Source organism: Pleurodeles waltl, chromosome 5, assembly GCF_031143425.1.
Source record: "Pleurodeles waltl isolate 20211129_DDA chromosome 5, aPleWal1.hap1.20221129, whole genome shotgun sequence".
Classification (NCBI taxonomy): domain Eukaryota; kingdom Metazoa; phylum Chordata; class Amphibia; order Caudata; family Salamandridae; genus Pleurodeles; species Pleurodeles waltl.
In genome coordinates, this window is record NC_090444.1 from 173,178,850 (window position 1) to 174,176,032 (window position 997,183).

Genomic DNA, 997,183 nt, shown 5'->3' on the forward strand with positions numbered 1-997,183 from the left:
CAAAGGTGGGTACCAGGGTAAGAACTGGGATGCCACTAAGGCATGGTGCCACAACTGTAGACAGACAGGACACCACACCAAGGACACTTTTTATCCCAAAAACCAACCCCCTAGCAAAACTCCAGAGGTGACCAGTGTAGCCACTGGGGAGGACTCCTCAGATGAGGAGGTCTTCATAGCCTTCAACTGGAGAAAGGGCACAACAGGGGAGTTGGAGATTCCAGAGGGAAGTAGACACTTCCACCACCTACTGGTGAATGGAATCCCAGCTACTGCCCTAAAAGACATACTATTGTGCATGACAGGCTGGTGTTCTCAAACCAGTACATCCCAGGTGAGACTGCCAGGGTAAGAGTTAGCCCAGACAAGGTCACTGATAGGCCTGTGGCTTTTGTGCCCCTAGAAGTGGGTGGGACCTTCAGCTGGAGAAGGGTGGTGTTCAGTACCGACCTCCCTCTTGATTGCCTCCTTGGAAATGACTACCCAAGGATTAGTCAGAGCCCAAGAGAGGAACTGGTCCAGTGCCAGTCCTTTCCCAAGGATTCTGGAGGTGCTGCCCCTGCAGTAACTGCAAGTAGGCCCCAGAAGAAAATGAAAAGAAAACAGTGCAGGAAGGGTGGACAACCTTTAGCCATGGTTCCAGCGAGCCGAGGAGATTCTGCTCCAGTAGGGGAGAACTCAAAAAGTGGCACTGGTAAAGTACAACCTGACCCACAAGAAGTCCTGGCTAGTCAGGCAACTGTTAAGCATGAGTTGGTGGCTCCTCAGCTAACAGAAGAAAGAGTGGAAGAAGGGTGTTTACTACAAGATGTAGCAAACCCCCACTCTATCACAGCAGATAGGCACCCTGAACCCAAAGAAGCCTGTGCCTTGTAGGTGAAGAGCTAAAGGTGTGGTTCTGGGCACGGACAGCTATCAGTGGCCTCTGCTGGGTGTTAGCCTTTATGGCTGCACTGTCCTTGGCATGGTGGTCTGGCCCCATGCCAAATAGCAAGTTAGGCCCCTGTTGGTCATGGTGGGGTTACTCCAGCTCTGGATAACCTCTTTGGGTAAGCTAGGGGTGACCCTGGCTAAAATAAGATTAGCAGAGGTGAATACCTCTAACTCCAAAATAGAGAAAATGGGTGAAGACATTAAAAACACAGACAAGAGGCAATTCAGACTAGGTCCTATCACTGTGGAAGTAGGTCAGTTCCTCAGAGGGAATGGCCTGAACAGGAGGATGTAAGGCAGAGTAGGCCCTGCAACAAACCAGCCTGTGTTCCCTACTCTTCCTCGCCTGACAGACTCGGAAGACTCTCCCAGCTTTGACTGAGTCTCCTGGCCTGTGGGCTTGGGGGGGGGGGGGCTTCTGTTGCAGTTACCCCCTCCCCCACACACACTTTTTGCCTGATATTGATGCTGACTTGACTGAAAAGTGTGCTGGGACCCTGCTAACCAGGCCCCAGCACCAGTGTTCTTACACTAAAAATGAACAATTTTCCCCACAATTGGCACACAGATAAGTCCCTTGTAAAAGGTACCAGTAGTACCAAGGGCCCCGTGACCAGGGAAGGTCCCTAAGGGCTGCAGCATGTATTGTGCCACCCTAAGGGACCCCTCCCCTAACACATGTACACTGCCATTGCAGATTGTGTGTGTTGGTGGGGAGAAAAAGACAAAGTCGACATGGCATCCCCCTCAGGATGCCATGCACACAAAATACTGCCTATTGCATAGGTAAGTCACCCCTCTAGCAGGCCTTACAGCCCTGAGGCAGGGTGCACTATACCACAGGTGAGGGTATAGCTGCATGAGCAATATGCCCCTACAGTGTCTAAGTCCATTCTTAGACATTGTAAGTACAGGGTGGCCATATTAAGTATATGGTCTGGGAGTTTGCCAAAACGAACTCCACAGTTCCATAATGGCTACAGTGAATACTGGGAAGGTTGGTATACAACTTCTCAGAATAATAAACCCACACTGATGCCAGTGCTGGATTTATTAAAAAATGCACACAGAGGGCATCTTAGAGATGCCCCCTGTATGTTACCCAATCCTTCAGTGCAGGACTGACTGGTCTGTGCCAGCCTGCCACAGAGATGAGTTTCTGACCCCATGGGGTGAGAGCCTTTGTGCTCTCTGAGGCCAGAAAAAAGCCTGCACTGGGTGGAGGTGCTTAACACCTCCCCCTGCAGGAACTGTAACACCTAGCAGTGAGCCTCAAACGCTCAGGCTTCGTGTTACAATGCCCCAGGACACTCCAGCTAGTGGAGATGCCCACCCCCTGGACACAGCCCCCACTTTTGGCAGCAAGTCCAGAGGAGATAATGAGAAAAACAAGGAGGAGTCACCTACCAGTCAGGACATGAGAGATGATCCAGAGGCTCCCGCTGACCGCGACTGCCTGGTAACAAAGGAACCCGACGCCTGGACCAAGCACTGCACCCGCAGCCCCCAGGACCGAGATGAACCACCTACCAGTGCAGGAGTGACCAGCAGACGGCCCTCATCCTATCCTCTCTGTGCCCTGCCTGCATCGCCTAGTGACCCCCGGGTCCCTCCATTGCTTTCTATAGCAAACCCGACACCTACTTTGCCTACTGCACCCGGCTGCCCCTGTGCCGCTGAGGGTGTGTTTTGTTGGCTTGTGTGTTCCCCCCTCCCCCCCAGTGCTCTACAAAAACCTCCCTGGTCTGTTCCCTGAGGACGCAGGTACTTACCTGTAAGCAGACTGGGACCGGAGCACCCCTGTTTTTCATAGGCACCTATGTGTTTTGGGCCCTCCTTTGACCTCTGAACCTGACTGGCCCTGTGCTGCTGGTGCTGTGGTTATTGGGGTTGCCTTGAACCCTAAACGGTGGGCTGCTATGACCAGGAGACTGACTGTGTATGTGATTTACTTACCTGAGAAACTTAACCAAACTTACCTCCCCCAGGAACTGTTGATTTTTGCACTGTGTCCAGTTTTCAAATAGCTTATTGCCATTTTAACCTAAGCTGTGTGTACTACTGTTATAAATCAAAGTTCGATACTTACCTGTGTAAAGTACCTTACATTCTATGAACTTACCTCAAATCTTGAATCTTGTGGTTCTAAAATAAATTAAGAAAATATATTTTTCTATATAAAACTATTGGCCTAAAGGTAAGTCTTTGTGTGTGTGTTACTCATTTATTGCCTGTGTGTGTACAACAAATGCATAACACTACCCTCTGATAAGCCTACTGCTCGACCACACTACCACAAAATAGAGCATTAGTATTATCTAATTTTGCCACTATCAGCCTCTAAGGGGAACCCTTGGACTCTGTGCACACTATCTCTCACTTTGAGATCGTATATACAGAGCCAACTTCCTACACCGTGCAATGCATAATCTGGCCTTCTGTTGTTTGAAGGCCCTGAAGTGTATGAAGCTCACATTACACACAATACAGAGTGAAGTCTGGGATCCAGGATTCAAAGATAGTTGTTGTGGTGTCATGTTCGCATTCAGCAGGCACACCCTCGACCCCATCTTCACAACAGGAACCTCCGTCACCTTCAGCCACACCACGAGTTCACCGACGTGTCTCAGAAAGTTCAGATTTAAAAGGGACTGTATTTCGTGGATGTCCTTGCTATTTGGATTGCATAGGTCTTGTGAGCAGATGTCCGCGCTAAATTTTGCTGAAACAAAAAATATATTTTAGTCTGCTTAGCTTGTTAAACTTTACTTTAGGAGTAGCAATATGAGGCCAAATGTCTTCTACTTTTGTCTGTTGCGTGGGTGGGTGGGGGGGGAACGACGTTATTGCAACAAGTTACAGTTTTGGAGACCAAAACTACGTAGACATTCCAGCTCACATTCCAGCTCGCTTCTGTTTAGAAGCACATAACTTCCATTTGAGAGCACCTGTAATGCTAGTTGAATCAAGGGGACAGGAACTCCCTTCAAATAACAGCCCAAATTTGATGCAGAAGCATTACAAGCGCCATTTAAGGAGAGCTGTTTGCAAACCAATGAAGGGCTCATTGAGGTCTCGCATTCGCTGCCACTAAGAAAGACCTCTTTCATGCCATTGAAACATTTGTACGAGAAGGGTAGCTCCCACACCTCATGAATTTAACTATCTCCTACCCTTTCATGTCTGCCTACAGGAATGTGTTTCAAATAAGATGTGAATTGGAGTGTTGAAATAGGCAAATTGATAAACCCATGAATTAACCAGACTGCAGATAGAATTTCCGCCACAGTAAAAGGCAACTTTTCTAACCTATCGATGTTCAAAATAACATGAGTCGCTTCTTTCTTAGCCATTATTTGTTGTTGTCGAGACAAATTAAACGTGGCAAACAGGTCTTTTGCTCTGACGTAATGCCATGAAATGCGACCGTTTTTCAATATCTGTAGTGTATAATATAAAGAACCTAAGTTGATGCTGTCCATGTTGTAAGGATGAAATATCAGTTTTGCATAATGTCAACTGCAGAAGAAATGATGTTGTTAAGAGTGTATACGCGGTTAGACAAGGTGATAATCCCATTATCTACAATGGCTAATGCTTTCTGTATGTTTTCCTGATCTATTTTCCTTAACCGGGCAGCGGCTTCTTCTTGTGAAAGCTTCCAAAGTTTGTTGTAAATTGCATATAAGAAGCACTTTTTACGCTGTCTTCAGGGCCTAATAGAAAATCTTGTAAATTTGTATTCTTTAACAGTCTGAGTCTGAGGTGTTCTTTTACAGCAACTAGTGAGGAACGTATTAACATTGCTGGCATAATTTTCCTACACTGTAAGTTGTCACAATACTCAAATGTACTGATGATGAGAATGTTTGGTCTGTTCACTACAAAATCCCTGTGCAGTTTACAAAATGTGCATGACAACCATTTGTGTCCATTGCCCACAATAACCACCCGCCAGGACTTGAAAGTGTTGTGTTAAATGTACCCACCACCCATTGAGCTGTTCTTCAGTTGCATTAATGTATTTTTGCCATTTGTAAAATTTTGTGGGTGTGGGGTTAGTGGGAGAATTCAGTTCTTTAATTTTTGCCAAGCCTAGGCAACTCGTTTGCTGCACAGTATCATTTAAAAATATAATTTGTAAAGGTAACGGACATGCTCTAAATAAAGCTTCCCTTCTCTGTATTTGCCAATGTTTAGATCCCCAAACACTCTTTAAGTTGATCAACTTCATCCAATATTCATAACCTTCTATAGCCAACTGGGAAACAAAGGAATCAGAATAAAACTATGTTGTGTCTGTTAACAATACATTGTGCATTTCTGGCAATTTAAAATAATAAGAGTCAGTATTTTTAACATTATGCCTAGAACAATGTTAACTTTTCCATATATGTTTTAGAACTCCTGACTGGTGGGTTAGAACAATGTTCCCATTGTGTGTAATTAAAAACAGTATTTAGGGTGCCAGCTTTATGAATAAAATGATGTCCATAATAATTATAACAGAACATGTCTCCATAATTTGTGTTTGTTTGGTAAATATCTTCACTTTCAAATACAGTAAAAACAATCGAGCTCAGAAAGCATAGAATCAACTGATTTTACATCCCAGTCATCAGAAACAACCCAAGGTGTTATCACATCATTCAATGAAAGTTTGAAAACATATAACATTTGGAGAACCTCAGTAGGACCAAATGTATCAAAAGATATTTTATCTGAAACAATCCCATCCCATCAGGAATTGGTATAGCTGAAATGTTCACTAAGGTCAAGTCTTGACGGACCATATGAGAGGAAAAATGTGGTTTTAGGACCTGATCCACCAGTCCAACTGCAGCACATTCAGGAAGGTAATGACCATGTATCAGTAAACAAAAACAAAAATACTATGACAAACATAATCCAAAGAAGGAAGGCATGTATAGTTAGTAAGAGCCACAGATAGTCCCACGGGCAAATAACATAGTTAATTATGAGCCAATTTTTCAGCTTATGTGGTCTTGACGATGGTGTCACAGAAGAAGTGGATGCGTCAGAGAAGGAGCCATTGCGATCTGCAGAATATACAGGAGCAGTTAGTGCAGAAGAGCCGTGTGAGGAAATGGAGAATTAGTAGTGGTTCACTGTTGATGATTCCATCAGTTTGAGTCGCATTTGAGTAGTATTGCTCATTATTTTGCTTGTCTCTTGTCGCTGATGAAGATAATGGTACTAATGAAAGATTATTTTCCACCCTCCCCAAGATTAAGTGTCAGCATTGCATCAGTGCTCTAAACCTGTAGAGGAACTTCCTGGAGTGAGAGGGATTTGGAAACTACCCAGGAATCCTCTAGGTCGGCTGTGTAGGATGGGCCACATGGTGTAGCTTGCCATTATCAGTGGAGACAAAGTGGTTTCCTTTTGATCCAGGCAGCAACGGTAGAATAACAGCTGATACTGTGTATTCCCAGGACTGGAACCATTGCATGATATGAATGATATGAAAGGCTAAACTCCTTTTTCTCAGCAATCTTTTCTCACACTAGATCCCCAACTTTCGGAATCCAGCCTGTAGATATTATTGGTGTATCCCTTGTTCTTACGGAGGCGGCCCGGGCAGACATGTTTTCATCACAGAACTGCTGTAATTCCTGCAAGACAGTGGCACGTTTATTTATGTCAAAAGGGGTGTCTGCCATCTCCGCGCCAGAGCCCTCAAGATCTGAAACATACATTTGTGTCCCAAACAGCACACCATATGGGGTGAGCCCTCCAAGGGACCTTCTTGGCAGATTATTAAGTGCTCTCTGGACTCTATACAAGTGATTAGGCCAACTACGATCTATGCATAATACTTGCTGTTAAGGATTGTTTTAAGTCTCAATTCTTCCATTCCACTACACGGTTGTTACCCTCAGGATGGTGGGGAGGTGAGAAATGGAGCTGGACCCCTAACAAAGCCATGGTGTCACTGAATGCCCTTAAGGTAAAGGCAGGGCCCTGGTCTGAGTGGAAAGTGAAACTGCATTTGTACTGATAGACTCGCAAATCTTTAAAAAAAAAAGTTTGAGAGTCAGCTGATTGTTGTGGTCATACCCATAGTAATCTGCAGCATGAGTAGACAGCGACTAAAATGTATATGTATTCACCATCAGGTGTCACAGGACCACAATGGTCCAGGTACACACATTGAAGTGGTTTGTTTAAACTAAGAAGGGGTGTCTGTGGTGGGCGTTTGACAGTGGACCTTTTATTTGCTGACAGATGTCACAGCAAAGGACATACTGTTTTGTCTGTTTGTAAAGACCTGGCCAGCAATATCGCTTCTGTAGTATATTCTGCATCGGCAGAATCAACTCCCTCATATTCCGCTTTTATCAACTCAGATCTTTGGTCTTGGTTGAGGATCACCTGATCCCCCAGCCCTGGTACTGTTACTAAAGCAGTGTTCAGGCTAGTTATGCAGTAGGACTATTTAGAAGGATATGCATTCGGTAATGGCTTGCCATCAGCCGAAGCTTTCACAGCAGTCAGTGTTTCATCAACCAGCCTCGTTCGTGAACAAGTCATTGCAGCAACAGAAGCCATTGCTACTGCTGAGTTGGCAGCTTTATCAGCCACGGTATTGCCTATAACATGTACCCCCACACTTTGGTGTCCCAGTGTATGGACTACATGGGCTATGGGTCTCTTTCAGGTCCGCTACTTTCCCCCACTAACTTTTCTTTGATGGTGTTGCCTTTTGAATCTCTGAAACCCATTCTGACTCCAGTAATGCAGATATTCATTGAAGGACACAGAAAAGATGTCAAGTCTCTGCAGACAGCTCTAAGTGAAGCTACAGCATGCAGTGACAATTTCTGGCTGGAATTTCCCTCTAGCGTATAGGGGAGGAGAATTTTTTTATAATAAAACAGCTGGTGGGCTAAGAAAACTGCCTTAATGTAAGAACACGTATGTTTCCGTGAAGTGGATGAGATTCTGGTGTTCCACTTTGTACCGGCAACAATATTACGTACAGCCCTGAGCAAAGCTCAGGAAGAAAACGTCAAGTTAAAAAGAATGAAAACTATTTCTAGGTTAAAACTGTATGAGATAAAAGAAATAAAACATCACAGCAAAATGAAGCTTCTACTCCAAAAACAAAATTAATTATCACTAGGCTAAAGGGCAGAAGTTGCAGGCATATGGCTAAAAAATCCTGCCCATAAAATACTGCTAAAATAACCCCATGACAGTGGAAGGCTAACAGCGACATCTTGTTTTAACAGAAGCAACAATGTTCAAACCCTAATATTTTCAGAGGAGACCTGCTGAAAACACTGCAAATAGCAAAACACAATAGGAAATGTTCTGAGGAGAGCAACTCATGATCCACACTGAAGGGCAAGTAAAAAACAAACTACTGTCAGCAGACTGGAATGGTGCGATATATGACTCTGTGATCTATCTGGGGGAAAATCTGGCTGCTGAGGCCCCACCTACCAGCAAAAGAGAGCTAGTTTGAGATTTCAGGTCCAGTCTGCCTTAACAGGTTAAAGGGGTGGGGAGTCTGCTTCCACCGACACCGCACAACAATGGCGGCCCCAAGAACCTAACCCGTTCTTCCAATTCTTTCTTGCTTAAATTCTTTGTCAAAACACTCACACGCATCTAATCAATCTGCAGTGCTCCAGATTTAAAACTATATCCTCCGTACAACTGTTTTTATGTTTTTTCGGACAATCGCAAAGTCTTCAGATTTTTTGGGCTTATATCTTCTAACATCAATTTTTGACCTCTGTGGCCATTTGTACCACACTACTTATGGAGCCATTTATGGCACACCTTCAACGGAACTGGGCTTAAAGTAGGCAGTGTGGCTGCTTAAGTGCTAGAAAAGATTCAATGTCTTTTCATATCTAAAATCACCAGAGATGCTCATGTTGACACCTAACATGTCAAGGAATGGAACTCTACATGCTAATGCAGTGGTGGCAGTTATAGCTTCGGTAGAATAAGCATGCAAACCCTCAGGGGGTTGCTTTTTGGCAAGTGAGTAGCAGATCTTAATGCAGAGTGTGACCATCTGGAAATGGTCTGCTTCTGCACTGCTCGACCTTTCCTCGCACCAACACCTTACAAAGAGTTGGTCATCCACCTGAAACTCTTCTGTAAGATCAAAGCAGAACGCCAATGCTCTTTTTGGGTCCAGGTGGTGGAGTATCTCTTCTTCCTTAGAAGGATGTCGGGGGGGGGGGGTAAAAAGTAGGTAAGGCGATGGACTGGCCTACATGAAAGGGCCTGACCACTTAGAAAAAAGGTCCTAGTGCAAATCTTCATTTTGTCATGATTGATAGAAAGATCGGGTGGCTTAAAAGACAATGTCTGCAGCTTACTCACCTTACGTCAGATGTGATTGCCACAAGGAAGGACGTTTTCAACATGAGAATCCTGAGTGGACAATTGGGAAAAGTTCAAAACCAAATTCAGATCCCATTGGGGAATAATGAATGGGGATGGAAGAAAAAGATGTGTAAGAACTTTGAGGAACCTATGTACAACAGGAGGCTTTAACAAAGAAGGTTCATCAGGACACTTTAACAAAGCCGAAATAGCAGACAAATATCCCTTAAGAGTGCCCAGAGCAGAACCCTGCTGGGCAAGGGAAAGGATAAACAACAGGACCTCAGTGAGAGGGGCAGAAAGGGGGTCAACAGACTTGTGTCAGCACAATGAAACAAATTTCTTCCAATGACGGCCATTTCCCATTTTGGTAGAGGGCCGCCTGGCTGCAAAGAGGAAATTACAGACTTTGGGAGGAAGGTCAAAGGTTGTCAACTGCTGTCACACAACCTCCATTCAAGAAAGCAGCAAGTGGACAGGCTTGGGTGCAGAACCCTTCCCTGCTGCTGAGACAGAAGATCCTCCTGAGGGGGCAGTCTGATCCGAGGATTAATGGACATGCTCAGCAGCTCAGGATACCAGACACTCCATGCGCAGTCCAGAGCCACAAGGATGACTTGGGCCCGGTCATTCCTGATCTTCTAGAGAACTCTGGGCAGGAGTGGTATTGGAGGAAAGACGTACTAGAGGCCGAAACTCCACTCGATACGAAAGCCATTTTGGAGCGATTGCAGCCTTGAAAACGCCAACGTGCACAACTGCAGACATTGCGCATTCTCTGCACAGGTGAACAGATTCAACCAAGGCTATCCCCCACTGCTGAAATAGACCTTGCGCCACCTCCGGCTGGAGATGCCATTTGTGAGCAGCTAGGCATTTTTGGCTGAGTTTGTTCACTCCAGTGTTCAGAAAGCCTGCCAGATGTTGAACGACCAGGGATATGTCCTGCTGTTTCAGGCACGTCCAGAGGCACAAAGCTTCTAGACAAAAGAGTCCACAAACCCATCCTGGTTGTTGCAGTACCACATGGTGGTGGTATTGTCTGTGAACACTTGCACCATCTTTCCCTTGACAGAGGGAAGAAAGGCTTTCAATGCTAGCTGGATCGTGCAAAGTTCCAACACGTTGATGTGGGCTAGGCCCGTTTTCGCCAGAGACCAGATGCCTCTGATCTGCACCTTCTCCAGATTGCCGCTCCATCCCAGGAGTGCTGCATCTGGTTGGTAAGGGAGAGGGATTTGCCTCCAACCCAATCACAGTATGTTAATCACCACTGCAGTTTTTGACCAGTTCCCTCTAAAATCTGGACCCCTGATACCACGCACACTGGAACTTCAGCCCCCACTGCAGAGCCTTCATATGCCATCTGGCACGTGTCATCAGTAGGATGCAGGAGGTGATGAGGTCCAGCAGCCTCAGAGTCATTCTCACCAAAAATCCAGGATAGATGCTGAAACATCGGTATCACAGCCTGAATATCCTGGATTCACCTCTCAGGAGGATAGGCCTGAAACTGCACTGTGTCCAGCTGCGATGAAAGGGAGTGTCTGAGAGGGAGTCAGGTGTGACTTTGGCACATTTAAAGCAAATCCCAGCAAATGCAGGAGGTCCGCTGAAGTCTGGAGGTGGGAGATGACAGCTTGGGGCGAGCCCACCTTTAACGGCCAGTCGTCGAGGTAGGGGAAGACTAAAACCACTGATATCCACAGATGAGCTGCAAACACCGCAATCACTTTGGAGAACACAGAGAGGGGCTGGTAAGACCAAAAGGGAGCACGGTGAACTGAAAGTGCTTGAGGCCTACCGTGAACCACAGGTAACATCTGTGCACTGGCAGGAAGGGGATATGAAAATAAACACCCTGCAAGTCCAACGCTACCATCCAGTCTCCTGGGTCAAGGGCAGAAAGAACCTGAGCCAAAGTGAGCATCTTGAACTACTTCTTCTCGAGAAAGATTGAGGGACCAAAGGTCTAGGATATGGAAAAGACCCTTGTCCTTTTTGGGAACCAGAAAGTAGCAGGAATAGCAACCCCAGCCTACCTGTGGCACAGACACCGTTTACAGGGCTCCCTTGGCCAAGAAAGTCATTTCTTCCTCACGGAGAAGGAACAAATTATCCTTTGTCACCCAATCGCAGGACAGTGGCATGAATTGAGGGGTAGTCTTGAAGGGGAGGGAGCAGCCCCTTCAGACTATCTGCAAAACCCACGTCTGATGTTAAGGATTGCCAGCAGAGCAGGTGATGGCGAATCCTGCCTGACCCACGAGGTCAGAGGGTCCCACGCCTCAGCCACAGAGGCTAGGCAGCATGATTGGCAAGGTGGCTGACCGGGAATGGACATAGTTGGAGACCCCATCCATAGCCATGAAAGGAGCAAAAGGCAGGAGGGGAAGAGGGGCCGCTACAAGGCCCAAGCACTTGGCCGTAGCCTGAGAATCCTTGAAGCGCTCGAGCTAGGAGTCTGCTTCGTCTCCGAAGAGATGGGTGCCATCAAAGGGCATGTTCATCAAAGAAGCTTGGACATCCCCCGAAAAGCCAGACATCCTCAGCCATGTGTGGCGCCCCAGGGCCACTGCTGAAGAAACCGCTCTGCCTTGTGAGACGGTCGTGTTCAGTCCACAAAGAATTGTGAACTTTGTTGTGTCTCTCCCGCCGGCAACAGCCTGACAGAGTACAGCTGGAGCTTCCTTTCGGACCTGAGGCAGCACTTGTGCAACCGCATCCCACAGTGTCTGGGAATAATGGCTCAAAAGGCATGCAGTGTTCATGGACCCTAATGCAAGGCTGGCGAAAATATCTTCTTCCCAAATGAGTTCAACCTTTTGGATTCCCTATCCAGGAGAACAGAAAGGAAAGTGCCATGGGAGGTAGAGGCTGGCCCACAAAAGCTCTCAGGGGTGCGGTATTGCACATTAAGAAACTTGGGTCCCCGTGTGCGTGGTGCCGGCATGGGGACATAGTCCTGTTCAAAGGGGCCCCTGTGCTGGGTTTGGACCAGGTACCCAATGGTATGTCAGTGAGGGTATCAGTGGGGGGGGGGAGGGTTAGAAAGCATGACAGTAGTTGGAGAAGTATCCAGTCCGCTGGCCTCACCCACGTCTTTACACCAGTCCATTTCTTCATGGGGCTAGTATTTTAAAGAGTCCAGCGACCCTTTCCATTCATCACCACAGCCTAGCCCATAGGAAAAGGGCTCAGGATCCGAATGAGGAGGCAAAGCTCCTGCTGGCTTCAGCATCGTACGATGCCCATCTGGCTCCGAGTTGGTGATTACAATAGGGATGGCGCCACCTGTGGGCATGGACTGTGCCGGAAGCGTCTGTGTCGGGACCTGTGTGGAGGAAGGTTGGGGTGGCACGACCTACACCGGTATGGATCAAGGACTGGATCCCCGGGAGCCACTCAGCACTGAGGACAAAGCTGCCGGCACAGAACCTGGAGGGGCCCACTCAGACTCTGTGGGGCCCAAAGGCGGTCCAGCGGGGTCAGGCTGTCCAAAATTGAGGTGTATGGCCTCATAGAGCTCGAAGTTGGAAGGGGTTGTCTCTGGCTCCCAGAAACTGGGGGAGGCACACAGTCACCCAGACGCGGGTTCCGCAGAACGAGGACTTGAGCGTCAATGCTGCTCTTTCTCGTTGGCCGTCCGGCAAGGAGAAGTCGAAGAGCGCTTCAACATCTTTGATTTTTATCTATGCCTTGATTTACCCGATCGTCCTGAAGACTTGGAGAGAGCCAACTTTAGACTCTCTGACCGATCCCAGGACCTTCTTGCACAGTCGACCGCTGGGCCACAGTCAGCTTTGAGGACTGCTCCCTCAAAGCCTTCAGATATATGGCACAGTACTTGGAGCACGACTTTGGTTCATGGTTGCTCTACAGGCACCAAAGACACACGAAATGCGGATCCATCACGGACATCGCCTGAGACCCACAGGGCTTGAATACTGTCTTCCTAGAACACATCCCTCAACCCATCAGGAAGAAAACTGAAGAAAAAAAAAACGACAACAAGTAAAAAAAAAGTCAGTCAAAAATTGACTGAGGGGTAGCTCTCTTCAGATCAGAGTTGGCAGGCAGGGAAAGAAAAGAACTGACGTCAGCACGCCTGGGTGTTGCCTTTGTAGCACGTCATATCTTCAGCGTGGGACGCAGAGCCGATCGACACCACCTAAGGGGATGCAGGGGTACTGCTCATGAGATCTTTCGGATCTAGTCTGACGCCTGGGGAGAATTCAAAGGTATGGAATCTGCAGCTAAAAGTCTCTATCAGATAGAGTATAGGCATGATTCTTTATTTTACTTTTATCAATGGTGTTTTTTCCTGTACACATCTCTACTCTCCAGATGATGCAAATTAGACTTGCACAGCAAAGAAAACTTAAGTTGAGGGAAACAATGAATACAATTTGTGGTAAAACCTTAAGAAATGTCAAGTAAACATTTAATTTTAATTTACAATATGATTAAATAATTAAAATTAGTTTGTTTGGGGCATCCATACTGCACAATTCTGCTTTGTGTTGCTTTGTAGGCACTGGTGGGTTTGGCATGCTGAAGGAATGATGTGGAGAATAGTCCTGTGTTATACTCATTGATTCAGGAACGTCACTCCATTTATATTTAGATCTATTCGGAGGGCGGATGTGTGACTGACCGACAAATTCCTCTCCTTTCCCTTGCCTTCTTTCACTGCATTATAGATCAACATTACCTTCTTTCGCATTCCCTCTTGGAGGTACTCATTATCAGGAGCAGACTGTCTTCCATTGGATGCATGAGTTGATAACTTTGCCAGACACCTTTTCATCTTCCTTTTTTTCCTCTGCTCTCATATCTTGTACCATGCCAATGAGCCTTATGTCCTCTCGGCCTGTCTGGACATTGTTTTAACATATACCCAGGGTTTGCTTGAATGCATACCCAGCAGGGACACTACAGAGACCTTGCAAGGGTCAGAGATAGCTACCTTCTTCACACAGGAGAAACACTTCTCAAAAAGAGAAGACATTTCCGAAGGAATTCTTGTTAGAAAACAGCAAAATCACTTTGATAGAATACTGTTTAGAAGTCATCAAGGGAAACTAAAAAAAGCTTATAATTTTCAATCAAAAACAAATGTGTGAAACCTCATATGTGCTCTATGACCCTACTCACAAGAGCTGGAAAAGCGAAGAGATGCTGTGAGGCAACTGTCAGTAAAGTGCATTATGGGAAAGCGAAGCTCCTGGAATCTTAGACAGGACTTTGTTTTCTAATTTTGCATTGCAAGTCTATCAGGTTACATTTTATTCACTTTCCGCCTTTCTTGCACATCAGATATTGCAATGAAAGCTTGAAATGGCTCATTAGTTGTTCATTAGTTAATTTCCTGGAAAAAATATTAAAGTCCAGTAGACTATCACAGGGCACGTGTAATAAGGACCCAGGGGCACTAACACACTGCACGATAGTTCAAAGGAAAATACACTTATGTTTAGTGTTCCAGGCACACAGTAAGGAGTTATTCTAACATTGATGACTATTATTGAAGTTCCTTTCAATGCGGAAGGATGTTTTTTCAAAGTGTTTAATAGGGGTCTAAGCCTGTTTATAGGCGCTCATAGTTTATACATGCGATGAAACTGAGGTGATAAGGTGTGAGGTCTAAAATCTCAAGGTATTATGCAACTGAGGGATACTGGTGTCCTGATCACAAAGCTAATGACTTAAACAAAACACACCTCTGAATTTCATACCTTCTCTCCAGGTCACACTTCACACAGAGGTCATATAGATTCACTAGCTCACACCCATCCTTTAGATTATTGCCTTATTTGTCATATATTATTATTAAAGATATATTGTAAGGTAATAGGAAGATCCAATTTGCCGTTTATGCTTGTAAGAAGAATGCCTGCCCTCATAAAATATGGACCAGCAAGCACAGTGTTGTCAACCTTTGGGCTTGCATTGGAGGAGAAAACCCAATAACATGAATGTAGGATTAAGGCATATCACCTCAGTGACACAGGAAGAACCAGTCTGCTGAGGGGAGGAATGATAGCATAACTCATGAGCCCTTTGTCTTGATGAAGAAGCTATTCCTCTGGAGTTTATGACTGGTCTGGAGACTGTGTAAAGCAAATAACTGGCAAAGAACATAGGAGTGTTAGATAAAATAATAAAACAAAATAGAAGTCATTTATTACAATTCAAATTCAATCGTTTTTTTCTTCAAAAAAAGTACCATCTCTCTTGAAAAGTATATTTGAGCGAATTTCCTGAAATTAAGTATCAATGATTCAACCAACGTCGGTCTAGAAACTATGAAACAGGAAACATTTTTTCACAAAGTTCATCTATGGTCAACAAGTGCAGTTTGAAGTCTCCATTCTAGACATCATCCAGCTGGAAATACAGTTCTTCAAGCGTTGGCTATATTTAAGTTAGGTTATTGGAGTGTAAATACGTTTGTTGAAGGTTTGCAGCTATGTACTCCACTTTCCAGCAATAGCGTCTAAGCAACGGGGACATGGTGTCAATGAAGACGTGGTAGTATATTTCCTACATCGAGGGCATCTTCCTTTAGCAGCTGGCTGAACTATGACTTTATAAGCTGTTTCTTCACAAATGTCACCCCCTAAAAAAATATATTCAACAGCATTAGTAAGAGTACCTAGGATTTTCATTGTAAGACATTTTTATGCGTTTATATTTTTGTGCATTATTAACAATAAGCAAAATGCATTTTCACACTCTATTTTACACCTATACACCGATGTACTACTATTTCTTTTGAAATAAAATTTCTATGCTGTGCAGAAGTGTGTTTTTGGTGAGTGCTAAAAAGGCCATATTTTAGAATGAACACCATCGTGACCACTGTCACTCATCCTGCTTACTCTACCCTTCTCTCCTCGCAAACTTTGCGGCACACAATAACGCTGAGATTTATTTGAACTGTTAACATATTCTGCTTTCGATTAACCTTTACCCATTCTGCCACGATTGGTAACCATCACAATGTCTTTCCGTTGATTAACTGTGCCCCATTCGTCCACATAAATCATTTACTGTTCATGTATCATGTATGAACAGTTATGTTGTAGAGTCTCCAGACAACGTTAGCACAGAGGATGCCGAACAATTATTCCTGTAGTGGGTTAGTGCTGGGGTGTTAAGGGAATGTGACATTTATTTTTCATGTGCTCGGATTTGCTGATGAAAGGATACATTTGCTCACATCACAGTAAGTGTGTTTTCTGTAACTTCATAAGTGACAATAATGTATGAAAACACTCAAATCTGGGGCATGAGCAAGAAGACTATCCTATTCTACAAGAGATGCTGTCCGATTTTGTTGTCCACTTGAGACTAAAAATATTGCCCGTTTTTATATCCTATGCACTTGAAAGCCTTCATGGAACGAACTGTATTTCCGAGGTTTAACGCTCCCTCTGATCCAGTGAAATGTGGGAAATCTGACTGAGGCAAATTTTGGTTTGTCTTAATTTTTGTGTTCCATTTTCTCTTGCATTGGCACATATCATAATTTTAATACTCAACATTATAACAAGAAGATGTTCGCTGCTAGACGCTAATATGCTCAAAACATCTATAGTCAGCACAGTAATATGATCCTCCTCCTTGAAAAGTTGGAGAAGTTGAAATGATGGTTAGTGGATAAACTGGGGGAATAATTTTGGGTACCATCGGCCCATAAGCTCAAGACGTTGAGTGGTTCAACTTAAACATCAATACAGGGTTTAGTATTTTAAAGAAAGACTTAAGAAATGAGGAATGCCGAGTGTCTTTGATAGAAGGCCAAAGATGTCAGCTTTACTACATAGTATGGACGTTTCTCAAAGACATTTTTGACGGTTATTCTTAGAATCATCTGTTGAGTCACAGGATGGAAGGCCAATAGACACCGCTCCTTAAGTGTTTCAGCTAGGAGGCCGAGGTGAACTCGAAGTTGTGAAAGAAGATGTTATTAATATCTCTAGCATTTAAGGAGGCAAAGACTGGGGAGCCAAGGCATTAACACATTAATAAAATTTAAAAAAGGGATGGGCGATACAATGAACTTCTAAGAGGTTAGTTAACCACATAAAGTGCTTGGAAACTGACAGAAGTACCTCTGATCACTGAAGCTCAACAGAATAAAGACAACACATCTGCAATGGTCGGGAGCCATACCCGATCTCCCCACAGGATCTGTGTAACGCTACAGAGAAGCTTCACTGCATAGGTCTTTATGACAGATCTAGTGATGGCCTTGCAAAGACTCCTGTACTGCCGGTAATATTTCTTTTTACAAGTCTCTGTACAGCTACAGAAAAAAACGAAAATGAAAATGATAAAATATGGATAAAGTGATAAATGACCAGATTTGAAGGATAGATGTTTCCTTATTCTTCCGAAAGTTATTCAAATGCACAAATCCACAGCCTCATTTTCATGCAATAGAAAGGCAAAAACTCAAAATATTACATAGCGTTTTGTTTTTTTAACAACAGACAATAAATGTAATGTGTGGGTATTGGATGATGTGCAAACTATATTGAAACGATCAAGGGTTCTCGAATGCTAAAAATTTCATCTGTGGTCAGTGTGAAATTGAAAATATGATTAATAGAACAACCAGCAAACTAATATGATCTTGTGGATTGTATTGAATTAGCAAAAGGCGAGGCCATTGTTTCCTTTCCAAATAATATTAATTTTACAGTCTTGGACGAAAAAACAGTCTGACAAGCCACAACAAAATTAAATAACATTTTATTGGTTTATTTCAGCAAGGGGGCAGAATAAGCATTACATAAAGGCTGCGGTACAACCAAACCACAAATTATAACCAAACGCATCAGAAACCCACGTCTGAAAGGTTTCAGAATAGGATATGCTCGGGATGTGATGGACAGCTCTGTGTTCCTCTTCCAAAAAGTCTTCCTCTTAACATTGACTTATTTTCAATTATTATACAGTGCAGCTGCACCTCTCGCTCCTACTGTGCGTTACAATATTAGTAACCTTAAAGAGAACGTGATTTTAGAATGTAACAAGAGAGCACCAGATGGAAGTGAGTAAAGGACTGGGGTGAATCTGAAAGGGGGAACAAAGGGGGAGGTAAGGAAACATCTGGAGAGAGACTGGTTCCAAAACCTTGTGGTCTAATATTTCGTTTTTATGAAGAAAAAGTTACTTACCATCGGTTTCTGATAAATACTTCTCAGCCCCCGTTCAGGAGGTCACAGGCAAGCAAGGATCACAACTGTGGGGGTTGAGGCCTCTGCTGGCTAGCCCTACACCTGCCCCTTCAGGACCACTTTATCTCTCTGCTGCCATCCTTCCGTTCAAAGTTCGAGGTAGATTGGTGGGTGCAGCTCGTACTCCCCATCCTCCTTTCATTGATCTGGTCTTAGTGCTCAGTTTCTCTAGCTTAGGCTCAGTTCAATACCTTACCAAGTTCATAGTTTCTCCGCCTGTGACAGTGGGATGTCACCAGCAACAGAAGCCTCCAGGTGGCACACATCACTCTTCTCAGGAGCCACACGGTAGCAGTCTGTGCAGTGTGTCATTTGGAGAGTCGTGGCAGGAGCAGAGATGGGGCGGGGGGTGTTCTGGGTGGCGGGCTACAGATCGCAGCTCACTCTGGCGCTCTGGTGAGTATTTGGTGCTTCTTAAGAAAGAAGTCAGGCACTATCTTTAGCATGCATTGTCTTAAGGCGACAACCTTGGTTCTTCACCAAGTGCCCCCAGTGTGCCTCTCAGGTCATTTAATCTTCTGGACTGGACCTGACCCAACAACACACTTGGAAGTGCCACGGTCACACAGTCCACTTAGTTCTCCAGGTCTGCTTCCTTTGCACCCGTTTGCGTTGATTCCCTTTCAAGTGACCCGGCCAGGCCATATTTCAGGCTTGATCTCTGTCTACAAGGATGCTCTACCCAGCAGGAGAGTCTCCAGGTGGAGTGCCCATACATCTATAGTTTAGGCAAACAGAGGACATGTGACTGTACATTATGCAGGGCATATTCCTGTCCATACAATACTATACCAGCCCCTTGAAGGCATAGTGTATTACACATTTTCAGGCCTAGCAGGCCTTTTAAATATTTAACTGTGGAGTCACCAGCAGAAGGTGCAGTACCACTGGACGTGGCTAGATGTCTCTGTACGGCCAAAAGCACTCAGGGTACAGTCTCACAGAACACTGCCAGAACATCTTCTGACATCAGAAGCTTTGAATGTCCACCAAAACCAGAAACAGCTGTAGAAGTACCAGGACCTCAGTGAAATGGCTTAAATATTTAGCCATGCTGTACATTAAACCTTTATCAGAAATAAACTGTGTTTGTGCATACATTAAATCTTCATCAGAAGTAAACTGTTTTTGTGCATTAGCAGAAGGTGCAATGCCAATGATCGTGGCTATATGTCCCTGTGGAGCCAACTGAGTTAGTAGTGCCTGAGGGCAATTATCATCCTTCAGCCCTTGGAGAGCTTAGTGCATTACACATTTTGCAGGCCGAGCAAGGCGGTCAGAATACTACTACAAACAAGGCCCTTATAACACAAACTCCTCTCAGATCAGAGTTTAAATATGTATTCAATGGGGGAAGTGGTTATGATTTTTGGGCCCCCTCTAAACTAGTGTGACCCACAAGATGGCTTGGACAGAAAGAGCACATCGTTCTGAATGTTTTGGGTGGTGGTCCCGTTGCCCTAGAACAACCACAGGCTGAGTTATGGCCAAAATGTGTTGTAAGAGGAATGCCTACAAAGCATTATGGGGTGAGGGTTTCTGTGCATAAGTTAAACCTTTATCAGAAATAAACTGTGTTTGTGCATTTTCAGAAGGTGCGATACCACTAGTCGTGCCTCGATGTCCTTAGGGTGTGTCTAGGGTGTAACTATCTGCACTCAATTGAGTGGGTATACAGGTAGTAGATACTTATACATTGATGTCAGTTGCGAATGTAGTGTGGAGTTATGTATTTAGTGCTGACGTAAAGCCTTAATGACAGAAAGGAATAAACTGAAGAGAACTGGTAAAAATGTGGGGTGAGGGAGAATGGGGGAAGGCACGCGAGTGAGATATCAAGAATTTAAGAGTGTCTTATTGTTCAGGTGCAGGAGTGTGGCATAGGATGTGTTGAGATCCGGTTTCTTGGGTGCAGTTCCAACATTTATCGTTTTCCCACATCTTTAGACTATGTAGCCTAGATGTAGTCCAATGGAGGGGGTTCATGAAGAAGAATTTAGATTGTAAGAGGGAGGGGGCAATTTTGTTACGTAATGAGAGCTTGCCAATATTTTGCAAGTGTGCTTAAGTGATATGGCAGAATGGCTCTTCGTCTAAGTGTTTAGCCCATTTTGTGTATAATACAGAGGGTTGTGTTGTAAATGGGATAGATAGAAATGTATAGATCTTGGAGGCAATATGTCCTGAGTGTTGCCATATCGCTAGACAAAATAGTAAGGATGGGTGTTTGGCAAGGGTAAGCTTTGACAATTCCACTTTGAACTTTGAAAAAAAGTAAAAATCTAGGTTAGAGAGGTTGTATATTTGGGCTAAAGCCGAGAAGGGGAGTGGGTCACTGTTAATATCGTAAAGATCTTTGATTTGCCTAATACCTTTTGAAGGCCCACAAAGTGGGAACCTGAGTATTGATTTCTGTCTTAATTTGGGGGGGGGGGGGGGAGGGAAGGGGGTGCCCTAGTGACGCCCATCTCCCATCTGGAAGTAGGGATGGGTTCTGAAAATCTTCTGCCCAGTAATCTAAGTATGTTTGCAGTATCTGTGCAGATTTGTTGTGAATGAAGTAGGAGAAATTTCGACATTGTGATAAAAGAGCGAGGACTATACGGAGAGCATATACTCCTTTCTACCTCCATCCATCTAGGTGTATAGAACCTTGGGGTGCTTAAAAGGCTGATTGGTAAAGCTTCCAGTTAGGGAGATTACAACCACCACAAGGAAAACTCTTCCTAGGGGATTTGTAAGAAATCCTCGCTCTTTTGTCATTCCAAAGGAATTTTGATATTATTTTATCAATTGTTTTGGAAGAACAGGGGAGAGAAATGTACTGGTAGCATAGAGGACACAAAGTTAATAACTGGGTTGTTTACCCTAATCGTGAGGTTTTGGAGTCTGCTCCACTAGGAAATGAATTTGGGTGACAAGGAGGAAAGTAAATCTCTAACTTTGGAGTTATTCTGTGATTCATTGTATTGTAATGTTTTGGTTAGATTGCTACAGAACCAAATACTTAAGAGTTTGGGTTGCTATTTAAGACCTGAGTTGCTCAGGTGAGAGGAAAAGCACAGGCCGTTTAGGGGAAATACCTCTGTTTTACCTTTATTTAAAGTATATCCAGAGACTTCTGAGAATCGACTAATAATATTGGTAACATTTGGGATGACATTTTCTACGCGCTCTGAGAAGATGAGGAAGTCATCCGCATAAGCGGCGGTTTTATACATGTTGGAACCACACTGGAGAATTTTAATTCCATGATCTGAATTGAACAGTAAGGGGCTGACAGTGAGTAGGAAGAGATAGAGGGGGCATCCCAGCCTTGTACCTTGGTGTAGATGAAAGTAGGAGGATGTGATGCCGTTAATCCTAATGTTAGCTTTGGGTTTAAAGTATAAAGCCATTACCATATTAATAGAGGAATTACCAAGGTTATGGGACTCTAGATCAGCGTGGAGAAAAGGCCATAATAGTTTATTAAATAGCTTTTCAGCGTCAAGTGTGATTGCTGCTGTAGGGAGTGAGAAGAGGCAGGCTTTTCCTATTATATGGCAGAAGGTTTGACTATCGCCTCTGGCTAGACAACCCTAGACAAAGCCTGTTTGGGAGTTATATGTAAACTTGGGTATACAACCTTCTAGCCTGCTAGCAAGTATTTTGGAAAAAATGTTTGCTCCCATTTTTAGGAGAGAGATTGGATGGAAAGCTTTAGGATGTGAATGATCTTTCTCCTCTTTAAAAATAACCACTACTGTGGCTTTGGATACCTCACCACGGAGCACAGAGTGGTCAAATGCATGGTTGAGGTATTTGATAAGAGAGGGCATAAACGTTTTGTAAAAATAAATGGGAAAACCGTCAGGGACAGGTGCCTGACCAGACCAAGTTGATTTTATTACCTTGACAATCTCTGCTGTTTCTTTTCGCAGGTTTCAATGTGCCCTATCAGCATCGGCAAGCGAGGTCATGGGTACAGAGTTAAGAAACTCTAAGCACATAGATTTGTCACATTGCTTGTGGGGTGTAGAGTTTATCATAGAAGTTTTTGTAAAAACCTCAAGTTTATCCTTCAGTTTAAATTTCAAGCCATCTTGAGCCATACTGTGTGCAATTTGGTTATTCACATCTTTGAATTTGAGGGAAGAGGCAAGTGTTTTACCAGCTCTATTTGGGAAAAGGGGTTGTTTAGATTTTTGTGTATTGACGCTGAGATATGGTAGTTTGTTGACAATGGAATTAGAGGAGTATTTTAGCTGTTTGATATCATTGAGTAGGGATTTGTTTTTAGAGTGTCTAAATGTTTCTTCTTTATTTTTAATTTAAGAACTTAAGGATTGCAATGTTCTCAATTTCACTATTTTTTAATGCCATTCGTTTAATTACTTGCCTTCTTATTACAAACTTACATGTGTCCCACAAGGTTACCGGGAATTTAACAGAATGTTCATTCTCTTTGAAAAAATTATCTGTTTCAACCTGAAGATCTGCAATATCCAGTTCATTTTCTAATATTTATGTATTCAAGCACCAACTTTTATTTCTGCTTGTAGCAGAAAAATTGCAAATGGATATCAAGACAAGACGAGAATGGGGTGTATTGTGGCGTCAGTAGTTGTTTTTTGGAGTGAAGAGTCTACGAGTAAATAATCTATATGGGGAAAAACTAGAATGAGGTGAGGAGAAAAAAGTATAATCTCTGCCTTTTGGATGATGTAATATCTAAACGTCTAAGAGTGGATGTGTGGAGCAGAGGTTGGGCATTTGTTTATGCACCCTGGGATTTCTGAATCTGAAGGCAGCGTGGCGATGTAAGGATGGGTCTATAAGGAGGATGAAACCCCCACCTATCATTTTAAAATCTCGTGGAACGTTTGCTAGATTTTTAATAAGTAAGCGCCTGAATGACGTATCGTCTATGCTGGGGGCATAAATGTTCATGACATATAGGTCAATACTCCTGTTGTTTAATCTAGCTATCTGCCAATACTGTCATGTTCTGATGCAATTACAGTTAAATTAGATTCTTTGGAAAGAAGACTATGGACCCCATTTTCTTTCCCATGAGCTTCAGAGCAGGTCACATCAGAAACCCAACCTTTCCTCATCAGTACCGCCCCTTCGAAGTCTATCTTAGTCTCTTGGAGTAATACTATATCACTAGCCAAATTTTTACAATAGTCTAGGATTTAGTTCGCTTAACAGGGTGGTTCAAACCTTTTGTGTTCAGAGTGACAACATTTAGTGAGAACACTGAACGATTACCTTAAATTTAGATGGGCGCTCTGATTTAGAAGACCGGGAAAGTGCTTTTAAAAGAAATTTGGTATTCAATCATGAAACCAGATATCTCACTTGGGACAAATGCTAAAGGGAATGAAAGGTAAAGGAACTGGAAAGTTGGTGCAACCAAAGGGTCTCTGGGGGAGCCTAATAATATTTTAGGGTCCCTTCCCATCAGGGGATGTCTGTAACAGATATAATGTATGGGAAAAAGGGATAGCAGAGCACAGGTGTAGGGGCTGAGCCCCAGCGCGGCAGAACCAGCCGAGGAGAAGGGTACATGCAGCGGGATGCGGAGGTATGGGTAATGTATGGTGTAGGGACTACTACATGTTGAAACACGTCCTAATACAAACTACGTTGCGTTTAAGCTTTAAAGTTTGATCTAACATTGTATGGTAAGGTATAACATGGTACATTTAACAAGAACAATTCAACATATAATTGGAGACAGATGTGAACATACGTCAGCAATAAACCAGATTCTAATAGGCCAGTATCATGTCGGGTGGGCTCCGTAAGAAAAATTCTAAGCATAGTTTAAGAGAAGCATACCATCCTGTTCATTGGAAGACCAATAACAGTATCTTAATCTGAACTCAAATATGTTACGTAGTATATCTGAAATATACAGGAAGGCCATGTACACGTACTCTGGTTTGAACATGCATTTCAATTAAGGACATATGATCCTCTAGAAGAACAAATATCTGTCAGTGTGGCCAGACAGTGATAAGCAGCCACAGGATAAACATATGGCAGAAAGACAGAACTATGCAACCTTTCGTCTTGTGAATTTGATCAGACATTCAAATAGAATGCACCTTCAAGAATGCTATATGCAAAGGTATCAGAGATTATAGTATGTATAAAACAAGCATACTGAAACAAAAAGGATATCATATACACAAACAGAGAACATATGTTAATGACAAAAAAAAAAAAACTATAAGTTGTAGATAGAAATGGTATCTCAGAAAAAATAAATATGTTTATCAGCAAAAGAATATCAATCACAACGCAAGGGTGTTTTCAGGAGGAGCAGACCAGATGGGAACTTGAAGTTGCAGAGGGAGAGTCAGAATCCATCTGGGATTCCGATTTGTTGTCTAAAAAGATCGTTAAGTCAGACTGATGTGAAAAGATTTTTGTCTGGTCCTTAAATGTGAATCGGAATTTTGAAGGACCAGAGAACGAGAATGGACTCTCAATGTCTATGAGCTGTTCAATCAGATTTAAAAAGCCTATGCGGCAAACAACAGTGTCTTTGGTGTAGTCTTGCGAGATGGAGATCCTATGCTCTTGTCTTTTAATCATGCAAACTCTCTGCATATGTGCCAGAATTTGTTCCATGGGTTGTGGCATTATTGTTTAAAGATCAGAGGTATTGGAGAGATCATGTTTTCGGTTTAAAGGTTGGGACTCTGCGAGCCCTTTCAATCTCAAGTCTTTGATAAAAGAAATTTGGAGGGTTTCAGGCATCCAGGATATTAAGAAGTCAGCCCCGAGTTGGTGGAGTTTTCAATCCCTTCAGGTGGACCAAATATACCAAAGTTGCTCCTTCGGTTCCAGTCTTCCTGTTCCGTTCCCTTTCTAATGAAGAGATGGAGCGCTCAAGGATTTTTAGCTTTTGGGCTTGTCCATTAGTATAGTCTTCTACAGAACTTATTCTTGTTTTGGGATCAGAGAATCTAATATTTGTAATACTTAACTTTTGCAGATCTTTGCGGATCCCAGCTACTTCCACTTGAAGTAAATCAGTGTTTGTTTTGGCGCTCTGTGCTTTTTTGTGTACAGAGTTAAGTTTGTGGAGTAAGTTCTCTAGAGTAGAGGACGAGTCCGGGCTGCCTTTGACAGAGGACTCTGGTATAGGAGGGGAGTGTTTAGTGCATTTTAAATTTACTCTAGAACCCCTCTCCTTCATATTCCTATCTCTGGAGTCAGACATATTGTCGGCGTAAACAGTTACGACGGACGTAGCTAATGAATTTATGAGCTCAGTCATATAGTGCCATAAGTCGGTTTACACAACCTGGAATGCTGTATTCATTGAAATGATTTATGGAATGATGGATATTTAGTCTTGACTTATTAGTTTGATGCAAGTCTTTTCGTGAATCACAGAAGACATTCAGGAGTTTAGCTCGTAAAGTGTTGGGGGAGTAACAATGAAAGAGTAGTATCAAGTGAGAAAGGATGTGGTACGAGTCTGTAAGGGGCGAGTGTTTGGGGGTGTCTGGATGTCTGGTTGTAATGTGTTGGTATAGTACTGGAATGTTTGAATGAACAAGTGTTTTGTAAAATGTGATATTAATGTGCAATAAAATACAAATTAATATTATCTGTACACCACTGAGCCTCGCATGGTTATATGAATATGTTTTTTTGTTTTTGTTAATTAAGCAGGCTGGACCAGGGTCTTTTTTCTTCTTTATTTGCTTTTTCTTCTTTAACAGCCTGGAACGCTTCACTGAGTCTGTTGTTGACAAAGATATATGTTGTATTTACAGGATACTGATGTTAAAAGTGCAGAGCTTTGCCACTCACCCCAGCTCCAACTCCTAGGAGGGCGATCTTTGCATAAGAATAATTTTTCATATATTAGAGTGCAGATAGTTGCTTTTAGCAGTGAAATACAGGAATAGTGTGTTTAATTTGCAGTACTGAGATTTAGGATTAGTAGGCCATAGAATGTAATGCTTTTTGATGATAGTAGTAATCAATTAATCACAGCACCTTATTACTCCAGACCAAAAAAAAAAAAAAAAGAATGCCTCAATATATATATATGGGCAGCGGGTTCGTGTGAAGGGTATCTCAGTTGCGTATCATGCAATATAAGATGTAAGAAAGATAGTTTCATGTAAATGCTGCCATTTTATGAGGAGATGGAAACACCAAAATAATAGAATTGTACACGTCTGTATTCAGATGAGCCTCTCAGGGAATAGATATCTAAGAATTCAAGTATTGCACGTAATTATTATGGTCATAAATGTGTTGCAGAAGATACAAGGACGCTCGTCTAACTGTGATCGCTGGGCCCGTTAGGCTACAAAAGTTGGTACATGTGCATGAGAAAATAAGGGCCACTTCTGTAGTGCAAAGTATGAACATCAATTCATCAAAATGCCAGGGGTAGCAGAATTGACGTCATACACATATTTTGACATTCAATTTCACTTACAAACACATGCTTACACATACACACATTCACACTTCCACACACACTCACCCTCAAGCACGCGTAAAACATACTTTTTTTGTTTACCTCAGCTGTGAGGGAGGGTCTAATCCAGCTAATTGTACTCCATTTTTTATTACACTAATAGTGACTAATTAAACATTATACACTATCAGTGTAATAAAAAGGGAGAGAAAACAAAGAGAAAGGAGCCCCAACCAGACTCCATAACGACATGCTGCCACTGTGTTTCTGGTACTGCTTTTGCCAACTCTGAAGCTAAGGGACACAAAGACAGTAAGGGGAAAGTCAGGGGTCGCAGCTGTGACCCCTCGCGACCCCTAAATGACGTCCATGGGTATGACAGGAGAGAGCACTCTTACCGCACCAGGTGTTGATGTTTCCCAAATTAGTCAAGAAGCGGTGTTCTCTTGCAAGCTTGTTTATTTTTTTTCACCGCTCACTTGCGATGCACAGTAATTTCCGTTGTGAGGAGACAGGTTGCTGCCATCTTAGAAAGCGAGAGGCGGGAGATTTGCTTTAAATACACAAACCTGTAAACATTTTTGTCCCCTTAACACATTTTGATGTTCAGTGGACGTTCCACGTGAATAGATGATTATTCCGAATCCGAAGCTCAGGGGCGAGCAGGGGCGGCTCCTCCCTTAGGGCGAAGAAGCGTCTCACCCCCCCCCCCCAGCAGCAGCAGGAGCTGTAACCTTTAGAAACAAAACAACAATAAACGCTGTTTATTGTCGTTTTGTTTCTAAAAGTGCAGGGCCATGGGGGTGACGAATGTGAGGGGAATGCGCAGAGCACACCCCTCAGTGTTTGTATGTTTGGCCAGCCGTCTCGGGAAGGCCAAACACACATGCACAAAAGGGCTCTCTCCAACCCGGCACTGTGGTGCAGAGTTGAAGAGAGCCTGCACAGGCTCCCAGTCTGCGCTGGAGTGCCCAGCTAGGTCGCTCCAGCCAATCATGACACTGCTTTGAGCAGCGTCATGATAGACACAGGGCAGGTTGGGAGCGTGTGCCTGGAGTGCGATGGCAGTGACACGGGAGCAGCGCAGCGACGAGGTAAGTACTTTTTTAAAAAACAAAATGATATCTACATTTGTTTGCCTACCCCCGCCCTCACACAATGCTGAGTCGCCAGCTGCAACTGGAGCTGAGCTACCATTGTTCCTACCTGCGCACCCTAGAACCAATATTTTTTTTTTTTTAGAGAAGTCAAAAAAGATTAGGGGCATATGTTCCCCAGTATAAATTGAGAAGTGTTCATAGAAAAAAGGGAAAACAGCAATATATTTGAGAACACGTGGAATATGTAATAAAGATAGTATACTGCACACCATAAGTAGCTTGCTGCGTATCCTTCGTGTTTTCTAACTCACACTTTTTTCTTTCTATTCCTATCGTCTTTCAGTGCTCACCTATAAATGTTTGTATCAGCTGATAGCAGAGTTCAAAACATATAGTATAAGTTATATTATAACCTGTTGATTTCCTTATCACTTTTGAATAAGGTGTTCTAGCTATACTAGCGCTCCCCCAGAGGGCCGTAGGCCAGGGCTGAAAGGGGAATCACTTCCCCTTCCACCCCCAATACCCCCCACCTGCCCCCCTGTGGCATCAGCGCGCGATCAGTCACAGGGCCTCCTCCCATTGTGCTGGAAGCTCAGCTTCCAGCGCGATCAGAAGAGAAATGCCTTGTCTTTCTCTACATTTTTTCCTTCCAAATATAAGAGAGTGTGTAAAAAAGACGTCTATTTGAGAAATGCCCTGTAATTCACATGCTAGTATGGGCACCCCGGAATTCAGAGATGTGCAAATAACCACTTCTCCTCAACACCTTATCTTGTGCCCATTTTGGAAATACAAAGGCTTTCTTGATAGCAATTTTTTACTCTTTATATTTCAGCAAATGAATTGCTGTATACCCGGTATAGAATGAAAACCCACTGAAGGGTGCAGGTCATTTATTGGCTCTGGGTACCTACAGTTCTTGATGAACCTACAAGCCCTATATATCCCCGCAACCAGAAGAGTCCAGCAGACGTAACGGTATATTGCTTTAAAAAATCTGACATTGCAGGAACAAGTTACAGAGTAAAACGTAGAGAAAAATTGCAGATTTTTTCAACTCAATTTCAATATTTTTCTTTTTCAGTTGTTATTTTCTGTAGGAAACCCTTGCAGGATCTACACAAATTACCCCTTGCTGAATTCAGAATTTTGTCTACTTTTCAGAAATGTTTCGGTTTCTGGGATCCAGCATTGGTTTCACACCCATTTCTGTCACTGACTGGAAGGAGGATGAAAGCCCCAAAAAAATCGTAAAAATGGGGTATGTCCCAGTAAAATGCCAAAATTGTGTTGAAAAATTGGGCTTTCTGATTCAAGTCTGCCTGTTCCTGAAAGCTTGGAAGCTGGTGATTTTAGCACCGCAAACCCTTTGTTGATGCCATTTTCAGGGAAAAAAATCACAAGCCTTCTTCTGCAGCCCCTTTTTCCCATTTTGTTTAAAAAAACGAAATTTTCACTGTTTTTTGGGTAATTTCTTGGCCTCCTTCTGGGGAACCCACAAAGTCTGGGTACCTCAAGAATCCCTAGGATGTTAGAAAAAAAAGGACGCAAATTTGGTGTGGGTAGCTTATGTGGACAAAAAGTTATGAGGGCCTAAGCGCAAACTGCCCCAAATAGCCAAAAAAAGGCTTGGCACCTGAGGGGGAAAAGGCCTGGCAGCGAAGGGGTTAAAGAAAAAGTAATAAATCAAAATCAGAACAGGTCTCAGAACTAATTGAAGTAATAAATGCTTTCTTAGATGAACGTCAGAGGTAGGAGACACATGCCCACTTACTGGAAGTGAGGGTTACCTTCCAGGTAGATATGCTTGCCCTGCAAAAAGTACTTCGATGCAGTGGGAGGGGCTTGGTGAACTTGGGGCCAGGCAATCTGTATTAAAGAGTAAGATTTCTGCACAGGAATCTGCTACTGATAAAAGTTAATTTGTCTTAATTGATCAAATAAGTGGTTTGCAAAAAGAAAAAGAAGAGATGGAAGAAACGTGTACCGTGTTTAGCGCAACGTCCCAGAAAATTAAGGGCATGTCAAGATCAGAACAGGAATGTGCTCAGAGTTTGATGATTGAGACAGAGTCAGGGTCCTTTCAAATGCCATCTACACAACGTCTTCCTTGCATGGGAAGGACAGGAGGGAGACAAATCCCATATGTACTTATCATACTTCTGCTAGACTTTGTCTTTCCTCTTAGACTTATTCGAGGTGACTTGGATTGGGGCCTGAAGTGGGAATGGCCCCACGACTTGAAATAGGAGTGGCCAAGAGATTTAGGGCCAGGTGTATGAAATTGTTTTGCACTCGCAAACGGTGCGAATCGCAAAATTCGGCCATTTGCGAGAGCAAAACAGTGGTCTGCAATGCATAAAAAGGCATTCGCAGACCACAAAGCAGAAATCGCTAAAATTGCGATTTCTTGCGTTGCCACCTGGATTTTGCGAAGAGTAATTTGCGATTCGCAAAATCCAGATTGCAAGGCGATGCTGCAAAAAAAAATCGCAAATTGCGATTTTTCGCAGAATGGCATTTTGCACATGCAAAATACCATGATCTGCAACCAGGTGGTAGCCTGGTGCAAAATTTAAAAATGCAGTTAAACTGCATTTTTAAATTGAACATGTAAAGCACACATGCCCTTTTGGCATGTGTGCACCTTACATGTCCCCCAAAACATTTTTGGGGTGCAGCAGAGGGGGCCTTAGGCCCCCAGCACCCTGGGCTTTTCAATTTCCAAAATTGCGATTTCTGTTTCAGAAATCACAATTTTGGAAATGCAAAAAATTTGCAGCTATGGGCCAGGAGGCCCATAGCTGCGAATGGGGCCGGTATTGCAGTTTGCGATTCGGTAATAACATTTGCGATTTTTAAGAAATCGCTATTACCGAATCGCAAATGTGATACATGGCACTTTGCGAGTCAGAAATAGCGATTTCTTAAAAATTGCTATTTCCGAATCGCAAAGGGCCGTGATGATCCATCTGGCCCTTAGTTCACAATTGGCCTTGTTTCTTATGCTTGGCGAGTTACCGCTTTGCCTCAAGCTCCCGGACGTCCATCTCAAGCATAATTTGTTGCAGGATCTGAAGTCATCTCAAGACCCTATACATCTTGCAGGTCTGTCACTGATATTTGTTTCTTGCAGCCGCAGTATAGTTTGAAGTGTGTCATCTTTGGTAAAGACATTTTCCTAGCACACTCAGAACTTTGGGGTAGGAACTACAAACACGTTTGGGAGCAAAGCTCTAGATTCTGCCTGTATATAGCTCCCTATCATCACATCCAGAAGTAGTGCAAGGCAACCACTGGGATAGGCTCCACCTACCGGCATACAGAAGAACTGCTAAAACAAAACAAAAAATCCGGAACAAGTATGGGCTAGTGAAATTCAAATGGTGATGAATTTGCAGCTGGAAATATCCATCTGAATGCATCTTACAAACTGTGTCCTCACTAGGTACAGAAAGAAACATACTTACAAACTTAAGTCTTCAAAACTGAAAGTTCATCTTCCTTTCCTGCTCCATCCAGTTCCACAAGGTGTCCCCTAGGTGGCCAGTCTCAGCCTCTGTACCTTTTAATCTTTACTTTGAACCCTTGGATGGCATTATCAGAGAGTCTGGCCTCTCCTACCATTAGTACGCAGATACAGTTCTGTCTTAAAAGACACCACGGCTAAGGACATCTCTCGGATTGACGCAATTAAAGTACAGATGACGCCATACCATCTTAGGTCCTATATTAGCAAAACCGAACTCCTTATCCTATCACAACCATACGCCTTCCTAATGGAAGATGTCCTTGCTATCTCCAATGATTTATGCTGTAATCTGACCATAATTGATAATGTCTAATCTCTGGGTGCTCTTTCGGGACCCGCCTAAACCTCCAAAAACACATTAACACCATGGCTAGCAATGCTAATCATCAATTTTGACAGATTTGTGGAATCAACCCCCTCTTTTGGGAACAAGACCTCAACAAAGATGACCCAAGCATTGGTTCGGCCACATCTTGACTACAGCAATACAATCCTTGTTGGCATCCCCAAAATCCAACATACTCCACTAAAAGCTTTTCTGCATGATGCAGCTCAACTGATTTGCGGGACTGGTCACTCTGATCATCTCACTCCTTTATGTTGGCTCAGTGTTGATGGTAGAGCAAACAATAAACTGGCTTGTATAAATCACTAGCCCTTAGAATCCAACTACCCTCACTACCTAAAAAAAAAATTGAAGACGCTGCTTTTCTATGAAAAGCTCTCTCAAAGTTTTGGGCCTTTTACATGCTACACAAAAACATCGGAAAAAATAAAAAATAGACATTTAAATTATGGATCCAAATTGCTGGCAAAGGAAGAGAAAATCTACCCTTGCAGCCTGACCAGAAGGCACAATCTTGTTCCACACAGAAGACATGACTGAATACGCAGTACTATAAACATATTGAGATTCAGACGGTTCCTAGAATTTGGAAACCAGGTTCTGTGATACGGGACTTCACAATGCCCAGGTCTTGGCATGAGAGGAAGTCTAAAGAGGCCAGTGAAAACAAAAAGGTATAAAGGGACAACTTTCTCAGGATTGTGGATGGTTTTGCTGGTGAAGATGGTCAGAATTTGATGGCAGAGTTATCAAGGTAGTCAACAGATGGGTGCAAAGGAAAAAAAAAAAAAAAGTGTAGACACTGATTCAAATTTATTGAACTTTAAGGGCACTACTTCAGAGCCTGATATTAAGCAAACAGGCATCATTAAAGAAGTCGTCCATAAACACAACGCCAGTATCTCCTCATAGTACACTTACTGGGTTTTAGCACTGGCAGATACGCCAGTAGCTACTTTGAAATTTTCAATGTTCTAACCTAACAAACATAAATTTCAAAGTAGAAGAATCTGTTGAGGAAAGTATCCATTATAAATCAATTAGATACTATTCAGTTCATACCTTTTCACATACAAACCTATGAGAACAGAAATCCCAGTATTAATTTATTTCTGGGATTTACATAGTAGAAAACAAGTCACCTTCACGACTTCTGACAGTTCAGCACAGAGTTTAGTATATAACTTGTGCAGCCTTGGTAAGGAGAGTTTATCAGTTATACCTAAGCTGATCACCTCGTCCTATATGGCTTTGGGTGGCATTTCTCTTTTTTGGTTGGAAGAACACAGGACACAACATTCTCTAAGTAGGAACATAGACACCTTGTAGGAAACAGAAAAGGCTAGGAACTAGGGAAGTGGCTAGGGAAGGAGAGTAATTAAAAATTGAGAAAATTAAAAATATTACATTAAAAAATATGTTATAAAAGCGGAATGTTGAAATTGCCGCTAAAGACAATGGAGCGCTCAGGGCCAATGATGGTTGAAATAGGCCTTCTCTTTTTTCAAAATTCCAAAGTATAATCAGTGTGTGGGATGTTTGCCTGCATCTCAGGCCTATAATTATGGTTCACAGCCTTTCTCAACAGGGATAGTCCTTGAAAGTGGGCTATATGACGCTTTATTAAGTTAAGTATTGAAATTAATAACATCAAAAAGGTTAAGGAAGTGCATAGTGTACTAATCCCATAAATAAAAACAAAAGTTTAATCCCAAAATTAAAGCAGATCTCCTAAAATGAATAACCTAAATTAATGAAAGCACAATAAATTATAAGATCCCAAGAATAATCACTTATATGAATCAACCAGATATTACATCAATAACCCAAGACTATCTATAGCTCTCTAAACAGCAGTGGTCGTCAATCTGTGGGTGCCTTAAGTGATGCTTTGGGGGGGGGAAGAGCTCTGGATAAGAGAAGCATCATGCTTTAAGTGATGAAAAATAAGTGGCAGTAGGCCACTTTATAATGCGCCATCACTAACATATTTAGTCATGTAAATCTTGACTGAGAGTACGTGTAAAAGGGGTAAAAGAAATTAACAGCAATGTTTACATTTGTTTAGACATAGTCAAACATTGCCATTTAAACAGAATAAGTGTGAAAAACTGGGGTGGGGGGGATAAATTTTTTTTTAACATGTGGGGGCGTGGCATTAAGAAGTTGAAACACCACTTCTCTACAGCGAGTTTTCATCTATGAGGTGAAGAGGTTTGGACAAAAATGAGTTAGTGGGGAAACTGGAAATTCGCAGAGAACTATTATTCATAGGCTATTATGATGCAGCAGAAAATAAGATGAGTCTCCAGATCTTACAATTCCTGATAACTGAAACCAGATTCTTATGTACTCATTTAAAATGTGTGCAAATTTCAGCAAGTAACAGAATAATGTATATCAATGTTTTACATCTCTTCTAGCACATTATTTATTTTACCTTGTTTTTAAAATAGGTAGTTTAGTGACAATTTAGATTGATACCAACATTTGTTTTTAAAATCCAGTTGGAAACCAAACTATTCTGCCTTACCTTCTAAGTTGATGGTAAATGTCCCTTTGAGGATAGTAGCATCTGAAGGCAAATCCAGAGGTACACTGCTTAACAGAATTGTCTGAGAAGACATCATTAGCTCATTCAACTGTGAAGTGCTGGAACTCTCTTCAGTCTGTAGTGTCTAAAAGATAATATCAATGATGTAAAATGCATTACATTTAAATACATCAATTCATCAAGTAACATATAAAGTTCTAACACCCTAACATAGTTCACCAACCAAATAAAATCAGATTTAACAAGCTATAGGGATATAAATTAATTTGCAAGATTAATTTAAGTGTCAGAGAAATTATTGTCAAACCTGCAGTAAGGCTGAATTAGTGCTATGATAAAAAAGTAAGACTTTCTCAGCAGAACGAACACTGTTTTTCTGCAACCAAGAACATTATGGTTGTGTACACCACTTAGGACTGTTCAAAGTTGACAGAAAATCTCAGTTCCTGGAAGAGGATGGTACACCTTTAGGCAGATTCCACAGCAGGCACATTTGCTTGAGCCTTCACCAGCCATAGATAAAGGTAGTAAAAGATGTGCCATGACTGGAAGATTGTGAAGTATGACTGCCAAACTTAGGCCAAAAGACAGCATTTTGAATTGCCTGTCTCCTCACCCCACTCTGAACTGAAGGAATCTTTGTGTTCCCTGTGGATAAGCCAGTGGAAATAGACATCTTCAATTGTACTGCAGCAAGTATGGGATAATCTGTGTTACACTCACCATTTTGAAGTGTTTTGCTTGAGCCCGTTGATGAAATGCATATCTCCAATAGGTCATAGAGCTTGGTCAGTTGTCATCTCCACCAGGAAACCTCTGGAGTAATCCTCCTTGTTCTGCTTTAAGGGTCTTTAACCCTGCCTTCAAACCCAAAGTTCAGTCCTGGACTCTCCCGGCCAAGAGTGGGCCTTGGTGATTATTTGACTACATGCTTGTTTGAAGTGATCTTGTCCCACATTGAAGCTTGATAAGAAATGCCACAAACTATGCAAAGAAGGGCTAAAATTCCTCAGATTCATCACTAATGCTTCTGATTAGACCCATGGCACTCTGCAAGCGTTCTGGCCTCTCACAACCCAGGTGCAGTTCATGTGGTGGGGCTTGCGTAATCTCATGATGAGATGATCTGTAGCTGGGCTCCCCTTCTAGGATAGCGTGTGTATCCTAGAAGAGGGAAGGTGAAGGGCTGTTGCTAGAAGGGTGGGGGCTTGGGGATGGGTACACCTTGGCCCACAAAAAAGCAGACCAGCATTTGAATAATTGTGCTCTCATTGCTTTAGCCGTAACAGTGTCTGCATTGAGTGAATGCAAAGCCTCATTTGCTCAGTTTTTGAACATCTTGCTATTGCTGAAGGACATATCTAACACATTTCCGGACTCTCCGGGTGGAAAGCAGCTTATTTCAGCCATATTCTATTCATGGCACGTGTGACAGTATCCAGAATCCAGACATGTTTTATGATGTGATTCAAGGTCTTTCTATCATGAATACCTTCCTTCTCTCCTCCTGCTTGACATCTGGAAGGAAGGCAATCAGGTTGATCATTTTTTCCCCATTGCTCCATATCATTATGTGTGAAGGGTATGGCTGTGTTTGCTGAATCCATGATGAGATGCACAGCTCAAGAGATTTGGCTAACCATGCCCTAAACCATTCGGCTTCTCTTTTCTAATACACCAATAGGGCAAGCACCAAATTCTGAGAATGACTGCAGGCATCTACCACTAACTATCCCTGTGGCTCTTTTCAGTAGTGAGTGTAGGCAAATGGGTGCAGAATCCATAATCCTGACTTTGTCTTGGCAAAGAGGAATAGCTGTAATGGTCCTAACTACTGCCTTGCCTTTCTTCCAGTTCATAGGTGGTTGGGCAATGGAATATTTATCTGGTTCCTGCACAAGAGGGAAAGGAATTGAGAAATACTCCTAGTGTCATATACAGACCTGCAAAATGGTGGAAAGGCAAGACTGCTTAATAACCAATTTTGCCTCTTAAGAACATCAATTCCTCTGTAAACTGACATTTCCAATTTTGAAGCCACTAGATGAAGATGGAGCAGGGCAGCCTATGTTAGAGTCTGAAGGAGGAGGGGAGACGAACAAACCAGGAGGCCCCACAGCAGACTCACTGCCAGATGATTCAGAGTGGAAACTGGGGGTGCCTTAGTGGCCATGGAACAATTTTAAGTACCATCATTCCTTCGCCCCAGATCTTGGAAAAAACATAACGGAGCAAAGGAATAAGAGAGAAAGCACAGAATAGATACTTATGTCATCATAAAGACATAGCATTAATCCTTTAGGCCCTCCTGTATAGAGAGGCCAAACAAAACTTAGCGAACAAAAAAAAACCTCCTCATGGGGGAAAAGAAATCCATCTCTGGATGATCCCATTATGACACAATCTGCTAAAGAAAGCCAGGAGGAAAGCAGAAATGCACTCATGATGCAAACATCCTGCTCAACCAGTGGGCATACATATTCTCCCACCCTGGGAGATACTCTGTGGGCATGTTTCCCATACAGGGCCATTTTAAGTTAGGCATACATGAAGAGGAGTCAGTTTTTTTTATTTGATTAAAAAGTGGTGTTTTTTTTATTTCTGAGGGAATTATAGCTTGAATACTGGGCAACATAACTTCCCGTCTTATGCAGTGAGTTCACTTGAACATTTAGGATGAGGAAGGCTAGGACATGGAGAATGAAAATTACTTCTAAGTATTCGGGTCATTATTATCTTCTTCCTCATCCTCAGGATGGATATAGACTGAAGACGCAGCCGTTCATGAGTCTTTATATGTGATGTTCCTTTAACTTTTTTAACACAAGTTCTGAAGCGAGAGATTGAGTGATTTGCCGAGAGTCAAACAATTCTTGATAAAGTGCTACACCTGGAATTAGAACCCATGTCCACAGGTTCCAATAATTCCTCAGCCACTATCTCCTCACATAGCTCATGGAGAAAATCTTCCTTTTTTGCATGATCACCTCAATTTATTTGCCTTTCTCTGGACCCTGTTTTTGCTGGACTTAGAACTGTGTGCACTGTAACCCCTGCTAAACAGGAGTGGAGTGTCTGTGCTCCCCTTTTAAACATCGCTAAATAATCTAATAGTCTTCTTAAACTAGTCTACAAGTCAACAGTAAATGCTATACAAAATACACCTCGGGCCTGGAAGTTAAATGCCGTACATGAACTGCAGAACCTATTACATTATTCACAGAGTGGTAAGGTAAAACATGGTTTCAGGCCTATCATGTCTAGTTTGACTGCAGCCGCCCAAAAACATGCAGTCACACCTGCCAAATAACCCTTTTTGAGAGATGAGAAATCCTACTTTTAAATATTAATAATTCATCCCTACGTTTAGCTAGTAGCTCACAAGGTAGGGTGACAGGCAGCAGCTACAAAAGTCATTTAAATACTATTTTCTATATTTATTAAACATCTAATTCCTTAATAAAGCTAGATATTTAATAAAGATTTAGGAAATGTCACTTAAGAATGTTTCCTTGGCTGAAGCTCTTAGAGGCCAATTCGCATTAGCTCTCCAGCAGCTGACCAGCCAGTGCCCGACAATAATGAGGTGTGAAAATGCTCTTGGAGCAGAAAAAAGGCTTACCCCTGCCCAGTCATAGTTTAGTGGAAAGGAAGCCCTGAAGAAGGGAAAGCCTTTGTACTCACACTAGCTGGCTGACATCAAACCCATTTGGAGGGAAGGAACCCTCCAATTGGGTCTGGTCTGTACCCAGGACAAAGAAGTAGACTTCAAGGGTTAGCTGGCTCACTTCCCAGATTTGGCTACAGGGACACAACAAGCTGCAAGTGGTCTTTTTTTCCTGAAGTGGTCAGTTGACCAGTACCAACGGGACCTGGACTGGACCCTGCTGATGGCCTCTGCTGGAGTGAATCCTGGCCCCCAAGTCCTGAAATCCTACAAAACTGGGACTTAGAAGAACTTTGGACTTCCAAGACATCTGAACCAATCAAGGAGCCCTCATGGCAAAGGTGTCCAAAATTGATGCCAATAAATAAGGGTAAACTGTTCTAAGAAAGAATCGTAAGTCCACCAGGCGCTTCCTTATTTATAAGCAAATGCCCTCACACATCCAATAGGATGTCATGCTTCATCATCGGGCTTGCTCCTCGTCAGACTGGCGCTGCAATGTCTGATGGGCACCCCATGAAGGGGGCTCTTTGCCAGAGATCTTGTATTGATATTATATGCCGTAGTATGGTGTGTAGGGAAAAATTCTAACCAACAGGTAGGCAAACAAAGGAGAGAAAAAAAGGAAAAGGTAAAATTGGCTCAAAGCCCCTCTCCCCCCCAACCACCACCACCAATAACCACAATTTATTGACTAAGGCTGTGTTTTGGTCAAGATTAAAAACAAAAAACAGAGGTAATGCTCAATACCTTCACCTAATAACATATGATTGAGGATGAAGGAATCACCCTCAATATATATCGAAGGTCAACATGTTTCGCGCCTAAAGGGTCCATACGGATCAGAGGGCGCTTCGTCAGGACCCAAAAACAAAAACACTTCTCCTCAATAGTAAAAAAAAATGACTGCAATGTGTCTAGAAAAATATGCACGACAGTCACTTACAAAACAAATCTACACTTCAAACTAGTCATCTGGAGAAGGAGACCATCCCAATTTAAGGACCGGGCTCCATAGGGACAGGGGTAGGACTGGCGTTATATATGCTGGTAACAGTCCCACATTTGGAGACCGACCCCGAGGTCGCGATCTCTTTCTTGGAACAGTGTACTCTTATTTATTGGTACTATTGCTTGGGAGACAGTATGCTGGACCATTCATCTCCCTGTCCCTCTTAGTATTTGATAGTCCAAAATTGATGTGTTGAACCTGCTTGGTATATCCAACAACCTGCCCTCAAACCTCCCTCCCCACCCTCCACCCCTGTCAGCCTGAAATCGTACTTAGGTCTTTGTCTACCACTTCTCTAGACTATCATTGCTCCTTAGACATTTTTGGGCTATTTTTTTTTTTTAATCTAAAACCTGAAAGAAAAATCATATCTCCATATCCCCTTATTAGATTCTTAGATTCTTGTGATTTTGGTGTCTCATATTGTTTAATAAATTTTACTTTAGTTTTCTAATTCGGTTTGGTATCTTTATTGTTTGGTGTTGTGACTTTAGTAGATTAATTTAGTACTTTAGCGCTCAACCTCACAACTTACTGTTTGTTATTCCTTGAGGTGGGAAACGGATCACTCCAAATAATAATCCACATTCGTACATGTCATAGTTATGCCTACCCGTTATTAGAAGTACACTTTTTAATTGAAAGTAGTGCATTTACAATACCATATCACAATCATACTCACTTCGCCAAGTTTTTTTCTAGAATCACAGAGCTTGCTTAACAACACTGAACACTCAAAGTTTAATGTAAAATATATGTGACTGTTCTGAAACACTCATCGATCAGATCACATTTACAGCATGCATAGGTTCGGGTGAATAACCATGCCCTTTTGCTATGACCGGAGATCCTCCTGAAGGGGCAGCCTGCTCAGAGGACTGATGCTTATACTCGGGCGTTCGGGATACTATACTCTCCATGCCCAATCCAGAGCAACAAGCTTGACTTGAACTCGGTCAGTCTTCATCTTCTTGAGAACCCTAGGCAGAAGTGGTATAGGTGGAAAGGCGTACAGGAGTCCTGAATTCCACTCAAGACTAAGGGCCTGATTTAGATTTTATCGGACGGGTTACTCCAGTGTCCCGTCCGCTGAAATCTAAATCCTATTAAATCCTCTAGGATTTAAATTTCAGTGACAGAATATCCATCCTCATTGTGGCGGAGTCAAATCAGGTCCTAAATCCATCTCTCAGTGAGAGCTGCCTTGGAAACTCCAGCACAGAGAAATGCTGAAATTGAGTGTTCTCGGGGGTGACAAACAGACCTAACCAATGTTCTCCCAAGTCGCGAAGAGACACTGCACCACCTCCAGATGGTGACACCATTTGTGAGTGAACCATAAGGAATCGATGGCTAAGCTTATCAGCTCTGGCATTCAGACAGCCTGCCAGATGTTGTACAACCAGGAAGATGTCCTGGTGTGCCAGCCATGTCCAGAGGCACAGAGCCTCGTCATAGGGTCTACGACCCCGCACTGTTTATTGCAGTACCACAAGGCAGTGGTGTTGTCTGTGAACACCTGTACCAGCCTTCCCTTGATGGAAGGGAGGAACGCTTTCAATGCCTGGAGGATCTCTCTCAACTCCAAGAGATTTATGTGGAGCTGAGACTCCACTGGAGACCAGAGTCCTCTGAGGAAGGGTGGTTGGAGCAACTAGCCAGGCCCGCACCCAACTATACGCCATACTTTACATACATTTTTTTTTTTTTTTAAACAGAAATTAAAAAATAGGTTAAGGGGCATTAAAGTAAGGTGAACATGTCCATTAAAACATATTATTTTAAATTAACAAACCACTGAAATTCACCAGCTATAGTTATCTCAATTAACTGTAACTTGAGCCTTTATGTAACTATTACTCACCGTGCACTGCTGAATACCTCTGATATTACACCACTTATGACATGTTCTATGACATCATTGATAACATCACTGCAACATGGTGCATGGCAAGGGCGCGAGTTATGGCTACTTTAGAGCCAAAGTTTCCTGTAAGAAAATTGGGCACAGCAAAGCCAAAATAGGTAAACCTAATTACACCAAATCTGTCCGCAAACTACATCTTTACCAAGCTAGCGTGATTTTTGTGATTTGCTGTAGATCTGCGAGTAAATTTTTAGCAACTGAGGTTCTAAATGGATAGATATATCGACAGTTAAGATGAAATTAAAAAATACAAACCTCCTGATCATCTAAGGTTGCATATTATTTTTTTTTTGAGTGAGGGCTCTGATTGGCTGGCTGCAACATGACCAGAAATTTTGAGGCGGACATTACAGGAGTTGGCGATTTGGTCCCCTGCCACGCAAATGTTTTACAAAAAGGACATAATGTGACATGGTCAAGATACGCTAGGGTCTAAAATCAAAACATTTGTTTTTGTTTTGTGGTGCCGCAAACAAAAAGGCAGCTCACTTTATTTCACTGACGTCCTCCAGGGGTGGGCCAGTGCCAGCCCGTCGTCATATATTTAATTTGAATTTGGGGAGGGGGCATACCATGTCCACATTTCATCCTTGGGATCTTAGAACTGTCCCCCTAGACAGAGTGATGATTCCAGGAGCCTGCGTATAACCCCATCTCTGCTGCCTGTGCCAGGTCGGGTCGCGCAACCCGCACAGTGCCCTGCCGGCTTTCAACTATGGCAGAGAAATGAAAATGTCACTTACCCAGTGTACATCTGTTCGTGGCATCAGTCGCAGTAGATTCGCATGTTCTGCAATAGCTCGCCATCTGGTGTTGGGCCGGAGTGTTACAAGTTGTTTTTCTTCGAAGAAGTCTTTCGAGTCACGGGACCGAGTGACTCCTCCTTTTGTCCCCATTGCGCATGGGCGTCGACTCCATCTTCGATTGTTTTTCCCCGCAGAGGGTGAGGTAGGAGTTGAATTGTAGTAATAGTGCCCATGCAATGGAGTGACTAAGTATGCACCTATTTAAGGTTGAGATGATACATATATAAATAATTGAAGGTAACTTCCAAACTGCTACAGGCTCCCGGGGAGGCGGGTGGGCACATGCGAATCTACTGCGACTGATGCCACGAACAGATGTACACTGGGTAAGTGACATTTTCAGTTCGATGGCATCTGTCGCTGTAGATACGCATGTTCTGCATAGACTAGTAAGCAGTTATTTCCCCAAAAGCGGTGGATCAGCCTGTAGGAGTGGAAGTAGTCTGAAATAATGTCCTTAATACGGCTTGACCTACTGTGGCTTGTTGTGCGGATAACACGTCTACACAGTAGTGCTTGGTGAATGTGTGAGGCGTAGACCATGTGGCTGCCTTACATATTTCTTGCATTGGGATGTTTCCTAGAAAGGCCATGGTAGCACCTTTCTTTCTGGTTGAGTGTGCCCTTGGTGTAATGGGCAGCTGTCGTTTAGCTTTAAGGTAGCAGATTTGGATGCATTTAACTATCCATCTGGCTATACCTTGTTTTGAAATTGGGTTTCCTGCATGAGGTTTTTGAAATGCAATAAAGAGTTGTTTAGTCTTTCTGATGTTCTTTGTTCTGTCAATGTAATACATCAATGCTCTTTTGACATCTAATGTATGTAGTGCCCTTTCAGCTACGGTATCTGGCTGTGGAAAAAACACTGGAAGTTCCACTGTTTGATTTAGATGGAACGGTGAAATAACCTTTGGCAAAAATTTAGGATTGGTCCTTAGGACGACTTTATTTTTGTGTAGTTGTATAAAAGGTTCCTGTATAGTAAACGCCTGAATCTCGCTTACTCTTCTCAGGGAAGTAATGGCGATGAGAAATGCCACCTTCCAGGTTAGGAACTGTATGTCGCAGGAGTGCATGGGTTCAAAAGGTGGACCCATAAGTCTAGTTAGGACAACATTTAGGTTCCATGAAGGAACAGGTAGTGTTCTTGGTGGTATAATTCTCCTAAGGCCCTCCATGAATGCTTTAATGACTGGTATTTTATATAGGGAAGTTGAATAGGTAGTCTGCAGGTATGCAGATATTGCTGCAAGGTGAATCTTAATGGAAGAGAAAGCTAGGTTAGATTTTTGTAAGTGAAGCAAGTAACCCACTACATGTTCTGGAGTTGTGTGTAATGGTTGTATTTGATTAATATGGCAGTAGCAAACAAACCTCTTCCATTTACTTGCATAGCAGTGCCTGGTGGATGGCCTTCTTGCTTGTTTTATGACTTCCATACATTCTTGGGTAAGTTGTAAGTGCCCGAATTCTAGGATTTCAGGAGCCAGATTGCTAGATTCAGCGATGCTGGATCTGGGTGTCTGATCTTTTGGTTGTGCTGTGTCAACAGATCTGGCCTGTTGGGCAATTTGATGCAGGGTACCACTGATAGGTCTAGCAGCGTTGTGTACCAGGGTTGCCTTGCCCAAGTTGGTGCTATCAATATGAGTTTGAGTTTGCTTTGACTGAGTTTGTTTACCAGGTAAGGAAGGAGAGGGAGAGGAGGAAAAGCGTAAGCAAATATCCCTGACCAGTTCATCCATAGGGCATTGCCTTGGGATTGTTTGTGTGGGTATCTGGATGCGAAGTTTTGGCATTTTGCGTTCTCCCTTGTCGCAAACAAGTCTATCTGAGGTGTTCCCCAGAGTTTGAAATAAGTGTTCAGAATTTGGGGGTGAATTTCCCATTCGTGGACCTGTTGGTGATCTCGAGAGAGATTGTCTGCGAGTTGATTTTGTATCCCTGGTATAAACTGTGCAATTAGGCGAATTTGGTTGTGAATTGCCCAATGCCAAATTTTTTGTGCTAGCAGGTTTAACTGCGTGGAGTGCGTCCCCCCCTGCTTGTTTAGATAATACATAGTTGTCATGTTGTCTGTTTTGACGAGAATGTATTTGTGAACTATTATTGGTTGGAAAGCTTTTAGTGCTTGAAAAACTGCTAGAAGTTCTAGGTGATTGATATGCAGTTTTGTTTGATGTACGTTCCATTGTCCTTGTATGCTGTGTTGATCGAGGTGTGCTCCCCACCCTGTCATGGAAGCATCTGTTGTTATTACGTATTGTGGCACTGGGTCTTGGAAAGGCCGCCCCTTGTTTAAATTTATGTTGTTCCACCACAGAAGCGAGAGGTAAGTTTGGCGGTCTATTAACACCAGATCTAGAAGGTGACCCTGTGCTTGAGACCACTGTGATGCTAGGCATTGTTGTAAGGGCCTCATGTGCAGTCTTGCGTTTGGGACAATGGCTATGCATGATGACATCATGCCTAGGAGTTGTAATACCATCTTTGCCTGTATCTTTTGTGTTGGATACATGCGTTGTATGATGGTGTTGAAATTTTGAATTCTTTGTGGACTTGGAGTGGCTACTCCTTTTGATGTGTCTATTATGGCTCCCAGGTATTGTTGTACCTTGCGTGGCAGAATTTTGGATTTTGTGAAATTGACGGTGAACCCTAGTTTGAAGAGGGTTTGTATGATATGATTTGTGTGATTTGAGCACTCTATTAACGAATGGGCCTTGATTAGCCAGTCGTCTAGATATGGGAACACATGTATTTGCTGCCTTCTTATGTGTGCTGCGACTACCGCTAGACATTTGGTAAAGACTCTTGGTGCGGTTGTTAATCCGAAAGGCAGTACCTTGAATTGGTAATGTATTCCTTTGAATACAAACCTTAGGTATTTCCTGTGCGATGGGTGTATTGGTATATGGAAATAAGCATCCTTGAGGTCTAAAGTTGCCATGTAGTCGTGCAGTTTTAGCAATGGCAATACTTCTTGTAGTGTGACCATGTGGAAGTGGTCTGATTTGATGAAAGTGTTCACTACTCTGAGGTCTAGGATTGGTCTCAGTGTTTTGTCCTTCTTTGGTATCAGAAAGTACAGTGAGTAAACTCCTGTGTTTATTTGTGTGTTTGGCACTAATTCGATTGCATTCTTTTGCAATAGTGCCTGCACTTCTATCTCCAGGAGATTGGAATGGTGTGTTGTTAAATTTTGTGCTTTTGGTGGTATGTTTGGAGGGAATTGTAGAAATTCTATGCAATAACCATGTTGGATAATTGCTAGAACCCAAGTGTCTGTAGTGATTTCCTCCCATGCATTGTAATAATGACCTATTCTTCCCCCCACTGGTGTTGTGTGGAGGGGGTGAGTGACCTGTGAGTCACTGTTTAGTAGTAGGGGCTTTGGGGCTTTGAAATCTTCCTCTATTTCTAGGGAATTGCCCTCCTCTATATTGTCCCCGAAAACCTCCTCTATACTGTCCCTGGTAACTGGACGGTGTGGCTTGTGAGGTGCTGGCTTGTGTGCTTTGACCTCGAAACCCCCCTCGAAAGGGCGTTTTACGGAATGTGCTGTAATTCCCTCTGCTCTGCGGGGAGTAGAGTGCGCCCATGGCTTTGGCAGTGTCCGTATCTTTTTTGAGTTTCTCAATCGCTGTGTCCACTTCTGGACCGAACAGTTCTTTTTCATTAAAAGGCATATTGAGAACTGCTTGTTGAATCTCTGGTTTAAATCCAGATGTTCGGAGCCATGCATGCCTTCTGATAGTTACGGATGTATTAATTGTCCGTGCAGCTGTATCTGCAGCGTCCATGGAGGAGCGGATCTGGTTGTTGGAAATGGTCTGTCCCTCCTCAACCACTTGTTTTGCCCTATTTTGTAAGTCCTTGGGCAGATGATCAATGAGATGTTGCATCTCGTCCCAGTGGGCTCTGTCATAGCGCGCAAGTAGTGCCTGTGAGTTCGCGATGCGCCACTGGTTTGCAGCTTGTGCTGCGACTCTTTTACCAGCTGCATCGAACTTGCGGCTTTCTTTATCTGGGGGTGGTGCATCTCCAGATGTGTGAGAGTTGGCCCTTTTCCTAGCTGCTCCTACAACGACAGAGTCTTGTGGCAGCTGTGTAGTGATGAAAGCCGGGTCTGTAGGAGGCGCCTTATACTTTTTTTCCACCCTTGGTGTGATTGCCCTACTTTTGACCGGCTCCTTAAAGATGTCTTTTGCGTGCCGGAGCATACCAGGGAGCATAGGCAGGCTTTGGTAGGAGCTGTGGGTGGAGGAGAGTGTGTTAAATAAGAAATCATCCTCGACTTGTTCTGAGTGGAGGCTTACGTTGTGAAATTGTGCTGCTCTAGCCACCACTTGAGAATACGCGGTGCTGTCTTCTGGTGGAGATGGCTTTGTAGGGTATGCCTCCGGACTGTTATCTGACACTGGGGCGTCGTATAGGTCCCATGCGTCCTGATCTTGGTCACCCTGGCTCATGGTGGTGTGAGCTGGGGAGTATGATGGAGTTTGTGCTGGTGAGACGTTAATCACAGGCGGAGGAGAGGGTGGTGGGGTAACTCTTTTCACCACTTTTGGTTGTGGTGTTTGTTCCGTCTGGAACTCCAACCTTCTCTTTCTCCTAATGGGGGGAAGGGTGCTTATTTTTCCTGTCCCCTGCTGTATGAAGATACGCTTTTGCGTATGGTCCACATCAGTTGCTTGCAGCTCTTCCTCAAACCTATGCTTCTGCATTTGGGAGGTTAGCGAGTGCTCTTCTGTATAAGAGCCTGAAGCTGGGTCGCTTGCAGTTTGTTTCGGCATCGAAACCCTGTCTGCGTGTTTTTTCGGCTCCGAGGTGACTCTTTTCTTTTTCGGGGCCGAAACCTCTCGGCGTCGATCTGTTTCGGTGCCGCTGTCTCGGCGTGGAGCCGTGTCGGCACCGGCATCTCGGTGTCGAGGCTTGTCTCCAGCACTTTCTCGGTCCCGAGAAGGCTGCGTGCCGGTGTCTCGACCGGAGTCGGACGATCTCGGCACTGTGTGGGCCTTTTTCGGTGCCGACGGGCGGTCACCGAATTTATGGGTGGAGCCATGGCCTGGTGGCAGTGGCGTCCCCTGGGCCTTGTAAATGTTCTTCTGAGTGGATTTCGACGTCTTACTCACGGTTTGTGTATCGTCGAATCCTTCGGAGTCCGAGTCTTGGATCGAGAAGGTACCTTCTTCTTCCTGTTCCTCGAACTCCCGTTGGGCTGTCGGTGCGGACGCCATCTGAAGTCTTCTGGCTCGACGGTCTCGGAGTGTTTTTCGGGACCGGAACGCACGACAGGCCTCGCAGGTGTCTTCGCTGTGCTCAGGTGACAGGCACAGGTTGCAGACCAAGTGTTGGTCTGTGTAAGGGTACTTATTGTGGCATTTGGGGCAGAAACGGAACGGGGTCCGTTCCATCGGCGTTCTTCAGCACGCGGTCGGGCCGACCAGGCCCCGACGGAGGATCGAAAAACTACCCCGAAGGGCACCGGAGCTCTTCGATCTTCGATGCGGTGTGGAATCTAAGTACGCCGATCCCGAACGCAACAATACCGACGAAAATCTTCCGAAATTAGCTAATTTTCCGTTCCGAAACTCGGAGCGACAGGAACACGTCCGAACCCGATGGCGGAAAAAAAACAATCGAAGATGGAGTCGACGCCCATGCGCAATGGGGACAAAAGGAGGAGTCACTCGGTCCCGTGACTCGAAAGACTTCTTCGAAGAAAAACAACTTGTAACACTCCGGCCCAACACCAGATGGCGAGCTATTGCAGAACATGCGTATCTACAGCGACAGATGCCATCGAACACTGTGTTTCACTCTCAGTGAGTGGGAGACAAGAGAAAAGGCTGTTTCTCATCAGCAGGACCACAAGGGAAATGCTGCCAGCTCCTGTTCACCCCTAGAAGTTAGAGTGCTGGTGTTTTATGTCAGCGATTGGAGATTACTAGTCCACACCACTTCAGCTGAATAGCCATGAACTGATCTGCTTTGAGTGATGTGCTACAGTGGGGTACTTGGTTCCCAGAAAGGGGAGAATTGTAGACTTATTACTTGTGATAAGTTATTAGTTTAAGTGAGGTGAGGTTATAGTTAGGTTAAAATATTAGTTAAAAAACACAGTTTTGAAAAAGAAAAAAAACACTGACATTCACCAGTTATAGTTAACTGAGCTGGTATAACTTGCACCCTCGCCGTACACTACTTACGACCTCACATTACATCTCTCAGGACATGATCAATGACGCCACTGATGACATCCAATGAGTGTGACAGTTTACTATATGCTTTTGACGCTGAAAGGCATGGACGTCATTTAAGGGTTGTCAGGGGTCGCAGTGGAGCCGCTGGTCTTCAGCTTGTGACCCCCAGGTTGTTGCTTGCGACCCCTTGCTTCACCAAGGCCAGCTGAAGCAAATCCGCAAAGTAACAACTGAAACAGTAAAGCAACATTTTAAAACCCAGATGCTGCTTTTCGGTGTTTCCGTTCGACTTGAGCCATCTGCCTTCACAACACATGCGCTACACTATCAACAACAGCTGTTGCAATATCCAAGTGAGGCAGCATAAAGAAATCTGTGATGCAGCATGAAGGTGAGCGCGGGGTGGGGTCCCTGCTGCCTTAATCTAGCTACAAAGGTGTTTGTGCTTTTTAGTTTTCTTGTTTTGATAGCTATGGTTTTTGGATTTGGGGGAGTGTCAAAATAAAAAGCTATGGAGCATTTCTATTAAACATGGAGTAAATTTGTTTCCACACCCCCTGCATGCTCCGCAGAATCTTCAGATGGATCCCAGACAACACCAAGAAACCATTACCCAGGCCCTTGTCACCAGCCACCTCGACTACAGCAACGCTCTCTACGACAGCATGTCCTCCCAGCTCCTAAAGAGACTGCAGATAATACAGAACCCTGCTGCCAGGTGCATCCTGGGCCTTCCCAGGCGCACCCACATCACATCCCCATCTCAGAAACCTCCACTGGCTCACCGTCCAGAAGAGAGGTCATTTCAAGCTCTGCACGCATTCCTACAAACCCCTACAGGATCAAGGACACCGTCTACACTTTCACCAACCCACCAGACACTATCGCTCTTCCTCTCTGATCCTCACACACACACACACACACACACCAAGGATCTGGCTCAGTGGCAGCCATTTTGCTTCCTACAACGCTGCCAAAGGCCTGGAACGACGCCTCCTCTGAACTGCAACTCTCGCTGAAAGAGACTCAAGACGTGGCTCTTCGACAGACATCGCACCCCAGCACACAGATATACTCAGGGGTGACAGCAACGTTCTCTACAAAGGACCGATTGATTGAGTGATAAATTATCTGTCAGTTGTGTAGTGGGCAGTAAAGAATGGGGTGGCAAGTGATGCGTTTCGCCATAAATATACTGTTTGGACTGCCAGCACCTAACAAAAGGTATAAACAAGGTGTGAATGTGCTACAAAGATCTCGTTTTTGTCCCTTGGTGGGCATGGATAATTGATCCATTTGCGATACCTCTGCTTCTGCATTTAAAATGGGGAAAGTAAAGGTACAAGGCTGCAAAAGTAAAAACAGGCCTTGATGAGCATTTAGTGCAAAACAAAGAACTTTTCAATAGTTCTAACATTCACAGCTTTAAGCTTTCCAGGAACCACATGTATCTACCATATTTAGTTGTGTATTGTTCTGGTTCTTTACATGAGATATTTACATGTTCATGGTGAATTGGGTGCATGTTTGAGCACTGTGAAATGCAACTGTTTGTATTTTTTGATGCTGTCTGGAAATTAATATGTCAAAATAGTTTGACAAGTTTTCAATATATTAAAGGAAATAAGCCACAGGTTTATAGTGATGGAGCCTGCTGATATGAGCAGCCCTCCTATAGGTAAAACCATGTCACCCATAGAGGCAGAGAATTGACAGCTAACGGTCATAACAGGCAGGTTCTCGTCAACTCTTAGGTTTACATTTTAACCTCAAAGTTAAGGGTGGGAATTCTCTGCATCCTGAATGGCTATAGAAGTACCAGAAAATGCATTAGGTGCACATTGTGGAGCCTTTCTTTGTGAATCAGGTATGTACTAAATTCTGCAATTGCCATACCCACAATAAGCCTCATAACTGCAAGATTTGTGTTCACAGGAGCAGACTTTGTGTGCACTCATATCTCATTTTGCACTCATATAAATCGCTTCTGCTAATAAACACATGCAAAATGAAACCTTCTCCATAATCGTCAGTAGTGTGGATTAAGTTAGATGAGTTCAGAGATAATCAATTAAGAAGGCTGGGTATATGAGTGCGGCAGCAATCAGTACACACATGGTATGAAGGGATTGGAGTAAATAGATTATTGAAGGCTTTGTGCCAAAGATAAAAATGAACTAGGTGCATATGTGCACATAGTTGAGATGGGGCTAGCTGCACATAAAAAAGTAGATGCACATTTATGACTGCGGCTAGGTGAAAATGGTCCACAGGGTCGTACAGGTTGTAACCAGGTTGTAACCTGTACTCACCAATGACCCTGTGGACCATTTTCACTTAGCCGCAGGCAACTAGGCAGTGGAGGGGGGCATGCAAATGTGTGGTCGTGGGTGCATGCATGCAAGGTGAGGGCTGATTGTATATAAGAGAAATAACCACTTACCTTGCTTTCTGCACGACGTCCACCTTGCTCTGGTTTGTGTTCTGCTCTGTCTTCTCAGGCTCAATAAGTCCCCCCTAACAATTCCTGGTGGTGCCCTCCTGCTGGCAACTAGCATGAGAGAACACCATGATTGGGGGGAGCAGACTCTCTCAAGAGCACTGGAGGCCTGTGTTTTTTCTAACCCAGCTTCCTATGGCAGCTGGTTTAAAGATGTTTAAAATGTGCTACAGAGCCGGCCAATGAGACATGCACACTTGAAACCTAAGTGCATAGACAACCCACCACTCCTCCCTTCCGCAACAATGGCCGCCCTGTCCGGACACTCAGTTCAGGATGGGTGGAAGAAAAATAATATGGTAATAAATTAACTTTATTACCATTCTATTTTTGAATCTCTGGGGCTTTTCTAGGGGCCATTTTTGCAGTGGGGCGATGCTCTTCCATCCTAATGGAGAAGCTGCTCCTGCAGGTTAGAAGATTATATGAAGGTAAAAAGGGTTTGTGTACACAAGATCGATGGGGCTAAGTCAGAGAGACTAGGTGACCCCCAAAAACCTCAGTATGTTCAATTTATGTCTGAGTTGGTTGAGGGGTGGTTCTGTGCAAAAAAGTGAAAAAAGCTAGGAGCACACAATTAGAGAAAGCAGTATAAACTGACAAGAGCTGGGTATGTTTAGGTGAGGGACTTCTGTGTGCAGACAGGTGAGTAGTATTAGGCGGATGCAGCTTACACAAGTAGGAGGCGGCAATAAATTCCGCTCAAGTTTTTTCTCAACAGCAAGTTGACGAGCACAAGCGAGAAGTAGTGTCCTTTAGATGATTTTCAGGTGCTAGGAGGACATATGGTGAGATTTTCCTTACATGGGCAGTCAGGACCGTTTGCCATGAGAAAGCTTCCGCTCAAGTAGAAAATCTACTTGAGAGGTAGCAAAATTAACTTGAGCAGCAGTGCCCTCTGATGCCCTGCATGAGACCATTCACAATGATTTTTCAGAGCAGAATGAGCTCCTGGTGCTAAAAATCAGAGCAAGCAGCGTGATGTGCCGATTTCTGCGCATTTGTGGAACTCCGTGGAATCCTGTCCCTAGACACAAGTAGTTACATACAAGTGGGACAAAGCTCGGCACACAGAGATTAAATGGGGCTAGGTGCACACAGGTGAGTGTAAGCAAGATACAGTTATAAATGGTAGGCATGCATAGGTGAGAGGATTCTACATGTAGCTAGGAAAGTAGTCTACACAAGATGAGGCTAGGTGCACACAAATGCAAGTATGATATATAGGCACACACATGAAAAGGGCACAGTACATATACAACAGTGATATCAGTGATATGTGGCATAATAGAAGAAGGCAAAGATAGCTATCCGCATAAGAGAAAAGTGTACAGGTGCACAAATCTGAGACATGGTTAAATGCACATAGGTGTAAAATAAAATAAAGTATATGCTGTTGCATGACATCCATTAATAAAGTAGAAAGTCCCAATTCAGTTTGTGACTTGTTTAAAATGCACATGTAACAAAATGAGTGTATTACAAGAGAGTCCAACACAGGTTTAGACAGGCAGAATCCATGCCAGATTTTTATGATAAAATATAAAATAAGTGAGAGAGACTAGGTAAGCCCCAAAGACCTCAGTATGTCTAATTTAAGTCTGAGCTGGTTGAGGATTATTTTGGGGATTTAATGTAAATGCAACATATTTACAGAGCCACCAATACCTATGTTGGATATTCTTAGTGAACACTTAAAACAAATAATTATTAGCATTCATAGGTTAGGTAGATGTCACACACATCAGGTAATACACTAGACATGCTCTTAACAGAAAAAGCATCAATGTTTCCTGTATATGCAGGCAGTAGTAACAAAAGAAGTGCAAAGGATCTGAAACCGAAAGTGAAGTGAGTATTTCCATATTTTGGTGGGCATGTTTGCACCCAGAGTTGGGTCTGTGGAATCTGTATGAAGATTGGGTATGATAAGGAGTCTATAGATCTTTACTACCCAAGGTCATCCTGTGTCTAATGATTATGCTCCTCAGGAATAGCACGTCATATGGAGTTATGCCTAAGCATGTATTTATTTTGTCTTTCCATGTGGAGATTCTCTCTGGGCTTCAGTTGTGGTTTGTGGTTTGTGTACAACGGAGGCAATGTCTAGGCTTACTGTTGTTGGCCTAAGGCAAATAATGGTTATATTTAGCAAATTATGGCTCTGCTTGGGCATTGAAGCCTGTGACTGGGCATTTCTAGCTATATTTAGGAATATGATGACTCTAGCTGACCTTTTCTATACTTTTCTCTGGACTATGGTGTCTGTGATCCTAACTTTTTGTGAATGCACACTTGTGATATTGTGACAGCAGCCTACTCAGTGAATGGCTGGAATTAAAAATGTACTTACCTTTAGTAACACCTTACCTAGTAGAGACAATATCTAGTTGAAGATTCCTTACCTTTGAATTTCCCCCAGGTGTCAGACTGGATCCAGAGAATTTTGTGAGCAGTACGGCAGCACGCTGTCAGGAGGCGTCAATAGGCTCCGCATCCATCGTAGGCATTGTCCGCTCTGGATATGACGTAGTGGTTACTATATAGGCACCTCTCTATCGCATTAACATCAGTGTTTTTTTATTTTTTACTTTCAATGCCAGAAGCGCAAATCCATGAAGAAACTGACGACTGGTGCGTCAAAACTGAGGCCTTGAAAAGGGTGTCCCTGTCCCTAGAAATCAGTTTGCACAGCCGGAAGGATGGGTGGGTCGTTAAGGAATCTGCAACTAGATACTGTCTCTATCAGATACGGCATTGCCGTAACTTGCTAATCTAACAGAGGCTTCGAGTTGCAGATTCCATATCTTTGAATAGATACCCAAGCTATAAAAACCACAGAGATGGGTCTGCTAACCAAGATCATACTAGAATGTCAACAGGCAAAGTACGGAGAACTGAAAGTGCCCGTGGCCCATTGTGAACCGCAAGTAACGTCTGTAGTCAGACAGGAGGGGTATATGAAAATAAGCATCCTGCAAGTCCAACACTACCATCCAGTCTCCTGGGTCCAGGGCAGATAAAACCTGAGCCACAGTGAGCATCTTGAACTTCTCTTTCTTGAGGAAGAGGTTGAGAGACTGCAGGTCTAGGATAGGGTGAAAGCCCTTGCCCTTTTTGGGTACCAGAAAGTAGAGGGAATAGCAACCAGGAACTACTTCTGGCACGGGAACCCTCTCTATTGGTCCCTTGACAAGAAGGCATAACTCCCTCGTGGAGAAGGGCAAATGATCCTCTGTCATCCGATTGTAAGATGGTGGCATGGATGGAGAGGTAGTCTTGAAGGGGAGGTAGTAGCTGAGCTGATAATTTTCGGTGATGTCACTGGAGTTAAAGGTCAATCGATGTCACTTCCTGTGATGTCATCTGAGGGCCAAGGGGGACATGATGTCACGTCCGCTACCCCAAGCATTTTGATGAATCGACATCCATGCTGAAAGTTATTTAGTGAGATGAGGGAAGTTCTAATTCTGTGCCAATTTTGATTTAATTCCATTCAACTGTTTCTTTTGTATCGGACAGCAAACATCCCTCAGACAATTCAAACAGGAAATCATGCTTCTGTGACACCCCTCTCCTCACAAAAACTTATTTTATTTTCCTGGCACTAGCTCGATGGATCAGTCTAAAATATTCCATCAGGAAAAAATATTTGATATATATATATATATATATATATATATATATATATATATATATATATATATATATATATATATATGGAAAATGTCACTTACCCAGTGTACATCTGTTCGTGGCATGAGATGCTGCAGATTCACATGCTTTGCACATTCCGCCATCTAGTGTTGGGCTCGGAGTGTTACAAGTTGTTTTTCTTCGATTAAGTCTTTTCGAGTCACGAGATCATGGGACTACTCCCCTTTCGGCTCCATTGCGCATGGGCGTCGACTCCATCTTAGATTGTTTTCCCCGCAGAGGGTGAGGTAGGAGTTGTGTATTATAGTAATAGTGCCCATGCAATGGAGTAAATATGTATGTACATAATGTAGTTTAAAGTGATATATTCACAAATTTACAAATGTTCAAGATCAACTTCGAAAACGGCTATAGGCTCCCGGGGAGGCGGGTGGGCGCATGTGAATCTGCAGCGTCTCATGCCACGAACAGATGTACACTGGGTAAGTGACATTTTCCGTTCGATGGCATGTGTAGCTGCAGATACACATGCTTTGCATAGACTAGTAAGCAGTTATCTCCCCAAAAGCGGTGGTTCAGCCTGTAGGAGTTGAAGTTGTTTGAAAGAAAGTTCGTAGTACTGCTTGCCCTACTGTGGCTTGTTGTGCTGTTAACACTTCCACGCAGTAGTGCTTGGTAAATGTATGAGGCGTAGACCATGTGGCTGCCTTACATATTTCAGTCATTGGAATGTTTCCTAGAAAGGCCATGGTAGCACCTTTCTTTCTAATTGAGTGTGCCCTTGGTGTAATAGGCAGTTCTCTTTTTGCTTTGAGATAACAGGTTTGAATGCATTTAACTATCCATCTAGCAATGCCTTGTTTGGAAATGGGATTTCCTGTATGAGGTTTTTGGAAAGCAACAAATAATTGTTTTGTTTTCCAAATTTGTTTTGTTCTGTCAATGTAGTACATTAACGCTCTTTTGATGTCTAATGTATGTAGTGCTCTTTCAGCTACAGAATCTGGCTGTGGGAAGAACACTGGTAGTTCTACTGTTTGATTCAAGTGGAACGGTGATATGACTTTTGGTAAGAATTTTGGATTTGTTCGTAAGACTACTTTATGCTTGTGTATCTGAATAAATGGTTCTTGTATGGTAAATGCTTGTATCTCACTTACTCTTCTTAGAGATGTGATGGCAATTAGAAATGCAACTTTCCATGTTAAGTATTGCATCTCACATGAGTGCATGGGTTCAAAAGGTGGAACCATGAGTCGTGTTAAGACAATGTTAAGGTTCCACGAAGGAACTGGTGGTATAATTCTCTTTAGGCCTTCCATAAACGCTTTTATGACTGGTATCCTAAATAGTGAAGTTGAGTGCGTAATTTGCAGATAAGCTGAAATTGCGGTAAGATGTATCTTAATGGATGAAAAAGCTAGCTTTGACTTTTGCAAATGTAGTAAGTAGCTTACGATGTCTTTGGCAGATGCGTGTAAGGCTTGAATTTGATTATTATGGCAATAATAAACAAATCTTTTCCACTTATTTGCATAACAATGTCTAGTGGTTGGCTTCCTAGCTTGTTTTATGACTTCCATACATTCCTGTGTAAGGTCTAAGTGTCCGAACTCTAAGACTTCAGGAGCCAAATTGCTAGATTCAGCGATGCTGGATTTGGGTGTCTGATCTGTTGTTTGTGTTGAGTTAACAGATCTGGTCTGTTTGGTAGTTTGACATGAGGCACTACTGAGAGGTCTAGTAGTGTTGTGTACCAAGGTTGTCTTGCCCAAGTTGGTGCTATTAATATGAGTTTGAGTTTGTTTTGACTCAATTTGTTTACCAGATATGGAAGGAGTGGGAGAGGGGGAAAAGCGTATGCAAATATCCCTGACCAACTCATCCATAACGCATTGCCCTGAAATTGCTCTTGTGGGTACCTGGATGCGAAGTTTTGGCATTTTGCGTTTTCTTTTGTTGCAAATAGGTCTATTTGTGGTGTTCCCCATCTTTAAAAGTAAATGTTTAGTATTTGGGGGTGAATCTCCCATTCGTGGATCTGTTGGTGATCCCGAGAGAGATTGTCTGCTAACTGATTCTGAATCCCTGGAATAAACTGTGCTATTAGGCGAATGTGGTTGTGAATCGCCCAATGCCATATTTTTTGTGCCAGGAGACACCACTGTGTCAAGTGTGTTCCTCCCTGTTTGTTCAGATAATACATCATTGTCATGTTGTCTGTTTTGACAAGAATGTGTTTGTGGCTTATTATGGGTTGAAATGCCTTCAACGCTAGAAATACTGCCAGTAGTTGAAAGTGATGTATGTGGAACTGTCTCTGCTGAGTGTCCCATTGTCCTTGGATGCTGTGTTGATTGAGGTGTGCTCCCCACCCTATCATGGAGGCATCTGTTGTTATCACGTATTGAGGCACTGGGTCTTGGAAAGGCCGCCCTTGGTTTAAATTTATATTGTTCCACCATTGAAGCGAGGTGTATGTTTGGCGGTCTATCAACACTAGATCTAAAAGTTGATCCTGTGCCTGTGACCATTGTGATGCTAGGCACTGCTGTAAGGGCCGCATGTGCAACCTTGCGTTTGGGACAATGGCTATGCATGAGGACATCATGCCTAGTAGTTTCATCACCATCTTGACTTGTAGCTTTTGTTTTGGATACATGGCCTGTATTACATTGTGAAATGCCTGTACCCTTTGTGGACTTGGAGTGGCAATCCCTTTTGTTGTGTTGATTGTCGCCCCTAAGTATTGCTGTGTTTGACACAGCTGAAGGTGTGATTTTGTGTAGTTGATTGAGAAACCTAGTTTGTGGAGGGTTTCTATTACTTACTTTGTGTGTTGTGAACACCGTTCTTGCGTGTTGGTTTTGATTAACCAATCGTCTAGATACGGGAACACATGTATTTGCTGCCTCCTTATATGTGCAGCCACTACTGCCAGGCATTTTGTAAAAACTCTTGGTGCAGTTGTTATCCCGAACGGCAACACTTTGAATTGGTAATGTATCCCTTGGAATACAAACCTTAAGTACTTTCTGTGTGAAGGATGTATCGGTATATGGAAATATGCATCCTTTAGGTCTAGTGTTGTCATGTAGTCTTGTTGTTTGAGCAGTGGGATTACGTCCTGTAATGTCACCATGTGAAAGTGGTCTGATTTGATGTAGGTATTTAACGTTCTGAGATCTAATATAGGTCTTAGAGTCTTGTCCTTTTTGGGTATGAGAAAGTACAGAGAGTAAACTCCTGTTCCTTTCTGTTGAATTGGCACTAATTCTATTGCTCCTTTTTGTAGCAACGCTTGGACTTCTAGTCCTAGAAGAACCAAGTGTTGTTTTGACATATTGTGTGTTTTCGGTGGGACGTTTGGAGGGAATTTGAGAAATTCTATGCAATAACCATGCTGGATAATTGCTAGGACCCAAGTATCTGTTGTTATTTCCTCCCAATGTTTGTAAAACTTTGTTAGTGTCACCCCCCACAGGTGTTATGTGTTGGGGATTTGTGAGGTGGAAGTCACTGCTTGTTTTGAGGAGTTTTGTGACTTTGGAACTTTCCTCTACTCTTTTGGAATTGTCCCCCTCTATATTGTCCCCGAAAGCTTCCCCGCTGATATCGGCTCTGATACGTGGGCCTTGTTTGTGAGGTTGTGGGTTCTGTAGTTTGTCCCCGAAACCCCCCTCTAAACTGCGGTTTGCAAAATGTGCCTCTGCTCTGTGGGGAGTAGAGTGCGCCCATGGCTTTGGCAGCATCAGTGTCCTTTTTAAGTTTTTCGATAGCAGTGTCCCCCTCCGGCCCAAACAACTGCTGTCCGTTAAAAGGCATATTCAGCACGGCTTGCTGTATTTCCGGCTTGAATCCTGACGTACGCAATCATGCGTGTCTCGTTATGGTTACTGCCGTACTTACTGTCCTAGCAGCTGTATCTGCTGCATCCATTGCTGACCCTATCTGATTATTTGAGATACTTTGTCCTTCTTCCACCACTTGTTGTGCCCTTTTCTAGAACTCTTTGGGTAAGTGTTCAATGAAATGCTGCATTTCGTCCCAATGAGCCCTATCATATCTTGCCAGCAGTGCTTGTGAGTTGGCAATGCGCCATTGGTTTGCCGCTTGTGCTGCAACCCTTTTCCCCGCAGCGTCGAACTTGCGACTCTCCTTGTCTGGAGGTGGCGCATCTCCTGAGGTGTGTGAGTTTGCTCTCTTGCGAGCTGCCCCAACTACCACAGAGTCTGGTGTTAATTGCTGCGTGATATATACAGGGTCTGTTGGTGGTGGCTTGTACTTTTTTTCCACCCTTGGAGTTATGGCCCTGCCCTTTACAGGCTCCTGAAACACCTGTTTGGAGTGTTTTAGCATTCCAGGTAGCATAGGTAAGCTTTGGTATTGGCTATGAGTGGAGGATAGTGTGTTAAACAAAAAGTCATCCTCAATAGGTTCTGCATGCAAGGTGGCATTATGAAATGCCGCTGCTCTTGACACCACCTGTGTGTAGGCTGTACTGTCCTCAGGTGGCGACGGCCTTGCTGGGTAACAGTCTGGGCTGTTATCTGACACTGGCGCATCAAAAAGATCCCATGCGTCGGGATCATCCTGACTCATTCCAGTAGGAGTTGGGGACTGCATCAGTGGTGGAGTGGCTACCGGTGATGTGTGAGTTGATGGTGGTGGAGATGGTGGCGGTGTTGTTTGTCTTGCCACCTTTGCCTGTGGCTGCTTGTCCTTTTCTTGAAAGGTAAGTCTTCTTTTCATCCTAATTCGGGGAAGAGTACTTATCTTCCCTGTGTCCTTTTGGATGTGGAGCCTTCTCTGAGTGTATTCTGGCTCCATTGACTCTAGTTCTTGTCCGAACTTATGTCCTTGCATTTGGGAGGACAGTCCTTGTTCCTCTGTGTAGGAACTTGATTTCGGTTCCGAGGCTGGATGTTTTGGAATGGAAACCTTTTCGGTAGCCTTTTTCGGCTCGGACGACACTTTCTTTATTTTCGGCGTCCCGGTCTCTCGGTGGCGACTCGTTTCGGTGCCGCCCTCTCGGTGCCGAACTTGCTCGGACCCGCTGTCTCGGGCTCGAGTTTGCTGTGTGCCGGTATCTCGACCGGAGTCGGATGACTTCGACACATGCGTGCCCTTTTTCGGTGCCGATGATCGGTCACCTAATTTTCGGGTTAAGCCATGGCCTGCTGGTGGTGGCATCCCCTGGGCTTTTGTGGTCTTCTCGTGAGTTTTGTGTGTCGACGTCTTACTCACGGTTTTAGGCGTCTCTTCGGGATCGACCTCGTCCGAGTCCGACTCCTGGATGGAGAAGGTTTCTTCTTCCTCCTCCAAGTGTCTTTGTCCTGTCGGCGGCGACGCCATTTGCAGCCTTCTTGCTCTTCGGTCTCTTAATGTCTTCCTCGACCGAAACGCCCGACAGGCTTCACAAGTATCTTCCCTGTGTTCTGGAGACAAACACAAGTTACAGACCAGGTGCTGATCTGTATAAGGATACTTGTTGTGGCATTTGGAGCAGAAGCGGAATGGGGTCCGTTCCATCAGCCTTGAAGAGACACGTGGTCGGGCCGACCAGGCCCCGACGGGGGATCGAAAAAACCCGAAGGGCCACCGGAGCTCTTCAAAAGTCGGTGTTGATCTGTTGTAACTAACCCGATACCGAACGCAAACAATACCGTCGAATTTTCCGAGATTCTAACTATCTTTCCGAACCGAAACGCGGAGCGAAAAGGAACACGTCCGAACCCGATGGCGGAAAAAAAACAATCTAAGATGGAGTCGACGCCCATGCGCAATGGAGCCGAAAGGGGAGGAGTCCCTCGATCTCGTGACTCGAAAAGACTTCTTCGAAGAAAAACAATTTGTAACACTCCGAGCCCAACACTAGATGGCGGGATGTGCAAAGCATGTGTATCTGCAGCTACACATGCCATCGAACACATATATATATATATTTATATATATTTTTTTGCTATTTTGGTTCTTCTGTAATATGGAATTTGCAAACAATTCCCCCAGTTTATGTTACAGAAAATAGAGACTAAGATGGAGGAAGAGTGATCAAGGGATGCTACGGATGTGGCCGCCCAATTTCTGCATCCTGAAGCACTGTTGTATTACAGAAGGGGATGCAGACGCTTGTACAACCCATTCTGTAACATTGATAATGCTGGGGCACATACAGAAACTCTACTTTCTTGACGGCGCACTTCCCATTTGCATGTGGGCGTGGCCCCATGCAAATGAGGAATCACTTTGCCTCTATGCTCTGACAGTATTACAGATGTAGGCACACAGGCAAACAGGTTCCTAGAAGGCACACTAATAGTGCACCACAGAAAGGGGGCTCTTTTGTAATATGCCAACTTTGTATCCATTTGGAGGCAGCAAAGTGAGTTCCATGGACATCTCCCATTAGAAGGTGCAGTCACTCACAGCATCCACCTGCAGTGGTATCACTACTACAACTTTAAGTGCAGGTCAGGTGCTGCCTGCACAATGAAACATGGAGTGGCACCTGAAAGCAGCTGCTTGCATTTCACCTATGCCCTGCCCTGAGGGCAGAAGCAAGTTTGTGTTTGCCCTGGGGGCAGAGAATTAATTGTAAAAGGGCACACTGTCCCTGTTACACCTGACACACCTGTGTTAATGTGTGTAATGACGCAAATATGGGCAGTGTGCCCCTTACATACAGTTGTGTTCCCTACTGGGAGCTTTCTTTCAGTTGCAATTTTTTTCCCCATCACTCCACATATAATCTCTCTGTTTTCTTCTGAAACAGATGGCCCCTCGCTCTCCTCATATTGTCTCTGCTGCGGGATATAGCTACAGGCCAGACCAGGTTTGCTGCCAGGTGTCTTATACATATTTTTTCTTCTACATTCTCTTGCATCTCATATTTCTCTGACAGTTCCTTTCTCTTTCAGGTAGCTAGATTTGTCCTAATGATGACCCTAATTTGTATTATTAGGGTTGAAACGTTAGCTTGATATCACCACATGTTCATTTACTTGAATAACCACCAGTATTGTGTGATTACGTTATTTTGTATTCTCATATTTGCAATCTATGTCCTGCTGGTTGATTAATTTCTTATCTTGTATACTTCTGTGCGTGTTGTGCACTGTACATATTTATCCACATTGTCTCACTTTGTCACCTTTGCACTGCGCCATCACATGCAGCACTGCATTATTAATGAGGAGTTTTTTAATATGATTAATACAATCATTAAATCTGGAATTGCATGTGTCTGTCTGTGCTTGTCACATTGTTTGTGAGTGGGAATTCTCTTTTCTACCAAGTACAAGTATTTTTTTTATATATAATTGCCTTGGGAACATATCTTATGACAATGACCTTGCATTGTGGTGACCTTGCATTGTGGGCACGTAAAGAAATGCATAGCCAGTTTTTGTCATATTTGCCCTGGTGCAAATACTCTCCCTAATATGAAAGCAGAAGTAAATAGTGTAAATGCATTTGCTGTGTTTTTATAGCAGTGCTACATATTGGAGATAATATATATTTAAACAGTGATTGGTTAGTAAAAACTAAGTGCTGGGGCCCAATGTTTAGCTCAGACGTTAGCAGCCAGTGTCACTGAAAGTTGGGTTGCTGAATATCAATGCTGTGTAGTCCTGATTCCACCTGATGGCTCTTTAATCAACCATCCTTCACTCCTTGCTGCTTTATCTCACTTTTGCAGGTTTTTTTCATCCCTGCTTTCTTTCTCTATTACTGTTTTCCAACTTTCTCCTACCCCTCATTTTCCTGTTTTGTGTTTTTCTCACTGCTATTCTGGACCAAAGTCTGTTGAGGAAAAGTAATTGCTGATCCACAAAAATTAGTGTTGGCGGTTCCTCCTACAAACTCAGCTCAGATTTAACAATGCATGTAAATAGTCAAAGATGAACCACAGGCACTTGTGCAAGCACATACATGATCCTCAGAAAGACTATCCTCTCCATTAGAGCAGCGATTACCAACCTTTTGACTTGTGTGGACCGCCACTTTATTATTACGGGAACCCAGGGACCCCGACTGAATCATAATTGGAATCCGGGGATCCCCACTGAGTCATTACTGAAAGCTGCAGACCTAATCTGTTAATATTATGTAATGTTCTAACTAGTCACGGACCCCCTGAGGAGGTTTTGCGGACTCTCAGGGGTCCCCGGACCACAGGCTGGGAACCACTGATTTGGAGCTCTGTAATAGCACTGATGAGCTACTCGTATTCAACACAAGTCTGTTGTGTTACATTAGACAGGAGTCTTATTGTGGGTTTCACATTTTGGAAATTATGTATCACTTCAGACCCAAATGAACTTGCTTCATGTTTAAACTCAATTGGATTCTTCATTTGGTAGCCCTTAGACACAATATTTATTAAACTATACCCCTACAGTTAATTTTCATACAGGATTTGCTGGATGAATGTATACTTTTAGAACCACTGTGCTCATTGACAACTATAACTTCTATTATTGTATGTAATCTACTACTTGAGCCTTGAGAAACATTATTGTATAATGAAACGTGTTGACTTTTGATGAATAAAGAGAAAAGTAAGGATACAAACAAAACTGAATATTGACATCCTTTCCCTGTACACATTTATGATGGGGCATTGTGTGCATTATCTGATGACATATGGTCATTTTTAACTGTCAAATTATAACTCATGTGCTTCCTAGGATGCTTATTAATAAGTTCACTTTGGTCATACCTCCATTAACTCGAAGAACAGTCCTGGCTCAATGACCACGGTCACATCATACTCCACGGCGTTCTTCCCGGGGATGGATCCTAGGAAAGAGTCTCTTAGGGCACAAGCACCCTCGATCGCTTCTTCAAGACCTGGCTTCTTCCAAACGGAGCTCGAATGAATCCAGCCAGTGCGAAAAACACCTTCAGATTCTTGAAAGAGAAATTCAGGGGTTTCCCCATAAGAAATGGTATTTAGTTTATCAAAAGATCCAATAAAGAATAATAATCTGCTGCACTGCAGACAGGTCTTAATAAAGTATTATACATTTAAAGTATCATTATTTCATTTTAAAAACAACTTCAGTGTATTTAAAAATACAATGGCCCTGCATAAAGATTCACTTCAGCTGAATTTCCTGTTGACATTTAGAAAGGCTATTTTATTTATTTATTTATGGGTTATTTTCAAAAATGTAATCTTTCATCCTAAATAGGTCTATTAAGCAATGTAGAATTGTGCTACCATTCCCTACTTCCCTAAATGTAAAATCAGCAAATTATGCTTGCAAAGCCACAATTACATTGTATTTGTCCTTCTGACAGCATGAACTACTTCACAATTGGTAAGAAGGGTGAAGTTACATCAATATGTAACAGGTTCTGGCATTGTGTAGACATATGCATTGGTATGATTACATTTCCGTTGCTGCTGCTGCTAATAACAAACATGACCCTAAAATATTAGATCATTTTCTAATGAGTCTTATCAGACATGCACATTTACGCTGCTTCCTATGGAGTGATCTACAGGCAACCCTCATCAAATTATGGATATTTAACCAGCATCTTGTTTACCTTAAGGAATATTTAGCTACAAATTTCGTGTACACTCATTTCCAGGGCGAAGAGTCATAATGTATGCAGTAGTTGTCTTTCTTTCCTTGCTGATGGCAACTTAACACGAAACGTGACAATTCCCAGAAGCATCTTATTGGAAGTCAATCGTGTTTGGTCCCACCTCTCCATAGCCCATGTGTCCTTTGATTAAACACAGGACCTCCTCTTTTCTCCGAGAGCCCCGGAGCACAAACATTTCTATTTCTCTTTGCTCCTGTAAGCATGCCAACAACGGAAACATCTTAAATACCTAGTTAATAGTGGTAGATTATTTACACTACAGTTTTAATATGCTGGGTACTGAGTTCGAGACTCTAGACGGGAACTGAGCTCCTGCTTACCATCTCAGATGGGTGTGGAATGTGTCCAGTCAAGCAGCTGGAGTAGACGGACAGAGCTTTGTGCACACGGAGGGTAAAAATATTATTTCATAAAACTGTTTTATTTCTATGAGGAAGGCAAGAAAGTGGACATAGAAAAACATGAAGGGCCAGCAAAAGACACTTAAGAGCAAGAAAGTTGAAAGCCCTAATTAGAAAACCGCAAATTGAAATCCATCATCAGTACGGAGCAACGCTTATGTGTATCTTGCGACTCATTCAAAATACCTTTTCAAGACAGGCTTAATTCAAAAATGAAAGTGAAAAAAATGAATTTGGTATTTTTCCAATGAAAACAAAAGAAATATAGGAATAAAGAAGACAGCAAACCCCTCAGTGAAAAGATGTCTAACTAAAATATTTGTTCTTTAAGAAATCAGCAGGATCACTTTTCTGAACGTATTTAGTAGCATTTCGAGTACAATTTCAAGAGAGTACCTCAGTTGTTCATAGGGACAGGAGAAAGCTTTTGATGAGTCTGGCTCTTTCTCACATAACCTGCGTGCAGATTCTAATCCAGAGCACCAGCCAAATGCCCTTGTGAGTCGAGAGACTGTACGTGGAGACATGTTAGCAACTCTGAACAACGTACGTAGAGAGTTGCTTGTAAGCAGTCCTATGGCCAGAGTGATGGAGTCCATGAAGGCTATTGCCACTCTTGTTCTTCTCCCCCAACAGCTTTTGGGCACTTGGAGAGGCATGAATTGAAGCCACATACACTAAAATGCAAGTCTGTAAGCAATATAGGGCACCTGCAATCCTTGCAGGGTATATATACATCCTAGCCATACTAACTTAGATATCCTACTGCTAGTATAAACGTGACTTAGAGGAATCACTACAGACTTGTTAGCCACTATTCCAGAACACTTTTATATAATATATTTTAATAGAGATGCCATTAAAAAACAAGCATTTGCAATCCAACGGGTCTCGCATTTCTCTGACTTAGCAGTTGTAAACTCCCAACCGGACTTTTCTTGCCTCATTAAAAGGAAGAAATAAAAGCGCGATCGCGCTGCTAAAAAATTGAAATAGAAATGGTCTCAGGGTCGATGTCATGCAAAGCGCTCGGCTTCTGCGAAGTGAGATCGCGCTGCGAAAAAAGAGAAAAAGTAGTCCACAAACCGGACGGAAAACAGCGAGCCTCATATGTTCTCAGTACTTGGTCGCTGCGCTTGAGGAGGGCTAACCACTGGAAAAGGCATGAGGAATGCATGCCTTCCACTAATGAAAGCAAGCAGATTTTAAAAGGCAAGCCCACGAACCAATGAAAGACACTGACGTGACATGGGCGGGGCTCCGAGCCCTTTTCTAACTACTACAGGGTCTCGCAAGCGATACGCATGCACTAGCGCATGCTATGCAGGCTCGACCCTAATGAGGTGTAATAAGTTATCTTAAGGTCTCTCCTATGCAAACTGAATAACTCACACACTTATGTTATTATTGAGGATAGATCATCTGAACAGCCCACCCAATGACATGGCTGATTTTCCCTGACCATTCCATTAACTCTTATGCTCACTAATGATTAGTCACTCGCACCGGATGCTAATAGATGATTTTATTTATTGGGTCTATGATCCCAAGGCTGGTTCAAAAACTGAATTCATGGAACTATGAACTTCATTAGATGTATCACTAGTGTTCATAGTCCTATACGGAGCAAAATACATATTTTAGATCTAATACGGGCTATCAATATATTAAAAATCACAATTTAAATGTATCCTCATTCATCTGCTAAGACCATTTTTAATCAAGTTTGACTTAACTGTTTGGGAGTAATTTAAGTCAGATGTAATTATAAATGTAAAAATGTCCACAAATGGCAGAAGATTAATCGTGAGGCAACAATGGCAATGCTTAAAAAACAATCAGCCTAAACTGAGTTTGATCATTTTCCTAATGTGTGAATGAAGCATCTACTTTATATACTCCTAGGGTTAAGAGAATTAAGAGTGAAGTCAGTTCCCTGGTTTACCGAAGAGCTAGTGGAAGTAAAAACAGAATTAAGCCACCTAAAATGTAAATGGTGCAGGAATTACGTGAGGAATTATATATGTATATTACTGAGCACATAGCCCCCCATTAGGACATTGGCGGTAAGTGCCGCTTACCGCCAGGCTGACTGCCGCCAACATTCCGCGGCGGTATACCACTACCCGTATTATGACACACACACATAGGAATCCGCCACTATACAGACACACACACAAGTCCGCCAGCCCAAAGGTCAGTGATAAAATGGCGGTAGCAAAGCCCACACTGTTACGCTAACAGAACTACGCCCACAGCCTTATGACCCACAAATCACCGCTGCGGACATTCAACCACGGTAAACCATTGGCGGTACATACCGCCACTCTCAAAATACACACACACACACACACACACATACAAAGCAACGCCACATTGGACAATTCAAACTACACACACCTGACACACATACACACACCACTATAAAACACACACATTACCCACAACCCTTTACCACTACAAACAAATTACAACAGAGAAAGAGCCACACCAGGAGCACCCACAGAACACCATCACCCATACACCATCCACGCACCTCACAGCACACATGCCAACACATCACCCCAACACATCACCCCACACACACCACACCCATGGCATCACAAAGACACCGCAGGTACTCAGAGGAGGAAATCATCCAGGTAGAGCCACAGCTATTCGGATCACAGGTGCAGCAGACATCCATTGCAAGGAAGATGGAGCTATGGCGGAAAATCGTGGACAGGGTCAACGCCGTGGGACAGCAACCCAGAACAAGGGATGACATCAGGAAGAGGGGGGAACGACCTACGGGGGAAGGTGCGTTCCGTGGTTGCAAGACACCAGATAGCTGTACAGAGGACTGGCAGTAGACCCCCACCTCCTCCCCCACAACTAACAACATTGGAGGAGCAAGTCTTGGCAATCATGCATCCTGAGGGTCTGGCAGGAGTAGCAGGAGGACTGGATTCTGGTAAGTCAAATCTTTACTACTTTCACCCCCTACCTGCATGCCATCACATACCCCCACCCTCAACCTCACTCCCATCACTCCATCACCTCCCATATACCCAACCATCACAACCCACTCATCCCAATATCAAGCCCTGCATGCAGCATCAATGCATGGACACCCATCACAGACCTGCATGGACAACCATCACCACTGCATGCACACAAGAGACAATCACTTAGCCAACCAAATAACAACTCACACAAGGCAAAGCTGCCATGGTTCTGGAGGAAGGCCTTGAGAGGGTGCAGGTCTGAAATAGGATGAAGGCTTCTTCCTTCTTTAGCACCAAAAAGTAGGGAGACTAACAACCACAACCTACTTCTGGTGCAGGCTCCCCCTCACCCGTGAAAGCTCATCTGGCCAAAAGGGCTTGCACTTCCTGCCATAAGACGGGCATATGGTCCTCCGCCAGTCATTTTGGGGATGAGGATGGTTCAGCGCAGTATAATTGAAGGGTAAGGCGTACCCCTTCTGGACCATCTACAAGACTCACTTGTCTGATGTTGTGGTCTGCCAACCCGGCAAGTATCATTGGAATCTGCCTTCAACCAGGTGGCTGTAATCCACTAAAGATATGCTAAAGGAGTATGGCAGTTTGGGCTGCAAGGAGGGCAGTGGACTGGGTAGCACACTGACCTTGACCACGGCATCGTTGGGCACCACAGCCTCGGCGGCCTAATGGCTGAGCACCTTAATGAGGCTGAAGTTGTTGACTGCCAGTTGCAACGGTCGGGTCTGGATCCAGGAAACTATGATCTTGTAGCTAGGGAGATCCTTTCCCAAAGCCACCCTGCCACCAGGGAGAGTATCACAGGTTAGAGGAAGCCCTGGAAAGGAATCAGTTCTTGAGAGGAGGAAGAGCAAGAAGTTAAAAACCTAATATAGTGAAGAATTCCAGAAAGGCTGGAGTCGGCAGAGATAACCAACCTGGAAAAATATGGCTGCCATCTTGGATTGAGAATACCCCATAGGCAACACTAAGGGAGACGCCGTTTTGGATCAGGCTATTTAACTTCTCAGGATGGCGCCGCCCACCCAGAAAGCAGAGGAGGGCCGCAGCCAGCCTAAGGTGTGGATCGCATCTCCTATAAGGCCCCCAGTTCAGACCTGCCTGCCCGCCTTACCTCGAGGACACTATCGGGCACAGGTAAGCCCATTCACGGAGCCCACACCCTGCACTATTGGTGCATTGTTTACAGTCACGCCGCACTCGAACGCGGGGAGCGTGGCAGTATACCTCCTCTCAGAAGCTCTAGGTACAGCGGGATGGTGACGAATAAGAGCAGGGGCATAGACTGCAGTAGCAGGCTCCTACGACTGTTCCGAAATAAGGTACCCTTTACACCTGACCAAGTACAGCAACTTGTCCTGGAATACACACAAATCAATATCAGTAACACAAGTTTTTAGTTCAGATACATGGAAAGTAGGATTCATTTTCCAGGTTCTTGGAAGACTTAAACAGACAGTAACAGGATTAATTTATTGGGTAATGAAGAAGAGACCTAAAATTGTGGACTGAATTTAGTTTTCCCTTACTTAATAGGGACAAACTGAGAAGCTAACTGTACCTGGTCTCCAATTTTGTAGTTATGCTCAGGACATCTGTGTTTATTGGAGTACGTGTTCATTCGATCCTGAGCCAACTGCAGATTTTTAGCTACCTGCTCTCAAGTTTCAGTTTGAAAGCAGCAGAAACTGCTGGTACTGGTAATTGGGACTTCACAATATCAGGGCACCACTGAGGAAAGAACCCCAGTAGGCAAAAGAAAAGATACCTTTGTGGTGCTATGAACACTGTAATTATAGGCAAATTCAGCAGAGGGAAGAAGGGTCACGCAGTTATCACTAGTGGTGCTACAAAAACACCTCAGGTATTGTTCTAAGGTTTGGTCGGTCCTCTCAGTGAGCCCAATTGTCTAAGGGTGGAACCCAGAGGACAAGGCTCTGTTTATCCCCAAGACTGTACAAAATGTCTACCTAAAATACAAAACAAACTGCTGTCCAGTGATTCTTTTCCGTGCTACAAAAACACCTCAGGTATTGTTCTAAGGATTGGTCGGTCCTCTCAGTGAGCCCAATTGTCTAAGGGTGGAACCCAGAGGACAAGGCTCTGTTTATCCCCAGGGCATCCAAGTAGCATTATATGTATGTATGTATGTATGTATGTATGTATATATATATATATATATATATATATATATATATATATATACATACATACACACACATATATGGAAAATGTCACTTACCCAGTGTACATCTGTTCGTGGCATTAGTCGCTGCAGATTCACATGCTGTGCACAGTCCGCCATCTGGTGTTGGGCTCGGAGTGTTACAAGTTGTTTTTCTTCGAAGAAGTCTTTTCGAGTCACGAGACCGAGGGACTCCTCCCATTTCGATTCCATTGCGCATGGGCGTCGACTCCATCTTAGATTGTTTTCCCCGCAGAGGGTGAGGTAGGAGTTGTGTATGTTAGTAATAGTGCCCATGCAATGGAATGAATACGTATGTACATAATAAAGGTTAAAGTAATATGTTTACAAATGTACAAATGTTCAAGATCTACTTCTAAACGGCTACAGGCTCCCGGGGAGGCGGGTGGGCGCATGTGAATCTGCAGCGACTAATGCCACGAACAGATGTACACTGGGTAAGTGACATTTTCCGTTCAATGGCATGTGTAGCTGCAGATACACATGCTGTGCATAGACTAGTAAGCAGTTATCTCCCCAAAAGCGGTGGTTCAGCCTGTAGGAGTTGAAGTAGTTTGAAATAATGTTCTTAGTACAGCTTGACCTACTGTGGCTTGTTGTGCAGTTAACACATCTACACAGTAGTGCTTGGTAAATGTATGAGGCGTAGACCATGTTGCTGCCTTACATATTTCGTTCATTGGAATATTTCCTAGAAAGGCCATGGTAGCACCTTTCTTTCTGGTTGAGTGTGCCTTTGGTGTAATAGGCAGCTCTCTCTTTGCTTTAAGATAGCAGGTTTGAATACACTTAACTATCCACCTAGCAATGCCTTGTTTTGAAATTGGATTTCCTGTATGAGGTTTTTGAAAGGCAATAAATAGTTGTTTTGTTTTTCTAATTAGTTTTGTTTTGTCAATGTAGTACATTAGTGCTCTTTTGATGTCTAATGTATGCAGTGCTCTTTCAGCTACAGAATCTGGCTGTGGGAAGAACACTGGTAATTCTACTGTTTGATTTAAGTGGAACGGTGAGATAACCTTTGGCAAAAATTTTGGATTTGTCCTTAGAACTACTTTATTTTTATGTATTTGAATAAATGGTTCTTGTATGGTAAATGCTTGAATCTCACTCACTCTTCTTAGAGATGTGATGGCAATCAAAAATGCAACTTTCCACGTTAAGTATTGCATTTCACAAGAATGCATGGGCTCGAAAGGTGGACCCATGAGTCTTGTTAAGACAATGTTGAGGTTCCATGAAGAACAGGTGGTGTTCTTGGTGGCATAATTCTCTTTAGGCCTTCCATAAACGCTTTAATGACTGGTATTCTAAATAGTGAAGTTGAATGAGTAATTTGCAGGTAAGCTGATATTGCGGTGAGATGTATCTTTATGGAAGAGAAAGCTAGATTTGATTTTTGCAAATGTAGTAAATATCCCACTATATCTTTTGGAGATGCGTGTAATGGCTGAATTTGATTATTATGGCAGTAATACACAAATCTTTTCCACTTATTTGCATAGCAGTGTCTAGTGGTAGGTTTCCTAGCTTGTCTTATGACCTCCATACATTCTTGTGTGAGGTCTAAGTGTCCGAATTCTAGGATTTCAGGAGCCAAATTGCTAGATTCAAAGATGCTGGATTTGGATGTCTGATCTGTTGTTTGCGTTGTGTTAACAGATCTGGTCTGTTGGGTAGTTTGACATGAGGTACTACTGAAAGGTCTAGTAGTGTTGTGTGCCAAGGTTGCCTTGCCCATGTTGGTGCTATTAGTATGAGTTTGTTTTGACTCAACCTGTTTACTAGATATGGAAGGAGAGGGAGAGGGGGAAAAGCGTACGCAAATATCCCTGACCAGTTCATGCATAGAGCATTGCCTTGGGATTGATCTTGTGGGTACCTGGATGCGAAGTTTTGGCATTTTGAGTTTTCCTTTGTTGCAAATAGATCTATTTGAGGTGTTCCCCAAATTTGAAAGTAATTGTTTAGTATTTGGGAGTGAATTTCCCATTCGTGGGTTTGTTGGTGATCTCGAGAGAGATTGTCTGCCAACTGGTTCTGAATCCCTGGAATAAATTGTGCTATTAGGCGAATGTGGTTGTGAATCGCCCAATGCCATATTTTTTGTGTTAGGAGGCACAACTGTGTCGAGTGTGTCCCTCCTTGTTTGTTTAGATAATACATTGTTGTCATGTTGTCTGTTTTGACAAGAATGTATTTTTGGGTTATTATGGGTTGAAATGCTTTCAGCGCTAGAAATACTGCTAACAGTTCTAAGTGATTTATGTGAAACTGCCTCTAATGTATGTCCCATTGTCCTTGGATGCTGTGTTGATTGAGGTGTGCTCCCCACCCTGTCATGGAAGCATCCGTCGTTAGGACGTATTGTGGCACTGGGTCTTGGAAAGGCCGCCCTCGGTTTAAATTTGTACTGTTCCACCACAGAAGCGAGATGTATGTTTGGCGGTCTATCAACACCAGATCTAGAAGTTGACCCTGTGCTTGTGACCATTGTGATGCTAGGCACTGTTGTAAGGGCCGCATGTGCAATCTTGCGTTTGGGACAATGGCTATGCATGAAGACATCATGCCTAGGAGTTTCATTACCATTTTGACTTGTATCTTTTGTGTTGGATACATGGCCTGTATTACCTTCTGAAATGTTTGAACCCTTTGTGGACTTGGAGTGGCAATCCCTTTTGCTGTGTTGATTGTCGCTCCTAAGTATTGCTGTGTTTGACACAGCAAAAGGTGTGACTTCGCGTAGTTGATGGAGAAACCTAGCCTGTGAAGGGTCTGTATGACATTTTGTGTGCTGTGAACACTGTCTTAGCGTGTTGGTTTTGATTAACCAGTCGTCTAAGTACAGGAACACATGTATTTGCTGCCTTCTGATATGTGCAGCTACTACTGCCAGGCATTTTGTAAAAACTCTTGGCGCAGTTGTTATTCCGAATGGCAACACTTTGAATTGGTAATGTATTCCTTGGAATACGAACCTTAGGTATTTCCTGTGTGAAGGATGTATTGGTATATGGAAATACGCATCTTTTAGGTCTAATGTTGTCATGTAGTCTTGCTGTTTGAGCAGTGGGATTACGTCTTGTAACGTGACCATGTGAAAGTGGTCTGATTTGATGTAGGTATTTAGTGTTCTGAGATCTAGTATTGGACTCAGAGTTTTGTCCTTTTTGGGTATTAGAAAGTACAGTGAGTAAACTCCTGTGTTTTTTTGTAGATTTGGTACTAATTCTATTGCGTCCTTTTGTAGCAATGCTTGAACTTCTAGTCCTAGAAGATCTATATGTTGTTTTGACATATTGTGTGTTTTTGGTGGGACGTTTGGAGGGAATTGGAGAAATTCTATGCAATAACCATGCTGGATAATTGCTAAGACCCAAGTGTCTGTTGTTATTTCCTCCCAAAGTTTGTAAAATTGGCTTAGTCTTCCCCCCACAGGTGTTATGTGATGGGGTTGTGTGACTTGTGAGTCACTGTTTATTTTGAGGAGTTTTGGGGCCTTGGAATTTTCCTCGATTTCTTGGGAATTGGCCCCCTCTATATTGCCCCCGAAAACCTCCCCTCTGATATTGACCCTGGTAAGTAGGCCTTGTTTGTGAGGTTGAGGTTTCTGTGGGTTGACCTCGAAACCCTCCCCTAAAAGGTGTTTTTCGAAATGTGCCTCTGCTCTGCGGGGAGTAGAGTGCGCCCATGGCTTTGGCTGTATCGGTGTCTTTTTTGAGTTTCTCAATGGCAGTGTCTACCTCCGGCCCAAACAATTGCTGTTCATTAAATGGCATATTGAGCACAGCTTGTTGGATTTCCGGCTTGAACCCTGAAGTGCGCAGCCATGCGTGCCTTCGTATCGTGATTGCAGTGTTTATTGTCCTTGCAGCTGTATCTGCTGCATCCATGGAAGACCGTATCTGATTATTTGAGATACTTTGTCCCTCTTCCACCACCTGTTGCGCTCTTTTTTGGAACTCCTTGGGTAAGTGTTCGATGAAATGTTGCATTTCATCCCAATGAGCTCTGTCGTATCTTGCCAAAAGTGCTTGTGAATTGGCAATACGCCATTGATTTGCTGCTTGTGCTGCAACCCTTTTTCCCGCAGCATCAAATTTGCGGCTCTCTTTGTCTGGAGGTGGTGCGTCTCCTGAGGTATGAGAGTTGGCTCTCTTACGAGCTGCCCCGACAACTACTGAGTCTGGTGTTAGTTGTGTTGTAATATAGATTGGATCTGTTGGCGGTGGCTTGTACTTTTTCTCCACCCTTGGAGTTATGGCTCTGCCTTTAACTGGATCCTGAAATATTTGTTTTGAATGTCTTAGCATTCCTGGGAGCATGGGAAGGCTTTGGTACTGGCTATGGGTGGAGGATAGGGTGTTAAACAGAAAGTCATCCTCAATTGGTTCAGAATGTAAGGTGACGTTGTGAAATTCGGCTGCCCTTGCGACCACCTGTGTGTAGGATGTACTGTCCTCAGGTGGTGACGGTTTTGTAGGATAGGAGTCTGGGCTGTTGGCAGACACTGGAGCATCGTAAAGGTCCCATACATCGGGATCATCCTGACTCATTGTAGTATGAGCTGGTGAGTGCATCAGTGGTGGAGTTGTTGCTGGTGATGCATGTATTGATGGTGGTGGAGACGGTGGTGGGGTTGTTTTCCTTGCCACTTTTGCCTGTGGTTGCTTGTCCTTTTGTTGAAAGGTAAGTTTCCTTTTTATTTTGATTGGGGGAAGAGTGGTTATCTTCCCTGTGTCCTCATGAATATGAAGCCTTCTTTGCGTGTAGTCAGGCTCTACAGCTTGAAGCTCCTCTCGAAATCAATGTAATTGGGAGGTTAATCCTTGTTCCTCTGTATAGGAACTAGTTTTCGGTTCCGAGAATGGATGTTTCGGAACCGAAACCTTTTCGGAAGTCTTTTTAGGCTCCGAAGAAACCTTCTTTGTTTTCGGCGTGGTGTCTCGGTGCCGAAATTCTTCGGTGCCGCTGTCTCTGTGCCGAAGTTTCTCGGAGCCGCTGTCTCGGCTCCGAGGTTGCTGTGTGGCGGTATCTCGACCGGAGTCGGATGACTTCGACACCAGCATGCCCTTTTTCGGTGCCTTGGATCGGTCACCTAGTTTTCGGGTTAAGCCATGGCCTGTTGGCGGTGGCGTCCCCTGGGCTTTTGTGGACTTCTCGTGAGTCTTGATTTTCGACGTCTTACTCACGGTTTGGGGTGTTTCCTCGGCGTCGAGTTCTTCAGAACCTGACTCGTGGACGGAGAAAGCTTCTTCTTCCTCCTCGAAAAGTTCTTGACCTGTCGGCGTGGACGCCATTTGTAGTCTCCTGGCTCTTCGGTCTCTCAGCGTCTTCCTCGACCGAAACGCTCGACAGGCTTCACAAGTATCCTCCTTGTGCTCGGGGGACAAGCACAAGTTACAGACCAGATGCTGATCCGTATACGGATACTTGTTATGGCATTTTGGGCAGAAGCGGAATGGGGTCCGTTCCATCAGCCTTGAAGTCGCACGTGGTCGGGCCGACCAGGCCCCGACGGGGGATCGAAAAAACCCCGAAGGGCCACCGGAGCTCTTCAAAATTCGGTGTCGATTTGTTCTAACTAACCCGATACCGAACGCAAACAATACCGACGATTTTTTCCGAGATTCTAACTAACTTTCCGACCCGAAACACGGAGCGAAAAGGAACACGTCCGAACCCGATGGCGGAAAAAAAACAATCTAAGATGGAGTCGACGCCCATGCGCAATGGAAACGAAATGGGAGGAGTCCCTCGGTCTCGTGACTCGAAAAGACTTCTTCGAAGAAAAACAACTTGTAACACTCCGAGCCCAACACCAGATGGCGGACTGTGCACAGCATGTGTATCTGCAGCTACACATGCCATCGAACATATATATATATCTCAAAGCAGAGTAAGTATAAGGCAGTTTTTTTGGGCACTAGGCAGTTTAGCTAAGGAACAGTAGAAAGCAATTTTGAAGAATGACTCGATTATGACCATGATAGTTGTCTTCCTCTCTAAGGGAGGAAGTTTCATAATGAAATCCATGCCAATAGTGTGCCATAGTCCAGGGGCGACAGGTAGAGGTTGAAATAGTGCTATAGGTCTTTGATGAAATGCCTAAGCTTGTACACAAACTGGACAACTAGAGTCGTAACTCTTGAAACCCTTTACCAGACAAGGTCACCAAAAGTGCCTTGACACTAGTTCCAATGTGTCCTTGAACCCTTTATGGCAGGTCGGTATGGAGTTGTGACAAAGGTGAAGAAATTTCTTTTGTACGTTCGAGGTGGGAATAAAGAGGTTTGGTTCCATTAAAATATAGCTCTTTCCTAACATGAAGAGAAGACTTGTTCCATTGTTCTGGAGTAATTCTCTGATGATTAGTGTGTACCTCCTTGAAGAAAGAAGTTACAGTCATGCTCACCAGGTCTGGAGGAAGGATCATCTGTGGTGTTGAACTTTTTTTTCGGGGTACAGATGAGATAGAGTATCCGCCACCTTATTAGAAGTTCCAGGAATAAAAGTGATTTGAAATCAAATTCAGAAAAAAATAAGCCCATCAAGCTTGATGGCTATTGCGACATGAAGTAGATTTTACAGCTTGTAAGCGACAATGGTCCAGTCCGATTACAAAGGGATATTTAGCTCCTGGTAAGCACCTTTGGACATGTCAGTCTCCACCACAAATGGCTTACTCAGTTCTGGATGTTGGAGAACTGGATCAAAGGTAAAGGCTTTCTTCTAGAATGTAAAGACTCTTTCTGCCTGAGAATCCCACTTAAATCCATTGGATAGTTGTTCTTTCTTTAGTAGTCTGGAGAATTTGGAAGAGTAAGTGGAAAAATCTTTTATGAATTTGATAGAAATTTGGATATCTTAAAAAGTGTTAGGTCTCTTTCATGGTGGAAGGGGATGGCCAATCCAGAACAGCAGCAAATACTCTAGGATCCAAAGCAACTCCAGTCAACGTTAGTATAAAACCTAAGTATTCAATTTCTCAGACTTCAAAGATGCATTTCTCAGGTTTACAAGATAGATAATTTCTGCTGAGTCTGTTCAATACTTCGGGAACATGGTTTCAGTGTTCTGATAGGCTTTTGGAAAATATCAGAATATCATCCATGTATACTATGAAGAATAAATTGAATACAACAGAAAACTACTATCCATATATCTCTGGAAAACTGAAGGGGCGTTACAGAGTCCAAAAGGCATGACATATACTAAAGTGATCAAATGGGTTACGAAAGGCTGTGTTTCATTCATCACCATTTCTAATGCGTAGCAGGTGGCATGCTTCTTTAAGATCTAATTTGGTAAATATGCTGGATCCCCATACTGATTCTAGGATGTCTCTAATTAGGGCTAAAAAAGGATCGGTCCTTGACGGTGATCTTGTTTAATTTTCTGAAATCATTACAGGGCCTCAAGCTCATTTGATTATTTGGGCATGAGGAAAAGAGGAGCTCCTGCTGAGAGGATAAAGGTGAAATGAGTCAATTTTCTAAATTCCGATCGAAATACTGTCAAATGACCCCTTTCTATGACCTGGATAGTGCATACATTCTGCTCAACGGAACATCTGATCCTGGTCTGAGAATGATTGCACAGTCTTGAGGCCTATGAGGGGGATAAAAAAATATATCTTGAAATTCTGTATGTGGTTCAGGGACTTAAGTAAAGCAATGACAATTTATCCCTGTTTTGCCAGCTTTATCACAGTCCACAGTTTTCTGAAAAGCCCCCAAACAATTCTGGTTGCAACAGATCAAGCTCAAAGAAATTGTACAAGTTGCCTAGTTGAGAAAGGGGTTGTGTTGACACAACAGAGGAAGACCCAACATATCTGGATGGCTGGGAGAAGTGATTAAATCAAAACATCTTTTCCTGATTCTGAAAGATAGTCGTCTGTAATTTGGAAGAGCATTCAATGACTGGACTTGAGATTAAGGGGGTACCTTCTATGGAGTGAATAACTTCTGCCTTCTCTTTCTGTCCTCTTTGGATTTCATTAGCTGATGCCGAATTAGAATCCAAACAATTTCCTGTAGCTCCAGAATCTAGTTAGGCTGTTGTTGCCACGATCTTTCTAGATTCCAGAAGCAACGTTATCAGCAATAAAAACAGCAGAGTTCCAGTTTCTGGAACACATTTTGAGAGGAATAATTGAGGAAGATTATTGCCCAGGCTAGGGCATCTCCAGTAAGACAGTTCATTATGTAGCCCACCTTGATTTTGTCCAAATGAAAGGTAAAATGGATTGTCATGGTGTCCAGGAATTCATGCTCTTTCTCTGCGTTTCCACACGGGCACCGAAGGAAGGTCTATAGTATGATGAGACCCGCCAAGGACTGTTGTAAGGCAGCATTTTTATTGCATAAGGCACACAATTAAATATTCTGTTGTCGGATAGTTTCCTGTAGTTCTGAAATCCATTAGTGGTAGGTGTCGAAAACTGTTGATTGCAACAGTACGGTCTGGATCCAGGAAGCCCTGATCTTGTAGAAAGGACGATCCCTTCCCAAAGCCCCACTGCCAACAGGGAGAGTATCCCAAGTTAGAAGATGCCCTGGAAATGAACCACTTCTGCACAGGAGAAACAGCAAGAGGGCAAACACCTTCTAAGATGAAGAAATCCAGAGGGGCTGGAGTTAGCAGAGAGGTCCTAACTGGAAACAGGCAAGAAACCAAGGAATAAATAGTTAGGGACACTAGGTACCAAGTAGGAGCCATGCACGCAGACTGGGGACATGTGCAACACACTTTCTCCAACATCTGGCAGCTTTAAGTACCATAGAATTACCTAGAACAGGGAGTAACCCACAGAAAAGATATGGTCGCCATCTTGGATTGAGAATACCCCCATAGACAACAATAAGGGAGACGCCATCTTGGATTAGACTATCTAACTTTCCAAGATGGCGCCGACCGCCCAGAATGCCAATGAGAGCCTCAGCCAGCATTTCTCACCTCCTGTAAGGCCCCAGCCCAGACCTGCTTGCACGCCTTGCCTGGAGGGCACTATCGGGCACAAGGAAGCCTGTTCATGGAGCCTGTGCACTGTGCGTTGTTTACAGGCTTGGGACACGTGGAGCTCTACAGGAGTGACTGGCAGTGTGGGGTATGTCTGCCGTACTGCAAAAGGAACGATAGGGCTGCTGTGGCTCGTGAAGTGGGACAGATAAGCCCAGAGACGTACTCTGGCCCTGCTCCCTTTGAAACGCTTCAGAGCAGAATCTGACTTGCCCTCAAGAGGTGAGTACTGTCAAAGGGCATGTGCCTAATGGACAACTGAACATCTCCTGAGAACCCTACTGATCGTAGCTTGGTGTGGTGATGAATGGCAGCACTGGCTCCAATGGCTCTCCTGATGGAATCTACGGTATTCAAACCCCATCCTATTGTGAATTTGGCTGTGTCACGACTGCCCTGTATGCCGTGCATCAGAACAAGTCAACCATCTTCTGGAACACCTGGGAAGTCTTGATCCACCAAATCCTAATGAGCGTGGGAGCAGCAGCCCAGCAGGCATTAATGAACCAGAGGGCCAAGTTTGTGGAAGAAAATACCCTTTTCAAAAAGATCTTCACTTATTTGAACTACCCAACGGGGGGAGTAGTCGGAAAGGTATTGGGGTCTGCCTGACTGGTACAAGTCTGCACCACAAAGCTTTCGGGCGAGGGGTGCAGAGACAAAAATGCAAGGTTGCCTGGGGCAGGGTGGTGGCGTCTTGCTATTTGTCAATTGACGGGGTGAGGTTCTGCCCCAGAGCCCCAAGAGAGTATCAGTGAGTGAATTAGTTAAGGATTGTAGGGGGTTCAGTGGACATTTGCCCAGGCTGTAGCACTTTTGTAAAGACATTGGTTTTGACCTCTAAGGTGAAAGTTAGATTTATAATATGATAGCGAGTGTAATCTCAGCATGCAATCTGCATACCAAAACAAGTATAACATGCAACATTTGCTTGTTTTAAGTTGCCTGCTACATTCTACCCACAAAAATACAATTAAAAAAGAAATTAATTAAAAAGAAGGAAATGACGAGGCTCCCATATCCCCAGACACACTGCTCAAACGTACGTATGTCCATTTGTGGCTACACATGGCACATAAAATTGGAATAATTTGTAAATGGAGTTGATTTTTAAGGACTGGATAGATGCCCACAAAGTGTCTGCCTGGATTGTTATAGTTCAGTGTTTAGTGTGTCACATACCTTACTTTGGGCAAGAGTTCACACATGACTAAGCATAAAGTGTGCTCTAAGCTGGCTCTCTATTGCTATTAACATTTTTTTAGCTTAATTGAATATCTGAAGTCTGGCTACCAGAGTATTTCATTTGACAAACCTTTTTATTTTTAAATACATTCCAAATTTGAACTTGAAACATCTATGTTGCCACTGAGAAATGACCTTGCAAAGGGTAAATCTTTAATAATAAATTGAAAAAAGTTAATACGGTTTATAAGCAAAGTCCAAGTAAAAAAGTAAGATTTCATAGACTAAATAAATATGCGTGTAAAATAGCACATTAGTAGGGAGTCTGTTAAACTTATTTTCATTCTTTCCCAAGATGGATACTCCAAATTTGCTCAGGAACACTTCCTGCCATGTAAACATTTATACCCTGATCTAGTGCTTTAAGCATTTTAATGCGCTTCTTTACCTCAAGAAGCCACATAAGTTAAGAAAACTCTAATGTAGTTGTTTTAAATTGTAAACATAATGCAACGATGTATTGTCTCAAGATGGCTATCATTTTCGAGTCTCTTAGATACCCACCAAACACCACATACAAATTTAACAGTATATCGTGCTCAGTATCGGCAGACTAATTTAGAAATGTGTAGAAACTGCTTTATTTTAAAGTTCAATGTATTCATGTTAAATGTGTTACATTTCTCCTACCTTTTGTATATGGAAGATGCTGGAATACCTCTTCCGCCAAGTGAGGAAGAACAGGAGCAAAGGAGCGCACAAGAATATCGACTCCTGTAGCCAGAACTGTCTGACATGAGCGGCGTTTGGGGCTTTTTTGCTCTTCACAGTAAAGCCTGGAAAAAGAAGAATAAAATGAAGTAAGAGCCTAAGCATGAAGGTATGTGATTAAAGAAAGGTCTACAAACCAATAAATCTTCTGCCACTGATTGTAACAGATCAAATATTTGCCAAACATTCTTTTTGTGATTTCCATTCAACAAGAAGCAACTCTGGTGATTAATTTTTCCTGGACCAATGGTGCTTGTACCAACCTACACATTCCTAAACACTGTAATAGAAAATACACTAGATACTAACACCTTAGTAAACGTATAGGACTACAAAATAAACAACCAATCAGGGGCATGGCTTATAGGCTAACCAAGATGGCAGTGTTTTGCTGAAACCCTGCATCTCCCCTATCCTCCTCCCCATCTCCTGCAGAGCCCCTAGGACCGAGGCCCTTTCATGATACAGTCCAGGTCTACAATTCCTACTGGGGCTCTAGATCCAGAGATAAGTAAACACATTTCATTACCTAAAATGCACAGGCTGATTTTAGTAGCCACCCTGCTGCCTTGAAATTCGGTGGACAGTGCAGTAATTCCACTCCCACATCTAAGATGCCTCATCTTACTATGAATGTTGGCTTTGATCTTAACTGTCTTTTCTCCCATCCTTTATGTGCAACCATGTCTTTACTTACTGAGCTGCTGGAGGCCTTGCCCACAGTGTCTGGTCCATCCTCAACAGCTGCTATAGATGGAGGGCTGCAGCTGAAGTTATCTCCTTTGTGATGTCTTTGGCAGGTGGTATTTGAGTGGTGGCCAATCTCCGAATAGGCGTAATACCAATAAGTGGCCATTTGTTTTTACTTGTGGGGAAAAGGAGCCTGGTGATAAAAGAAGTGTCTAAAAGAAACATCACTACAATTTTCAAACTGTGCTGAACACAGCAAGTCAATGTAATGGACTTTCCCCTGGACTGTGAACCAGCTGAGGTCCCAGTATCTGAGTGTGGACTACAGGGAAGAATAGCTCAAGAGCTCCTTTAGGGACACAACCGCCTTTGGAATCTGGACTGATTTCAATATCACAAGGTCTAGAATAAACATAGTGAAAAAACTGTCTACAGGGCAGAACAACCCAGATCAGAAAAGTATAGTCTTTTTTTTACTTAACCAACGGAGAATTGGGACACCTCCCTAAAGGGTCGCTCTCTGGAGCTCTCTCTCTCCCTCGAAAGGCGAAATTCTGGCCATTCTTCAAAGGATTGAAATGACCACTTCCAAAACGACTGCCAAGCTTGAGGAAATCAATCAAACCTTCAAAAGCTTGAGCCCACTGTTGAGTCAGGTAGAGTAAACACCCATCCTATGCAGATTCGTTCCTCATAGTACAGACATTTTGGAGGCTTACTGCTTCAGCCAGTTCTTGAGTAAAAACCATTACCTATACGACTAAAATTCATAATATAAAGTACAATGTTCTTTTCTGTCTTTACGTAAGCGTAGTGCAGCCACTCTCGTGATAAGTGCTCTGACATCAATTGCGGTCTGTGCTGTATAAAACTGCAAACAAATAAATACCATAAACAAAATATGGAGAACTCAGTGACGATAAATGACAGATGTTTATAACATGCGCAGGTGGGGAAGAACTGTCTCACGGAGAGACAAGGTGAGTCTAGAGAATTTTATGTGGGGAAATATCTTGTGGGTAATTGGTTTTCCCAGGGCAGTGGAAGGAAGAGATGTAAAGGCGTTTGTGCTTACGTGCCTTTTGGAGACCCTAACACCAGACTTGGATGCTGCCGCTGAGAAGATTAATCTCAAACCCACTCCTGCAGTTTGAGATGAAAAAATGAGGGCCTAGATAATTATTGTTTTTGAGGGCCTCAAAATTTAAATAGGATTCGATTCTAAAAAGAACCATACCATACTCATAACAAGACAGCAAGAAACCATGCTATGAACACAGTCACTGGTGAGTGACCCTACCTTCTGCTGTGGATATAGGTTTGTGGAAGTCTGGTATTGCTCCGGTACTAGGGCAGTGGCTCCCCATCGACGTGTGGTGATCTTAAGCATGTGCAACATTGGCCCTGTCACAAAGGAACATAGGACAGGAAGAGGCAGAGCAGCTGAAGGCTATGAAATCTGAGGAGTGTTAAAAATCAATGGCCTAGAAGGCTACATGTGCAAGATAAAAATGTATGCAAAGGAAGCCTTCCCAAAACAGCTTATCCCCATGAAATAAAAAAAAGTCACCACAGCGAGTAACTTGTACTTTTGAGTCTCAGTCCACGTGCTGGCACACTAATTGAAAGATTGTAGAGCATCCAGAAACCAAAAGGAGAGGAAGAAACCATCAAACAGTTTAAGGGCCTGATTACTACCTTGGCGGATTGGATACTCAGTCACAAACTTGACGGATTTCCCATCTGCTGTATAACAAGTTGCATTATATCCTATGGAACTTGTAAAACAGCGGGCGGGATATCCGTCACATTTGTGATGGAGTATCCCATCCGCCAAGGTCATAACTAGGCCGTAAATGTCTATCCAAAGTTACTCCAAAGCATGACCAGGCAAAACTTAACACCAGCTCTGCAGCTGACATCCAACACACAGTGTTTACTAAATGCAAGGGTCTTGACCCACAGTCTGTTTGCACATTACATGCACAGAAATATGCAGCTTAAAGATTTATAATTTTTTTCTAATATTAAGTGCGTGTGCATGAATCATATGTGAGACAGATAAACCTTAAACTAGTAGCACTCCAGGATACAGGACAGAATGAGTAATGTATATGCTTTATGAGGTCATGATCTGATGAAATTTGATCAGGAAAGAACTACAGACCCCTCCTTAAATTCAGATTGTGGAGAGCATCTCAGTGTATGAAGTTTTGGGGGAAGGCTGGATGAAAAATCTCCAGGATTTTTTTTTGTTTTGTTGATAAATGAGGAGAGATATTTGAAACAATAATGATCTTCGGACCATCACATCTTTCAGGTTGTCATACGTCAATTCTTCAGTCTTTTTGGGTACACTTGAAGCAGATTTTCCCTTTTTAAGGATGGGAAGTCTGACGTGTATAGTGTGAATAAGTGGCAATTTTTAAACAAGGCCAACACGCAGCCAAATGCAAGATAAATTGTGGGAAATGGATTTGTAGCCTCACTACTCTGCTTCAGGCTGAAGAAAAGAAATTCTTAGCAGTGGTTTAGGCAGTGCCACCAAAGGCACAAACTAAGTTGCTCATACAGCAAGAGAAAGCCACTACTGCATGAAACACACCATAAAGTTTTATATTCAGATCTAATTAACTAGAGGAATAGAACACTTTCCTGCTTTTAAACAGTCATGGTCAGACTTGAATTAATTACAATCAAATTTAACAAGCCTGTTTGCTAAAATTCAAGAAGTGGTCCACGTTTGCAGGGATTATATCGAGAGAATCAAAACATATACCTTTATAATATGCTGACAATTTGATTTTTTTATGACTAAAGGGCATAAAGTTGGTGGGTCTACTACTTCTGGAAAGGGCGGAGATTTTTTTAATGGCAAAAAAATCATTGAAAAATACCAGATTTTTTACCAATTACCATCAACTGCTTCCAGGCCTATTTCAAATACTGGTAAATTAAATGGACAACAGGGAGACTTGTATTCTTATCAACGAAGAAATTATGCTACTAACTTTTAACCTTTTGATTAATCAGGTTTAGGATGACCTACCTCAGTGAGAAAAATGTATTTAAACCAGCGAGGTAGAGACCAATGAGATAGACATTGTAATCTACTTCAGTACACTTGAGAACTTCTGCAGATGTCCTAAATGTAGTGATAGTTAAAATGTTTTTGTGCAAAGGGTAGTATCTGAATTAAGTTTGACCATCCATGTTTTAGAAGATTGCAGAATGCTTCCTTATAAAAACATTATGTTAAGTACAATTCCGTTGAAGTGGTAAACTTTATTTTAAGGGCTTAATACATCATTTATAAACCACTCGTGCCTCACATCGCCATGATTAGGAATATTGGAACAACACAATTACAATTATTAGCAACTCCTTCCGTTCAGTGTACATTAGCTATTAAATCCATTCAGGAAGTGCTGATCAATGAGCGCTCAGCTGTCAAAAGTTGTCATATTATCATTCACATGATTTCAGAGAAAAATCTTGATATTTTATGTGGAACTAAGACATGGTTGAATGAGGACTGCACATCCATTAAAAGGTGTCACCAAATTACCACCAACTGGGAAGGAAAGTGCACGGTGTATATAGCACAAGGGGTGCTTTTAAAGAATCACAAACTAGTTAGAGAAATAAGGTGTCTGTCTTTTTCCCAAACTAAAATGTGCTTGGACTCTCCCATTATTGAAAAAAAACTATTTTTAATCAAGAAAGCATGGAAAACTACAGAACAGTCTTGCACATGCCCTACTTGGCAAAACCTCTAGAATATGTTGTTCTTAATAATTTTTCACTTTTTCTAAGCCCCCCCAGTAACTGTTTTCTACTAAGTGTTATTCAGGACTAAATGCTAGTGCCCTTGAGCACTTCATTGATGTTACTGCTGTTGTATTTTGCAATATTTTACAGGGTTGTTCTGTTGTACCTGTACTTTGAGCCTTTCACTTCGATAATCAACTTAAAGAATTAAAAAATTCAGTTGTCACATTTGATTGAAGCCTAGAACTTACTGCACTTCTTACAAACTGTTTAACAATCTGGCGGCAGTACAGAGAGCACTGTGACAGTGGTTCTAGATGGTCTTCGAAGGTATGCAGCTGTTACACCTCCTACCTGAATACGTCTAGATATATCTGCAACCTTTGATACCGTTAACCACTAATATTGCTTACATTGTTGGGTGGTTTTGGTATCAGATGCTCATTTCGTACCCCGTTGGCATTTTTTGTTTTTTTAAACTATTTCTTCTTCCAAGTTATAATGTTTTTTTATTATAAGATAAAAAACTGAGAGTACCCAAAGGATCAGTGCTGTCATCCCTTCTTTTTAAACTATACATCGCCCCCTTGGCCCATTTAGTTCAGTAATTTGGACAGACCCCATCCATATACACAGGTCACACACATTCTTTTACGGTCTACAGCATTCCTTACTTGAAAGTGCAAACCTTGTGAAATTGTCAAATAATCTGACTTGGATGGCTCACAATTATCGGAAATTTAATAAAGGGAAAGGCAAAATCTTAGCTCTGTTTCTAAACATAACTGTGATGGAGCTGTCCTTTTTGGCCAGGCTTTATGGATTCACAACCCAAGCCTGTGGAAACTGTGAGAAACCCAACTACCAACTTTGATAAGGACTCCACAGTGAAAGAGCAGATTGGATCAGTAATAAAGGCCTGTTTTTAAGGTCAAGCGCGCAAGCGTTTCTGACCTGTTGTGAGCATTGTGGACGTTTAACCATGCCCACCTCACACCCATCACTTTCACTCGTCCGTGGGCTTGCCTTTCAAAAATCCCTTGATGTCACTGGTAAATTCTTTCAATTTGTCCTGCCTTTGCTAGGTTTTGTTACCGACTTGGGGACTGACCCTGTTACATGGATAATTACAGGATTGCCGATATGTTTTACTGTGAGTGAACTGCTTTTTTTTTTGTTTGGTGTCTGTACTTCACGCTCAGAGTGGCTATGGTGCCTTGAATCGGCTCGCACTGCCGACTCCCAGCAGCTCCCGCCTGCCCCCGTTACCTGTTCATGTCTGCCCGTCCCCACAACCCCTCCAATGCCGTTTCTTGTTTTCTGTTTGTTTTCAGTGTGTCCTCGCTGAAATAGGAAGGGGTCCGCTCTGTGGCATGCCCTGGCGGCATTCATACATTTGTAATCCTCTTTCTTCCACAAAGAAAACGTTAATGTAAGCGGATCTGTCACCTCCAGGGGTGAAATCCAATGATGTACTGCTGAACCGCAGGAGCTGAGTTCAGCCTCCCCTCCCCCCCTTTTTGTTGTCTTTGCAAATCAGTTCAACTCTAGAGCACTCCTGTTTGCAGTTTGTGAGAGCTTGCTCCACCCAGTGGCAGAACACAAAACTGCATCATAAAAGTTGCTGTAAAACTGAATACATTCATGGACAGAATGAACTGTGTGGGTGGGCCCTGGTCTTCCCTTTTGCCCGTTGGCTGGCTCTGTTCTTTGTCCAATACACACTGGAGCCTGCTTTGCTATGTGGTGGAGACCAAGTGCCTTGGTTCTGCTTTGATCATTATTTTTGTTTGATTGAGTAATGTCTGTTTAATCTGAGTGAAACAAAATAAAACTGACATGGTGTTTAAACCGTATTATCTGCTTTCAGTATCTTCTTTGTGACAGGTCTCAATATCCGTTCCTCAAGCTATGCACGTCTACACACGTTATTGGGCCCATAAGCCTGGCCTGGCTTCCGGTCTGCTCTGACCCTACACACTAAGATTGTACATGGTTGCCTCTAAAGCCTTCTTTAAACTTAAGTGAATATGGGTTTGTTTCCACCCCGCAAAAGCACCTGATCCTGGCAAGGGTGTGTGTAAACTATGCATGTCTGAGTTTGAAAAATACCTGCAAATGAAATGCAAACATCTAAAAAAAAAAATTGACAAGTGTTAAAAGTTTGCAAATTTTAAGAGGAACAAATTATGCGGCAGAGTTAACCAATTTATATGGCAAGAAAAGTCCAGTTATGCATTTACAACACCAATAGCACTAACTCAAGAAAATGTGAGACCTATTGCATTGCAAATGATTGTTTTCAAATGAGAATTTTAAAGTGAATCATCGACCTATTCTCATCTTCACAAAGAATTCAAATTCTGTGTTTTTATAGCCCCTTGATTAGATGATTGTAATGCAATATATTTTTACCTACCAGATAAACTCTTAACCAAACTTCAACCTGAATGAAATGCTGCAGCAAGAATGATTTTCAGCCTTTAAAATGGGATTCAATATCTCCTGCTCAACTACATTGGCTTCCACAAAAGCAATGTTCTGCATGTTCACTGCACTAGTCCTCTAACAAAGTGTTTTTCTTTCTATAAATCCAGGAAATCACTGAGGTCTAAAAAGGCAATATGGCAGACTGTTCCCAAATTTCAGTGTCTCGCCACTGGAAGAAAAGCTTTCTCAGTAGCTGTAGCCAGACTGTGAACCAGAATGTCTTTAGTATAACAGCTGAAACTGTTGTGCTGAAATTCAGAAAGTCAGTTGGTTCTTACCAAAATAATTAAAAAACACCTTAATTGGTGCCATTATTAGGATATTCCAGATGCTTTGTGATAGATTTGAGCACCAAGATACCTTTAGGTGATGACTGTAAAACATTAAATACAAATTGGTTTCGGTGCTCTGAGTTAAAACAATTCTAAAGTGGTTTTGAACATACAGCTTTTGTTAAGACCCTTCTCTGCTGTTGTGACAGCAGGTCCGCCCAGAGGGGCATCCTAATTGGAGGATAGATGCTCAAACCTAAGACTTCTGGATACCATACTCTCCATGTCTAATCCTGAGTCACTAGGATGACTTGGGACTGGTCATTCCTGATCTTCTTCAGAGCCCAGGGTAGGAGTGGTATCGGCCAGAAACCATACAGAAGTACTGAGTTCCACTTAAACCAGAAAACGTTGACTTCTGAGAGGTGCCTTGGAAACTCCAGTGCACAAAACTGCTGTCAGTCCGCGTTCTCGAAGGTGGGGAACAGATCGAGTCAAGGTTCTCCCCATTCATAGAAGAGACCTTTCACCACCTCATAGAGTGACTGCCACTCGTAATCCACAGGTGTCAACAGCTGAGCCAATCAACCTGCCATTTAAAGATTCTACCTGTGGCTCACCAGTAGGAAGATCCCTTGATGATCCAGCATTTCAAGAGGCGTAACCCCAAAAGGAATAGTATGTCTGATGCGACTGAGGAGTGACATTTAAGCCCAGGGAACACGCTGTGACCCTTCTTGCCTTGATCTGTTCCAGAGCAGAATCTGCCTTGTCCTCAAAAGGCGAGTTTCATCAAAGTGCATGTCCATAAGAGATGACCGGACACTGTCTGAGAAAACAGTTGACTGCAGCCAAGTGTGGCAGTGAATGGAGACACAGGTGCCAATGGCAGTCCGATGGAATTAGTGGCGTCGAAGCCCCAATTAATTTTTAACTTGGCTGCATCAAAACTGCACACACTATAGAGAGAAAGCAGTATTTCCACAATTCCACTAATTCCCAACTAATACTAAGTAATGCAAAAAATTGGTGGTTGATGCTTAATGTTCGCACATCTGAACACAAAGGAACAATGTCCAATAATGAATGCAGTGAGTCCTTGAATGGGTGCCAACCTGGTAGAAATACCCAACCACCAAGGGTATTAGTTGCACTAGATCAAAGAAGAAGGCGAATTCCTTTGAGCCGTGCTGGAAAGTAAATTTCAATACAGAGATACCAGGGCACTCCAGAGAGTAGCCCACAGTGAATATAATATATATATTGTTGAACATAAGGAATTAAAGTTGACTGCGATGTGAAAACTATCTTCTGGAACGTTGGACTTTCATTCACTGTGGACTACTCTCTGGAGTGCCCTGGTATCTCTGTATTGAAATAATACTAATACTAATACTAGACATATCACACAGTGGAGTGGGTTAAAGTTGCCACCAGTCACTTATATATTTTCCAGTTCTCACTTAAAGATATTCTTTTATGGATGGAAAGGCCTCACCCACCTAATAGTGGTATGCTTCATCATAGGCCAGTCCAACCTACCAAGCCACGATGATACTGGCTCGGAGGTCTCAACCGTAGCCCCACAGGAGAACCAGCTCCTATTGGGACAGGGAGATCAGAATAATTTTTAATCTGGTTAAAGGGAACCAAAGAGACGCCTAGAGAACCAGATAGGAATTAGCCTTACCTAGTTGCATGTATGAGTAAACAACATGTAACGGACTGTATAACATTAGGCTAAGACTTTTGCCCTGACGAAGGCCGCAAGACTCGCTTGAGAAAAGATTTTCTGAACAAAGGACTTGTATAGAACCGAAACATGTTGGCAAATACATTTGATACGTGATTAGGGTGTACTGATTCTTCACGAAAAATGTTACACCACTTACTTGTTTTTAACCTTACCTCGGGCTGTCACTAATAAAGCAATACCTTTAGACCGGCACAAAGGTATTTTTAATCATCTTCTATAACCTTGGTTCTTATTATCGAAGAATACAATGTATTCTGATCTCCTTGCATCAAAACTGCCCTGGGCAGTTTGGGTTAGCACAGGCTGGAGGTGTTCTGTGACACCTGAGAGGACTTCAGCCATGGAATCCCAAAGAGCATGGTAACAGTGGCTGAGACAGCTGGCATTCACAGACCTGAGGGTCAAGCTGGTGGACAATAATATCCTCTCCCCAAAGGTCTCCACACGTTTGAACTCCCTATCTGGGGAGTAGTTGGAAGGGTATTCAGGTTTGTCTGATTTGTACATAGTTTTGAAGGGAGAGATGCTTAGAGGAAAATGCTGGGTCGCCCAGGGCAGGGTAGTGTCATCTCGCAATCTGGCGATTAACCAAGGGGCCAGACCAAGGGTTAGCCCAAGCCTCTAAAAGGTATCTGTAAGTGCCTCATTGAAGGGCAGGAAGAGCTCAGTGGATGTTTACCCCAGGTGAAGCACTTTTGTCAATGCACTGGTTTTGATTTCTAAGGTGGGGAGCTGGAGGTCAAGAACTTTGGCTGCCCTATGTATGATCATTGTGTAAGAATTGCTCTCCTCCGTGGCAAAACCAGGGTGTGTGAGGAGGGCCAAGTCACAGAAAGTATCAAGTCCTCTGACTTCTTAAAGGCCATCATACCAATTTTCCTTGTGGTATGGATGCCCTATTTCAACACCCAATCATTGTTTGAATCTGTGCCAAATAAGGAATGCAACATATGTGTCCTTTCTTGTGGGGGTGGCAAGCCCAGTGGAGGAGGTAGTGCTTCAATAGAAGCTGGGCGCAGAATTGGTCCAGGTCAAAGCCACACCTACTCTGAGTAAGAGAGCGCAATGGGAACCTCATCCTCCGGCAGCGATGAAGTCGGCATCAGCGTCAAGGCTTTGGAGACCAGAGTGACGCCAGTGGTGGAGTCGGGACAGGAGCTAGGGAAGGCCCAGTGATAGATTCAGAGGGTCAAACTGGCACTGAGGGTGAACCCACAGGTGGTACCCGAAATAGAGGGCCTTTTGCCTCCCCGGGGCCTGAAGGCGCACCCGAGGTAGTAGATAAGGATCTGAAGACTCAGAGCGTGGCCTCGCTGTGCTCTCTGATCTGGCTCGGTGTCAGAGACGGCCCACGAAACTCGTGTGCTACCAGAAAACGTTGCAGAATAGGATCCGACATCGATCCACTTTGGGAGCAAGATCAAGAGGAATGGTGACACCCTTGTACCTTTTCAGGAGTATGCAAGTGATAGGAAGGGGCAAGGTCCAACCTGGAGACTTTTTGTGTTTTTTCTTCAGCTTACTTGAAGACTTTGAGCGTGACAACGATTGACTTCTGGAATAAGTCTTGCAAATTTTGCATCACAACTAGGACTGACCCTTCGACTTAGACCAGTCTTGTTGCAAAGCCTTCCAGTGGTCAGTGGTAGAGTTTCACATTGCAGTGTCTTATGGCCTTTGGGTTCACCAACATGCTGTCACTGCACACCACAAAAGTTATGGCTCTACTGCAGCTCCAAGGCACCACAGGCAAACAAGATGAGGAACTGTCACAGACATTTGTTTGTGATGGTCCTTACAGGGTTTGCACCCTGTTATCTTGGGAGGTGACATTCCCCTTGCACAATGTCAACCTTTGGGTGAAAAGCAGTCTCAAAGAAATGAGATGTAGCTCTGGCTCCGCGTCTGGTGGCATGGAAAGACAGGAACGGATGACAGCATGCAGGAGTGGCACCAATATAGGCCCTGAAAGTCACTTCTCGAATGGAACGGCTTTGATGCGGCGCAGCACAGCGCCGCCTACTGGCACACCAAAGTACCACTCAAATATTTCCGGATCCAATCTGACGCCTGAGGACAAATCAAATGTGAGGAATCTGTAGTTAGAAGTCTCCATCAAAAGAAGGATGTGTCAGGTTTTGGCCGTGAATCTCATTGACAGATAGAGATACTGTACTGCTGTCTGCTCTACAAAAACTGGCATAGCTCTTGCCACAAGAGGTGTAGTGATATTAGGATATGCCACCCCACCGGGGGAAGAATCCTAAAATATATACAATGAAGGCTAGAATGTCTTAAAAGAATATTAGTAAAATACTAAAGGAAAGAGGTAACATGCCACTTGGATGGTGAAGTCTGCAGGCAGTAGCCCCTGATAGTCTACAGGAATACAAGCAAAGAGTCAATAGTAGAGGGGAATGAGAACCTCCACCACAAAACCCCATTTTTGCCTCCAGAATTTCAGTCCAGAAAAGAAGAAACAAGACCTTTAATAGAAAAAGTCAGAATGAGAGGTGGACTGTTCGAGTAGGAACAAGAAAGATGTACCCCAGGGAGCATTAGCCTGGCTGTGAGAGCAAACTGTCAGAAAACATTAGTGCTTGACTGATTCACTGATGGCACCACAGTGGGAGAGGATACCAATATGGATGAACGTAAGCACTGGGAATGCCTAGATGCTGGGAGTCAGTTTGTCGACTTCAAGGTGAACAGCATAGTGGTTTAGGGTTATTCAGAGCAAGGATGTGCCTTTGTGGGAGGCAGCGAGCATTAGGAAGCCTTATTCATTGAAGCAATTAATTGTTGTTAGCTATACAGATGGAGAATTATTTTAGAGCTATTGGTGAGAGAGGGAATTAATAATGGAGTAACTAGATGTTGAGAGATTTAACACTTGGCATGTGCTCCTTTTTCTTCCTTCAACCCCAAGAAGTTAAAGTGGGAAACCATAAAATAAAGGTTCTGCCTATAGAGCATGGATTGGGTTAAGTGAAATGAAGAAACTTACAAAAACATCGAACACGTGGGGTCTCAAGAAGCAGGTGGGGTTTGGTGAACAATCCATTGGAAAATATGTCAGCATGAACGCAAGGCACCTATGTAAATGTCAGTTTATGTTGTTTAATTAAAAGATTGTTTTGAAAAAATCAACAACTCATAGTTTTTAATCACAATCCAAACAGTGAGTTGTATCTAGGTACTTGTACTTCACACTGAGATGCAGCGTGATCCCCTCTGCGGATTATATCTGGGTCTACAGTGAGCTACCTCAGCTGAAGATCTATAAGGGTCTACTGTGAGCTTCATGTCTCTGAGAATATGTGAGTGGTTGTTTGGATCGGGATGGCAATGCGAAAAGGTGTTGATAGCTAAATGGGGTCATATGGCATGTATATGAAGATAGGCAGAGCAATGTAACTCCTTTAAAGTCATGTGAAGTCCTTTTGTGGATATAGGAATTATCACTGGAGTTATGTGAAATGTTGTTTTCAAACATGTGGGGGTTCAGTGAAGGTCTGCTATGTAGCATATGAAAGTATCGGGAAGTTGTATGTAAAGAGGGTTTGGCCAAAAAGACACAATGGGGGTTATTCTAACTTTGGAGGAGTGTTAATCCGTCCCAAAAGTGACGGTAAAGTGACGGATATACCACCAGCCGTATTACGAGTTCCATAGGAGATAATGGACTCGTAATAAGGCTGGTGGTAATTCCGTCACTTTTCCGTCACTTTTGGGACAGATTAACACCTCCTCCAAAGTTAGAATAACCCCCAATGTGACTAATCAGCATAAGTAAAAAAAAAAAAAAGAAGAAAAAAAAAAGAAGCATTTGACACTTTCATAACAGTTGAAATAAACAAAATATAGCACTGCTACAAAAGAAAGCACCAGAAAAGAGAGAGAATAGGTGAATAAATGGCTTATAAAAGATCTGATACAACTCTAAAAAAGCACAAGCAAAGCCAATAGGTGTGGCTTTCACTATGGAGCTGCCAGGCTCTAAAAGATAACCTTTGTCCCATGGACCCTGACTTGAAATTGCTTACTTAATGTGGAAACGTCTGCACTATCCGTACAAAAAATGCTGTTACTCACAGTGAAGGGATCCAATGACTAAAGTGGGCTGATCCATCGTTGTATATACTTGGTGGAGGATGTAAAATGTGAATGTCGGTAACACCAGATCAATAGATGAAGAGAGGTAACTAAAAGTCCTTTTATGTTTGCATCTGTATTTATTATTCTATTACACATTGTGGAAAAACAAAGACCTAGGGATGTGTAGGAAAGAGATAATATGCAATCTGTTAGGAAATTGGAAAGCCTCTCAAGCATACAAGAAAGAATAGTTGCAGGAACTAAACTGAGAGCAACAGTAATCTCACACTGCATCAGGTAGATCAATAACTTGAGAAAAGATAGGTAAACCGAATTAAAAAGAAGTGAAAACTAATAATGAAAGAAGGGAAGCAATCCAACAAGTCATCCTATATACACTAGGGAGCATGAACAGGAGCCTGGTAAAAAATCTATCTTTTAAAGGAAAAAAATTACCAAAGAATTAACTTAGAAAAAACACGATAATCACACTTGAGCAACAATAACTCTTAAACATGTTCTTTGCAAACTACAAGAACACACTCATATTATGGGGAAATGCAAAGAAGATGACATACCAAAAAGTACAAAACCAAAAATCATTCACTTCCCTTTAATTGCACCAATTGGAAATGTTGGTAAGTACAAAGAAGGGACCAGACTGCAGAAGAATACTATAGGAAAGTGCCCCTTTTTGACACGGTCACCCCCCCTTTTTGCCCAGTATATGATGCAATTTTGACTGAAAATGCACTGGGTTCCTGCTAATCAGGTCCCCAATGCCAGATCTCTTTCCCTAAAACTGTGCAACTGTTCCACAATTTGGAATACCTTTGGCACCCCTGTAAGTCCCTAGTAAATGGTCCTGGTGCCTATGGCATGGGTACCAAAGAGGGTCCCCAAGGGCTGCAGCATGTATTGTGCCACCCTCAAGGACCCCTCACATAGCACATGCAGACTACCACTGCAGGCTGCGTGTCTTGGTGCAGCTAAAAGTGAAAACACAACAAGGCAAACAGCCTGTGTGCCAAGTCCCCTAAACACTGCATGCAATATATGTAAGTCACCCCTACAGCAGGGTGCATTATATTACATTGTCCATCATGGGTCTCCCCACTGTGACCTTCACACAAATGCCTGCAGCCTCTTTGTGCAGGCCCCCCTTAACCGCGACCGCCACCAGTGACAGAAACCCATCAGTCCACTACACCCCTGCACCTGGCCGCCGCGGACAGTTGAGAAGAGGACCACTGGTGTTCCTATGTCCCCGAGCCTTGTGAGACCAAAGGTGACTTGTTGTGCTGCTGGCCTGGAACCCCGTCCATGCCTGCAGCCTCTTTCTGCGGGCCCTCCCCCTACCGTGACCACCACCAGTGACAGAAATCCGATGGTACCTTGCACCTCTGCACCCGGCCGTCCCGGACTGAGGAGAAGAGGTCCACTGGTGTCCCTACGTCCCAGAGAATCTCAAGACTTGAACCTCTTAATGGCTCAATCAGACTGGACCCCAAGTCACCTGTCTGCAATACCTTTCTGACCGGCCCGATCCCCATTGACTTCATCGGGGCACCAGATGCTGAACAACACCTCTGCATCCAGCTGCCCCTAGGACCTTTTCCCATACTCACCTTAAGTCGGGAAGATTGGTCCTGTAAGTCACTGTTGAGTACCGGCTTGCTGTATTAGTTTTTCCTTCATAGGATAACATTGCAGCTTCAGAAAATTGCACTACGTGTCGACTTTTCAAAACTGTGATACTTTCTATTGCAAAAAGAGACTTGCCTGATAGTATTCATTCTGGTGTCTAAACATGGTGTAAAGACACCAGTTATTTTCACAAATTGGTGTGGATTTCCTTATTCAGTCTCGTGTCTCATTTATTGACTGTGTGCCTATAGTAAATGTCTAACACTCAGCTCTGATAAACTTAAGGGTGCTTGACCAAACTACACCCCTAAAATTGCACTTTGGAATTTCTAGAGCAAAACCCTGTCCACTCAAAAGGGAACCCTTGAACTCTTTGCACAGTATACCTCAATTTGGTATAATAGATAAAGAGCCAACTTCCAACAAACACCAACAACATGATCCAGGAAACAGGCCAGACTCCAATGTTCTACAAGTGTGCAGATGAATGAATCAAGAGAAAATGCAAAAGATAAGCACACATTCTACAAAATGTTGATGAGGAGCATGTATACACACATATTAAGAAGAATTAAATATCAGAATTAATTATCAGATGTCTGCCTAAAATTGCCAGTGAAACAAATAGAGACACGTTGAAGGAATGAGTCCAGTGGACTGGTGGTACAAACATACCAGGCAGCAGAGTCGGAGATTTCCAGCAAGTTTGGTTATTCTTTGTAGAGTTAAGATTCACTGCTTCGAGACTATGTTGTCGGTCTCTCAAAGATTTACACAAAAAATGCACCTGGCAATAGAGACATGGCCATAAAACCAAATAGACCCCTAAAACAAAGCTCCCATTTCAGTACTGAAAGTTCCATCAATAACGGTGCTTTGAACCACAGCAGAAAAGCAATCAGCCACCAAAAAGGACAAAACATATGCACTGTCTTGGAACTGCTCCTTTATAGGCAAAAAAAATGAAAAAATGTCCATTCTCATTATGCTTGGGATTACAGCCAACATCTTTTCTACTACAATGCAGTATGTTTGAAAGGTTTATTTACAACGATATTTCCAGGTGAGTGCTATGTAGCAAATGAGTTCCACCCATTTAATTCCCATAGATTTTTTGGGTTTTGACCACTCAGTTTTTTGGACTTTTACTGCAAGTCTCACCAACTGAGTTTTACTCATGGTAAATTCACAATAAAAAGACTGAGTGATAAACTCCAGCGTCCAGACTTTTAAGGTAAGGCATCTGCTGTGCAGCTAGGGTAAGAGGCTCTGGGTTGCTTACATGTGAACATGTGAGCACACTTGTACACAAGTGACGGCTGGGCTGGTTACATGGGAATTTGTGAGCACAGGTGTGTGTGCACATGTGTGGGCTTGCATATGTAAGACTACTGTCTTGCACAGCTTTGTATCTGAGCACTGGTATGTTCTGGAAGGCAGGTATGTTCTGGAAGGCACCCTTCAAGGATTTGTGCTGACTTGGGATAGGCCTTATAATGTGGTTAGGCATCCATAGTGTAAGTCTGTAGTGCCTACTGAAAGCTTGTGGCACTTTACTGAATTTTAGAGATGAAACCTATTGCTGAAAACTAAAAGGGTTTTTGGAACAAAATTGGGAATGGGTGGTGAGTCCCCTACATAAAAGGCTAAGGAGAAATAGATACAAAATAAAAACGGCCTATGTTTGTATATGTTTAAGAACAAGATACCTTATTGCAAAGCACGCATATCAGTGAGACTACATGTATATAACTTCAAGAAGACCTGATGATGCGGGTCTCTGTGAAACATGTGCTGGCTGCTGTTTGTTTTAATGTCAAACAAATGAATGCTAAGTGAATCCTGAGTAAATGAAATCTGGAATAAAAAAGTAAAGAAGATATACAAGAACCAGATCTGTGGAATCTTTAATATGGACACTTCTTTTAAGATTGAGTGCCCACAAGTAGTAGGATAACTGAATTACACATTATAAGCGAAATCTGCACCAGAGTACAGTTTCACCTACAGGATCCATTAATGCATCCAACTTAAGATAAACACTTATCCTGAGTGTAGATCCACCATCACTTTCAGCATATCTACACACCTTATGGTACTTTAATAATTGTCATATTTCCTAGGCTCAGCGATAATCAGATTCCAGGCCTTCATACTATTAAGACTAAGCTATTAACAGCGCTAAACCCAATTCCTAGTAAAGGAAGGGATGTGGAGAAAACCTGCACCAGTTAATTAACTGTTCACACTGCACCTGGACTGGGAAAGTGCACAGAAATAATTGAGGAAAGCCAGCCTCTGGAGCCAAACAGAGGAGGGACTCGCCTTTAAAGTTTTGGTGGGAAAGGAGCAGGCATCTCTGTCAGAAGCTCCTGGGAAACATATTTCCATAGTCCAGTTGAAGATGCCATCTTTGAAAGTCCCAGAATGCTGTGCAGGAGGGTTGGGACAGGGCTGAAGTGCTGATGTGGCATTCTAGGATTGGTCAGGATGCCTCACTTCTAGAACTTTTCACCCCACATGGAAACCTCTGCACAAGGGAGAGAATTATTAGAAGACACTTGACCCGGAAGCAACTATTGTGAAAGAATGCCCAGCTAGAAGAAGAAGCCACCTGATGCCCATACAATGATGGACTGAAGGACTTTAACTCTAGATTGCCATGAGGACTTGGAGGAGTCTCTCCAGGGTAGGACTTCTGTGGTCTGGCCCTGGACTATTGACAAACCCGTGCCCTTCAAGTAGCCAGGAGGTTCCGGACCTGGGGAGTATGGCAGGGAGGGTGTTCAGCTTGCTGGCTCTGGAGGGGCTGTGGAAGGCACTCCCGAGCAAAAGAGAACACCATGAGCCCAGGGAGAGAACAGGTCGGGCACAGGGAGTCACACAATCAAGCATCCAAGAAAAAGTGCTCAATAAGCATCAGGAGGCCTGAAGAAAAAGTGCTTGGTTGCTATGGCTGGAGAAAGGATCCCACAGTCAGCAAAAGTGGACTTACGGGGCCTGAGAGCTCATCATTTAAGGCTCAGTCATCCAGGGCGATGGAACGTAAAACAGAGCAAGCAGAACTCTGAGGGATTCTAAATATTCCCCAGGGGAGGGCCAAGGCTTAACTTAATCTCATTTTTATGATTGAATGGGGAGGAGGCGTGTGTAGGGCTCCTTTTTTCCCCTTCGGCCTGGGATATCAAATTCCTTTGGATATCCCACAGGAAACAAAAGTTGAATGCCACTTTGCTCCTTATGCCTTGTGCATTCTCAGACTCTCGTGCCCATGCCTTGAGGAGTGCAGCGCACACCACAACCACCTTACTGTGAAAATGTGGGTGGGACAGATCAGCTGCCAAATGTGAAGCTAGATCACACTTAAGAAAAGAAAGCATCACTGAACAGCAGAGAAGCTGTTCATAACTGATCATACCCATGACAAGGAGTGCTCCATAAGCCCCTGCAAGTGGTATAAAACATACTGTTCTTTGTGGTGCCCAGAAGGGCCGGGGCACCAGCAAGTGCTGGGGGACCTACCAGAAGAGCAGCAGTCTCCCCAGATGATGCCTACAAAATAACCCTCAGTTTTCCAGGGAACTGAATCCCTGACCCCAGGAGAGGCTTTCCAGGTTTTCAAACACTCTTGGAGCTGTGGCTTTTAGTTCATAAGCTCTGGAGAGCTGATACCCCTGTTGATTCGTCCTAAAACTGCAGTAGCTGTATAATGTAGAGATTAGACTCTGGGAAACAAGGCATTCACTGTAATGCTTTATTGACAAAAGTAATGACTGACAATGCAGAGTTTTATACTACAATGAACAGTAGTAAATAGATTTCAACGGTGTTACAACAGTAATTATAATATGCTGCTGCTTTTTCTGACAAAGTCAATAAGCCATTATTGACAATGACACTCCCTTATATTTTGATATTGCTTCTAGCATAGAGGGAGGTATTGTGGTTATAGCGTGCAGGACCAACTAGGGGTGTAATGTGATATGAGAGCATCACCAAATCGATTTCCATCCACCTGATTGTATATAGTTGTAATGAATGTGTATTATTTAGGGGAGCGAGAGAGGGACAGAGACGGAGGGAGAGAGAGTGTGTGTGTGTGTGTATAACAAAAGTCACTAACTGGACAATAACATACTGAGCATTGTTACTGAGTACCAGTAAACTGGGGTTACCAGCACATGCCACCTCCCCTACGAAGTCCTTGGACTACTCTGCTTTGCTACACTGAGGGAGTCAAGTGCTACAATGGGGTACTTGGTTCAGTACAGACTGATTACTTGTGAAGTACTCACATCCTCCACAACTAATAACATAACTTCTTACATGTGGTCTGCATACCTGTCTTTGATTATACTGAAGTAAAAACTTGACAGGTCCCTTGTGATCAAAGTCGTAAGCAGACGAATTACTTTTCCGAAATCATACTCCTTATATGCCTGTGTGACCTAAGAAAAATAAACAAAGCCAGACATTTAGACAAGGTTTTTGGCAGCCACAAAATATGTTTGCGAAATAGTTTAGATATTTGCCACTAGCTCACAGCAAAAACATTTCAAACATTCATTACTATAAACTGGTCATCTGACCAGAGCAGCTATGTCATATGCCCACAATATAGACTTCTGATGTGAACCAATGTTGAAAATCTGGCCAAGTTGTGACCAGTGTATCACAATACATTTGTCTGTGCAGGTCGAAGATATAACAATTTCCCTCGCTCATTGCTCTCCAGCTGTTGCAACAAATGAAGAACTGCAGCCATTACATCACCTTGACACTACAGCCGATTCTTTCAAAACAGGATGATCCACACTGACAAATGAACCTGCCAGAATTCCAGATAGAGAGCATTCAGCACTTCCATCAGCAGCATATCAATTCCAATCTTTGAGTATCAAGCACCAGTTAACAGCAAACACAAACATGCTACGGATACACGTAGCATGGTATTTATCTTTTTCATTATCACACAAACTGGTTTACAGTCAGAAAATGCTGGACAATTCTGGGTCCAAGACATGCTTCATCCACTGCCTCCAATTCTTTCCACAACTGACCACTGATGATCTTTAACATTATAGGTAGCAGTGGTTTATTGTACGAATAATTTTCTTTCAACTTAGAACATACAATCAAGTTACCTTTATTTTTCCTCCAGTGCAACAGGTTTTTACTCTCTGTAGTGGTCGGGGCTGCTATAAGTGTAATACAATTCCAAAAACGACTTTCCAAAATTGCATGCAACCAGTAATGTGTGGCCAAACATCAACTTTGTGCACCTCATTTTTTTAATAAACCCATCAGCTGGAAAGACCTGGCAAGTTATGAGAGACTTTGAAGGTGAAGTGTGAGGAGTAACGTGGCTTACGAGCAGAGAGGCTCCTGTGAAATGGAGGTGTACTTTATGGGTCCATCTCACCACACAGCCCCGCTATGGGTATCAATTCTATGTCATGGAACGATATCAACAGACACACACACACACACACACACACACACACACACACACACACACACACACACAGACACACAGACACACACAATCATCACACTACAGCCTGCTATGAGAACTTCAAGACAGGAGAGCACACTCTCCAGTGTCACACGGGGGTATTTCTCAATCACAACACTATTAACACAAACACAAAAATGGAGGTCCTGTCTGGTAGAGAGATATAGGTAAAGCAGAGTAGACAGAAAATATTACAACATGTTGATACTCTAGAGCCCTCCTGGACTAAAATGGATTTCTCAAAGAGAAGGAATTACATGTTTCAGTGACTGCACGACTAGCACCTTGGGTTTCCTGGAAAATCAACAGGTATGCTGCTGGAGAAGAATGTGGTCAGGATGTTGGGATGCTGTCACGGTCCATGAGACGGTAGGAGATGTACTTGGTGACCCTCCTGGAAATCCAGAGAAGTGCTCATGCAAAGAAGATAGAAAGAGCTGCCTGGCTGTTGACTAAAAGCCAAATACGTTGAGAACAATGAGGGCAATATTTCACTGATCCTTACATCATCTGGAGGGAGGGAGAAACTATGTTTGTTGACTCTACCTATGCCATTGCATCTACCCTGTTAGGCTCTAGAGAAAATATTTTCTCCTGGGAATCAGAAGGGAACTTCAGATGGGCACAGTAGCAACACTTTCCCACTCCCAGTCCATGCCAGCCTAACTGCAGCATGAGAGCTATTCATTCAAGTTCTCACAGGAGATATTGGCCAGGAGGAAAGAGACTAAAGGTATTTGCTGGTCACTGTTGGCACACGTGGAGCCTTTTGATGTCGCCCGGCTGCTGTAGAGGACTGCATTTCAAAATATCAACAAAAAATCTATTGTGTCCTAAATATCAAGAACAATATTGTAAAGGTACTTTGATATAAATAAGTATAGATTTAAAAATGTGCTAACCTACATATACTTATATTCATAATATTTTGTTCTCTATAATAGGGCCCTGATATTTTGGCCCCCCTATGTTTTTTCCTCGGTATTCAGATGGAAAACCCTTAAGACTGCAAACCGCACCCAGTCAAGTCTGTTCTACTTAGTAATACATTTATTGGATTTTGTTTGATACATGTTTTAAGAAAATTATATCCCTCTGGTTTCCTTCAGGCACTCTGCTTGAGTTTCCTTCTCCCTACAGAGTCTGGACAGGTGTAATACTAGAGAACTCCAATAACCTACCCGTGTTAAAAAGCTAAGGAAAAGTTAAACCATTCCTTGGACCAGACACCATTACCTAAATTGGAATGTGTTTCCTTCAACATACCATACAGAGAGCTTACTGATCTACGTTGTGTGTTCCTCAATAAAAGATTTACACACAAAATATAGCAAGTGTGGTCTCAGAATGAGACATCTGTGTAATTTATTGACTGGAGAATTGGATATACATATATATATGTAGGATGCATCCTTAAAGCAGGGATGTGTTTTTTGGGCCCACATTGTTGCAAAACAAATCTCTTGTAAAGCGTAATACGCTTAATGATATAATATCACAATTGGCATGTACATGCAATAATTTAAAAGCGGTCTAATAGATTATGTCTAACAAGCATATCCCTTCTGCACAAACCCACAGGTGGGTGTATGATGAAGTGGTGCAAAGATCTCAATCTTACAAATTGGCCCAGAGGATGGAAGAACATGCTCATTTACCACACAAACATTTTAGCTGTAGAAAATGCAGCTGACAGGAAGTTATGTTAACTAAACACACTGTGGAGTTAAGTGTATTGACTTCGGAACAATGACAGGCGGATTCCAACCCATTACCTCCAGTCGTCTGTAGAAGTGACTTAATTGAGCTATCTATTGCATAAAGGAAAACTACATTGAAATGTAACTTAATATGTGTCACATGCCAGCTACATACTAGCAGGATAGGGAGGGGTGATTTTGCCTTTTTATATGCGTAGAAGCTGATCTCTAGAGCTTCAGAGCTGATGTGCTACCTTGTTTCTCGATGGAGGGGAGCGGTCATAGGAGGAATGGACTGAAGCCAAAAAAATCCTCTCTCTATTTATTGCAGATCCTGGCAGTCTGCCCATTCTGCCAAGCTGGCCAAATGGCAGGGCATAGATCACAGCCGCAATAAAGTACAGATGACTGAGCGAGATAGTTACACTAGTCAAGTGCTACCAGCACACCCTCCTCACTACCCTTTCAGAATCTTGTAAAAGGCAATGCAACATGTTAGTGGAGCGACCAGTCATTGCAGAGTTTCCAGATCCATTTTGTGATACTAAGCCTGAGATCAGAGAAGAGTGGGAGAGAAAGAAAGAAGACAGTGAGGAGGGGAAAGAAGCAGAAGGCAAAGCAAAGGCGAGGGGAAGCAAGACAGAGAAAGAAACATGAGTGATCCGGAGTATACCTGAAGGAGGGCAAGTGTGAGGAATCGTGCAGTAGGAAGTTCTAGAAAACCAACTGTAAGACAGGAGGAGGAGCCGGATATTTGTAGAGTGCATAACAAACATCTTAGTATAAGTAAATAACTGTGTGATTGACTCATACGGTCACAAGGTATATACCTGTACCTATACTACGAATGCTGAAAGCAGCAAGGGTAGTGTAAGCACCCAATACAAGATGAAAGAGCTGCACTCTGGAGGGGCAAGTGGCTTTGTGGATGGACTAGCAGAAGGGTCCTAGAGTCGCTACAAGGGTATGGCACCTTGCAAAATCAGTACGTTCAAAGATGTGGGGCAAATGCAAAGACATGGATTGAACAATATCCACAAGTCAGGGGAGAAACTTACACCTGGCTAATCCAATCAGTCATGATACGAAGAAGACTGGACACTAGGGATTGGGTATGGTGAGAGGTGCTCCTAAGCAAGTGTTAATGGGACATCTGTGAGGCAAAGAGAAAATGGTGATATTGCTGGTGCCCACCATGTTTTCAAAAAGGAGGTGGAGGAGTAATTTGGAAAGACTCTTGTTTTATGCTGGACTCATAATGAGGTATTTATGGAACTGTTGGCTTGAAAAGACACAAAACGTCCAAAACACAGTGCGGTTAATTGGTAAATGAGGTCTTGTTGCAGGGCTGGAGTTGCATGATGAGGTGCTTGCCTCACTACAGCCTGGTGTAAAGGTTTTGAATTAGGCAGAAAAGGGGAGGGGTGAAATGGAGAAGAATAATCTATTTTACCCCAATATTGAGTGCCACTTAAAAAGAATGAGGTGTAGGTTAAAGAGTCAAATGGATAACTGGGGCTATTAAGGATGAGTATGTGTCACAGATGAAGATGTTGTGATAACGGGAGAGGCCGAAGTCAGGCAGTACAGTTAGGCCATCATGCTTGACTCTCACTCAGGAAGGCGTTCTTTTATCCCTTATCCTAATATATGTGCTACTTGACAAAAATGGGGGAGGGACAGTAGGATCACCCAATTGATATGCTTTTCTTTTTTTTTGTTTTAAAGATAAAAGAAACAGAAGGCATTTGGACCTTATGACTGGGAGTAGAAGAGACAGAGATAAGCTGAGAAGTATTAAGACCTGGAGAAAGGTCCCTAGACTTTGCTTAAAACATCTAGGATGGGGCACAGCCCAGAAAATAGAGGAGAGATGTTAGTTCAGAAACAAGTTCAGGGCACAGAGTGGAAATGCACTATAGCATTGGTCTGAACAGTTTACCCGTGATGCAGTAAGAGCAGCATACGTGGTGATGATAATGCAAAATATTCAGGAAGTTTCTGATCATGATTAGGACAGGCCGCAGCCATGTCTTCGAGAAATTCTGAGAGAAATATATCACATTCTTATTGCAAATGAAAACTTTGCTTGTAAGAAAATTTCGTAGAGTAATGTAGAACCAAGTGATGGTGTACATGTTTGATAATGTAACAGTGATCAAGGGCTGGAGAACACACTATACTCAACTAATAATGGAAGCTGAGAGTAAGGAAGCAAAATCTATGAAAGGCTGAGCTATAGAGTATACAGCCTTACCAATGCCTGGGAGATTCACAGGGAAATTAAACCTCAGTTGTTTTAAATTGCTTGTCATCTGCCTTGAAGGCATAAAAGAGGAAAGCTTCTACCATGCAACTGTGCAGCCCAATAATGAGACAGCGCAATATAGGACAGGGGAAAAGGCAGATGGGTCTTTCAAGTATAAAGCAGTGCAGATCTCATTAAGTAGCTTGTCTGTGACTCAGGAATGCACTGCACTCAAAGACGTTTGGTCTAGGTTGCTTAAGGCACTCTTGGAAATCTCTAGACATGTCTGGTTTGCAACCTACACATCACCATACAAAACCTGTCTAGCGGGCATTCTTTTTCTTTGCAGATTTTGCTGAAAGAAGAAGGGTACCTACTTCGAGCAATAGGTTGGATTTGAAATCTAGGTCAACCACCAGCCAACACATAGATGCCTTCTATGTGATGCTATCCCAGAAACAGTTGAAGATAGTTGTTTTCTGAAATACTTGACTGACCTCTACCCACAGAAGACAACCAATGAGGTGTTTAAGGTTGTCGACCAAATAAGAAAATTACTAAATAACATGCACTTGCATTTACTTCAGCAATATCATGTTCAATAAAGTGTACAGCAATTTGCTGACAATCCACAACAGTTCCAAGTGTTACTGCCTGGTTAAGGGACGTGACCGAATGGGAACTAACAGATTAGGAGATAGTAAGAGGTTAGTTTTGATGACAAAGCAGCTGAGGAAATTGCACAGCGATTGGAAATACAAATGCCGGAACTGGATGATTACAGTGGCAATGAAGGGTCTGAGAGCCCCTGAGGGCATTTGGGCTGTGCCTGTGGACAGGTGGTGTGCTCCTCGAAAAGAGTGATATGCACAAGGATTTGTTCCACAATGTAGAATCCATGTTAGCAGCGCACTGAGTTACACTCTGTCAAATATGTATGTCGGGAAAGAGGAGGTGCTAAAGATCCCATCAGCGATAAATAGATGTAATGACTGAACAGAAAAAAATAATGCTATGTACTTAGAAAACATATTCTATGGGACACCGTTATGGTTTGTTACCTTTGTTGGTTTATGGAAAGCAGCAAAATAAATATATTAAAAAAAGGTAATATATTTTGTCGTGTAGCTACTCAATTCAAAAATTGCGATGTTGAGGAATTGATTAGCAAAGAACATTACATGTTCATCGCAGTTATGTTAAATCTTTAAATACCTCCAGTATTTAATACTACTCTTACCTTGCTAGTATAATCTTGCAATACGTGTAGCATATATTGATCAAGAACATACATCTCTTTTGTGGGTAGAGAATCTGTCTCTGGATGGAAGTTGGCCAAATTCCCCAGCATGAAGCGCAGCGTATTTCGAAGCTAATAATGAAAAAAAGGCATTTAGTAAAGACATGAAATATGGAATATAATCAATATAAACACCATATGAATCTTTTTCAGTAATCAGATCATATCATTCAAGAATTTGCAAACAACAAAAACTCTAAAACAAAAAAATGTGTCCCTGCTGTATAGGGGTTGGTACAAGGAAAAGAAAATGTAAAAATAAATACCACACTGTGATTCAGTGGAAGTTATGAATTTCTCTTTAATGCAAAAGAGTAATGTAACAAAGTTACAACTCCAAGACCCATGAAACCAAGAAAAAAAAAATATTGAATATTTTCTATTTCATTTGTTTGATTTTACCTTGTTAATATCGTCTCTGGCGGAATTGAGCACAACTGGCCCAATGAAAACTTCAGTAAAGACGTTGGACTCTGCAACCCACCAGCGAAGAACATCAGCACCATACGGAGGTTCTTTAGTTTTGTCCTACAAAAGGGTAAACCCATATTCAAATAACCAGTTTTGAAGTTGTGTTAGAAAACGCAACTAAAATGTATTGAAATCATTTGTGTTGATATTTAACATGAGTTTACTTAAAGCACAAGTATGCATTAACACCTTCCAGGAATTATTCATATCAGATGGGGAAAAATTATGAAGAATAATTGTTTATTATAAGACTACAAAATCGTAATCCATGACATTTGAAGTTAATTTGCCGTCCACTCAGGACACCCAAACGTGAGGACTTTGAGTGAGTCTTGAGTTAGTCATGCACAATGAGTTATAAACAGATTTAAGCAACTGGCTCCTTTAATTACTACTTGAATGAAAGGTTTTCATGTTAGATTCCTGAAGAGATAATATGTGGAGTGCAGCAGATCAAAAAGCCAGCCATCATGTTAGATCTCAATTTGATGCCAAGGAACTTCTACAGGAATACTGTGTAAGGCTGTTTTCAGTGTTGTATGTTTTTAGAAAGATGCACCAGGAGTATAGTGATTCCTGCATTGAAGGCCTAACATGTCACATTTTGAAGAGATATCCATCAACAACCTCAAACGTTCTTGTGTATGGTATTGTGGCACAATGTACCTCACTCTCCAATCTTGGCTTGCCCATCTCCTGCAGTTCCACAGAGGTTCGAGAACAACAACAGAGGGGGAAAGCAGCAGAAGACACTACAGATTTGCCAAGAAGCAGTGCAGACAGGAGATGGACTGCTGAGCCGCTGGTGTTGACAGCCATCTATTTTGTCGTATGTGGTAGGTAGGGGCTGTGGTGTGTGAAGGAGGATGAGGAAGCAGACATACACAACTATATCAGGGACCAAGATTGGTCTTGCAGGAACAATCCATAGCGTTCCAATAGGAGGGTTTGGGTGGGCTGCCATGTTGTTTTTTTCCTGCATACTGTGACACAGAAGGGGGCGAGGCACTACTTTGAACCTTCTGCCTACAATCGAAACAATGAACAGACTCCCTTCCATAGGGAAAAACACTTTGCGAAACACTCACAATGAGAGGAAGGGCAGGGCTACACCACTCTTATGCCCCTGCATAAACCCCGTCAGTAAGAAAGTAGAAGGCAGGCTGTGAGGAGACATTCATGTGGCCAACAGACCAGACATGAATATAAACTCCCCCTCAAGCCAGGGGAACAGAATTGTTACACACAGCATAGAACATGAAAGAACGTACTAAAAATGCTGTTTCTTTAATTATACGTAAAGAGCATTTCAACCTACGCGTCTGCGTTCTAATTATTCCGACCACCAAGTCTCAAAAGTACAGTCCTTTTGCCAACTAGGATTTCATTTCCAGGTACTCACAAATCTGTTGGTATCTATTTGAAGATCATCAGTTTCCACATCAGACCACTACTTAAGCCTACTTTTTGGTAAATTAAGGGTAGAACATCAGCAGGCTATCGAGTCTGCTCTAACAAACTATTGGAAACATTTTTGTACACAATACATTGATGAGTCAGGGCACACAGCAAAATAATGAGCCACTCAGAACATGACAATAGTCAAAAGGAAAGAACATATACATATATGGCACTAAACAATATCGCACATAATATATAACTTGAAGGAATCATAGGAGAGTAGATTATTATATGCAGTTTATGTATGTGTAACAGAGGAGAACAGTGAAAGGGCCTGTAAGTATGCACTACTGGGCAGACAAAACATGCATCGCAGGATAACACAGCAGTGTGGCATGGTCAGATGTATATATAAAACAAAATAGCACAACTCCTAGGTGCGGGTGGGGGGAGGGGAGAACCCCCCCCCAATAATACCAGAAAGGAAGGTAGTACATGGGAAGTACTCTCATTCAAAAAAAAAAAAAAAAAAAAAAACCAGAAACAAGAAGGTGATTCAAAAATGGGGTTGGGTGACGGAAGATGATGACCATATTTTCAGAGTCACGGCTGCCCTCCCATTTAGTCACAAAGTCACTATTCTCCACAAAATTTAAAGAGGTTTGCAGAGCCACAAAAGTTAAAAAGGTGCATTTGGCGGGTTGGTGTGAGGCGGGCACCCTGTTTAAAAAACAAAAATCAAAACATTAGGTGGGGATTTTACTGTTGGAACTGCCTTGTTGACATCCTGTATGTTAGAATCCTGTAACTGGTTGTGAGTCTAGAAGTGTGTTGTGCATAGGTCTATGCAACATTACAGGAATTGGAAAACTCAGATATAAAGTCATTTTGATTGAGCCACCAGAGTCTGTTGACATTGTCTACAAAGAGGGACCAGCAGCCACATAATTAGAAAATAAGCATGATGCAGTAACAGGGATATTTTCCATGGCTAGCAACTACTGGAAACGTAATGGCTCAGACGATATGTATGTGGATGAGATTGGACTAAAGCAACCTCAAATAATACAATAAAATATCGAGCACTTCAGTGTTTAAAACAGGTGCCTGTAGCCTCTGCAAGCATCTGTATGTACTAGTAGGAGTAAATATATGTTCTGCACACAATTTACTTTTGTATGGAAAAAAAGGTCATAAAGCAACACAAAGAGGAAGAGGAACCCCTTTCCTTGGTTTTGCAGTTTAAATGCTGAGAATATGGACAATACATTTGAAAAAAATGAATGCAAGTGGCTCCTCCCACGCAGAATAGAAATAAAAAAACAGTGAGCAGTTTAGAAGATAATCCTTCATTCCCAGGTAAGATTACCAACTGTTGTTGAACGTCAACGTCCCTCAGTCTGAACATAAGCTAGTCTGTTGGGATGGTGGATTTTGCTGCAAGTTGTACCCACAATTTATTGACAGAATACAGTGAAGGAGAAACCAATTTGCGGAGCTTCTGCATTTGGAAGGCAGAAGCTCCCATTCTGCCTTTCTGCAACCCTGCAAATTGCAGCATGAAAGAAACACATGGCAAAGGCAATTGTCCGCTAGATACACAGGGTATATATGTAATAATTTAACATGTCATGAGCGATGTGATATGCGAGGTCATAAGCAGTGAATGGCATGGGCCTTGGTTATAGTTAGTTCAATAAACTATAACCAGTGTATGTCAGTGATATTTTTGTTTTAAAACATTAGTTTAATTCAACACCAAACTATATAGGGTGCCACTGGCCGATGCCCGCACTACCTCCCTGGTGCGGGTCACGACCAGTGGCCGACACCGGGGAGGGGGTTTGAAAAACACATACAGCTAGGCACTTTGCAAAAAACACGTCAGATTTCAATGTAAAAATGTGATGTGTCCATGTTGCCTTTCCTGTCGCGTGCATTAGGCTTACCCACGCAAGAGAGGTACCATTTTTATCGGGAGACTTGGGGGAACACAGAATAGCACAACAATGTGTTATTGCCCCGTCTTTCTCTGCATTTTTTTCTTCCAAATGTAAGACAGTGTGTAAAAAAGACGTCTATTTGAGAAATGGCCTGTAATTCACATGCTAGTATGGGCACCCCGGAATTCAGAGATTGGCAAATAACCACTGCTGCTCAATACCTTATCTTATGCCCATTTTGGAAATACAAAGGTTTTCTTGATACCTGTTTTTCACTCTTTATATTTCAGCAAATGAATTGCTGTATACCCGGTATAGAATGAAAACCCATTGCAAGGTGCAGCTCATTTATTGGCTCTGGGTACCTAGGGATCTTGATGAACCTACAAGCCATATATATCCCTGCAACCAGAACAGTACAACACATGTAACAGTATATTGCTTTAAAAAAATCTGACATTGCAGGAAAAAGTTACAGAGTAAAACGCTGAGAAAAATGGCTGTTTTTTTCAGCTCAATTTCAATATTTTTTTTTTCCAGCTGTTATTTTCTGTAAGGAAACCTTGTAGGATCTACACAAATGACGCCTTGCTGAATTCAGAATGTTGTCTACTTTTCGGAAATGCTTAGCGTTCCGGGATCCAGTATTGGTTTCACACCCATTCCTGTCACTAACTGGAAAGAGGCTGAAAGCACCAAAAATAGTAAAAATGGGGTATGTCCCAGTAAAATGCCAAAATTGTGTTGAAAAATTTGGTTTTCTGATTCAAGTCTGCCTGTTCCTGAAAGCTGGGAAGATGGTGGGTTTAGCACCACAAATCTTTTGTTGATGCCATTTTCAGGGAAAAAAACCACAAGCCTTCTTCGGCAGCCCTTTTTTCCCCATTTAAAATATATATATATATATTTTATGTGTATTTTAGCTAATTTCTTGGTCTCCTCCAAAGGAACCCAGAAACTCTGGGTACCTTTAGAATCCCTAGGATGTTGGAAAAAAAGGAAGCTAAGTTGGCGTGGATAGCTTATGTGGACAAAAAGTTATGAAGGCCTAAGCGCGAACTACCCCAAATAGCCGAAAAAGGGCTAAGCACTAGGGGGAAAAGGCCCAGCAGCTAAGAGGTTAATTGGTGTTTTTTTTCTTGTTTTGTTTTCTTAATGCAAAATAAGGCCTTAATACCATACATAACTATGGTATCACTTTAGCATCTGTTTTCAGCATTTTTTTCTGCGATTTTCTTGGGGTTTTTGATCATATTCAGCCAACTCCTGCACTGCCCAGTAAATACAAGGTTTTTGACTCTGGCCAGGCCCTGCACGCAAAACCCCCACTGCTCCTTAGGCTATGTGCACCCAACTCTGTCACAGACAGCCAACACAGGCTTCAGGTCTGGCTCTCCACCCAACCCCCGAATGTGTACAGCCTTTGCACAGTTGGGTCGCAAGCCCAGCTATACATATATATGAAGAAGGGCTAATGAAGAAGACCGTGATGGCTGAAACGCGTTTGTATGTGAAGAATTGAAAATTTGATATCTGACAAGGATTTGTTGGTCTGAATAAAAATGTCAGTTGTCTGGAGTGCCAGCATTTGAACATTGTTTGGTGGAATATGGAATGGGTCCTGTGCTAGGCGAGCGCAGGAAGAACAGCATGAGATTTTCAAGTTTTAATACACACACACACACACACGCGCACTCTCTCAGTGGTGGCCACGTTTTTCCATAAGAAATTTAAACACACACACGCGCACTCTCTCAGTGGTGGCCACGTTTTTCCATAAGAAATTGATTTTTTGGTTTGTCAATAACTTTGTCACTATTTAACATCTTCACAAAACTTTCCAAAAACTAGTAAGTATCACGGTGATCCTTCCAGTGGGGTCTGAGAAAAAGGGGGTCCCAAAATGCATTTTCCCCACACAATTTTCCACAGAAAAATTAGACACAGCTACAGCCAAGATATCTGAATGGAACTATACAAAAATTGCCAGAAAGTCTGGTTCTTGGAATATGGTGTAAATCCGTTCAGTACTTTGAGAACTAAATGCTCAAATGTATGTATGCATAGTGTTGGGGTTCCACTGCAGAGCCTCCGTGGTGTGATGTATAGTGAAGTTACTTGAGATAAGAATAACTGGTGAATATATATATATATATATGTATCTCCAACGTTAGCCTGAACACCACAAGATATTTCCCCAGCGATGAAAAGCAACAAGCCAGGACTCAGTGCAGAGTAACATGCTTTACTTAAACAAAAGAAAAGAGAAATCTAACGCGTTTCGGAGAACTGACTCCTTGTTCGCGGGGGAAATAGCTCGTGGTGTTCAGGCTAACGTTGGATGGATTTATGAGGGGTCGCCGTCCTGCCTGTGACTCACCGTAACAAGAGGCTGGAGTGAAGGCGATGACTGTGGCAGGATATATATGGAAAATGTCACTTACCCAGTGTACATCTGTTCGTGGCATGAGTCGCTGCAGATTCACATGCTGTGCACAGTCCGCCGTCTGGTGTTGGGCTCGGAGTGTTACAAGTTGTTTTTCTTCTAAGAAGTCTTTTCGAGTCACGAGACCGAGGGACTCCTCCCCTTTCGGTTCCATTGCGCATGGGCGTCGACTCCATCTTAGATTGTTTTCCCAGCAGAGGGTGAGGTAGGAGTTGTGTATGTTAGTCATAGTGCCCATGCAATGGAATGAATACGTATGTACATAATAAAGGTTAAAGTAATATATTTACAAATGTACAATTGTTTAAGATCTACTTCTAAACGGCTACAGGCTGCCGGGGAGGCGGGTGGGCGCATGTGAATCTGCAGCGACTCATGCCACGAACAGATGTACACTGGGTAAGTGACATTTTCCGTTCGATGGCATGTGTAGCTGCAGATACACATGCTGTGCATAGACTAGTAAGCAGTTATCTCCCCAAAAGCGGTGGTTCAGCCTGTAGGAGTTGAAGTAGTTTGAAATAATGTTTTTAGTACAGCCTGACCTACTGTGGCTTGTTGTGCAGTTAACACATCTACACAGTAGTGCTTGGTAAATGTATGAGGCGTAGACCATGTTGCTGCCTTACATATTTCGTTCATTGGAATATTTCCTAGAAAGGCCATGGTAGCCCCTTTCTTTCTGGTTGAGTGTGCCTTTGGTGTAATAGGCAGCTCTCTTTTTGCTTTAAGATAGCAGGCTTGAATACACTTAACTATCCATCTGGCAAAGCCTTGTTTTGAAATTGGATTTCCTGTATGAGGTTTTTGAAAGGCAATAAATAGTTGTTTTGTCTTCCTAATTTGTTTTGTTCTGTCAATGTAGTACATTAGTGCTCTCTTGATGTCTAATGTATGTAGTGCTCTTTCAGCTACCGAATCTGGCTGTGGGAAGAACACTGGTAATTCTACTGTTTGATTTAAGTGGAACGGTGAGATAACCTTTGGTAAGAATTTTGGATTTGTTCTTAGAACTACCTTATTTTTGTGTATTTGAATAAATGGTTCTTGTATGGTAAATGCTTGAATCTCACTCACTCTTCTTAGAGATGTGATGGCAATGAGAAATGCAACTTTCCACGTTAAGTATTGCATTTCACAAGAATGCATGGGTTCGAAAGGTGGACCCATGAGCCTTGTTAAGACAATGTTGAGGTTCCATGAAGGAACAGGTGGTGTCCTTGGTGGTATAATTCTCTTTAGGCCTTCCATAAACGCTTTAATGACAGGTATTCTAAATAGGGAAGTTGAATGAGTAATCTGCAGGTAAGCAGATATTGCGGTGAGATGTATCTTTATGGAAGAGAAAGCTAGATTTGATTTTTGCAAATGTAGTAAATATCCTACTACATCTTTTGGAGATGCGTGCAATGGTTGAATTTGATTATTATGGCAGTAACAAACAAATCTTTTCCATTTATTTGCATAGCAGTGTCTAGTGGAAGGTTTTCTAGCTTGTTTTATGACCTCCATACACTCTTGTGTGAGGTCTAAGTGTCCAAATTCTAGGATTTCAGGAGCCAAATTGCTAGATTCAGCGATGCTGGGTTTGGATGCCTGATCTGTTGTTTGTGTTGTGTTAACAGATCTGGTCTGTTGGGTAGCTTGACATGAGGTACTACTGACAGGTCTAGTAGTGTTGTATACCAAGGTTGTCTTGCCCATGTTGGTGCTATTAGTATGAGTTTGAGTTTGTTTTGACTCAATATGTTTACTAGATATGGAAGGAGAGGGAGAGGGGGAAAAGCGTACGCAAATATCCCTGACCAATTCATCCATAGAGCATTGCCTTGGGATTGATGGTGTGGGAACCTGGATGCGAAGTTTTGGCATTTTGCGTTTTCTTTTGTTGCAAATAGATCTATTTGAGGTGTTCCCCAAATTTGAAAGTAAGTGTTCAGTATTTGGGGGTGAATTTCCCATTCGTGGACTTGTTGGTGATCCCGAGAGAGATTTTCTGCTAGCTGGTTCTGGATCCCTGGAATAAATTGTGCTATTAGGCGAATGTGGTTGTGAATTGCCCAATGACATATTTTTTGTGTTAGGAGACACAACTGTGTCGAGTGTGTCCCCCCCTGTTTGTTTAAATAATACATTGTTGTCATGTTGTCTGTTTTGACAAGAATGTATTTGTGGGTTATCATGGGTTGAAATGCTTTCAACGCTAGAAATACTGCTAACAGTTCTAAGTGATTTATGTGAAACTTCCTTTGATCAATGTCCCATTGTCCTTGGATGCTGTGTTGATTGAGGTGTGCTCCCCACCCTGTCATGGAAGCATCCGTTGTTATGACGTATTGTGGCACTGGGTCTTGGAAAGGCCGCCCTTTGTTTAAATTTGTACTGTTCCACCATAGAAGCGAGATGTATGTTTGGCGGTCTATCAACACCAGATCTAGAAGTTGACCCTGTGCATGTGACCATTGTGATGCTAGGCATTGTTGTAAGGGCCGCATGTGCAATCTTGCGTTTGGGACAATGGCTATGCATGAAGACATCATGCCTAGGAGTTTTAATACCATTTTTGCTTGTATCTTTTGTGTTGGATACATGGCCTGTATCACCTTGTGAAATGTTTGAACCCTTTGTGGACTTGGAGTGGCTATCCCTTCTGTTGTGTTGATTGTCGCTCCTAAGTATTGCTGTGTTTGACACGGCAAAAGGTGTGACTTTGCATAGTTGATGGAGAAACCCAGCTTGTGAAGGGTCTGTATAACATACTGTGTGTGACGTGAACACCGTGTTAGCGTGTTGGTCTTGATTAACCAGTCGTCTAGGTAAGGGAACACGTGTATCTGCTGCCTTCTGATATGTGCAGCTACTACTGCCAGGCATTTTGTAAAGACTCTTGGCGCAGTTGTTATTCCGAATGGCAACACTTTGAATTGGTAATGTATTCCTTTGAATACGAACCTTAGGTATTTCCTGTGGGAAGGATGTATTGGTATGTGGAAATACGCATCCTTTAGGTCTAATGTTGTCATGTAGTCTTGCTGTTTGAGCAGTGGGATTACGTCTTGTAATGTGACCATGTGAAAGTGGTCTGATTTGATGTAGGTATTTAGTGTTCTGAGATCTAGTATTGGTCTCAGAGTTTTGTCCTTCTTTGGTATTAGAAAATACAGTGAGTAAACTCCTGTGTTTTTCTGTAGGCTTGGTACTAATTCTATTGCGTCCTTTTGTAGTAATGCTTGAACTTCTAGTCCTAGAAGATCTATATGCTGTTTTGACATATTGTGTGTTTTCGGTGGGACGTTTGGAGGGAATGTGTGAAATTCTGTGCAATAGCCATGTTGGATAATTGCTAAGACCCAAGTGTCTGTTGTTATTTCTTCCCAAGATTCGTAGAATTGGCTTAGTCTTCCCCCCACTGGTGTTGTGTGATGGGGTTGTGTGACTTGTGAGTCACTGTTTATTTTGAGGGGTTTTGGGACCTTGAAATTTTCCCCGACTTCTTGGGAATTGGCCTCCTCTATATTGTCCCCGAAAACCTCCCCTTTGATATTGACCCTGGTAGGTAGGTGGTCTTGTCTGTGAAGTGTTGGTTTCTGTGGGTTGACCCCGAAACCCTCCCCTAAAAGGTGTCTTCCGAAATGTGCCTCTGCTCTGCGGGGAGTAGAGTGCGCCCATGGCTTTGGTTGTATCGGTGTCCTTCTTTAGTTTTTCAATGGCAGTGTCTACCTCCTCCGGCCCAAACAATTGCTGTTCATTAAACGGCATATTGAGCACAGCATGTTGTATTTCGGGTTTGAACCCAGAAGTGCGCAGGCAAGCGTGCCTCCGTATTGTGACTGCAGTGTTTATTGTCCTTGCAGCTGTATCGGCTGCATCCATGGAAGACCGTATCTGATTGTTCGAGATACTTTGTCCCTCTTCCACCACTTGTTGCGCTCTTTTTTGGAACTCCTTGGGAAGGTGTTCGATGAGATGTTGCATTTCATCCCAATGAGCCCTGTCGTATCTTGCCAAGAGCGCTTGCGAGTTGGCGATACGCCACTGATTTGCTGCAACTCTTTTTCCTGCTGCATCAAATTTGCGGCTCTCCTTGTCTGGATGTGGTGCGTCGCCTGATGTATGAGAGTTGGCTCTTTTACGAGCTGCCCCCACAACTACTGAGTCCGGTGTTAGTTGTGTTGTAATAAATATTGGGTCTGTGGGAGGTGCCTTATATTTTTTCTCCACCCTTGGAGTTATGGCTCTGCCTTTAACTGGCTCCTGAAATATTTGTTTTGAGTGCCTTAGCATTCCTGGGAGCATGGGAAGGCTTTGATACTGGCTATGGGTGGAGGACAGGGTGTTAAAGAGAAAGTCATCCTCAATCGGTTCCGAATGTAGTGAGACATTGTGGAATTCGGCTGCCCTTGCGACCACCTGTGCATATGATGTACTGTCCTCAGGTGGTGACGGTTTAGTTGGATATGAGTCTGGACTATTGTCAGACACTGGGGCGTCGTAGAGGTCCCATGCATCGGGATCATCCTGGCTCATTGTGGTATGAGCTGGTGAGTGCGTTAGTGGTGGAGTTTGCGCCGGTGATGCATGTGCTGATTGTGGTGGAGAAGGTGGTGGTGTTACTTTCTTTACCACCTTTACTTGTGGTTGCTTGTCCCCTTGTTGGAAAACAAGTTTCCTTTTCATCTTGATTGGGGGAAGAGTGGTTATCTTCCCTGTGTCTTCCTGGATGTGAAGCCTCCTTTGAGTGTAGTCAGTTTCTACAGTTTGAAGCTCTTGACCAAATCTATGCAATTGGGTGTTTAGTCCTTGTTCCTCTGTATAGGAACTAATTTTCGGTTCCGAGGCTTTTTTCGGTACCGAAACCGTTTCGGTAGGCTTTTTAGGCTCCGAAGAAGATTTCTTTGATTTCAGCGTGGTATCTCGGTGCCGAACATCTTCGGTGCCGCTGTCTCTGCGCCGAATTGTCTCGGAGCCGGTGTCTCGGCTCCGAGGTTGCTGTGTGGCGGTATCACGACCGGAGTCGGATGACTTCGACACCAGCATGCCCTTTTTCGGTGCCTTGGCTCGGTCACCTAGTTTTTGGGTTAAGCCATGGCCTGTTGGCAGTGGCGTCCCCTGGGCTTTTGTGGACTTTTCGTGAGTCCTAATTTTCAACGTCTTACTCACGGTTGTTATGTCTTCGGCGTCGGATTCCCCCGAATCCGACTCGTGGATGGAGAACGCTTCCTCTTCGTCCTCGAACCGATGTTGTCCTGTCGGCGTGGACGCCATTTGCAAACTTCTGGCTCTTCGGTCTCTGAGCGTCTTCCTCGACCGAAACGCTCGACAGGCTTCACACGTATCCTCCTTGTGCTCCGGGGACAGGCACAAGTTACAGACCAGATGCTGATCCGTATACGGGGTCCGTTCCATCAGTCTTGAAGTCGCACGCGGTCGGGCCGACCAGGCCCCGACGGGGGATCGAAATTACCCCGAAGGGCCACCGGAGCTCTTCAAGATTCGGTGTCGATTTGTTCTAACTAACCCGATACCGAACGAAACAATACCGATGATTTTTTCTGAGATTCAACTATCTTTCCGACCCGAAACACGGAGAGAAAAGGAACACGTCCGAACCCGATGGCGGAAAAAAACAATCTAAGATGGAGTCGACGCCCATGCGCAATGGAACCGAAAGGGGAGGAGTCCCTCGGTCTCGTGACTCGAAAAGACTTCTTCGAAGAAAAACAACTTGTAACACTCTGAGCCCAACACCAGACGGCGGACTGTGCACAGCATGTGTATCTGCAGCTACACATGCCATCGAACATATATATATATATATATATATATATATATATATATATATATATATATATATATATTTGTTTATTATTATTCTTTTTTCCAAAGGTCAAGGTTAACGCCAGCATGAATAAAACACAAGAAGTTAGGGTGAAAAAAATTACAATTGGATCGCAACCTTCTTGATGCGAGTCCATCCAGCATATTGGTATGCTAATCTTTAGAATCAATGTAGGGGGTCATTTAATTAGTTGTGAGCACCATGAACATGATTATGGACAACATTTGATCTGTGTTTGTATTCTGAATATTTTAATACGTTTTAACCTAAAGCATAACCGATATGAAAATGTATTATGAGACTTTAGTGGTTTACATGCAAGATTTATTCTCATAAAAATAGTGTATGACTCACCTGCCCTCCATTTATCACCACATCGGGATCAACCACATTGCCAACAGATTTGGACATTTTCTCTCCTTTTTCGCTCAGGGTAAATCCATGTACAACCACAGTTCTGCAGGGAACAAACACAAGCTGGCATAAGAGTTCATAGTGCACAAGCACTGCTTTTCCCATCTAAGGCAAGTTCTTACTGAGTTTGCAAAAATAATGTTTTCAATTTGCTTAGGAATTACCACATTTAGGTCTAAATCACTCTACAATGCGCACTTTCTTTCTTTAGTTAAGAATCACTAAACTCATGAGTGTTCCAAAGAGAAATTGTGCCCATAAATGTCTCTAGCTTTGATTCAGATGTAATACAACTGTTTAATGGGTGCATCGGCAAGGTGAGGACAGGATTTCGTGGTTTGCAGTTTATCATGCTGACTTTGCTCCAGTACAGAAGTACTCGAAAGCTGATGCAGTGAAATGATTCCTTCCACCAGTGGGTGTGGAGCAGGCTTCTCAACAGGCAAGATGCTCTTTCCTCAAATGAATACTATTCATGGAGTATCCCACAAGGTGGGTGTATGAAGAACGTGACAGTGTTTAGCAGAGGACAGAGCTGTATTCAGTATTTGCACTGCACGTGTGGCACCGAGGGTTACGGAAAGAGCCAAACAGTAATCACATCTACAATCCATCCAAGTTACCAATTCACTTCAATTTCAAATAAATCAGGACAGGCGTTATAATGCAACCTATTCTGTGGGTACAAGTTTGGAATGTGGTCAATGCACAGTACAATGCCACAAGTGAGAGATTGGAGCCATATTCCTCTGACGCGCAGCACACATAACTAGCTGCGAGTGCCACATGTGACAGCTTTTCATCAATGTCTCAAGCAACAAACAGCACACAATCAGTTATGAAATGCTGTGCATGAGATGAAAAAGAAAATTACACTTTTAATACACAACATTTTCTCTTGCATTATAACCATGCACCAGCGAACGTATTTTCTAGTGGAACACAACGGACACAATACATCTGGAGCATAACAACCTGAAAGAAAAGAAGATTTTTTTAAAACACTGACATGCATGGGATTGTCTTGTCTGTAGGGGCATATGTCCTTAAAAGAAATCGCCATGGACGATAATCTCAGGTACGTCAGAATGGATCCAGAAGATTTTGAGCAGTACCCCTGCACACCTGTAGATGACGTCGAACAGCTAGCTCTGCATCAGGCATAGACGTTGTTTGCGCCGGATGTGATGTGCGTGGTGCCTATATAGGTGCCACCCACGGTGCGGACATCAGTTTCTTATCACAACTATTTCCACACCAGAAGCACAGAGCTAAGTCAGATCGACTAGTGTGCAGATCCTAACGACTTATAAGCACCTTTTGAGGTCAGAAAATCTAACTTGCAGAACAGGGAGGATTTGGGGTGTGCGTAGGTCAATAGGGAATCTGTGGCTACATACAGTCTCTAAAAAAACAAAAGTACACAGTTCCAGCCAATAGACTAGTACAAATGTAAACAGTAAGTAATAAAGTCTATGAGTCTACTCTTATTGGAACAAGAGCCCTCACTCACCAAATGGTGACATGCTTCATCATCAGGGTTTTGCTCCTCGTCAGGCCGGCACTGCAATGCCTGACGGGCCCCTCGTGGGGGCTCTTTGCCGGAGATCTTTTGAGTGTAAAGAATGCTGGTAGCTGAGTGCTAGTATGTGGGATTGGTATATGGGTATGTGAAAATAAAAATGGCTAGAGGTCTGGAAATATAGTACTTAATCAACCCAGACCCCTGTCATGATTAAAAACAGAGTGTGGGTAAGGATTAGAAGTAATGTCTAGTCCACCCTTAGAAACAAAAAAACTGAACTAACTGTACTTCTATCATCGGGGTCAACATGTTTCTCGCAAAAAATGTCTGTTAAGATCAGTGCGATTCGTCAGGACCCAAAAACGTACCTAATCCACATGTTATAACCCAATACGGGATTTCTTCGTACCACAAAAACCGACAAAGAGCAAAAAAACAGACTCAAAATACAAATATAACCATGTGCACAGTGAGCTCATTCCGGTGAGAAACCCTAATTTGCAGTGTATCACACAGTGAAATATAAATCAAACGACTCCTCTCAGTTCTGAGGATGAATCCTTACCCTCCTTGTATTAAAGGATGGGCCCCATCGGGATAGCGATAAGCATCAGTGGTCCAGGCTTGTATAGTCAACTAAGTATAGATATAGATGACATGTCATACATAACAAGTATAAATATCTCAAGGATTATATATCCATTCAAACTATTCAGGACAAACTTAAATCATGGCTCAAACACGTCCAATAACAGAAGGTCAGAACAGAAGGTCCTAAGTATGAGGATATAGGTAATCACCATAACTATGTGGAATATTGTTAGTCAATTCAAATTGTCAAAATAATCTTAAATCACGAGTCAAACATGTTCAAAAAATGTGTATAGTGTAGACAATCGCCAGTCCAATAATGTACACCAATAGTATTAATAATAAGGACACAGGGTCATAGTAGTGTCCAATGTTTAATGACAGCCCCCACCAAGGATCAAGAAGGGGCAAAGAAAGTGGTCTGCAATATAGATAGTTACTCTTCTGCTCCTTAAAGAAAGGTAACATAGGACTTACCCCGCTCGTGTGGCCGCTGGGTGGATAACCTTGGACTGGCGATTGTCTACACTATACACATTTTTTGGACATGTTTGACTCGTGATTTAAGATTATTTTGACAATTTGAATTGACTAACAATATTCTACATAGTTATGGTGATTACCTATATCCTCATACTTAGGACTTTCTGTTATTGGACATGTTTGAGCCATGATTTAAGTTTGTCCTGAATAGTTTGAATGGATTTATAATCCTTGAGATATTTATACTTGTTATGTATGACATGTCATCTATATCTATACTTAGTTGACTATACAAGCCTGGACCACTGATGCTTATCGCTATCCCGATGGGGCCCATCCTTTAATACAAGGAGGGTAAGGATTCATCCTCTGAATTGAGAGGAGTCGTTTGATTTATATTTCACTGTGTGATACACTGCACATTAGGGTTTCTCACCGGGATGAGCTCACTGTGCACATGGTTATATTTGTATTTTCAGTCTGTTTTTTTGCTCTTTGTAGGTTTTTGTGGTACGAAGAAATCCCGTATTGGGTTATAACATGTGGATTAGGTAAGTTTTTTGGTCCTGACGAATCGCACCGATCTTAACAGACATTTTTTGCGAGAAACATGTTGACCCCGATGATAGAAGTATAGTTAGTTCTGTACTCTAACTCTCCACATTCCCCTAATTCAGGGACTGACAGGTTTTTTTGTTTCTGAGGTTGGACTAGACATTACTTCTAATCCTTACCCACTCTCTGTTTTTAATCATGACAGGGGTCTGGGTTGATTAAATACGATATTTCCAGACCTCTATCCATTTTAATTTTAATTTTCACATACCCATATACCAATCCCACATACTAGCACTCAGCTACTGGCATTCTTTACACTCAAAAGATCTCCGGCAAAAAGCCCCCACGAGGGGCCCGTCAGGCATTGCAGTGCCGGCCTGATTAGGAGCAAAAGCCCGATGATGAAGCATATCACCATTTGGTGAGTGAGGGCTCTTGTTCTAATAAGAGCAGACTCATAGACTCTATTACTTACTGTTTACATTTGTACTAGTCTATTGGCTGGAACTGTGTACTTTTGGTTTTTTGGTATTATGATGGGAGTACGTACACAGGACCAACTTTTCTCTAAACACTCCTGACATATTAGCCCTTCTTTGTTTGTATTCGACTACATACAGTCTCTACCAGTTAAGGTGTTATAGAAGGTAAACTGTTCACCTGAGAAAGACTTCCAACAGCAGATTCCTTACCTTGAAATAGACACCAAAGCAATACTTCCCCAGAGGTGGGCCTGCGAACTGGCTTAAACTAAAATGTTCTGGAGTACCGAACAGGCACAGTGTGTGTGATGACGGACCAGACTGTCAAGGCAATGGTGTTTGGTAAATGTGTGAAAGGATGACCACATAGCAGCCTGACAGATGTCCATGACAGAAGCTCCAAGAACTAACGCAGTAGACGCAACTTTGACTTTGGTGGAATAAGCCTGCAAACCGTCAGGGGGTTGCTTCTGGGCTAATGCATAAAAGATATGTATACATGGTACAATCCACCTGTTTCTGCACTGCTTTCCTCTTCTTTGTTCTGGTGAACCATACATAGAGCTGATCATCCATCTGGTTTTCTTTTGTGCAACGGATATAAAGCACAGTGCCTTATTAGGGTCCACCCGGTGGAGTCTTTCTTTCAATTTCGAGGAGTGAGGTGGAGCAAAGAAAGTCTGAGGTGCGATGGGATGGCCGACATGGAATGGTGACACTACTTTCAGCAGAAAAAAGGCTTGGGTTCAGAGAATTAGTTTGTCTGCGAAGAAGCTGGTGTATGGAGGATGAATAGAAGGAGTCTACAGCTGATGTTATGGTCATCAGGAAGACTGCCTTGATCATCAGAAGTCTGAGAGGACAGCTATGCATGGATTCAAAGGGGGAAACACATCAAAAAGTTAAAACAAAATTAAGCTCCCTTTGGGACACAACAAACGGTTTGGGAGGAAATGTGCTGAAAACCTTTCAGAAATAAGGAGGGTTGATCTGGCAACTGCAAAAAAGCTGAGACAGCGGAATGATACTTCATAACCATGCTCAGAGCAAGGCCTTGCAAACCTAAGTATAAAACAAATAACAGCACCGTGGGCAAGGGTCCAAAATGTGGGTCAGCGTGTTTCTCAGCAGACCAAGCCACAATCTTGTCTCCATGACAGCTGTATACAGTTTTTGTTGATGTGCGCCAGGCTGCCAGAATGGCCTCACAGACTTCAGGAGGGAGATCAAAGACCCTCAAATGTCTCTGCTCAATCTCCAAGCCTGAAGGTCTAGAGTGTGAAGATTTGGGTGCATATCCCTCCCATGTTGTTGCAAAAGGAGATCCTTCCGGAGGGGCAGCCTAATTGGAGGAAAGATGCATATGCTAAGAGGTTCTTGATACTAAGCTCTACTCACCCAATCCAAAGCCACCAGGAGGACTTGTGCCTGGTCTCTTCTTATCTTTTTCAGAACTCAGGGGAGGTGAGAGATGTGCAGAAGGTGTATAGGTTTTCCATATTATAGTCAAGTCAGAATGTATCTTCAAGAGAGACACTTTGGAAACTCCAGCTCACAAATGTGCTGACATTGCATGCTCTTAGCAGTGGCGAACAGGACTAGCCAAGGTTCTCCTCTGTTCTGAAAGATACCTTCAGCCACCTGTGGATGCAGATGCCATTTGTGGCCTGGTAGGCATCGATGGCAGCTAGTCCATCCTGATGTTCAGAGAGCCCACCAGGTGCTGTATGACCAGGAAAAAATCCTGATGTTCCAGCCAGGTTTAGAGGGCACATTGCCTCCTGCCAAAAGTTCCACAATCCCCACATTGCCCTGTTTTTTCTGCAGTACCACATGGTTGTAGTGTTGTCCATGAAAGCCTAAACCAGCCTTTCCTTGATGGATGGGAGGAAGGCTTTCAATCTAAATAGTTTCACTCTCAACTACAACAAGTTGATGTGAACCTGAGGCTCTTCGGGAGACCAGAGGCCTCTGAGCTACCCACCATCCCAGAAGCAACGAATCAGTCACCACTGTCAGCTCTGGGTAGAGACAGGAAAGGGGTCTGCCACTGACACAATCGCGGTCTGTTAGCTACCACTGCAGGTCTTGTGCAGTCTCCTTCGACATCTAGACCGATTTAGAGAGATTCCACTAGTGTTGTGCCCACTGGGACTTCAGTTCCTACTTGAGTCTGCATATGCCAATAAGTGTGCTTCACCAGCAGAATGCATGAGGTCATCGGGCCTAGCAGTCTCAGCGTAATCGAGGTCTGAGGTTGAAACATCAGGAACACAGCCCAAATGTCATGGACTCTCCCCATCTGGAAGAAAGGCATGGAATTGCACATTGTTCAGAATGGCTCAGATGAAAGAGAACGTCTGAGAAGGAGTAAGGTGTGATAGTTTACCCCAGTAAATGCAGGAGGTCTGCTGTAGTCTGGAGGTGGGTAACGACTGCCTGTGGCATGCCTGCTTTCAGAAGCAAATCGTCAAGCAGGAAAAGACAAATGCCCAGCCTCCACAGATTTGAAGCAACCACCGGCATCACCTTTGTGAACACCTGAGGGGCACTGGTGAGACCAAAGGAAGCACAACAAACTTAAAATGCTCCTGTCCCACTGTGAACCGCAGGTAATGCCAACGGGCCTGCAGGACGGGGATATGAAAATAGGCATCCTGCAGGTCCAACGGTACCATTTAGTCTTCAGAGTCTAAAACAGACGGGACCTTAGCAAGTGCTAGCATCTTGAATTCTTGATTTTTTTCTTTCTCAAGGCATTAAGTGGTGCATATCCAAGATAGGACAGAGGCCTCCATCCTTCTTTGGCACCAGAAAGCAGCGGGAATAGCAAACATGACCTACTTCTGATGACAGCGCAGAGGAGGCAGGGTTTCTGGTGGTGGAAGGGTGTAACCCTCCTGGACTATTCAGAGAACTCACTTGTCTGAAGTTATGGCTTGCCATTACAGGTAGTGCCTGGTTTTGCCTCTAAGAGGGTGCTTGTGTTGTGAGTGCTTATTAAAGAGGTTTGGAGGCTGCAGCTGCTGGAGTGGTGGTGAGCTGGGCACACCTCTGGCCTTGGTTCCAAGGGAACCTGTGGGAGCTGCGTCAGTGGCTATGCAAAAGGTTGAGAAACCGGTTGGCTGTGGTGGCTCTGCTGAAAGGGACACAGCTGCTAGCCCCAACTGTAGCCCCAGATGGAGTGAAAGGAAGAGTAAGGTTGATGATGACCAGGTGGTGTCCATACTCTCCTTGAAGCACTGCAGCACTGAATCAGCCTTCTTACTTACTCAGCTAGGAATAGTGGCAGAGTGCCTCCAATGAAGCAATGGCCCCTGCCCGCATCTGAAGGCGAACTTCAATGAGAGTCTGCCATCGGCAATAGCCTGGTTCTGAATGGCTTGGGCCTTCTCTGAGACTGGAGGCAACACCTGCACAACTGAGTCCCACACAGTGTGGCTATATTGGCCCTAGAGTCAGTCAAGGTTCACCACTGCAGTGCAAATCTGGCAGAAGAGGAAATCTCTTTCCAAAGCCTCTTGGATTCCCTAACCAGGGAACGCACCCAGGTTCATTCTGAATGTTGAGGCCTGTACCACCAGGCTCTCAGTAGTGGGGTGCTGGGCAAGGAAACCTGGGTCACAAAGAACAGGGCAGTGGCAATCATCCTGTGCACTTGAGTGCCCATGCAGGGCTCGTATCAGGGCCCTGAGCAAGACATCAGAGAGGGCTTGATTGAAGGGCAGTAGGAATTCTGAGTGGGGGTACTCCCAACTGAAGCACCTCTATCAAAACATTGGTCTTGACCTCCACAGAGGCCAACCGGAAGCCAAAGACATCAGCCAACCTCCTCACCACCATAGCAAAGGAAACCCCAACCTCCGTTAGCCACACAAGGAGGAGAGACCAGGTCAGTGTCTGGTGAGGTGTCCGGACCATCTTCATACCAGCTGCCTTCATCCAATTGGGTCAGAGGGTCTTCTTTGGGAGCAGAGTAACCATAAGGATCCTCAGATCCAACCCAGTCAAACTCCCCACAGGGCCTGTCAAGGAAAGGAGGCACTATCTCCGACCTGGGTTATCGCTGGAGTCCGGGCGGCGTGGGTATCTACGTCGAATAACACCAATCCGGCTCTGTGCCTGAGTCGGGAATGACTATGGGCTCAGAGCCACAGGACTAAAACGTGAAAAAGGTTGTGGGTTCACAGCTGGAGTGTGTCCTGATTAGGGAACCGATCTTGAGTGCCTGACTGACACCAAGTGCAAACATGATGATAATCCAGTGTGGGCACCTCCCAGACCCATGGGGTCTGAGGGCACTCCAAAGCACTCTGCATGACAACATATGAGGTGCATAGCCTCATAAAACCTGCTGAGAAGCACAGGGTTCACTCTGCTCCAGGAAACCCAGGGCGGTGGGGAGTGGACTCAGGGTCAGTTTCTGCGGGTGGAGTGCTGGAGCGGGGCCACTACTTTATGGCATCGCCCCAAAGTCTCATCCAAGGACTTCGACATAGGTGGTGAAGTCAAAGAGTGATTCAACTGCTTCAATTTCTAGTGCTTGTAGGACTTACCTGATGACTACTTCAACCATGAGATGACCTACGAGAATGATTCAGAGTAGGCTAAGGACCTTACACGCAGCTGGGGCCTGGAGCAGTGGCAAGTTTTCCAATGTTGGCCCCACCAGGAGCACTGTCTCACGAATTGCCTTAAGATTCATGGTGCAGAAGTTGAGACAGTTCAGGCACCACAGACAAACCAGATGGTGGTCCATCATAGACATTTGCTGGTGACAGGCACCACTTTGGTTATAACCCACTGGCTTATTAGGGGACATCCCTAGCACATTGTTAACAGAAAGCTAAAAAAACACTGACATAAGTGTTGAAGAATGTGGCTAATAATTGACCACATTAGCTCTACCGAATCCACACTGTTGGTGCGGAAAGATGAGAACTTGTGTGTGCGCTGGTGTGGCATCTATATAGGCACTATGCACGCCACACCTGGTACAAAGGATGCAGAGCCATTGAATGCCACCTACCAACACACAGGGGTAATGCTAAATATTTTCCAGATCCAGCCTGAGTTCTGGAGAATATTTTAAGGTAAGGAATCTAGGGCTAGAAATCAAATATGAGAATATTCACTTTGGAGAGTGCAACATCTACCACCACTTCTTGGCACTAAGAAGTGAAAACCAAAAAAATCAAGGATAGTACTTCAGTAGAGAGGGTAGCTGAAAAGTTAAGTAATGATAAACCTACTAGTGAGTAAAGTAGGCCTAGCTGGTCAGATAAAACCATTAGCGCAAACATAACAGGCTGTGCTTTGAATGTGATAACATTGAACAGGTGCTTTACCTTGACAGCGCTCTGCGCCTGTTATCAGGCAATGTTCTTTTGACAATTTGCAAGTTGACAAAAACAACTGAAGATGAATCTGCGAACTGACTGAAAGTTAGATAGTAGAGGATATGAACCTTCTCGTCTTGGGTAGAGCATTGACCAAAAGATGACATTGTCCTAGGGACAGCTCTGTCACAAGTAACTAACGCTTCAATTCTGCTGGTGTTTAGTTAACAACAGTTTGTCTGCATTCAATCACCAAGTGACATGAGACAATAACATTAACTGTTGCCACCCAGCCTAAGACCAGTAGGTTCAGGTACTAGGCTGTAGGGCTCTTGTCCCTTACCTGTCACTGCTGTGTGGAGAAGTGGGGCACAATGGTTAGAGCGGCAGACCCTGATGCAGAGATCTGGTTTGGGACCAGGGTTCAATTCCCACCTCGGTGGGTCTTGGGCTCAATTCCCTTGGACCAGATAATTCTCGCCTCTGTGCCTATTCTAATTAATGAGTCCCACTCTGTAACTCTGGGCAATAGCTTGCTTAATCTCCACAACGGCCCTCACAGTGCTTGGATGCCTGGCTTCACCCTGGGGCTGTCCAGGAGTGGGTGCCTCACAGGGAAAAACCAGGAGGGGTTCCACAGCGGTATGCGTACAGCACCTTGAGACCCTAACGGGTGAGTAGTGCACTATACAAGTGCGAAGTTTACAGTTTACTGCTCATCCATTCCCCCAGCTTTTGCACGACTTATCCTGATACGCTTCAGTAGTGATCCAATTCATCCATTTGTGAATTGGTAACAAAAGGATTACTGCAATTCTTTGGCAAATATGGGGACAAACTGGATATTTTAAATTCTATGCTTCTGCGATAAGTACCCCTAACCCTATGTGCACATTAAAGCAGTGAACTACGCTGTTCCTTTATAATTCCATGAGTTTAAATGCTATATATAAAATATTTCCATTAAGTAACATTGCTTTTCATTTACAAATATGGTTAAAATCTATGTCTAATAGAAATATTTCCAAATGATATCTGGCTTCTCCGAACTCTAATACAGGAATTATAAATTATGCAAATATAGTGTTTTTTTCAGCACATCAATGTTCTTATTCTGCTTTTTAAATGAAAGCCGCAGTTTCTTCCCTGATATCCCACACTGCATGTCTGTTGGGGGCCAACGCTGTGAGGGAAGCATATAGCCTGCTTTTCTGTACATGATCCTTCTTATTATCTTTGTGAGGGTTTTAAAGGAGCTTGCAGCTCCACTAGCTATTTGTAAAAATGGTCTGTGTACAGAGATATTGGGTAGAAAAAATCCCAAAATGATCTAAAAATAGTAACCGTTACTAAAGAATCTGAGTGTTCCCACCAATGGTGTTAAAAAGAAATCCAAAGGATGGAGTCAGGTAGACCAGTAGTTAGATCCACTGATAAACAAGGAGTGGAGTCAGAAATTATGCCTGGGGCGCAGCAAATGAGTGAAGAAAGATCTGAACGGTGGAAAGGTCACTTACTGCAGGGAGACACAGATTTAATTTATATTATTTACCAATTTGTGATAGCATGCCTTCACCATGACGTGTTGGTGTGTGGGACAGACAACATGGACATAAAAAAATAACTCGCAAATAGTAATGCAGTATACATCAGAATATAGCAAACTTTAAATCAGTAACACTGTGGGAGCATCCTTTGAGTTAGTTAAGAGTGGAATGCAGAAAAGGTGCCCTTTATCTGGTTGCTGACCACTAGGGTAGGAGAAGACAGACCACGGCTCTGCAGGGGCAGCATTTCTACAGGATGGCTGAGAAAAGTTTAACCATCTTTTGAGATGTCTTGAATGCAGGTGTTTGAGGTACAGAGTGGTTCTGCTCCAAAGACCTTTTAGGCCTGCTGATGTAAGTGATTGGACGTTTAAATATGGGGATGGTGTAGAAGAATGACTTTGCAAGCAAGACATTCAATTTTGAATGTGGTCTTCGCTTCGATGGGGAAACAATGTCATTTTGTCATTTTTTGAGGATGGGTAAGATTGTATAATTTTCCATTTGTTGACGAAGAAAGTGTTGTTAAATGTAGTACTGTCCTGATATGGATCAGTGAGGATAACAGAATACTCACAAGGATAACAATTCCAGAGGCCAGACAAGACTACAATAAGAGCAGAGTTATAATTATGTAGCATTTGTGTTTTCAAGAAAATCAAGAAAGCAATGCGAGAAAAGAAGGATGGCTCTGAATAAGACTCCATTTTATTAGCATTTTCCTGGAAAAAACCTTTGGAAAACGTAATCTAATTGTTTATCACTGACAATGTGCTTTTCTGTTCAAACAGTTTCCTTTTGTTTAGAATTGAACTTATCCACAATATCAACGTGAGTTGGGGTATTTATTTTTCATATTTCAGTGAGATCTCTAGTAATTTCACTAACTTCGGTGTATTTTAAAAGCGACCAGCACCATAGATATCAAGATCCATTGACATCAGGTAACTGCCATCCAAACTGTAACCAAGCCAGCAGGTCTCAGTGCTCCAGTGGGGCAGCTACTATCTTGTGCAACTCAGCGCTGGTATCTTGCATAATTACTAGCTCTTATTTTGCCATAGATTCAGGTCCTTTCCCTTTTGTTCTTACATCAGTTTCTGAGGGATTTTGGTTATTCGGCTACCTCTTTATAAAAGGATTACACTTTGCTGGTAAGAAAGACTTATCTTATATTGGAATGTTACAACATGGATTAAGCATATAGTGATATTTTGTTGCAGCGACTCGCTTACCCATATGGTGCATTTTTTCTTGTTGCAACACTGGTAAGCAAGGAAGACTGAAACCAACCACCAAGTTGATCTTTGCCTTCCATGTACACATCAGCTGTTTGGTCTGCATCTTAAAGAAACAAGAGAAAGAAACACAATTTAAACATCAAAACATCAAAAATGTGATTTACAAGTGTAAAAAGTCACAACTATGCGAATAGTCTCACATTGTCCACTTACAGAAACATTTACAATAGTCACAAATTCAAATTATCCAGCCAGACTGACCAACAGAAGAAAACTCTGAAACCATCTCTTAAGAACTAATAATTGATGTAATTGTTAAGACAAACCAATATTGTGTATCACCGCTCAAAGGGAAAGACATTACTCTTAAACCAAAATATAACATCTGCGAGCTCACTGTCTATAAAGAACTTGATAAAACACTTATTTTTATCTCTCTCTAGCACAGGTGATACCATCTGTAAGTGCTGTAAGTAACAGATTTGAGCAATTTCATGGTACTTAGATTATCAAACTGTAAAGATGAGAGTTGGCTTCACAGGGATTCAAGCTCACAACTTGCAGGTCACACACAGATAGTGCTTTGAATGCTTTCTGAAAATAGCAAAAGGATAAAGTGCTTGCAGCATGCATCTGCATGAAACAATACAACTGTTAAGAACTTTGATACCCTGCATCAATTCCATCCTCAGAAGAGTCTAGACTGTTGACAAATCAAGCAGTCATTTTAACAAAGCGAAGTGTGTAAAAGGATAGCATCTACTGAGGTGGATTTAAACACTTGTGCTGAGGTGCAGAATGGTTTGAACTACTCCATAATATTAATTATCTATTGTTCACATAAGATTTCATCAACTGCCCACAAAGCAACTCGAATGAACGCAAGGCACTAAGTCAAGAAGACCATGAAAGATTAGGACAGATTCCTTCTATTAGCATGGCCCAAAAAGACAACGCAGCAGAATCTTCAAGCAAATGTTTTTCAAAAATATCCAAAGAAGTATTAGAGACAACCTTTTTCTCAACGGGTTGGAATATGTTAACAAGCAACAGACACCTCAGAAGCAAAATTTGTGTGGAGACCAAGGTGGCTGAATGAACAGCTTAGCAATACTCCTCTACAATGGTGATTACAATCAGCTAAATTAGTTTAGAAGAATATGTATTGGAGATTTTAATACTGATTCCGTAATGAATTTGCTGCTGTTTTCTTGGTGGTAGCTGGTTCCACATACTATGTCCATTCTCTGACCTGTTCCTACACAGATGTAGATACAGCTGTCCTGGCTCAAGAAACTGGTAAGTAGGGCACAACTTGTGCTGCGTTGACTAGAGGATTTAAGCGGTAGAGGAGGAAGGCCTGAAAGTTCCGCAGGCAAGCACTGAGGGATGACATCTGACGTAGTGTCATGCAAATCTAGGATCTCATTCTGGGCCTGAGGAATATGCAAAAATAACAAGGTGATGAATGAAATGCTTCGATTAAGCTCATCCACTGGCAATCGCTTGGGGATGCACCCCAATCCATTGTTTTTTTTTGCCACCCCAGCCATATGCAAATCAGTCGTGACCATGCTCCTTATGGGAATAGTAAACCTCCAAACTGCTGAGCCAGGTCTTCCCTGGGTAAGAAACAAGCATCCTGGGACCAGTTTAGGGGTATCATCCCTCATCAGCCCCTTCGAATCCAGTGGAACAGTGAGTCTGGGATCCACGTCCGGGCATACCCAATGCAGGTAGGGCAGTAAAGTCAAAAACAACAAGGTAATGGGTGGAATGCTTGAATATATCTGAGCCACTGGCTGCATCCCAATCCATCATTTTTCAAGCCCTGAGGAACAGGTCCACTGGGAACACTGTTTCACTCTAGGGTAGGGAGGACGAGTCTTTCTTTGGGGGACAGTGGGTGTTAGCTGGAGCCAAAAAGTGGCTGAGCATGCTAAGATGTAGAAGATGCCTCTACAGTGGGCTGCTGGAGGGTGTTATGGCCATCATGACCTACTGTCCCATGCTGAGATGGTCAAGTACCATTGTAGCCATTCTCTTCCTCAGGGTATATAGGATGAGCCTATAGCCGCAGATTAGTGCATCATTTCTAGCCAATGTGCAGGGCTGACTTCAGTAAGATGTTCAGATGAAATTCTGGCATGAACAGAGGGGGCAAGAAATGCTGCAAACTTAGACAAACTGACTAAGCTGCTTGCGAGAGCACTATATTATAAAGCAATTGGTGGGTGAGGAGTACCTTCTGTTAGAGCACATACATTAAGGAGCCGAGTGAAGAGGGAATGTAAACCACTAACTGGGAGGAATCATGACTGCAGGAAATCCGCCTATTGTACGTGGTCACCTTGTATTTTTTTTGCATTTTGGTAAACCCTATGTTTTTGCTGTCATTTGAACTCCGTGCACTTTACCCATGCCATCAAGTAGTAATGTGCCTGTGCTGCCATAATTAGGGGGTCAGACCGCCAGGGTCACAGTGGTGGTCGGACTGCTGCCAATGTGGCAGTTAGACAGCCACATTACGACCGTGGCAGTAGCAAAAAGGTCAGCCCGCCAGCACTGCCAGTTTTCCTCCACAGGAGGGACTGGAGGTGCTGGCAGTCCAAATCTGCCAGGGCAGCTGTGATGCCTTCTCGGCCAGTGGTTACATGGCAGTAGCACAGCCATATAACTGCTGGTGGAGACGGGGTGCAGGGCCCCCCCCTGGCCAGCCCCGTCACGAAGTTCTGAACATCATGACGTGTTTGGTGCACCATATGCACCTGGTAGGCCATTTCCCACTAGGCCAGCAGGCAGAAAGCCCATTTCCACCTGCTGACTCAGCAGGAAACTCTTAATGGGTCCTGTGGGAAGGCGGCCAAAATGGTGGCAACCTGACTGTCGGGACTTCGGCGGATGGCCTTTTCCGTCCACCGAAGTCGCTATCGACCCCTTGTCTTTTACTTATTTTACACAGTGTTGGTAATTTCTGATTTATCAAGTTACTTTTATTAGTAAGGATTATGGCTAGCCACAGGATTACCGCTCAGCGGCAGGTTTGCCGGTATGCTTTTAGATTCTTCCGCTGACCTTAATTATGAAGATGACTCTGCATCTAATGCAGAGAAGGAAGTCCAGGAGTCTGTCAGTACATTTTCTGTCAGAGAGGAATCATCTGATGATGAAGTCACTCTCTGTGCGGAGGAAGTGCCTCTTTTAGAGGACACTGGTATACTGATAGTGCACCAAGAGGCATATGGATTGAAGCCTGGGTCTGAAAGGCTTCCCAATGGAAGTGCAGAAATCTGGGTTGCCTCAAACAAGATGCATCCAGCATTGCATGCCTTTATTGGTGTTGCAGGGTGTAGAGTAAATACTGAAAACTTTTTGCCTATAAATTTTTTTCAGTTCTTTATGGACAATGCATTTTTGGATGAGATTGTTGACCAGATTAATTTGTATGCTGAAAAGTATTAGAGATTCAAAAGTGTCAGACTTAAGCCCCCTTCTAGAGCTAGCTTGTGGACTGCCACAAATCTGGATGAGTTGAAGAAGTTTTTAACTTTTTTGATGGACTTGGTAAGGAAGCAGTCACTATCTTCATATTAGTCTACTAGACCCTTGATGACAATGGCTAAATTTCCTGCAACCATAAGTCGTGATCAGTATTTGCTTCCACTTCAGATGCTCCATTTTGATAATGCTTCAGCATTGCCATAAGATCACCCTGATTGTGACCATCTTTTTAAGATTCGGCCTGTCCTTGATCACTTTGTAGATTGATTTTCAGAGATCTGTGTTCCAGGGAAAGAAGTAGCTGTGAATGAGTCTTTGGTCCTGTTCAAGGGCCGTTTAGTTTTTAGTTAGTACATTCCTAGCAAGAGGGCACATTATGGAATTAATATGTATATGCGGTCAGAGTAGTACTATATATGTCTATAATTTCAAGGTGTATACTGGTAGGGATTCCATTAATGACCTGTTTGTCCGAAACACTTTCAGAGTTATTGAGAAAATTGTGTGGGAACTTGGTGGAGGACTTTTTACCAAAGGTTACTATTTATACGTAGATAACTTCTACACTGGTGTGCAATTGTTCAGGGAATTGTTCAAAGTGGACACTGTTGCTTGTGGCACAATCTGCCGTAACTGTAAAGGTTACCCTAAAGAGCTTGTATGTAAAAAGCTTCAGAGGGGGCAGTGTAGGGCCTTGCATAGTAAAGAACGTTGAAGTGTGAAATTTTCAGACAGGAGAGATGTCCAAATGCGGACAACCATTCATGACGAAAGTACTTTAACTGTGACTGTTTGTCAAACGTGTGCATTTTACACTACAATAAGCACATTGGTGGTGCTGACAGAGTAGATCAAAGGTTGGAGTCTTTCACTGCTTTGTGTAAGACTTACATTTGGTATAAGAAGTTGGCTATCCATTTATCAACCTTCTATGCTTTTGTTATGTTCAAGGATTGTTCTCCAGATTCAAAGATAAAATTTGTTTAGTTTCATCAGTCTGTGATAGGCACCTTTGTTGAAGTGAACCAGGCAAGTGTTCCTAGAATTGGAGTGGTGGAGGATGTGGCTAGATTAAAAGATTGCCACTTTCTTGATTACATTCCTACCACGCTCACAAAAAACTATCCCAGTAGGCAATGTAGAGTCTGTGTCCAAAGAGGTATGCAGAAGAAGAGTTGTATGGGCTGCTCTCAGTATCCTTCCAATCCTGGGCTATGTGTGCCTGCATGTTTTAGATTGTACCACACGCAACAGTTATTGCGAGAAACCGTGCACGTAAAAGTGAACTGACGGGTCTGTATCGTTATATATTTTTTGTTAAGATCTCACGGTTGGCACCACTGTGATGTATTTAGTTAGAGCTGCTGTGTTTGTAGGTGTAGTTATACATTGACTTCCAATTGGTTTGTTTTTTGTTAAAAACAAATGTGATGGTGGTGGGTGTGGACTAGTGCTTGGGTGCCGGTGTGCGTGGACTGGTGCTTGACAGGTGGTATAGGTGGACTGGCGTTTGGCTGGCAGCGTGTGTGGACTGGCACTTGGCTGGTGGTGTGCATGGACTGGCACTTGCCAGGTGGTGTGTGTGGACTGGCGTGTGTGTGGACTGGCATGTGCATGGACTGGCGCTTGGTTGGCGGTGTGAATGAACTGGCACTTGGCTGGTGGTGTGCATGAGCTGGCATTTGGCTGGTGGTGTGTGAGTAGTGACTTGCTGCTGGTCACTACACACACTGCTAGCTAAACACCAGTCCACAGACTCCGTCAGCCACCAGACAGTGTGACTGCTGTGTTAATTATGTGGGCGTATGAAAGTGATGGGCCCTTGAATGACTCTTGTTGTTGATGTGAGTGTTATAATGCGCTGGGCCCGTGGCTGGTGGTGTGAATGGTCTTGTTTGTGTCATGTATGAAAGGTGTGTGAACGGCCTGTAAAACATTTGGTGCCTTATTGCAGCATGACACCTCTTGAGCTGCGAGTCGTTGGTTCAGTTTTTTGACCTCTCAGTTATTAACAGTGCATTTCATTTTTGTGAAATCTCTTGTTAAAAAAAATTGATATTTTGAACCTTCACTCACCCTTGTGCCAAATCCATCAAGTATGTGTGTGTCCTTGAGAAATAAATAGTTGGGAAGTACCATTTGTCTTTTCTGTCTTTCTCCGCCAGGGTGCACATTGTTTCCAAGGGAAACCCACCAACTCATGAAGTTTACGTTAACTAGACACCCAGTGGAGTACAGGGTGGTGTACCTCTCGTGGATCCTGACAAGTTATCTTACACAGAATGCCTGTAAACCTCAAAATATGACTAAAATTGCACGTTTTCTTTGCATTTCTGTGCCATATGCCTCCACAATCAGAAGGAAACCACAAAATTCATACCACTCAGTGGTTCACCACTTGTCCCACTAAAAATGTTGCCCCACTTATGTGACTGGGTGTAGTCCCGGCCAGTGGTGTAACTAAACTTGAGGGGGGCCCCCGGCACAGTACATGGAAGTGGCCCTACCTGGACTCTAGCAGAAACTCTCAGGGTACGTTACTGTGCTGAGGGGAACCCTTGAGTTCAGGCTCCCCCCGCACCACAGAGGTTGCGGGGGCCTCTGTTATGCCACTGGTTCCCATGAAAGGAACAGATCAAACTAACATCAATGGGAGCCCTCACAAAGGGACCCTCCTTGACTTTGGTTTGATTTGTTCTGGTGCTGGTTCTAGGCCCACACAAGTGATGTACCATTTTTACCAGGAGACTTCGGGGACTGATGGGTGGAAGGAAGTTTGTAGCTCCTCATCTATTCTAGAACTTTCTACCACAGAAATGTGAGGAAAATGTATTTCTTTAGTCAAAGTTTGAGGTTTTCAATGGATTCTAGGTAACAAAACATGGTCAGTGCCACGCAAGTCAGCCCACCCTGGATACCCCTAGGTGTCTAGTTTTAAAAAACGTACAGGTTTGCTAGGATTCCCCTAGGTGTAGCTGAGCTAGGATCCAAAATCTAGAGATACCCACATTGGAAAAAGGGGGTCAGCTTTGGGTGAGAAAAGTGCTGCGTCAATGTTGCCTTTTGGGCAGTTTCTGGTTGCAGGCACTAGGTCTACCCACACAAGTGAGGTACCATTGTTATCGGGTGACTTGGAGGAGCATAGAATAGTGTAAGATTTATCATTACCAACTGGATGATCTAGCATGGAAGGGGTTAAGCATGGTCGAATTGGCATATTCCCAATTAGCATATTTAACTTATTTTTAAGTCTCCAGTATAAGGTACAAGATGTACCCAGGGTCTGCAACAAAAATGTCACTAGTGCAATTGTAGCACCTATTGTGTCATCCACTAAGGTCATAGTGTAAAATATAGCTTCAGGCCTACCACTGTAGCCTGATTCTGGCAGTTTAAACACTGCAATTCAACCTGTCAAAATAAACCATTTTGACAGGTAAAAAAAACATCCCTTTAAAATATCAATGAGTCATCAATAAGACCTTGTTGCCTACAAGGCAGGGTGCATGGTATTTAAAGCAAGACATGTAGAAATGTAATGCGAACATGCCCTTATAGTGACAAGCACCCAAAAGTTATTTTTCATTGCAGAGGCATAAAGGTCCTATGTAGAAAAAAAGAGGACATACTAAAAATCCAAATACTGTATCTGAGGAAAGTGACTAGCTAGAAAAATATTAACACAGCTATATTTATTTAGTGTTAAAAATCCAATTCAATGGTGAAGTCAGACTTTTAATAAATATTGGGGGAAGTTTACCTTTTCACTGCCGGAAGTACCTGGAGGCTAACTTTGCATTTGTACTTCCGGTTCTGCCAGCATAATATTAAGTAGCATTTCAATAGGTATGAAAGGTTGTGAAGTGCTTCCCTGGAGCAAACAACAGGCTGACCTGAATGGGCAGAGATGACTCCTTTGAACCTGACAGAGTATGAAGGGTGAGGTTGTGAGCATCCTTTTTAACAGTGCCATATCCTGCATGAATGTCCAATCCTGGTTGACAGGCGTTTTGAGTTTTACATAGACCACTGGGGCGCACATGAAAGGAAGGAAAAAAATGATGCCAAAATAATTCTTCTGTATCCCCAGTCTTGTTGCTAGACAAATCCTACATTTGTTCTACCAGACTTTTTACCCACACACAAACATACCCCTGTGCACAGGTTTAGAACGTCCAAAGAGTTTTGGCATTTTTTAAAATGCTTAAAGTGGATAGAGTTGGCCCCAGGAACTTTATGTCATTATGATTAGGGCATGTCTAGGCGTCATTCCAACCCACAATCTCATGCCAGGCATATTGTGGCACCTCAGGGCACCCACTTCAGAACACCTGGGCCTGAGGAAGATCAGAAGGGGGCTAAACCTTCCGTCTGTGACCTCGCCTGCTTTCTTTTGTATCCAGGACGAAGAAGTGCATTCCAAGAGTCATAAAGGTGACCATCTGTTAATGCTACAGGGCCACAACAAGCTACAAGAGACCTTTTCCTGCAACTATCCAGCTCGCCAGTAGCAAATGGACTTGGACTGACCCCTGCTGTTTGGCTTTTGCTTTTAAGTGTCTCCCCTGAGATCCTGGCAAGGCATTCAAAGTGTACGCCTGTGGTGGATTGGGACTTAAAGGACTAAAGTCAGAAGGTAAAATATTTGGTCACGATGAACCTGGTTGGTGTTTTTCGACCCAAACTTTGTGGTGGTCAGTGTCAAATTACCCCTCGGTTCTGGTCTATCATGGCATTGACCAATATGGGCACTTATGTTTCTTGGAGCTTTTCATACTTAGAACTTCGAAAATTCATATCTCCAGTTCCCCTTATTGGATTTTTGTCATTTTCACGTCATTTTGCTAATTAACGTTTCAGTTTTCCTCTATTTTTCTAATTCAGTTTGAGATTGTTATTGTGTTAAGTTTCAAAGTTATTACTGTTTTGTTATTGTATAAACCCTTAACACATTTCCCTAAGTTAAGCCTATCTGCTCTGTGCCATAGCAACTGGGGGTGAGATTAAGTTAATTTAGTGACTTTAATGGTTCACTCTGGCAAGTTTGTGGATATTACTTGAAGCGGGTAGTCACCTACCCAAATAATAAATGAATTCCTTACAATGATAGAAATCGGCCCACTAAATAGTTGTGTTGGTGAAATGACATCCACCTATTTCAATTATTACAATTTAGTACAAGAGGGGAAGAGATTTTCTGTAAACTGTGGCAGGATACAATTTTTGATGCCAACAATTAATAACTTAGGGTGATTAAGGAAATGGTAAAGAACGTATCAGGGAGGGCTCATCTCCTGGGCAATTATTAGGTTCCAGAATAAACTCAATGGCCACTTGTACTTTTCAGCATTCATAAAGACTGCTGGAAGGATTCTATTTTTGATCAAGAATACAGTTTAATTTAATATTAGCAAACATTATTCAGGTATAATTGGTGAATATATCGGCATTGCTAGGATACTCAAGTATAGAGATGTACTAAAGTTGTACACCACAAATATTGATGATGCTCACTGTGCCACAGGATTTAAGCTAGCCTGGCTGATGAAGAGGGATACCATGAAACAGGGTCCAGGATGCCTGTTTCCCAGTCAAGGGAGGACCTGGCCTGGCAGTTCGGGCTGGACTGTTCCCATCAGGATCAAGAGTGATTTGCATATGGATGGGTTCGAAATGGGGTGACGTGGCAAGCAAAGTAACAATGGATTAAACCCAGATCTGTGACTAGGGGTGAGTGAGTGAAAAGTTTCAACACTCCGTCCATCATTTCATTTTGTGATGTTGCAACATTCAATACTACACACGAGAGTGAAATTACATGAGAATTTTAACAATTACATTTTCTGACTAGGAACCCTGAACTGCCTCATGGGCCGATGTTTACTGCTGTCTAGATAAGTTGTAGTGAACGTAGGAAGGTAATCAGGTTCTCATTACAAGTATCCCTAGCCCTGAGTTACCGAATCAGCAGCTTAAATCTTTGGGTAAAAGGGAACAGATCTGCAGTGTGCCTGTGGATGTTATCATTTGGATGAGTCTAGTAACTGCTGCTGTCAGCCCCATCAGAATTCAGTGGCCAATCATAATGAGCACCTGAATGTGGCTGCTCAATATATTTTGATAGAAACTTGGCAAACTCACTAACCCCATGAAGAGGAGAACTCCTACAAACCACAGGTTAACCACTCTTACCCAACAGCATATTTATGTTTTAGTATAGAGTCAGTGAAGCTTAGGATTGTAGCCTCCAAGCACATATAGTGATCTTTATTTAGTAAATGACCACTACTGAGTGAAATACATACAGCAAGATCTAGAGAAATAATTACCAAGAGCAGTCTCCAATCCATTGTTACAAGCCACAGAATTTGTTCGGATCTGAGAAAGGAGATATCATCCTTTTTTTAGAGGAAAGAAAAGATGCAAAAGTGAGGTTCAGGAAGGACTATAATGCCACCATCTGAGTGATAATGCCTTTTAAAAGGTGAATAAGAAAGACCTTTGGCCATAAAATATGAAAAATAAAAGGTCAAACATGGAAAGTACAAAGATGATTTGCAACTTGAGGCATGTACAGACAAAATACATCAATAAGGAGAGTGCTCTGGGGCACCTGGGAGGGTGAAGCAGGCATTTTTATGAGGCCCACATTGATAAAGACCATTGTGACAGAAACGCTGTGGGCAGAGCTGGTATCATGGAACAAGATGGTAGTCACAAGTAGTCAGGTGAAGACCGAGGTGGTAGTCATATTTTTACGAGGCACTTTAAAGCCAACAACTTTGAGTAGATCCTGCACAAACGTGGAGGATGCTTTATTTTGGAGGATACTTCCTTCTGCAACTGACAACAGAGCAGAAGGATGGACCAGGTTCACTTATCACAGAGCAAGAATTAAAGTGAGCTATTTAACAGACGGCAAAGACAAAACATCAAGAAGGGTTAGCTTCCAGTAGCTTTCTATTAATGTTTGCACAGTTTATGTTTCTTTTTTGTAGGGAGAATACAATGGGATGCTAAAGTTAGAGTGGTGCCCAGGGTCGATGCTATCATACTTTTGAGACTAAAACCAAATAAAGACTGACACATTTTGACTGCTGTCACTGAATGGGCAGACATCAAAATGTTCAGTAAATTGTACAAGAGTAACCTAAGGGCCATAATACCAGTCTTAACATACTTAGGCTGTTTTCTGTAATAGTTAAGGTTAGGACCAACCAAGGAACAGCCATGGAGATCAGAAGTCAAAAACACATTTGATTTTGGGGTTATGTAGTTGCAGCTATAATGGTCTACTGGGATTTTTTGTTTTCACAAATTACGGTATTACAAAAAGATATTACAGCACATATTCGATCAGGCACTGCTGTCTCTTTGGATTTGCCTATTCTACAGGATATCAGGCAGAGATGCCCAATCTTCTTTTACTAGTGTTTGTGCTGGTAATGGAACAATGGATTAGGTGGACAAGAAAGAGGTTTTTGGATCTAGGGCTCATTGTGCCAAGGATTCAAGAATATTCTCTTCTTTATAAAGGAATCACAGCATCACCGTTCTAATGTACTAGAGCACACTGAAAATATTAGCATAATGTCAGGGCTGAGCATCTAATTTTCTAAATTTGTAATATTCCAGATACTAGGCTTTGTGTACAATACCTTATTCAGCTTGTGTTTCGGTCTAGTCAGTAACTTATTTATATACATGGGGTTGAAGATACATTAGGCCCCAGTGATAGAAAGCAGTCTGTACATGGGTTACTCCTAACAAGTTAGCAGGCTTAGTGGGAATTAGGGCTCATCTTCCACTCTCTCTAGCAGAGATAGCTGAACTACCAAAATTGATAATACTTTGTAGAATGTTATACATGTTTCAGGTAAGGATGGGTGGGGTTGATCCCAGGGACATGCTTTTGTACAATAATCAAACTTCTATCCAGGCAGTTTTGAAAGGGTCACGGTGTTGAAGTTGCCCTTAAGACTGATTCTTGAAAAGGCTTTATGTCTTCAGCTTAAAAACCACATTCTCACGCTTCACTGTTGCAACAAGAGGTTAAGTCACTCAATTATGATAGTTAAAATTTATCTTCAAAGAAGTTAGGGAGGTCAGTGACTCTAATGTACTTCCTCAATTAATACCTTATGTTTACATGCGTTAGATACTGCGAGATAAGCGCAATCAGCAAAAAAACGCTGGCAGCACAGAAAATATAGGCTGGTATATTTAAATGGCATATGTTTCAGGGGAACTAAAAGTCTTTTCAGGTGAGTCGTGGGCAGGGAAACAGAGTGGGTTAAATTGGTAGGTTCTCAAAATCATTAAGTGATATGAATATGGATCCTGAATAGAGGGCACTTCCAATCTGACAAGGCAATAACAATTGTTAGTAGCAGATGTATTAATTTCCCTGAGTAAATAGTGGAGAGACATGTAAATGCATTTACATATTTGACAGGTGAATATCAGAAAAAGATGTGCCAGAACTCAGAACAGCACAACTCATTGCAGTGGTTCTTTTGGAGCAGTAATGTGTCAGTCTTTAGATTCACTGCAGTAACCCCCTACCCCGGCAGCCTTGACATTAGAAAAGACTGCAATGCATAACTAGAAATTTAAAAGAAGAGTATACTTTGACTGCATTTACATATAGAACATGTTAGTGTAGTGTTGTATGCTATTTATATTTTTGCTATATTACCTAGCTTACAATATCATTGCATGTATATACGACATATCACCTAACGACATGAAACTGTAATAGACACAACAATTTTTCAATATATTTAATAATGATAAACATGTGGCACAACAAATAGGTTCACAGCACACAAACTATTAAGTCAAACACAACCCCAACGTCCTTGATCATTCCCTCCTTTATACTAAAGACATATATTCATAATGCTTGTTGATCAGTGGTAGGATAGCGGATTACACCAGATAAATCCACATTTCATAATTGTGTGCTAAATCAAAAAGTGTATTGCAAGACTGTCAACTAAACAAAAACCTTGAATCCCATAGCAAGACATATATTTAAGGAATCTTATATAAGACATGACCTTGGTGTAAGATTCACACTTATTACATGGAAAACGACCATCCACACGGCTGAAGAGATGGGGAATGCGAGAGGAGTCACAATGAAGAATGGGGGTATTAGTCTTAATTTCAAAGTTTCTGTACCTCCAAAGTCTCTGCCAGACGCAGGCAAGGAAAATAATAACGTTTGCCTGGGACAATACAATATCCCTTTAGCTTAGTTTCTAAATATGGTCTTCTGAGTCTTTAGTGAATCTTTTCTTTTTTTAAAAAAAAAGGATTTCAAGTCTGCCATAGGAAACAGCAATGATTTTAACCCATTGATACACTAAAAGAACCACTCTCATATACAAGCAAATAAGGTGCATTACGAGCAGTGTGGTTTATTCTGATCCACAGACAATGCTTAATATGAGCAGGTGAATGCAGGTGGAGCCCCCCCCGCCCACCGGAACTCATTTTTGGCGGATAGGCACCTATTTTTCTCATCAGAATTACACTCTCAGCAAGAGAGAGAAAAACCACAAAGTGGGGGGAGAAAAAAAAGAGAGAGATGAGAAAACAGTCACAACAGGAGAAAAACAGAGATGAAAAAGAACCTGCATGAGCGAGATAAAGAGGCGGGGGTATCTGCTGGAGGATTAAATAGGCGTGAGGTAGAATAAACACTACGCAGCCTTGGTATGTGGCACTAGCGATATTCCTAGTAATGGCTGCAGCCTTCTGAGCAGAACTCTGGACACAGGACAGACACTTATTATTTATTTTTATTTAATTTATTTTTTTAACAAATTAAGCACTGTCCACAGGACAAAGGACTTCAAATTGTACTCTTACCCTAATTACTCTCACTTCCCAACTATATTTCACAATCATGTGTTTGGATAATAACGTGGTCTCTAAAGTAAGCGAGACCATTGGCTTATGAGTTATGATTTAGTAGATTAACCGGGTTCCATGGCCATGCTTCCGAAGCTACTGAAGTGTTTCTCACTGGCGCTGACACATACATGTACTGACTGGATGCAGACATGATGTGTTTTCAGAGAACTACTCCATTACATAATAATTGTCATTCTGGAAAATACGATCAAATAATTGAAAATAAAACACAAAATATTTTAGCGTTTATCCTTCAATCACACATTCAGGTTAACGCACAGCAGCTCAAAACAATTTGAGTGACACTATACAGCGTAAGGAGCTGGAGTATGTTTGAGTTAGCAGTGTGTAAATTACTAACAAACTGCCCATAGTAAATTGATCAACTGGCAAAACTGAAATTCTGTGTGCAAATGAAGGTTCACTTCCAAGCCAAGCCTCAAAATATTGCTAAGCGTGTTTTATTTATGCAGTTATTATGCTAAGCACCAGTAAGTTGCTTTCCCTCTCTTTTGTAATTACAATATAGGCAGGGTACTGGCCCAAGCATCAGCTAAAATCACTGAAAATCAATTAAAAAGCTCTATACTGAGCTGCATATAGGTTTCTAGAGTGTTTTCTAAGGCACGAGTAAGGTTACACTTACATTACAAGCCAGGAATCATGATAGGCCAATTATTCGTAGATGTTATTCTATGAGTACTGTGCTTATAGAAGCAATAATCAAGATACAGGAAGTAGGCCACAGACAGAGACCAGGACACCTAGAGACCCGCTTACTTGCTGAAGATTGTGTTTCTAAAATGAAAATAAAAAAAATAGAACCAGGAAACCAAGATGCCCCTGAAGTAATTTAAATTACTGGGTGGGGGTCTGGCCCTCATGGGAAGAGAAGCAGCCTTTTGGAAAGGATTCAATTCCCTTTTGCCAATTTTCAAAATAGGGCAAATTTGCGGAGACAATGACAGACAACAATAGTCATATTACATATGTATCTATGAATGTTTGTGGTTTTTGTATAGGGTAAACCCAGTCAAAAGTCAGAGAAGTACTATCGATAGACAGTCAAAGGAAAAGACCCAGAGAGCGCTGTGATCTAGTGTCCTTCAAAGAGTGTCTTCAGCTAATCTGAAGAAAGCTAGAGGCAGTACTGATGGATCCTGGGTGCGTCCCGTTTTCAGCTCTAGCTATGTAAACACCAGAGCGTGGGCTTTCGGTCAACCATGAATAGGGATAAAAGTTATCTGACCCCAGAGCATTACATGTATAAAAATACCCCCTCTTTGTAGACAGCGTGAACCTGTGTGAAAGTGAAACATTTCTATGACCAGTTATTGAATCGTTAAGCCTTTGTTTTTAAACTCTGTATGTTCAGAAAACCTCCGTTATTCTTAAACCCTTTATCAGAATCCAGGGTAAAGACAGCATAAAATATCCTTGTCTCGAAGAACGTTGGGTCACTAAGCTGCGAAGCAATGGTAGAGTATGCCGATTCTCAAAACTAGAACCACATATGGTAATGCAAAAACAGTTTAGAACCAATATCTTGCACAACAAAGGCTAAATGTTTTCGCTGTTCTAATAAAAAAGAACCTAATGGATTTGTGATTGTACAAAAGGATTGCGGCATGCATATTTAATACAAAGGATTGTGGTTATGCAGATCCAACTACCACTCCCTCACATTTCACCATCAGGCTTACCCACACTTTATTTCAACTGAAAATGTGATGGTTCAGAAAATATTTAGTACATTAAATAGCCCGTCATGCTGAGGAGTTTCACACACACTCCTGAGACCTTACTCTTTGTCTCTTCTATACCTTATACCTCTAGATCGCACCGTAAAAGATTTTGGATCCATACGTGCTGACTTATGAGCACTCCCTCACGAAGACTCGGGGATAATAGTGTTTTGCCCCCGTCACGTGATTCCCACTACTCTTTCTCTATTGATCGTACATTATCTTGAAGAGTTTTACTTGATTAGGATAAGCCATCTATTCATGTTAACACCTTACTTATATTTTGCCCTGAGGAAGTCAATGAGATTAATTTCTCGGAGACGAAACACGTGTTGGCTGTTGGATGTTGTATGTTGTTGTGATGACCACATATGGAATCTTTCTGATGTGATGAACATGTATGAAAACCTCGCACAAGAATAAAGACACTGAACTTTAACTCTGTTTGGATTATATATTGATTTTCCGAAGACCAAGAACCTAAATGTACAGACTCTTATCTTATTTCATAGGAGTGTCCTGGCCTTTTGAATCATTAAATGCCTTCTTGCAGTGTATCTGCAGGCCCACATGCATTCTTTCAGCACATGCTCAGCCCATCAGGACCAGTGCCGTTAATGTACCTGCAAGCTCCTTATTACCAGTCACCTTTGGCCATGGAAGAACCACAGCCTTTTTCTTCCTGTAGGGATAGTGCTTGATCTTTTATTGAATGTTTTTATGAAGACACCCTTCACAGAATAAAGGGCACCTGGCTTATTTTCACTGGCACAGGGTTAACTTTAAACATTTACAATATGGGAGGCAAAACGAAAGCTCACTGTTATTCTTCTTAGTGTGAAGGCTTCAGGGTGCAGTAGACATTTAATCAGAGGCGCTGGAAGAAGGAGTGCTGGGGGTCCTGCAGCACCCGCCAAATTACTATGCTGGGGTTTGGAAGGTGAATGAGCTATAAAGCTGCCTTCAAATGTTGTCTTTATCTTGCCACATTTCCTGTGCATTCAAAGACAGAGGTCAAATGTCTTTAGGCAAATTGCTAATTATTCCCTTCACAAGGAGACTGGTGTTTACTTTTCATTCTCTGAATACAAATTAGAGTATTTTGTAAATTGAGCTATGTGGCAATCTTGTTGGAGTGAAGGGGGCATAAAAGGAAAGGCTGACGTTTGTCAGTTTTTTTTCCCCTAAAACAACATTTAAATACTATCAATGGTACATTTCAAAATATATCAGCAGTTAAGAAAGCACAAATAAAGCATTTTTTGTAATTCTAAAGTGTGCTACAAAACAAACATTTTTAATAGGATCAGCTCAAGACACTTTACTTAGTGAGTGGAAATGCTAAATATTCGCTGGACCCCGATTTCTACACATTGTCTTCTTTGTGCTTTACAGTTCTACTAGTAAATTTCGTGGTCATTTCAACAAAAGATGTGCTGTCCTTAAACAGCAGTACACTACCACACCATGCTTCAGTAATATGTTTGTGACAGTGTGCTCCAGAATTCACACCAGCTCGCTACATACCACACCTTTACCACTTTCCTGCTTCGGTGACTTGGATGATGCAGCGCTGATGGCAGCACCCCCACTCTGAAAATTGTTCCAGCACCACTGCATTTAGTAGCCGATTGTGACACTATGTCCATATGTAGACTTGAGAGTGGAAGCTAGGAACAACCTGAGACGCTGCGGCTTTATCCTGTCTTCAGAGGGACCTCTAGGGAGGACCAGAAGTATTACACCCTTTTAGATGGTTTCAGAGCTTCATCAAGGGGCACTACACCCTGGTGCTTCTGGATGCATTGAAAGGAAGGAGCAGACAAATAAACTACTGTTTGGGAAGGCAAGGTGGTGTGTGGTGTCTTTATCATAAACACCGCTGTTTAGATATGAATCTGTTTTCTTGTAATAGTAAATGTGTCTTTGTGTTGAAATTTTGCAACAGAATGTGCCAGAATTAAAAAGTGGTGGGTCAAATATGGGAATGTACTAAGGGTTAGTGATTGGTGGCACAAATATGAGCATATTCTAGGATTAACAAGCAAATGTACCCGTTTCGTCAAGTCTTCTAAGTAATGATGAAAACTGGGCCTGATATTCAGGATTTCGGAGTGTAATTCTTATGTCAAAAAGCATTTAAAATGACGAGTGATTATTTCCGGGCCATTATATTTGCATGTGTTACAAATAAGGAGTTATTAATTTCGTTTATTTAATTACTGTGTAATTTATTTTCATATTGTAAACATATAATTTATTTTCTCTTGCACATTATCAGAATGGGGATGTGGGAGAAAAGTCTGCCCAACAAAACCCCTTAACAGGTGCTGCTGTTGCACCATTTCTGTCTTTCACTTTACCTTGTGTTTATATGGTCAGGCTTGACAGAGCAACCCTGGTTAAACAATTATATGAGAATCACCAGGGGAGGAGCTTCGGCCACGTTAGGAGTTCGGACTACATGTTTTGATTGGACAGAAATCAAGTGCTTCAACAAACAAGCATTGGTATAACCAATAAGTCTTGCCTATGCAAGACCTATTGGCTTCGTCAATGTGTTTTAGCCATGTTGTACACCGCGTGGCTGCTGTTCAGAATGGCTACTAAAGGTTTGTGGCATAGGAGAGAATGGCAAGAAGTATCATACAGTGGAAAGGCGAAGAGTGGACTCAAGTATTCTAGAGTAGAGCAACAGAGCGTTGTGTATTGGAGTGGCATAGAGTGGAGTTGTATAGACTGACATACGGTGAAGTGGTGTGGGGTAGAGTGGATTGGTGTAGTGTGCACTGATGTAGGGTGTTGCAGAATACTGTCGCATAGAGTGCAGTGGCATACAATGCAGCATCACAGAATCCAGCGGCGTACATTAGAGTGTTGCATAACAGAGTTCAGTGGTGCAAAGTGGAGTGGTGCAGAGTAGAGTGGCCTAGATTACAGTGGCAGAGTGCAGTGGCATACCGTAGCATGGTGCAGAGTATAGTACAGTGCGGCAGAGTGCAGTGTTATAGAGTGAAGCAGAATAGAGTGGCATTATGCAGAGTAGAGTGATACAGAGTAAATTGTTTCAGAGGAGAGTGAAGTGGCGTAGAATTAAGTGGTTCAGGGTTGAGTACAGTGGCCTAGAGTAAAGTGGTGTAGACGTGCAGTGGCATAGAGTGAAATGGTGCAGAGAAGGTTAGGGTGGTCAGTAGTGGATTGACGTAGAGTGCAGTGTTATAGAGTGGAGTTGTGTAGAGTAAAGTGGAGAGGCCTAGATTGGACTGGCGTATAGAGCAGTTGCGAAACGTGCAGTGGTGTAGTGGCATAGAGTTTCCACTGGCATAGAGTAGAGTGTTGCAGAGTAGCGAGGTGTAAAGTGGCGTGGAGTGCAGAGGCACAGAGTGAAGTACAGTGCAGTTGCAGAGTGCAGTAGTGTGGAGTGGTGCAAAGTAGAGTGCACTGGCGTGCAGTGGTTTAGAGTGGAGTGGCAGAGAGTGGAGTATGCAGGGTGTGGCAGCACACTGCCGTTACAGACAACACATTTTCAATTTAAATGACCATTTGAATCAACATACAGTTTTACTAACAATTATACAGCACATACACAACGTGTGGAAATGGCATCACCTAGTGTATTGATTTGTTTTGATCATTTTAAAGTATTTGTTTCAAACACACTTCAGAATTAACAAACATGTGCTTTATTTGTGCTTTCCTAACTCTGAAATATAGTTCTTTTAAATGTTATTTTGTGCTAGAAAAAAACCCTTTCCTACCCCAGTGTCCAGCAAGATTGTCACATAAATCCTCTCACTTTGAAGTCATAGAATGAAAAGTAAACAAGCCCCTTTGGCAGACAAGCCCTGACATTTGACCTGTCTCACCTTTGAGGGGTAGGTGCTCACCTCATATGAGGGTGTCTGCTGCTTTGACACCTAACCATGGAACACTTTGTGCTCCACCTTAACCATTCTTTAACTCTTCCCTCACAAGCCTGTGTTTTCAATAGTTTCTCTAGCGACCAGCTGTGGAAATGGAAGTTGGCCTTGTCAAGACTATTGCAAGAAAATTAGAAATGAGAATGCAAGTAGAGACTTTGAAAGTACTTTTAGGTCTCTTTTGGACTCTCAAAGTAGTCTTTATGTTAATGTAGCAACCAAGCTATTTGCAGTGCAATGTTTTTGCACATCTAAGAATCTGCCCTGGTACTTTTGTATTTCATAAGTTTTCATTAATAATAAAACAAACATCACCCTTAAAGATTGAATGGAAACAAAGTTTTCAGAATGTTTGTGGGAGGCTGGGAGGGCTTCTGTCTGTATTACTTTTATCTATTCACGCCCACCTGACCATGCCCTTATTATTAAAAATAGTCAGGGTCTAGAAACTGTATTAAGTCCCATCAATCCGAGGATACGTTCCCCTTAGCCAAAGAGGCATAAGTCTCCTAACCTGCAATAGGTGTTGTGTGCTGGGTATATGCAGTCAGACTCCTTACCTAGGAAGTTCATCATTTGGTCAGTCCAGCTAGGGCCAGTCATTATGGTCACCTTGAATACAGGATTTGAGCAGAGTCAGTCTACTCACTAAGGTACACACAGTACATACATACGTACGTACAAAAAGGAACTTAAAAAAAGAGGGAGGCTTTGTATGGTGCCCATGTGCACTGAACCAGACAACACCACTATTGTGTATTTTAACCAATGTTCTTCCACCAGGTGGACACCAACCTGAAGATGCAATGGTTTTTGTGAACACATCACTGCATTGGTAAAGCAGACTAAACAAACATGCTTGGTGTGCTCGCCACGTTGGATGCAAATGATTTACTCTCTGGAAGTCACATACCAGCAGATGTCAATGTGATCCTGTCCAGAGATAACGTGGATAGCCCAAGAGCTTCCAAACTAACAGTTAAAGAGTTTATAATAACAATGGGAATTTGATGAATGTTTTAAGAGTCAAAACAGCACTTAGGTCAGCATTACATCAACACAGGGGACTGGTTCTCCCTTTTTTCTACTGACAATGTGGGATATTACTGATATAACGTACAAACTGAGCAATGTTGATTGGTTCTCCTACTTGGGTTGCAATATTATCAAATTGCAAGATATTTATTAACAGAGTACTGTGTACCTGATGGATACATTTACTGATTGCATTCATGGAATGCAGCCCTAGCCCCAAAGTGCAGCGGAGTGCTGTAAACGCAAACAGAATATATATTCCTAATGTGAGAAGCATGCAGGTATGTGTACAAAGAGAGGCCATGCTATATAAGAAACATGCAGAAGAAAAACAATTATCCTAGCGGGAAGAATGATACTTTCAGGGAGCATAGGAAGATTGTTGAAAGGGTGGATTTTGAATAGTTTCACGATTAACACTACTGATAACGAATGTCTGCTGTGCAATGGGAGGTCAATGCAGTCTTAGTACACATCCAGAAAAAGCTTGCTTATTTGTGTCTTTTGGACTTTCAGTCTTAAAAGAAAGAGCACTTAGTGGTATCTATTTTATCAGGTGAAGTCCACTCTTAACATTAAAGTGAATGGCTTCTAAGTTAGTGGAGAATGGCCCGTTTTTCTGATTATTAAACAATTTTAGGTTGGTTACTTTGGTGGGTAATAAAATAGCTGAACGTCACATTGCCTGTCATTTCATCAAAACCGTTCACCTGCAAATATGCATGGCTTAATGAAGTAAGTGAGGTTCTGATTTATTTAAATATTTTTCCAAAGTTAAGATTTGCCACTGAAAGCCCTTTCAGGAATGTTGACAATGTTTCCATTCTGATTTCGCAGAGAAGGTTTACATGATAGCACCTAGCCAGAATAAATTGTATCACGTTGTGCAAGCTGATGTTCACTGTTGTAATAGTAACATGTCGTACACACCTCTTTAGCGTATGCACCTTAAAACAAAAAAGCCAGCTACAAAGAAGCCCTGCACTATTGACTCTCAAAATTAATTACATAGGTCAAATAGGTCATTCAACAAGGACGTATTGACACTTCCACATTTAGATAACATTCCAACAGAACAGCTATTTCCTAAAAGGTGTTTCTGGGAAAGGAAAACCAGGGTATTCTTAGTCCAGAAGTCCAGTGAAGAGAGTATGGGTCTAAGAAGTTTTACTCAAAATTCAACATGTAGGTAAGGTTTGGCCAAGCATAATATCCATCTTCAGCCATGTGAAGATTTTGATTTCAATGGCTTAAGTGGCAGAGAGTCTTGATTCCATTAAAGATGTAGAGGGAGTATTATCCCACCAGTGGTTATACGCTGTAATCTGTAAAATATATACGACTGAGAGAAATGATTCATGGTTTCAGAACTTGCAACCGACCCAACTAAATCCATTCTTTGCGTGATGAGGTTTCCTCTATTTTAGCATTGACAATAAATATGCTTAGAGAGCATGGCCTTGAAGGGTGAACTTCAGATTGTTGAGGGTCCAAAGCAGCAAGAATTCGGTGACAGGGCAATGTTGAGAATCAAAGAAAGACGTTACGTTGCAATGATCAGAAGAGAATGTATCCATCAGGGGGTCACCAGTGGTGATTCATAATGTTTTTCCTCTATGCACATGGATTATAAGGTACTGACTGTGTAAACAGTTAAACTTTTTGACTGCTCTGAGTAGTAGCGGTAGAGTCTAAATCTTATTATTCACTTAACAGACTTCCTTTACTTCATCTAGGATAAGGATGAGTAAACTGTTTATTACTGACAACGTCTCATTTATATTATGATGGAGAGCTATTTTATCCAGGACTAGGGCTACAATCCAATAAACAGTAAATGCCACAATTTTATTTTTATATCAATCAGAGTGAACATGCAACTTCTTGCTACTTAAAGGACACTACTGGTAAATAAATCACTGAATTAGCCAATGCATTATTTTAAAGCCAAAGGGCTTTCTTTCTTGACAAAAAGGGTCACTAGAAAGAAACAATATAAACAGTTTGAATAGAGTTTATATAATCACAAAATCACTTCTACACTTGCGGCACTGGAGCAAATTGTCCATAAAGCATAATTCTGCTTCCTCCCCTGTGACTTTAAAATTAACAAATCATTGTGGCTGAAAACAATATTTAAGCTGGGAAAAATATAGTTCTGTCTGGAGTTTAACCAGAACAGAATTACTGCAACGATCAGGAGTCAATTCTCACTAACGGGACTGAATCACTTTATCAGTTATAGATTCCACACATCTTATCGTAGATCTTGTTTGCTTTTACCTTGAAATGGATTGTCCAGCCCCTTTTGGTTGTATGGTGGGAACTAAAGTATAAACTAAGCCTCCTATCTACTCTAGGTACAACAGTCAGCAACATAAAAATGAAGACAAGATATGCCTGTTGTAAAAATACACTCATTCACACAGTTAAACGTTAATCATTTGAGAGATAGGAGGCCTAAAATATTGCGGCTCCAAAAATTCTTACTACGTCTACAGCCAAGGACAAATGTAGATTTACTTTAATCAAGGCTTTAACACACGAAAGGACACCTTAGGAAGAAGATGTATGCAGTCTTTTTAGGGTCTATCAAAGTTAAATGATCTCCATTGAAACAAAAATGTTTGATATGTATGTAAATATATTTATACTGTAAGAACAGCAAACATACCTTCATGTGATGCAGAACGTGGATACAACATTTTGAGAACACAACAAAAAGTATATTTCTAATTTTAGGCAACTGTGTAGCACAATAGCTTGAAGCGGAGGAAAGAAATTACACTTTTTTTAAAGGTAACACCAACGTATTTATTTTACCGTCATTACACACCAATTTTATCTATGAATACCTCCACAAAATGCAAAAAACTGCAAAGGGGCTGGAACGACTAGATGGGTAGAAATACTTAAAAGCTCCAAAATAAGGTTGCAAGTTAAAACGTATTACTTAATAAAAAATGCTGTTAAACTGATGGAGTATCAGATAGCGCTTTCATTTTTCCAATATTCAAATCACTGACCTAAAGACGTCTTTCTAGACAGAACACTGATATATCCATGCTTCTAGTTTCTATGAGCAGCAAGCAAAACTCAACTGACTTTGACGCTCAGAGGAGAGTGGAAAACCTATTTATGTAAAAAATTTTGTTCATACTTTGTATCTGAAGCCCTTTTAAGTTGAGTTCACTTAAGGTCAGGGCCACTGGAGACTTCGTGGTGTTTTATGCATAATTAAGAATTTGCCGCATTTGCTGCATAATCTATCATCTGCATAGTTCAGAGAAAAAAAAACTATTTTGTTTCTAGCTCCAACGGATCAACAGTTACTAAAAACACAGCAGCTTGTATTGCCCCACAGTGGAAGGCCCCTCGTAAATGCTGACTGGTCACTTATTTGTTGCTGATTTCTAGATTTGGGCGTCGGAGTTGTACTAATGAGGTTAAGCCTTCGCCCAGGAAATGTTAACAGGTGTAAAAATGACAAAATAATGAGATAATGCTAACAACCAAATGTGCCGCATTACCCTGCATATTTTATTTTACTTGACACATACTTTAGTCATCCCTACTGCATAATTCGGTCATTCCCTGCTGCTTAATTCAAGTGGCCCTGTTTAAGGTGACTAAACAATACAATAAAACATAATACACATTAAACAACACAATAGCAAAATAAAATACACATTTAAGCAAACAGCAGATTTGAAGAGATACCTGCAACTCCAGCAAGACCAGAGGCTTGGTGTACACGGAAGATAACAGGAAAGAGCATTCCACAATCCAGGATTTACAAAAGAAAATTATTCTAAATCATGCCATTGGGAAATCAACTGTGCTTGCCAATACCATCACCCAGAGCGCTAGGGTGCTGTTACCATAGGACTCTGATGGCTACAGGTAGCAATCATACGCATGCTCCTAATCGTAGCGGATCGCAATCCTGCTGATTTTATAATTATTAAGGAGGCAGGTGCAAATTGCAACTCAATACGCTTGGAGTCATACTACAGAGATAGTGGCCTGCTGGGGCCAGCAGGCCATCATATATCTTTGATTACCTTTCAATAAAGTGAACATTTAAAAAAAAAAAAAAAAAAACGCAGGACAGCATTAAAAACAAAGGTTTACTTTTTTTGTTTAAGAATCGGCAGTGGTCCCACGGATAAAACTTTTTTATTTATTTATTTGTTTACATTCACAAATGGGACTCCATTCCCTTTTGCATTCGCAAATGTATTACTACCTCCATCGAGGTATAAGATAGCAATGTTTTGCAACCAAACCTCGGTATGAAAACATGGATACATTTAATACCGATTCAGTATTTGGAAGGAGAGCCCATAACAAACCACTTCACGATCCCATCCATTCACAGTCCATTTTAGGTACCCAAAGTACTTTTCTCACTCCTAAAGAGGAATTCAGTAGTAAGAAAAACCAATCAACAGTCTCGAATGCCATGCTAGAGTGTATGCAACCGTTAAAATGCATAATGCATATGGCCCCAAATGTTCTTTTTGTTCCGGAGGCTAAATGCTGAATAGAAGTCTGAATCAATGATTCCAAGTTATGTGCCAAGGGAAGTGGTCTTAGGTCAGTTATCACAATAGGTTTAAAACATGATGGAACCATAGCTCTCAATAGGTTTTCAGATTAAACATACAGCAGAGAGAATTCATGGTGTAGCACCTTGGACAAAGCAAAGGACTGGTCTTTTAAAGCACAGTCCAATGTGATCTTATCATAGCTTTCTTTTTCAGAATGCATTTACTTCATAGGCGAAAGACCACTAAACAATACATAAAACGTATCAAAATGCCATAAAAATCAGATCTACTTGATAAATATATAAAGCATAACATACAGAGCGCATTATTACATTGAGTCTAAAGCATACATACTTTACCAAAAAGCACCAACGAATAATACAAATGGAGAGCTTTCCCCAATAATAAACATATGGTTTGATATCCCTTTCAAAGGTTTATCAAGGAAAGTCTGGAACACACGGTTCTAACATGTCCAAAAACAGGGGGTTGGGATAGGAAAAGGTCTGATCTAGAGTCTTTAATTCATCACATTGGATTATATCCATTAACCGAGGTGTTTACTCCTGATCACATATGAAATATCCATTAAATGGAGTCAGGATGTCAAACAGCTCAGAGAATAAGCACTAAAAGCTCGCCAGCTATGGTTTGCAGCACAGAGAATGCATGCCATAACTCAAACAACCTGCCACATTTTGCTCTTGGTAGTTAGTCATTTTAGGGTGAAGCATGCAAAAGCATGCGCACGTGCATGCCTTTCATTTGTGAGACTGTTGAGAACTTAAATAGGACTTGGAGACCGCCCATTGCTTACCATTTGTTGGCTCGCGTGGTACTCTTCTTTAAAGCCTCGTAAGTCGGCAGTGCAAGCCAAGTATCATTTCTGTTCCTGTCTGTGGAACAGGAACCAAGCACTGATTGTTGCTAGATACCATTCAACCCAGTTTAGTGAAAACACTATACATGGAATTTCGCCACAAAACCTTACAGATTAAAGTTTTTATCACAAAATGGAAGCTGCATAACAATGTTGGTGAAGATTCTACCAGCACTGTCTGCACTTTGAGCAGCACTGACAATATTGCACATATATTGTTTATTTTGCACAGCTTATAATAAGCCTAGAAGGAAATGGATCCACCCGATTTGCCGAAATATGGGTCTTGGAAGACATATAGAAGCTCTTGGAGTTCTAAAATGTGATACAACTCCCCAAGTAGTATTTGGTCTCAGCAGATATTTACTCGCAGTTAGCTTTGCACAGGAAAAGCTGGGGCTGAAATTTTAGCCGGTCATGAATTTTAAATATTTTTCCCTTTAAAAATAAACTGTACTATTAATGGTGATAGAATTATGTTTAATATGGCTCCCATGTACTGATTTTAGATAATGGTTTGGAGGACTGTATAGATGCATGCATTGATTTTAGCTAATGGTTTGTAGTGCTGTATATATGCTTTTCATGGTTTCTAACCAAAATAAAGCTGTTGTTGAATGATTCAACTTAATTAGTGCCCGCCTGCTGCTCTCGACACAAATGAGGTACTTCTTTTTAACTTCTAGGCCACTACAAACGGAAGTTGTGTGACTGGCAAAAACGTAGCCAGCAGGGCAAACCAAATTGCAAAGTTTTATTTTCTGTAGTTAACTCTTTTCTTTCATTTTGCCAAATCTTCTTCTCTCACTTTGCACTCCTGTTTTTTTTTTGCCACTTGGTGCTGTTCTGAAAAGATGATTGTGTTCTAAATATTGCAAAGTGACACTGTTTCTTTCTTATGTGGAATTTCCGAAATTATGCTTTAACACATAATCGTGCAGTACACCCCAATCCAATCCACCCTACTCAACCCAATTGACGCCAGACCAATTCAATCCACCCTACTCTAAACCAAATCACTCACCCCAATACACTCCAATCCTCACACGCCACCGCACTCCAGTATGCCCCTTTTGCCCACTCCAATCTGCCCCATACCAATCTACAATAATCTGCCCCACCCTAAACCAATACAACCTGCCCCACCCTAAACCAATACAACCTGCCCCACCCTAAACCAATACAACCTGCCCCACCCTAAACCAATACAACCTGCCCCACCCTAAACCAATACAACCTGCCCCACTCCAATCGGACACAATCCGCCCCACTCCAGTCGGACACAATCCGCCCCACACCAGTCGGACACAATCCGCCCCACTCCAGTCAGACACAATCCGCCCCAATCCAGTCGGACACAATCCGCCCCAATCCAGTCGGACACAATCCGCCCCACTCCAGTCGGACACAATCCGCCCCACTCCAGTCGGACACAATCTGCCTCACTCCAGTCGGACACAATCCGCCCCACTCCAGTCGGACACAATCCGCCCCACTCCAGTCGGACACAATCCGCCCCACTCCAGTCGGACACAATCCGCCCCACTCTAATCCAAAACAATTGTGCCCCACTCCAACCCAAAACAATTGTGCCCCACTCCAACCCAAAACAATTGTGCCCCACTCCAACCCAAAACAATTGTGCCCCACTCCAACCCAAAACAATTGTGCCCCACTCCAACCCAAAACAATTGTGCCCCACTCCACCCCAAAACAATTGTGCCCCACTCCACCCCAAAACAATTGAGCCCCACTCCACCCCAAAACAATTGAGCCCCACTCCACCCCAAAACAATTGAGCCTCACTCCACCCCAAAACAATTGTGCCCCACTCCAATCCAAAACAAAACAATGTGACCCACTCCTACCTGCTCCACTGCAATCCAAAACAATCCACCCCACATCAATCTACCCCACACCAATCCAACAGTCCATTAGTCTACCCCACTTCAGTCCAATCTACCTCACATCAATCCAAACCAATCCACCCCACTCCAATGCAATCCACCAAAATCCACCCCACTCCAATCTTCCCAAGTCACCCAATCCACCCCACTCCAGTCCACTCTATCCCACACCAATCCAACCCACTTGAAACCAGTCCAACCCAGTTCACCCAATCAAACGCTTTCCAACCCATTCTAGTTCAAACATCCCACTCCAATGCAATCAACTGCAACCCAATCCACCCCACTCCAATCCAATCCAATCCACCTTAAACCACCCCACCCCAAACCACCTTAAACCACCCCACTCCAATCCACCCAACTCCAATCCAATCTACCCCACACAAATCCAGTTCACCCCACTCCAATCCAATCCGACCCACTCCACTCCAGAAAGTCCACCCCACTCTAATCCATCGCACACAACTCCAATCCATCCCACACCACTCCAATCCACCCCACACCAATCCAATCCACCCCACACCAATCCAATCCACCCCACACCAATCCAATCCACCCCACACCAATCCAATCCACCATGATACACCCAACTCAAATCCAGTCCACCCCAATCCAATCCACCCACTCCAATCCAATTCACCCCACTCCAATCCAATCCATCCCACCCACTCCAATCCACCCAGCTCAAATCCAGTCAACTCCAAAAATCCACCCCACCCCACTCCAATCCACCCCAATCCAATCCACCCCAATCCACCTCACCCAAATCCCTCTCCAATCCACCCCACTCTAATCCAATCTGCCTCACTTCACCCCAGTCCACTCCACCACATCTAATCACCCCACCCACTCCAATCCACCCCACTCACTCCAATCCACCCAAATCCACCCCACCCCAATCCACCTCACTCCAATTGATCCCACATCCAATCCACCCCATTCACTCCAATCCATCCGACTCTCCAATCCACCCCACTCGCTCAAATCTGCCCTATTCACTCAAATCCACCCCACACAATCCAATCCACCCCACACAATCCAAATCACCCCACCCCAATCCCCACCTCACTCCAATCCACCCCACCCCATTCTACTCCAATCCACCCCACCCCATTCTACTCCAATCCACCCCACCCTATTCCACCCAGCCTAATACAATCCATCCACCGCATTTCAATCTAATACACCCCATCCCAATCCAGCCCACTCCACTCCAATCTACCCCTCTCCAATCCAATCCATCCCACTCTACAACAAACCACCCCACCCCAATGCCACCCTACTCCACTCTAATCCAATCTACCTCACTCTAGTCCAATCCACTCTTGTCCAATCCACTCCACTCTTGTCCAATGAATCTAATCCACCACACTCCAATGCAAATCCACCACACTCAAGTCTAGTTGAATCCACCCCACACTACCCCACTCCAAACCACCCTATTCTAATCCAATCCGCCCCACTTCAATGCCCTGATTCATCCCACCCACTCCAATCCCCAATCCACCAGACTACCTCAATCAACTCTAACCTACTCCACCCTATTCCACCCCACACCACTCGGACACTCTCTGCCACTGAATGAATGAACTCTACTCCCTTCAACTCTACTCCAACAAATCCACTCTACAACACTACTCACCGACTCCACTCTATGACACTCCATGCCACTAACTGTTAGCCATGCTGAACAGCAGCCACACTGGTGTATCCCCTGGCAAAAAAATATTGCTAAATCAATAGATTTTGTATAGGCGAGACCTATTGGCTTTGCCAAGGCTTGTTTTACTGTGCCATTGGCAAAGTGGTGTACTGAGTGTGGTAACCAATGTGAGTTATGGTGTACTGGCATACAACTGAAATGAAATAAGACGGCCAATTCTAAAGGACCCCTTGACCACACACAGGTACACTGCTGAGTGTCACTTACGCCATTGAAAATAACCTCATTAAAACTCAGACCCGGAGGAAATATACGACCTGTGAAACCCATAAAGTTCTTCAAGAACCTTGCACTGCTAGTTCAGGAGGTGCAGAGCTCATCGGTGTTGAGTGTACCAACTGCTCCCTACCTTTGGGACACTGGAGATACTGCAGAGGCTGCACGTGACAATGGGATGGTGACTGTCGGTGCTGAAGCTGGTGAGTCACGATGGTCCTGACCAAGCTGTAGCTAAGTCAAGTCAGCAGACCAGCAGAGCCGACAAGGAGGAACTTCCCGGGGATCTAGTTGACACCTAAGGCAGAGCAGTATAGCAAGACGGAAGCTCTATTTGACATTGAATAACTCTTTCTCCTATTCTCTCTCCTGCCACCTACTTCTATTCACCCTCTGCACAAACAGTTGCTTCTTTCTAAAGAATACTTAAAAGCACAAATGGTTAAAACCACAGCATGGTGGCAACCATATTTATTTAGCAAGAAGAAGGAAACAACTTAGAATGCTAAAGCCAGCTGTATTCACTCTTTTATTGTTTTGCTTTGTCGGCCCTGGGAGGAAACAAAATCATAAAGAATAAAAAGTAGCACTCTAAGGGCCATATGTACGAACACATTTTCCCATAGAGACAGAATGGGCAAAACTGCTTGCTACATCTGGCCCCTAATTATCAGTCCTGTTAAACAAAAAAAGTTGATAACAAGTCAAAGGAAAGGGAGATCAGGATTTGGACTACCAGAAGTTACATCCAAAAACTGCTGTCAAACCAAAGGGATCTTAGTAAGATATTGAGGATCATCAATGGATTCTCACTCATTTGACAAAAATACTATACATATCTTGGATACCAAGTTTCTAGCGCTACTACTCCTTGTGAATAATATTACTAAAGATGCCTATATGAGAATCGTATCCATTGTACCATTATATTTTATAGCTCTTCCACTGACAAAGTTTCAATGCGTTTTCTTTTTACCTGCGACAACACAATCCATACCTTTGAAAACCTGAACGTAGGTCTTTCAGTTCTAATCTGTGAATTCTACCCTTCCCTATTTTCAATTAAGTCGCCATAACCAAGAATAAAGAATATTTTCCAATATTCTTCACAAATGTTTGCCTTAGCTGTAGCAGAAGCATACAGACCCCAACAAAGCTGTCTAGGCTAGCAGAAGCATGTTCACCACTGCATCCTGCACTTTCATCCTGTTCCTGGCTAACAGTCTAACTATAATAAACTTGACACTGTTCAACATTCCCAAGCATCTGCCCAACATATGACCTAACTCCTAAAAAATCTTCTACCATAGCTAAAAATGTCCAAGCACAAGCCCCTTCAAGATTATCATGAGATATTGACCCTGGACTATTAACATATGAGAAATTGAACAGAACTCATGTTTTTCCTCTCATAATACACTCCTCGCTCCTACCGGACCTGCTGTGGAACTTGATTCCATCTTGAAGTCTCCATTATAATTACAACTTACCCTTTCCAATTTTGCCCTCACTAGTCTTCAACTCTCCCCAACATTTTCTCTTGTGCCTTCCTGAATTCTATTAATCAGGAGGTACCTCCTGCAAACCTTCCTCATAAGGCCATCCCCCATGCTTCTGTTCTTCGCAAAACCCCACAAGCCCTCCCCACATCTGGTAATAAAGACTAGACACTTACTACACCCTGGACATCTTCCAGCAGCTTCTTTCTGTAACCTCATGATAACCCATTCTCCTTTAGACTCCATCCCTTCTGCCCAACAATTCTTTTAACATTAAATTAACTGCAAAAACACCTGGAGAGTGAAGATACTCTTATTAAATTATCTAATGCACTTAGAAGAGCCTTAGCACTTAAGAGTCTTTCTACAGGGAAGTTGATGATTTAAAAAAATATATAAATCTCCAGATGTAAAAGACAGTATTGCAAATACCTTAAAGTCACCAACAGAGATTGAAACACTGCATAAATGTAATAGAGAGCTAATTATAATAATCCTCTATCTAATGACTTATCACATCCATGTAGAATGGTCCCCTCTCCTCTCTGAAGAAATAAACATCCCATTTGCTGAATGGCATACTGAACCTGTTGCCATTGCTACAAGGAAGCTTGACCTCGAGTTAACCAATGCGGCGGGGACATCTGGAGAGCCTTCAGAGAAACAGACCGTCTTAGAAATTCCCAAAAGACTCAACAAGATAAGACACCCTCGAATCAGTCTCCCAATCAACATAGCAGATTACAAATATCACATTGAGATTCCAAAAGCATCCCTCCCTCATCCATCCATGTCCAGTTGTAAGCTAAAAAATTTACTTCAGATCTGCAGTCGATCATAGGATAGAAATAACAGATGCATGCCTCCCCAAACCAGTATGGACAATCCGGAGGCCTGCTGAGTAAGCTAATTTTCGTAAGGACAGATGAGTGTGGCAGAGATACTTAACGTTCAAAATGTGATTAAAATGGAGACAGCTGGTGTCAGTCCTTTGGCACTTTTTATTGCCTCACTGCTGGCATTAAGTTTATTGCCAAAATACCCATAAGAATGATATAATCTACTATCCACATGTGGTTAGAAAGTAATTTGATGAAAACTGTATAGACTTTATCACTTAACCGCACATCCTGACAAACAATACTGGTATCTTTCTTGGGGAGATCAATCTGTGCTGGAGAAATCCTAAGGGCAATCAATATCAAACATGTTCTTCCTTTAATGGAGAGTGACCTGTTTCACTAGTAACTCACATCAAAAATGTCACTCTGGATTTAATCATTGAGGAACAGAAAACAATCACATCCAAATTGCGAACCCCATTCCAATTGAGCATTTGGAGGCGGTGTTTCCTAATTATTAGAATTCAGGAAGGCACTAGAGGAAATTATGCGAATCCCGTTCCAATTAAGCAGAGTGATAATTATTTAATCCCATTCAACTTATTCCTCTCTACAACCATGACCTGTGGTTAAATTAAAAACCAAAACACATGTTATCTGAATGGATCCTCAATGGCCCTAACATTATTGCTCCCGCAAGGAGTTTTGCCCCAGAAGATCTAGCAAACCCGCAAGACAGTTCACCCCCGAACTACGCACACTCAAGAGAGAAAATGCAAAAGACTAGAAAGACAATGGCGTAGTACCAGGGACGTTGAAGACCGCATCCCCTACAACGATGCGCTGGACAGATATCATCTCTGTCTCTGAGAAGCTAAAAAGGTTGCCCTGCTCAGCCGCATCTACGTGACCACCAACAGCTCAAAGGAACTCTTCAAGATCAAAGAGATCTCCTGCTCTACAGCCATCGAAAACAAAATCCAACCCATCCAGACCCTCTGCGACTCACTAGCCGACTACCTCCAGGACAAAATCACAACCATCTACAGAAACTTTCACCCCAACCCACCAGCCACCTCATCACCGACTGGAAACCACTACCCATCCAGGAAACAGCCGCCCTCATGAGTTCGACCCACTCCGGCTCACCCAACGACCCATGCCCGCATCACATCTTCGACCTGGGCCAGAAGGAAATCAGTAGTATCCTTGCTCCCATCCTCAACACCTCCACCAGGACTGCCACCATCCCTTAAGCAAGGTAAGAAGCAGAGATCAAGCTGCTTCTGAAGAAACCTTCTGCTGACCAGGTGACCAATCAATTCTCTGGAGATCTCAGGACCTTTGTCGAAGAGAGCTCTATGGACTATACAGAGGGTTTTAAACTTAAATATCTGAGCTACTGGAAGCTAGTGAAGAGAGGACAGAGCTTGCCAGGCAGACTCATGTCTGGGGATATTGTAGAGAATTCTTGCAGCGGAATTCTGCACAACCTGTCGTTTTCTTATTACTGCCTTTGGAGCTCCTAGGTACAATGAATTACCATAGTCCAGGTGAGAGAGAAAGAGTGCATGGCACACTATGCTTTTAGATGAAGGGGGCAGAAAGTGCAGAATTTTCCTGAGCATCCTGAGAATTCCATGACTGGTTGCTGCTAGCTTTATAGTCTTGGGTGATCATGGTCGGATAAATATCCAATCAGACCGCCAGGCTTTTAATACCTGTTTTGGTGGAAGGGTTATAGGGGACAGGCCCAAGCAACTCAGCCACTTGAGGCTCATGTTAGAATCCAAAGAACTGCCAAGGATCATGAGCTCGGTTTTGCCACTATTTAATTTCAGGGACAAGTGGTTCATCCAGTAAGCTACTTTCTCTAGACAGGGGCGAAGAGTCGGACAGCTGGTATGCTGGTTGTGCCAAAGGGCAAAAACCAATGGGTATCGTCTGGAAATGATATTATGGACATCCCAAAAGGAAGGACGATATCTGCCAATGGACGCATGTATAGATTGGATAGCGTGGGACTTAGAGAGAAGCCCTGCCGTACTTCACAGTCCAATAGAAGAATATCTGAGCTACAGCCCCCCTCAAATACCTGGAAAGTCATATCTCTGGGGAAGGATTGATTGCAGGAGATGCCACTTCCAGAGATTCCTGTGCAGTGAATTCGGTCAACGACAAGGTCATGATTGACAGTATCAAATGTTGGACTCAGGTCAAGGAGGATAACAGCAGCTGAACCTCCTTTATCCAGCAGCTTTTTGGTCTCTTCAACAACTGCAAGACGTGTGATCTCGGTGCCGTGCTTAGGTCTAAACCGAGTCTGGGTAGAGTGGAGAATATTATTGTTCTCTAGGAAAACCGAGAGGGCCTTATTTACATATCTTTCCAACACTTTGCTCATTCCTGGAAGCAGCGACATATGCCTATAATTTCCTGGAGCAGGCGGATCAAGATTGTTTTTTTTTTAATAGTACTTTCACCATAGTGTGTTTCCAATTTGATGGTATGATTCCTCATGTTGAAGAAAGATTTAGTAATTCAACTCATTCAATCTTTCGATTTAGCCAAGAATGCAAATTGTTATTTACCATTTAACCATCCGTTTTAAGTGTGTAGTGCCAAACAGTCACATACTTTGCATACTCCTGCCATATAGTACTGGACTCAAAGTTGCTTTCGAAGCACAAGATCTGTTGGAACTCCACCTTTAGTCTACAATGCACCAAGACAAAGACCACCTCAGACTGTGTTTTTTTTTTCCCACCATTGAATTCAGACAAGAAATTTCCCTGATCAGACCAACAAGGAGAGTGCAACATGCAATTGTCACCCGGGCACAATGAGCCAACCTGCTTGGCGTGCAAAGCGATCTGATGCAAGAACAGTATCCGGCACTGATGCTAGAGCAGCTGGACACACCATAAAATGCAGTGGCAGGAGTCCGCCAAGATAAAGATCTATTCAGGCATAGGACATTTTTGTCACCCAAGGCCAAGAGAGGGGCACATAAGGCCTACAACCGGCTCAAGGAGAGCAGAGCCCGGAGGTGCTGCTTTCTAACACCTTGGAGCCCCAGTTTGAGGAATAGAAGCTTATGTCTTTATGTTGTTGCTGTAATCTAGTATCACCATCTCATAATGTTTTGTGGCTGTCAACTAAGTTGTATCATTTGATTGTGGAATTTTGTATACTTGTACATTTTTATTTTAGAAGGACTTTAATGCGCAAGGATGTTGTATGTGCAAACAAAGTCAAATAAACATAAATGCAACTTTTCTAGAAAAGCCTAAAGCTGGTTAAGTGACAGATTTCCTTAGCAGATCGCACTGATTAATTTTCAATTATCAAACTGACAGAGCTACAAGCTTATATTGCTGGACTTGATTGTTCCATTTGACACACTTGATCACCGCTTCCCCATCCAAGATAGGAAAAACTGTTGGGGTCTCCAAGACCGCGTACACATGATGTAACGCTTTCCTGCCAGGAAGATATTCTAAGAACAAGGCTGGGTAGATGTAATCTCACAGTCCCTTCCAATTTTTCTTCCTTTCTCTATCTTTATTCCATATACATATTCAGCCTCTGCATCAATTGCTATCATCATTACAAGGTAACTTTTTGGAACATGTACATCATAAAGATATAGCGTTTCAACTTTCCAGGAATGAGATAGATGTACAATGCATACATCAAGGTTTTTTTTTTTATCATCCTCAGTTTATATTGGTTGAGCCTAAATGAAGGTAAGATTGAATTTCTCATCCTTGCCTCAAAAGCCACAAATGTGAAAACAAAGGATAAATACCAAACTAACCAAGTAAAGCTGCATTTGATTAACAGAGAACAAATGTTAGGCCTCTTCAAGCTACCTTGGAATCCCTTTTGGCTATGGATACTTATATTAAAACAATTGTCTGATCTATGTTTTATAACACTAATCTATTCGTTCCTGTCGAATTGCACAATACTACAATTCCACAAGTAATTGCATGGGTTAGAATCAGTCGTTTTAACTCCATTCCTGGAGGAGAGAATCTGTAAACTACAAATGATTAAAGCACAGCTATATTTAAAACACAGAACTGTAGTAAACATCCACAAGCATAGAGCAGATTTCATTTGACTGTGGTTTGGTCGATTAATAATTTAAAGCCCTCAACCTTGGTCTCAGGACCTTTTTAGGCAATGCTCCTGTCTATTTTTTGAAAATGAGCATTAGATCCACAAATGAGCTCCAGGCCTATCACTTTTATTGTCAAAAACAGTGTTTCATTACACAATGTGAGAGTTTTGGTTTTGAAAAACAAATAACTAATGACCCCCAAAGACTGGGAGATTCACCCAGGGATTCTAGGTCATTATTGTTTTTTTCCTGTCCCCCAGCACCAGGTTTTTCCTGGTGGAGACGGGAAAAAAGCATTAGGCAGTCCATCCTAAGTAGGGCGAACGGTATAATGTCCTTCATCCAATGGCATTACTGTCGGGCCATCGGAAGAAGTATTCCATCAGCATAGTCAATGGCGCCTCAGTCGACGGAATACTAAAGGTTCGCCAGTTTCTTAATGAGGAGGACCGCCAATGGGCTGGCAGGCAGGATACTGCATTATGTTTGGGATGTAGTACCCTGTTCACCAACCCCTAAATCGGGTCTTTGTGCTTTGAGCACAGTTTTACAGTGTTCTTGGATGATGTCCAGCTTATTTCAAGCTTGATGGGGACAAGAGGTGAAACAGATTACACTTAAAGAACTTCCTTGCCATTATAGCTAACTAGACGCATTTGAATGCTTTGAAACTTAACTACGAGAAGACCAAGGTCTTAGCCTTTAGCAAGAATAAGGCCATATAGTCAGATTACTGACGGCCCGGAGCTGGAAGCCACTTCAACATTGCAAGCAGTGGTAAAGAATCCTGGAGTTTACTTAGAAAGGAGTTCGCTTTTGATTCCCCAGTAAACCAGATGATGGTAATAAGTGTCTTTCACCTTAAGCTGTTTAGGTTCTTCACTCTAGAGAATTTGAAATTAGCTGCACAAGCACTCACTCTACCAAGAATGGATCAATCTAATAGCCTCTATTCAAACTAAAGTTACAGAAGGATTCAGCTGTCCAACGGATATTTGGATTGAGGACACAAACATGTGTCCATTTTCAGACGTAGTTTAGAATGGCTGTATATTGAGAAAAGGATGGTATTTAAGTCTTTGTGCCTGGTTAATCATGCTGTCCATGGATGCGGGCCACACTCCCTATGGACTACGTTTCAGTGGTGTCAACCCAATCACATACTCTATTCAGCCACTGCTTGCAATCGTGTGTCCCCCAAGATTAAGAAATTTACATCGCAATGTCTAGCAATCAGCTATTTAATAGCCAAAATATGGGAGTGTTTACTCTTTTGTATAAAGGAGAACCCTCTACATTTTTCCTTCAGAAAGGAATTGAAAACCTTGCTTTAAGAATTATCTAGATGTGTGTGTGTGCAATGTTGCCTCTTAGATAGTGCTCTTTTGAGTAAAAATTCACATATAATAAAAACCATTAACGTAACATATGTGCAGATCAAAGAAATAATCCCATTTGAACAAAAAACAAATTTGGGAACCTTAACTTGGATGGCAAGCTACAAAAAATACCCTCTTTGAAAATAATGAAAAATTCATTGTCTGTATATTGACATCAGTAGGGGCGTTTTTTATCCAGAATAAGGGAGTCCGTGAAGTTCCCTTCTTACCATACCACTCATGTCACTTTGTTGTGCCACAGTATCACACAAAACATATGTCTACTTTGTCATTCATTCCTTTGGGACTCATGGTATTCAGTCTGTTAATCCCTTATATATCTCTTTGCAATAGCCTATTTGTTCTGTCCATACCTAATTCTACATTTGGGACAATCTCCAAAATTTGAAAGCATAATTGTGATAAGTTGTGCCCTTTGTCAGTGAAACATTTTGATACGCCTGCTTTGGTATTTCGATTCCAGATGGTACTTTTATGTTTGTTTATATGGTCTTAATATTACGTTCAGTTTTTCCCGGTATCTTAGCCGATATGGGCAATCAATGCGATATAAATGCAAAATGAGATGTCAAATGTTGGTAAGAATCTTGCCTGATGTTTTGGCCGCTTAAAGAATGACAAACCATAGCCCCTTTGATGATGATAATGTAATCTGTGTATTTGTAGACTGGCTGAGTTCCCAGGTCATAATGAAATTAAACTTTTTAGATGCTGTTCATAGTTGCTTAATATTTCTGCTCCTTTCATAAGCTATTATGAGGGACCCTCTAAAGGACTGATGAGCTGTCAGTGTGATTTCATCTGTTTCAGATTTCTCTATTTCAGCTGTTATTCTCTTCATTCTTATTAACTTTGAGTATAAAAGGTTACTTTAAATTTCATGGATGGAATGACTGATCATGATTCATGCAGTTTTTGTCTGTGGGTTTAGAAAATATCTCAATTTCCTAGCAATCAGCAGATTTGTTTGATTCATCTATCTAGGATATCTATTGATTTTGTGGGTGAAAGTTATATGTTCATCCATTTCGTTCAAATGTTTAAGGTTAGTTAAGAATACCTATTTTGTCTTACTCTAGATGAGAAATATAAAGTTGATGAACCTCAAACATATTTTGAGTCCCCTTAACCACTGCTTATTGGTTAAAACATGCTCAGTTTTTTATTTATACATTTAGCTGTTTGTGTTCGAAGGTGCTGCCCCAACGTCCATAGAAGCCCCTGGGAACTGAAAGAAGAAACAGTAGAAGTCTCGATAAAATATTTTTGCGAAAAATGCAGACATCTTGCGGAAGATCCATCCAGAGTGTCTGCTCTATGGCTTCATGGAATTCATCCTACATGGGGAATATTGATATTGTGGGGAACTGGGTTTCTATGCAGATGACCCCCACTTTTTGCCCTCTTTTAGAACTACTAGATGCTGATTTTACTCTGACAGTGCACTGAGGCCTGCTAAAGTGACCTCAGCGCCAGTGCCTTTTCCTTAAAAGTAAAGTATGTCTAATTGTTTACAATTGGCACAGGACTTTAGCACCTCTGGAAGTCTCTAGTAAAAGATACCCCTGGTACCTATGGCATGGGTACTAAAGAGGGTCCCTAAGGGCTTCAGCATATCTTATGCCCCCATTGGGGACCCACACACAAACTGCATTTAGCCTGCCATCCGAGACAGCGTGTCAGGGTGCAGACCCTGAGTGAAAACATGACATAGCACACTCATTGTGTGCCATGCCAAAGTCAATGTATGTATTATATGTAAGTCACCCCTACCACAGGCCTTAAGAGCCTGAAGGCAGGTTGCATTATAATACATTTGAGGGCATGTCTACATTAGCAGATATGCCCCTGTGATATCTAGTTCTATGTCTAGATATTGCAAGTGACTGAGCAGAATATGTACTGGGCATTACGAGTGACCCAGCTACATGATGGCTGCACAGAAAATAATAAAGTTTGGTATAAAACACCTTGTCTTAATAAATCCATACTGATGCCAGTATTGGATTTATTATGACATGCACCCAGATGGTACCTTAGAGGTGCCCCCTGAAAACCTACTAGCCCTCTAGTATGCTGGCTGACTAGTACCGACCAGCCTGCCACCACACACGAGTTTCTGACCACTGGAGGTGAGAGCCCCTGTTCACCTCCGTCAACAGGATGGCTAGTAAATCAGCAAACAAAGATCAGGGACTTCAAAGACCCTGCCACCTTTAGTATGCAACCACACTAGCTTCCCCCAGACCTGCGAGAGGCAACCCCATGCCCTGAGGCCCATTTGGCACCAGAACAAGCAGGACAATTAGCTATGCGAGAGGTGTGTTGCACTGCCAGGCTGGACACATCTCTAGGGTGACCAGCCTGAAGTAAACACAAAATTAGGACTTCAACCATCTCATGTGTGGTGGAATTAGGAATTCTGGGGCAGAGTGATGCCCACTCTCCAAAGGAAGTGGTCATCTAGGGGGCATACTGTCCCCAGGGCTAAGTAGCCCATTGGCTCTTACCCTTCACTCCCCTTGGTGCCCCCACATTATGTATTTAGGGGATCCCCTGATACCAGGACTTCAGATTCACTGGACTATAGAAGAAGGACTCAAAGAGCCACAAAAAGCAAGAACTGAGGTGCAGAAACTGACTTGGCCCCAACCATGCCGGTCTGCCTTCTGTTCTCGACAATTGTGCCAAACACGACTTGTTCTGCAGCTTTTCAGTATCCAAAAGCCTGGGAGGACTGCCAGCACTTTGGAAAGTAACCAAGACCTCCTATGGAGTAGCAGAGCTGCTTCCCTGCACCCTGCAGGCATCATAGAAGACTCACAAGGACTCCGGACCGCCAAAACCCAACAGTGGACAGCACTGCTGCACCCATGCCCCCTAGCCGGAGCTGAGATGGGCCAACAGTGCCAGCGTGGTCCCAGACCCTCCAGAGCCTAAGCCCACCTTGTGTTTGCCAACAGTGGATTTCCTGTAGCAGCCTGCAGCATCTTTCTAAAGACCCCTCCAACTGCGAGTGACTCCAGCACTGGAGCCAACACCAAAAGACACCACTGAATCTGAGCCCACAGCCCAAGGAGAATTGGACGAATGGTGTCCCTACATGCCTGAGGACCTCAAGGATAGAGCCCTCCTATGGGTTCCCCCTGGCGCCCTTGTCCCAGCCTGCAGCCTCTTCCTGACCAGACGGTTCCCCACTGAAGTGAATGAGACAACTGATGCTGTGACAACACCCCTGCACTCAGATGCCCCAGAGCCTCCCAAGGTGACCTATTGGTGTGGCATTGGACCTTGCCCCATAATGACCTTAAGTCCAGAAGCACAGTTTGGGAAGTCCTTCCCAAGTACCCATATGCAGTGTCTGTTTCTTTTCGATAGGATAATATTAGAGCACTCGAGGCTGAAAAGCACCTCTGCACCTGGACACCTCAATGCCTCCCGAAGTGACCTTTTGGTGATGTTTTGGACCATGCCCCCATACTTATCTTAACTCCAGAAGAACAGCCCTGTAAGTCATTGTTAAGTGCCTGAAAGTAGTACATGTCTTTTCCCCTCCACTACCTCTCCAGAAATTGCACTGTCAACTTTGAAACATAAAGTGGTTGATTCTGACCCCGGCGGTCTTAGACCGCCGGGGCCAGGGTCGGCGGGAGCACCGCCGACAGGCCGGCGGTGCCCCGCAGGGCATTCTGACCGCGGCGGTAAAGCCGCGGTCAGACCGGCAACACTGGCGGGCTCCCGCCAGTGTACCGCTGCCCTGTTGAATCCTCCAAGGCGGCGCAGCTAGCTGCGCCGCCGAGGGGATTCCGACCCCCCCTACCGCCATCCAGTTCCCGGCGGTCCGCCCGCCGGGAACCGGATGGCGGTAGGGGGGGTCGCGGGGCCCCTGGGGGCCCCTGCAGTGCCCATGCCACTGGCATGGGCACTGCAGGGGCCCCCGTAAGAGGGCCCCTACAAGTATTTCACTGTCTGCTTGGCAGACAGTGAAATACGCGACGGGTGCAAATGCACCCGTCGCACCTTCCCACTCCGCCGGCTCGATTACGAGCCGGCATCCTCGTGGGAAGGTCGTTTTCCCCTGGGCTGGCGGGCGGCCTTTTGGCGGCCGCCCGCCAGCCCAGGGGAAAACTTGAAATACCCGCCGCGGTCTTTTGACCGCGGCGCGGTATTTTGGAGGGCGGAATTCTGGCGGGCGGCCTCCGCCGCCCGCCAGAATCAGAATCACCCCCAAAATGTCATATCTCGAAAAGTACTTACCTGATTCAGAATCTTAGTATCTAAATTCATTTCAAAATCTGTGTTATATTCATAAATTGGTGTTGGATTTCTTTATTGAGTGTGTGTCTCGCTTCCTGAGTGTGTGTGCAATAAAGGCTTAACACTATCCTCTAATAAGTCTAACTGTTCACCCCCACTACCATAAAAGAGCTTTTAGGGTTGTTTTAACCCCTGTCAGTCAATAAGGGTCGCCCTTGACTATCTGCAGTGTCCCCATACATTGGTACACCACATATAAAGCCAGCTTCCTACAAATATGTACAACAAATTAACATCCATTGTGCATAATATGTAGCCCTTTTCTAGTTGTATGTAGGTTTCTTAAAAATTAGGTCACCTAGTGACTCTTTTCTGAGGAAGGGTAAATCTGAATTTAAGTTTGGTATTACCTTCCTCAGTAAATACATTTTTTCCTGTAGATTTGAAAAGCTTCAGTGTTTCTCCTGATGAAGTGCTATTAGCTTGAAAATCATTGGAGATTGTGTATTGGAAATAATATTGGATAATCAACAAATGGGAGTATAAATAGGTATGAGATGGAATAAAATACACAGAAAAAAAGAATGCGCATTGAAATGTGGCAGCTGTTCTTAATACCCAGTAGGAAGGTGGAAATACTTGGTTTATTCAAGACACAGGGGGTCATTACAACATTGGCGGTAAAAGCCGCCACAGCTATTATGACCCACAGTTCGGAATCTGCCAAAATTCAGACACCCACACAAGTCCGCCACACCAAAGGTCAGTGATAAACTGGCGAAAATAAAACCTCCACCGTCACGCCAACGGAAATACGCCCACACTATCACGACCCACGAATGCACGCGGCGGTCTTTCAACCGCGGTACTCCATTGGCGGTACACACCGCCGCGCTGAAAATACACACACATATACAAAACACAGCCACATTGGACAATTCGAAATACACACACCTGATACACATACAAACACCACTCCCACACACCCAATACAATATAAAACACACACCCACAAACCCTTACGATCACAATTGTGATAAAAGGCCAGAGAGAGACACCACAATCTATAACCAGGCATCCACAGGCACACAACACCATCACCCACATAACATCCACGCACCCCACAGAACACACCACTAAATATCACCCCACATATCATAACACACACCACCCCACACATCACCCACACCACCCCATGGCACGGCAAAGACAACCCAGGTTCTCTGAGGAGGAGCTCAGGGTCATGGTGGAAGAAATCATCCGGGTAGAGCTACAGCTATTCGGATCACAGGTGCAGCACACCTCCATAGCTAGGAAGATGGAGCTATGGCGCAGAATAGTGGACAGGGTCAACGCAGTGGAACAGCACCCAAGAAATAGGGATAACATCAGGAAGAGGTGGAACGACCTACGGGGAAAGGTGCCTTCCGTGGTATCCAGACACCACCTTGCGGGACAGAGGACTGGTGGCGGACACCCACCTCCTCCCCCACAACTAACAACACGGGAAGAGCAAATCTTGGCGATTCTGCATCCCGAGGGCCTTGAAGGAGTAGCTGGAGGAATGGACTCTGGTAAGTCAAACCTTAACTATTACAACCCCCACCCTACTTGCATGCCATCACATACCCCCCACCCTCGCCCTCACCCATATCACTCCAACTCCTCACACATGTCCCACTATCACAAACCACACATCCCAAACCCAAGCCCTGCATGCAACACCAAAGCGTGGACACCCATCACCGATGCATGGCCACTGCACATACCCATACACCCCCCTAAACCATCATCACACAAGGTCCCACACAGGAATGCAAGCACTGGGGTACACGGTCACCCACCCATTGCACACCATGGTACACACAGATGCAATATTCATGCTTTTACACCCCTGCAGGACCCCTACCCAACGTCACCGCACAGGAGGGTCCAGACATGTCCACACCACCAACAGAAGAGGCCCACAGTGATGACAGCAGCTCTGTCCAACTGGATCTAGACGACCAGCCCGGCCCATCTGGGACCTCAGGACAGTCGGTTCCCCTCACACAGTCACAGGCCACCACAGAGCTTCCCCCCTCTGGAAACACCAGCACAGCACCCACCCAGTGGGCCCATACCTATGTCCCTGGGATACGCCAATCAGCAGTGTGTCCACCACTACAGGGAACCCAGGCTAACCCACCACCCCAACAACAGGGACCTGGGGGCAGTGGCAGTGGGCACACTGTTCAGGGGACAGAGGCCCAGGGAAACAGGGGAATTGAGAGGGCTGCTGTGCGACAGGGGGAGGACAGGCCCAGGGAACCCACTCTCCACGAGGCCCTCTCCAACAACATGGGAGCGTACCATCATTCCCAGGAGACAATGGCAACGGTACTGGCCAAGTTTCTGGAGACCCAGCGGCTGCAGGAGGAACAGTATTTGGGCTTCAGGGAGGAACTCAGATCCATCAAATCCACCCTGGGCACCATCGTAGGGGTGCTGAAGGAAGTCCTCAACACCAGGAGGGACACTGTGGCACAACAAGGGGCCCCTGACACTAGCCTGGACGATGAACTGCCCACCACCTCCGCCGGCGCTAGTGGACAGGTGGCACCGCCACAGGACCACCACACCAGCACCCCACCCCCTGCAGATGGAGAACCACCCTGCAAACGGTCCCTGAGATCCAGGACAAAGACAGAATGATGCCAAGACCCCCGCCAAGAAATGAGACCACCATGATTGTCATCCTGCTGTCCCACTTTGTCACCCTGCCCATACTTAAACTGCCCCAGCTCCACTTCCTATGCCCCTTTGGGCAATGCACTTGTGAGACTGATAGACTGGACTCTGCCATGGACATTCCTCCACAATCACCCCACTCCATTTTGCAGCACCCTCCAATATTGAGCACTTAAATAAACACCCTTAAGGCACAAAACAATCTGGAGTCTGTCTGTGATTTTGAAATAGTGTATTAGCAATTACAGTGACAAAATGCTCTTACAATTGTAATGTCAACATACCTTTGTCACACAGCTCTAGTCCATGAGGAAACAAAGCAGATGTCACACAGTGGGACCCACATCTGTGAAATCGTAAGGGAAAGTGAAAACTCAGTGACCATACACTGGGTGAAAAGGACAGACAGTAGAGAGGTAGTAGTGTTACATTACATGTAGTAGGCAGGTTTGTCTTCTTACCTGTGTCTCACTGGAAGTATTGCAGGATAACCGATTTCCTGTTGTCGATGTCCTCTTCTTCTGCTTCCTCGTCTTCACTGTCCACAGGCTCCACAGCTGCCACAACACCTCCATCTGGACCATCCTCCTGCAGAAAAGGCACCTGTCGTCGCAAAGCTAAGTTGTGAAGCATACAGCAGGCCACGATGATCTGGCACACCTTCTTTGGTGAGTAGATTAGGGAACCACCTGTCATATGGAGGCACCGGAACCTGGCCTTCAGGAGGCCGAAGGTCCGCTCTATAATCCTCCTAGTTCGCCCATGGGCCTCATTGTAGCGTTCCTCTGCCCTTGTCCTGGGATTCCTCACTGGGGTCAGTAGCCATGACAGGTTGGGGTAACCAGAGTCACCTGAAAAAGACGAGGGACAACTGTTAGACACCCACTAACCTGTAGGGATATCCCCAGACCCAGACAACTATTCCCACTGATTAGGTTCCATGTGCTCACCTAATAGCCACACCCGGTGCCTCTGGAGTTGCCCCATCACATAAGGGATGCTGCTATTCCGCAGGATGTAAGCGTCATGCACTGAGCCAGGGAATTTGGCATTCACATGGGAGATGTACTGGTCGGCCAAACACACCATCTGCACATTCATCGAATGATAACTCTTCCGGTTTCTGTACACCTGTTCACTCCTCCCAGGGGAGAGGGTGGGGGGGTGGGGGGCGATCCAAGGCCACATGTGTCCCATCAATGGCACCTATGATGTTGGGGATATGTCCCAGGGCATAGAAGTCACCTTTCACTGTAGGCAAATCCTCCATCTGAGGGAAAACGATGTAGCTCCGCATGTGTTTCAGCAGGGCAGACAACACTCTGGACAACACGTTGGAAAACATAGGCTGGGACATCCGTGATGCTATGGCCACTGTTGTTTGAAATGACCCACTTGCAAGGAAATGGAGTACTGACAGCACCTGCACTGGAGGGGGGATTCCTGTGGGATGGAGGATAGCTGACATCAGGTCTGGCTCCAACTGGGCACACAGTTCCAGGATTGTGGCACGATCAAGCCTGTATGTGATTATTACATGTCTTTCCTCCATTGTCGACAGGTCCACCAGCGGTCTGTACACCGGAGGATGCCGCCATCTCCTCACATGTCCCAGCGGACGGTGCCTATGAAGGACAACAGCGAGCACAGAGTCAACCAACTCAGAGGTACGTACACACAGCTTACACGATTCATAATCCGAAATAAGCATGTATGAGTGTTGAGGCAAGGCCTAGTTATGTGTGACGTAGTTAAAAATAGAGCCATGTGGGCCCCTGAAATGGCGTCTGCCTGACCTGTAAAGTGGGACAATGGGATATGAGGTAACTGCGCTGGCGTTGTGCACTATCGCGGTAGGCGGTCGAAGACCGCAGCGCAATTCTGCATTGGTTAACATTGGACCCTATGGGTCCCAGGAGCCAATGACGATGTACGCCGGCGGTGACGGTACGCACTGCCGCGGACATGACCGCTATTTTCTCTATGTTCAATCACTCGATACCTGATCTTCGACAGGAGAGGACCTACATTGCAAGTGCTGCTGTGACCTCAGTCTGGAAGAGACAATGGCTCGTGCGTCTGGGAAAAGGGCCCCTGCCTTCACATCGGAGGAGTTGGAGAAACTCGTGGATGTGGTCCTCCCCCAGTACACGCTACTCTACGGTCCTCCAGACAAACAGGTAAGTACACTGGGAGCATGCTGTATGGGCTATGCCTGTGTGGAGTGGGGTGGATAAAAGATGGGGGGGGGGAGGGGGGAGGAGAGAATGAGGCGTGCATGAAACGACGGTGAGTGCATGTGCCACATGGCAAGGGTAGGGATGCGGGCCAATGGCTGTGACGGTGCAGTTGGAAATAACTTCTCTTTTTCCCCTGTACAATTCCTGTAGGTCAGCGCCCATCAGAAGAAGGACATCTGGCGTGCCATCGCCAAGGACGTCCGGACCCTGGGGGTCTATCACAGACGGAGCACCCACTGCCGTAACAGATGGGAGGACATTTGCCGCTGGAGCAAGAAGACAGCGGAGGCCCAGCTGGGGATGGCCTCCCAACGTGGGAAGGGTGCCCGTCGCACCATGACCCCTCTGATGTTCAGGATCCAGGCAGTGGCGTACCCGGAGTTGGATGGGCGCTTGAGGGCATCACAGCAGCAACAAGGGGGTGAGTACACTCTCATTCTGCTGATTCAGCGCGCAGTGGAGGTGTCTGGGTGGGGGAGGTGGGCTGTTTTTTCCCCTAGACCAGGGCGAGTGTGCTAGTTAGGTCTCCTTTTTCAGGCAGGCCCTGTGGCACCCCACCCCACCTGGGTACAGTGCCAACTACACCTAGTCAGGCTCCTGTGACATCCATGTGTGCAGATGTCGGCCACAGCCTTGTAGGCCATGTCCCAGGGATTGAATAGTGGACCCCAAGTGCGCGGTGTAGTGCAGGGGGCTTCTGTGTCTGTCATGTCCGCCAACGGTAGCGGTAATGCATGCACTCAACATGTCTTTCTTCTGTCGCCCCCCCCCTTTTGTGTTCTCCCTGTTCTTGTGTGCATTAGCATCATCAGGTGGAGGAGCAGTGGCACCGGAGCAGGAGGGAGCTGCATCCCACATGGCCCTGGAGGTTGACACTATGGAGTCGGATTTCACCAGTGGGACGGAGGGCGAGGGGAGCTCCACGGCGGGACAGGAGCTGAGACCAGTGATACGGACTCGTCCTCTGATGGGAGCTCCCTTGTGGTGGCGGGCTCATCTGTGCCCTTCCTATCTACAGGTACAGCCGCCACCCCCCCTTCCAGCACCGCCCTCCCAGCAGCCCCTTAGCCTTTGCCCCATGCCCGCTCACCCAGGAGGGTGGGCATCACCTTCGCCCCAGGCACCTCAGCCCCTGCCGCAGTCACCCCTGCTGCCCTCAGTGAGGAGGCCATTGACCTCCTCTGGTCACTCACTGTTGGGCAGTATACCATTTTGAATGCCATCCAGGGTGTAGAGAGGCAGTTGCAACAAACCAATGCATTCCTGGAGGGCATTCATTCTGGTCAGGCATCCCTTCAGCGAGCTTTTCAGACTCTGGCCTCAGCACTGATGACAGCCATTGTCCCTGTCTCTAGCCTCTCCCCTCCAACTTCCTCTACCCAGACCCACACCCCTGTACCTCAGCCTACCCCAAGCACACCATCAGACCAGCGTGCACACACCCCAACACACAAAGGAAGCTCAGGCAAACATAAGCACCACACATCCCACAGGCACTCACGCAAACATCACACACATGCAGACATAGCAACATCCACTGCCTCCACTGTGTCCCCCTCCTCCTCGTCTCCCTGCTCCCTCCCTGTCTCGTCTCCACTCTCACCTGCATGCACTACATCCACAGCCACTACTTCCATCACCAGCACACCCACCACCACACCCCGCTCACGTGCAGTCACCACCCCCACTACCATTCACACATCCCCTGTGTCCTCTACCAGTTTGTCTGACGCCACCTCCCAAGGTACACAAACGCAGGCACACACCCACCCAACAGCCATCCACCTCACGACAGCCTCCAGCACATGCACCTTCACACAAAGTCACCAAACGGACACCTCCTACAACCACAACCTCTTCCTCCACTCCCAAACCCCCTCCAGCTACCCGTCCCAGTGTTCCTAAGAAACTTTGCCTGTCCACCCTTGAACTCTTTCCCTCACCTCCCCCACCCCGTCAGTCCCCTAAGGGCCCGATTCTCCAGGTCCCAACCTAGCACCTCAGCCACGACATTGGCGGGATCAGTGGTGCCAGTAAACACAGGATTCTGGAGTGCACCAGGCAGCAGGGCAGCCAGTGTGGCAAGGAGCCACAGCACGGATAGTTCCCCACCTGTCAAGCATCAAAAGTTGGGCAGTGCCCGGCGGGAGAGGGGGAAGACACCAGCCACCAAAGCCGCTTCCAGGGGTACAGGTGGGAGTGTGGAGTCGGCTGCGACACCTTCCAAGGTGGGGAAGGGGGCGCAAGAAACCAGTCAAGTCTGGGAAGATTGGCACGGCGGAGAAGACCGCCATCAGCCCCGCTGCCCAGGAGGCGACCGCCATCAACCCCTCTGCCCAGGAGGCGACCGCCATCAGCCCCGCTGCCGAGGAGGCGACCGCCATCAGCCCCGCTGCCGAGGAGGCGACCGCCAGAACCAGCCCTGTTGGCCCAGACAGGACCGCCAGCACCAGCCCCGCAGGCACAGACAGGACCGCCAGCACCAGCCCCGCAGGCCCAGACAGGACCGCCAGCACCAGCCCTGCAGGCCCAGACAGGACCGCCAGCACCAGCCCCGCAGGCCCAGACAGGACCGCCAGCACCAGCCCCGCAGGCCCAGACAGGACCACCAGCACCAGCCCCGCAGGCCCAGACAGGACCGCCAGCACCAGCCCCGCAGACCCAGACAGGACCGCCAGCACCAGCCCCGCAGACCCAGACAGGACTGCCAGCACCAGCCCCGCAGACCCAGACAGAACCGCCAGCAGCTGAGTCGCTGCCAAGGACACCGCCGCCACAAGCACGGCTGCCAAGGACACCGCCGCCACAAGCACGGCTGCCAAGGACACCGCCGCCACAAGCACCGCTGCAATGGACACCGCCGCCACAAGGACCGCTGCCAACGCTGCAACGGACACCACCGCCACAAGCACCGCTGCCAAGGACACCGCCGTCACAAGCACCGCTGCAATGGACACCGCCGCCACAAGCACCGCTGGCCCATGACCGCCAAGAGCACTGACGCTACTGAGTCCGCCATGAACAGGATGAAGCACTCTGGGCACAAAGCCCCCTCCAGAACCAGTGAAGATTTACATCCACTACCTCTGTCCTTGGCAGGATGAAGCACTCTGGGCACAAATCCCTCTCCAGAACCAGTGGAGAATGACATCCACTACCTCTGTCCTTGGCAGGATGAAGCACTCTGGGCACAAAGCCCCCTCCAGAACCAGTGGAGATTTACATCCACTACCTCTGTCCTTGGCAGGATGAAGCACTCTGGGCACAAAGCCCCCTCCAGAACCAGTGGAGAATGACATCCACTACCTCTGTCCTTGGCAGAATGAAGCACTCTGGGCGAATGAAGCACTCTGGGCACAAAGCCCCCTCCAGAACCAGTGGAGATTTACATCCCCTACCTCAGTCCTTGGCAGGATGAAGCACTCTGGGCTCCAGAACCAGTGGAGAATAACATCCACTTGAGAGGCTGTGGCTTTGCACTCCCCAGGATTGAACAGTGGGCAAACCACCCACTATAGAGACTTGAGAGACTGTGGCTTTGCACTCCCCAGGATTGAACAGTGGGCATGTGGCGCCCTCGTGGATTTGGCATCGTGTACTCATCCGGCTGAGGTGCCCCCCCCTTTTCCGTTCCCCCTGAGGTGCCTGTTTTATTTCTATCTGATGCCCCTGCAGTGTTCTCTCAGTCATCTTCGGGTACCTTGTGTGGGCCTCGCCCATGCAGTGTGGGCCCAGTGTTCCACGGACTTGAATGGAGCAATACCTGGACTTCTATTCTTGGTGTATATATTTGTTAATAGTGTATATATATTTTTGTGTACTGGATTTTAATAGATTAAAATGGTTACACTCATTCCCTTTTGTCTTTGCATTCTTCCGGGAGGGGATGGGGGTGTCACTGTGATGTATCAATATGTATTAGTTTGTGTGTTGTCGTGGGTGAGGGTGGGGGTGTTGCGTGTGTGTCCCTGTTTTTTCCCTCCCCTCTCCCCTGTGTCGTAGGTGCAGTACTCACCGTGGTCTTCGCCGCCGGCGTTCGTGCTCCTGGTAGAGGAGCAAGAAGATGAAAGCTGGGAAAATGTGAAGCTCGGGTTCCATGGCGTCCTGGTTCCTCGTGGGGTGTGTAGAGGTGAGCGTTTTCCCTTCGAAGTCCTGTTTCCGGCATGTTTTTGTTTGCGGTGAATCCGCCCCGGAAAAGGTGGCGGATTGGTAGGTTGTGATACTGTGGGCGGTACATTGTATTCTGCCTGTCTGTTGGCGGTGACCGCCGTCCTGTTTGTTTGTACCGCCGTGGCGGTCTGAGTGTTAAAGTGTCTGTCTATGTTGGCGGTTTACGCCACTGTCAGAATTCCATTTTTTTTTTACCACCGGCCTGTTGGCGGTCTTACCGCCGCTTTAACACCGACCGCCAGGGTTGTAATGACCACCACAGTCTGGGCTGATACTGTGTGACCAAACACACACCACAAACCAGGGACAAATTGATTTAAATATTCAATAGCACTATATTAGGGTGTGCTCGCAGGAATATAGGGGGTGTCCAAATAATTCCACTAACATGAAACAATAATCACATTCAAATTTTGTGAGGCCATTCAAGTGTGACTTGATCAATCTTCATAGTTCCCCTACACATACCCAAATCTGGTTCTAAACTGCACAGTGTTGCTATACAGTGGGACCCATGTCCAACTAGGAAGACTGATAGTAACCATTCACTGATTTGCCCCCTTAATAGCGTCTGGTTGCTGTAGTAAATTTTTAGAGTTTTAGGCATCCTTATTCTCCTTATGTCCATGTCCAAGGACCCAGGCTTGGAGAAGGATGCAAAGCATGCCACAGGGCTCACAGAGCGCAGTCCAAAAGTTACAAAGTTTGTAAGACTGTGCAGAGCGTGGTAGTTTTGAGCGCTCTTAGGAAGTCTCAATCTTAAAACTATGAGTTGACATTAGTACTTTGAAAATGCAGTTCATGCCTCCAGCCCACTTCATGATGCCATCAACTGCTTGCAGGCTGCTGAAGCCAAAAAAAAGGAGGCAGTAGCATCAGAGAGCTAGCATGCATAGGCAAACATATTACTGAGCTGCATAACATGAACAACTTGTTTGTTCATAATCTCTATTTTACTTCACTAAATTGTTTCTAACTAGAATCTGTGCAGATGCTCCTCAGAAAGTTGCAACAGATGACATGTCGTCAGTGTATTTAAGACCTACAACTGAACATTAAACCAGAGTCCAACTCCCCCACAAAATCAGTGTACAAAGGAATAAGGTGAGGTTGATAACTCTTATCTGACAAGCAGATTAAAAAGCTCACTATTGGACGGTGTCCAGGTCTGCCCATAGCTCTGGTGACCAAACATTATGTAAGGCTGAAAGTAGGTTATGGGCTATAATAGAGACTACGAGGTGTGCAGCATTACTTTTCTTGCCTGTGAGCTGAATTGATGGTCTTTGCACTTCTTGTTGCATCAGCAAAGATAAGGACCAAGACAAGCAAGAGGAACAAAGCAATAATGTTGCGATTACTTTCGGGTGATCTTCTTTACACTTATCCAGAGGCCTGCATTTCAGCCTACTTTCCAGGGAGTGGTGAACACTGATATTTCAATATTCTTTTGTGATATTTTACACTGTGTGCTTCGGAAGGGTGATCATCTTATACTCTTTTTGGACGGGAAAGTGAGGAGCTAAAAAAAAATTATTTTGTAAGCATTAGGATGTGTAGGTGCCTGTGTCCGAGGATGAGACAAGTAATGCTTTTGCCCTGGAATAATAGCACTCTGTGTATTGAAGGTTATCAGCAAGTAATTGAGGCTTTTTGTGAAGCTAAGTAAGAAGCTGCAAGTGTGCTGCAGAGCTCATTAGGTACCTGGCATCCATGGCATTCATGGAGAAAATAGTGCTTGACATTATTTTGGTAAGAAAAGAAAGCAGCCTTCCTCCAATATTTTGTACACAAAACAGATTTATGAGTCTAGAAATTTGTGGAGCTATTGTCTGTGCAAATGTCTTTTGGTAATTGCAAGTTTGGTTTCTGTTTATATCTTATCAGGAATATGGTGAGGGGATCCTGTCGCAGTTATTAGTTAATCCATCACAAATATGGAATAGCTTAAGATCGAGGCGATCTGAAAACTGTGGTGACGACATTTTAGGGAGCATGCAACATCAAGATCACATGACAAAAAAACAAATTTAAGACATCAATTACCAAATAACAAGGGCTACAAGTACCCACTTAATGACCTAACTCAACCAAACCACATTCAATTACTCAACCTTTAGTATAACACTCCTACTTTCCTTAAAGATTCAATTTTCTCCGAGCATACCTTAAAAGGGGTTGACTTGCTACTCTGATATATTCATGTAATATATGGGACAAATGCAATCAGCATCTGGTCAAATATTTTAAGACAAACAATGAAATGCACATTGCTTAAAATCACTAAAGAAAAGCAAAAACGCTGCACCATATTAAAAAAGGCTAAAATATTCCATAAATTGTCACAGGCTCATGGGTCGATATAAATTTGTTTTCCAAACAATGCTCTACCCAGGAAGTATGTGAATTCTCAAACATCTTGTACCCATGCAGCCAGAACTCAACCACTAAGGTAACTGAAATGCCACACAAGCTTACTGATTGCTGGACTACTCATCAATTAATACCATTTGTGAAAACAAATTAGAGGAAAAGAGGTTTCACTATAACAGGAACAGTCATGTATTACCAGTAAATACGACCTAAGAAACATGAATGAGTGGAAACAGCCTAAATAAACATCTAAGGGTCTGTTGGACTCGTCCCTTATAGCTGGGTCATTGCTGGCTTCACTCTCCTGTTTTCCGAACCCATTTTTGTTGGCTTTTAGGACTCTGAATTTTTTTATCACTGCTAACCTGTAAAGTGCTTGGGCTGTCTTCTTTCAACATGGTAGAATTGGCTTACATTCTACTGGCACATTTTGTTTACCTGCAAGTCCCTAGTAAAGTGGCTCTACATGCGCCTGAGGCCTTTAAATTAAGTGCTACCAGTGGGCTTGCAGCACTGCTTGTGCCTCCCACTTAAGTAGCTCTTTAAAGTTTCTCAGGCCTCTCATTGCAGCCTGTGTGTGCAGGTTTAAACTGCCATTTCAACCTGGCAAACGTTTGCCTGGCCTAACCTCCCTTTTTAATACATATACGTCACCCTTCAGGTAGGCCCTACACAGCCCAGAGGGCAGGGTGCAGTGCATTTAAAATGTTGAACTTGTACTTTTAAGTTTTACATGTCTTGGTAGCGAAAAATTAAATTTGTTTTTTTCCTGCTTTGAGGTCTATCTCTTCCATCGAATAATCCTGGGTTACCTTATTACATTTAATACATAATAACTTTCAATTGGAAGCAGGAAGGGATGTCGAGTTTGGTGTCTATGGAATTGTATTAAACAGCCCCCTTTACTGGTAAAGTTATATTTAATCACAATTGTGAAAATGTCACTTTTTAGAAAGTTGGCATTTTCTTGACAATCATTTGGTGCCTGATCTTTAGCCACATGACCAGTTGTAGCTGGCAATTGGTCTTTGTATATTTCTCCCAGACAGTGAGACAAAGGGAAGGTAGGTGTTTGCAGGATGGGCCACTCAGAGTTAACGAGGGGGAGCAGCTGTCACCTATCACATATGCACACCAAAAAGACTCTGTCTGAGCACTCACACAAAGAGTTTGTTACTAGTTTTTTGTGACCGCAGACATGCTGGGGCCAGGACATAGAGGAAGGGGATGCCTGATATCTCAGGAGGCTAGAAACCTCTAGAAGCTTCCTTCACTTCAAAGTGGGCACCAGGTTTAATTGTTGGACCCTTAGACCCCCACTCTTTAATGCACTAAGGGACCTGCAGAAGCCCAAGCCATGACGAAGGATTGTTCTGCTCCTGAAAGGACTTCCACTCTGCCGGACCGCTGTTCTGAAGGACTGCTGCACTGTTCTGCACTGCTGACCTACTGCCCTTCTGCCTGTGTGGGAAGGAGTGGACCTGGAAATCTAAAATCAGGACCCCAGAGTGACTCCAAGGGCTAGTTGGCTGGCCTCCTGACCAGAAGCCTCTGGGACAGAACAGGTTCTTAAAAACCTTGAACCCAGCACCTGGACTCTCTCATCTGTGAGTCCCGCGCTGCCGAGTGGTGCCATCCCAGTCCTGGACCCTTGGAAGTGGGCCTAAAGGTGCACTGCCAGCCTGACTGTGGACCCAGGAGAACAGATGCATCTCCTCTGCTGCACTGTGCAACTCTGCAAGAACTAACGCATCGCCTCTGCTGCATGGACTTTACTGACGTAAGGACTTTGCATCGCCTTTGCAGCCCACAGACTCATCGGAACCACAGCTGTGCTAAGCATCCCTGACACAGGCCTTTGCGTCACAAGCCCCTTCGTCGATGGACTCTTTGACCAGGACGCAGAACCTCGCATTGCAGTCTTGCAGCTCCTCTGATCCGACACTGCCTGATGCATCTCTGACCAGGATCTTGCATCTCCTCGGCTGCGTGAAACATCCTCGATGCATCATCTCACAACACTCCTCAACCAAGACTTAGTGTACTCTTATTCAGCGAGCTTAACTGGGTCCCTGTAGCCGGCCCACACTCCATCATGGTCAGCCTGAACTTGTGACTTTTCCCTGTCCAGAATGACCAGATATCCACAGTTGGCACTTTCAGCTTTTTGGCACTTTTTGCACTGAAATCTTCAAACTTGCATATCTCTAGTTCAATTAAATCGATTTTTCTAGTTTTGTTCTTATTAATTTATTAGCATGTACTCTTTTGTTTCTAATTTTGTGGGGGATTCTTCTTGTGTTTTCACGTTATTACTGTTTGAGGTGTTGCACAAGTACATTACACATTGCCTCTAAGTTAAACCTGACTGCTGTGTGCCAAGCTACCAGACGATTGCGCACAGGTTAATTTAAGGTTTGCTTGTAACTACATCCTCACAAGGATTGTGGTTGCTATTTGAGTAAGGACTCGCCCCCTCAACCGGCAACTCAGTTTCTTACGGGACTCATTCCTAGAGGTCTGACAAATGACAACTGGTTTTTGCACTTGGATCATTATCATAAAATGTGCTAACTTTTCACACATCAAAAGATTTTTATAATGCATACTTCATCAGGTAGAACTTGGTAAAATTTCCAAAGGCAAAAGAGGTCTAAAGGAGGGAAAATCTGTGGTAATCAAGCAGAAACTCCAATCCCGAAGGCGATCATTACAAAATCTGCAGGAAATAGGGTACACACAATACCTATTAAACAAGGGCTGACTCCACTCATTGATATGCCCAGGAGTCCGCCTTACCCACAAGTTTCTGCTATTGCTGCGCACTGCCCTTCAGAACTGGAGGGGGACCCTACGATATAAATCTGCAACGGTGCCTTCTGCACTGAATAAATAATTCACTGCTAGGACTTTGGAGTCATATCACAAACTAGACTACATCTATGGGAACAAAGGGGAGTGGTAATGGTTGGGTTGTTATTTAAGGACCGAGTATTACTAAATCATACTGACTTTACACATGAGCATGACATACCCACCTCCCTATTTTCGTTACACGCCAATATATCCCACTATATTAAATACTGGGCTCCTGATGGTACCGAACCCCTGCCAACACCATGGGACAGGGAAGGCACTTGATAAGATGGCTTTATAGAGGTCTCCGGGAACAACTATTATTACCTCGAATTACCCTAAAGACAAAATAGGAAGAAGACCTAGGGCGAAAGATTTGAGACAAAGAATGGGCTTCTATGCTGGCATATCCCAAGATGGTGTCCCGGAACTCCAGATTTAAATGTATACAATATTCAGTACTACACAGGACATACCTTACACCACACAGATTACACATTATACCCGGCTGCCTCATCAGCATCCTAGGCGCAAAACTGAAGAAGCAACGCTATTACATATGCTATGGAACTACCCCCAGGATAACCCCATACTGGTACCAAATTGGGACAATACTAACAGAACTGATGGAGAGAAATGGCGAACAGTAGACTCCTGTACCTTGGGGTTGTTCTCATGTACTAAGAGGACAATAAATGAATACAATAGATAGAAGAAATGTAGTAGTGGAGCCTAACGGAAAGCAGAGCACTACACAGAGAAGAACATAGAGGCCTGCAGAAAAATCTAATAGCGATGGAGTGGGATACTCTCTTAAGAGTCCTTGAAGGCAGCCACTGAAACGAATACTGAAACTGTCTAACGCCAAATCCAATAACAGACTATGAATTAGGTAGTAGTTTGAGTCTTCGGAAATACCACAACATGCAACATATGTACTTTCCTGTGGAAAAATTACCAGTTGGTAAATCTGGCAAAATAGGAATAGGAATGAGTCCTGAGATCAGCGGAGATGCCTTAAAAACTGCCCTACTTGTGAATACAAGTAGAAAGGAAGCACTAAAAGGACACTGGGATGGACCCTGAGGGCTTGATTAAAAGTGGATCCTCAATTACAAGCAATGTGTTGTGTATCCCACCCTGTAATTACTAGGTGTGATAAAAATCTCATCTTTTATTAAGTTGTAGCAAATCAAACTGCTACAATTTAACAAATATTTACTGGAACATGCAGATTTTTGGCACAGTCAGCACCAAATTCTGCATGCTCTAACAACAAAAAAAAAATCAGAACAGACAAAAATAGTTGCATCGGTTAAATTTCAAACACCTCAGGTATTGGATTTTTATTGGATGCAATAATTATCAGCTTACTAGTACACGTAATGTAACTGTTCACCAGCACTAATATGATGACAACCCAATTTCTGGTGGATAAAAAACACCATTAAATAACTTTTATTAAATAAATGGCTGGATGGTAGGAGCAACAAAATATTTTGCCAACAAAGGCTGCTGCAGAAAAAAAAGGGATTGCCAATCGATACAGAAAATAAAAATCTATGCTGAAGGACACTTATCCCTCGAAAAAGAAAAAAAACAAGACACTTTAGATTTTATTGTTTTGTGAAATAAACTGGACTCGGATTTTAAAGATAGTCTTGAGTGACAGCAGTTGTTGATAAGCAGTGACTAAATACATCATGAGGCTTGCTTCTTCTGAAGCATATTGGTAAAGTTTTGCCTCACAAATCGCCGGTTGAGGAGTCCAATAAGGGAGAGGCCAATGAGAGAGAGGCCATTTGCAGACTGTGCAGTCCAATGAGGGAGTGGCCATTTGCAGACTGTGCAGTCCAATGAGGGAGTGGCCATTTGCAGACTGTTGGACATTGATATTGCTGCTACATCACGTTGCTAAGAAATAAAACTAGTTATACAAACTTAGCCCGATTGTTGTCACAAGATACTGAAGTTTAAAGTTCAACAAATCTGAGGCTCATAAAAACAGTAGGACGTGTAATATATTTAAGCAGACAAGCACTATACAAAGTAGTCGTTGCTCTGACACACTGTGGGTGCTCACAGCATGTACACTGAATGTCCTTGACCACTGCTGTGAAACTCCCTTTTTAGTTCATTACATCTATGAAACTACAACCACTATTCATATTTAACTCGCAAATAAGTTACTCAGTAATAACCATTTTTTTTTGTTTACTTCACTCGTGCACCTTAGATGCATATATCTTGGTGAATACTGTGTGAATCACTCAGTTATACTGTGTAAATCACTCAGTTAAATGACCAGTTCCTTTGGAACTGGTCATTCTTACTCACAGTGACCAAATCACTGATAATGACTGAAACCATACTCCGTATGTCCCCCCCCCCCCCACCACCACAGATGGCTGCCTTGCATGTACGTGTACTCGGGCCATAATGGAATGTTTTCTTCCCAATCTAGAAGGTCTGACAAAGCTGCTGGCTTCACCAATGCTTATGACATATCAACAAGCATTGGCAAAGCCAAAAGAATGAGCAACAGACTGATTTGGATCAAAGCAGCATCCTGCAGAGAGGAAGGAGCAGGGAGATAGCAAGGAAGGAAAAATGCAAAAGGTAACAAAAGGGGCTACTTAAAGTCTGTTTTACAAAAGCATTCTAAACCATAATGACAAAGCCATGTAAGATTACACAAAATGCCATGGCTTTAAAGACAGCCTACCTAACCAAAGATAACTTTTAAACAAGCAATGCAATGGGTCTCGCATTTGCTCTAGTTAGAGCTATTAGCCTTGTAAATTCCTAACCGGACTTTTCTTTCCACATAAATTAAAAATGAAAAATAATACAGTTTCACATAAGCGAGCCGAATCAAAGCACCACGGCATCAGCATGAAGCAGTACACAAAAGGAAAAAGAAGTTCACTTGCAGTCAAACGTATCAGCCAAAGTGCAACCAGCCATGTAACGGGGCAATGTCCAAGGCGGTAACTAAACCGCCCCAACAAGGGACAAATGTAAAGCATTTACCAACAAAAATAAAGTATTTTTGAAGGGCAAGCCCATGCATGAGTGATGGTGATGGGCGTGGTTAAAAGTCCAGTTATATACCAACATGTCAGAGCTATTGGCTTTGGTAATGTTTTGTAGCCATACTGTAGAGCAGGGTGGATGCTTTGCAGTGTGGTTAAACTAATTTTAAAACGCACTGGCTTGCAGCGAGGGATAATGTATTTTTATTTTATTTATTTATTCAAAGTGCATTAGCAGTGGATGTATCATAATCCTTTTTTATTATTTTTAACCATGCTGTACAGCATGAATAAAAAGCAATGGCAGAGCCAACAGTTGCAAAGGTGAGACCTATTGACTATGCCAGTACTTGCTAGGTCTGGGCATAAAATCTCTGTGATTCTCAGCAAATCAGTTAATCTCTTCATGCATGAAATGAAAAAACGTATGAAATTCGGCAAAACAAATGGTATCACATAAAGGAAGCAAGTGTGCCCCCATGTCTTAGTGCAAATACATATGGAAGCCGATAACGTGTTGTCACAATAAAGCAGATAACACCTATTTTCACAATAAACATCCATTTCAAAGGAGAAAAGGGCTTCTTTGAAATGTGTGTGGAGTAGTAAACCATATCTACAAATGGCAAGAGGTTCAACAACGACGGAAGGGAAGAATAAAAAATAACAGTAGTACCTCAATCACAGTGCCACCAGCAATCAAGCAGAAGCAATTAGCACTTGGCCCAGGCTCCAGTCGAAAAAAAAGAAGTGAAGTCAACATGCACTGGCCAATTACAAGACAGCAAATATGAGTGCAAAAGAAGCCAACAAATGTTAAGCAATGGGTGGGCTGCAAGCCCATTGGTGTATATAAACTCTCACAAGTGAAAGCGCATGTGCTATTGCAGGCGAGACCTAATGACAACAGCTTATGACTGAAATGAGCTTACCAAAAGTCCATGTATCAGACTCATCTGGGACAATGCTTTCCAGAAGCTGTAACTCAGAGTATTCAAAAGATGTTTGTATGATAGTGGTCTTAGTAATGCATAATTTGTTTTTTATGAGAGGCAGTGTAGATTCAATATTTCCTTACAGAAGGATGAGGAAGAGCCATGAAGACAGAATAAGATGAGCCTACAAGCTGTTCCCTCCAATGACAATTAACTGCAGTAGGTTTTAATAATGATAGAGAAACTGCTTGTTAACTATATGAATGTCCACTGAGCATGAGGGTAATGATTTTGCTTCAGTCTCTGCAACAACTCTATTGCCTGAGAAGTAGGTGCTAGAATTCTACCTTTCCCACCACACCCTGTGGAAAAACATTCCTAAGATGGTGGCCTGCAACATGTGAAGGACTATGCATAGTCAGTAGGCAATACAACCAGCACAAAACATTAGCCCTAATGTTGTCGATTTTAAACATCTTATAATAGAATTAAAAGAGTGAGAGGCAATAAACGCTTGTAGTACTGGTTCAGAAGTTTGGTGGAAAAAGCAGGAAATGTGCAGTGAAGATTTAAACATTCCATGAGACACACAGTGGCTAAGATTAGAAACAGCATCTGGTTCAAACATCAGTGTTAGTGGGAAGGGCACACAAGAACAGGGTTGGAAACGAAGGGCGGAAATGTGTAAATTAAGTTGTAAGCATTTGCGTGGGTGGAGGGAGAGGAGCTATCCAAAGGGCATGCAGGGGAGGCAGGTAGTGAGGACACTGCCAGTAAAGACATCAGCACAGTGGGAAGGATGTAAAAATGGCAAAGCAGAAAGGATGATTACTAGCAATTAAACAGTAAGCATTCACAAAGATAACAAGGAAAAAATAAAGGATCAGTCTTTAGGGCATACGAAACACAGAAGCTAGCCATGAACTGCAAATCTACAGAATTTTGCAAGTAAATAAATAGAAAAGCATAGTGGGATGGAAACCTTCATTCACAGCCATTAAAACCTCTTAATCCATAGCAGAATATTCTAGTTAGACTGTCGTAGCGAGATAAATAAATAAGAAAACCTTAAAGGATGCTTTAGTTCAATGGCATCTTATTTATTTCTATCACAAATAAATATGCACGTTGGTTTTAACATGGCTCACTGAGATACTTTTGGCATATTGTCATAAAAATAAAGTACCTTTATTTTTAGTACTTCTGTGTATTGTGTTTTCTTACGATAGTGTGCATATGACACCAGTGGTATAGTAGGAGCTTTACATGTCTCCTAGTTCAGCCTAAGCTGCTTTGCCATAGCTACCTTCTATCAGCCTAAGCTGCTAGAAACACCTCTTCTACACTAATAAGGGATAACTGGACCTGGCACAAGGTGTAAGTACCTCTGGTACCCACTACAAGCCAGGCCAGCCTCCTACATTGGTTGTGCAGCGGTGGGATAAGTACTTGTAACTACTTACCACTTTGTCATTGTGTACTTTTCATAAGAGAAAAATATACAAAACAGTTCAGTGTATGTACATCTAACCAAAAAGTTTTTCTTTTCTCATTTTAAAACTTTTTACAAAGTTCTGAAAAGTTTTCTAAAACTTCTAAAAGTTTTCTAAAGTTAGAAAAAGTTTTTTTTCTCTGTTCTTTGAAAAGTTCTGAAAACTTTTTCTTCATTCTCACTATTTCTAAACCATTTAGTATCATGTCTGTAGAAGATTCTACTCTTAAAATGGTCAAGACTACTTATGACAATTTGAATTACAAGAGCCTAAGGAGTCGGTGCTTAGATAGAGGTTTAGTGATAGGAAAGAACCCTACAAAAGAGTTTCTATTTAACATGCTTATTGTGAATGATGAGTCCCAAGCAGGCACATCAAATGAGATGTTAATAGAAGGTTCCCATTCTGACTCAGGGATCTCCTTGAGGGAGGTGGGGAGGGTTCTGAACCAGATCTGCCCCCTAGCAGGACACCCAGTAATGTTGGTAGTAATGGAGGTTCCCATCATAGTAGAGGAGTCTTTATTCCTGGAGGCCAAGTTGCTAGGGTTCAGTCAGTGAGGGGCAGATACCCCTCTGTTGTTTCCAATTTATCTTCTGTGTCCAAGCATTCCCAACCCACCCACCCTGAAGACAACATGTTAGAAAGGGAACTCAAAAAGTTGAGAGTTGAGACCAGACTGAAGCTTAAACAGCAACAGCTGGCCTTAGATAGGGAATCCTTAGACCTGGAGAAGGAGAGACAGAGATTGGGGTTTGGACCCCATGGTGGCAGAAATAGCAGTATTCCTGATAGTAATCCTGTTAGAGAGCATGATTCCAGGAATCTGCACAAGATAGTCCCCCCTTACAAGGAGGGGGATGACATCAACAAGTGATTTGCTGCACTTGAGAAGGCCTGTATGGTACAGGGGGTCCCTCAAAGGCAGTGGGCTGCTATATTGTGGCTATCTTTCACTGGAAAGGGTAGAGATAGGCTCCTTACTGTTAGAGAAAGTGATGCTAACAATGTTGCAGTTTTGAAGGATGCACTCTTGGATGGATTTGGCTTACCACTGAACAATACAGGATTAAGTTCAGAGACACCAGAAAAGAGTCCTCACAAGACTGGATAGACTTTGTTGACTGTTCAGTGAAGGCCTTGGAGGGGTGGCTACATGGCAGTAAAGTTTCTGACCATGAAAGCCTGTATAATCTTATTCTGAGAGAGCATATTCTGAATAACTGTGTGTCTGACGTGTTACACCAATATCTAGTGGACTCAGATCTGACCTCTCCCCAAGAATTGGGAAAGAAGGCAGACAAATGGGTCAGAACAAGAGTGAACAGAAACGTTCATACATGGGGTGACAAGGATGGCAAGAACAAGGATGGTAAGTCTTCTGACAAGGGTGGGGATAAAAGTAAAAATTAGTCTTCATCAGGCCCACAAAAATCCTCTGGTGGGGGTGGTGGGTCCAAATCCTCTTCAAATCAACCTAAAAAGCCTTGGTGTTATTTGTGTAAAGTCAAAGGCCATTGGACAACTGATGCCAGTTGTCCAAAGAAAAACACCAAACCTCCCACTACCACAACCCCTACTGCAAATTCTAGTGCCCCTAGTAACAGCAGTGGTGGTGGGAGCAAACCTACTAATAGCCAATCCAAGGGAGTAGCTGGGCTCACTTTTGGTAATTTAGTTGGGGTTGGTCTTGTTAGGGAGACCACAGAGGCTGTGTTAGTCTCTGAAGGTGCCAATGATTTGGCCACCTTGGTTGCTTGTCCCTTTAATATGGATAAGTAAAAGCAACTTCCCCTAATAAATGGTGTTGAGGTTCAGGCCTACAGGGACACAGGTGCCAGTGTTACCATGGTGACAGAGAAACTGGTACACCCTGAACAACACCTACTTGGTCAGCAGTACCAAGTGACAGACGCTCATAACAACACTCTTAGCCACCCCATGGCTGTTGTGAATCTCAACGGGGGGGAGGGGGTTACTGGTCCAAAGAAAGTTGTGGTTGCCTCAGATTTACCTGTAGACTGTCTACTAGGGAATGATTTAGAGACATCAGCTTAGGCAGAAGTGGAGTCGGAGGCTCATGCAGCAATGCTGGGCATTCCTGGGCATATTTGTGCTTTAACAAGGGCTCATGGCAAAAAGCAAAAAGGACAGGGTAACTTGGATCCTGGAACAATGGACCAAGTGCTCCCTAAAGCTAGGGGTAGCAAGGGTAAATCCCTACCCACTATCCCACCCCTCTACAGAGGATTCTCCTTCTGAGGAAGAAGAATTCCCTCCCTGTGCAGAACCTTCACCAGATGAGCTGGCAGCAGACACTGCTGAGCTTTTGGGTGGAGGAGGCCTGCCAGGGAAGAGCTGAGTGTGGCACAGCAAACCTGTCCCACATTAGAGGGTCTCAGACAGCAAGCTGTCAAACAGCAAAATGGGGATGTCAGTGACTCACATAGAGTTTACTGGGAAGACAACCTCTTGTACACCGAAGCAAGGGACCCAAAACCTGGAGCAGCCAGGGATTGGTCATTCCCCTGCAGTACAGAGAGTTCCCTCCTAACTCTTGCACATGACATTCCTTTGGCTGGGCATTTAGGCCGGATCAAAACATGGGAAAGGCTTGTCCCCCTGTTTCACTGGCCTAGGATGTCAGAGGACACGAAAGATTTTTGCAAGTCTTGTGTGACCTGCCAAGCCGGTGGCAAGACTAGTGGCACACCAAAGGCTCCCCTTATTCCACTACCTGTGGATGGGGTCCCCTTTGAAAGGGTAGGGGTTGACATAGTTGGCTCCCTTGACCCTCCTACTGCTTCAGGCAATAGGTTTATCTTGGTGGTTGTGGACCATGCCACAAGATATCCTGAAGCAATTCCTCTAAGGACCACTACAGCACCTGCAGTGGCAAAAGTCCTCCTGGGAATCTTCTCCAGGGTGGGTTTCCCAAAAGAGGTTGTATCAGACAGGGGTAGTAACTTTATGTCTGCATACTTGAAAGCTATGTGGAAGGAATGTGGTGTAACATACAAATTCACCACACCTTATCATCCACAGACTAATGGACTGGTAGAGAGGTTTAATAAAACTCTCAAAGGTATGATAATGGGACTCCCTGAACAACTCAGGAGGAGATGGGATGTCCTGTTACCTTGCCTCCTTTTTGCTTACAGGGAGGTACCCCAGAAAGGAGTGGACTTCAGCCCCTTTGAACTCCTCTTTGGAAACCCTGTAAGAGGTCCACTCACTCTTGTGAAGGAGGGTTGGGAACAACCTTTAAAAGCCCCCAAACAGGACATAGTGGACTATGTACTTGGCCTAAGATCCAGAATGGCCGAGTACATGAAAAAGGCCAGTAAAAACCTTCAGGCCAGCCAAGAGCTCCAGAAGCAATGGCATGACCAGAAGGCTGTTCTGATTCAGTACCAACCAGGACAGAAGGTGTGGGTATTGGAGCCTGTGGCCCCAAGAGCACTCCAGGAAAAATGGAGTGGACCCCATCTAATTGTTGAGAAAAAGGGCGAGGTCACCTATTTGGCAGACCTGGGCACTGCCAGGAGTCCCCTTAGGGTGATTCATGTCAACCGCCTAAAACCCTACTATGACAGGGCTGATCTCACCCTGCTCATGGCAACAGATGAGGGACAGGAAGAAGAGAGTGACCCTCTCCCTGATCTCTTTTCCACCACTGAAAATGATGCTTTAGTGGAGGGAGTAGTTTTGGCAGATTGTCTGACTGCAGAACAGAAAGACAACTGCATAAATCTCCTTCGACAATTTTCTGAACTCTTTTCAACTGTGCCAGGCACCAAATCTTGGTGTGAACACACAATTGATACTGGAGACAGCATGCCTGTCAAAAGTAAAATCTATAGGCAGCCTGACCATGTCAGGGACTGCATAAATCAAGAGGTTCAGAAAATGCTTGATCTAGGAGTGGTTGAACCTTCTGAAAGCCCATGGACGAGTCCTGTGGTGCTTGTACCAAAGCCTCACTCAAAAGATGGAAAAAGGGAGATGAGGTTTTGTGTAGACTACAGAGGTCTAAATCAGGTAACAAAAACTGATGCTCACCCTATACCCAGGGCAGATGAGCTCATAGATTCACTGGCATCTGCCAAGTATCTAAGCACATTTGATTTGACTGCAGGGTATTGGCAGATCAAATTGGCTGAGGATGCTAAACTTAAAACTGCATTTTCAACTATAGGAGGGCACTACCAATTTACAGTGATGCCCTTTGGTTTGAAAAATGCACCTGCCACTTTTCAGAGGTTGGTAAACACAGTCCTGTAGGGGTTGGAGGCTTTTAGTGCAGCATATCTAGATGATATAGCTGTCTTTAGCTCCACCTGGGATGAGCACCTGGTCCACCTTTGGAAAGTTTTGGAGGCCCTGCAAAAGGCAGGCCTCACTACCAAGGCCTCAAAGTGCCAGATAGGGCAGGGAAAGGTGGTTTATCTGGGACACCTTGTAGGTCGAGAACAGATTGCACCACTGCAGGGGAAAATCCAGACAATCATGGATTGGGTTCCCCCTACAACACAGACCCAGGTGAGAGCCTTCTTAGGCCTCACTGGGTATTACAGGAGATTCATTAAAAACTATGGCTCCATAGCAGCCCCACTTAATGATCTCACAAGTAATAAGATGCCTAAAAAGGTATTGTGGACAGCTAGCTGTCAGAAAGCTTTTGAGGAGCTCAAACAGGCCATGTGCTCTGCACCTGTCCTAAAAAGCCCATGTTACTCCAAGAAATTCATTGTTAAACTGATGCATCTGAATTAGGGGTAGGGGCAGTCTTATCACAATTGAATTCTGAGGGCCAGGATCAACCAATTGCTTTTATCATCAGAAGGTTGACCCCTAGAGAAAAGCGTTGGTCTGCCACAGAGAGGGAGGCCTTTGCTGTGGTCTGGGCACTGAAGAAGTTGAGGCCATACCTGTTTGGCACTCACTTTATTGTTCAGACAGACCACAAACCTCTACTTTGGCTAAAACAAATGAAAGGTGAAAACCCTAAATTGTTGAGGTGGTCCATATCTCTACAGGGAATTGACTATACAGTGGAACATAGACCTGGGAGTACCCACTCCAATGCAGACGGACTCTCCAGATATTTCCACTTAGACAATGAAGACTCATCAGGTCATGGCTAGTCTTATTGTCCTTTGTTTGGGGGGTGGGGGGAGGGTTGTGTAGGAAAGTACCATCTTGCCTGGCATGTTACCCCCATATTTCACTGTATATATGTTGTTTTAGTCTATATGTCACTGGGACCCTGCCCTAGTGCTCATATGTATGTGCCCTGTATGTGTTCCCTGTGTGATGCCTAACTGTGTCACTGAGGCTCTGCTAACCAGAACCTCAGTGGTTATGCTCTCTCTGCTTTCCAAATTTGTCACTAACAGGCTAGTGACTAAATTTACCAATTCACATTGGCATACTGGTACACCCATATAATTCCCTAGTATATGGTACTGAGGTACCCAGGGTATTGGGGTTCCAGGAGATCCCTATGGCTGCAGCATTTCTTTTGCCACCCATAGGGAGCTCTGACAATTCTTACAAAGGCCTGCCACTGCAGCCTGCATGAAATAACGTCCACGTTATTTCACAGCCATTTACGACTGCACTTAAGTAATCTATAAGTCGGGGGGCGTGGCCTGACCGCCGGGCAAGATGGCCGTCACTACGTGAGGCTCTGCCTGGCCCGGGGCCGTTTATCCGTTTATTGCCCCATTTGATGGTGCTGGCAGGTGCGAGCCTAGCGTGCTCCTCTAAGAAGAGCTCCTGGGCTGCTTCTGACGGCTCGGGAGCGGCCGCGGAGAGACGCGGGAGGGCCTGTTGACGGCCTCGCCCGCGCCCGCAGGGCGGGCGAACGTGAAGGCCCGCGGCTGTTCCCGGAGGTGTGTGGCCGGGTGCGGAACTACGCCTGGGGGCTGCTCGGCGACTCAGTCGGGTCGCGGCCCTGCAACGCGCTTGGTTTTTGTGGCGCTGCCACGGAGGAGGCACTGCTGGGGCCCGCAGCTCATCTGGGGCCTGGCGGCTTAGACGGGCGAGGAAGAGGCCCGGACGGAGACAAGCCGTCGTGGTGAAGCCTCTCTGGGGGCCTTTGAGGTTCGTCGTTGCTCTCCCTTGGCTTTCGGGGGGAACCGCCTGGAATATTTCGGCGGGCCCCCGGGCCGCTAACTGAGGATACGTGGCAGAGCCCGGTCGAGGGCTGTGAAGGCTGTGGTCGTGGTGGCCTGAGGAGGGTGAAAGAGCGGCGATTATCCGGCTGGGTGGTGTGGGCCGCGCGGGCCTGTGAGGACTGGCTGGTGCTCTAGGGCCCCGCTATTTGATGACCTCTGCTGCTGGTGCGGGGTCCCACGGTGAGTTCTGCGCTGACTGGAAGAGTTCCTGGATTTTGGGCTTCCCTTTGATCGGTTCTAATTGCTTGGGCCCGGTCGGAGGTGTTGGTGCAGAGTGGAATGATGGGCAAGGCTGATCAGCGCCAGGCCAAACTTACCTTTGAAGGGGGGGGGGGGGGAGGAGGGGAAAGAACGCTGCTGCCGGCTCTCAGTCCTGTGAGGAGACGAACGGAGAGGATAGCTCTGAGGCATCGGTGAAGTCCATGTTCTTGGACCTTAAGACCAGCCTGGCTGGCATTGATGCCAAGCTGGACCATGTAACTGAACAGCTCGACCGCATCAGGGCCCGTGTGGACGATCACGATTCCAGGTTTGAGGTCCTGGAGTCACGCACATCTGAGATAGAGGACGCACGCCAGGGTGACAGGGACCAGATTGCACGAATGGAGCGAATTCTTGAAGTCATACGCAACAAGAACGAGGACTTGGAGGCAAGATCCCGCCGTAATAACATTCGCATCGTGGGGCTGCCGGAGGCGACCGATATGGGTCGAATGGAAGACTTTATAGAGCGGATGTTATCTGACCTGTTCGCTGGTGAGCTCTCCCGGATGTTAGTGGTTGAGAGAGCCCACAGGTCTTTGGGGCCCGACCCCCGCCTGGGACTCCCCCACGCCCAATTATCGCGCGTCTACTGAACTACCGTGACCGTGACCGTGACACTGTACTCCGCTTGGCAAGGGAGAGACGTCCGTTGCTATATAAGAACTCGGAAATAAATTTTTTCCCAGACTATACCCTTGGTGTGCAGTCCCAGAGACGTGCTTTTCTGCCGGTTAAGCGACTGTTGAATCAAGCGGGAGTAAGCTTTACCCTGCTATACCCTGCTAAGCTGAGGGTGCGTCATGAGGGTAAGACGCTCTACTTTACGGATCTGAAACAGGCAGCCAAATTTGCTCGGCAGTTGCCTAAGGTGCGGGAGACCGCAGGGCGCCGGGGCCGTGGTGCTGACGACGTCGCCCTGAGTGACAATGACTAATAAGCTCCGATCGACCTGGTACTCATTGTTGGAGCTGCTTGGGTGCGTTGGCTTGCTTCTTGCCTGAACCCGTCTGCTTAGTGACTTGTAGTTGGCCCATGGGCCCCTCTCTCCCGGTGTTAGCTGGGCGGAGAGGTACCAGGCTGGTTACAGCCCCTGGGATGAGTCCTGACATTCACTGTTTTTGGTCTCGAGGAGGGGTTTGGGGCCTAGATGGGTGGGTCACTGGTTGGGTCCGATTGGGGGCCCTGAGTGGGTGGGGGGTGAGGGTGATCTCACATGTTCGTGGGGTATTGTTCCTTTTTCTTTTTATGGATGTTTTATTTGATCCTTTGCTAAATTTATGGCAGGTGGTGGTAGGTCTTTGCGTGCAATGCTGGATGACTGCCGATGGGGCTGAGGAAGTGTCTGTGGTTAGATGTTTGACTTGGAACGTGCGAGGGCTTAACGATAGAAGGAAAGCTCGACTTGTGGCTGAATATGTTAAGTGACATGCAATTGATGTCTGTATGCTTCAGGAGACGCACTTGGTGAGGTCCACAGTATGCAGACTAAAAACTGGGTGGGCAGGTGAGATGCACTGCTCCACGTACTCTGATTACTCCTGTGGAGTTGCAATCCTTCTTCGTAAGGGTCTGCAGTGGCGCACGAAAGAGGTCCTGGTGGATCCAAATGGCAGATACATACTGATGAGTGGTGTGCTACTAGACAAAGCGTGTCGCCTAGTTGCTGTGTATAGGCCGAATGTTGATGATCCAGGTTTCTTCCTGGAGCTGTGGCGCCTGGTGGAGTCGCTGGGGCCGGGTGCGGTGCTCTGGGGGGGAGATTTTAATGTCGTACTAGACGCCAAGATGGATAGGGAGAGCTTGGCCAGGATACAGCATGTTGCGGCGGCTAAAGCCTTGGAGGCTGTGATGCGGGATGGTGCGCTGGTGGATTTGTGGCGGCGGCAGCACAGAGAGGCGAGGGAGGGTACATGTTTGAATTATGTGCATGGTAGCTGGTCTCGAATTGACCGCTGGCTGGGTACCAGGGATATGTTGGCCTGGACTAGAGCGGTTGATCATCTCCCCCGTACGTTGTCAGATCACTCGCCGGTATGTCTGGAATTGGAGATACTGACTGAATTGGGTCAGTCAGTTATGTGGCGGCTACCTAGGGGGGCGCTTCGGGATGCGGCCTTCCGAGAGGAATTGCGTGAGGCGATTAGATTGTATTTTGGCGAGAATAAGGGGTCGGTGAGGTCCCCAGGTACTCTTTGGGAGGCATTTAAAGTTGTTATCAGAGGGGTCTGCCTCTCGAAACAACATGGTATAGTTAAAACTCTGAGGCGAGAGATGGCTGAAATTGAGGCACGGCTTGCTGAGTTGGAGAGGCAGCTGGCTTCCCACTGGTCGAGTGATGTTCTTGCGGAGATCCGTCGTGAGGTATTGCTGTATGAGGAGGTCTCCCTTAGGGAAATTTGCTTTCTTGGGAAAGAGGCTCGCGTTCGCCAGTATGGGGAGGGCGAAAGGGCTGGACGTACGTTAGCAGCTTTGCTTCGCAAACCTTGGGCCAGTGATAACTCGGGTGGAGTTATGCAGGTGTTTACCGAGTTCTACACGAGGCTTTATGCGGCTCCGGCGGGCGCTAGCGCGGCGGATGCACAGGTGCTCTTTGAGGATATTGCGCTAGTATGGTTTGATGAGGTGCACAGGAAATACTTAGACGAACCGTTCTCGGTAGAAGAGGTGGCTGCGGCCATACGTGGTCTGTCTGAGAGAAGTCTCCTGGCGTGGACGGCCTGTCCCCCGCGTTTTATAAAGAATATGTGGATATTTTAGCTCCTCGGCTATTGGAGGTCTATGCAGAAGCCTTGGAGACTGGGTCGCTGCCGGCCTCGCTCCGGGAGGCTTTGATAGTGAAGATCCTTAAACCTGGAAAGGACCCGACTCGATGCGATTCGTATCGTCCGCTTTCCATGATAAATATTGACAACAAAACCTTAGCAAAAATGATCGCGGCGAGATTGCAGCCTCTCCTCCCCAGGTTAGTGTTACCGGATCAGTCGGGTTTTGTCCCGGGAAGGTCTACAGGCCATAACTTGCGCACCTTTTTCACGGTGGCAGGTACACTGGTGGAGGATGATAATGCAGCAGCTGTTTTCCTGGACGTGGCTAAAGCTTTTGATTCCTTGACATGGGACTATATGTTCGCTCTGTTGGGTCGGGTGGGACTTAGCGCGCGCTTCCTTCGCTGCATTAAACTGTTGTATACGTTGCCCACTGCTAGATTGCGCCTTAATGGGAACGTGTGTGCTCCATTTCCGGTTGCGTGCGGCACGCGCCAGGGATGCCCGTTGTCCCCTCTCCTTTTTGCTGCGGCAATGGAGCCCTTGGCGGCTCGGCTTTGGCAGAAATACAACGATAGAGGATTGCAATTCCGGCAGCGTCCTATTTTGATATCTCTGTACGTTGATGATATTGCATTATATGTACGGAATCCTGACCAGAATCTGGACAGGCTACTAGATGAGATCGTGCGCTTTGGTACCTTTTCAGGTATTACTATTAATTGGTCTAAATCTGTGGTGCTGCCTTTGACCCCTAAGGCGTCGCGGTATGATTCCTGATACCCCCTGGTGTGGGCGGATGGGCCGGTGCGGTACTTGGGTATACAGCTGAGTTGCGACGTGGAGGAGTTGTGGCTGGCTAACTATGGCGCTGCTCTGGCGTGGCTGGAAAGGAAGGTTGAGACCTGGCGAGCCCTCCCGTTATCATTGATAGGGCGTATTGCTATTGCAAAGATGGTGGTCCTTCCAAAGTTTTTGTACTTATTTGTGAATCTTCCTCTTCCGCTCCCGAGAAGCTACTTAAAACGTCTGCGTTCAGCGCTGATCTGTCTGGTATGGGCGGGCCGACGCGCGCGCATTTCTTGGGAGAGGTTGACGCTGCCGTTCGAATTAGGTGGGCTCGCTGCGCCGGATATGGAGCTATACTATCTTTGCGCTCAGGTGCATTTTGCGTATTACTGGCTGAATCCTATCCGTTATCTGCCGCACATGGCGCCCGAGAGCGACTCTGTGAGGCCAGATGACCTGGCACGGGCATTTGGTAGACGTGTTCCGTCACGGGTGCAGGGGATTGATACAGTGGCATGCACGATGCGGGCGTGGGTATGTTGATGCGGCAATCTGGGGTCACTGTCCCATATGCTCCTTCTTTGCCAGTCATGGCGATAGCCGATGGACAGTTGTATCGTGATGGTGGAGTACGTGGGTTTCTCCGAGATGCTGGCCTGACCGAGATGAGAGATTGGATGGTGGATGGCCGCTTGCTTGATGTATCTGAGGTGCTGGCTGGTAGCGAGGGCACGGCGCTTCAGCGTATGTATGTTATTCGAGTCCGTTCTTTTTTGCGGAACCGCCTGCGTGGTTCGGCTGAGGCCCCTGTGGAGTTCCGTGCACTGGAGGTTCTCTGCTGTGCGCAGTCGCCTAATAGGCTGGTCACCAAATTATATAACTGTATGCAGGAGCAGAGGAATAGTCTCCGGGAACCGCCTAGGCTCGCATGGGAAGCGGACCTGGGAGAGCCCATCTCGGAGGTCTTGTGGCGTGACTGCTGTGCGCATATGAGAGCGTTGACACCAAATTACAGGTTTAGATTGTTACACTTTAAATTTTTGCACAGACTATACTATACCCCAGTGTGGTTGCATTCTTTGGGGTTGCATGAAGATGCATGCTGTGTACGTTGTCGGGCGCCGGAGGCAGTATTTTTACATCTGGCATGGGAGTGTGCAGATGTCTACGCTTTCTGGGTGGCAGTTTTCAATGCAATCTCTGAAATGGTTGAAATAGAGATACCTGCCTCTCCTAGAACTGCGCTGCTTGGGTGCGTGGAGGATATCCGGGCAACGCATAGGCGCTTGGTGGGTCTGCTTTTGCTGCTGGCCAAGCGTAGAGTTGCCATGTGCTGGGGTGGGACGAGAGTGCCGCGCTGCTCTGAATGGTTAAGTGATGCTGCTTTTTGTCATGATCAGCTCATGGTTTTCTGGAGCTTGATGCCTGAAGGGTCTAGACCCAAAGATATTTGGGTCCAGTTAACTTCTTAGCGGCCCAAAGCGAGTGAGCGATATAACCGAAGAAGCCCGGACTGTGATGTTGCCCCCCTCTGCCCGTTGGCATCTACGTCAGGAAATGTGGATGGCTGCTGATGCCTGGCTGTATGCCCTACCTGCCTCTTTTGTTTGTATCTGATGATGTCCCCTTCTTATGCTGTACGCTATTGCCAATGCATCACTGCCAGAAAGCTGCCCTGTGGTAATTTGGTACGGATTTTGTCACTGATAATGGATGGGGAAATTTAAAAGGGAAATTTGGATTGTAATGATCAATGTGTACCTATCTGATTTTTCCCATACGAAATGTACGCTGATATTGCGGATGATGGCTATTTTTCTTTCGTGGTGATGCTGTGAAGGGACTGTTTTTTTTTTTGTATGTTTAATATGATAAAATCAATAAAATAAATAAAAAAATAAAATAAAAAAAAAAGTAACCTATAAGTCACCTATATGTCTAACCTTCACCTGGTGAAGGTTGGGTGCAAAGTTACTTAGTGTGTGGGCACCCTGGCACTAGCCAAGGTGCCCCCACATCGTTCAGGGCAAATTCCCCGGACTTTGTGAGTGCGGGGACACCATTACACGCGTGCACTGTATATAGGTCACTACCTATGTACAGCGTCACAATGGTAACTCCGAACATGGCCATGTAACATGTCTAAGATCATTCTGGCATTGGGGGGACAATTCCATGATTCCCCGGGTCTCTAGCACAGAACCCGGGTACTGCCAAACTGCCTTTCCGGGGTGTCCACTGCAGCTGCTGCTGCTGCCAACCCCTCAGACAGGTTTCTGCCCTCCTGGGGTCCAGGCAGCCCTGGCCCAGGAAGGCAGAACAAAGGACTTTCCCAGAGAGGGTGTAACACCCTCTCCCTTTGGAAATAGCTGTGAAGGCTGGGGAGGAGTAGCCTCCCCCAGCCTCTGGAAATGCTTTGATGGGCACAGATGGTGCCCATCTCTGCATAAGCCAGTCTACACTGGTTCAGGGATCCCCCAGCCCTGCTCTGGCGTGAAACTGGACAAAGGAAAGGGGAGTGACCACTCCCCTGACCTGCACCTCCCAGGGGAGGTGCCCAGAGCTGCTCCAGTGTGTCCCAGACCTCTGCCATCTTGGAAACAGAGGTGTTTGTGGCACACTGGACTGCTCTGAGTGGCCAGTGCCAGCAGGTGACGTCAGAGGCTCCTTCTGATAGGCTTCAGCCAAACCTCCTTTTCTGGCTATTTAGGGTCTCTGCTTTGGGAATCTCACCAGACAACGAAGGCAAGAGCTCACCAGAGTTCCTCTGCATCTCCCTCTTCACCTTCTGCCAAAGGATCGACCGCTGACTGCTCAGGACGCCTGCAAAACCGCATCAAAGTAGCGAGACGACTACTAGCAACCTTGTATTGTTTCATCCTGCCGGCTTTCTCGACTGTTTCCAGGTGGTGCATGCTCTGGGGGTAGCCTGCCTCCTCTCTGCACCAGGAGCTCTGAAGAAATCTCCTGTGGGTCGACGGAATCTTCCCCCTGCAACCGCAGGCACCAAAAGACTGCATCACTGGTCCTCTGGGTCCCCTCTCAGCCCGACAAGCGTGGTCCCTGGTACTCAGCAACTCTGTCAAAGTGACTCCCACAGTCCAGTGACTCTTCAGTCCAAGGTTGGTGGAGGTAAGTCCCTGCCTCCCCACGCTAGACTGCACTGCTGGGTACCGAATGATTTGCAGCTGCTCCGGCTCCTGTGCACTCTTCCAGGATTTCCTTCGTGCACAGCCAAGCCTGGGTCCCCGACACTCCTTCCTGCAGTGCACAACCTTCTGAGTTGTCCTCCGGCGTCGTGGGACTCCCTTTTGTGACTTCGGGTGGACTCTGGTTCACTTTTCTTCCAAGTGCCTGTTCAGGTACTTCTGCGGGTGTTGCCTGCTTCTGTGAGGGCTCCCTGAGTTGCTGGGCGCCCCCTCTGTCTCCTCCTCCAAGTGGCGACATCCTGGTCCCTCCTGGGCCACAGCAGCACCCAAAAACCTCTACCGCGACCCTTGCAGCTAGCAAGGCCTGTTTGCGGTCTTTCTGCGTGGGAAGCAAGCTTCATCGCAACGTGGGACATCCGTCTTCCAAAGGAGAAGTCCCTAGCTCTCTTCTTTCTTGCACAACTCCAAGCTTCTTCCAACCGGTGGCAGCTTCCTTGCACCCTCAACTGGCATTTCCTGGGCTCCTGCCCACTCTCGACACTGTTGCAACTATTGGACTTGGTCCCCTTGTCTTACAGGTACTCAGGTCCGGAAATCCACTGTTGTTGCATTGCTGGTGTTTGTTCTTCCTGCAGAATCCCCCTATCACGACTTCTGTGCTCTCTGAGGGTAGTAGGTGCACTTTACACCTACCTTTCAGGGTCTTGGGGTGGGCTATTTTTCTAACCCTCACTGCTTTCTTACAGTCCCAGCGACCCTCTACAAGCTCACATAGGTTTGGTGTCCATTCGGGGTTCGCAGTCCACTTTTGGAGTATATGGTTTGTGTTGCCCCTATACCTATGTGCTCCTATTGCAATCTACTGTAATCTTACACTGCTTGCATTACTTTTCTTGCTATTACTTACCTAATTTTGGTTTGTGTACATACATCTTGTGTATATAACTTATCCTCATACTGGGGGTACTCACTGAGATACTTTTGGCATATTGTCATAAAAATAAAGTACCTTTATTTTTAGTACTTCTGTGTATTGTGTTTTCTTATGATATTGTGCATATGACACCAGTGGTATAGTAGGAGCTTTACACGTCTCCTAGTTCAGCCTAAGCTGCTTTGCCATAGCTACCTTCTATCAGCCTAAGCTGCTAGAAACACCTCTTCTACACTAATAAGGGATAACTAGACCTGGCACAAGGTGTAAGTACCTCTGGTACCCACTACAAGCCAGGCCAGCCTCCTACCATGAGGTTCAACAGTCTTTGCCAAAGAGGCCATATAGATATTGAATAATGTAGGACTTAAAGAGAAGCTCTGTGGAACACCACATGTTAAGGACAAAGTGTCTGAATAATGTAACTGGTTTACAACTTTAAATGTCCTATGCGAGAGGAAACTTGTCAGCTATTTATGGACTTTATACTCAAAGCACATTTTAGCGACTCTGTGTAACAGAATCTCATGATCCACCGTGTCAAATGCTGCACTGAGATCTAAAAGAATGATAGCTGTATAGCCGCCTCCATCTAGACGGCGTCTAGCATCTTCAGTAACAGCTAAGAGGGCCGATTCCGTACTATTATAGGGTCTAAAACCCATCTGGGTATCATGAAGGCCGTTATACTTCTCCAAGAAACCTGACACCTTGGAATTCACATGTTTCTCCATAATTTTAGAAGCAATGGGATGAAGGGCAATGGGTCTCAGATTCTCAAATAGAGCCGGGTCAAGAGTAGGTTTTTTCAGCAATGGCTTGATCACAGCATGTTTCCAGCGATGGGGAATACAACCAGAAGACAAAGTGTCATTGATAATCTTGGTTAGAACAGGTGTTACGGCTTCTGAGCCCAAGGCCAGCATAGATGGAGGAGAAGGATCTAGCGGGGAACCCGATTTAATCGAGACGAGGTATTGATGTACCTCCTCTTCCTCAATAGGCTGAAATGCTGAAAAAGATGCACAAGGGGTTGATCCCTCCGAACTCAGGATTCCATTATCCCTATGGGCCAAATTAGATTGACTGACCAAAAGGGAGGCTTCAATGTTAAGTATATTTTCCAAGAAAAAGCGGGCTAGCTCATTGCTGTGCTCCTTTGAGCCTACACTAGAGGCTATCCCTGATGGGAGCGGAGTCATTTCCCTGACAATAGAGAAGATCTCTTTAGGGGAGCCAGAGGACTGTTCAGTCCCTGCTGTATAGTAAGCGGCCTGGGCCGCTTTAAGTTCTCGATGGAAAGAACGGGTTTGGCTTCTATAAGCTTTTTTTAGCTCAGGATCACAAGATTTCCTCCATCTTCTTACATTCCTTTTTTACACATAACAGATGAGGGGAAAACCAGGGAGAGTTCTTCGGTCAAATAACCTTGGTTATAGTCTTAGTTGATAACACTATATCTAGGGTTTGATTAATCCAGTAATCAAAATTCTCAGCGGTGTAGGACCGATCCAGAAATGTAGTGGTCTGCTGATTATTAAGGGTATCTATCCAATCGTTTTTATTTAGCTTAGACCACTGACGAAATGTACGGTGGCCTAGTGGCTGATATACTAAGGGGACCGGGGTCTGGACAGATAGTGTAATTAAAAAATGATCTGTCCAAGATAAAGGAGGGGGGGCTGCTACAATACTGGAAAGATTACTAAAGACTAAATCAAGCGAATGTCCTTTACAGTAAGTGGGACCGAAAATGAGTTGAGAAAACTCTAATGCTGCTAGATATCCTAATAGTCTCGTACCAGGACTACTGCCAGAGTCATCTCTATGTATATTGAAATCCCCTAAAATAGTGCAATTAGAGTATTTACAGGCACAGGCAGCTACAATCTCTGGGAAGGCCTGAGAAAACTTCCCATATGAGCCCGTGGGCGGTATATCAGGGTGGCCGAGAGAGTGAAGGAGGCATTTAATGCCAGAGAGAAGGCTAGACTTTCACAGTCTGGGATGGAAAGGGCATTTTCGGAGCATTGGATTGAGCTTGTATAAATAATTCCAGTTCCGCCTCCTCTACCCAATGGTCTATCGAGACGGAGGAATAAATAGTTAGGGGGCAAAGACATAATCACGTCTGGGGTGGAACCCTCTAGCAGCCAAGTTTCAGTTAAAAGCAAAACATCAGGGTTGCAGTCGCCAAGTAATGAATAAATATGCAGTTTATGGGCTGCAAGGGACCGACAGTTCAACAACATAAGCTTGTAGGTACGTTTCTTTTTGATTCCTGTATTTAAAGAAGGACTGTGATGACAGGGAGTACTTGGATTGTAGCTGGTAGTGCTTGCACTTAGGTCATTTAGGCAATTATCTGAAATCCCTGTTGATTTATTAAAGCTTAAAAGAGCATCCATTGTATAAACCAGTCTAACAGGGATTAGAGGGTGCTGCTGTCAAAAAACCCAAAGCTAATCAGCTCAGGTCCCATTTGCTTACTGTCATTGTAACACTCTACTTTCCTTTTAGGGGATGGATCTTCGGCTAGCCATAAAGACACTCCGATATGAGATGATGATAAAAATGCCACAACCAGCAGTAACCAGTTAAGAAGACTATATCATATGAAATACCATAAAGGGACCTGCAGAGCTGTTTAAAGTTACCAGCATAGTGAAAACCATAAAACAGTCTGTCGATCTCTTACACCTCATCACCCAACACACTGGTAAGTACTGCGTCCCGTAACACAGTAACCTCACCTCAGTGAACTTCTTGCACGACATGGAACCACTTTCCACATAGAATCAAAACAAAAACAACATCCTTCCAATGACAAACCCTAAATGGTGTAGCATGCTACTCATTTAGGCAAGCAGTTGAGCGGGCCAGATAGAGGTAGCAAGCGCTATACAATGCTGCAATACAATACAGCCTAGCGCAAATGTTTCAGCCAATTCAACTCCTCTAAGTGCAATTTTCCACAAATCTCTATCAGATATTCATATCGGGTTTGCCACACAATTTGAATTCCTAACCCACAGCTAGTTACAGCTTTCAGGCTATTACCAGGACCCCCCATCCTGCTCTCTGAACCCTTCAAAGGCCCTTTTATCCCCACGCTTCTTAACAAAAAACAAACATTAGCAACAAAATGTAATTTTGCTCCCAAACTGCAGAAGTAACTGATTTCGGTCAGCTATTTGCCATGTAAATAAAACAGAGCAGATGGAAAGGAAAAACACAGAAAATAAGAAGCATCAAGGAGGATAGAACAATAAGGAAAATGTGATAATATAAAAAAGGACTTGGGTATTTGGTGTCCCCTCCCTTGCTGATAAAAAGTGGATAACCTTAGAAAATGAATAAAGTAGCAACACCCATTTGAAAACAAACAGGATTCCTGTGCTAAATTTAATACAATCCAATGCATGAAATGTTAACAAAAATACAATACATCGTGAGCAATTAAGGTTTTGAAATGTCATTCCAATTAAATCATTTGAACAGAAATGTTCAAATAAAATCTATTTAGCAAGATCTCCATCTACTGAGTGCAGCAACCACAGACAGTATAGATACATCTACAGCAGATGATTTAAATCAGTGCCGAGTATACAACTGATAACGCTAGGAACAGCAGTACCAAGTGATTGGCAACATTTTCAGTTCATCTTTAGGCTGGACCACCTGTTTGTCATGTGATCTCAGACATGGTTTATAGTGATGTGGTCATTTTTTGACCTGATGACTCCTATGGTTGCATCTGCCGACAGGTCTGATTCATTGACATTTTAATCCATGACTAAATGTTATGTTATGTTAAAATGTTTTATATAGTGCCATACTACCCGGAGGCTTCGTAGCGCTAAATCTAGCAATCACATTCAAAAGCAATATGATTGTAAATTATTAGCAGTTGTTCTGCCTTAAATCAGTTTCAGCCTGGTCACCTACCTGCACTGCGATGTATATATTCACGTAATCACTTTGTGTGCACTGAACCTGTGAAAACATGCACTTTTGTATGCACCTAAAACATGTACAGTAATGTTACTTTACTGGACTATGAAAAAAAAAAAAGAATATGTGTTTGACCTATTTTAATGAGTACGCAGTTGCTGCTAGATGAATAAACAACAGTATTTCATAAATCATATAAATTAAGTTCTCCGTTAGTGATGACATGAACGGATAGGACTCCCAAATACACAGTCATGTGATATCCACATAATTCCAGGGGAACCAATTTGCTTTTTGTATTGCAGTTTCGTGCCAGGAGTAAGAGTTATCCCCGTGTACATTCTAATCCAGGCAAAACAACCAGGTCACTGCAAACTACTTCATGGTCAAGTGTATGGAAGAACCCTGACAAATCCAATATGACTTGTATGCTTTTTCAATCTTTAAGATATACCAAAAATGTTAAACCTGAGATCAGAAAAAGACCTTGCAAGCCTGGATTTAGTAAACTTTTTAGATGCTTCATTGATTGCCACACTGATGTCGCTGGCAGATTATGCTTTGCCTTACAAAAGCACAATAACAGCACCCCCATAAGCCACTTACCTTAAATGCCACTTACACAAAACCCTAAGCATAAAATACAGATGCCAAAATAGGGTGCACTCTGGCAGCTGGCCACCTGTCTCCTATCAGTGTTAATTTGTTAAAACAAAATTAAAAAATAGCACCTGCACTTCACCAGTGTACCTTTCCCTAATTTTCTTTCTCAGACAAATGAGTTCCACATATCAAGACCTCAAAAGATTCATGCATTGCCTACCTCCGATCACATGTGCCCATGAAATTCCACTGTCAAACCAAATGTCCAGGACATCATGTCCCTGACTGTAATCCGCGGGGTCTGCATCGCTGCCAGCCTAATGGAACAAGTGATATTAATCAATTGAAATTGCAAGTGAAATGTACTTATCTTGAACTGCAAAGGTACTATGATTACTCCTCATGTTCAATGGAGAGGAGGGATAGGGAAGAAAACGTATGTTGTACAGAAGCCATTGCCACAAAAGGGAAAATCACCCCAGCCATAGCATCATCTTAATATAAACCTGCCAGGAGATTGATTAAATGGATGGAGACTTTACATCCCATAGAAATCCAGCTACTAAATATGAAATCTGGCATAAGCATTGGGTCATCCAGGTTCTGAAAGGTGCCAGCATTCAAACATATCACAACTCCCTAATCACATGTGAGCCCCTTCCTGCCCAATGGACACTGAGCAAGATCATTTCAAAAAAAGGGTTTGTGTTCAAAGATATCATCCTCTCAGAGAACCTCAATCTCCTACCCCCAAACAGCTCATTTTCATTCACCTCAATGGGTTAACCCTCCAAAAACCTAACTTCAAAGCCTTACAGATTCAACAGGTTGAGAAGTATGTTTTATGATGGGGTCTCAATAAAATGGAAATAGGCATTGTAGCATCCTCCCCAGCCCTAGTGCATGCAAATGACCATGCCACACACTGAGCTCTGTAGCAGACTATTTATTACTACAAACATGTTGCTCAAGAAGTCCGCCCCACTGCATGCCGAACTTGAGCTCATGGTACTTTGTGTGCTAAACTGGAGCACTCTCCACCAGTAAGGCTGATAATTTTGGATAGTCTTATTTGGGGCATTTTGGTTACTGATTAGTTTACTTAAGTTACTAGATGGCACATATTTTGCGAAACATATTTATATGTTACTGTATATAGCTCATGTCATACCCCACATAGGAAGCATGCCACTGAGTTACTCTGCTATTTTTAACTTTCGTACTCCTGATATAATCTGATTAAGTTTGGCCTTCTATCGTGACCTGTTGATTATTTACCCCAACAAATCACTTCAGGATGGAGGGGGCTTATATAATTGTGTGATATATTTTTACAGATAAAAATACTTATGATGTGTTGAGATGGATAAAATACTACATCATTCTTCTGCTTAACTTTAGGTGAGCATTTGTAGATTACTAATACACCTTCGTGAATAGTTTAGGCTTGGGTTTTTGATTTGATCTTTTAGTGATTTTTAGGTCTTCTAGGTGATGAGTACTTGGAAACTATTGCCTGGATAGGCAAGATATTAGGTATTCTAGCACAAAGTGAGCTTTGGATATCTACCTCTATCATTTGTAGTACTTTGATGAATTACTTAAATTTTTTTGTCTATTCACTGGTCTTATCACCTTGAAATTTCTTTTTCTCACTGGGTGCTGGTCACATTGAGTGACTAATGGAAAATGTAATGTGGCGTTCGGTCTTGGTTTTCACTATAGGTGCTTCTCTTAATAGGTGCATCTTAAGATAGCCAAGAGGAAGTCTGCTGCTATATTATCTATGCAGATGAAACACGTGTTTGCTTTGGATGATGTTTTGTGGTTCTCCTGCTTTAAAATGTGAAGACTGTGAACTCTATCTTGAGGATCCTTTTAAATCTTTGTGCCAAATTGCCAAAGAATAAAGATATTTCTTGATGAAGATCTACTACAGTACTATACTGTAATTTACCATTTTAGTGCTAGAAATTGCTTTTCCTGCGTAACACATGTCTTTATTCGTCAGCACACGATCACACACTGCACTCAAATCATGACATAACCATTAATAACCACACCCTAACACCTCCCAGCAAGTTACGCAACTCCTCTATTGAGTCTGCCTAGAACTACAAGGGTCCTATCACACACAGGCTCACAACACTACATCTCCCCTTTTGTTAAATAAAAAGTATAAACTGTCATCTAGATATTTCTTTAGTAAGTTGTTGCGGCGCTTGCACTAGTCAGCCAGATAAAGTGTTATGAGCTGTTGAGATGCACTATGGTTATACATGGATGGCACTGGTCTGATGCTTGATCTGGAATGTTAGGCAGGATTGGCTGCCTCATAACTCTAGGAGCTAACGAACTTCGAGGTAGGTGCTTCAACTGTGACGAGTCCTGTGTGATGGACTGTCTGGGACGGTGTGCCATCACCATGTGTCCTTTGCATGTACCCAACCTCAAAGGATCAACAGCAAACGGAGGGTCTTTTTTCTTCTTTATTTTCTGTTTGACCAGTACCGCTCACCTTCATTGAAGACTGTTTCCTGAATTTGTTGACACCGGTCGGCATATGTTTTCATTTTGTACTTTTGAGAATTTTCTGTGACACAAATCTTATGAACATTCAAAGGTTGGTCTATTGTCCACTGTGGCAGTGAGGTTGCAATGGTTCTCCCCAATAACAAGATAGCAGGACTCTCACCAGTTGTGGAGTGAGGAGTTGAACGATAAGCACTGAGGGCTTGACACAGGGCCTGGTTAACTTGATTTCTTCCATCGATGCTCGCTGAATTACCCTTTGTGGGTGCCCATGAATAGTTCGACAACCCACAGAGGTGTACTCTTTTGATGCTTGACATTTAGTCTGATTAGAAACTCCCAGAATTCTTTGCTATTGAACAGCGGACCATTGTCAGATTTGAGAGTAGTGGGAATACCCCATGCTGCAAAGATGTCGTCTAGCTGCTCGATGACCTTGTCATACGTTGTTGATGATAGCTCCTCTACTAAAGGAAAGTGTGAATACACATCAATGACTACCATGAGATGATGTCCGTTTCCTAAGGGCTCAAAGAAATCAACTGCAACTCTTTCCCAAACCTGTGCAGGAAGGCCAGACATTCTCAATTGATGCTGTGTCACTTTTTGGGAAAGGCAGTTGCACAGTTGGCACTCTTGTAGTTTCTTCTGAACTCGCTCACCTAAGCGAAGGAACCACACTTGGTCCCTTAGGCTTCATTTGGTGTCTACAATGCCGCAATGTCCTTCATGGGCTAGTTTAACTACTTGCTGCCTTAGGTTCTCAGTTATGATGATTCTCGAGCATTTCAATACAAAACCTTCCTTGATCACCAACCGCTTAACCTGTAAATTTTTTATTTTTAGAAATTCAACATCATCAGCAATAGGTTAAGTGCTCCTCTTCCAAGACTGAGCTGAAATGATGTCTTTGAGGATAGGCATGTCTTAACTGCATTAATAACAGCAATAGTCTGTTCTATGAAAACTGCTGCTGACCTGCTAGACTTCACAATGCAGTTAATGTACTCCTCCACCGTTTTGGGTGTTGTACTGTGACAATGTAGTGGTACTCGTGAAAAGTAATCAGCAGAATTCTGATCTTTAACTGGCTTAAGGACAATTGCGTAGTCGCACTCTTGCAGTCACAACCCCACCTCTCAATGTGAGAGTACTTCTTAGCTTTTAGGTTTTCAAAGGTAGTGAGCAGTGCTTAGCGATCAGTAATGATAGTGAACGTTTTCCGTATAGAAACACAAGAAAATGTTTGCAAGCCCACACTACAACCAAACTCTCCTTCCCTGGCGAGAATAGGCACTTTCTGTGTCAGACAGGCTTCGAGCAGCATAGGCCACAATGTTTGTCTGAGCATTCAGATGACCATAATGTTGAGCAAGGATTGCCACCCAGCACCAACGGGCTCACATCTACTGTGATCTCAGTATGTAACTTGGGGTTTAAAAAGGCCATCTCGGTTGCATTCTCAATCACGTTTTATTCTTTTGAAGCGTTGATCCCATACAGCAGACCACTGAAAAGGGTAATTTTGTTTTGTCAAGGCTCTTAATGGGGCACTCACTGTAGCACAGTCAAAAATATACCTTCAGCAATATCTGGGCATGCCTAAGAAGGATCTCACAGTGTTTGCACTTTATCCGGGTCAGGAGTCATTCCCCATCAGAGAATATGTCCCAAATGAATTTGTTTGATCTTCTGAAACTCACAGTTTGCTGTGTTCAGAGTGAGACCTGCATCAGGAAGTTACTGCCACACCTTTGTAAGAGCCTTGTCATGTTCCTCTTGCGTTGCTCCAAATACCAGTGAATGTCATCACTCAATTAAAAGCTTGCATGACAGGCTGAATTATCCAATGTGTAACATCCTGAATTATTTCAGCAGCTGGCGACACTCCAAATCTCAATCTTTTGTATCTGAGCAAACCAACATGAGTCGAAAAAGTAGTGATGTACCTGCAGTTCTCTTCCGTGGCGAGTTGATGGTATCCCGTGTTCAAGCCAAGACGAGAGAAGACTTTGGCACCATTCAGTTGCATGATCATGTCCACTATGGATGGACCAGGATGTCTTTCTCTCGATTGCTTTGTGGGCCTGGCGCATATCAATACAGATGCGCACTGCACCTCCACTGTCCTTTTTTGGCACCACCACTATGGGTGACCCACGACATCGGAACGGTGGAGCACTCAATGATGTCATGCTTCAACACCGTTTCTAATTCTTTCTCAACAGCTTCCTGCAAGTGAAAAGCCGCTGGGCAACAGGGCGAATGTCCTCATTAATGTGAAGTTGCACTTTTATTATCTTGAGCCTTCCTGGGTCATGAAACAACAACGGAAACTGACTTACAATGTCAGATTAAGTGTGAAGGTTGTAATTGAGAGATATCTGCCCAATGTCAGCAGCAGTGGCAAAACTGAGTCAGCATGCACAGTTTCTTGAAGAACATGAATTGACACTTCCACTGATAATGTTTTACGTCTCATTGTTGTTATGAATGACCTTTGATTCTGCAACGGTTTAGAGGTAGTCCATGTGTATACCTTCGTGTTTGACCGGTTGAGGTGTGGCACAGAAGACAGACGATTAAAAGTCTTGACTGGCATAATGTTAATCGATGCACCACTGTCTTTGATAAAGGTTATGGGGCAACCATTGACTTTAATTATAATCTTGGGACAGTGTCCAAATTAATCCAGTTGTTTTGTTTGATGATTTGCCTTTGTCCTTTGTTCTTCCTTGCAACCAGCCAAACCGATATGCATCTGTCATTTCTTGGTCGACATCCTCATGGCACATCCATCCATCTTCTTCACTGGTGCTTGATAATGACGTTGAAGAGCCTGTGTAGAATGAGCATGATGACAAGCATCTTTGTCTGGTGGCCTTATCGGCGTGGCAAGAATGTTTCTGGAACCTTCTTACACCCATTTACTCTTCCCGCGGGACATATGTGGTTTCTCTTTTGCTTTGCAAACCATTATGAAGTGATTTTTTCTCTCACAACTTCTGCACATCTGTCCCATAGCTGGACATTTGCCTTCAGGTGTAAATGAAAACCCACATCGTAAGCACAACTTTTAATTCTTTGAAGATGTCGACTTGCATGCATCTACCACTGTACTTGTGCTTGCTTTTCATGACCAATGTGGATTCATTTTTTGCTGTTCCAGCTACCATATGAGCAGCTTGTTGATTTGCTCTTTTATCTGCTCTTGCAGCCATTTGTAGTTTCTCTGGACTGAGTATCTCTGTCAACATGCGTCTTCTGAAAGAATCTGGAAGACAGCCATCAATGACTCTGAGGCGCATGGCTTCGTCATCATTAAATTCATTAAACTTGCAGTGTTTGATAAGCACATCAAGTCTTTCAACAAACTCATCTATCGTCTCACCAGCTTGTTGTCTCGCTTGACTGAAAATGTTCCTTCCATCGTCGCCACTGGGCATCAGATTGAACTTGGAGCCAAATGTTTCTTTGATCTGATGGTACAATATTGCATCAGTCTGTGAGATTTTCTTCAGCACTTGTTTTACTCTGCCACTGGCAAGGTTCTTTATTAAATACTTACTTTTTTTCATCTACTTCTTCTTGAGCATCTATGAAATCATCGAACGTCTCAATCCATACGTTCAATCTGGAGCCAATATTTTGCTTTTTGAGGTGTCGAATGGCAGTTCATACTTAACGCTTTTTTCTACCACCGTTGAAAGCATATGCTGTTCAGATGGCTGCTGCTGTTCACTTGGACCTGTAACTTCTGCAAGCACCAGCCATGTATTCTCGCTTGGGTCACCATGCCGAATTGAAATCGTGTTTCGTCACCTTCTTTATTGTCTGTGGGTAGCAGTTCCATTTCTCGCCCCTGATCATCACTGCATTTAGCTTTTTGCATCATAACTGGTTGTACCTGCCTTTAGCATTTCATTTTTTATTGATGATGGCTCTGTGTTATGGCGCAGTATAGTATATATTTTTTTTTTTTAGCCTAACCAATGGATTCTGGTAGGCCTCCGCAGGGCCTTTGAGGGTCGCATATGGGCTGGACCAGGGCTTTAACCCCCCCCCCCCCCTACACACACACACCAACTTCAAATTACTTCTCAACGATTTGGGCGCACATGGCATTCACAAGCAGTTTGCTGTGTCATTGCAAACTCTAAGGGAGAGCAGTCTCTGTTCTTTAGGACCCATATCCCCTACTCGTCGCCAGTTGTAGTCTTCTCGTCAGCCCGGAAGCATGCAAATGACCATGCCACAAAAAGACCTCTGTGGCAGACGTATTTATTCCTTAGCACACAATCACACACTGCACTCAGATCAAGTCATAACCATTAATGACCCCATCCTAACACCTCCAGCAAGTTACATAATTCCTCTACTGAGTCTAACTAGAACTCACAACACTACAGGCATGATTCCGGAGTAGGAAACATGCCCCATCTAAGATAAGTGATCATTGCTAAACTGAAGCTGCAAATATAAATGTACTTTTTATATGTTTATAGCAACGTGCTCACAGTTTTGATAAATAAGGGAACTGGGTCTGCAGGAGCCGAGTCAAGTTTCCAAAGGCTCACTAACTAAAGTCAAGCTTGGAAGTTGAGAATCACACTAGATTCTTGGTTCAACAGATCCACCTTAGCTCCTAAGACACCTTTTGACCTAAAGTGCATGATCATACATAATTTTGTTGAGATTTCATTTTTACATACTGCCTTTTAACAGTAGGGATAATGTAAACAGTGCTTAGTTAATAATAAGACAACAACCACGGTTGGTAGTTAGTTTGTGTTGGGGCTAAAAAGAGGGAAGTCTTCAAAAGAGAGCTTAATTGCTGGAGCATTGCCATCTAGGATAAGTATTTTAGCCATGCAACTCTACCCATTGTGGTGAATAAATATGAATGCACAACTGCCGATTTGGTGATATCACTGAACAGCAGTAGCAGGCCTAATGCTGCTTGCCTCCAAGTGAGAACAGAAACTTGTTGAACTTTGTCCGTAAGAAAAGAGGGTACTTCTCTGGCATGGACAAAAAAGCCTGAGGAAAATATTGAACAATGGCTACAACAATCAATATTTAACTGACACTAAGATTTGTTTTCATCCAAAGTACGGAACAGTAAGAAAAAAATTTTATGTCACCAGAGTCAACACTAACCAGTGTCTTGGAAAAAAGGAAGAACAAGAAGGCTCCAGATTAGTCATGCATTACATAAGTAGAGCTGAATGCAGATTTGTTAGTCAGAACAACTACAACACAATTGAGGTGTATTGCATCTGAGGTATTTTAGCATTTCAGTAATGTAATAGTGGGTGGTGATTTGTCAGTACTGTGTGTGAGCCACTACTGCACTAGGTGGAGATATTGTGGGCAGGAACACAGGTGCTTTAGAGGATTAGGGGGTAAAACAAGTAAGAAATGACAAATAGAAATATGAATTACCAGTCCTTTGATAAAATTCCTTGGAGTACTGTTGTTTCCAGCTGTAAATTCCAGTGATTATTACCTAAGGCGATAATACTAATTCCCCATTCACAGCTCATGTTCGGTGCCTTTCTACTGCTTGCAATCAAAAGGGCAAAAACAGGATTGCGCCCTAGATGGTAGATGGTACCAAGTTACAACCACCGCTGCACTGTTGCACGCTTTACCTTCTGGTTAGACAGTGAAAGCGGACTGGCGGCCTATCTGTGATGAGGCGGACCAGCTTTGCTTGTAGTGGGGTGGGGGGAAAGGGGAATTAGGGGGCTCTTGATATAATGGGGATTCCTGAAGGAGCAGAATTGTGCATTAGAGTTAGAGAAGGCCAAAAAATTACGCAAGACGGAGTGGGCTGCTGACTACATTCTAGTCTCAGTTGCAGTTGCTGGGTGCTATGCAACAGCTGTGTCCACTTAAAGTAGGGAAGGTCCCATTGTTAGAAAGGGGGTCTCTCCACCAGCCCCTCCTAGTCTTTGGTGACTGCCCGTGGGTGTCAGCTGGGACAGTGTGTTGAGGATATTACTTAAGTAGGCTGCATGCAGAGATCCAGACTAGATAATATTTGCATTCGTAACCCAAAGGAAAACACTGATGGAAAACCATGTATGCTCGTCTCACCAAGAACATGATATTTAAATAGGAATCAGACTTCCCTGTTGTTATAATCCATACCTACACAGTGGATTGGCATTTGGAGAGCCCAAATGCTAGACCACAAGATGTGTTACCAAAAATGGCCAACTACTGGCTACAGGAGAGAATCAGGAGACAGACCAGACAGGAGAACTCATTCTCCTACTGTGAGAATAAAATTCTTTTATTTCAAGATGTGTGTGAGGTTACACTACAGAAGAGGAGGAGGAGGGAACTTCGTCTTGTGACACAAGATATCTGCTAGATGGAAATCAAGTGCTGTGGAACCAAGGAGCTATTTAAAGAGAACGTACTGAGGGCTGAAGTGCCAAGACTTCAAAGAAACATAGCAGCTCTGGCGAGAATGGTTAATGAACTAGATCACTGCACTATTTATGCCTCAAAAAATCTACTCACCCACTTGCTATAGCGAGTCATAGTTTATCTTGCCCAGCTATGTTTAAGACCTACTCATCCCTTTCAGCGAGTTGACAAAGAACAGGTATTCTGTTCAGTCAGAAAGTGAAGGAGCAATAAAGATGCCTTTAAATCTTGCTCCTATCTTGTGACAGATGTCAAAAGTCAGTTTGTCTTATTACAATTAATTTTCCTTCTGACTGCAGAGTTCCAGGATTTTGTAAGAGGGTGAAAAGAAAGGCTGTAGGGTGGAAGGTTTTTCCTAACACACAACATTTAAATAAATATGTCTATTGTACAAACATTTTAAAATATACTTCAGTAGTTCTGAAAGCAAATTTTTTTGTTCTTGAGCGTGATAAAGAAATATTTTTTAATAGGATGAAAACAAATCAGAACACTTTAATTGGTGATGTGCAAAGGATAAATAGGTTTTCTGAAACCCAATTTTCACAGATTGTTAGTACACTACATAGTTTTATTAGTGGGAAGTGTTTGTCCATTTCTTGGAAATTTTACGTATGTAAATGACAGTGTGTTACCACATCTTGTTTTAGTAATATGTTTATTAAAATTGAGTGTTTAAACACTCCTGCCCTAATGGCAATGCTGTTAGTAATACTATTAGTAAAAAGCCAAGTCATGGATCACGCGTCCCCTACATGTGGGCTAGAATCTTTTCATACATGGAGCAACTGTTTAGTCCATTTAAATCAAACACAATAGGATTTTTTGTACAGTAGAAATGCTGAGCACACACATTAGAAGGTGCACCTACCTGTGAGAATGAAGAAAAAAGGTAACTCTGTAAACTAAAATATTTGTCTAGGATCGTACAATTTGGGACACATTTACAGCTCAAGTACATTACAGTTAGGTGGAGCAGATTATTCAAGTTACTCGATCTGCAGGTCTAGTAAACTTTTTATGATTTTTCGAGGCTGCTAATAACTTGGTCCTTTCTGTTTTTTTCCCCAATACTGAGATATATGGAGAGAATAATTTTACTTTCTCATGCACTGCCAATGAGGGATGAGAAGGGCTAGGTTCCTAATTGAAGGGATTAGACTCCTTCCTTGATACTTCCTCTTCCTTTAGTTTTTTTTCTGCAGGGTAGCTTTGAGATAAGAGACCAACTACAGATAGTGGGTATGTAACAAGCAGAAAGGTGCTGTGCCAATCTGTTACGTTTTTACTTACAGCTTTGACATGAAGCAGGAATGTCATAGCTTCATTACACAGCAGCATGTCTTAGCCTGTCAAAGGGTTCTTTGGTGGGGGGGGGGGTCAGCTGGCTCTGGTTGGGGGTTTGAGTTTAAGGGTGGAGAGGGGGCTTATAACTCATGAGATGTAAGGGCACACAAAGATGCACTAGAGTGCATGGAGTTTGAGCAAAATTCAAGCTCCTTTTCATTAACATAGAAGGTCTTTACTCCTTGAGTAAGAGGAAGACATTATTAAGTTGTGTAATGGTTCCATCGCCCCATTTTATTCTTCCAAGAAACACATCTCTTCCAGACAGATACATTCTGTGTTTGACATAGATCTTATACAAAATAAAATTGGGATTCTGCAGGTACCAAAATGGAAGGGGTCGCAATCTTATGTAAACCACACGATGGGGGAGGAAAGGTGCTGACTGAAGGTATGAGAAACTGACAGGGCCTCTATGTTAAGATGCAGCCTTACTGTCACAATAAGTCTTATGTCCTTGTAAATTTATACACCCAAAATGTGGTTTAAGGGACATTTTAGCACTGGATTAGCAGCGGTGGAGAGCAAAGTGATTTTTGGGAGAGACTTGGGATCGCCTTAGAATTTATCTGCCAGAGCAAACTCCTCTATTGGCACCATGTCCAAGAGCTTTCAAGGAAAGCTCACTGATCTAGTCTTGTGGACGTTTCATCTGGATGAGTGTAATAATTCTCGCTTCTTGCATATTCACAAGGACTACTCATGTATCGATTAGATTTTACATGTTGCACTCTAAATGCACCTAGGAGAGCATCCCCAATCCAGGGCACCTTTTTGAATAAGTGACAAAATCAGTCAAAATTTCTGGGACTAACCCTTACTAGCAACCTGGAAGTTTGGGGGAGGGATGACGGGCCAGGACTTTGGACACGGAAATACGAGGAGATAAGGAAATGGAGAACTCTCTAAATTAAGTGGGCTGGACAAATTAACACTGTTAAAATTAAAATATTGTCCTGTTTACGCTAACTCTTTTTGTTACTCCCAGTTCATATACCACAAGTAGAGGTAAGAGCCATACAATCAAAATGAATGAAATTCAGTTGCTGACGGCCCTGAACTCCTGATGGCCCTGAAATAAAGGAGGCTGTGGCTTGTCCAGGTCTCCTGAAATATTAACAGCAGCTCACTTGCAAATTACCTCAGAATGGGTGGCGAGGGACTTTCCAAGAGATGCTATGTTCATGGACCAAACAGTGGTAGGGCACTCTCATTTGGACTTGGCCTGGCTTAAAAACTCCAGAGGCCTCAAAGTGCCTCAATTTGCTTAGTTGGTCAGTACTGTAAGGACTGTGCTGGACATATGGGACAGCGTGGCAATGAAGGGATCAATAGCTTTGCTCACATCTCTGAGTTTGAAGCTGCATGGGAGGGGAATCAAATTAAGTGATGGAGGCAGGGCAAATGCAGGACTCTTATGAATCTCTTCCATCAGGGATTCATGATGTCGTAGGAGGCTTATCAGAGATGTAGCAGGGTAGCAGAGAGAAAGCACTTTTGGCAGAGATGCAATAGAGCAGCCCTTCTTCTGTAGCACCTACACGTCCAGGAGTGTACTGAAGAGCTTGGGTCTGAGGTCCAATAGTTATATCTGAAGCCAAATTTGAAGTAGTAGAAGTTTCCAGAGGCTTCCACCCCCTGGAGGTGTCAGGCATCCCCTTTCCTCCCTGCCCTGACCTCAGCTCGTCGGAGGACACAAAAAACTAGAGACAAACCCTTTTGTGTGAGTGCCTAGGCAGAGCCCTTGTGATGTGCAAGTGTGGTACAGGTCATAAGCATCAAATGGTTGGGACAAGAAAATGCCAATTTCATAAAAGTCGCATTTTCAGAAATATGACTAAAAATCCAACTTTACTATTAAAGAGGGCTTTTAATTACAATTCTTTAGACATCTAAATAGACCCGCCTACCTGTCCCAACTGGAACTTGGCACTTATTAAATGTAATAAGGTAACCCAATATTATCCTATTGCAGAGGTATGCCTTGCAGTAGTGAAAAAACGAATTTAAGAAGTTTTCAGTACTAGGACAAGGACAAGTAAAACTTAAACATATATGTCCAGCTTTTTAAATACATTACGCCTGGCTCTCTGGGTTGTTCGAGGCCCACAAATGGTAGTTTAAAACTGCACACACAGGCTTCAATGGCAGGCCTGAGACTTATTTAAAGTGCTACTTAAGTGGCTGGTACAAACAGTGCTGCAGGCCCAATAGTAGCATTTAATTACAGGCCCTGGGTATATAAAGTATCACTTTACTAGAGACTTACAAGTAAATTAAATGTGCAAAATGGGAGTAAGCCAATTTCACCATATTTAAAGGAGAGAGCACAAGCACTTTAACGCTGGTCAGCAGTGGTAAAGTGCACAGAGTCCTAGGGCCAACAAAAATGAATTCAGAAACATGTGAAGGGTAAAAGCAAAATGTTTGGGGGTGAACCTGCAGAGAGGGCCAGGTCCAACAATAATCAATCTGAAAAACCACCTACACAAATTGATTGAATGGATGTTAAATTTTCAATTGAAACTGAACCCTAACAAGGCAAGACCAAATTTGCCCTCCTCCATTCAAAAGACTTACCCATTAATGCAAAAATGTCTTGAAGCTCTGGCCCATTAGGAATTTCACCCACAAATCCCATGGTAGCAAAATCCTTGAGATTCAAGATAAATAAGAACCTACATTTCAAGAAGCATGTCAATAAGCTGACAAGAACAGTTACATACCTCTTGCATCCCTTAAAGGAAATCAAGAACGCCATCCAAACAGAAGACTTCAGATTATCTGTCAAGCTCTGATAACCTCTCATCTAGACAGAAGCAGCATCATTGTAGCACTGCTACCCACACTCTCAGTCATGCCCCTTAAAGTCACGCCACAGGCTGCAGCACAGTAAAAGCAAACACAACAAAACTCCATTCCTAATGCAACTCCACTTGCAACTGATAGAAACATGCATCAATTTAAAACTCACCTGCATAACATATATATATCACATTAATGGCTCACCTGCTAACTGCAAGAAAAACTGCATACCACAGCAAGAAACAAACAAGAGGGAGCTCAAGACTGACACTGGACAACCCAATAAAGAAAACCTGCCCACAGCCCTTTGCCATAAATAAATAATAAAACAATAACAATGCCACCAGCATGGTTGGCATTTGGTAAGCATTTAGAAAATGTGTAGTCTGAGCAGTTTTAGCGATATAACAAGCAGCCTAGGTTGTGATTATCTACACAGTCCTCGGCTGAACCATAATGTTAACTTATTGTGCCGACATAACCCTCCTCCATTCCTTTGGTTAATAGACTGATACATCATATTCATAATCTAAATACTGTACTTACTAGGCCTTTTACAAATACATTTTACTCTGTTTCTAGGTCTGGTTCTTACCTGTCTCAGTACATCTTTTGGAAGCAGTTGTTCAAGAGGAAGAGTCCACCAGACATCACTCCCGTGCTCATCCACCATTTTGATGACATGCTCTATGCTGTGCCTGCACAGAAGCCCAGAATAAGGATTCATTAATTATGATGTATTTAAAAATTGTGCAACAATATGAGGGATTGCAGTCAAAGGCATGCTGTCACTTCATTACATTCAAAATTCAAAGAATGACAATGAAATATACAGAATGACAAACATATTAACAAATATTCAAAACTATTAACTAGAAAAATACTAAGAGTAGTGTTGAAGGCAGCAAGTACTGGCTGGCTGAGGCGAGGATCTAGCCAGGCAGAACATACCACTCCCATCAGGAGTGGGTGATTACACTCACTGTATAACCTGCACTCACCCTTGTGTAGTTTGGCACAGAGCAGTCACGCTTATCACAGGGGCAATATGTAAAGCATTAGCACAGCACTATCACACAACAAATACACTGAGCGTTACAAAAGCGACTTCACACGAAGTGTATGTAAATAAAGTTTGTATTCAACACACACATTAATTAACACAAGATGAACTTCATGCAATCTGAGCATCAATCAAATTTAGAAATATAAGTAGTAGCACCAGGCCCAACTGTGTTAATACGCCATTAGCAGCATGTACACATGAGAAAAAAAAATACTTTCCCTCCCAGCATCCTCATGTGGTGCAACCATGTTGGCAGCATGAGACCCACCCCAGCGATCACCCAAATTCAATATCAAACAGTTATAGGATGCATTCTCGTTCCCAACGATAGCAACAATGTGTACCTGCAGAGAATCTCAGCCCTTTTAAGCTAGCTTTGTGGCCAAGGCCATACAGGTAAACTTCAACGTCAACCGCAATAGTAAATAAAGTGCACAGCACCCCTGCCGTGTGCTGTAGTTAATCCCAGGCATTCACTCTCATGCACTCACTCTGCACCGCTATGCGGTATCATGGATATCAGGCAGGCTAGTATATTCGCAAACACTCACTTTCAGCACCCTAATTTGGTGCTCTGACATTCTGCAGGTGAGTTGTCACTGAGTTTGCAGACCCCTCTTAGACCCAAACCTTCCTCCACCCTCCAAGAGCTAGAGATATAGGCCCTCATTATGACATTGGCTGTAATGACCACCTACCGCTGCGGCGACAGCCGCCAAAACACCGTCGCCGCGGCTACATACCGTCCGCCATATATTGACCGTAGCCGGAATTCCTCCAGAAGGCTGGTGGAATTCTGGCTACGGTCGTGGCGGTGAACTGCGGTAAGGTGGCGCTGCTGCCGGTAGCAGAACCACGCCAGTAGACCGCCGCAGACCGTATCATGACACATGATACGGCCTGGTGGTGTTCTGCTGGCGGACGCGGCTGCTGCCAGCAGCGCCACATCCCGTGTCCTGCCAGAGGACGCCCTGCAAGCAGGTAAGTTTCTGTGTACGTGCATGCAGGTGTGTGGCGTGTGGAATGCATGTGTGCATGAATGGGTGTGAGTGTGCGTGTATGTGGTGTTGTGTGAATGCGTAGGTGCGTATCTGTGTGCGGATGTGTGTGTGAATGTATGCATGCATGGGTGAATGTAGGTATGAGTGTGTGTATGCATGAGTATGTTGGTGCATGAATGTGCGTGTATGTTGTGGGGGGGCTTGAGAGGAGGAGGGTGGGGAAGGACTCTGGGGAGTGGGGCGGGGGAGACCCGTATCAGTGTCAGGGAAGGAATTCCCTGGCACTGATAGTGCCTACCGCCATGGTTATCGTGGCCGTAAAAAAGCCACGAAAACCATGGCGGTAGGCGGGGTCATAATCCCGCGGGTGGGACAGTGACTGGTGCCTGGCTGGAGACTCTAGTCTCCAGCCCGGCGGCTGTTACCGCCCTGGCGGACGGAGTGGTACATTGGCGGTTTGGCTTGAGCCAAACTGCCAATGTCATATTTTGGGGAGAGGTACCACCAGCCTGTTGGCAGTACCTTTCACCAAAATACTGCCGTCCGCCAAGGTTGTAATACGGGCCATAGTGACCTTTCTCCAGATATTAGGCCACTCGCGGCTGGTGGTTACACTTATTCAGGATCCCAGGGCAGAAGAGTGGGGAAGAAAGAAAGAATGGATGATCAGGCAACAGTCGACAAAAGGAGGTATGCCCTCAACTCAGAAAGTTCACTCAGGGGTCTCCACCCTGGCCTTATGGCGTGGGCCCCAGTCTGCAAAGCACAGGGAGAGGGTTGACTTGGGACATATGCTGCTCACAGTGGCATCCAGCCAAGCCAGACACTCCAATCCACAAATAGTTACCAATTCCGCGTCTCCCAGGAACAGAGGCACCACATCTGGGTGTTATGACTTGGGCCGCCCTAGGCGTCCCGGTTGCACACGAAGAGTTGCCAAACCCGCACTTCCCTGAAAGGAAGCACAATGTCGGGTGCGCGATGTCGTGAGTGGCACCAGATGATTCCGATCACCCACAAAGAGTTACCAATCTGCTTGCCCTCCTGGTATGAGCACAATGTCTAGTATGTGATGACCTGACTCGCACCAGACAATTTCGCTCACACACAAAAAGTTACCAATGCAGCACCTCCCTGGAATGAGGCACAATGTCTGGTGTGCGATTACTTGAGCTGCAACAGACAAATCCAGTCACACACACACTGATGCAAGTTCAGCGGTGCCGCACGAGGTAGAATGCAGCACTGCTCCAGGTACGCCCCCACCCAGAGGGCTGCAACCAGTAACACTGACACTGCACACAATGAGTATGCAGTCAGGTGACACACGAGAGAAATGCAACAAGCTTGACAAAAGAGGGTCACGCGGAGTCCCACAACCAGTGAATCCACTCGACTACCAACCAGACGCTTATGCGTATTGTAGCCCCACGATAAAGGGTCACACACCTTGAATGCGGGCAGTACTTTGAAGGCTCCACACCAGGCAAATCTGGTCTCCAGGTGCAAATCTTAGTTCTACACTCGCACCACCCGGTGGAATCCAGCAGATGGCACAGACGTGTAGGAAGGCACCTCTCTCCAGATGACACAGGGAGAAAGTGTAGGTCCCTCGCAGGATGTCGCTGAGACCGCCACAAAGAACAGGGGCAAGCCAACAAGCCCTTGGACAGCACACTTCAGAGTGCCACACTGCAGCAAGCTGTTTGCCCAGGCCAGCCACAATGCAAGAAGGGTGTGCGGTCCTTTCCCAGAGCAATAAATACTCCTGTGCACAACAAATTCCTCTGCCAGTGTGAACCACGCAGTTCAGGCTCTCTGTCCCACATTCCTGGAAGTGTATCCCTGAGTTGCAGAAGTACTGTACCCCTAGTTATACTGAAGTGTGCCTTTCTAGTAGGGAGTCACAGATGCCTCCCCTACATTTCAGTTCTGTTTGCCAAGGGGCCATGGAATGCAGATCCTAATCTTTAGTGGGGCCATGAACTGGCTCCAAGAGGCAAACTGTCAAAACCTCTCCTTCCAATCTATCCAGCCAGGCCCTCAAATGGCAGAGATCTTTTGTTCCAGTTGCCCAAGTTGTATAGCTGTCGCTGGAGAATGTACAGATTTCCCCCCAGCCTCCAGAGGAATGAAGCTGAATTAAAAAGACTAGAATACAGAAATAGCCACTTTCTAGAAGTGCCATTTCCAAGGCATTACTGACAAAGCCACCTTTACCATTGGAAAGGGTTTATCATTGTGAATCCAATGAGAGTAAACATTATAAGCCTGCTCCACTGCAATCCACTATTGCAGCTAGGATTTATTATAAACTTCCCCTATGTTATCATATGGGTAAAGCAGATCTCAATGTAAGTGAAAACACACATGGGTATTCTTCACTGCCTAGGACATTTGCCCTGGCGCACGCACAAGGTTTAAGAATACCACAAAGATGCAAGTGAACCATCACTGTCCAAGTGTGCACATACTGGCAAGCTGTGCCAGGCTCAGTATATATATATATATATATATATATATATATATGAAAACACCACTCTGCAAATCTGCACATGCCAGCAAGCTGTGCCAGGCTCAGTATGTATGGAACCACCATTGTGCACATTCTAGTAAGGTATGCCAGGCTCAGTATATATATATGAAACCAGCACTGTGCAAGTGCGCACATACTGGTAAGCTGGGTCAGGCTCAGCATATATCTGGGAACACCAATGTGCAAGTGTGCACATATTGGTCGGCACCACTTCCTAACAAATGTATGAAGGGTGCACACACTAACATTGTACTTACTACATTGGGAAAGCATCCAGGGCTCTAGGACCACTTTAGAGGATCAGTAAAACCTCGGGGAAGAGCCAACCTTCTAGGTAGGGAAACTCACTTGGGGGTTCTTCCCTACCAGGGCATGGGACACCCTTGGGTACCTGACCTGCCTTCTGCTTATCACCTGCTCTGCACTACGGGGGGGTGCCCTAGAGGTAGTGGAAGGCCTACTCAGGGATGGCCAAGGTGGGGAGCTGCCACCCTGAGCGCAGGCGCACCTGGGCCTCCACAGGCCTGCACTATCAGGACTAATACATATTGATCAGGCTACTCTGGTGAGTGGTACCCTCAGTGCGGCGTTCCACTAGTGGCCAGGGCTGTACCTACCCCAGGTATGTGGGGTACCTTTTTACAGGGCACTACTGGGTATGGCACCTCTACCAAGTGCCCCTTCCTGACATGGGTAGGAAGGGTGCGGGCACTTTCCTACTGCAGTGCAGGACTGGAGCAGGGATAAGGCAAGAGTCCCTATGGTAGAGGCAACTATTTCAGAGTCGACAAAGTGTTCTCGTCATGATATTTAGTACTTGCATATTGAGGCAGGTAGTGACCTACATGAATATGGATGACCTGTATTGTGATAACAGTGGATCAGTTGCAGTATAGGTTTTCAGTAGCCACAAAAGAGAACTACAGAATAGTTGATGGGCAGTGTAGAATACCCAAATATGATTGTGAGGGTGTATGAGTTTATCAGGTCTTTCAGAATCCACAGATACCAGTGGGACTGGGGTTTCCTGTTACAAAAGGGGTTGTGTATCTGAATCAATACTCACTGAAAATAACCCAGCATGTCTTTTCACTGCATGAAAGCCTTACGGGGGCTACCACACTGTAGTGTAAACAGATTCTGTTGGAGAACTACTATGTAGAAGGATGCACTTGTAACTCATTTACACAGTAGAGATTTTTTTCATTTCTCCATGGGGTAAAAGGACTGTAAGTTGGGTGAATGTGGAAACTTGAAGAGTGAAGATTCAGCTTGCATAAGACATTGTAATGATAATTATTTTTCAACTTTATTTTTTCTTTTTAACACATTAACAACTAGTGTTCTTGCAGTTAGTATTTATTTAGTCTTTAAATCAAACATAAGCTTAACATTATCACAGTGTCTAATTACAGTGGTATAGTTAGCACTGACAGTAGTCATCATTCAAAGAAATGTAAGTGGCGAAGGATAGTGCCTTTCCATATGTAATATTCACCCATTGTTTTAATTGTGGCTGGTGAGCCCCACAAACCCAGATAGGTGATCAGGGTATGGACTGCTGAGCTAGGAGGTATTGGTGAAGTGGGTCCCATATGTGTGTGTAGGAAGTTGGCTCTGTATGTGCTATTTCAAAGTAAGGAATAGCATGCACAGAGTCCAAGGGTTCCCCTTAGAGGTAAAATAGTGGTAAAAATAGATAATACTAATGCTCTATTTTGTGGTAGAGTGGTCGAGCAGTAGGCTTATCCAAGGAGTAGTGTTAAGCATTTGTTGTACATACACCTAGACAATAAATGAGGTACACACACTCAGAGACAAATCCAGCCAATAGGTTTTGTATAGAAAAATATATTTTCTTAGTTTATTTTTAAGAACCACAGGTTCAAATTTAACATGTAATATCTTGTTTGAAAGGTATTGCAGGTAAGTACATTAGGAACTTTGAATCATTTCAATTGCATGTATACTTTTCAAGTTATTCACAAATAGCTGTTTTAAAAGTGGACACTTAGTGCAATTTTCACAGTTCCTGGGGGAGGTAAGTTTTTGTTAGTTTTACCAGGTAAGTAAGACACTTACAGGGTTCAGTTCTTGGTCCAAGGTAGCCCACCGTTGGGGGTTCAGAGCAACCCCAAAGTCACCACACCAGCAGCTCAGGGCCGGTCAGGTGCAGAGTTCAAAGTGGTGCCCAAAACGCATAGGCTAGAATGGAGAGAAGGGGGTGCCCCGGTTCCGGTCTGCTTGCAGGTAAGTACCCGCGTCTTCGGAGGGCAGACCAGGGGGGTTTTGTAGGGCACCGGGGGGGACACAAGCCCACACAGAAATTTCACCCTCAGCAGCGCGGGGGCGGCCGGGTGCAGTGTAGAAACAAGCGTCGGGTTTTCAATGTTAGTCTATGAGAGATCAACGGATCTCTTCAGCGCTGCAGGCAGGCAAGGGGGGGCTTCCTCGGGGAAACCTCCACTTGGGCAAGGGAGAGGGACTCCTGGGGGTCACTTCTCCAGTGAAAGTCCGGTCCTTCAGGTCCTGGGGGCTGCGGGTGCAGGGTCTTTTCCAGGCGTCGGGACTTAGGTTTCAGAGAGTCGCGGTCAGGGGAAGCCTCGGGATTCCCTCTGCAGGCGGCGCTGTGGGGGCTCAGGGGGGACAGGTTTTGGTACTCACAGTCGTAGAGTAGTCCGGGGGTCCTCCCTGAGGTGTTGGTTCTCCACCAGCCGAGTCGGGGTCGCCGGGTGCAGTGTTGCAAGTCTCACGCTTCTTGCGGGGAGTTGCAGGGTTCTTTAAAGCTGCTTCTTGAAACAAAGTTGCAGTCTTTTTGGAGCAGGTCCGCTGTCCTCGGGAGTTTCTTGTCTTTTTCGAAGCAGGGCAGTCCTCAGAGGATTCAGAGGTCGCTGGTCCCTTGGAAGGCGTCGCTGGAGCAGAGTTCTTTGGAAGGCAGGAGACAGGCCGGTGAGTTTCTGGAGCCAAGGCAGTTGTCGTCTTCTGGTCTTCCTCTGCAGGGGTTTTCAGCTAGGCAGTCCTTCTTCTTGTAGTTTGCAGGAATCTAATTTTCTAGGGTTCAGGGTAGCCCTTAAATACTAAATTTAAGGGCGTGTTTAGGTCTGGGGGGTTAATAGCCAATGGCTACTAGCCCTGAGGGTGGGTACACCCTCTTTGTGCCTCCTCCCAAGGGGAGGGGGTCACAATCCTAACCCTATTGGGGGAATCCTCCATCTGCAAGATGGAGGATTTCTAAAAGTTAGAGTCACCTCAGCTCAGGACACCTTAGGGGCTGTCCTGACTGGCCAGTGACTCCTCCTTGTTGCTTTCTTTGTTCCCTCCAGCCTTGCCGCCAAAAGTGGGGGCCGTGGCCGGAGGGGGCGGGCAACTCCACTAAGCTGGAGTGCCCTGCTGGGCTGTGACAAAGGGGTGAGCCTTTGAGGCTCACCGCCAGGTGTCACAGCTCCTGCCTGGGGGAGGTGTTAGCATCTCCACCCAGTGCAGGCTTTGTTACTGGCCTCAGAGTGACAAAGGCACTCTTCCCCATGGAGCCAGCAACATGTCTCTAGTGTGGCAGGCTGCTGGAACTAGTCAGCCTACACAGACAGTCGGTTAAGTTTCAGGGGGCACCTCTAAGGTGCCCTCTGGGGTGTATTTTGCAATAAAATGTACACTGGCATCAGTGTGCATTTATTGTGCTGAGAAGTTTGATACCAAACTTCCCAGTTTTCAGTGTAGCCATTATGGTGCTGTGGAGTTCGTGTTTGACAGACTCCCAGACCATATACTCTTGTGGCTACCCTGCACTTACAATGTCTAAGGTTTTGTTTAGACACTGTAGGGGTACCATGCTCATGCACTGGTACCCTCACCTATGGTATAGTGCACCCTGCCTTAGGGCTGTAAGGCCTGCTAGAGGGGTGTCTTACCTATACTGCATAGGCAGTGAGAGGCTGGCATGGCACCCTGAGGGGAGTGCCATGTCGACTTACTCGTTTTGTCCTCACTAGCACACACAAGCTGGCAAGCAGTGTGTCTGTGCTGAGTGAGAGGTCTCCAGGGTGGCATAAGACATGCTGCAGCCCTTAGAGACCTTCCTTGGCATCAGGGCCCTTGGTACTAGAAGTACCAGTTACAAGGGACTTATCTGTATGCCAGGGTCTGCCAATTGTGGATACAAAAGTATAGGTTAGGGAAAGAACACTGGTGCTGGGGCCTGGTTAGCAGGCCTCAGCACACTTTCAATTGTAAACATAGCATCAGCAAAGGCAAAAAGTCAGGGGGCAACCATGCCAAGGAGGCATTTCCTTACACAACCCCCCCCCAAACGAAAGAGGATGAGACTAACCTTTCCCAAGAGAGTCTTCATTTTCTAAGTGGAAGAACCTGGAAAGGCCATCTGCATTGGCATGGGCAGTCCCAGGTCTGTGTTCCACTATAAAGTCCATTCCCTGTAGCGAGATGGACCACCTCAACAGTTTAGGATTTTCACCTTTCATTTGCATCAGCCATTTGAGAGGTCTGTGGTCAGTTTGAACTAGGAAGTGAGTCCCAAAGAGGTATGGTCTCAGCTTCTTCAGGGACCAAACCACAGCAAAGGCCTCCCTCTCAATGGCACTCCAACGCTGCTCCCTGGGGAGTAACCTCCTGCTAATGAAAGCAACAGGCTGGTCAAGGCCATCATCATTTGTTTGGGACAAAACTGCCCCTATCCCATGTTCAGAGGCATCTGTCTGCACAATGAACTGCTTAGAATAATCTGGAGCTTTTAGAACTGGTGCTGAGCACATTGCTTGTTTCAGGGTGTCAAAGGCCTGTTGGCATTCCACAGTCCAGTTCACTTTCTTGGGCATTTTCTTGGAGGTGAGTTCAGTGAGGGCTGTCACAATGGATCCATATCCCTTCACAAACCTCCTGTAATACCCAGTCAAGCCAAGGAATGCCCTGACTTGAGTCTGGGTTTTTGGAGCTACCCAGTCCAGAATAGTCTGGATCTTGGGTTGGAGTGGCTGAACTTGGCCTCCACCTACAAGGTGGCCCAAGTAAACCACAGTTCCCTGCCCTATCTGGCATTTGGATGCCTTGATAGAGAGGCCTGCAGATTGCAGAGCCTTCAAAACCTTCTTCAGGTGGACCAGGTGATCCTGCCAGGTGGAGCTAAAGACAGCAATATCATCAAGATAAGCTGTGCTAAAGGACTCCAAGCCAGCAAGGACTTGATTCACCAACCTTTGGAAGGTGGCAGGGGCATTCTTTAAACCAAAGGGCATAACAGTAAACTGATAATGCCCATCAGGTGTGGAGAATGCTGTTTTCTCTTTTGCTCCAGGTGCCATTTTTATTTGCCAGTACCCTGCTGTCAAGTCAAAGGTACTTAAGAATTTGGCAGCACCTAATTTATCTATGAGCTCTTCAGCTCTAGGAATTGGATGAGCATCTGTCTTGGTGACAGAATTGAGCCCTCTGTAATCCACACAAAACCTCATCTCTTTCTTTCCATCTTTGGTGTGAGGTTTGGGGACTAAGACCACTGGGCTAGCCCAGGGGCTGTCAGAGCGCTCAATTACTCCCAATTCCAGCATCTTGTGGACTTCCACCTTGATGCTTTCCTTAACATGGTCAGACTGTCTAAAGATTTTGTTTTTGACAGGCATGCTGTCTCCTGTGTCCACATCATGGGTACACAGGTGTGTCTGACCAGGGGTTAAGGAGAAGAGTTCAGGAAACTGTTGTAGGACTCTCCTACAATCAGCTTGCTGTTGGCCAGAGAGGGTGTCTGAGTAGATCACTCCATCTACTGAGCCATCTTTTGGGTCTGATGATAGAAGATCAGGGAGAGGTTCACTCTCTGCCTCCTGATCCTCATCTGTTACCATCAACAGATTCACATCAGCCCTGTCATGGAAGAGCTTAAGGCGGTTCACATGGATCACCCTCTTGGGGCTCCTGCTTGTGCCCAGGTCCACCAGGTAGGTGACCTGACTCTTCCTTTCTAGCACTGGGTAAGGACCACTCCATTTGTCCTGGAGTGCCCTGGGAGCCACAGGCTCCAGAACCCAGACTTTCTGCCCTGGTTGGAACTCAACCAGTGCAGCCTTTTGGTCATACCAACACTTCTGGAGCTGTTGGCTGGCCTCAAGGTTTTTGGTTGCCTTTTCCATGTACCCTGCCATTCTAGAGCGAAGGCCAAGTACATAGTCCACTATGTCTTGTTTAGGCTCATGAAGAGGTCTCTCCCAGCCTTCTTTAACAAGAGCAAGTGGTCCCCTTACAGGGTGGCCAAACAGAAGTTCAAAGGGTGAGAATCCTACTCCCTTCTGTGGCACCTCTCTGTAAGCAAAAAGCAGACATGGCAAGAGGACATCCCATCTCCTTTTGAGTTTTTCTGGGAGCCCCATGATCATGCCTTTTAATGTCTTGTTGAATCTCTCAACTAAGCCATTAGTTTGTGGATGGTATGGTGTAGTGAATTTGTAAGTCACTCCACACTCATTCCACATGTGTTTTAGGTATGCTGACATGAAGTTGGTACCTCTGTCAGACACCACCTCCTTAGGGAAACCCACTCTGGTAAAGATACCAATGAGGGCCTTGGCTACTGCAGGGGCAGTAGTCGACCTAAGGGGAATAGCTTCAGGATACCTAGTAGCATGATCCACTACTACTAGGATGTACATATTTCCTGAGGCTGTGGGAGGTTCCAGTGGACCAACTATGTCCACACCCACTCTTTCAAAGGGGACCCCCACCACTGGAAGTGGAATGAGGGGGGCCTTTGGGTGCCCACCTGTCTTACCACTGGATTGACAGGTGGGGCAGGAGAGGCAAAACTCCTTAACCTTCTGGGACATATTGGGCCAGTAGAAGTGGTTGACTAACCTCTCCCACGTCTTGGTTTGTCCCAAATGCCCATCAAGGGGAATATCATGGGCTAAGGTCAGAATAAACTCTCTGAACGACTGAGGCACTACCACTCTCCTAGTGGCACCAGGTTTGGGGTCTCTGGCCTCAGTGTACAGGAGTCCATCTTCCCAATAGACCCTATGTGTTCCATTTTTCTTGCCCTTGGACTCTTCAGCAGCTTGCTGCCTAAGGCCTTCAAGAGAGGGACAGGTTTCTTGTCCCTTACACAGCTCCTCCCTTGAGGGTCCCCCTGGGCCTAAGAGCTCAACCTGATAAGGTTCAAGTTCCAAAGGCTCAGTTCCCTCAGAGGGCAGAACTTCTTCCTGAGAAGAGAGGTTCCCTTTTTCTGACTGTGTTGCAGTTGGTTTCCCAACTGACTTTCCTTTTCTCTTGGTAGGCTGGGCCATTTTTCCAGACTCCAGCTCTACTTTTTCACCCTGTGCCTTGCATTGTGCTCTTGTTTTTACACACACCAGTTCAGGGATACCCAGCATGGCTGCATGGGTTTTTAGCTCTACCTCAGCCCATGCTGAGGACTCCAGGTCATTTCCAAGCAGACAGTCTACTGGGATGTTTGAGGAGACCACCACCTGTTTCAGGCCATTGACCCCTCCCCATTCTAAAGTTACCATTGCCATGGGATGTGCTTTAGTTTGATTGTCAGCATTGGTGACTGTATACGTTTTTCCAGTCAGGTATTGGCCAGGGGAAACCAGTTTCTCTGTCACCATGGTGACACTGGCACCTGTATCCCTCAGGCCCTCTACACTTGTCCCATTAATAAAGAGCTGCTGCCTGTATTTTTGCATGTTAGGAGGCCAGGCAGCTAGTGTGGCTAAATCCACCCCACCCTCAGAGACTAGAGTAGCTTCAGTGTGGACCCTGATTTGCTCTGGGCACACTGTTGATCCCACTTGGAGACTAGCCATTCCAGTGTTACCTGGATTGGAGTTTGGAGTGGAACTTTTCTTGGGACAGGCCTTGTCTCCAGTTTGGTGTCCAGACTGACTACAGTTTCGACACCAGGCCTTTTTGGGATCAAAGTTTTTACCCTTGTACCCAGGATTGTTTTGTGAAGAGGCTCTGGGCCCACCCTCCTGTGCAGGTTTTTGGGGGCCTTTAGAAGACTCTTGACTATTTTTATTTTTGGCTGTCTCACCACCTTTCCCCTGGGGAGGTTTTGTGACCCCTTTCTTTTGGTCACCCCCTGTGGAAGTTTTGGACACCCTAGTCTTGACCCAATGGTCCGCCTTCTTTCCCAATTCTTGGGGAGAAATTGATCCTAGGTCTACCAGATGCTGATGCAGTTTATCATTGAAACAATTACTTAACAGGTGTTCTTTCACAAATAAATTGTACAGCCCATCATAATTACTTACACCACTGCCTTGAATCCAACCATCTAGTGTTTTTACTGAGTAGTCTACAAAGTCAACCCAGGTCTGGCTCGAGGATTTTTGAGCCCCCCTGAATCTAATCCTATACTCCTCAGTGGAGAATCCAAAGCCCTCAATCAGGGTACCCTTCATGAGGTCATAAGATTCTGCATCTTGTCCAGAGAGTGTGAGGAGTCTATCCCTACACTTTCCTGTGAACATTTCCCAAAGGAGAGCACCCCAGTGAGATCTGTTCACTTTTCTGGTTACACAAGCCCTCTCAAAAGCTGTGAACCATTTGGTGATGTCATCACCATCTTCATATTTAGTTACAATCCCTTTAGGGATTTTCAACATGTCAGGAGAATCTCTGACCCTATTTATGTTGCTGCCACCATTGATGGGTCCTAGGCCCATCTCTTGTCTTTCCCTCTCTATGGCTAGGATCTGTCTTTCCAAAGCCAATCTTTTGGCCATCCTGGCTAACTGGATGTCCTCTTCACTGGAGTTATCCTCAGTGATTTCAGAGGTGTTGGTCTCTCCTGTGAGGGAACCAGCATCTCTGACTATTATTTTTGGAGTCAGGGTTTGAGAGACCCTGTTCTCCCTAGATAGGACTGGTAGGGGGGAATTTTCCTCCAAGTCACTATCCTCTTCCTCTGAGTTGCCACCCTCAGAGGGGTTGGCCTTTTCAAACTCTGCCAAAAGCTCCTGGAGCTGTATTTTGGTAGGTTTGGGGCCCATTGTTATTTTCTTTATTTTACAGAGTGACCTTAGCTCCCTCATCTTAAGATGGAGGTAAGGTGTGGTGTCGAGTTCCACCACAGTCACATCTGTGCTAGACATTTTGCTTCTAAAAGTTGGAATACTTTTTAAGAATCTACAACTGGTTCTAGAATCTAATTCAAACTTTTACAAACTTTTAAACTCTAAAAGAAATGCTAAACAGGATCTAATACAAGGCCCTAGCAGGTCTTTTAAGAATTTAGAAAACTTTTCAAATTGCAAAAATCAATTTCTAATGACAATTTTGGAATTTGTCGTGTGATCAGGTATTGGCTGAGTAGTCCAGCAAATGCAAAGTCTTGTACCCCACCGCTGATCCACCAACGTAGGAAGTTGGCTCTGTATGTGCTATTTCAAAGTAAGGAATAGCATGCACAGAGTCCAAGGGTTCCCCTTAGAGGTAAAATAGTGGTAAAAATAGATAATACTAATGCTCTATTTTGTGGTAGAGTGGTCGAGCAGTAGGCTTATCCAAGGAGTAGTGTTAAGCATTTGTTGTACATACACCTAGACAATAAATGAGGTACACACACTCAGAGACAAATCCAGCCAATAGGTTTTGTATAGAAAAATATATTTTCTTAGTTTATTTTTAAGAACCACAGGTTCAAATTTAACATGTAATATCTTGTTTGAAAGGTATTGCAGGTAAGTACATTAGGAACTTTGAATCATTTCAATTGCATGTATACTTTTCAAGTTATTCACAAATAGCTGTTTTAAAAGTGGACACTTAGTGCAATTTTCACAGTTCCTGGGGGAGGTAAGTTTTTGTTAGTTTTACCAGGTAAGTAAGACACTTACAGGGTTCAGTTCTTGGTCCAAGGTAGCCCACCGTTGGGGGTTCAGAGCAACCCCAAAGTCACCACACCAGCAGCTCAGGGCCGGTCAGGTGCAGAGTTCAAAGTGGTGCCCAAAACGCATAGGCTAGAATGGAGAGAAGGGGGTGCCCCGGTTCCGGTCTGCTTGCAGGTAAGTACCCGCGTCTTCGGAGGGCAGACCAGGGGGGTTTTGTAGGGCACCGGGGGGGACACAAGCCCACACAGAAATTTCACCCTCAGCAGCGCGGGGGCGGCCGGGTGCAGTGTAGAAACAAGCGTCGGGTTTTCAATGTTAGTCTATGAGAGATCAACGGATCTCTTCAGCGCTGCAGGCAGGCAAGGGGGGGCTTCCTCGGGGAAACCTCCACTTGGGCAAGGGAGAGGGACTCCTGGGGGTCACTTCTCCAGTGAAAGTCCGGTCCTTCAGGTCCTGGGGGCTGCGGGTGCAGGGTCTTTTCCAGGCGTCGGGACTTAGGTTTCAGAGAGTCGCGGTCAGGGGAAGCCTCGGGATTCCCTCTGCAGGCGGCGCTGTGGGGGCTCAGGGGGGACAGGTTTTGGTACTCACAGTCGTAGAGTAGTCCGGGGGTCCTCCCTGAGGTGTTGGTTCTCCACCAGCCGAGTCGGGGTCGCCGGGTGCAGTGTTGCAAGTCTCACGCTTCTTGCGGGGAGTTGCAGGGTTCTTTAAAGCTGCTTCTTGAAACAAAGTTGCAGTCTTTTTGGAGCAGGTCCGCTGTCCTCGGGAGTTTCTTGTCTTTTTCGAAGCAGGGCAGTCCTCAGAGGATTCAGAGGTCGCTGGTCCCTTGGAAGGCGTCGCTGGAGCAGAGTTCTTTGGAAGGCAGGAGACAGGCCGGTGAGTTTCTGGAGCCAAGGCAGTTGTCGTCTTCTGGTCTTCCTCTGCAGGGGTTTTCAGCTAGGCAGTCCTTCTTCTTGTAGTTTGCAGGAATCTAATTTTCTAGGGTTCAGGGTAGCCCTTAAATACTAAATTTAAGGGCGTGTTTAGGTCTGGGGGGTTAATAGCCAATGGCTACTAGCCCTGAGGGTGGGTACACCCTCTTTGTGCCTCCTCCCAAGGGGAGGGGGTCACAATCCTAACCCTATTGGGGGAATCCTCCATCTGCAAGATGGAGGATTTCTAAAAGTTAGAGTCACCTCAGCTCAGGACACCTTAGGGGCTGTCCTGACTGGCCAGTGACTCCTCCTTGTTGCTTTCTTTGTTCCCTCCAGCCTTGCCGCCAAAAGTGGGGGCCGTGGCCGGAGGGGGCGGGCAACTCCACTAAGCTGGAGTGCCCTGCTGGGCTGTGACAAAGGGGTGAGCCTTTGAGGCTCACCGCCAGGTGTCACAGCTCCTGCCTGGGGGAGGTGTTAGCATCTCCACCCAGTGCAGGCTTTGTTACTGGCCTCAGAGTGACAAAGGCACTCTTCCCCATGGAGCCAGCAACATGTCTCTAGTGTGGCAGGCTGCTGGAACTAGTCAGCCTACACAGACAGTCGGTTAAGTTTCAGGGGGCACCTCTAAGGTGCCCTCTGGGGTGTATTTTGCAATAAAATGTACACTGGCATCAGTGTGCATTTATTGTGCTGAGAAGTTTGATACCAAACTTCCCAGTTTTCAGTGTAGCCATTATGGTGCTGTGGAGTTCGTGTTTGACAGACTCCCAGACCATATACTCTTATGGCTACCCTGCACTTACAATGTCTAAGGTTTTGTTTAGACACTGTAGGGGTACCATGCTCATGCACTGGTACCCTCACCTATGGTATAGTGCACCCTGCCTTAGGGCTGTAAGGCCTGCTAGAGGGGTGTCTTACCTATACTGCATAGGCAGTGAGAGGCTGGCATGGCACCCTGAGGGGAGTGCCATGTCGACTTACTCGTTTTGTCCTCACTAGCACACACAAGCTGGCAAGCAGTGTGTCTGTGCTGAGTGAGAGGTCTCCAGGGTGGCATAAGACATGCTGCAGCCCTTAGAGACCTTCCTTGGCATCAGGGCCCTTGGTACTAGAAGTACCAGTTACAAGGGACTTATCTGTATGCCAGGGTCTGCCAATTGTGGATACAAAAGTATAGGTTAGGGAAAGAACACTGGTGCTGGGGCCTGGTTAGCAGGCCTCAGCACACTTTCAATTGTAAACATAGCATCAGCAAAGGCAAAAAGTCAGGGGGCAACCATGCCAAGGAGGCATTTCCTTACAGTGTGTGTGTGGGTCAGCATGCCTGTGGAGGTGTGGTGTCATAGGCCTTTGAATGTGATGAACAGGTGGTGAGATTCCCTCAGCCATTGAGCATAGCAAAGAGAAGAAGATTTCCTCCAGTACACTGCCACTCTACATTTCTCCACAAGTAAAGTGAATGCCATAAAGTGCTTGTGTGTGCTGGGGACACATTTAACATACCCAAGTAGTGCAATCAGGGTCAGAGAGGTCATGCTGTTTATCTGTTGGTTCAGCTTGACTAAATAGGCATTGACCGAAGGACACCCCATGCCAGGTGTAAATAATCTGCATTTGGGAACCTGAATCTCCACCAATTGGTGTGAGAGGTTAGGCCACATCTGGTAAGTGACCTAGGGGTATGATATGCTCTGTGTATACCTTTGAAGTGCAGGAGTCGAAGTGTGCCATTAAATGAGACCTGTTTGGTCTGTTCACAGCAGTACATCCAGTCAGGATTGGAATATCCTAGCCCAGTACGACATCCAATTTTTCTTTTGTCTTTGGAGTCAAAAAGGGAGTTGAAGGGGCAATGCCATAGTATATTCTGGTGATAAGTTTAAAATGGGCTTGAGTTTGTTACTGTCATGGTCAAAAGAGATCATTCCTGGGGTTCATCTGGGAAGGACTGTTCGATAGCCGTAGGGAGCTCTGAAGCCTGCTAGACAGCAGAAACAACATTGCGCTGGCTCAGCAGCTTGCCAGAAATTCTGGAAGCGAGAGGAATCTAGAGTTTATAAACAGATATCCTATCACCTGCAGACCCCTAGTCTGTAGTTGCAGGATCACTCCAGGCTCAGATGTCCTTTCCAATCTTGGATTATTTAGGAGTGGAATATGTGGGGAGTACCTGTAAGCACAACCTGTGTGTGTAGCCAGTTGGAGACAGAACCAGGCTGTGAGGTTCACCCTGTGAATTTTAGCTCGAGGCCACGCGGATCACAGCACAAGTGATGATTTAAGCAGGAGTGGGGAGGCCAGCCCACCTCTAAGTTACGATGAGGTGACTGCTACGTGTCATGCATCCAGAAGTGGGCGAATTACCTCTGTGCAGTTAAATAGTATTGATCAAAATTAGGGGCTCCTATGTGACAGCATAAATTTGGTCCAGGTAATCCTGGGCTGACGTACGGCCCAAGCCAGTCGCATCAGGAGTGATGAGATGCGTTAAATATGGCCTTGTAGTGGGAGGTTTTGTAACAGCTGCAGTAACCTGGGAAGAACTACCATTTTCATACTCACTACCCTGTCCCCTAGTGATAACAGAAGTTTGATCCATCCCGCCATCTGTTGCTCTAAAATGGAGACACACTTCCCATAATTCTTGAGATGCACTGTCTCTATGTCAAGATGGAACCACATGCCTATATATCGTATAGGCTCCGTTTGCCATTGGAGGGGGAACTCTAAGCCCGGACAGGCAGTTTTCACTGTCAAAGGCATAATGACTGATTTGTCCCAGTTACATTTTTAAGCCTGATATAGCTCCAAAAGCTATGACCTACTGTACTACCGGTGTCAAATGTCTGACTGGGTCCACACAATATGATTAAAATGTCATCTGCATAGATGGATAGAATTAACCAGCATGTATGAAACTGCACCCCTTTCTGAATGTGGTGCTTATGTAATATGCAAGCCAGAGATTCCATCACTAGTGCAAAAAGGATTGAAAACAAAGGTCTTCCCTGTTGTGCCCCCCTTTGTATCGGTACTGGGGGGGCTATAAGGGTGAAACAGATTGTTAATTCTGATCCTAGCTTGAGGGCAGGTACAGAGTAATGAGAGCCATCGTATAAGTTACCTGCCCATTCTTAATTTCTCCAACACTGCAAGAAGGTATGGCCATTCCACTAAGTCAAAGGCTTTGGCTGCGTCAAGGAAGACAGTTGTCACCACCAATGCCAGGTCAATTTGATGGGCAACTGTAAATAGTGTCTGTAGGTTTTCTGATGTGGATCTATTCGATATAAAGCCCGCTTGGTCCAGCCTGATCATGAAGGGTAGCATGGGGAGCAGCTTTTTGGTGATTAATTTACCCAGAAACGTATTAATGTTAATCAAGGTGAGGGGGCAGTAGGACTCATATAGATCTGCAGGTTTGTGAGGTTTGAGGAGTGTTATAACAATATCCTCCTGGTGACGAGCTTGAGTGACTCTGTATGTAATTCTAACAAGACCGGGTCTATTTCCTCGGCATATGCTTCAAAGACCTCAACCAGAAGCCTGTCCCCTCCTAGAGTCAACACATAACATAAATCTTTGATGCTTGCTTTTGTCTCTTGAACTGTGAGGGGCTCCCCTATGGTGTTGGTCTAGCCAGGCTAGTGTAGCCTACTCACGGTAATCTTTTATTTGAGGCGCTGTGAGGGAACAGTTAGCTGAGTACTTCATGCAGGATCTCTGATGGCCTGTGGTGGAAGACACCTACCAGAGGTTGAATCTCTACTATCCCTGAGGCTGCCCATGGGGGAAGGTATCATTCCAGCCATGAACCTCGCTGAGCATTCCCCTTTCTCATAACACCAAGCCACAAAATATTTGCCCAAAGATTTCACCTTGCTTTCCTCAGCATCGCAAAACTCCACTCGCTTGGAACACAGCAGCACCACCTTGTGGCAGAGTGTTCTGTTAGCACGTTTTTTTAATCTCAGACTCGTTAAGTCAGGTCCCCTGTCATTTCAGTATGCCTTACCTTTTGAAAATGCACCCACCCCTTATAGCCACTTTGAGTGCTTCTCAGAGTGTCCCCACCGTGTCTACAGTGCCAGTGCTAGTGTTTATTGCAAAATAGGAGGAAATGGCCTCCCTAATTTCGGTTGTGAAAGCCTTGTCCAGCAATTCCTCCAGGCATAGTCACCATAGTCTAGTACCACGGCAATCGGGGGAGTGTGTATCGTAAGGGCCATAGGATCATGACTATGTTTTTGCCATGTGCTCAATCCTGTCCAGCCAACCCAGAGCAACCCAGGTACTGAGCCAGTAGTCTAATCATGAGTGTGTATTGTGCATCGCAGTGTGGAATGTGTAATCCTGTGTCTCTGGGTAGTGAGACTTGATCATGTCCTCCAATCTTCACTAGGCAATCACATTACACAGCACTGTTCTGGCTCGCGTGTAGCTGCTTTGGATCCAGCAGTATCTGCACCGGGTTTCATTGAGCGACTTAAGTCCCTGCCGCAGAGATTTGTGTTGTGTTTATGTCATTAGTCAGTGCCTCAGGTTCTTGTTGAAGTCGGGGTCATCTATACTTGGCCCATGCATATTACTTATCGCGACACAAGTGTCTGCTATCTGTATTTGCGATAAAAGATAACGGACTTAGTACCCTCTCCAGAATAGTATGGCGATCACTCTGCTTTTTTATTTTGCCCTATCTAACAGCAGGAGTAGTCAGCTCTGTTTCTATGCTGCTTCTTCAATGTGTCCATCACTGTCATGGTCTTTAGCCAGTGTTTGACTCTCTAAGTAAGTGTCCCTAGATCCATAGAACAAGAGTGGGTTCTGTCACTGTGGCCCTCCATTACAGATTCAGGCTGGTCCCTATGAAGACTTCACATTCCGCCATGTAGAGATTTTCCGACACATTGGAAATTTTAAAACTCTCTTTATTCAATTTGGTGTATAATATGTAGCTAATGCATTTTTGGGTTGACTTAACTCCACAATCAAAGTCAGGATTCTTCCATATATGCCAAGAGCATTTTTAACACTGTAGTTCTGAAGCCTACTGCTCTGAGTGTTCCATCACCCCCTTTCTTAGAGGCAGCAAAGAAACAGCATTAGCTAGGCAACCACAAAGTATACAGTTATCCCAGTGTCCCTTTCAGTTTCTTCCAGCATACAAAGGACCACCAATATTGTGGCTGAGCATAAAGCCCAAGGGCATTAAAACTAATTTAAGCTTCTGTACAATCTTTCCATGCGTTAAGCTCCCACACCCAGCCGAGTGGTAATGACATTACAGGTCTACCAATCTGAATAAACAGTTTTGTTTGACCCAAGTATCTCTCACAGTGAAATCCTCTCCTGCCAACAATTACTTTTGGCGAAGAATGAGGTGATTTCCCCCTCTCTTTGCTTTTCCATATTAGAGCATCAGGAAACATCCAAGTAAACCTCTGATGCTTAATGAAAATGTCACTTACCCAGTGTACATCTGTTCGTGGCATCAGTCGCTGAAGATTCACATGTTGTGCATAGCCCGCCATCTGGTGTTGGGTCGGAGTGTTACAAGTTGTTTTTCTTCGAAGAAGTCTTTCGAGTCACGGGACCGAGGGACTCCTCCTCTTTGTCTCCATTGCGCATGGGCGTCGACTCCATCTTCGATTGTTTTCCCCGCAGAGGGTGAGGTAGGAGTTGTTTGTTAGTAATAGTGCCCATGCAATGGAGTGAATAAGTATGTACCTATCTAAGATTTAATATATTTACAAATGTACAAAGTTGAAGCTAACTTCCAAACGGCTACAGGCTCCCGGGGAGGTGGGTGGGCACATGTGAATCTTCAGCGACTGATGCCACGAACAGATGTACACTGGGTAAGTGACATTTTCAGTTCGATGGCATCTGTCGCTGTAGATACACATGTTGTGCATAGACTAGTAAGCAGTTATCTCCCCAAAAGCGGTGGCTCAGCCTGTAGGAGTGGAAGTAGTCTGAAATAAGGTTCTTAGTACGGCTTGACCTACTGTGGCTTGTTGTGCTGATAGCACGTCTACACAGTAGTGCTTGGTAAATGTGTGAGGTGTAGACCATGTGGCTGCCTTACATATTTCGTGCATTGGAATATTCCCTAGGAAGGCCATGGTAGCGCCTTTCTTTCTGGTTGAGTGTGCCCTTGGTGTAATGGGCAGTTGTCTTTTTGCTTTAAGGTAGCAGATTTGGATGCACTTAACTATCCATCTGGCTATACCCTGTTTCGATATTGGGTTTCCTGCGTGAGGTTTTTGAAATGCAATAAACAGTTGTTTAGTTTTTCTGATGTTTTTAGTTCTGTCGATGTAGTACATTAGTGCTCTTTTGACGTCTAATGTATGTAGTGCCCTTTCAGCTATGGAATCTGGCTGTGGGAAGAACACTGGTAGCTCTACCGTTTGATTTAGGTGGAACGGTGAAATAACCTTTGGCAAAAATTTAGGATTGGTCCTTAGGACTACTTTATTTTTGTGTAGTTGGATAAAAGGTTCTTGTATTGTAAACGCCTGAATTTCACTTACTCTTCTTAGAGATGTGATGGCGATGAGAAATGCAACTTTCCATGTTAGGAATTGTATTTCGCAAGAGTGCATAGGTTCAAAGGGTTGACCCATGAGTCTTGTTAAGACGATGTTGAGGTTCCATGAAGGAACGGGTGGTGTCCTTGGTGGTATAATTCTTTTGAGGCCTTCCATAAACGCTTTAATGACAGGTATCCTAAATAGTGAAGTTGAATGGGTAATCTGCAGGTATGCAGATATTGGTGCTAGGTGTATTTTAATGGAAGAGAAGGCCAGGTTCGATTTTTGTAAGTGTAGTAAGTAACCCACTACATCTTTTGGAGATGCGTGTAATGGTTGAATTTGATTATGATGGCAGTAGCAAACAAACCTTTTCCATTTGCTTGCATAGCAGTGTCTAGTGGATGGTCTTCTGGCTTGCTTTATGACTTCCATACATTCTTGTGTGAGGTTTAAGTGTCAGAATTCTAGGATTTCAGGAGCCAGATTGCTAGTTTCAGCGATGCTGGGTTTGGATGCCTGATCTGTTGTTTGTGTTGTGTTAACAGATCTGGCCTGTTGGGCAACTTGACGTGGGGTACTACTGATAGGTCTAGCAGTGTTGTGTACCATGGTTGCCTTGCCCACGTTGGTGCTATCAGTATGAGTTTGAGTTTGTTTTGACTCAATTTGTTTACTAGATATGGAAGGAGAGGGAGAGGGGGAAAAGCGTACGCAAATATCCCTGACCAGTTCATCCATAGGGCATTGCCTTGAGACTGCCTGTGTGGGTATCTGGATGCGAAGTTTTGGCATTTTGCGTTCTCTTTTGTTGCAAATAAGTCTATTTGAGGTGTTCCCCAACGTTTAAAGTAAGTGTTTAGAATTTGGGGGTGAATTTCCCACTCGTGGACCTGTTGGTGATCTCGAGAGAGATTGTCTGCAAGTTGATTCTGGATCCCTGGAATAAACTGTGCTATTAGGCGAATGTGGTTGTGAATTGCCCATTGCCATATTTTTTGTGCCAGAAGGCACAGCTGTGTCGAGTGTGTCCCCCCCTGTTTGTTTAGATAATACATTGTTGTCATGTTGTCCGTTTTGACAAGAATGTATTTGTGAGTTATGATTGGTTGAAAAGCTTTTAATGCTTGGAAAACTGCCAGTAGTTCGAGGTGATTTATATGCAGCTTTCTTTGATGTACGTCCCATTGTCCTTGTATGCTGTGTTGATTGAGGTGTGCTCCCCACCCTGTCATGGAAGCATCTGTTGTTATCACGTATTGTGGCACTGGGTCTTGGAAAGGCCGCCCTTTGTTTAAATTTATATTGTTCCACCATAGAAGCGAGAGGTATGTTAGGCGGTCTATCAACACCAGATCTAGAAGCTGACCCTGTGCTTGTGACCATTGTGATGCTAGGCACTGTTGTAAGGGCCGCATGTGCAACCTTGCGTGTGGGACAATGGCTATGCATGAGGACATCATGCCTAGGAGTTGTAATATCATCTTCGCCTGTATTCTTTGTGTTGGATACATGCGTTGTATAATCTTTTGGAAATTTTCAACCCTTTGTGGACTTGGAGTGGCTATTCCCTTTGTTGTATCTATTGTCGCTCCTAGGTATTGTTGTACCTTGCACGGCAGAATGTGTGATTTCGCATAGTTGATGGTGAAACCGAGTTTGTAGAGGGTTTGTATGACCTGATCTGTGTGGTGTGAGCACCTTGTCAGTGAGTCGGTCTTGATTAGCCAGTCGTCTAGATACGGGAATACGTGTATTTGCTGCCTTCTGATGTGTGCAGCCACTACTGCTAGGCACTTTGTGAAGACTCTTGGTGCAGTTGTTAAACCGAAGGGCAATACTTTGAATTGGTAATGTATTCCTTGAATACGAACCTTAGGTATTTCCGACGGATCTATTGGTATGTGGAAATACGCGTCTTTGAGATCTAAGGTTGTAATGTAATCTTGTTGCTTTAGCAATGGTAACACTTCCTGTAGCGTGACCGTGTGAAAGTGTTCTGATTTGATGTATGTGTTTAGTGTTCTGAGGTCTAGGATTGGTCTCAGTGTTTTGTCCTTCTTTGGTATTAGAAAGTACAGTGAGTAAACCCCTGTATTTGTTTGTGTATCTGGTACCAGTTCTATTGCGTTCTTTTGCAGTAATGCTTGAACTTCTATTTCTAGAAGGTCCGAATGTTGTTTTGATATATTTTGTGCCTTTGGTGGTATGTTTGGAGGGATTTGTAGAAATTCTATGTAATAACCATGTTGGATAATTGCTAAGACCCAAGTGTCTGTTGTTATGTTCTCCCACTCTTGGTAATACTGACTTATTCTTCCCCCCACTGGTGTTGTGTGGAGGGGATGAGTGACGTGTGAGTCACTGTTTGTAGGTGTTTTGGGGCCTTGAAATTTTCCCCTGCTTCTAGGGAATTGTCCCCCTCTGTATTGGCCCCGAAAGCCTCCCCTTTGGTACTGTCCCTGGTAGGTGGACGGTGTTGACTGTGAGGTACTGGGTTGTGTGGATTGACCCCGAAACCCCCCTCTAAAGGTTGTCTTGCGGAAGGTGTTGAAAGTGCCTCTGCTCTGCGGGGAGTAGAGCGCGCCCATGGCTTGTGCAGTGTCAGTGTCCTTTTTTAGCTTCTCAATTGCCGTGTCCACTTCAGGTCCAAACAATTGTTGCTCATTGAATGGCATATTGAGCACCGCCTGCTGTATCTCTGGTTTAAAACCAGATGTTCGTAGCCACGCGTGCCTTCGGATGGTTACTGCCGTGTTAACCGTTCTTGCTGCTGTGTCCGCTGCGTCCATAGAGGAGCGTATCTGGTTATTGGAGATGTTTTGGCCCTCCTCAACCACTTGTTTCGCCCTCTTTTGTAGTTCTGTGGGTAGATGCTCAATGAGGTGTTGCATCTCATCCCAGTGGGCTCTGTCATATCGCGCTAGGAGCGCTTGAGAGTTTGCGATGCGCCACTGGTTTGCAGCCTGTACTGCGACCCTTTTACCGGCTGCATCGAACTTTCGGCTCTCCTTATCTGGGGGTGGTGCATCGCCCGATGTGTGGGAGTTTGCTCTCTTGCGAGCCGCCCCTACCACAACCGAATCTGGTGGTAGTTGTGAGGTGATGAAAGCTGGGTCTGTGGGAGGTGCTTTATATTTTTTTTCCACCCTCGGTGTTATTGCCCTACTTTTGACAGGCTCTTTGAATATGTCCTTTGCGTGCCTTAGCATTCCTGGGAGCATAGGCAGGCTTTGGTAGGTGCTATGTGTGGAAGAGAGGGTGTTGAAGAGGAAGTCATCTTCGACAGGCTCCGAGTGTAGAGACACGTTGTGGAACTCTGCTGCTCTAGCCACCACTTGTGAATATGCTGTGCTGTCTTCTGGTGGTGAGGGCTTTGTAGGATACGCCTCAGGACTGTTGTCCGACACTGGGGCGTCGTATAAGTCCCAAGCATCTTGGTCCTGGTCACCTTGGCTTAAGGTGGTGTGAGCCGGTGAATGTGAAGGAGTCTGTGCTGGTGAAATGGGAGCCACAGGTGGAGGAGAGGGTGGCGGAGTTACCTTCTTCACCAGTTTTGTTTGTGGTGTTTGTTCTTGTTGGAACTCCAGTCTCCTCTTCCTCCTAATAGGGGGAAGGGTGCTTATTTTCCCTGTTCCACTCTGTATAAAAATCCTTTTTTGAGTGTGGTCCACCTCGGTGGATTGTAATTCCTCTTCGAATCTATGCTTTCGCATCTGAGAGGACAGTGATTGTTCCTCTGAATAGGAACCGGTAGTTGGCTCGGTTGCGGGTCGTTTTGGCACCGAAACCATGTCCACGCTCTTTTTTGGCTCCGAGGCGACTTTCCTCTTTTTCGGAGTCGGCCCCTCTCGGCGTCGATCCTCCTCGGTGCCGCTGTCTCTGTGTCGAGCAGCTTCGGCTCCGCTATCTCGGCGTCGATCTTTGCCGGCAGCACTATCTCGGTCCCGAGATGGCTGGGTGCCTGTGTCTCGACCCGAGTCGGACGATCTCGGCACTATTTCGGCCTTCTTCGGTGCCGATGGTCGGTCACAGAGTTTATGGGTTGAGCCATGGCCTGACGGCAGTGGCGTCCCCTGGGCCTTGTTAGTTTTCTTATGTGCTATCTTCGACGTCTTACTCACTGTTTCATGGTCGTCGAATTCGTCCGAGTCCGATTCATGGATCGAGAAGGCTTCTACTTCTTCTTGTTCCTCGAAATCTCGGTGTCCTGTCGGCGTGGACGCCATTTGCAGTCTTCTGGCTCGGCGGTCACGGAGCGTTTTTCGGGACCGGAACGCACGACAGGCCTTACAAGTTTCTTCCCTGTGCTCGGGCGACAGGCACAGGTTACAGACCGAATGTTGGTCTGTATATGAGTATTTGTTGTGGCATTTAGGACAGAAGCGGAACGGGGTCCGTTCCATCAGCGTCGATGTCACACGCGGTCGGGCCGACCAGGCCCCGACGGGGGATCGAAAACTACCCCGAAGGGCAACGGAGATGTTATCGTATCGATGCGATGTCGATGCTATCTAACCCGATCCCGAACGCAACAATACCGACGTAATTTTCCGATTTTGAGCTAACTTTCCGTTCCGAAACCCGGAGTGAAAGGAACACGTCCGAACCCGATGGCGGAAAGAAAACAATCGAAGATGGAGTCGACGCCCATGCGCAATGGAGACAAAGAGGAGGAGTCCCTCGGTCCCGTGACTCGAAAGACTTCTTCGAAGAAAAACAACTTGTAACACTCCGACCCAACACCAGATGGCGGGCTATGCACAACATGTGTATCTACAGCGACAGATGCCATCGAACACAGTTTTTCCCCGTCAACCTCTCTCCCCACAAAAACAATATCTTCCCTGCCCTTGTATTGGAAACTACTTTGAGATATTACATTTACTGACAATATCCAAGCTCCCACTTTTTCTACCGACTCACAGCTATGACCACTTGGACACAGCAGTGCAGAGAGGGTTCCTTACCTTGTATTTTCTTCAAAGAAGGGAGAAACCACGTTCAGGGTCAGTCATCACCCTAGCTGCTGTCCACCTCAGTTTCTGATTCTTCATTTGTGCTCACTTTGCTCATAGGTGGCAGGACACTGGGTCAAGTAGCTGCCATGTCTTTGCTAGACGGCAGACATCATCTGCATCACTGCTTGGCTGTCTGCCATTCTAGGCTTCTGCTGGCACCATGTTTATCCCCAATGTGTTGTGTCTTCAATGAGTCCCCAGATTTCTCTAGCTTCCTGGAGCCTCTACACTCACAACTTCAGATATTCGCAGGTGAATATGACCCTTAAAAGGTCTTCCCAGTAGTAGGTGTTTTTCTGCTGACAGTTTATGCGATTTAGCAGAAATTACTGTGCTTCAGAAGTGTTGCAAAAACATCTTGAGAGAGCCAGAGTTTGAGCACCTGATTTAAGACTGTGTCCTCTGACAGGACCAAATTCATGAAGGGATTAATGAAGGGATTCATCTTCATGAAGGGATTAAGATACTAAGAGAAGCTATAAGATTATTTAATATGACATTTTTTAATGTTACTTCAATGTGCTAGTGGTAGATTTCTAATGATTGTAACCTCATTAAAACGTTTTTCATTTATTTTAAGAGATTATGTTTTCATTTATGTTTGTAATATTTTATGATTATTAGTGTGTCGTGTTTAAAAAACTTAGGTCTAAATAAACTTATTTTGTACTACTTGCTCTGGAGCTTTCTAGAACAATATGTCAGTGGTCCGCTGCTCTTTTCAACATCATGAGCAGTGTTATGGGTGTCCTTAACACCCTGCAACTGTGACTTGAATCCATACAGTGAGAAAGGGATGTGCCTTTTCATAGAAAAGCGGTAGGTATCAGGACAAAAAACATGGGTGTGTGTGTGGGGAGGAAGAGGGGCCCAAAATGGCAGATGGGTAAGATGTGTCTTTCTGTCTCCCCGTCCTCGCCACAAAAAAAAACATCTCCTAGAGCCCTGCCCACCGAGCTGATCATCCCCGGCTGCGACCAAAAGACAAAGGTGGGGATCAAGTGCACACAGTGGAGCAGTCCCGGTCCTTATTGATGTGATACTTGCCCATAACTGACGGGACCTCTGTCTGCTGCGGACCTCGGTCGCCCACAAGATGGTGGCAAGCGCTCTCCTGCCCAGAGCAAAGTGCCTTTCGTGAGTGCCTCGCAAGCTTCTCCCATGCCCATGAAAAATATCTGACGGATATCAGATATACAGATCTGTCTGCCCTCAGTGAGTCTTCGCTAGAGAATGAAAGGTGAGTCCTCCAGTGGAACCCCACCCGTGGATTGAATTGCTGAGGGCGGGAGCAACATTAACCTGGGACAAAAGTGAAGCAGCCACACTGCCAGAGCTCATGGTGCCTGTGTGTGCTCATTGGGGGTGAGGGGCTATATAGACAGTGTTCAGTGCACCCCCCGCTGAAGGGGTGAAAAGTTCCGCTCCGCGCACTTGGAGAGCATGCTTCGACTCACGGGCACTGGTGCCCCTAGGCTCTGCAGAACCGCATCGTGGAAGGTCAAATGAATGAGGCAAGGGAGTGCTCCCTAGACATTTACTCACGGGGAGCTGCTCCCCCCCGACCACAGTCTGTCTACGGTGCTGACCTAGCCCAGTACCAGGCCTCTTAACACCTCAACACCTATCGAGCAGCAAGTTGAAGATATACCCTCATAGGCCCTGGACTACCGAGGAGAGTGCATTGAGGCTCCTGACTTACCACCTGTAGTGGAAGCCATAGAGGTTTGCTCTGTCCCTGTGGCTGGAGGCCTCTAGTGCGGGGGGAAATGGGGCTTGCACCCGTCTGGGAGACCTACCTTAGTGGACTGGGCCTGCTTAGCAATGGGGACCTATGATGTGCTTGGACCTGAGTGGGTCTTCCTCTGATTGCACTAGCGCAGCACCCCCTCTCCCCTGACGCAGTTTCTATCATCCTTCTTTGGGCTACACCTTCACTGCACTGGCTCTCCTAAATGGCAGATCAAAACTTCAACAGGACCTGGTTCCCTTCCGGAAGAGTATTGCCTCTAGATAGCCATCCTGAGAAGGGGTGCCATATCATCCCTTGTGGTTTGAGTAATTACCTGTGGTAAATGATATAGACTGTTAACGCGTGGAGGTGACTGCCATATCGGCAGCCAGGGGTAAAAAGACCACTCACTTCGTGACATGGTAACAAAATCTGTGGGGTGACCCTCGTGAGACAAAGCATTCGTGGTGGGGGTTGAGCACCCCCCTGAGACTGATGACGCAGCGAGCCCAGTAGCACGTTCTTTACTGGAAGCTCTATTTGCCTATCTGTGTGAGGACTTGCAGGCGATCCAAAAGGACCTCTCCTCTGACATACGTGAGATGCGCCAGGACCTGGTTGGTGTGGGAGAGAGAGAGTCGCTGCCTTGAAGGACAAAGATGCCGGCCACAGCGATGAGATCAATGGCTGCAAAAAGAGGTGCTTTGGCTTCAAGAGCAACACATTGACTTACAGTTGCACGCCGAAGACCTAGAAAACCGCTCAAGGCGGAATAACATTCCCATCCAGGGGATTCCTACCAGGGCTGAAGGATCAGACCTGGAAGAATATGTGCGAGCCCTCTTCTGCTTCATCCTGGGAGGCACAACAGAATCAGAGATAAAGTTAGGCCAGTTCTGCAGTCAGTCCGCCAAAGCACACAAAAGGTCCTCCTGTAGACAATTAGTATGTGCCCATGATGTCAGGGTAAAAGAAGCCAGCCTGTACAAAGCCCGTGAGCTACACTTGCTTCAGTGCAGGGGACATACACCCTTGTTATACCACCTAGCGGCCATCACACTCCAGAAGAGACTCGACTTCCGTCCAGTCATTGCTCATTTGAGGCATGCCGGGATCTACTAATCCTGAGGCCACCCGTTCTGGATCACTTTCTACCTTGATGGCAAACTCTACCAGCTCAGATCCCTCAAGGAAGCTTGCAGAGTGCTTGGGATTGGGGACCCCTCTCCAGAACAACCAAATAGCCCGCAGAATTGGATGGCCCAACAACAACTGAGCTGGCAGAGGCCGCACCAGCCCTCTGAAACTATGTGCCCAGAGGCTATGGCCTTGGAACGAAACTCTGTGTTGGCCACGCTTTCTAGGGACATTGATAAGCCTGATGTCCCCTGATGCTGGGGGTCCTTAATGCCATTACTTTGCTGGTTGGTGGGTGGGGCTGAAAGAAGCAGGGACAGGGCGCGGGGATCCCTCTGTCTCAACTTGATCCCTCTGACTGTTCGTGGGTGGATGTTTCTGCCCTATGAGACTCCTCTCTGTTTGCCTCCTCGCCCATCTGGTCCACACCTTATACACATTTTTCATGCTTCACGGAGTGAGGTATATATTCAAAGTTGTTCTGTTTAGCTTGTTTGTGAGGGGGAGGGAGGGGGCTTTTAGGGTATTGTGGCTCTGTTATACAACATAGTCATCCCTTGGCTAATAATTGAACACTGTGGTGGTTCGATATTGGGACACTGCCACTTTGCTACACTTAGATCCCTGTAGAATACACTTGACGCTATGCCCTTTCATTGAATACCATAGAGCTTAAGATATTAGCTTTAATGTACAGGGTTTTAACAGCCCTACTAAATGTTTAGCTGTCCTCTCGCTCCTCAAGCGCTCTGGAGGCAACATTTGTCTCCTTCAGGAGACCCACTTACTCTCTAAGGATGTCCATAGAATGCACTCCCGATGGTTTTCACGTCAGCTTTGGTCTTCCTGCCCTGAAAAGAAGGGAGGGTGGCTATTCCCTTTTCACTGGGTTCAAAGGTGAAATCTTGTCTACATTAGCAGAGATGAAGGGCCGCTTTCTGGTGATTCGACTCTGTGTGGGCTCCTTTTACTTCACACTACCAAATGTTTATGCTCCCAACGCATAAGAGGGAGCCTTCATCACAAGCTCCTTGTCTTCTGTACTTCAGACCCCTGACGCTGCTATCCTGGAGGAGAGGAAGTGACTTGGGGACATGAACTCGGTTTTGGATATGGACATAGACCACTCTGTACAACGTTCTGACCAAACTGGGGCCTTCTCAGCTGCAGGCCTTTGTTAGCTTTCTGACTGTGGGATACACGGCGTATGGTTTAGACTATTTCCATCTTCTAAGGACTACACATTCTACTCAGCTGCACACAAGACATACGTGCAAATTGACCACTTCCTAGCTACTCCAACCCTGCTGGATCTTGTATCCGAGGCATCCATTTCCACATGTTCACTCTCTGACCACGCACCCTTGACCCTCTCCATTAGATTGCCCATCTTCCAACCCAGGAGTTCCCATTGGAGATTACGGGACACCTTGTTGCACTACAGGCTACAGTCACCTCTATTAGGACAGAATTTGCTTACTACCTTCAAACTAATGGCACTGGGGAGACCTCCCTGGCATCTATCTGGGAAGCTCCAAAGTTGGTGGTATGTGGGAAAGTGATAGCGGTCTCGGCCGTGGAAAACTAGCGCCACAGAGATAGACGGAAGAGTCTTGAAAGTTTTGTCACTGCACTCGAAACATCCATAAATGTAATGGGGCCCACAGAGTTTGCAGAGATCTACAAAAGACCCGCCTCCTCCTTAAACACCTTGACCTAGGCAGGGTGGAATACGCCACGATACGCCTCAAGCATAAATTTTATCTGACCAGCAACCATTGTGGGTGTATGCTGGCACACTGCTTAAGCAGCAAAATCCATTAGAGGTCAGTAAAAACGATACACACCGACTCCTCTACTGCGACATGTTCAGACACGAGAATAACATCAGCATTTCAAGCCTTTTATGATTCTCTATAAGCCACAGCAAATGGCCCAGGAGGTAATCCTTTGGGATACCTCCAAAATGTCACTCTCACCTCTTTCCAGGGGGTGAAGCCTCGGCCCTGTAACAGCCTATGTGCATAGCAGAGGTGATCTCAGCCATAGCACAACTGAAACCTATGAAAGAGGTTTGGCCTGATGGTTTCACCTCACAATTTTACAAGACCTTCTGTCAGGGCTAAGCCCCTCTGCATACCCATTTGTTTAACTCCTTCGCCGACACGGGTTTCCTCACGGACTCCATGTTAGAACTGTTATTTCAGTAATCACAAAACCAGGCAAAATTTCAACCAACGGTGGATCGTGCAGACCTATCCCTCTCTTAAATACAGATGCGAAGCTCTTAACCAGTATTCTAGCGCACCGCCTCAGCCCCCTAATGACGAGCCTGATCGAACCAAACCAGTTGGGATTTAGTCCTGCACACCAACGCAGAGATCACACCAAGCGCCTTCTACACCTTATAGATAAGGTTCATATGCTGCTCAAGGAGGCTCTACTCCTGTCCACAGACACAGAAAAAGCATTTGACCCTGTCCACTGGCCCTATCTTTTGAAGCGCTGTGGAACTTCGGCATTGGCAACACTTTTGCAGATGGATATATAGTATCTACAGCACCGCCCCTGCTGTCAAGGTGAACACCATTTTGACATTGCCATTCCTTATCCTGAGGGGCACAAGTCAGGGCTATCCCCTGTCTCCTCTTCTTCTCGCTCTTTATATGGAGTCTCTAGTGTGACAGCTGAGAGGCAACCCAGCCATCACAGGGATTCCCTTTCGTGGGGGAACAGCATCTGATAAGCCTTTACGCTGACAAATGTCATCTCATCACTTACAGAACCTACGAGCTCACTTTCGGTGTTGGTTGAGGAGCTTAATGCCTTCAGAGAAGTCTCTGAATTCAAAGTAAATATGCAAAAATTCCCGATTCTGAATCTCACGGTCAGTCCCACCCATGAAACCGCTATGCGATCCTTATTCCCATTTAAATGGCAGCAGACACGATGCTATATCTGGGCATTGCTTTAGCCCAGACTATATCTAATACATCAGCTACTAACTACTCAGCACTTCCCTCTCAAACCTGCAATGACTTGGCGTTGTGGATCTGCCTTCGCTTATCATGGATGGACAGAGTTGCGGCGATCAAGGTGACCATCGTTCCCTGCATATTATGTGTATTCCAGACCCTGCGTTTGGTCCCACTTCCAAATGCAGTACACTCCCTTCAATTGACTGTCAATAAATTTATTTGGGACGGCAAGAAACCTCACCTGCACAAGCACTTGATATAGTGCCCAAAGGAGAATGGTGGGCTGGCAGTCCCCCAGCTGCTCCGGTACTACCAAGCTGCTCAACTTTGACATATAATGGAACGGAACCACCCGCTATCGGAGAAGCATTGGATTTTTATGGACCAATCTGCGATGGGTTCTCAAACATGGAAGGAGGTTTGGCATCCCCGTAAGCATGGGGCTTAGGGCCTGTACTCTTCCTCGGTGACAAGCTCGACAATGCAAGTATGGTACTCCATAGTGATCAAGGCAGGCCTAACAACCTTCCCTTCCCCTAAAACCCCTACCCTAGGTAACCCTGACTTCATCCCTGGGATGCAGTCAGAATAATTTCAAAGCTAGTGAGATAGCAGCTGCAAGCAGGTGGCCCCCTTTTTGACTCTCAGGGGCTTATCCCTTTTCAACCAACTAAAAGCTGACTATTCCTTAACTGACTAAGATGATGTCTGATATGTCCAGCTGTGCCACTTATGCAACTGGCCCTGGGACTCGACAGGGAGCGGGGTGACCAATGAACCCTTTTGAGAAATGGATACTCCTTAAATCAGATGACAAACATCTCATATCTGCTTATATCTGAGCTATATGCCTTGCTGGGGAGGGAGCAGATTCAAACTAAATCTAAAGGGCAACTTCAATGGGAAGCAGAGTTGGGCAGAACCCTATTCAATAAAGAAGGGGCAGACATTTTCTAGAGAGTACACCACACTGGGCACAATATAGCTAATACTGAAACTGCATATAAAATTGTTTCCTATTGGTATCGAACCCCTTCAAAATGCAGCGATGGCAGGCCGGAAGCTTGCAAGAGTTTTGGCGGGGTTGTGGAAATACAAGGACCCTGCTACACCTTTTATGGCATTGCCTGAAGCTTACCCAATACTGGGAACAAGTCCTGCATGACATTGACTCTGCCTTAAATACATCCATCACAAGGTTTCCAACTTACACCGTTCTGGGTGTACCGAATACTCTGACTTACCCACTGCACTCTAATAGAGGTAGACAAATGGCTCTGGCCCTGGGTGCAGCACAATATGTTATACTCTCACTCTGGGGTAAACACAAAAAAACAGACCATACCTCTAGGTAGCAAAGGTTGTTGTTCATCTTGGGTATGGAGAAGTTGTCCCTAGCTACAGAGCCTGACTGCACTTGTTATGCAGATTTGTGGGCACCTTTCATTCGCCTCCTTTTGTCTGAGTTCTGGGAGTTAACTTGCCTGGCCTATTTGTGACTACTCCACTTGATCCCAGATGTGATCTCGATGGAGCCCTTGTGTCCCTCTGAGGCCCCCATGTCTTCTACATCCACAACATGACTTAGTATTCTACCAATGTTATTGACTACTCAGCTACTAACTGAAAGGAGAATTGGGGAGGATGGAAAAGGGGAGGGGGGGTTCGATTTACCTGTTCTTTTTATTTAACCTGCCTACCCTATGCTGCCGGACCAAGGGTTGTAGGTGAAAGCTGTGTACATGGCTGAACTCTTTTTATGCTCTCAAACGCAGCCAGCCCGTGGGGTTGTAGACGATATGCTGTGTAATGATGGTGATGGCGATAATAATAAACAGAATTGTTCCATAAAACAAGGGTATTTTTTTGGCCCACTTTATTTGTAATTTTATAAGCTGGTTATTTTGAATGTTCTACAACAGGTAAGGTGCTTAAGATGAGTTAGAGTGGTTATTTGTTAAACCAGTTATAACATCACTCATACTCTTACTGGCCTGCAGCAAAGTCTGAAGGCTGGCTCTCAGATGACAAAAATATATGCTGGTCTTCGGATTTGTTAGACTCTTTGAGATTCCTCATTGAGCCCTATTACTGCGCTCTACCATATAAACACTCTTCCCACCTGGCCGTCTGCAACCCCGTCAACTAACCATAATGGAAAAGCTTCAAATTGAATTCAAATCTAGCCTAGATTGTGGCGCTGTAGTCCAACTTGGCAGTTTCACCCCAGTGTGATAATGCACTCAATTAATGATGAATGCACTGCCATAGTGGTTTATTTATGCTTAAACAGGTATGCCATTAATAAACTAATGCATAAAAACAGACGCACATATGTAAACAGAAATTATGTTGCATCCTTTTGCAACTTGGTTGGTGCAAAAGGAGGCTTCAGGCAGGATAGTTTACCAGGTGTGTCAGGATGAAATGCCAACTAGCAACCCTCCTAAGTTTGGGTAAGTAGAAATCAAAATTACCCTGGAGACAGTTCAGTACATGAGCTGTTAGTCACTGGGCTTGAGATGTCAGAGGAGTTGCTTCTCATTCAATGTTCCACAGGGTTAACATATATATACTGGCTATCATGAATCCATAGTTCTCACACAGCAATCTAATTTCCAGCCAAGCTCGATACACTGTGGTAGGTGGGTAGACTCGGACAACAACCTGTAAATCAGCTGGCCAGTTCCCTTCCCTCAGTACAGTGGTGCACAATCACCTGCCTCTGACCAGCCCACCAGTTGTCATAGACACTAGCTAGGGAGAGGGGTCCCAATAAATAAAGCACAAGCCAGATCACAGGCAGAGGTGTGTGAAATGTGCAAAATTTGCTTTTGCGTAATTACATGAAGTTTTATATTTTAACATGAAATGCATCATGTCCATTTTGGATGTGAGGCAGCATTTCACATAAAAAAAAAAATGCAAAATAAACTCAAGCGCCCTTCAAACTGCAACTGCTCATGTCCCTTTTGTTTCTGTTCTTGTGCGTTCATTTTTTTTTTTTTACTGCGAATGGATTGCAATTATGAGTGGTAGTGCAGTGAGGCCCTCTTGGACTCACGCTGGTTTTATATTTTAGCTGTGTTTTATATTTTTCATGTTTAAACTGCCCTGCTTTTAGCTTGGCTTTTTAGCAGTGACATTTTACACACTTCATATGCATGATATTATTCTAGGAATATACTGTATGAGTTGCTTGTTTTAGGCAGCCTTTTTGCGACATATAATCAGTACATTCTGTCAAGGCTGGGAAATCCGTACACGATATCCAGGTGCTTGCGTTGCCCGTTCAGGAGACAGTTGTAACATCTAGACCTAGCATTAGATCAGAGCAATGCTTGTGACGCGGTGGCTTTTTATATTATAAATGGTGCACTGACCCGGCCAGGGGAATTAGAGACACAACTGTCTTGGGGCGAATGCTGTATTTAACACACAGCTCTGCTGGTGCTAATCTACCAGCTTCCCGAAAGGATTGCCATCCACACTACAAGCTGACTCCTGATGCAGTTTCCAGGTATGGGGTTAAGACTAGTCCCTTAGCTCGGGCACAAGCATAGGGTACACCCGTTATGCACACAGTATAGTCTTAGGGTTATGTAGGAACATCTAGAAATAATTTATCATGACTGGTTTATTCATATTTTTTTATCATGTTCATAAATCTGGTTATTTTGCTTTTTTTCATCTGTCTAATTATCACAGCTCATCCTCCCTATGCAATGTTATGATTGTATCAATAAATGTATTGAAAACCTATCTAATATCTCTCTTGTGTTTTACCTGGGCATGCATGAGTAGCGAAACGAAAGGGTGAGATCTGTTTCTACGACTTCCTTGGGAGTCCGTGTCATGTTTAGGTTTCCATAATCGCTTGTCACCCAGTCAGGGTTAGGGGTGCAGGTGAGGCACAGTGGGCTAGTCAGGAGTTGGGCCAGTGGTTTCTGACGTTTGAGAAATCTTAGTCTCTCACATACTGAAGTTCTGTCATCCTAATAAGCAATCTTATCGTTTTAATGGGAACCGCATAATAGCCCATGTTTGTGAATTTCATGTAACAAGCATAATGCTAAATGATGCAAGCTTAAAGCCCAGCACCAGAAATTTCACTAAGGCCTAATCACAGGTAGACTGGGTCCTCACTGGTGGCAGAGTTCACAGTAACATTAGTATTTTCCAGGAAACAGCAGCTCGCTACCTAGTTGTTGCAGAAATGTAAGCTACTATGATCAATGTTTGGTGGCTTGATGTGGTGGGCCATTAGACCGGCCGGCACCCAATAGGCCCCAATGCACTTGCACCCTGTTAAGTTTTCAGTGTTTGTCTTGTCCCATCTGTTATATATGTATATATATATATATATATATATATATATATATATATATATATATATATATATATATATATATATATATATATATATATATATATATTTGTGTGTAATATCCTTACTTATGATAGGGGTTTCAGCCAATCCTCTTTATTCATTGTTCTGTTACTGTGTCATTCACATTTTTCTTATGCCCACTACAAGATACACCACGAGGCAGCAGGTCAGCCTATTTCAGCAACTGGCTACCTTCACTGTGAGTGGCGTCATTCTTCCCTTTCACAAGGGGCACATCCACACACAAAGTAGTCCCCTTCAGAAAGTATAGTAAGAACGTGGGCTTTTTTTTCATACGAAAATTACTTTTGATTTCAGCAATGTTTGTTATCTTATATTGACGATGGGCAGGCAGCTCATCCAGCAATAACGTTTAACAAAAACTATGACACAATAAAACAAGCACTCACAAAGCCAAGAAAGCTTTCAACCAACGCTAGACATTTTGGCATTAACAATGTTTGTTGATCCTTGCCTCAAGTACCAACAGAGGGTGCTCGACCATTTCTCAGAAATGTCGGGGAGTATCGATTGTGTGGGGTGCAATAGTTAGCCTTTTCAGGGTGGGGCTGGAGTGGAGTAAGTAAAGCAAATCGCGGCTCAGAGAGGCCCAGCAGCTACCATTCTAACTCCTGAGCCAGTCCCAGTGCTTAGACCACCTTAGATCTGCCCTGAGACCATGAGAATTTAGTGGCCCAAAAGTGAAACACCTGTGAGCTGAGAAAGTAACCCCTTCTCCCTAGACTGACTCCAGAATAAGGAAGTAAAAAGAGCCACTGAGCGTGTGGCTTCTGCTGTTTCAAGTCGGACTTCTATCCATTGGCATCGAAACTGTGCTTTAGGGATCGCCATGCAAACCTATCACCCCCCACCTGATATTCCAGACCCCACTCCCACATTTTATTTCAACTCCTATCCCCCTGGACTGAATAGTCACAGGCTTGTAAATCTGAACTGACGTCCTGTTTCAAGCAACAGGACATGGCCACCGGTGCCTTCGAGAGATGTGCCCTTATGACAGGCTAGCCACATTTTTAACCCTCAACATGTAAAGTTTTAATTAAAGGCATCTGCAAAACCACCGGAATTGTGGATACGTTCGCTGGATGGATGGATATAATAACGCTCTTTCGTCCCAACGTCAGCAGCAGAGAAAAAAAGAATAAGAGGAAGTGAGATTTGGGTGGGGCAGCGCTGGATAGGGTGACCCAGGTACACAGAACTGAATATCTCTGCACCCAGCCATGTTCCCATAATCCCTCTTTAGACAGGGAGTGAGAGACATTACAAGATGTTGGAAACGTACCGTGTCCATCGGAACATTCTGCTGAGCTGCCAAGTTATGCAAGAGACGGGCTTGTTGAGCACATTATAGCAAAGGAACGATGCGATTTCGACACCTTTGCTTTTGGTTCCTTTGTTTTTGGAACCCCTGTGAACTACGCTTCTCAAACATTTGCAGAGTCACTAATGATTAACGCACATTTTATGGATTTATTGCAGCCTGACAGTACCAGCCTATTGTAAAATGTCAGCATTTTAAAGTAGGAAGAGAAGATTAGCACCCCCCACCAAAAAAAAAAAAATCGGAGAGTAAAACATAATGAGAATTTAATGCCAATTCCTCATGTGGTTGACATTCACTGGGATCAGGAACAGCGTTAGAGCCCTGAGGCTTCCCCCTCCACCTGAAAGTTCGGGTCACGACTCGCTGAAGCCCTTCCTGTGCACAACTTTATCTTCATGTCTTGTAATAGATTTAATGCCAGTGCAAAACAAGCAAAGTGCCCTGCGGGCGGACTTATCACACTGCAATCTGCACGCTTCTATTTGAGTATCAGAGTTCACGCGGCGAGCAATAAAGCCGCTCGTAAAACTTTGCCCTGGACACATAAACCCTATCTAAACGTGCTTGCGTTACGTGTCACCGGCTGACGTTCCGATCAGTGGACGCGCAGGCGGCAATTCGAGTTACCATGCCGCCAGCCAATCAGCTCGCGTACTGATATTGATTGTGCCCAATGTCTACTGAGCCTCTTATCGGAAATTAGGCATCATTTAGGTGATTGCCAGGAGATGTAAACCACATCCTGGGGCTCTTTAGCTCTGTGTCCTTCCCTGCAGGCTCAGGAAAGGAGTCAAGAGGGCTGCGTGTCCCTACATCGCGACCACTTGTTCGCCTGGGCTTCGGCGGGAGGCGCGCGGCTTACGCTGAACTCTTTCACACGAGGTAGGTTTGGAATAAGGCAGATAATACTTTGAAAATCCCTCTCTCGTTCTCTTTCAGGATGCTTCCTCTGGAGGAAAGAGTAGTTAGCTCGTTTTCGTTGTATATGTAGCCTGTATCTAGAAAGAACGTGTTTTAACCACGCCTGTGTCCAACTGAGTCCCAGAATCCTGCAAGAACCATTTCCACTGCAGAGCGAATGGTCTCAGTGTTTGTTTTCAACACACTAGCAGATTTTCAACCAAATATTCCAAGTCTGCCCTTAATTTAAGAATTATACGTTTTTTCAAGTTGTTTTTCTATTAGCATTTATGCAGTGAGAAATCAGATATAATAATAAAACATTCATGAAAAATGCATGGTTCTAAAGAACCAGTTAAATTATCCGTAGCTCTGTGGCCTACCCGAATTCGCTCAGATTTTAGACACATGGTCGCTTGATCCAGCTAGCTGTAAAGACTTTCAATAGATTCCTATGAGGGTCTTCATTTCAATGAACCAGTTCAGACAACGGTAGAAAGTAAAATGTGAATTATGTATGTCACAGACAGCACTTGTATTAATATAGTGTGTTTTGTCTTTCTCTTGAACAGGTAGCCTTTTTTCATCAAACACTCAATACTCTGTTTGAGGAGCCATTTACACATATCAATGTTTGAGGACCACAAATGATTAACTTTCTAGACCTTGCAGTTAAAATGTGGTCTCAAGGCTGGAGAATGCACATGAGCCCATGCAGTGTGGTTTTCTAGTAGCTTTTGCATTTGTTCTGAACGCTGATGAGAAAATGTGTGGATTTGGCTCACTACGTAAAGTTTTCTTTTAAATGGGTTGACCTTGGAGACAACTGAGCACCACGGTGGTGGAAGAAGATGTGTCTATGGTGTATATCAGCTGTAACAGCAACTCCATGTGGATCGGTGAAGCTTCCAGTGGAGATGCTGTTACTTTTGATGGGCACTTACAAGCAAACTGAAAACCGCCAAAGGAGGGACACGATACCAGAACTGATTTTTGCAGGAGTATTTTAAACAATGAATTTGTGTGGCAGTAACTAAGCTGGCTTTTTGTGATTCTGACCTTTCTTTACTATTAAGTGATAAAAGCAGAGCTTTCAAAAATGATATAGGCATCTCTTTGCATTGACCACTTTTCAGTGTGTACTAACAACCTTGAGTAGATATTACTTAGCAAAAGCAGAATGTTTTAGCGTTTTGCACATATGGAAATATTAAACTGTGTTCAACTTTAAGCATATAACTTTGCTCTATCTTTTACAGTTACATAACCAAGATATGCACTAGATATTACGAATTTATGCATCATATCCTAATGAATGAGAAATGCACATTTCTCCTAGTATTGCTGTAATGGTCCCATGTAACCCACGCTTACCTTGCCATTTTTGGGAAGGTTGAGTGAACCTTCAGGCTTTCTTAATGTATTAACGTGATTGAGATTTATCTGAAATTTGCCATTCTGGTATTAAAGAACGGAAGAGAAAGAAGAGGGCTGCAGCCATGACTAAGCAGGTACCCAGGGCAATGACCTATGAATTGACAGCCAGTGTGCTTCGCGAGTCTGTCTGTCATTTCTTCAGGCCAATATCCTGATTACCACTACTGGGGTAGATGTCTGAGCACGTGAAGACCACCAAATGTTCTACCACAAAGGACTAGCAACATGAACCGAGCCTTGGGGACGCCGTCCCAGCCGATCCCTACTGTTTGTTTTACTCTGTAGCCACTCCTTGCAGGACTGGCGCATACTTCCGCAGTCAGTGACTCAAAGCTAACAGGAAGTGAGACAAGGGTGGGTCTTGTAAACAGGTGTGCTGGTGTGTCTAGGGATACGAGGGATATCCGAGGTCACAGAGCTGCCCAAGGAGTAAAGGGCTCTGCTGTGACTAAACCCTGGATAAAGAGTGACAAAAGGAGCCGAAAAGCATGCAAGGTAATCACCAGGGATCTGCTTTCAGCTGCAATCAGAGAGCCACTCACATATGCAATGTAATTTCCAACTATGGTTAAAAAATGACATTTGTCATTGTGTAATGAAATTAATAAAACACTATTGCTTTGCAAATTCTTTATGTGTAACTAGTGCTTTTTGACTCACTCCAACATGCTATTTTAGAGAGCTTCACATTTGAAGACAAAAAGTAAATATTAATTGTACTGTGTTTGAGTTTACTGGGAAATCTCGTTTTTGCTCCAAAACGTGATCTTGCTGCTTAAAGACAACAGAAGTGGCTGACAGGCAGTGCTTAAGCAGTTAACAAAAATATTTTGTTAGAAGCTCACCAACCGCACTGGTGAATGCGAAGGGGGGCCGAATACCATGGCGACCTAGTCTCGATTGCACCTCTTTTTTTCCACCACCGTGCCACTTCTTTTCCTATTGTCTCAATCTTCATGTTTTTAATGCCTGCTTTCTCAATTTGTTACTGTTTTACTATTTATTCCTCCCTACATCTATACGCCTTTCTCTGTTTATTTCTCAAATTCTGGGTCAGCGACTGATGGTGAAAAATAAGTCCATGTCCCCAGAAACGAGTTTCGGCGTCACCACCAGGACAAATGAATCACTGATTGGCACATACACGTGTATAATATTCTGTAAGGTGAAGTTCTCGCTTTAATAGTTTACTGTATTACAGGTCTAACTAAAAAGAGGGAGAAGGCAAGCACATTAGGCTGTTTACAGGTGATGACAGAAACCTTTAAGTTTCAGTAAAAAGGTGAATTTGCAACACAACTGAATCCTTGAAACCAAAGGTAGTCATGATGTAAGAAGAAGCCTTCAAGGGATAGTTTTTATTTCCATTCAGGTTTGTTGCAGATGCAGAAGTCTTGCAATACAGTAAACAGAAATGCAGTCTAGACAGACATGAGCAGCTCTGGAAATGGAAAAGGCTAGTCTTCCAGAGTACAAATTATTATTTGGGGAAAGAGAGAGAGATGTCTATCTGTACAGTGTACACACATGCTCACCACCCTGCCACACACTGCTTTCTGCCATAACAAGCTATCAGTACATTCAGGACATGCCCTGTCATAAACAGCCCGAGGATGAAAAGTGTCCCCGTCAGAGACTCCATGAGTGTTGTACTTTGGCTCAACACGTGCAGGTTAAACCTCTAGTGCAAAACAGGGCCAAATGGGGTAACTTCCACACTTGTCCCTGCTACCAGAGCACATGCTACAGGACAACATGCAGCCTGTCATGCCAAGAACATGCCACATAGCATTCAAGCTGCCCTTCCTGCCTGGTCCAAGAAGCGTTCTTTTAAATATTTTGATTTTACCGTTTTTTTGTTTTCTCTTGAACTGCCCGCCTCAAAATGACGCTGAATAATAATTACTATACAAAGAGAATGCAATCATACACATGTGACATGCAAGCCCAAACAGTCCAACCGAACAGATGGCATGGCCTGCACATGTTCTATTTCCACAGCAGTCCTGACAGCTTAACACTGGGGCCCGCAGGGACTCAGTCAGATGCGGACCCTTGCGCTGTACACACAAAGCTACTGGTTGGCAGCAGGTAAACCAGGAGCCCCTCCACTGGGCGCTGCGCTGAACCCCCTCTGGATGCCCTCGGGTCATTTCCTGAAGCGGAAACCAGCTCGGGTCTGTCTTCACTGCTACACGAGTCTTTCCCCTCCTAGAAAGCGGCACACCGTTAACATTTTACCGCCTCGTGTCAAACCTGTGAGGTATTTCTGTTGTAGGTCCGTTCTAGTGGGAAGTCCTGTGAGTGCTTTGTATGGTAGCTACACAAGCCTCTTCATCGTTAGTTAGATGGGTGCCGAAAAGCAGCGTGCAACTACAAAGTATTCTCAAGCAAGCACGTGTCCCATCTGGAAAACCAACTTCTACTTTGCAACTTTTGAGTAGGAGCAATTCTGGGAACTTTACAAAGCAAAGTCTTGGGGATCTGTGAAGCACGAAGCTTCAGAGGAACAGGGTGGAGGCAGGCGGTGCAGTACTTGTGTGACTCCACGCTGCTTCAACTAGGCCACTTATCAAAACAAGCTACACATGGAAAAGTGTGAAGCTCAAAACGCAGCACACAAACCATCACTTTTTTATTGAACGTATGCATGTATGTGGTATCTGTATAGTGCAACCCTAGCGAAAAGGAGCAGAGCGTCATATAGGGACAAAGGGCAGCAGGCAGACAGATAGTGACCGATAGTGACAGATAGTGACAGTAGGGCGTTATTAGATCGCTATTGCGCTGTGATGCTGTGTTCTTTACAGTGTAATGTCTTCATTTCTTTCTTAAATTGATGCAGCTTTGGGCAGTCGTGATGGACACAGGGATGTTGTTCCAGATCCTGGGCATAATAAGGGGAATAGCCTACAGTTTTACATTTGGAAAAATACCATTAATAATTACAGGGCCCTCTGCACCTCGATACTGCTCGAGACTGAGGAGAGAGTGAGTCTCCGTTTCTCCAGTTCCCGCCTCACTCTAGGATGTACTGATGAATTACCCAAAATGCTGCCTCTGCCCCCTGCAGTTCCTCATGGTCCCCAGCAACCCAGAGGGCCGGCAACTCAGCTCTATCTCCCCGTTAGTGCTGTTCCCCCTTCCCATGAAGTCCCATGTATTCTGCCCATCTTCACTCGTTTCTTAATTATTTCACCGCATCACTGCCTTGAACATGGTCCCAGGTAACAGAGCTCTTGAACTTGCTTCACAGTGTTCTGCAATTGTCTGTTTGTTCCCCCACACTTTCTTACTGTAAAAGCCTCCTCTCCTTTCAGCCCCCCTTTGTGCAGCCCCGGCTCACTCTCACATGCCACGAGGTTATTGCAGTACTCCCAAGGAAAGGCGTAGCAAGGGTGCCATGCGCCCCAATGCGAGCAAGAAGAATGGTCCCGCTTGGTTAAAAAAACAAAAAACAGCAAACTAGGGGTGTAGTGGAAGACTCAGACTGCTGGGCCCCGGTGCCAGTACACTTGCTGTACCATTGATGGCTATGCCCCTGCTTCCAAGTTCCTATGGTACCAGCATTCCTCCATTTTCTTCTTTTCCGCTTCTCGGTTATATCATTTCATCCTTCTCTTACTCTCTTGGAAATGAGTACTGGGCAAAAAATGTTTACGGGGCATGACTTGATAGTGCACGGACTTAGTCAAAGTACATTGGTGCTCCACAAAATAAGTGTACCTCACATTTCAATTAACCACACCATGACTGATCCCCTATTAAGGCTGCCTTCTAAACACACTGCATGAGTACTCCAAGCTATGCCTTTCAGTGAGTCTAACAAGGCTTGGTTGATGCATGCATCAGACAGGCTTCCATAACTTAGTCCAGTGACTTAGCCAGCAAACTAACTCAAACTCTTGTCACTGAAGGGGATTCAGATGTAGCAAATGGAAGGATGATGTGCAGCCTAAACCTGTTTGTGACTCAAAAACATGTCTGCAAATGATCTTTTGTTAGATGAATGCTTCAGTGCGCCACCACCCTTCATATACTTTAACAATGAGGTTCAAATTCTCCGAATTATAATACAGCCAAACACTCACTGCCTCTTACTGTACAGGGCACCCAACGCTTGCGCACTCTTCTGCGTCAATGGCCAGTTCATATATGGCAGTGTGGAGCTGGCAAGGTTTAAAAGCTTTTTGTTAGGATTTTTGTCTCATCCCTTAAGCCTGCCCAAGTACAGAACATATGCATGGCGTCATTCTTTGACTGTGTATACCTGTGCCAAAGCAGGATGCCCACTTCCTGAGCAGCCGAGACAATGGACGAAGTTGGAAAGAAGATGCAGTCTAATTTGAGCATCTCAAAGACATAATTTTTTGTCGGCATGAAGGGCTTTCACTGGTGAGCATCTGCCCATCAGTGCTGGACGAAGGACCATAGGGTTGTCCTGGGCGTGCAGAGCACCTTGAGTTGAACCCATTTCTGGAGGATATCATTGGCACATATCGGAGAAGAGATGAGTCTTGTTATAAGAGAATTACGCAATTGGTGTAATTATAGCTCAGAAATAGCTACCATGAAAGACTGACATACTCCGCTCCTTTTTGGGGAAAAACAGATTACACATCAATCCATTAGGGAGACAGGGAAAGAGAAATGTAAGCAAGTCTTCACCCATATCAATGTTTACCAAATCAGTTGTGCATTTTTTAAGAGCACTGTCCCTGTGTTACCTCAGTGAAAGCATTTTTTTTAAGACATTGCTTTTAATCTGTATTTCATAAATAAGAATTTGCAAACATGCATCTCTCATGAGATTAGGAAATTATTTTAACCAAAAAATAAAAAATACGAATCAAGGTTGGAAAAAAGAAATCACAAAATCCCACAGAAAATGTCTAAAAGCAGTTAACGGTATTGAAATAGGGTGCAGATAGCAGTGCACTCGATTCTTTGTCATCACTGGAGTTTTGTAGCTCCATTTGTAAGTGATTTTATTTCTTGCAAAGCAAAACTTAGTTTTAAAGGGGCATTGGAAGACGGGGATGAGCCAGCTGGGCACAAAGGTGGCGGCCCTGCTGCACCAGAGGCTTGGCCATTATCTGTGGTCTTACGCTCAGGTGTATATATCACCTTAGAGTGGTGGCGAACCGGCACTGCTGGAGTACACGTCTCCCACTGTAGCGGTGTGGCGCGACAGAGGAACAGGAAGAAGATGTCTGAGCAATCATCACACTCATGTAGGACGACACCTACGCACGGAGGCCAGGCGAGATGTAAAATGAGATGCGGCTGACTGTTGGATACCCTAAAACATGCATGTCCCCTCAGTGAGTTACCCACATCAAGAGACTATGAAGGGTAAACGGCTGAGCTAACAAGGGGCAGCTCTCATGGAGAGCAACTGGTACAAACTGCAGCAAGATGGGGATGCTGGTGGGGCAGGAGAGGTTCAAGTGATATTTCCTGAAGGAAACAGGTCACAGTAGTGCCTCCTACAAGGTTGCACTGGTCTGTTACATTTATGTGGTTTGTCTCCCCAGAAAGCAAAGAGTACCTTTTCTCTGTGTAAAGTGTCCATCTACCTTGAAACGGGTCAGGTAAGATGATCAAACCAAAATGGGAGAAGCTAAATCTGGCAAGTAAATTTTATGATAAATAATCGTGCTATTGGCACAACTTAGAAAGGTTAATTAGGAGAGAAAGTTTTGAAGGGATCTTGAAATCTTTGCTTCAAATCTATCAATAAAAGTAAGGCTTAGGGCACTGGAGTAGGATTGACACAAGGTCATTGGGGATACTTAAGGAATAATATAGTGATCTGCCAGACCAGGGTAAAGCTATTACCATAACTACTTGAAAACGGAGGGGAGTGGTGTACGAGGGATAATAGGTCCCAAAGAGGATATGAAGAGGAATGTGGTACTTTCGGGCCTTCTTTGAATAAGTAGTACTGGTGTTCCCTTTATCTTCTCTCCCCTCAATACACCCCTGTTCCTCCCTGCTGCCCTTTAGAGAAGTGAGTGAAAGCTAAATTTAAAAGCTTGAATAAAGAAATGAAATTTGTAAAGCGCTGACAGATGCGCAGATGGGGTGTCTGGGTGCTAGGGAGCTCCACTAGCAATAACCTCAAAAAGGAAAAAATGAATGAACTTAAAAAGGCATCAAAAGTTACCAGATAAAAGGTTATGTTTGTTTAGAGTAGGTACGGTGATGATCAAGTATTACAGTGTAAGCGTACTTACAAATATAAACAACATATTATCACTCAGTTATCTGAATACAATGATTTAATACTGTAAAGTGTTACACATTGGCTTTTCGGATTCTCCTAAATAGTGGGGATGAATTAGAGAGCATATTAATCTTCTAAGTCTCCCCTACACAAGTACATCACAAAGTTAGATTTAGCAGTATGGGGCACTCACCCATAATAAGATGGGCCAACTACTAACAACAGCAGGGCTCTTCCTGTCCCATTTCCTGGGAACCAGCTGTAAAGCTGTATATTGTACTCCTCGGATTCCCGATGGTACCGAGCATAAGTACCTATGGACACAACCATAAGCAATAAGGCAACTTGCTAAATCTAGGGCTACTAGGGAGACACAGTACTAAATGAATTAGTGTTTGCTTCGCTGAGCATGGAGCAAGAAAAACTGGAGGAAACGCATGATCTAGCCTTGAATTCATAAAAATGTCTAATTTACAGAAATGTTTAGAACTAGAAGATCTTACGTTTCCAGTAGCAAACATTGGTTATTTCTGTGTGCCACTGAGAGGAGACGATGAGTGCAAGTCAAGAGATGAAGGAAGTATTGGTGTCTCTGTACTCTCCGATCGGACGGCCCCACCAAGCAATGCCATGGAATTTAAAAAGAGGAGCTCCTGCGGAGAGCTGTGGTTTGGTAGTAAGTGGTAGATTAGCATTGCTTTATTTCTGGTGAAGGGGTATAAAGAGTTGATAAATATACCTGGGAGTCGGTCCATAGAAAAAATAAAGGAGGAGGGGGAAAAACCTTTCCTGAGTCCATGCCCCTAAGAGGCAGATGTGTGGTGGTGGACGATGCAAGAAGGCAGTAGGCCCTTGGATTCTGCAAGATAGGTTAAGAGCTCAAAAATTCTTTCTAAGGCTTCTCCCCGAGTGAGCTGCAGAATTGAGTTTATGAGAATGATGGCAAGTGTGCTTTGCATTCTGCCTTTGACCTTACTGTGGTACCTTTATACATCTAGGTCTTCTGAGCAATCAGCTGAAAGTTAATATCATCGACCGTGCATTCAGGCATAGACCAGGAAGACAGATATGAAAGATGCCTCATGTGGACATTAGTAAACTCAAAGGACATATCATTTAAGAAAAAGTAAGTTCAACATTAACCGGTAAATGAGCATATGTGCCAATTTGGAATGTAAAAAGTTATCATTTGTACTTAATTTGAATTCATGTGAAGCTTTAACATAATTTATCATCTTTGTTTTTTGCCCTCTTCAAACTACTGTCTTGCCCGAAGATACTCTCAATAATAAAGGAGTTAAAGGGGTCTCCTATCTTTGGGTAATCTATTTTGCAAACATGTCAGTAATTCTGCTCTATTCATGAACACCTAAGTACCCAACCAATATGATTAACAGGACCAAACTAAAACAACCTACGTTTGACTAATCACAAGTCTTGATGAGAAAGAATAAAAATGCAATTCCCTTCCGACAAACTAATTCAAGATTGATTTTCCTTCATGTTATTTATAGAAACAAGGCTGATTTTGGAGATACTGGGAATAAACAATTGTGATAAAACTCCACTGAGGTATAACTGGTAGCTTCTGTACCTGCTGATTAGAGGTTCACCTGTGTTCTTGTGGTAGAACACAGGAATAGGAACACCCCAGCTTCTCTGCCGTGATATACACCAGTATGTCCGTCTGTCCAGCATTTCCAGCATTCTGCTACCTGCAGATGCAGGAATAAACTTCACTTTCTTCAAAGCTTCCTGTTAAAATTAGAAAAATATTAATAGAAGTGGCCATCATAGAAACTCAATTAGTTATAGCAACAAAAGTAACACTTCTCCCACAAATGTGATCTCCTTTCGGCTTTCTACTGATTCAATAATGTTTACTAACACTATGTTTATTATGGGATTTGCAGCAAGCAATGCATGTCTTAAGGCTTTCAGGGGCTGGATAGGAAGGAGCAAATAGGACCTACCACCAACTAAAGAGGATACATCCATGTTTTACAGGTCTTTCTGAAACTATTCATATTTGGTGCTTTTGTATCACCACCAGAAGTGAATACCATGGCTGGGTAGTCGGGATCCAGAAAGCTCTACCTTGCAGACATGCTCTTCTGGTCACTGGATTTGTGTATAATAGAAGGTCTTATGGATAGGCTGTGAGGGTGTGTTTAAATCTTTCAGCCAAAAAGATTGAAGTAATTCATAAACAGCTCTGTGTTGTGCTTAATACGTTCTTGAACTTGCAACTAGTGCAAAACAGCCAGGTTAGTTCTGATTGAATTCGTTCTTAACTTCATTAGGACACGAATCGCGGAGGTTTGAATCAGTTGCAATCTTTGAATCTTTGGAAGGCCCAAGTCAATGTATTTGCAAAGGTCAAAGTGGGAGAACATAAACATATTAACAGCTGAACGCTAAAAATAATAATAAAAGTGGATTCGTTTCTTAAAAGTATTTACCGCAAAGACATAGTAGGACTAAGCCACTGCTTTATTCTTGGGGATTAGCACCAGATTCAGGAGGAGCTTAGCTCTAGTTTTAACATCACTGGTACAGGCTCACAAGTAATCTGGTCAGAAATTACTATATCAGAGGAGTGGCAATATATAGAGCAAGTTTTTTTTTTATTTTCACCGGTAATTGGTTGTAAACATGAAAGTACCTACCTGCTGAAGACACATCTAGAAGTTGTTTACTTCGGCACCCAAACTCCTCTTATATTTAGGAAGATCTGGGTCTTGTCGTGACACATATGGAAACAAAATCTAAATTCTTGGAACAAAAAGGCTAGTGGGGCGGCTACACAAAATATTCCTCCATAGAAAACCCTCAGAACTAAATAGTGTTATATTTGGCGTTTTACATCATTGCTAGATAACACAGGGCCATTAGAGAAGTTCTTTGTTGTCCATATAGGGTCTACCTTTTGAAAGAAACCTTTCCATTTCCTAGTTCAGATAGTCTCACCATGCCTATACATTCATCCGAAGTGCTACTGGATCTTTTCTGATTAATTTTGTTAGGTGTTATGACAGCCAACACACGTTTCGTTCTAGCATATTAGTCAAAGAGCTTTATCAAGGCTGTTGGATTACAGCATTCAATATGTTTCATAATAATGATTGCACTCAGTGAAAATCGCATTTAAGTGAACAAAGTAACTGTGGACATGCACTGAAAGGTGTTATTTAATATTGCTAGAACACGACAAATGCGCGCTACTTAATTGTCGGCAATGTGCCATGGCATGATTAATATAGTGACAGTAATATTGGGCAAAAGGCACAAGAACAGAAAGTGATCAGCTGTATAGCTGACTTGCTTGCCAAGTAATTTCCCAAAACAATGTGCAGCTCACGTGACAGACAAAAGTAAAAGATGAGACAAATTAAAAAGTTCAGGATCAATCTTTTTTAGAGTCAACATGTATGTAAATAAATGTTGCCCAGTCTCAACAGCCAATATTCTCGAGCAACACATGCCACCTGTCGTAACACCTCTAATAACCTTATTGTCAGAAATAAATAACTGTGCATAGCTGAAACAGACTTTGGATGAATAATTTAACAATTTAGGAACAGCAGTGATATCAGCAGTCCAACAGTTAATTTTCAAAAGGTCGATGGTGTCACGTGGGTTTGCACAGGTCTCTGCTTTCAAATGACTATTGATAACATTATTGAGGGAATGTACCAACAAGTTAAAAGCAAAACAAACTATTAATTTTTGCGAACTCAATGTTCTGTTTAAATGTCATAATATATATATATTTTTTGTAACTAACAGCAAGCACACGTTTTCCATACTGTATAAAGGTAAGCTCCGAGATTTTCCTAACTGACACACTCTGGGAATGTTTGAGTTACACCTAAATGTTTTTTTTATTAAAGATGCAGCTGATGTAATATATTTACCTGGGCTCGTGTCTTCAGGCTTGCTGTGTTTACAAACCACTGTTTACTGGCGCGGATAATTACAGGTTGCTTGGTCCTCCAGTCATAAGGGTAGCTGTGCTCAAATAGTTCTTCCTTCAGTAGGCTCTTTGTATTCTGAAGCATTTGAATGACTGTTCAGCAAATATTTGAAAAATAGAGAAAATGTACCTCAGTTTAGTAAGGAAACAGAATAAACTGTCCCAGAAACCTGCACCCTTTTGTTATAAAACAAACATACAGTGGCCAAAATAGTGTCTAAAGAAATATTGCACCCTAAGTATTGTTTTCAAAAATATTGCCTCTGGAGTTAATGACAGAAAATCTTCACCTAATGCAGCAATACAATTATTCAGAATAAGGTATTTATGTAAGATTATATTTCTTTTATCAGTATTCTGACATGCAACCACGCTCTCAAACCTTGCCAAGTCTGAAACAGCAAAACAAAAAATTGAATTCCTCTCAGTACAGATTTCACATCTCTCCAAAATAACTTTGTTAATCACCCCAAAATACAATGGGTCACATTTTGAAAACATCAATAATGTGATTAAAGTTGAAAGCAGGCTGATAGCTCCTGTACAATGTGGCTCACGGATCAGTAGTTAAATGTTCCATTAATTTAAGCTCAAAATCTAGGCTAAGAAATCTAACCTGTTTCGTTTCCTTCAGTGAGCACAGACTTATTTTGGAGGTCAACTCCTGCTGCTTCTGTAAAAAATCCATTTTCATCCACTATACAATCCTATAAAACAAACAGAAAAACTAGTTAACTTAGACTTTGGCAGGAAAAAGAACAATAAAAGTTTTACAAATGAATGCATCACTCCGATCGGAGGGTACCAGAACTATTTTGTACCGCATTTTGGCTGAGATTTAATTCAGAAAATGTGCTCAAATCCCATTTTGCAAGTGCTGGAAAAAACAGACAGACAAACACAACCCCCACCCACATCCACACCCAGTACACACCACTGTAAATCATTCTTTTCAGAAAAGACTCTACATCTTACACCAAACTTATGTAAGCTTTATAGAGTCTCTTATTAATTTTCCAAGGACACATACAAAAGAGGACAAAAGGACAGAACGCTCACAAAGCTGAAAGCAGTTATTATAATAAAGAACTCAACACACACAGATACATGCAGAATGAGTGGTAAAAGACCGAAACACAAATGCAAGTAAGAGATCAAAAAACAAGATGGGAAAAAGGATGAAGAGAATAGATGCACCACACACTTATAAAGACCGAGGCAGTTAGAGACAAGGAAGCTAGTCCAAAATAAAAAAATAAAAATACAAAAACAGTTAAAGTAAAAAGATCAACATTGATGGAGAGGAAAGCATTTGGAAAAAAAACTATATACATTCCAAAGATCACCAAAAAGGGAGGTATTATTTGTCCTTACTACTAGAATTTTTTTAGGACTATGGGCTCCTATTAATCAATTTAGCAATCATAATAGTGCTCAAAATGAAATTCTTTTTAGTTTGAGGAAGTGGACACACCTAGGCCCTCATTACGAGTCTTGCGGTGCTATGACCGCCAGACTCGCAGTGGCGGTCCGGCCTCCACATTATGACCGTGGTGAACGTGTCACGGTCGTACCGCCGGCACGGCACTTTTTTGCCACCCGGCAGCTTGGTGGTGACAGCGGTCTTAATCCGCCAGGGCAGCGCTTCTCTCCCGGCTTTTACATGGTGGTTGCACCGCCACGGAAAAGCTGGCGGAGATGGGGTGCCAGGGCCCCCAATGGACAGCCCCGTCGTGCCTTTCACTGTCTGCTTTGCAGAGAGTGAACAGCACGACAGGTGCTGCTGCACCCAACGCATTGCAACATTGCCACAGTCTCGAGTATGAGCTGGAGTCAATGTTGTGGGCTGTTTCCCGCTGGCCCAGCGGGAAACTCTTAATAGGGGCCGAGGGAGGGCTGCCACATAGGTGGTAACCCGACTGCGGGAGTTTGGCAGATGGGCTTTTCTGCCCACCAAACTCATAATCAGGGCCCTAATCGTCTAAGACCACAATATTTTGCCATTTAAGATATTTTGATCTGTTATCCCAAAAACTAGAAACCATTCCATTACTTTAATCAAGACGTGAACCACTCCTATACATTTGCAGAATGAGTGTGCCAGCAAGGGATCAACCCAAATCGTCATTTAAATGTAATCCATTCAGTTACACCAGAGGCCATTAGATACTGCAAAGGAGGTTTAAGGCCTTCAACCACTACAGATAAAATCATAGTGCAAGGAGTGTAACATGGGTGAGGAATTTATGATGTGTTGACTGGCTGATAAAAGCAATGAACTTCCTCTACAACTTACAATTTACAATATCTAAACTTAAATTATCAACAATTAAAAGTCACTTATTATTTACATTTTGCCAAACTTGATTCAACTGATAGTCAGGAAGACTGGTAGGATCGTGGCTGCTGACCTTTGATGTGATAACACTTTACCAGGAGGTAACATAAAAAAAATTGCTATTCTCTTTTGTAAAAAGGGAGTTGTACCATGATTTGCTGTTGGGCCTGTTTATTTTGGGCCTGACCAAGTGCTTTCTTAGGTGACTTCAGCAGAAGCATGAAATTCATCCAAAAACCAGAGGTATCTTCTTCACCAATCAAGATGCAACTGTGAGAGCAGCAATAATCAAAAGTAGTATGCTTAAGCAGGTATTGAAGCAAATAAACATGGGGGGTAGAAGATAAGTGAAGATAAATGGGTGGTCTGCGGAACAATTTCTTGTGCCAACACATATGCTCTACTTTCTCCCTCTGCAACTCATATTCATGCAACTGTCTTTCAGTTCATATTTGTGACACTGTTTGGGAGGGTGTGGGGTCACAAAAGCCAGGTCCACTGGGTCTCAACAGTGCGGGCTGAGGTAATTTCCCTCTGATGTATCTGCAAACTTGGCCAAGGACACCCATCAACACTTGACTCTCAGTGGTAGTGATGGCGGAGCAGACAAAGGCTGCTCAGGGAGGGAGTGAGGAGGGGGCTTGAGCTCAGGACTCAATCACACAACAACGCAATTACTGATTGTCTACACCACACACACAATATATAAAAGTTACAAATTAGTGTCATTAGGAGCCGAGCTGTGCCGCTATCTAATCTCTCCCCAGTTCCACTCTTTTTCTGATCCAGGCGGTATTCCTATGGTATTTAAGCAGTAGTGTAATTATGGCTCATATGCAGATTGGCCTCTTCACTGTAAGCTGTGCTGAGCTCTTACAGATCAGTTGTGCAGTTCTTACCACCCTTGGTGGATCAGTTTGGTTGAGCAACCGTCCACCGGCATACTTGTCTTCCTCGATGCTGTACATGTCTCTGAAGACTGAAGAGAGGTATCACTGGCAAGAGCAGCAGAACTCGAAGAAGACTGCATCACACAAGGAACAGGTGGGCAGGTTTTTTGGTATTAGCGCAGCCCTGCATAGCCTGATCTACTCCGGGTAGGTGCGTCACGAACAGGCTGAACTTTGACTGGCACTGCAACCACACACATGCCAATCTTCAAATGGTGTTGCAGCCACGCAACAACAGATATTGTGCAGCCAACAAGGCTGCACAGTGTTGCAATTTGGCTTAGTTCAAGCAATGCTTCCTTTAGGCACTATGGTGTAGTACAGGTTGTGCTTCTTTTGGGCACTGTGAGTTCATAGAGGCCACGCTGGACTTGGATCACAACTTCATTTGGGCATCAGTGAACTTCAGGTCGAGTCAACACTGTTTCCAATAGAAACCACTCTTGGAGAGACTGTAACATTTCAATACTAGAGCACACAGCTCTCTCTTTCCACAGACCTTCTTTCCAAGAAGCCCAACCAACTCTGGGGTCACTCTGCACCACATTCCTCCTGGACTGTCACTCCTCAAGCAGGAGAGTAATGGAGGCTGGCTTCTAAGTGCTTCAGCTCTACCAACAATGGCAGGCGTAGGCAACGTCCCTCATACCTGCCCTAGGTGCACAGCAGTCCTCCAAGTTGTCTGCGCAGTACTCCCTTCAATGGTCACAGAGAACTCTGAACTAGAAACAAGTGGAATAGTGAGGTATTACATTTAAATAGTAAGAACAAAAAGGGCATGGAATCCACTATCTGCACTTTCATAAATGTTTTGTTATAGTTTTCCAGTCAAGAGTCCCCTCCAGGCTCCTCTCCAGAAACAGCCTTTATATATACTGACAATTCTCAAATCAGGGTGTCTTCAGCCTGGAGCATTCAAAGCCGAGGTACATCGAGGTGCACGATTATTGCACCTGGCTGTCATCAGCCAAACTGAACCAGTGAGTTGGGAAAGGGAAAAGGCTAGGCCTCACCTTGGGTTCTCCTTCACCTTGCACAATCCTTCTCTTTCCCTTGTCATCCACCATATGAGAGTGCTCAAAGAAGGCTAATCAGTAGCCCCTGGTTAAGCCAAAGGCTTAACTGAAGTTTGAAAAGGGCCTTGGCTTCTCTTCACTCACTTCAGAGTCTATGTGTCCTCCATCCAGCTTCAGGAATGTCAGCAAACACCTTCATTATCAGGGAAAACAACCTCCCTGACATCTTGTGCAAAAGGCAGGCCAGGGGGATCCAAACTGGATCACCACCAGTCTCCATTACTATTACTCTGCTACACGCAAACAGGCACACACACCATATAGGCTACACAAACATGCACACCATATTCTTGGAATATTAGGGCTAGAAACCAGGTAAGTACACTGAAGTGAACTTCATACGAATGGGCCAGCAGGCCTCCACTCCAGTGATACAGATAAGTAGGTCTGGCCACAGATGAATTCACAGAATTCTGCGACCAGAAGTCTACAGTTTCTCAATGTGGAGGTGCTTGGTGCACCCTTCCAGTCAACAGCAAAGATTCAGGACCTCACGCATGTCAAGGGGCTGGCCTAGGCCTCTGGGCACATACTAGATTTTTATGACACTATAGGCAAAAAAAAAACACTGGATCGCAACAATATTTAACATGGAAAGTCTGACAAGGAGTCAAAGGGTTGTAGTTTAATCTTATTTTCCCAAATACGGCATGATCCATTTTCAGATATGAAATAACTAGAGGAAACTATTACTTCAACAGTTAATGTCAAGAACCTTAGGAAGTTTCAATAATGAAAAATTGGAAGGATGTACTTTAAATAGAAACGGCTGAAAGATTTGCATGTGGTGATTCAGCAAGATGTAACTTTTACTCTCTACTGGGTCCTCCATGCAAAACAGAAAACCAAACATTTTACTGAATCACAAAACCACAAAAAAGTAAAAACATGAAAGCCCAATTGCCAGAAATCACAAAGTAAAAAAAAAGATAGGCTGACACAATCTGTGACATGCTAAAATGGATGAATTTTGTTTTTTTAAAAGGGAAAGTACATCTGTGTAAGAATCACGTCAGTGAAAACGAGTCCATAAAATTTGAAGATCACAGTAGGGTTTGGGGATCAAAAGCAATATGCCTTTCGATGTATTATTAATTATAGTGGCGTTAACTTTACATGTGTTGCTTGCTCTAAATGCATACATTGGGACAAAAACATTAGCATATGAATAGTAATGTGAACACCTCCAAAAACTGCTAAACTTGAACAAATAATTTACTCAGTAAAAGACCATTAACTGTATTCTGGGACCCAAAATTAAGTCCCTCTTATATAATATAGTTTTAAAGCAGAACTCATCCAGTTCAAAATATACATTCAAAATAGGGTCAAGACATCACACATGTATATTCTTCATGTTAGCAGTGATTGGACAAAAGGGGTGTACGAGTTTCATTTATACATAGTGGCAAGCACTGGCAGTAGTATTGGAGGAAAGACAAGGGTTTTATGCACAAAAGAACTCCAGACGACGTTATCACACCAACAACTGCATTCCACAGAACTGTCACTCTCAGTGAACTGCACTTCGCCAAGTCCAAATAGCTTGAAGAATTTCACATACAGTTTCCAAGTGCCACTCACAAAACAAACACTAACCAACCCACACAAATAACAGCAAACCACTACAAGATAAACCAGCATGCTGCATTTGATAACCATAAGTTTTGTTTTGAGCTGATCACTGAACGTTTATTCCTCAGACTACTCTTCTCTTTTCGCATACTACAACTTTTAACTTCTCCAATACTTACTCCAACCAATTCCCTCAAATCCTTCCCTTTTACCTTTCTTCTCAGCCACCAACATTGGTATAGCATAGACCCATCCATCCTTTTACAGCCTTTGTTTACACAGCCTTTGCTATACGTCTTGTGGATTTAAAAATGTGTTTTCATCGCAACTTTTACATATTGTGCGGACCTCATGACATCCACCCTAACCTTTGTTCATATTTGTTTCTCCTCCACTGTAGTTTATACTTCGGCCAGGACTAACTTTATACTGGCCTGGGGAGCTTACCTCTAAGTCTGCACTTGGTGATGCAGTTCTTTTCTCTAAATTCTTCCACACCTACCACCTACTTGCACAGTTTTCTTGCATATCTGAATCAACCTTTCAAAAAGTCATTTTCTCTCAGAGCAATAAAGTTCTTTTTGCCTATGCCCCATCAAATAGTTCTTCAAGAAACCCTTAATTTCCTGGCACACCAATTGAATACCACTGTTCTTCAAAATACAGAAAGGGAGCACTTCTGTACCAAAGATCAAGGTTAAATTTCCTAAAACCTCTTGGGTACACCTCCATTGCCACTTTATATCTCAGCCACCAATTTGTAGTGAGGTTGTTCACCCCTTGAAGGGTCTAATAATACCAAGGCTCACATTCTAACATACAGTTTTGTACATTTCTTTATCACTATGGAATACATTCGCAGCGTCAATGTTATCATTATTAGCAGGCTGAAGGCACTCCTAAAACACTCTTTACACACCCCTTCTACAACCCAGAAAACAGTACATTCTGATTCTTTGCGTAGTTCCTGCAATTTACAAATGACATGAACAAGACATCAATCAAATGTGCCCCAACCCTTTATGCAGTCTCATCCTATATGATCTCATCAACAACTCACCTTCCTTTGGAAATTTGTGTTCAAATAAAGTACAAACACTCCCAACCCCATCTTAAAAGTCTATCCATCTTTCATCCAATCACACTTTTTAATCTTCCACATACAGTTTTCTGCATGCAAATGATTTATGCTGCATATTCTCATGATAATCGTGCCCTTCTCACACTGATCAAAGATCAGTACTACAAAATCATAATTTATTATTAAGAAATCAGAGGTATGTATGACAGTTTTTCTCTTTTTGTCCTCTATGTCAGGTGTGGTACAGAAGAGTTCTGTCCCGCCTAAATGGAACTCTATTTTCTAGAACACTTCGTTTAACAAAAATTAAACCATTTCTGGACTTCGCCTAATAAGAACTGTGTTTAACAGTATTAGGGTAGCCTCATCATTAGTGATGTATTTAATCTCAGCAATCATACTCTTTGGCTCTCAGCCTTTGTATGATGAGACTTTAACAAAAGCAGACCTGTAAGAATAGGTTCAATAAGTGGGGGGTGGGGGGGATGGTCCACCTGATGAAATAGGTCTTCTCAGCGGTTAAAAGAGTGGGTTGCTCCATTGCAGTTATGTCATCTTGAATGCAAATGATTTGGTTGTTGGAGGCCAAGATGCCTGATGGAGATGTCAGGCCAAGTCTTTAAGTTGTGTTAGTTTGTGTGTTATGATTTAGAAACAGGGTGTGGGGGCGTGTTGGGAGACCAAGGGTCTAGTGTTTAGGTGACAGTACCCCTGCTAAAGGAAATACACACAATATGCAATGGAATTGAAACCCTGGTGCATCTCAATGAATGTGAATGAGGCTGGATGAGCCTTTGATGCCACAGTATTACTGAAATAACTTCTCAAAAAGCTGGTAAGGAGACAGGGGACCGGTTACTTTTTTTCCTTCTACATTTACAAGACATGGGAAGTGTATATGTAGAGACTGCTCAGAGTTTCCCTTTTAAGGTGCTGAGACAGCACATGTATACTCCAAATAAGAAGGAGAGGTGGATTGCATGGTAAGATATTTTTTAACAATCAATCATTCCAGCAAAAACGTTGTGACAAAGCCACTGCCACTGTAGATTGCTAAGCGAGAACTGGCATTGAACACTTTAATATGTTTAATCCCTGAATGATACAGCTTGGGGTAGGTTCCCTGGTAAAGCAAAGCCCAAGTGCACTAAGTATTTGATTGAATTATCCAGCAGTTTCAACTCCTCAATTTTGGAGACAAGTGAATGGACAACATAAAAGTAATTCTGTTTATTCTGATGTGCATGACTCATAGATGGACAATGATCACCTGGTGTCTAAAAGAAGGGATGTAGGAATATTGTTTTGAGGTAAGTGATTGTGTGGCAGCATGGATGGATCATTCCCTGCTGTTTTAGTCTCACTTCAGTGAATTGGAATAACCGATAGTGAGCCTTTGCAGTCTGAACCCACTTGCATTACAGGACTTAGCTTTCATAGAAACAATGAGGGAAAATGTGCATGTTTTTTCTGACTAACTTGGACTCCACATGCTCCTTCCTTTTACCTTGGGAAGCCTTTGAACTGCATGCAAGGGGTATCACAAAAGTGTTTATTACATGGTCCACAGAGTGAAGATTAAAGACCTTGCAAAAGAAGACTTAAATTATAGAGCAGTTAGAACCAAGAAGCTTAAGTCCCAAACAGAGAGCATTAAAATGGCCACACTCAGAGGGGAAGAGTCTCGTACAAGTGGCAACCTTGGAAGGGTACAATGTGACTACTACATGCACCCCTCCCTTGCGCATTGAGGGTCGCATGTTGCTACGCAAAGCAATGTTAAGTGACTGTCAATTATTCATGACACTGTTAATGATGAAAAATGAGGATGGGGAAATAAGTGGATAGAAATGGGATATTCAGCCCTATTACCAACATTTATACCAATGTTAGAACGAGGACAATGGTCTTAGGACGAAATAGATTTATAAAGAGAGTAAACTGCACATGGTGACTGTGGAGTCTGTCTGGGAATTGAGTGGTTTGATCACAGAACAGAAAGTAAACCTGGTAACAGAATGAATGCACGCTGGTAAAGACAGCATCATGGAAATGTGTGTGTTGAGTGAAAGTTAATAGGAAGAAAACTAACATGAGATAGGCAATGTGAGAAAACAAATGGCAGAAATATCCCAAACCGTGCAATAGCCTACTACTGAACATGAGAATGGAGTTACTATTTTAGAATGATGCACAACGTATGCATGGAAACTGGAGAATTGTGCATACTTCTATAAACTCTTGAGTTGGGTATACTGATGGTCCATTGCTATGTAAAGACTATGCTATATAGCTATTGTTGAACTTTAAGATAAGAAATATTGTGGGCAGTAGTAACGTCAAAATACACTTCATTAAAAAATAAATAAGACAAACTGTTTTTACCTTTAATTGATGTACTCCTGTCATACCCTATTCAGAGGGGGGACACTGAGCAGACAGGGGTTACTGGATCACAACTGTGAGGGATTGAGGCCTTCCTACCACTGCTGTCCCAGGGTCTGCCCAACTATGGTTCTGCAACTGGGCCAAGTACAACTCTTTCTGCATTTGACTCCCAGTTGTATCGAGGGCAAGCAGCCACAGGGTTCTCTAGGAAGTTAGTGTTGGGGTTACACAGGCTAAAGAATCATTACCACTCTCCCCTCAGTAGTACAATTAGACCAATGTCTGTCTAGCCCAGTGCTTCTCATTGTAGAAAAAGACTATTGCTTAATTACACAGAAAACAGAGAATTTCAGCACACAACCAGTAATGCATGAATACCCAGTTCACTGGTGCAAGATTTTGTGCTCTATTGACTTCCGCAGACTAGCCCTCCTTCTGCCCTTTCTGAGTCCCTCAGACTCTGGGATCCCCACCTCAGGTTCAGCATTTGAGGGAGATCTGTATGTTCAGTTGGTACTTAGTTTCTCAGCCCTAGGCTTGTTAATGCTCTCAACAAGTTTGTAATAGCAGTGCAAAACATGTTCAGCCCTCCTGCAGCAGCAGGTTTTCATGAGCAACCGGACCCTCAAATTGGCAGTTCTCAAGAGACACACAACAGTCTTCTCAAGCCCCCGCTCGAAAGCCGGCCCTGCAGTGCATTGTTCAGAGGATCATGGCAGGAGCGATGGGGTCTGAGGGGACCCCCTTTCAGGCTGCAAATCACACCTCACTCTGGCGCTTCGGCAAGTACTTTATTTGCAACACAGTTCATTCCAATCCTTCGATGAATACTTGCCACTTCTTCTTGAATGCAACACCCAGACACTGGCAGATAACGACTGTTCAATGCTGAGGATGCCAGTCGCACACTTTAGCACAGAGTGCCTCGATCCGACAACATCAATTTGTCAGGAGGAACCCCCAGGCCACCTTTTGGAGCACTTAATCTTCCATACAGACTCTGATGAGACAACACACTTGGCAGTGTTGCGGTAACACACTCCACTTGTGGGGCACAAAGGCCACCAGCAGGAGCTTCCCTGACTTCAGTCGGGCACACCTTTACAGGTGCCTGCCAGCTATGAGTGGGATAAATAACGACGGTCGCACTGCCCGATCCAGCAGTTCTGAGTCCTTTGGTGAACTTGTTTAGAGAGCATCTCTGTCTGACAGACCCTATGCCAGGGTTAATTACAGCGGTCCCTTCCACAATCTGCTCCTCCTGCAAGGTTGGTGCTTTCTTCCCTCGCTCACAGGGAGGATATATTGGTAGCCAGGATAGTCCATCAATTCCTACTTCAGATCAACCTCCAGTAGATGTTCCCTTGTCCATGGGGAGTTGGCTATCAGAGCAACAGCAACCCTTGGCTGCATAGCAGTCCCCAAGTAGTCTGTGGAGTAGCCTCTCTCCGGAAGAAGAGCCAACAATGAACAACAATGGGTGTTGAAGTCCGTCCCATCTTTATATCAGTCTCTCAAGAAGAGGATTTGTATTTCAGGCTGCTTCCTTGGAACCAGTTTGGGTCCGTTCCCCTTTCATGTGTACTGGCCAGGTGACCTACCAGACTTTATCTGCAAGGAAGCTCTGTCCAGCAGAACAGTCTCCAGATGGAGATGTCCACCACAAAAGTACAAGGAGGTAGGAGCAGGCGGCACTCAGATATTTACAATCCCTCCTGAATGTGATGAAGAAGAGAGACTAGAATCTGTGCTCCGTTTAAAGGCTCCATTCCCTTACAGCAGGTATTGCAGGCCTCACCCTGTACATCCTGTGATCTACCTAATGGCAGCTGCAGTTAGAGTCATTTACAGGCCAATTTATCAGGAAGGGCACTGACTCCTCTAAGGAAAGCCTTTTTCATCTTTCCTTATCATAATGTCTGGTACTCAGCACTCGGATCTAGGAGATGCAAGCAATACATATTCTGTCTGGAGTAAGAATCTCTACTCCATCTTGTACTGTGGTCCATGATGTGGACATCCAGAATCGAACCCGCAGGCCTGTATCAGTCTTGCATGGCACACTATCATGTCTGGCACTCATGCACATTTACAACGCACAGAATGTTGCATTCAAGATTCCGGGTTGATTGTGAACACGCATTCATGTCTCACAAGTAAACATACTAATATTCACCAACCATGGTACGCTGCCACCGTTGCAATTCATGCATGAAACCTGCAACGAGGAAAGTAGTCTTTTGGCACTATAAGGCTGAGTCCCTCCTCGTTCAGGACTATGTCCAGAACCTATCATTGTCAAAACACTTGGCCTAGGTCAATACACGCCCAAGGGATTAGTGTGTGGTAACACTACAAATAACAAACAAAAAAATACAGGATCTCAGGTTTGCAGATCTGGCACAGAGAGCAACTGTACACCATGCAAGGGACATACCCTACTAACACCGAAATGTAATAATGCAGGAGAGTACTAGCAGTTACTTGCACATTCCTACAAAATAGACTGGCTGCTGCACATCAGGCCATCTCTTAAAAGTACTAATTGTAATAGATATATTTTAGCAAAAGTATCACATATATCTACAGCTGACTTTCCTGAATTTATCTTCTAAATAGTGGCAATAAGGCTCATATGCTGCAATGAATAAAATGCAACACAATTAAACAGATAGGAAAATATACTAATAAAGTGCAGTAGAATATACCACAGGCAGTTGGTGCAGCGATGCCACACTGTAATCTTCAATGCCATGAGCAGGAGCTGTGTGAACCAATCCTGTTCCTTTGGCCATGGTCACATGGTTAGCTGGCAGAAGGGGAGATTGTCTCTCAGGTATTGTGGGATGAGCACAGACACCATTTTCTAAATCTGTACCTGCAAATTGAATATAGACCTGCTTTCAGAAAACAATTAACAATCAGCATTGCAACATTAGTATGGAAAAGCATGTTCTTTATTAAGTTTCCTAAATATTTTTATAATGTTTAAGAAGAACATACAGAAACAATTGCCAGAGAAAGAAATGAAAGTGAGACATGCATGTGGGCTACATCCTATTCAATAATGAAACCTTTCAGTTTTTATTTCATTTTCATTTTCCACAACTTTATACGTACTAAGTCAACCAAATGCTGCATAACTACCCAACACAAGACATCTGAAATCACACATACCTCTATCCAGTGTTCAGATAAACACGTCCAAATTATAATGTGACTAGATCTCCAAAAGAGGCTCAGAAAGCTCTGTTAGATCTGCTAAACATGTAAAGAAACATTGAACGTTGAAAATGGCATCCCCAACCACACTGTACCTTAGGGTTGACCTTTGACCACAGAATAATATTCATGAAAATTAAGTCAATTGCCATCAACACTTGTAGGCTACTAAAGGTTATTTGAGCAAAGCCATCTTTTTGCAAGAAATGTTTTCCAGTAATATTTTATGCAAAGAAGATTTTATCTCGAAACATCAAACTATGAATTTTGGAATATGAAGATGCTGATAAAACAATCATTTTAATAAATAAGTTTGATTATTTCCAGGAAGCACTCCAAGGGATCGTCCAAGTGGAAAAGTAATATTAGACTATCCAACAAAACAGACTGAGTTAGTAATCTGTCCACACTAAGAACTTTGTATCCCTATAAGTAAGATTTATTTCTATTGTTTTGCAATTAATGCATTTCACAGTGCTGAGGACTGAGAATCTGACCTCAAGCTGCACATCTAGTCATCCCCATTGTTTTGGGCTGTACATCATCAAACAAATTCATCACATAAGATCTGCTTATACCACATCCTTGACCAGGTCTTTCTCTCTCTCTCTCCCCTTTAAAAGAGGGCCTTTATACCCTTGGGTCAGGACTTAAAAGTCTCGAAGCTAAAACACCTTTCAATTTATAAAGAACATCTCAAAACATAATCTAACCCGTGCATCCTGATGGACTTGCCATGTAGGTCATTATCCCTATTAGAGCTCTTGTTTTGATATTTTTTTAGGTGGCATTGCATCCAAAGGGTCTGACAATCTCTGCAATATTTTCTACCCATTCCATTAGGTCTTCCATGATGTGTTCATCTTTTCATATGCCTTTCCTCTGCCACTGTCTAGTCCAGCACATACTTCAGCCAACGGTCATGTTATGTGGCCTTTGACCCAGTACAATGAATTGCAGTTTGCTCCATGGCCAACATCATGCCAAGAGATGCAAATGTTCACTTTATTCATTCTCTCCAGCAACATCCCCAGTAGGCATAGCTTCAGAGTTCTCAGGTAGTGATCCTGTCCCTCAGGGCAATCTCACTGCTACTCCAGACCAGATTTTCTATATCTGAAGTCATTCCTAAATTACAAGCAGGAATATAGCAATGGAAGCTGCACTTTTGGTACAAGCTGGGGACCTCCCTCGAAATATCCTATTTAGTTTTTGTGGGGTCAGACAAGTTCTTCTGAGACTGTGAAAGTGTATCACTGTAAATCTAGCATTTTTCCATATCTCTTAATCATCTACACAGACCTCCATTTCCCTTGGTGGTGGGGATCTTTCTCTAGCCACCTTCGCCTTAGGCTGCATTTCTGTCTCCTGAAATGCCAGTTTTCTTTTAGACTTGATTGGAGGGAGAGTTTGTATTTTTCCAGTCTCTTTCTGGATATACAACCTCCTTTGTGTATGGTCCGGTTCGTCAATACTTAATTCCTGCTCAAACCTATGTCTTTCCTTCATTTGGCTGGAAAGTCCTTGCTCTTCTGTGTAAGAGCTTCTTTTCAGCTCCGAAGCCGCTTTTTTCGGTACCGAGGATTCAGAGATTATCTTTTTCGGTTCCGATTATATTTTTCTCACTTTGGGTGAGTCGAACTCTCGGTGTCGAGAGCGTTCAGTGCCGGAATCTCGACCGGAGTCGGAAGTCTTTGGCAAATCCCTGGCCTTTTTCGGTGCCGATGTTTGGTCACCTTCTTTTCGATGGGTTAAGCCATGGCCTGTTGGCGGTGGCGTCCCCTTGGCCTTAAAGATCTTTGTGTGAGTTTTGGACGGGGCAGGTTTACTCACTGTTCGCTGCACCGCCAAGGTTCGGTCACTTTCGGATTAGTTCGAGTCCGATCCCTGGATGGAAATGCTTTCCTCCTCTGCGACGTCGAGTTGCTCTCTCGGTGTCGAAGCCATTTGCAGTCTTCTTGCTCGTCGATCTCGTAGGGTCTTTTTAGATTGAAACGCTCGACAAGCCTCGCAAATATCCTCCCTGTGTTCCGGTGATAAACACAGATTACAGACCAGGTGCTGGTCTGTATAGGGATACTTCGAATGAGACTTCGGACAGAAGCGGAAGGGGGTCCAGTCCATTAGTCTTCGACGATGGATGTGGTCGGGCCGACCAGGCCCCGGTGAAGAACGGAAGCCCTGAAGGGCCGCCGGAGCGCTCTTGCTGTTGGTGCCGATACAATAACACTAACCCGGTACCGAACGAGAACAATACTGTCGAATTTTCAAGAATTTAGCTAACTTTCCCGATTCGAAATACGGAGCGAAGAGGAACACGTCCGAACCCGATGGCGGAAAGAAAACAATCTAAGATGGAGTCGACGCCCATGCGCAATGGAGCCGAAAGGGAGGAGTCCCTCGGTCTTGCGACTCAAAACGACTTCTTCGAATAAAAACAACTTGTAACACTCCGAGCCCAACACTAGATGGCAGGATAATGCACAGCATGTGAATCTGCAGCGTCTCATGTATATTTATATTATATACATACATACATATATATGGAAAATGTCACTTACCCAGTGTACATCTGTTCATGGCATGTAGTGCTGCAGATTCACATGCTATGCATATCTCTTCCGACATCTAGTGTTGGGCTCGGAGTGTTACAAGTTGTTTTTCTTCAAAGAAGTCTTTTCGGAGTCACAGGATTGAATGACTCCTTCTCTCGGTTACAGTGCGCGTGGGCATCAACTCCATAGTTAGACTGTTTTCCCGCAAAGGGTGAAGGAAGGAGTGATAGAGTATAAGAATATAAAGAGATGTCCATGCAAATGTAAATGTATATACATATGTACAAATATTACACTTGAAAGACTACAGGCGTCCGGGGAGGAGGGAGGGTGCATGTGAATCTGCAGCACTACATGCCATGAACAGATGTACACTGGGTAAGTGACATTTTCAGTTCGATGGCATGTGTAGCTGCAAATACACATGCTATGCATAGACTACAAACCAGTTAGTCCTCCCAAAAAATAGCGGTGGCTAGCCTGTAGGAGTTGAAGTTGTTTGAAACAGTGTTTTTAATACAGCTTGGCCTACAATAGCCTGTTGCTGAGAAAAAACATCAACACAATAGTGTATTGTAGAAGTATGAGGAGTTGACCATGTGGCAGCTTTACATATATTCAGTCATTGGTATGTTCCCTAAAAATGCAATTGATGCTCCTTTCTTTCTTGTGGAATGTGCTCTAGGAGTGATTTAAAGTTTTCTCTTTGCTTTGATGTAGCATGTTTTGATGCATCTAACGATCCATCTTGCTAAGCCTTGTTTAGATATAGAATTACCTTTATGTGGATGTTGAAAGGCAACGAAAAGTTGTTTTGTCTTTCTAAAATCTTTAGGTCTGTCGATGTAGTACATAAGAGCTCTTTTGAGATCTAAGGTATGAAGAGCTCTTTCTGCCACAGAGTCTGGCTGTGGAAAGAAGACTGGCAATTCCACTGTTTGATTTATGTGAAAAGGAGATACTACTTTTGGTTGACATTTTGGATTTGTCCTAAGTACAACTTTATGTTTGTGTACTTGGAAGAAAGGGTCTTCAAGAGTGAACGCTTGTATTTCACTAACCCTTCGTACAGAAGTAATAGCTACAAGGAAGGCAACTTTCCATGTTAAAAATTGAATGTGACAAGAGTGCAATTTGACAAGATTTGACAGGAGTGAAAAGGTGGGCCCATGAGTCTGGTAAGTACGATATATAAATTCCATGAAGGAACAGGTGGTGTTCTGGGTGGAATAATGCGTTTTAATCCTACCATGAAGGCTTTAATAACAGGAACTCTGAACAGAGAAGGGTGTTGAATAGTTTGCAAATAAGCAGATATTGCAGTAAAGTGGTTTTTGATGGATGAGAAAGCTAAATTTGATTTCTGCAAATTAAGTAAATAGCATAGAATATCTTGTATAGATGCTGTAAGTGGTTCAGTGTTTTTAGACTGACGGTAATAGACACATTTTTTCCACTTGTTTGCGTAACATTGTCTATTAGTAGGTTTACGTGCTTGTTTAATTACTTCCATACATTCTGATGGAAGCTTTAGGTAACCAAACTCTAAGACGTCAGGAGCCAAATCGCTAGATTGAGAGCATTGGGGTTTGGGTGCCTTATTTGACCTTTGTTCTCTGTTAACAAGTCTGGTCTGTTTGGGAGTTTGGAATGAGGTACTACAGACAGACCTAGGAGTGTTGTGTACCAATGCTGACGTGCCCACGTCGGGCCATGAGTATTATGGTGAGTGAAGTTTGAAGTAGTTTGCCAACCAGAAAGGGAAGGTGTGGGAGAGGGGGAAAAGCGTAAGCAAATATGCCTGAACAATTGATCCATAGAGCATTGCTCTTCAATAGGGGATGTGGGTGTCTGGATGCGAAGTTTTGGCATTTTGCTATTTCGCTTGTTGCAAATAGGTCTATTTCTGGTGTCCCCCACTTTTGAAAGTACTTTTGAAGTACTTGGGGGGTGAATCTCCCATTCTTGAGTTTGTTGGTGATTCCTGCTTAGGAGATCTGCCAGCTGATTGTCTATCCCTGGAATGTAGTGTGCTAACAGATTAATGTGATTGTGAATTGCCCATTTCCATATTCTTTGAGCTAGTAGGGACAGTTGAGATGAATGCGTCCCGCCCTGTTTGTTGAGGTAATACATGGTTGTCAAGTTGTCTGTTTTTATTAGAATAGTATTCTGTTTGAGAAGCAGTTGAAACGCTTTTAGAGCAAGAAATACAGCTAATAATTCTTGGTGGTTTATGTGAAAATGTTTCTGCTTGGCATCCCATTCCCCTTTAATAGTATGATTGTTGAGATGAGCTCCCCAACCTATCATTGATGCGTCTGTTATGATTATGGTCTGAGGCACAGGGTCTTGAAATGACAGCCGCTTCATTAGATTGCTGAGATTCCACCATTCAAGGGACATTTGTGTTTGCCGGTCCATCAACACTAGATCTTGAAGTTGACCGTGTGCTTGAGACCATTGTTGTGAGAGGCACTTTTGTAAGGGTCTGCATTCTTGTTGTTTATAGTGCATACAACAACCATGGTTCTCATAACCCCAGGTTGCCACACCAAAGTCACAAAAAAGGAAACTATGAACCCCACACCTTTAGTGATATGGGCAACTGTAACCCCTAAGCAGTGAACGTCAATCATGTCCAACCACCAAATGTTAATTGAAAACAAAGTGAGTTAACTGAAAACAAAATCAGATGGATCTATCTTCCAGTAGCATCAGAACAATAGATTTGCAACTGGGACGGTTGAGCAGACCTCACTTGTGTAAAGAAGTGTTGACTGTAATTGAAGGAGACCTTCAGTTTCATCCGCTAACACAGAAAGCGTCAATCTGTAGTTGGATCAACTCTTTTTTTTATGTGCTGCAGTTGTTCTCATCTATAGTGTGCATCCTGACTATAAGCAGGAAAAACATGAATCTTCTACTGTGATGAAGTTGCATTCCTCAGACTTGTTAGCTGCTCATAGTATTTATTACCTTGTGCTCCATCAGGCTGCCTAACTTCCCAATCACAGATACTCTGGCATTTGCTGATCCATTTGATCCTCTGGTTGGAGGTCTATAGACTTTAAGAACTAGAAAGCCCGGAGGGCAACTAGCCAGCAAAATCTCACTGCCATCGAGACACTGGATCGTAATTGTCAGGGTGGCCTCCACTTCAAAACTGCAGTGAACATCCAACATACAAGTGCTAGCAGCTTTCTAGGTATCCTCTACAAATTCCATACAGATCAATGCGTGGGCTACACTGTTGTTGTATTCACTTGCTCAACTCTTTTAGTTTCTAACTTGCATACACTGCAGATTCCACTTGCATAAACTTTGTCATCAATCACAGAAAGTGCTACTCAGTTTTGTAGGCCTGTTATCCATGGATTCCAAAATGACGTCTACTGAAGTCACCTACATTTCAACATTGCAGTTGTGATTTGCAGCTCTCACATGGCAGGTAATATAAGGGACTCCTCATCCATTGAGTATGTCCACTGCCACCTTCAGGCGCCCTCTAAACACCATCCAGAAACTAGCCGAGCAAGGAAAGTCGCTGTTCTTGCCATTTTCCCTTTTTCAGTTTTCCTTTTTAGTCCATCAGGGGCATCTTGGATCCAGGATCAAAAAGCTATAAACATCTCCTATGAAGGGGAGGTTGTGGAATTCAGGCAGTCATTTCAGGGCACCTTGAGGCTCACACATCCCAGTGCATCAATACTTGTCCTGCACTGCCTGCCGTGCCAGTGCCACAGCCACAGGCAATGTTTGACAATTCCATTCATTCTTGCTGGCAGTTTCCCTATCAGGTCCAGTATATGTGACTTCTTCTGACATCTCTCACTCCAGGAATTTAACTCGCACCTGGCCCACATTTGGGGCCCTTCAATCAGTGAACCACAGCTTGGGCCATAACCTGTTTAATTGCTGAGTGCACATTGGTACCACATCACTTCACCCCCATGTAGGTGTTACTGTGCCACACATACGCCATAGGATCCTTGAATCAGCAGAGGAGCCCACAGCACTCAGGCTATACAATGATCCTATAACAGACATATAGGGCACTTGAAGACCGGGCTGAACCAGACCTGCATCTGCTTTAGATGTTTATGCTATTTTGATGTGTGTTTCTTTTTGTTTATTTGTACAGCTATATTCTTTGCTGCTTATTCACTGAATAGACAGTTAAAAATAAAAATCTTACCTTTGAATGTTGAGATAACTTCAAACTGTGTTCCCAGGGTAACCGCAGTAAGTTCCACTCGATCTGCAGCCAGAATGTAGTGTTCACCTGTGTTCAAACATTTCACAATGGAGTATCTATAAGGAAATTTATTTTAAGATAACAAAGATTATTTTCTCTGAAATACACCTTAATATTTAATACTTCTACTGTTGCACGATTATAGATATTCATTTGTAAATGTAGCAAACAATTTGAATTAAGATTACAACAAAAAGATTGCAATGACCACTGCCCACCAAAATCTGAGGTCGCTGCAAATGGCACTTCCTTAAAGTGAAACTCAAAATGTAAAGGAGAAGACAAAGATACTAGCTTAATGCTGAGCTGGCTGCCAGATTAGGAGAGGTGACCAGATCACATTCTATCAGTGATTAATGGGTATTAACAAGAGCAACAGTGTGAAGGTACGAGCCAAGAATACCAATCAACGAAATGTGTCCTAATCATGTGCATGATTATGCTCCCTGTCTGAATTAACTGCATGAATTTATAAGGGGTTAGGGTTTCTATAAAGGATTGGGACTCTAATCCAAAAAGGTGCCATCCTTCATAAAGAGATCTTTTTATGTTTTTCCAGAGTGCAACTTCTTAACTTAACAAGATGTGAAACAACCCGGGTATCAGAAGACTTGCCTTAAATTTCAATTAGTCACAAAACAATGGGTCTTAATTCATTCTCCTTACTTAGCACATGATTTGAAACAAAAGAAGGATCTATTAGGACCATTCCTGTCTTAAAAGTAGTACCAACATTTTATGTAACTATTTTAAAGAGTAATGAGGTCTGGGGCCAATATGTATTTGAAGTACTGTGTGTTGTGAGTACTAAAGGAGGGTAAAGCATGGACATTGATATGATCTTCGGATGCCGCAACCTGACTGATAACATGCACCCAAGCACAAACACTTGAACTCATGATCATACTTCATGCAGTGCACATTTCATTTTGCCTCTGCCTACAATGAGGCTAAAAGTTCAAAGAGACTACCCTGTAATACATGTAGGATATATTTGACTTCATAGGCTAGAAAGCTTGCACCTGTTAATACAATAAAAGAGGTTATGTGAGCACTCTGTAGATGCTTCAATGACGTTTTGTGTGGATGAGAGCCAAGCATCCATTTTAGGAATTCTAACACCTCACAAACTCCAGCAAGTAATTCAAACAGGTGCCACAATCGTGCAGCAGGCAAGGCAGTAATCCTAATTCTGAAATTAACACCACTTTACACATTGATCTATGGTTAATTAGATGTACACCTTTGACTTCCTTTTTCTCATGACTTGGGTTGCCCTTTGCAGTACTGTGATGCCTGGCCCTAGCAACTGCATAAATATTTTTTCTTTTTTTGATCAGAACAATTCTTCATTGAATTCTTAAATTATCTGCAAATAACAAGAAGCATGATATACAAGAAAAACAATGGGATCGCAGGGAAGTAAGGGTGTTACACGTAGAGTCATAAAATGGTGAAAAGTCAAAACATTTGGAAAGAAATAGATAAACAGAGTGTGAACTAATATTCAGAAACAGTACTACAGCAGACCATGTATACAATAACAAGATCCTAAACTCATGAGACCTGGAAATTAAAATAAAAATAAACATTTTGTAATGTATTGTAAAATGGTGTAGAGAGCTCCCCCCAGTGGGGATAGATGAATCAGCGCGTGCAATAACAATAGCAGTTCAGGTGAGTGAAGGAATCTACCCAGACAGTATTTGTTGAAAGGTTTCACCGAAAAGCAAGAGATCTTGTCATAAAATACCTGTGAAGAATGAAAAGGATCTTAAAATAAATACTGTCTAGAAATGGGAGCCACAGCAAGACTTAGTAAGTGAGAAGAAGGTCTGGGCCTAGGTAGTTTTGTGACCATACAAGTTACTTGATTTTGGAACAACTGCAACTTAGTGATGCCAAAAAAAAAAAAAAAAAAGGACTGTTGCAGTAGTGTAATCAGGAACCAGTCATAGGGGCTATCGCCAAAAACCTATCTTGCAAGGTCAGAAATTGGAGCATTGGGCAAAGTCTTCTCATATGGAAGATACAAGAAAATGCTACTGCAGTCACATGGTTTGACTAAAAGATTCTTAGATGGAAGGGGGTAGGAGCCAAACTCCTTTGGCCATAGAGCTCATTGTGAAAGAGACTGATGGAAACCAGTTACTTTCTTGTCAGCATTGAGTTTTAGCCAATAAGCATCACTGAAGATTTTATTCATTTTCATAAATGTGCACAGTTGTTTGCATATGCATGACTCGAGGAATTTAGCAACTGCTGGAAGCAGAGCAATTGGTTAGGTGTTTCAGATTCATGTTTCTAAAGCAAAGTGATTAGCATACTTGCTATATGCATATTTTGGACAATCTTGTTCAAGGATTACTTTATGATTTCAAGCACAGAATCGGGCTAAATGTTCTTTAAACATAGGTAATAATGTAGCTGATAATGGATCTCAGGAGGAACATGAACTACACTGAGAGAGCATTGAAAGGAGACGAGTCTTCTCCAATCTCTAAGTCAAACCAGAGGATTGAAGGCAAGGTGTCTGGATGATCAAAGAGGTAGAATATAGAACATCTATTTATATAGAGTTCCTTCTGTTTGTTTTATTTGATTTTTTCTTCAAATATTTACACACATTGGTAATTAGAACTGTTTTTCTTTCATTTTGCATTAGTGCACTGGTGGTTGTTATAAAAAAAAGTCTAAGGAAGAGCGCTCCTGGTGTACATTTTCTGGCAGCTATTGGAATCGAATGACTAATTACACTGAACAGAACAAAGGGTTTTGATTTGTCACCTTATAAATGAGGTATGCTTTATAATTGTGGTATAGATGACATTTATGGGGTTTTAACTAGTTTTCTGTCTCTCCTTAGGTGTGGGACTTGGTGTGTAATATCTATGTTTGCATAGGCAGTTAAACTTCATTTCCAAATTATGATTTTCTAACTGCAACTTTGATTTAAAATGAGTGGTTTGAGTATATTTAATCAATGCCATTGAATGAAAAAGGAAAACCTTAAACATTTGGTTAAGATAAAAATGCCTAGGGTTATTATGAGTTTAGGTGTCTCGCTTTCTCATTTGTGTAACTTGGTGCACTACTTTTATAATATGCATGGTGGTCTCTGACCTTTTTGACTTCATTAATGTCAAATTTTGATTCAAAATTAGTGGGTCGAGTATATTTAATTTATATGTTATTCTTAGCTGGATTTCAAAGTACCAGTCACAAGCATACATCAATGTGGTAATTAACACATTAAAGCACAGTTTTTTCAGCAGGATGACGTTGTTCTATAATTCCCCCATATACATATGACTTTAATGTTTGCATTGCTGCAGGAGAAGGGAATGAATTTCCTACCTCAGCAGAAATGTTTTAGAAATTGCTCAACTCTCCTTGTTGGAGGACAATAATTCAGCATGTACGTTTTCGAAACAAGAATACAAAAACAGCAGATACAGATGGACGGGCCTTTCTTCCGAAAGAGGGATGCTGGACATAAAGCTGTTGGTGTTAGCTCTGCTTCACTCCACCAAAAGAGAAAACCCATCAATGAAGGATTTATATAGCACTTCTTATCACCCGGAAGGCAATCTAGGTGCTTGCACGTCCCCATGGGCGTATTCGAACAGCCACGTCTTGAGGGCCTTTCAGAATTCCGGTAGTGAGGTGATGGTCCAGAGTTGCATGGGGAGGCTATTTCAGATCTTTGCTGTGATGTAGGAGAAAGAGTGCCATCCACTTCGGTGGATGCGGGGAGTGTGGGCTAGCAATAGGGAAGGGAGCGTAGTCTTCTGGAAGGTTGGGGGAAGTTGAGTCCTTGGTTTATGTAGGCAGGTCCCCGATTGTGTACAATTTTGTGTGCATGGGTCAGCAGCTTGAATTGGCATCTCTTATGCATTGGGAGCCAATGAAGTTGCCTTAGGTGAGGCGTGATGTGGGTTTGTCGTGGGAGGTCATTAAGTCTGGCTGCGGAGTTCTGTATAGCTTGAAGTTTTTGTAGGAGGTGTGCAACAATCCCTATTTCAGGAGTGTTGCCATATTCCAGTTGGCTGGTGATGGGGGCCCATGTCAAGGTGCATCTCATGTGCAGGGGTAGCCATTTGAAGATTTTCTGTAGCATGCGCAGCATGTGGCAGCAGGCAGAGGAGATGGCGTTGATCTGCAATTTGATGGTCAGCTTGCTGTCAAGGATGATTTCAAGGTTTCTGCCATGGTCGGTGAGGGTGGGTGAGGGTCTAGGTCCAGTGGCCACCAGGAGTTATTCCAGGGGGTTGGTGTTGTTGCGCAAGATAAGTACTTGCATTTTGTACGTGGTGAGCTTCAGACAATTATTCTTCATCCTGTGGGTTATGCTTTTCATCTGTGAAAGTTGGTCCTGGTGGTGGTTGAGTCATCAGAGAGGGAGAGCATGAGTTGGGTGTTGTCCTCGGAGGATATGATGTTCAGTCCATGTACTCTGATGATGTTGGCCAGTGGGGTCATGCAAGTGTTGAAAAGAGTAGGGCTGAGACCTGGGGGACACCGCAGATGATGTCTCTGGTTTTGGAGGTGAAGGGTGGTAGGTTGGCCCTCAATGGCCTTCCGGTGAGGAAAGAGGCGATCCATCTGCGTGTGTCCCCTAGGATGCTGATGTGGTGGAGTCTTTTGATCAGCGTGTGCTCGGACACGGTGTTGAAAGCTGCGAAGAGGGTGAGGAGGATCAGGGCAGTGATCAAGGTGGTCTTGGAGCAGTGATTGCTGTGGAATCTGATCTGGGAGGCATCGAGTAGCTGGTTCTTCTATTTCTTGATTTCAGACTTCAAGAAACGTAGCGGTGGCGGTTGAGGTGTTGAGCAGGGCAGTGAGTTCCTGGCTGATCCTGTGGCTTCCGAGGTTGAAGTTGTGGTGGGTATGGGTCTGTGGGAGCTCCTAAGAGAATTTCATGATGGGGGTGGTGTCCTGGGTGGGGACCTGGTTCCAAGTGGTCATTCAGGTGGTCTGTGTTGGTTGCCGTGAGGGCATGTCGGTTGAGGAAGTCCGTGGGTGTGGGTTGGAGTTTGATGTTTCTGTATACGGTTGCAATCTTGTCATGGAAGAAGTTGGCGAAGTTTGTGCAGAGCTCTTGTATGTGGGGTGGTGAGCAATGTCTTTGGTGGCTGCAGGGTTGGAGAGCTCTTTGATGATGTAGAAGAGTTCTTTGCTGTGGTTGGCACTGGGCTCAATGCATGCGGATAAGGCATTCTTCTTCGTTACCCTCAGTAAGCAGTGATAGAGGTTGAACGAGATCTTGAAGACCATACTGTCCGAGGTGTCTTTACTGGTGCACCATCTCCTCTCCATTTATTTCCTGTCACATTTCGTTGCTGTAGGTTCTTGGGTGTACCAGCTGGCCTGCTAGGAGGATCTTTTGTGTCTGCTGTTCTTTTTTCCTTTTTATAAGATCTTTTCACTGAGAACACGGCAAGTGCATTGAAAACACAGGACATACATACCATTAGTGAAAGGTCAAATATCAATGGCGCACACGGACGTCGCTCAACCCTTTCACCCATTCTCATCCATTGATCCAGCAGACTGAATTCGTCAGAGCTAAATGCAGTGGTTGAGTATGAAGTGAGGGAAGTACAAAGATTCCCCCTGAGGTGTTCCACCATCCCCATATTTTCACCCATTTTGTGGGCAGCCCCTCCTTTCACAAGTCATCTTCTCTGCCATTGTGCACCAATCCATATTATTTTTCCAATGTGTCTGTTGTTTTTGATGGGGGTGATGCAGTCAGCTCCGTTGGTGATGCAGGTTTAAGTTCTTGACTCCCTGGTCAAGGTTGGTGGCTTCAGCTGAACTGGAGGAGTTGAGGTCATCCGTCCAACAGGTCTCTGACATTTTGTTCCAGTTTCGGTGGGGGTTACTGGCCATCTTGGGGTGGCGGTGTAGGGGCTGGAGATGCTGAAGTGCATGATGGAGAGGTTGGTACATGTGAGTTCTGCGACATGGCTGAACTTGATGTGGTTGCTGGAGGTGAATATGGGGTCGAGAGTGTTTCCTCAGTGTCAGTGGGATCACAGACGAGTTGGGTGAGCCCGAGGATTTTCATGCAGTCGAGGAGGTTGGCAGAGTTGTGGTAGCTGAGATGGAAGTTGAGTTTGCCAAACAAGATGCTGTTACTAGAGTCCAGGGTGAGGGGCGCAATAAAGTCGGCAATGGTGTTGCAGAAGCTGGTGCGCGGTCCCAGGGGTCAGTATTAGAGGGTGCCTCTAATGGTTGACTTGCCGTTCGTGTGGAGTTTGAAGTTAGGGTGCTCCAGGGGGTGGTGGTATTGTGGTGCACTGGATGGTGTCTTTGTGGATGATAGCTATTCCTCCTCCATGCTTGTTGATGCAGTCCTGGTGGGGGATTTATTTTTTATCCGTGAGGTGCAGCTGTGGTGATGTTGGGCATGGATGACTGGTTGGACCAGGTCTGGGTGAGGAAGACTATGTCAGGTGCAAGGGTGACAGTGAGGCCCCACAACTCTTCGAGCGCATGTTGAGGAGTAACCAGTGTAGCCGGGGGTCCGCTGCTTGGGTGGCCTGACGAGAGGTTGGCGTGGAGTTCTATGGCGTGGTGTGCTTCTGCAGGAGAACGGGCCTACCATAGAGTGTGGTGAGGCAGCAGTGCTCATTGAGGCGTGTGGTGTTCAAGCCATGGAGAACAACGGTGATGTAGCTGCAGGGGGCGGGAATCAAGGCCCTAGCCCTCTGCAAGGTCCAGGCATAGACAGGCAGTGACGGGCTTACCTCTGGCACTGTGGCCTCCATTAAAAAAGTCCTAGAGAGGGGTGGGGGCACTGGATGGCAGTGAGCATGGCTTGATGGGGGGCAGGAAACATGCAGAGCGGCAGCAAAACAAGCAGGAGAGGAGCAGGAAAACAGTCACAAAAGGCAAAGAAACTGAAAAAGAAAAGGCACAACAGGAAAATAAAGAGCAAATGCACAGGAAGCAAAAGAAAGAAGTAGCACCATGGGTTAACTGGAGGTGAAGGCGCAAAAGGAGTTGTGGGGGGGAACAGAAGTGGACACAGCAATAGCAGCGCAATCAGGAGATCGCAGAGGAGGGGAGCACAAGATGAGAGAAGGTACCAGGGTCAGGGAGAAGGTACAGCTCGCAAGGGCAGGAAGAGCAAGGCAGAGGCAGGGCAGGCAGCACAAGGGAGAGATGGGTCTGGGATCTGGTGGGAGGGGCTTGGTGGGAGGCGAGAAACAGGCAGAGCAGCAGCAACACGAACGGGAGAGGAGTAGCAACAACAGTAACAAAACACCAAAAAAGGTGAAAAAGAAAAGGCACAACAGGAAAATAAAGAGCAACGGCACAGGAAGCAGAAGAAAGAAGATGCACAAATGGGTAGCTGGATGAGAAGGCACAAAAGGAGATTTGTAAGTGGTAGCTTTTGGGTGACCCTTCCAAATAGTGGTTTGTTAAGGGATACATCACTGTTTTGCAACCGCAACCCTGTCGCAAAAAACTGAAAAGTTACCAGGGTGCAATTCTTGTCAGTGACAAGGTTAAGGGGGGAGAGCATGGCTAAAAAGGCAAGTGTGAAACAGTGACTTAGTTTCGGAACAAGGATAGCCTGATTAGATTTGCAGTTTAGTCAGAGCTTGTTCACAACAGGCAGTGAACTGGCAGAAGGCATAATATATATTACCCAGCCTAGAAACGGTAAACAAGCATAACACCCCTTAAATATAAATCCAAAGCGAACTTAGCCACCAATCACAATAAAAACATTAAAAGGGTAGTATAACACTTGCATGAAATCAAAAGTATGTACACCGATTATCTTTGCATTGCAGGGAAGTATCTGCCATTTAGGTGAACTAAAGGAAACAGAGGGCATTCCTTTTTACACAGAATCACATACAGTTAGGCAGAATGTAGTCATTCACAGGGAATCAGACTCAAATTTCCAACTGATGTCCATTCAGATTATCAAATATTGCCTGAGAACAAATCACTGAAATGAGCTGACTTATTATCCCACCTTATTACCTCATACTGTATGCTGTCCAGTGGCTGGGTGGTGAATGACACTCGAACAAACCAATAGCTGAAGATGGCTAGCTCTAAGATTCTCTGTATGCATTTGTACGTATGATATTATTGCAGACAGCAAAAGGTGTCAGGGCAAACATAATAAAAATGCAAATTGCGGGACGGAGTGAAGAGTGAGGGTGCACTGGGGCAAAGAGGAACAGGCATTTGCAATGCAACAGGCCCTGTGTTTCCTTGAGTTAGAGCTATTTGCGTTGAAAATAACTAACTGGACTTTTCTTGCCACACAAACTGAAAATAAAAAGTAAAACAGTTGACATAAGCATGCCATTTCAAATCGCTGCCGTGAGCATGAAGGAGACACACAAAAGGAAAAAGAAGTTAGCTCGCAGTCAAAGTTATCGGCAAAAGTGCAATTATCCATGTGACACGGTCAATGGCCAAAGCGGTAACAAAACCGCCCTAAAGAGGGACAAACGTAAAGTAGGTACCAACAAAAAGAAAGGATTTTTGAAGGGCAAGCCTACAAACGAGTGATAGTGGTGGGCGTCCAGTGGGTGTGGTTCAAAGCCCAGATACATACCAACACATCGGAAAAGCAGCGCTTGCGCACTGCTATGCTCAACCTAATAAATAAGATGTTGGAACAGGGATACGTAGCATGGTGTACCATTGTGTTCCCTGTTCCCTAGTGCCCAACTGTGTGCATCTGGTATCCTAGGTTCACATTTCGTCCCTAGCCTCGCACTTATCCAATATATGCGCTAAAGCCTAGGCCAGTCCCTTGACATGCGTATGGTCCTGGGCGCTCTCTTTTAACTGACAGGTGGCTCTTGTCCCTGTCATTGATTTAGCATGTACAATGATGGTGGCAGCAAACCATTTTTGAGAATCCATAGTTTTCATCCTTTTTATCCATGTTACTGGAGTGGAGGCCTACTGGCCTACTCACGTAAAGTTCTGCTTCTATGTGATAACGCAAATACTTATGTTAACATCCCATGTGTTTGTTGTGTATGCTTGTGTATGTTGCCTGCATGGTACTTACATTATGTGTATGAGTGAACCAGTCATGGAGGCCTTTGGGACCCAATTTGGATGCCCCTGGCCTTGTCTTGTGCACACAATAGAGATGAGGTTGTTTTGCCCAAATTTGGCAGAATTTGGAAGTGCCTTGCTGGCATTCCCGAAGTTGGAGGAAAGAATACCTTGACACTGAAGTGGGCAGAGAGAAGACAAGGAGAGAGAAGACAAGGCTCCTATAGATATTTAATTGGGCCTTTTGCCAAGATGAGCTGCCAATTTGTCTTCCTGTAGCACTATCATTTGGTAGATGAATGTTGGAACTGCAATCCCTGCTATTCAAGGTAAAAAGAGATCCCCATATCCCTTTGTGCCTCTGTTGTGAATGCTCCATGCTGGATACTGCCCTGATGGGAGGAGCACCACTTTATAGAAAGGCTGCTTCTGGAGAGCAGCCAGGAGATGATATTTGAAAGGAGAACTAGCCTAAGCTGGTTCTCAAAGTGCAGGCAGTCTATTTACATCCCCAGTCTGCAGCGGCCGTAAACCTTAAGGTGAGGGGCGGACAGGGGGATGGATGGTTGTGGGGCAGGGGAGGCAGGGCCGGGGTTAGGAATAAAATAAAAAAAGTACCTCTTCCCGTCGATGCCATCTCCTGCTGCCTCGCTCGTCGTTCCTCTTCTTCTGGTGTCCGAGCATTCACTGAGACACCAGCTCAGATTTCCCGGCAATCCTGGTTCTGCTTTCATGTTAAACCTATCATGAAAGCAGTGTCAGGATTGGTTTTAGGGGCTTGGATTGCAGCTCAGACACAATCCTGGGGTCTGTGCAGTTCCTCCAGCTCGACTGTTCAACATAGCCGGGCTGGAGAAACCTAAGTAAGCATGTGTGTTTGGCCAGCCTTAGAAGGCCAGCCTAACACATATGCGCACTTATGTGCACCCTCTCCTCATCCCAACCTCCCACCTCCAGTGGCCCAGCCTGCCCCTCCCTGAACATGCTGCTGGCTGAGCCAGCAGCTGAAAGATAAAACAATAACTAAATATAGTTTTATCTTTCAGCTTCTGGCTTTGCCAGGAGAGCGATGCGAAGGAGCCTCCCCTGCCGATCTGTTTTGACGGTATGAAAGAGACACCCACTTACCCACTTGATATTTTATTTCTAAGTCATTTAAGACATAGGAGTAGAGTGTTTTGAAAAGTACTCAGAAGACTGTGGACAGCCATTTTTCATAGGTGATGGGTGATATATCCCGACCGAGGCTTCACTGCTGGAAGAAGCAGTTTATTTTACCCCCAGGTGTCTAGAAGCCATCCCACCTGCTGAGAGAGGGAAAGAGGCTGACATCCCTGCAGAAAGTGCAAATGTTCAGAAACAGCCAGAAACAAGGAGACCCCACGATGGGTTCTGAATCTGCCAAAGAAGGAGAATTAACTCTGTGCCCCAGATGTCACTGGGCATTTGACTCTCCTTAGTTGTAGTTACATGGAAACCACATAACTGCAGCTGCTTTGTGCAGCCATCGCAAAAACTGCAACAGCGTCTGAACTTGTGCTGCTGTGACCCAAAGAAATGAGACTGTGGTTCATCACATTCTGCTCTGACCTAAAGACTAGCACAGGTATTTGGAACTGCTACACCATGACTTCATGCCCTGAAAAGAGGTGCAATCGAAAACCTAGGAGTATGTCTGTGACCAAATGGGGCCATTACAACTCCAAATTACCTGAATTTGCAATCCATAGGGGATCCAGTGTCAGCTCTTGTGGCCATCAAGGACCGCAACTTCACTGCGGCAGAAGGAGACCATGTCTGAATCCAAGCATGCACTCTCTAACAGACGTGAGCGAGAAGATGGCTGCTGCCCTAGGACATTTAGCCCCGCGCCTACTTCACTAAATTGTGAATGCTAATTATTATTTCTGTAGTATTTTATCTTGCTGTCTAATGAAGTACTTTTTTTTAATTGAAAGGACAGCACTGGTTGAGCAATCATTTACATGCTGCTGTGTAATTGTTGAGTTCTGAGCTCCAGCACCCCCACTCTACCTCCATGTGTCTGCTTGCCATCACTATCACTGAGAGACAATGGCTGAAGGAGTTGTACTTGGAACTGTTTTCTTGATGACACACCTGCAAGAAACAGGCTTACACAAAGAGCTCACTAACGGCAAAGGTAGCACTGCTACTGTATTGGCACTACAAGCAAGTACTCTCGCAGGCAACAATCTGAATAATGGTAACTTCTTCTGAAAAAACTCAAGCTGATCCCCAAGGCTTTCACCTTCTAAATGAATGAACAAAAAGCTCTACACACTATTTTATAGATACAAAGCCTATTTGCCTCCATTGCACAACTTAAAATGTATTTTACAGGCCATCTTTTCTTACTATATATCCACGTGGCTTAAAGATTAAGGGCCTGATTTAGATTTCAGGGGACAGGTTACTCTCTCACAGCAGTGACTGATATCCCGTTCTCTGAAATACAAATCCCATTATTCACTGCAGGATTTATATTTTGGCCGACGGGATATCCATCACCGTTGTGACCTGTCTGCCGAAATTTAAATCCAGCCATAAGTCTATGGTTTTGCAGAAAGAAGGAGACAGTAGGTACCAAATGAGTCTGGAAGGCCTTGCCTGCCAGAAAAAATGTTCCTTTGTAAGCTATACAACTATCCTTCCAAGACCCTCCATAAAAGGGCACATTTACCTAATAACCGAGACCTTATAAAACCCTCTCTAAACATAGGCTTCCCTCCTTGGTCCTCATCATCTCAATGGATGTATTAAACGTCTAGAGTTTCAGGAGTAAAACATGGATACATCAGACAGATGGGCTGAGGCCTCAAGTCAAACACTAGGAAGGAATACTTGATCTTAGGAGACTCAGTCGGCCTCAGATTAGCTGTTGCAGTTCAGTCTTAAATTTCATCCAACATTCCTAAAGAGCTTATCTTGACAATTACTAGGATGCTTCTGTGTTTACCACATTATGCCAAAAAGAGGTAAATACATCCAAATATCTCAGCAGTCCAGATACCAGGTGTATGAAGGTGACCCTTTTAGCATGGTTAACCTCCCCGCCCCCCCCCCCCCCCCAACACCACTTTTTGCCTGATATCTGATGCTAACTTGACTGAATGTGTGCAGGGATCGTGCTAACCAGGCCCCAGCACGTGTTCATTCCCTAAACTGTACCATTGTTTCCACAATTGGCACATCCCTGGTACACAGCTAAGTCCCTTGAAAAAGGTACCAGTGGTAACCAGCGCCCTGTGGCCATGGAAGGTCCTCTAAGGGCTGCAGCATGTATTATAACACCCTAAGGGACCCCTCACCAAACACATACACACTGCCATTGCAGCTTGTGTGTGCTGGTGGGGAGAAAAAGTAAAGTCAACATGGCATCCCTCTCTGGGTGCCATGCCAACAAGCCACTGCGCGTGGCACAGGTAAGTCACCCCCTCTAGAAAGCCTTACATCTGTAAGGCAGGGCACACTATACCACAGGTGAGGGCATAGCTGCATGAGCAATATGCCCCTACAGTGTCTAAGTCCATTCTTAGACATTGTAAGCGCAGTGTGGCCATACTGAGTACATGGGCTGAGAGTTTGTCATTACGAACGCCACAGCTCCATGATGCTTCACTGAAGATTGGGAAGTTTGGTATCAAACGTCTCAGCTCAATAAACCCACACTGATGCCAGTGTTGGGTTTATTGAAAAATGCACACAGAGGGTATCTTAGGACCCCTTAATGTAAGGCTGAGCAGTCTGTGCCAGCCTGTCAAGAACCGAAACGTTTCTGACCCCATGGGGTGAAGGCCTCTGTGCTGTGGGTGGAGGTGCTTCCCACCTCCCCACTGCAGAAACTACAACACTTGGCGGTGAGCCTCAAAGGCTCCTGCCTCGTGTTACACTGCCCCAGGTCACTCCAGCTAGTGGAAGATGCCCCCACCCCCCGGACTAAGCCCCACTTTTGGCGGCAGGTCCTGTGTTAAGAATTAGTAAACACCAGGAGAAGTGCCTTTCCCAGCTAGGGCCAACCCTAGGGTGCCCAGAGCTAAGGTGAACCCCTACTGGCAGAAACCTGCATCTTGCTTTGGAAGATATTAGCCAATAGGGTTAGGAATGTGCCACCCTCCCCAAAGGAAGTGGGCACCCAAAGGGTGAGGCCAACCTCAGGGACAGTAGACATTGGCTACTGCCCTCTGACTCCTATAACACCCCTAAATCTAGTTTTTAGGGGGACCCCTGAACCTTGCCCTTCAGATTCCTGGTGACCCATTAAGAAGAAGGACTGAAGAGACGCAACAGCAGAGAAGACTCCAGACGACAACTGACTTGGCCCCAGCCCTACCGGCCTGTCAAGAATCCGACTAGACCAGCGACCTCTACAAACCCCCAGAGGAGTGCCTGCCTACCCAAGGACCAAGATCTCCAGAGGGTAGCAGCTCTGTCCACAAAGAAACCGCCAAAAGGACTCCAGAACTGCCCTGCATCCGCAAGTCATGCGCACTGTGCACCCGAAGGCCCACAGCCCGTGTCCAGGTGGCCCACTGGTCCAGAGAAGGTCCCCAGGCAATTTCAACCTCGAGTCCTCCCTGGGTTGACCCCTCCTGACCAACACGACAACGCCTGCAGCCTAAATAGAGGATAGCCCTGACCGCAAAAGGCTCCAGTGAAGCCTTGGGGAACCCAACCGCCAGTCAAGCAATGTTCAGTGGGTTCTCTACTTACATGTCCGGCAGTTGGTTTTCTTCAGTCGACTCGCTGGACGGAGCCTGCAGCATCTTTGTGACCCCAGGGGTTCCCTCATTGAAAAGCATTGGGCACCCGACGCTTTGTTTGCACCCTGCACCTGGCCACCCCTGTGCTGCTGAGGGTGCGTGTTTGGTGCTGACCTGTGGCCCCCTCAGGTGCTGATCTGAGCCCCCCCCAAGTCTGTGCCATTAAGTTGCAGGTACTTACCTACAAGCAGTTTCTTTCTGAGCACCCCCTGTCTCCATAGGATTCCACTGGGCACCTAACACCAGCTTTGACTTCTACACCCGGCCGACCCTGTGTTGCTGGTGATGTACTATTGGCGTCTTCTTAAACTTTGCCCTGAGGACACCTTAACCCCCGAAAACTGGTAACATAAGTCAAATACTTACCTGCAAATTGTATTGTTGCTTTTCCTCCCCTAGGACTGCATTGTTTTCTATGAGAAATTGCACAGAGTCTACTTTTGAAACTATAAAGTAATACTTACCTGTAAACTGTTTTAACTGTGAATTATAAACAAGGTGCATTTGATATTTGAAAGTGATACATTCTTAAAACTGTAGTTACCTTCAACAAAGATCCTTTTAGTGCTAGAAAAAATGTAATAAAGTATATTTCTGATACAAAAACGTTGGACTGGAGTTAGTCCTTGAGTGTATGCCTCATTTCTTGACGGTGTGTGTACCACAAATGCTTAGCACAACTTTCTGATAAGCCTAACTGCTCGACCACACTACCACAAAAGAGAGCATTAATATTATCTACTTTAGCAAAGTCTCTGGAGATTCACTGGTCTCTATGCACACTATATCTTACTTTGGTATAGTATATACAGAGCAAGTTTCCTACACCAGGCATCTAACGCTTTAGAGTGTATATGCAATGCTGACTCAAACTCTATTTTGGGAAAACAAAAGTATTGCTGGAGGTTTCATTCTTCAAATAAATCGGGATAACAATTGTATTATCAGGGGCCGAGCTGGGACGGCCAAGATGGCGGTCGCTCATTCTTGAGCTCTCACCAGGCCCTTAATGTGAATCTGCGATGTTGACATGTCGGTCGGCCCCCACCGGCCTGCCTTAAATACACCTGGGGGCACAGAACACACTGAAGAGCCTTGGTGGCTTGGAGCAGCTACGACATGGCCACTTGTCTGGTTGGCAACCTTAGCCGTAAGGATCGAGTGCAGTTAGCATTGAAGGCTAAAAGAGACCACGCTGAATGCTTAAGTCAACTAATGCTCAATCCGTGATGGAAAGGAGGTTGAGCATGGGCTCCTCTGCTAAACTGGTGGAATCAGTTTATTTAGCTCGAGGGTGTCCTAAGAAACATCAGAAGATATGGAGGAGGTGCCGGGCCTAGTATTGACTGTACATTGCAGAAGCATGAACTCAAGTATGTGGCGTGGCTTAATTGTGGCTGCAAACACTAACTGTACGGGGATTCCCTGTGTGAGTCACCTATATCTGTGCCTGCTCTTCTTTGTTTATATTCAAATGAATAAAGTATTGCTACAAAAAACTGTAATATCTCAAATAATACTTTTTTTTTATCCACAAGAACTAATGAAATCCATTGTTTTCACAATCCATTCATTCAGTACAATGTTGCAAGGGAAATTAAGAATTTAAGATCTTGGTTGACAAATTAATTTTTACCTTTCGGAGACGGTAAATGCTAATTTGGAAACAACGTACTAGGTAGCAGTATAATTTATAAATACATTTTCAAAGCTCTTCATCATAATATTACTTCTCTATTTGCACATGTTAATTGAATTTGCTGTTCAATATGATTATGGCAGTTTTGGACAATTTACTGATGACCGGGGCTTAAAATATTCTATTGCTGGCTGGGCTGTTGTCAACCAAACGCAAAACCAGTAAAACGTGTGTTACAAAATGTGGGGTTACACAAATCAAGTGGCAGTTTTGGTTAATTCACCCACATCAGCTCCCTACCAAAACAATGTGCTTCTCAGGTCTCAGTTGCAGACGACCTTATATGTATGTTGGCCAGACCTTGACGCATGTGTTAAAATGCTGGAAGCACTGATAAAGCTAATAGATCAGACATTTAAATTCAAGATCTCCTGGCTCTGGCAATGCTGGTTTTGTTAGCTAGAATGTACTAAACGCTAGCTGGGCATCAGGAAGCTTGTCAGACAGTTCTACTATTGAAGTTTAACTCATGCTCATTGTGTCGATGTAAAATAACCTCAAAAGTAAATGGTAATGCCAATGTGAAGAAAATATAAATGTATGCATTTCATTTTAGAAGGAAATATTAAGATATAATATTGTGATAAAATAAGTTTCAACAAATTCATATCTACATTCCAACAGATTAATTGTTATTAATCTATTTATAACATGCCAAGTACAGAAAACATACTCAAATTCAGGCATGTAGCAAACAGCCTGATTTGCAGGAATGGTCCACGGCTGGGTTGTCCATACAAGCACACTAGTGGATGACGTATCTGTAACATTGATAAAAAAAACAAAAACAAAAAAAACACAGAAACACCCACATGAGAAACAAAAAAAACAAATATGACATTTTGGGTAAGAGTACATTTTCAAAAACTGGGCAGTACCTGTTAGAGGGGCTAGTTTTGGAGGAGACTTCACCAAGCTAAATTTGGTGTACACAGCGCGACTGGTGTGCTGCTGATTATATTCAAGCTCTGCTTCGGCCAAGGCTGTTCTAGAAACAAATGAGGAGCAATATTATAGCTCTGTATCCTCAACCGAAAGGCTGTTTTATTCACTGGCTTTCTTTGATCTAATGGAATAGTCTCTCACCTGGCTGAAGGGGACCAAAAAACAGGCTTGTAGTCCCGATATATGTAACCCTAAGAAACACAGAAAACTACATCAAGATCAAGAATCTGTGGCTTTCAATAAACTCAGCCGATTGCTGCAACCAAACCAACCTACCTTCTCGTGCATCTTGTAGAAAACATTCAACTGCTTGGCTTCATACTTCTTGTCAAAGGTGTAATAGCAATTATTCCAGTCTGCCATCACCCCCCAGCGGACAAATGCCGATTTCTGCTTCTCAATTGCTCTTTCTGCAAAATCTTTTGCTGGAAAACAAAAACAAAAGTAATCAAAAGAATGAGAAATTGAATAAAACTGCAAAACGTCACTATAAGATACAATTTGCAATAGTAGTTGGCATGGCCGTTTTATTTAAAAAGATATTCTTTTCATCTTTTGATGAAACATTCATTTCTAACTTTTTCCAACAATTTGTCTAAAATATTATCTGCTTAAATGAATTCTGCAAAAATAATGCACATTGGAACGGCATTGCTTCTTTTTCCACGAGATAATTTTATTTACCTGCTCATTCTTGTAACACAGAAAACGGATCAAATACAGCAAATTTAATTTGTTCTCTAAAAATTCTTTAAAATGGCTACAACATTTTGATTGGCTGTACTCAAAAGAATAACACGAATGGACCATTCTGTCAAATTATTATATTTAACTTCTATTTCGAGTTTATATTGGCGTTTATGTAATTTTCATCATTCGTTGCAATTGGCAGAACTGAGACTAAAAGATATATGGCACTCTAAGCCAACACACTTGAAGCCCATTTAGAGGGGTGGAGCCATATGGCAAAAGGAAACACACAATTGGTATGCATCTAGGCTTCAAAATAGCTTTGTATTGAGATTTGTGTTACCTAGCTCACCCACGCTGGGCAGATCTCGGAGATATTGTGGCTCTCATAATACCCAGGGGAGTAGCTTCCATTAAACTGTATTAGCTGATGTACATGCTTAGTGGTCTTCCCGCATGACTCGGGTAAGGAGGTTCCTGCTGGCTTTTCAGCTGCAACCGCATCGGACGCCTTTGTTGCAGTGGCTCTTTTACTCGATGCATGGCGTAGTCTTCTGCCACCTGCAGCAGAGTGATGGATTTGCTTCCCGTTTCCCTCCAAAACCCAGAGGCAGTATCATGAGGTATATGATGGATTGGGAACAGAAGCCAACGGTGGCCATTTTGAGAGAGCCTTCACTGTCTCGAGAAAGAAGGTTGGAACCAAAAGCTTTCCCAAACTGAAATGGAAACCTAATGAATTTGTCTAGCATATTTACCAGTCCACTAATCCTGAAAATTACCTTTCTATTCCTGTATGTTTAGCTCCTGTTGAACTTCTATAAAAATGACTCCAATCCTTCAATCAACTCATTGCAGCACAGTTGATGTGCATTTTTTGGCAGATTCGTCATCCGCTGCTTTCATTTTTGCCCCTTACTACTTTTCTAGTTTGTATAAGTTTTGTGACCACCTTTTGCCTTGGAGAAACCTTTGTCCCCCGGATCGTGCTCAGCTCCTTTTGGAATGATTCAGTTCTGGTACCATGGTTTGCTTCTGCAATCAGCATCTTTGAGCCATCCTGGGAGGTTTTTTGGCATTTTACTTTTCCTCCTTTGTGATCCATTCACAGAGATACCAGCCAAGTTGGCATAGTGGTTGAGGAAAATGCATACTTAACACAGGCAAGCTAAACCATTTCATAAGGAGTTACCTTATTGCTCAGCTCTTGAACCTTATCAGGGGCATGTGCAGTACACTCAGATTACACTGATTGCAAACTCTACAAGGTGAAGGCATGGGAAGTGGTGGCAGTCCCAAACCCTGCATTTTTATTTTTAACAAAAAAAAAAGACGAGTAGCCCAATGTAAAGAAAATATTTTATATAGTTCTTCCAATTTCAATGACCTCACTTTGGAAATTCCAGTATGGCACCATCTGATGCATGAAAAAATGGAACCAACTATGAAATCAAACAAAAACAGTCTGAGGTGCCTGTGCACCAGGTAGCTTTACAGTACAGGAGTTGAGGACGAAACAGTCGCAACCTCGAGGTTACCAGAGACACAATGACTGTCCTCACATGGCAAAAGAACAGTGGATGTCTTCCTACCATGACTAAGAGAACAGACAGAACAAAGTGAGCTTCAAGGGCACCACCATAATGGAAGATTAAGAGATAGATGGTCGCAAGGCACTTGCAGATCTAAACACTGTGCCTTTAAATCCATTATATATCTTAAGTAGCAAGTTGAGTGTTTAATAAAACAAATATCAATGATCTCCCCACAGAAACCTGTTGGGAGCCATAAAACGTCCCAGTAATGAGACGATTTCTTCGGAGATCTATAAAGGTATGCAGGCTGACCACCAAGACCCTGTGGTTGGAGACACAGGAAAACAAACCATTATAACAAAGCTGTAGGGCCCTACAGAGAGGTGCAGTTTTACATTTGATCATGTCTATAAGAGAGATACCTTTTAATGCCCATTTTCAGTTTTAACATTTGCAAGCTATATTAGGAGGACACAGAAATGTATCGAATATCTGCGCATTGTTAAAGAAAAAAATATTCAACTGGCATTAGAAGCTTTTATCCGGTATCAAACTAAAGAAAGTAACTTCTTCTACACCTTTATCACAAGATGATCTTGGGACGTTCTGTGAAGGCCTGCTAAAACCTTTCTCAGACCATTCAAAAAGACACTGTTAGTGCCAAATAAAACACAGATCATGGATTCAACTCCAAAATGTACATAAAACATCAAAAAGCAATGTGAAACATACTCGAATGAAACAAATATCAATTATAATATAATATTTTAATGAAGGAATATGAGTCGAAGACCCACTGGGGAACCAAAGTTATCCTGGGGGACAAGGGAGATTTGGAAAATAAAATTAGGTAACAGGTGAGGGGGAATGGATTGCGACATTTGCTCTTGAAGACAAGAACAACAATTTGACTACTGAAGTTATCATAAGGGCAACATTTTGTTCGATATGTCTATTTCCAACTCAACAAAATCCAATCCATTCTCCAAGCAGTCTGTCATGAATATTTGTGAATCCATCACTAGAAAGCAACCTTACAGAACGTTTTTTCAAGTACATGTCAATGAGGACTACAAAATGTACAACTGGTTGGGGTCCACAATCACAATAGAACATGAAACCCATATCTTTGACAAGCTACAAAAAGTTCCCGCCCCAGTGAAATACAGACTTCTGCTTAATAAAACCACTTTTGATTTTTATTTAACAACAGTCAAGATCAGCTTTTAGTCAGAACAAAAACCGGGAAATTTCTCATAAAGTCAAATTACTAGGTAATAATATCTCTCTTTGCTACTTTCGCTACCTTCTGGAGACCGGATTACCAGAACACTGCATGTTCTTTGAGGCAGTCAAGTAGACATGATCATAATCTCAAAGGACATTGTAAGGAACAAGGGGTAGGGTGCGTCTTATTTAATTGCAGACAGATCAATTATTACAAGACAATAAACTACCTCTGATTCCAAGTCATTCTGGATATTGTGGTCAGTGTTTTTCTAGTGTTGCATGTATGAGAAATACAGCATGGACAGACATCTCAACAGGCTCACAAAGGTTTGGAATATCTTCAACCTGGGTATAATGGAGTTCGTTTTCATTATTTGGCAAATCTATTTATGACATGTTCTGCCTTTCACTCCATGTAAAAATGAATCCAATTTTAATTTTCTTTTTCCTTTTGACTTGTTTACTCCTGCCGTAACCAATCTTCAAAAATGTAATTACTATCCCAGATAGGCTATAGCTACGGGTTACACACTATGCTTGTGTTCATAAGATTTCAAAGCAGAAAGTGACCTGTGCTTCTTTATGATTATCCCAGCATCCACATGGTTGGTGTGGGAAATTAACACCACTGACAGTGGTGGATTTCAGCGGAGGTGTGTGGAGGATTACTCTTGTGTGGTTGTTCAATGGTTTACTGGTATTATTCACAGCTGCGTGATGACATAGAAGCATCTCTTGTTGATGAACACCAAAGCAAACCATAATAGTATATCATGGATGTTATGGCAGTGGAAACGTCTGGATATACTTATTGATTAAATCCCCAACAACCCAGCCATGACCCGATAGATCATGTCCTATCCAGCCAGCAATAGTTTCCAAAAGTAGTCTGGAACTGTGTGTCGCTGCATTAGCCTGACATTGTAGAGAAGACTGCCATGAGGTTTCTATCTGAACCCAATCCCATAACTACAGGGGGCAGTACCTTATATTTTGCAGTTGAGCCTGAGGTATAAAGATCGATTACACTCAACAGATGTTAAGAGGAGCCAACACTAAAGTATCACAAAGTACCAACTTCTGGCAATTACTAGATACAAGAGGAAACTACTACAATGGCTAGGTAAGGAATTTACCTGTAATTCTGTGGAACATAATCGCATCGAGAATAGACTGTGTTCTGGTATCTCATTTGCCTCTACCTAAATGACTGTCTGCCCCATGCTGCTTCATACGCTCCAACCTTCCTCAATGTGGTGCTCACTGTTCTTTCATTTCACTGCCCTGCCCTTTTTTTAAGCAAGATTCTCTGTTGGATTTACCAATGTAAAGTTAGGCTGGGCATAACAGCCATAACAGAATACACAGTGTCAGTGGAAGATTGTGGGGAGGACTTAAAATGTATATATGTGTGGCGACTATTGACATGGAAGAATGGATCCTTCAATCACCAGGCTGGTGCATGATCAAATTATAGCACAATGTGTTCACTAGAACTCTTAATTACTTGCTGACACACAAAAGGCTATCCAAGGTTTCTCTGAGACATCTAACATACAGGTCAAGTTCCTGGCTGGGGCACATGTGAGTTGGTGACATAATGCGTTAGAACACTCTGAATACCAGAATCAATCGTCTGGTGGATTGGGATTGAAGAGGTAGTAAAGAAAAAGTGTAGCATTATTTCAATAAATCACTTCCTAGTGGAGCTACACGAGCTGACCCGTGAGACAGAATTGAGTCTGCCTCTTGATAGATATGGAGGAGGTACCTCAGACTATGTCCACTCTTTTCAACAGTTAAGCTACAGGTCTAGCTGGATTACCTATTGATTTCTGTGCTGAATCCATAGCTGTCTTTCTTCCATGCAGATAATGGCCTCTCACTGGGACTCATGATACCGTAGTGAGACACTGTGTGTGAGCTTCTCTATGTCAGAGGCCAAGACTATTTCTTTTATCATTAAGATGTGGTTGCCTTCATTCTATTAAGGTTGAGGGGTATGTTGAATAAATCAGTGTTATTTAAATTTCAAACTGTCTCACTTGACGAACACTTTTGATGGTACAGTCTTGACTTCATACGTTCATAACTATCTCTGTTTGCCTAATGATCTGGCAGGAGGATGAAAAGATGGATGTTAATATTGAGGAAGGTTACCCATCATTGCAATCAGAGCATTGCTGAGTATTCTGTACTTCTTTAGGGTGATATTTATCACACTGCCATCTGTATTACTTAGCAAACTACAGAAACCCTTGTGCAGACCTACTTGAGGCAGTGTTTGCTCACATAGGCTATTGTGGCTTGCAGTTCAGTTTACTGTCTGCAATTGTATTATCTGTTCTAGCCACCATAAAAGTAATTTTGTGCTTTATACCAATTGATAGCGTCCCCTCCACATGGAAACAAGGAGTTAGACAAATATGTGATTCTTTCAGAGTATGGGGTTCTTGTGGGCATTTGCCTTTGTTTGTCTGGTAGGACTGGGACCTGAGGTTCAGGCAATGGAATAGATTGAGAGACAGACAGTGAGTAGACTAGAGGCTCTCCTGCTGTTATTGTTTGAATAAGTGTGGGGTATACCCTGGGAATTTAGTTTACGAGTACATTTAACAAGGCTTGAAGAAACCCAGGTTTAATCACTGAAGAGTTCTCCGGGCAGACGAGGATATTCTTAGCAACTATAATAATGGATTTGTAGAGCAGTCCAGTTAATTAATATTTGGATCTCACTTTAAATGTTTCATGGTGCCAGGTGGGTTAGCTCTCTAAAAGCCATAGGGTATCGAACAATGAGCTATATGTCACATGACAATTACAATCCTGAATCCCCCTGGAGGTAAGGATGAAGCCTATGTTTCAAAGTGCTTGTAAATTCAAATCAAAGTTCAACTGTGAGCATTTACTCCATTTGTGTTGGCTTCACTTAAAATTATGAAAACTCAGTCAAATAGTTAAACAATGGTGCACTTCTGAACCTTTGCAGAAACATATTTGCTCTCTTCATAAAGCATGCTATAAAAAACTCAATGCATTTCAAATGGTTTCTCCTTCATCTGGAGGAGCATTTGCTACACAGTCAAAACAACATGCTCTAGGCAAAAAAAAATGATGCTTTGCAATAATGAAGGAAGCCAAGACATTTGTCATGATTACATTCAATAAATAACCAGATTGTTGAGTGAGCATGCTATGCATAAATGAGAGGTCTGCTGACTAATTAAGCTTTTCAGAAAACCAACATGATGTAACTGGTAATAACTGCTTGTGTGTACTTAAAGAATAGTGGATAACTAGTGATAAAGGGCAAACTCTGTGTTGTGAAAAGTAAAAAAACATAATGTGTGTGTATTCTCCAAAAACAAAAGTGACCAAGCACGTATGTAAACTAAATACTTGGGCTATGAAGTTTCAGAGTGTAAACCGTGTCATCAAGTCAACTTGCTCATATCCTCAGCACGATGTTACTGTAGGGCGAACACCCCAAACTACCATGGAGATACCAGCCTGTGTATTCCGATTCTCACATTGGTAGTTTTTATTTACCTTATGAGCTGATGTGCTCAAGGAAAGAAGATGGTGGCCATAAGAGTAGTGAAGTCTACGGTGCGGTCAGACCAGGGTGCATTAAATCTCTAACACCATATAGGTGTGTTACTCAAAATCACGTGGTTGTGTATGAGACTGTATCAGCCATATCGGAGTGGCTAAAACGTAAAGACCTACTTCCAGCAAAATAATACCTGTGAACCTGATCAAAGCCAAAAATAAGATGGATCCATTTAGCAATGATGAACTATGCTATAACCTATGACTGTGTTTTGTCTATTAACTTAAAAAGTAGACAATATTGATAAACCCAAATGAGCAAGGGAGAACGGTAACATGAACAACTCTGATTAATCAAAGGCCAATCAAATGACTGGAGAATGCAATCATATGAAGTTGTAGAACCAAAAATATCAAGAAAGAGAAACAAAAGAAGGATTATTTTGTAGGCAACAGAAAGTCCTCGTGGTTGCAGTTGGTATCATGCAGTGAAATAGAAACATCATGCAGGAGAGACAAAAACTCATTAACTGATGAGAAAAAGTTAGGAGCTAGCTCCCGATCCACATATACACATGGTAAAAGAAGGGATCTGATATCAGCACACAAGGGTGCCTAGAAACTTTCATCCTTGAACAAGAGAAATTGCTGTCCCAGATAGCATCCTTACCATCAGCCAAATGGCAGTGCTTATGAAGAACTATTCAGGAGTCCCTTGCTAACAAAGTCTTCATGGAATTTCTACAGCCTCCTCACATCAATGCCTGCATCTCCACCTTCCTGTCACAGGATTGCAGGCTATAAATTTCCACTATCTGGAGAAGCTGTCCTCATTCTCCATCTTGTGCCATGCAATATGAATCCCACTGGCCACAGTACTCGGACTCAAATACACACAAAATGCTACTATCATACATACACAGCACTCGCAATAGATACACAAGCACTGTATAAATACACACACACACACACAGGGTGCCAGTGCAAGGGACGGGGTTATAAATAACAGCAAGAAGGACAATAAAAAGATTAAGAAGGAAGGGAGCTCATTTATCTTCGAAATGATCATCAAACACAAGAAATATCAATGTTACCAATTATTTCGTTATTTTATCTAAAAAGCTCCACACACTATTTCTGAAAAAGCACCATTAAGATTTGGTACAAAACTTCCTTAGGTTTTTTAAAGACCCTTCACACACCAACTTTAGCTGGTGGCACGCTTCATCATAGGGGACCCATCCTAGACAATTAACGCATCAGGGGTGTGCTTCAACACCTCAGTGCTCAACTGACGAGTACTGCAGTGCTTCGGTGGCTGAATAGGTAACATTACGGATGATTTCCCTTGACGAATGTGTGACTACAGGGCTCGACCCCAATGAGCATCCACAGTGAAAATACTCATCTGAAAACAAAGACTTGAATGGAGAAAGAGACAGATCAGTTAATCTCAAATGGAGATAAGATCATAATTTGAGCATTGCGTAATTTAAGCATTGTGTGGTTGTTGCATGTCTTAGCACACATACCAACTATTTGCTGCGGAGACAATATGGCTGAAACATGTTGGCCTGAATGAAGCATGTAAGAGGTCGTAGTCCCCTCATCATACACCCAGAACTGTTTTTAACCCTTCTTGAAGGATACTGCGGTTAAATTACACCATTTCGTGGGTACCAGTATTTCAATTTTAACTTTACTTTTTCTCTCATTGAAAAACCTATTAAAAAGAATCCCAGCTCCACTGTAACCGGGCGCTGAAACACACCCCTAACAGGCTAGGTGACTGGGGTGGGGACTCGATGATGAAGCATGTCACCAACTAGATTGGTGGGTGAGGGGCCTTATAAATAACAGCAACATTTTACATAAAGGAGGTTAGAAGACCACGCCCTCATTGAGGTACATTAATAAAAAGGTCTGGTCAACTATCATGATGTACTGCCACCAACGCTTTATGTGCTAAACCCACTTAAGGGACACTAACCATTTGTCCGCTAAGAGAGCATGCTTGGTGTGCTCCTCCAGGTCAAAAGGCAGGTCCTGGACCTCATACTCTCGGCTGCAGGCCTTGGCCTCTGCGCTGCGTGATGCTAGGCCAAAATAAAAGTCAGGATACCAGACAAACAAGCAGTTAGGCACTCAGGGCAGGTGTAGTCTATTGTATACCATGCCCGGGGCATTCATGCCTCAACAGAATACCACAGAAACACAGAATAAAATGTAATAGCACCATTTGTCTAACTTCTTTATGGAGCTTAGGCTGACACCATTATGTGTTTAAACTGTAAGGCCAACAAGAGGTTATAATGGCAGTAAGGTAAAATAAACGAGCAAGGGACAAAAGTCATTAGCATTGTGTAGTGGTGCTCAAATCTGCAGTCTAAGAAAAGGAATACGAATACTCCATATACCATCACCAAAACCTGATGAAAATACAAACGAGAACAATGTAACCATAATGCCACGGCCTACGAGGACAGTACTTGCAAGCAATGGCAAAAGACCAAAAAAAAACAACAGCAAAAAACACATCCAAGTCATAGCGCTGAAGGGGGTGAACCAAAGCGCACTCTAGCTACATATTTTTTTTTTGTATTATACTTTGATTATATGAAACAGCTAATGTTGTCTGTATCCATAGCTAAACTGTATACTGCTCTGGGGCACGTAATTGTGATCTCTGTGCAACGTGACATCTGAATTAAACTTTCCTTAGGAAAAAAGCCCAAGTCACAAGGATGCATTACCATGTCAGATTCTTAACAACATGCTAGATCAGTTGTTGGTTTTATTCAATTTAATATCTTTGTCCCCGTTTTATCAGCCTCAGACGGGATATCCGTCATATTTCTGACGGAGTAACCCCATCCATTAAGATCTAAATCATTTGATTACCTTTCTGCCTTATGTCCATTGCAGACAGGTTCTGGGCTTCTTCGCCAAGATCAGCCAGTGCCCTGAGCTCAATAGGTAGCCCGTGGCAGTCCCAGCCGGGCACATAGTTCACCTTATAGCCCCTCATCATCTGGAATCGATTAGTAATGTCCTTCAGGATCTGAAATGAGACAAAGGACCGCGAGGCAATGCATTATCACTAATGAGGCAGAAGTAGAGTCATTTCTTGCTCATAAGGACGTAGCAACAATTTTTTTTACACAACCACTGGGATTACGTGATACCGTAGTTACTAACTTACCTTTCAATTCATTCTTGAATTAGCACTTCATTAAAACAAACACAAGTCATTTAGATGACGGATACTAGATTTCCAGTAGGATAATATGCAAAGCGTGATTTATGAAGATGTCCGGGGGATATACGTGGAATTTTTGATTAGACAGTGAACAGACTGCTAGTGTAGGTAGTGATATCGCAATAACCTAGCTGGGAGGCAAAATGGTGCTATACTGCAAAGGGATCTGAGAACACGTACAAGTAGGGACAATGGCTTGGGATAGTGTATGAGTCATAGGGGCAGGGGGAGGAGAGGGCATCGGCAGTGCTATTTGTGAGTACAGGCGCTCCCTGAAAAGATGCGTTTCAGATATCTACTGAGCTGCAGCAGCAATGGGACAAACCTGATCCGTGGAAGAATGCTATTCCATATTCAGGGCGAAAAAATTGGAAAGGCTTGGTTTGGAGGTTATAAAAAAATACCTGTGGCTAAGAAGGGTCTTTCCAACCTTATGGATTACATATCTAGCCCTCTTAAAACCACACATTACCGAGGAAGCAGGGCTGTAGTAAATCTCTAAAGCAGTCATTTATGTTCTGTGTTTGTTGCAACCGCAAAAACATCCACGTACAGATAGCATTTCTGAGGCTACAAAGTGTGTTTTGCACTCAATCATTCACTATGTGAGCAGCTTTAGTCCAACTGTTATTGAAGATATCAGACTACCTCATTCATACAGGGGGGACAAATGCAAACGACCCCTTGAGTGGGGAAAAACCGTTCACATGTGAATAAAAACATTACTTTCAATCACTGTCATCACATCACAGGCAAACCGATACATTACAGTTGCACAGTCATTGGTTAATCGATCAAATACTCAAGCAACAATGCATTATGGTCACTGGGGTTGTTTATGTGCTAATATATATATACATATATCTCCTCATACTTTAATTCAATGCAACTCATTAGTGTAACTGTCAACTCCTTATACTGTGCTTCAGTGCAGCTCTTGATAAGTATTTCACTCTGGCTGGACCTCTCTAAAGAACGGGGTAAGTCAATTTTTTCCACAGGATTTATGATAATCAAAGCTTTTTGCACATCTAGCTGCACAAAAAGTTGCCTTTGCAAACGTATTTCATAAATCAGGTTCACAGAATCAGGACTAGTAGATTAATGTCAAATTTTGGGAGGTGCTGAAGAGCTGGTTATTTGGCCTATGTTCCTAACGCTCCCTTTTTCCTGTTTCTGCGTTGTCTTTCTGCTCCTTTTTGTGTCTATATGTTGCCTTGATGTCTCTCAGGAGTTGCTGGTGCGCTTAATACGTTTAATTTAATTTCACTGCATTTCAGCTCAACGCCTGAAAACGTCACCAATTATGATGGAAAATCCTTAGAAAGTTTAATATTGGAATGGAAAACCAGTTGTTTTCTTGGGAGAGGCCGGTGGGAACGTTGTGAACACCCACAAAGTATTGGGTTTAGGCCACTAAATGTCCCATGGATCCGATCGTCACCTTTACAAAGACCATGAATTACCTCTATTTAGCCTCGGAGATCGATCAGAGAAAGGGTCTAATGGAGGAGATGGCAGAGACTGGGGCAGAATGCTGCTTACAGGCTTGTGGTAGGTCATGAAAATGAGGTCTACGTTTTCACAAGTATTTTCATAATATTACATACCACAGAGCTATCCTATCCAAAACCACATACTTAGTTAGGGCTGGTAGCATGATCGAGTATTGATAGATGGTTCCATGCCTACCAAAAGTCTAAAACCTGCTTGTTAAGGGAAATATAGCACAAAGTAAGCATTCAGACTGTCAATGCTTCATCTCCTGAGCAACTGAGCACTTTACCATAAAAGGGAAAAAACAACTTTCACTCTCTCCAATGTACTACTCTGTCTCACCCTATACCTCTCTCAATCTATCCTCTATCTCTACTCTGACTCATCCTAAACCTCATTCTACTACTATGATCACCTAAATAACCCTTCCTAGACCCTTCCCTCATTTATTCCCCCTGGCTCAAACCAAAACTCATTTTACTACTATGATCTCCCAAACAACCCTTCTAAATTCTTCCCTCCTCCATCTCTCCTTTTACTCATCCCAAACCTCACCTTAATACTATGATCACCCAATGAACTTTCTAGACTTCCTTCTTCTATCCCACTATTATTCTATTCAATCCAGCTAACAGACTCACATGGCCACTGCTCAAATTAACTCATATCTCCCTATTCTAATCCACCACTAATCCTTTTGGGTTGTGAAGTAGTATGCTACTCACCAAAAAGCGCTTCTACACCCCACAGGGGGTAGTAGCGCTATATAAATACAATTAACAGTAACTGCTCCGACAAATCACTGCTTTTATGTATTTTCTTCCCTTGGGCAGCAACGGAAAAGAAATGCGACAGAAAGTGAAAGTTAGACATTGGACGTTTTGGCAGCTGCCCAGCTTTCTCATATGAAGGATCAACAGGGATCTTAAAAAGATACGGATAACATACATTTTCTCAGACGCAGAACTAGTCATTCATGAATTTTCGTTAAAAGTGCAAATTGGAGATGGGGCGTGGCCAAGGCGTCAAGATGGCGGACGCACTTTCATAGTGCTCCGGACCCCTCCGTCATCCGCCTTGAATCCGCCCGAAATCCTCCTCCCGCAGGTGGCTTCCTCCCGTCGAGAGGACACCAAGACCTCCTGCCCCGAGACAAGAGAAAAAGCGGAGCCCGGGCCCGATTCAGAGGCTCGGACAGAACCACAAAGTCGCGGCCGGAGTTGTCAGAGGCCCCGGACGAGGGCGGGGCCCACCCGGACGGACCCGGGGAGAGAGGCTGGGGCCGCCTCTGGCCCACTGCCTCCTACCTGCTCCCCTGCCTCCCCCCGCCTCCCTGACGTGGGGGACGGGGCCCAGGACTGAGCCACATGGCGGGGCAGAGAGCGGCCCGGGCCGCGACCGCAAGAGGGCCCGGGCGAACCTGAAAGTTTGCAGCCTGCGGCTGGCCGCAAAGAAGAACTGAGAGCGCCGGGGGCGCGAAAGCACTGAAAGAGAGCGGAACCCACTGCAGCGGATCAGGAGGGGCAGCCCTGTCCCCCGCTCTCTCTCCTGCTTCCCCCCTTCCCGGCGGGAAGGCCGGGGCCCAGAGCTGGGACGTGGAGACCGTCCTAGACTGCGACGGTGGATCGGAGGGAAGGGATCCATCACCGAGACGACCACAAGCAGAGGTACTGGGCTAGGGGGATCCCCATTGTGACTGAAACCCGGGGAGGAGCACTGGCACCCTGACGGAAGGGCCCCCCCTCTTTTGAATAGACAATCCTCTGCCCCCCCATCGCCTCTGCCACCATCAGGCCCTCGTCTCCCTTCCCTCCGGGAGCGAAGGGAAGAAAACGCCCAACACCAGGGACGCCACTCGGGCTCTTGTACCTACAGCCCGAGCACTACGTTCCGAGGCCACAATGAAGAGGGGACATAGAGTCAACTACCAATCACAAAAGATCGGTTAATCACCCACTGCGCGAGAGACCAGCGAGATCGAGGTAGAACCAGCCATAATTAGCTATACAGAGTCAACAAGAACTTAAACAAGGGCGGTTTCTGACCCCGGCCCAAAACGTAACAAAACCATGGGCAAAGATAAAACATCAAGACAATCGACAGCTCAGACAAAGATAGAACAATATGCCACAAACACAACGGGGCCCCGAACAGGGGCCCATACCCCGGGCGAAAGAGACAACCAAGAACCAACATCCAGAGACCTAGAAACAATCCTTCAGGCCATCCACACGTCCCAGGCCGCAGTGGAGGCCAGAGTCGGGGAGGTCAGGGAAGAAGTGACTCTGGTGCGCCAAGACCTACGCAATGCCACGGCCCGAATCACAGAGGCGGAAGCCAGAATATCCACGGTGGAGGACGAGGTAAAGACCCTAAAAACACAAGTGTCCGTACTTATATCTCGAACGGCAGAGCTGCACCGAAGGGCCGAAGACGCTGAAAACAGATCAAGGCGTAACAACCTCAGACTGGTTGGGCTCCCAGAAGACACGGCCACAACGTCTCTTACCGAGTTCCTGGAGAAATGGTTTCGCTCTTGGATTCCGAAGGACCGTCTTACCCCGTGGTTCGCTATTGAGCGGGCACATAGAGCCCTTCAGATGAGGCCTCCACCAGGATCCCCGCCGAGACCGGTAATTCTCCGCCTCTTCAATTTTAAGGACCGAGATCCTACAGGAAGCACGCACCAGAGGAGATCTCCTCTGCAATGGAGATAAAATCCTCCTCTTCCCTGACTACACACAAGATGTACAACAAATGAGGCGCTCCTTTCTAGAAGTCAAGCAAAAACTAAGAGCAATGAACATCCAATACCGCCTACTATTCCCTGCGAAGCTGAGGGTAGTCTATAGGAACAGAACACACTTCTTCGAACAACCAACCGCGGCATGGACATGGCTAACAGAAGAGCTGCCACTCAGATAGACCGGGGAACAAATGGATTGGGCACTGAATGGAAGCAAACTCAACCATCGGCCAAAACGAACAATTACCAAGGGACACCGCACGAGGTTGAGAAAACGCAGAGGGGGACTGAGCTCCCACTCACACTCCCCGCCGACGGCAGCGGCTCCCACGCCTACTAACATGAGAGGCCAAAGATCACCACAGACAGCTAATGGAAAAGACTCGAAACAACGGAGCCCGCCCCGGGCCGGGACCGTCTCGCCGGGAACCACAGACCTATCCTGCAGGGGCTTGAGAGGGGTCTCTAGAGGGGGAGGGGGGTGGGGGGGGGTCGTGAAGAGAAAGGCAAACAAACTAAAGTACTAATATTGCCGACATAACACCAGCAAATGCCTTCAATTCATTGATCCGACACTATGGAGGGGTCCACCACTGCTCAACCAGTTAGTTGGTTTAGTTAGAAGTACCATCTCGCCGGGTTCAAGGCGCGATGGTCAGGGGTAAGGGTGACAGATGCTTCTGGGGGGGAAGTGTGGGGAGGGAGTTGGGGGGGATTCAAACGCTACACCTACTAGCAAAGGGTAGGACACTGTTCATTGTCACGTTGACAAGCTTGTTGATTTTAAAAATGGCAAAAACACAGGACAACCAACAAACAAGTGGAGAAAAGGTAAAACAGCTCTCGAAGACACATGGGGTACCTGGGAGGGAGGCACCCTGAACCTAAAACAACCACGCCCACAAGACAAGGCCAAGACAATCTTACATACAAACCCTGATGCACCCAACACAGGCCATCTCGTGGAATGTAAACGGGCTGCTAGATAAGATCAAACGCACAGCAGTGTTCACTTTCGCACATAGGTACAAACCTGAGATACTTCTCTTGCAAGAAACACACCTGGCCGGAGAACACTGCCCCTTCCTATTGAGAAGGGAATTTGACAGAGTCTACCACGCCAGGTTCATGAGGGGTTCGAGAGGAGTAGCGATCCTTCTACATCGTTCCTTCCCCCTGAAGGTGATACAGACATGGAAGGACAAACAAGGCTGATTCATGGCCATTACTGGGACAATAGAGGGAATGACAATCAACATAATTAATACATATATTCCCCCAACCTTACAACGAGGAACCATTAAGGAACTATCACAAATCCTCCTAGACCTACCCTCAGGACTGACTGTTATAGGAGGCGACTTTAAGGCAGTCCCAAACCCTCAATTAGACGTGGAAGGCCCAATAACCACGCACAGATGGGATATGGCGACGGGCCTTACGAAAGGATGACAGCAATGGGACTCAGTGACATCTGGCGACTGAGACACCCACGACACAGACAATACACTCACACTTCAGCTGCGCACGGCTCGCAATCCCGAATAGACTTGATACTACTACCCAATGCAGACTGCGGTGCCACATCACACATAGAAATACTGGCAAGAGGCATATCTGATCACGCACCAATACGCATGGCTCTGGGACAGGCCCGGCAGGCAAACCGACCCATATGGAGATTAAATGCCTGGTACCTACAAGACGAAGAATTCGTAGAACAGCTACAAGAGGCACAAAACAAATATTTTGGCCTGAATGAGGGATCGGTGTCCTCGTCTGGCATTTTGTGGGCGGCAGGCAAGGCTGTCCTAAGAGGGTCAGCCAGAGGCCTGATAAGAAAAATAGAACGTCAAAAAACTCAAAATATTGAATCCTTAGAGAAACAAGCAATAGAGCTAGAACTAGCACAAGAAGAGAACCCCAACGAAAGGGGGGCAAGACAGTTGTCCCTGATACGAGAGGAAATCAGAGAACTGTCCCTAGAAGCAGCAAAAGCTCTCTGGCGAACAAGCACAGCCAGAATATATGGATGGGGGGGACAAAACAGGGAAATTATTACACTGGCTGATCTCCCACAACAGAGCCTCAGCCATTATTCCCGAAATATGGGATGGAGAAAAGGGCAAAGTCGAGAAACGCCAAGATATAGCAGAAGCCTTTGCCCGATATTACAAAACACTGTATAAGGCCTCAGACTCCGTCGACCCAGCCCATGGCTGTAGACTACTAGACACAATCCTCCTGCCCAGTCTGCCCCCTCCAGAAACGCAGATCCTAGACGAGCCTCTGCAAGAAGAAGAGATAAGCAGTGCCATCTTGGGACTGAGAGCTGGAAACACCCCAGGCCCTGATGGCTTCCCAGCAGAATACTACAAGAAATACAGAAAGGAGCTAATGCCACATCTAATGGCCCTTTTCACAGAAGTAGAACAACAGGGGCATTTCCCGAAAGGACTAGATGAAGCCACCATAGTAGTGATTCCCAAATCTAACCCTCCATCACCACACTGTGCAGACTATAGACCAATCTCATTGATCAATTGAGAGGTCAAGATCCTAGCCAACATACTCGCAACACGTCTCAAAAGAGTATTACCACAACTGATCCACGCAGACCAATGTGGGTTTATGACAGCCCGCAGCACCCGTCACTGTATTCGCCGCCTTCATGTGGCCCTCGACGAAAGACACAAACTACCCAGAGACTTAGCGCTGCTCTTTATTGACTTCGAGAAGGCTTTCGACTCCGTAGACTGGAACTTCCTATTCATGGTGCTACAGAGGGCGGGAGTGGGACCGAGATTCTGTCAACTAACCCGAGCGTTATATGCAGACCCTTCGGCCCGGGTACAAATTAATGGAACCCTATCATCACTCTTTGAAGTCAGAGGGGAACAAGACAGGGATGTCCGCTATCCCCCCTTCTCTTTGCCCTAACTATAGAACCCCTGGCCCAGATGTTCCGAACAGACCCGGAATACTGCGGCTGGAAATGGAAACACGCTACAGAAGATAAAATAGCTCAATACGCAGACGACGTATTACTTTATATGGGCACCCCAAGCACGTCTAGCCCACGCAGTCTCCAACTCCTCGAGAGCTTTGCAACAGCTTCAGGCCTGAAGATGAATCCAGCCAAATCGGCTTTGGTCCCTTTGGCAAATACCCGAGACTGCTTTGACTGGCAGGACACAATACCCCTTCGCAGACTGAGCTTTAAATACCTGGGTGTCTGGGTGACCCTCCTACCGGAACTAACCTGGACAAAGAACGTAGACTCGCTGTTAACTCGAGTCAAGACAGACTTACAAAAATGGCAGACACTACCACTGAACATAATGGGGCGGACAGCCTTATATAAAATGATGATTCTACCCAGATTAACATATGCCTTTCAGAACTTCCCCCTCCCCATCCCACGTTCATGGTTTCGAACTCTAGAAACAGCGACACTACAATTCCTCTAGGGCGGGAACAGACACCGGGTAGCCACAAAATACTGCAAGAAGGGAACGCACGAGGGAGGCCTAGGGATGTCTGACCCATACCTATACTATTTGGCAACACAGATTTTAGCAATACATGACTGGTTCAACGGAGGGTGGTAAGACCCAGCATACCAAATGGAACTGAACACTCTAGGCTTCCCGTGCATCTTGGATGCGCTGTACGGTACACCTCTTCCCCAATGTATGGGCGAGACAACTAGAGCCGCCCTCCTGGCACGGCGGGCTGCACTGAGACACACCCAATGGAATGCAGTAATCACCCTACAGACCCCGCTGTGGAGAGGGAAATGGATGAACGCCACCGCCACACTGGAGGGATTCGCAGAATGGGATAAACTGGGGATTTCACTGGTGGGAGACATATGGAAGGGAGAAAAGCTTAAATCCTTTCAGGAACTACTGACAGAGTTCCAACTATCCCGAACACAATTTTTTAAATACCTTCAACTCAGACATGCAATAGGGGCGCAACTCCCCAAGAACCCACTACCGGAATTGAACCCCCTTGAAGCCAAAACACTAATGGGAAACATAGGAGGGAAAGGGATATCACAACTCTATAGAATGCTGACTAACAATACACCAGGAGACGCGAGCTCGATGAGGGCGGGGTGGGAGACCTGGACCGGGGCTTTAGAAGACTCGGAATGGGCAGAAGCTTTAGAAGTCCCCAAAACCCTAGCCATATCAGCAAAACAACGCACTATACAATTTTACTACCTACACAAAGCATACTTGGCGCCCAAAAGGCTTTCACGGGCGGGAATATGGCCAAGCGACCGCTGCCCCCGCTGCGACATGGAACACGCAGACTTCTTCCATATGGTCTGGTCTTGTCCGACGCTACAGATCTACTGGGAAAAGGTGCTAAACGAACTAAACAAGACAATAGGGACGAAACTCCAACTCTCTGCCTCCATGGTACTACTGGGAATCATGGAGGAGGGACTAAGATCACGAACTAACCGAGCATTCATCGGGACGGCTCTGCTGGTGGCCAAAAGAGACATAGCCGCGGCGTGGACATCGCCTGCTGGCCCATCCCTGCAGAAATGGAGAAGGGGGGTAGACTGGTGCGCAATCCAAGAGAAACAAATATACGAATCGAGAGGATGTCCCCGGAAATATGAAAAAATATGGGGCCCATGGCTCGGAACACTGTCATAGATTAGACCGAACCGCCTTCCTCCTCCTCACTGAGCGTGATCAAGGAACTACCTATGCCTTCCCCCGAAAGGAAAAGAAAAACATGTACACAGTAAATGTATTACAATTGAATTGTTCGGTTGTACCTGTGTTAAAAGGTTGTTGCCATAATTCTCTAAAAACAATAAAATTTGGTTATAAAAAAAAATAAAAAATAAAAAGTGCAAATTGGAAAAGGTGGCTGAATACATCAGAAATGGCTGCGGTTAAACAACCAGTTTTTTTCATTAAATGCAATGTAAATGACCATACATCACTGAACAGACTAAAAGAGTTTATAATGCCGTATCCCACAAGGGTCAGATAGTTCCCCTTCATGCACCTACAAACACGAATATATATTAAGAGCAGAGGATTGGGGAGGAAAAGCAGAATAAAGGATTTCCACCTAAAACTGGGTTTTGAAAAGCTCATTTGAAGTCTCGCCTGAGGATCAGTAGGTGACGTTAAGCAATGCAATATTGCCTCGTATGCCAAGGAAACCACTGTCCAGAGTGCCCTACTGCCACGTTGTAGTCCAGGCAGTGCTTTCAAAGGGCACATGGAAAAAATGAATTTCAAACTTGTAGAGCGCACTGCCACTCACAATGGAACATCCTGGCACGGAAATCTGAATCCAATCATCCCAGATGAGGGGGGAAATAGGAGAAAAAAAGGAGATAAGTTAAATTAGGGAATAACAGAGTGCGTCAGGGGCCAGAAAGAGCCAGGTCCTCAAGTGATTTTTGAACAGGGCTACAGATTCTTTGAACAGCAGAGAGCTAGGGAGTTGATTCCATGCCTTGGATCCTAATACTGAGAAGGATTTGTCACCTCGGGTTTTAAGTCTGAAAGGAGGGGGGGGGGGGCTAAAGAAGGTTGGAGTGGGAGGATCTCAATGTTCTTTGGGTTATATAGTGAGTAAATCTGGCAGACAGGTATTTTGGTCCAGTGGCCTTAAATGATCTAAAGACCAGTGTAAGGAACTTGAAAAGGATCCTTCTGTGGATCGGTAACGCGTTTGTGTATTCTTTCAACTTCCACTGTGGCAGCAGATGAGGGCACTGAATTCAGCCACCACTGGGTTGGAGAAAACAAGTTTGATTTGCCAAATAACAGGATCTCAGTTTTATCTGTGTTACATTTTATACGGTTTGATTGCATCTACAGAATAACTTTGATGAGACAGTTTTGGAAGTTTGATTCTGAGCCAAGAGATCCTTTGTCAAATGATAGGATCAGCAGCATATCATCAGCGTACGACGTAGTGGCAATTCAGAATAAATTTATCAGGGAGATTAGAGGGGCCATTTATATATTGAATAGCGCAGGGATAAGAGATAGGCCTTACAGAACTCCTGATGCTCATGATCTTTCTGTTGATGAAAAAGATCCTAATGTGTCTGCTTGTCTCCTACCGGTTAGAAAAAAATTTGATCCAGGACAGGGCTTTATAAGAAATGCCACAGTCCTTGATTTGTTGAAGAAGTATGGAGTGTGAGATGGTATCAAACGCAGCACAGGAATCAAGTAAAATCAAAACCTCATTATTACCTGCATCCAGGGTCATTTTCATAGTGTTGTTCCAGAAGAGCTGATTCTGTGTAATGTTCAGGGCGGAAGCCAGATTGCCGGGGATGAACTCTAATTTTCCAGAAAGGAGATTTTGGACAATACGGGGAGCAGGGAAATGGGGCGAAAGTTTGACAGTGCAGTGGGATCTGGAAGAGATTTTCACCATGTGAATAAAAATGTGAAACTGAATTCAATTTGAATAGAGTCCTACTTGGGGACACTGACCTTCTCACGGACCAGGCGTTTCTAGGACTTTTTATATGGTCACTGTTTCTTTTTTGTCCTAATTCACCTCAGACTCCTGGCCAACTCCATTCCTTAAACTGTCACGCCCTCTCATATATGGAGATGACCTATGTCAAGGAGATCAATTCTTTCTCACTCAGCCTTCTACCCAAAAGTGGGGGGGGGGGGGGGGGGGTAGCATCATGACTATAGAGAAGGTGTATAATCATTGGACTTCGACTTTTTGTCCAGCTCGGGTTCCTATAAACACCCTTAATTTCCCCTCCACTTCAGCAAGGGAGCCTACAGTGTCTCCTTTTTCTGTGTAGATTCTCCCATATCCAATTTTGACACAAGAAAAAGAGCTCTCAGACATTCCCTATGCAAGGGGGGGGGGCGCCGACACCCATTTCTGTTCTTGGCAAGAACAAAATAAAAGAACAGGTTCCTCCCTTCTCTACGCCTCAATTCAGATTCCTGTGATTGCCCAAATATAATCAGGGGGAAGCTTACCATAATTTTCCACCTCACTATACTCAAAAGCGTTTTGCACACTTCTGTCCAAAAAGAATAAACCCCTGGGCAATCCATAAGCATGTGAATATCGGTTGCATTCTGCATTCCACATTTTACACACTCCACCACTCCTCCTTTCTTCATCCTAGAGAGCTTGACTGGGGATATATAAGCCCTATGTATAGAAAAGAGATGTTTTTTTCCTTAAAGGGGCAGTCTTAACTATACCAAACAGGGTGTGCACTGACACTTGCCACCACTCTTGTGTCCGATTCCGGGGCATATGGTCACCCCAGACAACGCCAGCCAGTTTAAAGTCACCATCCAATACCTCTTGGATTTACCAGAACGATATTTTCTTAGGACTAACAGATTCTCCAAATAGTTTATCTTCCATGGGATTCACTGATCCCAACTTAGCTTGCATGCTCTGGGATCAGCCATCCAACTGAATATACTTCAGTATGGAAAGACTCCCCACGCCTCCCCGTTCTATCCTGTAGTTCTTCCCATGAAAGTAGGGATCCTTCCCTAAAAAGGTCCCCCCAAAACTCTATACCAGCCTGCCTAATAGGTCTGGCTAACACATCCGAAAGGCATTCAGGCGTGCCCGGCGAATCCCAAATAGGGGCTTTTTGACTGTAATAGGCGATCTTCACTGCTGATCTTAACTGATACCATCTTCTGGCAAGGTCCTGCAATATCTTCAGTTTTACCTTTTTTTTTTTTACTTTGAATCTCCAAATTTGTATTAAAAAAAAATGCTTAGATCCCCCTTTCACAGTGTCTACCATCGCTTTAAACATACCACCTATTGCTGTAGAGTCTGGGTAAGTGAAAAGCATCCTTGAAGTTCTAAGTTAAAATGCCCATGCATAGTACTGTAAGTCCGGCAACGCTAAGCCGCCCCCTTTTGCCTCCTCCTCTACAGCTCTTTCCAAGATATCCTGGAACCCTTATATGCCCATACAAAGGAATTTATAGCTTGCTGAGTTTTACTTAAGTGTCCTTTGTTCATTTGTAATGGGATGGCATTGTGCAAAAAGTTTAACTAAGGCAGAATCCCCATCTTAACCAGACTAAGGGGGTTATTCTAACTTTGGAGGAGGTGTTAATCCGTCCCAAAAGTGACGGAAAAGTGACGGATTTACCACCAGCCGTATTACGAGTCCATTATATCCTATGGAACTCGTAATACGGCTGGTGGTATATCCGTCACTTTACCGTCACTTTTGGGACGGATTAACACTCCTCCAAAGTTAGAATAACCCCCTAAGCCTTCCCAATATTGTCAAAGAGAGGTGTACCCATCCTTGCATTAATTTGCCAAACACTGCCAATAGCCTTTTTTGAATCATCAATGCAAGTTGCTCAATATCCTGTGTAATCTGAATGCCTAAATATCTTATCTCCTTCTTTTCATGCCCTTCTTCCTTCTTCTGATTTCAGAACATTATCTCCATCTTCTGAGCATTCAAATGGTAGCTGGATATTTTACCAAAATTCTCTGCTATCTCCAAAAGCGTGGGAAGAGCTGTAGTTTGGTCTGTCGTATATACCAGAAGATCACCCGCACATAAAGCTGTTTTCCTCTCCCACCTCTTACACCTAAAAGAGGTATTTCTGACGTCCTACCTTTTCTTCCTGGCAAAGGGCTCTCTATATATAAGTTAAACAACAGAGGAGATAGGGGACAGCCCTGCCTGGTGCCACTGGTGATCCTAAAGGACTTTGTAAGATTCCCTTACACCAATACCCTGGCCGAGGGAACCCGGTAAATCGGCTTAATAGCACTGCAAAACTTTTCACCTAAGTTACAGAGTCTCAGAATTGTGTTTAAATATTCCCAATTCACTCTATCAAAAGCCTTTAACGCATCCAAGGCTATAACAGCAAGAGAGGTTTCTTGAGTAGTGGCCAAATCTATAGCCCCGATCAAGTTGAAAGCTAGTTCATGTAAATATCTGCCTCTGATAAAAACCTTTCTGATCCGGATCTATCAAACCGGTCACCATTCCACTTAGTCTATCCGCCAGTATTTTAGCGAAAATCATGTAGTCACTATTTAATAATGATATAGGCCTATAAAATTCACACTTTACTGGGCTTTTACCTGGCTTCAGGATCAATGAGATAATGGCCTCGCTCCATGAGGCCGGTATATGGGCCCAATTCTCGAGGATCTCTTCAAACAATTCTGACATGGCTGGTATAATTGACTCCCTCAGGATCTTGTAGAGGTCAACCTGAACACCATCTGGGCCTGCTGATTTCCCTCCCTTACTTCCTTCCTTCCTTTCAGTACTGTCCTTATTTCCCCTGAGGAAATCGGTTTATTCAATTTCATCTGCTCAACTTGTGTGAGACTCAGGAGAGTGTCGTAACCAGGTACCCACCTCTTCCTCCCCCACCTCTAACTCTTCTGTATAGAGTTGTGTATAAAAATTCTGAAAGGCGTTTTCTATATCCCCACTATTCGTAGTTCTTCCCCCTCAGCAGATTTAGCTCTATTTCTTTTATATGATTCCGCACTTGGACCCGTCTTGCTCTTCCAGGCCACTAGCATCCCGCACTTTCTCCATACTCAAAATGAGCCAGTTTACTCGCTTCCCACCTTCTAATCACTGTGGCTTGTAATATATCCTCTAGCTGCTTCTCAGATCACTCAGCCTGTTGGTCAAAACCTAATTTTCCACCCCCCTCTGTGATCTTTGTTAATTGATTCTGACAGTTTAACATGTCTCCTTCTATGTGACTAATTTTGTTCCGATATCGTTTATTTCTATAACTCGCCAGACTCATGATTTTCCCTCGTAAGACAACTCTAGCTTAAAAAACTCCTCTGCTTCTACAAGTAATTGGGAAACAACCTCATCCTCTAACAGTAGCGTGCAGTCTAACGTCTATCTTGTACTTCCTGTATCCTGAGCTAAGTTCATTCTTAATACTACCGCCGTGCGGTCCGACAGATGGGGTGGAAGGTAAACTATGTCCTCAACTGCATCACACAGCTTACGATCTAGTAGGAAATAATCTATCCGTGAGGGGTGACCATACTTTTTGTTGCTATAAGAAAAACCCTTCCTTTGCCCAGCTTTCAGCCTCCAAAAGTCATACAGCCAGAGTTCCCTCATCATCTCTCATAAGTATCGCAAAGACTTTGGCTTTCTCACAGATCTACACTTGGTTAATCTGTTTAATTTGTTATCTAGGGCCACATTAAAGTCCCCCGCCATAATAATTGGATCCAGGAAATCCAATAACTGAGAGAACATCCTTCTGAGAGGCTCCATATCATCACAATTAGGGCCATAAAACCCCACTAACGTGACCCCCTGCCACGAATCTGTAGCTTAACCATACGCCATCTTCCTGCCATGTTGGATTTCATCTCCAATATCTCTGAATCGGCCTATTTTTTTTTTTAAACAAAATAGCCACTCCCTCAGAATTAAATTTATGCTCGGTACACGCACACTCTTGAACCCATTTCTGAGTCTTAAATAACTGTGCATTCAGCCTTGGTTAAATGTGTTTCTTGCAGGATCAGTATCTGTGCTGGGGAGTCTCTTAAATATTGTAATATCCTCTCACTTCTCCCCCGGTTCTCAAACCATTAACGTTCCAGGACATAATCTGAATTGTACTACTCTTAGCCCTCTGGTACCCCTAAGAGTTATCCCTCTCTTCCAGCTGATGTGAACCTAACTGAGGTGAACATGTTTTTTTTCTCTCCGATTCCCCCCCATGCTCCCTACCCAGTGGCCCTCCTTTCCCCACCATCATGATCCCTCCTTCCCTGCCCAACCCGCCTTTCCACCCCTTGGAAACCCCCTCCGCATTATGGACTGGTGTTAGTCCAATTTTAGAGCGGACCCTGGGCTCCTCGGGCGTATCCTATCCTCACAGCAACTAGTCCTTGCTTTTCTCTCCCTTCATGCTCTTGATATCCTCCAATAACTCATCTGCGGCTTTGAAATCTCTTAAGTTATACATCATATTATTAATCATTACCCCGAGTGTGGCTGGAAACTTGAGTTGCAGCATATGGTCACTGTTAATGGACCTGGCTACCCTCAATGATACACAAATAGTTTTTGCAACAGGAATGAAAATTAGAAATAAGAGACCACTTTCTATCCTACTAAGATCCCAGTACATATAATTATTTACATAATACATTCATGAAAATCTCACTTTTTTTCAGTCACATGGTGGTTTCTCACACACTTCCACAAACAAACTGGCACAATAACTGTGATTTAAAGTATGAGTTAATGTGCAATCAAACGTGAGATTTGTGTTAAATGAACAGAAAAAGATATTAATTACCATTAGAATAAAGTCCATTTGGTTATTTAAAACTTGAAGTAACTGAGTACAGATAGTGGACAGAAGAACTTTCAATTTTACTACTATAAATAGAGGCAACATTGCACACTGACTGTGGCTGGTTTAAAGAGAAATTTCTCATTTATTTCCCCTGATCAACAACTTGTATCTGTGAAGCAATAGTAGCCAAAGTCTGAGAGTAACTCACTTATAGTTGATTTTATGTTTGTCAGTTTATGCTGATTACCTATTTGAATGTCCCAACGCCCCACCATAATGTATCTTCAGTGACTAGCCTGCTTTTGGAATGTATAGATTTTCTTCAGGTTAATTTGTGAGGGAACAATATATCTGAGGTAACAGACAACAAAATAAGGAAACCCTTTGTTATTACTATATTTTTTGGCAGGTTATGTTGATATTTGAAATGATCAGGTAACGAGTAACAGGAGGTGCTCCACAATCACTTTAAAATAGAGGAGTAGCACTTTGTATGATAAGTTTTATAAATAGGAGATTCGAGATATTGACAGATCAAGGCAAGTACAATTTTTTACAATATTTCCTCTGCGCAGAGGTCCTGTAAAGCATCTGGAGGAGAAAGCACGGGCATCTAACTTCCTACCTTTTGGTCTTTCTTGGGATTCCTGGTGCTTCGTGGTGTTACAATGTTAATCTAACGATCCTCAAACATAAGAAGGCAGTCTTCTGTTTGAGCATTTTCCCCACAACAAGAGGAACTCAGGGAGGTCATTTTAAAAAGAATATACCAAAAATATGAAAAAGTGGTAATTCAAAACACATTTGTCAGGATGCATGTCAGGTATACCAATTGTGGACATAATTTGGTACAAAACATAGAAAGAGGCAAAAGTATTTAATTGGGTATGCTAGATGAAGACACACTGCAAGTGGAGAACACCCAGCACTTGCATTCACTGCGCTATGTGGTAAAGACACGCGCTGAGAAGCTTCCAATCGGGGGGAAGTAATCAGCAATAAATATGCTACAGAGTGATTGAATCACGCAATTTAATGTATCAATAAGATGAGGGAACTCGTGCTACAAGAAACAGGCAATACAGGTGGTATAAAGGGCCCAGTGATGCGAGTATTCCATTGTAAAACTTGTACGACCTCATTCGTGAATTCATCAAAAAAGGCAGACAGACCCGCAGGTCCAGTAGAGAAGGGCCACCTTCTCTTCGCAAAAGGAGAACAATCAAGACACTGTGAGTAGTGCAAATGCCTAAGTGACAGAGTGAGTACAACTGGGAGCAAAGCAGATCGCCTAAAGAGATAACACCATGTGGGATGTAGAGGAGGTTGCAGCCTGTGCAATTCTGACCTGATTAATCCTGCAGACAGCAGAACACCGCAGAGGTAAAGGCTCGTCAGTTCAACAAAGCAGAGCTTCTGGTGAGCATACTCTGCAGGACCAGAGTGATTACTGAAGGCATAACGCATTGCTGGGGGGAGTAAAATAACAAAAATAGAGTAACCCTGAACTGCGATACTGCGGAGGGCAGACTGGAGGGAGGCAAGAGTTGGCAGTCATCACTAGGATGTATGGTGAGATGTAAAACATCCTACAAAGTCATAATATACAGACAGTACAATGAAGCAGAACAAACGCTAGTCTGCGAAGGGGCCTCAAGGAGGCTACAGTTTGAAAGAGACAGTGGAACCTTCTATTGACATGGAGGCAAAGCAAATTGTACTGTGAAAATGCAATGTGTAATGCCCATATCACATTTTATTATTAGGTACTCTGTACGCTGTGTTGCCAGCACAACTAGATCATACTAGAGGCATGAGAGGACAGAACAGACTACACCACCACTAACAAAAGTGTAGCTGCCAGGACTATATATTTTAAACAGTCTAGGCCATGAGCACAACAGAAGAACTTAGAGTCCCAACCTCTGAGATGTATGAGCAACAGCAGACGTCAAAGATAAAGCACCAAACATACCATCTCACAAGACTAATCTAGCCTGGTGCCCGCCGTAATGGGCTATACCGGCAATTAAAGGCCCGCTCCAGCGTTTAAGGCCCGAGCCAAAGGCGAGGGCCTTTAACAGGCAGGGCTCGAAACATCCACTCGACCACTCGCATTGGCAAGTCTTATTTGATCAGGTCGAGCTATTTTTAATACTTACTCTCCCTTCTGGTGAGTTGACACTGAACAGGTGTTCTGTTCAGTTGAAAACTGGAGGGCCAATACATGATGCCTTTAAATCTTGTTCCTTTGTCACTTTTCCTCTGTGTCCACAGACAGAGGTCAAAAGTCAGTTTTTCTTACAATTAATTTTCCTTCTGACTGCAGAGTTCCAGGCCTTTGTAAAGTGAACTGTGTGACCTGCTGCTTAGAATGTTAAAAAAAAAAAGAAAAAAAAAAAAGGATATAGGGTGTCAGGTTTTTCCTAACACACAACATTTAAATGACTAAGTCAACTGTGAAAACATTTCAAAATATATTTCAGTAGTTGTGAAAGCCCACTTTTTGTATTTCTGTATGAAAAAATATTTTAATAGGATGAAAACAAATCAGAATACTTTACATGTTGATGTGCAAAGGATATGTTTTCTGAAAAACAATGTTCACAGATTGTTAATACACTAGATATTTTTATCAGTAAAGCTGCAAGTTGGTTGAGAGGTTTTTGGACATTTCTTGGAAAGTTACTGTGTGTAGATGACAATATGTTACCATATCATGGTTTAGTAATATATTTATTAAAATTGAGTCTTTAAACAAACTGAGAAAACACTCGTCTGGATGGCAATGTTGTTAGTAAACTAAAAGAAGTCCTAGGTTATGTGGGCTAGACCTCATCGGTAAGTGGGCTAGATTCTTGTGATACATGCAGCAAACTTTATAGTCTACTTTATCAAACAAAGATGTTTTTTGTACTGCAAAAATGCTGAGCTCACATATTTAAAAGGTGCAATCATATGTGAGAATTAGGGAAAGGCGACTCTGTAAACTATTTGCCTAGGATAACACAATTTGAGACCCGTTTACGGGTTAAGTACATTACAGTTAGGTTAGATTATTTAAGTTATTATGATTTTTTCGAGCCCTGACAAGGGAGTGGGACTTTAATGGCCGGTATAGCCCAGCTACGAAGGGCTATAAGCCTATTAGAACATTCCAACACCTGAGGGCAGAATGTTCTAATAAATAAAACAAAGTCCTCACGGAGCCCAAGTGGACTGAAATCCTCTCAGGCTTCATGAGACCTTTGTTCACAGCTCTTGCTGTGAACAAAGATTGGAATGTTGGTGCTCCGTGTTTTTACCAGCCAGTAAAGGCCCGGAGCACTCCATTGTTTTCAATGGAGCTGCCAACATTCCAATGTTCTGATATAGCCTTAGAACCCGCCGTAGCGGGCTCTACCGGCTATTAAAGGCCCGCTCACCGCGTTAAATGCCCGAGCCGAAGGCGAGGGCATTTAACAAGGGAGAGGGACTTTAATAGCCGGTAGAGCCTGCTACGGCGGGTTCTAAGGCTATTAGAACATTCTGCCACTCAGGGCAGAATGTTCTATTAAATAAAACAAATTGCTCACGGAGCCCGAGGGGATTAAAATCCCCTCGGGCTCCGTGAGGCTTTGTTCACAGCTGTTGCTGTGAACAAAGCGAACATTGGAATGTTGGCGCTGCGGGCTTTTACCGGCCAGTAAAAGCCAGCAGCACTCCATTGTTTTCAATGGAGCCCCCAGCATTCCAATGTTCTAATTATGGATAGAGACACCAGGCCACGGGAAAAGCAAACCCAGGGTCCTACAGAATCCACCCTCTCAGGCATATTTCAAGGGATATTCAAAACAAGCTAATCACTGGAGGCCAAGGTGGATGTTGTAGTGATTGACTTAAACCTGCTGAGGGTGGATCTAAGTAAAGTCACAAACTGGGTAATGCAAGTACAAACAATAGTAAAGAACAGTAAACAAGCAATGAATTTTTACAGAAGTCACTAGAAACCATTACACATAGAACCTAGGTACTAGAAAGAAAACTAAAAGACGCTGAGGATACATTACGTTGCAGTAATATGAGACTGGTGGGTGCCCCGGATTTAATAATAAAGGGAGAATCTCCAGCACTTTTTCTAGAGAAGTGGATACTAGAGCAATCCTGCCCACAGGACTATCAAACCTTTTCACCACTGAAAGAGCACACAAAACCCCAGGACTCCTCCCAAAGTCCACCCCTCCCCTCCGGACTCCTACTTCCTGCCCAAAAATATTTTGCTTCAATCTACATGTACAGATGTAATACTGAGATAAGCAATATTGTGCTCTTGATCATACAGAGCAGGTACAAAAACAGCATAGAACGTTTGTGGCATTGAAAATAAAGCAGATACAAAACTCTGAAATGCATGGGGCTTCTTTCCAGCAGAACTAAAAAATATTAGGGGAAAACTCTTGCATTTCTTCATGAATGCAGAACAAGCATGGAACTGACAGTGGAATTCACACAACTGAATAGCGAGAGGAGATTGATGATAATGGACACAAAGAAGGATCAAAATACACAGGACAATAAAAGCATTCCCTAGAAACCCCACCATCAAGAACAGCCTTCAAAGACATGGGTCCTTACCAGATGACGCAATGGTTGCGTGATGGGGGAAGAGCGCCCAGGGAACTCCAAACACAGACGTTTGATACAGAAATTAAGATACATAACCTATCAGATCACTGGTTCCCCCTTCTCTTAAGTTTATACACTGAACTTGAGCTGTGTCGGAGCAGTAATGTTTGCAAATTGTTCTTGGCTCCCGGCAAAGGCTTAAACCAAGCAATTATAATCAAATGCTCTAGCATGAACCTAGTCTGTGGGGTCAATTTCACTCCCCAATAATGTTGTCTTCTGTCCACCTCTCTCAAAGACACAGAGTTTCAGCAGGTGATGAGATACTTAATAAAATCATACTTCACAAAAAACTCAGCTACAGCAGGAAGAACAGTACTGGACGCAGTGTAAATGCAATAACAATAACAATAAAGAAACAAGGAACCAGATATGTCACACCTTCAGTAACAGGACATAACAAGTACACAGACAGAAAGAATGACACAACTGAGGGAAGCAATTCAGAAAAACAACAGAACAGGAATTACTCCAAAACAAACCATTTCAATAAATGCTACACAAACACAAACTTGGCCAACTGTTAGCATGGTTATTGAAAAGAAGAAACCAATCCTATGTCTATCACCACCACAAGACACAAAGTGGGGGTACAACACCATATTCATGAACAAATAATTGCAATGTTTTTAATTATCACAACACACTTTACACATAGCCTGAAAGAACAGGAATAGATGCCTACCTCTCAAACCTGGGCCTGAGAGATAGACATAAACTGACATAAGAGGAAAGAGAAGACCTAAATATTCCCATTACCCTAGAAGGATTAAAAGAAAGAAAAATAACTCGATACAAATAAAATATCTGACGTGACATGCAGATGTTCTTACAACTGAGTGATATCAAATATATGCTAACAGAGTGGCACAACAACTGTTGTGGGTATACGAGGAAGCCATAGAAACAGGAAATCCATGAAAAATGCACCAATAATAGTACTATTCAATCCAGAAAAAGATTCCATGGATTATAAAGCATGCAGGCTTTATCACTTCTCAATTCACAAATCAAAAGTTTAAGTATGATTTTGGCACTGTCAACTATTGCGCAGCAGGCACAGAGACCAATGTGGTTTCATTCCGAACAGGTGCACTTCACTTAAAATAGGACAATTAGGACATGTAACAAAGCAACATAAATGATGAAAAAGAGATGGATTTAGTAGTGTTAGACACAGAAAAGGCTTAGTATATGACGTAATGGAGCTACTTAATATCAGTCCCGTCATAAATAAATTTCAGCTGCATACCCCAAAAAAATTAAACTGTTAAAAATTAAGCCTTTAGACAAGGATTAAACTAACGGATATATAAAAAGAGATGGAACTAAAAAAAAGGTACAAGGCAGGGATGTCCCTTCTCTGCACTGCCATTTGCGCTAGTTTTCCAAATGCACAGGGAGCTTCAAAACTGAGAGATAATTATCTATGGTTGAGGCATATTTTTTGTGTGCTCATGCCCTGCTGGCATGCTTGTCAAATCCTTCATAAATTGATACAAATATTAATGAGAATTCTAGAGCTCGTTGTGCACAAATCTGGACTACGTGTTAAAAATCTCAAATGTTCCACCTAGGCACTCTCCTACAGAAAGAGTTTGAATTACTTCCGACAGCAGACATTCCCTGGGTAAGAAACTGATTCACGTATTTTGGCATTAGGACAACACACGTTAGAAAAAGTGGTACACCAACAAACTAATGCAATCCATGATAAGATCAAAAGACTTTTGGATATCACATCAGTTGTGATGGCAGGGAGAACAGTGTGAAATGCTGATACTCCCCACTTGCCTGCACCCATTTCAAATTAACATGTACACTAGCCAACCTAATTTTTGAAACAGACATTTTTCATTTGGTGTGGCACTGTCTAGTCCTGCAAATATATTGGAAAGCAGTGAAAAACAGATATTCAGACTATTTACATACTGAAGTAGAGTTAAGATACCAAATTTGCCTTTTAGACACAAAAGTCAGTAAGTCCAAATCTAAAATGAAATTCTTTCACCTTATCCTACAGTCAGCAGGGACAATCGGAATACACTGGTTGTCCAAAGGGACCTCAAAGTTGATAGACTGGATTAAGGATGCCCAAGAAGAGACACTAGCTTAAAACATTTTTTTTTACAAAGTCTCAAGAGGCATACCAGAACAGATGAAAAGCTGCCTACAGACCTAGAAACATCGCTTACATATATACTGCACACAAAAGGCCAACCTAAAAAGTGGCGGCCTGATTTAGAGTTTGCCAGCCAGGTACTCCGCCACAAATGTGACGATATCCTGCCCACCTTATTTCAAATGCAACAGGATAAAAGACAGTTGTAATAAATCAGACAACATACCCGTCACGTTTCAGTAACTCATAAACCAAACTCTAAATCAGCCCCTATAGGTTTCATCGAGTAATACAAATATACCAATGGCATATATTTGACATTAAGAACAAAAGAACACACCTGTGAAACAATGTAATGTAAAGATGATTATGACCTTGTTATTTTGGAGCAGAAAAATATGCAGCTCATAAATTCTGCTTGTGTATTACTTTTTATTTGAAATACGGAAAATAAAATAAAACTTAGATTAAAAAAAAAAAAGTGGCTTACCCGCCGAACCTGGTGGGCGCACATTAGAAACACGATCGCCAGTTGAAAATGAAACCTTCTTCATCCTCCCACACTGCACCCCTGAGGGGCCCCAGGAACATCTTGTGCCCGGCCTTGGACCACTGACCGCCTGCCCGACACTGCTGCAGATGGTTGAGGAGAGCTGGAGGGTTAGAGAGGAGTGGCTAGCAGTGACAAGATAGCAGTGCCAGCATAGTGGAGCGGCCGGAGGATGGAGACACTGTCGCCGGCCCTGCTGCTGTTGTGCAGTAGCCCTGGAACCTCGCTAAGTGGAGGTAGCGGGCATTGGGAGTCCACTCCTGTGGAGTCGGGACTAACCTAGTGGTGCGCCCTGCATTCTTGTGGGGACTTGAGAGGCTGATGACAGCGGCTGCATCTCCGGAGGACGGCTGGAACCCCACGCTGGAAGCCGGGGTCCCTGGTTAGTCCCGGCAGGTGTCCAACCATGGTGCAGGGGATTCTTGGCAGTAGGGGATTACACAGTTGCACATCCCTATCTTCATCCTCACGCACCATCCCCCCTTTGATTCTGCCTCCTCATGCCAGTGGGGAGGGGGGCAAGAAACTAAGCAGCCAACCTAGTTGCTGGACATGAGGGGAGAAGGGGCTTGGGCCGTGCCGTGACAGTGGCGGTGCCCACAGCGACACCTGGCAGTTGTCTGTGACTTGACTTGTATGCTACCTACCTGTTACCCATCCTTAGAAAATGAATGCTTCCCCTAGTGGGCCGCCACCTAACACTATTTACTGCGGATTTACTAGCCTGGGGGAGGGTAGATCACTGTTCGAAAAGCCAGGTTTTAAGCTTTTTTCTGATGAGTAGGAGGTCCTGGATTTTGCGGAGGTGGGTGGGGAGGGAGTTCCAGGCTTTGGGGGCCAGATAGGAGAAGGATCTGCCCCCGTGGTGGTGTGTTTGATGAGAGGGACTGAGGCGAGGGAGAGGTCGGCGGAGCGGAGGTGGCATGTGGGAGTGTGGAAGGTCACTCTCTCGTTGAGGTAGGTTGGGCCGGTGTTGTGGAGGGATTTGTGCGCGTGGATGAGGATCTTAAAGGTGATCCTTTTGTCTATGGGGAGCCAGTGGAGGGATTTGAGGTGTGGTGAGATGTGTTCATGTCGGGGCAGGTCGAGGATGAGTCATGCTGCTGAGTTCTGGATTCGTTGTAGTTTGCGTTTGAGTTTTTGTGTGGTGCCGGCGTAGAGGGCGTTGCTGTAGTCCAGCCTGCTGCTGATGAGAGCGTGGGTAACTGTCTTTCTGGTCTCTGTGGGGATCCATTTGAATGTTTTCTTCAGTGTGCGGAGTGTGTTGAAGCATGAGGAGGTGAGTGCGTTGATTTGTTGGGTCATAGAGAGGGAGGGGTCCATGATGATGCCGAGGTTGCGAGCGTGGTTTGCGGGGGTGGGTGCGGGCCTAGTGTGGTAGGCCACCAAGAAGGGTCCCAAGTGTTTTTGTGAGGACCAAAAATGATAATTTCGGTTGTGTTGGAGTTGAGTTTCAGGTGGTTGGCTGTCATCCAGTGCAGCGTGTAGGTTGGTTTTGGTGGTGGAGGGGTTGAGGGTGAGGGAAAAGATGAGTTGAGTGTTATCAGCATATGAGAGGATGGTGGTGCCGTGGGGTTTGAGGATGTTGGCTAGTGGGGCCATGTAGATGTTAAAGAGGGTGGGGCCGAGGGAGGAGCCTTGCGGGACTCCGCATGTGATTTTGGTGGCGGAGGATTGGAAGGGTGGGAGGCGGACTTTTTGGGTTCTGTCGGTAAGGAAGGAGGTGAGCCAATCCAGGGCTAGGTGGCGGATCCCGGCGTTGTGGAGTCATGTAAGGAGTGTGTGGTGGCAGACGGTGTCAAAGGCTGCGGAGAGGTCGAGGAGTATGAGAGCTACGGTCTTGCCCATGTCGACTCTGGATCTGATTTCGTCAGTACAAGCGATGAGAGCGGTTTCCGTGCTGTGGTTTTTGCGGAACCCAGATTGGGAGGGGTCAAGTGTGTGATTTGTTACGAGGAAGTGAGATAGGCGGGAGTTGACTAGTTTTTCCGCGACCTTGGCTGGGAAAGGGAGGAGGGAGATGGGGCGGTAGTTGGAGAGGTCGTCTGGTTTGTCTTTGGGTTTTTTTAGGAGCACGGTAACTTCTGCGTGTTTCCAGAGGTCAGGGAAGGTGGCGGTTGCGAATGAGTTGTTGATTATGGCTCGGAGTTTAGGGGCTATGGTGGGACTGGCCTTATTGTATATTCGGTGGGGGCATGGGTCGGAGGGGGAGCTAGAGTGAATGGAGTTCATTGTCTTTTCAGTTTCTTCATCGGTGGTGGGGGCCCAGGTGGTGAGTAGGTTGTGGGGTGTGTGTGTGTGTTGGGTTTGAGTTGGGTGGGTGGGGGTTGTGTGTGGAGGGTGTGTGTGGTAGGAAGCTGTTGTGTATGTCCTGGATTTTGCAGTGAAAATAAATTGAGAGGGAGTTGCAGAGGGTTTGTGTGTGGGTGGGGTCTAGGTTGCTGGCTTTGGGTTTGGAGAGCTCTTTTATGATGGTAAAGAGTTATTTTCTACTTTGGGAGTTGTTGTCAATACGTTCCTTGTAGCGTGCTCTTTTGGTGGTGCGTATGAGTTGGTGGTGGGTGCGTGTGGTGGTTTTGAGGGCGGAGAGGTTTGTGGCGGAGGGTTCTTGTCTCCAGGTTTTCTCTGCTTTGCGGCATTTGCGATTGGACTCGTGGAGTTCAGTGGTGAACCATGGGGCATTCTTGATATTGCGGGTAGTAATGATTTTTTTGAGGGGCGCGAGAGCGTCGGCACAGGTGGTGATCCATTTGTTGAGGTTGTGTGCAGCGATGTTGGGGTCGGTGGTGTTGGGTGGGGGAGATTGCGTCAGTTGGGAGTTTAGGTGTTCCGTGCGGTTCTTGTCCCACATGCGGTAGGGGGTGGTGTGTTGGTGGTGGTGTGTGGGTGGTTTGTTGTAGGAGAAGTGGACGCAATGGTGGTCTGTCCATTGGAGTTTGGTGGTGTGGGTGTAGGTGATGTGTTGGCTTGCGGTGAAAATGGCGTCGAGTGTGTGTCCAGCCAAGTGGGTGGGGGCAGTAACCAGTTGTTTGAGTCCCAGGTTGGTGAGGTTGTCCAGGAGGGAGGAGGAGTTGTGGTCTAGGGTGTTTTCCAGGTGGAAGTTAAAGTCGCCGAGGAGTATGTAGTCTGTGGAGGTGAGAGCGTGCGTGCTGATGGTGTCAGCGATGGTGTCGCAGAAGGGGGGGCGTGGTCCTGGGGGTCTGTATATGAGTGTGCCTTTGAGGGTGGTGGTGTTGTTGATGTGGATGAGGAAGTGCATGTGTTCTGCGTTATTGAGGGTGTCAAGGGTGTTGGTTGTGACCTTGATGGTGTCTCGGTGGAGGATGGCGATGCCGCCTCCAGGTTTGTTAAGGTGGTCTTTGCGTTGGAGTTTGTAGCCCTCTGGGGTGGCTGTGGCTATGTCTGGCTCGGATGTGAGGTTTGTCCATGTTTCTGTGAGGAAGACGATGTCGGGTGAGTGCGATGTGATGAGGTCCCAGAGTTCTATGGCATGTTTGTGTAAGGAACGGGTGTTTAGTAGCAGACAACTGAGGTGGTTGCGGGTGGTGTGGTTGTTGTGGTGTGAGGTAGCGTATGTGAGGGTGTTTGTGGTGGTGCTGTGGATGGAGGTGGCATTGGTGTGGGGCGTGTGTGGGTTGTGGGGTATGTTTGTGGGTGCGGATGTAGTTGTGTGGGGGCTGTTGTGTTTGGTGTTGGTGTAGGGTGCGTGGGGGGTGGAGCAGGAGAATAGGCAGGTGTGGCAGGAGAAGGGACCTTGTGTGTGTGTGGGGCTGGTGAGTATGCAGTTGGGGCGAGCTCCGGGATTGAGGGAGAGGAGGGAGTGGGGGTGGTATTGTTTTCTGGGGGGGTTTTGGCTGGTAGGGCCAGGGGCACTGGCGCTGGGCGCGGTCCGGACGCAGACGGGCTTGCCTCTGGCGCGCCTCCGGCGCAGCCGTACAGCGACCGCCATTAAGAGGGGGAGGTGGGAGGGAGGGGCAGCTGGGAGGCGGGAGGCGGGAGAGCGAATGGGGGCGGGGCCGTAGGGACGCAGCAGCGGGGACTAGGCAGGAGCCGGGGGAGCGCACAAGGGTCGAGATGGCCCAGAGAAAGGAAAAGGTGAGGGAAAGAAAAACTGTGAAAAAAGTATTGAAAAAGGCGCAAAGAGCAAAAGACAATGTACACGCTAGTGGGGAGAAGTCGAAAATAGAGGGAAGGTGGATGCGGTCAGGAACCGTGGAAAAACCGTGGAGACAGGTACTACAAACAGTGGGAAGGAGAGAAAGCCAGAAAAGCGGCGGAAACAGTGGGAAGGACAGAGGGAAGGAGAGAAAGCCAGAAAAGCGGCGGAAACAGTGGAAACAGGTGGAAACAGGTACTACAAACAGTGGGAAGGACAGAGGGAAGGAGAGAAAGCCAGAAAAGCGGCGGAAACAGTGGAAACAGGTACTACAAACAGTGGGAAGGACAGAGGGAAGGAGAGAAAGCCAGAAAAGCGTCAGAAACAGTCGAAAAACACAGGCGACACAGTGCACAGAATAGTAGAGACTTACCAGCGTACACTGGACACCAGGGAGGCGGAGGGGGGGCTTCAAACACGCGATCAGTCGCGTGGGCGGGGGTCGTGGAGGAGCGCTACAGCAGGGTGGCGCTGTCGGCGCAGGGGAGCGAGGTCCGGCCAAAAGAGGTCAGGGGTCTCTCCTAAAGCAGTGGAACAGATAACTGAGGCCGAGAAAAAGGGTCTTGGGAGTGGAGGATTTAGTAGCCATCCTCCAAGGGAAGGTTAACAAACTCGAAGGGGTAACTAAGGAACTGTTCTGGAATTGAAGACACAGAATTAAGAGCCCGATGTAATAATCTGAGAATTGTGGGTTTCTCCTAGGGCTCTGATGAGCTGTCTGTTGATGCTTTCCTGACCAAATGGCTGTGTTCCGTGATTCCTGAGGAGACTACTTGTGCTTCGTGGTTAAAAGAGCACATAGTGCAGTGACCAAGAGACCACCCCATCTGGTGCATGCCCTCGACCGATCATTGCCCTGATTCTGAACTATATGGACAGGGACGCGATACTCATGTTTACACGCTTGCAACCCAAGATCACTTACCAGGTATATCCCATCATGATTTTCCCCCCGACTACACGAAGATGGTCCAGCAGCAACACTAGTCATTCACTGTTGCCAAACAACGGCTTCTGGAACTGAAAATGCCTTATAAGTTGCTCCACCTAGCTCGGCTACGAGTGGTCTTTGAGTCACAAACATATTTCTCTGAACCTCTGGGGGAGGTTTTCCATTGGAGTGATAAGAGGGTGATATTAAAACCCCACACCCGCCACGAATCGATTCAGACTCTTCGTGGGGTACGGAGAGCCAGCCCCAAGGATCCCTCGGAGAGGCGATGCAACAGATCTCACTCCTCCTAGCATAGTGGCAGACGGGAGTTAATGAACTGATATGAAGCCTATGGAGACTGGTGCGATCTGCCTCTTCCCTCCCCTTGCCATGCTGTAATGGCACTTGGGGTCGGGGTAATATAGCAGTACTTTATTAATGTGTCTCTTACAGCGCAGTGTGGATGAGTTTGTTCGGCTGCCAATACTTGAGATAGTACTGTATTATCTCTAGTGACTATTCTCTATGGGGTATACGATAAAGAGGGAGAAGGAGGTTTTGGAGGGGCTGAGACTGTCCTCTTTATAGCCTAAATAACATTACAAAAACGCCCAGCCCAAAAAAAGATTCTACAGGGTGGACAAGGAAAAGAAAAAACGTTTTTTTTTGTGTAGAAAGACACTCACCGACTAGGGTTACCCTTTGCTGGCATGCTTCATCATTGGGTACCCTCCTGTTCCGTTGCGGAAGGGGCGTGCTACGACCAACGGAATATGAGGGAGCACTGATGTAGTTTCATCAATGTGAATTTTGAGAGGGATAGGAGTGGTGGGGTCTTTAGTGAGTTAAAAAATACCTGCCTATGGGTACTATTACTAATTTAATGTGTGTCACGGGGTGGCATGGTTAAAAAGGGGCGTCGGAGGCTGGGTATACTATGTACCATACCTCCTGGTCGGTCTACATGTTTCGGAGTCTACCCCTAGACCAAGATGGACTCCCTAATATCACTCCTTGATTTTCACTAGTAAGAGCAATAACACTGAATGCTCTGTGGTATAGTGTGGTATGATTAACTAAAGAGAAATATTATAATACCCAATGGTTCCGATGTCATTCTGAGATACTTTAGTGTCTACACTCTTGTATTGACAAATATTTTGCCTTTAACACAGACACAGTGACATCTGCTGTGACGCTATGGGAAGCCTTCAAACTGTCCTGTGCGGTATGGACATCAGCTTCTGTGCGGGTGAGTGGAAACACAAGTTGCGAGACCCGGCTGAGCTCCAGGTACAAATATGCAACGCAGACGTCCATAGTTGTCAGGCGGGTGGGGAGACCTTGTGGCGGCAGTTGGGCCTAGTGCAGGAGCAATATAGGCAGCTCCTCCTAGATGAAGCCAAGCTGACGTGGCAGACAATGCAGAGCCGAATATATCAGTGAGGCAAAAAAAATCAAGCAAACTGAGTTATAGCCAGTGTCAGGCTGCACATTGATCAGATGCCCTCCCACTGATCAGAGATGGCCAGGGAGCCCTGGCGACAGATCCCTGAGAGATAGCGCATAGATTTGAGGACTTTTTTTGGCAACTAAGCAAAGCCGGACTTACTACCTCATGACCAGATTACCGATTTTGTGGACTCATTACTTCTACAGACACTGTTGAGATATGCATGAATGCAGCTTGATAAAGGACCCACGGAGGCTGCGCTTTCATCGGCGTTGGCAGGGATCGGCTCGAACAGGCTTCCTGCAGAATTCCTCAAATTATTTATGTATAAATTAAGGAAGTACTTCCTACAGGCTGTTCATGCTTCCGCAGATGCAGCAGCATTACCACAGGATTCGCGCAAATCCGAAATTTTGGTTTTCCCTACACCCCCTCTCACCCCTCTTCCCTTCCCCAAGAAGACCTTGCATAATATCGACCGATATCACTTCTGAATGTGGAAGCCAAGCTTCCGGCCAAGACCCTAACTAATAGACTGCTTTCATATATTACAGCGATCATCCACCCTGATCAGGCCAGCTCTATGCCGGGTCACAAAATGCAACAATACTCGGTGGGTCTTGAACGCCCTTGCTCTCGCAGGCCTGCCATGGATGGCCCGCTGCTATTTTATCCAGCAATTTAGATAAAGTGTTCGACTCTGTAAGCTTGGAATACTTGTTCATTTTATTGCGGATATTGAACTTCGGGCCCAGATTTATCTCCTATGTCCAAATGCTACACACTAATCTGACAATGGCTATGCGCGTCGTGTTTGAGAAAATTTCACAACTCAGCAGGGGACACGTCAGGGATGCCTTCTTTCCCCATTAATTTTTGCACTAGTGGTCGAGCCCTTAGCCATGTGGGTCAGAATGGATGCTCAACTACGAGGATTTGAGTGAAGCCGGAACCACACCGTACGCAGACGATATACTGTTTTTTTATGACAGACCCCGAGTCTACGGGCCCACACATTCTTCAAATTATGCAAATATTCGGCTAAACATCAGGACTCTTCATGAACATCTCTAAATCCGCCCTACTACCGTTCAATAGGCACACGGGGCAGTTTGTGTGGGAGCCAGACATGCAGGTGGCGGGAGAGTGCCTAAAATACCTGGGGGTGCACTTGTCCCAGTCACAGTCATGGGCTAGAAATACTGAACCAGAAGTTGCCCCAGCACAAGACAAAAAGATAGAGCATGGTTGCTTCTACCCTCATCTATAATGGGAAGATCGGCGAGCTTTAAGATGGTCTCCTTTCCCAGGTTGTTATACCAGATACAAAACTATCCCTACACCATCCCCAGAGGCTGGGTCCGACAGATCAACTCTATACTCAGGGTTCCTCTGGAATAGGGGAACCTTGCACATTGCACTCGCCACCTGCTTCAAATCCACTTACAGTGGAAGCACTGCCTCTGCTGGCATGTACTCCTACTGTACAGCTTCGGAGCTACTGATGATTAATGAATGGTGGTGTGGCAACCATGGCGACCTGGCATACGCAACTGAGAAATGGGCCATGGGCAACACTCCATAGCTGGACTACCTGTATGGTAATGCTAAAATCAACCATCTCCCCTCAGCAACACAGGTAGTTCTCAACACCTGGCAAGGCTCACTACAGCACATGGGTTGGTGGGGCAAATTCCCTGAGTGGATGCCATTATGGCAAAGCACAGCTCTACAACAGGTTGCTCGCATGGGGAAGTTTGGGAGGTGAGATATGATCGGAGTGGTGATGTTATGAATGACACAGTCCTGAAATAATTTCAAGAACTTCAACAGGACTATCAACTACACTGCAGCCAATTTCACCGTTACCTACAGCTTAGACAAGCCATTACTCCATATATTAAACATCTTGACAAACTCCCAGAGTTCAATACCCTGGAGGGCAAACTCCTGCTAAATGACCTCAAGATCTCGAAAATATATTGCTTCTTGGATATCAATAGCACACATGCACATGCACTTGCAACACTCCGACATTCCTGGCAGGTGGACATAGACACCCTAGAAGATGATGATTGGTCGGAGGCTTTATAGGCACCTCAGGTGGCAGCCATCTTGGAACGCCTCTGCCTCATCCAACCCAAGTATCTCCATAGGGCCTATTATTCGAGACATGTGGGTGGGTCAAAGGCGTAGCTTGGTCAGTAAAATTGGGGGGAGGGGGCGATGGGGAGAGGGAGGTTATATTTAGATTTTCCGACAACCAGGCTGGCATATAATGTTTAAATACATTACACAACAAGCAGGGTGCATGGGAGGAGCCTAAGGGGCAGTGGAAAGAGACAGGAATGTGAACTGGTAGGGGTACTAAGTGAGGAAAAACACAATATTTTGTAAGCGTACAAATATTTTTGATGACTTTAAAAACTGAGAGGCAGAAATTGTGCGTGTGTTTTTGTCTGAATGTATGTAAAACATTCCTGATGAAATCCGACAGAAATCTCACCATATTCGACTAAAAACAGCATCTGTGCCCAACTGTTTATCAGAAAATTAATTTATTGGCGGGGGGGGGGGGGCATGGCACCCCATACCCGCCCCCCGAAGCTACACGCCTGGGGATGGGGGACTCCCGTTTATGCCTTCGGTGTCATATAACAGAGGGCACTTTCATACATACTGTGTGGGGCTGCCCCGCACCAAATCATTTCTGAGGGAGGGGGTCACTGGCTGTTTTAGTCAGGTATTTTCATGGACTATTCTATTAGACGCCATACTGTTCAAACTACACATCACTGATGGACTCAGTGGCAACAGGTACAAGAGGGCACTTCTTTTCCTGGGCCTCACTACTGCTAAGAGGGATATAGCACAGGCATTGAAGTCAGATAGCGAACCCTCTATAAATGTGGGGAAACAGGGCTTGGACCACTGTATGGGGCTCGAAATTCCGGTATTCCAGGCGAGGGCATGCCCGCACAGACAGCCCAAAATGTTGACAAAGGTGGCTGATTACAGGGGCATAAGTGCAGGACTCGTAATCCTCACTCCTGCTTATAAAACGAGGTCGGAAACTACAGCACCCCACGACTTGATAAGGACCATTTGCTGCATGCTAAATTCTGGGGATGCGAGCACCGCAGAAGGGGGGGGCGGGGCGGCAAGAGGGTGGATGATTATTTGTGCCTGATTTACATTAATGTTCTGAGTTTATTATTGCAAAATACCTTCTGCATCCTGTCTGCCCACTGGCCGGTTTATGTGGAAAATATAATAAAATGTATTTATTTTTAAAAAAACATCTGGGGAAGCATTACACGAACGTGCCCAACTCTTGAGACAATTAGTTTTGCTACATTTTTTAAACCACTTTCATCTAAAAAGAACACAAATGGTTTCAGAATTCTGCCACAGTAAAACAGTGTTTTAAAAGGTGCACAGAATTGAAATCACTTAAACATATTCTACTCTGACCGACTGCTCTTTGTCTGGCACTCAGATTGCCTTGGAACGCATACAAGGATAATGTCTGTCTTTTTCAATCATGCATGCTTAAACTGAAGCCAAGTCTCATGGATAATTGGTCAATTGCAGATTAGGACACACCTACAACCCGCTGTTTTTCCTGCACTGTGAAGCAGGTCTAATCCTTATTGCCATCAATCCCCACAGCTGACTCTTACCCGACACAGTTGTGAAAGGTGTGTTGCCATGTACAAGTTGCTCAGAGTTGCATTGAACATTGCACATTTTGTGCTCATTAGGGTTTAGAAATACAGCATCCAGTTTGAAAAGGGAAGTCCATAAAAGAAGCAGCCCAACCAGAAGCCTCCTGCAGCCTGTGAATCACAAAGTCAGAGCAACCTTTTACATTACTAATCCAGGAAGGCAAGTGAATCCACTTCTGCAATAAAAAAGCACTTTTGTTCCACACAAACACCTTCAAATTACAATCGGGGAACATGCTTCCTTTACAAGCCCTTCTGCACCGCTACAATTACTCATTATTCACTCTCGCATCCAGTGCGGCACATGCATGTACTTGTTAATGCACACACTACATTGTGGAACGTTAATGTCTTCTGTTTTATCACACACTAATGACTTGACTGTCCCACTGCACTGTGAGTGCCGCCAATCACTGCCCCACGTTCAGTGTCCTTTGCTACAGACAGGCAGATAACTGAACCCCTGCTAACTTTGACACTTGCTTATCATGTAAGTGTATTAATGAAAGCCTTCTGTTTAATTTAACAAAATTGTTGGTCACTTTACTATCAAGTTAGGGTTTGTGTCCATCTTCTCCAAACGTTTTGCATCCTTTCACAAAGCAGCAGGGGAACATCAGTGCTTCCTGCATCACCCTTGTCTAAAGCCATAAAGTGATCGGAGGTCCGACTACTGACATCTGGTGCGATCTGTAGGCCCCATATGTGACGTCTAAAATGACCAATTTAACCTCCCACTCGTACGAGAGCTATACACAGAGTACTATGTAATTTGGATAAACAAAATGCGATTGGCTAGAGAAAAACTGTGATTTTGGGCAATATGTTTAAAACAGGCTCTTCATATACAAAATATAAAAAATAGATGCAATACATTCAAAAGACAGATTTTAATTACTGCTAATCCAGAAGCTGTAGGTACCACGGTAAATAGATATCAGAATGGAATTATAGCGCAATTTGTTAATTAGTTCCAAAAACAGAAAATTAAGTGTGCCGAACCCTAATTACCTTCGGATAAAATAAATAAAATGTCTGGAAAACTTTGCCAGTTACCAAGTGAGGCTATCAACGCTAGTAGGAATAGTCCGATGGGCTCATAAAAATATTGTCTGATAACGCTGAAACCATCGGAATTACTACTACATTTTAGAAAAACTGCCAAACTATTGTCCAGGCCCACATCAATATTATTAAAGTATAATAAGCAAAAAACAAATATTTTGCTATTTGTTTTTCGGCTGTCCTGCTTAATAAATCACTGGCATTTTGATAATGTAACTGGGCAATTATTCCCAATCCTAAATTATTTTATTGCTGTGCCACAACAATGCAGCAACATTGCAAATCCCCCTAGTAAATTACTTATTTAAAATACATTGTAATATAATAATTTTCAATGTAGCCGTTCAAAGGCACATTTTGAGATTCTTTCTTGAAAAGGTAACTGAAGAAAGGATTTGAATAACTGGACTGCTTTTTGTTTGAAAAACATTTTTTACTGATTTTAGTAAACCGCTCCCAAAGATAGTACATAGCATTGGAACAGCAGAAGGGCACAACAGACATCACCATGGCTCCAGCACAGCAGCCGAACATTAAGGCAATAATGCACAAAATACAGTAAAACAGCGCATGACTGCGTTGCAGACCCCCAGCCTCCTCCCCCGGTGTGTAATTTATGTACTTGAGAGTCAAGTGAACATGCATTGTTAAGTCATTAAGTCAGAAAATGAAAAATCCAGTGGGTCTGGCAACAAACCTCCAACATAATGTACATTTTTAGCTATATTTGCAGAAGCTAGCAGTGACTTTTTTGCCGAACGTGTAATGAAAAGCGTTTGTTCCGAATATAAAGGAAGCTGTCTTGAGGCTCTCAGCAGAAATAGTCACTGATGAATTGGTGTATAATATATTGTAATCTACAAACCAAAAAAAAACACTTCATTTCAATGACTTCTATGTTTGTGTATATTTATTCATACTACTAAAGTCAGAAGTGGTAGGATACAGCTTTCCCGGGGAAATCTATCCATCGAAAGACCATTTCTACAACAGTTATTGGTTCCAACATTTTTGAGCTCTTCAGAAACTTTAAAATCCTACTTTCAAAGTTCAAACCGCACAGAAAGCTCTCTGCAAAGCCTTGATCTCACCAATTTTCATTGAGCCATTTTCTGTCAGTCTGTCGACGCACTCTGCATACAGGCTCAATTCCCAACACCAGCCCACTGAACTACTTGCTTATGCATCCAAGATCCAAACATCGGCTACTCTTTTAGCTATCATAAGGCAGATGTTTCCCCGATGAATCATTTCCCTAAAGCCGCACTCTTAGCCCTGAACAACACAAGATCTCCGATTCTTTGTACAACAACAGTTCCTGACACCCATTTCTTCCCTGGCTGCTACGGCACCAACTGCCCTGATCCAAATCCAGTTTTGTTGGTGTGGGAGGAAGCATGTCTTTCTTACCTGAGGCAGAAGGCTCCAGTGGCAACAAGTTGCACACATGGATAAGCTTTAGTTCTTGCCAAAGAATGCAGACTTTTCTGACATGAAAAAAAATCTTGCTGTTACTGAAAACAAGAGACTGTTATTAGCTTGCCATCATGGATAATTCTGGAGGACTGTTCCAATTTGATCTTTGTGTTCTATATTTTCTTTCTATGATCTGACCAGGTAGGGGAGAATGAAGTATTTAAAATGAAGACTTCTTTGCTCAAATTCGTGCATTGAAGCTGTGCCATTCCTTCACTCATTCTCCAAAATGTTCCTGCAAGACATATTTATGATTTAGGAGTTGTAACAAAAAGAAAATCCAGGAAAATAAAATATTTGAAGCATATTATATAAAAGGACTGTGTTTGTTGAGGACAATTTCCTAATTTAGATTGTATAATTTTTAGCAGAGGTAATGGGAAAAATAAGTTTCATATTACCTTTGCTACTATCCGACATTAAATAAAGTTTAATGCATAATATTTGCCTCAGAGACTTTACTAAAAATCAAGACTTTTCTTCAGGTCAGGTAGAAAAATCTGACCAAATGTTCAAAGTATCTACCAGCTTCATTGAGAACTATTCAAAGCTTCATGACAAATGTCAAAATACCCCAAAACTGAATTCTTGAATTGATGTGCACAGTTGTTAACATGTATTATTTGGTACACACTACATACAACACACAGATTTCAATCTTTGTTGCACATATAATACTGGGTGTATTTAAGCATTTGTAATTAACACAGATCAGATGTATGAATGTGGTTAACTGAAGTAAGAGAGAACTAACTTATCAAGTTCTGTTCCGTTGCCTGAAAATTCATTGCAGCCCACAAAGACAAAATCCAGCAAGATATTGAAAAGTGGGGCACAATTTACCTGAGAAATCAAGTGTGACAGTTTCTCCAAGACTCTTAAAATTCCCATATGATTTTTTCCACTTTGGGAATGTTACTGATTTGGAGATTTGGTATCAGGCAAAGTCATATTCCAGTAAAAGGGCGAGGGTAGTACTGACAGTGTAGCACTTGCCTCTTCCTCACTCAACATGTATGTGTCTGTGTATGAGTACACAAACCTAACTACCAAGCAATATAGCACTGTGTAATGATGGATGTGCACAAGGAGCACAGTTTAGTTAATGAATGGAATCTAACATGCAAGTAATATAGGAGAGATATAACGAGGTGCATAAAGGTGCAAAGGGGAAAGAGAGAGATGATTAATGAGAGGCACTGAGGGGTGACAGGATTTAAGGTGGGAGGGGAGCTGGCTTTGTTGGTGTCTGATAATGAGGGGAGAGGCATTTGACAAAGACAGGTGGAATTTGCTAGATCTGGATAGGAATAAATGAAAGATCCTTGTTGCTTAGCACAAGTCCCACTGCACTGTCTCTTTCTTCTTGTTAGGTTGAGCACAGCAGCGCGCAAGCACTGCTTTTCCGACGTGTTGTATGTATATGGGCTTTTAACAACGCCCACCTCACGCCCATCACTACCACTCATTCGTGGGCTTGCCCTTCAAAAGTCTTTTGATGACATTGGTAAATGATTTACGGTTGTCGCTCCTTGGGGAGGTTTTGTTACCGCCTTAGCCATCGCCCCTGTTACATGGCTAATTGCACTTTTGCCGATAAGTTTGACTGCGAGCAAATTTCTTTTTCTTTTTGTGTGTCTCTTCACACTGATGCTCATGGTGCTGTAAACTGGTTTGCTTATGTGAAACTGTTTTACTTTTCATATTCAATTTATGAAGCAAGAAAAGTCCGGTTAGGAGTTTACAACGCTAATAGCTCTAACTCAAGCAAAGGCGAGACCCATTGCATTGCAAATGCTTGTACTTTTTAGATCCAGTCTAACAATGTTGCTGCTCCAGGGATTGTAGTGAGACAATCTTACATTATATGTCTAATAAGTACCTACATCAGACTACCACTGGGAAAATACAGCATAACTGACATATTTTCTAACTATACAGAAGAAGAGGAGTATTTTAATTTGGATCTTTCAAAATACTCAGTCACTGCAAACCTATAATTTGTTGGTACATGGATTCATAAAGGAATATACACTGAGCAGACTACTGTCAGGAAGTAGGACTTGGGTCTCTGTTCTGATTACTGCTACATGCTAGTGGAGAAAGTACTCCACATTTGCTCATGCTGGGCGCCTTTTCATCGTGGAAGGACAGGTGGCAATCACACTGCCTAGAAAGAAGCCACGGGCTCAGAGGACGCACTGTTGTAAACAATTCCCATCAGACCACAAACTCCTATTTCCAGAGAGACGGCAGCCACCTAGGATAACCCGGGATAACTTCCTCATTGTTTCAGGCATCCTTTGCTAGACAATCATGCTATAATGTTGCTGCAGCCTGAACCTCATTACATGGATTCCAGGTTTTCCCCACTGAGATCTATTATTTCTTAAAGGCTGGCTCATGTGGACCACTGAGAATCACAGAGAAGTATCTTGAAGTCACATTGTTGATGAAAATGAATTCTGAGATATTCTCATGAACATTTATCTAAACTGCTAAAAGTGGGCTTAGACTTTACTAAGGTACCCCATGAGGACACAGAGCAATCTTGAAGTGGACCAGACAAAAAAAAAACAACTATAAAGTTTCTTACCCACGAGGAATGTACCTCCGAGGAACGTAAAATGCTAAACACACAATCTATGTTACATTGCTTCATATTTGTATCTGGATATCTGTTATTTGTACACTGACAAAACAAATTCAAAAGCGCAACTGTTACCTTCTTTAGCTCTACGATGGGTGTGAGATAACCTTGTTTTTAAAACAAAAATTGACTTTGTGATAAAATGCTTTTGTGGTTGTAGTGTGATATGGTTATTTTGTGATTTTGTCAAGTGGGTACATTCTGATTATAGATTTTATATTATCCAATGTGAGGAAAGTAAAAAAATAAATTTTGGGAACAAAAATGTTGAAATTAGTTTCTGTTTGAAATTGTAAAAAAAGGAGATATCCAGATGCTAATGAGAAACAAAGTAACAGAGTGTGTGGTTTGCACCGTACACTGCTCATGGATTAGAGTTTCTTTAGTTTTTTTCTGGCTTGATAGTGAGGACTCTTTTACTCTACCTTCTTCAGACCCTGTAATTTTGGGGACTCTTCAAGAGGATCATTGCATGTGTGTTTATGTATGTCATGTTTAATGGATCAGAGTTTTAGCAACCATATAAAATTGCTAAGATTAAGGGACAACAGTATTTTAAATGTATGTTTTTTATTCCAGTTTTTCAGAAGTTAAGTAGAAACTACAACTCATCTTCCACACAGAGCGTGTAGTGACAACACTTGAGATAGTTTTTGAAAGCATAGGGAAAAGCACTAGTGCACATTGTGTTTGTATGTTTCATTTTCAGAAATTACTTATTCCCTGCCAAATTTGGCTACAAAGAACTAGAGTTCAATTATATTACTTCACAATTACAGTTAGGATTGTCTCCGATCAACCAGACAGTTATCTCCTTTGCCTTATAGGAATTCCCTACATTCTGCAGACTTCAGTTACCGGCCAAGTGATGAGACAGGAGTGGATGAGTCTCGGATTCCTTTCTTATCCCATTCACTTTTTGCAGCTTCTGTCACAGTTCAGTGCATTTGATTATTGTTGGGGGTGGTGAGAGGCTGAAAAGAGCATCACTGGGTTAGTACAACCCGACAACCATATCCTGTCTCCTACTGCTGTGTGTTCAATCACTACATTTGTAGTGAGCTTTTTACATGCTGGAGTAACACATAAAAGTAGATCCTCTAAAGACACAGAAAAACAAAGTGTATCCCAATTGATCACTTCACTAAGAGAGCGGACTGCGATTTTGATTGTTGACCACAGTGCTTCAATCTTCAGAAGATCTCCATGCACAAGACACTTTGACACTTATATTTGTCAATGTACCATCATGTCTTTTTCTCACACAGCCTATGAGAACCCCTTTCAAATTTCCACTGGATTTGAACGTCTCCACGCATATTCACTTGGAGAGTGATTCACCACTGCCTTTCCTCATTGGCAATGTACTCATGGATTCTGAAAACTATTTTAAAAAGTCCTGGTACTAATGGGTAATTTGGAAAATATACTTCTACTAATGAGAGGAACGCCGCCTGATATCTTAAGAGATCCCTGAAGCTTGAATCTTGCAGCAATTGGAATAACTGACCTATAAATGTAGCAAGTTTACTTCTCAACTGGTCTACTCTCATGGATCAGGAGGCAGCAATTTCTAGGTACACAAGGTGTTTTAGGAGAGATTCCAAGGCTTTAATAATATCTAGCACACCTGTTCCTACAGGAAGCTGGAAACAAGATTGAAAGAAGTCATTGGAGGCATGCTACATTCATAATCAATGGAATGCTGACAAGGCTTTGTGGGTACAGACTTCATGATCGCCCACTAGAATAAGGTAGTTTTTTAAACAAATACCAATGATCCACAAAATTGGTGTTTTATTTCCATCTTAGTCTATTTACCCCCCCCATTGTTGTTTCCAAGACCTGATCCTGACAGTACATACAGCAGAGTAAACTTCCACTCCTGGAGATCCCTTAATTTTCAAATCAAAAGAACAAAACTACTGAGCGCTAACAAGCAGGTATTTATTAGGCTTAAACCTATAGTTTACAAGAAAGGCATTTCTGCAAACACTTACGTAAAATGAATAGAAAATTCATCTGAATACGGCAGAAACATAGAATGAACCTGTTCCTGGGTCCTGTAAGAACATGGAACAGAGAAGCGGCTGAATTTAACACACCAGTGTTTTTTAGTTAGGTGGTTTTGATGTATGTGCACGGCTACTTTCTTGTTAAAGCATAAAATAATGGTTGAAACCCTGGAGCAGAAAGGCTTCTGTGAAAACTAAGCTTCACTCCAGTGGTTGTAGATCATGTTAACACTGGAGGAAAAAATACATCTATTTCTTACTTGTATTTGTAACTGAGAGGCATATTTTTCTTTTTCCTGCAAAGAATCTCACCACTGAATGCAATGATGTGTTGGGTGATATCTGAAAATCTTACTAAATAACATTTTAAAACTTAGTGGAATAAATAAGATACTTCAAAACCTTAAAAGTAAAGATATTGATTATACTCATTTTTAAAGAAAATGGACCAGACTCTAGAACTAACTGGGAACTTTACTAAGGGAAAAGGTACAGGCTGCGATCATAAAAGTGACTGGTGCATTAAATACAAATAAGAAAAGATAATATTATGTTTTTTCAGAATATTACATAAAATAAGTATAGGGGAGAGAAAAAAACTACTATATCATTAACAAAAGGAAAAATGGGTAACAGAGAAAGGCCCAGCAGTCTCTCTCTCTCTCAAGGACATCAGCACTACTCTGATGTCATCCATTCAATGTAGAACATTTTACCTAAAGGGGAAACTCATTCACGGCTTATTTAAAGCCCACATATGTACACAACAATCTTTTTTTTTCTTAAGTTCCTTCATTATTATTCAAGTTTTAAAAATTTCAAATGATTCTTAAGCTAAATAACTTCTTACCATTCATTAAAATATCACAGTACACTGTCGACAACTGAAGCCAACACATGTTTCAGGGTAAGTCGCTTCATTGGGACTTAGATTTGTCATCACTGGTAATGTTAATATTGAATCCCACATGTCTTTCTATGACCTCATTTTCCTAAACAGCCCCTTCTCTTAGTAGTTAATGTGTCACTGATTCAAACTGAAGGAACCATATTTCATCACATAGTTATTATGCCATTTCGTTTGGCAAGAGAACTTCCACTGCAATTCTTGAGTCTTTCCTTAGATCCGGATTTGCAAGATCTGGCAGCCTGCAAACGTCACAAACCTTTGCGGGGTGCCAGATCACGCAAATTAGTATCCATGGTCTTTATATGGACTCCAAATAAGCAATGAATATGAGTTCTCCTGTCTGCTACAATGATGCCACCACATCATGTATATAAAGAAGACCACCAGAAAGCAACAAAAATCACATATAGAGCTATACAGACTTCACTTACAAGGGTAATTTTCAGTACAGATGGTACATCCCGGGTCTCTTCATAGGCGAAGAAGAGTTTGATAAAAGAACACCATGGTAATTAGCGTGAATTAAATTACCTTATTTAATGCATGGCCAACATGTGGATCGCCATTAGCATATGGAGGTCCATCGTGGAGACAAAATTCTTTCTTGGTTTTCCTTTCTCTCTGCCATGAGTATAGCTCTGAAAATCCACATTTCTGTCAAGAGAAAGAACAGGTTCATGTTTACTAAAGCAGTAAATTATGGCAACGTAGACAGCATATTTTCTAACATAAGAAATGTTAAAATATATCTGCCTAATCAGCAAGAAAGAAAAGGTTTCACACGGAAGAGGCCACATAGCATTTGAAATTTTTTAAATCCCTCATAGAAACTAACAAACACATTTTTTACATCATACAATTGTGCTTTCTTTTGATACTAAAACTGGAATTCAACAAGTGAGCCAGCATGCAAAATAGATTATATTATTTTCACTTGCCATGATTCAGTCTAAAAATGTTGCCTAATAAGGGGCTGTTCTTTTTGGGTTAGCTGTGAAACTGAGGGTCAGCGCAGACCAGAAAAGAGTAAAAAGCATTAATCCTTACAGAGCGAGTGTTGACCACTGGCTGACGCCCACACTACCTTCCTTGGCACAGGTCACGACCAGTGGCTGACACCAGGGAGGGGCTTAAAAAATCCTCTGATGCATCGCAGGATTTTTTTAAATGAAAAAAACCCCAAGAGACACACAAGATCTTCCGTGTCTCCCCCTGGCCCCCACCTGCCCCTTTGTGACCGTCTACATAGGCTATTGTTTTAGAGTGACAGTTTAGCCAGCAGCAGAGATGGCATCTCATTGGATGACTGCTGCTCAAGCCCTAACTCGGGTTATAGAGGACAGCTCTGACATAGGATCGGAGACTGAGACAGCAGATACTGAGACAGCATCTGAGGGATAGGGCAATAGCGCAGACTCTGGGAGTGATTTTTCAGTCGTCGGAGTCCCATTCGATAACTCCTCTTCCAGTGATTATGAGGGAGGTGATAAGGACAGTCCTGCTGTCCCTTCCCAAGCACAGTCTATGCTGCAGGACAATAGCGGGTTGGTCCACCCCAGAGAGCAGGTGCATGCGGGGGCAAGCACAGAGAGAGTGCTCTCTTCTGAGCTTTCCAATTTAGTTCAGCCCCAAATTCCACCGCCCAAATCATATTGTGCAGACATCAAAATTATCTATCACAAAACAACCTGGTTTTGTAAGGCAGGCACCTGCGTTTTTGGTCCTGGGCTCGGCAGCCATTTAGGGAAACCTACCAAACCCAGACATTTCTGGAAACTAGACATCGGGGGGGTCCACAGATGTGTGACTTGTGTGAATTCCCCAAGGCTTTCTTACCCAGACTACACTACAAATCTGAAATGTTGAATAAAAACTAATTTTTCTTGCATTTCTGTCACACAAACTACAGGAATATGGTGAGATCCACAAAATTCCAACCACCCAGCGTTTCCTCACCTGTCCTGATAAATACGCTACCCAACCTGACTGCCTGCACCTAGTGCCTGCATTAGGAATGGATCATCCCAGGGTCAACAGTTCCCCTCATGTAAGGACCAACATTGACCGTTGTGTGATCTATTCCCGACATGGGCACTAGGCCTACCCACACAAGAGAGGTACCATTTTTAATCAAGAGACTTGAGGGAACGCTGGGTGGAAAGAACCTGTTGAGAGCCCCACAAGTCACCCCATCTTGAATTCCCCTGGGTGTCTAGTTTTCAAAAATGCACAGGTTTGGTAGGTTTTCCTAGGTGCCGGCTGAGCTAGAGATCAAAATCCACAGCTAGGCACTTTGCAAAAAACACGTCAGTTTTCAATGTAAAAATGTGATGTGTCCATGTTGCATTTCCTGTCGCGGGCATTAGGCCTACCCACGCAAGTGAGGTGCCATTTGTATCGGGAGACTTGGGGGAACACAGAATAGCAGAACAAGTGTTATTGCCCCTTGCCTTTCTCTATATTTTTTCCTTCCAAATGTAAGACAGTGTGTAAAAAAAGACATTTATTTGAGAAATGCCCTGTAATTCACATGACAGTATAGGCACCCCGGAATTCAGAGATGTGCAAATAACCACTGCTTCTCAACACCTTATCTTGTGCCCATTTTGGAAATACAAAGGTTTTCTTGATACCTATTTTTCACTCTTTATATTTCAGCACATGATTTGCTGTATATCCGGTATAGAATGAAAACCCATTGCAAGGTGTAGCTCATTTATTGGCTCTGGGTAACTAGGGTTCTTGATGAACCTACAAACCCTATACATCCCCGCAACCAGAAGAGTCCAGCAAACATAACGGTATATTGTTTTTAAAAATCTGACCTCGCAGGAAAACGTTACAGGGTAAAACACGGAGAAGAATGGCTGTTCTTTTCAGCTCAATTTCAATATTTTTTTATTTCAGCTGTTATTTTCTGTAGTAACACCTTGTAGGATCTACACAAAAGGACCCCTTGCTGAATTCAGAATTTTGTCTACTTTTCAGAAATGTTTAGCTTTCCGGGATCCAGCACTGGTTTCACACCCATTTCTGTCACTAACTAGAAGGAGGCTGAAAGCACAAAAAATAGTAAAAATGGGGTCACAGTAAAATGCCAAAATTGTGTTGAAAAATATGGTTTTCAGATTCAAGTCTGCCTGTTCCTGAAAGCTGGGAAGATGGTGATTTTAGCAGCGCAAACCCTTTGTTGATGCCGTTTTCAGGGAAAAAAACACAAGCATACTTCTGCAGCACATTTTTCCTATTAAAAAAAAAAAAAAAAGAAATTGTCACTGTATTTTGGCTAATTTCTTGGTCTCCTCCAGGGGCACCCACAAACTCTGGGTACCTTTAGACACCCTAGGATGTTGGAAAAAAGGATGCAAATTTGGGGTGGATAGCTTATGTGGACCGAAAGTTATGAAGGCGTAAGCGCAAACTACCCCAAACAGCCAAAAAAGGGCTCAGCACGGGGGGAAAAGGGTGGAGGGTTAGAAGGGCCAGCATCTAAGGGGTTAAACACAATGTCTATGGTAAGGAATGGTATGTATGTTTATATATTGTTCTAATGTCAAGAACACACACTTTAGCTGTCATGAAAATGTTAACAGTCTTAAATAACTAAGCACGATTTTTGCTACCCCTATACAACCACATCACACTGCATTATGATTATTAGATAAGTTACAAGAGGATTTAATAAGTAATTAGGAAACTTCTGTGGAGGAAGGCATCAAGAATACACTGCTCGGTCTTTACCTCGTCACAGTACAGAGAACTGCAAATTAATACCATGTACATTTCACCTAATTAAGATACTCAATTCTCACCAAGTGATAAGTTGAGAAGTTCTAGGGGGCTGCATCTCTTGCTTAGTCCATGCAGGTAATATTGTAAGGATATTCCTATAGGTTTCATTGCTTGTCATGGCTGCAGCATGGAGTCAACAGTAAAACAGCTTAAGAACATGTTAATTAAGAGGGCAATGCCTACCATGATGGCTGAATGCATTAGCAGAGAGATCCGGTATACCCCACAATAATCCTGCAAAATCTTGTTACACACATCATCGATTTTCAAATACATTGACCGCAAATGGCAGCCTGGACTGCTAGAGACAGATTTCTGTTGGTTTGGTGTCTCTGCAACACTGGATGGGCGGATGAGGGCCGGCAATACTGCAGTGCTAGTATCTATCGTAATAGTGGACCTCAATTTGGTCTGCCCGTGCAGGGCCTTAGGAATTGTGGATTTGGGGCCTGTGAGTTAGGATGACATGGTGCAAGCAGCATGGTGCTGGCATAACAGGGTTGTTGGTCTTAGGCTTCTGGTGGCGTTTGTGAAAATATCCGGCCTGAGCAGAGAAGAGACTGTCGTGACGCTTCTGGACAGCTTGGTGAGCAAGGGGGCTATTAATGGTGGGCCGGGACAGTTGGTTAGTCAATCCTGTGGGGTTTTATAGCTATATACAGTGCTTGGTTGGTATTCTGAGGCCAAAGGAAATCTTGCCTCCTCACTGGAGCAAGACCTTGTAGGACAGGCCTGGGACGAGCCTTGTTCCCTTGGGATTGGTCTGCTTGGCTCTGCCACTCTGGACGTTCTGGATGGGGCCTCTAGGTGGTGGGTAGCATGTGCTAGCTGATTTGTTACATGGCTCCTACAGTGACTGTGATCACAGTGGGAAAGGACAGAGTAACCAAATCCACCCAAAATCATTTGATCATGCAGTATAAAACGCCTCCGCGCCAAAGACATCAGGTGGGTGCAGCATCGGAGTACCCAGCAGAGCATGAGAAGGAACCTACTCCGACAGATCTCCTCCTTGGCATACAAAATACCAGAGACTCTCTAGAATCCTAAATACAGGGGGTACCAATCGAAATGCTGACCGTGTTACCACAACGGAGGAATGTATTGTAGAATTAAAGACTGATGCCATGACCCAGAAGAAAACGGTTGCCTCACTTCAGACCTCTTACAGACTCTAGAACACAGGGTGAGGATGCAGAGGGCTATGCTTGTAGGAATAATCTGTGGTTCCTTGGGTTCCCAGAACCTGCTGAGGGTAAGACAGACACCCGAGGGGTTCATCTGCAGATTGTGTCCGACCAATACCACCCACCCCCCATCAGTCCCTGATGTTCACGATCAAAAAGGCGTAGAGAGCATTCACTCCCAGATTGCCACCACCAGGTGCCCTGCCACAGGCCATCATAGCAAAAATCCTAAATTACAGTTACAGGGAAGCCATTCTCCAGGTGGCACACAAAACAAGACAATTCCCACTTTGAAAAGTACAGGAGCAATGGAAACTTTTATAGCAGTGAAACAGAAACTGAAGGCACTTTGTTTGCAATACATGCTCCTGTATTCGGCGTGCCTTAAAGTGCTACAAAATGAAAAAATTAATTTCATTGAATCGACGGCCGAACTCTGGAATTGGGTGCAATGTTGGGTTAGGATACCCTTGAGAAGATCACAGGAGACTCCTGGTAACTCTAGGAGGGGCTTGTGGCGATGGGAAGCAGTAGTTTGTTTGGGTACTGGGCAGGACAGAGAAATTAGACCGGATCACAGTGGCAGCATGGCACAGACTGTCATACAGGAAGATGGGGATCCGGCAGAAGATGGTTGAGTGCATCGGCCACAGAGGATCTGACTGCTGCAATTAGCGAGACAATGTTAAATTGGAACCATAGGTTCAGTGGACTCGGACCCTGCCATACCCAGAGATGATGCCACTTCCAGAGATTATGTCACTTCCAGAAACCTAACACTAAGAGGCAGTTTGAGAGCCTTCAGCATTCTGGAGTGTTCCTATGTTTAGTTGCTGAGCTCCAGAGTTAATGTGAACATATATATCCTTACAAATGCTATAACATGCATATATGATTTTGGATCTCTGACTGGGGTTCCCTTTGTTTTACCTGTGTGACTTATATTTACAAATGTGGACCACCCCATTATGTGGTACTGCTGGGAGTCAATGAGCAGTATGGTGGGAATGGTGGCCGAAAGGCACTGTGCTTTTCTTGGCTAAGGAGTGGCGGGTCAATGGAGTGGCTCCCACAACCAGTGGATGGATGTCATAGATTAGTTTTGTTACGGCATCTACCCTCAGGGTATGGTAGGAAGGGTTTGTGATTTTTGGAATGCTTTGGGGTTGTATTGTGTTTTAGCTATGCTTTTTGCCTGGCTGCTCTCTGTCCTAAATCACTGGGTGCCTGCTTCTTAGAATGCCATGACATCTTGCATGCAGCAGGTGCCTATACTGCCCCTTACTCAAATGAATCCCCTAACGCTCATATTTGACTAATATGAGGAAATGTGGTTCATTATAAGGTATGGTTGTGCGACTACTACGTGTAATAAACTCACAAACCCATCTTGGGTCCAGTCAGACTTGTTTGTAAAAACTTATCTCAACACTGGGAAGCTGTGGCTCCGAGCAGACAGGCTTAAACAATAGCAAAGCATTTAGAAGTACCAAAGCAAATGACTAAGAGAGAAACATGGCACAAAGGAAATCCAACACCAATTTATAAAAACAGATCTTATTTGTATGAATTTTTAGACATCAAAACTAACAAAATCCACTGGAGGGTTCCCGAGATATGAATTTTTAAGTAAATCATAAAATCGCTGCTTTTTATTCAAAATGCTAACAAGGATTGGCAACTAATTCGATTAGGAGTTACCTTGAAAACTTATAAAGTTGTGTGTGGGTGGACCAGGCGCTCTGAGTGACCAACTTCGGCAGGGAGGAAGTCAGAGAGGCCAGTAAGGCTTAGCAGGACAGTTACCTTGCCGTCAGAGCAGTCTCCAGTCCAGTTCCAACCTCAATGAGCTAATCATCATAGGCAACAATGAAGTGGTCCTAATGCAAGTGATACAGGATGTGGAGGATGCTGATCCGGTCAACAAGGATCTTTCTGGGTCCGCAAGCATGATGGGGTGACTTTGGCACAGGGGTCCCTCGAAGTACTGGTGAAGTCTGGCCAAAAAACAGTTGCTACTGGTCTAGTGGTCTCTGGTCACAGTGAAAACTGATGTGCCCTTAACTGTGCCTAGGGTCTGTCTTGTGCAACCAAACAGCACATCTACGACTCTTTCGAGTCCAGCAGACTTGTGTGCAACTTTGGAGTGTATGGGTTTGGTGTCCAGGGCTGTGCTTTGGCAGTTAGTGGCAAACAAACAATTGTGGCTACTAACTTTACCTAGGCAGCTTTTTCAGCTTTTGCAGCCCTGAAGCTGCAACAGGAAGTCAGCCAACTGACTCTTGGAGTTCACCTCTTTTGTATGGGGCTAAAGAAACGACTATTCCCCTTTGCAGGGTATCTCACACACAGTCTTCTCTTTGCTAGCCCCGGGGCAGCAGGTGCAGTCCAGTCTTTGGTGCAGCCTCTCTTTGCCAAGTCCAGGTAATAGCATGCCAGCCCTTCTTTAAATCCTCTCTCCATTGGCCAATGGGCTACCAGGTCTCCTCGCATCTGATGGTGACTTCCTGCTATGTGTGGTATCAAGCTATCCCAGAGTGCAACATTCTGCCCACTCCCAAGATGGCAGAACCTCTCTCTTGGTCTGTGGAGCTTAGTAACCCTCCTTAAAGGTGCGATTACCAGAGGGCTACAAGCCCACATAACAAAAAAACAGTTTGGCAACCATTTTTCCCTCTATGTCCCTGATGCAAACGTAGCTACCAGAACAAAGGTACAGCTGCTACTGAGAGTGACCACCATTTGTTCATCAAAGGCAACTTCCCCTTTGAAACGCTCTTTTTGGGCTCACATCGTGCAGCTCCCTGCCAGGGTGAGTTAACAACTTCAAACAGCAGATCTGTATTGTGTCCGTTCCTGGGAGTCGTTCACATGCCAGTACAGAAGAAGGCTGTTTTGTGGCCAGCAACTGTGGACGGCAGATGGAAAACTTTGGGCAACAAAGTGGATACTTTCTAAAGTTATTTTTTGCTTAAAAGTTACATTTAATTCAACTTGGGCATTAAGATGGGTCTAAGGCAAAGATTCTTTTGATACCTTGAAGGAAGCACCAACTTTAGTAGTCTCATTCAGGAGTTAGCACAGCTGAGTTGTCAGCGTGTAATCCTGTACTTGCCCATGGGTTACCGGCCTTTCCAAAGTAAAAAACACAATTTGGGGTTTTTACTGTTAGGACATAACAAAAGACACAACCAACTTTTTATTATACAGCACCCTGCTTTGGGACTCAACAGGCCTGCCTTACTTGTGACACATATATTAAAAAGGGAGAGATGGACTTTGCCATTTTCACTAATGACAAAGTCAAGTTAGCAGTTTAAATCTCCTATTACAGGCTGCAGTGGCAGGCTGGGAGACACATTTTACTTTGTTAGACTCAGGCTGGCACAATAAGTGCTGTAGCCCATGAGGGACAGTTTAGTTCAGTTTAGTTTACAGTCCCTGGTTTCTGCCAAATGGGTAGAAGCTAACTAAACATACACTCTAGATGGTCAGAGCACTGGTACAGAGGTCTGTTTAGCAGGTTTCAGTGCACTCTCAGAGTTGAAAAATCAACAGCATCAGTCCAAACCTTTGGGGATAATCATCAAGGCATTTACTTATATAACCTCCCCTGTCCTGAGTGGTATTGCTTCTGGATACATAGCGGTGAGGTCCTGTACCACTAAAATGAACCTGTTCGCGGATGCCATTTGTGGGCAGAGGGTGCAACAATATCAATCCCCATTCTCTCAAAGGAACCCCCCCCTCCACAGGAAGTGAAATCAGGGAAGCCTTTGTCTTTTCCTGTCTTGCCCCTGGCTTGACAAGAGACATAGGAGCGACAGAACTCCTTCGCTTTCTCAGACAGCTGGGCCACTAAAAATGACTGACTAACCTCTCCCAGGTCTTGGTCTGCTTCAGATGACCAGCTGATGTGGGCATCATGGGCTAATTTAAGGTGGAACTCTCTATACTATTGGGGGGAGGGGGAGACCACCACTCTCCTGGTTGCCCCTGCTGTTAGGACCCTTGTCTCACTGTACAGGGCTCCTTTGTACCAGTATACCTTATGGGTACCACTTGCATCTCTAATTCTTGCAGTCTTAGGCTTTCAAGAGTAGTGCAAGTCCATTGCCCCTGGCTTAAGTCCTCTCTGGAGGCTCCATGTGCTCCCTAAACTCTGCCAGGTCTGGCAAGTCATTTCAGGAAGTAACTTCCTCTTCAGGTATCAGACCTCAGGAAGTTGGCGAACTGGACTTCCTGGCCTTTTTCATTTTACTGGGTGCTCGAGTCATTCTCCTTAACTCTAGGGTACCTGGAATATCCCTCAAGGCCTTTTGTGCTCTAATGGGACACATATTCACTCAGGAAGATCCAGCTTTATTGCACAAGTCATTCTCGCCACCTCTTCCCAGGCAGACGTTTAAAGGTAATTTTCCATCAGGCACTCCACTGGGATGGCAGAGGACACAGCTATCTTCTGAGAGCAAGTCAGCCCATCCCCACTCCAAGTCCACCATAGCCATGGGATGTTACTTTATAACATTAACTCTGACAATTATCTTGTGCATCTTGAGAAGGATTATTTGATCTGGGGAATCCAGCTTAGCTGTGATCATGGTTATGCTGGCACCTGTATCAAAGGAACCTTCACTTCAACCCCATTGATTCTTGGCCACTGCCTATACTTTTCCATGCATGAAGGTCAGTGAGCCAAGTGTTCAATTTCCTCCCTAACCACTGAACCTAGGATGGCCTAAGCGCACCGTCTAGAATTCACAGGGACAGCTACCAGTCCATCCCTACACTGGCCTATGCCCTTGGGACGGTCACCAGTGGGCAACTTATAGGTGCTCACAGCATCTCCCCTCTTGTGTCCTGGCTGCTGATAGTCATAACACACTCCAGCCTTTGAAAGGTCACAATTCTTTACCAGGTACCCCCATCCCCTTGGAATGGGATGTAGCTACTCCCATCCCCCAATTGGGTCTTTTTAGGTGTCTCTTTCTTTTTAAGTTTGTCCATTTCTTTCCCCTGAAGGGCAGCCTTTTCCAATTTCTTAGGATCACCTCCATGGGACTTCTTGGGCACCCTAGTGCGTACCCACTCATCAGTTATCTTTCCCAGCTCGCTAGGGCTAGATAACTTAGAATGTACTAGATGCTGGTGTAACGTTTTTGACGTATAATCAGTATATATGTGCTCTTTGATCACTAAATTATAGAGCCCCTTATACTTGTTACCTTTAATCCAGCCTTCCAGTGACTTCACAGAAGCATCTACAAGGTCCACCTGTGTCTGTGTTGCCCCCTTGTTAGTGTTCATGACTTTTTGTCTATATCCCTCAGGGGTAAGACCAAGGAGTTCAATAAGTCCTGCACTCATATGTGTAGGACTCTGCCACATAATCTTCTAGTGTCAGGAGTCTATTCACTCCTGCTACCGGAACCAGTTCCCACAACAGGGACCCCCAGTATTGGGCGTTCACTTTCCTCATCCTAAAAGCTCTCTCATAGGATGTCAGCCACTTATAAATGTCACCCCCCTCAATATACCTAGGAACAATACCCTTGGGCAACCTGTGATGATGCAGTTACCTCACTGTTTTTCCTACTGCCATCATTCTCCTGGGCCTTCAAGCCTTGCTTGACACTTCTCTCCTCAAGGGCAAGTCTTCTTGCCTCCAATTCCAAGAGGCTAACTTGAACTTCCAGGATCCTTTGCCCATTCTCTGGTGTAGTGCTCCTTTTACTACCAGATGTGGAGAGGTGCCTCATTCAGATGGTGGAGGCCAGCCAGGCTGTCACAGCCCCTCGCAACGTCCTCCCCAATGACTCCTGTCATCATCCTCTTCCCCACTTTCAGGGATGATTTAGTTATCCAACATTGCTTAGGCTTGGCAAGCTTCTCCCCAAGCCCTTAAGGCTTTCTCTAGGTCCTCTTTTTTTATTTTTATAAAGTGAACATATTTTATTGACTTTGCTGTTGAACAAAAGACACAGCCCATAAAGCCGACAATACAATTGACAATAACAAAGAAAATCAAAACTGTCTGTATGCACGATTCCCTTTGCCCCCCCCAACCCGGCAGTTAGTTTTCAAGCAGTACATGGAGCTGCATACGTTACTCAATGTCCCATATTCCCTTTGGCAACACTCAGCCCGTAAATGCTCTAATTTAATCAATCGTCGAAGACAACATGAGCCCAATAGGTTCCAAAAACTATACCTCAATAATCTGCTCACACCTGCCAATATCTTGGGGTGTTTCTGAGGGCACCCTTGTGCCTTATATACTGCCACCTCCATCCCCATACAATGGTGCATACCACTCTTCCACACTGCTAAGGACAGGGAGGTTGTAGCCTTCCACTCCCATGCTAGGTCTCATTTCGCCAAGGTGAGGCCTAAGTTTAAGAGGGATACTTATTACCACCCAAATCACTGGTAAGATGCAGAAGGGTGAGCTTCAGATTCATTGGGATTGACAAAGAAATTACTTCACCCAGACCACCTGTCACCCCGTGCCAGTATTACTGCAGAGCCGAGCAGCTTCACACAGTATGTATGAATGTGCCCTGTTCTGTGCACATCAAAAGACATATTGGGGATGCCACCAAGCCCATGTGCCAGAGTCTATGCCGGGTAAAATAGCTTGTGAAGGTATTTAAGTTGAATTAGCCGCATACGGGCAGCTTTGCAGCCTTGCGTGGCATCCCCAGTGCCTCCATCCAGTCCTCGTTTTCAAGGGTCCCCATGACCACCTCCCATGCGGCCCTGAGAGCCTGAAACGCGTCAGGTTGATTGGATATAAGAATTTGGTATATCTGTGAAACTTTATGATCACCCAAGTCTAGCATCAACAGTTTACCCTCTAAAGGATTAAATTCAGGTACGGCCTCCAAGTCGACTATATGGGGAGCCAGGGAATGACGGAGCTGGAGATTTCTATGAAACTAACTGCAGTGAAGTTGGTATTCCACTTGTAAATCGCCATTCATCAAATCCTCAAGTGTGGAGATCCCAATGAGATTCCCAATGGCGGAAGCCCTCCAAGGAGGTCACATGTAACAGTTGATTATTCCTCCACAGGGGCTTCTGTTCCGTCACTCTGTTCCACCACCCCATCTAGCGGAGGGAGGAACGCCACAATGCAAAGACCAACTTTGTCACCGGGGAAAGAGTCCTCCCATCACCTCCATATAAATAGGATAAGATATGCATGTTTCCCACAGCCCATTTCTCCAATGCGTATGCCAGGTCAATCAGAGAACCATGCCACCAATCATTAAGTATTAAAAGATGTAATGCACTATAGTATAACTATGTTGGGCGCCGCTATACCCTCACAATAGGTGGATTGGAAGCATTTGCTTTGTGCTATACGTGGATTCCCCTCATCCCAGAGAAAGGCTTTAAGGATAGCATTCACATGACAAAACTATCCTTTCGGGATATCATATGGGAAGTTCTGCAACCAGTACAAATACCTCGGCAGCGAAACCATCTTGAAAATGGTAGACCAGCCAGTCAGGGACAGTGGGAGGACGGACCAGACTTGGACGTCCTCCCACAAGCAAGCACCGGTTCCAATTTTGTGCCCATGCTTTGTTGTCTCATTAGGGGACACAGACACTCCAAGATCGCCGTCTCTGCGTCCTTCGCCCCGCAGCCCCTATCCGTGAGCCCAGAGTGGCCATATATATCACGGCAGCAGGCCCGGTGTGAGCTGTGGGACGAAGCACCACAGGAATGTCTCCACCAGCAGCAGGAAAGACAGGGATCAGGCAGCAGGGGGTCCAGCGAACGTCGAACTTAAGCTGTCCCTGGTACCCAGAGGCAGGGCCAGATACGATCCGGCCCACCACAATACGGCTCCTCTTTAATGAGAGTGCCTCCTCAGGGCCACAGAGTTCGCCTCACCTCCACCAGCGGCACTGTTTCCCCTACTCTGGCACCAATCCTGTGGCACCTGCTTATGTAAGCCTAGATTGGTAATGCTTCCGCACTGATGTCAGGCAGAATGCCGTTGGATTAGCGGTGGTGGCACAGAGCGATTTCAGGTTGCGCCCACGCCGCCAGGTCCTCTTTTTTTAGTTAAGGCATCCACCACAATCTGCCTGTCTTTCATAATGCCCTCATTTCAAGGAATTTCAGGATGGACGGGATGGCCAAGTTGAGCTCCATGATTCCTAGCCCTATTTGTGACCTTTAGGAACTTTGCAAAACTTTTTCAAAACTTACTTAAAAGTTTGAAAGCTCTTGGAAACAGTCCTCAGGAGATTCCAGAACTTGGCAACTTGGTTGGAAATTACAGGAACGCTGTTCCAGATGTTGGCTTGGCAGATTTGTGGTGGTCTCAGACCTTTTAACTGTATAGTACTGCTAGACACAAGTTCTGTATCCCACAGTAGGCACCAATATGAGGAAATGGTGATTTTAATCTGATGTGGTTGTACGACGTCACCTCGTAATAAGCTCACAAACTGTCTTGGGTCCAGTCGGGCTACTTTGTAAAACTTTAGTTCATACCTGGATAGCACTGGCTTCTGGAAGTTAGGCTTGACCAAAGGAACAAGTACAAAGAATTTAGAAGTACCAAAAAAAATTATGACTTTGCAGACAACAACAAAAACATACAAAATCTACCATATCTGGAGATGTGAATTTTTTAATAAATTATAAACCACTACTTTTCACTCAAAATGAAAACAAGCATTGGAAACTACCACGGTTACTTTCAAAATCTATATAAAGTTGTGTTCTGTACTTTGCCCTGCTTTGGGCGACCAACTCATGCAGGAAGCACGTTATAGAGGCAAGTAAGGGATGGCAGGATAGTTAACTTGTAGTTAAAGCAGTCTCCAGTCAATTCCAGGCTCCATGGCAGGAGGGGCTCCTCCATGAGACCAGAGGAGCGTCGCCCCACTTGATAAAATTTCCCAGAGCAGCTGAAAAATAAAACGGTAATAACGCTTATTTATTACCATTTTACTTTTCAACAACCCTTCCTAAACCGAGTGTCCGGACCTGGTGGGCAATTACTGCTGAGTGGTAGCAGGGAGCAGTGCACTATGTTTAAAGTGCGCATATCCCTTTGTCCGGCCGTCTTGCGAGAGCCAGCCTGACGTGCACTTCAAAGTTATCTAACCCAGCTGTCTTAAGACAGCTGGGTTAGAGAAAGCACAGGCCTCCAGTGTTCTTAAGAGAGCATGAGAGCAGCACCAGGATTGGGTAGTGCAGTCTTCCGACTCCGGAGCTTTGAGGAGAGAAGACCGGAGCGAGGAGGATGTTGTTGCAAGTGAAAAAGGTGCCTTTTTTATTATTACATTAACCCCACCCGTATTTTGCCCGCTCCGCCACTCTAAATGCATGGCAGCTGCCACTTCTCTATGGCCAAATAACCATAGGCATCAATGGGGTTACAAAATGTTGAAGATGCTAAGGATGCTGATCCGGTCCACGGGGGTCTTTTCGTGGCCACCCTTCTGTCTATGAAAACAGTGGTGCAACATTGATCAAAGGGGTAATGTCCCTCAAAGTCCAGATGAAGTCTAGCCAAACACCAGTTGCCACTGGTCTACCGGTCCCCGCTCACAGTGAAACCGGAGTTTCCCTTTCACTGCAGCTTGAGTGTCCGTCTTGGGCGACCAAACCACATTTCAATTACTTCACTGGGTACAGCAGATTAAGGTGCAACTTTTGAGAGTCAGGATTCGGTCTCCTAGTCTGCTCTTTGTCGGTCAGTGGTGAACAAGCAATTGGGGCTACCAACTTCTGCTTTTTTGGCCCTGGAGCTGTAACAGGAAGTCAGTCATCTGACTCTTGGATTTCATCTCTTCTGCCAGGGGCTCAGGGAACACCTTTTCCTCCAGCATGGCATCACAAACACAGTCCTCTCTTTGATAGCCCAGGAACAGCAGGTGCAGTCTAGTCTTTGTTTACCTCTTTGCCAGGTTCAGGGAACAGCAGGTCAGTCCATCTTCAGTCCTCTCTACAGTACAGATGTTTCAGTGCCAGGGGGTGCCACTTTTATGACCACAGCTTGCCTTCGGAGTCGGTAGTGATTACTAGCCAATCAGCTACTAAGTCTCCAGTCACCTGATGAGAACTTCCTGCAATGTGTGGCATGTAGCAATTCCAGAGCACAACATTCTGCTAACTCTCAAGATGGCAGAAACCCTTTCTCTGTGTGTGGAGCTTGGTAGCCCACCCCAGAGGTGTGGCAACCCAAAGGCCACGCACCCATAGAAGAAACTGTTTGGAAACCATTTCCCCGCCTTTCTGACCCCAATGACAACCTGTCTAACAAAACAAAAGAGCACTCCCTCTGGTTTGTGTCCATCATTTGCCCTTAAAAGGGCATTTGCCAACTGCAGGCCTCTATTGTGTCCTTCTTTGGGAGTTGTTCACATGTCTCTTCAGGAGGGCAGAAGGTTGTCTGGACAACTTTGGGCAACGAAGTAGCAACTTTCTATAGTTGCCTTTTAGTTAAAAGTTACATTAAGTTTGACTTGGGAATTAAGTCGAGTTTGATGCAATGATTCTTTTGATAGCCAAAAAGTACCAAATTTAGTAGTCCCATTCATACGGCAGCAAAGCTTAGTCATCAGCATGTACACCTTTATTTGCCAATGGAGCTACTAGCCCTCCCAAGTAAAAACAATTATTTGGGGTTTTTACTGTTATGGCATATATCCTACCTTATAACATACAGCACCCTGCCTTGGAACTCGACAGGACTTCCATTAGGGGTGATTTATAAATATTAAAAAGGGAGATCTGTAAATTTGCCATTAGTGTAAATGGCAAAGTCGAGTAAAGCAGTTTAAAACTGGTCTTCCAGTCCGCAGTGGCAGGCTGGAAGACACATTTCACTTTGTCACATTCAGTGTGTGCAAGCAATGAGGGATACTTTAACTTACACTTCAAGGTACAGGCCCTGGGTACCCCCTGGTACCATATATTAGAGATTAATAAGTAAGTTAACGTATGCCAATTAAACATACACTTTGGAGGGTCGGGGCACTGGCACTAAGGTCTGGCTAGCAGGCCTCAATGCACTCTCAGTTGAAAAACCAGCAGCATCAGTCACAAACTTTGGGTGTGAGGCATTCCCTTACGAAGAATAGAAACTATGTTTCATGGAACATTAGGGCCTTAGATCGCTATCCAAAAGGTATAGGGTGTTTGCTTACCTCAGAAGGCCAATGCACAAACATACACTCCGCAAGATGGAGGCAGTTGTAGAACACCTAGACCAAGATGTTGCTTTCAACAATGAGGAGGGCGGGAGATCTCCACAAGGACAGACAAAATTGTTGGACACATGGGATAGGTTGGACAAATACAATTTTAAAGCGGGAAACATTTCACACCCATGTCCTGAGACTGTGGCTAGAAGGTGTGAGGGGGACATCACTTTAAGTGCTGGGATCAATACTGAATGCAAAGAATACTAGAATCTATTTACAAGCATGTATGGGACACTTCTAGTGAGGACATGCTACTTTATCTGCTGGCATGTGTGTACCAACATTGTCCCGCGACCAAAGGTATGACTTAGATAGACCACTTATGTTTGAGGAACTTAGGGCAGTCCTATGCGGCATGGACAAACAGAAATCCCCTGGTGCAGACAGCCTGCCACAAGATGTATATTAGCCTATGTCAGATACTATTTCTGGGGGGACTCCTTCTGGTAGAGGCTATAGAGATGGAAATCCCTCCCAGGTCCACGCTAGAAGCACTAAATCACATTAATCCAAGAGGGGATAGAGACCGGACGCTGCTGTCCCTTATCCATGTTGAACACCGGCATGAAACTACTCAGCAAAGCATTGGTAATAGCTGCTCAGGGTCAAAGGCACTGTGATCCACACAGACCAATGTAGTTTTATACCAGGTAGGAGCATGATGCCTAACATAAGACACGTAACCCACGGCTTATCCTCGGTGAGAGGAGTCTCTTGAGCTGCTAGCGTTGACAGTTTTTGTTATCAAACAGACCTTTGACAAGGTATTGTGAAACTGCCGCTGAGCTGTAATGGAATGTATGGTGTACCGACCTGAATTTCGCCCCTGAATGTGTCTGTTGTATTAACAGCCCACGGGAAGGAAGCAGACAGGAGGCTGTCTATTTGATAAGTGGACACTGCAAAGGGGGACACGGCCGAGATGCCTGCTGACTCCAATGTTGTTTGCTATAACTATGGAAACCTTATCTCCGGGCTTCTATGGCAAGTGGGTATTACTTGGGTGTCTGACCATATTAGGTATTTAGATCTGTGGGTCTCAGAAGATCCCAAAGCGCAGAATGAGCTGAATATGGGGCAAGTGTTCACAGGTCTAGCTGCCTCTATCAATTAAGGTTCGGATAGCATTTTGCATCAGTGCTTACACAATCTACTAAATACGATGTGACCCTTACACAATAGGCTGTTCCAAAAGTTGAATAGGCAAGGGCGTAGCTTGGTCAGTAAGACTGGGGGGGTGGGGGCGTGAGCTTCAGATTTCCCAATCACACTGGCACATAATGTTGAAATACATTATACGATAAGCTGGCACACAAGAGAGGCTTTGGGGCAGCAGAATTGGAGGAATGCAGATTGGGAGGGTCACTAGGTGAGAGAAAACACATTATTAGCCAATATTTTAGAAGTATTCCCAAACAGATTAAGGGTGTGTGTGTATGTTTTTGTATGCGTGTGCAAAATTCCTGGCGAAATCCGACATGCCACCTCACCATCACAGACTAAAAGCCCTGGCACCAACTATTTATCACAAAATACATTTGTTAGGTGAGTGTAACACCGCACACACTCCCCCTGAATCTACGCCTCTGTGGATAGGCTGCTTAGATCTTTAGTGTGGGTAGGGGAATGCAGCCATATTAAACTAGATGTTTTAAAGCTTCCCTGGACAAAAAGAGGGTTGGGTCTCCCTGACCTTTTCTTATACTTCACAGCAGTGCAGCTGCAACACGCGATTCAATGGTTTGACCCATGTGATAACTAGGAGAAGAGGTTGTGCTGGATCTCACCCTCTTCACTCACTGCCCGAGGCCTTCATGCTGTTATTGCAGGCGAGACATACACTTTCATTCATTGTTTGACAGGTGGCTGCAGTATGGGAGGTGGCGACTTCAGGGGTTTTGAAGAGAATAACCAAAGGCCTTAACATCCCGATATGGATTTTGAGACCCTTTAAAGAGATTTGCTCTACAATGTCTGTCTAGAAGTTGATAGATGGAGGATGCGAAGGATCTGTATATGAATAAGCAATTCCTAACGTATGACCAGGCGCAAGCGGCTTTTGATCTTCGCTGTGGCCAGTTTTTACAGCATACACACCCAGTACGGACTGCTAGGCTTATCTGGGCCACTTTCCCCAAGGAGCCCCTGACACTGCAGGGATGAGCATGATCTTGTCTTTAGCAGGGTGTAGATGGTTGGTGACTAATCTGTAGGATGCCCTGGTCTCAGACAGAGGAGGGACTATGGCGGTGGCTCATAACAGATGGTTGAGCGCCTGCTTGGAGCCATTGTCAGATGTGGACTGGGAGAAGATGTGTGTGTAAGTGATGACCATTTCTCCTAATACCTGGATAGGATTTACCCTGGCAGGTCTTCAGAGTGCCCCAGGTAAAACATGCAGGAAGCTGATTTGCTCCACATGGTTTGGGGCTGTCCTCAAGTAGTTGCCTTCTCGGACCCTGTGGTCAAAAGTTTGCAATCAGTGACCAATAGTTTGCTGGTACACTCAATAAAACAATGCTTGTTGAGTATCTTTCAACGCATTCCTTAAAGATGAGGACATGTATGGTGGGTCCTGTTACAGTGTTGGCTAAGTGCAGGATAGCCAATCATTGGGTCTCTGCTAGGGTCCCCTGACATAAGGCTTGGAAAAAGGATCTGCGCGAATGGATGGATTTAGGTGAATGGGCTGAGATGCTGGTTAAGTTGACATATCTTTAGAGTACTTTGATGATCTCACCTCAACACTACTCCGTGTTACAGCACACTATGTTAGCTGATGGAGTTTGGGGGGTGTAAGTTCTATATGGCATATTATGGGTATCGATTCAATGGCTGAATAGGGGATGGTATGAGCCATGGTGAAAGTACAGATACATGTCCTGATTTTGATGTGTTTCAACAGTATTTGTGTTCTTTTTGGTGACTGCAAAAACCAAAAACTTTATGATAAGAAAACAATTAAGAGGGGAAAAAAGGCAGGTGCAGGATACATGTCTATGCAATTGTCGTATGGGGGAAGGCCCACAGCTGAGAAGAGTGTTTTAATATGTAAAAGGTGTCCCAGCGCTAGGCAGTTATGAGCAATACTGACACAACAGACAAAAGAAGCAGGAGAAATAAGAGAAAGCGGATACGTGAAACGCTTAATGAAAATCTCTATGATAGAGGATATTTCTGGAGGTGCATAACCTCTTCTTAATGCAGCAACCCCATGTTGCCTCAGAGGGGGTGGTGCAGCAGCCTTGCAGAGGAACATTATAGTTACGTTTAATTTCTAGTATAAATGCCAAGTCAAGAAAACCAGACAGCAGGAGTCAGTGCCTGGAAAGAACTCCTCTTTCCAGGAGTTAGATAGGCTCTGTGTAGAATGTAAAATTGTAGGAGCTTCAATTGAGCAATCCTAGATGCCGTAAAAGGGTGATTAAGGATACGCTCATATTCAGCCGTGTTGAAACCTCTATTGACATCTGTTTCCCAGTTAAAACCAAGTGCTTTTACAGGGGCCTGCATATGTATCGTCAGTGGTTTGGTCAGTTATCTAACAAGATGTTGCACAGTCCCCAAAATGTAGAGCACTTGCCTCACCTCATGTGTTGGCAGTTCTGCATCCACTTCATGTCAGCTGTGCAGCAAAGTATGTGTCAATATATTATAAGTCAGAAAATGACCCTGACGTACACCATGATGTTACGCGCGCTCAGCAAAAGAAATCAAAGAGTCTTCTTCTAAAAGATTGCCTACAGTCTCTGCGTCTAGCTCTTGCCATTGCTTGAGATTGGCAAATGCAATATGGTTACCAATATATAAGAAGCCCAGAAGTGGGGTGGCTAGGACATGGGGAAGACCCACTCAGTAAGGCGAAGGCTCTGCAATAGCATAAGTGAGCATCCCATAAAGGTCTGGGAGACTGACTACCAGGTGGAAGCAGTGAAGCACCTGATCCATAATCTACAGTGCCTGCATAGTGCAGTATCATCCAAGCTGGCACATGTTATTCATCCACAAAGCCACTGGTGCTTGGAGGCAATTTAGCAATACTCAAACTTAAGGACGTTGAGGCCACCCCGGATGGGTGGATGTCTGAATTTGGCCAGTACAACCCTTTGTTTGCCTTTGTCCTCCTGGGATCCTGCAAACACAAATGCTATTCACACAAACCCAGGGGTATGGGGGTCTACTGGCCTTATCCAGGAAAATGCAAGCTCTAAGAATACAACATTCACAAATGAAAAAAATAAATAAAAAAAATAAATTGTGGACATAAGCCACCTACATTGCATACAGAACTGGAACCATGTAACAACTAAATCCCTGCCTATTGACTGTGAATGAATGAGTAATCAATCTTGTCATGACCGATGCTGAACCACCTAGAGTACTTCTCACATACCTCCTTAATTATAATAAAAGGACATTATTTGAAAAGAGAGAAAGTGTAAAACGGTTCCGCACATGCCACTACAGGCACAAAACTTCTGGATCCCAAGCCAGGGGATCTAGATAGACAAGGCACAGTCCTGACTGAAACAATTTTCTGAAGATGGGAAAGGAGCAAGGCATGATTCCAGCACTCTCACACAATTACAGACATACAATCAACTGAGTAACTTTCCTGGAGAAATGTAAAAATACAGCCTCATCTCTTCTATCAGAACCTTTTTACATTGCAATGTTAAGCCTAGGGGGGTAAGAGTAAGCACAGGTCATGAAATAGTAATACAGATCTTCCTATGACCCTGGGTGTGTATTCCCCGCCTTGTTGGCGTTTATTATAGATGCAGGAGGAACGAAAGAGAGCTGCTGCAGTGGCGCGTGAGATCCAGAATTTTACAACTCTGCAATTTTTTTCCAGCAATTAGGCCTCATGTATTCTATCAACATAATCCACTTCCGGAGGCCCACTTACAGCATAGAAGGAACAAAACTGAAACAAACGGATCCAGGCAGTTCAGATGAGATCCTTCACTGGAGGAGGTGGCCCTTCAAACGTTACTATCAAGTAACATCTGCGCTGCAAACTCTGCAATAAAAGGGCATCTATGCCCTTCCTTCACTACAGAATTCAGTCATCTATGGAGATAGCCTGAAGCTGTGCAAAAGCAAGAAACCTGCAAGCTGAGACAAGAATTCTACTACCCAGTTTTTAAGAACATCATAGTATAGCCTGAAAAAGGGCTTCCATTTTAGAGAGTATTAACCAACAACATTCGCGTTCAACTCAGCCAAAAAAGCAACATTGTACAGGTATCGGCTAAACAGGAGAGATGACGCATTGGTCGTGTGCCCTCTGTTCTTAAGACGAAAAGGAAAAAGTTATCTGTAAAACACAGGCTAAGGATGAGCTAACAGATGCCCTTTGTCAAACCCAGTCAGGGGAGCCTCTGAGCAAGTAAACGATACTGGGCATATGGACAGAGGGCTGCGGTTGTTTGCCTTTGAAGTCCTAGGTTTCTTCCTACCATGGCTTTCAAAATGTGGTCAAGTACAACCCTTTAATTACTTGGCTGTCAGTGGTCATGATGGCCAACAGTCACAGGCTTATCAAGGAGGTAATGTGGTGAGGGCAAAAAGTCAGCACTCAAACATCACCCAGCAGCACAATAACTCAATATCCAATCCACGGCTTTACTTTGGTAAAATAAAAAGGACTTCCTGAATTTACGCACTTAAAACATAATACTTTACAGCACATAACAGTCACAATTCTTGTACTGGTGTTTGGGATATTTCACCTTATATTCTGCCCACATCACACCTCTCTTGGGTGTCCACATCCTTATGGTGGACCGATGTAGGTGTCCCCCTAGAGTAAGCGTGTCCCTTGGGCAGAGTACATTCACTTAGGTGCCGACTACCTAGAGAGTAAGAAGTTCTAGTTCTGAATTCTCAAGCAAGTCTCTGATACTGTACAGTCTCACCAAAGCGTCAGTCTCAGTCAGTTTTCTGGAATCCGGCAGGGATCTGCAGCTCACGTCTTGCTTTACTCCTGCTTCTGTGAGGAGACGTGCCAGCTAGAGGCTCAACTCACAATCTGAGGAAGGGCAGCAGCAGGAAAACCGTAAGAGCAGAGATGCAACATCCTCACAGGTAGGAGGTTACTCTGGCAATGGTGAACCCTCTTCTGAGTCACTGGTGTAGTGCAGCAGGCATGCCTTCAAACTCAAAGGTAACAGAGCCATGATGGGGGCAACAGCAGTGGGGCTTCGGCTGCATCAGCAGCACGCATACATCAGGCATAGGCTTGGATGGCAGGGGTATAGTCTACCCAAGCACCAGTTCTGAGGGGTGGCACACTGCCTCTGGCACAAACATCTTGGCGGAACGCTCTGCTTTGGGTGTAAAAAAGTCTTGATGCCACACGCTCCACCTTAGGCACCATTTCTCCTGGAACCGCTATCATGGAAAGACTGCTGCCCACAAGTCTCAGGGCATGCAGACTGGCCTACACAGTTTTTATTTGGTAAGCAGACCAACATCTGGGGTCAAAGTGCTCTGGCACTTCAGGTTAGTCACAACTCTGTATGGGTAGTAGGATACTTTCCTCTCTCAGGAGCAGGTTGGCATCAAGATGCAGGTTTTGCTACTTCCAGCAAGGCCAAACTCCACATGATGTCCCCTTACCTCTGGGAAGCTGGCTGCCAGGCAGACACAAGCTCTGGTTGCACAGTAGTCTTTTGATCACTTTGTGGAGCTCTTCCTTCCTCGGTAGAAAAGTTGGTGTAACTGAAACAATAAGAGAGTTGGCGCCTGCCACAATTTATGCAAGTTAACCAAACTGGGGGCGTGTATTCTCTCACTGCACTTTAGATTTGATTTGGGTTGTTTCTCCTTTCATCTGTCCTCTGCAGGCTGTTCTCAGATATATCCTTTCTGCAGAAAGATACTATTCACAGAAGGTTAGCCTTCAGCCTGGAGTAACCATAACAGAATCAAAAGAGGTGAGAGCCTTCAATACTTATGCCATGAGCAGTCACACTGACTATGATGGGAAGGAGTCAGAAGGCTGTCCTCAAGAACTCTTCTCACTATGAACAACAGAAACTGTAGTCTCATCCTCAATCTACCACATAGCAGTGCTACGGGGAGGCTAATCAGTGTCCCCTCTAAGCAAAAGGACCTAATCAAATTTCTAAGAAAGCCCTTTCACTGTCTTTCCTTACTTTAGTGTCTGTATCCCCTCACCCCGGCTTTAGCAATGTCATCAATACACTTTCACTGTCTGGGGAAACACCTCACCTCCATCTTCTACACAGTAACAGGCCAGGGGCTTGCGAAATGGAACCTGCATACATTACGCTGGGACTGTGACACGGACACACACGCACACACTTGTGATGTTAGAGCATGGATCTGGGTTAGTGCACAGAAGTGGAACTTTACACAAGTGTGCCATTAGGACTTCACTCCAATGAAAGGTCATAGCCGAAGTCACATATACGAATCTGACAATTAATCTAGACAGACTCTTCATAGGATGGCTACCAACAGGTCATTGCCGAGACAATAATGGGTCCAGACAATAAAAACAGTCTGCATAATAAAATTACAGACAAACAGGGCAAAACACATATTGTCATCCTACTACCCATCATTACATCCCAAGCGAACATCTCCACAATTTGAGTTAGGTCACCCAATCATTGCTGACCTCCAGGTGTATCGGTGGCAGTCAACAGACAAGGCAACCCTAGATCTATCCATGACACTACAATATTTAGAAGAATCCACAGTTACTTTACAATCCGGAAAAACCTTGGGGTCTAACAGCTTCCAAGCAGTTTTTTTATTATTATTTTTTTTTTAAATTCAATCCATAACAAAATCCCCATCTCCACTCACTATGTGCGGAAGCTATTCGAAATTGCTGCTTGCACCGAGAGCTGTAGGGAAGTACAACAGTATTAATTGCCAAGCGAAGCCCCTGAACTTTGCTCATAATAAAGTCTGATTTCGCTTAATAACACTGAGGCAAAAATATAAGCAAGGGAGTAGTAAACAGGCTAATAAACATCTATCACTCCCTGATCCATCTGGACCAAAATGGCTTCGTGCCTTGAAAGAGGTATCTACCACTGCCTCAGGAGGCTATACCTTGTCATTGCCCAACACCTGCCCTAATGCCCTTCTACTACTTGACTTAGAGAAGGCATCTGATTCCATTGGTTGGTCCTCCCTATTACAAGTTCCTGAAAAAATATAATTTTGATTCCCGTTTTCAGTCCTTTGTTAAAACTATACTCAGAACCATGGCAAGAGTAAGAGTTGGCAGAGTCTTATCTAACCCTTTCTCAGTAGAGAGAGGTACAAGACTGGGATGCCCCCTCAGCATTGGCCATGGAGCCTCTAGTGGAATGGCTGTGGAGAGAAGCACAAATATGGGCATTATCCCATTCAATCTCCCTGAAGACTGCGTTTCCCTTCATGCAAAACAACATGTTCCTCTTTATTCGAGCCCTGTGTGATGTTGACAGGTCCACGACTATAGACACTCACACATTGGACCTAAAAGTGAATTGGGATAAATTGCACTCTATCATAAATACACTATGGAAACCTGATTTACAAATCAGATCACACCACTAATTATTTGGGGTTGCAGGATGCCATTTCCTCTCAGTCAACATCGGATATTAGTGTTCCTCCCCATATAACCCAAATTGGCATCTACATCCATCGGTGGCGGACTCTTCCCTATCAATAAGGGGCAAGACAGCGCTCATAAAAATGACTGTGCTCCCTAAGCGTTCACATATATTACAAACCTTCCCACACATCATCTCATCCTCCCTGTTTAAACTCCTTACACTCAATTGTTATGAAATTCATATTGGCAAACGTGAATATCAATGGCCAATGCACGCAATCAAACTACGATGTGGCTTTGGGATGACGGATGTTCAATTCTACTACTGGGCTGCACACCCTGCAGTCATTATTGACTGGTTATTTAGCAACAGATGGATCCAGAACTCAAGCTGGTACTGGACTTGTTCCAAAATAAAAGGTCCCTTAAACACTTTATATCTATCTAAGGAACCGACACACTTCTCTGCACCCACAGTCCCAACACTGACTGCATGGCAGAAAGCCCTAAACTGATTTGATGGCACAGCAAAGCCATACAGGAGACTCCCCTCTTGAGTTCAAAGAGTAGGACAACAATGGTATCTCCAAACAAGGAGATGTGTGGAAGGAAGATTGCATGGAATCCTATGAGGAATTACAGGAAGAACTCTTACTACATGGGGGCGTGGCCAACTGCGGGAGATGGCGCACGCTTAATCTCCTCGCTCCGGAGGGGCCGCTTTAATTTATACCTGTAAGCGTGCCATCTCCGGGCGGTTCAACCCCTAAAGACTGCCGCTGGTCCGAGGGCGGAACCTGGACGCGGCTGGGTTCCCCGTTTTGGACCCAGGACGTGCAAGGGGGCGGATTCGGCTCGCTGGCTCCAAAGCGGGCCTGCGGCCTTTCCTCCCGCGGTGAGCCGGGGCCTCGGGTGAGGCAGAGTACCGCGGCCGAGCGAGCGCGGCCGGCCCGGGCTGGAGAAGCGGTCCCGCCTGGTGGAGCCCTGGTGCGGTGGACCGAGTGCCAGGAACCCCCTCCGGGAGGAAGAGGAGGCGGAGCTGAGCCGCGCCCGGTCTCCGGTGAAGCGGCGTGAACTGGAAGCCCCCGGAGGAGGGGGCTCGGAGCCGCCATCTTGCCGGGAGGGTGACCGGAACTCCGAGGACGCTCCCGCGGGAGCGCGGAGACGACGTTGAGCGGCAGGGGGCCCCCCAACGAGACACTACCCCGGGGGCAAGTAAATCTCCGGAAAAAAAAAAAAACATGTAAAAGAACACTGCCGAAAAAAAAAGAAGACAGGTGCAAAATAAAAAAAAAGTACATTAAAAAAAAAAAAAAAGTAATAGAGGAGTGGCAGGACCCAAAAAGAAAAGAAAATAATAAAGAAAATAGACGCCGCCCTAACGAGAGAGAACGGTTGGCCCAGAGGCTAGAGCCCCCCGGGGGCGATTGCCGGAGTAGCCGAAAACAGAGCCCAACAAAGTACAGAAGGGGTGGACAAGCAGGCCCTCCCCGACGCCCATCCGGGGACCGAGACCGGGTCTGCGCTTGCCAGGTCACGAGATCACAGTGGAAAGAGGACCTGTAAAGAGACTCGGGCCTGCGCCTTGGAGGTGTGATCTTCCCCACGCAGCTTGGCCGATGCCCCCCAGGGCCCGTCACAAGAAGAAAGTCATGGACATGGCACCCCCTCCAGCACGCAAAGAAATGGAAGAACAGTCCAACCCACAAACCAACGTACAGGAAACCCTGGACAGAATACTGGGGGCGATTGAAGACACAAAGACAACGCTACAACACGAAATCAGCCAAGTAGCAGTTGAAGTAGGCCTCCTAAGGGCAGAACACCACAAACTGGCGGACAGAGTCAAGGAAACGGAATCCACATTGGCAATAGTTGAACCGAAGCAGAAGGATCTAGCAGCTGAGGTGACCTCCCTGGCTGCTAGAGTAATACGACTAGAACAAAGGGCTGAGGACGCGGAGGGCAGAAACAGAAGGAACAACGTGCGCGTGGTGGGCCTTCCTGAGGGAGTCGAGGGAACTAACATGGTGGACTTCTTGGAGAATTGGTTTAGTACAACGGTGGCACCTGGATGCCTAACGCCCTTTTACACGCTGGAGCGAGCGCACCGAATGCCGTCGAGGCCTCTCGCCCCCGGTAGGCCTCCTCGTGTGGTAATTGCCAAATTACTGCACTACAAAGACAGAGACACTCTCATACAGAAGGCCAGAGAGATGGGCCCGTTTAAGGTAGCGAATGGGGAGGTGACGCTATTCCCGGACTACACTTTGGATATTCAGAACAAGCGAAACTCATTCCTAGCAGTCAAAAGGGCCCTCAGAGACGAAGGGATTCAATATTCATTGCTGTATCTGGCCAGACTGAGAGTGAGACTTTCCTCCAAACACCGGAGGAAGCATGGGAATGGCTCGAGAAACAAGGGCTCCAAGTGGGGCGACCCAGTGGTGAGAACACAACTGCGGGCAGGGCTCGCCGAGCTCCAAGGGCGCGAAAACCCGGGATCCGACCGAGGCTGGCGCCAACACAAACGCAAAAGGAAAAAGATAAGAGGGTGGCTCTGGAGGCGGCGGCCCGAGTTAGTGGTGGAACCTCCCCCCCGGAGGGCTCGGGAGAGGATTCAGACGGTACAATGGTGTCTTCGGCTGGAGACTCGACCTGCTCGACACGTGCTCCCAGGGTGACACAGCGGCCCGCTGATGAGCTTGGATAAACATTGCACGAGTTGACCTGGCGATGCGGCACAACAGAAGAATATGAGGCCCCTCCGGACCTGACCGCCCCCCGAACCAGTAACTCGCTGGTCTAAGCTAGCCTGGCGAGAACTGTAGCTATATGTTTAAATAAGTTGCACTGTTGCGTGATTTTCTGGGCTACCTGCAGGTTGGTAGGCGCCCTGGGGTGGGGGAGTTGGGTTTTACAGTTATTAGTTAACTTGGCTAAGTGGGTGGCGATATACGATGGCAGTAAAGGTTTGAACATGGGTAGGAATAGAGTTGTACTCTGGGGGTGCCAGGGACACTATTATCAAATTAATTTATTAACATGGCAAACTATAATCTTTTAACATGGAATGTCAGGGGGATGAGCACTCCGACCAAAAGACACAGAATCCTCTCCTACTTGAAGAGAAGAGGGGTGCAGGTGGCAATGCTACAAGAGACCCACTTAATAGCTGGAGAGGTTGAGAAACTGAGATGCAGATGGAGGGGACAGGTGTTTGCCACAGTGTATTCAGCATATGCGAGGGGAGCATTGATATGGGTCAGAGCTGGTAATAGACTCATCTGACATAGATCAAGAGGGCAGATTTGTGGTGCTAGAAGGGAGACTACACTGTATTTCAGTTGTTATGAGTTGTATTTATGCTCCCAATCAGGACCAAGTCCCTTTCCTGACCAAATTATCAAGCCACCTCACCCGCCAAAGCACAGGAGAATTAATAGTGGGAGGGGACTTCAATGCAGTATTGGACATTAACATGGACAGATCGACCCCGCCACTACAGGGCGCAGGGTCCACTAGAATAGCCAAAAAATTCTGTGAATGGCTGGACTCCTGGGGGCTAGTGGATGTCTGACGGGAACAACACCCAAAAGACAGTGACTATTCTTATTATTCAGGCCTCCGCCGGCTGCACACTAGAATTGACAGAATGACATGCACTGCGGGCCTTGCGCGTTATGTAACCCACTCAGAGTATCTTGGCCGCACACTATCAGACCAAAACCCCTTGCTGATCACACTGAGTATTATAGAGGACAGACCCCCAATTCCATCGTGGAGACTGTCTCCCACTGCGTTGGAGGATCAGTCGTATAGAGAGGCCCTTCGTTGCCACTTGACAGAACATATCAAAATTAACAGTGGATCCGCCACATCCAGAGCCACAGAATGGGAAAGGCTTAAGGTGGTAGCGAGAGGATTCTGCCTGGGTCAATCAGTGGGGGTGAAACGCACACTTGAAAGGGAATTGACCTCTTTAGAGAAGAAAATACACGAATGGGAAGTGAGACAAGATGTTGGAGCCCAAGAGAATGAGGAATATAAACAGGCCCGTAGAGAACATTCCCAGATCGAGGCACAACTTAGGTGCCACAACACACAAAAATACCTGGCATCAGTGCAGTCAGAGGAGGGTAGATCAGGAAGGCTCCTAGCTTGGCTGGTACGCCCAGGCGGAGGGGGAGAGCCCATCACAAGTGTACAAGACAAAAAGGGAATTTGCAGGCAAAGTCCAGGCCCAATCAACGAAGCTTTTAAGGGATATTACATGCACTTGTATAGGAAAGCCCACGACCTGGGGGTGGAGGCCTTTCGAGACTCCCTACAGCGAATCGCTCTCCCAGCCTTGGACCGAGCGGGGAGGGATAGCCTGGGGGGACCTGTAACAGTGGAGGAGATAAGTGAGGCTATATTGCAGTTGGCTCCTGGAAAGACTCCCGGTACCGATGGCCTTCCAATGGACTTTTACAAAAAAAATATAGGACATTGTTGGTGCCCCAGCTGGCTGAGGTATACGCGGAGGCATTACGCCGAGGAGAGCTACCGGGCACATTACGTGAGGCTTTGATGATACCGCTACCTAAAACAAAAAACAGGGATGCACCAGTGACCGACTTCCGCCCATTATCAATGCTGAATAGTGACTTTAAAATCCTCAGTAAGATCATGGCTAACAGGCTGGTCCCACTAATGACCACACTGGTGCACACAGACCAGAATGGTTTCGTCCCTGGTCGCAGCACATCGTTGAACCTGAGGAGGGTCTTTGCCATCTTACACATGCCAGCAACAGAGAAACCTCCGACAGGGGTTTTATTAGCAGTGGACTTGAAAAGGCCTTCGACTCGTTCAGGTGGGACTACCTTAGGGCTGTGATGCTAAAGATGGGACTAGGTGAAAGCTGGGTGAAATGGGTGGACCTACTGTACTCCTCCCCACTGGCTAGGGTGAAGACGGACAGAACGATATCCAACACATATCCGGTATATCGAGGAACCAGACAGGGATGTCCTCTATCACCGCTGCTATTTGCCCTGGCAATTGAACCTCTAGCGGACCAACTGCGACAGGAAGGAGTCGGTAGAGGAATTAACTGGGGTCCAGGCGAGCATATTATTTCCCTATACGCGGACGATATTCTGGTGTATTTGAGAGACGGAACCAGTGGCCTCCCGTGGGTTTTAAAGATCCTGGAGAGCTACGGGGAACTGTCGGGACTACATCTTAACCGCGGCAAAACATTTGTCTTCTCCATACTACCAAACGTTGTGCGCCCTTAAACATGTCCGAAAGATATGAACTGGGCACCGCGGACTTTCAAATATCTAGGGATCCAAATATTTCATGAGCTGGCCGACCTTCGAGACGGCAACCTGGGTGGGGCGCTCCAATCCCTGCGCGCCGCAGTTGGGTTTTGGCGGTCGCTGAACCTAACAACAATGGCCAGAGTGGCATTGTCTAAGATGGTGATGCTGCCCCGCCTCCTCTACTTCTTTGCTAACCTACCGTTATGGGTCCCCCCTGCATGGTTCCGTGAACTGAGCACCCTGCTTCGGGAATTAATATGGGATGAGGGCCGGAGACGCACAGCATTGACTACTATGTGCAGACCGATGCAGGCGGGTGGACTAGGGGCTCCTGACTTTGAGGCATATTACTTGGCATCCCAACTGCAGTGGGTGGCTGGCTGGATGGTGGGCAAGGGGCAGCTGGACCTAATTAACTCCCACGGTTCGATGGACATAGACCGAATAATAGCACGTATGATAGAGAAGAAGCTGTCCCCCCTCGGAGACAACCTAATGACTAACACCGCAAAGATGTGCTGGAAAAGATGCGCGGGTAGGACTGGAGTTGGTCCACCCTACTCCCCGGCGCTACCGATTCCGGTATTGCTCGTGGAACCGAAGGGAACCGAAGAGTATTGACGGTGGGGGAGCTTTTCAGGGAAGGTACACTACAGAGCTTCGGCGAAGTGGTAGGGAAGGGTGTCCCTCAGGGTCAATTTTTGATGTACAGGAGGCTAGTGCACACTCTGAAAGGCCATTGGGATACGATTAATGCAGAGCCCGGGACCCACGGAGTGTTACACCTCCTGCTGACTTCGGGAGAAGAATCACACTTAATTACGAAAATATATCGAGCCCAGATAGAAGCTGCATTGGATCCCCTGCACTCACTCAGGGAGAGGTGGGAGAAAACGATCGGACATGTACTATCTGAGGCAGACTGGAACAGAGCTCTGGCTTATCCCCGGAGGATTTCACGTAATACCCGGCTACAATATATCCAATATAACTACCTGCATAGAACTTATCTTACCCCTCACCGACTGTTCCGAATATATGGGGGAACCCCCAAGATATGCCCCAGATGTGGTGAGGGCGAGGCAGACTTTGACCACATGATGTGGAAATGCGCAGTGTTACAAATGGGCTGGAGGACAGTGATAGAGAGCATGTCAAGACTATATGACACGGAACTGCCGTTCGCCCCCGATGTCTGTCTGTTGGGCCTAAAGACGGATATCCAACTAGGGAAGATTAGGAGTCGCTTCCTTGATCTCGCCCTGGCCCTCTACAAAAGATTAATTATGAGGGGTTGGAAAGCTGCTAATCCCCCCTCACTTGCTGAATGGAAAAATGACGTCAAGAGGTGGGCCGGGCGGAATTGCAGGTCTTAAAAACTGAAGAAGCAAAGGGTATCCGACAGACTCCCGTGGCCCCAGGGTGGGAAGAACTATTGATGGGCTGGGATAGCACAGGGGAAGAACCATTACCTCCCAATACAGCACCAACAGAAACGGAAACCTAAACAGATACTGTAAGGAGATAAGGGATAAACCCAGGAACACCGCCGGCGAGGGTGAGAAAAAATAACATTGAAATAGCTAGTAGAGAACACTGACAGCTCATAATAAGCCACAAGGGGTAGAGCGGAGTGGAGTACACTCACTCGCAAGGAGCAGTAGGAAAACGCATACAGCAGATGACTATCCCTCCAGATTTAGCCCCCTCAGGGAGCGACCCTCACTACCTAACACTAAAATCACCCACAAAAAGCCATTAAGTGTGTACATAGTTAAGTTCAAGTTGAAGCTGTTATGTGAGCATAGAAAACAAGTGGGTAACAAAGGGACAAGGAACTAGACACTCAAGGAAACAACTCTAGAATCCTAGAGCTAACAGACAACAGAATTCGGATATAGACCTAGATGTAAGTTAAAACACGACACAAGACATCTGTGAACGCATGCAAAGTAAAGTATCCTTTTAAATGTTGTGAATAACGTGAATTATATGTTCCCATAAATGTAACTGTGAAAAGTAAACAGCGAATTATTAATAAAAATATATTCAAAAAAAAAAAAAAAAAAAAAAGAGCTCTTACTACATAAATCCCAGTTATTTTGCTTCCTCCAACTACAGCATATACTCTACCCCTTCAGAGATAACCCTTTACACCTATTGGCGTACAACCAGCTAATAGCTGGACTGATGTTAGAACCCCTCTGGAAAGTTAGCATATCAAGAGTCTGCCATCTATTTTATGCAGTCCCCCAGAACCAATGATCCTCCTGTGCAATGCCTGGGAAACAGACTTTAGAGAGTTAGATGATGATGACTGGCGGGAGACCAAGATGGCACACTGGTAATAATGGCAAAGCTTCGACTTATCCAGGTTCACTATCTACACACAATATATTATACCTCTGATCGGCTGCACAAAATGCTACCCGCACTAGGTGTCGATCTTCCGTAGGCACATCGATACATAAGATCTGGGAATGTCGGGATATACAGCAATACTGGATAAGAACTCAACATAAAATGGTCCCGACCACAGAGGGCCCAATCGACATCGCACCTAAGGTGGCCCCTACTGCAGCTTATGGAGGAAATGGGGGTTACCCATGCAAGCAGCACTTTCATCAGCCTCTGGTATTTCATTCAATCCTGACATAGCCTGGCGATGGAGAGTACAACACCCTCCCACCCTGCAAGAGTGGAAATAGGTTATGGACCACTGTTGCACACTTGAAAAAGCTGTGTACAAGGCTAGAGGGTGTTTCTGTAAGCATGACAAAATTTGGGGTCCATGGACATGCACACCATAGATGGAAATACTCTTCCGAAGCTTGACATAATCATTGCCTCCTTGATAATACTGCAAGCACTTTCTGAAAATTTTGTAGCAAGAAGTGTTATGTAGAGTAGCATGTAAGGACTCTTGACTGTACCATCTTATACTTACTTGTATGTATACCCTGAGGTTGATTTTGGACGCTCTGAATATTTTTACTCAACACTCAATGTAGTTATCTGAGCCACTCCCGTAAACCAACTTTGGTTTGTTTTTTCTATGCATTTAAAATAATAAAAATGTTCAGAAAAAAATATCTTGGGGACACGGACAGCCTAAGAAGAGCTGAGCCAGGGGCCTGGCTTGGCTCCAAAAGCCAAAAGCACATGCGGATCAAAGGATGTAAATCAGACAACAAATGTCATGGCAACATGTGATCATGAGTATAAAATGAAAAACATTTATCTTTCAACATCTTTCAAAGTCCAATTAAGTACATAGAATTAATCAAGGAACTGAGTGACATTTAATAAAATAATATTTGTTTTTTTAAATGAAACGTTCAAAAACACTGCCATGATCTGACAATGTTGCCACGGGTTTATGCAAATATATCAGCTTGTCATGTTCTCTATTTATATAACCTATATTATAAAATGGGACATAGGATTATTTTATACTAACCATATATATATATATATATATATATATATATATATATATATGTGTGAGGCTTTTGTATGGCGCAGATCCTGTACTGAAATACTTCAATGTGTTAAAAAAAAAAAATGTGTGGTTAAGGGAAAAAAATAAATTGTGAAGTAAAGAAATAAGTAATGGATCACATAATTTGGTCAAATGGGAAGCCGGGATTTGATCCCGAGATTCTAGTTTGCACCTTGTACTATCCAGTCAATATAGGGTTACATTCTTATCTCTCCCATTTAACACCAAAGGTCAGTGCTATGAGTTCAATTGTTGTTATTCAATCAGTGTTACTATATGGAGTTCAATGATAACACTCCTTACACCTTAAATCAAACTGAACCTACACACACACACACATATATATAAATATATATATATATATATATATATATAGATAGATAGATAGATAGATAGATAGATAGATAGATAGAGCTTATATATAGATAGATATAGAGCTTAGTCATAAGATTTTTAGGTGTATTTGTCTGCTTGGAATGTTTCCAAAGACAATGAACTTCAAACAAACTAACAGAACATGCTTCTCTGAAATCATGCTCCAAAGAATGTAGCCTAAAGAGCAAACTAAGTGAGGACTCCCATATTCCTCCTTTTTTAAAAACATTTTTTTTTTTAGAGTTGATCCTCTCCAAAAATTGTTTGTCTTCTCAAGCACGTGGAGACAGCAGCAACATTAACATAAAAAAGCATCTCTTGACTTCCCTTACTCTACTGGCTCCCCTTACTTGACAAGCAGATCGATTTTAGGAAAGGTTCAAAACTTCAATGACCACAAATATATACTTTTTTTTTTAAAGAAAAAAAAAAACGAAACAGTCCTGCAGCCCCCAGATCTTTCTCCTCGGGTTACAGTGCTTCAAAAAGACAGGTAATGTGCAGCATGGCTTAAGAGACTAGTCGTACTGTAGTGCAACATTTATATAGCACTTACAACCCCTATGTGGGTCACTGAAACTCTTGCCTACATGAATAGCGTGCTACTCCGTACAGGATGTGCAGCTGAAAGCGTTGTCATCTTTGTTTTGATCCTACAAAGGAAGGGGTCTCATGTTGTGCATGGTGACCACCAAGGTGTAGTTATTTTGTTATGGGTGCACAGCACTTAGTAGTATGATGGATGAAGAAGTGTGACAAAGCTGCATGTCGTTCCTGGTTTTCAGCAAACTGGCAGCTTCAAACTGCTGTGCAGGTCTCTTTATAGTATTTTCTACTATATAGTCTGCTCAGCTAGTTACTTCGCCAGGAGGTCCAGTTTGAGATATTTTGTTTTAAGTTTATGGTTCTGAGCAGGCATAGATTTAGGAGAACATGGTGGAGTGATCTGCTGGGATGGACTTTGGTAACATCCCATATCTGGTCGTCTTTGTGTGATGTCAGGAAGAGGTGGAGTCCTTGATAATGTCCCCTTTAAGCCCCATGGAAAACCTGTGTGCTGACATCCCTGTACGCTCACCTCCTGGATCTGCAGCTCACTGATCGTCTGCTGTTCGCCAGACACCCTGGCTGGGAAGTCCGTCTGTGGTAGGAGCACGGTGTCCCTGTAGCGAACATTCTCGGCCGGCTGCTCGCCCGCCAAGCCCCGCGTACACGGCCTCCCAATGTACAGCACCCGGGGTCGCCCCAACCTAAGCAGAGCACACAGCATCCTTCTCTCCAAGTAAGGCAGCGCAGGGCATGGAAGCCTGACAGCAGCACTTCCGCCCAACCTACGGCTCGCTGCAAGCGAATTACTGGCCGCCGTCTGGGACAATCTTCTCCCGCTGCCTGCTACCACGCACTCCGCGAAGTTTTGACAGTTACTTTGCCCTTCAGGCTCATAACTAATGGACGCATGCGCACGGACCCATGCTTGGCACGCACGTGTGTGACTATTTGACAAATTAATGAGGTAAACTGCTGCGCGCGAATGAAGTAGGAGTGTAAAAAAGAAAGCCGCTAATACTCTAAATATATTTCCTTTTTAATGAATCCTCCTTGCATGTTACTGTACCGTCTTCCAGAGCCTGAAAGTGCCTTGAGACAATCCATTTTGCAATTCAGCTGTTGCTTACATGCGTACTCATTCATGTATTCACCTTGCATATAAAATGGAGAAAATTTATCAAGGAGAGGCGGAGGTTTAGGAAGGGAAACAGATTTGAAAAATTAAAAAAGGCAGTGGGTAATAATGACAACTACAATATAAGGGTAGTCACAAAGTTCGAAAATCTAATATTGAGGTTAATCACAGAGTAAAACTTTATTCTAATGAAAAATAATGCTTACTATGAACTTGTGTTCCAGTGTGCCTTATTCTTGAGTAAATATGTTAGAGCTTTTTTTTTTAAAAGTTCGTAAGTTAACAGTTGGAAAATAGGGTAACTTTTGTAAATAACTCTTGCTGCTTTGGATTTCTTTGCAGTGCTATTAATTGGAATTTATGTGTGCTGCTTTAGTCTCCCAAACGAGCACTGCAGAAAGTCTGGGTGCTTAAAAGGACTTGGCTATTACAGCAATCACTTTTGCATACGTCGCTAAAAGTATACATGCTATTTGTTTTATTGTTTGTGTTTGAATGCTGTATGCGTAGTTTAATTACAATTTATCCCTAACAGTGGACATAACTCTAAATTATACAAAATAATGTGACATTTACGCCGGCAGCGTAAGCCAGCCTTTAGCGCTATTTTCTTAGCACAAAATATACCCTTGTGTCCAAAATGGAGCCAGGGGTGCATCTTGTGCTAAGAAAATAACTCTAACTGCAAGAGAACACGAATAGCAGCAGACGCTCACGCTTGCTAAGTTTGTTGTTCCTGTGCTATTGCACTAGGATTTTTGTGGCAAATTATTTATAATTATGCAAACATGCTTAGTTGTCTAATTTTCCGTAATTTTGCGTCAAAAAGGGTAACACGAAGTTACTGAAATTACTCTGAATCTGGCTCACTTGCCATGCAAACCCAGTGTCTGCTAACTGTAAGGCAGTTGGTGCCCCATGGGGGGCAGAAACCACTAGACACCAGGGATTATTTATTTTATTAATACTTGCGCATAAGGGGAGCGGCTCCTCGGGCAAGGGCCGCTCCCCAGGGGGCCAAATTATTTTTAGGCCATTTCTGCCCCCTGGGGCACCACTTGACACCAGGGATAATAATTTTTTTGTTGTCTATTTTTTATTTTTTCATATGTGGGGAGCGACCCCTTAGGCAAGGGTCGCTTCCGGGGGACCAAATTATTTTTAGGCCATTTCTGCCCCCCCTGCCCATCCTAATATAATTAGGCAATCTGCCCCCGTGGGGGGGGGGGGGGCAGAAACCACAAGACACCAGGGAATTTTTATTTTGTTTATACTAACGCATAAGTGGAGTGGCCCCTTTGGCAAGGGCCACTCCACGGGGGGAAATATTTTTAGGCCTTTTCTGGCCCCCCGGAGGCAGATCTGCCTAATATAATTAGGCAGATCTGCCCCCGGGGGAGGCAGAAACCTCTAAACACCAGGGATATATATTTTTATTTACTTTATATTTTTATGTATGGGGAGCGACCCCTTAGACAAAGGTCGCTCCCCTGGGGGCAAATTGTATTTAGGCCATTTCTGCCCCCCCCTGGGGGCAGATCGGCCTATTTTTGTTAGGCCAATCTGCCACCAAGTGGGGCAGACACCTCTAGACACCATGGATTGGTGTGTGTGTTTTGTTTGGTGGGGGCAGCCCCTTGGACAAGAGTCGCTCCCCATGGGGGCACATTACTGTTGGCCATAACTGCCCACCTTGGGGGCAGATTGGCCTATTTTTAGAAGGCCCTTCTGCCCCCAAGGTTGGCACAAAGCCCACCAGAGAACAGGGAAGATTTTTTTTTCAAAATAAGAGGTTGGGGGTATGGCCATGCCCCCACCCCAAATAAATGGGGCCAAAGTTGTTCTGATTGGGCAATTACCCCTGATCCACACCTCGGGGGGACAGAAAGTGTACTAGATGCCAGGGAATAAAAAAAGAAAAGAAAATAGTGGGGTGGTGGCTACCAACCAGTATGGGCCTGGTTGTGCCCCTACCTGAACTGAAGGGGCTAACAGTCTTTCAGCTCTCCCCGCACACTAAAACATCTTATCCCATGGAAAGCAAGAGGACATTTGATTATTTTGGGTTTTTGTTTTACATTTGGGCCATGAGAGCTTGGTAACTCTCAAAAGCTTCCCACTTGGAATGGTGAGGGCTGCACCTTTTTTTACTTTGGGACGCTGCCATGTAGAAAAATCCACAAGACCTAGACACATCTGAAAATTAAACATCTGGTTGATTCCAGGGTGGTGTGCTTCACATGCACCCGCACCATTTCCTTACCCACAATGCCCTGCAAACCTGCAACTTTGCTGGAAAGCACACATTTTTCCCACATTTTTGTGATGGAACCTTCCGGAATCTGCAGGAATCCACAAAATTCCTACCAACCATCATTGTCTCCTTTATACCGATAAAAATTCTGCTGCACTTGTCAGCCTAAAAATGTTTTTTTTCAAACTGCCCTTTTGGACCCTCTTTGGTTCCCCCTCATTTTCGACATGTTTTTGGCTCTTCCCTATCATAAACACTTGGCCCACCTACGCAAGTGAGGTATCATTTTTACCAGGAGACTGAGGGGAACGTTGGGTGGTAGGAAATTTGTCCCGGTGCGGTGATCCCACACAGAAATGTGGGAAAAATTTGATTTTTTAGCTAAATTTGAGGTTTGCTGAGGATTCTGGGTGAGAAAACATTCGGGGATCCATGCAAGTCACACCTCCCTGGACTCCCTCAGGTGTCTAGTTTTCATAAATGTCTGGGTTTGGTAGATTTCCCTAGATGGCTGCTGAGCCCAGGACCAAAAACGCAGGTGCCCCCCGCAAAAACAGGTAGTTTTGTATTTGATCATTTTGATGTGTCCATATCGTGTTTTGGGGCCTTTCCTGTTGCGAGGACAAGGCCTACCCACACAAGTGAGGTACCATTTTTATCGGGAGACTTGGGGGAACGCTGAGTGGAAGGAAATTTGTGGCTCCTCTCAGATTCCAGAACTTTCTGTCACCGAAATATGAGGAAAAAGTGTTTTTGGTCCAATTTTGAGGTTTGCAAAGGATTCTGGGTAACAGAACCTGGTGAGAGCCCCACAGGTCACCCTATCTTGGATTCCCCTAGGTGTCTAGTTTTAAAAAATGCATTCGTTTGGTAGGTTTCCCTAGGTGCTGGCTGAGCTAGAGGCCAAAATCCACAGGTAGGCACTTCGCAAAAACACCTCTGTTTTCTTTGGGAAAATGTGATGTGTCCACGTTGTGTTTTGGGGCATTTCCTGTTGCAGGCACTAGGCCTACCCACACAAGTGTGGTATCATTTTTATCAGGAGACTTGGGGGAACACTGGGTGGAGGGAAATTTGTGGCTCCTCTCAGATTCCAGAACAAACTTTCTGTCACGAAATGTGAGGAAAAAGTGTTTTTTTAGCCAACTTTTGAGGTTTGCAAAGGATTCTGGGTAACAGAACCTGGTGAGAGCCCCACAAGCCACCCCATCTTGGATTACCCTAGGTGTCTAGTTTGCAAAAATGCATAGGTTTGGTAGCGTTCCCTAGGTGCCGGCTAAGCTAGAGGCCAAAATCCACAGGTAGGCACTTTGCAAAAAACACCTCTGTTTTCTTTGGGAAAATGTGATGTGTCCACATTGTGTTTTGGGGTATTTCCTGTCGCAGGCGCTAGGCCTACTCACACAAGACCATTTTTATCGGGAGACTTGAGAGAACATAGAATAGCAAAAAAAGTTTTATTGCCCCTTGTCTTTCTCTACATTGTTTCCTTCCAAATATAAGACACTGTGTAAAAGAGACGTCTATTTGAGAAATGCCCTGTAATTCACATGCTAGTATGGGCACCCCGGAATTCAGAGATGTGCAAATAACCACTGCTCCTCAACACCTTATCTTGTGCCCATTTTGGAAATACAAGGTTTTCTTGATACCTATTTTTTACTCTTTAAATTTCAGCAAATGAATTGCTGTATACCCGGTATAGAATGAAAACCCACTGCAAGGTGCAGATCATTTATTGGCTCTGGGTACTTAGGGTTCTTGAATAACCTACAAACCCTATATATCCCCGCAACCAGAAGAGTCCAGCAGACATAATGGTATATTGCTTTAAAAATTCTGACATCGCAGGAAAAAGTTACAGAGTAAAATGTAGAGAAAATGGCTGTTTTTTTCTCCCCAATTTCAATATTTTTTTATTTCAGTTGTTATTTTCTGTAGGAAACCCTTGTAGGATCTACACAAATTACCTATTGCTGAATTCAGAATTTTGTCTACTTTTCAGAAACCACACGCCTACTTCTGCAGCCCTTTTTTCCTATTTAAAAAAAAAAAAAAAAATGTTCATTGTATTTTGGCTCATTTCTTGGTCTCCACGGGAACCCACAAAGTCAGGGTACATCTAGAACCCCTAAGATGTTGGAAAAAAAGGATGCAAATTTGGCATGGGTAGCTTATGTGGACAAAATGTTATAAGGGCCTAAGCGCGCCCTGCCACAAATAGCCAAAAAAAGGCCTGGCACCTGAGGGGGGAAAGGCCTGGCAAATAAGGGTTTAACACTCCTTGGATCAAATATACCTGTTAAAAAAGATGTTTACCAGATCAGTGCCAGGAGCAGCTACAGTGTCTGAAAAGACAATGAAAGAGAAAAACAATATGTTGATATATCCTTCCTGAATCCCGACCAATCTTAGACCTATAGGTTAGTGTTATTTAATTGGGCGCCTAAAACGATCCCTTTTACTGGTTCAAGTGCAGCATATTCCGCAGGTGCTTATCCATGGAAATGCCAAGCAAGAAAAACAGCATTTCTTTAAAAACTATTCCTTAGTTACGTCCTTTAAAATAATAATACGTAGTGTTTTCAGATGTTTTTAAAGATTGTGGTATTGTTTAACTAGCCCGAGAAGGCTCTTATTGGGATATTTCAAAATTCCAAGATGGCTGCTAATTTTCATTCGAGACAGGCGGGGCTTTGCTCTCTCGTTGCCTAATCGGCCTCTCCTCGGAAGTAATGCACAGTCCCTCCTGTAAACTCTTCTCTCGCTACTCCCTGTCGCTGACAGCAGCAGCTCGCGGCACACCCTGAGCCAGGTAAGAGACATGAAGGCTTCGCTACCTATACACCGTTTCGCCTGCCATGCCATCATGTACGTGTGAGAGCCCTATATACAACCAGGAGAGTCCAGAGTCTATAAACATGGATTATAGGGCTTTTAAAACGTGCAATCACCAACGTTGTTTAGGTTCCAAAAAGTGAGTTATACGAAAGGTATATGGGCTTCTTGTTCTTATCAAGCAGGAGACGTGATTTGATTCAAACTGCGCGAGTTTGTATACAATTGGCACCGTGTTAACACCAGGGGACAGTTTTGTAGTTCGTGCTGCGTTTTGTGCAGAAACGCACCACGAGTGATTTTTTTCTTTGTACAGGAATCGCGTGCATTTGTTAACCATTGCAGCGCAGCTTTAGCAGTTTTTGTATTTTTTTCTCTACGCCGCTCAGTTTTGTTATTTTAACTTTATACTTTAAATTTTGTTTCCAACCTTTTAATACTTTGATCCATGCCCTCTGAAGCAGGAGAGAGGCTGCCATGAGGAAGTAGAATAAAGGTGAAACAAAGAAGTGCGAAGGCAGGGGCGTAGGAGACAATACATTTCTGGTGGAAACAGGGACAGCCTTGGGGACTTTCAATCAACCCTATACAAATCGCTTGTTTGTGAACTGCAGGCTCCGATAAATATAAACAATCATATATATTGGAAGTGAAATAGGGAGAAAGGAAGGCGTGTTTTCACTGTCTGAAAGTATCTTTTATTGTTATTTACATTCACTAAGTAATTAGCTCAAATGTGAAAATAACATGTTGATTAACCTTGCATCTTCATGCACCAAGCAAATAAAGGTAGGAGGGTAAAAAGGAAGAACAAACCCTTTGTGCCCCACACTCATCATGCCCTTCACCTCATGCCAATTGGAACCGCACTAGAAATATCAAAAGCGATTAGGTACAACAGTTGTAAACTGTGCTCGGAAACTATAGTTCTAATAACACTTCTACTCCTGTGTGTGATCTTGGGAGGCTCAGCTCCACATCAGTCATAACTAGAAGCATTTCAACTTAAGAAGCTCCTGGAGTTACAGGCTATATAAGGAAAATGTCAGTACATCTGTTCGTTGCATGTTCCGCTGCCGATTCACATGCTATGCACAGGTCCTGTCATCTAGTATTAGGCTCGGAGTGTTACAAGTTGTTTTTCTTAGAAGAAGTCTTTACGAGTCATGGGACCGAGTGACTCCTCTTTTTCGGCTCCATTGCGCATGGGCATCGACTCCATCTTAGATTGTTTTCCCGCAGAGGGTAAGGTAGGAGTGATAGAGTGTAGAGAAAGATATGTCCATGCAATGTAATAGAGATGTATATACATATGTACAAATTTAAATGTAACTTAAACGGCTAAAGGCTCCCGGGGAGGAGGGAGGGCGCATGTGAATCTGCAGCAGAACATGCCACGAACAGATGTACACTGGGTAAGTGACATTTTCCGTTCGATGGCATGTGTAGCTGCAGATACACATGCTGTGCATAGACTACAAAGCAGTTCTCCCCTAAGCGGTGGTCAGCCTGTAGGAGTTGAAGTTGTTTGAAATAGTGTTCTTAGTACAGCATGTCCTACTGTGGCTTGTTGTGTTGCTAACACATCTACACAGTAATACTTGGTAAATGTATGGGGTGTTGACCAAGTGGCTGCTTTACAGATTTCTGCCATTGGTATATTTCCTAGAAATGCCATTGTTGCTCCTTTTTTCCTAGTGGAATGTGCTTTTGTTGTTATTAACAGCTGTCTTTTTGCCTTTAGGTAACAAGTTTGGATACATTTCACTATCCATCTGGCTATGCCTTGTTTTGATATATAATTACCAGTATGTGCTTTTTGGAATGCGACAAACAACTGTTTAGTTTTCCTAAATGATTTTGTTCTGTCGGTGTAATACATTGAAGCTCTCTTAATATCTAATGTATGTAGTGCTCTCTCTGCCACTGAGTCTGGCTGTGGGAAGAAGACTGGAAGTTCCATTGTTTGATTTAATTGAAACATTGAGATGGCTTTAGGTAGAAATTTAGGGTTTGTGCAAAGTTATGTTTGTGTACTTGTATAAAGGGTTGTTCAATAGGGAATGCTTGTATTTCACTAACTATTCGTAATGAAGTGATTGCCACTAGAAATGCTACTTTTCAAGTTAGGAATTGAATCTGACAGTAGTGCATGGGTTCAGAGGGTGGACCCATGAGTCGTGTGAGTACTGGTGGCGTTCTTGTAGGTATGATGCGTTTTAGACCCTCCATGAAAGCTTTGAGGACAGGCACTCTAAATAGAGATTTGGTTTGTCTATTTTGCAAATAAGCAGAAATTGCTGTGCGATGTATCTTAATGGATGAAAAAGCTAAATTTGCTTTTTGTAGATGGAGTAAATAGCCTACAATGTCTTGTATGGTTGCGTCTAAGGGTTTTGTGTTTTGCTTGGCAGTAGAAAACAAATCTTTTCCATTTGTTTGCATAACACTGCCTGGTGGTAGGTTTTCTTGCCTGTTTAATCACTTCTATACATTCTGGTGGAAGATGTAGATATCCGAACTCTAAGATTTCAGGAGCCAGATTGAGCATTGCTGGATTGGGGTGTCTGATCTGTATTTTTTTTTTGTGTCAACAGGACCGGTCTGTTAGGGAGTTTGATGCGTGGTACTATTGACAGGTCTAGAAATGTGGTGTGCCATGGTTGACGTGCCCACGTTGGTGCCATAAGTATGAGTTTGAGTTTGTTTTGACGCAGTTAGTTGACCAGAAATAGAATGAGCGGGAGAGGGGAAAAAGCTTAAGAAAATATCCCTGACCAGTTGATCCATAGAGCATTGCCCTTGGATCAAGGGTGTGGGTACCTGGACGCAAAGTTTTGGCATTTTGCTTTGTGGTTGGTGGCGAACAGATCTATGTCTGGTGTCCCCCACTGATGAAAGTATTTGTGAAGCACTTGGGGGTGAATTTCCCACTCATGCGTTTGTTGGTGATCTCGACTGAGGTCGTCTGCTAACTGATTGTGAATCCTTGGAATGTACTGAGCTACCAGGTGTATGTTGTGAATTTCCCAATGACAATTTTTTTGTGCTAGAAGACAAAGTTGTGATGAGTGGGTTCCTCCTTGTTTGTTTAAGTAGTACATTGTTGTCATAGTGTCTGTTCTGACAAGAATGTGTTTGTGAACAAGAAGAGGTTGAAAAGCTCTTAGTGCTAGGGATACTGCTAGCAGTTCTAAGTGATTTATGTGAAGTTGTTTTTGTTTGTTGTCCCATTGTCCCTGAATGTTATGATTGTTGAGATGTGCTCCCCATCCAATCATTGATGCATCTGTTGTAAGAATGGCGTGAGGCACAGGGTCTTGAAATGGCTGCCCTTTGTTTAAATTTGTGGGATTCCACCACTGAAGCGAAATGTGTGTTTGGCGGTCTATCAACACTAGATCTTGGAGATGACCATGTGCCTGCGACCATTGTTTTGCAAGGCACTGCTGTAAGGGCCACATGTTTAACCCCTTCGTTGCCAGGCCTTTTCCCCCTCCTGTGCCAGGCCTTTTTTTGCTTATTTGGGGCAGTTCGCGCTTAGGCCCTCATAACTTTTTGTCCACATAAACTAACCAAGCCAAATTTGCGTCCTTTTTTTCCAACATCCTAGGGATTCTAGAGGTACCCAGACTTTGTGGGTTCCCCTGAAGGAGGCCAAGAAATTAGCCAAAATACAGTGAAAATATCGTTTTTTTATAAAAAAAAATGGGGAAAAAGTGGCTGCAGAAGAAGGGTTGTGGTTTTTCCCCTGAAAATGGCATCAACAAAGGGTTTGCGGTGCTAAACTCAGCAGCTTCCCAGCTTTCAGGAACAGGCAGACTTGAATCAGAAAACCCGATTTTTCAACACAATTTTGGCATTTTACTGGGACATACCCCATTTTTGCAATTTTATGTGCTTTCAGCCTCCTTCCAGTCAGTGACAGAAATGGTCATGAAACCAATGCTGGATCCCAGAAACCTAAACATTTCTGAAAAGTAGACAAAATTCTGAATTCAGCAAGGGGTCATTTGTGTAGATCTTACAAGGGTTTCCTACAGAAAATAACAACTGAAAAAGAAAAATATTGAAATTGAGGTGAAAAAAACATAAATTTTTCTCTACGTTTTACTCTGTAACTTTTCCCTGCAATGTCAGAGTATCGGAAGCAATATACCGTTACGTCTGCTGGACTCCTCTGGTTGCGGGGATATATAGGGCTTGTAGGTTCATCAAGAACCCTAGGTACCCAGAGCCAATAAATGAGCTGCACCCTGCAGTGCGTTTTCATTCTATACTGGGTATACAGCAATTAATTTGCTGAAATATAAAGAGTAAAAAATAGCTATCAAGAAAACCTTTGTATTTCCAAAAAGGGCACAAGATAAGGTGTTGAGGAGCAGTGGTTATTTGCACATCTCTGAATTCCGGGGTGACCATACTAGCATGTGAATTACAGGGCATTTCTCAAATAGATGTCTTCTTTTTTACACACTCTCCTATATTTGGAAGGAAAAAATGTAGAGAAAGACAAGGGGCAATAACACTTGTTTTGCTATTCTATGTTCCCCCAAGTCTCCTGATAAAAATGATACCTCACTTGTGTGGGTAGGCCTAGCGCCCGCGACAGGAAACGCCCCAAAACGCAACGTGGACACATCCCATTTTTTTTTTAAAGAAAACAGAGGTGTTTTTTGCAAAGTGCCTACCTGTAGATTTTGGCCTCTAGCTCAGCCGGCACCTAGGGAAACCTACCAAACCTGTGCATTTTTGAAAACTAGAGACCTAGGGGAATCCAAGATGGGGTGACTTGTGGGGCTCTGACCAGGTTCTGTTACCCAGAATCCTTTGCAAACCTCAAAATGTGGCTAAAAAAACACATGTTCCTCACATTTCTGTGGCAGAAAGTTCTGGAATCTGAGAGGAGCCACAAATTTCCTTCCACCCAGCGTTCCCCCAAGTCTCCCGATAAAAATGATACCTCACTTGTGTGGGTGGGCCAGGTGCCTGCAATAGAATAAGGCCCAAAACTTGTAGAGATAGAGGGGATAGCACAGCGAGTTTATAAGGACATATTCTTTTATACATCTTTAGACGGACTCTGCTTTGGGGACCCACATAGGTGAGGTGTCATTTTACTTGGGAGACTGAGGGGAAAACTGGGGAGTAGGAATTTTGTGCTGGAGCGGTGATCCTACTAAGAAAAGTCAGGAAAATATGCTTTTTTATGCAAATTTTGAGGTTTACAGAGGAGTCTGGGTAAGAAAATGTTGGGGGAGCCACGCAAGCCACACCTCCCTGGACTCCTTGGGGTGTCTAGTTTAAAAAAATGTCTGGGTTTTGTAGGTTTCCCTAGATGAAGGCCGCACCCAGGACCAAAAACATAGGTGGGCCCTCCCCCCCCCCCCCCACAAACACAGGTATTTTTGTAATATATCATTTTGATGTGTGCACATACGTCTGTGATGTGCCAAACACTAAAATTGTGAAAAGAAACACACTTAGGTTATGTGAAAAAGACTCCTCACCCACCAACCAAGTTGGTGGCATGCTTCATCATCGGGGTCCCACCCGAGGCACCTAGCGTGTCACAGGTGTGCAAGGCAAAAAACTGAACCAATGACTCACAGCTCGTGAGCTGTAAAGCCGCGACAAGGCACCAACCGCTTTACAGTACATTCACACACCTTTCATACATGACACGCACAAGACCATTCACACCGCCAGCCATGGGCCCAGCACATTACAACACTCACATCGACAGACCGCGCCACTCAAGGGCCCATCACTTACATACGCCCACATGCCTGATAGAAGAATCACACCAGCTGATGGGAGTGTGGACTGGCGTTTGGCTGGCACCGCCAGCCAAGCGCCACCCCAAGCACACCGCCAGCCAAGCGCCACCCCAAGCACACCGCCTTCCAAGCGCCACCCCACGCACACCGCCTTCCAAGCGCCACCCCAAGCACACCGCCTTCCAAGCGCCACCCCAAGCACACCGCCTTCCAAGCGCCACCCCAAGCATACCGCCTTCCAAGCACACCGCCAGCCAAGCCTCACCCCAAGCACACCGCCAGCCAAGCCTCACCCCAAGCACACCGCCTTCCAAGTGCCACCCCACGCACACCGCTTTCCAAGCGCCACCCCACGCACACCGCTTTCCAAGCGCCACCCCACGCACACCGCTTTCCAAGCGCCACCCCACGCACACCGCTTTCCAAGCGCCACCCCACGCACACAGCCTTCCAAGCGCCACCCCACGCACACCGCCATCAGTTTTTTTTGTTTATAAACAACAAAGAAACCACTAATTATAAAATAAGCACAAAACTACAAACACAAAAGCTCGAACTAAATACATGACAGAGATGCCAACCGTGAAACATATGAAAATATAAAACAGACAGCTTACGCTCACGGTATTTCCCAGAAGTTTTTTTTGGTATGGTAACTTCTATAACAGCTGGGCACACACAGCCCAGGCTTTGAAGGGCATTCGGGGCAGTACATCCGGCTCTCCCTCCGGATTAATCTCCGGGCACATACTCTACATTTCTTTGTGGGCAAGTCTTTTTTGGGAGTGGAAGGAATGTGATCTGGAAAGTGCCGATCTTTCAGTCTAGCCACATCCTCCACCACTTCTACTCTAGGAACTCTTGCCGGTTCCACCACAATAAGGCTTTCTATCACCGACTCCTGAAATTTACCAAATGTCATCCTTGACTCAGGTGAACAATCCTTGTATACAATAAAGGCATTAAAAGTTGCCAAATGAAATAAATGTAGGGCCAACTTTTTATCCCACACATAAGACTTTACGAAGAGCAGTTTAAGGTTCCAACCTCTGATCTACTCTATCAACACCACCCATGTGCCTATTGTAGTCCAAAATGCACGCAGGTTTGCGCACTTCCGCAGCCTGACCCCAAACAGCCACAGGGGAAGTACTCTCATCATGGATGGTCGATAGCATGTACACATCCCTCCTGTCTGAAAATTTCATAGCTAGCAGCTCATTATTCCGCAAGGCACTGCACTGTCCCCTCACAAGTTTCTTACAGACAAGCTCCCTTGGATAGCCTTTCCGGTTAGAACGGATTGTGCCACAAGCAACAGTGTCCACTCTAAACAACTCCTTGAACAACTGCACTCCAGTGTAGAAATTATCTACGTACAAATGGTGACCTTTGTTAAACAGCCGTCTAGCAAGTTCCCACACAATCTTTTCGCTAACTCTAAAAGTGGCCGGACAACCAGGAGGGTCAATACTGGAATCCCTACCAGTGTAGACCCGGAAATTATACACATATCCTGTACTGCTTTCTGACAGCAGATACAATTTAATCCCATACCGTGCCCTCTTACTAGGAATGTACTGCTTAAAAACTAAACGCCCCTTGAAAAGGACCAAAGACTCGTCCACACTTATCTCTTTGCCTGGAACATAGACCTCTGAAAACCGATCCACAAAATGATCAAGGACAGGCCTAATCTTAAAAAGACGGTCACAATCAGGGTGATCTCGTGGCAAGGCTAAAGCATTGTCTACAAAATGCAGCATACGAAGAAGAAGCAAATATCGATTACGTGTCATAGTTGCAGGAAATATAGCGGTTGCCATCAAGGGACTAGTAGACCAATAAGAAGCCAGTGACGACTTCCTGATCAACCCCATCAAAAAAGTCAAACCTAAAAACCTTTTCATCTCTTCCAGATATGTGGGAACCCACTGAGTAGCTCTAGACTGAGGCTTAAGTCTGGCAGCGTTGTCCCGCAAATATTGCTCTGCATATACATTTGTCTGCTCCACAATCTCTTCCAAAAATATATCGTCCATAAACAAGTGAAAGAAATGGACAGGCAAAAAGTTTTCCGTATTAGCTCTACACCCTGGGAGACCAGTAAATGCAGGTAACTGTGGCTGCTCCATGTTTGGGGCAATCCAGGTGTCAGGTCTTCTAATGGGAAACCCTTCAGCCCCAGGCTGCTGCACTCTTGGCACATCAATGTCCTCCTCTAACACAGGCCCTTCATCTGCACTGAGATTAGCTTCCTCATCAGAAGAATACTCTCGGACAGAAAACTCACTTCCAGCATCTCCTGCTTCCTCCTCTGCCTCAGATGCAGAGTCAGTGTCGTAATCATGGTCTGAAGACGACTCAAAGAGCATGCGAACAACCTGCTGAGCGGTCACTCTGCGGCTAGCCATGATCCTCACTAACAACAAATGGATTGCCAACAACAACTAGCACTAAAATAAGTAATAAACAAAGTGTAGCTTTATCACAAAGTTATGTACTACAAAAAACTATACCACTCACTTGCCTGAAAAAGCTACTCACCAAGCAACTACTCTGCACAGACACAGCAATCACCAATGATATCCCACTAAAAAGAAAAAAGCAAATTAGACATATGACAACACAAACATCACTGTGCTCAAATCTAAGGACAATGTCAAACACACAGTACTGCATTTAGTACACCACCTACAAACATGTCATTCATGCATGTCAACAATACTCCTTTGGAGTAAATTGCTTTCACTTACCTAAAACATGCAACTCTGCAAACCGCAGGACAACTACTGCCAAAACCGCAAGGATCCACAGCAAAGGAAGCAAAAGTGTTGAACTAGAAGAAAAAGAAGAAATAAATTGTTATAATTACAAATACTTCGCCAGTTGACAAACACCCCACCACCAAGAACTTAGAAGTTGTCCTTGGTACCTAAGTGGATCCTGCCCCCCTCGGGGGAAGATGGGCGTAAAAGAATTGGCCAATCTGCCCCCAAGGGGGGCAGAAATGGGCAACACCTCTGTGCCCCCTTTAGGGGGCGACCATTCCCAAAGGGGGCACCCCCAGCACAACAAAAAAAAAAATCCCTGGCGTATTGGTGGTTTCTGCCCTCCTTGGGGGCAGATGGGCCTACAAAAATAGGCCCATCGGGGGCAGAGATGGCCAATACGAACTTTCCCCACTTCAGGGGGGCGACCGTTGCCCAAGGGGTGCCCCCAACCACACACACACACACACACCACACAATCCCTAGCGCCTAGTGTGCTTCCACCCCCCCGGGGGCCAGTTCGTCCAAAAAAAATGGCTGGTCTGCCATTGGGGGGCCGAAACAGAAAAAAAAAAATAGCCCCCCAGGGGAGCGACCCTTGCCCAAGGGGTTGCCCCCAAAATAAACAATAAAAACAAAATCCCTGGTGTCTAGTGAATTTCGGCCCCCCCCCCCCCTCCCCGGGGGCAGATCCGCTGAAAAATCGGCGATCTACCCCCCGGGGGGGGGGCGAAATACAAAAAAAAATAGCCCCCCAGTGGGGCGACCCTTGCCCAAGGGGTCGCCCCCAAAATAAACTTTTCACTAAAAATAAATCCCTGTTGTCTAGTGGATTTCATCCCCCCCTCCTCCCCCTGGGGAAACATAGCCCAAAAGATCCCTGGTGTCTAGTGGAGATTCCTGCTCCACGATGTGAAAACAGGCACAGGGGGGAAGGAAATACCCTTTCCTTTACCCCCGTGTCTGTTTCCTGCCCCCCCCCCCCCCTCCCAAAACCCCAAAACCCCAAAAACAGAAAGGACTCACCTGGATGGGTACTTTCCCCTCGACGCGCTGGAAGCAAATGGCTTCCAGCGCGTCGGGCAACCATTGATGACGTCGGCGTGCTGTGCGCGTGCTGACGTCATCGGATTGCCGGGGGTGGAAGGGGAAGGTCTTCCCCTTCCATCCTCGCCTTGGGGGGAGGAGGAGGGTGTACAGGGGGGGCCCGCTAGCGCTCCCTCAAGTTCCCGTGCCTTGGACGAGGTGACCTCGTCCAAGGCACACGGGAACTGTAGCCTTGGACGAGGTCACCTTGTCCAAGCACAGAACGGGTTAATCTTGCATTTGGGACAATGGCGATGCACAATGCTATCATACCCAACAGTTTCATGACAAATTAGACATTGTACTGTTGGTTTAGCTGGATTTTTTGGCAATATGCTGTAGAACGATTGCACTCTGTGGACTTGGGCTTTCAAGTGCTTTTTGGGTGTTTAATGTGGCTCATAAGTATTGCTGAATTTATGCTGGTTGTAGGTGCGATTTTTGGTAATTTATTGAGAGCCCTAGTGTGTGTAGGGTGTTCATTACATAACGTGTGTGATGTTGGCACTGTTTTTGAGTGTTGGCTTTTATTAGCCAGACGTCGAGATTTGGGAAGACATGTATATGTTGTCTCCTTATGTATGCTGCGACTACGGCAAGGTGTTTTGTAAATACTCTGGGAGCTGTTGTTATCCCGAAAGGTAACACTTTGAACTGGTAATGTTTTCCTTGTATTACAAATCTGAGATATTTTCTGTGAGCTGGATGGATGGGTATGTGAAAATACGCATCTTTTAGATCCAGTGTTGCCATAAAATCTTCTTGTTGTAGCAGTGGAACTGCATCTTGTAATGTTACCATGTGAAAGTGTTCTGATCAGATGTAGAGATTGAGAGTCCTGAGATCTAATATTGGTCTTAATGTTTTGTCCTTTTTGGCAATGAGGAAGTACAGGGAGTAAACCCCTGTTCCTTTTTGATGATGTGGCACAAGTTCTATGGCTTGTTTGAGTAATAGTGCCTGTACTTCTGTTTGCAACATTGAAATGTGTTGAGATGGAAGTTTGTGCGTTTTTGATGGAATGTCTGGAAGAGTTTGTGTGAACTCTACGCAGTAACCATGTTGGATAATGGATAACACCCAATTGTCTGTTGTGATGGGTAACCAGTGGGCGTGGAACTTTTGCAGTCTTCCTCCCACAGGGGAAGTGTGGTGAGGGAAGGTGATGGTAAAGTCACTGTTTAGTATTAGTGGGTTGTTTTGAGGATTGGTATTTTCCTCTAGATCTGGGGAACTGTCCTCTGTAGGATCCCCGAAACCCCCCTCTCTGGTATTGCGTCTGGTAAGAGGGTTTGGCTTGTGAGGTAGATGGCTCGGATGGTTGGGGTCTGAAGCCTCCCCTATATTGAGGCTTTCAGAATGAGCCTCTGTATTGGGATGAATAAAGCGCACCTATAGCTTTGGCAGTGTTGGCGTCTTTTTCCATTTTGTCAATGGCTGTATCAACTTGTGTGCTGAATAATTGTTGTTGGTTAAAAGGCATGTTGAGGACAGCCTGCTGGATTTCAGGTTTAAATCCTGATGACCTCAGCTAAGCATGCCGCCTAATGGTGACAGCCGTATTAATAGTTCTTGCTGCTGTATCTGCGGAGTCTAGCGCTGACCCTATTTGGTTATTTGTGATTGATGGTCCCTCCTCTACTACCTGCTGGTCCTTGGGAAGATACAGAATAATGTCCTTCATCTCATCCCAGTGAGGCCTGTCATATCTGGCTAGTAGGGCCTGCAAATTGATTGGCTGCCTGTGACGCCACCCTTTTACCTGCAGCATCGAATTTCTTACTTTCTTTATCTGGAGGGGGTGCATCTCCAGAGGACTGGGAATTAGCCCTTTTTCTTGCTGCGCTGACCACTACGGAATATGGTGGTAGCTGTTGTGTAATAAAAATGGGGTCTGAGGGTGGTGGTTTATATTTCTTCTCCACCCTTGGCGTTATAGCTCTTCCCTTAACTGGTTCCTGGAAGATTTGCTGTGCATGTTTTAGCATGCCAGGAAGCATGGTTAGACTCTGGTATGTGGCGTGAGTTGAGGACAATGTGTTAAATAAGAAGTCGTCCTCCAGAGGTTCGGTGTGCATGGCCCCATTGTGAAATGCTGCTGCCCTGGCTAGAACCTGTGTATATGAGGTGCTATCCTCAGGGGGTGATGGCTTTGATGGATAGCACTCTGGACTATTATCTGAGACTGGATCATCATAGAGATGCCATGGATTCGTGTCATGTTGTGATTGTATAGTGTGTGATGGAGATTGTGCAGTGGGTGTAGCAGGTAGGGAGACAGTTAGTTGAGGAGAATGAGGAGGAGACTGTTGAGGTAAAAACTGAGGAGGCAGAGATTTTTCTCTTGTTTTTGGCACTTTAGCCGTTGGCTGGTCAGTGTCCAAACATCCATGGAAGGCCAGTTTCCTCTTTGTTCTTAGAGGAGGTGCCGTGAGGATTTTGCCAGTGTCTCTCTGGATTTGTATTCTGGCCTGTTTCTCATCGAAATCCTCCATTTGTGTCAATTCCTCATCAAATCTATGGCTTTCTTTTAATTGCTTTGAAGGTCCATGCTCCTCAGTGTATGTATGCTTTTTCGGCTCCAAAGGGCCTGGAGTACTTGTTGGCCTCGGGTCCGACAGTGACTTTCGGGGTTTGGACTTGATGGGTTGGTGCCTTATAATTTCAGAGTCTGTGCCTCGGCTCGAGTCCGAAGGCTTTGTTGTTGGTGTGGCCTTTTTCGGTGCCGAAGATGTTGCTTGGTCACCGGTAGCTTTCTTACGGGTGGAGCCATGGCCTTCTGGCAGTGGCGTCCCGAGGCCTTGTATTTGGGCTTGGATTGGGTCGGGGCAAGCATACTCCCGTGCTGGCCCGCTGTTATTGGTCGGTTGATGTCGGACTCTTGTTTGGAAGCGGACCCCCGAAAGGAGACGGCGGTGTGGATCATCTCCTCCTCTTCTGCGTCGAGGCGTTCTGTGCTTCTGGATGCCATCTCTAATCTTCGCTCTCTTCGGTCTCTTAGAGTCTTTTTCGAGCGGAAGGATCTACAGGCCTCGCAGGTATCCTCTCGATGATCCGGAGATAAACACAAGTTACAAACCAGATGTTGATCCGTGTAGGGATACTTGGCGTGGTACAGAGGGCAGAATCTAAACGGGGTCCGGTCCATGGGGCTTCGACAATACTTTTGGTTGGGCCGACCAGGCCCAAGTTGGGCACGGGTGCCCCGAAGGGCAAGTAGAGATCTGTATCTGCCGGTACCGAGCTGTCAATGATGGATGATACGCGATCGAAAACAATACCGACTAATTTAGAGGGTTTGTAAGATTTTTCCGACTCGAACAACCGGAGTGAAGAGAAACACGTCCGAACCCGATGGCGGAAAGAAAACAATCTAAGATGGAGTCGATGCCCATGCGCAATGGAGCCGAAAAGGAGGTGTCACTTGGTTCCGTGACTCGAAAAGACTTCTTCGAAGTAAAACAACTTGTAACACTCCGAGCCCAACACTAGATGGCAGGACCTGTGCATAGCATGTGTATCTGCAGCTACACATGCCATTGAACACATGGATTTTTTAATCTCTGTATAAACTGCAGTCACTAATTTCTTTAGAATCGGCTGTTTGTGAGGCACCAAGTCACAGCGTATAAAGAAAAGACATTCACTGATTATAAAGAAAAGACATCAGAAAATGACTATGATAGGGTTATTACAGTTGAGTTCTGACATTACAATGCCTTCTGCCAGAGCTAGCAGCCAAGGTGAAAGGCAGATCAGGTCACAGAGCATAATTAATGCATCTGTTTAAAGCAAATAATTGAATGTTGCTTTTCTTTCTTCTGCTCTACTTTAATAGCTTGGAATGACAGAAGCTATGTACTAAGGTTTTAAGTGGTTTGTGGGAAAGTTGGTGGTGTGACCATGTATTATATGGGGTAAAATACCCCCTGCGTACATAAGGATATTGCAAGTCACCTTGAAGTTCATACCTTATAATTAAGCATTGGCAAAGCCAATAGGTCTCGCCTATGCAAGTTCTATTGCCTTTGCCAATGTGTTTTAGCCATGCTGTACACTAGTAAGACTATTATTCAGCATGGCTCAAAGTTAATGGCATAAAGGAGAATGATGTGTCATCGACTGGTGTGGCGTGGCGTAGCGTCATGGAGTAAGTAGAGTGTCCTAGAATGGAGCAGTAAACTAACTTTAAAGGAACAGGGGTCCCTTGAATACAATGCAAAACCACTCCCATAAACAATGATATTAAAGTAGTATGCAAATGGAATGTTTCATGTATGTATTCAATCAAAATGTAGTGGGAAAACATCAACAGGGGAAATCGAGAAAGACTGGTATTAGGGCATTACATAAGTTATCCGGATGACCCAATGTCCCCAATTACAATAAAAATTTAAAAAGTAACTTATATAGTACAGTGGTTTGGAGGAGGCTGGCCTGGTTTGTAGTGGGTACCAATGTACTTACACCTTATACCAGGTCCAGTTATCCCTTATTGGTGAAATGTAGGCAGTGTCTAGAAGCCAGGCTCTTAAGGGGTAGCTGTAGCCAAGGCTTATCTAGGAGACATGCAAAGCTCATGCAATACCACTGTAGTCACACGGTACTCACACACATGAAAGAAAATACTCAGATGTAAGGAAATGCCTCCTTGGCATTGTTACCCCCTGACTTTTTGCCTTTGCTGATGCCAAGTTATGATTTGAAATTGTGCTGGGACCCTGCTAACCAGGCCCCAGCACCAGTGTTCTTTTCCCAAACTGTACCTTTGTCTCCACAATAGGCACCACCCTGGCAACCAGGTAAGTCCATTGTAACTGGTACCAAGGGCCCTGATGCCGGGGAACGTCTCTAAGGGCTGCAGTATGTCTTATGCCACCCTGGGGACCCCTCACTCAGCACATGCACACTGCTTGCCAGCTTGTGTGTGCTGGTGGGGAGAAAATGACTAAGTTGACATGGCACTCCCTTCAGGGTGCCATGCCAACCTCCCACTGCCTATGGCATAGATAAGTCACCCCTCTAGCAGGTCTTACAGCCCTAAGGCAGGGTGCACTATACCACAGGTGAGGGCATAGGGTCATGAGCACTATGCCCCTACAGTGTCTAAGCAAATTCTTAGACATTGTAAGTGCAGGGTAGCCATAAGAGTATATGGTCTGGAAGTCTGTCAAACACGAACTCCACAGCACCATAATGGCTACACTGAAAACTGTGAAGTTTGGTATCAAACTTCTCAGCACAATAAATGCACACTGATGCCAGTGTACATTTTATTGTGAAATACACCCAGAGGGCATCTTGGATATGCCCCCTGAAAACATACCCGGCTTCCAGTGTGGGCTGACTAGTTTTACCTGCCTGCCACACACCAGACATGTTGCTGGCTACATGGGGAGAGTGCCTTTGTCACTCTGTGGCCAGGAACAAAGCCTGTACTGGGTGGAGGTGCTTCTCACCTCCCCCTGCAGGAAGTGTAACACCTAGCGGTGAGCCTCAAAGGCTCACCCCCTTTGTTACAGCACCACAGGGCATCCCAGCTAGTTGAGATGCCCGCCCCTCCGGCCACTGCCCCCAGTTTTGGCGGCAAGGCCGGAGGAGATAATGAGAAAAAGAAGGAGGAGTCACTTGCCAGTCAGGACAACCCCTAAGGTGTCCTGAGCTGTGGTGGCTCTGACTTTTAGAAATCCTCCATCTTGCAGATGGAGGATTCCCCTAATAGGATTAGGGATGTGACCCCCCTCCCTACCGGGAGGAGGCACAAAGAGGGTGTAGCCACCCTCAGGGCTAGTAGCCATTGGCTACTATCCTCCCAAACCTAAACACACCCCTCTATTTAAGTATTTAGGGGCTCCCAGAACCGAGTAAGATAGATTCCTGCAACCTGAAGAAAGAAGGACTGCTGACCTGAAGCCCTGCAGAGAAGACGGAGACACCAACTGCTTTGGCCCCAGCCCTACCGGCCTGTCTCCCCACTTCGAAAAAAAACTGCAACAGCGACGCGTCCCCCAGGGTCCAGCGACCTCTGAAGGCTCAGAGTGCTACCCTGCATCTAAAAGGACCTAGAAACTCCAGAGGACTGCTGCCCTGTTCAACCAACTTGCAACTTTGCAACAAAGAAACAACTTTTAAAGACCACACGTTTCCCGCCGGAAGCGTGAGACTTTCCACTCTGCACCCAACGCCCCCGGCTCGACCTGCGGAAAACTAACTCTACAGGGAGGACTCCCCTGCGACTGCGAGCCCGTGAGTAGCCAGAGTTGACCCCCCTTAGCCCCTACAGCGACGCCTGCAGAGGGAATCCAGAGGCTCCCCCTGACCGCGACTGCCTGCTTCAAGGAACCCGACGCCTGGAAAACACACTGCACCCGCAGACCCCAGGACCTGAAGGAACCGAACTCCAGTGCAGGAGCGACCCCCAGGCGGCCCTCTTCCTAGCCCAGGTGGTGGCTACCCCGAGGAGCCCCCCTCCCCCCTTCGCCCTTGCCTGCCTGCATCGCTGAAGAGACCCCCGGGTCTCCCCATTGATCTCTATTGAAAACCCGACGCTTGTTTGCACTCTGCACCCGGCCGCCCCTGTGCCGCTGAGGGTGTACTTTGTGCCTGCTTGTGTCCCTCCCCCCGCTGCCCTACAAAACCCCCCTGGTCTGCCCTCCGAAGTCGCGGGTACTTACCTGCTGGCAGACTGGAACAGGGGCACCCCTATTTCCATTGAAGCCTATGCGTTTTGGGCACCACTTTGACCTCTGCACCTGACCGGCCCTGAGCTGCTGGTGTGGTAACTTTGGGGTTGCCTTGAACCCCCCAACAGTGGACTACCTTGGACCCAACTTTGAACCCTGTAAGTGTTGTACTTATCTGTGAAACTAACATTTACTTACCTCCCCCAGGAACTGTTGATTTTTGCACTGTGTCCATTTTCAAAATAGCTTATTGCCATTTTTGCCAAAACTGTACATGCTATTGTGATGATTCAAAGTTACTAAGATACCTGAGTGAAATACCTTTCATTTAAAGTATTGTTTTGTAAATCTTGAAACTGTGGTTCTTAAAATAAACTAAGAAAATATATTTTTCTATATAAAAACCTATTGGCCTGGAATTCTCTTTGAGTGTATGTTCCTCATTTATTGCCTGTGTGTGCAACAAATGCTTAACACTACCCTCTGATAAGCTTACTGCTCGACCACACTACCACAAAATAGAGCATTAGAATTATCTCTTTTTGCCACTATCTTACCTCTAAGGGGAACCCTTGGACTCTGTGCATGCTATTTCTTACTTTGAAATAGGACATACAGAGCCAACTCCCTACATCAGTGATAAAAAAAATAAAGGTACTTTATTTTAGTGACACAAATGCCAAAAATACCATAGAGACTATACTCCCTTAGGAGGTAAGTAATACACTAATTATATACACTAGTATGCAGCAATAGCAATAAAAACAGTTAGAAAACAGTGCAATTAGTGAAAATCACAATGGTTAGAAATGGGCCTAGGGGAAACACAAACCATATACTAAGAAAGTGGAATGCGAAAGTCTGTTTCCCACCTAGGCAAGTGTGGTATATAGAGGGGCGCTGGGAGTATTAGAAAACACCAAAGGTAAGTAATAGAACCCACCTCACAGCCCAGGAAAGCAGGAGTAAATCACAGTAACTTTCCTAGAACACACAAGATCACGAGAAAGGAGATAATGCAAGAACCAGAAGAGAATTCAAGACACAAAGGGTGGATTCCTAGATCTAAAGACTTGTGGAAGAATGGGACTAAGTCCACAGGGAGGACAGGAGCCCTTGCTAACCCGAATCAAGGCAAAAGAAGAACCATTGGTGAAGAACAGCAGTCAGTACTGCACCCAAGAAGATGGATGCGGGTTCCTGGTTGATGCAGATGATATACCACACCGGATGCATGATTGCAGGATTCCGCCAACAAGCCTTGGCACACGCAAAGCTCAAGGTTAGCGGAAAATGGCACTGCCCAGGACCAGGAGGGACCTGGTGGACTCTACCCAGGAGGGAGAGTCGGAGGGGGCTCTCAGCAACTCAGAGAGCCCACAGAAGACCAGGCAGCACACACAGGAGTCCCCCAGCATGAAGACAAAGGAGTTGCAAAAGGAGGCCCATGCAGCACAAAAACAAAGGATCCCACACCGCCAGAGAACCACTCAGGAAGCTGTGCATTGCAGGAAGGAGTGCTGGGGGCCGGAGCTACATTGTGCACAGAGCATTTCGTAGAAGGATGCTAACAAGCTTTGGCAACTGAAAAACATGTAGTGCACAGGGGTACAGTCTTGCATGGGAAGGCAAGCTCTTACCTCCACCAAAGTTGAACAGTAGGACGTCAGGACCATAGGGACCACTTCAGATGCAGGATCCATGCAACTCGTCAGGAGAGGGGACCCACGCAGATGGTCGTTGTTGCAGAGAGGTGCCTGCTGAAGCAGGGGAGTGACTCCTTCACTCCCAAGGGAGATTCCTTCATTCTTCTGGTGCAGGCTGAAGGCAGGCTGTCCTCTGAGGATGCACGACCGGGAAACGGTTGCATTTGCTGGCAAGAGCTGAAGATACAATGTTGCAGAAGTTGTATTTGCTTCTTTGTTGCAGTTTGTGGAGTTCCTGGAGGGTCCAGATGCAGTTTCTTCGGTGAGAAGGTGAAGTAAAGGATGCAGAGGATTCCTGCTGGAGTCTTGCAATCCGAATCTGAAGAACCTCCCAAAGGAGAGACCCTAAGTAGACCTGAAAGGGGGATTGGTCAGCTAAACAGGTAAGCACCTATCAGGGGACGGCTCTGACACCACCTGCTGGCACTGGCCACTCAGATGCTCCCAGAGTTCGCTGCCAACTTGGAATCCAAGATGGCAAAACCCAGGGACCCTCTGGAGGAGCTCTGAGCACCACACCTGGGGTGGTGATGGACAGAGGAGTGGTCACTCCCCTTTCCTTTGTCCACTTTTGTGCCAGAGCAGGGACTGGGGGTACCTGAACCGGTGTAGACTGGATTGTGCAAGGAGGGCACCAAATATGCCATTCAAAGCATTTCCAGTGCTCTGGGGAAGGAAGCCACCCCTCCCAAGCCTGTAACACCTATTTCCAAAGGGAGAGAGTGTAACACCCCTCTCCTAAAGGAAATCCTTTGTTCTGCCTTCCTGGGCTTGAGCTTCTCAAACAACAGGAGGGCAGAAATCTGTCTGAGAGGTGGCAGCAGCTGGGGCTGCCTGGAAAACCTCAAAGGCTGGAATGGCAATACTAGGGGTCCTCAGAGTACATTAAATCATACAACAATGCTTGCAAAAGCCTTGGGGTATGATTCCAACCTGTTTGATACCAAACATACCTATGTTCGGAGTTACCATTATGTAGCTGGACAAGGTAGTGACCTATTTTCCAGTACATGTGTAAAATGGCATCCTTGCACTCACTAAGTCTGTGAAAATGGTCCTGGAGGTCGTGGGGGCACCTCTGCTAGTGCAGGGGTGCCCTCACGCACAGGTACTCTGCACCCTGCCCTCAGGGCTGGAGGACCTGCTATAGGGGTGACTTATAAGTGACCTGGTGCAGTGTAACTGGCAGTGAAAGGGTGCATGCACCTTTTCACGCAGGCTACAATGGCAGTCCCGCAGAAGCCTTTGCATGGGCTCCCTATGGGTGGCAAAAGAAATGCTGCAGCCCATAGGGATCTCCTGGAACCCCAATGCCCTGGGTACCTACATACCATATACTAGGGACTTTATAAGGGGGCACCAGTATGCCAATTTGGGGTGAAATACTGGGTTACCAGTATGCAACAAACATAATTTAAGGGAGAGAGCATAACTACTGGGGTCCTGATTAGCAGGATCCCAGTAGACACACTCAGACACACTGGCAAACAGGCCAAAAGTGGGGGTAACCAAGCTAGAAAGAGGCTACTTTGCTACAAGGTTAGCATACACAATAATGATTTACAAGCTTTTATACACTGACTTTTACATGAATGACTCAAATAGTGAATCAAGAAGTCATTAGCTCAGAGTACCTATGCTTATGCCAACTTATGTACAATATCACAAATTCAAGTCAAGGTACTTAGGCCGACAATATTTAGATCCCCTAGACAAGTATCAGGATCATCCTAAGCCTTCGTTAAGCTGGAGTTAAAAGGGTTACAGAGTGTTTGTAACCAAAATGGCGAAGATAAATCTGACTCACGTATCATATGAATGAGAAGGCAATCAGTGGAGATCTGAATCTCTAATCAAGCACCAATGCCATAAAGTAGTAGTAGAGTGGAGTAGTGTCACAATGTAATAGAGTTTCATAGAGTGGAGTGGCAGAGTGTCATAGAGTGGAAAGGCATAAAGAAGAGTGAACTGGAGTAGAGTGAAGTAAAGTAACGTGAAGTGGCATAGAGAAAGTTGGATAGAGTGTTGTTGAGCAAGGTACATTGTATAGTGGAGTGGCATAGAGGGTTGTGCAGTGGCGTTGAGTAGAGTATCGTAGATTGAATGGCATAGGGTGGGGTGGAGTGGCATAGAGTGGAGTAAAGTGGAATGGAGTAGCGTATAGGCAGTTGTGTAGGGAGTTACATAATGGAGAAAGTGTTAGAGTTTAATGGAATAGAGTGTCAGAGTCTAATATCATGGAGTGTAATGTCAGAGTGAAGTGTCCTAGAGTGGAGTTGGGTGGTCTAGAGTGAAATGGCATAGAGTACAGTGGTGCAAAGTAGATTGGCGTAGAGTGTAGTGGTATAGAGTGCATTGGTTTTGAGTAAAGTGGTGTAGAGTGCATTGGCGAAGACTGCACTGGTTTAGCGTACAGTACAGTAGCGTAGAGTGGTGAAGAGTAGAGGGGAGCAGAGTGGAGTGGCACATCATAGATTGCAGTGGTTCAGAGTGTTGTGTCATAGTGATGCGGCGCATCATGGAGTGGAGTGGTGCAAGGCAGAGTAGACTGATGTAGAGTGCAGTGATGTAGAGTGGCATAGAGTGTAGTGGCATATAGTACATTGGTGTAGAGTGCAGTAGAGTGGCATATAGTTGAGCGGTGCAGAGTAGAGTGCCGTGGTGCAGAGTAGAGAGGAGTATAGTTCAGTGGCAGATTGCAGTGTCGCAGAGCAGAGTGTCATAAAGGGCAGTGGTGTAGAGTAGAGTGGCATAGAATGCTTTGGTGTAGAGTGTTGTGGTGCAGAGTAGATTGGCATAAAGTGCAGTGGCATAGAGTGCATTGGTTCTGAGTAAAGTGGTGAAGAATGCACTGGCAGAGTGCAAGGGTGTAGTGTACAATGGTTAGAGTAGAATAGCATAGATTGCAGTGGCGTAGTGTAGAGTTCTGCAGAGTAGAGTGATGTGGAGTGGTACGACATAGATTGCAGTGGCGTAGAGTAGCACAGAGTGGAGAAAAGGGGTGTAGGGTGCAGTGGCATAGGGTAGATTGTTTCAGAGTAGAGTCAGGGGTGTGGAATTTATTAAAATATCTACTTGTCCACGGGACAGGTTGCATCTCAAATCTGCTTGTCCTGTAAAAAGATCTACTTGTCCCTTTGGTGCCATGTAGTGTGGCGCCAAATTATAGCAGCAATCTCATTATGTAAGAGCTCTGATAATAGCCTCTCTGATTATGCCAGGGCTACTACCATAGTAGGGCTTGAATACTTGCAGTTTCAATCCCTACTGTAGCAATTTCCTTATTTTTCCACCTTTCTGCAGATCTGCATACTGGGGCTGGAGGAAGCAGTAAGCAATAGTTCCAGGGCTGGAATGCCTTTGAGTCTGCAAACCTACTAACCTGCATGTTTTAAAGATTTTCACCAGCTTCTCTCTAATATTTTCCCATAATAAGAAAGGGTGGACATTTACTCCTGACAATGGCAGGATTAGAACTTCTTCCAGGGTTGGGAAGAAAGTGGCTGGAGGGAAAATGAACTTGCAAATGCTCAATAGATTTTCACATGAGCAAATCTACACATGCGTATTTACCCATGCTAAAATACAGTTCACAAATATTTATAGGGGTACGACATATACCATGGGTACACTTCTGTGACTTTCTTTAAGAATTTGGGGCCACATGTAGGTAGGTTCAGATTTGTGACCCGCAAATTGCGAGTCGCAAATCCGAATGTAGGATGGTGTCCCTGACACCATCTGTGATTCGCAAGGGCTTCGCAAATGCATACCTCATGAATAATCATGAGGTGGGTCGCAATTTGCGACCCCCTTGCGAATGGCGGCCTCACAGGGATGGTGGCCTGCTGGAGACAGCAGACCACCATGTCTGTGACTGCTTTTCAATAAAGCAGTTTTTTGTAATGCAGCCCGTTTTCCTTAAAGGGAAACGAGATGCATTACAAAAACGAAAAATGAAACGTTTTCGTTTCATTTTTTCAGAGCAGGCAGTGGTCCGCAGGACCACTGCCTGCTCTGAAAAAATGTTTACAGTGACATTCACAATGGGGAAGGGGTCCCAGGGGGACCCCTTCCCTTTTGTGAAAGTGTTAGCACCCATTTGAAATGGGTGCAAACTGCGATTGGTTTGCGCTCGCATTCTCAAAACAATCCTACGTTGCACTGCGAGTCGCAATTAGGAAGGGAACACCCCTTCCTAATTGCGAGTCGCAAACCCGTTTTGCGATTCGGTAACCAGGTTACCGAATCGCAAAACTGGGTTTGTGCATCGCAATGTGCTTTTTGCACGTCGCAAACAGCGAAAGTCGCTGTTTGCGACATGCAAAAAGCTACCTACATGTGGGTCTTGGTCCCTAATTAGGTCTGGTGTTAACAAAGACATTTTGTTTTTATTAAACTTCTATTTCTCTCTCTTTCGGCTGGCTTTACTGTGAGTGATCGCATTCTTCTCTTCCACAAGGAGCATATTGGCACACAAAGTAGTTTTGTTCAGTGTCAGGAACTACAGTGGCAATCAGTGACGTAACGAAACTGGAGGGTGCCCCTTTGCAAAGAACATGGAGGAGCCCCCTCTCCAGACTCACTCAGGGCAGGTGCTGTGCTGAAGGGGCCCCCTGGAGGGCGGCTGCGGGGCCTTTGTTATGCCACTGGTGGCAACATGTGCTTTTAGAGTTCAAAAACGTTTTTTTTTTTTTTTGCCAGTGTTTGTTACAATGTTGAGGGCCTGGTAGCTCCCACAACAATAAAGTGTTACAAAAGCCATGTCAAAACAAGACACGCATTGATGAAACTAAAAGACTTATAAAAATATGTCAGATCAGTTGGCTTTGTCAGTGTTTGTTTATTTTCATGCTTCCCATAATCGTATTGAAAATGGTTACACTGATTTTCCATTAGAAATATTTTTGGGAAATACTAGCATGCATCAAAACATTTTACTAAATGACACTTCATTTGCATATAATCGGAGAGCATTCTGGGAGCATTATACTTAGCCTCATAGCCTAAACTTTTCAAACATGTGTATACACGTTTTTTTTTTTTTTTTGTACTGGAACCAACGTCAGTAGTGAAGTGTGACCTTAAAACATTTATTTACAGCACTCGCCCTAATAATGAAGGTTTTCAAATAATGAACCATAAATACAAGTTCGAACAGCATTATCTTTTGGAAACACATTACCTCAACTGCAGAGAGTTCCACTCTCTGTAAACAGGCAGCTAAAGGGTTTGTGCTGCAGAGGGTTGGGCCTACTTGTCCCAAGGACAAAGTAAACATAAAATCTTGTTGCCCTTGACCCCAAACAAGATGTCCCGGGCTTCGAGGAATTCCACATCCCTGAGAGTGAAGAAAAGATAAAGAAAAAATAATATACTTCAATATGCTTAAGTCTGTAACGATAACAACAACATGAATAATAATGCTAGGCATAATGGCCCAAAATGAAATATGGTTTCTCCCAGTTAGCCACACTGTAATCGAGCCCTTCATTACCTTGATAACAAAACATTAAACATAAATGTTAGAAAAATATACCCTTCTAATAGCTAAATTGTTGTGTGAAAGAGTAAAATCTGGGCTCAATCTCGACTTCACTGTTTCACGAACTGGTGTGTTCTTAGGCAAATACAAATATTGTGCTTCACAGAGTCTCCTTTCTAGCCTGCAGGCATCAGGGTGAGCGGGTCCCTGTTTCCTCTTTAGATCTTCCTCATTGTCTTGCAGCTTGAGGGCATCCTGCAGTGCTCCTCTTCAAGGCATCAGGTGATCATCAAAAACTATTTTCTCCTCCTCGTGCCCTTTGTTCTTATGAGAACCCTTAATGCCCACAGCTGTGATCAGGACAAAAGGGCAGAGGGCACAGGGGGCCTCCGGACTCACATTATTTCTGTTACCATCAGCTTGGAGGATGGTAGGTACAGGGCTATTTATAAGTAGCGCTTTTGTGCGCTAATGGCCCTCTGAATAATAGATGTGAGGGGGGAAATGATTTTGTCTCCTTGTCCCCCCCCCGTGTCCCCCGCCCTCCAAAATCTGGGGGGTACATCCTCCACATCTCCCACACTTCCTACGCCCATGTGCAAAGGCCATATATTACCTACCATTTAAATCCAGCATTGCTTTCAGAATCCCCAAATCGAAATAGTTCAGTCTGCCCTGGTGATCTCTTCTACGTTTTACCATTATGTGAGCCTGTACCTAGCATATAATACATGTATGGCTCTCGGGGTCATGGCTGCAAGTTCCAATAAGCATTGGAAAAGCCAAGAGCTCTGGCCTTGGCAAATTTGCAGTCTTTATTTTTAGCAAAAGCTCATTTTGTAAAGGAAATCTGATTAAATAAATAAATAAAGGAGTGACCCAAACCAGCCCTGGCACTGAACAGCACTCATTTTCAGGCAGGACATGCACATGTAACCAGAAAAAAAAAAAATGTCCTCACTCAGAGTGCAACACTGCCAGTGTATGAAATGAGCTGACCCATTGTGTCCTGTGATGGGCGGAAGCAAAACGAGAATGTCACTTGTACAAACCAATGGAAGAATAGGGCTGGCTAGTATACACACTACTACGGGAACCCACACATATTTGAAAGGAGGCGGTAGCAGTTACAGAGTCAAGAGGTGCATCATTTTTACAGACTTTGTTTCCAAAGTAATTGACGAAGAGGAATAAAAGCAAAGCGGTTCTGGAATATTATATTGGCCACAAATAGACCACACTTTAAGAGTGCAGAGGAGGTTTAGGCATCTGCATAAGAGAACTCTGTCACCAAAGTCTAAGGGTATAATACTTTTAAAATTAGTTTTCGTGGCTAATAAACTTGCTGCACAGATCTGTGTAACTTGCTAGTGACCCGTTTTAATCGGCATACAATAGCATAGTGCGTGCTGTAGAGTACTGTATGTAATCTGCAGGTAATAGAGTCATAGTATAGAATACTCAGTGGGTTAATTAGTCTCTTGCAGAGATCCTTGTGCTATTTCCATGTTTCAAGTTACACACCTAGCAAAATGCTCAGTGGGTTTGCACTTGCTGCATGTACACCACAGGCCACAGGTTTGTTCCCTTGCTGTTTTTAGCTGAGATTTTATTTCTAAGGTTGATAAAGCCTGCACAAAGTTATTTCAGTGTCCAGCGCTGCTCAGTTTGGCTTCTGACACTTATTTCTATCCAAGATATTATGACAAATATTTACTGACTGTCTTTAAAGTGATGCATTTTGCATAATGCCCTTTACTCCCTTTCCGTTACGCTGCTCAGTACAGAGTGTTTGTTGTTGGATGACAATGAGGCAATTGGGACTGTCTCTCTTGGTTCGCCCATATTGCCAGGACACTGTCAGGACTGTAGTGAGCAACTGGTTTCGTCATAAGAATGTCTCACCATTGAAATTTGGGTGGTTCCTTCTCCATGACAGCACTTCTGTAGTTGTAGATTTAAGGTCGATATCTCAAGTTGTTCCATGTGAGGTGTAAGATTGCCAGCCAGTCTTGTTTTTTTCTTTTGTTTTGCTCCACATGAGTTTGTCTTCTGGTATGTGTCTTTTTTCCCATTCTGAATGCAGGTTTCCAAATACCAGTTTTGTAATTTATTCCTCACTTATATTTTCAGAACATTATAGCTTCAAAACTCAATGGAAAACATGTCCTTTCAGCTCTGTTAACACTTCTTACACAGGTCTTTAGCTGACACAGGAGCTGGGATAGCTGATTGTCTTCTCTTTCCACTAATAAATACTGAAAGATGTAAGCATCTCAATCATTTAGCACTCCCACAGTGATGGGCACTTTTTTATGATCTGACAAATGACAGGATCCCTCTGCTTGCCAACCACTCCATAGGAAATGGGCATGGAGTGGGATGTGTATCATGAGTTTGGGTTTTGTGATCAATATGTAGGATAAAGTGCCTCCTGCACAGTTGCGGAATAAGATTTGCTGATCTATAATGTCACTGCTCACTAATTGGACAGAATGCAGACATGGAAAAGAATCTTGATTATTTAGTTGCAGTGCTACAGAGACCGTGGTACACTTCAGACCAGCAACTCTGCTGAATGAAACATGCACACAATATATATGTTCAAGACAACATTGGTTATAATTGAAACACGAGCCAGGAAACACACAAATATCACAGTGGATGCTCAAGTCCTTGAAAGGATGTGGCTATACATGTTCTTGACAGATATATCACTTTTGGACTTCTTAATTTTAGACTTCTGGTCTTTCCCTCATTAGTTTCCAACACTAATTTAGAAAACACCTAACAAGAGACTTTCTAGGGTAACAATACACAACTCAGCAGATTATTTTACAGGCCTTAGCTGTCTTCTCTTACAGAAGGACAAGTCTTGAGCTATTACAAGACAGGGAAGAATAACTCTATTTGACTGTTCCTGCGTGTCAGGAACAGTTGGAAGTTAACTGTATGTGGACAGATAATCATAATAGACTTGTGAACAGAAATATGTCAAACCTTTTGTCACAGAATAATTAAAAACTGCATTAAACATAGAAATTATACGTTCTCGTTCCTAGGTGGGGAAGTGTGCCTTACTTTCTGGCTACAGACTATAGAGTAAGTCTGCGGATAGAACAGTTAGGCAAAACGTTTGACAGGGATTCTGCAAGAGAAAATACCCCAGACATTCTTTTCTAACCCATTAAATAACATGGTACCTAAGTAAACACACCTGGTTCAATATAATCTTGAGTGAGGGAATACATTTGTCGGTAGGCCTTCAAGGAGCCCCCTGGCAGGGTGTGATGCTGTCCCTCTTCTCTTAAGGTTAATAGAGTTCTTCGGGCTTTCTTTGCCAGATTTCAAGGGCCCAGCAGAACTGTCAAGCTAGCCTTAATTTGCGGCTTTCACCTGCTTTCGGGGTACAGCACCCACCAAATCAGGCTGTGAGCTGCAAACACAAGTATGCATTGGCTCCCACAGCCCACCAGTAACAAATTGCTTTCATCAAGTATCCCAATTCTCTGTGTTTCATTTTCGGTAGACCGTTCTGGTTATGTACTGGTGATTTTACGTTTACGCAGCACACCATTAATGTCTGTTTATAAGCTTGTAGATAGGATATTTTCCACAACTTTGAATTATACTATTTGTTTTTTGAAGTGTAAGTTTAGCTATGTTTGTTACTTTGGAAACAGTGTTTTCAAACGTTTGCTGTACATTGTAGTCTGTAATGTTGAAATAAGTTTTTGTAAATATACTACTATTGTAGATACATTTGCTAGTAGCTCTGCTGAAAGGGCATTAAATAATTTACAGAGATGTATTGCCTGTTAAATTCAATCCTGGCTAATGTACACAGCGCCGCCTAATGGCCTTGCAGTGTATGTGTCCCTTTGACATCTATATCAGGAGGTAAAACTCCAACTTTTCTATCTGAACTGTGTAGGGATTTACATTGTGCTTTAAATCTCGTGTCTGCTGTATGCAGTATTCTCCACTCTCCGAGCAACACAGTGTTGTGATATTTGTCACTCTGTTTTTCTTGTAGAATGGTAACTTATTGCTCTACATGATTTGATGTTCCTGCCTTAGTCAGGAGTGAAGCATGTACTGTCACACTCTACCTCACTGTTTGACTCCCTTAATTATTCTAATGGTATTTGATGTAGTCTTGTGTCAGTACTTTTGATCTTCTAATTTACATTGTACAGTTTATCTCCGACATGTTCTGGTATGCATTTGGACTATTGAAATATCAAACATGAAAAGGGGGCAAGATGAGAACTGAAAGTGATGAAGAGTGATTGGGCAGATTAAATATTATACTGGAACATGCAAATCAAAAGGAAGAAGTGGTGCAAATAGAGTAATAAGTGGGGAGTGGAGGGGATGGTTGAGATAAGAGTCAAATAATGGAGCAAAAGGGGAAGAATGATAGAGACAGGGAGAATGGAAGGAGCGAGGATTTAATGATGGTGAAGAGGGCAGATAATATTATATAAAGAATGCCATTAAAGTTGAGGGGGGAGATTAACTGTGCGCAGACAGAGAAGTGAAAAGGATGAGCATGAAGAGTGGGGAGGGGAAAAGAGGGAAATCGGGATGAGCAGGTCACAGATGAGAGGAAGGAAGCAAAAATGGGAAGCGGGTGGTAAGGGGCTCCTGGTGAGTGTAAGAAAAGGGTAAGAGGGCCTTGTGGTGGTGTATTTAAAAAAGATCCAGATGAGGTGGCATAGATATTAATGGAAGAAGAGATGGAACAGCAGAGTGAATGGGGGATGGGTGTTAAGATGGAGAGAACAGGAAGCTGGGGCCCTGGGGATTGAAAGTAAAATAAGTGACTCGTTAGTGGATCATCTAAATGGAAGTGAGAAAGCATGAGCAGAAAAAGGTAAAAGAGTTGAGAATAGAAGTAAAAATGGAGAGGGCATTGGGGAGTTAGTAGGGCAACAGGAATACGATTAAGAAGGCTGGACAAAGTAAGAGAGAAGATGAAGAAGCACAAAACAGAAAGAACAAGATAACATGCCCCAATCATCTGGAACAACATCCTGATATCCATCAGAACTACCACAATCCTGCTTCAATTTAAGAAAGAGCTTAGGAATACTGTTAGCGATGGGGTGTTACACCTGACATCCTTAGGGTGGTCCTACCCCAGACTTTTTGCCTTTCCTTCCTGTTTTGTTGCCGTAAAGTTTTGTTGGCCTTAGGACTCCAAGCACTTTACCACTGCTAACCAGTGCTACAGTGTATGCGCTTTCCCCCTACAAACATGGTAACATTGGTGAATCCACAATTGGTATATTTATCTGTAAGTCCCTTGTAGAGTGGTGTATTATGTGCCCAGGTCCTGTAAATAAATGCTACCAATGGGCCTGCAGCACTGCTTGTACTACCCACTCAGTATCCCTGTAAAACATGTCTCAGGCTTGCCACTGCACACAATGGATCACCTACTGCGCCAACACCCTAGCCCCTTAAGGAAACCCGCTTGCAATAAACTCCACAAGAGACACAACTGGTTCTCTCCGACCTCCAACAGTGCATGCAGACGACTCATGAGAAAGTGGAGAAGCTGTAAAAGCCTAACAGACCACAAAGCCTTCAAGGATGCTGTCACACCACACTATGGGCTCATCAGAGCAGCTAGAAAATCGGCTATTCAGGAGAGAATCAACACCAGCGCACAAAACAGCAAGGAGCTCTTTACCATAGTCAAGGAATTCACAAAACCCGGCACCGACATCCTGCCCTTCTAGGGCCTCTGCAATAACCTCGCCACCTTCTTGCAACGTAAGATACAGGACATCTAGGAGAATTCGCAAACAAAGGCTCCCCCACCAGCTCCACCACGGACTCCGGCCATCAACCAGTCGTGAACCACTGGACCCTCCTCACCCCGGAAGACACCCTGAAGCTCATGAACACCATCCACTCTAGGGCACCCTTGGACCCATGCCCCCACTAAATCTTTAATCGAGCTAGCACCACCATTGCAACTAAACTATGCCGCACCATCAACCACTCCATCGTGACCGCCACATTCCCAGACACTTGGAAACATGCAGAGATAAACCCCCTACTGAAGAATCCCTCCGCAGACCCAACGTAACTGAAAAACTACAAGTGATCTCACTGCTCCCTTTTCCAGCCAAGGTAATTGAAAAAGCGTTCAACGCACAGCTCACCAACTTCATCAAGACCAACCACATCCTCGACCCCTCCCAATCCGGATTCAGGAGCAACCACAGTACTGAAACCACACTCCTAGCCGCCATGGACGACATCCGCTTTCTACTGGACCGCGGCAAAACAGCAGCCCTCATCTTCCTCAACCTCTCCGCCACCTTTGACACCATCTTGCGCACCAGACTACATGATGCCGGCATCCTTGGCAAAGCCCTGGCGTGGATCCACTCCTTCCTCATCGGCCGAACCAAGAGAGTCAGGCTCCGGCCCTTCAACCTCAATGCCGACAGAAACCAGATGAGGAGTCCCCCAGGGATCCTCCCTGAGCCCCACACCCTTCAGCTTCTACATGACCTGCTAGACGAGATCGTCATGACACCACAGGCTAAACATCATCTCATACACCATAAACCGATGAACCATCAACAGCCAAAAATAACTTTCACAACGGAATGAAGGCAATCGCCAACTGGATGACAGGCAGCTGCCTCAAGCTGAACTCGGACAAGATGGAGATCCTTATTCTGGGCCCCACCATTACTGCATGGGACGACTGCTGGGGGCCAAGCGCCCTCGGAACTTCCCCCTCTCCTACCGACCACGCATGCAACCTCGGCATCATCCTCTACTTGTCACTGTCCATGACCCGCCAAGTCAGCACTGTCTCATCCACATGCTTCCACACTCTCTGCCTATTCCAAAGATCTTCAAGAGGATACCCATTGCCGCAAAAAGGACAGTCACTCACGCACTCGTCTGCAGCAGCCTCGAATACAGCAACGCACTCTATGCCAGATTCAACAAGAAACTCCAAGCTAGACTTCCGAGAAGAGAGAACACCGCGGCCAGACTGATTCTGGACATCCACAGTTACATCTCCACCCATCTGAGAGACCTACACTGGCTCCCAGTCAACAGTCGCATCACTTTCAAGCTCCTGACACATACATACATACAAGGCCGTTTACCACATTGGACCTGCCTACCTCAACCACCGCCTCTCCTTCTACACACCCTCCAAGCAACTCCGTTCTGCTCAATTGGCCCTCGCCACCTTCCCCAGAAACCGGTAGAACATGACTGGAGGAAGATCCTTCTCCGACCTCCCTGTGCTCCATCTCAGGCAGTACTCCTCACAGGCTCAGTTCAGGAACGATCTCAAGATCTGTCTCTTTGACTGATCAGCATCCCCCAGCTAATGCCTTGAGACCCCCTGGGTGAGAAGTCATGCTTTGTAAATGCTGATTGATGGCTGTAGGGCCTGTATTTGCAGTTCCCCTGCCACGCTGACTTGCCATTTAAAACCCCTTGCCAAGCCTTAAACTCCCCATTTGTTTACATCTAGGTCACCCCTAAAGCAGACTCTAAGGAGGCCATAGGGCAGGGTGCCATATAAGTAGAAAGGTAGGACATGTACCTTTCATGTCCTGGTAATGAAAAACCCCTCAAGTGCTTTTTCATTGCTGTGAGGCCTACCCCCTCATATGCCAGCATTAGGAATTCCTTAATAGAACTTCTAAGTTGTAATTCCTGATCTGAGCACAGTGGCTGGGTCATGTTTAGTACCAATGGAATGGTAATACTATACCCTCTTTACTGGTAAAGTGGACATTTCTCCGTACTTACTCTTCTGTGAACCTGCAGCCTCCCTCCAAAAAACTTGTGCCTTGGTTGAGGTGACAGTTACATTTGTGCATTCCCTTCAGACACCCACAACACAGGATACTCAGTGATATCTGCATTCCTCTGCATACTGATGGGCCTTCCTGGGGAAGATATGGTGAAGATCTCACACTTACATCTCAAAGGGTAAGGGCTGATTACCTCCCACTGGCTATCTGAAGCCCAACTTGAAAGAGGGACCTGCACACACCAATAGCATTATGTGTTTGTCCACCCCCACATCCAAGGCACTTTTCTGTATAAGCAGTGGGCCTCCTGACCCACTCCTTAGAACACTTCTGGACCCTCAGAAACAGTGCTGGAGCAAAGACTGCTGAAGGCCAGGATCCCCACCCTGTCTGACCTGACTATTCCTTCGATCTGTTGCTTTGACTTGCTGTGCGGCCCTGTCGCCTGCTGATTTCTGCCCTGCATGTTGGAAGGATCCTCCCACGCAACATCTGAGTGTCTCCATGGCCTGCCTGGAGTGTCCTGCTTTTCTCAAGGACTGTGCTTAACCAGGCAGAGAGCATCCCTGACTGCCCGTTGCCATTAGGCCGTCGGGGCCCTGTCTCGTGATCAGCGACATTTCCCGATTGCTGCTGGCTCCCCCCCCTCTGCACGAAGGGGCATCACTGGAAATAGGGAGCCCCACTACTGTGACTGACTACAGGGAAACACACCACTCCGCCGCAGAACTTTCCCCGGCTTCTCCGAAGAAGGGAACATGACCCAGGGAATTGCTGTACTTTTCCGAGGCAAAGCACCTCCAACTTCTCTGGCTGCCCTTGAACTTCATTGGAGGCGAAGCGCCTGTAACTTCTCTGGCCGCCCCGGAATGTCAGTTGGGGCGGCACTCTTATCCGGGTGATCAGCCCAAAGAGTGCGTGACCAGAGAACACCACCATATTCTCTTGAGGCGAAGCTCCTCCAACTTCTCTGCCTACAACACCATGATTATGCCTGCCACTGGAGTAAGTTGTCTCATCACAGTGTACATCCTGAAGCACCGCTATTTATATTATTACACCATTGCGTTACTTAAAGTACTGCCAAATTTAATTATTCTCGAAAATATTGCTAAATGGATTATTATTGTTCTGGCATATGCTTAAGAATATAAAGATTCATATTATTTTTTATAACTCTGTGTGGAGTCCTTTTTGTGGTGCGTACCTTGGTTCACTGTGGGGCTAAATTGCACAAATACTTAACACACTGCTTTCTAAGTTAAGCCTGCCTGCTGTAGGCCAAGCTACCAGAGGGTGAGCACAGGTTAATTTAAGTTGTGTTTCTTACTTGCCCTGACTAGAGTGGGTGGATTCTGCTTGGTTGAGGTACCGACCCTGGCCAACTAGAAGCCCCACTTCTAACACGGGGTCTATAGTTGGCAGTGATTTGCACCCTGTCCAATTAGGAACCCTCTCTCAAGTCAGGGTAAGGGAGTCACACAAATAGAAAAACCCCTGCACACCCCCTTGGTAGCTTGGCACTAGCAGTCAGGCTTATGTCAGAGGCAATGTGTAAAGTATTTGTGTACACACACACACAGTGAAAACACAACAACAAAAGTACTCCACACCAGTTTAGAAAAATAGCCAATGTTTATCTGAGGCACACAAGACCAAAACAACAAAAATCCAACATACACAATTAAAGATACAAATTTTCAAAGATTAAATCATAGTAAAGCTCTTAGAAAAAGAATAGCTGCAACTGGGGCTATTACAGCGTCTTGACAGGTAAGGTAAGGTGTCGCTGGAACCGGTGTAGCGTTGGTTCCTTACTGCTACCGGGGAGATGAGGCGTCAGTTCCTTACTGCTAGGCAGAGGACGTAAGGTGTTGGTTCAATATGGTTGCAAAGGAGGTGAGGTGGTGTTGGTTGAGACGCATTGGTTCCTCATGACCCAGCGGGGTCAACTAATCCAGCTGATCATGATGCGAGGCATCGACTTCACTGTGTCGCGATCACACCACGGCCCCACAGGTGCTGTGACGGAGTCGAGTGTCATGGATATCGGTGACACAGCTCTCAGGACTCATGCTGTGGCGGGGCTTCGGGGACGCAATGGCGGCATCAGGCCTTCAGCATCAGTCACAGTCGTTACACTCCATGGGGATCACAGTTCCAGTGCAGACAGCGGCGCAGAGTCAGACAGCAGCGCTGGTTGCGAGGTCGCTCTGGAGATGGTGTGCTTAGTTTCTTCTTGGTTGCACTAGAGTTCACTTCTAAAGGCCTAGAAACTGGATTTGGCACCATGTGGCAAGTCTGGACTCTTAGCAAGAGAGCCCTGGAGCTAGCAGGTGAAGTCTTTGATGTCCCTGAGACTTCTTAACAGGAGGGAAGCTCAGTTCAAGCCATTGGAGAAACTTGGAAAGCAGGATGTGGAAAACAAAGTCCACTCCTTAAACTCACAGTACAGAAGCAGCAGGCCAGCACATCAAAGGAACAGGCAGAGTGGCAATACCTCCTACAGCATCCAGCCCTTCTTCCTGGCAGAATGTCCTCACACCAGAAGTGTTCCAAAGTTGTGGTCTCAGAGGTCCAGTCCTCATTTCTGCCTTTTGAAGTAGGCAAACTTCAAAGGAAAGTCTTTGTAGTGCACAAGACCCTGCCTTCCCTGCCCTGGCCACAGACACACTCCAGGGGGTTGGAGACTGCTTTGTGTAACGACTGACACAACCCTATTCAGGTGCAAGTGTCAGCTCCTCCCACCACTCTCGCCCAGGAAGACCCATAAGGATATGCAGAGAACACTTCATTTCCGTTTGTGTGACTGTCTAGAGTGAATTCACAAACATCCCGGCTGTCATCCTGACCTAGGCGAGTATTCCACAGAGGCACAGAATGGTTACGCAAGAAAATGCCCACTTTCTAAAAGTGTCATTTTCAAACTTCAAATTTAAAAAACAACTTCACCAAAAGATGTATATTTAAACAGCGAGTTCAGAAACCTCAAACTCCATATCCATATCCATATCCTACTTTTAGAAGTGACGTACATGTAATGAAAGGAAAGGTTTGGGCCTAGCAACTGGCAGTTTAAACCTGCACATACAGACACTGCAGTGGCAGGTCTGAGACCTGTTTAAAGGGCTACTCATGTGGGTGGCACAATCGGTGCTACAGGCACACACTGTGCACTGTACTGGGGACTTACTAGAAAATCAGATATGCCAATCATGGATAAATCATTCACCAATACCATTTAGACAGAGAGCACTTGCACTTTAGCACTGGTCAGCACTTGTAAAGTGCCAAGAATCCTAAAGCCGGCAAAACGAAATTTAGCACAGGATCAAAAACCTGAGATCAGAGGCAAAAGGTTTGGTGATAACCTTGCAAAAAGGGCCATTTCCAACGACACCGCTCTAGACAACACTGCATTAGAAAAATAGCCAAAGTTTATCTCTTAGATGTGGGGCTGATCATGTTATCTTGTGTGTTTATTTTTATTTTTATTTTATTTTTTTGCCTCTTTCTCTGGACCTTGCCTAGCACCCTCAGTAGTTGAGAGAAAGTCAGTTGATGGTGCCTGAGCTCTGCTAACTTGAGGATACAGAAGAATCAATTTGCTGAACGCAAACCCATGATAATCAACCTCCTACCCCCCTCCCCCCCCAAAAAAAATACATCCTCAGTAGTTGAGGGAAAGTCAGTTAGTGGTGTCTGAGCTCCATTAACTTGAGGACAACGCAGAATCAATTAGCTGAAAGTAAACCCCTGATTACCCCCTACAAAAAAAAACACAAACACACCCTTGTAAAGTGAAACTGTAATAAACAAAACCATTGTGTAGGACACTGGCTCTTTATGTAACATATTAAAATGGGATAAATTGTGCGAAGAGTCCATGAGTTCCCTTACTAGTGGACAGGGGCTTACTCTAGCAATCCCAAGGTGTTCTTTTTACAGGGTAGTGTAGTCGAGCAACCTTACACTTAACAGAGTGTGAGACACTTGCATATGCACACTCAGTCAATACATGAGACAAACAACATAAGAAGGAGATTCACACCAATTTACAAAAATAAGAAGTATCTTTATTTGGCACCAGAATCAGTTTGTTCAGGTGAGTATGTTTTGCAAGAAAAAACTTTCACAGCTTCAAAAAGTCGACCCTTGGTGCAATTTCTGAAAGCTGCAATGTAATCCTATACAGGAAAACAAAGATGGCAAACCAGATACAGTACAGTGACATACAAGGCCAATCTCCTGGACTTTAGGTAAGTATTGGGCAAGGGTCAGGACCACACCAACAGGTCACACCAGGCGGCACTGGGGTGTCCGGGTGCAGAGGTGTAGTATGGCGTTGTTACTCTATGGGGATCAGTCTGGGTGAAAAGATGCTGCAGGGATGCTGCAGGCGATGACTGGGGATCCAGTCGGGGGAACCCACAAGTAGGTTCAAATCTTGGGATGTCAGAGGACATAGGGACACCTTTAGTCCTCTTCTCCACAGGTCAGGGACGACGGGTGCAGAGGTGTCCTGAGGCATGAGGTCTTCTTCACTGGGGCACTCGTGGTTGAGGGAGCCTGCATGCAGAGGCTGCAGGTGATACTGGAGGGTCCAGAGTGGACTTGGGAGGGCTGGGGAACCTCACTGGCTCCGTTCGTCCACTTCGACTTGGGCTGCGCGGCACTGGTGTAGTGGTGCTTCCAGGTGTTGGGCTTTTGGTAGTCTGGAGTCCTTGGAGTGTGTCTTGGGGTGCTTCGGGGAGTGTAAGGTAGTAGCCAATGGGCTACCCATCCCTGGGGTCACTGCACCCCTTATATAACCACTTCCTGTGGGAAGTGGGCATAACCCTGTCCCAGAGTTCTTAAGTCTGCCAACACCAAGATGGCTGATGTTTATAAGTTGTGTCCCCCTCAGGCAGCGCACCTTGGCGATGGGACTGGCCTGAGGGGTGGACACATCTCCCTGAATACTAAATTTCCCACCTGTCCAGGTGCCAAATGGGCCCTGGGGCAGCGGGGCGGCATCTCTCCTGTGATTGAAGCCAGGTCTGCAATTCCCACGTCCCCTGCCTTGGAATGCGGATTCGCAGGTTATCCTGTTGGGTGGGATGTATAAACACCTCTCCTAGAGCAGGCATTGTGATTTACCACATGAGAGCAAAGGCTCTCACCGTAGGGGGGTCAGACTTTTGTCTAGTGATGCTAGGCTGGCTAAAACTAGTCTCTCCTCACACGAGTAGTTGGTAGGTTTTCAGGGGTCACCTCTAAGGTGCCCTCTGGTTGCATATATTAATAAATCCATCACTGGCATCAGTGAGGGTTTATTAATATGAGATGTTTGTTACCAAGCATCCCTAGTTTCAGTGAAGTGATCATGTAGCTATGGAACTCTTAGTGACCACTGTCCAGCACGTGTACTTAAAATGTCTTCCCTGTTCATTCACTGTGGCTAAGAATCGACAAAGACATAGCGGGGGCATATCCGCTCATGCAAATATGTCCTTGCATGCAATACAATACACCCTGCCTTAGGGCTGGAAGATCTGCTGTGGGGGTAACTTATATAGATTGCACGACACAGACTGTGTGCTGTGTAGTGTTTTCACTTTTAGGGTTTACTACCTTTGAGGCGTCAAAGTGCTTTTTGGTGAGTGTTAGACATGTGGTCTCTAGTTGGCACTCGGTTTGCACCCTGTCCGAGTAGGGACCCTCACTCTAGTCAGGATAAGGGAGATGCCCGCTCAGATAACCCCTGCTCACCCCCTTGGTAGCTTGCCACGAGCAGTCAGGCTTATCTCAGAAGCAATGTGTAAAGCATTTGCATATAACACACAGTAATAAGGGAAAACACTACAAAAGGACACCACACAAGTTTTAGAAAAAGAGCCAATATTTATCTATATAAAACAAGACCAAATACGATAAAAATCCAACATAGAGTAACAAAAATATGAATTCTGCAAGATTTACTCAAAAATGCAGTTCCTTGAAGCTGATAGATCCACATGGGGCTATCACGGCGTTTTGATCAGCAAGACCAACAGTTTGGGCCGGCCGTGGCATTGCGGGCCAGCTACGGTGTCGAGAAGACTCACAAACAGTACCTTGGATTTGCAGGGCGTTGTGATCCTTGCGGTGAGCTCTGGACAGCGGCCTCGCTGACGTCACAGTGTCTGTTCCGGAGTCGGTGCAGGAGTCGTCGGGCCCTTGAGGTCACACACGTTGCAGATCGAACTCCAGGCTGATTGAGTCAGGTGCGCCGGCGTGGATAGCGTTGGGGCTGCGGTGCGAAGCGGGAAGATGCGACATACGGTGCAAGCAGCAGCTCGGTGATGGCGTGCAGCGGCGTTGGTGAGACCAGGGCTGCAGTGTGAAGCGGGTGGTGCGACGTGCAGTGTCCACAGGTCACGGTGCAGGCGACGGCGTTGCTGAAGCACTGTCATCGGTAGGCCCAAGCCAGCTGTGCGGGAAGGGACGGTGCTCCGTGACCCTCACAAGCGGTGTCCATAGGCCACGGTACAGGCAGGATGCCTGGTGACGACACAGGAGTCGATGGTGTTGGTGGACAGGGGATGTGGTGCGGAACGGGACAGTGCTTCGTGTATCTCACGAGTGGTGTCCATAGGCTACGGTGCAGGCAGCGGCGCCGGTGTCATCAGGAGAGGCGGTGTCGGGGACGCCCAGGCTGCGGTGTGTGCAGGCGATGCCGGAGGGCGGGGCTCCCAGGTCGCGGTGCAAGCAGTGGCTCAGTGAAGTCTTCCGATGACGGCGTCTGGGAGACCAGGGTCGTGGTGCGAAGCGGGGCAATGAGACTCCGTGTGGCGTCGGCAGGTCACGGTGCAGGCCAGCAGTATCGTTGCCGGCGTTGCGGTGGTTTCTTCTCTTAAACAGCACAAAACACACAGTTCCCAGTGCTGCAGGTCGAGGAAACTGAAGTCTTTGGTGTCCCTGAGACTTCCAACAGGAGGCAAGCTCTACTCCAAACCCTTGGAGAACTTTCTCAAGCAGTACACACAGCAAAGCTCACCCATTGCACTCTTTTCAGGCAGAAGCAGCAACTGCAGGCCAGTCCAGCAAATCAACACAGCAAAGGGACAGTACTCCTCCTTCAGCTCTTCAGCTTTTCTCCTGGGCAGAGGTTCCTCTTGATTCCAGAAAGATTCTAAAAGTCTGTGGTTTTGGGTCTTCTTCTTATACCCAGGTCTGCCTTTGAAGTTGGCAAACTTCAAAGCAAAGCCTCAAGTGTTTGCAAGATCCTTCCTTGGCCAGGCCCCAGACGCACACCGGGGGTCAAAGACTGCATTTTGTGAGGGCAGGCACAGTCCTTTCAGGTGTGAACAACCACTCATTCTTCCTCTCTAGCTCAGATGGCTCATCAGGATATGCAGGCTACACCCTGCCCCCTTTTGTGCCTCTGTCTAGAGAGGTGCAAAACAGCCCAACTGTCAAACTGACCCAGACACACAATCCACAAACGGGCAGAGTCACAGAATGGTAAAAGCAAGGAAATGACTAATTTCTAAAAGTGGCATTTTCAAACAGACAATTTAAAAACCAACTTCACTAAAAGATGTATTTTAAATTGTGAGTTCAGAGACCCTAAACTCCACATTTTCATCTGCTCTCAAAGGGAATCTGCGCTTTAAGGATATTTAAAGGCAGCCCCGTGTTAACCTATGAGAGAGATAGGCCTTACACATTGAAAACCGAATTTGGCAGTATGTCACTGTTAGGACATATAAAACACACTAGTATATGTCCTACCTTAAATACACACTGCACCCTGCCCATGGGGCTACCTAGGGCCTACCTTAGGGGTGACTTACATGTAGTAAAAGGGAAGGTTGAGTCCTGGCAAGTGGGTACACTTGCAAAGTCGAATTGGCAGTTTTAAAACTGCACACACAGACACTGCAGTGGCAGGTTTGAGCCATGTTTACAGGGCTACAAATGGGGGTGGCACAACCAGTGCTGCAGGCCCACTAGTAGCATTTGATTTCAGGCCCTGGGCACCTCTAGTGCACTTTACTTGGGACTTGCCAGTAAATCAAATATGCCAATCATGGATAAACCAATTAACAGTACACTTTACACAGAGACCATATGCACTTTAGCACTGGTTAGCAGTGGTAAAGTGCCCAGAGTCCTAAAGCCAACAAAAACAGGTCAGAAAAAATAGGAGGAAGGAGGCAAAGACTGGGGATGACCCTGCAAAAAGGGCCATTTCCAACAGTGAGTAACATGCCACTGCAGAACCCAAAAAGGATTAGTGGTGGATTAGTATAGGGAAGTATGAGTTCAGTTAAGCAGTGGACATCGAAGCTTGTTAGTTTGATTGAATAGGAAGATAGAGTGATAGACAAGGGAAGAGTCTAGAAAGTGTTATTTGGGGGATCAAATAGTAGTAAGATGAGGTTTGGATGAGTAAAAGGAGAGATGGAGGAGGAATATATGAGGGAAGAATTGAGAAAGGGATTTTTGGGAGATCATAGTAAAATGAGGTTTGGGGTGATCCGAGGAGGGATAGGGGAGGTAAGAGTCCAGAAAGGGTTATTTTAAAGCTCATCGTAGTAGAACGAGGTTTGGCATGAGTCATATTGGAGGTAGAGGATATATTGATTGTTTGCTCAATCTCGCTTGCCAGTGGCTTGCTGCTTCCATATTATCCATGTGTTCACTGTGCCACTGGATACAAGCTAGCCTGGCTGATGAAGGGTGATACCCTGAAACCGGTCCCAGGATGCTTGTTTCCGGTCCAGGGAGGACCTGCCTTGGCAGTTCGGGCTGGACTGTTCCTATGAGGAAGAGGGTCAAGACTGATTTGCACATGGCTGGGTCCAAACTGGGGTGGCATGGTGAGCAAAAGAACGATGGATTAAACCCAGATCTGTGACTGGGGGTGAGTGTTTGCATTGCTGAGTTTCCTGCTGAAGTAACAGGCCGAAACAGAGAAGATACAGCAGGAAGACATCCTTAACCTCCCCACTCCTGGAAGTCCTAAACAGGAAAATGACTTCTCTATCTGCCCTTTACCTGGATGCTTGGATTGGACATCTTGGAGGAGAAGTTGGGTAGGAGGAGGAGAGGAAGAGGTCTAGCTCGAGGACTGCTGACCTGTAAAATGGAGCTCAAACAACAGCAGAGGATGGACCCTGGGCTATTAGGCAAGGAGATAGGAATGTAAAGTATCAAAGCGCAGAGGACCTACACAGCAAGTAAAAAAGCACAAATAACTAAATTACCGGCTAAATCTGCACCAGGAAGACAGGGGTACACTGACTGACCAGTACTTTCATGCTAGCTAACAACACTTTAAAACACACACATACTAAGTGGCACTGAATGATATTAGTTTCGGGTTGCCTCACCTGCCCCGCTAGGGATAGTGGCTATGCAGGGGTTCTGTGGAGCCGCCGAGGGTACCTGCAGTGCGGCACGATGTCACTGTTCAGCTGTGCCCCAGGCAAGGCAATGGAAATGTGCCTTTCTGGTTGACTGAATTAAATGAAGATCTTTTAATAAGGCCTCTATCAAACCACGACCCAGTGTTGTCAAGGAAAAATCTGCCCACTTGTACAAGGACGTTCTAAGATGCACTTTAACTAAAAAATGATTGACTCCCACTATTGATAGCGTCGCTGTAGTGGGGTAAAGGTTATGCCAGATTTAAACAGAAGTATGCTTGGCCTGAGGAGCGAATACCAGGGCACTGAAATGCCAAACGTGAAAAGGTTGGGATACCTATAATATAGTTGGGGGACATAAACAGTTGAGATTGAGAAATATTAGCAGCTGCGGAGCAGCCCCCTTTTTTAGGGTGGGGCAGCGCACAAAGTTTGATAACTTCTGTTGGGAAGTGTAATGGATGGCAGATTCGTTTTCATTGCTTTTTCGTGATGCCCGATTACCAAACGCAGAACTCCAAAGCAGGGCGCTGCGCCCCCAGTCTCGGACATGAACCAACCCTCCAGTTCCAGCACAAGGAAGCCCGTTGCAGAGTTTTGTGTGGCATTTAGTGGGCGTGAATCGGGTTAGTCAGCCCGAATATCATAACTCCATCTAGGCGCCCTGCCAATAGTGTAATCACAGCTTTGAAATACAAACACTGGGCGAAATGAGCCTCTTTTGAGTCTGGTTCAAGTAGCAGGGGGCTGTTGTTTCAGGCAAGCCACAGTCCACGTTTATCAGCCACCCAAAGAAGTAAGTGTGTGAAGGGGTTGATGGGCCAATACCCCACGCCCAAAGATAGGGTCCAGGCACGAATAACGCAGCGCTTTCACGTGTCCAGCACTCAGTATTTCAACATCTCATGGAGATAGTCAGTCGTGTGTTTTTATCTCCTAACCGCAGTGCCTAGAAAATATGATTTCGTCAGATAAAGTATCCAGACATTATCTAGATTAAAACTACCAATCAGCCACAGCGAGGCTGACGAGTCACCGAGGGCTGTACCCTATTTAAGTCCGGGCTACGTTTGTGCAAGTGTCATTTAACTCTGTGCAAAACGACCCGAAGGCGACCTTTTGTTTCTGAGGCACAAAACCCTAAGGGGATATTACAATTCTTTTTTTTAGGTGAGTAGAATGTTTTACTACCAGTACAATGTTGCCTTTGGGTTTGCTGAGTAAAAGTACTTTTTATGTGTTCAGAGGCCTTTACCTTTGAGAAGACTGCTCATGCTGAAGCAAAGCCTGTTTTGATTTAAAAAAAAGTCTGAAAATGTATTACTGCTGCGGTTTTTTTCTAATCTTTCACTTGGCAGCTCTCGAGTGGAAGTGTTTGTAATGGCTGGTTGATATGTGAAAACAATTTTCTGACTTGAATCGCATCTCCTAACAGAGAGCAGGAGCAAGAAACTGGAAACTTAAAGATAATTCTTTGTGACATTGAACTGAGTTCGGGGCGCCCGGCTTTGGGATACGGCGTATATTTGTTCTAGTTCATCTCAGCCAGCTGAAAGGCTAGCAAGGGAATCCTGCCCTAGCCTCTGCCTCGTCCAAAGGTGGTAAGTAGTGCAGCAGCTCAGTAAAAACCACGACTGACCAATGGCGGGTTAGAAGAGGAGAGTCCCCCTCTGCCCCGTGCCAGCTCGTGTGCCTCTCCCTTAACCCACGGAGCACAAGGGATCCTCACCACCCAAGCACACGATGTGAGAGGTGACTGTAAACTATCCAGTGGCTCAAATGTCTCCGAAATGCTTCCGCAGCTCGTGGATTGGCACGAATATCACGCATGCGTGGGGAGATCTATCCGCCTTCCATTTTAGAAACGAGCCATTAGATGTGCAGGGGTCTGACAGCACAAGAATATGAAGCTGACACGTCACTAGACATCGAATATGGTTCTTGGATTCACCCTTGCTCACAAGTACTAGCTGGTGGGCCTGGTGACACTGCCAAGAGCCTGAATTTACTTTTTAGGTTTTTGTTTCGACAAGAAACTAGTTACATTATGGTTGCATTACCTCCCCTTTTTCTCGAACCAGTCATGCTCTGAGAGTAAGTAGTGCTCTTTCAGCGATCCATGCGTGAGCCTTCCAATTCTCTCTTTAAAAATAATTCAGCTCATTCAGAAATCGTAGGTGGCACACTTTTAACATAAGTATCCAACAATGTAAGTTTGCGTCGCTGCTTTTGGGGGTAATCTCTTAACTCATTATCAGTAAATATATTACTTGTTATTTTCCCAGTAACAGTCAACGTATATACTTGTGCTTTTGTCTAACTAATTTTGTGTGGTATGTGGTTTACTTACCTAAATATGACTGTCTTTAAAGTTGACCCCCATCTCTCTCGAGATCCTCAAGAGAGGGAGGAGGATTTTGGTCTGAGGCTAAGAGTGAAGTACGCAGAGAAGGTGTGTAGCTACTTGCACATTTCCCTTACACTTTTCATGTACTGGGCTGTGCTCTCAAGCGTAAGCCATGTATTTTGGATCCATTTAATTGGAACAAAACCGGGGGGACTCCGTGCACTTCCATGATTAGGGTGGACGCATCATGCCCGTCGTAACAACAGCAGAACTTTGGGGAGATTGAAGCAGTACACAGAAGGACACAATTGCATCAGAAATGTGTTGGAGAGCACGTGGCTATTTGAGAATGGCTATGCTATTCAAATGGCACGAGTAAAGGTCAGATCTAATTTTTCAGTATTTTGTTGAGTACCATTTTATTTAATGTCGGTCGCTTGCACATTGAGAGCCCTCCCATCTCCTTCCTGCTGACTTTCACCTCTTCCTCTCATCGTTCTCCTTTTCATGCCTCCGACTGTACGTGTGCCCACTTCCCACCCCATTCCTCCATGCCCTCATTACCCTTCACTCCTAATTCTATCCTAAATCCTCTTCCATCCTGCTACTACCTCCCTCATCTCTTCACATTTAGTACCTCCCTTTCCTGCTCTTCTCTCGCCTCCTACCCTCCTCTAATATCTTGTCATCCCTCCCGAATTCCACCTGTTTTATTCTCAACTCGCCCCATTGTACTCCAGTAGACTAAAAACCTCCACTCTAAGACATTCTCTACCCCCTCTCCACTTATTGCCTCCTTACATTCCCAGAGGATATCACTTTTTCTTCCTCAGTAACACTTCTTCAACCACACTTTCATCCTTCTTTCTCCAGTATTTATTCTCTAAAGCCTTTTTCATCTTAAAAGAATCGATATCTTGTAGTACTTTCTCCCATCTTGCTCCCTATAACCTCTTTTCTCTTTTATTGTCCCAGTACTTTCCTCACACATGCATCTCTCACCTCATTTTGGGCACTTAAGTCCCCTGTGTTCTCCCCTAGCACCTTTCATGCAGACCAACACTCCTCACACACCGTAAAAAGTTGTGACGGTTCTGCAACCTCCTATTTCTTCCTATCCTCTCTCAACCCAATTCATTCACCAGTTTTCATCACCATACTTCATCCCCCAATCTTTGTCATCCATGCCTTTTGCTGACCCCTTTCCAGCCTACATATCCATCTTTACCCTGCTGACTCATTGGCACCTGCTACCCCAGATTATTCCGTACTCTACCAACCTGAGAAGAAAGGTGACCCTCCACTCACACATATCTGTAAAATAGATCTGGTTTATTATTGTTTTGTTTGTTAAAGGTTTTGCAGCTTCTGCTGCTGCCGGGCGGGGGGGGTGGATGGGTGGTGATGCTCCTCCGCCCTAATGGAGGAGCCACCGCTGTCTGCCTCACTGCACTTTATTCTCATATCAGCAGACTCCTTCAGGACCAAACAACAGACTTGGATCCGTTCTTTAGTTGCCTCTCCAAAACCTCTCGTTCCTCTTAAGACATACAGACACTTAAACCATCATCATAAGACTCCTTGGCTTATCGAAGGGATGCATAAAGATGGAAACTAAAATCACTGTACTCCAGTGCCATAGGAAGAAGCGCCAATCTGCACAATAAAAACAGTCTCCAGTCAATCATGAGGAGACCTAAATTTAATAAAGAATGCAAACAAGCGACATATATTCTAAGCAGATCTCATATGTCAAATACACTATGAAGGAATCTCACAGAGTTCCGCAATCTGGAGTGCTCCACTGCTAACATTCTGCAATTGCAAAAGTCAATATGTTGGGATGACTTAGAGGGAACAAAACTTCAGCCCACCGAGACCAAGCATAAGAAAGCTATACTGGCAACGGACTCTGGACCCTGACCTCAGCCTTCTACTTCTTTAATCAGGTCAAGGCTGGTGAACCTTGAGGCTCACTGTCAGACCCTCCCTGCCACTGACCCACAAGAACATCTTGCCCTCAAAGATTGTCACAGCTCTAGCTATGATTGTTATCAAGATCTTCCTATCATCAGGCATCTTCTCCTCAGCCCTCAAGGTATCCTCGTTACAACAACTCATCAAGATCAATAATCTTCATCCCTAAATGTAACAGAAAGCAGGGGATAGGTAGCTTCTTAGTTCAGTGTGTCCACCTGTCAAAATGTTGTCTTACTTTAGCAGGACTGTCACCACCTGTTTGAAGATTCAGTGGAGATCTTACAGCTTACTCCCTTTTAGCATTGGTGACTCTTTTACAGTTGTCTGATAACCTCACACCATTCTTAGTAAATTCTGATTGCATCATGTTTCATTTTAAGAAGATCCTGATTTAAATATTAAAGTTAAATAATGGATTGGTAATTTCCTTGTTTGATGTTATTCAGTTGACCTGTACCTTCTGTTGATATTAATAATACTGAAGTGTCAGTTTCCTTTTCAGTTCTCACCATGGCCTCTTCTCCAGCTGTGCTGATGCGGCTGATGGCCTCTGCATACTCGGTGGCAGATAAAGCTGGAAAGCTTGTCAGAAGCATTATGGCTGCTGGAGACCTGGGTATAGTGGAGAAGGTACTCAAAATCTCTGTTTGTATTTTAATATTCAAAATTAGGACTGTGACTTAAAGGGTGTTGTTTGCACTAGCACTAACAGATGACTTTTTGGGGACAAATGCAAGTAAGAGTGTAGGTAACAAAGGATGTGTATGATTATGAACAGTAGTGTAATTTATTTATTTTTGCTAGGCTGTCTTGTTAAGTGCTTGCAGCACCCTGCTAATGGTGAGCAAAACTTGTTGATCGATCCAGTCCACACGGTTCTGCTCTCCATTATTGATTGCCACTCTAAATGGCTATCCCAAGTTTCTGTGCTTCAACTATTACTAAAGACTCGTTGCCTAGGAGACAGAGCACCATCAAGATACCACTAAATGTTGATGGTAAAATGAGACTAACACAATATTCAAAGGCTTTTGAGGACACTGACGGTGTGAACCATACAGACATTTGTCAATGTGCCTTTTCGTGACTGCACTATTGGACAAGAAACCAGACTCATGGGATTTTTGCTTACGTCCAATAGTGGCCAGACAACCTTCAGCATTATCGGTTTGAGGCAACTAAGCAGTTATTGAGTACATTTTACCCTGATATCGAAGATCTTTGAACACAACCAGAGCCTGTTTAATACTATAATTGTCTGACCGAGTCAGCCTTTGATGTCAAACCTTAGACTGTATACTTTTTTAAAGTCTTCTTAAAACCTAATTCCCATGTTTTAAACTGCAGATTAGTGCTGAGAAGACTGGTTCTGGCAAGTGCATGTTTTATATGTTTTGGTAGCAAAACGATATATGAAAACCGGTTTCAGTGTATTTTATTTTATCTTTATTGTTTTCTCTTCTGTAAACACGTGGTTGCTTCAGCGCGTATACATGGAGCCGGGCGTGGGGGAATAAAACGAAGGAACAGCCAGAAGTCCTTTTTGTTGAGTTAAGTCCACATGCGTGGCAGACCGGGTAGGTCTTCAAGTGTCTGTGGTACTTTCTGAAGTCTCCCTCAAGGCGAAGAGGAAAAGGTAAGGAGTTAGCTATGAGATCGAAAAGACTATCTCTGGTGTCATTTGTTTCTCAGTGGAAACAGGCAGAAATGGTTGTGCAACACCAGCCTTGGGAATCTGTTCAGTTTGTGGTGATGGAATAAGTGCCCATTGCACCTGCTGCTCTTAAATAGTTGCTACATAACCCAAAATTGTGTGGTGGTGGCTCGCTTGTTCTTAGTCAACAAACATAAAGACAGCTAATAATATTATCTGGCCTTTACATAGAAGTATTAGGCTTGCATGGAGTGGTGAAGACAGAACGGTTACACGGGGTAAACTCATTCGTTCTTGTGCTTTAAGGGCAGCAACTTACCAAGTGCTTCTTCTCTCTCTGCCATGTGCATGGTGCTCATGTGCCTAGGGACTCAGTCTTGCTCTACTGGTGCTAGTCTGCTTTTGGTGGGTCTTCGGGAGGGGGCTTGGGACATGAAACCCTGCCCAAAATGTTGGCATCCTTCAGCCTAGCAAGAGTAGGTGAAATTGTGACCTTTAGAAGATGGTGTAGTTTCTGCTCGTATTACCATCATTGATACCTCTTCTTTCCTGGTTCTTGAGCTATATTTGTACAACAGTAGGCTGTTCCACTGCCTTTAAAAAGATGCATGGCTACAGCTCATGTCTCTAATTCCTCTTCTTGCTCATTTGCCATCATTTTACTCATTTGACAGCATCTATGCCTTGCGCATGTTGCCATTTTGAGATCATCTTAGATTACCCCACTTTATCAGTACATGCGGATACTGCCCTTCTGGTTAGGTGGGCGCTGTGTTGCTGCCATATGTTTTAGTTGTACTTATACGTCCTACACCTATTTCTCGCACTCCTCCTCCAATCCGTCCCAGTGCTAACATGCTTTTTTATATGATTAATGGATTCAGTAACTGAATGGTTCTGACCCCTCTAATTTGGTTTTTTGAATTTTTTATTTTGGGGTGTCAATCTTTTTTTGAGAGAAGAAAAATGTATCCGTCGGACTTTAAAGATGAGTATGCCCATCATTACATTTCTCTTGATTACATCAATGTAAGTAAACATTCAAAATCACAATTTCAATTGCATTCTCCTATTATCTTTAAGAAATGTGTAATTATTCAACCCTGAATGTGCCCTAGAGAAAGTCACCTACAAGCCTCCCTACCAAGCTTGTGAGGATGGTGTGGTGCTGAAGGGAGAAGAGCCCACCGGGGTATTATGAACATACTGCTGTATTCCTTGCATTCACAATTGGGTTAACAGACTCCAATAGTGATAAGCCAGGCCAAAATGGGGTGATAAGCATCATGTCTGAGATTTTATGAATATGACAGCTAGACCCTGTGTCATTATTGCCACCCTGACCCAACGTCTTATGCATCACTGACGGATAAGATGCCTCTGCTTCAGCCTTGGGAGAAAATATGTGATTTGCCTTTATGATTAATTGCCATTCTCACTGGATGTCATAGTGATGCTTCAGCTTTGAATGCGAGCAAGTCCTTTTTAGGTCTCGCATTACACATTGCATGCGATGTGCTTCAGGATGTATGTTTTACTATTCAGGGGGCTTACCACCTGCCCCCAGCATACCATTGGTTGTTTTTGTTGTCACTCTCACTTGCTGTCTTTTGATTGCTTAGCTCTCAAGGCTTCCTTCCCTTTCTTGTGTTAGCATGGACCAAGTACATGTGTTCTTCCTCTTCTTTTTGTAATACACTATTTTTTCGTCCTCTCTGCGCTTCATGCTTTCTATTATTCCACATAATTAAATTACATTTTAATTTTTTAAGCGTTTCTGTGGTATTTTTCCTGGACATGCAATCTGCTTTCCTACTTTTAACAGTGGCATTCTAAACACGCCTTTTCTTTACATTTTGTTTGGTGTATTATTAGCATACAATGACGAATGCTTTCAAAAGATGCACTTTTTATTTTCCACGGGGTGTTCTTGCTTTCAAAAGATGTGCTTTTATTTTACATTGGGTTTTATTTAAAATAAATCAGTTTATGGCATTGCATATATTTGCACGTCTTTCCAGTAATTTGACATTTTCAAATGTTTTCCAGCTTATTTATGGTGCTTTCACTACATCTACTGTCTCTCAATGCATTAGTAATATTGAGCCACCACCCGGACAGATTACATTATGCTTTGTAATTACAAAACAAGGATGTTTTGAAAAATTCACACAGTGACAATCACACATTATACCTTAGATTTACTTTTACATTTTCTTTTTATTATCACTTTAACTTTACGAATGCTTTCAAAGCTAGAATCTGCTTTAATTTTACATTTTCATTTGTTTAACGTTATTCATTTCATGCCAGTGCAAATATTTGCACCCTCTGTGTTACTTCCACCACTCGGTCCTTCTCGATTTCCCCCCCCCCCCCCCCCTACCCCCACCACCCACTTTAAAAGAAACTACAATAACTTATTTTGTTATTTTTAATTAAACAATCCAACTTGGAACAGAACATGAAAATAATAAAAACAAAATTTTGGAAAACACGTACCGGTGTGTTGCATATGCTGAAAAAATGACATGGATGCAGTGGCTGTGCCATAACACTTAGTTGTTTTGAGTTTCCTCTTTGGAGATGTTTCACGGAATACCTAAAAGAACATCAAAGACTGTAGGTCCCAAAGGAGATACCTATTGACTTTGCCAATGCTTGTTAATTTGTTGTAGCTACTATTGTCACCTCATTGGTGCCGTACCACAGTCCTGAATAATTAATATCAATTTACCCCTCAGATGAACTTTTTCCTGCTTTCAAACTGCCTGGTATATCATCTCTTACGTAGTATTACTCATCTCAGTAGTTAGTGTCTACATCAAATTCACCAATCCCTTTTAATTATGAGTTGGTATGCCATGTACTCTTTCAGTCGGGGCAGCTTTGAGGCAACAATACCTCTTTATCCAAAAATCTCTTTTTTGGCCATTACTCGAGACATACCTTTAGGGAGTCACATGACCCCCAAGATGTGAGTGTTTGCCACTCTGGCCAATTCTTCCACATGCTCCACTGGCCTTCCAGCTCTATCAAGGATCCTACAGCAGAGACCTTAAATTCTTAATAGGTTTTCTCCCCATACTGCAATGAATACACTGCCCATTCAAGAACATCCACCTGGGAAGTCACCTATTCTACTTTATGTTCCGATTACATCAGATGCAGGTTTTATAATGACTACGTTTTTCAATGCCTGAAACTTTCTTGTTGACGGATGTAGTGCTTGAGATTTCACAACACCTCCAGGATCTGCACCTCACTATATGAAAGCCACGTATTAGAGGACTCTCCCTGCCTCTCCTGTAGATGCGTTATCCTTACTTTGTACATGGAGAGTTTGAGGACTGAAGAAGTTTTTTTTTACTCTGTCTTTCTTACCCTTGTCTTCCTTGGATGGCATGGTGCTCCAGGCAGATCAGCATTGAGAAGTGGGCATCTCCCGCTGTGGATGTTTCTACTCTTTGAACTACTCATCCTTCACACTCAGCCAGTCTTGCAGCAGGCACTCCTCCATTGGTTTGTCGGTCCCAGCGTGATGTGTGATTCTTCTGGATCTACCCCACGGGTCTCATCCCAGCCACAGCTGTGGGATATTTTGGGGCTATGTCATAGGTATTTCATTTTACCATCCACATCACTAGTTTGCATACTTCTGACTCACCAGACTGGTCCAGAACCAGCAACGGCGTCCCCATTTCTAGTCCACCCTCACTGCAGCCCCAGCCTCACACCTTCAATAATCCTTGGTGGGTGTCATCTTGCCTCTGATTGGTTCCAAGAGGGTTGCAGTGGTTACCAAACCTCCAGATGTTTTCTCAACTTCCCTCCCAGTCTCCAGCTGATGCCTAGGACCTCACAAGAAAGCAAATTATATTATATTAGGAACTTAGTATTTCTCTGTGAGGTTGTGATACTCAAGGTGAGAGCTCAACTGTCTGAGAATGGTTTCACTTGCAGAGCTGTAGTAATGTCAACGTTAGTATTCATGTGAGATATTAATAGGTATTTTTAGTCATTTAAACCTGATCAGTGATACCATGTGTTTAAACACTGGCATAAATTGAATTATCCACAATAACAAGTAGAGTGTGTTACTGAAGACCTTTTTTTCAGATTTCTTAATATTCCTTTAAAAGACAGTTACCACCCACGCCAAATTCTTTGTCCAGAGCAGGAGAGCCAAGGATGATCATACCTACTGAGAAAATAATATCCTAGGAATTCAATAGAAATAAATACAGCCGTCCTTACTCCAGCAAAAACAACCTCTTTCCAAGCTGCCAGATCGCACAATAGATGTGAACCTTCAGCCCTTGTTTCTCTCTCCAGTATGCTACACTAACTCAGAAAATATAAAGTCAGTGCAGCATATTCTAATGAAAGTTCAAGTTGTGTTTCAGTCTCCTGTTGGAAAAAAAACCTCTGAGCTATAACTTAAAGCTCACTGTAAATGTTTTAAGTTTTGATTGTGGAATCAGCAATCAACCACAGGATCCCGAACTTCTCTTCAAATTCACCACTACAGGAGTGAGAACATGGGGGAAAACATCGAAAAGCAGTTTCAAACCTTTGATAGAATTCCTACAGTTTCAAGAGTTTAAAATGAAGTTGAAACAGTTCTAACCCTCACTTACGTCATTTCACTTGGCTGAACACAGCTGCTTCTAACCTTTCTGTAGATGAGCCCTATTTTGTGACTGGAAGCTCTAGACTTAGTCATTATGTCTTGCTTCATATGGAGCTTAAAAATTGTCCAAAGAATTCTCTGCTAGGGTTGGAAGTGATCTACCATGCTTTTTAGGTAGGAGTTCATTTGTGAGGAATGATGCTGTGCCTGTCATTCAGATAGGTGTTGATGCTTTGTTATCTTGAACGTATAGTTACAGATGCATTGAATTTGACTTAATTCTCATTTGACATTAGCATGAATTTGGGGTTGGTAGTTTTTCTTCTTTATGCATGTTTTTACAACAGTTTGGAAAGACATGGAAAAATATAATATCTAGCTCTTTCTGATGTTTGGTTATTGTGGAATGGTGTAGATTCATATTTTGACCCTATTAGCTTCTTTAATTGCATTCATGACAAACCCTTATCTCTTACAGAGTGGAGCCAATGACCTGCAGACAAAAGCAGACCGAGTAGTACAAAAATGCATATGCACATCGCTAGCACGGAAGTTTCCCCTCTTGACCATCATTGGAGAAGAGGTTTGTATTATAGTTTCTTTTTATCTGTGGTGTTTAGAGATCTTAGGCCTCGAATAGTAGGGTTGTGTACTAAGGGAAAGGTCCATATGAGGGCTATATTCCGATAGGTTTATATATAACCTTAGAAAGACTATACAGGAAGATGTGGGAAAATCAATCCTTGGTTGTTCAGTAGATTGATGTTAGAGGGTGGGTCTTAGATCTTTCTGAAACAAGGTGAGGGAGGGCAAAGTGTCTGTGATGCGGGCTTCATTCCAGGTAAGAGCTTGGTTTATTTGACTGATGTGTACTTCCCAATGCTAAATATTTCAAAGAAACAGAAAGAGGGGCAAAGTGCAGAAGGATGGTTTAGTCTACCAAGACTGTAGATCTGTGTCCTAAGACAAACAATCATAAAAAATTGTGCTTTTACCTGCCTTTAAGTTGCTTTCTATAAATTACATTTTTAACACCGACAAATAAGGAAAATAAATGAATGATCACTAACTGGACTGTGTTTTTCCAAAAACAAAACAACCCTTTGAGCAACCGAAAATGTAGTTTCACATCAACCAGTCCATATATTCTCAGGTAGTCCTTTATCCGTACTGTAGCTCTTGAGAGTCACAGTATCACCCTGATCATACAGTGCTTCCCAGATTACAGCAATGTTCTTCGATTGCAACAGCTGAATTTTGTCTTTGGTTACAGTAGTAACTCTTGTATACAACGTAACCAACAAGTGTTTTGTCATATGTGGTATGGTCACCTACGACTTCATCAGGGTGTACATCCAATCCAGTCATAAGTATGTATAGAATTAAATCGTAAGTCTTAATTAAGAATCAATTTGGGTATTTTTATCTATCCGATGAAAATTAAATTTAGTAAGTACAAGTAGTTTGTGTAATCTCGAAGTGGTGTGACAGGTCCAGACATGGAGTGTGCTGAAAACAGTGTGTGAGCTAGCATTCTACCCTTTCAAAAACATTTCGAAGTATGCTAAAATACAATGGCACGTTGTAGGTATGCTTCAATCCAGTGCCATACATTCAGTACATGTGTAAATAGTGAAAGTTGTTGATTGTTTTTGGAAATGTGTTAAAGCTATGTGAAGTAAAGAATGTAAGCTGGATTCCCTCTTAGGCACTCACAGATTTATAGATAGGGTAAATGAGACTTAAGCACATAAAGTGTTTTTTCTGGGAATCGCACATTTTGGTGAGGGGGGAAGCCACAATTAAGTCTTCTGCTTGCGTAGTTTGTGGTTAGGCAACATCCTCTTCCTACATGCCCCACCTCCTTAGTTCCATACTTTTCTTTGACCCATACAGAGTAGATTTGAATCAGGGTCCAGTTTGTGTGACTTCAAATTAAGGCATTCCAATCTTCACCAAGGGAAAGTGATATTGAGATGATTCCTTCTGCTCACTGTTGCCTTTGCAACCAGTGTATACCTGAGATACATGACTCAGTGGTTTTGAGGTGGAGTCAGAACTGTGTCCCACTTCTGCTCAACATGTGGGTACTATCCTGAAAGCCTCTCCTGCTTCCTACCTTCATCCTTTCTTCACTGTTTGATTTGTGCTTAGTCTAAAATATGATCCAAACAATGAAGTAACATTTTACATGGGATCCTGTACCACAGAGCCCACTGGTTGCAGTCTGTAGTTTCTAATAACAGTGCACTCACAGGGGGCAGTCCTGCTTGCTACTAGTGCTGGAAAAGCAAGGGCAAACCTAGGATCTTTGCTTATCCTGAGGCAGGGGCTAAGGGTTCAAATGGTAAGTTCATCATCATGACCATCATGGAAGCACCCACAGCCTACAAAATCAGAGGAGACAGTGTCAGAGATGACACAGTCTCATGTAGTAACAGTAAGGTGCTTCTCCCTGTCTCTCTAATTGTTAATGAGCAGGAAGTTCCCTTATATTGAGCATCTTCCTGGAGAATGCTTGTTCTTAAGTGCCTTTCACAGCTGTCTTCACAATCCTTACAAATAGCTTGTTCATTGCTAGAGTGCTGCAAAGTCTTTTTTCCTGATGAGCTGGACCCCAGCTCTGTATGACTGGTAAATTCCTTTCTACACTCTGTCACAGAAGTACCTTCTCAAGTCCAGACCCTACTCCTGGATGTGGCAGGGAGAATAAAGCCTGAGGGATCCTACTCTCGGATCTCTGCTCCTTCAACCATGCTGGTATGTGGTCTTCTCTGAAGAGGAGTGAATTATTGAACATTCTTTTGGTCAATGAGGCCAGTCTTTTATCACTGCCTGATGAACTGGCTGATCTGGTTAGGGTGTCTGTTACTTTTGAATCTTAGGTACCCCTCCAGTCCTGGGGCATATTTCCTGCACGTTCGCTGCATTATCAGTGCATGAGGAGAACCTGGTGTCCTCCCCTGTCTCTTGGTATCTGTCCATATCCAGGAGCTAGGAGGCAACCCCTGCCAAGGGTTGCAGGTACCCCAGGTTATAGATTAATGCTACCACTACTGTCAGACTGCCACAGGCTGGGCAGAGAGGGCAGTAAGCTACTTTGTGTGAAAGATGAATGCACTTTGTATGCCTCTTCAACCTCCAAGCCAAGTTCTAGGTTTACAGTCCATGCAAATGGGGATACAGTCACTGTAAGGGTGTGATTGTCATGTTAACTGAGGTAGAAATCAAATAACCTTCAGCAACTTTCTAATTTCTTACCAGGATATCACTGTAAGGCAGAGAAGCACGCTCTCCTTAGCAATGAAGAAGACTTTACATCCCGGCAGTGACAAAGATGTTCCCTCATAAGTGGACTTCCTGCTCTATACAAACCTTGCCCTCAGACATGAACCTTGGGTAGGCACAGTGAAAGGCCTCATTCAAGTAAAATCCCAAATACTAGTGCTGTATGTGCTTCCCATGCCTCCCTTTCCGTGTTACTCATGCACCTCACCAGGCTGACCTGTGTACCATGCCCCAATACCAGTGGGCTCTGGAGCCAAGTATAAATCAAAGGCAAACTAGTATCAATCTAAATTGAAAACAAAGTTTCACACACTGCCAGGTCACTCATAATCAACCTGGATACTGATTTCACCCTAAAGGAACAAATCGCTAAAACTAAGTGGTGTTTGTACCTGCTCTCTCTGCTGAAGAAAGTGGAACCATTGCTCTGAGAAAGCAACTTCAGAACTACTGTCCAAGCTCTTGTGTTCTTGACTCTGCATGGTGGCAAAGCCCTTCTCTGAAGCCGTTTTATACTCCACATAGGCTTCCTTTTATGGCATCTTACATGCTGCAGCACACTTAATCAACAGTATGAAAACATACACCCACATCACCCCGACACTGACTTTCACTGGCTTCCCTTCCCAGTCAGCACTTTTCTTAAATTTAGCTGCATTGCCTACAATCCATTTCGACCGGCACCCAACCCCTCACCTACAGAATCCGACTGGACACACACACATGTAAAAAGGAACATAACAAAATTAATGTAATCTAAAATGAACTTTCATATTTTAAAATGGCCATCTATAAATATGATAAAGGTTACAGTTATTTCTGTTTGTGGAAATTATCTGTAAGGAAATTAAGCTTGTCTTGCAAGTTCACAAAGAAACCCAGATAGCTCTTGAGAAGTTAGAGTATTTCATCTCAAAGGTCAAATTTTTCTAAATTTACCACCATTGTACGTAAAACAAAGCAGTGCTCATGATCCTCTTTCCCAGCAGGTTAGGAAATGTGGGTGCTGAAAACAGGGCTATAAAAAGTCACACACTCTCTTTAAAAGAGGTTGGAGAGCTGTGTGCAAGAGTGTCCTTGACATGCTTTTGCCATCCATTACATATGTGTCCACACCCATCCCACACAGTTTCTGTTTTCCAGAGTTCAGGCAAGAAACAGCTTTCTCTGTACCTCATCCTGTCTAGAGATTCCCAGTTCAAATGGCCTTGTGCATATCTGCGGTCCCATTCGTTCAACTTTGGTTAGGAGGTCCTTAAATGTGTCTAACTAGGAATTGGGCATGACTCAATCCAAAAAGATCTAAATTGCAGTCTGGGTCTTGGAATTTCTTAATTGGTTGACATTACTGTCCATGCTGCTGAAGCAAGTGCAACTTTGGCATTCATTTCTGCAGTTATTACATTCGGCACACCGTTGGAGAGCACATTTCGTACCATCAGATTCATGGACTCTGAACTCTCTTAGACACAGAGCTACTTATAAACCACCAAAGGTAATTCTTCTAGGCCTGCGGCCCTGGGGCCTTGTTTCCTCTTCTCCAGGAGTATATTGTTCATGTTTTTCTCCACAGCAGAACAGCAATATTCCGTTTAAACAATCGGGAGGGAACTTTGGTCCCAGTGTACCAAGATCAGGTGAGAAACCGGTCAGTGTGGTATATTGGCAGGGGCTCTTAAAACTTTATTTTTTGTTAATGTTTATGAGATGGGAAGTGTTTTGTGACCCTTCTGTGTAGTGTCTACAAGGAAGAAGCCCTGCAAGAAACAGATGTTTATCACTGCGTTTTCACTTCTTACATGTGAACATATTTTTTAAAGTAGTCCCTGTTCCTTAAATGGGTAGGGGCTGCTTTAAAAATGTTCACATATTTAAAGAATTGACACTAGGAGGCACATACAGGGGTTCTGTGAACCATTGCTCTCTCTGAGGCTGTCCACCAGTATTCACAAAGTGAAAGCTGCCCCACGGAACAACTTCCTCTTTGAAAACTGGTTAAGACCTCAAGTTCACTGACATTATAAGGGTTGGGAATTGCAATTGTGATTGCAGATCATTGATACAAATATGAGGGGAACGCCACTTACAAGCCCTCTCCTATTTGTGTAAGAATGGGTAGCAAAACCTATTTGTGAGTCGGAAAACCTTTTCTGACTCACAAACTGGCTATCGTACAAAGAGACTAGTGATTTTGCAGTTCTACAGCTCGCGATGTTGACAATCACAGGTTTGCGACTACAAACTCACTTAGTTCATCAGGCCCCCACACTTTTTCTCTGCCCATTTAGATTTGGATTGTCCTCGTACAAAAACAACATTTTCTATTTGGCGCCCCAGCTGTAGAGGAAAATAAATGTCAGCAGATTTACACAGCAAACTGAAACATGCTCCTAACAAATGGGAAATTCTATCTAAGGCCCTCATTTTGACATTGGCGGTAAATACCGAATACCGCAGCGGTGACTGCCGCCAACATACCGCCGTTTAGGGGAACATTCTTTCGCCAGATAATGACAAACACACAAGACCGACAAAAACCAGCCACAACCACAAATCCACCAGACCCAACGAACGTGATAAACTGTCAGAACTAGCACCCATATCGTTATGCCACCAAAACAACGCCCCCCCCCCTAATAATGACCCACGAATCACCACAGTAGACATTCAAAGGCAGTAAACCATTGGCAGAGCACACCGCCAAGGAGGGAATGGCCAACCAAAACAAGACATCATTGGCCAGAACAAAAAAAACAAACCTTACACAAATACACTCGCCCCACATACCCACCACCAGCACCATAAACACCCCCCCAACAACACCCAGAAACTTTAGCAAACACAAGAAGACCGCTACACCTTGCCATGTCAATCCCAGAGACAACTGCACACACATACCACAACTACCCATACATCCATCACGCACCACACACACCACCACATCACACATCACCCTCTGCACAACACACACACACAACACCCATGTCACACAAAGGCTCCCCTGTTTCACTGATGAGGAGTTGCGGATCATGGTGGATGAAATAGTCAGGGTAGAGCCACAGCTGTTTGGAGCACAGGTACAGCAGCTCTCCATTGCCAGGAAGATGGAGCTATGGCGGAGAATCGTGGACAGGGTGAACGCCGTGGGACAACATCCACACACAAGGGATGTGCATTCTATTGCAGCAAGGCACCAGCTCGCAATCAGGAGGACCGGCAGTGGACTCCCACCTCCACCCCCACAGCTGACAGCATGGGAGGAGCAAGTCATGGCAATACTACATCCTGAGGGACTCACTGGAGTAGCCGGAGGACTGGGCACTGGTGAGTCACCATTAACAACCTACCACCCCCATACTTGCATGTCATCTCACCCCCTCACCCTGACTCCCTTCACCCCACTCAGTGCACTACCCCAATTACCACACCTAAATGTCAACTCCTGCATGCCATACCCACTGCAAGCACATCCCTCACAGCTCTGCATTCACACCCGCCACCAGTGCATGCACAGCATGGAGAACTACCAATCCCACAATACACCACCATACACTACCAAAGGTGGGAGGACAACACCAATATCAATATGGGAAAAGCTAGAAATGAGAAATATGTCGGACAAGTACCCTAACACATCACTTACATCACCCCAGGTGCCCCAGCCAATGTCGGCGGTGAGAAGGTGCCACAGCTACCCAGTCCCCCACCAGAAGATGCCCTCAGTGATGACAGCAACTCTGGAGGTCTCGATCTGGATGAATTCCCTGGCCCATCTGGGACCATTGGTCAGTCGGCTACCACATCCCAAAGCCAGTCCACCACAGGCCCCCCTCCCTCAGACTCAAACACCACAGCAGCCAGCCAATGCCCCCAAATCTCTGTCCCCAGGATACGTCAATCAGTAGTGTTCCGGCCTATACAGAGACCCGAGTCCACACCACATAGGAAAGACAATGAGGGTCCTGGTGTCAGTGGGAGTGGGCATACAGTTCAGGGGACACAGGCACAGGGGGGCAGGGACAGTCGGAGGACAGCTGTGCGCCAGAGGGAGGACAGGCCCAGTGAACTGACTGCCCAAGAGGCACTCACAAATGTCCTGGGGCCATACCAAGAATCCCAGGCAGGATGGGTCAGGTGCTCAACATAATGCAGGAGAACCAGTGGCTGCAGTGAGAACACCACCAGGAGGTCATGCGGCCTTGAATACCACCATGGCCTCCATTGCAGGGGTCCTGGGTGACATGGCGGACATCATGCAGGAGTACACAGCACACCAGCGGGCCCTTACCACTAGTCACTGTACTGACCAGTCCTCCACATCTGCTGCAGCTGGTGGACAGGAGACCCTGCCACAGGACTCACAGGCCACCAGCACCCCCCCCCCCTGCAGAAGTTGAACCATCCTGCAAACGTTCCCTGCGACCCAGACAGACACCAGAGACAGTTGCCAAGACGCAAGACTAAGACTACCACCAGGAAATGAGCCCCTCCAGAATGTCCCCCTTGTGTCCCACTGTGTCACCTTGTTCACTTTGGACTGCCATTGCTCCTCTTCCTGTGGCCCCTTGGACACTGGACCTGTGCTACAAACGAAGTGGCCCACTACACTGGACTTTTCCCAACCATGACCCCACTTTATTGCACTTTGCATTGAATACCTTATGTACAGATAAACACCCTTGGACACAACGTGAGTAATAGTGCTTTATCAGAAAGAAATGTACAATGTATTGAACTGTACTGAACTGCATGATCCTGTGCAAATGTCCGGTAATGTGTGAATCCATCCTACATATGTGTCTCAGCAGTCTGTACACATCACATCAGTACACTGTTGTAACCACACCAACATTTGCAATAGGGGAAGACATAGGTGACAGTTAATTGGGATGCAAAGGTAGTGACCTGCATTATACTACAGCCACACAGCACGTCACTTAAATGGAGAAATGTAAAGATCAACAGCCTTAACTGAGTGTCTTTGGAAGTACTGTTGAATGATATGTGCCCTGCTATCCACATCCTCCTCTTCCTCCTCGTCACTGTCGTCAGTGTCCACTGGTGCATTGTCACTCCCCTCCTCCTGCAGATAGGGCACATGGCGCCTGAGGGCCATATTGTGCAGAATGCAGCACACCACCACAATCTGGCAGACCTTCCTAGGGGAGTAGCATAGGGGTCAACCTGTCAAATGGAGACACCTAAACCTGGCCTTCAGGAAACCAAAGGTGCGTTCCACAATCCTCCTGGTATGCCCATGAGCATCATTGTGCCTACAATGTTTATCGTTTCTATGCTGACTCAGTACTTGTTGTTCCCATGGGATCTCTTGAGGAGACCTCGTTGTTGTCTCTAGGCGCATTTGAGCACATTTTCAGACTTTGTAAGAATCACAAGCTAAGTTGTTGCAGACATCACCAGTAGTAATATTGTAAGTAATCATATGGGTTAGCTTATCCCATTTCTCATCCGTTACCTCTTGGCAAAACCTGCAGTATTCATATGGGGAAAAGTATGACAACACGTCACTCCTTTGAACTGCTCCATCTTCATTGGTGGCATTAACGATTTGCAGCAAAACACTGGCAGGAGTTGGTATAGCAACCGAACAAGTGGAGATAACATCAACGGGACTTTGCATGTTGTTCATGCAAAAGTCCGATCTGTTGAGTATGACTCGTGCCAGATGAGTCAAAACATTTTTGGTCAAGTGCAGTAAAGATGTTGATCGGCGTGGTCGGTCAGTCATTTCGGAGCTAGGGGCTTTCAGTCTCTCCCGACCTCACATGCACATACCAGAAGGGAGACTGTACAACAGCTAGCACAAAGACACCTCCTAGTATGATCTGTAAGAGACAAGTATGATCATTCTTGCAAATAACAATTATCCGCTGGTATGTATTCCCATTTTTCCCTTCCTGGTTTCATGACTAACAGGACATCGTCTTTGCACTTTGCTGTGATTTCTGCTGGTTCAGGAGGACGATTTGGGGACTCTGCCCACACCTTAGCACTAGGGGTTTTGTCACTTGAGCCAAAACCTCTGTCCCCACGCACTGTAAGAAGGGCTGGGGCAGTCTCTTTTTTCACTATTCCTCCATACACTGGGATAATCACAAGTTGCGCAATTCTATCTCAAGTTTGTATTATCATGTCAGTGTCTCCACTATTCAGGAGAATAGTTTTTAATTCTCCTTGGTAGTCTGCATCAGTCACTCCCCCAAGACCTGAATACCTTTGGGTGCCAACCCAGGACTGGGAGCAATCAATCTGAAATGCTCCGGGGTAATCTTATTCCAACACCTGTTTCAAGAAGTGCCATGTCTCTAGGTTTCAATGTATGGATTTTTAAGGAATGTAGATCAACACCTGCTGATTCTGGTGTGGCTCGGTAAGGAGCTGAGGCTCCTGGTTTTATTTCCCCAATACATGATGGTCGCTACATGGGGTTGTATCTGTAATGCTGGGGTTAACATTTGCATTAAAGGGGGCTCTGCCTTTGTCAATGGTTTGTTATTCAAAATTTGGAGGACTTAATTTAAATGCTCTTTCCAGTTTTTCAAAGTTCCATCTGATAGTTTTTATAATTTGGCTTTCAGCAAGCAGTTTGTTCTCTCAATTAGTCCTGCAGCTTGTGGATAGTATGGAATATGATAAATACACTCAATATTGTATTGTGAACAATAATCTTGCACCAATTTTCCTTTTAAATGTGACCCGTTGTCAATCTGTACTTGAAGTAGGACTTCGTAATACAACATTAACACGTCAAGAATTTTAATGGTATACTGAGTGGCACGTTTGCAAGGGACGGCAATCAGGTAACCAGAATAAGTGTCCACTACCGTGCAAGCGTATTGACATCCGCGACTAGTGGGTAGTGGCCCAATGTAATCAATTTGCCATATCTGCCCCTGCAACTTCCCTCTCCCCAACTGACTTTTGACCGTTTGCAGGACAGATCTCTGTTGTGTGTGTGTTGACAAATAGGACACTGCATAATCACGATTTTGATGAAATCTAGGGGAGTGTGCATCCCTCTAATCTCTGCCCACCTGTTAGTGGCCTTCTCTCCCAGATGTCCACATTTTTGGTGCGCCAACTAAGCCATCCGCACCAAGTCTGAATCATATGTCACCACTACTGGCTCTGAGATTTTGGCTCTGTAGTCTACAAGGGAATTAAACCATCATTCCAGTGAGTCGGTGGGCATCTACATGATACACAGTAACAGTACTTTGCTCTAGCATTTCCCAAATTTCTTGCCACAACTCTGCCCCACACCTCATTGGAATGTGTTTGCCAGTTATGTGCATGCCATTTAGGAAGCCAGGTAGCTAACACATTGGCGGTAGACGAAGGATCAGTATAAATGTGCCCGATATACAGCATACAATTCTGTATTTGGACTACTGTTCCCTTCTCCTGTAGTTGATAACTTCTTGGTGTCTGGGTTATGACACTGCCTTCCAATGTCTTTTGACCTCCACATACTTAGCTGAACAATCATTATACCATATATGCTTCCTATCCTCAGAGGACAAGGATTCAAATGGCTCACCCCACCTCACTGGTGACTCTTTTATCTGTGTTACCTCCTGCACCCTCTCATCATCCTGCACAGGGGTTTGTGCCACCTGTTCATGCAGTGCTGCTGTCCCTGCTGGTACCACTCAGGCCCTGTCCTGTATGTACCACTTCCAGGGAATTATACTGGCCTCTTGTGTGTGTCCTATGCTGTCAGTTTTAGGTTAACTCATCACCCACTGCATTATTGGAATCTCCGGTCTCAGAATCACATTATGACCTAGGGTCATTTGCTCAGTATCCCCTAAAGCCCAGTAACAAGCAAGTAACTGTTTCTCAAAGGGAGTATATCGATCTCCAGCAAAAGGTAGCTTTTGATCGAGATCCCCGTTTTTGCCACATGCTCCAATGTGCATATTGCCCCTGAAACGGTTACATGTAACTCAGTGTCTCCTTCCTCTACTGGCTATAAGTCTAAAGCCTGTTGAATCTCTTCCTTTGCCAAGCCAAACACACACTGCTGCTGCTCTCCTCATTCAAACTCAGGTTTCTTTCTTGCCCGTTTGTACAAGGGGGCTAAAATCTGACTCAAGTGAGGGATATGCTGTCTCCAAAAACCCAACAATCCAATGAATTGCTGAGTCTCCTTCTTAGTATGGGGAGTGGTAAATTCTAAGATCTTTTGTTTGGCCTGCAGCAACACCTCTCTATGTTCCTGATTCCACTGAATTCCTAGAAACTTCACGTTTTGAGAGGGTCCTTGTGTCTTAGTGGATTAATCAGCCACTCTTTGCTCTGCAAGAGTTACACAACCCTGTCCAACTGAGTCTGCACCTGTTCTGGGGGTCTCTCCCTGAATCATTACATCATCAATATAATGGGACAATTGCACCACTGGAACAATACATCATCCAGGTGTTCTGCCACCAGCCTATGACTGATGGTAGAGCTATGTACATACCCTTGGGGAAGCCTTAGCATTCAGAATTGTCTGTCGTTCCACTAGAAAGCAAATTGCTCCTAACTCTCAGGGGCAAATGGTATAAAAATGAAAGCATTGGCAATATCAATGGTTGCATACCAGGCCCGCTATGTTCTTGTATTCTCTCAATCAAAGGGATGGTGTCGGGGACTGCAGAAGTCAAGGGGAAGGGGTGTATATTTGTTCAATTTGCAGTAATCAGTCATTCTATAGCGCCCATCTGGTTTATGCACAGGCCGCAGAGGATTATTCCATTCAGTGGTGACTCGAGCCATCACACCTGCCTCCATCAACTCCTGTATAGGCTCACTTATTTCCTCATGCTCTCCTGGAATTCGGTATTATATATGTTTCAGACAAACCACCTTAGTTGCTGGGGGCACCTTCACTGGGAGTATCTTCATACGACCCACCCTCATTGCTGCCACTGAAATGGAGCCCTTTGATCCAAACCGGTAACAACCATCATCCACATATAAAGTCATCCCCTTCAGAATTTGAATTCCCTGTATATACTCTAGGAGGGGTACAATCAAAACAGTATATTCTCTTTTTGGTGTTCTCCCTATTTTCATTTGAACAGTAGTCTGCACGGCGGGCGTTAGCCTTCCACCCAACCCTGTGATGGTCTAGTGCTGACCGGTAAACCTTTTTGGATTTCCATAAATTAAAAAGGCCTCTGCTCCGTTGTCAACTATGCCTGGACCCTTTGAAAATTTTTGTGCTTCCTATGAATTTCGAAATCAACATTGGGTCTGTTACCTTTACCAGCCCATCCCTGTACCGAAGCTTGGCCCGTTTCCTAATCTGATTTAAACCTGTCAACTTTTGCCCAAGTCAGGTCTGGATTTATGCTCTCATATCTGTGAGGAGTTTCGTCTCCTTCCCTGTTCTCAGCAGTTAGCCAATCGCTGTCCAGATCTTCCTCCTCTTTCCCTTGTGAAGAAACATTTTTCTCCCTCTCTTTTCCTTCCTCCTGCATCTGTAACTGGCCCCTATTCACTCGTTTATTATCTTGCTTGTTCACTTTCCTGATGCTCTCCTTTCTGTCCAGCTCTCGCTTACGGTACATCTCCCACAAGCTTTTGATATCTATCCGATCAATCTGCTCCTTGTTGACACCATCCTTCAGTAATGCCATAAACATCTCCTAGATACTCTGTTATTATCTGTGCGACCCTCAGACCTCGAGGAGCTCTCAGGTTTTGTCTAGTCTCCAAGCTCTCCTAACTCGCAAACTGCCTCCAGTACATCTTTCAATGCCTGCCTTGTCTGATTAATTAGGAGAGTCATTATTACCTGCTTATAAGCTGGAGGAGCAAGGCGAATAATTTTATTTTGCACTGACACAGAGAGCTGTCCATCTAACAAACGGTGAGCATCACCCAGAAAAATAGCAGTTTTCATTCCCTCCTCCTTAAATCTCAGTATTGTATCTCTTAAAGTGTACCAGTGCTTGTCATTTTGTGGCCAATCTGATTCTGTACGATACTTATGATTACACCCCACGACTGCTAGCTGCAATAGGGTGATCTGTTGGTTACCCTGATAACCCCTAAACTGCCCCTGTATTATGGGGTCAGTGCTAATAGTACAAACTTAGGAGCGTCTCCTATATCTAATATTAAATCTAACAAGCGCCAGTGTCAAATAATTGCACCATTCATGTAAGTAATGTTTCCCCAGATGTCTGCTTTAATCTATCTAGAATATCATTAACTTCCTGCTGGGTGTAATCTGCTAGGGAGCACATCTCTATCCCTCCTCGGTTTTGTGGAATGCCCTGTATTTTTTTGTCTAAATATTGGCTATGCATGAACCACTTTCTGTTCGTCTGGCTCAAGCTGGCCCCCACTTTTTTTTAACTGACTCATCACTGGCATCTGAAAAATCGGTTGGATCCTAGCTATTTGCGTCCCCGATTGTTGGATCCCAATTTAACCCTGCTTTAGCAATAGCTAAATGAACTTTCTTTTATTTGACTCTACCCCTCCGTTTCCGATACCTGTATTGGGCAACTCGACCAGCTGCCGTCTCGGCAACAGATTGATAAGTATCTGCTTTATCTTGCAATAGCTTATTCTGACAAGACAGCATGGTTACATTATTTTTTGCTTCAACTACCTGCCTCTCTAATTGCTGGTATTCTTGTTCCAACTGCGTATATCGTTCGTTCATTTTTCTAAAAGCAGTTAACAGGATCCAGCCCCGTCTGCCTTAAATAGATAAATCATATCCCTGTTCCAGAGGTACTTTCTGTAATTAGAGTAAATCTGTCTTTGGCTCAGCGTCGCTAAGACATCCGTCCAGCTCTCGCATAAACCTGCTCCACAAGACCATTCATTCACAAGAACATTATAGGGTGTTTTTTTTTTTTTTTTCACACCCTGGTATCTCATTTGGAACCTTGGAACCCGCCATTGACTTTTTGCCAAACATTTTTCAACCTTAAATCTTTCACTTTGTATCCTGCAAGCGACTACGCCAAATTGTTCTGCTTTGCTTCAAACTAAGAGGGAATGATGCTAAAGAATGCAGCACTCTTTGGCTGAGTAATTAATTTATTAAGGCATCTCCCAGGGTTCAAACATAAGTGTACAAAAATATTAACGTGAACATTTAACTTGAATGCAGCAACACACGTACAGCTACTAAAATAATTACAGCAGTTGAATAATAATATTCAGAAAAAATGCAATATATCAATAATGAATATGTATGCAGTAAACACATGTATATATATTTATGCATGCACACAGTAAAGCTAGATAATTAAGAATTAAAAATGCATCACCATGGGGATTCAATCCAACATCATCCTTGTCTTTGCCAGCGTCAAGCTGTAGAACCCTGGACAGCTGAGACAGGAAAAATTCTCCCCAATGGGCTTGTTCTGAGCAATGTGTCCACCCTGAGAAATGAGTTCCTTCTGCCTCAGCGTCAAGCTTCCCCACCTGATATACTTTAAACAAACGTAAGAGGAAGGTTCTGGTAACCTCCATCCCTTGGAGTATGTTGTGAAATTCAAGCACAGTCTGTACTTGGTCCGTGTTGAAAAACTCACGCAAAGGATTGGCCAGATCCCGAGTGTATTTTCAAGACAAAGCTGTACCCTTCTCTGCTATAAACCTTCTCATCCTTGTACACTCTTATCAGCGTTGCATCCCCCATGTTATGTTCCCTTCCCTGGTGAGAAAAGCGAAAACACGTTAACAAGCTGTGTGTGGAAAAATACCTGCGCCACCGATGTGACAGCATTTTAAGCTAAGCACAAAATGGAGTCAGTGGTCAAGATGGAATTGGTGATTGAATACAGATAGCATTACACTCTGTAAAATGAAATATTTACCTAGGATCACACAATTTGAGACCTGATTACAGTTAGGTCGAGTTGATTATTCAAGTTACCCGACCTGTAGGTCTAATAGCAATTTTGTGATTTTTCGAGGCCTGTTGAAGGCTTGGTCCCTGACAAATTAGTCGACACACACACACATAATTTTGTTAAAGTAACATATAGCTAATGTGTGTGAAATAAACAGAAAATAGCCATAAATAATAGGCAATTACTATGATTTTGTTACAGTGTTGAATCCTCTAAAGGCTTCTTCAGATGACGTTTTGTCATTCATATTCTTTTGGCCTCTCCAGAGATCAAATAATCTTGAGGGCTTGGTTCCTGAATTTTGGTCATTCATATCCTTTTTGGCCTCCACTGTGTTGAAAATTGGATCCTGTAAGCACTACTTATGAGTCATTGCATCTCACTAGAATATACCTTCTGAAATCTTTACCTTTGCAACTGAAGTGCTCTATATCCAGTCACAAAGTAAGGACCCCACCCCAATGGAATTTGAATCTGGTTTTGGCCTTACCATATTACAGCTTTTGAGCGCCTTCCCGCATAGATTTGCTGACTTGGAAGACTGGCATTTAGTAGTGGTCACATCTACCAGAGGAATCAACAAGCTTTATTTAGCCCCTCTGTTGTGAAGATCCTGATTTTATTTTATGGCTGCCGTACTGTTATTCACTGCAATTAAGTTACAGCCACGAGAACCTTGTTTTCTACTGCTGTGAATTGAAGATGCCCAACCCTGAAACTAGGGCCTGTCTCCCTCAGTCTGTTTATTTCTCAGTTTAAAACACCACAATTTGGAATGCCTTTATAACCAATATGTAACATAAAATTATAGGTGAGTAACTGGACTTAGGGGGATGTTTTCCAACTATGGATTCTTAGTGACATTACGGACCTCTCAAGCTTCGCTTTTGTCCATTTCATGTCAATCAGAAACCATTGGTGAAAAACATCCCTATTGTTCACAGTTATATCCAACTAAATCTAAGAAGCTGTTCTTTAGATGATCCCTTCTTATATTCCTAAAATTTTAATTGAATTTCACTTAAATAAAATAAATTTTCTCTTGGTCTTTTAGTCTAGTTTCTGAACTACTGTGGTTAAGGCAACCTTACACAATTTAGGTACTTCCAGAGCTTTTAGGTTTATCTGGAAAAGATAAAAAAAAACTTGAACAGCTTTGTTTGTTTCCTTGTAGTCTTACTCCATGTTAGTTGCACTAATTTCCACAAGTTCCAAATTCGACAACACTGCACTGTCTGCATTAGGGTTTTCTTGATTTGTAGGTCCAGAAATTAGCTTCACAATTCACCACATCATTGCTTCATACAAAGAATATGCTTTTTCTTTTAATGCTCAAACAAACAATTGCTCAGCCCAGCAAATACATTTCCTTCAACCATTCAGTACTTCCTTGGAGCTTCTTTAGGACAAAAAAGGGAAAATCACTATAATCGCCAATTAATATGTACTTTCATTGACAAAAAACCCTAATGCCGACAGTACACTGTTTTTGAAGTTGGAACTTGTGGAAAGTAGTTTGTCTCCCGTGATGTTAGAAGCTTGGTTTAGTGTTCCTATGTAACACAATACAATTAGAGTCCATCGGCAGGTGGGCTCTGGAAGTTATGCACCTTAAAATATGATAATGTGCTATCTGTATGGGATGAGCTGATGATATCTGCTGTTTCCATTATACATTTGATTTACTATCAGGGGAATTAATGTTCCTCGAGTAGTCTATGCCCATTACACAAGAACAAAGGCAGAATTGGTGGCCTTCTAGTGCAGTGTCCATATAACAAACATTTGAAGAGAAGCAACAAGGAATGTTCTGCATGCGGTTTGCAAAAACTTATTTTTGAATGACTTTTTTTTCGATAAAAGATGCAGCTTTTGGCAATGAGGTTTTGTGCAGCTTGTTTATTTGAACCCTGGAGGTCTTCCTAACATTTCTAGCCTGTAAACTTGGTTTCCAAAACAGTTGAGAAAGATGGAGAACAGGATGACATAGTAAGGACATTGACCTTAATTGTGATTTCACCTCTCATAGTAATCTATCTACTTTATGACACTGCCAGGCATTCCGTAAAAACCTGATCTTTTGAGATTGGAATAGGCTGCAGAACGTATACAACTGTTGCTAAGCCAGTCAAAACATAACTCTAGTGAATTTAGTGTATAATATAGATTTTCCTTTGTAGAAAGCTAAAATACATTGGATTTGTCCATCGATGTCAGTTAATTTGAGCGATTTATGTATCTATATTCTGAAAAACATTGATCACAAACAGAACAATTTGACAAGCATACTCACAAATTTAATTAGTCAATTTTGGATTCAGAAAATTGACAAAGATATCAGTGAGGTAGCATGTTTTAAAATGTGACATAACACAGCTGTTATTCACTGAGGGCAGGAAAAGGTTGATGTGGAATTTATTGACGTGATTAAATTATGTTGGCCACCTTAAATTTAGATGCTGTACTTCAGTAAGAATTCTGACCTGTAGGTTGGAATGCAATCCATAAAGCTGAGTATTTCAAAGCAATGTACAGGAGACATTTCAGTCTGAATACTCCTCTACCACTGACTTCAAGGGTAGTATATAATGTCCAGAGTGTACGTTACAAAATGTAAACAGCAAAATATCATAATTTTATCATACAGTTGGTAACTTGTATAAAAGTGGAAAAAATGTAGCTTGTTGGAATAATTAATGGTTGTGAAATGAGCACATACATTAATATAAATAGTAAGAAAAAATTACAAATTGTAAACCATGGTTTTAGTAGTTTGCTGAGCACAGACTAGGTCTATCAAGTGACCACGCCCTTTATGCTTTTTTCCTTGTGACATGTTCATACACATTATTTAATTGTTAATTTTATGTAAAAGGAGTAAGACATATAGTCGTTCTTGAGGGATGCAGAAAATATTATTGGAAGAAAATGTGTGCCTAACGGCACATGTATGCACGTAAAGATACACCTTTCCACAAAACTGTCGTCCCTTCAATATATACGCAAAGTATTTGGGAGCTTTAGTCATAAAAAGTTCAATAAAATGTAATTGAGAAAAGTAATCTTGAAAGATTCTGCATTTGGCTTGTACCTTGAGTAACTGCTTGGAACCACCATGAAAAGCCATCTAACTGCTGTTTCGTGTTTGGTAGGACTTGCCTTCTTCTGATGTCGAGGAGGAGTTAATTGAGTCAGGCCAGTCTGCTGAAATACTAAAGCATGCTTGTCCAACAGAGTACAGTAGCGTTAAAGAGGAAGAGGTACGTATATCATGTTGTAGCTGCAGTAAATTGTAGAACTTATAAACGTATCAATCATTGGGCATTGCTGTCATGCATAGCAGATTGTTCTTGTAGTTGACTGTGTAAAAATATTTGTTAGCAATATATAGCCGCAACTTGTGAATGTGATAAGAAATGTTTTGCCGACATTTGTAACTGTCCTGAAGTCTGAAAACCAGCTAGACTACCTTTCCATCATCCCAGGAGATGGAATGATTCTTAAATTGGTGATTTTCATGTTAGATGAAAATGTTTCAAACATCTTAAAAAGCTTGAGGAGGCATTAAAGAACTTTTACAGTAAAATGGGAATCTGATAGAGACTTCTAGCAGCAGATTTCTTAACATAGAATACCCTAGGTGCCAGATTGGATCCAGAAGATTTTGAGCAGTATCCCTGCGCCCAGGTAGGTGGCATTGTTCACCTCTGCATCAATGGTGTCCGCTTCGGAAACAATGTACACGGTATTGATAAAGACGCCACTTATTTGTGCTGATGCCATTTCTCTCATGTCCCGACATGTGCCAGACAGCGCTGATCCGGTCTGAGCTACCCCTCAGGTGTTTTTTAACTGGTCTTTTTTAACTTTTTGGCGACTCGTTTGAGATTTTCAACTCCTTGTGTGAGGACGACACCAAAGACACTGGCCGGATTTAAACCACTTGGGGCCTGTCATAGACAAATGTCAGTGACAGGCCCTCACTTGGTATGTTTGTGGTGTCTGGAGCCAGGACACAACACCAAGCAGTGAAAGGACTGCCACACCATGCGCTCCAAGGTGCTGAGGGAGCAGTCCCTCAAGCTCCTCAATGTCAGCCGACTCCACATTGCACGAGATACTGTTTGCGTGGGAAGTCCCGGAACTGTTCACGGAGCCCCCGTCGACATTCATCGTTGCATTTGAAGTCGTCAGGGGAGTTTCCACAAACACAGGAAGGCCAAACATACTTAGACTTCAAAGAATGCCCATGCCAGTTCTCGGCTCCTGGTGACCCCCGTTTCCGTACTCATCACCCTACCCCAGAGAGCGTGGTGGTCCAAGCCTCCTCATCCCGTACCCACCATGGTACATTCCCTATAACTCACCCAGATAGGAAATCCAAAAGGCTGGACACCTTCAGTAAGAAAATGTTTTCTTCTACCAGCCTAGTGCTGTGGTCGGTAAACACCACGTGCCTGTTGGGCTGTTATTCCCATACACTATAGGATTTGGTTTACAAGTGGTGCATGTGGCCCCTGAGGAGGCACAGGCCATATTCTCTCAGGCTGTTGCTGATGGGTGGGATGCAGCTAAGTTTACCATCATATGTGGACTTGACTGACTCACTAGGCAGAGCAATTTCATTGTCTGTGACCTTGCGGCCCCATGCATGGCTGAGAACACCTGGCTTCGCTCATGGACATGCCTTTGATGGCTCTTGCCTTTTTGGAGACAAGGCGGTTTTAGCACTGGAGCTCTTCAAGGAAAGCTGAGCTACGTCCACACCCTTGAGCTTGACTGTGGCCCCTTGTCAACCCCAGCCCGCCTTTTCTCTCTTTAGTGGCCATGGACGGGGGTCTCCAACTGGGCCCATACCCTCCCAGCCACCACAGCCAACAGGCTTCCCAGCCTTTTCGTGGCTGAGGGCAGGTCCCATAGCCGTGTGGGACAGGCAGCCAACAGCCGGGTCAGTCCACCACCCCCTGGCAACTGCAGCCTCCAAGCCTCTTTAGTCCGCACTGGGACAATCGTGGGTTTGCAGTGAGAGGCAGGACACGCCATCACCCCTCCTACTGGTGGTCAGTAACATCAGGCCAGTGGGTACTCCAGATAGTCCAAATCAGCTATTCCCCTCCTCTTTGTGACAACCCCTCAGCCCATGCCATCCACTTGCGATTGGCTGCCGGAGGACCATCTTACTTGCTCTGTCAAGAAGTGCAGGCTCTCTTGGCCAAGGGAGCCATAGAGAGGGTGTCAGCATCAGAATTAGGTTGTGGTTGGTATTCCTGCTACTGTCTGGTGCCAAAGAAGGACAGAAGACTTTGTCCTACCATGGATCTGTGCCTTCTCAACCTCTCCTTGAAAAAGAAGAAATTCAGAATGCTCACGCTCGCCCAAGTGTTGTCTGCTGTAGACCCAGGAGACAAAATGATAGCATTGGACTTGCAGGATGCATATTTGCCACACGCGTCCATGGGCCACCAGGGCGGTATTTGTGGTTCACGGTGGGCCAAGAGCACTTTCATTTTGCTGTGCTATCTATCGCCCTTACCAGTGCCCCTTGGGTGTCCACCAAGATGATGGCGTTGGTCGCAACTTCTTTGCAGAAGTCTGGAAATTCAGTCTTCCCTGGACGACTGTCTGTTGAAGGCGGACTCGCCACAAGCATTTGTCACCCACCTTCAGACTACGATGAATCTCCTGCAATAGGTGGGGATACACTTTCAGCATGCCGAAGTCGCACCTGACTCCCTCTTAAACATTTCCTTTCATCTGAGCTGTTCTGGCCACAGTGCAGTTTCGGGCCTATCTTCCTGATCGGTGAGTTGGCGAGAGTGGGTTCTGCAGTGGGACCTGAAGACCTAGTGGGCTCAGCATCAGATATATCTCTCAGACGTGGTCCAGATCTCGGAGGGAACAGCAAAAGACCTTAATTGAATAATAACCAACTGCCTTTATGTGAGTGACAGACCCTTCTCCCTTCCCCAACCTAATCTAACAGTAGTGACAGATCCGTCACTCCTGGGCTGGGTCGAGGATTAGAGGACTTTGGTCTCCGGTGGAGTCTGGACTCCATATCAACCTGTTGGAGCTTCAAGCTTTCTTCCTTCCATCAAGGGAAGGCTGGTACAGGTGGTCAAGGGCAACACCACTGCCATGTGGTTCTGCAACAAACGGCAGCATGGGGTCCTGCACTCTGTGTGAAGAGGCCCTGCACCTCTATACATGGCGGGAACATCAGGGCATTTCCCTGGTGGTTCAACACCTGGCGAGCTCTCTGAACGCCAGAGCGGACAAACTCAGAGGCAGATGCCTACCAGATCACATATGGTGTCTCCCTCTGGAAGTGGTATAAGGTCTCTTTCAGCATTAGGGAGAGCCTTGGTTAGATATGTTTGCCACTGCCAAGAACGTGCAATGTCAGCAGTTTTGAACGCTGTAGTTTTCAAGGAGACTTTCACTCAGAGGCATTTTTCATCTTGAGTAGAGTTCTGGCCTCCTGTACGCCTTTGCGTCAATACCACTCTTGTACAGAGTTCTCAAGAAGATCAGTAATGACCGAACCCATGTCGTTCTTGTGGCGCCGTATGGGGCACAGAAGTCTGGTATTCCAAGCTGTTGAGCATGACCATTAGTTCTCCAGTTAGACTTCCTCTTTAGGGGGGGATCTTCTGTCGCAGGAACAGGGCATTGTTCTGCACCTGAACCTGTGCACCCTCCACCTTCATGTGTAGAGATTGAGCAACGACAGTTGACCGCTTTCGACCTTCCACGCAAAGTCTGTGATGTTATTCACCCAGCCAGGCATCCCTCCACCAAGTTGGTATACGCCTGCCGTTGGGACAAGTTTGTGTCATGATGTGCTTCTAATAGCGTTGATTTCCCCCATCTGCACCTTTATCCAAGGTTCTTTTGTTGCTCAGCATGACTCAGCCAGCCAATGTCACTGTCAAAGGGTCTTTCTGCATTCCTGTGGCTGCCTGACCAACCCTATCTTTTCATATCCCCTGTTGTAGCCAGGTTCTTTAACCCCTTCGCTGACAGGCCTTTTCCCCCTCCTGTGCCAGGCCTTTTTTTGCCTATTTGGGGCAGTTCACGCTTAGGCCCTCATAACTTTTTGTCCACATAAGCTAACCAAGCCAAATTTGCGTCTTTTTTTTCCAACATCCTAGGGATTCTAGAGGTACCCAGACTTTGTGGGTTCCCCTGAAGGAGGCCAAGAAATTAGCCAAAATACAGGGAAAAGTGGCTGCAGAAGAAGGCTTGTGGTTTTTCCCCTGAAAATGGCATCAACAAAGGGTTTGCGGTGCTAAATTCAGCAGCTTCCCAGCTTTCAGGAACAGGCAGACTTGAATCAGAAAACCCAATTTTTCAACACAATTTTGTCATTTTACTGCGACATACCCCATTTTTGCAATTTTTTGTGATGTCAGCCTCCTTCCAGTCAGTGACAGAAATGGGCATGAAACCAATGCTGGATCCCAGACACCTAAACATTTCTGAATAGTAGACAAAATTCTGAATTCAGCAAGGGGTCATTTGTGTAGATCCTACAAGGGTTTCCTACAGAAAATAACAACTGAAAAAGAAAAATATTGAAATTGAGGTGAAAAAAAATCAATTTTTCTCTACGTTTTACTCTGTAACTTTTCCCTGCAATGTCAGATTATCGAAAGCAATATACCGTTACGTCTGCTGGACTCCTCTGGTTGCGAGGATATATAGGGCTTGTAGGTTCATCAAGAACCCTAGGTACCCAGAGCCAATAAATGAGCTGCACCCTGCAGTGCGTTTTCATTCTATACCGGGTGTACAGCAATTCATTTGCTGAAATATAAAGAGTAAAAAATAGCTATCAAGAAAACCTTTGTATTTCCAAAAAGGGCACAAGATAAGGTGTTGAGGAGCAGTGGTTATTTGCACATCTTTGAATTCCGGGGTGACCATACTAGCATGTGAATTACAGGGCATTTCTCAAATAGATGTCTTTTTTACACACTCTCCTATATTTGGAAGGAAAAAATGTAGAGAAAGACAAGGGGCAATAACACTTGTTTTGCTAATCTATGTTCCCCCAAGTCTCCCGATAAAAATGATACCTCACTTGTGTGGGTAGGCCTTGCGCCCGCGACAGGAACCGCCCCAAAACGCAACGTGGACACATCCCATTTTTTTGAAAGAAAACTGAGGTGTTTTTTTGCAAAGTGCCTACCTGTAGATTTTGGCCTCTAGCTCAGCCGGCACCTAAGGAAACCTACCAAACCTGTGCATTTGTGAAAACTAGAGACCTAGGGGAATCCAAGATGGGGTGACTTGTGGGGCTCTGACCAGGTTCTGTTACCCAGAATCCTTTGCAAACCTCAAAATTTGGCTAAAAAAACACATGTTCCTCACATTTCTGTGGCAGAAAGTTCTGGAATCTGAGAGGAGCCACAAATTTCCTTCCACCCAGCGTTCCCCCAAGTCTCTGGATAAAAATGGTACCTCACTTCTGTGGGTAGGCCTAGCGCCCACGAAATGAAATGGCCCAAAACACAACGTGGACACAACATATTTTTTCACAGAAAACAGAGGTGTTTTTTGCAAAGTGCCTACCTGTGGATTTTGGCCTCTAGCTCAGCCCGCCCGGGGGGGGGGGCAGAAATGCCCTAAAATAAATTTGCGCCCAACCCCCCACCCCCTCCCCCCCGAGCGACCCTTGCCTACGGGGTCGCTCCACCTGCGTGACATTGGCGCCAAAAAACAAATCCCCGGTGACTAGTGGGTTCTGCCTCCTTGGGGGCAGATTGACCTCAAATCGGCCAATCTGCCCCCAAGGAGGGCAGAAATGGTCTAAATCCAATTTGCCCCCCAGGGCAGCGACCCTTGCCTGATGGGTCGCTCCCCATCTCTAAAAAAACAAAAAAAACACACAAAAAAAATTTGCCCTGGCGCCTAGAGGTTTCTGCGCCCCCTGGGGGCAGAAATGGCCTAAAATAAATCCAATTGTATTCTATGGGATTTGGATTTCGACAGACTGAATATCCGTCACAATTGTGACGGAGTAACACGTCTGCCGAGATCTAACTCAGGCCCCTCGCCTTTTACACAACTGTGTAAAAGACAATGCCTCATCAGGTCTCATTGTGACTGCGCGCTCCTGGCATGGAAAGTCGTGAAAGTAATTGCCGTCAGCTTGCCAAGGTTTCTCATATCTAAGGTATCACGCATGTCACTTCCGGCGGTGCCGACATGGAGCAGACTGATGACACCTATTGGTGTGCAGGGGTACTGCTCGAACATCTTCCAGTTTCCAGTCTGACACTTGGGGATATTCAAAGTTAAGGAATGTGTGGCTGGATAGTTTTTACCAGACAAGATATTACCAGAGGTAAGTAACTTGTTCATCTGCTTATTATCCTACATAACAGAAGGCAGTTGTTCCAAATTGAAGCTGCTAAGGTAGGATGCGACACTGTGAAGTATCCCTAGATAAAAATGTTTCTCAAATGTAAAAAAGCAAGCTATTGGTGCAGGCATCCTTGGTGAGGCAGCATGTCTAAAAAAAAAAAAAAAAAAAAAAAAAAAAAAAAAAAAAGGATTGCCAGGCTTAGGAGATTTCTTTTGAAAAGCCTAAGGAAGTATGAAAGTTTATTTTAAGAACTCAGACTTAAGGGATCATTTAAAGTTTGATCTGACAGGAAAAAGCAAGTAAATTGAGGGTTCCCCAATCCCACGAAACCTGTGGTTCCTCCATGCCATACATAGGGAAGGTGACATTATCCTGAGCTCCACAGGCATTCCTATTTCATTACAGTCACCATCAACTCTAAGGCAGTACTTTGGGACCTACCTGCAGTGCTCTACACTGAACTCACATGAAGCCATTAGAAAATAGTAAAAGTCACTTCAGCATGCTGTCCAAACATACCAGCGAGACATGTAACCTGCAGGTTGAGTGGCAGGACCCAGCTTTAGTTTTTCCAGCACCAAGATATACACTGCTTTGAGTGCACAGTTCTTCAGTTGCCTGAAATTAGAGTAGTGACAATGGATACCGGAATTCACTCCTGTACTGGAGGCAGCTAAAGGTTCCTGCTCGTTGCTGGGGTGGAAAGGGAGACCAGTGTGGTGCTAAAGAGAGGTTTCACCTCCACGCAGTAGGTACACATCTGCCTCTGCTCTTTTGTGATTGTGGTGTTGTTGGAGGCTGCCCCTATTGCCAGGGGCAAGGTTATGCCCCCTTGAGTGAAGATTCTCCACTGCAGCACCTTGAGCCTCCCGGTATGCTTGCTGCTATGACTACGCCCGAGAATCACACAAGTTAACTGCTTGCCTTCATGGGGGTGGCGCACAGACAAGGTGGAACTTATTCCTGCCCCATCAGTCCTTAGCAGGACAACATTGGGGAGACTTCCCCTAGCAGGAGATACCTGGGAGACCCCCGAGTCCTGTCACATGGGAGAGAACCATTATCCTAGAGGGGTCCACCTTAGTGTTTGAAGCCAGAATAGGATTTTACAGCCGCACGGATCAAGAAGGGCTCCCTTTTAGGCACTGTTCCAGATGATCAGTAGTAGGAGTGTATAACTAGAAGAAATTGTTCTTGTGCTAGTCTTGAAGTGACCTGTTTCTGGACATACACAAAGCGAGTCAAAAATTTATTTGCAAATCTCCACCTTATTGATAGCTAAGAACACAGGGCAGTGCTTACAGGGTGTATCGCATAAAGGACTGAAATAATATGGGTCCAGCTAAATACAGTAACACATTGGCTTCCACTTTTGAACCAGGACCAAAACATAGACATTGGTCTGAATGAAGTTCTGTATACAACAACACTTCATGAATGCTTAGTAGTATAGGAGTACTTTGTTGTATTTAAGGATTGAATCATTTGCAATAATGTTGTGGATGATTGTGAATTGAAAGGACAACTTATAATCAATGGTATCTGTAAATAGTTGTGTGTGATAATGTCTAAAATAATGCAGACCTCAGCTGAATATTTTGCATTTCATAAAAATTAAAATCCACACAAAAGATTCTAATTCAGTGGGAGGATAGATATATAAAACAAAACTAGTATTGCCTATTAAGGGCAAAAATAAATGGTGATGTTAAAGGGTTTTGGCACCTTCCTTTCACCTTAGAGCATTTATAGAAATAATAATTTTTAATCTATCCCTCAGGGAGTAGTTTGTTACTCATTTTGATTTTTGTCTCCTATACTCCTGGGGTTATTTGAAGAACCCCCATGTTTTGTTGTTTGCTTCCATGGCGACCGCATGATTCTGATGACACTACTGTGCCACATTTGGAAAAAACTTACCCTGAGCACCTGGGCAAGATTCAGAGGAAGACATTTCTGGGATCATGTAGCTGCTTGTCTGAATAAGTGAAAAGTGCCTCTCCCAGGATGCACTTTTTTAGCATCATGTTTACCCTCAAGCAAAGACAACTACTGTGGGGGATATGCACTTGTTGCGCCTTTTCAAAATGAGTCTTGATGGTATCAGTAGAGAAAGCTCACACCCAATTAGACAATGGTGAGACTAAACTAGTGTTCTTCAAGTCTCAGTTCAATTGGATGAAAACGACAATGACTGACGATTATATCAACAGAAGAAAAGCTTCAGAAATGAGAGACTGGTATAAAAACCGAAGGAAGAAATGCCAGAGGCCTCAGATTTTTGGGGATGCACAGTGATCTTTATTATCAATCTGGAAGAAAGTATTGAATGCTTGGAGAATTTACAAAAGTCCCTCATCAGATGGGGACTCCGACCGTAGACTAATGATGGAGTTGTTACCGTGTCACAAAGTGGTTCCCAGTTTTAATGGTTGTCTTCTGAAATTGAACACTGCCATGATACTTATATTAGAAGGATGTAACTACAGGCCAAGCAGTATTTTCAGAGGTGGGTTTTCAAGAGGCAGGCGTAAATGCAGTGCTGGCTTGAATGCAGTGGCAATGAAGAACATCTCTATCTTAGAACCATAAATGTTAGTTGAGATGGGAAGGGGTGAGAGGGCTCTGAGTGGATCACAGAAGTCGTAACTTGTTTTGCTCCCTGCAGACCTGTAAAGAACCCCTTGAAAAATGTGTGCATTTTTGAAGAAAATTTGAACCAGAGGCTTCTAATTGTTCTTGACTCTGAGTTGTGCAAGCCCATGTCTACTGCCCTTTTCCACAGTTCTCTGGAGTTTATTGTTTTAAGTTAAATGTGTTAATATATCAATGTATGATGATAATTCTGTAAATACCAGACATGCACTCTATTTTCCTCTAACTTTTCCTTTGAGACTAGAGGTTTAAAAGTTATTCTTGCATAATCACTTTCACTATTTGTCTTATATGAAAACAAACATTTAAAAAAACACTATTCTTGCTAGTATCTGGGAAGATGGCTAATTATATGAAATCAGTGTATAATTTGTTTTCACTACCTAATGGTGTGTTAATGTGTTTCAGTTTGTGGTGTGGGTTGATCCGCTGGATGGCACTAAGGAATACACCGAAGGTTAGCATATTTCTATTTAACTTCTGATTTCATCTGAGGGAAATGTGTAAATATACAGAAAGGAGTTAAAACTGCTTTACACAAATAAAGTACATGAACAGTGATTACGATCACCATGCCTACCACTAGAGATATTAAAATGTGCCAGGCTTTGTAGATGCAGTCAAAGTGTCACGATGCTTAAGCATTTGAATGTTGGACAGCATCCCTAGGCCTGATGTACCATGTTATTTACCAGAACAAAGTTTTGTTTAGGTAATTTTTATTGAACTACACTCAGTACAGCCATGCTCAAATTGTGAACAGTTGTCGTGGCTGCCTTAGCAACAAGCCTCTTCTAATGGAAATTCGTTCTCCTGGATTCCTTATGTGAACCTTTCCAGGCTTATCAGATATTTTGTTGCAGGGCCTGTTTAAAAAATAATAATAATAATAATTTAAAAAACCTGCGCAACAGCATTTCTGCTATTTATGCCAGGTGGCACAATCACTAAATTAAAAGTAAAAAAGTGTCATCCATGAGGGAAAGAGAGCAGGTATTCCTCAGTGGCTCGTCCTCCGCTACGGTGGAGCAGCGTTGCCCCATCCCCACCAACCTGCCCACCCCCGCCAGCAGCAACCACTGCAAATCATTTAACAACGAAAGGATAATAAACTACGTTATCCTTTCGTTGTTAAAGGGGCTGGGCATTGGGGATGCCGAGCACTGAGGGGAGTGCACTATGTACTCCCCTCAATGTGATGTGTGTTTTGCCGGCTGTCTCGGGCCAGCCAAACACAACTGCACAATGTGCTCTCTCCAGCCCAGCACTGTGTTGCCGGGCTGGAGAGAGCAGGCACAGGCTCAGAGTCTGCCTGGAAACGCACTGGCTGGACGTGCCCAGCCAATCCTAACGCTGCTCTGAGCAGCGTCAGGACTGGCTGGGAGCCTGTGCCTGCCTGCTGCTGAGAAGACGGAGGAGAGGCTTTATAAAAATTCTCCTGCCCTCTATAGCCCCCTGAGCTGCAACTGGTATTCCTATTTTTTTGCACCGTACGTGGCTCAGTCTAATGGCAATCCCATCTTAGCTCCTTCATCATTAATAATAAAATGGTAGGCTTGCATTACAGGGCCATGCAAAAGTGCACGAGCTGAGGCGTAATGCCTCCTATTGCCCCACAGATATAATTTGTAACTTCCCTGAACCATTCCCTAGTGTCAGACTGAATCATATATTTTTTTCTAGCAATGCCAGGTCATCAGCATCTCCGTGTCAGTGGCTGATCTACAAGACTCCACCTAAGTATAGGACGCCAAGATCCCTGGTGCTCAGTTCCTTTTTCAGCATTTTACGTAGGCAGGATATGAGGCCCTTTGACGTTTACTGTGTTTTCCATTGAATGTTTTGGCCCTAGTACACGGTTTTATCAGTTTCCCCTCTTCAGTCATTGGGCTTCAAACTTTATGGGGAATATTGTAGACAAATGTCTGTGACTGACTCGTATTTAGAGTGTTTGACATTCTTGAATAAATCGCATAACACAGGGTTGCATTTCACTGCACCTAAAAAGCCATTCAGTGTCCTTTAACCCCTTCGCTGCTAAGCCTTTTCCCCCCTCCTGTGCTAAGCCTTACTTTGGCTATTTGGGGTAGTTTGCGCTTAGACCCTCATAACTTTTAGTCCGCATAAGCTATCCATGCCAAATTTGCTTCCTTTTTTCCCCAACATCCTGGGAATTCTAAAGGTATCCAGTGTTTGTGGATTCCCCTGGTGGGGATGGAGAAATTAGCCAAAATATAGCTAACATTTGGGTTTTGTGGGGAAAAAGTGCTGCAGAAGAAAGCATCTGTTTTTTTTCCCTGCAAAATAGCATCAAGGAAGGGTGCTAAAATCACCATCTTTCCAGCTTTCAGGAACAAACAGACTAGAATGAGAACACCATATTTGTAACACAGTTTTGGCATTTTACTGGGACATAGCCCATATTCCCTATTTTTTGAGCTTTCAGCCTCCTTCCAGTTAGTGACAGAATTGGGTTTGAAACCAATGGTGGATCCCGGAAAGCTATACATAAAAAAAAAGTAGACACAATTCTGAATTCAACAAGGTGACATTTGTGCAGATCCTTCATGGTTTTCCTATAGAAAGCAGCAGCTGAATTTAAAAAAAAATCTTGAAATTGAGTTGAAAACAACAGCTATTTCTGTCTACGTTTTCATCTGTAACTTTTTGCAGCTGTGGCAGATTTTCAAAAGCAATATACTGTTACATCCGGTGGACCCTTATGGTTGCTGGGATATAAAGAACTTGGTGTAGGTTCATCAAGAACCCAAGGTACCCTGAGGCAATAAATGAGCTGCACCTTGCAGTGGGTTTTCATTGTGTACCGCTAATATAATAATTGATTTTGTAAAATATAAAGAGCAAAAAATAGGTTTCAAGGAAACCTATGTATTTCTGAAATGGGAAAAAGATACAGAATTTAGAAGCAGTGGTTATTTGCACATCTCCGAATTTGGGGGTACCTATACAAGCATGTGAATTACAGGGCATTTCTCAAAATAACTTCTTTCGTACACACTGTCTTACATTTGGAAGGTGCAACTGCAGAGAAAGATAATAAACACTTGTTCTGCTATTCTGTGTTCCCCCAAAGTCACTCGATAAAAATGGTACCTCACTTGTGTGTCTAGGCCTAGTGCCCGCATCAGGAAACACCCCAAAACGCAACATGGACACATCACATTTTTCCATTGAACACTGACCTGTTTTTTGCAAATTGCCTAGCTGTGGATTGTGGCTTCTACCTCAGCCAGCACTTAGGGAAACCTCTCAAACCTATACATTGTACACATGGCAAAATACTTTGTCCCTATCTAGCTCAGCGTGGATAGCACTGTGCTGATCCTATGCTTAAAAACTTTGCTAGATAAACAGACATGTGAGTGTCGCTGGTGTTGTAGAGTGCTCCTTACTGGAGCTGCCCTCCACCTAAATTGGGAACTACCCAGAGTTCTCTCTTGTGTTTTGCATAATTTATGTGACACTCTAACCCTGAAAGGACCTTGTTTTGACTTATACTCGTTGCTCCCTTGTGTCTGGACAAAGCTAAACCCCTCTGAAGAGCTCTAATGAGAGCGAAACATGGGTCATGGGCTGCTTTACTCATTCCAGGTTGGTTTGGATGGTATTTGACCAGTCCAAAGCTGTAATACTGTGCCTGGAGTGGTAAATGGCTTTTGTCATTTTACAGCTCAGCGAGGATGACACTGTCAATCCTATGCTTAAAGATTTTGCTGTACAAATGGCAAAAGACTTTGTCCCTGTCTAGCTTGGCGTGGATAGCACTGTGCTGATCCTATGCTTAAAAGCTTTGGTAAATAAACAGACTTTTGCGGTGAGCAAATCTAGAGTGTCGCTGGTGTTGTAGAGTGCTCCTTACTGGAGCTGCTCTCCAACTAAATTTGGGAGCTAACCAGAGTTCTCTCTTGTGTTTGGCATAGACCTATAGATATATATGAAATTGGCGTGCAGCAGTTTTCTTTCAGTTTGTCCCTGATATATATTCATTCAGTGAAAAAAACAAGGGTTACAAGGATGTTCTACTTAAATTCTGAATTTACTCGCAGAAAACCATAGAAATTCAGCAGTTAGTTATTTCAAGTAACTATAACTCGCTTCCTAGGATAACTATAACTTGCGCACCCCCATGCACAGCTAATTAGCCCTGCAGCCGGGCCTTGAAGCAAACCCACTATAACCACCCAACCACACGCCACTTAAAATGAAAAATGTTCTGACAAGTTGAAAGTAAAATATATTTGAAAAGTAAAAAGTGTGAGATGACCCATTTGTATGTACCTTACATATTTAAAGTTGAAAAGAATTTTAAGCTGAGAAATGACAACTGACTCATCTAGACTGGAACCCTCAACCTTCTGTGTGAGTGAGGATCTGAGAACTTCACCACTAGTTCACAGGCGATTCCTTATTACTCAGTGTCAAGACATCCCTATGAAATTTAATCCAAAGATGGTGATGGGAAAAAGACGTAACTGTTACATCACTAGGAATGTTTAACATCTAAAACCTGAGTAAATAAACAGACACACTGCCATGAGATACCAGGATTTGCAGGACACCTGTTTTTCTAGGAGTATTTTGCTCCGGGGAGGTGGTGGTCCACAGGGCCTGGATGGAAATGCAGGACACCCTATAATTATAAAAGTATTTTGCCCAGGGGAGGTGGTGGTCACTGGGGCGCAGGGGGCCACTTGCGCCCCCTTTCTTCAAATAAATATGCCCTCGGGACCTGGCCACCCGGGGGCAAAAATAAAAGCAAGCTCAGTGAAATGTGCAAATAGTCATGATTTTTGCTGTGATTTTTATTTTATTTTAAAATGCTTTTTAGCCAGTACCCTGTCCGTATTTTTTTTTTCTTTTTTTGAGACTCACCTGAAGCCTAGTCTCAAAATGGCTGCCAACACTTCAGGGTTGAATTGTTAGCAGCCAATCAGGTTGCTGCACGGGATCGGCAGTATTCGCAAATTCGTTGCAACCCTAGATATACAATTTTGGATTTCCTTTAATTTCTCCTAAACTACTGAATGGATTTATACCAAAAGCTACCTTGTTGCCAAATTTGGTGTCATTCTATCCAGCGGTACGGGTTGCAGGGGTGTCTAAAGAGTCTATGGGAATTAACATGGAAACACATTTTTATTTTTTACCCCACACCCTTTTTGTCTGCCCCCGCTTGATGGGTTGTCCTGAAACTTTACATGCACAACAAGACCCTCTGACACACTTTTTTGGAAAATGTCGTGAAGGTTGCCAAAGATGTAGGCAACTCAAAAAACTATTTTTCAATGGAAACTAGGTCCTAACTTTTAACTACTTACTGGTGACCACCAGTAGGATGGATATATATATATATACACACACACACACACACACACCTGTTGAACACAAGTGTTAGAGGAAGTTGGAATGTTTCAGGTATGTGTGTATATCCATATCCAAAAATAGGCTATAGTTTGCCCTTTCCTACACTTAAGTCACTTTTTGGATGTACTAGACCATCACCTCCAAGGGGCAGATATGAACCTCAACTCACATTTGCTGGCTACATTTGATTCTAGTCATTTTTTAGTTGTAAGTATGCCTCTTAAGGGCAATAGGGCGTGCACTGATTTTGTTCTGACCTGTCTCCCTTTCTAATTATTATTTTCACCAACCCTTTTTGTAAGGCATTTCACACTCTGGCAGAATACTATCAGCAAGACCATGGGGACAATACCTGTCTTGCTGTGCATGGTGATCCGAAACAAAAATAAGACTGTTAGCTCCTCACCCACTAACAGTGGGTGTTAAACTCTGTCACTTCTTAACAGTCCAGTGCTCTTGTGTTCATTGCCAGGAGGTTTGAACTGCTTCATCTCCCCTGCCCAACCTGCCCGCCTGCCGAGACACACAATACAACACAACTTGTACCAGAGTACAACCTAAGGGTGCTGCTGTCAGACTGCTGGGCACATGTGCTCTCCACGATCACCAGACACACAGCCTCCTCCCCAGCACTTTGAGTACCAGTGTACAAGACTTTATTTAGAAAAAAACACTGCTGCAGATCAATGATAGCACACTGAGTAAAAAAGCTTTCAGAGTGAGTTAGAGTCCTCATTTTCTCTTTCTCCTTTCCACTCTCATACATTTGGAATGGTAGGCTGAAATGTTCTTTACTGTCGAAAAGCAAATCTGGTTCCAAGGTTTCCTTTTATGTTTTGGCCCTTCTAGATATTAAGCTTGCATTATGTATAAAGTACCTTCAGCTGTTGCAGTGCCCGGGAGGGAAATGTGTGACTTACTCCAGTGGAAATGCTATGAAAGACTTGTTCAGTCAGTGCCAGTCACTGCAAAATGAGTGAACACGCTTGAAGGCATTAAGGAGTGTGTACAAGATGCTTGAAAAACGCAGTATGTCATCTGAGCTTGAGCATGTTGCAATATGCTGTTATAGGAAGGATGCTGCATTACTCCAGTGGCTTGTCCACCATCCTGGTTTATCTCCATAGCACCGCAATGGCACAAAGTCATCAGATTTCCTCATTAGATTGGTAACACTAACATTTTCCTTGTCATCACTACCCTTCAGAGTTGGCTTCAAGTCCCAGAAATTCAGAATTACTTATACACTACACTTCAGATGGTTCGGCAGAGATGATTGTTAGATAGTCCTCTTTGATTCTTGCACCCACCAACCTGTGCTTATTATGGAAGTAGTGCTTTGATATTACATTTGCCACCAAAGTGCATTTTTATTTTCAAACCTAGACATTATTCCCAGAGAACAGTACAATGAAAACATGGTAGTAGTTATACATTCTCTAAAATACCAATCCCAAACTCTGTTTCTGAAACTAGATTTCTTCTAAAGATATTTTATTCAAAGCTTAAGTACCATGGGTTTGTATAATTGTTGAAACCTAGGGACACTATTAATTTTCTATGGATTGTTTGCTTTATTTGGGTTACGATAGGATCTAGCAGAAACCTGTAGAGTAAACGTGAATTACTGGTGCTTATTTCTCTATTTTCTGCAAAAAAGTACCTTTACTGTTTTATGCATGAGACAAAATGTAATTTTCTCAAATCAAATCCTACATGTTACTGTACAGTATTGTTTTGGTATTGATGAAACAGCTACTCACACACTCAATTTGACCTACTTTGGAAATCGCAGCAAAACCTTCTGCTAGTATTTGCTCTATTTGTGTCCCCTACTCACATATTTGCTGCTATGTAGAGGAGGCTGGCTTTTTGCCATGAATATCATTGGGTATTGTAGGAAATGGCCATCTTTTATGTGATGTCCCCACAGATTGTTGCCTTATCTACTTTGATGGCTTATGAACTCTGTGCACTTTACCCCTGCCAGCCACTAGTAAAGTGTGCATGCTCCCTTTTTTTAAAGGTGGTTGGATTGGCATACTCATAATTGGTATATTTAACTTGCCTATAAGTCCCTACCATATGGTACAAAGTGTACCCAGAGCCTGGAAATGAAATGCCACTAGTGGACTGTAGCACCTATTGTGCCATACCCTACAGTGGCAGTGCAAAAAATGGCTTCAGACATACCACTGTAGCCAGATGGTAGGAGTGTAAAAATGCAATTCAACAGTAAACCCATTTGACAGGTTAAAACCTTCCTCCTAAATATTAATAAGTAACCCCTATGTAGTCCTTGTAACTCATATGGCAAGGTGCTTGGTATTCAAAAGCAGGAAATCTAGAAATTTAATGTTAACATGTCCTTAAAGTGACTTGCACCCAAGTGCTATCTTCAGTGTAGGAAGGCTGGCTGACCCATAGAGAAACACTAGGAAGCAACATTAAATACCAATTCTGCTATCTTAGAGTAAGGAAGCTACAAAAATAATTTAACAACTCCCTTTAATATTTATTCAAAGCTCAAAGTGATAGTCAGATTTTTAATAAACGTTGAGGAAAAATAACTTTTAGAAAGTTACCTTTTCCCTGCCTTAAACTCCTAAAGACTAATTTATCTTGACCTTCCATCTGTCACCCAGCTGGTGAATGACCCTGAATGAGGTATGTAAACTGTTCCCAGAGCAGCGACAAAGGCCTGTGCGTGGGGAGGTATTTTTGTTACCCTGACAGGATGACCAGGTGGTGTGCACCCAGGAACTTAATTTACTTCAGGGATGCCTCCCCTGTCACTGGCAAATGTTAGCTAACACCTGGGCAGCCTCCTTCCTTTTTTCACTCAGTGAGACAGGAACCACAACCACTGGAAGGAGAACTACCCCCAGACCTTGTTTGCATTGACCACAGAGGAAGGGCTGCCCATTACCCTGGCCACACCTCTGGAGGGTCACATAGGATCTGCATTCTGGGAGAAGGGTTTAACAATTTTGGATTTCAGGAGTGAGCAGTACTATGGGATTGTTTGCAGAAGGGCAGACAGGAACTGCTACAAAAGTGGGTAGTAGTATCTCTGGGAACTTTTACCTCATTGTTTAGAGAGGGGCTAGGAGTCATCCCCCACCCACAAGCTAGCACCAAGCATAAATGTGGCATCCCCTGGCACCCTCTTCAGAGCACTACTGGACCTGAGGAAGATCTGAAGAGACTAATCTTGCTGTCTGTGACCTAAGGGGAGCACTGTAGAACTGGACCTGCTCCGTTTGTAATCCAGAAAAAGAAGGGGACTCCAAAGGTCATAAGGCTGATCTGCTGTTCAAGCTACGGGAAAACAGCATTCTATAAGAGACCTTTTTGTGCAGCTGCTCAGTTCGAACTGGCCCTGCCTTGGCCCCTGCTGTTGGCCTCTGATGGAGTGATGCCTGACCCCCATCTGCTGTTTCAGAGGTCCTGGAACCCTTGGTTGTCTCTGGCTGGACTTCTCCTACCACTCCTAAAAATCTGGGACTTGAAAACGTTTTCAACTTCAAGACTTCTAGTGGACCTGAGCAAACCTACCAAGTTGATCCACCCAAGGAGCTTTGTCGCTGTGCTTAAGATTCAGGTTTTGCCCACTCACAGCTTCTCTGTAGCAGCAAATGTGAATAAGCTGGCCTTTGTGGACTAGGGAAACAGCCTTGTTCAGCCCTCTTTGGCTGAAACCTTGTCCCACTAAAGAATTCTGAGCTCTGAAAAAGTGACCAAGTGTGATTGTAGAAATCTTGACCAGGCGAAGGCGACAAAAGTATCTGGCTGGCAAGAGGACTGCCTTCAGTGAAAATTCGAATTTCTCCTGCTCTGAGCTTATCCTGCGAAAACCAACGACTTCAATGGGACCCCATCCAATGTATATCTGATCTCGTGGTGCCCTGTTTGGTTACAGCCCACTATCTTGTCCTGTCGTTTTTGAAAGTAAATCCCAAAGTAAAACCTAAAACTGAGTCAAACCTTGTTGCCATAATCGACATGCGTTCCATCACAGTCAGCCTCAAATTGCGCATACATCCCAGTCCACAGTGACCGGTTGACGTCAGTTGGCATTAAACACTTTTTGGTGCTATTTTTATTTTAAACTTTAAAAAAATCATGTATCCAGATCCCCTTTTACAATTTTTATCATTTTGGTGTTATTTTATTAATGAAATTTTACTCGATTTTTGTAATTCGGTTTCAGATTTTTATTGTGTTGTGTTTTGGCTTTATTACTGTTTTGGTACTGCATAAATACTTTACACATTACCCTAAGTTAAGCCTGTCTGCTTTGTGCAATCACTATTAGGGGGGTCAACTCAGGTTAATATAGTTCCATCAAAGGTTCACCCGGACAAGGACAGTGATTATTACTTGAAGTGGGTAGTCACCCCCTCAATTAATAACTCAATTTCTTACAGGCATTATGTGAAAGAGAGAAATAGTTGACCACTTCTGAAAGAAAAACTACGGTGTCCGCTACTGAGTTGTGTTAGATTGAAGTTTATGCTTTTTGTGCAGGTCTGCTGGACCACGTCACAGTCTTGATTGGAATTGCCTATGGCGGAAAGGCAATTGCAGGAGTCATCAACCAGCCCTACTACAACTATGAGGTATTTAAAATGACTTCTTTTAACAGAGGTATAATTTAAAGGCTGTGTTTTTTTTTTTTTTTGTGACTTGTACTGCATACTATGTCGGTGGTTTGTTGTACTTTGTGAATGCTGTTTCATAGAAAGGGACTAATCACGACTGGCCCAAACACGGGACACAATAATATGCACATTATAGCCTGCTGCTGAGTACTATACCAGTTGTTAGTCACTGAATCCGAGTTACAGGCCCAGCCCGCAGGCAAGTGCCTATAATGAGGAAGAAGGCTGTTAACAACCGGTATAGCCTGAGGTAGAAGGGGTAAAAGGCTATTCGAACATTCCACCCACTGAGGGTAGAATGTACTCAGGGCTCGCTTTAGCGCTGGTGGCACCCTCCAAAAAAGTATTTTTTGCTGCCCTCCCACCACATGACCACCTCCTCAGATTCCCTTACTACCACCTGGCAAATGTGCCTCTCATCTCTCCATAGATCCCCTTTCACATACATTCATTTGTGTTAAAGAACTTGTAAAGGGTGGCTTTACTAATCCACTCAGCTATCCACATACATTATAGTTCTGTTCTTTGCAGCAGGCAAATTAACCCTCTTCACTACTTTATGTTGAGTCAAAGCTGCCGCTAGACAAAACTCCCATCTCTTTCCCAAGCAGAAATTACAAGAGGTATCTTGACATTTTAATTGCTTCCTGAAGGCTGGACGCACAAGGAACTTTTCAGTAGGTGGAACTTTTCAGCAGGTGCTTTTAAATCACAAGTTTCATAGGTTATTACTAAACAAGGCACCCCCCCAATCCAGGTCAGCATCTGGTTCGGCCGCACCGCTTGCACTGCCCTAAAGGCGGCCCAGAATGTACTAGATTAAAAAGGGAGAAACATAAAGACAAACCAAACATTGGAATGTTGGAGCAGCCATTATAAGCCCAGATCTGCTTCATTGTCTTCAATGGAGCTGTCAACATTCCAATGTTCTAATTTATTTTAACTTTACCACTCAGTGGCATCGCCCCTCTACGTGCCATTATGGGTTTTGCATCTTAAATGGAGAATAAAATGCAGGAATATTTGTTTCCCTGCCGCTAATTTTTTCATGTTTCTCTCTATTTTCGGCCAGCATTTCACTCAGAGATTTCAAGTACTTGCAGCAGGTGAAAAGCCCTCATGAGAGACTCACGGTGTTCCGATCAGACATGAACTCTGGGATTATTATACAAATAAACACATTCTTACAGCAAATAACAAATAGCCCTTCCGTATTCCATGTACTCAATGTGGCCCTTCCTGTGCCGATAAAATTCAACACCTTTTCCCCAAGAACCTTCAAATGCCTTGAAAATGGAGAATAAAGTATTTCATGACTATTGTTTTGGACCTTTCTGGAAATAACAGGTGGCCAGTTAAAAAGACTGAAAACACTTTTGCCGCTGGACAGTATAGCTCTTGCTATAGCTACTGAATGTTCAAATATGTAGTTCATACTTTTATTACGATTTCTACACTTTGGACATTATAAATAATTATAGCAACAATTTTTTCAGAATTAAAATTTAGTGCCATTGTGCCCTTATGTCATTGAAGGTAACTGTGACCAGTTCTTCCAACCATCTTTATCTCAAATACATTTGTCCTGGTGATGGCCTTGGAAGTGACTGACTGGGTCGTAATGTCAGCAACATTATGACAAATCAACCGGGTCTTGGTTCATTTGTGAAACAGATCTGTGTACATTTAAAAAACATTATAATCTGAAAACTTCCCAGGTCCCTAACAGTCTGTTACTATGTATATACACACCCGCACTAACGTCTAACTGTTTGTCCATTGTGTATGATCTCTGGGGATGCTGTGCATAGTCGTTATCATGTTTTCTACTACATTAAACCTGCATTAAAATGTTTGTTTAGGCTAGTGTTTCCTTTCTTTCTTTATGCTACATTTAATATGCTGTTTAATTTAATTGCTCCTAAATCTACTACAAGTGATCACTTGAAATGAGTCTGTAGTAAACCATTGTGTTTAAAACCACCCAAAAACTAATTTCTGTTCTTATTTGGAGGTTAATGTTTTAACTTGGCCTCCTATACTGATCTTAATCTGTTTCTTCAGTGATCTGCCAAAAAAAGATCATGCCTTTGCAAATTGCAGATCAATCAAGGTTCATTTTATATGCTGCCCAGATGTTCTTCTCACTAAATAAAAGACTTAGGGGGTCATTCTGAGAAAAGGGAAACCGGTGGTTTCCCGCCGGTTTTCCACCGGTTTTCCCCTGGCCATAGGAATCCTCCATGGCGGCGCTGGAAGCAGCGCCGCTATGGGGATTCTGACCCCCTTCCCGCCATCCTGTTCCTGGCGGTTCTTACCGCCAGGAACAGGATGGCGGGAACGGGTGTCGTGGGGCCCCCTAACAGTGCCCCATAATGATTTTCAGTGTCTGCTTAGCAGACACTGAAAATCGCGACGGGTGCCACTGCACCCGTCGCACCCCAGCAACTCCGCCGGCTCCATTCGGAGCCGGCTTCATCGTTGCTGGGTCTTTCCCGCTGGGCGGGCGGGCGGGCGGCCTTTTGTCGGTCGCCCGCCCGCCCAGCGGGAAAGTCAGAATGACCGCCGCGGTCATTTGACCGCGGTGCGGTCTTCTGGCGGGGGAACTTTGGCGGGCGGCCTCCGCCGCCCGCCGAAGTTGGAATGACCCCCTTAATCTGTTATTAGTTTACACAGATAAACACCTTCTTGAACAAGTGACAGACAAATGCACCTGCAGAACAACTGTCTGCTTACAAGACTTGTCTTCCAGACGGTCAAGGATGCACTTAATATTGGAGTCTGTAAAATTGAGACTGTGTGGCTATTCTGATGGATGCTTCTAACTGCAGATTCCTCACCTGTAGAATAATCCTAGTGGCCAGACTGGACCCAGAAACTTCTCACGTCCCTCGTAGGGTGTGCTGGCTGGTAGAATGCGCTGGCTCGTATTGACTCTGCAAGTGGCATCAGGTAACATTATCAAAGCATATAGAGCTCACCCATGCCTTTGCTGCCTTCTTTCTGCACCTCCTACAGAAATCCAGAGCTCGCTCTCTAGAGTTGTGAGTTTTCCTCACAAGAAATGTTGTTCGTGCAGTACTGTGTCTCCTTCAGAACGATCAGGCTTTAAACCTTGTAGGAAATGTGAGGGACAGATGTTCATAACTGCCCCCGCTATATCTGCTTTTGGTGCCTTGGTTCAAACCATTACTCACAATTCTGTGAATCCCGCCGGAACATATACACAAAGGCCATCAAAGAATCAGAGTGGGAGGCAAAGCTCTTCATGGCCCAACCAGGGACTAGAAGCAAAGTCGTTGATGTTCCAGGCCTTAATCAAGGTCACCCTCAATGCATTCTTCTAGTGGCAAAAAAAGAAAACACAGGCAACACAAGGGTAAGTCACCCTTACGGTCACCGACCCCTGCTGGGTTCTCGGAGCCAGGGCTTCTCCATATGGATCTGGCTGATCTCCCTCCTTGTGGCCCGCTCCAGGCCCAAACCCAGAGCTGTTTCGATCACTTCAGGCCACCTTGAACTTACTGGTGCTAGCTTTTCCTGAGCCAGGATCAGACTGGTGGTATTTCTTAATGCCATGTTATCCTTGTTTGCAAGAGCATTGAAGCCACTCAGCACCCCTTCAGGCCACATGGCACTGTGTGGTCTCCCGTTGTTTACTTCATTGGCCCTGATGCTGGACCTTGAGGACCAACAGTGGCTCATCCTTCCTTTCACCCGTCGCTTCAATATGCTGCACAACATCTACCTACACCACCACTTCCGCTGACAACACCTCCATCTACGGCACTGTCGGCACCAGTCAGCGAAGTCACATCGCAAAAACAAATAGTGTAGGGGTTACAGGGGCAAGAGGATTATAGATAGGGGATTCATGTAATATTGGATCTGACTCTGACCCTCTGAATTTATATGCTTTCAGCAACGAGGACGCCGTTGATCTGGGCCAAGAATTATTAGTACTGTAATCTGTATGTGGGATTGACACTTCCCCAGAAATGGAAATGGACTTCCCAGCAGGACCTACCACACCAGAGGTTATGTCTTTTCACTTAGTGATTAAAAACGCAGCAGAATGCTGGAATTGCAGTTGCCATCCATAGATTTTAACCCTGTGGAGGTTAAAACCACATAAGTAGTGTATCTGGCAATTCCTACTGCAGAACCTCTACTGCCCTTCAATGGCACCCACCTTGACCCGGTTTGAGCAACATGGGAAAGACCTACTTCAGCTCTAGCGGTTAATAGACCAATAGCTGGCTGCTACTGACGTGCTCCTGAAGATCCAGCATTTCTTTCGGCTCATCCGGGGCCAGAGAGCCTGGTCATACAGGCATCATGTTCATCGGGTCAGTCGGTTGGATTCTTCCAGAATATAGCAGTGGATAGAGAGTCAAAGAGCTTAGAAGGTTGGGGGGAGAGGGAGACCATCTCTGCAGGGGAGCATGCCTTTGAGGTCCCTAAATACAAACTGCCTTCTAGCACAGTACACTTGTGCTTTGTGGGAAATGGCTCAAATGGTGGACCCTCATGTGCCTTAAGACATGAGAGTGCACTTTCAGGTGGTAGTCCAAGAGGGCCAAAACACATCCTGGCACATCATAAAATCAGGCCTGGAAACCACAGTCTCAGTAGTCTGAGCCATGGGTACCTCTGTCTCAGTTTACAGGCATGCTTGGTTCCTTTTGCCAGCAACAACTTAGCAGCCTATCAACTCTATCAGCCACATCTCAGCAACAACAGAATCCACTGGTCAAACAGTATAAAGGGAAGTGCTGAGGATCCATCCAGAAACCTACCTCCTCCTACTCCACCACACCAGCAGGCATGCCGACCTAGTTTGCTTCCCCAAACTCTAAAGGAGCCTGCATGAGGGCAGGTGTCTTCACTTCTACCGACCTTGAATGCCATTACTTCAGACTAGTGGGTCCTACAGATCATAGAAAGTGGTTACACTCTTCCCTTTTTTTCAGGCTCCGTTTCCCTTCTCCAGTATGACCTTGCCATCCTTTAACAAGAAATGGCAACACTCCCACGGAAATAAGCTGTGGAGTTAGTGCTGTAAAAGGAAAGAGTCAAGAATGCTATTCCTAATACTTGTCTGCAAAAAGACGATGGCTTCTGTCTGATCCCAGACCTCAAAAACTTGAACCTTTACCTCATCACTGAGAAGGTCTGGATACTGACCATAGAATTGTAAGCCGGAGACTAGATGGTGGCATTCGACCTGCAGAATTTCATATCGGTAGCCTGTGGCTGCTTTGGGAGCACTTGCATTTAGTTGTGCTTTGCAGTGCTCCCGCTTGGCTTAAAATCAGCACCGCAAGTCTTCATGGCGGTGGTTGCAGCTGACCTCTGACAGTCTAGCATCCCAATTTTCCTGTACCTGGACAATTGGCTAATCAAAGCGGGTCACCGGAAGTGGTGAATCACCATCTGCAGTCAGCAGTATTCTTACTGTTTGACCTGGACTTTTCAATCAACCTGAGGCCCTCCTAGCAACTCCAGTTGATAGGGTCAATGTGAAAGGTTGTTGCTGCAGGGGTTCACCCTAAGGTCATTGTTGTGGTACGGGTCAACGGTTTCATTTTATTGTGTTCCACAAGGCTGGGTCTTCTTAATAAGTACTGATTGTTTTTGTCCTATTCGCCTATTCTTGTCGTGGCCCAATGCCATGCATTTTGGGGCATGTATTGCCCTAAGTCTAAGAAGCCTGGACTTCAAACATGGGTCTCTCAGCTATGGATACATTGTTACATGCAGTTAGATGCTTGGACAAACTTGGAGCTGTCCCATATGCTTACCCACATCTGCTAACCCATGTGAGTGGGGCAGTGATGTCAGAGGAAGGGTTACAGTGTAATCTTGCTACTTAGCGTAGATGTCTGTATTATCCAGTCCCGGAGACCAAGAAAAACAACAGCTCCTGAGAAACACTTCATAGGTTGTTTTTTTAAAGGTATGGGTGTGGTTGCCCTTAGGTCTTATCGGAGTACAGTAGCAGAGAAATAAGTGGGATTACCTGCTGGAATAGCCAATGCACAAGAAGAAGTGGAGAAAAGGAGTGTGCCCTCAGACTTCCCAGGGTGTATAAATAGGGATTCACTCTTTTCGAGTCCACAAGATGTTCCTGTTGAGACAGGGTGTCTCCTGGTGCACCTTTATCATTTTTAGGCACGTGAGAGAGGGGGAAGTCTTATCCAAAGAATAGGAGATGTTCTGGATGTGAGAGGAAGCCTCTTGATAGCACCCTTTCTTTTTTAGATGGTATGAAGGAGGGGAATCACCCACAAATGTCCAGAGAGGATCCCCTGAACATTAAACTTTTGTAATTTCAGGGCTAAGATATAACCGCCTCACACATACTTGAGCCATTTCATACACCACAGCATCTGGAAACATATAATGAGAATAAACGCACATGTGAGACTATAGAGAGCCGGAAAATGGCACCCGAGAGAAATTGCATTGGGAGGCAGATAGGAAGCTGTGCATGCAGGTAATGCACTTCTGCATTGGGGTCTTCACTTCTGGCTCATTAGGGATAGAGACAAGACAACAAGCATGCAGGTATGGGATTCTCAACCACTTCATATACTTAGCCTTCGATATCCAGACACCTGAGGACCAGATATCCCAGATTGGGTGAAGGCAAACGTGGTTTAGATTATCAAAGGGGCTGTGCACCTGAATATTACAGACAAAGTAGAGGAAAGCCATGACTAAAGAAGATTGTGCATTTCAACATTGTACTGGACTTCAAAAAAGTAATAAGGACTCAAACTAGGACTGAGTGGTGAACCTGCGGGAAGGGATACTGTTATTTCTTGCTCTGTAAGTATAGGTTTGATGGCATGTGTGGCTGTAGATACACATGCTCTGCATACTCTTGCCATCTCTTTGCCCGTTTTTCACTGTGTGCTCACATCAATTATTTTGTTGATTAGTAATCTCCCCAGCATTCCTTTAGCCCTCAATCCCACAAACATTTAGGTTGCTACCATGGACCATTTCTTATTTGCTCTTCCCTTGACTCTCTTCCTATGGAGTTATTCCAGTCCCCTTAGATCTACATCATGCTCTCTTTACTGTTCCTTGTTGCTATTCAAGTCTGTAATGCTTCGCATAGCAGGCACATCATGTTTCCTTTGTGATTGAGTTGTGACCACTATTGGCCTCTCAACTTCGATGACCCATACAAAGGATTGTGTTCTATTTTTTCATTGGTTAGGGGCTGAATTTTTGGCTTATTGTGTTTCAGCAAATATCTTTCCTTAATTGTGTCTTAAGAGTAAGTCTTGAGTACTGTCCTATCTTTGCATTGGAGTTCCTTGTTATGAAAGCCCCTGGGGATGTAATTACAGTACTTCATATTGTTTTGTTGCATAGATCATATAATACAGATAATGCTACAGAAAATACAAACATGTAATTAAGGTCAATTTGTGAAGTTGACTTGGCCGTTGCAACATCACAATTAGAGAAAAGGGACAGTAGTCCACTGACATGTAGTGCTCATCTCATGAGAAGTTCCATTTTGGAAATGCTTTAGCTGGGAAATATCCAAAATAACATATAATGGTTACTACAGTGAGCAAAAAAAGAGCAGGAGATGAAGGAATGCATCATCATTTTCAGTTATGCATTCCTAAGGTTTTGCATATTTGGATACTTTTAGATTTTTGTTTGTGCTAAAGATGCAATTGCAAGTTCCATTAAATTACAAACATTTTTTCACCACTGTTGGTGTGATATATTTGTGGTTTGTTTCTACCAATAAATTCTACATTTGAGTGCTAAACCGGTAATTAGGTTAAATAAGAGAGCCTATCTTGAAATAATGGTTTCCTCTTAAGGAGCAGTTGATCTGTTGATTAAAAGAACTGAGGTAATCGCTACAGTAACTGGCAAAATGTCTTTTTATAGCGACCCACATTTCTGTCCAGAAATCTTACACAATTTGGCACTTAAAACGTAATTGGGGAGTATTATGTCGGAGGCTGAATGTTAGTGCCAAAAGAGTGAAGAGTTTAAAGGGCTTGCTCTGGCACATCTTGTTGAGTTCTAGAGCAGTTTTAAGTATATGGTGGTAGGTTATACTTAGAAATACAAGGATAGTGCTTTTCATTAATGTCTATCTAGGAGTAAAATCAAAACAGTCACATGATGAAAGCCCTAGTTAGGAAACATTGTTAGGTTGTGTTATGTGTGTTCTACTACAAATCTTGTTTCTTTGGAGGGTTAGGAACCTCATTAAATGTATAATATGGAGAGACTGTATAGGTCAATAAGAAAATGAATCCATAGTCCTCTTAAACTGAGAGATGTTTATGCTTTTTCGTAAACAGCATTTGTGAGTAAGGTCGGTGAGACCCGTCTCTTGTATTGTATTTATTTGGATAAGACCATGTAAAAGCAACAATAAAAAAATAGAGATGTAAATACATTTTATCAAAGTATTCTGTAAATGTGCATTTTTATCAAACAGGCTATGCTTAATTAGTAAAAATAATAGGTACCAGGCCCAAACGTTTGCTCAGAAACCCACGACCGGCACTGCAGAAGGTTTGATGCTGAATAGCAAGGTGGCGTAGTCCTGATTCCACCTCATGCATCTTTAACCCATGACCAGACACTCCCTGCCTGTCAAACTCACTCCTGCACGTTCTTTTCCATACCTGCTTTGTCTCTCTTATTCCGTCTTTCTCTTCATCCTTCTTTCCTTCTTTTGTGTCTTCCTCTCCCTTGTTCATGGTCCACATCTGATGAGGAAAAGTAAGTGGCAGTCTCCTAAAATAAGTGCCAATAGGTCCCACTTGCTACAGATGACCAAATTTAGCACTGCAAAAAGGTCAGTAGGAAACCACAAAGAATGGGCACCATTGGAATCTCCTTATGGCGGAAAATATGAACCTTGGATACTTCAGTATATCATAAGTAATAGAAACATTTGTTAATCAGATGCACTGCACAATAACCGCTGTATATTCCCACTTATTTCTGTAACTAGTAAGCCAAACTTGTAAATTGTATTGACATGTCTGTAGTTGTCCTAGTGCTTTCCATCAATACTGTGCAATGATGCTCCCTTGTTAATTGTCATTTAACTGTCTTTGCTTTCTGTGCACAGGCTGGGGACAGTGCAGTGCTTGGAAGGACTATATGGGGAGTGCTCGGACTTGGTTCTTTTGGATTTCAGCTGAAGGAAGTACCTGATGGAAAGCACATTATCACCACAACACGTTCTCATAGCAGCAAACTAGTGAATGACTGCATTGCCGCCATGAACCCTGACAAGGTTGTGAGAGTTGGGGGTGCTGGTAACAAGGTTGGTACTGTGTCTTGCTGCTGTTTAGTAATTGTCATGATAACAAAAAAAAGGTGCTATTTGAAAACTGTTATCAGGCTATAGTGGGGAACATCTAAAGTGAAAGTATTTCGAAAAGACTACTACTCGACCATGTAATACAAGACAGTTTATTTGTAAGGAATACTCGAAACTAAATTGTTTCTAGGCGCCAGAGTGAAGGACAGAAAGTAGATAATAGCCATGCACACTACTGCGTCAAATATGACAAGATACAGGCATCTGGGAAAAGACCTGTTACAAACTGACAAGGAGGTATAAATCATTATTGTCTATGGATAGGTAATTCCATAGATATGGTCCTAGTAAAGAGAGACAGACCCATCAGTGTACAAGGGACAGCCAACAAATCATATGAGTGAGATCCCAGACCAGACACGGAAGGTATCAAGAGTGTTTCTTGAGGATATATGGGAGCAATTCCTGCTGCCCCTTTATGAACTAGGCATAAGATTTTAACAAGCGTTTTCCTTACTAGACAGGATCGAGTAAAGAGTCTTAAGGCTGAAAGAAATCTTGTAGGTCTGAAAGTCAGCTGGGGGCAGCATTCTGCAACAGTTGCAAACAGTTAATCAGGACTTTAGGTGCCACCCATCACATCTTTAGTGTAATCACATTTGGCATTGATCAGTACTCCAACAGTCCAGTTGTGATGGGCTAGATAAATAAATGGAAAGAGCTATTTAATTTGCCTTAGAGAGAAGAGTTCAGACTGTGTGGTGTGTCTTGAATCTGAGATCCCTATCCCAAATAAATCCCTTTTTTTTTTTTTTTACCTTGTGGTCAATAAAATGCAAATGGAAAACCGAGAAATGGTACTGATGGAACAAATTCCACTCCTGGCCCATTACCTTTTAGTCCAGTGAAATTCATCAGTTTGCTCTGCGGTGCAGAAAAAGTATTGAGGTGGTAAAATCATCCTAAGGTGTATTCACCTGCTGGTAAAGCTGTGTGACATCAGCATATTCATTAAATGACAGATTATTATTTCATGATATCTTGAAAAGTAGTTTGATAAATGCTTTAAAATGCCAAGGAGTCCAAGAAGATTTTTGAGGGACACCAACGCTGACAACAGCCTTGAAAGACTGAAAGTCGAACTTTCATTGCCTGTGTCCCGCCAGACAGTATTGATTGAAACCACCCGACCGATGAACCGGCTACATGGGCCACAGTTTGTAGTCGTCCAAGGAGCAGTTCGTACTCAGCCATATCAAATGCAGTGAACAGATCCATGGGAATATGCAAAGTAACCACTCTTTGGCCTGCTGCCTCCAAGATGTCTTCAAAAAGAGATACTAACGCATGCTTCAGACCCACTACAACTAATGGTTGTCCAGTTGTGCATGTTAGTCTCAACACCCCTACAGCTGCTAAAAAGATAGAACCCGGACCGTTGGGAAGACAAAGCTTTTCATGAAAACGTTCAAGGAGAAATGATTCTCAAACAGGGTCCAGAGTAACACTCTGGCAGTTGTTAGATTTTACTTAGTGTCCCATCAAGAAAAACTGATTTAATCGGCAGAGCAGCAGATTAGAAAGTTTACATTTAAGTGTGTTCTAATTATGTTCTAAATCTGTTGTTTGTCGTATTCATAGATCATTCAGCTGATTGAAGGGCAGGCGTCAGCTTATGTGTTCGCCAGTCCTGGGTGTAAGAAATGGGACACTTGTGCTCCTGAAGCTATTCTACATGCAGTGGGTGGTAGGTATTCTTACTTTGCAAACAGTTTCTCCAGTTATTGTTGCGTGTTATATCAAGGAATATTTTTTTATGTGGACTTTGACTAATGCATTTTGTATTTTCTTAAAAATGAAATGTTGCTAAAAGATTTCTAAAACAAAAAAATTTCTCCATAATACCAGTAGACGAAGCAAGCATGAGCATGCTCAGATGCATGGAAGAAAAGTTTTGCTAAGTTTCTTGAATCCCACACAAAATATTGCCCTTTTCAGAGCCTCTATGTTACTCTTGATAGGAGTCAAATATTACAGACCAAAATATCAACTCTAATTAAATTAAAATATTTACCTGAAATAATCTGTGAAGGCAAATTATTTGAAAAGGGCCAAGAAATAATTAAACATCTCCTCATAGAGGATTACTCCTCCAGTTCGAGCAAATTTCAGACTTTGATGAGTTTTACAGAAGATCCTATAATATGAGTAGTTAAGAAAATGTGCAACGGGAACAGAGTGCCATCACTTCTCAAATATGTTATATTTTGGTACGTGGAATTGTAATCAGATGTTTAGTTCCACATCATCTGAAAGTAGAATGCAAATGTTAATTTCCACATTGAACTTTTTTTCTAGTTTCCCACCCAGATAACGTAGTTACTCCTACCCTTACTGTGAGTGACTTTCCAGGTTGAAAACAATTTGCAAAATACCTTTAAACCCCCACCTGTTTGCAGGTACTTTTGCGGAGGCATGCTCCCTTAAATGCCCAAATTGAAGCTCCCCAAATGTGTGCTAGACATACTGTCGGACCTTTCCCATTCATATGTGTCATATATGAACTCAGAACAAACAACCAGTTTGCAGCAGTGGCGTAACAAAACTGGAGGGGGCACCCCCTTGCAAAGGACATGATGCACCCCCTCCCCCTTCGGACTCACTCAAGGAACACCCTTACCCCCCCCCCCCCCCCCGCATCACAGGGGCCTTTGTTACATGGGGGCCTTTGTTACGCCATTGACCAGCAGTTTCGATTTTGTGAATCCTGTTTAAAATTCTGTACTGGGACATTCTACATTACGCGTTCTTAATTTCTCTGTTGGTTTCATAACAACATTTGATAATAAAATCCAATCAGTCCAGGGCCTTCATTTCAGACTAGGCATAATAGGATAAGGCATTTAACACAGGTTGTAAATACAATTAAACATTTATGGTAAATAATTCCTATTCCAAGCTTTTACGTTGCAAATGACCTAACATGCGGAAAAGGTATTTAACACACCAAATTCTGTATGTCTTGCCTTTTTTTTTTTTTAAGGGTCATTTTCCCTAGTACATTTCGGGCAGGTATGACATGCTTGAATCTATCGATGGAAAACTGTGAGGTGTCATAATTATCACACAACTCATAATTCACAGAGATCAGAATTTAGCCCTGCACTTGTAGTGAGAGTCGAAGAGTTTAACTAGTTCCTCCACCACTGCACTATTATTATAAAGGTGGCTCCACCACTGCACTCATATTATAAAGGTGGCTCCACCACTGCACTAGTAATATAAAGGTGGCTTAATCACTGCACTAGTATTATAAGGGTAGAATTGGAAAGCCTTGAAATGTCGGCTATTTCTGATGCAAGTGAGACTACACAATATGCTTGTTGAACAAACCATTTGCTTTTAATAAGGTGGGCTCTGCTGTGTCAAGACTCAGCCAAGCACACAGGTACTGTCAGACTATATCCCTTTCTTTGGCTGCACAGAGTACACATGCAAAAGTCCTCAGCTGCAGCAGTAATGATCCCATTTCTTTTTCCCACCAAATGTGGAACCCTGTTGTCTCCCCACCTGTTTCCTACACCTCAGCATTTTCTGTCTCCAGTCGTGGTGTACTGTGTGTGACTGGCCTGCTAACTCATCACTGTCTGATCTCGTCACCTTATGTCCCCCATTGCTCCCACACTAAGGGAAATGCATATGCCATAACCTGACTGACCACTGTTTGAGTGCCCAAAGGAAAAATGCAGCTATCCTTTCCCTCGTTGACACCTAGTTCCAAGAGATCCAAAAGTAGAAACTGCATACACATCCCAGTCATTTTACCATTCCTAACTTTAGCTTTTTGACTTAGTTTACCAGCTTCTAATCTCCTGTAAGAGGGGAGGGGGGGGGGGTGTGTGTGTGTGTGTGTGTGTCTGTGTGTGTGTGTGTGTGTGTGTGTGTGTGTGTGTGTGTGTGTGTGTGTGTGTGTGTCATCATCTGCCTCTTACATCTTTCTTAATTGACCTACAAATTGTTTTGAAGTACTTTATAGAATGTATCAAAAGAGGCTGAACTCAACTTCTCTGCAATCCAGCAGATCTGTCAGTTCAAGCATTCCCAACAGGATTAAAAAATAAACCTTAGAAACTCATTGTTAGCATCAAAGAATTTCTCTTCTTTAAGCCAGAATGACGAAAGGTGGTTCACTCTGGAGTGGGTGCTTTATAAATGACCCTTTGCTAATATCTTAGAGTCTAGAAAAAGCAAGGAGACCAGAATCATGTGCGATTATTCTCGAGAAATGGGAATAGAATCAGAAACTGCACGTTACAGGGTACTGAAATTGCTGGTTTGTGTTTGAGAAGTTAGACTCAGGGAAGAACTAGCATAAAAGACAGTTAGATTTCTTTACTGACTTCTGTGTTCCTTGATTACTAGAGTAGAATCCATAGCCCATTAGTGAAGGAAGAGAAGCGTATTGAAGTATCTTCATATGAACAGCTTTTGAACACACAAAAGTTGTTCCTGGTGTCAAACACAAAGGGCTGGCGAAAAGTCAAAGAAACAGATTAGGTCACTAAGCCCTCATTATAACCCTTACAGCTCCTTTCATAACCACAAAGACAGACCAAGTGCGAACACGCTCTGGCATGGCAGTGTCCAATGTGAAGGAGAACCAGGAGAAACATTGTGGGGGTGGATTGGATTGGTGAGAAGCCTAAGTCGGCCATACACCAGTGGACATAATCTATCCAAAAAGAAGGCAAGGATTAGATAGGCATGTACACTCCTCCATCTTGAATGTGATTTTTCTACAGAAGGGTTAAAGATCATGTACATTTGTTGGATGCAGCACAGTCTGGCTGGCTGAGGCGAGGCCCTAGCCATGCAGAACCTGTCACTCCTGTCAGGAGTGGGTGATTACACTCACTATGTAACCTGCGCTCACTCTCGGGTAGCTTGGCACAGAGCAGTCAGGCTTATCACAGGGGCGATGTGTAAAGCAATGGCACAGCACTTCCAGACAAGTACACTGAGTGTCACAAAAGAGACTTCACACGAGGTGTATGTAAACAAAATGTATATTCAACACATTAGTAACAGCATGATCATCATGTAAATCTGGGCATGAATCACATTAGAAATATTACTTGCGGTACTAGGCCCAACTGTGCTAAACACCATAACCAGCATCTACCCATGAGAAAAATAGCACTTTGCCTCCCAGCACCCTTGTGGGGTGCCAAACGTCAGCACGAGACCCACCCTAGAGATTACCCAGTTCATTAACACACTGTTGTAGGGTGCACCCCGGTTCACAACGTTAGCAGCAATGTGTACAAACAAAGACGTGCAGCACTTTGTTAGATCCATGACCTGGGCTGCACAAGTAAAACTCAATGTCAGCCGTTGGAGTCCTCTGGCAAGAAATAACATGTACGGCAACACCACTGTGTTGTTTCAACAGTCATCTGCGCACACTTCCTGACATTCTCTCCGTACCGCTATGCGGTGCCACGGATATCAGTCGGCTCATACACACGCACTCGCTCCTAGCACCCTACAGTGGTGTACTGAAATCTGGCCGGTTAATGTCACTGTGCTGGATGACACCTGAGGCCCCAAACCACCCTCCACCCACCAACAAATTCCTGCTACAATTCCCCCCCCCCACCCATGAGCTGGAGATGAAAGCAACTTTTTCCTTGGATACTAAGCTGCTCGTAGTTGAAGTCACTCTTCTCGGGACGATCAGACAGTAGTTAACACATTGAGGTTTGGGCACCAATTGGGAGGTTCATTTAGAGGCCTGCAAAGCACGTAGAGAGGGTCGCCGAGACCATGCACTAGTCACAGCGGCGCTCAGACAGGCACTCCCAACCCCCAGTAGTTACCAATTCCACACCTCCAGAGAAGGAGACACATATTAGGGCATGATGACTTGAGCCACCTCGACAATTCCAGTTGCACACTAAGGGTTACCAGGTCCGCTCCTCCAGGGAGCCTATGAGCCGGACACTGCACACAGTGAGCATGCAGTCGGGTGCCGCAAAAGAGAATTGCTACGATGCTCAACAAAAGCGGGCCACGTGGGGTCCCGCAACCAGTGAACCCACCCACAACAAACAAGATGTTTAATTGTACGGTGGCCCCTTGCTGAAGGGCCCCAGTCCATAAGTGCCGGCTGTACCTTGAAGGCTCTGCACCAGGGGATTCCAGTCTCCAGACGCATACACCACAGCTGCCAGGTGGAGTCCAGCAGATGAAGTAGCTGAGTAGAGCACCACTCTCCAGATGACGCCAGTAGATGGTGTAGGTCCCTCGCAGGAAGTCTTTGATGTCCCTGAGACCTCAAGACAGATTGGGGCAAGCCAACAAGCTCTTGGAGAGCACACCTCCGCGGGCCACACCGCAGGTCAGTCACGATGCAGGAAGGATGTACGGATCCCTTCCAAGGACAGTAAATACTCCTGTGTACAACAGATTCCTCTGGCAGGGGCCACCATGCAGTTCCCCTTTGAACCACAGATGTCTCCCCTGTATTTCGGTCCTGTCTGCCGTGGGGCAGTGGAATGCAGATCATTACTTTTAGTGGTGCCATGATCTGGCTCTGGCCTATCCCTCCAATCTATCCATCCAGGCCCTCAAATGGCAGACGTGTGTTGTTCCAGTTGCCTACGTTTTATAGGTGTCGCTAGGAAATGCACAGATTTGGTTTTCCCCCACTTCCAGTGGAATGAAGCTGATTTTTAATAAACATATTCAGAGAGATTTTAGAACATGGAAATACCCACTGTCTAGAAGTGGCTTTTCTAGGGTAATGTGAATCCAATGATAGTAAACATCATGAGGCTGCTCAATTGCTGTACTTTTGGCGGCAAGGCTGGAGCAGATAATGAGAAAAACAAGGAGGAGTCACCCACCAGTCAGGACAGCCCCTAAGGTGTCCTGAGCTGAGGTGACCCCTGCCTTTAGAAATCCTCCATTTTGAGATTAGAGGATTCCCCCAATAGGATTAGGGATGTGCCCCCTCCCCTCAGGGAGGAGGCACAAAGAGGGTGTAGCCATCCTCAAGGACAGTAGCCACTGGCTACTGCCCTCCTGACCTAAACACACCCCTAAATCTAGTTTTTAGGGACGACCCAAGAAATCCGATTCCTGCAACCTACACAAAGAAGGACTGCTGACCTGAAAGCCCTGCAGACACGACGGAGACGACAACTGCTTTGGCCTCAGCCCTACCGGCCTGTCTCCAGACTCAAAAAACCTGCACAGCGATGCATTGGACAGGGACCAGCGACCTCTGAAGCCTCCGAGGACTGCCCTGAACCCGAAGGACCAAGAAACTCCAGTGAGCAGCGGCACTGTTCAAAAACTGCAACAACTTTGCAACTTTTTAACAACTTCCTGCCAGAAGCGCGATACTTCACTCTCTGCACCCAACGCCCCCGGCTTGAGCTCCAGAGAACCAACACTGCAGAGAGGACTCCAGGGCGACTGCGACCTCGTGAGTAACCTGAGACGACATCCCTGCACCCCCACAGCGACACATGCAGAGAGGATCCAGAGGCTCCCCCTGACCGTGACTGCCTCGAACAAAGAACCCGAAGCCTGGACCAAGCACTGCACCTGCAGCCCCCAGGACCAGAAGGAACCGAACTCCATAGCAGGAGTGACCCCCGGTACCCTCCATTGATTCCTATAGAAAACCCGACGCATGCTAAGCACACTGCACCCGGCTGCCGCTGTGCTGCTGAGGATGTGTTTTGTGTGCCTGTTTGTGTCACCCCCCCACCAGTTCTCTACAAAAACCCCCTGGTCTGCCCTCCGAAGATGAAGGTACTTAACTGTTGGCAGCCTGGAACCAGAGCACCCCTGTTCTCCATAGGCACCTATGTGTTTTGGGCCCTTCTTTGACCTCTGCACCCGACCGGCCCTGTATTGCTGGTGCAGTGACTTTGGGGTTGCCTTGAACCCCCCAACGGTGGGCTGCCTGTGCCCAGGAACTTGAACTTGTAAGTGCCTTACCTGAAAAACTAATCAATACTTACCTCCCCCAGGAACTGTTGATTTTTGCACAGTGTCCACTTTTAAAATAGCTTATTGCCATTTTAACTAAAACTGTGTATATCACTGCTCTAATTCAAAGTTCCTTACTTACCTATGTGGATTACATTGCATTTTATGTATTTACTTCAAATCTTGAATCTTTTGGTTCTAAAATAAACTAAGAAAATATATTTTTCTATATAAACACTATTGGCCTGGAGTTAAGTCTTTGACTGTGTGTTCCTCATTTATTGCCTGTGTGTGTACAACAAATGCTTAACACTACCCTCTGATAAGCCTACTGCTCGACCACACTACCACAAAATAGAGCATTGGTATTATCTAATTTTGCCACTATCTAACCTCTAAGGGGAACCATTGCACTCTGTGCACTCTAGCTCTCACTTTGAGATAGTAAATACAGAGCCTGTGTTAAACTATGGGCAGAGTAGCTCTCATGGGCAGTGTGCCCTGGCGCATGCACACGCCTGCAGGGGCAGGCTGGACACAAGTTTAGGATCACCAAAAAGGTGCAAGTACGCCCATACAGGCCTGCTGTGACAGACTCAGTATTTATGAAAATACCCGAATGCACACACTGCCAGGCTCAGTACATATAAAAACACTTATCGTGCAAGTGTGCACATATTGGCTAGCTATGTCAGGCTCAGTATATAGGTAAAAACACTGTTGGGCAATTGTGCACACATTGACAAGTTGTGTCAGGCTCAGTATATATGAAAATACCAGGGTGCCATGTCCCACTAGTAGCCATAGCTGTACCCGCCACAAGTATGTGGTGTACCTTTTTACAGGGCACTCCTTGGTACAACCATGCACCTGAGAGCCCCTTTCCAGGCATGTGTAGGAAGGGTGAACGCACTTTCCTGATGCAGTACAGTGGGAAAGTGCCTGGAGTCCTAAGGTCGTGCAAAGAAAGTCAGCAAACTGGGACGACAAAGCAAAACGTTTCAGGAAAATCCCCTAGAAGGGGAGAATAAGTTTATCTGGCCGACAGAGGAAATTATTCCATGGCTCTGACCGAGTCCCCGCCCACCAAATTTAGAAATGACCACCAAGCCAACAGTAATTTCTTAACCATTGGCAGGAACCGTTGTCGCAGCGGCTCCTGTCAATGCATTGTTAAGTTTGACGCACTGCTCTCTAAGAATGACAGCTTTCCATCAAACTTTTTTTTTTTTGTGAAAGAAAATTCCACTGTGGGTTTTTCTTTCTGAAATTTCCCCCTTTGCTATGGAAGTTATCTCTCATGGCAAAGGGGGGCACCTACAGTTTTTTACTTACCATTACCAGAAGGGTTTCCTGGTAGTGACGGGCATTAAAATATAAATGGATGTATGCCTGCCCATCTAAATTGGGCGGGTGAACACAGCCATTTCTCTGATGTCCTTTACTCCATTGGGCTGTTAGAGAACTTTGGCCAGAGTGGGGAGAAAGTAGACTCTGCCGTTGTCAAACTATGGTCCATCCTTCTATAAATTCAGCCGGCGGACCTTTATATTGGCCATAAGGATATGCCATTGCCGTTGCGATGGAGTATGCTTACCACCAATATATATAAATCAGCCTGTGACTTTACCTTTTACGTTCCACTTTGCCGAGAGACTATAAAATGTATTAAGCACACTTTTCTTAAAAATGAGGTACAGTGGTGTCTCTGAGGGACACCTCTGCTGTTCCACTGGCGTCCTGGCATCGCATTTGTGAGGTAGATTTTATGTTCAAATTAGCCTCCAATATTGTGTTGATTCACTCTCTGGTTGTCATACATCCCCAAATGTCTGCTGCATCTTTCAGCAGTTCTTGGTGACCAATCTGAAATGCAACTGTATTGCAGTAACATCACAGGTCTCGAGAAATCTAGTTGCCCACTCTCTATGGCATGTCCGGTTTTATCAGGTCGATCTATATTTAGGACATAGTCACCCGTTCTGGCCAGTTGACAAAGGACAGATGTCCTGTTCAGTCAGAAAGTGAAGGAACAATAAAGATGCCTTTTAATCTTGTTTTTATCTTGTCACATTTGCTCTGTGTTCCGATACAGAGGTCAGACATCAGTTCACAATTACTTTTCCTTCCATGATGGCAGTTTCCAAGATTTTGTAAAGTGAACTGTCTGAAATGAAAGGCAGCAGGGTATCAGTTTTTTCCCCAACACATTTAAATAACTGTCAGCTGTAGAAACATCACAAAATATATTTCAGTAGTTGTGAAAGACCATTTTTTGTACTTCTGTGTGTTGAAAAAATATTTTAATAGTATGAAAAGCAAATCGGAACACTTTTCTTGGTAATGTGCAATTGATAAATATGCTTTCTGAAAAACAATTTTCACAACTTATTGTTAATACACTTATAGTTTTATGGGTGCAGCTGCGAGGTAGTGAGAAGCTTTTTGCCCATTTGACAGTGCACTACAACATCATGCTTTAATAATATATTTATTAAATGTGACTGTTTAAACATGATCTGAGAAACACTCCTGCCGCTACCCTGATGGCAGCGCTATTTGTAAACTGAGAGGCAAGTCAGGGGTCATGTATACCCTATATGTGGGCTAGACTTGTGTTACCCATGGAGCAAATGTTTAGTCTACGTAATCAAACTAAAGTTTTTTTTGTACAGCAGAAATACTGAACTCACACATTTGATGGTGCACTCATGTGAAAATGAAGAAATAGGTGACTGTAAAATAAAATATTTGCCAGTGATCACACAATTTGAGACCAGTTTACGGGTCAAGTACATAAGAAGGTCAAGTAGATTATTCAGGTTACTTGACCTGCAGGTCTAGTAACTTTATTATGATTTTCTCGAGGCCTGATTTATAAAGAGCTTCATATCTGACGAGTGACCTGTCACGCATCATCAGCTCATGCTAAGATCGACAATCAAACTGTTTACTCTTCATTCCACTGGTAATATTTACACTTCAACAACTGGCTACACATAGAGACTGATGATGGCTGAATGCCTGTCAGCCTTGGTGCATATAGACCATCGCACAAGTAGTCACCCAGGGCCAGAATCTACCAGACACGCAGCACACTGGTACACCTACAGAAAGAGTAACACAGAAGTTTAGCAACTAAAGGAAGTAGGTGTGGTGGGGGGAGATATCTGTCTTCCAGTAGTTTCTGCCATTTGTGAGGGCTGCACCTAAACCTTTATTCTGGGGCACTACACACCTAAAAGCTCATGGCTACATGTTGGGGTCCCTAAGGGATCACCCCTTTCTTCAGTGCATTATAACATTTACTCCTGACCTTTAACTAAGATCAGTAAAGTGTTTGGGTACAAAGTACTTATTTATGCTGATGGCAACCAGATTACTATCCCTTTGAATAGTCAGGATCCTGGTTTGTTGGCCAGGCTGCAAAGCTGTTAGATGGTGATTTTACAATGGGTAGAACACTATTTCTAAAAGTCAGACACCAGCAAGAAAAGTATCATGCGTAATGGCAAGAATAAAGAGTTTTGGGATAGATCTGCTTGCCTCCCCCAGCATGGAAGGGGTCCCAACTCCTTTAGTCAAAGTCACATCCATGGGATTCATCCTAGATTAAAAAAAAAGAAACTAATCCGGATCGCACAGATCAGTGCCCTGCCCAGGGCCTCCTTTTCTACCACTTACTTAAGAGACCTGTGCTGCCATGTCCTAATAAAGAAATGAAGGGCCGGATTTAGATGTCGGCGGATGGCTTACTCCGTCACAACGGTTAAGGATAGCCTGTCTGCCAAAATATAAATCTTGTAGGATATAACGGGATTTTTATTGCGATGGAGTAACCAATTTGCCAACATCTAGATCAGGCCCCAAGTCACCTGTCTTGCCTGGGCTTGACTGCTGTAACAGCCTTTACCTAGGCCTGACAGCATAGTAATGACAAGCTTCAAGCAATGCAGCAGTGAGATTAATGTGTCGTCTGAAGAAATGTGATCATGTGTCGCAGGAGGGTAAAAACCACTACTGGATAGTAGTGAAACACAGGATACAGGTTAAATGCACATGCACAAGGCCTGCCATACTTCTGCACATTGTACTCCAAAATATCTCTTCAGGCCTTACACTCTGTGTGGTCTCTGCATTCTGAAAAGCAAAAACTCGCCTACTTAACTACAGTAATGTTTCCCCCCTCATTCTTGGGTATTGTCCATTCTGTGCCAAGAAGCCAGTCTACCATTTCTTCTCACTTTATAAGGAATAGAAATCAGATCAAATTAAATTATGTCTGGTGACCTATGACTAATAGTGTGTTAGCCTCTTTGTTCATGATCTCTGTGGGTGGGTTGCTGTGTGGGTTAATGTCTATGTGTGTTAGTCTGTCTTCTATGTGAAAGGTCTGTGTGTGTTTGTTAGTGTTGTGAGTGTCTGTGTACACGTACTATGCATTACATAAAGGTTGTCTTTTTGTGCGCACAAACACACACACACATTGGGCTACAGCATGTGAAATAAGATCCATAGTCGAGACATACCATCTTGGAAATTATTTTACCTTAATGTTTTTTTTCAGGTAGCAATTAATTTGCCACATGCACATACTTGACATTGAACCCTTTCCAAACATGCTTGTGTTAGACTTCAGCGCATGACTCGCCCTTTTGTTACAGTGTTGCACCAGGCTCCAGCTAAGGAAGATATACATAGGGACCTGATTTTGCCCACTTGTTATTGATTAAATCTATAAAGTAAATTTGTTGACTTAGACAATTAAACAAAGTGTACATGTTGAGCCTTGAAGCAGTAGCAATTGCTACCATAAAAGCTAACTTCAAGGACAAAACGTTGGTCAGTTATTTCAGCGTAGGCTAATAGCTTTGTAAGGCATCCCAGAGAAAAGCAATATTAATAGCCAGTAGGGTCTCCAGAATTAAAGGTGGCAAACACTGGGCCACGGATAAAAGCACTAGGGTAATTTACAAATGCATACATATATATGTATGTGTGGCAACATGTATGTGTATGTTTCCATAGAAAAAGCTTTTTTTTACTTGCCTATATCTTTGGCACCGTTGGAGGAATCTTCACAAATTTTCCCAAAAAAGTGTGCCTGTGATCCTTGTTGCACATAGAAAGTTTTGGGGTGATCCGGCAGGCGGGAGCTGAGAAAATGGGGACGTTCAATAAAATTGTGTTTCCCATCTTAATTCCCACAGGACATTTAGACAAAACTACACCCCAAACCACTGGACGGAATTACACCAAATTTGGAAGAAAGCTAGCTTTCATTATGCAGATTGTGCTTTTGCTTATTTGGTGTAAATCTGTCCAGTAGTTTTGGAGATATTAAAGGGAAAATACCTTTGTATATCTCTGGCCGCGATGACTTTGCAAATAATGACAAGCCTGTGCAGGTAAGTGCACAGCTCTGATTGACTGCCAATACTTCAAGACAGGAAAAGCCGAGTCCATCAAAAAAAATGTGAAATAAAACAAAAGGGGCCAGGGTAGGGTACCCTGACTCCATAGCTCTAGTGCTAGGATCCCAGAGCTAAAAAAGCATTTTTTAATTAATAATCACTGCGATGCGTGGCAGATCTGGCTAAAACATTTTTTGTAAAACGAAGCACGGGCTCCCGCACTTCTTTATTCTGAAGCCCCCAGGTGGGTCAAGTCCCAGAGGCATTGCTAATTTAATGTGGGGGGCTTCCTGGTCCCCCAGTGCCCGGAAACCACAACCTCCCTGGGGCTGTTTAACTTTGGAGGGGGTTGCGTGCCACCCCGAGGACCAGTGATTGCGCTGGGGCCCGCCACCTCCCAGGGTCGGCTCCTGCTCTGTCCTGGTGTGCTCACCCCCGGGACATGGCTGTTTGCTTTTGCTTGGTGGGAGCTGACAGTCCCCGCCCAAGCAAAAGCAAACAAAATCCGCTGTCAGAAAGCGGAGTTTTCATCTGTCTTTCCTACATGAAAATATGCGTGCAGGGAAGATAGATGAAAACATTGCTCAAGAAAGCAGGGAGCTGCTATTTAAAGCAGCTCCCTGCATCTAGGAGTGATGCCGGCTCCTGCAGGATGCGGGAGCCAGGTAGGACCGTGGAAGCCTTCAGGCCCATCATATGTTTTTGTTGTTTTTGTTTTTGTTTTTGTTTTCTCTTTCTCTCTCTCTCTCTCTCTCTCGATGTTTGGTACAAATGTTATAGCTACATTTGAGTGCATTGCGGAACAGAGTCACTGCTAGCCTAATGGTCAAGTAGGCTGAAGGTTCAAATCCTAGTATCACTTGGCTGTGTATTTATTTACTAGTGTTTTGACTGTTTAACCTTCTTAGTAATGGAATATTCACGTTTCTTTCTCACATGTGTGGGTTGCATGTCATAGCCCATGGAAACAGTCCATTAAGGAGTCACCGGTGGCCTAATGTTTAAGGTCACACACCCTCACACTGACAGTTGAGGGTTCTACTCCAGGTGTGTCCATGATCATTTCCCTCCTTTCGTTTTTTTTTTTTTAAACTTCAAAGGTTTAAGGTTCATACTGAAAGGTGATCCTTTTTTAACTGACAAATACAATTTTATTTTCAATTTGTCCACAGATATCTCATTCTAAGTATATCATCCATCAAAGCCTAAAAAGCTCTCTATCCCTCTTTCTCTCTCTCCCTGTTTGTCTCCCACTCACACACTCACTCACACCCTTACGCACCCACTCACAGACCCTTACGCACCCACTCACAGACCCACTCAGACCCTTGTGCACCCACTCACAGACCCACTCAGACACACACTTATAGACCTAATGACACCCTCATGCACCCACTCACAGACCTGCGCAGACACCGATGCACCCACTAAGACACTGATACACGCACTCGCACACCCAGAGACTCTCGCAGCCACTCTCATCCCCAGATACACCATCTCACACCTATTCTCATACCCAGAGAGACAGGCTGCGCCAACTCCCGCCACACACAGCCAAAGGGCAGTGTGCAGCGTACGGTTGGGTGGTTAGGGGGGTTGGCTGCAGGCTCTGGTTGCAGACCAGGCCTTGTGGGCATCCACTGCCGTGCACGGGCAAAGGCTATGTACGGTGCAAGGTTGGGTGCTTATAGGGGGTTGGATCTGTGGCCATCTGCCGCACACGGTGGTTGGATTAACATATAGTGATGAAAATTACTATACATAAAAAAAATAAAAAAACATAGAAATTCACTGAAAAAACAAAGGTTACAGGGATGTTATAGTTAGGAAACAGAATTCCAAAAAACATAGAAATTCACCGGAAAAAAGCCCAAAGGTTACGGGGACGTTATAGTTAGGCTCACATTTTAAACATACAAAACAATAGAAATTCACCTGTTGGAGTTATCTCAAGTAACTTTAACTCGTGCCATGGAGTAACTGAGTTGCACCCTCTCCATGCACTGCTAATTACCCCACAAATTACAGCATTCATGACATCTTTGATATCATCACTGATGATATCAATGTAATATTTGCAGTAAAACCTTGTACGAAAAAAACGTGCATGGCGGGGGCGCAAGTTATAGTTACCTTAGTTAACACTTCTTCTAGGACCATGAATTCTGTTTGGTCCACAGAGTTGCCCAAACCATTGGGTGCATCCTTCAAGCAGTCCAAGGTTTCCTTTCTCTCTAGGTATCTAACAGGTATCTATTCTTCCTCTGGCGTACGTTCTCAGTCTAAGAGGAGGTGCCTAACTGTGGAGGAGCGCAGGTATTTTTCTTTACCACAGTCGCCGACAATATTCATTACTCAAACCCCGCGTACAGGTCATTTGGCTTTTTAATGCTGACAAAGATCATAATCAGCATAAAAGCCTTATATATGATTAACTCTTTTATGCAGTCAATAGAGTTAGCGCAAGTTAAAGGATTTTATTTACAGACCTTGTTTAGTCATCTTTTATGAAAGTATTATTCTCCAAAAATTATCATTCAAAAGTTTATTTAATTTATCAACCAATATTTAATAACCATGTATATCAATATTCGTCAATAATGCAGACAGTACAATAAAAATGCAACAAGCATATTCTATTAAGAAACTTCCTGTTCTAAATTATATCAAAGTTAAATTTGAGAAGGAAAAAAGTGTCAGTTCAGCTACCCATGAAGGGTTCTAATGAGAGAAATCACAAGATAAACATGAAGCTTACGCCTAATAAGCTGGAAAGTATTATCAGCTAAAATAACAGCAGTCTCTCTCTCTTTCTCTCTTTCTCGCTTTCTCTCTTTCTCGCTTTCTCTCTTTCTCTCTCTCTTTTCTCCTCTCCCTCCCTATAGGTAGAGAATAATGATGGCCGTAACTAGTCTCTGAACATACACTAATATAAATAGACAAATTCTAAGTTGAAACATTTCTGTTCTTTCTTCATTATGTTGACCGATAAGATTTCAACACGCTCCTGAGAATGTTCACTCCCCGACTTCTCACCAGAATAGTTGTCTTTCATACATGAGTCCTTGAATGTTGCAGTACATTTTTTTTGCATTCCACAGACTTCTTTCCATTAATCATCCTTACTGTCTGCATCTTTTGCGATGAGAACCTCATTTCAAGTTGTCTGACACAAAGCAATTATCTGTTCACTAGCTATGAAACAGTAGCTTCCAAAACGGCAACATCTGCAGCACAAAGAAGAATAGCATCTTGCACAATAGCTATTTAATGCAAAAACAGGACTCTCAGTGTCAATGTATTTTCTGTTTAACATGGCGCTGTCAGTTATGGTAAGCTTAACACAACATTTTCTTTTCGTGCTACAGACCTTTAATGTTTAAGCATGGTTGCCTGTTACAAACTGCATTTAGCACACTTCGTTTTTAAACATGAGTTTTGCAAATCATTTTATTAAAACAATTTGTAAGCAATTACATTTTGTTTCACCCCCAAAAAAAGTCATCACCCAAGGCTAAAAAGTCCCAATCCAATCGCTTTTCTGAACACCACCACCCTGTGCTCTATCTTAGGAAGAGATCTCTTCTTTCTGGTGATACTATTGTCATTGGATTCAGATCGCCATTGATGCATGACTTCTTTCGGTGGTATATTATGGTATCCTCTTCAGCTTCCTAGCCGCTGCAGCCTAAGCCACCTCTGCCCCAGTGAACATCTCTTTGCTCCAATTTTAGTAGCACTGCCCTTGGAGAATGGACTGGGATTTTCATCCAAAGACTTTTGCTCACGCTGGATGTTCATGTCCTTTAAACATTCTGAACATTCCAAATGTTTACAATATTGACAGGTGCAGCATTCCTAGCAGCAGTTCCAAATGAATACTGGCTGTACATTTCCCCTGTTCAAGTGGCTTATTTTTTTTTAATTCACTCATTGTCAGTAATGGCATACTATTCCAGTGAAAAAGATTCAAAGACCAACCTTCTTCTCGGATACAGGTCTTCAAGCTCATTCATCCATCTTCACCCCTTAGACACTACCTTAAAGAGTGCTTTCTGAACCATGAGCAATTTTACATTTTCTTAGGGAACCTTTGTCCTGATACCTCTTTTGACAACGTTTCAGTTTTTCTTATATTTCTGTGTAACTTTCATATTATATTTGTTTAGCCGTGCAAGTATTTCATACTGATTACTAAAACTAGAGTTTATATTTTTGAATACACTAGATCTACTTACCCATAAATTGGCATATCTTTCAGGAAAGTTGACCGATATCCATGGAAATGCCTTCCGCTACGACAAGGAGGTGAAGCATATGAATTCCGCTGGAGTCCTAGCAACGTTAAGAAATTATGAATATTATGTAAAACGGGTTCCTGAAGCTGTCAAAGAAGCCCTCGTCCCATAAGGCAAAGACCCTATCCAGATGGTTGGGAAACAGTGCTAAAATAAACGTCAATAAAAGTGATGTTTAGAGAAACTCAGTTACTAAAATAGCAACTGTATTTTTTTCCCAAATGTACTTGATGATGAATTTACATGGTACTTTTATAAAATCTCAATTTAGTACAGTTATATATTTTGATGGCAGTAGTTTCTGTTTAGGTAGTAAATTGTTATTTTGTACACATTTATATACGTAGGACAGGCCCAGCGCTACCTCATTCCATGTCTACCTTGTGTTGATTCAATAATGGACATAGAACTGCGACCAAATTTATACAATAATCATTTAATTTTACTGTTTTGTAATTATATCAGTTTGCCTAATTTTAATGTGACTGAATAGCAACAAATTTACATTTCTAACTTTTTCTTGTACATGCCATAGCACACTGATCATCTGCTTTATTTTATACTTTCAATCAAATGTTTTTACTCTGTTTCATAAAAGGATACAGCTATACAGTAAAAATTGGAACAAACAGTCAACATAACCTTTTTGCATCTGTATGTATAAAAATCAGTATGTAATATGTAAATGTGAAAAGTGAAAGGAAATAGAACAAGAAAGAAAAATCTAAGCACTATTGTCAGCAACTTCAGTAATCCACAATTTGTTCACTTTTAGTTTCTAAGAACATGATCTCTTATGTTTCCAATGTATGACACCAAAAGGCATAAGTGGTTTTTAAACCCTGGTTAACCTGAAATACTGTTCTTTTTTAAGAAAAATACTTATTCTTGAACAAAACACGCAGGTATGTACAGTAGGGGTTCACATGCAAGTTTGGGTGTAGATTTAATTAAAGTAAGAATACCATATTATAAAAACGTGGATCACGTGTTTCCATATACAGTTATATGCCTTGATCAACATTATGTTTTCTCATGTTGTACGCAGCATCGCCATTAGTAGACCGGCCAATATTGCCAATGTAGACTGTTCATTATTGCCAATAACCTAGTTCAGACCACAGACACACTTGATCATTGGAGCTCATTCTTGCTGAACCTGCAATTTATTTTCAGTGTCTCCCTTGCTCTCTGTTGCCCCTCTGGCACTGTAAAATGCACATATTTTTAATCTCTTTACAATATATATATATATGTATGTATATATATATATATATATATATATATATATATATATGTATGTATATATATATATATATATATATATGTTCGATGGCATGTGTAGCTGCAGATACACATGCTTTGCACATCCCGCCATCTAGTGTTGGGCTCGGAGTGTTACAAGTTGTTTTTCTTCGAAGAAGTCTTTTCGAGTCACGAGATCGAGGGACTCCTCCCCTTTCGGCTCCATTGCGCATGGGCGTCGACTCCATCTTAGATTGTTTTCTTTCCGCCATCGGGTTCGGACGTGTTCATTTTCGCTCCGCGTTTCAGTTCGGAAAGATAGTTAGAATCTCGGAAAAATCGACGGTATTGTTTGCGTTCGGTATTGGGTTAGTTACAACAGATCGACACCGAATTTTGAAGAGCTCCGGTGGCCCTTCGGGGTTTTCGATCCCCCGTCGGGCCTGGTCGACCGGACCACGTGTCTCTTCAAGGCTAATGGAACGGACCCCATTCCGCTTCTGCCCCAAATGTCACAACAAGTATCCATATACAGATCAGCATCTGGTCTGTAACTTGTGTTTGTCTCCAGAACACAAAGAAGATACTTGTGAAGCCTGTCAAGCGTTTCGGTCAAGGAAGACATTAAGAGACCGAAGTGCGAGAAGACTGCAGATGGCGTCTGCGCCGACAGGACAAAAACGCTTGGACGAGGAAGAAGAAACCTTCTCCATCGAGGACTCGGACGAGGTCGATCCCGAACAGACGCCAAAAACCGTGAGTAAGACGTCGACACACAAAACTCACGGAAAGATCGCTAAAGCCCAGGGGACGCCACCGCCAGCAGGCCATGACTTAACCCGAAAAATAGGTGACCGATCATCGGCACTGAAAAAGGGCATGCATGTGTCGAAGACATCCGACTCCGGTCGAGATACCGGCACAGAGCAGACTCGACCCCGAGACAGCGGGTCAGAGCAAGTTCGGCACTGAAACGAGTCGGCACCGAGAGACTGGAACGCCGAAAATGTAAAAAGTGTCGTCGGAGCCGACAAAGACTACCGAAAAAGTTTCCATTTTGAAACATCCGGCCTCGGAACCGAAAACAAGTTCCTACACAGAGGAACATGGACTGTCCTCACAAATGCAAGGACACAGGTTCGGACAAGAACTAGAGTCAATGGAGCCAGACTACACCCAGAGAAGGCTCCACATCCAAAAGGACACAGGGAAGATAAGTACTCTTCCCCCAATTAGGATGAAAAGAAGACTTGCCTTTCAAGAAAAAGACAAGCAGCCACAGGCAAAGGTGGCAAGACAAGTAACACCGCCACCATCTCCACCACGCTCAACGCACACATCACCGGTAGCCACTCCACCACTGATGCAGTCCCCAACTCATACTGGAATGAGTCAGGATGATCCCGACGCATGGGATCTTTATGATGCGCCAGTATCAGATAACAGCCCAGACTGTTATCCAGCGAGACCGTCGTCACCTGAGGACAGTACAGCCTACACACAGGTGGTGTCAAGAGCAGCGGCGTTTCATAATGTCACCCTGCATGCAGAGCCTATTGAGGATGACTTTTTGTATAACACGCTATCCTACACACATAGCCAATACCAAAGTCTCCCTATGCTACCTGGAATGCTAAAACACTCCAAATAGGTGTTTCAGGAGCCTGTAAAGGTCAGGGCCATAACTCCAAGAGTGGAGAAGAAATACAAGCCACCGCCAACAGACCCGGTATACATCACGCAGCAATTAACACCAGACTCTGTGGTAGTAGGGGCAGCTCGCAAGAGAGCGAACTCACACACCTCAGGAGACGCACCACCTCCAGAAAAGGAGAGTCGCAAGTTCGATGCTGCGGGGAAAAGGGTTGCAGCACAAGCAGCCAACCAATGGCGTATTGCCAATTCACAGGCGTTGCTAGCGAGATATGATAGGGCTCATTGGGACGAAATGCAACATTTCATTGAACACTTACCCAAAGAGTTCCAAAAAAGGGCACAACAGGTGGTGGAGGAAGGACAGAGTATCTCGAACAATCAGATACGCTCGGCAATGGATGCAGCAGATACAGCTGCTAGGACAGTAAATACAGCAGTAACCATAAGGAGACACGCATGGCTGCGTACATCAGGATTCAAGCCGGAAATACAACAAGCCGTGCTGAATATGCCATTTAACTGACAGCAGTTGTTTGGGCCGGAGGTGGACACTGCTATCGAAAAACTTAAAAAGGACACTGATACGGCCAAAGCCATGGGTGCACTCTACTCCCCACAGAGCAGAGGCACATTTCGTAAAACACAGTTTAGAGGGGGGTTTCGAGGACAAAGCACAGAACCCACGACCTCACAAACAAGGCCCACTTATCAAAGCCAATATCAGCGGGGAAGTTTTCGAGGACAATATAGAGGGGGCCAATTCCAAAAGAGTAGAGGTAAGTTCCAAAGTCCCAAAACTCCTCAAAACAAGCAGGGACTTCGAAGTCACAAATCCCCAACACATAACACCTGTGGGGGGGAGACTAACCAAGTTCTACAAACATTGGGAGGAAATAACAACAGACACTTGGGTCCTAGCAATTATCCAGCATGGTTATTGCATAGAATTTCTCAAATTCCCTCCAAATGTCCCACCGAAAACACACAATATGTCAAAACAACACATGGATCTTCTAGAAATAGAGGTCCAAGCGTTGTTACAAAAACATGCAATAGAACTGGTACCAATTCATCAGAAAGGAACAGGGGTTTACTCGCTGTACTTTCTCAAACCCAAAAAAGACAAAACTCTAAGACCTATATTAGATCTCAGAACATTAAATATCTACATCAAATCAGATCACTTTCACATGGTAACATTACACGACGTAATCCCATTGCTCAAACAACAAGACTACATGACAACACTAGACCTAAAGGATGCATACTTCCATATACCGATACATCCTTCACACAGAAAGTACTTAAGGTTTGTATTCCAAGGCGTACATTACCAATTCAAAGTGTTGCCATTTGGAATAACAACTGCACCAAGAGTTTTTACAAAATGCCTGGCAGTAGTGGCTGCACATATCAGGAGGCAGCAAATACATGTGTTCCCGTACCTAGACGATTGGTTAATCAAAACCAACACGCAAGAACGGTGTTCACAACACACAAAGTACGTCATAGAAACCCTCCACAAACTAGGTTTCTCACTCAACTACACAAAGTCACACCTTCAGCCGTGTCAAACACAGCAATACTTAGGGGCGACAATCAACACAACAAAAGGGATTGCCACTCCAAGTCCACAAAGGGTACAGGCATTTCACAATGTAATACAGGCCATGTATCTAAAACAAAAGATACAAGTCAAGATGGTGATGAAACTACTAGGCATGATGTCCTCATGCATAGCCATTGTCCCAAACGCAAGGTTGCACATGCGGCCCTTACAACAGTGCCTAGCATCACAATGGTCACAGGCACAGGGTCAACTTCTAGATCTAGTGTTGATAGACCGGCAAACATACACCTCGCTTCAATGGTGGAACAATATAAATTTAAACCAAGGGCGGCCTTTCCAAGACCCAGTGCCTCAATACGTAATAACAACGGATGCCTCCATGACAGGGTGGGGAGCACACCTCAATCAACACAGCATCTAAGGACAATGGGACACTCAACAGAGACAGTTTCACATAAATCACTTAGAACTATTGGCAGTATTTCTAGCGTTAAAGGCATTTCAACCCATAATAAGCCACAAACACATTCTTGTAAAAACATATAACATGACAACAATGTATTATCTGAACAAACAAGGAGGAACACACTCGACACAGTTGTGTCTCCTGGCACAGAGAATATGGCATTGGGCGATTCACAACCACGTACGCCTAATAGCACAGTTTATTCCAGGGATTCAGAATCAGTTAGCAGACAATCTCTCTCGGTATCACCAACAGATCCACGAATGGGAGATTCACCCCCAAATACTAAACACTTACTTCCAAAGATGGGAACACCACAAATAGACCTATTTGCAACAAAAGAAAACGCAAAATGCCAAAACTTCGGAATCCAGGTACCCACAAGATCAATCTCAGGGCAATGCGTTATGGATGAGCTGGTCAGGGATATTTGCATACGCTTTTCCCCCCGCTCCCACTCCTTCCGTATCAAGTAAACAAATCGAGTCAAAACAAACTCAACCTCATAGTAATAGCACCAACCTGGGCAAGACAACCTTGGTACACAACACTACTAGACCTCTCAGTAGTGCCTCATATCAAACTACCAAACAGACCAGATCTGTTAACTCAACACAAACAACAGATCAGACACCCAAATCCAGCATCGCTGAATCTAGCAATTTGGCTCCTGAAATCTTAGAATTCGGACATCTAGACCTTACACAGGAATGTATGGAGGTCATAAAACAAGCAAGGAAACCAACCACAAGACATTGCTATGCAAATAAGTGGAAAAGATTTGTTTATTATTGCCATAATAATCAAATTCAGCCATTACACGCTTCTGCTAAAGACATCGTAAGCTGCTGAACAAAATTACACCAAATTTGGCAGGAAGCTAAATCTTGGTCCGCAGATTGTGCTTTTTGTGATTTGGTGTAAATATACTCAGTAGTAGTTGAGAAATTAAGGGATGAGACTCTTGCTGTAGTTCCAGTTTAAGAATTAGCATTCTGATTGGCCCAGGGAGCTTTATGTGCGATGGCATGGGTGGCTGTAGATAGACATGCTTTGCGTAAGTCCTCCATCTAGTGTTGGGCTCAGAGTGTTACAAATTGTTTTTCTTCGAAGAATCTTTTGAGCCATCGAGTCCTTTGTTAGATTTTCTCTCCGCCGTCGTGTTTCCTCTTGCTTCGGTAGATCTCAGATCGATATCTTTCGAACTTTATTTTCCATCTTTCTATCAACGTCGGTATGTTTTTGATCACGTATTCCACATTTTTACGATCCAGTCTTAATCATCGGGTCAGTTTAACGCCCTTAAGGGCATCTACATTGTTCTTGGGCCTACTTTGACAATTGTTGTCGGAGAATGATTGGCTAATGGAATGTACTCTGTTTAGATTCTGCCCCAGATGTCACTCCAAGTTTTTGTACACTAGTCAACACTTGGTGTTTAATTTGTGTCTCTCACCGGAACACAAAGTGGAGACACGCGACACCTGTAGGTCTTTTCGATCTGAAAAGACCTGTTGGGACCGAAGTTCGCGTCAATTAGAAATGGCATCGAAGACAACAGACGATACCCCCGACATCTTCGTAGAAGTGCAAGCACAGGAAGAAGTGGGACACCAGGCAGCCCTTTCGATTCGAGACTCCTGAGTCGGACCAAGATTTGAACATCAAGCGTCAATCTATTCCAGCAGCGCAGTACGTGAGTAAACCAGCACCATCTCACCAAGTGAAGACATTCAAAAACACATCCAAATTAGTAATCGGTCCTCCACTGCCCTCGGGCCATGGTAGGATCCGAAAAATATATTTGGCTGTCTGGTTTGGCACCAAAATTTATGAAGCACTGACCAAAGAGACAACCACATCCCAATCTGTTTCGGGATCAAGTCGAACAGTCTAATCGACCACTTTGGGTCTGAAGAAACAGATATTGCCATCTACCTCGGAGCCAACACTTTTGGCTTGAAAAAAGCATTCAGGACCGAAGATTTTGGATCCGAAAAGTATAGTGGGCAAAAATTCTACTGTTTCCCCTGAGGACACTTCCGCTGTAGAGTCTATTTTGGAAGTGATGGACGCTAGACAGCGAAAAATTCACATACAATCAAAAGGAGACTGACATTCCAAGAAACATTGGACACTGTGCCGCCCCTAAAAAAGCATCTAAAGAAAAAGACAAGGCTCCAGAACAACCGGGGCGTGGCCGGCGACCAATGGAGCTACACGCGTAGTGCAGAGCTCTGAACAGCGTCCACCGGGCCTGATATTATCCTGACATCAAATAGCCTTAAATCAACTGCAGAAACAGAGTTCCAATAATCGGAACATCCAGAGCACATACAAGGAGAATGGCACACCCAAATAAGCACTAAATAACAGAGAAAACCAGAAAAGAAAATCTAGATCGGCACTCCAAGATGGCGGCCGCAAGTCCACGTTGAAAAAAGAAACGTTCCCGCGATGATCAGAGCAGCGCTGGACATCCCCCGTAGCCCTCGGTGAGTGCAAACCCCAATACATCCCCTCCTCCAACCCTTAAGAGGAGAAGGGGTAAAATTTAAAATTAGCAAAAGACTCTGCCGAGGGCTCGGGGAAGAAGTGAAGGGCAAACAGGGAGCGGCTGGGTCTGAAAGGGTCGGGAAGGGAGCGGTGAAGCTGAAACACTACGACCTCCATTGATTCTGGCGACACGAGGGGAGGTGGAGCACTGAAGACCCTGCCCCAGAGGGAGAAGCAGGAATACCTTACAGCAACTTAACACCCTACACCTAGAGAAGTAGTATACAACTGAATAATAGTAACGAAACGCTTCATCACTAACAACAAGTACTCCCTGAGCTGAAATTGACAAAACGATCCTACCGAGGGATCGAGTTGGAAACGAGGAGCGAGTGGGGAGCGAGGTGAGCGACTGGATTTGGGAGAGTTTGGGGAGGCACAGAGAGGCCGAAGCACAGCGACCCTCCTCAATTCTAGCGATACGAGAGACGGAAGAACACTGTAGACCCTGTCCCAGAGGGAGAAGTAGGAATACCTTATAGCAGCTTAACACCCAGCACCCAGGGAAATAAGATCTCGAGGAGTGAGGGAGTCGTAAATAGGGTGCGAAGAGAGCAGCCGAATCTGAGAGAGTCGAAGGAGGAACGGAGAGTCTGAAATGCAACGGCCCTCCCTGAACCCGGCGATTCTAAGGGTAATGGAACTCTGAAGACCTTACCCCAGTAAGAGAGGCTGGAATACCTTACAGCAGCTTAATACCCAGTATCCAGGGATATAGAGTACAACTGAATAAATGTTGCGAACTGTTCCAACACTAACAGAGAGAGCTCCCTAGTCCAAAACGCAGAACGCCCACGGACTATCTCCGACCTACAACCCTCATAATTACGAACTATAACACCACCAAGGGGGAACCTAATACTCAGATACACAGACACCCTAACCAAAACAAGTGGGCTCTCGGAACACTACGAAATGGGTAAACCCAAGAAAAGAGAAGGACCTGAACGAGAGGAAACGGCGTTGGTACGACCCGCATCTCAAACACAAGCAGGAACAACAAACAATGACTCTCCTTCCACAGAAACCACGCTGGACACGATACTAACAGCGATAAATGACTCCCGAGAAGCACTAGACCAAAAAATAGACTCCCTGACATCGGACCTCTCGCTCTTAAGAGATGACCATAGAAAACTCTCAGATAGGGTAGGTGCAAATGAGAGAGCACGGGAACAAATGATTCCGGATCAAAAATCCTACACCACCGACCTGAACAAACCAACAAATAGAGTGAGGCAGCTTGAAACTAGAGCTGAGGATGCCGAAAATCGCGCCCGAAGGAGTAACATTTGAATAGTAGGTCTCCCTGAAAAATCAGAACATGGATCACAAGGCATGGAAGCGTTCCTTGAAGACTGGATAAAACAAATAATCACACCAGAGGGGCTGTCCCCATTTTTTGCAATCGAAAGAGGGCATAGGGTGCCAACCAGACTCCACCCTCCAGGAGCAGGTCCAAGACCAGTAGTTGCCAAACTACTGCACTTTAAAGATAGAGACTACATCCTCTCACAGGCAAGACTCAAAGGGGACATCATGCTTGATAATCAACGAATAATGCTGTTTCCAGACTTCACCAAGGAAACTCCGAAGCAAAGAGCATCCTTCAGAGATGCCAAGAAACGACTCCGAACCATGGGAATCCAATATGCCATGCTCTTCCCAGCTAAATTAAGAGTGGCACACGGAGATGGAACTCACTTCTTCACTTCACCCCAACTGGTGTGGGACTGGCTGGAAACTATGGAAAGCCCACACCCACTCTACAAAAAAAAAAAAGACAGACGATGGCCAAAAAACAACGGAATGATGCAATCATCCTCAACCCAAGAAGAACACCATTGGACCAGCTACCATCTAAAGAAAGACTAGAAGTGATATCTAACGTAGCTATAATAAGTGGAGGAGACCTGGCCATTACAAGATCATTGGAATCACTATCTGACCACGACTCTAACTCGGGCCACACATCCATTTCCTCCCAAGGCACTTCAGTCAGCATGCCAAAAGTAACACCAAAGTCCTCAGAAATCCTTTTTTGATCTCTTATCCTCGAAATATCAAGAACTCGGGGGAAAACACAAAAATAAAGGTCACCCAGATACCTCCAAAGAAATTAACAAAATACAGGAACCGCAAGAAGCAGTTGAGAACTCCAATTTAAATACTAACATCACCTAATGACTCCTAGCTTCAACAGACTGTAACAGTCTCTGCGAGGGAACTTAATACTTCGTCATTGACCCAAATGTGACAAGAACTATGCTTGAAATGTTTGAACTATACTAGAATGTACATGGCCCGGAGGTCCAACCTAGAGATAGGTTTTGAGTTCCTGGTACACTGCCTTACCCAATAGTTACCAATTTTAGTTCCAAAAGTTTGGACGGGGATAGTTCTAAATACCGGTCCTGGGGTAGGGATGGGGGGAGTTGGGTAAATTCATGTTCGAACAATAGGGGAACTACATCCAGCACCAATATGTTAATCACCTTGTACTGTATGGAAGCAAGAAGAAAGAGGATCCTGGGAGAAGATGAGAAGGGAGGTCACAACGCACATCACTTTGACCGTGTAATATGGATTCCCCGTGAAATACAAAATTCTTACTTGGAATGTTATAGGCCTGAACAATATGAACAAAAGATATAAAATTTATAACCAACTTAAAAGGAGAGGCGCCCATATAGCAATATCACAAGAAACCCACTTACTGGAACAAGAAATCTTCACTCTGACGAAACGCTGGCTAGAACTGAACTAGAGACCACGATAGACCCACAACAATGGAATAGAACTACCGCACATATATACCCAGTATCAAGAAATGCTAGTTTTAAACTAATAAATATGTACATTTACCATAGAGCATATCTCACCCCCCGTAGACTTGCAAAAATGTTCACCTCCAGCGGAAATGACTGCCCCAGATGCAAGGAACCAGAAGCAGGCCTGGAGCATATGCTTTGGAAATGCCAGCAGGTAATCCCATACTGGATAGAAGTATTTAAAACCTTGGAAACGATAACGGAACGCAGACTGCAACCTTCCCTGATGTCAGCACTATTGGGGGACTTTACATGCTCAGCCAACAAAAAAAACAACAAATAAATTTATCGATTTAGCATTACTGCTAGCTAAAAGAGAAATAACGAGTCACTGGAAAGCATCGACCGTCCCTCAAATACAAGGATGGTTAAGTGCAGTATTAAAGTGGGTGGAAACAGAAGAACGTATATTACATAGAGAGGCAGCCCAAGGAAGGAGATCCAGAGATACCGCAAGCCAATGGGACACAATAATAGACAATCTTAAATACCCAGAAGAACCAGAATCAGAACACTCACAAAATGTATCAAATTTAAGCTCTGATGAAGCCTCTTAAAAATACATGACAAGAAGTTAATGACCTGAAGAAACACGGACTCACTATACAGTACTCAATTATGTATTAGGAAACAAACAAAAATGTAACGGTTGCTGGATGTAAGGAGGGAGGGAGGGGACAGTTGGGGAGTATTTAATACTATGCAAATGGAAATGTTAACCCATATTTGGAAAATTAATAAAATATATTGTAAAAAATAAAAGGCTCCAGAACAACCTCTGCCACCTCACTCTCCAGTGCTTCCATCTACTCCACCACCACAATCACCTACATCCTTTGTTCACCCACAGTTTTCTCCACAAGCATCACCATCATCACCTCATAGAGTTGATTTAGGGGATGTTCCAAAAGATGTGGATCCATGGGATCTATACGATCCAGATCCCATTCTCCCTAATGACCCTGACCTTTATCCAGCAAGGCCTTCTCCCCCTGAGGATACAACTGCATACAACCAAGTTATTGATAGGGCAGCAGCGTATCATAATGTGCATATGCATACAGACCCAATTGAAGAGGATTTCCTCTTTGACACATTTACCAACACACTCAAAGAGTTTCATTTTCTACCCATGCTACCAGGCGTGATCTGACATGCTACTCACATATTCAAAGAGCCTGTTAGGGCAAGAATAATTACACCAAGGGTAGACAAGAAATATAAAGCTACACCCTCAGATCTAACTTTCATAAAAACACAACTACCACCAGACGTTATAGAGGTAAGTGCAGCCTAAAAGCGTGCTACCAGTCAGTCTACAGGGGATGCTCCTCCTCCAGATAAGGAGAGCAAAAAACTGGACGCAGCTGGAAAAAGAGTGACTGCTCAAGCTGCAAATCATTGGAAGATTGCAAATTCTCAACCACTTCTGGTGAGGTATGACAGGGTCTACTGGGACAAAATTGAAGACTTATTACAATATCTTCCACAGGAACACCAAAAAAGAGGACAGGAGATAGTTACAGGAGGACTAGCCATCTCCAATAACTCAATCAGATGCGCCATTGATGTGGCTGATATAGCTGCATGTGGTGGAAACACTAGTGTTCTCATAAGACATGCCTGGTTGAGTTGTTCAGGATTTAAGCCAGAAACGCAATAGGCAGTCCTGAACATGCCTTTTGACAAGGAATGTTTATTTGGCCCAGAGCTATATACCACTATAGACAAATTAAAGAAGGATGCTTAAACCGCTAAAGCCATGGGGGCCTTATTAACTACACCCACCAGGGGTAATTTTTGTAGGCCACAATTTAGGGCTGGTTTAAAAAAATCAGCCATCGAACCTCCCACCTCACAAAATAAGCACGGAACACATTTTTACAACCGGGGTTCCTTCAGAGAATCTTACGGAGGTGCAAATAATAGAGGGAGAGGTAAAACATCCACCTCTAGAGGATCTCCCTCTAATGCAAAACAGTGACTTTTTACAAGTTCCCACAGCACATACATCTCGACTGGGAGGATGATTGGCAACTTTTATCCCCAATGGTCCAATATCACTACAGACCAATGGGTTATATCAATTCTCCAACTTGGCTATTGTCTAGAACTCATTTCCACTCCACCAAACATACCTCCTCGTTTTCACAAACTCTCTAATGCGATCTCATTTTCTTAAAAGAAGTACAGTCCCTTCCCAAAGGGGCTCTAGGGATTAGGAGTATATTCAATATGCTTCCTCATACCAAAGAAAGACGGTTCCTTAAGACCAATTCTCGATCTCAGGCCTCTCAACCTATACATACTTTTAGAGCATCCCATATGGTCACTCTTCAAGATGTGATTCCTCTGTTACAGCAAGGAGATCACATGACACATTCGATGTTAAAGATATTTATTTCCACATTCCCATACAGCCGGCACACCGCAAATATCTACGATTTGTCACTGCGGGAACACATCAATTCAAAGTAACAACCACCCCCAGGGTATTCACAAAATCCTTAGCTGCAGTAGCTGATTTTCTCAGAAGTCAACACATCCACATTTTCCCATACTTCGACGGTTGGCTCATAAAAGCCAATACCATCCAAAAATGCCTGCACCATACTCAGTACACAGTAAATCTTCTGCACGCTCGGATTTACAATCAACTATCTCAAATTCCATCTTCAACCTTCACAGATGCAGCCTTATCTGGGAGCAAATCTCAATACTAATTCAGCATTGGCAAATCCATACCTAGTAAGGATTCAAGCTTTTCAGAATCTCCTGGCCCAATTACAGGAGAATCATACTTGCATAATAAAACTCATGATGCAACCATTGGAGATGATGACCTTGTGCATTGCCATAGTTCCCCTTAGCAAGAAAACATGCGTCCACTACAGCAGTGCCTCTCTCATCAATGATCTCAGTCACTGGGTCATCTTCAGGAACTAGTGTTGTTGGACCGCCAAACTCACCGCTCTCTGCAGTGGTGGAATCCTACCAACCTTTCAAAAGGGCAGTCATTTCAGGTCCCTGGGTCTCAGATCATTCTCACAACAGATGCATCACCAATGGGTTGGGGAGCTCACCTCAACAACCTTACGATACAAGGGAAATGGAATCCCGTTCAACAGACTTATCACATTAACTATTTGGAGTTGCTAGCGGTCTTCTTAGCGCTCAAAGCATTCCTGATACAAATCTCTCACAAAGTGGTATTAGGCCGTAGAGACAACATGACAACTATGTGTTATATACAGAAACGGGGGACACACACTCATCTCAATTATCCATTCTAGCTCAGACAATTTGGAAGTGGGTGATTCACAATCATAATAAATTACTGGCAGAATACCCCCCAGGAATGGACAAGTCCACAAATGGGAAATTTACCCACAAGTACTTCACCAATACTTTCGCCTTTGGGGAACACCAGAAATACATCTCTTCACAACCATAGAAAACTCAAAATGCCAAAACGTCGCGACCAGAAACCCAGACCATCAGTCCAAGGGGAATGCTTTATCGATGACCTGGTCAGGGATAGTTGCTTACTCTTTTCCGCCTCCCCCACCCATTCCATTTCTGGTACGCAAATTGAAACCAACGTCACTGGCCATGGTCCTTGTAACTCCCACATGAGCACGTCAACCTTGGTACACAACACTATTGGATCTTTCTTTGGTTCCCCATCACAAACTTCCAAGCAAACCAGACCTTTTGTCTCAAAAGAGAGATCAAATCAGGCATCCGGACCCCAAAACACTCAGGGGGTTATTACAACTTTGGAGTTGGTGTTAATCCGTCCCAAAAATGACGGATATAACACCAGCCGTATTACGAGTCCATTATATCCTATGGAACTCGTAATACGGCTGGTGGTATATCCGTCACTTTACCGTCACTTTTGGGACGGATTAACACCTCCTCCAAAGTTGTAATAACCCCCTCAATCTTGTGATATGGCTCCTTCTGAATGTATGGGCATTCTCAAAGAGGCACACAGACCTACAGCTAAACAGTGTTAAGCTGCAAAATGGAAATGTTTTGTACATTACTGTCAACCTAAACACATTGATCCACTCAAAGCATCAGTACAAGACAATGTTTGTTATTTGCTCCATTTACAAAAGGCAAATTTAGCATACTCCTCTATTAGACTCCATTTAGCAGCTATAACTTGCTTACCTCCAAAACAGACAACATATTTATGTGTTCAGAATTCCTGTTATTAAGGCATTTATGTAAGGACTTGAGAGAGTTATTCCACCCAGGGTACCTCCAGCTCCAGTATAGAACCTTAACAGTGTCCTTACTAGACTTAAGGTTCCACCATTTGAACCCATGCATTCCTGTCCTTTGCAATTTCTTTCATGGAAAGTGGCCTTTTTAGTGGCTATAACTTCACTGATACGTGTAAGTGAAATACAAGCATTCCCTTTAGAGGAACCTTTTTTTCAAGTATATAAAGATAAAGTAGTTCATGGCAAACCCTAAATTTCTACCTAAAGTAGTTTCACCATTTCACATTAATCAATCAGTTGAGTTACCTGTTTTTTTTCCCACAGCCAGACTCAGTCGCTGAAAGAGCTCTGCATACACTAGATGTTAAACAAGTTCTTACGTATTGCATTGATGGTACAAAACGTTTTTAAAAATCAAAACAACTTTTTGTAGCTTTTTCAGTGCCTTGAAGAGGTAATCCAGTTTCAAAAAATGGATTAGCTAGATGGATAGTCAAGTGTATTCAAACTAGTTATCTCAAAGCTAAAAGACAATAACCATAAACTCCAAAAGCACACTCTAACAGGAAGAAAGGTGCTTCTATGGCCTTTTTAGGAAACATTCCAATTGCAGATATCTGCAAATCTGCTATTTGGTCTACACCACACACATTTACTAAACAGTATTGTCTAGCTGTTTTAGCTTGCCAACAGACAAATGTTGGTCAGGCAATCCTCCGGACACTTTTTTAAGCTACTCCAACTCCTACAGGCTAGCACCGCTTATTGGGATGGGACTGCTTTACAGTCTATGCAGAGCATGTGCATCTACAGCCACACATGCCATCGAATGTAAAATGTTAATTACCCAGTAGATGTCTGTTTGTCGCATGAAGTGCTATAGATTACAGATTACTACATGCCACAAACAGATGTCTACTGAGTAAGTAACATTTTCCTTCCCTTAGGCCATCTCGTTCCCACAGAAGTCAGATTCCCGCAGGAGAGAGTGCTCTAATTAGGTGCCAACAATGGAAGAAAAATGTTGCTGGCAGCAATTACAGAACTCTGGGACTTAGTACCCTGTCCTGAAGTATAAAACAAATATATATAAGGGGGCAGGGTAGGGATACCCTGTCCCTCTAGGCCCCATTGGTGGCCAGGCTGCCTACCCCTAGGGCTCTATTCATAAAGCAGACGAGGGCTGTGTGGCACCCCTCGCCATAATTTCCTTAACCTAACGGACGCAATGGATTGTGGCGGTCAGCACACCTTTTAAAGCAAGTGAGAATCTTCTGAAGTTTTCTACTTAAATGGTGACCTTTATTTTTATCTAGGGTTCGCACCCCATGCTAATTGTTAATCCTGATACCTTTACACCTTTGTATAGATGGAGGTGTTGTTTCCTGTGGGACAGCACCCGTTCTTCCACGAAGGTATCGATACACCTCTCTTTCCTGTGGTACATTTGTAACATAGATATAGGTGGTCATTATGATCCAGGCGGTCCCCTGACCGCCATGGCAAAGGTGGCGGTTTCACCACCAACGGGCTGGCGATGAAGGCGCCACATTATGAGTGTGGCAGGTTGGCCAACCCGCAACATCTCCACTCATACCGCCATAGTGTTCGGACCCGCTGGGCCGGAAAAGAGCATCTCCGACCCGGCGGTCCACAGAAGGACCCGGCCTTCCACCTGGGTAGCACCGCCACGAAAACCGTAGCGGAAAGGCTACCGGTGACAGGGAATTTCTTCCCTGTCACTGGCAGATGACTCCTCTTCCCCCCCACCCCCCAGCAAGGACAAAAAAAAAAAAAACACTCCCCTCCAGGTACAGCACTCCCCAACCCCCTCCCTCCAGCCCACACCTCCTGTCCAGGTACAGCGACCCCACCCCCCTCCCCGCATACATGCACACAGACACCCACACACACCACGCATACACTTAGTCTCCTACACTTACATACATGCATTCACTGACACGCACCCATACTCTTGTTCACCTCAGCACCCATACACACATACGCACCCATCCAAACATGCATACTCACACCGATACAAACATGCATAGACACATCCAAACATGCACATGCACACCCATACAAACATGCATACACCCACACAGACATACACCCCCTCACACACACATACACACACAACACTCCCCACACTCCCACCACCCTACCCCCCTCCCCTATCAGACAATCAACTTACCTGGTCCAGGGAAGAGGTCATCCGGCAGGGAACGAGATGGGGCGCTTCCCCCTCTGGCAGTGCCCCACCATCAGGACACCACCACGCCGTATTATTGCACATAATACGGCAGGCGGTGTCCTGCTGGGGCGGGGCAGGTGGTGGAACGGCTCATGCGCCTCCGCCTGCCAGCACGACCACTTCTGGATTTCCGCCCATAGTGTGGAGGAAATCCAGCAGCACCTGTAATATGGTGTGCGGAAGACCGCCAGCACTAGCGGTCTTCTAGCACCGGTGGCTTTGGTGGCCTTCAAGGAAGACCGCCAAAGTCATAATGACCACCATAGTTTTAGAACACCACTTTCTTGCAATGTTGTAAATTTCTTTTTATTTATTGTTTGGTTATGATGGTCTGGAGCTTTATAGACGTTATCTTGATAAAGTCAATTATTGGGATTCATCTAAAATGGGCAATTCCATGTATGTATATGAACATAGATGTAAAGTGTGTTTTGTAGTATTCACATGGGATTTTTTGGGGGGGACTACATATAAAAATAAACTGTGAAAATCGTGGAATGAAATTGATGTTGTTCCCCCTGTTGCCTGTCATTCTAGGCTTCAAATTAATGCCTCCAGTGTTGTTGCACCTTAAAAGTTAATGCAGCTGAGACAATGAGTTGTGAGTTATTATACTTTGATTACTTGACAATCGCAGGTAATTCATCTCTGTTAGTCCTGACGAAAGCCCCAAACCCATAGTGGCCGTATAAGGCTGAAACATGTTGACCGAATTATTAGAAGTGTAGGATCACAACATCAGTTTGCTTTTAACCTTATCCCTATCCTTTTTATGGGTGTTAATAAATGTTTTTTAGGATAGGCGGTAATTTTAATTCACTTTTCACTACTGTCTTCCCTGAGAAGGCCATCCTCCTGGTAGGAGTTGATATTCACTTGGAAAACGGGACACTCGAGTGAATAGAACCCTGTGATGATACTACCCACAATATCACCCCACAGTGATAATACTCACCGTTGAGGGTCGAATACGTGGATGAACGTCCTCTGGAGAATTCTTTTAAGGGCCCTCGACATGTAAACATTGGGGTACACTTTTTGAGATTGTTGGTTAATGCTGAAATAGACAGCATACTGTGAGTAAAAGTGAAAATAAAGAGTAAGACAACGTAAATTCCACTTACGAATGGAAAATCTGAAAATATATCTACTAACCAAAGCTAAATTCAGCCCAAGTGGGCAAGTAGTGTTACTGTCCTTTTTATGTGATCCCACTGCCTGTTTCTATCGTCCAGGATAGTGTCCTGAAAACATAAAGGAAAAAGTAAAATATTACTTAACATAAACATTGTTCCCTGTTGCTGCCTAAACATCTCTCCATTAATGAAGAATATATTCTTGGTCAGACAGTATTCAATCATTTTGAGTAAGATCTCACTATGCCTATAATATCTGACAGGTCTTGCTTTAAGAAAATGTCTGACAACCTGTCTGTGTGCACTATAGTGATACAGAGTGATAGAACACCTAATGTCACCATTAGCATGTCATTTTCAATACGTCTGAATCTTTTATGTAAAATGATAAACCTACAAAGGGCCTCAGTTAAATATCTGTATATTTGTAAGTATTCTCTAACAGACTGCCCTGTGCTGATATGTTGGGTCTGTCTGGTGGTTTGTTGAGATTCTTGCGTATTTTGGGTATGAGATTAAAAATAGGTAGCTTGAGGAAATTATTTCACAAACATTTCAAATCATCATCATTTATTAATCCATATCATACCAACTTTTCAACTCTGCATGATATTCTAACTTGGTTTATTTATATATATATATATATATATATATATATATATATATATATATATATATATATATATACACACAGCCATATCAACTCTTTTGTAGCATGTTGCCTCATTCAAGTGATGATAAGCCTCCTCTAATACATATTTCTGGATCACAGGACTACATTGCTCCCTTTATCAGCATTTAGTATTATGCAATCCCTTTTGTCAGATAATTTCAAAATAATCTTCTTCATCTCACATTCTTTCCCCTTGTTACCTTTATATGCTCTATCTTTTTCCTGCGGTCGCTTAAGCTCACCAATAACAGCCTCAGAAAACAGCGTTATAGTATCCCTAATCATTTGTGGGATAAACAGGGATTTTGGCCTAAAATGTGAATCCCCCCCTTCTGATGTACTTGTATCCAACTGGTCATGTATACCTAAATCCACACTGTCATATTCAACATCTTCCCTGCATTCCTCTTCTAAGGCAATTAACTCACATCAAATCTGTCTTCCACCAGTAAATTACAATGTAGAATTTCTTTCCTAGCTGGTTTTGATTTATGCTTGATGCCCTTCCTTTCTTGTTCCTCAAATAATTTCATAAGTCTGTTTTCTTATAAATAAATACATATCAATCTTAGTTTGTGCATAATCATAACTAGACTCTGGACAGAAAGGAAGTCCTAAAGTTAATAACTGTTTCTGCCCTGGTAAGCGCCATTTCAGTTAAGCTGATTACCGTACCAGTGTTGTCTTTCATTTGCTGCTGCTCCTCATCTTTCCTGTAAGAGATCCCTCTGTACTGTAGCTTCCCTTGGCCCCCTCCTCTACCTCCTTTTGCGGTTCCTTTTCCTTTGCCCTTTTCAGGTCTATGGTTTGTTTTTCTCTCCAATGATAAAAAACAAATCCCATCAGAGACAGAGGGCTGTTGTACTCGGCTGTAATAAAATACACTTGTGTTTACACCATGCTGACAGTGTACATATTTAGGATCTGTGTCCGCTTCAGCAATCCCTCGTTCAAGGCTTTTGAGCATCTGACATGTACAACAATCCTTCAAGGAGTAGTGATTCAGTTAAGTATGCCAATATTCTCGATCTTCTCATTTTCTTCATGTGGCACTCCACCACCAGTGCCCACTCTTGCACATCTTCTACCCAGCTTACGATCAGTGGTCTGTGGAGTTGAAGCCAGAGAGTGGCCATTCTCTTTGCCAACAGCACCGCAAACAATGCAATTTGTGTTTAACATTTCCGCCTTTTCGGTTTCCGATCAGTCCCAACATGCATTGTTAAGGGTCCACCCTCTATTGCTGTTGGATGTGCTGTCACTCCTCCTCCTCCAGTAGTCCAGGATTCCGGGGCAGGTCCGCATCATGGTAATGACTTCTGCTGTATCTAATTATACTGAACCAATTTACATCTGGCATTACTATAATTTGTTATGTTTATGCCTTGGTCCTTTCCGTTTCCATCAGTGGATCCTGCATTCAGTGTCCGTTACTTCTTTCATTAACAGCATATTCCTTTATCTGTCCTCCAGCAGTATCCCTTAGAGTTCTGTATTAGCCTAACTCTATCTTTTACCAATATTACTGCTGTATGTTGGAATGTCTTCTCTACTGACATGTCTTGGAATGTGTGCCAGGTTTCTGCCACTATATTGGCTAGCATAATGTAGAAACTGTCAAGTCTGCACCCTAACCTGTGCCTCCAGAAATGTTAAAAACTTGCCGCCTGTAGCATATCCCCCCGGCATTGTCGTACATCCCTCTTCTGTCCACCTTCTATGGGCTACATTGAGCTTTAGTTGTATATGTTTGTGCTACAGACCACTTTAGCTGTCTTCTGGCAACAGACCCATTGTGTCCAGTATACTTCGCTTTGGGTCAGCACCTTACTTATGACTGGATGGATGTGTTTACTACCTCATGTGTCTTCTTTGAGCTGATGGCTTTTACTCCGTATTCTCGTGTTTGCCCTGCCCAAGACCATTTTGATCTCTCAGTCTTCAGATTGGATGGGTTGCATCCTTCAATAGATGACTTAATGAATTTGCATTGAGCAAATTGGACTACGTGTATGTTATTGCCTCTCCTCTGCTTATTTCTGTGACTCCTATTTACGCTCCTTCCAAGCTCCCAATCATGCTTTAGGTTATTTTTAGTATTTATTTTTTAATGAAGGCTCAGCAGCTACCATGTGAGCCATCTGCTTCCTATTTGCACTAGTGCACACTGTAATCTTTTTGTACCATATCACTGTGCTCTATTTTAACTCCCACTCCCTGCTCCTTTCTCTTCTCCACCAATCTCCCTGTTTTGCTTTCATGTTTAATGTTATTGTTTTTATTATTTATCTATGGTCCTGCAGCAGTAAAGTGCTGCTGAGCCAATTACTTGGTGTTTTGTGCTTGTTTTCTACTTCTAATTTACAGGTATAACATGGTGTCCTATAAGTTAAGTTAGGTAAGGTAAATAAAAAATGCCTGCCATGTATCATGACGCACGCATGCGCCTAAGTCACAACACACACGTGTATGCGTTGCCACCCATCTTGGAATGAGTATTCCTTAATGGGAAACACATTGCAGAATTGACAGCTAAGCCTGTGCATGTATCATTACACGTGTTATTACTATCAAATAGCTCAGCCTTTTAAAGCAGAGAACTATTGGCTTTGCCAATGCTTGTCTTAGAGGATGCCAAGCCCCACAGTGGTATTTATAACACAAGGGGAGATGTCTGATGATTGTTTATTTATGCATTACATGGTGTGGATAAGTGCAAATCCTTTGGCATGTTCTTGTCTGCCAAAAAAATAGATACTCCGGGTTTCCCCTCCAACGTGCATTTTGTTTTCCAGGTTAAATCTCTGCTTACATTCCTAATGTATGCTGCAGCGGTCTTTGTTTTCATTTAAGTAGTTTGTCTGGATTGTGTGCAAATTGGATACTCCAGTAAATACATTTTTATATTTCCCCGTATCATTCCTGGATCACTTTTACTAGAACTCAGGATTAACGTGTAGACCAGTCATCGCCTTAAAATCCTCCAGTTTAGATAAAAATATGTAGCGAATGTACCGGGACACTCAGAATGAATGTGGCATCTGCTTACTTTGACTCCACCCCCTATCTTCATACCCTATTCTGGTATCTTTCCCTGAGTGTGCACAACATGGTAATCACAGTGAATGCAAATAGAGAGAGCTGCCCTGACACAAGCGTCTCCTTAACCACTAGCCTTTCGTCACTATACCTCCTGTTCTGACTCGCACAAGTGCAGTACATAGCAATCCCATTAAACTGATCTCAAAATACATATTTTGCAGCGCTGTCAGCATATCTATGGTCAGCTATATCACAAACTTCCTCTATTACCAAGGAGTATGCAAAACATTGATGGATGCAATGCTTGAATTAATCTCAGCCTCAGGAATCACTCGGGCCGCATCCCAAGTTATTTTTCGCACCAGGCCACCTCACTTTGGACCCAGTGATATACAAATCAGAATTGACCTTGCTTCAATAGGAACAGTCCAGCCTGAACTGCCAAGCCAGGTCTTTCCTGAACCGGAACGCAAGCAACCCAGGACCAGTTTCTCCCTAGTATATACTTTTTTATATATATCTATCGCTAAGGAGGCTCATTTATAGCCTCCTTCTATATTAATTTGTTATATTATTTGTGACCACTTTGCACGCCTCCTATTCTATACCTCAAAAGTCCGCAGTGCCCCAATGATTCATATAATAATACGGTTGGAGTCTATGTCTATGTTAACCCTGAAATCCTGCTGTACTACAGTTCTCAATCTTCACGTGGGTGTACAGGCACTAAGTTTCCCACAGGTGTAAGTTTCTGTAAGTGGCAAGTAATCTAAAGAGTTGTATTCTTTATAAAGGGTGTGAAAAGATCACTTATGGTCATTGTTCAGGGTTATTCATCTTCATGTTATCTGTGAAAATAAACATATCTAAGATTGGAATCACTGAGAAACATTTGAAATCTGGGAAGAGGTAAGGTTTCCTGTTCAATAGCTGGGAAGTAATGGGGCATCATAGTTACCTGGTACAATGTTTTCAGTAGCTTTGACATTCCCCTATTCGTCATCCAGGGTGCACATTTCAAACAAACGACCCTTGTACTTTGATCCAATGAAGGGAAACCTAATTGTGTTTTAAATTTAAGTCCATAAACTATTATATCAGACTAAGATAATGTAGCATTAATAGACTTATCAAATTTATTTTCAAAAATACACCTTGAAGCGTTTTTGGAGATAATTGCCAAGTGATCAATTTTGTAATGTAAGAGAATTCTAGACATTACCTGCCTAATGTTGACGTACTGCATTAACCCTTGCGTTATAAGTATGTCGCAGCGGTTTATCAGCCATTCAATATGCTTACTACAAACGGTATAATCATTGCCACTTATGACACAAATTCAGACCCAATCTCTGTTTCTTGGAAGCACAAAAACAATTAACCAAACACGTCACTAACATCGTTGTTGTCAATGTTAAGATTTTCATTAATGTTCAATTTCATCCACATTGATATTGCCCACACAATCCTGTCTCCAAAACACCAACCATAGTTATCCCACTCACGACTATCGTAGCTCAATGCAACGATGATCGAAATAGCTACAGTTTCCTAATAAAATTATATATCAAGCTTGTATCTAGATCACATAACATATTAACATGCACCCAATAATTCAGTAATAAGTAGTTTACATTGGAGGTCAGAGCCATGATCCAAAGTCAAAGCTATTTACTTTTACAAACTGATTGATAGTAGTGGACGAATATAATCCTCAATATAAACATAGTTCTACAATTTTTGTTTGCCTTACACTGCTGATAACTAAGGCTTAATATAGTTTGCACATCATTGTGCTTCCTCGATAACGCTGTTATTCTGGGAATCTGCTGTATTGCAGAGGATGCCCGTACAGCTTATGTGGTTCTTCAAATATATCTTTTTTTAATATCCATTTCTGGGATGATGAAAAGGGTGGGTCATTTCTGTTCTCACTACTCGCCAAATCATAGTTTGAAAAGAAAAGCTGTTATCATAGAAAACAGGGAAATTAAACAAAAGTATCTCCAAATCTCTCATACTACTCATGATTATGGTCTCCTACAGGGAGCTGTGTTGTGTTTTTTAATCAAATTTACCAAGTGTTCTTTTGGGAAACAAATGGAAACCAGCGTGGGTACTCCGTCTTCTCGCCTAATCTTTTGTATAATACTACTATGAATGTTGTAGTTAGCCTCTGGGTTGGAACTAAACTAGTGTAACAATGTGTGATTAACTCAGAGCTGGGGGGGGGCTCTCATTCATTGACCTCAAGCGTAGAAAACTAGAGTAAGTCTTTGGCCCTGTGGCCCACATGAAAATCCACACTTGACATAAAAGGGAAACTCAGTCAATGCTTGCAGCTGTAGGAGAATTTCATTGCTGGCACTTTTTAGGTCTGAGCTCTAGACAGCTTTAGTAGTTTTGCCAGCCTTGAGTACCAAAAACGAAAATACAAATATACATACATGGAGTAAGCTCTTTTCATGTATTGGTCTGTTCAATTGTCATTCATATTTCTCTTCTGCCCACTACAGCATACAGCATTACGTCTGTTTATTTTGGTGCCCAGTTATTGGACCTGACCCTTTTTTACAGGGGTATCCCCAGCCTTTTTTGCCTTCTTCCTCCTACTTTTCCAGACATGTTTCGGTTGTCATTAGGACTCTGGGCACTTTACCACAGCTAACTAGTGCAAACATGCGTATGCTCTCTGTCAAGAAATGTATTTGGGGTTGGTTTATCTATGATTGGCATATTTAATTTACTAGTAAGTCCCTGGTATAACGCATCCCGTATACCAAGGGCCTGCAGTGCCACCAACATGAGTAGCTCTGCAAACATACCTCAGGCCTGCCATTTGAATGCATGTGTGTGCAGCTTTAAACTGCAACGTTGACTTGGCAAGTGCACCTACTTGCCATGCCCAAACCTTTCCTTTATTACCTATATGTTACCTCCTAAGGTAGACCCATGGGCAAAGTACAGCGTATTTGAAAAGTATGACATGTAATGGTGTGTTTTAGATGTACTTCTAAATACGGTTTTCACTATTGCAAGGCCTATCTTTCCCATAGGGTAACATTGGAATTGCCTTGAAATACCTTTTAAGTGTAATTTCCCTTTGGGAACAGCGCATCCCGTATGCCAAGGGCCTGTAAAACAAATGCTACTAGTGGACCTGCATGCCACCAGCATGAGTAGCTCTGCAAACATACCTCAGGCCTGCCATTGCAATGCATGTGTGTGCAGTTTTAAACTGCTATGTTGACTTGGCAAGTGCTCCTACTTGCCATGCCCAAACCTTTCCTTTATTACCTATACGTTACCCCCCTAAGGTAGACCCATGGGCACGGTACAGCATATTTGAAAAGTATGACATGTAATGATGTGTTTTAGATGTACTTCTAAATACGGTTTTCACTAATGCAAGGCCTATCTTTCCCACAGGGTAACCTTGGGATTGCCTTGAAATACCTTTTAAGAGTAATTTCCATTTGGGAACAGCGCATCCCGTATGCCAAGGGCCTGTAAAACAAATGCTACTAGTGGACCTGCATGCCACCAGCATGAGTAGCTCTGCAAACATACCTCAGGTCTGCCATTGCAATGCCTGTGTGTGCAGTTTTAAACTGCAATGTTGACTTGGCAAGTGCACCTACTTGCCATGCCCAAACCTTTCCTTTTATTACCTATATATGTTACCCCCTAAGGCAGACCCATGGGCAAGGTACAGGGTATTTGAAAAGTATGACATGTAATGGTGTGTTTTAGATGTACTGCTAAATTCGTTTTTCACTATTGCAAGGCCTATCTTTCCCATAGGGTAACATTGGGATTGCCTTGAAATACCTTTTAAGTGAAATTTCCCTTTGGGGGCAGATAGAGATTTTGGGTTTGGGGTCTCTGAACTCACCATTTAAAAATACATCTTTTGGTGAAATTGTTTTTTGAATTATAGGTTTGAAAATGGCACTTTTAGAAAGTGGGCATTATCTTGCTTTACCATTCTGTGCTTCTGCTTGTCTGAGGAATGTCTGGGCCAGGATAGCATTTGGGCTCTTTGCACCTAAATTCTAGGACAGTCACACAAAGGGGGCTGAGGTGTGCCCTGCATATCCTGATGGGTCTTTCTTAGCTAGAGTGGTGGGAGGAGCTGACCCTTGCACCTGAAAAGGGCTGTGCCTGTCCTTACACAAAGCAGTCTCCACACCCCTCCCCCCTTGGACTGTTTGGGGCCAGGGCAGGAAAAGCAGGGTCTTGTGCATTACAAAGAGTTCTCTTTGAAGTTTGCCTACTTCAAAGACAGAAATGGGTATAAGTACTGGACCTATGACCACACATAGTTAGAACACTTCTGGACTGAGGGCATACTGCCAGGAAGAAGAGCAGGAAGCTGTAGGAGGGGCTTCCACTCTGCCTGTTACTTTGTTGTGCTGGCCTGCTGCTTGCTGCTTCTGTCCTGGGAGTGAAAGGACTGAACTTTGCTTTCTGCATCCTGATTTCCAAGATTCTCCAAGGGCTTGGACTGAGCTTGCCTCTTGTTAAGAAGCCTTAGAGCCATCAAAGACTTCACCTGTCTGTGTTCTCTTACTAAGAGTCCTGACTTGCCAAGTGGTGCCAAATCCAGTTCTAGGGCCCTTGGAAGTGAGCTCTGGTGCAACTAAGAAGAAACTAAGCACATCTATGCTAGGGCACCGCTCTCTGACTCTGCTCTGCCGCCTGCACCGAAGCTGTGGTCCCCGAACGACCGCAATCTGCACCACAGGCCGAACGTTGCCGCAGTGCCTCTGAAGTCCTGCCACAGCGTGAGTCCTGAGTGCTGTCACCCAACCATGCTACAGCACATGTGGCCTCATGGTTTGATGACGACACTGCAAAGTCGATGCCTCGCATCTTGACCTGCTGGATTCATTGTAAGGAACTGATGCCTCGGAACTGAAGCTTCGCCACTGACGCCTCATCACCTCTTCTGCAACCGTAAGGAACTGACACCTCACCTTCACTGCCTAGCAGTAAGGAACCAATGCTTCATCTCCCTGGTAGCTGTAAGGAACTGACGCCGCACCGGCTCCAGTGCAACGTCTCTGTTTCCTCATTGTTTTCCAAGGTACTGTACCTAGGGTCTGTGCGACTCCGTAACTGGCCTGCACTCCCTCGTGAGTGGCGTCAGACTGTTGGGAATGACTTAGTCAAGGTGCCATGATAGCCCCAGTTGGAGCAATTGTGTTTTTAAGCGCTATACTAACATTTAATCTTTGAAACTTCGTATCTTTACTTGTGTATGTTGGATTATTTGTTGTTTTGGTCTTGTTTTAGTCAGATAAATATTGGCTATTTTTCTAAACTGGTGTGGAGTCCTTTTGTGATGTCTTCACAGTGTTACTGTGTGTGTGTGTACAACTACTTTACAAATTGCCCCTGAGATAAGTCTGACTGCTCGTGCCAAGCTACCAAGGAGTTGAGCATCTTAGATGTGGGGCTCCCTTACCCTGACTAGAGTGACTACTAGAACGGGGTGCAAACCACTGCCAACTAGAGAGCCCATTTTTAACATTGGTTATCAGTGGTGGGATAGGACTTGTATTTTTACTTTACATACAGTAATTGGTGTGAACTATTTCCATATTACAGACCAGTACGTACCAATATACTGTTTCTCCTTTTTCTCTCAATTGGTCATTTTACTAAAGTTACTCCTGCTTCATCTTGATAAACTTGGAACTCTGTGTGGTTGTTGAACCTGTGAAGCCGTGGCAGAATGGAAATGAACTTCTGGCAACTAAACATCTATATTTGACTTCTAGTTGCAGATTCCTTACCTTAGAATTTCCACAGACGTCAGACTGGATCCGCAGATTTTTCTTCGAGCAGTACCCCTGCACGCCGTTAGGTAGCACTGGTCGACTCCACGGGCGTCGTGTTTGCCGTGATGATGTTGCAGTCGTATATAGATGCCACCCGGGTGCGCTGACATCAGTTATTTTCTTTCTGTGCCAGCCTACGTGCAGATATAGAGAAGAGCTACCCCAGTCATTTTTTGACTAACTACAACATTTTGTCAAGGCGAGTTTTGGTTTGTGTTGAGGGATGTCCTGTAAAACTGGTTTCAAGCCCTGCGACTCCTGTCATCGCATGATGTCGGAGACAGATCCACACCTCGTGTGTCTCTGGTGTTTGGAGAGTGACCACGACCCGAAGTCCTGCCTCGAGTGTCGGGCCAATAACCCAAAAGCTTTGAGGGTGTTGGGGGGGGGTCAGGAGACAGGTTGTGGAGTCACCACCATTCATCTTCATCCAAGTCATCTGGACATTCGGGTAAGAAGAATGTGAAGAAGGTGAAACGTTCTTCAACTTCGCCCAGTTGCTCACACGACACGACGTGGGAATAGCATCAGCACTCTAGGCTTCCATCTACGGAACCTCAGTCTGGGTCCGCTCCACGCCTCCCCGAATTTCCGGGAGCCCTGCCCAACTTAAAGAGTTCTATGAGGCCATGTGCCTCATACTTGGGCAGCCCCACCCACCCCTGGCGCCTTCGGGCCCAGGGGAGTCAGTGAGGGACCCCTCGGGTTCCAAGTCGGCGACTTCGGTTCTGACTCCGGAGGGCACCTCAAGATCTTCTTTCAGATCTGTCCTAACGCTGGTCGTGCCAACGAGGCCTTCCCTAGCATTGGGTCAGACATTGATGCTCCAGGCACCGATTGGGCCCACAATCGACGTCGACCCTATACTTTTCCCTGACGACCCGGAGCTGGAACGACGTCGCTTGACGCTGATTCTGTTTTCTATGGGCTCAGCTGTGCCCTGTGTTGATCCTGAACCCTACTGCTATGGATACTGGGATAGTGTAGAGGGGTCGCTGGACCCTTTAGAAGATAAGCTTGACCCTGACATGGACTGGATACAGGATTTGGGTGATGCCAGTGGGTTGGGCACCTCCCCGGACATGTTTTCTCCCTGAACCGTGGCTAACGGAGGAGGGAGCGTCATATTCTATGGTGGTGAGAAGGGCTGCTGAGGTTTTGAACCTCGAGCTTCCTTCTGTGGAAGTCAGGCCTAAACTCCTGACCGAAGTGCTTCAGCCTGGGGCCTCCAACTCAGAACCCCTTCTGCCCTTCAACGAAGCGCTTACGGATGTCCTACTGGGGATCTGGTCCAAACCCAGCACAGGGGCTCCTGTGAACAGAATCTTGCCCGCCGCCATCGGCCTGCGCCGAATGACCCAAATTTCCTTACCCAACACCCTACGCCTGAGAGCCTTGTCGTCCAGGCTTCATCATCCTCTGGCGCATTCCCTACCGCTCCCCCAGAGAGAGAATCAAAAAGACTGGACAAGTTGGGAAAGAAGATGTTTTCTTCTGCCAGTCTAGCGCTGCGATCCATGAACAGTGCATGCCTTTTGGTCCGCTATTCCCATACTCTCTGGGATACTGTCACACAAGTGCTGCCTCAAGTTCCGGAAGAGGCCTGGAACGTTCTCTCCCAAGCCATGACAGATGGGAGAGATGCAGCCAAGTTCATGATACTTTGTGGACTGTATACGACCGACTCACTGGGAAGATCGGTTGCATCGACAGTGGCATTGAAACGCCACGCCTGGTTGAAGACGTCTGGCTTTTCGGGTGATGTCCAGTAATCTTTGATGGGCATGCCCTTTGATGGCACTCGTCTCTTCGGAGACAAGGCAGACTCAGCTCTCGAGCGATTTAAGGATTCCTGGGCTACGCACGGTCCCTTGGTCTCGCAGCCACTCCTACTGCCCCCCTCAGTCTGCCTTTTGCTCCTTTCATGGCTACGGAAGAGGCACCCAACCACATTAATTTCCACTGGGCCACTGACCCGCGCATGCTGGACAGTCCCTGCGGGGATGCGGGATTCAACAAGCCCGTGGATCAGGGAGTCAGCGGGCTGCCCGGTCCAACCCTGCCCCCTCCTCTGCCTCTAAACCTTCCTAGTCCGTTGGGACATCCGGGACCAGTTGCATGCATGATTTGCCATCACCTGCCCCACTGGGAATCCATTACCATGAAAAGGCGGGCTTTACAGATCGTCCGAAGGGGCTACTCCCACCCCTTTGAGACTTCTCCTCCAGCCATGCCACCATCATTCGATCATCTATTGGAGGATCATTTGGCACTTTTCCGCGAGGAGGTCAAGGGTCTCCTGGCCAAGGGAGCCATAGAGAGTGTCCCTGAGTCAGAAGTAGGTCATGGTTGCTATTCCCGCTACTTTCTGGTGCCCAAAAAGGACAAGGGCCTTTGCCGTATCTAAGGCATTTTTCCATATTCCTGTGCTGCCAGCCCACAGACGTTACTTCCGATTTGTGGTAGGTCACGAGCACTTTCAGTTCACCGTGATCCCCTTTGGCCTTACCAGAACCGCTCGGGTGTTCACGAAAGTGATACTAGTGATTGGAGCTCATCTGCGCAGGTTAGGGGTTCCAGTCTTCCCCTACCTGGACGACTGGCTGTTGAAGGCAGACGCGCCCCTGAAATTCATCTTCCAATTCCAGACTACGCCGAACCTCTTGCCTTCGCTAGGGTTCAGTATAAACATGCGAAGTCACACCTGACTCCCTATCAGACGCTCCCTTTCATCGGAGCTGTTCTGGACACAGTGCAGTTTCGGGCTTATCCTCCCAAAAAGCGAGTCCAGAATATTCAGGCTATGATACCAATGTTTCAGCCTCTGTCCTGGATTTCGGTGAGAATGACTCTGAGGCTGCTGGGCCTTATGGCCTTCTGCATCCTGCTGGTCCAACATGCCAGATGGCATATGCGGGCTCTGCAGTGGGACCTGAGGTTCCAGTGGGCGCAGCATCAGAGGAATCTCTCCAACATCATTCACCTCTCAGAGGAAACTGTGAAAGACCTGCAGTAGTGGTTGTCAAATCCAGATTGGGTCAACGGCAGATCCCTCTCCCTTCCCCAACCAGATCTCTCAGTAGTGACAAATGCATCAGTTCTGGGATGGGGCGGCCACATGCGAGAGGCAGAGATCAGAGGCCTATGGTCTCCGGCGGAGTCTGGGGTCCACATCAACCTTTTGGAGCTCTGGGCGATCCGACTTGCATTGAAGGCATTCCTTCCCTCTCTCAAAGAGAAAGTGGTGCAGGTGTTAACCGACAACACCACTGCCATGTGGCATTGCAACAAACAGGGTGGATTGGGGTCGTGGACCCTTTGTCAAGAGGCTCTTCGCCTCTGGACATGGATGGAAGGCCAGGGCATTTCCCTGGTAGTTCAACAGGCTCTCTGAACGTCAGAGCAGACAAAATCAACTGTCGATGCACAGTCGATCATGAATGACGTCTCCATCCGGTGGTGGGGCAAGGTCTCTTTCAGCAGTGGGGAGAACCTTGGTTATATCTGTTTGCCTCCGGCAGAGAACACGCAATGTCAGTTGTTTTGCGCTTTGGAGTTTCCAAGACGGCACTCACTTAGCGATGCTTTTCGCCACAAGTGGAACTCAGGCCTCCTGTACGCCTTCCCACCAATACCACTTCTGCCCAGAGTTCTGAAGAAGATCAGGCAAGACCGGGCCCAAGTAATCTTGATGGCTCCAGACTGGGCATGAAGAGTCTGGTATCTTGAGCTATTGAGAATGGCCATCGATCCTCCGATTAGACTGCCCCTTTGCAGCAGCAGGGGACGGTTATCCACCCAAACCTGTCCAGTCTCCGCCTCCTTGCGTGGAGATTGAGCGGCGACAGTTGACGGCTTTTTGACCTTCCACCCGAAGTCTGTAATGTCATCTTGGCAGCCAGGCATCCCTCCACCAAAACGGTATACGCCTGTCATTGGAAGAAACTTGTGGCATGGTGTATCAACAAATCTGTTGATCCCCTCTCTGCACCTCTCTCAGAGGTCCTCCTCTTTATTCTCTGTCTTGCCCAGCAGGGCTCTGCTCTGGTCACCCTCAAGGGATATTTGTCTGCCATCTCTGCCTTCTTAAGGCTACCAGACCAACCTTCTCTTTTCAAATCTCCCATTGTTGGGAGGTTTCTTAAAGGCCTCACTCATATGTTTCCTCTTGTCCCATTCATCATGCCCCAGTAGGATTTGAACTTGGTCCTCACATACTTCATGTGTTTCCCTTTCGAGTTGCTCCACAACTGTCCTCTACAGCTCTTGACCCTTTAAAACAGCTTTCTTGATTGCCATCCCCTCTGCTCGCAGAGTAAGTGAGCTTCAGGCTCTTTCGTCAAAGCCACCATTCTTAGCAGTGCATCCTGACAAAGTAGTGCTTCGTTCCAGGGCTTCCTTTCTTCCCAAAGTGGTAACACTTTTTTCACTTAGGCCAATCTATCACCTTGCCTACTTTTTACACCCACCCACATCACTCTCATGAGGAGGAGAGACTCCATCATCTGGATCCAAAAAGATTATTGGCGTTCTACCTAGATTGTACCAAAGATTTCCAGGTGGACGATCAACTCTTTGTGGGTTATGTGGGTGCGAAGAAAGGGAAGGCGGTGCATAAGAGGACAACCTTGCGATGGTAGTCCTCTGCATCAAGATGTGCTATGCTTTGGCAAAAAAGCAACCCCCTAAGGGTTTGCACCCTCATTCAACCAGAGCAACTGCTGCTACCACAGCGTTGGCACATGGAGTTCTGGTCTTGGATATCTACCAGACCGCAATGTGAGCATCCCTACATACATTCACCAAGCATTACTACCTGGACAGTAAGGTCCACAGAGAAGGCTATTTTGGCCGTTTGGTCCTGCAGGGCTTTTTGGTGCAATCTTAGTTGGCAGCCCACCACTGGGGATGGCAATTGCTCGGGTATTTATTCTAAGGTTAGGAATCTGCAACTAGAAGTCTCTTTCAGATGTACAAGTTACTTACCTTTGGTAACGATATATCTGGTAGAGACATATTCTAGTTGCAGATTCCTTACCGACCCGCACATCCTCCCCGCACTGCAAAGTGATTTCTAGGGACAGGTACTTCCCTTTAAGGGCCCTAGATTTGGCACACCATTCTCAGTGTTTTTCATGGCTCCGCACTACTGTCGTGGAAAGTTGTGAAAAGAAACTGAAGTCAGCGCACAGGGTGGCACCTATATACAACCGGGATGTCATCTTGGCAACAACGACGCCCGCGGAGGTGACCAACGCCACCTAACAGTGTGCACAGGTACTGCTCGAAGAAAAATCTTCGGATCCAGTCTGACGCTTGGGGAAATTCTAAGGTAAGGAATCTGCAACTAGAATATGTCTCTACCAGATATATCATTACCAAAGGTAAGTAACTTGTACACTATGAAAAACTGAGAGTTTTCTGCAAGGAGATGGGGCTGGCTGTGAAGAGGAGATCCACAAGGTGGGATCTTGAGATAGCCTTGTGTTGTTAAGAGGAAACACCCTGAGTAGCAACACTATCAGATGACTCTAGGGAGGACTCTGAGGAGGAAGACCCCTCGTATGTAAGGCCTTGGAACCTCGTCTAGGATCCAAAACCAGAATTCCAAGAGGGCAGTGGCCCCTAGTAAAAAGCAGAGGAAATGAAAATGATTTTGCAGAGGATTTAGAGGTGAGAGGGGAGCCTACAGAGAGGGTTTCCCCTGCTGGATCTTTTTGATAAACCATTTATATTAGTTTTATATAGAACAGCATGAAAACCCAACAGGTCACTAGTACAATCGGCACAGTTAGGAGAACACACTATGCAAATCCAGTGCATAACAAACTGATATACATATGGAAACCATTGCGACATTTGCAGAGCTGCGCACATCCACCCTACGATAAAGCTATGGCCCTTGCCCTATCCCAGCTCCCCCACACCTTTGTATACTTGGCTGGGCATCCCCGTGCTTCGTAGAACAATTTCTCCTGCTGAGCGCACCAGTCCAACTCTCGACACCACATTGCAATCGCAGGGGTGGTCCCAGCCTTACAGTTCGCTGCAATGTCTCTCTTGGCCGCCAAGCAGGCTGCCCCCACAAATGTCCGGTGCGCTCTGCTGGAACCCACCCCTTCAAGCACCCCAGGAGAATTAGTAATGGAGCAACCTCAACTTCCACCTGTATAACTCCTGAGATCTCTCTGACCACTGCCTGCCAGTAATTGGTTATATGAGGACAAGTCCACACCATATGAAAGAAGTCTGCACGGGGGCTTGCACATCGAGGACATTCCGCCTGGGGTCTGAGGCCCGCTCTATGCAACCTGTCAGGTGTGAGGTATGCCGTATGAAGAAAGTATATTTGCACCACTCGGAAACGGGAGGTCATGGTCAGGGACCCCGGGGCCATCAAAGCCTCCAGTCTCCATCGTCTATCGGACCCACCCACCGCTCTCGGAGCTTATCAAGCGTTTGGGCTGTGTTAGTAACTAATGAGCTGTAGATGCGTGACACCCCCCTTTACCCAGAGCTCCCATCATAATCTTGGCCTCTACAGGGCTGAACTTGGGGAGTTCCGTCCCCGCCCGATTGTGCGCCTGCAATGCGTGCCTGAGTTTCAGATATTTGTGAAACTGTGACTTATTCAGCTCAAATTGCTCCTGAAGCTCCTGAAAGGACCTCATGTGGGAGCTAAACCAAACATCACCCAGCTGGGAGATACCTATGAGGTCACATTTGTGGAACCCCTGGAGCACTGAGACTTCTCCCAACCACAGTCCTTGCCACAGCGGTGTCTGTTGGGTGAGATGGCGCCACCACCCAGTCGTCCGCTGCGCGGCCCCTGAGCACCACACAAGTCTATTCCAGAATGCTACGCGGCAGGGGGTCACCGTACAGCATCCCCAGCAGACTAGAAAAGCCCATTATCAAGAGTTCTAACTGATACACAGGATCGGACCAGCCCCCTCCCAACCGGTCATGGATGACCAATAAATGCATTGCTAAGTAGTAAAGGTAGAAGTTAGACATCCCCAATCCCCCTTCATAGACATCACCCTGACATGTACGGAGTGCTAGTCGGGGGTGCGAGCCATGCCAGAGGAACCGCCACGCAACTGCTTCCATCTCATTGGACCACCTCCTGGGAATACGGTGCGGAAAGTTCTGAAGCATATAAAGGAGCCGAGGATGCACCATCATTTTATATAGTGCAGTTCGAACCAGAATGTTGAGGGGTAGTGACCGCCAATGCTGGAGGTCCTCCCCGACCCTGTTGGATCTACTGTTGGGAGCAGTTTCTCATCCCACATCCTGTCCCCTTAAGAGTTCAAGGACAGACGGGCTGAGAGGGACCTGCCGCTGTCTCAGCCAGATGCAGAGGTGGGAGGAGCTGAGGCTGACACAGCCCTAGTGGGAACTGGCACGGGGAGTCATATTCCTGGCGGTGGGAGGGACACTCTACTGGCTCTAGAAGGGAATGACAGAGAGAGGTGTGCCCCCACAGAGGAAGCCCTGGTTAGGCAGTATGGAAGAACCCTAGAAGAGGGTAGGTTGAGTTTGAAGGGCAGTCAGATACTGTCTCACAAAATAGGGGATGATGTTCAGTACTTTTTCAAGGCACTGGATGGTTGGGTGAAGGGTAGTATGGTTAAGGTAAGGGGACCATATAGTTTTATTGCTGGAGAGAATATGTTCATCACAGTTATCCAGAGCTATGCCAACACCTGGTGGAGTGTGAGTTATCTGACCCCAGGGAACTTGCACTGGAGGCAAACCTCTGGGTGAGTGCCAGAGTGTCTGGGATGGCATTGGGGAGTGTTCCCAAAAAGGATGGCTCGGGATTTCCCCATCAGAGTGAAGGAGAGGGTTTCAGTGATCCAGAAAGGGCACAGTGTAGTAGAGGGGAACAAGGGCCCCAAATCCTTTCCAGGAATAGGAGAAGGGGTGGGAGTGGGCAGAGGCCCATGGTGCCTTATCTTCAGCCCCAGTGCTAGGATTGCTCTCAGAGGGGCAGAGGCAGGGGGTCCTGGTCTGTACCAGGAGACCATCCGCTGATGGGAGTCCCATAGTGTCAGGAGAACTTGGGATCAGGGGGATGTGGGGAGAGGGTAGGGGAGGGGAAGGCTGTCACAAGCATTCTACCAGTTCTGGTGTCTCGCAGCACCACTCCGGAGAGGAGGGAGCTAAGTCCAGATGGAGGAATGATTGGGGGAGACAGTCCCCAGTGGGAGCACCGAGGAGTCAGGGGTTGCCCGCTCTGAGGCCAGAGCACCCCAGGAATGACCTGGGTGACACCACTTTGGGCTTGGGAGGGCTTGATTCTCTGTCAGATGTACAGGGGTCGGGAGACCTGTGCCAGGCAGACTCTCACACAGCACATGAGAAAGGCGTTTCCCTGGGGGAGGTGGTTGTACTCCCATGGAAATTCTGGCTTGCCACGCACATGCTCAGTCTAAGGATACAGACCCTGAGTTCGGGGACCAGTTGCAGGACAGCACTTCAGAACTGGTGGGAGAATTGTGTAGGATGGCTGGCACAAGCGCCCTGACATTTATACCACCCCTGAACTGGTGGGAGGGAGAATGGAGAAAGGGTGCCAGTTACCTGGGGCTACCGACCCCCAATCTGAGAAACCACAGAGGTTAGAGAGCCCTGAAAGAGCGGAAGCCTGGCTCTCATCACTGACCCCTGTGGGTTGCTATCCTTGTGGACAGAGTTGCCCCAGGGTTGGGGACAGGAGTCATACCCTGAGGGTGGAATGGGCCACACCACTACGTTGGCCTTGTTGTACTATCTGTCGACAGGGATACATCTATGAGCAAAGTAAGGTTAGATGCTGCACAGATGGGGTCCGCAGGTGAGGAGAAGGGTGGGTTAGCTTATTGGGGCCAGAGATTATGGATAGAGGAATCCAACTAGGTTAAGAAAGGTGTGAACTGAAATGCGCCTCTGCTGTTGCAGGCCAGGGTCCATGTTCTTATTGCCCCAAGAAGGGAAGTCCATCAAGGCATTAATTGGTCTACCCTGGTTTTAGGCTCGAAGGAGTTTTTGTTGGACCTGGCCCTTTTTACAGGGTTATCCCCAAACTTTTTGCCTTCTTCCGATTGTTTTTTTTTTTAGACCTGTTTCGGTTGGCTTTAGGATTCTTGTCACTTTACCACTGCTAACCAGTGCTAAAGTGTGTATGCTCTTTGTCTAAAACGTATAGGTTATTACAGGGCTACTCATAGGGAGGGTGGCACAATTGGTGAAGCAGGCCTACTAGTAGCATTTGATTTACAGGTACTGGGCACATACTGTGCACTGCACTAGGGGCTTAATAGGAAATCAAATATGCCAATCATGGATAAACCAATCACCAATACCATTTAGACACAGAGCACTTGCATTTTAGCACTGGCCAGCAGTGTTAACGTGCCCAGAGTTCTAAAGCCAACAAAAACAGGTCAGAAAAAGTTAGGGGGCAAAAAGTTTGGGGATGACTCTGCAAAAAGGGCCAGGTCCAACATTCGGTATAATCCAAAATGAGTTGTAAGAGCAAATTCAAAGGAGAGTTATTTGAAGATTGTTATTAAAAGGAAATTCCCTAATGCTTAGCTGAGAATTCAAATGAGGTGACTCACATGTAAATACAGTATTCCTACACAGCACCAAGAGACTCAATTAATATTGGCCCTAATAAGAGACATGCCGTTCAAACACTACTGCAGCTACATATTTGAAGGGAGGGACTCTGCCTGCACTCGACACTCCTTTGGCTAGGTGTGACAGCTGCTTTTCTCCATAAATAACATGTGATGATATTCCGATTTCTTCCACTCTGCCACACACTGCTGCCTCTGGTGGGTCATGGTGGGCCTTAAGGTGTCTAGTAGGTAACAGAACTTTTCTGATTCCTAAAATAATCAGATTACGCCATGTAAGTAAGGGTGCAAAGCTCTAGTGCTGGCTTTTCTGTTAGTTCAAATGAAGCAAGCCAGGACTGCAGTTTCTAGAATACAGTTGGTTTATTGTTAAATGAAAACCTAGAACTGAAGCAGTTTGTCCTTGATTGATTGCTTTCTCTTGTCCCTAACTAGATTGCAGTATCTCTTCTCTATATACCTGATGAGTTGTACCTCAGACTTGTATGTCTTCCAGCAGCAATAAGGCAGCACTCCTCAGTACTGAGGCATCCACATAGGCAGGAATGCTACACAGCTAGGAGCATGGACCTGTCAATCTGCAGTCAAAGACCAGTGCCTATGGCTACGGAGAGCTGACAGAAGCAGCTGGGACCCTCACCCTCTTCTGTGCTTATTGCTGCCAAGGTTTCAGATTACGTATGCGTCACATTTTCATAATTTCAGTGTAGTTATGAGTGACATTTCAACGACTATGAGTGACGCTTTCTCGTGAGCAAAATCAAGCAATGAAGTCCATGGAAACAGATAAATATTAGAAGTTACGCACATATGAGCAACAAGAAAATGTAAACAGAGCTTGAAACTGCTGCAAAGCACCTGAAATGGAAGGGCACTAACCTAGTAAGCTGATTGTACTGTAAGACAATTGTGTATCTATGATATTAAACAATAAACAAATCTTTCAGAGTCAGTAATTTATTAAGGCTTTCTTGTACATATGCAAGCACACTTGCAGTTAAATAAAAAAAAATACTGCCACGGAGTGTCACTTTATTATAAAATAAGCAATCTTGTATTACAGTCCATGCATACATACATACAGTCAAGACCAATTAAAATACCTTCCCAAATGGACAAAACTATCAATCTCAAACAGCACAGGTGACAGACATAACTCATTTTCTCAGGAGCAGCAAACTGCGCCTGGTACAATAATCTTTTTTGGCACCCCATGACCATCTTCTACACTGCCGGCTTCCCTCACAACTACTGTCCAACAGTGCTCCTCATGTCTCCCTAGTCCCTCTCAAAAACATTTCATTTGTTTTATAGCGCTGGTCACCAGTACAGGGCGTCAGAGCACTTTAAATATCAGACACATCACACAGAATGGGTGTAAATCAAGATAGGAAATGGTACATAAAACAATGAGGATTACAAGATGTAGGAGTCACATGTTACAGATACTAGTAGGGAGTATATTTTAAGATCGTTTGCTGTGGAAAAGCACAAACTCAGGATTTAAGAATCACAGGGGTTGACTTTACTAATAAAAATGCATTTGTACCCAAACTACACCTACATTAAATTAAAGTGTCCCTCAAAGTGTCACACGTAAACATTCAAATGCAGAGATGAAGACACTGAACACTTAAAAACGTCACACATAAACACACAGAAAACTTGGTAGCTATGCTTATTGCTGTTGTCGCTAGAGTACAGTACGATGTGGCGGGAGAGAAAAGTGCAAAAATATATGGATTTACAACAAACCAAATTATAAGTGTACTAGTCTGTAATTAATAATAACGTTCACACTGATGTGGCCATTACTTGGACATAAAAAGTAATGCCTCATGTGGAAGCCACGATCCGTAGGAGGAGGTGCAGGGGCTAGCGAGGGGGATATTAATAAGATTAAATATTCTGATTGACTCTCCTATGTGTCGAACCTTAGGTCTCGTGCTTTCGTTTTCCGAGCGGAAGTGACGTTTGGACCGGAGAGGGAGTCTATTCAAAGCGGCACCCGGAAGTGAGACGGCTGCACGCAGCGCTGGAGGAAACCCGTGGCAGAAGCCGGCGTAGGAGCCACGAGAAGAGAGAGCAGCGGCCAAGCGCTTATACCGGAGCAAAGAATGGCGCTCACACTGACCATCAACCCGCAGCAGCCGCCGCTGGGTAAGAGGCCTCCGGGGGCAGCGGGGAGGCAGCAGCGAGGCATCTGTGCCCTGCCTGCAGTCTTGAGCTGGCATTGCATCATGCGCCGGCTCCTGAGCATCCTGTCACTGCCTGATGCTCGCTGACTGCCAGGTGGACACTCAGCTGGTGCTGGTCAGCCCGAGACCCACTGTCATGGTCTTCCCCCCCTCCCCCCCTATATACAGGATGTATTCCAAGTACGTTTGTGCTCTTGTTTCATTACACGCTACCACGTGTCGACAGACGGGCGTCCATCCTGTTCTATAAATACACCGTGCCCGCCCTCTCCTCGTCAGTAATAAATATGTGCATGTGCCTAGCCACACATAGGTTCCTCCCCCAAGTCGATTCGTTAACACTTGTTCTAACTCTCGGGCAGTGTTCAAATAAGCTGATTAACCAATTGCGCATATTTGCATTTTTTTTCAGCTAGAAGGCACTTGGATAGAAGATAGCTCCCTGCTTTGGCAGTCTGCTTCAACGCTTCTTTCATAGTGCAGGGACCACCTCTCACCATTTGAGCATGATGCAACTCGTGGGCAACATTAAACGATCAGGAACTTTTTTTTAAACAAAAACTATAGGAAATACTGTGGTGCAAACTAAAAAAAAAAGAAGCTTGATACTTATCCCCTAGAATATTAAGAGGGCGCATCACAGACTGCAAAAAAAAAAAAAAAGCTTGTATATGGAAACTGACATGAATGTGTTCCAGCCTATGCATTATTGTCGCATACCATTAATTTTCCCGTACACATGGAATGAGTCCCCAGTAGCAACCTCCGGTGATCAAAAGCCCTCACACCCCAGTCACATTCAAATTCCCTATTTTTCATTCATGGAAAGACGCCATCCTGCTCGCATTAGATTTAGCCCGTTGTCCCAAGATTCTCATAGCACGTTTTTGCAATAAGGCCCTGCAGATATCGCATTTGGCATTCCTGCATCTCTCGCAGTCCACACGTCTGTACTATCCCATCCCTTTTCCCTGCTTTGCGGTGCCGCTCTTATTTTTTTTCTGTACAGTTATGCAGTTCTGTGATTTTGCTTAGTGAGCCACCCCATATTCTCATGCCCTGAATATTCCCTTTATTAAATTGTATTGCAAGATTTATATATCGTTTACTATCCCTATGTGAGTCGCTGAAGCGCTTGCCTGCTTGGGTTACAGTCTACACTGTTTAGGGTCTGTGGTTGGAAGTGAGTTGTTTGTTATGATCCGATGTGGGACGTGTGTGTATATCGTGCGTGATGACCACTGTGGTCTGTAAATTGTATTATAGATAGGTAAAGAAGTGAAAGAGAGGCATGCAGCTCTTGATTTTCATTAAGTGGGCAGTTTTGGTCAGTTCTGTAGAGCCCTTTATGGTGCTTTTTGTGATCATGGTAGTCTTAGCTAGCTACTTCACTGAATTACTGATATTTGTTTAAAGTTTGAAGTTAATGGTTCCAAGCAGGTACAGATTGGAAAGAGAAATGATAGATCTGCTGAGGTGAACTTTAATATCTCATTTATAATTGTCATTATGTGATGTCAAGAAGCGGTCATGATATGTAGCTTGTTGGAACCTACTGTGCTGAACTTCAACTCGGCTCCCCATTTTCGTCCCGCACCCATACTCTTTCCTTAGGGGAAAAAGCAAATTTGTTTGTAAAAAGCAGAAAACTGTAGCCTAGGAAATATGGAACTACTCTTTTACTAATTGTAAGAGAACACCACCCTCCAGGCATTAGCCAAGGTCTAAAGGGCCATCATATTTCATAAATCTAAGACGTTTACATACATTTCGAACAGTTGTCAATACCCAGTGATCTACAGGGTCATCCTAACTTTTAAATTTAAGACATATGCATTGTATACATTTTGAATAATTGCCACTACTCAGTGATAATTTACCATTTGCACCTAGTAGTTAAACGTACATACACAAAAATGCTTAAGTGAAGTGCTGCACTCTTTTGAAATCACATGCGACATGACATAAAATCACAGCATGTGACATAACAGGATATGACATCATTTAAGGCAGTGTTTCCCAACCACATTTTCATCCCAGGGGTCCCTTGACCTATTGGCCATGGCTCTCCATTATGTTACGTTTTTTGGCAAGTAGGGAACTGTAAGCCCAGGCTCAGGAATACTTCAATTTTTCTCCCTTGAAAATAATTGGGATGATGCCGCTGAATGTATAAGAATCAGAGATGCAATTCTATAAGATTACGCTTCACATTGAATAACAGCAGATCCACATGACCTTCTGGGGCCAGTGCACTTTCTGTCACCCTCGATCGTGTTGGTGGGTGGGGGGGGGAGTGATCTGTAGTATCTGGACTCTTGTTCTGTGTGTTGCCATACCTTGTACTCCACAGCTGCGCCTTTATGGCGAGCTCACTGTGTGATCTAGGGTTTCTGGGCCCCTTACCTTGTACTCAATGACTGCTTCTTTATGGGGGTGCACAGTGTGAACTGTGGTCTCTGGGGTCCTTACCTTGTGTCCCATGGCTACCTGCTATAGGGAGCCCAATATGTGATCTTTGGCTCCTTAACCTTGTACTGCATGGCTGCCTTCTTTTTGGGGAACTCAATGTGTGATCTATGGTCTCTGGGCTATTTTCTTGTACTTAAAGACCACCTACTTTAGGAAGGGCGCAGTGTGTGTGATGTGTGGTCTCTCTGAAGATGACACAGATGAACTTATTGTCCTCCGCACAGAAGAGTTTCAGCTTCTTCTCGTGCTCCTCTCACAGGCTTCTTCTCTGACTCCTCCAGGCTCTGCAGCTGCCGGTTCGCCCTGAGCTTCCCCCCCGGGCAGAGGTCACGCCCCACCGAAGGCACTGGAGGACTAGGAGAGGCTCCTGCGAGCACCCAAGGATTCAGTAAAGGCAGACATTGTGCCAACATTCTGATCACCGAGTTTTTGTAAAACTCCAGACAGAAGGGGGCATTTGGTGTCAGCTTTCAGACTTTGCAGGGGGTTCTCAGCAGCCATGGTGGCTTAGGAAGTGAGAAATGAAACAGACATGTCATTTTCACTTCACAGCAAACGAGTTTCAGGAAATGCCCAGCTGCCGTGTGACCTAACCCTTGTGAATGCCTAGTAACACCCAAATCAACTAATAAGAAATATGGGAAATGTGACTGAAGTGAACTGGAACAGTGAAAAATATAGCAAGTTTGTGGTCACCTTGGCAAAGAGAAAGCAACTGGACAGACACGTTTTTAAATAGTTCACACATCACGCTGTGACGCAGGATTCAGTCGCAGCAAGAGAAAGCCTCTTTCCTGGCATAGGCAGCTGCACAGCATCAGGATAGATATGTCAATAACAGAGAACCATTTTGAAAATGATAGCAAATGAATTGCGCAGATCACAATATTTGAGGTGGAACTACAGCAGATCCAATACACATTTCAGGATGATTTCAGATGAGGCATTTCAGAGTTCTCTAGCCTCTACTGGATGTCTTCCTTAACTGACTAAGTACATGAATAACACGCATTGGCAGAGCCAGTAGGTCTCACCTATACAAGAGCTTATGGGCTTTGGCAATGTGTTTTGCCAAATTGTACACCTGTGTGTCTCCTGTTCGGAGTGGCTGAAAGATAGAGGCATGGAGTGTCAGAGTGGAGTGTTATAGAGTGGATTTGTTTGTCATAGAGTGGAGTAGGAGGATTAGTTTGTCGTAGTGGGGAGTAAAGTTCAGTGGCATAGTGTCTTAGTGTGTGTTGGAGTGGATTGAGGTGGTGGGTTGGATGGGAGTAGTCTCGGGTGGGCTGGAGTGGGACAATTGGACTGTATCGGAGTGAAGTAAGGGTGAGGTGGATCGGATTGGGGTGGATTGGATTGGTGTTGGGTGGACTGGGTTGTAGTGGGGTGGATTGTGCTGGAGTGGGGTGAATTGGGGTGGGGCAGGTTGTTTGGGGTTGGGGTGGGGCAGGTTGGTTGGGGTGGGGCAGGTTGTTTGGGATTGGGACGGACTGGAGTGGGACAGCTTGAATTGGAGTGGGGCGCATTGTTTTGAATTGGAGTGCAGCTGATTGCAGTGGGGCAAATTTGATTGAGGTAAATTGAGACAACTAAAGTAGGGTGGGCTGGGCTAGAGTGGACTTGATTTGGGGTGGGGTCGATTGGTGTGGAGCGGACTGGATTGGGGTGCACTGTACAATTGTGTTAAAGCATCATTTCAGAGATTACACATAATAAAGAAACACTGTCTCGTTGCAATATTCTGAAAAAGTTAAGTGTCCTCTTTTGAGAAGAGCGCCCGTAAGCAAAAAACATAAGAATACATGAGTGGAAAGTGAAAAGCCAAGCACTTTATTGTACACAACAGAGTCTCGCAAACAAGACACATGCAGTAGCGCATGCACTCGCAGTCTTGACCCTAACAAACGTACAATCCCAGTGCAGATGAACTCTCTACCGCTAGATGTCACCATCTTCCTAAAGTTTTAGAGGACTGTACTGCTGACGAGGTGTTTTGTAGCCAGACAGTAACCGGGTTGTTGATCAGCAGATGTCATTTACTGTTTTACTGCGTTAGGAACATTTAGGTGCGCCGTCGTTCCCAAACTATGTGCTTGGTGCGCTTCTGTTCACAACACCCTGGGCTAGTTTTGACAGCACACTTGGGGTGCTGCGACACACAGATTGGGAACCATTGCTATGGAGAGATGTTCCAGTGGCTAATATCCTAACCTTTAAAAAAAAAAAAAAAAAGGTTCTACTTTGAATCTTTGATACCTATGTTCTAATCACATTTTAGAAAATTAACAAATTAAATGTGGACTTCTATGCAATAACTTTATCGACCTGTGCCAGAAATTGTAGCTATGTGTAATGTAACTGTACAATGTGCTCATACGGGTCCTTTTACATAGCATTCTGATGTCTGTGATCTAATCTCTAACAGGCCCTTCTGTTGAATCCGGTGCAGGAAGAAGACCAGCAGAACGAGAATTATTCTTGTATTTCAGTGTTTTATTTTTCGTATCAACACCGACGTCCTCAGCAGCCCTCCAGAGGGAAATCCAGCCGTCAACTGTCTCCTCTGGAATGCCGCTGAGCACGCCAGAATTCACCGCAGGGAACCTTCCATAAAGGCGCCCTGCTACAAATAACATACAATCATGAACATAACACATCTTCCCCCTTAACAAATACAACAACAGACATTGATCTACAAATATCCCAATTTTAAACAAAATGCATCTGCATTAATACAATACATATTGATTTAAATGTTTAGGTCTAACAACATTCCTTTTGGGCCTATTAACGTTTGTCTCCAGATTTCCACCGGGAACGCTTTCACATCTAATGCTTGAATTTCCACTGTTGTATCCATGTTGCACATTGCTTCCCTGTATGTTTTCACCAGAGCCCTCCTCCTGATTACTCACAGCTCCCATACTGTAGTTTCCACCTTCATGTACCACCGTGTTTCTCTGCATAGTTTCGCCAGAACACACTTCCTGACCATTACCAACAATACCCCCACCAGTAAATTCACCTCCGACAAGAATACTTGGAGATTGAACCTCCTGAACCACCTCTTGCTCATGACGAACCTTCACCACATTCCTCTTATTCCACCACTTACCATTTTCCACCATGACAGAATGCTCTGATACTCTGATGACCTTAGTAACAGGATAAAAACCTCGACTCACCACTTCTTTTACCATGAGGCCTCTTCACTCTGACTTTGTCACCCACACCAAACTGCATATCCCACACTCTTCTTAGATGATCATATCTCAATTTACTTCTATCTTGCAGTTTCTCCACTCTCTTTCACCTGTTTAATATCAGGAATGACCCTTCCCATCATGGTCTCCTCCACCACCCGCTCAGGAGATAATTCATTGCAAGAGCATCTACCTTTTAACAAAACAAAAGGAGCTACCCCTGTAGACGAATGAGGAGTATTGTGATAGCACCAAATTATTTCTGTAACCAAATCCTGCACACTCTTCCCCACACGAATAGCTAATTGAATAGTTTCCTTAAGTATTCTATTTACCCTCTCCACAAGACCGTTACCTTGCGGACTATATAAAGCAGTAGTAAGATGCTTAATACTAAGACCTTTCAAAAATTCCCTCATCTGATGCGAAACAAATTGTACGCCGTTGTCTGTGACCAAATATTTAGGAATTCCTTCCCAACAAAAAATCTCTTCCAAAAATCCAATTACACTGATAGTATTAGGTTCTCTTAAAAATTTGTACGAAATCCATTTGGAATGATAATCAACTGCAACCAACACATACCTCTTGCCTCCATTCACTCCCCCCTATTGGACCAATAAAATCTATTCCTAGTTTTTGCCAAGGTTTATCAGGAAAAGGTACAGGACACAATGGCACCTCCCTCGTATGCAAACTTTTGTCCGCCCCTTTGCACTCATAACAATTCTTGACTGCCATCTCCACCTCCGAGTCCATACCCGGCCACCAATAATACAATCGCAACCGTTTTCTTGTGCCAGTTATCCCCACATGTCCTTCGTGAGCCAGTTTAATTAATTTGTACCTTAAGCTACTAGGAGGTATCAAACGCTCCCCTCTCATAACAAGGTTGTCCTCCACATTCAACTCCTCTTTGACTTTACCAAATGTTCTCATAACTTCAGGAACACCATTTCCTCCAGGCCAACCTTCACAAATATACTTTTTAAGAAGCAAAAGAGAGTTGTCCTTGTCCACTGCCTCCTTCCAATCCTGTCTAGAAATGATTCCTCCCGAAACAACCACACCATCAATCATGCCCACTACAACCTCTTCATCTTCAATTTGTTTTGTATCACTAGGAATGCAAACCGGACACCTAGAAAGAAAATCAGCCCTGCCATTACTCCCACCGGAAATATGCTTCATTTTCATGTTGAATTCATATAACTTAGCTAACAACCTGGTCAACCTTGGATTGGTTTTATTAAAAACTTTGTCATTCCACAAATAAACCAATGGTTTATGGTCCGTGACCACAGTAAAGGCACTTGGATAGAAGATAGCTCCCAGTAAACACCATAAAGGGCTCTACAGAACTACCCCACACATATGTTGAAAAATGGTTAGCACCCCACACGCAAGCCAATGCATCCCTCTCTATTGTGCTGTAATTTACCTCAGCCTCAGAAAGACGCCTAGACGCAAATGCAATAGTGTGCTCCATACCATTCACCATTTGACTCAAAACAGCACCTAAGCCAACTCCACTCGCATCCACAGTAATGATGGACGGTGCATCTTCGCTGAAAGGTTGAAGGGCAGGAACCTTCACTATGAGCTCTTTGAGCGTAGAAAATGCTTGCACCTGTTCATCTTGCCACTGAAATTTTTCCCCTTTTCTCAATATTTTTCTCAATGGTTCAGTAAGATAAGCAAAATTCTGCACAAACCGTGAGTAATACTCACATAGACCCAAGAATGGCTTTAATTGATCTTTATCCCTAGGGGAAGGTGAATTTTCGATTGCACTTAACAAATCCTTCTTGGGTAAAATCCCTTGAGCTGAAATTCTATGTCCTAAATAGTCTACAGAATCAACCATGAATTTGCATTTCTCTTTTCTAACTGTAATTCCATGAAGTTCCAGTATTCCGATAACCTTATCAAGTTTGTGTAGATGTTCTTGGACTGACTCCGAACCAATCAAAATGTCATCTTGATAGGCTAATACGCTGCACTCATTACCGAGCAGTTGATACATAAGCTTCTGGAATACGGAAGCCGCAGAAGCCAACCCAAATGGCATACACAAAAAACGATAAGCACCAAATGGTGTGACAAATGTGGTAAGGCTACGAGATTCTCTACTCAATTCAACTTGATGATAAGCCGACTTAAGATCGATCGAGGAAAACACTTTCATCCCCCCCAATTGTGCTAACAGATCTTGAATCTTAGGCAACGGGAAACAGTCTACCAAAATGTTCTTGTTCAAAGACCTCAAGTCCACGCATAATCTTAAATCACCTGTTTTCTTAACTGCCACTACAATCGGAGACACCCATTGAGATGAGTCAGTTGGTTCAATAACCCCTTCAGCACATAGTTCACACAAATGCTCCTTCAACTTGCTTTTAATACTCAATGGTACGTTCCGAACTTTGTGTACTACAGGCACTGCCTCCGGTTTAAGTATAATTTTATGTTCGTACCCCTTAACCAAGCCAAGTCTGTTTCTGAAGATAGCAGTATGCCTATCAAGTACCTCTTGAAGAGAATCTAACTTTACGTCAATTTTTTTCAACCAAAGTAATTGGTTGATCCGTACCTGGTCTAAGAACCATGCCGAACAGCCCTTGATCTCTCCACCCCAAGATGTTGTACCCTTTTAGCTACGTAAACTTTAGTATTGATAGTTTTATGTTGATAACAAATCTTCTCCTGAAAATACCCCATCATATCTATTTCTTGACCATCAAATGCAACCGTTTTTATGTCAGGCGGCATTAAGGTAAACTCATTCCAATTCGAATGGTAGTTCACATCAGATACGATGGTTATGGGTGAACCAGAATCCACTGTAACATCTAATAATGTATTACCTATCTTGATTTCACATACAGGATCTTTCAGAGGCTTACAACTTGCATTACAGTCGGACGTTGCACCCACCATCAAGACGCATCTTTTAACAAGGTCAAGATCACTATTCTCTGTCTGCCATAGGGAATGTTGTTGTTCAACCATCATGACCTTTTGCGATTGTTTACAAACTCGTGCAAAATGGCCAGTTTTCTTGCATTTCATACACACCTTTCCTATAGCGGGACAATTAGTTGCATTAGCTAAATGTGACTTAGAGCCACACCTAAAACAAAGTACACCTTTGACATTATTTTTCTTTAACTCAGATGACGTAAGTGTTTTAGATTTAGGTAAAACCATGTTCAAATTTTCTACTAAGTTCATTTTTGTTTTGCTCAGTTCTTTTGAAGCTATTAAGGAACGCTCAATACCTCTGGCTATTTCTAATGTTTCATTCAGTGTCTGGTTCCTACAACATAAAATTTTCTCTTGAATTCTCGTATCAAAACAATTCACTACTAATTGATCTCTAAAATATTGATCTAGGGGACCAACAAATTCACAAGTAGCAGCCAATACCCTGAGCTCAGCTATAAAGCTGTCAATCGACTCATGTTGAAATTGCTTCCTGGTGAAAAATTTGTGTCTCTCAACAATAATGCTAAGATCATCTTTGAAATGATTTTCTAGTCTATTGACCGCCTCTGTGAAAACATCCCATCAATCAGTGGACGAAGGTATTGCTTGAGGTTAGTGGTCAAAAATCCTTTGTCCTTCAGTTCCCAGGCAATTGTATAAAATCGCTTTCTTCCGAATAGGAGAAAATTTTAGCCCATCAATAGCCACCAAATAGCTTTCAAAAGATTTGTACCAGTGGTGCCATTTTAATGTAGGATTACCAGGTTCAGGTAAAAATGCCACTGGTAAATTTGCCGTTTGCATGGTGAAAATAGCCAACAGTTTACAAAACCAAGTGGTGCAAAGCTGGATTGACTAGAGAGTGCGAACAAATGAGCACCTGAATGATACTTCAATTCGCTTCCTTTAAGGTGTGTGAGTCACCATGAAATTGACTCACAACCAAGTGTTTAAACTGAAATGTGCAAGTCACGGAAAACACACAGAGAGAAAAACCAAATACTCCAGTCCATTGCGTGCGTCTTTAAAATGTTTCATCAAACAACTGTTAATAAAGTGTGCGAATCACTGAAGATGCGCAGAAATACTCCAGCTGTATAACAATTCGATGATTCGCCTAGACGCTTTAAGTGTGCGACTCACAGTATATTCCACTCGCAGCTGAGTTTATTAAAAATGAGCCAAAAGTAGAACAATTGTAAAAATTGCTCAGCTTCCAACTGTGATAATTGCCGAGCAGATGTTCACAAGAGTCTCCGTCTCACCCTGGAAAATCCGCTCACGGTAGAAACAGAGTGAGATAGTAAACAATGAACAGCAACTATGGAAACCGTGGCACGCGCATGGACCGACGGTGAAAAAATGCCGGTATGAACTCCAAATTGTAAGACAAACGCACTGCCAAAATCACAAGCAAGACATCAGTACACAACGCTTGAAGTTATCCAGTAAAATGTAGTTCAGCTGTATAGCGTGCAGCGTTAGAAACTGTCAATAATTTACAGCAAGATAACTCTGGCAGCAGACTTCATATGCGGAAAGCGCTTGAAATTGTCAATTAAAATGTACTCAGTACTGTGCAGCGCAAGGAACTAGAATAACTCTGGTAGCAGACTTGAATTGGAAAAAAACGCTTGAAATTGACGAGTAAAATGTAGTTCAGTACTAGAACGTGCAACGCTAGGAACTATCCACAAATTCTGGCAGCGGACTTGAAAAGGCAGATGCGTCACGTGAAATGCGGGAAGGCAGCTATGTTTTCTGGATTAAATAACTTGCCCTTCGCTTCGAAATGAAACATAAGTAGAGAAAAGGACTACGAGGACATCTGAAAGTACCTATAGCAAGTACGCGTAGGTTCCGATGGTGTTGATACGTTCACCGCTCGTCGCCAAATTATGTTGAATCCGGTGCAGGAAGAAGACCAGCAGAACGAGAATTATTCTTGTATTTCACTGTTTTATTTTCCGTATCAACACCGACATCCTCAGCAGCCCTCCAGAGGGAAATCCAGCCGTCAACTGTCTCCTCTGGAATGCCGCTGAGCACGCCAGAATTCATTGCAGGGAACCTTCCATAAAGGCGCCCTGCTATAAATAACATACAATCATGAACATAACACCTTCATATCCTAATGCTCATAACCTGCTGCAATAAAAAAATCTCCCTGGATGGTGTAGTTCAGGGAAGTGTTTTAATGATTCCCAACCTGTCATATATGTCTCCTTTAAAATGCATTTTAAGAGATACATTGATACTAGTGGTGATTGACTTGTTCCTTTCCTCTGCTGGAAAATGTGCAAGAGAAAATTGCTTTAAATGAAAAAATATATATAGGGAAATGTTCCTGCTTTCTAGTTAGTTCAGTTAATCTTGTGTTAATTCCAAAACATCATAATTTTGCTGCGTATTGCTGAGGGAAGACGTCTTGCCAGCGTCCAGCTTGGATTAGGATTTGGGAAAGTCCTGTTGCTGTGCTCCACTAAAATTATTGGAGCTATGCTGGGGAGCCGTCCAAGCAATATCAAAGCCCAACCAAACAAAAGCCTTTGTGGAGGAGGACTGAAGTGGAAGACCCTACTGTGGATCTACATGACCCATTCAGCCCAGTACCCATGACCCAAACTCTGGAAGATTCTTGTGACATCATCCTCAATCTCACGCTAGGGTTGAGGATGGAGTCCATCCAAGGACTGACTGTTGGTGAGACTGTTTTGGGATCCCTTTGTTGTCCCTTACAGAAGCTCAATAGATTCTAGGGGTTTCACCTTTTAACTGTGTCCTGTTAGCTCTTGCTTGGACGATTGAATCCAGCCTCTGTCTCAGGACCAGTAGGTGCATTGTGTATTGAAAATGCATACAGTCACTACCTGCATGTGAGAAGTGGACCCCTGTAATCTGATGTTAGCAGATTATTGCTTAGCTCATTCCCAGCAGCTGCAATGACGCTAGACTGGCTGGCCTTTAGACACATGACCAAGTGTTTAATGGTTGGTGGATATTGCACAGGATGCCGGTTGCTTGCTTGTTTTCCAGGATCTGCCATTATCAACAAGACTCCATTTTTAGATCTGCCTGTCTTAACCTGGTGAACACTGCTTAAGTCAGAAAGGCTTGTCTCTGGGATAAAGCCATTTCTGTGCTAACTCCAAAATTGTGAAACTGAGTCACTTTGTCTGTGGCAGATTCCTAAGGTGTTTTTTTTTGTCTTTTGCAAGTCGTTAAAGACTTGCATTTTCCGCTAGCTTCAAATTCTCCTTCACCTGCACTCACTGTCCTTCATTTTGACCTAGCACTAAGATGTCTTTGGGCACACCAAGCCTAACTCATCCCTCATTCATTCATCCATCCGTCTCCCCCTCACCCCCCAAAAAAACAAAAACAAAACTACTGGAACATACACTTAAAAGCCCAGTTGGAGCTTTCATTGGCTTTTAAACTGTGTACAGTGCCACATGTCACAGAGCACCTGATCCTTGTTGGCCCCATTATCTGGACATCACAACTTAAACTTTGGAACCATTTTTTTGTTACCATCAATTTTGTGTGGAGAATCCACAGGTCAGTCTGGGTTTTAGTTCTTTGTTTTTTATGCTTTTGCAAAGTTCTGTTTGTTTTGAGTTGCACAGTGTGCCAAAGTGTGATCCCAGGTCACCGCAAACAATATGTTCATGTCAATTCATGTTGCCATGTATGAAGCATGCAGACTCTTTGCCATCGACTTTGATTAATTTCCATCCAATTTATATATCCACTTTTTTTCCTTGTAGGAGCCTTGCTGACAGCAGAGCACATCAAAGACAATGTCAAGCTTTCAGTTGAAGAAGGCAAAGAGAATATTCTTCGAGTGCCAGAGTAAGTGTCCTCCGAATCAAAGCTTCTATTGGCTCAGTTTGATCTTCTTTGGAGTTCTGGGTGTATGCATCTAGGAGAGACGCTGACCTTGAAGAGCTGAAGGCAAAAATGTTGCGTGGTCGGACGTACCTTGAAAGATATTCATGTCTGTTGAAGCCATGAGAAGAATCTTGGAAAGCTGGAGAGAAAGCTCACCTGTTATTTATTTTTTTCGCCTGTAGGTGCATTCCATAGAATTTTGTTCAGGCGTAGTCCCTCACCAAGCACTTCAGTAATTAAATTCGGCACTGGAATAAAATAGTGTTTATTTTTTTAATCACATTTCTTCTTTGTTTTCTCGTGATTTTGACGATATTGGATTACATATTCCTCTCTCAATTTGTCTTTACATATACCTTTTTACTATTTTAAAAGTGCTTAAAACTCATCTATTTAAAGCTGTTTTTCTTTCTTAAAATACTTCTGGATTATTAATATACTTATTTTTCTTTGCTTCTTTTAGTTTACTTTTATTTTATTTTATTGTTCTCATCATTCCTTTTCTTTTTGTTGTGAATGCAAGTTATTGTATAATATGTCTGTTGCCCTACTGAAGAATGAGCACTGGCTTAAGGTGTGGCTGTGTTCAAGAGTTGTTTTTCAGAACTGTTTGTGAATTTGTGATTAGAAATACTTAAGTGTCTTGGTATTGACCATATGTGTCCATTCACAAGTGAACCACACGCGGAGCCCAATCCATCTATGTTGCTGTCGTATACCGCACTGTATGATTGTATGTTTTATTTGATGGAAGAAAGAAAGCAAGAGGTGAATGAATGTAAATGAATTCAAAAAGCGCAACTGCTGCTTCATGATAAGCTTCCTGGTGCTGAAATGAAACAGGGAAGTAAGAGAGATTCTAAGGTTAGTGGAACAGGAAGGTCTTCAGTTGAGATAGTTAACAGCCTTCCATTGGGAATACTGCGAAGGTACAATGGTAAGGTATTCCAGATGGTGGGGGCAAGAAGAGAAAGATCTTCCACCAGATTTGTCTCGCCGCACTTTAGGAACATAAAGTAAATTATGAATTCCCGAGTATAGGGCATTAAAGAGAAAATCTTTTTTTAACCTGTTCTGGACGGTCATCGGGCCGTTCTGGGGAAAAAAAAGCGCTGTGCGTGATCAGAAGAGTTTTAAACTTAATTTTCGGCATGATTGGCAGCCAGTGAAGTGATTTCAACCTGATGGAGTCTCTCTGTAATATTTAGTACAAGTCTGGCAGCTGAAGCCACATGAGCAGGTCTTGAGAGGCTCCCAGATAGAGAACATTGCCAAAGTCTAATCTACATGTAATCAGGGCGTGTATAATCCCCTTCCAGGTGACTAAAGGGAGATATTTTAAATTCATTTTCAATGATTTCAACAGCTTGAAATAGGTAGTAGCCTTGGCATGGACTTCGGGTTTAAAAGATAAAGTTGAATCCAACAACACCAAGTTTCCTAGCAACTGTTGAGAGTGTAGTTACTTGCCCCCGTTTAGGAGGCCATAGTATCGAAGAATCAATAGGAGAAAGAGTACCAAATGTCAAAATATCAGTTTTGTCAATGTTTAGATGTAGGAAACTGTTGTTCATCAATGTGGTGCTCAATGTGATGCCTTTGCCTAATTCATTAGGAAAGCTTCCAGCATTTTCAGAAGAATTTTTCACTAATTGTTTCAGTGCGAGACAACAAGGTGGAGTGTAGCCGCAATTAAAGTACTAATCACAGAAAGTGGTGAATCATCTCATGTTTTTGGTAACTTGCAACTTGTCTAAAGCAGGGTTGAGTAAATTATGTGGCAGGAAAAGGCAAATGAATGTGACATAATTCCGGCCCCTTTTGTAATAGTATTACTTCATTATTTTGCTGTTTTACACTTAACGCTGTATGGGCATTGGCTGCTTCTCAATAATGGCAGTTTAACACCCAAATATATAACTCATCAACAGAAAGGGGACTAGTCAAGCTTTGCAATAAGCCTTTCACTGCGCGGCAACACGTCAATACTTTTTTTGTAACTCTTGTACCGTATGTGCTAGAAACAATTTTTGTTTTGTTAAAATCTGCAGATCATGCAGCAGATGATGGATAATTTGAAAAATGCAGCAGCATATCTATAATTATGTGAAAAAATGCTCTGTCCGCACAATCGCAAATTGCCAGTGGTCCTGCCCTCTAGATACAAAAAGCTTAGTGCTTTTTTTACTTACTAGAAAATTCAAAATAACAGCTGATCATGTGTGGGTCAGTTTGGGTATGAAATAACTCACCAATATTCTTAAATCTGAGGTGCGCAGAGTATGATTATTTTCACACACGACTTAGTGGGTTCATAACTTAAGCTCTGAAAAAAGGTAGCCAGTGACTGACTAAAATGTGGGTTCTAAAACTCTTGAATAGTGTACTTGCAGGATAATGACGTATTTTGTGAGTAGTGGTGGTGTATGAAGGCATCAACTAACCAGGTTGATTGTGCGTAGAGAGTTTGAACGTGACTTCTTGCATCCATGAATTCTAAAATTAGAGAGTGCAGTCATGAGGAATGCTAGAAAGTAATGGCTCTCACGAGAATCTGTGCACTGTCTACTTACATGCCGGTTCGCTTGCACCTTGACCGGGGCTTGCTAAGTCGTGCGCCAGAGATCGCGTTAAGACCAGATTCGCACGTTGGCATGCACACGGTGTGGGGAAGATACCTTATCTTTTTCACCTGCAATGGCTACTGTTTAAGGGCGTGCCAGTATTTACTAGCTACAAAGTGGCACTCCCCTTTGTGTTTCTAATAACTATAATGTGTTGGAAAAAGAAAACGTCTCGATAACCCCATCAGGTTTTGCACATTTACACAAAAAAACAAGCATACAAAACTTGCAAATCTGATATTCCTAAAAACAGCAATACACAAAACACAACATAAAGCCAAATGTTATAAAGGTGCAATGGCACTCTCAGATTACAGTTCTTGGATATTTTTTCTAAACCCTCATAGTTCCTAAGAAAAGGGGGGATTCATTCTTGTGGTGCAACCTTGTGACATACCAACCCTCTGCAACAGTTCTAAATTCAAATAATCCTTATTGCAACAAATGATGGTCTATGGTGATTCGTAATGCATTGAGCTCCATATACAAGTGTAATTAGACACAGTCCACCATCAAATACACACAGTTGTCCAGTTTATATTTGATTATACAATTCCAATGAAGTGTACATCACACACTATTGAATAGGACTATTGGAATATGCTGATTTCCTCAAAAGCATGGAGTCCATTGTTTACTGTATCTAAAAGGTGAATAAATTTGCCTTCCCTTTAGTCTGGGACAGAGTTCATATCTTCTCTCCGGGGGTTTTCTGTAACTTTTTTGAAGACCAACCATCTGATGTCCTCTATGATGTGTTTCAAAGTTTGCAAATGTTCTACTAACAGGGCACTTGGTGTTAAACAGCTAATACGGCTGCAGTGCTGGAGGATCTTGGTTTTATCCTTCTGTCTATTTTGGCCCACATATACCAACGTACAGGGACACCTCACTATATAAATTATATCCATGCTGTTGCACTTTGTGAATTATTTTATGGATTTTCTTGTTATGCACTTATTCTTTAGTATTGTGACAGATTGCAAGGTTTACCTCTACCACATTTGTAATGACCAACCACCAGTGGTAGATTCAGATGTGTGCATAAGTCCACCTGGTCAGGTGCTGGCAATACTGATCTGACAACATGGACCATAATGTTTTTGCCTTGCTTGAAGGCAAATATGGACCTGTCCTCCATTCCCACTTTGTCGTGTATCAACTCCCAGTACCAACTTTTGACTTTCTTTATGGTATTGCTGTGTGAACAGAAAGTGGTGACACATACTAGTCTATTGTTTTCATTTCTCCGCTCATTGAGTTTCAGTAGGCTGTCCCTGGGACAATTAAATGCCCGTTCCCTGGCATACTTCAGCAATCCCCTACGATACCCCAGGGCTTGCAGTTTTCCAGTTAGAATGTTGGATTCCTTGGAGTAATTCATCATATGGGCACAGTTTGTCCTGGTCCCCATGAATTGTCCATAAGGCAGATTAGCCCTCATACTTCTTGGATGATGGCTCACATTACCTGAGCAGTGCGTTTTGATAAATTGAGTGTTCTGTACTTTGTCTTGTACTGCTTATTGTCCCATTACTTTAATGGTAATCCATCGGAATTGGATTTCAATTACTGTGAATCATAGTGAACGGATTGTCATCTAATCTGCCATTTAACCAGCTCAAGAATGCTTCCAGTGTGGTAACAGCCCCTTCCCAAATCATCAGGATATTGTCTACATATCTTCTCTTTAGAATAATATTCTTGAAGAAGGGATTTGATATGCACTTGATCATGTTTGCCTTTAAAGCAAGTTTGCTAAATTGTGTGCAAAATCGGCCTCCAATGTCATTCCCTTGGATTTGAAATAGGATTTATTCTTAGAAACAAAAAAAATGTAGTAGCTATGTCAAGTAGTGATAATATGAACTCCATAGGCACCTATATGGGTTTCTGTCTGGTTTCCACTGTGGACTTCATCACCTCTAATACCTTCTGTTGAGGATATTTGTGTACAGTGAGGTTAGATCCATAGTGACCAACAACTGACTGTGGTAAAATTGGGTGGTCTTCTATAAGGCTGATGACATCTGGGATTATGTTGCTAGTCTTGCCTCAAGTATCAAAATAAGAAGCTTTGAGCCACAGAGCTACATGTATTTTTGTGTACTGCAATGAGCCCAGGTTCTGAAGAACTCGGGGTAACCCCTTCAATGGTTTTGTGATCTCCCTAGGCTGCATGCCTGCTTGAGTGCCACTAGGTAAATCAATGTGAAATATTAGATGAGATATGGCTGCATGTCATCTTGTATGAAGCAGAAGTAGTAAAATCGGCATATTGGGTGAACATAATGTGTACTTATTTTTGGTCTGTTTTGGAGCACTGGGTGCTGAGTCTGCGTGGAAGTAGATTCTGGTCTTTGTGTCAGTCGTGACTTGTACTCTGAACTTCTAAATGCCTAATGTAGTTCTTAGTAGTGTGAAGCAGACATCTGTGCAGAGGCTTGCTTCTTCCTGCAAGTATCTTACAACCACATCTGAAAATAAAGTCCAGTTCTGTAGGTCTGCAGTTTATGATGGTGCTGCACAAAGAGTGGTTTAAATGAAGTACTTGCAGATGTGTTGGTGCAAAGCACTGTGAAGCAGAAGCCAGTGAAAGGAACAATTCATTTATTGATGCTTGTACTTGTTTATCAGTGATTACTATTGTTTTCTGTTAGTATAGCTATCAAACCTTCATCTGGACTCAGTTTGATAATTTAATCATAGAGGTATTTGATGACCTTGTTCTTATGAAGACATTTTACTTACTTAAAGGCAGGTATTTTGCATTAAGTTCCAGCCTGAACAATTAGATTGTGTAAGGCTTGTTTATTTCCTTAAAACATACCTCCCACCTTAATGAGAGACAGATGATGTCAGTAAGAATGGAAGGGTATGCGGGAGCAGGAGGAGAGTGAGGTGGAAGGCTGCCATTTTGTTTATCTTAAAAGGTGAGTTTATGGATGCGGGAGGATTTTAAGCTTGTAGGGAGAAAAATTGAGAGGTGCAGGGACCATGGGTTGGACGGTTATCTTTTTTTATCTGGTAGGAATTTGCCTCAACATCAGCTACAGCTGTTGTATGGGTAAGTACAAGGTTTGTTAGGACAGTTATCCATAAAACAACTGTACCTTCTATAATTGCCTTTAAAAAAAACAAACAAAAAAACTGCCTCCCATTCCTCCTCCCTCCCCTCGAAACAGCACACCCTAAACACACCCATCCTTAAAACCATTTTTGACCCACAGTATAAGACGTGCAATTCCCACAACCACATAAAAAATGCATTTTGGACAACAGTTCCATCTCTTTCAGTATTTGATATGGATGATATTTTAAAAACAGGGGTCTTAAAAACTTCATACGAGCAGAAATATAAAAATAAGTACGAGAGACGAGTAACACTTTACGTTCAGGGGACATATACAAAATCCATTACCATTCCTAATCGCATTGCACCGTTTACGGGATGAAACGATTGGGTTATACCCCACTGTTACTTTGAAAATTTCATGTCGTAATCTGGAGTCGGGAATCTGGGCCAAATAAGGGAAGACGGCGTTCTGGCCAAGGGTATCTAATGAGAAACTGATCGAAGACTTCTCCCCTTAGATAGGCCAGGTCCAAACAACCCATAGCCTTTCCCACAGATTCTCTCAAAGCTAGTTTGCTGGAGGGAGACCAAAATTCTAATGTCCCCCAGAGAGTGTTTTTTCGATATCCCTTAACCTGTTTCTGACTTCCCTTCCCCGATTTCTTCCTCTATCAAGAATTTAATCTCAACTGAATTTTTATATCTTTTAGTGTTTCACTGTCCCTCGATAGCATGTTAAAAATCCCAGAACACAGAGGTTCGACCACAGATCCCAGGAAAACAGATTCACTTCTTTCTTTACACCCCGAACCATGGTTCCTGGAGGCCTCTCCAATGGGTTCCAATCATGAGGGGCAGGCAAGTACCTCTGCTCCATACAGCCCCAGCGAGGGAATTTTCCCTTTATGAGCATTCAATAGAGGAGTGTGAGGCACACCCCAGTACTTGCAGTTAAATCTGACCAGACGACCAGCTAGCAGCATGGCTGTTTGCTTGGCACACTCCAATTGAGTGTCCCATTTTAAGCTTATGTTAAAGGACAGCTAGGTATTTATAGAATTCACTACTTCTACGTTTCAGGCATTCACGAAGTTAATCACTTTTTCCCAAAGATCAGCACTTTGGTTTTCTCCAAATTAATTTTCAATTAGTTCTGCCTGCTATACGCTGCAAGGGAGTCCGGTTTTCTCTGTGGACCAATATGGATATAATCCAGAAGAACCAAGTTGCCTGCATGTAGCGGACAAGGGAGATGCTGTTTCCCAACTTTGAGGGAAAATTAATTAGTGAGACTTATGACTGCCGGCAGGTCTGCAAGAAAAAAGGTAACGAGTAAAGGGACTGAGACACACCCTTGCCGGAGGCCGTTCTGTATTGTGATTTGTTTTGTGTTAACCTTCCAGATCTGTCAAGCTCAACCTGTGCCCAGTTATCCATATGTAGAGCTTGTACTGTACTAAGGAGGGCAGTCGGGAGCTTCCAGGGGACAAGTTTCCCCCCAGAGAAGTCCCTTGGCCTACTATTTCAAAGGCTACATGGAAGTCAACAAAACAGCAGCATAGCCTTTTGTTCACTTCCAGGGTCTTTTGTAGAATGGCCCAAAGAGCAAAACAATGGTCTGTGGTCGAGTGGCCCTTCAGAAATCCACCTTGATTCGGACTATCTTATGCTCATATGCTCAGTCATCCAAATTTATGGGGTAGAAAAACACTAAGATCTTGTCTGGATGGCATTTGCTCAGAACGATCAGATTGGCATGGAGCTAGTTGAGAGCCCAGGGCACGACACATTGCTTCCACTGAACACCTTGGCCGCGAGGCAGCAAACAAAATGTGCATGATTGGTGCTGCGGGTAAAATAGAAGAGATGTAGGAAGCCATGAAAAAGAAATTTTGAAAGACTAGTCATTGAAAATGGCAATGTGTGTTACAGATAGTGACCAGGCGATTGCTAAGTGTATCCGACAAGCAAGACACACCAGGAAAGTAAAATAACTGTAAACTAGGGGCCCAAATACTTGCACATGAAACTATGAGGGTGGTTTCAGAAATGTTATTTTGTTAATTAGTTAATATTGTTTGAAATGCTTGGCTGACGATTGCACATTGCATCATTGTGAGGAACAGAAATTACTGATGCAAAGATGATAGTCTTAAAACTGCAAGAAAGAGGTATTTTAAAAAATGGCAATGTGAGTTGAGCTGAGATCAGTTAGTAAATCTTGAGACTAAGGTTGGTCTGTAGAGGATGTAGAGCTAAGGGCAACATGCTAATTGATCTCGGCAGCCTTGCTAACTCTCGTGTTGTGCACACTAGTTAGGCATGTCCAGCTAGTTATTCAGAAATAAAACATAGAGACCGATGTTGAAATATAAGCAATATGTGTGTTTGATTCCTCTTAGCAATGTCAGCTTCAGTGATGTGAATTTGTGAGTTGAGCTGAGATCAGTTAGTAAATCTTGAGACTAAGGTTGGTCTGTAGAGGATGTAGAGCTAAGGGCAACATGCTAATTGATCTCGGCAGCCTTGCTAACTCTCGTGTTGTGCACACTAGTTAGGCATGTCCAGCTAGTTATTCAGAAATAAAACATAGAGACCGATGTTGAAATATAAGCAATATGTGTGTTTGATTCCTCTTAGCAATGTCAGCTTCAGTGATGTGAATTCCATCGTACGCTACCTTGCCCGAACAGCAGCGTCTTCTGGGTTATACGGTTCAAACCTGCTGGAGCGCACTGAGGTAATGAACAGTAAAGTGTTTGTAGTTTCCACTTGTCTTTCATACATAACATTTATTAATTACTGAATGAATGTGTGACCCAGATACCTATATGAGAAGCTATGCAATGTAGTGTGTACCTCTAGTCTCCACTTGCTTTCTCTCCTACCTAAAATATAATCTGTATCCTTTGCGCTGAATAAGGGATGCCTTAATTCACCAGCCATGCAGCATGGTGTCGCACAAAGACCCACGCCTCACTTACCTATCATAATTGATATATGTAGGAAAATTGATTATTTGGTGTGGACAAATGTCCTCCTCAAAGTTAATTCCACCGCCTGCTAGATTTCACTCAAATTAAATTAAATGTCCTGTGCTCAATCCCTGCTAACATGACACAAAGTAGTTGGGCTTAAATCAAAGAAAATGTATCAAGTGTTTAAGCAGTACATACACAGTAGAAAAAGTCACTCAAAACATAGCAAAATTCTGCAACCAATTTTAATATAAAGAGAGAATATTTTAGTAAAGTCCAAAACAACAAAAATCCAATAAGGGGAACCGTAAATAAGATTTTTTTTTTTCCAAAGATCTAAGTGAAAATCGCACCAAAATCCACAAAGCTTCAATGATAGTTTAGAATTAGAAGTGGTAGACCAGGACTGATGCAAGAGGGCGACCCTGATGAAGCCCTGGTCAGATACAATAAGTGGACTTTTCCTGCTTAAAGTCTGGAAATCGTAAAGTTTCAGATATATCTTTTTTTTTTTTTGGGGGGGGGGGGGGGGGGGGGGAGAAAAAGTTATCTTGGTGGGGCTAATCTGAAATTGGAACTGCCATGCATACTTACTGCATGTTAAGACTTGGTAGAGTCAGGAGCTATTAATGTTTTAAGTCCCAACACAGAAAGGGACTTCGTTTTTTTTGTTTTTTTTTTTGCAGTCAGCTGACCCTTGGAATCCACTTCCTTGTCCCGGGTACAATGGGGAACAGGTCCAGTCCTTCAGATCTCCTCACAGGTCACAGACAGCAGATCCATTTTTTTGTGTTCTTATTCACATCCAGAAAGTATGCCAAGGAAGGCTGGGTGCGTATCCAGCTTGTAAGTGTTCACCAACCTGTGGGTGTGGACACATCTTTGACTAATGGAATAAGGCCTTACCTATGTTTCGTATAGTTTCTATTTTCCTTTGCAAACAGTCCCACAGTGCACCCTATTCCCAAAATCCAAGGTGGGAAATGCTTCTCCCCTTGTGGAGACTGTTTGTGCTCACCAATAGGTGTAGCCAGGATAATGAGCAGCCCCCTCATCTTTGGTCACTCAAAACCAATTCTGGGGGTAGCTTTTCTCCCACTGGGGACTGTGGAGACAAAAGACATGGCCCTTCCAAACAATTACTTGTGATGGGGAATACCCCTTTGAAGTAAATTAAGTTCCTGGGCCTGCTCCAACTAGTCTTGGTACCAGGGGAAGAAAATACCTCCCCACTCCCAGGCCGTTTCACACTTATTTCACTTCTAATTTTGTTGAAGTACGGGTTGGGCAGTTTCTAGAGAACGAATGCAAATCAGCCTTCAGCAGCTTCAGAGCTTTTAAAAAGCTACATTTCTTATATATAGAGTCAAATTTTGATTTTACCACTGGATTGGATTTTTATTACTTATCAAAATAAGTCTTTGAATGCAGTCTGTATCTGGTACATGTTAGAAATTGTGAATTAAAGCATATAATATGTACTTTCACTTTTCTTATGTACCGTTACAGCCTGACAAGCAACAATGCCGTTTTGGGCTAGTCACTGGGGGAACATGCCATTTCTAATGTGATGTATGTTACACTCCTAAATATTATGTACTTACCTTGTGGGCAGCTGTCAAAGGGTGACTTTGACAAGTAAGTACAGAAGGGTTCAAACTGCTGCTGCCACATTAGACCTGAAGCTATGTTTTCACTACCACAGTAGTGGATGGCACAACAGTTGGCACAATCTACAAGTATCATTTAGCTTTATATGCCATGAGTTTATTTCTGCACCACATACTATGGACTTGTAGGAAGGTTAAATGTGCCAATTATGTTTTAAGCCAATTTCAGCATGATTTTGGGCTCCGAGCATATACACTGGACCTCAGATCATATCGAGCATATCAGTATTCTAGTGTTGGAGTGCAAGGTTACCAGTAGGTGAGCCCTCCAAAAAAGGGGTCATGTTGCAACAATATCACTACTCGAGTGCGTTACAAGCTTTTCATGCAGTCATGGCACCAGATTGTTTTCTCTTCTGTTACCTGGAAGCTAATTTTGAAATACATTTGTGCAGATTCAATATTCTAACAGACCTGTTAATTTTGTCTGATGTCCATATTACTGTAGACTCCTCTTCGAAGCCTTGATTACTAAAGGACAATATTCAGGACCCGAGCCTAGCCTCACCCACTACTATTCTATGTTCAATCCCAATGTGTGCATTAATGCTCTGTTGGTTTGCGCTACTTTCCCGAAGTTTGAAGAATTGCACTTGAGTGTTAATTCTTTGTCCTTGGTTATTTGCATCGTAAATGTAATCCTCCAGCTATTTTTTTTTTATTTGAGCTCTAGTATATGGTTTGTAGCAGACTAGAAGCAATATATGCGCATCCGATGTGGAAATGTGTGTGACTAGGTATGAGTATTCCCCTTATATTTGTTTCGATAATGTTACATGTGTTGTGTTTGATTATGTGTGCTCTTAGTCTTATGTTTTACCTGCATTCTTAAGGAAATAATTATCTCCAAGCAGTCAGCAAGTCTTGTCCATTTACTCTGCCTCGCCTCTGATTTCGCCACCACTGCTCCAGTAAGAGATTGTTGGTATAGAGCATAGTTTGTCTGCACTACTTTCACCATGCCTTCGCTAGCATTTGAGCTCTAGTTTCTGAAGCGATGTAAGCCAAGGGAAGGATGGAAGGCTAGGGCCCAGACTTGAGCTGCTGCTCAGTTAACGCGGCCTGCGTGCGGTGCTCTTCCTGTCTTGTGACAGGCACGTGGCTGGGAAGGTGGAGGGCTGCAGCAGAGGCTGTTTACGCTTAAGGTGTGCGGCGCGCGCCCCGTGCAGGAGGCCTGAAGCCCGGACCTAGGAGTGGCGGGAGCAGGTAGTGCAGGTGGGCTCTATCACTCTCCGCGCGCGGCGCCCTTCACGTCCGGTGAGGCAGGCCGGGCCTCCTCCACAGAGCTGGACCCTTACACGCGCTTGGGCTCATCCCACAGCCATCTTCCGAGACTGCAACAGCAAAGGGCAGGCCCCGCGTAACTCCGGCGTTTGCTTGGGAGGCCGCCGCCGGCTGTTTTTGGCAGCTTCTCCCTGCACTGAAGTTTGTTAAAACCCTGGAGCCGCGGACACTATTTTGGAATTTCTGCTGCCACGTCAGTGCAGCTGTTGGAAGAGGACGGCTGTCCGTAGCCGAGACGTGCAGTGAGGCCATAGCTTTACTGTAAAATGTTAAATATCATTAGGAATCGTTTAGAGGCTAAGATACGAATATCAAGGGACTTAACTGCGTTAGAAGCTTCCAACCATATTCGGGATATTGCTGTGAACTCAGCAGCGGCAATAAGGAGATAGTGACTCTCCCCCACACCCCCTGTTTAAACCCCGTCCCCCTCTACCACATCCTCACACACACACAACCCCCCGCACAGCTGGGTAAAGCAGAGGACACTGGCACCAAGGGCACGCGGTACGAATGTCTCATCAAAGTTCCTTGCAGAAAAAAGTCATTGGGAACTAAGAAAACTCGGGGTTGGGGTGAAACGAGTCGCAGTACAACAAAACGATTGTATTGTACTGTAGCATTTACGTAGCTCCTACTGTGCCTGTGCGAGGCGCTGAATTGCTCATGCGCAACAGCGATCGAAGGTTTCACGATGGATGACCTAGAATCACTAAAAGCCCTCGTGCACACGTATACAGCTGGGTTAGTGCACAGCACAGGTTTATCAGGTGCCACCACTCAGCCAGACTATACGAAGAGAAGGTAATTCTGCGCTGCTGCTGACCTTCAGGAAGCACCCGCTGGCTTGGTATGAGCTCCTCTGTGTGCATAAAGAGGTCTGGTCAGCTCTTGACTTCCGTTTGATGACCAGTCGCATCAAGCTGTTTGTGTTCCTAATGACTTTGCCATACATTCGTTTCTAAAGAATAATGCATAACTCGCGAGTCTTAGATGTATAAACACTGTGCTTATAACATTTTTGTTTTGATGACATCACGCGCCCTCTATTCAGCAGAGTCTAGTTCTTCTTGGATTGGGCCCTAAATAAGCACATGTGGTGAGAAGTAATTTATCGTCCGGGCTTATAACGATTTCTGCTCAATACATTTTACCTTGCTCTCCCGTTTACATTGCACTCAGTGGTTGGTGAAACTATTACTCCATTTCAGAGTAGATGATAAAACATCTCTCTAAACTTCGGATTTCAGTTGAATAGAACACACCTTCACCTGCAGTTTGACTAAACCCTTGTTCCTTCACACCGAAGATGATAAATCACGTTTTCTCTATTTTGACTATTGTACTAACCGTGCAGCATGAAGTGTGTATGTGCTGTCGTGTGAAGGACCACAAGGATATTGATACATTGTTTTCAAATTATTACATGGGGGGGGGGGGAGAAGGGACAATAAAGCCACACATCCTTTCATTCTTCTGACTTTTATGAATAATGAAAGTAATAAACATTGATGTGTAACTTAAGCACTTCTGTTGTTGGAGTACCTTGATTACAGATCCACCCACTTCAGCTAATGCCCATTCTTGTTCTGTGCATTTACCTGAGAACCTACTATGAAGCTGTCGAGAGCCCAGGAATATGTTGTTGTTCCCTTGTCATTTTTATTTTCTTCAAATGATCGTTGTTGGAGTATCATCATAGGATATAAGTGACATCAGAGATAATCAACAGTTACTACGCAAGTGTACGGAGTGGACCATATAAAGAATCCCCAACTGCCCCCACCCACTTGCAGACAATCCAAAGTAACAGTCATGTAATAACAATCAGCCCTTGACGTCGACACCCATAGCTCTAGAGGACCCAGCATCCACCCCTACCCTCCAGGCGGTCCCAAACTATACATGTTTTTGTTCCCTATTAACTGCCTTTGCATTGTCCCTTTTACATTTCTTCTTTTCACTGTTCAACGAGTGGAAGCCTGGGTGATGTCACTTTCCTGTTGTTCAATACTTAAGTGTGTATTGACCATGGTACTTGCGGGTTGATGAGTCCAAGTCCCCCTTTTGTCCTACTGCAGGTTGATCATTGGCTGGAGTTCAGTGCCACAAGATTGCAGAGCGCTTCTACGTTCCAGGCTGCCCTACAAGATCTGAACCACTGCCTCTCTCTCCGCACCTACTTGGTTGGACACTTTCTGACCCTCGCTGACCTTTGTGTTTGGGCCACACTAAAAGGTTGGTCGCTGAGCTGTCGCAGTTTCCCTCAACGTGATATACCTTTCCAAAGGTTTTGCAATCTCACCTGCAGCAGTTACAACCTGGGAAAAGTCCCTTTTGTTCTTCTTTTGTCTCTTAAAGTTAGTGTTACAAAGGTTTTGAATACTCACATAGTATGAGTAGCATAAACAATTATTCTGTAAGCGGTAACAAGTTAGGCAGAAGAGCAAGACAAGGGTACACGTTTGTTGATGATGGGGCGGGGGGAAAGCTGATTATCTTTCTAGTAGCATCCAAGCAACGAAGTGCATAGAGGAGCTCAAGCTGCCGCCTGATGTGCAAAAAGTAGTTCTGTTGCAGAGCTTTTAAGACCAGAAATATGGACATTGAACCTGTAAATATATGTAGAAAAGTGATGACCGTACATCGTAAATAAAATGCATAACAAATCCCCAAAAGCTGGCGTAAAGAGCCACAACCAGCTTGTTACTAAAGAGAGATGGCCTGCAAAACGGATGTTTATTTGTTACAGATGAACACTAGGAATGGCAGCATTGTCAAGTAGGTGCTGCATTGCCAGGTAGTTGCAGCTCTTCCACATTCCTGTTATGTACAGGAAACTTGTCTAAGTTGAAATGTAGCATTTCTGACCGCATGTTTCAGAAGCATTCTCCACCCTGCTGTTAAATGAACCGTTTCTAGGTATTGATAATAGGTAGCATTTGATGTGATGCAATCCGTACCTCATTCTGTACCTGTGTTCTGTTTTTCTGTAGGTAGCAATGCATGGCAGAAGCAGTTGCAACAGAACAAGGCTCCAGCTCATGCTAAACGCTGGTATGGCTTTCTGGAGGCACAGGTCAACTTTCAGTCTGTGGTCGCCAAGTGGGCTGTTAGCGCCCCTCAGAAGAAAGCAGTAAGTAGACCAGTATGGTCTAGGCTTAGTCTAGGCTATAGAATTGTTCTATCCCCTGTACATGTTCAAATATACTTACATAAAATAAAATGGAAACTGTTAGACTTGACATCCTTAGAGTGTTTTTACCCCAGACGTTTTGGCTTTACCTCCTGTTTTGTTGCTGTATCATTTTGTTGGCCTTGCAGTTTACCACTGCTAATCAGTGCTAAGGTGCATGTGCATCTCCCCTACAACGTGGTAGCACTGGTGTATCCCAAATTGGCATATTCCATTTACCTGGAAGTCCCTTGTAGAGTGGTATTTACAGGTCCTGTAAACTAAATGCTACTAGTGGGACTGCAGCACTGATTCTGCCACCCACTTAAGTAGCCCTGTAAACCTATCTCGGGCCTGCAGTCTCACTGCCACCCTGGCTTGGTTTCTAAAACCTCTTGCCAAGCCCATTACTGGCATTCTTACATATAGGTCACCCCTAAGGTAGGCCCTAGGTACCCCTTAGGGCAGGGTGCCATGTAAGCAAAAGGTAGGGCATGTACCAGTGTTTTCATTTCCTAATAATGAAAAACTCCTAAAAGTCATTTTTCATTATTGTGAGGCTTGTCCCTCTCATAGGTCAGCATTAGGAATTCCTTATAACATTTTTAAAGCTATAATTTGTGATCTGAGAGGAGTAGCTGCATCATGTTTAGTACCATTGGAATGGGAATATTAAATACTCTTTACTGGTAAAGTCAGATTCGTTATTATTTTAGAAATGCACCTTTTAGAAGGTGGATATTTCTCTGCATTGTGTGCCTACAACCTATCTGCAGTACACGTCTGGCTGGGGATAGGTGACAGCTATACTTGAGCATTCCCTTCAGACACTCGCAACACAGGATACTGAGCCACATCTGCATTCATCTGTATACTGATGGGTCTTCCTGGGGAGGAGTTTGGGAAGGGCTCACAATTGCACCTCAAAGAGTAAGGACTTGAGTTCAAACAAATGGTCTGATTATCTCCTACTGGCCGTCTGGAGAAGGGACTAACCTGAAAGGTTGACCTGTGCAATTCACAAGAATTCTTTTGTGGTTATCCCCCACAACAAAGGCACTTTCTTGTACAAGTGGGCACTCAGTAGTACTCTTCTGGACATCAGGGGGCTCTGCTGGAGTTAGGACTGCTGTGTCAGGATCCCCACTTTGCCAGATTTGACTTTTCCCAGGAACTGCTGCTCTGCCCTGTTGTGCTGCCCTGCTGATCTCTACCCTGCACACCAAGGATCAACCCTCAGGACACCATATGTTCACAGTGATCTACTCGACGGCCCTTCCTGCTGGGGCACCTCAAGGGTCTGTGAAACCTGCACTCTGCGACACTTTGGCTGTATTGCCTGCACTGCAAAGCAACCTGTGCTTTCCGCTGTGCACTGCCCGAGCCCTGGCTGACCGAAACCCCCCCAGCGACTGCTGCTTCGGGCCACCTGGTAGTACCTGCGGCACAAATCACCAAAGGCGCCGTATCACAACTAGAGCAACCCGGAGTGTGCCCCTCCCTCACCCAGTGCCATGGGGCTGGCTGGAGTTGACTTGTGCCTCTCCTCTTCGTCTCGCAGTCTGCCGTGGGGTACGTCTCAACCCAGCTGGCCGGGCTGCTCCACAATCAACTTCGACCAGCCAGGATGGCGCCTAGTGTCGGGTGGCCCCCGTCATCCCCACACACACACACACACACACACCTGGAATGGGGCGAGGTGCCCCCAACAACCGCAAGACTCTGCTGGGACTACCCACCTCAGGACCACGACTCCAAGGTGATCTGGAGCACCGCAGCTGCAGACTGAGAACCACTTGGTGAACTGGGCTGTAATCTTCCTAATCGCGGCACCCGCAGATTTTAGTAGGCACCTTCACTGCCCTCCTCACACTACGGGGAGAGCGGGAGGCCTGTCAGGACCTTTTTTTTTTGTCCACATATACCTTGTTAAACTTTATAATTTAAAAGCCTGAGAACTTTCCAGCAAATGTTCTAACCCCAAAACTTGCTATAGTTAAGTACTGGCATTTTCTCTTGTCGTATTGAAAGCTGATAAAATGTCTCCCTATTATTTATTTATTTTATTATTATTATTTTTTACTGTAGCTCTAAGGAGTTTTTCCTCTGTGATGTTTTCACTATATTTATTGCACAAGTGTTGCACAAATACTTTACATTGTCTCTTAAGTTCAGGCTGACTGTTCTGCACCAAGCTACCAGAGGGGGAGCACAGGTCAATTTAGGGTGTGTATCTGACTTCCCTGACTATAGTGGTGGGTTCTGCCTGGCTTAGATGTATACCCTAGCCAACCAGAAACCCTGTTTCTAACATACGCACAATTAGCAAAGCCCATTTGGATGCTTTGTAACGGCTGCTTAAGAGTATGTTACACAAGCTGATCTGGTTGCTGGTATCACTTGTCTGGGAATGGTTGGATTGAACACTAAAAATCTGGCAGAATAGAAGACCATGCTACAAATGCTCTTATTCTTGCAAATCCCACCTCCTCTTTGACAGCTGACCACCTTGACTTGAGATGCCAGTATTGGGAATGGTGAGCGATGTGCGGCTTCTCATTGAAAACCGCTGTGAGGCAGTGGTTTGGTTTTGTGAAAGGACAATGGAGACCTCTTGGTGTTGAGTAACGGAGATAAAAAATACTCTCAACAGCCAAGACATGTCAAAAGAATCTAGTCTGGCCTGCACCAAGAAATAGGAGTGCTGGGAAGAGACAGGATAAATAAGAGGCTGAAAAGCCCCAATGGAAAATATTACTGATTGATTGCATTCACATGTGTAAACTGTGAACCAAGAAAGAGGATGCTATAATGTGTGAAATATTTGCTGTTAATAATTGAACATGAAGAAGAATACAGACTAAAATAAAGTACAGTTAAGTAGAAGTTGTTTATATGATGATTTTGATTTGGCGGGTGAATTTTTTTGTATTTGCACATCTGCCCACCTCCAGAAGCCCAGCTTGCAGTACTTTGATCCCTATACTGTGACTGCCTGAAACATCAAAGGCTTTAAATCTGAAATTAAAAGGAATGAAGGCAGGGAATCTAGTAGATGTTTTGGATTATGTTTGTGGGGTTCTGCTTTTCTACTTGAGTGCAGAAAGGCGAGGAACTAGTATGTTTCCCGAAAGAGAGCAGGTCAAAATTCATTTACTAGCTCATAAGACTAGACTGTATGATTTTAAATGGGGTTTTGAATAAACCTCTTTAGTTGGGTTACACATAGGATTTTTCAAGTAGGATTTTGGGACATTAGTGCTACTTGCTCATCTGTTGCCTCCGTGTTTTTTTATAGAAGCATGGGCTCCATTAGATATGGACACTTCTATGGCTATTCTGAAATCTATTCAATCCGCCTCCCCAGAAGATCCCCTTCTTCCTGGCAAGCTGGGTTTACCGGAGCCCAGTTTATTCAATATCATCCTGGACGTCCTTAATTCCACCTTGTGTGAGGGATATATTCCACTGAAGTGGAAACATGAAAAAAAAAAAAAAAAAAAAAAACCTGGATTTTTACGTTTGCTTCAACTATCTTCCCATTCCTGGGGCGGGGCCAAGATGGCGACTGGTGCGGCAGCATAGTTCCCGTGATCCGTAAACAGTCGACCTAACTCTTGAGTCCAGGTGATCGCCGGCTTCCTCTGGTCGATTGCCGTAAACCCTGTTGCCCTTGGGCCACCTCCGGGAGAGCAGCGCAGTTGCAGAGTGGATTTTGGTGCGGTGGCGGCGCTGCTGCTGGGACGCGGCCTGGGCCTTGCTTGGGAGGCCCGTGGAGATGAGGCGTGTCGCCTCGGATGGACGCACGGAGAATGCTGCTGGGGCAGGACGTAGCCCTGATGGTGGTGTGCACCTGGAGGCGGGGCCAGGCTTGGGGTCTGACGTGGCTGGCGATAGGAGGGGTGTGTGTTTTGGTGCCTGGGCGGCCTGAGACCTGGGACGCCGGAGGTGTACCTTGGCGGCGCTACCTGGACCGCAGCGGGCGCTGATCCCAGTGAGAGAGGATCTGGCTGCTCCTGGTTCGGTTGATTGACAGTGTCTGCTGCCCAATTTAAGGAGACCCTGCGGACACCGCGGCGCTTGATTGCCCTGGCATTGCGGCTTCCTGGCCGCCGAGAAGTCTTGCTGGGCTCGATGGATGGCCTGACCCCTTGGCCTGGATTCGAGTCCCTAGACGGAGCTAAACTGAGGGGACACCTCAAGCTTACGTTGTCCTTATGTCTCTCTAAAGGAGCTTAGGTAATGCTCCCACGATGATCTGCAAATTAGTCTGGGCTGGAGATTGAGTGCCACGGACCATTGCGAGTGCTGGCCGCCACTTGGAGTGCAGAACCTGACCAACAATAGTCCGGGGCCCCTGCCGAGAGCCGTTGTTTGCCTGGTGTTGCTAGCTTCTGCCTCACTAGGTGAGTGGGGCCTGCAGTGTGCTGTCTGGAGTGCTAATAGTAGTGCCACTCACCCAGGGAGTGCTTTGGCGCTCAAATGGGCAAAGCGAGGCCTGCCTGGGGCGGCCGCAGCAACCATGACTACCCCAGACGCCCCACCTTGTGACCTCTCAAGCCTTACAGCAAATGGATGCCACTTTCACACTTCGCGGTTTGAAAAGGTGCCTCAGGCCATATTGGATACCAAAAACACTTTGGAGTCAAAGATCGAAGCAGTGATACTTGATGTTAACCTTCTACGAGCGGACCACCACACATTGTCTGAGAGAGTCACAGAGACAAAGTGGTGGCTGAGTGGCACCCAGCCATGAAGGAACTCCAAGGAAAAAAAGCTTTGCTTATCTACGGATGTTGACACACTGAGACGCAGAGTGGAGGACGCAGAAGGGAGATCGCGGCGCAACAACATCCGCTTGGTGGGCTTCCTGGAGCGGGTGGAGGACCCAAATGCAGAACTATTCCTGGAGCAATGGCTATTCTGGAGCAGGCCCCCCTTTGCCAGGAGTGCCCCTCCCCCCGCCCATTGATTGCTCGCTTGCTCAATTACCAGGACAGGGACCTGGTGTTGCAGCTTTTCCGAAAAGAGGGTTCGCAGAAATTTAAAAAATGCACTCCTCTTTCACAGCTGAAGTCCACAAGAAACGCGGCTCCTTCTACCAGGTGAAGCAATGCCTCTGTGAGCACAACATAAAGTACGCCCTTCTGTACCCTGCTGAACTGCGCATGCAAGATAGCTCCAAGGTACATATCTTAGCCTCCTCGGAGGATGCCTAGACTTGGCTTCATGCCAAGGGGCTTGCTCACCCAACACGATCTGGGCATTCGGAGGAGCAGTGGACATCCCCCAAAGGGACACGCCGGTGCCGGACGAAAACCAGGCCCTCACCGGCCCAGGTGGTGGCGGACCGCTCTCTCTCGCTGCTTGAGACTTCACAGTTTGTTTCCAATCCATTCACTGCCCTGCGAGAGCCTGAAGTCACGGACAATGATTAGGGAGGCCGCTCCGATTCTAGGAGCTCCCCATGTGGACCGATGCTCACCCCGTGATCTGTGGATGATAGGAGTCCTGCTTCTAGAGTTGTTGGGGGACATGTTTTGGATGTTTCCTTGGTCAACCAACTGCTTGGAATTGGCCCGCTCTGTACGGATCGCTGGAGAATGGTATTACATCTCAGAGCTGCCCGCCGAGGAATGTGGTGGTGCCAGGAGGCGACCGGTATTGGGTTGACATTCGACTGGTCGGGTGCACAGAGCTGGCTGCCTGTCTTTCACCCCCCTGAGCCCCACTCTGTATGGACCAGTTGCTCCCCACGCCTGCTACCAGGCTGAGTTTTGTCCTTGTTATTATGTTGTTAATAGATCAAGATGCTTTTCATCTGTTGGACCTGTATGGGTTCTGCTTTTTCTATTTTGTTGGGGAGTGTATAAAGCTAAGTGTCTATGCCACTAGTTATGGCATCAACCTTTGGGGGTATCAGAATTGTGGCTTAATAATTTCTTAGGTAGCTCCTGGGTGGTCCCCACAGTTTATCTGCACTTGCCGTGCATGGGTAACTTGGTATCAGCTAAATCTTAGACCTCCTCAAACTCAGGCCTTTATCAATTTGGATCTCAATTTTGCAAAAGAGTGAGACAATACTTAAGATTGACAATTAAGGACTGTCTCTCCTTGGATAATTTATAAAGCTAGTCCCTGGCTGAGTTATATTAAGTCATCATTCACAGCCTTGCGCCACCCCTGTGTTTTCACACAGTCTGCGGACATCATTACAGACGATGATCGGTGGGTCAAACATAACTTTCTACTGGGTATTTAGGCCACTAGAGAGGACACTGAACTCTGCAAACCATCCGTACGGCCCTATTGTTTGATTAAAACAGTTAGCTCTATAGAACCATACCTGACCCGGGTTAATAATACTTACCACCGTTGGCTTTTTTCCAGGTTCAGGCTGAACTCTTTTCTCTCACTGGTAAGCTTTTCTAAAGGTTGGGATGCAGATGGCCATTTAGATCCTTGTGAGTGTGACAAAACTTCAGCAACAGTCTGTCTTGCATGTTGTAATTTTCTGTATTGTTGGTTCCTATTTCGAGAGAGGCTCAGTTTGCTCAAGTAAGACCAGCCATGCTCTTTCTTGCCCGGTTGGGGGATATTCGTACCTGTGCAAACGGGTTATTTTCTATGTGACGTCATGATTTGGGGGGCTTGGCCCTATCTGTCTGCTTTATAATGGTTGTACATAGTGGACCTGTTCCTTTTATATAGCTATGTTGTAATTTTGTTTTATTGTTGATTTATTATTTGACTTTCAAGGACTGTGTACCTGTGTTTTATATTGTGTGTATTTGTTATTTTGTTCTGTTTTCATCTTGTTTTTTTTTTTTTTTTTTTTTTTAACCGAATAAAGAGTTTACTTACATTGGCACAATAGCTCTTATGTAGCCGAGACCTACTGGCTGTACACCACCTTGCTTTATTCGTTGTATTTTACTTTGATGCCTCATTGTCATCCAAACACTGTAAGATCTAATGCTTTTTTTATGCTTAGCTGTTCTAAATCAGAAATTGCAATCTCCTTATAGCAACTGTGCAAATTCTTGTTCCCATCCCCTGATCTTTTTTTTCCCTCTCCTAACCTGCCAGAAATCTCAGCATGTTTTTCATCCCATGTATGTTGTTGGATTGGAAAGTGGCTAGGGGGAAAGGTCCCAGTTATTAAATATCTGAAACATTTGCTCACTCCCACCTTTTTAATACTGCTAAGATGTGCTTTAATTCTTGTTATGATTATTGCAGCAGCTATTTAGCAAGGCTACCAAAGTACTTTCATTCATGTAGATAAAATTATCAAATTGATCTCCCTCGTGCTCTTCTCTCTCCCCGTCCTCTCCATCATACAGTGACTCAATGATTAACCGGAAGCAACTGATTCCAGTTGACACATTTTACCATGGTTTTCAGAGTTCTTAATGGCTTAATCCCTCCCAGTTTAGCTGAGGAACTATCCACCCCCCCCCCCCCCCCCCAACTTTACTAGAACACGATCTGGATCTCAAGGAGAGAACAGCTGTAACTTTATTTAATATTGTTCTGAACTCATTGCCTTACACACTTATGTATCACTCTCCCACTCATCCTTCCTTGCATGTTTAAAGTGTATATAATATGCTCTTTCTATATTGATGCCGCTCTATCCATGTGCACTCTGTGTGTGTGTGTGTGTGTGTGTGTGTGTATATAAATACATATATTTGCAATATATAAAAAAAAAAAAAAAAAACAATTACAGGGACGTTATTGTTAGGTTCTGAATTTACTTGCACAAAACCTTAGAAATTCAGCAGTTATAGTTAGTTATTTCAAGTAAGTATAACTCACACTCTAAGGTGACTATAACTCATGCCCAGGCCATGCACAGTTTTCGCTTCAAAAATGTGACTGTTAATGATTCATTGATATTTTGAATGATGTTCAATCCCTATGTAAATTTATATTGGGGAAAACATGTTTTGGGACATGTCCTCCCCCCCTTTCAAAATAACTCAATCATTTAGGAGGTGGATCAACCTTAAAGTTACAGAGAAACCACGCAGAAGTGGAGAAGAACGTGTTGTTCCCATATGGTTGGTTATCTAGATATAGGTCTGCACTTGACCGATGTATATACATCTCCATGCTTATTTTACAAGCCTACTTTTACCAATAAGTCTTGGTGGCGATAGGGCTGTTTTTGTTTGGTTAATCACTTATTTACAGAAAGATTTTAAAAAATGTATTTATTTGCTTTTTAAACCCATAGGAACATTCAAATGCGGAGGGGAAACATAGTAAAACAAGGAAGAAGGTAGCTTCTCATGGCATCTCAAAAAGCAGAATGTCATGCATAATACACGTCAAAGAACAGTGCAGTAGATAAATGTCAGGTGAAAGCTGCATGTGAACCTTGGATGTAGCAGACCAAGGGAATCTGAGCATGAGGAGGGGTGCTGAGGAGGGGTCCACTATGATGGATGCATCAATCACAGCTCTTCCTATAGCTACCCTTTGTGTAACTGAAGTACATGCCGGATTCATCAGGCGTCCAACTCCTGAGTCAGATTTGTTGTCATTGTTGGTGGGCAAATATTGGTCTCTACTTCGAAGGTAGGGTAAGTGGGGTTTCCATATGCCTTGGGGTGGGCAGCGTGGGGGCATTAAGTCCCAGTAGGCTGATAATTGTTCCTGGCAGTATTCCGCATTGTGCAGCCAAGCCCTGGTGGAAGGGGCAGGTCTTCCACCTCAATGTATGGCCACCCTCCGTTTAGCTAGTAGTAATAGCATGGCGGTGAGGCACCGGCTCTCATCAGGCACCTCCTTCACATACCCCAAGAGAGCCACCAGCGGGGTCAAAGGAGCGGCATATCCCATAATTACAGAAAAGGATCTCTAGTAAACTACTAAAGACTTGGTGGTTACTCATAGTGTGTAACTGGAATGGGAGTTCATTCCATAACCTAGTTGGTGCATATGAAAAGAGCAACCTCCTTGCCAGACCTGTATTTTAGGGAGAGGAAGAACACAAATTCAAAACTGATGTGCAAATTTCAATCATGTTCTTCACACACTTAGGACAAGATCCATAAATAGCTGTCTGACAGATAGTAAGTGCTTTGAGCTTGACCCTCTTCTCAGTTGGCAACCTATTTAGTTGGTTGAGATGCTGAGCAGCAGATGCTCTTTGTGGTAAATTCAGCCCAATTGCCATTGCTATATTTTGAACAGTTTAGACTTGATGTAGAGCATATTTAGGAAGGGGTAGATGTGATGAATTCCATTAAGCAAGTGTCCTCCATTTACTGATTTTATATTTATTTATTTATTTTAATAGCACTGCACACTAAAATCAACAGAAGCTTTGACTCGACTGAATTGTTTAGTTCAGGCAGAACTTATCTCTGGCTAGTTGCTTTATGGTCAATGTTGTGTTTATATGCGTGTCCTCACATAGTCCTTTCTCTTCTAAAGGCATCTGAAAAGAAAGCAGATGTTGGCAAATTTGTTGAACTTCCAGGTGCGGAGATGGGGAAAGTCGTTGTGCGGTTTCCTCCAGAAGCTAGCGGGTAAGACAATGTTTTTAAAAGCAAAGTGTGAAGTTTAACAAAATATTATTTCTCTTCGAGTATTTAAGCCTCCTTCTCTAAAAGTGTATTATGTGGTTCTGTGTCAGTGATTATAGTATGTACTGGGTAAAGTAACAAGGTGATATATAATGAGTTGATAGGCTTTCTGCTTCATGCTATGTAAAGTTAGGCCGTCAAACTAAACTCTGTCAATTTAAAACTATACCACATGCATGTTTTGTCAGCGCTTGCGCCATTAGAAATGAACTATTTTGAGTTGTTTATACATGCACTAGATTGAAGTGAACTTTAAAAAAAAAAAAAAAAAAAAGTGTAAAGGAGGAATATTGTTCTAATCTAATTGCTGTAACCTACAACCCTGTCTGTGCTAGAAAGTAAAATACCTTCAGCATTAGGAGGTCACCTTACTCATTGGGCATCAAAAAGTTTTTTTTTTTTATTAGCAAGAAAGTGTGATGAATATTGTTAGGCAAAACTATTTGATTGAGTGTTGTATACTTGATGCAGCGTGGCAAAGTGGGGTCCAATGCAGTCATACTAGTGGAAGGCTCACATGCCTGATCCACCAACAATGCTATCCTATGCTGTGCCTCTGCTGATCTGGGTGTGAAGTGTAGGGTCGTTAAGTCCCTGGATGTGGTGGAGCCTAGAGGGACCCACTCCACGTGTCATCACCCCAAACTACCTTCACGCCTCATTAGCCCCCCCTGCCAAAAAGTAGTCCACTCTGGTGGATAATCACAATGTATGGTGTGGCAGTGAAGAACAACCAGGATGAAGCCATCTCAGAAACATAAGTGAACATATGTGGAAATCGAGCACATACTCAAATTCATGAAGCACCTGGATGTTCCTAACATGTAGTGTGACCTCAGATCCTAGTGACCCTCTGAATTCACAGACACCTTGCAGCCGGCTCTCACTAAAATCCAGCAAAAGCTCCCACAATCGTGACTAAGATGCGAAGAGCCCAACAGACCGTCACAAAGCAGGACCTGTTAAAATGCCTGTTGGAACTATAGGGGAAAGTGACAAAGACACTTTTGGAGCAAATACAGACTGTCAGACCCGAGATATAAAGTGCTTTGGTAGCTATTACAAAATAAATAAGCTCAGTGGGGGGATAGTGATATAAAAAATGTACATGTTAATACACCGCTGCAAATTGATATAGTTGATGCCCAAGCCATGTGATGGATAACAGTGGAGGAAGTGGAAGACTTGAAACAGAAGTGCAAGGACTTTGAGGTCAGATCCCGGAAGGATAACATTAGAATTTCCAATGCAAGGTAACATATGGAGAGGGGGCGAGCGTGCTCACCTTCTGTACCAACGTGATCAACATGGGTGAAGAGGCTTCATAGGAACTGAAAGTATGGTTGCCGCAGAAATCCCCCAGAATAACCATGCTGAGGGTAAGCAGGTGAATGAACAAAAACTATGCCTTTAAATTTTGTTTTTACCTTTTCACCTTTGTTGTGCATTCAAAGACTGAGGTTAAATGTCAGGCTAAATGGTGGACAAAAAAAAAAAAACAAGGTTGGTGATGCTTTCCCTACATAAACATCTACCCCTGGAGATTGTGGAAGCAAATAGAGAGAGATGATTATTGATAGGCAGTCTTAAAGGAAGAAAGATTACACTTGTAGCGTCATATGACCAAGAAATGCACATAGTTAGGATCCTGGACCTAATTAAAGAAAAAGCAGTGGGTAAGATTCTGTGGGTAGAGGAGTTTTAACATAGTCCATGACTTGATACAAAATAAACACTCGCTGGACAGATAGATTGGTGGTGGGATGTCAAGATCCTTACAGAACAAATTGGTTGATAGAGAGCTCCTTGATTTGTGAAGGTCACCCTTGGGACAAGAAATTCACCTGTTTCTCAAAGTGTCATAAAGCCTTCTCCGAAATCAATCAAATATGGGGAACAAATACATTACTAGCCCAGATGTTTAAAACTGAGATAGGTCTGATCATATTGTCAGACCATGCGCTTGTAGTTTGGGATCTTATTTTCGGCAAAACATACAGGCGGGGAAGATCCTGAAAAGTTGATGTAGCTATCCTTAAGGACGCACTTCATGAAATGGAGATGAGAGACCATATAAAAGACTGTTTGAGTATCAACCAGAATGGGGTTATGTCTCCACACAATTGTTTGGGACATCTTCACTGTGGTAGCTAGAGGTAACTCAGTCAGCATAAAAATTCACCAAAAAGTGATGTGGTCACTTAAAAGGGAAACGTTAGAATCTGAGTAATGGTTAAAGGAGCATTAATACAGAGAAGAGAAGTCTATTTGTGACGTCTAGCTGTAGATGCACATACTATGTATACTCCTGGCATCTAGCGTCAGGCTCAAATGTGTGCAAATTATTTTTCTTTGAAGAAGTCTTCAAGTCACAAGGCATAGTGACTCCACCTATTGTTGGTAATGCACATTGGCATCGGCTCCAGTGTTTAATTTTTTTTTTTTTCTTTTTCTTTTTCTGCCACCTGGTTTGGACCATTTGTGCGTCCGATGCCTCTTTGTCGTAGTTTTCGGGCCTCCTTGGTTCCTCTAAACTCACTGGTAATACAGTCGCTGCATCTTTTACCATCTTTGTTGTTGTGCTACTTGTCTGTTTCGATGACCGAGAACTCTTTGATGCCTTGCTCAGGGCTTACTTCCTCGTGTTAGGTGCAGAAAATATCCCATCAATGATGGAAAGGTCTCCATTTCAGTACCACCCTCAGTATAGAGCCAAATTTCCCTGGGCGGATCATCAGCAGCAGATGTGTAACCCCTGTCTCTTTCTGGATCATAGTGAGGCCTCCTTTTCCGTCTGCCTTACCTTCCAGTCAAAGAAAATGCTACATTACTACATTACTGTCGGGCTGGATGCCTCACATCACAAACCATGTTGCAGCGGCAAGGAGACAACACCCCTGATCACCTAGGAACATCGACATCCAAGCCACAGATCTTCACTCCTGAGGCAGGCTCTTGCTTTGAGTCCGAATCCAAAGCCCTTCAGTCAGTGCAGGTCCAGATAAGGACCAGCTCATCCTCCTCCACCTCCCAGGCAGTTAACGGAGGTTGAGCACTGCCTCGAGAGGGTTAGGCATGGATCCCTGGAGTCCAGCACCAGGCTTCTAGTACACCACTGCCTAAGGGCATGGTCGGCATCAAAATCACTTTTGAATCTGGCCATGGGCCACCCCCTGTCACCGAAACATCCTGAATCCTCAGCTCTCTGCGCCGACACTGCCTTTCCATCTAAAACCCCATCCTTGGCTTGAAAGCCTACTTTGGTGCCAAAATCCACCTTTGTGCTAGCGCCTCATAAACCACATTCCCGTTGACATCAGTGCCAGATGTGCAAAACCTTTGGTGCCTAAAAAGACCAGCTTCCACAGCCTCTGATAACCAAGACCGGCGAGCTTGCAATGGCTCCAACAGGAGGTTGATGCCAGGTAGAAGCGCATCAAGATCCACCCTCAAACTGGCAGGGTCTTGGCTGCCACTTCCAAAGCCTCAAGACCTACTGCCTCATAAAAGGAAGTGGACTTTTGAGGAAATCCTCAATTTGGCACCTGATCCGCCAGCCAAAGTCAGGAGGCTAAATGACTGAGGTACTAATCGCCTACTCTTTTACCCACCCTCCTTGCCTTCCTCTTCACTTCATCCCTGTCTGCTTCACCTCTGCCGCTCCTTTCTGAGAGTTGCCACGTCTCCCCACATTCTGGACTTGTGGGTGGCGGGGAGAGATGCTCCAGGCTCACCAATACCTTTACAACACACCATTTGACCCAAAGTCACAGGATGACCCATGGTATGATTGATATGGACCTCCGTGGATACACTGATGTCAACCTATTTACAGCAAAGTTATCCCTACCAGAAGACACCAGCTTGTATCATTAGGTTTTGCAGAGGGTAGCCACTTACCACAAGGTGGAGCTGCATAAAACGCAGGAGGAGGAAAACTTTCTCGTGGAGACTCGGCTACCAAGTGCTCCACACAATTTCTTCCATTGTTAAAGGGGATGGGAAAGACAGTTCCTGAAGTCTTCAAGGAGCTGGCTGAGGCCAGGTTGATCGCCCTGAGGGCGGACAAGAAATAGAAAGCCTTGACCTCATACCCTGCAAACATTAAGGGACTGGTAGGGCTTACAGCCCTTAAGTATACCAATGCTCAAGGCACTTGGGATACACCACCACCTAACAAAAAGATAGATATGGCTGGTAAATGCATCGCACCTGTAACAGCAACACTGGTGCATTGCCAACTTAGTCAGTTTGCTCCCAAGGTACAACCGGACACATTGGGACAAAATGGAGGGGCTTCTCCAGCACCTCTCCTGAGAGCAGTACCAGAAAAGGTGCTAATTCCTCATAACAGAGGGCAAGATAGTAAGCACCATTATTAGATGTGCCCTCATTGCTGCTGACACCACAGTGTCAAGTTTCCTGTAGAGGGCACTAATCACAAGGAAGCTATAGAACCCATGCTGCTTCACCACAGTGGCAAGGGAATGCACTGCCTGTACCTCTCATCCCCAAATAGGATGTGTCCTTCAGGCACATACTCTATCTCAGGCCCCTCAACAAATACCTCCAGTCGGAGCACTTCCATATGGTGGCACACCAGGACGTCGTCCCTCTGCTTCAACAAGACAACTTTATGACTGCCTTCGACCTACAAGATGCCTGCTTTCACATCTTGATCCACCGGGCTCATTGCCAGTACCTCCAGTTAATGCTAAGTGGTCAGAATTATCAGTGCAAGGTGCTGCCTTTTGGGGCCACCATCGCACCAAGAGGGTTCACAAATGTGTTGCCTTGGTGGCTGCTCATATCTGGAGGTATGGCATACATGTCTTCCCCTACTTGAGCGACTGGCTGATAAATAAAGCAACCAAACATCAGTGTAGATATATATATGTAGATCTCTACTCTCTCACAGTCTGTGTGTGTCTCTCTCTCTCTCTCTGTCTCAACTATCCCTCCTGGGAGAGATTAGGGGTGATTTAAGTAGATATGGCCCACTCTTCATATCATGCGTTCAGTCGTGAACCTTAGGGTCTTGAACATTTACCTTCACCAGGAAGGTCCTTGACTCAGGGTACTTTTGGTACTTAATGTGAAAGACTGCATGGTGCCTCTCGACTTGCAGGGTGCATATTTTCACACACCAGATATGCAGTCACTCAAGAAGTTCTTGTGTTTCGTGGTAGGATCTACTCAATACTAGTTTGTATGACTACCTTCACAGCTAACATTGATAACACAAGTCTTAACAAAAGTGATGCCAGTGGTCCTAACCCATCTGTGAAGGTCCGAAATCTCAATGTTCTTGAACCTAGCTGCTCTAGGCTGACTCTCCGCAGTTGGTGTGGTACCACTTAAATACCACAACATCCCTGCTGTTTGACCTGGGCTTTTCCTTCAATTGCCCAAGTCTTGAATATAGCTCTCTCAGCGCCTTCTCTTCATAGGGACAGTACTGAATGCAACATCTTTTCGAGCTTTCTCTTTTCTTGAAGTATTTGGTACAGTCAGGATGGAATCTGATATTTGGAGGTGGGAGCTTGTGTTCCATCTTGACAGCTTTTCCCCTGCTACGTCTGCTGGCGTCCTGCATTCTACTGATCACACATTTTGGCAAATCAGTGCTGTCCAGCGCCACCTCCATGCCCAGTGGTTGCCACATAGGGAAGATTGCAGTCTCCCAGCACACTAATGGACTTGCTCTTGTGTTTGATAAGGAAGAACCTGAAGTAAAGGATGTCCTTTTGCCCTCCACCATCAGTGGCAATGGTACTGATGGACGCATCCACTTTGTGGTGTTCTGCATCTGGAGGAATTGGAGATCAGGGAACTACAATGATCCCCAGTATAGCAGGTGCAGTGCACCACCCCACTTGTGCTGCGGTTAATTTGTATGGCCCTGAAGAACCTCCTGATCTCCTTTCACAGGTGATCTGCCCAGTTCTTGACCAGCAAAACGACTGCGATGTGGTACATCGACAAATAAGGAGGTGTGGGGGGGTCTTAATTTTTTTAACTAGAAGTTTGGAGACACTGGGCTTTGGCCTGGGCTCGTGGGATCTGACTTGTTGTCTACCATCTGGCAGGCTCTCTGCACACCAGAGCTGGCTGCCTGAGTAGATGTCAGCTTGCTGACCCCCGAATGACATTTCCAACCGGAGGTGTTTCAAGACATTTTCACCCTGTGGGGCACTCCTCAGGTGGACCTCTTCACCACTCATAGGAATGCACACTTCCCACAGTTGTAAACCCTCCTGTACCTATTGCAGGGAGTCTTTGAGGATGTTTTTCAGTTGATGTGCTATTTCCTGCCTCAGTGTTCTCCCACCCCCCTCAAACATACCTCATTCCTTGGATATTAAGGACGCTGCATGAGGACCGGCGCTAATTCATATTGATTGCCCTGGACTCGCTGAGATGGGTAAGGTCCACAGATCTTCTGCAACCCTGTGCCTGCCTCTCTGATGACCTCTCAGTGTCCATCTCCTCTCCCAACAGGGCAATTAGGTTCTGGACCCCAGTCCCCATAGCCGCCTCCTCTATGCCTGGAGATCGAGCTCATTTCACCTGCTGCAGGAGGTGGTTGATGTTATACTGTCGGCTTGTCGCCCCTTTGCAAAATAAGTCTGTTTAGGGCTGTGGAACTGTTTCATGCCATGGTGTGCAGATACATATGTAGTCTCTCTGGAGGAAAACCAGTCTGTGCTGCATTTTCCCCTTTCTTTAGCCCAGCAAGATTGTGCAGTGGGCACTGTTAAACGTTTTATTGCTGTCCTTTCCTTCTTTCATTTGACTTCCTTACCAACCATCCTTTTTCAAGTCCCTATATATGGTTTGTTTTCTTCTACACCCTTTGTGATGACCAAGTGGGATCTGAATTTGGTCTTGACTTGTAATGGAGCCTCTGCTTGAATGCTAGAACAGTTGGCAATTGTTTTTGTTAACCTTGAAAACTGTTTACCTTGTGGCCATCACTTCATCACGTCAGTGTTTGTTCCACCCACAGTGTTTACTGTTGTCAGTCTAGTGTTCTAAAATAAATTCTTCCACGTTTTCTACTACTAAACTGGGCCTCTCTGTTAATGTTTTCTGAACTGCCTTTTTTCTTATGGCTATCTTTACAAGCTCAACCAGTTGACACTCTTAAACCTGAACTCTTAATGTATTAGAGCAGTGATTCTTAACTTGTTGTCTGGGGGCTGCTGGTGGTCCTTGAAGCCTACTCAGCTGGTCCGTGACTGCTCAGAAAATTAAATAATACTAGCAGATTAATAAAGTGTATGTAAATGAAGAGGTCCAATGTACAATTGAAAATTTGTAAACACTCTGTAAATGTGAAGTAATTTGGAATTGGTGTGAACATACATTGTTATTATCCTGAGAATTATTCATTGGACATGAACACTGGGGGCCCTCAATTGAATTTTGAAACTCTTCAACCCTTCTATTAAAATATTGATTTCTTTTTTTTTTTTTTTTTTTTTAATTTGTGAATTTAATAAAATATTTATAATTTATGTATTTGTTTGATGAATACTTGTTTGATGAATACTCATTTGGGATCCCAGATTCCAATATGAATCAGTGGGAATTCCCAGGGTACAGTAACAAATAAGTGGGGGGTCAAAAGATTAAGTACCATTTCATTAGATTTGGTCAGTCATATGTGCTGAATTTCATCGCCTTACCAGTTTGTAATGACATCCTGATTTTTCTCACCTGCTGTGCAATATTTTACTGTTGATCTCTCCATTGTGCTAACTTTATTTTCTGGTGGCAAGACACCACTCTGATTTTCATTCTGCCTTTGCCCTACCCTCACCCTACCTTCCACCCCACAGTAACTCAATATCCTACAGTGCCAGATCTCAGCATGATCCTGGATTCTTGCTTATCACTAGCCACATCTCTACTCCACAGCACCAGTTGACGAACACACAAAAAACGTTGTCCAAGCTACTACCCAGCTAAGATCTGAACAAAATAGGTAGGAGCCTACAGTAGAACCTCTTGGTTACTCTGCAACGCAGAAAATAAAAAATACTGATTCAGATTTATGATTCAGATTTATTAGTGAGTGTATAGTGAATTCAAATCATTACACATAAATATGCATAAAAAACGTTGCAAAAGAAGAAGAATGGATAGCAGTACATTCAACTATTGCTGAATTTAGGTAATGATTTTAACGAAAAGTGGCTGGTTACCAGCGGGCATATTACTGCATTTTGTAAAGTCCAGTCTTGCTTTCACATATTCGAACACTTGCTTTCGAAACAAATGTGACTACCCATATGTTCAAGTATGTGTGTTTGGAGGTCAAGGCCCTGTATTCCTGCTTGTCAACAACTCCAACTGCGATAAAGGGACCTCGCACTACTACTCATTCTACTATTTCAGCAAAGTCATAAGCCCCTCCATACGAATCATGTAACATTCCAAAACGCACACCTTCTGCCACACCAGCCCCCTCATACCTCCCACCCCTGTTATATTCACCTTTTGTCAGTTGTTTGAGTACAACTTGCAGTTTCTACTCCTACTTCCCATGGCTTAGCTTGTACCTGCACCTATATCCGGAGGAATCATGCCAACCATAACACTTGTGTGACCATTGCCTCTAAATGTTCCGTGCCCATTGGTCCCTTTCAACTATTTTTTACTCTGTACAACACTACTGTTAAAAATTCTGTTAATACTTAAATATATACTTGCATATAAGATGCCTAGTGTTTCGTAAGGGTCACAAAGGTATCTTAGTCACCACTTGTAATCCCCCACCCCTTTTCCCCATCCCCAAACGACATGGAATGCATAGGACAGCATTCACAAAACAGCCTTTGAAAAACCACGAAAATGTGATTGGTGCGCAGAATGGAAGGTGATTAGCATTTATGACCTGTGTCAAAGGAGAAGCTCTGAGTTCAATATTGGCAATTTATATTTACATAACAAGATTTCTTATATTATTTAAAAATGCTTTTGTATGTTTGTGAAATACAAATCTGCTTTGAATTTTATTTGCTGGCACCTTACTACCACTAAATAAGGGCTGTTGGAGAAATAATGATCTTTTCATCCTGATGGACCTGTAGATGTGCAAACTCCAAAATGGTGTTATCTTTTTTTTTTCCCTGTAAAGTTACTTGCATATTGGCCATGCAAAGGCGGCTCTCCTAAACCAACACTACCAGGTAAACTTCAAAGGAAAGCTGATCATGAGGTTTGACGACACTAATCCCGAGAAAGAAAAGGAAGACTTTGAAAAGGTGGGTACACGCAGGTTATGAACATGGTTTGAATAATTAACATGTACTTTACATTAATTTCCTTGAATTTCACACCAGAGACTAAAGGTCCCCGAAAAAGCAAACTCTAATCGCTCTCCTTTTTGTCACAGTGCATGTTTTTTGTAAAGGAAAATGTGTTTCTTCGAGAGACAGACTGGTGTGTGGCATGTGGGAGGCTCTACTCTGTGCAAGGAAATTGTTCCTTGATCTATTTCCGTTGTGGAGTGTGTTTATTTTGTTGGTATTTACTGTAGTCAACCATGTGAATAATACATTTGCAATCATGCTGTGCATTCTTTCTAACAAGTCAGCTTGTCATCGTGCTTTCAGTTCAGACTGCTTTTAAATCGCCTGAATTCTGTGGCCCTGTCAGATGGCACTAGTAGTGGTTGAAATGTCAGTACTGCTTAATTTTTTGTTACTGGACGTGCGTAGATGCTATTACATTAACCCGTGCATGGTTTGCCCGTGGCTGAAGAAGAGTTCTGGATGTTACCAACAAAGATGTTATGTTGCTCAAAAAGGTTAGGGTGCTTAACTTTAGGTTGTAGGCTGTGTTGCTTTATAAGTGTGAGTAGTCTCATCATGATTTGTAAATGTCTGAATGCTTGCCCAATTAGCAGTTTTTAAACTTTGTTATACAGTAATTTGTACATTTTCAAGATTCAGTTACAAGTAAGGCGTCTTCTAGGCCAGATCCCTGCAGAAGACCTACCACCTTGTATTTATTTTATTCATGTGAGTTTATACTTTCGTATGGCCAAGGCACAGTTAGTTTGATTGGAGGCAGCTTGTGGTGTACATTGGGGCAGCCTCAAGGTTACCAAGTCCCCTATTCTAGTTACACTTTTAGATGTCATAAACAGTTTTTTGAATGTACTTAGTTACACTGTGACTTCAGGATGGGTGCTACTCTCTGTTGGCACAGTTTGGCTTTCCTGTTTTGGAAATATTGCTGTGTTGTGATTTATTGTATCATAACCTGTATATGTGATATTGTAACTGCCCAAACAAGCTGTCAATGAATGTAGTCCGGACACCTTCAAGTTAACTTTTTGATCCTGAGATGAGTGTGTTTGCCTTCTTCCATAACTTTACTCCAATGGGAGCAGGGTTACTATGTTTTTGACTACCTTAAGTGCATGGTGTTTCTAATTTTTCACTTACCATCAAAATCTCCGTTTTTAGCTCAATTCAAACAGAGGTAGTGCCCCTTTGTCAAGTAAGTGTGGTCAAGGCCATCAAAGCTGGTAGTGCAACTCTCTGATTAAAAAGCACAAACTTCCTCATTGGAAAGAATATCTCACTTTTAAGCCTGGTTCAAATTGTACCTGGAAACCCATTATAAAGTAAAAAATTGATGCATGAGTGTAGTATTTCAGGAAAAATTGGCTTTGGCGGAATAAAGTATTGCCATACCAAGTTTGCTTTAAAAATACTTTGTTGGCAAAATGCAGTCTCTGAATGTACTTGGATGCCGACAGTGTATGTATAGAAATCTCTCGGCTTTTCTTTTTTACACTCTAAACATCTAAATTAACATCACTATTCTCCGCTAATAATAAAAAGAAAAAAATCAAGCAACTATTTTACTATATAATTGCAGTTGGGTTGAGGAATCACACAACCTGCTGCCAGAGCCAGCAAACACTAATAAAATCTATTTGGAGGTAATGTGGAATTCTTTGATCTTATAAGAACTTCACCTTTAGCCTCTACATTACCTTGGAACTCCTCAGTGATTTGCAATATCCTTATTATATTGTAGAAAGTGCCTGCACCCCTGAATGCAACGATCCGAGGTCGCTCGCCCCATCTTAAACAGCGCAGTTCCAGGATAGTATGATCTGTGACGTATGTATAATTGTACTTGCTTGAAACTCGCTCGGATTCTCACCTCTTGTGCAGACCCCAGGGCTTCCTCCATTCCTCTGAGATTTTTCACTCAGCCTTTTAACTGTATCAGGTGGTTGGGGAAATGTATTTTCTATTTTCTTATAGGTTAAGGATATTGCTTTCTAGTCCAGAGACACACCGTGAGTAGCCTGCTCTCCAGTGGCAAACGTTCTTTTACTTTTGCTCCGAAACCCTCCGGTTCTAATGCATGTGTAATTTGTAAGTACCCATAGGCATAACTGCCTGCTAATCCATATTTGGATTATAATGTGTCACAAGAGATTTGTGCCCACTCCTTCCATACATCATCTACATATATGCGAATGCCAGTTGTGTCCCAGATGTTAAAATCCTTTATTTGTCCATCCATCAGAGTGTCTCTTCACCACAGCAGGTTTTTGATGGTTATTCTTTAATCGTATTCCAGGTATCTGTTGGCCACCTGGCAGACTGCCACAGTTGCCCTAGTGTGTGACGGAAGTGCTTGTGTAGGTTTTTTTCCCGTGAAAGATAACCAGGTGGCCAGCTACCCTCATGGCCATGTGGTATGCTCTCCGTGACTCATACTTCTGGAGTGAATGTGCCCAGTCATTAAATCTGATCAGGTAGGAAGCCTAGAAGTACTTCCTAATGTCTGGGAGAGCTATGCCACCGTCGTACATCCCTCATTAGTTTGCTGAGGGCAATTCATGCTGCCCCCTACTTCCATAATAAAAGTAGAAGTTCGGATTCTATTTTGTATAAGAAGGCTGATTCTCTATGGTGTGTTTTGCAGCACATACAGGAGTTTAGGGAGAGTAATCATGTTATATAGTGCTGCTTGTCGTAATAATATCAAAAGAAGATTCCTCCAGTGGTGAATGTTGTTTTTGAATTGTTTATCTGGTGAACCCTTTGTAATATAGATCCCAAGGTATTTAAAAACTAGAAAGGAAAAAGCAATATTACTAGATTGGGTCACATTTCGCTACTACTGCATTAGTGGATGTATAAGGGAATTCTCACAGTTTATGCTGTAGCCTGAGAAGTTGACTAGTGACTGTAAAATATGTAGTAGCTGGCGAATGGTGTCGTCCAACTGCAAGATGTGCAGAAAGATTTCAGTCTGTACAATCTTAAAGTTCTACTGATGCTTCCCTGCCATGCCCTGCTCTGCACTAAAATCGTATTGAAATAGAGTAGTATTACCCAGAATAGAGTTCAGGAATTGAAAACCAAAGTCGTTTTCCTCTCTACTCCCTTCTCCTTCCCAATGGAGAAAATGTTTGAACTCCTTGCTTCCTTAAGTCTCTGAATTGTTGACATTAGGCTTGTGGGAGCTCTTTGAGGCTGAACCTCTTTGAGGCTGAACCTCCAATTTCCATCCATTTTATTTTTGAGAAAAGAAGCTCTAGTACATACCTAGCGTTAATTTATTTTTGTTCATCCAAAGATGACGATTGCTTGAATCCTGCATAGATTCATACGCCATTGATTGTCTTGCCATTGATGACCATTTTTTTTGTGAACTTTCTTGGAAGAGGTTTTAGGTAAAGATTGATGTTGATTTAAGAGTCCCTGTAAGTGACTCCTATTTGATGGTTTTGCAGCTCTGATTGATTTACCTCGGGCGTCGTCTTCAGATTTGTGTTACCTTCAACCTGCCCAATCCGAGTGCTTGGAGAAACTGTTATTCAGCACAACGTTCTGACTATACTAATGAGACCATGCTATATAATTTTGCTGAATATGCAATTCGAAGTTCTGAAGTGTATCTGTGCCCCAGAAAATACTCCATCTGAACATTATATAGAGGCTGGCACTAAGTTTATAAGGGCTTACTAAGCGATCAACTGCAAGATTTGCCATGAACACTTCAGACACTGATACTGAAAAGTCATGCTAGGTATGGAATGTCCTCTGTGGAGAAGCCCTCAGATTGCTGAAGCTGCTGATTTGACAAACTTCTTGTGATTTTCACAAGTAGCCGGAGTCCCTGATGATTAAGTCTGAAGGGGAACTTTGGTCAAAGTTGTTGTTAGCAGTAAATTAGTACCTCTTGTGAAAATCACTATTCCTGCAAAATTGAGCTCCCATGGGGAGGCGATTTAAGGAACATGTCTGAATGCTTAAAAAACAAAACTACCTTGGACACTCATCCACTAGGAAAAAAACATGATTATTAATTTGAAGATACAATCTTGGGCTCAAAAGAACAGACTTTCTTAGAAAATACCAAACTATCCAGTTAAACTGATCACCATAACTAAAGCAAGCTTGGTGTAAGACACCCCAACAAAAACTTGCACACACTTTTATGTTTTGTAGGAATTGTATATTTGTGTCTTACTAGCCTTCCTTAAGCCCTTTTTGTCAGATTGAAGGCAATGCTGCTTCAGTCAATTGGAGGAGACAGTGGCCTAATTGGTATTGTGTATTTTGCGGATACACCACACTTTTTTTTTTTTTTTTGTAATACCTTTTTTTTTCACCCTCATACATTTGTTATGGGAAATCTTGTCAACATTTGCATAACTGGTGCTTCAGCATAGATTACACCTGCTTGATGGAAACACTCATACTTCTGCAGTAATATTGCACCAGGAAATTAGAAAACTACCAGTGTCTGTTGGCATGTGTGCAATGCTCTCACTTCTAGATTTTCCCAGCTCTGAATGATCTCTTTAATCCTGTTCCCTCCTTAACATCTCGCCTGTAATTCTATTTCTTTGGCTCTTTCTGCCTCTGTTTTACTTGCTCTTTACCTTTTCACTCATTGTCCCATATTTACTCTCTCCTAACGCCTCTTTTCTGCTACACTTAGTGAGCTTTTATCTACTCCTTCCCATTTTGTGCACTTCCTACTATCAGATCTGTTATTCATGCCTCACACCCATTTCCTCAATTTTCTTTTCCAGCTGTACTTCTCTGCATTTCCTCTTGTTGTTGATTGTGTTGTAGGCATGTCTTTTCATTTAAGCTAGTTTTATATGTAGATGGTTTACTTTTAATTTGGCTATTATTCAGTTTTATTGAATTTCATTTTCTTTATTTTTGTTAGTTTCTTTTTTTTCTATTTTGCACATTATCCTTGATTATTCTATTTATCGTTCACAAGCATAATTATTGTTTCTGACATCTTTAAAGTTTGAGGCTATTTACTTACATACTAGTTCCGTCAAAGTTAAACATGAATTGATCAGATAATTGTCTATCAAACCTTAAATGACAGCTGTGGTGGTCCTGTTGCATCATCTTTTGTTCTTTACTTGAAAGCTACTGGCAATTTTAAGTCTTGGCTGAATGCCTTAAGAGAGGCTGTTGCATCCTTTTTGCCTTCTACACACAGGTAATGAAAATGAGGATCCTCTTGCTGCCAGTTACTAGCATCTGCCCTACTTTAAAAGATTTATACTGATCATGATATTTGACTGGTCATGGGACCACTAAATATCAATATTGCATTGTGCAGACAGTGCTTTGACAATGTCTGCCTGTGTCTATAAACCACATTTTATACAATGATGCCTTGCAGGTTATCTTGGAGGATGTTTCCTTGCTTCACATCAAGCCAGATCAATTCACCTACACTTCAGACCATTTTGAAACAATAATGAAATATGCTGAAAAGCTCATTGAGGAGGGCAAGGCTTATGTAGACGATACACCTGCAGAACAGATGAAGATGGAACGTGAGCAGAGAACAGAATCCAAGCACAGGAATAACTGTAAGATGTTACTTTTATTTATGGTGCAATTTGTTTTATATATACAAATATAGTTTCTAAAAATGTGTGTTGCACTGTTGCAATAGGTGTCTGGCTCTAAACTATGAAGATGACAAGAAGTAAACAAGGAAGCTAGTTATGAGGTCATGTTATTGAACTATCTGAGTTCTGTAGACATGGTTACTTAAACTAATGTATTAGCATACTGCAGTGATAGTGATTACACGATCGAAGATTACTATGTCACATTGAGATCCCTCTTATTCTGTTGGCCTGCCTGTTGGGGGTGGTGGTGAAGCCCAATGGTGGAGGATTATAGGCTGGCTCAGCTTGCACTGCTCTTGGCCAGAAGGTGAGTGGCCATCGGATGGAGGGGCACTTGAGCACAGTTGGTGTCTTCTTGGCAGCGGGATCTCCTTGAATGAGGGGTAGTGGAGGAGATGCGCATGCATATTGCCAGCACCGACTCGGGTGCCTCGAATGTGATCATGTTGTGGGGTCTTCTGAAATAAGAAAAAGTACTAACCTCAAAACATTTATCAGAAAGGTTATGTTCAGTGGCTCATTTATGAGACTGAAGTAAAAATAAAAAAAAAGCTGAAAAGTTGGATACATGAAAACACAGATACTTGGTTTTTAAAATGGCTTTTTCTATTTACCCAATACATGAGATCAAAAACACTATGCATACCACACAAACAAGTAAAATGTATTTTAAGTTACAATATAACGTAATTGACACACAATTGTCATGAAGCATTGGCCAATTATTATTATTAATAATGTTGCTGCCTTTTTCTTTCAATTAGTGTTTTAAAAAAAAAAAATTTTTTTTATAAGATGAGTTTCTTTTCTTGGGCTCCTGGGCAGCTTATTGGACAGGACCGTGATTGTGTGTTGTTGTGTCTTGGTCAAGGGTACTTGAATCTCTAGGAGTAAATAAGTATGACAGATAAAGTAGACTGTAGGAGGTGATAGCTGTAGGGAGGGTACATAACGTATGGCATAGTAAATAACACTCAGTGCTAAAGGTGGTGTGGTAGGTAGGTGGAGGAGGATGTATGTGAAGATTGGTTACTTGCAGTTGTTGATGGTTGGTCTGTGGTACGGAAGTACTGCTGTACTCCTGACAAAAGATTAGTGCTGAGAACAAATTAGGAGAGATCTAAATCTAGAAAAGGTTCTTGTGTAGTAAGATATGAATAAGGTAAATGTGGCAATGCTTCAAGATAACAGATTTACACCCTTCTGCTCTTCAGTTCTTTGTGTCTGCGTGCAGTCTGCGTTTTTTCTTTTTTCTTCCTTGTAAGGAAATGCCTCCTTGGCATGGTTGCCCCCTGACTTTTTGCCTTTGCTGATGCTATGTTTACAATTGAAAGTGTGCTGAGGCCTGCTAACCAGGCCCCAGCACCAGTGTTCTTTCCCTAACCTGTACTTTTGTATCCACAATTGGCAGACCCTGGCATCCAGATAAGTCCCTTGTAACTGGTACTTCTAGTATCAAGGGCCCTGATGCCAAGGAAGGTCTCTAAGGGCTGCAGCATGTCTTATGCCACCCTGGAGACCTCTCACTCAGCACAGACCCACTGCTTGCCAGCTTGTGTGTGCTAGTGAGGACAAAACGAGTAAGTCGACATGGCACTCCCCTCAGGGTGCCATGCCAGCCTCTCACTGCCTATGCAGTATAGGTAAGACACCCCTCTAGCAGGCCTTACAGCCCTAAGGCAGGGTGCACTATACCATAGGTGAGGGTACCAGTGCATGAGCATGGTACCCCTACAGTGTCTAAACAAAACCTTAGACATTGTAAGTGCAGGGTAGCCATAAGAGTATATGGTCTGGGAGTTTGTCAAACACGAACTCCACAGCACCATAATGGCTACACTGAAAACTGGGGAGTTTGGTATCAAACTTCTCAGCACAATAAATGCACACTGATGCCAGTGTACATTTTATTGCAAAATACACCCCAGAGGGCACCTTAGAGGTGCCCCCTGAAACTTAACCGACTATCTGTGTAGGCTGACTAGTTCCAGCAGCCTGCCACACTAGAGACATGTTGCTGGCCCCATGGGGAGAGTGCCTTTGTCACTCTGAGGCCAGTAACAAAGCCTGCACTGGGTGGAGATGCTAACACCTCCCCCAGGCAGGAGCTGTAACACCTGGCGGTGAGCCTCAAAGGCTCACCCCTTTGTCACAGCACCGCAGGACACTCCAGCTAGTGGAGTTGCCCGCCCCCTCCGGCCCCGGCCCCCACTTTTGGCGGCAAGGCCGGAGAAAATAATGAGAATAACAAGGAGGAGTCACTGGCCAGTCAGGACAGCCCCTAAGGTGTCCTGAGCTGAGGTGACTCTAACTTTTAGAAATCCTCCATCTTGCAGATGGAGGATTCCCCCAATAGGGTTAGGATTGTGACCCCCTCCCCTTGGGAGGAGGCACAAAGAGGGTGTACCCACCCTCAGGGCTAGTAGCCATTGGCTACTAACCCCCCAGACCTAAACACGCCCTTAAATTTAGTATTTAAGGGCTACCCTGAACCCTAGAAAATTAGATTCCTGCAAACTACAAGAAGAAGGACTGCCTAGCTGAAAACCCCTGCAGAGGAAGACCAGAAGACGACAACTGCCTTGGCTCCAGAAACTCACCGGCCTGTCTCCTGCCTTCCAAAGAACTCTGCTCCAGCGACGCCTTCCAAGGGACCAGCGACCTCTGAATCCTCTGAGGACTGCCCTGCTTCGAAAAAGACAAGAAACTCCCGAGGACAGCGGACCTGCTCCAAAAAGACTGCAACTTTGTTTCAAGGAGCAGCTTTAAAGAACCCTGCAACTCCCCGCAAGAAGCGTGAGACTTGCAACACTGCACCCGGCGACCCCGACTCGGCTGGTGGAGAACCAACACCTCAGGGAGGACCCCCGGACTACTCTACGACTGTGAGTACCAAAACCTGTCCCCCCTGAGCCCCCACAGCGCCGCCTGCAGAGGGAATCCCGAGGCTTCCCCCTGACCGCGACTCTCTGAAACCTAAGTCCCGACGCCTGGAAAAGACCCTGCACCCGCAGCCCCCAGGACCTGAAGGACCGGACTTTCACTGGAGAAGTGACCCCCAGGAGTCCCTCTCCCTTGCCCAAGTGGAGGTTTCCCCGAGGAAGCCCCCCCTGCAGCGCTGAAGAGATCCGTTGATCTCTCATTGACTAACATTGCGAACCCGACGCTTGTTTCTACACTGCACCCGGCCGCCCCCGCGCTGCTGAGGGTGAAATTTCTGTGTGGGCTTGTGTCCCCCCCGGTGCCCTACAAAACCCCCCTGGTCTGCCCTCCGAAGACGCGGGTACTTACCTGCAAGCAGACCGGAACCGGGGCACCCCCTTCTCTCCATTCTAGCCTATGCGTTTTGGGCACCACCTTGAACTCTGCACCTGACCGGCCCTGAGCTGCTGGTGTGGTGACTTTGGGGTTGCTCTGAACCCCCAACGGTGGGCTACCTTGGACCAAGAACTGAACCCTGTAAGTGTCTTACTTACCTGGTAAAACTAACAAAAACTTACCTCCCCCAGGAACTGTGAAAATTGCACTGTGTCCACTTTTAAAGAAGCTATTTGTCAATAACTTGAAAAGTATACATGCAATTGAAATGATTCAAAGTTCCTAATGTACTTACCTGCAATACCTTTCAAACAAGATATTACATGTTAAATTTGAACCTGTGGTTCTTAAAATAAACTAAGAAAATATATTTTTCTATAACAAAACCTATTGGCTGGATTTGTCTCTGAGTGTGTGTACCTCATTTATTGTCTGTGTGTATGTACAACAAATGCTTAACACTACTCCTTGGATAAGCCTACTGCTCGACCACACTACCACAAAATAGAGCATTAGTATTATCTATTTTTACCACTATTTTACCTCTAAGGGGAACCCTTGGACTCTGTGCATGCTATTCCTTACTTTGAAATAGCACATACAGAGCCAACTTCCTACATTCCTCCTGCACCCCATATTCTAGGGGAGTGTAAATATATTGTGATTATATCGGGATTTAGGATATTGCAGTAATGTGCTAATCCTGGAGTATATACTATTGTACATGGGGAAACTATGTGACATAGTTGACTATGCGTGTACTTAGATAAGCCTATTTATGACGCTCTGCTGAAGGTGTGTAGTGTGAAGCAAACATTCTATATTATTTGAGGGGAGACTAACACAATGATAGATATACAGATGGAGAGGTAGGTGAGCAAAGTACTGCACCTCACAATGGGAATAGAGTATAGTTTATGGAGATGCAGGATCTGGTGGCCGACTGGCGTTGTGCACAGCAGGTGGATCAAGCAGTCTACATTGTATTCCTCTGTGTATGACTCCAGCTCTCGAATTTACTTCTGTTTGATGGATTGTCTAGTTGGATGTACCGAGTGGACATATTAACTAGGACTGTTTTTGATTATCCTCCCCTTACCTTTTAATGGATACTTGAACAGAGTAAAAAATCACAACCACGATACACTTGCAGATGCAGTGTTCACAATGATTTCTCAAAGCTACCATGGAATTTTTGAAAAATCTGATGCCTAAAAGGAGCACATTCTGGAAAGAATTCATAGCACATATAATTGATGCATATGGATTTCTCAAGAGGTTGGTATAAGTCTTGCAGGCAGCTGAGAACACGTGAGGCTGAATTGTGTAGGTTTGAGAAGTCCTAAACATTTTCATGTGATAAGAATGGACTGGATACATTGTGGGAGATGCTAGTGCAATTTTGAGAGATGGCAGAGAATGAACGGAGCCAAATACACTTTAAAAGCATGTTCAGGCCAGCCAGTATAAAGAAGTGACTCACCTGGTCTCACTCTGGATGGATGCTTAATAGTGCTAATGGTCAAGCAGCAACGTCACACACAAGTGCTTGGGAAAGAGGATTCATTGTTCACCATGACTCCATACTCCAGTGCTTTGTGGATTACTATACAGGCTTATACCTCACCAGAGTTCAGGTGACTGGTAACAAATATCCCAGTACTCAAGTTAAATTGCTGTGGGCTGTATAGAGGGGAAAGAAATAAAATGCTGTTTACAGTAGCTGAAGTAAAAACTGCTGCCAAATCTTTGGCGAGTGGGGAGGTCTCTGGGGTGGATGTTCTTTTGACTGAATTCTACAAAGAAGTTCTAGAACTACTAGCTCCATACATACTTGAAAAATATGAGGCGCTCACTGCCTATCGATTGAAATATTTAAAGCCAGGTAGGGAATTCTGGTTGATTTTTGTCGTACTAGCCCTGCCTCCAATGCAGACAGTAAACTCCTGACTAAAATATTAGGCTTCAGACTAATGCCCTTTATAATAGCTCTGATTCTGTCTAATCAATCATGGTATGTCCTTGCTCGAATGACAATATATAATTTATGAATGGTGATGCCCTGCTGGATCTTGTTTGTGTGCAGCAGTGAAACGTATTGAAATGGGACTTTGTTTAAATGCTTAGGCATTGTGGACTGACTGAGCTTCACGAAATGGGTCCAACTGCACTATTTGACAGTGCAGGCAAGGGTTAATGTGAATGAGCTCATCACTGGGATAGCTGTCTCTGGGGGAGTTGCAAGACCACCCACCGTCACCTTTATTCTCATCTATGACAGTAGATCTCGTTACAGGTGTGCTTCATGATCATCACACCTATAAAGAAATATACAAAATGAGTCTCTCTCTTGTTGCTTCTTTGCATGCAGGTAATCTATTACTATACGTTTAATTTCAGCAGAAAAATATATGCCTTATAACACCAGAAGCAACTAAATTTGGTGGCTTCTCTGCCATCTATATTAACTGATATATATCTAAAGTCTTGCTGTTGACTGGACTGACAGCAGAGCTATACCTTTACTAATCATTATTGTGGTGCATAGATTCTTTGAAGTATCTGGGTAATAAGATAAATACAAACGCTTATACAGTGCTAAGAGAACTATGTTGTGGCATTGGATAAGTTAGAAATACAGGTTGTCAAATGGCGGTAGGCTGCTGCTATCAATGTATGTAAGAATGGTGCTATTGAAATTTTTTGATACTGATTGTTACCTATAACAAAAAAAATGACAGTATAACTTTAACTTGTGTAGGTAGATAAACAGCACAAATTAGCTCTAACTGACTAGTTAGACTATTCGAGAGGACAATCATCCCTTATCACGAGTAGAAACTCGACCAACAGGTTCTTAACCAGCTTTTCCAGAAGTGGGGGAAAATCGAATCTTTATCTTTTTGCCACATTTGAGAACAAGAAATGCCCATATTACGCAAGCTGGCATCCCCAAAAAAGGGTCGTGGGGAAATGCTTTTTTGATGAGACGGCCAGGAATCTATGCCTACACTTTTCCCCAGATTCTGCTCATCCCTAGAGTGATCAGCAAAATAAAAGCAGAGGGATGCCGTCTCCTCCTAGTGGCGCCCAGCTGGCCCAGACAGATCTGGTTCACAGAACTCCTTCTGTATTCGGAACAACCACATGTTCTGCTCATACAGACATTAGCCATACTGACCATGCATTAGGGCCAGGTCAGACATCTGAATCCTCATCTCTACACTTATCGGCCTGATGCCTGAATTCAATGAATACTCCACCTTGAATATTTCATCAGAATGTAGAGAAATATTAGCCAAAGCTAGACCGGACACCACCAATAAAACCTATAAACTTAAATGGAAGCTCTTCTGATTGTGGTGTGTTACGGAAGGAGTCCGTCCTATGATGCCACCTCCAGAGTGGATACTTACTTATTTATTACATTTAGCAAAATCTGGGCTTTCTTATTCCTCAATAAGGGTACATGTGGTGTCAATTTCAAGATTCTGCGCACTTTCGGCAGACCTCCTCGCTATATTTTGCCAGGATTGTGAAACAATTCCTCAAGGGCCTTTTTAGAGTATTTCCACCAGTGCGTAAAGCTCAACCGTAATGGTTATGAAACAGTGTTAGCTACAACTCATGAAGTCTCCTTTCGAGCCAATCCACAGGTCAGAGTTAAAATTCATTTCTTGCAAGACATCGCCTTTACTAGCTCTCACATCAGCGAAAAGAGTGAGTGACTTACAAGCCTTCACCGTCAAGGAACCTTTTCTTCAGTTCACTCCAAATGGTGTTATACTTCGAACAAACCCTAAGTATATACCAAAAGCACCGTCGAACTTTCATCCAGATGAACCAGAGGTTTTAAGAACGTTTTTTACTAATCCACAAATGCTTGCGGAGAAAGCGCTGCATTCACTAGATGTAAGGAGATGTTTAAAATGTTATCTTGAAAAAACACATAGCATTTTAAAATCAGCCCAGCTATTAGCATATGAAGGTACAAGAAAAGGCTCTGCGATAACTAAGCAGACCATTGCCAGGTGGATCGGATTGGCTATACAATTTTGTTATGCCCAGGCAGGGAAGCCGCTGCGCAGTAAGGTAAAAACCCACTCCACCAGAGTGGTAGCCACATCAGCATCTCTCTTCGCAGGAGTACACCTGCAACACATTTGCAGGGCAGGAACATGGTCCTGCCAGCATACACTTACAAAGCACTGCTGCCTGGCTGAGACTAACAAAACGAATACAGCCGCTGGGCAAGCAGTGCCGAGACATCTATTCCATTAAGGTGAGCCTCTCTGCTCATCCCACCTTCCACTTGAAAGGTATGTGATCAGTACTTGCCTAATGTTATCGTTGTTGGTATTCTTACTAATATTATTATTTTTATTGTTAGTATTCTTATTCTCAATACATGTGTATATTGCTTTCTAATATTAGCTGAATGTGGCATCATTCCTATGATTGTGGATGTTATGGCTAGAATAAACAATATTACTGCTTGCTACTCTAATTCAAGCATGTGAATCTATGAAAGATCCACCCTCCTCCCCTCAGTTTAGGCCATGTACTTCACACTCGTACTTGAAAATCTGAGGGACACAGCCTCTGTTGGAAGTGTTCTTAGAGGGTGCTATCAGCTGATTGGTTCTTTTTTATTAATAAAAGAACATGGATAGGGTATAACAGTGCCTGTATAGGCCATTGAGGTCTAGTGTAATACACTTACTGCTATGTGTGTGTATATATTTAAGGTTACCGTGGGATCCCCCCGCCCCCCTTCCGGGGATGATTCAAGCATGTGAATCTATGAAAGATACGAATACTGGAGAACGGTAGTTACAGGTAAGTAACCAGTTTTCTTTATAAGAAATGTTTTGATTTTCATTATCAGGGCCATTCTGAGAAGGCGTCACTATCAGTGATACACGTAGGTTGTGTCATCATATCCCTTTCACACTAACGTCTGATAGGAACATCATGCACACTTGTTGGGGATTGTTTATGCAATTGCTGACAGCAAGTATGTCACATTATCAGTTGTTTAGAAACCTACCTGTGCCGGGGATCCTACATGATCTGTATAAATACACCCAACACGAACAAAGTCATTAGAGGGCTTCCTTCCAGATGCTATCTGTGCTGCATGTCACCTTGCTTCATAACTCAGCCTTTGTGTTTCCACGGAGTCTGACCTAGAGATCTCATTCCCAGGTAATGAGGGGTGCTTCTCATGGACATGGTACTGGCAGATTAGGTTTTCATGCCAAGCTCTCGTCAGGTTAGAGATTAGGTTTTCTTGGTTAGGAATTTCGTATCTCTTATTTATTGTAAGATGGTGGCAGTTTTTATATTCAAAACTCTCATTTTCACAATTTTGCTTCTATCATTGTTCATTATCCTTATCATTGCAGCACATGCATTTTATCATAGATTGCATCTTTTCAATAAATATATTGAACACTCTCCTGCATCTCCATCATTGCCTTTGTGTGTATGAGGCTTATTGGTAATGAGAGAAAAGTGTAACGTCCGTTCCACCACGACTTCCCTGAGAGGTCTAATCTGGAGTCCATGCGTAATGCTGCCAGAAATCACCTTTGCATTCTGAGTTTCGGTGAGGTACTGCTTGTGGGCTGGGAGGCTGAGCCGACAGTTGTGACTTGTTGTAGGAGCACCTCAGTCGTCTACAAACAACGGTGCTGTCATCCCTAAACCACCAGTCTCTCATAGGAACGAGAGTCCAAATACGACAACCTTATGTAGTAGTTAGCATTAGTTTCTTTAAAAAAAAAAAAAAAAAAATATATATATATATATATATATATATATATATATATATATATATATATATATATATATATATATATATATATTCATGAAATCCCCTAACAATCCAAAGTACAAAATTTCACTTCTTTATTCGTGGTGTTTGCATCGGTGCAGGGTTGGTCGTGCGGGTGGTAGAGGGGCTTGTAGAGTATGCTTCTCTGAACCGTAGGAGTGAGGCCACACCCTAACCTCGGTAATGCAGGGTCAAAGTTTTGCAGACACTAAAGGTGGGAAGCTATTAAAGTGCAGGGATTTGGGGACTTAAGTGATGTTTGCGCACAGAAGATGATCGAGGGCGTGTTGTTAGAAACTCGCAAACGTGCATTTGCTTGAGCACATTAAAGCCAGGATCTTGGTTTTGTCAAAGTTTGTTTCTTATGTTACATTTAAAATCAATCTAAGCCTTTTTACTTCCGTTTCATGTGAAGCGTTGTTCTGTAATTGGATACTCAAACCTAGGCTCCTCTGATGGGGTCTGTATCACTGAATATATCTGTGGACGTGATATCGATGTTAGTTGTAGGACTTTGTGAGTGTGACATGACTGTCAGAGCCATCCTTAGATGAAAAACTATTTCATTGCGGGAGGGAGGGAGCATAAACCTCTAACCTTACTGGGAAACACTTGCTCAGTACATACAAACGTTTCTGCTGTGGTACTCTTTTTGCAGACGGAGCCAGAACCTTCCTTACTTAAACTAGTTCCAGCAGTTGAAAAACAGTGTCAAGGAGGAATGTGAGGAGTCTCGACCCCTTTGCACATCAGTGGTCCTGTCTGTAGCAGGCCTGGTGACTTGGTGGGTTAATGCACCTACTGCTTTGCTCTGTGTATCACAGATTCCAATCCCGGCGCGTCCCCTTTGCCTTTCTTTCCTCTGAGATTAATAAAAAGATTACTATTGAAGGGGCACTAGTTTAGTAGACTCATTTGTTACTCTTTTTGTGTGGTTCTTCATTGTTCCCATCTTCCTCATGTGGCTTTGTTTCACATCTCAGTCCCCTTTCCCATGTTACCACTGATGACGCCATTTATCAGGTGGTTCTTGATTTGACCTTTCCTTCTCCTATGAGCCCTTTTGAATTCAGTGGCACATCATTATAGCACTCGGGATAATGTGCTGCATGGCTAAATACTCATAAGGTCCCGAAGGCGAGGCCTATTGGCTAGGCCAATGCTTGTTGATTTGATGGAGGAAGCTCAATTTCAAGTTTTGTCTGTGACTCAGTTGTGGAGTTATTTAAGTAGATGAACGCGTTGTGGAGTTTCGATTCCAAACGCATTTGTGCTTGGGAGGCAAAAATGTTAAACCATATACGCCACGGAAACCGTCAGCTTAGCCATATGCTTTACTAACATGATGAAGGAAATTCTGTAAACAGCTGGTGCGTAGAGAAGTATTTTCAGAAGTGAAACACCATAAACCTAAAGCTCTAGTCCGCTGAAATAGCCTATAACAAAAGACCCCATGATCAAGCCAAATTCTCTTGTTTGTCATGTGGAAACTCTGCAGTCTTTAACACTCTAGAACACAACATCCTTCTTACTAGACTCTCTTAAGTGTAAGAGGTAGACACTGCCGCCTGGAAATAGTTTGGATTCCTCTTGGAAGGGAAACACAGTGAGAAGTAGACTTGTGTTTTTTCTGACCCAGCGATTATCCCTTGCATGGTGTATTAGGCGTCACCTTTTTGTTAATGTGTTTTTTTTTATTTTATTTTTTTATAACAAAGCGGTCTATCCTTTCAAGACAGGAGCTTCTGTATTTCTATTGCAACCTTACGGTTCAGAGAGAATTCTCTCTCCTTTTTTTTTTTTTTTTTTTTTTTTCTCTGTTTTTTTATCATCGTTATCATCCCTTTCTCTAGCATCATTTGCTGCTACTTTATTTGTCATCAGTCTTATGCATATGTCATAGTGGGCAAAAGAACGATGGGTTGGAATGCTGCTCGAGTGATTGTCAGTGGTTAGACTTATTGCAAGCATTCTTCCTATCACCTGTTGTCTTTGCACTATCATCTATTATTTGATTTCATTTGGAAATTATTCCATAAAATCATTCCATTGGGAATATCAACTGTTGTCCAATAAAACCAAATAGAACAACTTTAATCAATGTTAATCCCCTCAAGCCTTTAATAGTTAATTGTTTTACATGATAAGAAAAGTCAACGGTGTTGGACCCAAGTTTCGGTATGAAATTAGCAAAACTAAATTGAATACAAATTTGGGAAGTACCTTACACAACTTACGTGCCAAAACTCCACCATTGTTTAACATCTGTCTTGCTGCTTTTTCTTCAGACCTGCATAAATGGGATACATAATTAAAAACTGTATATCATCTAAAACTACATGTTACCCCCCCCCCCCCCCCCCCCAAGGTTTCTCTCTCGTTCATTGTTTGGTCTCCATTTTGTGGTAAAATTATTCTGAGATAAAGTACAAAGGCGAATTGTCAAGAATATGTCTTGAACTTGGTGGTTTTACCTTGTCTTGGTATTGTTAATGGGCAGCTAGCACTTTATTCTGGCAGTGTGACACTCCCTTCTTTAAATTCATTTGATCAGATTCCTTCATGTCGGTATACTGATTGAAGAGTATATTTCACTTCATGAAGATCTGCTTATTCTCCTGCACTCCTATCATTACTCAAACCAAGGTCAGCCAAGAAGTATTTTCTATAGGATAATCAAGATAACAGGAGTGCATTATCTAGGTCCACAAATTCTGCATTTCCTCTTGAATGTTTTTATCTTAGGCTTCAGACATAAAATACTCAAACGTTAATGGATTAAGCTCTGCACTCCAGTCCACATTCACAACGCCCAGGTCTTTTCTTAGAGAGAACAATAGGATTGAATGGAGAAGACTAGTTACTTTGCTTACAGATTCATTTTGCACAACTACCAAAAGTCCCAGCTTTTCTTTGCCCGAAAGTTCAACCTCAGACGTGCCGCTTAATACCGCTTTTGTCTGGTATAAGGACCAAGAGCCACAAGGAGTCTAATCTTTTTTTGAACTGTATTCCCCCATAATGGAATACATAGTAATGGAGTGTGCTTATGTTTGGCTTCCTCATGCAATGAGGTCAATCTATGTCCTGAGATAGTAGGGCGATACAAAATGTGCATTTACATTATAGTTGTATAGGTCAGGGTTTTGGCCGGTTTTGTTGTAACCGTGAAAGTGATTCTTAGAAGTTTGCATTCTATATGTTTTTGTTTTATGCTAAATTAAAATAAACCAATAAAGAGAGTTGGTGACTGCTGCAGCTTCTGACCAATATCCATCTTGAGGTGATAATTATATCTACTTCTTTCTACAAAAGCTAAATGTTACTTGAATGGAACAATTATTTGTTTGCACAGAAACCAATCTGCCAAGCCTGTCCAATGTTTAAAACTGAATATTATCCAAACAGAGCACAGAGGGTGCAAAAACAATCCTAAGATGTTGCAGACACGTGGGTATTGGCAGTGCTTTAAATGGAAAAATAGAAGTGCAGGTACTCTGTAATAGAGTACCTGCTTGTTTCTAAGAAGTGCCGGTACTCTCCAATTAAAAGTATTACGTTTTTCTTGAAATATGCCGGTACTCTCCCTCTCAAAATAAAAAAGTGCCGGTACTCAGTACCGGAGAGTACCGGCCCATTTAAAGCACTGGGTATTGGTGGTTTCTTGGTCATCGAGGTTCTGAGCAGCTCATTGAAGGCACTACCATTGTTGATATTCGCAACTACAGAAATGGTTAAACATTAAACCTATTTAAAAGCTTAAGTATTAATTTTTAATAACCGTGTAGAACGTAAACGCTTAATATACAAATGCAAGTATTTTCCCATTTGTGACTATGATGAGAACTGTGTCCATTAGTTGAACAGCTTTCTCAACAGTGTCCTGTTGTAGTGCAGTAATCCATTGTGGCCTTTTCCTACAAAGCTGTTGCGAAGAATACTGAGATGTGGGAAGGAATGAAAAAAGGAACCGAGTATGGCCAGACGTGTTGCCTGCGTGCCAAAATAGATATGAACTGTAATAACGGATGCATGAGGGACCCCACTCTATTCCGCTGTAAAACACAACCACATCCACGGACAGGAAGCAAATACAAGTAAGTTGTGTTTTGCCTTTTCTGTTTGTTTTTGTTTGTTTTTGTATAGGTCCACATATCTGCCTTTGCGTTCTTACATATTTGATAAATCCTACTGAGGCTAGTTCATACTGTTTGTTGCATTGAAGGAGGATACAGCAACAGTTTTAAATAAATGTTGTTGTTCAGTGGGGTGATTGTTTTGTTTTTTTCAGTTCGTTGTAGTATGTGCAGTTTTCTTATACAGTGCATCAAGTTCTACAGGCATTATTTCTGGTCCTTTTGTCTATTTCATTCTCTGGTTTAATTTGGTTCTCAAGGTGGGTAACAACATAGAAAAACAAAACAGTCACCTAAGCATACTGGCTGCAGAAATACTGCACGTCTTTAAAGAGAAGAAATACAATCAATACTAACGATCCTCTTGTTCCTCTTCACTAAAACGTAGAACACACAAAAATGATGAACTCACATTTGGCTGCAGTGACTTTCACTCTGCAAACACTGTTAAGAAGTTTAACAATTTCCCACAGGGCTGTTTTATATAAACAAATGAGATACAATGTTAAAATTATAATTTCTCTCAAATATAGCATCAAATATTTCAGTGCAACAGCCATACGAGTCTCCCAAGATACAATCTTTCTACTGTAAGCTTGAAATATGTTACATGGTAAAAACTTTGAATGCCTGGAAAATAAAAATCCCAGACGGTCTTTGCTTTAGACCCCCAAAACAATGACTTTGAATGCATTTTCATTAACTTTATCAAATGTTTTATCTTAATTGTATGGCTGCAACTCTATAAAAGCTGTCACAATTCACACATAAACTATGACCGAGCACTCCTGTCACCATCTCTGTCGGGCATATGAAGCTGCACCTTACCCATATGTGCTATCAGAAAAATTGTATGTCGTTTACAAAAAAAAAAAAAACGTATTTCTCTCCAACAGAGGCCCATTTTTAGGTCGAGCATAGGCAGCTCGGTCTGCAAGAAATGTTGTATTCAGTCTATGGGCTTTTCACCGCGCCTACTCTTGCCATTCGTTCTTTGTTGTGCTTGTTTTAAATGCTTCCTTTTTATTGGTGCATTTTTCTAAATGTCCCTCTTTTTGTGTGCTTAGTTACCTCCCTGACGATTTCAGTAATGCAGCTTTTTTGTTGGCCATCACACTACGTCACGCTTCCTTCTGTTTCAGTGTGTAATTGCCCAGTCTCCCTCCTCTCGTCTGGTGGCTGCTTTGTTATTATTGTAAGCTGGCATTGTGGTGGCCTGAACCTCTTTGAAATGCTCCAGCTTTTAAATCTGGTTTTCTGGTGGCAGGTATTACTTAAACTTGTATATGAATAAGATTGTTCATTGATCGTGGATTGGTGCATTGATGCAATGCGTCTGCGACCCATTCGCATTGACTGCGGCTCGAGCTTAAGGAAGTCGTTAAACGCTCAAATCTGAGCTCCCTACTTCAACTATTTCCTACGTAGTACAAGGTGACTTTTTTACAGATTGTCTACTTGTGGCAGCAAAAATTCCAAAAACAGGGGCGTACTGTTAAATCATTGTGCTTAGTGGCAGCCAGTTTTGTATATCTACCATCCATTAGAAAGGGAGGTATGGTGGAACCAATCATGCCATTACAATTTATACCTTTATTTACCATGCATCCATTACCACGCAATGCCTATAGCACGCAAGACTTTACCACGCACATGCAAACCACGCATGCCTTTACAGCAAAATTGTAAGTATATATCAGGTAAGTAAAACCTCTTTTTAAAGACACAAATTATAGTTTCTTAACATAAGTATGACTGTAACTGCTGGTTTTCTATGGTTTTGTATGGATAAAACATCAACCTACTATAATATCCCTGTAACTTATGTTATTGTTTTTTTTTTTTTTGTGAACACACGTACTCATACACACACACACACACACACACACACACACACATATGTATGTTCGGTGGCATGTGTAGCTGCAGGTACACATGCTGTGTGTGCATTATCCTGCCATCTAGTGTTGGGCTTGGAGTGTTATAAGTTGTTTTTCTTCGAAGAAGTCTTTTCGAGTCACGGGACCGAGTGACTCCTCCCTTTCGGCTCCATTGCGCATGGGCGTCGACGCCATCTTAGATTGTTTTCTTTCCGGCATCGGGTTCGGACGTGTTCCTCTTCACTCCGTATTTCGAATTGGGAAAGTTAGCTAAAGTATCAAATTTGACGGTATTGCTATCGTTCGGTACCGGGTTAGTGTTAGTGTATCGGCACCGACGTCAAGACCGCTTCAGCGGCCCTTCGGGGCTCCCACTCTTCACCGAGGCCTGGTCGGCCCGACCACACCCGTCGTCCCAGACTAATGGACCGGACCCCCTTCCGTTTCTGTCCTAAGTGTCACTCAAAGTATCTTTATACAGACCAGCACCGGGTCTGTAATCTGTATTTGTAACCCGAACACAGAGAGGATACTTGTGAAGCTTGCCGGGCGTTTCGATCAAAGAAGACCTTGAGAGATCGACGAGCAACAAGACTGCAAATGGCGTCGAGACCGAAAGAGCAGCTCTAGGAGGAGGAAAGAATCTCCATCCAAGAGACTGACTCGGATGAATCCGACAGTGAACGACCCTCGACGGTGCAACAAATTGTGAGTAAACCTGCCCCGTCCCAAACTCAGGGTCACACCAAGAAAATTAAGGCCATGGGGACGCCAGCAGGCCATGGCTCAACCCACCGAAAGGAAGGTGACCAAACATCGGCACCCAAAAAGGGCAAGGAGTTGCCGAGGACTTCCGACTCCAGTCGAGAATCCGGCACCGAACGATTTTGACACCGAGTGATCGAATCGACCAAACCCCGAAAAAGCTCCTCAGAACTGAAAAAGACTATACCAGCAGAAACTTTGGTACCGAAAAAAGCGGCCTCGGAGCCGAAAAGAAGCTCTTGTACAGAAGAGCAAGAACTTTCCATGCAACTCAAGGAAAGACATCGATTTGAGCAAGAGTTGGGTATGGAAGAACCTGACCATACACAACAGAGGTTACATATCCAAAAAGAGACTGGCAAGATTCAGACTTTACCTCCACTCAAATTGAAAAGGAAGCTTGCATTTCAGGAAACAGAAATGCAACCAAAGGCCAAAGTGGTTAGAGACAAATCACCACCACCAATGGTCTCACCACAACCATCCCCACTGCACTCACCACAATTGTCACCAGTGGGAACACCTATAATGCAGTCACCCACACATACTGGGATGACCCAAGATGATGCTGACGCATGGTATTTATATGATCCACCAGTATCGGATAACAGCCCAGAATGTTATCCAATCAAGTCGTCACCATCAGAAGACAGTACCTCATATACGCAGGTACTATCCAGGGCAGCTACGTTCCACAACGTAGCAATGCACACAGAGCCAGTGGAGGATGACTTCCTTTTTAACACTCTGGAATCCACCCACACATCATATCAAAGCCTGCCAATTCTCCCGGGCATGATCAAGCACGCGCAACAGGTCTTCCTGGAGCCTGTAAAGGGAAGAGCTATCACACCTTCAAAAGAAGTACAAACCACCCCCAACAGATCCAGTGTTCATAACACAGCAGCTCACACCGGACTCAGTGGTTGTAAGGGCAGCAAGGAAAAGCGCAAACTCTCAATCGTCAGAAGATGCTCCACCACCTGACAAAGTCGGAAATTCGACGCTGCAGGCAAGCAGGTGGCATCACAAGCAGCCAATCAATGGCGAATTGCGAATTCACAAGCCCCACTTGCACGCTACGACAGGGCACACTGGGACGAGATGCAAGACGTTATACAACACTTGCCCAAGGAACACCAAAAACGTGCCCAGCAAGTAGTTGAAGAGGGACAGGCCATATCTAACAACCAGATAAGGTCCGCACTAGACTCGGCAGATACGGTTGCACGGACTGTCAACACGGCTGTAACCATTCGCAGACATGCATGGCTGCGGAGTTCTGGATTCAAGCCAGAGATTCAACAAGCAGTGTTAAATATGCCGTTTAATCAGCAACAGTTGTTTTGGCCGGAAGTCGATACTGCCAATGAAAAAAAAACGGCCAAAGCCATGGGCGCGCTCTATTCCCCACAAGTCGGAGGCACCTTTAGGAAACCACAATTCAGACGGGGGTTTCAGCAACAAAACATCTGAACCTTCCACCTCCCAAACCAGACCCACCCAGGGTTTGTGGTTCCTATAGAGGACAATTCCCTAAAGGAAGGGGAAAATTCCAACCAGACAAACCAAGCCCGAGCAAGCAGTGACTTCAATGTCACAACACCCCAACACTTGTCACCAGTGGGGGGAGGCTAACCACATACTACCAAAACTGGACACATATTACCACAGACACATGGGTCCTATCAATTATCCAACATGGTTATTGCATAGAATTCACAACATTCCCTCCAGATGTGACACCAAACCCGCACAGACTGTCTCAACAACACTTAGACCTATTACAAATAGAGGTCTAAGCACTGCTACAAAAACGAGCAATAGAGCTTGTACCTAATCACCAAAAAGGAACAGGCGTCTACTCACTATTTCCTCATTCCAAAAAAGGACAAAACGTTAAGACCCATCTAGGATCTCAGAACACTGAATCTCTTCATCAAATCAGATCATTTCCACATGGTAACACTTCAAGACGTAGTTCCCTTACTAAAAAAGGAGGAATACATGACAACATTGGATCTCAAGGATGCGTATTTCCACATACCCATCCATCCTTCTCACAGAAAATACCTAAGGTTTATAATGCAAGGCAAACACTATCAATTCAAAGTGCTACCGTTCGGAATAACAACAGCCCCCAGAGTATTCACTAAATGCCTAGCAGTAGTAGCCGCTCACATAAAGAGACAGCACATGCACATATTCCCATATTTGAACGACTGTCTAATAAAAGCCAACCCTCAACAACAATGTCAATTTCACACGCAATACGTCATAGAAACGCTACACAAACTAGGGTACTCGATAAATTACCAAAAATCACATCTGCAACCAGTATACAACAATACTTGGGAGCAACACTCAACACACACAAAAGGCAATTGCCACTCCAAGTCCACAAAGAGTCCAATCGTTCCAAATTGTAAAATCAAAAATACAACCAAACCAACAATACACAGTAAGGTTTGTAATGAAACTACTAGGCATGATGTCCTCAGGATTAGCCATTGTCCCAAACGCAAGATTACACATGCAGCCCTTACAACAGTGCCAAACAAAACAATGGACGCAAGCACAGGGTCAACTACAAGATCTAGTGTTGATAGACCGCCAAACACACTCCTCGCTTCAATGGTGGAACACTAAATTTAAACAAAGGGCGGCCATTCCAAGACCCAGTGCCTTACGCTATTATCACAACAGATGCTTCCATGGTTGGGTGGGGGGCACACCTCAACCATCACAGCATACAAGGTCAATGGGACAATCAACAAAAACTACTTCACATAAATCACTTGGAACTGCTAGCTGTATTTCTAGCATTAAAAGCGTTTCAACCACTAATAGTCCACAAACACATTCTTGTCAAAACAGACAATATGACAACAATGTATTATCTCAACAAACAGGGGGGGCCGCACTCGTCACAGCTGTGTCTCGTAGCACAAAAGATTTGGCATTGGGCAATTCACAACCACATTCGCCTAATAGCACAATACATACCAGGCATTCAGAATCAATTAGCCGACAATCTCAGTCGAGATCACCAGCAAACTCATGAATGGGAAATTCATCCCCAAATCCTACAGGATCACTTCCACCGCTGGGGAACACCAAACATAGACCTATTTGCAACAAAAGAAAATGCAAAATGCCAAAACTTTGCGTCCAGGTACCCACACCCTCAGTCCAAGGGCAATGCTTTATGGATCAGTTGGTCAGGGATATTTGCTTACGCTTTTACCCCCTCTCCCGCTCATTCCTTATCTGGTCAACAAACTGAGTCAAGACAAACTCAAACTAATACTAATAGCACCAACCTGGGCTCGCCAACCGTGGTACACAACACTGTTAGACTTATCAGTAGTACCCCACATCAAACTACCAAACAGACCAGATCTGTTAACACAACACAAACAACAGATCAGATACCCACCGAATCCAGCATCGCTCAATCTAGAAATCTGGCTCCTGAAGTCTTAGAATTTGGACATTTAAACCTTCCACAAGAATGTATGGAGGTCATTAAACAAGCGAGAAAACCTACAACAAGACACTGTTACGCAAACAAATGGAAAAGATTTGTTTGCTACTGCCACACTAATCAAATTCCACCACTATATGCCTCCACAAAGGACATTGTAAGTTATTTATTACACTTACAAAAGTCTAATCTAGCATTCTCTTCCATTAAAATCCATCTCACTGCAATATCTGCCTATCTGCAGATTACACATACAACATAACTTTTTAGAATACCAGTCATTAAAGCATTTATGGAGGGACTAAAAAGAATCATACCCCCAATGACACCACCAGTACCTTTGTGGAACCTTAATATTGTATTAACACGACTCATTGGCCCACCATTCAAACCCATGCATTCTTGTCAAATACAATATCTGACTTGGAAAGTAGCCTTTCTAATAGCTATCACATCACTAAGAAGAGTGAGTGAAATACAAGCATTTACTATTCAAGAACCCTTTATACAAATACATAAACATAAAGTGGTTCTCCGTACAAATTCAAAATTCTTACCAAAGGTCATATCACCATTCCATCTAAACCAAACTGTGGAACTCCCAGTCTTCTTTCCACAACCAGACTCAGTAGCTGAAAGGGCCTTCCATACATTACACATAAAAAGGGCACTAATGTATTACATTGACAGAACGAAACAATTTCGTAAAATAAAACAATTGTTTGTAGCTTTCCAAAAACCTCATGCAGGTAACCCTATATCCAAACAAGGCATTTCCAGATGGATAGTTAAATGCATTCAAACTTGCTACCTTAAAGCAAAAAGAGAATTACCGATTACACCAAGAGCACATTCCACTAGAAAGAAAGGCGCCACAATGGCTTTTCTTGGGAATATACCAATGACAGAAATTTGTAAGGCAACCACCTGGTCTACGCCTCATACATTTACTAAGCATTACTGTGTAGACGTGTTAGCAACACAACAAGCCACAGTAGGACAGGCTGTATTAAGAACATTATTTCAGACAACTTCAACTCCTACAGGCTAAACCACCGCTTTTTGGGGAGATTACTGCTTTGTAGTCTATGCACAGCATGTGTATCTGCAGCTACACATGCCACCGAATGGAAAATGTCACTTACCCAGTGTACATCTGTTCGTGGCATGAGACGCTGCAGATTCACATGCGCCCTCCCACCTCCCCGGTAGCCTGTAGCCGTTTTTAGTTGTATGAAAATTGTAAATATGTAAATAAATATTATTTTAATAAACATTAGGTACATACATTACTACTCCATTGCATGGACACCTCGTATACTCACAACTCCTACCTCACCCTTTGCGGGGAAAACAATCTAAGATGGAGTCGACGCCCATGCGCAATGGAGCCGAAAGGGAGGAGTCACTCGGTCCCGTGACTCGAAAAGACTTCTTTGAAGAAAAACAACTTGTAACACTCCGAGCCCAACACTAGATGGCAGGATAATGCACAGCATGTGAATCTTCAGCGTCTCATGCCACGAACAGATGTACACTGGGTAAGTGACATTTTCCATATGTGGTGGTCACCAGTAGATAGTCATAGTTGGGCCAAAATTCCCATAGATGAAGAGTTTTTTTTTTTTTTTTTTTTTTTTTTGCTAATAACTTCAGCCCGTTTGATTAATCGTCACAAAGTTTTTTTTTTTTTTTTAAACTAGTATGCCACTCACCTCAGCTGAAGTTTGCAAAGTTTCAGGGTGATTGGTCAAGCGGGGCCAAGAAAAAGGTGAGTCGCAAAAAGCATTTTTCCCATGCTGTTACCCATAGGGATTTTAGACACGACTACAGTCCGTCTGCAATATAGAAAAGTGTCCTTTTGAGGAGCCAGGGGCAGAGGTTTCACATCCTACAGAGGTGGATATCAGAGACACCAGCCTTTGTTGCAGTTCAGGTCTCAGTGACCGATCGTCAACCGCCTGCAGCAGCATACACCAGGCAAGGAGGCAGGCCGAAACAGCCCTCCCGAGTTCAGGACACCGTCTGCAAACAATGATTCCCAGGGGATACCGGTTTCAATTTCTTCCTCTCATCGCAACCAAATTGGCGCAAACATCTCCCATTACTTGCATCAGTGGAAGAAAATAACATCAGACAAATGGGTGTTGGACATAGTGTCTTCCGGTCACACCTTGGAGCTTTTGCAGAAACCCCCAAATCATTCTCCGAAAGGAGCACATCCACCTCATCTTCACTTACTGAAACGAGAAGTTACTCTAATGCTTTCCAAAGGAGTAATAGAGAAGGTTCTCACTCATCAGAAAGGCCTAGGGTTTTACTCCAGATTCTTCCTGGTGAGAAAAAAAGAATGGGGAATGGAGACCAATTTTAGATCTCGGACAGTTGAACAAGTTTCTGCGCGAACATTCCTTCTGGATGATAACCCTCTTAGACATCTTATACCTTCTCAACAGTGGAGATTACATGATATTGCTGGATCTCCAGGATGCCTTCTTTCACAATCTGATTTATCCCAGGCATCGCAGGAACCTCTGCTTTAGCCAGTACCCATTATCAGTTCAAGGTTCTACCTTTCGGATTAAAATCAGCCCCCGAATCTTTACGAAATGTGTTGCACCAATAGCCGCACATCTTTGCAAGCAAGGCTTCCAAGTCTTTACCTATTTGGACGATTGGCTGCTCAAAGCGCCAATATCACAGCAGGCTTCTCAATCCACCAATGCCTGTTTGCGTTATTCCACAATCTGAGGCTAACAGTGAATCACCCAAAAATCATCTCTTATTCCATCGCGCAAGATTATATTTTTGGTGCAAAGATCAATACAGTCAAAAAACAGGCCTATCTCTCAAAAGATCAAAAGCAAAAAATTAACCGCCATAGCTTTAAATGTATCCCAAAAAAGTCAAATGCTGTGAGGCTCTTCAAGCCACTGCTAGGGATGATTTCCTCATCAATAAACCTGGTACCTCTAGCATGACTAAAAATGGGACAGCTCCAGTGGATTCATTCTCAAGGGTCCTTCAAGAACGTAGTCCCTGTTAAACCAAGGATAATAGAGGCTTTGTAGTGGTGGACTCATAGCAATCATGTTTTGCATGGTTCAGCAGTACAAGTCACAATACCCGGACTTCGTTATTTCTACAGATGCTTCTCTTGAGTGCTGGGGTTGTCATTTGCAGGACATGTGCATCCAGGAAAATGGGCCTGAGACTCTAAAATCGATGCACATCAACCTCTTGGAATATAAGGCCGTCTTTCTCACACTAAGAGCCTTTCTTCCACAGATCTCTGGTTTGTCAGTGCTGGTCCACATGTACAACATGACCAGCATGTACTATATAAACAAAAGGGGAGGAACACGATCCCTATCCCTTTCACAAGAAGCTCAAATTCTCTGGGATTGGCTGACATTGAACAACATTTCTCTCAGGGCAGAACACATGTCTGGCATCAACAATGCTCTTGCAGGCACGCTCAGCAGGACAGAAGACAGTTGTCACAAGTGGGAGCTGAATCAACAGGAGGTGAGCAAGATCCTCTCGCGTTTGGGTCGACCAGCTCTGCATCTCTTTCAATTGCTAGTTTTACACCAATCGATACCCTCTCCCGGGATCGTGGGGGAATGCCTTTTTGACGCGATGGTATGGGATCTTTGCATATGCTTTCCCCCTTTTCCCCGTTTTCCGTTGATCCCCAGGGTTCCTAGGAAAATGAAAATGGAGCGCTGTCAGCTCATTTTAATAGCTCACAGATAGCCCAGACAACACTGGTTCACAGAGCTGATTCTCTTGTTTGTGACCAAACCCATTCCACTGCCCAAAAAGCAAACACTACTGTTGAAGAACCAAGGGCAGATATTGCATCCGGAACTAGCCTCTCTCCAGTTGCATGCATGGCTCCTGAGTTCTATGAATTCAGAAACATGAATATCGATCAGGAATGTAGAGAGATACTCTAGAGCAAGAGCTGAAAGTACTAACAAGACTGATAGACTGAAGTGGAGAGGATTCTCTGCTTGGTGCCAACAAAATAATTTTCATCCATTCCAGGCTTCTCCTGAGCAAATCATACCTTATCTCCTTTTGTCACCAAATCCGGGATAGTCTTTGCTTCCGTGAAAGTCCACCTGGCTGCAATCTCAAATTACAGACGAGGTGCAAGTAAGGCTTGTTTGTTCTGTCAGGCTCACCAAACATTTTATGAAGGGGTTATTTTGTACTTTCCCTCTTGTCTGAACACCTCCTCCGTAAAGGAATCTCAACATTACTCTCGCTCAGCTAATGCAATCTTTATTGGAGCCGATACATAAAGCTGAGCTGAACTATCTCATATGGAAGGTTGCTACTCTTCTTTCTCTCACTTCTTCCAGGAGAGTCAGTAACATACAAGCTTTAACAATTCAGGAACCATTCCTGCATTTCTCAACTGACTTTGTACTTCTCAGAACAAATCCAAAATACATCCCAAAGGTCCCATCTCGGTTGCCTCTCAACAAACCGATCATCCTGTGAACATTCTTTCCAAATCGAACTATGCCGGCTGAAAGAGCTCTACATTCTCTAGACATAAGACAATGTCTCAAGTTTTATCTTCACTGCATGAAGCAACTATACAAAACAGATCAATTGTTCGTCTCCTACAGACAAGGAGCTAAGGGAGCTCCTGTAAGGAAATGAACAATAGCAAGATGGATTTCACAAACTATTCAGTTCAGCCACTCTAAAGCTGGCAAACCACTATGCAAGAAATCTAAGGCACATTCCACGAGGGCAGTGTTAACCTCGCCTCTCTTTTCTCAGGCATATCATTGGATAAGATATGCCAGGCTGCGACATGTAAGACTACCCATTCCTTCACACAGCACTGCTTCCTGGAGTCAGCACACAGCAGTGACTCGGCAGTAGGACAGGCGATGCTGCCCCATCTATTTCAGTCAGGTGAACCTATTTTTTAATGTAAACTGTTATCATGCTGCTATAATGCTTCTTGTACATCTGTGGTTTAACAAGGTATTTATATATAAAATGTACTATGTATAAATAATTATTGTATTCCTCTGAGACTGCTATGAACTATTTTTCTATTTACCCATCACCCACTAAGGTTGTAATACTTGCTTTAAGTACTCCTTGCTATTCTGATTCAAGCGTGTTAATCTATGAAAGATCCAATACTGAATAGGAAAACAAGTTACTTACCTGTAACTGCAATTATCCAGTACTGCTATCTTTCATAGATTAACATGCGAGACACCCTCCTCCCTGTAGAGGCTCACCTTTTTACCTCAGTTTGTACTTCACTCTTGTGCTCAAAAATCTTAAGGAGAGAGTGTAAGGAAATGCCTCCTTGGCATGGTTGCCCCCTGACTTTTTGCCTTTGCTGATGCTATGTTTACAATTGAAAGTGTGCTGAGGCCTGCTAACCAGGCCCCAGCACCAGTGTTCTTTCCCTAACCTGTACTTTTGTATCCACAATTGGCAGACCCTGGCATCCAGATAAGTCCCTTGTAACTGGTACTTCAAGTACCAAGGGCCCTGATGCCAAGGAAGGTCTCTAAGGGCTGCAGCATGTCTTATGCCACCCTGGAGACCTCTCACTCAGCACAGACACACTGCTTGCCAGCTTGTGTGTGCTAGTGAGGACAAAACGAGTAAGTCGACATGGCACTCCCCTCAGGGTGCCATGCCAGCCTCTCACTGCCTATGCAGTATAGGTAAGACACCCCTCTAGCAGGCCTTACAGCCCTAAGGCAGGGTGCACTATACCATAGGTGAGGGTACCAGTGCATGAGCATGATACCCCTACAGTGTCTAAATAAAACCTTAGACATTGTAAGTGCAGGGTAGCCATAAGAGTATATGGTCTGGGAGTCTGTCAAACGCGAACTCCACAGCACCATAATGGCTACACTGAAAACTGGGAAGTTTGGTATCAAACTTCTCAGCACAATAAATGCACACTGATGCCAGTGTACATTTTATTGTAAAATACACCACAGAGGGCACCTTAGAGGTGCCCCCTGAAACTTAACCGACTATCTGTGTAGGCTGACTAGTTTTAGCAGCCTGCCCCAAACCGAGACATGTTGCTGGCCCCATGGGGAGAGTGCCTTTGTCACTCTGAGGCCAGTAACAAAGCCTGCACTGGGTGGAGATGCTAACACCTCTCCCAGGCAGGAATTGTCACACCTGGCGGTGAGCCTCAAAGGCTCACCTCCTTTGTGCCAACCCAGCAGGACACTCCAGCTAGTGGAGTTGCCCGCCCCCTCCGGCCAGGCCCCACTTTTGGCGGCAAGGCCGGAGAAAATAATGAGAATAACAAGGAGGAGTCACTGGCCAGTCAGGACAGCCCCTAAGGTGTCCTGAGCTGAGGTGACTCTAACTTTTAGAAATCCTCCATCTTGCAGATGGAGGATTCCCCCAATAGGGTTAGGATTGTGACCCCCTCCCCTTGGGAGGAGGCACAAAGAGGGTGTACCCACCCTCAGGGCTAGTAGCCATTGGCTACTAACCCCCCAGACCTAAACACGCCCTTAAATTTAGTATTTAAGGGCTACCCTGAACCCTAGAAAATTAGATTCCTGCAACTACAAGAAGAAGGACTGCCTAGCTGAAACCCCTGCAGCGGAAGACCAGAAGACGACAACTGCCTTGGCTCCAGAAACTCACCGGCCTGTCTCCTGCCTTCCAAAGATCCTGCTCCAGCGACGCCTTCCAAAGGGACCAGCGACCTCGACATCCTCTGAGGACTGCCCCTGCTTCGAAAAGACAAGAAACTCCCGAGGACAGCGGACCTGCTCCAAGAAAAGCTGCAACTTTGTTTCCAGCAGCTTTAAAGAACTCTGCAAGCTCCCCGCAAGAAGCGTGAGACTTGCAACACTGCACCCGGCGACCCCGACTCGGCTGGTGGCGATCCAACCCCTCAGGAGGGACCCCAGGACTACTCTGATACTGTGAGTACCAAAACCTGTCCCCCCTGAGCCCCCACAGCGCCGCCTGCAGAGGGAATCCCGAGGCTTCCCCTGACCGCGACTCTTTGAATCTAAAGTCCCGACGCCTGGGAGAGACCCTGCACCCGCAGCCCCCAGGACCTGAAGGACCGGACTTTCACTGGAGAAGCGACCCCCAGGAGTCCCTCTCCCTTGCCCAAGTGGAGGTTTCCCCGAGGAACCCCCCCCTTGCCTGCCTGCAGCGCTGAAGAGATCCCGAGATCTCTCATAGACTAACATTGCGAACCCGACGCTTGTTTCTACACTGCACCCGGCCGCCCCCGCGCCGCTGAGGGTGAAATTTCTGTGTGGACTTGTGTCCCCCCCCGGTGCCCTACAAAACCCCCCTGGTCTGCCCTCCGAAGACGCGGGTACTTACCTGCAAGCAGACCGGAACCGGGGCACCCCCTTCTCTCCATTCTAGCCTAGGTGTTTTGGGCACCACTTTGAACTCTGCACCTGACCGGCCCTGAGCTGCTGGTGTGGTGACTCTGGGGTTGCTCTGAACCCCCAACGGTGGGCTACCTTGGACCAAGAACTGAACCCTGTAAGTGTCTTACTTACCTGGTAAAACTAACAAATACTTACCTCCCCTAGGAACTGTGAAAATTGCACTAAGTGTCCACTTTTAAAACAGCTATTTGTGAATAACTTGAAAAGTATACATGCAATTTTGATGATTTGAAGTTCCTAAAATACTTACCTGCAATACCTTTCGAATGAGCTATTACATGTAGAATTTGAACCTGTGGTTCTTAAAATAAACTAAGAAAAGATATTTTTCTATATAAAAACCTATTGGCTGGATTTGTCTCTGAGTGTGTGTACCTCATTTATTGTCTATGTGTATGTACAACAAATGCTTAACACTACTCCTTGGATAAGCCTACTGCTCGACCACACTACCACAAAATAGAGCATTAGTATTATCTATTTTTACCACTATTTTACCTCTAAGGGGAACCCTTGGACTCTGTGCATGCTATTCCTTACTTTGAAATAGCACATACAGAGCCAACTTCCTACATTGGTGGATCAGCGGTGGGGTACAAGACTTTGCATTTGCTGGACTACTCAGCCAATACCTGATCACACGACAAATTCCAAAATTGTCATTAGAAATTGATTTTTGCAATTTGAAAAGTTTTCTAAATTCTTAAAAGACCTGCTAGGGCCTTGTGTTAGATCCTGTTTAGCATTTCTTTTAGAGTTTAAAAGTTTGGTAAAAGTTTGAATTAGATTCTAGAACCAGTTTTAGTTTCTTAAAAAGTATTCCAACTTTTAGAAGCATAATGTCTAGCACAGATGTGAATGTGGTGGAACTCGACACCACACCTTACCTCCATCTACAGATGAGAGAGCTAAGGTCACTCTGTAAACTAAAGAAAATAGCAATGGGCCCCAAACCTACCAAAGTACAGCTCCAGGAGCTTTTGGCAGAGTTTGAAAAGGCCAACCCCTCTGAGGATGGCAACTCAGAGGATGAAGATAGTGACTTGGAGGGAAATTCCCCCCCTCCAGTCCTACTTAGGGAGAGCAGGGCTTCTCAAGCCCTGACTCCACAAATAATAGTCAGAGATGCTGGTTCCCTCACAGGAGGGACCAACAACTCTGAAATCACTGAGGATAACCCCAGTGAAGAGGACATCCAGTTAGCCAGGATGGCCAAAAGATTGGCTTTGGAAAGACAGATCCTAGCCATAGAGAGGGAAAGACAAGAGATGGGCCTAGGACCCATCAATGGTGGCAGCAACATAAATAGGGTCAGAGATTCTCCTGACATGTTGAAAATCCCCAAAGGGATTGTAACTAAATATGAAGATGGTGATGACATCACCAAATGGTTCACAGCTTTTGAGAGGGCTTGTGTAACCAGAAAAGTGAACAGATCTCACTGGGGTGCTCTCCTTTGGGAAATGTTCACAGGAAAGTGTAGGGATAGACTCCTCACACTCTCTGGACAAGATGCAGAATCTTATGACCTCATGAAGGGTACCCTGATTGAGGGCTTTGGATTCTCCACTGAGGAGTACAGGATTAGGTTCAGGGGGGCTCAAAAATCCTCGAGCCAGACCTGGGTTGACTTTGTTGACTACTCAGTGAAAACACTAGATGGTTGGATTCAAGGCAGTGGTGTAAGTAATTATGATGGGCTGTACAATTTATTTGTGAAAGAACACCTGTTAAGTAATTGTTTCAATGATAAACTGCATCAGCATCTGGTAGACCTAGGACCAATTTCTCCCCAAGAATTGGGAAAGAAGGCGGACCATTGGGTCAAGACAAGGGTGTCCAAGACTTCAACAGGGGGTGACCAAAAGAAAGGGGTCACAAAGACTCCCCAGCAGAAGGGTGATGAGACAACCAAAACTAAAAATAGTAAAGAGTCTTCTACAGGCCCCCAAAAACCTGCACAGGAGGGTGGGCCCAGAGCCTCTTCACAAAACAATGGGTACAAGGGTAAAAACTTTGATCCCAAAAAGGCCTGGTGTCATAGCTGTAAACAGCATGGACACCAAACTGGAGACAAGGCCTGTCCCAAGAAAGGTTCCACTCCAAACTCCCATCCAGGTAACACTGGTATGGCTAGTCTCCAAGTGGGATCAACAGTGTGCCCAGAGCAAATCAGGGTCCACACTGAAGCTACTCTAGTTTCTGAGGGTGGGGTGGATTTAGCCACACTAGCTGTCTGGCCGCCTAACATGCAAAAATACAGACAGCAACTCTTAATTAATGGGACTAGAATAGAGGGCCTGAGGGATACAGGTGCCAGTGTCACCATGGTGACAGAGAAACTGGTTTCCCCTGGCCAATACCTGACTGGAAAAACTTACACAGTCACCAACGCTGACAATCAGAGAAAAGTACATCCCATGGCAATGGTTACTTTAGAATGGGGAGGGGTCAATGGCCTGAAGCAGGTGGTGGTCTCCTCAAATATCCCAGTGGACTGTCTGCTTGGAAATGACCTGGAGTCCTCAGCATGGGCTGAGGTAGAGCTAAAAACCCATGCAGCAATGCTGGGTATCCCTGAACTGGTGTGTGTGAAAACGAGAGCACAATGCAAGGCACAGGGTGAAAAAGTAGAGCTGGAGTCTGGAAAAATGGCCCAGCCTACCAAGAGAACAGGAAAGTCAGTTGGGAAACCAACTGCAACACAGCAAAAGAAAGGGAACCTCTCTTCTCAGGAAGAAGTTCTGCCCTCTGAGGGAACTGAGCCTTTGGAGCTTGAACCTTATCAGGTTGAGCTCTTAGGCCCAGGGGGACCCTCAAGGGAGGAGCTGTGTAAGGGACAAGAAACCTGTCCCTCTCTTGAAGGCCTTAGGCAGCAAGCTGCTGAAGAGTCCAAAGGCAAGAAAAATGGAACACATAGGGTCTATTGGGAAGATGGGCTCCTGTACACTGAGGCCAGAGACCCCAAACCTGGTGCCACTAGGAGAGTGGTAGTGCCTCAGCTGTTCAGAGAGTTCATCCTAACATTGGCCCATGACATTCCCCTTGCTGGACATTTGGGACAAACCAAGACGTGGGAGAGGTTAGTCAACCACTTCTACTGGCCCAATATGTCCAACATGGTTAAGGAGTTTTGCCTCTCCTGCCCCACCTGTCAAGCCAGTGGTAAGACAGGTGGGCACCCAAAGGCCCCCCTCATTCCACTTCCAGTGGTGGGGGTGCCCTTTGAAAGAGTGGGTGTGGACATAGTTGGTCCACTGGAACCTCCCACAGCCTCAGGAAATATGTATATCCTGGTAGTAGTGGATCATGCTACCAGGTATCCTGAAGCTATTCCCCTTAGGTCGACTACTGCCCCTGCAGTAGCCAAGGCCCTCATTGGTATCTTTACCAGAGTGGGTTTCCCTAAGGAGGTGGTGTCTGACAGAGGTACCAACTTCATGTCAGCATACCTAAAGCACATGTGGAATGAGTGTGGAGTGACTTATAAATTCACTACACCTTACCATCCACAAACTAATGGCTTAGTTGAGAGATTCAACAAGACATTAAAGGGCATGATCATGGGGCTCCCAGAAAAACTCAAAAGGAGATGGGATGTCCTCCTGCCATGTCTGCTTTTCGCTTACAGGGAGGTACCACAGAAGGGAGTAGGGTTCTCACCCTTTGAACTTCTGTTTGGTCATCCTGTAAGGGGACCACTTGCCCTTGTTAAAGAAGGCTGGGAGAGACCTCTCCATGAGCCTAAACAGGACATAGTGGACTATGTACTTGGCCTTCGCTCTAGAATGGCAGAGTACATGGAAAAGGCAACCAAAAACCTTGAGGCCAGCCAACAGCTCCAGAAGTTTTGGTATGACCAAAAGGCTGCACTGGTTGAGTTCCAACCAGGGCAGAAAGTCTGGGTTCTGGAGCCTGTGGCTCCCAGGGCACTCCAGGACAAATGGAGTGGCCCTTACCCAGTACTAGAGAGGAAGAGTCAGGTCACCTACTTGGTGGACCTGGGCACAAGCAGGAGCCCCAAAAGGGTGATCCATGTAAACCGCCTTAAGCTCTTCCACGACAGGGCTGATGTCAATCTGTTGATGGTAACAGATGAGGATCAGGAGGCAGAGAGTGAACCTCTCCCTGATCTTCTGTCATCAGACCCAAAAGATGGTACAGTAGATGGAGTGATCTACTCAGACACCCTCTCTGGCCAACAGCAAGCTGATTGTAGGAGAGTCCTACAACAGTTTCCTGAACTCTTCTCCTTAACCCCTGGTCAGACACACCTGTGTACCCATGATGTGGACACAGGAGACAGCATGCCTGTCAAGAACAAAATCTTTAGACAGTCTGACCATGTTAAGGAAAGCATCAAGGTGGAAGTCCACAAGATGCTGGAATTGGGAGTCATTGAGCGCTCTGACAGCCCCTGGGCTAGCCCAGTGGTCTTGGTCCCCAAACCTCACACCACAGATGGAAAGAAAGAGATGAGGTTTTGTGTGGACTACAGAGGGCTCAATTCTGTCACCAAGACAGATGCTCATCCAATTCCAAGAGCTGATGAGCTCATTGATAAATTAGGTGCTGCCAAATTTCTAAGTACCTTTGACTTGACAGCAGGGTACTGGCAAATAAAAATGGCACCTGGAGCAAAAGAAAAGACAGCATTCTCCACACCTGATGGGCATTATCAGTTTACTGTTATGCCCTTTGGTTTAAAGAATGCCCCTGCCACCTTCCAAAGGTTGGTGAATCAAGTCCTTGCTGGCTTGGAGTCCTTTAGCACAGCTTATCTTGATGATATTGCTGTCTTTAGCTCCACCTGGCAGGATCACCTGGTCCACCTGAGGAAGGTTTTGAAGGCTCTGCAATCTGCAGGCCTCTCTATCAAGGCATCCAAATGCCAGATAGGGCAGGGAACTGTGGTTTACTTGGGACACCTTGTAGGTGGAGGCCAAGTTCAACCACTCCAACCCAAGATCCAGACTATTCTGGACTGGGTAGCTCCAAAAACCCAGACTCAAGTCAGGGCATTCCTTGGCTTGACTGGGTACTACAGGAGGTTTGTGAAGGGGTATGGATCCATTGTGACAGCCCTCACTGAGCTCACCTCCAAGAAAATGCCCAAGAAAGTGAACTGGACTGTGGACTGCCAACAGGCCTTTGACACCCTGAAACAGGCAATGTGCTCAGCACCAGTTCTCAAAGCTCCAGATTATTCTAAGCAGTTCATTGTGCAGACTGATGCCTCTGAACATGGGATAGGGGCAGTTTTGTCCCAGACAAATGATGATGGCCTTGACCAGCCTGTTGCTTTCATTAGCAGGAGGTTACTCCCCAGGGAGCAGCGTTGGAGTGCCATTGAGAGGGAGGCCTTTGCTGTGGTCTGGTCCCTGAAGAAGCTGAGACCATACCTCTTTGGGACTCACTTCCTAGTTCAAACTGACCACAGACCTCTCAAATGGCTGATGCAAATGAAAGGTGAAAATCCTAAACTGTTGAGGTGGTCCATCTCCCTACAGGGAAGGGACTTTATAGTGGAACACAGACCTGGGACTGCCCATGCCAATGCAGATGGCCTTTCCAGGTTCTTCCACTTAGAAAATGAAGACTCTCTTGGGAAAGGTTAGTCTCATCCTCTTTCGTTTGGGGGGGGGTTGTGTAAGGAAATGCCTCCTTGGCATGGTTGCCCCCTGACTTTTTGCCTTTGCTGATGCTATGTTTACAATTGAAAGTGTGCTGAGGCCTGCTAACCAGGCCCCAGCACCAGTGTTCTTTCCCTAACCTGTACTTTTGTATCCACAATTGGCAGACCCTGGCATCCAGATAAGTCCCTTGTAACTGGTACTTCAAGTACCAAGGGCCCTGATGCCAAGGAAGGTCTCTAAGGGCTGCAGCATGTCTTATGCCACCCTGGAGACCTCTCACTCAGCACAGACACACTGCTTGCCAGCTTGTGTGTGCTAGTGAGGACAAAACGAGTAAGTCGACATGGCACTCCCCTCAGGGTGCCATGCCAGCCTCTCACTGCCTATGCAGTATAGGTAAGACACCCCTCTAGCAGGCCTTACAGCCCTAAGGCAGGGTGCACTATACCATAGGTGAGGGTACCAGTGCATGAGCATGATACCCCTACAGTGTCTAAATAAAACCTTAGACATTGTAAGTGCAGGGTAGCCATAAGAGTATATGGTCTGGGAGTCTGTCAAACGCGAACTCCACAGCACCATAATGGCTACACTGAAAACTGGGAAGTTTGGTATCAAACTTCTCAGCACAATAAATGCACACTGATGCCAGTGTACATTTTATTGTAAAATACACCACAGAGGGCACCTTAGAGGTGCCCCCTGAAACTTAACCGACTATCTGTGTAGGCTGACTAGTTTTAGCAGCCTGCCCCAAACCGAGACATGTTGCTGGCCCCATGGGGAGAGTGCCTTTGTCACTCTGAGGCCAGTAACAAAGCCTGCACTGGGTGGAGATGCTAACACCTCTCCCAGGCAGGAATTGTCACACCTGGCGGTGAGCCTCAAAGGCTCACCTCCTTTGTGCCAACCCAGCAGGACACTCCAGCTAGTGGAGTTGCCCGCCCCCTCCGGCCAGGCCCCACTTTTGGCGGCAAGGCCGGAGAAAATAATGAGAATAACAAGGAGGAGTCACTGGCCAGTCAGGACAGCCCCTAAGGTGTCCTGAGCTGAGGTGACTCTAACTTTTAGAAATCCTCCATCTTGCAGATGGAGGATTCCCCCAATAGGGTTAGGATTGTGACCCCCTCCCCTTGGGAGGAGGCACAAAGAGGGTGTACCCACCCTCAGGGCTAGTAGCCATTGGCTACTAACCCCCCAGACCTAAACACGCCCTTAAATTTAGTATTTAAGGGCTACCCTGAACCCTAGAAAATTAGATTCCTGCAACTACAAGAAGAAGGACTGCCTAGCTGAAACCCCTGCAGCGGAAGACCAGAAGACGACAACTGCCTTGGCTCCAGAAACTCACCGGCCTGTCTCCTGCCTTCCAAAGATCCTGCTCCAGCGACGCCTTCCAAAGGGACCAGCGACCTCGACATCCTCTGAGGACTGCCCCTGCTTCGAAAAGACAAGAAACTCCCGAGGACAGCGGACCTGCTCCAAGAAAAGCTGCAACTTTGTTTCCAGCAGCTTTAAAGAACTCTGCAAGCTCCCCGCAAGAAGCGTGAGACTTGCAACACTGCACCCGGCGACCCCGACTCGGCTGGTGGCGATCCAACCCCTCAGGAGGGACCCCAGGACTACTCTGATACTGTGAGTACCAAAACCTGTCCCCCCTGAGCCCCCACAGCGCCGCCTGCAGAGGGAATCCCGAGGCTTCCCCTGACCGCGACTCTTTGAATCTAAAGTCCCGACGCCTGGGAGAGACCCTGCACCCGCAGCCCCCAGGACCTGAAGGACCGGACTTTCACTGGAGAAGCGACCCCCAGGAGTCCCTCTCCCTTGCCCAAGTGGAGGTTTCCCCGAGGAACCCCCCCCTTGCCTGCCTGCAGCGCTGAAGAGATCCCGAGATCTCTCATAGACTAACATTGCGAACCCGACGCTTGTTTCTACACTGCACCCGGCCGCCCCCGCGCCGCTGAGGGTGAAATTTCTGTGTGGACTTGTGTCCCCCCCCGGTGCCCTACAAAACCCCCCTGGTCTGCCCTCCGAAGACGCGGGTACTTACCTGCAAGCAGACCGGAACCGGGGCACCCCCTTCTCTCCATTCTAGCCTAGGTGTTTTGGGCACCACTTTGAACTCTGCACCTGACCGGCCCTGAGCTGCTGGTGTGGTGACTCTGGGGTTGCTCTGAACCCCCAACGGTGGGCTACCTTGGACCAAGAACTGAACCCTGTAAGTGTCTTACTTACCTGGTAAAACTAACAAATACTTACCTCCCCTAGGAACTGTGAAAATTGCACTAAGTGTCCACTTTTAAAACAGCTATTTGTGAATAACTTGAAAAGTATACATGCAATTTTGATGATTTGAAGTTCCTAAAATACTTACCTGCAATACCTTTCGAATGAGCTATTACATGTAGAATTTGAACCTGTGGTTCTTAAAATAAACTAAGAAAAGATATTTTTCTATATAAAAACCTATTGGCTGGATTTGTCTCTGAGTGTGTGTACCTCATTTATTGTCTATGTGTATGTACAACAAATGCTTAACACTACTCCTTGGATAAGCCTACTGCTCGACCACACTACCACAAAATAGAGCATTAGTATTATCTATTTTTACCACTATTTTACCTCTAAGGGGAACCCTTGGACTCTGTGCATGCTATTCCTTACTTTGAAATAGCACATACAGAGCCCCTCTTGGGATTGTTTTAGAGGGTAATGGCGCCCGATTGGTCATAGCTCAGGTTTGGTTCTTTTTTTCAAAAGGACCTAGGCTATTCAATGGATGACTGCTGCCATTATACCCTGTGTGATTTTTGCATACTACTTTCTAAGGTACTGTGGGACTCCCACTTTGTCGAAGGGGGAATGATTCAAGCATGTGAATCTATGAAAGATACCAATACTGGATAACTGCAGGTTCGATGGCATCTGTTGCTGCAGATACACATGTTGTGCACAGTCCGCCATCTGGTGTTGAGTCGGAGTGTTACAAGTTGTTTTTTCTTCGAAGAAGTCTTTTGAGTCACGAGACCGAGGGACTCCTCCTATTTGCTTCCATTGCGCATGAGCTCCATCTTAGATTGATTTTTTTCCGCCCTCGGGTTCGGACGTGTTCCTTTTCGCTCCGGGTTTCGGGACGGAAAGATAGTCAAAACTTCTAAAAACTACATCGGTATTGTTTCGCTCGGGATAGTTAGAATCGACACGAATCGTGAAGAGCACGGTAGCCCTTATGGGTAATTTCGATCCCCCGTCAGGGCCTGGTCGGCCCGACCGCGTGTAACATCGACACCGATGGAACGGACCCCGTTCCGATTCTGTCCTAAATGCCACAATAAATATCCATATACGGACCAACATTTGGTCTGTAACTTGTGCCTGTCACCCGAGCACAAAGAAGAAACTTGTGAGGCCTGTCGTGCGTTCCGGTCCCGAAAAACGCTCCGTGACCGTCGAACCAGAAGACTACAGATGGCGTCCACGCCGACAGAACACCGAGAGTTCGAGGAACAAGGAGAAGAGGAGGAAGCCTTCTCCATCCATGAATCGGACGAATTCTACGTCGAGGAAACTGTGAGTAAGACGTCGAAAAGCACACAGCACAAGAAAACAGACAAGGCCCAGGGGACGCCACTGCCAACTGGCCATGGCTCAACGCATAAAGGTGACCGTCCATCGGCACCGAAAAAGGCCGAACTGGTGCCCAGATCGTCCGACTCGGGTCGAGACACAGGCACGCAACATTCTCGGGACCGAGAAAGTGTTGCCGAAAAAGATCGACGCCGAGAAAGCGGAGCCGACGCTGCTCGACGCAGAGACAGCGGCACCGAGGATGATCGACGCCGAGAAGGCTCGACTCCGAAAAAGAAGAGATTCACTTCGGAGCCGAAAACAAAAAAAGTTTCGGTGCCAAAACAACCAGCAACCGAACCCACTACCGGCTCATATTCAGAGGAACAATCATTGTCCTCTCAAATGCGTAAACACAGGTTTGAAGAGGAGTTACAGACTACTGATGTAGACCATACACAAAAGAGGATCTTCATCCAGAGTGGAACAGGGAAGATTAGCACTCTCCCACCAATCAAGAGAAAAAGGAGACTAGAGTTCCAAACTGAACAACTGACACCACAAGCAAAGGTGGCAAAGAAAGCAACTCCGCCACCCTCTCCTCCACCTGTAACTCAGATATCACCGGCACAAACTCTGTCACATTCACCGGCTCACACCACCATGAGCCAAGATGACCAAGATGCTTGGGACCTATACGACGCCCCAGTGTCAGACAATAGCCCAGAGTCATACCCTACCAAGCCCTCACCACCCGAGGACAGCACAGCGTATGCGCAGGTGGTAGCTAGGGCAGCAGAATTCCACAACGTGTCGTTACACACAGAACCTGTCGAGGATGACTTTCTTTTTAACACCCTCTCCTCCACCCATAGCAACTACCGAAGCCTGCCTATGCTTCCAGGAATGCTAAGGCACGCGAAGCAAATCTTCAAAGACCCTGTCAAGAGTAGAGCGATCACTCCAAGGGTAGAGAAAAAATATAAAGCACCTCCCACAGACCCTGCTTATATCACCTCTCAACTGCCACCAGACTCAGTCGTGGTAGGAGCAGCTCGCAAAAGAGCCAATTCACACACATCGGGCGATGCACCACCCCTGGATAAGGAAAGCCGAAAATTCGACGCAGCTGGGAAGAGTCGCTGTACAAGCTGCAAGCCAGTGGCAACTCCTACCTCACCCTCTGCGGGGAAAACAATCTAAGATGGAGCCGACGCCCATGCGCAATGGAAGCAAAGAGGAGGAGTCCCTCGGTCTTGTGACTCGAAAGACTTCTTCGAAGAAAAAACAACTTGTAACACTCCGACCCAACACCAGATGGCGGACTGTGCACAACATGTGAATCTGCAGCGACCAATGCCACGAACAGATGTACACTGGGTAAGTGACATTTTCATTACAGGTAAGTAATTTGTTTTCATTCACACTGTCTGCCCTCCTCTTTTCTATATCCTGAAAGCCATGCTTAAAATGCCTTCCTTGCATCTGAGGTGTTACTTCACTCTTAAGCAGATGACACTCCAGTTCATCTGCCTCTCAGCTGCACAAAGGATGCTTGTAGAGTGGTGTGGCCTTTTGATTGTCGCAGATTGAATTAACAAAAGGGTTTGAAGGGAATCACTGCTGAAACACAGTGCTCTTGTTAGTCTGTCCTAGGACCCTGCAGCTGCCTTTAATACAAGCAGGTAATGTCTCCCTATTCAACATCCTCTGGTGTTTGCGACCTAGGTGAAATGAGGGTTGCGTTTGATCACCAGATAGGTGCAGTTTTAAAGAGTGACTTTTCAAATTTCACAGATTAAAATCTATTACTCTTTTATTTTAGCCATTTGCTGCAAAGTTATAGTCTACACATGACTTTCTACCAACTTCAGCATTACATGATATTGAGTATACTCTTGTGTGTCTGATTTATGGCTTTATGCTTTTCAAACTCTCCTTCTTTTAGGTCGTCAGACTTGCTTCCTGGGCCACCTTGTATTTATTTTCAGTCATTGTTTGACTTCTTCAGCTTTATATTGGGTGATTCGGTGACTTCACCATATTTTTCCACCAAGTTATCCACTATGGTCAGAGGTATCTGAATTACTGTTCATACCACTATCCAGGTGTGAATGCTGTGACAACAGAAGACTTTTGGCTCAGAATTCCATATTATGGGACTAATATCCTTGCCAATTTAGTTTCTTGTGAGTTTAATCAAGGTCAAAAAGGAGCTGAAGACCTTTCTGTTCACCTAGTTACTTCTGGTGGGATGCAGTAATGGTTTATTAGGTTAAGTCTGTTGTATTGACACAGAGAATTTAATTTGCATATGTGGACTGCAAATAAATGTTAATGTTTTAGTTCCATTTGTATTTGTCAAGTGGTATTCGTGTTTAATTACTTCCCAGGTTATAAATATGCCTAAACCTTGTTTTGCCAAAGGTGTTCAAACCTACAAGAATGTTTCTGCTGTACTTATGGCTGCTGGGTTCAATGTGAGTTTTTCTTTTTCAGTGTGTACCCAACTTATGACTTTGCCTGCCCAATTGTGGACAGTATAGAAGGAGTTACTCATGCCCTCAGAACGACAGAATATCACGACCGTGACGAGCAGTTTTACTGGATCATTGAAGCTTTGGGGATAAGGAAACCTTACATCTGGGAGTACAGCCGGCTCAATCTCAACAACACTTTACTCTCCAAAAGGAAGCTTACCTGGTTTGTCAATGAAGGGCTGGTGGATGGCTGGTACGTTGCAAATGTTAGGAGCATTTCATTTAGTGAAAACAGAATTATCTATAAGTATATTTGAAGTTTATCCATTTTAACACAGACATTAGCACCCTTAACAATATCTTGTTCCTGCTCATACGGTCTGTTTTTTTAAATGTTTGGATGCCAAATGAGGAATATTCTCCAGTTTCCCATTGCTCTGTGCAAGTGTATGTTGAGAGAAGAAAAGTAATTTAAAGTTGATAAATGAGAATATTTTTCTCTTCTGACTGATATGCAGTCTTGGTGACACCTATTTAGTTAACCATGTTAATGTAGGTGAACATTTAATCAAATCCGGATAGCATTTTGCAAAATTTATACTCCTGGACATATGCTGGTGTGGTTTCCACCAAGGTCATGGAACTGAATCGGTCTTGTTATACATTTGAGATGGTATTCCTATCTACTGTTTACCATATTTGATCTGTTGGGTGCCTTCAGCCTAATCATGCACCAAACCATGTTGGTTAAAATCCAGTTTTCAAGCAAACGCTAGCATTTAGACTGCAACTCATTTTCCTCTCCATGATTTACCATGATTGATACTGGTTTATCCTGTCCGCAACACATCAGATACGTAAGGTGACTATATAGAGTACTACTGGAAATGTCCAGTCCGTTGAAAAGGTAGTTGTTGTTATATCAGACCTAGATCAGTCATTTCACTCGAGAGGAGACGACTTGATAAGTGTTAAAACACTTTAGATTAGGAATAGGATTCACTAGATGGATAGTATTTCTGTACTCTGACGCTACTGCCAGAGTCCACACGAGAAGTGTCATATCTAGTCCGATAGAAACAGGCAGAGGTATCCGACAGAGGTGCCCTCTTTGTCATGCTATTTGAATTAGATATAGAACCCCTAGCGGCAGTAATGAGAAAAGAGGGTAAGAGAGGTAACCTCATGTAAGAGGATATGTCATCTCGGTATATTGCTGATTACCTTTTGCGCTTTCTAAAGGTTGGCCAGACTGGGCAGAAGGACTCTATGCAGACACGCCAATTATTTGGGTGACTTTGTGGTATAGGTGCTAACTGAATAAAATCTGTGCCTTCGCAGTTAACTCAGAAATTAGTGCGGGGCTCCCAGAGGTCTTAGGCAGGCTTCTAGTATGTGACCCCAGTACCATTCACTGTCTACAAATATACATAAAGATATAGAGTTATTCGAATGCAACGTGGCTAGAACTTATCCTTCAGAAGAAGCATTGAACTCTGGGTAAAAAAAGCTACCCTTGGCTATCCAGAGATTAGAGATTAGTCTTGAATAAAATGACCATTCTCCACCAGTTATTCTGTCACATCTCACATTTACTAGTTTGGGTCCCCAGGTCCTAATTTGAGAAACTAGATGAACTCCCTACTTAGTCTACATTAGGAACGCAAAGACAGAGTAGATTTCAGCTAATTAAAACTCAAAACGGGTCAGAGACCAGTCGAAGCGCTCTAGAGTTTAAAGCGTATTATCTAGCAGTCCAGCTCCAAGTAATAACACAGATGTTGGAATGAGGTTTTCTACATGAGACGGGCCTAACCAAGACCAAACTATAAAGGAACGTAAGCTTAATACTTTATTATTATGGGGAAACCCTTTACTCTGCTAATGTAAGTAGCCCTCAAATGTTGGGATAGAAACTTCTGAAAATCGAAAGAAATCTTAGGTTAGGGCCCGGCCACACAGCTTGTTGGAAGGTGGATAGACATGGGTTTTTACACTTGCGAAATTAGGTAAACGACTGGACTCGGATGGGTAAAGAGACCATGGGAAGTATTTGTGCAGATATACCTATTTTCATAGGAGGTATTTAACCTGGGTAAAGATTAATAAGATTTATAAAATAGTGCTATCACAGTACCCCAGATGTGAAGAAGAAAAAGTGGGATTCTTCGACATGGGAGAGATTGTGGAAGGAAAAAACAAAAAAAAATAGGTGCTTAAAACAAAGCTGGAATTTTCACAGCGGAGTGATGTGTACTTCGACTATTTTCAATATCTAATGCAAAAAAATTGGTAGCACATATATAACTCTAGCCCTCCTATCTAAGAGGAAAATAGTGGTGTTCTGGAAATCCCTCGTCACTACTAAACCAGTGGACATCATAGGTGAATAAATGGACAGATTCTGAAAGTATAGCGTTAAATGGGAAAACAGAGGGCTGAGGGGGGAAACCATACCACATCAATGGGACAAGGTTGCACAGATGGTTTTGGGACCACCCTGTAGGAGAGCTTCTCAGTCACACCATTAGCAATCCTGTGAAGGATCCCTGTTACACAATAGTGATTAGGATATGAGCAAATACCAATTCAAAATACACCAAGTTTGAAGAGAACAGCTGTACAGTATGATGAAACAAGGGGTTAGATCCAACAGGTAGAGTAAAAAGTCGATCCTTCTTTCCCCCACAACTCCCTGCTTTTCCACATGACTTCATCATAATCTGGAACCAGGTGATGTTGATAACGACTTGGAATCAGACCGATTTATAGGGAAAAGTCATGTTGGTCCGATAGCACAATGGGCGATACGTATGCCTGGCTTATTAGTGAAGGAACGATTAGTAGGTTACTGAGCAACAAGATGAGTGCAGCAACGTCAAAGTAAAGGAACTCATTGGGAAAGAGGAGAAAACCAAAAGTGACAAACAATAAGTCCCGCAGAACAATACTATTATGCTTACACTAGATGACTATGACAAAACAAATAATGTTATATGCTTATCTAGTTACTAATATATCATGAACTTATCAATGTACCCAACAAGGTGAGAAGCAAAATATTACTGAATTGTGTGTGAATGGGCACTGAATGATAATCAATATGTTGCTTGAAAGCTTGTTCATATTGCCTTTAATTCTAACTATAACCCCTTCATTTTGTACACTTTTCTGACAGGGATGATCCAAGATTTCCAACTGTACGTGGAGTACTGAGAAGAGGTATGACTGTAGAAGGATTAAAGCAGTTCATTGCTGCTCAGGTTGGTTTTATTTTCTGCTCATCCATATCCATGTATGTGCATGAAGTAATTTTAACCTGGAAATATTTGTGTACTAATGTTATCGATTTACCTTTTAAAATTGAGGCCTTTAGAGCATGCAATACTTCATAGAGGTGGCCTCTGTAATCTTTTTTCCTATCCTGTTTTGATTAATATGTTTTTAATTTCTTGCAGTTGCATATGTATTTTTCTTATGGACCATTTAAGGCGATCTAAAATGTTAATGCATCTCTCCTTTTCATAGAGGTAGACGTTAATGTGAGGCCTCTGTTCTGAATCAAGTACTTGAGACCGCAGCATAAATGTTTCCAGTTAGAGCTGAGGGTTCAGGTTTATACTGTTGTGTTCTCACGGCAGGAGACCTAGGTCAGATGAGTACCGTCAATATGCAGAAGAATAGGAAAACAACTGGAAGAATCTCTTTGCAGGTCTGGTGTCCAATGTTAATATTACTTCTACAGCAAACACAATGATTCTTTGTGCGACCCCTCGGATTTGGTCAGTCTAGTTCCAAAAAACACTGTGGAAATTTTGTCTTGTAAGTAGATTTTGCACAGCACTTTAATTAGCTCTAAAGATTGTATACATAATCCTTAGCATGGTTTTTTCCATCAGTGGCATCCAAAGCAGACCACAGATATTTGGGATGACCATCTTTGATAAATTTTTTCTGTGTTAGAAAGGATATTCAAAGCCTCATATCACCATAATCCCGAATCCAGACTATATGCCTGATGTAGGCTCAGTTTACGGTGTTCACCTATGTGGTGGCACCCTATACTGACTCCAGGCAACCCTAGTAATAGTGAGTAGGGGTCCAGATAGCAGAATCTCTTTAGGGGTAGGTAGGGCAAGCAGCTAAAGCCAGGAGGAATGTTGAGCACTTGCAATACCACAGTAGTCAGACAATAACTTAGTCACAAGAAAGAACCACAAAAGTGTTGCAAAAATAAAGGATACTTTTTACAGCACTATTAATAAACTGTAATTGGTAAATCTCCCTCAGAGATATTACATACAATTATACACCTAAAATAACCTGAAAAAATAGCATAAAAAATACAGGGCTCTTGGGGGGAGGGGGAAACCTATACTAACAGTGGAATGTGAAAGTGGAACTTTAACCAAGGTAAGTGAGGTGGTTAGCTACATGGTGGGGCCAGTTAGAAACACCATAGGTAAGTACAGTATGTGATCCCAGTAATAAGTCAGTTATCCACCCATTTGTCACATTGGCTAACACAGAAAGCAGTGGTTGGAGTTTGTGGATTTAAGGATCCTTCCCAGAGGACGCGAGGAAACCAGCAGGGAGGGTGCCACTACCCCAAGGATACCCAGGAGATAGGGGTACCTACACCGTGGACCCAGATTCAGAAGGGAGAAGGGACTCTCAGAAGACTATGAACTCCTCTGATTTTCTAGCTGCTGTCACGACCCTTGGACCAGGCCAGTGGAACCCAGGGACGGATTCTGGATATCCAGGACCTGTGGAGAAAGGGGACAGAGGAGCTGCCCAGGTGGTGCCGATGGCAATGCCCACCCTCCTGAAGATGAAGTTCCTGCAAGTTGGTGAAAGAACAAGTCCAACTGTGGGGACCAGAAGTCGATTAATTTCCCAGGAGTCACGCACAAGCTGTCCATCTGCTGTTGCCGGATTGTAGGAGGGTCAGTGACTGACCAGGTCACCAACAAGCACTGGCAAGTGTAAATGGAAGCAGAAGAGAAGTTTGGAAAGTTGTGGGGACAAGAAAGGCCCAGGAGACTCTACCCAGAAGGAGAGGTCAGAGCTTGCCCTCAGCACACAGGAATGCCAACAGAAATCGATGGAGCCCTACAAGTGACCCACTGGTGCTGGGCTCTGGGAGTTACACTGAGTAGACCAGCAAAACATAAGTCCTACATCGCAGGACTTGCAAGACAGGAGCTGATCTTCAGTTTGCCGAGTGCTGGGGACCAGAGCTTCTTGAAGGCTGAAGATCTCCCTGAGGAAGAGTCACTAAGCCTTGGAAAATGCAACAGTTGCAGTGCACAGGAGAGCCAGTCCAGTAGTAGGAGCAAGGGCCTTCAGTCTCCCAATTTGGATAGAAGACCAGCAGGACCCAGAGGAGGCCGTAGACTCACCACCTATGTTGCATGATCTTCGGATGTCTAGAGATAGCAGACCCCACCAACCAATCAATGCCTTGAGGTGCCTGCGGGCGTAGTGTCAGTGTTGCATTGCAGATAGCTTATTTGCACCCAATGCAAGACAGCATAGAACATGTGTTGAGTTTATAGCTGGGTCCACGGAGGTGGTATAAGAGTATTGTCAACATAAGAGAGACTCATCAATCCATAAGATTCAATGAGTTTAGCTAAGAGGGGCATATAGGTATTAAATAACGTAGGGCTGGGAAAATAGCCCTGTGGCACCCTAAAAGGTAGCTGCTTGCTAGAACAACTGTATGGCAAGACAGAATTATTGTGCTCCCCCCTCCAAAAAAGATTTTAACCACCCTTAAGCCGTGCCTCTGATTCCTAATTCAGACATAAGCTGGAGAAGACCGCATTGGAAATGGCATGAATGCTGCTGAGAAATCCAGCAGAAGCAAGGCAGCCCTTCTGCCCTCATCCAGGGTAAACTTTCTCTGTCACCTCAAGAAGTGCTGTTTTGGTACTATGCTGTGGGCAGAAGCCTGGCTGATTACAATGCAGCAAATCGTGATCTTCCAAATAAATGGCTAGCTGAGTGTTGACTAAAGTTTCCCACATTGCAGGTGAAGAAGGAAGCCAGAAGGAAAGTGAGATTAGATAAAATTAAACGGCTGACAGATGTGTTTAAAAAACAAAAACAAAAGAAATGTGTAACTTTGTCCCTTTTCCAGCAAGAAGGAACTACAGCTGACTCGAGCAAGGTATTAAATTGATTAAGGATAGGGGCTAAGGTTTTGGCGGCAGCAGTTAGTAAGGAGAGGGAGATTTAAAAAAATGAGGTCCTGCGGCCTGCCCAATGTATGGCGTGAGTGATGAGTTGTTGCATATTAAAGACATTACATAATTCAACCAGAGCAAGGCCTGCTTCAGTGGCTACGTATAGGTGCAAGTTCAAATCACCTAGCATAGTCAAGTTAGAGTATCTTAAAATCAAAGGGTAAACTGCTTCATCCCAGAAGGCCTAAATTCACAGGCCTGCTTGTTGGAGGGTGGAGGGGGAATATATCAGGACACCCGAAAAGGAGGTCGTTGAGGGATGGGAAATTAAAAATTCCAGGCTTTCTGCTCCCCTTAAATTAAGCTGAAAAGATCTGCATTGAAAATCTCTTTAGAATAATTGCAAGACCTCAACTTCATTTGCCTGGCCTAAAGTGAAGTATGCAAGTGCAATAGACTACCACTGGTAGCTTGAGGCACAATTTAAGAGCTAACAATATTGTACTTTAATACAATAAAAGGGAAAAATGACACACCAAATGCACACTCACCTGTTAATCTTTAAACAGATCTGAAGTAATATGGATAAGAAAGGGCCACGTAGGAGAAATCTTGGACAGGGTCACCAGCTTACTTTAAGTAGGGCAAAAAGGGGTACCTAAGAACTCGTTTGCACAGCCAACTCCAAATGACACCTAGTTGTCAACGTAGAGAAAAAATGGCAGCCAACAAGGGCATGCTATCTCCACAGAAGCAAGTAGTGGATCACAGCATGTCTGGCTGTAAATAAGGAAATGGACCCTATGTTCAAGTGCGGGAAAACTGATTAAAACAAGTAGCCTAAGGCACAATTTGAGAGATAAAAATACAGTACTTTAGTGCAATAAGAAGGGAAAAAAAATAAGCAAAAAATGCAGTCCCTCCCCTATTAAGATCTGTAAACCAGTCCGGAGTAATACTGATAAGACCATAAGAAAGGGATGCGTAGGACTAACTTCAGATAACTATTCTTTTGTATAACATTGAAATACAATCCCCTTGCAGAACACAGCAGAAAGGATCATTAGGGACTGGGATATTTCAGGTAATGTCTTAAAATACTGCAAATGTTTTCACCTCAAAATCCAGGCCCACACCTTAGAAGGTTTTTCATGATCCCTTTAGTCGTCCTTTATAGCTAAATGTGCAAAGTGGTCATTTCTAACCAGTGTGCTTTCCTGCGCAATAAAAAATATTAACAGTTAAGTTCAGTCTGACTTTCTTGTCACTTCAATTGGTCAGTGTTTTATGTGAATTTAATTTCACTCCCAGCCATTCAATTAGCCAGTGCCTTTTTAACAATCTTACTTGTCAGGTACATAAAACATTTTTTCCCCCCAAAGAATTCAAGTTCTGTTCAAACTATTGCAATACCAATCCCATAAATCCTGACTCTCATAGTTTTAAATTCAGGTAATAGAAAAGATGCAATCTAGTAATTACATGACCTGTTCAGTGAACTGCTCTGCCTCCGTGTAGCTCCTCCAGTAAGTGCAGCCCATGTCTGTTGAACTTTGACCCCAGTCAGAAGTTCGAGGTCCTCCTCCACCCGCAGTCTCCTGCCTACGCCTCGTCCCTGGTGTCTAGTGGGAGAACTTTGCTCTTCTGCTAGGCTGCCCACCTGCCCTCAGCTGTCTTCCTTTCGTGCTTTTCTGCTTGCTGTATTGTGCCCTTGCGCTTTCTGTTCTTTTTTTTTTTTTCTCTTATTCCTCTTTTTCTGTGCTTTTTACTCTCCTTTTCCTATTTTTCTTGCATTCTTTCTAATTTCTCTCTTTCACGCTTTTTCCCAACTTTCACTCTTCCCTCTCCCCGCCACTGTTGCCCCGTGGCCCTGCCCCCCTTTTATTTTTTGCACTGTTTTTCCTTCTCCAGCCCAGCTGTCCTGTACCCCCCCCCCCTACTTAATGGCATCCGCTGCACGGTAGGAAGAGCAACCCAACTGACCGATTCAGTGAAATGCTCTGCCTCCGTATAGCTCCTCCAGTAAGTGCCGCTGTGTCTGTAGAACTCTGACTCTAGTCAGAAGTTCAACGCCCTCCTGCCTGCGCCTCATCCCTGGTGTCTAGTGGGAGAGCTTTGCTCTTCTGCTAGGCTGCCCACCAGCCCTCAACCTCTTTTTCTCTGTCTTCTCCCTTTCGTGCTTTTCTGCTTGCTGTTGCACTTTTTGTGCTTTTTTTGTTTTTCTTATTCCTCTTTTTCTGTGCCTTTTACTCTTTTTTTTCTTCCTATTTTTCTCGAATTCTTTCACGCTTTTTTCCAATTTCACTCTCCCTGCCGCTTCTGCCCCGTGGCCCGCCCCTCTTTTTCTTGCCGTTTTTCCAACTCCCGCCTCCCAGCTGTCCTCTCCTCCCCTCTCTCCCTACTTAATGGCGGCCACTGGCACACCAAAGGCAAGCCCGTCTGTGCCCGACCAGGACCCCTGGACCTCCCACCCGCCACCTCTACATGCCAGCAGCACTCCACGCACTCAACCCAGGACGCAACAACTGCAAGCCCTCATCACCCGCTGACATATATGGACCCTTCAGCTGCTGCCAATCCTACACCACCACCACCAAGACCTTCGACCTGGTACAACCCACCCACAACACACCCACACTGAAGAACCTGAAATGCATCCTCCTTAAACACGCTACTGAAATCTGGGACCTGCTTGACAGCACCACCCCGGATGTCGCATTCCTCACCGAAACCTGAAGCAACACCACTTCTGGCCTGGACATTGCCATCACCATTCCCCAAGGATACAAGAGCACCCAGAAAGATCACACCAGCCACGCCAGGGGGGAGAGAATCGTCATTGTTCACAAGTCTAACATCCGACTGATTACACACCCCAAAGACCGAACTAGCCTGATGGAACACCTTCACTTCAAATTTCAGATAAGTCCAACATCCACCCTCAGGGGAACACTCATCTACCACCCACCTGTGCCCTGCGCAGCTTTCTCCGACTCCATCACCGACCGTATCACCGCACCAGCCATCGCAGCCTCCAACTACACCCTGCTGGGAGACCTCAACTTCCAAGACCACCAACACCACATCCCTCCTAGACAACCTCCCCAACATAGGGCTCCGACAGATCGTGATGGAACCAACGCGTTCAGCAGGACACACCCTCGACCTCATCTTCACAACAGGAACAGGAACCTCAGTCACCTTCAGCCATGCCTCCGAACTTCCATGGACAGACCATTGCTGCATCCATTCCACCTGCAACGCACCCACCATCCTCAGACCCAAACACCAACCATCTTGTAGAAGCTGGGCAAGAATCACCAGCTCACTGCCAACTCCGCCCCCCCTCCATCTCACACGACGACGACCCGAACATTGTAGCCCACACCTTTCACAAATGGACCGCCGACTGCGCTAACACCATAGCCCCCCTCAAAAAGAACAGCACCCACGCCAAGAAAGCCAGCTGGTTCACCGCAGAACTCTGAGAATCCAGCCGCACATGTAGGCTCCTCAAACAAATCTGGAGAAACACCAAATCAATTCAGAGCCGTCATCGCAGCACACCACCATCTTATCAAAAGCACCAGAAAGAAAGCAATACAAGAAAGAATATCCTTACACGCACTCAACAGCAACATCTCCCTGCTCCCTTTTTCAGCGAAAGTCATCAAGAAAGCCATCAACAGACAACTTGCCACTTTCATCGAAGACCACAACATCCTCGACGCCTCCCAATCTGGCTTCAGAAAAAACCACAGCACTGAAATAGCCCTCCTAGCCACAACGGATGACATCTGCTCCCTGCTGGGCAATGGAGAGACTGTGGCCCTCATCCTGCTCAACCTCTCTGCGGCCTTCCACACAGTCTCCCACCACACTCTGATACACAGGCTTCACGAGTTCGGCATCAGAGAAAAGGCCCTTGACTGGATCTGATCTTTCCTCTCCAGCAGAACTAAACGAGTGTAGGAAGTTGGCTCTGTATGTGCTATTTCAAAGTAAGGAATAGCATGCACAGAGTCCAAGGGTTCCCCTTAGGGGTAAAATAGTGGTAAAAAGAGATAATACTAATGCTCTATTTTGTGGTAGTGTGGTCGAGCAGTAGGCTTATCCAAGGAGTAGTGTTAAGCATTTGTTGTACATACACATAGACAATAAATGAGGTACACACACTCAGAGACAAATCCAGCCAATAGGTTTTGTTATAGAAAAATATATTTTCTTAGTTTATTTTAAGAACCACAGGTTCAAATTTAACATGTAATATCTTGTTTGAAAGGTATTGCAGGTAAGTACATTAGGAACTTTGAATCATTTCAATTGCATGTATACTTTTCAAGTTATTCACAAATTGCAATTTTCACAGTTCCTGGGGGAGGTAAGTTTTTGTTAGTTTTACCAGGTAAGTAAGACACTTACAGGGTTCAGTTCTTGGTCCAAGGTAGCCCACCGTTGGGGGTTCAGAGCAACCCCAAAGTTACCACACCAGCAGCTCAGGGCCGGTCAGGTGCAGAGTTCAAAGTGGTGCCCAAAACGCATAGGCTTCAATGGAGAGAAGGGGGTGCCCCGGTTCCAGTCTGCCAGCAGGTAAGTACCCGCGTCTTCGGAGGGCAGACCAGGGGGGTTTTGTAGGGCACCGGGGGGGACACAAGCCCACACAGAAATTTCACCCTCAGCGGCGCGGGGGCGGCCGGGTGCAGTGTTAGAACAAGCGTCGGGTTCGCAATGGAAGTCAATGAGAGATCAAGGGATCTCTTCAGCGCTGCAGGCAGGCAAGGGGGGCTTCCTCGGGGAAACCTCCACTTGGGCAAGGGAGAGGGACTCCTGGGGGTCACTTCTGCAGTGAAAGTCCGGTCCTTTAGGTCCTGGGGGCTGCGGGTGCAGGGTCTTTTCCAGGCGTCGGGACTTAGGTTTCAGAGAGTCGCTGTCAGGGGAAGCCTCGGGATTCCCTCTGCAGGCGGCGCTGTGGGGGGTCAGGGGGGACAGGTTTTGGTACTCAGTCGTAGAGTAGTCCGGGGGTCCTCCCTGAGGTGTTGGTTCTCCACCAGCCGAGTCGGGGTCGCCGGGTGCAGTGTTGCAAGTCTCACGCTTCTTGCGGGGAGATTGCAGGGTTCTTTAAAGCTGCTCCTTTGGATAAAGTTGCAGTCTTTTTGGAGCAGGTCCGCTGTCCTCGGGAGTTTCTTGTCGTCGTCGAAGCAGGGCAGTCCTCAGAGGATTCAGAGGTCGCTGGTCTCTTTTGAAGGCGTCCCTGGAGCAGAGTTCTTTGGAAGGCAGGAGACAGGCCGGTGAGTTTCTGGAGCCAAGGCAGTTGTTGTCTTCTGGTCTTCCTCTGCAGGGGTTTTCCGCTAGGCAGTCCTTCTTGTTGTTGTTGCAGGAATCTGATTTCTAGGTTCAGGGAGAGCCCTTAAATACAAAATTTAAGGGCGTGTTTAGGTCTGGGGGGTTAGTAGCCAATGGCTACTAGCCCTGAGGGTGAGTACACCCTCTTTGTGCCTCCTCCCAAGGGGAGGGGGTCACATCCCTAATCCTATTGGGGGAATCCTCCATCTGCAAGATGGAGGATTTCTAAAAGTTAGTCACCTCAGCTCAGGACACCTTAGGGGCTGTCCTGACTGGCCAGTGACGACTCCTTGTTATTCTCATTATTTTCTCCGGCCTTGCCGCCAAAAGTGGGGGCCGGGGCCGGAGGGGGCGGGCAACTCCACTAGCTGGAGTGTCCTGCGGTGCTGTGACAAAGGGGTGAGCCTTTGGGGCTCACCGCCAGGTGTTACAGCTCCTGCCTGGGGGAGGTGTTAGCATCTCCACCCAGTGCAGGCTTTGTTACTGGCCTCAGAGTGACAAAGGCACTCTCCCCATGGGGCCAGCAACATGTCTCTAGTGTGGCAGGCTGCTGGAACCAGTCAGCCTACACAGATAGTCGGTTAAGTTTCAGGGGGCACCTCTAAGGTGCCCTCTGTGGTGTATTTTACAATCAAATGTACACTGGCATCAGTGTGCATTTATTGTGCTGAGAAGTTTGATACCAAACTTCCCAGTTTTCAGTGTAGCCATTATGGTGCTGTGGAGTTCGTGTAAAACAGACTCTCAGACCATATACTCTTATGGCTACCCTGCACTTACAATGTCTAAGGTTTTGCTTAGACACTGTAGGGGCACAGTGCTCATGCACTGGTACCCTCACCTATGGTATAGTGCACCCTGCCTTAGGGCTGTAAGGCCTGCTAGAGGGGTGTCTTACCTATACTGCATAGGCAGTGAGAGGCTGGCATGGCACCCTGAGGGGAGTGCCATGTCGACTTACTCATTTTGTTCTCACTAGCACACACAAGCTGGTAAGCAGTGTGTCTGTGCTGGGTGAGGGGTCTCTAGGGTGGCATAATACATGCTGCAGCCCTTAGAGACCTTCCCTGGCATCAGGGCCCTTGGTACCAGAGGTACCAGTTACAAGGGACTTATCTGGATGCCAGGGTGTGCCAATTGTGGAATCAAAAGTACAGGTTAGGGAAAGAACACTGGTGCTGGGGCCTGGTTAGCAGGCCTCAGCACACTTTCAATTCAAAACATAGCATCAGCAAAGGCAAAAAGCCAGGGGGTAACCATGCCAAGGAGGCATTTCCTTACAACGAGTAAGAACATCCAGAACGTCCTCGACCTACCTCAACACTGTCACATCTCTCAGCACCTGCTCACACTACACTGGCTCCCCATAGAGAAAAGAATCACCTTCAAGATCCTCACTCGTGCACACAAAGCCTTCCACGACACCGGACCAGCCTACCTGAACAGGCGACTCAATTTCCACGTACCCCAAAGGACCCTACGCTCAGCCCAGTTCTCTCTCGCCGAAATACCCTGCATCAGAAAAGCAGGGGGGACGCTCATTCTCCTACCTCGCCACCAAAGCCTGGAACTCCCTACCTCCCCACCTCAGACAGACTACACCCCTCCCCAACTTCACAAAAGAGCTGAAGACGTGGCTATTTGAAGAACCATCCCCCCATGCTTTGAGACCCTCACGGGTGAGTAGTTGCGCTTAACAAACACTGATTGATTGATCGATCGACATAGTCAGCGTTGGATTCATAAGGCAAAAGTTTTAATACCAGCGTTTCAATTTTACCATATTGTATTATCATGATCCTTGAACCTTAATTTGTTTTAAAGAGGGGTAACTCTGTAAGTAATACCCAAGAAAGTAGCAATACATATGCACATATACATTAGCTATGTTGTCTTTACCAAATCTTGTTTGTTTTCAGGGCTCTTCCCGGTCCGTTGTCAACATGGAATGGGATAAGATCTGGTCATTTAACAAGAAGGTATTTGCCTCTTTCGGCGGCGGCTGTCTTCTTTGGGGTGGGATTTATATGTACATGTGAATGTTGGTAGTACTTCAGTGCTTGTGGTCTGAAATAGTCATGGCAGAATATTGCATCATTTGGCAAATTTTCAGGAAAATGGAATGAGCATTTTTGTAATGTGACTGATAACTAATTTTATTGATTTGCCCAATGGAAAAATAACTTGTGGAAAATAACTTTGTCTGCTTTAAATTTGATATGAAAACTCTGCATTTCATTTTTCTGCTTTCAAGCTGCGAGCTATCTGTAAAAAGGTATTAATATTTTTTATTTTTGCCTTAGCACATAGATCTAAGTTACGTAAGTCTACTTTATTGTAGCTTACACCATCAATTTTGCAGCTTTGTATCGCAGTCTTTTTTGCTTGAGCAACATGACTTATTTAAAATGCATTATTCCTCTTTAGAGACAAGAAAATGCTGCAGCGTTCTGTTCTAGTTTTGGGGGTACAGTGATATAAACTAGAAATCCCGTACTTGACAGCCAAAATAGACCTTCATACCCATGTCTGGTGATAGGACATTTATTTCCTGCTGCCCATAAACCTGCTACCCTTAGTAATCCTGCATTTGAAATCCTTTGTGCCCTTTGCTTACTAATTAGACCTCTTTAATGTTCCTTACATGAGTGTCAAATCAGGAATACTGCATATTGACATAGTTGCTTAAGGACAGCATCTCCATGGAACAAGTACCCTTTCTGGGTGCTAATGAGTAGTATTGTGATTGTGTCTTGCAATTGCCCTGCCTTTGTTTTCCTGCTTGTTGCAAACACTAGGTCCTAGAGCGATCAATGTTTAGTGGTAGCTGCTTGTCTGGCATGCATCTTGTGTACTTTGTTGTTCAGTATGTTAAATATTGTTAGTGATTCTTTACGTTGCTGCATTGAGGTTCCTTGCTTTTTTAGTGTGAGATAAAATGTCCAATTGGGGCTGTAATTTTTCTCCCTTCCTTAATATTAGCCTAGCAAAATACATTAATTCAGTGTAAGTCCAGTATATGCCTTCTGGTCTCCGATAAATTAACCCAACAGGCAATTATTGACAATGGCTTCAACGACCAAAGACTTTTCAGCTTATTTTGCCACTGAAAGATATAGAACAGGACTTAAGACAATGATATAATGACTGAGTCTGTACGTTTGAACAGGTTTATCAGGTATCTAAAAATCACAGACCCTCTTTTTTCTGTGGTTTTTCTGTGTCCAACTAAACATTAGTGGTTTAGAAATCTTTTAATGTTCATCTTTTCTGGGATTGATGGTTCTTGGGCATGCACTCTTACCTTAATGTTTTTGTTTTTCATTGGGTGCCTTTGACATAGAGCCCGACGATCCCGGAAAGCATTTTCTCAGAGAGAAACCCTTGTCTTTTCAACGAACATGTCAACGAAAAGAGATGAATGGCAAGGAAGGAAGCCCACTGTACTTTATACAAAAATTGTTTTAAACCATAAACCCTGTACAGATACTCTGTACTTTTGCACTATTTGAGGATAGTTGCTTAGTACCTCCACTTATCAGTAACGAGTATCTCTGACTGCTTCATGTGATTACAGTGGAACCAGCTCACCTCTTTGACTGCTCTTCAAGTGTTTCTACCTCCCATGTAGTTTCAGGATCTAAATGGTTATTCTTATACTAGTAGTACCTTTACCCTCGGAGAGCTCAGTTGCAGGCTCACACCATAAGGAACCCCTCTGACATTAGCACATGGGTAAACAGTATTCAGAATGGATGAGCCAGTACAAACTCGGCGACAAAACAGTGGATGTGTACAACAGGAATCAAGTTTATTAGCGGTGTGATTAAAAGTACTTCCTAGCGCTTTTGGGTCCCAAGTGATAAGATGATCGTGATCTATGTAGTTGGTAATTCCGTGCTGATTATCGAACCCCTTCTATGAATGATACCCAAAAATGGTCATGTGACCTTTAGTTCTAATTTGTGTTCATGCTGTGGCAGACAGACAGAAGCCCTCCAGTGAAAAGGTCAGAACTTACTACATCTTGCCATTTACAAAATTAAAGGGCCAGCGGACATTCGTAATAACTGATTGGTCATTTTACTCAATAGAGCCCCCTCGTCTTAGCCTCTGCTGGTCAAATAGGCAACGGAGTTGGGTTACTGTGTGCTGTTGCTCTCTTGCCCTATATCACACAGGTAACCAACACAGTTTTTTTTCGTTGCATCTCTTACCACAAATCTTTCAGTGGTCTGATTTAATCTTTTAGAATAATTACCGGTCCATTCTGTGTTCAGCTGCCCTCCTTAAAGTTTAAGTAATTGCATCTCATGAGGATTCAGGCCATTTATTTCTATACTTAACTGCTTAGTCATTATTTCAAATGAAGATAGTTTCAAGACCCTTCAGCAATGCACTTTCTGGTTCGACACAGCACAGGTTCCCTCTCCACACAAAGCCTTGCTTTGCTTCCCATGTACATGAAAGCACACAACATGATGGCATGTATCACTTTTTTCTAAGTTACATTATGTGCTGAAAAGATGAATGATTCCCCCACTTGGGGCTTTCCTGTATAATAAGACCCTGAACTACACTCTGTGCAGATTTACGACCTTGTAGTATGTCTTTCATAGTCACATGGAAGTGTTCTCCAATCCATTAGGAAGAGTAGGGAAAAATTAATATTACCAAAGTTCCAAAACCATACTTATCCTAAAAGGAATAATACAGGATCACATTGTGTAACAGTTTACTAGGATCCTAGTATTTCACCTTCTTGAAAATACTCGTTTATGTGCATTTCATGAGTGATATTTTAACTAGCTCTCGGGTAATGCCTGAGTCGGTGTTTCCAAGGCAGAACATTTCTTTCAGTTGCTGGAGTTCTTTTACCAAATGCCTGCAGCCTTTCTGTAGGATGGTAACTTACATTTTATAAAGTGCTTCACACTTCTCTTTTGCCATTTTATGCACTGTAATAGCAAGTGTTAATGAGTGTAATAGGAGCCACTCAGTTGTCCTGTGAAGGATCACCGCTGAGTTGGCCCTGTTGGGAATAAAAGTTGACCCTGCTGGAATGCAAACTTGTGCCCTAGCTACCCACGTGGCAAATGCAGCAACGTAAAACACTAATTACTAGTTAAAAAAATGTTTTCCATTGTGGTTGGTAGATGGTTTGTTTCCCACTTTCTCATATGGCACATGTGGATGCGCCTCCTGTGCTTGCTTCTCTCAGGTGATAGACCCTGTGGCGCCGCGCTTCACAGCTTTACTGCAAGACGATGTCATTGTTGTGAACATCCCGGAAGCTCAAGAGGAGATGAAGAAAGTGGCCAAGCATCCAAAGGTCTTGTATTTTTCAGTTGTGTTGAGAACAAGATGGGCATCTCTCATGGAAGAAGAAGAGTTTGCTTGTGCAGTAGCAAACCATTAAAATGATATAATTGCTTACTTTTATAGATTAAATTATATTTTATAATGCTTTACAGTCTTTGAGGTGTCCTAAATCAGTAGTCAAATGCTCTTCAGCAAATCTATTTTGACTAGATTAGCATTTCTGTGAAGTGTGTGAAAAGCTTCGATACCAGGTAGTATAACAGTGATGCTGCTCGCATCAAAGGTACGTATACTGTAATCAAGTTTAGAAGATGCACCCGGCGGGACTGAAATTACAGAATACAGAAGAGGGGTGAAATTTCTCTTTACTAGGTAAGATGATTGTGTATTAGAGTAGGTATTTGTGCACAGTGGCTGGAAACTTTGTGATTTTCAGATTCTGAGTAGGTGTTTTTCAGATCCCACCGGGGTGGTGTGCTGCTTTCTACCGAACACATCTTTTGTCTGAAAACCATATCATGGGTTCTTTAAAGAAAATTACATGCTTCTCAGTTAGCAATCTAGTATGGGAACTCTGCAAGGCACCTTGGTGTACAGGCTCAGAAATGTCGCAGATTTTTCAATTTTATAAAGACTGTATGTATTAAGCAATCTTGAAGCCTTTATCCCACGATGGCTTAGGGTTTTTTTCTATTTCCTTGGTTGTTTTTTTTAGAATGTTTTAATCTATTGGTAATGGATTGATTGTGAAAGAGTAATCACCTGCTATTTTGAGTCAGAAAAGTGCACCATACATCCATGTAGTTACTTTTTAAGCATACAGTGACTATTGACTGGTGGTAGTGAAGAATCCAGTGGATACATTTTCCAGAAGATTCATTCAGGGGAGGTGTTGTGCATAAGGGAGGGATAGGGAAGTGCTCCCTGGTGTCACTGGAACCACGCTTGGCGCAGTCTTTGACACATTAAGCATGGCAGCCATTTCTAATGTGAGGTCATGTAATTGGAACACCTATAATAAAGAAGTGACTATCTTTTTTAATAACGTTTATTACCTTTCAGGACACATTCCTGTGCTACTTGATTTTATGAAAAGTTGTGTTTTTTTCAATATGCTGTAATCATGCTTGCATGAAATATGTGCTGTGAGCCTTCAGTAGTTAAGGGATAATGTGACATTTACTTGGAGGACATGGTTCAAGTGCCTGTTTTTTGTACTCCTCCTTGCCCCATTTCTTATTTACATATTTGTTTTGCTTTGGCAGAATGCAGATGTTGGTACCAAACCAGTGTGGTATGGGCCCAGAGTTCTTATTGAGGGTGCAGATGCAGAGACCATATCTGAAGGAGAGATGGTCACTTTTATAAACTGGGGCAATATCAGCATCACCAAAATAAACAGGTAAATGAGCAGTCTGCATCCTTCTGGTGCTTTGTTTGTGGTGCCTCAAATCTTTGCCTACCTGTCTTTTACAAGTGATCCCGCTATGTGGCTGAATTCTTCAGTCCTGCCAGTAATAATTCCGATATGTGACTGACTCTGCACCAAGTCAGTTTAGCTTTATTCTGACACTTTAATGCAGAGCTGCCAAGTTACCAGGTCTTGTGTGAAACCTGTCGTCAGGCTGCAACAGTTTTTTTTAAAACTGTTATTACCGTAATAAACAACATGATAATAAACAACATGCTTACATAAGGCACCCTTTTGGATCCAGTAGTATCCTTCCACACACCTACATTTCTGAAGTGTACATCCGTATCTATTATGATGCAAAGTAAACGTGCACAATGTTTTGTGTCCTTGTATTTACTTGAAAACCAAAATATGAACCTCCATGCACCCCAAGTATATCTTGGCTCGTCTGTGGTGGCATGTTTCTTGAAAGGTTTATTTTAAGGTTTCTGCTCACGCCCTTTGTTGATCTGTAATAGGACTTAAGCTTAGTTCTTACTTTTCTCATAGCATTATGTGGTTGCCCCATTCATCTTCTGACACAAGAACTGCATATTCCTAGTGGTGATTTCTTTGGCCTTTAAGGTCAGGGAGTTGAAAGTACAGTGGGTTTGACGGCCATTTACTGTTTTCTACCCAAGCACTCTTGTGCAACGTGCTGGGATTACCTTCATTGACACTGTTTTTTTCACTTTCAAAATTGGCCTGTTTCCTCTCCTCATCCTTCCAAGGAAGGGGAGTACCTAAATAAAATGGATAAGTGTGAAGCTGTCTTCTAATGCGTCCAATGGACAAGTTTAGAGAAGGTGGATTACAGGCTTTTCATAGGGCTTGAGAAGGCAAAGTATAGCATGCGTTTGACCAAGTTTAGTACTTGAGCCACTCTTTGCCTTACAATTGCTATCCCTTGGACGAAAGGACCCTCTGACTGCCATTTGTTTTCAGTCTACAGGGGCCGTAACCGCCTTTTCTGGAGAAGGAGTTTACGAAGACAATCATTGCAACATTAAGTGTCTGAACTGCAGTAAAGATTAGTAAGACCATCAGTACACACCACTTAATCAAAAGATGGGAAATACAGTTATAAACATTACCTTTGTGGCACATGACCCACACATCAATATTTCCGGTTGGCTTATATTTGCCTTTATTATGCATGTTCTGCAAAGATTTTTACTGCTTATATCCTTATTAAAGTTGCTAGAAAAAGACTTTTGGGCACTGCAAAGTAAAAGCTTGCAGGCTGAATGCAGCCTCATGGTTCAGTCCACCCTACTCAATCCAATCCACCCTACTCCAATACAAACCACTCACCCCAATCTACCCCACTTCAATCCCCCCACTCCAATTCCCCCCACTCCAGTTCCCCTCCCCCACTCCAGTCTGCCCCACTCCAATCCGCCCCACTCCAATCCCCCTCCCCCACTCCAGTCTGCCCCACTCCAATCCACAGCAGTCTGCCCCACTCCACAGCAGTCTGCCCACTCCAGTCCAAAACTATCTCCACAATCCAATCCTCTGCATGCCAATCTGCTCCACTCTAATCCAAAACAATTAGCCCCACTCCAGTCAGCCCCACTCCAATCCAAAACAGCCTCCACACTCTAATCTTCTCCACTCCAATCCAAAACAATCAGCCACACTCCAAGCCATCCCTCTCCAATCTTCCCCACTCAAGTCTAAAACAATCTGCCCATTCCATTCTGCTCCAATCCAAAACAATTTGCCCACTCCAATCTGCTGCGCTCCAGTCCATAACAATCTCCGCACTCCAGTCCATCCCTCTCCAATCTCCCCCACTCTAATCCAAAACAATCTGCACTACTCCAGTCCATCCCTCTCCAATCTCCCCCACTCTAATCCAAAGCAATCTGCACTACTCCAGTCCATCGCTCTCCAATCTGCTCCTCTCTAATCCAAAACCATCAGCCCCACTGTAATCCAAAACAATCTGCAGCGCTCCAATCTAAAACAATTTGCCCCACTTCAATCCAACACAATCTGCCCCACTCCAGTCCACCTAGTCCACTCCACCCCACCTCAATCCACCCCAATCCAGTCCATCTCAACCTAATTCACCCCACCCCTGTCCAGTTCACCTCAGTCCAATCCATCTCATCTCAGTCCAATCTATTCCACTCTAATCCACCCCATGCAATCCAATCCACCCCACTCCAGTTCATCCCACTCTAGTTCCACCCCACTCCTTCCTACCCCACTCTTTCACCCTACTCTAGTCTAGCCCGATCCACCCCACTCCAACCGTTACACCCCATCTCCAGTCCACCCCACCTCAATGCAGTCCACTGCAATCCACCCCACCCCAATCAATTCCACCCACCTCACTGCAGTCCACTCCCACCCAAACCCACCCCATCTTAATCTACCCAACTCGAATCTAATGTCTCATCCAGTCCACCACATTCTGTCCCATTCCATTACACCCCATTCCTATCCACCCCCACGCCTACCTACCCCAATCCTCTCCACTCCACCCCAGTCCAATCCACCCCACTCCAGCTAAGTACACCCCACACCAATGGACCCTCTCCATTCCAGTCCAATCCACCCTGACCCATTCCACTCTATTCCACCCAACTCTAATCCACCCCCTCCAAACCACCATACTCCTAATCCACCCCACCACAGTTCTTTCAATCCACTCCACCCACTCTAAACCAATCTAATCAACCCCACTCCAAGTCACCTCACCCCATTTCAATCCAGGCCATTCAACCCCACTGCAGTCCACCCTACCCCACTCAATCCAATCCATCCCACCACCTCAGTCCACAGCACCCTATTCCACCCCATTCCACACCACGACACTCCACAACACACACTGCCACTGAACTCTCCTCCCCTCTACTCAGTTCTGCAACACTGTACTCTCCCTACTCCACTCTGATACTCTACTCCAACAAACTACGTGTACTACGCTGGTATACAGCATGACAAAACACATTGCCAAAGCCAGTAGCTCTTGTATAGGCGAGACCTATTGACTTTGGCAGTCCTAGTTTAGAGCTAGCGAAGAAGCGGTTAAAATCACTTGATGAACGACATAGCTCTAACAAGGTACAGAGAGAGGACATATTACAAGATGGCGTCCATTGTTCTATCAGTGTTCATCACAACGTGTCAGGAGAAATTAATGGAATTGGCAGCCTATAAAGTTGACAAATGATTGACTCGCAACTAAGTTTGTTTAAGCGTGAAGAACTTGGTTTAATTTCCGTGGGTTACTTACGATGAGTGGGCACTTGAGACCACCTCCCAGTGACGTCAGGCAATCTTCAGTATCCTGCTTTGCTCAAGGGCGTTGTGAAACCCCGCTTTAGCAGCTATAGCGGGGGTCTCGTTCTTGATGGGTCTTTTCTGTGTGCGACACCAATGACTCAAATAACGAGAAATTTGGCTGGCTGGATGGATGGATGAGCGAGTGAAAGGGTGCATGGATGGATGGATGAGTGGAGTGATAGTGGTTAGGATGGATGAGAGAAAGGATGGATGAATGAAAGGGTGGATAAATACGAGTGGATGGAGAAGTGAAAGAATGAATGGCTGAAAGAAAGGGAGGGTGGATGGATGAAAGGATGGATGAGTGAATGGCGGGAGAAAGTATGGATGTCTGAGGGAGTGAAAGAATGGGAGACTGAGTTAAAGAATGGATGGGTGAAATGAAAGGGTGGATGGATAGATGAAGTGAAAGGGTGGATAGATGGGTGAGTGGACTGACAAATGGATGAGTAAAAGGATGGATGCTGGGGCGTCATGAACCCCTCACCTTAGTAGCAATAGCGGGGTAAAGTTCTTGATGGGCCTCTTTTGTCTGCAACTCAGCAGACATAGGTGAGTGAGTGAAAGGGTAGATGGATAGAAGGATGAACGAAAAAAATGGATAGATGAGTTAAAGGGAGGGTGGATGACGGACGAGTGTAAGGATGGATGGCTGAGTGATGAGAGGATGCATGATGGATGGATGGGTGTACTGAGTGAAAGGGAGGATGATGGATGAAATGAAAGGTTGGATGGAGAAAACGGGGGACTGGATATGAGAGAGGATGGATGAGAGAAACGATGGATGAATGAGAGAAACGATGCATAAGTGAATGGATGGGTGAGTAAAAGGGAAGATAGATGAAAGGGTGACTAAAAGGGAGGGTTAGTGGATGGATAGGAGGATGAGTGAAAGGTAGTGTGAGTGGATGAAAGGATGAGTGAAAGTGTGAATGATTGAGTGAAATGGTGTACAGGTGGATAAGGATGAATGAATGACAAAGGCTGAATGATTGAAAGGATGGATAGAGAAATGGGTGAGTGAAAGGATGGATAGGTTTAATTGAACAATTTGGATATGGATGGATGGATAGGTTTGGGTATGGATGGGTGGAAGGACGGAATGGTAAAAGACTGATGAAAGAATGAATAGATGACCAAATATAAAGGTGAAATGGTAGTTAGCAGATAGATGCTTGGATGGAAGAGACCAGAGAGCTCTTCTGGGGAGGGTTGTGATGGCTCGCTTCGTTTGCTTGGTGCAGTGAGTGATTTGGTTCGAAGTTGGGGTGGAAGGGTGGAAATATTTTAATTTTCTGGCTACTGCCTTGGCTGTGCGACAGCCAGCTCAGAATGCTGGAAGTGCTGGAAGGGAGACCTACTTCTAGTGCTCTGAAGACTCGTGTTTGCATGTCTGAACCGCAGACACCGCCATATTCCCTTCAGGAACAAAAACCCAACGGGAGCCAGCGGCATGCTGGGGGCAGCTAGGGTTAAGAACCCTCCCGCCGTCACTTTTGCTCGTCTCCCTTTCCTCTGCCCCAGCCATTCCTCTCTGGCTCGGTGTAGGAAGTTGGCTCTGTATGTGCTATTTCAAAGTAAGGAATAGCATGCACAGAGACCTCTAAGGGGAACCCTTGGAAAGATAGTGGCAAAAAGAGATAATACTAATGCTCTATTTTGTGGTAGTGTGGTCGAGCAGTAGGCTTATCCAAGGAGTAGTGTTAAGCATTTGTTGCACATACACACAGGCAATAAATGAGGAACACATCCAGCCAATAGGTTTTGTTATAGAAAAATATATTTTCTTAGTTTATTTTAAGAACCACAGGTTCAAATTTTACATGTAATATCTCATTTGAAAGGTATTGCAGGTAAGTACTCTAGGAACTTTGAATCATTACTTTAGCATGTATACTTTTCACATAAAACACAATAAGCTGTTTTAAAAGTGGACACAGTGCAATTTTCACAGTTCCTGGGGGAGGTAAAGTAATGTTAGTTTTAACAGGTAAGTAAGTCACTTACAGGTTTCAGTTTTTGGTCCAAGGTAGCCCACCGTTGGGGGTTCAGGGCAACCCCAAAGTTATCACACCAGCAGCTCAGGGCCGGTCAGGTGCAAAGGTCAAAGAGGTGCCCAAAACACATAGGCTATAATGGAGAGAAGGGGGTGCCCCGGTTCCAGTCTGCCAGCAGGTAAGTACCCGCGTCTTCGGAGGGCAGACCAGGGGGGTTTTGTAGGGCACCGGGGGGGACACAAGTCCACACAGAAAGTACACCCTCAGCAGCGCGGGGGCGGCCGGGTGCAGTGTGCAAACAAGCGTCGGGTTTCCTTTAGTTTTCAATGGGAGACCAAGGGGTCTCTTCAGCGATGCAGGCAAGGGGGGGGCTCCTCGGGGTAGCCACCACCTGGGCAAGGAAGAGGGCCTCCTGGGGGTCACTCCTGCACAGAAGTTCCGTTTCTTTAGGGGCTGGGGGCTGCGGGTGCAGGGTCTTTTCCAGCCGTCGGGAAATGGAGTTCAGACAGTCGCGGTCAGGGGGAGCCTGGGGATGCCCTCTGCAGGCGTCGCTGTGGGGGGTCAGGGGGGACAACTTTGGTTACTCAGTCGTGGAGTCGCCGGAGGGTCCTCCCTGAGTTGGTTGTTCTTCACCAGTCGAGTCGGGGTCGCCGGGTGCAGTGTTGCAAGTCTCACGCTTCTTGCGGGGAGTTGCAGGGGTCTTTAAATCTGCTCCTTGTAACAAAGTTGCAGTTCTTTTGGAGCAGTGCCGCTGTCCTCGGGAGTTTCTTGTCTTTTTCGAAGCAGGGCAGTCTTCAGAGGTCGCTGGTCCCTTGGAAAGCGTCGCTGGAGCAGGTTTCTTTGGAAGGCAGGAGACAGGCCGGTAAGTCTGGGGCCAAGGCAGTTGGTGTCTTCTGTTCTTCCTCTGCAGGGGTTTTTCAGCTCAGCAGTCCTTCTTCTTGTTAGTTGCAGGAATCTAAATTCTTAGGTTCAGGGGAGCCCTTAAATACTAAATTTAAGGGCGTGTTTAGGTCTGGGGGGTTAGTAGCCAATGGCTACTAGCCCTGAGGGTGAGTACACCCTCTTTGTGCCTCCTCCCAAGGGGAGGGGGTCACATCCCTAATCCTATTGGGGGAATCCTCCATCTGCAAGATGGAGGATTGCTAAAAGTTAGTCACTTCAGCTCAGGACACCTTAGGGGCTGTCCTGACTGGCCAGTGACTCCTCCTTGCTGTTTTCTTTGTTTCTTCCAGCCTTGCCGCCAAAAGTGGGGGCCGTGGCCGGAGGGGGCGGGCAACTCCACTAAGCTGGAGTGTCCTGCGGTGCTGTGACAAAGGGGTGAGCCTTTGAGGCTCACCGCCAGGTGTTACAGCTCCTGCCTGGGGGAGGTGTTAGCATCTCCACCCAGTGCAGGCTTTGTTACTGGCCTCAGAGTGACAAAGGCACTCTCCCCATGGGGCCAGCAACATGTCTCTAGTGTGGCAGGCTGCTGGAACCAGTCAGCCTACACAGATAGTCGGTTAAGTTTCAGGGGGCACCTCTAAGGTGCCCTCTGTGGTGTATTTTACAATAAAATGTACACTGGCATCAGTGTGCATTTATTGTGCTGAGAAGTTTGATACCAAACTTCCCAGTTTTCAGTGTAGCCATTATGGTGCTGTGGAGTTCGTGTAAAACAGATTCCCAGACCATATACTCTTATGGCTACCCTGCACTTACAATGTCTAAGGTATTGCTTAGACACTGTAGGGGCACAGTGCTCATGCACTGGTGCCCTCACCTATGGTATAGTGCACCCTGCCTTAGGGCTGTAAGGCCTACTAGAGGGGTGACTTATCTATACCTGCATAGGCAGTGAGAGGCTGGCATGGCACCCTGAGGGGAGTGCCATGTCGACTTACTCGTTTTGTTCTCACCAGCACACACAAGCTGGCAAGCAGTGTGTCTGTGCTGAGTGAGGGGTCTCCAGGGTGGCATAAGACATGCTGCAGCCCTTAGAGACCTTGCTTGGCATCAGGGCCCTTGGTACCAGGGGTACCACTTACAAGGGACTTATCTGGATGCCAGGGTGTGCCAATTGTGGAATCAAAAGTACAGGTTAGGGAAAGAACACTGGTGCTGGGGCCTGGTTAGCAGGCCTCAGCACACTTTCAATTCAAAACATAGCATCAGCAAAGGCAAAAAGTCAGGGGGTAACCATGCCAAAGAGGCATTTCCTTACACTCAGCGTCCCTCGCTTCCTGCTTGTATTCTCATTGAACACCACAGCGGCGGCTCACCCACTGTCCCCTGCTCCTCTCATGACACCGCAGGTCGAGAGGCTCCCCTCCTGCGGTAAAGAGGCGTCAACTCTAGTTTACATCAAGACAGAGGCCAGGGGAGCTTTCTTTTCGTCGGGCTCAACTTGTGTTTATTTATATCACTTCTCAAATGCACATAACATTATGTTCGATGGCATGTGTAGCTGCAGATACACATGTTGTGCATAGCCCGCCATCTGGTGTTGGGTCGGAGTGTTACAAGTTGTTTTTCTTCGAAGAAGTCTTTCGAGTCACGAGACCGAGGGACTCCTCCTCTTTGCTTCCATTGCGCATGGGCGTCGACTCCATCTTCGATTGTTTTCTTTCCGCCATCGGGTTCGGACGTGTTCCTTTTCGCTCTGGGTTTCGGGACGGAAAGATAGTTAAAAATTCGGAACATTGCGTCGGTATTGTTGTGTTCGGGATCGGGTTAGATAGAATCGACACCGAATCGAATCGTGAAGAGCTCCGGTAGTCCTTTGGGGTAATTTCGATCCCCCGTCAGGGCCTGGTCGGCCCGACCGCGTGTGACATCGAGGCTGATGGAACGGACCCCGTTCCGATTCTGCCCTAAATGCCACAACAAATACCCCTATACAGACCAACATTTGGTCTGTAACCTGTGCCTGTAGCCCGAGCACAAGGAAGAAACTTGTGAAGCCTGTCGTGCGTTTCGATCCCGAAAAACGCTCCGTGACCGGCACGCCAGAAGATTATAGATGGCATCCACGCCGACAGGACACCGAGAGTTCGAGGAACAAGGAGAAGAAGAGGAGGCCTTCTCTATCCATGAATCGGACTCGGAGGAACTCAACGAAACAGTGAGTAAGACGTCGAAGCCAGCACACAAGAAAACAGACAAGGCCCAGGGGATGCCACTGCCAACAGGCCATGGCTCAACCCATAAAGTCGGTGACCGCCCATCAGCACCGAAAAAGGCCGAACTAGTGCCGAGGTCGTCCGACTCGGGTCGAGACACAGGCACGCAGCAATCTCGGGACCGAGAAAGTGCTGCCGAAAAAGATCGACGCCGAGACAGCGGAGCCGAAGCTGCTCGGCACAGAGACAGCGGCACCGAGGAAGATCGAGGCCGAGAAATTTCGACTCCGAAAAAGAGGAAAATCGCATCGGAGCCGAAAACGAGCAAGGACATAGTTTCGGTGCCGAAAAGACCGGCAACCGAGCCAACTACCAGCTCATATTCAGAGGAGCAATCACTGTCCTCTCAATTACGCAAACATAGATTCGTGGAAGAGTTACAGTCCACTGAAGTAGACCACACTCAAAAGCGGATCTTTATACAGAGTGGAACAGGGAAGATCAGCACCCTTCCCCCTATTAGGAGAAAAAGGAGACTTGAGTTCCAAACACAGCAACAACCACCACAAACAAAAGTGGTGAAGAAGGTAACTCCGCCACCCTCTCCTCCACCTGTAACTTACATATCACCGGCACAGACTCCGTCACACTCACCGGCTCACACCACCATGAGCCAAGATGACCAGGACGCTTGGGACCTATACGACGCCCCAGTGTCAGACAACAGCCCGGAGGCGTACCCTACCAAGCCCTCACCACCAGAGGACGGCACAGCGTATTCACAGGTGGTAGCTAGGGCAGCAGAATTCCACATCGTGTCGCTACCCTCGGAACCTGTCGAGGATGACCTCCTTTTCAACACACTCTCCTCCACCCATAGCAGCTACCAGAGCCTGCCTATGCTCCCAGGAATGCTAAGGCACGCAAAGCAAATCTTCAAGGAGCCTGTCAAGAGTAGAGCAATAACACCAAGGGTGGAAAAGAAATATAAAGCACCGCCCACAGACCCTGCTTTCATCACCTCACAACTGCCACCAGATTCAGTTGTAGTAGGGGCGGCTCGCAAGAGAGACAACTCTCACACATCAGGCGATGCACCACCTCCGGATAAAGAAAGCCGCAAGTTCGACGCAGCCGGAAAAAGGGTCGCAGTACAAGCTGCAAACCAGTGGCGCATCGCTAACTCTCAAGCGCTCCTAGCGCGATATGATAGAGCCCATTGGGACGAGATGCAGCACCTCATCGAGCATCTACCCAAAGATTTACAAAAAAGGGCGAAACAAGTGGTTGAGGAGGGACAAAACATCTCCAATAACCAAATACGCTCCTCTATGGATGCAGCTGACACAGCTGCAAGAACAATTAACACAGCAGTAACCATAAGAAGGCACGCGTGGTTACGAACATCTGGCTTTAAACCGGAGATACAGCAAGCGGTGCTCAATATGCCATTCAATGAGCAACAATTGTTCGGACCTGAAGTGGACATGGCAATTGAGAAGCTAAAAAAGGACACTGACACTGCCAAGGCCATGGGCGCACTCTACTCCCCGCAGGGCAGAGGCACTTTCAGCACCTTCCGCAAAACACCCTTCAGAGGGGGGTTTCGGGGTCAGGCCACACAAGCCAGTACATCACACTCAGCACCGTCTACCTACCAGGGACAGTACCAAAGGGGAGGCTTTCGGGGCCAGTACAGAGGAGGACAATTCCCTAGAAACGGGGGGAAATTTCAAAGCCCAAAAACACCTGCAACCAAACAGTGACTCACAGGTCACTCATCCCCTCCACACAACACCAGTGGGGGGAAGAATAAGTCAGTATTACCAATCTTGGGAGGAAATAACAACAGACACTTGGGTCTTAGCAATTATCCAACATGGTTATTGCATAGAATTTCTCCAAATCCCTCCAAATATACCACCAAAAACACAGAATATATCAAAACAGCATTCAGACCTTCTGGAAATAGAAGTTCAAGCATTACTGCACAAGAACGCAATAGAACTGGTACCAAGTACACAAATAAACACAGGAGTTTACTCACTGTACTTTCTAATACCAAAAAAGGACAAAACACTGAGACCAATCCTAGATCTCAGAACACTAAACACCTACATCAAATCAGAACACTTTCACATGGTGACGCTACAAGAAGTGTTACCATTGCTAAAGCAACAGGACTACATGACAACCTTAGATCTCAAAGACGCGTATTTCCACATACCGGTACATCCCTCGCACCGGAAATACCTAAGGTTCGTATTCAAAGGAATACATTACCAATTCAAAGTATTGCCGTTCGGTATAAGAACCGCACCAAGAGTCTTTACAAAATGCCTATCAGTAGTAGCTGCACACATCAGAAGGCAGCAAATACACGTATTCCCGTACCTCGACGATTGGCTAATCAAGACCAACTCACTGACAAAGTGTTCACACCACACAGATCAGGTCATACAAACCCTCTACAAACTCGGTTTCTCCGTCAACTATGCAAAATCACACATTCTGCCGTGCAATGTACAACAATACCTAGGAGCGACAATAGACACAACAAGGGGAATAGCCACTCCAAGTCCACAAAGGGTCCAAATTTTCCTAAAGGTTATACAAACCATGTATCCAACACAAAAAATACAGGCAAAGATTGTATTACAACTCCTAGGCATGATGTCCTCATTCATAGCCATTGTCCCAAACGCAAGACTGCACATGAGGCCCTTACAACAGTGCCTAGCATCACAATGGTCACAAGCACAGGGTCACCTTCTAGATCTGGTGTTGTTAGACCGCCAAACATACATCTCGCTTCTATGGTGGAACAGTATAAATTTAAACAAAGGGCGGCCTTTCCAAGACCCAGTGCCACAATACGTGATAACAACAGATGCTTCCATGACAGGGTGGGGAGCACACCTCAATCAACACAGCATCCAAGGAGAATGGGACGTACATCAAACAAAGCTGCATATAAATCACCTAGAACTGCTAGCAGTTTTCCTAGTGTTAAAAGCATTCCAACCCATCATAACCCACAAGTACATTCTTGTCAAAACAGACAACATGACAACAATGTATTATCTAAACAAACGGGGGGACACACTCGACACAGCTGTGCCTCCTGGCACAAAAAATATGGCAATGGGCAATTCACAACCACATTCGCCTAATAGCACAGTTTATTCCAGGGATCCAGAATCAACTTGCAGACAATCTCTCTCGAGATCACCAACAGGTCCACGAATGGGAAATTCACCCCCAAATTCTAAACACTTACTTCAAAGTTTGGGGAACACCTCAAATAGACTTATTTGCAACAAGGGAGAACGCAAAATGCCAAAACTTCACATCCAGATACCCACACAGGCAGTCTCAAGGCAATGCCCTATGGATGAACTGGTCAGGGATATTTGCGTACGCTTTTCCCCCCTCTCCCTCTCCTTCCATATCTAGTAAACAAATTGAGCCAAAACAAACTCAAACTCATACTGATAGCACCAACATGGGCAAGGCAACCTTGGTACACAACACTGCTAGACCTATCAGTAATACCCCACGTCAAGTTACCCAACAGGCCAGATCTGTTAACACAACACAAACAACAGATCGGGCATCCAAACCCAGCATCGCTGAATCTAGCAATCTGGCTCCTGAAATCCTAGAATTCGGACACTTAAACCTCACCCAAGAATGTATGGAAGTCATAAAGCAAGCTAGAAGACCATCCACTAGACACTGCTATGCAAGCAAATGGAAAAGGTTTGTTTGCTACTGCCACGATAATCAAATTCAACCATTACACGCATCTCCAAAGGATGTAGTGGGTTACTTACTACACTTACAAAAATCGAACCTGGCCTTCTCTTCCATTAAAATACACCTCGCAGCAATATCTGCATACCTGCAGATTACCCATTCAACTTCACTATTTAGAATACCTGTCATTAAAGCGTTTATGGAAGGCCTCAAAAGAATTATACCACCAAGGACACCACCCGTTCCTTCATGGAACCTCAACATGACTCATGGGTCCACCTTTTGAACCCATGCATTCTTGCGAAATACAATTCCTGACCTGGAAAGTTGCATTTCTCATCGCCATCACATCTCTAAGAAGAGTAAGTGAAATTCAGGCGTTTACAATACAAGAACCTTATATCCAAATACACAAAAATAAGGTAGTCCTAAGAACCAATCCTAAATTTCTACCAAAGGTTATTTCACAGTTCCACTTAAATCAAACGGTAGAACTGCCAGTGTTCTTCCCACAGCCAGACTCGGTAGCTGAAAGGGCACTACATACATTAGACATCAGAAGAGCACTAATGTACTACATTGACAGAACAAAAGACATCAGAAAAACAAAACAACTGTTTATTGCATTCCACAAACCTCATACAGGAAACCCAATATCAAAACAGGGTATAGCCAGATGGATAGTTAAGTGCATCCAAATCTGCTACCTTAAAGCAAAAAGGGAGCTGCCCATTACACCAAGGGCACACTCAACCCGAAAGAAAGGCGCTAGCATGGCCTTCCTCGGGAATATTCCAATGCACAAGATATGTAAGGCAGCCACATGGTCTACGCCTCACACATTTACTAAGCACTACTGTGTAGACGTGCTATCTGCACAACAAGCCACAGTAGGTCAAGCCGTACTAAGAACTTTATTTCAGACTACTTCCACTCCTACAGGCTGAGCCACTGCTTTTGGGGAGATACCTGCTTACTAGTCTATGCACAACATGTGTATCTGCAGCTACACATGCCATCGAACTGAAAATGTCACTTACCCAGTGTACATCTGTTCGTGGCATTAGTCGCTGCAGATTCACATGTGCCCACCCGGCTCCCCGGGAGCCTGTAGCCGTTTGGAAGTTATCTTCAACTTTGTAAATTTGTAAATATATTACTTAAAACCTTAATTGGTACATACTTATTCACTCCATTGCATGGGCACTATTACTAACACACACAACTCCTACCTCACCCTCTGCGGGGAAAACAATCGAAGATGGAGTCGACGCCCATGCGCAATGGAAGCAAAGAGGAGGAGTCCCTCGGTCTCGTGACTCGAAAGACTTCTTCGAAGAAAAAACAACTTGTAACACTCCGACCCAACACCAGATGGCGGGCTATGCACAACATGTGAATCTGCAGCGACTAATGCCACGAACAGATGTACACTGGGTAAGTGACATTTTCATTCTTGGGCTCGTTATCTGCAGCTTTTCAAACTTTCTTGGATAAAACGTGGGGACGTTAGCTCAGTTATTGTCCCAACTCCTCTGTCAGACCGGGTTTCTCCGCAGATCCAAGATGCGACATTTTGGACAATGTTTGCTTTTCAAATAAACACGTGCTTTGATTTCCACATCAGCACGCTTTTTTCTGTTAATGGACATTTTTCGTCTCCTCACTGCCTAGGCATTAAAAATCAGTCTTCATTAGTGACCTTTACATCAAAATCCCTGTCCGTTTTCGGCACTAGCACCTTCAGTGAGAGGAGTGTCCAATATCAGCTAAAAAAAAAAAAAAAAAAGAAATACGTATTCTTGACTTCCAGGGCTGCATTTGCTGCTGCTACAAAATAACAAAATTATTCTTCACTTTTTAATAGGGTGCATTGTTATTTCTGGTTTCATGCTGTACGTGTAATATGGTGTGTGGTGTGTTGTGGGGCATGGTATGATCGCCAGCTCTTCCGTTAAGGCGGAGTAGCGTCGCCCCACTGCTTTGTGCAGTGAAGGAAAAATAAAATGATGATAACACATTATCATTTTATGTTTCCTCCTGGAACCAGGTTAGGGCGGTGCTGGGCTGGAGGAGCCATAACCATTTGGCGAGCTGTAGACTGGTGGCCAAACAGTCATGCGCACTTAGCATGTCTCTACCCAGCTGTATTGACAGCCAGGAGAAGAAAGTGCGCAGGGTTCTACTCCCTGGCTGAGCGCCGAAGCTGGCCACTCGGACCATTCATGACACTGCTGTCATGCTGGTGACAGCAGCGTTGTGATTGGAGGGGAGTCTGGAAGCCTGTGTGCTTCCAGGAGTCGGGGCAGGGAAGAGGACGAACGAGAGATGGAACTGTCGCTCCAGACATAAAAGGTAAGTAGTTTCTCTCTTTTTTTTTTTTTTTAATATAACCCCCACCACCCCTGTTGAGAAGTAGCTGCCGCTGGGTGTGTTACGTTATGGGACAGAGAAGCTCCTGCCTCCTGAGAGGATCTGAGAAGTCAAGGAGGAACATGCTTCTTAATTCTGCTTGCCACGAAGGCTGGAGTCTGGTCATGAATGGATTTGTAAACAATACAAACTGTTTAAAAAAGAGCTCTCAATTTGGTGGGGAGTCATTGAAGCCTCAAGGCAGCAGATATATGTGCATGCTTGTGCAGTTTACAGATTATATACACAGATTTACAGACTATTCTCACTATTGTATCTTAAATGATTTATAATTTGTTTAAAGAAGTTGCAGGTAGACCGAAATACAAGGAATTTGCATAGTTCAACTCTTCTACTTTCAATTTGTCTGTTGTATTTCAGTGCTTCATAAGAAATTCTTTCCAAACATTTGGTAACACAAACATAGTAAATGCATTTTCTCTTGTTCACAATTAAGTGACCATGTGGCTCTGCTTACTTTTCAATCTGACAAGGTCAGTTCATTACCCTGCCATCCAGGATGTATTGGTAAGATGAGTGTATGCATGGATGGCAATCATGTTGGTGGCAGGAGGCTATTCTACTCCCCTTACACCTCTGATGCATGATCCATACCCTTATCATTTATCCATCCATTATCCTGCCATTCATCAGTTCAACAACTAAAATTCACACACCACATTCTCCCTGAATTCAGTTGCTCTCATCTATCCAGTCCCAGATTAACAAAAATACAGACTTTGCTATCCCTTATGAAGCCCTTTCTGTAATAAAAGGCCAGATGTATTGGCTTTGACAGTGCTTGTTTAAATATTAGTGTGGGCACAATATGAATGTTGGACTTAAACAGTGTCCAGTTGGGTTTATACCTTTGGTAATTAGAGTTGATTTCTTTAGCGCCGTACCTAGCACTTAAAATGTAAGAACGATTTTAAACCTCCAGGCTTAGGCTTCAGCGGAACACAACTTTTTTTTGCAGCTCAAAACCGGGTTTGCCGGAAATGTACGTTTTGAAAGCTTTGCTGCTGGCTAAAATGTGGCATTCGACTTTTACGCAACTGGCATAATTTGGGCACTCCATAAAAATGTCAAATTTGCCCGGTAAATGGTCAAAACGAATTCCTTGTTTATTTAGTAATGGGAAATGCAACCAGTCCCTGTTTGCCAACGCCAGAGTACACAAAGATTAGAAAAAACACTTATACAGACTCCAAAAGAAAAAACAACCCAAGGGAAAAAAAAAATTCAAAATGGATTTCCCTAAACAAAAATTATGCCCCACATCATCTGTTATCGCTAAAACAAATATAATAAAACTGTTGTAGCATCTGTAATCATAAGTCATCTAAATCATCACTAAAACAAATATAATGAACTCTGAGACATTCATGGAATTTTATGCAAGTATTGTGTCTTTTTTGGTCTAGGAACTCCAGTGGGAAAATTGAATCTCTTGATGCCAAATTAAATCTGGAAAATAAAGATTTCAAGAAAACTACAAAGATAACTTGGCTAGCGGAGACGTCCCGTGCACTTCCGATCCCCACAGTGTGTGTAAACTATGATCACCTGATTACCAAACCAGTACTTGGCAAAGAGGAAGATTTCAAGCAGTACATCAATAGAAACAGCAAGGTAAGGGTAAACCGTGCACTCGCTCATGCTTTCTGCTCTCAATTAACTCCCAATTTGTAATGAGTAAATCCTGTTTTAATTGTATTTTATGCACAAACATGTTTAACATAATTTTTGCAAGTGTTGTGGCTTAAGATATTTATAATGCCTCTTGCATAAACATGTTTTTCACATGGCAATTTTTATTGTAGATTTTCCTTTCTGTAATTGACCACTAAAGAAAAGGTATTGCTGCACATGCTCTTCATATGTTTAACTGCACATGTCCATTATTGAGAGAGGCTGCAGATGCACCCTCCTGCATTATCCTGGAAGACGGTCTGTCTGCTTTCTGTTTACTTCCGATGATTGGAGTATTCATGTAAGGAAATGGCTCACTGTTGCAATTACCCCCCACTTTTTGCCTTATACTGATGCTGACTTGACTGAGAAGTGTGCTGGGACCCTGCTAACCAGGCCCCAGCACCAGTATTCTTTCACCTAAAATGTACCATTGTCTCCACAATTGGCACAACCCTGGCATCCAGGTAAGTCCCTTGTAACTGGTACCAAGGGCCCTGATGCCAGGGAAGGTCTCTAAGGGCTGCAGCATGTCTTATGCCACCCTAGGGACCCCTCACTCAACACAGACACACTGCTTGCCAGCTTGTGTGTGCTGGTGGGGAGAAAATGACTAAGTCGACATGGCACTCCCCTCAGGGTTCCATGCCAACCTCACACTGCCTGTGGCATAGGTAAGTCACCCCTCTAGCAGGCCTTACAGCCCTAAGGCAGGGTGCACTGTACCACAGGTGAGGGCATATGTGCATGTGCATGAGCACTATGCCCCTACAGTGTCTAAGCAAAACCTTAGACATTGTAAGTGCAGGGTAGCCATAAGAGTATATGGTCTGGGAGTCTGTCAAAAACGAACTCCACAGCTCCATAATGGCTACACTGAATACTGGGAAGTTTGGTATCAAACTTCTCAGAATAATAAACCCACACTGATGCCAGTGTTGGATTTATTAAAAAATGCACACAGAGGGCATCTTAGAGATGTCCCCTGTATTTTACCCAATTGTTCAGTGCAGGACTGACTGGTCTGTGCCAGCCTGCCGCTGAGAGACGAGTTTCTGACCCCATGTGGTGAGGGCCTTTGTGCTCTCTGAGGACAGAAACAAAAGCCTGCTCTGGGTGGAAGTGCTTCACACCTCCCCCCTGCAGGAACTGTAACACCTAGCAGTGAGCCTCAAAGGCTCAGGCTTCGTGTTGCAATGCCCCAGGGCACTCCAGCTAGTGGAGATGCCCCCCCCTGGACACAGCCCCCACTTTTGGCGGCAAGTCCAGGAGAGATAATGAGAAAAACAAGGAGGAGTCGCCCACCAGTCAGGACAGGCCCTAAGGTGCCCTGAGCTGAGGTGACCCCTGCCTTTAGAAATCCTCCATCTTAATTTTGGAGGATTCCCCCAATAGGAATAGGGATGTGCCCCCCTCCCCTCAGGGAGAAGGCACAAAGAGGGTAGTAGCCATTGGCTACTGCCCTCCCAGACCTAAACACACCCCTAAATTCAGTATTTAGGGGCTCCCCAGAACCTAGGAAACTAGATTCCTGCAACCTGAAGACAAAGGACTGCAGACCTGAAAGCCCTGCAGAGAAGACGGAGACACCAACTGCTTTGGCCCCAGCCCTAGCGGCCTGTCTCCCCACTTCAAGAAAAACTGCAACAGCGACGCGTCCCCCAGTGTCCAGCGACCTCTGAAGCCTCAGAGGACTACCCTGCATCTAAAAGGACCAAGAACTCCAGAGGAAAGCGGCTCTGCTCCAAAGAAGAAACATCTTTGCAACAAAGAAGCAACTTTTAAAGACAACACGTTTTCCGCCGGAAGCGTGAGACTTTGCACTCTGCACCCGACGCCCCTGGCTCCACCTGCGGAGAAACAACACTACAGGGAGGACTCCCCGGCGACTGCGAGCCCGTGAGTAGCCAGAGTTGACCCCCCTGATCCCCCACAGCGACGCCTGCAGAGGGAATCCAGAGGCTCCCCCTGACCGCGACTGCCTGCTTCTAAGAACCCAACGCCTGGTAAGGACACTGCACCTACAGCCCCCAGGACCTGAAGGATCCGACCTCCAGTGCAGGAGTGGCCCCCTCTCCCCCTTGCCTGCCTGCTTCGCTGAAGAGACCCCTGGGTCTCCCATTGAACTACATTGCAAACCCAACGCCTGTTTGCACTCTGCACCCGGGCGCCCCTGTGCTGCTGAGGGTGTACTTTTTGTGCTGACTTGTGTCCCCCCCCCGGTGCCCTACAAAACCCCCCTGGTCTGCCCTCTGAAGACGCGGGTACTTACCTGCTGGCAGACTGGAACCGGGCACCCCCTTCTCCATTGAAGCCTGTGTTTTGGGCACCACTTTGGCCTCTGCACCTGAACGGCCCTGAGCTGCTGGTGTGGTGACTTTGGTGTTGCCCTGAACCCCCAACGGTGGGCTACCTTGGACCCAACTTTGAACCCTGTAGGTGGTTTACTTACCTGCAAAACTAACAAACACTTACCTCCCCCAGGAACTGTTGAAAATTGCACTATGTCCAGTTTTAAAATAGCTTATTGCCATTTGTGTGAAAACTGTATGTTATTTTGCTAATTCAAAGTTCCTAAGTGAAATACCTTTCAATTAGTATTGGTTGTAAATCTTGAACCTGTGGTTCTTAAAATAAACTAAGAAAATATATTTTTCTATATAAAAACCTATTGGCCTGGAATTGTCTCTGAGTGTGTGTTCCTGATTTATTACCTGTGTGTGTACAACAAATGCTTAACACTACTCTCTGATAAGCCTACTGCTCGACCACACTACCACAAAATAGAGCATTAGAATTATCTCTTTTTGCCACTATCCTACCTCTTAGGGGAACCCTTGGACTCTGTGCATGCTATTTCTTACTTTATAATAGTACATACAGAGCCAACTTCCTACAATTCAGATCTCATTTCTCTTCATCCTACCTGGCACTCTCCCTTAGGTTCTATAGGAATTTTGCACTCTAAAGAGTGTTCATCTCACCACCTTGTGCAGTGGTGGTGGGATAAAAAAAAATCAAAGGCCCAGACATGGCCAAAAAAGAACTTCCATTCAGGAACGGAAGCCGTCGCCAACTGGATGAGAGAAAGCTGCCTCAAACTCAACTCCGACAAGATTGAGCTCATCATCTTCGGAAACGCCACCTCAGCTTGGGACAATGCCTGGCGGTCCACATCTCAGTGCTTTGCCTGCACCGACTGAGCACACCTGCATTTTTTTTTTTTTTTTTTTTCAATTTGTGTTTATTAACCTTTTTGCTTTTATACATTAGCAAATCAATTTGTGACAGTTATATACGCATATCAAGCCCATAGAGATCTTCAACTGTAATGTCTACACACAAGTATCAATTCTTCCTTTTGTGTAACGCTTATGCTGAGTCAGCCTTAGCACACCTGCAACTTAAAAATCATCCTCGGCTCCTCCCTATCCATGACCCGCCAGGTAAACTGTCCCTGCCTCCTGCTGGCACACACTCTGCAAACTTCGGAAGATCTTCAGATGGATCCCAGCAGACTGTCACAGGACGGTCACCCACGCCTTAGTCACTAGCAAGCTCGCCTACGGCAACGCCCTCCACGCCGGCACCTCAACTAGAAACATCAAAAAACTACAACTCATCCAGAATGGCGCCGCTAGACTCATTCTGGACCTCCCTTGCTGAGAACACATCTCCCAACACCTGAGAGCCCTCCACTGGCTACCGGTTGGCAAGCGAATCATCTTCAGGCATCTCACCCACACGTACAAGTCCATACACAACGCAGGACCAGCCTACCTGAACAACCGTGTCTCCTTCCACACACCCACCAGATCCACCCAGATGGCCCTGGCCATCATCCCTCACATCTGCAAAATCACCACCAGAGCACTATCCTTCACCTACACTGCAGCAAAGAGCTGGAACAAGCCTTCCCCTGCACCCCAGACAAAGCTCATCCATCGCTTACCATCCTCATGAAGAACCTCAAGATGTGGCTCTTAGGATGCGGCCCCTCCTCTCGCCCCCACCATCTGCAACCCCCCCCCCCCCCCACCATCTGCCCCCATGCTTTGAGACCCTCACTGGTGAGTAGCACGCTTTATGAAAATTGACTGATTGATTGACATGTTCACTGAGAGGATTAAAGAGGATATTAGATTGCACAGTCTGGAACGAAGTCTCACCACGCACCATTGCACCGTGTAATAGCGAGTGCCCAGCATGCAAATCACGAGCCTCCCTAATATTCTAAAAGGGACACAGTTTACCACCCACAAAAACATCACCCATCACTATGACCCCAGATGTACCCAGCGGCAAGTCTCCAATATCAGGTGTTCGTACGAGTACAGTGACACTGGGTACATGTCCGCAGAGAGCACAGGCCCAGACATACCGAGTAATCCTAATAAGTAGATTCAGATGACTCCTTGCGGAGGGCAGAGAGGGATGCAATAGGATGTTAGTCAGCATCTCTTTAGTCGGCGATCCCCTCTTTGGGGTACCCACCACATCCCAGAGAAAAGCTCTCCAATGAGCCACCCATTGATGCTGGCCTGCCAGATAATGCAAGTCAAGATCGTAGAGATGCCCCCTGTATGTTGACTGCTAGTGCAGGACTGACTAGTTTGTGTCAGCCTGCCACTTTCAGGCGAGTTTCTGACCACATGGGGTGAGAACCTTTTGTGCTGTCTGTGGCCAGAAACCAAAACCTGCAGTAGGTGGAGGTGCTTCACCCCCACCCCCTTGCAGGACCTGTTACACCTGGCCTCAAAGGCTCAGGCCTCCTTGCAAAATCCTACATCTTGGTTTGGAGGACAGGGACCAATAGGGTTAGTTCTGTGTCCCCCACCTCCCCAAAGGGAGTGGACACAGGAAGGGTGTAGCCACTCTCACGGACAGTAGCCATTGGCTACTGTCCTCTGACCCCAGTAACGCCCCTAAATCCAGAATTTAAGGGCTCCCCTGAACCTTGCTCGTTGGATTCCTGATAACCTTTGAAGAAGAAAGGAAGACTCCTCAGCTGACCCCCTGCAGAGAAAACTGAAGATGCAAACTGACTTGGCACCAGCCCTAACGGCCTGTCTCCAGCTTCTAAACCCCTCCTAAAAAGGTGATGCATCCTGCAGGACCAGCTACCTCTTAAAAACCCTCAAGGGGACTGCCTGCACCCCATAGAACCAAGAACTCCTATGGACAGTGGCCCTGTCCAAAAGAAAGCACCAACAAAGGACTCCAGAACTGCCCCAGATCCACAAATCCTGCCCACTCTGCACCTGATGCCCACAGCCCATGTCCAGGTGGCCAAACCAACTAGAGCTGGTCCCCAGGCAGTTCTGAGCAAGTACCTTCCCTGGGTTAACCCCTCCTGTCCAACACATTGACACCTGCAGCCTGAATCCAGAGGACCCCCCTGACCGTGACGGAACCGGACGAAGATTCTATACGCCAAAATGTACCCCTTAACCCGCAGCCCCCTGGCATTGGGAAAGCCGACGTCCGGTGCAGCAATGTTAAGCAGGCGGCCCTCCTCCTTGTCCAGCCTGTGGTTCCCCGGAACTGACCCACTGGACCCAGCCTGCAGCATCTCTGTGACTCCTGAGGTCCCCCTATAAGAAAGCATTGGGAGCCCGATGCTGTTTGCACCCTGCCCCCGGCTGCCCCTGCGCCACTGAGGATGTGTGTTTGATGCTGACCTGTGGACCGGGAGGCTGGGTTGGTATCCTATCTGCCCACTCTAGTGCAAAGAATTTGGTGAGTCCCTCTGGTGCCAACACTTCGTGCAACCAGTCCTTCAGGTATGTGGTCAAGGAGCCTCCTTCATCCCTCATGTGTAGGCCCACTACATGAATATGTGCCCGACCCTCCTGATCGTCCAGCTGGGCCGTCAGATGTTTAGTCTGTCCCTCAAGAGGCATGAGGTGGTGCTCCGTAGTCTGAACAGAAGGAACCAAGGACTGAACAGTGCCTTCCAGGGAATTAACTTTCTCCGACAGCTTCCATGAGTCTTCCTGGATGAGACCCAATTCAACGAAATGCAAGTCTGTTTTACCTTTAAGTGTTCCCCAGAAGAGGCAATGTCTGCTAAGAGTTCCTCAGATTTGCTTTCCATGTAGGCCCTGTCACGAGTGACAGCGCCCTGCTTGAGTCCCTCATTATGGGGGTGCTTGCTGAAGGCCACGTCCCCCTTGGTATGCTGGTTATGCCTCATGGTCGAAGCAGCCACGGAAGGAATTGATGCTGTAGGTTGATTGCGGGGGGAGAATGTGGGTCCCAGGGAGGCACAGGCAGTGGATAAGGAACGAGCCAGGGGAACATGAACAGAAAGTGGAGAGAGGGGCACATTGATGTTAATGTTGTGACTCTATCTGGAAGGTTTGCTCAGGTTGGTATAGGCAGCAAGGGACCTTTTCCTAGATGTGCTCCCACAGCAGTAAAACCAGATGCCTTCTCAGTGTATATCGGCTATTCACCAATAGTAAAGTACTCGCATACAGTCCAGCAGGGTGGTTCTTCTAGTGATCAGCAGCATCCATGTACATCTCAGTGTAGGCGGCTCCCCAGCACACTTATCCACAAGCAGGGGAGGCCAACATATTTATCCCTCATGAGAAGGGACCATCTGAAGGAGAGAGGTGCAGGACCAGCGGTGTGACTTGCAAAGAGAAGCCAGGGGGGGTCGCAGCAGAGTCATGTGGGGGTCCAACCATCCAGGGGCCCCCTACAGCGGGCAATATCCAAAGTAAAAAATAAAAAAATACAGGCATGGGCCCCAGATGCCTTTTGTAGGAAGTTGGCTCTGTATGTGCTATTTCAAAGTAAGGAATAGCATGCACAGAGTCCAAGGGTTCCCCTTAGAGGTAAAATAGTGGTAAAAAATAGATAATACTAATGCTCTATTTTGTGGTAGTGTGGTCGAGCAGTAGGCTTATCCAAGGAGTAGTGTTAAGCATTTGTTGTACATACACATAGACAATAAATGAGGTACACACACTCAGAGACAAATCCAGCCAATAGGTTTTTATATAGAAAAATATATTTTCTTAGTTTATTTTAAGAACCACAGGTTCAAATTCTACATGTAATATCTCATTCGAAAGGTATTGCAGGTAAGTACTTTAGGAACTTCAAATCATCAAAATCGCATGTATACTTTTCAAGTTATTCACAAATAGCTGTTTTAAAAGTGGACACTTAGTGCACTTTTCACAGTTCCTAGGGGAGGTAAGTATTTGTTAGGTTAACCAGGTAAGTAAGACACTTACAGGGCTTAGTTCTTGGTCCAAGGTAGCCCACCGTTGGGGGTTCAGAGCAACCCCAAAGTCACCACACCAGCAGCTCAGGGCCGGTCAGGTGCAGAGTTCAAAGTGGTGCCCAAAACACATAGGCTAGAATGGAGAGAAGGGGGTGCCCCGGTTCCGGTCTGCTTGCAGGTAAGTACCCGCGTCTTCGGAGGGCAGACCAGAGGGGTTTTGTAGGGCACCGGGGGGGGACACAAGTCCACACAGAAATTTCACCCTCAGCTGCGCGGGGGCGGCCGGGTGCAGTGTAGAAACCAGCGTCGGGTTTTCAATGTTAGTCTATGAGAGATCTCGGGATCTCTTCAGCGCTGCAGGCAGGCAAGGGGGGGGATTCCTCGGGGAAACCTCCACTTGGGCAAGGGAGAGGGACTCCTGGGGGTCACTTCTCCAGTGAAAGTCCGGTCCTTCAGGTCCTGGGGGCTGCGGGTGCAGGGTCTCTCCCAGGCGTCGGGACTTTAGGTTCAAGGAGTCGCGGTCAGGGGAAGCCTCGGGATTCCCTCTGCAGGCGGCGCTGTGGGGGCTCAGGGGGGACAGGTTTTGGTACTCACAGTATCAGAGTAGTCCTGGGGTCCCTCCTGAGGTGTTGGATCGCCACCAGCCGAGTCGGGGTCGCCGGGTGCAGTGTTGCAAGTCTCACGCTTCTTGCGGGGAGCTTGCAGGGTTCTTTAAAGCTGCTGGAAACAAAGTTGCAGCTTTTCTTGGAGCAGGTCCGCTGTCCTCGGGAGTTTCTTGTCTTTTCGAAGCAGGGGCAGTCCTCAGAGGATGTCGAGGTCGCTGGTCCCTTTGGAAGGCGTCGCTGGAGCAGGATCTTTGGAAGGCAGGAGACAGGCCGGTGAGTTTCTGGAGCCAAGGCAGTTGTCGTCTTCTGGTCTTCCTCTGCAGGGGTTTTCAGCTAGGCAGTCCTTCTTCTTGTAGTTGCAGGAATCTAATTTTCTAGGGTTCAGGGTAGCCCTTAAATACTAAATTTAAGGGCGTGTTTAGGTCTGGGGGGTTAGTAGCCAATGGCTACTAGCCCTGAGGGTGGGTACACCCTCTTTGTGCCTCCTCCCAAGGGGAGGGGGTCACAATCCTAACCCTATTGGGGGAATCCTCCATCTGCAAGATGGAGGATTTCTAAAAGTTAGAGTCACCTCAGCTCAGGACACCTTAGGGGCTGTCCTGACTGGCCAGTGACTCCTCCTTGTTATTCTCATTATTTTCTCCGGCCTTGCCGCCAAAAGTGGGGCCTGGCCGGAGGGGGCGGGCAACTCCACTAGCTGGAGTGTCCTGCTGGGTTGGCACAAAGGAGGTGAGCCTTTGAGGCTCACCGCCAGGTGTGACAATTCCTGCCTGGGAGAGGTGTTAGCATCTCCACCCAGTGCAGGCTTTGTTACTGGCCTCAGAGTGACAAAGGCACTCTCCCCATGGGGCCAGCAACATGTCTCGGTTTGTGGCAGGCTGCTAAAACTAGTCAGCCTACACAGATAGTCGGTTAAGTTTCAGGGGGCACCTCTAAGGTGCCCTCTGTGGTGTATTTTACAATAAAATGTACACTGGCATCAGTGTGCATTTATTGTGCTGAGAAGTTTGATACCAAACTTCCCAGTTTTCAGTGTAGCCATTATGGTGCTGTGGAGTTCGTGTTTGACAGACTCCCAGACCATATACTCTTATGGCTACCCTGCACTTACAATGTCTAAGGTTTTGTTTAGACACTGTAGGGGTACCATGCTCATGCACTGGTACCCTCACCTATGGTATAGTGCACCCTGCCTTAGGGCTGTAAGGCCTGCTAGAGGGGTGTCTTACCTATACTGCATAGGCAGTGAGAGGCTGGCATGGCACCCTGAGGGGAGTGCCATGTCGACTTACTCGTTTTGTCTTCACTAGCACACACAAGCTGGCAAGCAGGGTGTCTGTGCTGAGTGAGAGGTCTCCAGGGTGGCATAAGACATGCTGCAGCCCTTAGAGACCTTCCTTGGCATCAGGGCCCTTGGTACTAGAAGTACCAGTTACAAGGGACTTATCTGGATGCCAGGGTCTGCCAATTGTGGATACAAAAGTACAGGTTAGGGAAAGAACACTGGTGCTGGGGCCTGGTTAGCAGGCCTCAGCACACTTTCAATTGTAAACATAGCATCAGCAAAGGCAAAAAGTCAGGGGGCAACCATGCCAAGGAGGCATTTCCTTACACCTTTGTACTCACTGTACCGCAGGTTTATAGAAGAGCAGTGGTGAGGAGAGGAAGTCCTGTCCAATGTTCCTAGGGTGGGGCCGCCATCGCAGAGCAATGTGACAATGGTGGGGCCCGAACGGTAGGTGTCTCAAGACCGATCAGGGTACCTGCATGGGGCAAAAAATGTGGCTTCGGCACTGCTGCAGATCTTGACCTCTATCACAGTATTGGAAGTGGGACTGCCATCTTAATGGTAAGGTTTGAGGGTTTCATGGAGGTGAAAAGTCCCAGTTCCTTCTCACCTGGGACTGAGAGAAGCAGCAAATTGAATCTGGCGGGGGACGATCGTACAGAGATCCCTTTGCTGCCCGATGCAGGGTATATGTCAGCAAAGCAGGGCGCCGGAGCCGATGCGGTCATGGACGCTTTTGCCATGCACTGAAGATGGCGGCCATTGCTCCTCCGCCCCGAGATGGCGCACTCAAATTGCAAGCCTCCTCATGCGAGCCAGCAGCACGTGAGGAGCTCCCCTAAACCTCCGTGGGGCCAGTAAAGGCTGCACCGATGGGGCAGGTGCAGCGATCTGGAGAAGACTGGGGATCGTGGGTGGTCAGGAGCTGAAGATATCCCTGTCTCCAGGCCATGTTGGTTGTCTCCGCCCCTCACTTCCCTTTTCATGCCTTAGTGTTGGGGGTCATGAAGACACCAACAGGAACAATAGGTTTTCAGAACATGGTTTAGTTTCAGCTTTTCTCACCCTTGTACCGCTCTTCCTCACAGCACCCTCAGGTAATTGAGATTCCAAAAGGGATCCTATTATGAGACTACAGGAGTCACCCTTGTGCTTCCTTTGGTGGCCAAAGTTCAGGTGATGTCATTTCTACAACATCACTATTTTTTAGTTTTGTCTTTCATTTTTCTGGGAGCAATTATGAAGTCCTATGAATCTGTGGTGAAAAACCATGCTGGAGGTTGATGAGTTGGTTTTGGTGTCTATGTGGTTGTCTGAGCAAGTTTCTTTTGGTCTAAGATGTAGTACCAACTCATATCGTGGTTCTGTACTGACTTTTTAAAAATAAGTTTGATTGTTCAAAGAAGAAAACAAAAGAACACTGTCTTATTAAACAGTTGTCAGATTCTACATTCCATAAAAATACTGGCTTGGTTTGACAAGTTCTTGAGTTTGTTTGACATCGGACCATCTGGCCATCCCACCCAACATACTTTTCTCTTTTGCTCTTGAGGTGGATTTGTTTGCAGATCAGGGTATTGTGACATGGGAGCATAATAATTTGCTTTAATTCATTTTGCTATTTCAAGCCTGCATTTCAATGGTCCCTCTGTTTGTGGTTAAAGCTCTTGGTCTTTAATCAGTTTTTATCAGTTGAGGTTCTAATTTTTCCCTATGTTTGTCCTGTTAGTCTACTCAGTCTGTTGCAATGTAGACTGTTTTGAATGTCACCAGTCTTTCAGAAGAGGAGTGTGCTTTCATTAATTGGTAAATGTACAGATTGTGGTCTTGGCTTTACATAGTTTCCTTGTTGCTAGGAAGCAAATCATAATCCTTTCCTAGGTTCACAGTGTTATAAGTAAGCTGAGTAGGTCTTTTCTAAGGCATTTTTATGTTTATAATGTTATGTTTACTTGTCTTTTTATTGTACCTGACCTGCAACTTTTTTGTTTTTAGCAAGAAGAGCTGATGCTGGGAGATCCTTGCCTTAAAGATTTGAAAAAGGGAGACATCATTCAGCTTCAAAGAAGAGGGTTCTACATTTGCGATGAACCCTATGAGCCAGTAAGGTAAGCTGTATTGAATAAGCCCATACTTAGCAATGTACTGTGAAAACCAGCAAGTTGAAGGAATTCAAGGAGATAGCATTAACACAACAGGTCGATTTTGGTAGTCTCATTAATTACTGGCATTTAAATTATAGTTCATAACTTGCAGATGCTTGGTTGCACTTTGGGTAGTGGCCAGAAAGAGTGGAACGACCATATAGAAAGTGGAGCTGGTTTGTCTCACCCATGGTTCACCATTCAACTTAATAGGTGGGGTCTAAGCATGTGCACTGAATCCTATCATTTACGACTGCTATCTGTGAGGCTTGGTAGAATGTCAGGGTATCCGCCGTTCCAGTGGTGCTGTCAAATGGGGATTTGATGCACTTGTGCATTGCTGCGCTACGGATACCTTTCTCCCGCTAGAAGTGCAGCAGCAGGAAATTGAGTTGTATAAATAAATCGCAGGGGAATTACAGGGATTTTTCTGCAGTTTATATGAGGTCAGTGAAAGAGATCAATTTAAATATTGCCCCATCAAAGACGGCAAGTTAATAAATTAACCACTTTTTGTAGCAGAGGGCTCATGTTCCCCTGCTAGCTCTAGCCACATCACCTAATATGTGCATCTACAAGTATGTAAAGCCCTCAGTCTCCACCTCTAAGACTGATGCCCAACTTTGTTCTGCCAAGTCCTCTTTAATAAGGTATTTCACTGAGTCAGATTTTTTGGATGTAAGGGCAGATAATTCACCATATACACTTAAAAATGTACTTGAATGTGGACTTCACTATCTGGGTTATTGGAGATAAATAGGCAGGTCATCTGCTTATAGCAATGTTCTGTCTTCCCCCTACTCTCCTTTTCACTCAAATTCCTGCATTGGGGTGACTCTTTGAAACCATTTTGCAGAGGTCTCTGTAGCCAGAGCAAAACGTAGGTACTGTTGGCGTCCCTATCTGGGCCCCCTTTCAAAAAAGGCCAAGACAACATTCCATTGATACTGTAGTCTAGTTGTGAGTTCTAGAGGAGTCACAAACCGTGAAGGAAGCAGTGGTCAAAGTTCATTTTGGGTAAAAATGCAGTAGAGATACTTCTAACTTAAGAGTAGAGGCTTTCTCAAAGTCTATCTTGAGCAGAGCCAGAGGAATGTTTGGGCAGTGATCCAAAGTCAGCGCATTGTGGAGCATGTGAATAATGTACCTTGTAGAGCTAGTCATCTTAAACCTATTCTGTTCCATGTTTAAGGAGTAATAACTGCTAGAATTCTGGCACCTATAGTTGAGGCAAATGTGTCAGAGGAAACGGAGGGCTCCTGTGGTCTGAGGTTTATGCATCACTATGATTGTGGCCTCCCACAGACTTGGTAGTAGACACCCCTCTACTATAGACACTTTGGACATAGCATGGAGGTTGGGCAGGATCTTACCCGAGGCGCTTAAAGAATTCTGGGTAGAAGCCATTGGGACAAGGTTTTTTGCCACTTTGCAGTTGACAAAGCGCCTCCTCCCGTTTGTCAGTGTAGAGTGGTTCCTCAAGTAGTGCCCTGTCTTCAACAGATGGTGCATGTGCAAGTCAGTCAGTGTTTTCCAGGGCCTCTGTGAGGCAGATTATTTTCCCACTATGGGTTTTTAAAGTCCAAATGGTCTGACCCATCATCTGGCAATCTGATGCTGTAGTTTCCTTAGCATTCATATGTTGCCCAACCGCACAACTCTGATCCTCCCTTTTAGGTAGCCAGTACAGACATTTGACATTTTTGGTGCTTCATTTGTAAATGCAGCTCTATGTTGCTAACCTTATCGAAGAGGGTCTGGGTCATATGTTTTTGTGGTTATCAATCTACATAGGCAAAATTGAATGTGTGGAGGTAAAATACTCCACTTCAAATCTGAGAAGGAGGTAGTAGATCCTTGAAAGATTTTCCTTATAAAGCTGGTTTTGTGTCTTGTCTCTACCTTAGATAGTGGTCTTGAAGTCCTCGCGTAATTTGAGAGATCTCAGGTTAACCTCACAGTATTGATCCATCTCTGCTGTTACATTGTGCCATTAACCAGAGTCTGTCAGCCACCTAGTGTAGAGTCTCTATCCAATGCACCTAACTCCCCATCTAGATCTAGGGAGCAGTCTGATATTATTTGAGCTAGGGTGTGAATATATGCGACACAGTGAAGGCAGTGAGCAACATAAAGAACTAGTCTGCTGTGAAAATTACTTTTGTGCCCCACATTGAATCGTATTTTTACCCCTGCTGAAAGTGGTACCATATATCTCCTGATCTAGGGTCTTAGCAAAGTCTGTTAGAGGGATTGTGGTTTTGTGTGAGTGTGAAGCTGACATTGATCTATGCTACGTGTTGTCCATTACTTCATTGAAGATGCCACCCACAACAACCTAATCCATTGGTATATGGGGCAGGATGGATGCCATTTCTTTGAGAAAGGCCCAGAGGCGGGTTACGGGGGGTGTTATCTAAATATTCAAATATTCAGCAGGGTTAGGGGCTTTCCCTTTAGGAGGCGCAAATGACAAGGTAGTGCCCCAGCGAGTCTCTCTGCATCTTCAGGAGTTGGAAAGGTAGATGACGTTTGGGTCTGGCAACACACCCTTCAAAGGCCATATGTATGACTGTGGAAAAATAATGGTGGGTCAAAACTGACATTTGGCCCCCGTCAGATGTATCTTTTGCTGGAATTGGCTGTCTGAAACCTGCCTCTTAGCCACCTTTAAATGTATGCTACCCTCGATCTTGTACAGCAAGCCACTTACATTCCAAGTAAGAGGTTGGAGGCTATGCGGTTGTGTTTTATCGACTTTCTCACCTATAGCCAGGACACATTTGATGGGCAGAAAAGTAATATAATTTAACATGAAAAACTGAAAGTTGCATAACTAAACTTTAAACCACTCTTATTCCTGTCCTTGCACCCCTATTGTACACTTCTGAACATGAGGTAGCCATTCACTTCTGAACATGAGGTAGCCATTCCTCAGATCAAGCACCACTTGCATAACATCCATAGCATAGTGTATGTCAGAGCACTGAAAAAAGGGCCAGCATCCAACCCATGTTTAATCAAATGTGACAACAGCATTTTTCCAGGGTCCAAGCCAGATTGTTTCATAACCTCAGAGTGGAGTAAATCATGACTATGTGAGCAGGCTGTTGTGGTTTACACTAGATCACTTGGCTGGAATGCGGTGACAATCACTTTGAGGTCACTGCGTTCCAGGCAGTGTCAAGCCTCTGGAGAAGATTTGAATGTGGTCAGTTATGATCAGTTTGCTGCCTGAGGAGGTTGGATAAATATGCTACCAACCTAATAAAGGTTTATGAAGAACCTTTGAAGTGATAAGCGTGTTCTTGACACTGACAAGGAGGGAGAAACTATAGCCAACCTCCTAGATGAATCTGAACCCACGCGACCAACATTAAACGTCTTTTGAAGTGATATTGTGGACACAGAGGTAAGAGGGGAGCCGCTAATAGAGAGTGGAACCGCTGTGTATTTTTTTGCTGACCCGAGGTGTGGGCGAGCTTTGGCGCGTTTTGTGACTGATTGAAGGCAGTGAACCGAGCCGAGGTGTGAGCGGAACCTTGGTGCGTGTGCGACCGGTTGAAGGCACTGAGTCAGGAGAGAGGTGTGCTCTCGTTGCTGCCTGTGAGCAAAACGATGTTGTGAGAACGTGACGTTCCGTCCAGCGTGATTGGATAAAGCTGGGGAATGTGAGTACTGGAGGAAAAGTAGTTTTGTTGCAACGACAGTTCTTCTTATGTACAAGGGAAAACTTGATTGTTAATGCTTACGCCATTTTTCTCATGTGGATCTCTCGGCAACAAGCGGTGATCCGCACACCATTGATATTTAATTATTTGTTGACACATGGATCACTCGGCAACAAGCGGTGATCCGCACACCATTGAAATTAATTCGCTGACAAATGAGGCAGAATTTCATTCTATGTTCGATTGCATGAGTCATGAGGATCTGTAGATACACAGAAGTCCACCATCTAGTGTTGGGCTTGGAGTGTTACAAGTTGTTTTTCTTCGAAGAAGGTTTTCGAGTCACGATATCGAGAGACTACTCCTCTGTGACATTGCGCATGGGCATCGAGTCCTTAATTAGATGGTTTTCTTTCCGACGTCTGGTTCGGATGTGTTTCCTCTCACTCCGGTGGATCTCGGTTTGGTATTCCTGAACTTTTTCTCTACCTGTGACACCTGCAGATCATTTTGATCTAAAAAGACTCTCCGGACCTTAAAGCTCGATGTCTCAAAATGGCGTCCAAGTCCACAGAAGACACACCTGATATCTTGGGTGAAGAATATGCACAGGAAAGATTTCCTCACTGGGCAACATTTTCCATTCAAGACTCCGACTCGGATCAGCACTCGGATGATGATAGTCACTGCATACCTCCAGCGCAGTACCGGAGTACAACTACCCCATCGCACCACACATAAATATATAGAAAGCACTAGTTGTCGGTCCTCCACTTCCTTCAGGCCATGGTTTGATGCGAAAAGTAAGTCCGGATGACCAACCTTTGGGTTCGACATCAACCAAACAGACTCTCAGCAACAGTTTCGGAATTGAGCTGAAAATCAGAAGGGGCATCTTCGGAGCCGCAGAAATCTATGCCACCTTCGGAGCTGATGGTTTCGGTTTGAGCAAAACACTCCACATACAGACCTTTTGAGTCGTAAGACACGGGTAGCAAGCAAACTACTTCTACCCATTAACCCTTGGAAATGCAACCTATTTTAGAGGTGATGGACGCTAAGCAGCTAAAAGTACACATTCAAAAGGACACAAGAAGAAGAATTGCTTCCCCTCCAATGTCCTTTAAGAGGAGATTAACTTTTAAAGACACTTTAAAGGATGTGCCTTTATCAAAAAAGGTATCCAAAGACAGCAAGAAGAGGCTACATAACATAAACAGCCTTCACCACCACATTCTCCTGTTCCTTTTTCCACACCACCACCATTGCCCACATATGAAGCACAGTTGTCACCACACACATCCTCACTATCACCACACAGGGATGACTTTAGTGATGACCAGCAGGACAAAGATCCATGGGATACATATGATCCAGATCCCAATCTGCCAAATGATCCAGACTTATATCCCGCTAGACCTTCACTACCAGTAGACACTACTGCATACAATCTAGTAGCAAGAGCTGCTGCATATCATAATGTGCAGATGCATACAGATCAAATAGAACAAGATTTCCTTTTCGACACACTAGCGTCTACACAAAAAATATCAGTGTTTTCCAGTGCTCCCAAGAGTGCTCAGACATGCTTCTGATATTTTCCAAGAACCTGTAAAGGCAATAATTATCACTCCTAGAGTAGATAAAAAATATAAACCTGCACCCTCGGACCCAGTGTTTACAAAAACTCAATTACCACCTGATTCAGTTGTAGTTAGCGCAGCAAGAAAAAGGGCCAACAGTCAGTCCACAGGAAATGCTCCTCCTCCAGACAAAAAGTAAGAAAATAGATGCAGCAGGTAGAAGAGTAGCTTCCCAAGCTGCAAATCATTAGAGGATAGCCAACTCACAGGCTCTTTTGGCTAGTATGATAGGGCCCAATGGGATGAGAAGGAAGAACTCTTGCAGTACCTTCCTACAGAACACCAAAAAAAGGGATAACAGATAGTAAGTGAAGGGCAAGCAATATCTAATAATGCTATTAAATCTGCAATGGCTGCTGCTGACCCAGCAGCCAGATCAATCAACACCAATGTGCTTATTAGAAGACATGCCTGGCTAAGATGTTCAAGGTTTAAACCCGAAATACAACAGGCTGTGTTAAACATGCCCTTTGACAAACATCTTTTTGGCCTGGAGGTTGACACAACCATAGACCAACTTAAAAAAGATTCTGAAATGGCCAAAGCAATGGGTGTGTTATATACCACACCCAGTAGAGGTACTTTTAGTAGGTCACAGTTTAGAGGGGGCTTCAAACCATCAGCCTCAGAAACACCAACTTCCCAACAAAAGCAATCCTCACAATTCTACACAAAAGCATCGTTTAGAGGCTCCTACAGAGGATCCAACAATATAGGAAGAGGTAAACCATCCACTTCCAGCGGTTCCTCCCAATCAAATAAACAGTAACTTTCTCACCATTCCCACAGAGCACACATCTCCTGTGGGAGGAAGATTGAAAATAATTGTACGCACAATGGCACAACATCACTACAGATCGGTGGGTTCTGTCAATTTTCCAACATGATTACTGTCTAGAACTTATTCCCATGTCACCAAACATTCCTCCTCGTTCACACAGACTTACAGGAGCATCTCACTAGTCAAACAAGAGGTACAATCATTACTGCTTAAAGGAGCAATAGAAACAGTACCTATATCCCAACAAGGATTCAGAGTATTTTCACTATACTTCCTCATACCAGCGAAACATGGTACTCTCAGACCAATCTTAGATCACAGACCCCTAAATCTATAAGTACTGTCAAACTCTAAAGGACGTCACTCCTCTGTTACAAAAAAATGATTACTTGAAAGCATTAGATCTCAAGGATGCTTATTTCCACAGTCCCATACATCCAGCACATCAACAGTATCTAGGATTTGTTGTAGCAGGAAAACACTACCAATTCAAAGTGCTACTATTCGGGGTAACAACAGCACCAAATGGTGTTCACCAAATGTTTAGCGGTGGTTGCAGCATTCCTCAGGAGATAACACATACATGTCTTCCCATATCTGGACGACTGGCTTATAAAAGCCAGTAAAATTAAAAATGTATCAACAACATACTCAATACACCATAAACACAATCTAGGATTAACGATCAGTTACCAAAATTTTCACCTACAGCCATCACAAATACAACTCTATCTGGGAGCAATTCTGAACACTCAATCAGGATTAGCATACCCAAACCCAGGGAGGATTCAAGCATTTCACAATCATTACCTCAAATACAATAAACCACACTTAAACAGTAAAGTTGATCATGAAACTATTAGGAGTGTTGGCTTCATGCATAGCAATAGTACCCAAAGCAGGACTACACATGCACCTGCTACAGCAGTGTCTTTCTCAACAATGGTCTCAGGCACAGGGTCAGATTCAGGATCCAGTGTTTTTGGACTGCCACACTCACTGCTTTCTACAGTGATGGAATTCTACCAACCTATCAAAAGGGTGGCCCTTTCAGGACCCGGTGCCTTAGACCATAATTACAACAGATGATTCAGTGATAGGTTGGGGAGCTCATCTCAACAACCTCACTATACAAGGGGAATGGGACTCAATCCAACAGACTTATCACATAAACCATTTGGAATTACTAGCAGTATCCCTAGCACTCAAAGCCTTTCAGACACAAATCACACACAATATAGTATTAATAAGGACAGACAATATGACCACAATGTACTATTTGCAAAAACGAGAGTGGGGGACACATTCATCACAATTGTATCTTCTAGCACAGACAATTTGGAAATGGGCAATTCACAATTGCATTCACTAAATGGCAGAATATATCACAAGGAAGCACAATCAACTAGCAGACTTCTTAAGCAGGACGCAGCAACAAGTATACAAATAGGAGATTTACCCACAGGTGATAAAACAATACTTCGAAAGGTGGGAAACACCAGGAATAAACCTTTTCACCCCAAAAAGAAAACGCAAAATGCCAAAGCTTTGCATCCAGGTGCCCACACCTTCAAACCAAGGTCAATGCTTTATGGATGAATTGGTCTGGGATATTTTCTTATGCTTTTCCACCTCTCCCACTAATTCCATTTCTGATCAGAAAGGTGAAACAAACCTCACTCGCTATGATACTCATAACTCCCACATGAGCATGTTAACATTTGTACACAACACTACTGGATCTGTCTGAAGTACCATATCACAAACTACCAAACACACCAGACCTGTTGACTCAAAGGAGAGGTCCAATCAGACATCCAAATCCCATCATACTCAACCTGCCAATTTGGCTCATGAAGTCATAGTTTGGCTGCTAACAGCTTCCATAACAATGTATGGACATTCTAAAGGAAGCACGCAAACCCACAACTAGACAGCGTTATGCAGCTAAATGGAAGTGGTTTGTCTGATTGTCAGCCTAAAAACATTGTCCCACTTAAAGCATCAGTAAAGGATATTGTGTTCTACTTGCTACACTTAGAGGAATATGTGAGGTTTGCATTTTCTATTAGACTCAATTTAACAGCAGTAGCTGCTTACCTCCAAAACAGACCACATACTTCCTTGTTTAGGATTCCTGTTATAAAAGCTTTTTTGGAGGGGTCTTAAGGTTTAATCCACCTAGTGCTCCGCTAGCCCCTATGTGGAATCTTAATATTGTACTCACAATACTTATGGGGCCACCTTTTCAACCCATGCATTCTTGCCCTCTTTAAGAAGAGTTAGTGAAATTCAAGCGTTCATTTTAGAGGAACCTTTCTTTCAAATTCACAAAAAAAAAAAAAAAAAAGTTCTTGGAACAAACCCAAAATTCCTATAGAAGTGGTTTCACCTTTTCATATCAGTCAGTGCAATTGCCAGTCCTCTTTCCGCAGCTAGATTCAGTCGCTGAAAGAGTTCTTCACACACTTGATGGTAAAAAGAACTCTCATGAATTATATAGACAAAACAAAAGATTTCAGAAAATCCAAGCAACTTTTTGTGGCATTTCAACAACCTCACAAAGGTAATCCCATTTAAGAAAACAGATTAGCATGGTGGACCGTTAAATGTATACAAACCTGCCATCTTAAACCTAAAAGACAGTTACCAGTAACGCCTAAAGCTCATTCCACTAGGAAAAAAGGGGCTTCAGTGGCATTCTTAGGGAATATACCTATGGCAGACATATGAAGCAGCCACATGGTCTAGACCACACATGTTTACCAAACACTGTGGATGTATTATTTTGCCAGCAAGCAAATGTTGGAAGGCAGTGCTTAAAACGCTTTTTCAAACTACTTCAACTCCTACAGGCTAGCCACCACTTATTTTATGGAGCGGGACTGCTTTACAGTCTATACAAAGCATATGCATCTACACCTACACATGCCATCGAACAGAAAATGTTATTTACCCTGTGGACATCGGTTTGTGGCATGTAGTGCTGTAGATTCACATGCTCCCTCCCTCCTCCCCAGAAGCCTGTGGCCGTTGTAGTATTATATATTGTAAATATGTATATACATTGCATGGACATCTGCTTTCTTTACTATATATTTACATATCCATTCCAACATTCTTTTCTTCACCCTCCGGCGGGAAAACAATATAACCAAGGAGTTGATGCCATATTCACTACCACCGAGAGGAGTCACTCGCAAGTGTGACTCGAAAACCTTCTTCGAAGAAAAACAATTTGTAACACTCCGAGCCTAACACTAGATGGCAGACTTATGCAAAACATGTAAATCTACAGCACTCCAGCCACAAACAGATGTCAGCTGGGTAATATCTTCCATATATATTGTTGGTCTTTGTTTCATTGATCGGCCCACTGAAGTCCTTTTCAAACAACTGAGATGTAGGTTGTTAGCCCAAAGTACTTCTAGTGTTAATAACAATTCAAATATTCAGACATTATGGCAGGCGCTAATGTCTGAACCTCCTCATTTTTTTTCAGATAAGGGCGATCCTATTTTGCAATTGAAAATATGGAAACAGATAGTTGATTCCTACTTTCTTGCGATTGGGGGAGAAAACATTTTGGCAGTTTGCAAACAAGCTGTGTTATTACATAATTTAGGAATCGAAGCAAAAAATATGAGAGTTTGGAAAAAAATAATCATTTGTCATGAGGAGGGTGAACCACACAATGTTTTTGACATGTCTGTAATGATGTTGGAGAACCATTTTGATGCACAGATTAATGTGGTACTGAAAAGGCACACATTTTTTCACGAGAATGCAAGGGAAACAGGAGGAAATTGACACGTATGTTGCAGCATTGAAAACGTGAGCTCGTACATGCAAATTTGAACAATTGACTGGTTCTCTTGTCAGAAGATTGTCACATGCACAAACAATGTAAAAGTACAAGAAAAATGATAAGCTAAAAATCCCACTTTGAAAGAGACGAAAGCTATAGTTGAAGGTATGGAGAATACTAGTATGTGGGTATGTGAAATGCATGATGGAAATGAACATGGCAACATGCTTGTGGATGAGTCTGTGAATGAAGTAAGAGGAGTTGGTAGAAATGGAAGGAAGGAAGTAGACAAACATGACAGAATGAAGAGCAAGGAGGGAGATAAAAAGTTTGAGAAGAAAAAAAATTCTCATAATGATATTCTAATATCAACAAAAAGTGGACGTGTGATGCTTTAGATGTGGGAGCGAATGACATATTTCCAATAGTCCTGGATGTTTTGCAAGGTTTTCGGTCTGCAAGAAATGTGGTAAGAAAGGGCACTATACCAGGGTGTGTAGATGGAATAAACAGGCTGCGAGTTGTATTGAAGGACAAGAAACATTTTGAAGAAAAATGTATTTTAAGTATAAAGGATGGTGGATGTGTGGACACAGATTCAATAGAAATGCTGGAATGGGAAATTGTGGTGGGAGGAAAAAAAAAAAAGTTGTACTTGCTGATTTGGGATCACCATACACGATGATTGGTGACAACATTTGGAACTCAATATTTAGAAATGGGGAAATTAAATTACTACCACCGGATATAAATCCTGTTTGGTACAGAGGCAAGAAAATAGCTGTTTTGGGTTATTCGGTGATGAGAATTCAATTTGATGCGTGTGAAACAACTGGAATAGTGTATGTAGCGAAAAAGGGTGATAACCTTTTAGGTTGGAGACATCAAAGGCGCATGGGGATAATATTAAATCCAAATTCCAAACCGAGTGTTGGTTATGGCGAATGATGGACTCTCAGATGAGATAGTTCTTAGGTTTCCTAGAGTAGTTGGAGATGGTTTAGGGTTACTAAAGAATTTTGAACATAGACTTGTTCTCAAGAATGGTGCAATACCACGTGTATCTAAAGTAAGTGAAGTTTCTTATATGATGTTAGCACCACTCGGACAAGAATTAAAAAAAATAAAAATAAAGGATTGAGGAGTAATTGAAGAAACTGAGTGCTCAGTCGTGGCCCACATAGTTCTAGCACCAAAGTAGGGGGTTAAAGAGATTTGTATGTATGTTGACTTGAGAGGATCAAATAAGCACATCTGGGTTGATGGTCAACCATTGCCGAATATTTCCAAAACGCTGACTTTAATCAAAGATGCTAAGTTATTCAGTGTGATGGATTTGTCCTCTGCTTACCACCAGGTTATGCTCCATCCTGATTCTATGCCGTTAACATAATTTGTAACCCCTTTGGGAGCATTATATTCATCCAGATGCCTTCTGGACTGGCTTCTGCAGTGGCATGCTTTCAGAGGGTCATGGAGATACTGTTAAAAGGGTTGGACAAGGTTTTGTTTTTCCAGGATGATATTTTCGTCTATGGACCAAAACCAGTGTGAACATGATTAAATATTGTGAATGATGTCTAAGCGCTTATAGAATGCAGGCTTGGTGATTAAAAGAAGAACAGTGTAAGTTTAGAGTATCCACTGTAACTTATCTGGAGTACACTATCTCAGGTGAAGGTAAAAGTCCCAAAATTGATTTGGCAAACAGGATTGTGGAAACTCCCAAACCAGAAAACAAAGACCAAGAACGATAATTTCTTGGTTTGGCAGAAGTTTGTTAAAAATGTATCCAACAATTTGCTAGTGTTCCTCAACCATTGAGGTTGCTGCTAAAGAAGGGTGCCAAGATCAAGTGGACTTAAACATGTGATCAGTCTTTCAACAGTATTAAATGCAGCATTGGAAGATTACCAACTTTGGGGCATTTTGAAGCTCACAGGAAACAAATGTTATTGACTGATGCCAGTCTGACGGGTTTGGGTGCAGTTTTAGCCCAAATGGAGAATGACGAACTGAAGGTGATAGCTTTTGCTTCTCGCTTGTTAAAAGGTGCTGAAGAGCGTTATTCAGTTATTGAACTAGAGGCCTTAGCTGTATATTGGGCAATTATCCACTTTACATTTTTTTATGGGGAATACCATTTGTAATCAGACCAAACCATCTACTACTTATGTTCTTATGTAAGGAGATGGAGAATGTATCCCCTAGGATCAGGAGGTAGTCAGATGGATTGCCCAGTTACAATTTTACGTTTGAGTATATACCTGGAGCAGGGAATGCAATGGCCGATTACCTCTCTAGACTGCAGATCAACCAAAGTGTAGATGTGTGTAAAGAAGTAGCTGTAGATTGTGTATGTGAATTAGCCCTGGAGGAAAGTGAGTGGGATAATGCTATTTCAAACAACTTGGTGTTAACTACATTTAAGGCTCTCATTGTAAATGGTTGTCCAAAAAAGAAAGATACACCAATTAATGTGGAAGGATTTCTTTGTGTAAAAGACAAACTTGCCATTAGTGATGGGAGAGTATTAAGTGTGGAACGGGTGGTAGTTCCTGATGTTTTGAGACAGAAGTTAGTTAACTTGGCTCATGAAGGACATTTAGGGCGAATTTAGGGAGAAATTCGACCTGTGAATGGCCAAGAATGGATCAAGAGGTTGAAGTGGTGGTAGAGGATTGTTAGCATTGTGCGAATAATGACAAAACAAAGAAAACTCTCACAGTTCCTTTGTCACCCGTTGAGGTTCCAGTGGAGCCATGGACTAAGCTACGTCTAGATATAGCAGGGTCATTTGATCTTCTAGGCAGTGATGAACGATAGGTGATGCTGCTGCTGTAAACTAGGGTATATTTCGTCACAAACGTGCGTAGATCCCGCCTGTCGTTTTACAAGTTCCATAGAATATAATGGAGTTTGTAATATGGCGAACGGGACATCCATCATTTTTATGACAGAGTATTCCATCCTCTAAGGTTGTAATCAGGCCCCATATTTCTAAGTGGGTGGTCGTAAAGTGTGTGGCTTTGGTAAAATCTAAATTATGTAATCACATTTTTAAAAGAAGAATTTTCTTGGAAGGATGTTTCGAAAACTCTTATAACTGATAATGGGGTACAGTTTGTATCCCAGGAAATGAAAAATGTTCTTAAAGAACTGTCAATAACTCATTTCAAGACACCCCTCTATTCACCTCAAGCCAGTGGTTTAGCAGAGCATATGAATATGATAATAAAAGATTTGTGCACAGCGTTTGCTCTTTGAGTAAGACATCCCTGAAAGAAATTTTGAGAGAAACCTGGAGGACACACGGTGTCACTCCTAGTAGTGTAACTCTATATCTCCACTTAAAGGCAGGAAACCACATTGTGAACTCAATGCTGTGTGCTTAAAAATAAGTGGGGAGGAAAATGTGCACTTTACAAATTATGAACTTGTTCTACGTAGGAGGGAACATTAAAATAAATATAAAACTCACTATCATGCTTAGAATTGTGCCCATGAATCAAAGTTTTCAGGTCGGTGACAGTTTAAGTGAAAAGACCTAATATAACAAAATTCATGGGCCTTTTTGTAATTCCTTTTCTTAAAAGGAATGTCTCAATTTTAGACTCTGGGATGTCTGGAGTATATCTAGATTAACAAAAGTAAATGAGGTTGGTTCAGAAACTATGGTAAGAGAATCATGGGGTGGAGGATTTGAATGATATAAGGTTTTTGTTAAGAAAAGCTGAGATATAAACCTACTTGGCACAAGGACTACGTAATTGGGAAAGTTACAAACTACAGACTTAAGTCATGGAATGGAAGAATTTTATTAAATAAGGGAACCTTCTACTGTTATGCATAAGGTGAGGGAATATAATAAAGTGATAAGTGTATTCTTAACACAGGCAAATCATGTTGCTAGTTTATTATAATGGAGTTAATTAACCCCCTTGTAGTATGAATTAGGCAGAAGGATTATTTCCTGCTACCCAACTGCCATACACCGCCCATCCATTCTCATGCAGTTTAGTTTCAAGCACTGTTGAGACGAGTTGTCAGGAGTGGGTGCACCCAGCGGACTCTGTGTACTATAACACTGCTCCACCATCAAGAGTCAGGTTCTGCATCCAGTTCAAGTATCAGATGACCATGCCTGTTTCTCGCTTTGCCCTGTGACCTTTTTGTGTATCTGCTTTTGTGGTGCGCCTCTACGACCTGCACGGGGCAGGCCACTGGAGACTACATGGTACCCTGGCAGTCTGTGTCAGATAGGTCCTACACCACCTCCAAGGTGATAAAGACAAATGTTTTGCTGTTGGAGACAATCTTAAGCTTTGCATGAGATGTAAGCATGTAGTGCAGCTTCATGCTGCATAGTTTGAGCTTGGCTTAACCAAACATCTTATTTAGCATACTCTGGGAAGGCAGGGATGCTGGTGTATTCATGCTTCACTAGACCTTTAACACATGCTGCAGTCGGGATGATATCCCTGACTTAAATTCAGTTGCAATTAACTGGTGTGGTGGGGCACCAGAGGCAAGGTCCGGTGTCTGGGTGCAATGGGCGGCCTCTGTCTTGAAACATGAGAATAGGTCCACCTCTGGGACGAAGGAGTGGATTCATATATTCAGGCAGCGTTCATTCCTGTGTGCGCCCTTCGCCCCTCCCAAGAGTCCCACTAGCTGGATGTTACAGTGCACTCTGCCAAACACATCTTCTACCCAGCCAGGAGTTGGAGATCATTCACAAACTTGCCTATTGTCTCCTCTACTATGTATTTAAGCTAAAATACGTTCTTGCCTGCTCTATTAAGTCTATCAGCCACATATTTCAGATATTGGTGCAGCAAAGCCACATCTGATCCAACTTCTCTGTTCTTGGTCTGATCAGTCCATGAAGAGTGATCAGTGGCCTGCAGGAATTCTGTAGTGTCAGAAGTTTGAGCAATATTCCCTCCACCTTGCAGGATCAACGGTCCATCGGGGACCTGTGAGGGAAGGCCCTTTTTGCAGGATCGCCTCCACGTCTTTCCAAATTTAGTGCTGGTTTACTGACTCTGCATACAGAGGTGCTGACGTCTAGCACCCAGTGTGTATGCTAGGACTTCTAAAAACATGTAGAGCTGGTATAATTAACTTACTTGTAAGTCCCTAGTATATGCATTCTGTGTACTGCCAGGTTCGTGGTATTTATTTTTAAACAGTGGACCTGTCTTAAGCTTTACATGTCCTTGAAGTGAACAAGTTCCAAAGTCGTTTTTCACATTGGCAAGGCTTCCACAGAAAAGCACTGGGTTAAATTATAAAACCGTATAATTAATAGCCGTTTTGGGAATAGATAGCCCCATTATTATGGGAAGCTGTTGGAACTGGTTTTGCAAGGGATTGGGGCTGGTTCCTCATTTCCCTAAAGACACCTCAGCAATGTGCCCACCAGAGCTTTGACCAAGAGAAGAAAGACAAATAGATTCTGCCATGTTGGTTTTTGGCAGAGGTGGGCACTGTGGCAGTGTTTAGGGCCTAACCCTCAGGCAGTGATGTTGAAGCAGGTAGAGTTCTCCAGTATTAGGGTATCTTTCATAGATTCACATGCTTGAATCATTCCCCGTCGTCGAAGTGGGAGTCCCACGGTACATAGAAAGCAATAAATAGAGAAAAAACGTTTCTTTCTTCTCTTATTTTTTTTTTTTTTTCATTGAAGCCAATAGGAAAAAACATATTCAATTGTAGAACTATCAGCCTCTTTAGAAAGAGCCCAAACTTCAACCAATCAGGCGTGACCACCCTCTTAGAACCCTCAGCACAGAGGCTCAGTCTGTCAGATTTTCTACCGCACGTCGTGTGTAAGGGAGTCTCCCTGAGCTCTGCTCAGTTTTCCATCTCTTCAAGAGAAATCCTTAGAACTTCTTTTTTCTTCAAGACTTTTTTCCATCATGTCTACAAGAAAAGGCCTTTTTAGACCTTGTGGGACCTGTGGCAAATTGAGACTTCACTGTGAGGACCCTCACAAGGAATGTATCTATTGCTTACATCCAGAGCACAAGGTCAAGGACTGTAAGATCTGCAGGACCTTTCCTAATAAGACTCTGAGGGACAGAGAAGCCAGGCTCCTACTTTGGCTCCAGAAAAAGAAGGCAAGAGAAGCTCTTTCTGAAGAGGAGAGTGACACTGCAGTGACCTCCAAGAAAAGAAAGAGGTCTGTGGAGAGCCTATCCCCTGTAAGCACTAAGTCAGCCAAGAAGCTGCATGCTTTTAAGGACACCGGGGATCTACCTTCAACATCTAAGGTAGCAAGTGGCAGGGTTCACTCAGAACCATCAACACCTGCTTCTTCTTCAAAGAAGCTTAAAAAGCCTTCCAGTTCTCTACCTTCGTCGACGTCCAAAAAATCTACACCGTCGACGACCGCTCCGTCGACGATAGCTCTACCTGTGATGAGGACTACGATGACGGCTACGTTTACAGCCCCTTCGTCTCCGATGATAGTGACTTCATCTCCGCTGTCGTCTACGACGATAACATCGGTGAGTCTCAAGTATGGTCCGTCGTCGTAGCACACTTTGAAGATCGTTAAGAAGCCGTCGACGGGTAAGAAGCTTAAATCTTTACCATCGACGCATTCATCGACGAAGAGATTCAGGAGGTCGCCGTCGGTTTCGCCGACGAAGATTCCATCGACGCACCGGATCGCGAAAACTCCGTCGTTGTCAACCCCGTCGACGGGTGACGCAGTGACATTGGCTTCGTCGACGACTCCTTCGTCGACAGTGATACCACCAACTACACCGCCTGCCCCGTCGACGCCTGCCCCGTCGACGACAGCTCCGTCGACGGTTTATTTTCCTGGAACTTCTCCTTACCTGCCACAACGGATTTTGCCGGTACAGGTCAGGTCCTCTGTATTACAACCGTCGCATACATCGCCCAGCAAGGTTACACCCGTTCCTCCGCAGCATCTTTTTGCTGATGATGATGATGATGATGGCGATGGGTACTCTGATGACGGATTTTTTCCGGTAGCGCGTAGTCCGTCCGAACTACGTATAAAATGCCAGGAGGAGGATGAAGAGGAGGATCTTCAGCAATTTTCCCACCAACAGGATCAAGGACATCTCGAACAACCAGAACAGACAGTACAAATGCCGGTATCATTGATTAACAACCTTCAGCAAATGATGCAGGACTACTATGCGAGGTTTCCCCCGCCTGGTCCTTCTACACCAGTACAGCCTCAGCAGACACCAGTGTCCACTCCAGCTAGACCTTCCACATTACCAGACCCTACCACAGCACCTCCATCGGTTCAGACTATTGAGTCACCGTCATCCGAGGAGGAACAGGAAGAAGGGGAGATACAAGACTCAGACTCTTTAATACCGGAATGGGATGAGTATCAGATTCAGACTCCATCTCCGTCTACACCACCGCCAGTAGACTCTCCTCCTCAGGACATTGGGGGTTTCCATAGTGTCATGGAGAGAGCTGCCAAAAGATTTCAGCTACCGATTACGTCAAAACAATCAGATTGTTTTCTTTGATTTTAAAGAGGACACTAGAAAATCGGTAAGGGCCATTCCCATAGTCGATTTCATCTGGGAAGAAGGTTTAAAGGTCATGCAGACTCCATCCTCCATTCCTGCAGTCTTGCCCAGACTAGAAAAGAAATATAAGGCACCTGACAACTCCCCAGCATGCCTAATCAGCCATCCTAAGCCGGATTCGGTTATCTCCCAAGCAGCTCAGAGAAGATCCAGGAATCCGTCAGCTTCTCTGACTGCCCCTCCAGACAAGGAAGGACGGCGTCTGGACTCTATAGGTAAATCATTTTCAACCATGGCTGCCACCACTGTTAGAGCCGCCAACTCTCTAGCAATACTGGGGAGATACGATCGTCAGATGTGGTCTGACATGTCACAATTCATTGACATGATACCTGAATCCAGTAGGGCAGAGGCACGCAGAATTCTTCAAGAAGGAGAAAAGATTTCGGCCGAAATCATAGACTCGGCCATTGATGTTTCTTCTACAGGTTTCAGACAATTGGCCGGTGCTGCGGTTCTAAGACGCCAAGGGTGGCTAAAGGCTACATCTTTTAGACCGGAAGTTCAGTTGAAAATTCTAGACATGCCATACGATGGCGAACTTTTATTTGGAAAACATGTCGACGATGCTTTGCAGTCGATCAAATCAGACACTGAAACAGCCAGGTCACTTGCAACGCTTCAGTACAAAAGGCAACCCTTTCGAGGAGCGAGAGGGAGAGGTACTTTTTCACACAGAGGAGGTTTTCAACAATATAGACCGTACTCCTCTTACCAAGGACAATATCGCTCAACTTATGGCCAGCAGCAACAGCATTCCTTTCGCCAGCAAACATCAGCTCGTTTCAAACAGCAAACGAGAGGAAAGTCTGCTTTCAGACCCAAGGATATGGCTAGAAAGCAGTGACCCTCAAGTGCTTGCACCCAGCCCCTGCACCAACACTCGTATAGGGGGCACAATTTCCGGATTTCTACACCAATGGTCCAAAATAACAACGGACAGATGGGTTTTGGATATTATCAGCTGGGGACATACTCTAGAATTCAACCAGTCTCCTCCTCAAGTACCACCAAGAGGCCCCCCGCCAGCCCATCTCAACGAGCTTATGGAACAGATTGCTATCTTAATGAGCAAGGGAGCAATAGAGATCGTACCAAGAAACCAGAGGGGAATAGGTTTTTACTCCCGTTTTTTCCTTATCAGGAAGAAAAACGGAGACTGGAGGCCTATTCTCGATCTTCGATCGCTCAACAAATACCTCAAGAAGCAATCTTTTCGCATGATCTCTCTTCAAGACGTTCTGAGCCTCCTCAACCGAGGGGATTTTATGACCTCGCTAGATCTTCAGGACGCATATTTTCACATTCCAATTCACCCCAATCATCGGAAATTCTTGCGGTTCTGGGTCGCAGGCATTCACTACCAGTTCAGAGTGCTTCCGTTTGGCCTCAAGTCGGCTCCAAGAGTGTTCACCAAGGTTTTGGCGCCAGTGGCAGCCCACCTCAGACAACTAGGGGTGCAGGTGTTCCCTTACCTAGACGGCTGGCTAATAAAGGCACGTACAGCGTCTAAGGCTGCCAGAGACACAGAAACATGTCTCTCCCTTTTCGGAGCTTTGGGTTTGACGGTCAATTACCCCAAATCTCACACAGAGCCCACTCAGAACATCACGTTTCTGGGAGCCATCTTGGACACTTTACAAGCGAAAGCCTTTGCTTCACAGGACAGAAGACAGAGACTTCGAAACTTGGCAGCTCGGCTCAGCAAAAAAAGGTCCGTTTCAGTGCGGACTTACAATTCTTTTCTAGGGATACTATCGTCTTGCATTCCATTGATAAAGAACTGTCGCCTCCACATGAGGACTCTTCAGCAACAACTAGACAACCAATGGAAACAGACAGAAGGCTCTTTCGACGAGCTAGTACGGATCACCCCTGCAGCGAAACAGGCTTTCAGGTGGTGGAAAGAAACTCCCCTAGTCTCAGACGGGCTGTCGTTTCTGAAAGACAGGACCATGCACATAGTAACAACGGACCCATCCCTGGAGGGATGGGGTGCTCATTTACAGGATCTTTCCGTGAGGGGAAAATGGTCTATGCAAGAATCAACTCTCCACATAAATGTATTAGAGCTCAGAGCGGTGTCTTTGGCACTCAAATCCTTCCTCATGAACATCAAGGATTCTTCAGTGTTGATAAGGACAGACAACACCACGGTCATGCACTATATCAACAAGCAAGGAGGCACAAGATCTCGAGCATTATCCCTGGAGGCGCAGAAGCTGTGGCATTGGGTGATTCAGCAGGGAATCACCATACGAGCAGAACATCTCCCAGGGATCACCAACATCTGGGCAGATGCCTTGAGCAGGAATCGGACCAGCTGCCACGAGTGGGAACTCAATCAATCGGTTCTCGACAATCTTTCGTCTTTGGGGCAAGCCCACCTTAGATCTATTCGCGACCAAGGACAACAAGAAATGCCGACACTTCGCAAGCTGGCGTCCGCAGAAGGGTTCGAGGGGGAATGCATTTTTGATCAGATGGTCAGGGATTTATGCATACGCTTTTCCCCCGCTTCCACTCATCCCGAGACTTCTGCTCAAGATGAAGAGGGAGCGATGCAGGATTCTTCTAATCGCTCCGAGATGGCCGCGCCAGTTCTGGTTCACAGAACTTCTATTGCTATCGGAACAACCTCACATTCGGCTGAAGGCAATTCCGGATCTGCTGACAATGAGCCAGGGTCAGGTTCGTCATCCCAACCCGACATCTCTTCGTTTATCAGCCTGGCTCCTGAATTCTATGAATTCGATGGATTGAATATTCCTCCGGAGTGCAGAGAGATACTTGCCTGTGCCAGAGCCCAGTCTACGAATCGCACATACAAATTTAAGTGGAAGAGGTTTTGTTTGTGGTGCGCAGCTTCCAGCATCCATCCTCTAACATCATCCCCTGAACAAATTTTGCCATACTTACTACATTTGGCTAAATCCGGTCTTTCGCATTCATCGATTAAAGTGCATTTGGCTGCCATATCTCATTGCCGACGAACCTCTCAGTCACCTTCACTATGGTCCGCCAGAATAATAAAACAATTTCTTAAAGGTTTGTTCAGGAAATATCCACCAATCCATCGTCCTGCACCACAATGGCATCTGAACATTGTGCTTTCCCAATTAATGAAACATCCGTTCGAGCCTATTCATAGAGTGGATTTGAAGTTCGTTTCTTTTAAAACGGCCCTTCTTTTAGCCTTGACATCGGCAAGGAGAGTCAGCGATATTCAGGCATTTACAATTTCTCCACCTTTCCTTCAGTTCAAGCCAGAGGTGGTCATTTTGAGAACTAATCCAAGGTTTATACCTAAAGTTCCATCATCTTTTCACTTAAACGAACCAGTAGTTCTAAGAATTTTTTTTCCAAATCCTCAAACGGCAGCTGAACGAGCTCTGCATTCGTTAGACATTAAGCGCTGTTTAAAGTTCTATATAGAAAGAACAAGTGCTTTCCGTAAATCTGAACAGTTGTTTATCAGCTTTGGAAAGGTCAATCGCGGTAGCGCGGTTACTAAACAAACTATAGCGCGCTGGATTTCTGCTGCCATTCAGTTGACCCACCAGTTGGCGGGAAAGCCATTATCATCTAAGGTCCGGGCGCATTCCACTAGAGCGGTATCCACTTCCACAGCTCTGTTCGCTGGAATACCTCTGGACCAAATCTGCAAGGCAGCGACATGGACGCGTCCTCATACTTTCACCCAGCATTACTGCCTGGAAGCTACGGACAAGGTGGATGCTGCGGTAGGACAAGCAGTTTTGCGCAATTTGTTCACTTAAGGTGAGCCTATAAACTTTACCCTCCGTCCTCTGTGTATTATTTCATATGCAATTTAGAGTACAAGCTTCTTATATGCAGTTAGGAATACACATGTTTTCTTTGCTACATGGAGGTATATGTATTTATATTCATCTGTAAATGTTTATATGGATAGGTATAATATATATGTATATGTATATATATAGGTATAGGTATATATAATAGATGGTTACTACATGTACTTTATAATGATTACTTCTTAATTTGCAGATTTAACTGCTTATATACATTCAGTCAACATGCATTATGTTTATGCATTCTGTTGGTACTACAAGAAAATAATAACTTATCCTTACTGCTAGCTATTCTGATTCAAGCATGTGAATCTATGAAAGATACCCTAATACTGGAGAAGAAAATAAGTTACTTACCTGTAACTGTAGGTTCGATGGCATCTGTCGCTGTAGATACACATGGTCTGCATTAGCTCGCCATCTCGTGTTGGGTCGGAGTGTTACAAGTTGTTTTTCTTCGAAGAAGTGTTTTCGAGTCACTGGACCGAGTGGCTCCTCCTTCTGTGCTCATTGCGCATGGGCGTCGACTCCATCTTCGATTGTTTTCTTTCCGCCATCGGGTTCGGACGTGTTCCTGTCGCTCCGAGTTTCGGAACGGAAAGATAGCTGAAAACGGAAGATTTTCGACGGTATCGTTGCGATCCGGTTCGAGATAAACACATACGACAACGCATTGAACATCGAAGCGCTTCGGTGCCCTTCGGGGTAGATTTCGGCACACCGTCGGGGCCTAGTCGGCCCGACCGCGTGGAGAACAACGCCGATGGAACGGACCCCGTTTCGATTCTGCCCTGAATGCCACAACAAATATCCTTATACGGACCAACACTCGGTCTGTAACCTGTGCCTGTCACCCGAGCACAGCGAAGAATCCTGTGAAGCCTGTCGGGCGTTCCGGTCCCGAAAAACTCTGCGCGACCGTCGAGCGAGAAGACTGCAGATGGCGTCCACGCCAAAAGAGCATCGACAGTTCGAGACAGAAGAGGAACAGGAGGAATCCTTTTCCATCCAGGATTCAGACTCCGACGAACTCGACCATCCAAAAACTGTGAGTAAGACGTCGAGATCAGAAATTAAAAAAGGCAAAAAGGCCCAGGGGACGCCACTGCCAACCGGCCATGGCTCAACCCAAATTCACGGTGACCAACAATCGGCACCGAAAAAGGCCCATTCAGTGTCGAGATCGTCCGACTCCGGTCGAGACACCGGCACGCAGCCTCCTCGGGACCGAGAGAGTGCTAAAGAGAAGCATCGACACCGAGAGTTCGGTGTCGACACGGATCGACGCCGAGACAGTGGCGCCGAAGATCATAGAGGCCAAGATTTTTCGGCACAAAAGAAGAGGAAGGTTACCTCGGAGCCGAAAAAACAAACAACAGGGTTTTCGGAGCCGAAAAAAGCACCAACAGACCCAGTTTCAGGCTCCTATACTGAAGAACTTTCTATGTCTTCACAAATGAAAAGACACAGATTCGAACAGGAACTGCAATCCACTGAAGTGGATCACACGCAGAAGCGTATCTTTATTCAGCAGGGGACAGGGAAGATCAGTACCCTTCCACCTGTCAAAAGAAAGAGAACACTTCAGTTTGTAGCACGAGAGGCTCCTCAGCAACAAACAGCAAAGACGGTAACACCTCCTCCCTCGCCTCCACCTGTAACTCCGGCTTCACCAACTTACACCCCATCACATTCGCCAGCTCACACCGCCATGAGCCACGACGACCAAGATCAAGACGCATGGGACTTGTACGATGCACCAGTGTCTGATAACAGCCCAGACACATACCCAACTAGGCCATCACCACCTGAGGACAGCACAGCCTATTCACAAGTGGTGGCTAGAGCAGCTCAGTTCCATAATGTGGAACTACACTCTGAACAAGTAGAGGATGACTTTTTATTTAACACCCTCTCCTCCACCCACAGCTCCTACCAAAGCCTGCCTATGCTCCCAGGCATGCTTCGCCATGCAAAGGAGATCTTCAAAGAGCCAGTCAAAAGCAGGGCAGTAACGCCTAGAGTGGACAAAAAATATAAGGCGCCTCCTACGGACCCTGTATTCATCACCTCTCAGCTGCCACCAGATTCTGTGGTGGTAGGGGCTGCCAGAAAACGGGCAAATTCACACACTTCTGGGGATGCACCTCCCCCAGATAAAGAAAGCAGAAAGTTTGATGCAGCCGGGAAGAGGGTCGCTGTCCAGGCAGCAAACCAGTGGCGCATCGCAAACTCACAAGCGCTGCTAGCGCGATACGACAGAGCCCACTGGGATGAGATGCAGCATCTCATTGAACATCTCCCAAAAGATCTACAAAAAGGAGCAAAACAGGTTGTTGAAGAAGGTCAAAACATTTCCAACAATCAAATACGCTCCTCTATGGATGCAGCAGACACAGCCGCAAGGACCATTAATACGTCGGTTACCATCCGTAGGCACGCATGGCTCAGAACGTCTGGATTCAAGCCGGAAATTCAGCAGGCAGTACTTAACATGCCAGTAAACGAAAAAATGCTGTTCGGTCCGGAGGTCGACACAGCCATAGAAAAGCTCAAAAAGGACACTGACACTGCCAAGGCCATGGGCGCACTCTACTCCCCGCAGAGCAGAGGATCTTATACCACCTTCCGCAAAACACCTTTTAGAGGAGGGTTTCGGGGTCAGGCCACACAAGCCAGTACCTCACAGTCCGCACCGTCCACCTACCAGGGACAGTACAGGGGAGGCTTTCGGGGCCAGTATAGAGGAGGGCAATTCCCTAGGAATAGAGGAAGATTTCAAAGCCCCAAAACCACTACCAACAAGCAGTGACTCACACGTCACTCACCCCCCCCCCACACAACACCAGTGGGGGGAAGGATAGGTCAATATTACGAAGCATGGGAGGAAATAACTACAGACACATGGGTCCTAGCAATTATCCAACATGGTTATTGCATAGAATTCCTGCAATTCCCTCCAGACATACCACCAAAATCACAAAATTTATCAAAACACCATTCACAGCTTCTAGAGATAGAAGTTCAAGCACTACTGCAAAAAAATGCAATAGAATTAGTACCAAGCACACAAATAAACAAAGGAGTTTATTCACTGTACTTCTTGATACCAAAAAAGGACAAAACACTGAGACCAATTCTGGACCTCAGAGTAGTAAACACATTCATCAAATCAGACCACTTTCACATGGTCACACTACAAGAAGTGTTACCATTGCTCAAAAAACACAACTACATGACAACCCTAGACCTCAAAGACGCATATTTCCATATACCAATACATCAATCACACAGAAAATATCTAAGGTTTGTATTCAAAGGAATACATTACCAATTCAAAGTATTGCCTTTCGGTTTAACAAACGCTTCAAGGGTATTCACAAAATGCCTAGCAGTAGTCGCTGCACACATCAGAAGGCAGCAAATACATGTATTCCCGTATCTAGACGACTGGCTAATCAAAACCAGTTCGCTCACACAATGCTCAAACCACACAAATCAAGTCATACAAACCCTCTACAAACTAGGGTTCACCGTCAACTTTGCAAAATCCAACATTCAGCCAAGCAAAGTACAGCAATATCTAGGAGCCATAATAGACACGACAAAAGGAGTAGCAACGCCAACTCCACAAAGAATTCACAATTTCAACAGAGTCATTCACCACATGTCTCCAAATCAAACAATACAAGCAAGAACAATACTACAGCTCCTAGGCATGATGTCCTCATGCATAGCCATTGTCCCAAACGCAAGACTGCACATGAGGCCCTTACAACAATGCCTAGCCTCACAGTGGTCTCAAGCACAGGGTCACCTTCTAGATCTGGTGTTAATAGACCGCCAAACTTACCTCTCGCTTCTATGGTGGAACAGTATAAATTTAAACAAAGGGCGGCCTTTCCAAGACCCAGTGCCACAGTACGTAATAACAGATGCTTCCATGACAGGGTGGGGAGCACATCTCAATCAACACACCATAAGAGGACAATGGAACATACATCAAACAAAACTGCATATAAATCATCTAGAATTATTAGCAGTTTTTCAAGCACTAAAAGCTTTCCAACCAATCATAACCCACAAATACATCCTTGTCAAAACAGACAACATGACAACGATGTATTATCTAAACAAACAAGGAGGGACACATTCAACGCAGTTAAGCTTATTAGCTCAAAACATATGGAAGTGGGCAATCCACCATCAAATTCGCCTCATAGCACAGTTTATTCCAGGGATCCAGAATCAACTGGCAGACAATCTCTCTCGAGATCACCAACAAGTCCACGAATGGGAAATCCACCCACAAATTCTGAACACCTACTTCACACTCTGGGGAACACCTCAGATAGACTTATTTGCAACAAAAGAGAACGCAAAATGCCAAAACTTCGCGTCCAGATACCCACACAAGCAATCCCAAGGCAATGCCCTATGGATGAACTGGTCAGGAATATTTGCTTACGCTTTTCCTCCTCTCCCTCTCCTCCCTTATCTAGTGAACAAATTGAGTCAAAACAAACTCAAACTCATTTTAATAGCACCAACGTGGGCAAGACAACCCTGGTACACAACACTGCTAGATCTTTCTGTAGTACCCCACATCAAACTGCCGAACAAACCAGATCTGTTAACGCAACACAACCAACAGATCAGACACCCAGATCCAGCATCGCTGAATCTAGCAATCTGGCTCCTGAAATCCTAGAATTCGGACACTTACAACTTAGCCAAGAGTGTATGGAGGTCATAAAGCAGGCCAGAAGGCCATCCACTAGACACTGCTACGCAAGTAAGTGGAAAAGATTTGTTTGTTACTGCCATCATAATCAGATACAACCACTAGACGCAACTCCAAAACATATAATAAATTACTTGCTCCATTTACAAAAAGCAAGGCTAGCCCTCTCTTCTATTAAAATACACCTTGCAGCAATATCTGCATACCTGCAGACTACCTATTCAACTTCCTTGTATAGGATACCAGTCATCAAAGCATTCATAGAAGGTCTTAAAAGAATTATACCACCAAGAACACCACCTGTTCCTTCATGGAACCTAAACGTGGTCCTAACAAGACTCATGGGCCCACCTTTCGAACCCATGCACTCTTGCGGAATACAATTCCTAACCTGGAAAGTTGCCTTTCTCATCGCCATTACATCTCTGAGAAGAGTAAGTGAAATTCAAGCGTTCACAACACAGGAACCTTTTATACAAATACATAAAAATAAGGTCGTCCTACGACCTAATCCAAAATTTTTACCAAAAGTTATTTCACCGTTCCATCTAAATCAAACGGTAGAACTACCTGTTTTTTCCCCACAGCCAGATTCTGTGGCTGAAAGAGCACTACATACATTAGATGTCAAAAGAGCATTAATGTACTACATTGACAGAACAAAGAACATCAGAAAGACTAAACAGCTATTTATTGCATTCCAAAAACCTCATGCAGGTAACCCAATATCAAAACAAGGTATAGCCAGATGGATTGTTAAATGCATCCAAATCTGCTACCTTAAAGCAAAAAGACAACTGCCCATTACTCCCAGGGCACATTCAACCAGGAAAAAAGGTGCTTCAATGGCCTTTTTAGGAAACATCCCAATGCATGAAATATGTAAGGCAGCCACATGGTCTACGCCTCACACATTCACCAAACACTACTGTATAGATGTGCTATCCGCACAACAAGCCGCAGTAGGTCAAGCTGTATTAAGAACTCTATTTCAGACAACTTCTACTCCTACAGGCTAATCCACCGCTTATGGGGAAATAACTGCTTACTAGTCTATGCAGACCATGTGTATCTACAGCGACAGATGCCATCGAACTGAAAATGTCACTTACCCAGTGTACATCTGTTCGTGGCATCAGTCGCTGAGATTCACATGGGCCCACCCACCTTCCCGGAAGCCTGTAGCAGTTCAGAAGTTACCTTCAATTTTGTACATTTGTATATATATTATTTAAACCTTTAATAGGTACATACTTACACATTTCATTGCGCGGGCACTATTACTATAGTACAACTCCTACCTCACCCTCTGCGGGGAAAACAATCGAAGATGGAGTCGACGCCCATGCGCAATGAGCACAGAAGGAGGAGCCACTCGGTCCAGTGACTCGAAAACACTTCTTCGAAGAAAAACAACTTGTAACACTCCGACCCAACACGAGATGGCGAGCTAATGCAGACCATGTGAATCTCAGCGACTGATGCCACGAACAGATGTACACTGGGTAAGTGACATTTTCATTCTCCAGTATTGGTATCTTTCATAGATTCACATGCGACCCACCCTCCTCCCCAGAGAGGCTCACCTTCTGAGATTTTTTCCTGTGTACACTAGTGCGGAGAAATCTGACAGACTGAGCCTCTGTGCTGAGGGTTCTAAGAGGGTGGTCACGCCTGATTGGTTGAAGTTTGGGCTCTTTCTAAAGAGGCTGATAGTTCTACAATTGAATATGTTTTTTCCTATTGGCTTCAATGAAAAAAAAAAAAAAAAGAGAAGAAAGAAAAGTTTTTTCTCTATTTATTGCTTTCTATGTACCGTGGGACTCCCACTTCGACGACGGGGAATGATTCAAGCATGTGAATCTATGAAAGATACCAATACTGGAGAACTACAGTTACAGGTAAGTAACTTATTTTCTTACCCCTGTGAACCTTTTCTCTATTTGTTAGTGTAAGGAAATGCCTCCTTGGCATGGTTGCCCCCTGACTTTTTGCCTTTGCTGATGCTATGTTTACAATTGAAAGTGTGCTGAGGCCTGCTAACCAGGCCCCAGCACCAGTGTTCTTTCCCTAACCTGTACTTTTGTATCCACAATTGGCAGACCTTGGCATCCAGATAAGTCCCTTGTAACTGGTACTTCTAGTACCAAGGGCCCTGATGCCAAGGAAGGTCTCTAAGGGCTGCAGCATGTCTTATGCCACCCTGGAGACCTCTCACTCAGCACAGACACCCTGCTTGCCAGCTTGTGTGTGCTAGTGAGGACAAAACGAGTAAGTCGACATGGCACTCCCCTCAGGGTGCCATGCCAGCCTCTCACTGCCTATGCAGTATAGGTAAGACACCCCTCTAGCAGGCCTTACAGCCCTAAGGCAGGGTGCACTATACCATAGGTGAGGGTACCAGTGCATGAGCATGGTACCCCTACAGTGTCTAAACAAAACCTTAGACATTGTAAGTGCAGGGTAGCCATAAGAGTATATGGTCTGGGAGTTTGTCAAACACGAACTCCACAGCACCATAATGGCTACACTGAAAACTGGGAAGTTTGGTATCAAACTTCTCAGCACAATAAATGCACACTGATGCCAGTGTACATTTTATTGTAAAATACACCCCAGAGGGCACCTTAGAGGTGCCCCCTGAAACTTAACCGACTATCTGTGTGGGCTGACTAGTTTTAGCAGCCTGCCACAAACCGAGACATGTTGCTGGCCCCATGGGGAGAGTGCCTTTGTCACTCTGAGGCCAGTAACAAAGCCTGCACTGGGTGGAGATGCTAACACCTCCCCCAGGCAGGACTTGTCACACCTGGCGGTGAGCCTCAAAGGCTCACCTCCTTTGTGCCAACCCAGCAGGACACTCCAGCTAGTGGAGTTGCCCGCCCCCTCCGGCCAGGCCCCACTTTTGGCGGCAAGGCCGGAGAAAATAATGAGAAAAACAAGGAGGAGTCACTGGCCAGTCAGGACAGCCCCTAAGGTGTCCTGAGCTGAAGTGACTCTAACTTTTAGAAATCCTCCATCTTGCAGATGGAGGATTCCCCCAATAGGGTTAGGATTGTGACCCCCTCCCCTTGGGAGGAGGCACAAAGAGGGTGTACCCACCCTCAGGGCTAGTAGCCATTGGCTACTAACCCCCCAGACCTAAACACGCCCTTAAATTTAGTATTTAAGGGCTACCCTGAACCCTAGAAAATTAGATTCCTGCAACTACAAGAAGAAGGACTGCCCAGCTGAAAACCCCTGCAGCGGAAGACCAGAAGACGACAACTGCCTTGGCTCCAGAAACTCACCGGCCTGTCTCCTGCCTTCCAAAGATCCTGCTCCAGCGACGCCTTCCAAAGGGACCAGCGACCTCGACATCCTCTGAGGACTGCCCCTGCTTCGAAAAGACAAGAAACTCCCGAGGACAGCGGACCTGCTCCAAGAAAAGCTGCAACTTTGTTTCCAGCAGCTTTAAAGAACCCTGCAAGCTCCCCGCAAGAAGCGTGAGACTTGCAACACTGCACCCGGCGACCCCGACCCGGCTGGTGGAGAACCGACACCTCAGGAGGGACCCCAGGACTACTCTGATACTGTGAGTACCAAAACCTGTCCCCCCTGAGCCCCCACAGCGCCGCCTGCAGAGGGAATCCCGAGGCTTCCCCTGACCGCGACTCTTTGAACCTAAAGTCCCGACGCCTGGGAGAGACCCTGCACCCGCAGCCCCCAGGACCTGAAGGACCGGACTTTCACTGGAGAAGTGACCCCCAGGAGTCCCTCTCCCTTGCCCAAGTGGAGGTTTCCCCGAGGAATCCCCCCCTTGCCTGCCTGCAGCGCTGAAGAGATCCCGAGATCTCTCATAGACTAACATTGAAAACCCGACGCTTGTTTCTACACTGCACCCGGCCGCCCCCGCGCTGCTGAGGGTGAAATTTCTGTGTGGACTTGTGTCCCCCCCGGTGCCCTACAAAACCCCCCTGGTCTGCCCTCCGAAGACGCGGGTACTTACCTGCAAGCAGACCGGAACCGGGGCACCCCCTTCTCTCCATTCTAGCCTATGTGTTTTGGGCACCACTTTGAACTCTGCACCTGACCGGCCCTGAGCTGCTGGTGTGGTGACTTTGGGGTTGCTCTGAACCCCCAACGGTGGGCTACCTTGGACCAAGAACTAAGCCCTGTAAGTGTCTTACTTACCTGGTTAACCTAACAAATACTTACCTCCCCTAGGAACTGTGAAAATTGCACTAAGTGTCCACTTTTAAAACAGCTATTTGTGAATAACTTGAAAAGTATACATGCAATTTTGATGATTTGAAGTTCCTAAAGTACTTACCTGCAATACCTTTCGAATGAGATATTACATGTAGAATTTGAACCTGTGGTTCTTAAAATAAACTAAGATATTTTTCTATATAAAAACCTATTGGCTGGATTTGTCTCTGAGTGTGTGTACCTCATTTATTGTCTATGTGTATGTACAACAAATGCTTAACACTACTCCCTGGATAAGCCTACTGCTCGACCACACTACCACAAAATAGAGCATTAGTATTATCTCTTTTTGCCACTATCTTACCTCTAAGGGGAACCCTTGGACTCTGTGCATACTATTCCTTACTTTGAAATAGTGCATACAGAGCCAACTTCCTACAGTTAGGAATCATCCTCACTCACAAGATAGTGCTAGTCATAATAGTGGCTACCCCGGACACCTTTTTCAGGGCGCTGCTGGACCTGTGAAAGACAGGAGGACTGCACCTGCTGAACCGAAGGACTGCAACTCAGAAGAAGGACTGTTTCTCCTACGGAGAGACACCCTACCTCCCACTTATACTCAGGACAGGAGAGTGGTCTCCAAGGGCTAGTTGGCTAGCCCACCTGTCAGCTCCAGGAACACAAAAGCTGTAAGAAGTCTGCAAAAAAAAGAGGAGCCCAGGTAACCAGTTCCGACTGGATTTGCTGTGGTCCATGCTGAAGGCCTCTCGGAAATTGAGTCCTAACTCACAAAGCAGTGTCCAAAAGGTCCTGCAGCGGTGTTGGTATACTCTCTCCCCTTCAGGATTGCAAAATTGAACAATTTAAAACTTTTACGGAACATTTTCCTTTAAAGAACCAGAGGCTACCACGAGACTGCAGTGGCCAAAGTTGTCACCGTTGGACCCAAGATGCTGATTTGCTCTGTTGAAAGCTGGGACCAGCACTGAACAGAAATGCTCTGTCTGATCCAACTAGTGGTCTTCTCCGCCGATGGAAAAAAAATCCCCAAGCAAAAAAGTCAGAAGGTAAACTTTTCACTGAGACAAACCTAGTCCTTAAATCCAACCCGTGCTCCATCATGGTCAGTTTTAACTTTTGACGATGACCTGGTCTAGCATGACCAGACACCTGCAGTTGGTGGTTCACACTTTTCAGTGCCAGAAAACTCTAAAACTAAAATCATATGTCTAGTTGTTTGGTGTTTAAATATAGATACTATTTGTATAATTTTGCAGTGGGACTTGTGTGTTTTTTTTGTTACTTATTAACTATTTTGGGTACTGATAAATGCTTCACAGATGTTCCCTTGAGGTACGCCTGACTGCTCTCTGCTATCCAGGACTGAGCTGAGGTTTAAACTAAAGTGACCTAACTGGACCGTATAAAGAATAGTTACATTGCTGAGGTCATATAACCACCCCAACTAGTTAGTAATCTATCTAATTAAAGAATGTTAGAAAGAGCTTTTTTTGACAGACTTTCTTCAGCCATCACTGAGGGACCGCGTGTGATTACCTGTTTATAGTTCCTGGTAGAGCTGAAGCATTATTAGCCACTACCCTGAAGTTAAGCCAAGATTCTGGACTCTGTCAGATTTGTGAAACATACGTGGATGTCTTTATCACCAATTCTAAGTAGAGTGAGCCAGGAAATGAGTATGAGGTCTGTGTGTTTCCTGGCTGCAAAACCTTGACACTTATTAGTTCTTGCAGTGAATGGCCCTCAATATAATTTATAGATATTGCCTGCACCAGCGCATACGCTCTTTTGCAAGAGGTATTGTGTAACAAATGTTATCAGCATCCAAATGTATTTTCACATGGACATGGGGGCATTTTTTGTTTTTTGTGTGATGGGAGTTTTAGCCAAGTGTCATTTGTTTTTCTTTTCCACACATGAGGAGACTAACTGATTTTCTGAGAGTCTCAAAGGTGTTGTGCCGCGACCTATCAAGTATTGGCAAAGCCAGTAGGTCTCGCCTTTGAGAAAACTGCCACTACCATTGCCTTTTGTTCATGATGGGAATTGCTGACTGTAGGAAGTTGGCTCTGTATGCACTATTTCAAAGTAAGGAATAGTATGCACAGAGTCCAAGGGTTCCCCTTAGAGGTAAGATAGTGGCAAAAAGAGATAATACTAATGCTCTATTTTGTGGTAGTGTGGTCGAGCAGTAGGCTTATCAAAGGAGTAGTGTTAAGCATTTGTTGTACATACACACAGGCAATAAATGAGGAACACACACTCGGAGACAAATCCAGCCAATAGGTTTTGTTATAGAAAAATATATTTTCTTAGTTTATTTTAAGAACCACAGGTTCAAATTCTACATGTAATATCTCATTTGAAAGGTATTGCAGGTAAGTACTTTAGGAACTTTGAATAATCACAGTAGCATATATACTTTTTTACATAAAACACAATAAGCTGTTTTAAAAGTGGACACAGTGCAATTTTCACAGTTCCTGGGGGAGGTAAAGTATTGTTAGGTTTCACAGGTAAGTAAGTCACTTACAGGTTTCAGTTCTTGGTCCAAGGTAGCCCACCGTTGGGGGTTCAGAGCAACCCCAAAGTCACCACACCAGCAGCTCAGGGCCGGTCAGGTGCAGAGGTCAAAGAGGTGCCCAAAACACATAGGCTTCAATGGAGAGAAGGGGGAGCCCCGGTTCCAGTCTGCCAGCAGGTAAGTACCCGCGTCTTCGGAGGGCAGACCAGGGGGGTTTTGTAGGGCACCGGGGGGGACACAAGTCAGCACAAAAAGTACACCCTCAGCAGCGCGGGGGCGGCCGGGTGCAGTGTGCAAACACGCATCGGGTTTACAATGGTTTTCAATGAGAGACCAAGGGGTCTCCTCAGCGATGCAGGCAAGGGGGGGGGGGGGAGGGCGCTCCTCGGGGTAGCCACCACCTGGGCAAGGGAGAGGGCCTCCTGGGGGTCACTCCTGCACAGGAGTTCCGTTCCTTTAGGTGCTGGGGGCTGCGGGTGCAGGGTCTTTTCCAGCCGTCGGGAAATGGAGTTCAGGCAGTCGCCGTCAGGGGGAGCCTCGGGATTCCCTCTGCAGGCGTTGCTGTGGGGGCTCAGGGGGGACAACTTTGGTTACTCACAGTCTTGGAGTCGCCGGAGGGTCCTCCCTGAGGTGTTGGTTCTCCACCAGTCGAGTCGGGGTCGCCGGGTGCAGTGTTGCAAGTCTCACGCTTCTTGCGGGGAGTTGCAGGGGTCTTTAAATCTGCTCCTTGAAACAAAGTTGCAGTTCTTTTGGAGCAGTGCCGCTGTCCTCGGGAGTTTCTTGTCTTTCTTGAAGCAGGGCAGTCCTCCGAGGATTCAGAGGTCGCTGGTCCCTTGGAAAGCATCGCTGGAGCAGGTTTCTTTGGCAGGCAGGAGACAGGCCGGTAAGTCTGGGGCCAAAGCAGTTGGTGTCTTCTGTTCTTCCTCTGCAGGGGTTTTTCAGCTCAGCAGTCCTCTTCTTGTTAGTTGCAGGAATCTAAATTCTTAGGTTCAGGGGAGCCCTTAAATACTAAATTTAAGGGCGTGTTTAGGTCTGGGAGGGCAGTAGCCAATGGCTACTGTCCTTTAGGGTGGCTACACCCTCTTTGTGCCTCTTCCCTGAGGGGAGGGGGGCACATCCCTATTCCTATTGAGGGAATCCTCCATCTGCAAGATGGAGGATTTCTAAAAGTCGAAGTCACCTCAGCTCAGGACACCTTAGGGGCTGTCTTGACTGGCCAGTGACTCCTCCTTGTTTTTCTCATTATCTCTCCTGGACTTGCCGCCAAAAGTGGGGGCTGTGTCCAGGGGGCGGGCATCTCCACTAGCTGGAGTGCCCTGGGGCATTGTAACACGAAGCTTGAGCCTTTGAAGCTCACTGCTAGGTGTTACAGTTCCTGCAGGGGGAGGTGTGAAGCACCTCCACCCAGAGCAGGCTTTGTTTCTGTCCTCAGAGAGCACAAAGGCTCTCACCGCATGGGGTCAGAAACTCGTCTCTCAGCAGCAGGCTGGCACAGACCAGTCAGTCCTGCACTGAACAATTGGGTAAAATACAGGGGGCATCACTAAGATATGCCCTCTGTGTGCATTTTTTAATACATCCAACACTGGCATCAGTGTGGGTTTATTATTCTGAGAAGTTTGATACTATACTTCCCAGTATTCAGTGTAGCCATTATGGAGCTGTGGAGTTCGTTTTTGACAGACTCCCAGACCATATACTCTTATGGCTACCCTGCACTTACAATGTCTAAGGTTTTGCTTAGACACTGTAGGGGCATAGTGCTCATGCACCTATGCCCTCACCTGTGGTATAGTGCACCCTGCCTTAGGGCTGTAAGGCCTGTCAGAGGGGTGACTTACCTATGCCATAGGCAGTGTGAGGTTGGCATGGCACCCTGAGGGGAGTGCCATGTCGACTTAGTCATTTTCTCTCCACCAGCACACAGAAGCTGGCAAGCAGTGTGTCTATGCTGAGTGAGGGGTCCCTAGGGTGGCATAAGACATGCTGCAGCCCTTAGAGACCTTCCCTGGCATCAAGGCCCTTGGTACCAGGGGTACCAATTATAAGGGACTTGCCAGGGTTGTGCCAATTGTGGAAACAATGGTACATTTTAGGTGAAAGAACACTGGTGCTGGGGCCTGGATAGCAGGGTCCCAGCACACTTCTCAGTCAAGTCAGTATCAGGCAAAAAGTGGGGGGTAACTGCAACAGGGAGCCATTTCTTTACACTGACTTTGGCAATGATTTGTAGCCATGCAGTATAGCAGTGTGACTGCTGTGCAGTATGGCTTAAAAACAATAATACTCTTATGCATCCAGCATTAATGCACTTTAAAAAAAAACAGGACATTAGCCCTGGCTGAGTCAGAGGTTTCTTAAATTAGTTTTAGCCACACTGAAATGATTCGCACTGCTGTACAGCATGGCTAAAAAGCATTGCCAAAGCCAAAAGCGCTCAGTGGTGATACTTAGTGGCTTTGCCAATGCTTGTTTAGATTGAAGTGGCTATATGCGAGACATTGAGTGTATTATGAAACACTTTTTTTTGTAGGATGAAACTTTCTGGATTCACATGCTTTGAATTATTCCTCTGTGTGGCGAATGACCCCTCCTGAATAGTCTATTTTTACATCATTTAAAAAAAAAAATTGAAAAAAGGCATTATTGGTTTCCGCTTAAAACCTCAGGGTTTTCAACCTATATTACCCACAGGGTCATTGTCTGCTGGGCAGAGACTGCTTTTGGAGCATGGAGCATATGCTATTCAGGTTCTCTCCTACATGCCACTGATAATTTGCTCAGAAAGACAGCCACCAGGTGTATAACTTATGCCTACTGAAGGATCACCAAGCTGAGGGCTGCAATGCCTGCAAGGAATTCCAGGCCTACTCATTCAAAGCTAGAGAAAAACACTGCACCAAGGCACAGTTGCAGAAACCTACCTCCTGGAAGGAGACTGAGACGTACAGCAACAATGATTCTAGAGAGGATACTGAGATGGCACAGAGGCAAGAATCTCATGGCAAAGGTGCCAACGTAGGAAAGAGAGAAGTGGTTGAAAAAGTCAACGTCAAGAGACGCCAAAGGCCTCAAACACAAGGTAACGTCCTAAAGGTGGCCTGGCAGAGCAGAGAGCTTGGGAATCCAATCACCTCAACCCCAAACCTACTGCAGAATCTGAGATGAAGGGCAAACCAAGCCCAGAGAACCCCTTCTTTTGCTTTACTTTTGACTGAGACAAAATATACACACTGAAAGGAGTCAAAGATTCTCTGGATCGCACTTCTTAATCTGAAGAAGACATTTATTATAGTAAGGTTCGTGAAGGAAGGTTTGAATTGTAAAAAGTGTGCAACAACAATGTAAAACCATGTGTAAAGAATCTACATGCACGAATACAAACACTTATATTGATATATAGAAATATATTCATATGCAATGCAAAGCACAAAATACATAAATCATCACCCTAGGGCCTGTCAGATGCTTCATCTTTTTCATGCCAGCAAGAAGATGACCCCGTTCACCTTCGAGAAAGATCTTCATCCTCACAGGACCGATGTCAGGCATTTGACATCCAATCCTGACTGAGGTCTTGGAATTAACACTACTGAGCAGGGCCATCTTTTTATATCTTAAAGATCCGTAAAAAGGGCTTTCTGGAAAAAACCCTCCCATAAGAAGGAAATATTCAAAAACGCTGGCGAATGTAGGTCAGAGTTGAAAGAAACAGGTTGGAACTGGCCAGTATCCCAAATTCTCTCTCTCAAGGCCAAACCATTGGCGCACCACAGAAGCAGATACTTGCCCTAAAAGTCTGGTACATTCTTATTGTGCTGACTTCTTACTTCCTACATATTATGTACCAGTCTTAGGTGATAATGTCCTAGCTCTTCGGGTGAGAAAGAAAACACACAGAAATAGAAACCACATTGTATAACATGTTTGTACAGAAAAATACTTGCATCTTTAAGGTGGCAGTGAAGCTAAGCTGAACACAAAATGGACTCTCTGCTGAATCCAAAATGTAGTCCATAACCAGTGACCTAAAGTGACAGTGGGCAAATATCACTACACCCCTCTAATCCAAACCCTTGGATACCGTAGACTGCAAACTCTCTGAACGGGCCTTGATCAAAAAGGGTGGCCTAGGGTGCAGAAGTGATGAGGAATACACCAAGCGGAGCCTTTCGTGCCACAAAGAACAAGTTTGACAATCAACATCAAACAGAAGGTGATCAACGTTGAAAACACATCTCAAGACAGATTGGTGAGAAGAGAATCAATGTAATCTGTAGCCTTCCTAAAGGCAGCGACAATAGACATCTTACAGGATGTAGGAGTAACAGAGTGCCAAGATCCCGAAAACCCAGGTCTTAAGGTATTTTGTGAACACAGATTCAGACTTGATGGACCTCAAAATACTAGGAACGGAGTTCCAGGGCTTTGTCCCTAGAACCTTAAATGATTTGCCTCCTTTAGTATTTAACCTGAAATAGATTGGTTTCAGTAGGTTGGGCTGTGAGAATCTCAATGGTCTGTTTGTGAGTTAGTGTCTGAACCTCTCTGAGAGGAATTTTGGGCCAGTCACAGAGAGTAAACAAAAGAATTTTAAAAGTACTCTCTTCTGGATCAGCAGCCAATGCAAGGTCTTTAGGGCAGCAGAAGCTTTCTTAGGTAGTTTGAGCACTGCCCTTGCAGCTGCATGCTGGACCAACGGGAGTCTTTAAAGGCTTTGTTTAGAGGTGCCAGTGTAGAGACTATTGCAATAGTCCAGCCTGGAGGTGATTAGGGCACACAATACCATTTTTCTGTGAGACAGAGGTTGGAGGTTGAAAAATGTAGTTAGCGATTATTTTAAAGTAAAACAGGCGCCTACAGTTGTGAGCGCATTGTGGGGGAGGGGAGCGGGAGGAGAGTGAGAGTGGGAGCGGGAGGAGAGTGAGAGTGGGAGTGGGAGCGGGAGGAGAGTGAGAGTGGGAGCGGGAGGAGAGTGGGAGAGGGGAGGGGAGAGGAACAATAGCAGAGAATCAAACAGCACTTCAACAGTTATAAAAGTTAACTTCTGAACTCTAAGAAGATTTGTTGAGGGACCAGATCAACTGGGTATCAGCTGCATAAGAGATGGTATCAATCCTGAAAGATAATAGTAAGGAAATTAACGATGCTATATAGATGTTGAATAAGGCCAGGCTCAAAGAGGAGCCTTATGGGGAACCCCGGTGACAACAGTGGTTTCATTAGAGGTATAAAAGCCTAGTTTTACCATCTGTTTCCAGCTAGTAGGAACAGAGATATCCGGCTCCAACTATTCCACACACCGACTCGCTGGAGAAGAATTTCATGAGAGATGGTATTAGGCCGCCAAAAGGTCCAACAGGATCAGCACAGCTTTCTTCCCTTCATCAAGTGTTGTTTTAGAGTATCAGCCACTTCCAGCCGGGCAGATTTGGTCGAGTGCTTTGGACGGAAGCCTGACTGAAAAGAATGAAGTACATTTGCTTCCTCTAGATATGAAGTTAGTTGGATAGTTACCACTTTCACAATGATTTTACTCAGGGCGGGGCGACAGTGAAATTAGTCAAAGATTGGATAGGATGGAGGAATTAACTAGGGGTTTCTGTAAGTTATCTAACTATCGACATCTTCCAGCCCCTTGGAACGTTTGCTGAGCTCAGGGAGTTATTCAGGATCTAATTATCACTGGGTTGATTATGTCTACCAATTTATGTAAAACCATGGGAGGGCAGGGATCATTACGTGAACTGGATTTACATGCTTGGCGAGACTGGGCTTGTGAGATTGTCTGAAATGCCAACAACATATCGGACTCTTTCCCTGAGGAAATGTTGGAAGCGAACTCTTTATATAGTATACCAAAAAGAGGTATGCTGTGTAAAGAGTCCCAGTATCCCCTTAGAAGTGGACAGGGTTTTCCCAAGTGCTCAGTTTGTGGTAGGTAGGTCGAGCAGCGTAGGCTAATCAAAGGGGAGTGTGAGACATTTGCCGGCCATGCACAGTCAGTAAATGACACACACACTCAAAGAGAGCCACACCAGTTGAAAAAATAAAAAGACATATTTTTATAAATTGTTTTCACCAAGAACTTCGTTATTGGGCAAGTACTTTTTAAGTTAGCAGTTTTGCAGGATACAGTAAATACCCTTGCATTGACTTTAGTGTTTTAATGTTGTCCTAATTGGTAGAAACACATACTGCATACGGGTACTTGGCAGCAACGTACAGGACAGTTCTTGAGGACTTGAAGTGAATATGGGGCAAGGTCCAAGGCAACACCAACAGATCACCTCTGTTGACTTTGGGGAGTGTGTGTGCAGAGGTGATTGTCCGCTTCAGGTGCCCGATTAAAGTCAATGGGGAACAGTCCAGTTGTAAAGATGCTGCAAGCAGGGACTTGGGAGTGTGGGGCAGTCTGGGCGAATAAACATCGGGGCCCAGATCCTGAGGGTCCTGGGCCTGCAGAGATACTGTTGATCTCGGACTGTGGGGCTTGTGTGCAGTGGTGCTTTGTCCAGCAGGGGTTGCGCTGCTGAAGACTCAATTTTGTAGTTGCCTGTGAAAACAGGCTGCAGGCGCAGACTTGGGGACCAGTCCGGCCAAACACAAAGGGGGGGTCTTCAGCTGTAGAGGGTCTCAGGACCCTGTGGGCACGGTTGGTCCACTTCCCCTAGGGCTCAGGCGCAATGGTACTTTTAGGCGTTGTATCATGACGGTGAAGAGGCTCTTTTCTTGCAGACAGAGGCAGCAGGTGGTAACTGGGGGGCCTGTCCAGATATACCCAGAAAGGGGGTGTGTGGGGAGGTCACTGCTCTTGAGGGTGTATGGGTACTAGGGACACAATCGGTTCTTCTGGACTCTGACTGTGAAGCTCAGGTGCAGAGGCCTTTGGTCCAACAGGTGGCGGCAGTCAGAGGCAATTGGTTATGGTGCCTGCAAGATGCAGAGAAGTAGCTCAGCTACTTTGAGAGATGGTGGCTGTTCTGCAAAGTGCTGCCTGTCCTCCCATGCTTTTGGAGGTTGCACAGCAGCAGAATGAGTCACTGCAGTTTTCGGGAGCAGCAGGCGGGCCGGTAGGTTTGGTACCGAACAGTCACAGGTCCTTAGTTCTTGCTTCTTTGGCTCTTCTTTGTCTATCTTTTTTGGGAGCCAATCAAATGTGTGTTCCTGGTGTCACGGAGCCACTCAAATATTGAATTTAGGGGCATTAAGGGGGGAGAGGGGTAGTAGCTAATGGGTAACTTATCCCTGGGGTCACTACACCCCCTAGATGACCACTTCCTGTGTGGAGTGGGTATCACCCTGTCCCATAGTTCCCAGTTTCAACGCGCACACAAGATGATAGCATTTTTTCTTTCTTGTTCACTTCAGGTAGCCCACCCAAGGGAAGTGGCTAGCCTGCAAGTGAAACACGACTCCTGGCTATTAAATTTACCACCTACTCTGGTGCCAGATTAGCCTGCGCGCAGAGGGTGGCACCCTCCAGGTCTGGGGAAAGCCAAGCTCACTTGTCAAAGGTAGTGTGCTCATTGAAGCTCCCTGCCTTGACATGCTAATTTACTATTTTGCCTGATGAAGGAGGTGTAAACACCTCGTGTCAGAGCAGGCATTGTTTCTGACCTCTGAGAGCAGAGCTCTCGTCTCCTGAGGGGGTCAGAAACTCATCTTTGCTGGCAGGCTAGCCAGGACCAGTCAGCCAGCACACTAGAGGTCTAGTAGGTTTCAGGGGGTACCTCTAAGGTACCCTCTGGGTGCAGGTATTATTAAATCCAACACTGGAATCAATGTGGGTTTATTAATACAAGGTGTTTGATACTGAACACCATAGGTTTTAGTGAAGCCATTATGTAGCTGGGAAACTCGTTTTTACCAGTGCCCAGTACATACCTCAAGATGGCTTCCCTACTCACTTGTAATATCTAGCAATGGAACTAGACGTTACAGGGGCATATCTGCCCAGCAGATACGCCCACGCATGCTGTAATGCCTTAGGGCTCCAAGGCCTGCTGTAGGGGTGACTTAGATATAGCCCATGCAGTGTCTTTGGGATGGCACACACACAGTGTGCCATGTTGTGTTTTCAGTCATAGTTTGCACCATGTCATGCAGCCTGCAATGGCAGTTTGTGTGGAATTTGTGTGTGGGTCCCTTAGGGTGGTATAAGATATCCTGCAGCCCTTAGAGCCCTCTTTAGCACCAATGCCCTAGGTATCAGGGGTGCCATTTACTTAAAACGTATGTACAGAGGTACTACAGTCCATGGCAATTTGATTACAATTAATCATCATAGTTTTAAGGAAAGAACACTGGCATTGAGGTGTGTTTGGCAGAACTTAGTGCATTGTCAAGTCGAAAACCAGCATCTAGTAGCTAAAAAGTGAGCAAAACTTAATGGGACAACTGCAACAAAATTACAGTTTCCTACAGTCAAACTTAAAGAATCCTGCTTCTTTCTGGAAACACTGCTTCCCTCTCAGAGGAGAAGCCTATTTCTGCCCAGGCTGCCCAATGTATTAGACCAGGAGAGAGAAGCAATCAGACAGACAGCCAAGTCAGTTACCTCTAGAATAGAAAACAATACTAGAGATATACTACTCAAGACCCAGATTAACTCAGGGACATTTTCAGTACTGACTTAATATTAGCCCTGTTTTGTTCTGTGGAGATTAAAATCCCCAGCTCTGTTTGCGCACTACCGACAGTCAGATGGAAATGAGTGTTTTAAAGTGATCCAGTGGAGGATTTGCCAATTCCAGTGCCCTTCTAAACAGTTACAGACATCAGCAGTGGGAAGAAATGTAGAGCCTCAACAGCACCTCCCTGAGCAGTACCATAAGGGCAGAGCGCATCATCCAAGAGGGAAAGACCACAAGTAACACCTGCCTTAAGTCATCCCTTGATGTGGCAAACACAGCCAGCAGGCAACTCTGCACTAGAACCATGCTCAGAAGACCTGCACGGCTGCATATGGTCTGATTTATTCAAGCGGTATAAACAGTGTTGGTCATCATGCTGTTCTCCGGAGAAAGCTTCTTTGGAGTGGCAATTGTCAACTCACTTCAAAGACTGAAGGGTAATGACACTGCAAATTCCATGGGGGCCCTTCAATTAAGAGGACAATTCAGACACTATACCACTCCAAGAAAGAAAGCTGCCTCAAGAGGGTCAAAGCCAGTAACACCTCAGGCTCATTTCACACCACAAGCACAAGCATGGTGCCTGACTCAATGGCAATAATACAACATGCCAAGACAGCCCTTTTGAGGGAGGTCCTAGGGAAGCATAGTAGCACCAAGGGCTGCTGGTCACAGCATCAAGTGACTGCAGTCCTGTGATCTCCCTGCACACAGCACTGTTAGGGGGAAGAATCTGAGGATTCTTCAGGAAATGGAATAGCATCACCTCTGACAAGTGGATACTCAATATCATCCAGCACGGAGATGGCTCGGAACTCTTGAAACTGTCGCCTAACATCAGACCAAAACCAAGCACAAACAGCAAAGTAAATTGGCTGCAGAAAAAGGCATTAGAAATAGTCCCAGAAAGGGATATTTGACAAGTAGTCTGCTCACTCTGCTTTATGATTCCAAAGCCAGCCAAGTCCCTCAGACCCATCTAGAACCTCTGGCCCTCAGTAGATTAATTAAAAAAACAAATGTTTCAAACAACAACTGTTAGAAATAGCATTTCGGGTTGACTAGGGTATGTACCTAAGCCAGGCAGACCCCTCCACCCTAGTCGGGACGAGAGAGTTACATACCCAAGATAACCCCTACTAACCCACTGGGTAGCTTGAAATAAGCAGTCAGGCTCATCCCAGCGGCAACGTGTAAACACAGACAGACACAATAAATACACCACAAAGGAAACACTACAACAAGTTATAGCAGAATAGACTGTATTGCATAAAACTTAATTAGACCAAACACATGTCAGTAATACTCTGCTACACAAGCAGTTGTCAGAGTACCACAAGGGTTATTAGTACTCTGCAAGACTAAGCAGTAGTCCGGTAAACATAGGTTACTGGGATTCTGCAACACAAGCAGTAGTCAGGTAATCCTTATCGCCAAAAAGACACATGCCATAATAAACATATCATGATGCATGCCAAGACATCATCATGAATGAAGAATAAGAAACATTTCCATATTACATGTGCCCCAGAACTTTACCCTGCCACTGCATAACAGGCAGATCCTGAAATTATGGATACCTCCCCCCTCCCCTCCCCACCCCACCCCCACCCGGAAAAAAAAAAATGGCAAACACAACATACACACAGGTCAAGAGTTAAAAGGAATGCAGCCTACACAATGAAGGTGTGCAGGGCAGGCACAAGAGGGTCCTGATAGTCCAGCTGCAGTCCCACTGATGAACCAGCAGGTCACAGGCCAGCACAGCAAGCATGTTACTCCTAATGGTGGTCCCACCCCCTTCCAGGAGCATCCGGTTACAAGTCTAGGCAGTGTCAAAAATTGTGGGGGACAGCCCCCCTACTTATACTCATTTTGTGCAACTTCCACAGAAGGGAAGAGGGTGTTCCAACCAGCACTAACCGGTTCCAGGAATGTCCCCTCTCTCCTCCAGCACTGGCTCCAGGCGTCAGCGGGGGGGTCAGGTAAACCAGCTCTTTGTGTGAGGCCAGGGCACAGCCTTTACAAATGCAGCTGTGCCCCACCTCTACGGCTCTTTGGTAGCAGGTCTGAGACAGGTTTTGAATGGCTACTTCTGTGGGTGGTGCAAGCTTTGCTGAAAGGTCCACTAGTAACATTTAATTTGCAGGCCCTGGGTAAAGGGATACCACTGTACAAGGGACTTCTAGGTAAAATGTGCCAATTAGGTGTAAGCCAATCATACCAAGTTTGGAAGGCACAGCACATGCACTTTAGCACTGATCAGTGGAGGTAATGTGTCCGGAGTCTTAACATCAGGAAAAAATAGGAGGAGGCAGGCAAAAAGGAGCCAAATTGGAAAGTGGTTGACAGGATCTTTTGAAAGGTGGGGGGCCCGACATTTAGACCTGTTCTCAACCCAGGAAAACGAAAAATATCAAAGCTTTTCACCCAGATACCGGACCACCAGTCGCTGGGCTGCGTCCTATTGATAGAATGTTCAACTAAATTTTGTGTCTTTTCTACAAATTCCTCTGATTCTCCTAATGAAGGAGAAATGGAAAACAACCATAATTCTCATCCCCATCACATCAATGGGCTAGAAGTCCTTGTTCTCCACCCCCATTGGAGCTAGCACAGGACAAAACCATATTCCTGCCAGCATAACCAGACATACCTCCCATGCAAAGGAGTCAGGTGTTTCATCCGAAACCCAAAACACTCTGCTTGCCAGCGTGACTCCTGAGGATGTAGAGTTTGGACACTTAGAACTTCAAGATAAAACAATGGAAGCCCTAAAAGAAGCAAAGCGTCTGACTAAAAGGAAGTGCTGTTCCGCTGCGTGAAAGACATTCAAACAGTGATGCTCAAAATTGCAAGATGGAGTCCAAACAATTCAAAAGTAACAGAACAGCAGGAGTGATGCTAGAGGAGAGACAAGAGCATATTACACAAGAAAGAAGCAGCCTTCTACATAGCAGATGTCTTGATACGCAACATCTATATAGCAGCAACCTGGTCCTCCATACATACCTTTATAAAACGCTATTGTGTTAACATTGAAGCTGACAAGGAAGCACAGGTGGGACAGAAAGTACATAAATACCTATTCACAAACGCAACCTTTTTCCACCCAGCCTCCTGCAGGACAAGGGAACATCGCTATATAATCTGTGCATAGCATGCAAATCCAGAAATCTTCGTGCTACAAAAAAAATGGTTACTTACCTGTAGAAGTAGTTTTGCAGATTAAAGGCTTTCTGGATTCACATGCTACCCTCCTACCTCCACCTGAAAACAATAGCAATATTTCCTAATGGAGTCAGAGATGGTGCACTTAACATGAATTAAGCCAGGGCCAGAAATTAACGCCGGATAAAAGAATTTGACCACAATGACCACTCCATGGGGCTTCCGGAGCATACGACTGATGTCAGTAAAGGATGGTCCTAGCATTTAATGTTCAGTGAGGTCCACTTACCAAAAACAAACCATTCTGGCCCCAACCTCTAGATGGGGGAATGGTGCTCTGATATTAGGCAAGGGATGACTGGACCAAAAGAAAATGGCCATAGGAATATGGGGTATATTTAGATATTTGTTAGCCAAACATTTGTAAGTGTCTCTGCCACACTACTCCCATTCTTTCAGTGGTATGGCTTATTAGAAAATGTTAAATTGTTTCTGTAAAACAGAGAGCAAATTCTTGGCAAAGGATCTGTTTGCATGACCTGCTGACTGTGGTCCCTGGTGATATGTTCTAATCCTAGCTTTGCTATCTGACCAGCGTGATCCTTTGACAAATAACCTTTCATCTCTGTAGCCTAGCTCCCTCAACAAAACATGAAGTATTAGACAGTATTAAAATGGCCATTTGCAATTACGTTGTTCTACGTGTTTAGTTGGTTGGATCTGATGTCAAGGTGCTTTTTTTTAACGTAAAATCAGATTAGAGTTGCAAAATATAAAGTTTGAGGCAATTCAGAAAAAGCCTAAAGTAAATCATTAGACGTTTTAAATGTTAGTGTGACATGTTTAGCAAAGTGGCTGCTTCCCTTTGTCTCTTTAGTGTAAATATATTTGTTCATCAAGCAAACATGCAACCCTACTCTTTGAATACATATGTGAATCGTCTTTTAGTGTGTCGGTTTTCCTTGCACATCTTTTGTTTACCATTCATTAAAATTGCCTGATTTAATGGCCTAATTTGTCAGGATTGCAGGCATCTTTTATTAATTTGTTTGACTTTGAGATGTGACTTTACAAATTCAGTTTGGTTCCTTTGTCCTAAATCTGATGGTGAGATTGAATCAAACTTGGTAAATGAAAAGGCAAATTGTGTAATAAACTCTAGGTGTCATTAGACGTGTAGCACAAAGCTAGTTTGTAAATGATTTATAGCTTTTATACATTTCTATATCACAATTAACTGTTTATCCTTTTTTGATTTAACGTTCTGCTCTGTAAACACACCTATTTTCTCTAGTCCACACAGCTGCAAAGAAGCTCCCTGCCTCTTGATTTACATTCCTGACGGACACACAAAAGAAATGCCAACATCTGGCTCCAAAGAAAAGACCAAGTCTGAAGCAGGCAAGAAAGAGGTAAGTACTGCTGCCGTAGTTTGAGCGAACTATGGATGCAGCTTCTCTTACTTTACATTAATGCGTGCATTTGAAAGGAACCAGTATTCTTGCTTCATAAGTTTAAACAAGGCCCATGCACTGTTTTTCATTTAGCTGACTCAAATGATTAATTGCATAGTTAGGTCTACAACCAACCTCACCCTTCACCCCCTTTCAGAACAGCTGACTTCTACATGGCTGCTGCTGCACTGTGATTTTGTCTTTGCCTTCATAGTACCTTTCACATTTTTTTTTTTTCAAGACTTTTTTTTTGGAGTCAAATACAAAAACATTACCTGAACATTGCCAGAACAGATATATGCAATTGTGAATAAAGAATATTGTACTTATAATGCATATTAAACATGTAAATGAATTAGGCATATACAGCAACATAGTATCAAAGACTCCCAAGTTTTAATAAAGAAAGAAGAAAGAGAAAAGGAGAGGTAGAAGAGCTATAAGGATAGAAAATGGAATCAATTGATAGCCATGTGGAGATAGAGGTAATAGACAGTAGTTACAGCGAATGTAAGATGAAATAAGTAAATATAAGAAGAAAAACAGGAAATATATTGAAATTTTTAAAAAGGAGGAGAGAATTCCATTTCCTTCCCAGTGCGTGATAGTTACTTAATGGCAACCATAGCCGATGACATTTGAAGAAAGTTCCTGTTGAATCAAGCTTGTAGCTGTCAAGTCTATGATGATAACATACAGAATGCCACCACTGTCTGAGAGTAATGTTCACTGAAGATTTCCAGTTAGAAGTAATAATAGAGATTGCAATAGAAAGCAAGAGGTCCACCAATTTTCCTAAAGGCTTGAATGAACTCCAGATTTCGTCGATGCCACCCAAAAACACTAATTTATGTGACATTGGTAAGGAGATCTGAGCTATTGCTGAAATGTGAGACCATATTGAGGACCAAAAAGTAGATGGGGATGGACAAGGGGATGGACAAGAAAAAAACATGTGAAAGTCCGTACCCTGCTGAGTGTGGCTGCACAAACAATTGTCATTTTGTGTAAGTTTGAGTTTGAAAAGGTGTACACGAGTGTAGAAAAGTCTATTATAAAAAAAAAAATATAGGGTCTGCGTGAGGCTTGCAGTGCGTGCAGTGGAATGTATCCTATACCGAATTCTATCCCATAAAAATGTTGGCCAAACAACTCCAAAATCTGATTCCCACAATGTTTCAATAGGTGATTTGAGTCTAAGTGAAACCGACGTTCTTAAAAGTTTATAAATTCCAGCTGCCTTAGGATAATTAGAAGTTACGATCTTGTGGGGAGATGATGCAAAAGAAGAATGATTGTGATGTATAAGTTTGAGGGCCTCTTGGACCTGAGTAGAAAGAATGATATATTGGGATTTCATGCGAATAGCTAGTTTTTGCGAGAGTAATAAAAGGGATTAGAGAGTCTTTATGATATAATTGGGAAATTAGAAGACTACCTCTAGTCATCCAAGCCTTCCAACACAAGGTTTTACCTTGTTTCCTGAGAGAACTATTATGCCAAATAGGGCTGTTAAAGAATTGATTAATTGGGGGTAGGATGCAAAATAAAAAAAGGTTTCAGTAAATTGACTGAATGGGAGGTAGTGCTGGGCAACCAGAATTTTGGGGGGTTAGACATAAATATAATGTGTTTATGGGAAAAGGGAGAAATACATGTTTCTTCCAAAGAGAACCTTAGCTTTTGAGATGCATCATTGAGTGTAGATAAATAGGATTGTATTTGCTTAATACCAAAATATTTGTGATAAGTTAAAAAGTCAGGAAAATTAACAACACCTTCTACTTTAGGAAGTTTTAATTTCGAGAGAGCGATTCAGGGTTGTTTACCGTTCCACAGGAACTTGGATAGAATTACTAAAAAAGAAAAGTTCAGGTATCTTAATAGGAAGCATCATAAGGAAGAAGCATCATCCTAATGGTGTCCAAGCAGACCCACCACGTGAGATATAACGGAGACCATTTCTGTGTGAGATATACAAGCTTTGCCAATAAGATTTCTGAATTAGTCTTTAGTGTATCCTTGAGTGTAGTGCAGTACCATACCCCCAGACATTCAATCTGAGGTGAATTCCAAGATAATTCTGCATCAAGGAATACAGAGCCAGGGCAATGAGCATTAAGTGGTAAAACCACTGTTTTGTCTATATTAAGTTTATAGCCAGATACATCAGAATATAAGTTGAGCTAATGCAGGAAGAGAGGTGTCAGGGTGAGACATGAACAAAAGAATATCATCAGCATATGCCATACATTTAATGTGTGTATTATTAATTTGAAACCCCGTAAATTGTCCAGTCGTTTTTAATTGGTATAGAAAGGTTTCGAGAGCCAAAATAAATAGTAAAGGACATAATGGGCATCCCTGACGAGTGCCTCTTTTTAAGACGGTAAAAAAGGAGATCTGATACCATTTGCTATAACCGAGGAACATGGTGAGGAATAAAGAATGGAAATAAAATGTTGAAATTTAGTACCTAGTCCATGCCATTCCAATGCCTTTGACAAGAAACCCCAGTAGACCCTATCGAAGGCCTTTTCCACAACCAATGACAAAGCTGGCTGAGGAATCTTACGTTTAGAAGCCTTGTTAATATTTTTAAAAGTACCAGAATTATCTGGTACATTTCTATTAGGGATAAAGCCAGATTGATGAGAATCAATAAGTTCAGGTATATATGGGAGTAAACGAAGAGCTAAAACTTTGGCATAGAGTTTACAGTCTGTATTAATTAAAAATAAGGGTCTATAATTTTTACATTCAGTCGCATCCTGATCTTTTTTGGGAGTAAGACAAATCATGGCCTCTATAAATGAGCTAGATCCAGAACCTGACTTTATAAAGTGATTAAGTAATTGAAAGAGAATAGGGGAAGAGAGACTTGGCAAACTTGATAAAGAATTCTATGGTGTAGCCATCTGGCCCTGGGGCCTTACCCTTGGGGAGAGATTGTAAAGCTTTATATAGTTCAGTAAGCTGTAGGGGTTGGTCTAAAGATGAGAGGTCAATCTGCAATGGGTCTCTTGGTTTGAGATTAAAGAAATATTGGTTGATAGATTCAACTGATGGTGTGTGTTCTGGAGTGTATAGGTCCTTATAGTAAGAAGTGAAACACAATGCTATATCTTTATCTCTAAAGTGTTTAACACCATTGTTATCTGTGATAGATTTAATAGCTGTTTTTTCTTTTCTTTTGTTTCAAATATCGAGCTAGAAGAGAACCAACTTTATTGTTACCACCATAATATCTGGCATTCATTTTCAGGAGGGTGCTGCATACTTGTTCAGTGGTATATTGGTTAAACTCCATTTTAGCTGAGACCAGTGCTTCAAGATAGTATTCATGTTCAAGAGACTTTATATTTTTAAGGGTGGAAGTCAATTTTTGTTGAGCAGACTTTTTTTGAGTGAGCGTAACTTATGATGAAACCCCTCGAGGCTGCTTTGAATGCATCTTTGAATGAAATGATAGTTGATCACTATCGTTGATGTGGATGTATTATACAAACAATAGTGGCTGCGCTAAAAGGTTCGCACTTCCTTCAGTCACAAAATTAGTCATATGCTGTGCTGCAATGTCATAAGAGTGCCAAGCGGTACCACACCCAACCAATTCAGGTGCATAAATATTGGTTGAAAAACCACCAAATTTCTATAACAACGCTGTACCACGGCACACCAAAAAGTACCTTTACCAATCTCTTGTAAATAAGTGCCAATATCGGACGCTTACGACTTATCAAGGTCGGGTTCTCACTGCATATTATATGCTTTGCATTTGATGTGTATCTGGCATTATAATTTATATGGAGGACATAGGAAACCTACACAGAAGTATATTGACGGGGCGCTTAAGATTACAAAATTGGCCTTGAGAAAGTGTTATTGACGAAACACGTGTCGGCTGTACTCTCATTTGATGGAGCTATTTCTCATACTGAGTAGCTGTTGTCTATATCGGAGATATACGAAAGCAAACAAATTAAAACCTTCTTGATGAACCATATTGCAGTGCCATACGTTTCTGTACATGTATACAAAGGACTTACCTTATGGACTTTTTGCTGTGCAGTGGTACATCGTTGATGTGGAAGTATTCTTCTATAAACTTACTGTAGGAAGTGATAAAAGTAGCATCTGAAAGTAGAGAGTTATTAAACCTCCATGAAGATGTTTTAGAAAAATTAAGAAAAAGATCAAAGTCAGTAATCACAGGTGCGTGATCTGAGATCACTATAGCACAGATTTCAGAGTTGACCATGTGTTGCAATAAACCTTTACTCAGAAAGATGTAATCAAGCTTATAATGGGAATGGTGGGTTAGAGAAAGAGTTCTCCAAGAGGTCAGGATTGTATATTCTCCAGGAATCCGAGAGAGAATGCTGTAAAATAAAAAATTTAAAAGCTTTGTGGGAGGCATGTGGAACGAAATGTGACGTGGAACGTCTGTCCAAAAATGGATCCAGAATTTGGTTGCAGTCACCACCTATTAGTAAATTGTTTGAGGAATGTTAAGAGCCAATATGTGAAAAATTATTCTAAAAATTTGGATCTGAATGTGTGTGGCTGTATATATTTAGGATAGTAAGAGAAATATTGTCAATTGTAAATGTAACAAGTACCCAGCAGCCTTCTGTATATTGATGATGTGAAATTATTATAGGTTTGAGAGCTTTATGACAGAGTATATGTAGGAAGTTGGCTCTGTATGTACTATTTCAAAGTAAGAAATAGCATGCACAGAGTCCAAGGGTTCCCCTTAGAGGTAAGATAGTGGCAAAAAGAGAATTCTAATGCTCTATTTTGTGGTAGTGTGGTCGAGGAGTAGGCTTATCAGAGGAGTAGTGTTAAGCATTTGTTGTACACACACAGGTAATAAATGAGGAACACACACTCAGACAATTCCAGGCCAATAGGTGTTTGTATAGAAAAATCTTTTCTTAGTTTATTTTAAGATTTACAAGTAATACTTCAAATGAAAGGTATTTCATGTAGGAACTTTAGGAACTTTGAATTAGCAAAATAGCATATACAGTTTTCACATAAATGACATATAGCTATTTTAAAACTAGACACTGTGCAATTTTCAACAGTTCCTGGGGGAGGTAAGTGTTTGTTAGTTTTTGCAGGTAAGTAAACCACCTACGGGGTTGAAGTTTGGGTCCAAGGTAGCCCACTGTTGGGGGTTCAGAGCAACCCCAAAGCTACCACACCAGCAGCTCAGGGCCGGTCAGGTGCAGAGGTCAAAGTGGTGCCCAAAACAGATAGGCTTCAATGGAGAAGGGGGTGCCCCGGTTCCAGTCTGCCAGCAGGTAAGTACCCGCGTCTTCGGAGGGCAGACCAGGGGGGTTTTGTAGGGCACCGGGGGGGGGGGGGGGGACACAAGTCCACACAAAGTACACCCTCAGCAGCACGGGGTGGCCGGGTGCAGTGTGCAAACAGGCGTCGGGTTCGCAATAGGTTTCAATGGGAGACCAAGGGGTCTCTTCAGTGATGCAGGCAAGGGGTTCGGGGGGGGGGGGGGGGGGCTCCTCGGGGTAGCCACCACCTGGGCAAGGGAGAGGGCCACCTGGGGGGCGCTCCTGCACTGGAGGTCGGATCCTTCAGGTCCTGGGGGCTGCGGGTGCAGAGTCTTTACCAGGCGTCGGGTCTTTGAAGCAGGCAGTCGCAGTCAGGGGGTGCCTTGGGATTCCCTCTGCAGGTGTCGCTGTGGGGGCTCAGGGTGGTCAACTCTGGCTAGTCGCCGGGGAGTCCTCCCTGTGGTGTTTGTTCTCCACAAGTCGAGCCGGGGGCGTCGGGTGCAGAGTGCAAAGTCTCACGCTTCCGGCAGGAACGTGTGTTGTTTCAAAGTTGCTCCTTTGTTGCAAAGTTGCAGTCTTTGGGGGAACAGAGCCGCTGTCCTCGGGAGTTCTTGGTCCTTCTAGATGCAGGGTAGTCCTCTGAGGCTTCAGAGGTTGCTGGACCCTGGGAACGAGTCGCTGGAGCAGTGTCTTTAGAAGTGGGGAGACAGGTTGGTAGAGCTGGGGCCAAAGCAGTTGGTGTCTGTCTTCTCTGCAGGTTTTTCAGTTCAGCAGTCCTCTTCTTCTTAGGTTGCAGGAATCTACTTTCCTAGGTTCTGGGGAGCCCCTAAATACTGAATTGAGGGGTGTGTTTAGGTCTGGGGGGTTAGTAGCCAATGGCTACTAGCCCTGAGGGTGGCTACACCCTCTTTGTGCCTCCTCCCTGAGGGGAGGGGGGGCACATCCCTAATCCTGTTGGGGGAATCCTCCATCTGCAAGATGGAGGATTTCTAAAAGTCAGTCACCTCAGCTCAGGACACCTTAGGGGTTGTCCTGACTGGCCAGTGACTCCTCCTTGTTTTTCTCATTATCCCCCCTTGGCCTTGCCGCCAAAAGTGGGGCCGTGGCCAGAGGGGGCGGGCAACTCCACTAGCTGGAGTGCCCTGGGGTGCTGTAACAAAGGGGGTGAGCCTTTGATGCTCACCGCCAGGTGTTACAGTTCCTGCAGGGGTGGGGGGTGAGAAGCACCTCCACCCAGTACAGGCTTTGTTACTAGCCACAGAGTGACAAAGGCACTCTCCCCATGTGGCCAGCAACATGTCTGGTGTGTGGCAGGCTGCTAAAACTAGTTAGCCCACTCTGGTAGTCGGTATGGTTTCAGGGGGCACCTCTAAGGTGCCCTCTGGAGTGTATGTTACAATAAAATGTACACTGGTATCAGTGTGCATTTATTGTGCTGACAAGTTTGATACCAAACTTCACAGTTTTCAGTGTAGCCATTATGGTGCTGTGGAGTTCGTGCATGACAGACTCCCAGACCATATACTCTTATGGCTACCCTGCACTTACAATGTCTAAGGTTTTGCTTAGACACCGTAGGGGCATAGTGCTCATGCACTTATGCCCTCACCTATGGTATAGTTCACCCTGCCTTAGGGCTGTAAGGCCTGCTGGAGGTGTGATTTATCTATACCTATAGGCAGTGTGAGGTTGGCATGGCACCCTGAGGGGGTGCCATGTCAACTTAGTCGTTTTATCCCCACTAGCACACACAAGCTGGCAAGCAGTGTGTCTGTGCTGAGTGAGGGGTCCCCAGGGTGGCATAAGACATGCTGCAGCCCTTAGGGACCTTCCCTGGCATCAGGGCCCTTGCTACCAGAGGTACCAGTTACAAGGGACTTACCGGGATGCCAGGGTGTGCCAACTGTGGAAGCGAAGGTACAGGTTAGGGAAAGAACACTGGTGCTGGGGCCTGGTTAGCAGACCTCAGTACACTTTCAAATAATAACTTGGCATCAGCAAAGGCAAAACGTCATGGGGTAACCATGCCAAGGAGGCATTTCCTTACAGTATAATTACCCCATTTTTGTTTGTGGTGGAAGGGGAGTAGAAAATGGTCCCTACCCATTGTTTTTTAAGCTTAATTGCCTCAGTCGTTGAGGTGAGTCTCTTGCAACAAAGCAATGTGGCATTTCAAACGAGCTAGGTGAGATAAGACACACTGATGTTTAATGGGGTGTTTAAGCCCTTAACATTCCAAGTAACAGTTCTAAATTGCATACAGGGAGTGCAGAATTATTAGGCAAATGAGTATTTTGACCACATCATCCTCTTTATGCATGTTGTCTTACTCCAAGCTGTATAGGCTCGAAAGCCTACTACCAATTAAGCATATTAGGTGATGTGCATCTCTGTAATGAGAAGGGGTGTGGTCTAATGACATCAACACCCTATATCAGGTGTGCATAATTATTAGGCAACTTCCTTTCCTTTGGCAAAATGGGTCAAAAGAAGGACTTGACAGGCTCAGAAAAGTCAAAAATAGTGAGATATCTTGCAGAGGGATGCAGCACTCTTAAAATTGCAAAGCTTCTGAAGCGTGATCATCGAACAATCAAGCGTTTCATTCAAAATAGTCAACAGGGTCGCAAGAAGCGTGTGGAAAAACCAAGGCGCAAAATAACTGCCCATGAACTGAGAAAAGTCAAGCGTGCAGCTGCCACGATGCCACTTGCCACCAGTTTGGCCATATTTCAGAGCTGCAACATCACTGGAGTGCCCAAAAGCACAAGGTGTGCAATACTCAGAGACATGGCCAAGGTAAGAAAGGCTGAAAGACGACCACCACTGAACAAGACACACAAGCTGAAACGTCAAGACTGGGCCAAGAAATATCTCAAGACTGATTTTTCTAAGGTTTTATGGACTGATGAAATGAGAGTGAGTCTTGATGGGCCAGATGGATGGGCCCGTGGCTGGATTGGTAAAGGGCAGAGAGCTCCAGTCCGACTCAGACGCCAGCAAGGTGGAGGTGGAGTACTGGTTTGGGCTGGTATCATCAAAGATGAGCTTGTGGGGCCTTTTCGGGTTGAGGATGGAGTCAAGCTCAACTCCCAGTCCTACTGCCAGTTCCTGGAAGACACCTTCTTCAAGCAGTGGTACAGGAAGAAGTCTGCATCCTTCAAGAAAAACATGGTTTTCATGCAGGACAATGCTCCATCACACGCGTCCAAGTACTCCACAGCGTGGCTGGCAAGAAAGGGTATAAAAGAAGGAAATCTAATGACATGGCCTCCTTGTTCACCTGATCTGAACCCCTTTGAGAACCTGTGGTCCATCATCAAATGTGAGATTTACAAGGAGGGAAAACAGTACACCTCTCTGAACAGTGTCTGGGAGGCTGTGGGTGCTGCTGCACGCAATGTTGATGGTGAACAGATCAAAACACTGACAGAATCCATGGATGGCAGGCTTTTGAGTGTCCTTGCAAAGAAAGGTGGCTATATTGGTCACTGATTTGTTTTTGTTTTGTTTTTGAATGTCAGAAATGTATATTTGTGAATGTTGAGATGTTATATTGGTTTCACTGGTAATAATAAATAATTGAAATGGGTATATATTTTTTTTTTGTTAAGTTGCCTAATAATTATGCACAGTAATAGTCACCTGCACACACAGATATCCCCCTAACATAGCTAAAACTAAAAACAAACTAAAAACTACTTCCAAAAATATTCAGCTTTGATATTAATGAGTTTTTTGGGTTCATTGAGAACATGGTTGTTGTTCAATAATAACATTAATCCTCAAAAATACAACTTGCCTAATAATTCTGCACTCCCTGTAACAAGAAGTATTAATAAACATCTGCTGTAACAAGGAAAAAACTAGGAATATCCATTTTGCAAAAGCTAAGAAATGGGAAAGAAACAAGATAGTAAAGAAAAAGAGAAGGAGGAATATGACCTCCAGAAGTTGTATATACATGGATGTGGCATTACAGGGACCAAAGTCCATGAAAGCTAAAGATGACAAGATAGAAAGTGAGTACCCCGAAAGGTAGCGGGACAGCGGAGAACCTGAAAAGACAGGCAAGATTGGCTTCAGCACAAGAAAATTGATAATATATATTAAAACTTATGAAGGAGAGTTTCATAGAAGTTAGGAGACCAAATAATGTAATAACTGCAGTAAAGGAGTGTGACATGAAGAACAATAAAAAGCAAACCTTACCAGTGGAACGTGTAGGCGAACAATTTGGTTGGTGAGAAAGGGATACTGTAGGGAAAGAAACAGGAGGATTGCACGAAGAACACTATCTAAATAAATAAGAAGACGCAGTGAAGGAAAACCATGGATATAAATACTAAACATAACCATTACTGTTAAACTGTCCAGAAAAAAAGAAAGTACATTAAAGACAAATTAAATTATATCTTACAAGTAATTGCAGATGCTCCTAGTTCCATTGCTTCTGTTTTGTGTTGGTTACTAAGGTTGTAGTGCTGATGGTTCCTCGAACGAGTAAGATTTGTCCTTGAATGTCATTTTGAAAAGGCATGGGTGAAGAAGACCATATCGAATATTCACAGATTTGAGTTGTGGACATAAGTCCAAAAACTATTTGTGACGTACAGCTGTAGCAGGAGGGAAGTTTTGTGTGAAAAACACTTTATGACCTGGCCATTGCAAAGAGCCCATCTTTTTGACTTTCGAGAGTATTTGCATCAAGGCAGTAAATTGGAGAAAGAGAATAATAATGCCTCTAGGATGTGCACGAGGGCCAGTTGAAGTCTGTGGACCTAAACGATGTGCCCGTTGGATAGAGAGGGGAGAGGTAGAAGGCAAGCGAAGAATTGAAGGTATTGCTGTTTGAATGAATGCAATCATGTTAGAGCCTTCTGAACCTTCTGGAATCCCAAAAAGGCGAAGATTATTTCTCCTATTTCTATCGGTAAGCCTTTTAAGTTGAGCTATGTCCTTGGAGATCTGAGGATTGACAGTGTTACAATCTTACAGACTCTCTGTTCCAGAGTACAAATTTGTTGTTCGTGTTTGGACCATTGCTCCTCAATATGTTGCAAAGAGGCATTAGTGTCCATCCTAAAGGGCTTTAATGCACACAATTCCTCCATGACATCATCTAGAGTAAGATGTGTAGATGGTTTTGAGAGAGAATCCAGGTCTTTTTTTGGGCGCTTGACAGAGGAGGTGTTAATGTTTTTTTTGCAATTGCGCCAGCAGCATGAGATGAAGAGGTGCTATAATTTAAAAAGTCTGTAGCACTATCCATTGTTAAAGCTGATGGTAGATGAGATTTAATTATATGTGTGCGCACCACTCGAAGAGGATTATTAGACTTGGAGGAAGAGGATGACTGGCAGCTCTGAGAATTGTGTGGCCTCCCCATAAAAGACAGCAGCAATTCTGGTAATAGGAAGCCAGCAATGTCGGGTGATGATGAAATTATTTTACTATGAGAAGCTGCTGCAAGAAGCTTCTAACAGAGCAAAATATAATACAAAATAAATAAATAAAAAATCCTAAATTATTCTCTCGGAACAGGCATGGCAGAATACCACAAGAGCAAAGCATTTTACTGCACATGATCAAACAATTGGTGACTAGTTTTAAGGGAACCTTCTGAAAAGAAAAAAATCTTCTCCATCAAAGGACAGCATTTTTTACCATGTTATGAAGAGCAATTTGAAAGAGCTCCTTGATAACAAGAGCTGTCAGTGAATACTGAAAGTTGGAAACCTCAGCTAAATGTGTTTGAAGAGAGGTCAAAAGTTCAGCTGGCTGTCAGAAGGTAACAAATATTCCATTGGAAAGGAAATTAGATTTGTAGAATGACATCCAGGCAAGCAGTTAAGTCAAATAGAAACAATGCTGTGAGTTTTAGGTTTGTGCAGAGGCTTATGAAGTGGAACGCAAATGAGGCAGATAAATAATTACCTCAGGCCCTCACATGAAGTCTCTGAAAGGACTTCAAAACTCAATGTCTCTGTAAGATGCAGGCATATTTATGCAGCGGTAGAGCTCCGGTGCTCAAAAATACTGGGGGAAATCAACCATTTTGATGTGAAAACATCTCCTTCCTTCCAGGAAGAGCTGAAGCCTCACGGAGCCCTAAAGAGCAGCTGCCATCTTGCGGGACCTCCAGCCACGCCCCACAGTACCTTTTACTTTGAGCAGCTTGGAGGGATGTGTTGGTGCAAAAGATACTTGGTGAGGTGAAAATGCTGGCTGGAACCCCATGGGTGTAACCAGATGGTTTCATTTGCCAGGATCACCAGTGCAATAGCAGCAAGGTCACTGATAGGCTCTTGGTATGCCTCGAGCCACACATCTTGCTGAACAGGTTAGCCAGTAAAAAGATCAAAGGGAAGCAGCAGAGGAGCTGTAGGTTTTTGAAGATAGGTGAGAGAGAGAAAAGTAATGCATTTGTTAAATATCTTTGATGGATCTTCCCTACATCAAGTTACTATATAAGTACTCCTCCTTCAGCTGTGTTTTAAAGCCACAGGAGGCTGAGCACTTGTGAATGCAAATTATATCTTCTGTTGCATCTGGAAACGTTAATTTACCCCCGGTCGTAAACTGATATCTCTTGTCTTCTCAAAAAAGCATATTGTTGTCTTGGTCTGGTACTGGCAAATAATGCAAGAAAGAGAGAAGAGAACTTTTTTATTGGATCATTCAAGGACAGCGGATTGCGAAAAAGAGAAGAAATGCTGGATTCCTGAAGGAAATGCATGATGAAGTTGGCAGTGGGCGAATATAATGTGCCTGGAAAATTTTAGCACATGGCTTTAAATAACTCCTGTGTAGAGAACATATGTGACAGGAGGGAACAACTGTGTCCATTGGTTTTAAGGCAACAGGAGGACTAATTCCTGATGGGTACAAAAGGAGGGACATTTTTCCAGAGGCGACAACTAGCGTATGCTTCTCAAAACGTGAAGGAAAGTGGAACATTATTTTGGGTAGGCAAGTGTCTGCCTGAACGGATAAGGCACCTGCTACATAGCATACAAATAAAATATATATGTACTCAGTCCATGGTGATGTGACACGAAGTAGTCTGGCATTAATCAAAAACAATGTGTAAAGTAATTAAACAGTGTTTACACAGCAGAAGTCACAAAACACAATATAACTCCACTGCAAATTCTAAATTAAATACAACAATTTCTGAATAGAATGAGATCAAAATAATACAAATCCAATACGGTTAACAGGATATATGAATTCTTATTGATTTAAGTGAAAATAACATCAAAAAGCACAATCCTGGGACATAGGCACGATTGTGACTTGGATGGGGTTGTGATTAGATACAAGCAGTGGATTGGTTGTGGTCCAAGTATGAAAGTCAAAGCTTCTACTTCAGAAAGGGTCTTTGACAATTGTTTGGAGGAACTTTGTCACTTTTTCAGGAGAAAAATCCTCTGATTGGGCTGCAGCTGAAATTGTAGCTACCACTATGGAACAGAAGGCCAGATACTTGCAGCTGATTGTCTCCCAGGAGTTTTGGAGATTTCTTGCTGAAAATGTTTTAAATCTCAACGCAGAATGGGACTTAGTCAGCTTTTCTGAGGTACTGGTAGCCTTCAGTGGAACAGAGATGAATACCAATACCATGGAACTGCTCATCTGGTAGTTTTTCCTGCTGGTCCCCCTGGAGCTTTGGAGGAAACATTTTCTACAGTTTCCAAGCATTTTTTTTTCTTGTGCCCTAGCAGCCACAGTAGTATACTTGTAAGGCCCCCTAGGCTTAGAGCCTCAGGGGAGGGTTCCTAAATATTCTCAAGGGGGTCAGGCAGTGGCTGACCACAAAGACCATTCAAGGACCAATTGCCATTGGTCATCTGGGCACTTTGGGGGGAAAACGTAGTCACGCACAGGTCAGCCAACTGATCTTTGGAGTCAACTTCTTTGTCTGGCGTACAAAAGTAAGCCGTTTCGATCCTTCATGACTTGATGACTCCTCTCAACCCATAGACTGCATGTCCAGTCCTCTTCTAATCTTGTACAGGAACTGTTCTGGGAAGGTGCTGTGGGGGTGTGTATTTATGCCTGACACAATCTAAGAGGCAGAACTGACTCCTGGGCACTTCCTAACCAATGAGTTCAAAGGTCCTGGTGACAACCCTACCCACTTCATCAGCTGTTCTTATTTGCCCTACTACAAACAATTCCACAGTGCCCATCACACTCACCGGCAAACTCTTCTCCACTTGTGAAGCTCCTGTGTGCTTTCCCAAGAATGTGGCCAGGGTAATTAGGGTCTGTGGTCTCTCAAAAGCAGTTCTGTGGGTAGTTTCCCTCCACTGGATTTGGTGCACCCTGACTAGGGGTACAGACGACGGGACCTTTCTCATGTGTCACTTGATATTTACTTTTGACAGGCCAGACCCCCTTTAAGTTAAACAATTCCCTGTCTCTTCCTTTTACTGGTCTTCCTGCAAGCAGTAAAAAAATTATCTTCCCACACCTCTGGGAAGAGTTTTTGCACTCTTTCACACCTAATTCAGGCTGAGGACAAGCTGGGCAGTTGCTGGATAACTAGTGCAAAGTAGCCTACGGTGCCTTCAGGGAGAATAAAGGCAACTTTTTAAAGTTACATTTCTAATATATTTATTCAGACTTCACCACTAGATTTCATTTTTAATAACATAAATATACTTTTTTTTAAATGGAATCTGTAGCTGGGACAGGTCAAAAGTTCTAGATTAAAGTGTGTAATCTATACTTTGACTTTTGCCAACTTCCAGTTCCAGCCTTTCCACTGACAATGTCATTTTGGACCTAGCCAGAGGAGGAACATACCATTTCTTACATCACCCATGCTGCACTTGTAAACATTATGCTGCCTGCCTTGTGCACAGCCAGGTGTGCTAAGGGATGAGCTATGTAATATTTAAAATCGGGTTTTCCTATCTCTCAGAAGGGGTATTTTGACTGGTCTGGACAGCAGGGTTCAAGCTGCTGCTGTCAAGCTACACAGGCCTGAAGCCATGCTTTCAATGCTACTGTAGTGGATGACATAATAGGTGCGGCAGTCCACAAGTGGCATTTACCGTCTCATGCCATGGGTGTATTGCTGCACCATATTCTATTGCCTTAGAGGAAAGTTAAATGTGCCAATCAGCTTTTAAGCAAATTTTGGTTTACTTTAGTGGTCAGAGCACATACACCAGTGTAAAAAGTGCCACTTTTTTACATGGTTATCCTCCTCCCCACTTTATGCCTGGTACATGTGGGGATTTCAACTAAAAGTGCGCTGGGTGCCTGCTAACTAGGTCCCCAGTGATAAAGCTTTTTTTCCCAAAACCGCAGTTTCCCCAGTTGGCAAAACCTTAAGCACCCTCTAAGTCCCTAGTAAATGGTACCCCTGGTACCTAGGGCAGTAAAGAGGGTCCCTAAGTGCTGCAGCTTGAATTGTGCCAACCTAAGGGACCCATCAACAAGCACATGGCAGGCTACCTTGCAGGCTGCGTGTCTTGATGCAGATAAAATTGAAATCAAGACGTGGCACACATCCTGTGTGATGTCTCCTAAAAGTGTGTGCAATGTGTCAGTCACCCCTCTAGCAGACTTTACAGCCCTAAGGCAAGGTGCATTATTTTACATGTGAGGACATATCTTCAGAAATAGCTATGCCACTGGTATGTCTGTCGATTCTCGGACATAGTATGACCAAGCAAGCCATTTTAAATGTATGTGCTGGATACTGGTCAATACGAGTTCCCCAGCTACATGATGGCTTCACTTAAGATAGGGATGTTTGGAATCAAACATTTTGTATTGGTGAACCCACACTGTTGCCAGTGTTGAATTTACCAATACATGCACACGGAGGGCACCTTGAAGTTGCCTCCTGAAACCCTTCCAGCCTCTGGTGTGCTCGCTGACCAGTTTCTGCCAGCCTGCCACCTGTGACTCTGTTCTGGACCCCTATGGTGACCGCCTTCTGCTCTCAGGAAGCCCAGAACAAAAGCCTGTCCAGGAAGAGGGTTTAACAACCCCTCCCACAGGATGACCTGCTGTAGGAAGTTGGCTCTGTATGTGCTATTTCAAAGTCAGGAATAGCATGCACAGAGTCCACGGGTTCCCCTTAGAGGTCAGATAGTGGCAAAAAGAGATAATACTAATGCTCTATTTTGTGGTAGTGTGGTCGAGCAGTAGGCTTATCAAAGGAGTAGTGTTAAGCATTTGTTGTGCATACACACAGGCAATAAATGAGGAACACACACTCAGAGACAATTCCAGGCCAATAAGTTTTTGTATAGAAAAATATATTTTCTTAGTTTATTTTAGGAACCACAGGTTCAAATTCTACATGTAATATCTCATTTGAAAGGTATTGCAGGTAAGTACTTTAGGAACTTTGAATAATCACAATAGCATATATACTTTTTACACAAAACACATATAGCTATTTTAAAAGTGGACACAGTGCAATTTTCAACAGTTCCTGGGGGAGGTAAGTTATTGTTAGTTCTTGCAGGTAAGTAAACCACCTATGGGGTTCAAATTGGGGTCCAAGGTAGCCCACCGTTGGGGGTTCAGAGCAACCCCAAAGTTACCACACCAGCAGCTCAGGGCCGGTCAGGTGCAGAGTTCAAAGTGGTGCCCAAAACGCATAGGCTTCAATGGAGAAGGGGGTGCCCCGGTTCCAGTCTGCCAGCAGGTAAGTACCCGCGTCTTCGGAGGGCAGACCAGGGGGGTTTTGTAGGGCACCGGGGGGGACACAAGTTAGCACAGAAAGTACACCCTCAGCAGCACGGGGGCGGCCGGGTGCAGTGTGCAAACACGCGTCGGGTTTTCAATAGGTTTCAATGGGAGACCCAGGGGTCTCTTCAGCGATGCAGGCAAGGGGGGAGCTCCTCAGGGTAGCCACCACCTGGGCAAGGGAGAGGTCCTCCTGGGGGTCACTCCTGCACTGGAGTTCCGATCCTTCAGGTCCTGGGGGCTGCGGGTGCAGGGTCTTTTCCAGGCGTCGGGATTTTAGAGTCAGGCAGTCGCGGTCGGGGGAGCCTCGGGATTCCCTCTGCAGGCGTCGCTGTGGGGGCTTAGGGGGGACAACTTTGGTTACTCACAGTCTTGGAGTCGCCGGGGGATCCTCCCTGTAGCATTGTTTCTCCACCAGTTGAGTCTGGGTCGCCGGGTGCAGTGTTGCAAGTCTCACGCTTCTGGCGGGGATTGCAGGGGTCTTTAAATCTGCTCCTCTGGAAACAAAGTTGCAGTCTTTGTTGAACAGGGCCGCTGTTCTCTGGAGTTTCTTTGTCTTTTTGAAGCAGGGCAGTCCTCTGAGGATTCAGAGGTCGATGGTCCTGGGGAAAGTGTCGCTGGAGCAGTTTTCTTCCGAAGGAGGGAGACAGGCCGGTAGGGCTGGGGCCAAAGCAGTTGGTGTCTCCGTCTTCTCTGCAGGGTTTTTCAGCTCAGCAGTCCTCTTCTTCTTAAGTTGCAGGAATCTGATTTCCTAGGTTCAGGGGAGCCCCTAAATACAGGATTTAGGGGTGTGTTTAGGTCAGGGAGGGCCGTAGCCAATGGCTACTAGCCCTGAGGGTGACTACACCCTCTTTGTGCCTCCTCCCAAGAGGAGGGGGTCACATTCCTATCCCTATTGGGGGATCCTCCATCTGCAAGATGGAGGATTCCTAAAAGTCAGTCACTTCAGCTCAGGTTGCCTTAGGGGCTGTCCTGACTGGTCAGTGACTCCTCCTTGTTTTTCTCATTATCTCCTCCGGCCTTGCCGCCAAAAGTTGGGCCGTGGCAGGAGGGGGCGGGCAACTCCACTAGCTGGAATGCCCTGTGGTGCTGGAACAAAGGGGGTGAGCCTTTGAGGCTTACCGCCAGGTGTTACAGCTCCTGCAAGGTGGAGGTGATAGCACCTCCACCCAGTGCAGGATTTGTTACTAGCCACAGAGTGACAAAGGCACTCTCCCCATGTGGCCAGCAACATGTCTCGGGTGTGGCAGGCTGCTGGAACCAGTCAGCCTACACAGGTAGTTGGCTAAGGTTTCAGGGGACACCTCTAAGGTGCCCTCTGGGGTGTATTTTACAATAAAATGTACACTGGTATCAGTGTGCATTTATTGTGCTGAGAAGTTTGATACCAAACTTCCCAGTTTTCAGTGTAGCCATTATGGTGCTGTGGAGTTCGTGTTTGACAGACTCCCAGACCATATACTCTTATGGCTACCCTGCACTTACAATGCCTAAGGTTTGGCTTAGACACTGTAGGGGCACAGTGCTCATGCACTGGTACCCTCACCTATGTTATAGTTCACCCTGCCTTAGGGCTGTAAGGCCTGCTAGAGGGGTGACTTATCTATACTGCATAGGCAGTGTGAGGTTGGCATGGCACCCTGAGGGGAGTGCCATGTCGACTTACTTGTTTTGTCCTCACTAGCACACACAAGCTGTCAAGCAGTGTGTCTGTGCTGAGTGAGGGGTCCCCAGGGTGGCATAAGATATGCTGCAGCCCTTAGAGACCTTCCCTGGCAGCAGGGCCCTTGGTACCAGGGGTACCAGTTACAAGGGACTTACCTGGATGCCAGGGTGTGCCAATTGTGAAAACAAAAGTACAGGTTAGGGAAATAACACTGGTGTTGGGGCCTGGTTAGCAGGCCTCAGCACACTTTCAATTCAAAACATAGCATCAGCAAAGGCAAAATGTCAGGGGGAAACCATGCCAAGGAGGCATTTCCTTACACCTGCTGATTATCCTTACTAAGGCGTTAAGCCTCAATGGGCTACTGCCTTTGAAATGCAAATCTGGCTCCCCTTTCAGGAGAGGAAGCCACCCCCCTCTTCAGAGCCTATTTGGCACCTGGACAGGTGGGAACATTAGCTAGGAAGGTAGGCTTGCCACCCCCAGGCTAGTACCACCACTAAGGTGGGCTACTGCAGTGTGGACACGATTTTATTTTTAGGAGTAGCCATCTTTGTGATGACATACTTAGGAATTCTGGGACAGGGTTATGCGCACTTACCAGAGGAAGTGGTCATATTAGGGGCATAGTGATCCTAAGGGTAAGTAGCTCATTGACTGCTACCCTACATACCCCTAGTGCCCCTAAATTCAGTATTTAGGGGAGCCCCAGGCATTATACAAGCAGATCCTGATGACCTAAGAGCGAAGACACCGAAGAGCTGTGACCTCAGAAGAGGAGGCAAGAATCCACTGACCTGGTACCAACCCCTCCAACCTGTCTGCATCCCACATCGAAAATCTGCACCAACATCAACTCTTCTGTAGGTGTGACTCCAGAAACCCGGGAGGACTGCCTGCCTTCAATAAAAACTCAAGACTTCCCAAGAACAGCAGACCTGTTCTCCATTAGACTCCAAAAGAAGGGACTCTGAAGACTCTGGAACAGCCAAATCCCGACACTTGAAGTCCCCACTGCACCTGAGTTGAAGTGGCCCACCAGTACCTACAAGGTTCACTAGCCTTCCAGAGTCCAAGTGCATTGTGGTTTCACAACTTCTGGACTCCCCGACGACTCCAGCAGCCTCTGCACGCAGGTCCCTTCCACTGTGATTGCTCTGGTAAAGAAAACCCTACACCTAAGGACACCTCTGCACCCGTCACCCCTGAGCCATAGAGAAGACGACAAGTAAAGGTGCCTATCTGTGCCTGAGCATCGTGAGGCCTGAGCCCCACTGTTGGTTGAGCTTGGCTGGCCTCCTGGCCAGAGCCTGCAGCCTCTTTTCGCAGTGACTGATCTGTTGGGGCATGTTGGGCACCCGATGCTGTTTTGCACTCTGCGCCCCTGTGCCGCTGAGGGTGCTGCCTTGGACCTTGCCCACTACTCACCTTAACGTCAGGAGATTGGTTTTGTAAGTCACTGTACTCTAGCTGTTTGCACAACTTTTTTCAGCCCAATTGCAGAACTCAGACATTGCAATGTCCACTTTTTGAAGATAAAAATTCCTATTTAAAAACGTACTTACCTGCACAATGTTTCTCGTATGCCTAAACATATGTAAAGATACTTTCTATTTTTAGAAATTGGTGTGGATCTCGTTTTGTGGGCCGTGTCACTCATTTATTAACTGTTGTGTGCTTTTGTAAATGTCTTGCACTCCTCTGTTAAGCCTAAGGCTGCTCGACCATACTACCCCTAAATAGAGCACTTTGGAATTGCATAGCAAGCCACTTCTAGTAACTGGGGAACCCTGGATTGGTAACTGTTCATCTGACGTGAAAAAAAAAAAATCTCTGTCCAGTGGTGATGACAAGGAGGTCCCCGTCTAGAGGAGACTGCACAGAATGTCACCGTCCAGAGAGAGACAGCAATCAGGAAACGGCAAATAAATCTCTGTTCAGTTATAACTGCACGGAGTTCTCTGTCCAAGGGAGCAGCACCTATCTCAGGCCAGTGAGTACGCGAAGCAGGTCCCTCGGAGATTGCGGTTCACAAGGGGTCGCAAGAGGGGTTTGTGTTAAGAGGGCTTATTTAGTCCATTCCTCTGCAGAGGGAACAGTAAGGAAATCTGTCCAGAGGATAAATTAAGCTGATCCCTTTGCAGTGGGTTGAGTAAGGAGATCCTTGTCCAGAGAAGAGGCAAGCTTTAACCCCTGTTAAGGGTCAGCAAGGGAGTCTCTGATCCGTGGAACCATTGTGATATTGCATGCTGGGGATTCACATAGGGATATTATTATAACAGCCTTTCAGAATATTTTGTTGTAGCAGTGGCAGCGGATCATGATGTGCTGCTTGAGTAACACTTTAGTGTTTGTTTAATGAATTTGTAAGTATCTCTACATGTGTTTGTATATTTAAGGGTTTTTAAAATGCCTTACAAATAAAGAACAGATTTGCCTAATTAGTTATTGCATCCATAAATAATTCACATACCTCACTGTGCAATGTCTGCCTGGGCCAGGCCAGGCCAGGCCAGGCAACATACCACAGTTTATTATTATGGGCTCTTAATGTGCAGGAGGAGCTACAGGACCATTATGAACGAATGCTCGACTAATTGTACATAAATGATGCCAAGAACAGACCGATGTCGTGTCCCTATATATAGTGCATGTGGAAATGTGATCTTTTTATGGATCTAAAAGAAATGCTGATAGACATGACACTAAACAAATAGTATCAGTAAAACTGGTGGTTGTGACGTGATAAGACTTGAATAACTTTTTATATTGGTTTAAATTGTGTTTTTTCACAGACCACTTCTGCACCAAAAGGAAAGTCAAATGTAGAGGCTGTCACCGTTGATCCACTTTACTCCCCACTTCCATCTCCCACAGAAGTACAACACCCAGTTTCTCTTTATGACCAAGTCACTGCTCAAGGCGATTTAGTACGTGACTTGAAAGCTAAAAAGGCAGAAAAGGCTGAAGTGGATGCAGCTGTGAAACAGCTTCTGTCTCTAAAAGCAGAATATAAGCAGGTCACTGGGCAAGACTATAAACCTGGAAATCCACCAGAAGTGAAGTCAGCTGAAGGTACCCAACCCAAAAGCAGCCCTTTCAGTTCCGGAGATAGTAACACCATCTATGAAAAAGTGACTCAGCAAGGAGAGCTGGTACGCAAACTGAAGGCAGAGAAAGCACCCAAGGTAAGATGAAATATATATTATAATAATAATAATAATAATGCTCATACTATGGGGCTTTCACTCATTCCCAACCTGTTGGTACGTGAGTGGCAGGACTGGAAGTAGTGCGTTTCCTTCCTCTGTGAATATATCCTCGATTATTCTGCACTCTGGAAATTCCTATGCAGAGCAAGGGACCATGATTTTCAGCTCAAATGTTTTGCAGTCTTTTTGTCTTTTTCGTTTCTGGATGAAATCCAACTAGATTTCACAGCAAGTCCTGTCAAGACTCTAAATGAGCAACACCAGGATCTGTGAATAAAATGTTTTTAAATGATTGTTTTGCAGTCTTTAACTTACCGTTTATACCGTCTACAGGGGGTAGCCATGCTGCAATACCGTTTTAGTTATTGGGTTGCGTATGCTCTGGCTCAGAGCGGATCTTTCATTTTACTTATAGCATATGGCTAGGTCTAATCTAAGGTGACTTAGATGAGGAAAAAACGATGGACTGGGATACAGACAGAGTAATTACCAGTGGCTGAACTTATTTCATGTATTCCGTCCATCACTTCTTTGTATTCCTCTTTACTATTGTAAGCCACACTGGTTCAGACACCAGATATCTGCAGTATTGGAGCTTCATGACCTTGGTGTCTCCTGTTTGGTAAGTTCTCATTCAGTGCCCTCCTCTGTACTATACGCAATCATCGGTATGATTTGTATTTGGAAATGTTTGAATATATTTGTAGATTATGGAACAACCCATCCTTCAGGAGCTGTTGAAATTTGTCAGTTAAAGTTCTAAGAAGGACAAAGTTCATTGTGGAGTCTTAAAAAAAAAAAAAAACTGGGCACAGTACAGACTTCTCTTCCTCTCACTGAATTAGAAAGGCATTCCATTTAGGGTTAAGTTGTGCTTCTATTAAGAAAAGAAATCTGAAATGTTTATGTAAGTAGCTCTGATTTGAACTGATCTTGACTAGGTTTGGGAGGATAGTTCTATAACCATCACATCTGCATTCGAAAGATACTCTGAGGGATGATCAGGAAGAGTCATGAGCAGAGACACTAAAGTGGATGTATAGACACTACAAGACTGCTGGAAAGGCTTTCAGGAAGTCCTTTGAAGCCCAGGTGTTGAAGAAGATTACTATTTCAATGAGACCAATGTCGAGGATGAAGGAGGCATGGAGACTGCGCTGCACACGCAGCAGCGCAGAACATGAACTTGCGTCAACAAATGGTCCATTACAGTGTGTTATTCTGATTACTTTTCTATGGCTCCTTTGTAGTCAGGGGTTACTGGGCAGCCCACTAATGTGATTCTGCCTCAAGGTAATACGCACCCAAAAATATTATGCTCCTGGCTGGTAAATTACTGCAGTTGTATACTTTGTTGCCCAAGGGTAGTGATGTTGAGCAATCCAACATTTACTCCAACAGGTTGTGACATATGTTCTCTGCATAGCCTAGAAATGCTGCACTGCTCTTTTATGCTTTTTTTAGGTATTCCTGTGTTTTAACTCCACTAAACCGGACAATCATTCATGGTCTCTGGTGGCGCTTCAATTTATTCTGCTAGTAATCAGGATAACTAGATGATTCCCAATGTGTCCCTCATTTCTCAGTGAGTGTGTTTCTGTATCCTCAATGTAGTGACTGGCAGTAATTTCAGCAATATGAGAGTCTCACACAGGGGTACCTGTCTTGAGCTGCTAAACAATGATCTGGCTCTCTTCATTAAAATACCAGCCTACTCCTTGCCATTTGCACCCTTTGCCTTTTAATCATGTGGAGAACATATATGAAGCCTTTATTTGTCTTTTTGCGTGTGGTTTCTAGGTGAACGATGGAGTCCATTTGTATCCCTTGTGCATGTTGCCCAAGTTGTAATTGTTCCTTGTGAATGCTTGATTTTTATACTGCCTCTACAAAACTTGTCTGCACCTGGTAGGTGGGGAAGGTATTTAGGGATATTTAATTAGTAATGATGTGAGATGTAAACACCTTATTTCGCTCCAGAATCAATTTAAAAGGGCTTCTCTGCTGTGAATAGCCTTCATAGCTTAATGGAATTAATAGTGACTGTAAGGCTTGACTACTTTGTCCATCAGTTTATATTTGTTGACAGAGGATTGCATTTGCATTTATATTAGATGAACTAACACCTGAAGATTATCAACTAATTAAAGAAAACGGAGGAATGAAACGAGGGAGCAGAGTTGCAGTATTGTAAAAATGATATCAGTTGTGGTAAAGAGAGGGTAGAGCTGTTAAATGATTTAGAGATACTTTAGGTCATGCCTACCAACTTCATTAAAGTAAAGTGGAATATATTTGTATATTACAGACCTCCTAATGCCTGCTCCAGTACTGCACTAAATTAGTTTAGCTTTTCCTTAAGTAATACATTGCCTGTAAATGTAATTAATTTTGGGGGACTCAAAGTGTATTATATGTATTTGCAGATGTAACTCAATTTAAAGCTTTGTCTTCATTTAACTTTAATGTAACTAGTGATTCCCTGACTCATAAAAGTCATAATTTAGTTTTTTTATTTGGCCCTCATTCACCAAAATAAAAATATGCCCCGTAAAGCAGATTAATTAAAGACGCAATTTGCTGCATTACATTGTCCAACTTACATGTTACCTAGAGCCAGCTGAAGTCTGACTCCTTTCAAAACTGAAACCGTGGTCGGAGAGCTCTTTATAAGGTGTAGTCATTGAACTGATCTCTATTTATTTCCATGATCAAAACGTGTCTAGAGTGCTAGCTCAGTGTATTCTTTACTTTTCTTATCGAGATCCAGCACATGTTGTACGCTCGACAACAATTCCACAAAAGGGGCTTTTGAGAGATCAATTCTTGAGTATTTTGACTTTGGCCAAAAATACAAGATAAAATACCAACTTCTTCTCTTCCAGCCTGTCTGCTGTTTGACTTCGAAAAGCTGTGCAATTCTAATATGGCTTATTCTGTAGACTGTTCCACTGGGCTTGACAATTGTGGGCATACGCTCTCCCATTTTGGACTTGGTCAACATCAGAGCAGTGCCTGCTTTGTCAGTGACTTTGGCTACATCTCTCTCAACCCAGGCTATGTCTTGGTGTTTGGCAGTGAAGGTGAGATCAAAGTTCAGGGGCGCAGGCCATTTCTCCTATATTTCGATATTATGGTTCCTGTTTTCATGACAATCTGGGACATGCATGAAGGATGTATGTCCACCTGGACCTGTGTATATTGGTCGGGGAGGGGGTGGTTGCAGCCCATTCCATGTGTCTAATCTAGGTTTCCCTGTAGTGAGTGAAACTTCCCAAGTGCTAAAGTTTTATTGTTCTTCCTTGGAAAAGAGAAAAGATGTAGGCTGCGGTCTTAGATTACTGCGTTGCACCTCTATCACTCTGACCTGGCTGACTGGTGTCTTTGGGCCCAGAAGCCTGCACACTTTTGTTGGAAACAGAACAAGATGCGTTTCTGGGATTGGTACTGTACATTACCTTCTAACAAAAAGAGTGAGACCAATCCATTTCAAATCCATTCCGTGCTTGTAGGTTTCCAGTAACATCTTCTTTGACAACAGGAAGACCATTAGGCAGTTGTCCTTCACACTGGTTGGAGGAGGTTGTGTCTATTCGGTAATCATCTGAGTTTTGGTCCTCACCTTTCGCCACTCCAGTCTTCTCGCATCTTTAAATTGTCTACCATCAACAATGCAGAACCAGTTCCTGGTTGGCCCAGTAACTTTTGTGATTGCTCACAGTGCTGTGCATGACCCCTCACTGGTACTCCTTAACCGCGACCTGTAGTTTCAGGTGCAGCCCCGTAAAGGAAAAGTCATCCTAGAACTGTATTGGGACATCCTTGGTAAATGATCACACCTCTAAAGAACATTTCAACATAACCACTGACTGTCCCAGGAACCCAAGGTAAGACTTCTAACTTGATAAGGGCCAGCTGAATTAAATATCTCCGTGGATGTTTCTCCTGACTAATTTACCCCAGTAGCCACAAGATTGCAGTAATACAGTTAGCTAGTGCACAAAGCGTCAGAGATATCATCTAGTTTTCTGAGCTGCATTGAGAACATAGGGTTACGTGATATGTCTTACAATACGCTGCACTTACAACATCGTGGTGTATGACCATGTCATGTCGGAAGCTATCTTTGTATGAGCAATTGAGCTGGAGTCTGGCAAGCCCATAAAGTGCAGTTAAAAGCAACAATTTCTGGCACTATATTTCAGTATTTCATTCCTTTGGAAAAAGTCAGCAGCACTGGGTCATCATTGAATTTGTGGAAATTAACATACCCATAGCTGTTTATTTGCAGGTAATATTAGTGGTGCCCTGGTACTGTTGTGACTATACACAGTATTGGGTAGAATTTTGAATAGTGGCTTGAGGTCATTTAAGTCAGTTTGTGTGCCGCGCTGAACAGCGGTATAGTGAAATTGTTTGAGGCATTGTTATAAAAAAAAAAAAAAAAAAAACTGCAAAATGAAAATACTTATGTGGCACAACCAGTGGGTGTTTAATTTTTATTTTTAACAGCATTCAAAAAGTAAATGCCTACCTTCCCCCCCCCCCCACCCTTTTTTTTTTAACCTAACCGTAAATACCGTTTTCAAAAATAAGTAAAAGAAAGTGTTAGGACATTACCCAAAAGTGAGTACATATTACTTCCAAAAGTGAGCAATATCACTTTGTTAAGAAATTAAGTGTCAGTGGAAAAGCACATAATAGAGCTTTCCTATTTGATGTCCACTTGTAAATTTGGTAGCAGTTTAGAGGAACGTGTTTGGGATCAAGTCATGCCGGTTTGAAATGTTGAAAAGACCAGGGGGGAATTATGGCATTAATGTAACCCTTCCTTAAGGACATTTGTACATTGCATGGCGCGTTTGGAGGAGATTAAAAAATATAATTGACATGGAGATATGGTGTAGGTGCTCGGGACTAATCTAAATGAACCAGGCATGTCAGAATTTCAAGGAAGGGGTTACAGGTGTGGAATGCAGGGGAATATGGCTGATAACAAAGATGTTCCAAGTTGGAAATTTGTTTGTAGAGGTCATTTTGCTAAGGATTACTGGAGTGGTACAGATAGGAAGAATGTTAATTAAGTTTTTGTCAAAGGTTGAGGTGTGTAAAGTAGTATTGTTTGCAGAATGTGTGTGAGTATGAGTACGGACCTTTTGATGTGGCCCATATCCGCAATCTGTACATCAAAATGTTATTTGATTATAAAGCTAAATAATGTTGATTTCCAGAGATGTTTGAGAAGTAATAGAAGGGCAGTGTCAAACTGTTCAAACCAGACATAAATCCCAAAGGATATGGAGGTGAACTGAATGAGGACAGGTACGCCTCAGTAAAGATTTTCTGAACCAGTTCCAAGACTGAGGAATATGGTACATGAACCAGTGGTAACTCAAAGGCAAATGGTGTATGTAAGAGATCTGTTTGCAATTTTTCAGATGCTTTGTAAAGGACTTAGACTACTTGTCATGTGTATTTTGTTAGGTTAACTGAATGATCTCAATCCAAGACTAGGAATGTTATGAACTTTCCCATTATAGTCAGAGAAGCGATCATTAAAGCGCTGGAGAAGTTAAAGGTGGATGGGGTAATAGAAGATTAGGTGACAGAACGATTGACCTCATACTGGTGGGTAATGGTAAGACAGAATAGTTCTGCATGAGGTGAGCATATGTGGTGGTGTTGGCTGTTATCCTCTTCCCAGTATCACAGAAATGATGTTGATGCTCTGAGTAAAAGGTCTTTTCAACTCTCGACTTGGTCTTAGCCCATCAGGTAAAATAACATTGTAACTCTAGGGATTTGACTGCAGTTGTGACTTTGTTTGCACATTTAGGTTTTTAAGGAATCCTTTTTGGTTTAACGTGTGCTACTTCTGTCTTTCAAAGAATCTTAGAGTACGTCCTGAACGGCATTCCCGAAGTCAAGATTTCTCAGGATGATGTGCTGGTGTATGGTTGTGAGCTGTGATCATGTTCACCTTCATTACAAAGAGTGTTGAAAAGGTTAGGTTAGGTGAGAGTGAATTAACATTAAAAGTGGAGATATTTAAATTCAGTTTGAATTAAGTTGAGTGTTTAGAGTGATGGCTGCAGGTACTGAGCCTAGGAAGGAATTAGTATGTGCCATACAACTAATTCCTATTCCCGTTAATAAGGATGAATTGATTATTTTTTTTATGCTGGCCATAGTCTACAAAAAAATTGTTCCCAGATTTTTTTAAGGAGGTATGTAACCAAGTTCAATTCAGATGGATTGAAGAGTGATGAGAAGTTTGCAGAGGTAAAATGTAGATTAGAAAATTCTTCCAGATTAAACAGATTTGAACGAGGGAAAGCACTGTCATCATGATAGATGCAGGAGTGAAGCATCTAGGGAGTGGGAAAGACTGAGAGGATAATGTCTGTAACAGGGAGTTTAGAGGGGGCAGAAATAAATCCGTAATAGAGAATGAGGCATTGACAGTGTTTTGCGCGATCAAAAAGTTGAATTTGTGCTTAGGAAATACATTTAAGATGCAACTAAAACTGGCCACAAACCTTAGGAGGTGTTCTCAAGAAACGGCATACACTGTGTCAATTTAAACTTGCAAGCCAGTGGTGGTCCTTCAGGATTTTGACTTTAATGTGTATGTTTCTGGGAGCAAAGAATTTGGGTGCAGATTGTTTATCGAGTTTGTCGGTGCAGTGACATAGACCAAGAGGTCTATGATGGACAAGATGATTATATATTACTAAGCATGTGATGGGTGATGAAGAGAGAGACTGTACATAACTGGCAAATATCCTGAAGGTTTACACTGCTTAGCACATATAAAAAATAAAATAAAAAGCTACCCATTCCACGTCCCATATCATCTTTTGGCTAGCTCCAGCTGATTTTAACTGATCTGTGTTAATGAGTGATTTTATTCTTAAACAATAAAACACCAACTAAACCTTAAAGTTATTGCGTGTAATTCAGTGTGTCCTATTGTATCTGAGGTTTTGACCCCTAAAGCAGTATAATGCGAGACTTGATTGCTCACCCTTCTTGTTTTGAAAGGCTCAAATGCCTAAATGGAGAAACTTGGTTATCTCATTGTGGAGCAGTAGGACTGAGACCTGCGGGCACCAGTGTTAACAGACCGATCCGTAAGACTAACTACTAACTGCTATCAGTCTCCCTAAAAAGAATTTGAGTTTAGAGTTGTATTATGTGTGCCCCAAACGTTGATGGGAGGAATGCTTTTGCATAGTCTATAACCACTTGCAGTTGCTTTGTGTACCATTCCATCCCATCATTTTTCACCTAATCTTGCACACTAGGCTCAGGACTGCTTTATTTAAACAAGAAAGTAATGACCCTGTTACTCAAGGGAATAGTCCATTCCAAACTATATGTGATTTTTGGGCTTAGTAGGCCTCGAAGTTAAGACATAGCGTGAATCCTGTGGCAGCGAGCAAGAGACCCACGCCTGGACATCCCCTTGTCCACTTGGGACAATATGTCAGAATACAAAAGGTGATGTAGCTTAACGGTATTTGCTGGTAGATAAAGAAGTAAGGCAATTAACTCATGAACACCAGTAAATTCAGAAAGTCCTAGTCCTACTAGAGCTCACTCTCCTTATGTTGGAAAATACTCTATTTCGGTTGACACTGTAGTCAAGGGTGAGGTCAGCCTTGGTTCATTTGTGAAGATAATGTTTCTAGTCTAGGTGACATACTGAAATTACAAATATGCACAATATGTCTACCATTTACTCTAGTTTTTCAGTAGCCCTAGGGAAGGGGAACTTGGTGGGCTTCAGATGAGGTTTTGGTTTAAGTGCTAAAAATATTTAAAGCCAAAACCCGCATGGGTAGAAGGTCACCCTTGGTTCATTTGTGAAGGTAATGTCGCTAGTCTAGGTGCCATACTGAAATTACAAATGTGCACAATATGTCTACCATTTGCTCTAGGTTTTTAGCAACCCTGGGATAGGGGAACTTGGGGGGCTTAAGCTGAGATTTTGGATTAAGTGCTAAAAATATTGAAAGCCGAAAATACACTACCTAAAAGTGGAGTGGGATTCCTATTTAAATAAATTTTTCTTTCTGGGTGGCAAAATAATTTAAGACCACAGTTAAAGCTTCAGTGTCCATGCAACATGGCTACCGGGGATCTGCTTGTCTGACAGGGGCACCAGACATACCTCCAGGGAGGAGCAATTAGAGCTCCATGAAGACTCCAAAATTGTTAGTTGTTGATGCTAGGGATGGATTAGACTCTTAGATTTGGGTGTTGTGAAATACTAAAATTCCAAGAGCCTGCATCTCAAGCAACTATTCAATATGAAATTGTTCGGTGGTGGATGCACCCTCTGTCAGTGGATAACTTTAAATATTTATTGCACCTTAAAAATGACCTCTTCTGTTAATCTGAAAGATAGGTCTTGGGTCTCTGACTGCATAGGGTGTTATTTGTTTGGAGAGCCAGAAGGGGCAGGGGCAGAGTTTGTTTAGCAGCAACATTTATGGGAAGCTGAGTTGCTAATTGCCTATAAAAGTGTGACTGGAGGCTCATGATGAGATAGTGAGTGCACGTGCAATCTGTGTGAGTTAATGGAATCTGAGTAGTCTACATGAAGGCAGACATGCAGAGCTGAGCTTCAGCTCTGTCTCTTTCAGTATTGATACAAGGTAGGCAAAAATTATCTCTTAATGTTGTTAAAAGAAGCCCTATGAATAACTCCCCAGGCAAAGAGGCAGGATCCTCTGGCACTCTGGGCCTACAAGCACTGGATCAAGGAACAGACCTTCAGGTTTCCCTGGTGCCCTTCTGGCCTCATATTATTTATGTAGTCATGTGATGGCCTGGAATGAGCAGTAGCTGCAGGAATATACAGGAACCGAGACCTCCCAGACTCTTGCAGTGCTGAAAGGTTGCTCAGATAGGATATTGGTGAGGCCTAGGCTGGATCACAAAGGTGGTGAGCTTTGGCTCACAGATATTGTGCAAGAATTTCTCACCCAGGAATCCGGGGAGTTTACAAATGTTCACTAAACCTTTATAGAGTACAGAGGAGGATTGAAGTTTTATGCTAGGCCACACTCATGCTGTCAAAGTATTTCCAAATTTCTGTCCTCACTCTGTGTGAAATGATTCTGATCCTGTTTAAGAGAATAGAGGGGAACATGAGCACTGAATGCATTCAACTCCATTATTATGTATGTCCGAAGGTGACTTGAGTTCACTTGTATGATGAATGTGTGTTTTTCTTTTGTGAACGTTCTATGTCATCCAGACTGTCTGGATTGCCAACTTTACAATATTATAATGCAATATTTTACTCTGAGTCAGCAACACACTTGACGGAGGCCACCATGAGTGCATGGCCACAGTTTAGTGGCTTAAGTAAAGATTAGAGCATGGCATCCACACTGCAGAGTGATTCTGTATTGTATGATGAGCTTAAGTTCCTGGATCTAATGTAAAAAAGGTGGCACTAATGTAAAATGTAATGAGATGCAGAATTTGAAATAGTTACAGGCAGGGCCAATCAATAAATCAATCAAGTATTTCTAGAGTGTGCTACTCGCCCTTAGGGTCTCAAGGCACTGTGGGGTATGTCCTCTGGGTTCAGCCGAAGAGCCAAGTCTTGAGGTCCTTCCTGAATTGAGATAGTGATGGCGATAGCTGAGGTATTTGTTTTATGCAGGTATGTTGACGAGCGACTGCTGGGAGGAGCGGAGAACTCTGGAAGGGGAGTACCAGGTCAGGCAGTTGTTGAGGTAGTCTGATTAGATGTTGTGGAGGGCTCTGTAGGTGTGTTCAAGGAGGTTGAAGTTGATCCTCTTAGCGACTGTGAGCCAGTGGAGGGCTCTCAGATGTTTTGCGATGTGTTCTCAGAGGCAAATGCTCAAGACGAGTCTGGCGGCGGCGTTCTGGATTTGTTGCTCCTTGCTCTGGTTCTTCTTGGAGGTTCCGGCATAGAGGGTGTTGCCGTAGTCAAGTCTGCTTGTGATAAGGGCATGCGTCAGTCTTTGGGCAGTCGGTTGGTATCCATCTGAAGATTTTCTGTGAGTTCGAGGGTGTGGAAGCAGGTAGATGCGTCCGAGTTGACCTGTCTGGTCATGGTGAGCGTTTAGTCGAGGGCGACACTGACGTTTCGTGTGTGGTCTGTGGAGGTAGGTGGGCTGTGGAGTGCTGAGGGCCACCAGGAGTCATCCCTGGCTAAAGAGGAATGTCTCAGGAATGAGGATCCCGGTCTTGTTGGAGTTCAGCTTGAGGCAGCTCTCCTTCATCCAGGTGGTGACTGCTTCTATCCTGTCTTTGAAGTTCTTCTTGGCTGTTGAGGGGTTTTCGGTTAGGGAGATGATCAGCTGGGTGTCATCAGCATAGCAGACGATGTTCATACCGTGGTTCCTGACGATTGAGCCAGCGGGGTAATTTAGATGTTGAAGAACGTGGGGCTCAATGAAGATCCTTGGGGTACTCCCCAGCTGATTTCTGTAGGTTCTGACAGGTGTGGTGGGAGCCTGACTTTGTGTTCTGCCTGTCAGGAATGAATGTATCCATCGAATGGCTTCGCAATGTATGCCTTCTGTGTGGAATCTGGCGCCATGGGTGCAGTGGTACAGTGTATCAAAGGTGGCTGAAAGTTCTAGTAGGATGAGGGCTGCTGTTTTTCCATGGTCGAGGAGGGAGCGGATGTCATCTGTGACAGTGAGCAGGGCATTTTTGGTGCTGTGGTTAGTTCTGAAACCCTGACTGGAAGATGTCCAGGGTGGTGGTGTCCTCGATGGATGGCGGAGCTGAATGTTGATTGCTTTCTCAGGGACGTTGGCTGGGAAGGGTAGTAGCGACATGGGGCGGTAGTTCTTGACATCTGTAGGGTCAGCTGTGGGTTTCTTCAACAGTGGCTTGATCTCAGTGGGCTTCCAGTTTTCGGGGAACTTTGCTGATTCAAGGGAGCAGTTGATGGTCTTGCGGAGCTCCGGTGGGATTGAGGCACTGGCCTTGTTGAAGATGTGGTAGAGACTCCAGAGTGGATGCTGCTCATGATGGAGCGCATCTCTTCTGTTGTGAGGGGGGCTTTGTCTGTGAGTTCGGAGGGTCTTGGTATCCGAAACTGTCATGGATGTCCTTGATATTCCGATGGAAGAAGGTGGCTAGTCTCTCGCAGAGGTCCTGAGATGGAGGGATGTTGGAAGTCTTGGCTTGTGGTTTGGCAAATTCTTTACATTGAAGAGTTCTTTTGTGTTGTCTGTGGTGGTGTTGATGCTGTTCTGCAGGGCTGTTTTCCATGTGGATCTAATGAAGCCATGATGGGATCTTGTGGCTGATTTCAAGGCTGCAAGGTATTCCGAGGATTTGGTGTTCTGCCATTTCTTCTCCAGTCTCCTACAGGTGCGCTTTGAATCCTGGAGTGTTGGGGTGAACCAACTGGCTTTCTTGGTGGTGTGTTTCCCCTTTGTGTTCAGAGAGGAGTCAGGGTGTTGGCACAGTCTGTGATCCATTTGTAGAGGTTGGGTGCTGACATGTTGGCATCTGGTCTGTTGGGGGGGCGGCGAATTGTTGAGTGTGCTTACGAGTTGATCCTCTGTGGTCTGGTTGCATCTCCTGTGAGGTGGGGGGGTGAGTTGTGTAGGTGTGTGCTATAAGTGTGGAGATGGAGAAGTGGATGCAGTGATGGTCAGTCCAGGTTAGCAGGGGTGAGTCGTCAATGATGATGTATGTGCTGACTGGGAAAATAGGGTTGAGAGTTTGTCCAGCAGTGTGCGTTGGTGAAGTGACCAGTTGCTTGAGCCCGATTGTGTCCAGGTTCTCGATAAGGGATGAGGTTTTGTGGTCGCTGAGGTCATTAACGGGGAAGTTAAGGTCTCCGACGAGTATGTGGTTGCTGGAGATTAATGCGGGGGTGCTATGATGTCTATGATGGAGTTGCTGAAAGCTAGGCGCAGTCTTGTTGTGTAGGTGAGGATTCCACAGGTGCGGTGTGCACTTGAAAGTGGAGGTGCTCCATGAGGGGGGAGAATTTCTGTGTGTTGATAGTTAGTCGGAGGGTGGTCTTGTGGGCGATGGCTATGCCACCTCCTGGTCTGGAGGATTGGTCTTTGCAGAGCAGCTTGTAGTCGATGGGGATAGCGATGTCTGGTCCGGAGATTGAGTTTTGTCCATGTCTTGGTGAGGAAGGTGATGTCTGAGCGGGTGGCGTCTATCAGGTTCCAAAGCTCCACGGTGTGCTTGTGTAGAGAGCGTACGTTGGCCTTTGGCACGCCATTGCGCAGCCACACAGCGGCCACCCTTAAGGGGAGGAAGGGGACAGGGATTGGTCAGCGGGAGGTGGGAGGGCAGGAAGTGCTACGAGGGCGGGGGCAGAGCCGTGGGGGCAGCAGCGGCTGGTAAGTTCTACAAGAAAGCACGCTCTAACAAGGGTGCTTAAAAGCCAAACAGAGTAAAAAATTGTAAAGGTGGGAGAAAAAAATAAAATATGAAAGAAGAGAAAAAGACAGACCTGACAGAAGCAGATGTCCACCAGGGGTGAGGCACAGGCGGGTGCCTGTAGGTGGAAGAGGGCCTCCAACACAGAGCCAGCAGGCTCTGTGAAAGGACAGCGGCAGCAGCAGTGGCCACGCAAGAGGGAGCGATGGCTGCTGGCCAAAAAGGATGGCTACGTGATATAATTTCAGGTTGGTTAAATCAGACTTACAAACATGAGGTTGCTACTTTGAAGATTAGCATTATTTTATTACCTGTGCAGACCTTGTGGGCCTGATATAGGACAGGATTACTGAAACAAAAGTGGCTTTGGTAATCCAGTGGTTTATTTTTAGTTCAGGAATACGTACTTTGTATGGTTGTAAAGTGGCTGGGCCAAAAGAGGGTTTGAAATGTTGTACTGAGCATTCTCTACTGCTCTATCTTTTAGTCTTTTCTTAATTCATATTTTTCCCCTCAGGATCAGGTTGATGTTGCGGTGAAAGCACTTCTGAGTCTAAAATCTGAATATAAGCAATTGACTGGTGTAGAATACAAGCCTGGAAACCCTCCTGCAGCTTCAGGTGTTAGTAAGTCTTCTACTGCTGCCCTTGCTTCAACATCCCCCAGCACAACAGACTGCAAAGCTCTTTATGAAAAAGTAACCGAGCAAGGAGAGGTGGTCAGAAGGCTTAAAGCTGAGAAGGCATCAAAGGTAAAGATGGATGTGAATGCCTGAGTCACTTAGTTTTGGCTTGCATGTGTTGCTAGAATCATAAAAAATGTTTCCTGGGATTTACTTGTAGGGAGATGCTTTTACACCTGCATCTTCCAATGCCTACCCTAATGCTGTTGCTAAAATAAAGCCAATTTGAATAGTTATGCCATCTTCAATGATCAAAAGAAGGGGTGTGTGGCCGGCAGGCCAAGATGGCTGGCTCTATCTAGCCGAGCTCCGCGGCCAACCCCAGATTATCTGTACAAAATACAGCAGTGGGGGGCCGATGACCAGCGGCCGACTCACACACCATCAGGCGGAACTCCCCGAGAGTGAGTTGTGGCGCTTGGGGTGACTGGGGGAGCATTGAGTACCCGCCGGGACCGCCGACCTGCGAGATACGCTTCTGGGAGGGGCCTGTGTAGCGGCGCCCAAATGAACAGGACCTGCAGAGGTGGAAATTTACGGCCGCACCAGGGTGGGGTAAGATGCGCGTTGCCAGCCGAGTAGTGACGGCAGTGTTTAAACGCTGAGTCAAGTGGGAGGTATTGACTCACCTCCATTCATCGCTAGTCAATTGAGCCCCTGTCTGCTGCGGCAGAGGGCAGTCCTGAGGCTAGGCATGTGGGGTGCAGGGGGAAGAGTAGTGATGCCTTCTGGTTTGGCTGACCCACCCCCCCCCCCCTCGGGGCGACCAGTGGTTGCGGGGGCAGTCAGGCACTGTGGCTGCTTGCCCCTGGAGTGGCCACCAAGAGACTCACCTGTGGCAGGGGCAGAGGCTGCTCGTAAAGCTGCTCTCTACCGGCTTTGACGAGCATGCAAGCGGGCCTGTCCCATTTCTGCTCTTGTCGTCCACAGACCTGAGCCCAACTACGGGCGACAGCTGAAATTACTGCAGAGGAGCCCCTTCTCGTAACCAGTGTATGCTCGCTGAGGTTTACGAGTCCAAGGGGAAGGGAAGTCACTCTTCTTTATCCTATCACCCCCTCATGGGGCATACCCAAATGTGCTGACCTACTCGGCCACCCCAGCCATCTACTACCGTAACACTTACATTCCATTCTCCTTGGTGGTGGTGGCGTGGCGTGACGGAGGAGGGGGCTGCTCATGCTGCTGCGCCTACTTAACCAGATGGCGCGTGCAAGTGGTTCCCCCCACACCTGTGCTGTTTGAGACCTGACTGGCACCTGAGGCAACGGTCTGCACCACTCCCCATAGTCTCCCTTGGGATAGACATGGTGGGTGCAGGCCGCTTACGCTCTAGGACTGGAGCTAGGCTGCTGTCTGAGACGCTGCACCCAGACAGTCACAAGCTGGATGCTGTACTGGCAGCAGTGGAACACATTGGTTCCTCTTTGGAACAAGCCCGCACTTCACTGGAGGGCAAAATCGACAAAGTGGCTAGCGATCTTACCTTGCTCCATGCGGACCACTGCGAACTGGCAGACAACACGCACACTAGAGGACAAGTTCCATGATCTGACACCTTAGACGTCTCAACTGGAGTCTTCACTACAGGACGCTCTGGACCGTATAGGAATGCTGGAGCACAACGTTGAGGATGCTGAGGGTCGCACCAGGAGAAATAACATTCGTGTTATAGGCCTTCCGGAGGGCGTTCAAGGCCTAGATGCGGTTGCGTACTCTGAATCATGGCATTGTGGGCTGGTGCCAGAGGCCTCACTGATGCCTTTCTTTTCTGTGGAATGAGCTCACAGAGTCCCTACCAGCACACAACCTCTGGGGGCCGGCCCGCATCCCTTTCTGCTCCGCCTACTTCATTATGCAGACAGACATATCATCCTCTGGGTGGTCAGGTCACTACCGCGGTCCGAGTGGATAACACATAGGTCATGCTGTTCCCAGACTATACGACGGCTGTACAGAGGGAACATGCCTCATTTCTGCCTTTTAAAATGCAAACTCCCTCCTCTTTCCAGCCAGACGTTGAATAGCAACCGAGGGCAAGACACTTTTTTACCATGCCGGGGGCAACCTGGGAGTGGCTGGAGTCCACAAACCGCATCAGCAGACAGGACACAGAAACAGAATCACCACCAATGCAAGGTCCTAACTCCCGCAAAAGAAGAGGTTGCAGAAATTGAGCGGCTGCCCCAAAGAAGGTAAAGCATGTGCCCGATCTGGAACAAATCATAAAAGAACGTTGCGCTGTGCACTGCAGTCTGCAGCGGCCATTAATGCACTCCCAGTCATCTCGGATGCAGAGGCAGAGCTCTCAGTCTAATGGAGAGGATCTTTCCTCTCTCGAGACCTCATCTGAAGTGGGATCCTCGGCTCACCTGACGGTGACACAGCAGATGACTTACTCTAGCTTTACCATACCACCCCATGCCTGATGACCTTCACCTCACAGCGATATCACATGGGAAACCTGGGAACTCCCCAACTGTCACAATGTCTGACTGACTGGACGCTGTCTCTGCTGGCCCTCCTGCGACCTGGCGGATGACCTGACTGCGCCAGTGCCGGCTTCGGCGTCCCCGACCACTGGAGGCAGCTCCTTGCGTGGTGCCTCATCCTCTGTTTTCCCCACACACAGTTCTACCCTGCTGCCATTGGCACCCTGCATTTATGTTGGACCGGGGGAACTGCCCTAATCTAAAATTGCACACACCTCAACTTGCCCATCCCAATCTCCTATTAGTGGAGACCTCTTGCTTACACCTGTTCTGTTAACTCTACAATGTGCTTAGTTTTGACAGATAACAGTTGTCCCTCTGCTGTAATGGTATTCTATTTGTTTGTTTTAGCATGGAGCCAGGAGCCTTTCTGCCTGCAAGCCCGCGGGAGCTCTGCCGCAGGCAACACATTCTTCCCCATTCCTGGTGCCCAGTCAACTAGACATTATCATCACAATGACCCACCATGAATCCCTTTACCATCCTCACGTGCAATGTGCGAGGCAGCATGTAGATATTCTGTATTCTCATATGTTAAGACACTCAATAAACATAGCATTTTTGCAGGAAACACTCCTCGTGCAACCTGAGGTGACCAGGTTGCAGCGCCGATGGAGAGGACAACTCTGTGCGACAGGTTATTCTTCCTATGCCATAGGAGCCTTTATTTGGATCAGACCGGGAGCCCCCTTTGTGGCAGAAGAACAAATTGACACGCAGGGGCGCTATGCCCTGGTGGTAGGGGGATGACTTCCGGGCTGAGCTCTGGAGATGGGTTCCATATATGCACTGAACACAGATCAGACCTCCTTCCTCCACTTGTTATCTAACCAGCTTTCAAGTTGAAGTGAGCTCCCCTGGTTTTTAGGAGGTGACTTTAATAGTGTATTGGATCCTTATTTGGACTGATCCTTCCCCCCCCATTGCCTACTGCACCTACTGTGGTTGCTGCTCGTGCATTGAGCAGCTGGATCCAGAATTGGCACCTTTTAGACACATGGCGTCACCGTAATACCAACGCAAGAGTCTATTCATATTACTTTGCTCCGCACCAACTGCATGTTCGTCTTGATAGAATGTTGTGTACAACTAATCTACATCATGCAGTGCTAGAAACTGACTACTTGGGGCGTACTCACTCAGACCACAACTCACAACTTCTGCACTTGGGATGGGACATCTGTCCCTCACGTGTTCCTACCTGGAGGCTGCGACCTGAGCTGCTGGAGGATGAGGGATTTAGGACACCACTGGATGGAGCGATCCCTGAATATTTCAAACATAACACTGGCACAGCATCCTCTGGCTTGATCGAATGGGAAGCATTTAACGTCTTCATTAGGGGCCACTGTATGGGTACGCAATGGAATTTGCATAACACTGTTGAGAGCGATCTCACAAGGGTTGAAAGAACTCTGATGCAACACGAACAGTAAGCTACTCAGCACCCTACAGAAACAGCACAATTATCAGCCTGGGCAGAACATATATATCCCTCTTAGAGAGACTATGTTGCCTAAATTATGCAGCCCACTCAGCACACACACATGCCTCTGCTGATAAATCGGGAAAACTGTTAGCTTGGTTGATCCGACAAGAACAAGACCATAGCCCTATCACGGAACTCCGCTCAGCGACTGGGAATGTGCTTCATACTCCTTTGGAAATCCACTCTGAGCTTACGAGATATTACGATACACTCTACAGCACTACTGCAATTGTACACCAACCAGACTATGACAATTTTGTTTCCTCCATTACCCTGCCCTGCCTGACTGATGACCTTCGGGAAGAACTGGAAGAACCCGTACACTCTCTGAGGTCCAGGACAGTATCCATGCCTTATCTGCAGGTAGGACCCCGGGACCGGATGGCTTGCCGACTGACTTTTACAAAGCCTTTTCTACAACCCTGGAGTCTCACCTCCTCCACCTATAATGAGGAATCCATACAGGGGGCATCCCTGTTTGCATCGCAGAGAGAGAGGCACTGCTGGTGTCACTACCCAAACCTGTAAGGGACCCGTTGGAGCTCGGTTCTTACAGACCGCTGGTGATGCTTAATACTGATTACAAAATCCTTGCCAAAGTCCTGGTGACACGGTTGCCAGCCCCCACCCACCCCCCACCCCACCCTGGTTCCACATCTGGTTCATCCTGACCAGAACGGATTCGTACTTGCAGGTTACACCTCTCATAACATCAAATGCCTATTTCGGGTCATGAGATACTCAACGCGGGACTGGCCTTGAGCGGTGTGCCTCTTAATTGATTTGGAGAAGCCCTTTGACTCCTTGGAATGGCCTTACTTATTTGAATCTTTGCAACGCTTTGGTCTTTATTTTCTACGGATGGTGAAACTATTATACACCAGCCCCCGGATTCGGGTCAAAGTGGGTAGGAACATAGCTGACCCGGTTGAAGTGGGCATGGGCCATTGCTGTTCTCCCTAGCAATGGAACCGTTGGCTGCGGTGCTTCGCAGACGAGGGGATGCCTGGAGGATTGTAATAGGTGACAGCCCACACATCATATCACTGTATGCTGATGACCTCCTGTTGTATTTCAGAGAGATTGATAACGTCCCTCCGGTGGTTGGGACCATCCTGCAACAATTCACCACCCTTTTGGGTCTGCGAGTCAACTGGACAAAGTCATGCATTTTCCCATTTGACCCGGCACTACAGAATCCAGACCTGTGCCTTTCAGGAGTTAGTGTCTCTTGCCAACCAAGGATGTTCCGATATCTGGGTATACAGATATATCACAGAAGTGAAGATCTACATGATGGGAATCTTAGAAGGGCAGTGACATCCATTCGTTCCCAGATGACTTTCTGCCAATCACTGCCACTCTCAGTAGCAGGAAGAATCACCCTCTTGAAGATAATGCCTCCACGCTTACTGTACTACTTTTCCAACTTACCATACTATGTCCCAACCAGTTTGTTTAGAGAGCTAGAACCCAGAATAAGGGAATTTATCTGGAACAAAGGCTGATGCAGAGTGGCACTGAAAAAACTTTATTGCCTTTAGCTCAAGGCGGCCTCTCGGCACCAAACCTGGAACATTACTATTTGGCCTCAGAGCTTTAATGGGTGGCCCAATGGCTGGCGGAACGTCCACTTTTCGATACGGCGACCACTTCCAAGCCCTGGACACTTGCGTAACTAGCACACCTTTTCCATCCACTCACCAGTTAGGCACCACCTGAAGTACTTTTGCTAAATGTGGCCTATCGCTGTTACAGTAGATGCTGAAATCTTACGAAGGGAATTATCCCCTTTGATCCGGCATTAGCACAATTAGGTACACCACGCAGTCTGGGACTCACGTCTGCTACCGAACTTAGACCTTGGCATGCTGTGGACTTATATATGCGAGGCGATCTCTATAGCGACAACAAACTGAGCACATTAACAAACTGGTGGCTGAGACAGGCCTCCCAGCAGGACAATTCCTGCTATTCAGTTCAATGACAAGGGCATTATCGAGTAAATGGCGGGGGGGGACCTGACAACCGAACCCCCAACTCATTTACTAATACAATAAATGCAGGTTATGGGACAGGGCAGGTATCTGATTCGATGGTTCACACACACGCTCAGAACACATGCACTGCATGCCCACAATAATCTTTTTACAGACTCAATGTGGGATTAGCCTTGTCCAGCCACACCACTATCCTCCGCAATTCTAGATTTCCCCCTCTTTCAATTTTATATTATCCATAGAGCATACCTCACTCCGGCCTGCATTAAAAAATATTTTAACCGTGTTGATGCGCCCTGCCCCCGCTGTAAGCAAGTAAACGTGGACATTCTCCACATGTTGTGGTTGTGTCCCTCCTTACGTACCTGCTGGAGAACAATCACGTAGTGTCTATCGACGTACACATCACGTCCCCTGCTACATAAGTGGGAATCCTGTATCCTTGGCCTATTTCCCAGAAACAAAAATGACAAAGCATCCACAAGATTCCTGGACCTTGGGCTTCTAACAGCCAAATGTTTGATCACCCGGAAATGGAAACCTACTGAACCACCATCCGGGCTGGCTTGGAAACACACTTTTCTGACCTGGGCAGAGGCTGAGGGGGTGGTGTTGAGACGCGAGGATACACTGGACATACACAAATATCCCCTGTCCGTCAGCTTGGATGAGATGCTGGCAGTCTTACGTGGTCCAGACACAGACACAGACTCAGACTCTAATATAACAGGTCACCAAGTTACAGAAGCACCACAGGAATAGGCAATTAACATGTTGGAAATGACATTGGTATTCTTACTATCTTACATACTCCGTTATACTGTTTCTGGTCAATTCATCGTTGGCAACTTATATTTATGCGTGAGTTAGCTCTTGAATGTAAAGTCATTTGTATAGTTATAATGGGGGGGGGGGGCTCCCTACTCTTGGTGGGGCGACTGATTGGGGCTCCATGTTTTATTGTATTACCTTTTCTTTGTATTACATTGTTCCGTTTATTATTAACCTTGAATCCACATTTATAAATGAGTCCATGGACATGCTGCTTATACCACAACTAAGAAATGTAGACACACACTGTGCAAGGAAATGCCCTTGAGCCGAAGTAGACGGACCCTCAACGAATCAATTCCCAATGACTATGACCCACTCAGGCACTTCCAGGTCTGATAAGGGGCTCGCTACTATTACTGACTTTATTTGACTAAGGGCAAACTTTTGTGGACTTGTGGGGGCGAGTTCTAGGAGTTATGCACAGTACCTGGAAAGTGCATGAGTGTGACATTTTAAACAACGCAATTGTATTGTAATGCTTATTTGATGATGATAAAAAAAAAAGAACAATAAAAACATTTAAGCAAAATGACACAGCTCGCAATACTGCTAATATAGGGACATCTACCAAAATCATCACTGACTGGTATCTCACGCCCATCGGTATACAAAAAGGAAATCAAACATGCAACGTGGACTGTGGGTCATCTGGGACCCTACTCCATGTACTCTGGGACAGCTCCAAGTTATGCGCGATTCTGGAAATTGGCTCTTACAGACATCAACACACATCTAAACATGCACGTGCCTCGATTCCCAGATAACACAACCCTGGGTCTCTCCAACACACACACTTTTCCGCTCAAGTCCAGCAGAGGGTGTCACATTGGTCTGACTTTAGGCACAGCTCACCAAGCCATTCCTGCGCATTGGTGTTCCGCCACCCTCCTGACACACCTGAGCTGGCTCCACCATCTATGGCACATCCTAGGGATGGAAAAGCTCACCTTAGTCCTGACATCCTGAATGGACTCCTCCAGAGGTCTTTGGCAACCTAATATTTCTCTTCTCTCCCAAGAATTCAGGGAACTGACGTGTCCTAAATATCTGCGTTTGCTCAGACTACACCACCCTACTGAGGAAAGGACCGCCAACAAGACTGATACAACATCCACTGACTAAGCATTCTCTTATTAGTTGGAGGGTAGTGGGTACCCCGAGGAAGGGCACGGGACGGGTGGGGTATAAAGTTATATGTTGTGATGCAATATGTTTTTACTATGTTAGTTGTAAGCGTTATGACACTTCTTGAAAGTGGATGTTTCCTTAAACGCTTTGACAATAAAAACAGATTTGAATCATTCAATGATCAGAAGAAACCTGGATCCCGTTCTTTTGTGACTATTGAGGCTTGTATCACTATTTAAATTGGTTTTACTTCAGCAACAGCACTTTTGTAGTGTTTTGTACTGTACAATAATGAATACATTTTCCTATTAGTGCATTCTAGTTGACCATGATTCTGTATGCTTTCCAGATTCAGATTGTTGTGGGTTCATTTTACACTTTGCTTGGGCACACATTTTAGGTCTGCGCCATTTCACCTACAAATTTGCCCTGATTTAATTTATATTCAGTTTTATTAATTTTTAGTTAGCCTGCTTTTCAGAGGGGATGTTTTTATTCTTGTCATCAGCTGTGATTCTGCAAATGCGTTATTTCTGTGCATGACATTTCACCTTGTACCTCAGTCCCCGGCTGACAATAACAGTACATGATAATCCAGCTAGCATTGTTGCCACAAGTGTGTGTAAACAGTCTGACACTTTTCACATGCTCCTGTCAGGCCCTTTTCACGGAACAGAAATGAGTTTCTTATAAAAACACTGGACAGGCCAAGGGAAAACAGGGAAGTCATGCCAGCCAGCTTATCCATCCACCCTGTATGCCATTTCAGAGCTAAGCTCAGCCCTTTCTCTACAACAAGCTAAGGAAGCGGAGAGCAGACCCCTATTCTCCATGTAATGGGGTGGCTGCTCCTCTCATACACTAAGTATGGACAGATTGAGCTATCACTGCTATGCACTCACTTAAAAGTTAGAGGTTAAGCAGAATTCATATATGCATGTTATTCCAGTATTCTGGGCTTGTTTGTTCTTCCCGCTGGTCACAACGATTCTAATCCTGTTATGTGTCATATTAATTGCAGCTCATATATTTTATCGTGGATTGCAGTCTTTTCAATAAATATATTGAAAACCATCCTGCATCTTTTCTTTGGCCTGTGTGTGTGTGTGAGAGACCTTTAAGTAACGAAAGAAAGGGGTGAGATTTGTCGACTACAACATCCCCTGAGAAGTGTCATGCGTCAGGCTGCCACAAATCACCTTTGCTTTCTATGTTTGGATGAGGTGAGGTGCTGCTAGCTAGTGGAAAGGGTTGGGCCGACAGTTGCCAAGACGGTGTGGGATTGATTCAATCGCCCACAAACAGTGGTGCTGCCACCCCAAATCCAGCAGTCTTGTTTCAGTAACGAGAGTCCTGCAACATACTTGGGTATAAGAGTTTGCTCTGTTTTCCCCGCCAATTCAGTGGGGTAATGCTGTAGTTCGGAATTTGTTTCTGAATATATTTGGAATGCATGTAGCATTAATACAATTTCCTTTGAAGTGTCCTCCACAAATTGCTCTTTCCTCAACTCCTGCCACATGAAATGCATTGCATCATAGAAACCTTGAACTCCATTCAGATTCTGCACTCTGTGCCACGCGAAGTACCCCCATACAGACCAGCATTTGGTTTGCAACTTGTGCCCTTCTCCAGACCATCAGGAGGAAAACTGTGAGGCCTGTTGATTGTTTCGATCAAAAAAGACTCTCAGATCAAAGGGCACGAAGACTTGAAATGGCATCGAAAAGCAGTGAACATCTCGACGTCACCGAAGGAGAGCAGGCGAGACAGCAGTCTCCATCCGAGACAGACTCCGAACAGACCCATCACAGCTGGCCAGCTTGTGAGTACATCTGCCCCTGTACCCCCACACAAGAAACATCCTAAGGCCTTGGGTACAGCACTGCCGGAAGGCCATGGTTCAGCCTGAAAAAAGACTGTCGGCGACCGACCTTCGGGATCGGCGCCGAAAAAGGCCACTTCTCAGTCCACTTCGAAGTCGAGAAACTATAAAAGGCTCCATTTTGGACTCCAGCAGGAAAAAAACTAGTTTTGGAGTTGAAGATTCGAACGGCAGCTTCGGAGCCGAGACCTTCCATAACATTTTTGGTACCGAAAAAACAACAGACTTCAGAACCAAAAAAGACATCCTATACAGAGGAGTAAGGACTTTCCAAGAAATTAAGAGAAAGCCATAAATCCTCTGAGGAAGAGTCGGACATTGAGCCCATTCTACAAATTATGGATGAGCGACAATCTAAAATACACATCCATAAAGAGACAGGAAGGATTATTACAGCACATCTTTTAAAAACAAAAAGAAAGCTGGCATTCCAAGAGGAACTGGACACTGCACAGCCACCAGCAAAGGTGCAAAAGGAGAAGCCAGTACCTCCTCACTCTTCTCCTCCTCATTCTCCACAGCCATCTGTCTCTCCCCACACCAGCCCTCCACCAATGCCTTCTCCAACACACTTTTTATTCGCAAGAAGACATAAAGGTCCCATGGATCTACTATGTTCCTGATCCCATCCCAGATAATGACAGATACTTACCCATCCAAACCATCTTCACCTCAAGATACCACAGTATACAACCAGGTCATAGCCATGGCTGCAGCTTATCTTGGGGTAACAATGCACTCTGGACCACTGGAAGAATGTTTTATTTAATACATTATCTTCAACACATTCTAGGTACCAATGCCTCCCAATGTTACAGGGCATGGTAAAACACGCAGACCAAATTTTTTGTGAGCCTGTGAAATCTAGAATTATCACACCTAGAATAGAAAAGAAATCTAAGCCTGCACCCTCTGACCCAGATTATATTATTCATCAGGTGCCTCCAGACTCAGTGATGTTTAGTGCAGCACGAAAGAGGGCCAATAGCCAGTCTTCAGGAGATGCACCCCCTCCTGAGAAAGAGAGCAGAAAATTTGACGCTGCCGGGAAAAGAGTTGCTTCCCAATCAGCAAATCAATGGAGAATAGCTAATTCTCAAGCACTGCTAGCCCGCTGTGATAGAACACATTGGGATGAGATGCAGGATATTATACAGTATCTCCCAAAAGAACACCAAAAGCGGGCACAACAAGTGGTAGAGGAAGGGCAAGCGATTACTAGCAAGCGAATAAGATCTGCCCTTGATGCTGCTGATACAGCTGCAAGGAGCGTTATCCCAGCCATTACAGTCAGAAGACATGCATGGCTACACTCCTCTGGTTTTAAACCAGAAATTCAACAGGCTGTGTCCCAGAAGTGGACACTACAATAGAGAAATTACAAAAAGACTGATACAGCAAAAGCAATGGGTGCTCTGTACACCACACCATATAGGGGGTCATTTCGTAAGCCTCAGTTTCGAGGAGGTTTTAGAGCACAATCCTCCGAGGCTTCTACCTCACAAACAAAGCAACCATATCAAACCCAGTACCAGCGAGGAGGGTTTAAAGGAACATACAGAGGTCAGTACTCTAGAAGTAGAGGTAAATTCCAAACCTCTAAACAATCAGCTACAAAACCAAAGCAGTGACTTCCTTTACTCCCTTCCAGTCCACACATCTCCTGTGGGGGGAAGACTACAGCAGTTCCACTCTTATTGGCAAAATATCACCACAGACAATTGGGTATTATCAATTATCCGCAATGGCTATTGCCTAGAATTGATAAACAACCCTCCAAATATTCCACCAAGATATCTCAAATTATCCCCAGAACATAGTTCTTTTACAACAAGAGGTTCAATCTCTACTACTCAAACAAGCAATAGAATTAGTTCCACAGTCCCAACAAGGACAAGGGGTAAACTCACTATTACTAATTCCCCAAAAAGATGACGCCCTCAGACCAATATTAGCCCTCCAACCCCTCAATCTCTACATCTTGTCAGAACATTTTCACATGGTAACTCTGCAAGATTTCATTCCACTTCTACAAAACAAGATTTTATGACCGCTCTAGACCTAAAAGATGCATATTTCCACATACCCATCCACCCAGCTCACAGACAATATCTCAGGTTTGTCATAGCAGGAAAACACTACCAGTTCAAATTGTTACCATTTGGCATAACAGCAGCTCCAAGGCTGTTCACAAAGTGTCTAGCGATAGTAGCAGCATACTTAAGAAGACAACACATCCATGTCTTTCCATATCTAGACGATTGGCTAATAAAATCAAACAATCGTGCACAATGCCAAAAACATACACGTTACGTGATAGAAACTCTGCACACCCTAAGATTTTCTATTAACTACCAAAAGTGTCACCTTCAACCACCACAAGTATAACCATATCTAGGTGCTATCCAAAATATTCAACTAGCTCTAGCGTATCCAAATACCCAAAGGATACAAGCTTTCCAAAATCTAATCCCACTCATACAGCCAAATCAACAATTGTCAGAGTCACCAGATCCTCGGGGTCTGTGCACATTCCCAACACTTCCACCACAAGACGGCTCCAATACTCTGATTATATTTGTCACAGAGTCTAAGAGTCCAAGTGGGAAAAAGGGGATTAGGAAGGGAACAGCTGGGAAGGACACCTGTAGGAAGCAAAAGGTTAAAACACACATCAAAAGTACATCTCATTAAATCAATACTAGGCTATGACTCTAAGCATCGTCATTCTGAAAACATGAACAACCTAAGAATAGACTTAAAATGACTAGGCTTCAAGATGACTGGATACCTGTGAGGGAATCAAGAGAGGTTAAATGAAACTTTCAAATTCAAGTACTTTCCTTTGCTTGAGAATCAGGAAAACAATCTGGATAAGTTCTGAACCATCATATGAATCCTTTTTGAGAACACATATTAGGAACACACAACATTACATCTAAAACTCTGGTCTTTTGTTCTCTCTAAATGTTGGAACATGAATTGCGCTCATTGCAGATTTTCACATAGGTAGTAAATACCATAGAAGGATTGTGCACCATAATTAATACAACATATATTCAAGGAATAAATCACGGGACTTGTCAACTCAAGTACTACCAAGTAAATGCCTTAGAATGGTAGCGCACAATGAATAACATGAATTGGGCACGAGGAGAGAATCGCGCGTCTTGCCGATTCAAATGCCACCATGTAACTGCCAAGAAATGGTAGCGCACAATGAATAACATGAATTAAGCATGAGGAGAGAATCGCGCGTCTTGCCGATTCAAATGCCACCATGTAAATGCCAAGAAATTGTAGCGTGCAATGAATACCAAGGGTTAAATCACTAGGAAACGAATCGCGCGTCTTGCCGATTCTAGTAACAGCATGCAAATGCCACAAAAACACCTAAGCGCACATTCACATGCACAAGAGTAATTTGTTTATCGTGCAAGAATTAGGCCCAAGAATTAGAGCGCCCTCGATAACTGGGTCGGGGGCCTAGCCCAACCTCCGTCTTACCGCCCTGATTAAGGATCACCAATGTAGTATGACACCGGAATAGGAGCTCAGGAAGCTTCTAGAAGGCCCTGGAAAGGGACCTCACCCTGACACACTCTGAAAGCCTGCAGCAATACATTGCAAATGAACAGAATTTATAAGCACCTTAAAAATAAGTCTTCAGGATTGAACTCTGCAATGCAAAAGGTTAAACAGCATATCAGCACAATGCATAAATTACATTATCTTGAGAGTGCTGGGTTTTTGCATTCTAGTCGCTCGTAGAGCGCGCACTACCCTAGTGTTGACAACAATAAACCAAGATTTATCTTGAAGATTTTAGGAATGATGGCATCTTGTAGAGCAATAGTCCCACACGCAAGATTAAACATGAGGCCCTTACAACAGTGCCTTGCACAACAATGGTCACAAGCACATGGTCAACTTCAAGATCTAGTGTTGATGGACCGCCAAACACATGTCCCTTCAATGGTGGAATCGCAGCAGTTTAATGAAGGGGTTGGTCATTTGAAGACCCTGTGCCTCAGACCATAATTACAACAGCTGCATCAATGATTGGTTGGGGAGCTCACCTAAACAATCACACCATTCAAGGGCAATGGAATTTCAAACAGAAACAGCTTCCCATAAACCACTTAGAATTATTGGCTGTATTCCTTGCCCTAAAAGCATTTCAACCTCTTCTCAAACAGAAAAATGTTCTCATAAAGACATACAACATGACAACCATGTACTATCTCAACAAACAGGGAGGGACACATTCATCTCAATTGTCCCTTCTAGCCTAAACAATTTGGAAATGGGCAATTCACAATCAAATTTACCTAATAGCACAATAGATTCCAGGAATCGACAATCAGTTGGCAGAAGTCCTCAATCACCAACAAACACATGAATGGGAGATTCACCCCCAAGTACTTTCAAAGTTGGGGAACACCAAACATAGATCTACTTGCAACAAGCGAAAACACAAAATGCCAAAACTTTGCATCCAGACACCCACATCCCCTGTCCAGGGGCAATGCTCTATGGATCAATTGGTCAGGGATATTTGCTTATGCTTTTCCCACTCCTTCCATTTCTGGTCAACAAGTTGTGTCAAACTTCACTCAGTATGATACTCATAGCACCCACATGGGCACGTCAGCCTTGATACACGACCGACACAACTAGACCTATCTGTAGTACCTCACTCCAAACTCCCAAACAGATCAGATTTGTTAACATAAAACAAAGGTCAAATCAGGCATCCAAACCCCAATGCTCTCAATCTAGCGATTTGGCTCCTGAAGTCATAGAATTTGGATACTTAAATCTTCTATACATTCAGATGGAAGTCATTAAACAAGCATGAAAAACCACTACTAGACAGTGCTACGCAAACAAGTGGAAAATATTTGTCTACTATTGTCAATCTAACACCATAGATCCACTTACATCTATACAAGATATTGTATGTTATTTACTTCATTTACAGAAAACAAATTTAGCTTTTTCCTCCATAAAAATACACCTTACTGCAATATCTGCATACTTACAAACTATTAAACATACTTTATTCAGAGTTCCTGTTATCAAAGCCATCATGGAGGGATTAAAATGCATCATCCCACCCAGAGCACCACCAGTTCCATCATGGAATTTAAACATTGTACTTACAAGACTCACGGGACCAGCTTTTGATCCATGCACTCTTGCCAAATTCATTTTTTAACATGGAAGGTTGCCTTCTTTGTGGCTATTTCTTCTTTAGGAAGAGTTAGTGAAATGCAAGTGTTCACTACTGAAGAACCTTTTTTCCAATTACACAAACATAAGGTTGTACTAAGAACAAATCCCAAATTTCTCCCAAAAGTAGTATCTCCTTTTCACATCAATCAAACAGTGGAATTGCTAGTCTTCTTTCTCAGCCAGATTCTTTGGCAGAAAGAGCTCTTCATACCCTAGATCTAAAAAGAGCTCTTATGTATTATATAGACAGAACTAAACAGTTTAGGAAAACAAAGCAACTTTTTGTTGCTTTCCAACAACCACATACAGGCAATCCGATATCAAAACAAGGTTTAGGAAGATGGATTGTTAGATGTATATAAACATGGTATATCAAAGCAAAAGGACAACTTTTAATCACTCCTAAAGCACATTCTACAAGAAAGAAAGGTGCAACAATGGCTTTTTTTAGTAAGCATACCAATGGTTGAAATATGTAAAGCAGCTACATGGTCAACCCCTCATACATTTACTAAACACTACTGTGTTGATGTTTTCTCACAACAACAAGCCGCCGTAGGACAAGCTGTCTTAAGATTTACATTTGCATGGACATCTCTTTTCTCTTATACACTACATCGCTCCTTTCTTCACCCTCTGCGGGAAAACAATCTAACAATGGAGTCGATGCCCATGCGCAATGGAACCGAAGGGAGAAGTCGCTCGGTCCCGTGACTACGAAAACACTTCTTCGAAGAAAAACAACTTGTTGGGCTCCAACACTAGATGTCGGAATGGATATGCATAGCATGTGAATCTGCAGCACTACATGCCATGAACATATGTACACTGGGTAAGCGATATTTTATTTATATATATATATATATATATATATATATATATATATATATATATATATATATATATATATATATATATATATATGTATATGTTCGATGGCATGTGTAGCTGCAGATACACATGCTGTGCACAGTCCGCCGTCTGGTGTTGGGCTCGGAGTGTTACAAGTTGTTTTTCTTCGAAGAAGTCTTTTCGAGTCATGAGACTGAGGGACTCCTCCCCTTTAGATTCCATTGCGCATGGGCGTCGACTCCATCTTAGATTTTTTTTTTCCGCCATCGGGTTCGGACGTGTTCCTTTTCGCTCCGTGTTTCGGGTCGGAAAGTTAGTTAGAATCTCGGAAAAAACATCGGTATTGTTGCGTTCGGTATCGGGTTAGTTAGAACAAATCGACACCGAATTTTGAAGAGCTCCGGTGGCCCTTCGGGGTAATTTCGATCCCCTGTCGGGGCCTGGTCGGCCCGACTGCGTGCGACTTCAAGACTGATGGAACGGACCCCGTTCCGCTTCTGTCCAAAATGCCATAACAAATATCCGTATACGGATCAGCATCTGGTCTGTAACTTGTGCTTGTCCCCCGAGCACAAGGAGGATACGTGTGAAGCCTGTCGGGCGTTTCGGTCGAGGAAAACGCTGAGACCGAAGAGCCAGGAGATTACAAATGGCATCCACGCCGACGGGTCAACAACGGTTCGAGGAGGAAGAAGAAACTTTCTCCATCCACGAGTCAGATTCGGAAGAACTCGACGCCGAAGAAACGACAACCGTGAGTAAGATGTCGAAAATAAGGACTCACGAAAAGTCCACAAAAGCCCAGGGGACGCCACCGCCAACAGGCCATGGCTCAACCCAAAGACTAGGTGACCGACCCAAGGGACCTAAAAAGGGCATGCTGATGTCTAAGTCATCCGACTCCGGTCGTGATACCGCCACTCAGCAACCTCGGAGCCGAGAGAGCGGCTCCGAGAAAATTCTGCACCGAAGAGACTCTGCACCGAGACACCGCGCCGAAACCTAAGAAAGTTTCTTCGGAGCCCAAAAACACTTCCGAAAAGATTTTGGTGCCAAAACATCCAGCCTCGGAGCCGAAAAGCAGTTCCTATACAGAGGAACAAGGGTTAACCACCCAATTACACAGATTTGGAGAAGAGCTTCAATCTGGAGAGCCTGACTACACACAGAGAAGGCTTCATATTCATGAGGATACAGGGAAGATAACCACTCTTCCCCCAATCAAGATTAAAAGGAAGCTTGCTTTTCAACAAGACAAGCAACCACAGGCAAAGGTGGCAAAGAAAACAACCCCGCCACCTTCTCCACCACCATCAACACATGCATCACCAGAGGCAACTCCACCACTAGTGCACTCACCAGCTCATACCACAATGAGTCAGGATGATCCCGATGCATGGGACCTCTACGATGCTCCAGTGTCTGACAATAGCCCAGACTCTTATCCTACAAAACCGTCACCACCTGAGGACAGTACATCCTATACACAGGTGGTCGCGTGGGCAGCCGAGTTTCACAATGTCTCCTTACATTCGGAACCAATTGAGGATGACTTTCTCTTTAACACCCTATCCTCCACCCATAGCCAGTATCAAAGCCTTCCTATGCTCCCAGGAATGCTAAGACATTCAAAGCAGATATTTCAGGATCCAGTTAAAGGCAGAGCCATAACTCCAAGGGTGGAGAAAAAATATAAGCCACCGCCCACGGATCCAATATATATTACAACACAACTAACACCAGACTCAGTAGTTGTGGGGGCAGCTCGTTAGAGAGCCAACTCTCATACCTCAGGCGACGCACCACCTCCAGACAAGGAGAGCCGCAAATTTGATGCTGCGGGAAAAAGGGTTGCAGCACAAGCAGCAAATCAGTGGCGTATTGCCAATTCCCAAGCACTTTTGGCAAGATACGACAGGGCTCATTGGGATGAAATGCAACATTTCATCGAACACTTACCCAAGGAGTTCCAAAAAAGAGCGCAACAGGTGGTGGAAGAGGGACAAAGTATCTCAAATAATCAGATACGGTCTTCCATGGATGCAGCAGATACAGCTGCAAGGACAATAAATACTGCAGTCACAATACGAAGACACGCATGATTGCGCACTTCGGGGTTCAAACCTGAAATCCAGCAGGCTGTGCTCAATATGCCGTTTAATGAACAGCAATTGTTTGGACCGGAGGTAGACACTGCCATCGAAAAACTCAAAAAGGACACCGATACAGCCAAAGCCATGGGCGCACTCTACTCCCCGCAGAGCAGAGGCACATTTCGGAAAACACCTTTTAGGGGAGGGTTTCGAGGTCAACCCACAGAAACCACAACCTCAAACAAGGCCTACCTACCAGGGTCAATATCAGAGGGGAAGTTTTCGGGGGCAATTTAGAGGGGGACAATTCCCAGAAAATCGAGGGAAATTCCAAGGCCCCAAAACCCCTCAAAATAAGCAGTGACTCACAAGTCACACACCCCCTTCACATAACACCTGTGGGGGGGAGACTAAGCCAATTTTACAAACTTTGGGAGGAAATAACAACAGACACTTGGGTCTTAGCAATTATCCAGCATGGTTATTGCATAGAATTTCGCCAATACCCTCCAAACATCCCACCGAAATCACACAATATGTCAAAACAACACATAGATCTTCTAGGACTAGAAGTTCAAGCATTGTTATAAAAGGACGCAATAGAATTAGTACCAATTCAACAAAAAAACACAGGAGTTTACTCACTGTACTTTCTAATACCCAAAAAGGACAAAACTCTGAGACCAATACTGGATCTCAGAACACTAAATACCTACATAAAATCAGACCACTTTCACATGGTCACGTTACAAGACGTAATCCCACTGCTCAAACAGCAAGACTACATGACAACATTAGATCTGAAAGATGCATATTTCCATATACCAATACATCCTTCACACAGGAAATACCTAAGGTTCGTATTCCAAGGAATACATTACCAATTCAAAGTGTTGCCATTCGGAATAACAACTGCGCCAAGAGTTTTTACAAAATGCCTGGCAGTAGTAGCTGCACATATCAGAAGGCAGCAAATACATGTGTTCCCGTACTTAGACGACTGGTAATCAAAACCAACACACTAAAACAGTGTTCACAGCACACAAAATATGTCATACAAACCCTTCACAGGCTAGGTTTCTCCATCAACTACGCGAAGTCACACCTTTTGCCGTGTCAAACACAGCAATACTTAGGAGCGACAATCAACACAGCAAAAGGGATTGCCACTCCAAGTCCACAACGGGTTCAAACATTTCACAAAGTAATACAAGCCATGTATCCAACACAAAAGATACAAGTCAGAATGGTAATTAAACTACTAGGCATGATGTCTTCATGCATAGCCATAGTCCCAAACGCAAGGTTGCACATGCGGCCCTTACAACAGTGCCTAGCATCACAATGGTCACAAGCACAGGGTCAACTTCTAGATCTGGTGTTGATAGACCGCCAAACATACATCTCGCTTCTATGGTGGAACAGTACAAACTTAAACCGAGGGCGGCCTTTCCAAGACCCAGTGCCACAATACGTCAAAACAACAGATGCTTCCATGACCGGGTGGGGAGCACACCTCAATCAACACAGCATCCAAGGACAATGGGACATACATCAGAGACAGTTTCACATAAATCACTTGGAAATGTTAGCAGTATTTCTAGCGCTAAAAGCATTTCAACCCATAATAACCAAAAAATACATTCTTGTCAAAACAGACAACATGACAACAATGTATTATCTAAACAAACAAGGAGGGACACACTCGACACAGTTGTGCCTCCTCACACAAAAAATATGGCATTGGGCGATTCACAACCACATTCGCCTAATAGCACAATTCATTCCAGGGATTCAGAACCAGTTGGCAGACAATCTCTCTTGAGATCACCAACAAACCCACGAATGGGAAATTCACCCCCAAATACTAAACAATTACTTTCAAATTTGGGGGACACCTCAAATAGATCTATTTGCAACAAAGGAAAACTCAAAATGCCAAAACTTCGCATCCAGGTACCCACAAGATCAATCCCAAGGCAATGCTCTATGGATGAACTGGTCAGGGATCTTTGCATACGCTTTTCCCCCCTCTCCCTCTCCTTCCATATGTAGTAAACCGGTTGAGTCCAAACAAACTCAAACTCATTTTAATAGCACCAACATGGGCAAGGCAACCTTGGTACACGACAGTACTAGACCTGTCAGTAGTACCTCATGTCAAACTACCCAACAAACCAGATCTGTTAACACAACACAAACAACAGATCAGACATCCAAATCCAGCATCTTTGAATCTAGCAATTTGGCTCCTGAAATCCTAGAATTCGGACACTTGCACCTCACACAAGAATGTATGGAGGTCATAAAACAAGCTAGGAAACCTTCCACTAGACACTGCTACGCAAACAAGTGGAAAAGATTCGTGTATTACTGCCAGAATAATCAAATTCAGCCGTTACACGCATCTCCGAAGGATATAGTAGGATATTTACTACATTTGCAAAAATCAAATCTAGCTTTCTCTTCCATAAAGATACATCTCACCGCAATATCAGCTTACCTACAAATTACTCATTCAACTTCACTATTTAGAATACCAGTCATTAAAGCGTTTATGGAAGGCTTAAAGAGAATCCTACCACCAAGAACACCACCTGTTCCTTCATGGAACCTCAACATTGTCTTAACAAGACTCATGGGTCCACCTTTCGAGCCCATGCATTCTTGTGAAATGCAATACTTAACGTGGAAAGTTGCATTTTTGATTGCCATCACATCTCTAAGAAGAGTGAGTGAGATTCAAGCATTTACCATACAAGAACCATTTATTCAGATACATAAAAATAAAGTTGTTTTAAGAACAAATCCCAAATTTTTACCAAAGGTTATCTCACCGTTCCACTTAAATCAAACGGTAGAATTACCAGTGTTCTTCCCACAACCAGACTCTGTAGCTGAAAGAGCACTACATACATTAGACATCAAAAGAGCACTAATGTACTACATTGACAGAACAAAACTGATTAGAAAAACAAAACAACTATTTATTGCCTTTCAAAAACCTCATACAGGAAATCCAATTTCAAAACCAGGCATTGCTAGGTGGATAGTTAAGTGTATTCAAACCTGCTATCTTAAAGCAAAGAGAGAGCTGCCTATTACACCAAAGGCACACTTAACCAGAAAGAAAGGGGCTACCATGGCTTTTCTAGGAAATATTCCAATGAACGAAATATGTAAGGCAGCAACATGGTCTACGCCTCATACATTTACCAAGCACTACTGTGTAGATGTGTTAACTGCACAACAAGCCACAGTAGGTCAGGCTGTACTAAGAACATTATTTCAAACTACTTCAACTCCTACAGGCTGAACCACCGCTTTTGGGGTGATAACTGCTTACTAGTCTATGCACAGCAGGTGTATCTGCAGCTACACATGCCATCGAACGGAAAATGTCACTTACCCAGTGTACATCTGTTCGTGGCATGAGTCGCTGCAGATTCACATGCGCCCACCCGCCTCCCCGGGAGCCTGTAGCCGTTTAGAAGTAGATCCTGAACATTTGTACATTTGTAAATATATTACTTTAACCTTTATTATGTACATACGTATTCATTCCATTGCATGGGCACTATTACTAACATACACAACTCCTACCTCACCCTCTGCGGGGAAAACAATCTAAGATGGAGTTGACGCCCATGCGCAATGGAATCGAAAGGGGAGGGAGTCCCTTGGTCTCGTGACTCAAAGACTTCTTCGAAGAAAAACAACTTGTAACACTCCGAGCCCAACACCAGACGGCGGACTGTGCACAGCATGTGAATCTGCAGCGACTCATGCCACGAACAGATGTACACTGGGTAAGTGACATTTTCCATATATATATATATATATATATATATATATATATATATATATATATATATATACACACACACACAGATATCTATCAATGACAACCAATCCACTTAAAACCGGCTACATCCACCAAACGAGGCTGGTGCTGACCAAACGGTTGTGGCCCCTGTTTTTAATACCAAATAAATCTTTCAGTCCCGTTTTAGACTGCAATCGAAAAAGATTGGGCCATAACGAAGACCCTTCGGGGTGGAAACGCGTAGCCAAATAAAGAATTAATATTGAGATGCAGACACGTTGGGTGCGACTTCTTCTTGCAGTCTAATACTGGACTGAAAGATTTATTTGATATATATATGTTTTTCAAACCCCCGTGTGCCATGATTTCAGTCATAACTTTACGTTATTTTTATATCTCATATTGCAAACACTTATACAGTTCAAGTTTCAGGTTACAGAATTTTCTTTGGAAAAATGGGAAGCCCTGCAACTGTGAGCAGTCGGGTAAACCCAAAACACAACAATGAACTTGAGAGGGTATTTGGTTTTATATTGGTAAATGACAGAGACCAGATTAAGGAATGGTGCAAAACCCCTCTCCAAAGAAGACTGATCTAGGAGAATGGTTTGATTAAGTCCTCAATCCTTTGGTGTTCATTAAAGAATATGGGCATGATCTCAGAGTAGTCTATTTAAGGGTTATCAACTGAAGTCTGCCGCATTGCCCTTGAAGTTATTAGCGATGACAACACTGTTCCTCTTGCCATACATTTGGCTGTCATGTGCCATTTCTCAGCATTTGATAGCCTCCCAGTCCCTTGCATGGATAAATCAATGATACCTGTAGGAAAGTGCCCCTTTTTGACAAGGTCACCCCTACTTTTTGCCTGATAATTGATGCAAGTTTGACTGAAAATGCAGTGAATTCCTGCTAACCAGGTTTCCAGTGCCAGATCTTTTTCCCTAAAACTGTGCAATTGTTCCCCAATAGGCAATACCTTTGGCCTCCAATTAGGTTCCTAGTGAATGGTACCCCTGGGACTCCGCACAAGTGCCAAAGAGGGTCATCAAGGGCTGCAGCATGTATTATGCGACTCGCGGAGACACCTCACCTAGCACACGCAGACTGCCATTGCAGGCTACGTGTCTTGGTGCAGCTAAAAGTAAAAACACAGCCTGCGTGCCATCCCTTGTCAATGGATGCAATATTTGTTAGTCACTCCTACAGCAGACCTTACAGCCCTAAAGAAGGGTGCATTTTATTACATGTGAGGACATATCTGCACGAACAGATATGCCCCTTGTAAGGAAATGCCTCCTTGGCATGGTTGCCCCCTGACTTTTTGCCTTTGCTGATGCTATGTTTACAATTGAAAGTGTGCTGAGGCCTGCTAACCAAGCCCCAGCACCAGTGTTCTTTCCCTAACCTGTACTTTTGTATCCACAATTGGCAGACCCTGGCATCCAGATAAGTCCCTTGTAACTGGTACTTCTAGTACCAAGGGCCCTGATGCCAAGGAAGGTCTCTAAGGGCTGCAGCATGTCTTATGCCACCCTGGAGACCTCTCACTCAGCACAGACACACTGCTTGCCAGCTTGTGTGTGCTAGTGAAGACAAAACGAGTAAGTCGACATGGCACTCCCCTCAGGGTGCCATGCCAGCCTCTCACTGCCTATGCAGTATAGGTAAGCCACCCCTCTAGCAGGCCTTACAGCCCTAAGGCAGGGTGCACTATACCATAGGTGAGGGTACCAGTGCATGAGCATGGTACCCCTACAGTGTCTAAACAAAACCTTAGACATTGTAAGTGCAGGGTAGCCATAAGAGTATATGGTCTGGGAGTCTGTCAAACACGAACTCCACAGCACCATAATGGCTACACTGAAAACTGGGAAGTTTGGTATCAAACTTCTCAGCACAATAAATGCACACTGATGCCAGTGTGCATTTTATTGTAAAATACACCACAGAGGGCACCTTAGAGGTGCCCCCTGAAACTTAACCGACTGTCTGTGTAGGCTGACTAGTTCCAGCAGCCTGCCACACCAGAGACATGTTGCTGGCCCCATGGGGAGAGTGCCTTTGTCACTCTGAGGCCAGTAACAAAGCCTGCACTGGGTGGAGATGCTAACACCTCCCCCAGGCAGGAGCTGTAACACCTGGCGGTGAGCCTCAAAGGCTCACCCCTTTGTCACAGCCCAGCAGGGCACTCCAGCTTAGTGGAGTTGCCCGCCCCCTCCGGCCACGGCCCCCACTTTTGGCGGCAAGGCTGGAGGGAACAAAGAAAGCAACAAGGAGGAGTCACTGGCCAGTCAGGACAGCCCCTAAGGTGTCCTGAGCTGAGGTGACTCTGACTTTTAGAAATCCTCCATCTTGCAGATGGAGGATTCCCCCAATAGGGTTAGGATTGTGACCCCCTCCCCTTGGGAGGAGGCACAAAGAGGGTGTACCCACCCTCAGGGCTAGTAGCCATTGGCTACTAACCCCCCAGACCTAAACACGCCCTTAAATTTAGTATTTAAGGGCTACCCTGAACCCTAGAAGAGGAGATTCCTGCAACAAGAAGAAGGACTGCCCAGCTGAAAACCCCTGCAGCGGAAGACCAGAAGACGACAACTGCCTTGGCTCCAGAAACTCACCGGCCTGTCTCCTGCCTTCCAAAGATCCTGCTCCAGCGACGCCTTCCGAAGGGACCAGCGACCTCGACATCCTCTGAGGACTGCCCCTGCTTCGAAAAGACAAGAAACTCCCGAGGACAGCGGACCTGCTCCAAGAAAAGCTGCAACTTTGTTTCCAGCAGCTTTAAAGAACCCTGCAAGCTCCCCGCAAGAAGCGTGAGACTTGCAACACTGCACCCGGCGACCCCGACTCGGCTGGTGGCGATCCAACACCTCAGGAGGGACCCCAGGACTACTCTGATACCGTGAGTACCAAAACCTGTCCCCCCTGAGCCCCCACAGCGCCGCCTGCAGAGGGAATCCCGAGGCTTCCCCTGACCGCGACTCTTTGAATCTAAAGTCCCGACGCCTGGGAGAGACCCTGCACCCGCAGCCCCCAGGACCTGAAGGACCGGACTTTCACTGGAGAAGCGACCCCCAGGAGTCCCTCTCCCTTGCCCAAGTGGAGGTTTCCCCGAGGAACCCCCCCCTTGCCTGCCTGCAGCGCTGAAGAGATCCCGAGATCCCTCATAGACTAACATTGCGAACCCGACGCTTGTTTCTACACTGCACCCGGCCGCCCCCGCGCCGCTGAGGGTGAAATTCCTGTGTGGACTTGTGTCCCCCCCGGTGCCCTACAAAACCCCCCTGGTCTGCCCTCCGAAGACGCGGGTACTTACCTGCAAGCAGACCGGAACCGGGGCACCCCCTTCTCTCCATTCTAGCCTATGTGTTTTTGGGCACCACTTTGAACTCTGCACCTGACCGGCCCTGAGCTGCTGGTGTGGTGACTTTGGGGTTGCTCTGAACCCCCAACGGTGGGCTACCTTGGACCAAGAACTGAACCCTGTAAGTGTCTTACTTACCTGGTAAAACTAACAAATACTTACCTCCCCTAGGAACTGTGAAAATTGCACTAAGTGTCCACTTTTAAAACAGCTATTTGTGAATAACTTGAAAAGTATCCATGCAATTTTGATGATTTAAAGTTCCTAAAGTACTTACCTGCAATACCTTTCGAATGAGATATTACATGTAGAATTTGAACCTGTGGTTCTTAAAATAAACTAAGAAAAGATATTTTTCTATATAAAAACCTATTGGCTGGATTTGTCTCTGAGTGTGTGTACCTCATTTATTGTCTATGTGTATGTACAACAAATGCTTAACACTACTCCTTGGATAAGCCTACTGCTCGACCACACTACCACAAAATAGAGCATTAGTATTATCTATTTTTACCACTATTTTACCTCTAAGGGGAACCCTTGGACTCTGTGTATGCTATTCCTTACTTTGAAATAGCACATACAGAGCCAACTTCCTACATTGGTGGATCAGCGGTGGGGTACAAGACTTTGCATTTGCTGGACTACTCAGCCAATACCTGATCACACGACAAATTCCAAAATTGTCATTAGAAATTGATTTTTGCAATTTGAAAAGTTTTCTAAATTCTTTAAAGTCCTGCTAGGGCCTTGTGTTAGTCCCTGTTAGCATTTCTTTTAGAGTTTAAAAGTTTGTAAAAGTTTGAATTAGATTCTAGAACCAGTTGTAGATTCTTAAAAAGTATTCCAACTTTTAGAAGCAAAATGTCTAGCACAGATGTGACTGTGGTGGAACTCGACACCACACCTTACCTCCATCTTAAGATGAGGGAGCTAAGGTCACTCTGTAAAATAAAGAAAATAACAATGGGCCCCAAACCTACCAAAATACAGCTCCAGGAGCTTTTGGCAGAGTTTGAAAAGGCCAACCCCTCTGAGGGTGGCAACTCAGAGGAAGAGGATAGTGACTTGGAGGAAAATTCCCCCCTACCAGTCCTATCTAGGGAGAACAGGGTCCCTCAAACCCTGACTCCTAAAATAATAGTCAGAGATGCTGGTTCCCTCACAGGAGAGACCAACACCTCTGAAATCACTGAGGATAGCCCCAGTGAAGAGGACATCCAGTTAGCCAGGATGGCCAAAAGATTGGCTTTGGAAAGACAGATCCTAGCCATAGAGAGGGAAAGACAAGAGATGGGCCTAGGACCCATCAATGGTGGCAGCAACATAAATAGGGTCAGAGATTCTCCTGACATGTTGAAAATCCCTAAAGGGATTGTAACTAAATATGAAGATGGTGATGACATCACCAAATGGTTCACAGCTTTTGAGAGGGCTTGTGTAACCAGAAAAGTGAACAGATCTCACTGGGGTGCTCTCCTTTGGGAAATGTTCACAGGAAAGTGTAGGGATAGACTCCTCACACTCTCTGGACAAGATGCAGAATCTTATGACCTCATGAAGGGTACCCTGATTGAGGGCTTTGGATTCTCCACTGAGGAGTATAGGATTAGATTCAGGGGGGCTCAAAAATCCTCGAGCCAGACCTGGGTTGACTTTGTAGACTACTCAGTGAAAACACTAGATGGTTGGATTCAAGGCAGTGGTGTAAGTAATTATGATGGGCTGTACAATTTATTTGTGAAAGAACACCTGTTAAGTAATTGTTTCAATGATAAACTGCATCAGCATCTGGTAGACCTAGGACCAATTTCTCCCCAAGAATTGGGAAAGAAGGCGGACCATTGGGTCAAGACAAGGGTGTCCAAGACTTCAACAGGGGGTGACCAAAAGAAAGGGGTCACAAAGACTCCCCAGGGGAAGGGTGATGAGACAACCAAAACTAAAAATAGTAAAGAGTCTTCTACAGGCCCCCAAAAACCTGCACAGGAGGGTGGGCCCAGAGCCTCTTTACAAAACAATGGGTACAAGGGTAAAAACTTTGATCCCAAAAAGGCCTGGTGTCATAGCTGTAAACAGCATGGACACCAAACTGGAGACAAGGCCTGTCCCAAGAAAGGTTCCACTCCAAACTCCCATCCAGGTAACACTGGTATGGCTAGTCTCCAAGTGGGATCAACAGTGTGCCCAGAGCAAATCAGGGTCCACACTGAAGCTACTCTAGTTTCTGAGGGTGGGGTGGATTTAGCCACACTAGCTGTCTGGCCGCCTAACATGCAAAAATACAGACAGCAACTCTTAATTAATGGGACTAGAATAGAGGGCCTGAGGGATACAGGTGCCAGTGTCACCATGGTGACAGAGAAACTGGTTTCCCCTGGCCAATACCTGACTGGAAAAACTTACACAGTCACCAACGCTGACAATCAGAGAAAAGTACATCCCATGGCAATGGTTACTTTAGAATGGGGAGGGGTCAATGGCCTGAAACAGGTGGTGGTCTCCTCAAATATCCCAGTGGACTGTCTGCTTGGAAATGACCTGGAGTCCTCAGCATGGGCTGAGGTAGAACTAAAAACCCATGCAGCAATGCTGGGTATCCCTGAACTGGTGTGTGTGAAAACAAGAGCACAATGCAAGGCACAGGGTGAACAAGTAGAGCTGGAGTCTGGAAGAATGGCCCAGCCTACCAAGAGGCAAGGAAAGTCAGTTGGGAAACCAACTGCAACACAGCAAAAGAAAGGGAACCTCTCTTCTCAGGAAGAAGTTCTGCCCTCTGAGGGAACTGAGCCTTTGGAGCTTGAACCTTACCAGGTTGAGCTCTTAGGCCCAGGGGGACCCTCAAGGGAGGAGCTGTGTAAGGGACAAGAAACCTGTCCCTCTCTTGAAGGCCTTAGGCAGCAAGCTGCTGAAGAGTCCAAAGGCAAGAAAAATGGAACGCATAGGGTCTATTGGGAAGATGGACTCCTGTACACTGAGGCCAGAGACCCCAAACCTGGTGCCACTAGGAGAGTGGTAGTGCCTCAGCTGTTCAGAGAGTTCATCCTAACATTGGCCCATGACATTCCCCTTGCTGGACATTTGGGACAAACCAAGACGTGGGAGAGGTTAGTCAACCACTTCTACTGGCCCAATATGTCCAACATGGTTAAGGAGTTTTGCCTCTCCTGCCCCACCTGTCAAGCCAGTGGTAAGACAGGTGGGCATCCAAAGGCCCCCCTCATTCCACTTCCAGTGGTGGGGGTTCCCTTTGAAAGAGTGGGTGTGGACATAGTTGGTCCACTAGAACCTCCCACAGCCTCAGGAAATATGTATATCCTGGTAGTAGTGGATCATGCTACCAGGTATCCTGAAGCTATTCCCCTTAGGTCGACTACTGCCCCTGCAGTAGCCAAGGCCCTCATTGGTATCTTTACCAGAGTGGGTTTCCCTAAGGAGGTGGTGTCTGACAGGGGTACCAACTTCATGTCAGCATACCTAAAGCACATGTGGAATGAGTGTGGAGTGAATTATAAATTCACTACACCATACCATCCACAAACTAATGGCTTGGTTGAGAGATTCAACAAGACATTAAAAGGCATGATCATGGGGCTCCCAGAAAAGCTCAAAAGGAGATGGGATGTCCTCCTGCCATGTCTGCTTTTCGCTTACAGAGAAGTGCCACAGAAAGGAGTAGGATTCTCACCCTTTGAACTTCTGTTTGGCCATCCTGTAAGGGGACCACTTGCCCTTGTTAAAGAAGGCTGGGAGAGACCTCTCCATGAGCCTAAACAGGACATAGTGGACTATGTACTTGGCCTTCGCTCTAGAATGGCAGAGTACATGGAAAAGGCAACCAAAAACCTTGAGGCCAGCCAACAGCTCCAGAAGTTTTGGTATGACCAAAAGGCTGCACTGGTTGAGTTCCAACCAGGGCAGAAAGTCTGGGTTCTGGAGCCTGTGGCTCCCAGGGCACTCCAGGACAAATGGAGTGGCCCTTACCCAGTACTAGAAAGGAAGAGTCAGGTCACCTACCTGGTGGACCTGGGCACAAGCAGGAGCCCCAAGAGGGTGATCCATGTAAACCGCCTTAAGCTCTTCCACGACAGGGCTGATGTCAATCTGTTGATGGTAACAGATGAGGATCAGGAGGCAGAGAGTGAACCTCTCCCTGATCTTCTGTCATCAGACCCAAAAGATGGTACAGTAGATGGAGTGATCTACTCAGACACCCTCTCTGGCCAACAGCAAGCTGATTGTAGGAGAGTCCTACAACAGTTTCCTGAACTCTTCTCCTTAACCCCTGGTCAGACACACCTGTGTACCCATGATGTGGACACAGGAGACAGCATGCCTGTCAAGAACAAAATCTTTAGACAATCTGACCATGTTAAGGAAAGCATCAAGGTGGAAGTCCACAAGATGCTGGAATTGGGAGTAATTGAGCGCTCTGACAGCCCCTGGGCTAGCCCAGTGGTCTTAGTCCCCAAACCTCACACCAAAGATGGAAAGAAAGAGATGAGGTTTTGTGTGGACTACAGAGGGCTCAATTCTGTCACCAAGACAGATGCTCATCCAATTCCAAGAGCTGATGAGCTCATAGACAAATTAGGTGCTGCCAAATTCCTAAGTACCTTTGACTTGACAGCAGGGTACTGGCAAATAAAAATGGCACCTGGAGCAAAAGAAAAGACAGCATTCTCCACACCTGATGGGCATTATCAGTTTACTGTTATGCCCTTTGGTTTAAAGAATGCCCCTGCCACCTTCCAAAGGTTGGTGAATCAAGTCCTTGCTGGCTTGGAGTCCTTTAGCACAGCTTATCTTGATGATATTGCTGTCTTTAGCTCCACCTGGCAGGATCACCTGGTCCACCTGAAGAAGGTTTTGAAGGCTCTGCAATCTGCAGGCCTCTCTATCAAGGCATCCAAATGCCAGATAGGGCAGGGAACTGTGGTTTACTTGGGCCACCTTGTAGGTGGAGGCCAAGTTCAGCCACTCCAACCCAAGATCCAGACTATTCTGGACTGGGTAGCTCCAAAAACCCAGACTCAAGTCAGGGCATTCCTTGGCTTGACTGGGTATTACAGGAGGTTTGTGAAGGGATATGGATCCATTGTGACAGCCCTCACTGAACTCACCTCCAAGAAAATGCCCAAGAAAGTGAACTGGACTGTGGAATGCCAACAGGCCTTTGACACCCTGAAACAAGCAATGTGCTCAGCACCAGTTCTAAAAGCTCCAGATTATTCTAAGCAGTTCATTGTGCAGACTGATGCCTCTGAACATGGGATAGGGGCAGTTTTGTCCCAAACAAATGATGATGGCCTTGACCAGCCTGTTGCTTTCATTAGCAGGAGGTTACTCCCCAGGGAGCAGCGTTGGAGTGCCATTGAGAGGGAGGCCTTTGCTGTGGTTTGGTCCCTGAAGAAGCTGAGACCATACCTCTTTGGGACTCACTTCCTAGTTCAAACTGACCACAGACCTCTCAAATGGCTGATGCAAATGAAAGGTGAAAATCCTAAACTGTTGAGGTGGTCCATCTCCCTACAGGGAATGGACTTTATAGTGGAACACAGACCTGGGACTGCCCATGCCAATGCAGATGGCCTTTCCAGGTTCTTCCACTTAGAAAATGAAGACTCTCTTGGGAAAGGTTAGTCTCATCCTCTTTCGTTTGGGGGGGGGTTGTGTAAGGAAATGCCTCCTTGGCATGGTTGCCCCCTGACTTTTTGCCTTTGCTGATGCTATGTTTACAATTGAAAGTGTGCTGAGGCCTGCTAACCAAGCCCCAGCACCAGTGTTCTTTCCCTAACCTGTACTTTTGTATCCACAATTGGCAGACCCTGGCATCCAGATAAGTCCCTTGTAACTGGTACTTCTAGTACCAAGGGCCCTGATGCCAAGGAAGGTCTCTAAGGGCTGCAGCATGTCTTATGCCACCCTGGAGACCTCTCACTCAGCACAGACACACTGCTTGCCAGCTTGTGTGTGCTAGTGAAGACAAAACGAGTAAGTCGACATGGCACTCCCCTCAGGGTGCCATGCCAGCCTCTCACTGCCTATGCAGTATAGGTAAGCCACCCCTCTAGCAGGCCTTACAGCCCTAAGGCAGGGTGCACTATACCATAGGTGAGGGTACCAGTGCATGAGCATGGTACCCCTACAGTGTCTAAACAAAACCTTAGACATTGTAAGTGCAGGGTAGCCATAAGAGTATATGGTCTGGGAGTCTGTCAAACACGAACTCCACAGCACCATAATGGCTACACTGAAAACTGGGAAGTTTGGTATCAAACTTCTCAGCACAATAAATGCACACTGATGCCAGTGTGCATTTTATTGTAAAATACACCACAGAGGGCACCTTAGAGGTGCCCCCTGAAACTTAACCGACTGTCTGTGTAGGCTGACTAGTTCCAGCAGCCTGCCACACCAGAGACATGTTGCTGGCCCCATGGGGAGAGTGCCTTTGTCACTCTGAGGCCAGTAACAAAGCCTGCACTGGGTGGAGATGCTAACACCTCCCCCAGGCAGGAGCTGTAACACCTGGCGGTGAGCCTCAAAGGCTCACCCCTTTGTCACAGCCCAGCAGGGCACTCCAGCTTAGTGGAGTTGCCCGCCCCCTCCGGCCACGGCCCCCACTTTTGGCGGCAAGGCTGGAGGGAACAAAGAAAGCAACAAGGAGGAGTCACTGGCCAGTCAGGACAGCCCCTAAGGTGTCCTGAGCTGAGGTGACTCTGACTTTTAGAAATCCTCCATCTTGCAGATGGAGGATTCCCCCAATAGGGTTAGGATTGTGACCCCCTCCCCTTGGGAGGAGGCACAAAGAGGGTGTACCCACCCTCAGGGCTAGTAGCCATTGGCTACTAACCCCCCAGACCTAAACACGCCCTTAAATTTAGTATTTAAGGGCTACCCTGAACCCTAGAAGAGGAGATTCCTGCAACAAGAAGAAGGACTGCCCAGCTGAAAACCCCTGCAGCGGAAGACCAGAAGACGACAACTGCCTTGGCTCCAGAAACTCACCGGCCTGTCTCCTGCCTTCCAAAGATCCTGCTCCAGCGACGCCTTCCGAAGGGACCAGCGACCTCGACATCCTCTGAGGACTGCCCCTGCTTCGAAAAGACAAGAAACTCCCGAGGACAGCGGACCTGCTCCAAGAAAAGCTGCAACTTTGTTTCCAGCAGCTTTAAAGAACCCTGCAAGCTCCCCGCAAGAAGCGTGAGACTTGCAACACTGCACCCGGCGACCCCGACTCGGCTGGTGGCGATCCAACACCTCAGGAGGGACCCCAGGACTACTCTGATACCGTGAGTACCAAAACCTGTCCCCCCTGAGCCCCCACAGCGCCGCCTGCAGAGGGAATCCCGAGGCTTCCCCTGACCGCGACTCTTTGAATCTAAAGTCCCGACGCCTGGGAGAGACCCTGCACCCGCAGCCCCCAGGACCTGAAGGACCGGACTTTCACTGGAGAAGCGACCCCCAGGAGTCCCTCTCCCTTGCCCAAGTGGAGGTTTCCCCGAGGAACCCCCCCCTTGCCTGCCTGCAGCGCTGAAGAGATCCCGAGATCCCTCATAGACTAACATTGCGAACCCGACGCTTGTTTCTACACTGCACCCGGCCGCCCCCGCGCCGCTGAGGGTGAAATTCCTGTGTGGACTTGTGTCCCCCCCGGTGCCCTACAAAACCCCCCTGGTCTGCCCTCCGAAGACGCGGGTACTTACCTGCAAGCAGACCGGAACCGGGGCACCCCCTTCTCTCCATTCTAGCCTATGTGTTTTTGGGCACCACTTTGAACTCTGCACCTGACCGGCCCTGAGCTGCTGGTGTGGTGACTTTGGGGTTGCTCTGAACCCCCAACGGTGGGCTACCTTGGACCAAGAACTGAACCCTGTAAGTGTCTTACTTACCTGGTAAAACTAACAAATACTTACCTCCCCTAGGAACTGTGAAAATTGCACTAAGTGTCCACTTTTAAAACAGCTATTTGTGAATAACTTGAAAAGTATCCATGCAATTTTGATGATTTAAAGTTCCTAAAGTACTTACCTGCAATACCTTTCGAATGAGATATTACATGTAGAATTTGAACCTGTGGTTCTTAAAATAAACTAAGAAAAGATATTTTTCTATATAAAAACCTATTGGCTGGATTTGTCTCTGAGTGTGTGTACCTCATTTATTGTCTATGTGTATGTACAACAAATGCTTAACACTACTCCTTGGATAAGCCTACTGCTCGACCACACTACCACAAAATAGAGCATTAGTATTATCTATTTTTACCACTATTTTACCTCTAAGGGGAACCCTTGGACTCTGTGTATGCTATTCCTTACTTTGAAATAGCACATACAGAGCCAACTTCCTACACCCCTGCTATATCTTTGTTGATTCTTTGACATAGTGAATGAACAGGGAAGCCATTTTAAGTACATGTGCTGGACACTGGTCACTGCAAGTTTGCCAGCTACATGATGGCTTCACTGAAAATAGGGATGTTTGGTATTAAACACCTCACATTAATAAACCCTCACTGATGCCAGAGATGGATTTATTAATACGTGCACCCAGAGGGCTCCTTAGCGGTGCCCCCTGAAACACTACCAGTGTGCAGACTAACTAGTTTTAGTCAGCCTGCCACAACCAGACATGCTTCTGACCACCAGGGGTGAGAGCCTTTACTCTTGGGCGGTCAAGCGCAGCGTGCTCTGTTTACACACCCAACCCAACAGGACGTCCTGCACATCTGCATTCGAAGGCAGGGTGCTACAAAGAAGCCCACCGCCGTTGGGATGCAATCTGACTTCACTCAAAGGAGAAATCCCCCCCCCCCCCCCCCCCCCCCCCCCGGCCCATTTGGCAGTCAGACATGGGTGATATACTTAGTATTCAGAGAGGTGTGTTCACCCCTCAGCCCACTCTCACCCCTTTGGTGACCTGCCTGATGTGGACACAGCATTTAAAAATCTGCCATCTTGGTGGTGGCAGACTTAGGAGCTCTGGGACAGGGTTATGCCCACTTCCCACAGGAAGTGGTCATATAGGGGGTGTAGTGACCCAGGAGTAAGTGTTCAATTGGCTGCTACCTCACACTTCAATAAACACCCCTAAATTCAGTATTTAGGGAAGGGCCTGGTACCAGGATATCAGATTCCTGCTGACTTACAAAGGACACTCCAGAGCTTCAAAAGCAAAGACTGGAAGAAGCACCGGACTTGGCCCCAGCCCTGTCAGCCTGTCTGCTGTTCTCGCTGAGTTGCACCAAAGTCATCTCATCCTGCAAGCTTTTGTGCCTCCAAAAGCCTGGGAGGACTGCCTGTCTTCAGCAAAGAACCAGGAAGTCCTGTGGAGCAGCAAAGGACCTTGAAGCGCTGAAAACCCAACACCTGAAAGCACCACTGCACCTTTGCCGCACAGCTCGAGTTAAAGTGGACCAGTGGTGCTCAAGATTTGAACCTACGTGTTGGTTCACCTCAACTGGCCTCCAGTCCAAGCCTGCAGGCTCTTTTCAAACAGACCATTGACTAACATTGGGAACCCAGTGCCATACTATAAGTCTGCAGCAGGCTGCCCCAGTGCCGCCTGGTGTGGCCTTGACCTTTGCCCAGACTCACCTTAAGTCCAGGAGATTGGTCCCATAAGGCACTGCACTGTACTGTACTTGGTTGTAGTACTTTTTTTCCCCTATAGGATAACATTACCACTTCTGAAAAATGTCGACTTTTGAAAGTGAAAGTATTTTTCTTGCGAAACCTACTTAAATGCTCTTATTGATTACAGTGCGTAAACATATATAAAATACTTGTTATTTTTGAGAATTGGTGTGGATCGCCTTCTCCTGTCTTCTGTGTCATTTCTACACTAAAATATCTCCTCTGTGGCATAATAGTTATTTGTATATTTTGACAGCGGATCAAAATGGCACCCTCCTGGGAATTAAAAAAAAAAAAAAATTGCCCAGAGTTCCAACGGAGAGACTAGTAATATTGTAGCATTTCTTTGCCATTCAGTTCCACCTTTCATTTTCAAAAGGCTCTTTTTACTCAAGTCTGTAGGATACTATGGCTACCTATTCTAGATTGCTGTTTTCCTCTACGACTCAAAGTCCTGCCTCATCTCACTCAAATTTGTTTCAACCTCTTTCCCTTTCTTGCTTTTGATCAAAGTCTGAGTCTGTGCCCACCACCTGTACAACTTACTTACTGCAGCGATGTCACTAAATAGTGATATGACTGGCAATGTGGACACCCTCCCAAGGCTACTTCTTGTTCATCCTGCAAGGCTGTGGCCATTTGTCAAAATAATCTCACATCTCCCCAATTCGCCCAGACAGAGTCTAAGAATTTCCTGCATACCCCAAGACTTGTCTTTTTCTTCCTTCACTATGGTGGCCCAGAAAGTGTAATATTCCTACTAACAGCACTACAACGTAAGAGCTACTTTGGGTTGCATGTCAAGATACAAGGCATTGTTGTTCATTTCTGTTTTTTATCTACAAAATGAGTGCCCATGTCATCTCCTATGGAGTAATCAGCTACAAATGGCCATAGCATAATACACAACTTAAAGAGGTAATTGCAAATGGAGCTTTCCATCTTCGATTTTTATCTACATATTAAGAGTACCACTTTTTGCCACTTGAGGTGTGCAAGTTGTGTGGCAATAAAATAGATAAAACCTAAGATGCTGCAAGCTAATAAAACTGTATTTTGTGCAGTTAAATTAGTTGCACTGATAGCTGAAATGTGCTGAATATGTTTATATCATTGAGTTTAGTACATCTGTTTCTGGACTTAAAGTTTGATTTTTCTCTAGGTCTGGCATTATTGCATTAACCACTAAATTCAGAGTATAATATGTTGTGCTTTGTTGACATCATCAAATGTTTCAAAGATCTGAGACTGTGTCTTCAGTTTTGGTCCCCAGATGCCTTACATAACTGAATCGAAGACTCTCCTTTAGTGATGATTCTTGATAGTCTATATAACTAGAAGGCATGCCAAGTGTGGGTTTTTGCTATGGCTGTTACTATGGCAAGGGTTTCCGAAGACTGACGACGTTGATACAGTTGTACATTGACTATGCATGCCAATTTTGTTGTTTTGATGGCATCCTCTGCCTGGTACTGTGTATGGCATTGTGTATCCCATACAACTGTATATCTTCTGCTTCTGCTTCTGTCTCTTTCTTTGATTTGTTTTCTTCTTTGTCTGTTTCTCCTTCAGGATCAGGTAGATGTTGCAGTGAAAGCTCTATTAAGTCTAAAATTAGAATATAAACAAGTCACAGGCATAGAATACAAGCTTGGGAACCCTCCGGTTGCCCCGCTTTTCTGCAAATCTGTTCTTTCCTCTTCTGCTCCAACACACACCAACTCCAAAGACTGTAGAATCCTTTATGATAAAGTAGCTGGCCAAGGAGAGGTGGTCCGCAGACTTAAGGCAGAGAAGGCTTCAAAGGTACTGAACATTTTTTTCTAAGATCGTGATCGAACATTGATTCTTCAAGGATTTTATATTGATCTGTTAATGTTTGCCTTGCACAGTGCCTAGGATGAAGTTTTAACATTTCTATTTTAAATGCTGCTACAGAACAACAAAATCTACGTTGGGCATGGGCTTGAGACTGATGTTGCCTGTTGAGCTGCTGACAGATGTTTCATCTGATACCATTAATCTTGTTTAAAGCTAATATGGATTCTCATTCAAATTCTGAGGTTTGCCAGAGTAGGACTTTGAGGAAGTGAATCCCAGTGTAGTTTTTGTAGTGTTTTTGTTTTCATAATGTTGTTTTATGGAGTGACATGAGCGCCATAGTTCTATTTGTAGAATGGTTGTCGAAACACAAAATCGCGACCATGTAATTATGTTCCTTTTATTTTATGTGTTCTGACTGTTGATAAAATTATTGAAAACTGAAAGAAAATCCCACTAATTTAGCACGAATTCCTTATAATTGCACTGACGTAATCCTTATGGTTTGGGATTGGTTTTAAACATGCTAATTTTTAACCATTCCTCTAAAATAGCGACTCCTATCAATAAATGACCTCTTTGGCAAACTCAGCTAATGTATATCATTTATTTATTCTTTAAATTCGAAGCAGCCACTATTCTTTATTTCAGCCACTTCAAGCATGTTTTTACTTTGGGACGGTCCTCTGTATGTGTACTGGTTCCTCCAGTGCACATATGTTGTCCTGTGTGTGTTAGTTAATGTCATACCAACACACGCAACACAAGCCAGCATTCCACATACACAACACCAACACACATCACACAAACATGCATTCACACACGCACACCCTTTACACATGATCACAGTTGCAGACATTCTTCTTGCACTGGCACATTAACCCACATACAGGCATGCTCAAATACAGTTACACCTTTAAAACTACACAGATATGTTTGCACCATCAAACACGCCACAAACTCACACGTAGCTCTCTCACAAGCATACATGCACAGAATCTTGCGCAGTTGTTGACTGCATCCTGAGCTGTGTGTTTGAGGGGGTTTTCACAGCTGCTACCTTTTGTTGTTCCTGCTTGGGATACTGCTACCAATTCCTGACTGCACTTCTCGAAGGCGTTCATCATGAAAAGGTAGATGCAAGTTCAGGGCAGCTCTGCCATTCTCCAGCAGTACTGGGCACATACAATGCCTTCTATCTAGTTCTTTTTAGTGCTCCCTGGCTCCCTTGCTAGGTCCTACTGGTAAATGAGCTCTATGTGACGTCCCAGACTCTGTTTCCCGGCTTTAAAAACAGCAACATACTGTTGAAAACGCAGCAAAACTTTTTCAGGTTTCTTTCCAAATTATAATTCCATTAAGGAGCTTATCACTATGACTGATTGGTGTTTGATTAATGCTTTGAAAGGGGACTCCTGCCTTCTCTTTTGGATATGCGTTTCACTTTTCACTTTAAATCTTTGTCAGGTTTATTCCTTTTTCCCTTGGCTCTTTTACGGTTTTTATAGTCCTCGTTCAGAATGACATTGAAGTTGCAGTAAAACGTCTTTAAAACCAAAAACTTAAATACAAACACGTGACTAGTTTGAGTTAAGAGCCTGGAAGCCCTCCTTAGCCTATGTTCTCGTCATTTATCTGCTGTTTTTGCACAAATGTGTTCCAACTCACCAGACTGCACAAGCCATAAATCTTAAAATTACTCAGAATGGAAAACTCTGTACAATAACCAACAAAGTGGACTATGATCATTAAAAATTACCATCAAGTAGCTTACAGAGCTATCCAAACCTGCCAGCTTACTGAAAAATATAACTTGTGTGCCTCACACACTTCTTCATCCATGACTGAAGTTCTGATCATCATGCACAACATGGAAATGCACATAGGATCAAAACAAAGACGACACACTTCCATCCACACACATACATGGTTTGACATGCTGCCCATGTAGGCAAGCGCTTCAGCGACCCACAGAGAGGGTAGTAATCGCAGTATAAATGTTGAAAGTGGTCTGCAGACTGAAGCAAGAAAAGGCTTGTAAGATAAAGATGCTTCTAAAAATATATATGATATGAAGGGGCTGTGGTTTTATGCGTTTTGAACTGCATTAAAGATTTTAAAACCAAAAAGGTAAGAATTTAGCCCTAGCTTGGCTGCTTATACTGTGTAAGGAGGTGCAAAAGGGTATACACGCCCAAAGAACATTGAGCGCCACGCAACATCATGCACCTAGATGAAAGGTGGAGGATCCTGTGGTTGGTAGGGTGATTCCAGACCGATAGAAAGGGAGCCTCCACCAGGTAGAGGTATTTTGACAAAATGAGGAGGAAGGAACTAGTGACAAAATCCCAGGACAGCATGCAGAGAAATAGAGGACTGCAGACTGTGATATTTTTTGCCTGTGAGGAAGGCAGATGTCTGATCAGGAAGCCAGAATACCAGGCACCCCACCCAGAATACGCTGGAAACTCCATCGTGAGCAGAAGGGGTGAGAGTTATGGGCTTTTTAGTCGATGGAGCCTTAGGTTGTGGGAACTAATTGGAACGGGGGAAGGAGATAAGGTGGGGAACGGGACGTGGGGACTAATGGGTAACTGGGATGAAGCAGGAAGTAGGAAATTCCTATTAACTCCAGGTAGGAATCAGTCAGATGAGGATGCAAAATGAGAACAGTACCAATCCTTATCTGGAAAACCTATTTTTCACGTAATGAAATTCCACTTTGAGACAGATTCCAGTCCCAGCTCTCCCCATGCTGCTGCATCGCTCTTGCTCCTGTCTTCTCCTTGCTTCCCCTCCTCCAACCACCGTTTTTTGAGTTCCTTCTTGTTTCCCTTGTTCACACTGCTTTCTCCTGGCTTTTGCCTCCGTTTGTGTGCCTTTTCATTGCCTTACCTCGTTTTCACTGCATTCTCCTTGTTTTTTCCCCCATTTTTTGTGTGCCGCCCTGTTTTTCTCCCCTGTTTTTCCTCCTGTTTTGGTCTTCTTTTCCTTGCTTTTCTCTTATTTTCACAGCTTTCACTTTGCTTTTTCTCCCGTGTTTTCTGTGCCGTCTCCTTGCATTTCAGTAATTTTCAGTGCTTTCTCCTTGCTTTTCCATTGCTGTTCCTGCATGCCACCCATTATTTCCCACCTAGCCTAGCCCACTGAGTCCCATTGTCTCTGCCTCCTTCCAGGACCGGTTAATGGAGGCTACAGCACTACCCCCATTAAGCAGGTCCCAGGTCCAGCTGTCCTCGTGCTGCTGCATCCCTCTTGCTCCGGTCGTCTTGCCTTTTCAGTGCCTTGAGACCCTCATGGGTGATTTATAAATCCTTGATTGATTGAGAAAAAGAAAGGCCAGGAGTGACAACTAGGTCTAATGGAACAGTTGGAAGAGTTACCAGAGACTGAAATGGGGAACACAAACCTTTAAAAACTGGTAATATAACCCTAAGGGACTGGAGTAACCTTTAAGAGAGAACTCTATTTTTAGTACATAGACTATAAAAGTGAATACCTTTTATGAGTGTTTGGTTACTCTGAGAAGAAATGTAGATAAATGTTCGGTGGCATGTGTAGCTGCAGATACACATGTTGTGCACAGTCCGCCGTCTGGTGTTGGGCTCGGAGTGTTACAAGTTGTTTTTCTTAGAAGAAGTCTTTTAGAGTCACGAAACCGAGGGACTCCTCCCACTTCGGTTCCATTGCGCATGGGCGTCGACTCCATCTTAGATTGTTTTTTTTCCGCCATCGGGTTCGGACGTGTTCCTTTTCGCTCCGTGTTTCGGTTCGGAAAGTTAGTCAGAATCTCGGAAAAATTAGTCGGTATTGTTTCATTCGGTATCGAGTTAGAACAAATCGACACCGAATCTTGAAGAGCTCCGGTAGCCCTTTGAGGTAATTTCGATCCCCCGTCGGGGCCTGGTCGGCCCGACCGCGTGCGACTTCAAGACTGATGGAGCGGACCCCGTTCCGATTCTGTCCTAAATGCCATAATAAATATCCTTATACGGATCAACATTTGGTCTGTAACTTGTGCCTGTCCCCCGAGCACAAGGAGGATACGTGCGAAGCCTGTCGCGCGTTTCGGTCGAGGAAAACGCTCAGAGACCGAAGAGCCAGGAGATTGCAGATGGCATCCACGCCGACAGGACAACAACGGTTCGAGGAGGAAGAAGAAACTTTCTCCATCCACGAGTCGGATTCCGAAGAACTCGACGCCGAAGAAACGTCAACCGTGAGTAAGACGTCGAAACAAAAAGCTCACGAAAAGACTGACAAAGCCCAGGGGACGCCACCGCCAACAGGCCATGGCTTAACCCGAAAAGTAGGTGACCGTCTATCGGCACCGACAAAGGGCGAGCTGGTGTGGAAGTCATCCGACTCCGGTCGAGATACAGGCACGCAGCAATCTCTGGCCCGAGAGAGTGGTGCAGAAAAGATTCGGCACCGAGTCAGCGGCACCGAAGTTGGTCGGCACCGAGAGGGCACGACGCAGAAAAGAAGAAAGATTTTGTCGGAGCCGAAAAAATCAGTAGAAAAGGTTTCGGTGCCGAAACATCCGGCATCCGAACCAAGAATTAGTTCCTACTCAGAGGAACAAGGACTGTCCTCTCAAATGAAAAAACACAGATTTGAAGAGGAATTACAAACAATAGAGCCAGATCACACGCAAAGGCGGCTCTTTATTCAAAAAGATACGGGGAAGATCAGCACTCTTCCCCCAATCAAGCTGAAAAGGAAACTTGCCTTCCAACAAGGAGACAAGCAACCACAAGCAAAGGTGGTAAAGAAAGTAACTCCACCACCTTCTCCACCACCATCAACTCATGCATCACCGGCGCAAACTCCACCATTAACACACTCACCAGCTCATACCACAATGAGCCAGGATGATCCAGATGCATGGGACCTCTACGACGCTCCAGTATCGGACAATAGCCCAGAATCGTACCCAACTAAACCGTCACCACCTGAGGACAGTACATCATATGCACAGGTGGTCGCTAGGGCAGCCGAATTCCACAATGTATCGCTACATTCAGAACCTATTGAGGATGACTTCCTCTTTAACACCCTGTCCTCCACCCATAGCCATTATCAAAGCTTTCCCATGCAAAACCCCTCAAAATAAACAGTGACTCACAAGTCACACAACCCCTTCACACAACACCAGTGGGGGGACGACTAAGCCAGTTCTACAAATCTTGGGAGGAAATAACAACAGACACTTGGGTCTTAGCAATTATCCAACATGGTTATTGCATAGAATTTTTCCAATTCCCTCCAAACGTCCCACCGAAAACACACAATATGTCAAAACAGCATATAGATCTTCTAGGACTAGAAGTTCAAGCATTACTGCAAAAGGACGCAATAGAATTAGTACCAAGTCTACAGAAAAACACAGGAGTTTACTCACTGTACTTTCTAATACCAAAAAAGGACAAAAGTCTGAGACCAATATTAGATCTCAGAACACTAAACACCTACATCAAATCAGACCACTTTCACATGGTCACGTTACAAGACGTAATACCACTGCTGAAACAGCAAGACTACATGACAACGTTAGATCTAAAAGACGCGTATTTCCATATACCGATACATCCCTCGCACAGGAAATACCTAAGGTTAGTATTCAAAGGAATACATTACCAATTCAAAGTGTTGCCATTCGGAATAACAACAGCGCCAAGAGTCTTTACAAAATGTCTAGCGGTAGTAGCTGCACGTATCAGGAGGCAGCAAATACACGTGTTCCCGTACCTAGACGATTGGTTAATCAAGAGCAACTCGCTAACAAGGTGTTCACACCACACAGATTATGTTATACAAACCCTTTACAAGCTGGGTTTCTCCATCAACTATGCAAAGTCACACCTTTTGCCGTGTCAAACACAGCAATACTTAGGAGCGACAATCAACACAACAAAAGGGATAGCCACTCCAAGTCCACAAAGGGTTCAAACTTTTCACAAGGTGATACAAGCCATGTATCCAACACAAAAGATACATGCAAAGATGGTATTAAAACTCCTAGGCATTATGTCCTCATGCATAACCATTGTCCCAAATGCAAGATTGCACATGCGGCCCTTACAACAGTGCCTAGCATCACAATGGTCACATGCACAGGGTCAACTTCTAGATCTGGTGTTGATAGACCGCCAAACATACATCTCGCTTCTATGGTGGAACAGTACAAATTTAAACAAAGGGCGGCCTTTCCAAGACCCAGTGCCACAATACGTGATAACAACAGATGCTTCCATGACAGGGTGGGGAGCACACCTCAATCAACACAGCATCCAAGGACAATGGGACATACATCAAAGAAAGTTTCATATAAATCACCTAGAACTGTTAGCAGTATTTCTAGCGCTGAAAGCATTCCAACCCATGATAACCCACAAATACATTCTTGTCAAAACAGACAACATGACGACAATGTATTATTTAAACAAACAGGGGGGGACACATTCGACACAGTTGTGTCTCCTAACACAAAAAATATGGCATTGGGCAATTCACAACCACATTCGCCTAATAGCACAGTTTATTCCAGGGATCCAAAACCAGCTAGCAGACAATCTCTCTCGGGATCACCAACAGGTCCACGAATGGGAAATTCACCCCCAAATCCTGAACACTTACTTCCAAATTTGGGGAACACCTCAAATAGATCTATTTGCAACAAAGGAAAACGCAAAATGCCAAAACTTCGCATCCAGGTACCCACACCGGCAATCCCAAGGCAATGCTCTATGGATGAATTGGTCAGGGATATTTGCGTACGCTTTTCCCCCCCTCTCCCTCTCCTTCCATATCTAGTAAACAGATTGAGTCAAAACAAACTCAAACTCATACTAATAGCACCAACATGGGCAAGACAACCTTGGTATACGACACTACTAGACCTGTCAGTAGAACCTCATGTCAAACTACCCAACAGGCCAGATCTGTTAACACAACACAAACAACAGATCAGACATTCAAACCCTGCATCGCTGAATGTAGCAATTTGGCTCCTAAAATCCTAGAATTTGGACACTTAGGCCTCACTCTAGTGTATGGAGGTCATAAAACAAGCTAGAAAACCTTCCACTAGACACTGCTATGCAAGTAAATGGAAAAGATTTGTTTGTTACTGTCATAATAATCAAATTCAACCATTGCATGCATCTCCGAAAGATGTAGTAGGATATTTACTACATTTACAAAAATCAAATCTAGCTTTCTCTTCCATAAAAATACATCTAGCAGCAATATCTGCTTACCTGCAGATTACTCATTCAACTTCCCTATTTAGAATACCTGTCATTAAAGCGTTTATGGAGGGCCTAAAGAGAATTATACCACCAAGGACACCACCTGTTCCTTCATGGAACATCAACATTGTCTTAACAAGGCTCATGGGTCCACCTTTCGAACCTATGCATTCTTGTGAAATGCAATACTTAACGTGGAAAGTTGCATTTCTCATTGCCATCACATCTCTAAGAAGAGTAAGTGAAATACAGGCGTTTACCATACAAGAACCATTTATTCAAATACACAAAAATAAGGTTGTTCTAAGAACAAATCCAAAATTCTTACCAAAGGTTATCTCACCGTTCCACTTAAACCAAACAGTGGAATTACCAGTGTTCTTCCCACAGCCAGATTCAATAGCTGAAAGAGCACTACATACATTAGACATCAAGAGAGCGCTAATGTATTACATTGACAGGACAAAAGAAATTAGGAAGACAAAACAACTATTTATTGCCTTCCAAAAACCTCATACAGGAAATCCAATTTCAAAACAAGGTATCGCCTGATGGATAGTTAAGTGCATCCAAACCTGCTATCTTAAAGCAAAGAGAGAACTGCCTATTACACCAAAGGCACACTCAACCAGAAAGAAAGGTGCTACTATGGCCTTTCTAGGAAATATTCCAATGAACGAAATATGTAAGGCAGCAACATGGTCTACGCCTCATACATTTACTAAGCACTACTGTGTAGATGTGTTATCTGCACAACAAGCCACAGTAGGTCAAGCCGTACTAAGAACTTTATTTCAAACTACTTCCACTCCTACAGGCTGAACCACCGCTTTTGGGGAGATAACTGCTTACTAGTCTATGCACAGCATGTGTATCTGCAACTACACATGCCACCGAACGGAAAATGTCACTTACCCAGTGTACATCTGTTCGTGGCATTAGTCGCTGCAGATTCACGTGCGCCCACCCTCCTCCCCGGGAGCCTGTAGCCGTTTAGAAGTAGATCTTGAACATTTGTACATTTGTAAATATATTACTTTAAGCTTCATTATGTACATACGTATTCACTCCATTGCATGGGCACTATTACTAGCATACACAACTCCTACCTCACCCTCTGTGGGGGAAAACAATCTAAGATGGAGTCGACGCCCATGCGCAATGGAGTCGAAATGGGAGGAGTCCCTCGGTCTCGTGACTCGAAAAGACTTCTTCGAAGAAAAACAACTTGTAACACTCCGAGCCCAACACCAGATGGCGGACTGTGCACAGCATGTGAATCTGCAGCGACTAATGCCACGAACAGATGTACACTGGGTAAGTGACATTTTCCATTTAGTTGATACAGTGAATAATCAAATTCAATTGGAAAATACACTTTGTGTACCGCGTAATTAATTGCAGACTGCTTTTTGCATTTGGCTGTGTTAAATAACCTAAGCAAAGGTTTACAGAATTGTAATATCAAAATTGCAGGATAGTCCTCAACAACCAAGCGAAGAAAAAAAAAAAATGGCTATGCCCCACCTCACGAGGAGCCCATTAAGATAAATAGAAAATCCAGAAATCTGCTTGCTTGCTAATCAAGGGGAACTACTGCAACATTAGTTGATGCCAGTATGTGGTGTACACAGGCAGAGTTTGGGTTGGGAAGTCTGATACGATCTCAGTCAGGTTCACCTGACTGGACACAGAATTGTCAGTAGGTCGGAGGGTATCTAAGACACACTAAATACATGATAGTGAGACAAACTAACAGATAATTTTCATATTTTCACAGGCCTCACAAAGACAACATCATTGTTGGACAGAAAAGCCTCACTCACTCTTCTATGGCATGTTTCGTCATAGGCTTTTCTGTCTCACCCTGACAAGGCAGTATGACCAATGCGGCATTGAACTCAGAACAAGAGAGTTCAAAATAAATGATGCTTGGGATTCAACTAGCCCCAGTGAAGGCCCAAGACAGTGTGGAAGCTACTATAACAGCTGAAACATGTTGTCACGTTTGGGGATGATAAAGACGTAATCTATAATTTTTTGTCTTATTTTTTTATTCTGATCCTAATGCTATCCTGTTTACCTTTGAATAAAGGTACATTCTTTAGGATTATGCTGAGGCTGTTTTAACAGCACTCTGGATCTCACTTAAACTCACATGAGTTCAAAATAATTTATCTTGAACTCCCTCATTTTGCAATGACTATACTACCTTAAAATTATGAGAACGAAAGCCTATGATGAAGCATGCCACCAAAAACTGGGTGAGGCATTTCCGTCCAGTATCAACGATGTTGTCTTCGTGAGGCCTGTGAAGAAATTAAAATGATCTATTAATTTGTATATCGTATATTTTGTGTGTGGTCTGTTTATGAAATGCCTCTCTCTCTAATTGTCGCACATCAGATTATAGTTGAGCCTTTGCTTCAGATTGCTGCAATAGTCATGTGGCCAGACATAAAAAATAAATTTTGTGATTAACAAAATGGGTTTGTAAACACAAAATCTTTTTACAATATAATAAGCTCATTTTGTGAGTCAGAAATACATTTGAGTCGCAAACTGGTTTTTAGCTACCATACTGAATTCCTCTAGGTAGGGTCATTCATTACTAATGGTGATTTGGTTACAAACCATTGAGCAGTTTCCAGCACCTCAGTAGAGTTGGTAACTGATTTTCAAAGGGAACTCCATGCTTCCCCTGTGGCAGCCTTGCAGTGGACAGGGGAAAGTAGGTAGTTTTTCCCCTGAACCACTATCTGTTCCTCTGATGTATTCTGAAATGGGAAACTTTTTGTTTGATGGCATGTGTAGCTGTAGATGCACATGCTGTGCATTAGCTTACCATCTAATGTTGGGTTCGGAGTAGTACAACTTGTTTTTGTTCAAAGAAAGTTTTCGAGTCACGGGATACAGTGACTCCTCCTCTCGGTAATACTGTGCATGGGCATCGAGTCCTTTGTTAGATTGTTAAATTCTCCGCCGTCGGGTTCGGACCTCTGTTCCTCTTGCTCAGAGTTCTTGGCTCCAGATAGTCTAAATTGGTATTCTTTCTTTCTTACTATCATTGTTGGTATTGTTTCCGAACGTGTGTTCTTTAATAATTCAACTTTTAGTTCATTTTCCATATTTTGACTCTAATTTCTCGACCCTTTCGGGAACAGAAAGGCCCTCTCTGGCCCTCTTCGGGCCTACCTCTTACACGTGGTATCAAAAAATGCAGCCCTAATGGAACATACTCCATTTTGATTTTTCCCTCGATGCCATTCAAAGTTTCCACACGCGACAATCATCAGGTGTGTAATTTGTGTCTTTCGCCAGACCACAATGACAAGAACGTTGAAACATGCTGTTCTTTTCGGTCGAAGAAGACGCTTCGGGATCGAAGAGTTTGTTAAATGGAAATGGTGTCTCAGACATCCAGATAATACACCAGACATCTTTGGCGATGAGCGTGTGCAAGAAAACTTGTAACAGGAGAGGGTCTTCTCCGTTCAGGATTCAGACTCTGATGTGCAGTCGGACATTGAGAGTCAACCATTACAACCAGCACAAACTTGCAAGTAAAGGGCCCCCTTTCCCTTCGGACAAAACAACCAGAGAAGAGGTCATCGGTCCGCCACTGCCTTCCAGTCATGGTCGGAGCTGAGAAACTTATTCGGATGCCTCTCATACCAGCTCGGCACCAAAAAAAAGCCAAAGACAAATCTTCGGCATCCAGTACCTCCATTTCAGCACCGACAAAACAAAAACCACATGGTGCTTTAGTGATGACCACTTCAGCACTGAAAAAGAGACAACAGTCCGCTAATATTTCGACACCAAAACTTTCAGTCCGAAAAAACCTTCAGAACATCACATCAGTCTATAACAACCCCTACATCACAGGTGGAACCAATTTTAGAAGTTGTGGACGCTAAGCAGCGCTGACTTCAAATTCAGCAAAGAACAGGGCGCATTACAACATCACCTCTGCCACCTTTAAAGAGGAAATTACCTTTTCAAGAGTCTTGATTCCTCTACACCTCCAAAGAAGACTCCCAAAGAGAAGACTTCTTTTCATACTCTTACATCTCCACCTTTACCTACTTCTCCACAACATACTCCTCCACTAAGATCTCCCCCTCATTCAAGGTTCACACCACCTAGTTAACCACCTGGTGGGTCTCAAGATATAGGGGATACATTAGATGAACAGGACCCTTGGGATAAGTACAATCCGGATCCTATTACACCAAATGATCCAGATCTTTACCCAGCTAGGCCTTCACCTGAGGATTCCACATCATACCAACTTGTTATATCTAGAGCAGCAGCATTTCATAATGTGCACATGTACAATGATCCAATAGAGGAAGATTTATTATTTGACAATCTTGGTGCAACACACAAGGAAAGTCAATTCCTCCAATTGTTCCAGGCATGCTCTGACACCTAGAAGAAATATTTAAAGATCCTGTTAAAGCAAGGGTTATCACTCATATAGTTGATAAAAAGTACAAGGCTGCTCCCACTGATCGCTGATCCTTTATATATGAAAACACAAATTCCTCCAGACTCTGTTGTTGCATCTACTGCGTGCAAAAGGGCTAATAACCAGGCAACAGGAGACACACCTCCTCATGATAAAGAAAGTAAAAAAAATAGATGCAACAGGAAAAAGAGTGGCAGCTCAGGCAGCCAGTCAATGGCGACTTGCTAATGCTCAAGCTTTGCTATCCAGATATGACAGAGCTCACTGGGATGCTATGGAGGAACTTTTACAATACCTACCAGAAGAACATTGTAAAGGAGGGGTAGAAATTGTAAATGAGGGGCAAACAATTTCCAATAACTCCATTCGATGTGCGCTTGATGCTACTGATACAGCAGCATGCAGTATTAACAAAAGTGTCATCATAAGGCACCATGCCTGGCTCAGATGTTCAGGGTTTAAACAGGAGATACAGCAGGCAATTTTAAACATGCCTTTTGATAAGGAGCATTTATTTGGTCTACAAGTGGATACCACACTTGAAAATATGGATAATTAAACTGCCAAAGCTATGGGAGCCTTAAAAACCGGCGCACACAGTGGTAATTTTCATCATGCAGGGTTTAGCAGAGGATTTAGATCATCATTTCAAGAACATTCCACAGATCAAACTAAACCCACCCTTCAGTACACCAGAGGTTACTTTAGAGGATCATATAGAGGAAATATTAAGGAAAGAGGAAAACCATCTACATCTTGAGGCTCCGCATCCGTCACTAAGCAATGACTTACCACAAACAATGCTAACACACACCACTCCTGTAGGGGCAGGTTACAATTTTTGTACCCCCAGTGAATTTAAATTATTACAGATCAATGGGTAGTTCAAATTATCCAAAAAGAGCTCATTTCCACTCCACTCATTACCCCCTCATACTCAGACTCTCACAAAATCATCTCACTCTTCTCAAAGAGGAAGTACAACCCCTTCTTCTAAAAGAAGCTACAGAACCACTACTATTACAATTTCAGGGAACAGGAGTTTACTCCCTGTATTTTCTAATTCCCAAAAAAGACAGGTATCTCAGACCCTTAAACCACTACATCCTATCAGAACATTTTCATATGGCCACTCTTCAGGATGTTATTCCTCTATTACAACTAGGCAACTTTAGGACCTAAAGGATGCTTACTTTCACATTCCTATTCATCCTGCACACTGCAAATACCTAAGATTTGTCATGGCAGGAATACATTAGCAATTCAAAGTATTACCATTCAGAGTCAGACTACTCCCAGAGTATTCATAAAATGCCTCACAGCTGTTGCAGCACATCTCAGAAGAAAACAAATACATGTTTTCCCATATTTGGACGATTGGCTCATCAAAGCCAATTCATCCGCACAGTGTCAAAAACATATTCAAACTACAATTTGTCTTCTACACTGTCTGAGGTTCACCATAAAGTAGGTCAAATCTGATCTGCAACCTCTTCAAATACAACCCTATCTGGGAGCTATCCTCAATGCACAATTAGGAATAGCCTTTCCCAACAAAAACCGGGCCCAAGCTTTTCAGACGTTAATTGCAACATTAAAACAGAACCAAACAGACAGTAAGAACTGTGATGAAACTGAGTAATAATGGCAGCTTGTATTGCCATAGTGCCTCATGACAGACTTCACGTGCGTCCTCTTCAACAATGTCTCTCTCTTCAATGGTCTCAGGCACATGGTCAAATGGAGGAGCTAGAGTTGTTGGACCACCCAAACTTCTCTTTCTACATTGGTGGAATATCACAAACCTTATGAAAGAGTGGCCCATTGTAGACCCTGTGCCTCAGATCACTCTCACAGAGTAACAATTCAGGGGATGTCAGACAATACTAATTTGTCTCTTCATATCAATTACCTGGAACTACAAGCAATAATCTTGACAATGAAAGCATTCCTTTCACAGTTGCAACACAACAGTGTTGATTTATACAGACAACATGACTGCCGTGTACATAATCTCATCAACTGTCTCACCTAGCCCAAACAATATGGAATTGGGTGTTTCGTCACCACATTCCTATAATGGCACAATATCTCTTGGGATAGACAACCACTTAGCAGACCTACTAAACAGGATGCATCAAAAAACACACGAGTGGGAACTCCACCCACAAGTCCTTCAACAGTACTTCAAAAGGTGGCGAACACCTCAAATAGATATATTCGCAGCATATCAAAACAGAAAATACTAAAACATCGCCTCCAGGTACCCACACCCTCAGTCCAAGGGCAATGCCCTATGGATGAGTTGGTCAGGGATATTTGCTTACGCTCTCCCCTCTCTCCCATTCTTACTATTTGTAGTCCAGAAGATAAAACAATCTTCCCTCCGCATGATCTTAGTGGCCCCTACATGGGCACGTCAACCATGGTACACAACACTTTTGGAACTCAATTGTTCTTCATCATACTTCCCAACCGACCAGATCTTCTGACACAAAAACAGGGACAGATAAGCCATCCAAATCCCAAATTACTCAACCTAGGGATATGGCTCCTGAAGTAATAGAATTTGGATATTTACATTTATCATGGGAATGTATGGATATCCTTAAAGAAACATGCAGACCTAGGACTAGACAATGCTATGCAGCAATATGGAAACGTTTTGTTTGTTACTCCCAAACCAAAAAACGTTGAGCCTCTTAAACCAACAGTACAAGACATTGTACAATATTTATTACACTTACAAAAAGGAAACTTAGCCTACACATCTGTTCGTTTACATTTAGCCACCATAGCTGCATATCTTCAAATAGACAACATATTTCTATGTTTAAAATTCAGTTATCAAAGCATTTATGGAAGGACTAAAAAGAATAATTCCACCAAGGGTTCTTCCAGCTCCATCTTGGAATCTTAACATTGTGCTCACAAGGTTCATGGCTCCACCATTTGAGCCACTTCACTCCTGCCCCCTACAATTCCTTTTCATTATCACCTCCCTTAGACATGTCAGTGAGCTTCAGGCATTAACGTTAGAAGGACCTTTCTTTCAAGTTCATAAAGAAAAAATTGTATTAGGAACTAATCCAAAATTCCTTCAAAAAGTAATTTTGCAATTTCATATTAATCAAACAATAGAATTACCAGTTTTCTTCCCACAACCAGAATCTGCAGCAGAAAGAGCTCTACATACTCTAGATGTTAAAAGAACTCCTATGTACTATATAGATAGAACAAAACATTTTAGGAAAACAAAACAACGTTTTACGGCTTTATCCTTACCCCACACAAAGGAGATCCTGTATCTAAAACAACTATAGCAAGATGGATAGTCAAATGCATTCAGACTTCCTATACTAAAGCTAAACAACAATTACCTGTACCACCTAGAGCACATTCCACTAGGAAAAAAAGGTGCATCCATGGCATTTTTGTGTAACATACCTATAGCAGACATTTGTAAAGCAGCAACATGGTCTATTCCACTCACATTTACTAAACATTATTGTGTAGATGACTTTGCGAGACAACAAACTAATGTTGGACAAGCTGTACTTGAAACACTTTTTCAAACAATTGCAACCCCTGCACACTAGCCACCGCTTTATGGAAGGACTGCTTTACAGTCTATGCACAGCATGTGTATCTACAGCTACATATGCCATTGAACGGAAAATGTTTGTGGCATGTAGTGCTGTAGATTCACATGTGCCCTCTCTCCTCCCCGTAAGTGTGCAGATGTTGCAATTTTATTCTTATATATAAAATGTACATATGTAAATACAGTGCATGGACTTCTTTTCTATACCGCTATATATTTTTCACTACTTCATTCTCCCGCCTGCGGAGAAACAATCTAACAAAGGACTCGATGCCCATGTGCAGTATTACCGAGAGGAGTCACTCGATCCCGTAACTCAAACTTTCTTTGAACAAAAAACAATTTGTACTACTTCGAACCCAACACTAGACGGCGTGCCTATGCACAGCATGTGAATCTACAGCACTGCATGCCACGAACAAGATGTCTACTGATAAGTAATATTTTCCTTTTTAAAGCCTTACCGGTTCCTTTTAAAGAACATGATAGTGGTCTGGTGTTTTTTACAGGATTCCAACCCTGTGGCCACTCACTAGAGGCCGCAAATTGAGATCTGACAAGATATTTATAAAGCAGGTCTATCTGTGAAGACTGATGACTGAGGATTTTGCATTGCAACCTTTTAGGACATAGGTCGCAAAGCACTGTATAATTAGGATCCTGTTTTACCCATACATTTAGACCTGGATATCGTTGCTATGAATATCAGGTGAAACCATCACAGTTGATCGAAGCACCTTTTTATTGAGAGTGAATAAAAATTGTCCCCGCTTATGGTGAAAGAAAGTTTCAATTCTATTAAGGAGACAGAGGTGAATATTATGCATAACGTGATTCATTATTTCACCTCTAACAGCACCTTATGGATAACCAGAAAACACAAACTAAATTTCCCAGGTTTCCTGAAGGATATCAAGAGTTAATGTTCTCTTGTTGGTCTGTGTTCCTCCGATTGCAGTTTTGATTCCGGATATGTGAGTTCCCTTCTTAAAATGGTAGGATTGCGACTTCTGGAGGGCTCTGTAATGAAGTTGGCCCGAAAAGATTGCTTGTATTGCAGATAATAGGCCTACTGACCTCTCAATCTGTCTTAGTGCGGTTCTAGTTTTGGAAAGTGTCCTCCTTAGTTTCTGATATATTCTGGCTATCTTCCTGGGCGGGAAGCTTAGGGTTTCCTTGATTGAGTCTGACCAGTCCCAGAAAGGTCACAGACACTGAGGGAATCATCATGGGTTTTTCTCTGCTGTTGATGAATCCCAGATTCTTCAGAAGTGAGACAGTCATCTATAGTTGATTGATCGATCTCTCCTATGATTGTTTCAAGGTCAAGATGTTGTCTAGGTACACAGGAGGTAGATGGCTTACACCCTGAGCGATTTCAGTGCTGTTTTCTGGAATTTAATGAAGCACCACAGCACTGATGAAAGGCCTAAAGGAAGAGTTGTGAATTCTAAGACTTGCTGTCTCCAAATGAATTGTTGGCACCAGGGTTTGAATAGGGTGATTATCAAGTATGTGTTCTTGAGGCCCAGGTATTCCAGTCAGTCTCCAGACCCACAATACTTCTCAGGAGACTAATACCCTCCATTTTGAAGTGGTGGAATACCAGCCACTTGTTGAATTCTGAGGTTTATTACCAGATGGAGACTCTTTCCTTTTTCCCCCCACTAAAGAGACTGCTGGAAAAATAAAAAAAAACCTTAGGCTCATGAGACTTTTCAGAGGAGTTTTTCACTTCCAAATCTGCTACCTCCTGCTCTACTAGTAATGAGACTTCCTTTGAAAAGGCCAAGGTTTGCGGGAGTGCAGTGTGTTTGTTGGGTGAAGAGGGAGGAGGGAATGGGCATAAAACATTTATGTTAACCCCCCTGATGGTTTGTAGGACCCATTTGTCTGTTAATGTGTGTCCACTGAAGAAATACTTCACCCATACTTCTCTGACCCTTACGTGGAAAGAAGAGGTAGGACTCTCGAGTCATTTCTCATGTTAAAACTTCTGGATAGTCATCTGTTGTTCCTTGTTCCCCTTGGCTCCTCAAGAAGAGAAGAATCCTCCGAAACTAGCTTGGTTTTCCCATTGTCCTCTCTTAATATAATGGTCTCTTTCTAGGGTATGATTGTAGGGACCGCTTGCAGAGTGCTCCTTTCTATCCGGGCTTGGTGAGTACCTTGGTAGCAAATACTTTTTTGCTTGATGACTGAGTGTTGTCCAGTAAGGTGAAGGTGAAAACAAATTTGAAGGGTCACGGAAAAGACCCCCAAGGGTCACGACCCCCACATCCAAAGAGGCCAAATCGCATAATTTAGGTTCCATCTTTAAGCACAGTGATCTGTAGCATTCTGTGGAGCTCTCACAGTCATCATTTCCAAGGAAAGGTATGGCCCTTTGATCCTGCCAGGGTATTGTGCGATATAAGATCTTAAATGTTTATCTTTCTCTGCCATATCTAAGATATTTGGGCAGAGGTTCCACCAGGTCAAGGTGCTCATCCTGACAGGAGCGATCAGTGCCTTCACTAAGGGATTTGATGTACTTAGCTGGAAAGGTAGCTAGTTTGGCATCAATTTGGTGATTTTTATAAGACCTAACCTTCCAAGGATGGGTGGGGAAATTTTGCTCTTAGTAGGTTACGGGAATCTTTGCCCAGAGGTTTGCAGAGGCAGCCAGCCACATTGGAGGCCATTGACAGATTCTGTAGGTTGTGGGTGATATTCTCAAGATCAATTATATGTGAGAGTGGAGGATTATCTGTGCAATTGTCTACTGGGTCATAGTTTGAGGTCTGTGCTTCAGGGGACAAAGAAAGGGGTCACTTTGTTTCCCTGGGGCTCCCTGGTCACTTGGTTCCCTGCTAGGCCAGCCCTCAAGGGAAAGAAGCCCTATCTGGAAAAGCTCTTTTTATGTGATCAAAATCATCCTCCACCGGTTGAGTTCCCAGACATGATTACACTTTGATGTAGAAGCTGTCACGGGTGACTGTGGAGGTTCTTTGAAGATCGTATGTCCTGCAAGGTCTGTCCTTCAGTTAAGAGGTTCTAGGCAGTTGGCTGTCAGTTCTAATAACTTCCTCTCCAGAGATGCTAAAACATGTGAGACAGCTATTTTTACTGAGAACTCTGCAAGGTCTCCATCCCATTAAATGAAATCCACCTCTTGCTCTTTTAGGTAAGAAGAATTACCCTTTTGCATCATGACTGGTGCCCCCACCCCCAATGGGATAGGCAGCCACTATTTGCTCAGTTAAGGAGGAACCTAAGGGTTCGGGTGGGGGCAAAGGACTATATTTAAATAGGCTAGGCCTGGGCTTCTCCTGGAGCACTAAAGGGGGACTTTCACTAACCCAACACAGGCCCCCAGTATGGGATGTCTCACTCCAGGCCTTGCTGGGCACGTACTGCCATCAGGTTTGAATGCACACAGTATTTAGGTAACATGAACAAAGTTTTTGGGGTCTGATCACTAAGGCTTTTTCTTTGTACTGGTCACTGAGCCGTGTCTACTGACATTCTAGCTCCCCAGCAATGTACAGCAGGGTTGAAATTCAGGCAGCACCTGTGGTCTGTTGGTGTGCCCTCTGGTGGAGAGTGGACCTCAGCACGCTTAAGCGTGCCCCCGCTTTCAATGTTGGATTTGCCCTGGTATTAGAGAGCCAGTACCTAAGGTCCATTAGAGAACAGCGATTAGCGTTACCTTATTATTCACACGATTTCACAATATATAGCACAGAAAATACAACTATCAATTCAAGATAAAAACAAGCTGTAAGGTGAGAGACCTCTGCTGCTGGAGCAGCGAAGACATTTGGGACACAAGAAACACAGGAATTTTCAATGGATAGGAGATTTGCTGATTCAGCCATTTTTCTTTCCCATTAAAATGTAGTTTGTGTTTCTTGGTTATCCTTGAGATGTTGCTGGAATAAAATAAAGAATAAAGTAATGCATAATCCTCACCTCTGGTCCAGACATAGAAATTAAGTTGATTGGAGTGTATGAAACCTTACAAACTGTAGTAGCATAACACGACTACTAGACACCATTTCATTTGTCTTCTGCAGTTAAGGTTGGTTACGCTGTTGTTGCTTTTGTTTCCAGAGAACCTTTTCTCATGTAATGTTTAAGCAATCTTATGTTTAATTGCTAGTACTTCTGCGTGTTTTTCCTTATCTCATTTCTGTCACCAATTGCAGCTTATTTTTTGCCTTTGTCCAGGATCAGGTAGATGAAGCCATTAAACTTCTACTTTCCTTGAAACTGGAATACAAAACAAGCACCGGGCAAGAGTACAAACCGGGAGTGCCACCGTCTGAGGAAAGTGCCATCTCCTCTCAGAGTAAAGATACCATTAATAACGCCTGTGAAGTGAAAGCTTTGTTTAAGAAAGTGACGGAGAAAGGGGAAGAAGTCCGGAAGCTAAAATCTGAGAAAGCAGCTAAAGTAAGTTGGGGATTTCACACTTTGTATTGCACCCTACTAATTCTCTTTGCCTGCTCCTCTGTTGGCACATCCTATACTGAGGTGCATTAATCTTAACTATCTTACAAAGCCTTTCTCATAGTCTAGAACAGGGTTCTGCAAAGTCGGTCCTGGAGAGCCGGGTCCATGCCAGACTTTTAAAATATCCATATTTAGAAAAATGTAGATTTTGGAAACATCTTTTTTCTAAATGTGGATATGCTAAAAATCTGGCATTGACCCAGCTCTCCAGGACCGACTTTGCAGAACCCTTGTCTAGAACATCTCATGTGAAATTTCTGTAACAATTGTTCTGACATATGTTTCCTGTCAGTGAGATCTTCGAACATATTGAGTCTGCTGATATCCTGTTCTTACTTTGAACCATTTTCAAACAATTGGCAGACCTTTACAAGTATTGCATAACAGTCAATGGTCTCGGTACTGGGTGCTATGATGATCCTGTGGTTATAATATGGAAAACAGAACCAAAGGTGCTAGACTGGCAAATCTCACTCAGGTCTATTTAAAACATTTCTGTAGGGACCTTGAGCATGGTTACATCCCTATCAGTTCTGCACACATTGTGGGCTTACCTTTCAAAAGAAAAGGAAGTTTACAGGAGTGTTTACTACGAATTGGTATAACATAACTGCAAGTCGTGGAGTTGAAACTGAAGGTGTTATCGCCAGGTCAATTATATGTGACTTCACCACCTGCTTGGGATATAAATATAAAGCTGGCTAGACAAATGCCAGTAGTGTGGAACGTTGATCTATTAGATATGGACAAATTGTATAAGGTGATCAAACTTCCGCCTCAAAAATTAATCAACAGTTTCTAAAAATGAACAAGGAGTTTTGGTAAAGACACATCCTAGATTCATCCTCAAAGTAATATCTCTATTCTTTGTAACTCAAACTACATAGTTCCCACTATTCGTTCATAACGTAGAGTCCGCACCAGATGTAGCAGTTCACCTACTAAACTAAGGGGGCCCTAATGTATTATACTGACAGGACACCGTTGTTCAGAAAATCTGATTAACTTTGTATCATAAAACTGCACTAATATCATCCTGTCACGGAGAACAAGTATATAATGCTGGATAGTTTATTGTACTAAGTTATACTACTCACTAGCTCATAAGACAAGTTGGGTCAATAGCACACCTACATGCAGCACGTTTCTTTGTACATCCATTCATTATGTATTAATATGGAGCCATTCCAGCAAGTCAAGAAGCAGCAGTAAGGCACAGAATATTAAGAGAACTGCCTGTACTAATACAACTTCATGCTTCCCTTCAAAGAGTGACATACCACTTTGTAATTTATACCCAGCATATGAGACCAGAACAGTTTTACAGCTTGTAATCCCACTTGTCTGTTTTTAATTCTGTTGTTGCACATGTAATTGAATCTCAAAGTTGTTTTCTACTTGTTTTGTAATGAAAGGATAAAGTGGATGCCTCTGTAAAGGAGCTTCTGGAGCTGAAGGCAGAGTACAAATCTTTGACTGGCACGGAGTACAAGCCAGTGACTTCTGCCGGCACAGAAGAGACAGACAAGAAGAAGAAGGAAAAAGACAACAAATCCGAAAAGCAGAATAAACCGCAAAAACAGGGCGACAACAAAAAGAAGCAGGCTCCAAAAGAAGACAGCAACAGCTTACCTTCTGGCGGGGCCCCAGGAGAAGGACAGGGTCCTAAAAAGCAAACCAGGTGAAGAATTATTTATATAATACATCCAGTGTTATTATGTGCAAATGGTCTTGCAGAAATCCTAGAAAATCAGAGGTGCAGGGCCACTATAACACCTTTCCTAACCAGGACTCCCTTAAGATTTTAAGAAGCCATCTACCACTAGAATTCACTAGTGACATGCTTCATCCTCTGGTCTACATTCAAGACCCAAAGGGCCAAATGTACAAAGGGTTTAGTATTTCTTAATGGACCGAAACGCAATTTCGGTTGGTTAAGAAATGCTGAATTGCCTTTTCAGATATACAAAGGCCAGTAGGGAATCACAAAAAATGCAATTTTCTACCCAGTACAAATTGCATTTTGGGATTGTCAAATAAGAAATTGCAAATAGGGATTTCTTATTTGCAATTTTCTAACCACATGTACAAGGCATTTCCTGAAAAGCCAAATGGGAATTTAGGAAATGCTATTACCAAAGACTGTTGATGGTAACCATGTGCAAATTTGGAAAAATTAATTCAGAATGCATTTTTAAAGTGCCATGATGTAGCATGCAAATGCCTCTAGGGCATATGGGCCCTTTCTATGTGCACCACATTTTGTTTGGAGTGCATCGAGGGGGGTCATAGGGCCGTAGGTACCCTTGGGTTTGCATTTCCGAATAGGAAATCACAAATTTGGAAATGCAAAAACATTCATATCTATGGTTGTAGCATTTCTTAAATATTGATTTCCCAATAGCGATTCCTAGTCTGTACTAATCACTATTTGGATATGTATGTTTTTGTACATTCTGTTTTGCATTTCTTAAATAGCGATTTGTTAGGGTTCACTATGTAGGAAATGCAAAATAGGAATTTCGTAGGTCTGGCCCCTAGTACTTCTGAATTGGCTCAGCCTCCCTGGGAAACACCAATTCTATGTGAAATTGTTAGTGGGATCTATATAGTGTAGGTGAAATTACCTCAAATATCCAAATGTAATTCATTCAGTTTGTCTAGTTTGGTAAGGTTAAAAACAAAAGGGATGTCAAGGACATGTAAATAGTCCTCTACATGTCCAAACAAGAACGGTCTACATATTTCAGCCACCTTGTCCAAGGCTGGGTCTTGTGGCTTTCCTCAGGATCTCTCTATTGCAGATCCCTGTTATCCTAGGTTTTGCGTCAGTATCCTACGCTCATTGTGGCAATAGTCATTATTTGTGATATAGTAGTGTAAATTGAGGTTTGTAAAGTGAGTCCATTCACTCATGCAAGTCACTGATGCACATATGATTTGGGTACATTGGCCTGGTAACTGTAAGGATGAACAGAAAAGCACATAAAACTGAATATTGAAGAAAGGCAACAATCATGGTTCTCTGGAAATATGCCCTGGAAAATAATTGCTATCTCACAAATAGCGAACACTGAAAAATACTGGTATTATGTGATGACAATAAAGCATGTGAATAGCGACAACATGTATGGAGCTATTTCTTTGTGTAAGCTCCGAAGGTTATACTTTACAGTACTTCTGTCGTGACACTTCTGGGTGACACGTTCATGCAGAGTAAAGGAGTAGCATTTCTTAGAGTAAACATGATTACTTCAATATGGGGCTTACTAAGGCCCCACAGGGCAAAATAGAGATGGGCGGACTTTGTAGTCCTACACTGCAGAGTCGGAGTCAAATAGGTTCATTAGCAAGGGCACCTTCATACTGATTAACCAGTGCACACTATCAATTCGTCAAGGGTACCAACACGGCCATGTTTCCCCGCTGCAACCTCTATGCCCTGCGGCCACTGAGGAACGGGCTCTGCCGATTCTTAAGTGATCCCTGATTAGGAAAAATCTTACAGTAGTCCACTCCCTTTTGATTTTCTGTTATTGCTGGAAGTCGGGTAGTTGTACCTCTATTTCTACCTCCCTTTCTTGATTCTTGCAGAAATCCTAAACAGTCTTGGGACAGAGAGTGTCTAGTTTGTATTGTTTTCTTTTCTTGACCTTAATCAAAAACTTTTATTGATTTGTAACTCAAAGAATTTATCGGCGCTTACGATAATTCTGATCTTAAAATTAATTACTATAGACCTTAATGCAAGATTTCATGCTACAGCCATTTCAAATTGTTTCTTTCAGTTGCAGATTGTTCTTGGGGCTGAAATTGCATGTTTTGTTTGTGAAATTAATCTTCTTTGAGGACATTGTTGTTGTCACACTTCTCCAAGAGCTGCGGGTTATTTTCAGAACTGCACATATTTCAAGTATGACATCATGTTTCTTAGAGATTAATCTGACACCTGTTGTCTGGCCTTCAAGAGTGACTGGTCTTCAGCCACCTTCCAGTGATTTTAATACTACAAATTAGGTTTTATGAGATCTACTAAATGCAGTGTCTAAAACTGATATATAATTCTGACAAACTTTTTTTTGTTAGGTTTTTAACCTGATATTCTAGAAATTAGCTTATGTAGTGAACTCAGAGCTGTTGAAATGTGCGTACCCTTAAGGCACTTGCATAAGATTACATTTCACTACTATCGGTACCAATGAGTTCCAGTTTATCACATAGTTTGTTTAAAGAAATGCCACTTCTTTTATGGTCGTCCTCATGTTCTCGGAATGATGCTGCTCGGTTTTCGACTCAGTGCCTGCTAACCAAACCCCAGTGCCTGTTCCCTTCAACTTATACAGGTTTATCAAATTGGCTCATACCTAATATGGTAAGCATGTAACTCCCTCGTAAATAGCACCCAAGGCATGTAGGTTAGAAGGTCACACCCTGGGTGGTGCACAAGTAAAACAAGACCCTGAACACACAATTTGTAGGCTAGAAGAGCAGTGTTAACTGCTAGCCTGACATAGCCATTTAATGTAACGGAAAATCCAGCTTCCCCTCTTACATGTGTAAGTCACCCCAATGGCAGGCCTGTTGAGTCCTAAATTAAGGTGCAGCGTATTCCATGGGAAGAACATGTAATTATTAATGCAAAACTGGTGTATTTACTATGGGAAGGCTTGGTTGGCCAATTGGCAGATAGTCGCATGCGAACAGCTTGCATAAGACTGGCCTGATTCTCAGTTCAAAATTAATGTAACTAGTTGCAGTATGCAACTTTATAAAGGTTGCCACTTTGTTGCTTTTAGTCCCCTGTGCCCATACCATTTGTACATAGTCCGGTCACCAAGACAGCTTTCTACCCTCTCATGGATACGTGCTAATGACTCCCAGGAAAGGACACAATAGGAATCTGCTATGGAAGGTTGTGTCACCTCCATCCTGCAGTAAACCACATGGGTGTTGGCCCAAAAGGCGAGCTTCAAAAGGGAAACTGCCTTTGAATGGCAAATGGTTAACACTTGGGAGAGGGGCTGCTCCATTGTTGAGGCTGACCGGCTGACACTGAGGATATGAGATGGGACACCAGTTGCCAAACTGTTCTTCCAGGGGTGTGTACCCTCTTGATAGCCACACCTTTGGGTTGGAGAAGGGAGCTCCACATGTTGGGAGGGGGGTCCTACCATTTTGGAAATGGGCAGAATGGTGCATCCTGGGATGCCGAGATGCCACACTTTGAAAGAAGTAGTCATCCGGTGGGAAGGAACCTGGTAGCCCATTGGCTACCAACCACATCCTGTCCTGAGCTCATTTTCTGCCCTGCTGCACCGTGGATCCAGCAAAGAGACTGCATCATCTTGGGCTGCGCCTGCTGCCCTTGGTGGCTAGCATAGGATAGGGACTGTGCCTGCTGTGTCCTGCTCAAGGAGTAGACTTTTCCAGAGCCCAGCCAAAGCCAAGAGACTCCAAAGGCCAGTTACTGGCCGCCTGTTAGCAGTATGAGGACACAACTGAAGAAGCCTTTTGGGGCAAGTTAGTAGCCCAAAGTCTTCAACTTGTCACCGTGCATCATCAGGCACCAGGACCCAACACACAAGTTGCACCAGAGTTCACTGAGCTCAGGAGTCCCGTCAAAATGCAGAGGATGGGTTATCCACCCAGGAAGGGTTGACCAGTGACTACAATACTGGGGCACAGGTAGTCCGATCCTATGACCAGAATTATTTCACCCACTTCGTAGACCGAGGAGGAGTCGCAGCAAGACCCCTCTCAGCCACATCGCATCCACACCGTCTTTGATCATCTTCATCGTCCTTAATCCCTTGCATCGGGACCACTTCCAGGAAAGCCCTGCAAAGGATAAAAGTGCCCCCTGGCCCAGTTAATCCAAACTTTTTGGTGAAAAATTTTTTAAGTGTCAAATTCATTAGATTTGCCAATGCTTGATCCACGGTTGAGTGAAATGCTTTGATTGACTATATCTTGTAAATTCTATATAACCGGAACACTCAGAGGGATCCTTTTCATTGTCGTGTCTAAAGGTCAAAATACAGCCTATTTTCATAAATTGGTGTTCGGTTTCTTTGGTGGCTTGTTGATTCCTTCAATTGCTTTGGTGCTGCTTAAATGCTTTACACTTGTTCCTCTGTGTAAGCCTTGCTGCTCAGAGCCACAGGTACCTAGGGTGGAGCTGAGGTTTTACAGATGAAATCCAAGGGATTGGTAAGGGTTCTGCATGGTGTGGTTATGCAAACACACCATAGAATACACCAGATTTTCCTCACATTCTGGACATGGGTAGCTAAGCCAAGAGGTATGTATGGTTCTTAGAATTGTGACTTCTGATTAAATGTTAAGCTTCTGCTAATTTCATTGACATACATCTGACCACACATTGAAAGTGCAGCTTCCATCCTGATAGCACCAGTTTTTGAAATGTAGATCGAATATTACTGTTTAGTACAGTAGCAGTAATGGTTTTGTTTTACTCTGTGTATTGCAGTGTATTTACCAGCAATCTCAGTCCCTAGAAAAAACTGTCCCCTAACAATGATTGCATTTTGTAAGTTGACATCCTGATTCAACACTGATTTCAAGCATTGACATGTTGGCACTTTTCTTCTTATATCAATTAGTTTCATGATTAGTCCCATGGATAAACATAGTAGTGCTTTACTGTTGCCTCTGGGATTAAAATGTCATACACAATTTTATATGTTAGGATGTTTTAAGGTGCTGTATGTTCATTTGGAACGTCAAGCTGCTGCAAGTTGTAAATGCTAAACGTGGGGCTTGTAAAATAAGCGCAGTTTGCCGCTGTTCAAGGAGTGCACCTAACGCACTAGATAATCAGGATGGAACGGTTACTGTGCCTCAGTACAAATGCTATATTGAATCAGTGAAAAACCATTAGTCTTGTGGACCAACTGGAGTATGGCAGCATCTGCTGGATTCTGGGTTACAATGTTGGGCTTCGATTTAGGACTGGAACAATTGTAGATGGGGAAATTCTATGAACATTGGACTGGACAGTTTGTGAAAGAACTAAGAGGGTCAGAGGCTGTTAGGTGGGTCCTTTAATCATCTAGAATCTGAAGAAGAGGGTCCTCAATTGTCTTCTTTCATTATGTGCTCAACCTCTTGTAGTCCTCTTTCATCCATCTCAGGCCATCTTTTGCTTTACATATGCACCTAAAGAAGTAGTTTTATAGTGGGTTATGATGCAATATTTTTTTTCTTTATAAACCATTTTATCATGCTTATGTGCAGCTCAAAAGCTGCAAGAAGTTGAGGAACCACATGTTTTCCATTGGTACATAGTGCTTGACATTTAATTTGTTATAGCATGCTCTTCAGCATCAAACAAGAAAATACAGTGCATACTGTATAATCTAGTATTTTAATGTGGAATAGTTTTAAAATTTGAAATATATCCTGTGTTCCTTAATGTAGATAGTGTCCTTAACCAGACCTTAATAACGGAGACAAATCAAGAACCCCTGAAATTCGACAAGTCAACCGTGGAGCTTGTTTAAAATCCTTGTTGGCCAAAAGACAAAGTTGTTAGTAGAGAAAGATAAAAGGGTGCAGACTCAGATGATGGCAACTACCTTTTTGTAGAAACATGAGTGTTGATTACTTTTCAGTGTAAGTTAACTTTTCTCTCTGGTTTTCAAGTTGTATCATGAAAGAGGGATGCATTTGTGATCTTTAACATTTATGAATTTCCAATCAACTTCACCACCCAAAAGAAAGGTTAAACCTGTCCCACCATTGACAGTCTCCATCCACACTCTGAATAGTGGAGCTTTACACAGATCGTCTTGCTTCAGCAACATATGAAACTTATGCACTCAAATAATGACTGCCTGCCTTGAACACATTATTCCCATCTTGTTGGGAGGGGTGTTCAAGAACCTCTCCCAGAGCAGGCTTTGTCTCTGATTGCCCAAGAGCAAATGCTCTCATCCTTAGGGGTCAGATTTGTGCCTGGTGGTGACAGGCTGCATAAACTAGACAGTCTGCACACTGGTAGTTGGTAGGTTTTCAGGGGGGAACTCTGGGTGCATGTATTAATAAATCCATCACTGGCATCAGTGAGGGTTTATTCATATGAGATATTCGATACCAAACATCTGTATTTTCAGTGAAGGCATCATGTTGCTGGGAAACACTTAGTGAACAGTGTCCAGCACATGTACTTAAACTGGCTTCTCTGTTAACTCACTATTAAGAATCAACGACGACGTAGCAGGGGCATATCTGATCCTGCAGTTATGTCCTCACACGTAATATAATACACCCTGCCTTAAGGCTGGAATGCCTGCAGTAGGGGTGATTTACATAGGCTTTGTGCCATGTTGTGTTTTCACTTTTAGCTGCCCAAAGATGCGTCACCTGCAATGGCAGTCTGCATGTGATAGGTGAGGGATCCCCAAGTGTAGCACAATACATGCTGTAGCCCTTGGGGGACCTTCTTTGGTACCCATGCCCTAGGTGCCAGGGGTGCCATTTACTAGGGACTTAGAGGGGGGCAAATGTATTGCCAGTTGGGGAACAGCTGTAAATTTGTGGGGAAAGAAATCTGGCACTGAAGAACTGGTTAGCAGGATCCCAGTGCACTTTCAGTAAAAAAAAATGCATCACATACCAAGCAAAAAGTGGGGGTGCCCATGTCAAAAAGGGACCCTTTCCTACATGCTCCACATAACAGAAAATCACATAGGCATAGACAAGAAATATAAAAATGTACGCTCATAGTATGAAGTTTACAGGCACAAAATCAAAAGCTTGCCGCACATAATGTTTCTTTACTGCTTCAGCCACTACTTCACACAGCAGCAGCTGAGTTTTCTGTCACAATATTCTTCCCCACATGACAAGGTAGGGCAGGATTAGGCCCATATCAGACAGTAAGAATACCTTCTTGATACATCAAGACAAAAACAGGGCAGTGCTACACTGGCTTGCAATTACAGAAACACTGGGGAAAAAAAAAAAAAATATATATATATATATATATATATATGTATATGTATGTTCGATGGCATGTGTTGCTGCTGCAGATACACATGCTGTGCACATCCCGCCATCTAGTGTTGGGCTCGGAGTGTTACAAGTTGTTTTTCTTCGAAGAAGTCTTTTCGAGTCACGAGATCGAGGGACTCCTCCCATTTCGGCTCTATTGCGCATGGGCGTCGACTCCATCTTAGATTGTTTTTTTTCCGCCATTAGGTTCGGACGTGTTCCTTTTTGCTCCGTGTTTCGGGTCGCAAAGTTAGTTAGAATCTCAGAAAAATCGTCGGTATTGTTTGCATTAGGTATCGGGTTAGTTATAACAGATCGACACCGATTTTTTAAGAGCTCCGGTGGCCCTTTGGGTTTTTTTCGATTCCCCCGTCGGGGCCTGGTCGGCCCGGCCACGTGTCTCTTCAAGGCTGATGGAAAGGACCCCATTCCACTTCTGACCAAAATGTCACAACAAGTATCCGTATACAGATCAGAATCTGGTCTGTAACTTGTGTTTGTCTCCAGAGCACAAGGAAGATACTTGTGAAGCCTGTCGAGCGTTTCGGTCCAGAAAGACATTGAGACCGAACTGCGAGAAGACTGTAGATGGCGTCGGCGCAGACAGGACAAGGGCGTTTCGAGGAGGAAGAAGAAACTTTCTCCATCCAGGAGTTGGGCGAGCTCGATCCAGAAGAAACACCGAAAACCGTGAGTAAGACGTCGAAACATAAAACTCACGAGAAGACCACAAAAGCCCAGGGGACGCCACCGCCAACAGGCCATGGCTTAACCCGAAAAATAGGTGACCGATCATCGGCACCGAAAAAGGGCACGCTGGCGTCGAAGTCATCCGACTCCGGTTGAGATACCGCCACACAGCAATCTCGGGCCCGAGACAGCGGCTCCGAGCAAGTTCGGCACTGAGACAGCGGCACCGAAATGGATCGGCACCGAGAGACCATGACGCCGAAAATAAAGGTTTTGTCTGAACCGAAAAAAGCAGCCGAAAAGGTTTCGATACCGAAACATCCGGCCTCGGAACCGAAATCAAGTTCCTACACAGAGGAACAAGGACTGTCCTCACAAATGAAAACACATAGATTTGGACAGGAACTGGAGACAATGGAGCCAGACTACACCCAAAGAAGGCTCCACATCCAAAAAGAAACGGGGAAGATCAGCACTCTCCCTCCTATTAGAATGAAACGCAAACTTGCCTTCCAGGAGAAAGACAAGCAGCCACAGGCAAAGGTGGCTAAACAAGTAAGCCTGCCACCGTCTCCACAACGCTCTCCGCAACCATCACCAGTAGCCACTCCACCAATGATGCAATCCCCGACTCATACAGGGATGAGTCAGGACGATCCAGACGCGTGGGATCTTTATGATGCGCCAGTGTAAGGTAATAGTCCTGACTGTTATCCAGCTAGACCGTCACCACCAGAAGATAGTACAGCCTACGCGCAGGTGGTGTCTAGGGCAGCAGCGTTTCATAATGTCAGCCTGCATTCAGAGCCAATTGAAGACGACTTTCTATTTAATACACTCGTCGTCCACACACAGCCAGTACCAGAGTCTCCCCATGCTACCTGGAATGCTAAAGCACTCCAAACAAGTGTTTGAGGAGCCTGTAAAAGGAAGGGCCATTACTCCAAGAGTGGAGAAAAAATATAAACCGCCACCAACGGACCCCGTGTACATCACACAACAGCTAACACCGGACTCAGTGGTAGTAGGGGCAGCTCGCAAGAGGGCGAACTCACACACTTCAGGAGATGCACCACCTCCAGATAAAGAGAGTCGTAAATTCGACGCGGCAGGAAAAAAAGTGGCGGCACAGGCAGCAAACCAGTGGCGTATTGCAAACTCACAGGCTTTGTTGGCCAGATACGATAGAGCTCATTGGGACGAAATGCAACACTTTATAGAACATTTGCCCAAGGAGTTCCAAAAGAGAGCACAGCAAGTAGTGGAAGAAGGACAGAGTATCTCAAACAATCAGATACGGTCAGCAATAGATGCAGCAGACACAGCTGCTAGAACTGTAAACACAGCAGTGACAATAAGGAGACATGCATGGCTGCGTACATCAGGATTCAAGCCGGATATACAACAAGCCGTGCTGAATATGCCATTTAACGGACAGCAGTTGTTTGGGCCGGAGGTGGACACTGCCATTGGAAAAGCTTAAAAAAAGACACAGATACGGCCAAAGCCATGGGCGCACTCTACTCCCCACAGAGCAGAGGCACATTTCGAAAGACACAGTTTCGAGGACAAAGCACAGAACCCACAACCTCACAAACAAGGCCCACTTATCAGAGCCAATATCAGCAGGGAAGTTTTCGGGGACAATATAGAGGAGGACAGTTCCAAAAAAGTAGAGGGAAATTCCAAAGTCCCAAAACTCCACAAAGCAAGCAGTGACTTACACGTCACAAATCCCCAACACAACACCTGTGGGGGGAGACTAACCAAGTTCTACAAACAATGGGAGGAGATAACAACAGATACTTGGGTCTTAGCAATTATCCAGCATGGTTATTGCATAGAATTTCTCAATTTCCCACCAAATGTCCCACCGAAAACACACAATATGTCAAAGCAACACATGGATCTTCTACAACTAGAGGTCCAAGCGTTGTTTCAAAAACAAGCAATAGAATTAGTACCAATTCATCAGAAAGGAACAGGAGTTTACTCTCTGTACTTTCTCATAACCAAAAAGGACAAAACTCTAAGACCTATATTAGATCTCAGAACATTAAATACCTACATCAAATCGGATCACTTTCACATGGTGACGTTACAGGACGCAATCCCATTGCTCAAACAGCAAGACTACATGACAACACTAGACCTAAAGGATGCATACTTCCATATACCAATACATCCTTCACACAGAAAGTACCTAAGGTTTGTATTCCAAGGGGTACAGTACCAATTCAAAGTGTTGCCATTTGGGATAACAACTGCGCCAAGAGTTTTCACAAAATGCCTGGCAGTGGTAGCTGCGCATATCAGAAGACAGCAAATACACGTGTTCCCGTACCTAGACGATTGGTTAATCAAAACCAACACGCAAAATCGGTGTTCACAACACACAAGGTATGTTATCGAGACCCTCCACAAACTAGGTTTCTCACTCAGCTACACAAAGTCGCACATTCAGCCGTGCCAAACACAGCAATACTTAGGGGCGACAATCGACACAACAAAAGGGGTTGCTACTTCAAGTCCACAAAGGGTACAAGCATTTCACAAGGTAATACAGGTCATGTATCCAAAACAAAGTATGCAGGTCAAGATGGTAATGAAACTACTAGGCATGATGTCCTCGTGCATAGCCATTGTCCCAAACGCCAGATTGTACATGCGGCCCTTACAACAGTGCCTAGCATCACAATGGTCACAGGCACATGTTCAACTTCTAGATCTAGTGTTGATAGACCGCCAAACATACACCTCGCTTCTATGGTGGAACAACATAAATTTAAACCAAGGGCGGCCTTTCCAAGACCCAGTGCCTCAATACGTAATAACTACAGATGCCTCCATGATAGGGTGGGGAGCTCATCTCAATCAACACAGCATCCAAGGACAATGGGACACTCAGCAAAGACAATTTCACATAAATCACTTAGAACTACTGGCAGTATTTCTAGCGCTAAAAGCATTTCAACCCATAATAAGCCACAAACACATCCTTGTCAAAACAGACAACATGACAACGATGTATTATCTGAACAAACAGGGAGGAACACACTCAACTCAGTTGTGTCTCCTAGCACAAAAAATATGGCATTGGGCGATTCACAACCACATTCGCCTAATAGCACAGTTTATTCCAGGGATTCAGAATCAGTTAGCAATCTTTCTCGGGATCACCAACAGATCCACGAATGGGAGATTCACCCCAAAATACTAAACACTTACTTCCAAAGATGGGGAACACCACAAATAGACCTATTTGCAACAAAAGAAAACGCAAAATGCCAAAACTTCGCATCCAGATACCCACAAGATCAGTCTCAGGGCAATGCGTTATGGATGAGTTGGTCAGGGATATTTGCATACGCTTTTCCCCCTCTCCCACTCCTTCCATATCTAGTAAACAAATTGAGTCAAAACAAATTCAAACTCATACTGATAGCACCAACTTGGGTAAGACAACCTTGGTACACAACGCTATTAGACCTCTCAGTAGTGCCTCATGTCAAACTACCAAACAAACCAGATCTGTTTACTCAACACAAACAACAGATCAGACACCCAAATCCATCATCGCTGAATCTAGCAATTTGGCTCCTGAAGTCTTAGAGTTCGGACACTTAGACCTTACACAGGAATGTATGGAAGTCCTAAAACAAGCTAGAAAACCAACCACTAGACATTGCTAAGCAAATAAGTGGAAAAGGTTTGTTTATTATTGCCATAATAATCAAATTCAACCCTTACACGCATCTGCTAAAGACATCGTAAGCTACTTGCTACATTTGCAAAAGTCAAAACTAGCTTTTTCATCCATTAAGATAAATCTTACCGCAATTTCAGCTCACCTGCAAATTACCCACTTGTAGGAAGTTGGCTCTGTATGCATTGCAGGTAAGTACTTTAGGAACTTTGAATAATCACAATAGCATATATACTTTTCAAATAAATCACATAGCTATTTTAAAACTAGAGACAGTGCAATTTTCAACAGTTCCTGGGGGAGGTAAGTATTTGTTAGTTTTTGTAGGTAAGTAAACCACCTACGGGGTTCAAGTTTGGGTCCAAGGTAGCCCACCGTTGGGGGTTCAGAGCAGCCCCAAAGTTACCACACCAGCAGCTCAGGGCCGGTCAGGTGCAGAGTTCAAAGTGGTGCCCAAAACACATAGGCTTCAATGGAAAAGGGAGTGCCCCGGTTCCAGTCTGCCAGCAGGTAAGTACCCGTGTCTTCGGAGGGCAGACCAGGGGGGTTTTGTAGGGCACCGGGGGGGACATAAGTTAGCACAGAAAGTACACCCTCACCAGCACGGGGCGGCCGGGTGCAGCGTGCAAACACACGTCGGGTTTCCAATGGGAGACCAAGTGGTCTCTTCAGCGATGCAGGCAAGGTGGGGGGGCTCCTCGGGGTAGCCACCACCTGGGCAAGGGAGAGGGCCTCCTGGGGGTCACTCCTGCACTGGAGTTCTGATCTTTCAGGTCCTGGGGCCTGCGGGGGCAGAGTCTTTTCCAGGCGTTGGGATCTGGGAGTCAGGCAGTCGCGGTCAGGGGGAGCCTCGGGATTCCCTCTGCAGGCGTCGCTGTGGGGGCTCAGGGGGGACAACTCTGGTTACTCAGTCTCGGAGTCGCCGGGGAGTCCTCCCTGAAGTGTTGTTTCTCCACAAGTCGAGCCGGGGGCGTCGGGTGCAGAGTAGCAAGTCTCACGCTTCCGGCGGGAAACGCAGTTGTCTTGAAGTCGCTCCTTTGGAAACAAAGTTGCAGTCTTTGGTGAACAGGGCCGCTGTTCTCTGGAGTTTCTTGGTCCTTCTAGAGCAGGGCAGTCCTCTGAGGATTCAGAGGTCGCTGGTCCCTGGGGAGAGAGTCGCTGGAGCAGTTTCTTCAGAAGGGGGGAGACAGGCCGGTAGAGCTGGGGCCAAAGCAGCTGGTGTCTCCGTCTTCTCTGCAGGGTTTTTCTGCTTAGCAGTCCTCTTCTTAGGTTGCAGGAATCTGAGTTCCTAGGTTCAGGGTAGCCCCTAAATACAGAATTTAGGGGTGTGTTTAGGTCAGGGAGGGCAGTAGCCAATGGCTACTAGCCCTGAGGGTGGCTACACCCTCTTTGTGCCTCCTCTCAAGGGGAGGGGGTCACATTCCTATCCCTATTGGGGGGATCCTCCATCTGCAAGATGGAGGATTCCTAAAAGTCAGTCACTTCAGCTCAGGTTGCCTTAGGGGCTGTCCTGACTGGTCAGTGACTCCTCCTTGTTTTTCTCATTATCTTCTCCGGCCTTGGGGCCAAAAGTGGGGCCGTGGCCGGAGTGGGCGGGCAACTCCACTAGCTGGAATGCCCTGTGGTGCTGTAACAAAGGGGGTGAGCCTTTGAGGCTCACCGCCAGGTGTTACAGCTCCTTCAAGGGGGAGGTGATAAGCATCTCCACCCAGTGCAGGCTTTGTTATTAGCCACAGAGTGACAAAGGCACTCTCCCCATGTGGCCAGCAACATGTCTCGAGTGTGGCAGGCTGCTAAAACCAGTCAGCCTACACGGGTAGTTGGTTAAGGTTTCAGAGGGCACCTCTAAGGTGCCCTCTGGGGTGTATGTTACAATAAAATGTACACTGGCATCAGTGTGCATTTATTGTGCTGAGAAGTTTGATACCAAACTTCCCAGTTTTCAGTGTAGCCATTATGGTGCTGTGGAGTTCGTGCATGAAAGACTCCCAGACCATATACTCTTATGGCTACCCTGCACTTACAATGTCTAAGGTTTTGCTTAGACACTGTAGGGGCACAGTGCTCATGCACTGGTGCCCTCACCTATGGTATAGTGCACCCTGCTTTAGGGCTGTAAGGCCTGCTAGAGGGGTGTCTTATCTATACTGCATAGGCAGTGTGAGGTTGGCATGGCACCCTGAGGGGAGTGCCATGTCGACTTACTCGTTTTGTCCTCACTAGCAGTGAGTGAGGGGTCCCCAGGGTGGCATAAGATATGCTGCAGCCCTTAGAGACCTTCCCTGGCATCAGGGCCCTTGGTACCAGGGGTACCAGTTACAAGGGACTTACCTGGATGCCAGGGTGTGCCAATTGTGTAAACAAAAGTACAGGTTAGGGAAAGAACACTGGTGGTGGGGCCTGGTTAGCAGGCCTCAGCACACTTTCAAATCAAAACATACCATCAGCAAAGGCAAAAAGTCAGGGGGTAACCATGCCAAGGAGGCATTTCCTTACACCACCCAACTTTACTATTTAGGATACCAGTCATAAAAGCCTTTATGGAAGGCCTAAAAAGAATTATACCACCAAGAACTCCACCAGTTCCTTCATGGAACCTCAACAATGTCTTAACACGACTCATGGGGCCACCTTTTGAGCCCATGCACTCATGTGAAATGCAATATTTAACATGGAAAGTTGCATTTCTAATTGCCATCACATCTCTAAGAAGAGTAAGTGAAATCCAAGCATTTACCATACAAGAACCATTTATTCAAATTCCAAAGCATAAATTAGTTCTACGGACAAATCAATTTTTTTTTACCAAAAGTCACCGTTCCACTTGAATCAAACAGTAGAACTACCAGTGTTCTTTCCACAACCAGATTCTGTAGCTGAGAGAGCACTACATACATTAGACATCAAAAGAGCGTTAATGTACTACATTGACAGAACCAAACTAATTCGGAAAACAAAACAATTATTTGTTGCTTTTCAAAAACCTCATTCAGGAAATCCAATTTCAAAACAAGGCATTGCTAGATGGATAGTTAAATGCATTCAAACCTGTTATCTCAAAGCAAAGAGACAACTGCCTATTACACCAAAGGCACACTCAACTAGAAAGAAGTGTGCTACTATGGCCTTTCTAGGAAACATTCCAATGACTGAGATATGTAAGGCAGCCACATGGTCTACGCCTCATACGTTTACCAAGCACTATTGGGTGGATGTGTTAACAGCACAACAAGCCACAGTAGGCCAAGCAGTACTACGAACTTTGTTTCAAACAACTTCAACTCCTACAGGCTGAACCACCGCTTTTGGGGAGATAACTGCTTACTAGTCTATGCAAAGCATGTGTATCTGCAGCTTCACATGCCATCGAACGGAAAATGTCACTTACCCAGTGTACATCTGTTTGTGGCATGAGACGCTGCAGATTCACATGCGCCCACCCGCCTCCCCGGGAGCCTGTAGCCGTTTCAAAGTAAATTTGTAAATATATCACTTTAAACTACATTATGTACATACATATTTACTCCATTGCATGGTCACTATTACTGTAATACACAACTCCTACCTCACCCTCTGCGGGGAAAACAATCTAAGATGGAGTCGACTCCCATGCGCAGTGGAGCCGAAAGGGGAGGAGTCCCTCGATCTTGTGACTCAAAGACTTCTTCGAAGAAAAACAACTTGTAAAACTCCGAGCCCAACACTAGATGGCGGGATGTGCAAAGCATGTGAATCTGCAGCGTCTCATGCCACAAACAGATGTACACTGGGTAAGTGACATTTTCCATATATATATAATATATATATATATGTGTATATATATATATATATATATATATAGGCATAAGTATAAAATATTGTTTTGTCTGATCTTTGAAAATATTCTGAAACACAGAGAAGCTGGAGTGTTGAATTCCACAAGTAATGTTCAGATCTTAATGTGAAGCAACAGGTCTCCATCCATGCATGGCATGGTCTTCATAGGGGGCAGGGGAGGACTTTTGGAAAGAGGAGATTAGGTGCTGTGAAATGCAATCACGAGAGAAATAAAGAAACCTGCAGAAAAGAGCAGGTTCAAAGAGAGGTTGAAAGAAGGGACTTAGGAGCAGGATTGTAGAATTGACAATAGGAAAAACACCAGCAGAGAATAAACACTGAATACTACAGATTTGTTTAATTTTTAAAACAACTTTGGAAAACACTTTTAAAAACCCATCAGAATTCACAACCAATAGAAACTAAAAGTGGTAAAGCCTAATCGGAAGACAGTGTGATTAAAAAATTAGCACATATTTGGAGCTCTTTTGGATGTGTTGACGAGGAATGAGGCTCACGCTAGAGCCTTACGCAGCTCACTTAGCACTACACATTCTGTCCAGACTAAAAATCCATACTTAATCCATACTTAAGATGCCAAAGACCTGCATCATGACTGCATCCTAGACATGCCCTGGAAGTATGCACTAAGTTGACACACACACCTTTCTGTTTCACTCTGTTTAAACATAGTTAGAATTTCAATGCAACAAATTAGAGTTCCCATACAGATCTCTTGCAGGATTCCCAGAGTTCTCACATACAGGACCTTCTATAAACCCACTCTTTGCCACCTGTATTCAAGAAATAGAGTAGTCTTTTCCAGAAAGACAGTATTGAAATTGCATCAAAGTTTCTTTTATCTGCCTCATTCAATCATTAAGCTATACCTTCACTGCAACATGCTCGGAGCACCCCTCCAAACCTTGAGCACAACATTTAATGTAAATTGATGAACCTATTCACCTTTCCCCACTTTGACACAGGTGGTGCTTCCAGGCCTTAAAAGGGGTTTGAGGCTCTGTATAAATGCTGCAGTACAATTTCTGATCAGACTGCCTTTCACTTTCACCGATAGTTAAGGAAACATACCCGTGGTAAACCCCAGGTGGGGAGCCACGTCAGTAGACCCCTCATTACAGGTATCACTCTTCAACATCATACTTATCTGAACATTTCAGGACTTCTTTGTTTGGGACAAACACATACAATTATGACTTTTAACAAATCAGTGGCTTTACTAAGGGCATTGATGAACTTTAGAATAAAAAAGGGTAAGGCATAACTCAGTGTCTTACGCCACAGATGTGGTGGGGCATGTCTAGTGGTTAACAGCCCTAGACCATTCTCCTAACTGTGTCAGCAGTTAACTTTAAGTTCTTGGTATTTTAAACCAAGACATTGACAAAGCTACTTTGATATTGACCTTGATTTGTAAGAAGACACCTTATTGTCCTCGACACAGCAGAAATTACTCTTCAGCTGCGGTTCCTCTGCTATGGTGGAGGAGTGTGTGCCCCAAACCACCACCCCCCACCCCTCCTCCTGCACCGTCCCCACCAGCAGCTGCAATCTTGAAAACTAATACTTTTATTATTGTGTTATTCTTCAGGGCGTGGCCATAGGGATGACTGGCAATATGGGGAGTGGTAGGTGCACTCCCTTCAGTGCGCATGTGTGTTTGGCCAGCAGTCTCCGGATGCCCAAACACATATGTGCACTGACGTGTCTTTAACCTCGTACTGTGTTGCCAGGTTGGGGAGAGAGCAGGCACAGGCTCCCAGTCTGCCTGGGAGGGCAAATCAAGAGCGCTCCGGACAATCCTGGATTGGCTGTAGGGCAGGCTTGGGAGCCTGTCTCTCCAGCGAGGGATCCAGAAGAGCCGTGATCTGCTGGGGATGCAGCAGGCAAGCTGCTGTTTTATTTTTTGGGGGCGTTTGTGTTTTGTGCCCCAATCACTTTGACCCAACTCCAGCCTCCACTGTTACTCTTGCAAAGGGGTTGCTAGAAGGAGGACTGGAAAGTACTAAATTCAGTTAGAACTGGACCTATTGGGAGGAAGGACTCCTTCACACTGATGCCAGAGACCCCAAGCCTTGTGCCACTAGGTGAGTGGTGGTGCCTCAGCAGTTCAGAAAAGTTCTCCTCAATTTGGCCCATGATGTCCCCTTAGCTGGGCATCTTGGCCAGCCAAAAATATGGAGTAGGTTGGTAAAGCACTTCTACTGGCCAGGTATATCCCTGATGGTGAAGGAGTTTTGTAATTTCTGTGCCACCTGTCAAGCAAGTGGCAAGACAGGTGACCACCCAAAGGCCCCCTTAATTCCACTTCCAGTGTTTGGGGTTCTCTTTGAAAGGGTAGGGATTGACATTGTCGGTCCCCTTGACCCTCCAACAGCATCAGGGAACAGATTTATACTGGATCATGCAACCAGGTAGCCTGGAGCCATTTTCTTGAGGAATACTGCTGCCCCTGCAGTAGCTGGGGGCCCTTTTGGTGACTTTCCAAAGGAGGTGGTGTCAGAGGGACGTACTGACTTCATGTCTGGATACCTCAAACACATGTGGGCTGAGTGTGGCGTGACTACCCCTTATCACCCACAAACCAGTGGCCTTGTTGAGAGATTCAGCAAGACATTGAAAGGTGTGGTTGTTGGATTCCCTGAAAAAATCAGGAGGAGATGGGTTGTTTTACTTTCATGCCTGCTATTTGCTTACAGGGAAGTGCCACAAAAGTGAGTAAGGTTCCCTTTTTTGGGCTTCTGTTTGGGCATCCTGTAAGAGGACCCTTTTTTCTTGTGAAGGAGAGTTTGGAGAGACCTCTCAGAGAGCCTAAGCAGGACATTGTGGATTATGTGCTTGGCCTTCATTGCAGGATGGCTGAGAACATGGAAAAAGCTTTCAAAAATATTGAAATACTTTAGCTCCTGCAGGAATCCCAAAAGTGTAATCCATGGACACTGCTGGAAACCCTATCATGATAGAGGTGAGATGGCCATGCTTAAGGTCAATGATGAGAGACAGGGAGCAGAGAGTGAACCACTCCCTGAGCTCCTCTTCAGCAATCCAAAAGATGGCTCAGTTGAAGGAGTAGTCTTTTCAGACACCCTCATTGGCCAACAGCAGGTTGATTGTAAACCGGTCTTACAAAATTTTGCTGAGCCCGTCTCCTTGACCCCTAGTTAGACTACCTGATGCACACATGATGTGGACACTGGGGACCTTATGCATAAAAAACAAGCATTTACAACGAATAGGTCTTGTATTTGTTTGGGGTAGAGGTATTGGCATTAAAAATGCATAGCAGGACTATTCTTGCCACATAAATTTGTCCACCCTGCCTCATACTTTAATCCTCTCTGCCACATAATTCCAGTGGTCCTACATATAACTAAAGGGCTAGCAGGCCTACAGGAATATTATTTCAAACAAGAACCTTAAAACGCAAACTACTCACAGCTGTAAAACAAAAGGTCCAACTATACGAGCTTAAAAAGTCACCTACTGGTGGGAGAGGTTATTTTGAGGTCCCCAACAACCCGAGTGCAATGAGTATTGTAGTATGGGTTCTCCCGTTTTGCCGGGAGAGACACTTTGAGTATTTCTGTGTTTTTACTTATGAAATGACTGCAGCGCTCCAATACCGCTGATCACACTTCAAACTGGCATGGCTGCCATGGAGCGCAAAGGGGAGAGACAAAAGCAAAATTGAAATGACTCCACTGAGGTGACAGTGTGAACAATGTGACATTACTGGTAGTAATGCAAAGTGCTCTAATACCGCCGACCAAGTTTGCGCTGTATAAAACTTCAAAGCGCCATGGAGCACGAAGGGGAGAGAAAAAAAAAAAAATGAGTTTGCCCACACTAAAGTATATTACAATCATGCAATAATCCATGTAACAAGGTCAGTCTGCAAGGTGTAGCAACAGTCTTAGGGCGGGACACACATAAAGCATTTACCAATGACATCAAGGGATTTTTGAAAGCAAGCCCAGGAATGAATGAAAGTAATGGGCATGTGAGATGGGCGTGTTTAACGTCCACAGAAAAGATTACAGCATGTCCAAATGCAGCACTTGTGCGCTGTTGTGCTCGACCTAAAAATTATACCCTTACTTCAATGAGATGTCTTGACCACAATGCATCTCTACTGTGCCTTCTTGCATATACTGATTTATCACAGTCATATAAAAGTATCTTTGCATTGGTATATATGGGTGTTGGCACCTAAAACATTAATAATTCCTAATAAATCTATAATTTTACTCTAATGTGCATGCATCTGCATTTGTGCAAGTTGCTTTCATTTGGGTTTTGTGTTTATACTTACTACCACTTTTGGTGGTAAGAAGCATAAAGTTGTTAAATACGGCATTAACGCAGACATTGGGTGCAAATACAGTTTGCCCTTGTTATTAGTCATCATATATGCTGACTATAAATTGGGCACAGATTTGGAAAATAATCAGGGCAACTATAATCATCACCAGGGAGTTTTATGCCTGGTTCCTGTGCAGTTTCAGCATGTTTCAATTGAAAGGAATTCAGCTTTCTCAGTCCGGAGATGTTCTAACGCTGATCAGAATACTTTCTCACAAAACCTGGGGCTAAATTGAGAACTATGCAGAAGAAATGGGTTAACAGAATGTTGCATGAATGATAAATGTATTGAGCTTTTATCAACAATGCCTGGGACTAAAACGTACAAGCATTTAAAATGCATAGGTTTCAACATGGTAGTTTATGGCAGCTATTAGAAATAATTAATTTTGTACTATAGCTTAAATATACCTTAATTGGGCACAAAATCGATTTGCTTATCAGAACGGTTGCCTTGTTGCGAGTGACCAACAAGTTCCAGAATACCACAGTTTCCATCAAGCACACTCCCCTCACCCGCCATGGTATAGAATGACGCCTTTCCGCTAATGTGCTTTAGAGTCTTCATCAAAGCTAGGAAGTACTATGTAAGTGCAATGACAGTAGACTAGATCATTAAATGGAACTTAATTGGAACATTAGCTTGATTGACTCATTGTCACGTATTCTCTTAATTCTTCAGTATAAGTCTTCTAATGGCCACTCTCTCTCAAAGCAAGAACATTGTACTTGGCCCTCATACAGTCCGCTGTGTTCTTTTCCAAACAGATCTTTTTGTTTTGATTTACCATTCAAATGTGTTCGTACTAATCAGCACATATTACACTGAATGATGTGTTTCAATTCTTAGGGTGCTTCCTATTCCTCCTTTAGAGAGTTTTGATATTTTTTTAATTCTTTGAACAACTCTGAACAGCAGAGCATGAAAAAAGTGCTGATCTGCTCAACACAACTTCTATTAATTTGAATAACTAAATGAGTAATTAAAATAAGTATGTATATTTTGAAAACTAAGGACTGCTGGTTCGATTTACGTCATGCTGTATTACAGAGATTGCAAATCATATTTTCTTGTAATACTGTCATGAAGAATTAAAGAATGGCACAAGTAGTAGATTTGCGGATGGTTTCATTAAACTGAATTGGTTTTTGTTTGTGTTTTTCTTTTAAGGTTGGGTCTGGAGGCTGCAAAAGAAGAAAACCTTGCAGAGTGGTATTCTCAAGTAAGCCAGATTACAGAAGGGCATTGATTGCTCGATGGCATTGATTGTTGGCTTCTGCAAAAAAAAAAAAGTAAAGAAGTCTTAACAGTTTGATGCAATACTTAGCAGTATCTTATTAGAGGATAGCGAGGAAAGAAAAGTATGATGCATAAGTAAAGGAGTAGGTTAATATTTGGTGGGGACTGTATGTATATGCTGGGGAAATAAAGCAGTTCAAACCACAAGAGTACTGACTGAAAAAGATTGGTGGGTAACTGATCTTATCAGGTGACGATTGATGGCCATATCAGAGGTCATTGTAATATCTGCATTTGGGTTAAAAAAAAAAAAAAAAAAGAAAGAAAGTTCAACTAGATGCGGGGAGAAGGCACCCGTAAAAATGGTGCTGAAGAAAAATGCGAACATTGGTTGTTCATGTTAAAAAGTATGGCAAAGGTATCTGGCAAAGATTGTATTTTCAGCCCCATAAAGGAAGAGAATTCAAACTGCATTGGCCAGAGAATAGCGTTGAATGGGATTCATACCAGTACTGAAATACGGGTTAGCAGTAGACAAAGGAAATATTTTAGTGGGAAGAGCTTTCACTTCTGTGAATGCTGATGCTAAGTTGCACAAGTAAGTGGAACAAACTAAGTACTTCAGCGGTAAGCTGGAGAAACAATTTATTGTGTACTCCAAAAGACATCTTTACAATGAGGATTTTTTTTTTTTTTAACCGCCATCATTATTGGTGACGTAAATCATGAAGAAGAGGGGTAGACTCAAGCTTGTGTGGAAGAATAAGGAATTTAGAATCAAATAATTGCCTCAAGCTACTGTTTTCTTCTTGTGCTCCTCAATACATTTTCTATACTTCCCCTTGGTAAGTGAGTTGAATTATGGACCATACCATCACTTCTCCTACCTTTGAATTAAGTTTCATCAGTATGATTTTTGACACTACCATTTTTCTCTGAATTCAGGCATGCCCATTATTGTGTTAGATAAGCACACATCCACTTCATATCTTCTTAGAGCCTTCTCTGGTGTGGAGGTTGTCTGTTTTTTGTAATGAGAAATACGTTTTTACAGAAGACTTGCCTACCTGTCCAAAGGCTTGTTGAAGTCCTCTTCCCCAACAGGTTGTAGTAAAGATTAGGATGGAAGCTGTCAGCTCAAGGTGTGCCAGAACAGCTGCCTAATAGCCATATCTTGTTGCACATGTGACTTCCATCTTAGGTTGTTCTTCATTTCCCATCTTCTCTTGCATCCTTTCTGTTTCTAAATATGTAAGGGTTAATGAAAAGGCAACTCCACCTCAATCATTCTCATTGCTTTATCACCTGCTCTATTTGATGGAAATGACTTTACAGTACACATGGCCATAAAAACGCTTTTCAAAAAGATCCTATAATAGGCCAAAGAGTACAGAATTAATGATGAGTACATCAAAATATTATCAAAATCTATGCATGTCTTTGTGATGTGTTTACCCAACATCACTGTCTGAATGAGGAGCAGCAGCTAATTCAGACTAAAATGACTTGGTGAGAAAATCCCTCTCTCAAAATATTATAAATACTTTATTCAGACCACTGGTTACTAATCTGTGCACTTACTTGGAAGCAGCCGTGCCACTTCAGCTTCAAATTAGTTGGCTACCTAGAGCTGGCTTGGCAGGCAGGGTGGAGGGGGCTGCTAGGTTCTGGCTTGCTGTTGCCTCTTTGTGAAGAGGAAGCATATCCGTTTGAAGACAAGGCCTTCAATGTCTGTGTCATGTAATTGTTTCATGAGGCTGGATTGTGATACAGTGCTGAATGCTACAGGGAGGCCTAGCAGTATGAAAGTGGCTGTTTCACCTCTGTTTTATTAGGATGCGGATCTCAACCGTGCCAGTGATAAGTGCGATCTCCGTGCTCTGTTTGCTGCGGAATCCGAATTTGTAGTGGTTGAGAAGATTGTGGAGATCCAGATAGTTGTTGGTCGATTGCTTTCTCTATCACTTTTGCTAGGTACGGTAAAAGGAAGATGGGTCGGAAGTTGCAGAGTCTGAGTTTGACGGATGTTTTTTCTTTTTGGGGAGGGCTATGACTGAAGAATGCTTCCAGTCCTCTGGGAAGGTTGTGGGCTTGATGGAGGAGTTGATGATGTGGGTAACGTATTTGATGAGCATGGTTGTATGTACGGTGTGGACAAGGATCTGTGGGGCCCTGGAGTGGATGTTCATGATTGAGGTGGTGTCTTCCTCAGTGAGTTTTCTCCAGTTGGTTAAGTACCTGTCTGAGTGATAAGTGAGCCTTTTGCTGATGAAGTCCTCTGGACTTGGTTGCTTTTCGAAGTTGTTGTAGATCTTTTTGATTTTGTTGCTTAAGTAATTTGAAAGGTATTCTCAGAGTTTCTGGGAGGGGGTGATGGAACTGGTGCAGGCATCTGGGGTGGTGAATTCCTTGATGATGGCAAATATTTTTGCACTGTTGGAACTGGCTTTGATCCTGTCTGGGAGGGCTCTTTTCTTACCACCTCTCCTGAGGTGGTGTTAGTGCCTGAGGACAGACTTATAGGTTGATTCAGCATCGTTGTTGTTTCTCCACTTCCTTTTCAGCTGTTTGCAGACTCGTCTGGAGTCCGTGAGTTCTTATGTATACCAGGGGACTTGGTTGTATGCTCTAAGATATTTGTAAGTTTTGATGGGTGCAAACAACATCAGAGCAGTTAGTCACTGGTTGAAGTTGGCGATGTCCATGGCTAGGTTGTTGGCACTGTTGGGGTGGTTTTCTTGAAGTGTCCCACCAGTCGGTTTCCATTATCCTACTCCCATTCCGGCAAGGTTGGTTGGTGTTGATGGGGACTTTGACTTTTGTTGTAGAGACCTTGAAATGGGCAATGTGGGGGTTGGTCCATGTGTGGGAAGAGGTGGAGTGATAGTCGATTCAGTTGCCGGAGGGTAAGAATGTGTCCATGGTGTGTCCTGCATTGTGAGTGGGGTCTGTGACAAACTGTGCAAGCCCTATGTTGTGTAGACTCTCAAGTAGGTAGATGGAGCTGTGGTCAGGGAGGGTCTTCCAAGTGGATGCTGAGGTCGCAAAGAAGTAAGATCTTGTACCTGATCTCAACCTGAGATGAGGTTGTTGAAGTTGCCTCGCAGGCCATTCACGGGTTAGGCTGCCCTTTACAGTGGTGGTGTTTTTTGTTTGCAGGTTAAAGTGCATGTGTTCCTTGAAAGGGGTGTCTGGGCCAGGGTGGTGTAGTGCATTTGAGGGTGTCTTTGTAGGTGATGGCAAGACCTTTGCTGGGTTTTTGGAGGAGGTCCTGGCGTGCAATGTGGGATGGCCACAGCGTTGGGGGGGGGAGTGGGGTGAATGTGTGACAGGGGATTAAGGGGGAGGGAATTCAGGGGGCAGATTTCCATTAGGAAGCAGAGGTCCAATGCGCTGTTGTTGAGGATGCCCCAGATTTTTATGCCATGTCTTTTTGAAGGTGAATGGTGTTTAGGAACATGCATGTGAGGGTGTGCTAAAGTGCAGGTGGTGTGGCGGGTGAGGTGAGATTGTTGGATGGTGACATGGGAATCTGAGTGAGGGGGTGTGAGTTGCAGATATAAAGTAACACAAGGCTGGTCAAACAAATATTTATAGAAAGTAAAAACTATTTTACTCACTTTTGATTCCCAGCAAGCATCCCTCTAAATCTCCATAAGCCTATTGAGGAGACCACATTGCACATGAATTGAAAGCCTCCAGGTGATTGTCAATCAAATGAAGAACACTGTTCTAGTGTACTCTGCTTGTTTGGGACGGACAGTTAAGTCATTAACATTTCTACACTACACTACATAGGCAATCTTCTAATAAAGATACAGCAGCAACCAACTGTTCATACAGAGTTGAAAAACTCATGTTTTGTCCTGATGGTGACCTTGACCTATTGTTCCTTTCTTTCACCTATTAATCATAACACGCCTTCTCCCCCTCTGGGCCACCTTGTTGCCAACCGTGAAAAGTCTGAAATTTGCATGTGTATTGACCGTCTGAATGTTTAGTGCCATGTGTGTGATACATGTTTGTCTTGTTGGTAAAGCAACCCCATTAATGTACTTGAACACTTGTTTTCCCAGGTGATCACAAAATCAGAATTAATAGAGTATTATGACGTCAGTGGATGCTATATTCTGCGGCCGTGGGCTTTTGCAATCTGGGAAGCCATCAAGAATTTCTTTGATGAAGAAATTAAAAAGCTTGGAGTGGAAAACTGCTACTTCCCAATGTTTGTGTCGCAGGCTGCACTGGAGAAAGAAAAGAGTCACATTGCTGATTTTGCTCCCGAGGTAAGGCTGAAGCCAGGCAATAGTTTTCCACAGCTACTAGTGCAATGTGTTTGTAAAATAGCAGCTTGAAATTTGAGATGTCAGAGGAGAGTGTGTAGCTGTATGCAATGTAACATTAAAAAATAAATTCTTGGAAACCTGATTATTTCCATTAGCCCACGTGATGGTTTAATACTGGTTTACCTCTATTTTACGGTTGCATGGTGCTTTGATATATTGAGCAGTTTCAGGTAATGCAAAGTGTCCTCACAAATCCATAAACAGCACGTAAAAAATAGAAGACGAATGAAATACCATACATTGGAATCCTAAAACATCTATAGAACAAAAAATACTGAATGTGTGTCAGATTTGATCTAATCAATTTTGTAGTTTAGACATTAATGATTTTCAACTTTTTTCATTCATTTTAGTCTTATATTAGTCTAATTGCATGTGGGGTTTATTTATTTTCTTCTGCTAGCACTTTTTAGTAAACACATAACTTACCCTATGTGGACTGATAACTTTTCCATTGTGTATTATTTTGTCCTTGGGCATTTGCTGTAATTGTATTTAGGCTTCTGAAACGTAGTGTGAAAAACTGCTTGCTCCATCAGGCACCTTGTCTACTTCATGTTGGGTTCCCTGATGGGACCTGTAACTGCCACACATGCTCAGAAAAGGGAGCTCTATGCAGAACTTGTATGGTGTTCAACTAGTCCATATGTCTGTCCTTTAGTGAAATAATTTATTGAATTAAAACCCAAGAGCCACTGACATGGGAGTGTGCTTGTGCACAAACTGGAGTGCAAATCCTCCAGAGTGATAGCACATAATTCTGCGATATAACATCCCCTCCTTCACAGAATAAAGTCCAACATTTGCAACCTTGTATCACTGTATGTAGTCCTGTATATAGAACACGGTGTAGCCTCAGGCATAAGAATGCAACACCAGGTGTCACTGGTGTGTTTGGGCATACCACAGTTCCTGCTGCTTGTATGTTCTATTATTCTAGCATGAGAGAAGAACTACTTCCTCAGTGATATCAATCTCCTTAGGGTTGGCCTAGGAGAGCAGGTCATCCAGGATAATGAATATTGGCTGTGAATGTTCATATAATTGTTGTGTAATTATCTAGTAGCATTTTCAGAGTTCTTGCTTGATGGGCCTTTCTTCCTAACAGAAGGACTGGGTTATTGTCTGTCTCGTCTATGTCGTTCACCAATTTCCATCAGCATTCACTTGTTTCCTTCCGTTACATGTGCTATTTCACTTTCCTTCTCAGTGGCACACAGGGGTTCTGTTCTCCCCAAGTATTCTAAAGCATTATCTTCCACTTGTTGATTTCATGGTGAGCTGGTAGATTTGGAGTAGCTACTCCTTGCTTAAGGATAGCAATGGAGAGTTTGTCCTTGAATGTTCCTACCAGTGGCCAGTTATTTGCATTTTAAATGGGATTGCTGTATGTGAACATGAAACCGATTGCTTCTCAGTGCGTGACTACACCCTTTTTCTTAATTTGTAGATTGTCTTTGGTGGTTTAATTGAGAGTCCTGCTTGCTTATGCTACTAGGTCTGTAGTCCCTCCATCTCGCTGAAGCAGGCCCAGTTCCAACCCTCATGATCCATAGCTACAGTACAAAGTGTTGGGAAGATGGAGAGTTGCAAGTCTGAGACAATGTTGGTGCAATCAGTAGGCTGACCTTAGCCAGTTAATAGTAGCTCTCTAGCTTCCTTAGGGCGTAGCCAGGCACTAGTAGTGTCCTCTCTTCTTTGGGCCATGATCTTTCCTGATTTCCTCTGGTGACAGTTGTCAGTGACACAGGCCAGCTTCCTTTACCCCTGTAGGTTGTTCACAGTACAGCACTCCCATTTGCACTTCATTTTTCTCCTTTTTAGTGTGTGCTTGTTCACAGGATACATGTGTGCATAATTATCCTTGGTGCCAATTCTTGGATTTCCTAGTAGGCCCCTTAGAGCCTCCTCCAGAGAATATTCCACTACCTCAGAGCCTGCCAGAACCCAACTTACCAGACTATTGTACATGTTCCTTTATGAACACAATGCTATCTGGTAAAATGTGCCTAAATGCAAAACATGCAGTTGAACACCCTATTCCTTCAGCTGTAACACCATGTTTGATGGTATGTGGAGCTGTAGATACACATGCTCTGCATACTTCCGCCATCTACTGTTGGGCCCGGAAGGGTGCAACTTGTTTTTGTTTGAAAGTCTTTCGAGTTACTTTAGATTGTTTTATTCTGCTGTTGGGTCTAGGCGTGTTCTTTTGGATCTCTTGCCCGAGATCATCTTAGGCACCCTTGGTTCGGGAAATGTCTCAAAACCTGTCGTCATTGTTGCAATCCAGTTACTTTTTTTTAAATTGCATCCCGGGATCGGGGGAAAAAAAACAACTGTATAAGTAACTTCTTTGATCAAGGCCCTTGGGCCCTGCCCTTCGGGCAGCCGTTTTCTCCTCTCAACATAATCGTGAATGAAGAACTGATGAAACAGATGTTCCGTTTCTGTCCGAAGTGTCACTCTAAATTCCCTCAGACCGATCACCATCAGGTCTGTAACCTTTGCCTATTACCAGAACACCGAGAGGAAGACTGAGGCCTGCCAGTCATTCAAGTAGAAGAAAACTCTACAAGACCGAAGAGCACATCGACACGAAATGCAGAGACAGGATTTGGAGGAAACGCCTGATATTTTCGGCATGCAAGACATCATGTTGTATAAGGATCAGGAGATTTAAGAAGTATCGCAAGCTGAAGAGGCAGCGTTTTTTGTCCAAGACTCTGATGCTGAAATGACACTAGAAATTAATGAGGTCCCTCAAGATCAACACGTAGTGAGTAAACATGCCTCTGCTCCACCAAAAAGACTAAGTTTGCACACAGAAGCTGTTGAGTCACCACTATTTTCTGGCCATGGCAGGCATTGAAAAATTGGTTTGGATGCCCTCCACTCAGACTCAGCACTGAAACATAAGTCTAAAACTGAAGCTTCCATTCCAAGCTGAGTGTTGGTGACTTTGCCAGTGAAACCTTATACATCACTCTGTGTCCACCGCTTCAGCATTGAAAAGACTGCCCACATAGGCACCAGCGTCTTCAGCATCGAAAGTTTAAAATCTCTTCGGTACAGAAAAAAACTTGATCCGAAGGAGCCCCAACCACTAGACTTGTTTTGCAGCCAAGTGGAAGAGTTTTGGTCATTACTGTATTTCTCAAAACCGGAATCCTTTTCAAGTCTCTAGACAGAACGTTATTTTGTACTTTCTCCATTTCCAAAAGCAATTTCGCATTTACCTCTATAAGGTTACATTTAGCAGCTATAGCTGCTGCTTTACAAAACAGACAATGTTCTTCTCTTTTTAAAATCTGTCATAAAGGCTTTTATGGGAGGACCTAAAAGAGTAATACCACCAAGACTACCTCCAGTCCCTTCCTGGAACCTGAATATAGTGCTCACCAGGCTTATGTGACCACCTTTTGAACCCATGCACTCCTCCCTTCTACAATTTCTACTGCGGAAGGTAGCCTTTCTAGTTGCAGTTACTTCCCTCAGACCTGTAAGTGAGCTTCAGGCATTAAAGTTACAAGAACCATTTTTTCAGGTACATAACGATAAAGTTACTAATCCAACTTTTCTGCCTAAGGTTGTGGCTCAATTTCATATCAATCAGACTATTCAATTGCCAGCTTTTTTCTAAAACCTAATTTTGCTGAGAGAGCTCTACACACATAGGGTGTGGTAGGAGCGCTTCTGTTCTGTGTTGGTAGGACTAAAAACAACTTTTTGTTGCTTTTTGTCCACCACATAAAGGTAATCCTATAACTAAATCTACTATAGCAAGATGGATTGTTAAATGTATCCAAATGACTTCTGCAAAAGCTAGAAGGCCACTATCTATTTGCCCTAGAGCACATTCAACACGTAGGAAAGGTGCAGCTGTGGCTTTCATAGGCAACATACCTATTGCTGACATTTGTAGGGCAGGTACATAGTCAACACCTCACACTTTCACCAAACACGATTGTGTAGATGTTTTAGCACACCCACAATCCAGTGTAGGACAGGCAGTGCTACGTACTTTATTCCAAAATACTGTTGCAACCACAGGTTAGCCACCGCATGTATGGAGGCACTGCTTTTCAGTCTGTGCGGATCATGTGTATCTACAGCTACACATGCTATCAAACAGAAAATGTTACTTACCCAATAAGCATCTGTTCGATGGCATCTGTCGCTGTAGATACGCATGTTCTGCAATAGCTCGCCATCTGGTGTTGGGCCGGAGTGTTACAAGTTGTTTTTCTTCGAAGAAGTCTTTCGAGTCACGGGACCGAGTGACTCCTCCTTTTGTCTCCATTGCGCATGGGCGTCGACTCCATCTTCGATTGTTTTTTTTCCGCCATCGGGTTCGGACGTGTTCCTGTCGCTCCGAGTTTCGGAACGGAAAATTAGCTAATTTCGGAAGATTTTCGTCGGTATTGTTGCGTTCGGGATCGGCGTACTTAGATTCCACACCGCATCGAAGATCGAAGAGCTCCGGTGCCCTTCGGGGTAGTTTCTCGATCCTCCGTCGGGGCCTGGTCGGCCCGACCGCGTGCTGAAGAACGCCGATGGAACGGACCCCGTTCCGTTTCTGCCCCAAATGCCACAATAAGTACCCTTACACAGACCAACACTTGGTCTGCAACCTGTGCCTGTCACCTGAGCACAGCGAAGACACCTGCGAGGCCTGTCGTGCGTTCCGGTCCCGAAAAACACTCCGAGACCGTCGAGCCAGAAGACTTCAGATGGCGTCCGCACCGACAGCCCAACGGGAGTTCGAGGAACAGGAAGAAGAAGGTACCTTCTCGATCCAAGACTCAGACTCCGAAGGATTCGACGATACACAAACCGTGAGTAAGACGTCGAAATCCACTCAGAAGAACATTTACAAGGCCCAGGGGACGCCACTGCCACCAGGCCATGGCTCCACCCATAAATTCGGTGACCGCCCGTCGGCACCGAAAAAGGCCCACACAGTGCCGAGATCGTCCGACTCCGGTCGAGACACCGGCACGCAGCCTTCTCGGGACCGAGAAAGTGCTGGAGACAAGCCCCGACACCGAGATGCCGGTGCCGACACGGCTCGACGCCGAGACAGCGGCACCGAAACAGATCGACGCCGAGAGGTTTCGGCCCCGAAAAAGAAAAGAGTCACCTCGGAGCCGAAAAAACACGCAGACAGGGTTTCGATGCCGAAACAAACTGCAAGCGACCCAGCTTCAGGCTCTTATACAGAAGAGCACTCGCTAACCTCCCAAATGCAAAAGCATAGGTTTGAGGAAGAGCTGCAAGCAACTGATGTGGACCATACGCAAAAGCGTATCTTCATACAGCAGGGGACAGGAAAAATAAGCACCCTTCCCCCCATTAGGAGAAAGAGAAGGTTGGAGTTCCAGACGGAACAAACACCACAACCAAAAGTGGTGAAAAGAGTTACCCCACCACCCTCTCCTCCGCCTGTGATTAACGTCTCACCAGCACAAACTCCATCACACTCCCCAGCTCACACCACCATGAGCCAGGGTGACCAAGATCAGGACGCATGGGACCTATACGACGCCCCAGTGTCAGATAACAGTCCGGAGGCATACCCTACAAAGCCATCTCCACCAGAAGACAGCACCGCGTATTCTCAAGTGGTGGCTAGAGCAGCACAATTTCACAACGTAAGCCTCCACTCAGAACAGGTCGAGGATGATTTCTTATTTAACACACTCTCCTCCACCCACAGCTCCTACCAAAGCCTGCCTATGCTCCCTGGTATGCTCCGGCACGCAAAAGACATCTTTAAGGAGCCGGTCAAAAGTAGGGCAATCACACCAAGGGTGGAAAAAAAGTATAAGGCGCCTCCTACAGACCCGGCTTTCATCACTACACAGCTGCCACCAGACTCTGTCGTTGTAGGAGCAGCTAGGAAAAGGGCCAACTCTCACACATCTGGAGATGCACCACCCCCAGATAAAGAAAGCCGCAAGTTCGATGCAGCTGGTAAGAGTCGCAGCACAAGCTGCAAACCAGTGGCGCATCGCGAACTCACAGGCACTACTTGCGCGCTATGACAGAGCCCACTGGGACGAGATGCAACATCTCATTGATCATCTGCCCAAGGACTTACAAAATAGGGCAAAACAAGTGGTTGAGGAGGGACAGACCATTTCCAACAACCAGATCCGCTCCTCCATGGACGCTGCAGATACAGCTGCACGGACAATTAATACATCCGTAACTATCAGAAGGCATGCATGGCTCCGAACGTCTGGATTTAAACCAGAGATTCAACAAGCAGTTCTCAATATGCCTTTTAATGAAAAAGAACTGTTCGGTCCAGAAGTGGACACAGCGATTGAGAAACTCAAAAAAGATACGGACACTGCCAAAGCCATGGGCGCACTCTACTCCCCGCAGAGCAGAGGGAATTACAGCACATTCCGTAAAACGCCCTTTCGAGGGGGGTTTCGAGGTCAAAGCACACAAGCCAGCACCTCACAAGCCACACCGTCCAGTTACCAGGGACAGTATAGAGGAGGTTTTCGGGGACAATATAGAGGAGGGCAATTCCCTAGAAATAGAGGAAGATTTCAAAGCCCCAAAGCCCCTACTACTAAACAGTGACTCACAGGTCACTCACCCCCTCCACACAACACCAGTGGGGGGAAGAATAGGTCATTATTACAATGCATGGGAGGAAATCACTACAGACACTTGGGTTCTAGCAATTATCCAACATGGTTATTGCATAGAATTTCTACAATTCCCTCCATACATACCACCAAAAGCACAAAATTTAACAACACACCATTCCAATCTCCTGGAGATAGAAGTGCAGGCACTATTGCAAAAGAATGCAATCGAATTAGTGCCAAACACACAAATAAACACAGGAGTTTACTCACTGTACTTTCTGATACCAAAGAAGGACAAAACACTGAGACCAATCCTAGACCTCAGAGTAGTGAACACTTTCATCAAATCAGACCACTTCCACATGGTCACACTACAAGAAGTATTGCCATTGCTAAAACTGCACGACTACATGGCAACTTTAGACCTCAAGGATGCTTATTTCCATATACCAATACACCCATCGCACAGGAAATACCTAAGGTTTGTATTCAAAGGAATACATTACCAATTCAAGGTACTGCCTTTCGGATTAACAACCGCACCAAGAGTCTTTACCAAATGTCTAGCGGTAGTCGCAGCACACATAAGAAGGCAGCAAATACATGTGTTCCCATATCTAGACGACTGGCTAATCAAGGCCCATTCGTTAATAGAGTGCTCAAATCACACAAATCATATCATACAAACCCTCTTCAAACTAGGGTTCACCGTCAATTTCACAAAATCCAAAATTCTGCCACGCAAGGTACAACAATACCTGGGAGCCATAATAAACACATCAAAAGGAGTAGCCACTCCAAGCCCACAAAGAATTCAAAATTTCAACACCATCATACAACGCATCTATCCAACACAAAAGATACAGGCAAAGATGGTATTACAACTCCTAGGCATGATGTCATCATGCATAGCCATTGTCCCAAACGCAAGACTGCACATGAGGCCCTTACAACAATGCCTAGCATCACAGTGGTCTCAAGCACAGGGTCACCTTCTAGATCTGGTGTTAATAGACCGCCAAACTTACCTCTCGCTTCTGTGGTGGAACAACATAAATTTAAACAAGGGGCGGCCTTTCCAAGACCCAGTGCCACAATACGTAATAACAACAGATGCTTCCATGACAGGGTGGGGAGCACACCTCGATCAACACAGCATACAAGGACAATGGAACGTACATCAAACAAAACTGCATATCAATCACCTAGAACTTCTAGCAGTTTTTCAAGCACTAAAAGCTTTCCAACCAATAATAGTTCACAAATACATTCTCGTCAAAACAGACAACATGACAACAATGTATTATCTAAACAAGCAGGGGGGGACGCACTCCACGCAGTTAAGCCTGCTAGCACAAAAAATTTGGCATTGGGCAATTCACAACCAAATTCGCCTAATTGCACAGTTTATACCAGGGATACAAAATCAACTCGCAGACAATCTCTCTCGAGATCACCAACAGGTCCACGAATGGGAAATTCACCCCCAAATTCTGAACACTTATTTCAAACTCTGGGGAACACCTCAGATAGACTTGTTTGCGACAAGGGAGAACGCAAAATGCCAAAACTTCGCATCCAGATACCCACACAAACAATCCCAAGGCAATGCCCTATGGATGAACTGGTCAGGGATATTTGCTTACGCTTTTCCTCCTCTCCCTCTCCTTCCTTACCTGGTAAACAAACTCAGTCAAAGCAAACTCAAACTCATATTGATAGCACCAACTTGGGCAAGACAACCCTGGTACACAACGCTGCTAGACCTATCAGTGGTACCCTGCATCAAATTGCCCAACAGGCCAGATCTGTTGACACAGCACAACCAAAAGATCAGACACCCAGATCCAGCATCGCTGAATCTAGCAATCTGGCTCCTGAAATCCTAGAATTCGGGCACTTACAACTTACCCAAGAATGTATGGAAGTCATAAAACAAGCAAGAAGGCCATCCACCAGGCACTGCTATGCAAGTAAATGGAAGAGGTTTGTTTGCTACTGCCATATTAATCAAATACAACCATTACACACAACTCCAGAACATGTAGTGGGTTACTTGCTTCACTTACAAAAATCTAACCTAGCTTTCTCTTCCATTAAGATTCACCTTGCAGCAATATCTGCATACCTGCAGACTACCTATTCAACTTCCCTATATAAAATACCAGTCATTAAAGCATTCATGGAGGGCCTTAGGAGAATTATACCACCAAGAACACTACCTGTTCCTTCATGGAACCTAAATGTTGTCCTAACTAGACTTATGGGTCCACCTTTTGAACCCATGCACTCCTGCGACATACAGTTCCTAACCTGGAAGGTGGCATTTCTCATCGCCATTACTTCCCTGAGAAGAGTAAGCGAGATTCAGGCGTTTACTATACAGGAACCTTTTATACAACTACACAAAAATAAAGTCGTCCTAAGGACCAATCCTAAATTTTTGCCAAAGGTTATTTCACCGTTCCATCTAAATCAAACAGTGGAACTTCCAGTGTTCTTTCCACAGCCAGATACCGTAGCTGAAAGGGCACTACATACATTAGATGTCAAAAGAGCATTGATGTATTACATTGACAGAACAAAAAACATCAGAAAAACTAAACAACTCTTTATTGCATTTCAAAAACCTCATGCAGGAAACCCAATTTCAAAACAAGGTATAGCCAGATGGATAGTTAAATGCATCCAAAGCTGCTACCTTAAAGCTAAACGACAGCTGCCCATTACACCAAGGGCACACTCAACCAGAAAGAAAGGTGCTACCATGGCCTTTCTAGGAAACATCCCAATGCAAGAAATATGTAAGGCAGCCACATGGTCTACGCCTCACACATTCACCAAGCACTACTGTGTAGACGTGTTATCCGCACAACAAGCCACAGTAGGTCAAGCCGTATTAAGGACATTATTTCAGACTACTTCCACTCCTACAGGCTGATCCACCGCTTTTGGGGAAATAACTGCTTACTAGTCTATGCAGAACATGCGTATCTACAGCGACAGATGCCATCGAACTGAAAATGTCACTTACCCAGTGTACATCTGTTCGTGGCATCAGTCGCAGTAGATTCGCATGTGCCCACCCGCCTCCCCGGGAGCCTGTAGCAGTTTGGAAGTTACCTTCAATTATTTATATATGTATCATCTCAACCTTAAATAGGTGCATACTTAGTCACTCCATTGCATGGGCACTATTACTACAATTCAACTCCTACCTCACCCTCTGCGGGGAAAAACAATCGAAGATGGAGTCGACGCCCATGCGCAATGGAGACAAAAGGAGGAGTCACTCGGTCCCGTGACTCGAAAGACTTCTTCGAAGAAAAACAACTTGTAACACTCCGGCCCAACACCAGATGGCGAGCTATTGCAGAACATGCGAATCTACTGCGACTGATGCCACGAACAGATGTACACTGGGTAAGTGACATTTTCAGTTTGTGGCATGTAGTGCTGTAGATTCACTTGCGCCCACCCAACTCCCCTGGTCATCTGTGGCTGCTACAGTACATAATACACATTTCCATGCATGATCCTTTAGGTTATCTACCCTTCCATTACACTCCATTCTTCACCAACTGCGAGAAAACAATCCGAGTTGAGAATCATGTGCATTGCAAACAAGAGAAGTCAGTATGTCCTGTGACTCAAAAGACTTTCAAACAAAAACAAGTTGCAACCTTCCGGACTCAACACTAGATGGCGGCGGAAGTATGCAGAGTATGTGAATGTACAGCACTACATGCCACAAACAGATGCCACTGGGTAAGTAACATTTTCCTGTTAGATGCTGTGCATTTTCATACAATGTTATTTCTGATCCTGTGCCCTATAATAGGAATCAAATGTTTTGTGCCAGACTATCAAATATTATCAGAATGTATGCTGCTTTGTGCAGTTATACTGCGTTAAATGCCAGTGTAATTCCAATGTGTTTGTTCAAATATTCCAACATGCTGAGACTATGATGCTGTATTTGCTGTCTCACACTGGCAACCATAGAGGAACCAAATATTGCCCACTACCTGCCCCTCACCTTCCCTGAGCCTGTATTCAGTAGATTAGATCTGAGGAGACAGCACACTAAGGTCACGCAGGAGCCATGTGACCACTGCAACCCAGATGCATAGGAGAAGGAAGAACAAGAGAACTGCAACATCTGCGTCATGTAGGAGCAGTTACCCATCGTGAAAGCGCTCTTCCACTGTCCATACCTATTCCTGAAACCTACATCTGGCCCCTACCAATCCTAGAAGCACCTGGCGGCTGTTTGCCTTCATGTCTCCAGCATGAGGTCTAGTTCTGTAATGCAGAGTTAATCTTGGTTCCTGAACTGTTTGTGTAAATCTTCTTTATTCGGATCCAGAGATAGCAAATTTTGAACACTTTTGACCCACCACCCCAAAGTCCAGTTCTTATTAGGAAGCCTATTACCACAGTGGATGCCTCTTCTGTTCCCACAGTTGCCCCCACCTCAGAAAACCTTGATATTACTGGTAGATGCTAAAATATTTCTCCTTACATTTTTAGGTATCTCTTTCCCCCGAACCCTGTCCCTCTATTTTCTCCCTCCACCCCATTCTCTCCCCCCTCAGAAAAAGGGATTTCGTAGTTGGTACTCGCCAAAAACGATAGGAGCTCATTTTGTAAAGATGGGAACAAGTTGGATTTTAACTGGTCCCAAGACTGAAGTGACGGACTGTGCTGAATGCATGGGGATCGTGCAACCATACCAGTGACTTCATGGGAATGAGGTCCATGTTTGGGTTGTGTATTTTGGGGGAGAAGAGTTATTTTTGTGGGATCTCAGCAGCTGAATGTTCCACCCACTGAGTTTTGAAGACAGTACCCTACGTTGGAACAGATCAGACTGAGCCATAGTCACTTGCTTCTGTTTTCTTTGCACAAAGCAAAAGACCTGCCTAATTCGGAAGACCTTTGTGTCGATCAAAGTGCAGCCCCAATGGATAACCTTGTTCATAGGGCTAATGTTTCATGAAATCAAGTATTTTCCATGTAGAAGCTGTAAAAACGTTTCAGCTCCAGAAGATGTTTAGCAGCTTTTGATTTACTTTCTAATTTTAAATACACTGTTAAACTGAAGATTTTTTTTTTTCATTGAGGATCTGTGAGTGTTGTCTGCAATGTTATTCTGTGTTTGGGGTTCTGCCCCCTTCTACTTTCTAGTGTAAATCCTGCTTGTTCTTTCTACCTAAAGAGTGTTAAGTGCCTGAACAGAGTAACTGTTTAATTTGTTTGTAATGCAGTAGCAATGTGGTCCACGTAGCAACCGTATTCATGCAGGATATTGCCCTGTTCATATTGTGTGCCACAGAATCCCAAGAATAGGCTTCCTGGTAAAGCGAGCAGCTGAAGTACCACATGTGTGTACATTTTTGTATTGTATGCTGGATAATGAGACTGTCATTTAGAGTGATTCATGGATATGTGTTCTTGTAGACAGAAAGGATCTAAATATTACATTCCTTAAATAGACCACAGAAAGTGTATTTTTTTTTTCTATTGTAGGTTGCTTGGGTCACAAGGTCTGGAAAAACGGAGTTGGCTGAACCAATAGCTGTGAGACCTACAAGTGAAACCGGTGAGTAATCAAAGCTTAAATTGCTGCTCATTCGTACTGGATTATCTCAAGTGCATTTAAGTTCCTTGTCTTGTTCTATGTTCATTTGACATTTTTTTTATTTTTATTTAAGGTAGGATGTAATGGGCATTTCAAACACATGCCTGCTTTATTCGTATTGATGGATTCTTCTACTTGCAGATTCTGCACTAGTTGACTATATCCCCACATTCTAAACTGAATGTGGAACGTTTTCCTTCGTGCTTTCTTCCCAGTAGAAGGCACTCGCTTGATTTCATTGCCTGAAGTGATGTCATGGTGATATCACTTGGGCCATATAGCACCAACTTGTTTCTTTTTTCTGAACCCTTCAAAGTGGATCTGCTCTCCTTCTTTTTTTTTTTTTTCTTTTTTCAACCTTTTGTTAAGCAGTTTGAAAGTAATTTGGTTGTTGAAACTGAAATGGACAAATGTCAATTTCAGACCCTTACATGGTCTGTTTGAGGTCTTTGGGCTCAAAACAGGTTGTGGGACCAGCATGCCTTTGTGTACTCGCAGGCCATTAAAGAACGTGAGATCAAGATCTTCATAGCCCAAGCCCACAAAGGATATCGAGGTCAACATCGGCTTAGGGCCCTCTGAAGGTTGCATTCCTCCCTTCGTCAAATATATGAAGGGAGAAGTGAAGGCAGAAAGAGGGGTGTGAGAGACAATTGTGACTACATTACACTGGTTGAAAGCCGGATAATATGGAGAAGCCTCCATGGAGCTAGATCTCATGGAGGTAACTATGCCTCAGGAGCCCTTCCCAGCTGAGCTTCCCATTACATTGCTGCAAAACAACCCCACACCAGGCCCTTCACTGCCTTTTGGCGCTCCTTTTGGGTTCCTGCTGGGAGATCTTTCCCCGGTGCAATTTTACCCTACTGGATCTGATGGAACACCTCCAGCAAAGACTGGAGTCACTCTGGCACAGAGACCCTTGCCTTTAGAGCCGGTTTCTTCTAAGTTGGAGAGAGACCTAAAGGTAAGTGAAGAAGGCAGGATCTGCTGGACAAGTTGTCCAATTGGCATTGTTAAGAGACAATGGATAATCTTTTCGACATGGATTCCAAAGCCATCCAGATATCAGAGATGCTTTTGCATAACCTGATAACAGAAGCGAGTCAGTCAATTCAGTGGGACTAATTTTTTTTTCCTCTCTCTCTTTCTTTTATATACAGGGAGTGCAGAATTATTAGGCAAATGAGTATTTTGACCACATCATCCTCTTTATGCATGTTGTCTTACTCCAAGCTGTATAGGCTCGAAAGCCTACTACCAATTAAGCATATTAGGTGATGTGCATCTCTGTAATGAGAAGGGGTGTGGTCTAATGACATCAACACCCTATATCAGGTGTGCATAATTATTAGGCAACTTCCTTTCCTTTGGCAAAATGGGTCAAAAGAAGGACTTGACAGGCTCAGAAAAGTCAAAAATAGTGAGATATCTTGCAGAGGGATGCAGCACTCTTAAAATTGCAAAGCTTCTGAAGCGTGATCATCGAACAATCAAGCGTTTCATTCAAAATAGTCAACAGGGTCGCAAGAAGCGTGTGGAAAAACCAAGGCGCAAAATAACTGCCCATGAACTGAGAAAAGTCAAGCGTGCAGCTGCCACGATGCCACTTGCCACCAGTTTGGCCATATTTCAGAGCTGCAACATCACTGGAGTGCCCAAAAGCACAAGGTGTGCAATACTCAGAGACATGGCCAAGATAAGAAAGGCTGAAAGACGACCACCACTGAACAAGACACACAAGCTGAAACGTCAAGACTGGGCCAAGAAATATCTCAAGACTGATTTTTCTAAGGTTTTATGGACTGATGAAATGAGAGTGAGTCTTGATGGGCCAGATGGATGGGCCCGTGGCTGGATTGGTAAAGGGCAGAGAGCTCCAGTCCGACTCAGACGCCAGCAAGGTGGAGGTGGAGTACTGGTTTGGGCTGGTATCATCAAAGATGAGCTTGTGGGGCCTTTTCGGGTTGAGGATGGAGTCAAGCTCAACTCCCAGTCCTACTGCCAGTTCCTGGAAGACACCTTCTTCAAGCAGTGGTACAGGAAGAAGTCTGCATCCTTCAAGAAAAACATGATTTTCATGCAGGACAATGCTCCATCACACGCGTCCAAGTACTCCACAGCGTGGCTGGCAAGAAAGGGTATAAAAGAAGGAAATCTAATGACATGGCCTCCTTGTTCACCTGATCTGAACCCCATTGAGAACCTGTGGTCCATCATCAAATGTGAGATTTACAAGGAGGGAAAACAGTACACCTCTCTGAACTGTGTCTGGGAGGCTGTGGTTGCTGCTGCACGCAATGTTGATGGTGAACAGATCAAAACACTGACAGAATCCATGGATGGCAGGCTTTTGAGTGTCCTTGCAAAGAAAGGTGGCTATATTGGTCACTGATTTTTTTTGTTTTGTTTTTGAATGTCAGAAATGTATATTTTGTGAATGTTGAGATGTTATATTGGTTTCACTGGTAATAATAAATAATTGAAATGGGTATATATTTTTTTTTGTTGAGTTGCCTAATAATTATGCACAGTAATAGTCACCTGCACACACAGATATCCCCCTAACATAGCTAAAACTAAAAACAAACTAAAAACTACTTCCAAAAATATTCAGCTTTGATATTAATGAGTTTTTTGGGTTCATTGAGAACATGGTTGTTGTTCAATAATAAAATTAATCCTCAAAAATACAACTTGCCTAATAATTCTGCACTCCCTGTATATGTGTGTTTGATGGCATGTGTAGCTGCAGATACACATGCTGTGCACAGTCCGCCGTCTGGTGTTGGGCTCGGAGTGTTACAAGTTGTTTTTCTTCTAAGAAGTCTTTTCGAGTCACGAGACCGAGGGACTCCTCCCCTTTCGATTCCATTGCGCATGGGCGTCGACTCCATCTTAGATTGTTTTTTTTCCCGCCATCGGGTTCGGACGTGTTCCTTTTCGCTCCGTGTTTCGGGTCGGAAAGTTAGTTAGAATCTTGGAAAAAAACTTCGTATTGTTGCGTTCGGTATCGGGTTAGTTAGAACAAATCGACACCGAATTTTGAAGAGCTCCGGTGGCCCTTCGGGGTAATTTCGATCCCCAGTCGGGGCCTGGTCTGCCCGACCGCGTGCGACTTCAAGACTGATGGAACGGACCCCGTTCCGCTTCTGTCCAAAATGCCATAACAAATATCCGTATACAGATCAGCATCTGGTCTGTAATTTGTGCTTGTCCCCCGAGCACAAGGAGGATACGTGTGAAGCCTGTCTAGCGTTTCGGTCGAGGAAGACGCTGAGAGACCGAAGAGCCAGGAGATTACAAATGGCATCCACGCCGACAGGTTAACAACGGTTCGAGGAGGAAGAAGAAGCTTTCTCCATCCACGAGTCGGATTCAGAAGAACTCGACGCCGAAGAAACAACAACCGTGAGTAAGATGTCTAAAATAAGGACTCACGAAAAGTCCACAAAAGCCCAGGGGACGCCACCGCCAACAGGCCATGGCTTAACCCAGAAACTAGGTGACCAACCCAAGGCACCAAAAAAGGGCATGCTGGTGTCGAAGTCATCCGACTCCGGTCGTGATACCGCCACACAGCAACCTCGGAGCTGAGACAGCGGCTCCGAGAAACTTCGGCACAGAGACAGCGGCACCGAAGAGATTCGGCACCGAGACACCGCGCCGAAACCAAAGAAAATTTCTTCGGAGCCGAAAAAGACTCCTGAAAGGGGTTCGGTCCCGAAACATCCAGCCTCAGAGCCGAAAACTAGTTCCTATACAGAGGAACAAGGGTTAACCACCCAATTACATAGATTTGGAGAGGAGCTTCAAGCTGTAGAGCCTGACTACATGCAGAGAAGGCTTCATATTCATGAAGACACAGGGAAGATAACCACTCTTCCCCCAATCAAGATTAAAAGGAAACTTGCCTTTCAACAAGGAGACAAGCAACCACAGGCAAAGGTGGCAAAGAAAACAACCCCACCACCATCTCCACCACCATCAACACATGCATCACCAGCGACAACTCCACCGCTAATGCACTCACCAGCTCATACCACAATGAGTCAGGATGATCCCGATGCATGGGACCTCTACGATGCTCCAGTGTCTGACAATAGCCCAGACTCTTATCCTACAAAACTGTCACCACCTGAGGACAGTACATCATATACACAGGTGGTCGAAAGGGCAGCCGAGTTTCACAATGTCTCCTTACATTCGGAACCAATTGAAAATGACTTTCTCTTTAACACCCTATCCTCCACCCATAGCCAGTACCAAAGCCTTCCCATGCTCCCAGAAATGCTAAGACATTTGTAAGGAAATGCCTCCTTGGCATGGTTGCCCCCTGACTTTTTGCCTTTGCTGATGCTATGTTTACAATTGAAAGTGTGCTGAGGCCTGCTAACCAGGCCCCAGCACCAGTGTTCTTTCCCTAACCTGTACTTTTGTATCCACAATTGGCAGACCCTGGCATCCAGATAAGTCCCTTGTAACTGGTACTTCTAGTACCAAGGGCCCTGATGCCAAGGAAGGTCTCTAAGGGCTGCAGCATGTCTTATGCCACCCTGGAGACCTCTCACTCAGCACAGACACCCTGCTTGCCAGCTTGTGTGTGCTAGTGAGAACAAAACGAGTAAGTCGACATGGCACTCCCCTCAGGGTGCCATGCCAGCCTCTAACTGTCTATGCAGTATAGGTAAGACAGCCCTCTAGCAGGCCTTACAGCCCTAAGGCAGGGTGCACTATACCATAGGTGAGGGTACCAGTGCATGAGCACTGTACCCCTACAGTGTCTAAGCAAAACCTTAGACATTGTAAGTGCAGGGTAGCCATAAGAGTATATGGTCTGGGAGTCTGTTTTACACGAACTCCACAGCACCATAATGGCTACACTGAAAACTGGGAAGTTTGGTATCAAACTTCTCAGCACAATAAATGCACACTGATGCCAGTGTACATTTTATTGCAAAATACACCCCAGAGGGCACCTTAGAGGTGCCCCCTGAAACTTAACCGACTATCTGTGTAGGCTGACTAGTTCCAGCAGCCTGCCACACTAGAGACATGTTGCTGGCCCCATGGGGAGAGTGCCTTTGTCACTCTGAGGCCAGTAACAAAGCCTGCACTGGGTGGAGATGCTAACACCTCCCCCAGGCAGGAGCTGTAACACCTGGCGGTGAGCCTCAAAGGCTCACCCCTTTGTCACAGCACCGCAGGACACTCCAGCTAGTGGAGTTGCCCGCCCCCTCCGGCCCGGCCCCCACTTTTGGCGGCAAGGCTGGAGGGAACAAAGAAAGCAACAAGGAGGAGTCACTGGCCAGTCAGGACAGCCCCTAAGGTGTCCTGAGCTGAGGTGACTCTAACTTTTAGAAATCCTCCATCTTGCAGATGGAGGATTCCCCCAATAGGGTTAGGATTGTGACCCCCCTCCCCTTGGGAGGAGGCACAAAGAGGGTGTACCCACCCTCAGGGCTAGTAGCCATTGGCTACTAACCCCCCAGACCTAAACACGCCCTTAAATTTAGTATTTAAGGGCTACCCTGAACCCTAGAAAATTAGATTCCTGCAACTACAAGAAGGACTGCCTAGCTGAAAACCCCTGCAGATGAAGACCAGAAGACAACAACTGCCTTGGCTCCAGAAACTCACCGGCCTGTCTCCTGCCTTCCAAAGAACTCTGCTCCAGCGACGCCTTCCAAAGGGACCAGCGACCTCTGAATCCTCGGAGGACTGCCCTGCTTCGACGACGACAAGAAACTCCCGAGGACAGCGGACCTGCTCCAAAAAGACTGCAACTTTGTTTCAAGAAGCAGCTTTAAAGAAACCTGCAACTCCCCGCAAGAAGCGTGAGACTTGCAACACTGCACCCGGCGACCCCGACTCGGCTGGTGGAGAACCAACACCTCAGGGAGGACCCCCGGACTACTCTACGACTGTGAGTACCAAAACCTGTCCCCCCTGAGCCCCCACAGCGCCGCCTGCAGAGGGAATCCCGAGGCTTCCCCTGACCGCGACTCTCTGAAACCTAAGTCCCGACGCCTGGAAAAGACCCTGCACCCGCAGCCCCCAGGACCTGAAGGACCGGACTTTCACTGCAGAAGTGACCCCCAGGAGTCCCTCTCCCTTGCCCAAGTGGAGGTTTCCCCGAGGAAGCCCCCCCTTGCCTGCCTGCAGCGCTGAAGAGATCCCTTGATCTCTCATTGACTTCCATTGCGAACCCGACGCTTGTTCTAACACTGCACCCGGCCGCCCCTGCGCCGCTGAGGGTGAAATTTCTGTGTGGGCTTGTGTCCCCCCAGGTGCCCTACAAAACCCCCCTGGTCTGCCCTCCGAAGACGCGGGTACTTACCTGCAAGCAGACCGGAACCGGGGCACCCCCTTCTCTCCATTCTAGCCTATGCGTTTTGGGCACCACTTTGAACTCTGCACCTGACCGGCCCTGAGCTGCTGGTGTGGTGACTTTGGGGTTGCTCTGAACCCCCAACGGTGGGCTACCTTGGACCAAGAACTGAACCCTGTAAGTGTCTTACTTACCTGGTAAAACTAACAAAAACTTACCTCCCCCAGGAACTGTGAAAATTGCACTAAGTGTCCACTTTTGAAATAGCTATTTGTGAATAACTTGAAAAGTATACATGCAATTGAAATGATTCAAAGTTCCTAATGTACTTACCTGCAATACCTTTCAAACAAGATATTACATGTTAAATTTGAACCTGTGGTTCTTAAAAATAAACTAAGAAAATATATTTTTCTATAACAAAACCTATTGGCTGGATTTGTCTCTGAGTGTGTGTACCTCATTTATTGTCTATGTACAACAAATGCTTAACACTACTCCTTGGATAAGCCTACTGCTCGACCACACTACCACAAAATAGAGCATTAGTATTATCTATTTTTACCACTATTTTACCTCTAAGGGGAACCCTTGGACTCTGTGCATGCTATTCCTTACTTTGAAATAGCACATACAGAGCCAACTTCCTACAACATTCAAAACAAATATTTCAGGATCCCGTTAAAGGCAGAGCCATAACTCCAAGGGTGGAGAAAAAATATAAGCCACCGCCCACAGATCCAATATGTATTACAACACAACTAACACCAGAATCAGTAGTTGTGGGGGCAGCTCGTAAGAGAGCCAACTCTCATACCTCAGGCGACGCACCACCTCCAGACAAGGAGAGCCGCAAATTTGATGCTGCGGGAAAAAGGGTTGCAGTACAAGCAGCAAATCAGTGGCGTATTGCCAATTCACAAGCACTTTTGGCAAGATACGACAGGGCTCATTGGGATGAAATGCAACATTCCATCGAACACTTACCCAAGGAGTTCCAAAAAAGAGCGCAACAGGTGGAAGAGGGACAAAGCATCTCAAATAATCAGATACGGTCTTCCATGGATGCAGCAGATACAGCTGCAAGGACAATAAACACTGCAGTCACAATACGAAGACACACATGGCTGCGCACTTCGGGGTTCAAACCGCAAATCCAGCAGGCTGTGCTCAATATGCCGTTTAATGAACAGCAATCTCACAAACAAGGCCTACCTACCAGGGTCAATATCCGAGGGGAGGTTTTCGGGGGCAATTTAGAGGGGGCCAATTCCCAAAAAATCGAGAAATTCCAAGGCCCCAAAACCCCTCAAAGTAAGCAGTGACTCACAAGTCACACACCCCCATCACATAACACCTGTGGGGGGAAGACTAAGCCAATTTTACAAACTTTGGGAGGAAATAACAACAGACACTTGGGTCTTAGCAATTATCCAGCATGGTTATTGCATAGAATTTCGCCAATTGCCTCCAAACGTCCCACTGAAAACACAAAATATGTCAAAGCAACATATAGGTCTTCTAGGACTAGAAGTTCAAGCATTGCTACAAAAGGACGCAATAGAATTAGTACCAATTTGTAAGGAAATGCCTCCTTGGCATGGTTACCCCCTGACTTTTTGCCTTTGCTGATGCTATGTTTTGAATTGAAAGTGTGCTGAGGCCTGCTAACCAGGCCCCAGCACCAGTGTTCTTTCCCTAACCTGTACTTTTGATTCCACAATTGGCACACCCTGGCACCCAGATAAGTCCCTTGTAACTGGTACCTCTGGTACCAAGGGCCCTGATGCCAGGGAAGGTCTCTAAGGGCTGCAGCATGTATTATGCCACCCTAGAGACCCCTCACCCAGCACAGACACACAGCTTACCAGCTTGTGTGTGCTAGTGAGAACAAAATGAGTAAGTCGACATGGCACTCCCCTCAGTGTGCCATGCCAGCCTCTCACTGCCTATGCAGTATAGGTAAGACACCCCTCTAGCAGGCCTTACAGCCCTAAGGCAGGGTGCACTATACCATAGGTGAGGGTACCAGTGCATGAGCACTGTGCCCCTACAGTGTCTAAGCAAAACCTTAGACATTGTAAGTGCAGGGTAGCCTTAAGAGTATATGGTCTGGGAGTCTGTTGTACACGAACTCCACAGCACCATAATGGCTACACTGAAAACTGAGAAGTTTGGTATCAAACTTCTCAGCACAATAAATGCACACTGATGCCAGTGTACATTTTATTGTAAAATGCACCACAGAGGGCACCTTAGAGGTGCCCCCTGAAACTTAACCGACTATCTGTGTAGGCTGACTGGTTCCAGCAGCCTGCCACACTAGAGACATGTTGCTGGCCCCATGGGGAGAGTGCCTTTGTCACTCTGAGGCCAGTAACAAAGCCTGCACTGGGTGGAGATGCTAACACCTCCCCCAGGCAGGAGCTGTAACACCTGGCGGTGAGCCTCAAAGGCTCACCCCTTTGTCACAGCACCGCAGGACACTCCAGCTAGTGGAGTTGCCCGCCCCCTGGCCCCGGCCCCCACTTTTGGCGGCAAGGCCGGAGAAAATAATGAGAATAACAAGGAGGAGTCACTGGCCAGTCAGGACAGCCCCTAAGGTGTCCTGAGCTGAGGTGACTCTAACTTTTAGAAATCCTCCATCTTGCAGATGGAGGATTCCCCCAATAGGATTAGGGATGTGACCCCTTCCCCTTGGGAGGAGGCACAAAGAGGGTGTACCCACCCTCAGGGCTAGTAGCCATTGGCTACTAACCCCCCAGACCTAAACACGCCCTTAAATTTAGTATTTAAGGGCTTCCCTGAACCTAAAGATTTAGATTCCTGCAACAACAAGGACTGCCTAGCTGAAAACCCCTGCAGAGGAAGACCAGAAGACAACAACTGCCTTGGCTCCAGAAACTCACCGGCCTGTCTCCTGCCTTCCAAAGAACTCTGCTCCAGCGACGCCTTCCAAAGGGACCAGCGACCTCTGAATCCTCTGATGACTGCCCTGCTTCGACGACGACAAGAAACTCCAGAGGACAGCGGACCTGCTCCAAAAAGACTGCAACTTTATCCAAAGGAGCAGCTTTAAAGAACCCTGCAATCTCCCCGCAAGAAGCGTGAGACTTGCAACACTGCACCCGGCGACCCCGACTCGGCTGGTGGAGAACTAACACCTCAGGGAGGACCCCCGGACTACTCTACGACTGTGAGTACCAAAACCTGTCCCCCCTGAGCCCCCACAGCGCCGCCTGCAGAGGGAATCCCGAGGCTTCCCCTGACCGCGACTCTCTGAAACCTAAGTCCCGACGCCTGGAAAAGACCCTGCACCCGCAGCCCCCAGGACCTGAAGGACCGGACTTTCACTGCAGAAGTGACCCCCAGGAGTCCCTCTCCCTTGCCCAAGTGGAGGTTTCCCCGAGAAAGCCCCCCCTTGCCTGCCTGCAGCGCTGAAGAGATCCCTTGATCTCTCATTGACTTCCATTGCGAACCCGACGCTTGTTCTAACACTGCACCCGGCCGCCCCCGCGCCGCTGAGGGTGAAATTTCTGTGTGGGCTTGTGTCCCCCCTGGTGCCCTACAAAACCCCCCTGGTCTGCCCTCCGAAGACGCGGGTACTTACCTGCTGGCAGACTGGAACCGGGGCACCCCCTTCTCTCCATTGAAGCCTATGCGTTTTGGGCACCACTTTGAACTCTGCACCTGACCGGCCCTGAGCTGCTGGTGTGGTAACTTTGGGGTTGCTCTGAACCCCCAACGGTGGGCTACCTTGGACCAAGAACTGAACCCTGTAAGTGTCTTACTTACCTGGTAAAACTAACCAAAACTTACCTCCCCCAGGAACTGTGAAAATTGCACTGTGTCCACTTTTAAAATAGCTATTTGTGAATAACTTGAAAAGTATACATGCAATTGAAATGATTCAAAGTTCCTAATGTACTTACCTGCAATACCTTTCAAACAAGATATTACATGGTAAATTTGAACCTGTGGTTCTTAAAATAAACTAAGAAAAGATATTTTTCTATACAAAACCTATTGGCTGGATTTGTCTCTGAGTGTGTGTACCTCATTTATTGTCTATGTGTATGTACAACAAATGCTTAACACTACTCCTTGGATAAGCCTACTGCTCGACCACACTACCACAAAATAGAGCATTAGTATTATCTCTTTTTACCACTATTTTACCTCTAAGGGGAACCCTTGGACTCTGTGCATGTTATTCCTTACGTTGAGATAGCACATACAGAGCCAACTTCCTACACAATTCAACCAAAAAACACAGGAGTTTACTCACTGTACTTTCTAATACCCAAAAAGGACAAAACTCTGAGACCAATACTAGATCTCAGAACACTAAATACCTACATAAAATCAGACCACTTTCACATGGTCACGTTACAAGACGTAATCCCACTGCTCAAACAGCAAGACTACATGACAACATTAGATCTGAAAGATGCATATTTCCATATACCAATACATCCTTCACACAGGAAATACCTAAGGTTCGTATTCCAAGGAATACATTACCAATTCAAAGTGTTGCCATTCGGAATAACAACTGCGCCAAGAGTTTACAAAATGCCTGGCAGTAGTAGCTGCACATATCAGAAGGCAGCAAATACATGTGTTCCCGTACTTAGACGACTGGTTAATCAAAACCAACACGCTAAAACAGTGTTCACAGCACACAAAATATGTCATACAAACCCTTCACAGGCTAGGTTTCTCCATCAACTACGCGAAGTCACACCTTTTGCCGTGTCAAACGCAGCAATACTTAGGAGCGACAATCAACACAGCAAAAGGGATTGCCACTCCAAGTCCACAATGGGTTCAAACATTTCACAAGGTAATACAGGCCATGTATCCAACACAAAAGGTACAAGTCAGAATGGTAATGAAACTACTAGGCATGATGTCTTCATGCATAGCCATTGTCCCAAACGCAAGATTGCACATGCGGCCCTTACAACAGTGCCTAGCATCACAATGGTCACAAGCACAGGGTCAACTTCTAGATCTATTGTTGATAGACCACCAAACATACATCTCGCTTCTATGGTGGAACAGTACAAATTTAAACCAAGGGCGGCCTTTCCAAGACCCAGTGCCACAATACGTCATAACAACAGATGCTTCCATGACAGGGTGGGGAGCACACCTCAATCAACACAGCATCCAAGGACAATGGGACATACATCAGAGACAGTTTCACATAAATCACTTGGAAATGTTAGCAGTATTTCTAGCACTGAAAGCATTTCAACCCATAATAACCCAAAAATACATTCTTGTCAAAACAGACATGACAACAATGTATTATCTAAACAAACAAGGAGGGACACACTCGACACAGTTGTGCCTCCTAACACAGAAAATATGGCATTGGGCGATTCACAACCACATTCGCCTAATAGCACAATTTATTCCAGGGATTCAGAACCAGTTGGCAGACAATCTCTCTCGAGATCACCAACAAACCCACGAATGGGAAATTCACCCCCAAATACTAAACAATTACTTTCAAATTTGGGGGACACCCCAAATAGATCTATTTGCAACAAAGAAAAACTCAAAATGCCAAAACTTCGCATCCAGGTACCCACAAGATCAATCCCAAGGCAATGCTATATGGATGAACTGGTCCGGGATCTTTGCATACGCTTTTCCCCCTCTCCCTCTCCCTCCATATGTAGTAAACAGGTTGAGTCAAAACAAACTCAAACTCATACTAATAGCACCAACACGGGCAAGGCAACCTTGGTACACAACACTACTAGACCTGTCAGTAGTACCTCATGTCAAACTACCCAACAAACCAGATCTGTTAACACAACACAAACAACAGATCAGACATCCAAATCCAGCATCTTTGAATCTAGCAATTTGGCTCCTGAAATCCTAGAATTCGGACACTTGCACCTCACACAAGAATGTATGGAGGCCATAAAACAAGCTGGGAAACCTACCACTAGACACTGCTACGCAAACAAGTGGAAAAGATTCGTGTATTACTGCCAGAATAATCAAATTCAGCCATTACACGCATCTCCAAAAGATATAGTAGGATATTTACTACATTTGCAAAAATCAAATCTAGCTTTCTCTTTCATAAAGATACATCTCACCGCAATATCAGCTTACCTACAAATTACTCGTTCAACTTCACTATTTAGAATCCCAGTCATTAAAGCGTTTATGGAAGGCTTAAAGAGAATCATGCCACCAAGAACACCACCTGTTCCTTCATGGAACCTCAACATGGTCTTAACAAGACTCATGGGTCCACCTTTCGAGCCCATGCATTCTTGTGAAATGCAATACTTAACGTGGAAAGTTGCATTTTTGATTGCCATCACATCTCTAAGAAGAGTGAGTGAGATTCAAGCATTTACCATACAAGAACCATTTATTCAGATACATAAAAATAAAGTAGTTTTAAGAACAAATCCTAAATTTTTACCAAAGGTTATCTCACCGTTCCACTTAAATCAAACAGTAGAATTACCAGTGTTCTTCCCACAACCAGATTCTGTAGCTGAAAGAGCACTACATACATTAGACATCAAAAGAGCACTAATGTACTACATTGACAGAACAAAACTAATTAGAAAAACAAAACAACTATTTATTGCCTTTCAAAAACCTCATACAGGAAATCCAATTTCAAAACAAGGCATTGCTAGGTGGATAGTTAAGTGTATTCAAACCTGCTATCTTAAAGCAAAGAGAGAGCTGCCTATTACACCAAAGGCACACTCAACCAGAAAGAAAGGGGCTACCATGGCCTTTCTAGGAAATATTCCAATGAACAAAATATGTAAGGCAGCAACATGGTCTACGCCTCATACATTTAGCAAGCACTACTGTGTAGATGTGTTAACTGCACAACAAGCCACAGTAGGTCAGGCTGTACTAAGAAGATTATTTCAAACTACTTCAACTCCTACAGGCTGAACCACCGCTTTTGGGGAGATAACTGCTTACTAGTCTATGCACAGCATGTGTATCTGCAGCTACACATGCCATTGAACGGAAAATGTCACCCAGTGTACATCTGTTCGTGGCATGAGTCGCTGCAGATTCACATGCGCCCACCCGCCTCCCCGGGAGCCTGTAGCCGTTTAGAAGTAGATCTTGAACATTTGTACATTAGTAAATATATTACTTTAACCTTTATTATGTACATACGTATTCATTCCATTGCATGGGCACTATTACTAACATACACAACTCCTACCTCACCCTCTGCGGGGAAAACAATCTAAGATGGAGTCGACACCCATGCGCAATGGAATCGAAAGGGGAGGAGTCCCTCGGTCTCGTGACTCGAAAAGACTTCTTCGAAGAAAAACAACTTGTAACACTCCGAGCCCAACACCAGACGGCGGACTGTGCACAGCATGTGAATCTGCACCGACTCATGCCACGAACAGATGTACACTAGATAAGTGACATTTTCCATATATATATATATATACACACAGCAGACTACCTCTTCCTGCAGAATGTGACTGGTTCCCCGAGACTGGAGAAATGGAGTGTCCAGCAGGGCTATTTGTCCTGGAGGTTGCTTCATTTTACGTTAAGCTAAAAAAAAAAAAAAGGCAGCTAGTGTCCTAGAATTTGCCTTGTCAACTTTAGAGGCCAAGATCAATATTCTAACAGACATGCTGCAACCAACAACAGTCTTGGTGGATCCTTTTTTTTGCCCTTCCGTGAGGCACTGTTCAACCCCATAAAAGTAGTGTTATGAGAGCCCTGAAGGCACTACCAGAAAGGGAATCCAAGGACCACTTAAAAGATTGTTTAGCATAGGTTGTCAAGGATTGATAATATGCTTCAGGGCATATTTTAATGTCAGAGCTGGATAAACTAGACATTGGTCAGAGAGCTTGGGCTCATTGGTGACCTTGAAAGCATGCATGGCTCAGGTCTACGTGCTTTTCAAGGGATATGCATGCAGCAGTAATTGAAATGCCCTTTGTGCGGTCATGTCAATTTGGATATTTGGCTCATGCTGCCTTTAAGAGATTTAGGAAAAGGAGGGTGTGGGGCCTAATCTTAGGTTCTGCAGTTGTTTGCCTATGACGGCCTGAAATTCTGAAAGTTTGAAGGCTTCTTGAGAGGATTCAACATTGGGCAGTGTCCGCCTACACAGTCATTCCAGCCACAAAACCAGCTGTACTGCCAGTACATGGCCAGGGGTAAGGGATGTGGTTGTCATACCCAGAAGCCCTTCTCTTTGTCCTGACCCATGCTATCTGAAAAGCTGCTTTAGTTTCCCCTTCAGAGAGCATGTGTGGCTAGTTGGAGAAAAGATTATCCTCCTTTCTACCAGCGTGGAAGGACGTACTATCAGACCAGTGAGTCTTACACATGGTAGAAATGGAGTATACTCTACTCTTTTAACACATTCCCTCACGCCTCCCCTTCAGCCTCTTCAGTTAAAGGAACATCTGTGGCTCCTGCACCAGCAGGTGCTAACGAGAGGAGCAGTGAAGTTGGTTCCAAAACAGGAAACGGCAGTGGAGCTACTCAGTATTTACTGTTCTTCAATAGGTGATAATTGCAGTTCATTTCAGGAGGTTGGGTGGGCTCTCCGTATTTCAACATCCCTGCTATTCCACTCAAACTTCAGTCGTCCTCACCAAATCTCACCTTGAGCCCTGGCAGCACCTTTTGTTCATACCAACAGTACTGTGCACAATATCTCTGTGAGTTTCCCTCCTCATCAGGGGATCTGGAGCTTTTGGAATATCATTCTGCTGTTTTAGTTGTGCCTCTTCCTGGTCACATACACACACATTGGCACATGATGGCTCACCACTGGGGCCTTTGTTGGCTGTGGTTTTAACACGAGGGAGAACTTTTAGATGACATACAAATCTCCTGGGGCGAGGAATCAGTGCTGGTTGTTGGTGGAGGAGCACCTGCACCAAGGGATATCCTTGCCCCCTCATTTTGCAGTGGCTGACAGAGGCTTTCACCCTTGAATGGGGAACACACCTGGAGGAACTGGAGATTGCTGGACTTTGGTGTCCAGAGAAGTAGTTTCTTCATATCATCCTGTTCAAACTGCGGGCAGCTCACCTAACTCTAAAATAATTTCTTCTTTCCCATTGTAGTCAGTTTATCTACATCTTAATGAACAACATGATCCCAATATGGTACATCAACAAACAGAAGTGGCAGGTCTCACCTTCTCTGCAAGAAGCGCAGAGGCTCTGGGCATGGGTGCACCAGCATGGGATCTGGCTAGTTACCAACCATCTGACTGGCTGGCTCAACACTACAGCCAACAACCTCATTTGTCATCTTGCCTCTACCATGAGTGGCTTCTTCATCCCTATATGGTGTGGAGCATCTTTGCTCAGTGGGGACTGCCTCAGGTAGATCTCATCAATTCTTTAAAACAATCACTGCCTATAGATCTCTGCCCTCTAGTATCTGTTGTTTCAGTTGAGGTGGCCTTTTTTGCTTCACTATGTGGTTACTCACATACCCTTGATCCTTGCATTCTGAGGAATCTCAAGCCACTCATATTGCCCAGACTGCCCAAGAATGTTATGGGAAGCAGACCTCCCAGACCTACATGTTCAGTCTTTCTTTCAGGCTGAACCTCCTCTCTCAGTTGGAAGTGGTAGTGTACCTAAATCTCCAGAGCCTCCACCTTCATGTTCGGAGATTGAGCAGGGCACTTGAGCTCCATCCAGCTGCCTCGGGTCATCATCCAACCAGCCTGTCTCCCCTTTACTTGGGGTGCAGAGCCGAATGAAGGCCCGTTGATGGCGCACGTGCTGGAGGTTTACTCTGTGGTTGGCACAGTGGGCTGTGCAGTAGGATCGATCAAGGGATACTTTGCTGCCTTGTTAGCCTTTCTCTGCGTTCCATTTTAGGTCATCTCTTTTCAAGTGAATAATTGAGATCTTTGAAGGGACACACTCACTTGTTTCAGCCAAATCTATTTGTTGTGGACAATGTGACTTTAACCTGGTTTGGGCATTTTTGATAGGTGCTCCCTTTCAGCCTCTTCAGTCGGCAGTTGCGACTGTTAACATTTAAGTTTTTCTTCTGATCTTATCTGAGAAAGACGTTTCAGCCAGTTACTGACAATGAGTGTGTTCCCTCCTTTTGCATGCTTTTTTCCAAGGTGGTGATCCCTTTTCATCTGGGGTACTTCCATCCCCTTCCAACGTTTTACCATCCAACCCATCCCACTAAGGAAGAGGAGAGGCCGCACCCGCTGGATCCCGAAGTACAGTCAATTATTATAGAAGTAGATCAGGTCTATTGACCAGCTCTTTGAGGGGTATGCAGGTGGTAGGAAAGGCAAGGCAGTTCAGAAAAGGACTCTGTCCTGCTGGATAATTCTCTGTATAAAAATATGCTTCTTCCTTGCCAAAAACTGAACCACTGGAAGGAATCCATGCTGATTTCATAAGAGCAAAGTTGCTTGTCAAGGGTGCTTCCATGCCTGAGATTGTCGTGCAGTGACATGGTCTTCCCTTTCTTTCACTAGGCATTATTGCTTTGATTCAGAGGTGAGAAGGGATAGACACTTCACATGCTTGGTGGTCTAGGATTTCTAAATTTGGCCATTCCTTCGTACTGACCTTCTGAAAGGGGCACTGCTTTGAAATCTATTCAATAAGTGTCCATTAGAAGAAAACGTTTTTTGCCATGGGTACAAGTCTTTCTGCTGGATACTGTAGTTACTCCAGTATTGAAACTTTCATAGATTCACATGATTGAATCATTCTCCATCGTTCAGATGGGAGTCCATGTTACCTTTAATCAAGTAGTACTAACATAGGTTAAACCTAAAGGACCCTAGGCCTCTGAGTTTAGCACTCTGTCAATCATTTTTAAGAAAAAGAACCAATCTTAAGAGTCCACCAATCGGGCAACACTACCCTTTAGAACCTTCCTGAGAGAAGCTCCTGTTTCTCAGATTTTCTACCGCATGTCGTGCTAGGGAGTCTCCACAGAGCTCTGCTCTGCTTGTCTCTGTTTTTGGGATACCCAAAAGATTATATTCTACTTAACTAATTGACGGATACCTGATAAGGCCATGTCTGACTAGGAGAGAAAGGGTTTATTAAGATCCTGTAAAACCTCTGGTAGAATAAGGTTGCACTCTGAAGACCCTCACCAGAACTGCTTATGCTGCCTTTATCCAGACCACTTTGCAAGGTATGTCGCACCTTTTCTTCCAAAACCCTGAAGGATAAGGCAGATTGTTGATATGGCTGCAAAAACTTAAATCTAGAGATAATCCTGTCTCTGATTCGGAGAGTGACGATTCCTCTACATCTTCCAGCAGATCACAAAATAGAGTGAGGTCTTCTCAGTGAAGGTCCTCCTCAGAGCAGCCATGAAAAGCCTACAAAAAAACTACCTCAGGGTCTTACAAAGGCCACAGCCCTTCTTAACCTCCTCACAAACTCTCCTCAAAAGGTGAAAGAGGACATTTGAGCAGTTAAAGGGCTAGAAAATCATCTGTGCCTCCTACTAAGCCATCTCACTCCTTGAAGAAGCCTTCCTCTGCTCCTCCAGTCAACAGACTACATATAAAATCCACACCGTCGTCGATGACTAGATCTGTCCCAACCAGCGATGACTGTTTCTTTACCAGCCTGACTAACTTTCCGACGATGTCGAGTTACCCACCATTGACGAAGACAACATCGACTACATCATCGTCAACGAACACTTTTACTACCACATCGTCCACAATGGTAACTTTGGTATCTTCGTTGCCATCATCATCCACAATGACCTTGTCCCCGGTAACCTTCACCACAAAGCCGTCAATGGTTAAAATATCTTCAACGACGATGGCAGCATCGACGAGTGCTCCTTTCATGCCGGTGATGAAGTCGTCTACAACACCTTTGACGAGAAAAAATACACAAAAGGCTGGAAACTACAAAAATTATACCAGAGCATACCTCTCCAAATAAAATGACCCCTTTAATACCAGCCCACCTTCTTGAGGGTGACAACGAATCGGATGATGAGGGTCCATTTGCAACAGCACACAGTCTCTCACAGTTAAACGTAAAGTACCAAGAGGAAGACGACTAGTATAGTGAAGCTTATGACCCGCAATACTATGCACATGAACAACTATATCAAGAGGGGCTTTATATGCCAAATACATTAATAACTGACTTGCAGGCAATGTTAGCCGACTATAGAAGGTGTTTTTCAGCTACAGAAGTACAGTCTCCGCCACTATCATCTCTAAATACTCAGGTAGCCACCCCGCATCAGAAGCCTACCACTTTATCTTTGGCAAATTTACTCATGCCTGATAGGATCCTACCATAAGACACTGATATATCTGAAGGAGAACAAGAGGAAAGCGAGCTCCTCGACAACCAATAGGAGTGGGACAAATATATAATTCCAACCCCACCTTTGCCTTCACCCTCAAAGGTAGACTCTCCAGAGGACGTTGGAGGATTCCATAATCGTATGGAAAGGGCTGCTAAACGATTTGCACTTCCCATGTCATCCACGCAAATCGATTGTTTTCTCTATGACTTTAAGGAGCCATTCCAAAAATCAGTGCGCTCCATGCCAATAGTCAATTACATATGGGAAGAAGGTTTGAAAGCCATGCAAAACCCCACGACAGTCACAGCAGTACTTCCTCACCTAGACAAGAAATATAAAGCACCTGAAGATGCCCCAGCATGCTTGACTGGTCACCCTCGCCCAGATTCGGTGGTAACACAAGCAGCACAGAGAAGATCCAAAAATCCCTCTACACCAATATCCGCACCTCCGGTTAAGGAAGGAAGACAATTGGACAATATCGACAAAAGATTCTCTTCAATGTCCAGTCTAATTGTAAGAGCGGCTGTAGGAAGTTGGCTCTGTATGTGCTATTTCAAAGTAAGGAATAGCATGCACAGAGTCCAAGGGTTCCCCTTAGAGGTAAAATAGTGGTAAAAATAGATAATACTAATGCTCTATTTTGTGGTAGTGTGGTCGAGCAGTAGGCTTATCCAAGGAGTAGTGTTAAGCATTTGTTGTACATACACATAGACAATAAATGAGGTACACACACTCGGAGACAAATCCAGCCAATAGGTTTTTGTATAGAAAAAATATCTTTTCTTAGTTTATTTTAAGAACCACAGGTTCAAATTCTACATGTAATATCTCATTCGAAAGGTATTGCAGGTAAGTACTTTAGGAACTTCAAATCATAAAAATTGCATGTATACTTTACAAGTTATTGACAAATAGCTGTTTTAAAAGTGGACACTTAGTGCAATTTTCACAGTTCCTGGGGGAGGTAAGTTTTTGTTAGTTTTACCAGGTAAGTAAGACACTTACAGGGTTCAGTTCTTGGTCCAAGGTAGCCCACCGTTGGGGGTTCAGAGCAACCCCAAAGTCACCACACCAGCAGCTCAGGGCCGGTCAGGTGCAGAGTTCAAAGTGGTGCCCAAAACACATAGGCTAGAATGGAGAGAAGGGGGTGCCCCGGTTCCGGTCTGCTTGCAGGTAAGTACCCGCGTCTTCGGAGGGCAGACCAGGGGGGTTTTGTAGGGCACCGGGGGGGGACACAAGCCCACACAGAAATTTCACCCTCAGCGGCGCGGGGGCGGCCGGGTGCAGTGTAGAAACAAGCGTTGGGTTCGCAATGTTAGTCTATGAGAGATCTCGGGATCTCTTCAGCGCTGCAGGCAGGCAAGGGGGGGATTCCTCGGGGAAACCTCCACTTGGGCAAGGGAGAGGGACTCCTGGGGGTCACTTCTCCAGTGAAAGTCCGGTCCTTCAGGTCCTGGGGGCTGCGGGTGCAGGGTCTCTCCCAGGCGTCGGGACTTTAGGTTCAAAGAGTCGCGGTCAGGGGAAGCCTCGGGATTCCCTCTGCAGGCGGCGCTGTGGGGGCTCAGGGGGGACAGGTTTTGGTACTCACAGTATCAGAGTAGTCCTGGGGTCCCTCCTGAGGTGTTGGGTCGCCACCAGCCGAGTCGGGGTCGCCGGGTGCAGTGTTGCAAGTCTCACGCTTCTTGCGGGGAGCTTGCAGGGTTCTTTAAAGCTGCTGGAAACAAAGTTGCAGCTTTTCTTGGAGCAGGTCCGCTGTCCTCGGGAGTTTCTTGTCTTTTCGAAGCAGGGGCAGTCCTCAGAGGATGTCGAGGTCGCTGGTCCCTTTGGAAGGCGTCGCTGGAGCAGGATCTTTGGAAGGCAGGAGACAGGCCGGTGAGTTTCTGGAGCCAAGGCAGTTGTCGTCTTCTGGTCTTCCTCTGCAGGGGTTTTTCAGCTAGGCAGTCCTTCTTCTTGTAGTTGCAGGAATCTGATTTTCTAGGGTTCAGGGTAGCCCTTAAATACTAAATTTAAGGGCGTGTTTAGGTCTGGGGGGTTAGTAGCCAATGGCTACTAGCCCTGAGGGTGGGTACACCCTCTTTGTGCCTCCTCCCAAGGGGAGGGGGTCACAATCCTAACCCTATTGGGGGAATCCTCCATCTGCAAGATGGAGGATTTCTAAAAGTCAGAGTCACCTCAGCTCAGGACACCTTAGGGGCTGTCCTGACTGGCCAGTGACTCCTCCTTGTTGCTTTCTTTGTTCCCTCCAGCCTTGCCGCCAAAAGTGGGGGCCGTGGCCGGAGGGGGCGGGCAACTCCACTAAGCTGGAGTGCCCTGCTGGGCTGTGACAAAGGGGTGAGCCTTTGAGGCTCACCGCCAGGTGTCACAGCTCCTGCCTGGGGGAGGTGTTAGCATCTCCACCCAGTGCAGGCTTTGTTACTGGCCTCAGAGTGACAAAGGCACTCTCCCCATGGGGCCAGCAACATGTCTCTGGTGTGGCAGGCTGCTGGAACTAGTCAGCCTACACAGACAGTCGGTTAAGTTTCAGGGGGCACCTCTAAGGTGCCCTCTGTGGTGTATTTTACAATAAAATGTACACTGGCATCAGTGTGCATTTATTGTGCTGAGAAGTTTGATACCAAACTTCCCAGTTTTCAGTGTAGCCATTATGGTGCTGTGGAGTTCGTGTTTGACAGACTCCCAGACCATATACTCTTATGGCTACCCTGCACTTACAATGTCTAAGGTTTTGCTTAGACACTGTAGGGGCACAGTGCTCATGCACTGGTACCCTCACCTATGGTATAGTGCACCCTGCCTTAGGGCTGTAAGGCCTGCTAGAGGGGTGTCTTACCTATACTGCATAGGCAGTGAGAGGCTGGCATGGCACCCTGAGGGGAGTGCCATGTCGAATTACTCGTTTTGTTCTCACTAGCACACACAAGCTGGCAAGCAGGGTGTCTGTGCTGAGTGAGGGGTCTCTAGGGTGGCATAAGACATGCTGCAGCCCTTAGAGACCTTCCTTGGCATCAGGGCCCTTGGTACTAGAAGTACCAGTTACAAGGGACTTATCTGAATGCCAGGGTGTGCCAATTGTGGATACAATGGTACATTTTAGGTGAAGGAACACTGGTGCTGGGGCCTGGTTAGCAGGGTCCCAGCACTCTTCTCAGTCAAGTCAGCATCAGTATCAGGCAAAAAGTGGGGGGTAACTGCAACAGGGAGCCATTTCTTTACACAAGCCCCCCCCAGCCCACAGGCCAGGAGACTCAGCCCAAGCTGGGAGAGTCTTCCTAGTCTGTCAGGCGAGGAAGAGTAGGAGAAATAGGCTGGTTAGTTGCAGGGCCTACTCTGCCTTACATCCTTCTGTTCAGGTCATTCCCTTTGGGGAACTGACCTACTTCCACAGTGATAGGACCTAGTCTGAATTGCCTCTTGTCTGCCTCTTCAATGTCTCCACCCATTCTTTCTATTTTGGTCTTAGAGGTATCCACCTCTGCTAACTTTATCTTGGCCAGGGTTACCCCTAGCTTACCCAGAGAGGTTACCCAGAGCTGGAGTAACCCCACCATGACCAATAGGGTCAGGGGGCCTAACTTGCTATTTGGCATGGGGTCAGACCACCATGCTAAGGATAGTGCAGCCATAAAGGCTAACACCCAGCAGAGGCCACTGACAGCTGTCAGTGCCCAGAACCACACCTTTAGCTCTTCACCTAAAAGGGAAGGGGCTAAGTTACAGGCTTCTTTGGGTTCAGGTTGCCTGTCTGCTGTATTGGAGTGGGGGGTTACCACATCTTGTAGTAAACACCCTTCTTCCACTCTTTCTTCTGTTAGCTGAGGAGCCACCCACTCAGGTTTAACAGTTGCCTGACTAGCCAGGACTTCTTGTGGGTCAGGTTGGACTTTATCAGGGCCATTTTTGGAGTTCTCCCCTACTGGAGCAGAATCTCCTTGGCTTGCTGTAACCTTGGCTAAAGGTTGTCCACCCTTCCTACTCTGTTTTCTTTTCTTCTTCTTCTGGGGCCTGCTTGCATTTACTGCAGAGGCAGGACTTCCAGAATCCTTGGGAGAGGGCTGGCACTGGACCAGTTCCTCTCTTGAGCTCTGACTAACCTCTGGGTAGTCATTTCCAAGGAGACAATCAAGGGGGAGGTCTGTACTGACTACTACCCTTCTCCAGCTAAGAGTGCCACCCACTTCTATGGGCACTAAAGCCACAGGCCTCTTAGTGACCCTGTCTAGGCTAACTCTTACCCTGGCAGTCTCACCTGGGATGTACTGGTTTGAGAGCACCAGCCTGTCATGCACAATAGTGTGACTGGCACAAGTGTCTCTCAGGGCAGTGGTTGGGATTCCATTCACCAGTAGGTGGTGGAAGTGTCTACTTCCCTCTGGAATCTCCAACTCACCTGTTGGGCCCTGTTTCCAGTTGAAGGCTAGGAAGACCTCCTCATCTGAGGAGTCATCTCCCATGGCTACACTGGTTACCCCAGGAATTTTGTTCTGGGGTTTGTTTTTGGGACAAGAAGTGTCCTTGGTGTGGTGCCCAGACTGTTTACAGTGGTGGCACCATGCCTTAGTGGCATCCCAGTTCTTACCCTGGTACCCACCTTTGTTTTGGGTTGTGTCCTGGGGCCCACCCACCGGTTCTGGTTTTTGGGGGCCTACAGGGGACTCTTTCTCTTTGTTTCTAGTGTTACCCACTCTCTCCTGGGGAGTTTTTGTAACCCCTTTCTTTTGGTCACCCCCAGTGGAAGTTTTGGTTACCCTAGTCTTGACCCAGTGGTCTGCCTTCTTTCCCAATTCTTGGGGAGAAATTGGACCTAGGTCTACCAGATACTGATGCAACTTTTCATTGAAGCAGTTACTTAAAATGTGTTCTTTCATAAACAAATTATAAAGCCCAACATAGTCACACACTTCATTTCCAGTTAACCAACCATCTAGTGTTTTTACTGAGTAGTCTACAAAATCAACCCAGGTCTGGCTCGAGGATTTTTGAGCCCCCCTGAATCTAATTCTATACTCCTCAGTGGAGAATCCAAAGCCCTCAATCAGGGTACCCTTCATGAGGTCATAGGATTCTGCATCTTTTCCAGAGAGTGTGAGGAGTCTATCCCTACACTTTCCAGTGAACATTTCCCAAAGGAGAGCACCCCAGTGAGATCTGTTCACTTTTCTGGTTACACAAGCCCTCTCAAAAGCTGTGAACCATTTGGTGATGTCATCACCATCTTCATATTTTGTTACAATCCCTTTGGGGATTTTTAGGATGTCAGGAGAATCTCTGACCCTATTTAAGTTGCTGCCACCATTGATGGGACCTAGGCCCATCTCTTTTCTTTCCCTTTCTATGGCTAGGAGCTGCTTTTCCAAAGCCAATCTTTTGACCATCCTGGCTAACAGGGGGTCATCCTCACTGAGAGCATCCTCAGTGATTTCAGAAATGCTGGACCCTCCTGTGAGGGAAGCAACATTTCTGACTATCATTTTTGGAGACAGGGCTTGAGAGGCCCTGGTCTCCCTATTTAGGACTGGAAGGGGGGAATTGCCCTCCAAGTCACTAATTTCTTCCTCTGTGAAGTCATCCTCAGAGGGGTTGGCTTTTTCAAACTCTGCCAACAGCTCCTGGAGCTGAATTTTGGTAGGTCTGGAGCCAATGGTTATTTTCTTTATATTACAGAGAGACCTTAGCTCCCTCATCTTAAGATGGAGGTAAGGTGTGGTGTCGAGTTCCACCACATTCATCTCTGTATCAGACATTATTCTGCTAAGAGTTGGAATACTTTTTAAAGAATCTAAAACTGTTTCTAGAATCTAATTTCAAACTTTTAACAAACTTTTAAACTCTAAAAGACAATGCTAAACAGGGACTTAACACACAAGGCCCTAGCAGGACTTTTAAGAATTTAGAAAAATTTAAAATTGCAAAAATGAATTTCTAATGACAATTTTGGAATTTGTCGTGTGATCAGGTATTGGCTGAGTAGTCCAGCAAATGCAAAGTCTTGTACCCCACCGCTGATCCACCAATGTCGGAAGTTGGCTCTGTATGTGCTATTTCAAAGTAAGGAATAGCATGCACAGAGTCCAAGGGTTCCCCTTAGAGGTAAAATAGTGGTAAAAATAGATAATACTAATGCTCTATTTTGTGGTAGTGTGGTCGAGCAGTAGGCTTATCCAAGGAGTAGTGTTAAGCATTTGTTGTACATACACATAGACAATAAATGAGGTACACACACTCAGAGACAAATCCAGCCAATAGGTTTTTGTATAGAAAAATATATTTTCTTAGTTTATTTTAAGAACCACAGGTTCAAATTCTACATGTAATATCTCATTCGAAAGGTATTGCAGGTAAGTACTTTAGGAACTTCAAATCATAAAAATTGCATGTATACTTTACAAGTTATTGACAAATAGCTGTTTTAAAAGTGGACACTTAGTGCAATTTTCACAGTTCCTGGGGGAGGTAAGTTTTTGTTAGTTTTACCAGGTAAGTAAGACACTTACAGGGTTCAGTTCTTGGTCCAAGGTAGCCCACTGTTGGGGGTTCAGAGCAACCCCAAAGTCACCACACCAGCAGCTCAGGGCCGGTCAGGTGCAGAGTTCAAAGTGGTGCCCAAAACACATAGGCTAGAATGGAGAGAAGGGGGTGCCCCGGTTCCGGTCTGCTTGCAGGTAAGTACCCGCGTCTTCGGAGGGCAGACCAGGGGGGTTTTGTAGGGCACCGGGGGGGACACAAGCCCACACAGAAATTTCACCCTCAGCGGCGCGGGGGCGGCCGGGTGCAGTGTAGAAACAAGCGTCGGGTTCGCAATGTTAGTCTATGAGAGATCTCGGGATCTCTTCAGCGCTGCAGGCAGGCAAGGGGGGGATTCCTCGGGGAAACCTCCACTTGGGCAAGGGAGAGGGACTCCTGGGGGTCACTTCTCCAGTGAAAGTCCGGTCCTTCAGGTCCTGGGGGCTGCGGGTGCAGGGTCTCTCCCAGGCGTCGGGACTTTAGGTTCAAAGAGTCGCGGTCAGGGGAAGCCTCGGGATTCCCTCTGCAGGCGGCGCTGTGGGGGCTCAGGGGGGACAGGTTTTGGTACTCACAGTATCAGAGTAGTCCTGGGGTCCCTCCTGAGGTGTTGGGTCGCCACCAGCCGAGTCGGGGTCGCCGGGTGCAGTGTTGCAAGTCTCACGCTTCTTGCGGGGAGCTTGCAGGGTTCTTTAAAGCTGCTGGAAACAAAGTTGCAGCTTTTCTTGGAGCAGGTCCGCTGTCCTCGGGAGTTTCTTGTCTTTTCGAAGCAGGGGCAGTCCTCAGAGGATGTCGAGGTCGCTGGTCCCTTTGGAAGGCGTCGCTGGAGCAGGATCTTTGGAAGGCAGGAGACAGGCCGGTGAGTTTCTGGAGCCAAGGCAGTTGTCGTCTTCTGGTCTTCCTCTGCAGGGGTTTTTCAGCTAGGCAGTCCTTCTTCTTGTAGTTGCAGGAATCTGATTTTCTAGGGTTCAGGGTAGCCCTTAAATACTAAATTTAAGGGCGTGTTTAGGTCTGGGGGGTTAGTAGCCAATGGCTACTAGCCCTGAGGGTGGGTACACCCTCTTTGTGCCTCCTCCCAAGGGGAGGGGGTCACAATCCTAACCCTATTGGGGGAATCCTCCATCTGCAAGATGGAGGATTTCTAAAAGTCAGAGTCACCTCAGCTCAGGACACCTTAGGGGCTGTCCTGACTGGCCCGTGACTCCTCCTTGTTGCTTTCTTTGTTCCCTCAAGCCTTGCCGCCAAAAGTGGGGGCCGTGGCCGGAGGGGGCGGGCAACTCCACTAAGCTGGAGTGCCCTGCTGGGCTGTGACAAAGGGGTGAGCCTTTGAGGCTCACCGCCAGGTGTCACAGCTCCTGCCTGGGGGAGGTGTTAGCATCTCCACCCAGTGCAGGCTTTGTTACTGGCCTCAGAGTGACAAAGGCACTCTCCCCATGGGGCCAGCAACATGTCTCTGGTGTGGTAGGCTGCTGGAACTAGTCAGCCTACACAGACAGTCGGTTAAGTTTCAGAGGGCACCTCTAAGGTGCCCTCTGTGGTGTATTTTACAATAAAATGTACACTGGCATCAGTGTGCATTTATTGTGCTGAGAAGTTTGATACCAAACTTCCCAGTTTTCAGTGTAGCCATTATGGTGCTGTGGAGTTCGTGTTTGACAGACTCCCAGACCATATACTCTTATGGCTACCCTGCACTTACAATGTCTAAGGTTTTGCTTAGACACTGTAGGGGCACAGTGCTCATGCACTGGTACCCTCACCTATGGTATAGTGCACCCTGCCTTAGGGCTGTAAGGCCTGCTAGAGGGGTGTCTTACCTATACTGCATAGGCAGTGAGAGGCTGGCATGGCACCCTGAGGGGAGTGCCATGTCGACTTACTCATTTTGTTCTCAACCAGCACACACAGGCTTGTAAGCAGTGTGTCTGTGCTGAGTGAGGGGTCTCTAGGGTGGCATAAGACATGCTGCAGCCCTTAGAGACCTTCCTTGGCATCAGGGCCCTTGGTACTAGAAGTACCAGTTACAAGGGACTTATCTGAATGCCAGGGTGTGCCAATTGTGGATACAATGGTACATTTTAGGTGAAGGAACACTGGTGCTGGGGCCTGGTTAGCAGGGTCCCAGCACTCTTCTCAGTCAAGTCAGCATCAGTATCAGGCAAAAAGTGGGGGGTAACTGCAACAGGGAGCCATTTCTTTACAGCGGCTAACTCCCTTGTGGTTTTAACTAAATATGACAGGCAATTATGGTTGGACATCGCCCCATATATTGAGCAACTGCCGAGGGGCAAAAAACTAGAAACTAAAGATATTGCATGAAGGGGAACGCACATCAGCAGAAATAATTGACTGTGCAATGGACATATCGACTACTGCATTTCGTCAACGTACAGGGGCTTTTGTCCTCGGAAGACCAGGTTGGCTAACGGCCACATCAGCAGTCAGTAAAATCTGACACAGACTGCAAAATCTTTGGAAATGCTGCAATTTTGAAAGTCTTCCTTTCGTGGCACGAGAGGACGTGGGATTCCTTCATATAGAGGAGGCTATCAGCAGTTTAGATATCCATCTTTCTCATCCACCTCACAACAATTTCGCTAGCAATATTCCCAAAGGCAACCTCTGCAAGCGGCTTACAGTAGGGCTACCTCCAGAAGATGCCCAGCTAAGGACTCAGCTCGGAGATTATGATGTATCCAGGCTTTGACTACCCCCAAACATCTACCTCTAAACAGGGGAGGGGGGATTTCAATATTTCTCCAGCAATGGCAAACCATAACATCGGACCAGTGGGACACTGTTATGTGGCTTGGAATGTCTGGGATGTCACATGGAACCTGGTGACATCGCACAGATACGAGAGCGTCAGATGTTCGTTGGGGTTTCCAGCATAGGCTGCGTTTGTGCCCTGTGCCCTTTGTTTTGATATCTCATACTTTGATCTTCAATGTAAATAAATCTTTTATTGGAGAGAAACTACGGATGAATCTTTTCAATGTGACGAAGAGGATTTAAACGGCGCTGATCAACTAACTGCTTTTCTAATAGTTGCCTTGGGACTCGCACTTACGTTTACAACTACTTCTGTGAGTGTTTGTGGGGGCACATGACTTAATTTTTTTTTTTCTTCATCATCCCGGCAGGCTGTTTCTGGGTGTTTACCTACCTGTTTAACAATTAAAGTGTGCAGTAACGTTTTCTGCACGCATTTGCAGCGCACGAGGCTATGAATTGTTGAACTTTGAAAGCGCACAGTAATGTTTTCGGCACGCGCGCCCGCTGGAAGTTCACGACGGGATTAGCTAATTATTGAAAGACTGCACGTGCGTCTTCATATGTAATTCAGCGCGTATTTACAAGACTGCCTGAAGTTTTATTAACTGGATAGAAACAGACTTACAGAATTTGTAGCAGCTTCTTGGTGGACACTTTTTTTTTTTTTTGTTTCTCTTCGGTGCTGGGCTTGCCAGAAAATTGGTTTAGATTTTTTTAAGGTCCATATCATATTTTACCATCATACATGATCTATTTTGTAGTCATGGTTGACCATCTATCGAGATGGGTTGAAATGGAATCTGTAAATTTTCCAACTACCCAAAAGTGTTATCAGTTGTTTAAAACAAAGTTTTCATCCGTGAAGGTTTTCCTGAACAGATTTTGACTGATAATAGAGTGCAATTTGTTTCAACAGAAATGCTTCAATTTTTAAACAAATGTGGCATTAAACACATTAGAACTCCACTGTATCATCCACAAAGCAATGGAATGGTAGACGATTTATCCATGTTCTAGTATATTTGTATTTAAGCTGCATATAGGAGCAATATGTCAGTGGATCAAGCTATTAAACATCTGATTTGGTCCTATCGTACTACACCACACGTGGCCACCGGCAAGAGTCCATTTGAACTTATGAGAGGTAGAATTGCAGCAACAGAGCTTTGTCCTTTTTGGATGATCAAGTTGTTTCAAGATGGGAGTTATTTGAAAGAAACCTGGCGTACTGCTAAAAACAATTCCGATTATGAGGGAAAGAAGAGGGTGAGTGCAATGAGATAGTTGTAGAAAGTTGCATGTAGGAGATTGGGTGAGAGTGAAAAGTCCCATATTAGTTAGGAAAGGTTTGTCTAAATTTAAGGATCCCCAACAAATTCATGACATTTGCAGGAATGCTGCTAAGCTTTCTGACGGTACTTGGTGGAATATCACACGGTTAGCTCTGGATCCCAAAATGCAGATACAGAGAAATTTTAATCCACCTATTTGTGATAGCAATCAACCCGTTGATGTTAACTCTACCCGTGAATGAAAAGGTGATAAGAGAGGTGTGAGATTTAGTTATAAACCTACAAAATTTCAAGATTGTCATGTATTGATACTCTTGGAAAATTATTTATTTTCACAATGTTATGTAAATAATATTATGTAAATATGTTATGACATGTATTAAGTTTTTAGATTTCCTTTGTATTTGGTTCTTTTGTTGTTTCTTATTAAAGTTAAGGTTTAGTCTTAAGAGGGGGAGGAGTGTTATGATGTGGCTTTGAATGTCTGGGATGTCACACAGAACCTGGTGCCATCCCACAGACATGAGCGTCAGATGTTCTTTGGGGTTTCCAGCGTAGGCTGTGTTTGTGCTCTGTGCCCTTTGTTTGATATCTCATACTTTGATCTTCTGTGTAAATAAACATTTTACTGGAGAGAAACTACGAATGAGTCTTTTCAGACTGGCAACTGGTCAAGTGTGGACACATGCTGGAGTTTGTCCAAATACCTCTTTTCAGTCCTCCTCGCAAGACTTCTCCAAAGTATCTGCACCAACTCAAGATGGAGATCAACAAAATGCTTCTAAATCGGGCAATATAAAAACCAGGGAAAGGATTTTACTCCAGATTCTTCCTCAGTCGCAAGAAATGGAAATAACTGGAGACCGATCCTCGATCTCAGAGGGTTAAACACCTATTTAAAAAGCAATTTTTTTGCATAACTCTCCAGGACATCCTTCTCCGGTTGAACCACAGAGATTTTGTCTAACCTAATCCTGAAGGACACATACTTCCGCATCCCAATTCATCCAGCCCACACACAGTACCTGAGATTCATGGTAGCCGGAAGCCATTTCCAAATTTGAGTCCTTCCGTTCGGCCTAAAATTGGCTCCCAGGAGATTCACGAAGTGCCTAGCACCTATTTCGGCTTTTCTCAAGAGAAGAAAGCATCAAGTATTCCCATACTTCGACGATTGGCTGATAAAAGCCAACATCTTCTAAGCAGCACGCAGTTCAACAGCTTATGTCGAACTATAAATTGGGAGAAGTCCAAGCTGCAACCATCATGCACGATCACTTTTCTAGGGGCAAACCTTAACACTCAATCCAGCATAGCCTGCCCCACTGAGGAAAGACTAGTATCTCTATTAAAGTCAGTGCAAAGAAAATAATCTATTTCAGTACACCTTTACAAGTCTTTATTGGGGATGATGTCTTTATGCAGCCTTCTAGTTCCATTTTGCAGACTCAAAATGCGCCCCCTCCTAGAACAACTCAGTCTGCAGTGGGTTCAGGTCTCAGGAAGCTTCGAAGACCACATTAAGATCACTCTGGGTATCACCAAAGCTGGCCATCACCAAAGCATCATCTTTCCATCAGCCTCTCATTTCATCATCAGCCAGCCTCATGGGTTACGACCACAGCCGGTTGGGGAGTGTTTTTGTAGGACCTGCAAATAAGTGGCAAATGGCAACCACTGTTTTGAACAATGCACATCAGTCTACTAGATCTAAAAGCAGTTCACCTGGCCCGTCATGCGTTCCTCCCAAAGATAGCCAATTCAGAGGTGTTAATAAGAACAGACACTACCACTACAATGCATTACCTCAACAAATGGAGGGGCACAAGATCCCTGCCTCTCTCCAAGGAAGCTCGGGAGATATGGGATTGGGTCATGCAGCATGGAATACTACTGACAGCAGTTCATCTCCCAGGGACAAGATAGCAGACTCAGAAGACTAAAATCAGTCTGTCACAAATGGGAACTGGACCAGTCCACGGTCACCCACATTTTCTCAGTGGGGAACACCCAACCTCGACCTCTTCACTGGCTGGTCAAACACCAAATGCCAATACTACGCAAGTTGGCATCACCAATGGGGAACATGGGGGGAATGCGTTTTCCATGGCATTGGCGGAATCTTTGCCTCTGCTTTTCCGCCAATTCCTTTGGTCTCGAGGGTCCGAACCAAAACGGAGAGGGAACCATGTACACTGATATTAATAGCCCCATACTGGCCTTGCCAGCATTGGTTCACAGAGCTTCTTCTTTTCTCAGTGAAACCTTGCATCTCACTGAAAATATCTCCACATCTGCTGACAATAAACAGGCAAGTCTTGCTTCTGAATCCTCAATCAATGCAATTATTAGCATGGCTGCTGAGCACCATGAGTTCGCACATCTAGACATCCAGCAGGAGTGCAGATTTATACAGTCAGGGGCCAGAGCAATTAGCACCAATAAAACGTATTCATGTAATGGAAGAGGTTCTGTTTATGGTGCCAACAGGAACAGGTTGATCCTATTTCCTCATCACCGGGGCAAATATTGCCTTATTTTTTGCATCAGGCACACTCTGGTCTTGCCCACTCCTACATAAGGGTTCACCTTGTGGCTATCCCGTCTTTTAGACGATCATGTTCTTCACCTTGTTTATGGTCCTCCAGGTTAATTAAGCGATTTCTAAAGGGGCTTTTCAGAGTTTTTCCACCCTTCACACCTCCTCCTCCCTTCTGGAATCTCAGCATTGTTCTTGTGAAAGTCATGATGCAACCATTTGAGCCAATCTATAGAGCTTCTATGAAATTTATTTCCTGGAAAGCAGCTCTCATCATTGCTCTAACGTCAGTCAGGCAAGTCAGTGAGGTCCACCACTGTCTATCCAAGATATTTTTTTTTTACAGAATAAACAGGATAAGGTAATCTCATTAGACATTAAAAGATGCATACAATTCTATTTGGACAGGACCAAATCCTTTTGCAAAACCAGCCAGGTATTTGTGGCTCACAGCGCACCCAGACAGGGTCAACCACCCTCCAAACAGAGCATCACAACATGGATTTCTTCAGCAATCCGGTTTTGCCAGCAAGCAGTTGGCAAGCCACTGAAAGCCTCTGTTTGTGCTCACTCAGCACGTGCAGTATCCTCATCCGCAACACTGTTTGCAGGTGTGCCGCTCCATAACATTTGTAGGACAGCAACATGGAAAAGCTGCCACACATTTACCAGACATTACTGCCTGGATGCATTGTCTCAAGGAGAAGTAGCGGCGGTGCAGGCGATCCTGATAAATCTTTTCCAATAAAAGTGAGCTATAGCGCTTATCCCACCATTCTATATTCAGATTTGCACATCATCTATTTAAAAAAAAAAAAAAAAAAAAAAACGACTTGGGTGCAGTTTAAGTTCTTATAACAATTCTAATATCTAATGTTTAGAACTTTTTGATGTACATATGTTTATTTAAATATGTGATATTTATATATGTGACGCAGGGATGTGTGTTTTTCAATGTGCATCAATACTGCTTGCTACTCTGATTCAAGCATGTGAATCTATTAAAGGTGCAATACTGGAGTAAGAAAATTAGTTACCTACCTGAAACTATAGTTTTCCAGTATTGGAATCTTTCATAGAATCACATGTGACCCGCCCACGTCCACGGAGAAGCTCACCTTCACCTCCACCTCTCTTTTTACTGTTCTATCCTCTACGCACTTGTGCTTAGAAAATCTGAGGGGACTGGAGCTTCTCAGGAAGGTTCTAAAGGGTGGTGTTGCCTGATTGGTGGACTCTTTAGTTTGGTCCTCTTTCTTAAAATGACTCTGATAGAGTGCTAAACTGAGAGGCCTTAAGGGCCTTTAGGTTTAACCTATGTTACTACTACTTGATTAAAGGTACCAGGGACTTCCATCTCGATGACGGGGAATGATTTAAGCATGTGAATCTATGAAAGATTCCAATACTGGAAAGCTATAGTTACAGGTAATTAACTAATTTTGTTACCTGCAAATTCCTCACTGAACCTGCACATTCTGAAGGCCACATAAAAAGGTTGCAATTTAGATTGTTGCACTGCAGTTTGCTCACAATTCTTCAATGTGTTAATTAAGCAAAATCTCAGCAAATTTACTTATGTGACTACAAATTGTGAAACTTTTCCATCCCACGTGGTGAATTGTGAATGCAGGCGTCATGATATATGCACATGAATGCATTTATGCGGTGGCCACTTTAAAATGATTTGATGCCAAGATGGTTGTCTTGGGCTCACAAACATCTTGATGCACTTTGCATATGTCAGTATGTGCTTGTTGTGTTGATTTGTGTGATGTCGTATGAAATGTGCTCTTGCCGACCAGTTAAAATGGTCTGTACATAAAACTTGGAAACTTATGTCATCGTCGTTAAAGTACCTAGTGCTTTAAAATTCTCCTGTTTTTTTAATTTTTTTTTTAGGTAAACTCTACCACAGTGTGTCTTTTTGAGCAGGCTCCCTTGTGTGGTTCTCTTCCCCCTCCCGCCCTCTGTTGCTTAGGCCCACTCTCTGTTGTTTCTTGGGCCCTCCCACCCTCCATTGTTGCTTGGGTCCCCGAACCCGACGCTCACCCCCCCCCCCGTTGTTGCTTGGGACCCTCATTTCCTACCCATGCAGTTATATTAAATCATATTCTCCTTGCAAATAAGTATTCTTGTAGTCAGCATTACTTTTTTAAAGCGTAATCTTATTTGCTATAATAACCTCTGGCTACTGAAGTGCAATTTTGTTCTGATGTGTTTTGTTGCGTAGAATTCTCATATTAAAGAACCTTCTTAAATCGTTGTTATGTTTGCAAAGTTTAGTCTGCTTATTCATTGACAATTGCTTCCTGTGGTCAATGTTGGAGTTTTATTCTGATTTGTGTTTTTATAGTGATGTATCCTGCTTATGCAAGATGGGTGCAGTCACATCGAGACCTTCCTATCAAACTAAACCAGTGGTGTAATGTGGTGGTAGGTGAACACACTTTTTACCAGCATTGTAATTGTGTGATTTAATAAGAACAATTTACTTTTAGGTACTCTGAGATTGTTGCAGCATTGAGTGCAGTTTGTTAGGTTTATGAAGTCTGAAATTAAAATGTCTTTGATACACATGTTTATTCATAGTAGATTTAGGCAGAGGGTAATTGGTCAGTACTCTTTAGGATTGGAAATCCTTTTTGATTGTGAAATTCTGATTAAAAGGAATGCTTATCCTCTTTTCAGCGTTGGGAGTTCAAGCATCCTCAGCCTTTCCTACGCACACGTGAGTTCCTTTGGCAAGAAGGGCATACAGCATTCGCCACTTATGAAGAGGCAGCAGAGGAGGTAAGACTATTTAAAAAAAAAAAAAAAAAAAAAAAAACACACGCACAAAAAGTAAACTTGAAAAGGCAATACCTAATGTTACCCGTCACACTCTGACAGTCTGAGAGAAATGATGTAAGAATGAGGCTGAAACTTGAGTAACCACAGAGTGTGATTTAAACTACAAAGTCTGGATGCACCAGGGTAGGCTTCAATATAAAGAACTATGATGAGTTGTTTACTGAAGAAAAAAGGCTGACGATGGAGTGCTCATCCAGTGGAGGCTCAGCCCCCCAGAGCAACTGTCAGTCACATGTGCTGAGTGTGATTTTGACTTAGGTGCTTACTCATGGTTTCAAGACCTAATCAACAATCACTGCTGCTAGAAAATGTGCATTTTGGAACTTAATTTCTCCAGACCTCTGATGTGAAGTACTCTCACGGCATTCTTTCACACAGCTGGGTAGGATTTCTGATAAGGGATATTATATTTATTTTGCTGCAAAAACTATCATCTTGTGCCCTGAAATCTTGGGCACCTTAACAAGTCAACAACAAATTAATTAGGCAGCCTAGCAAACATAAACTTGATTACTCCAGTATTTGAACTTTCATAGATTCACATGCTTTAATCCTTCCCTGTTGTTGAGATGGGAGCCCCGGTATATCAAAACAGCTATACACATAGGCTACTGCAATGGAAAAAGGCCTAAATGCTTTCACTTTAGTAGCATATCCTTATCACTATGAGTAAAAAGGACCAAAGTGAGGCCAGCCAATCAGGCTTCCCCTCCCTCTAGAATCCTCCTGAGAGGAGCTCCCTTCCCTCCGATTTTCTACCGCACGTCGTGCTAGGGAGTCTCCATTGAGCTCTGCTCAGTCAAATCTTCATTGAAGTTCATTTCTACTATTTTTTCTTCAGAAAGGAGAATTTCCTACAGCAAGTAAGGCGTCATCTTCTTACTTACTTAAAGGAGCTCTATTTTGAGGAGAATTCATCATGTCTGATAAAGAAAAGTCTTTTCAGAGCCTGTAAGACCTGTGGGGGAAAAAAAGGCTTAACTTTGAAGACCCACACAAGGACTGCATTTATTGCCTTCTACCCTTACTATGTGGCCAAAGACTGCAAGGTTTGCAGGACCTTTTCCAACAAAACCCTCAAGGACAGAGAGGGTAGGCTACTAATTTGGCTCCAGAAGTTGAAGTCCAGATCTAATCCAGTGTAGTGAGGACTCTTCAACTTCCTCCAGAAAACCACAGAAAAGAGTTAGATCTCCTCAAGCCCACCACTCTGAGGTTCTATCTAAAAAGGCTCATAAAAAGACCATAAAAGAGTCTTCTAAAGCTGACAGTCCTTCCAGTTCTCCTTACAGGAGTTCTGTTTGTTCTAAAAGACACTCTAAAGAACGATCTGTCTCCTCTGAGCGCAGCAAAAGAGCCTTTCCTGAGCCTCCAACACCACCTCCTGTGGTGAAGCATGTCTTTAAGAGGCATTCTGAAAAATCTGCGACGACATAGTCAACGAGAGCACCGTCAATGGCAGTGTCTAAAGGTGCCTTTACAGCCTCGTCGTTGACTGCTACAACATCTACAGTCTCTACCGCAGCGCCTTCCTCATCGGCTATCATCTCAACGACGTCCTCGTTGACGGCATTTATGGTTGCTTCGCCCATCGCCTCTCCTTCATCGATGCTGCCGCCGGTGAGACCGTGTAGGAAGTTGGCTCTGTATGTACTATTTCAAAGTAAGAAATAGCATGCACAGAGTCGAAGGGTTCCCCTTTAGAGGTAAGATAGTGGCAAAAAGAGATAATTCTAATGCTCTATTTTGTGGAAGTGTGGTCGAGCTTATCAGAGGGTAGTGTTAAGCATTTGTTGTACACACACAGGCAATAAATGAGGAACACACACTCAAAAGACAATTCCAGGCCAATAGGTTTTTATATAGAAAAATATATTTTCTTAGTTTATTGTAAGAATCACAGGTTCAAGATTTACAAACAATTTTTTAAATGAAAGGTATTTCACTCCGGTATCTTAGGAACTTTGAATCATCACAATAGCATGTACAGTTTTGGCAAAAATGGCAATAAGCTATTTTAAAAATGGACACAGTGCAAAATTCAACATTTCCTGGGGGAGGTAAGTATTTGTTAGTTTCACAGGTAAGTAAAGCACTTACAGGGTTCAAAGTTGGGTCCAAAGTAGCCCACTGTTGGGGGGGGTTCAAGGCAACCCCAAAGGTACCACACCAGCAGCTCAGGGCCGGTGAGGTGCAGGGGTCAAAGTGGTGCCCAAAACACATAGGCTTCAATGGAAATAGGGGTGCCCCGGTTCCAGTCTGCCAGCAGGTAAGTACCCGCGACTTCGGAGAGCAGACCATGGGGGTTTTGTAGGGCACCGGGGGGACATAAGCAGGCACAGAAAGTACACTCTGCGCCACAGGGGCAGCCCGGTGCAGAGTGCAAACAGGCATCTGGTTTTCAATAGGTTTCAATGGGAGACCCAGGGGTCTCTTCAGCGATGCGGGGTGGGCCCATCAGGGTAGCCACCACCTGGGATAGGAAGAGGGCCGCCCGGGGGATCGCTCCTGCACTGGAGTTCGGATCCTTTAGGTCCTGGGGGCTGCGGGTGCAGTGTGTTTACCAGGCGTCGGGTTCTTTGAAGCAGGCAGTCGCGGTCAGGCGGAGCCTCTGGATTACCTCTGCAGGCGTCGCTGTGGGGGTTCCGGGGGGTCAACTATGGCTACTCACGGGCTCGCAGTCGCCGGGGAGTCCTCCCTGTAGGGTTAGTTTTGGGGGCCGGGGGCGTCTGGTGGAAAGTCTCACGCTTCCAGCGGGAAACGTGTGGTCTTTAAAAGTTGCTTCTTTGTTGCAATGTTGCAGTTTCTGTGGAACAGGGCCGCTGTCCTCGGAAGTTTCTTGGTCCTTTTAGATGCAGTGTAGTCCTCTGAGGCTTCAGAGGTCGCTGGACCCTGAGGGACGCGTCGTTGTTGCAGTTTTTCTTGAAGTGGGGAGACAGGCCAGTAGGGCTGGGGCCAAAGCAGTTGGTGTCTCCGTCTTCTCTGCAGGGCTTCAGGTCAGCAGTCCTCCTTCGTCTTCAGGTTGCAGGAACCTATCTTCCTAGGTTCTGGGGGCCCCTAAATACTCAATTTAGGGGTGTGTTTAGGTCTGGGAGGTTAGTAGCCAATGGCTACTAGCCCTGAGGGTGGCTACATCCTCTTTGTGCCTCCTCCCAAGGGTAGGGGGTCACATTCCTATCCCTATTGGGGGGATTCTCCATCTGCAAGATGGAGGATTCTTAAAAGTCAGAGTCACTACAGCTCAGGTTGCCTTAGGGGCCGTCCTGACTGGTCAGTGACTCCTCCTTGTTTTTCTCATTATCTCCTCTGGCCTTGCCGCCAAAAGTGGGGCCGTGGCCGGAGGGAGCGGGCAACTCCACTAGCTGGAATGCCCTGTGGTGCTGGAACAAAGAGGGTGAGCCTTTGAGGCTCAGCGCCAGGTGTTACAATTATAGTTCCAGCAGGGGGAGGTGAGAAGCATCTCCACCCAGTACAGGCTTTGTTCCTGGCCACAGAGTGACAAAGGCACTCTCCCCATGTGGCCAGCAACATGTCTGGTGTGTGGCAGGCTGGCAAAAACAGAAGCTGAAAAGTTGGCGTCCAATCTTAGACCTCAGGGATCTCAACACTTATCTCAAGAAACAATCATTCTGTATGATCACCCTATCAGACATTCTGTCCCTTCTAAATCCGGGGGATAAATGGCCACCCTCTATTTGCAGGACGCATATTTCCATATCCCTATTCACCCGTCCCACAGAAAGTACCTCAGATTTGCAGTAGCCAGAGACCATTTCCAGTTCAAAGTCTTACCCTTCAGCCTCAAATCGGCCCCCAGGATCTTCACCAAATGCTTGGCTCCAGTGGCAGCTTTCCTCAAAAGGCAGAACCATCAAGTCTTCCCGTATCTGGACGATGTGGTCAAATCCAGATCTCAGGTGCGGAAGTCCATGAGCGCTTGTATCAAGCTATTCATGAGCCTGGGTGTAATGGTCAATCGCGAAAAGTCAGCATTCCAACCCTTAAAGAGGAGAACTTTTTTAGGGGCAATACTAGACACTTCCACCAACAATGCAGCCCCTACAGAGGGCAAACAGAGAAACTCATATCCTTCGCGAGGCGTTTACAAAAAAGAAAGTAAGTTTCCGTACGCCTCTTCAAGTCCCTGTTGGGGATGATGTCCTCCTGCATTCCTCTGGTACCTTTCTGTCGTCTGAAAATTAGGCCCCTACAGGAGCAGTTAGATCTTCAGTGGACTCAATCCATGTTTTTTTTCGACCATATCAGAATAACGAAGCCCATGATATCCTCTCTAGCTTGGTGGACTCAGGTGTCTTAGCTAAGGGGGCTTTCTTTTCTTCTGCAGCAAGCACCTTGGGTGATAACTACGGATGCTTCTCTCGAGGGATGGGGCGCCTTCCTCCAGCACCTACGAGTCAGGGGCAAATGAAAGCCACATCAGGTCTTTCACATCAATTACCTCGAAGTGGAAGCTCGTTGTCTGGCGCTTTGCGCTTTTCTCCCAAAAATAGGAGGTTAATCGGTTCTTATCCGGACGGACAGGACAGCGACAATGTATTATATCAACAAGCAGGGAGGAACCAGGTCTCTGCTCTTGTCGAGAATCTCAGCGCATTTGGTCTATCAGTCACAAGGTAAACCTTTGAGCGGAACATGTCCCAGGCGCGCAGAACGTCATTGTGGATTCCCTGAGCAGATCCTGGTCGTCCAACCATGAATGGGAATTGGACCAAGGAGTCTTGAATCAAGTCTTCGCCCAATGGGGGAAACCGAACCTGGATCTCTTTGCCACCCTGCAGAATGCAAAATGCTGTTTCTTCGCAAGTCAGGATCAACATCGGGGCTCTTGGGGGAATGCGTTTTCCATGGCATGGTCAGGAATTTATGCTTATACTTTTCCTCCCATTCCCCTGATTCCAAGAGATGTGGTGAAGATCAAGATCGAACGTTACAAGCTCCTTCTGATTTCTCCGGCATGGCCTCGTCAGTTTTGGTATACGGGACTCCTTCATCTTTCGCAGAGCCACAGCATCCCTCAACCAGTTATACCCTCCCTGCTTACGATGAACGAGGGCCAGGTTCTCCACGCGGATCCGGCTTCACTTCACTTTGCAGCCTGGCTCCTGAACACCATGAGTTTGCGCATCTAGATATACCTTGGGATTGCAGAGCCATCCTCGCCAGAGCTACAGCTGAGAGTGCCAACAAATGTTATCTACTGAAGTGGAGTAGATTTTGCTCATGGTATGCACAAGTTCAACTGCATCCCTTTTCTTCAACACCGTAGCAGATAATACCTTATCTTCTACTCCTGGCCAGATCGGGTTTGGCAGTTTCCTCGATTAAGGTCCATCTGGCAGGGATTTCCCGTTATAGGCGTTCAGAGAACGTGCCTCCCCTGTGGTCGGCAAGGGTCATAAAACTGTTTCTTAAGGGTCTATTCAGGTCCTTTCCCCCAGTTCGGCCTCCTCCTCCATCATGGCATCTTAATTTGGTCTGGTCTCAATTAATGAAACCACAGTTAGAGCGAATCCACAAAGCGGATTTGAAGTTCCTATCCTGCAAGGTCTCTCTCCTTCTCATTCTCACCTCAGCCAGAAGAGTGAGCGCGATACAAGCATTCACTATCCAGGATCCTTTCTTACAATTCAAAAGGGATAAGGTAATTTTTGCGAACAAATCCAAAATTCATACCTAAGGTCCCGTCGGATTTTCATATAAACCAACCGGTGATACTGAAGTCATACTTTCCTAATCCATCTAAGCCAGCGGAGCAAGCTCTGCATTCTTTGGACGTTCAGAGGTGCCTAAAGTTTTATCTTGACAGAACTAAACAGTTTAGGCAGTCAAACCAACTTTTCGTGGCTTTCAGTGCTCCGCGTAAGGGTCGAGCATTATCTAAACAGGGAATTGCGAGATGGATGGCCTCTGCGATTAACTATTGTCATACAGCGGCTAAAAAACCCTTGCAGAATCCGGCGTGTGCACATTCTACAAGAACAATGGCGGCATCCATAGCACTTTTTGCTGGAGTGCCCATTCAGGACATCTGCAGGGCAGCCACATGGAAGTCAGTGCATACTTTTGCAAGGCATTACTGTTTGGAGGAAACTCAGCAAGGTGATATGGCAGTAGGACAAGCGGTGTTACGACATCTTTTCCAGTAACGGTGAGCTGTTGTATATCTTTATTCCTTTTTTCCCGCCAGCCCAGTTTAATTTGCGCACATTGTATAGGTTTGTTTCTTCCTTTACGGCTGTGATATTTCTTGTTTTGCCTACTCGGGGTAACGTTCTCTTGTCATATTTATTGCTTATCTAATTTGGTATATTATATATATGTATATGCATAAAACAGGTATACATATGGGTTGATGCTATACAATGTGCCTCATTAGTGCTTGCTATTCTGATTCAAGCATGTGAATCTATGAAAGGTCCAATACTGGAGTAAGAAAATAAGAGTTCGATGGCATCTGTCGCTGTAGATACGCATGTTCTGCAATAGCTCGCCATCTGGTGTTGGGCCGGAGTGTTACAAGTTGTTTTTCTTCGAAGAAGTCTTTCGAGTCACGGGACCGAGTGACTCCTCCTTTTGTCTCCATTGCGCATGGGCGTCGACTCCATCTTCGATTGTTTTTTTTCCGCCATCGGGTTCGGACGTGTTCCTGTCGCTCCGAGTTTCGGAACGGAAAAAATAGTTAATTTCGGAAGATTTTCGTCGGTATTGTTGCGTTCGGGATCGGCGTACTTAGATTCAACACCGCATCGAAGATCGAAGAGCTCCGGTGCCCTTCGGGGTAGTTTTTCGATCCTCCGTCGGGGCCTGGTCGGCCCGACCGCGTGCTGAAGAACGCCGATGGAACGGACCCCGTTCCGTTTCTGCCCCAAATGCCACAATAAATACCCCTACACAGACCAACACTTGGTCTGCAACCTGTGCCTGTCACCTGAGCACAGCGAAGACACCTGCGAGGCCTGTCGTGCGTTCCGGTCCAGAAAAACACTCCGAGACCGTCGAGCCAGAAGACTTCAAATGGCGTCCGCACCGACAGCCCAACGGGAGTTCGAGGAACAAGAAGAGGAAGGTACCTTCTCGATCCAAGACTCAGACTCCGAAGGATTCGACGATACACAAACCGTGAGTAAGACGTCGAAAACCACACAAAGAAACATTTACAAGGCCCAGGGGACGCCACTGCCACCAGGCCATGGCTCGACCCATAAATTCGGTGACCGACCGTCGGCACCGAAAAAGGCCCAAACAGTGCCGAGATCGTCCGACTCCGGTCGAGACACCGGCACGCAGCCTTCTCGGGACCGAGAAAGTGCTGGAGACAAGCCTCGACACCGAGATGCCGGTGTGGACACGGCTCGACGCCGAGACAGCGGCACCGAAACAGATCGACGCCGAGAGGTTTCGGCCCCGAAAAGGAAAAAAGTCACCTCGGAGCCGAAAAAACACGCAGACAAAGTTTCGATGCCGAAACAAACTGCAAGCGACCCAGCTTCAGGCTCTTATACAGAAGAGCACTCGCTAACCTCCCAAATGCAAAAGCATAGGTTTGAGGAAGAGCTACAAGCAACTGATGTGGACCATACGCAAAAGCGTATCTTCATTCAGCAGGGGACAGGAAAAATAAGCACCCTTCCCCCCATTAGGAGAAAGAGAAGGTTGGAGTTCCAGACGGAACAAGCACCACAACCAAAAGTGGTGAAAAGGGTTACACCACCACCCTCTCCTCCGCCCGTGATTAACGTTTCACCAGCACAAACGCCATCACACTCCCCAGCTCACACCACCATGAGCCAGGGTGACCAAGATCAGGACGCATGGGACCTATACGACGCCCCAGTGTCAGATAACAGCCCGGAGGCATACCCTACAAAACCATCTCCACCAGAAGACAGCACCGCGTACTCTCAGGTGGTGGCTAGAGCAGCACAATTTCACAACGTAAGCCTCCACTCAGAACAGGTCGAGGATGATTTCTTGTTCAACACACTCTCCTCCACCCACAGCTCCTACCAAAGCCTGCCTATGCTCCCTGGTATGCTCCGGCACGCAAAAGACATATTTAAGGACCCGGTCAAAAGTAGGGCAATCACACCAAGGGTGGAAAAAAAGTATAAGCCGCCTCCTACGGACCCGGTTTTCATCACAACACAGCTGCCACCAGACTCTGTTGTTGTAGGAGCAGCTAGGAAAAGGGCCAACTCTCACACATCTGGAGATGCACCACCCCCAGATAAAGAAAGCCGCAAGTTCGATGCAGCTGGTAAGAGAGTCGCAGCACAAGCTGCAAACCAGTGGCGCATCGCGAACTCCCAGGCACTACTTGCGCGCTATGACAGAGCCCACTGGGACGAGATGCAACATCTCATTGAACATCTGCCCAAAGACTTCCAAAATAGGGCAAAACAAGTGGTTGAGGAGGGACAGGCCATCTCCAACAACCAGATACGTTCCTCCATGGACGCTGCAGATACAGCTGCACGGACAATTAATACATCTGTAACTATCAGAAGGCATGCATGGCTCCGAACGTCTGGATTTAAACCAGAGATTCAACAAGCAGTTCTCAATATGCCTTTTAATGAAAAAGAACTGTTCGGTCCAGAAGTGGACACAGCGATTGAGAAACTCAAAAAAGATACGGACACTGCCAAAGCCATGGGCGCACTCTACTCCCCGCAGAGCAGAGGGAATTACAGCACATTCCGTAAAACGCCCTTTCGAAGGGGGTTTCGGGGTCAAAGCACACAAGCCAACACCTCACAAGCAACACCGTCCACTTACCAGGGACAGTATAGAGGAGGTTTTCGGGGACAATATAGAGGAGGGCAATTCCCTAGAAATAGAGGGAGATTTCAAAGCCCCAAAACCCCTACTACAAAACAATGACTCACATGTCACTCACCCCCTCCACACAACACCAGTGGGGGGAAGAATAGGTCATTATTACAAAGCATGGGAGGAAATCACTACAGACACTTGGGTTCTAGCAATTATCCAACATGGTTATTGCATAGAATTTCTACAATTCCCTCCAAACATACCACCAAAAGCACAAAATTTAACAACACACCATTCCAATCTCCTGGAGATAGAAGTGCAGGCACTATTGCAAAAGAATGCAATCGAATTAGTGCCAAACACACAAATAAACACAGGAGTTTACTCACTGTACTTTCTGATACCAAAGAAGGACAAAACGCTGAGACCAATCCTAGACCTCAGAGTAGTGAACACTTTCATCAAATCAGACCACTTCCACATGGTCACTGTAGGAAGTTGGCTCTGTATGCACTATTTCAAAGTAAGGAATAGTATGCACAGAGTCCAAGGGTTCCCCTTAGAGGTAAGATAGTGGCAAAAAGAGATAATACTAATGCTCTATTTTGTGGTAGTGTGGTCGAGCAGTAGGCTTATCCAGGGAGTAGTGTTAAGCATTTGTTGTACATACACATAGACAATAAATGAGGTACACACACTCAGAGACAAATCCAGCCAATAGGTTTTTATATAGAAAAATATATTTTCTTAGTTTATTTTAAGAACCACAGGTTCAAATTCTACATGTAATATCTCATTCGAAAGGTATTGCAGGTAAGTACTTTAGGAACTTCAAATCATCAAAATTGCATGTATACTTCAAGTTATTCACAAATAGCTGTTTTAAAAGTGGACACTTAGTGCAATTTTCACAGTTCCTAGGGGAGGTAAGTATTTGTTAGGTTAACCAGGTAAGTAAGACACTTACAGGGCTTAGTTCTTGGTCCAAGGTAGCCCACCGTTGGGGGTTCAGAGCAACCCCAAAGTCACCACACCAGCAGCTCAGGGCCGGTCAGGTGCAGAGTTCAAAGTGGTGCCCAAAACGCATAGGCTAGAATGGAGAGAAGGGGGTGCCCCGGTTCCGGTCTGCTTGCAGGTAAGTACCCGCGTCTTCGGAGGGCAGACCAGGGGGGTTTTGTAGGGCACCGGGGGGGACACAAGTCCACACAGAAATTTCACCCTCAGCGGCGCGGGGGCGGCCGGGTGCAGTGTAGAAACAAGCGTCGGGTTTTCAATGTTAGTCTATGAGAGATCTCGGGATCTCTTCAGCGCTGCAGGCAGGCAAGGGGGGGATTCCTCGGGGAAACCTCCACTTGGGCAAGGGAGAGGGACTCCTGGGGGTCACTTCTCCAGTGAAAGTCCGGTCCTTCAGGTCCTGGGGGCTGCGGGTGCAGGGTCTCTCCCAGGCGTCGGGACTTTAGGTTCAAAGAGTCGCGGTCCGGGGAAGCCTCGGGATTCCCTCTGCAGGCGGCGCTGTGGGGGCTCAGGGGGGACAGGTTTTGGTACTCACAGTATCAGAGTAGTCCTGGGGTCCCTCCTGAGGTGTCGGTTCTCCACCAGCCGGGTCGGGGTCGCCGGGTGCAGTGTTGCAAGTCTCACGCTTCTTGCGGGGAGCTTGCAGGGTTCTTTAAAGCTGCTGGAAACAAAGTTGCAGCTTTTCTTGGAGCAGGTCCGCTGTCCTCGGGAGTTTCTTGTCTTTTCGAAGCAGGGGCAGTCCTCAGAGGGTGTCGAGGTCGCTGGTCCCTTTGGAAGGCGTCGCTGGAGCAGGATCTTTGGAAGGCAGGAGACAGGCCGGTGAGTTTCTGGAGCCAAGGCAGTTGTCGTCTTCTGGTCTTCCGCTGCAGGGGTTTTCAGCTGGGCAGTCCTTCTTCTTGTAGTTGCAGGAATCTAATTTTCTAGGGTTCAGGGTAGCCCTTAAATACTAAATTTAAGGGCGTGTTTAGGTCTGGGGGGTTAGTAGCCAATGGCTACTAGCCCTGAGGGTGGGTACACCCTCTTTGTGCCTCCTCCCAAGGGGAGGGGGTCACAATCCTAACCCTATTGGGGGAATCCTCCATCTGCAAGATGGAGGATTTCTAAAAGTTAGAGTCACCTCAGCTCAGGACACCTTAGGGGCTGTCCTGACTGGTCAGTGACTCCTCCTTGTTTTTCTCATTATCTTCTCCGGCCTTGCCGCCAAAAGTGGGGCCTGGCCGGAGGGGGCGGGCAACTCCACTAGCTGGAGTGTCCTGCTGGGTTGGCACAAAGGAGGTGAGCCTTTGAGGCTCACCGCCAGGTGTGACAAGTCCTGCCTGGGGGAGGTGTTAGCATCTCCACCCAGTGCAGGCTTTGTTACTGGCCTCAGAGTGACAAAGGCACTCTCCCCATGGGGCCAGCAACATGTCTCGGTTTGTGGCAGGCTGCTAAAACTAGTCAGCCCACACAGATAGTCGGTTAAGTTTCAGGGGGCACCTCTAAGGTGCCCTCTGGGGTGTATTTTACAATAAAATGTACACTGGCATCAGTGTGCATTTATTGTGCTGAGAAGTTTGATACCAAACTTCCCAGTTTTCCGTGTAGCCATTATGGTGCTGTGGAGTTCGTGTTTGACAAACTCCCAGACCATATACTCTTATGGCTACCCTGCACTTACAATGTCTAAGGTTTTGTTTAGACACTGTAGGGGTACCATGCTCATGCACTGGTACCCTCACCTATGGTATAGTGCACCCTGCCTTAGGGCTGTAAGGCCTGCTAGAGGGGTGTCTTACCTATACTGCATAGGCAGTGAGAGGCTGGCATGGCACCCTGAGGGGAGTGCCATGTCGACTTACTCGTTTTGTCCTCACTAGCACACACAAGCTGGCAAGCAGGGTGTCTGTGCTGAGTGAGAGGTCTCCAGGGTGGCATAAGACATGCTGCAGCCCTTAGAGACCTTCCTTGGCATCAGGGCCCTTGGTACTAGAAGTACCAGTTACAAGGGACTTATCTGGATGCCAGGGTCTGCCAATTGTGGATACAAAAGTACAGGTTAGGGAAAGAACACTGGTGCTGGGGCCTGGTTAGCAGGCCTCAGCACACTTTCAATTGTAAACATAGCATCAGCAAAGGCAAAAAGTCAGGGGGCAACCATGCCAAGGAGGCATTTCCTTACAGTCACACTACAAGAAGTATTGCCATTGCTAAAACTGCACGACTACATGGCAACTTTAGACCTCAAGGATGCTTATTTCCATATACCAATACACCCATCGCACAGGAAATACCTAAGGTTTGTATTCAAAGGAATACATTACCAATTCAAGGTACTGCCTTTCGGATTAACAACCGCACCAAGAGTCTTTACCAAATGTCTAGCAGTAGTCGCAGCACACATAAGAAGGCAGCAAATACATGTGTTCCCATATCTAGACGACTGGCTAATCAAGGCCCATTCGTTAATAGAGTGCTCAAATCGCACAAATCATATCATACAAACCCTCTTCAAACTAGGGTTCACCGTCAATTTCACAAAATCCAAAATTCTGCCACGCAAGGTACAACAATACCTGGGAGCCATAATAGACACATCAAAAGGAGTAGCCACTCCAAGTCCACAAAGAATTCAAAATTTCAACACCATCATACAACGCATGTATCCAACACAAAAGATACAGGCAAAGATGGTATTACAACTCCTAGGCATGATGTCATCATGCATAGCCATTGTCCCAAACGCAAGACTGCACATGAGGCCCTTACAACAATGCCTAGCATCACAGTGGTCTCAAGCACAGGGTCACCTCCTAGATCTGGTGTTAATAGACCGCCAAACTTACCTCTCGCTTCTGTGGTGGAACAACATAAATTTAAACAAGGGGCGGCCTTTCCAAGACCCAGTGCCACAATACGTAATAACAACAGATGCTTCCATGACAGGGTGGGGAGCACACCTCAATCAACACAGCATACAAGGACAATGGAACGTACATCAAACAAAACTGCATATCAATCACCTAGAACTTCTAGCAGTTTTTCAAGCACTAAAAGCTTTCCAACCAATAATAGTTCACAAATACATTCTCGTCAAAACAGACAACATGACAACAATGTATTATCTAAACAAGCAGGGAGGGACGCACTCCACGCAGTTAAGCCTGCTAGCACAAAAAATTTGGCATTGGGCAATTCACAACCAAATTCGCCTAATTGCACAGTTTATACCAGGGATACAAAATCAACTCGCAGACAATCTCTCTCGAGATCACCAACAGGTCCACGAATGGGAAATTCACCCCCAAATACTGAACACTTATTTCAAACTCTGGGGAACACCTCAGATAGACTTGTTTGCGACAAGGGAGAACGCAAAATGCCAAAACTTCGCATCCAGATACCCACACAAACAATCCCAAGGCAATGCCCTATGGATGAACTGGTCAGGGATATTTGCTTACGCTTTTCCTCCTCTCCCTCTCCTTCCTTACCTGATAAACAAACTCAGTCAAAGCAAACTCAAACTCATATTGATAGCACCAACTTGGGCAAGGCAACCCTGGTACACAACGCTGCTAGACCTATCAGTGGTACCCTGCATCAAATTGCCCAACAGGCCAGATCTGTTGACACAGCACAACCAAAAGATCAGACACCCAGATCCAGCATCGCTGAATCTAGCAATCTGGCTCCTGAAATCCTAGAATTCGGGCACTTACAACTTACCCAAGAATGTATGGAAGTCATAAAACAAGCAAGAAGGCCATCCACCAGGCACTGCTATGCAAGTAAATGGAAGAGGTTTGTTTGCTACTGCCATATTAATCAAATACAACCATTACACACAACTCCAGAACATGTAGTGGGTTACTTGCTTCTCTTACAAAAATCTAACCTAGCTTTCTCTTCCATTAAGATTCACCTTGCAGCAATATCTGCATACCTGCAGACTACCTATTCAACTTCCCTATATAAAATACCAGTCATTAAAGCATTCATGGAGGGCCTTAGGAGAATTATACCACCAAGAACACTACCTGTTCCTTCATGGAACCTAAATGTTGTCCTAACTAGACTTATGGGTCCACCTTTTGAACCCATGCACTCCTGCGACATACAGTTCCTAACCTGGAAGGTGGCGTTTCTCATCGCCATTACTTCCCTGAGAAGAGTAAGCGAGATTCAGGCGTTTACTATACAGGAACCTTTTATACAACTACACAAAAATAAAGTCGTCCTAAGGACCAATCCTAAATTTTTGCCAAAGGTTATTTCTCCGTTCCATCTAAATCAAACAGTGGAACTTCCAGTGTTCTTTCCACAGCCAGATACCGTAGCTGAAAGGGCACTACATACATTAGATGTCAAAAGAGCATTAATGTATTACATTGACAGAACAAAGAACATCAGAAAGACTAAACAACTCTTTATTGCATTTCAAAAACCTCATGCAGGAAACCCAATTTCAAAACAAGGTATAGCCAGATGGATAGTTAAATGCATCCAAATATGCTACCTTAAAGCTAAACGACAGCTGCCCATTACACCAAGGGCACACTCAACCAGAAAGAAAGGTGCTACCATGGCCTTTCTAGGAAACATCCCAATGCAAGAAATATGTAAGGCAGCCACATGGTCTACGCCTCATACATTCACCAAGCACTACTGTGTAGACGTGTTATCCGCACAACAAGCCACAGTAGGTCAAGCTGTATTAAGGACATTATTTCAGACTACTTCCACTCCTACAGGCTGATCCACCGCTTTTGGGGAAATAACTGCTTACTAGTCTATTGCAGAACATGCGTATCTACAGCGACAGATGCCATCGAACTGAAAATGTCACTTACCCAGTGTACATCTGTTCGTGGCATCAGTCGCAGTAGATTCGCATGTGCCCACCCGCCTCCCCGGGAGCCTGTAGCAGTTTGGAAGTTACCTTCAATTATTTATATATGTATCATCTCAACCTTAAATAGGTGCATACTTAGTCACTCCATTGCATGGGCACTATTACTACAATTCAACTCCTACCTCACCCTCTGCAGGGAAAAACAATCGAAGATGGAGTCGACGCCCATGCGCAATGGAGACAAAAGGAGGAGTCACTCGGTCCCGTGACTCGAAAGACTTCTTCGAAGAAAAACAACTTGTAACACTCCGGCCCAACACCAGATGGCGAGCTATTGCAGAACATGCGAATCTACTGCGACTGATGCCACGAACAGATGTACACTGGGTAAGTGACATTTTCATTACTTACCTGTAACTGTAGGTTCGATGGCATCTGTCGCTGTAGATACGCATGTTCTGCAATAGCTCGCCATCTGGTGTTGGGCCGGAGTGTTACAAGTTGTTTTTCTTCGAAGAAGTCTTTCGAGTCACGGGACCGAGTGACTCCTCCTTTTGTCTCCATTGCGCATGGGCGTCGACTCCATCCTCGATTGTTTTTTTTTCCGCCATCGGGTTCGGACGTGTTCCTGTTGCTCCGAGTTTCGGAACGGAAAATTAGCTAATTTCGGAAGATTTTCGTCGGTATTGTTGCGTTCGGGATCGGCGTACTTAGATTCCACACCGCATCGAAGATCGAAGAGCTCCGGTGCCCTTTGGGGTAGTTTTTTCGATCCCCCGTCGGGGCCTGGTCGGCCCGACCGCGTGCTGAAGAACGCCGATGGAACGGACCCCGTTCCGTTTCTGCCCCAAATGCCAAAATAAATACCCCTACACAGACCAACACTTGGTCTGCAACCTGTGCCTGTCACCTGAGCACAGCGAAGACACCTGCGAGGCCTGTTGTGCGTTCCGGTCCCGAAAAACACTCCGAGACCGTCGAGCCAGAAGACTTCAGATGGCGTCCGCACCGACAGCCCAACGGGAGTTCGAGGAACAGGAAGAGGAAGGTACCTTCTCGATCCAAGACTCAGACTCCGAAGGATTCGACGATACACAAACCGTGAGTAAGACGTTGAAAACCACACAAAGAAACATTTACAAGGCCCAGGGGACGCCACTGCCATCCGGCCATGGCTCCACCCATAAATTCGGTGACCGACCGTCGGCACCGAAAAAGGCCCAAACAGTGCCGAGGTCGTCCGACTCCGGTCGAGACACCGGCACGCAGCCTTCTCGGGACCGAGAAAGTGCTGGAGACAAGCCTCGACACCGAGATGCCGGTGTGGACACGGCTCGACGCCGAGACAGCGGCACCGAAGCAGATCGACGCCGAGAGGTTTCGGCCCCGAAAAAGAAAAAAGTCACCTCGGAGCCGAAAAAACACGCAGACAGGGTTTCGATGCCGAAACAAACTGCAAGCGACCCAGCTTCAGGCTCTTATACAGAAGAGCACTCGCTAACCTCCCAAATGCAAAAGCATAGGTTTGAGGAAGAGCTACAAGCAACTGATGTGGACCATACGCAAAAGCGTATCTTCATACAGCAGGGGACAGGAAAAATAAGCACCCTTCCCCCCATTAGGAGAAAGAGAAGGTTGGAGTTCCAGACTGAACAGACACCACAACCAAAAGTGGTGAAAAGAGTTACCCCACCACCCTCTCCTCCGCCCGTGATTAACGTCTCACCAGCACAAACTCCATCACACTCCCCAGCTCACACCACCATGAGCCAGGGTGACCAAGATCAGGACGCATGGGACCTATACGACGCCCCAGTGTCAGATAACAGTCCGGAGGCATACCCTACGAAGCCATCTCCACCAGAAGACAGCACCGCGTATTCTCAAGTGGTGGCTAGAGAAGCACAATTTCACAACGTAAGCCTCCACTCAGAACAGGTCGAGGATGATTTTTTATTCAACACACTCTCCTCCACCCACAGTTCATACCAAAGCCTGCCTATGCTCCCTGGTATGCTCCGGCACGCAAAAGACATCTTTAAGGAGCCGGTCAAAAGTAGGGCAATCACACCAAGGGTGGAAAAAAAGTATAAGGCGCCTCCTACAGACCCGGTTTTCATCACTACACAGCTGCCACCAGACTCTGTCGTTGTAGGAGCAGCTAGGAAAAGGGCCAACTCTCACACATCTGGAGATGCACCACCCCCAGATAAAGAAAGCCGCAAGTTCGATGCAGCTGGTAAAAGAGTCGCAGCACAAGCTGCAAACCAGTGGCGCATCGCGAACTCCCAGGCACTACTTGCGCGCTATGACAGAGCCCACTGGGACGAGATGCAACATCTCATTGAACATCTGCCCAAGGACTTACAAAATAGGGCAAAACAAGTGGTTGAGGAGGGACAGACCATTTCCAACAACCAGATCCGCTCCTCCATGGACGCTGCAGATACAGCTGCACGGACAATTAATACATCTAACTATCAGAAGGCATGCATGGCTCCGAACGTCTGGATTTAAACCAGAGATTCAACAAGCAGTTCTCAATATGCCTTTTAATGAAAAAGAACTGTTCGGTCCAGAAGTGGACACAGCGATTGAGAAACTCAAAAAAGATACGGACACTGCCAAAGCCATGGGCGCACTCTACTCCCCGCAGAGCAGAGGGAATTACAGCACATTCCGTAAAACGCCCTTTCGAGGGGGGTTTCGGGGTCAAAGCACACAAGCCAGCACCTCACAAGCAACACCGTCCAGTTACCAGGGACAGTATAGAGGAGGTTTTCGGGGACAATATAGAGGAGGGCAATTCCCTAGAAATAGAGGAAGATTTCAGAGCCCAAAAACCCCTACTACTAAACAGTGACTCACATGTCACTCACCCCCTCCACACAACACCAGTGGGGGGAAGAATAGGTCATTATTACAAAGCATGGGAGGAAATCACTACAGACACTTGGGTTCTAGCAATTATCCAACATGGTTATTGCATAGAATTTCTACAATTCCCTCCAAACATACCACCAAAAGCACAAAATTTAACAACACACCATTCCAATCTCCTGGAGATAGAAGTGCAGGCACTATTGCAAAAGAATGCAATCGAATTAGTGCCAAACACACAAATAAACACAGGAGTTTACTCACTGTACTTTCTGATACCAAAGAAGGACAAAACGCTGACACCAATCCTAGACCTCAGAGTAGTGAACACTTTCATCAAATCAGACCACTTCCACATGGTCACACTACAAGAAGTATTGCCATTGCTAAAACTACACGACTACATGGCAACTTTAGACCTCAAGGATGCTTATTTCCATATACCAATACACCCATCGCACAGGAAATACCTAAGGTTTGTATTCAAAGGAATACATTACCAATTCAAGGTACTGCCTTTCGGATTAACAACCGCACCAAGAGTCTTTACCAAATGTCTAGCGGTAGTCGCTGCACACATAAGAAGGCAGCAAATACATGTGTTCCCATATTTGGACGACTGGCTAATCAAGGCCCATTCGTTCATAGAGTGCTCAAATCACACAAATCTGATCATACAAACCCTCTTCAAACTCGGGTTCACCGTCAACTTTACAAAATCCAACATTCTGCCGCGCAAGGTACAACAATACCTAGGAGCCATAATAGACACATCAAAGGGAGTAGCCACTCCAAGTCCACAAAGAATTCTAAATTTCAACACCATCATACAACGCATGTATCCAACACAAAAGATACAAGCAAAGATGGTATTACAACTCCTAGGCATGATGTCTTCATGCATAGCCATTGTCCCAAACGCAAGACTGCACATGAGGCCCTTACAACAATGCCTAGCATCACAGTGGTCTCAAGCACAGGGTCACCTTCTAGATCTGGTGTTAATAGACCGCCAAACTTACCTCTCGCTTCTGTGGTGGAACAACATAAATTTAAACAAGGGGCGGCCTTTCCAAGACCCAGTGCCACAATACGTAATAACAACAGATGCTTCCATGACAGGGTGGGGAGCACACCTCGATCAACACAGCATACAAGGACAATGGAACGTACATCAAACAAAACTGCATATCAATCACCTAGAACTTCTAGCAGTTTTTCAAGCACTAAAAGCTTTCCAACCAATAATAGTTCACAAATACATTCTCGTCAAAACAGACAACATGACAACAATGTATTATCTAAACAAGCAGGGGGGGACGCACTCCACGCAGTTAAGCCTGCTAGCACAAAAGATTTGGCATTGGGCAATTCACAACCAAATTCGCCTAATAGCACAATTTATACCAGGGATCCAAAATCAACTCGCAGACAATCTCTCTCGAGATCACCAACAGATCCACGAATGGGAAATTCACCCCCAAATTCTGAACACTTATTTCAAACTCTGGGGAACACCTCAGACTTGTTTGCGACAAGGGAGAACGCAAAATGCCAACACTTCGCATCCAGATACCCACACGAACAATCCCAAGGCAATGCCCTATGGATGAACTGGTCAGGGATATTTGCTTACGCTTTTCCTCCTCTCCCTCTCCTTCCTTACCTGGTAAACAAACTCAGTCAAAGCAAACTCAAACTCATATTGATAGCACCAACTTGGGCAAGGCAACCCCTGGTACACAACGCTGCTAGACCTATCAGTGGTACCCTGCATCAAATTGCCCAACAGGCCAGATCTGTTGACACAGCACAACCAAAAGATCAGACACCCAGATCCAGCATCGCTGAATCTAGCAATCTGGCTCCTGAAATCCTAGAATTCAGGCACTTACAACTTACCCAAGAATGTATGGAAGCCATAAAACAAGCCAGAAGGCCATCCACCAGGCACTGCTATGCAAGTAAATGGAAGAGGTTTGTTTGCTACTGCCATATTAATCAAATACAACCATTACACACAACTCCAGAACATGTAGTGGGTTACTTGCTTCACTTACAAAAATCTAACCTAGCTTTCTCTTCCATTAAAATACACCTTGCAGCAATATCTGCATACCTGCAGACTACCTATTCAACTTCCCTATATAAGATACCAGTCATTAAAGCATTCATGGAAGGCCTTAGGAGAATTATACCACCAAGAACACCACCTGTTCCTTCATGGAACCTAAATGTTGTCCTAACTAGACTTATGGGTCCACCTTTTGAACCCATGCACTCCTGCGACATACAGTTCCTAACCTGGAAGGTGGCATTTCTCATCGCCATTACTTCCCTAAGAAGAGTAAGCGAGATTCAGGCGTTTACAATACAGGAACCTTTTATACAACTACACAAAAATAAAGTCGTCCTAAGGACCAATCCTAAATTTTTGCCAAAGGTTATTTCACCGTTCCATCTAAATCAAACAGTGGAACTTCCAGTGTTTTTTCCACAGCCAGATACCGTAGCTGAAAGGGCACTACATACATTAGATGTCAAAAGAGCATTGATGTATTACATTGACAGAACAAAAAACATCAGAAAGACTAAACAACTATTTATTGCATTTCAAAAACCTCATGCAGGAAACCCAATATCCAAACAAGGTATAGCCAGATGGATAGTTAAATGCATCCAAATCTGCTACCTTAAAGCTAAACGACAGCTGCCCATTACACCAAGGGCACACTCAACCAGAAAGAAAGGTGCTACCATGGCCTTTCTAGGAAACATCCCAATGCAAGAAATATGTAAGGCAGCCACATGGTCTACGCCTCACACATTCACCAAGCACTACTGTGTAGACGTGTTATCCGCACAACAAGCCACAGTAGGTCAAGCCATATTAAGAACATTATTTCACACTACTTCCACTCCTACAGGCTGATCCACCGCTTTTGGGGAAATAACTGCTTACTAGTCTATGCAGAACATGCGTATCTACAGCGACAGATGCCATCGAACTGAAAATGTCACTTACCCAGTGTACATCTGTTCGTGGCATCAGTCGCAGTAGATTCGCATGTGCCCACCCTCCTCCCCGGGAGCCTGTAGCAGTTTGGAAGTTACCTTCAATTATTTATATATGTATCACCTCAACCTTAAATAGGTGCATACTTAGTCACTCCATTGCATGGGCACTATTACTACAATTCAACTCCTACCTCACCCTCTGCGGGGAAAAACAATCGAGGATGGAGTCGACGCCCATGCGCAATGGAGACAAAAGGAGGAGTCACTCGGTCCCGTGACTCGAAAGACTTCTTCGAACAAAAACAACTTGTAACACTCCGGCCCAACACCAGATGGCGAGCTATTGCAGAACATGCGAATCTACTGCGACTGATGCCACGAACAGATGTACACTGGGTAAGTGACATTTTCATTCTCCAGTATTGTAATTTTTCATAGAAAGGGAGGCTCACCTTTTCCTGTCTTCTTCAGATACTATAGCACTCGTGCTTGAGAAAATCTGAGGAAAAGGAGCTCCTCTCAGGAGGGTTCTAGAGGGAGGGGAAGCCTGATTGGCTGGGCCTCGCTTTGGTCCTTTTTACTCAGTGATAAGGATAGGCTACTAAAGTGAAAGCCTTTAGGCCTTTTTTTATTGCAGTCGCCTATGTGTATATCTGTTTTGATATACTGGGGGCTCCCATCTCAACGACGGGAAAGGATTCAAGCATGTGAATCTATGAAAGATTCCAATACTGGAGAACTACAGTTACAGGTAAGTAACTTATTTTCATTACTCATCTCAGAAATATACTTATTAAATAACCCTTAAAGCTGATATGAAGCATCATGAGAGAACCATCAAGAGCTGCTGCTGATCATCTACCCACCATTATTCAAATGACAAATGTTTCTCTTTCCTTGATAAAACAAAGTTGCCTTCTTCAAGAAAGAGCCTCATCTGTTATTGGTTGGTAGAAAATGATATCCTTCCCTGTTTCATAAACTTGTAAAATGGTTTGAAGCCATGATTCATGTGCTGGTGGTGGTTAACTAATGTAAAGTTCACCTGCTTCTCCTTAGGATCACTAGTAGGCCCCATTGGGCCATTTCAGAGATGGTAAAGGCTGAAGAGGTTGCTGTAATGTCTTGAGTAAAATATAGAGGGCAGTCCTCCCAAAACATGTCAATAGCAAAGGTTACATGTAACCGGTTTATCAGCATAATGGAAAAAAACAGCAAAATGTGAAATTTAGTGTTCAGGTGCATCATACGAATGCACGCTGTTTGTCCTCAACACTGGTTGCAAAGCAATAGTCTCATATTAGTCAAGGGTTAATTTCTGTCAGCCCTGCAATCAACCAAATCATCATAGAAATAAACAGTTTAAACAAGAAAACAATGCCTGTTTCATAAAAGTATTTCTGACCAAGAGGACCTCTAGTCTAATATGCTAAATAAAAAAATAAATAAAAAGATTATTTGTATTGAACTTATCCTCCCCTTAGAAATAAATAATAAATGCAGCTAATGGATAAAAATTGTGCATGTTGAAATAAAATAAGAGGAAACCTCAAAAGTAGGCAAAGGGAACATGAAAAATTAAACTGGGGCCCTGACTAATTTGAGAGTAAATATAGCATATTTGACAATATATGCTAGAGCTCAAACATTCTACTTTTGTTCTGTTGCTTAAAATTAGGAAGATGCTGCCATGGTTTGAAAAAATTAGAGCAAGATCATTGTCGAGCCTAAGTGAGGGAACAGTTTCATGCACACATTTTGTGTGTGCCGTTGGCCAAAAAGCTCAAGGGTGATTATCTATTGGGTTTTAAAGTCCTCTCTCTACTAAAATATTCTACACTGGTTGAAAAGAAACTAAAATTTGAAAAAATAAGATTAGTGTTTGTAAACCTTATGTGAATAGGTGTAGTGAGGTGTTCGTTTGGCAGAGAAGCTTGTACATCGTTTAGCAGAAGTTCTTTATTTTCAGTTGATGAAAATAGCAAGCAGCACAAGTGTCTGAGTACTTAAATTGATCACCTTTTCAGAAGCAAGCCATTATACAGGGAGTGCAGAATTATTAGGCAAATGAGTATTTTGACCACATCATCCTCTTTATGCATGTTGTCTTACTCCAAGCTGTATAGGCTCGAAAGCCTACTACCAATTAAGCATATTAGGTGATGTGCATCTCTGTAATGAGAAGGGGTGTGGTCTAATGACATCAACACCCTATATCAGGTGTGCATAATTATTAGGCAACTTCCTTTCCTTTGGCAAAATGGGTCAAAAGAAGGACTTGACAGGCTCAGAAAAGTCAAAAATAGTGAGATATCTTGCAGAGGGATGCAGCACTCTTAAAATTGCAAAGCTTCTGAAGCGTGATCATCGAACAATCAAGCGTTTCATTCAAAATAGTCAACAGGGTCGCAAGAAGCGTGTGGAAAAACCAAGGCGCAAAATAACTGCCCATGAACTGAGAAAAGTCAAGCGTGCAGCTGCCACGATGCCACTTGCCACCAGTTTGGCCATATTTCAGAGCTGCAACATCACTGGAGTGCCCAAAAGCACAAGGTGTGCAATACTCAGAGACATGGCCAAGGTAAGAAAGGCTGAAAGACGACCACCACTGAACAAGACACACAAGCTGAAACGTCAAGACTGGGCCAAGAAATATCTCAAGACTGATTTTTCTAAGGTTTTATGGACTGATGAAATGAGTGAGTCTTGATGGGCCAGATGGATGGGCCCGTGGCTGGATTGGTAAAGGGCAGAGAGCTCCAGTCCGACTCAGACGCCAGCAAGGTGGAGGTGGAGTACTGGTTTGGGCTGGTATCATCAAAGATGAGCTTGTGGGGCCTTTTCGGGTTGAGGATGGAGTCAAGCTCAACTCCCAGTCCTACTGCCAGTTCCTGGAAGACACCTTCTTCAAGCAGTGGTACAGGAAGAAGTCTGCATCCTTCAAGAAAAACATGATTTTCATGCAGGACAATGCTCCATCACACGCGTCCAAGTACTCCACAGCGTGGCTGGCAAGAAAGGGTATAAAAGAAGGAAATCTAATGACATGGCCTCCTTGTTCACCTGATCTGAACCCCATTGAGAACCTGTGGTCCATCATCAAATGTGAGATTTACAAGGAGGGAAAACAGTACACCTCTCTGAACAGTGTCTGGGAGGCTGTGGTTGCTGCTGCACGCAATGTTGATGGTGAACAGATCAAAACACTGACAGAATCCATGGATGGCAGGCTTTTGAGTGTCCTTGCAAAGAAAGGTGGCTATATTGGTCACTGATTTGTTTTTGTTTTGTTTTTGAATGTCAGAAATGTATATTTGTGAATGTTGAGATGTTATATTGGTTTCACTGGTAATAATAAATAATTGAAATGGGTATATTTTTTTTTTTTGTTAAGTTGCCTAATAATTATGCACAGTAATAGTCACCTGCACACACAGATATCCCCCTAACATAGCTAAAACTAAAAACAAACTAAAAACTGCTTCCAAAAATATTCAGCTTTGATATTAATGAGTTTTTTGGGTTCATTGAGAACATGGTTGTTGTTCAATAATAAAATTAATCCTCAAAAATACAACTTGCCTAATAATTCTGCACTCCCTGTATTTGAAGGCTCAGAAAAGCCCTCTTTACAAATTCTAATCACTCAAAGTACGAACCCATCACGCATTTCAGAGCGCTTGGCCACACTTTTTAAATTTGCTCGAACTAAAGGATCCACAGTTTCCAACCTCAGGCATTTGGAAGATTGACAGGAGACAAAAAAACGTTGAGCGGTGAATGTTCACACATACTTCTGTAGAGAAGACACATGTTTGTGAATTCATTGTGTCTAGCGAGTAATCAGGAAAAAGGTTTATACCCACGTAGAATTAGGCATTGGCAGCAGCAGGCTGGTTTGCATTGGCCTGCTAAACCATCCCTCAGTCAGCAGGTAGTCTTGTGCAAGCGCCTGTGAAGTTTCAGACCTTTCCCCGAATCTTAAGTAGCAAAAGCAATAATATTTTAGCTGCACACACTTATATGTGTACCTAAAACTACACAGTTTATTATGGTAGTATCAGTCAATGTTCTTGCTCAAAATTCTACTGAAGTCACATTTATGGACCTCGGAGGGGTAAATTTAAATAGGCAGCAGCCAAGGCTTAAACAGTGCCTTGGTTCATAATCCAGATCAAATCAAACTCTATCAAGGTGGCCCTAGTATCTTTCTTCACTATCTGTAGGATTTTACAGATAACGGTACAGCTTCTCATTGGTGTGTACCCTTCTTGGTTTGCCCGAGGACAAAGGTAACCCTGGGGAGCTATAAGAATTGGTCCTGTTACCAATGCTTTTCTGCACCTTTATGACCTCAAGTGCTTTCAGTCTTCTGCTTTTACGAAACAATCTTTTTTATACAGCACCCAGCTACACCTTGGGCTCAATGGGGAGATGGCCGTTGTCATAGTCCTGGGTAAAGAATAACATCTGTCTGATTGCTAGTCATACTGACCACCCTACTGGTGTGACCGCAGCTACTATGATGAAAGTACTGACTTCTTCATGCTGCAAGCAAATGTGAATACAAAGGCTCAGTTTTATCTTTTGACACCACTTCACTGTAACCTCTTTAGGTAATGGCATCCCATAGGATTGCAGTACAGTCTGCAGACTCACCGTGTTTCAGCTCTGCTGTTGCAGTATTATTTCTGCTAGTCTTCCCGAGAAAACGCTGAACAATTTATAACCAAAACAGTATGGTTTTTTTCCTGCTCAGATTTAAAAAATAGACCCCATCACTAAAACCACAAAACCTGTACAGTTGCTACTATCTCAACAATTTAATGCAAGATTATGTGCCTAGTCTACAGAGCTATGTGTGATCATTCATATCTCTACTTTCAGTCCCCTCACACTCTTCCAGATGCCTCAGGTTGGCCTTTCCAATACCGAATAGCTGTCCATCGGTGATAGATATATACAGCACCAGGGCTCGCCCCTGTGTGAATATTTCCTTGCATCTTTATCTTGGACATGGCCAATGGAAGTTCAGTAGGGTAATAGAGGTGGAGATGTTCCACTCTGTATATCGATCCTACAACAGTATACTTTACTAGCTTTCTCGTGCCTCCTATTAATCTAATGAACCCCCTCTGTTTATCGGTCTTCCTCCCTCAGAGCCCCTGTAGCACATTAAAGCAGCCATTTTTCAGCCCAAGCACTATTCAAAATAACACAGTAAATCAATGCTTAAAGATTTACATGTGAGAAACTGTTGATTTGTTGCAAGATGTAACCAATTGTTATAATTAAAAGTTAATGCATTGCTTAAAGGTTCTGCAGATCCTTGACTTGTATGCACGTGTGTATGAAGAACTCCTAGCAATCCCTGTTGTAAAAGGAAGGAAGACTGAGAAAGAGAAATTTGCAGGTGGGGACTACACAACTACAGTGGAGGCATTCATATCTGCCAGCGGAAGAGCCATCCAGGTTGGTGCTACACTATTTGGTTCTGTTCTTAGTATTGCAAACATATACATAAGGAAACCAAAAGCATTTGGCATATGAAGGAGTTTTTTTTAATACTTGCCGGTGTGCCCAAGAAAAGAACAATGCAACCAGTTCATCATCAGATATATTTAGTCAATGACTCTGCACATCATAAATCTGCAGACCTGGAATAGAATGTAATCCAGCTTGATTGGAAAAGTCATTAAAAAGTTAAATAATGCAATGTACTATACAGCAAAAGAGTAATAGATGAGTCTCTATTTACAGTCCAAGTAAATTTCAGTAATAGCCATTTGGACACATTTTAGTACTGTAGAACGTTCCATAGGAAATGTGATCATAAAAAGTACTAAAACAGGAGTACTACTTCTAAAGCAAAACTGTTTAAAAATTGCAAGTACAAATTTAATCTTCATGCTATTATGAAAGTGTACATAAACGCACAGTGCATAGTTTATTGAACTGCGTAATTTTCATTGTAGTGAAAAGAACAATATTCACAGACCCAAACCAAAGAAAAAGGAGTGCAAGGGAGCAGTTCAACACATACACTTGACAAGACGTCTGTTAGATCATTCTAATTGCAGATTCCTCAACTTTAGAATATCCCCAGGCTATCCGACTGGATCCAGAAGAATTGAAACCGCACTCCTCCCATGTATTGGTAGGTAGTATAGTGCAGCTTCACATTCACTTTGGTTTATCCCGCAGGGATGTTGAATTCCTATTGCCCTCGCCCAACACATTGTTTGGGGTCAAGGGCAACAAGTTTTCATGTTTATTTTGTCCTTGGGACAAGTAGGCCCAACCACCTGCAGCACAAACCCCTTTGACTGCCAGTTTACAGACAGTGGAACTGTCTGCAGCTGAGGTAATGTGTCCATATGTTAATGCTGTTCGAACTTGTATTTATGATTCATTAATGAAAAGCCTTCATTATAAGGGTGAGCACTGTAAATAAACATTTTAAGGTCACATTTTACTACTGACAGTGGTTCAAGTTTAAAAAAAAAAAAAAAAGAAAGGAAAAAGTGTTCACACGTTTGAAAAGTTTAACTATATGATGCTAAGTATAATGCTCCCAGAATGCTCTCTGATTAGATGCAAATGTCTGCAGAAGCTTGTAAGCAAGAGTTACGATTCTTTGCTTTAAAAAAAAAAAAAATGTTCAGAAAAAAAAATGCAAGTGGGGGAAAAAAAAAGTTTCGCTACTATGAAATTTTAGGTGCTATTTCTTTTAAACGCGTCATTTAGTAAAATGTTTTGATGCATGCTAGTATTGCCAAACAATATTCCTAATGCAAAATCAGTGTAACCCTTTTCAACAAGATTATGGGAAGCATGGAAATAAACAATCACTGGCAAGGCCAACCGATCGAACTGTTTTTTTTTTTTTTTTTTTTTTTTGTAAGTTTTTTTCGTTTCTTCAATGCGTGCCTTGTTTTGACATGGCTTTTGTAACACTTTATTGATGTGGGAGCTGCCAGGCCCTCCCCATTGTAACAAACACTGGCAAAAAGGAAAAAAAAGTGTTTAGTCTCAAAAAGCACACATTGACGCCAGTGGCGTAACAAAGGCCCTGCAGCCCCCTCCAGGGGGACCCTCTCAGCACCTGCCCTGAGTGAGTCTGGGAGGGGAGTGGGACACTTGTTCTTTGCAGTGGGCCCCCTCCAGTTTCGTTACGCCACTGATTGCCACAGTAGTTGCTGGCACTGAACAAAACTACTTTGTGTGCCAATATGCTCCTTGTGGAAGAGCAGAATACCATCACTCACAGTAAAGCCAGCCAATAGATAGAGCGAGAAATAGTTTTATAAAAACAAAATGTCTTTGTTAACATCAGACTTAATTCAGGGGCCCAATTATTAAAGAAAGCCACAAAAGTGCACCCATAGTATATGTCTCTGAGTTAGTGGCTTTCATGATTTCACAAGAACTTACAGAAGTAGACCAGGAAATTGTACTCCTAGAAAATATTTGTGAACTGTATTTTAGCACGAGCAAATATGCATGTGTAGATGTGCTCATGTGAAAATCTAGTGAGCTTTTACAAGTTCACTTTCCCTCCAACCACTTTTTTTCCCAACCCTGGAAGAACTTCTGTTTCTGCCATTGTCGGGAGTAAATTTCCAACCTTTCTCATTATGGGAAAAGATTAGAGAAGAGCTAGTGAAAATCCTTAAAACATGCAAGTTAGTAGTTTTGCAGACTCAAAGGCATTCCAGCCCTAGAACTATTGCTTACCGCTTCCTCCAGCCCCAGTACATAGATCTGCGGAAAAGTGGCAAAATAAGGAAATTACTGTCGTAGGGATTGAAATTGCAAGTATTCATGCCCCACAATAGTACTCCTAGCATTATCAGAGCTCTTATATAATGAGATCGCTGCCATAATGCGTCACCGCACTACATGGCACCAAAGGGACAAGTAGATTTTTTTTTACAGGACAAGTAGATTTAAGAAGCAACGTGTACCATGGACAAGTAGGTATTTTAATAAATTCCACACCCCTGATCCCGGAAATCACGATGGAGCTGCATGTAAGTGCCACTTTTGCTATTCATTATCAGTTCCTTTCTCTGTGTTTTTTTTTTTTTTTCTTTTTTTTTATAGTTTGATCCTGAACTTGCTCTCACTTTCATTTTTTTGTCCATTCAGGAGTTTCCTAATAATTTGCTACAAAAAGTAGTATGCAAAGGAATGTGTCCTTATTAAAACTACATTGTTTAAGCCTTGTTACAACTGTCACCAGCAAATGTCTGTCCCAGACCCACATGAGGTATGTTGCAAGAGTTTGGGTTCAGGACATGACTCAGGTATAAACTGTGACCTCATGAATCTGAAAGCAATCAGGAAAGTGAATGAATCCAAAAGCGATCCGGGAAGTGAAGCACAACTGGATGTTACCAAAAATCATAAGAAATCACCCATGTTCCGTTCCTGCTCCAAGTCTGAGGCCGATCTCTCAAAAGGTCCTCACGTGGTCCAAGTAATTTGAAGCAGAAGGGTAAGTGTGATTCGTCTCCTTTCCACCACTGTCTGCCTGAAGATTTGGGAGGTCATGGTACCTTGTGTCGCTCACGGTCACTCACCAAGGAGCAGATATTGTTGGAGATTGGCAGACTTGCACAGATTGAGACCTTTAAAGGTGCCTTGTTGTGGATCTTGGGCACCATTCCAGCTCCATGGGGTGTGTCTTTGTGCCCCAAGGATCTGCGGAGATCTCGATTCTGGTTACTGGTGTCCGACCAGTCCTTTCCAAAGACTGTGCCTTCTGCGCCCTTCTCCCACTCTGCACTGGCTTCAGTGCCAACTCCTGTTCGAAACACGTTCCAGTTCTTCCAACACCGACACAGGTTCTGACACTGCTGGCCATGGAGGAGGTCTCTGTACCAATTGTTCTGTCCATGGCAGAGCCGAATTCATCTCCGCCTTGACTAATGTCTCATTCTGAATCTGCCCAGATGCAATCATTTCCTGTCCAATCTCATTCAGACAGGAAAATGCCTCTGATGTAGAGCTCCCTCCCTCCCCCCCCCCCTTCCCTTTGCTACAGCAACTTTTCAATTCTGACTCATCAGAGTTTTGGAGAGTATTTACCCCATACTATGATGATGACTGACTACTTTCCTATGGATGTATAGAAGGCAAGAGGGTTTGACACATCCTCTGGATCCTGAGGTAATTGCCCCTCTGAGGCATTCAGGAAACAGATTTCTTTTCATCAGGCAGCCTGACCCTGCGGTCAGTCAATTTCAGTTGCTTGTTGGGGGAAATATTCACGTTCACTCTTAGACCTAGCAAACAGTCCCTGGCGAATTTCAGGCTGCATTGGCTCATACTGTGCTGGATGGTCAGGATATGGCTAAATAAGTGATATGTTATGGAGCAGACTCTACTGACTGTAGGAAGCTGGTTCTTTATATAGTATACCAGAATGAGGTATGCTGTGCAAATTGTCCAGGGGTTCCATTGCAGGTGGAAAGGGTTTGCTGTAGCAGTCCTGTGGTGCTCTCTTAGGTGGTAGTGTGGTCAAGCAGCATTGGGCTTATCAGAGAGGAGTGTTCGACATCTGCAGTGGGCACACAGTCAATAAATGACACTCATGGCGCAAGGAGGTCCACACCTATTTACAAAAATAACATGTATGTTTATATATGTTTAGGCACCGGAAGCAATACAATAAGGTAAGTATGCTTTGCAATAGAATTTCTTACAGTTTTAAAAAGTCAACATAGTGCAATTTTCTGGAGCTGCAGTGTTAACCTATGGAGGAAAAACATACACGGCAAACAAGGACTCAGCAGTGACTTACAAGACCAATCTTCCAGACTTAAGGTGAGTATGGGGCAGGGTCTGAGGCCACAACAACAGGTCACTTCTGGCGGCACTGGGACAGCCAGGTGGGCGGAGGTGCAGTTCAATTTTGAGTGTCCCATTGAAGCCAGGGGGGGATCCGTCCAGTTAGAAAAGGGCTGCAGGTAGAAACTGTGGGGATAGTGTGGGTGAACCAACAAAGGAGATCAAAACTTAAGATACTCCGGGATGTGGGAACACCTTTGGTCCACTTCTGGTGCCAGGGCTGCCGGGTGTCCTTAGGTGTCAGATTTCTGTCACCGTAGGCGGTTGTGCTAGAGGGGGCCTGCAGAAAGGGGCTACGGGCATGGACTGGGCATCCAGTGTGACTAAACCAACAAGTCTGCTCAGGTCTCATAAGGCTAAGGGACGTAGGGACACCCTTGGTCGTCTTCTCCTTGGTCCAGGGGTTGTCCTGAGGTGACGGGTCTTTGTCTCCCTGTCTCTCGCGGTAGAGGGAGGCCTGCACAAGAGGCTCCAAGCATTGTCGTGGAGGTCACAGTATGGAAACCCAAGGTGGACTTCATCTCAGGAGGGTCTGAGGAACCACGCTGCCACCATTGGCCCAGTTTGACTCGTGTTAGGGGAACAGGTTCAGTGATGCTTTCTGATATAGGGTTTTGGAGGTCCAGAGTCCTCCAAGGTCTTCTTAGATGCCTGCAAGTTGCAGGGGAGCAGCTCCGCTACACCACAGGAGTTCCTGGTTCTTGAGTAAAGGTTGTCAGTCCTCCCAGGCTTGGAGGCACAAGCAGCTGCAGGACAAGACATCCTTGTTGAAATTCTCGGTCATGAAGCGGGTTGGCGCTGTCTCCGTAACTGGTCTTCAATTCTTGCTTTTGCATCCCTGGAGTGCCCTTCGTTAAGGTCAGCAGGATCTGGTCTCTTGGTGCCAGAGGTTCCCCTAAATACTGAAGTTAGGGGCATTAGGGGAGTGTAGGGTAGTAGCCAATGGGCTACTTACCCCTGGGGTTACTATGCCCCCTACATGACCACTTACTGTGGGACGTGGACATAACCCTGTCCCAACTTCTTCTTTCATCACCAAGATGGCAGATTTTAAATTTCATGTCCATCATGCAGCTCATCTTAGGGGTGGAACTGACCTGAGGGTGAACACGCTTCTCGGACTACTAAATTCCCTAGACAAATGGACACTGGGTCAAAGGGGACGTCATCATCTCAGTTCTAAAGGAAGCCAGATCTGCACACCACTGGCATTGGGCTCTGAAGCCTGTTGCCCTGGAATGCAGATCTGCAGGTCATCTGTCACAGCAGGATTTGTTCCTGACCGCCTGAGAGCAGAGGCCATCACCCCTGGAGGTCAGAAACCTGTCTGTTGGTGACAGTCTATTTACAACTAGTCAGCCAGCACAGAGGTAGTTGGTAGATTTTTCAGGAGGCGCCTTTAAGGTGCCCTCTGAGTGCTTGTATTAATAAATCCTTCACTGGAATCAGTGAAGGTTTATTAATATGAGATGTTTGATATCGAACATTCCTATTTTCAGTGAAGCCATCATGTAGCTGGGGAAATCGTATTAACCAGTGTCCAGCACGTGTAATAAAATGGCTGTCCTGATACCTTACTGTGTCTAAGAATTGACAAAGATGTAGCAGGGGCATATCTGCTTTTGCAGATACATCCACACATGTAATATAATGCACCCTGCCTTAGGATTGTCAGGCCTGCTGGTAGGGGTGATTTACCTGTATTGCATGTAGTGTTAGGGGGCATGGCACACAAGCTGCGTACCATGTTGTGTTTTCACTTTTGGCTGTACCAAGACACTCCGCTTGCAATGGCAGTCTGCATGAGTTAGCTGAAGGGTGTTTTAGGGTGGCACACTACATGCTGCAGGCCTTGGGGACCCTCTTTGGTACCCATGTCCTAGGTACCTGGGGTACCATTTACTAGGGACTTACAAGGGTGCCAAAAGTATTGCTAATTGGGGAACAATTATACAGTTGTAGAGAATGAGATCTGGCACTGGGGACTTAGATAGCAGGAACCCAGTGTACTTTCTATCGAAATTGCATCCATTACCAGGCCAAAAGTGGGGCTGGAGTGTCAAAAAGTGACATTCTGCTACACTGAATGCTTGGGCAGAGCTTCTAGCTCTAACGTGCAGCTTCAGTGTGGTGTGCATGAGATTTACAGACCTATCCGAGGACATGCAAGTATCGCTCATGGACATGCCTTTCAACGGGTCTTGTCTGTTTTTCAAGAAGGCTGGTTTGGCCCTGAAGTGCTTTAAATAGAGCCTGGCCACAGGGCATTCCTAGGATCTTTCTACTCCTGCTAGGTTATTTCTTCACCAGTTTTGTCACTTTTGAGGATATTCCAGAGGTTTGGTGCACCGGCAGTGCTAAGGTCTACCACGCCCACAACAGGCACCCACTCCAGTCCTTTCAGGACTGATAAGGGACCAATCAGACAAGTTCAGGCCATCAAGGGCAACCAACTTCCCAGTCCCGCTGCCCCTACTGCAGTAGCCCCCAGATTGCTCTAATTTGCATTTAGTAGCACACGACCACCCAGAGAAAGGCAGGATCAGACATTCGCTCCACGAGTGGCAACATATAATATCTATCAGAGGGATCCTTCAGATTGTTAAATCTATGGTTATGCTTTTGAGATCATTAAACCTGTGCCCTCCCTTTCCTATCTGACTCATTGCATCTTCCTCCCTATTATGAGTAGCTTTCAGAAGATCACCAGTCCACCTTGCTTCAAGAGGCACTGGATATTTTGCTCAAGGAGGCTTAGACAGAGTTCAGGTTTGGTGATGGATTTGCATCTTCTGGACTGCGGATGTCATCTTGGAGTGGAGGAGATCAGAGGACTCTGGTTTCCAGGTGAAGCTTAACTCATCAACATGTTGGAAATGTGCACCTTTCACCTGGTGCTGAAAGCCTTCTTTCTGTCCGTCAAGGGGAGGCTGGTTCATGTTCTTGGTACGACCACCATCACCATTTGGTACTGCAACAATCAAGGTGGGGTTGTGTCCTACATCCTGTACAAGGAGTCCGTTTGTCTCTGGCGCATCTTGGCATTTCCTAGTGGCGGACTAATTCAGCCAATGGTGCCCGATGGATCACAAATGTAGATTACATCCTGAGCTTGCACTGGGCATATTCCAGCTAAAGGATGAACCTTGGCTAGATCTTTTCACCACAGTCAAGAGCATTTAATGTCAAAACCTTTGTGCATTGTTATTTTTACAAGTACGCTTTTGTTGCAAAGTATCCCTTTTTGAGTGGTCACCCTCAGTGTTTCATTTATTTTTTTGGGTGGGAAGGGAATTCACCTACTAATATTTTTTTAATAATTTCCTTTTATTGCATTATTTAAAAAAATATAGAGCAAGTGACATTCATATTGAAACAGTAGTTGCCAGTTTTCTCTTTTCTTACATCAACTTCTACAGTTCACACCACCTGGTCTTCAAACATATTAACAACTGGATGTTGCCTTCCTACCCCAGTTTCTTGCTTCTCTTCTGTTAGATTACCTACTTGCAGGCCGGACCTCATCTTTCTGTAGCGAGCAGCCTAGGTGTCTGTGTGTCCAACCCCAAACCTCTCAAACCATAATAGTCTCTTCATCGGCCCTAAATATTATCAAACTTCTTAGGTCAGCCCCTACTAGCGTAGACTGCCCTCACTGCCTCCATACATCGGTCCATTCCAGGGATCCTTCGCTGTTTAATAGGTGCTCTTAGCTATATCTTTTTTGGCTAGCATGAACCCAGGCTGCAAAACAGAAGATGGACCTGCGGGAGTGTGGAATTCCTATAGCCAAAGTCCAGGACATATTGTTTGGGGTCAAGGGCAACAAGCTTTAATGTTTATTTTTGTCCCTGGGACAAGTAAGCCCAACCCCCTGCAGCACAAACCCTTCAGTTGCCAGTTTACAATACCACATTATGGATCAGGAAAGGGCATCATCTGCAGTTAAAGTAACATTTGTGTCCATATGTTAATTCTGTTCAACCTTGTATTTATGGTTCATTAATGCAGAGTCTTTATTAGGGTGAGCACTCCAAGGAACTGTTGTAAGCTCGGACTGCACTAATGTCAGTGGTTCCGGTATAAAAATGTGTGCACACATTTGCAAAGTTTAACAATATAAGGCTATGCATAATGCTCCAAGAATGCTGTCTGGTTTGATGCAGGTATTTGCAGAGGCTTGAAAGAAAGATTGGTTATTCTTTGCTTTCTGAATAAAATATATACAAAAAAATGCAAGTAGGGAAAACACGTTTTGCTAAACTACTGTGAAATTTAGGTATCGTGTTTTTAAAGCATCATTAGTAAAATGTGTTGAAGCATGCTAGTATTTATAATAAAAATAGTCATAATGGAAAAATCTGTGTTACCAATTCCAACAAGGTTATGGGAAACATGAAGATAAGCAAGCATAGGTTCTGACATTGATGGTCAGCTTTTGGTTTTATTCAGTGTGTCTTGTTTTAATATAGTGTTTGTAAAACATTATTGTTATAAGTATTTTGGTCTCAAAAAGCACACCTTACCTCTGTAGTTCAGAGTGTGAACAAAACTATTTTATGTGCCAGTATGCGCCTTGTGAAAAAATAGAATGCTGTCACTCAGAGAAGCCAACTCATAGATTTATTACGAACAAAAGGTCTTGGATAACCAATCAGGTGCCCAAATCTTAAAGAAAATCACACAAGTGCACAAATAGCATATATTCTTGCATTAATGCAGATTTACGACTTTGATTAATTTACAATTTACAGATGTAGGCCAGGAAATCGCACTCCAATAAAATATTTGTGAACTGTATTTTAGCTGGAGCAAATATGCCTGTGTAAATTTGCTCATGCGAAACTCTAAGTGTTTACAAGTTCACTTTCCCTCCAACCACTTTTTCCCCAACCTTGGAGGAAGTTTTACTTCTGCCCTTGTCAGAAGTAAATTTCCAACCTTTCTCTGTATCGGAAAGCATTAGAGACGAGAGAGGTTTGCAGACACATTCCAGCCCTGGAACTATTGCTTACTGCGTCCTCCAGCCTCAGTATGTAGCTCTGCAGAAAGGTGGGAAAAATAAGGAAATTGCTATAGTAGGGATTGAAGTTGCAAGTATTTAAGCCCTATTAGAGTAGTAGCTCTTGCATAATCAGAGCTCTTACATAATGAGATTGCTGCCATAATTTTGCTGTCACACTACGTGGCACCAAAGGCACAAGTGGATTTTTCTTTACAGGACAAGTAGATTTATGAAGCAACTTGTCCCATGGACAAGTACATATATTTTTTTAAACTCCACACCCCTGGGCGCTGGCCTGGGGGCCAACATCGCTTGAGTCAGCCAAGGGAATGAATTGTTTGGTGGGGGGGGGGGGAGAGGGACCAGGGACCAACTCCATGATTGCTTCTATCTCTCTGACGATGGTGACCAAGTATCTCACTATGGGGCAGACATTCAGAGACCATGTGTATTAGTGTTCCCTTGTTCACCCCACAGCGCTGACACTGCAGATTTTAGGCGCTGCCCATCCTATCTACTGGTTCTTGAACTCTGAACACTGGGGCAGTGCTATCCAGTACCTATTCTATGTTCCCTAACTCATGTTGAAAGTGGCCTAAAACCTGATTGGCACATTTTAGTTTAAAACCATAGTACCTGTTGCAGAAATACACCCAAGGCATGGACATTTAAATGCTACTTGTGGACTGCAGCACCTATTGTGCCATCTACTACAGAGCAACTAAAAGAAATGGCTTTTGGCCAACCCTCTGTAGCCTCACTTTAGTAGATTGAACCCTGCTGCTTAGACTGGTCACCATTTTGCCAGGCAGGAAAACCTGATTTAAAATATTATGTCACTTCTAAGTTTGCCCTGCTTGCCCACGAGCTAGGATGCATAATATTTGAGTGGAACATGTGCAACATTGGAAGTGCCATGATCCCCCAGAGGCAAAGCTCAAAGTGACATTGTTACTGGTCAGGCAGTGGCTGGTGCATAGTAAAAGTATTGTGTTGAGTAAACTACAGCTTTGACGTGGTTCTACAAGGTTTGCTTTCCCACCCTTTGGTGATGCAGGTGAACTCAGGTCAGTGCGCTAGTGCTGAATGTGAAAGATGGTTTATTGTAGCCCCGGTGAACTCCACCAAAAACATTGTGGTAGTAGAGTTTTTGCTTTCTTTAAATCCCTGCAACAGCATCAGGGTCACTGTGGTACCAAAAAGAAACCTATTACACACACTACATTAAGAAGAATAGACATTTTCAACTAAAAGCATTTATTACATGAGGGCAAACCTGTTTCTGAGCACATCTCAAATAACCATACAAGATATCATAAAAACAGCAAGCAGGCATGATATGAACAACAAGAATAAAATGAACATTTCTAACATGATTTAAAAGTAATCTGAAACATAACACCCTAAAACCTAGTTCTTTGTGCTACACTAAGATCATGTAAAGTAGAGCATTCTGCAGTCTACATTTTCTTAGAGAGATGCGACATACTGCATACCTTTTTGACAGCAAGGGCTGTTGTGATCAGCGGAGGTGTGAAAGCAGTGATCCCTGTGAAGGGCAAATAGGTGAAGCAGTAGCGGCCTTCCTGCAGTTCTCAACTTTACCAGCATCAGGTGAGATGTAAAATCTTCGAAGGGTAATAGCAGTAGGTGCTATAATGTGAGCAAAGGACCCCTCCTCAGAGGTGGTCAAGTGGCTGGCCATACTAAATCGTATCAGAGATGGGAATTTTTGACGTACGTTTAGGAATGTCTGACCAACATTATCTGCATCAAGGTGTGTCTCTCAGGCGTTTACTTATGAACATATAAGGTACAAGGACGTCAATTCAGACTACACTATTTTGACTATATATCTGTTTTTGTTATTTGAATTTGATATGGAGACACTTGTCTCAGACTGTCGCATGAGGTGTTATATCTGTCTTTAACTGAATGACTTGACACTTTCATGGTTCCTAGAAAGATGAGGTCAGATGACATCTGCGTCAGTGACAGACATGACAATGATTTTGCATAGATCGGGAAAGATGGTGACTTAAAGTTCCTGAGATGGAGTTGAGGCTATTCTAAAATGAAGTCGCACTAAAATGTTTGACCCGTACCAGTTGGTATTTAATAAATATCCAATATAATAGTAAAGTTGAATTTTTATCAGATCTATGGAAAATGCAACTCTTAGAAAACTACCTTGGCCCTACTGAAATCTGATCAAGGCTAATTTGCAATAGCTCTCCAGCACCTGCCCAGCAGGTGCTTGGTCTGAATAAGGTGTGAAAACTGCTCCCAAAGTGGAAACAATGGGCCCAGGAACTTAATTAACTTAGAGGCCTTCATTATCACAACTTATCTTAGGTGAATTGTGGAAAGCCCTTGCATTATTCCCAGAGAGTCACTATGGGATTGCTTGAGGTAAGACGACCAAACTACTAAAAAAGGTAGTATGGTTGCCCCTGGGAACTTTTATCCCATGGTTAGGGGAGTGTCCAAGAGTCTCACTCCTCACCCAGAGGCTGGTGAAACTTGCAAAGCTGGTTCCGCACTCAGCCTTCCTCAGAATACTATTTGGGCCAGTGGCAGAGCAAAAGAGGAGAGGGCCTGCTGTCTAAGACCTTTGAGGAGCTCTGAGGTACTGGACCTGCACCCTTGTTGTAAGGAAATGCCTCCTTGGCATGGTTACCCCCTGACTTTTTGCCTTTGCTGATGTTATGTTTTGAATTGAAAGTGTGCTGAGGCCTGCTAACCAGGCCCCAGCACCAGTGTTTTTTCCCTAACCTGTACTTTTGATTCCACAATTGGCACACCCTGGCATCCAGGTACGTCCCTTGTAACTGGTACCTCTGGTACCAAGGGCCCTGATGCCAGGGAAGGTCTCTAAGGGCTGCAGCATGTCTTATGCCACCCTGGAGACCCCTCACTCAGCACACACACACTGCTTGCCAGCTTGTGTGTGCTGGTGAGAACAAAACGAGTAAGTCGACATGGCACTCCCCTCAGGGTGCCATGCCAGCCTCTCACTGCCTATGCAGGTATAGATAAGTCACCCCTCTAGTAGGCCTTACAGCCCTAAGGCAGGGTGCACTATACCATAGGTGAGGGCACCAGTGCATGAGCACTGTGCCCCTACAGTGTCTAAGCAATACCTTAGACATTGTAAGTGCAGGGTAGCCATAAGAGTATATGGTCTGGGAGTCTGTTTTACACGAACTCCACAGCACCATAATGGCTACACTGAAAACTGGGAAGTTTGGTATCAAACTTCTCAGCACAATAAATGCACACTGATGCCAGTGTACATTTTATTGTAAAATACACCACAGAGGGCACCTTAGAGGTGCCCCCTGAAACTTAACCGACTATCTGTGTAGGCTGACTGGTTCCAGCAGCCTGCCACACTAGACATGTTGCTGGCCCCATGGGGAGAGTGCCTTTGTCACTCTGAGGCCAGTAACAAAGCCTGCACTGGGTGGAGATGCTAACACCTCCCCCAGGCAGGAGCTGTAACACCTGGCGGTGAGCCTCAAAGGCTCACCCCTTTGTCACAGCACCGCAGGACACTCCAGCTTAGTGGAGTTGCCCGCCCCCTCCGGCCGCGGCCCCCACTTTTGGCGGCAAGGCTGGAGGAAACAAAGAAAACAACAAGGAGGAGTCACTGGCCAGTCAGGACAGCCCCTAAGGTGTCCTGAGCTGAGGTGACTCTAACTTTTAGAAATCCTCCATCTTGCAAATGGAGGATTCCCCCAATAGGATTAGGGATGTGACCCCCTCCCCTTGGGAGGAGGCACAAAGAGGGTGTACTCACCCTCAGGGCTAGTAGCCATTGGCTACTAACCCCCCAGACCTAAACACGCCCTTAAATTTAGTATTTAAGGGCTCCCCTGAACCTAAGAATTTAGATTCCTGCAACTAACAAGAAGAAGGACTGCTGAGCTGAAAAACCCCTGCAGAGGAAGAACAGAAGACACCAACTGCCTTGGCCCCAGACTCACCGGCCTGTCTCCTGCCTTCCAAAGAAACCTGCTCCAGCGACGCTTTCCAAGGGACCAGCGACCTCTGAATCCTCTGAGGACTGCCCTGCTTCGAAAAAGACAAACTCCCGAGGACAGCGGCACTGCTCCAAAAGAACTGCAACTTTGTTACAAGGAGCAGATTTAAAGACCCCTGCAACTCCCCGCAAGAAGCGTGAGACTTGCAACACTGCACCCGGTGACCCCGACTCGACTGGTGAAGAACAACCAACTCAGGGAGGACCCTCCGGCGACTCTACGACTGTGAGTAACCAAAGTTGTCCCCCCTGAGCCCCCACAGCGACGCCTGCAGAGGGAATCCCCAGGCTCCCCCTGACCGCGACTGTCTGAACTCCATTTCCCGACGGCTGGAAAAGACCCTGCACCCGCAGCCCCCAGCCCCTAAAGAAACGGAATTTCTGTGCAGGAGTGACCCCCAGGAGGCCCTCTCCCTTGCCCAGGTGGTGGCTACCCCGAGGAGCCCCCCCCCCCCCTTGCCTGCCTGCATCGCTGAAGAGACCCCTTGGTCTCCCATTTAAAGCTAAAGGAAACCCGACGCTTGTTTGCACATTGCTCCCGGCCGCCCCCGCGCTGCTGAGGGTGTACTTTCTGTGTGGACTTGTGTCCCCCCCGGTGCCCTACAAAACCCCCCTGGTCTGCCCTCCGAAGACGCGGGTACTTACCTGCTGGCAGACTGGAACCGGGGCACCCCCTTCTCTCCATTGAAGCCTATGTGTTTTGGGCACCTCTTTGACCTTTGCACCTGACCGGCCCTGAGCTGCTGGTGTGATAACTTTGGGGTTGCTCTGAACCCCCAACGGTGGGCTACCTTGGACCAAAAACTGAAACCTGTAAGTGACTTACTTACCTGTTAAAACTAACAATAACTTACCTCCCCCAGGAACTGTGAAAATTGCACTGTGTCCACTTTTAAAACAGCTTATTGTGTTTTATGTAAAAAGTATACATGCTAAAGTAATGATTCAAAGTTCCTAGAGTACTTACCTGCAATACCTTTCAAATGAGATATTACATGTAAAATTTGAACCTGTGGTTCTTAAAATAAACTAAGAAAAGATATTTTTCTATAACAAAACCTATTGGCTGGATTTGTCTCTGAGTGTGTGTTCCTCATTTATTGCCTGTGTGTATGTACAACAAATGCTTAACACTACTCCTTGGATAAGCCTACTGCTCGACCACACTACCACAAAATGGAGCATTAGTATTATCTCTTTTTACCACTATTTTACCTCTAAGGGGAACCCTTGGACTCTGTGCATGCTATTCCTTACTTTGAAATAGCACATACAGAGCCAACTTCCTACACTTGTATACCCAGGATGAAGAAGTGGACTCAAGGGTCAGCTGGCTCACCTCCTTTGTGGCTACAGGGACACAAAAAGCTTCAGGAGACCTTTCACCTAGAATTCCCAGCTGATCAGTGTCAACTGGAACATGAACTGGGCTTTACTTATGGCCTCCGTTTAGCACTGTGAGAGTCTCTGGGTGCAACCCATTGAGGTCCTTGGTGACTTAAAAGTGTACTTCTCTGGGTGCTTGGGCACTAGGAAAATGTTCTGAAAACATTTGCAATAGAGCCAAAGAGACCTACAACAAAATGGTAGTTCCACAGCTTCAGACTGAATATCGTTATCGTCCCTGTAAATACTCTAGCAACTCTGAAATATTACTAAGTTCATTTTGTTTTGGGTCTTTTCAAACAAAAAATTCAAACTCTTCAGATCCTTAGTGGGACAAGCCTGCGGCAGGTAGCTGACCATCATTTTCACTGCAAAAGCTACAATTCCAGCTGGAGACAACTTTTCAATTAAAGAGAAAAATGCAAGTCCCTTTTTGGATTAGGACTTTGGAACATTTTTAGAACTGTTTGACTTCCAGACTTTCACAAGGACCAATCTACTTGGTGTTTACCAACAAGGGCTCAAATTGCCCCAAGGTCCTAGTCTTCCGCATCTATAGAGTACTATTTGCGCTTGGTGTTTTTTGGTGTTATTTTATCTTAAATCTTAAAAAAATCATATCCCCTGTTCTTATTGATTTTTGTTGTTGTTTTGGTCTTATTTTACTCATACGATTTTCTCCTTATTTGCAAATTGTTTATGGAATTGTATTGTTTTTGTGACATTTTATACTGTAAATGCACTGCTTCAATACTTTGCATAGTGCCTTTGATTTAAGCCTAACTGCTTTAAGTTACCAGGGATTAAGTACAGGTTTATTTCATTTTAGTGATGTCCAGTAGGTAGTGGCCTTATCCTTTGAGGTGGACACCTGCTGGCACCAACTTTTTATGAGCAGAAACAGTGCTGTTTAAAGTCTACCAGATTTAGTCTGGTGCCTGGGGTTTTCTAAAAGGGAGGAATCTGTAGTTAGTGCCCAGTGGAAAGAACATTATTAACAGTCAGGAACATGCTCTTCTAAAGTGCTAGTTTTTTCCTAGTCAAAATGGAGAGCAAGACCTATAACCGTTTTAATACACACACACACACATACACACTGAATAATAGATAGGTAGAGCATATAATGTAACTGGTCCCAAACAGATGGCATCCACATAATTGTTTTTGTAATTAATAGTGTTTGGACTAATAGTCAACATTTTGGGCATAATGGTATTAGTTTTCAGACCAAGGAAATATATATTTTTTTCCTATAGAATGGTTAACTCTATCCTGGAGTTCACATCCATGTTCCAGGGAGTAATACCATGCTGTCTGCATTCAAATTAAGCTCAATAGGGCTTGACCGTGTCGTTATAGGGTATCAACATCCTTTCTTAAGAAAATTCTCTTCTCTTAACCTACATTTGTCTATCAGACAGAATAGTTTTAACTTCAACCCATCTTTGTAATTAACCGAACAGAATATTGCTGAAAAGCATAATAGAAGAAAGAAAACGGGACATAACATGTATGGTCGCCCTGATTCACCTTTCTTGAGAATGGGAACAATAATAGAGCATTATCGAAATTGGGAGTGAAATGGTTACCTTGTTGCAGTATTCGAAGCTCAGTTAGCAAAAAGCCCAAACTAGCAGCAGAGCCCAAACAACCGAATGTAAGGTCAATGTAAGGATTCTTATTCGTTTTTGAGGAATAAAGGGCTATCTTGATCTTTGCCATTGAAGAAACAATGTTCCATGTAGGAAAGTGCCTCCTTTCCACATCGTTACCCCCACGTTTTACCTGGTACATGATTTGATTTCGACTGAAAGTGCAGTGCATTCCTGCTAACCAGGTCCCCAGTGCCAGATCCCTTTCTCAAATTTGTACAGTTGCTTCCCCAGTTGGCAACCCCATTAGCACCTTCTGTAAGTCTCTAGTAAATAGTACTCCTGGTATCTAGTGCCGGAGGTGCTAAACAGGGTTCCTAAGGGCTGCAGCATGAATTGTCACCCTAAGGGACTAAGCACATGCCCGGCTGCCACTGCAGACTGTGTCTTGGTGCAGACAAAAGTAAAAACATAACATGGCACACAAGTCTGTTCCATATCCCCTAACACTGCATGCATTATATGTAAGTCACCACTACAGCAGGCCTTACAGCCCTAAGGCAGGGTGCATTACATTACATGTGAGGGCATATCTGCAAGAGCAGATATCCCCCGGCTATGTCTTTGTCAATTCGCATACATAGTAAGTGGCCAGGAAAGCCATTTTAAATGCATGTGCTGGACGGTGTTCAATACAAGTTCCCCAGCTACATGATGGCTTCTCTAAAGATAGGAATGTTTGGTATGAAACATCTCGTATTGATAAGCCCACACTGATTCCAGTGATGGATTTATCAGTACATGCACCCAGAGGGCACATTAGAGGTGCCCCCTAGCAACCTACCAGCCTCTGGTGTGCTTGCTGAGTACTATGAGCCAGCCTGCCATCACCAGATATAATTGTGACCTAGGGTGAGAGCCCCTGCTCTGACAGTCAGCTACAGAACCTGGTATGGGAGGGGTTTTACACCCCTCTCCCCCCCCCCCCCCAGCCCTCCTAACAAGATAATCGGCAAATCTACATTCCAAGGCGGGAAACTTCAAAGAAGGGAGATGCTGATCCCTGCCCACCGCCCCACCTCAGGGCCCATTTGGCACCTGGACTGGTGGGAAATCTAGTATTCAGAGAGGTGTGTCCACCCCTCATGTGAGTCCCACCCGTAAGACGAGCTTCCTGATATGGACACTAGATTTCAGAATCTGCCATCTTGGTGGTGGCAGATTTAGGAATACTGGGACAGTGTTATGCCCACTTCCCTTCCCACAGGACATGGTCGTATATTTGTGTTCTAGTGACCCCAAGCGTATGTAGCCCATTGGCTACTACCCTACACTCCCCATAATGTCCCTCAGTTCAGTATTTAGTGGAGCCCTTGGCACCAGAGAAGTAGATCCTGATAACCTAAAAAGCCCAAGGACACAGAAGAGCCGTGAAAGCATAAGAGGCAAAGAAGCAGCTGACCTGGTATCCACCCCACTGGCCTGTCTGCATCCCTCATCAAAATCAGCACCAGAGTCGCCCCCTCCTGCAGCTGAGACTCCAGAAACCTGGGAGGACTGCCTGTCTTCAATAAAGGCACAGGACCCCCACCGACCCCCCCACCCAAAATGAACAGCAGAGATGTTCTCCATCAAACTTCAAAAGAAGAGACTCTGAAGCCTCTAGAACAGCCGAAACCCGACACCTGAAACCTCTATTGATCCTGCTGTCTCTGACCAGAGTTGAAGTTATCACTGGTGCCAGCAAGGTTCCCCAGCCCTCCAGAGTCTGTCCATAATGGTTTCACCCCTCCTGGACTCCCTGACGACACCTGCTGCCTCAGCATGCAGACCTGCTTCTACCACGACCGTACAGGTGAGAAAAACCTGATGCAACACAAAAGGATGATGGACGGAGTGCTGAACAATGCAAACACTCACCCCCAGTCACAGATCTGGGTTTAATCCATCGTTCTTTTGCTCACCATGCCACCACAGTTTGAACCCAACCATATGCAAATCAGTCTTGACCCTCTCCCTCATGGGAACAGTCCAACCCGAACTGCCAAGCCAGGTCCTCACTGGACTGGAAACAAGCATCCTGGGACCAGTTTCAGGGTTTCACCCTTCATCAGCCAGGCTAGCTTGAATCCAGTGGCACAGTGAGCAAGGGACCCATGTCTGGGCATACCCTTCCCACTTGGGGCAACTTTAGCTTTTGTTGCTTTTGTTGTTTTATTGGGTTATTTGATACACCACATAAAGAGTGAGCTTCCTACGGTCCCTAAGAAATATTGACCGATTGGCCCAGGTTCTTTATTACTACAAAAATATAGAACTTTCTAATAATTTACACAGCTTCCCAATCAGCAGATCATGTAGTGCTTACGTTTAGGAATTCATAAGATAGATTTTCCACCTCGTTATTTTTTTAAGTTTGATAAGGATTCCAACAAAGATCAACTTTTTTTATTTTAAATATATACCTGATGGAAGTGTGGTTCGCAGTGAAGGCAAATTAAACGTCTTAAAGGAGCATGGAATTCTATTTTTTCGTCTATGCCCAAGTAATTGTTCCATGAACCAACATACTGCAGTTGAATCATGGTGTATTTGCCTGGTCGCGTATTTAGCCTTAAATGCTATGCAGTAAGTTTTGTCCATGCACACAGGATTTAAGTGCTTCAGCGCTGAAAGCTTTGCTAACTGAATGATTCCTTTATTCTCTCCAGGGAGCAACATCACATCATCTGGGCCAAAATTTTTCAAAAATGTTTGAAATCGTTTTTGAAGATCCCAAGACACCGGGTGAAAAACAGTATGCCTTTCAGAATTCTTGGGGTCTCACAACTCGGACAATTGGGGTAGTGACCATGGTGCATGGAGACAATATGGGCCTTGTTTTACCTCCTAGAGTGGCTTCTGTCCAGGTAAATGCTGTGTTTTGGCATTTTTTGTTTCCCATTTGTATGAGAAGCTGTTTTGTGCAAAGTTGTGTTCTAATTTAGGCATGTTAAAGGGGCTATAGTGTTGCACATATATTTTATACTTGATTTCTGTTTCGATTGCCTCTTCTATTTCTTGACTGTTTGCTTTAAATTTTAATGAAATCCCAGTACAGCTAAACCACCAAAAACTATTGAATGAACCTTTGAGGTTTTTAGATCCTCATATTAACAAAATGGTTCTCTTTTTTTTTTTTACTAGCCCTGTTACCACGACCATTTATAATATCTCTGCTGCTGGAAAATTCACTGTCAAGTTATGGGAGAAAGGTTCTGTCTTAATGTTAGCATCAGTTTTTCCAAAACCGAACATTTGACAGAGTTAGATAGTTTCAATTTGTGAAACATTTGATCCCTTTCGGTAGCATAGCCTTTTGTAGCGCAGTAGGCCCCATAAATAATGTGTGTAATGAAGCAGACAACAATGTAGTTAAAGAAATTAAGACATAAAGGCGCTCAGCTAAAGAGAAAAATCAAACAAAGGAAAAAAACTGATTTAACGTTAAGTAGTTAATCAAAATAGTAATTGTTTCAAAAGCAACAATCCAAATGTATGTTTTTTCAACTGTAAACAAGTTTGACTACTGCATCAGGAATATTCACAAAGGAACCTCAGTAAAACAATGTTCAGAGCCCAGGTGCACTGGTGGTGAGTGATAAGCTGGGTGCTTCATGCTGCTTTCAGGATTGATGCCGCTGGTTTTCAGATGTAAGCGGTCAGTCCCGCACTAGTAGTGGCTTCTAAGACTTACAGATAAGGTGCACAAAAAGGTTTCTTATTTTTAGTGTTTCAGGCTCTTTTGTCAAAACATTGAACAGTTGCTGCAGAAACATTTCACATACGAAATGTAGAAACAAAAAGGCCTAAATGGCTAACAGTGGGAGGCAGATGAAAGAATATCTTTACAGAGGTTGAAAGGAATGTGGCAGTTGCACAGAATTCCAGGCTTGGGGACAAGGCCCCAAAAGGTGAAGGAGTACGGCAGAGGAGATTCAAAGGAAGGGGACAAACAGAATCTGAGAGGCAGAATGAAGGTTGTTGGCAGGTACATACAGAAGAAAATAAATGAATACGAGGGGAAGTTAAACTATGGGTGCTGGTGCAACAAAATGGGCCTTGTTTATTTTGTTTCACAGAGATGTGCTTTGATACTGTGGACCTTCAAAACTGTTGTAAATTTGCTGGTTTTTGCGTTATGAAGGGGCTCAACAGTGTGACACAAAATGGTGGCCTACTTTGCACTGGACTGCTCATCACCATCTCAGACATTCCACCCTGCACAGTCTCCTTGCTCCACTCTCTGAAACACATTCACCTGGAAAAGTGAGCAAGGTCTCCAGCCTAATTCTTTTCTCATAAGTGTAGATTTATCCTGTGTGGATTAAATTCATCCATCCCATTTCCTGTGTTTTGACCTTGTGTCTCAGCAACAGGAGCAGAGAGCCTCCAAAAGTAGGATAACACCAATTCAATCCTCTAAATATAATCAGGCATTAGTTTGTAATCCTTGATTTAGTAGGTCAGGAGAATAGAGTGGGGATTGCTCGTGATTTAGTAGGATCAAAGATTGGCAGCAGGGATGCATTGCTTGCAGGTACCTTAAAGTCTATCTAACATTAAGAAGCAGCAAGTGTCGCCGAATCCTGCAATAAAAGCAGTGTTTAATTTACCAAGTAATTCCTCATTTTTTAAAAAAAAAAATTTGTTTTAAATTGTAATATGAATCTTTTCTGAATTCATATGCTAGGCTTTATTCCGCCTTCTAGTGGTTGCGTCCCGAATTCTTCTGTTAGAATATTTATTTATTTTTTTGCTCTGCTGGGTGTTGTAAACCATTTAATGTGGTAGGTCCTTCCCCCAAGACATCATATGTCTGCCCAAGAAGCCAGTTTGCTTGGTCACCCTCTTCAAATCATTTTTCCCACCATTAATACTTTCAAAGAAGACTATGCCTTTTTAGTGAATTTTTGGAGCAAGAACAACAAAGAACACCACCCGATACTATGACTTTGAATGAAGAGACAGTCTTCCACAGACAAAGCACAACCGTCGAAATCAGCTTTAAACACAAGGGTCAGAGAATAAAGGTAGGGATGGAGGATACTTCCTTAAAGGTTTGCCCACAGTGCCACTATATATATATGTTCGATGGCATATGTAGCTGCAGATACACATGCTGTGCATTATCCTGCCATCTATTGTTGGGCTCGGAATGTTACAAGTTGTTTTTCTTCGAAGAAGTCTTTTCGAGTCACGAGACCAAGGGACTTCTCCCTTTCGGCTCCATTGCGCATGGGCGTTGTAAGGAAATGCCTCCTTGGCATGGTTACCCCCCTGACTTTTTGCCTTTGCTGATGCCAAGTTATGATTTGAAAGTGACGCGTTCCACAGGGTCCAGCGACCTCTGAAGCCTCAGAGGACTACCCTGCATCTAGAAAGGACCAAGAACTCCCGAGGACAGCGGCTCTGTTCCACAAAGACTGCAACTTTACAACAAAGAAGCAACTTTGAAACAACACACGTTTCCCGCTGGAAGCGTGAGACTTTGCACTCTGCACCCGACGCCCCCGGCTCGACTTGTGGAGAACAAACACCACAGGGAGGACTACCCGGCGACTACGAGACCGTGAGTAGCCAGAGTTGACCCCCCTGAGCCCCCACAGCGATGCCTGCAGAGGGAACCCCGAGGCTCCCCCTGACCGCGACTGCCTGCTTCAAAGACCCGACGCCTGGTAAAGGCACTGCACCCGCAGCCCCCAGGACCTGAAGGATCCGACCTCCAGTGCAGGAGCGACCCCCAGGTGGCCCTCTCCCTTGCCCAGGTGGTGGCTACCCCGAGGAGCCCCCCCTTGCCTGCCTGCATCGCTGAAGAGACCCCTTGGTCTCCCATTGAAACCTATTGTGAACCCAACGCCTATTTGCACACTGCACCCAGCCGCCCCCGTGCCACTGAGGGTGTACTTTTTGTGCTGACTTGTGTCCCCCCTGCTGCCCTACAAACACCCCCCCTCCCCCCCCCCCCCGGTCTGCCCTCCGAAGATGCGGGTACTTACCTGCTGGCAGACTGGAACCGGCCCCCATACCAACCCTCTCCTTCCCCCCCCCCTCTCCATTGAAGCCTATGCGTTTTGGCCACCACTTTGACCTCTGCACCTGACCGGCCCTGAGCTGCTGGTGTGGTAACTTTGGGGCTGCTCTGAACCCCCAACGGTGGGCTACCTTGGACCCAATTTTTAACCCCGTAGGTGGTTTACTTACCTGCAAAACTAACAAACACTTACCTCCCCCAGGAACTGTTGAAAATTGCATTGTCTAGTTTTAAAATAGCTATTTGCCATTTGTGTGAAAACTGTATATGCTATTTTGCTAATTCAAAGTTCCTAAGTGAAATACCTTTCATTTAAAGTATTACTTGTAAATCTTGAACCTGTGGTTCTTAAAATAAACTAAGAAAATATATGTTCGATGACATCTGTCGCTGTAGATACACATGGTATGCATGAGCTCGCCATCTGGTGTTGGGTCGGAGTGTTACAAGTTGTTTTTCTTCGAAGAAGTGTTTTCGAGTCACGGGACCGAGTGACTCCTCCTTCTGTGCTCATTGCGCATGGGCGTCGACTCCATCTTCGATTGTTTTCTTTCCGCCATCGGGTTCGGACGTGTTCCTGTCGCTCCGGGTTTCGGAACGGAAAGATAGCTGAAAACGGAAGATTTTCGACGGTATCGTTGCGATCCGGTTCAAGATAGACACATACGACGACGCGTTGAACATTGAAGCGCTTCGGTGCCCTTCGGGGTAGATTTCGGCACCCCGGCGGGGCCTAGTCGGCCCGACCGCGTGGAGAACAACGCCGATGGAACGGACCCCATTTCGATTCTGCCCCGAATGCCACAACAAATATCCTTATACGGACCTACACTCGGTCTGTAACCTGTGCCTGTCACCCGAGCACAGCGAAGAATCCTGTGAGGCCTGTCGGGCGTTCCGGTCCCGAAAAACTCTGCGCGACCGTCGAGCGAGAAGACTGCAGATGGCGTCCACGCCAAAGGAGCGTCGACAGTTCGAGACAGAAGAGGAACAGGAGGAATCCTTTTCCATCCAGGATTCAGACTCCGACGAGCTAGACTCTACAAAAACTGTGAGTAAGACGTCGAGATCAGAACTTAAAAAAGGAAAGAAGGCCCAGGGGACGCCACTGCCAACCGGCCATGGCTCCACCCAAATTCTCGGTGACCAACAATCGGCACCGAAAAAGGCCCATTCAGTGTCGAGATCGTCCGACTTCGGTCGAGACACCGGCACGCAGCCTCCTCGGGACCGAGAGAGTGCTAAACAGAAGCATCGACACCGAGAGTTCGGTGTCGACACGGATCGACGCCGAGACAGTGGCGCCGAAAACCATAGAGGCCAAGAAATTTCGGCACAGAAAAAGAGGAAGGTTACCTCGGAGCCGAAAAAACAATCAACAGGGTTTTCGGAGCCGAAAAAAGCGACATCAGACCCTGTTTCAGGCTCCTATACTGAAGAGCATTCTATGTCTTCACAAATGAAGAAACATAGATTTGAACAAGAACTGCAATCCACTGACGTGGATCACACGCAAAAGCGTATCTTTATTCAGCAGGGGACTGGAAAGATCAGTACCCTTCCACCTGTCAAACGAAAGAGAACGCTTCAGTTTACTCCTCAGCAACAAACAGCACAAAAGGTAACACCTCCTCCCTCGCCTCCACCTGTAACTCCGGCTTCGCCAACTTACACCCCGTCACATTCACCAGCTCACACCGCCATGAGCCACGATGACCAAGATCAGGATGCGTGGGACTTGTACGACGCACCAGTGTCTGATAACAGCCCAGACACATACCCAACTAGGCCATCACCACCGGAAGACAGCACAGCCTACTCACAAGTGGTGGCTAGAGCAGCACTATTCCATAATGTGGAACTACACTCGGAACAAGTAGAGGATGATTTTTTATTTAACACCCTCTCTTCAACCCACAGCTCCTACCAAAGCCTGCCGATGCTCCCAGGCATGCTACGCCATGCAAAGGACATTTTCAAGGAGCCAGTTAAAAGTAGGGCAGGGACGCCTAGGGTGGACAAAAAGTATAAGGCGCCTCCTACGGACCCTGTATTCATCACCTCTCAGCTGCCACCAGATTCTGTGGTGGTAGGGGCTGCCAGAAAACGGGCAAATTCACACACTTCTGGGGATGCACCTCCCCCAGATAAAGAAAGCAGGAAGTTCGATGCAGCCGGGAAGAGGGTTGCTGTCCAAGCAGCAAACCAGTGGCGCATCGCAAATTCACAAGCGCTGCTAGCGCGATACGACAGAGCCCACTGGGATGAGATGCAGCATCTCATTGAACATCTCCCAAAAGATCTGCAAAAAAGAGCAAAACAGGTTGTTGAGGAGGGTCAAAACATTTCCAACAATCAAATACGCTCCTCCATGGATGCAGCAGACACGGCCGCAAGGACCATTAATACGTCGGTTACCATCCGTAGGCACGCATGGCTCAGAACGTCTGGATTCAAGCCAGAAATTCAGCAGGCAGTGCTTAACATGCCAGTAAACAAAAAACTTCTGTTCGGTCCGGAGGTCGACACAGCCATAGAAAAGCTCAAGAAGGACACTGACACTGCCAAGGCCATGGGCGCACTACTCCCCGCAGAGCAGAGGATCTTATAACACCTTCCGCAAAACACCTTTTAGAGGAGGGTTTCGGGGTCAGGCCACACAAGCTAGCACCTCACAGTCCGCACCGCCCACCTACCAGGGACAGTACAGGGGAGGTTTTCGGGGCCAGTATAGAGGGGGGCAATTCCCTAGGAATAGAGGAAGATTTCAAAGCCCCAAAACCACTACCAACAAGCAGTGACTCACACGTCACTCACCCCTCCCACACAACACCAGTGGGGGGGAGGATACGTCAATATTACGAAGCATGGGACAAAATAACTACAGACACATGGGTCCTAGCAATTATCCAACATGGTTATTGCATAGAATTCCTGCAATTCCCTCCAGACATACCACCAAAATCACAAAATTTATCAAAATACCATTCACAGCTTCTAGAGATAGAAGTTCAAGCACTACTGCAAAAAAATGCAATAGAATTAGTACCAAGCACACAAATAAACACAGGAGTTTATTCACTGTACTTCTTGATCCCAAAAAAGGACGAAACACTGAGACCAATTCTAGACCTCAGAGTAGTAAACACTTTCATCAAATCAGACCACTTTCACATGGTCACACTACAAGAAGTGTTACCATTGCTCAAAAAACACAACTACATGACAACCCTAGACCTCAAGGACGCATATTTCCATATACCAATACATCAATCACACAGGAAATATCTAAGGTTTGTATTCAAAGGAATACATTACCAATTCAAAGTATTGCCTTTTGGTTTAACAACCGCTCCAAGAGTATTCACAAAATGCCTAGCAGTAGTCGCTGCACACATCAGAAGGCAGCAAATACATGTGTTCCCGTATCTAGACGACTGGCTAATCAAAACCAGTTCGCTCACACAATGCTCAAACCACACAAATCAAGTCATACAAACCCTCTACAAACTAGGGTTCACCGTCAACTTTGCAAAATCAAACATTCTGCCAAGCAAAGTACAGCAATATCTAGGAGCCATAATAGACACGACAAAAGGAGTAGCAACGCCAACTCCACAAAGGATCCACAATTTCAACAGAGTCATTCAACACATGTCTCCAAACCGAACAATACAAGCAAGAACAATACTACAGCTCCTAGGCATGATGTCCTCATGCATAGCCATTGTCCCAAACGCAAGACTGCACATGAGGCCCTTACAACAGTGCCTAGCCTCACAGTGGTCTCAAGCACAGGGTCACCTTCTAGATCTGGTGTTGCTAGACCGCCAAACTTACCTCTCGCTTCTATGGTGGAACAGTATAAATTTAAACATAGGGCGGCCTTTCCAAGACCCAGTGCCACAGTACGTAATAACAACAGATGCTTCCATGACAGGGTGGGGAGCACATCTCAATCAACACAACATAAGAGGACAATGGAACATACATCAAACAAAACTGCATATAAATCATCTAGAATTATTAGCAGTTTTTCAAGCACTAAAAGCTTTCCAACCAATCATAACCCACAAATACATCCTTGTCAAAACAGACAACATGACAACAATGTATTATCTAAACAAACAAGGAGGAACACATTCAACGCAGTTAAGCTTGTTAGCTCAAAAAATATGGAAGTGGGCAATCCACCATCAAATTGGTCTAATAGCACAGTTTATTCCGGGGATCCAGAATCAGCTGGCAGACAATCTCTCTCGAGATCACCAGCAAGTCCACGAATGGGAAATCCACCCACAGATTCTGAACAACTACTTCACACTCTGGGGAACACCACAAATAGACTTATTTGCAACAAAAGAGAACGCAAAATGCCAAAACTTCGCGTCCAGATACCCACACAAGCAATCCCAAGGCAATGCCCTATGGATGAACTGGTCCGGAATATTTGCTTACGCTTTTCCTCCTCTCCCTCTCCTTCCTTACCTAGTAAACAAATTGAGTCAAAACAAACTCAAACTCATTTTAATAGCACCAACGTGGGCAAGACAACCCTGGTACACAACACTGCTAGATCTGTCTGTAGTACCACACATCAAACTGCCCAACAAACCAGATCTGTTAACGCAACACAACCAACAGATCAGACACCCGGACCCAGCATCGCTGAATCTAGCAATCTGGCTCCTGAAATCCTAGAATTCGGACACTTACAACTTAGCCAAGAGTGTATGGAAGTCATAAAGCAGGCCAGAAGGCCATCCACTAGACACTGCTACGCAAGTAAGTGGAAAAGATTTGTTTGGTACTGCCATCATAATCAGATACAACCACTAGACGCAACTCCAAAACATATAGTAAATTACTTGCTCCATTTACAAAAAGCAAAGCTAGCCTTCTCTTCTATTAAAATACACCTTGCAGCAATATCTGCATACCTGCAAACTACCTATTCAACTTCCTTGTATAGGATACCAGTTATCAAAGCATTCATAGAAGGGCTTAAAAGAATTATACCACCAAGAACACCACCTGTTCCTTCATGGAACCTAAACGTGGTTCTAACAAGACTCATGGGCCCACCTTTCGAACCCATGCACTCTTGCGGAATACAATTCCTAACCTGGAAAGTTGCCTTTCTCATCGCCATTACATCTCTAAGAAGAGTAAGTGAAATTCAAGCGTTCACAACACAAGAGCCTTTTATACAAATACATAAAAATAAGGTCGTCCTACGACCTAATCCAAAATTTTTACCAAAAGTTATTTCACCATTCCATCTAAATCAAACGGTAGAACTACCAGTTTTTTTCCCACAGCCAGATTCGGTGGCTGAAAGAGCACTACATACATTAGATGTCAAAAGAGCATTAATGTACTACATTGACAGAACAAAAAACATCAGAAAAACTAAACAGCTATTTATTGCATTCCAAAAACCTCATGCAGGTAACCCAATATCAAAACAAGGTATAGCCAGATGGATAGTTAAATGCATCCAAATCTGCTACCTTAAAGCAAAAAGACAACTGCCCATTACTCCCAGGGCACATTCAACAAGGAAAAAAGGTGCTTCAATGGCCTTTTTAGGAAACATCCCAATGCAGGAAATATGTAAAGCAGCCACTTGGTCTACGCCTCACACATTCACCAAACACTACTGTATAGATGTGCTATCCGCACAACAAGCTTCAGTAGGTCAAGCTGTATTAAGAACTCTATTTCAGACAACTTCTACTCCTACAGGCTAAACCACCGCTTATGGGGAACTAACTGCGTACTAGTCTATGCATACCATGTGTATCTACAGCGACAGATGCCATCGAACTGAAAATGTCACTTACCCAGTGTACATCTGTTCGTGGCATCAGTCGCTGAGATTCACATGGACCCGCCCACCTCCCCGGAAGCCTGTAGCAGTTCAGAAGTTACCTTCAATTTTGTACATTTGTATATATATTATTTAATCCTTTAATAGGTACATACTTACAATTTTCATTGCGCGGGCACTATTACTATAGTACAACTCCTACCTCACCCTCTGCGGGGAAAACAATCGAAGATGGAGTCGACGCCCATGCGCAATGAGCACAGAAGGAGGAGTCACTCGGTCCCGTGACTCGAAAACACTTCTTCGAAGAAAAACAACTTGTAACACTCCGACCCAACACCAGATGGCGAGCTCATGCATACCATGTGAATCTCAGCGACTGATGCCACGAACAGATGTACACTGGGTAAGTGACATTTTCATTTTCTATACAAAAACCTATTGGCCTGGAATTGTCTCTGAGTGTGTGTTCCTCATTTATAGCCTGTGTGTGTACAACAAATGCTTAACACTATCCTCTGATAAGCCTACTGCTCGACCACACTACCACAAAATAGAGCATTAGAATTATCTCTTTTTGCCACTATCTTACCTCATAGGGGAACCCTTGGACTCTGTGCATGCTATTTCTTACTTTGAAATAGTACATACAGCGCCAACTTCCTACAGGCGTCGACTCCATCTTAGATTGTTTTCTTTCTGCCATTGGGTTCGGACGTGTTCCTCTTCACTCCGTATTTCGAATCGGGAAAGTTAGCTAATTATCAAAAATTCAACGGTATTGTTTGCGCTCGGTACCGGTTTAGTGTTAGTACATCGACACCGAAAAAGGCCTTACAACTGCCGAAGACATCCGACTCCTGTCGAGATTCCGTCTCCGAACGATCTTTGCATCGAGAGTTCGACACACCCAAGGTCAAAAAAGTTACCTCAAACCAAAAAAGACTGTTTCAAAACCTTCGGTACCGAAGAAGGCAGCCTCGGAGCTGAAATTAGGCTCTTACACGGAAGAGCACGGACTTTCCAGCCAAGAGCAAGAACATAGATTTGAGCAGGAAATAAGTATGGTGGAACCAGACCATACTCAAAGGAGGCTGCATATCCAGAAAGAGACTGGTAAAATACAAACTCTTCCACCAATTAAAATCAAGAGAAAGCTGGCATTTCAGGAGTCAGAAATGCAACCAAAGGCAAAGGTGGCAAGAGAGAACACCACCACCAAGGTTTTCGCCACAGCCTTCGCCACTACATTCACCACAGCTGTCCCCGGTAACAACACCCCCAATGCTGTCACCGACACACACAGGGATGACACAGGACGACCCGGATGCATGGAACTTATATGATGCACCGGTCTCCGACAACAGTCCCGATTGTTACCCAGCAAGGCCGTCACCTCCAGAGGACAGCACTGCATATATGCAGGTACTATCGAGGGCAGCTACTTTCCACAATGTAGCAATGCATGCGGAGCCAATAGAGGATGATTTCCTATTTAACACCTTGGCATCCACCCACAGCTCCTACCAAAGTCTGCCAATGCTCCCAGGCATGCTCAAGCACGCAAAACAGGTCTTCCAAGACCCAGTGAAAGGCAGAGCTATCACGCCTAGGGTGGAGAAAAAATACAAACCTCCCCCCAACGGAGCCTGTGTTTATAACACAGCAACTGACACCAGATTCGGCGGGCGTGGGAGCAGCACGAAAGAGGGCAAACTCCCAATCATTAGGAGACGCACCGCCGCCTGACAAGGAAAGTTGGAAGTTCGATGCTGCGGGCAAACGAGTGGCAGCACAGGCAGCCAATCAATGGCGGATTGCCAACTTGCAAGCTCTACTGGCTCGCTACGACAGGGCACACTGGGACGAGATGCAGCACATTATACAGCACTTGCCCAAGGAACACCAAAAACGTGTCCAACAGGTTGTTGAAGAATGTCAAGGAATTTCCAACAACCAGATAAGGTGTGCATTGGACTTGGCAGACACAGCAGCACGGACAGTCAACACTGCGGTAACCATTCGCAGGCCTGCATGGTTACGGAGCTCAGGTTTTAAACCGGAAACCCAGCAAGCTGTGTTAAATATGCCGTTTAACCAGGAACAATTGTTTGGACCAGAGGTGGACACAGCAATTGAAAAACTAAAGGACACAGACACGGCCAAAGCCATGGGCGCGCTCTACTCCCCACAAAGCAGAGGCACTTTTAGAAAGCCACAATTTAGAGGGGGGTTTCGTACTCAAACACCAGAGCCTTCTACCTCACAAACCAGACCCACCTATCGGGGGCAGTACCAGAGAGGAGGGTTTCGAGGCTCATACAGGGGGGGACAATTCCCAAGAGCAAGGGGAAAATTCCAAAGCCCTAAAACAGGTCAAGCCAAACAGTGACTTCAATGTCACAAACCCCCAACACTTAACACCAGTGGGGGGGGGGACTTACTGCATACTACAAAAACTGGACAAACAGAACTACGAACGCATGGGTCCTAGCCATTATCCAACATGGTTATTGCATAGAATTCATAAATTTCCCACCAGATGTGCCCCCAAGAGCACACAATATGTCCAAACAACACTTAGACCTGTTACAACTAGAAGTCCAAGCATTGTTCCAAAAACAAGCAATAGAATTAGTACCCAACCATCAAAAAGGAACAGGTGTCTACTCACTATATTTCCTAATTCCAAAGAAAGACAAAACGTTGAGACCCATATTAGGCCTCAGAACGCTGAATCTCTACATCAAATCAGATCACTTCCACGTGATTCCCTTGCTCAAAAAAACAGGACTACATGTCAACGTTAGATCTCAAGGATGCATATTTCCACATACCCATACATCCTTCACACAGGAAATACTTAAGGTTTGTAATCCACGGCGTGCATTATCAATTCAAGGTGTTACCGTTCGGGATAACAACAGCCCCAAGGGTATTCACAAAATGCCTTGCAGTAGTAGCCGCTCACATAAGGAGACAGCACATGCACGTATTCCCATATTTGGACGATTGGTTAATAAAAAACCAACACTCAACAGTGTCTTCTTCACACACAATACGTCATAGAAACGCTACACAAACTAGGTTTCTCTATAAATTACCCAAAATCAGATCTGCAACCATCCCAGATACAAAAATACTTAGGAGCAACACTCAATACACAAAGAGCAATTGCCACTCCAAGTCCACAAAGGGTCCAAGCGTTCCAAAATGTAACATCAAGCATACAGGCAAACCAACACTACCCAGTAAGGTTTGTAATGAAACTTCTAGGCATGATGTCTTCATGCATAGCCATTGTCCCAAATGCAAGGTTACACATGAGGCCCTTGCAACAATGCCTAGCAAAACAATGGACACAAGCACAGGGTCAACTTCAAGATCTAGTGTTGATAGACCGCCAAACACACTTCTCGCTTCAATGGTGGAACCCTATAAATTAAAATAAAGGGCGGCCATTCCCAAGACCCAGTGCCTCAAGCTGTTATCACAACAGATGCTTCCATGATAGGGTGGGGAGCACACCTCAACAAGCACAGCATACAGGGCCAATGGGACAATCAGCAAAAACAGCTTCATATAAATCATTTGGAACTGCTAGCGGTGTTTCTAGCATTAAAAGCATTTCAACCACTGGTAGCCCACAAACACATCCTTGTCAAAACCGACAACATGACAACAATGTATTATTTCAACAAACAGGGGGGGGGGGGGGGGGGGGGGGAGGGGCACATCACAACTGTCTCTCTTAGCACAAAGGAACAAAGGATTTGTCATTGGGCCATTCACAACCACATTCGCCTAATAGCACAATACATACCAGGCATTCAGAATCAGTTAGCCAACAATCTCAGTCGAGATCACCAGCAAACCCACGAATGGGAAATTCATCCCCAGATCCTACAGGATCACTTCCGTCGCTGGGGAACACCAAACATAGACCTATTCGCAACAAAAGAAAACGCAAAATGCCAAACATTCGTGTCCAGGTACCCACAACCTCAATCCAAGGGCAATGCATTATGGATGAGTTGGTCAGGGACATTTGCTTATGCTTTTCCCCCTCTCCCACTCATTCCTTATCTGGTCAACAAACTAAGTCAAAACAAACTCAAACTAATACTCATAGCACCAACCTGGGCTTGCCAACAGTGGTACACAACACTGTTGGACTTATCGGTAGTACCCCACATCAAACTACCAAACATACCAGATCTGTTAACACAACACAAACAGATCAGACACCCAAATCCAGCATCGCTCAATCTAGCGATCTGGCTCCTGAAGTCTTAGAATTCGGACATTTAAATCTTACACAAGAGTGTATGGAGGTCATTAAACAAGCAAGAAAACCAACAACAAGGCATTGTTACGCAAACAAATGGAAAAGATTTGTTTGCTACTGCCAAACTAACCAGATCCAACCACTACATGCCTCCACAAAGGACATTGTAAGCTACTTGTTACACTTACAAAAGTCTGATCTAGCATTTTCTTTCATTAAAATACATCTCACTGCAATATCGGTCTATCTACAGATTACACATACAAAATCGCTTTTTAGAATCTCAGTCATTAAAGCCTTTATTGAAGGACTAAAAAGAATCATACCCCCAAGGACACCACCAGTACCTTCGTGGAATATTAATATTGTATTAACACGACTCATGGGCCCACCATTCGAACCCATGCATTCTTGTCAAATCCAATTTCTAACTTGGAAAGTAGCCTTTCAAATAGCCATCACATCACTTCGAAGAGTTAGTGAAATACAGGCGTTTACTATTCAAGAACCCTTTATACAAATACATGAACATAAAGTGGTTCTCCGTACAAATCCATAATTTTTACCAAAATGTCATATCACCATTCCATCTAAACCAAACTGTGGAACTCCCAGTCTTCTTTCCACAACCAGACTCAGTAGCTGGAAGGGCATTGCATAGATTAGACATAAAAAGAGCGCTAATGTATTACACTGACAGAACGAAACAATTTCGTAAAACAAAACAATTGTTCGTAGCTTTCCAAAAACCTCATGCAGGTAACCCTATATCCAAACAGGGCATTGCCAGATGGATAGTTAAATACATTCAAACCTGTTACCTTAAAGCTAAAAGAGAATTACCCATTACACCAAGGGCACACTCCACTAGAAAGAAAGGCGCCAATATGGCTTTTCTTGGTAATATACCAATGACAGAAATTTGGAAGGCAGCCACCTGGTCTACGCCCCATACATTTACTAAGCATTACTGTGTAGATGTGTTAGCAACACAACAAGCCACAGTAGGACAGGCTGTATTAAGAACATTATTTCAGACAACTTCAACTCCTACAGGCTGACGTTTAGTGCTTCGTAGTCTATGCACAGCATGTGTATTTGCAGCTACACATGCCATTGAACGGAAAATGTCACTTACCCAGTGTACATCTGTTCGTGGCATGATACGCTGCAGATTCACATACTCCCTCCCACCTCCCCGGGAGCCTGTAGCCGTTTTAGTTGCATGTAAATTGTAAATATGTAAATAGATATTCTTTTACTTCACACTATGTACATACATTTCTACTCCATTGCATGGGCACCTCTAGTATCCTTACTTTACCAACTCCTACCTCACCCTTTGCGGGGAAAACAATCTAAGATGGAGTCGACGCCCATGTGCAATGGAGCCGAAAGGCAGGAGTCACAAGACTTCTTCGAAGAAAAACAACTTGTAACACTCTGAGCCCAATACTAGATGGCAGGAACAGTGCACAGCATGTGAATCTGCAGCGCATCATGCCACGAACAGATGTACAGTGGGTAAGTGACATTTTCCATATATATCAAACTATGTGTCCCAGAATGCATCATTATGGGTTGATAGTGAACCTCTGGTTAATGGACAATGAAGAAGGACTCATCAGCCATGAACAAGACTCTTCGGAGTTGAAACGTATCAGTGTTTGTTGGCATGGATTAAATACGGTTATTCTTTTGGAGAAACTGAGAAACTGAGTTCAGTGGTTTCTTTTCTTGGATTTATAATTTGAGCAGGATTGGTCTACCTCCTACCATTAGCACTGGCAGTCTGAGTGCACTGTGTTTGATTTATGACCATATTTATATGTATGTATGTGTGTAAAAAAGGCTTCAACAGACTTATCTCGATGTGGTTGCTTATTTATAAAAGTAAACTTGGGCAAGTCCACGATTTCAGAACTCACCAACGCCAGGACTAATGTTAACATTGCAGCTTCCTTCATTAAAGGGGGTCACAATTGTAAGAAGCCTGGAAAACTGTGTATTACAGAACTATAGAAAATGTGATAAAAATGGACCTTGTTCTGGCACCTTGCAAAATTGTATCCTCAAAAAAAAAAAGTCTTGTAGATTGTCATCTAGATTTTTTAGAAAAGCTGCTAAGTGTAATTCTAGATAACCTTAAACATGTATATCAAATGGATAAATCCAATAGGTCTTCTAAAGTGGCAGGTTTCTTACACAAAAACCTTTTCAAACATTTTTTACAAAGGTATTAATTTAAGAAATTGTTGACTTAAGATAACCTGTTTCATAGATTTCATATGCTTTTTTAGGTTCTCAGATTGTTATTGTAGTCTTATAGCACTGGTCTGTGTGTCTTTATATCAGTGCTTCTTTTGTGCTGTCACTACTATGCTGGGTATACATTTATTTGACTATTTCATTAATTTATATTTTAATTCAAACACACTTCATTCACTCTAAAATGGTAAAGATGCAATTTGGTGGGTAAACTCAAGACAAGGAGCAGTACCTTGTATCAGTACAGCAAAGAACCATTATTTACAGATACCACACTCCTATCCACAGGGATTTCATTATACACCTTACTAGTTGCCTTGGCAATGTCTTGGAAGGTAACTGAGAAGAAATGAGTGGAAGGGAAGAATGTGTGAAAGAATAGGATTTGCTCAGAATTTAAGCAGATATGAAAACTCCACATTGTAAGGTAGGATTCTTTAGCACCAAGACCAATCTGAAATGATACAATCACTATTTTACTTTAAGTGCAGCGTGTGCTCTTATACAAAGGCTATGCTAAAGATGATCCCAGATTGGAGAATAAGTGACATTGAGAGATTAGAAAGTGGTTGCACACTATCAGTCTTGATTAATTCTGAATCACAACTCTTGATTGTCTGTAATCAACTGTTTTTTCTTGGTTAAACTTGATTTATTATTCTCTATCCAGTTGACCATCTCAGCACAGCAATAGGATGCAGGATTGACAGCTCTTCTCCATCAAAACCTAGATTCACAAATTGAACATATTGTCTGATGCTGTTCTTTCCTTTTGGATTATTCATTAGCGAGAAGTCTTGGATTTCTGCTGAGGTCATTTGAGTTAAATTTCAGAACACCTTTAAGTTTGCTTCCGGTGATGGGAAAAGTAAAAATCGTATCTTGGCAAACAATTCAAGCATTCCTTCCTTTCAAGTAGAGTGGACTCTTGTTGACACTTGCTGCAGACGTATCTAGCTTGTTTGTCCGTAAGAGTCTGGCTGCTGCACAAATAAAAGGGCAGCATGTTTAACCAAAGGTTGGTTGGTGAGAAAAATAAGTGTTTTTTGTTGGTAAAAATAACCAACAGTGAGCCCAAGGTTTTCACTTTTTCAGTTTCTGTATTCTAAAAATGTTACCTTGTGTCTAGGTCATAATAATTCCTTGCGGTATTACGAACACACTGTCGGAAGAAGATAAAGAGGCCTTGTATAAGAAATGTAATGAGTACCTGAATCGTCTGCGCAATGTTAACATCCGGGCTCGTGCTGACTTACGGGACAACTATTCACCTGGTTGGAAGTTTAATCACTGGGAACTTAAGGTGTGTATTCTCTCCTTCAACTTGTCTTCAATATGTTTAATTTATGTTCTAATTTCTGATAAGGATGTTGAATAATAATTATTTTTATTTTTTTGCCTTCCTGTTAAAATGTCTGTTTTCTGGGTGGTGTTGTCTTGTTTCCTTAGGAAACATGCTGAGTTTACTCATCCATGGGTAACCCATTGAATGGTATGTTGCTAAACATAATTAGATGTACCTGACCTGTAGCGATATGTTTTCACCTTTTCGGTACTAAATCCATACACAGGATTTACCCTTGCAAGTAAAATCTCATCAGTGCCTCTACTCTCAAAGCCTGTCCCAATGAAGTAATACACCTTACAGGAACTAAACCAGCTTATCATTAGAGCAGTGGATAAGTAGTCTACTGCTGTCATAAGTAGTTGGCAAACTTTCCTCTCCCCCGTTCCTTCAAATGGATACAAGCAGATGAGAGAGGAAGACATCTCCTCATGCTCACACATCAACTCTAGCAAAGTGGTCATACACATGCAATTTCGGCCTTAGTTGGTTGCTCTTAGACACCATACCTGACTTTGGAAAGTAAGGTTTTTTTCTCGTTACCACATTTTTTTGAACATTTATTAATATGTCATGGTAAAATGAAATCTGTTGAAGCCAACTTGAACATGTATCACAACATTGTCATCTTTTACATTTTCGTACAACAGGGCAACAGTAGCTATGTAATGTACAACAGGATCTATGTATCAGTTATACACTTCTCGTGTTATAACTGTACCGGATGACCAGTGCAGTTTTAGATGAAAATCATGACTAGGATCTCAAATCTGTAGATAATAGCAGTACAGGTCTACACTGTACATTCATCACTCACCAATATGTTTCTCCACACTCCTGTGTTACCCTCACACACTTCCCCAATCAAAGTCAATCCCTCCTGTTTATCTGTACTATCCCTCAGACTCTGCAGCACAGATGCACCATCTCCTACTGCATTGTGATAGGTAGCAGGTGCCTAGGCGCAAGTCCCCTTTCCCCACCCCCCTTCCCACTCACCTAGCAATGGTCCTTGGACAAGTCTAGGCCCTTCCAGAAACGGACTTGTGACTCAAGGTCCCTGCCATATTCCTCCTGCAGTCTCCTCTGTCTCACTCCCTTTCCTTGCACCCTTTCTCAAGCCCTCTTTCTCTCTCTTTGCCTCTTTTTCACCTCTTTTTGGGCCTCCAGCCCTCTTTTTCATACTTTTTCCATGTTCTTTGCTCTCTTTGCGGGCCTTCTGCCTGCTTTCACTCTTTTTAACGCTCTCTGCTCTGTGTAAATTATTTCAATAACTATTCAAGCAGTAGTAAAGTGAAAACATAACAAAAGAAAAATCCCACAACACTTTAGAACACTGGATTAGAATGTAATAAATAATTTGACACCACGATGACAAAAATCCAATCAGTAGTACTGGAGTTACACATTTTTTAGATATTTAAGTGACAATAGTGCCAAAAAGTGTCACTCGTAGCAATCTGGTTGTGCAGGACCGGGACAAAATCACAAGTTCAGGCCAAAAGCAATGGAGTGCAATTCGGCTACAGGGACCAGGTTACTCCCACTGTAAAGTTACTTTCTCAGTCCAGCACCAATAATACTGTTCATGGTGAAAGGAGACTCGAGAAGGGAGAGAGTTGCAGTGTTTGTCGAAGTAGCGCAGGGAGCCAGCCAGGCTTCACGGATGGTCGTTGCTGAGGCGTTAAGATCCTGTCGGTTAGAGTTGGAGCTTCATATTGGCGGTCACTGAGGCAGTCTGTGTTGGTTGACTGGAAATTCCCATTGGTAATGGGCGTGTACGTAAGATTTGGCGCCAGCGGGCCTGTTGACACCAGAGGTCTAGGACTAGATGGGCACCACTTGGGGGGGTCAGGAGCTCACTCCAGCTGAGTCTAGCAGGTCCAGTTGCAGGTCCAGGTAGCATGTCAGCTGGGCTGTTACAGGGAGCCTCTGAAGCTTTTACCTTATATCTCAGAACAGGAGGCCGGCTGGCTGACCCTTGGAGTCACTTCAGCTTGGGATGAAGGGAGCAGGTCCAGTCTTCCTTCTCAGCAAGCAGGGCAGTAGAGTGGGGGTACGTTTGGCAGCACAGCAGTCCTCCTTTTGTAGTGTCCACAGGTCCAGGACTGAAGAGTTGGGGTCCGGGGGTCCAATATTTATACATGGTTGCCCACTTAGCATTAGGAGACATTTCAAGAGGTTTCTACCCCTCAGAGGTGAATGGAATTTCCTGCCTGCCTACCCTGGCCCCAGATTGTCTGGGGACACAATAGATTACTGAAAATCCCTCAGAGTGATCAGGCAGAGCCTTTGTGATGTGCAAGTGTGTCAGGTGACATCTACTCCTATTTGTTAACTCAGAGAGGCCCATCTTGCCAACATCTACCTCCCCTTTGTCTCAGTGTCTGGGATCGATAAAAAGATTAACTGCCAGCTACACCCAGACATGTGATCCAGGATCAGGTTGCTGGCACCTAATGCTTTGAACTGGAAAATACCAACTTCTAAAATTGCCTTTTTTAGAATTGTCACTATTAAAAGGGTTCTCCTATCTGAAAGAGATTTCTAGTTTTAGACTCCTTTGCCTTAGACTGGCTTTCAACCTTTTTGTTGAACTTTTTAACTACTTGGTGCATCGAGATGTCTTTCCGCAAGAAAGGATTCAGGCCATGTGGCTTCTGTCACCGCATCATGTTGTGTGTTTATGTTGCCTGGAGTGTGACCGCGACCTGAAGTTGTGCTCTGAGTGCCGGGCCATGAACCTGAAGGCTTTGAGTGAGCAACTCTGCGTCACTCCCAGTCTTGTTCGAGAGGGAGGTCACGAGACAGTTTGCCGAGCCATCACCACTCGTCTTCGTCCCACTCTGTTAGAAATGGGGTTTTTGGTTGGCAGTCAGGTTACCTCCTGTCCAAGCAAAAGCCCTCACTCTAGTCAGGGTAAGTCACACACTATCCAAGATTATCCTGTGCCCACCCTCTGGTAGCTTGGCACGAGCAGTCAGGCTTAACTTAGAAGGCAATGTGTAAAGTATTTGTGCAATAAATCATACAATACCACCATATAGCACCACAAAAATACACCACACAGTGTTTAGAAAAATATATAATATTTATCAGGATAATTGTAGGTCAAAAAGAATAAAGTTGCAATGGAAAATTGTAGAAATATCACAGGGAAGTGATATAAAGTGTCTTAAGTCTTTAGAATGCAATACAGTGTCTTTCAAGCACAAAGTACCTGGTTTCTGGTGGAAAATCTCCTCAGAGGGCCACAGGAGAAGAGATGCGTGGAAAAAGGGGTGTGTGCGTCGATTTCTCCTCAGCACACCCAGACTTGCGTCGGTCTTTTCCACGCGGGGAAGTCGGGCGTCGTTTTCCGGCGCGCAGACAGTCTCTTTTTGTGGATCGCGGGGATTACCAGATGTCCCGGGTCTGTGCGTGGATTCTCCTGCTTGTTTTACGGCTGCGCGTCGTTCTGCGGGGCTGCGCGTCGAAGTTTCGATCTCACGGTAGGCGTCGCGTCGATTTCTCCTTGGAAGTCGGGCGGCGTTGTCCTTGCGAGGCCGTGCGTCAAAGTTTCGCACTCACGGTGGGCGTCGCGTCGATTTCTCCTGGAAAGTCGAGCGGCTTTGTCCTTGCGAGGTTGTGCGTCGAAGTCTCGATCGCCCCGAGGGCGTCGCGTCGATCAGCGTCGGTGTGCGGCGTTTTTCTCGCCGCGAAACAAGCTGTGCGTCGAAATTTTCGGCGCACGGAGCGTCCAAGTGAAAGGAAGAAGTCTTTTTGGTCCTGAGACTTCAAGGAACAGGAGGCAAGCTCTATCCAAGCCCTTGGAGAGCACTTTCACAGCCAGACAAGAGTTCAGCAAGGCAGCAGGGCAACAGCAAGACAGCAGTCCTTTGTAGAAAGCAGACAGGTGAGTCCTTTGAGCAGCCAGGCAGTTCTTCTTGGCAGGATGTAGTTTCTGGTTCCGGTTTCTTCTCCAGCAAGTGTCTGATGAGGTAGGGCAGAGGCCCTGTTTTATACCCAAATGTGCCTTTGAAGTGGGGGAGACTTCAAAGAGTGGCTAAGAAGTGCACCAGGTCCCCTTTCAGTTCAATCCTGTCTGCCAGGGTCCCAGTAGGGGGTGTGGCAGTCCTTTGTGTGAGGGCAGGCCCTCCACCCTCCCAGCCCAGGAAGACCCATTCAAAATGCAGATGTATGCAAGTGAGGCTGAGTACCCTGTGTTTGGGGTGTGTCTGAGTGAATGCACAAGGAGCTGTCAACTAAACCTAGCCAGACGTGGATTGTAAGGCACAGAAGGATTTAAGTGCAAAGAAATGCTCACTTTCTAAAAGTGGCATTTCTAGAATAGTAATATTAAATCCGACTTCACCAGTCAGTAGGATTTTGTATTACCATTCTGGCCATACTAAATATGACCTCCCTGCTCCTTTCAGATCAGCAGCTGCCACTTCAACAGTGTATGAGGGCAGCCCCAATGTTAGCCTATGAAGGGAGCAGGTCTCCCAGTAGTGCAAAAACGAATTTAGGAGTTTTACACTACCAGGACATATAACTACACAGGTACATGTCCTGTCTTTTACCTACACAGCACCCTGCTCTAGGGGATACCCAGGGCACACATTAAGGGTGACTTATATGCAGAAAAAGGGGAGTTCTAGGCTTGGCAAGTACTTTTAAATGCCAAGTCGAGGTGGCAGTGAAACTGCACACACAGGCCTAGCAATGGTAGGCCTGAGACAAGGAAAAGGGGCTACTTAAGTGGGTGGCACAATCCGTGCTGCAGGTCCACTAGTAGCATTTAATCTATATGCCCTAGGCACCTGGAGTGCACATGACTGGGGACTTATAAGTAGATTAAATAGTTCAATCAGGTATGATCCAAAGTTACCATGTTTACAGAGAGAGAGCATATACACTTTATCACTGGTTAGCAGTGGTAAAGTGCGCAGAGTCTAAAAACCAGCAAAAACAGTATCCAAAACGAGGAGGGAGGCAGGCAAAAAGTTAGGGGTGACTACCCTAAGGCTGTCAGGTCTAACATGTGTCCCCCCAGCTGAAAGTGGGGAGAGCTACCCGACCTCCTGGGAGCTCTCATCGCTAAGGCGGAAGTACCTGGAGAGACCATCAGCATTGGCGTGGTCAACCCCTGGGCGATGTTCCACCGTAAAGTCCATCCCCTGTAGGGAAATGGACCACCTCAGAAGTTTTGGATTCTCACCCCTCATCTGCATGAGCCATCTGAGGGGCCTGTGGTCTGTCTGAACTAGGAAGTGAGTCCCAAACAGGTAGGGCCTCAGCTTCTTCAGTGCCCAGACCACAGCAAAAGCTTCTCTTTCAATAGCACTCCACCTCTGTTCCCGTGGTAATAGCCTTCTGCTAATAAAGACTACCGGTTGATCTTGGCCCTCCTCATTTAGCTGTGCTAGGACTGCCCCTATGCCATGCTCTGAAGCGTCTGTCTGCACGATAAATTCCTGGGAGTAGTCAGGGGCCTTGAGCACGGGGGCCGTGCACATGGCTTCCTTTAGGGCGTCAAAGGCTTTCTGACAAGCCTCTGTCCAATTCACCAACCTAGGTTGCTTCTTGGACGTGAGTTCTGTCAAGGGGGACACAATGGTACCATAGCCCTTGACAAACCTTCAGTAGTATCCGGTGAGGCCTAAAAAGGCTCTCACCTCAGTCTGGGTTCGAGGTGGTTGCCAGACCTTGATAGTTTCGATCTTGGCCTGGAGTGGCTGCACCTTGCCACCACCTACTAGGTGTCCCAAGTACACCACGGAACCCTGCCCAATCTGGCACTTACTAGCCTTGATGGTCAGGCCTGCCTGTTGCAGGGCCTGAAGCACCTCCTTGAGGTGGAGCAGGTGTTCCTCCCAGCTGGAACTGTAGACAGCTATGTCATCCAGGTAGGCTGCACAGAAGGCATCCTTGCCAGCCAGGACCCCGTTAACCAACCGTTGGAAGGTAGCGGGGGCATTTTTCAATCCAAACGGCATCACCCGGAACTGGTAATGGCCGTCAGGGGTGGAAAAGGCAGACCTTTCCTTAGCCCCCTCAGTCAGGGCGATCTGCCAGTACCCTGAAGTAAGATCAAACGTACTCAGGAACTTGGCAGCGCCTAGCCTGTCCACGAGCTCATCAGCTCGGGGGATGGGGTGAGCATCAGTCCGTGTGACTGAGTTGAGACCCCGGTAGTCCACGCAGAACCGGAGTTCTGGCTTCGCGCCTGGGGCAGTAGCCTTGGGGACCAACACCACTGGGCTGGCCCAGGGACTACTGGACTTCTCAATAACCCCTAGCGTCAACATCTTGGAGACCTCCTCCTTGATGCTGGCCTTCACCTTATCTGACAACCTGTAAATTTTGTTCTTCACAGGGAGACTGTCACCGGTGTCAATATCATGAACACAGAGGTGGGTCAGTCCCGGAGTAAGGGAGAAGAGGGGGGAGAACTGCTCCAACAGCTCATAGCAGTCTCCTTTCTGGTTTAGAGTCAGGGAGTCAGACAGAATGACCCCGCTTACGGACCCATCACCTTCTTGGGCAGAGAGGAGGTCCGGGAGAGGTTCACTCTCCTCTTCCATTCCTTCATCTGTGACCAGAAGCATGTTGATCTCCGACCTCTCAAAATGAGCTTTTAGTCGGTTCACGTGGAGCACCCTTAGGGGGTTCCTAGGGGTTTGGAGGTCCACTAGGTAAGTGGCCTCCCCTTTCCGCTCCTTTATTTCAAATGGGCCAGACCAGCGGTCCTGGAGAGCTCTGGGCTCTACTGGCTCCATTACCCACACTTTGTCTCCAGGTTGAAACTCTACCAGAGTGGCCTTCTGGTCATACCATTGTTTCATCACCTCTTGACTGGCCTCCAGGTTACTTTGGGCCTCTTTCCAGAAGCGGGTCATCTGATTGCGGAGGGCCAACATGTAGCTGACCACGTCCTGAGGGGGTGTCTTTGGAGCGTTCTCCAATCCCTCCTTGACAATGCTTAAGGGTCCCCTGACGGGGTACCCATAGAGAAGCTCAAAGGGACTGAACCCTACCCCCCTCTGGGGGACCTCTCTGTAAGCAAAGAGAAGGCATGGTAAGAGGACGTCCCATTTACGCCTCATGGCCTCAGGGAGGCCACCAATCATGCCTTTCAGGGTCTTGTTGAATCTCTCCACAAGCCCATTAGACTGGGGGTGATAGGGTGTGGTGAACTTGTAGGTTACACCACACGCATCCCACAGATGCTTCATGTACGCGGACATGAAGTTAGTGCCTCTGTCAGACACTATCTCCTTGGGGAATCCCACACGGGTAAATATCCCCATCAGGGTTCTGGCTACCACCGATGCAGTTACGGTCCTCAGAGGGATTGCCTCTGGGTACCGGGTGGCATGGTCCACCAAAACCAGGATAAACCTGTTGCCTAAGGCAGTTTTGGGGTCCAAGGGGCCAACAATGTCGACGCCCACCCTTTCAAAGGGGGTGCCAACGACAGGAAGTGGAATCAGGGGGGTTTTAACCCTCTTTCCTGCTTTACCACTAGCCTGGCAGGTAGGACAAGCCCTGCAGAATTTGTCTGAGTGTGTCCTCATTTTGGGCCAGTGAAAGTGGGTGACAAGCCTGTTGAAGGTCTTGTCTTGTCCCAAATGTCCTGCCAGGGGAATGTCGTGAGCCAGACCCAGTAGGAAGGCTCGGTAACATTGGGGGACCACCAGCACACGTGCTGCCCCAAAGACCGGAACCCTAGGCTCACTGTAGAGGAGATCATTCTCCCAATATAGGTGGTGATTGCCAGAGGCGTCACCTGCTGCCTGGTTTAAGGCTTGTTTCCTCAACCCTTCTAGAGTGGGACACTCTTTCTGCGCCTTGCAGAATTCCTCCCTGGTGGGTCCACCCTCAACTTGCCAGCCAGCAAGCTCCGGTAAGTCACCTAGGGTGGCAATGTCTTCCCCAGTTGGCTCGGGAGTCTCCTCCTCAGGAGCCCCGTCAGCCACTGTGGGAACTTCTGGGGCCGGTTTCCCGCGCCCCTCGTCCCTCCTCTTGGCAGCTCCCTGGGCCATCGTTCCAGGCTCCAGATGCCCTTGACTTCCCTCTCGGTCAGCCATGGACCGGGTGGTCATGCAGACCCACTCAGGTAACCCTAACATCTCCAGGTGAGATCTGAGCTCTACTTCTTTCCAAGCAGTATGCTCTAGATCATTGCCTAACAGACAATCTACAGGCATGGCAGGACTCACAGCTACTTTCAGAGTACCAGAGACCCCCCCCCCCCACTCAAAGGGAACCCGAGCCACCGGTAGGTGACTCTCGCGATTGTCAGCGACTATGACCTGGTGGAATGTATTAGGGATTATCTGCTCTGTGGACACCAGCTGACTCTTGATAGTAGTCATACTGGCTCCTGTGTCACGCAGAGCCTCCACCTTCTGCCCATCAATGAGGACCCACTGCCGGTACTTGGAAGTATTTTTAGGCATGTGGACCTTGGACATCATTTCTCCTTCTCCCAGGGACACTAGGGAAATCTCTACCTGCTCCCCAAAGCTAGTGGGGTCCATCTCCCCCCCGAGTGCTACACTAGTCAACCCAGGTGCCTGTCCGGTAGTGGACGGTGCCCTCTTGGGGCACTGTGGATCGCCTTTGTAGTGACCATATTGGTAACACTCCATGCATTTGGGGCTAGATTTTCCTGACCTGTCAAATGTCCCTGGTTTCTTCCCAAATTTGGAAAAGGAAGGGTTGCCACCCCCTCCCTGGGAATTCTTTTGGGGGCCTTTAGAGAGTTCCTTATCTGTAAGTTTATCTCCCCCCTCTTTCTTCTGTTGGGAACCCTGACCACCTTTGTGGGAGTCCCCCCCCAGGTACCTTTTTGGACACTCTGGTGCTAACCCAGAGGTCCGCCTCCTCAGCAAGCTTCCTGGGATCAGTCAGCTTACTATCCACTAGGTGCTGGCGCAAATCGGTATAAGTAACATTAAGCATATGCTCTCTCAGGATCAAGTCATATAAACCTTTATAATCTGCTACTTTGTTGCCCCGCACCCATCCATTCAGTGCCTTACTAGAGAAATCAAAGAAATCTACCCATGTTTGTGTGGTTTGTTTGGTGCTGTCCCTGAACCTCTGACGGTATCCCTCAGGGGTCAGCCCAAACTTGGCAAGTAAAGTGGCTTTCTGGAGTGGGTATGTGTTTTGATCCGGTGGATCCAATGTGAGAAGTGTGTCCCTCCCCAATGGCGGCACATAACCCCACATAGCTACCCCCCATTGCCCTTCAGGAACCTCATGAGCCCTTAGTGCAACTTCATAAGCAGCTAACCATTTATCTATGTCATCTCCCACCACAAAACTGGGCACCACATTTTTGGGTATACGAACCTTCTTTTCTCCAGCAGGTCCTGTCTGTATGCTGCCACCATTATTGCTGGATTCAGACTGTCTTGCCTTGATCTCCAGCTCCTTGAGACTCAGTTCATGAGCCAACAATAGTTTATTTTCAGCCAACGCTCTTTCAGCTTCCACTTGTTTGGCTGCTCTTTCAGCTTCTGCTTGTTTGGCTGTTCTTTCAGCTTCAATCTGTTTGGCTGCTCTTTCAGCCTCAGCTTGTTTGGCTTCTCTTTCTGCCCTCCTCTCCTCCTGTTGTGCCTCAATTTTCAGTTTTGCCATTTGCAATTGGAACTCCCTTTCCTCTCTCCTTTCCTCTGCGGTCAGGCTTTGCATGGAGACACTGCTCCCTGGTCTGGAAGGGTGCACAATTGCAGTGGTAACACCATCCATAGATAGTGAAAATCCTTCTGAGGGGCCATTTTCTGGCTCCTCTTCCTCATCATCCTCTAAATGGGCTTCTGCCCAGGCCCTCAGCGCCACTTGAAAGTCCTCCTTTCTGGAGGCCCCTTGGGTGGGTACCCTTAATGCCCTGCAGAATCCTCTTAGTTGTTTGACCGTGTATGTATCCAACTGGACTAGGTCAAAGTCCCCTGTCTGAGACCCAGTCAGAGACATGTTGAGTGAGGATTTAGTTTTTGAAAATTGTCAGGAAAAAACGGATTTTCAAAAAGAGATAAAAACCAAGTTGACCTTCAACTGTGGGTATGTAGTGAAATACTTAGCTACTGTATGTCACTGCACAAATACAAGTCCTATCCTCACCGCTGATCACCAATGTTAGAAATGGGGTTTTTGGTTGGCAGTCAGGTTACCTCCTGTCCAAGCAAAAGCCCTCACTCTAGTCAGGGTAAGTCACACACTATCCAAGATTATCCTGTGCCCACCCTCTGGTAGCTTGGCACGAGCAGTCAGGCTTAACTTAGAAGGCAATGTGTAAAGTATTTGTGCAATAAATCATACAATACCACCATATAGCACCACAAAAATACACCACACAGTGTTTAGAAAAATATATAATATTTATCAGGATAATTGTAGGTCAAAAAGAATAAAGTTGCAATGGAAAATTGTAGAAATATCACAGGGAAGTGATATAAAGTGTCTTAAGTCTTTAGAATGCAATACAGTGTCTTTCAAGCACAAAGTACCTGGTTTCTGGTGGAAAATCTCCTCAGAGGGCCACAGGAGAAGAGATGCGTGGAAAAAGGGGTGTGTGCGTCGATTTCTCCTCAGCACACCCAGACTTGCGTCGGTCTTTTCCACGCGGGGAAGTCGGGCGTCGTTTTCCGGCGCGCAGACAGTCTCTTTTTGTGGATCGCGGGGATTACCAGATGTCCCGGGTCTGTGCGTGGATTCTCCTGCTTGTTTTCCGGCTGCGCGTCGTTCTGCGGGGCTGCGCGTCGAAGTTTCGATCTCACGGTAGGCGTCGCGTCGATTTCTCCTTGGAAGTCGGGCGGCGTTGTCCTTGCGAGGCCGTGCGTCGAAAGTTTGGTCTCACGGCAGGCGTCGCGTCGATTTCTCCTTGGAAGTCGGGCGGCGTTGTCCTTGCGAGGCCGTGCGTCAAAGTTTCGCACTCACGGTGGGCGTCGCGTCGATTTCTCCTGGAAAGTCGAGCGGCTTTGTCCTTGCGAGGTTGTGCGTCGAAGTCTCGATCGCCCCGAGGGCGTCGCGTCGATCAGCGTCGGTGTGCGGCGTTTTTCTCGCCGCGAAACAAGCTGTGCGTCGAAATTTTCGGCGCACGGAGCGTCCAAGTGAAAGGAAGAAGTCTTTTTGGTCCTGAGACTTCAAGGAACAGGAGGCAAGCTCTATCCAAGCCCTTGGAGAGCACTTTCACAGCCAGACAAGAGTTCAGCAAGGCAGCAGGGCAACAGCAAGACAGCAGTCCTTTGTAGAAAGCAGACAGGTGAGTCCTTTGAGCAGCCAGGCAGTTCTTCTTGGCAGGATGTAGTTTCTGGTTCCGGTTTCTTCTCCAGCAAGTGTCTGATGAGGTAGGGCAGAGGCCCTGTTTTATACCCAAATGTGCCTTTGAAGTGGGGGAGACTTCAAAGAGTGGCTAAGAAGTGCACCAGGTCCCCTTTCAGTTCAATCCTGTCTGCCAGGGTCCCAGTAGGGGGTGTGGCAGTCCTTTGTGTGAGGGCAGGCCCTCCACCCTCCCAGCCCAGGAAGACCCATTCAAAATGCAGATGTATGCAAGTGAGGCTGAGTACCCTGTGTTTGGGGTGTGTCTGAGTGAATGCACAAGGAGCTGTCAACTAAACCTAGCCAGACGTGGATTGTAAGGCACAGAAGGATTTAAGTGCAAAGAAATGCTCACTTTCTAAAAGTGGCATTTCTAGAATAGTAATATTAAATCCGACTTCACCAGTCAGTAGGATTTTGTATTACCATTCTGGCCATACTAAATATGACCTCCCTGCTCCTTTCAGATCAGCAGCTGCCACTTCAACAGTGTATGAGGGCAGCCCCAATGTTAGCCTATGAAGGGAGCAGGTCTCCCAGTAGTGCAAAAACGAATTTAGGAGTTTTACACTACCAGGACATATAACTACACAGGTACATGTCCTGTCTTTTACCTACACAGCACCCTGCTCTAGGGGATACCCAGGGCACACATTAAGGGTGACTTATATGCAGAAAAAGGGGAGTTCTAGGCTTGGCAAGTACTTTTAAATGCCAAGTCGAGGTGGCAGTGAAACTGCACACACAGGCCTAGCAATGGTAGGCCTGAGACAAGGAAAAGGGGCTACTTAAGTGGGTGGCACAATCCGTGCTGCAGGTCCACTAGTAGCATTTAATCTATATGCCCTAGGCACCTGGAGTGCACATGACTGGGGACTTATAAGTAGATTAAATAGTTCAATCAGGTATGATCCAAAGTTACCATGTTTACAGAGAGAGAGCATATACACTTTATCACTGGTTAGCAGTGGTAAAGTGCGCAGAGTCTAAAAACCAGCAAAAACAGTATCCAAAACGAGGAGGGAGGCAGGCAAAAAGTTAGGGGTGACTACCCTAAGGCTGTCAGGTCTAACACACTCCAAGTCCACAAGACATTAGGATCACAAGAAGTCATTGAAGAACAACAAACGTTCTTCGACTTCACCCTGTGCTTAGATGATGGGATGCGGGAGAAGCGTTGACGCGCCAGGCCTCGGTCATCAAAGCCTGCTTCTGGATCGGCTCCATGCCTCCCCAAGTTTCCCAGAGCCGGAGTTACCCCTACCCATCTCGGGAAGTTTTACGAGGCCATGTACCTTATTTTTGGGCAGACCAACCCTCCTGTGATACCCTCAAGGCCAGGAGGGTCAGAGGGTTCCCCCTCTGGTCACATACCGGCAGCTTCAGCCTTAGCTGCAGAGTGTACCCGAGAATCCATTATCAGATCCATGCAGACACCGGTTGTGCCATCGTGACCTTCCCCGGGTACCGGCAAAGGCGTCGTCTCTTTTGACATCGGTCGAGCCCGCGATCAACGTCAACCCCATTCTCATTCCAGAGACGGACAGGCATTGCTCAATGCCATTTCCATATTTGACAGGGACTGTGTTTCTCAGGTTGGATTCTGACCCTTATACTTATGAGTACGGGTACAATGAGAGTGTGTAGGGGTTGCTGGACCCTATAGAGTTCCAGCTAAATGATCCAGAAATCGACTAGGTTCAAGAATTGGGCAAAGCCAGTGGTCTGGACAGCTCTCCTGATGCTGGCATGCTTTCCTTCCCTACCATGGCCACAGAGGGAGCCTCTTTGTCCATGGTGGTAAGAAGAGCAGCTGATGTCCTGGCCCTTCTGTTGCATTCAGGACAAACCTTTGACCGAGGGGCTTCAGCCGGGGGTTTCTACAGCATAACCCCTTTTGTCCTTTAATGAAGCCCTCACTGATGTTCTGCTGGGGACATGGTGCAAATCCAGCACAGGGGCTCCTGTTATCAGGATGATTGCCTGCCGCAATAGGCCTGTGCCTAAATACCCTAAATTACTGGCTCAATGCCCTATGCATGAGACCTTTGTCATCCAGGCTTCTTCCTCTTCTGATACATTCCCATCTGTACCCCCGGATAGGGAATCAAAAAGACTGAACCTACTTGGGAAGAACTTTTTTCTTCCTCTAGTCTGACATTCTCTCCCAAGCAGTTGCAGACAGGAGAGATGCAGCCAAGTTCACAATATGTTGTGGGCTAGGCACTGGACATGCTCTTCGATGGCATCCATCTTTGGCTTCGCAGTTGCTTCTCGTCAGCCACCCTCCCCAGTCCGCTTTTCACCCCCTTTCGTGGCTACGGAAGGGGCACCCAAATGTGTCTATTTCCCTCCAGCCACTGTGTCTCGCATGCTACCTAACCTCTGCGTGGTCGCCGGATCCCCCGTGTCCGTGGATCAGGAAGCCAGCAGCCAGGATTCAGCCCAGTCCACCACTGCCCCTGCTGCATCTTCCAAACCTTTTTAGCCAATTGCTCCATCCCGGACCAGTTTGAGGCAGATTTTGCCATCACCTGCCCCACTGGGAATCCATCACGACCAACAGGTGTAGTCAGAAGTCGCTACTCCATCTTCTTCGAGTCTACGCCTCTGGTCATGCCATCATCCTACAGTCAGATGACGGTGGATCACTTGGCACTTCTCCACAAGGAAGTTTTGGCTCTCTTGCCCAAGGGAGCAACAGAGATGGTTACTGTCCCAGAATTAGGCTGTGGTTGTTATTCTCGCTACTTTCTGGTGCCCAAAATGGACAAGGACCTTCACCCTATCCTAGACCTCCAGTCCCTCAATCTATTCCTCAGAAAGAAGTTGAAAATGCTCACTCTGGTTCAGGTCCTATCTGCCATAGACTGGATGGTCATGTTGGACTTGCAGGACGCTTATACATTCCTGTCCTGCCAACCCACAGGTGTCACTTGCGGTTCATGGTAGTTCATGAGCACTTTCAGTTTACTGTGCTTCCCTTTGTCCTTAGCAGTGCCCCTCGGAAGTTCACGAAAGTGATGGCAGTGGTCACAGCTCATCAGTAAACGCTATGGGTGTCAGTCTTCCCCTACCAAGATGACTGGCTGTTGACTGTGGGCTCACCCAAGGCTGATGGAATATGCAGGCTATGCAATGGGACCTGAAGTTCCGGTGGCCGCAGCATCAGGAGATTCTCTCTAACATGCTCCAGATTTCGGAGGGAATTGTGTAAGATCTGAAGTGGTGGCTTTCGAATCTCGATTGGGTTTGAAGCAGATCACTCACCCTTTCCCAACCCGATTTGACGGTTAGTGACAGATGCAGCACTTCTGGAATGGGGCGGCTACATGAGGTTGGGGGGGGGATTGTGGGAAGAAATCAGAGGTGTCTGGTCTCTGGCAGAGTCTGGGCTCCACATCAATCTTCTGGAGCTCAGGGAGATCAGGCTTGTATTGAAGGCATTCCATCCCTCTCTCAAAGGGAAAGTGGTGCAGGTGTTCACGGACAACCCCACCACCGTGTGGTTCTGCAAAAAGCAGGGCAGGATGATGTTGTGGATCCTTGTCAGGAGGCTTCACGCTTCTGGACATGGCAGGAACGTCCGGGCATATCCCTGGTGGTTCAACGTCTGGGGGGCTCTCTGAATGCCAGAGCAGACTAATTCAGCCATCAATGCATGGTTGATCAAGAATGGCATCTCCATTCGGAGGTGGCATAAGGTTTCTTCAGTAGTGGTGAGAGCCTTGGTTTTAGATCTGTTTGCCTCCACAGAGCACGCGCAATGTCAGCTGTGGAACTCAGAAGTCCTGTATGCCTTTCCGCTAATACCCAGAGTTCTCTCGAAGATCAAGAATGACCGGGCCCAAGTAATCCTTGTTGCTGCAGACTGGGCATGAAGGGTATGGTATCTCCAGCTTCTGAGCATGGCCATCGATCCTCCACTGAGACTGCCTCTTCAAGAGGATCTTCTGCCGCAGCAGCTGGGGACAGTTCTCCACCCGAGCCCGGTCTGTCTCCACCTTATTGCAGGGAGATTGAATGGCAGCAGTTGATAGCTTTTAACCTTCTGTCTGAAGTCTGCATGTTTTCTTGGCAACCAGGCGTCCCTCCACCAAAACGGTGTACGCCTGTTGGAACAAATTTGTGGCATGGCGTTCCAACAAGTCTGTTGATCCACTTTGTGCACCTCTGTTTGAGGTTCTTTTGCTTGTCCTCTCTCTTGCCCAGCAGGGCTCTGCTTTGGTTATCTGTCTGCAATCTCTGCTTTCCTCAGACTACCAAAATTATTGTTTAAATCTCCAATTGTTGGGAGGTTTCTCCAGGGACTTACCCACGTGTTCCCACCTACCCAGTTCATAATGCCCCAGTAAGATTTGAGCTCGGTACTAACCTTATATGTGCTCCCTTTGAGCCCCTTCATAATTGTTCTCTGCGGCTTCTCACCTTAAAGACCGTGTAGGAAGTTGGCTCTGTATGTGCTATTTCAAAGTAAGGAATAGCATGCACAGAGTCCAAGGGTTCCCCTTAGAGGTAAAATAGTGGTAAAAATAGATAATACTAATGCTCTATTTTGTGGTAGTGTGGTCGAGCAGTAGGCTTATCCAAGGAGTAGTGTTAAGCATTTGTTGTACATACACATAGACAATAAATGAGGTACACACACACTCAGAGACAAATCCAGCCAATAGATTTTGTATAGAAAAATATCTTTTCTTAGTTTATTTTAAGAACCACAGGTTCAAATTTAACATGTAATATCTTGTTTGAAAGGTATTGCAGGTAAGTACATTAGGAACTTTGAATCATTTCAATTGCATGTATACTTTTCAAGTTATTCACAAATAGCTGTTTTAAAAGTGGACACTTAGTGCAATTTTCACAGATCCTGGGGGAGGTAAGTTTTTGTTAGTTTTACCAGGTAAGTAAGACACTTACAGGGTTCAGTTCTTGGTCCAAGGTAGCCCACCGTTGGGGGTTCAGAGCAACCCCAAAGTTACCACACCAGCAGCTCAGGGCCAGTCAGGTGCAGAGTTCAAAGTGGTGCCCAAAACGCATAGGCTTCAATGGAGAGAAGGGGGTGCCCCGGTTCCAGTCTGCCAGCAGGTAAGTACCCGCGTCTTCGGAGGGCAGACCAGAGGGGTTTTGTAGGGCACAAGCCCACACAGAAATTTCACCCTCAGCGGCGCGGGGGCGGCCGGGTGCAGTGTTAGAACAAGCGTCGGGTTCGCAATGGAAGTCAATGAGAGATCAAGGGATCTCTTCAGCACTGCAGGCAGGCAAGGGGGAGCTTCCTCTGGGAAACCTCCACTTGGGCAAGGGAGAGGGACTCCTGGGGTCACTTCTGCAGTGAAAGTCCGGTCCTTCAGGTCCTGGGGGCTGCGGGTGCAGGGTCTTTTCCAGGCGTCGGGACTTAGGTTTCAGAGAGTCGCGGTCAGGGGAAGCCTCGGGATTCCCTCTGCAGGTGGCGCTGTGGGGGCTCAGGGGGGACAGGTTTTGGTACTCAGTCGTAGAGTAGTCCGGGGGTCCTCCCTGAGGTGTTAGTTCTCCACCAGCCGAGTCGGGGTCGCCGGGTGCAGTGTTGCAAGTCTCACGCTTCTTGCGGGGAGATTGCAGGGTTCTTTAAAGTTGCTCCTTTGGATAAAGTTGCAGTCTTTTTGGAGCAGGTCCGCTGTCCTCTGGAGTTTCTTGTCGTCGTCGAAGCAGGGCAGTCCTCAGAGGATTCAGAGGTCGCTGGTCCCTTTGGAAGGCAACGCAGGAGCAGAGTTCTTTGGAAGGCAGGAGACAGGCCGGTGAGTTTCTGGAGCCAAGGCAGTTGTTGTCTTCTGGTCTTCCTCTGCAGGGGTTTTCAGCTAGGCAGTCCTTCTTGTTGTTGTTGCAGGAATCTGATTTCTAGGTTCAGGGAGAGCCCTTAAATACTAAATTTAAGGGCGTGTTTAGGTCTGGGGGGTTAGTAGCCAATGGCTACTAGCCCTGAGGATGGGTACACCCTCTTTGTGCCTCCTCCCAAGGGGAGGGGGTCACATCCCTAATCCTATTGGGGGAATCCTCCATCTGCAAGATGGAGGATTTCTAAAAGTTAGTCACCTCAGCTCAGGACACCTTAGGGGCTGTCCTGACTGGCCAGTGACTCCTCCTTGTTATTCTCATTATTTTCTCCGGCCTTGCCGCCAAAAGTGGGGCTGGGGCCGGAGGGGGCGGGCAACTCCACTAGCTGGAGTGTCCTGCGGTGCTGTGACAAAGGGGTGAGCCTTTGAGGCTCACCGCCAGGTGTTACAGCTCCTGCCTGGGGGAGGTGTTAGCATCTCCACCCAGTGCAGGCTTTGTTACTGGCCTCAGAGTGACAAAGGCACTCTCCCCATGGGGCCAGCAACATGTCTCTAGTGTGGCAGGCTGCTGGAACCAGTCAGCCTACACAGATAGTCGGTTAAGTTTCAGGGGGCACCTCTAAGGTGCCCTCTGTGGTGTACTTTACAATAAAATGTACACTGGCATCAGTGTGCATTTATTGTGCTGAGAAGTTTGATACCAAACTTCCCAATTTTCAGTGTAGCCATTATGGTGCTGTGGAGTTCGTGTAAAACAGACTCCCAGACCATATACTCTTATGGCTACCCTGCACTTACAATGCCTAAGGTTTTGCTTAGACACTGTAGCGGCACAGTGCTCATGCACTGGTACCCTCACCCATGGTATAGTGCACCCTGCCTTAGGGCTGTAAGGCCGGCTAGAGGGGTGTCTTACCTATACTGCATAGGCAGTGAGAGGCTGGCATGGCACCCTGAGGGGAGTGCCATGTCGACTTACTCATTTTGTTCTCACTAGCACACACAAGCTGGTAAGCAGTGTGTCTGTGCTGGGTGAGGGGTCTCTAGGGTGGCATAATACATGCTGCAGCCCTTAGAGACCTTCCCTGGCATCAGGGCCCTTGGTACCAGAGGTACCAGTTACAAGGGACTTATCTGGGTGCCAGGGTGTGCCAATTGTGGAATCAAAAGTACAGGTTAGGGAAAGAACACTGGTGCTGGGGCCTGGTTAGCAGGCCTCAGCACACTTTCAATTCAAAACATAGCATCAGCAAAGGCAAAAAGTCAGGGGGCAACCATGCCAAGGAGGCATTTCCTTACAGACAGCCTTTATTATTGCCATCACCTCTGCACGCAGAGTGAGTGAACTGCAAACTTCTTTGAAGCCATCCTTTCTCTCTGTCCATTCTGACTAAGTAGTGCTTCGTAACAGGGCCTCTTTCCTCCCCAAGGTAGTCACCCCCTTTCATGTAGGCCAATCACTTTTGCCTACTTTTTACATACCCTAGATCCTTCTCATGAAGAGGAGAGAGTCCACCGTCTGGATACAAAAAGAGCTTCGGCGTTCTACCACAGTCATACTTAAGACTTCCGGTTGGACAATCAACTCTTTGCTAGTTGTTTGGCTGCCCAGATGGGTTGTACTCTGCATCAAAATGTGCTATGCTTTGGCTTAGAAGCAACCCCCTGAGAGTTTGCATGCACACTCCACCAGTGCAACTGCTGCAACCACTGCATTAGCACGCGGAGTTCCAGACCTGGACATCTGCCTGGCAGGAACGTGGGCATCCCTGCACACATTCACCAAACACTACTGCCTAGACAGACAGGGATGGCTATTTTGGCCGATTGGTCGTACAGGACTTCCTAGTATGATCTTGGCACCTCCAGGGATGGTATTGCTTAGGTATCTATTCTAAGGTAAGGAATCTGCAGCTTGAAGTCTATCAGGTGAACAAGTTACTTGCCTTCAGTAATGATTTATGTGGTAGAGACATATTCTACCTGCAGATTCCTTACCACCTCACCCATCCTCCCCGCTCAGCAAAATAATTTCTAGGAACAGGGACTCTCATTGAGGGCCCTAGTTCTGGCGCACCAGTCTATTTTTTTCCTGGCTCAGCGCTTCTGGCGTGGAAAGTCATGAAAAGAAACTACAGTCAGCGTGTCGGGTGGCGCCTAAATACGACCGTGGCGTTATCAGTGGACCCTCTGGCCCATTACATGTGTGCATGTAGCTCCACAATGGGAACTCCGAATATGGCCATGTAAGGTAGCTAAGATCATGGAATTGTCCCCCCCCCCCCCAATCCAGATCTGGTATTGGGGAGCCAATTCCATGCATCCTGGGGGCTCCACCATGGACCCCCAGTATCTAAACCAGCTCTGAGGCTTGCACTGCAGCTACAGCTGCTGCCACCTCACACAGGGTTCTGCCCTCCTGAGGTCTGAGCAGCTCAGTACCAGGAAGGCAGAAAAAAATATTTCCTTTGGGAGGAGGGGGTAGCCTCCCAGAACCTTTGGAAATGCTTTGAAGGGCACAGATGGTGCCCTTCTTGCATAGGCCAGTCTACACCGGTTCAGGACCCCCCAGTCCCTGCTCTGATGAGAAAATGGGCAAAGGAAAGGGGAGTGACCACTACCCTGTCCATCACCACCCCAGGGGTGGTGCCCCGAGCTCCTCCAGTGTGTCCCAGACTTCAGCCATCTTGTTTTCCAAGGTTTGGGGACACACTGGAGGCCTCTGAGTAGCCAGTGCCAGCAGGTGACGTCAGAGACCCCTCCTGATATGTGCATACCTGATTAGGTAGCCAATCCCCTTCTCAGGGCTATTTAGGGTCTCTCCTGTGGATTTCTTTTCACATTCTGCTTGCAAGTTTCCATCAGGAATCCACTGCAACTACTGCTTCATCCTCTGACCTTGGTTCAACCGCAGACTGCTCCAGGAACCGCTGTAACTTCAAAACAATATCCAGAAGGACTACTTTGACTCTGCAACTTCAGCTCCAGCAAGCAACTGCAACAGTTTCCACGGTGTGCACGCTCTGGGGACTCCCTCTCTTCACCCTGCATCAGAAGGACTGAAGAAATCTCCTGTGGAGTGACGGAGTCACTTCCCTGCTCCAGCAGGCACCATCTAAGACGACGACCGGTTCTCTTGGACTCCTTGTGGCGACGAGCATGATCCTTGGAACACAGGTGGTTGACCCCTTCAACACAGACTGTCCTAAGGTCCTGCTGTCCAAATTTGGAGGAGGTAAGAGCTTGCCTTCTCCGTTTGCGACAGTACCCCTGTGCACCGCATAATCGTCACCTCCTGAGGCCTCTGTGCACTATTTGCAAGAATCCTTTGTGCACAGCCTGGCCCAGGTCCTCAGCACTATCCTGCGATGCTCAACTTGCTGTGTTTTTCTCCGGCGGCGTGGGACCTTTTTTTTGTAGTGCTGCAACAACCGCAATTTGCACCTTCTTTGTCCTCGTCCTGGGACCTCCGTGGGTGCTGCCTGTTCATCTGTGGGTTCTCTCCAGTGTTGGGAGCCTCCTATGACTCCTCAGTCCGAGTTGAGGCCCCCAGGTCCCTCCTGGGTCCAGGCAGCGCCATTTTGACGCAATCCACGATATTGCTTGAACCAAGGCTTGTTGCACGAATTCAGCGCTGCAACTCGCCTGCATCCAACATCTCCACGTGGGACATCCTTTGCATCACACAGGAACCCGCAGCCATCTTCTTTGGTGCTCTTATCTTCCAACCGGAGAATCCCGTTGTACACCATCTTCTAGGTTGGCTGGGGCTCCCGTCCTTCCTAGAATCTTCTGCGACTTCTGGACTTGGTCTCCCTCTTTACAGATCTTCTGGTCCAGGAATCCATCATTTGTTGCTTACAGACTTGCTTGGTTCTTTCAATAACTCTAATCACGACTTGTAGTGTGTCCTAAGGAAACTTGCAATACTTTACTCCTGGGCTCTGGGGTGGGCTATTTTACTCACCTTGTGGTTTTCCTACTCTCCCAGCGGTTCTCTACACACTACACTTGTCTAGGGGGACATTCATGATTTGCGTTCCACTTTCTTACTGCATGGTTTGTGTTGCCCCTAGACCTATTTCTTCCTATTGCATTCTATGGTATTTTCTATTGTTTGCACTATCCTATGACTAATTACTTACCTAATCTTGGTGTCAAGTTTATATATTGTGTACAATACTTATCTCCAGAAGGAGTATTGCCTCTAAGATATTTTTGGCCTTGTGTCACTTAAATAAACTACCTTTTATTTTTGGTAACACTAAGTATTATCTTTACTTGTGTATAAGTACTGTGCAACTGTAGTGGTATTGCAGGAGCTTTGCATGTCTCCTAGTTCAGCATAAGCTGCTCTGCTACAGCTACCTCTATCAGCCTAAGCTGCTAGAACACTACTACATTTCACTGATAAGGGATAACTGGACCTGGTATAAGGTGTATGTACCCAAGGTACCCACTACAAACCAGGCCAGCCTCCTACAATGTATCACCTTTCAAACCCAGAACTTACCAAAATGTGATATAATCCACAATGCCCCTAGTTATAGCACTTTGCCAGTTTAGTTTCAATACTAATTTTGCCATCGTTTTTATGCTTCACTTTGAATTGTGATGAAAGTCTGTGCTCAGCAGTTCCCCGACTTGTCTAGGTCCAGTTGTCTGGTTAAGCTGTACTTTTTAGGGTCAAGTGCTCTGGCCCCTGGTGTAATCTCTGTTTGGTTTGTGGCCTCGCCTTTTAAAATTCGCTTGATTTCATTAGTGAAAGGCATGCATAGGTCATGCCTTTTCATGTGTGTTGCCCTCCTTGAGAGCACTGGTAAACTACTGAAAACATACGAGGCTCCATGTATTCCACATGGCTTCTGGACTACTTTTTCTTTCCTAGGCAACGCAATGTCGCTGGGCAGTAGTCGAGCGCTTTGCATGACATCGACCTTGTTACATGGATAATTGCACTTTTGCTGATAGTTTCACTGCAAGCTAACTTCTGTTTCCTTTTGTGTGCCTCCTTCACGCTCATGGCAGCTGTTGGCTCACTTATTTGAAACTGTATTACTTTTTATTTTCAGTTTGTGGCAAGAAAAGTCCAGTTAGGAGTTTACGATGCTAATAACTCTAACTCAAGCAAATGCGAGACCCATTGCGTTGTAAATGCTTGTTCGGCCTAGTTTTTATTGTTGATGGCACCCGCTGTAAGCCTCAGACCGTGTCAGGGCAGTCATGTTCACAGTTGCTGGGGCTGCCCTGGGAGAATCAAGGCACACTATTTTATAGTAGCACTTACGGTTGCAGCGCCCTTCCACAGCAGAGGTTGCCACTCTTGTGTCCAAAACAGACAATAAACATTGGAAAATATAACATACATAGGTTTTCCCACTGCCTCAGTAAACATTTTGAAATGTTCTATTGCTCGATGAGCACATGCAATTCTAAGTATTTCTCCAGCTAGCACTTTGCAGTTTTCTGTAATAGCCATGTAGCACACTTTGTGATTTTCTAAATGACACAATTTACCTTACCTTTTCCTTAATTTTGCGGTATTTTTATTGCAAACCTGCCCAGTTCCAGCAGTGTACATTGTCTGGCAATTCCATAACACCTAGTAGGCCAACATTTTAGTCCAGTAATTACATAGTTAAACTCTTAATCTTCATAGTTTCCTAGTACAGTTTTGCGATTGGCTCTATCAAGCTGTTTTCCATTAAGCTCCTAGTGCACGCATCTCATCAACTCTAGGATGCCCCAGTAGGCATGTTGCTGGCTAGTTGGGTCGTGATTCCATTGAATTAAATTATTTTACTGTGGTCAGCTTTTTTGTGGTGTTAAAATCGTTTCATTTGAACAATGATCTGCTAGGAAATGAGAAGGCTTTAATGCTGGTATGACTAGGCAGTTTGGTGGGTCTACTGTCAGGAGAGAGAAGGTTGGAGATATTCTACTTATCACCAGCTACTTGGTCCCTCCTTTTAACTCTAGTGGAGACTTATTCAGGAATTTTGAATGACGCTTCATTAAAGAGAGAGGAAACAGCCATAATACCATAAGTGTTCATAAGTAGCAGACAGAGGGAGAACAATCAGGAAAGACTTCCCATTCATCCATTAATAGAAAAAAAATTCTTCCGTTGCAGTAGAAAAATACAGGTTCAGGTCATCTAGTGAGCAGCAATTTAATGACCTATGAGCAACATCTTTACTGTGATGGGTACCACTTCTGTACATGCATACATGTATATAATCTATGGACATACAAAAATATAGCTACATTTAAATATAGATATAAACATAAATGTACCACAGTGGTACCAAGATAGTATTTGAGAGCTATCTGTCTGCTTTTCTCCAACTCAACTGTTGGTGCATCAGGAAATGGTGGTGGTTAGGAAGGTATCTTCGTTCCTCATAGCACTACCTGTTTATTATTTTTTGAGAAGCTTATCTAAAGATTGTAATCTAAAGTGCTTTTAATATTGTTAAACAGACTTATAGTGAAAAATACACAGGATGCTTTGGATTGTACAATTTTGATTAACCTCTGTTATTTCTCTCCGGCGTTACTTGCTTAATAATAATAATGCAAGTTTGTTATATTAACTACCTTCTTGTAGGGTGTTCCTATCCGGCTTGAAGTGGGTCCACGAGATATGAAAAACTCCCAGTTTGTTGCTGTGAAGCGAGACACGGGAGAAAAGCTGACCATTTCTGAGAAGGAAGCAGAGAGTAAACTGAAAGACCTTTTGGAGGCTATACATTATAACCTTTACAACAGGTAAAGTTGCACCAAAATTCCTTAATTTCTGATTGTAGTAACCTATTTGACTTCTCTTTTTGGGGGGATATGTATCTGAGAATTTCCCAGCTCTTCAGGGATTTTTTCGTGAAAATAAGCAGAATTATTAATCTGCAAATACCAAAAGAAGTATACACAAATCAGCAGCACTTTAGAAAAGATAAAGTTGTAGTGGGAATTGTTGTTGCTTTTTAGCAAAGTAAACCAAAATGTTAACCTTTTTTGTTATCATTTCATATACGCCTTGAGTGTCTTATGAGCACGTTTGGACATTTAAATGTATAGAACTGAACAAGATTATTAGGTCCAGTTATAAATAAAAGCACATGCTTTTTAATTTTAAGATCTTTTGTTGTTTTATATTTTTTTTCTACTAGGGCTTCAGATGACTTGAAAAGTCACATGACCGTAGCAAACACAATGGAAGAATTTCAGAAGGAACTTGATTCAGGAAAGGTACTATATGTTGTCTTAATTTCTCATAGATATCAGTTTCTTCTGTTGATTTTAAATTAACACTATTCAGCACATTCAGTCTTCCAACTTTATATAACTATGTTGACCAATTTGAAAAGGTTAGCATATAAATATTCTACACAGCTGCGTTGAATCTGAAGTGCTGGTTTGAGGCACAGGTATGATGCCAATGCAGAGTGTTGTGTTGTCTGATCTATGAAAGGATTACTTTTGCAGGATGAGCATTTCAGGTTGAAGAGAGAGCCTGGGCTCTAATTCACTCGTTATGGAATCTCATGCTCCATAGGTGGTTGACAGTGCTAGAACTCAGTGATCTGGGTGAAGACTACCAAGTGAGAAGAGCTGACATGTGATGTTTAGAAGACGTAAAGAATGATTTGTGACTTGTTCACATGATCTTGAGGATGCACCACTTCTGAATTGGCACCCAGGGAAAGGATCAGAGTTATGAGATTTTAGATCATCTGTTTAGTCAGAGTTAGGTAGGCAGTTGCATTCTGAATGTGTTTGTTTTGGAATGGAGTACCCAAGGAGGACAAGTTAAAAAGCATTGCAATGTTCAAGGTGAACTAAAATAAGAAATTGAGTGACTGACCTGCAGTAGTGGCCAGGAACACAAGACAACCTTCCTAACAATACAACAGCCGCTGGTAAATTTAATGTGCACGGTGTAGTGGGATCTGGGAGTAGAAAATAACTCAAAAGATTTCAGACCGTAACTGCAGGGGCAGATGAAGGACCTAATTCCTTACACCTCCCAGCCAGAGCAGGATCTGCTGCAAAAGATGAGTATTTCTGTCCTATTGTTATTAACGCCTAAAGTTTTGGCATTCACCCTTGTGGCAACATCTGATAACATCAGTTCTTTGTGTTCCATGCTCTTTGATACAGATGACGCTCTCTACTCCCAACATTTTGTATGTGGGTTCGTTTTTTGTTTTTATTTCTCAACAGTGCGCTGCAGAAATGTCTCCCACAAATCAGTCTTCATTCCATGACACATTATTTATTGGGTATTGAGCGTGAGACAACTGGGTCCTGATACTTAGACCAAGAAACAAAATCTGCATGCCAATAAGAAATAAAGTAAAAACCCAACTTAACCCCTTCGCTGCCAGGCCTTTTCCCCCTCCTGTGCCAGGCCTTTTTTTGCCTATTTGGGGCAGTTCGCGCTTAGGCCCTCATAACTTTTTGTCCACATAAGCTAACCAAGCCAAATTTGCGTCCTTTTTTTCCAACATCCTAGGGATTCTAAAGGTACCCAGACTTTGTGGGTTCCCCTGAAGGAGGCCAAGAAATTGGCCAAAATACAGTGAAAATTTCGTTTTTTTCAAAAAAATTGGAAAAAGGGGCTGCAGAAGAAGGCTTGTGGTTTTTCCCCTGAAAATGGCATCAACAAAGGGTTTGCGGTGCTAAACTCAGCAGCTTCCCAGCTTTCAGGAACAGGCAGACTTGAATCAGAAAACCCAATTTTTCAACACAATTTTGGCATTTTACTGGGGCATACCCCATTTGTGCAATTTTTTGTGCTTTCAGCCTCCTTCCAGTCAGTGACAGGAATGGTCATGAAACCAATGCTGGATCCCAGAAACCTAAACATTTCTAAAAAGTAGACAAAATTCTGAATTCAGCAAGGGGTCATTTGTGTAGATCCTACAAGGGTTTCCTACAGAAAATAACAGCTGAAAAAGAAAAATATTGAAATTGAGGTGAAAAAAACATCAATTTTTCTCTACTTTTTACTCTGTAACTTTTCCCTGCAATGTCAGATTATCGAAAGCAATGTACTGTTACGTCTGCTGGACTCCTCTGGTTGCGGGGATATATAGGGTTTGTAGGTTCATCAAGAACCCGAGGAACCCAGAGCCAATAAATGAGCTGCACCCTGCAGTGCGTTTTCATTCTATACCGGGTATACAGTAATTCATTTGCTGAAATATAAGGAGTAAAAAATAGCTATCAAGAAAACCTTTGCATTTCCAAAAAGGGCACAAGATAAGGTGTTGAGGAGCAGTGGTTATTTGCACATCTCTGAATTCCGGGGTGACCATAGTAGCACGTGAATTACAGGGAATTTCTCAAATAGATGTCTTTTTTACACACACCCCTATATTTGGAAGGAATAAATGTAGAGAAAGACAAGGGGCAATAACACTTGTTTTGCTATTCTATGTTCCCCCAAGTCTCCCGATAAAAATGATACCTCACTTGTGTGGGTAGGCCTAGCGCCCGCAACAGGATATGCCCCAAAACACAACGTGGACATATCACAGAAAACAGAGCTGTTTTTAGCAAAGTGACTACCTGTAGATTTTGGCCTCTAGCTCAGCCGCCACCTAGGGAAACCTACCAAACCTATGCATTTCTGAAAACTAGAGACCTAGGGGAATCCAAGGAGGGGTGACTTGTGTGGCTCGGACCAGGTTCTGTTACCCAGAATCCTTTGCAAACCTCAAAATTTGGCTAAAAAAACACATGTTCCTCACATTTCTGTGGCAGAAAGTTCTGGAATCTGAGAGGAGCCACAAATTTCCTTCCACCCAGCGTTCCCCCACGTCTCCCGATAAAAATGATACCTCACTTGCGTGGGTAGGCCTAGCGCCCGCGACAGGAAACGCCCCAAAGCGCAACGTGGACACAACCAAAATTTTGGAAGAAAACAGTGCCTACCTGTGGATTTTGGCCTGTAGCTCAGCCGGCACCTAGGGAAACCTACCAAACCTGTGCATTTCTGAAAACTAGAGACCTAGGGGAATCCAAGGAGGGGTGACTTGCGGGGCTCGGACCAGGTTCTGTTACCCAGAATCCTTTGCAAACCTCAAAATTTGGCCAAAAAAACACTTTTTCCTCTCATTTCTGTGGCAGAAAGTTCTGGAATCTGAGAGGAGCCAGAAATTTCCTTCCACCCAGCATTCCCCCAAGTCTCCCGATAAAAATGATACCTCACTTGTGTGGGTGGGCCAGGTGCCTGCAACAGAATAAGGCCCAAAACCTGAAGAGATAGAAGGGATAGGTATTTTTGCAATATATCATTTTGATGTGTGCACATACGTCCGTGATGTGCCAAACACTAAAATAGTGAAAAGAAACACACTTAGGTTATGTGAAGAAGACCCCTCACCCACCAACCAAGTTGGTGGCATGCTTCATCATCGGGGTCCCACCCGAGGCACCTAGCGTGTCACAGGTGTGCTGCGACGCCTGATTACAGCGGAGCAGGTTTTGTCATTTTTTACAACACATACTGGTTGGATTTTGCACGAGGGTGAGTGATGGTTCAGTGGATCAAATTTTATTAACAAGAGATTTCACAAAAATGAAATGCACTGCTAATAACTGAAAGGCAAAAAAGTGAACCAATGACTCACAGCTCGTGAGCTGTAAAGCCGCGACAAGGCACCAACCGCTTTACAGTCCATTCACACACCTTTAATACATGACACGCACAAGACCATTCACACCGCCAGCCACGGGCCCAGCACATTACAACACTCACATCGACAGACCGCGCCACTCAAGGGCCCATCACTTACATACGCCACATGCCTGATACAAGAATCACACCAGCTGATGGGAGTGTGGACTGCCGTTTGGCTGGCACCGCCAGCCAAGCGCCACCCCACGCACACCGCCAGCCAAGCGCCACCCCACGCACACCGCCAGCCAAGCGCCACCCCACGCACACCGCCAGCCAAGCGCCACCCCACGCACACCGCAATCACTTTTTTTTATTTATAAACAACAAATAAACTACTAATTATAAAATAGGCACAAAACTACAAACACAAAACCTCAAACTAAATACACGACAGATGCCAACCGTGAAACATATGAAAATATAAAACAGACAGCTTACGCTCACGGTATTTCCCAAAAGTTTTTCCTTGTGTGGTAACTTCTAAAACAGCTGGGCACACACACAGCCCAGGCTTTGAAGGGCATTCGGGGCAGTACATCCGGCTCTCCCTCCGGATTGATCTCCGGGCACATACTCTACATTTCTTTGTGGGCATGTCTTTTTTGGGAGTGGGAGGAATGTGATCTGGAAAGTGCCGATCTTTCAATCTAGCCACATCCTCCACCACTTCTACTCTAGGAACTCTTGCCGGTTCCACCACAATAAGGCTTTCTATCACCAACTCCTGAAATTTAACAAAAGTCATCCTTGACTCAGGTGAACAATCCTTGTATACAATAAAGGCATTAAAAGTTGCCAAATGAAATAAATGTAGGGCCAACTTTTTATACCACACATACGACTTACGAAGAGCAGTGTAAGGTTCCAACCTCTGATCTACTCTATCAACACCACCCATGTGCCTATTGTAGTCCAAAATGCACGCAGGTTTGCGCACTTCCGCAACCTGACCCCAAACAGCCACAGGGGAAGTACTCTCATCATGGATGGTCGATAGCATGTACACATCCCTCCTGTCTGAAAATTTCATAGCTAACAGCTCATTATTCCGCAAGGCACTGCACTGTCCCCTCTCAAGTTTTTTTACAGACAAGCTCCCTTGGATAGCCTTTGCGGTTAGAACGGATTGTGCCACAAGCAACAGTGTCCCCCCTAAACAACTCCTTGAACAACTGCACTCCAGTGTAGAAATTATCTACGTACAAATGGTGACCTTTGTTAAACAGCCGTCTAGCAAGTTCCCACACAATTTTTTCGCTAACTCCAAAAGTGGCCGGACAACCAGGAGGGTCAATACTGGAATCCCTACCAGTGTAGACCCGGAAATTATAAACATATCCTGTACTGCTTTCTGACAGCAGATACAATTTAATCCCATACCGTGCCCTCTTACTAGGGATGTACTGCTTAAAAACTAAACGCCCCTTGAAAAGGACCAAAGACTCGTCCACACTTATCTCTTTGCCTGGAACATAGACCTCTGAAAACCGATCCACAAAATGATCAAGGACAGGCCTAATCTTAAAAAGGCGGTCACAATCAGGGTGATCTCGTGGCAAGGCTAAAGCATTGTCTACAAAATGCAGCATACGAAGAAGAAGCAAATACCGATTACGTGTCATAGTTGCAGGAAATATAGCAGTTGCCATCAAGGGACTAGTAGACCAATAAGAAGCCAGTGACGGCTTCCTGATCAACCCCATCAAAAAAGACAAACCTAAAAACCTTTTCATCTCTTCCAGATATGTGGGAACCCAATGAGTAGCTCTAGACTGAGGCTTAAGTCTGGCAGCGTTGTCCCGCAAATATTGCTCTGCATACACATTTGTCTGCTCCACAATCTCTTCCAAAAATACATCGTCCATAAACAAGTGAAAGAAATGGACAGGCAGAAAGTTTTCCGTATTAACTCTACACCCTGGGAGACTAGTAAATGCAGGTAACTGTGGCTGCTCCATGTTTGGGGCAATCCAGGTGTCTGGTCTTCTAATGGGAAACCCTTCAGCCCCAGGCTGCTGCACTCTTGGCACATCAATGTCCTCCTCTAACTCAGGCCCTTCATCTGCACTGAGAGTAGCTTCCTCATCAGAAGAATACTCTTGGACAGAAAACTCACTTCCAGAATCTCCTGCTTCCTCCTCTGCCTCAGATGCAGAGTAGGTGTCGTAATCATGGTCTGAAGACGACTCAAAGAGCATGCGAACAACCTGCTGAGCGGTCACTTTGCGGCTAGCTATGATCTTAACAACAAATGGATTGCCAACAACAACTAGCACTAAAATAAGTAATAAACAAAGTGTAGCTTTATCACAAAGAGTTATGTACTACAAAAAACTATACCACTCAGTTGCCTGAAATAGCTACTCACCAAGCAACTACTCTGCACAGACACAGCAATCACCAATGATATCCCACTAAAAAGAAAAAAGAAAAAAGCAAATTAGACATATGACAACACAAACATCACTGTGCTCAAATCTAAGGACAATGTCAAACA

At 44.6% G+C, this 997,183-nt stretch overlaps 3 protein-coding genes across 7 annotated transcripts in view; 2 read left to right on the forward strand and 1 right to left on the reverse strand.

Annotated features, from left to right (window-relative positions):
• Positions 1-15,452: 15,452 nt before the first annotated feature.
• IARS2 (isoleucyl-tRNA synthetase 2, mitochondrial) lies at positions 15,453-397,405 on the reverse strand. Its single transcript, XM_069233870.1, has 23 exons — positions 397,026-397,405; positions 362,487-362,609; positions 320,286-320,445; positions 310,654-310,802; positions 310,519-310,568; positions 310,311-310,420; positions 310,106-310,193; positions 293,845-293,960; positions 286,578-286,747; positions 275,078-275,168; positions 274,403-274,554; positions 272,080-272,240; positions 224,014-224,116; positions 210,514-210,610; positions 130,285-130,393; positions 118,465-118,567; positions 106,413-106,538; positions 105,951-106,082; positions 99,589-99,695; positions 80,443-80,588; positions 63,030-63,220; positions 34,512-34,656; positions 15,453-15,925 (listed from the first exon to the last, which is right to left on the reverse strand). Exons 1-23 carry the CDS (start codon positions 397,215-397,217, stop codon positions 15,774-15,776), a joined length of 2,973 nt encoding a protein of 990 aa, XP_069089971.1. The 5' UTR covers positions 397,218-397,405; the 3' UTR covers positions 15,453-15,773.
• A 34-nt stretch (positions 397,406-397,439) lies between these two features.
• Positions 397,440-519,332, forward strand: BPNT1 (3'(2'), 5'-bisphosphate nucleotidase 1). Of its 3 annotated transcripts, none has more exons than XM_069233872.1 (9): positions 397,440-397,460; positions 448,270-448,412; positions 454,533-454,637; positions 472,389-472,496; positions 481,673-481,721; positions 491,180-491,271; positions 500,444-500,641; positions 502,280-502,385; positions 518,318-519,332. In XM_069233872.1, the coding sequence occupies exons 2-9, from the start codon at positions 448,278-448,280 to the stop codon at positions 518,464-518,466; spliced, it is 942 nt and encodes a 313-aa protein (XP_069089973.1). In that variant the 5' UTR covers positions 397,440-397,460; positions 448,270-448,277; the 3' UTR covers positions 518,467-519,332. The 3 variants fall into 3 exon arrangements, with proteins under 3 accessions (XP_069089973.1, XP_069089972.1, XP_069089974.1); XM_069233871.1 differs by lacking the exon at positions 397,440-397,460 and adding an exon at positions 402,590-402,700; XM_069233873.1 differs by lacking the exon at positions 397,440-397,460 and adding an exon at positions 402,590-402,700 and having other exon boundaries at positions 448,270-448,397.
• Positions 519,333-557,485: 38,153 nt separating this feature from the next.
• The window catches only part of EPRS1 (glutamyl-prolyl-tRNA synthetase 1), a 488,457-nt gene continuing 48,759 nt past the window's right edge, over positions 557,486-997,183 (forward strand). Inside the window, exons 1-32 of one of the 3 annotated variants that reach the window (XM_069233874.1) lie at positions 557,486-557,659; positions 570,131-570,215; positions 578,595-578,694; positions 583,968-584,124; positions 584,883-585,022; positions 594,512-594,606; positions 603,809-603,935; positions 609,367-609,559; positions 622,687-622,858; positions 648,177-648,410; positions 651,336-651,420; positions 661,614-661,673; positions 664,916-665,026; positions 666,282-666,418; positions 682,463-682,670; positions 693,859-693,971; positions 739,920-740,037; positions 760,560-760,952; positions 773,902-774,135; positions 810,484-810,717; positions 830,276-830,500; positions 831,976-832,241; positions 853,342-853,393; positions 857,487-857,696; positions 869,900-869,972; positions 904,148-904,227; positions 904,483-904,584; positions 930,500-930,655; positions 949,778-949,975; positions 966,658-966,831; positions 990,610-990,770; positions 991,169-991,247. In XM_069233874.1, the coding sequence (XP_069089975.1) occupies positions 557,617-557,659; positions 570,131-570,215; positions 578,595-578,694; positions 583,968-584,124; positions 584,883-585,022; positions 594,512-594,606; positions 603,809-603,935; positions 609,367-609,559; positions 622,687-622,858; positions 648,177-648,410; positions 651,336-651,420; positions 661,614-661,673; positions 664,916-665,026; positions 666,282-666,418; positions 682,463-682,670; positions 693,859-693,971; positions 739,920-740,037; positions 760,560-760,952; positions 773,902-774,135; positions 810,484-810,717; positions 830,276-830,500; positions 831,976-832,241; positions 853,342-853,393; positions 857,487-857,696; positions 869,900-869,972; positions 904,148-904,227; positions 904,483-904,584; positions 930,500-930,655; positions 949,778-949,975; positions 966,658-966,831; positions 990,610-990,770; positions 991,169-991,247 (4,815 nt within the window). In that variant the 5' untranslated portion in view covers positions 557,486-557,616. The remainder of the gene's footprint in view (positions 557,660-570,130; positions 570,216-578,594; positions 578,695-583,967; positions 584,125-584,882; positions 585,023-594,511; positions 594,607-603,808; positions 603,936-609,366; positions 609,560-622,686; positions 622,859-648,176; positions 648,411-651,335; positions 651,421-661,613; positions 661,674-664,915; positions 665,027-666,281; positions 666,419-682,462; positions 682,671-693,858; positions 693,972-739,919; positions 740,038-760,559; positions 760,953-773,901; positions 774,136-810,483; positions 810,718-830,275; positions 830,501-831,975; positions 832,242-853,341; positions 853,394-857,486; positions 857,697-869,899; positions 869,973-904,147; positions 904,228-904,482; positions 904,585-930,499; positions 930,656-949,777; positions 949,976-966,657; positions 966,832-990,609; positions 990,771-991,168; positions 991,248-997,183) is intronic. The other 2 variants (XM_069233875.1, XM_069233876.1) reach the window with 2 other exon arrangements.

Coding starts and splice junctions, on each gene's coding strand:
- IARS2 (XM_069233870.1), bottom strand. CDS start 397,217: ATGCTGTGTGCTCTGCTTAGGTTGGGGCGACCCCGGGTGCTGTACATT. Junction 362,610..397,025: donor GTGAGCTGCAGATCCAGGAG/GTGAGCGTACAG, acceptor TTCTCTTGACAG/AAATGTGGATTTTCAGAGCT. Junction 320,446..362,486: donor TTGGCCATGCATTAAATAAG/GTAATTTAATTC, acceptor GTCTCATTTCAG/ATCCTGAAGGACATTACTAA.
- BPNT1 (XM_069233872.1), top strand. CDS start 448,278: ATGGCCTCTTCTCCAGCTGTGCTGATGCGGCTGATGGCCTCTGCATAC. Junction 448,413..454,532: donor AGAAGGTACTCAAAATCTCT/GTTTGTATTTTA, acceptor TATCTCTTACAG/AGTGGAGCCAATGACCTGCA. Junction 472,497..481,672: donor GTAGCGTTAAAGAGGAAGAG/GTACGTATATCA, acceptor AATGTGTTTCAG/TTTGTGGTGTGGGTTGATCC.